Raw genomic sequence first — 1,153,433 nt, forward strand, 5'->3', positions numbered from 1 at the left:
GTTGAGGTGGGCAATTCTTGATTTCTTAAAATTGAATTTGTACCCTACAGATGCGAAACCAAGTATTATGGTGTTCACTCTGTTCAAGTGCCTGTCCAAGTCATCGTCTGTAAGATAGAGGTCATCGACATAAGACAATGCCTCATCATCATACATTAGCAGTAACTCTGTTACTCTGGCTGAAAATAACCCTAGACTATTCTTGAATCTCTGGGGGAGACGACAGAAGTGTGGTAGTGTCCCCATTATTGAGAAAGCGGTCAAGTACCTGCTTTCAGGTGCAATGTTTTGACAGAAGAAATATCTAATGTGGTTTTATATTTTTTGTGCACGATGTTATTCGTCAGTGCTGCACTGTGTGCATTTTGTACTGCAAAAGTTTTGCAACAAGAGTTTAAATGTCTGTTGTCCAAAACTAGACGATATGTATTGTCTGGTTTGGAGACAGGAAACAAAGGATTGTTCATGGACGAGGTGCATGTTTTAATCACCCCTTAGTATTCAAGTTGATCTAGGATCTCCCTGACTTGTTTTTTAGTTTCTTGCTTAACTGGATACTGCCTCTGGACAGTAGGTTGATTTTTTAACTGGAACTTATGGTGAGGAGAGTCCTCATCCCATCCCACATGATTTTTACATAATGCTGGAGCCTGGGCCACAGCCCATTTTCTGGCATAAATGTATTTTTTTTATGAATAGGAATATGTTTGGAGAAGGCTGGCATAATTATTTCTTCGCCATGTGGGCACTCCTTCACAAATTCTGGTGGCCAGTCTTTTTCAGCTAGAAGAACATCATAACCCTTTGAGAGCTTCTCCCAAAAGAGTGCTCTTATTTTTCTAGTTATGTCCCCCTCTATCTTGAGTGTTACTTTGTATAATTTATGGGGTACACTAACCCTGGTATCTGCAATTTCAACCTGAATGCATTCATTCAGATCCACTGTCTCCAGATGATCTTTGAGGATCCTGAGAGCTATGGTAACCTCTGCTGCGCTGTCCAGCATTGTCTGAGCCCACTCCCCATTCTTGAGTTGTGTCCTCAAGATCCTTGGCATGTCTGATTATAAGACTTGCTACCTTCTTTTTGGAGAATTGATTTTTCTTATTTTTTGGAATGTGTTGATCGTGTTTGGACTTCACGCGTTCTTCCTTTTGTCCTGATCGTCCTCTTCTTTCAGATTTCTGCGAGGAAGTCTGAAAGGTACGAGAGGAACGTGTATCAGTATCTTGATATCTATCAGGTTTTCTCAAATCATCCCTATTTCTTAGGTTATATCTCTTTTCAGAGTGCTCCTTTTGAGGAGACCTACCTCTGGATTGAGAACGCTTCTCTTTAGGAAGTGTCTGTTTAGTATTTTCACACTTCTTTTTAGGAGTAGTGAGTGTTTTTTATAAAAACTTTTTCAGGATTTTCTGTTAGTTCAGGTTTTACTGGTTTCCCTCCCAAACTATCTCGTCCTAGTTCTTCATACGATTTTTCTATTATTCTGGCAAGTTCGTATGGTTGCTCAGTTACATCAAGTTCTTTCAGTTTTTGGCGGATTGCCACGGATGCTGCTTCACCTTTAATATTAGCTAATATTATAGCCGAGACCTGTTTGAAATCCTTCAGTAACTTCATACCAAGATTTAAGGCAGGTGCTGCTCCGTATTCATTTTGAATCTGTTTCAGGACATCTGGTATTACCGCTAAGGACGGAACACCATGTGTTTTTGTGTGAATTGCAGCAAAGACTGTACCCCAAGTGTCACAGTCCTCCAGGTGTGGTGCGATCCCCATTGGTAAACAGATTGTTAGAATCCTGTGTTTCTCATGAGGTGTGCTATCGGGAAATACTGCCTCGATCTGAGTAATTTTTTTAGCTAACCAGAATGGAAATTGTTCCCTTTTTGTGGGTAATTTACCAATGACTGATTGTATAGTCTGTGGTGTAATCTTGTTTGTGTTCCCCTGATAAGGGGTGTGCTGTGGAATTCTTATAGCAGGTTGGACTGTTAAAGTCCGCATGACCTATTGTACCAATTGTCTTTGTATTTCAATTAATTGTTTTAGCTGAGCTAACAATTCTGGACCTGTCATTTGTTCAATGGCAGGATGTGGTGTATAGCTGGCTAGTACCGGCCAAGTTGCTCCTGGTCTATCTAGTGGACCGAGCCTGGTAATGTGATTTTGATGTTATAGGGTGCCTTTAAACCAGAGCTGATGCTCTTGGTATGTTATTGGAATTTCAATGTCCTCGAAAGGAACGTATTCTGCTAGATGTTCCTCTATCTTATAGAAGTGGAACACATGTGTTGTTGGATTTGCTTGTGGAAAGATAATCCATGAATAGACTACCTCTGTCTGCCGATATTCATGTGCCTCTATGACAAATATAACCCTTCCACCTCTTGGTGATAGGCCATTTTCTATAAGCTTTATAGCTATAGTTTTCCTTAAGTTTTCCGGGATGATTATAGCAGCATCATCGTCGTCTTCATTAAACCCTGTAACGTCTAAACGCGGATGGGCTGCTGCAGTTCCACCGGTTGCGTTGTTGTCATTAACCGACATTGTTTAATGAAGGTTGCAGAGCAAGTTTCAAGTAAACAAAGATAAGGTGTACAATATTTTTGGAACTCTGTATCCTTCAATGTTGAACAAACCAAAAACTAATACATAGGATTTTTGTCCAACTCAGTTATGGCGGATATTTTATCCTTTAACCCACTCCAAATGTCTATTGGAGTATTTTACGTGATAAAGGGGTCTCTGTGAAAAGCACGACTGAGTTACTCTAGTATCTAGCGTTAAATTAGTGCCTTACCAAACGTTGGGCGCCATGTAGTGTAGGTCCTATATTCCCAATAGGCTCTGCACATTGGAATGATATATCCTATAGATGTGACGTAGGACTTAGGTCGACTAGGTCTCTATCGAATATATTAGACTTAATTGTGAGTGCCAGCTAGCTCAGAGGTCACTAGAATCTTTCTCGAATAAACCACATAAACATGACAACTTTGTTTCCCTAAGATAAAACTGATCTTCAGAGTCGTGGAAATAATAGATAGCTATTTTACTCAGTGAATCGTGCATGCTTCGTTTCACCAGAGGTGCAGAGAAATAGCGAGACTGGCGTTTCCAATAAAAGTATTTATTGAACAGTCTTCTTTCTCATGCAGAAGAAATGAACTGCTACAATCGTAATACTGGCTGTAAAGTATAATGCGTACATCAAGAAGAGTATTATAAAATAATACTGTAAAAGCATGGTATGGTTTCTTAAGCGATAAAAGACATGTAATGTATAAATAACAAAGGCTAAAAAGTACTCAACTGGTGCGTCTAAAATATGCCTACGCAATGTACCTAACCTAAGTCTAGTACGAGGGAAGAAGTAAGTGAGGTGTAGCATAAATCTAGTATTCTTTTGCCAAGAGTCTATCCAAGATTTCTTTTAGGGTCTAATCAGCTCCGTACCTTGGTTTAGAATGAAGGAGGTCTGTATCTCTCTGTCTCCGGACTCGATTTCCCAACAATCCGCAAGGGTAGCTTGGAAACACTGGAGCTGGATTTCTCGGCAACAGAAAAGACAGCGTCTCTCTCAGTGCGTCTGCTGGAGGGTTGGCTTCCTTCGGCACTTGCTGTAGCGAGCTGCGTCGGGCAAGTAGTTAGTCGAACTGCTCCAAACTACTGTGTGTTTGCTATGGCAAGTGTGGGCATATTTATACCTTGAAGGTGCCGAGATTGACGTAAAGGTGGACATAACGTCATCAAAGAGTCTCCGTTCTTTGAAAACTCCATGAGTTCTTGGACAAGTCAATATTCAAGCAAGGGGAAGTCCCTAGCTGCTGAAGCAGAGTTTTCCAAGAAATCGTTGTGGATTTTCGGAACTAGTGGAAGTATCCATGCCGTATTTGGACTGCATGAGCTCTGTCTAAATATGGTTGTGATTTCTATGCCTATATAAGGATATGGTGATTTATACCTATATAAGGGCATGAATCGGGAAAATTACACTAGGGTCCTAAAATGCTATACAACAAAAGAGGACGAAAATACTCCTTCTTTCATTGAACCCACGACCATTAAACAAGCAGCTGAATAAGCCTGCTTGGACCAAACCATCATTGTAAATGAGACATTTGTACTCATCCAGAGGAAGACAGAAGAAGGCAGAGGGTGAACATGTTCATACTGAAGAAATTCTTGTGTTTGCTTAGAAGGGTCTAAAAGAAAACTGACATTAGCCGACGGCCTTGACGGAGCCCATTGAATCCAATGAGGATTAAGCGCTTTAGAATTAGGTACACTGGCTTTTGTGACTGCCTCCAGAGCGGGCATAGGAGAAATCACAAAAATGCATTTACCGTGTGCCAGACGGTGTTCTTTCAGGACAGCCATCTGCACAGCAGTGAGAATTTTTTCCCAGTAGAAGAAAAATGCAACTCTGCAGGAGTATACAGATGCGATTTATAAGCAATTGGAACTGTGTCACCCTTGTTAAATGTCCCATAAGTGAAACCAATCATTCAGGGAAAAATCTTGATGACCAAATATGTAGTATTTAATCTAGTTTGTAAGTACTGCGTTAATCTGTAAATCATACTACAAAGCGCGTAGCATTGCAATGTGTTCCGTGAGCCAGGAGGAAGCAGAACAAGAGGGCTGTATGAAAGCATAAAGTGGTTTGATACACTGAGCATAGTCAAGATTGTAAGTCCTGCCGCAGTTAAAAAAAATACAATTTCTTGAGGGTAGATGGAGGTTGCAATTTAGCATATTTTTCCCAAAAATGGGGAGGCCAAACCCCTACCCTCATTGTTCAATTCATAGCCAAGAAAGAGAACGGCCAAAAACGCAATGTTTAGCCTAGAGCTGTAAAGCGAGTAATGATGCGATCCACTGGCACAAGATGAGGATTTAATTAATTGTCTGTCCTGTATATCTCATCGGTATTTGAAAACACATCAGGGTCTATCTTATTTTAGAGCGACACAATATGTGCCCAAAAAACACCAAGACTATTCTTAAACCCTATAGGCAATCTTGCATAGCTCCTCCCAGTGCAGAGGGCGGTAAATGCGGACAAGTTCCGCTTTCAGGAGCCAGGTAATGATTAAACAAGCCATTACAAATATCCAAAGTCGTTGTAAATCATTTACGTACAATAGTATTGATCAATGCTGTATGATGCATGTTTTGCACTGCATATGTATGGGTATGACTATTCAAATGTCTATAATTCAAAACAATGCAATATGAACCATCAGGTTTTGAAACTGGAAAAAAAGGGTTCTTCATCGCAGAAACACTGGGTTCGATTACACCCTGATGCTCCAATTGAGTCGAAATCTCTTTAACGGGCGCATTTGCGTCACGTTTATTTGGATATTGAGGCTTTGGCTGAGGAAAATAGCAAACAGGCACAACATGTGAAGGAGAATCCCTGTCCCAACCAGCCTGGGTGTTGTATAAGGCAGGAGCCAAGACAAGAGCCCACTCCGAAGCATAGGCATACTTAGTCTCATCAGGGACATTTTGCAAAAAAGAAGGAATTATCACATCCTCACCACGCGGACAAGCAAGATCAAAACGGGGAGGCCAATCAACCTCCGCCAATAAAATGTCTGCAGTAATAATCAGCAACTCTTGTTCCCAATATCAAGGCCAGGCACTGCTGAACCACTGCTGCTTCACCTTTAAAATTAGAAAGAATCATACCAGAGACTATCGGAAACATGTCCAACAATTTCATCCCCAGATCTAAGGCAGGACCTGCCTCATGTTCATCCTGTACCCGTTTAAGAATGCTCAGGATAACACTTATCGAGGGTGTGCCATAACAAAGTGTATACACTGAGGCAAACTGTCCCCCAGGTGTTGCAGTCCATCAAAGGAGTAATTAGACCACTAGGCAAGCACATAGTAAGAATTCTATGCTGCTCAACAGGACCCGTAAGAGGGAAAACAGCATTAAGCTGTTAAATTTTCTGTGCAATCCAAAACAGCAAGTCCTCCCGATTCCGAGGACATTTGCCCATCACCAAATAAATCATAACTGGGTGAATCACAAGACCGACACCGTGTGCAGCCTGTACCAGGGGCACAGGCCCAGGTGGAGCCACTAGAGAGGCACGGGCAATAATTTGGATCAGACGTCCATAAAGAAGAACAACCTGGGCATATACCAAACAAACCTCTGCCACATTTGCATTAAGATAATTAGGATGCGTAATAAAACCGGTCAATACAGGCCAAGTGTCCCCATCAATACTTGAGGGGCCCATACGAACATTAGATAGAGGATGGGGTAGGGTGCCATTAAACCAAATGTGATGCTCCCAGGCCGTAAGGGAAACTTCAACAACCGCATAAGGGCAATAAGCAGCCGGAACAGAGGCCGTAGTATAAGCATGGAAAGAAGTATAATTTGCATCCACAGCAAGAAACGTAACCCAAAGGTAAAACACTTTCAGCCTGATTCATCAATCTCCCGTGTTGCGAGCCCCTAATAGCGATTCATAACGAATCGCTATTAAGGACTTGCAAAACGGGATTCATGTAGGAATTGCATAAAGAAATGCGATTCCTACACATTCCTTATTTGCGATTAGCAAATTGCTAATCGCAAATAAGGAATAACTCCCCATTCATTCCTATGGGCCAAAAGGCCCATAGGAATGAATGGGGAGTATTCCTTATTTGCGATTAGCAATTAGCTAATCGCAAATAAGATAGCGATTTAAAGGGTGCCAGGGGTGTCCAAAGGACACCCTGTAGCACCCCTTAAATGCAAATCGAAACAGGTGTTGCGCACACACATGTCCAAAGGACATGTGTGTGTGCAACATGCAACTTAGAAAAATGCTTTTAAAAGCATTTTTCTAAGTTTTCGCTATTTACCACGAGGTTTGACCTCGCGGTAAATAGCAGGCCGAAATTGCGAATTCGCAATTTTTAAATGGATGATGAATTGCATTTAAGGAATCTCAAATAGAGATTCCTTAAATGTAATTCCTCGCTATTACCGATTTTTGCATTTGGGATGATGAATCCCAAATGCAAAAATAGCGCTCGCAAAGGGCCAGATTCTCAGAATCTGGCCCTTTGCGAGCCGATTTTGGCTTGATGAATCAGGCTATTTGAAACTAGAATTGGCTGTGCCTGAAAACAAACAGTAGCACAAAGGGGTAGAAAACTTTTAAAAACTTCAAGCTTGAAAACCTACACCAAGAGGGGAACCCCAAAAACTGAGGAGGCAAAGCCCTCTCACCACTGAATTCTCCAGAAAACGGTGCAAGGGCGCACGAGTGCTACTCAGTGGCCCTGTGAATTAGTACCAGACCAAACGTTGGCGGCATCATGTTATAGGGGTACTGAGGAGTCTCAGAACTATGCTTGGGATTATGGGACCTTAGTAGGGAGGGGCTGAGTCATCATACTACCTGAGTACCCATGAGCCCAAGACTAACTAGCTATAGTGTTTCGCTGGCCCTCCTACTCGCACACACAGGAACCAGTGATTAGATACCCCAGCACACAACACTCCCGACCATCTCAGGTCTCAGGAATCGTGGTTGCAGGACACCCTTTCACTCACACACTCGCACTAGTTCATAATAAATTCTGAAAGAGACACGAGGAAAGTTTAAAATGTTTATTTTAACTTGTGCTTTGGTATGCAGTGTGTGTACCACAACGCAGACAGTCTCGCTTCCTATGAATTCATGGGTGCAGAAATCTCCACAGCACAGAATTAACTTGCCAAAGTACACCTCATTTACCACCCTCCAGGAGTCAACCAATTATTCATCGAACATATAATGGAAACAATCACAATACACTCCATTCTACGCCTCATTGCTGTTTTTCTCAGAGATTTCAACCTTCAATGGAATGACGAGGACAATACACATGTATATACTCTAAAACCATTCCTCTCTAATCAAAACTTGACCCATTCATGTACAAGCCTAACTCATAAAGGATCAATGCTCAACCTCATCATATCAAGAGAAGGAGTACTGACCATTGACTCGATCACACCCAATGAATGGTCTGATCATCACTCAATCATTTTCACCTAAATATGCACTCAGACATAACTAAAGGACAAGAAACCAAACCAAAATGCTGGGTCAGAAATACCAAAAACATGGACATTGAGGAACTGATGTCACTGTGCAAGAAAAACCTCATGCCCACAACAGTACCAGTGTTCTTAAATTAGCCGAGCACTACAACTATACAATATCAAACATAATCGAGTCAGTAGCACCACTGAGTCTCAAAAGACCAAAAAATTCAAATCCTCACATTCTTGGCACAATTAAATTCTAAATGAGGAAAGGAGGAGTCTAAGACACACAGAACGACAGTGGAGACCGGAACACTGGCCACTGTTCCCTATCAAACTACATGAATGACGAAACACATCTGCAACAGAAAAGCATTGTACTTCAGGTCCCAAATTCACATTGCAAAGAATCAACCAAGGCGATTGTTTGAAATTAGCAACCAAAAAACTGGCATAAACATTTCAACCAAGATCAGCAATAACTCAGTGATAAACTGAAGCTTTCTCGTCATTTTTCAATGAAAAAATCGGAGGAATTGTAAAATACAAAGATAGGCTAAGAGCCAATATAGACAATGCTCACCATTCCAACTATGTAGCTCCTTACCCAGTGAAGGAACAGACGACGACTCAACCATCCAAGACCAAGAATCAAGCTTTCTGCCATAAGTTCGAAACTGGAGGTCCACACTGGTCCTGCACCCCTGCCCTGAGTGCCCAATTTTTCTGATGTTTGGATCCCTATGGCTGATTTTTGTTGTAATCATTAAACACAGATCATGTGTGTGCGTCAAAACATAGGCCTGTCTCACGGATTGCAGTCCTGCTGGACAAGGAGGGGCACCCAAAGGGCTACACTTGTAGTGATGGAAGGCTGCTGCCTTCTCCGGGAGTTAAGCAGCTTGAACGCGGTGGTAGCAGCATACTGTGTAGTGATCAGTAGGAGTGAAGAGGTCCTTTTTAACCTGTGTCATGGGAGTGAGGCCTTCAGGCTTGCTTGCTTTTAAGGATTCGCAGCTGTGTGCTTAATTCACCATTGGCGTACATTGGTTTGGTGTGAAGTGCTGTGCAGCGCAGAAGTGGTATATCAGCGCTGGGTGTATTGTGCTTTCCTGGGTAGGGTACAATACAGGGATAATGCAGCACTGCACTGTCTTTGCGGTATAAGTATGTGTTGGATGTGAGTGGTACAGTACCTGAAGGATGTACTGCTGTGCTGTATAAATGCATGTGCTGGGTGTATGTATACCTGTGAGTGGTACAATACAGGAAGGGTACAGTGCTTGCATGTTAAATGCAGGTGCTGGATGTTTGTGTGCCTATGAGTGGTACAGTACATGGAGGATACAGTACTGTGCGGTGCGTGTATTCTATATACATGCACTGGTTGTATGTGTGCCTGTGGATGGTGTAATACATGGAGTGCCTTGTATTTCATTTTGAGAGACCCAGGCTGGCATCATGAAACATGTTGGAGAGGTAGAGCGATCCCCCCCAGACAGATTAATGTATTGCTGCATTCCTGTAAGATGGGTGCAGCACACACTGGAGAGGGAAGGGACAGGCTTCCCCTGTGCACTTCAAAGAGTGCTCTTTGATTCAGTGAGAGGTCAAAAGGCACAGGCCTGGGCACATCTCAGAAAGAAGATGGACTTGATAAGAGGATTATAAAAAGTAGGGCTAACTTTTTGATCCACATATCACTGTAGCTGTCTTTAAGGTGTGAACTCTAGTCTGCGTTGTGGAACTATCATGTGTGTAGACACTCCTGCTGTAACATTGCTTTTTCGAGAGGAACAGGGAGCAGAGGAGTAAGCAGTTCAAAAGAAGCAAAACCCTAACATAAAACTTCAACGGTTCAACCCCTAAATTTCATTTGGTGTCTGGAAATTGACTATAAGAATAAGTTGAGACCCCAAAGAGCATTTGAGGGAACAAGGTCCAACCGGAGACCTGTTGAGTGGTCTACCTCTGCAAGGTGTGAGGAAACAGCTGCTGCACCGATCGGGTCATTGCCCGTGTGAAGGACAGAGTCGTCAACCCCTGTATGCCAGGAGAGTGTAACCGTTAATTTAACTGTGTGTTGGCTGCGCAAAGCAGGCTGGAGCCAGTGTGTTGTAGCGAAGTGGTGACTCTGTTTGCCAGGAGAGGCTGCCAGGTAAAAGACTGTGTAATGGCCATTACCCTGTGCGGTAGCGAGGCATTGACCCCGTATACCAGGAGGAGCTGCCACGGAGGATTTTACCATGCTGATTGGGCCAGAGCCTGTGGACAGTGGGTTGCGATGACCCCATATGTCAGAGGGAATCACGAGGAGCACCAAGGACTGTGATTTGATCTGCCTCCTGCCAGAGATTTGAGGCTGCCGTAGGAGTACTGGCGTGCCAACACCCAGGCGAGGGACACAAGTGAGGATCGTTGTAGCTCCTCCCCATTGGTAGAAGAATGAACGCCTACTGCACCGGAGAATCCACAAAGAGACTCTGTTTGCTTTAAGAGTGCGAACACAAGTGTGATACTCTGTACCCGCTGAGTGCAGCTGCTTGGGCCATTTGTGACCAAATCCCCTGAACTCCGTTGCAGCTGCTGCAAGTGCCCATGGATGTGGTGCACTTAGGAAGACCAAATGCTTCACACCTGCCACTATGGGTCAGACTGCTTTTGGGCCAGTTAGCTCCTGCGTAACATGCTGCTAACTTAGCGTGGTAGCACTGGAACACTATTGAATTTAAGATTAGAGTCACAGTGGGCTCTTTAGGCTCGGACTAATAGTGCTGCATACCCTCGATGTTAACAATAGTTAACGGGGAAATAACTATGATCGCTAACGCAAGGAGTGAGTGGTACAGGGAACCGCCAAAGAAACACTAAAGGTCTGACCTTAGAGGAGGACTGTGCAATTGTTTGTAGATGTCATATTTTTCCTTTTTGTGGATATCGGTGGAAATAAAATACTTGTCTTTTTTCTTAAAAGTGAATATTTGGCAGGGCAATTATTAATTGTTGCTACTGCGTGCATTTTGATTTGTGAGCCTATGTTCACTATCCTGTATCCACCTCACCCGAGGAAGCCTTGAACTACTTGGACCACGATATCCTGAGAGTCAAGTGCAAAAGGGGCACTTGTCCCGGTTGCTCGGGATCCATAGTAGGTCGGGCCATGGGGGCATCAGGAGTAAAAGGCCTCAACCCCCACAGTTGGGCCCAGTAGCCCATGCGTGCTCTAAAGCCATCAGAAAGGGTTTCTGGAAAGCTCCAATGAAGGGGCTTCCACTTATGAATTTCAGTCTACATCCATCCCACAGGAAGCTGATCAGGCTCAGATTGGAGAATCCTCAGCCGTGCTGTTTTCTGTAACCCCTGCTTTGATGTTTGCTGCCATCATGGACCTTCCACTATCCTTTCAACGCCTTCTCCATGACATTTCCATGGACCTGCTGCAACTGCTCCATCATATGTAGCACAGTCAATTAATATTCCATTAAATACGTTATCAACTCTGAAGATGCAGATAAAAAAAGCCACAACAATAAGCCCATCAACAACAGCACCGATGATGGCAGTTTTTGACATTGTAACCCCTGGAAGAGATTTTCTTCTTTTTTGCTGGCGGACACCTACACCAGTAAGGTACCAGTGCTTTGGCTGCTCCTTCATACAAAGGAAGAATCTGAGGACGAGAGTCCCTTTGGCCCAACAATTAGCCCAGGTCAGCTCCTTGTATAATGAGAATTTACAAATTGAAGATCAGGAAGTTGCGGATGATCAAGATGAGGACAATTTTCGTTACCCATAACATGAAGATAAAGCTCAGTGAGTTTATGGTCTCACTATGACCACAACTACTATGAATATTATCATAAACCTTCTTATCAGGGTGATGCAATGCAAGCGCTCTAGAGCCTATATTCTAGGCTCTGTGTGTCACAAAGACTTGTAATGGCACCAAAGGTAAAGAAGGGGAAAGGTAGAGGAAGTAAAAGGATTAATTGCACTAATTCGTACTTTTTCTCAACAGCCATGAGAAGGATATGTTATGCACAGGAAACTTGTTTCTTCTTTAGCATTTTATCAAAACATAGATCTTATGAGGACTTAAATGCCTGCCATTGCACACTGAAGCCCTGTTTGAAATATTCAAGCTGTAGTACGACAGTGGTAGCTAGAACTATCATGAGGATGCGTAGGGGTGAGTATGATACATTTTACAAGTAAGCAATCAGAGCACGGTCACTCAGTACCTCTTCCTCATTGCAGCCCTTGCATTTTGAAAATACACTAAGTTGTGCCAAATCTGCATCTCGCATTCCTTGGCAGTATTTTCTCCAGTACATTATTACTAAAGAAGGTAAGCCACAGTCAAACGACCATCAAAACAAAGTCCAAAGAAGACTGTCATCTGCAAACTGTACACAGCAACCACAAAGCAGTCCACTTGCAGGAGTTGCCAAAAGGTGAGAAAAACCAAAATTACTAAAATTCCAAATCTACAACTCTAAAGACACAAAGGTATATCAGCAAATGTGTCTTCGCCGAGCCATTAGGAGTGACAATGTGCAAACTATGCCCAGGGAACAAAAGGGAGGCCTCTCAATCAAGGGTGTGTTTGCCCTACCAAGTGCTGCCAGAAAAGAACACTTCATACCGACTGAAGCCAAGAAACACCACAAAGAAGAGTCTGCCATTGCAGAGTTGTGAGATAGAGATATACCATAAGAATTTTTTTTAAGGATATCACACTGCTGTATGCTTGACCTAAGAAGTTTAACATCAATCAAACTCACATTCAAGGAAGGATCATAACACAGTATAGTACCTCACAGTATAGTAACTTGGTAGACATTTAGACAGAAAACAGTCTCTGCAAGCTTCAATAAACTACAACCCTAACACGGGAGAACCTTGGAGATCCTTTCGAACTTTTTTAAAGACGGTCCTAGAATGACAGAAATTCCACTGAACATCAAAAACAATAACTACACAGACTACATGAACAGGTGGAGCCATCTTTTCAGACTGCTTCATTTTAAACATGGAAATAAAGTTTTTTATTAACTTACATGCAGATCTGGCCAGTAGCAAGCAACTACTTTGACATGTAGGAAAAGGTTTACATACAAACAGGAAATGAGATAGAACATCTTATCCAACGTCTTTAGCATAAACCTCACGAATTACAACTGTTTACATGAAGATAGCCGGCACAGGAATCACTAAGCAATAGCGAGGCCTCAAGACGTCTGCTCATCACAGATAGGAGAGCGAGGAGTCCAGAGGGGAACCCTTCTATTTCAAAAGACAAAGATATAATGCCAGACTAGTTTGAATATGGCACATGCCAACATAATGCTAAAAAGATTTTTTTATTGTGAAACCTATAACTCCATTTCAAGGTAATCGTGCCTTTTCTGCCATAGACATGCCATGTCCTAAGAAAAGGGGTATCAAAAATTGTCTGCGTAAAGTATTCAGCGCCGGACAAATAAAAACAAAATTATTAAATCTTGTACACTAATATTACTAAGTCTGCAAATATTGTCCTTAAAAGACAATTTTCGCATGCACTGTAATAGCTTTCAGTAGAAAAGCAGTCACGCTTACCAACAGAAACATATGATTGACCCCATGATCTAAATTCATCAGAGAGAATAGAGTTATATACAATTAACAAGGTAAGCAACAGGTGCAATACACAAATATGTGTGGCAGAGAGAGAGAGAGAGTATTTCAGAATGGTAAGCCCCAAGCATGCTAATGCACCTGATATTCTGCAAGGAATTCTGTCACATAAATCACAGATAAAACAAATCCAGGGTCGGATTGGGACAGAAAATAGGACCAGACACCAAATTAAAAGGGGCCTTCATTACAGAACCAGATAGCAATGTAGCCCACATATGAAAATCGGGGTAGTTTTATCGGGAAGCTGTGCCCATACCTGCTTCTGCTCTTTCTGACGCCACGCACACAGACGATTTAGGTACTGAGTGGTGGGGTGTTATTTTCGAGCAGAAAAACCGGCGGCCATCTTGGGAGTAGACCCAGCCCCAGCGCTCTAGCGCTCGAGGACCTAGTATAAAAACAGGAAACGCGCTGGTCCGTGTGACTCCTTTACGCTCCTGAGGCGGCAAGCCGGGAGACTGTCTGCGCCAGCACTGTTTTTAGATACCTGTTGTTTATTTCCTTTTCTAAAATATGTTTGCGCCGCATTAGTCTATTTTTAAAAAGCTGTGCCCATACCTGCTTCTGCTCTTTCTGACGCCACGCACACAGACGATTTAGGTATTGAGTGGTGGGGTGTTATTTTCGAGCAGAAAACCGGCGGCCATCTTGGGTGTAGACCCAGTCCCAGCGCTCTAGCGCTCGAGGACCTAGTGTAAAAACAGGAAACGCGCTGGTCCGTGTGACTCCTTTGCGCTCCTGAGGCGGAAAGCCGGGAGACTGTCTGCGCCAGCACTGTTGTTAGATACCTGCTGTTTATTTCTTTTTCTAAAATTTGTTTGCGCCGCATTAGTCTATTTTTAAAAAGCTGTTCTGCTCTTTCTGACGCCACGCACACAGACGATTTAGGTACTGAGTGGTGGGGTGTTATTTTCGAGCAGAAAACCGGCGGGCATCTTGGGGGTAGACCCAGTCCCAGCGCTCTAGCGCTCAAGGACCTAGTATAAAAACAGGAAATCAGCGATCAGCGGACGCGCCATAGTCACGCCGAAGTCAAGCCAAAGTCCTGCCCGTCTGCGCCCGTCCGCGCTAAGGACGGGCTCAGGGCTAAATACTATACTCCAGCCCACACCTGGTCAAGAGAGGAGATAATATCCCTAAATAAACAATCCAAACACTGTCAGCACACCCTTAGTGTGGACACCTGGCGAGGTCCGATTAGCTGTCAGAAGTGCAGGCAAACACTATCACCCTACTACAAACCCAAATGGAATGAAAAATCCATATCTATAAAGGGGGATTGATAAATGCACGATCTGTGTAAAAATGCTCTTCATATCCATGACCTTATCACTGAAAATGAACTAGATTGTCTATTCGTCACAGAAACATGGCTACGAGAGTGGTCGAACCCTGATATAGTTCATGCCCTACCCCCTGGCTATTTAATCCAGAGGCAGGATAGACCAGTCCACCGAGGTGGTGGATTGGCTATTATACACAGGGATACCCTTAAATGTATAACGACAGAGCTTCCGGGTATCAAAGGAGCCGAAAGCCTACGTTTTTGTATTAAAATAGGTGACTCCTTTTCCTTTGCTGGAGTATTGCTGTACCGCCCTCCAGGATACGCCACGCAATTCCTAGAAAGCATAGGGGAGGTACTCAGCGGCCAGACTCTCAGGTTCACTAATTTCACCATACTAGGAGATCTAAACCTTCAGATGGACAATCTTAACGACAAACATGCTTCCAGCTTTAAAGAAATCCTGCAGGTTCTGGGGCTGAGGATGCATACTTCGGAACCAACTCACTTGGCAGGCCATGTCCTTGACTGCATCAGCACTAATATAGAGGCGATGAATGTAAAATCCCCGGTTCGACAAACATGGACGGACCACAAATTTATTGAATTTAGCTTTAGAACTGGGGAAACTGAGAAAAAGAGGAAGGAGAAATACCAAAAGGATAAACCTGTACCTTGCTGGGTAAAATCATTGATCATCCTGACCTTTATAATTGGACAAAGGATAGCAAACCTACTCTCTCAGGAAACATCCACACTGATAATCAGAGATTTGAAGACTGGATGACTGAGATAGGCAATAAGATTACAACCGCAGGGACAAGATCCAAATCCAATAAAGAAAAGTACTCTGCACCTTGGTTCTCAGGTCCACTAAAAGAAATGTTGGTCAATGTTAAAGTTTTAGAGCGAAAGTGGCGACGCCATTATGAGCAGGAGGAAAAAAAGGGCATACAAGACAGGGAAGAGACACTATCATGCTGCGATCAATAGTGCAAAAGCCAAGTACTATACGGCACAATCTGAAGCGACAGGCAATAAACAAAAAGAAATATTTAAAATTGTAAATAGTTTCAGAAACCCTAAGGCACTGACACAAGAGATCCCTCCTTCACAGAACTTATGTGATAAGATAGTATCTATTTTCTGGGTAAAATAGTCAGCTATCACGAAAGACTTCCCACCGTTTAAGCCGGAAGAACCAGAGGTCAAGTCAAATCTAAGCATTTATAAACCCTGCTGGGAAATTTTTTACCCTATTAGTCTGGAAGACACGCATAAAGCGATATCTACAATGAAATCAGGATCTCCTTTTGACCCCTGTCCTCCAACGTTGCTGAAAGCAATAGTAGGAGAAGTCAACCCTGAAATAAATTCTATTATTAATGCTTCCCTCGTATCAGGCGAGATCCCCTCGCGATGGAAAGTGGCAGCAGTCAGACCCCTGCAAAAGAAAGCTGTCAAGGATCCGGCTACTCTTACAAATCTGCGCCCAATTTTGCTTCTCCCAATTTTATGCAAACTGACTGAATCTTGTGTCAACAAACAGCTGATGACATTTCTGGAGAAGAATGAAATCCTCCATCCGTGCCAAGCTGGTTTCAGGGCACACCATTCCACCGAATCAGCACTATTATTCACTACTGAGACCATTCGAGCTGCATTGGATCAGGGCAAGAAGGCAGTCCTGATCCTATTAGATCTCTCTGCAGCATTCGATACGGTGTCCCACGCTATCCTTTTACATCGCCTAGCTAATGCGGGCATAGCGGGAACCGTTCTCGAATGGTTCAGAAGTTTTTTGGCACATAGGCGTCAGGTCACCATGTTGGGCCAATTTCGCTCTGAGGAGAAAATGCTGACAACAGGGGTCCCGCAGGGCTCAAGTTTGAGCCCCACATTGTTCAATCTTTATATGGTTCCCCTGATCAAACTGATCTCCTCGTTCGACATCGGCTCGATTGCATATGCCAACGATACCCAGTTGGTACTAACTCTGGACAAAAATGCATCTAATGCTGAAGTGACCCTGAATTAATGTCTTTCGGCAATATTTTCATGTATGACCAGTAACCACCTAAAATGTAATTCTGCAAAAACTGAAATTGTGCCTTTCGGTCCCAATAACTGTTTCTCTCCTCAGTCTGGGTGGCCAAAGGAGGCACTCTGTCCTTTAATCAGCAAACTAGAGAAGTGGCCGGGAATTGCTTTAACATCATTAGAGGTCTGAGAAAATTCTTTAACCTGCTTCCTCTGAGTGCCAGATGGACGGTTGCAGTAGCACTGATAACATCGAGATTGGACTACTGCAACAGCCTGTATGCAGGGCTGAACAAATCCGCCCTGCATAGACTCCAGATGGTCCAGCATGCAGCGGCCAGGTTAGTCTTAGGCTGGGCAAGAGCATCCACGGCCTCTGCTGCTCTAGACGCGCTGCATTGGCTCCCGATACAAAAACGCATTCTGTTTAAGGTTCTGACAATTTCCTACAGGGCCTTTCATCATCAAGGCCCAGTTTACCTACGGAAATATTTCAAACAATACCATCCGACACGTGAACTTAGATCATCCACAGCAAATCTGCTTATCGTCCCCAATTTTAGGCTGACGACTAAGGGAGGCAAATCCCTTTCTGTTATTGGCGCAAAAGCATGGAACAAACTACCTCAACATCTCCATTCAGCCAATACGGAATCAAGTTTTAGGAAAAAGCTAAAAACATGGATCTATTCACTGCCAGATACAGTATGCAAACCCCTAATATGATCCTTTTCCTTCTCTAGGACGGTCTAGCTATGGTCATCTGCTTGACATAAGGAGTCACAGAGCCAAGATGCTCCTCGAAATGTGGTTGCGCGCTATACAAGTGCTCAATCACATCACATCACATCACATAGTCTTAAACTTGTAAAGTTAAGCGGTATAAGTGTTTGCAAAGCTTAGGAAGCTTGAACGAACCTATAAAACATCAATATACGAGATCACAGCTGTCTACGGAAACAGGTGTGAGGGGATTGTGGACAAGCACAAGCACTACTCAAGAGTCTCGCAGATAAGAACCAGACCAAGCGTTGGTGGTGCCATGTTGCGGGGATTCTGCAAATACACAGAACTATGCTCAGGAAAACAGGCCCTCTGTGTATAGGGGTGTACCAACCTATCACCTTAGTACCCCAAATCCCCAAAACCTACTAGCTATAGTGTCTCATTTGTTCTCCTCCAAAATCACGGAGCTACAAATGATTAGACAACCCAGAACACAACACTCCTGACTTTCTCAGGAATCGGAGTAGCAAGACATACCCTTTCGCTCACTCACTCATACTTGTCCACAATAAGAATTTGCAGAGTCACTGTAATAGTTCAAAATAAAAACAATTAGCATTGTTACAGTTCCATAGAGTACAAAGGGGGGAGACGTTATATAAAGACAGTGGAAAAATGACTATAAGGCCTAACCACCCTCCCCTTGACTGGAAGAAGTTTATATATATAAAAGAATATCTCTGGGCTTTGACAGCAGACCCCATACCTTAAAGCAGAGTTCTTCAATTTGGGGGGGCGCGACACCATCCCAGGTGGGGGCGCGTACTCCACTCCAATCTTACCTTTGTTGCCTGCGTCCGTCGCAAGTGTTCTTGGAGAACTCTGGTGTGGTGGGAGGGGAGATCGATGGGGCACTACGTGCCCGTTCTTTTGTCTTGTTAACTCTCCCAGGAGGGGGTTAATTCATAGAGCTGACATGCTTCAGCTGCAGTGGGAGGCATGGAGTCTTCTCTTCTAAAACCGAAAACACACAAACAGACACGCTTTCAGTTATAGCAGAGACTCCTTGCCTCCCACTGCAGTTGAAGCATGTCAGCTCTATTAATTAACCCCCTCTTGGGAGAGTTAGATAACAGCAAGTGCTCCATGGAACCAATTGAAAGCAAGAGAAATAGGCATGTGATATTAGCTGGGTAGCTAACAAAAGGTAGAATTGAAGTGCAGTAACCAGCAGATATAACTTGAGGTTCCAATGAGGAGAGCAATGCTACCAATGCAGCTGCTCCACCACTGGGAGCTACGCTCATGTAAGATAAATTAAAAAAGGCCATTCATATCCCCAAAAGTCATGATGTACATTCAAAAAGGAATGTGAACACCTGTATTGGATGGAAGAGAACGTGAAATATTTGTAAATTGGTAGTTTTGGTTAAAAGTGCATTCCTGGATATCAAAATCCAAAAATAACTCTGCCAGAAAGTCGTGTTTTGAGCTGTGTAATAAGCCTCTGTCACCACACCCACTCACAAACCTGCAGTTTAGTAAACACTCTTATTGTATTGAATATTATTTGCTGGATATGCCCGGAATGTGCGCGTGGCGGTCGATTCCAGAAATTTCTGTCAGGTGGTGGGGAGGGACCCAACATCTAAAATAAATTCAGCTGGTGGGGCTCAACCTACAAAAGTTTGAAGACCTCTGCCTTAAAGCCTAGATGTAAGGTTTACATCATAGGAACAGCATAGCTCTTCTCCATGGAAAGGCTTTCTCCAAGTGTGTGTTCAAACAACATGCATCCCCGTAATATCAAAGCATGTGTCTCCAGCATTGCAGCTGTGTTTAGCATGTTATGTCTAGGTGCTAGGGACTGACCTGAACAGAATAACAAGGGGAATTGTTTATCGACCTTGTACAACGTGTTCAGACTAAACTCCAATAACTCAGCGGAGAACATGAAAAGCAAAAGCAGACGGTTCTCATGTGAAAGGCATAAACAGAGTCTTGCAAAAACAAAGCCATGTAATAACGTGCGCAAAAGCAGCAGCATGGCAGCAAAGCTCATGCTAAGTTAGCAATGTCAGCAATTTCCCCAAAGGGCCATATAACACCGCCACCCTTTTCATGGCGGGATCACCTCTATAAAAAGAGTCCCGAAAATGCAACTTGTAATATGCTCTGCGGTGCCAGCAAAGACACTGCCAGCATATTACAGTAGGTTCAGCGGGATCCTTGATCACAGCGTAGCCAGCAGTCTCGTGGTGGTCCTGCAGTGTGGTGGTGGTCGGACCACCACCACAGGTTCGGCTAGTGTTTTCAATTGGAACACAACTTTTAAATTTGTTATTTTGTTTTTCAATAACTTCTTTTTAAAATTAATTATTTAAGTACATTTTATTAATATTTGGTTCTTCACAAAAGTGTAAATGGTTTAATCTTTTTATTTATATTGTGTTTGTTACATTGTATTAACTATTCCAATTCTTGTTGGGTTTCTAGGGATGTAAGGACATACTTTTAACATATTTTACTAACTTTTAGTGTATTATTTCGCATTGGTTAAATATTTTCCTAATTGTGTATATTATGTGTTTCAATATAGTTTTATTTATTTTATATATTTGGGTGATTTTACTATATTTAGTAATATATTAAAATATGTTTCATTTATATACTTCATGTTTGTTTTTATGTATAGTATTACCTATTTGTAATTATTTTTTAGATGTTTTCAGTTCAGTTCAAGACAAAGTTTATTTTGACTCCATAGTCCTTAAACATATAAAATCAGCATAAATACAATTCCTACAATCATACAATTTTTACTTAGACTCATCTCAAAAATCATGATTTAAAAACCTGTACCATGTTTCAGACCTAGTAATTCACTTTACGTACCATCAGTCAAGCATGTCATTACTAACTCTGGTTGGGTTTCTCTAGATTTTATATAAACTCCCCCCAGGCACAGGCAATTAATACATCAGTTTACAATTCTGGATTAACATCCTTACCTTCCTTTGAATCATATATCTTATCTCAAAATGTGCGAACAGGAGAGCATATTGATACTCAACACATTTCAAGTTTTCTTTTGCCCTTTGAATAAACCTCCCCAGGGCACAGACTGTATCAAAGTTCTTAATTTCAGTTAAATGTTCTGCTGCCTGTGTCCTATTAGTTATACAATACTTTTTAAAAATTGGACGTAAAATCTCCTTCGTAACTCTAAAACCATATAACAATCCAATAAAATATGTCAAATATCCATTGTTGTCCCCAGGATACAGTTGCACTTCCCATTACTACCAATCATTACTCTTTTTGTCTCATAATTCTGATAGCAAGGGTTGACACCGAATCTCAGCCTTAATACTTCCCTTCTCAGGCGTTGACAGGGCAACCTATCAATGTAGGGGACCCCATGAGGTACTCCTGGTCCTGGGCGCAAGATCATTCTTTTCCGAGGCACCTAAGTTCCCTCCTCTCAACTTCAATTTGTAATGTAAAGGGGCTAATTTTGAGTCTCAACAATCTACCTGCTTTAATGATACAGTCTTTAAGCCCATGATTAAACCACTCTTCAGGATCTCGTTTCTGCACCATTGGGAAACTTTATAGTCATCTTCTGATCCCTGACTCTGCCAAAATCTTACTAGTGCGAACAGGCTGTTATGCTCCATGAAGTCATGCCTGGTTCGTGCCTCACTGCCTGCACCATTGAGGTCTTAGGCAGCGAAAATAGGTTTTTCAGGGCTTTTCCTTCCTCAACATCCCAGCTATGTGCGTACTTTTAATGCTTCGAGGTGGGTGGCCCAGTTCAGATTTTTCTGAACCCACATGCTCAGATACATGTATTCATCCACAATTTCTAACTTTGTGGAGCCCAAAAACCAGTTAAACCTTGATTTCCTTTTTCCCATCTTTACAATCATTGTTTTATCCATGTTAACTACTAGTTTTTTAAGCACACAGTATTCATTAAATCTATTCAACTTTCTTTGTAACCCAATCTTGGTTTGGTCTATTATTACCAAATCATCCACGTATAAAAGGCAGGAAATGTGTCTCCCATCGACCTTTGGGCTGGCCCCCCTTCCTTTACTTAGAACCAAAGGTAGGCCCGCAATAAATAATGAAAAAAGGAGAAGGGCATCCCTCTATGTCCAAGATTATCTGCACCCAGTTACGAGTATGCAATACGTGTAATAAACTAAGTAAATCTCTAGGGATGTCGTAGCCAATCAACGTCTCCCACAGTGTCCCACGGTCCACCAAATCAAATGCTGCGAAGAAGTCCACAAAGCTGCAAAACATACTTTCTCTCTGCTCAATGGACGTCCGCACGATGGATAAGAGCGCAAAACAGTGGTCGATCGTTGAGTGACCCTCCTTGAATCCCTCCTGTTCTAGAGGCACCACGTGTTTACCTTCTGTCCACTCTTTCAGTCTCTCCAGAATTATTTTGGCAAAAACTTTTTCACCTATATCTAAGAGATTAATTAGTCTATATTTTTTTGGCCTTGTTATGCCTCCGTTCTTATGGATGGGTCTTATAGCTGCACCTCTCCAGTTTTCTGGAATTATGCTCATGTGCAGTATCACCCGGAACATTTTTTAGAAGAAATCTGCCCACCACTCTGGCCTATTTTTTATAATCACTGCAGGGAGATTATCTGGGCCCGCAGCTCGCGTCAGAGTTAAGTTCGATATTATTTTTTTCACATTACTAGTGAAAAAGAGTACCTTAATTTCTTCTCCCACTCCTGGCCATAGTTTTGGGTTTAAACTCTCTATATCTTTCCAGTTTCCATAAATTCCACCCAGGTATGGGACCCAATCTGCTTCTGGTACCTCACAGGACATAGAGCCCAGAGATTTACCTGAGCTTTCTTGAACCAATTTCCAGAAGCATTTGATATCTTTGGATTTTATCGCAGTTAGAAGTTTAACCCAGCAGCTCTCTTAATCATATCTTTTTTTGTTCCTTACTAACATTTTGTAAATTCTCCTTTGCTTTTGAAGTTTAAGGGACAGTTCAACATTATACTTAACCCTGAGTCTTATTGCCCATTGTCTGATGCTCACTTTAGCTTTACGACATTCTTCGTCAAACCAGCTCTTCTCATTTCTTTGTGGATGGCCTTTCTTCCCACACCCTGGTTTGCAATCTTTAATATTTACTGTTAAACATTCTACTAATTTGCTAATAGAATTTTCAAACCAGGTGATGTCATATATTGGCGGGATGTTCTCGACCGGGAGCATCTGCTGGACCGCTAATAATTATTCAATACTTTCCTCCAATAAACGGGCTGTGAGGTGCCTTTGGTAATTTACCTGAACCTGTAGCACAATGTCAATAAATGTTTCCTCTAACCCATAAATTTATGTTCTCAGAGCATAATGATCACTTCCTTCCGCACTTACCACTTCAAAGTGCTTGACTAGGTCAAAATTCCAGGCATGTAAAAACACATAATCTATTGGGCAGGGTTGGTGGCCTTGCTTAAAAGTACACTTTGCTGGTCTATCTGTGTCCAATCTTCCATTCACACAGACCAAACCCATGGCACCCAGCAGTTGACCAAGAGCCAAGTCTTTTGCCGACATAGCCCCCCTCTTGAATATGGCATCATTTATTTTGTGTGAGGCCAGCAGTTCCTTGCACCATGAGTCGATCCTATAAGGGTTTAACTTGTGGTTTTAATCCCCCAACACAAACAAAACATAATTCTGATACTTTTCGCATACGGATGATAGATCCTCTTTTAGTTTTTCCATTTCAGTCTTATAATCATGCTCATCCCCCCTCTGGATGTATACATTTAAAATGATTACACCTTCATATCAAGGATTTGGATTAAATAACTGCACTCTGCATCCTATTACCCAATTACATTTTACATCCAACAGTGCCACCTTCCTAGCAATCTTAGTTGAGACCAACGTCAATTGTCCTCTTGAGGATTTATCCAAGCGTTTTCTTCTCGCAGCTTTCAGTCCTAGTCTATTTCACTTAGGTACCCGTCTCCCACATAAGCTGGAAAGGCTAGGGCTCTATATCTATTACCGGCTAGTAAACCTTCATCAACTTTCTCGATTTCCCTGCATCTTACTGTGATTTCGAGGTCCTCTTTCTTTATCCCAGCAGGCCTCGATCATCCTAACCTGCTTTTGGTCCAACCCTGCATGGTTTGTAGGGAATGGAGGCTCATACTTATTATTATATTCTTGCAGTTACACCCTTTTTACTAGCCTAATCCCTTCCTTAAATAACTTGTGTTCTGCTTTTATTATTGCTGTCTTAACTAGCGCAGAATACAGTAGAACCTTGCTTACTTCCATCCCCTTACTATTTACGAAAAGCCTACCTCTTTAAGATCCTATGTGCCAATATTCCATAGGCTTACTCATTTAGATAGGGAGAAAAGCAATTGTGAATGATTTAATGGATTTAGTTTCCTCACTCTTTTTCCTCCTTTACCCTCGCCAACTGCCTCCAAGTATATCCACAGGTCCTGTCTACCTTTTAACTCTGATTCTTGGGAGACCCCATACAATCGTAGTCCCTTCTGCCTTGAAGATCTAATTCCATGTCATCCTCCATTAAGGCTTTGTTGTTACTAATGCCATCTTGCATTCTCACCCCCCTCTTCTTTTATTAGCAATCTCTTTTCCTTTTTTCTTTACCCCCCAGGCTTTCTTTGAACTAGTTGCCCTCCTTCTTAAAATTCCTGTTCCTTTTTCCCTCCCTTCACCACTTTCTGACTTACAAGTTTTTATTCTCTTTCCTACAGAAATATTGCTCGGTAAGAGGTTGTTATTATGCTGTTTAAAGTTGCAGCGTATCTTCCTCTCATTGGTTCACTACCGTAGGTGATCGTGGGCTGCAATTTGGCTCGCAGGACTTTTAAGAAAGGTTCTAATGACAGGTCCGGCAACATCTTTTTCAAGGGTTTAAGTGCCAGATAGGTCATAGCACCCTTCCTTCGCAAGGATTCCAGCTGCGGCTTGAAGGAGTTGTTTTTGATCTAAGAGTATCCCCAGTACTTGTAGCTTGCTCCTTGGTGTAGGCGTTTCCCGTCAAGATACCAGCTTGGACTTGTCTTCTTATGGTAGTTTACTGTCATAGTTTTGGTTTTAGTAAGATTTATTTTTAAGGCGTTCTGTTGAGAAAAGTTGCTAGTTACGTCCAGGAGATGTTGAAGACCAATTGGGGTCCGACTAATCAAGACTAAATCATCAGCGTATAACAAATGTGTCAGTGTCATACCTCCTAACTTTGGGGCATGAGATGAGCAACTGTCCAAATCATCCGGTAAGTCTGCTAAGAAGAGGTTAAAAAGCAGTAGGGCTAGGACGCACCCTTGTTTTAGGCCCTTAGTTGTGGTAATTCTGTTAGAGATGTGCCTTCCGCCTCCAAGTTTTATTCTGATCCAAGTGTTGGTGTACAAGTGCCTAAGTTGGTCTAAAAGAGAAGTTGGTATCCCCCAGCTGGCCAACTTGTGCCAGAGATTAGTGCGGTCAACGTGGTCGAATACTGCTATGTAATCAATGAAGCAGAGATACAGGGGGTGCTTGCCCTCTATTGCAGCGTCCATTAGCATGGTCAAGACCATGATGTTAGTTGTTGTTCCTTGGCATTGGCGGAATCCTTTTTGTGTTGTGGGGATAATTTTATTCTCTTAGGCCCAGTTGGCTATTTCTTCCAAGATGATCCCTGCGTAATATTTAGCCTCGGTGTCTATAAGGGCTATCAGCCGGTAGTTGAGCCTGTGGAGAAGTGTGGCTCAGTGGTTAGAGGCGGCAGACCCGGAAGCTGAGATCAGCCGTGGACCAGGGTTCGATTCCCCGCCTCGGCGGGTCTCGGGCTCAAAAATTCCACGGACTCGACTATTCTCGCTCCGGTGCCTACTCGACTCACGGGGTCACACTCTGCGACTCTGGGCAATAGCTTGCTTAATCTCCACTACGGCCCCTCGCGGCGGGATGCCTGGCTTTCACCTTGTGAATACCCTGCCGGGGTATCTCTCACAGGGGAATACCAGGACGGGTTCCCTAAGCAAGCGCCTTGAGACCCCTGGGTGAATCGTGCGCTATATAAATCGAAATACATTTACATTTACAGTTGTTTGGAATAGATCTCTCACCTTGTTTATATATAGGGCTGATAATTGAGCCTCTCCATGATTCTGGAAGTAAAGGAGTTCTTAAAGCATGTCTGAAAACTGGTACCAGTGTGTTACTCCAGAACTCAGGATCCTGCTTGAACAGTATTGGTGGAATGCCGTTGGGACCGGGAGATCTCGCCGGTCTGCCTTTAGCTATTTGCTTTTTTATGGCTAGAGCCGCAGGGCTGTTATGCTCTTCTGCTGCAATGGGTGAGCAGTTTTGGTTTGATAAATCTTTTTCCCCCTGCATCGACCAAAATCTGCTAATGTTCTCTTTGCAGGGACAATGTAGAGTAGTTGCTTCTTCTTTAGGACTGATAATGCTAACGTTACACTGGTGAGTAAGAGTATTATCTAGTTTTTTAATTGAGTCATTGAAGTGATTAACTAGATATTCATTCCAAACCGCTTCTGTGATGTTGGAGTCGATACCAGGATGGTTAGGCCTCTGTAATCTATTCACTGATTGCCAGAACTTGGCGCTGTTTTTCTGTTTTGCTTCATGATGAAGTTTTGCCCATGCTTCATTGTTCTTTGCTCTTTTAATTGCCCATCTCCTCTTGTTTAATGACTTCTTACCTTCACGGAGGGAGCTTTGTAGTCTCGGATTGTTTGGAAATTTGCGGAGCTGTCTTAGTGTGCGATTTATAAATTGCTTCAGTTTTGTAGATACTAGACTTTTTGCCATTTTACTAGGAATATGTGAAGCATTCCTCCGTTTCAAGCCTTGCCTGTTTAAAAAGGTTTCTCCAAGTGACTTGACAAAGTTTTCCCAGTGTTCCAAAGGGTGAGCTGCCCGTTCTACCCCTTGTTTGTACAAATCTTTGGCAATATTTGTTATTTCCTCTAAATTCGAGGAATTACACCTTATTCTTTTAAGATTACTGGTTTCATTTTGCATAATTGTTTTGCTAACAAGCAATGTCTGACTTGAGTTTGCTTTAAGACGTAATTCTTGTGGCATGTGGTTGCTAAGATCGTTATTGCCAATCTCAAAAGTGTTTATGTAGTTAATTAGTGTCCGAGTTGTGAAGATGTAGTTCAAATGGGATGATGCTGGGGTTGAATGATAGGTGGCAGCTGGTGGATTGTCGTCCTTAAAGCGGCCATTTATAGCTCTCATATTTAAGTGCTCCAGCTCCTGAAGCAGGTATCTCGCACTTCGAACTGGCTTGGAGGCTGTAGATTGGGCTTGCATCGGGATTCCCCATGTGTTGGACTTGGCCCTTCTGGCAGGTTCACCCCTAAACTTTATGCTTTTAATGGTGACCTGATGATGGTGATTTTTGGGTTCTGCGCACTTTCACTGTGTCCCAGTGGAAAGTGCGTGCGCACTCTGAGTGCATGTGGTGAGATAGGCCTGCCCCCCCATAGGAATGCATGGGGAATGTATGTGTCCCTGGTAGTTCCTGATGCGTGGGGTGTACAGGCTCGAGTCTTGTATGTGCGGACTTGTGTGATTGAATGCTGCGAGATGATGTATGCGGCTTGTATGTGTCTAGTGTGGAAGTGCCACTTCTAGACATGGCTGTGCGTGTGCTGTGAGAGTGCTGGCGTGTAATTGGCTGAAGCTGGCTGGGGAGCCTGGCTCCAAGAGTCTGTGTGGGTCTGCCCCGGTGGTGAATGGAGAGATTAGCATGCTGATGTGAGGGAGGGGCTGCACCTGGGTCCTGAATAGGACTGGGCTTTCCCCACACAATGCTGGCTCCGCCTCCTGTGGTGCGTCTAATGACCCTAGCCTCCCTAGTGAATAGAGTGAGGGGCTGAGCACATCAAGCGTGCTCCAAAACCAGCTGCAACTGGTTTCTCCCCCACCCTGCACCCTGAGACAAAGGGATTTGATGTATAAGAAGGGGCTGTGTCCCCTTACAATGGGTTCTTTACTGATCCTCCTTGAGGGGGGCTGCTGCTGCTGGCGCCAGGAGGAACCGCCACTTGGGACTGCCTTCCTGCTTGGAGGGCCCAGTGAGCTGGCCCCTGGCCCAGCCTTGTCCCCCCCCCCCCCGGCTGCATTCCTGATGGACTTTTTCCTGGACTTGTGCTCTCCTAAAGCGCCTGGGAGCGCTTTAATGTCCATAGCGCTTAGGAGCGCTGGGATTCCCCATGCATCAGATAGATCCTGAATTTGGTCTTCGTCTTGAGTGTTTCCTAAGAGATGCATGTTGAAGTCTCCAGCAAGGATAATATCATCCATTGCTTTCTCTTCCATCAGTCTTTTTAATTCTATTGACAACTCCTTTGCTGCTTTTAGCTTTTGTTTTGGGTGTACATAGATGTTTTTTATTATTACTTCCTGTGGGATCTGGTTAATCTTTAGCATTACTTTTATTGCCTGAATAAACTTGGAGATGATAATTGAATGTTGATTGGATCAGTCTTACCTATTTCTGTTATAGAGGTTAAGAGCAATAGGCCACCCGAGCGGCAGCCAAAAACAGATCCCTTGGTTGCCAGAAGTGGATGAGAGATGTAACCCTGCAGTTCAAAGGACTGGTCTTCCCAAGTCTCCTGAAGCAGGATTATATCAAAGGATTTCAGGTAGTTTAGGAATTCTTGGTCGCTTGTTTTGTAAGCTAAGCCATTAATATTCCAGACACATATTTTGAGACCGTCTTCCTCAGTTTAGAATAGTTGTTTCACGGGCAACTCTTGCCAATTTGTGCGTACTGATGTAATTACACAATGTATACCTGACCAATTGTTGTTTTCTGGGGACTGTGCTAGTGTGCATTGGGTCTCAGTTGCCAATACTGTAATTAATAAATTTGCCTCGGTCTTTGTGCCTGGAGTTCTACTCCTTGCTCCTTTCAAATGTAAATGTAAATGTAAATGTAAATGTAGCCGTACTTGTAAAGCGCACTGATACTCCTGAGTGTCCTGGCGCTGTACTCATACCGCTAGGTAACCCTTCCTGGTTTTTCCCCGTGAAATGTCCACTCCTGGGCATCCCCAGGGTGCAACCAGGCATCCCTAGCGCTGTAGGGGCCCGTTGTGGAGACTAAGCAAGCTATTGCCCAGAGTTGCAGCGTGGAACCCATGCTTAGAGTAGGCACCGAGGCGAGAAATCAGGTCCGAGGAATTATGAGCCCAAGATCTGCCGAGACCAGCCAAGGCAGGAATTGAACCCTGGTCCCGGGCCAGACCTCTGCATCACGGTCTGCCGCTCTAACCATTGAGCCACACTTCTCCACTAATGACTCCACAAGACTGAGAGCGTCGTTGAACTTGTGTTTTGTATATCGTTGTTTAGGAAGGGAGTTGGATATAATGGTTTTGGGATTGGTTTCATAATTATCCCCCAATTTTGGAGGCGGTCACCTTCCTGTAAGATTCTGTCTGCGAGATCAGAATTTTTCCATCTCGTTCTGGTAGCTTCTGGGTTTCGGCTATTATTATTTGACAAGAATTCAATTGACAACAAGTCAGACGACGTAATATCAGTTAAAGTTGGGATAGAGTGTAAGAGCCGTAGCACGTTTTGTCGATTTAGTATGTCCATTCGGCCTCGCGATACATATTGAGGATGCAGTATAATAGTGTCAAACTCTACCACTTTTGGCAGTTTCGAGCTGTGAGAAGATGTTTTATCACAATTAGTTACTATGTTTGCAAAACATCCCTGATTTGGGGCGTGGGTGCCTATATTGCTGATAACTGCACAGGTAAAGAGGCCCAATGGAGAGTCGTTGGCTGTTTTTGTTTCCCAGCTAGTATTATTATGAGCGAGTTCCAGTTGAACAGATGTAACTCGAGTTGTTTCTTGCTTAGTTGATACTTGCTCGAGAGCTTGGCTCGACGATAAGCTTAAGCCTATGTAATTCTCTTGAGGGCTTAAACCTTGGTCCCGCCTTGTGACTTGTATCCCCTTGGCTAAGGTCTTGCATTTTAAAGGTGAATTAGGTGGTTCTTTGATCAGACTATTTTTTACAGAGTTACGTTCATTGGTAGAGGGGGTTGGTATGAAGTTACAATCAAGCAATTTCCTGATTGGTTCTTGATTGCCTAGCCTGCTATTAGTAACACTGGCTGTGGGTCTTGGGTCTCTTTGCTGGACCTCTTTCCTGGCTTCTGTCGGAGCTGGTGCTGGAGGAGTTAGTGCTGGAGGATTTGGTGTTCCCTTAGTTGTGTGGTCCGGTGTAATAGGGACAACTGAACGTAGGAATTGGAGATGCGTTCTCTTCTTTCTTTCTTTCCTTTTTTGCTTACGACCAGTTTTTACTGGAGAAGCGACTTCTTCCCAGGAATCTGGCTTGCTGTTTTGCCGGCACCCACCGCATACTGTTGGTGGTACACTGTTTGATAGGGGCGTCTTAATGAGGAATGTGGTAGATGTGGTTTTCTCCACTAAGTAGTTGTCATTGCCTACAGTTTTCTGTTTAACAGTTGTTTTCAGGACAGACATTAGGTCGCCTAATATTTACGGAAGGGTTTGTAGCTTGTCCACTATTGGGGCACAGAAACATTCTAGTTGCGATTGCTGTACGTTGTAGGTTGCTTCCTGCCCTCTCTTTATTAAACCATTTAGGTCGGCTAATTTCTTGTCGATCCCCGAGGTAAAGTCAGCTAAAGTTTGGAGGACTGTCAGTTGGAGATCCATTTTGTGTGACTTATATTGTAAAGCCGCCGTTGAATATTGCATTGTACTTAGTAATGATTCCAAGATACATTTTTTATTTTGGTTGCTTCTTTCCAAGGGAGTGATTTTTGAAGGTTTAGGATCATGATTGTAAGAGGCGACTAATTTCTCCCACTCTTGGGAGGCTAAGAAGGTCATGTCACCATTACCATTGGGTAAATCTCCATAAATGGGTGACTGACTGTGCTGTGGTATGAATTTTTCAAAGAGTGCGTCCAGTGCCGAAAGGATCACGGGAGATGTTGTTAATCCTGTACCGGTGGTTGATAAAAAATGAAGGAAAGAATTCTTTAATGGTGATGATACAAGTTCATTTGCTTTATGTTCTTTTATTTTCTGTTCTTCCGGCTGGGCTGCTTTGGACAGGTGGCCATATTGGTGCTTTAACACCTTGACTGCTACAGCAATTCCCGCTGGATGCTGACAAGTCAGATTTACCATTGTTCATGACAAGGTCAGCTCGTCATAAGCACACGACCAGTGTACTGCATGACGAGCTGAGCTCGTCATGAGGATGGAAGGTGTTAATGCGAGCTCCAGATTTGATTTTGCTTGTTGTAGGCTATGCTGGACATCTGTGCTGGGAATAGTCACTGGTAATTGAGGGGTGGCTTGATGATGCTTGGGGTTTGGTCTAAGCATTTCCTCCTCTTGCTTGCAGGGTGTTGAATTAATTGTCTCTAATAGGCCCTCAAGTCCTTCCGCACGCACGTATAAGGTCAGAGGGAGTTTCTGAAGGCTGTCTTCAATACATAAACTGGCCGGTGGAGCATTTTGATGAGTTGGAGAAGTGATTTGAGAATTTTTCTTTTGGGTGAGGATGTCCTTTTGGTGAGCAAACTGTTGGTCAAAGTGGGCCTCTTGTGGAATTGGAGTAAGGTTTCTTAAGTTAGCCTTTTGGACGGTGTTGCTGCCCTTCTGATAAGTGAATTAATGGTCTTGGTGGTCCTCTTGTATGTTATCATGTTCCTCATCAAGACATGTTACGTTTATTTTTTCTGCTGCTTGTACCAATTCGCAGTTTTGCTGAAGGTGCAGCTTCTCTGCTTTAGTGCTCATATTGTTTTTTTCTGAGGGGCAATCATTAGAATGAACTAATGCGACGGTTTGTGAAGTCGTTGTCGTTTGCAAGATTTGATTGACGCGGCCTAGTTCCAAAGGCAGGAGAGGGGATTGCAGTCCTTCTATTGAGCCACTTTTGGAGAAAATTGCAGTGGAGGGGTCCTTCAAAAAGAAGAATTTTGTATATATTTTAGGCTGGAAGGTACAGGGGTTCTTCCTTAATGGGGACCCTTCCAGTCTGGTTAAGTCCTGATCTTCTAGCCCTCTCTTCATGTTTACTTTCTCAATTGTTACAGCTAGGGAAGAGTTACTCCCTTCCTGGCTAACAAAATCAACATTGGTTGTTGCATTAAGGGACAAGGTGTTGTGGGGATTGTAGAGCATGCTGGTCAGTGGCTTTTCCTATATCTCGTCAAATTTTTCATGTTTTGTTTTGTGGTTGTCAGGCTCAAAGTCAAGAGGACTGGCATCTCTGTGCATACCGTTGCAATCATTCTTCTGTTTTGTTGCTCTGGTCTGTGATCTTAGTTTTAATGGAGCCTTCCGGACTCTTCCTGATCTCATGGCGCCCTGTTCACTGGTTATGTTCCTCGGTGATGATGGACTTGCAATTGCCTGCTGGTGTCTATGTTTCTCAGTTGAGCTTGACTATTCGGCTGTGCATCGGTTACACCTCAAGTGTGCCTCTGGGAGCCTAGGTGTTGTTGCCCCCTCTAGTGGCGTTCAGAGACTGTTTGCTTTTTTATTGGTCGCAGTAGGATAGCCTGTGGTTGTCTGCGATTATCTGCGGTTGTCTGAATTTATCAGTCAAGCTCTCCCCTTCCTCCAATGTTCACCTGGGCTTACACCTAGCAGGCTTGGTTGGGCAGTTGTGGTAGTTTATGGCTTCCAAGCGAGCAGGGCTCTCTGGAAGCCCACAGGCTGTACCCAACCTAGGCGGGCCGCCTCTGTGGGCTCTCCGGTCACTCACTCAGCAACTATCCCCTACCGGTGGTCGCGCTCGCTATGCCTCCTTCCGAGGTATCCTGCTTTGCCCTATGACTTGTGTAATACGCGTCTTCCAGTTGTTACAGGTGGTTGTCTAATCGGGTGATGCGGCGTTTCCCAGCGGTCGTGGTGCCTGATGTCTAGTGTCTAGTCTCTTTGTCTCTGTCTCAGAGCCTTTAACTGTCGGGGCGATCCCCTTAGGGTTCCTAGGCAGGCCGCTGGGCCAGCTGGTAGGCAGACTTGGTGGCTGAATAGGTTAGATGGGGTTGGAGTGCACAGTTTGCACTATGCAAGGAATGCACTGCGAGGGAGGGAAGGGGAGGAGGGGAAGGAATGAGGGAGCAGGATACTGGTTCAGCTCACCTCCCAGTTTCCCAGTTTCCGATCTCCCGCACCACCTCCACCTTGCAGTCTCCGTTGCTCCGCCTGACCGCCTCCCGATTTTCTCAAGCCCCCCAATCCTCTCTGCCTCAGCCGCAAGCCTCAAGCTCCAGTCATCTCAGCCTCAAGCTCGCCTGGGTCTCAGCGTTCCCGGAGCCTCGTGGGGGCAGAGAGCTGACTGCAGTTGCAGCAAGGGGCTCTGCTGCCGGTCCACCACAACAAGGATGGTCCTAGCCCTGGCCCTCACTCAGTCCTCACCTCCCGGCCTTGCCCCCAGCCTGATCCTAGCTTGGAGGATTTTGTGGGGGTGTGAGAACTGAGAAACTGAAGGGCCTAGGTTGAGGGTTGTGGCGGATGAGGCTGGCTCGAGCCCGTGGGCGATCCGCTGCTGCTGCCGCCACTGATGCACCGCCGATCCGCTGGTACTGCCTGACTTCCGCCAAGTATTTGCCTGGCTTCCGCTTCCAACCGCTCCCATCCGTGCAGTCTCACTCTCTGGGCAGGTGAGTGTAGCAGTGGGTTCGTGCTCAAGATTCATTTGGATGTGGCCTCAGCGCTCGGCTGACGACCAAACTGTTATAAAAGATTTGCGAGTCTTTATCAGCACATATGCAGTCGGCACGCTACATTCTGACCAGGGTCCTGCGTTTAGCACCAAAGCTTACAAGGAGGCCATGCCAATCTGGGCGTTGCATTGCTGTATTCTAGTCCATACCATCCTGAGGGAAATTCTGTAGTGGAGAGAAAATACCGGGACATAAAGCAATCTATAACAGCTAGGGTATTAGGCTCGGGTGACGGGTGGATCAAACATCTAATAAGTGTCCAACGTATTCTAAATAATCTGCCAAGAAGTTCTCTGGCTGGAATCACTCCATATGAAATCCTTTTTGGAACTAGAATGATTGTCCAGGACCTGATCATCACACTTCAGTGGTAGAACAAAAGCCCTTTGATATCAAAGACCGTTTGGCAGTTTTGCAGGACTTGAATGAAACAAGGAGAAGTCAAAGCAACACAATACAGAAGCCACGACCACTGAAGGGGAACCACCCGTCCCAGCAAGGCCTGCCTGGATTCCAAAGATTGGGGATCTAGTCAGAGAAAAGATCGCGGATAAGAAGGAATTTGGGCCTTCTTACAGACAACCAGTAACTGTGCTAGCAATCCACAGATCAAGAACAGTGTTACTGCTGCCCCTTGCTGGAAGAAAGGAGAACAGGTTTGTGTCCATCGACCTGGTAAAACCACATCATGCGGCCAATCATAAGTAGTAGGTCAAGTGGACTCCAAAGATGTAGCAGACGACCAAATCTAGCTACTAGCCAAGAGGTTCAAACTGAGAGACTCATCACCTTTGAGGAATCTGCAGTGCGAAAAGAAGGATTATGCATCAAAGCCATGGAACTAGTACCTCTTGAGACCCAAATAACAGTTTGTCAAGAAACGCCTGCCTACAATGAAATAGCATCTGACTATACTAATATGACAAGTGTTCAAGCAGCTCCAGCGATTTCAAGTAATCCTGATGCAATACCTACCATTGACAGAACTGCCTGTGGCTATTTCATTAACTTTGATATGTTTTCCGAGGATGCCAGTGAGCCTGAAACGACGTCAACAAATAAAACTTTTGAAGAACAAGTAACATAACTTTTTCATCAACTTGAAGAAACTTATCTGGTTTCACCATGGGTTGAACTTTGGATTGTGCTAGACATACTTTTTCTCCTTCTTTGGCTAATTCTTGTATTAACTTTGGGAATGCTGATAAATGGAAGATATAGTAAAATGGACACAGCAAGTAAGAACATCAACTTACTCCTCAAGCCACACAAATCTTCTCATCATGAACAAAGAGACCTGACATCAGTGAACATCACAGCCATTCCTATACCTGGTGGTATAGTTTGGGACAGAACTGAATATGACATCTTTGGTCCTGCAGAGCTGTTGAAGATTCTATACCAATTCAAGGTCTCCTTGAGTGACTTTGTTTCATCTAGTACCTTTTCTGATGATTGGGACTTCGAGACTGTTAATAATATGATGTCAGACTTAGAGATGTCTGCAAAATTTACAAAGCATGAATACTTAGAAGGTTCATCAGATTATGAACAAATGTACTGTTATAATCACTATGGTCATCGTTTCTTGCATAGATCTGCAAACTCTAGAAATGTTTATACTTATAATCAATGGGAACATTGTCCAACGTCACCAAAGGGTAGCTCAAAAACATTTAATGAAAATTTTTCATACTTTTCAGGTTTTAATGTCTCAAATCCAGAAACATTTTACTTTAAAAATGTTAATAAGACAGGAATGAAGAGTACGTTGACAAATACTTATCAGGATCCGAGAAAACTCTTTCTATTTTGGCTGCACAGGAACAGAGATGCCTATTCCCCAAACCACCCCGAACAACAACCCAGAGCTCAATTGGCACGAGTCTCTCAATTGTTATCCATGGGGGAAGGGGGATATTGGATAAAATAACAAACTGAGAGAGAGAAGAAGAGACTGTCCTGGCTGGCTCCTTTTAACCTGTCCGACCCGCAGACCTTTAGTCATGGCTGGAACCTGTAGGGAAAGGAAACATTAATACCTGTTGTATTCCTACTCTACCTTACTAAATGCTCGATTTTTTATCTTTACACCTATCAGTGTGCTCCCAAGATAGTGCCTCTCTTCTGTGCTGTTTGTTAGGAGTATGATAACTATTCTGTTCCTCTATTTTCTTCAGGAACTCTGTAGTCTGTTATCTTCCTAAATGCTCTCTCTTCTTGGTGTGTGCTCTCCTGTGTATTTAATCATAGAAAGATTATTAGCTGTCCACTTCTCTATTCTAACTTACTATTCTTTTATGACCGGTAACTCTATACTTAGTTATACTATCTGTGTATGCGTGTTTCCTCTTCTTTTATTCTTTAAACTAACTTCCTATTCTTTTTCTTTCTTTTGTAGATTGCAGTGAAGTCAAGATGGTCTTGGGGTAAGTACGATTTAACAACACCTTATATTTTGTACAAGTCTTTAGTTATTTGCAAATGCTCTGTACGAATTTCTTAATGTCACTTATCTCTGTTGGTTTGTGTTTCTTCTCCTGAGGTACACGACAAGGCTGACTGAGTCTGTAACTCGCGGCAGAACTACGGACTCCAATGGCGTCTTCAAGGACTGCTTGAAATCGGACGAAAATGCTCACCGAAGATAGTAAGCTTCAACAAACTAGTCTTCTGACTAGAAACTTAGATTTTTAAATACTTTTGCGCTACAAATCTCTCCTCACTCGAACTCCATGTCTGCTCCGACCAAACGACTCGGTGAAGTGCGCAGATGACAATCAGCGCGCGCTTAACCTGAACTGCAGCGGCAACTAGGTGGAAGACTAGACCGCTGGGCTGAACGCGCAGCCGGCCGCCATCTTAGAGTGCCGAATTTGCATCAGCCTTGACCAGGAAACCTGCGCTGGCGTTATTCTCTTCTTCCACGACCTCGTGTGCGTCACAGTGGACACTTGAGGTGTAAGGGTCCTGACAGTACCCCCCAACAAAGCAGGTTCCTCACGTCTTGGTTTAGTAGGGAATCGTTGATAGAACATTTTTATCAACCTAGGCGCTTGAACATCGTCCTCTCTTTCCCAGGATCGTTCCTCTGGACCATAATCTTTCCAGTCCACTAAGAAATACAATTGTCCCTTGGACCATTTTGAATCTAGAATTTCTTTCACCTCAAATTCAAGCCCAGTTTCCAACTGCACTGGTTTAGGAGGCAGTGTTTTCCGCAGATTGGTTGGAGCCTTCTTTAACAAAGAAACATGGAAGACTGGGTGGATATTCAATTTGGCTGGGAGTGAGATTCGATAAGTTACCTGATTTAATCTTTCCTCTACTGGATAAGGACCAATAAATCTCGGTTGAAATTTCCGGTTTCCTTTTAACCTAAGATTCTTACAGCCTGATTCATCATTCTCCCGTTTTGTGAGCCCCTAATAGCGATTCATAACGAATCGCTATTAAGGACTTGCAAAACGGGATTCATGTAGGAATTGCAATAAATATTGCGATTCCTACATGTTCCTTATTTGCGATTAGCTAATTGCTAATCGCTAATAAGGAATAACTCCCCATGCATTCCTATGGGCCTACAGGCCCATAGGAATGCCTGGGGAGTTATTCCTTATTTGCGATTAGCAATTAGCTAATAGCAAATAAGGATGCGATTTCAAGGGTGCAGGGGTGTCCAAAGGACACCCTGTAGCACCCCTGAAATGTAATCTACATTGGTGTTGCGCACACACATGTCCAAAGGACATGTGTGTGTGTAACATGCAACTTAGAAAAATGCATTTAAATGCATTTTTCTAAGTTTTTGCTATTTACCGAGAGGTCTGACCTCTCGGTAAATAGAGGCCCAAAATTGCAATTTCACAATTTTAAAATGCTTCATGAATTGCATTTAAGGAATCTCAAATAGAGATTCCTTAAATTCAATTCTTCGCAAATGTGCGAATTCTTAAATAGCGAATTTTGCATTTGGGATGATGAATCCCAAATGCAAAAATTGCACTCGCAAAAGGCAAGATTCTGAGAATCTTGCCTTTTGCGAGTGCAATTTAGCTTGATGAATCAGGCTGAATGTGTTTAACCAGACCTGAACTCCTATCTCTAATGGGGGACCCTCACGCCTTTTCCTGTCTGCGTAACTCTTATATTTCTTTTTGGCCAAATCTAGAATTTCTCTTGCACTAAGATGGACCTGTTCTAGGTGAGACACTATTTCAGCAACTGCTGGGACTGTTATTTCTGTTTGTCTGATGGTGGAGTTTGGGTGTCTACCATAATTCATGTAAAATGGTGAATAACCAGTGGACGCATTCTTAGCATTATTATGGGCAAACTCTGCTGCCCACAGGTAATCCGACCAATTTCCACCTTGTTTTAAAAGGAATAGTCTCAAATATTGTTCTAGCTCTTGGTTCACCCTCTCGGTTTGACCATCAGTTTCTGGGTGGTAACTTGTGGAATACCTCACTTCAGTTCCCAATCCTTCCATAAAAGATTTCCAGAATCTGGAAATGAATTGAGCCCCTCTGTCAGAGATTATAATTTTGGGAATTCCATGTATCTTGACGATTTCAGTACTGAAATGAGTTGCTAACTGCTTGGCACTTGGAACCCCTTTTAAAGCAGTGAAATGAGTCATTTTGGTGAATGAGTCAACTACTACTAATATTGTGTTGTAGCCTTGACTAAGGGGTAAATCTGTGATGAGATCTAAAGTAACTGTGTGCCAGGGATAAGGTGGGGTGGGCAATGGTTGAAGCCGTCCCTTTGGGGCCAGTCGTTCAGATTTTCCCAGAGCACAAACCTCGCACGTTTTAACATATTCCTCAATGTTCTTAGACATTTCTGGCCACCAATAATGTCTTTTTATTGCCTCTTTTGTTTTCGCTTCTCCCTTGTGACCAGCTAATTTCGCATCATGACAATCTTGCATAACTTGCAACTGCAACTCCTTGGTGGGTACGAACAAGGTATCCTGAAAGTATGGCAGTTGATGAATGATTTTTCTACCTTCTCCTTCCTTCACCCAATTCTGCATGGCTTCCAAATCCCTCACTTCTAAGATGCTTCCTTCTAGATTGACTGACGTTACAGCTCCAATTATTCTATCATTCGGAATAATTGATTGATTTTCCAGAGGGGTTTTCTGATTCTCCGTATCAATCCTAGACAAAGCATCTGCCTTTCCGTTTTGAGCTCCTGGTCTATAAGTGATCACGAAGTCGTAATCCGCAAAATACAGTGACCATCTCAGCTGCCGGGGTGTAAGTGTTCTGGCGGTCTTTAGAAACTTCAGGTTACGATGGTCCGTAAACACAGGCACTTGATGCCGAGCCCCCATGAGATAATTGCGCCATTCCTTAAAAGCGTCCTTGATTGCCAATAATTCCTTCTCCGTGATGGTGTAGTTAATTTCGTCAGGAGTCAATTTTCTTGATCTGTAGGCTACTGGATGTAGTTGTCCCGTTACCTTATTCCGCTGGGATAGGACTCCTCCTACCGCTTGATCTGAGGCATCTGTCTCAACATAGAAAGGTTTAGCCGGGTCCGGATGTTGTAGAATGGGCGCCGAAGTGAAATTCTGCTTCAGGGCTTCAAAGGCCTCCTCTGATTCCTTAGACCATTCAAATTGGATTTCTTTCTTAGCTTAGTGAGAGGTAAAATTTTACGTGAGAATTCAGTAATGAACCGTCGATAGAAATTAGCAAATCCAATGAAGCTCTGGACCTCCTTGACGCTCGTTGGAGACTTTCATTTAGTCACTGCTTCAATTTTCTTCTTGTCCATGAGAATTCCATTAGGCGAAATGACAAAACCCAGGAATCTACTTGGGTGACACTGAACGCACATTTTTCCAATTTCACAAACAATCGATTGTCTTTTAACTTTTGAAGAATTCCTTTGACTTGATCTTGATGTTTTTTAGTATGAGAGGAGTAAATAAGAATATCATCAATGTATACTATAGCACATTGATCGATGTACTCTTTCAGGACGTCATTTATAAAATGTTGAAAGGCTGCCGGGGCGTTACACAGCCCATAGGGCATGACCTGGTACTCGAATAATCCAAATCTCGTCCGAAAGGCAGTCTTCCATTCGTCGCCCTCCCGCATTCTAACCAAGTGATAGGCTCCTCTCAGGTCGAGTTTGGTGAATATCCGAGCTCCCTTTACCTGGTCCAACAAGACTGAAATCAAGGGTAAGGGGTACCGATTCTTCTTGGTGATCTTATTGATGGCGCGGTAGTCGATGCACGTCCTCAATTCTCCCTCCTTCTTCGGCACGAAAAATAATGGCGACGACACTGGGGATTGCGAGGGTCGAATAAATCCATTAGCTAAGTACTTGTCCAAGTACTCTTTCAGATGTTGGTGTTCTTTCTCTGTTAGGGCATACACCCTACTGCAAGGTAAATTCGAACCTGGCTCAATTTCAATCTTGCAGTCCTAAGTTCGATGGGGGGGAAGTTGCTCTGCTTCCACCTCATTAAACACGTCTTCAAATTCCTTATACTCCTCTGGGATTTCTTGAGTGTCGATGACACATATAGACTCTCCAGTTTGGCACAACGAATAGGCTGGATTTACTTCTTGGTTTCTTTTGTGGTTTCCAAAACAATTTTCTAGACAATAATTTGAATTCATCCTTATGGTTCTAGTACTCCAATTAATCATCGGGTTATGTTCAGTGAGCCAGGGAAGCCCAAGTATTAATTCAAATTGAGGAGCGTCGATCAGGTTGAATTGGATCTTTTCTTCATGCCCATCATTTGAAAGAAGGTGTATGACTTCCGTATGACTCACTATTGGACCAGATGATAAGTTGGTCCCATCGACTGCTCTGACGGGTTCACTCTTGGACTTTTTGATCGCTTGTATTCCCATCTTATTTGCGAATTTTAGGTCGCAAAAGTTCCCAGTGGCCCCAGAATCAATCATCACGGAAACTTCTGTCAATACGATGTCTCTAAACCTTATCTCCATTGACAAAATGAGATGAGGCGCCGCCGACTGCAAGGTATTGGCCACTCAGTGTTCCTCCGGAGTCTTATTTTGTAACGCATCCACCTGTTCAACTCCTCCAACAGGTGGTGCTGTTAGTTTTCCTTCAGCTTGAAGGTCGTTTTAGGTTTCTTCGGACAGTTTCTCACGAAATGGCCTCCAGACCCACAGTACATACAGAGATTATTGGTTTTTATTTTCTCTTTCTCTTCCTTTGACAAAGTACCACGTATAGTTCCAATCTGCATTGGTTCCACGCCAGATTCTCCATCATGACCTCGATTATTCTCTGTTCTCACCCGGTCAAACCTGGGAACTGTTGGTCTAAAATCCTTCCTTTTCTCGCCTTTTCTTTCGACTTGCCGAAAGTCTATTTCAAGCACCAGGTCCACCAGCGCCAAAATCTCTGTGGGTCGATTGGGTATTGCCGCCAGCACGTCCTTTAGCTCATCTTTCAGACCGCGATAGAATACTGCCGCTCTCTTGCTTGCCGGCCATTCTGTTTCCACTACCAGTTTGTTAAACTGGGCCAGATAGGACACTAGGTCCCATTTCCCTTGTTTTAAATCAAGCAATTCGTTGTCTACTGCTTGAGAAATTCTTCTTCTATCAAAGATTCGAAGAAACTCCTGCTTGAACTCTTCATAATTCCGTAGAATTGGGTCATTTTTGGTGATTAAGGGCAAGGACCATGATGCCGCGTCACCGCTCAGATATGACAACACGAAGGCGACTCTGGACTGTGCGTCTGGGAAAATTGAAGGACGACACAGGAAGTGCAGCGAACACTGTGTAATAAATATTTGTGCCTTTTGTGGGTCTCCGCTAAATCTTTCCGGAGCTGCTAGAGGAATTACGGGAGACAAGGAATGTATAACTTGAGTGGTCGTTCTGTTTGCACTCTCTGATAAGGACCCTTGCCCATCTTGCCCTGAACTAAAGGGCTGTCTCAACCTTTGTGCCAGTTCTGCTGTTTCCTTTCTTGAACTTATTATTTCTGATCTAAGGTTTTGATTTTCCTCCCTAACTGCACTTAACTCTTTTTGGATGGTGTCAAGAATAGCTCCTAAACTTTGTATGTCTATTCCTTCTGCCATCACTGTTCGGGTGCTAGGTGCAACTTGGGCACTTCACTCTATCAGGATCCGAGAAAACTCTTTCTATTATGGCTGCACAGGAACAGAGATGCCTATTCCCCAAAGCACCCCGAACAACAACCCAGAGCTCAATTGGCACGAGTCTCTCAATTGTTATCTTAGGGGGTAGGGGGATATTGGATAAAATAACAAACAGAGAGAGAAGAAGAGACTGTCCTGGCTGGATCCTTTCAACCTGTCCGACCCGCAGACCTTTAGTTATGGCTGGAACCTGTAGGGAAAGGAAACATTAATACCTGTTGTGTTCCTACTCTACCTTACTAAATGCTCAATTTCTTATCTCTACACCTACCAGTGTGCTCCCAAGATAGTGCCTCTCTTCTGTGCTGCTTGTTAGGTTCTGTGCTGCTTCTTAGGAGTATGATAACTATTCTGTTCCTCTATTTTCTTCAGGAACTCTGTAGTTTGTTATCTTCCTAAATACTCTCTCTTCTTGGGGTGTGCTCTCCTGTGTATTTAATCATAGAAAGATTATTAGCTGTCCACTTCTCTATTCTAACTCACTATTCTTTTATGACCGGTAACTCTATACTTACTTATACTATCTGTGTATGCGTGTTTCCTCTTCTTTTATTCTTTAAACTAACTTCCTATTCTTTTTCTTTCTTGTGTAGATTGCAGTGAAGTCAAGATGGTCTTGGGGTAAGTACAACACCTTATATTTTGTACAAGTCTTTAGTTATTTGCAAATGCTCTGTACGAATTTCTTAATGTCACATATCTCTGTTGGTTCGTGTTTCTTCTCCTCAGGTACACGACAAGGCTGACTGAGTCTGTAACTCGCGGCAGAACTACTGACTCCAACGGCGTCTTCAAGGACTGCTTGAAATCGGACGAAAATGCTCACCGAAGATAGTGAGCTTCAACAAACTAGTCTTCTGACTAGAAACTTAGATTTTTAAATACTTTTGCGCTACAAATCTCTCCTCACTCGAACTCCATGTCTGCTCCGACCAAACGACTCGGTGAAGTGCGCAGATGACAATCAGCGCGCACTTCACCTGAACTGCAGCGACAACTAGGTGGAAGACTAGACCGCTGGGCTGAACGCGCAGCCGGCCGCCATCTTAAAGTGCCGAATTTGCATCAGCCTTAACCAGAAAACCTGCGCTGGCGTTATTCTCTTCTTCCACGACCTCGTGTGCGTCACAGTGGACACTTGAGGTGTAAGGGTCCTGACAATACTAAGCAAATTTATTCTGCGACCTTTTATGCTCAGCTGTCCACATTAGGTTTTAACTTTTGGAAAGACAACATTGAGACAAAAACTGTCTGGGGCACAAAAGACTGGCAGGTGCAGGGAATAGAAGCTTTATTTCGAGCCTTAAAAACAGAACTGATCCTGATTGGAAAAAATGGTTAATCTGGCCCACAGACACAAACAACTGTCAAAGTAGATTCCTGAATAAAACACAAGGGTTTACATTCAACAGGCCAGATCCAAGATATGTCCAGAGACAACATCCAGGGATAGTCACAACATACAGTGTAGGAAAACTGTGCCTTGAGAGGCTACAAATATCCACACTAACAGAGGTAAAACAATACTTATCTTTACTTAAAGATGATGTTGATTTGAGGAACTTCTTACAAGGGCCTCCTAATCCACGTCATAAACGTTTTGTATACACTGGTATATATGCCATTTATAATGAAGCTTGGAAAGGAACACATGCAGAGACTGCAGAACGAATACGAGAAATTGATCATATTAATTTAGAGAAATCTCTCTCAGTAGTTGACAATGGGTTACCGACTCTGTCATCCAGAATCTATTCTTTGGACAGCATAGTATCCTCTGCCATAGACATAATGGAACAGGACTTGCTCATGCTACAGTATGGACAGTGACAATTACGTTCTATAATGCTTTTAGGCTGGACGTTACAAAATCTTCATTCTGGATATGTGCCATGGCGCCTAATCAACACCACGTCATTGTTTTCTGTATTTAACCTTACAGATAAATAAATCACTTTGGCACGAAGAGGAACAGACTATACGGTGCTGAGCATTGAAAAACTGGAAATATTACCATTAACTGTTTCGGAAAAACTTGCAACAGAATGGCTAAATACACAGGACAATCACTCTGCCGGTCACAATTTTCCAGTTTCAATATTGTTTGAAACATATACCAGCTGGCGTATATGAAAGGTTGGGTAAAGAATACATCAAGTCAACCTGGGATTTACCATATACACATAGATGTTGGAGTGGGGGAAAAGAAGTATTTCTTTGTGGTACAACCTACAAAAGCGCACCAAGCGGTACACTTTTATATCAGTGTATTAACTTACACGGAGCCTGTGACGGTTCTACGGCCAACTTATCCTGCCACCTGCAAGCTATGTTATGTTGAATGATCACAGCTGCTGTGGCATGTTGCCAGGAATTGCCTATCTCGTAACTGTGTCAGCCAGGGTCACTTGTTGTATGCAAGTTTTGTTTCCTAAAACAAAGACAGACGGGGAGTCGCCGTTATGGCCTCCACTAAACATCTCTTGTATACGAATTAATACTTTAAGCAGAATGAAAGAAATTCTTTTACCAAAAACTGTGCCATTGACCTCGTCCAAAGAGACGTATGAAATACAAGTTGCAAGGTCTTCTGCGGAGATACATGCCCTTTTATCTACAAATTGCCCTATACATTTAGCAGAAATGATAGGTCGTATCTTAAACATGTCTGATACCAGTGGTATTTTACATGTATTAAATGCAGTTTTTTAGGGACTGTTAGCACCCTTTGAAGCAGTTCTCGACATATTTCCAAACTTCGTGCACTCTGTGTTTGGCGGCCTGCCTCTCATTTTGGGACTCGTAGCAGGAATACTTTTCTTGTTCCTTCTGCTCCGATATAGCAAGTCCAGTCACCAGCGACACCCAGATTACCATAGAGAACACTCTCCTGGCAATGAAGTGTTGTGAGCGCATGATACAGATTCTTGGTCTGGCTCATTTAAGAGATCTGAATGCCACGTGGTTTCTATCATACCGACCAATCTGGCAAGATTGCATCTTACCTGTTCTACGATGCCTGCTATGTGGAGAAGAATGCGTGTTGGACATCTGTCTGACACACCCATCTGTCCTGCCAACGGATATTGATACTTTGCTTGGTTCGGTAACGGCCCATGCACTGTGTTGTCCCCAGCGGCTACCAATCCTGATGACGGCATTCGTTGAGGTCTCACAGACGCAAACTGCTGACGGTGAGATAGTGGATCGACAGGCACACAGGTACCATCTCCATCTCCTTCGAACATTGCTAATGCGGCTTACGCTGACAGCAATGCTTCACATTTTTGTGCAATCGGTCTACTTAACGAAGTGGTCCAACTTTCACCTACTGTGGTAGACGAATTCTTTACCAGCTTAGAAGATTTGATGTTTTCTCCAAACAATGAGACTGACTTTTGAAATTAGCATGCAGCGTTCTATGAGACTATGAATTCGACCTTCACTTTCCAAAAACAAACTTCTAACTTTGGAACTCTATTTTTCTATGATTTGACCTTTTTCCAAAATTGAACTTTTTTTGGCACAAAGTAAATCTGCTTAAAGTAGAACTATTTCTAGAGAACAAGAATTCTTTGAATACTTCCAAGAGACAATATTTGACCTTGTCCACAACCAAACATTTTATTTATTCTGCCATGGAATGGTCTCGACTTTTTCTTCTGTATTTAAGAGCCATTTCAGAAATGTATTTTCGTGATTAATTCGGATAGCGTTTCTTATATGTCATCTATATGCTTTGATTGAAACATTGCTTTTAAAGGGGTACAGCACAAATGCTCTTTTTCGTGTACAACCAAAACCAAGGCATTTTTTATGTATTTTGGGTGGGATTTTAACACATCATGTTTAGATATGTTTTATGTGTTTAGAACTTAGTAATGTCGTACATAATAAAGTGGAGTGGGTGTTGTGTGGCGTTTTAGGCACCGAGTGAATGTTCCCGATTCATGCCTTTATATAGGTACAATTCACATTGCCCTAATATAGGCATATAAATCATACCCATATTTAGACATAGCCAATGCAGTCCAAATACAGGCATGGCCACTACCAAAAAGTCACAACGATTTCTTGGAAAATCGGCTTAAGCATTCAGGGACATCCCCTTGCTTGAATATTGATTTGTTCAAGAACTCATGGAGTTTACAAAGAACTACCATTTCCTTGGGGTTCTTTACTGACGTTATTATGCCCGACTTTACGTCAAACTAGACACCTTCAAGGTATAAATATGCTTTCACTTGCTCTAGCAAGGACACGGTGGTTCGGAGCAGTTTCACTATCTATTGCCCGACGCAGCTCGCTACAGCAAATGTCGAAGGAAGCCGACCCTCCAGCTGACGCACTGATCGAGAAGCTGTCCTTTCTCTCGCCGAGAATCCAGCTCCAGTGTTTCCAAGCTCCCCTTGCGGGGTGTTGGGAAATCAAGTCCCGAGACAGAGGTACCAGACCACCTTCATTCTAAACCAAGGTATGGAGCTGATTAGACCCTAAGAGAAATCTTGGATGGATTCTTGGCAAAGAAACTAAACCTATGCTACTCCACACTTACTTCCACCGCGTACTAGACTTAGGTTAGGTACATCGGGGTAGGCGTATTTTAGAAGCACCAGTTGAGTACTTTTTTTTTTTCCACAACAAATTTTATTGGTAGGATCAGGCAAGAAATACGCGTGGCTCCCCACAGTCAGGAGAACACCACCAAGCATCATGTTACAATCGCAGCACAGGACCAAGCGTCCAACCAAGCAGTCAAGAAAAGACAAATATAAAGGAACATCACTATGCCTTCTCCCACCCTTATAAACCCCAACTACCCACTCCTCCCAACTCCACCCCTGTGTCCCACCCTACCCCCTTGCACGCGTGTAGAAATCGCCGTTGTGTCTCATCATGATATAAGATTCGTAGCATAATGCAAGAACTTGCCAAGAACATAATTCTAGAGATCTTCCTCCAGTTCCGCTGGAGGGTCAAGTGTCAGCCCCCTATACTCAGCCCACCTCTTCCATATCTTGAAATGTTTGCGAGGGCAACCCCGTGCTTCAAAAATCGGTCGTTCCAGGCCCATGCAAAAGTCCAGTCCGGCCTTCCAAGCACACAGGGGGGGGGGGGGCCTCACATCCTTCCAAGCCCGGGCCAGGTCCCTTTTGGCCATCACCAGTCCCAGGAGCAGCAAGTGTCGTTTATATATGTTTCCACCAACCCCCTCTAAGATGTGGAGTAGACCCAGGCGATGGGTGCGAGGAAGAGTCCAACGCAGTACCTCCGACAGGCAGCCCCATACACCCCTGCAGAAACCTACCAGCCTCGGGCACGACCATAACGTATGGAGCAAACCGCCCACTGCATTCCCGCAGCGCAAACATTCCGGGGACCCAATCAAGCCAGCCTTCCACAGTCGTTCACGGGTGAAGTAGGCCCTATGGAGAATTTTGAATTGGATTAGTCTAAGCCGTATAGCAATGGCTGCTCCCTTAGGGGACTCCAGAGCCTCCCTCCAGTCATCTTCGTCAAGGGGGCCAACATCAGCTTCCCAAAGCGCCTTTAACGGAAGAAGGGTGGAGGAGCAATGTGTGACCAAAGTCTGATAGATGCGGGAGACTTTCTTATCTCCCAGATCGCCCATAAAGACTTTTGCCTCAATGGGACTAAAATCGGGAAGTGAATCCAAGTTGGCAATACTGGGCATCAGTGCGTGTCGAAGTTGTAAATACCGAAAAAATTGGGACTGGGGCATATTGAACTCAACGCTAAGTGCCTGAAAGGACTTGAGCGTTGTTCCGGACATCACATTTCCCAGTTGCGAAATCCCAATCGCATCCCAGCCGTCAAATCCTGATAAGGCCGACAACTCGGGTAACAGACCATTGTGCCATAGCGGCGTCTCAGCGGTCAGGCGACCCCACCAGCCCATGCGGCGCAAGGCCTGCCTACATATGGCAAAAACGAGGCACGTGACCCTCGGCAGACCCCGCCGCAAGCGGGCCGAGTAAAGGACAGTGTGGAGCGTGTTGTCGCCCATCAACGAGCGTTCCAGGGCATAGGCCGGATCCCCTCTGTCGCCATACCACCAATCGTTCAGGATAAGCAGATGAGCGGCCTGGTAATAGGATAACAGGTCCGGGGTGGCCAGGCCTCCGCAATAAGTGGACAGGAAGCACGTACGTAGTGCCACTCTGGCCGTCCCCCCAGCCCATAGAAAGCGGCCCAAGATCGAATTGACCTGTCGGAACCACTGGGGTGCAATCGGATAGGGATGATTCTGCAATTGGTAGAGGAGACGTGGGAGTGCCACCATCTTAAAAATTGCGGACCTGCCAAATATAGAGAGGGGCATTCGAGACCAAGTCTTGACATCTGACTGTACTCGATCCCAAACTGGCACTACATTGCGCTCCCAAGCAACGTCCGCCGATCTCGACAGGAACACCCCCAAATATTTCAGGCCATGCGTAGCCACCTGCAGCCCCAGCGTTCAGGGGTCCGTCACGTCGTCTCCATCAAGCACCCACAGGGTAGATTTATGCAGATTCAAATAGAGACCTGAGACTTCCCCAAAGACTCGCATAATTTCCAGTACACGCGGCCCCGAGCGCTGCAGATCGGTAAGAAAGAAAAGGACATCGTCCACGTAAAGCGCAATTCTATCCGTTAAGCTGTCGTTCCATACAAACCCCCGCATTTGCGCATCTATACGTACCCAGGCAGCCAGCGGCTCCATAAGTAGAGCAAATAGATAGGGGGAGAGCGGGCATCCCTGTCGAGTCCCTCGACCAATTTGAAATGTCTCCGATACCGCCCCTGCAACCCGCACCGAGGCCGTATTGTCCGTGTATAGTAGCCTGATATAGGACAGGAAAACCGGGCCTAGGTTTAGACGGGACAATAGTGCAAACAGGTATTGCCAGCTAACAGAGTCAAAGGCTTTATTAATGTCAGCTAGCAACAGAGCCGCCCGCTCCCCTGTGGCTCCCATGGCGTCAATCGCCGCCTGTGCGCGTCTGATGTTGTGTCGCGTCGCTCTATGAGGCATGAACCCGGCCTGATCCGGATGCACTAGGTCTACTATATGTGGGGACAAACGATTCGCTAGAGCTTTAGCCAGAACTTTAGCCTCAATCTTAAGTAATGAGATGGGGCGATATGAGTCTTGCCTCTCCGGGGGTCTACCTGGTTTCTGAAAGACCACGATTTCAGCATGTCTCCAGTCTCGGGGCAGCGTGCCCTGTTCACGCGCAGTCTCAAGCGCGCGGTGATAATGGGGCCCCAGCTGTACATGAAACATTTTAAAGAACTCACTCGGGTAGCCACTCGGGCCAGGGGCTTTCCCGGTATTAAGCTGTCCCAGGGCATCGCCCAGTTCCTCAGCCATAAGGGGCGCATCTAGGTCCTTCCTAGTTTCCTCAGACACTACCTTGGGGGGCAGTTCCTCGATAAATTTAGTCACCTCGTCAGCTGACAGGCGGTCGCATGGGGCGTATTGGGTAGCAAAGTATGCGGCAAAACTCGCTGCTAGTTCGACTGGATCAGTAAGGACCTCACCGTCGGTGGACGTGAGTCCTGGCAGCGCAAGCGGCTGGAGGTGGCGTTGGCAGAGTCTATGAAGCATCGTACATGACTTGTCCCCCCATTGGTATATTCTACTGCGAGTGGCCAGCCACGCCTGTTTAGCCTCATCGAGCAGAACAGATGCATAGGCCTGTTGAGCCTGAAGAAGTAGTCGCAACCCGACGTCATCCCCCCCCGCGCGGTTCTGCTCTTCCAAAGTTTCTACCTGCGTGGCCGCTTCTGCGATCAGTTCCCGCCGCTTCCGACGCGCCGCGGCACACCACGCAATGTCCACTCCACGGATAGTGGGCTTCATGGCCTCCCATACCACCCCGGCATCTATGTCCCCTACGAGATTCTCCCGCCAATATAGGTCTAACGCTTCCCGTAAGTGGGTCACGTAGGCAGGCTGCTGGAGATGCCACGAGGACATCCTCCATCGAAACGGTTGGCGTTGTCGGCGGAGTTCCACCCTAATCGATACCGGGGAATGGTCGGACAGACCCCTAGGCAAGATGTCAGCACTCTTCACTCTACACAAGCAGCCGCTAGGCACAAAAACACAGTCCAATCTCGAATAGGAGCCATGCACAGCAGAGACATACGTATATTCACGTGTGGTAGGGTGCATGTGTCTCCAGGTATCCGACCAGCCCAGTCCCTCAGTCATAGCATGCAGTCTGGTGTGGGCGGGGGGGGCAGTGTCAATCACTTCCCGACGCCGCCGGCGGTCCACACTCGCATCCATCACGTCATTCCAATCACCACCAACTATCGCCAGGGATTCGGGGATGTCCTCCCACACTGTGAAAAGTTTCTCAGCTAGGGCCCATTGCAGGGGAGGGGGGGCATAAACACTCCCAAAGACCACAGATTTAGTGCCCACCATGACCTTGACAAAGATATAGCGACCCTGCGGGTCAACCCACTGTTTTTCATGAACGTATGCCACCCTGCGATGTATCAGAATGGCCACTCCCCTAGAAACCCGGGAAAATCCGGCATGGAACACCTGGTGGTAGCCAAACCTCTGTAGGCCCAGCACTTTCGAGCCCATCATGTGGGTTTCTTGGAGCAAGAAAATGTCAGCACTCTCATTTTTTCCCCATCGCAATACTGCACCACGCTTGATCTTGTCAAGCATCCCCCTGACATTCCATGTGATCACCCGCAGAGACGCCTCGGGAGTCTATGAGTCCTATCAGCCATAATCCAGTGGGACCCATCCAACAGAACGTCCTCGCCATTGTCACTTACTACGCACAGGAAAGAACACTACAGCAAAACACACGTGCAGTCCCACCCTCCCGCCCCAGAACCCCAAGAGAACACGACGAGCAACTCTCGTCCCACCCCGAACCCCAGAACCAACCATCAACTGAATGTCATCATTGTCTTGATCAAATTGCAGTCCCAACTCAGTGGCCCTGTCTCCAGCCACCCGCACCCCACCACCCCCCACCCTATACCTCAAAAAACCATGAAGTACCTGTCGCGGCATGGGTGACCCCGAGTCCAGAACAGAGAGCCCTGAGCCAGCCATGCCAATGGATCCCAACTCCCCAAGAAACAGTAATCTCATCCCTCCTCCCCCTAAACCTCCCACATTCGTAGGAGAGCAGTAGCCCCTTATGTGTAGTCCCCGAACCCCCACTCACAATTCCCCCTCCCGTTCAGTGATCAGTCGCAAAGCAATCCTGAGGCAGCTATGATGCCACCAGTCCATCGAGCCCCAATTGCCCGTACTCCTGTGGCCAAAACCTGCAGTGACAAGTGTTCAGAGGAGCGCAGAATCATCAGATCTGGCCATTATCCACCTCAGACTGGTCCGATTCTTCGGTCCTACCACTGGCCTGGGCGCCGCTGAGGGAGGCCGACCGCTTGCGTGACGTGGATCGTCGGTTCCTCTTGGGCTTGGTCCGCTCCTGTGACGACCCTCTCGATGGCCCCGGATTCAGCCCCGGCTGGGGATTCGGCCGGACCCTAACCGTCTCATCGGTCCATTTGAAGAGGTCCTCCGGCGTATCGAAAAACAGTGTACGTGATTGGAAAATCACCCTCAGGCGCGCTGGGTACAACAGAGAGTATTGGAGTATAAGACCTCGCAGTTTCGCCTTGGCGTCCATGAAGGATTTGCGCTGCTGCTGTACTAGCTTTGTGTAGTCGGGGAAGATCATTATCTTACGATTTTCATAAAGAAGGGATTCCCTGGTTCTCGCTTCTCTTAGAATGACATCCCGGTCATGATAATTCAGCAGTCTAGCAATCACTGCCCTAGGCCGTTCACCCTCCGGTGGCATCTGCGACAGGGCGCGGTGTGCGCGTTCAATAACAAAGCAGGTAGATAAAGCCTCCGGGGGCAGCCAGGTCCCCAGCCACTGCGTGAGAAATTGTTCCATGTTACCCTTCTCACATCGTTCTGGAAAGCCAATGAAGCGGAGGTTGTTGCGGCGTGCGCGCCCTTCAGCGTCCTCAACGCGAAGCGCCAGGCCTCGTTGCGCCGTCTCCATTGCCGCCATTTTCTTCTTAAGTGTGCCGACATCATCCTCCACAACCGACACCCTGGATTCAGTCTCCGTGATCCGTGCCACAGCATTCCGCAAGTCTTGATGCAAGAGGGTGACATCTGCGCCCACCGCTCCTATTTTGGCATCGAGCATATCCCTTGATTGGGTAATGGCCGCCATTAGTGCCGCGTTGTCCGGCCCTCCTCCTTGTTGCTGGCCACCACCTGACGACCCCGGGCCCCCACCGGGCCCGGTGAACTTGTCGATCGTCACCTGCTTGGTGGGGCCGCCACCTCCCCTGGTCATGGCTGCAAGTCTCTTGCGTACTGTCTACCACGTATGTGGGGACGGCCGTTCAGGGACCCCAAGCCCCTTCACCAAGTATAGCAGGGGAGGGCCGTGTGAAGGCAGCTGGTCCCTCAGCGGGGCCCGGATAACTGTATCTGCGGTGAAGCCTTGTGGCCAAGCAAAGTCCAGACAGGCCCCGAGACCAGCACTCCACCCGCTGACAGTCAGAGACCCCCAATCCCCCATGGGCTGTGTGGCGTCCCTCTCACACCATTCCCGGGCTCCTCAGCGTCAGCCCCAACTCCAGCAGAGCCCGGGGACCCAGGGGGGGGGTACTCACGGTTTGTCCTTGGGCACTTGGCCAGCCAAGACGCTCCGAGCTGTTCGCCGTCGTCCAGCCACCGCCGGGGCTTCCAGGGCAGGCGTGCTCCGAGCACCGCAGGGCAGCAGCAGGTGGAGGCGCAGGCTCAATCGATGGGGGTGCGCAAAACTCGAGGCCGCGGCTGCAGCCCGATCACAGGGCCGCCGCAGCGGAGCAAGCAGTGCTATGGCACCAGGAACGCACACCTCTCCCGCAGGTCCCCAGGAGGAAAATCTCCGATCGTCCCTCAGCCCCAGGGCAGCAGAAGTTCAGCGGCGAGTGGCGGGCCAGCCGACCCACCCATAGGCCGTTCAGCCGGGGACCGCCAAAATCGAGGTCCCGGCGCCTCTCCGGAATACCAGGCCGCACTCGTCCGTCCCCCGTCTCCGCGCGTCCAAGCACCAAGGGTCACTGCCGACGGCACCGGAGGATCCTCGGCGCCACCAGGAATGTCCGCCCCACAAGTGAGTGAGCAGTGGGTACGGGGGCTAGGATAAATGTGTCGGATGAAGTGCGGGCCGGCGGGAGCTCTAACAAGCTGCGACCGCCATTGCCGCTCGCGTACCAGTTGAGTACTTTTAGCCATCGTTATTTATGTATGTATTTTTATGGCTTAGAAACCATACAATGCTCTTACAGTATTATTTTATTTTATAATATTGTTCTCGCTGTACGCATTATACCTTGCAGTCGGCCGTACGATTGTAGCAGTTCACTTTACTTGCATGAGAAAGAAGACTATTCAATAAATCCTTTTATTGAAAATGCCCGTCTCTCTCTTTTTTCTGCACCTCTGATGAAATAAAGCATGCACGATTGACTGAGTAAAATATTTATCTATTGTTTCCATGACTCTGAAGATACATTAATTCTTGGAGAAACAAAGTTGTCATGTTTATGTGGTTATCAGAAACTAATCCCTTCTTGTGTATTCGAGAAAGTTTCTAGTGACCTCTGAGCTAGCTGGTACTCACAATTAAGTTTGATATATTCGATAGAGACCCAGTCAACCTCAGTCCTACGTTAAATCTATAGGATATATTATTCCAATGCGCAGAGCCTATTGGGAATATAGGAACTACACTACAACGTTATCTAGTAGGTCCCTTAACACAAGGATTTTATGTCAAGACCAGAGGCTTACATTATTGCAATCTTCTTTAATTGCTACCACTCAGCAGCCTCTTTAAAGAACACTTAACACCAAAATGTCCTATCTAATAAAAGGCCAGCACCCTCTGACATCTTCCTTCTGTTTTTTGACTGCCAATTGAACAGAAAAAGTACAATGTTTGTTGATTTTTGGGGTGTAAAGAATTAATCCAGTAAGATTTTTGTAGAAGTGTGGCAACAGTGTGCTTAAGAGCCAATGTTTTGTATATTATGGAGTAGGATTAATAAGAGAGTTTTTTATTGGATCAGTTTCTTCCGGTATGTGTGGGTATATATATATATTTTTTTTTTGCCACAATGTAGCCCAATTAGTGCAGATGCCGGCGCTCTTTGATGAGGCGGTGCATTTCAACCGGCAGGGCCATGCCAGTAAAAATCAAAACTGGATTTTGCCTCACGGCAAAGAATGAAACAAACTCACTTGTAGCAGTAGTTACTGCGGCTTTATTGTCAAGGTCTCACCAGACTGCAGAGGATTTTTTTCTTTTTTCTCTAATGATCCCTACCCAGTGAGCCCTACCCTTTACCCTCCCCCATGAAGACCCTTCCCCCCTTTCTAATAGCCTTAGCCTATGGGTTTTCCACCCAAGTGTGTTTCTAACTCTACCTATATAATTTAGAAAATGACATTTCAAACCGCTATTTATTTCTCTTCTTAGCTAGCTACCTCCTTCCTGTATCTATTTACAAATCTATGTACAAGATCCTATAAAGTCATCCACTTCACTCTCCGCTCTGAAATTATACATCTTGTTATTCATCATAACTTTTAGCACCGCCGGAAATTTCATCTGCACGGAGGCCCCTCACTCATTCAACTGGTCCATTCTCTTGCCCATCTCCCATTGTCTGTTGCAGGTAATGTAGGAGATATCAGACATAATTTCACAAGATAACTCATCTACTTTCACTGTTTTCATTTTCAGAGCAAAAGATAATGCCTTCTCTTTCAAAGAGTAAGCAAGGAAATTTACCAAAATCCTCCTGGGTTTGCTTCTATTTGGATTAAGCCTGAAGGGGTCCCTATGTACTCTATGGATATCCCACCCAGCTCTTGCTCAGTCTCTTATAGATGGAGCCCTGTTTTATTCAGTTTAACCACCAGACCTTTCAGGTCATCTCCCTCCGCTCCTTCTGGCACATTTAATCTACAGATTTTAAATGTGTACGCAGAGATTTTGGTGTTCATTGGCATGGGAGAGTGAGTGCCCCGGAATGGATTAACCAAGAAAGGATGCTGAATTTAACAGGTCCATTAACTAAGATATTTGATATGGCGGAGAAGGCTTATGAGAAAAAGGATTGTGTTAACATGGAGGAGGTAAGAGAGTGAATACAGAGAGCGGACTATCTCTTGGGGAATGCTAACACCGTCCTATCTGTAGAGTGTAGATAAAACATCCTACTAAAGATCGACCCTACGTTGTTTGAGCTAACCAATAATGAGGAAGAGCTAGCAGTAAATGTTGTTTGGGGGCGCATTTATTAAGGAGATGTCAAAGTATGTGGGTGCTTTTAGTTCACTTCAGAAGTCTAAAATAGAGATTAAAAAAGTATTTGGCAGGCTGGTTTTTGGTTGGGCCGGGCGAACAAGAGGTTGGTTCCCCAGCCGGAGTCAAGGAATTAGACTCGGTCAGGGACTCGAGCAATTGGGCCCTCGCAGAGTGGTTTTCATGGGACTGATGGAACTTTGGAGTCCTTATCAGGTGGATTTGTTTACAGACAGATTGAATGCACAGTTGAAAATGTTTTACAGTTGGCATCCGCAGTCAGCAGGGATAAATGCATTCAGGCAGGATTGGAGGGGTCTCAAGAGTTATGCTTTCCATCTATTTGCCTTAAAAACTCAGTAGCTATGATGGTTTGTAAGTGGAGGGAGAAGGTGGTGTTAGTAGCACCTATTTGGAAGTCTCAGGTTTGGTATCAAATACTGTTAGAAATGTTGGTGGATTATCCGATTCTGTTGCCGGTGTTTCTGGAGATTTTGGTGGCTCCAGCTGGGAAACTGCACAATCTGGTTCTAGAAGGTCAATTGAAGCTGAATGCATGGATAATTTCAGGTGTGTCAGGGAGGTGCCAGGACTTTCACAAGGGGCATCAAACTTATCCAGGAGTCCTGGGCGCCAGGCACAATGAAAATTTATAGATTGGCATGGTAAAAAAGGATTTGCTGGTGTGTGGAGAGGGGTTATCTCAGTGCATATTGAGGAGTAGTGAATTATTTATCTGAGATGTTTGGGAATGGATTATCTTTTAGAACAATTAATGTTCATCAGTCATCTATTGCCGCTGGTCATGCTCTAATATATGTTATTACAGTAGGTCAGTATGTATGGTCAAGAGACTTATGAGGAGTATAACGACTTCCAAACCACCAGTTTCAAGATATGTCAGTTTGGGATGTGACCGAGGTTTTGAGCTATTTGGACAATTTGGGTGCAAATGATTTATTAGCTTTGAACTTATTATTACAGAAATTAACAATTCTGTTATGTTTAGTATCTTTTAGGAGAGTATCAGATGTTAGAGGTTTCAAACAGGATCTTTTCACTGTAAGGTGTGTGTTTTTATTTAAATAAAAGGACAAAGACAAATTTGCAGACAATATTTTATCCTTATTTCGATGATCATGAAAATTTGTGTGTGGTACATCGTGTGAAGTAGTATGAGAGCAGGACATTGCAATAAAGATCGGTGAATGTGAAACAATTGTTTATTTCCTTTTTTTTTTTTTTTTTTTATTTATTAATGTTGCTAGCACATGGTATACAGTAACGGTGAATCATTCTTCAAAGCAGCGTCAACATTCAGCTGCCTGCAATCAAATAGAGCAACTTTTTGTATTTTACCCCCCCAACTTTAAACTTGCTACTTCAAGGGTCAAAGTTCACGATCCGTGTCAAAAATCCAATGCAACAAATGGCGTGTCTAGAAGCATCTAACAGCATTGTATGCGGTCATTGATAATAACAATCTCGCCTGTACTTACAGTTCCCAGGGCCTCGTGTCGTGCGCTGCTTCTGATCCCTACTCCTCGCTCCCACCCACTACTCTATATCCACCTCATCTCCTGAGCTGTCCCCATCTTCCTCTTCAGGCAGAGGCTCGCAAATGTCCCCTCTGTAAGTGTTCCAGGGTGTCCAAATTTTGTTCCATTTGCGTGGATTAAGTCTCTGTTGGTACACCGCCCTCTCTGTCACCATAAGCATGTCCATGTTTCTGCACCACTGCGCCAGTGTCGGTGTCTCCAGTGCCCCCCATTTACTTGCGATATCCCGCTTTGCCAGCATCACACCAATGATCACCCATCGTTTTGCATGCAGTGACATGTCTGTTGGGCCCCATACATTCAATAGGCATACCCTAGGGTCAGGCGTGAACGGGTTCTGGAGGGTCTGGCTTATCGTGCGCATTACACGCCTCCAGTATTCTTGTATATTAGGACAGGTCCATACAGTGTGGAACAGTGTACCCTCCTCCCCACAATTCCTCAGGCAATATGGGTGTTCTGCCCTGTGTATTTTATATAGTGTCGTGCGGGTGTAGTAAACCCTATGCAATACTTTAAATTGGACCAATCTGAATCGGGTGGAAATACCTGCCTCCCTGGGCGATGCCAGAGCTGCATTCCAGTCTGCCTCATCCAGGTCCCCTATCTCGTCCTCCCAATATTCCTTCAGCTTCCCTAGTGGATCCGGTAGGTTGTTCAGTAGTTTACGGTAAGTGAGGGAGGTTGCACTTGACTCCATATAGTCCGTAAGCAGTCGGTCCTCTAACGGAGCCGACTCCGGAATTGTCACACCCGGCTCCAACACAGACATGAGTGCGTGCCTAATTTGTATGTATCTGTATGTTTCAGTCAGCCCAAGGTCGTACTGCTCCCTCAGGGTCGCAAAGGAGAGCATGCCCTCTCTTGTCCAGAGATCGCCCACCGTGGAGATTCCGATGTTATCCCATTGATCAAACCCTTTAGAACTGCGCAGGTTACCGAGGGCCTTGGCATCCCATAGTGGTGTGAGTTTAGTGATCACTCCCTCCCATGCCAGCCGCCTCTGAGCTTTGTGCCATATAGAGACAGTGTGTTTGGTAGGTCCTTCCAGCTTCCTCACCATTCCTTTGTTGTAGAGTGGGGCCAGGAGGGTGGTCGTGCCCAGTTGGCGTCTATCCGCCATGTAAGCCGGGTCGTCCTGTGCACTATGGATCCACTGGTTGATCACCTTAAGGTGAGCTGCCCAATAGTACAATTCAAGGTTGGGGAGGGCTATCCCCCCACTGTACCAGTCTCTAGTTAATTTCAACTGCGCTACCCTGGCCGGTTTGCCACCCCACAGGAGGCTTGACAATTGCGCCGACACGTGGCGGAAGAATGATATGGGGACCATCGCCGGCGTATTTTCCAGGACATACAGGAAGCGAGGCAACGCCATCATTTTAAAGAGCGCCGCCCTACCTAGAAGTGTCAAGGGGAGACTCTTCCAGTGGCGCACGTCTGCTCTCAGCCTGTCCAGTTGGGGCTGAAGGTTCAGGTCTAGAAAGGTTGCGTGTTCCCTTGTAATTTGAATCCCTAGGTACTTGAAGGAAACGGGTTCTACGAGCAATTGGCAATCCGTAGGTAGGACCGGAAGGTCGCCCTGCACCATATAAATTATGGACTTGGACCAGTTAAGTTTATAGCCTGAAGCTGCACCGTGTCTCTCGCACAGTGCCAGTAAGACCGGGATACCGCTTGTGAGGTCCGTGAGGTATACGAGCATGTCGTCGGCATACAGGGAAACCCTATCCTCCCATCCACCCCCCCACTGTATGCCTTTCAGTAGCTGGGTGGTTCTGTTAATCGTGGCCAGGGGTTCCAGCACTAAGGCGAATAACAGCGGTGAGAGCGGGCACCCTTGTCTCGTGCCCCTTGCCAGCGGAAACTCCCTCGAGATATGTCCGTTTGCAGTCACCCTTGCCACGGGATCGGTGTACAGTAGCCTGACCCACGATATGAATTTCGAGCCAATACCCATGTGTTCCAGGACCGCAAATAGATAGCGCCACTCCACCATGTCAAACGCCATTTTGGCATCCAACGACAGCACCGCTGCCGGCTCCTCCAACCGTGGGGCTCGGGCCAGCACCCCGTGCAGCCGTCGCAAATTCAGCGCCGTGCTCCGGTGTGGCATAAAGCCCGACTGGTCCGGGTGTATCAGGTGCGCCAGATGGGGCAGCAGTCTGGTGGCCAATAGTTTTGCCAAAATTTTACTCTCGGCGTTGAGGAGGGAGATCGGGCGGTATGATCCGCACTCTTCAGGGGGTTTGCCGGGCTTAGGAATTGCGATGATTGTGGCCATGCGCTGATCAGGAGGCAATCGCCCCTGCTCCTGGCACTCCCTGAACACACGGAGCAGTGGTGTGGACAGCGTTTCGGACATGAGTTTGTACCATTCTATCGGCACACCATTGGGGCCCAGCGCTTTCCCTGGGTGTAATGCTGCTATAGCTATCTGTATTTCTTCAGCCGTCAGGTCGGAGTCAAGCTCGTCCCGGTGGTCTTGTGGGAGAGTGCGGGTAGGCACCCCTACGAGAGAGCCCTCCACCATCCCCCGCGTGACCTCGTACTCAGGGGAGTATACGGAGTGAAAATGGTCTGCCAGGAGTTCTACTATTCGCGCCGGACTGGTATGTATCTCACCACTAGGGTCCTTCAGTTGCAGTATGGCCCTCTGCCCTCCCCGTGTCTTCTCCAACCACGCCAGGAGCCTCCCCGCTTTATCTCCTATGTCATACACCCTACTCGTTGTTGCTGACATACTGTCCATTACCCTGCGGCGCAAATGCTCGGTGTGACGCTGCTGGCACAGTCGGAGCGTGTGTTGGGTAACCTCAGTCGGGTTCCCCTCGTGGTCCCGCGTTGCCTTGTCAAGTTGTTCCTCTAGATCTATCAATTCCTGACGCTGTGTGCGCTTGTGCTGCGTGATTACTGAGATTGCCTGCCCGCGAAGAACCGTCTTGTAGGCCTCCCACAGGGTTGCATGTGACGCTACTGAACCTGCATTTTCAGTGAGGTAAGATCGCGTACCTCTCTTCAAAGCCCTGGCTATGCCCGGTTCCCTGGTAGATCGGGTAGACTCGTCTATGGGTTAGTTCCTGACTGGACAGAGTCAGCGTCAGCGGGGAGTGATCGGAGACCCCTCGTGGTCTGATCTGAGATTCAGTGAAATTGAGGAGGCCCCCCCCCAACGTGAGGAAATAGTCAATCCGTGATAGGCTATCGTGGACTGCCGAATAGTATGTGTATTGCCGGTCTTCTGGGTGGAAACGCCTCCATACATCTATTAAACCCTGTGCTTCCAGGAAGTCATGCAATCTGGAGGGCCCCGGTGTTCGTGTGCGCACTGGGTGGCGGTCTAGGGAGTCGTGTGCCACTGCATTGAAATCACCTCCCACAATGAGATCCCCTTCTGGAAGGTCTAGCAAAAATGTCCCCAGTGCTGGGAGGGCTATGGTGTGTAGTGCCGGCGGGATGTACACCGAGACCACGTTGAGCGGCTTTCCCTCCCACTGCCCATGTATCGCCGCAAAGCGCCCCTGAGTGTCAGTGCTAACTGATTGGGTTATGAACCTGGACGAGCGATGCATTAATATCCCTGTGCCCCGGGACCCTCTAGTAAACTCAGAGTGGACAACCATACTGTAGCCTTTCCTATCTAGGGCCCTTGTGGCTGTGCCAGTGAGGTGTGTTTCCTGTAGTAGGACCAGGGCGGGATTCAACCTTTTTATACTCTGTAGGACCAGCCCCCATTTAATTTTGTCTCCCAGACCCCTCATGTTCCATGACATGAGGCTTAACGGGGATGCCTGCCCCATATTAGTGCCCCCCCCCATCATGCTTGAGTGAGCGGAGGGATAATTTGCGCGCGTGGAGGACCAGGAAGCCTGTGAAGTGAGCCTGTGCGCTGTGCCGCGACACTATCAATCTACGCTCGTGTGCCCCATCGTAACTGTCTTGACCCTGTGTACAAACTAAGACCCATAACCACATCCTACCCCCAACTCCCCCCCTCCCTGCCCCCCTGCTCAACGGACTCAAAACTGCCCGCCCCCCCAACTCAGCAGAGTGCCTGACCCCAACCCAAAACATAGTACTTGCTCGCTGGGGTGAAGGACTCTCCGAAGTCAGCGGCCCCCTTCCTCGGCTGCGGAGGCCCCTCCGCCCAGTGTCCAAGGCGGCCATGCCAGTCGTCGTTGTCATCAATTCAGCCAGACATTAGCAGTGACTCACTGTTCTCCGTCGGCGGTCTCTTCATGAAGTTCAGTCAAAGGGGAATGTACCTCCGCATCCTCGTCGTTGGCTTGTGGGCCCTGTCGGGATCCAGCATTACGGTGTTTTGTCTGCCTGTTGGAGCGACGAGGGAGGCCCGCCGTCCTCCACCCCTCTAGCCAGTCCTGCGCCACCTCCGGGGAATCAAAAAACCAAGTTTTGTTGTCCGCCACGACCCGAAGCTTGGCCGGAAAAAGCATTGAATACGGGATTTCCCTGGCTCTCAGTTCCTTTTTTACTTTGAAAAAGGTTCTCCTCCTCCGTGCAACCTCGGCTGTGTAGTCCGGGAAGAAGGCCAGTGTAGCGTTCTGGATCTTAATAGGGGGCGAGTTCCTTGCCGCCTGCAGGATGGCGTCCCGGTCCCTGAAATTGAAGAGTCTCGCTATGATCGGTCTGGGGTTAGCGCCCGTCTTATGGCGTTCCCCCTGGGACCCGGTGCGCCCTTTCCACTGTGAAGAAGGCGGAAAGTCCTTTGGGCTTTAGGGTCTCCTTGATTAGGGTCTCCACATATAGGTCCATCGCCCTCGTGTCTTCCGATTCCGGCACACCTATTATACGGATGTTGTTCCGCCTCGAGCGCCCTTCCTGGTCATCGAGCTTGTCACGCAGTTCCTTATTTTCTTTTGAGATGCGCTCCATGCTAATCTGCAGCTCCGATACGTCTTCAACCAAGGCTTTGGTCACCACCTCCATAGTATTCACCTTCTCCGTCATCTTATGAAAGTCCGCCCTTATAAGCGTGATTTCGGCTGAGATCGACCCCACCGTGGCTTGCACCTGCGTGAGGGCCCGCATGACGTCGTCTATAGTCACCTTCTTGCCACCGGACGCGTCAGCAGTCTTGCCCGATTGTGATTTGGCGTCCGGTGAGGGAGAGCCAGGCTTGTCGTATGCAAACCGGTCCAGGCGCGACTGCGCCGCCACGTTTTTCGGCCCCTTGCCGGCCATCACGGCTGCGGGTCTCGCCAAAGGTGAATGCAGCCGGTAACCGCTGATCCGGTCCAACTATTTGTTCGCGTTTACACCCGGTTCCTCTGGGGTCGCTCCAATCGTCCCTTCCCCAGACCGCTGCCGGGCATAGTCCAAGGGCCCACGCTGCGTCCCGAGGTCCGGTGTGTCCCCCGAGAGTTGTTTGTGGCTCTTGCGGCCAGCGACGACAGCAGGTATCACAGGGTCCCCGTAGTCTGGTGATGCTCTTACAATGTCAGTAGGGTGAGGTTGCCAGCCGAGACTCAGACCCTCGCGTGGGGCAGTCAATAGTCTATTTCCACCCTGGAAGAGCGTCAGCTGCTCCCCTCCAGTCCCACGTGTGCCGCCCTTGTCTTGCGGCCGTCGGATCTACCGCCTGATACCCCTGGTGGTAATGTGGGGCCCGTGACACCGTCGGGTGAACTTGTCCGGAGTTAGGGTGAGTGTCCCGCGTGGAAGCACTTCTGCTCTCGGAGTCCGCACTGGGAGGAGGCGCAATCAGGTCTATTATTCGCCCGGGCTCCCCGCCTCTCCGTGCGCCCTTGTTCAGCGGGGGGGCCCAGGAGCTACACTGCGGTCACTTAGGCAGCGCGAGTTCCTCCGCCGCCTGTCCCAGTGCTCTGGCTGCCGCGCCGAGTCTGCAGCGGCTGAAGCAGGGCTTTATGGTGACTCAAGATGGCGGTCACCAGTCCCGATGTCGCCGCACTGAGCGCCGGTCTCCGTCCCTGCCGGCCGTCCGGGTCGTTCTCCTCCTCACCTCATACGGGCACTCAGGCACGCACCCCGGGCTCCTGAAGTCCGGCAGCAATGGCTGGACGCTCCGGTTTTCTCTCCGCCGTCGCTGGCCGCGGCCGGGCACTTCCGGTGGTTCACTGCCCGGGACAGTCCGCTTCCTGCCAGGTCGGCAGCGCAATCTGCTCCCCGGCTCGGATGTCGGACACAGGCCCACACGGGGCACGGTCAAAACTGCTCTTCCCGACCTCGGATTGAGGTCCCGCTGGTCTGATTCACTGCCGCCCGGTCCTGGGCTTCGGTGCCTTCCCGCCTGGGAAAGTCTGTTAAAGGATAAATGGTCGGATTTCTCTGGGAGCCGCTTCAGTCACGGAGCTCTCCTCCTAAGCTGCCGCCATCGCCGGCTGCTGGCCACGCCCCTCGTTTATTTCCTTTTGATATCCTCATAAAGGTGTGCCATCTCCAAATCTGGCAAGGTGGGTGAAGGATGTGATGCGTAACTGAGGTGTGGATGTGAGTTTTTTGTAGCACTTTCAGTAAGGGGTGCGTATGCTTTGCAAGCTTTTATCCTGACAGGTGCATAACAAGACGTATTGAGGTGTATGGATTGGTCGAATAATGCTGTTTTTCATGGATTTTACTTCAAGCCTGTTGAAAACGCAGCTTGTTGTTTATTAAGAAAACTTTGAGCTTTAAATGTTAGCCTCCGGTCTTGACATAAAATGTAGATTCTCCCCAGCTTGATAGTCAGAATATCTGGATTTTATTAAAGACACACAGACTAATATAATTCCCACCCTGTACCCAACTCTGTTAAAATGTGAACTTATGTTTTTGTAGGTCGTGGTCAACAATAGAGGAAGTGGATGAAGAAGATGGAGTCATTCATGATGGGGATCCAGCTTGAAGTTTTGGAGTAGGATTTCTTCATGGATACCCGATATGGACTTAGTCTTATGGTTAATTGTTAAATTAAAAAATTGGAGAAATATGTTTTTAAAGTTATGTGATATGTAGCCAGCTAAAAACGTATGAAGATGTCAGAGGATTCTAACCTTTTTTAGGCTGGAATTTTTGTCTAAGTTCTTTAAAGAGGCTGCTTAGTGGTATAAATTAAAGAAGATTGCAGTAATATTAGCCTCTGTGTCTTTAATAAAATCTTGATTTTCTGACCATAAAAGCTGGGGAAAATCTACATTTTTATATGTGGCAGAAGTAGCTCATTCTGCAGGATCATAGGTAGATACATTATTTCAGTTTGCGCTCAGTAGGCAATGCCTAATGTGCACTTTCTTTAGAAAGATGTACTTCCATCTTTTGAAGGTTGATCTAAAGATTAACCCCTTCCCTGTGGGGCTAATTCCTCCGCTGTGCTGGGGGGCGGGGGACACGCACAGCGCCCTGGTGCTCGTCACGCAGCACGAAGGCGCTGTGCTCATGATGAGCTGAGCTTGTCACGGCCACACCCGTTTCTTTAGAACGCTCAGCACAGCGGGGGAATTAGCCCCACGTGCGAGCGTTGCAGCCGTTATGACGAGCTCAGCTCGTCATGAGCACACGGCCACCGTGGCTCATTTTGTTTTTTGAAAACATATTTTATTAGTTGCGTGCCAACAAAAGTACAAGATACTGTACTGTCTACAGTCCTAGCACATCAGGCCCAATACTAGTTCCTCCCCTAGCACATTAGTTCACAAACAATCAAGTAATCCACCAGGACCCAATACAAAGATGGCTGGGCTGTCCATATCTAATCATAGTATGCTTCTCAATACTGCAAACCTCAACCAACTTACCAATACTACCCCTAAACCCAACTGAGGCCCTCCCCCCTTCCTCCCCACAGGTGTGTATTACATTAAGCACAAGATTAAAACGCATTTCTTGATCCAACTGTAATCCAAGGTTTCCCACAATGGACATATAAGGGGCCTCCCTTGAGTATATTGTCCTCCACCTATCCCTCTTCTGGTTGGTGGTCAGACAAAGATTGTACCAGCATCTCCCATGCTTTTGCTGAATCCAGTGCTTTCTCATTATTCAAGCGTCGTGCCTGCTGAAATCTAATAACACTCTCGCTACTGGACCATTTATGCAGCTCAGCCCTCCATCTCCTGCTGTTGGGACCCTCCTATGACTTCCAGTGCATCGTTATTTCCTCTTTTTTCTAACAGTAACCCCATATCCACGAATTTACTTGTCACCTTTGTCTTGGAGGTATGTGGGAACCAATGCAGTATACATGTTGCCATGTCAAAATGTAGGTGTCGCTCAGTGATTGCATTCAACATGCCTCCCACTTCATCCCAATAATCCCCCAGTTTTGGACACTCCCACAGCATGTGTTCCAGTTCCACCCCTTCCCTTGTGCACCAAGGGCATGCTGCATCCTCAACCTTAAAGTACTTCCTGATCTTACCCGGTGTCAAATATGCTCTGTGTAGTATAAAGAAGTGCACCAGTTGAAACCTTGCATTCCTAATACTTTTCCAAGCCCTACGTAGTATATGCCCCCATGCAGTCTCCGGTATGGGCTTCCCGATGCATGCTTCCCATTTTAGTCGCAAGGCGTCCAGTGGTGTCAATCCCTCGTTTAGCATCCTTGAGTAGAGGCACGTGACTGCTTTAAAAGTCCCTGCTGCCATCACTACATACTGACATGCCATCGTTGGTTTGGCCTCTGCTAATCCCTCTCGCCAATGTTTCCGAATTGCATATACCAGTGCCACGTGTACCAAGAATCCTCCCCCAGGAAGATCATACCTCTTCTGCAGTGCCTGATAGGTCAGCAATTCCCCATCCTCATATAAATCCCCAAGTACCAGGATCCCTGCTTGTTCCCAGGCCATCAAGGACGTCCAGTCTCCTCCATGGGGTAACGCTGTAATCATCCCCAACGGAATTTCCGGTGCATAGAGATGTAGCACTCCAGCTCTACGCTGGCTGCGATTCCAGCATAATCTCAACATTTTCTCTTCTAACGAGAGATCTCTTAGATCAAGCTTTTGTTGTAAGATTATAAAGGATAAAATGTGCCTTGGAATCCCCCTACCTCTCAAGTTCTCAGGACCTCTAAATTCTATTGCAACTGCCTGTGTCAATACCTGGAGTTGAGCCACAGATAATACAGCTCCAAGTCAGGAACCGCTAGCCAGCCTTCGCCTTTGGTCTCACCAGTGTTGCCTGGGCCACTCCCCGTCTGCCAGATCCCCATAGGAACCCTACAATCATGGATTTCAGTAATTTAAAGACAGAGCCCGGCACCCAGATAGGCAATGTGCTAAAGAAATACAACAGCCTAGGTAGCGCCACCATTTTTAACAAAGCAATCCGTCCCATCACAGATAACAGAAGCGTAGACCAAAATGCCATGCTACCTTTCAGAGCTCTCACGCATCTCCCTATGTTCCCTTCCAACATATCGTTGACCTCACGGTGGATATGCACAGGCAAGTATGCCAAGCACGTCGGCTCCCAGCGCACATCCCGAGTCATCGGAGGTGGCAACCCGCCGGGTCTCACTGGGAATAAACACGTCTTAGCCCAATTCACCCTTAGTCCTAAAATGTCACCAAACTCCGACAACAAGCTCGCTGCTCCCTCCAGTGTACCCTCCGTATCTGCCAGAAACATCAATAGATCATCTATAACGAAATATACTGCAGATCCCCTCTTAGCCCCAGGCCCTTATAGCACTGACCCAACCTAGCTCTCGCCGCCAAAGGCTCTATTGCCAGGGCGAACAATAGCGGAGAGAGTGAGCAGCCCTGCCTCGTCTCGTGGGACACACGGTACCGGGGTGAAATTAACGCCCCCACCTTCACCCTGGCCACCGCGGAGGTGTACAACACCTTGGTCCAGCCTACAAACTCATCTCCCAATCCAAAACGCCCTAGTGTCTTATACAAATACAACCATTCCAAACTATCAAAGGACTTCTCTATGTCCACTGAAAGTATCGTGGGCATAGGTGCGCCAGGATGGCCCTCCCCTAAGATCCTCAGTAATCTCCGCACATTAGTAGCTGTGTTCCTAGTTGGGATAAACCCAGCCTGATCTCCATGGATCAGACAGGTCATATACTGCAGGAGACGAGACGCCAATATCCGACTCAAGATCTTATAATCAGTGGTCAACATTGGTAATGGTCGATAGGCAGCTGTGTCCGTACCCTCCCGCCCAGGTTTTAACAATAGAATAAAGAGCGCCCCTCTCATTGACATAGGAAGTTGACCCAAGGCCCTCGCCTCTTTATAAACCTCCAGCAACCGCGGAGCCAGTAAGTCCACATTCTGTGAGTAGAATTCTACGGGCAAACCATCTACCCCCGGAGTCTTATTGCGGGCCATATGCTTAATGGCGCTCCTGATTTCCTCCAGCATTATATCTCGGCCCAAACATTTTGCTTGTTCCTCCTCCAACTGCGGGAGGAGTACACTTTCCAAAAAGGCGTCAATTTCTGATTCCCTCGCCACTAGCGAGCTGTCCTATAATGCGGTGTCCCCGCCTTGTCCCCCTCAGCATGAGCCTTCGTAACATAGGTTTTATAATTGAAGCATTGCAGTCTCTCTAGCTCCCCAGCCACTGCTTCCTTTGCTTCCACTACTTCTGCTTGCACTTCACGATGCTCAAGTCTCACTTACTCGGCCGACCGCAATCTATTTTCCACCCTGTCCACGTCCTGTAGCAACACCTTCCGCACTCCTACATGCTTACTAATACGGAGCCCCCTTATCACCACCTTAAAGGCATCCCACTCCATTGCTCTAGTGGAAGCTGTCCCTGCATTCTCATTAAAATAATGCGATATCCCCTCTCCAACCTCCCTTTGGAAAACCAGATCATCTAATGTTTCGGGGCGCAATCTCCAAGTAGGAATGTCAGATTTTACCGCCATCCAGTGCATAATAATCAACAACGGGTTGTGGTCGGACAGTGTCCTAGCAAGAGTGGATTATGGAGTACACTATCGATGTGGAACATAAGACTGCATCCAACCGAACATGTAGTTCATGCATTGCTGAGAAGTCGAATAGTCCCGGTCTCGTGGGTGGTGGGTCCGCCATATATCTACTAAGTTCCATCTGTTTAGCCAATCCAGTCTGTATTTGACCAATCTGCGGATAGGAGAATCTGCCAGAGGGGAGTGTGATCTTTCCTGAGATGGATTCACTATGGAATTAAAATCCCCTCCCAACACTACCGGGCCTTTAAAGTAATGTGCCAATGTGCCTGATAAGCGATCTAGGAAGCGCGCCTGGTCTATATTTGGTGTATATATGCTACACAGCGATATGTCCCTACCATGTAATCACCCCTCAACTGCTACAAATCTGCCTTCAGGGTCTATAGTTTGTTTTGTGACCTGAAAAGAAACACCCGCCCTTATCCAAACCAATGACCCCCTTACAAATGCCGAGTATGATGTGCTAAAAACCTGCCCTCTCCACCTGCGCTGTAGCGCCAGACATTCTGCTTTAGTAAGGTGGGTTTCTTGGAGCAGTGCTATATGTACTCCTCTCCTGACTAAATATGCATGGTCCTTATGGCGCCTCGTCATCGTGTGTAGACCCTCACATTCCAAGTGACACAACGTAAATCAGGTACCGCCCCCATCACAGTAGAATAATGTCCACATTTTGCCCCGTACAATAGTAAACACACCGGCGATCCCCACATCCCAACCATTCCCCCAACCCCCCTGCCCTCCCACCCCCCCAAGAACAGGTCCCCATCCAAACCATACCAACAATCAACACACACCTAAACCCACCAGTAGTCACTGCGGGCATGCCTTATGGGCAATGGGGGGTGCTCAGTGCCAACAGGCGACCATGTACACTCCAGGACTAACCCCACTTTGAACCCCCAGATAAATACAGCATCCTCTTCCCACCCTCGCACCGTTCCAGGAACTACCGAGCACCCACAAACTGTTTGAGTCTGTCATTGCATAACGAGCCCGTAAAGACCCCCTTCCCGTGTAGTACCAAACACCAGCACCCTGCCTTCGTAACAGTGTGCACAAGCTTCTCCCTGCTCCCAACATTCCCACAACAGCCTCCCGGATTGCAACCCATTACTCGTCCAACAGTCCATCTGCTGTCGCCGGAGTGACCTGCGGCAAACGTAGAATGTCTGCCTCTGAGGTCTCAGTGTCCGAGTTAGCTTTGTCCTTCTCCGAGTCCGTACACTCCGGTGACTGTCCCATCTGTTCACCCGACAAAGCAGACACCGCTTCCAGCACTCCCCGTCTCTCCCCCTCAGTTTGTGACATCGATGGCTTCCGCAAACCCCGCCGCCCATGTCGAAGCCGCTGCGACTTGCGTAGTAGAAGCTCTTCAGAAAGTTCCGGGGCCTGAGGTTTCATTCGATCCGTTCCAGCCCTGTAGGATTCCAACCACGTCCATGCTTCCTCCGGGGTTTCATGGAAATAAGTCTTACCATCCAATATTATTCTCAATTTGGCTGGGAACAATAGGGAGTGCTGGAGATCCTCCAATCTTAACTCTTTTTTGACCGACATGAAGGACGCACGGCGGCGCTGGATCTCCAAGTATAAGTATAATCCGGAAAGAGAGTCACTTTGCTGTTTCCTACCTGAAATGGGCCATCAGTGCGCGCTTTTTGGAGCAAGAAATCTCTGTCCTGCAGTAGGCGAGTCACCACTGGGCGGGGAGGACGCCCCAGCTGCAGGCGGCTTCGCAGGTACTCTGTGCGCACGTTCCAGGGTGTAAAAAGGAGACAATCCCTCAGGAGCCACAACCGACTTCAACCAGTTCTCCAGATAGTGCACCATGTCCGATCCCTCCACTTTTTCAGGCAGACCCACTATGCGAATGTTATTCTGCCGATTTCTACTTTCAGCATCCTCAGCACGTTTCTCCAACGCCAGGATACGATCCAAGGTATCCGCCATTTTGTTCAACAGCGCAGTTTGGGCTGGCGCCACATCCTGGAGTATGCCTTCCATCTGTTTTACTCTATCTGCCAGCTTAGAGTGATCCGCTCTCAGGAGGCCAAGTCCTGTTGCCACTTGTGCAATGTCATGTTGTAGGGCTGTGCAGGAGTCTGCAGTTGCTGCCAGTATTCTGTCAAATTGCTGCTGCATTCCGGGGTCCCGGGGTGCTTCCAGCGCCTCTAATTCAGTCTGGGCTGGAGCCTCACTGTCCGATAGCTGTTGTGCTCCATCTTTCTTCCCTTTTGGTTTCCCCGTAGCCAGGCCCTCCAATGCGTGTCCAAGTAGTTATAAGTACCCCACCGCGTCCTGACCGCCTAAAGAGAGCCAGAGTCCATACCCTCTCGAGTCAAGATCAGGAGTGCTTCCCTCCAAACGGTCCCCTGCTCAGTAGCTGGTATGTCCTAGCCCGCAGAGCGCTATCGTGTCCCAGTGGCATCAATTCAGGAGCTCTAAAGGTATTGTCCCCTCATAGTCACCTATTCCAGCTCACAATTGCTCGTGCCTGCCTTCGTGCTCTCCGCCAGCCACAGCTATTCAACTCCGCGGTCTCTAGGGAAAGCCCAAGTATCGAACCACCAGCTCCCGTGGCCCTGCCCAGGATATGCCTCCGTCGTTGTGTTAGTCCTGGGCTAATTCCATGCAGCCCTGGCCGCCACCACAGGCCCAGACGTTAAAGGCGCTCCTTCATCCTCGCGGGTGCGTCGAAGATATTAAGCCCCCAGGCCCACTACAAGCTGCCCCGCCCGGAAGGCAAATCACTCTCCCTGGTCCTCCTCCGTTTCCCGTAGTGCTCCTCCGCTCTTTAGCGACCAGCTTCAGGAGCCCCAGGGCCAGGCCTGCAGCTCTTTTAGTCACAGTCACTGGAGGTGCCGCGATCTATTCCAATAAAGGCCCCTCGCCAGCAGCCACTAGCCGTCAGTCTGTGCACTCCCCGATCCCGCCCCATCTCGCAGGCCGCAGCTTCCCCGGCGCCACGCGTCTGCCTCTGCGGCCCGAGGCTCCGGGTCTTGCCACACCCCACTCACAAAGGCAAGATCAGGCTCCGCTGCCCCTCCACACGCATCCAGGCTGTTCCACACCGCCGCGCCTTCACCCGGCCTCCCAGCCAAGCTCCGGGAGAGCTGGAGCTTCCGGGCCCATGTCTCCAGTCTCCGCGCCTACTCCACCGTCGGATGATCTCGCGCAGGGCCTCCACAGCGCTGGCCAAGGTAGTCCGCACACCTCACAAGCGCAGCACCGAACCAGCTCACGAGGGAACCTCCGCCGCACCTTCCTCCAGATCCGCCAGTGAATCGTTCCTCTCAGCCAGCAGTCTTGAGCATCCTCCGTCCCAGGCTCAGCGCTCATAGTCTCTGCGCTGCTGCCATTTTGTGGCCGCCGCCATCAGCAGTCTCGAGCCGGGAAACCACCAAAAACTTCCAATTGACGCCCGGTGGAGCGTCGGGGCAGCACCAGTGCAGGCCCGCACCGTTCTCAGTTCACTCGGTGCTGCTAGGTGAGTCGGAGCTCCGGTTATATCAGGATTAGTGTGGGGGTCCTGGCGGAGCTCAATGCTCTTGCAGCCTTCCCCATCTGCTTCCAAGCCATGCCCCCGACGGCCACCGTGGCTCATGACGAGCTGAGCTCGTCATGAGCATGGGAGGGGTTAAGAGATGTAGTGGGTTCCTAATGGGGAACTTGTAGAGTAGGGCTGATGGTTTGGAAATCACTTTGTGAAGGAGTTAGGGGATGTTGTCCACACCTTCAAAGCAAACTCTCAGAGTCTGATTTAGAGTTTGGTGGATGGGATACTCGATGACAAAAGTGACAAATATCCTGTCCGCCGTACTACAAATGCCATAGGATATAATGTACTTTGAATACAGTGGATGGAATTTACATGACATTTGTGACATAGTATCTCACTCGTCAAACTCTAAATCGGGCGCTCATTCATCAATGAAAAAGGTCTTTCCAAGCACAGTTTTTTGGTGGAGGGTGCATGGGAGCATGTGCCATCCTAATTGAGGACAAGGACACAGGCTTTAGAGGGGAACTGTACAGTGGGTGGTCCAGTGCCAGTTTAACACTTTCTCCCCTCCAGCCCCAAAGGAAGTCAGCTCGACAGAGATTCTCTAGAGGGGTGACAGGTGCTCAAGCAGTGACGGCTGGAACGGTGCGGGATGGGGGGGATAAAAATTCACTTACCTGCTCGCTGTGTCTCTCCTCCATTTCTCCTACGTCATCTCTCCTCCGCTTCTCACCCCGGAAGCACCCAGGCGCCCCTGAGCCAATCACAACGCTGCAGTGCAACATTGTGATTGGTCTAAGCGCTGTGATTTGGGGCTCAGGCGGGGAATTGGAGCCTGGGCATTTTCTCCACCCAGTCTGTAATGCAGCCTGGGAGGAGACCTTGCAAAGTGAGCCTGATGGTTTGGCTCGGCCAAGACAGCCAGCCAATCCATCATGCACACTTTAGAGTACAGCAACCACTTCTTCTTCCGGATGCCACAGGAGCCAAGCCCTGCCCCTCCCTAATCTGGCGAACCTCAAAATAAAATAATAATTTATATTATTATCATATTATTTTTTATTTTACAGTGTTCCGCGGGCAGCCGTCACTTTGCTCAAGTTCTTAAAAAGATTGAGTCTTACTCCTCCCACCTCCTCTATAAGGCCATGGGAGGACAAATTGATTTCAATAGAAATTGAGAGCTCTAAACTCAAAGGAGTTTGATACAGAGTGCAGGGGTTCAGGGAAGACTTCTATAGGATTCTGAAACCATACACTCACCTGCTACCCATCTCTTTTTCCTAAGAAGAACTCCTATTGTAGATGGAACCCCTGTTCTTTGAGTGGAAAGGGGCAACAGTTTGCTCCTAACTATTATTTAAGGAGGTTCCTCAGCCATCTGTTTATTGTTCAAAAGATGAAAAAGAATATCAACCCAGTTGTAATATTACTGCCCTAAATTAGAAATAGTTTAATGCCTGGGAGGCTTACCAGCACTTGAATGGTTAAGGGAAGGGTCCACCTTTAGTTATAAGAAATTAGATAGCAAAGCCAGAGATGAAAGAAATGCATTAGACAGTGTCAGACTTAACAAAGCACAGAAGATTCCTGCAGTTCACAAGACAGGGACATCGTTAGACCTGGCACCATTGGTGTGGTTCTCCCTTCCATTTTTTTGCTGTTGCTTCCTCTATTTCTGCTATGTGTTTTGCTGGTAGAGATGCTTTGGGCACTTTGCCACTGCTATTCAGTGCCAAAGTGCAAGTGCTCCCTATTGTAAAGTACTGTATTGGATTAGTGACTCCATGATTGGTTCATTTGATTTACTTGTCAGACCCTAGTACAGTGCACCATGTGTGCCCAGGACCTGTAAATCAAAACTGCGGGTGGACTTGCAGCACTGGTTGTGCTACCCACAGAAGCAGCTTGTAAAATGTGACTCAGGCCTGCCATTGCAGAGCCTGTGAGCATCCTGGGGCTGCCATGTCGACTTGGCAAGTGCAGCCACTTGCCAGTCCCTTAACCTTCCCTTTTATACATATTATTCACCCCTAAAGTAGGCCCATGGGCGGGGTGCATTGTATGTAAAAGGTAGGACATGCCCGATGTGTGTAGCATGTCCTGATAGTGAATAACAGCCAATTTCGTTTTTCACTATTGCAAGGCTACCTGTTCCCATAGGCCAGAATGGGCAGTTTGATTATAACATCTTATAATCCTAACTGACTCCGGGAACTAGTTAGAAATTCAAGTTTAGTATGCCTGAACTCAGAATGATAAAATACATATTTTAGTGAAGTTGGTTTTATCATTCTGTGTTTGAAAATACCACTTTGAAAAAGTAGGTATTTTCTTGCCTAAGCATCCAAGCCTGCCTCTGCTAGGTTGTGTAATCCATGTCTGGTTGTGAGTGACAGGGGCTGGGGTGGCTCCAGGAGACAGGGTGAGTCAGCACAGGACTGAATAGACCGATCTACATGCAGAGTGGTGGGAGGAGTATCACCTAGGCCTGAATAGGGCTGTGCCTGCCTTCCAAAATGCTGGCTCCACCTCCTGTGGTGTGTCTGATGACCCTGGCGCACACTGACAAAGGAAAGAAGGAGTCCTGTAAACAAAGTGCTCCAGGAATGCACAGAACTGGTTAGGACTAGGTACAGACACTCTCTGCCTTCAGAGACAAAGGATTTTTGTGTATAAAAGGGGGGACCCAGAACTTTAGATCACTTCTGGGAATCAAGACGACCATTTGCCAAGAATAACAACCAAGGAAGCTGAAGGAGGAGACTGCCCCTGTGATGTGCTGTTGGGGTTGCCTGCAGTAGTAACTTTATTGCCAAGGAAAGGAGAAAAGGAACTTTGTGTGTACTTTTGCAATCTTGAAGACGAATCTCCAAGGGCTTGAACTGAGCTTGCCTCCTGCCCGAAGTCTCAGGGATACAAGACATCACCACCAGCTCCCCATAATTCCCTGGCTGTGGAATTCTGCCTGCAGAGAGCTGCCTACTGTTGTTTGGGCCCTCTGAAGAGACTGTGAGTCGCTGGGTGCTGGAAGTGCGACGCAACAAGGAGAAGCGTGTCGCCACCGCAGCAGTTGGCGTTGCATTGCCGAAGAAGCTTGTTGCTGCTGCAGCTGTTCACCGTTCACCGTTGCATCATCGAAGAAGTGTGTTGCATCACCACAGAAGCGTGTTGCCGCTGCAGAGGTTGCTGTCACATCACCGGAGAAGCGCGTCGCAGAACCTGTCGCAGCTCAGTTACCGGGCGTGCACACATCACATCCAACGTTGTCGCATCGCATCAAAACACCATTTTCTCGCATCGCACCGGATCGTCTAATCACATCGAGGCGCCATCTTGTCGCATCGCACCGGATCACAGTAAGAAACTGATGCATCACCTCATCTCCGGTAAGGAACCGATGCTTCATCTCCCCTGCACTGCAGTACAGAACCGACGCATCAACTCCCCTGAAGCAAGGAACCGACGCATCACCTTCCCTGGCTTTGAGAGTAAAGTGTCGCATTTACCACCTACATTGAACTAAGCTATTTCTACCATTTTAAAGTCTATTTTTGATTATAGTATTGTGGATTTTTGTCGTTTGGTCTTGTGTTAAGTCTAGTAAAGATTACTTATTTTTCTAAACTGGTGCGGTGTTCATTTGTAGTGTTATCACTGTTTTATTGTATGTGTTCACAAATGCTATACACACTGCCTCTGAGATAAGCCTGTCTGCTCTTGCCAAGCTACCAAGGGGGTGAGCAGGGGTTATTTTAGAAGTGTACCCCTTACCCTGACTATAAGCAAGGGTCCCTATTTGGTCAACGGTACCTACCTCTGCCAACTAAAGACCCCCAGTTCTAAAATTGGTGGTCAGCGGTGAGGATTTAGACTTGCATTTGTGACTCATATACAATGATTGGTGTACACTACTAGTGAGTATAGACAATAACACGACCACATACTTTTTGGTAGAACTTTCCTTGGAACTTCTTTTTGCTTTTTGAGAACTACCAACTGTTTTTCACCATGAGCAAAGCAGCATCCAATGCATCTATGGATCTACAGTTTGAAGAAGAGACGGCTGATACATACACTGTGCCACAGCTTAAAATCTTCTGCAAAAGATTTAAAATCCCTGTGAAAGGCGTAGCCAAAAAGGAAAAGTTCCAAAAGGCAATGAGGGCCTGGTTGAAATCTAGAAATGCTACTGAACATCTGGAAGAGCCTACGGATGAGGCAGAGAATGCAGATGGTCAGCTGGATGGGCCATTGGGCCAGACTGGGGAGAAAGTACCTTCTAGACCATGCAGCAGTGTTTCTTCAAAGGGCTTTTCCCCAGAGGAGCTGGAGGACAGGGAGAGAGATAGAATGCATGAGATGGATGTTAGATTTGGGGGTCTTTAGTTGGCATAGGTAGGTACCTGTGACAAATAGGGACCCTTGTGTCTAGTCAGGGTAACAGGCTACACTCCTAAAATAACCCCTGCTCACCCCCTTGGTAGCTTGGCACGAGCAGGCAGGCTTATCTCAGAGGCAGTGTGTAAAGCATTTGTGAACACATACAGTAATACAGTGACAACACTACAAATGGACACCACACAGGTTGAATTATAAAAATAGGTATTTTTATATAGACTTAACACAAGACCAAATGACAAAAATCCACAATACTGTACTCAAAAATAGTCTCTAAAAGGTTATAAAATAGCTCCGTTCTCTCAAATTGTAAATGTTACACTTGCCTCTCAATGTACCTGGAATTCGTAACGCAAAGAAAACAAAAGGGTCGCAGGGAAGTTGATGCGTTGGTTCCTTGCTGCTGCGCAGGGGTGTTGATGCCCGCTTCCTTACTGTGTGGGGAGGTGATGCGTCGGTTTCTTACTGCTCTCCGGTACGATGCAACAAGATGGCACCTCGATGTGATACTCTTCTCCGGTGCGATGCAACAAAATGGTGTCTTGGTTGCGATGTGACAACGTTGGTGCGATGCATGCACGCCCAACGGCCATGCAACGACTCGATGATCTTTGGAGCCGTGACAGGCCCTGCAACATGCTTCTCCGGTGATGCAACGATGTCCTCTGTGGCAGCGTCCCGCTTCTCTGGTGATGCGCCAAGCTTCAGCAATGTGATGATGACAGCGGCGGCTCGCTTCTTAGGCGATGCGATGACAGCGGCTACGGCGGCGACACGCTTCTCGTTGTTGCGTGGCTCTTCTAGCTCCCAGTGACAAGCAGTCTCTCAGAAAGCCCAGCACAACAGCAGGCACTTCAATTCCCAGCAAGGGGGGCTGATTGGTGAAGTTTTGTATCCCTGAGACTTCAGGCAGGAGGCAAGCTCTGCTTCAAGCCCTTGGAGATTCTTCTTCAAGTTGATAGAAAGCACATTCAGTCCTTTTTTCCTCTCTTTGGCAATGAAGCAACCACTGCAGGCCAACCCCCAAACACACAGCACAGGGGTAGTCTCCTCCTTCAGCTTCCTGGTTCTTCTCCTCAGCAAACGTTTGTCTTGATTCCCAGAAGTGATCTAAAGTTCTTGGGTCTGGCTCCCAATATTTATACTCCTACTTTTCCCTTTGTTCTCTGAAGGCAGAGAGGCCTTTGCCTAGTACAAACCAGTTCTGGTCAGTCCTGGAGCACTTTGTTGGCAAGACTCCTTCTTTCCTTTCAGTGTAAAGGCCAGGGACATCAGACACACCACACGAGGTAGAGCCAGCATTGTGGAGGGAAGGCACAGCCCTATTCAGGTCCCAGGTGCAACTCCTCCCTCCCATATGCATGCAGATCTCTCTATTCAGCCCTGTGCTGACTCACCCTGTCTCCTGGAATCCCCCAGCCCCTGTCACTCAAACTCCAGACAAGGAATACACAACCTAGCAGAGGCAGGCTTGGATAGTTAGGCAAGAAAATACCCACTTTCTATAAGTGGTATTTTCAAACACAAAATGTTAAAACCAACTTCACTAAAAGATGTATTTTATCATTCTGAGTTCAGGCATACTAAACTTGAATTTCTACCTAGTTCCCGGAGTCAGTTATGATTATAAGATGTTATAATCAAACTGCCCATTCTGGCCTATGGGAACAGGTAGCCTTGTAATAGTGAAAAACGAAAATGGCTGTAATTCACTATTAGGACATGCCACACGCATCAGGGCATGTCCTACCTTTTACGTACAATGCACCCTGCCCTTGAGCCTCCCATAGGGGTGGCGGATATGTATAAATGGGAAGGTTTAAGGACTGGCAAGTGGGTGCACTTGCCCAGTCAACATGGCAGTACCAGACAGCACACACACAGGCTCTGCAATGGCTGACCTGAGACACACTTTACAAGCTGCTCCGGTAGGTTGCACAATCCGTGCTGCAAGCCCACCAGCAGCATTGGTTACAAGCCCTGGTCACACGCAGTGCACTGTACTAGGGTCTGATAACTAAATCAATCAAGCCAATCATGGAGTCACTAATCCATACATCAATTTACAATAGGGAGCACTTGCACTGTGGCACTGAACAGCAGCGGCACAGTGCCCAAAAGCATCTAAAACCAGCAAAAACATAAGAGGCAACAGCAAAAAGTGGAAGGGAGACCCACACCAATGGTGCCAGGTCTAACAATGGAGCTAGCCAAGCTCAAGATGGGTGGGCAGATGGAGTTAGAGAATAAAAAGTTAGCCTTGGATGAAAAGAGGAAGCATTTAGAGCATGAAAGGATGTTGAGGGAGTTTGAATTGAAAGCCAAGAGTTTAGAAATTACTCCATCTGGTGGCAGCACGCCATCCGTGCCTTTAGAAACAAGAGTGTTCATTCCGAAGGATGTTATTAAGGAGTTTCATAAGCATGAAGATATTGGGCAATGGTTCAAAGCCTATGAGGTACCTATGTCCTCCCACTGGGTCCCTGAGAAGGATTGGGGAGTGGGTTTGTGGGGGCGGTTCCTCAGTAATGGGCGAGATACCTTATTGGATTTGCATTCTGAAGATCAGAATTCTTATGTACACATGAAAGAGGCCTTAATGTCCAGGCATGGGTTGATCCCTGAGCTTTATAGACAAAGGTTTAGGAATTGTGAGAAACTGGAGTCTAGCACTTGGGTAGAATATGTTTCTTTCTTTGGCAGAGCATTGGATGGTTGGGTGAAGGGTAGCAAAGTGAATGATTTTGAAGCCCTCTATAATTTGATTTCATGGAAGCACTTGTCAAATAATTGTTTTCCAGAGCTACGCCAGCACCTTATTGATAGCAAGCTGACTAACCCTAGGAAGCTTGCTGAGGAGGCGTACTGCTGAGTGAGCACCCGGGACTAGAAGGGTCATGTGGGAGACTCCGCCAAAGGTGGGCAGGGTCCCCAGCAGAAGAGTGTGGGGGGGCAAACAGAGGGAGTTCCAGAAAGGGCCCCAAAGTAAACCCCAAGGGAACCAAGGGAAAGGTTCCCAGCCTCCCCCTGAGAAGAAGCCCGGCCCCCCAAAGGTAAACCTGTTCATAGGGGACCCCTGAAGTGCTTCAAGTGTGGTGAAGTGGGCCATTGGTTTTATGATCCCCAGTGCCCACAGAGGGACAAGACAGGATCCCCTGGTGCACCATCCCGGCAGATGGCAAGTGTAGGCCTGGGAGCGGAGATGGGTGCCCAAGGTGGGTGGGGTCCCGCAGAGATGTCCCTCGTCTCTTTAGGAGACTGTGAGGTGGTTCCCAGGACCCAGCTGCCTGATGACACTAAAAAGTACAGTCAGTGGGTGACCATCAATGGCCATAGAAAGGAGGCTCTTAGAGACACCGGAGCCAGTGTGACAGCTGTCAGGCGTCACCTGGTGTCTGAAGAGCAGGTGGTCTCCAATGCCTTTTACATTACTGTGCGATGAGGGGTAAAAAGGTATCGATCCCTTGCTGGCCGTGTATTGAGCAATAAGTTTGTTATGATACTTGCCCTTGACAGGGGGGAACCCATAACCCCCTAATATGTAGACAAGGTTCAAAGTGGTTGTAAGGGAAGACGGATTATGTGCTCCTCCAGGAAAAAATTCCAGTCAAACAACGGTTAATTTTGCTGGTTTTTAGGTCTTGCGTGTAGCGTTGCAGCGCAACGCATTGCTTGCTCTGCGAGAACTCTTGTAATGAAGGACATTTCTGAAGGGGGCTTTAAGCCCCGTCCCTCATTTCCATTGGCTGGCGTCACCGTTTATGCTAAACGTGGCCTGCCATTGGAAACAAGGGTTTTCTGTAGATGCCCTTTGGCCTATGAGCCGGACTCGGTGGCTGCTTTGCATCTGTCGCAAAGCACTTTGTTATCTTAAAGACAAGAGACTGAGGAAGGTAAACAAGCGCTCCAGCTGCCCTCTTGTGACGGTCCATGGTCGTCGTACATGCGCCTCACACGTGCATACTAATCATTCCTAGGTCTGTGCCCTGCAGCGTTCTGCGTGAACTGCACAGGGGGGTTTCTGAGCTTGCGTTGGCCTGTCATGCAGCGTCTTGCGCGAGCTGCACACAGAGCATTGATCTGGTCTGTGCCCTACAATGTCCTGCTCGAGCTGCACATGGGGATGTATGTCTGAACTCTGGGTGCCTTGTGCATTGCATTCTGCAGTACTTATGTCTGGGCCTGGGTGCCTTGTGCATTGCATTCTGCAGCATTGTCTGCCATGTCATGGTCTCGCCTTGCAGGCTTTTCAGATTTTTGTCAGCCATTCTCTGCATTGTTGGGCATATTCCTGTGTATCTCGAGTATATTTCTAAAATAGTAGATGCATGGTTTCTATTGGCTCATGTGCCCCTTAACAAAATATTGTTTCTTGTGACCTTTGTCACATGCCAGGCAGGAATAAGGTCACAGTGGGAGGGGTGATGAACCAGGAAACGCCACTCCCAGGACTACTCACTACACGGAGCTTGTATGCAGTGGGCAGCTCTGAGGAAAAGTCGGTCCCGTCCTTGACTGCACAGGGAAGGAGCAGAATGGAGATCACAAAAGGGGGAGCTGTGAAGTTTCAGGTAAGAATTGGGGAGCGTGCGCTCCCCACCGCCCCTCGCCTTCTGTGGAGAGGATGTCCTGTGTTCAGCATTCTCCCACGGTGCACCCGGCGTCTTGTATCTGAGGGGAAACCTGTTTGGAAAGGGGTTGATTTCTGAAAAGGCTTGTTATCTTATAGGCAGGTAGGGCTGGTGCACAGTGATTCATGTCAGTATAAATCTGGCATTCCACATACTTTTCACCAGATTCGACCGGCCTTGGAGGCATCGGCCTGCTGGGTAATTTGTTACTCTCTCCATTGCCTGTATATGTTCTCACTGTGAGTGCTAATCTTTACTTCTGTCAGGATGCCTTCAGGTTTGTGTCTCTGTTCTGTTGTAGTCTGCCCTCTACTGCTCCAATGATAGTATTCCCCGGGTCCGACCCCTGGTGTCTCTCTATTCTGAGTGTCTCCTCCCTGCCATTCTGTATCCCAAGGTGTCCCCCGTCTCTTCTTCGTCACCTTTCCCATGTGTGTCCCATGTCGCGCTGTGTTGTCTTCTGTTCCACTGTATAATCTCCCTCTCTCTGACCCCTTGTATCCCTCTGCCTCTATTGTAGGGCTCCTGGTGTCGCTGTTCTTTCTCGTGTCCCTTAGTTTTACTGTCTCTATTAGTCACTTAGCCCAGGTGCTTCACTCTCTGTGCCAGGTGACTTAAATCTCCTTTCCCATACATGCGTCTGTTCTGTGCCACTTTCTGCCCCTAGTTTGCCTCCGGCCTCCGGCGTCCTCTCTTCTCGGTCTGTTCTGTCACTGTTACCAGGTCTCGTGTATCCTCTCTCCAAAGTGACCCATTTCTTATGGATACTTCTAACCACGGATTAGTAATTTTAGGGAATATTCCGTAGGGGTGAGACTGTATCTGGAAACTTTAAAGCAGTACTCGTGCGCACCGGTAGGTGGTGTCACACAGCTCCAGCCTGTCATTTCGGTAAACGCCTCCTGCCCCATTATAGAACAGCCGCCCCTCGGACACGCTCTGCTGTAATCGGTGCAGGGGCTGCCCATTCGGTGCGTGGCACGCCTGTCTAGAACTCCACCTTCTGTCCTGACGTCATTTATTTTCAGGCTATGGAGTTTAGGCGTTGTTCTATTTACAGAAATGCAGACTGCCCCATTAAATGTACTGCAGCCCTGCCCGGCAGATTTGTGGCGCGCACAGTCACCCGGGAGGGTATTTTGTAGCCGAGGACGAGGTGTGAGTCTAGCCAAGCCCTTGGCACAGTGGGACTACTCATCTCGAAAAGCTTGGTTTTCAGAGTAGGTTGTTATGTGTAGTGGAAAATCGTTCCAAACTTTAGGAACGATGTGGGAGAAGGCGCGCCTGCCTGATCTGACTTTTCCCTATGTGTGGCATGTGTGCAAGTAGGAGTCCGGAACCAGCTTTGATTGTTGAGGTCAGTTTATTTATTTATTTATTTATTTATTTATGCATTTTTATATAGCGCGGAATTTACCCGAAGGCGTCAGAGCGCTTCACATTAGGAACAGAAATTAAACATAATGAGAAACATTACAAAAGAACAGATTGCAAAAACATACGTTACTTACATAAGGTAATAGTGACAATTGTGAGCAAACAAAATACATGAGGTAGTAAAAATTGTGAGCAACCAAAAATACATGAGGTAGTAAAGGTAATAGTGACAATTGTGAGCAAACAAAATACTTGAGGTAGTAAAAATTGAGAGCAACCAAAAATACATGAGGTAGTTAAAAGTGCACAAGAGGAAAAGTGACAAGTGTACAGTTATAAGAGAAAACAGAGTATAATTAGAGGTATAGTACTGCAATAAGTGCTAGACACTCCGGCACAAGAACAAGCGTTACGTAGGCAAGGTGGCACTTGTGCAAGTATCAAAGGTAGAAACATGTGAGAGGTAGCAACCGTGTGTTACAAGGGCAGAGTGGTGTGTGCATGTTACAAAAGGGCACCGAACACCAGTACATGGAAAATACTGCAAAAAGGCAGACACTCCAACCACAGGAATACACTGGGAAGGCACTTCTATGGTCATGGAAAGTAGAAGTTATCAGTAGTGGGAAGTCTTCCTCACAAATAGCAAGAGGACGTGAATTACTTTTGGAGGTGTCTCTGGAGGAGGAGAACTTTGAGGTCCCTTTTGAAGGCCTGGGAGGAGGCAGTGGTCCGGAGCTGGGGCGGAAAGGAGTTCCAGATTCTCACTGCGTTGCCTGAAAAGGATTGGGCCATTGTTCTTTCCTTCTTGAAAGTGGGAGGTTCAAGCAGTAGATTCTCTGCATTGCGTGAAGGTCTAGAGCCTCCAGAGAGTTTCAGTTTATTCGCCAGGTAGCGGGGAGAGGAGGAGTGCAAGGCTTTGTGGGTGATACAAGCGGTCTTGTAGATAGCTTTAGCCTCGAAGGGAAGCCAGCGGTGGGTGGATAACATCGGTGTGATGTGATCGCTTCTTTTGGCCCCATAAATGAAACGAGCTGCTGAATGGAAGACAGACTTAAGTGGGGACAGGTGAGATTTGGGGAGGCCAGTAAGAAGAGAATTGCAGTAGTCTAGTCTGGAGAGGACCAGCGATTGCACCAGGGTTATAAGGTCCTGCTCCGGGAAGAAGCGACGGATTCCCCAGAGAAGGCGCAGTTGGTAGCGAGCAGATTTTGCAATAGAATTGATGTGGGGAGTTAGATTGAGTTTTTTGTCTAGAATGACACCAAGGGATTTTGCACTGTCGACAATGATGGGTTTATTGTTTAGTAGATTCATCTGATCCATCCATGCTTGAACCGGGGGAGGAGAGAGTGAGGAGGAGAAGAGAAGGAATTCCGTTTTGGAGGGATTCAGAATCAGTTGATGCGTTGACATCCAGTTTTGAATGGAGTCAAGAGTAGATCTTAGGATGGAGAGATCATGAGTGGAGGCAACCTTGAGGTAGAGTTGAGTGTCGTCCGCATAGAGATGATAGTGAATCCCAGATTTGCTTAGGAGGTTTCCCAGTGGTTCTAAGTAGAGATTGAACAATGTGGGTGCAAGTCACACCACACAGGCTCTGAAACAGCTGTGGGGCGTTGGAGCCATCTGGCTCTAGAAATACCTCTGCCCCCAAGTCCTCCGTGGAACTTTCAAACAACTGGCCAAAGCAGAGCCACACAGGCTCCGAACAAATATGCCCCCTGAGCCTAGCAGGCTCTTAGAACAACTGTGGGGTCATTGGAGCCCTCCCTCGGGGGCTCGACATCAAGCACCTGGCCCCGAGCCTCTCTGGGCTCAAAACACACACAACTGCGGGCGGGGAGTCCCTCTCGGGGGACTCAGTCCAAAATGCCCCACGATGCGGCCGCTGGGCTGGCAACCCAATGCCCCCTGGACGTTGGAGCCTCGCTGGCTCAAAGCACGCAATGCCCCATGGCCTAACTGGGGCTCCATCCTACGTTGGGGCGACCCGCTGCTGGTCGAAGTGGGGAAAAAAAGTAGGGGAAATGTGGGTGGAGAATCAGGGGGCGGGAATAATCGAAGATTGGATCAGTGGGCAGAGTCAGGGGTGTGGCTAGAAGTAGCAAAACATACCATTTTTTTGTACGTTTAGCATTTCACTGACCAGTTACAGCTTATAACGTTATTTAAAGTCACGGTCTGTGTGCGCCGGAATACTGGTCTGTTGCTACGGCCCCTGTTCAGCTTGTACAGGTATCTTGGCTGGCGTGAAGGGGACTTGGCAGTCAGTGTCAGAAAGCTCTTGCTCCCTAGTCAGAGAAATGCGCGTCTCCACTTCTTGGCTCTGTGCACCCCACTTCCCATCGAAACGGGCAGAGTCAGTCAGGGGCCTAACACAGGCCCCTGCAGCACCCGCGGTGCGGGGGGGGGGGGGGGGGGGCTCGCCCTCCAGGGGGCCCCGTCAGCACCTCACTTCTGCTGGGGAGCTCTAGATTGAGTCCGGAGGGGGCCCCTTCACGTACCCTGCAGGGGGGCCCCCTCAAGGTTTGTTACGCCACTGGAGTCAGTCTTTCTGGCAGGTCTATGGCTGTGTTTCGGGACTGTGGACGGTATTCGCCGGTCTTGGCATATAATCTGGCCGGGTGGATTGGCTGTTGGGTGGTGAATCCTCCTAGCGCGTTATACAGACATCATAACGGGCCAGACAAGACATCATATGCATTATGGTTACATTAGGAAAAAAATTTTTATAACTACAGATAACATGCACTTGCTCAAAATATTAACGCACAAACACGGAAGATGATATGGGGGTCTTTACATAATGACAATACATTTTAAACTATAAATAATTATCACTTGCTCAAAATAAAAACGTATTTATTATCGAGGCTGATAGACCCACTGATGCAACAGAACATGGGGGGTCACGAACACGGAAGAACGATTTCATAGCATGCGATTTTGTGAACTGCGTTGTATTTGCATGAAGAGCAGAGACACTACAATAGCAGGGGAACAGCGTGCACAGTGAATGCTTGCGATGTGATGCCTTTGGCGTTGTAAAAACTGTAGCGATGTATCATCATACATTCGTTGACGGAGAATAGACTTCTTCAAAAAGTGAAAGCTAGCAGTCTCTTATGATGCATTCTCAGTGTCCAATTTCACCTCCTACCCTTTTATGCCCACTCGAGCGTTATGAGGTGTATGAGGTCTAACGCTTGAAAAATACCAAACAGTGACTTGGAAGTGCATTACCTTATTGAAGAAGTCGCCAACGGCAAAATGAGCATTAATTAGGGGCTTTCTTGTTGTTTCGTCGGTGATGTTTACTCAGAATCCGGGCAGACCAGTCTTCACTGGTACCCACGAGAGACTCAACATCTGAAGTACCCCACAATTCTAAAAGGTTATCTACCACGGATGTATGAAGGCTCTCTGGGACACCGAGTGCTCGCCTGGGCTGATGAAATTTGTGGATTTATATAGCGCGATTTATCACCCCTGAGGCGCTGTCCTTGGGTTGAGGAGATTAAGTGATTTGCCCAGAATCACATGATGTTGAGCCGACGCCTAGACTCGAACACGCCGGATCCCTAGCTCCAGAGTCGGAGCTCTGGCCACTGGACCACATCCTGCTAAATAGCTGTTGAAAAACACCAAACATATCGTTGTGCCTTGTGGTCCTAACAAATTGAATATCTGAGCTAATTTTTTGGGTCATGCCTAAAAATAGATATAAAGTATATATATGCTATGGAAAATTATGTCTCTCATAGGGTGTCGTGGACTGCATTCTGTACCAGGAGCAAATCTGATTTCTGGAACAAATCACATTCACTTAATAATCAAACCATTTTTGGGTTGGAAAACTTTGCTTTTGCTTGTTAAACATTTCCATTGCCCCCCAGTGGGCTGTCAGTTTTGTCCTTGAAACATTATTAATTGTAACTGCCTTTCATGTTCCAAACTCGACTTTGCCAGGTCAAAGTCAAAGTCAAATGGACCTGCATTCCTTTCTGCCGCGTGCACGCTTCATGGCAGGACTGCCGTCATGATAGCTCACCAAATTTGTCCCAAAAACAAAGTTGCACTCACAAGAAATCAATTGCAGGTAAGGACAAAACCAGTGCATCTGTAATCCATGCTTTTTGTTGCCTTACATGTATCGGTTTCCCTCGAATATATATATATATATATATATATATATATATATATATATATATATATATATATATATATTCACTGAAAAAAACATAGGTTATAGACCATATATAGTTAGGAATTAGCATTTACAAAACCTTATTTTACTCACACAAAACCATTGAAATTCGCATATATAGTTAGTTGCACTAACTATATATCGCACACCCGCAATCCACTGCTGATCATGTCACATATTACATCATTCATGACATGGTCAGTGACATCACTGATGACATCTCAAATGACATCACTGATGACATCACTGATGACATCTCAAATGACATCACTGATGACATCACTGATGACATCTCATTTGACATTACTGATCACATCACTGATGACATCATTCATGTGATAATACGATGAACCTCTTCAGACTCTAATATAACCTTAGATACACTCAGTGTACACAGACACTCACAGACTGTCACTCATCCATGGAGTTACTCACACACCTAGTCAGTCATGCAAAGAATCAATCACACCTCCATTTCCTCAACTATACAGTTATACACACCTTACTTATTCAAACATATACTAACACATATTTACTCTCTTATACAATCCCTGATACAAGTTCACAATGATCCATACAGCCACTCACACATTCACTGGCTCTTATGCACAGTTATTTATATATGTCAACTCTCACATGTACTGTGTTTTACATATGTACTTACTTTGACATGTAGCACTGAGATATCCATTCACTCACCAATACACTCATGCACACAGTCAACCACCCATACAGCTGTTTCCACATGCACTTTTGAACCCATACATCTAGTGAATCAACTGCTCACACATCTATGCACAGAGTCATACACCTCCCAGCCACCCACACACACACTCAGTCTCCCATACAAACACTTGGGCAACCAATCAATAACCCATATAGTTACTCATATAGCTACTGATCAACACATGCAGCAGTTTACAGAACAACAGACATAATGATGCACAAATTAAGACAGTTTAGTCACTAACCCATGCACTCAGTGAGACACATTTAATCACTCACTCATACAGTCAGCCATGCACCTACTAAATCCTTCATCCAGACACTTATACATCCACTCATTCTTCAATATGTAAGACATATTTTAACTTTACAGAAACATACAGTCACTGGATGTTGTCATCAGTGATGTCATCAGTGATGTCATTTGAGATGTCATCAGTGATGTCATCAGTGATGTCACTGACCATGTCATGAATGATGTAATATGTGACATGATCAGCAGTGGATTGCGGGTGCGCGATATATAGTTAGTGCAACTAACTATATATGCGAATTTCAATTGTTTTGTGTGAGTAAAATAAGGTTTTGTAAATGCTAATTCCTAACTATATATGGTCTATAACCTATGGTTTTTTCAGTGAATTTTCAAGGTTTTGTAAATGCTAATTCCTAACTATATATGGTCTATAACCTATGGTTTTTTCAGTGAATTTCAATGGTTTTTTATTAGCAAATATCAAAAGCTGTAAAATGTATTCTTCTTTTAAAGGAAAAATATATTTTATATGTATTTAATATAATTTTTTTATGTATATAATTTTTTTGAGGGAACGAATTTATCAACTATCATGCTGAAGAAGAGTGTGGGGAAAAAAAACAAAGAGGAGGACTAAGAGGAAAGAACAATCAGTTCAAAAACTACAATTGCTTTAAAGCATGAAGTGCTTTTCCACACATTTACATTTAAATAACCCATATTAGAACATACAAAATATCTACAGAGGAGATGGTGTACATTGAATTTTAGACTCTTCATTGGTACCTACATGTTGGTACTTACATCACCCACACAACACAACAACCGGGACGCTGTCACAGATATATATATTTATTTGAACGTTAATTTCTCAAAATCCACTGGAGCACATATCTTGAGACCTAGCAAAAGCACATTGGGCAAACAGTCTCTACAATTTTGCCAAGTTTCATAGAAATCCATTCAGCCGTTCGAGCTAAAAGTGAGTCCAACCGCCCTATGGAAAACTCAATGTTAAAAACACGTTTTGGGACCCCCCTTTTTTCTCGGCCCCCGCTTGACAAAACCCCCCCAAACTTTCAGGGGACGCTCAGAAACAAAATGTGCCATTTTCCTGAAAATTTCAGCCAATTCCGTCCATCAACGCCAAAGTTATTCAACATAGAATTTTCAGAAATCCCTATACAAAAAAATCCTAACTATATATACCTACTGGAGCCCCCCAGCACAAGTGGCCTGGAGAATCCGGATTCTGCTTCGGCATTGCGTGTTTCTTCAGGTTTCTGAATATCTCCAGTCCCGCCGGCATTCCAGGCATCTTTAGCGTAACAGCGAGACATTTTCCTCAGCAAGGGTGGGTTGTATGCACCTCCCGCCTACGCTATTTCGGAGCCTGGACTAATGGTTGCTGGGGTCCAGGGGACTTGAGGCATGACTTTTTGTTTCATTTTGCGGGTCTAACGCTTTGCAGAACTCGTCTCCCACAGCACTCTTGTTGGATTTCCATCACCGCTCCTCAGCACTACTTACCTGGGAGCCACTGTTGCATCCTGGGCATTGGAGTCCGTGTATTTTCTCGGACCCTGAACACTTTCACCTGGCGATTCCTGGGCTGAGGGCGGAGCTGCCATTTGCACCTATCCAGTGCGGAGGGGTGCTTTCTTTACTGCAGAGCATGAGGACTCCCGTTCACACCACCGCAGGCGCTGAAGAGGCCACACCGGCTGAAATGCATCCGCCTTTAATCTGAAATAAAAGTTTTGCCATCATCCCCACAGAGGTTCCTGCTCCTTTCTTTCTTGGAAGTGGAGACGCTTGTATATATATATATATATATATATATATATATATATATATATATATATATATATATATATATATATATATATATATATATATATATATATATATATATATATATATATAACATTTCTATGGCAAAATGAAACCCCTCATTTTGTTCCTTTTCAAATTAAATGTATTAAGTGCTACCACTTTATTCCAATCAAGATGACTTCAGGTGTGCCATACTTTTGTCATAAGTAAGACTGTTAGCGTTGTTGTTCTTTAGAACACTCTGGGACATTCTGTCATTGGGCTATAGTTGGGCTACATCTGGCTGATATTTGGGCTACAATTGTTTTTTTTGTCTCTGGTGGCCATCTTTGGGCTACATTGGGCTACATTGGGCTACATTGGGCTACATTTGGGCTCTAACATATATATAGCCCAATGTAGCCCAATATATATTTTTCAAAGTTAATTTTCGTAAAAACCACTGGAGCATATATCTTGAGACATAGCAAAGGCACATCGGGCTACCAGTCCCTACAATTTTGCCAAGTTTTGTGGAAATCCATTCAGCCGTTCGAGCTAAAAGTGAGTCCAACCGCCCTATGGAAAACTCAATGTTAAAAACACGTTTTGGGACCCCCCTTTTTTCTCGGCCCCTGCTTGACGAAACCCCCCCCAAACTTTCAGGGGACGCTCAGAAACAAAATGTGCCATTTTCCTGAAAATTTCAGCCAACTCCGTCCATCAACGCCAAAGTTATTCAACATAGAATTTTCAGAAATCCCTATTCAAAAAAATCCTAACTATATATACCTACTGGCGACTGCCAGTAGGTAATATATATATATATATATATATATATATATATATATATATATATATATATATATATATATACATATTGTTTTACAAATTCCAAGGAAAACAATGTCCAGGCCACTCTTTGCATATAAAGTGTGATTTATTCCAGATACGCTTCCACTCGACGCGTTTCGAAGGACTAACCTTCTTGGTCACGAGTGCGAGTGTTTGTGTTTCAAACATTTAAATAAACATCACGTGTTTCACCAGTCGTGTAAACATAGTAAACAGACTTGATTGTGGCTTTACATAACGGAGCTAGAACATCACCAAAGCACTGTCATGAGTAATAAAGTAAAAATGAAAAATGATATACATCATACATGGATAAATCACTGTGGGAATAAATTTCATCACAAAGTAGTGCACAAGTAATGTGTTGCATCGCTGCAATTAAGGTCAAAAAACATTTGTACTTGTGTTAAGTCGACAGATTAGATTAGTATACATATAGTATATATATATTACCTACTGGCAGTCGCCAGTAGGTAGTTATAGTTAGGACCTATTATCCATAGGAAATCCGCAACATTTTATTTGGAATAACTTTGGGGCCGGTTGACGAATCTGCGTGAAATTTACCAAACTTTTGGCCAGCTCCGGTCTGCTCCTATCCTGAAAGTTTCACAATGATTCATCAAGCAGGGGCCGAGAAAAAAGGGGGTCTCAAAACTCATTTTCCCCATGCAATTTCCCATAGGACCTTTAGCCGCAGCTACAGCCCGAACTGCTGAACCGAATTACACCAAATTTGGCAAAGAGGTAGTCCTTAGTTCAGCCTCGTGCCTTTTGCTTATTTGGTGTAAATCCGTTCAGTAGTTCCTGAGAAAATGACAGTTAAAAGTACATAGATATCTATGGGCTCGGAGGGTCTGCGTACCCTAAGCAGAGCCTACGCGCAACCTGCCGTGCACAAGCTGTATTTTAATTGGCTGTCAACACTCCAAACCCGGAAGTGTTGGCAGTCATCTTGTGCCTCGGTAGAACCGAGGCACAAGAAACCAAAGAAAAAATGTCGCAAAACGCGAAAAGGGGGGGCAGGGTAGAAATACCCTGACCCCCTAGGCCTGCTCAGGGGGTCCCACAAGGACCCCCAGGGACAGAAAAAGCATTAAAAAAAAAAACGTCGAGATTCCCGCACCCAGCGTGAATTTTGGCCAAAAATTTTAAAAAAAGAAGCGCGGGCTCCCGCGCATCTTTGGTTTTTAGCCTGGGGGCAATGGACTATATGTAAAGGGGGGCCCAGAGGGGCCCCCAACCCCGGGGACCGCCACCCCCAGAGGCTTTTTATAATTATGTAGAGGGGGCTCTCAGGCCCCCCCAGCCCCGGGGACCGCCACCCCCCGGGGCTTATTTCAATTGTGTGTGGGGCCTCTCAGGCCCCCCAGCCCCGGGGACCGCCACCCCCGGGGCTTAAAAAATGAATGGTGGGGGGCTCACGGCCCCCGGCGGCCCCAGGGACCGCCACCCCCGGTGCTTTATTTAAAAAAAATATACCCTGTGTGGGGGGCTTAAGCCCCCACACACGCCCCGGGACCACCACCCCCCAGGGCTTTTGAAATGGTGGGAGGGGACCGCACGGCCCCCCTCTTGGAGCCCCCAGGGCGGCTCCTGCAGTGTCCCAGGGTGACACCTCCCACACAGTTGAGGAACACCACGGTTCTATCCACTTTGGCATCTCTATCCAGATTGCCAAAAAAACGAAGGATGTACCCGCCCGTTGTTTTAATTTCCTTTTAACTTTCACCGACAATCCATGATATTTAACCCGTTAATGCCGGGTTGGAATTATCACCGGCTACCCAAACCTTTTAGTCTCACACCGCCCACAGCCCTGAAGAGTTACAAACCATAGGCTCGCTTGACGAAACACGTGTCAACTGGTTGTTTTTTGTCTTGAAGTCATCCTTCCAGAACAGGAAGGCCTAATACATCTGAAAGAAATTATCTACATGTGTCTACCTTGTCTCATTACTTATGATTTTGAGCTCCTTATTCTTCGTCTAAAAAAACCTGCATGATTAACTCATTATAACGTGTGCACAGGATTTGTGTTGTATCTATTTGGATGGGCCCTTGCCAACCCCTACAAAGGTTCTTTGGGTCTCTTCTGACCGTGTTGCACCGTTATTATCTCGTTGTCTTTACCCATACTTACCGCTACCAGCATAGGCGCCACCTTTTCTTGTACACTATAAAATCCTACACGGAATCCACACTCCCGGGACACTGCCGTTTGCAGTGACAGGGCGGGAGCCTCGCGGCTCCCACCCTGTCATTGCAAACTGCTTTCTATTTGTAAGAGAGAGCAGGAAACCGTCTCTCTCTTCTAAATAGCAAAGCAGATTGCTTTTCCATATGGGGAGCAGCATGTTAGCTGCTCCCAGTGTGGAAAAGCATGTGGAAAAGCAATGACATCATCCAGTGAATGCGGTTTGGTTTGAAATTTAAATATGTATTATATACATACCAATCTGTATTGAAGATCGAGTGGCTTTATAACTGTCTGAATGGAGGATTTAGTAGCAATGTGATTAACTGTTTAAGAGACTAATTTAAAGTGTCTCACTAAATATATAGGATAGTGATTAAACTGTGTGAATACCTGTATCACTCTATCTCTTGTTGTGTAAACTACTACATAAGTTGGTTACTAGCTATGTGAAAGTCTATATTAGTATTAACTAGTTAAGTGAGTATTTGTATGGGATAGTGAATGTGTGTGTGGTTGGGTGGGAGGTGTGTGACTGTCCAAATATGTATAAATAGTTGATTTAGTGGGTATATGAGGTTAAGACTTAGGGCCAGATGTAGGTCGGTCGGTAACGGCCGAAAATCTGTATTTTCGGCCGTTACCGACCGGTATTGAGCGATCGGTATGTAGGTGATAGAAATTTGGCCGAATCGGTAAATTTACCGAATCGGAAAATTTACCGATTCGGTAAAATACCGACTCGGAATATTTACCGATTCGGAATATTTACCGATTCGGAGATTTTACCGGTTCGGAATATTTACCGAATCGGTAAACTTACCGAATCGGTAAACTTACCGAATCGGTAAAATACCGAATCGGTAATTAAGAATAGGTAAAATTGAAGATTGAGATGTAGGGAGGCTCTGAAATACCGAATTTGCTTCAAATTCGGTATTTAAAAGTCGGTATTTACCATGGATTCAAATCAGGTGGTAACCAGGTGCAGCCTATAAAAATGGACCCAAAATGCAATTCTGTTTGCACAATGGCGGCATTTTATGTCATTGCAAGACGGCTACGGCTACAGGAGGAAGGAGAGAGGGAATGGCTGAGACAGGAGCAGGTCCACAGGCAGAGGGTGACCCTGTTCATGCTCACAGAGGAAGAGATACTGCAGAGGTACAGGTTGGCTCCAGACACCATCTTGGAGCTCATCAGGGACCTACAACCACTGTTGCAGCACACCACCCCAAGGGCACATGCAATTCCACCCCATGTACAGGTGCTGTGCAGCCTCCACCTGCTGGCATCAGGGAGCTACCAGAGTGTGGTTGCTGCGGTGGGTGGGGTGACCCAGAGCTGCCTCTCAAGGTTTTTTCAAAAATTCCTTGACGCCATGTTGCATAGGATGGAGCATTACATTTCTTTTCCATCCACCCATGCTGAACTGGTTCAAACCAAATCCGAGTTCTACCAGATGGCTAGATTTCCCCATATCATCGGCTGCATTGATGGCATGCACATCCCCATTTGTCCCCCTGCTGCCACAGAATACATCTACCGGAATAGGAAGTCCACCCACACCATCAATGTACAGGTGATTTGCAATGCAAAGTTCGTCATCACAGACCTTGTTGCGAAATTCCCTGGGAGTACCCACGACTCCTATATTTTTCAGAACAGCGGCATCTATGCACGGCTGTCTGCAGGGGAATTTGGCGAAGGATACCTCCTAGGTAAGACACAGTGTGCGACCCCTTCAACACCTATTGCAGTAAGAATTACAAGTATGCATTTGAGTAATGTATTCCCATTTCCCTTTTAGGAGACAGTGCATATGCCCTACGTTCATTTATCCTCACTCCCTACCTCAACCCCTCCACACCCAGCCAAAGGAGGTATAACCGGGCCCACAAAAGTACACGGAATGTGGTAGAACGGACCTTTGGCATCTGGAAGAGCAGATTTAGATGCCTTCACAAGAGTGGAGGTGCAAGGCAGTATACCCCCATCACCTGCTGCAAGATAATTGCTGCCTGTGCCATGTTGCACAACTTGGCTGTGAGGAAGGGTACTGAGGTGGAGTTGTCTGACTACGAGGATCATGACTACGACAATGCTGTGCCTGACAGACAACCTGCTGGAGTGTCAACACCAAGTGATGGCAGATACAGACGTGAGGAGATAACAGACAAATATTTCTGAGTGAGTAAAGAGACACAGACAGCTTGTGAAAAAAAGTATTTTTAATGTTGCCACAACGTTAATGCACTGATGTTGAACAAATAATAACTTTTTGAACGTGGGGACTGCTAATGTCCCAGGTTGCCTCACCCACACTGTAAATGTCATTTACGGGCGCGCTTCGCAGACCCACTGGGGTGTGGTTCACTCCCTTCGGCATGGCCTGCAGGCTCAGCTGAGCGCCTGGTGCTCCGGCGTGGCTCAACAACTGCGCTAGCCGGGCTGCTGCGGCTGCTGCTGTCGTATGCCTCAGCCACGTCCAGGGCAGGATTCGCAGCAGTATGGGAGATTATCATGGCCTCCTGGGCACTGGTAATCCTGGCCATGTCCCTGGTTACCTCCGCGGTGTTCTGCGTGAGGCTTTCTTGCATGTTGGCGCTCCTACGGCATAGCTGGGATGTTGCCGTGGCCAGCCGGTGCATAGTCCTGTTGTGCACACGTGCATCCCTGCGCCTTGTTTGCTCCTGGGCATCCATTTTTGCGCACAGTTGGTTGATGGCGGTGGTCATGTCAGTGTTGGTCTTTGCAACCTCCCTGTTTGTTTCCACTAAAGCACTGATGCCCTTGCCCATGTCTCCCATTTGCTGATTCATGATCCTAAACTGGCGGTGGCAGGCCTGAATCGATTTCCCCTGCATGCGCTGGATGCGCACCATACTCCCCTCAAGGCCACCGAACACAGTGCCCTCTCCAGGTGGACCTGCACTGCTGGGAGTGCGTTGGCGGCTGCGAGTGCTGCTGGACTGATGTGTGGACACCTGTGCAGTAGGAGTGACTTCAATGGTTGCTGGAGCCTCACCCTCTCCTCCCGCCATGACTCTCAGTGGGGCCACATGTCTCCTCCTGGCTGGTGAGGTAGCAGGTGTTGTCAGGGACTGTGATGGAGAGTTCTGAGGTGAGAACACCAATGGGGGGGTTTGGGAAACGTGTGGGGAGTGGGGAAACACAAGGGAACGAACAGTGTCATCCTCATGGGAGAGGGCAGTGGCGTCTTCTTCCTCCTGCGAGGCTTCTGCGGTGCTTGGCCCTGCCTCAACACTCTCCTCCCTCGCTGGCGCAGTTCCTTGTGAGGCAGATGGTCCACTGCCTGATGTTGGCCCTAGGTATAAAGAAGCGTATGTACACTGAGTGCTATTCGCCCCATTTTTTTTTTTACCATTTTATAGCAATTTTGCATTTAAAGTGACAGTGCATTAAAGTGAATAAAGTTTAAACAACAATAAAAAAAGTGACAGTGCAACCTTTCTCCGTGAACAACATTGGCAGAGTTAAAATAATAGACCATGTGACCTATGTAATGTGTAAAAAGAGCGTTAACACAGTATATACAATGTATTGAACTAGGTTCCCAATAGTATGCAGAAATAGCTCAAACTGTAATAATGCGAGACCTATTGCATTGCAAATGCTTGTCTTTTATACTTCTACTACACACGTCAGTCATAAACTCTTTTGCTCCTTTTGCCCTTCAATATTATGCCCCTTCGCTTTCTATTTTCACCTAATGCTTTTTAAAATAATCACTCAAAATGATGAATGTCACGTTCTTTACTCATATCCGGTTCTGTCCTACACACTAGATCTTACACCCGTGTCTCTTTCCTTCCAATGTCACATTACTTTTTTAACCCTTCGTCTCAAAATAATCTTCTCTGATGCAATCGTATTTCACTTGAAATTATGAATGTCACTTTATTATAAATTGCCACCCTAACTGTTTTTTGCTCACGGGATTCCAACATATCTATGACTGTTACTCCTGTTTACCATGTATAACTTACGTCTTGATCATTGACCTATTTAATCATTGCGCATCCGGGATGCTATGAATGTCTGACCGCATGACATCCCCATAATTCCTAAACATCGCTGTCTCACCTAACTACCAACAATGCTTTAACCCTTGGTCATGCACTACACCTCGTGATTATCAATAATTACCAGTGTGAACTTATTTTTCCCTTTGGCTAATTATCACAGCTAGTCTATCAAGCTTCCACACTCTTATATCCACACAATATCAGAGGGGACGGACTCCCTCAATTACACAAACAAAACCCATTGCAAATGTGACTCCGAAATTATAAAAATATCAAAAATGTATTACGTCGTTCATGAAGATCATTTAAAAACACATTAATCAACAATACATTTTGCTGAACTCAAATACAGAATAAAAAGTTAAAAACATGTACACAAAAGGAGACAAAATCAAGTCAGTTGTTACACAAATCATCAAGTTACATAAATCCGTTAGAATCTTCAATCCCCCATCAAGCTGATATTGGCAAATCACATAGCATTAGTTCCGTGGATTTTTAAATCCAAAGTTTTTCTGTCTTAATAAAGGTGGTGCAAAAACGAGCAATACACCGAAACACATCGACGCATTGTCTTTTTTTAAAAATCCGAGAAACTAATTAACTTTTTATTCTGTATTTGAGTTCAGCAAAATGTATTGTTTAAATGATCTTCATGAACGACGTAATACATTTTTGGTATTTTTATAATTTTGGAGTCACATTTGCAATGGGTTTTGTTTGTGTAATTGAGGGAGTCCGTCCCCTCTGATATTGTGTGGATATAAGAGTGTGGAAGCTTGATAGACTAGCAGTGATAATTAACCCAAGGGAAAAATAAGTTCACACTGTTTGTGTTGGCACCCAGTCCCTTGGTGGTTGGGCCACCCCATTGAGTTTCAGATATCAATAATTACCCCCATTAACGGCAACTGCACAATGAGCCTATGGTTGCTGAGCCTGGGTCAGCCCATGAGCTGGTGGTCCCCCAGCGCTTCAGAGCCTTCCTACTGGGGCTGCCTCATGATGTGCCATTAGCAGAACATTTGGGGCAGGACAAGACCTTTGAAAGGCTTTTCACCCTCTTTTATTGGCCCCAAATGTGCAAGAGTTCAGATACTCATTGAAGGACTTGTCAAACTTGCCAGGCAAGTGCAAAGAGTGGCAGAAAGCAGAAGGCTCCTCTCTAGCCATTCCCTGTGGTCAGCACCCCCTTTGAAAGGGTGGGCATTGACATTGTGGGGCCTCTGGATCCTGAGACAGCAATGGGCAACAGGTTCATCCTGGTCTTGGTGGACCATGCCACCCGGTACCCAGAAGCCATCCCTCTCAGGACAGTGATGGCCCCCATGGTGGGACAGGCACGGATGGGGATTTTCTCCCGTGTGGCGTTCCCCAGAGAGGTGGTGTCAGACCGTGGTACAAACTTCATTTCTAAGTATATGAAGTTCCTGTGGCAGGAATGTGGGGTAACTTAATAAGTTCACCACTCCTTACCACCCCTAAGTTAATGGGCTGGTTGAGAGATTCAACCGGACCCTCAAAGGCATGATTATGGATCTTGAGGAACCCATGAGGGATAAGTGGGATGTCCTCTTGCCATGCCTTCTCTTTGCTTACAGAGAAGTGCCACAGAAGTCCTCAGGGTTCAGGTCCTTTGAACTGCTCTATGGTCACTCTGTAAGAGGACCTCTGAATTTGGTAAAGGAAGGCTGGGAGAAAGCTTCCAGGAAACCTCCCCAGGATGTATATAGTTACATGCTGGCCTTCAGAAACCAAACCCGGCGTTTCAGGCAACTCACCCAGGTAAATCTGGAAACCAGCCAGGAAGAGATGAAGCGGTGGTATGATCAGAATGCCACTCTGATTGAGCTTCAACCTTGTCAAAAAGTTTGGGTCAAGGCCCCCATGGAGCCCTGTGCACTCCAGGATAAGTGGACCGGACCCTTTGAGGTAGTGGAGCGCAAGAGTGAGGTCACCTACTTGGTGGACTTGCGGTCTCCAGGCAACCCTTTGCGAGTCCTGCATGTCAACTGCCTGAAGCCCCACTTAGAAAAGTCCGAAGTGGGTATGCTCCCAGCAACAGATGATGGAATGGAGGAGGAGTCTGAGCCTCTTCCTGACCTCCTGTCCACAACAGAGCAAGATGGGCCAGTGAATGGTATTAACCTCTCTTCCACCCTGACCTCTGAGCAGCAGAATTACTGTCGCCAGTTGTTGAAAAGGTTTTCTGATTTGTTCTACCTGCATCCCAGTGTCACTGATTGGTGTGTCCTTGATGTAGACACTGGAGACAGTCCTCCTGTTAAGCACAAAACTTACAGAGTGACTGATAGGGTGAGAGCTTGCATCAAGGAGAAGGTCTCCAAGATACTTGCCTTAGGGGTGATTGAGTCCTCAAACAGTCCTTGGGCCAGTTCAGTGGTTTTGGTCCCAAAGGCTGCCGCACCGGATGCCACCCCAGAACTACGCTTCTGTGTGGACTACCGAGGACTCAATTCAGTCACTAGGACTGACATGCACCCCATCCTCAGAGCTGATGAGCTCATAGATCGATTAGGGGCTGCCTGTTACCTCAGCACATTTGATCTAACGTCTGGGTACTGGCAGATCACCTTAACTGATGGGGCAAGAGATAGGTCAGCATTCTACACACCAGATGGGCACTAACAATTCTGGGCACTAACTTTGGGATGAAAAATGCCCCTGCCACCTTTCAGAGGTTGGTCAACCAGGTGTTGGCTGGACTGGCAGATTTCAGTGCCGCCTACCTGGATGATATTGCAGTGTTCAGCGCCAGTTGGGAAGAACATCTGGGCCACCTCTGGGAAGTGTTGATGGCGCTGCGGAGAGCAGGCCTCATGATCAAGGCAAGTAAGTGCCAGATCGGGCAGGGTTCTGTGGTGTACTTGGGACACTAGGTTGGGAGCGGCCAGGTAGCGCCCTACAGCCCAAGATTGAGACCATCCTGGCTTGGGAACCCCCAAGAACCAGACAGAAGTGAGAGCCTTTTTAGGACTCACTGGGTACTACAGGAGGTTTGTCAAGGGGTATGGCAGCATTGTTGCACCCTTGACAGAGCTTACTTCCAGGAAGCAGCCCAGGAACGTGAACTGGGCTGACACCTGCCAGAAAGCCTTTGATGCCCTGAAGCCTGCTATGTGCACGGCACCCGTGCTCCTGGCACCCAACTTCTCAAACGAGTGTATTGTTCAAACAGAGGCTTCAGAGCATGGTATGGGGCTGTTCTTTCACAGGTAAATGAGAAGGGCCTAGACCAACCTGTAGCCTTCATCAGTAGAAGGTTACTTCCATGGGAACAGAGGTGGAGTGCAATTGGGCGTGAGGCATTTGCTTTGGTATGGGCACTGAAGAAGTTGAGACCATACTTGTTTGGGACTCACTTCCGGGTTCAGACAGACCACAGGCCCCTCAGGTGGTTGATGCAGATGAGGGGTGAGAATCCAAAGCTGTGAGGTGGTCCATTTCCCTACAGGGATGTACTTCATGGTGGAACACTGCCCTGGTACAGAACACGCCAATGCTGATGGTCTGTCCAGATTTTTCTGCCTTAGTGAAGAGAACTACCAAGTGATGGGTAGTTATCCCCACATTTCAGCTGGAGGGGACACGTGTACCATTGGTGTGGGTCTCCCTTCCATTTTTTTGCTGTTGCCTCCTGTATTTTAGCTATGTGTTTTGCTGGTCTAGATGCTTTGGGCACTTTGCCACTTCTATTCAGTGCCTAAGTGCAAGTGCTCACTATTATAAAGTATTGTATTGGATTAGTGACTCCATGATTGGTTCATTTGATTTACTTGTCAGACCCTAGTACAGTGCACCATATGTGCCCAGGGCATGTAAATCAAATGCTGCTGGTGGGCTTGCAGCAATGGTTGTGCCACCCACAGAAGCAGCTTGTAAAATGTGACTCATGCCTGCCATTGCAGAGCATGTGTGTAGCCTGGGGCTGCCATGTCGACCTAGCAAGTGCACTCACTTGTCAGTCCCTAAACCTTCCCTTTTCTACATATTAGTCACCCCTAAGGTAGGCCCAAGGGCCGGGTACATTGTATGTAGCGTTAGGACATGCCCTGATGTGTGTAGCATGTCCTAATAGTGAATTTCAGCCAATTTCGTTTTTCACTATTGCAAGGCTACCAGTTCCCATCTTATAATCCTAACTGACTCAGGGAACTAGGTAGAAATTCGAGTTTAGTATACCTGAACTCAGAATGATAAAATACATCTTTCAGTGAAGTTGGTTTTAACATTCTGTGTTTGAAAATACAATTTTTAGAAAGTAGGTATTTTCTTGGCTAAGCATCCCAGCCTGCCTCTGCTATGTTGTGTATTCAATGTCTGGTTTGTGCGTGACAGGGGCTGGGGGGCTCCAGGAGACAGGGTGAGTCAGCATAGGGCTGAATAGACCTATCTGCATGTAGAGTGGTGGAAGGAGTAGCACCTGGGCCTGAATAGGGCTGTGCCTGCCTTCCAAAATGCTGGCTCCACCTCCTGTGGTGTGTCTGATTACTCTGACCCACACTGACAAAGGAAAGAAGGAGTCCTGAAAACAAGGTGCTCCAGGACTGCACAGAACTGGTTTGGACTATTTACAGACACTATCTACCTTCAGAGACAAATGATTTTTGTATATAAAAGGGGGGACCCAGACCCCAGAACTTTAGATCACTTCTGGGAATCAAGACAACCCTTTGCCAAGGAGAAGAACCAAGGAAGCTGAAGGAGGAGACTGCCCCTGAGCTGTGCTGTTGGGGTTGGCCTGCAGTGGTTACTTTATTGCCAAGGAAAGGAGAAAAGGAACTTTGTGTGTACTTTTGCAATCTTGAAGAAGAATCCCAAAGGGCTCAAACGGAGCTTGCCTCCTGCCTGAAGTCTCAGGTATACAAGACTTCACCACAAGCTCCCCTGAATTCTGCCTGCAGAGAGGTGCCTACTGTTGTTTGGGCCCTCTGAAGAGACTGTGAGTCGCTGGGAGCTGCAAGCGCCATGCAACAAGGAGAAGCGTGTCGCCGCCGCAGCAGTAGCCGTCGCATCACCGCTGCAGCTGTTCGTCGTCGCATCATCGACGAAGCGTGTCGCATCACCGGAGAAGCATGTCGCCGCCGCAGAGTTCGCTGTTGCATCACCCGAGAAGCGTTTCGCAGGGCCTGTTGCGGCTCAGAAGTTACTGAGTTCGCCGAACGGCTGTTGAGCATGCACGCGTCACATCCAACGTTAGCGCATCGAGACACCATTTTCTCGCATTGCACCGGATCGTCGCATCGCATCGAGGCGCCATCTTTTCGCATCGCTCTGGATCAGTACGAAACTGATGCATCACCGCCTCTACGGTAAGGAACCAACGCATCACCTCCCTGCGCTGCAGTAAGGAACCGATGCATCACCTCTCCCGAAGCAAGGAACCGACACATCACCTTCCCTGCGACCCTTTTTTTGTATTGCGTGACGCATCCAAGGTACTTTAAGAGTAAAGTCTCGCATTTACCATCTATATTGAACTAAGCTATTTCTACCATTTTAAAGTCTATTTTTGATTAAAGTATTGTGGATTTTTGTTGTTTGGTCTTGTGTTAAGTCTAGTAAAGATTACTTATTTTTCTAAACTGGTGTGGTGTCCATTTGTAGTGTTTTCACTGTATTACGGTATGTGTTCACAAATGCTTTACACACTGCCTCTGAGATCAGCCTGTCTGCTCGTGCCAAGCTACCAAGAGGATGAGCAGGGGTTATTTTAGAAGTGTACCCCCCTGCCCCTGAGTAGATGCAAGGGTCCCTATTTGGTCACAGGTACCTACCTCTGCCAACTAGAGACCCCCAGTTCTAACAGACATTTATGAGAATTTGCGCCCTTCCCATTAACCTATCTTCCACTTGCTTATTTCAGAAACAAACTGAAATGACTGATAATGGCTCTGAGAGGCCAGGGATAAGAATGATCAAACTACATGTTTTGTTTTATTTGTATAGCAGATGTACACCAAGCTTTCTTCATGCAGTAGGGGATACCTCCACTGCAATCAGACAAAAGAAATGCATTTTTGTTGGTTAGTGAAGTGTCAAAAAACCTTTTCAATGTCTTCTTGTTGCAAATGAACGTTCAACCATTCTCTTGCTGTGGCTACAGAAAGGGCTCTGTTTACAAAGCAGTCCTGACCTTCGGATTGTCTAGCAAATACTGACCGGCAAACTCAAAGAGTGCTGCGGTGTTTACATCTGGATATTAACAGTTAAAAAAGAAGCATCAGAACCATTAATAATATGGTGGACAATGACCAATATCTTGAATAGAACTCCTTTTTTTGATTGTTATGTCACCCCATGTTAAATTTCTAATTGTTAACTTTTATAATAACATTGACACTGACAAATATATGACTGTGTTAACTAACTTAAGTGAGGACTTAGCTACCCATTTGAATAGTATGGCAAATTATGTAATTTTGGTTTGGGCGGGGGATTTCAATGTTAGTATTTGTAATCTGTACTCGTGTGTACCAGGAAAAAATTGTAACGATGAACTGGGCCCCACCAAACATTTTGTGCACACGTCTAGGGGAGAGAAATTAAACGAAGTCATGGCAACATTTGACCTTGATTTTGCCAATACCACATGCCCCTCTACTAACAACTTTGATCCCACTTACATCGGAAGGGATTTTAGGACGGTGATCGATTTCATTACTATGCCAGCACGGTAAAGAAATTTACGATCCACCCGGTTGGATTAAGTGACCATCTACCCCTTAGCGTGGACCTACTGGTGGCTAGACACAGTATTAGGTCTATAATAGAAAGCTTAACATGGGTTCAAGACCTAGTATTGACTCGCCAAAATGGCTTTGCAGTAAGATGGGGTGCAAATAATCCGGCTCTTACAAATAAAAACATAATTACAAAGGCCCAAATACCCATTTTAAAATGTCTAGACGAGGACACTTCCCATAGTGACGTTTTAAAAGCCTTCTTGCAGATCACTCAAACCATCCAGGAGACTATGACTACCTCTGGAAACAAGAGGCAAGTGAAAGGCGATGGATGGTTTGACAGACCATGCACTAAGACATACAAACTACTTAAGGTGTCCTTAAGCTCATCAACTAGGGACAGGGACGAAGTTAGAGCATGTAGAAAGGCCTACAATCTGGCTAGGAAAAATCGTAAAAAGGAGATTAAGGAGCAGGCGTGGGAAAACCTGTACCAGGCTGCCCAGAGTAGAGACACTTGCCTTTTTTGGCAGGCCGTTAATGCTCCCTTTCTTGCGAATAAAGAAAATGCAAGGATAGAAATTGCCATCGACGAGAACAAGTGGATCGAATTCTTCTCAAAAGTATATGGACAGGAAAAGAATAGCGAAACACGTACATTTGGGAGTAACGAGGTGGAAGAACTTATCAATAAGCATCAGCCAATCGCCATTGACATTACTCAGGAGGAGGTGTCTCTTGCAATACACAAAAGTAAGGGCAATAAGGTCCCTGGCCCTGACGGGATTCCAATTGATTTATTTAAATCAATTATAGATCTTTGGGCCCCACTTTTAACACGCGTCTTACAGGCTTGTTGCTCCGAAGGTTTTTTTAAGCTCTTGGTCTGAATCAGTAATCGTCCCCATTTACAAAAAAGGGGATCGGGAAAGCCCATCCAGTTACAGACCAATCTCGTTATTGGATTCGCTAATGAAAGTGGCAGGAAGGGTGATATTAAATAAACTCCAAACCTGGGCTGATGACAACAGCATCCTGAGCCCGGTCCAATTCGGGTTTAGAGAGGGGAGTGGTACCGTGGAGCAGGTTTTAAATTTCACCTTTCTCCAAGGGAAGTATACCCAAGCAAAAAAGGGGCGGCTGTATGTAATCTTCACAGATCTTACAGCCTCCTTTGATTGCGTGGAACATAAAAAGTTATGGAGTACCCTGGAGGATATACAGGTCGACCCTGCAATAGTACAATTTCTAAAACAACTATATACAGGAGCTTCAGCTAAAGTGAGATTCGGTATGAAGGGTGCGTGCACCAAACCATTCAGCGTAGAGAAGGGAGTCAGGCAAGGATGTGTCTTGGCACCTTTCCTCTTTTCCATATACACCAACTCTTTAGAGGAGGAACTGAGGGCCAATGTCATCGACTGTCCAAGATATAACAACAAGCAAGTCGTCTCCCTTCTCTACGCGGACGATGCGGTTCTAATGGCCAGAACAAAAATAGGTATTCAGCGCGCCCTTACCACATATTCAGAATTTATGGCACACAGGGGTTTAAAATTAAATCCCAAGAAAACGTTTGTTATGGAGTGTGGGAATGATCAGCGCAAAATCAGGAACCTAACAGTGGCCAATGAAACCATTGAATCCACTAAAACTTTCTCCTATCTAGGGGTTCTCCTAGAGGGAGCTGGCTCCTGGGTCCCGGCCATCAGAAGTAGGACTCTTCTATTTAAAAGATCCATAGCGGCCTTAATGAACTTTGCATGTAAATTGGGTAAAAGACCACCCGAAATATTACTGAAAATATATATATAGCAAAGTGTAGGAGCATAGCCATGTATGGGGCGGGTATCTCGGTGGTTTTAACACTGTGGCGTCAATTCAAATCATCGAAAATATGTTTCTTAGATACGTCCTTGCAGTCCCACAAAGCACGTCTGTTTTTAATTGCCACGCTGAACTGTGTATTGACTATATCACTGACCTTATTAAGCTGCAGCCTATCCTTTTATGGCACAGAGTCTGTTCTTCCCAGGCACTGAGCCTAAATAGAGAAATCATTAAGGATGGAATGAGCCTGGATCAGTCAAGAAAAATTCCCAGGCTAAATTATGTAAGAAATTCTTTTAATGACCTTAATAGACCAGAGTTTTATGATGATCCTGAGCTGGTTTGCGCCATATCAAGCAAGGCACTGAAACTAATATGCACGAGTCACCTCGAACAGATAAGACTAACGGGGGAGATGGGTAAAAGTTCGGCCATACAGCATCAAATGACCTTGACCTGTTATAGGATTCAACCTTACCTATGTTATTGTCTGAAAGGTTTTGATAGACACATCCTAATAAGGTTTAGATTTGAATCTTTTCATCGGTTGGTGACCTTTCCAATTAAAAACAACTGATCAAGGGAGTTGGCACTCTGCCCTTGTGATAATCTCTCTCAGCAAACAACAATACACACTGTACTATTTTGCAAATATTACATCCAAGAACGTGCGAAATGGTTAAAGCAATACTTGAGACAAGGTGGTTGGCGGCAATACCGCCCAGCATATCTGTTTTTGCAACAATTAAATGACGAGTACTGCACATTGCTTATGAATGGCTTTTTAAAAAGTATATTAAAGAAAAGAAACGCATTAACTTGATGTAAATAGCGTAAATGGTATATTCTGTTTTTTATATAAAAATAAATTGATGACGTGCATTTTTATTATATTAGCGACTGATGAACTGCATAGGAAACATGTATGTATTAGATCATTTTTCTTTTAAAAACTGTGGCTTTTATGATAGTATACTTTTACAAAATCGAATAAAGCATATTTTGACTTTGAATAGAACTCCTTTTTTTGATGACCAATCAATGAAAGCGAGCCAGGATGGGGGGGGGGGGGAGATATTATCACAACAGCTGGGACCAGCAACTAGACGGGCAGCAACATACTATACCAATTAAAATCTTTAAAAAATATTTTCTGAAATGAAATTAAATGAAATTAAAAGGAGTTTTATTAAGCGCGACTGCTGCCCTGGGGCATCCAAGCGCTGAGAAAAAAAGGATAGTGCCTCATGATACAACAGCTTAAGAGTGAGTCTTGTTTAATGAAGAGAAAGGTTTTGAGCTGCTTGCGGAAAGATGACAGATTAGGATTAGATCTTAAGTGTAGAGGGAGTGAGTTCCACAGCTTGGCAGCGTTGAAAGTAAAAGACCTGCCTCCTGCTCTTGATCTCCTAATCCGAGGAGCTACGGCCAAAAATGCATGGGCGGAGCGGAGTTGTTTGCTGGGGAGGTAAGGGGAAAGCAAAGGGTGGTTCATCTTGGGGCCAGTTTTCCAGAAGGCTTGGTGGGAGATGCACATGGCTTTAATTTTGATTCTCTCCCTAACCGGCAGCCAGTGCAAAGTCCTCATCCCGGATTCTACTGACGCTCTACGTGGGAGCTGGAGCAGCGTGCGTGCAGCACGATTCTGAATCCGCTGGAGTTTTTGCAAAACGTATTTAGGCGCCCCTAAATACAAGGCATTACTAAAATCTAGTCGGGATTGGATTAGGCCTTGTATCACAATTTGCTTAGCTTCAAAGGGTAGGAGCGGAAGGATTTTTTTCAGCATCCTGATGATTCCAAAGCAGGTCGCAGATATCTTAGTTGCTTGGGTGTTGAGGGTCAAGGATTTATCCAGCCAGACCCCAAGGCCTTTTATGTTATCTTTCGGGATGGGCGGCGTACCCAAGCTAATGGGTCATAAGAGGTCGATGGTTGACAGCGCTGGAGGGCCGATTAGCATGAGCTCGGTTTTGTCACCGTTGAGCTTAAGAAACGACGCCGTCATCCAACTTTTGACCTCTTCCATGCAAGTCGTCAGGTTGGTCTGCGCCAGTTCACATTTCTTTTGCGCGAGGGAGACCACCAGCTGAGTATCGTCCGCATATGTGATGATCTTAATACCATATGGACGAACGATCTCAGCCAGCGGTCTCATATACACATTGAATAGCGTAGGGCTCAGTGACGAGCCCTGTGGTACCCCACAATCCAGACGTTTGCTTGAGGAGGAAAAGTCGCCGTCAAAGACTTGGAATATACTTTCGCTCAGAAAAGGATTTAAGCCAAGCCAAAGCGTCCCTTGATACTCCAAGATTAAGGAGTCGACACAGCAGAGTTTTATGGCTTACTGTGTCAAACGCAGCACTCAGATCGAGGAGGATGACTGCCACTGATCCCCCCCGATCCAAGATCCGCCTGGTTTCCTCTGTCACGGCCAGCAAGGCCGTTTCCGTCCCATGTTTGGGACGAAACCCCGTCTGTGTAACATCAAGTAGGTGGTCACTCTCGAGAAGCATTGTTAGATGAAAATTAATGTGTTTCTCCAGGATTTTGCTCACCCAGGGTAACAGGGAAATGGGGCGGTAGTTGTTAAAATTACTGGGGTCAAGGTTAGGCTTTTTCAGAAGTGCTCTCACCATGGCTTGTTTCCAAGTAGGTGGAACACTGCCTGTTATTAGAGAGATGTTGAGAAGCTCCAAAAGAGTGGGGAGAATGACTTGGCTGGCTGCAACCATAGTGCATGGAGGTGCAGGGTCACATGGGGAACCTGACTTTACTTGTTGTATCAAGGGTTCCAGTGTTTCTAGGTCTAGCAGGGGAAAATGATCTAAGGTTATTCGGGAGGAGTGATCAGCTTCCATGGAGAGATGGAGTCCATTGGTAGGGGGCTCCAAAAATGTGGCTGCAAATGAAAAATAAATGTTATTTATTTTCTGATAGAAAAATTCTGCTCGATCATTGCAGCAGTGGATTGTCAATGGGAGCCATAGGTGGGGGAAGCTTGGTAAGACTTTTGACTATTTGGTAGATCTCTCTCGGTTTTGATCTGGCCGTCATGATTTTACTACTGTAATAGGTAGATTGTGTCATTTTTATTTCTAATTTGTAGGCTCTAATAGCCTCCCTGTACATGACTTTGTCTACGGTGGCATATCCCAGACGCCACTTCCTTTCAAGCTTCTTACAATGTCGCTTTTTCGCTCTAAGCTCCTCCGAGTACCATGGAGCTGTTTCTCGTGGCTTCTTTAAGCTGATTTTTCTAGAGGGTATAGAGTCAAGCGACTTCCGAATCCAATTATCGAATTCCCTACTATCTGATGAGGGATTTTGGGAAAGTGAGGGTCTGGAGGCTGCCAAGGAACTAGTCCACTGTTCTAGTGGGAGCCTAGACCAGTTTCTCATTTTTCGCGGAATGGGGGTGCAAAAGGCGGGCCTGTGTATCGACCAGATAAGAGGAATTAAGAAATGGTCGGTCCATGGAAGATGAGTGATGGAGCCTGCCTTGCGGTCTACACAATTGCTAAATAGAGGGTCCAGCAAGTGCCCTTTAATGTGCGTAGGGGCTAGAACTAATTGCTCCAGCTGAACTGCAGCCAAACTCGCTATCAGCTCTTTCACCATGTTATCTGAGCTATTGTCAAAGTGAATGTTAAGGTCCCCCAACTGAGAAGGCTAAGTAGCTTGAGTTGCCATAATACAGTCCAGAATGTATTAACACCAGAACAACTGGAGATGTGATAATCTATAGCATACAACAGAATGTTCTTAGGAGAGGTCCAAGTCAATATAGATGTAGGAGACTTTTGGTTATAGTCATGTGAATCACATGTAGGAGGCGTTTGGTTATAATCATGTGATTCACCAAGGTGTGCATTGGGATAAAAATATTGTGACTGGCACACCTTTACAATGTACATCTTCCTTGACTTTCCTCTTTGTATTATTCTTTCCCTTTGCAGGTACATCATGAGTTAAGCATGACAGTATCCCAGGTAGGATTCATTTGGGCACACTTTAGTTGTACTCCCCCACTTTAGCTTGTAGGGATATAGGAGACACCTTACTCTGTTCTTGTAGGGATCCGACAGCCCTGATGAATGCCCCCAGACCATTTTGGCTCTTTGTGTGGGCAGAAACATGTTGGCCTATTGTGAGATGGATCAGAGATATTACTCTCTTTAGGGTCCATTGACGTATTTGGTTTTAACGTACCTCAGATCCTCACAATTAATGGTGATAACCGAGGCACCTGAAGGTATGTTTAATTGAAATGGATCCCGTGTTTTGTCCTGTAAGTTTTATGTAAGAACTCCCTTCTTTCGCCAAACGTCTTTGTGCAGGTTGAGTCCGCCCTGGTAGGTGGCAATGCATAAAAGTATGGTGTCCTTGGTCTGGTATTTCTCAGAAGATCCCCTTCCGAATTTGTAATCCAGCCCTCTGTTTCTGCTTCTTCCACCATGGTAGCAACCTCGAGTTTCATTGAAGGGGTGGGTTCGACTTTGATGACTTTGTAATGGCGCTTATTGCTTAGTATTCTTAAGCATTCAGTACTGTATTCCTTGGTGTTCTGGACTACTACCCCTCCGCCTTTATCTGCAGGTTTTATCACTATGTCATTGTGTAGTTCTCTCAGCAGCAATCTTTCTTGGTTGCTCAAGTTCTGAAATGTCTTTTTCTTGTTCAGATTCAGATTTTCAATTTCTTTATATACCGCCTTTTCAAAGGTGAGTATTTCTACTGGGGAACCCAACTGTGCTGAGGACCTATCTGACACAGGCCTATGGAACAAATCAACATAGCTCCCTCCCACACATACAACACCAGTAGAAATACTAACCGTTGAAGAAATGTCACTGGATACAACACAACAACCATTTAGCACTTATTAGGCACAAACGTAAGAGTGCAAATAAAAAATTTAAGGACACCTAAATTTGATTATGGATTTCTCTTGTTCCAGCAGTTGACCATACAAGGAAAAGGTTCTCAGTGTATGGTCTGTAAGTAAATGTGCATGCTTTTAAAAAAACTATCGGGCATATGCATCAAAAATCGGTATTACATGTCCTTAATAGCGAAAAATAAGGAATCGCTAATAAGGACATGCAAACCGCGATGCATCAATGAATTCGGTATTAATTACCGAATCGGTAAAAATCGGTATTAACTGCTTCAGCGCTACCGCGTTTACCTGCTGTGCGCTGAAGAAGTATAAATGGCTTGTTTGTGACAAAGCCAGCTCGTCATGAGCGCAGGGCAGGTAAAACCCATGACGAGCTGGCTTTGTCATTAGCGTCGAAGGGGTTAAATAGCGAAACTACGTTAGCGAGACTAGCAAATACCGTTTTAGCAAATACCGATTCGGTATTAGTGAATCCGGTATTTGCGAAATCGGTAATAGCGAAAACGGCAAAAATACGCGACGCATCGGAAGCAGGCTGATGACATCACAACCAGGAAGTAGGACAGCCCATGCTCCATTCAGTGCCCGAGGAGCTCAGAGGAGGAGGCAGAGCACAGGAGCTGAGGAGCCAGACTGAACCAGCAGCAACCAGGACTAGGCAAGCAGGTCAAGATGGAGAAGGAGGCCCCCCAGCAGGGAAAGGACACACAGAAAGAGGAAGCGCAAGTTCTCAGACAAGGAACTCGAAATCCTGATTGAGTGTGTGACCAGCAACAATGACAAACTGTTTGGGAAGTTGTCGCTGAAGGTGCCTGAGGCTGAAAAAAGAAAGATGTGGCTGCGCATCAAGGACAAGGTCAATGCCTGCGGAGTCACCCACCGCAGCATCGACGATTTAAAAAAACGCTGGTATGACCTGCGTAAAAGGGCCAAGGAGAGGATTGCGCAGAGGGTCAAGGATGCTGCACAGGTGGGGGCACATCCAATGTGACACCTAACACAGCCCTGGAGGACCTAGTGGAGTCTACCATAGAGCCGGAAGCTGTTGTGGGGGTCACCCATCTGGACACCTCTGGTGCTGCGGAAGGAGGACAAGGTAAGATGCATGGCAGCGTAGCAATGCAGCGTGTAGTCAATCCCTGCCCACTCCCCCATGCGAGACCCAGTGCACATGTAGCCGTGCCTCAAACACTTAGCCTCACCACAGTGTTGCACCATGGGAGTTGTAGTCAATACATGAATGAGTCCATGTCTGACCCCAGAGGTGAATGAAATGAATACAGCAGCAAAGGGCCAAATGTCTGTCCAAAAAACAGCTTTATTTAGAGACAACAATGCTATATCCACATACAAAACATTTATAATAACTATGCACTGTTTCACACACAGATGCATCCCCCATGGATTCTGACGGCAGTGACCGCCTCATCATCTCGGAGTCACCAGTGTTGACCGATGCGGAGTGCTCACAGGGACATGAAGCCATGTCCTCCCCTTCACCACCACCGCGGACAACACCTCCACCATCCGTGCGGAAAAAGACACCACCACCACCACCACCGCCATCCTCACGGAAAAACGATTCAGAAAAGGGGGTGGTGATGAACAGAGTGTCTGAATTAAGCAGACCACTCTTACCCAGTCCAAAGATCAGGGCTTGATCCATCACCGTTATTTAGCTCACTGCCCCATCCCAGCTCAGAACCTGGCTATATGCAAATTAGTCTGTCCCTGGCCCAGTGCATTGTGGAAAAGTAAATTTTGCCATGTTCTGTGTCCCTACGTGTCATTCATCATATGTTATGTGTGCATGATTAAATATGCATATGCACTCCCCATGTCCGATTAATGACGCAATTACAGTTGTGTCCACCTCTAGTATGCCAGTTTCCAGTCCTCGTGAATACTACGAATATCAGGCCTATGTAAAGCTACGTTGCCACGTTTCTCAGTGTGCACGTTATTCCACTATAAAGTCCCCATTTCTAGGCCTCAAAAGGGCCTGGACACCAGATTCAGCTCCTGTCTCCTGAAGCCTCGCTGAGGAGGGATACAGCCCCCACCTGTATCCTCGACCCTTCACTTACTTCCTGCCTCGCAGTGCCCGGTCCAGCCTGGCTCTGCCTCTGAGTCTGCCAAGAATATGTTATAGTTCCAGTTATCAGTTCAGCCCTCCTTCTCTGCATTCCTAAGCTACTGAACTGCATCAATAGTTTCCGTCATTGTCTAGCCTTCACGTCTCCACGTTAGAGAAATACTGCATTTAATGGTCATTTAATATTCTTCATCACGCACTACATGTAGAATAATGCATGGTCCAGTCTTAGAATCAAGTCAGCCTTTCCCCTCTTGACTTATAGTTTATATCAACATGTTCTCTAAACATCAGATACTAGATACTGTTTAGGTACATGTCGCTCCGACCCTCCAGACTTCAGTCTCTGCTCCTAGCACAGAGTTCATAGCCCCCAGCTTCTCCTAGTGATACGTCATTGCTAGTTTGCGCGCACCACTAGGTTAGAGGTCCCGGCTCCCCAGGTAGCCCCCTCCAATGTTTCCGCCCCATTAATGACATATTCTGTTACGTCTGCACCACATGTCTATGTATACGCCCAGTTACACCTCTTTTCCCCCCTTATCTTTCGCGACTGCTACGCGTCACGCCTTCTGCTCCACCCACTGCTACGCCTACTGCAATGTAATGCTATGTGTTTGCGTTATGTATATATGCTCATGTATTGTTATTAAAAGCCAGCGCGCTCATCCCAGACCCAGCCCCAGCAGCTGCTGGGCCCTGTCATCCTATTCCTGTGCAGGTTGTCCTGTTCCTGTCCTTATGCTGTATTAAACCTGCAAAACTCCTACTACCTCGAATCTTGACTCTTATTTGTTGAGCTATCTGTTATGATATATGTCTAGTCAAAAATAGGGTATTATTTATTTATTTACCACATAATGGCGCCCGAACAGGGACTTGCCCTTTCCCCACGCGTCGGTGAAGCCACGCCGACCCCCTGACCCTCTGCAGTCGTGACGGAACTCTTCTGCGCAGTGGCAGATATTTCTGCTCAAGTATCCCTCAGGCCCACGGAGGAGACGGAGGAGGCGGTCCAGCATCCAGACGAGACGGTGGAGGAACGCGGCGAGTCCCGACCAGAGCCCAAGCCAAGAGTCCAAGGTCCGAGGTATCCGGAGGTCCACCCGTAACTGAAGTCCGAAGTCCGTCGTCCGTCGTCGTAGCAGTCCAGTCCAGTCTGAGGCCTTCCGTTCTTGCTGCCCGGTGAGTACCGTTACTGGGGTGGTATCTAGACAGGGTCAATTTCATTGACTCTGGTCTGTGGGTTGGTGGTACACAGTCCCACAAACGAAGTGTCCACTTCGGTGGATGCGGGTCCTGACGTGTCTCTTTATGAGACCGGTAAGTTTCGTACTGTTTCAGCAGTGCATCTAGTTTCTGTTCTAGTCAGTTTCTGTTCTCGAGAAAATTTATGTGTTCTGTTCTCAGTATTTCCAGGTAGTATTCTGTTCGAACTGTTATTTTAAATGTTTTTCATGTATTTCAATGTCGTGGTATGACTGGGGAATAAGTATCGTGTTCATTGTGTATTGTATTGTGTCTAGATTACAGTTCAGTCATGCCCATATTTTCCAAGTTACGTCAGTTAAAAACTAGAAAGGGTCTGCTGGAAGCAGCAGTTCCCGTCCCGCCCAGGGACAGTCCAGGTCACTTTATGTATCAGAAACATGGCATAAGCGCCATATTGTATCTAGATTTATGGGTAGAGTATACCAAACAGTTAGAAGAAAAGTATAGATGGCCCGTATCGGGTACATGGGATGCTGAGTGCATCATGCGGGTAGAAGAAGCATTATGGAAAAAGAAAGCCAGACAGTCACAGAAAGATGCCATCGAGTTATGGCGTAAAGAAGCTCATAAAAGAACTGAAAAAGAAATCAGAAAGTCAGAATTAAGTAGAGAATCCTTAGAGCGAGCCCAAGAAAAAGAATTAATCGAGATAGGTGAACAAGTCAAAGCCGAACAATCAGACAGACAGAGGAATGCCCTTATTAAGGGTATGTATCCTCTTCTTGCCGAGGGCTTGCCAAAAGCGACCCCGGAGGCATCCAGTAATTTTCCGCCACCATTAGTTCCGACCAAGCTACGTCACAAACCGACCGCAGCTGATATTTTTATTTCGTCCTATCTGGACGACACAGTCCCAGAATATGCAAATCCTGTTCGCGCTCCGCCAGTCCCTGTAAATCAGGCACTTCCCGCTCCTCCAGACACCGGAGTACCTGCTACGGTACCCCCGGTCCAGCCAGCATTTCAATTTCCCGCTCCGCCACGAAGAATATCAGTCGACGATTCTAGTCTAGGGGCCGCAGGAGGAGGTCCTCCTCAAACCCCGCCGCCACGCAAGCGTTTATCAGCACTCGAATTACATGCTCAAGCATCACAGCGTACTCCTAAAAGTAATAAGTCGGTTGCAGAGATCAGGCAAACCCTTGGCGAATGTGCCTATGACCCAGTTCCAGGCGAGTTTAATATGGTTTTATATTCCGTACGCGTAAGGAGGGTGACCGAGTATCTAGTCACCCTACCCAATATGAAAGAAGATCTAGACAGAATATATCGTTTCATCCGTACAGGGGATGATCCAGAAAGTATTAGTGATGCCATGTCTCAAAGGAAAGCTGAGATCCAGCGTATGATATTAAAGTTTTTAATTAACTGTCTAATAAGAGAACAAGATTACCCGTCTAAAGATCAGGCCGAAATGAAAACTCTGACAAAGTGGAGTGATAATATAGCCGAAGGAAAGCACAATACCATTGGTGCCATGGAAAGTATGTACAAGAAAATCCGTAGAGATATAATAAAGATACACGAACAACGTAAAGCAGCACAAGTAAGCGAGAAAGAAAGTAACTCTGATACTGAAGAGGTAGAGGACGAGAATACCGCCAGAATAGCGTATGTAGGAAGATCTAGATTTCCAGATCGCCATTTACGCCTAGAACACAAGTCAATTTTCCATCATTCAGCACCAGAACAAGGTTCTCTAGAACAAGTATTCCAAGCTACCGATTACATTCTGAAATCACGAATCGGTTACAGTGAGTTAAGTACCATGCATGAACAAGAACTAGCCCGATCAGCAGTCCGATGGATTACTGATTCTACCACTTTTCCAGACGAAATAGTGGCACAAATGTTTCTGAAAATGCCCCCAGCCGAGCAGCGACTGGTGGGTATGTATATGATTCAGCACCTCATTACTCTGTATGAGGGTCAGCACTCTGATCCAGGTCCGTTACACGATATCCTGAACGAGTTACTCCAGTATAGATGGAGAGGTCTAGGTACCGACTTAATTAGTGTCATTCTAGAACAGCGTCACAAATACCGAACGTTTCTGAACCCGCATTTTGTTCATGTCTCACCCCCAGAAAGTAAACCATTTTACATAGAAAGACAGAACCCGTTACGAGAAGTGCATCCAGTTAAGTCAGAGGACGGTGAAATGCAACGAGTGTTTGTTTACACTCCGATTACAAAGATGGAACTCCTCGAGATGAAGAAATTAATTCCCTGTCATGACAAAGATCCAGCAGGGTTCCATAGAGAATTAAAAGACATGCTCCGTATGGGAGAATACACTTACCCAGATATCATTAAAATGTTAAAGGTCCTGTTGCCCGCCGGGGTGTATGAAAAGCTCAAAGAGAAAGAATGGGAGGTGGGAGAGAAAAAGATAGATTGGACAGTTCTAGAAGCCGAAGACAAGGCACGAGTACCAGGTACTGGTCTAGGAGAGAAATGTAAAGAATTACCAGAATTATTGATTCAAGTTTTACCCAGATTATTGACAACTAGAAAAGAAGACTGGGATGCAATCTCAGCCTGTAAACAGAAACAAGATGAAGATATTAGTGATTTTTATTCTAGGTTTGAAAAGTGCTTCAGCATCAACAGTGGTCTCAAGACAAGTAGTGAGTCGTACCCTCACCTTTTCGTTACTAAATTAGTCGAGAATTCAAGCCCACAAGTTAAAAATCGAGTTTTGAAAGTCGAAAGCACCTGGCAAGCTAATACTCCGTCCCAGATGCTTCAGATGCTCCAGTATCACCAGAATAGAATCAGGGAAGAGCAAGAACACGAGAGAAAACGTATGAAAGACACGAAAATGAAAGTGCTAGTTGCACAATCTGTTCCTCAAGACAGTCAGAAGAGGGGTCCGAATCAAGCCAGTCATCCTGCAGCTCCCGTTAAAGGGAACTGCAATTATTGTAAACAGCCAGGTCATTTTATAAATGAGTGTGCAGTTCTGAAACACAACATAGCTACTGGTAAGACTAAAGAAAGACCACGTCCGCCTAGACAAGAACAAGTTTCACAGACTCCTCAGCCACAGAATGCACAACTGATAGTTACAGTACCGCAGCCTATTGCTGCAACACAGCACGTTACATCGCAGATGTACCAGTATGCACAGTCTGAATATCCAGAGTACCAGCAGTATTCATGAAACAGCCTAGAGAGGGAGGTAGGCTTGCCTCTCATCGAGATACCTGTAGATCAAGAAGGTCCCTATGTTCACAGTCAAGTATTAGGGAAAGACAGAAAGTTTTTGATTGATACAGGGGCAAGTAGGACCACAATTAGTCACGCCGAAGTTCCAGGGGCTCCGCTCTCAGGCTCAAGAAATGTTTCCCTTGGATTTTCAGGAAAACCTATCGTAAATGAGATTTCAAAGCCAGTTACTCTAGAAGTAGGTCCATTGTCCCGTACTACTGATCTGTTACTTACTAAGTCATGTCCAGAAAATCTATTAGGCATTAAGACACTGAAAGAGTTAGGTGCAGTTATATGCTGTTCCCCAGAGGGAATACGTCTGTTCCTACGTGACTTTAAGGGTCACTATGTTTTACGTGATTTTGATCCCAGATTGTCTAATGTCCCACAGCATTTATGGGCGCAAGGTCCAACTGATGTAGGTTATATGCAAATCACACCCTATCGTGTGACTCTCAAGCCAGGTGTAGTGTTACCACGAATCAGACAGTACAGATTGCCACTTGAGGCTGTAGCAGCCTTATCCAAAATTATTGACGAGCTCATGGCTCAAGGAGTGGTTGTAGAAACTGACTCCAACGTATGCAATTCTCCGATCATTCCAGTTATGAAACGTACTGATCCAAATGCACCCCCAGTATATCGATTAGTGATCGACCTACGAGAGCTTAATAAATGTATTATTCCGCAGTATCCAGTTGTCCCAGATATCTCTTCCCTATTAACCGCCATTGATTCCGAAGCCACGTTCTTTACAGTAATCGACCTCAAGAATGCATTTTTTAGTGTTCCAATTCATCCAGACAGCCAGTTTCTTTTCGGATTTTGTTTAAATGGAAGGAGCTATATGTTCACACGCGCTCCTCAAGGTTTCACAGAAAGTCCTAGTATTTACAGTCAAGCACTCAAGAGACAACTAGACAACATTCACATGCCAACTGACACTGCCCTGCTCCAGTATGTCGATGATTTACTGATCACAGCCCGTTCTGAACGTGCTTGCGAACGGGCATCCCTTACAGTCTTGTATTTCCTAGCCGAGATGGGGCACAAGGTGTCCCCTTCGAAGCTTCAATTCTGTGTCCAGCAAGTGGTATACTTAGGACACTTACTGTCCAAGAGGGGTAGGCAGTTGACACCAGACCGTATCCAGTTAATAGCGAGTCTTCCTCAGCCCAAGACCCAGAAGGAGGTACGTGCTTTTATCGGCCTTACTTCTTATTGTAGACAATGGATTCCTCAGTATGCATTTCTAGCCAAGCCACTGATACAGTTAACGACACAGGAGGCAGCCGTATCGACTGTCCTCCCTTGGACATCTGAACATACACTTAGTTTCAATGAGTTAAAGAAAGCCCTATGCCAAGCTCCAGTTCTAGCTACACCGAACTACAGTAAGCCTTTTACACTTTTCGTCACAGAACGTGAAGGTACAGCATTATCTGTTCTCACACAAGATCAAGCAGGACAATACAAGCCCTGTGCTTATTTTTCTAGCACATTAGATCCAGTCGCCCAGGCTCTGCCTGCGTGCCTCAAGTCAGTTGCAGCCACAGCACTAGCTATCAGACAAAGTGATTCCATAGTCTTAGGACATACCTTGACAGTACAAGTTCCACATTCTGTGGAAGTTCTTTTAAACCGAACACAGACTCAGCACTTGACAATTGCACGTTTAACAGGTTATGAATTGACACTGTTCCAGCCACACATAGAAATCAGACGCTGCAACATCCTGAACCCTGCTACATTGTTACCATCAGCTAATTCAGATTCTGCCACACATGACTGTGTGGAAGTAGTTAACATTACGACAAAGCCAAGACAAGATCTGACAGATATTCCGTTACCAGACCCCGACCTGACACTTTATGTGGATGGTTCATGTATGAGAACAAGTACAGGAGAACTAGTCGCCGCGTATGCAGTGACTACTGACACTGACGTTATTAAAACACACCGTATTGACACTCTGTCCGCTCAAGCAGCAGAGCTAGTTGCTCTGACACAAGCCTGCATACACGCCAAGAACCTGAAAGTTAATGTTTACACAGATTCACGCTACGCATTTGGAGTCGTACACGACTTCGGAGTGCTCTGGCAGGAGAGAGGTTTCATGACTTCTCATGGAACCAAGATTCAGCATGGTCTCCTTATTCAAGCTCTGTTAGATGCCATACACTTACCGACATCCATTGCCATCATGAAGTGCAAGGCACACACGAAAGTTACTGACATTATTTCCCAGGGTAACGATCTAGCAGATCGCACAGCCAAGCTTACAGCACAGACTCCAGACATTCCAGTTAACATGACACACACTCCAGATCCGATTACATGTATGACAGTTAAGGACCCTACACAAGATGTCATAGATATCCAGTTACATGCTACTCCCGAAGAAATCAAGAAATGGTCCGAACAAGGAGGGGTCCAGACAGATCAAGGATGGTCAACGAAGGGTAGAGCCACATGGTTTCTCCCCGACTCTATGGTTCAAGTCATTATTAATACCGCACATAGTCCAGCACATTTAGGAGAAAAAGCTATGTTAGACAGTATCCAGAACATTTGGTTCAACAAGCATTTACGAGCTGCAGCCAAGCAGAAAGTCCGTACCTGTATGATATGTTGTCAGTTTAATCCAGGTAAAAGTGTCCCGGTGGAACGAGGTGGATTCCAGCCCCCTGACCACCCTTTTGAAGTCCTCCAGATGGATTATATTCAGATGGAGCGATGTCGAGGTTTCAAGTATGTCCTTGTAGTTGTATGCGCTTTGTCCAGGTGGACAGAAGCATATCCAGTCCCAGATTACACAGCCGCAACCACTGCCAAGCAGTTGGTTCGTGAATTCTTTCCTCGTTATGGACTCCCTAGAGTCGTATATTCTGATAACGGCCAGCCATTCTCCTCAGAGTTAATGAAGCACGTTTCCCTTTTGTTAGGGTACCAGTGGAAGTTCCATTGTGTACGCCATCCTGAAGCAGCCGGTCTCGTTGAGAGACATAATCAGACCCTGAAAATCCGAATCGCCAAAGTATGTAAAGAAAAAGGTGTGGACTGGCTAGTAGCTCTGCCAGTTGCTTTATTTTATATGTGCATGGTCGCACATTCCAGATCAGGTCTGTCCCCGTACGAGGTCGTATTCGGCCGCCCCCCAAATATGTGGGGTACTCCTAGACCCCGAAGTATTACCGATGTTTCAAGTAATATGCTGACAGATTACCTAGCTTCCTTGATGTCTGCCCTCAACTCATGTCGTTCACAGGTTGCTGCCGCATTTCCAGACAATACCGAGGTGGCACCGCATGAAATCGTTCCAGGATCCATGGTGATGGTCCGCAATTTTGACAGATCAAGTCCGCTGGAGCCTCGTTGGAAAGAGCCCCGACAGGTCCTCCTCACCACCCGTACAGCCGTGAAGTTGGAAGGACGCAAGGGCTGGGTGCACCTTTCTCATGTTAAACTTTTTAATGGACTAAAACCCGTCTTTAAGAACATTTCCCAGGATTTGAAGGATTGCCAAAATATTGCTCTCAAGGACTGTCCCGCAAATGACATTGATTCAAACCCCCCCCTGTTAGAGAAAACTCCACAGCAGGAGTATAAACAGAAACTACGGTCTAGTAAATTAAGTCAGCCAGTTTGATTGTCTAAGTCCTCCCCTAGGTGAAACGGTTAGACTGTTTCTGACATGTATAAAATAGACCCCCATAGTGAGAGAGTTAGTCAAAACTCAATCCGATGTATCGTTTTTCTATGTTTCATATTATTTTCCAGCCTTATGATTTCCTGTACCAGTTATGCATTTTACCTATGTTTCCCAGTTTCACATGTAAATAAGTCTGCTAATGCTACAGTAGAGCACACGTTTAGTGATCTGCCTCCTCACGAGCTGTCCTACCGCCTCGCTATGCGTAATAACTCATTTATCCGCATGTTACATTACTCACACCAGACCAGCAATGCCACTAATTGTTGGGTGTGTGGTCGACTCCCCCCTTTCCAGATGCCGAAGGGAGTTCTGCCACTTTTTCCTTATCCATTTTCACATAATGGTTTGTGTGGAGCATGGTCCACGTTAACGTCATCCTCAACAGATATGTCTTTTCTTAACAGTACATGTTTCCCAGACAAGCAAGGTTTCCCTCACAGAACAGGTTTAGATCTAGAGAATGAAGTTTATAATTTAGGTAATTATTCGTCGAATTTTATGGTCCTGAATGTTCAGTCTGATACTACTCCAGACTTACCCGCTATTTCAGTACTACCAGTCAAAGGCGAATTATGTGTCCGAAATAATGGTTCCGTACATGTAGGACATAGTGATTGTACTACTATTGTCAAGTATAGTGACAGTGGGAAATCTATTTTCAAAGCTTCACGTCATTCATATTTTATTTGTGGTCAAACTGCATATGTTCGTCTGCCCCTCGATTGGGAGGGAACCTGTTACATTGCCTTCCTACTGCCACCTGTTTTCCTAGCCCCACCTGACTACCATAGGAATTCCTACCTAGTACATACTAGACACAAGAGAAATCTCCCGATTGTCGACTATACTGAAACTGCTGCAGAACAATTCATTGATATTGATAAAGGTGTTTTCCCTTATTTAGGTACAGTTGTAAATAGTAAGCTAATCCGTAGGTTAACAAGAACCCTTGAAGCTGTAGTAGATGAGACTGCCTCCGCTCTAGGTAACTTAACCGAAGAGCAATCTGCTATGAGATTTGTCGTTTTACAGAATCGTCTCGTCCTTGACGTCATACTGGCCGATAGGGGCGGGGCCTGTAGAGTCATCGGATCTAGTTGCTGCATTTTCATTCCAAATAACGCGCCGTCTGTTTATTCAGCTATAACCAGACTCCATAAAATTGCCCATCTGATACACCAAGATCCAGGCACCTGGACATGGTCCGGTTGGTTCTGGAATATAATTTCCGCATGGGGATGGAAAGTCTTGTCCTTTCTAGGTATCGCAGTAGCGATCATATTCAGCTGCTGCCTCTGTATACAATGTGGTCCTGCGATTTGCGGCATTTGTGCTACCTCTTGTATTCCTAGTCCCAAGCCCCGTTCTAAATCCCGTTCCAGGATAATTCGAGACGAGCAAATGATACTGTATGAAATGATAGATGGTATCATGAATATTGATGTTTCCTGATGGAAACGTAGTGACAAGGAGGGAATGTGGAAAAGTAAATTTTGCCATGTTCTGTGTCCCTACGTGTCATTCATCATATGTTATGTGTGCATGATTAAATATGCATATGCACTCCCCATGTCCGATTAATGACGCAATTACAGTTGTGTCCACCTCTAGTATGCCAGTTTCCAGTCCTCGTGAATACTACGAATATCAGGCCTATGTAAAGCTACGTTGCCACGTTTCTCAGTGTGCACGTTATTCCACTATAAAGTCCCCATTTCTAGGCCTCAAAAGGGCCTGGACACCAGATTCAGCTCCTGTCTCCTGAAGCCTCGCTGAGGAGGGATACAGCCCCCACCTGTATCCTCGACCCTTCACTTACTTCCTGCCTCGCAGTGCCCGGTCCAGCCTGGCTCTGCCTCTGAGTCTGCCAAGAATATGTTATAGTTCCAGTTATCAGTTCAGCCCTCCTTCTCTGCATTCCTAAGCTACTGAACTGCATCAATAGTTTCCGTCATTGTCTAGCCTTCACGTCTCCACGTTAGAGAAATACTGCATTTAATGGTCATTTAATATTCTTCATCACGCACTACATGTAGAATAATGCATGGTCCAGTCTTAGAATCAAGTCAGCCTTTCCCCTCTTGACTTATAGTTTATATCAACATGTTCTCTAAACATCAGATACTAGATACTGTTTAGGTACATGTCGCTCCGACCCTCCAGACTTCAGTCTCTGCTCCTAGCACAGAGTTCATAGCCCCCAGCTTCTCCTAGTGATACGTCATTGCTAGTTTGCGCGCACCACTAGGTTAGAGGTCCCGGCTCCCCAGGTAGCCCCCTCCAATGTTTCCGCCCCATTAATGACATATTCTGTTACGTCTGCACCACATGTCTATGTATACGCCCAGTTACACCTCTTTTCCCCCCTTATCTTTCGCGACTGCTACGCGTCACGCCTTCTGCTCCACCCACTGCTACGCCTACTGCAATGTAATGCTATGTGTTTGCGTTATGTATATATGCTCATGTATTGTTATTAAAAGCCAGCGCGCTCATCCCAGACCCAGCCCCAGCAGCTGCTGGGCCCTGTCATCCTATTCCTGTGCAGGTTGTCCTGTTCCTGTCCTTATGCTGTATTAAACCTGCAAAACTCCTACTACCTCGAATCTTGACTCTTATTTGTTGAGCTATCTGTTATGATATATGTCTAGTCAAAAATAGGGTATTATTTATTTATTTACCACAGCATCATGGGAACAGGGCAGACCAAACTACCAAGCCAATTCTTCACCAGAAAGGATACAAGCTACCGGGGACCGGTTTCTGGCATTTCAGCCTCGTCGGCCCGGCTTGCTTGAATCCTGATGGAGCAGTGAGCAAGGGACTCATGTCTGAGTATACCCTGCCACACCTATAGTGGCCAAAAACGATTCAGAAAAGGGGGTGGTGATGAACAGAGTGTCTGAATTAAGCAGACCACTCTTACCCAGTCCAAAGATCAGGGCTTGATCCATCACCGTTATTTAGCTCACTGCCCCATCCCAGCTCAGAACCTGGCTATATGCAAATTAGTCTGTCCCTGGCCCAGTGCATCATGGGAACAGGGCAGACCAAACTACCAAGCCAATTCTTCACCAGAAAGGATACAAGCTACCGGGGACCGGTTTCTGGCATTTCAGCCTCGTCGGCCCGGCTTGCTTGAATCCTGATGGGGAACAATATAGAGAATATATTAACATTTTCTCAATGCATAAAGTAGGTTGAACTACGGGGTTAATCCAGCTACAACGCCCCCTTTGTACAGGCTAGGTCTCTGCTATTCGATTTTTCGATTTTTAGAATAAGCCGTCCATTGCTCGGCTTCCGGTCACCATGGTTACTTCGATTCTCCATGCATTGGCCACAGTTTGATACCACATATTAAGCCACAACTTAAATTAATGGAATAATATCAGGGTGCAGTTACATGCTCCTTGAATTTAATTCCCCCCATATCACCGGTTTTTCAATTTTAAATTTGACTGTATCGTCAACTTTGGTCTGTCTTCGCGCTCTATTATCAGCGCGGCGATCACGTGCCCCCGTTTCCACGGTTACATTTCCAACCAGGAAGTCTGCCTCGCTACGCTAGACGCCAGCGCTTTGTGTTACCCGATCTAATCGGCAAACGGTAAACTCTGGCTGACTCTGTGTCGGGTTGAATCCTATTACTATCGATTGAACCAAGCAGTATGACTCTGTGTTTAATGGCCAAGGCAACTTATTGCGCTATATGATTTACAGGTCAACTAACCAAATGAGGTTGAACCCTATACCACGCCATCACTGATCCTGCCGGACTAACTCGGTAAGCCTGAATGATCCTGTAATGCCATTACGATTTGGCAGTTTACTTTATGCAAGTCTCTAAGTTAGATTATTACCGGTTTTCTAGATAATTCACTGGCACGAGGCGACGTATCAATCATCGCTGATCCATTCGGACGACGCTGGTAAGCTGACGTCTTCCCTTAAATGCCTATAATATTTCATTGGATGCAGTATATCCATGACACATCCTATAATCTCTACTATCGTTACTTTTCAGAAATTGACTGTGCCGCCGCCCCACGGCTGGCCTCTTTCTCCGACTCTCCCTTATTTAATTCCATCGAAGTATGGACTGATTCATTTTCGGTGAGAATATTTCCTATCTATTATGATTCCTTTGTCGTGCTAAATGCTCCCCATAAAATTCTTAATTCTAATTACATTTCATTTACTTTAAACTTCAGTTATGATAATTAATCCTGATGACATAAGCAGTGATAAGACAGAGTGCCAAGCTCAACGGTATGCTCTTTGATGTGTACTACAGTAATCCAATCCAATTGTTGTTTTCAAAAATGGATATATTCCGCCACCTTAGTAAATAATCCTCTATATATACGTATTTATTAGGTTGCCTGCCCGTTTCACTGTCCTGAAGAAGACCCCACTGCAAGGGCTCAACTAACCCTGCGATAATCAGAGGGTCGAAACGTCGACAACGTCTCCCTTTAGTCAACTCCCTACCTACATTCGACATTGATTGCACTATTGGAGTATGACAATTGTATACATTGATATAGTGAATCATCCTATGTGTAGTGTAATGTAAACACAAATGTAACCTTTTGATATTTTCTTGTTTTTATTGTCACAATACCTTTACCACACCATCCTCACATCACCTTCCCCCCTCCCCTCCTGGGCACTGTTCAACCTACTTTATGCATTGAGAAAATGTTAATATATTCTCTATATTGTTCCTCATTGTGAATTAAAACAATGTTGGATTCATTCATTGTCATTTAATTTTTCTTAAAATGTATTAGTATAACTATTGCTCTTATACTGAGACCCCTTCCTTTCAGTACTTAGATTACCCAGGTCTCAGTGACTTGCTTTGGGTTAACCCTGTTCATATACCCTGAATCCTGATGGAGCAGTGAGCAAGGGACTCATGTCTGAGTATACCCTGCCACACCTATAGTGGCCAAAAACGATTCAGAAAAGGGGAAGGGTATACTCAGATGTGAGTCCCTTGCTCATTGCACCATCAGGATTCAAGCAAGCCGGGCCGAAGACGGCTGAAATGCCAGAAACCGGTCCCCGGAAGCTTGTTTCCTTCCCAGTGTAAGAATTGGCTTTTGTAGTCTGGTCTGCCCTGTTCCCATGATGCACTGGGCCAGGGACAGACTAATTTGCATACAGCCAGGTTCTGAAACTGGGATGGTGCAATGAGCTAAAAAACGGTGTTGGATCTAGCCCTGATCTCTTGACTGGGTGAGAGTATTCTGCTTAATTCAGAGACTCTGTCCATCACCACCCCTTGTTGTAAATATTTTTGTCCACCCTAAGCGTGGAAGGGTATACTCAGATGTGAGTCCCTTGCTCATTGCACCATCAGGATTCAAGCAAGCCGGGCCGAAGACGGCTGAAATGCCAGAAACCGGTCCCCGGAAGCTTGTTTCCTTCCCAGTGTAAGAATTGGCTTTTGTAGTCTGGTCTGCCCTGTTCCCATGATGCACTGGGCCAGGGACAGACTAATTTGCATACAGCCAGGTTCTGAAACTGGGATGGTGCAATGAGCTAAAAAACGGTGTTGGATCTAGCCCTGATCTCTTGACTGGGTGAGAGTATTCTGCTTAATTCAGAGACTCTGTCCATCACCACCCCTTGTTGTAAATATTTTTGTCCACCCTAAGCGTGGAAGGGTATACTCAGATGTGAGTCCCTTGCTCATTGCACCATCAGGATTCAAGCAAGCCGGGCCGAAGACGGCTGAAATGCCAGAAACCGGTCCCCGGAAGCTTGTTTCCTTCCCAGTGTAAGAATTGGCTTTTGTAGTCTGGTCTGCCCTGTTCCCATGATGCACTGGGCCAGGGACAGACTAATTTGCATACAGCCAGGTTCTGAAACTGGGATGGTGCAATGAGCTAAAAAACGGTGTTGGATCTAGCCCTGATCTCTTGACTGGGTGAGAGTATTCTGCTTAATTCAGAGACTCTGTCCATCACCACCCCTTGTTGTAAATATCCTCACGGAAAAAGACACCACCACCGCCATCCTCGCGGGCAAAGACACCACCACCACCACCACCACCACCAGTGCGATCAACTCCGCAGAGCCGCAGGGCAGATGTTCCCTCCCTGGTCGAGATGGAGTCGGAGCAGAGTTCAGCACCCCAAAATGTCCCACGCCAGGCTGTCGTCACTCCAACCACCCAAACAGCAGCACGTCAGTGGGTCAGACAGAGGGCTGTGCCCCTGGTTAGGGCAGCAGCAAGACCAGTGGATCCGTCCGAAGGGTACGAAGTTGTTGAGGCCCGGATGCTGCATCTCCAGCGCCTGCAGGGGAGACACATAGGTGCTATGAAACTCTCCATTACAAAACTGTGCAACAAAATAGGCAACATGACTGACGCTGTGCGTGAGCACACCACTGCTGTAGCTGCGGGCAACAATGAGATCAAGCTTTGCCTGCAGGAACTGACACGTGCCTTAGTCACAGGCCAACAAAGTGAGCGCCGGCGTCACAAGCAGATCATGCTCGCTTTGAATTCCACCAACAAGGTCATCAATAGGCTGTGCAACAGCACCGCTGTGCTGTCCCGCAGGTCCGTGTCCCTGCAAGTAGACCTAGGGCATTATTGTGGGGATGTGGCAAAGGCCCTTGAGAGGGTGACCACTGCAGTGGAGCAACTGCAGCCTGGGTCAGCCAGTGTCAGCAGTGTGGGAGTGGATGAGGGGAGTGAGGCAGCCTCCAGTGTGAGCAGCGTCTCCCTGCCGGAGACTAGCAGGAGGAGGCGCAGTGTGCGCAGCGCAACTGCCACTGACACCCATCGTGGAGAAGCGGAGGAGTCACAGGACAAGAGACTGGGGGTACGCGGCAAACGCAAGTAGACATGTGGCAAAGTCAGACTATCCATGGTGACGTAACCATGGCCCAACTATAGTGCCACAAGCATCACCCGTGTTGAGAAGGGACAATTTAAGTTTAACTTCTACTGCAGCTGCATCATGTTTGAGTTACATATTTCTGCACCTGTCAGGTGTTCCTTTCCATTAAACCCTTCCAAATCAACTACTGTTGTCAAGGCACTCTCTTACCTGTCTCAGAAATGATGCCGTGTGATGTATGTCCGCCTCCGTTGCCCTCCTGCTGTGTTGGGCACATGCGCCTGTTGGTGTTGGGGGGGCTGCTGTGCACGTAGTTCATCCTCTCCGTCCACCTCTATGGGTATCCCCCTGCGGGTGGCGATGTTGTGCAGGATGGCACAGACTGCTATGATCTGGCAGCAGGTCATTGGGTCGTACTGCAAGGCACCTCCAGTCTTGTGCAGTATTCGGAAGCGACTCTTGAGGATGCCGAATGTACGCTCAACCACATTCCGTGTGCTGATGTGTGCTCTGTTGTAGCGCTGCTCTTGCGGTGTAGCTGGGTTGAGGTAGGGAGTCAGTAGATATTCACGCAATGCGTAAGCGCTGTCACCTGCAGGATGGGGAGAGAAAGGTCATCAGCATGAATGCAATGATACATGTGGGGATGGAGTGAACGATGATGCATCAATATGTACCTAGTAGGTGTCCCTCTCCAAATTCACCGTTGATCAGGCGCCTGTGGAGGCCACAGTGACGGAATATGTAAGCGTCGTGTGTGCTCCCGGGGAATTGGGCTACAAGGTCCGTGATGATGTACTTAGCATTGCACACAACCTGCACATTAATAGAATGATATGACTTCCGGTTGCGGTATATGTATTCGGTGGCTGATGGAGGACAGATGGGGACATGCGTGCAGTCAACACACCCTATCACATGGGGGAATTGTGCCACCTGGTAGAATTCCCGTTTGGTGCGGGTCAGCTGCTGGGGGGTTGTGGGGAAGTTGATGTGGCGATTCATGAATGTCAGCATGGCCTCTAGGAACCGGTGGAAGAAGCGTGATAATGCGCTTTGCGACACGCCTCCAGTCTCAGGTATTACCCCCTGGAAGCTTCCAGACGCCAGCAGGTGCAGGCAGCATAGGACCTGGACATGGGCTGGTATGGCGTTGGTCCTACGGGTCTCATGCTGCAGTAATGGTTCCAGATCTGCTATTAGGCGCATGATCATGGCACGGTTGAGTCTGTACTTATCGTACACCTGTTCCTCGGTCTGCCCCAGCAAAGTGATGCGCACCCCGAAGACCCTGTCCTGGATCATCCTCCTGTGCTGAGCCTGGGCGTTGATCCTCCTCCTCCTAGCAAGCACGTAGAGAGCAGCCATTTTGGATGACTTGTGGGGTTTCCCAGGGCATATGTGAAGGGTTACTGATTGTCAGCACCTGCTGAGCATTTTTTTTTTCTATCCTTCAAATAACTTTACCTCCTGATTCAGATTCCCCTTATTTTGCTCATGCTAAATAGCGATTTTTGCGTTTTTCGGTATTAGCGATTGTTCATGCATTCCATTGCGATTCTTTAATAGTGATTTGGTATTACCGAGGTCTGCTTTGGTGTTCGTTATTTCCGATTGTCTGATTAGCGATTCGGTAATTTACAGAGGGGATGTTGTTAGCGATTCTTTATTTTTTAGCGATTTTTGGTTGATGCATAGCATTTTCAGGTTTAGCGTTCGGTAACGGCCTGTTTTACCGATTCGGTATTTTACCGGGAGGTATTTTGCTTGATGCATCTGCCAGTTAGTGATTTGTACATGCCAATAGGCTGTTTATTATAACTAGCAGGGCAAACACAGGTCCTGAAGAAAGCCAATTGACCTTTCAGGTAAGTTTGTGGCTGAAACATGTTGACCAATTAGATACTTGGGACCATTGTATCGTAATAAAGTGTCACCTTTCATACTTTTGATCAAGCCCCTAAACTACGCCATTAAATAACTTTTTAGGTTTCTGAGTATATTTTAAGCTCACCAAGATCCCCTGCCTTCACTCACAGTTATCACAGATATCCACTTACAAACAAGTCAAGTCCACTCACACGGTCCAATGATGAAGCAAGCCACATATGGTACCTGTGGGTGTGTTGGTTTGGAGGACGCATATTACCAGAGGGACTGCAAGTCCCAGGGAGCCAGTGGTATTGCCCGCACCTGAGCCTGCTTTTGCACCTATTTAACAACTTAACGTCCCCGCTTCACGGAACACGCGCGGGTGCGTGCCGGGCGAAGCCCAGGCCAAGGGTAGGCCCTTTTGAGCCCGTTCGAGACCAGATGAGGCCGGGACGGGCCCCCCTCTTACTTGTCCTGCATTGTAAGGTCAGTCTCTTCCTACTTATTGAGGCTTCACTGGGTCCATCCCTTACGTGTTCCTGGATATTGTGCTTCGCTAATGATGAATTCCAATGGAGGGGAGGGGGAGGAACGCTTTCACAGGCGGAAGTGTAGCTGGGACTTTAGACCAATTTATAGTAAGAGCCAGTTCGGTCTTAGCCCATGAAATCACCCTGACTGAGCGGCGTTTATCTCTCGATCCCCTGCAAAACAAACGGTCGTCTTTGGGTGGATTAATGCTTTCACGCTCGCCAGAACGCTGTCTGGCCACAGGTTCAGATTCTCCTAACTCTATAGGAGGCTCGAGCCAGACTCCATCATTACCGCTGGACATTTCCACAATAATGGAGCTACCAACTAGTCCTGCCCCCATGATCTGGTGTAAAAGGGCTCATCAAGCTCCACATTACAACGAGTCACTCCAAGGTCTGTTCCCAAACCCAAATCCCAAGTATCGGAAATTCTACCGGAGCGGCCTCAAAGAGGAAGTGGGGAGGGGGCCCCCAAGGCAAAAAAATGCAAAGATGCCCAAAGTGATTAAGAAAGGTGGGTCGGCGTCTTTATCACTGCCAACGACATCTGAGCCTTAGTCTACAATTTTCACATCTAGCATTCAGAACACGGATATAGCCGGAAACCCAACGTTTGAAAACGAAGAGAGACTATAGGCTAGAATGGGGGCCCTTATAACGGCATCCTTTTCTCCAATTCTTGAAATACTGACTGAAATAGAGGAGAAAATAACTACTCTTGAACTTCTTGCTGTGTCTAATCATGCTTCTGCCATGGCTTTATTAGGGGAAAATAACCGGCCCTCTGAATTGATACCTAATGTGATATGTAACCCCATAATGTCTAATCCCCCACCTTCCATCCCACTAATAATCAACCCGCCAACTATTTTATCTACTAGGAATAGAGGGGTGGTAATTGCTTCTGATGCCGGTACAGTGGCCCAGGAAGCCGGCGTGAGCGAGGAGGGGAATACATCCAGCGAATTTGCCCAGCTCATCCCGAGTTCTCCCAGGGTGGAGGGACACAGATCCAGAGCTAAGACTTTTAGCAGTACAGTACATAGCAATTGTATGTCTGGCTTAGATAACCAATTAACCTCTGTTCCTGGGAGTACTGGTTATGTTTTCCTGCAACACACTCTGGGCTGGGAAACAGCTTGACTAGACACGATCCCAGTGTAGTAAACCGTCCTCCTGCTGCCACACAATTGGTTGTGGTCCTGAAGAAAGTACCTACTCTACCGGATGGCCAGATAGAATCTACCAAGCAGTAATGGCAAAAACAATGCACTGGCTTAATGTACAACTGAAGGAAGCGGGGGTATGGGACTGGGAACTGGGGAACACGGTCTGAGAGGCTGGCTTAATATATGGTGCTCACTTATGTAAGTGTAGCACCCTGCACTAATCCAGACAATCCTTATGGTGAGTTTAGTGGTCGAAGAAAACCTTTGAAAGCTCTCTAAGTGGTAGCTGTTGAGAGCAGTCTTCAGGCTTAGTCCAGAAGGAGTGTAAAGCAGCTTGTTTTACCAGTTCTTAATCTTATGGTATAGGTTAAGTGAAAAGAACCACACTGTGTAGTTATAAAAATAGGTATTTATGATTAACACTCAGTAACACAATGTATTATATCCTACCCGGAGATACAACACAATACACACAATGCTTTGTCAATAGAATACGTAAATAGCACAGAATACACAGTGGTCTCAAGGGGGAGACCAAACCATATACTAAAATAGTGGAATGCGAGCCACGACCTAAGTCAAGAAGGGACCCAGAAGAAGTAGAATAGCCAGGGACCCAAGAAACCACCCAAGGAGAGTATCTGGGAACCCCCACAGAGGTCGTGCGCAGAGTGGGAACACATCGATTTGCTCAATGTTAGTCGATAGGTAAGTCGTGTCACAATACAAAGAAGAAGAACCCTTCCCAGCAGATCCTGAAGAAACACCGTGGAGGATGGAAGGTTGGAGAGTCACCCCACCCGTGGATACCCCAGGAACCAGGATACCTACCCCAGGGAAGCAGGGTGCATAGGTACGAAGTGACGTCGGAAACCGCCATAGACCACAATGTAGAACTTCAGAAAAGATGCCGCTGGCGAAGAAAGTGAAAGTGGTATGCACCCGTTACAACGCAACTTTTATAACGCATGCTTTTACAACGCAATTTTTACAACGCATGATCCATTACAACGAATACCGTTACAACGCATTTTTTTACAACGCATATACCTTTACAACGCATACCATTACAACGTAAGTATAGGTAAGTAGGTTTTTTGGGTAAAGGGGTATTTTTAGGGTTCAGGGCTAGGTATGGGTTTTTGGGTAAAGGGGTATTTTTAGGGTTCAGGGCTAGGTTTGGGTTTTTGGGTAAAGGGGTATTTTTAGGGTTCAGGGCTAGGTATGGGTTTTTGGGTAAAGGGGTATTTTTAGGGTTCAGGGCTAGGTTTGGGTTTTTGGGTAAAGGGGTATTTTTAGGGTTCAGGGCTAGGTTTGAGTTTTTGGGTAAAGGGGTATTTTTAGGGTTCAGGGCTAGGTATGGGTTTTTGGGTAAAGGGGTATTTTTAGGGTTCAGGGCTAGGTTTGGGTTTTTGGGTAAAGGGGTATTTTTAGGGTTCAGGGCTAGGTATGGGTTTTTGAGTAAAGGGGTATTTTTAGGGTTCAGGGCTAGGTTTGGGTTTTTGGGTAAAGGTGTATTTTTAGGGTTCAGGGCTAGGTATGGGTTTTTGGGTAAAGGGGTATTTTTAGGGTTCAGGGCTAAGTTTGGGTTTTTGGGTAAAGGGGTATTTTTAGGGTTCAGGGCTAGGTATGGGTTTTTGGGTAAAGGGGTATTTTTAGGGTTCAGGGCTAGGTTCGGGTTTTTGGGTAAAGGGGTATTTTTAGGGTTCAGGGCTAGGTTCGGTTTTTTGGGTAAAGGGGTATTTTTAGGGTTCAGGGCTAGGTATGGGTTTTTGGGTAAAGGGGTATTTTTAGGGTTCAGGGCTACGTTTGGGTTTTGGGGTAAAGGGGTATTTTTAGGGTTCAGGGCTAGGTTTGGGTTTTTGGGTAAAGGGGTATTTTTAGGGTTCAGGGCTAGGTATGGGTTTTTGGGTAAAGGGGTATTTTTAGGGTTCAGGGCTAGGTATGGGTTTTTGGGTAAAGGGGTATTTTTAGGGTTCAGGGCTAGGTTTGGGTTTTTGGGTAAAGGGGTATTTTTAGGGTTCAGTGTTAGGTATGGGTTTTTGGGTAAAGGGGTATTTTTAGGGTTCAGGGCTAGGTTTGGGTTTTTGGGTAAAGGGGTATTTTTAGGGTTCAGGGCTAGGTTTGGGTTTTTGGGTAAAGGGGTATTTTTAGGGTTCAGGGCTAGGTTTGGGTTTTTGGGTAAAGGGGTATTTTTAAAAATTAAATTACATTAAAAAAATTAAATTAAATTGAAATAAAAAACAAAATAAAAATATATTAAATTTAATAACTTACATTTAAAAAAAAAATTATATACTTACCTATACTTACGTGGTAATGGTATGCGTTGTAAAGGTATATGCGTAGTAAAAAAATGTGTTGTAATGGTATTCGTTGTAATGGATCCTGCGTTGTAAAAGTTGCGTTGTAAAAGCATGCGTTGTAATAGTATGCGTTATAACGTCATACATCCAGTGAAAGTGTCCGGTGGAACCCAAAGTTGGATTAAAGGTACCTGCAAGCAGAGGGGACAGAGTCTATGCTACTGAGAAGTGACCAGGAGGCACGGAAGACGAATGCCCACCGATGTCGGAGATGCAGGAGAGTTGACGGTGCCCTTGAAGTTGCAGCTGTATGGACAAGGCAACACAGAGGAGGACCGGGAGCCGTGCACGAGCTGTCCCACATCGGATGTCAAGAGCCAAGCGGTCAGTGTCCGGCAGGGGCACCAACAAGCCTTGGCAATGGCAACCAACATAGTTGAAGAAAAAGGTACAATGTAGGGACCAGCTAGGTCCAAGTGACTCACCACAAGCAGGTAAATCAGAGCATGCCCCGAGCAAGAAGCAGGAGAGCCTACTGGAGCCAAAGAAGACCCTCAAGAGGACCCATGGGCAGAAGGCACAGGAGTGGCAAGAGGACCTCAAGCAGCTCACCAAAAGATGAAGGCCCACAGTGCAGAGGATGTGATGCAGTGAAGATCTTGGCTGCAGTAAATGCGTGGGACAGTAGTTTCTTGGAGCCCGAAGATCTCTGAAGGAGAGAGTCAACAAGCCTTGGCAACGGCAAGTGGATGCGGTTCACAGGGGTTCTGTTCGAGCGGTTCCTACGAGTGATACTGGACTCAAACTCGGTGAAAAGACAGTGCAGGCATCGAGGGAGTTGCAGAACCACCACCTGTGTTACTGAGCTTTTTGGAGTCCGTGGAGTCCAGGATCCGCATTATAGTCAGCTGTGTTGCTGTGTCTGCAGATGCAGGGGAGTGACTCCTTCACTCCAAGGGAGATTTCTTTAGATGTCTTGGATGTCCACAGGCCCTGTGAAGAATATTTATGGAGTACAGGAACAGACTTTGCAGCAGACTTGCAGTCTAGGTTCCCAACGTGAAGTTCAGCGAGGTTCAGAGTGCCCAGACAGTTGAAGCTGAAGTGGTATGTGAGCTGAATTTTTCCCCATGACAAATCTAGGGACCCACCCAGAAGTAAGCCCTTAAGTACCCTAAGGAAAGGGTTGGAACAATTCAGGGGTCCCTCCCAGAGGAGGGGTTGAACAATGGGGAGGATACTCCCATGTCCTTTGTCCATTTTCGCACCTTTGCTGGAGCCAACGGCTCCCTGGACTGGATTATGCAAGGAGGGCACCAAATATGCCCTTCAAGTAGTCTGTGTGGCACTGGCATGTGCCCCCACCCTGTCCCAATGCACTATGTCCTGTCTGGGAGGTGGTCAAACCTCCCTGTGACAGAATACTTACTGTCCTGCCTTCCTCTTCTCAAGCTTGGCTCATCATCAGGAGGGCAGAATCCTGTCTCTGGTCAGCAGCAGCCATAGTTTGCTGTCCAGGTCTAGGAGACTGGTACGGGGAAGTACTGAGTGCCTCCCGGATGAGCTTTACAGTGCATGGAATCATACCTCCCACACGATTAACGTTGTGGAGGGATGATTCCCATGCATGGAATCATACCTCCCACACTGTTTACCGTGTCAAGGTATAATTCTAACATGCTTGCTACCAAACACGACAGGGTTAATTGCAGCCAGTTTGGAGATGGTCATCGCATAATGACGCATGGCCACTCTATGTATCTTAATAGCTGATGCACTAACAACCCGGGAGAATGGACTCCGAAGGTTGTAGAAGTGTACTGGTCATGCAGGGGCACACTCACACTTGGAACTGAGCACCCTGGCTTCAGGATTGAAAGGCCTGCCTTAGGGGTAACTTATAGATTTTAAGTGCTGTGACCCCTGATATCAGGAACCTTATATCTGCCGGAAGTAATGCTAGCACCAGATTACACAGGTTGCAATGGCAGGCCTGTAGTCACAATTTGAGTGGTCTCTCGTGGGGGGCATAATACATGCTTCAGCCCATAGGAGACCGCTAGTGTACCTATGCCCTGGGTACCTTAATACCATATACGAGGGACGTATCAGGGTACACAAGTAGCCAATCTGGAGAGTACCTAAGTACTCACCATGTCCAATTTAGGGAAGAAGCATAGAGACTGGAGTCCAGATTAGCAGGATCCTAGTCAGACTAGTCAGTAAAACATAATGACACCAGCAAAAAGTGAAAGCAGATCGTACTTTCCTACACACTGTCATTGATTACCAAAGGGTTCTGCAGAAATATAGGGACATTCTGAAAATTATAATAAATCCTTTATTTCACTTTTTGGCGCTTCATTGGGGCATCGGGGAAATTCTCCATGGTTCTGTCTCTTATTATGAATATTCTGTACAGAGGTCAGTTGAGCTGGGGCTACTGACTGAATCACCCTACTCTGAGACATCATATTCCTCTTCAGAGAATTCATCTGATCACAATTCTGAACTATGTTAGGATTCAGTGTACAATCTTATTACCAATGCACAACCTTGCTACAAATACGGTATATGGAGCTTTTTTCAAGTCACTAATGCTCATATTCATGTTTGAGTTATCAACAAATCCTCTACCTCCTTTTTTTTTTAAAACATATTTTATTGATTTTAAATTTCCGTGTGCAATCCAGCGAAAAGTTCCCGTAAAGTTCACGACATGTCATAAATGTATACAGTGTTATACGTCAACAATAAAGTACATATCCGTGGTCCCTGGCAGGTAATCATATAGAAGGAAACACCCCTGAACATACCCTCCCCCCACCCCATTGAACTGTGGTCACTTTACAAAGAGCGTCATCCGCGTCAGTACATTTGCACCCTGTCCACCATTCAGTTAATATACATATATGCATCGCTCAACTACATGTTTCCATAAATATCCAGGTATTGGGCAAAGTGCAGTATCTATTACACATACATGGCAGACATCAAATTAACACATCAGGCTCCCCTGACTTGAACGCTTCTAACATAGTCTCCCATTCCAAGGCTATCGGTAGTTTACGCAACCCCCTTGCCTCCTCTGTACGCAGTGCCGCGCCTTCTGCACTACCCCATTTTACCATTTCCGTGTGCCAACTGTATATCTCAGGGGGCTTGTTGGATTTCCACCGCATTGTGATGTTCCTACGAGCCAGGAGTAGCGCCAGGTCGATGAATCGAAATTGTACCTTATATTTAGACCTGCGCTTGTGTAATCCTAGTATGCATTCCTCCACTGTATCATGCAGCCGAAGGTGCGTCGCTGTTTCCGTGACCTCTCTAACCCGAACCCAATAGCCTAAGAAGTTGGGGCATGTCCACAGCATATGTAGTAACCCCGCTCCCGGGGCGCGACATCTCAAGCATGAGTGTTGTGTCTGGGGGAACATTTTATCCAGCCAGTCAGGAGCCAGATAGGCGCGGTGCAGTATCATAGTTTGAATGAACTTGAATCTCGAGTTTCGGGACACCTTTTCGGGGTGTTCCAGAATCTTCGCCCATTCAATATCAGATAGTACCCTACCTATCTCTTCCGTCCATATAACCCGTAGCGGATCCAGGCGTAGCCTGATGTGGGCACTGATCCCGTGATATATCCAGTGGACCAGGTGTCGTCCTCTCCCCATATAATGCACCATCTTTACTAGCTCATTTTGGTCTGGCTCTCGGCCCTGTGGTGCCCAGTGCCTCTTAATGTAGTGCAGCAGAGCAGCGTGGGTTAAAAATAAACGCTGTGGGGCGCCTGTCTCATGTGTGAACGTGTCATGGTTCATTAGGAGCTCGTGGCCAAAGAGGTCTGCAACTGTAGTGACACCAGACTCTGCCCAGGGTGCTAAAGTGTAGTTCGTGAGGGTACCAGCGGCAAGAGGGATGCCCAGGGTCAGACTGATTTGCATATGACCATGTCTGAAGTGGGGTGGCAGAGTGGGCTAAAGAACGGTGATGGATTAAACCCAGATCTGTTGACTGGGTGTGAGTGTTTGATTGGTTCAGATGCTCCGTCCATCACCACCCCCTTTTGTACCACTTTGTTCACCATAAGTTGGCAGGGTATGCTCAGACGTGAGTTCCTTGCTCACTTTGCCACTGGATTCAAGCAAGCTGGGCTGAAGACGGCTGAAATGCCAGAAACCGGTCCTCGGAAGCTTGTTTCCGGTCCAGGGAAGGCATGGCTTGGCAGTTCGGGCTGGACTATTCCCATGAGGCACAGGGTCAGACTGATTTGCATATGGCCATGTCTGAAGTGGGGTGGCAGAATGGGCTAAAGAACGGTGATGGATTAAACCTAGATCTGTTGACTGGGTGTGAGTGTTTGATTGGTTCAGATGCTCCGTCCATTACCACCCCCTTTTGTACCACTTTGTTCACCATAAGTTGGCTGGGTATGCTCAGACGTGAGTCCCTTGCTCACTTTGCCACTGGATTCAAGCAAGCCGGGCTGAAGACGGCTGAAATGCCAGAAACCGGTCCTTGGAAGCTTGTTTCCGGTCCAGGGAAGGCACGGCTTGGCAGTTCGGGCTGGACTGGTCCCATGAGGCACCGGGTCAGACTGATTTGCATATGGCCATGCCTGAAGTGGGGTGACAGAGTGGGCTAAAGAACTGTGATGGATTAAACCCAGATCTGTTGACTGGGTGTGAGTGTTTGATTGGTTCAGATGCTCCGTCCATCACCACCCCCTTTTGTACCACTTTGTTTGCCATAAGTTGGCAGGGTATGCTCAGACGTGAGTCCCTTGCTCACTTTGCCACTGGATTCAAGCAAGCCGGGCTGAAGACGGCTGAAATGCCAGAAACCGGTCCTCGGAAGCTTGTTTCCGGTCCAGGGAAGGCATGGCTTGGCAGTTCGGGCTGGACTGTTCCCAAGAGGCACAGGGTCAGACTGATTTGCATATGGCCTTGTCTGAAGTGGGGTGGCAGAGTGGGCTAAAGAACTGTGATGGATTAAACCCAGATCTGTTGACTGGGTGTGAGTGTTTGATTGGTTCAGATGCTCCGTCCATCACCACCCCCTTTTGTACCACTTTGTTCGCTATAAGTTGGCAGGGTATGCTCAGACGTGAGTCCCTTGCTCACTTTGCCACTGGATTCAAGCAAGCCGCGCTGAAGACGGCTGAAATGCCAGAAACCGGTCCTCGGAAGCTTGTTTCCGGTCCAGGGAAGGCATGGCTTGGCAGTTCGGGCTGGACTGTTCCCATGAGGCACAGGATCATACTGATTTGCATATGGCCATGTCGGAACTGGGGTGGCAGAGTGGGCTAAAGAACGGTGATGGATTAAACCCAGATCTGTTGACTGGGTGTGTTTGATTGGTTCAGATGCTCCGTCCATCACCACCCCCTTTTGTACCACTTTGTTCGCCATAAGTTGGCAGGGTATGCTCAGACGTGAGTCCCTTGCTCACTTTGCCACTGGATTCAAGCAAGCCGGGCTGAAGACGGCTGAAATGCCAGAAACCGGTCCTCGGAAGCTTGTTTCCGGTCCAGGGAAGGCATGGCTTGGCAGTTCCGGCTGGACTGTTCCCATGAGGCACAGGGTCAGACTGATTTGTATATGGCCATGTCTGAACTGGGGTGGCAGAGTGGGCTAAAGAACGGTGATGGATTAAACCCAGATCTGTTGACTGGGTGTGAGTGTTTGATTGGTTCAGATGCTCCATCCATCACCACCCCCTTTTGTACCATAGTGTGAAAAGTTGGCACAAAAGAGGTTCCCTTGTCCAGCACAGCCACCAGGGCTTGCATCAGTGAATTTGAAGAAATATTGATCACGTTGTTTCTTTTGTCTCCTGCCTGTCCAGGCTGGCTTTTCTAAATTTGTGGCCTCTACGGGTTTTTCTCTGTTGGTCTGAACCGTTCCTGAACCTGTTGGTGGGTTGTTGGCGGCGGGGCTGGTGTCTAAAAAATAAACCTTGGGGTAGAGTTAGTACATGGGATCACATTACTTGTTGCAGAAGCAGCATGGGAAGGAACAGGTGCACGAGTGAGTTGAGTGTCACTGATAGATACTAGACTCTCTTCTGAGGATGTGGTTCCAGGTTGTTTGAAGTTCCATTTCTGCGCATAAACCCTATGCCCAGGAGTATACTTCATCAAGTTTATAGTCGATGGTGTCCCTCCTAAACTTGCGCCCTTTCCCTTCATGAATTTCCTTAGCATATGCATACAATTTGGTGTTGATCTCCTTCAAAGTAGACTCCCAATTGTCTGATTACATACGTTGAAAAGGAGTTTCTTGAAGTTCTTGTATCTCCTGTTCTAAACCCACGAGTACTAAAGACTGCTCTTCAACAATAAGTAGCATCAGATCAAGGGAGCACTTATTTAATACAGCATGCAACTTGTCCATAAATCGTTTGTTCATTTTGAACATCATAGGTTTAATGGCCAAACGCAGCCCCCTAGGTATCCTGCTGGCTTTATGGTATTGAATTAACATGGTAGCGTGCAACCGTGGTACCATTGAGTTGGGTAACAATGAACATCTGTTATTCAGCGCCAAGAGACCTCTGGGTGAACGTGTGCTTTACAAATACACATGTTATGTTATCTCCCTTCGCATAAGGTATTCAAGCTGTCGAAGTTGTTGGGTGACTGGCCTGTGAGCAGTGCCAATTATCCATACCTCACGGATAAGACCATAGATGTCTTGTGCTTCCGAGGAAGTGTATACCTTAGTGGAAGCGTTGTTGTCTGTTAAGTGTAAAATTTCTTCGAAAGACATAGTGTGGTGCAATGTTAGCTGTGTTGGGCTGAAAACTTTTCAAAAGTAAAATGTAGTAACAGCTGGTTTGTACCCAAAACGAACAAATGAAACAACCAAATCATCAATAACAACAACAGTATTCAATTTGGTGTGCACCCAAAGAGGATGTACAGCCCACCCCCTGCTTGGGAAAGTGAGCATTTTGATGCTTGGGCTTTGTCTGCCTGCGGCCTGTCTCCTAATTCACAACTTGGTGCTTGGGGGGAAGCCACATCTGTGCATTCCTGATAGAGGGCCATAAATTAGGGGTTCACAAGAAATTGCGGACCTCTGACTCTCAGGGCCCTTTCTAGGACAGTTTAGTGGGGGTGGAATTGGCACCTGCATTCCAAAGGGCAGGGTCTTGGCCCCACTAAAGATTGTAATCAAACCTCCCGGGGCAGGATGGCAGATAGAACAACATTTAGAGAGGACCTGTGCATTTCAAAGGTGGCTTGCTGAACTGATTGTGTCTTTAAAGGCCATGGGGGGTAGAAGAACTGGGACTTCAGGCTACGAGAGTAGAGACACTTTTGGATTTGGCTTTAGGAGGAAAACTAGGCTGAACAGTGGAACCCCATAAGCATCTGCACCTGACCTGCTATCCCTAAATAATATAAATGGTGTGGAGTTATCCAGAACAGTGTGCACACTGAAAACACACCCACTGCTACAGTGTGATCCCCATACAGGAATATAGCAATTTTTTCACATTAGCACAGGTGCACCACATAACATATTGGACTATGAATGTATATACTATTAATTCAAGATAACGGATGTATGACGTTACAACGCAGGCTATTACAACGCCTGCCTTTACAACGCGGTTTTTACATCGCAATCCATTACAATGCATAGTGCTTTTGGGTGTTGGATAGTGAATAGTTTAATTTACTATTCCAACTCCAGTCCCCGTGGACACTAGGGAAGGTTATTGGATAGTAAATTAACCTATTCCCTATCCTAGAGCGCCCCCCAGCGCAATGCGTTGTAATGGTTTGCGTTGTAATGACCGCGTTGTAATGGTAGTGCGTTGTAAAAGTTTCGTTGTAAAGGTTGTTTACCAAGATAACTAGATTGACACTACTGGCGTAGGTCATGACTAAAAGACAACAGCAATTAAGTGATTTCCGTAATGGTCTTCCCTATTGCAACAGTGAGGAGGTCTAATATTAAAACATAGTAACTAGGTAAACACAGGCGTCAGGTCATATTTCAAGAACAACAATAATAGAATGATAGTGGGTTCCAAGAACTTAGTCATGTGGTTAAGGGTGACAATGCTCAGACTGACTAACCCGTGAGGGTTCATTGTCTCCCCGCGGACAATCTCTGAGAGTATGTTACCTTTAGGGTGGGAGATAATCCAATATAAAGCCGATATGCTAGTGGGTGACGTGGACGCAGTATTTATTTAACCGTTATCGCCTATCCAAGCTAATGTATTTTAAGCACCAGACAGAGTCTAAGCGTACCTTAAAAGCGTACAATCCAATAAAAAGCTGATATGCTAGTAGGTAATGTGGACACTGTACTTATTTAACCCTTAATGCATATCCAAGCTGATGTATTTAGGCACCAGCATAGGTCTGAGCATATCTTATACAAATGTAGCGTTCCCGACACACACTCCTAGCAAGCCCAAATTAACAACACCAGAGATCCTAATAGACGCAGCGTTCCTCATAACCGATCTCTACCCTTAATCTAAAAACCAACAGCGGTCCTAGCTAATACATACATTTCCATTAAATAACTCACCAAAATAAGTCGGGACGATCCTCACCACCCGAAGACTAGCATCCTCTGAACACAGTTTGGCCGAGTGGGTTAATATACCCAAGCTAATTCGCTTTAATCACGAACAGCTGTAGACCCCAAAAAAGTTTTAATAATATGCAGTGCCATACCGCCGCCATCTTGTAGTGTATGCGGAAGAACGGATATATATATACAGGTTACCGATATCAAACAATGTATTTACCAAAGGTCTCAGACCTAGAATGTAAAATAAAATATGGAGAATAACATAGATATATTAGAGTTTCAACCAGAGTATTTCTAAATGTGAAATATTGCTACATAGTGTTTCTGATATCCTGCTGCTCTTAATAAACCGTTCCTCTTAATTAACCATGCCCGTATTTTATGCCAAAGTGATACGATCAGTGAGATCTAGATGTGACATCTTACTGATTTCCCCCACAACATACATTCCGTATTCCTGAGATAGTATAGTACAATTGAACACAACGCAGGACTAGAATGTCCATATATCTCCGTCACTTTACTAGGTTGTTTGTAGCCGCCATCTTGGAAAGGGGTGTTCAGGATTATGTAAACTACAAAGACGGTCTCAGTGACAAACTATAACATTAATATGATGATACAACGTGGCAAGTGGTAGATGGAATGAGACTATTGAAAATACCCAAGATTAAAAAGGAGTCGGTGTATATTACATTTTTTTTTAATCTATTTCGTTTTATTAACTTAAGGCATCAAAACAAAATTTTAATAATAACATTACATGGGGAGACATTCTCCCATCTGGCTCACAATCCAACAAAAGGAGAGGGTAGGAAAAAGCGGGAAACATGATACATATTCATAAGCTCTCACAGCGAAGCAGGGATATCAATAGGCGCATCTACAGGTGGCACACAAATGTCCCCCTATAGAGATTCCACAGCCCCCACACAGGTGTTCACCTTCGGGGGCGGCCCCTTGCTACATAAACAGTTTTTTCTCTGAACATACACCAATTCATGTTCTCCATCCATTCTTCAACAGTCGGCACATTCACTGCCCCCCATCGCTGTGCTATATAATCGTTTCGCAATCATATTACCTAAAGTTACCCATGTGGTCTGCGCCACATTTAGATCGGTAGGTTCCCAAATATTCAGGAGGCATCTCCGTGCTTCTGGCAACAGCAACTCCCAGAACCTCTCGCATGACATCATGTATCCCGCTCCAATACTCGGTCACAGAACGACACTCCCAAATATTGTGAAGGAAAGTACCCACATAGCCGCAACCTCGTCTACACAGACCAGTCTCCGATAGTCCCATCCGAACCAGGCGGGGTCCCGTGACATAAACCCTATGCAATATTTTCAGCTGAACAAGGCGCAGGCGCGCTGGGATTGAGAACACCTTCGGTGAGGAGACTGCAGCTTGCCAGTCCTCAAATCAAGGAAATGGTCTTTTCGGGCAGGTGCCATCCAAAATTCTGTCCTCAAGAGGAGACGCCTCGGGGAGGTCTGCCTCCGCCGACAGTGCCGCCATCAACGCATGTTTGACCTGCGCATAACGAAAGCACTCCGTTGTCCCCAATCTATATTCATTTTGCAATTCCTCAAACGTCTTAATCCTCCCTTAAACCAAAACCGCACCGATAGTAGAGATCCCAATCAGATCCCACTTGTCAAAGTCCTTTGTATTCCAAAGCTTGCCCAACTTTTCGGAGTCAAAAAGCGGGGTAGACTGCGTCAAGCGGTCCCTCCATCCCAAAGAGCTGGTAACATCACGCCAAATCCATACCGCATGCCTAGTCGGTCCTGTCAAACCACTCCCTGCCGACCTGGTGTACAGTGCATGACTATAGGAACCCCCAGGGAGAAGCCATCTATCCATTGCGTATCCAGGGTCAGTCGGGGATCCATAAGTACAAAGGTTAATGGCTGCTAGTTGTGAGGCCCAATAGTATTGCCTGATGTCAGGGAGTGCAATCCCGCCGTCATACCACGGGAGCGTCAGTTTAGCCAATGCGATCCGGGGTCTGCCTTCCCACAACAGACTACGTTGTAATTCCTCAACCTCTCGAAAGTAACTCGCTGGCACAACGTCTAACGTATTTTGTAGGGCATAAAGAAAGCGTGGCAAAGACATCATCTTAAAGAGAGTCGCCCGCCCAAGCAGGGACAGAGGAAGTCTCTTCCAGCCGGCCACATCGCTGCGCAATCGAACCAAAGGGGGGGGGAGGAGATTTCTAGCATTTTGGATCGCGGGGTCCAAGGAGGTAAATATCCCCAGATACTTAAACCCATCCGTAGCTATTTGAATCGGGCAGTTTTGCGGGGGAAGCGGGGCGTCTCCACTAAGAACGAATAACTGCGATTTACCCCAATTTATAGAGAGCCCCGAGTTCCTTCCGAAGGAGGACAACACATCACAAACCGTATCAAGGGATCTCCGAGGGGAGGCCAAATAAAGTAAGATATCGTCAGCATACAGAGAGATCCTATCCACCCACTGTGGCGACCACTGGAGACCCCGAACCGAGGGCTCCCAGCGGATCCAGGTAGCCAACGGTTCCATAGCCAGTGAGAACAGAAGGGGAGAAAGGGGGCAACCTTCCCTGGTGCCCCGTCCAAGACTAAATGGCAACGAGACCCGGTTATTCACGATTACTTGGGCAAGGGGTTCAGTATACAACAAGCGGACCCAGCGGATGAAACCAGAGCCTAAGCCAAATTAGGGAAGACCAGCTCACAGGTAAGGCCATTCTATCGTATCAAAGGCCATTGTTGCATCGAGCGATGCTATTACAGTGGGTTCCATCAGGGTGTGAGCCCTGGCGAGCACCCCATGCAACCGACGCAGATTGAGGGCCGTATTCCTATGGGGGATAAAACCCGATTGATCGGGGTGTATCAATCCATTGATTACCTTGATCAATCTCGTAGATAGGATCTTAGCCAGGATCTTGGGTTCCGCATTTAATAACGAGATAGGTCTATAGGAAGCACAGTAGGATTTTGGTTTACCCTCCTGATGAATAACCACTATAGAGGCTACCCTATGATCATAGGGCAGTATCCCCTGCTCCCGGGCTTCAATGAACATGCGCCGCAGGTAGGGAGCAATCCTATCGGGTCGAAGTTTGTAAAGCTCAATTGGGATCCCATTAGGCCCCAACGCCTTACCGGAGTTTAAAGAGGGTACCGCCTGGGCCACCTCATCCGCAGTGAGGTCACCATCCATAAAATCCCGGTCCTCCCTAGACAAACACGGGAGCTGCAAGTCGCGAAGCATCAATTGGGAATCCTCCTCCGGGAGGTCCGAGACCGATGTATACACAGTGTGAAAATACTGAGCAAAGCTATCTACTATAGCCTGGGGATCAGTGAGATGGAGCCCGTCCTCTGTCACAAGGGATTGACCCAAAAAGGAGTTTAAGATTAGACATGTGGAAAATCATGACAGGTTCTTAAAATGTAAAGTGCAAAACAAAAAATAGAAAAGGGCAAATGCAGCAGCAATCTCATTAATTTAGTAAAGACACATGGAAATCAATTGCCATAAAGGCTCTCAAATACAAGGAAAGGAAAATCAAGAAAAATACACTAAGTTATAGCAAATCAATTGAAAATCAGGCATCACCATTAGAGGCTCCAGAGAGAGTCTGGCTTACCCTCGTATTTAGTAGGGTATATAGTCAATTTCAGCATAAAAAAGATGAAAACTGCAAAGTCAGCATCGTGTGATCAAAAGTATCATAATTTCAAGAAATCACATAGCAATATTCTAAACTATTATTCAACCCTACCAGCCCTGGCAAGTACCAAGCATCAGGGGTTAGACTAACACATTTTTTTATAGCGCAAACTTGACCCGAAGGTATCGGGTATCAGAGCGCATTACATAGCATTAGTTGCGTTAAATGAGGACACATTCATTTGTGTTAGGCATTGGGAGATTAAGTGATTTGCCCAGAATCACAGGATGTTCAGCGTCATTGCCGAGACTTGAACCCGGTTCCCCAGATTCGAGGTCGACCGCCCTAGCCGTTACGCCAACTCCTCTCCCCAATTTCTCTCACATTTTAGTGTAGTGGTCCGCATCACTGCACTAAGGGCCTGATTACGATGCTGGTCTGACCACCCGTCCGACCACCACTGCCATGGTCCGACTCTGAACGTCAAGGCCGGGAAAGCTCTGTCAACCATTCTGCTCCCCAGACATGTTGCTGCAAGTGGGTACAAACGCACAGGAAACTTGTGCAGTTGTACACATATGCTTGACACATGTGGGGTCATGCCTTGAGCTCCATGTACCCCATTTCTAGAGTGTGGCGATATGTGCACAGTCCAGTTAATGGGGATATATGTCACATGAGGACTTACCTTGATTCAGCCACCTACGGTACCGTCTCCTTTGGGGTGCAGCTTCTGAGGAGTGGATCCATGCTGGAGTCCGTCGGGAAGAAGGGAAATTGGCTGAGTATTCACACCTTTTCCTTTGTTTCTGACTACTCGAGGCAGCCTGTCGGACCGCCATGCTCAGGTCGTCGGAAACCCACATCGTAATCCGGATGGTGGTCGGAGATCACTATACAGCTCTATGGATGCAGTTTGTCTCCGACCGCCATCTCGGCAGCTGGGGAAAAGCTATTTGGGTCGGCGGTCTTTCAGCGGTTGGTCAGAGTAGACGATGCATACATCATAATCCAGCGCTCAGGCCGACTGCTTACAAAGAGACCTTCAACGGTCCAACAGACTCCGACATTATTACGGAATGCGGTCCGACTGACATTGTAATCAGGCCCTGAAATACTTCGGCATGCATTATAGCATCCCTGACACCACCTGAGCAGCAAGGAAGAAGCTGTGATGTTGGAGCAGCTGTATTAGTAACATGAGCTGTGCACTGCTGGCAAAGTGCTGTGCACACAGTGTTGCCAACACACTAGCCTGCATATGGTGCTGCCCTTAGTCTCAGTTTCTTCACTCACATATACTGAGTACTGAACATAAATGGCACCAGGCTCCAGCCTCATTCAGCTCTGCGGCCACAGGTACCACGTGTCATGCACCACACTCTCTGACAACATTCTCCAAAGAGGGATTCTCCCTATGAGCAATGAGTGGTGTGTCTACCCAAGCTGAGTGATTATCTATTCGGGGGGTGCCTTCGTTTGTTGTATCGCGCACTGCACCGTTAGTGTGTCGACAATAACAAGAAGTCAGTGATTGGATTATTGGCCAATTGACCTGGAAACTACCGGGAAAAACTATTTTGTGCTATGGCGCACCCGTCACAGGCAGAGAGAGTGGGGCTGGTGGTGCCTCTCAGTCCACGCGTCGCCCCCGGCCTCATTGTGGTAGCACTGCCTGGATGTAAGAACTATGGGCCTGATTACGATGGCGGTGGGGCCAGCATCTTCAGGCCATCTGTGGTGGTCCCACTGCCATCAGTCCCTGCAGGTCTGCCCGCTGCATTACAATGGTGACTGGAGAGACCGTCTGCCACATACCCAAGGGACTGCAATCCCTACAATAGTGGCGGTGCCTGAGCAGGCATTGCAGGGATTACAATGACCTTTTCCACCAGTTGTTTCATAGCGTTTAACCTGTCATGAAAAGGCAGGTGGAAAGTGACTTTGGGGCCTGTAGCAGGCCCCCTTTCCCCCCCTGGCCCTCCGATATGAGCCCTTGGGGGCACCCATGGGGCCCCACTAACCATCCCTACACCATCCCTGCACCATGTGGCAGGCACCATATGGTGCCTGCAACATAGTGCAGGGATGTTTACAAACATGCCTTCGGGCAGTGGAGCTTGTACTGCAGACCTTTTATCAGGCCGCAGCACAAGCCTCAATGATACGAGGCATGTTTCCGACAGTCTCCATGGCGGTCGAATCGTAATCTGCATGGTGAGACCACCGACTCCATGTCAGCCAGTCTCATTTCTGACAGGATGGTGGTCAGACGCTCGTTCGACCGCCATCATAATCAGGCCCTTTGCATGAAGTGTTGTTGGCGGAGAGGGACTAATGGGCAATAGGATATTACCACCCTTGTCTGAAAAAATTTCGGATGTCCCAAACGTCAAACGTTCATGAATGCATTTTAATTACAGCTGGTCCGCACACATTCCTTTATGCTGCAGGAACTGACCCACACTTAATATCTAAAAGACATGTTTGCTGTAGACCCCAGAGCAGTATCTCAAACGCCTGAATAAAAAATTAAAGAAAACTACAAAGAATAAAAGTATTGGCTTCCCTGCACTATTATGCGCTTCTAGAGCTAGAGTGTAGGTCGGCATTGGCAGCCCCTCCATGATTCACTACATGACACAGCATGTAAGCTTGCCCCAGTAACATCATTCAACTGATGTTACACGTGGCATTCGCTGGCCCATTGCCCGCCCACAGCACTCGCAAGTATATATTACTGCCAGTTGACACAAGGTCTTAAAACCCACACCCTTGTATTCTTCAGAAATTCACAGCCTGGGTCCACCCTGATTCTACTGCCTGGCGCCATTTGAAGCGCACGTAGCCAGCATCCAGTCTGTTCTACTCTGGGTGAGTTACCCCCCCTAGCCGATTTGTATCTCTCTACTTAGCAATCTACACGCCTAACACCCGCCTGTATTAAATCCACAGGCTGTCATACCCCACCCCCGTCCTGATGAAGACTCAGCGTGACTACCCAATGGAGCACACTAAGGGTTGAAACGTCAACGACTACGCAAATCCCAGATTGACTAAAGCTCTGGACATTAAAAGAAGCATTATTAGCTAACAGAGAGATTGGTTCTACATAAGTGTCTGGCCTATATATTTGTGTCCCCCCCATGTACATTAGTTTTGTCCAGTCTGCATATATTAAACACTTGTTGAGCACTGAGCACATATGTCACAAGTTCACTATGTATGTGTAAATATTGCACCCGTTGTTGACAGCCTTGATCTACTACGTATGTAAATATATAAGAATGATTCAATTCTGACCAATCATAAACAGTAGACACTAACATTGAGTCACGTTTTCTTTAATTCTTTAGTCTGGCGTTTGAGATCCTGAAAGGATGTCGCTTGACACAGGGAGTGTATTCTTCAAGGTGTAGTTTATTGAGGAAGGGAGAGCCGTCCCAGCAGGCAGGTCGATGGCAAGATCAGATAATAACTGCCTCTGCTGGAACACAGTACATGGAACATTCCCAGTGACATGGGATGGTTCCAGGTTGCGCAATGCACATCACCACACCTCCCCTCTTTGGAGAGAGAACCACCAAAACATCAATAACAAAGAAAGTAAAACACAGATCATAGGAAAGTAAATAAGGAAAACAGTAGGGTTGAACCTGACTACACAGCCTGTTGAATTCAAATGAAAAGTACAGCAGGGTTAAACATAATCTCGTAGCTTGCTAGGTCTGACAGACATTCTAGTACTTTTCCTAACCCCATCCCCCTCTGAAACATTTTTAAAGTTGACATTACTTGAAAAACCAGAGGGATCTTTTGCGATTTGAGAAGTACACCACCAATTGCCATTGGTCAATCTGACCGCATTCCTGCGAGTGTCCACTACTTGTTGAGAATCTAAAAACTTTGAAAGTCCTTTCCTAACTGAAACGGGATTTTTAACTTTGACCCAATCCCCAATCTGGATGTTATGAGACATTTTCCTTTCAGGTCTGACCTGTTTAGAACACACATCAGAGGATTTCCTATGAGCAGCATCCCACATATTGCTCATGTCACCACTCTGATGAAAATGTCTTACCATCCAGAAAGGATATACTTGTGAACAAGCTTTCCTCCCTCTCATGAGTTCAAAGGGAGAATAATTGGTAGCAGAATGAGGAGAAGTGCGATAGGACCATACAAGATCATTAACTGCTTTAAATACACAACTTTTAGATTTGAACGCAGATTGAACACACTCCACAATAACTCTGTTGAACCTTTCAGTTTTGCCATTGCTTTGCGGATGATAGAGAGGAGTTCTGGTGTGTTTGATACCGCACGACTTCAGAAAAGAGTTCATTTCATGAGAGATGAATTGAACCCCGTTATCGGTTAATATTTCCTCTGGATAACCTTCTCTCAAAAAGATATTGTTCAAACAATCAATGACACTTTTAGAATTTGGTATATTGATTGGTTCCACTTCGACCCACCTTGACAAATGATCAATGAGGACCAAAAAATATTTGGAGTTGTTGGGAAGAACATGGAATGGTCCCAGAAAGTCCATTCCCAACTTCTGCCAAGCACGACCTGGAACAGAAACCCTGGATTCAACAAGGCCTTCCAACACTAACACCATGTCACTGGCACTGCAACGTGGACATAGTCTGACAATCTCATCTATCTGAGAGTCCATTTTTGGCCACCAGAAATCAGATCTCACTTTTCTTTTAGTAATAGTGGCACCAAGATGGCCAGAATGTGCTGCCAAAATAATTTTCTCTCTGAAACATGATGGAGGGACCAACTTGTCACCACGGACAATTACATCATTTTCCATTGAGAGCTCAGTGTTAATTTTCCAAAACATTTGGAGATCGGGAGAAAGACATTTCTCTTTTGGCCACCCCTTTCTGATGAGAGAGGAAACTTCTTTAAGAATTACATCATTACTCAATGCTTTGATCCAATCATCTTCTAGAAAAGAGATAGGTTCTTGACAAACATTAGCAACAAAACACTCCTCCACCTCAGTCTCCCAATCTTGTTCATCACTGTCAGCTATGGGAAGCCTGGAAAGGCAGTCAGCTCTGCTGTTCCTTCCCCCAGGTATGTATTCGACGCTAAAGGAGAATTCAAGTAATTTCGTGGACAACCTTGCCAAACGAGCCGTCGTGCGTTTAACATTTTTTCCATTTAAGATATCAACTAAAGGTCGATGATCTGTTCTGAGAACAAAAGACCTGCCCCACAGATATGATTTGAATTTTTCCACACTCCATGTGCATGCCAGAAGTTCTTTTTCAATGATGGAATATTTCCGTTCCACAGGACGAAGAGTACGGGAGGCAAAGCCGACTGTATATTCCTTCCCGCCTGAATATTGGGAAAGAACTGCACCTAAACCATATTCACAAGCATCAACTGTGACAAAAGTTTGTCTTCCTTCAACAAATGCCTGTAAAGCTGGAGCTGAAAGTATATGATCTTTGATAATCTGGAAACCTTTTTTGCATTCTTCTGACCACTCGAAAACAGCTCCTTTCTTTAGTAAGGACCTGAAACATTCAGTAGTTTTTGCGAAATCTTTCATGAATTTTGCATAAAATTCACACAAACCGAGGAAAGACAACAATTGTTCCCTGTTTTGAGGAGCTGGTGCCTCAATAATGCTCTTAACTAAACCAGGCCTAGGTTTTATGCCTTTTTCTGAAATAATATGCCCTAAATACTCTATTTCTTTGGCCTTGAAAATACACTTAGCTTTCTGCAGGGTTAGACCTCTATTCTCGAGAACTTCGAAAACTTCATTAATCACTTGATTGTGCTCACTCTCTGTTTTGGTAAAGATGAGAATGTCATCCTGAAAAACAACTACAGTAGGATTATGGGCAAACATTTCTGATATGAGTCTTTGAAAGACAGCTGCGGCTGATGCCAGCCCAAAAGGAAGACGACAAAATTGGAAAACACCATCAGGAGTGACGAAGGCAGTGAGATGTCTAGATTGAGGGTTTAATTCTACCTGATGATAGGCAGCTTTGAGATCGAGTTTCGTAAACCACGAAGATGACCCTACTTTGGCAATAAGGTCCTCGATTCGTGGCAAAGGAAACCCATCAACCCAAATAGCTTCATTTAGAGTGCGTAGGTCAACACACATTCTCAAATCTCCAGACCTCTTCTTGGCTAAGACAATAGGGGAAAGCCATAGAGTAGATTCGACTTTTTCAATGATCCCTTGATCACACAGAGCCTTCAGGTGTTTAGACAAATCGCTTCTGATGCTCAAAGGGACATTGCGTAATTTGTGCTTGGTGGGAACCACATTGTCTTTCACCCTGATGGTATGCTGAAAGTTGGTGATTTTTCCGAGACGGTTCTCGAAGATTCTACTAAACTTTTGTTCCCAAATGTTGTGCGCATGAGTGCCTAAAGTGTTATTATTGATCGTGGTAACAGGAGTGTCCTTAATCTGTTTATCGATGAAAACTGGATTAGCTAATCCTGGCTTGATAGTCAGACCTATTTCAGCTTGGTGAATAAGACCAAGAACATTAATTCCTTTTCTGGCCACATACACCTTCCCTTTGATAGTTACTCCTAATACTTTGATGTCGGCCCAGAAAAATCCAAGTAAATTAATCCTACTGCCTTCAAAGGCTACAGTAAGGATGTCTGGGGGTAATAAACTTTTGTTGTGCCAAAATTTGGTGTATTTATCTTGTGAAATAATGGTTATGCGTGCACCAGTATCGACTAGCAACTGAACGTGATCCTCTTCAATGATAACATCAACCTCGGGATCAGGAATGTCATGAGAAATACTTTTGTCATGAGAATCCGTGACTACTACTACATACTCTTGATGCATGATGTTTTCATGAGAGAGATCACCTTCATACGAAAAATTGTCACTGTTTTCGTACAAGTTCTCATCATTGATGACACATCGAACATTTCCTCTTGTGCCTCCTCTCCTACCTCTCATGCATATCTTAGCAAAATGCCCCATTTTACCACACTGTCCACATTGCTGGTTGGCTGCAGGACAGTTCCTAAAAGAAGAAACATGAGAAGAAGAACCACATCTATAGCAGAACATTCTAGAGTCAGATTGTCTGAATCTACCACCTCTAGGTAAATTGGGTCTTCTGAAATTGCCACGCGGCACGAAAGGAGTTCTGGTAGCAGGAAAATTAGAAACAGCACCAGAGATTGTGGTATTGGGTACAGCACCAGAGATTGTGGTGTTGGACAAAGCGGTTTCCAGCTGTTTGACATCGTCCATAGAAGTTTCTATGCTTTTAGCTATATCTACTGCCTTATCTAATGATGGGTCTTTACATGTCAGTAACTTCTTTTGAATTTCTTTACAATAGCAACGTGCAACAAGTTGATCTCTAATAAGCTGTGATGTGAAATTGTTAAATTCACAATTTGCAGCTAACATTTTTAAAGCAGTTATAAAGGTGTCAATATTTTCATCACTCTTCTGGGTTCTTGTGAAGAACTTATACCTATGTACTACTAGGTTTTTAGTTTTAGTAAAGTATTTTTCTAATTTTGCTATAGCTACTTCAAAGTCATCAGGATCTTGACCTTCAGGTGGATCATATGGAGGTAAATGATCAAAGACGTTTTGACCTTCGACCCCCAAATGATAATACATAAGGTTCTTCTTTCTTTCTGGTCTATATCTTTGACCATCGATGGCCCCTAAATAGGCCATAAAAGATCTAATCCATAACTTCCATTCTAACGGGGGATCCCCAGGTACTTGTAAAAATGGTGAAGGTGGGGTAACACTTTGCATATTGCTATAAATAGAAAGTTAATGAGTAAAATAAATTTGCTTAAGAATGATACATAAAAAATTAGATGCAATGCGTTTTCTTTTTTTTTTTTTTTTTAAATTGCGTCGTTTGAGAATAGCAAAAAAAATTAATGTACTTTTAAAGCATTCAGAGTCTAATCCTCGAAAACTGTGTGCACATCACAGAAGTAATGTGCTGCAAAGATTGTGTGTGTATCACAGAGGTAATACACTGCTTAATTGTGTGTGTATCACAGATAGGAAATACAAAAAAAAAATGTTGAATTAAATTCGAGTTTCTGTCACTAGATGGCAGTATGGTGCAAGTTCCAAGATAAACTCAGTTAAAATCACCAACGCTGTACTCTCATAACATGAAAGGAAAAGTTTGACAAACACGTGTGAATGCTGTGTGTGTCAGCGCAGCGTTATGGATGTTAGATGTAGATTGCGCAAAAATCAGCATGTAGCGTGAAAACGATGAAGTCAGAAGAGTCTCTGATGTGCGCAAACAATGAAGTGGCCTGGCGCTGCCTGTCGTTGTTGAAGTCGGTCGTTATGGATACTTGGAATCCACACGGCTTGAAGTACGTCAATATGCTAGGACGTGCTTGTGATTGGTTCAAAGTACACGCCGTGCCTGTGACTGGTTGAAAGTGCTCGGGAAGCAGTCACGTCATTTAATGGATGTTCGGCAGCGTCATCATAACGAAAGAGGCAGCGCTGGTAGAAGATCTCTTCGGTTCCGTGAAACGCGGTGAGATAAATAACGTATTAAGTGCCTCTCCGGGGGTGTTTCTTTGGCAACAGCGCTTATTTTGGTTTAGTAATGTGGCAGTTGCGTGTGTGTTCGGCGCTCGCGTGAGCGTTCAGTAGTTGTGGAAGTCGCGTGTGCATTCAGGAAATGCTCCTTTGGATGTAGTTCGTTTTAAAAGGAAACGGAGAGGTTTCTTGGGTTTTTTTTTTTTTTGAATGAATGAGTGTTTGTAATGGGTACGGCTCTCCCGCGCGGTCCGGAATAGATAGGTAGACGAAAATTTACTCACAGTTTTGTGGAATTTTCTTCTGAGAAGAAAAAAAAAACTGTGATTCTTTTTGACGTCGAGTTGGCAGGACCGCTGGGTTGATCCCGTCCTCAGTCGCCACTGAAAGGATGTCGCTTGACACAGGGAGTGTATTCTTCAAGGTGTAGTTTATTGAGGAAGGGAGAGCCGTCCCAGCAGGCAGGTCGATGGCAAGATCAGATAATAACTGCCTCTGCTGGAACACAGTACATGGAACATTCCCAGTGACATGGGATGGTTCCAGGTTGCGCAATGCACATCACCACAGATCCTGATTTGGAATTTAATTACGCATGTGACATTAAGTGCGCTGATAAGTAACCGATACAAACCCAACAAAACCACTTTTTGTTTTACCAATGTATTCCCAGGTTCTGAGGGACACAGGGTCACCCCATTTTTGTTAAACCGTAGACCCCTGCACAGTCATGTAGTGTGTAGCAGGATTGGCACGTTTTATTTCAAGAAACAATTATTTCCCCAGTTGAAAGAATCTCACACTCGTGCAAAAGTCGTAACTCATGGCTGAACACTCACCAGTTATGGACTGGCTGAAAGGAAGAGTCCTCTCTCAAGACTGTACAATGTTCAGCCAAAAAGTAAATATCGTCACCAGCACCAACTTTGAGGAAACTGAACAGCAGCAGCACTGGGAGTGGGCGGGCTGGTTGGCTGCAGGGTGGGTGTTGTAAATTTATAAGTCCAGTAGCGGAGGTGTAGAATAAAGATGAAGGTTTATTGATCATAGTTCTTAGATGGTCTAGAAGTAGATCTGTATTCAATAGATCTATATTCAGCCCCACCAGGAGCAGCCTCCCTGCTGCTCAGCCCATGCTCCAACTGAACCTCCACATCCAGGCATCCTCTCATTTCATTACCTCACCATGCACACCAACATTCCACAGCACATCCACACTGGCTGAGCAGCAAGGGCAGAGAAGCAGGAAAGATGCATTATACCCATAATCAGATACTACTGTGTGATTGCAGGGTTTGAGGCTGGCGGAAGCAGTGAGCTCCTGTCTTGCATTGCCTGAGGTACCTAAAACAGCACAGGAGTGTTTTAGACACTGTGATAAATGGTGCGTTTTCAGAAAGGAAGCAGATGTTTTCACTTTGCAAGTAGTTATAGCCTAGTAGTTAGTATAGCCATTACCTGCACTCAACTGTGCCAGGCTGTATGGCCTGACCGTGCTGACTGGAGTTGTGCTCTTCGCCATGACTACTGTCAATTCAATACCTTAGCTGAACATTTCATGAACACCACAACTGCTTGAGTTTAAAGTCCTTAGTAGAACAAAAAAAAAAGCTGAGATTTTAGACCTGAATATCCTTTTCATGCTCCCGACAGTGTCACACTTAAGGAATGTTAATGTCACTCATAAGCGTCCTTTAACCTTGGCAATGTCACTTATAAGCAGCTTCAAAACTTGGCAGATATGCTTTACCATCTTTACACTGACTACCCCCAGTATTGCTTCTCCCCTTTTGGAAGTGATTCCAAAGTCCCAAAGCGCTCTTGCGCAGCTTGAACAAACATTTAAAAGATTCATAGAGAAGGTTGCAGGCGGTAGATAAATATGGTGTCTCTAATTGTAAGCGAGATTGTTGTTTTACATCCCTATAGGACTTTGTTTATGCTTCAAACCAAATCAAGAAAATAAACAGCGGTATTTATAACTGCTCTGACGAACGCTCTGCATTTAGTTCGGCAATCGTTGTTTAACCAAAACTGCTGTATTGTTCACACTTACTTTTCTATTTGACATATAAATTTGTTGCGCGTTTAGACGCTTTCAATACAAGTCTTTCACCTACAAGTCTTCTCCCTACATGACTAACGGTGAACTGAACGCTTAGTTCACACAACCAATCGCGTGAAGGCTATAATATATTCGTGGGTAGGAAAAACTATGGTTCGTTTGGATTGGTCACAGGAGTTCACGTTACGGGATTGGCTGCCATGAGCTATTGTGAGTTATCCATAGGCTGCGGGGCCTTAGAGCTTGTATCGTAGGTTAAGGTAGGCTAAAAAATGTTACCCACTTTTTTATTGGCTATGAGGCCATCGAGAGGCTTCGTTGATGTCAGTAGCCGGAAGATCCTGGTGCCCCATGTGAACTGGATAGCTGCTGGCGGGTAGATTTCCCTAAGGCGGGCTCACTTAAATTCGAACAGGTCTGTATCATTTTTACTTCCGTAACAACCTGTGTGCTTCCCCCACATAGGCCCTTGACGTTTATGCATTCATCTCTTCCTCGCTGGGTTGGTATGAAAAGTCGCTTGTCTGCCATGCTGCCTGCTGTAGCAGCGGAAAGTCCAATGTTTTCGACTCTCGCCTTCAAGAAAAGACAACCAACACTATATTTGGACTGCTGGCCCCGCACTGTCTAGATTTTTCTTGATACATAATATTTGTGTTTGGAGGGTTCCTGTGTGAAGCTTGGTAGGTCATGTGAACACTGTTGTCTGCAGACAAGTGGTGTAATACTGTTTTAGCTAAAGCTGTTTTAGGTTTATTAAGAAAACACGTATACGTAACCGATTGCAATGGCAACATCGACTTAAAGCTTTTCATACCACACTTCAGCCATTTTTAAACGTTATTAATAGCATGTCTTATTACCCATTTGAATGGTACTAAGTTTACCGATTTCCAAAAGGACGGCTTAGGTTTAGAACTTGGTACTTGCCTATCAAATTTTATTCCAATAGTGAGCGTTTAATGCACTGTGGCCTGAAGCACTGCGAAACAGTTGCACTTGACATGGTACAGACAGACATGTTCAAATTAAAACCACTGACCTCTTGTGACGGACCCCTGTCTAATATTTTTTTATTTGTGGCTTAGACGTTTATTTCTTTGGAACAGGAAAAATGTTTCGAGCAAAAAACACATCTTAATATTTTTCACAACATATAAAATACAGAGATCCTGCATTTGCTACCTTTCTGAGTAGCTAATCAAGTTCTTTTTTCCTTGCGTTGTCAAACTTTTCAGTTACAAATGTAAATTTTACAAATATTTCAGTGCTCAGAGGTCAAGTAAAACACATAATTTGCAAACTGAAAAATAGATTCAGTAGCTTACACTTGGGTTCTCACTTGTATCTAAGCTGAGTTTTGTGTATATTTTCTTGTAATCCTGGAACTCCACTGAAAATCATGTGTGTCAATTTATTATATTATGGGTGCACTTCAAATTACCACAACTAATCTCTTTCTTCATCGATCTGATAACATTTTAGTTACCTTCAAAGATGTTGGTTAATAAGCAATTTCTTCTTTCATAGTACTATTTTAAATGTTTTGATAAAAAATACACTCCACTCTTAGATGTAGTAAGTAACATTTCCTTGCTGCTTAGCAATGATTTTCATTGTTCTTCATGTTTTCCAATTAACATTTATAACTTTATTGCTTAACGCCATTGAAAACCTGTACATTATATTATTTTACAGCCCCTCTGAATACTGCGTGCTTTGTTGACTTTATTCGTAGTTTGCCTTTTGATGTTATGCCTTTTACTGATGAGCCTGCTCATGAAATACGTTTGAAAGAGAAGATCACAGTGTCAGAAAGGACGTCTTATTAACATTTTTCAGCAGAACGAAAATGCTGTGTGGCAGATTTATTGTTAACGATTCCCAGAAATGTAGAGTCTGCTATAATTTTATGCAATATATTTGTGACTCTAGGGAGCCGAGCCCTAATAATGTACTGCACCCCAATATTTTGGTCATCCATATATTTACCTTTGGCAGCTCAGCTCTGGCACGCATGATCTTGTAAGTCACCACTCTCATTGACATCAGGCCCCCATCTCAATGTAGCAGAGTAATTAAAATAGTGACTGGGACCACTCCAGTACTGAGTTCAAGATCATAAAAGTTAAAGGGTTTTTATTACAAATCTCAATAGAGGCATTACAGAGAAGTGCAAAATATATGCCATTATGGATCGGGTACAGAGTACATTTAAATCTGGATTTTTAAAGTCCCAATAAGCAGCAAAAATCATAAGTGGGATGGTCGGCATCCCTAGGAGGAAAAAGGAAAGGTTCTTAATTTAACTGTCAGAATCGCAAAGGAAGCCACAGCAGCTCTAGTAGAAAAGAGAAACTCTCTGTCGGAATCAAAAGGAACACTGACAGCAGCTCTATTAGAATAGAGAAAGTCTGTGGCTCACCCCAAAAACAAGTGTTTTTATACGCATTTTACACATAAGTAATGAGCAAAACTGCAAATTCAGCATGGCATGACTAGCAATACCATATTGGACAAATCAGAATGAGGACTGTCACACAAATGGCTATAACACCCATTTCTAAGGTAGAAGAAATCTATTAGTGTCCATAGTAACAGCGTAGTCCGGAGATGTACACAATGTGAAACATGTTCAAATAAAGACTCCTATGTCGTAACATCCCTTAATAGGCCATCAGAAAGTTACATTAGGAATACACTGAAAGTTTCATTCACAGTGCATGCTCTCTTAGGAATATAACCAATTGCGTCAGTGTCTTATCGCAGAGGAACATTGATTGGGAGGGAGCAAGATGATCAGGACAACAAATGGCAGCCATTTTAAGATAATGGTTTCTCTACCAAATGTGATATAACTAAACAACATTAATAAACACCTAAACATAAAATAGTTTCAAGTGCAACATTAGTAATTCATGGGATACAACTATAATACTTATAAAAATCATTAGCATCCATAAATATTTTGTCACCCAATGTTTTTTTTACAAAAGCTTCCAAAACTCCATCTCTTCTACAATTGTCTGATGGGGTACATTACATTTCATTTAGTGTCACATGGGATGGTGTGACACTTGTCCGGCATACCCGAGAGATTTTGCTAACCCAGACTCCCAGCTGACTCCCTGCTTGCACCGATACTCCTCGGGGATGTGGCTATTCCACCTGCAACCTCAAGTTCTGCACCACCTGCTCTGAGAAAGTGAGTCCTGGCTTTCCTATGGTGTCCATCTGCCAACAAGTCATTACAGACATGGTTTCCTGTCCTGGACTTTGTGTGATAGCCTAATATATTCTGAGTGTTGTAGTCTGATTTGGTTCCACTGAACTATTTGGACTACTAACACCCCTGAAATCAGTAATTTGTAGCAGAAAAGTTCAGGACTTGAGAAGTTGTCTATGACTTGGAAGGAGGTGGTCTGGCGCTGCAGTGCCCAGCGGGCCCCGCAGAAGGGCTCTTTGCAGGCTTTTCTTTTTGCCAATATGAATGGTGGGTTGTGGCTTATAGTAGAAGTAGAGGGCAAGTAACTAAAGGAATCCAAATGACTCTTTATTCACTAAGTTCCATTGTTATGATTAAAAAATAGAAAATCAAGGCGATAGCAAGTTGTGATGAACTTCTCAAGCGTTTAGTTGATGTGTGTGAAAAGTCTGAGTGTCAACAATTGCTTCATTCCTGATATTGTCCGAACGATCATGGAATTTCATCAGGACCTATCTACTCATGTAGGGAAGGTAGATGCGTGCAAGTTGATGATATCATACCCTAAAATAATAAAATAACACATATAGAAAACCTTCAGGGGTACCTAACCGAGGGGTCTCGATGCCCCAGTCACACAGGCAGAAGGTATACTATATACTAAATTATCATCACAACCTGCTCTCGCCACGATTTTCTACTTTTTTAATCACAACAAAGGAACCTAGTGAATAAAGAGTCTTTGGTTCTTTTAGTTATTTTCATTTACACACCCTCCCTCCACTTCTACTTAGAATTAACCACTGCACCACACCATTCACATTGGCAAAAAGAAAAGACCTCCGGCAAAGAGCCCCCCTACGGGGCCATTGGGTATTGCAGCGTTTGAACAACGAGGAGCTGCCCGATGATGAAGCATGACTCCCTGTGAGGTGTGTGAGGGCCCTTGCTCCTAAAAGGAGTACCCCCTTCTTGACAGACCTAGACACCCATTTAGGAACCGCGTACTCTGTTTTGCTAGCTTAACATAGGGGTACATATGCTGGACCTTTCTCAAGCCCCAGCGCCCCCAGTTTTTAGGTCTCGCCCATTCTATCCCACAGGAATAAATAGGCGCGATTATAGTAAGCGGAAAAGAAAAGTCTACCTAGCTGCGGATCGCGTACAGTTAATGTGAGCTATGCGCGTGTACATCATTGCCAGCCACATCACACACCACCATTTGGCTGTGCCTCGGCATCAGACTTCAAAGGCTGCTGCTCCCCCGCCCTACATCAGACTTGAAAGGAATGCACTCCCCCACCCCTACCACAGAAATGCAGAGAGCTTTTTTTTCTTCTTCTACATGGCTCGTTACTTATTTCCTGTCTTTCTCTGGCTCACATTTTACTTTCTTCTCAGACTCATGCTTTTTTTCGTCGCATCGTGCATTTCTTTCCCCACCCTTTCGTCTGCTAGTGCTTTTTTCCCCACTCTTATCGGATGGAGCTTTTTCCCCCCCCCACTCTTTCGTCGGCTCGAGTATCCCTTCCCCCACTCTTTTGTCGGCTCGTGCTCCCCCCACACTTTCTCAGTGCATTTTTCCCCCCCACGTATCACACTGCGGCACGCCTCACACTGCGGCACGCCTCACACTGCGGCACGCCTCACACTGCTACACGCCGCACACTGCTGCACGCCGCACACTGCTGCACGCCGCACACTGCTGCACGCCGCACACTGCTGCACGCCGCACACTGCTGCACGCTACACACTGCTGCATTACTCACACTTCTGCCGCACGCCTCACACTGCCGCGCGCCTCACACTGCCGCGCGCCTCACACTGCCGCACGCCTCGCACTGCCGCACGCCTCGCACTGCCGCACGCCTCGCACTGCCGCACGCCTCGCACTGCCGCACGCCTCGCACTGCTGCACGCCTCGCACTGCTGCACACTGCACACTGCTGCATTACTCACACTGTTGCATTCTGCACACTGCCGCACGCCTCACACTGCCTCACACTGCCTCACACTGCCTCACACTGCCTCACACTGCCTCACACTGCCTCACACTGCCTCACACTGCCGTACGCCTCACACTGCCGTACGCCTCACACTGCCGCACGCCTCACACTGCTGCACAATGCTGCATTACTCACACTGCTGCATGCTGCACACTGCTGCACACTGCTGCATTACTCAAACTGCTGCATTACTCACACTGCTGCATGCTGCACACTGCCACACTGCTGCACACTGCCACACTGCTGCATGCTGCACACTGCCACATGCCGCACACTGCTGCACGCCTCACACCACCACCACATCACTCTAGGGCACCACCACATCACTCTGGGGCACCACCACATCACTCTGGGGCACCACCACATCACTCTGGGGCACCACCACATCACTCAGCCCAACCACATCATCACTCAGCACCACAACAGCACTGTCCTTGCTTGCTACCAACAAGCATTGCCATAGCCAATAGGACTCGCATTAGGAAAGTGTAAGCTATTGGCTTTGTGAATAACAATGGTATTAATTTATATATTTTCAAAGCCAACCCATATTAAAAAAAATTGTCATTTACAATACCAATAGCTCACACTTTCCTAATGCGAGATTTATTGCATATGGGGAGAGGAGTTGGCCTAACGGCTAGGGCGCTCGACCTGGGGATATGGGTTCGAGTCTCGGTAACGACGCCAAAACCTCATGTGATTCTGGGCAAATCACTTAATCTCCCCCGTGCCTAAAATGAAAGTGTGTTCTCATGTAACGTAACTGGAAAAATATGTAAAGCGCTCTGATACCTGATTCGGTTCGGGTCTAGTTCGCGCTATATAAAACTCTGCAAAAAATGCATTGCAAATGCTTGTTTTGTCTTAATGCAGGTTGTATCCTCATGGACAGAAAATAGGATGTACTGTAAAACTTGTTGCTCCTTGGACCAGAAGTAAAGTTCAGAGAGCAAATGACTGTGCACAACAGGGAAATTGCACCCTCTCTTTTATTTAGTGGTGTTATAAGAATATTGAAGCATTAATTGTAAAGTACTCACTTGTAAAAGAAAGCAATTTTATAGCTGGAGTGAAATACGAGGCTGTAAGTTCTTTATCTGTTCAGACACTTTCTTGTGTGAAGTGGAGTCTTCAGGGGGTCATGGTCTCCTGTGGATATCGATAACCATGAACATCTGGTGCTCAGATTGCACGCACTCAGACTGTCCTTTTATCGTGATGATGCAGTCTCAGTGATGATGTGATGTGAAGGGGTGGCCTCGTAGAATAGAATTCTTTTCAGTTTTTTCTTAGTCATTCAGGTTTTGCTTGTTCCGGAAGTCTGGGAGCAGTATGTCTGACAGACCAGCACCTGTCCTAATCTAGAAGGTGGAAAATGTTATGACTTGTGGCCCTCTATAGCAGGTCAAGGTGCAAATCTGGGCTGGTCTCTCTGTGTTGTGCATACTCAGCGGTTGTCACATAGTCCTACAACAAGGAGTAAAACAAAACTAGAGGGAGATACATTGGCTTATAGAATAGCACTTAGAGCCTATCTAAATAGGTGCACTACAGCCAGAAGAGCACATCTAGGCACCAGTAGCACGGAAGATAAGAGCTCCTCTAAAGAGCTCTTTTAGATTCTTAACGAGTTTACCAATCCCAGAGCTAATACTCCTTCACCCCTGCCTACGCAAGGGCTATGTGAGGACCTAGCCTGTTATTGTAAACAAAAGATTGATAAAATCTAAAGCTCCTTTGGTTCGGAAGAGGCTGGTAATCAATCAATCAATCAATGACACTTATAAAGCGCGCTACATACCCGTAGGGTCTCAAGGCGCTGGGGGGGGGGGGGGGGGGGGGTGCCGCTACTGCTCGAACAGCCAGGTCTTCAGCTTCTTCCTGAAGGAGAGGTGGTCTTGGGTCAGGCGCAGGTCGGGAGGGAGGGAGTTCCAGGTCTTGGCGGCCAGGTAGGAGAAGGACCTTCCTCCTGTAGTCGTTCTTCGGATGCGGGGGACGGCGGCGAGGGCGTGGTTGGCTGATTGGAGGTGGCGTTTGGGAGCGTAGAAGTTGACTCGGCTGTTGAGGTAGCTCGGGCCTTGGTCGTGTAGGGCTTTGTGTGTGTGGGTGAGGAGGCGGAAGGTGATTCTTTTGTTGACGGGGAGCCAGTGAAGGTCTCTCAGATGTCCGGAGATGTGGCTGGTTCGTGGGATGTCGAGGATGAGTCTGGCTGAGGCGTTCTGGATCCGCTGGAGTCTCTTCTGGAGCTTGGCGGTGGTACCGGCGTAGAGGGCGTTGCCGTAGTCCAGTCGGCTGGTGACGAGGGCCTGGGTGACGGTCTTCCTGGTCTCGATGGGGATCCACCAGAAGATCTTTCGTAGCATGCGTAGGATGTTGAAGCACGCCGAGGAGACGTTGTTGACTTGCCTGGTCATGGAGAGGGAGGAGTCCAGGATGACGCCCAGGTTGCGTGCATGGTCTGTCGGTTTGGGTGCGGTGCCCAGGGCGGGAGGCCACCAGGAGTCGTCCCAGGCGGAGGGTGAGGAGCCCAGGATGAGGACCTCCGTCTTGTCCGAGTTCAGTTTCAGGCGGCTGGTCGTCATCCACTCGGCTACCTCTTTCATCCCTTCGTGCAGGTTGGCTCTGGCGGCGGCGGGGTCGTTGGTCAGGGAGAGGATCAGCTGGGTGTCGTCGGCGTAGGAGATTATGCTGAGGTTGTGTTTGCGTACGATGGCCGCGAGGGGGCTCATGTAGACGTTGAAGAGGGTGGGGCTCAGAGAGGATCCTTGGGGGACGCCGCAGATGACTTCGGTGGCCTCTGACTTGTACGGTGGTAGGCGGACTCTCTGTGTTCTTCCGTCGAGGAAGGAGATGATCCATTCCAGTGCCTTCCCCTGGATTCCGGCGTTGTTGAGGCGCTGCACTAGGGTGCGGTGGCAGACCGTGTCGAAAGCCGCGGAGAGGTCTAGGAGGATGAGGGCCGCTGTTTCTCCATTGTCCATCAGGGCTCGGATGTCATCGGTGGCGGCGATGAGGGCGGTCTCGGTGCTGTGATTGGCTCGGAAGCCGGACTGTGAGGGGTCGAGGGATCCGTTCGTCTCGAGGAAGGCGGCCATCTGCTTGTTGACGGTCTTCTCGATGACTTTGGCTGGAAACGGGAGGAGCGAGATGGGGCGGTAATTCTTGAGGTCGGTGGGGTCCGCTGTTGGTTTCTTGAGTAGAGCGCTGAGTTCGGCGTGCTTCCAGCTCTCCGGGAAGATGGTGGTGTCGAAGGATGTGTTGATGATGTCTCGCAGGTGGGGTGCAATGACAGCGTCGGCCTTGTTGAAGACGTGGTGAGGGCAGGGGTCGGTCGGTGATCCGGAGTGGATGGAGTTCATCGTGCGGATGGTGTCTTCGGTGCTGATCGGGGTCCAGGCGTGGAGGGTGGTGGTGGGGGGTGGTTGTTCGGTCATGGTGTGCGTTGGTTGGTTGTTGAAGCTGTTGTGTATGTCCGCGATCTTGTTGTGGAAGTATGAAGCGAGGGAGTTGCAGAGGTCTTGCGATGGGGTGATGTCGTTGTTTCCTGCGCTGGGGTTGGAAAGCTCTTTCACGATGTTGAAGAGTTCCTTGCAGTTGTGTGCGTTGTTGTCCAACCGGTCCTTGAATGCTGTTTTCTTGGCGGCGCGGATCAGCTGGTGGTGTTTCCGGGTGGCGAGTTTGAAGGAGGTCCTGTTGTCTGGTGTCGGTTCCCTTTTCCAGACTTTCTCGAGGGCTCGGCAGTTCTTCTTGGAGCTCTTGAGTTCGTCGGTGAACCACGGGGCCTTCTTGCTGCCGGGTCTGCTAGGCGGGGTCCTCAGTGGGGCGAGCTCGTCCGCGCAGATGCTGATCCACTTCGTGAGGTTGTCGGCGGCCTGGCTGGGGTCTGCTGAGTTGGCAGGAGGGTGCTGGCTCAGGGAGGTGGCGAGCTGGTCTGCTGTGATCTTGTTCCAGCTTCTGCGGGCGGCCTGTTGCTGGTGTTGGTGGGTCGTCGTTCTCTTGAAGGTGAAGTGGACGCAGCTGTGGTCCGTCCATTGAAGCTCTGTGGCGTGGCTGAAGCCGATGTCTGTGCTGGAAGAGAAGACTGCGTCGAGTGTGTGTCCGGCGCGGTGGGTGGGGGTGGACACCAGTTGCTTGAGTCCCAGGTTGGCGAGGTAAGGGGTGGAAGACCCCCCCTATCACCTAGTTTAGAGTCTTTCTCAGCCATTACAGACGAGCAAGTGGTGTCTTTATTAGCGCACACGAAATGTGGCTCTCCGTTAGACTTGGTTCCTCTTTTATTATTTCAGAACTTGCCCCGGATTTGTCCCATGCGCTCTCTGAAGTCTGTAATATTTCGTTCGCTACGGCCACGTTCCCTCGCAAGTGGAAAAATGCGCAAATTAAGCCACTGTTGAAAAAGGCACTAGCTGATCCCTCAGATCTACAAAATGACAGACCTATCTCTCTCTTCCATGCTGCTCAAAAATTATGGAGGCAGTAATTAATAAACAACTCTCCGGCTATCTAGAACAAAAAAATCTTCTTGACCCTTCCCACTCGGGATTCCGGGCATGCTATAGCACAGAGTCCGCATTGGCAGAAGTAACTGACACGATAAGGATGTCGCTGGATAAGGGGAATTCCTCGATACTAGTTCTTCTCGATCTGTTGGCAGCCTTTGACACCACCTCTCATGGAATCCTTTTGGACAAGCTACGAGAGATTGGTGTCAGAGGAATGGCCTTAAAATGGCTGCAAAGCTTCCTGACCGACAGAACACAATGTGTCCAGTTGGACACTTTTGTGTCTCAGACCACGTTAGTGGACAAGGGGGTCCCTCAGGGATCCATTTTAAGTCCCACCTTGTTCAATATCTATGTGGCGCCGCTGGCCTCCATTATTAGATCCTGCGGGTTTGAGACGATCTCGTATGCGGACGACACTCAAGTGATAGTCCCCACAGAGTCGGACCCCGCAGTGACCAGAGCAAAGTTCAAGAACTGTATGTTAAAAATAGCAACATGAATGAGTAAGAACTTCCTTGAGCTCAATTCCAACAAAACTGAAATCTTGTTGTTTGGTAAAGCTGAGGAACTGTGGACCCCTGAATGGTGGCCGGTAGAACTCCGGGAAGCCCCGACACCAAACAGGTGGGAAAAGAACTTGGGCATCATAATTGATGATAATCTTTCCATGGAGGAGCATGTGAAGACTATTTCGGCACCTGCTTTCGAATAATGCGGATGTTGAGAAAAATCTTCCCTCGTGGCCAGAAAAACCCTTATTCGGGAGCTTCTGGTCAGCAGACTAGACTATGGAAACTCATTACTAGTTGGAATCAGGGAAGATCTATTATCAAGGTTGCAGGTAGTCCAAAACACAGCAGCCTGTCTTGCCCTCAATAAACCCGCACGCACCCCATCACTACCTCTCGTGCGTCAATTGCATTGGCTTCCCATCAGGAAAAGAGCAGTCTTCAAGCTCCTGTGAACAGTGTTTAAATCTCTTCAGGGGACGGGCCCTGCCTACCTCAAGAAGAAACTAGAACTGTATATTCCCGTGCGTCAGTTGAGATCGAACAACCAGAAATTGCTCTGCACGCGGAGAATCAAGAAAACTAAAATTGGGCGGTCGTGCTTTTTTAGGTCTCGGCTTAGAGACGGGCGAAGCGCGTTCTCGCCAGAGAACTATAGCAATCGTTTCAGCCGCCAAAGGGAGACAAGAGCTGGCCACGTGCCCAGCATTGTGAATGGGAGAGGGAGCGACAAGAGCTGGCCACGCGCGCATGGGATTTGGTCGCACGCGCGAGTCAGTCTCCAATATAGTGTCTGAGCTGCCGATGTGCACACTCACGGCGACGGCGTCGGCGTCTCCGCCGCGCGCCACAGCCAAGACAGAAACTGAAACTTAGAGAAACTAGAGACCGAAAAACGGGTAAAATGCTTAAAAAGTTAATTTGACCATGTGTAATCATGTAACTTGTGCTCATGTGAAGTTCCTCTGCCCCCATGCCTGGCCTGGCGTGAGACTGTATACGGGGGAGGACAGGCTCTCTCGCCGGACCGCGGTCTCCCGACTGCATGATGCAGCAGGACCCTCCCCCTCACTCAGGGACCCAGTGCCCTCAAGTTCGCCGGCCCGCTCTGAAATAAAATTGCCGGCGGGCGGCATTGGCATATTAGTTCCTAGTTTTTCAGTCCTGCCGTGATGTATAAGAGACGTAAAGTACACCCCAGTGATCATGGGCCAGTTATTGTCAAGGCTGCACCTCTGCTGAGCCCAAAATCCGGACTCCGAGCCTCATTCTCACCACAGTGACACGCTGCTTCGCAGTGCTCTTCTTTTTTCATGTATCCACTCCACAAGATGAAACCCGGAGTTTGCATTCAGGCCTCGGGGTACCACTGTAGGGACATAACCCACTGTGTTACCTTATCCGCTGCATCTGTGGAGTAAATGTTTCCGCTGGCAAGACGAATCTACGGGTTAATGCACCTGCTCTAGCGGTCAATGAATATCCAATCAGCGATCAGGATATGATAATGTAGCTCAGGTGGTTACTGCACCTGCAACAGGCGTGGGTGCATCAGCGGCTCATAGGTTTGAATCATCAAAACACAAGTTAGATCGTCAGTGCCTGTGTTGAAGATCACTGCACTCGGGGCCGCAACAGCCACTGGGTAAAAGTGGTTTCACTTTCGCCCCCCTCGCAACAACCCCCGTCTCCCCCTGACTCCCTCCCGCCTCCCCGTCAGCTTCCGTGCGCTGTGCTGCCAGGCTGGCGGCCAGCCTTCTTTGCTTCAATTGTTCCGACCTCCGGTCCGCTTGAGTCAATCCAAGCGGGGTGAGACTGCGTTTATTTGTCTCTGCTTTCTGTGCCCCTTGAAGCTGCTTCCTTGGTTTGATCCCTCTCCTTGCTTGGTAAGCATATGCAAGAAACAGCAGGAGAGATGAAAGACAGGGAAACGCACCGTGGTGAGACCGGAACAAGTGGAGAACAAGTTTGCTTTTCTAAGTTACATGCTTTTCTAAGTTACATTTTTTTTTGCAAAAATGTTAAAAGTTTATTTTATGTACATAGCACTTTGAAAACATTCATAACGAAATGGCGAATTCTGGCAACAAATTCTATTCTAATTAGTGCACGTCACGTGTCTGTGCGTATACCCTTGGATTTGTATGGGAATTTTGTGCCAACTGCTGCAATCTGTGTTTTACCTTGCGGAGTGGGTCAGAATCCCAGGATAGACATCTGACCCTTTGCTCCTGATTTTATTTTTAAAAAAGGTATCTTGGAGTTCATGGAAATTTGTTATTTTAGCACTAAAAAGTGATAACATTTGCCCCAGCAAGTGGTCCATAAAACTCGTCATAATATTTTTGCTACATAAAGATGAAGATTACAGCACCGAGACCACAACACCCAGATACGGTAGCCCAGAGGGCAAATGTATCTACTCTAGGGATCTGTATTTAATGTCACATTCACATGTTCGAATCCCGTTGAACCACTCAGCCTTTCATCCTTCTGAGGATGACAAAATTAGTACAATTGACTTTGAAAACAATTTCAGTTGTTTCTCAGACGTCCTCAGGGTGATGGGTACCCCGCAAATATGCCTGCCATGTCTGTTAACTCATAAAAAATGGGTCTCCAGAACTTAAACAGGAGCTTCTGCCAGAAATAGGCGCTACACCCTCTGCAAAGAATTCACTCTGTGTTCTAATTTGGGCGAACCCTGAATTCCCCTCCATGTGATTTTTTTTTTTTTCTGCATTAAAGTTGATAATTAACTACATGTGCAATGGTCTCCTTTCTCACCCTCTCCGCTGCACCTAATGCACACTTGCGCTTACCACACCTTGCTTTCATCATCTCAAACCTCACACCCCTCACTCAACCTATCCAAATAGTGCAAACTTCGAAATATCTTTCTGGCACTTGCACAACTTTAAAATGTGGTGCAAAAGCAAAATGTACGAAGCGCAAGGGAAATGGTAGCACCGCAGTGACTTAAAAAGGAAGGACTTGGTGGATTGAATTTCATTCCAACTGACAGATGACTGGCCATCCCTCACCTGCAGGCTTTACACATCCTGGGAACCTGAAGTGCAGAATGATGAGAGGATCCCAGGATCTTTGTGTATACCATTGCTTGATATTAGTCTGAAGGGGTGTTTTTGTGGTAGATTTTAAGAGTAAGGCAGCCTTAACGCGATCATTTGCTCCAAGGGCTGTCAGTGAAGGCTATGCCTTAACGCTGTCATATGATTATATGGTTTTAGTTTACAGACCCGTCTTAATCATTAATATGCTATGATTATTATTATCCTCTGCTCTCTAAATGTGTAAAGTGCTCTCAAACCCGCAAGGATCATGTTCGCACCAAGTGTCTGCACACACATGAAATGCCCTAAAAGTGATGGGGACAGGTGGCCACCATAGGTGTACTAAGTCCCAGAGACATAAAATAAACCATAGCCCTGGCCCGGGTTGTTTGGACCGGTGACCCAAGGCTGGGTGCCCAGTGCTGGCTTATACGAGGGCAGGGGGCCAAGTGCAAGAGAGGTAGCGGGCACCTCAACCACCCTTTCCTCTCACACACACTGCTCTGTGTCCCTCTTCCTCAGAGTATGTCCCTTCCTCAAACCAGGGGCCCCCGTTCCTCACAGCACATGTATTTACTTTATTCCCTTTTTACAGGAGTTGCGTCGCGGAGCTTTCCACAGAACGGCGACCCTTTCTCAAACTACATGAACGTCATCTCTCCTCTTTACACTATGCGCCTCTCCTTCACACATCCCACTCTCACACCACATGTGCGTCTTTTCCTCTCACTCATCTTGCCTCCATCCTAGAAACAAGAAACAATGAGAAAGAAACAAGGGAAAGAAGCATTTGCAATGCAATAGGTCTCGCATTTACGCAAGTTTAAGCTATTGGCATTGTAAATGACAATGCCTTTTATTTATGTTTTAAAAACAAAAATAAAAGGCATTGTCATTTGTAATGTCAATAGCTCAAACTCGTGTAAATGCGAGACCTATTGCATTGCAAATGCTTGTCTCATCTAGCCCCTGTCAGATGGAACAGCCTACCAGATGAGATCCAAGATTGTTCTAATCTGGCACAGTTCAAGAAACTGCTTAAGACCTGGATGTTCTAAGAACTGTTTTTTTCATAGGTTGGCTGCTACTCCGGCGCCGAGAGATCCCCCTGGGGATGATTTGTTGCGCCCTACAAATCATAATAATAAATGCACTGACATGACACTCATAGGATGTCTGCACAAAGTTATAGGTTTCCCATAACAGCGAAACTTTATACAATAGGAGGCTGTAGGCTTGCCTCGCCCTAATACTGAGAAAAAGTTTAATTACACCATAGATTAACACATCATGGCACACTGCCTTAATGTGAGGCACTCCGTTTAATGGGCAGTTTGTCCAGTGCCCACTCTGAGGGCACGTTTGGTGTACCTCTCCAGGTCACAGAACAGGTTATGAACCTCTCAGTACCAGGGAAATCCCTAGGCTTCTGTGCACTTGCTAGATTAGCATGACACCAAGGCCAAAAATAAATCTGGCATTATTTTTCCACTCGGACACCCTGGGCAGGGATTATTGCTCTTTGGCAGGGCATATACCCGTCCCAAAAAGTGCTCTATTCTGGTGGCTATCATTTTCAAATCAGTGGCAAGTGCTGCTGGCCTGTAAGAGTCACACGGCTTGGGGGTCCATCTCAGGCTTGGAAAACTGAGATGAGCGCCCCACCCATTTACAGAGGCACCTCACCTGATGCAGCGATATGATAATAAGGCTTTACCAGTTTGGTTATTCATCTGGAAGCAAACTGTTGATAGGAGGCTACAAAGTGTCCCTCTAGGCCAGTTGTCTTGAGCAATTTGGCAGAGGCTTATGCTCGCTTGATTTTTTTCCTTGGTGACTAGACCATTCAGTAGGGCTGTTTGGTCTCTTGTAAGTTTTTAGGAAGTCTTGTGAGGAACAGGGGCCCCTGGTTTGGGAAGTCTTGCAGTGTAATATAATTCTTTGTTCCTCTTTATTAAATGTGCTATTAGTATACAACCGCCTGCGCCGACGACCTCGCGCCACTAAAGAACCATCCCAGCAGACCCAGAAGCAAGAAGGCATCCTGGTTCACCGACGAACTCAAGGACTCCAAGAAGACCTGCCGCACCCTCGAGAAAGCCTGGCTCCTCGACCGGACCACCGACAACATGACCGCCCTCAAACACGCTACCCGCAAGCACCACCAGCTCATCCGCACCACCAAGAAGAAATCCCTGAAGGAACGACTGGACAACAACGCCCACGACAGCAAAGAGCTCTTCACCATCGTCAAGGAGTTCTCCAACCCCAGCACCGGCACCAACGACATCACTCCGTCACAAGACCTCTGCGACTCCCTCGCCTCGTTCTTCCACCGCAAGATCGCTGACATCCACAACAGCTTCGGCGCACCACCCACGCACCCAACCGTCGAACCAACGCCCCCCACCGCCACCCTCCGCACCTGGACCACGGTGACCACCAAAGACACAGCCCGCACGATGAACACCATCCACTCCGTATCACCGACCGACCCCTGCCCACACCATGTCTTCAACAAGGCCGACTCCACCATCGCACCCCAAGTCCGGAACATCATCAACACCTCCTTCAACACCGCCACCTTCCCGGAGAGCTGGAAGCACGCCGAGCTCAGCGCCCTCCTGAAGAAACCTACAGCGGACCCCACCGACCTCAAGAACTTCCGCCCCATCTCGCTCCTGCCTTTTCCTGCTAAAGTCATCGAGAAGATCGTCAACAGACAGCTGACCGTCTTCCTCGAGACGAACGGATCTCTCGACCCCTCGCAGTCCGGCTTCAGAGCCAACCACAGCACCGAGACCGCCCTCATCGCAGCCACCGACGACATCTGGACCCTGCTCGACAAGGGGGAAACAGTGGCCCTCATCCTCCTGGACCTCTCCGCTGCGTTCGACACTGTCTGCCACCGCACCCTAGTCCAGCGCCTCAGCAACATCGGTATCCAAGAGAAGGCACTGGAGTGGATCATCTCGTTCCTCGCCGGAAGAACACCAAGAGTCCGTCTCCCCCCGTTTCGCTCCGAGGCCACCGAAGTCATCTGCGGCGTCCCGCAAGGATCTTCACTCAGCCCCACCCTCTTCAACGTCTACATGAGACCTCTTGAAGCCATCGCACGCCAGCACAACCTCAACATCATCTCTTACGCCGACGACACCCAGCTGATCCTCTCCCTCACCAGAGACCCCGACACCGCCAGAACCTGCCTACACGAAGGGATGAAAGACGTCGCCGAGTGGATGAAGGACAGCCGCTTGAAACTGAACTCGGACAAGACGGAAGTCCTCATCCTGGGATCTTCGCCCTCCGCCTGGGACGACTCCTGGTGGCCCCCAGCCCTGGGCACCGCGCCCAAGCCAACCGACCACGCACGCAACCTGGGCTTCATCCTGGACTCCTCCCTCTCGATGACCAGACAAGTCAACGCCGTCTCCTTATCGTGCTTCAACACCCTGCGTATGCTTCGCAAGATCTTCTGTTGGATCCCGACGGAGACCAGGAAGACTGTCACCCAGGCACTCGTCACCAGCCGACTGGACTACTGAAACGCCCTCTACGCAGGAACCACAGCCAAGCTACAGAAAAGACTCCAGCGCATCCAGAACGCCTCCGCCCGACTCATCCTGGAGGTCCCCCGACGCAGCCACATCTCCAGCCACCTGAGGAACCTGCACTGGCTTCCCGTCGACAAGAGGATCACGTTCCGGCTCCTCACCCACGCACACAAGTCTCTCCACGACCTGGGCCCCAAGTACCTCAACGACCGCCTGACCTTCTACACGCCCACCCGCCAGCTACGGTCCACCAGCCTCGCCCTCGCAGCCGTACCACGCATCCGAAGAGCCACCGCCGGAGGAAGATCCTTCTCTTATCTGGCTGCTAAGACATGGAACTCCCTCCCCATCCACCTTCAGCTGACCCAGGACCATCTCGCCTTCAGGAAACAACTCAAGACCTGGCTGTTCGAGCAGTAGCATACCCCTTCCCCCAAGCGCCTTGAGACCCTCCCGGGTGAGTAGTGCGCTATACAAATGGAATGATTGATTGATACAACTGCTAATAAAGTGTCGTAATTCATTAGGTTTTTCAGATCCCACCATCAGTAAATTCCCAGACTCTGACTGTATCACTCTGATATGATTGTTGAATCCTCCGTTTCATGTAGCAAGCCAGTTTATTACCTTGCTGTTAACTTAGTAATACATTAAGGTGACAAATAGTAATCTTGCTATTGGTTAAGATGGGTTTGATTTGAGCTACGAGTCCCATTATGTGTCTTGAGTGTATGTGAGGCATATTTCAATTTTTGCAACTGGTCTTTTTGGCTGCTTCTCTAGCTTCTGAAGCTTGAGCGACCTAAGCCTATGCAGTTCGGACATAGATGCTATAAACTGGCTTAAGTGTCCCAGAAAGTCAGAGGTTATACTTAGTCTGCCTCATTTAGGTCAAAACCGTCCTTAAATGCAAGTAGTTGTGTTTTTTTATTTTTTAATAATTTGTTTTTACAAGTACCTGGATTTTTGTAGGAGGGGGCTGCTATAATGGTCTATAGCACCAGGTACAGACACAGAAGCGTGATGTGACACCATGATTGTGCCAATTTTTCAAAGTCAATTAAAGGAGTCAGTTTATTGCCAACTAGTATATAGCTGATCCATGGAGAAGTTCTGTGTACAGGTGTACGTTCTATTGTCGGGCATAGTTCTGTCTGGATGTCTCGAAATCCCTTGCACATTCCACACACTATCAAGATTTCCGGAAGCCTATTTCTGTGTATTATTTTTGGGATGCATTCAGTATGGTATGGCCTCGTAATGGAGATGGACTGCTATACTCTCAGCACTCAATGTAAGAGGGGGCAGGCTGGACCACTGCAAGTGTCCCAAAGTCATGGAAACTGATGCAAGGAATTTCAGAGCATTAGGATGGCTTCGCCTCGTCCCAATCGTTAAAGCTCAAGATGTTAGGATCTCTTTGGTCGAATCTAGTGATCCCCTGCGATGGGCATATAGCGCTGATGCCAGCGGTGAGCTGGAACAATCCTATTGCCATGTTCAGAGTGATGTTGTAACACTATATTATAATAATAATAATAATAATGCTTTATTCGATCACTTTGTATCATAAAAGCAACATGCAACAAACATACAAAATCGGTGGGGGTTCACATCGAATTAAGACCTGATTAAAACTGGATTTTCAAGTTGCTAAATAAAAAAAAAAGTTATATAATAAAAGAAAATACTAGTTAGGAAAAAGAGGCCCTAAATAATGTTTTTTTCCTTTTGTTAAAAATATAAAACAAGAATGGATAAAAGATAAAAGGAAGAAGCATTAAAACACCACCAAATAGAAATATATAATGCGTAAATATGTACAAGCTATAAATGAACTCTCACAAACGAGGGGGATGCATCTCGAAGTTGGAGACACTGTTTTTTTTTTTCTTCCTAAAACGTGTACATTCCACGAAGGGTTCAGGATTTGTAGGCTCCTCAACATGTTATGATAGATCTGAAATGGGCTGCCATTTTCACTTTTCACTCCTTCAAAGCTTTGTGTCTAATGTTCCAGGCGCGGCTCAAAAACTTGGCCACCCCGCAAGTAAAAAACATGCTTGAATCATTTTTAAGAATACGCAGGGCGACCTTGTGGTCACGTGTGCCCATGGATGTACAAATTGGTTTTATCCAGTTTGACCTAGCGATGGAATAAGCCGGGCAAGCAAATAGAACGTGGAACACACTTTCCGGAGGGGCTCTACAACAAGGACAAGCCTTAATTCGATGTTCGTAAGAGCTCCATTTAGATGCAGTTACATGTACTGGGAGTGTGCCTAGCCTAAATTGAGTGTATAGCAGCCTATTGCGTGGAACCTGGATAATATCCAGTTAGGTCTCTAGGGCTCTGCACTGTTTATGACCGAAGAACTCATCTGTCAATCTTCCCAGATTTGTTTTGCTTAGTTCATTGGAATCAACCACGTTCCATTAGATATGCTTCAGCTCTAGCTCGTTTGGGGGGGCTCCTGTTTCCCATGAGTCCAAAAGACCCAGCTTAGTCAGTGTCTTTCTAACATTGGATATCCACTTAACCCTGTGCATCACATCTAGATTGATCACCTCAATCAGGGCAGCAGCATAATTTGCGAGCTCAGGGGTGCGCATTACGCGAGCCCAAAAGAGCAGTGGGCGCAACTTAGCAATATCCCTGAGCGGCTGTCTACCCATGTCAAACATTAGGGGAGTTAGAGGGGTATTGCGAAGAAGCATTACCAAGTCCCTCAGGAACTTGTGCTCAGATCTGAAGATATCCTTAATGTCTTCAAAGCCCCAAACCTCCGCACCTACAGGGCGGAGTTGACTGCTTTGGCATCGTAAATTGCGAGGGCTGGTGCACCGGCCTACTATACAAGGACTGGTGTTCTTTACTTAATATCCCGACTACACGCTTATGGTTCATGAGCATCTTTGCTAAGTGGGCTTCCAGTGCATTTTGTCGGAAAGCCTTATGCCCAAGTAATCAATCATATTTACTCTCTCCAATAAGGTGTCATTTAGCATTAAGTTGTTTTTAAGAGACTTGTGAGGATTAAAAGCCATACATTTTGTGGAAACGGATGCGAGGAATTTCAGAGCATTAGGAGGGCTTCGCTTCGTCCCACTCGTTGAAGCTCAAGACGTTAGGATCTCTTTGGTCGAATCTAGTGATCCCCTGCGATGGGCACATAGCGCTGATGCCAGCGGTAAGCTGGAACAATCCTATTGCCATGTTCAGAGTGATGGTGTAACACTATATATGGGTCCAAAGCTGAAGGTCTGACCAAGTCTCCACTGTTACAGCACCTCAAGCAAGGAGCCCTTAATTCCATTCCTTCCTGCAGACCTCCGCTAGTTAAGACTCATGGCAGTCCCTGTGTGTCACTTCTGGTGCCTCCCGAAGGTCTTTCGATCTCCACAGTCGCAGGGTGCTAAGATCCCAATAGGCAAGTGCCCCCTGCCTAAATAGGAGTCCAGATACCCCACTGCCAGCTCCCTGTTGGCTTTGATGCTCTGATGTGTGCAAGCTGGGTGTCGTTAGTGCTAACTAGACCGTGTCTACAACCTGAAGAATACTTCTCTACCTACAATCAAATGCCGCAAGTGAAACTAATTGGGACGGGGGAATTGTCACTTCCTTCCCCATGCAGCAGAGACACTTAGCATCACAAGCAGAACCATAGGTATGGCGATGAGGAGTGTTTGGGAGAATTGTCCGATAAGTTTGGCACCATGCTCCATCTCTATTTGATTCGCCTGGCCCCCTCCTATAGGTTTTGCTCTGAAAATGTGGAATAATATCCCATGAAGCATCAGAGCAGGCTAACCCTTCACATCTTTCAAACACCCCTTATAAACCACATTCTATTGACACATTTCACCAAATCGTAATGAACTCCAAACATAAACTTGACACAAATCCCATAACTCCACTGTAAATCTACCAGATTGGTCTTTGGACATCTGGATTTAGAAACTTGTTCATGCAATATTTCTATTGCCCCCTCCTCCACTCTTAATCTGACTCTGCTTTGCAAGAATGCCATGTACATGTACCTTTTAAGGCTTCTGGGCCATTGTAATTTGTAACCATTGCTGTATTTACTCTTTTTATGCTATGCCCATAGTATGGTATAGAAACGTATAATTAAATGAAGCAACCAAATAAGGTGTCCATTTGCATATTATATCATAATACTTTTGACAAACACTTTATGCTTATGCACTGCAACGCCTCCATGCACACCATGTTTAGATCAGAGCACGTATTCAAACCTCTCACACTTCACCGACATCTCCCATATAGGTCTAACAACAAACACACTGCACAAACATACACTCCCAGAGGTTATAGAGGTACTCTATGCAAATCATAGCGCTTTGCAACCCCCTCAGGAGCTTGAAGTGCTGTATGAGTGATGCAATGAACATGCCATATTAAAAGGATAGTCGGTGAGGATAGAGTAGACTATTCTTAGAAACGTTATGGATTTCACCTTTCCTCCTCCACTTAATGAACTTGTAAAATTCTGAAGTTTGTCTTCGATTAGACACAGTAGTCGTTAATATAACTATCGCCTTTAAAATGGTAAAGAAAAAGTATGGCAAAAAAGTGCCTTCATCTTAAAGTGTTGTTTCAGTTGTATTGGCTTGAATGATAAACAGTATTTTCTTTTTCTTCTCTCTTTCTTTGTATTTCACACAGGAGGGATTTGCGTGCAATGTCGTCTCCTGTAGTTCGTGATGTGGAAGTGTCTTTGGCAGCTCGTCGGCAGAGCTCTCAAAAGAGAGTGTCCAGTATCTTTTTCCTGTCTTCTGCTTGCAAATGTTTTTTTAATTTCAATTTCTTGTGATTCAGAACTTGGAGTTTGAGTATGAGATTTGCCAGATCTGCTTATGTTATAGTTTTAGTTGAAGTCTTAGGATCCAAATAAAAATATTTACTTCTACTATAAACTGCGGTAGGCCTATGGCTCTGTGGCCAATAGTGAAAATATCATTTTGGAATAACATAGTAAAACACTATCCAACACATGTGAGTTTATCATGTTAATTGCAAGTGAATACGTTCAAGTTCCAATTGCTTCTCTTTAAAGGCACCCAGTTAAGTTCCCTGCAGTCTTATATATTTTTTTTAATCATAGTGCCTGTAACATGTAATAAGACAAAATCTAATACCACTGTTTTCTTAAGCGCCAGAGTAACATCGCTATATTCTAAAATAGATGTATGTTTTGGTAGGTTGAGGGAGCCATCCCTCCCCCTGGGAGCTTTGTATAGATAAAACTAATCTTGATGATTCATTACAGAAAATATGTAAATAGATTTCTAGGTTGGCTATTTTGGTGCAACTTAATTGTTGCCTGGAAGAAAACCACTGGTCACAGGACTGAGACGTGACTTACCAGTGGTTGATGATCTCCTCGGGACGACAAAAGAAAGTATCTTGGCTACATATTAATGTTCATTCTGTCGTCTGCTGTAATCATGTTTTATGCTATCATCCCACATGTTAGGCCTTCATAGTTAACTATTACAGGACAGGTTGCAGCTCTGTTTTTGTGACTATGCCAAATAGTTGATGTACACTACTATTGGTGCCATTTATGCTATTCCAGTATAGTTCTGTTATGTTAGCTGTTTTTACAGTTATCAAGCCCCCCCCCCCCCCCGAATGGGGGCCGGCAATGAGTCTTAAAGAATGGCAGCTCTGATCCGGAAGGCACGACCTCCAGTGCAAACCCTCCTGACTCGGGGGACCACTACCAGGCATTGTCCCATGGAACAAAGCTGGCGGGTGGGGATATAGGGTAGAAGCAGATCGGACAGGATTTTCGGAGATGCCAGGTTCAAGGTTTTAAAGGCTATACAAAGTGTCTTAAAGTCGATTCGCCTTGCCACCGGATGCCAGTGGAGACGGCGAATGGCACTCGTCACTGAGCAAGCTATACGCAGACTGAGGAGCGATCTTGCGGCCGCATTCTGGACTCTGTAGCCTCTGCATTTCTGACGTGTTCACTCCCAGATACAGTAAACTGGCGTAGTCCAGTCTTGACATAATCAGGGCCTGTATGATAATTTGCCTGCCAGAGGCATCAAAGAAGCCAAGGATGGGTTTGAGTCCACGCAACAATCCGAAGCAGGTTCCCGCCACCTTTTTAGTTTGAGTCTGAAAGTTAAGCAAAGAATCCATCCAGACCCCTTGGTTCTTCACTGCTTGCTTGGGGGCAAGGGCTGTGACTAGGCTCTTTGGCCACCAGAGCTAATTCCATAGATCATGGTCCTTTCCCACCAACAACATTTCCGACTTGTTGTCATTCAGTTGGAGACAGTTGGTGGTCATCCACTCGGTGACTCGCTACTAATTACATTGCCAAAATACCTGCTGTGCAACACATGTCGCAGGGACAAGGCACAGGAAGGTACTTTTATCAACATTTGAAAGTATAAGTGCATAGCTGAAAAAAGAATGTTCATCATGTGTAACTGACCAGTATAGAACTGTTGCAGTGTTTTGTGGTTGTGTGACGTGTGGGCCCATGCACTTCATGCTTCAATGTCATGAACGTAAAGGGTAACTAATATCTACGGCTACTTGTAGGTGGCATCAAGTCAAATATCACCTTAAAGTGGTGTAAGACTAACCACTACTCCTGACGTGTATTTAGTTAAATGTAATCTGATTGATCTATCTTTTATCGGCATGGGTTCCTAAATAATTCAACAAACAACGTAGGGAATATAAGTAATTATATGACCATGTCTTGTTATAATCCGATTGGTTACTTAATGGTTGTTTTTAAATCTAGTTATTTTAATATCTATTGACTCCACCTTTCTAGAACGTATGTTGGTTGTTCAAGAAAGTAAACTTTGTTGAGTAAACCAGTAATATTCAAAACTTTATTCCCTCTCAGTTAATATTATGTTTGCGTGGAAGCACGGGAATGCCCTAATACGAAGTGTCCTTTTTACCTGCCACAGTAAAATAGTTTTCTGTTAAACATCTAATGTTGTGCTTCCTAGGATATCAGTCTACATGTAAACATTTTTGCAGTAGATGTTGATTAAAAAAACAAAACATTTTTTAATTTTATTACTATTTTTTTTTATTTGCCTTCAGTTTAGCTTAGGTCATGCCATAAGGCATCTGAAAATTTCTCTTTTGTTAAATAAACAGCCCTGCAAAAAATATTTACATTACTTATTACGATGTCTCAACTTGTATGCAGAGATTTTGAGCAACTTTTGATTTTTTTAGAGCTAGAATATTTTTTTCATTTAAATTAGCAGATAGTAGGATATAAAGCAAGGGCAACAAATTGACAATTATGTGGAAAGACCAGCCCAGCACAGCTCTGGAATTTGTATTCCTTGCAATACTCCACCTATTTTCTCGAGCCCATCACACTAGTGCACACCACGTGCACTATACTACGTAATTTTGAGAAATGTTACAAATTTAGCATGAAGTGAAATTAAAGAATATTGTGAGTTTCATTGGCATATTTAAAATTCCATCAAGGCTTAGATGGAGTCCGTTGTGTGTGTGTGTGTGTGTGTGTGTGTCTATAACATTTGGTCATATTCTGTTGAAATTGTAGTCACTAGAGACTGCTTATGTCAGTCATAACATTGTTAACCAACCATTGCTTGTCCTACACCAAGTGCAATGTATTTAGAATAGGTAGTTTGAAACATGCCCACTTAACAGAAGCTAAGGGGAAAAGTCGTGGCTAGAAATTAGTTTTTTTTTTATTGGTTTCGTTTGCTGACAAATGCTCACACCATTAGTGCTCTATACAAATCACAAAACGAACACAGATATCGTATTGTATTGTAATTGCATTTATATAGCGCTTACTACCCCTGACGAGGCGTCTAAGCGCTTTTTCGGCGGGTAGCACGCTACTCCGGGACCCACAGAGGATTAGTGTTGAATTAGTATAGTGAAACATGCAAGTACATTTTAAGTGGTGAATAGGTTAGTCAGTTATTTGGATTTGGAATTATAGCAGAAGGATAGATGAAATATGAGGTAATTTCAGTGGTGTATATTAGTCTGTTACTTGGAGTGAGAAGGATAGAGGATGGATAAAAGGAGAAGAAAGATTTGCATTCATATAGCACTTGTTACCCCTGATGGGTGTTGAAGCGCTTTTTGGCGAGTAGCACGCCACTCCGGAACCCATAAAGGATTAGTGTTGAAAATTAGTATAGTATAAATATGAAGTAATTTGAGTAGTAGATATGTTATTCAGTTATTTGGGCAGTATATTAGTATAGTTGAATATGGAACATGGAATTTGAGAAGTGAACATGTTAGTCTGTTAATTTTTATAGAAAAAAAGGATAGTGGAGGGATAAAAGAGTGAAGGTTTTTTTTTTTATGAGAAAAAGGGCAGCATTTCTGTCCCTAGTCCCGATCAGTCTCGAACAGGCCCAAACAGGCAACTACCCTTGTCCTCTCCACCCTTAACAGGCCCAAACAGGCAACTACCCTTGTCCTCTCCACCCTTAGCCTCGACGCCCGGGCTGAGACGCCCTAAGCCTGGCCTTTTTTTTAGCCCTAGTAATCAGGTGACCCCTTCAGCCAATGGGAACCCTAGCCCTAACATTATCCAATCACAACATTAGCCCTAACTTCTAGAACCAATAGGAGACCAGGACCTTGCAGCCAATCTTAACCCTAGTCCAAGCACCCAATCAGTTCAAAAACCCTGATCTCTACGTCCAGTAAAGGCCCTAGCCCTACCACTAGTCCCAATCCAAGTCCAAGCAGCCAATGGTACAGGTAGCCCTAATCCCTACTTCCAATAGCAAGCCTAACCCTACTCTTAGTCCCACACCTGGTCCAACAACCAATCACACCAGAAGCACTAAATAGCTACTTCCAATTGAAGGTCTAACCCTAGCCCTAGTCCCACCCTACTCCCAACAACCAATAACATAGGAAGCCCTAGTCCCTACTTCCTATAGAAATCCGAACCCTAGCCCTAGTCCCAACCCTGCAATGATTGAATCACAGACCGAGAAACCAGTCAGAACCCTCAAATACCCAACCAATGAGGACATTAACCCTAACCCAATAGAAACACCAGATACAACCACCAATCAGTGTACACATGTGCCAACCACCAGCACACCATATAAGGTCCCAGCAACCTCAGACAAGGTTTGCTGGCCAGGGAGTTGGAAGCTGCTTGCTCCTGTTCAGAATCTCCTAGGAGACACAGGCTCAATCCACAACTTTGGACTTCAGCAGGTAAAGGCTTCACTAACTCGAAATCTAACAATACTGTTTGAATAAAGCTTTACTCCCCCTGCTGGCCAAAAAACGAAGTGCACACGCCCCAGTAAATACAGCTCACAGAAGCACCCTCTGATGTAGAAAATCCCTGTAGCTAGGGGGGGGGGGCAGGGGGGCTGGCCTCACTGGCTTGTGAACACAAAATGGTGGCTGGGGGTGCACTGTTTGAGCACACAGGCCTAAGCACAGAGCAAAGGAGAAATTTGGAGGGAAAACAGATTTGTCACCAAGGAATTAGAGGGACAAACTACAGAGGTTGGACTGCAAATCCCACAATTCAACACACTAAATGAAGGCAATCATGGGCAGGGAAAACCACACATTTAAAACACAACACAGGTGATAAAATATGCAATTACAGGCAGGATAAAACTACAATTTGTAACTGTAACAACCACAGGCATAGACAGTAAACACAGAAAGTGAAAATCGTTTTTTAAACAACTTTTTGTCTTTGGAAGAGACAGCACTAGTCTGTCTCCTTACCACTTCCTGGACTCTGCTCAAAGCAATCTGGGGCACATGTGGGCTGCAACTCACAAGATGGAGGAGATATTATACTTACATGATGGTAGCTGTTATATTACTATAATAGTGTTGCAGCAAGGAAAAACCAAAGCCGGGAAAGGCAGTAAACAATCCATATAGAGCATGCCAAAGGGTACCAGAAGCATAGTGCACTCTAGCAGCACTATTTAGGAGTTGGCTAATGTTGCTGCTGCTACTTTTCAATTTGCCGCTTTCTAATTCTGCTATTCAATCCACAGATTGCAGACTAGTATGCTGTTTGTGGTGGTTCTTTTGCCATTGCTGTTTCACTGTGCACATAACCTCTTTCTGTTTTTTAAGGTTTACAAATGGTCTTTGGTGTCTCTCAATCATTTCCCTATGCTCTGCGGTTTCATGATGTAACGAGAGTTACTTTTGGCATACTACAATCTTAGGTGTATTTGGAGTATAGTGCATTTTTATGTTGTAGTTAAAGAAGTGTGAGAAAAAAACGATATTCAATAATTCTGTTTTATTGCAGCTGCTTCAATTAAATAACAATGCACACCAGGCTGCTCAAAGGTCTGTCGGATGAACCCTTGGGGTGCCTAGGTGATTCCTTCTGTGTTAGGTTTCTTAACCTCCGACTCCAGTTCTGACAGACACTTGGAGTGGTGCTACACCTTCATCGCGAAGCCAGCAGCTCCCTCGCACCCCTGGAACATTGCTGCGGCAGCCTTGTAAGAATTGCATTGCAGAAGATTTGCAGTAACTGTATTTAAGGTTATTTGAGCCAATGTCTGGCTAAAGGTGTTTTCTTCAGGCTTGAAAGCACATTGGGTTAATGTTTGGAAGTGGCCTTTACTAGATAATCCGGTAAAAATATGTTCAAGCAGTCTGCAGAGTTTTGGCTAGTCTCACACTATACAAATAACACAGACATACAAGACTTCTAGCTATGCATGGCTTTCATAGAGACCTATTAGCCTGAATGACTTGCTTCTAAATCCAGTAATTCACTGCTATGATGTAGCAGCAGTGGGTAACAGAACGTTTCAACCACTGTTGCAACTTCATAAAAGAATTCCAAGCTGCTCTGCCAAGTCTCTCTAAGAGCTTTTCAGAGCAGCGCTAGAAATCAGGTTTTTAAATGTTTTTTTTTTTTAAATAGATTTTCAAGCTGAAAGCAGACGGGCATGTCAAGTACATTCCACACTAGTACATTCAGCATAAAATAAATTGTAACCAGTACATTAATACAGAACGGAATAAGCACCCCATACCCCCCCCCCCTCCCGAGTCTCAGTCCACATTTGAAATCCCACTCCAATACAGTACAAGCTTTCCTAATGGTGTACACGAATGACTGGACTAGTGTGCAGCAAACAGGTAGAACAGGTGGCTAAGCGGCCCCATATAACAGTGGACACACAGTACCCTTCATACCGACTTATCATGGCCAGGTTCCTCCGCCCGCTCGCTCCGGGCCAGCAAGTATTCTCTCAGTGGGGCCCAAATGTCCTTAGGTCGTGATCGTCCTGGAAGTTCCTCCTCATACAGAGATAATTGTTCATTACAATACGTCATATCAGTTAACCATTTAGCAGTAGTCGGGACCCGCTTCCCATCCCAGGTGAACAGCACTCTCCTCTTGGCTAACAGTAGATCGATCTGCACAAAGCGACCCATCACCCCCGTACCGCAGGCACATATCCTAGCAAGCAGAGCAATGGTGTGCATTCCAACTTCTGGCCAGTCATCTCATATAACATTTCCAGTACACCTGTCCAATATGTAAGAACCCTCTGGCAGAGCCACGCCAGATGGACAAAATCTGCGCCCTTCCGCCCGCAGCGTCTACAACAGTTGGTATCTCTAAGCCCAATTTTGTGTAGCCTCTCTGGGGTATGATACGTCTGGTGCAAAAACTTTAGGTGTATGATGCGCAGGTTGCTATTTGCTGAAAGTTTCCCCGTCAATCCACAAATCTGGCACCACATATCCACCGTAATCTGCTCATCTAAGACCCCATTCCATCTCGCCAGGCTCTTGTCTTCCGGGAATACAGATTCCCCCTGCACGGTCTGATATAGTTTAGTGAGTAGATGTTTCGTAGTGGGCGCCGTCACTACCAGCTGCAGTGATTTTGATATCGATGGTTCGTCCGGAAATGTAGTGTAGTGTTCCCTGATTGCTCTGCGCAGCCGATAACAGGTGTATGAAAATAGCGGTGTGGGATTAGAGATGAAGCTCAAGTCCTCACTAGTGATATACGTCCCATCCCTGTATAAATCACCCATTAGTGTTATACCCGCCTCCTTAAGGGTGTGCAGCGCTCCCCGCTCTTGCGCCACAGAGAGGGCTCTGTGCCCCTCTATAGGTATGTTAGGAGCGTACAGCGGGAGTTTGAGTCCTGCGGCTTGTACTGTTCCAGGCCGAGACCCTGGCATCAATAGTATTAATTTCCGATCTGGGCGTCGCCCTATGCACGTGCGTGATAATACCATGGAGGGGGACCGCCCCAGCATCACCCTCTTCGACCGCCACATGTGGGATAAAAGCGTGCGGTTTATACCAAAAATATGCGTATTGAGCCAATCCGCATAGGTAGTAGACAAAGAAGTCAGGTGCACAAAACCCGCCCTTATCAAACGGTAACGTAAGTGTGGCCCAACCGATCCTGGGCGGCTTCATACCCCACACCAATCGGAGCAATTGCGTCCGTACCGTTGTAAAAAATTGTTTATTTAAGCGAATCGGGATATTAGTAAACAAATACAAAAATTTGGGCAGGATCACCATCTTTGTCACCGCTATGCGGTCTGCTAACGACAAGGGTAACCTCACCCACCTATCAACTTGGTCCACCAGGTTAGTGTACGCTCTTCCATAGTTTTCACAAATGACCTGTGTCGGATCACGATGGATCCACACACCTAGATATTTCACCGGATCTTCTGACCACTGCAAAGGGTATTCCAATTGAGGGGACGTAGTGGCAGACGTGAGGGGAATAATTACAGATTTTTCCCAATTGATAGTGAGGCCCGAGTATAGACCATAGCGGATATATTCACGGATAACCTGTGCGAGGTATACCTGAGGTTCCCGGATATATAAGACCATGTCATCTGCGTACGCAGAGATACCCACCGGCCTATTATTAAAGTTCAGGGCCGCCGCTCTGTGTGTTTGGCGAATGCGGCAGGCAAGAGGCTCCAGTACTGTGGCAAAAATAAAGGGGGACAGTGGGCACCCCTGTCGAGTGCCTCTTTGGATGGTGAATGGCTCCGACGTTAGGCCACCCACTCTCACCCTTGCCGAGGCATCTGCATACAAAATTTGAACCCAGTGGACAAACACAGGAGGGAAACCCCATGCAATACAAAATGGAGAACATGTACTGCCATTCAATGGAATCAAACGCTTTGGCCACGTCCAATAACACAGCCACCGCGGGTAACTCGGGCTTCAATACATGAAACATTGCAAAGATCGTTCTCAGATTCCAGGACGTGGACCGGTCAGGAATGAAGCCAGACTGGTCCGGTAAAACCAGTAGAGGCATTAGAGGATGTAATTTAGTAGCTAGGATCTTGGCAAGGACCTTAGCGTCAATGGTAATTAGCGATAAAGGGCGATGCGATTCACACCGGGACGGGTCTTTATCTTTCTTTAGCAGAGTGATAATAAGCGCTTGCCGGAGCGACGGGGGAAGACGGCCAACCTCATGCGCCTCTGCATACACAGCGAGGAGATGAGGCACCAGTAAATCAGCGAAGTGCTTATAGAATTCAGCCGTCAGCCCATCAGGACCCGGAGCTTTCTTGTTAGGAAGCGACCGTATAGCATCTCTAACGTCTTGCTCATCGATAGGTAAGCTTAGGAACTTCCTATGCACATCGGATAACCAAGCGCACACTGTATCCGATAGGTAGTCTGTCAGTTCTGATTCCACCAAAGTCCCCTGAGACATGTACAGTGTTTCATAGAAATCACGGAATTGGTTTAGAATGTCGTCAGGGGTGTGGTGGTCCTCACCTAAATTGTCCACAATGCGGTCAACTAGAGGAGCCTCTGCTTGGTCATGCAGTCATTGAGCCAGGACTCGTCCGGGTCTTCCACCCTCCCCGTAGGCCCTCGCTACAAAGCATTTGGACATGTATTTAACCGCTGAGGTTGCCAGCGCATTGTACTTCTCAATGTATTCCCGAATGAGGGTGTGTGTCTCAGGTGAGGGCAGAGAGTCGTATGAGGTTTCTAATTCGCACAATTTACTTTCAGTGCGCCTCAATTGTCCCCTTATGTCACGCAGTATGCCCGCCGTTGTACCTATACAGACTCCTCGTATCGGGACTTTAAACGCCTCCCATAGGGTAGCTGCACTGTCCACTGAACCCACATTCAGATCGAAGTACTGTGTTACGGCCTTACTGATGGTATCCTCATATATCGGGTCCAAAAGGGAGTCCGCTCTGAAGCGCCAGGTAAAGGGTCGGTGGATATTGTGCGGTACTTGGAGAGTCAGCCTAACCGGATTGTGATCTGAAAGGGTCCTCGGAAGGGCGCTAACCTCAATGACCCAATCCTGCGCGTCACCGCCTATCAGCCAGTAATCTAGGCGGGACCATGTGTTATAAGCCAGTGTGATGTGTGTGCCCTCCCTGACTCCCCGATGTCATAGGCGCCAGACGTCGGCCAACCCCCACTCCTCCATAAAGTCCCGCACACACTGAGCCACTTTAAGCATACGATGACTGGCAAGGGGGGATTTATCTACAGCGGGATCAAGACCAGTATTCAGGTCACCCCGAAGTATCAAAGCTGAATTCGGCCATGCACGCAACGCCTGAAATAATGTTAAGAAGGTTGCTGGCTCGTCGACCACTGGGCCATATATGTTGGCTATACTCCCCATCACCCTCCCCAGTTTCCCCCGCGCCACAGCCCATCTACCCTCGCCATCCACCTTAGTATCTATTGGCTGAAACGGGGTACCCTTCTTCACTAAAATCAAGACTCCCTGGGCATAACTGGAATAGGAGGAGGCCAATCTAAAAGAGGCCCAACGCCGCGCGATAGCTCCCTCCGTGTGCTTAGTCAGATGGGTTTCCTGTAGTAAGACAATCTGGACTCCCTTCCTATCTAGATAAGCGAGCACCTGTCTGGTTTTCTTGGGTGTGTTCAGTCCACGTACATTCCAGGTAATACAGCCATACTGCTCACTCATCAGGTGTCACCCCTGTATGCGATCTCGAGCCAGCATCCTGCCACCATGAAAGAACATAGAGGTCAGCATGTGCGATGAATAATTGTATAGTATGCAAATAGTCAAAAGACTCAGGCCCCCCTCCCACCACCCACTTTGGCACCCCCAACCCGCCAAAGGCCCCCCCCCCCCCAGCCCCCATCCCAACAAACAGAACAAAAACCATACTAGCTTGTGGGGTGTACCCATTGGGGGTCATGGCGGCACTATGCACTTCCGGCACAAGGCGGAAGTGGGCCACCGCATACATAACAAGCTTCCTACACCTCAAAGGTCGGGAGCATGTCAATCTGAGTGTTATCGCAGGGGCGATCAGTATCGTACACCACCCATGGATCTCAAGCCCTACCACCATGCTCACCATCTCGCACGACTCCCACTAAAGGCCGAGCATTACCACAGTGTAGGAGCTATGTCCCCAGATGGGGCGAATCACAAATCATGCCATTGCCATTCTCACACAGTAATTTCACCTGTGCACCAACATTTGAAGTAAAGTAAAGGCAGAGGTCCAACAACCTGTCAAACCACTGACAACAAACCTACAGTCCAATCAGCGATGTACTCCGTCTTCAACATCAGATGCAGATCCAGTAGACTTGCGTGCGGCCTTGAGGGACTTAGCATACGCCATGGCTTGTTTCGGTGTCGAGAAGATTTTCCCGCCTTCAAACTCGCTGATCCTCAGCCTTGCTGGGTACAGCATGGCGTACGGAATATTTTCTTGCATGAGTAGCTTCTTTACATTCTGAAATTCTTTCCGCGTTGCCTGAACTTGAGCAGTGAAGTCCGGATAAAATGCCAATGGCATGTTTTGATAGACCACCTTGCCCTTTTGCCTAGTAATGCGCAAAACAGCGTCTCTGTCGCGGTAATTTAGCAGGCGGACAATGATAGGCCGCGGAGGGGTGCCCGGAGGGGGCCGCGCCGTCAGCGAGCGGTTAGCCCTCTCCACAGCAAACATCGGGGGCAGCTCATCCGGGCCGCACACCTCAAGCAGCCTGGTCTTTATATAGTCCTCCAGCCTGCCCGCATTTGTCAATTCTGGCAGCCCTAGGACTCGGATATTGTTGCGCCGTGAGCGCCCTTCAATGTCCTCGGTTTTTGCTTGGATGACCGCAAGCAACTTCGACATATCGGACGTCTTCTCCGCCACCTTTTGAAGGCCTTCTTCGGCATCCGTGATCCTCTGTTCCGCCTCACCAAGGCGCGCGGCCTGTTTATCTAGTTTGGCCGAGAACTGGTCCATGCGGCCATTCAAGGCTTCTATCTTTCCGTCTATGGCCTGAAGACTGTTTTGAATGGTGGTTAGTGCTTTTTCTAGGTTGAGTCCACTCTGCGCCGCGGCCCCTGTATCCGGGTCGGGCGCATCCGTCTGTGGCGGTTTGCCATTTTTCAGAAGTTCAAAAGTCAATTTCGGCTGGGCCCTATCTGGCTTGCCCATGCCTGGACACCGGGTGAGCCGCTATCCCAGCCCAAGCCCCCAGCTGCTCTGGTCCCCACTGCTCTCAAATGGATTCCCACTAGCAGGTGTGGGGGGGGGAAAGAAAGCAGATGTCGCCGGCCCACCACGCGGGTTCCTTCACCCCTGTGCTTCAACACAAAATGGCGCCTGTGCTCTCCGGCAACCACGCACCGCCTCCACGTCACTCCAGAGGGGCACCAATGTCGTCTCCGCTGCAGCGCTCCCCTGTCAGACACACCGCCTCACCACCTCCCCCGGGGATCCCGCCAGGCGGCGTGTACTCGCCATACAGACCCAGGCGCTAAATGGGCCCAGGGAGGCTCAAGGGCTGCAGTACTTGCCTCGTGGCCTCACACTCCCTAATGACCAGGACATCCCCCAGCCTCTGGGGTTCAGTTAGCCAGTCAAGTATTGATGGCAGGGCTCTCGCCAATTCCAGCCGTCACTTACAAGCCCCCGTACGAGAGTCGCGGCCCAGTTATGGCCTACCGCACCTCCAGCAACCGGGCGCTATCTTGAAGGGACTCCCAGGTTCCTGCCTTCCCGCTGGGCAGCGCGAAACTCAAGGGGCGCCCGCTGGGCTCCGGCAGCGCTCCTCCGCTGGAGTCTGTGAGGGTGGAAAACGAAGTCCAACGATGTGCAGTTCCCGCCCCCCGCAGCTGTGTACCCTGTAATTGCAGTCCCGCAGCAAGTGACCAATGGCGGGGGGGGGCGCGCAGTCTTCTCAGCGGCCTAAGGTAGCTCGAGGCCGCAGGCAATCCACTCTCCGGCTGTCGTGCACTCACCCTCACGTCGCGGAGCACCAGGGGCAGTCCAGCGTGCCCCCTCTCCACACGAGTCGTCTTTGGCAGTCGGGCGCGGGCTCCGCAGCGGGCTCTCCCACGTAGCACCGAGCAGGCGATACCAGCCGTTGTCAGCGTGCCGCTTGTCCCCGCACCCCGTGCAGAACCAGGCCACCGGTCCGGGGCAGGGGTGCAGCGACGCAGCGCCACTCAGCCGCAGCAGACCCCTCAAACAGCACCTGGTGGTGACCGCAATACACTCCCCTTCAAAGGAGCAGCATCAGACCCCTAAAATGCAGGATATTGTAGGATTTCTCGCGGTGGCCGGCGGAGCAGCCTCACAGTGCTGCCATCTTGCCGCGTGCCAAGCCACGCCCCCCTAGAAATCAGGTTGCACAGCTTCTGAAGGAGGGAGAAGGCAAAGGACAGGTGGGGTGAATGGCAGGAAGCCATGTGTTTTTTATTTTTATTTGGGAGAAGGAGGAGGGGCCATTTTATGTACGGTTCCCCTATTACTCCTCTTCCTCTGCATAGGAGTTGAAATCGGGGTCAGATGACTTTGGGGGTCAAACAGAATCTAAAAAAAAAAATTATAGATGGGTAAAAAGTGAATTACGGGAGTGTTATTCACCTCTGGGTTCTAAGTGGCATCCTAGACAATTCGAGCATCGCTCTCGTTGTCTATTTGTGGTCACCCAGAATCCCTTGATGAAAGACATCCCCGCAATTTACTGTTACCCATCTATCATTCTAGGTATTTAATTAGTAGTTGTTCAATAAATCCTAGTCTTCAGTGAAGTCGTTCCAGCAGACATCAACGAGGAAAAAACTAGTGATTGGTTTAGCAACAATGAACCACAAAATCTGGTGTTCTTGTAAACCTGGCAATATATTTTTTCAGTTCCCTAAGCCTTTCATTGTAAAACAGACTGTAGGTGGCGTCGGTCGACTCTGTGTGGTGTCGTAGGCACAGTGCATCGTCGTGACGTCTGTGTCGTTAATCTAACCCCCACTCCGGCGTGCTGACGTCTGTTCTTTTCGCGCCAGGCAGCGCAGATCCGTTGAATAGAGCTACCCCCTGTCACTTTTTGACAGTTTTTTCAACCTATTGTCGACTCCTTCTGGTGTGTTAAGAATGCCCCGTAGGAAGACTATGGGGTTCAAGCTGTGCTGCACCTGTCACCACGCCATGTCGGTAACAGACCTCCACCACGTCTCTGGTGCCTGAAGCGCGACCACAACATGAGGTTAAGCTCCGATTGGCGGACCATGGTACCAAAGGCTTTAAGGGAGCGGTCTCTGAAGCTGCTCATGGCCCGGCACGCACCAAGGAGGCTGCCTCGTCGATCTCCCGGTTTGCCGAGAGGAAAGTCTGAGCATCTCTCTGGGGGCTCGGAGTCCTCTTTGTCGAAGTCGTCAGGTAAGAGACACCACAGGAAGTAGAAGCGTGAGACGGAGGAGCCTCTGCCATCTAGGACCCGTTCTGCGGATTGGGTCGCTGGGTTGACTCCGCGTCTCTCTCCCTTTGCAGGGACAGGAGCGCACCCCACCCAACTTAAGGAATTTTATGACACCATGTGCACTGTGTTTGGGTGGCCTGACCCTGCCAACGCGCCTTCGGGCCCCGCAGTGCCAGGTGATGGATATCTCATGACTCCCGTTCTTTCGGCCCTGGCCACGGCCTCCTATCGGACCCGTTCCTGGATCCAGACAGACGCCGGTTGCACCACTCACAGCGCCTCCCCCCCCATCCTCCCCCCCATCCTCATTCCAGACGATATGGAGCCAGTCTGGCGTCTGCCGAGGCCAGCGCTGACGGAGCCGTATGGCTACATACTGTCTAACCAGCCCCTTTCTGAAGATTTAGGGTTTGAGGGAGAGGATTCTGAGGGGTAGAAGGATCCCTTAGAAGTTCTGCAGCCCTAGGACAAGGACTGGTATAAGGATTTCGGTGATGCCAGTGGCCTGAATACCTCCCCAGATTCTGCCCTGCTGTCTCCTCCTAACCTGGCTATGAGAAGGGGACATCATTTGCTATGGTGTTACGTGGTGAAGAAATCAAGAAACCTTCTTAGGGGTCCCACTGATACTTGGTCCTTTTAAACCAACAAAGAAGAAATTGGCACAGAAGCTGAAATATAAAAGAGCATCTTTATTAACCTCGAATGAGTGAGACTATGTCACACAGAAGCCTTAGCAACTGAATGAGGCAGTCTGAGGAGTGCAGAAAACAGAGGCCTTATATATGATTAGGGTTACATAGTCAGCATAAGACCAAGGGGCAGTCCTGGCTCATGTAAGCATGCAAAAATGACTAAGACGGGCATTCAAGATCTGCTTGCTCAACAAAGTGGGAGGAGAGTTACTTCTCCACACAGCAGCAAAAATAGCATGACAGTTATACTAGAGAAGCAGGTGCATTCTACTAGCTAAGCCCTTCTGGGCATGTGCAAAGGTGGAAGATGCTAAATATAGTTTGTTTCTAGGCAGATTACAAGAGCAGTCAACACTGAGGGAGGACAGAGCACATGGCGAGCATGTGGCAGCACATGGCTAACTAAAATGGCTTAACAGGTTGCGACACTAGAGGTGAGTGTCGTCTCTCCGAGCACAACCAAATGGACGTAGGCACGTCTTGAAAAATATAATCAAACTTCAGAGGGTCATGATTTCCATCATATTTTATTCCATGTTTCTTCACAGGAAATGATAAATATCATGTAGCTGATTGTTGGTTAAACATCTTTAAACTTCCCAAAATTTTCAGAAGACCATTGAGAAATCACCCAATGCATTTCGGACTATTTCAGTCCTTCAGGGGTAGTTTGAATACTCAGAAACGAACAGCGGGTAGGCGCGGTTCGGCTATCTTTGCACCATGGCGTGTTTCAAGACGTGCCTACGTCCATTTGATTATGCTCGGAGAGACGACACTCACCTCTAGTGTCGCAACCTGTTATTTGATTACCACACCTTGTCGGGAGTGATATCTCTGGTGCACACCACAACCTAACCACATCCACAACTGCGGAGTGCATAACCTCTACTGCATTTTAACTAAAATGGCTGCTAGAAATACAAAATGGCTTTCAGCTCATGCTAACAAATCCGTCCAATATTTAACAGTGGGGCTGTGGAGGTCCTGGACTTGCAGCTTCCTACAGTGGTTGTTAAGATGAATGTCTTGACGGAGGTCCTGCAGCCTGGTATCTCCTCATTGGAACCCTTGCTGCCTTTTAACGAGGCCTTAACAGGCGTCCTTCTCGTCACCTGGTCCAAGCCCAGCACAGGGGCTGCTGTGAATAGAACAATTGCCTGCCGCCATCGCCCTGCACCATGTGACCCAGTTTTCCTTACTTCACCCTATCAAAGCTTGGTGGTCCAGGCTTCCATGTCCCGTGGTGCGTTCCATTCCGCCCCTCTGGGCAGAGAATCCAAACGGCTGGAGAACTTTGGGAAGTCATTTTTCTCTTCCGCCAGCCTTGCATTGTGGTCGGTGAACACCGCATGCCTTTTGGGACACTATTCCCATTCTATATGGGATACGGTTGTCTGGTGCTGCCCAGTATCTCGGAGGAGGAGGACTAGATCCTGCTCTCCCAAGCAATATCAGACTGGAGAGAAGCAGTGAAGTTCGCCATACGCTGTGGCTTGGACACGACAGACTCGCTGGGCAAAGTGATTTCTTCAAAGGTGGTTATTATGCCCCATGCCTGGCTGAGGACGTCCGGCTGTTTGGGGGATGTCCAGGCCAACATCACGGACAGGCTTTTTGATGGCTCACGTCGTTTTGGAAACAAGGCTGACGCAGCATTTGAGCTCTTCAAGGATGCGCAGGCTACGGCCACACCCTTGGTCCTCAGTACTACACCCTGCCTGCGTCTGCTTTTCACTCCTTTTGTGGCTACAAAAGGGGCTTCCAACGAGCAGGTTCTGCAAGTTCAGCAACCTCTGTGGGGCCGGGCTGCAGTTCAGCCCGTCCTCGAGGGTTGCGAGGCCAGAAGTCGGACCAAGCCACCATCCCCACCTCCACCACGAAACCTTCCTAGTCCGGTCCTTCGGTGTCACAAGCATCCAATGGGTGGCAGGATACGCCATCACCCCCACCACTGATGTGATATCACCTCGGACAGGAGGGTGTTGCAGATAGTCCGAAGGGGTTACTCCCTCCCATTCAAGACTACACCTCCCTCTATGCCTCCAACTCACGATGGACTGACAGGGGATCATCTTGTGCTACTCCGGTAGTAAGTCAAACTCTCTTGGCCAAGGGAGCTATAGAGAGGTATCCTGGGCAGAAATAGGCTGTGGTTGCTATTCCAGCTATTTGATGGTTCCAAAGAAGGACTGAGGACTCTGTCCTATCCTCAACCTCAGATCCCTCAACTACTTCCGCAAGAAGGAGAAATTAAAGATCCTCACTCTGGCTCAGGTACTGTCTGCTCTAGACCTGGGAGACTGGATGGTAGCGTTGGACTTACAGGACCCCATATTCCCGTCCTGCTGGCCCATCGTCACTACCTGCAGTTTACAGTGGTCCAGGAGCACTTTCAGTTTGCTGTGCTCCCATTGGCCTCACCAGTGCCCTGCAGGTGTTCACCTAGGTGATGGCGGAGGTTGCAGCTCATCTGCGGAGATCAGGGGTTCCAGTCTTCCCCTATGTCGACGACTTGTTGTTGAAGGTGGGCTCGTCCCAGGCAGTCGTCTCCTATCTCCAGACTACGGCGAACCTCTTGCATTCACTGGGGTTCACTATCAACATGCCGAAGTCACACCTGACTCCCTCTCAGACGCTCCACTTCATCTGAGCAGTTATGGACACGGTGCAGTTTCGGGCTTATCCTCCCGAGCGGGAAGTACAGGATATTTGGGCTATGATACCAATATTTCAGCCTCAATCATGGATTTTGGTGAGAATGACTGAGGCTGTTGGGCCTCATGGCCTCTTGCATTCTTTTTGTGGACCATGCCAGATGGCCAAGGCGTGCTCTGCAATGGTACCTGAAGTTCCAATGATCACAGCATCAGGGAAATCTCACCAACCTGGTCCAGATCTCGTAGGGAACTGCGAAAGACCTGCAGTGGTGGCTATCAAACCGCAATGGGATCAGAGGCAGACCCCTTCCCTTTCCCATCCAGAACACACAGTAATGACGGATGCCTCCCTTCTGGGATGGGGCAGCCATCTGGGAGAGGTGGAGATCAGAGGACTCTGGTCTACGGCTCCATATAAACCTGTTAGCGCTTCAGGTGATCCAGCTGGCACTAAAAGCCTTCTTGCCATCCATCAAGGGTAGGCTAGTTCACGTGTAAACAGACCACACAATCGCCTTGTGGTAGTGCAACAAGCACGGTGGGGTGGGGTCCTGGACCCTGTGCCAAGAGGCTTTGTGGTCCTGGATGTGGCTGGAACAGCAGGGCATAACCCTGGTGGTTCAGCATCTAGCTGGTTCTTTTAATGTCAGAGTGGATGAACTCGGTCGAAGGCGTCTAGTGGATCATGAGTGCATCTCCATCTGGTGGTGTGGTGAAAGGACTCTTTCAACTGTGGGGAGAGCCTTGTTTAGATATGTTTGCCTCTGCAGAGAATGTGCAATGTCAGCAGTTTCCAAGGCGGCTCTTGCTCAGCAATGCTGTCAAGAGTGTGTCGCCGGCCTCCTGTACGCCTTTCCACCCATACCACTCCCACGCACAGTGCTCAAGAAGATCTGAAGCAACCGGGCACAAGTCATTCTTGTCGCTCTGGACTGGGCACGGAAAGTCTGGTAACCCGAGCTTCTCGCAATGAGCATCGATCTTCCGATCAGGCTGCCCCTACTGGAAGATCTCCTGTCGCAGTAGCAAGGGAAGGTTCTCCACCAGAACCTGTCCACTCTCTGCCTCCTTACGTGTAGATTGAGCGGTGACAGCTGACAACCTCACAGTCTTCGGGAGGAAGGTCAAAAGCTATTCTGGCTGCCAGGCGTCCCTTCACGAAGTCCGAATAAGCCTATATATGGTCCAAATTTTGTAAATATTGTACAGACCGATATATTGACCCTCTATCTACATCTTTTTCGGATATCTTCTGTCCATACTTCCTTGGCCCAGCAGGGCTCTGGTCTGGGCACCTTGAAGGGCTATCTTTTGGCCCTTTCCTTTGGCTGCCTGATCAGCCTTCTCTTTTCAAATCCCTTCTGGTGCAGAATTTATTCAACGGGTTAACTCACTTGTTATCTCCTTCACCCTTTATTATGCCACAGTGGGACCTCAATTTGGTTCTTACCTTTCTGATGTGTGCACCGTTTGAGCCCCGGCGCCACTGCCCTCTACGGCTGCTCACCATCAAAACAGCCTTTTTAGTGGTGATAACTTCTGCCAGGAGGGTGAGCGAACTGCAGGCACTGTCATCACAGCCTCCTTACCAGACGGTCTTTCCGGCTGAAGTGGTGCTTGGCACAAGGGCATCCTCACTACCTAAGGTGGTAACATCCTTTAATATAGGGCAGTCAGTTACTCTCCCCACCTTCTATGCACATTCGCACCCTTCCAAGGAAGAGGAGCGTCTCCATTGTCTGGACCCAAAAAGAGCATTATCCTTCTACCTCGATCAAACCAAAGATTTCTGGGTGGATGACCAACTCTTTATAGGGAATGTGGGTGCAAAGAAAGGGCGTGCTGTCCAAAAGGGGACTATTTCCCGCTGGGTTATCCTCTGTATCAAAATCTGTTACGCCTTAGCGGAGAAAGATCCTCCTGAAGGGCTTAGAGCCCATTCCTCTAGGGCAAAAGCAGCCACCACAGCTCTCCAGCGTGGTGTTCCCGTCTCAGACATCTGCCAAGGAGCTACCTGGGCATTGCTGCACACATTTGCCAGACACTACTGCTTGAATTCCCAGGTTCCCAGGTTCACCTGTTTTGGCCGCTCTGTTTTTCAAGATTTCCTTTCCGTAGTTCCTCGTTTGGGAATGGCATTGCTTGGGTATCTGTTCAAAGGTAAGGAATCTACGGCTAGATGTCTCTCTTAGATGAACATGTTACTTAAATCTGGTAACGCCTTATCTGGTAGAGACATGAGCTAGCAGCAGATTCCGTACCGATTTTCCCCCACACCCCCCCTCACTGCGGATTAGTTCTAGTGTCGAGCGCTTTTCCCTTCAGAGCTCTGGTTGCCTTTTTAAAAACACCATGGTGAGTCACTTCATGGCTCTGCATTTCTGGCGCAGAAAGTCGGGAAAAGCACTGACGTCAGCGGGTCGGAGTGGTGGTTATATTGACGACAAACGTGACTCCTACGATGTCATGCAGAGTCGACCGACACCACCTACCGGAACTCAGGGTAACTGCTATCTAAAATCTTCTGAATCCAGCCTGACTCCTGAAAGTTCAAAGGTAAGGATTCTGCGGCTAGATCATGTCTCTACCAGATAAGGTATTACCGATGGTAAGTGACTTGTCCTTTAATTACAATGTGGTCTTCCTTGATTTAATTTGGTTGATTTCTGGGATAATAGCAGAAATTGTATGTGTAGTTGTCCAGAAAAACTATCCAACCACTAGATTTGTCTTGATAGCTTGAAGTTAAATCTGCAAGTAATTGCTCATTTAATTTGCTTGATTTCTGAGATAATAGTACATTGCACATGTAGTTGTCCAAATGTACTGTACCACCAATAGATTTGCCTTTATAGCTAGATGCTAAATCAGCAAATCGTTTCTCTCCAGTGCTTTTTAAGCACTGTCTAAGCAGCCTTAATTTATTCAAGGTGTCGAGTTATAATGCAATAAAATGAAAGTCTTTTTACGATAAGTGATTCTTTTTGTTTTTTAAATCTTAAGTGCATTGCCGTGTTGAAAATACAGCTACGGAATTCATAATCTTAATATGTAATGCTGTCCCTGTTTGTGTAATAACATGGTGTTTGATCAGTTTTGCAGAATCCATCCAAATCTCGGCATATAAACATATGGTGGTATATGGATGGCCAAACCGGTTGTAGAGAGAACATTACTTTAACAATTATTTGTATTTGCTTTGCGGAATTTGCCACTGTAATTGCATTGTATTGCAGGAGACTTTTGCAATTAAATGTCCAAAATCTTGAGCAACAGTGAGTGACTTGTGGATCAATAGGAAATGGAAAAGTTTGAGACTTGTGCAGTAGGAGCAATGGGTATATGCATGCATGGAGAATCTATTTTTGGTATGGGATGGTCTTCGGGGCGTAACAGAATAGGTAGTTCTCAAGAGAGCTGAGAGCATCAGTTGAAGGTAGCTTTCCAAGATTAGCAGCTTTCCTATTATACCAAGGTGCATTAACTAATTTTACATGTATTCCTGTTGTAGCACTGGACCGCCAGGATCCCTGATTCTATCTCTGATCCACCATTGGTGTAGCTTGGTTTGAGCTTTGTGGCGAGAGGGCGAGTGCTCACAATTGTGTGGTACTCCTTGTCTACTGTAAAGCTGAAGCTGTCCTGTATTTTCAGTGACTCCACAGACCCGCAGCGCTACAAGACAGCCTGATGTTTCTGCTATTCTAGGAAGTGGAGGCAGGTCTACTCATGTGACGCAGACTCCGGGGCGCCTTGGTAATCTGTCTATGGTGAGTTATTTCCCATCCAGAACCAGTACCTGGTGTAAGGTAGGAAATCCTAATGATCCTGTCACTAAACAACTTGTTCATTTTAATTCTATCTCCTGCTTGGAACATTCCTGGGAGCAGGTTTAATGTTTTTTTTGTTGTTTTCTGTCACCCATGAAATTCTACTTTTGTAGTTGTCAAATGACAAGTCTGAACAACAGGATGTGAAATTGTTCTTGATTTAATCCTATTGAAGTGCATATTTCTTTGTTTGAGAATCACATCAGCCTTTATAGTTGAAACTCCTTATGGCACAGATTGCAGACTGTTTGTGGCATTGGTGAACTTTCTGGTCATAAAATGGTGTAGTGATCTCCATTTTCAGAGGAACGGTAAAGATCTGCATTATCATAAAACCCATGTGTCCAATGATATTGGGTGTTGCTGCAAAATGCAGAGACAAAGTAATGCCTTTTTACAGGTATCCAGGCTGAGTTTGTGTTTGCAGACTGAGCATGCAGCTACCCTTTAGAAGTCATGCTGAGCCACATTCACATACAGTTGAAGCTGTTCAGAGAGCAATAAGGGCAAATTAACCTAGCTTAGAAGATAGATGGGTGTCCAGATATAAAATTTGGCAGGAAATGTGATGATAAATATACAGGGCATAATGCAGATATAAAACATTGTGAAAACGTGCCTAGTGAGGTACAAATTCCTGACATTGTAAAGTAACGAAAGTGCCCAACCTATTGGATTACTCTTGCTCATTAGATGTGTTCAAGTTACATGGAACAGTGACATTGATTACATTTATAATCTATCTGAATTACTTCTGTCCCTTGTTCTCAAGAGTACAAAGTTTTACGGATGTGATTATTCATAACTCGCAAACACAATGAGATGATGGACGGACTTAGGGGTTGAGTGTCTGAAAAGTTTCAGCACTCCGTCCATCATCTCCTTGTGTTTGCTTTGTTCACCCTAAGTTGGCAGGATATGTCAGACGTCGGTCCCTTGCTCACTTTGCCACTGGATTCAAGCTTGCCTGGCTGATGAGGGTTGTTACCCCGAAACCGGTCCCAGGATGCGTGTTTCCGGTCCAGGGAAGACCTGGCTTGGCTGGACTGTTCTCATGAGGCACAGGGTCAAGACTGATTTGCATATAGCTTTGACTGAACTGGGGTGGCGAAGTGACCTAAAGAACGATGATGGATTCAACCCAGTTCTATGACTGGGGGTGAGTGTCTGAAAAGATTCAGCGCACCGTCCATCATCTCCTTGTGTTTGCATTATTCATGTCTCTTCATGAAAGGTATATACTCTGCTGTAGTGGCTGAATTTTGGCTTTTGACCCCATTGCGTATTATGAAATGTTGTTTCTCAGACTCAGTACATATTTGAAGATTTATGTTATTGTGGCATCCATTTTCCTTTTCGGTGCTTAAGAAATCCTTCAAAGAGGTGGGGTTACATGTTTTGTAGCACTTGTGAACAACATGTCTAGATCTCATTCCAATTCCTCCTGGAGTGTTTTCCTGTCCTATTGTCTCACCAAACTCATATGTTTGAATCGTTTCGATAACAACACATGACTTTTGTTCACATAAGTGAGGCTGAGTCTGTAGTCGGACAATCTCGTTCAGAAAAACAAATTTTAAAAAAACGGCATTTGCAGCTGCGGCCCTTCACATGAGCGGTTTTGGCCCAGAAACACACAGGTTTTTGGTATTTCGTATCATGATCGTAACTACAAACTGGTACCTGCTGCCATAGCTTCCAGTTGTACATTATGGATAATTCACCAGAAGGCCATTTTTATCTCCAGTTCACCCACCTTCTGCTTATTCCTGTTTCCTTATCTTAATGTTTGTTGGCTTGGCTGTTCTTTGGAACATCTTAATTAATCAGTGGCTGCCCTAGAATAGGAATTGATTGGGGGCAGGTAGAATGAAACCATGTCATTGAAATAATTGCACAGCATCCTTTCTGTCATTTTGTGACTTTCCTTGCTTTGGTGAATTGTCATCCAGCCATTAGAAAGTAAAGGCAATTATCAATCATATCTCTGCTCTCTAACCAGCACTTTGACTCAAATAGATTGAATCATTGTATGCTTAGTTTGAAAACAGTCTACAGTGAAAAACCAGGCAAATTTAAACAAAAGCAAAAAATGCTGTATTTTAAGTATCCAGCATATATAGTTCAGCACCAGTGAAGGGATAGTCGCTGTTGACTGGTGCTGTTGAGCCAACAGAATCTGGATGTAGGTTAGAACGCCCTCAAAAATGTCAGTTTTGTTCATTTTTTCTTCACCCTTATCAGTGATTAAATCTACTAAGGGTTTCCCTCCATTTGCATTCGTCAGAAATGTGTTAGTACTTGCTAAATGAGTTGGAGTTGACAAGTGGATATTGACATTTTCAGTTTGCAAGGTATTTTAGTTCTTAACTAAATGTCCAGATGGTTTGCTGTAATTTGTTTTAAGTGAAGACCCATACCGTGAGTGGAAAAAAAAGTTGATGCTCAGCAGTGCCAATATTTAGCAGCAGTCACGATATAATTATCCAGATCCATATATCCGTAGAGCTTTGTTTTAAATAAAGTGCCCATGAGCAATATCGTAAAAAGGTGGAGATTCTTCTTCTTTTCTTTTTTACCTTCTTGTTGTTTCTTTGTTGTCTTTTTCTTGCTCACACAATGTGTTTATCTTCTATTTTTTAGTTATCCAATCTGGATGAGAGTAATTGGGGAACTACCTTTACGCCGCAGAGAACTGGAATTTTGGACTCTTCCAGTTTCACTGAGGAAGTCACCATGAGTGCAGTGTTACTACAGGAAGAAGATCCTGGGGAAGCTGGTAAGATGCACTTTCATTTTTCAACAGTTGTATAAATCAAAATATTTTGAACACCTTCCTCCGGAGTAGGCATTGTTTCTCAACTCAAAGAGCACAGGCTATCACCTGCAGGGGGTCAGACAGGTGTCCGTGGGTTGCAAGCTGGATGATGCCACTCAGCCAGCACCCTAAATCGGTAGGTTTTTCAAGGGGCACATCTACGGTGCCGTCTCGGTGGATATCATAATAATTCTAGTTCTGGTAACAGTACAGATTTATTAAGACACATTGTTTCATACCAAACACCATAGGTTTCAGTAAAATCATCATGTAGCTGGGAAATTTGTCCAGTGCCCAGTACATATAATTAAGATGGCCTCTCTGATCATTCGTACCATCTAATAATGTGAACTAGTCAGCACAGGGGCATAGCCGCTCGTGCAGATATAACCTCACATACAATATAATGCACCCTGCAGCAGGATAGCTAATGATTTAGCATAGCCCTGCCTCCTTTGATATTCAACCCTGGCTTCCCCCAGACCTGGGAGATTCCACCCACTGCCCTAAGGCACATTTCCCACCAGGACAGGCTGGAAATTAGGTATGCAAGAAGGCATGTTGTACCACCAGGATAGTCAAACCTCCAAGGTGGGCTGCTCGATGTGCTCCACGAAAGAAGGATTCCACCATCTTTTTTTTGGTGGAATTAGGAACTCTGGAACCGGGTTATGCCCACTCCCCACTGGAAGTGGTCTTATAAGGGTGTAGTGACCCCAAGGGTAAGTAGCCCATTGGCTACTATTCTTCACTCCTTTAAATGCCCTTAAATTCAGTGGTGTGCCCCTGACACCAGGAATGCATATTCTCCTGACCAAAGAAGAAGGAAAAAGAGCCTAAGGAACGCAAGAACTGTGGATTAGGTGTGGATTTGGAACCAAACCCTTCCTGCCTGCTCCTGTCTCGACAATTGCAAAGCTCAGACTCGTCCTTGGAGGGCTGCCAAACTGTCAAACTGCCACTTCCCTGCAGCTACCAGCCACAACGCCTGGGTCACCGATCTTTTCACCACAGGGTTCAGCGATGCAGCAGCTGCCCAGGAGGAGGTCACCGTGCTGTAGGAGGTCAGATAAGTCTTCCCACCAAGTATGGAGACACCATGACCCTCAAAAACCGTCCTGCACCAAGGTCAGGTCGACCTAACAAATGAGAGCCTCCAACACAAACTACATGCCGGACAAAACACCTCTGTACCCAAGCCCCACAGCTTGAGTCTGAGCCTACCGACAGTGCACCCTTGCTTCAGAGACCCTCAAGAACCGAACCCCCCCCCCCCCCCCTTTGGAATCTGATTAACTTGACCGCAAGTCCCCACTTGCAGTTTTTTTTGTTAGTGTTCCCATCGACTTCAGCTGTAGCATTCGAGGCTACCTTTGCGACTAGCGCCACTGCAGCCCTACACACCAGGGCAGGTAACCTAAAACTGCTGATGGTTTTAAGGACCATGGCCCCTACTTATCCTAAGTCCAGAAGAACAACCTGGTAACTCCATTGTAAGTACCCCATGCAGTGTGCATTTCTCCCATTGGTTAACTATACCGTGTTTGAGGCTCATGCCTCAAAGCTGACAGCTGTATTTTATGAGTTTCTAATCGAGTATATTTTGCTGTCAAAATTAATATACTAGTCTGTTATTTTTCTAAATTGGCATCGAATTTCCTTATTGAGTCGGTGTCTCATTTATTGACTCTGTGTGTACAACAAATGTCTAACACTCCTCTCTGATAAGTCTAGGGCTCCTCGACCACACTACAACAAAAGGAACACATTGAGATTGTTATAGCAAGCCCCTGTATACTAATAAGGGATGCCTGTACTGACAGCGCAGTTCAACTCATTTTGTTGCACTATATGGCTAACCAGCTTCCCACATGTACCTTGTGAAACAACTGTAACAAGGAAATGCCATTTGTTAACTTTACTACTATTGATTTGCTCCATTTATTAAGGACTTGTGGTGTATGTCTTCAGTGGCACCATTTAGGATGAAAAATACCAGGGCATTCTTTAGAAGCTGGGATTTTGCTTCACCCTGCCTGAGGGATCTAAGTATATCACTGATGTAATACAATGAATGTTCGAACTTTATCTATGCACTATCTACTTGATGCATATTAGTGCACTCTCCTCATTTATTAGTTCAGTTGAAAAAGTGGTCTACTTTCATTAGGAACTATCATTTCAATGTTATTCTCACAATTGCATTTTAACTGTCTGTTTTATCTTGCAGCTACTATGAGCATGTTCTCAGACTTCCTACAGTATTTTCAGACGCATTCTTCAAGCGCTGTTTTTGAACTTGTGCAGGACTATGAAGCGGCATGTAGGGAGCAGGTGAGTTTCAGTGCCTCATATTTAGACATCGTTTGGCATTGCACTAGTTCTTCTGTTGTAGGGTTGCAACTTGGTAATCTTTTTTGCAAGTTATCAATGTTCTACAATTGTGACATTTGTTGCCTTTGCATTATTTCAACTGCACTTTGGCCTATGTTTAAGACTTGTGAAGGGCACAATAGTGCTGTAGTAATTTAGTATTCTGTTATATATGCATGGTCACTTGTGTTTCAAATTGTTCCTGAAATGGAAGAGATATATGTGGTTCTGTTATGGACTTTTAAATGTTGTTTTGAATCTCAGAAGCATGTGATCACTTAATTGCCACATGCTAGAATGCAAATTCTATTTGTAATCTAAAAACATATTGGAGAAAACGGTGGCATTGCTAAGAAACTGGTGTGTGCTGGGTAGCATATGGAGCACACAGTGAACAAACGCAGCTCTCCAAATACCCTGCTTAGAGTGTAAGATGTGAGCGACAACCTGATAGTGTTCTTAGAGTTGGCTACCAGAAATCCCAACTCTTCCAAAAGACCCCATCCATGCTTACAGCCATAGGTACTACGGACTGAAAGCATACAAGTTGAGCTTTAAGAAGGTAAAATGAAGCCTGTTGATTAACAATGTGTATACAAGAAATGTAGTACTCCTGCCTTCTGAAAGAGCTTCATAGTAATATGTAGAGTCCATGTTCATTTTCTTCCCTCTGAAGCAGGTATAGTGACCGGAGTAAAATGACAAACTGAAACAATGTAAAACTTAAGTCTGGTAGCCAGGAAAGAATTGTACTCCTGGCTAGACTTTAAAACAACTTTAAATCATTCCATGATTAAACATATACATTTCTAAGTGGGATGCTGAGCAAGACATGGAAGACTGACCTGCTTGCGAAGTAATTGGATGATCTATAGGTAGTCCAGGTGAAAGGGACAACTTCTCAGAATTTACCCGCCAAGTCGCTTAGGCCCATTGAATCATTTCCGATCATCTTGAATACTAATTCTGTTGGGCGCTTATTGCAGTTGTGCTCTCATCATTTCACTGGCTTAATGAAGCCTTGTCACCTCTGACTCACAGACTGACCAATAGCTAACCCTCAGCAAACGGGTATTCTGAACCTGTAGATTTTCAACCTTCCAAACTAGCACCACTTGAAACCTCCACCTTACTTTAATTTATCCTCTGACCTCTTTTGGCTCATTAATGTAACCACACATGACTCATGGATCATTCTTCTTTTAAATAGGATACAGTATGCACCTCAAAATGCTTTCACCTAGGAACATACAAATAATTGTCAACACCCAGCAGCCACTACGGTTTCCTAGCTATTAATGTGATTAAGTAGTGGAGTGTCGAGATTTAGATATTCAGACAGCTTTTTTAAAATAAAAAAGTATTAACGAGAATTGCAGGTTTAGACATCACAGAGAACGTTCTGACCGTTTTCTAACACACTTCCTTAAACTTTGTCACTCTGCCAACCAACTTCAAGGTTTATTTTCTTTTATTGTGGCCAGTGCCTTTAAAATTGCTGTATCAGACTTCGGAGATATTTTCAGGTACATTTTTTGGAAATGCAAAATAGCAAGAATCTGGAGTGTCTAAGCTTAGTATGTTTGCAGATGTCATTTTGAGACGTGTATCTGATAAGGAAGAGTCAGTCTCTCCACCCGCGGAAAAGCTAAATGTGTTTGGCACCGTCTCTGGCTTCAAAATGAATATTCATAAACTCGAAATGTTCCCCTTGAGAAAACAGAAAGAACAAGCAGTTTTTATGAGGGTAAACTTTCAGTTTCGTTGGGCTGATACGGCAGGCACTTATTACTGTGTGCAGCTAGCCCTGTCCAGTCTACAAACAATTTCACTGAATTTTTCTCTTCTATGAATTGCATCCCTGGCTCAAAGGAACTCTATCATGATCATTGCTCGGCAGAATAATAGCTTTTAAGATGTCCAGTCACCCTAAGCTAGCAGTTGTTTGAAGACTGTCTTTTCTATGCGAGTGCACTCAATCATTAAACAATTTAAAGCTTTGGTAAACAGCTGTATATGAAATCGAAAAAGACCCAAAATGGTACGTAATCACATACATTTACCCCTCCAATGTAGAAATGGCTGTCCCAAACATTGTACTATTACCAGGCCTCGCAGTTGCGACACCTGGTGACATGTGAGGGGGGCAGAGTGACAAACTTTGGTGTTTTCTCAACCACCGTATAGCAGGAACGTCTCTTGGCTCGTCAGGAAACATAGGTGTTGGAATTGCATTTTCTCTAGCTACGCAGGCCACAGTAGGCATATGGTACAAGATCTTTGAGATCAAAGGATTTACCTAATTTGTCTTCCCCGTCAATCCATTATGCAATAAACTCAGACTTCTCTGAAAGACTAGACAGAAGGTGCTTCACAACACTGAGGGACCATAAGTGCCTTATGTGTGGCTTCCTATTCAATAAATGACAATGTAAATCTTTTAGAAGGAGTTTGGTATTTTTATAGACACAGAGGAATACCGGTGCCTGCACCTCAGACATTGGGTACTACACCTGATGAATAAACCATATGCAAAATGTGGAGTGGAAACAGGAAAGTGATTTTCAGAACCTACAGAATACTCCTAATCGCAACCACAGTGTGGGAACTGACTGAAGTTGAATGGAAAAAGATTAATTACCAAATACACAAGACAGTATAAAATGTCACCACTGGAAGGGAAATCTTTGCAAGGTTTAATTATACTGGTATAATACTCCAGAGAAGCAGCATAGCTTGGGTAACCCCAGATTAGAGTGCGGTGAACCAGTGTTACTCTCACACACCTTTTCGGTAACTGCACAAAGTTGCAAAAATACTGGTAAGAAGTCCTGGAAGCCACCATTAAGACCTTTTGATTTCCAGTTCCCAGGGACCCTGATGTTTTTCTTCTTAGCCCACTGTGCCTGGCGCCTTTCTCATTATGGTGCTTGTAGTAGCACTTTGCACAGTTCTCCAGTGGATCTTGACTAGACTGTGACAAGTGGCAAAGCTCTCATGTAGGGATTGTATATGTCTGGCATCTGATATATCGGCATTGAAAAAATGACCATCGCCGTGTACACACGCCGGTTTGGATACAGGATTGAATACACGAGGTTGCTCGTAGAACCCGAGATATTTATGATGGTTCCACAGTGTGAAGGCTGATTCTGCCTGGTGTTATTTACCGAATTATAATAGAATGACATTGTCTCTGGAACAGTTGAAAGCGTTTTGAGGAGTTCCAAAATAAAAAGGTTTTTTTGACATGATCGTGACTCTATAAGGCTAAAAGTGAGAACTACCAAGGCCCTGAAGAAGTCATTGGGCAAACTTCCCCTGACGAAACACGTGTTGGCGTTTGGCTGTTTTAAACTGTATCAAGATTGTATTGCTGTATCCACAAGTCTTCACGAACACCTATGGATTGAGAATAAAAATAAGGATTTTCTCACAATTTGGATGTGCTGATATGGTCAATTATTTGTGAATTGATATTATCTATAATACTCACAGATATATGTACTTTGTGCTCAGGGAATCTTCTTGAATTTCTTCTATTGTGACGGCATTACGTTGTAATTGCTGTCTTTTGACAGCGTTAGGTGGTAGCTGTCTTTGGTTCCCTTGATGCCACTTTGAAAACAATTTTTTTTTTCCTCCTACTATTTGCCATTTGGACTATGCGCTGTTAAAACCTCACCATCTGTTGCTTTAGACTGTTAATAAATATGGCACTATTAGTAAAACTGCCTCCAGACATCTTGGATCATTTTAAAATTGCCTTCTTCACTCCCTCCTAATGTTTGAAAGTTGTTGCATCCACCATTTTGTATTAAAGATGTAGGCATAGAAAACTATATTGCGGGCATCTTTGCGTATTGGATGCTTTAGAAAGATAGGACTTTAAACTACAGTTTTTCAGGTGCATCAATCTCTATATGGAATTAGCTTCATCTGAAAAGCTGTTAAAAGCCTTTCTCTAGCATTTGGCTGTGTTAAATCTTTTCTTCCGAGGGCGAGTGTAATTCTACTCTTAAACCATATAGGCTGCTAAGTAATTAAGGTAGGGGTGGGGATGTACACGTTGGTGTTTGCTATCACAAGTTTTGTATCACAAATGGTAACAGTTCCCAAAGTAATGAGCTCCGCAGCCGTACTCTAGTTGCGAGTCAGGGCCAAGATGGGCGCCTATTTATAAGAGAGGAGGAGAAGGCAAAAAAGAAGAAGAATGGGGAAGGGGCGAAGGGGAATGGAGATGTCTCTAAGTGATCAGGTTGGGATTAGATGACGTTGGGGAATTTCTCTTTTAGATATTAGTTCCCTCACACACTCTTGCGAGTGTCATGCTTCATCATAGGGCGTTGCTCCTCGTGGGAGTGGCGTTGCAGTCCTCCTCGGGCCCCTCGAGAGGGCTCTTTAGGAGACGCCTCAGTTGTGCATGTGGGTGTGTGGGCCTATAAAAAGATGTGTGTGTGATTTCTTAAAAGAGGTATTACCCTACTGGTACCTAATGAACATACTTTTATTCAGGGAGGTAATGCTTGGATGTATATAAAAACGCTGAAAGCGAAGCACCCTCATAAAACAAATGAAATGGAGGGGAGAGTATTGCTCTGCTGCTTACTTAAAACTCCATGCGTATGTGTGGTAGTGAAAGTTTGATTAGTGAGGTCGACATGTTTTGCGCAGTGTTTGTCCCTAATGGATCCTCATGCGCCTCTTCAGGAAGGTGTCAAGGTGAGAAAAAAACAATAAAATTAGGGTTCAGGTACGGCGACACCCTATAACCCTATGGTACCTATAGTAAGGTGGAATTACGCATGAGTGGCGCAGTGGAACATCAATTGTATGGTCTTTCAATTAACCTGAAAGAAAAGATAAAACATCGAGAATACAGGAGAGACAAATCCAGCGACACAGCAGAAGAAAATGTTGCTGTATCGTGTCTTGTTTTAAGGTGGAATATGAAGGGTGCATGAGGTGGTGCCCCTATTATCCCAACCGACGAGAGACGTAGCATAATGACCACTGCTAAATTTTGTAGGTCAGCGCGTACCTGTGCTGCGAGCATACATAGTACATGCAGTGATGGAACCGGAGCTTGAAATAAGCTTCCTAGTTGACACTATGACATGCTTAGCAAACACATATAATCAAAGCATTGCTGCCGTGTGGGCGTAGCAGCCCGTTACCCTCTACACACGTAGACAAATGCAAATTCAAACATGAATACGAGTGACAGAAGTGCCGGATGGTGAGGTCATTGACTGTAGGTGCATGTGACTGCCCAGTAAAGCTACTTCACTCGAATACTGGGAAAGTAATGCATACCCCGTAGAAAGTTATGGAGTGCCTCTTTGGCAAAGTCACCGGTGCAGAAGCCGCCCTAGGGAGACAAGATTGTGCTGCCATTAGTCTAGGGAGAAGCATTGACAATGCTCTCGAATCTGTTGGTCAAGCAGCAGAGAAATACTCACAGTTATGGCTTCAAGTCACAACCTATTACCTGCCCCAACCGCTCATGGACGGCCGGAGAATGCAAAGTACACATTATCCCATTTAAATAGTCCTGTAATGCAGCTGGCGGGAGAAGTACTGGGCGTGTGGGCGGAAGTACTAGGCTCGGAAGCCTCCGCCTAGCATGATGGGTTTGCACAAAGCTGAATGTAATTTCTCTTATAAATAGGCGCCGATCTTGGCTATGAGCATTGGTACTGGACCCATCTTTTCAAAAACGCTCCCCGTCCCCCGTGTGTTTGAAATGCCTTCACCAGTTGCCTACTTGGAATTGCAGGTAGTTCCATACTTAAATTACTGGCAGGTGAAGGTTGCGACCCCCTTCACTGCTCCCGGCCTTTCTGCAGTGCACCATGACTCTTGTTCACAACCTTGTCTTCTCCATTAATCTTCAGAAGTCGCACCTTGTCCCCACTCTGGGGTTGAACTTAATGATGCAGTACTGAACGTGAATTATATGATAAACATTCCCTCTCAGAGGATTGCGGATATTCCTACATGATTCTGTCGGGGTGGGCCTCAGCTAGGCCTACCAGTGCTAGGGGTTCGCCCGTCTCTGCACAAAGTCCTCAGACCAATAGGATAGAAGTTGGCACAGAAACTGAAATATAAAACAAAGTTTTATTAAACTTCATGAGGTGGAACTACATTCACACAACACCCTTCGGTAGTGTATGAAATAGCACACTGAACAGAAGGAGCATGGTCCTTTTATACCCACACAGGGGCTCAAAAGAAGGCGGTACAAGTACAGAAGAGACGGGTTACATACATAAAAGGTCATACAGAAATGCACAGTCAACAATAGGGAGGAGCTAGCAGCTTGCTGACGCTGGTAAGAATACCCTGACATTTACAGACTAGAACAGGTGTATGGACAGTCAGTCTCCTTCTGCGCATGTGCAGAGTAGCAGAGTCTAAATATAGTCTGTCTATGAGCAGAGTACAAGAGCAAACAGCAAGGAAGGACAAAGCACATGGTGAGCACATGGCTGACAAGATGGCTGCCGAATACAAGATGGCTTCAGCTAAATGCTAACAATGATCACTGCCAATTTACAACAATTACAATGTTTGAATCCGACTCCAATCCTCGTTCCACAGGTCCTATGCTTCTTGTATGTGTTGGCCTTATGCATCCTGAGGAGCTTGCCCACCAGATGGCGAATGAGGGCTGTCACTGTTGCCTAAAAAGATAGTAGCTGCATTGTTAGGGAAGTCTCTCCGCATGCATAGAGATTTTCTGTGTTGTCTTGCTCAACCTCCAGTGGCAGATATCCCCTCCAAACGGAACATGGGTGGTCCATCAGTCCTCCACAGTCTGAGGCCATCATTGTTATGGCTGCCTTCTTAATGGGTTGGGGTGATTTTCTATGTCAAAACAACGGCTGCACGTCCTTTTGCCGCAGTTGCAGACAGTCCTGTTTGCCTGAATGCCTTTTTTCATTTATTTTGGGCAATGTTGTCCAGGTCCTTTCGGACAACACCACAACACATTCAGTCAACAGACCGGGTCAATGTGGACTTGGTCTTAGACTTGGAGTTGGGAATCCTTACTTTTGTGGTGAGAGGCACTACAGTCCGGTAGCCCATCTGTAGGAAACCTTGAACATGAGGGCCGATGGCTTGAGTTGCCTCTGACTGGAGGATCACAAATATGATTTTCTTCCAGTAGTGACATACTTGATCTTGTCCGTATTGGAATTTCCCTACAAAGGCTGTTTGCTACAGCCCTGAACAAGAAGTGCCATCTGTCCTGTACATCCCTCCGAGTGGTTCCTGGGCAATTACATTATGTTCAATTGTTCGCAATGCCATGGCAGCTTCTCTTGCTCTTTATAGAGGCTTACTGGGGTTGGGGTGAGGGGAGGCAGAGGCGGGTTTCAACTGGTGGTCTAAGTCTCTTAAAGTGGGCTGGGTGCTTGCTTTTGAGAGTTCACACACCAGTATTCCCTGTGGGTACCAAATCTTAAGAGCATGTGCATCCAAGTTAGCTGGTTGTGGTTACTTAGGTGTCCTCATGCCATACTAGACTCACAGGCTAGACCAATTGGAGATGTGATATAGGTTTTGGGTTCGAAATTGCAAAATAACCCCTGTCCGAGCTAACGTTATTAATAGGCAACCATCTTCAGTTTAATATAAATGTGATAAAGGCTCAGAACAATTAAAGTTCACATCAACAATATTTATTTCTTCATTTGTAGTAATACATGTAATTTTTTTTTACGGTAAGATAATAATTTTCTTTTCATCATTTGCATTTTTATTTGACTTCTTTCCTACAGAAAACTTAGATTTGAAAAAGATTAGTCTGAAAAACATTTTAAAACACACTTATTCACTTAGGTTGGGGTCTATCCATGATGTTAAACCCTGATATCTCTAGCACTATAGGAGCATAAAAGATGAATCAAGCCAATTCAGAATAGTGCAGATTAGAATAAGGCACAAGACCTGCTGTGGAGAAGCGAAACCTCTGGCTTGATAGAACTAGATACAGTATAGTTGGGGAGGAGGGGCAGAGTAGGGTCACCAGAGTTGTAATCCTGCAAAGTGTTACTCCAGCTTTTTGATCTTGTCACTTCTTGATTTGACTGGGCAGCTGGGCTGCTGAAAGTCATTACACATCCTGGGTTCTCACTCTCCATGCAGACTCTCTGTCAGAAGCCTTCTGCTTATTTTCCTCTTCATTAGATGCTTCCTTCTAGGTATTTGCTATTCTAATGGCATCTACACAGTATAAGACAGGGATTTGCAGCATAAGTTTGGGAAGACTGGATCCATCTCTGAGTTCTAGGATGACAACCCACTATGTACAGAGTTCTTTTATATTAATTTATGTAAAGTTATCTTCTGTAGCAATCCTGAAAGGCTGTCATGGCTCTGGTCTTTATTTTAGATACTCCTGATTCAAGACCTGTGCCTGATCCCTAGGATATGACAGTAGAAAGACTTTAGGAAGTCTCTACAAGAGTGATTGTAGAAGAAAGTGATTGATACTGATGTCAGTTTACATATTGAGTTGAGTGGTGCCACAGGTTCCCTGCAATGGGGCCTGTGGATGTTGGTACAGTTTTTGTGGATGTCATGCACAAGGCGAGAGAGCGGAAAGAAGAACCTGGTTGTGTCCTCCCAAAACGAAACTATAAACACACAAAGAGAACCAGCCAGGGTTTATAATGTGGTAGTTCCCTTGAGAAAAATCTAGGGATTATGGGATGGACGCCTCGCCTACAACTTGTTGTGGCATGCTTCATCCTAGGCAAATATCCGCACTCTGGTAGGTGAACAGCACCATGGTGGACTTAACCAGTTCTGGGAGTTCTTAGATAAATAGTAACTGATTAATAGCAGAGATCCAGACAAATACAAATATCTACGGGTATACCCAAGGAATGCACTTTTTAATTATTGAGTACCCTAGATATGGTCGAAACAAAACATCAGTGGTGTTTGATGGGATAAAATGACTCATCCACACTTTGTATAGTGCCAACATATTTTGTCCTCCTTCAAAAGCCCATATGTGCCTGAGGCCATTGTCGGGGCAGTTCACATCCCTGCCTAGCTACTCAACCATGCGATGCAGAAAGAATGAGGCTTACTGCTCTCAGCTAATTGTAGTCTCTTCATAAAGAGGAAACCTATTGTGAAAATTATAAAATAGGGGAATATTTGGGAAAAGTTAAACCACATTTAATATCGCTTACACTTCTCGACCCCTCCCTCCATGCTTAGAAGTGGTCATGCCAAGGATGTATGGCGAGTGTGATATCATTTGCTCCCCATCTCTATGCTCACACTGGGTAATTTCTGTGAAAAAAAAATAGCACAACATTGCAAAACCAGTGCAAAACGCACATCATGTGAGCGTGCATGAGCGTCAATCACTTATGCTGTGAATTGTCCGTTCAAGCTAATTGTTTTAGAACATATTTCTATTATAATACTGCATTGTTAATCCAAAAAATTATTACATTCTTAATTTACTCGTAATCTGCCCAAGGGCCAATAACAAGGATTGCTTTGCAATGTGTGTGATGCACCAAGGTTACTCACCCACTCATCATTTATACTCTATGTACAGTAATCACAATAATAAGGATTTGCAGCATGAGTAAGGAAAAAACAAAAACTTTACAACATTGCACAGCAGTGACTGGTGACTGAATTCGCTCTAAGCATTGAGGGTACCAAACATTTAATTATCCATTCCGTGGGACCGGGCGACTGCCCGTCATTCAGGGGTTATGTGACCAGTGTGGGAGGGGGCCTCGCTACTTAGCAATATCTGCCTCCCCTGCACTTGGTTGTGCTGGCTCTCCCATGTCTTTGTATGTGGCAAAGTGGTGTTTTGGTTGTGTTCTCTGAGTAGTATCCATTTCTGACTCCAGTTGCGAGTCTGGCATTCGCAACCCTTCCCGCCAAGCGTGTAGACCTAAAGGCCTTGTTTCGATACCAGTTTTAGTTAGGTTCATTGGAGTTGAAGTCTTATTAGGGATCCAGGTTCATTGGAGTTGAAGTCTTATTAGGGATCCAAGTCACAGGCGTGAGAACGTGGCCAATGTGCCGAAGTCACATGAGTGATGTGCACGTACATCTGATTGAAAATGATGGGAATTGATTCTTTTGTGTAAAAAGTCGCTGGGACATTAATAAATTATTCAGGGTGTATAAAAAAAAAAACTCAATTACAGAAAAAACGAATGGAAAATGTATTATGGAGCTCCTTTTTTTGGGAAAAAGCTAATGTTTTTGTGTTTTTATTATAGGGAATTTCCCTTGAGGACTTGTAGTTAATTGGAATTTTGCGTATAAAAACTGCCCCAGATATTCTGTTTAAGGCGCTTCAGTTATTGAGATTAACCTAAAGGGATGAATGTCCTTGTTTCTTGAAAAGACTGATAGTGTTGACGATGCTTTTCGTGGGGCTCATATACTTAATCAGAAGATCAAGTTTTTTTTAGCAAATCCGAGAAAATTGCCTATAAGAGCATAAGGTACGCTAATAACTTGTGAATTATCAACAAATATACCATCTCTGGAATAATTGATCTCATAACATCTATGAGAAGACGTTACTGTCTGTGCTCCCCGAATAATTGGGACCACTGAATGTCGTCCTTGAGGCATTTTTCGGAACACACATCTACTGATCTATCTAGAGCTGCTTTAAATGAAACTTTTTTCTATCTGCAACATGTTTGATGGTAATTTGTCAATGACCTATCAGGTGAGGTAATTTTCAGAATGTGTTTTTTCATTGGAATGACGCATACATCGTTATTGTTTTTTCACACCATGTGGTAGTTCTATGCTGAGATATTCTTGTGTGAATCTTCATGTTGTCATGCCACGTATTTCAACCTGCATGGACAGACAATCATGTAAATGACATTTGTCGAGTTGCAGTTTGTAGGATGTTTTAATCACCAGGGTTTCCTAAACCTAGTTCAAGTTCTTTTACTTGCTTTGTGAGTGGACAACGGTTGCAATGTCTTCTGAGATAGTGGCCAGATACTGGAGGCAAATTCCACATTGATTCCAGGGTCGTCTTTTTTGGTTGTAGAAGTTTTAGTTTGGTGTGAACAATTGAATCATTCAGTGACCTGCTTCGTTTGAAAGAAAACATTTGGTTTTTGGAAATTCAGGGGGCCCGATATTGGGATCCTCAGATGTATTTATTACCTTTTTAGTTTGGTTTGAAAGGGTGTCATAAATTGTTGTTTTTCAGATGATTGGAAAAGTTGTTGTCTGGGATTATTGCCGGCTCTTTCTAGGTACATTTCCCTTTTTGTCATATTCACCCCCACCTTTTGCCACTGGTACTGATGTTTTTCGACTGATGTTTACTGGGCCCCTGCTAACCAGGCACCAGTGCTCTTTCCCTGAAACAATGTGCACACTCTTTAGCACCCCTGTAAGTCCCTACTAAATGATACCCCTGGTACCTAGGGCTTGGGTACCGAAGAGGGTCTCTGAGTGCTGCAACATGTATTATGCCACCCTAAGGGCCCACCATACAAATTGCATACAGCCTGCCATTGCAAACCATGAGTGAAAACACGACATGGCACACTCAATGCGTATCACGTCCAAAGCCACTGCATGCATTATATGTAAGTCACCCCTACAAAAGGCCTTGTAGCCCTAAGACGGGGTGTTTAATTACATGTGATGGCATATCTGCTCATGCAGATCTGCCCCTGTGCTGTAAAGTTTAATTACTAGATGGTACAACTGAACAGTGAAGCCATCTTAAGTATCTGTACTGGGCTCTGGTCATTACGAGCTCCCCAGCTAAATGATGGCCTTACTGAAACCTATGATGTTTGGTATCAAACACCTTGTCTTAAATCTGTACTGTTGCCAGTACAAGATTTATTATGACATGCAAAAAGAGGGCGCCTTAGATGTGCCCCCTGAAAAACCTACCACTGTCTAGTGTGCTGGCTGACTGGTCTATTACAAAATAAATGGGTGTGATTGACTCCCAAGACACCTTGTTTAGAAGAGTTTTTTTGACCTTCAGGGTTGCTTCCTGGGGAATGCTTTTGGATAGGGCCTTTACGTCTAACATCATTAGTAATGCAGTGTTGGGATTAAAGTCAATGTCTTCTAAGATGTTTAGGATATCTTTAGTGTCTTTTACGTATAAGGCATTTGAGACAACGGAGGCCTCAAAAATTGGTAAATGAATTTTGATAATGGTTCCAAGAGTGACCCGATTTCAGATACTATTGGCCTCCCTGAGTTGGAGGCTATATATTTTATAGGCAGAATATAAAAATAGGATACCCTGGGATGTTTCTTCAATAGAAAGTCAGCCTCTGACTTTATTATCCAATCGTTCTCTTTCACAACCATAAATGGTATATCCTCCATAATGTCATTTATTCATTGGAAATCTATCCAAACGTTTATAGTTCTTAGAGTTATTTAGTAGTCTTAAGCATTCAGTTTTATACATTTCTTTATGTAGGATCATAGTGGCACCGCCCTTATTTGCAGGTTTGGTTATGATGTTATCAAATTCATTCAGCTCTTTTACTACTTCTTGCTCTCCTTTATTTAGATTATGAAAGGTGTGATCCCTGTGATTATTCAATTTGTGGATATCGTGTGTCACTGCTTTTTCAAAGGCCATTAGTTTGTGTGGCATTGCACTGGATGGTGGATAGAAGTTTGAATTATTTCTCAAACTTGTTTTCTTATCTTTTACTTCTCCAATCGCTGGTTAATTCAAGAAGAAGAGGCAAATCTACTGAATGAACTCCATGAGTTCCTTTATCAGTTGGAAAACATCCGACTTGGCAGTGGGACTTAAACCCAAGCCTTTATTTAGTACTTGAATTTGGGCTTCCGTAAATGTGTAGTCACTTAAGTTAACCATTTCCTTCGGGATTTGCACGTTCCTAGTTGGGGGAAGGACTTCTTTCTTTTCTTGGTGTTGGGCCTCCCCTTGTTTTCTTTGCCCTCTTTTTTTGCCACAACCTCGGTCTATAAAGGAGTGCGTAGTTGTTGCCAAAGGAAGCCCGGTCGTATCTGGGGATAGTGTGGCTGTGGATAACGATTCTACCTGAAAAACGGTTGCTGTATTGTGTTGGTGGGTACGGTCTCTGGTTCCCACTCCCTGTCTGTGGTTGGGTCTTCCACTTGCCTGATTGTCTATAGCTGGTATCACTATCATTCAAGACAAAAGATGATCTCTTAGACCTCAAGCCTCCAGCTGTCAGATCTGAAACTCTCAGAGTTTTCTGACCATTTTGGTTAGAAATATGGTTTTGGGTATGGAAAGGTATTGTCGAGGAAAACTTTTAAGATCCCTTTGAAACTATGATATTTTGTTCTGAGTCAAGAAATCTTTGAATTCACCAAAGGTTTTTATTAGTTTCGGCCAAATATTTTCTAGAACATCAATATTGATACTTGAGTTTTTAAGGCTGTTTCACTGATCTTATTTTTAACTAGTAGTGGATCAGATAATTTATTTCCCATTTGAATAATGATCCCTAGCCAGTCTCTGGTGCATTTCCAGGCTATGAGTGACCAATTCTTTCTAAATTCAATGTTTTCTAAAAAACAAACGGTGATTAATTAGTTACGTTGAGACCTTCTGAGGCTATATTCCCTCTTAGGTAATCTTGCATAATGGTTATATGAAGTAGTTTTAAACTGATTACATCTTTGGTCGGTTAGTGATTTCCAGTCATTCAAGGTTGAGGTTCAATCAATCAGGGGTTTCTATAGCGCAATACTCACCTGTGAGGGCCTCAAGGTGCTCGGGAGGGGCAGCTCCGAATCAGTTGAAGAGCCAGGTCTTGAGGTCCTTCCTGAAGGTGTGCAGGGTTGGCGAGCATCTGATGTTAACCGGGGAGCTCGTTCCAGGTCTTGGCTGCGATGTAGGTGAAAGCTCTCCTACCCGTCCTGTTTCTGCGGATGAGGGGGACCTCTGCCAATCCGAGGTCGGTGGATCAGAGGTCCCTCTTTGGTACGTGGACGGATACTCTCTCATTGAGGTATTTGGGTCCGATGTTTTAGAGGGATTTGTAGGTGTGGGTGAGGAGTTTGGTCATGTGTTGGTGACGCGGCGTTCCGAGGACGAGTCTGGCTGCAGCGTTCTGGATGGTCTGGAGTCTGTGCAGTAGGGTCTTGTTGATTCCTGCGTACAGGGCGTTGCCGTAGTCCAGTCTGCTGGTTATGAGTGCGTGTGTGACGGTCTTTCTGAAGATGGGGGGATCCACTTGAAGGTTTTGCAGAGGATGCGCAGGCAGTAGAAGCAGGTGGAGGCGACTGCGTTGATCTGGCGGTTCATGGAGAGGGAGGAGTCGAGGATGATACCGAGGTTGCGTGCGTGGTCAGTGGGAGTGGGTGGGTTCCCAAGGGCAGAGGGCCACCAGGTGTTGTCCCAGGCAGAGTTGCAGGATCCGAGGATGAGGACCTCTGTCTTCTGAGTTGAGCTTCAGGCAGCTGTTTTTCATCCAGGCTGCCACGTTCTTCATTCCTTCCTGGTGTCTTCAGGATACTTTGTGAGTGAGAGAATGAGCTGGGTGTCGTCGGCGTAGGATACAATGCTGAGCCCATGCTGTCTGACGATGGCGGCGAGGGGGTCATATAGACGTTTAAGAGCCTGGGGCTGAGTAAAGAGCCTTAGGGGAACTCCGCAGTTGATATTGGTGGGTTCGGAGAGGAAGGGCGGGAGTCTGATCCTCTGGGTTCTGGCGGAGAGAAAGGATCTGATCCAGTCGAGGGCGGTTCCTTGTATTCCTGCGTCGTGAAGCCTGGCTGCAAGGGTGCGATGAGAGAAGGTGTCAAAGGCTGCAGAGAGGTCCAGTAGGATGAGTGCCGCGGTGTGTCCCTGGTTGAGTAGCATGCAGATGTCATCGGTGGCTGCGAGGACGGCAGTCTCGGTGCAGTGGTTGTTGCGGAATCCAGACTGGGAGGGGTCGAGGATGGAGTTCTCTCCTATGAAGGTGGTCAACTGGGCGTTATGCCAGCAGGTTGTATGCGTTATGTTTGTGGAGAGATGAGAGGGGGTGCTGCTAAAATTGATGAGTTTATGACATCGTCAAATGATAATCCTTCTGCCATTTTCAATTCTGAATAATGGCAGTCTAACTAGATTGTAGCTTTCATCGGAAAATGGTGTTTCCTTTTTCTTTAAAGAAGTTTTTGTTAAGGATAATTTCTTGAATCTCTTGGAGCCAATGAAGCTCCTCAATATGTCATACACTAGGGGAGAGAGAGGGAGCAGAAGAACCTGGTCATATTCTGTCTGCACTAAACTGTAAACACAAAGACAACCATCTATGGTTTATAATGTCCTAGTTCCCATGAGAAATAGATGCATCACCCACAGCTTGTGGCATGTTTAATAGACAAATATCCACTTTTTGTGGAAACCGAGTCAACTGATTTTCCGTGCAGCCGCATAGGGGTCAGAACTTGCAGATTTAGGGTTCCCAGGTGGACTATATCCCGATCTCAGCCAGACAACTCTACATAGGAGGCAAGCGCTCCAGAAGTTCAGAAAAAACTAGCTGCTGAAGGACTGGCTCAAGTGAACATGTGGGTAAAGCATGACAGATTTGTTTTTCCTTTTCAAAATCTGAGGCCTTGTGCCTTTATGTCCTTCCATGAGCATTAGAGAGTCGTGACTATCTGGAACGCTGTTTTGTTTGTTATGTTAACTATTCTTGATGTAGGTGCTTCTGAGGTTTAACTCCTTTCTTTAACTGTGAGATGGCCTGCTTTTTTGTTTTACAATGCTTTTTCCCTTGCTCTCCTCCTGCCCTCTCCCTTCATTGCTCCCCCACTGCTCTCTCCCATCATTGCTCCCCAACCCAGTCCCCTTGGCCTGGGGCATGTTCTCATGGCCAAGTTAAGGAGTGGCAGTGTTTCTCTTATGGAAAGATAATTTGGAAAGTGTTATTGGGTCCGGTACAGGCAAGGTTTTCATAGCTTCACTGTGTACTGCTCATACTATTTTCAAAAGTGTTCCTTTTAATAAGAGAATGTAGTTCAATTTTTTTTTTCGCACTTGCTTAATGGATAGCCAAATGTAAGTAACCTGTCAATGTCTTACCAGGTAAAGATTCTGGAAAAAATTGTGAAACGCGTACCTTCTGCACATCTGAAGTTCTCAAAAACTGCCAGCATTCTGTGGCTGCTTCAGCAAGAGATGGTGACGTGGAGGCTGCTGGCATCACTTTACAAGTGAGTAGGGGTGTGCACTTTGATTGTGTGCTTGTGGTTTCAGAACTGCTGCAATAGAAACTTGTTTGGGAGGGAAATAGGAGCAGGTGGCACATTTTCAGCCTCTACCCGAGCTTACAGGTTTAAATGTGCGATTCCCAATACATTTTAACAGTGAAATCCCTCACAACCCGAGATCTTCATCTAGTAAAAAGGTTTTGTTCAGATGACTGGATGACTGTAATCGGTTTTGGTCATCTGGCAGGGGGTGTACGGGGGGGGGGGGGAATACATTTCAGCATCCTGAGTGGATTGTGCCTCTAAAATGAAAGCGACAAAACCTTTGACTGCTTTGTTGCTTTCCTTTGTTGCATATTGTTGCAATCCTGGTATAGTTCAGTAAATTTCTACTGATGAAAGCATGTATGAGCAGTGATATTGCTCGTTTTTAAAGATGTTTAATATCTGCAAAAATTGTTTAAGGTAATTTGCACATTCCGTAGAAACCATAAACATCTATTAAAATGGATAACTAGCTTACGTAGTGTGTGCAAATTGTTTTGCATGACAGTTCCCACAGTGAGTCAATAAGTACATCAGAACATTTTTTGTGAGAACTAAAATTGACAACACCTTTCCCATTTAATTGCTTCTAATAGTTTGTTTTCTCAAACCTCTAACGAAAAAACATGAATTTCTGGCACTTTTATTTTACTTAAAAAATGGAGCATGTAAAAATGTGTTAAATAATAAATCAGTTCTGTTTTTAAAGACTTTAACATTTTCAGTATTTTAGCACTATTGCAACTCCACAGATCATTAATATGACATGAGACAAATTCAGTCTTTCCATCTTTAGTGGCAGCGTGTTTCAAAATGATATGCTCAGGCATCTCACTGTGAGACTAGAAGCTGAGATCCCCTGTCAATGAGGAATCTACCCAAGTCCAGACCAAAAGAAAATGCACTATATAGTACATATATTTTGCCATCTTTCTTAGTTTTCAAATATTTAATATCTTTTGCTCAGACTAAGCTTAAAAACATTGAGGGGTTTCTGTTGTTAAACTCCGCACCCTCAATGTGTGAGTGCTCAACCTGCTAAACGAGAGAATCTCATTCAGCAGAGGGCTGATATTTTTCTGCAAGAAACCCACCTCCTCCGACACGCCACTCCCCGCATGGCACAGCCTGTGTATCCCAACCACCACTGGGCGTATGCCCCCACCACGACAGCTGAAGTGGTGATTCTATTTAAGGCTACCTTCTGCTCTACGATTTTGAGTGTGGTATGGGATAGAGAAGGCTGTTTCTTGAAGCTACTGGTTCAACATGGCTCACCGCCCCTTAGTCTTTTAAAGTCTACGCTCCCAACCAGGCCCAAGATTCTTATCTCAGGGGCTTGCTTAAAGATCACTTGTCGTGGGATGTGATGATTGCGGGGTGGGGTGGGCGAGGGGGGGTTCAGTCCGGTCTGGGACCCTGACCTAGACCGTAGCACCTCCTCCTTCCAGGGAACTGGTGCTATGTCTGCGGCTCACAAACGTGACATCACCAACATGGGCCTGGTTGATGCATGGCGGTACCACCACCTAGACACTCTGGAATTCTCATTCTTCTCCTGTGTCCACCAGTCGTACTCGCATATCGATTACCTCTTTCTCACCCACTCCCTACTGCGCGACCTGGACACAATCCTCCTAATAGATGTTTAAATTTCTAACCATGCGCACCTAGAACTATCTTGGTCTAGAATAGGGGAGACCACATAGTTGTACCCGCAATGGAGCCTTCCCTTACAAATACTATGCGAGCCAGTAGATGCTGAGGACGTCCGAAAAACAATAACAAACTCCTTTGAGCTCAACACACACCCCACCATCTCGGCACACACTCAATAGGATGGGTTCAGGCCCACAATTAGAGGTGCAATTACTACTATATCTATTGCCTGGACACAGGACAAGTTGCACATATATATCAATAACCACCAGCCGGTGGTTGTAAGGCCTGAATGGACAAAAATGTCCCAAGATGAATTGCTTGAATCAATCTTTCACGTTAGTTGAAAAATTGTTGTACCAACCGAATCAAACGGTGATGTTTCAATCACTTTTAATCGGGAGCTGCCGTGTTCAACTTCCTCATGCCTCAGTAGTTCGAACTACTGAGGTATGAGGAAGTTGAACGCGGCAGCTCCCGATTGAAACATCACCGTTTGATTTGGTTTGTACTACAATTTTTCAACTAACGTGAAAGATTGATTCAAGCAATTCATCTTGGGACATTTTTGTCCATTCAGGCCTTACAACCACCGGCTGGTGGTTATTGATATATTTGTGCAACTTGTCCTGATGATGGTCCTATGGATTAGATAAACCGAAGAGGGACCGAAACGTCGACGCCTGACACCGTTTTGCTTGCATCTGTATCATTTTGTGTTTCAACAAATAATGTATTGTTATGCAAAATTCTTCTTTTTTACATGGTGTTTTGTTTGGTCCATGTAAATAGCAAAAGATTTTACATACTACAGAAATTAATTAAATATAGTAGTATTATTGTTGCCATGCCAAGAATTTTGGAAAAGTTTTTGATGAATGTTAGGAAATAAACAACAGTAATATACTGTATCTACCTTGCTTTTGGTTAATGATTGATCACTTAAGTGACAACAGTATTAATTGATGAAGAATATCTAAACAATTCCTTTGAGGACAAATGTAAATCTGTTATTAGCTAATATTTAGCATCACGTCGTCCGCATATCGCAAGACTATCAGGCCCCTAGATATAAATCCCACACCTCTAGAGGCGTGATATTGTTGGACACGTGTACCCTAGGGCTCCATAGCTATAACAACAAGCATTTGCAATGCAATAGGTCTCGCAGCATTAAAGTTTGAGTTATTGGCATTGTATATGACAATGGTTTGCATTAAATTTTTAGCTAAGTCTGTATTGGTGTTACTAAAGGTTCAAGTCCACAAGGCTTAGTACCTCTCATCGACAAGCAGCATCTTTACCTCCCGCTGAGCATATTCTACAGAACTCTCTAGTGTCCCAGATCCAGTCCAAGTTTTTGGTTGCTTGCTGAGATTTATAACATTGTTTAACTTGCTGTAATATCAGGACTACAAATCCCAGAATGCAAGATTATCGATTGGCTGAGTAACTAAAGCACCGAGCTGTACGTAAAAAAAGAACACCATTGTACGCTGAGAACGATTTATTCAGAACCATTTGTTGGCGTTAATTATGACGTGAGTGCCATAAATTGGTACCAAAGTCAAGAGGTGCTTGCGGAAGTGTCAAAGTGAAAAAACTTGACCTCGAGAAGAAGTTGCAACGTTCCCATATACTTCGCAAAGTTTGGTAAAAACTTGGCACCGCCGTGGAAATGTGCACGAATTAAGATGGAAGGCTGCCAGCTGCTTCCGGGATGTGGTTGGGCTGGTCACGTGTTCACTTTAACGAGACCATTGATTCCGCATTCCTGTGCACCTGGTGGGTGGCGCGGTGTCAGGGCGGGGGCTAGCCCACCTTAGCACTCCTTTGCCTGAAGGTAGGGCCACAGGGAACAGTCAAAGAGGAATGCATGCGTTCACCATACGTCCTGTCAGCTTCCATGCCCAGCAGGCAGTGCCAGCCTGTGGGATGGGTGAACCAGCTCACAGCCAAGGTGCCAAGCTTCGGATGGGCATACTGCGGTGTCGCATGAGGTCCTGCAGCCACCAGGGGGCGCAAGCCTGTATGGATTCTTTTGATCACGCTCCCCGCCCCGTGATGAGGGGGCGCCGGTGCCCATTATCCCGCCGCCCTGGCCGGGTGGCCGCAGGGCAGGGCCGCACCGCTGGGAAACCACACCGGAAGTCTCGCCCAGACGTGGAGGAAATGACAGGCCTGCGCCGCGGGCCAGACCTCGCCTTGGCAGACGATGAAAGATGGTGGTGCCGCGGGAGCGCCCAAAAGAAGGGCTCATTTCAGGTCCTGGTCACCCGGCGCCACCCAGAGGAGCTGCCGGCCTGGCACAGGGACTTCACCTTAAAAGAAAAAGTTTCAGAATAAAAAAATAAAAAACAAACTTCTGGTTCTGTTAAAATACAGATCTTTGATCCGCAGAGTACGCATTCTTCACAGCAGGCACATTAACCCTAGACAGTGCTACATTATGGCAGGTCAAAACTGACACTAGACAAAACTTCAATCTCTTTCTCTCTAGCAGGAACGTTAACCACAACAGTTCTCGAAGTGTTGAGCTCCGTGTGTGCCCTGCAAGGGGTTAACAGTCAGCAAACAGATCTCATGAGGGGCGGACCTTCGAGTCCGTGACGGCGCCCTCGAGCACACACTAAACAGTACCTGGGTCCGGGATGCCGCGGACAATGCGGGGAACAGCTGTGGACCGGCAGGGCTCAGCAGAGGCCCGGAGGTAGGTCCGGCTCGTGGCAGCGTTGAAGAGATGCGGCGCTGGAGCGGGGCCTCCGAGGGGCTCTGCGGGCCGTCGGGGGTGCTGTCTGTTGTCCGGGCGTAGGCGGGGCTCCTGGGGCAATCTGGCGGCTCTCCTCCCGGTGGGGCTCTGTCCGGCCCGTGAAGGCGTCTCTAGCTGAGGCGTTACGGGCGGGGCGCCCACGTGTGTGTCTGTGTGTGAGGGGGGGGGGGAGTGGGGGGCAGCACTCGTGTGTCTGTGTGCGTGCGCGTGTGTATGTGTGTGGGGGAGGCTGTATGAAAGTTGCAACATGGGCATCGAGGGTAAGCGGCCAGATATGTAGGCGGGAGCGCCATGAAACCGTTGGTGAACGTGCGCGGTATAAATATTTTTAACGTAACGTACTGCCTTGCACATAGTTGGTGGGAGACTTCTAGAGACTCCTGGTAGATGTTTAGTAGATGTGGAGCTAGTAGAGTGTCATATGTTTTATAAAAAGATGTAGTCAGGTCCATCTAGATCAGGGGCTTTGTCTTTGGGGAGACTATTAATGACCTGTATAATAGCATCTACAATGTGAGGTTCATCTAAATAGTCCCTGTGCGCTTTGCCCAACCATAATAATTCTAGTGAGTCCAGATATGTTTGCAGATCGGCTGACATGTCTGGGGCAGTGGAAGAGTATAGCCCAAAATAAAATTTGGGAAGGTAGTAGAGTATTTGCTTTGACCCCCTTATAGGTCCGCAGTTTTCATCTGAGTTCAGTGATATATGCCGAGGTACGTGGTTGCCTAAGTGTGGCTGCTAGGGTTTTCCCAGGGTGATCTCCCTCCCCATATCTCCTGGCTGTCTTGAGTTTCCCCAAAGACCAACTACACTATGAGTTGCTTGAAGCACATATTTCCGTGGTGGAGCTCCAACGCACCCTGAAGAGCCTCCCCCTTTTCAACAACCCGGGTCCTGGTGGTCTTTTATCATAAATTCCTTCCCCAACTACAAGAGCACTTGTTAGCTCTGTTTAACACCTTCACAGCCACTCCGGTCTCACCCCCATTATGTCTGAAGCAGAGATTATGTTGATCCCAAAACCGGACAAGAACCCTTCCTTGTGCTCCTCTTACCATCCCATTGCGCTTTTATACAAGGATGCAAAACTGTATACTAAAATCCTAGCAAAAAGGTTGGAACCCTACCTCCCAGGTCTTGTAGATGCGGATCAAGTCGGCTTTATACATAAGACAGGGGGCAGACAACGTATGCCACCAGGCTCATCTAGTGGAGGAATCACATTGTTATGCTATCCCTTCTTTGAATGTCTTGCTTGATACAGGAAAGGCATTCAATATGGTCAGCTGGCCCTTTTTAAAAGCAGTCCTTCATAGGATAGGTCTAGCCCTTATGATGATCACTAGAATGATGGCCTCCTATACTTCTCCCAGTGCTAGAATCAGTATGAGCGGAGGCCTGCCCCAAACCATCCACCCAAATAGGGCACAAGGATTGGTTATCCCCTCTCACCCCTTCTATTTGCCCTCAGTAGAGCCCTTGGCGGTTACTGTTCGACAAACAGAAGATATTGTGAGCATACCATTCAAGGGAGCGCACTCACAAAATCTCCTTGTACGCAGATGATCTTGTACTGACCCTTACCCAGCTAGAGTCGTCTCTTCCGGCACAAGTACTGACTTCGAGTGCATTTTTAGAGATTTCGGATTTCAAAATCAGTCTAAATGCCAATCACTAAACCCAACCATTATTTCCGCTGACCTACCGGCACTACAGTCCTCCACGCCCTTTGAGTGGGCCCCTCGCTCTATTAAATACCTTGGTCGCAATCTCACGCCATCTTTAACTTCATGGACAAGGGCCAACTGGCGGAATATCTGAAATCTATCCTGGAAAAGATTTGCCCCTGGAAGCCACTTAGGTTTCATGGCTGGGTTGTCTAAACCGGTAAAGATGTTTCTCCTGCCCAACATCCTCTATCTCTTCCAAACCCTGCTCCCCCCATTCCCTCAAGATGAGATTATGCACCTCCAATGCGACATACGTACCTTTATCTGGGATGGTAAGCACCCTTGCTTTCCTATCGCATTTTTGCTTCCCTGAGATGGGGGTTGGGGATTAGGATGCCCCAACCTCCTTGAATATTACTGCATAGCCCATCTGCGCTACATCTGAGAGTGGGTTATGGGGGAAAGCGACCAGCATTGGTTTCAGTGGATCGGGCTGTGGCTTGTCGACCCCTCTGGGATTTGGTGTTTCTCCCCAAACATGTGAGACTGCAGAGTGCCTATATCGCAATCCCTACAAAAACCCGTTTTGGAGATAGGGAACAAAGTAACCTTGAAACGAGGCCTTACCACTTTCTCTCACCCAGCACGAAATCCATTTTTTGCGCCAGCCCTACAACCACACTCTTTCAGCCATTGGAGTGAGGGGAACTGCCACGCTCTTAGTTACCTGTTTAAGGGCGAATCCTTTAAGACTTTTGACCAATGTTGAAAGAGTTTCGCCTTCCTGCATCTACTAGGCTACAGTACCTTCAACTCTGCCACTGAGCCCTCCACAGGGAGCGACTCGCCAGCTCACTGCCTTGGAGACAATAATTACCTTTTGGCTGGACATTCAGACTTATCTCTCGCAACTACCAGGTACTCCACCCCATCCAACCCACATTCTTACCGAACACAATGGCACGCAGATGTTGGTGAAGACAGAACTACGAAACAATGGAAACAACTTTGATGAGATGTCCCTCGATTAAATAGATTCACATCACAGCGCGAATCGGCATACAAAGTAATGACACGCTGGTATCTCACACTTGCGCACCTATCTACTATCTTCTCCACCTCTTCACCCCTGCTGCCATTGACTGGCAGCACCAGAAAACTACTTGCACATATGGTGATTCTCCCCAACCATCGCAACCATTCGGAAAGAAATTCTTAGCCACATTAATGGACCAATAGGTTTTCCGCTCCTGGAATCCTACTAGACAGTATGTTAGGTGCCCGACCCCTGCTCTTGAAATCCAGGACTCATGCAGAATGGCACCTAATTAGCCACATGTTGAGTGCTCCCAAGCAACTAGTATATCTTCATTGCAACCATGCCTCTCCAGTAGCTCAATGGTACACATGCATGTGGCAAGTCCTAGCCATGGAAATTCTATCCCTTAAAATTATGTGCACAGAGGGGAAATTCACCCACACTAGGCAGCCTTGCATACAATACATTTTGTGACTGGAACATTAATGTTTCACACCTATCAACTCACTGGTGGCGCAAAGTTTTGACTGAGCACTCACGTCAAACCAGAACAGCATGTCACCTCTCTCTACCCCATGACTCACCCTCCTAGGTCCTCATGGATTACTGCATGCGATGGATGGGTACTTTCAACCTAGAGTGAAATGTCCTTTTTTTCCAGTGTGTGTTACTGTTTTCTTTACCTCTGTTTTGAATGATTTTTCTGAACATGCTGAACTGATATTCCCTAGGCTCCTTTACGCCCTTTTGTTGCCCTACTACTGCAACAGAAATGTAAAACAGCTATATTATGGCAGGCGGCCTTTGCCAGCGCAGTGTAATGGGATACTGAAACCTTGATGTGTTCAGATGTAGCGCTTTGACCTTCAGGAAATTGTATGGTATTGCAGTTATTCCTTCATTTTATTTTTTTGTTTACAACAAAGTTGGATAAGTTAAGTGTATTTACAAAAGGTTGCATAAAGACAATAAGGACTTTGTGTTGAAAAAAATCTCACCTTTCGTTACAGCAATGTCTTCTGACATTGTAGTAAAATATTACCACAGAGCATTTCACATTTTTGTACTGATTACTGTCCTTGCGTCAAAAAAGTTTTCTCTTGCCTTTATTCTCATAATTGTCACAAGACATTCTTACAATTGTGGTATATGTTGTGGTTTCCAATTCTGCAATATTATAGCTCTAGCTAATAGGTTAGTAATGTAAATCAATTTTCTTCCCCAATCGCCTATACCATTAACCTCTGGTAGGTCCTGGTAGATACCCCAGTAATGATATCTCAGAATCTTTGGGATCTGAATACTAAGTTTCACAAAACCCCAAAAAGTATTTTCAAAACTGAACTGGGTGTGGGCAAGACCATGCAGCTGGAAGCCAGTTGCCTATTTCCATGGATTACCTTCTAAAACCGTATGGGTTTTTGTGCAAAAAAAGATTTATTCTATAAATGAACCATTTAGCATAAAATGACTTGCTTCAGAAAAGCATTATAGGAAGCTGTCTCTGTATCTGATATACCAATAATTGGTTATATTGTGTAAAGAGTCCAGAGATTCCCCCTGAAGTGTACAGGGCTTCTGTGCAAGCCCAAAGCACTTAGGCCTAATACAGCGGAGTGTCAGACATTTGTTATACACACCGTGATTAATAAATGAGACACAACTGAAAAGGAGATCCACACCAATTAAAAAAAAAAGCGCTTCTTTTTCGAGTATTTTAACACCAAGATCTATGTTCAAAGGTGATTACATTTTTCATAAGGAATGCTTTTCACTTTAAAAAGTGGGCACTTAGTGCAATTTTCAGTTCAGCACTGTTAACCTATGGCTGGAAAACAAAAATGCAGTTTGTAGGTAAGTACATGACTTACACACCCAGTCTCCGGGGTTTCAGGTTAACACAAGGCAAAGCACCAAGACTGCGCCACCAGTGGCTCGGGGGCAGCCAGGTGCAGAGGTCAAATTAAGAGTCGGGCCCAATGTTAACCAATGGAGACTAGGGGTGATCAAAGATGCACTGTTTACTTGTAAGTATAAGCGGTGTTGGGGTAAATCTCCAGGGGTTTAGGCAAGCTCTGGAGGGGCCACAGGGCTCACCAAATATACACCCTTAGCGGCACAGGTGCAGTGTGTCAACACAACGTTGGACGCCCAATGCAAACCAGTGGAGGAGATCAGTTTTGGAAAACTGCAGCAGGTTCTGGCCTGGAGGCCGTGCGAAGAAATCCAACACTGCCCAGGTAAATACTGATGCTTGGGGATGTAGGGACACTGTTGGTCTAGCTCCCCAAGGCTCAGGGGCTTCTGGTGCAGGGGTATCCTTTGACGTCGGAAAAGGCTTACTGGAGCAGGTCACGGTTGTGGTGGTCGTTGGGTTGAAGTTGCAGGTGTCATTGTGGTGCACTGCTGGGGGGTCAACCTGGAAGGACTTCATCTCAGGACTGCTAGGGAACCTTCTTAGGACCAGTGGGCCACGTGGACTCTGGCCGGAGGTGTCTGATGCAGAGGCGAGTCTGGTGGTCTGGTTTCACCGTTCTTTGGGCTCAAAAGTCCTTGATGGTTGATTTCTTGTGAACAGGTCCACTGTCATCGGAAGTTCTTGATCTTTATTGCAGTCAGTCCTCCGTGGGTTTTGGAAGTCTCTTGGCCTGCAGACGAGTCATCTTTTGTAGCAAGGGCGAAAGCCAGCAGACAGGCTTAGAGTAACTGGTCCTTCTCCTTTCTTTGTGTTGCGGCTCTTCGGTGTCTGGGCTTCATAGTTGTCATGAATCTAAAATTCATAAATACTAGACCTATGGGTCCCTTACCTGGGGTGTTGGTTAAGTTCCCACTAAGTTTTCCTGCCAGTTCTCACGCCAAACATTGGGGTTTTTTATACCAGGGGCTGCCATCTGCTGCAAGCAGTAGAGGCTGGGGTCCCATTACAAAGGTGGCAAGGCCTTTGAGGCTTCCCTCTTGCACGCTGTGACTGCCTTGGGAGGAGGAGTGACACCTATGCCCAGGTTGGGTTTTGTTAGTGACCTCCGACAGCAATGGCTCTCAGGCCATGGGTCCAGAAACATGTCTGTTGGTGGGAGGCTGCCTACAGCTAGTCAAGAAACCACACAAGGGTTGGGAGGTTTTCAGGGGGCTCATCTGAGGTGCTTTCTGGGTACATATTTTAATAACTCCAACACTGGCATCAGTGTGGGTTGATTGGGAGGAGTTATTTGGTACCAAACACTTCTGGGTTCAGTCAAGTTATCATGGTGCTGAAGAGCTCGAGTTTTCAGCCCATGTACTCTCTATGGCTTCCCTGGCACTTAAAATATTAAGGATATAATTAAATATTGCTCATGCAGATATGCCCACACCTGAGATATAGTGCACCCTGCCTTTGGACTTGCAAGGCCTGCGAGAGGGGTGACTTACCTATACCTTAGGCAGTGCTGCTTGACATGGTACACAGGCAGTGTGCTATTATCGACTTAGTCGTTTTTCTCTGTATCAAGGCATACAGGCTGCATTGGCAGTTTGCATGGCCTTGGTGAGGGGTTCTTACGGGACCCTTTTCAGTCCCAATGCCCTAGGTACCAAGTGTACCATTTATTAGGGACTTACAGGCGGTCTGAAGTTGTGCTACAGTTTTAGGGAAGGGGCTGTGTGGGACAGGGGACATGGTAGGCAAATACCCTGTGCACTTCCAATTGAAACAGCACAATTTTCAGGAAAAAAAGTGGGGATCTAACCATTTCATTAGAGGCAGTTTCTCACAAGCATTTATTGAGATGGAGTCAAACTTTTATTGGGGAAAAAAATGATTTATCTGAGTATAAGGCCCAAAAATAACAGGCTTTTCAATTTTGTTTACAAGCAACTCAAGTATTTACCAAGGTATTCACTCAAAACTTGTTGTACATGGTAATCCCATAGCGCTGCCATCTCAGTGTTCCATTCACATTCAGAACACTTTGATAGTGTAAGACTAGATCCTGAAATCTTGTTGTGAAGTTAACAAGAAAGGAACCATTGAGAGGTCTTTTTGCATACTGTTATTGGTGATTTATAATGATTTTTTTTTTTTTTAAATTTGTTTTATTGTTGCATCAAAGTATACGGGTACAGTGTAAATAATCTGCTGACGTGGCCTCAACATTCAGCCATGCGTGCAACGTGTTTTTTGTTTATACAACTGGTGCAAATATACATTTCCTCCATTAATCAGTACAGATCTTGCAACCACGTCTGCAGGCCGGGAGACAGTGAGCCGGCATAGCCAAGAGGACAGTGAATGATAACAGGTATGTAAAGTCCCGTCTCAAGGGCGTTGGATCGGGGTCTGTACTGTCCATATAATGGTGCTACCAGAGAACGGGGGGGACAAAACTGTGGGAGGGAAGCATGTGGGCGCTAGCATGGTCGAAGCAGGGGGATACCCGTGATGGGTGTCGGGGGGGGGGGGGGGCCCAAGGAGCTATTCAGCCTGCGCTCCAGAAGGGTGGGAAGTCAATCAGGATGCAGGGGGCACCGGGAACCTGCCCTGGGGAGGGGGGGCACCAGGTAGACGCTATTGGTCTTCTCGGGCTGGGGGGGGGGGGGGAGGAGTAGGTGGGTCACCTACACGTGTGGACTGTCGGAAGCTGTAGAGGAGCATGGCCCATTCCATGGATATGGGAAATTTACGCGCGCCCCTGGCTTCTTCCTCTCTAAGAGCATCCTCTTCCGCCGCCGCCCATTTACTGCCCGCTCCCGTCCATGCTGCTATAGGGGGACCTTCCGGGGATCGCCAGCGCATGGCTATGCATCTGTTTGCCAACAGGAGCGCTAAGGACACGAAGCGCCTATGCACTGAGTCTTGCTTAGGGACATGAAAGATGCCTAATGCGCTAGATTCCCAGGTGGATAGTGTAGTGAGACCTGTCAGTTCCGATAGTGTGTCGTGTACCGCCCGCCAAAAGGGATGAAGGTCAGGACAGCTCCAAAACATGTGGCGAAAGTCTGCAGCAGAGGAGCTGCATCTGGGGCATAGGAATGATGTGGAGGGATAGAACTTCTGTAATCGCGCTGGGGTGAGGTACGCCCTGTGTAGGATATAGTATTGGATGTTCTTGAAGCGGGCGTTCCTAGAGACGCGTTTTGGGGCCTCAAGCGCTTTAGTCCACTCTGAGTCATGTAGTGCGCGACCTATGTCCTCCTCCCATGTAGCCCGCAAGGTCGTCAGGGGTGCGTGTGAGAGTTCCCGGATGGATTTATACAGCCAGGTGACTAAGTGGCGTCCCACCCCCATACGCAGGATAGCGTGTATTACTGGATGCGTGTCTGGCTCGCCAGTGCGGAGGTTAAAATGGGGCCGGTATCCATCAATCAGCTGTCGATATCTGAGGAATTGTCCCGGGGGGAGCCCGTATTCAGCGGTCAGGCGGTCAAGTGATTTTAACTGGCCTTCCTCAAAGAGCGATTCCAGATCCGTGATGCCACAGTGCGACCATACGGTGAAGAACGGAGCCGTGAAGTAGGAGTCTTGCCTGGGGCTGCCTATCAATGGTAATAGCGGGGAGTACGGAGGTCTATTGGGGGACATTCGGTGGATCCGCATCATGCACCGGCGCGCTATCGCCACTTGGAGGGGGTACGTACGCCGTGGCTTGGTGCCCGGGAGAAGAAGACTGGTGAGTTCCGGGGCTGCGATTCTGCCGGTCGAGGTGACAGTCTCTTGAGGGTGACGGTCCGCCGTCCAGTATGACAGCCATTGGAGCTGTGCCGCGAGGAAATATGACTCGAAGGACGGAGCTCCGAGTCCTCCCAGCGTCGTGGGAAGTTGGAGGGTTTTCAGGGCGACCCTGTGGCGGCCCTCGCCCCAGATAAGGGTCCCTAGGAGGGAGTCAACGTCGCGGAAGAAGGATCTGGGTGGAATACCGGCAAATTCGTGAAGTGGTAAAGGAGTCGGGGAAGCATTACCATTTTAGCCAGAGCTATCTTTCCTATTGGGGCCAGTGGGAGTTTATTCCAGAAGGCGACCGCCGGGCGCAGACTGGCAAGTGCTTTGCGGTGATTCCCCTCGGAAAGGTCAGCTGGGGAATGGTACAAGCGGACACCGAGGTACCGGGGGGCTTCCGCGGACCATGAGAGGTTATGCGCTCCGAGCCCGACTTCCCGGGGGGGCAGGCTCGGGTGTAAGGGGTAAACTGTGGACTTGTCCCAGTTCACCTGTAGTCCCGAGGCCTCTGCAAATTCCGCCAGCGTCGCCCCTATAGGGGCCAGGTCCGTTTTGATGTCTCGGACGTATATGAGGAGATCATCTGCGTACATGGATACGCAATGCGTGCTGTCCGCAAGTGGGATGCCCCATTCCACACCTTCCAGGCGCAGCCGAACCGCCAGCGGCTCGACTGCTAACGCGAATAAGAGAGGCGACAGGGGGCACCCTTGTCTTGTGTCTCGCCGAACTTTGAACGCTGGTGATATACGTTTCCCGATACGAACCCGCGTGGTCAAATCGGTATACAAGAGGCGCGTGTACGCTATGAGCGTCGGGCCGATATTGAGGCGCTGCAAGACTGAGAAGAGATAGGGCCAGGTGAGGGTGTCAAACGCCTTCTCCAGGTCCATAATGAGGCAGGCGGCGCGGGGAAATCTGCCACGTATCTGATCTTGAACGTGGAAGATTCGGCGGAGGTTCTGGGAGGTGTTCCTCCCCGGAACGAAGCCGCATTGGTCGGGATGGACCAGCGGGCGTATGACCTGTGCATAACGATCAGCCAGAATTTTCCCCAGGATTTTACAGTCGGCCGACAGGAGCGTGATGGGGCGGTACGACCCCATGTGGAGTGGATCTCTGTGGGGTTTGGGAAAGGTGACAATCACGGATTCCCGCAGTGACTGGGGCAACCTCCCTAAATGAAGAGACGCCCCGAACACCCGTGACAGATGGGGGACCACTAGGGGAGAGAATGTCGAGTAGTATTCCAGCGGGAAGCCGTCCAGTCCCGGCGCTTTATTCCGGGACATGGCACGAATCGCCTGGGTGATGTCAGAGGGTGTTATCCTGGCGTCAAGGGTGCGCTTGTCCACATCCGATATTGCGGGCAGCGTCAGTGGGTCTAAAAAACGATCCACAGAAAATGGGGAGTATCGGGCCGGGGTCCCGTACACTTGTGCATAGTGTCGCTGAAACGCTAGGAGGATTTCGGCCTGTGAGCGCACCAGTACACCGTCCGGATTGACAATATCCGTGATTGGCTTGATTTCGGTATCCTGCCTCGCCATCCAGGCCAGTAGCGCTCCAGTTTTGTCTCTGTCCTTATGTACCCTAGAGGCGTAAGCCCTAAAATTGTATTTTCGGAGGTCAGCGCAGGCAATCTGATACTCCGTCTTAGCCTCGGCCGTGAGCATGGCGTGCTCCTCCGAGTCGTCAGGCCGTTTAGTGAGTGCGGCCAGAGTCTGTTCTGAGGCTTGGAGCGTCCGTTCCAAGGTGCGGCGGACTCCTACTACCTGTTTGATGAATTCTCCCCTTGCCACCACTTTAAACGCGTCCCATTCCACCAGTACCGACGATGCCGTGTTTGTGTTGTGCGTGAAGTAGTCTTGGATGCTGGTTTCGTGTGCGTCTCTGAATACTGGGTCTGAGAGGCAGTCCCTAGGGAGGCGCCAGGTGGGGACTGGTGGGTGTGGGGGGCGCCAGGTCAGACGAATGATGTGGGCGTCATGATCCGAGAGGATCCGACCTAGGTAATCTGTAGATGTGATCTTAGGGAGGATTGGTGCAGAGCAGAGGAAACGGTCCAGGCGGACCCTGAGGTTATGTGGAATCGAGTGGAAGGAGTAAAGGCGAGCCAGTGGGTGTAGGTGTTGCCATGCGTCAGTGAGCGCCCAATGCGTGGTCCATGCCCTGAAGAGTTCTGCCTGCCGGGGGGCCGGGGAGTGTGTGGGGGGAGGATGCGAGCGGTCCAGGGTGGGGTCCAGTGTGGAATTAAAGTCACCTCCCAGTACCCACGGAACTGTAGTGAACTGGGCCAAAATGCCCGTAAGGTGGTCCCAGAATTTATCCTGATCCGTGTTGGGGGCGTAAATGCTGCCAAGGAGTATTCCCTGTCCATCAAGTATTCCCTCTAGAAGCGCATACCTGCCCTCTTTATCTACCACCCGTCGGAGCTCCCGGAAGGGAGTACCTGGCCTGACCCAAATTAACGCGCCGCGCGCAAACACTGAATAGTGAGTGGCACAGAAGATCCCTCGCCATTTGACCTGCAAGCGAGTGAGTTCGGTAGTGTCCATGTGCGTCTCTTGCAGAAACGCAATGCTGGCTGACATACGCCTAATGTATGAGTAAACAGAGTAGCGTTTGCTGGGCGTGTGTAGGCCTCGTACATTCAGTGTAAGGACATTAATGTCTGAACATGAGTCTGCCATTCGTAGGGTGTCGTGAGTGGGAGAGGGACCCCCCTGCAGCCCCCGACGGCCGCCAGTGTGTATGTCACGTGTGCTCCTATGCGCCAAGCTTCCACAGTCATGGGGGAGGGACTAAGGGGATTAACAAGAAATAGAACCTTGGGTGGGAAACAGTCCCAATACTGGGGATATCGCACCGGAGGTGGCATATCCAAACTAGTATCCCACTAGGGGAGAAATACAACGGATATCTGTGGGGGTGGCAGCGTGTGTCGCTGCTGGGCCTGTGCGCGGGTCGGGCTCTTGCAGGAGAAGCGTCTATCGCTCGCTAGCGCTTACAAGCATTTGACAAAGCAGTCTAGGCTCCTAGACGTCGCGCAATACAATGGGCCACCATGAGAAGGATATAACAGTGGACAGTTCTTCCATCATGAAGAGGTGCCAGGTTGGCTGGCCAGGGTAGCATCCAAGGTGTGCGTCGCAACAAGGGGGGGAGGAGATTGGTCCAATCCCCGACATTGTTCCGTCACTGTCCCGGTCTTTCTCAGGGGTGAACAGGTGCGGTCGACCCTCCAAATCCGACGCTATGGGTGACGTGTGCAGTTCGGTCACCGCTCTTAAGGCTTCTCGTCGCTCCTGCATGATTTGCGTGAGGTCGGGTGAGCCCGTGGGGGATGATGTTTGGCTTTTGGGGCGGCCTGATCGAGCACGGCTCGCACCTCGTCGTCTGGATCGTCTGAAGTCGTTGTTGCGTGCTCTCTGGGGTCCAGGATTAGGGATTATTGGGCAGTGAAACTCAGTCCAATCCTGTGCTTCCTCCGCCGTGTTGAAAAAGAGGGCTTTCCCCATGTGTAGTACTTTCAGGCGGGCCGGGAACAGCAGGGAATATTGAAGATCATTTGCGCGGAGGCGCCTCTTGACGTCCAGGTAGGTGGAACGCTGGTGCTGGACCTCTCGGGCATAGTCCGGGAACACCATAACGTGCTGGTCTTCCACTTGTAGGGGGCCCGCCGTCCGGGCCGCACGAAGCACCGCATCGCGGTCTCGGAAGTGCAAGAATTTAGCCAACATGGGTCGCGGAGGAAGGCCCGGCTTGGGCGCCCGGGCCGGGACCCTATGGGCTCTTTCAATGGAGAAGTATGCCGACCTTTCCGCCTCCGGTGTGAAAGATTTGGTCCAGGACTCCATGTATGTCAGAGGGTCCGAGTTCTCAATCCCTTCCGGCAGGCCTAGGACGCGGATGTTACAGCGTCGTGAGCGCCCTTCCAAGTCCACTGTGCATTCCTCGAGGGCCGCCACGCGGTGTAGGACCTCCTTCAGTTCCGCCTCCTGTGTTTTCACCGCAGGCTGCAGCTCGGTCACGATCCGTTCTCCGTCCTTCACCCTGTCCGCCAACTTGCGATGGTCGTCGCGGATTAGACTGATGTCCGTTGTCAGGACGCCCAATCTCTCCTCCATCGAGAGGCGGGACAATTCGATTGCTGCCAACACCTGATCCAACTTTGCCGACAGTGTGGGGTCGGTTTGCGACGCGTGGGCCTGCGTCCATGTTCTTGTTTGTGGCATCTTCTCGAGGGCCGTCTCGGGGACAGCCGTCATCTGCGAGGTCCTCGTTTTCCCCATGAGTGCAGTCAGAGATGGGGAGGGCCCGGGCCTCTGTGCACCCCGCGATCAGCAAGCCACCTCCCCTCTGTGTATCCGGGTAGGCAGTAGCTCAGTGCAGGGCGGGCTCCCAGTCCTTCTTGGCCCCGGGGCAGTCCCTGTCTTCCTTCTAGGGGACCCCTGCCAGTTCGGGGTGCGATTAGTAACTTGCGGCTGCAAGGGGGGTGACAGTCCTGGCGTCAGGAGATGCGCATCAGGAGGGCACTGCGTCCATAGTCCAGGCTTCCCCGGAGACAGGGTGTTTTCAGTGAGGCCGGATCCTGCCCCTTCCCTCCTCGGCGTGTGGTGTAGTCCCTCAGGCGACCCCCGGAGGCCGAGGAGCAGGCGACCAGGGCTCGGGGAGGGGGGGCTCGGGTTGATGAGTGTCCACGGTGTGGCGTGCTACCGCCTCAGGGTCAGAGGAGCACCGTGCCTCCAGGGTGGAGCCCACGCCGATCACGGCGCCCTGGTCCCTGTGGGCGCCATCTTAGGGTCAGGCACCCGGGTCCACCGGGCCACGCGATGTGGCAGGAGCGTTCTGGCCCCCCCCCGATCAAGGGCCGACGCGGTCCGCGACCCCTCGGCGGGCCCCAGAGGGGGTAGGAGGCCGCCGGGTCACCGGCACCACAGTTCACGGGAGGAGGGGGGGGAGGAGGGGTCGACACTCACCGCCTCCAGGTGGGATCGTGGCCACCCGAAGGGCCCAGCGTCACGCAGGCGGCACCTCCGCTGGCGTCCCTTGGTCCGTGGCGGTGGGCTGGTCGGTGCTAGGGTCAGGCTCCCGGCCGTGTAGGAGCGCCGGTGTAGTGCAGCTTCGGCATAGCGGCCGCCATCTTGTGCGCCGGGCTACCACCGCAACAGTCAGCCCGGCCTGGATTAAAAGCCCGTGAGCCGGTCACTCCGCTCCTCGCTGGGATTCCGGGGCCGCTAGCCGTCCGTTTCGTCGAGGGTCACCGCCTCGGGGACAGGTTCTCAGTGGCGCCCACAGCCGGTAGAGGGAGCCGCGCCCGCCATCTTGGGTGCTCGACGCTCGGCTCCGGCTTCAGTGAGGGACGGGCCGGTGTCTGTCGCTCGCCCGCAGTCCCCGCGGCTTAGCCAGAGGATGCCCCACTGCAGGTAAGCCTCAGTGGAGTATTTTTTGTAGGCTGAGGCTCCCAGCGATCTTAGGAAGTGGGCAAGATGCTAGCCCGATCGCGGAGCCTCAGCAGGACACAGCCGCCATCGTGGCTTGCCAAGCCACGCCCCCCGTGATTTATAATGATTTTGATATTTTTAAGAAGTTGAATGTAATCCTGAAGAGTATGTCAAATAAAAGATTGTCCTGATATTTATGAGAGTTCTCATTTTGAAGTCCAGAACAGTAAGCTGCAAAAAAAAAAAAAAAAAACTACATTTTTTATATATTAAGCAAAGCTAACCTCCATCCGATTTAGACCGGTAGAAAGTGCTTAGTGACAGTTTTGGCATCTTTTTCCCTCAAATGAATTGTGGAAAGCTTCCCTGGGTTTCCTTCAAATATTTTCATATACAATGATGGTAGCATTCGTGAAGACTGTATTTAAAAGGGTAAAACAGGCATTTTAATTAAGGCTACTCATCCAGGAATTGTTGGGGTAAGAGAGCTCCAGCGTTGAACTAAGGACTTAATCTAACCCCTGATGGTTTCCAGGTACTGAGGGGTTTGCTGCTTCAGGTGGGCTGGACTGTTCCCATGTGGCTCAGGGTCAGGACTGATTTGCATATAGCTCGGTCTGAACTGAGGTAGCAAATTGAGTTATAGAATGATGACGGATTCAACCCAGATCTGCGACTGGGGGGTGAGTGTCTGAAAAGTTTCAGCACTCCGTCCATCATCTCCTTGTGCTTGCTTTGTTCGCCCTAAGTTGACAGGGTATGCCCAGACGTGTGTCCCATGCTCACTTTGCCACTGGATTCAAGCTAGCATGGCTGATGAGGGATGTTACCCTAAAACCGGTCACAGGATGCTTGTTTACAGTTCAGGGAAGACCTTGCTTGGCAGTTCGGGCTGGACTGTTCCCATGAGGCACAGGGTCAAGACTTATTTGGATATAGCTGGGTCTGAACTGAGCTGTGGTAGGGAGCTAAAGAATGATGATGGATTCAAACCAGATCTTTGACTGGCGGTGAGTGTTTGAAAAGTTTCAGCACTCCGTCCATCATCTTCTTGTGTTTGGGTTTATTTGAACAGTCAGGTCTTGAGTCCTTTCCGGAATTCTAGGAAACCGGAGCAGGACCGGAGATGTACAGGGAGGTCATTTCAGGATTTAGCTGCGAGGTTGGAAAAGGAGCATTCTCTACTGTTGCCTCGCCGGATGTGGGGAGTATAGGAAGCGCCAGGACACCACTTGAAGGTATCTGTGCACTTTACAAATGCTGGTATTTCATTATTTCATTTCAATTCTGGTGCTTGGTTAGAAGTGTGAGGATGCCCCTGCATGAGCAGGACACCCCTACAATTCCTGGAATCCATTCTCCAGGTATTGTAAGTGCATCAGCTATTACGATACATATACTGGCTGAAATGAATCCTGGCATGTTTGGTGTCAAACATGTTGGAATCATACCTCAATACCGTAAACGGTGTTGGAGGTATGATTCCATGCAATGTAGGGCTTCTCCGGGAAGCCCTCCATGCTCCCTGTACCAGTCTTCCAGACCTGGACAGCAAATTATGGCTGCTACCGACCAGAGACACGATTCTGCGCTCCTGCTGTTGAGCCAAGCACAAGCACGGGAGGGCACGACAATAGGTTTCCTGTCACATGGCGGTGTGACCACCTCTCAGACAGGACTTGATGTATTGGGCCAGGGTGGGGGCGCTTGACAGCACCACTAGACTGCTTTGAAGGGCACATTTGGTGCCCTTCTTGCATACTCCAGTAGGAACCAGTTCAGGAAGCCATTAGCTCCCGCTCTGGTGCGAAATTGGACAAAGGACATGGGAGTATCCTCCCCACTGTCCAGCCCTTCTTGTGGGAGGGACCTCTGAATCGGCGGAACCCTTTCTTTAGGGTAATTAAGGTCTTACCTGTAGGTGGTTCCTTAGATTCGTCATGGGACAAGCTTCAAATCCGAAACCTTCTCATCTTCAACTGTCTGGGCACTTTGGAGTTTGCTTTGGAAATCGAGACTGCTACTGGGAAGTCCTTATGCTGCTCCTGGTCTCATCGTCCTGCCAGTCTTCTGTGTCGTCCGTGCCTGTGCTCCAAACAGGTTCTTCACCAGGTCTGTGGACATTCAAGACAACCAAAGGAATATCCCTTCTGCAGGCCCTGCAGTGAAGCTGACTGGTTTACTGTTCCTGAGCTAGATTGGACTACAAAAGGTTCAGCAACACAGGTGGTGATATTGTAACTCCTCAAGACCTACACTATCGTCACAGAAAGTTTGAAACCAGTATCCCTCTTCGGAACTGCTGAAGCAGTACCCCTGTGCATCACAGCGACACTTGTTGACTCTCTTCATCGGAGATCTTCGGGCTTGAAGAAGCTTCAGCATCTCTTGCTACCAAGAACTTCGTCCTCACCACATCCTCTGCACGATGGACCTGCATCATTGGTAAGCTGCTCGAGATTCTCTTGCGACTCCTGTGGGTTCTCTGGAGGGTCTTCTTTGGCTGAAGTGGCTCCTCTGCTTGCTCGGGGCCTACTCTGACTTACCTGCTTTTGGTGAGTTCCTTTGAAGTTACTGATCACCAACACTGCACCTTTTCCGCTGCCAAGGCTTGTTGGTGCTCCCACCGGACACCGATCCCCCTGGCTCTTGATATCTGAGACAACTTTTGAACAGCTCCTGGTCTTCCACAGCGTCGCCTTGTCTGCACTGCTACAGCGCTAAGATCACCGTCAACTCTCCGCATTTTCCAACATCGGTGGGCATTCGTTTTCCGTGCCTCTTGGTCACTCCCGAGTGGCATAGACTCTGTCCCCTCTGCTTGCAGGTACCTTTCATCATGAATCCACCCTTGGGTTCCACTGTACTTTTTCAACTTCTTTTCCAGCGGGATCTTTAAAATAAATAAATTAGAAAAAGTTTTATTTCGGGGTACATTTAGCAGCAATACACAATACAAGCATATGTCTCATACATTTTGTTTCGCACACTTGTTGGTAAGGTATGACATATGACATAGTACAGATAGTAAAAACTGGATTCACCTTCCCTTTATTTATTTTTTATTTTTCTGCTGGGAAATATGCAATCACAGTTGAGTTTACCAATATGCATAGAACTGTTCAAAAGAAATATACCAACCCAAACGCACAAAAACTGGGCAGCATTTGACAGAGCATTGCAAGAGTGTCTAGCATCTAGGACAGCTGAGATTTTACCTTTATATCCGTTCCTTCTGTACTGCCGATGGATCTGCCAGCGGCATCTTCAGTGGAGTCCTCCATTGTGGTCTACAGCGGTTTCCGACGTCACTGCACACCAATGCACCCGGCTTCCCTGGTGTAGGTATCCTGGTTCCCGGGTATCCACTGGCGGGGTGACTCTTCAACCATCCATCTTCCATGGGGTTTCTTCAGGGTCCTCTGGGAAGGGTCATTCTTAAAAAATGCAACCGCGACTTACCTGTTGACTTGTGTTGATCACACGGTTGTGTTCCCACTCTGCGCACAACCTCCGTGGGATTCCGGGCTACTTACCTTGGGTGGTTCATTGGGTCCCCAAAACTTTTATGTCTTCTGGGTCCAGTCTCAACTTAGGTCGTGGTTCGCATTCCACTTCTTTAATATATGGATTGGTCTCCCCCTTAAGACCACTGTGTATTTGTGCTACTTACGTTTACTGTTGTTGCAGTAATGTGTGTAATGTGATTATATCTCTGGGTAGGCGATATTGCAATGTGTTAGTGAGTGTGTTTAATAAATGTATATTTTTATAATATCACTGTGGTTATTTTTCACTTCACCTATACTATATGATTAGTACTGGTAAACCAAGCTGCTAAACCCTCCTTCTGGACTAAGCCTGAATGCTGCTCTCCACAGCTACCTCTTAGAGAGCGTTCTATGGTTGTCTAAGACCACTAACATCACCATAAGGGTTGTCTGGCTTAGTGGAAGGTGCTTCACTTAGATAAGTGTGCACCATATACTAAGCCAGCCTCCTAAAGTGGTGATGTCCCAAATGTCAGTGGTGTGCTTGTAAAGTAATCATGTGTTTGGCAGGAGGCAGTCTCATTGCTCGAAGCAGGCGTGGTGGTGGAGTTGATTGTCAACGAGCATACGGGTGCTCTGGTGTTGCAGGAGAAGATACCGTGCTAGCAGTTGTTACCGAGTCTGGGGTTCATGACTCTTAGCTCAGTGGCGCTGTACCTGGTTGTGGCGGGAGTGCCAGGGTTTCTAGCACAGATGGATTTGCCTTTAGTGCTCCTTTGACACGCCAGCGGCATGCCTGCGCTGCGGCCTCCATTAAGTAGGTCCTGGGGAGGAATGGGTGCTGAGTGGTGGTAGGTCAGGCAAACGAGAAGCGATCATCGAGAGGTGGCAAAGTGGGCAGGAAAAAATGCCAAAACAAGAGAGCGAGGCAAAATACAATGAAACTAGGTAACAACACAAACATAAAAATACAGAATACAAATACAGAATACAAAATGCAGAATTACAGGAATCACAAGAGACCGGCAAAGCAAAAACACAGAACCGTAGGACCTGCTGCTTAGGGCTGCAAGGGGAAGCTGGGTCAAAGAATTAAAGGAGGATAGTGTGTGGCTTAATGGCTAGGGTGAACGACCTTGAAGCTGGGAAACCAGGTTTGAGTCTGGCAGCAGGTCCAAACATCCTGTGATTTGGGCAAATCACTTAATCTCGCTGTACCTAAAAGAATTAATGCGTTCATCTGTAATGCAACTGGTGCTCATGTTAAGCGCTCTGATACCTTAAAATCGAGTTCGTGCTATATCAAACTACAAGAAAAAACAAAAATTCATCAGAGGACGTAATTCAACTTGTATAGGTCTGATTAATCAGATGAGACATATATATTCATAAACAACACTTAGGGTTGTGATTGTACACATTCTTTACCAAAATTTTTCCAAGTTGATAATTAAATTTGCCTGGGTGTCCTTATTTATTTTATTTATTTATTTTGAGAGTTTTATATAGCGCGAACAAGATCTTTGCAGATATCGGAGCGCTTTACAACAAGGGGGTAGTAAAAACAAGAGAGCAATTAACAGGCTTTTGAGCGACATATAGTTGAGGTAGTAAATGGGTAGTAAAAAATAAGGTAGATAAAAGAGGGAGCATAAACAATCAGTTAAACAGTAATACAAATAGTCAATCTGCTAAGCAAGTATTACAAATAGTCAAGAGTCTCAAAATGTTCCAAAGTTAGGTACATGTTCAGGTGAATTTAGCCATGAGGATAGCTTTTACTTCTTTCTTAAAGAATGTAGTGGAGGTGATAAGTCTGGTTTCTGGAGGGAGTGAATTCCAGATCCTGGGTGCCATTCCTGAGAAAGAGCGTTTATATGTTTTTTCTTTCCGGAATCTACGAGGTTTCAGAAGGAGATTCTTTGAACTTCTAGTGGATCTTGAGCCACCAGAAATTGTCAGCTTCTGAGTAAGGTAACCGGGGGAGCTGTAGTGTATAGCCCTTTGAGTCATGCATGCAATTTTCAGGTGTATTCTGGCCTCAAAGGCAGCCAGTTCAAGGATTTTAGGTCAGGGGAAATATGTGAGTGTTTTTTTGATCCAGTGATTAGTCTCGCTGCAGCGTTCAAAGAGGCTCTCAGGGGTGCAGTTGTAGATAGGGGAAGTCCGCAAAGTGCGACGCTACCGTAGTCTAAGCGCGGCATGACTAGGGCTTGTACTGCAGTTTGGAAGTCCTTGGCTGGGAGGAAGGGTTTGTTTCCTCAGGGTATTGATTTGGAAATTAGCTCCCTTAGTTGCGTTGCTGATATGCCGTTGCATGTTGAGATTGGTGTTCATACATGTTGAGATTGGTGTCAAGTGTTATGCCTAAAGATTTCGCTGAGTCCACGATGGTAGGTTGGACATTGAGTGCAGTTAGGTGCTTAAGCCAGGTTTGAGAGGTGGAGCTTTTCGCAGGGGGTGAGATCAGCAGGAACTCAGTTTTCAGGGCATTGAGTTTGAGGTGATTATCGGCAAGCCATGATTGTGTGTTTCTGAGCGTTGAGTTAAGAAGTTTGATGTCATTGGGGGATTGTAATTTCAGGTATAGTTGGGTGTCGTCTGCGTACATGTGAAAGTGTACATTAGATGCTTGTAGCAGCGTGGTGAGAGGTTCCATGACCAGGTTGAACAATGTAGGAGAAAGGGAAGATCCTTGTGGGACGCCTAGTGTTACAGGCACTGGTGGGGACATCAGGTTGTTGCTCTTGAATTTCTGAGACCGGTTATGTAGGAAGGTAGTGAACCATTTGAGAACAGTCCCAGATAGGCCCATTCTGGTATTTAGCAACTCGAGTAGGTTCTCGTGTTTGACTGTGTCAAATGCTGAGGACAGATCAAGAAGGATGAGGAGGCAGGTATCATTTTGATCAAGGATTTGGAGGGCGTTGTCAATTATGTGTGTAATAGCAGTCTCAGTACTGTGCCCTGCTCGGAAGCCTGATTGATGAGCGTTGAGGAGGTCAAACTGTTCAATGTGTTTCGTTAGTTGGAGTTGTACGCATTTTTCCAACAATTTGGCAAGGGTGGGAATGTTGGTAATAGGACGGTAATTGTTTAAGTCAGAAGGGTCAGCTGTTGGTTTCTTGAGTATAGGTGTGACTTGTCCAACTTTGAGGGAGTCGGGGATGTGACCTTGCTGTCCTTGTACAGATTACTTAATGCCCTAGTGGGCTGAGAAGTGAAACAATTGCACTTCATATCGAAAAAAGACTTTCCCAGCTCACAAGATCAAATGCTTTTTTGCATCCTGAAGCATAGCTTCTGCAGGAATTTTCTTACGGGTAAAAGCTTCACTTAAATAATTGATAATGTTAAGTAGTTGTTGGCAGTAAATCAACTTTGCTCTTTCTGAATCAACAATTGTGCAACTTTGTTTATTCTGACTGCCAATTCTTTTGCAAGCATTGTATAATCTGCATTTGGTAGAGTTATCAGTTGATATAAGTTAAGGTACTGTGAGTTTTCACTCATTTAAAAAAAGCTAACCTCTGTTCCTGTATCAAAGGATTGAGGTATTTTACCATCTCTTAAATGTAATTAACTAGTCTGGTCATATATTTTCTCAATACCTCTTTGGATGTTTTATAATATTCCACAGGATCACCATCCGTCATCGGTGGAAAAGTAGGCCCAGCAAATATAGTTTAAAAGGGTACATTTCCTGGTCCCAGTAAGGTGCTTTCCAGGTCATGACTCATTAAGGCTAACTTAGGAGTCTGTCGAGGAGGTAAACACTTGCCATAAACCTTCTGCCATCTTCTTCCATTTCACTTTTCAGAAAACATTTAAGAAACATCTATTAACAACTTAATATACCCTAGGACGCACTTCGGGCCAAAGGCTACTTACCCATCTTTTGTGGCAAAGCATCCTAACTAGGGCCTATAAGTAGATTCATTTGGCAGAGGAGCTTATGACTGCTCGCAACCAAGTCAGGAAAATCTGTCCACCACCAAAAAGGTTGTTTGCCCAGTCTGAGATCGATCACCCCATTCCAGAGATACTCCTGACGGTGCTATGTTTTTTCAGGAGCTAAACTCCATCTGTATCTACTCTAAAAAGATTGATCTTTACACGTCTTTTCACCACTTCCCAGTGTGGTGTTGAGTGGTATGGAGCAAAACCCTTTTTCCTCTACTCCTGTACAACAAAGGAACCTGTCTCAGGTTATCAAAGGTATTTGTATGGTCATATGTAGGCACGAGATAACATTCCAAGACTTTGTCTTCCTCTAGTTAAAAGGGGATTTCCAGAAGTGTCGATTGTTCGATAATCCCACTTGTTCTTTAAAAAAAACAAAATCTGTAAACAATGATGTGAGTGTATTTGTCAGATGTGTTGATCTGCAGTAAGGCACTGGTGCACTCAAAAGACTTCTGATGGGAAGGTGCAGTTCACGTTTTCCACCAACAGAAAGCTTATCAAGTGAAAGGCTTGGCCAGTGATGACTGGGTCCTACTAATGAACAGTTTGCGATGAACTAGAATAAATGGCTTTGTTTTTGTCAAGATGATAAATCTGTTCTCAAGTGCTGTCTTCCATCTGGTATGTGATAAGATTTGTTATCTAGAATCTGCTTGGTTGTTTATATATACACACAAAAATTAATTGTCCATCAAAACCTAGTAGGTAAGCATTACGTTGTTGGGCGGCTTTTTGTTTGCTTTCATTTAGACGCATGGATTTTTTAGCAGTTGTCTCCTGCAAATTTAAACTAGTTACATGAAAACTCCTTTACCAGATGGATACACAAACGCCAGTTAGTATCTTCTGTCAAACCACACTTCATTGGTCTTGTGGCTAATGTAGTCTTAAGAGCTCTTACTTTGTTTTTTGCCTAATGGTTTATAGGGTTTTCACAGGTAAGTGATGCTTTCATGATGAAAATATTGTGGCGATGTGTTCCCCATACCAGTCTTGTTCTTGGCAGGTGTACACTAATGCTGCTTGTCTTGCATATAGAGGGTCAGGTGGAATGGGGTGTAGAAAGGAGGTCCGTTTTGACAAAGAGGGTTGTGGCTATTCCATGTTTCTGTGTTTTGTCTGTTGTGGCTAAACGAGCACCTCGAAGCCATGTCATACATTGATTCAAATTTGATAATATGGTAGACATCCTTTACTATTGTACTTCAGCCCAGTGAGTAAGTGAGCGAGCTGCAGTCTCTCTTCAGCAGAATCCTATTTACTTGACTGTTTCAGAGGGATACGTTTGTTTTTCAAACACCACCTCCACGAACCCAGCATTTTGTTCTCTTAATGCTTTTAAAATAATCTTTCCTCAGAGGAGGAAAAACATATCTTAAGGCATTTAAGGTAGGCACTCATACTTTGTAGAATGGGAAAAGTATTTTTGAGACCAGTAGATGAACTGTTGCCTGGAGTGGCTTGAATGCACGCTTACCATGTGGTTACCTTCGGTAGCCATGTGTGTTATTATTTGCACAATGAACTGCTTCCTCTCAACTACATTCAAGCTGATGCTGTTTCCATGAAGACTGCTGCAAAAACAACAATCGATGGACAGAAGGCAGAACAATGTCATACATTCACCCCGGTGCAGACATCTGGGCCTAAATCCATTGTTTTTTTGCTCACCATGCCATTCCAGTTTCCATGAAGACCGCACCAGTGACGTTCCAATGTTTTATCATGCTTTTTGAACTGCAGGGCTACTTGCTCTCCAGGATGTTTGTGCCTATATTTTGAAAAAATTATAAGAAAGGAATTGTTCTCAATGGAATAATAGGTGTATATGGCTGTTGTTGCCTGTGCCTTTAAAGCTTTTTCCTTTTGAAAAAAGCTCTAAATCCCCTTACTTGTATGGATCTATCCCATCAGAACTGTTAAACTAGGAATTCAAGAATTATTATGAGTAGGAGTCTGTAATTTCTCCTATTACTCATCTTTAGCATTATCTGTCAGTGAATTGTTTATTATCCAGATGCTACGGTTTTTTAAGACTTTCACTTATGAACAAGTAAAGTGTGAACCGCATGTGAAAATTATTCATGTTTCTGCTTGTTGATAGATAAATGCATTACATATTATCCATCTGCTCAAATTTCTAGAGACCGAATACAGTCAGCTCTTGAAGACGAAACCATGTTTGAAATTTCAGTAAGTCTTTTATTTTCCTTACAGTTGAGAGAAATAATCCTTTGTGACATGTCTATCTTCAATTCAGCGTATATGTTTATTGTGTTTCATATACAAGTCAATAAAATTTGCCAACCACTATGACTCCAGTTGCCGACCTATTGGATAAGTTATAACATGTTTCAACTTGCTCTTGTTGCCCCAGTCGTGTGGCTTTATCTAGTTGTCCCATTTCCATGGTGCTAGTGTTATCAGTTTTGGAATACTGTGCCATCTTTGCCAGGTTTCAGGTCTAGAAATAAGCAGTTGCACACCGATTTGCTCAACACATTAATTAACTCACTGACCTATCTGACAACTATACGTTTGTCTTGTTGGAAATCTAATTATCTTTATCTGCCATTTTTATGCTTAGGCTCCAAATGCGAGTGAAAAGACAGTTGTTGAAAAGCTGTTCCAGAGAGATTCACTTGTTCGGCAAAGCCAAGTAAGACATTTAGTCATGAATAATTACAATGATGCGATGTTGCGTGAAGTAAGTGTATCCTTACATTGCTGAGCATTGCTGTTGTATGTAATGCAGGAGGCAGTTTTTTTCAATTGCTGATGCTTTGTCGTTTTCTTTCTATAATATTGTTTGGACTAAGATTTTCTATGTTTGTCTGTGCACTCTCTAAGCCTTTATTCAATTCTTCTAATTTCAGCTGGTGGTGGATTGGCTAGAGAGCATTGCAAAGGATGGGGTTGGTGATTTCTCCGATAACATTGAGTTCTTTGCTAAGTCTGTATACTGGTAAGTTGTATAGTTCATGATTCCATTTCCTTGCATCCCTTTCTTGCAGGTCTGTATAAAATGATGACCTGGAATTGTTAGATCTGATCAATGCCCACTTGTACACTCTTACTCGAGAAGGTAACCTTGTTTACTAGACTTGGAAACTGAAGTCCTAGATCATTTGATCAAGATGCTACAACAGAATTAAAGTTTACCCATTTTGATCAGCTCTAATTACCAAACCCATCTCAGTAGGAATTTCCCTCTTTTTAGAATTATGTGGGTGGACTTCCTGCGCTACAATAAAGCAGCCGCAGTTTTTTAATGAGTACATTCTGAGTGCAAACAGTGCTTCTCTGTGTCTTGTAAAAGTGCTATATACAGACAGTCGCCTGACTGTGCAATTGGCAGCAAAATATAATGCACTTTCTTTGCACAGGTTTGGTTGATATCGAAGCTTTTGACAGACCTAGTGCATGAATCACAAATGGGAAGAGCGTACCTATGTGGTGATGAAGAATAATTGAATTCCATAGCTGTTTTTAATCTGATGTTCACTATGCACTTTGCTAGAGGTCTGCAGTCATTACTATCTGTACATTGAAAGACCGACTGAGATCCCTCCTCCCTACTCATTGTGTTAGGGACTGCAGGAAATACCTGTATTATAGTTTCCACTTAATTGACTGGTTACAGAATACATTTATTTTATTGTTTTATAACCCAACATTGTAGATAACAGAGGTGACCTGTATAGCACGGCCCCCCATACAGTATCCTAGAACAGTAATGCAACAATGGCAAACAAACCCGCTTCCTATCCAGGTAATACTCATTCCGTTATAGTAGGTCTAAAAACAGAGGGGGTCGTTGACTGTTTAAAGGTGAGTCTCCTTAGGTTTGTTTGTATATTGACTTGCTTAAGATATTTTCCTAGAAAGTCTCCATAGGTGCAGGTTTGGCAAACTACAATTATTTAACCACACTTCAATCCCCCGGTGCACGTTTCCTGTCCACCTCTCTCTTTCTGTCTAGCCTCAGAGCCCCCAGCTTACCTCGAATGCTGCTGAAGAAGCCCACCCAGAGGGAATTCCTTTTTTTCTCTTCTTCCTCTTAAACAATGCAGGAGGTTGGGCCTTCTCTTACCCGGCAGCCAAATCCTGGAACTACCTCCCCCAGCATATCAGGACAGCAGTGCCACTTATGGATTTCCACAAGAAACTGAAAACCTGGCTCTTCATCTGATCCTTCTTGCGGACCCCGCACCTACTCAGCCCCAAAATACCCTCACCGGTGGCAAGTTTTGTTCTTTACAAATCCATGTTACATTACATTGCTACACAATGGCAATACCCTAAATGCAAATGCCCAAGAGACAGCCATGATGCTCAAAAGCAAAGTTCCTGGGCATTCTGGCAAGTTTGAAGAGATTTGTGGGAGTATGTGAAAGAAGATCTAACTAGAGTTCTCCAAGGGCTACGTGATGACCTTGCCCTTAACTGTAAACTATGAAAAAGATGTGAATTATCTTGGCGAGACTGTGATGGAATTGGAAACAAAATGGAATCAGATCGTAAAATATGTGAAATAGAATGCGAGTTTCTGAATATACAGAATCCAGTCACCGCAGCCATCTAAAGCGTTCCTAAAGTGCACAAAGACACAATAGATTCCCCTATGCGTCCCATTATTTCATCCTTTAATTCACATACAGAGCCATTATCCAAATATGTGGATACATATGTGTCATCTGACATATGTGAGAGATACTGGATATATCCTAGCCAAGATAGAGAACATACTCTATAATCCAGAACAAGAAATTCTGCTCACATTAGATATTGAGGCGCTTTACACAAATATTCCTCATCAAGAGGCCATAGTAGCAGTAGAGGCCCTGCAAGAGATTTCCAGGTGATTGACCGTACAGATTCATATTGGAATGTTTAAAAATGGTGCTCTTTAAAAACTACTTTGAACTCAGTGGTACCATGTATCATCAAACTAAAGGAACTAGCATGGGAACATCCTGTGCTCCTAGTATAGCGAACATATACATGGGAGACTATGAACGCGAACACATTTTTAATGAGGCTGCCCCATTTACGTATAGTCAGGAGAAGAGGAAAGCTTTCTACAATGTATTCAGTGGCTTAATCTTAGTGCTAAGAACTTTCACAGAGAAACACAATTCTGACAAAGTAGAATTTTTGGATATTTGGAATAAAGGACCACAAGGTATGTTATGTTACAAGTCAATTTCTACAGAAAACCTACAGCTAAAAACAGGTTTTCAACACTCCAGTTTTTATCCAAACTGTCAAAAAGATTCTATCTCCTTTGGGGAATTCCTGAGAATTAAAAGGAATTGTTCCCCTATCAGCGAATGATTTGCATGGAGAAGCACTCAAGCAGACACTTCTCAAGCAAGGTTATCCTAAACTCCTGATTCGACAAGCATCTAAGAGAGAAAATTACTACAGTCAAGATGCTCTCGAACAGGGACCTAACACAAGAAAGAAGATAAGCTTGTCTGTGTGATAAATCACTTGAATCTTAACCATAACGTCAAAATCATTTTTGATAAAAACTGGAAAATCCTGAACATCAATGAGGATGACAACACACTAGACAGACCCATTTTTGCATATAGAAGGAATGCAAATATAAAAGACAAAATAGTCCACACTAGGTTGAAACCGGTAACCAAAAACAATGCTCGATTGTGGGAACTGATTTGATCGAGGGGAACCACAAATGTGGCACCGGTCATGCATGTGATGCTGCATTTATAACAGACAGATGGCAATATGGAGGACACACTGGCCTCCTAAAAGAGGTGTCAAATTGAAGAAGTTCTAATGTCATATATCTCATTATATGCCTGTGTGGTCTTGGATATATAGGTGAAACTGGCAGAGAATTAAGGACTTGTTTCGCCGATCACAAGTCGGTGATCAGGACAAAAAAAACTCCAAGCACCTTTAGTCCAACATTGTTGTGACCAAGGCCATACAGAAAACGAACTTAAGTGGATTATTTTAGAAATAATCTGAGCCAGCCAAGGACAGGCCATAATAGACACGCGTAAATATAGAAAGACATATTGGATCTTCTCTCTCAAAACTGCAAAGGAAGGGTTGAACGTGGAAATTATATGGCGTGTCACCTGATCGTCTTTACTTTCTGCCTACATCCAAAGTATATCGTTTACCTAGATATCCACTCTAATCAGAGGGGGCCCGAGTCAAACTTTATACATTTTGGATGGTATCTTTCACTTATCTCTCAGCCTCTGCATATGTCCATTCCCCCAGTCTTTGACTAGCATTAGGTTACTAGGAGGCATCGATCTAAAGAAGGCCAACGCAGATCCTGATTTGTCATCTAATTACCGGCCTATCTCTCTGCTACTGGCTTTCTCCAAGATTTTGGAAAAGCACATCTACGCACAATTGTCTAAATTTGTAGAATCACAGAAAATCCTTCACTCATCCCAATCGGGATTCAGAGCTGGTTTTTCAACGGAAACTCTGCTTCTTGGGGTCATGAAAACATCATTTGGATGCTGGAGACACTGTGGCCCTCCTATTGCTCGATTTAAGCGCAGCTTTTGATATGGTGTCTCACACCGTGCTAGTGGAAAGCTTAAGATCTTTTGGCATCTGTGGCTCAGCCCTCGATTGACTCATCTCTTTTCTTGCCATTCGAACCTTCCAAGTTTTTTCTCCTGGTGCTAGTTCTGATACCCTTCTCTCACCTTATGGGGTACCGCAGGTCTCCATCCTTAGCCTCCTACTATTCAATCTGTATGTCAGACCTTTGGCTAATGTTGCTGAGGGTGCTGGTTTGCCCACTGTTATCTTATGCGGATGACTCCCAGATTATCTTCTCTCTGTCAATGGAGAGCGCAGCTGAGACTTCCCTCCTCCAGTTGGGCTTGGGTAAAATTGCCTCATGGATGCAGGCCAACTACCTTAAGCTCAACGGAGAGAAGACCGAGGTTCTGGTCTTAGGTAAAAACAAGGATCTCTGGGGGCCCCAACATTGGCCTAGTGAGCTGGGCGCACTTCCTCAGCCCTCCCGCCAAGTCTGCAACTTGGGTTTCATCATCGATGACTCACTAACTATGCAACATCAGGCTGTTAAAGTACCCGCCACATGCTTCACTATCTTGAAGTGGCTAAAAAAGATAATTTGGATGTTGCCAGAGCCTGCCCAGAGAACTGTAGTCCAAGTGCTTGTCACATCTAGACTGGACTACGGTAACATTCTTCAACCTGGGAGCAAATAAGATGGTGACTCGCAGGCTGCAGATGGTTCAGAACTCGACTGCAAGGCTACTTTACCGGGTTCCTAGAGCTATTGCTGTTTCCGGTCACCTGCGTGACCTGCATTGGCTCAGGGTGGAGAAGCGTATTAAGTTCAAAGCCCTGAGCTATATGTTTAAAATCAAAACGGGTGTGGCCTCTCAGTATCCGCAGTCTCTGGTCTGCTCTATGTGCCTTCTTGCTGCCTTCGCTCATCTAATCAAGGAAAATTTACTGTGCCTAGAGTCAAACTATCTCGGATGTATGGACGATCATTTGCACACCTCAACCCTTCCCTATGGAACTCCCTTCCCACCTCAATTCGGATTGAAACCGCGTTTGTCCAATTCCGCAAATTCTTAACCTGGCATTTCAACCAATAATCTTTAAGCTGCTATCTATTCCTTGGACTGGCCGGCGCCGGAAAACCCTTTTTGGGTAGCTGCTGCGCCTTACAAATTTAATTAATACCAATAATAAAAATAATATCCCACCATACTTGCATCTATGGTACAGTAGTACATCAATGAGGTTTTGCTTCATTTCTCTCTCTTTTGGGTGTCACACACTGAAGAGATATGCCTATTTCATATTGACTACTATCTAGAGCTAGGCACTGTACATATAAAAAATGCAGTAAACATACACCCTCCAGGACAATTTTAGCTGAACTATTTATGAGATCGTGAAAAATAGAACCCTTTCTAGCTAGCTTTCCAACACACTCATAAAGCTTAGCCATTTGAGACCATATATTTGTAGTGAAGCTTCAACCATTGCATGATGGTGCCCTCCTTTTAGGTCACCCGTTAGTCTGTCAATTATTTTCACCTTTGAGGAGACCTTGCATTGTTATGTCAATACGTTAGGTGCATCCCATTATGCATTTATTGTCCAATTTAAACTAAATCAGCTTTTGCTCCTAAACCTTCTTTACTGAGGAGACCCGGTCAACGGACTAAATTAATCGAGGATCAGACGCTAGCGCTGCAAGGTAAGAGGCTCAAGACTATAGAAGCCCGTACTGGCATTCTGTCAATTGAGGTGGAGTCACAATACTCTTTTGATCGGGCACAAAGCGGTGAAAGAAAAACTGGAACTCTGAGGCACATGTATATAAATGGCAAAAGCATGAGATTGATAGGCATGCTACACAACCTTTAGGCCATCATGGGATATAAGGTAAACTATATGAAGCAATCACCTTGGTCAAAACATACGGAATGCTTCCTTTTACTTTTCTTTTGCACTTAATTAGAGTTTGAGTTTTATTTGAGTTTAAAATATTTGTAGAGCGCACGTGGAGAAGCGTGGCTCAGTGGTGTGGAGAAGCGTGGCTCAGTGGTTAGAGGCGGCAGACCCGGAAGCTGAGATCGGCCGTGGACCAGGGTTCGATTCCCTGCCTCGGCGGGTCTCGGGCTCAAAAATTCCACGGACTCGACAATTCTCGCTCCGGTGCCTACTCGACTCACGGGGTCACACTCTGCGACTCTGGGCAATAGCTTGCTTAATCTCCACTACGGCCCTTCGCGGCGGGATGCCTGGCTTTCACCTTGTGGATACCCTGCGGGGGTATCTCACAGGGGAATACCAGGACGGGTTCCCTAAGCAAGCGCCTTGATACCTTCGGGTGATACGTGCGCTATATAAGTCGCAATACATTTACATTTACATTTACACCTGGCGGTTTCATGGCGCTATGAAGTACTGAGCCCAGAAGGGCAGGAGGGTCGGAGGAGGAGGGGGAGAATAGGACAATTATGATGGGAAGGCTTGTGAAAAAAGCAAGGTTTTGAGCGCCTTACGGAAGTGCGGATATTGAGTGGAAGATCTAAGGTGGGCGGGGAGAGAGTTACAGAAGGCAGGGCAAGTGTGGAAAATGTAGTGCCCCCCCACTTTTTACGCCTAAAGCGGGGAACTCTCAGCAATTGTTGAGAGGATGAACGTAATTCCCTGACGGGGGCATAGGCTTTGATTCCCGAGGAGATGAAGGCAGGGGCTGCGCCAGCACGGGCCTGAAAGGTGATACATCCCATCTTGAACTGAACTCGTTCTTGAATAGGGAGCCAGTGCAAGGACTTCAGGAGCAGAGTGACATGGTGGAATTTGGCCAGGTTGTAAACCAGGCGGGCAGCCTGGGTTTGGACCAGCTGTAATCGGCGCATACTGTAGGCAGGCATGCCGCAGTATAGGGCGTTGCCATAGTCTAGGCGGTAGATTACCATCGCCAGGACAATGAGTTTCAGGGCGGAAAAAGAAAAGAAACGGGAGACTTTACGGATAGTGCGGAGTGAGAGAAAGGAGGAGGAAACCACAAAGCTAACCTGGGAGTGCAGAGTGAGTTGGTCATTTAGTTTAATCCCCAAAGTTTTCACAGAGGAAGAAGGAGAAGGGGGGGACCTAGGGAGGGGGGCCAGAAGAGAGGGGTCCAGGGACTTGAGCAACCACCTGTCAGAACCAGCTCAGTTTTGTCTGGATTTAACTTCAGGTGGTTGTAGTTCATCCAGTCCCGGATAAAGATCATAATAGACTGGAACTTCACCATGGACTCGGGGGAGGGGGACAAAGTAAAAATTAGCTGGAGGTCATCCGCGTAGTTGTAGACGGAGACCTCCATTTGCTAGAGGGCGAAAATAAGAGGGGCAATGTATAAAATAAATAAAAGAGAGGAAAGGGAGGAACTCTGGGGGACCCCACATTGCACCTTCCGGAAGTCCACCGAGTAGTCGCCCAGGCGTACAGCCTGGGTGCGGTCCCTCAAGAAGGACAGCCAGACCAAGGCTGAGGCTCCGACCCCCGCCGCTCTGACACGAGAGAGTAAGATGGAATGGTCAACCGTGTCAAAAGCGGCAGAGAGGTCGAGGAGGACCAAGGCCTGGGGGTGGTTAGTGTCCATACCCTCTCTGAGGTTGTCAAGGACCGATAGCACTACGGACTCTGTTGAGTGTGCGGGGCGAAACCCGGCCTGACGGGGGGCTAACACACCATTTTCCTCCACAAAGGTACTGAGCGCTCTGGTGACATGGCGCTCCAGCACCTTCCCTAGGAAGGGCAGAAGTGAAATGGGGTGGTAGTTAGCGAGAGCGGAGGGGTCTGCGCCCGGTTTTTTGAGGATAGGGACAATGATGGCCGATTTTAGATGTTGAATAACAGTGCCCTGGGACAGTGAGCTGTTGAGAAATTTAAGAGGGGGCTGCGCACAGACCGAGTAGATGTGCCTCAGGATGTGGGCGGGGCAGGGGTCAAGAGGTGAGCCTGATTTGACCAAGGGGAGAAGGGAGAGAAAAGCATCCTCTGTCAAGAGAGGGAAAGAGTCAAGGCGTGCCCCGACTGATGGACACTGGGGGTCGACAAAGGAAGGGGGGGAGAAGGGATGTTTGCTTTGATGTTAGAGATTTTGTCCTGAAAATAAGTGTTTAGAGAGTCGCATAAATCCTGGGAGGGGGTGGGTTTGAGGGTGGCTCTGTCGGAGTAGGCAAGGTCGTGAACAATAGAGAAAATTTCTCTAGGCTGGTTTTCCGCAGCCATGATTTTAGAGGAGAAGTAGGCAGTCTTTGTAGCCAAAATAGATTTTTTGTATTGAGACAGGAGGATGGTATACTGGGTTTTGAGGTTGAGGCAGTAGTCTCGTCTCCAGGCCCGCTCGGCATGGCGCACAGTGAGTTTAAGTGCCTTGAGTTCCTAATTGAACCAGCGGTTAGCATCGTTCACACATCTGGAGGACACCCGCCTGAGGGGGGCGACAGTGTCGCAGCCTGATAGGAGCCAGGAGTTAATAGAGTCGGCTTGTGCGGAGGATGACAGGCCTGTTAGATCTGGACTAGATGCAAAGAGTGAGGCGAAGAGAGCGGGCACATCCACCTTGCTCCAAGAGCGCGCCCAGGTGTTTTTGGGGAGAGAGGGCTTAGTGACTGGGCTAAGGTGTAGGGAAAAGGACATCAAGAAGTGATCAGACCAGGTGCAGGGGGAGATGGACAGGGACGCTATAGGACAATTTAGTGACCAAATTTGATCCAGGATGTGGCCCTGAGTGTGGGTGGGGGAGTGAACGTGGGAGTCAAAGTTGAGAGAGCGAAGGGTGTCCGAGAATTCTTTAGAGATCGAGCATTCTGCGGGTTCGGAAGGCCAAAAGTTAAAATCTCCTAGTATCAAGATGGAGGAGTTGTTAACTGCTAAGGTGGCCACTAGATCTTGGAAACCAGGGAGAAAGAGTTGAGAGGATTGGGGGGGACGGTACATGAGCAGGCAGGTAAGTGGGACTCTAAAAGACGGTGAACGGACGACTAAAAAGTCTGATAATCCGATGGAGGAAAAGGTTAACGGCTGAAAGGAGAATTCTCTACGAGCGATCAGAGCGATGCCGCCTCCCGCTTTGCCAGAGGGTCGGTCGGCGCGCAGAGCATAGTAGGCAGCAGGAAGGGCAGCTAACAGAGAGGGGAGGGAGTTGTCACAAAACCAGGTCTCTGTAAGAAATAAGAGATCCGGTTTGTGTGAGTCCAATAAGATGAAGAGTTTGTGGCAGTGCTTAACTGCTGACCTGGTGTTAAGATAATAGGCGGACAGGGTAGTAGGCATGGGGGGGGGCAAGGACAAGTGAGAAGGGGGGGGCGCAGGACCGTCAATCCCAGTCTGTCGATGTGCGACCTCACGGAGTCCTCCAAAGGCCACGGGCCTTGGAGGGAGTGGAGCTGAGTATAACAGTATTGAACAATCCGGGCATGATGGAAGGCCCCTGGGCCCGGTCGGCCGCGGACGGGCGCAGACGGGCTTACCTTTGGCGCCCCTTCGGTGCGCAGACGGCGCGCCCGCTGCGCTCGTCCGCTGCGCGTCCGGAGGATGCACATGATTTATGGATAGGTGGGGCAGCGGCGGGGGGGGTGGCCTCCGGGCTCGCGGAAATGGCGGCAAAAGAAGATTTTGATTACAATGCTGTGGCAGCGCTGGATCTGCTGCGCGAGCTGTACTGTACTGGGCTGGAGCGAAGTGAGTAAGTTTCGAACAGCAATATACAAGTGACATTCAATAATCAAGGTTTAAAATTAGATCTCGCTCCCGGCTTCCGCCTCAGGAGCTCAGTGCTTATGGGTCAGGCGCTTGTAGTCAGCGGTTTTTTGTAGGGCAGCGACGGGGGGCGTGGCCTCTGAAAAGGGGCTTGGCCTCCGGGCTCGCGGAAATGGCGGCAAGAGAAGATTTTGATTACGATGCCGCGGCAGCGCTGGATCTGCTTCGCGAGCTGTAGTGGGCTGGAACGAAGTGAGTACGTTTCTAACAGCAATATACAAGTGACATTTAATAATCAAGGTTTAAAATTAGATCTCGCTCCCGGCTTCTGCCTCAGGAGCTCAGTGCTTATGGGTCAGGCGCTTGTAGTCAGCGTCTATTTGTAGGGCAGCGGCGGGGGGGCGTGGCCTCTGAAAGTTAGTGACAGGTTTTCTTCTCTAGTGCAGAAATAACACTGGACATGGTTCCTAATCGAATTATTTGGCATGATACGGCTGGCCTTTAAAGATATGGTATTATTTACAGTTACCCCACATGATGACTCGCCATTTCATGAGTTACAAGGTAAGTTGGTCCTGAAGAAGGTGGAGGCTTTACATCTTGTCGACTGAAATGATCGTTGACCGAACCTTGCAAGATTCCGACCTACAACACAGCAACGGTTGAGCAAATAGTTATTCCCCCATTGTTTCCAAACAGTGATTGTACAGTCGCAGTTGGCATGAGTATGAATGGCAAACAGCATGGAAATGAATTAGTGCGAGTATGAGGAATGAGTATTTTGGTTCAATTGGGTTAGTACACTGGTTCCCAAAGTGTGCGCTGCGGCACCCCGGTGCGCCGTGATGAGAAGCCAGGGGCGCCGCTAAGGATGTGGGCCTCCCCCTCCTTTGTGCTGCCAGGCAACGTGATCCTAGCCCTCGCCCTCTGCATTTCAAAGGCTCAATTAGGAGCTGCGTTCATCAGCCCCAGGCGAAATCCAGGAGGCCAACGACCCCGTGAAGCACCCAGCCGCGCTCCAGGAGGAGCGTGACTCACCTGTGTGAGCCACTTGGGTTCCCCGAGTCATTTTTTTCTCCATTTCCAATACTGGTTAAGGTGCTCAGATATGCGTTCCATAAGTAGGTTCCCCTCCTTTTCCAGAACATAACTCACATGGTATTGTAATGTATGAAACACGATCATCCAATCGATTTTTTTTTTTGTACCTTTTCGACTCACATGTGTGAAGGAAGGCCAGGGCTTTTTCTATAGCAGTACTCCGGCTCTGGCATTCCCTTACTTTTCAACTATGCGCCCAGCCAGTGCTGTTCACATTCAGGAAACAACTGAAAAACTTTCATTATAGCTGTTTAGTCAAAGTGTTTCTGTGAGGAGTTCTTTAGGGCCAAAACGCTTTGGCAGCAATGAGCTCATGAATAACTACTAACAATAATGTTCAATAACGTTCTTATTGCTAGAATAAATAGCACATTTGTTTCACCCTACTAAAGTTATGGTCGGAATGCAAAAGCATATGAGACAGGAGGAAACTACACTGCCAAAGGGTGCTCTAAAATGAAAGAGTCCCATGCCAGAAAGAGCACTGATATTGGGTTGAAAGCAGTTTGTGATGGCTGATGGCATTAAACTATCGACTATTACTCGGCATAGTGATCATGTAGATAATAAAGGCCTTTACTGGGGAAGCCTGCACCTTTATGGAAGTTATTTTACTCATAAAAAAAACATCTCCAGAGCAGGGAAATCCAGTCAACATAACAGGCCATGGGGTCAGCCACGAGACAGTTGTCTACAATACAATACAGTCCTGTCCTGTCATGCTCTGTTTCGTGGCCATAAGACAAAAACGTGACAACACAATGAAACAGGATATTACCTGTAGTATTTACGTGCGGTCTGACCCACAAGGATAGGAGTCAATTTTATAGCTATCTCGTGACTCAGCCGTTGGTTTGCCTGTAAATTACGCTTCAACAGAGCAGGGGAGCTAGAATCCGAGATACGCTGCCTAAATTATTGATGTGCTTCCGTCGGTATAATATGCATTTCTATGGCGTCCACTTAGACACGTAGATGGATCCAGCTACCGTTATTATACCGATGGAAGCACGTCAATAATTCAGGCAGCGTATCTCGGATTCTAGCTCCCCAGCTCTGTTGAAGCGTAATTTACAGGCGAACTAACGGGAAGGGAGATTGTTGTACTGAAAACACAGTTTTGAAGCATCAAGAGCGGCAGCCAGCGGTTGGATCACTGTGTGCTTAAACATGATTAGCGGACCAGTTCTCTCCAGGCCTGACTCCTGGATAAGGTTACAACGTTAGGCCTCGCGTATTGGATCTTTCCAGCAGGATTTTGCCCCTGACGAAGGGACACACTAAGTCCCGAAATGCATCGGGCTCTGGACTGTTCACAATTATGTTATTTATGATTTTCAAACCAAATGTATTATTAATCATGTATTTGATATGAGAAGTATTTAGTTGTATTAAAAAAAAAAAAATTGTTGGATAGTATGATTGAAGTCCACAGATGGACAATGTTAGCGTTGTAAATATGATGGAGCACACAAAGATTTATTTGTGATTGATTACTTGCTAATATCACTATATAAAAAAATTGTTTGAATTCATGATTCATGGTGGTTAAAACCTGTTTAGATAATAAGAAAGTTAAGACTGAGAACATATTGTTCAGCAGGAACAGTGCACACGATATGCAGGGCGTACCCTGTAACATTATTGTTTTCACTGAGTGTGAGAAGTTGGCCTGGTAGGGGATGTTTCCAATTCTGGAACCACCTACTACCTGACCAAACAATCCCTTATGGTGTCTGGTTGTAAGTCAACCTTATTAGACAAGCTATCCTAGGGGTAGCATGGACTAAGCAGCCTAAAGGCTTAACTTAAGAGGTCGTGTTAAGCGAGCTGTTTTACCACATACAATCCTGTAATACCAAATGAAAGGACACCACACAAGTATATATTATAAAAATATATGTGTTTATTACTAAAAACAATCCCCAGTATTCTTTATGAATAAAGGGGCACAAGCGTTAAATCAAAAGCACTGTTTTAAACATACAAGTTGCACAATTATGGATGAGGGCGGGTGGCCACTCAAACCATATACTAAACAAGTGGTATAAGAAAGGCCACTCGAACAGTGGTTAGGCCTAGGGCCTAGGGAATCGCTGGGAGCAGTCAGGACAAGCAATGCTGAAGTCGGGAATGGCCCTCGGGATTCGGGAGATGTGCGGAAAGCGCACGCATGCACCAATGTTAACCAATGGTGCGTAAAAGTTGCAGAGTTAAAGTTTAAGGACACTTCCGCTGAACCTAGAGGAACAAAACTTAACACCCAGACCCTAGAGGTGTGCACCAGTGTGGGAACACCGGCGGAGCAAAGTTACCTCACCCACAGGAAGCGGGTGCACAGGGTCGAAGTGGCGTCGGGTTTTGACACGCAGGTTCTTGGCGCTTGAAGCTGAAGACGCTGCAGGCGATGTGAAGGAGAAGTGTCCGGTGGATCCAAGGGTGGATCTGAAGTGGTGAAGACCTGAAAGCAGAGGGGACAGTGTTCAAAGTCACTGGCCAGTGACCACCGTGGAACCAGATTGGAACCAGGCAAAGTCGGGTGCAAACAGGTGATGAGGGGTTGCTTCTCTCTGCAGCCACGTGGACACGAAGAGGTCAAGGACGTCCAGGAGTCGATCACGAGCTGTCCCTCGAAGGCTCTAGCTGATGGCGTTGTCGGCAACTCGATTGAAGCAAACAAGCCTTGGCTAATGCAAGCCACGGGGAAAGTGAAAAAGGCTTATTACTCGGACCAGCAAGGTCAGAGCGGGTACTCCTTTCTACAGGAGCGAGGGCAGGTCTGGAGCAACCAGACCCACAGTGTAAATTGTAGGTTTCGTCGCCAAGATGGCCGCTGACCACGTGACAAGCGGCCGGGATGGCGAGTCGAGTGGCACAAAGCAAAAGGGCCCCACGCAGATCGTGGAGATGCTGGAGGGCTGATCTTTGGTGCAAATGCTGCTCGATTGTGGGGCTTCTTAAACCCCAAAGCACAGAGTCGAGGGTGCCTCGGGTGCTGCGCGGTCAGCGTCTCGGGGGTCTTTCAAGATGTCCGCTCCCACGTCTCTCGGTGCCTCCACGGGTCCCTTGTTTGCAGGGACTGTGGATCGGGCTGGGAGAAGTCTGGGAAGCTGGGTCTTGTCAGGCTCTGCACTCGGGCTCCGGCAGACGTCGAGGTGCTGGGTGGTGCCTGTGTTCACAGGGTGGCCCCTCCTAGGCCACAAGGGAGATTCTCTTCAGTCTTCTATCATCAGAATGTCGAAGTCCAGTCGTCTTCTTAGTTTAAAGGTGATTTCAGGATGATCTGCTGTGCTAGGGCACTGCTCCCACTCTTATTCCAATCTGAGGGGTGGATCTCCTGCTAGGTCCCTCCCTATGGGTGGGACCAGGAAGGGGGGTGGTTACACCCCCTTTCCTTTGTCCAGGTCTCACTGGAGCTGGGGCTGGGCTGCCCCAGAACCGGTTTGACCGGATTATGCAAGGGGAAGCCTTGTGCTCCCCAGGCACTGTCTGGTTTCTTTCAAACCTCCCTGCTACAATACACTATCTCCTGTCTGGAGGGCGGTGACACCCTCCTGTGACAGGAAACCCTTTGTCCAGGCCCCATCTGCTGAGTTTCGGTCAACTGCAGGGGTCCAGACATTTGTCTGTGGCAGAGGCATCCATTTTGTGGATCTAAGGTCCTTTTTGAAATTAACCGCATTTAGTAAAGGAACATGTCTTACCCCTCTAGAGGGGTGGAATGCCATCCCCGTCGCCAGAACTGGCGAGGGGATGGTATTCCAAAGCGTATGACACCTTACACGACATGTTTTGATAAAGCCAAACCAAAGTTGCTAAATAACCGCGAGGATTATAAGGCACTTAATAGTATATGGTATGGCATTATCCTGAAACAGCTTAGGGAGTTGTTCCCGACAGCTGCAGACAGGCTCAGCTCATGCTAGAGCTCCATCTCACATGAAACCACGCACTCTGCCTCCAGGATTGATGAGGCCTTCCATAGGAGTGGCTCACAGGTTAATATGTGTCCAGATATAGGTTTAGATATAGGTATACTACATCTAAGCAAGGGGTGATTACACCACCTTACCCCAGCTGAGTGATCAGCCAGTTGTGTCAATTTAAGAACCAGCCAGGGGTGGCAAAAGATATGCTACAGCCCCTGGTAGGCCTTGGTGGCCCCTATGCCCTGGGCACCTATAGTGCATTATACAGGGGCTGACAAGGGGTCCATTTCCAATTGGGGTATGTACCTAGGGTACATGGAATCCATTTTACAGAGAGAGCAGATGGCCTGGGGCCCTGATTAGCAGGGAACCAGGTCAACTAAGTCAAAAAACCAGCTAAACACAGGCAAAAATCCGGGGTAACCATAGTCAGGTAGCCACCTTCCTACATAACCCCCCCCCAAACGAAAGGAGATAAGGCTATCCTTGGCCAGGTAAGCCTATATTGCCTGAGTGGCCATATAAGGAAGTACCTGCACTAGCATGGGTACCCCCTGTCTCATGGTCCACTAAGCAGTCCCTCACCCTTGGGGTATCAGAGGGTCTCCACCATAGGGAATCACTACCTTGGGTGTGTTTATGCAAAGTTAAAGGCTGGTTTGGATATGGAGTACTGAAGCGAGGCTCTACTAATTTAGGGCTTAGCTTCCTCCAATTATCTTCCACCATGTGTGCCTTTCTCTCTTTAACTGAGTTGCACTGTGCTCTCAGGGTCAACCTCTGGCTACCTAAAGCTGGAGGCTGGGTCCCTCTGTTTGGCTTGCTGGAGGGACAGTTCAGGTTTGGGCCCTTTGGGTCCCAGGTTTGGCTGTGCCCAACAGAATCCATCTGTGGGAGGTCCCTAACTGTTTTTAAGGGGGCTCCCTCAGGAGTTTTTAAAGTTTTCACCTTACTAGGGCTACTAGTTTTGGTGCACCTAATCTGTTGATGGGGGTGCTTTATTTGACAGGGGTCCCTCTGGGTCTCACTGTCCTTCTTGTCCTCTGCAGCCCTGGGCTGGCTAAGGCAAGGGAGAGAGGGGCAGGTTACCTGCTCCAGACTGGGTCCCACCTGAGAAGGGTCCACCGCCATCAGAGGCTCTGTCAGGCCAGGCCTAACAACCTCTGGGGTAGTTCCTTCATCAGGGGTAAGATCAGTTCCCTGAGGAGGCTGATCCTGTCCTAAAGTCTGGTGAGGGGGAGATTTCTCTTCTTCCTCCATGCTCTCAGTTTGTGTGGAGTTATCCATCATTTCAGGCTTCACAACACACATATCAGTTTGAGTTTGGGCTGTGGCCATCACAGCCCCACCAACCTTTTCAGGAGGAGACTCAGTTTGGGTTTCTGCTGTTATCATAACAGCTTTGCTATTCTGTTCAGGAAGAGCTTTTGCTAAAGATGGGGCAGAGAGTTTCTCAGCCCTACCAACCTTTTCAGGAAGGACATCTTGAATTGGGGCTGTAGCCATTACAGCCCCACTAACCTTTCCATTGGAATTCACCATTCTAGAATGGGTTTCCTGTTCAACCTCAGCCCAGGCTGAGATCTCCAAATCATTACCAAGTAGGCAGTCTACAGGCAAGTTTGGTGACACTGCCACTCTCTTTGGGCCAATGACACCTCCCCAGCTGAGACTTACTACTGCCATGGGATGATTTGTTTGGATTCCATCAATGTTTGTAACCTGGTATGTGGCACCAGGTAAAAGTTGCTTAGAGGGGACTATGCCATCAGCCACCATGGTGATGCTAGCCCCTGTGTCTCTAAAAGCTTCAACTTTCAAACCATTGATGATGGGTTCTTGTCTATACTTGCTCAGAGTATTTGGGCAAGCAGAGAAGTTGGCAAACCCCATGCCAGTCTCATAAACAAGATCATTGGGTGATGGGGACCTGGATAGGCCAGGGTCCACCTGAGCTCCAACAGTAAACCCACCCAGATTCCTGGGTGTGCTTCCACTTCCTGGGGGATTACTGCTGACAGTAACAGGAGGTGTTGAAGCTGGCTTTGGAGGTATATTTTCTTTATTGTTATTCTTGGGACAACAGTTGTCTGTTTTGTAATGCCCAACCCGTTTACAGGGATAACAATAAGGCTTTTTCTCAGTTGAAGAAGTGTCTTGGGACCCACCCCCATTCTTGGAGTTTTGGGGCCCTGGGGAAGTCTTTTCTTTATTTTTATCCCCACCCTTATCTTGAGGCTTGGTAGACTCCTTCTTCTGGTTACTGTCCTGATTCTTAGGCCTAATCCTGGTTCTGACCCACTTGTCTGCCTTCTTTCCCAATTCTTGGGGAGAGGTCAGATCAGAGTCCACCAGGTGCTGGTGTAAGAGCTGGTTCTGACAATTACTTAGGATCTGCTCCCTCATAATCAAATTATACAATCCTGTAAAGTCATCACTTTGCTGCCATGTAGCCAACCCTCCAGAGCCTTAGTAGCACAATCTACAAAATCAGTCCAGTCCTGAGTCTGTGTCTTCTGGGTATCTCTGAACTTCAACCTGTACTGTTCAGTGGTTAAGCCAAACCCATCTATCAGAACACTCTTCAGGACTTTGTAATTGTTTGCATCCTCATGTCTAACAGTGAGGAGCTTATCTCTCCCTTTCTCTGAAAAGGAGTACCATAAGATTGCTGCCCACTGTTCCTCAGGAACCTGCTGTACCATGCAGGCTCTCTCAAGAGCAGTTATCCACTTGTGGATGTCATCCCCTTCCTTGTAGGGGGGCACAATCTTTGTCAGGTTTCTACTATCATAGGACCTGGGTTTCTCTTTAGGAATATTGCTGCCACCAGTGGCATCTAAGCCACACAATTTTTGCTCTCTTGCCAAGGCAAGTTTAGCTTGAGCTAAGGTAAGTCTAGCTTGACTCAGGGCTACCTCCTCTCTCTCTATTTGGAGTTTGACAGCCCTCATTCTAGCCCTATGCTCAGCTTTCTGAGAAGCAGTCATGCCTCTCTCTGATTCTCTGGAGGCACTAGAAATATGAGAGTCCCCTGAGGGAGATCTCACTCTTCTGTTGCCTGGGAGAATCCCATGGTGGGTTCTGGGGAGGTGCTGGCCCTCTCCATTCCCCAGTAGGTCCAAGTTGGCCTGGCTAAGCCTACCAACTGGAACCTGGCTACCCTGATCCTGTACTTCTAAGTCCTCAACATCTGAGTCCTCATCCAAGTCATCATCATCCTCCTCTTCAGGGGGATCAACTACAGGGGGGTTCCCTCCATTTCCTGTGTCTAGGGAAGCTGCTTTAGCCTTCTCTAAGTCATCCTGTTCTAGGATTTCTACCAGGATTAGGCAGGTGGGGCTTCTGCCCCTTTTTAACCCTCTTGCTTTGCACAAGGCAATCAAGTCTCTACGGGTTAACTTGTCATATCCAAAAGTTGCCTGGGTAGGGTCAACTGTCACAGGAGTAGACCCTGAGGCTTTTCCTGTGTCAGACATGGTTACTAGTGAGGTGTAAGTGGTGCACTTACCTACACTAAGTGTTTTCCTACTGTACCTTGCTAGTTAGTTGTAGTCAGGGTGTGCTAATCCCTTCAACCTACAACTACTAAGTTCAGTAGAACTTAATATGCTAAGCTTTTGATTTATATGTACCTAGAGGTACTTGATGTGATCTTTCAATTTGATATAAAGATTGCAATGGTAAAACAACAGCAAGCTCAAATCCGCACCGCTGCTCACCAATGTGAGAAGTTGGCCTGGTAGGGGATGTTTCCAATTCTGGAACCACCTACTACCTGACCAAACAATCCCTTATGGTGTCTGGTTGTAAGTCAACCTTATTAGACAAGCTATCCTAGGGGTAGCATGGACTAAGCAGCCTAAAGGCTTAACTTAAGAGGTCGTGTTAAGCGAGCTGTTTTACCACATACAATCCTGTAATACCAAATGAAAGGACACCACACAAGTATATATTATAAAAATATATGTGTTTATTACTAAAAACAATCCCCAGTATTCTTTATGAATAAAGGGGCACAAGCGTTAAATCAAAAGCACTGTTTTAAACATACAAGTTGCACAATTATGGATGAGGGCGGGTGGCCACTCAAACCATATACTAAACAAGTGGTATAAGAAAGGCCACTCGAACAGTGGTTAGGCCTAGGGCCTAGGGAATCGCTGGGAGCAGTCAGGACAAGCAATGCTGAAGTCGGGAATGGCCCTCGGGATTCGGGAGATGTGCGGAAAGCGCACGCATGCACCAATGTTAACCAATGGTGCGTAAAAGTTGCAGAGTTAAAGTTTAAGGACACTTCCGCTGAACCTAGAGGAACAAAACTTAACACCCAGACCCTAGAGGTGTGCACCAGTGTGGGAACACCGGCGGAGCAAAGTTACCTCACCCACAGGAAGCGGGTGCACAGGGTCGAAGTGGCGTCGGGTTTTGACACGCAGGCTCTTGGCGCTTGAAGCTGAAGACGCTGCAGGCGATGTGAAGGAGAAGTGTCCGGTGGATCCAAGGGTGGATCTGAAGTGGTGAAGACCTGAAAGCAGAGGGGACAGTGTTCAAAGTCACTGGCCAGTGACCACCGTGGAACCAGATTGGAACCAGGCAAAGTCGGGTGCAAACAGGTGATGAGGGGTTGCTTCTCTCTGCAGCCACGTGGACACGAAGAGGTCAAGGACGTCCAGGAGTCGATCACGAGCTGTCCCTCGAAGGCTCTAGCTGATGGCGTTGTCGGCAACTCGATTGAAGCAAACAAGCCTTGGCTAATGCAAGCCACGGGGAAAGTGAAAAAGGCTTATTACTCGGACCAGCAAGGTCAGAGCGGGTACTCCTTTCTACAGGAGCGAGGGCAGGTCTGGAGCAACCAGACCCACAGTGTAAATTGTAGGTTTCGTCGCCAAGATGGCCGCTGACCACGTGACAAGCGGCCGGGATGGCGAGTCGAGTGGCACAGAGCAAAAGGGCCCCACGCAGATCGTGGAGATGCTGGAGGGCTGATCTTTGGTGCAAATGCTGCTCGATTGTGGGGCTTCTTAAACCCCAAAGCACAGAGTCGAGGGTGCCTCGGGTGCTGCGCGGTCAGCGTCTCGGGGGTCTTTCAAGATGTCCGCTCCCACGTCTCTCGGTGCCTCCACGGGTCCCTTCTTTGCAGGGACTGTGGATCGGGCTGGGAGAAGTCTGGGAAGCTGGGTCTTGTCAGGCTCTGCACTCGGGCTCCGGCGGGAGGCGGCGGCAAAGCAGACGTCGAGGTGCTGGGTGGTGCCTGTGTTCACAGGGTGGCCCCTCCTAGGCCACAAGGGAGATTCTCTTCAGTCTTCTATCATCAGAATGTCGAAGTCCAGTCGTCTTCTTAGTTTAAAGGTGATTTCAGGATGATCTGCTGTGCTAGGGCACTGCTCCCACTCTTATTCCAATCTGAGGGGTGGATCTCCTGCTAGGTCCCTCCCTATGGGTGGGACCAGGAAGGGGGGTGGTTACACCCCCTTTCCTTTGTCCAGGTCTCACTGGAGCTGGGGCTGGGCTGCCCCAGAACCGGTTTGACCGGATTATGCAAGGGGAAGCCTTGTGCTCCCCAGGCACTGTCTGGTTTCTTTCAAACCTCCCTGCTACAATACACTATCTCCTGTCTGGAGGGCGGTGACACCCTCCTGTGACAGGAAACCCTTTGTCCAGGCCCCATCTGCTGAGTTTCGGTCAACTGCAGGGGTCCAGACATTTGTCTGTGGCAGAGGCATCCATTTTGTGGATCTAAGGTCCTTTTTGAAATTCACCGCATTTAGTAAAGGAACATGTCTTACCCCTCTAGAGGGGTGGAATGCCATCCCCGTCGCCAGAACTGGCGAGGGGATGGTATTCCAAAGCGTATGACACCTTACACGACATGTTTTGATAAAGCCAAACCAAAGTTGCTAAATAACCGCGAGGATTATAAGGCACTTAATAGTATATGGTATGGCATTATCCTGAAACAGCTTAGGGAGTTGTTCCCGACAGCTGCAGACAGGCTCAGCTCATGCTAGAGCTCCATCTCACATGAAACCACGCACTCTGCCTCCAGGATTGATGAGGCCTTCCATAGGAGTGGCTCACAGGTTAATATGTGTCCAGATATAGGTTTAGATATAGGTATACTACATCTAAGCAAGGGGTGATTACACCACCTTACCCCAGCTGAGTGATCAGCCAGTTGTGTCAATTTAAGAACCAGCCAGGGGTGGCAAAAGATATGCTACAGCCCCTGGTAGGCCTTGGTGGCCCCTATGCCCTGGGCACCTATAGTGCATTATACAGGGGCTGACAAGGGGTCCATTTCCAATTGGGGTATGTACCTAGGGTACATGGAATCCATTTTACAGAGAGAGCAGATGGCCTGGGGCCCTGATTAGCAGGGAACCAGGTCAACTAAGTCAAAAAACCAGCTAAACACAGGCAAAAATCCGGGGTAACCATAGTCAGGTAGCCACCTTCCTACACTGAGTGTGTAGCCAATGCACGACCATAGTGTGTAGCACCCTTGTCACACTAGTTTTGACAAGATTTTCTAAAAAAAAACAGTATAAGTGGAGTTCGCCCTTTTTTCATCCCCTATAATCGGCTGGGGCCTCCCATAGGCCCATACACTTTGTTGTATTCTTATTGCCTATACCGGTGGTTCCCAAAGTGTGCGCCGGTAAAAAAATGGTGGGGAGCCACGGCCAACTGCCAATTAGGTCAAGGGAGCCAAGGGTCAAAAAAGTTTGGGAACCATAGGGTTAGTATATTGTCATGAATGAGTTCTCTTTTTATGAAATAATACATACACATGGTAATGGTTCCTTGTGTCTCAAAGATTGAGGTCTTTGCATATGAAATTACATAAATAGGTATTGTTTTTTGTATTACACTAATATTGCACATATCATTGTATTACACTGTATGTTTTGTATTACCTTTTTATCTTCTCAATCAAGTAAATTATAATATACAAAGATAAATAAAAACTAAGTTATAAGAAGTTGATTAAAAAAAAGAAATCAAATGTAATTGATACAAGGAAATAATGGTGTTTTTGTAAAACATTATTCACACCATGGCCAGCTTTTGGAGCTAATCTAGGCCCTACAGGAAGCAATAGAGGTTGTGTGGGACAGCTCTTTGCAATGTCTTTGCAATGCCCTTTATTTTAGGGGATACCTTCCTTTATAAAGGCAGAAACAGATAGTCTCATGAAGGATAGAGCCCTGCATCAAGATCTGGCCTGCAGTGGCCAAAAAGCAACCTTCTGAAGGTTTGTGAGCTTATTTTGGCAGAGCCAATTCTGCGACCAATGCGTTACCTCGCTGAGTTCCTGTCCTGGCTATCAGTCAGGCAGCAACTTGGGGTTCATTGCACACATTCATGAAGCACTACTGCCTGAACAGTCCTATTTTGCGCATTCGGTCCCTAAAGACTTTGGTGTCTAATCCATACTGCAGTGCCACTTCCAGGAAAGTATTGCTTAAATGTCTAATCTAAGGTAAGGAATCTGCGGCTAGAAATTTGTATCAGATGAATAAGTTACTTATTTTACGTAATGCCTTATATGGTAGAGACTAACCAGCCGCAGATTCCTTACCAGCCACACCCAGCCTCCCCGCTCTGTGGACTGATTACAGAGTTAAAGGTTGTTTGCCCTTTTAAGGGCCCTAATTAATGCACCAGTGGTCAGTGTTCTTCATGACTCTGCGCTTCTGGTGTGGAAAGTCGTGGAAAGATACGGACGTCCCCACGCTATGGTGGCGCCTATATAGGCGTTACCAAATGTAACTTGTTCAACAATGGCTAGATTAAGTCTTTTGCAAAGGTTATTGCATATTCTGGTATAACAAACGAGTGCCTTCACTATGCCCAGATACGGCATTAGACCATGCTCCCAATAATAAGGGAAGCAGCAACATGGGCATGGCAGCTCTTGAGGAATTCTAATCTAAAATTGTGAGCAGCAAAGCGGTTATATCTAAACTATATATAAAATTCTGTTAGTTTAAGCTTATTTACAAGCACAGCTATGTTTAGATATGGAGTTGTCTAATAAGGAGTGTGAAACACTTTTTTGAAGATATTCTTAAGCACACATTTTACTTTGAGAAGTGAGAGGTGCACTAGAAAATAACGTACATTTGATATTACACTCCTGATGAACTCCTTCATATGTTTCCCTGGAATAGTCTTAACTGTTTGTTGTGGATGTTAAGTGGAAGACTATCCCACACCATTGGATCCTGTGGTGATATTGTTGGTTTTGAAGCCAACTAGATGCAGTATTATTACAACATCCTAATCAGACAGTGTTTGGGAGTTGTAAACTTGCAACAAATGCATTGTGGAAAACCAAAGTTCCGGTTTCAATGTGGCACGTGAAAATGTAGAATGTACTAGTTAAGGAAAGGCTTATTACCAATGCGAGCTGAGACCTTTGGAAGTTTAATGCTATTTGCAACCCTTTGCTGGACTATACCTTTGGGGTACCCAACCCTAGGTTTGATGTCTTGTCTCTGAACAGTGGACCTGTTCACTTGACTTGAGGTGTTTTGTACTAACAGAAAAATATACTGTATAACTAAAAGGTGCTGTCCAGCTTAGTTTGTTACTTATGTCTTTGGTTAATAATTATGGACTTGCACATACTACATGGCCTGTTCAGTGAATGGTTGGGGTGAGGTCACAAGGCAATTTTTTTCTTGATTTGTATTGATGATTACACCTGTATTCAACTAGCTTTTATAAAAGTACTATTTTTTTTCTAATTGTATGGTGTGCGCTCACGATTTTTAGTGATCACGCATTTTTCTGTTTGTTCTTTAGATCCTTTAGGAGTCACGGTCTGTTTTACTGTACAAGTTGTTGAAAATGTTTGGTGAACTAGTGGTGTGCTTTTCCATCATGATGTAGGCCATACATAAACTGAAATTATGAAAACAGTTCTGTGGACAACAAAATATTGAAGTTAAAATGCATAAATGTAAAAAAATGTTAAACAAAACCAATGTCTTACCATACTTATCTGAAAGCGACACGTTCTTGATAGATTCCTTACCATAGAATATCCCCAGGCGTCAGACTGGATCCGGAAAGTTTTGCTAGCAGTACCCCTGCACGTCAGTAGTTGGCGTCGTGCGGCTCCGCTTCCATCGCTGGTGTCGTATGCGCCCAGATGACGTCATGGAGAATTAGGCGCCACCCATGCGCGCTGACGTTAGTTCTTTATTTTTCCGCGCCAGCAAGCGCAGATCCGGATTGAGCACCCACCTTAGTCACTTTTTGACTACTCTTTTGAGACTTTTGTCTCCCCCTTTTTTCTCTTGGTGCACGTAGGGATGCCCGGCTTTAAGTCTTGTGGGGCGTACCACCATAATATGTCGGTGGCGGTCCCCCACGATGTGTGCATCTAATGCTTGGAGACAGATCACGACTCCCGGGCCTGCCGGGATTGTCGGGTCATGACCCGAAGGCCTTGCAGGAGCGGCGTCGGAAATTGCTGGAAGTTCGGCATTCATCACACCGCCGCTCTGGGCGACTCCCGAACAGATGCAAGAGTTTCTTGCTGCCATGGACCGCTTTTATAGGCCTCGGGCTCCCACCGGCACGCCTTCGGGTCCCGTGTCCAGATCCTGCTGGCCCGGCAGCTCTGCCACCGTCTCAGGTGCCACAGGATCCTGCGCCGCTGGCTCCGGCCTGGGGTGCAGCGCTGTCGGCTCCAGCCCCAGTGCCGCCCTCCGCTCCACCCCCGGCGCCGCAATGGGTGCCGTTTATCCCGCCCCTGCCCCGGTTCCCGGACCATTATGTTCCGGCCTGGGATCCGCATTGGGAAGCGGCTCCTGCCAGGCCTCGTCCGGCGCCGTTCCAGATGCCGTTCGTCCCTTCTTGCCCGGCAATGTGATTCTGAGCAAGATTGGGTGGACGACCTGGAGGACACAGGTGAACTCAAAGTCTCTTCTGACCCGGGGTTTGCCTCTCCTCCGCCGACCATGGAGGAGGGTGCTTCCTACACCATGGTGCTCCATCGGGCTGCGGAGGCTCTCAATCTCGACCTCCCTACAGTGGCCCTCAAACCAACCTCCTTATGGAGGTGCTCCAGACGGCGACTGCATCGTCAGAGCCATTGCTTCCTTTCAATGAGGCCCTTACCGAAGTCCTCTTGGGCGCTTGGTTGCGGCCTGCCACGGGAGCGCCGGTGGTTAAAAACGTCGCCAGGCGTCACCGCCCCGCGCCTGATGATCCGCCTTTCTGACCACTCACTCTGCACCTGAGAGCCTGAACCTCTGCCCTCTTTAAACAATTCTGGAATATAGGGTTGTCGGTGAAGCAATCTGCTCTGTGACAACATTTTACAGTCTAAATGTTTTAATGTAAGATAGAATTTTACTTTTGGTTCCTTTCTTCTGACTGTGTAATGACACATGCAGTTGTTTGCACCAGCAGAAATGTCTATCATAATCTGTCCAAAAAGTGAAACTGATTTCTCCTATGATTATTGTTGTCCTGGTGTTAATCTTCCAACATGTACAGTTTACAGCTACTGGACCTTTCATCTGAATTTGGTCAATTCCACAGTCAAAAAAGTTGCATAGAGTCCTTAATCTTAATTTCATTTATTCCAGGGAGAATACCCTTCACACCTTAAAGCAGCGAAAGATGTCTACGTACATTGGAGGTGGGCGGCCGCTGGTGACAGAGCTAGTAAGTCTACTTTTCACATTTTTAACACCTGCTTTTTGATGTAGTGAATGTTTTCATCTGCACTGTATTTCATGTTAGGAGGAGTTACTTTGAATTATTATATAGCACCATTGTTTATGTAGTTGCATTTTGGTTGATTTACTAATCATTTCTCCAGTAAATCGTCCACGTGTTCAGTACTGAATTACACCCCTCTGATTTTGTTTCTGAAAGTTTTAAACCTGTGCCACTCTTACAGCATGCTTGAGTTTTTCAAATTTCCATTTTGATAGATCTTACATTTGGTGCCCTTCCTCCCCATTATCTTAATGTACCTCTTAATATTTACGGAATGAGACTGTCTGCCAAAGCTTAGACCCCCAAATGCATTTCTGTGTAAACAGTCCATGGTAGTTGTCTTCACATACGGTCTGTTTCTTCCAATACTCCTGTTACCAAGTAAACTATTAATGCCTCCCCTAGTGCTCTTCTCATTTCTTCATGTCCACTAGTAATGCTAGTTCTGCTGTCCAGTGCTTTTCTGTATTGGTGCTGTTGCAACTTCCATTTTTCATGTTTATTTATTGGTTCTTTAAGATTTCCTTATGCCGCATCCTCCTTTGCTGCGGTCCTATTGTTGTGTTCTCCTGCCTAGTCTCAGGGATTCATCTCTAGTGTCTTGCTCATGACACCATTCACAATACCTCTCCCATTTACTTCCAACTATCCATTGCCTTACTCAGTGCTTACCTAGTAATGCTGTTGCTGCCCCTTCCTATGCTCAGTGCCCTTCTCCATTATCTCCACCGTGTTTGACTCTTTTTCTCTCTCATACCCCCTTCTCACTCAGACTTCCACCTTTTCCCTTTGTCTGTACTTCTGTTCCCTAATTTAAGGTGTTCAAGTAGTAAATACCTGCTCAAATGAGTAAAAGGAGTGGTGGAAAGGGAGGGGTGGATGAGAACACAAAATGAAGGCTTAGTGGAAAGGGGAAGGGTGGATAAGAACATAAAATGGAAGAAAACATTGATCTTTCCCAAGGCTCTTTTTTTCCTCTGGGGCCTCTACTGTTCTCGCCTACAACATCTTTCCCTTCTAAAATGGGGTCATATAGCGTGGACCGAGTGCTAAAAATTAAAAGCTCTTTGGGAGTAGAATATTGTTCTCTTTGCTCCGTCTTTAAAGAGCCTCCATCAAAGTCAAGAAACGTCAATATCTTGGTACCGAAAAAACAGACATATTTTTTTTTCTCCATTTGCTACGCACCATAAGCAACCGTTCTGCAGTTCCTCTCTCAAGTCCTCCAAACCCCTAGCTATGCTCTGCACATCTTTAACAAGTCATTCTTTGTGGCAGAGCACTGTCTGCCAAACTTCAAATCTGGCGGATGATTCTAACGCGTAGAACTGATTGTCGCTCTCAACCCTGTGTGCCCTACCAACTAGGTCTAACAACCTGCAAACTGAGCACCACATCTCAACAGATTAATATGAAGCCCACTTTGCTAAACTGTTCTTTGACCAGACCACTCCAAATAAAATTTGGAAAGCTGGTACTGATGTGCCGTATTTAAGTCCATTAAACCAAAATGATACATTTTTCTACATGGTTTTTGAGACATTTGATATAACTTGCATTATATTGTGATGGAGAAAGTAGTTATCTGTCATATTAATGGATACTTTGTAACCTTTAAGGTGGTTAGCCGGTGCCTAATCTGTGTGCCATAAAGTAACTCTTATCCTTCAGACAAGTTCACATGAAACTTCTCTTCAGTGTTTCCCATTAACTGAACACCTGCCATGTTGTTAGGAAAAAATGGTTCTCCTAGGTTTGGCTCTTATCTTTTACTCTGGTTTAGCACTGAGCTTTTAGATTAGTGTAAATTATTTGTATTCTATCTAATTAAACCTACCTGCTGCTTGGGGGAGTTAATCGATGCACTGTAGTGGCAAATTGTATGCTATTTAGAAAGATGCATTGAATAATTTTTAAAAAATGTATACATTTTCTAGATTTTTTAATTTTTAAGTTTGTATTAGCTAGTTAAGGTTCGCACTAGAAGACCTCAGCTAGCCCTCTAAAATATAAGTAAAAAAAGCACACTGATTTTTGTTGTCAAACAATCACAGGTGCAGAGTTAAGCTTACTGATACTCAAATGCACAATCAATCAATCAATCAATCATGCCATTTGTATAGCGCACTACTCACCCGGGAGGGTCTCAAGGCGCTTGGGGGGAGGGGTATGCTACTGCTCGAACAGCCAGGTCTTGAGTTGTTTCCTGAAGGCGAGATGGTCCTGGGTCAGCCGAAGGTGGATGGGGTCCCTCCCCCATGTGATAAGGTCAGTGTTTACAAAACCATGGTGCTGCATATTTCCGAATATTATTCTTTCAGTTATCTTAATACGCCAGCATTCAATATTTCATATATTGGCATATTTGGTGTATTCCACGTTGTCAAGCTGTGAATATTTGGTGCAGGTTGGAGTACAGCAATATTGAAAAGATGAATATACATTAACAGTTCTATTTTGTAGACATCCACTTCATATGGTTTGCATTAGATCCAGTGATCTGAAGGTTCACTAAGCTTCTTTTCTCTTACAGGCTAGTACACCCTCAGATTACCTATGATGCGTAGTGTTAAGAGATCCCCTAGATGGAGCTACTACTGCTTTACTAGTTTCTCCGCATCTGTCATCAAATGCGTTTTTCCCCCTGTCTCTTATTTTCCCCACGGTGTAGCGTAATCCTAGATGCAGCCCTGCATTCATTTCAAGAGCGCTCCAGCAAATCTTTCACTGTTTTCTATCGTCATGTGATGATAACCCCAGAAAAACCAAAATTGTATCACTATGTCTTGCAGGCCCTGTATCTGAAATGACTGTGCTTTTCAATGACCAGTACCAACTGATTGCCTGGCATCACTACAAGGGATGCTTAGCTATTGCCATAGGCTCTCGGTGTCTTCTGTTCAGACAGAAGCAATGGAAGCCTCTCGTATACAACTGTCAATTCGTTTTCTGGTTCCTATGGTTGAATCTCTGGACCCCTCTGGCTTCTTGCACCCTTAGCCTTCTGAGTAACAGCTTACACTGACCGAAAAGACAAAAGTGGTGAATAACAACATGTGAATGTTCACAGAGATGACCAACTTGACAACAGTCTTGCTGTCTTTTGCAAAAACCTGCCAGATGACTAATTTCATGCAGTGCCCAAATGTGAAAACTATTATTTTGAAGCTTTTTTTTTTGTGTCCTGGGGAAGTATGCTGTGGGGGTGTTCTCATTTGCCATTGATGCCCCAGGAACGCAAACATTTCTGTGCCTTTTGGCATGCTACTCTTCATGGGCAGCAAAGTCCAGCAGTCCGTGATTACTGTAGGATGTGATAGCTTGAAACTAATCTAGCATGATGCAGTTTGAGCCTCTCAATAAGATCACAAGATGTTGAGTAAGTGGTAAGTAAAAAGAACAGTTTACAAAGTGATGATACATAGTGAAAAATAGGAGGCTGAGATATGACCCAAAGACTTTTAAACCTTTGTGTTATTATTTCTATATCACTAGCTTATTGCCCAATATGATCATATATGGTTTTGTTTGGGTGCAGGCAGAGGACCTATGACCTCTTCAGGTTTACTATAGTGTTTTGCAGAAAATCTTAGTCAGATGGCCAGAGTAGTAATTTGCTATATATTGGGCCCTCTGTTTCAGAGAGTCTAGCTCTGGAGTCAACAAAACGGGCTGGAACCCTAGTTTCAGAGTTTCTATTACACAAGTTGAAAGTCTTTTTAAACCAAAATTCCCAAACCCCAATATCAATTGCCCCACACAAGTAGCATCAATGGTGGAGATTTTAGGGTGCAGAGAGTCTGTTTAATTCCAGTAGATGGCGGGAATCTGGTTAGTAGTGTTAGGCTGAGCCTCTGATTAATGTTGAGACCAGTTCAGGACCAAATTTGTTTCTCTGTTCAAGAGGAAGATGTAGTAGTGGGTCTGTTCCCACTAGGGTGACTTCTGGGGTAATGGCAAACTGTAGGTACCAAATTCTTGGTCCTGTTGTTCGTGTGGCAGTAACAACTACTGGGCCAGAGAACACACATTAGACCCCTGCTCTTCATCAGTTTTCAAGGGGGAACTGATTTGTATGTTGGGGAATATCCGTTACTTATAATAACCATATTTGTGGAATCGTAAGAGCTGGAAATATGCTTCAGTAGGCCATGCTCTGTAGGTACAAATCTGGGATGCTAGTCCGAAACAGCTGCTATTTCAAGTTGCTTTCATTCGGTCTGAAATTGCTGTGAATCTGGCTTTTCAGTTTGTGGCTAATGCTGCTACCTCTTGGTCTAAGGTACTTGGAAAGGGTGACCAACTAGGGAATGTATTGGTCTTAATGGCAGAGGACTGCCTTTCTCAAAATGCCATGTATACCATTTGTAACCCATTCTGGAAATCTCTCGGAACTCTACTAAAATGCATTTTTTTTTGTACCCTCCACCATTACCTAAAATGATATTCCTTAGGCAGTTGATAGTCGATCAGTGTATTTCTAAGAGTTTACTGTACCAAAGATGAAACATGCTGAGATGGTCAACCCTGCAATGTGGTGAATGTCGGAACCTATTAAAGTTATAGACTTTGTATTGGATGCACACTGGGCCTTCAAGGCTTATTAAGTGAAATTCATAATTTTTTTCCAGGCGTTCTAACCCCAATCTTGTTAGATATGATCGAGGCTGTTATTACTGGGGATGAGGTACTTTCCCCTCTTTGTAATCTACCAAGGTGGCTGTGCATTCCCTCTCCGTACGAATAAATTTATTTGTACATAGGTGTTAACATTACACAAAATGATTATCTATTTCCATAGCTTAGTATGTCTGGTTTATATACTTACCATATGCTAAATTCCCAGATGGGGTCCACTACTCTAAATGCTCTTTTAAATTAAAACTCTGAGAAAAATTGCACCTCTTCTATCATTTGATGCAAGGAAATTGTGACCTCAGTAATTAATTCAAGACCTGATTATGTCAATTCTGTCTGTGTGGGCCATCCTTATACTGTCCTGCATAAACTACAGATTATTCAGAATGAGGCCACACGGTTGATTGTTCTTCTCCTCAGCATACACACTCCACACCCTTAATAAAAGCGAGCTTCACTGGCTCCTGATAGAGGAGGAAATTCATTTTAAAGTATGTTGAATGGTGTTTAAAAGCCTGAACAAAACTGTTCTACTTTTCTGGCAGAGAGAAACAAGTGGTGCAAGCCTTCCTGCAATTTGAGATCTAGATTGTTCTCCCTAAAATTTGCAATCCTAGGTCATGAGGTTCGAGCTTTTCAGCAGTGGTCCCCTCAATTTGAAATGCCGTTCTAGACAATTTTCAGCTGGAGCAGGACCTAGGGAACTTTTGTAGACTAGTAAAAACGTGGTTATTGAAACAGTCTTATGACAGCAAGTAATATCTGGTTACGGTCTTAATCAGTCTAATATATGGAAGTGCCACAAAACTTGTGCTCTACAAGTTGTAATTTTGGAACACAAAGGAGTTAGGTCCGTGTTTGGGCGTGGAGTAGGCTGGACCCTTTTTTAATGCAAAACACAAAATATGCCTAAAGAAGAGTGCTACAAGTTGTAATGACATAACCTGCCTTCCCTGGTGTCACCATGCCAGATGGTTTTGTCCTCAGATAGTGATTTAGTGACTGGGCAAAAGGTATGTACCAGCCTATGGCTGAGATGCCTTGGGAGGATACAACTGGAATTGCTCAGGTGTGATGGGGCTTTTCTGGGCTGTTTCTCTGACTAGAATATCCACTCGTGCTCCATTTTTAGGTTGAGGTAATATCCGGTCTGCCGAGATTTAATGTTGCTTAGTGTGGGCTATTTGTCCCGCCTCTGTTTTTGCCTCTCTCCCATTGGCTGGCTTCCTAAACGGAGGCCAGCCATTGGAGGAGAGAGCCGTCCCTCCGAATAGGCTCCGTCTTTTTCGGATTTGGGGGCGTAAGTTTTGCTGTTGTTTAGACTGTGACATTGTCTGTCACTCAAAACAGCAAAACATGCCCCCTTCCCTCTGCCCTCCTCCGTTGCAGCTCTCCTCCGTCGTGCACTGCCGCTCCCCGGCCCCCACCCCTCTCTCCCGCCTCCTTAAAATTATATGGTGACCTCCCTATTCATGGGACTAAACTTTTGAAAAAAATTGTCATCTTCACCGGTTTTCACGGTGAGGCCACGTCTATTCAATGAGACTTGGCAGTGCTCTAGGAGCTACAAGGTGACGTCAACCACCCAGGCTTGTCTTCCTAATCACACGTCTGATGTTGTCAGTAAGCCATCTATTGAAAACAACGACATACCAAAAAGGTCTGTCACTGGTTTGGGAACAATTCGGGCAACGTCCTGCAGACTACAAGGAAGTGTTGTGCCGTAGAGAAGAAAATGAAGAAATGTAAACACGTTTGTTTTTTTCGTAAGTAGCGGTATTGTTTGTTTTTGTCAAAATGAAACATGGAGCAATTTGTGGAAGCCTGCGCCTATCAGAAGAGCTTTTAGATGCTGCCACTTACCAATTGTGAACGTCTGTCAGTGTGGTGAGGCGTGCTTAGAAAGTTCTAAGAGCATTTGAGATGCTTACCTGAGAGGAACTTGGCACAAAGTTGGGTTTTGGAGCCTAATTACTATTTTGTATTGGGTTGTTACCAAGTATTATATTCTGAAATGTGTGTTATGGCAATGATTGCATGCGGCTAATGACTTCCGAATGCGGTTGCTGTAAATGCATGGTGTAATGTGATTCTATACCTCAAGGTGACTTTCAGAGTTGAAGAAGTATGCAGGTATCTTGGGGAGCCGGTCTGTAAGCAGGGTGAAGGGGAAGAACATAAGTGGTTAGTATGTTGTTGGAGTACGTAAGGACACAATGCCTGTGAGGCACCTATGGGTGAGACCACGTTTGCATCTTACTCGAATTGTTGTTGAGTTCATTAATTACTGATAGCAGCGTCAGCCAATGTATGTTCACATGGCCTGGCGATGACAGGAACATCTATGCACAGGTGTGTTGCAGGGCACACAGCGCGGTACACAATGTCTGCCATGTGAGTGAGGCCCGGGCACACTGGGCAGAGGGCTGCGGCTGAAGAGCATTGCTGTGGGACTCAGTCCTGTGCACTCCAGACATGTTCGGACACCTGATCTACTGACAGCTTTACTTTTGGGAAGGGAGGTTAGGTTTATTTATCCCCACAGTTAGATGTGGGGTACTGTTACTGTCAGGGTCAGCACGGGGTGGTAGCAGTGTTAGCTCTACCCAGGGGTGATACTGATGCTAGGGATAAAGTGCTAGGGCTCAGGGCGTACTAGCCGTAAGAGTTGTCTTCGAGGGGCCACCCAGGGAACACAAACGCACCACTTTGCCCACTGCTGCGTCACTAGCAGTCACCAGCAACAGGCACGCTAGAATGTGGCTTCCTCTGGTGACGTCACCTGGGATGTTGAGAGTTGTCGTGACACCATTCATTGTGTACTCACAAAGCGCTGGGGTGGGGTGAGTCAGAGTTATGGTTTAATTGGAGGCTTGGTGTTTGTTGAATTAGACAATGCCTGGGACTTCACTTACCACAAACTGTTCTCCTCGTCCCTCTCTTTAACAACTGCTAAAAAAGGGAAAAAAACAGGGACGCCAAAATATTTATCTGTTGGGAATTAAGTCAGACGATTCAGGGGACAGGAGGTCAGCTGGAATGCGGTGTAGGCACGAGTGTAGTGGGGGCACTGCTCAAGGCTCGCGGGCCGGGGCTACTCCTGGAAATATCGCTGCTGTCTGTCGCCAGAGTCTGGTCACTGCGGCCGCCAGTGAGTGCTCACTGCGGCTCACCACAAGTTTTGTAGAGCTGCGGCTGAAGGCTGGCATCTACACTGGAGCCGGTGCTGCTCACTGCATTGCCCACTGCTCACTATGGCCGACCAGGGGCTGCGCACTGTGGACCCTCAGGTTGCCCACTTCTGTCGGTTAGAGGATGGTCTCTGCGGCGATCACCCTCCTCACCCCCCTCAGATATGCTTTGCTCCCTGACAGGCTCACAGCCTCTCTCGCACCCGGTCCAGCTCTGCGAAGCCGTCATCTGCAGAGTCCGCTGTTCACACTCAACCACGGGGCGCATTGTCCGTCCATCCGTGGAGGCCACATCTCATTAACGTGACATGCTCACGGGCTTGAGAGGGGACAATCGGGTGTTTTTTCATCGGCCTCTTGTGGCTTAGCGAGGAGGCCGCTCTTTGTGCTGTGGGAACCTTTCATGTGCTCCCCTCCCCGCGTCTTATCGCGGGTACAAAGGTGGCCTGGACGCCGCGGAGGGTTCTCACGGGGGGCACACACCTGCGGCCGGGATGCGCGTCCTCCCGGAGATAAGAGCCTCAGCCCGGGGCATCTCCGTGCGTGTTACTCTTGGTGGAACTAAGCTGGTACACAGGTAAAGCGCTCTAATACCTCGCGCTATATAAAACTACCAAAAAACGTATCTACCGAAGACGAGTGCGAACGCAGTCTTAACGCGAGGAGTTATGAACATCAGTAAGTGCACCCCAGATTTATCGGACATCCCCCAGGGACGATAGCGAAACTTGAGGAGTGTGACATTTGTATAAATGGTTTTGTAACGCGCACTGTTACTGGGGAGTATCCTGGCGCGAAGGGAGGGGCAGAGACAAATGAGCGGGGATCAGATTAAAAACTGCTACTGAAAAGGTGGGTTTTCAGATTTTTTTTTAAATTGAGCAACTGTTTGACTGGAGCAAAGATGAAAAGGGAGAGCATTCCAGGCGCGGGCAGCAACCACCGAAATGGACTGACCCCCCAATCTAGTTCGCTTAAATCGCGGGAGGGTCATTTTTAATAGAGAAGATGAGCGGAGGGCTCTTGTAGGGGCATACAGTGTGAATCTTTTCTTTAAATAGACTGGTCCTTGGTCATGAATTGCTCTGAACGCAAGCACCAAAGTTTTAAAGAGGATACGTTGCGGAACTGGAAGCCAGTGGAGGCCAGACATATGGGACCGAGCACTCTTCCATCTGGGGACGTTGCAGAGAAGGCGAACTGCGGCATTTAAAGCACAGATACAACTGCAGATGGATTTGAAAATAGAAACGTGGGAATCACTTCTCTAACGTATTTATCTAGGTCTTTTGGTAATTACTGCATTTTCTCTGGCCCCAGTATTGCTGTAATAATTGTGCTACGCATTATTTGAATTTCATGCTGGCGGCATTCCATATAAATAAATGCATTAATTAATTTAAGGATTTCTAAAGCGCTAGGTGCAGCCGTTTAGTGATTTTATAGCGCCTACATACGCCGATAAATGGAGTATATTCGGTATTCTCGGAGTGTATTATAGATGGTCTTCGGACTTCACTTCACGGAGAGTTTTTTGGCACCACAAAGACGTGCACCTCTGTTTATCCCAACAAGTCCGACGGGCACACTGCCACAGTGCGATTGTGATCAAGACGAATGACTGCTCCTCTTTCATGAACGTTGCACTTTATATTATTAGACTCTTCAAACCACCCTCACACGTGCCACACACCTGCATGCCACCACCGGCGTATATATGTGCGTTTGTTTAATGCGCGCCTGCCCGGGACCTCTTCAGATGGCGATCGTTCTGCTACAATGTGGCTCTTAAAGCATCCGTGGCGCTGCATTCGTGTTGCACCAACGGGCCACTATAGTGGACACGGGCCACGCACTAATATCCAAATGCGTGGCCCTGTACACGCGCCGTGCAACGTTAGTGTTTCACCACATGCGATTAAGCTATTGGCAATGTAAATGACACTGCCATTTATTTATGATTTTTTTTTTTAAAAAGAAAAAAAAAATGTCTTGAGCAATGCCAATAGCTCTACCTTTAATAATGCCGAGACCATTGCATTGTAAATGCTTGTTTTATGTGGTTATATGCTTTAATGGGAACACTAAAATTGGTCAATGGTGTTTGTGTCAGAACCCATCAGTGCCCTGTGGGCAACAGGCTTGTCTCCAGTTGGCCAATGTTTATGCTGTCTGTATGGAAACATGTATTTTCCATCTGCTCACTCTGCTATATTCTTCTGGTCAAATGTGGAACCCATGAGGTGTATCTTGTTATATAAAGCCCTGTAACATTTGGCATCCGGCATTAAAGCGTAGCAGCACTGCGCTCTTCTTGCGCAGCAAATGATGGATTACATATCTGGGCATGGTGCTGAAGAGAGCAGATGATTTTGGTGTCCTGTAACAGTATAACGCTTTCAAACAGTACCCATCCCACCAATGGTGGTGGTCCAACTCCACTAGGACATGTCCAAAAACACAACATATTCCTAGCATTAACCCAAGCATGGCCCGGTTCCCCTTAAGTTGGTCTTGAAATTGTTTCCAAGGCCAAGACTTCTATTTAAAATCATTGGTAGAGGCCCGGAATACAGCAATTCTCCAAAAGTGGACATGTACTCGTGTTTAGACTCAACACACTTTCACTTTTTGCCACCTCTTTATTTAAACTACTATTACAGGACCTTGACCTCTCGACTAATTAGTGGATGTAATGACTTTGGATGCCTAACTCGAACGAGTTGTTTTCTGCATCAATTTAGAAGCTCTACGTTGGCCCGATTCAAGCTTAAAAATGTCTTTCTGAAATTATTTATGACTTTTCTATTGCACCAGAAAAATCATTCAAGGCTATTGAAATGGGCCAAGAGCACAGACTTTACCCCTGGTGCTTGGGTGAGGTCACAGATTAGGTGCACACTTTGCTGAATGTGCTTATATGCAGATTTACTGTTACCAAAGCAGGCCTAAAAAAATCTACTTGTCCACTCGCTATGGCGTGTCAGATTTTATTAGTTTGAGCTATTTTTAGGACCTACTGGTCCGGTCTGGCGATTGAACCTGACCTGGAAAGGAATGTGTTCTGTTGATTCAGGATGTGAATGAGCAATAATGAAGCCTTTAAATCATGTTTTGTCTGTTCAAGGACAGAGGTTAAATGTCAGTTTGTCTTTTTACTAATTGCTGCCTATCTTGTCCTGGAAAATGGTGTTTACTTTACTTTTTCTTACTGCAGTAAGAGGATTTTGTAAAGTGAGCTGTCGGACAATAATTGTGAAAGCTGTAGGATGTCAGGTTGTCTTTCTAACACAATATTTAAATAGCAAAATATTTCAAAATGTATCAGGTATTGTAAAAGCTAATTTATTTTTGATTCAGAAGTGTGATGCTATCAAAGATTTAAATAAGGGCAAAAAATCAGAACCCTTTACTTGGTGATGTGCAGATGACAAACATTTGCAGAAACTCGATTTCCAAACATTGTTTGTACACTATATCGTTTTATCATTAAAACGCATTTCATGTGCACATTTTGTGGCTATTTCAATGGAAAATGTGCTGAATGGAAATGACAGTCTGCTACCACTTCATGCTCTAAGAGGCCAGTCAGGGGTCATGTGTTTTCTATACGCTGCTAGAGTTGTGTTAAATATGGAGGAGAATATGAGTCTATTAAATCAAACAAACGACTATTTCATACAGCAGACCTGCTGAATAAACCTACTTGAAGGTGCTGTCATATGTGATAAGGAAGGAAATGGTGGCTCAGTGAATTAAAATATTTGCCAAGGAGCACATCATTTGAAACCAGTTTATGTAGAGCATTACAGTTAGGCCGAGTAAGTTATTTAAATCACTAGACCTGCCAGTCTGGTAACATCTTTATGATTTGTTGAGGCCTGCAAAGGTTCTAGAGCATTAGTACCTGTCTTAAGGATCACATCCTGATGAGTAAAGTAGCTTTTATGTTCAAGAGTGACCTGATTTCTTTAGTCTTTGTCAGGTGGTTGGTCATCTCCAATATTTGGAAACATGATCTTTTTTGACATTTATTTGTTAACATTAAAGATCATTATCATAATCTTATTCCTTAAGGTGCATCATACATTGGTCTCAAGTCAATCCTATGGCTTAATCAATTGTGGCACTTACATTTATTGAATTTAGTTTTGACATGATGTCCTGATCTTGTGCAAAGGTCAGGGAATTCAGTCTTTGGATAATACATAACTTGCTTGTTTTCTAAAAATATATTTGTACGTTGTTCTAATGAAGAAAAATTAACAGTTCAAGCCGATTCATTGATGTCGACGTTAGTTGCGTCCTGTAACTACTGTTCTCCAATGTTAATATTTTTTTAATCAATTCCTATACAGCCTACCGTTTTCTCTTTGAAACACTTTTTGTATGCCTTTGTGCTATGAAAACCACAGGTTAAGAGATAGGTACACATTTAGTTCGTGGGGTGCAGTGCGTGTGCCTTAGTAAGGTGTTTTAGGCATATTGATGACTTCCACTTACCTCCAGTACGTAATCCCGGAAGGGATGGGAAATGAATGCAAACAAGTACAACGTTAAAAACCTATTCGAAAAAGTGTTTAAATAGTGGACGTTCGTTAGCCTAGAAGAGTTTGAACTTCATGTGTTTTCAACAAATCCCAGAAGGTATTCTAATGAGATGCTGCCAGCTGGCTTTGAAATTTCATGTTATTTCACCTGTGAAAAAATAAATACATCAGTTTAAACATATTGCAAAGGTACTGTTGGGTTGTTCAGATTCTTACTTCTATTTATAGCTCTGAGGCTGCAAATCTTGATGATCCACAAGCGCTTTGAGGAAAACTGCAATGTCTGGTATTTCCTGACCTGTTTTCTCCTAATAATTAGTTGATGGAGCAGAAAACACTAATTTTTTATTTTTTTTAAGGACCCAGATGCCCCCATTAGGCAGAAGATGCCACTTGATGACTTGGATCGCGAAGATGACATCCGGCTACTCCAATACCTTTTCACACTCATCAGAGCTGGCATGACAGATGAGGTATGCTTTAGAATCCATGCTGCAGTCTTCAGTAGCTATTATGGTTCACAGTAGGAAAATGCCTGTGATGTCTGCTCTCTCTCTTGGTGGTGGTGCAATAATGTGCTACTTGGAGGATCTACATTCCTTTCTAAGACTTCTGTTTTCAGCGTGTCGGGGAGGATCCATTGAGCTGTTATTTGCCAAGTGTTTGTGCATGTACAACTGCACTGTGATATCTGCACCAAGCTGTTGCCCCTGGCTACACTGCAAGCTTGGGCATACTGTGGAATGTACCAGAATAAAAACGAGATAACAAAGATACACTAACTTTCGCAGGTGAGATTATGTGACTTATATAATGTTCCATGCTTAATCTGAGAAGGTTGAACTAATACAAGTAGTCACATGATTCCTACTGCATCAGCAGACGTCTTGTAGTCAGTTCAGTCTCCCAGGAAATGAAAACTGTGTGAATTTGTTGGACTGCAAACCCTCCAGGGTTGCACATAGAGTGATTTGAAAAGGAAAAACATTTCATATCAGAAGGCTTAGAGTCATGGCAATTCTGTACCAAGATAAACCCATCTAAACAGCTATGTTCGAGGCATATGAGCTGCAGATTGCACACCGTGCATAGATCGCCACCTAGTGTTGGGCCCGGATGTTTGCAGTTTGTTGTTGTCCTGAAAAGTTCTTTGGAAGTCACGAGATAGGTGACTTAACCTTAGGACCACATTGCACATGGGCATCGGCTCCATCCCCAGATTGTTTTTTTCCGCCATCCGGCTCGGATGTGTTTCTTGTGTTCTAGTTTGGAACCAATTTTCTTTCGGCGTGCAATCCTCACCCAGTTCGACGGTATTGTTTCGATTGCGCTACATCGACGCGATTCTCTACCACTTCGAAGTCTTCAATTCCGGTCGTCGACGAAGGCCTTCGGGCCTACCTAGGCCTTGCTTTCTGGCTCATGGAAAGAACGCCATTCAAGAAGTGTCCTCAATGTGGGTTGACGTTTCCCCACACCGACCTACATGAGGGGTGCAACTTTTGCCTTTCACCGGAGCACGAGGCCAAAGACTGTTCGGCGTGTGCCTCATTCCGCTCCAAGAAAACAATTCGGGACCAACGAGCTCGGAGAACTATGGCTCGCTCGTCAGCTTCGATCCCCGACGACATCTTCAAAGAGGGCGTCGACGTGCCAGAACACCAGCACGCCGAAGAGAGTATCGGATCCTCAGATGCCGAAGACTCCGACGTCGAGGACATCACTCCAGCTCAACGGGTCGTAAGTAAGACCGTCGACCCCAACCCTTCCTCGACACTCTCAAAAAAGGCTTCGGTCACAGCCTCACCTTCAGGCCCGGGGGCACACCGAGACACTGCTTCCCACGCCCCGCCTTCGGGCCCGGCAAAGAAGCCCACTAAGCCTTCAGGCGGCTCGGGCTCGAGCCAGCCTATTCCCTGTGCCAATCCTATACCGACACCGAAAAAGAAGCCATCTTCCTCTACTACGCCGACTGTTGCTCCGACACCTAAGCACACGGCGCCGAGTAAAAAAACGCCCAAAGCGCCAGATTCACACGCGTCGGAGCCGAAGAAACACCCGGAACCGAAAAAACAGGTTCCGGTAAATGACATTCAAAAGGTCATACTCCGAAGCCAAAAGTCTCGACACCAGCTTCCGACTCGGTGGCGAAAAAACCTACGGAGCCGAAAACTTCAACGCCGAAGGATTTGCCCCACTCAGAAGAACTTTTTACACCGGATCCCAATCAAAAAACTCTTGTAAAGGATCCTAAAACCGGACAATTGACTCTCAGCTCCAAGAAGAGACCACGTGAGGCGTCAGCACCTCCTCCCCCTGCACAATATCATGGGGTGGACTTACACACCGATGCAGTGGAGGAAGATTTCCTACTAGACAGTTTTGATAACACACAAAGGTCTACTGCCATTTTACCAATGCTGAAAGGTGTCATCAAACACTCAACAGAGGTTTTAAGGATCCTGTCAGGGCTAGGGTCCTCAATCCTAGCATTGAGAAAAAATATAAAGCTGCCTTGTGCTAAGGAGTCTCCCAGAGCTTTGTGCATTCAGTGTGTCACAGTTTAACTTTTGACATGCAGTTTCCAGTTCATCTCTTACACCTCCTACTGTCATCTGAGGTACAGTTTGGAAGAGTGGTTGTGTTTTCACACAGAATGTCTGAGTGTAAAAAATTTCCTTTTTAGGCCTTGCAAAACATATGGATATTCTGAGGATCCACATAAAGAATGCCTGTACTGTCTTTATCCAGAATGCCAGTACTGCCGTACTTTTTCAGCAAAAACCCTCAAAGAAGAAGAAGGTCATCTCTGACTCGAAGCTTGAGGAGAAGTCTCATACCTGCCCTAGAAAGAAGGAGAATAATCAAGTCTCACAACCTGCTTGAGAGAGTATCTAAGCTCTTTGACCTTCCTATGCCAGCTAATCAAACAGAGTATTTCCTCTACGATTTTAAAGCAGGAACACAACGCATCCCTCGTGCTATCCCTGTTGTGGATTTTATATGGCAAGAAGGCCTAAAATGAATGAAGGCTCCAGCGTCTGTGGTGGCTGTTATTCTGAAACTCAACAAAAAGTGCTAGGCTCCTAAAGGTTCCCCTACATTTCTCATTGGCCTTCTTCAGCCAGATTCAGTCATCATGCAAGCTGCTCAGAGAAGAGCAAAGAATCCTTCTACGTCATGCACAGCCCCTCCGGATAAGGAAGGCTGCCTGCTTGAAAATATAGGCAAAAGATTCTTCGCAATGGCGGCTACTTCAATCATTGCTACCAATGCCATGGCTATTATGGGGAGATATGACCGGTACATGTGGTGCCGACATCACATCTCTTGTGGAGTATCTCCCTGAATGTATGAAAAGAAAAGAGGCGAGGGAAAATTCTGGCGGAAGGGGAAAAGGCCTCATCTGAGATCATAGGTGTGGCCATGGATATTTCTTCTACAGCCTCTGGCAGATGGCCGGAGTGGCTGTATTGAGATGCTAGAGTTGGCGTAAGGCGACTTCATCAAATTGCATGTCCAGTACCATGGCCTGCTCTACTGGACGGAATGTAGAGTTTTGCAGCGTGAATCCTTTTCTGGAATCGCATGCTGTGCATTATTCCGCCATCTAGTGGTTGGGTCGGAATATTTTTTTTTCTTTCTGTTTTGGGCATGTCGACCACCATTTGGTGCCAGGTACGTCCCCTGTGTTATGTCAGATGGAGCCCTGGAGGTCGTTGTGCGTAGTAGCCATCTTCAGATTATTTTTTCACACTTGGATCTGGAAGCAAGACAGTATGCTCTGAAGTTTTCAGAAATATCCCTGAAAGAAGATAAAAGTTGAGATTTCAAGTGGAAAGCGAACATAGACCATTGCCATCCCAACCGGAGATCAAAACTTAACTCAGAGAAAGACACCCCAAATACCGAAGACATCAAGGGTCGACAAATGGCGAGGTAGGAGCCATGGAAAATACTCCGTTCGAGGCATGTGGGCTGTTGAATTCATATCTATAGCATAGATCGCCGCCTAGTGTTGGGTCCGGATGATTGCACATTGTTCTCCTGGAAGAGTCTTCGAAGTATCACGAGATAGGTGGCTCCTCCCCTGGACTACAGTGCGCATGGGCTTCGACTCCATCCCCAGATTGTTTTTTTCCGCCATTGGGTTCGGATGTAATTTCGTTATCTCCAGTTCGGAATCAACATAAACTTTTTCAAGGCCCGAAGGCCTTTTTCGAACCGTCGGTATTGTTTGCGTTCGGTGCCCAGTTCTGTTCCGACTCAGTTCCCGAGTTGGACATCCGGGGAGTCGCGTGGCTCTTCGGTGATCGAGGCCCAGTCGACGCAGCAAGACCTTCGACGACACAACATGGAACGGAGCCCGTTCAAGAAGTTTCCCGTGTGTGGATCGAAGTATCCCCACATCGACGTCCACCCGGTGTGCAACAAGTGCCTGTCGCCGGACCACGATGAAGCCAGCTGTATGGCGTGTTCCAGGTTTCGTTCGAAGAAGACGATTCTGCTTTGGCGAGCATGGAGGCCCGACAGACGGCCCCGGCACCGGTGGACATCTTCGTCAACGAAGAAGCAGACGCACACGAAGTTCAGTTGTAGATTTCACCTCCGGTGGTGGAAATTGACTACGACTATGAAGCGGATGTCGAAGGCCTAAAAGTAGAACAAGTCGTCGATGAGGTAGGAGACGACAATGGGGCCTAGGGGGCCGTGGAAGATAGCTCAGAGGAAGAGCTATGCCCCGTTCGAACAATTACAAAGGCTCAGGTCGAGGGATCGCCACACGGCCTTCCCCAAGACCTTCTACCAGGATCCACGGCCCCGCCTCCAGGCCCGGCTACGGACACTTCGGCGGAGCCACCATTGTCGAAAACGAAACTGAAAGTGAAACCATCGGTGTCGACAAGACTGAACGTGGTTGAGACGCAATCGAAACCGAAGACGTCTGCTCCTCTGTCGACACCCTCGTCTTCCGAGGTGTCGGGACAACCCAAGCCGAAGAAAGCTATCGACCCGGTGAAGTCGGACAAAAGCACCGAGCCGAAGGTGGTCAAGGGCGTCGAGCCGAAGTCCAAGAAGGGCATCGAGCCGGAGTCCAGCATGAGCGTTGAGCCGAAGTCCAAAAAGGGCGCCAAGGTCAAGCAAGGGCGTCGAGCCGACGACTGGGGCACCAAAACCAGTCATACAGGCCGCCGAACCGACACAGCCGGCGTCGACGTCTGCTGCCACGGAAGGAGGGCGTAGCGCCCCTAAGAAGGATGCTCCTACGCCTCGGCCGGAAAAGCCCAAGCCATCGACGCTCGAGTCTTCCCATGTTAGTGGATCGAGATCGTCTGTCGGGTCGACAAAGCCGTCCGCTTCCTTTACGAAGCAGGTCTCGGACTCCCTAAAACGCATCAAGGACAAGGCTTCGGCGGAAGAATCAATGACACCTTCCGCCCCGAAGCAATCGGTCCCAACGCCAAAGTCTTCGACGCCAATCCTCTTCACGTTGCCGCCGAAAGTGGCACCGAAAGCCTTCGCACCACGATCGGTGCCCAAACCGCAGTTGGAGTAGTGTGGCTCACTGGTTAGAGGCGGCAGGCCTGAGAGCAGAAGTCAGCCTGGGACCAGGGTTCAATTCCCGACGCGGCAGGGTCATGGACCTTGGTCAGCGGACTCGATAATTCTCGCTTCGGTGCTTACTCTAATCAGGGGTTCCACTCGGCAACTCTGGGCATTAGCTTGCCTAATCTCCACAACGGCCCCACCAATTCCGGGGATGCCTGGCTCCACCTTGGGGACTCCCAGCAAGGGACCATCCCACAGGGAAAGCCAGGACGGGTTCCCCAGAGTTATACAGCGCCGGGACGCCCCGTTGCTGGGGCAGCTGTGCGCTTTACAAGTATACTACATTTTTACTACACTTGCAGGGATCTGCGGGGTCGATGCCAGCTCACCCGGCTGGGGGCTTGACGCATCGACCACCCTTGGTGGAGGAGCAGTCGGAGCATTTCATCGATGCCGACACCGGGAAGCTTACGCTTTACAAAAGAAAGATCACGGCGGCACAGCCCTTGGAGTCATACACGATTCCTCTGAAGCGCAAGAAGCCCGATTCAGATTCGCCTGTGTTGGTCGAGCCACTGGTTCCTCGGACTGCACGACTTGCCACACCCTCACCCACTTATTCTGATGTGGAGGATGCTGGGGATGAGGACGAGGAATACAACTTTCCTGCCAACACGGATCCTGATGAACAACAGGACTCATGGGTGGGGGCAGGAGACCAAGGCGATCAGCAGACCGCCCATGACCCTCAGGTGTACAACGTCAAGACCTCTCCCACTGAGGATTCTGCGGCATTTAATGCCTTAATTGAAAGGGCGGCCAAAAACCACGACGTGGAGCTCCACGCTGACCCTGTGGAGGTGGACTTCCTCTTTGACACTTTTTCTTCAGCTGAAAACACTGTAAAGACTCTCCCAATGCTGAAGGGGGTCCTAAAACATGCTGCGGACATTTTTAAGGAACCCACGAGGTCAAGGGTAGTCAACCCTAGAATTGAAAAAAGTACAGGCCGGCACCTGGCGATCCTACCTACATCAGGGGCCAGTTGCCATTGGACTCTCTGGTCGTTTCTAATGCACGCAAAAGGGCGAATTCGCAAACCACTGGTAAAGCTCCTCCCCGGACAAGGAATCCAAAGTGTTGGAGGCATCAGGAAAGAGAGTAGCAGCTCAGGCGGCCAATATCTGGCGTATCTCTAACACGCAGGCACTCTTGGCTAGATACGACAGGGCACACTACGACACACTAGAGACCCTGTTGCAACATCTACCTGACCAATATAAAGAGGCAGCGGAGATGCTTATCCAGGAAGGGAAACTCCTCTCCAACGCTTCCATTAAGTGTGCCCTAGACGTTGCGGACACTGCAGCCAGGGCAATTAACACCAGTGTGATGTTGAGACGTCAGGCATGGCTCAGAATCTCCGGGTTTGAGCCGGAGATACAGACCACCATCCTCAACCAGCCGGTAAACCCTGACAGATTATTTAGTCCTGAGGTGGATACCACCCTGGAAAAAATAAAGAAGGATACCGAGACTGTTAAGTCCATGGGAGCTCTCCAGTCCCCACAGTTTAGAGGGAGCACTTTTCGTCGCTCAGGCAATAGGTGTTTCCAGAGGCCAAATGTCCCAGCAAACGCAATTCCATAAAGGTGGGGCGCAATCCTCTTACACCAAGCAAAATAGAGGAGGATACCGGGGCAACAGCGCCAAGGGCAGAGGTCGAGGTAACAACAACTCCCGCTCCTCCGCCGCCAACAAACAGTGACGCCCTGTCACTGCCCCCCGACCATACTACACCTGTCGGGGGGAGACTCCAGCGGTTCCTGCCAGTCTGGAAATCCATCACCACAGACAGGTGGGTCAGAAAACGTATCCAGTTCGGTTATTGTCTGGAGTTAACATCCACTCCACCCAACATGCCGCCAAAACACCGTCCTATGTCCGCGGAGCATTTGCACTTATTGCAGCAGGAGGTACTCGTCATGCTGCAAAAAGGGGCAATCGAGCTTGTGCCGGTGGAGGAAGAAGGCACAGGAGTGTACTCCCTGTACTTCTTAATCCCAAAGAAGGACGGGTCCCTCAGACCCATACTGGACCTCAGACCCCTAAATCAGTACATTCTATCAGAACACTTTCATATGCTCACACTGCAGCAGGTTCTCCCGTTGCTCAATCGGGGGGACTTCCTCGCAACCTTGGATCTCAAGGATGCCTATTTCCACATTCCACTGCATCCATCACACAGAAAATACCTCAGGTTCACCATTCAGGGTCACCATTATCAGTTCAAGGTCCTCCCTTTCGGGGTGACCACTGCGCCCAGGGTGTTCACGAAATGCCTGGCGACGGTGGCGGCGCACCTCAGACGGCAGAACGTTCACGTTTACCCTTATCTGGACGACTGGCTTGTCCAAGCAAAGTCGGCCCAGCAGTGCGCCGCCAACATGTCCCACACCATTCACCTTCTTCACGATCTGGGATTCTCACTAAATTACCCAAAGTCGCACCTTCAGCCTGCCCATGTGCGGCAGTACCTGGGCGCAACTATAAATACTCTGGCAGCCACGGCTCAGCCGAATCCTGTGAGAATCGACAGCATTCAGTCGCTGATCCGGAAGTTCAGACCGCAACTCTCGCTTCCAGCGAGAGTGTTCATGCAGTTGATAGGCATGATGGCCTCCTGCATCTTCATAGTCCCGCACGCGAGGCTACATATGCGTCCGCTCCAAGAATGCTTGGCTCATCAGTGGACTCAGGCTCAGGGACAGTTGGACGACCTAGTGTTGGTGACCGGTCTGGCATACAGCTCTCTGCATTGGTGGAATCCACACAACCTTTGCAAGGGCCGACCGTTTCAGGAGCCTGTGCCACAGATTACCCTGACGACGGACGCATCTCTCCAGGGATGGGGAGCTCATGTACTCCACTACACTGTGCAGGGACTATGGACTGCGCAGCAGAAGAAGATGCACATCAACTACCTAGAACTAATGGCAATCTTCATGGCATTGAAGTCTTTCAAAGTACATCTGTGCAACAAAGTCGTGTTGATCCGGACGGACAACATGACGGCCATGTACTACATTCAAAAGCAGGGAGGAACGCACTCCCCACAGTTGTCTCATCTGGCTCAGGGCATGTGGAAGTGGGCCATTCAGAGGAACATCTGCCTCATGGCGGAACACCTCCCGGGCAAGGACAATCAGATGGTGGATCTGCTCAGCAGATACAGCCACCAAATGCACAAGTGGGAGATACACCCATCGGTACTCCGCCCGTACTTCCAACAGTGGGGTCATCCAGAGATAGACCTGTTTGCCACAAAGGAAAACGCAAAATGCCAAAGCTTTGCCGCCAGGTTTCCTCACCCACAGTCGCAGGGCAATGCGATATGGATGAACTGGTCAGGCAGATTTGCGTACGCTTTTCCCCCAGCACCTCTCATACCGCTAGTGGCACGAAAGCTAAAGCAACACTCGATGACACTCATCCTGGTTGCTCCAATGTGGGCACGCCAACCATGGTACACCACGTTTCTACAACTCTCTGTGGTACCGCATCAAAGGCTGCACCTCACACCCAGGCTTTTGACGCAGAGCCGTGGCGACATTCAGCATCCAGACCCGCAACAGCTCAACCTGGCGATCTGGCTCCTGAAGTCTTAGAGTTTGACTACCTTGACTTGCCTCCTGAATGCATGGATATCATACGGGAGGCTAGAAAGCCCACCACCAGGGCCTGCTATGCAGCGAAATGGAAGCGGTTTGTCCTTTACTGTACTGAACACAACATCAACCCGCTAGATGCATCCATTCCCAACATCATCTGTTATTTGTTACATCTTTACAAATGCAATCTAGCATACGCTTCCATTCGGATACACTTATCCGCCATAGCGGCTTATCTCCAAAACAGGCAGCATCTCTCCGTTTTCAGAGTGCCTGCCATTAAAGCCTTCCTAGAAGGACTTAAACGGGTCATCCCTCCCAGGACCCCTCCAGCTCCTGTGTGGAACCTCAATGTGGTCCTCACCAGGTTGATGGGCCCACCTTTTGAGCCTCTACATTCCTGTGAGATTCAGTTCTTAACATGGAAAGTGGCGTTTCTCATTGCCATTACGTCTCTGCGACGTGTTAGTGAGCTACAGGCGCTCACTGTACAGGAGCCATTCATACAAATTCACTCCAACAGGGTGGTGCTGCGCACTAACCCTAAATTTCTTCCTAAAGTGGTTTCGCAGTTCCATGTCAATCAGACCATTGAGCTGCCCGCGTTCTTTCAAAACCCAGAGACGGTGGCAGAAAGAATGCTCCACACTCTTGATGTCAAACGAGCTTTGATGTATTACATCGATAGGACAAAGGATTTTAGGAAGACACAACAACTCTTTGTTGCCTTTTCAGCCCAGCACAAAGGCAACCCCATTTCCAAGGCAGGTATAGCCAGGTGGATCGTTAAGTGTATTCAGATTTGCTATCACAAGGCTAAGTGCACTTTAACGGTCCCCCCCAGAGCCCACTCCACCCGCAAGTTGGGGGCCTCTATGGCTTTCCTTGGTAATATCGCTTTGGAAGACATTTGTAGAGCAGCCACATGGTCTACCCCACACACATTTACTAAACACTACTGTGTAGATGTGCACTCCAAGCAGCAAGCAGCTGTGGGGCAGGCTGTTCTAAAAACACTTTTTCAGACATCTGCAGCTGGCACAGGCGGCCGCCGTTAATGGAGGGACTGCTATTTATTCTATGCTATAGATATGAATTCAGCAGCCCACATGCCTCGAACTGAATATGCTACTTACCAGTATGCATCTGTTCTTGGCATGTAGGGCTGCTGACATTCTTATCGCCCGCCCTCCTCCCCGGCGCCTGTAGCGGCTGCAGAATTTACACTTACTCTTAGCATGGTCATTGCTCACACTGTTACACTCCATCTTCGCCACAATGGCTAAAAACAATCTGGGGATGGAGTCAATGCCCATGCGCACTGTAGTCCAGGGGAGGAGCCACCTATCTCGTGATACTTCGAAGACTCTTCCAGTACAACAATGTGCAATCATCCGGACCCAACACTAGGCGGCGATCTATGCTATAGATATGAATGTCAGCAGTTCTACATGCCAAGAACAGATGCATACTGGTAAGTAGCATATTCATTTCAAATTCTGCCCCGAGTGCCACCACAAATTTGCACAAAGCAATCCACACGACGTTTGCAACCTCTGCCTGCCCAAAGCCCACAAGGACAAAGACTGTGATGCCTGGGCGGTATTCCAGCCGAAACCCTCTGGACATACCGAAAGCAGAGAGAGGCCCACTACTCAACGATATCCCAGGCATTGGAAAAACCTTCCATGAAGGACAAAGGCCTTTCCAGTGACGAAGAGGACCAAGGAGTTTCAGCAGAATCGCTGCACGAAGGGCGTCGAAATTTTAGAATGAGACTGAAAAAACCCTGGCCCACAAAAAGATGGCGATGGATACAGAGAAGAAGACGGATGAGGTAAAACACCATACACATTCTTCGGAACCTTAGAGCCACGATAATAAGGCACAGCTTAAGGCAGCCCTGACGCCAAAGAAAAAGGTGATCGAAGGCCAGCTGCGATCAAAGGAACCCAGCGGACCGCTACCAAGGGACGCCAACTAGGGGAAATCGTACAAGGTGTCGAAAACGAGGGTCGAATTCGAACTCCCGAAGGGAACCGCAACGCCGTCCAAAGCAGAGGCAAGCGCGAGCAAAAAACGAAAATCTCAGGTCTCTGACGCCAAGCGAGCTCTCTAAGTCGAGAAGAAAAGGAGCTGAAATGGTGACGCTCCTCTAGAAAATGGAGGAGTTCAATGCTTCACTCAAGGAATTTCAAATTCCTAAGATCCCCATCGCCGAAGCGGATATTGTTGATGCCGAAGGTAAAGAAAAGGAATTTGTTCGAGTCACCTCCAACCTCCGAACCTAACGAATATCTCGAGGAATCATCGATGCACCAGAAGAAGAGGAAACCTCTGAAAATTTTGAGGAGACATGGAATGACCTCGACACTTAAAGCCCAGATGAGGAGATATGCTGTTATCCCTCAAGGCATCCACACCAGATTACATAGCCTTCTACAACGGCCTAGTAAATGGAGCAGCCAACGCTTTTGGAGTTCTCCCCGAAGAGGAAAAAGAAGACACATGCTTCTTTTTAGAAACTGCAGCCCCAGCCAACAAGTGCACACAATACCTAGCAATGATACCAAGCATCCCGGACCAAGGCAAAAAACCCTTTAAGCAGCCAGCCTCAAGCAAGGGGGTAACACCAAGGGTCGAAAAGAAGTACAAACTCTCTTCCAAGGAGCCTAGGTGTATCCAGGGAGACTCAGTGCCTGACTCCATCGTTGTTACCACAGCCAGAATAGTAAATGCTATCTCCAACAGTGGACCACCCCCAGAGAAAGAAAGCAAACGTATGGATATGGTAGGCAGAGAAATGGAAAAGGAAGCAGCGACGCAGTGGTGCAGCGCACACTCTAATGACCTGCTGAGCAGGTACGGACACCAGCAATGGGATGGCATCAAGGAGCTCTATTGTCTGAGAATGCAAAAACATTGCTAACACATGGCTTAAATCTACGCTCTATGCAGCAGACAGATGTGCACAGGCACCACTCTAAGAAGGCATGCCTGGCTTAGAATATCAGGTTTTAAGCAGAGGTTCAAACCTCCATCTTTAACAGACCTTTTAGCGGGGAGACCCTATTTGGCAAATAAGCGGATGGATCTCTTCAACAGATTCAAAAAGATAATGGAACTGCAAAAGCCATGGAAGCCCTACAACAAAGAGGTACCTTCAAAAGAGGATGGTTTAACAGCAGAAAACCCACAGGTAGAGGAGCCTATGTTCAAGGACAGCAAATGTCAAAGCAACAATAGGGCCAAGGGAATAGCCAACAAACAAGCCAGCAACCAGGATTCCTTGGTTTGCAACAAGAGCCAAAGCAATCCTTTCGAAGAAGAGGCAGAGGCCAGCCCTCTAGAGGAGGAGAATGGGTCAAATTGACTCCTGCACAGGAAAAGACCCACACACACAACACCAGTGGGAGGCAGAATGTCACTGTGCCAACAACAGTGGTGAAAGATCACCACTGACAATTGCATATTAAATTTGGTAAAATACTGTTTTTGCATCGAACAGGCAAAAACACCACCAGCAAACCCACCAAAAATAAGGAGGTTCCTCAAATCAGAACTCCTGCAGTTAAATTCAGAAATCAAGGACCTTCTTCAAAAGCAAGCAATAGAATTGGTACCAAAACAATATATTTTCAAAGGAAACTACTCACCCTATTTCCTAGTCCCCAAACAGAGCGTATTACTAAGACAATTTCTGGACCCAAGGTTCATAAACAAATGCATCTTGACACAGCATTTCAAAATGGCTACACTCCCGAAAATAATCCCACAATTCCAAAAAGGAGATTACATGGCAACAATAGATCTCAAGGCTATTTACACATCCACATGAACAAAAACCACAGAAAATATCTCCGGTACCTACACAAGGGAGCACACTACCAGTTCAACGTACTCTCTTTCAGAATAAAATCAGCACAACATGTCTTCACCAAGTGCCTAGCTGCTGTCGCGTCATACCTGCGAAAGGATGGAATGCACTTCTACCTTTACCTGGACGACTGGCTTATAGAGGCAAACAGAAAACAAACATCTCTCCACCAAGTTCAAACAGCAATCCATATGCTCCAAAGATTAGGATTCTCAATAAATCACAAGAAATCCTCCAGAAAACCAGAAAGGGAAAATACTTTCTTAGGTGCAGGACTAAACTCAAAGCTCGCACGGGCTTACCCTACGCAAAAAAGTATACAAGCGATCAAACAAGAAACCTCCCTCTACCGAAAGGGTCAATCTCTGACCGTGAGGAGTCATGACGCTCATGGGCATGATTGCGTCATGCAATCCGCTCATTCCTCAAGCCCGCCTATATATGAGCCCCTTCCAGGAATGGCTTACCAACAATTGGTCACAAGCCACATGGAGGTATGAGGATCTAGTGGTCGTTATGCAGAGGCTGCAAGCAGAAATACAATAATGGGCATCCAACAACATAACACAAGGGAGACCTTTCAAAAACCCAACTCCTTCTGTGACAATCACTACAGACGCATCCCTCAACTGAGGGGGAGCGCACTTCAAACAACTGAAGGTACGAGGCCAGTGGACAACCTTGACTCCATAAAACACATCAATTACTTGGAAATATAAACAGTATTTCTAGCATTGAAAGAGTTCCAGTAACACATTCACGCAAAGACTGTCTTGATTCAAACGGACACCACCCCCACAATGTTCTACCTCTACAAACCGAGAGTTACGAAGTCATTTCCGCTCAGGAAGCTAGCACTACAGATCTGGCAATGGGCAATTTCTACAAACAATAGATCTACCAGGAGTATAGAACACAAGAGCAGATCTTCTGAGCAGGCAGAGCAACTGCTCTTACGAGTGGGAATTGAAGCACAAGACATCTTCAAACTTTGGGGAACCTCGGAGATAGACCTGTTTGCGACAATACAGAACAAGGAATGTCAGTTCTTTGCCTCAAGGTTTACTCACCACCTGTCAAAAAAGAATTCCCCGTCACTAGATTGGTCAGGGCCATTTGCATACGCTTTTCCACCAATACCTCTAATACAAAGAGTTATGGAAAAAGCAAGACAACCAGGGACATACCCAATTCTCATTGCTGCACAATGAGCCAGACAAACATGGCACTCAAATCTGCTAGAACTGCCCAAAGGGCAGATAATTAAAATCAGAGTGGACAAGGACCTACTAACAATGCAACAGGGCCAAATCTTTCACCCGGAGCCAGCAACGTTACGTCTAGCGGCCTGGCACCTGAATATGTAGAGTTTGGTCACCTCAATGAACAATGGAAATGCTAAAGGAGACAAGAAACCAAACTAGAAGACAATGCTATGCTGCAAAATGGAAGCGGCACACTACTTGGTGCACAGCTAACAGAATTAACTCAATCAATACACAAGAAATGGTGAGCATATATCTAACTCGCCTTCTTGACAGTTACATCAACTACTCAAGCATAAAGGCACACTGCGCTGCCATCCTAGCTTACACCAGAGGAAAATCACGGAAGAGCTTTTTTTAGAAGACCTGTCATAAAACAGTTCCTAGAGGGGTCTAAAAGAATTGCTCCCCCTAGAACAGCTCCAAGTCCCCATGTGGAGTTTAAATACAGTGCTCACACGACTTATGACAAAACCATTTGAGCCTATGTATAAGGCAGACTTCAAACACATCACTTTAAAGACTGCATTTCTTATTGTCATCACATCCTTACAGAGAGTAACTGAATTACAACCATACATGCAAATCCATAATGACAAGGTTATTTTAACCCGTTGCGTGTGCGCGTCGGCCAACAACAGTCGCAAGCACTACCTCGCTAGTGCTGCGCACGTCCGTTGTCCGACGCAGCCCCGCGCACCGCGGCGGAATTCGCGCCGCAGTTAAGGAGTTACAAACAAACCCACAATTCCTACCAAAAGTGGCATCCAAGTATCACTTAAATGAAAGTATTCTCCTTCCAGTCTTCTTCAAGGGCCCAATAACAAGAGGGTAAAGAAGCGGTCATACCCTGGATGTAAGGAAGGCACTATTGGACTATCTACAGAAAACAGAACAAACTTGTAAACGCAAACAGTTGTTTGTTGCCTACTCCCATACTAAGGGTGACGTTTGCCGAATGAAACGTGCTCAATAAAGTATTGCCATTTTCCAGTTGCGATATAAACATTGTGATAACCAAAGGGTTATCAAGTCCCTTATCAATGTTTTCCCTCCCCTTAGCTAAAAGTTTTATCTTTACAGGTACCACAAGACCTCAACGCAGCAAAGGACTAATATGTCACTTTACAACACCTTCCTACCAGAATAAGCAATCCTTATAGATGGTATTTTAAATCACTTCACATGGTCCTGAAGAAAGCCCACATGACCAAAATCGGCAACCTAGGGCTGAAACATGTTGACCTTTCTTACCACGAAAATTGAGTGCATATGACCCCTTAAAATTCGATTTATGCACATCTAAATATTTTCAGACAAAGTGCTCGAATCCATAAAAATAAAATATAAGTCTGGCTGTCCAAGTATTTTACATTTTTTCACTTACCACTTATCACTGCTCACTACTGCTTTTAACCAAGGGTATATACCTCCGGGTGGAGGTTGCATAATAACTAACCCAATGATTATGCAGTTACGTGTATGAATAGCGGAGAACCAAAATATACCGCTACTTCGATCCATCCCACACGTGAATGAGGGTTTTTTATTTTGGGACTAACCCAAACGTTTCCTGTATACCCAGGTTATGCAGGACAAGTGATCCTTCCTCTAATGATTTATGAGATTAGATATACAGGAAACTGGACGGATCTCATTTTCTTTCTCCCTCCTCAACTGATTAAATAATACTCCCATACTAAAACAGGGAAGCCTGTCACAAAGGCAACAATTTCACAATGGATAGTCCAAACCATCCAACCATGCTATACCACTGCAAACAAAGAACTAACTGTACAACCAAGCTCACTCAACCAGGAAGAATGGAGTGAGACTGGCATTTATGGCAAATGTGCCCATAGACACTATGTGCAACAGCTACATGGGCATCACCACACGCCTTCATCAAACATTACTGTGTGGACATACAAATAAATAAGGAAGCACAAATAGGACAAAAGGTACTTCAACACCTGTTTGCAAAGTCTTCCTCTTACCACTGCCTCCCCAAGAAGGGAGAAACCACTACTTAATCTGATGCACGGCATTTGAATCGGGAAAAGGATTCACTGCAAAAACAAATTGATTGCTTACCAGTAGCAGAAGTTTCGCAGCTTGAAGAATTTTCTGGATTCACATGCGACCCACCCGGCCTCCCCTACAAGGAATACAAACAGGTGGGGAATCAAGTTCTAACAATTCTCTATACAGAAAAAAAGAATCAAAATATGGCTACCACGCACAACGACCTCCAGTGTGCCATCTGACGTCACACAGGGGACGTACCTGGCACCAAAAAGTGGTCAACGACACGCAAAACAGACTAAAAAAAACAAAAGACTATTCCGGACCCAACCACTAGATGGCGGAATAATGCACAGCATGTGAATCCAGAAAACTCTTCAAGCTGCAAAACTACTCCTACTTGTAAGTAACCATTTAGTTCCTTTGTGGGAAACACACTGATGACTCATTGCAGTTAATCAAGTTGAACAGAGACACAGCCAAGTTGCTCAGCGAAGAAGATTTCAGCCCTTTTCGAGGCAGGGGTAGAGACCAATATACTTTCTTTCCACAATTCCAGCGGCGCATTTAACCCTGCTCACAACAGGGTTTTCGCTCACAGTATTCCACTCAGTCCTACAGACCAGCCACACTGTCCACATATTCTAGACAGCCAGGGCGTCGACGCCCTTCAGCAGGAGGAAGGTGTCAGGATACCAACAGGAGACAATGATGTACCACAGACCCCCTGTCAACACAGTCCCACTTCAATTTGGTCACAAGTTATCCAGATTTGTCAATCAATGAAAGCTCATATCTTCTGACAAATGGGTGTTAGATGTATCCCAGCATGATCATACCCTGGAATTTTCCTCCATGGAAGACTTCCCATGGGCCCCTTCCAATTCTCAAAAGAGAAATCCAATTGCTTCTCTCCAAACTAAATGCAATATAGGAGGCGCTGCACAATCAATACAACCAAGGTTTCTATTCCCATTTCCTTCTGAACAAGTTTATCAGAAACCAAACTTTCAGGATGTTCTCTCTTCAGGAGATTCTGCAACTAATTGACACAGGGTGACTGAAGGTTTCTCTTTGTATAAGGTGGCAGAGTGCCATTATCAATTCAAGGTGCTACCCTTCGAGCTAACGTCAGCCCCCAGAGTATTTACCAAGTGCATGGTACCAGCGGCGACACTTCTCTGACGGTCCGGTCACCAGGTATTTTTATCTACTGGTACAATTCGTTGACTAAAGGTCCCTCCTTCCAGCTGGCAACGAAGTTCACAGAAGCCTGTCTACAACTGTTTCAATCCCTAGGCCTCAAAGTCTACAGGGAAAGATCATCTCTCGGCCCCTCTAAATTGCTGGTGTTTTTAGGAGCAATCCTGGATACGAAGATCTCAAAGGCCTTTCCTACACAAGAAAGGATTTCCTGCTTGCAGGCCATCACACTAAAACTCTCTGCAAAAAGGTGCGTTTCTGTAAGGGAATACAAATCCTTGCTGGGGATGATGGCATCCTGCATGCTGTTAGTTCCCAATTGCCGCCTGCGCATGAGACCTCTTCAAGAACAGCTCGATGCACAGTGGATGCAATGTCTGGGTACTTTCGAGGACAACATTTCGATAACCTCAGATGAAGAATGCAATGTCCTGGTGGATGGTCAAAGAAAACATCTCTCAGGGCCAACCCTTCCTTCTAGTGTGTGATGCCTTAGGTGGTGATGACAATGGATGCCTCCATGGAAGGATGGGGAGCCCATCTCCAGGAACTAGCGGCCCACGGGAAGTGGTCCAGTCGAGAAGCATTATATCACATAAATCTCCTAGAATTGAGGGCAGTCTTTCTCAGTCTTCAAGCCTTCCTACTAAGGTTGCGGGGTTTGTCGCTTCTAGTCAGGACAGACCTCACCACCACCATGTTATGTTCTATCTACTAAAACAGGGAGGGACGGGATCTCAGCCCAAGCAAAGCAAATATGGAGGTGGCTGATAGCCAATGACATCTTATTCAAGGTGAAGCACGTCTCACATGTGCAAAACGGATGGGCCGATTTCCTCAGCAGAGAAAACAAGCGATGTCACGAGGGGAACTTAGTCGCAACTAAAAAAGTTTTTCAGGCTTGGGGGTATCCTATCCTAGATCTCTTCGCTACATATCTCAATAAAACATGCTAGTTCTTCGCCAACAGACTTTCCTAGCAAGGGTCTCGGGAAAATGCCTTACACTTCTCATAGGCGGGGGAAGATCGCTTACACGTTTCCCCAGTTTCCACTCATTCCAAAGATCCTACAGAAATTGAAAGGAAAGCCCTAACGGCTTATTCGAATCGCCCCGACATGGGCAAGGCAATACTGGTACACTGAGCTTCATCGCCTAGAAGAGGGCTTACCCATTCAGTTCCAGCCGACGGATCGCCTCTCAATGAACCAGGGCCAAGTGGTTCACCTGCAGATTCACGCTCTCAACTTGTCTGCCTGGCTCCTCACCACGCTGAATTAGGAGCACTAATAATGTATGACAAATAGAAATCTGTCCTTCAAAAATACCGAGCTCCTTTGACGCTCAAATGCTACTCAGCAAAATGGAGAAGATTCTGCTTATGATGTACTTCTTAGGCTTGCAATCCATCATCGTCGATACTTGAACAGATTCTGCCTTGCCTACTACATCCCATCATATTGAGCCTTAAGCATGCATCAATTAAGGTACACCTAGCGTCAATTTCTAGGTACACAAGACATTCTGGGCAAGTGTCTTTGTGGTCCAACAGACCCGTGAAAGAGTTTATGAAGGGTCTATTCAGAGCTTACCCACCTATTAATCCTCCTTCACTACTCTGGCAGTTGAACACTGTTTTGTCGCAACTCATGAGATCTCCATTTGAGCCTATCCATAAGTGTGAATTGAAATTTCTTTCAAGGAAGGTGGCCTTTCTGGTGCCTGTTACGTATGCCAGGTTTATTAGTGAGATTCAGGCTTTCACAGTGAAAGAACCTTACCTACAGTTTTTAAAAGACCAAGTACTTCTGCTCACTAATCCTTCATTCATACCCAGGGTATCTTCAACTTTTCACCTCCAAGAGCCAGTTTTTTGCCTGCTTTTTTCTTAAATCCATCTTGCCTGCAGAGAGAGCCTTGCATTCGCTGGACATTCAGCGTTGTTTAAAGTTCTACTTTCACAGAACGAAAACTTTCCGAAAATGAAATCAATTGCCCATTTCTTTCTCTACTCCAAGAAAGAATCGAGCCTTAAAGCGACCTAGTATTGCTCGCAGAGTATATTCAACAATAGTCTTCCGTCATGAGAAGGCTGGATGTCTGCTGAAGGCTCACTCAACTCGCGAGGTGACAGAATCCTCAGCTGTTTGCAAGGGTGTCTCCATCCAACATCTGGGTGGCAACATGGGCCAACGCCCATATCTTCACCGAGCATTACTGCCTCGATACCTGGAGTAAGGCAGATCTAGAAGTTGGTCAGTCTACCATGCGAAGACTCTTCTCTTAATGTATGCAGCTATTAAGCTCAAATCGTCTATATTTTCTGTTTGTTATGTACCAGTTTGAGAACGTTTATTATGAATGCTTTATGATACGTCATATTTTTCATGTTTTTGTACAATTTCAATGTCAGGTGTTTGACTAATAGTATTTAAGTTGGTGTCTCATGGTGGGATGTTTCTCCTTCCCACCACTGTTATTCTTTGGATACTGCTGACTAGTCTGATTCAAGCATGTGAATCTATAAAAGATAAAATAGTAGAAAAAACACAAGTTACTTACCTGTACACTGTGATTCTCCAATACCAATATCCTTCTCATACGCTATGCCTGGCTTCGTCTTTCTCATTTTAAAGCAGAAGTTAAGCAGCATTTGCAACGTGCCCTTCAGTGGCAAACGCCTCTTCGGTCTGCAGGTTGAGCAACTGCTAGAGAAGCTGGAGAAAGACACTGACACAGCCACAACACCAACTCCAAGGGTGTCCTTTTGGAGGCAGCAGTTTAGTGCATGCAGGAAGGCCACCTCCCCAGACTCACCTTTGTATCAAAGACAGCAGCACACCTACAATCAGCAATTTATAAAAGAATACCGCCAAGGACATACAGAAGAAGCCACCACATAGGTAGGGCAAGGGAGCTTCTGGGAAATGGATGATGCCAGTCACTGCCCCCGACCCCTCCAACCACACAACACCTATAGAAAGACTCCAGGATTTCCTCCTACCTTCCGGAAGGAAATGGTAACGTTCAGCACGGGTATTGCCTGGCTTCTCACATCACTACCCTGCATTCCCCCCATGCGAACATCTCAGCAGTCAACATCTCCATCTATTCGAGTAAGAGGTCCAAGCACTCCCTGTAAAGGACATCAAACTGTTTAGTCCCTCTTGGGTATGACTTCCTCTTTTGCTATTGTACTGTATTGTAATTGCATTTATATAGCGCTTACTACCCCTGACGAGGCGTCGAAGTGCTTTTTCAGCGAGTAGTACGCTACTCCAGGACCCATAAAGGATTAGTGTTGAATTAGTATAGTGAAACATGCAAGTACATTTTAAGTGGTGGATAGGTTAGTCAGTTATTTGGATTTGGAATGATAGCAGAAGGATATAGGAGGACAAAGGTTTGTATTTATATAGCGCTTGTTGACTCACGCTATTCAGGAAGCCTACAAAGGATTAGTGGTGAATTTATATGATAAAATATGAAGTAATTTCAGTGGTGGATATTAGTCCGTTACTTGGAGTGAGAAGGATAGTGGAGGGATAAAAGGGGAAGAAAGATTTGCATTCATATAGCACTTGTTACCCCTGATGGGTGTTGAATCGCTTTTCTGGCGAGCAGCATGCCACTCCGGAACCCATAAAGGATTACTGTTGAAAATTAGTATAGTAAAAAAATATGAATTTATTTGAGTAGTGGATATGTTATCCAGTTATCTGGGTAGTATATTAGTATAGTTTAATATGGAATTTGAGAAGTGAACATGTTAGTCTGTTAATTTCGATTGGAAAGGATAGTGGAGGGCTAAAATAGTGAAAGATTTTGTTTGTCTTAGCAATAGGAGGAGGCTTTTGGATGAGTAAAAAGGAGTTTTGGAGGGACGGACTCTGAGGAAAGCGTTTAGAAAGGTTTGTTTTAGGGGATCGGTATAGTAAAAGAGGTGTCGGATGATGCAAGGAGGGGTAGAGTAGGAGAGAGTCTAGATAGGGTTATTTTGGCAATCATAGTAGTGGTATGGGGTTTGGGATAAATGAGAGAGTGGATGTAAAGGATATATTGATAGATGTATAGGATGAGAGATAGGGTAGTGCATTGGAAGGAGTAGTAGAAGAAGTTTCAGATGATTCAGAAGGTTGGGCTAGAAGATATATTGAGCGAAGTATAGGCTGAGAAATAGGGTAGTGCATTGGAAATGCTAAATTAGATGAAAGTGATAAATATATAGATCCATAATTACATTGAAAGTATATAGATACATAAAGGAGGTAAGTATATATAGATTAAAGATATTGATAGAGGCACAGGATGAGAAATAGGGTAATGTATTGGATATGCCTTTCCAGGAGAAAAGTAACAGACACACAAATCCAAGTACATGGAAGGTACATAGATGCACAATGGAAGTGTGTACATGTAGACCAAAGATGATTTTTATTTATTTATTTATTATTATTATTTTTTCTCTCAACAACATGATTATTTTACATGTTTATACAAAGTAATACACAAAGATAGGTACATATCTATTCTGAAAAAAATGCTTGTATACAGAGGGATATGCTGTGAATTTATGTTTGCGTATTGTGCTTATGTGGGCAAGAGCCAAATCTTGAGTAGTTTTCTGGAGATAAGGTGGTTGTCGGTGTACATTATGTTGGGGGTTAAAGAGTTCCATAGTTTGGCTGCTTGGACAGAGAAGGATGTGCCACCCATGTTTTTTTTCTTGTATGGTGGGATTTTGAGGCGAGATGCTCCTTTAGAGCAGAGGTTCCTTTGTTGAATGTGTTTGGTGATTTTATTCCTGATGAAGAGCGGTCCCATTCCATGTATTGCTTTGTGGGTGATACAAAGCAGCTTGAACGTGGATCTTCTGGCAACCGGTAACCAATGCAGGGCTTTCAAGGCAGGGGAGATGTGGTCTTGTGGTTTGATATGCAAGAGTAGTCTGGCAGCCGATTTCTGAATCCGTTGTAGTCTTTTCATGGTCGTTAAAGGTGATCCGTGATAGAGGCTATTGGCGTAATCAAGTTTGAACAGAACAAGGGAGATGGTAGCTTGGACCTTGTGTGGAAATCCCAAATGAGGGAAAATTTGTCACAGCGTTTTTATAGTAGCAAAGCTTGGTCTTGCTAGTTTATCCACTTGGGCATTCATCGACAGCTTGGAGTCCATGGTCATTCCGAGTTTTCTTACTTCCTTCGATACTTTAGGCAGTGATCCTAGTTCATCAGGCCATGCGGCAAGCGGGTTGTAATGTTTCCAATCGCCACACGTGAGTATTTCAGTTTTTGAAGCATTCAATTTGAGATGGCTCCAGGTCATCCACTGATCCACGGCCCTGAGACAGCTGAAAATTGGTAATTTTCCAATGTCTTTGGGGCATTCCAGTTGAAGGAGTATTTGTGTGTCATCTGCATAGTTATAGCACGTGAGGTGAAATTTATTGATCAGTACTGGTAATGACTTCATGTAGATGTTGAAAAGCATGGGAGAGATGATAGAACCTTGAGTGGCCCCTGCTTTTGTGGAGTATGGTTTGAACGAGAAAGGTGGGGTATGGATGACATTAGTCCAGCTGCTCTGCGTCCATTGTAATGGTGCCTCTAAGCACAATGATCACAAGCGGATGGCTAGATGAAAGATTTAGTGGTGGTAACTGCCAGCACCTATCTCTTTCTGCAGTGATGTAACCTCAACAACCGGTTGCACAGCTGCCTTTTCCTAGACCCAGTGTTGAAAGTCACCATTACCACAGACGCCTCCCAAGCTGGGTGGGGAGTTCACGTCGATCACAACATAGTGTGTGTGGTTTCCAGCTCAGCATAGTAAAAAAGCATCAATTATCTACAGCTTATGGTGGTTCGCCTCACCCTAAAAGCCTTTCAACAGTTTATACGAGGCAGAATAGTCCTGGTCAGGATGAACACCATGTACTACTTTCAGAAGCAGTGCTGCACTCACTAGCTCACCTTTTGTCTGCTACCTCAGACAATCTGTCATTGGGCCATTCATCACAGAATTCTCATAATTGCAGAGTACCTTCCAGGGGTGGATAACGACCTGGTAGACCTGTTCCACTAGCAGTGCAAACATCGCATCCCTCATCCTGGTGGCTCCCACCTGGGCCAGGCATCTCTGGTATTCAGCCCTACTATAAATGCTGATTGCCCCCCCCTCCCCCCTCCACGAGAGGCTTCCCAACGAGGCTTGTCCTTCTCACCTGGAAACAAGGCTACATTAGGCACCCATATCCCAGATGTGAGAAGCTGGGTTTCTGTTGCAGTAACCCCCCACTTTTTGCCAGACTGCTGATGCACTTTTGACTTGATGTGCCCTGAGTCCCTGCCAATCAGGTTCCCAGGGCCTGTGTTCTTTCCCCCAAAACTGTACCCAAACGGCTTCTCTGGCCACAGGTTAGCCCCATGTAAATGGTACCACAGGTACCCAGGGCACTGTGACCAGGGTAGACTTCTAATGGCTGCAGCGCTTATTGTGTCACTCTTAAAAGCCCTGTACCTTTACAAACACACTGCCATTGCAGGCTGCGTGTTTTGGTGCAAAACAAAGTGAAGTCAACATGGCACCCATCCCTGTGTGCCATACCTACAGCCCACTGCCCTGGAATAGATCAGTCCCCTCCTCTAGCTGGGTGCCCTACACCAGTGGTGAGGGTACAGGTGCATGAGCCCTGTACCCCTACAGTGTCGAAGTGAAATGCTGCCATTAAGAGTATATGGTGCTGGGAGTGTGTCATTACGAACTCCACAGCACCATAATGGCTACACTGAAAACTTAGATGTTTGGTATAAAACGTCTCAGCATATTAAACCCACACTGATGCCAATGTGGGATTTAATGAAAAATGAACTCATCTTAGAGTAGCCCCCTGAAAAACGACCAGCCTCTGGTGGGTTCCCTGACTGGTACACACCAGCCTGCCTCCAGGAGATCTGTTTCTGGACCCCTAGGTTGGGAACCTTTGCTCCCTATGCCGAGAAACAAAGCCTTTCCTGGGTGGAGGTGTTTATACCTCCCCAGGCCAGGAAGAGCAATCTGTGGCAGGGGAGCTTCAAAGGCCTGGCAGCCATTGTAATGTGACCCCCAGCCTCTCCTGCTGTCAGGAGCAGGACCCCTTCCTGTATCCCCTCCTTTTTGGCGGGAAGTCAGACGGGAAACTTTAGCCAGCCCAGAAGGTGTGTCCACCTCTGCCAACCCCAAGCCCACTCTTCAGTGCCCGCCATCTTGCAGATGGCAGGCACTCCCCAATCAGGATTAGGAATTGTGCTCACTTACCTACGTTGGGTGAGCACACCAAGGGTGTAGTCACCCTATGGTCAGTAGCCCATTGAGCCCTAAAACACCCCCTAAATTCAGTATTTAGGGGGCAGCCCTGAACCAAGACCTCAGACAAGAAACCAGAAGAAGAAAAGAAGAAGGAGGACCTTACAGCGGTGCCAAAGCTAACAAGAGGAGGACGCCCACTGATTGGCCCCAACCCTACTGGCCTGTCCCCACCTCAAACCTGCTCCAAAGAAATCCCGGTGTAACCTGCAGCCAGCTACCTTGAGGCACCCTGGGAACCTGCCTGCCTTTAATCCCAAAGACTCTGTCTCCCGTGAACACTGGATTTGTTCAAACAACCGACTCTAACTCCGCAAGATTCCTCAAGTTTGCTCCACTCTGCACCCAACGCCCACTGCCCAAGTTCGAGTGGCCCAACACCAAGAGGAGCCCCCCCCGGTGATCCTGACCCAAGATCTGGTGACCCCTGACCTGCCTAAAGCCTCCAGCCGAAGCCTGCAGCCTCAAACCAGAAGGTCCCCCCAACCGCGGCCAGGAGCTGGTAAGCAGATCCGACCCTAAAAGGCACCTCTGCACCCGACACCCCACGGCCTTGGGTGGTCCAACGGACGGTGCCTAACCAACCCCCAAGATCCCAACTTACCTCTCCCAAGTGGTGGTCGCACCCAGAAGACCTTCGTCCCCGAGCCTGCAGTGCTTTTGCAAACCGGAGACTCCCCATTGAAAGCTACAGGGCTTCGGACGCCAAAACAGCACTCTGCACCTGAGGGTGCATCTTTTGTGCTGGCTTAAGTCCAGGAGCTTTGCTCCCACAACCCAGAGTTCTGCTAGTCAGCAGCCACCAACCGGAGGGCCCCATATCCTCCTTTGGATAACACTCTGCCTCAGCACTCTGCACCCGGCCACTCTAGCGCCGCTGAGGGTGTAACAAGGGTGCTTCCTTGACCCTGGGGAACCCCTGAGTCTAACCCCACAATACCAACTCCCACAACAAAGTACTTACCTTTGAACCGATTACACTATTTTCCTCCATTGGATAAAATTGACTGGTTTTTTATGAAAAGTTTGTAAGTGTGGAGTTGGAAAATCTATGAAAATCTTTTACAACTGTACTAAATAACAAAAACACTTTTACTTACCTGTTTACATGAAATGTTCGAGTGTAGTATCCACGTATACAACACTGTGTAAGACTGGACTGTTCCTATTGGAGCAGGATCAAGACTGATTTGCATATGGCTGGGTCCAAACTGAGACTGATTTGCATATGGCTGGGTCCAAACTGAGTTGGCATGGTGAGGGAAAAACGATGGATTGGGATATGGCCCGAGTGATTGCCAATGATGAGATTATTTCAAGCATTTCATCCATCACCTTGTTATTGTTGTCTTAAAACCACTCTGAAACTGGGTGCCTCTGGCAATGGTCTCCTTTCTTCGCCTGTTAAAAAGAGAGAAGGATTAGGAATGGAGATAGTCAATTTACTGTAAGGTATACAAAATAAAAATGTTGCTGTTATCAAAGTATTTTGCTATTGTTGCTGTTACCTAAGCAAGTGTTCCTTGATTCTAGTCCTGAGCAAAGCATACTAATGCTTACAAATGTTTTGAAGATACCCATGATGGGTAGTTGGTATTGGAGGTGAATAACGCTTTTCTTCTTGAACTCGCTGAGCTACTGTTGCATTCTATTCTTATACAAGTAACCATTTGTGATTAAACATCTGCTCAGCAAACCGTTTTAGTCTCTTTATTGCACCATGCAGTTGTTTTTTAACGTATCCTCATAACGAAATGCCACATGTTCCAAGCCTTCTGAAATCATTTAGTATTAATGATAGTTGGTTAATCATACTTGTCTGACCAAATGGGTGAAAACGTTCTCCACATGCTTGTGTTAAACTATTTGCTCTATTTTAAGGCACAGCGTCTCTGCAAACGGTGTGGCCAGGCATGGAGAGCAGCAACCTTGGAGGGGTGGAAGCTCTACCATGATCCCAACATCAATGGAGGTACTTGTTTCATTGCATTTTCTGAGCCCAATAAAATATTATGCAGCCCTGGAGGCACAAAAGTCCTCTCGATTTGATTGTGGTCCAGCTCAAAGATAACATGGCCTACATGTGTTTTTGTTAGGCAAACTGCATTTTGGAGAACAACCAAGACTTCCTTATGATTGGTTTCTCTTTATATTGGCAAAGCCTAACAATCATAATGGAATACCAATGTATCTGATTATAAGATTGAACTGGGTAATTCCAGTTATAACTGTTTTACTGTCTGAGTAAGAGCTGAGCATATAATACTTCTGCGTAGAATGCTATTCAGTTAGGTTAAACAACTTGTGGCCCATGAATTGTGAAATGTTCCCAAAAATAATGTTCATATTCTTTTAAACAGTTCATTATTTTTCTCTTCATATGATCATATAGGATCTGAGCTGGAACCAGTTGAAGGAAACCCTTATCGAGGTGTCTGGAAGGCCTGCTGTTGGCGAATGTCAGATGATGTATGTTCAAAACTTTCTGTTTGTGTTCATTCTTTGTGTGTGGGGAAACTGCTGCCCCTGTGTTATAGCTCATGAAATATAGGATTTTGCCCTAGCTGCTGAAAGCACTCCTTTCAGTTTTTAGGTTTCGCCTGCGTAGGCTGCGCATGCGCAGTTTCGCTGGCGAGATTTAATGATATTGAGGAGCTTTCACTAGCAAACTTTAAGCCCCACCCCTCTTTCCCATTGGCCGGCGTCACCGTTTATGCTAAACGGTGGCCAGTCATTGGGAAAGAGCTTTTGCTGACGTACACGTTTCTCTTTTTCTGCCGTCCCACTTGGACGGCCTGGCCTGCTTTCCTTCTGCCATAAAAGGCTTCTTATCTTTATGGGGCCAAACACATGGCCCCATAAAGATAACAAACCTTTTACTTCCAAAGGAAATCAGGCCGAGGCCGTCCAAGTGGGACGGCAGAAAAAGAGAACAGTGTACGTCATGGCAAGCGTTTTTCTTACAGTGAATTAGGCAGCTTGTGTTTTTCGGTTTCTGCCCTCTGTTCCACATTGACTACACTCTGCCTTCGTTTCCTCCTTTCTCATTGCTCGATTCTGCTTCAGGCCACAGGAATGCGTTTCTGTGCTGTCTCTCTTTTATTAGAGTATTTGTCCTTTCAATACATTTTGCATTTGTTTCGCCCGTCTGTGCCCTAGCATTTGAACCCGCACGTGTTCTCAACAGAAAGCAGCCTGGGTCTCCGACCAAGTGTGGCAAAACTTTAACTATCTAATGCCAGAACTGGCAGACATTTTATTGTGCCGTTTGAATTAAGCTTTTTTTTTTTAAACAACAGGGGGGGTTTGGCCCAGAAGGACAGGGGGGGGGGGTTGGGGTACTATTGTGAGATGTTTGTGTAGTTGATAGTGTGTCCACCTTTCGGACAAAAAAAGTATCTTTTCGTAAAAAATAAAAAGAGTAAAGAGGCATAAGTCATTGCCAAGATAAGCATAGTAATTGGTGTTTATCTCTTTCTTTGTGATCACAAATTTGATCCAAACTGTAGGAGGTGTGGGTAAAACTTTTTTCCTTGACGTTTGAATTAAGCTGACACATTTGAAAGTAATTTGCTCACAAGTGCCGCACTCCCGCCATAAACCAAGGCCAAGCAAACTGCAGACGCCTGTGCTTGGCGGGAGATACTCGACACACTCAAAATCTCAGCAAGTTTTAAGGGGACGAGCCTAGTCCGGCGCCTCCGTGCCTAAAGATTCCCAACTGGTCCCAATGGTGGTTCGCATGCTGCTCCATAAATATTACTTCCCAGTCTGGGTCCATCCGCTCAGGGGACACGAGGAGTGGCCGGCTATGGAAATAAAAAACCTCTCTACTTGTTCCAGATGGGTGGATAACATTCATTGCATCCTCAGTGATTGCAAGTACTCAGTTTGTACCGTGGGCTGCCCGTCATCCTCCAGCGGATTCTAAAGTGGCCTGTTCAATAAGGTGCAGCAATAAATGAATGTAAAGTGCTCCGCCTCTCTCGCCTTTTATAACCCTCACATACCGAAGCCGGAAGCGCCAAGACCAATTAAGAGAACCGCTCTGTTGACTCACAACAGTACAGTAGTGGCTTCACTGCAGTTTAATCCCGCTACCAACCAAGCCCTCCCCAAGGCAAGTGTGCTATCCGTCCGTTCATGAGTTTCGCACACTACTACACACCCTCTACGACACACTCTCTACTACTCACTCTAATACTCACTCTACTACTCACTCTACTACTCACTCTACTACTCACTCTTCTATCACTCTACTACACACTCTACTACACACTCTACTACACACTCTACTACACACTCTACTACACACTCTACTACACACTCTACTACACACTCTACTACACACTCTACTACACACTCTACTACACACTCTACTACACACTCTACTCACTCTACTACTCACTCTACTAGACAATACTACACACTCTCTACTACTCACTACACTACACTCTACTACAAACACTCTACTAAACACTCTCTACTAAACACTCTCTACTACTCACTCACTACTCTACTACACACTCACTACTCTACTACACACACTACTACACACACTCTGTACTACACACTCTGTACTACACACTCTGTACTACACACTCTGTACTACACACTCTGTACTACACACTCTCTACTACACACTGCTACACACTCTCTACTACACACTCTACGACACCCTCTCTACTACTCACTCTACTACTCACTCTACTATCACTCTTCTACATGCACTATATTATTCTCTACTTCTCACTCTATACTACACACTCACTACTACACACGTTCTACTCACTCTACTACTCACTCTACTACTCACTCTCTACTACTCCCAACTACTCACTCTCTACTGACTCTCTATTACACACACTACTACACACGCTCTACTACACACTCTCTACTACTCACTCTATTACACTCTACTACACACTACTACTCTACTACTCACTCTACTACACACTCTCTACTACTCTCTACTACCCACTCTCTACTACCCACTCTCTACTACCCACTCTCTACTACCCACTCTCTACTACCCACTCTACTCACTCTACTACTCACTCTACTACTCACTCTACTACTCACTCTACTACACACTACTATACACTCTACTGCTCACTCTCTACTACTAATTTTACTACTCTCTATTACACATTCTCTACTACTCACTCCACTGCTCTCTCCACTGCTCTCTCCACTGCTCTCTCCACTGCTCTCTCCACTGCTCTCTCCACTGCTCTCTCCACTGCTCTCTCCACTACTCACTCCACTACTCACTCTACTACTCACTCTCTACTACTCCCAACTACTCACTCTCTACTACACACGCTCTACTACACACGCTCTACTACACACGCTCTGCTACACACGCTCTACTACTCACTCTACTACTCGCTCTACTACTCGCTCTACTACTCACTCTACTACTCACTCTACTACACACTCTACTACACTCTACTACACACTACTACTCTACTACTCACTCTACTACACACCCTCTACTACTCTACTACTATCTCCTACACTCTACTACCCACTCTCTACTACCCACTCTCTACTACCCACTCTCTACTACCCACTCTCTACTACCCACTCTCTACTACCCACTCTCTACTACCACACTCTCTACTACTCACTCTACTACACACTACTACACACTCTACTGCTCACTCTACTACTCACTCTCTACTACTAATTTTACTACTCTCTATTACACATTCTCTACTACTCACTCTACTACTCTCTCCACTACTCTCCACTGCTCTCTCCACTGCTCTCTCCACTGCTCTCTCCACTGCTCCCTCCACTGCTCCCTCTACTGCTCCCTCTACTGCTCCCTCCACTGCTCCCTCCACTGCTCCCTCCACTGCTCCCTCCACTGCTCCCTCCACTGCTCCCTCCACTGCTCTCTCCACTGCTCTCTCCACTGCTCTCTCCACTGCTCTCTCCACTGCTCTCTCCACTGCTCTCTCCACTATTCTCTCTACTACACTCTCTACTACACTCTCTACTACACTCTCTACTACACTCTCTACTACACTCTCTACTACACTCTCTCTACTACACACTCTCTACTACACACTCTCTACTACACACTCTACCTCACACTCTACTACTCACTCTACTACTCACTCACTCTCCTAGACACGCTACTACACACTCTCTACTACTCACTCTACACTACACTCTCTACTACACTCTACTAAACACGCTCTACTACACACTCACTACTCTACTACTCACTACTCTACTACTCACTCACTACTCTACTACTCACTCACTACTCTACTACTCACTCACTACTCTACTACACACTCTACTACACACTCTACTACACACTCTACTACACACTCTCTACTACACACTCTCTACTACACACTCTCTACTACACACTCTCTACTACACACTCTCTACTACACACTCTCTACTACACACTCTCTACTACACACTCTCTACTACACACTCTCTACTACACACTCTTTACGACACCCTCTACGACACACTCTCTACTACTCTACTATCACTCTACTATCACTCTACTACACACTCTACTACACACTCTACTACTCTCTACTACTTACCCTACTACTCACTCTCTACTACACACTCACTCTACACACACTCTACTACACACACTCTACTACACACACTCTACTACACACACTCTACTACACACACTCTACTACACACACTCTACTACACACACTCTACTACACACACTCTACTACACACACTCTACTACACACACTCTACTACACACACTCTACGACACTCTCTACTACTCTACTACTCACTCTACTACACACTCACTACTACACACGTTCTACTACTCACTCTACTACTCACTCTACTACTCACGCTACTACTCTCTCTACTACTCTCTCTACTACTCTCTCTACTACTCTCTCCTACACTCTACTATTCACTCTCTACTACTCACTCTCTACTACACCCTCTCTACTACATACTCTCTACAACTCACTCTACTACTCTACTACACACTACTACTCACTCTAGTACACACTCTCTACTACTCTACTACTCTCTCTCCTACTCTCGACTACCCACTCTCGACTACCCACTCTCGACTACCCACTCTCGACTACCCACTCTCGACTACCCACTCTCGACTACCCACTCTCGACTACCCACTCTCGACTACCCACTCTCGACTACCCACTCTCGACTACCCACTCTCGACTACCCACTCTCGACTACCCACTCTCGACTACCCACTCTCGACTACCCACTCTCTATTACTCTACTACTCTCTCTACTACTCTCTCTACTACTCTCTCTACTACACACTCTCTACTACACACTCTCTACTACACACTCTCTACTACACACTCTCTACTACACACTCTCTACTACACACTCTCTACTACACACTCTCTACTACACACTCTCTACTACACACTCTCTACTACACACTCTCTACTACACACTCTCTACTACGCACTCTACTACGCACTCTACTACTCTCTACTACACACTCACTCTCTACTACACACTCACTCTCTACTACACACTCACTCTCTACTACACACTCACTCTCTACTACACACTCACTCTCTACTACACACTCACTCTCTACTACACACTCACTCTCTACTACACACTCACTCTCTACTACACACTCTCTACTACACACTCTCTACTACACACTCTCTACTACCCTCTACTACACACTCTCTACTACACACACTACTCTCTACTACACACTCTCCACTACACTCTCCACTACACTCTCCACTACACTCTCCACTACACTCTCCACTACACTCTCCACTACACTCTCCACTACACTCTCCACTACACTCTCCACTACACTCTCCACTACACTCTCCACTACACACTACACACACTACTACTCACGCTACAACACTCTACTACACTCACTACTACACACTCACTACTCTACTATTCTCTACTACTCACTACTACACACTCACTACTACACACTCTACTTCTCTCTCTACTACTCACTCTCTACTACTCACTCTCTACTACTCACTCTGTACTACTCACTCTACTGCTCTCTACTACTCACTCTCTACTACACATTCTCTACTACTCTACTACACACTCTACTACTCACGCTACTACTCACACTACTACTCGCACTACTACTCTCTACTACACACTCTTCTACACACTCTACTACTCACTGTCTACTACATACTCTCTGCTACTCACTCTAGTACTCTCTACTACTCTCTACTACTCTCCTACTCTCTCCTACACACTCTCTACTACACACTCTCTACTACACTCTCTACTACACACTCTCTACAACACACTCTCTACTACACACTCTCTACTACACACTCTCTACTACACTCTCTACTACTCACTATCTACTACTCCACTACTCACTCTACTACTCACTCTTCTACACACTCTCTACTACACACTCTCTACTACACACTCTACTAACTCTCTACTACTCACTCTATGCTCACTCTCTACTACTCACTCTATGCTACTCACTCTCTACTCCACACTCTCTACTACTCTACTACACACTTTCTACTACTCTACTACACAATTTCTACTACTCATTACTACTCTCCACTGCACACTCTCCACTGCACACTCTCCACTACTCACTCTCCACTACTCACTCTACTACTCTCTACTACACACTCTGTACTACACACTCTCTACTACACACTCTCTACTACACACTCTCTACGACACACTCTCTACAACACTCTCTACGACACACTCTACGACACACACTCTACGACACACTCTCTACGACACACTCTCTACGACACACTCTCTACGACACACTCTCTACGACACACTCTCTACGACACACTCTCTACGACACACTCTCTACGACACACTCTCTACGACACACTCTCTACGACACACTCTCTACGACACACTCTCTACGACACACTCTCTACGACACACTCTCTACGACACACTCTCTACGACACACTCTCTACGACACACTCTCTACGACACACTCTCTACGACACTCTCTCTACGACACACTCTCTACGACACACTCTCTACGACACACTCTCTACGACACACTCTCTACGACACACTCTCTACGACACACTCTCTACGACACACTCTCTACGACACACTCTCTACGACACACTCTCTACGACACACTCTCTACGACACACTCTCTACGACACACTCTCTACGACACACTCTCTACGACACACTCTCTACGACACACTCTCTACGACACACTCTCTACGACACACTCTCTACGACACACTCTCTACGACACTCTCTGCTACACACACTCTACTCACTCTACTACTCTCTCTACTCACTCTCTACTACTCTCTCTACTACTCACTCTTCTCACTCTACTACACACTCTCTACTACACGCTCTCTACTACTCACTCTCTACTACTCACTCTCTGCTCTCTATTCTCTACCTCTCTCTCTACCTCTCTCTCTCTACTACTCTCTACCTCTACCCCTACCCCTCTACCCCCTACCCCTCTACCCCCTACCCCTCTACCCCTCTACCTCTCTCCACGTGCACATATATATATATATGTGTATGTATATATATATATATATATATATGAATAAGCATTTTTATATACATATATATATAATGTTGTTTATGTTTATTCATCAGTCCGGTAGGAAGGGCTACTTAATACAGGTGTAAGACAGCACCAAACTAGATTGACAAAGGTCTCTTGAAGGCTGAAACGCGTCTCTCCTTGTGCTTGGGATTGAGGGCGACCTGAATAAATAAAAATATGCCGAATCTGGAACCACCTCGAGTCCGTGCCTTCTTCCATAGAGCTTCTGTGGGAGGTGGTTGTTTGTTTCATATATATATCTATATATATATATATATATATATATATATATATATATATATATACATCTGCATATCTATATAAATACATGCATGCATGAAAGTTTGAAAAACGCTAATGAAAGCAAAGCTGAAAAAACACCTAATTACAAACAGAATTGCTTTAACTTAAACGAGGGCGAGACCTATTGCATTTTCAATGCTTGTTATGCTTAGTTTTTACCTGAGCTTTAGTATCGGCACAAATAGTGTAGTTAAGTGGCTTCTTGCTTTGCTATTAATGCGCACTGTATTTGGCACATGGAGAAACTACACCTGAAATGTGACCTCTTTGTAAATGTAATTGTTTTTTATTTGTTTTATTTTTTATTGTAGGAGCAGTTCAACCGATATGAAAGGGCCATATATGCAACCCTGAGTGGAAATCTGAAGCAGGTTAGTAAGCCTGCCACCTTCATATTAAACTGCTCTTAACCTTCTTCACTCATGCATCCGTTAGATACTGATGTATCCAAACACCATACATGTTGTTCAAAAGCTTCATACTGTGGAGGACTAAGCCTCCCGGATATATATATATATTTTTTTTACTAAGCTGTGGCATAACTGCAGTATGTTGTGCATTGGTCCGAAGAGGGGCCACAACTGGAAGACTTTTGGTGGGTACATGCTTGCAGCACACAATGCCAGAGTTATTTTTGATGGGTTGTGGAGTCTCGGAGCGTGCCTTACCTGGTCCGCTGGGCAGCAGAATAATGGCACAAGGAGGTGGTTGAGATCCTGAGGAGGTCCCCATTTGCTATAGACATTCCCATTTGAAGTCTCAAACCATTTAGGGATATGGTGAAAGACATATCCTTCTGTAATAGTCGAGAAGGGGTGTAAATATGCCAGGCTTTGTTTCTAAACAATAGATTAGTACATTTGAACAGGCACAGAAGCTCTTTGGGCTGTGAGTAGGGAAATTCCTTTCAGTATGCTTAAATGGCTCATTCAGCCCGCTCCATTGGAACATGTTTCCTGAAGCCCCCCAAAGAGCATGTGGTAATGAAAAGGCTACTGGATTAGGCGAAGTGTAGGACACTAATAACTGTCCTATAGGCTTCATTGATACAGTATAAGGATATAGGAGGGGGACAGAGGAAGAACTTGATACTGCTGGGTGGCTCTGTGCCCGGAGGAATGTTAGGGTTTCCGTATAAGGCATGTGGCCAAATATAGAAAATGTCCCCGTGCCCTTTTCAAATTATTACTTTTCAATGATTTGCATAAAACATGCCCAAACTCACTGTAAACTGACCCTGTGTGGCCGATGTTGTGCATCAGAGGCTGCATTCCTACAACGGTGGAGTGCTTCTGAAGTGAAATTGTAGCAATTATGAATGGAGTAACGGATATGACTATGATTTAATCTCTAAAAACTTGCTTCCTAGGTAAGTAGTCAGAATGGAAACATTGCTAAATGAGGTTGCTCTGTTGTAGGGATTCTGCACAAAGACAGAACTATGCGCAGGTGAGTAGGGACCGAGTCTTTCTACCACCTTAGTATCCACAAACCCAGGACCGACTAGCTATAGTGTCACACATACTCTCATACTCGTATGTGATTAGACACCCCAGAACACAACACTCCCATATCTCTTAGGAATCGCGGTAACAAGACGCACCTTTTCGCTCTCTTTCTTGTACTCGTCCACAATAAGATCTGACAGAGACATGAAACAGTTTAAAATATTTATTTTAACTAACGTGCCCTAACATGCAGTATACGTGCCATAAGCAGGAAAATGCATAGTACAAATATTGTCAGCATAGCAGTCAGTCCATAAATCATGATGGGAGATGTCATTGAAAAAAACAATGGCGAAAGGACTAGTGCCTAACCTCTCTCCATTGCTAAGAAGAAGTATTATTATATAATAAAAGATCTCTTGGCTTTGTCAGCAGACCTCAAACCTTAGCCTATGGATGGTAGATCAACATCATGGGCGCTCTTCTCCCTGGAAAGGTCACTCTCTAAGTGTGTGTCACCTATTCGTGCACCCCACTAAAAACCCACGTACGCTGTCCGAACAACAACTACTTCGGTATGTTTCGTCTAAGGGCTAAGGACTGGGCAGAACAAAATAACAAGGGGCATTGTTGTTCGACCTTGCACATCATGTTCAGTCAAAATCCCAGTAAACATGCAGAGTGAACACCACAATGAGTTCTCATGTGAAAGCAGTCTTTGAATTCATTGCGAAAAATAAAGACGTGTAGTAACGTGTGCAAAGCAGGAGGTAAGCTGCAACGTGCTCATGCTAAGTTTGTGAAAAACGACAGTGTCCCTATGGGCCACGTGACAGTGCATGGGGGTACTAGGAAAAATCCTACCGAAATGGCGAATTGCTATATATTGTGTTCCTCCGGGAGCCCTGGGTTTAGAGCAAATTGAAAAAGGACTTCTCAGAGAAGATTTTAGCTGATGAACAGCATATGGAAATGACTTGACGAAGTGACAAAATGATAGAAGTCCTTGCTGAATGGGCAGAAATGCTTAGTAAAATTTCTCATCTCCTAAATAACATGCGATCTTGAATGGGGCGAGAACAAAAAGGCCATCATTTAATTGTCTGTGAAATGGATATGGGGAATTCCTGGGAAGGGTAGGGAGATGTAGATAGTACTAACAGGTCTCTGACCTGTGGTTGTAATGCTTAAATTGCGATGCAGTGGAACCTTCCATATTGCTGTGCCACTGTCTTTTGGTATGTGGTAAAAACAAGTGAGTAGATATATATGAAAACGTTAAAACTGAAACCTGCAAAACTGCAGACAGTACATTATCAGCTTTTGTGGATGTTTTTTCTGGCTTTTGTTAGATTAACCCCTAGCATTTGTATTATTTAATAATGCTTTTTTTAAATAAAAAAAGAGCTCGTCATCTTCATAGTTTTTAACAGTGAGAGTACAGTTTGCTGGTAAGAGGACCTTTCAATCTAATGTTACAGGGTAGGTGAAGATTGCTCAACAGTGTGAGGTTGTGACCCATCTTCTGTGTTGAGTATCGTTTAAGGCCAGACTAAATATTGCTATTTTAAAAAGAGCTTCCTAAACAATGTTTGCCATCATATCTTTGGGAGCAGTTGAGAATCTTCCAGAGTCTGTGTCCTGGTGCATCCAGTGATCTAACTCTGGGTTTTAACTGCATAAACATGTGTTAGTTACTCAGATGGGCAGGATTTTCAGCTGGGGAATAATAAGGTGCTAGTTTCTGTGGGTATGCAGGACATGTGTCCCAATATCCTTTATGGACAGTGCACAACATCTAAAATGTAATCCTGGCATCTACTGGGATGCAGTGGAGTACATAAAGTTTAGGTCTCATGTCGTCTCACTTAAGAAGATCAAGGCACAGTCTAGCTGCCTAGGTCTCAATTCTTTGAAGATTGGCAATGCATATTTGGGCTTTTTAGATAGAAGGGAGAATATGAGATGCTCTCAGAATGAGGACACTTGTCAGCTCGCTTGTAATCCACATTAGAAGAGTGAGAATTTTGCAGGAGAAAGAGGTACATTTTGACGCCATTTGATACTGCATTGTCTGGATAGACATCAGTGTTAAAGAAGGTTACTTAGGAGCTTGTGTTGTACGTAATCAAAGTCAGATTGTCAGAAGGATATTCTAAAAATCTTTACCCACTTGCAGTAACTAATGTCATCCATCCTGATCAGGTGCTCACATGTCCACTCAATTGTGATGGGTCATTGAGAGATCCCATAGAATCAGAAAATTCCTTTATGTACTACATTTGTGAGCCAATCCATGATAGAGATGACATTACAAGAGCATATGAGTCAAGGAGTGTTTTCTTGGTCCCAAAAAAGGCCGATTTGCTATTTAGGAATAGGTGTCAGCCTTATGAATCAGTTGATTTTAAATCCATTTCAATGGTTTACAGAAATACTTTCAAAGAGTACAAAATGTCTGTAGATCATAATAGGTGAACACTACTTCCAGTTTTTAGTGTTTACCACGTAAGACATTTTTCACGAACTTCAAATGATCATAGAAGTATCTTAATACACTCAAACTACAAATTGTTTACCTCATCTGGTAACTCCCATAACTGCTTTAACTTGCAGTATGGCGTTTAAACTACCTTTTCTTCCAAACAAATGTGTTGTATCATGTTTTTATGTAGCCATATAGTTCTTTATCAGTTTGGATCTTGGCAAAAATGTTGATCCTCATACTTTGTGCTAGAGATTTCAACTAAGGTAACTGTGAATCATTCATTCTCACCCAAACACAGTGCATTTTTCTGCTACTTAGGCTTAGCATTTTTAAGCAACCACAACTTTTCCCCTTTTTACTCTATATGGGGAAATCTAGTATTCTGAATGTGCTGTGTTACACAACTCACTATTCATTATAAACAGGGTTCCTGTGGTTCAGTTTTAACTGGAAATTAACTAATTGAAACCAACAGTTGACACATTTTCCAATTTAGTATCCACTTTTTTCCACATAACTTTTTTTCAAATTTCTAGGGCTGTAGTACTTTAATACTAGAAGGGCACAAAGCACTGGTAGTGAAGATAGCCAGATCCTCCAGGTTATTCCTTAAAACATTCAGTTATGTTTTTTTTACATGTCTGTATAAAATGACTAGTAAGAGAAAAATTAGTTCTAATGGATAAGTTTATATGTCTTGGTGAAGTCCACTGATAAGAGAACTTTAACAATTCTATGCAATGCTTATATAGTTCTCCTTTTTCACTTTCTTCATTGCTCTGTTACTTGCCCTTCTTTACCCCTTTCCCGATCCCTGACCATCTCCGTCTCCACATTTCATGTTAGTTTGTAACAGTAACTATATTTTGATCCAGTGAGGGCTTGTCCTCGAAGAAAAATGCCAGCTGCCTTTCTGTTAACACATAATTGGTTTGTTTGCAGCACTGATTATTTATTTTAGTGCCTGCTGCAATAAAACAGCTTTCTCTCATCAACAATATCTACTCCATGCTCTTAAGATAAAGTTTTGACATTCCCATGAAACAGCAACTGAGTTTGAGACATTCTGTCCTAAAGTGTGCCACAAAGCTGGAGCTGTTTTGGAGCTGTGGCAATTTTCTTACTTCTTCAAAAGCATTCAGTGTTCTGTGGGGCTTCTTGACCCATAATATTTTTAAACCTCACTTCTGTTGTGATGGTAATGATCATAACTGTTTTGAGTATCTTAGGATGTCACTGAAGCTGAGTCAAGCTGTAAAGCTATAGCTCTGGTTGCCTTGTAAACCAGGAATAAAAACAGCATAGTGCTTACTCTAGGACTTGCTCATAATTAGGCTCCCCCTCTAGGGCATTAGCCTGCAGGTGAAAGGGAGTCTCTTCATAGCCTTTCTAGATGGGCCCAGAGCAGCTCCCTTACTTGACGAACAGTGATCCCTGGCAGTGAAATATGTCTCAGTTGAAACTTGCCCAGATGGAAGCTCAACTCCTTGCTTTGCTTTTTGCACATCAGAGGTCACAAGGACACAGTTCCTGTCACTTTGTAGGTTGCCAAGCGATGAACTATTTTAACATTTTACTTTCTTAAGATGTTTATCTGTGAAAATATGTAAGGCAATGTGTGCCTTATTGGAATGTCAGGAATGTGTCGGTACTTGTAATTATACTAATAACCTTTTGATTCACAACTTAGACAAGCTTCATTTTTTACAGTTATTAATATACTAATTTAGTACATAACATATATATCTAAGACCTACACTTTACATGCAATGTTCTACAACTGATTTTGGTAAGGTAGGTTATTTCTCTGCTACCCCATACCTTTTCAAGCTCAGTGCAGGGTGTATGTATCCTTAAGTGCATGCGAGTAACATGGAGGTTGTGGCCCTGTAGCTACTGAGGCGAGCAGGTAGGTGGCTGGCTCTATGTATGTTCCCATACCTTTTGGTCTGCAGTTCCCATATCTCCTGTACGTTGTATACACCTTACATTTCATCAGTTTAGTGTTAACAGCGAGAATTGGGGAATTGCTAAACTAAGCCCATAGTGGTTGGGATATCATATAATGCACCTGAACTTTCTAGGTTTCCATCCCAACAAAAATCAAATATTAAAAAGTGTTTTAGCACCAAAAATATCTGGATAATCATTCCGTCTAAAAGATTTTTTATTGACATGTATCTGCTACAAAATTAATAAATTATGAAAGGTAAGGTGTGGTACCTCCGATCTGTGATCATTATAAAGTTAGCCCTATTGAAGGATTCTTCTGCAAAGCGAAAATAGAGTATTGTATAGGTTTAACATCAACAGATGTATTTTATTGACATATGTGTACTCCAAGTTCAGTACAGTGCATTGGGCAATAGAATAAAGCATGTCTAACTGTTCTCTGTATTTGCTAATTCATAGCTCCTTCCGGTGTGTAATTCGTGGGAAGACACAGTCTGGGCCTATTTTAGGGTTATGGTTGACTGTCTCGTTGAGCAGGAAATCCGGACATCCGTGATGACAACACAGGAGCCTGAAGAGCTACCTAGAGACTACATGGAGGCAAAGTGAGTGAATGTATAATTGGGTAACTGTCAGACCTAAGATGTGGGTCCTTTGCAATAATGGTTTGCTCACTTATAACAAAAGTGAAACTAGTTTTTGAAGCTCTATGCATGTAATTTAAGATTTCAACGATTAACTCCCAAACTTTGATGCCATGTGACATCACTGTAAACATTTAGTCTGCATCACAGGCCTACATCTACTAAGATATATGTATATATACCTTGCTTACTTACTCCAAATATCTTGAGCAATCATTTTTCTTATAATCCTGTATATGTGATAGAGACGTAGCAGCAGATTCCTTACTATAGAACTATCCCTAGGCTTCGGACGAGTTCTGGAAATTTTTCATGAGCAGGTAGTGGTACGCTGGCATGCTGGGAGGTGGCGTCGGTCGGCTTCACTTGGCGTCGTCTGCGCCAGAAGTGACATGCGCTGTGCTGGCGTCAGTTTTTTTCCTGTTCGAGGCATGTGGGCTGCTAAATTCACATCTTAGCATTAGATCGCCGCCTAGTGTTGGGCTCGGATGATTGCACATTGTTGTCCTGGAAGAGTCTTCGAAGTATCCTGAGATAGGTGGCTCCTCCCCTGGACTACAGTGCGCATGGGCATCGGCTCCATCCCCAGATTGTTTTTTTCCGCCATTGGGTTCGGATGTGGTCTCGACGTCTTACTGTCGGAACCAAGTAAAACTATCTTTTACCGGCCAAAAGGCCTCGATTTTCTTGCGTCGGTATTGTCTGCGCTCGGTCTCGAGTCTTCCGTCTCTTGAAGCCGGAATAAGCGGAGTTTTCTTCGCTTTCTAAACTTTGAGGCCTTCTCATCGCGACACGACAGCAAGCCTTTACGGACATGGAGCGGAGCCCGTTTAAGTACTGCCCGCTCTGTGGGTCCAAGTACCCACACATCGATCTACACCCCGTGTGTAACAAGTGCCTTTCACCGGACCACGACGACGGCAAGTGCAAGGCCTGTGCACAGTTCCGCTCCAAGAAAACTCTCAAGCTTCGGCGCGCGGTGCGCTTGGAAGCTAGGCAAGCGGCCCCAGATCCGGAGAACATCTTCGGCGACCCGGAAGAAGAGGTCCAGGGTCACCTTCTACAAATCTCCCCATCACAGACGGAGGTCGAGGCGGATCCGGGAGACGACGACGGAGTCGCGGGTCAGGTCCTCGAATACGTCGAAGAGGTAGGAGACGACGATGAGATTTATGGGGCCGCGGCGGATAGCTCTGCGGACGAGCTCTGCCCCGAAGGTTACGAGGATACCGACCGGGACACGGGATCGCCTGTCGGCCTTACCCAGGACCCGTTGCCGCAAGCCACAGCCCCGCCTTCGGGCCCGGCTACGGACTCACTTGCTGGGCACGCTGTTTCGAAACCGAAACTGAAACCGTCGGGGTCGTCAACACCTAAAATGGCCGACCCGAAATCGAAACTGAAACCAAAGGACTCGAGTGTCCCTAAGATGGCTGCCGTGCCTGTGAAGAAGTCGGTGCCCGTCACCCCGTCGGCTCCGTCGACCTCCGGTCCGCAGAAGCCGAGGAAGTCTGTCGATTCCGATGCTCCGAAATCGAAACCGGCGCCCGAGGAAGGGGCCCCCAAGAAAGATGGTCGGCACGGATCAGCGGCTCCGGCGCCGTCCACGCCCGCCAAGGTCGGCTCCAAAGAGGCTACGCACAAGAAGTCTGCGCCCCGGCCTCAAGATTCGGAGGTGCCGAAGACGGTTTCCGCGCCCAAAACGCACAAGGCCCGCGAGGACGTCGGATCCGAGGGACCGCTCAAAGCATCCTTGTCGGCGACGAAACCCACTGGCAGTGTACCGTCCCCCATTGCGGAGTCACTGCAGAGAATCAGGGAGAAAGCCTTTGCTCCATCGGCTCCGATGCCATCACCGCAGCCGCAAAAGGACGCTCCGGCTAAGCCTTCTGGGAAACTCCTCTTTCTCTTGCCACCTAAGGAGGCGCCGAAAGCGTTTTCGACGAAATCGGCTCCGAAACAGGGTTCCTCGCTGCCTGACCCTCTTCCACGTCGTGTACTCGAATCGGAAGACGATTCAGAGCATTTCATTGATGCTGCCACCGGCAAGCTGACACTCTATAAACGGAAGATCACTTCGGAGCCGGTGGACCCCTACGTCATCCCGTTGAAAAAGAAGAGGGTGCCCCTTGACGCCTCAGGCCTCACGGAACCGATTCAGCCTCCTCCAAGACGGAGCCCTACTCCCTCCCCAGAACACTCTGTGGGTGAGGAATATGATGAGGATGAACAGTACAATTTCCCTATCGATGAACCTGATGTACAACCAGATTCTTACGACGACACTGGTGACCAGAACACCCAAGGTGTGGGCCAAGACCCGCAGACCTTTAATGCACGTGCATCCCCGACTGAGGACTCAGCAGGATTTCATGCACTAATTGAACGGGCGGCGGCCAATCATGATGTGGACATGCATGCCGACCCGGTTGAGGAAGACTTCCTTTTTGACACCTTTGCCATATCTGAAAGGACAGTAAAGACACTTCCTATGCTGAAAGGTGTTCTCAAACATGCTGGGGACATTTTTAAGGAGCCTACGAGGGCGAGAGTGGTCAACCCTCGCATTGAAAAGAAGTACAGGCCTGCACCTGCGGACCCCGTCTACATCCGGGGACAATTGCCACTGGACTCTCTTGTGGTTGCCAATGCCAGGAAACGTGCCAACTCCCAGACAACGGGTGAAGCTCCTCCCCCGGATAAGGAGTCCAAAGTGCTTGAGGCAGGAGGCAAAAGAGTGGCTGCACAGGCGGCAAACTTTTGGCGCATCGCAAATACACAGGCGCTCCTGGCGCGTTATGATAGGGCGCACTACGACACCCTAGAACAGGTTATACAACACCTGCCCCCACAGTTCCAAGAAGGCACCAAAATGCTTATTGAGGAAGGAAAGCTAATATCAAACGCAGCCATCAAGTGTGCACTTGACGCTGCGGACACAGCTGCTAGGGCTATCAACACTAGCGTTATGCTGAGAAGACAAGCCTGGCTCCGCATCTCAGGGTTTAAGCAGGATATTCAGACAACAATTCTGAATCAGCCAGTCAATCCTGATAGTCTGTTTGGTCCGGATGTTGACACCACCCTAGAGAAAATAAAGAAGGACACGGAAACTGCTAAGTCTATGGGGGCCCTGCAGTCCCAACAGTTTCGTGGCAGCAATTTTCGTCGCTCAGGTGCACGTGGAGTCACCAGAGGACAGATGGGTCAACAATCCCAGTTCTCCAAAGGTGGGGCGCAATCCTCGTTCCCTAAACAGAACAAGGGAGGTTATAGGAATAACAGCAACAGAGGTCGCGGCAGAGGAAACAACAGCTCCCGCACCTCTACTCCAAGCAAACAGTGACTTTCTGTCACTGCCCCCCGACCACCTAACACCTGTCGGGGGGAGACTGCAGCAGTTCCTGCCCGTCTGGAGAAACATCACCACAGACAGGTGGGTGCGTCAACTAATCCAGTATGGTTATTGCCTAGAGCTGAAATCCACTCCACCCAACATCCCACCGAGGCAAAGGCCTATGTCCGCAGAGCACTTGCACTTATTGCAGCAGGAAGTGGTGGCGATGCTGCAAAAAGACGCAATCGAGCTCGTGCCGGTGGGGGAGGAAGGCACAGGGGTATATTCCCTGTACTTCCTTATTCCAAAGAAGGACGGTTCTCTCAGGCCCATTCTCGATCTACGTCCCCTCAACCTGTACATACTGTCAGAGCATTTCCATATGCTTACACTGCAGCAGATTCTTCCCTTGCTAAACCAGGGAGACTTCTTAGCGACCTTAGATCTCAAGGATGCTTATTTCCACATTCCACTACACCCGTCACACAGGAAATACCTAAGGTTCACTATTCAAGGCAGGCACTACCAGTTCAAAGTCCTACCCTTCGGAGTCACTACGGCCCCGAGGGTGTTCACCAAGTGTCTAGCGACAGTGGCGGCGCACCTCAGGAGGCAGAATATCCATGTCTACCCCTACCTAGACGACTGGCTCGTACAAGCCAAGTCAGAGCAACAGTGCGCCGCAGACATGTCGACTACAATTCACCTTCTTCACGATCTGGGTTTCTCCCTAAATTACCCAAAATCGCATCTTCAGCCGGCACATGTCCGGCAGTTCCTGGGTGCTACGATCAACACCCTGACAGCCATGGCTCAGCCAAACCAAGCCAGAATCGACAGCATTCAGTCACTGATCCAACAATTCCGAACAAGAAACTCCCTGCCAGCGAGAGTGTTCATGCAGTTGATTGGCATGATGGCCTCCTGCATCTTCATAGTCCCTCACGCACGGTTACATATGCGCCCGCTCCAGGAGTGCTTAGCGAATCAGTGGACACAGGCTCGTGGGCAATTGACAGACCTAGTGTTGGTTACCAGTCGGGCATACGACTCTCTGCATTGGTGGACTCCACACAACCTTTGCAAGGGCCGACTGTTCCACGAGCCCGTGCCGCAGATTGTCCTGACGACGGACGCATCTCTCCAGGGATGGGGAGCACATGTGCTCACTTACACAGTGCAGGGACTATGGACGACGCAGCAACAGAAGATGCACATCAACTATCTGGAACTGATGGCAATCTTCATGGCGCTCAAGTCCTTCATTGTACATCTGAGCAACAAGGTCGTGCTAGTCCGGACGGACAACATGACCGCGATGTACTACATTCAGAAACAGGGGGGCACCCACTCGCCACAGCTGTCTCATCTGGCTCAGAGCATGTGGAAGTGGGCCATTCAGAGGAACATTTTCCTCATGGCAGAACACCTCCCGGGCAAGGACAATCAGATGGCGGATCTGCTCAGCAGATACAGCCATCAGATGCACGAGTGGGAGATACACCCTTCTGTTCTCCACCCGTTCTTCCAGCAGTGGGGTCATCCGGAGATAGACCTGTTCGCAACAAAGGAGAACGCAAAATGCCGACTCTTTGCCGCCAGGTTCCCTCACCCACAGTCGCAGGGGAATGCGATATGGATGAACTGGTCAGGCAAATTTGCATACGCTTTTCCGCCAGCCCCTCTAATACCGCTGGTCGCAAGAAAGCTAAGGCAGCACTCCATGACTCTCGTCCTGGTTGCTCCAACGTGGGCACGACAAGCTTGGTACACCACGTTCCTCGAACTCTCAGTGGTGCCGCATCAAAGACTGCGCCTCACGCCCAGTCTTTTGACGCAGAACCATGGAGACATTCAGCATCCAGATCCACGACAGCTCAACCTGGCGATCTGGCTCCTGAGGTCCTAGAGTTTGGATACCTTAACCTACCTCCAGAATGCATGAGTATCATCAAGGAGGCGAGGAAACCAACTACTAGAGCATGCTATGCTGCTAAGTGGAAGCGTTTTGTCATCTACTGTACGTCCAATGACATCAACCCACTAGATGCATCTATTCCCAACATCATCTGCTATCTGTTACATCTCTACAAGTGCAATCTGGCGTACACTTCCATTAGGATACATCTCTCAGCCATAGCGGCTTATCTTCAGAACAGGCAGCACCTCTCTGTCTTCAGAGTGCCCGCCATTAAAGCCTTCCTTGAAGGTCTGAAGAGAGTCATTCCCCCAAGAACACCACCAGCTCCGGTGTGGAACCTCAACGTCGTTCTCACCAGACTGATGGGGCCACCATTTGAGCCACTGCACTCGTGTGAGCTCCAATTCCTTACGTGGAAAGTGGCCTTTCTGATAGCTATTACGTCTCTGAGGCGTGTCAGTGAGCTGCAAGCGCTCACCATACAAGAGCCGTTCATTCAAATTCACCCAAATAGGGTAGTGCTACGCACTAACCCTAAATTCCTTCCTAAGGTGGTGTCACAGTTTCATCTTAACCAAACTATTGACTTACCAGCATTCTTTCAAAACCCGCAAACGGTGGCGGAAAGAATGCTCCATACCTTAGATGTACGGAGGGCGTTGATGTACTACATAGACAGAACACAACCCTTTAGAAAGACAAAACAACTCTTTGTTGCCTTCGCACCACAACACAAAGGCAACCCAATTTCCAAGGCAGGGATAGCCAGGTGGATTGTTAAGTGCATCCAGATATGTTATCAAAAAGCCAAGCGCACTTTAACAATACCCCCCAGAGCGCACTCCACACGCAAACTGGGGGCATCCATGGCTTTCCTAGGGAACATTCCTTTAGAGGATATTTGCAGAGCAGCCACGTGGGTCACACCACATACCTTCACAAAACACTACTGTGTTGATGTGCATTCCAAGCAGCAAGCAGCTGTAGGACAGGCTGTTCTCAAGACACTTTTTCAGGTTTCTGCAGCTGGCACGGGCAACCGCCGCTGATGGAGGGACTGCTATGTATTCTATGCTAAGATGTGAATTTAGCAGCCCACATGCCTCGAACTGAATATGCTACTTACCAGTATGCATCTGTTCTTGGCATGTAGGGCTGCTAACATTCATATCGCCCGCCCTCCTCCCCGGTGCCTGTCGCAGCTGCAGATATACTATTGTATTTATTCATTAGCATGGACATCCTTTACACTTTCACTCCATCTCCTGCCACAATGGCGAAAAACAATCTGGGGATGGAGCCGATGCCCATGCGCACTGTAGTCCAGGGGAGGAGCCACCTATCTCAGGATACTTCGAAGACTCTTCCAGGACAACAATGTGCAATCATCCGAGCCCAACACTAGGCGGCGATCTAATGCTAAGATATGAATGTTAGCAGCCCTACATGCCAAGAACAGATGCATACTGGTAAGTAGCATATTCATTCTGCGCCAGTCAGTGCAGATCCGGAGAGAGATGCCACCGTACATTTTTTGGCTGTCTTTTTTCTACTTGTTGCCAAAGTTTTTTGGGAATTTTCTCCTGGTGGGGCTGAGATGTCAACAAGGAAGGTTGAATTCAAGTCCTGTGGCACCTGTCACTGGCAGTTGTTGGTGATAGACCAGCACCTTGTCTGTCCGGTGCTGGGAGCCCGAGCACAACGCAAACACCTGCGTTGATTGTCACACAATGCATCCAAAGGCCTTGAGGGAGTGATCCCTCAAGCTCCTTGCTGCTCGACATGCAACGCAGTGACGGACTCGATCACGGTCGAATAGAAGGTTCAGGAGATCTGTCAAGGAGCCTTACCTTTTCGACGGTCATCCCACTCTGGTAAGTCATACAAGAAGAAAAAGAGCAAGAAGTTGAAGAGGTCTTAGTCTTCAACCCATCCATCGCAGCCATCCGACAAGACAGTGTTGTCACTCTAGTCATGGCTCCGCAATTGAGCCTGCGCCATCTCTGCGCCTCCCTGAGTTTCCGGTAGCCGCAGTGACCTCCGCCCCACTCTGAGAATTTAAAGAGGCCATGTACCTCCTATTTGAGCGGCCTGTCCCTGCTGGAGCGCCTTCAGGACCGGCACATTAGCAAGGTGTGCAAGAACCTTGCTCTGTATATATTTTACCAAAATGAGGTATAGTGTGCACAGAGTCCAGTGGAACCCCAAAGGTAGGCAGAGGTAAGAGTAGCTAGCACCTTACTCTCTATTTGTGGTAGTGTGGGCAAGCAAGAAGGCTTTATCAGAGGGTAGTGTTAAGCATTTGTTCTACACACCCAAAGTCTGAACTCCGAGCAATTTGTATCAAAAGTATTATTTAGTTATTTGTATTTCTATAACCAAGGCACGCCTGGTGTAGGTAAGGGAAGTAATACTTTCACAATCTTATGCAGTGATTTACAGTTGAATGCAGTTTCAAATGCTGATAGTTGAATTACAGGTAAGTTCGAAATTACTTTTTATTTACTTACTTTGAAGATTACTGTATAGAGTACTTTTTAAGTTACTTTTTCTAATTAGTGTGATAGGCCTAGATATCACACTGAGACATTTCTTAGACAAACGGTAAGTAATTCTCTTTTTGTACATTTGCAGTTTTTCAATGTTTTAATACAAACCAACTCCACACTTGAAAGAATTTTGAAGGAAAAACAGTCCATACAATCCTATGGAAGGAAATTAAGTTAACGGTTTGCTAGTGGGTACTTATTTGTGAGAGTCGGTATTTTGAGGTTAGAACCAGGATTCACCCAGGGTCAAGGATGCACTCCCAGAACACCCTAGGGACTAGGGCGGCTGAGTGTAGAGTGCTGAGGCCTAAGGCCTAATGTTATCCAATGGGTGATAGGGGCCTCTGGTTGGTGGCTGCTCACAGGCAGTTCACAAGGTTGTGGGATGATGTTTAGCACACAAAGTGCACCCACAGCGGCGGCCGGGTGCAGGGTGCTGTTTTGGCGTCGGGTGACATGTTTTCAATGGGGATTGACGGTTTTGGTTTTTATCTGCAGACTTGGTCCAGGAAGACTTCTGGGAGGAAGGTGCACCTTGGGTTCTTTTCTCCAGCCCGGCTGGATGCAGGGGGGTTTTTGAGGTCGGATTTATCCTTACTGGGCCACTCGCTGTTAGTCGGTGGGGTGTCTCTGTGCAGAAATTGCAGGCGACGTCGGGAAGTTCTGGAGGGGTCAACCCACGGTGGGCATCGACTCTAGGGGACCTCGCTGGGACCGATGGGCCACCCGGATTCTGGACGTTGGCGTCGGGTGCAGTGGTGGTTCCAAGCATCTGGTTTCATTGTCCCTCAGCAGGCTCAGAGTCTGTCCTGGGAGTTTCTTTTGAACAGAGCTGCTATTCACACAAGGTCCTGTCTTTGTTGAAAGCAGTCAGTCCTTCCAGGGGTTCTGGAGGCTGCTGACTGCAGGACAAGGTGATTTTTGGCGCAGGATCTCTGGATACTGCAGATGGGCTGGTAGGGCTGGGGCCAAGTCAGTTCTTCTCTGCAGCCTCCTCAGCTGGGCATCTTCATTCATCCTTCTTCGTAGGTTGCAGGAATCTCTCTTCTTGGTTCATGTCTGCCCCCTAAATACTGTATTTAGGGGCGTTTTAGGGATCTTGAGGTCAGTAGCCAATGTCTTACTCCACCCTTGCTGTGCTCACCCCACGTGGGGGAGTGGGCACAATTCCTAATCCTGATTGGTGAGTGGCAGCCATCTGCAAGATGGCGGCCACTGAAGAGTGGGCTTCCCCTAGCTTCCCCAACCTGAGGAGTGGGGTTGGCAGAGGCTGGGGCACCTTCTGGGCTGTCTTAATTTTTCCCGCCTGTCTTCCCGCCGAAAAGGAGGGGAGACAGAAAGGGAGCCTATTGATGCAAGAGAGACTGGGGGTCGCATTACAAAGGCGGCAAAGCCTTTGAAGCTCCCCTGCTGCAGATGGTTCTTTCTGTCCTAGTGGAGGTGTGACCACCTCTGCCAAGGAAAGGCTTTGTTTCTGGGCTCGAAGAGCGAAGGCTCCCTCCACAGTGGTCCAGAAACATGTTGTGGTGGCAGGCTGGTGTGTACTAGTCAGGGAACCCACCAGAGGCTGGTTGTTTTTCAGGGGGCATCTCTAAGATGCCCTCTGAGTACATTTTTCTTTCATTAAATCCCACACTGACATCAGTGTGGGTTTATGTGCTGTTCTCAGTAAAGCCATTATGATACTGTGGAGTTCGTAATGATACACTCCCAGGACCATATGCTCTTAATGGCATTACTACACTTACAATGTCGAAGAATTGGTCTAGATACTGTAGGGGTACAGGGCTCTTGCACCTGTATCCTCACCACTAGTATAGTGCACCCAGCTAGAGGGGTGGCTGACCTATGCCAGGGCAGTGAGTTGTAGGCATTGCACACAGGGATGTGTGCCATGTCGACTCTTCACTTTGTTCTGCACCAAAACGAGAGAAAAAAAACAGGGCCTCTAAGGGTGGCACAATAAGTGCTGCAGCCCTTAGAGGCATTCCCTGGCCACAGTACTCTTCGTACCTATGCAACCTTTTACAAGAGACTGGCATTTGGCCAGATAAGTGCCAATTGGGGGTACAAGGTACAGTTTTGGGAACCTGATTGGCAGGGACCCAGGTCACATCAAGTCAAAGTGCATCAGTAGTCTGTCAAAAAGTGGGGGGGTTACTGCAATAGAAACCCAGCTTCCAACATGGTGCCACTACTGGTTTCTCACCAGCAGATCAGCCCAGGGCTCCTTCTGGGCCCCTTGGATCCACAGATGGATCTGGACAGGCGCTGGCTGAGCCACCTCATCTTCCCCGGCGCTGGATCCACTGTTGATGCTCCTGGCGCTGCCATCCCCATTCTTTTCTCAGACTCCTACATGGAGCCGGAGGAGTACCTCCAGATGCCATCTGCAATGCCGACCGGAGCCATTCCCTCCAGGCTGGAGATCTATTCCTATGGGCAAGGACTTGGGGAAGATTGAGAGGGGCCACTGGACCCTGAAGAATACCAGACCCTAGATCCCGATATGGACTCATGTGAGGCTTTGGCCGATGCAAGTGGACTGGACACCTCTCCAGGTACTGGTTTGGTCTCTCCTCCTACCATGGCTATGTAGGAGGGAGCCACATTTGACCTTCAGCTTCCTTCAGGGCTGTCAACACGAACATCTTGATGGAGATGCTTCATCCAGGAGTCACCCCTTCAGACCCTCCTCTACCATTTAATGAAGCCCTCACAAAAGTCTTGCTCAGACCTGATCGAAGACCTGCACAGAGGCTCTTGTCAATAGGAATATTGCCCTCTGCCATCGCCCCTGTGGGACCCCTCCGTGGATAGGGAATCTAAAATCCTGGACATCTTGTGTAAGAAAAGATTTTCTTCCACCAGCCTGGCATGGCGGTCTTTGAACACTGCATGCCTTTTGGGTTGTTACTCCCATTCCCTTTGGGATATGGTTGCTCAGGTTCTGCCTAAAGCCCGAAGGAGGCTTGGGCCTTACTGTCCTAAGCTTTTACTAATGAGAGAGACACAGCGAAGTTCACAATCCTATGTGGTCTGGACAGGACCGACTCGCTAGGTAGAGTGGTTTCTTGGACGGGGGGCCTTATGGCACCAGGCCTAGCTGAGGACAACTGGCTTTTCAGGGGATGGCCAAGCTTCACATGTGAACATGCCCTTTGATGGGTCCTGTCTCTTCGGAGACTAGCCAGATTCACTGCTGGAGCTACTTCCAGGTCCTTTGCCTTTCCATGGCTCCATCAACCCCAGTCTGCCATTCGCATCCACGGACGGGGCTTCCAGCTGTGTCTCTACCTGCCCAGCCACCACAGCACAGAAGCTTCACAGCCACTGCATGGCAGAGCATGCTGCGACCGAAGATCTCGTGAGTCAGGCAGACAGAGGTAGGCTCTATCCATCCCCGTACATCATTCACCCCGGCAACCTCCAAGCCTCTTTAGTTTGCCCTTCGACCATCATGGGAACCAGTGGGCGACAAAATATGCTCTCACCTGCACCACTGGAGATCAATAAAATAATTAAGAACTGGGTTCTCCGGATTGACCGAAGGGGCCACTCCCTCACCTTCGTGACCACCCCCTCCACTCATGCCACCCACTTCCCACAGGCTGATGGGGGACCAGCTCTCCTTACTCCGCCGGGAAGTGGCATCAGAGAGATGGTGCAGTCATCAGAAGTATTTAATTGTTGCTATTCCTACTACTTTCTGATGCCCTTCAAGGACCGAGGCCTTTGTCCTATCCTAGACCTGCACCCTCTCAATTTCTTCCTGAAAGAGGAGTCATTCAAAATGCTCCTGCTCGCTCAAGCCCTGTCTGCCCTGAACCTTGGAAACCGAATGGTCGCATTGGACTTGCAGGACACGTACTGCCACATCCCCATCCTGCCTGCCCTCGAACATTACCTATGGTTCATAGTAGGTCACAAGCACTTTGGTCACTGTGCTCCCCTTTGGCCTTATCAGTGCCCGTAGGGTGTTCGCTAAGGTGATGGCGGTGGTTGCAGCTCATCTGCCAGTCTTTCTCTATCTCGACGACTGCCTGTTGAAGGCAAGCTCTTCCTAGGCAGTCGACTCCAGACTACGGTGGGACTCCTGTACTTGCTTGGGGTCACTATCAACATGCCAAAGTCACACCTGGCCCCTTCTCAGACACTCCTTTTCATCAGAGCTGTTCTGGGCACAATGCAGTATCGGACTTATCCTCGCAAACGGCGGGTCCTGGATATTCAGGCTATAATACTGGTTTTTCAGCCTACATCCTGTATCCTGCTTGTGACACATGCCCGCCTGTATATGCAGGCTCTACAATAGGACCTGATGTTCCAGTGGGCGTAGCATCAGGGGAATCTCACCAACCTGGTCCAGATCTCGGCGGGCACTGCAAAAGATCTTCAGTGTTGGTCAACTAACCACTATTGGTGTCAGCAACAGACCATCTACCATCCCCAACCAGATAGAACAGTAGTGACATATTTGTCACTCCTGGGCTTGAGTAGCCACCTGGGAGAGGTTGAGATCAGCTTCCTCTGGTCTCCAACGGAATCCGAGCTCCACATCAACCTGCTGGAGCTTCGGGAGATTCAACCTCCTTTATACCCTCCATCAAGGGAAGGCTAGTGCAGGTGTTAACGGACAATTCCAGTACCATGTGGTACTGCAACAAACAATGCGGGTTGGAGTCGTGGACCCATTGCCAAGAGGCCCTGCAGCTCTGGACGTGGCTGGAACGCCAGGGCATTTCTCCTGTAGTTCAACACCTGGTAGGGTCTCTGAACCCCAATGAATAACTCAGTTGAAGATACCTAGCTTACCACAAATGGCGTCTTCATCCGGAGGTAGTGCAAGGTCTCTTTTAAGCAGTGTGAAGAAACTTGGTTACAGCTGTCCGCCACCTCCAAGAATGTGCAATGTTAGCAGTTCTGCGCTATGGAGTTTCCAAGGCAGCTCTGCTTGGAGACACTTTTTGTTTTGAGTGGAGCTCAAGTCACCTGTACATCTTTCTGCCCATCATATTCCAGCCCAGAGTTCTGAAGAAGATCAGGAACAACTAGGCTCAAGTCATACTTGTATCTACAGGCTGGGCTTGGAGAGTCTGGTATCCTGAGGTGCTGAGCAAGGCCATCTATCCTCTGATCAAGCTGCCTCTTCGAGAGGATTTTCTGTTGCAACAGCAGGGAACCCGTCAAGGCTCCGTCTTCATGCATGGAGATTGAGCAGCAACAGTTGAACGCTTTCGACCTTCCATCCGAAGTCCTGAACAGCCAGGTGTCTCTCCACCAAGACGGTATATGCCTGCCATTCGGCCAAGTCTGTGGCATGGTGTGCAGATAAACAGGTTGAACCCCTTTCTGCCCCACTTTTCTCTTGCCAAGCAGGACTCTGCTTTGGGCAGCTTAAAAGGCTGTCTTTCCAGCATCTCTGCATTTCTGTATTTGCCTGATCATCCATCCATTTTCAAGTCCTGAGGAACACATTTTGTTTTTCTATGTGGCTCTTGATTGTGGTGAAATGGAACAGTGTTATGCCTACTCCCCATAGGAAGTGGTCATATAGGGGGTGTAGTAACCCTAGGGGTCAGTAGCCCGTTGGCTACTACCCTACACTCCCTTTAACACCCCATAACTAAGTATTTAGGTGCCCCCTGACACCAGGAAAACAGATTCACCTGACCTAAGAAAAACAAAGAGGAGCCTAAGAAGGCAAGAACTGTGGACCAACAGTGGACGTAGTGCCAAACTCTGCCTGCTTACTCCTGTCTCGACAATTGCAAAGACTCTACTTGTCCGGCAGCTGTGCATCCTTCAAAAGTCGAGCAGGGCTGCTAGCACTTCACCAACCCGTCAGCATCTCCTTTGAATTGGAAGAGCCACTTGCCTGCAGGCACCGACCACAGCGTCATGTTCACTGATCTGCTGACTACCGGGTCCACGGACACAACAGCCGCCCAGACGGAGGTCACCATGCTCCAGGAGGTCAAATCTGTCTTCCCACCAAGTTTGGAGACACCAGAACCCTCAACAGCTGCCCTGCACCAATACCTGGACACCAACACCACCAAGACCGACCTACCGACTTGGGACTTCAGCACCAGAGAGTCATCATCAATGTGGCCCTGCTGTCCTGTTTTGTCCCCATCTCCAGGTCGACCCCAAAAGTGAGAGCCTCCAACGCAAGCGACCCGCCGGACTAAACATCTCTGCACCCGAGCCCCACAGCCTGAGCCTACCAACCGTGCACTCTTGCTCTAGAGACCCCTTAAGAACCGAGCACCCTTTTTATTTTTCTGTTGCTGGATCTCTCCATAGCCTTCAATGACAGTGTTCGAGGCTACCCTTGCGACTAGCACCTCTGCACCCAGACACACCAGGGCAGATAAACCAAAATTGATGATGGTTCTAAGGACTTTGGTCCCTACTTACCTTAAGTCCAGAAGAACAAGCATGTAACTCGATTACAAGTACCCCCATGAAGTGTATGTTTCTCCAACAGGATATTATTAGTGTATTCGAGGCTTAAATGTAACAAATGTATGTTCGAGGCATGTGGGCTGCTGAATTCATATCTTAGCATAGATCGCCGCCTTGTGTTGGGTCCGGATGTTTGCACCTTGTTATCTTGGAAGAGTCTTCGAAGTATCACGAGATAGGTGACTCCTTCCCTGGACTACAGTGCGCATGGGCATCTTCTCCATCTTCAGATTGTTTTTCTCCGCCATTGGGTTTGGATGCACATCGACAACTCCAATTTCGGGATCGAAATTTTCCAAGATTCAAAGACCGAAAAACCTTCAACTTTCAACAGTATTGTTTCCAATCGGTATCCCTCGGCTCGACCACTCTTTCCATCTATATCTGGTCGTCGACACGGGCCGTTGGGCCTTTCGACGCCACGTGGGCCTCCTGCCGATGGAAAGGGCCCCGTTCAAAAGATGCCCACAATGTCGATCCAAGTTTCCACATAGCGACAAGTATACAGTATGCATCAGGTGCCTGTCCCCGGAGCACAACAAAGAAAACTGCCCAGCTTGTGCTCAGTTCCGGTCAAAGAAGACTATCCGGAACCGAAGAGCTGCCCGACTAGAGATGCAGCGGCAGGCACCAGAACCAGAAAACATTTTCGAGGACGAACATGAACTTCCAGAGGCAGTGGACTCTGACTTGGAGCTAGTCACCGTAGAAGACCAGTCGGACTCCGATGACGAGATCACACCGGGGCAAACCGTGAGTACCAAAGCCCCTACCCTGCCTCCACCTCCATCCAAGGCTCCGGTCAAAGCATCGCCCAAAAGCCTTAGCCGAAATAATAGCTTCAGAAGCCCCACCTTCCGGCTCCGCTACGAAGACTACACCTAAGCCTTCCGGTACACCGGTACTGAGTAAAACACTTCCCAAAAAGACTGTAATTCAAAAAAGGCTACAGAGCCGAGAACGTGTACCGACACCAAAAAAATCGTCGACCCGAAAAAAGCGTCGACACGAAAAAGGTAGTTGATCCGAAAAAGTCCATCGACCAGAAGATATTCGTCGATCCTAAGAAGACTGTCGACCCGAAAAAGGACGTCGATCCAAAAAAGAGCGTTGACCCGAGAAAGGTCATCGACCCAAAAAAAGGTATCGACCCGAAGAAAAGCGTCGAGCCGAAGAATATCGCCGAGCCAAAGAAGGCCGTCTAACCGAAAAAGGCAGTCGAACCGAAAAAAGACGTTGAACCGAAAAGGCACGTCCAGCCTAAAAGACAGTAGAGCCGAAAAAGACCGTTCAGTTGAACAAGAACGTCGACCCAAAAACAGCTGTCGAGCCGACAAAAGACGTCGAGCCGGTTACAGCTCCACGGAAACATAAGGACAAGAAAGCGACCGATCCAAAAATCTCGGCGCCAAAGCCACGGACAGTAGAAGAAGAACTTTTTCATCCTGATCCAGTGAGCCCAGGCCAAAATAGACTGTATATAGAACCTGAAACAGGACATATAGCAGTTTACAGTAAAAACAAGCGAAGACTGGACACTGAAACTCCTTCTCCTGTTCCTCTTAAGAAAAAAGACTTTGGGACATCCCCTTCAAGACCTTTTACACCTCCTCCTTTCACTCCTAACATGCCTTATGTTCCATATTCTCTTACACCTCCACATTAAGATGAGGGAGAAGACATGGGTGAAGATCCTCAACAGGATTTTATGGACCCAGACGATGAGGGAAACCAAGATACCACATGGGACGATCAAAACGACCCTGATGACCCATATGATACACAACCCATACCCAATCCCTCCACATACCCCACAAAGCCATCTCCCACTGACAACACTGTCGCTTTTAACCAGCTAGTAGACAGAGCAGCTCAGTATCATGGTGTAGACATGCACACTGACCCTTTAGAGGAGGATTTCCTATTTAACACCTTACCAACATCAGAGAAGACTGTACGTATACTACCTATGTTAAAGGGAGTACTAAAGCATGCATCAGACATCTTTAAAGACCCAGCTAGAGCGCGTGTACTCAATCCAAGAATTGAAAAGACATCTAAACCAGCCCCTATAGACCCCTCTTGTATCAAGGCTCAGCTACCACTACACTCTCTAGTTGTTTCTAACGCTAGGAAAAGAGCGAATTCGCAAACAGGTGATGCCCCCCCTCCAGACAAGGAGTCAAAGATATTAGAAGCCTCAGGCAAAAGAGTAGCTTCTCAAGCGGCTAATACATGGAGAATTGCCTATCCACAAGCTCTCCTAGCACGCTATGACAGAGCACACTAGGATGAACTGGAAGGGTTGTTACAACACCTACCAGAACCATATAAAGCAAAAGCAAATGCACTAATACAGGAAGGAAAATTCATCATCAATGCATCCATAAAATGCGCCCTTGATGGAGCAGATACATCCGCTAGGTCTGTCAACACTAGTGTGTTACTACGCCGGCATGCCTAGCTCAGCATTTCTGGGTTTAAGAATGAAGTGCAGTCGTCCATACTCAATCAACCCATTAACCAGGATTTCTTGTTTGGCCCTGCAGTGGATACCATCTTAGAAAAGATGAAAAAAGATACGGACATCGCTAAGTCTATGGGTGCACTTCAATTTCAACAGTCTTGAAGCTCCTTTCGTCGCTCCTCTTTTCGAGGCTCAGGCAGAGGCAACACATCCCAGGCCTCTTCCTCATTTAAAAGTACTACACAAAGCACCTTTAATAAAGACTCCAATAGAGGAGGTTATAGAGGGAACAATACCAAAGGCAGAGGACATGGTGGTAACAACACCAGAGCTACCACCACCACCACCAAACAGTGACCTGTTCACACTCCCTCCAGACCATTTAACACCAGTCGGAGGGCAAATAACACAATTCCTACCAGTCTGGAACGCCATCACTACAGACAGGTGGGTGAGACAAATTATCCGGTATGGTTACTGCCTGGAACTAATTTCTACTCCACCCAAACACCGTCCAATGTCCAAAGAACACATCACGCTGTTACAACAAGAGGTGCTCTCCATGCTACAAAAAGGTGCCATAGAACCAGTCCCATTTCAACATCAAGGGACAGGAGTTTATTCTCTATACTTCCTCATCCCTAAAAAAGACTGATCTCTCAGACCAATATTGGACCTAAGACCTCTGAACCAATACATACTATCAGAGCATTTCCATATGATCACTTTACAACAAGTGCTCCCACTGCTTCAGCAAGGCAAATTCCTTGCTACATTAGACCTCGAAGATGCATACTTTCACATCCCTATACATCCAGCTCACAGGAGATACCTCAGGTTCACAATCGAAGGTCACCACTATCAATTCAAAGTTCTCCTCTTCGGGGTAAGTACAGCACCAAGGGTTTTTACAAAATGCCTAGCAGTAGTAGTAGCACACCTCAGAAGGCAACACATCCATGTGTTCTCCTACCTCGATGATTGGCTCATAAAAGCAAACTCATACGCTCAGTGTGCCAGCCATACCTCACAGACAATCCAGCTACTGCACTGTCTAAGGTTTTCCATAAATTACCCAAAATCACATCTGCAACCCTCCCACATACAACAATATCTGGGAGCAACAGTAAATACCTCAGTGGGGAAGGCATATCCAAATCCAGCCAGGATAGCCAACATACAATCTCTCATTCTAAAATTTAAAATACAACACACTCTACCAGCTCGAGTGTTCAGGCAGCTTATAGGCATGATGGCCTCCTGCATTTTCATCGTCCCTCATTCTCTCCTTCGCATGCGTCCCTTACAAGAATGCCTAGCACGGCAGTGGAACCAGACTCAAGGACAATTAAAAGACCTAGTGTTGGTAGACAGTCGCACTTACAACTCTCTGCAGTGGTGGAACCCACAAAACCTTTCCAAGGGGCGACTGTTCCAAGAGCCAGTTCCACAAGTAGTATTAACAGCGGACGCATCACTGACAGGTTGGGGAGCCCATCTCCTTCAATACACAGTCCAAGGTCTCTGGACAGTGAAACAGAAGACACTACACATAAACTACTTAGAGTTACTAGCAGTATTTCTAGCGATGAAAGCCTTTCAGAAATACTTGTACAACAAGGCTGTGTTAATCCGGACGGACAACATGACAGCCATGTACTACATCCAAAAACAGGGAGGGACACACACTCTGCAGCTGTCTCACCTAGCACAACGCATATGGAAGTGGGCGATTCCACAAAACATTTATCTCCTGGCAGAACATCTCCCAGGAATAGACCATCAGCTAGCAGATCTACTGAGCAGACACAGTCAACAAGTACACGAATGGGAGATTCACCCTCAAGTTCTTCAACCGTTCTTCCAAAAGTGGGGACATCCAGAAATAGATGTGTTTGCCACAAACGAAAACTCAAAATGCCTGTCCTTTGCCGCCAGGTTCCCACACCCATTGTCACAAGGCAATGCAATATGGATGAACTGGTCAGGCAGATTTGCTTAAGCTTTTCCACCAGCCCCACTGATTCCATTAGTGGCACGCAAACTAAGGCAACAGTCACTCACAATGATCCTGGTTGCTCCCCCATGGGCAAGACAGCCATGGTACACGACACTCCTGGAACTCTCTGTAGTCCCCATCAAAGGCTGCACCTTTAGCCACGTTTGCTAACACAGAACCATGGAGAAATCAGGCACCTGATGTCTTAGAGTTCGGATATCTTAACTTGCCTCCCGACTGCATGAACATTATCAAGGAAGCAAGGCATCCCACTACCAGAGCATGCTACGCAGCTAAATGGAAAAGATTTGTAATTTATTGTAATAATAATCAAATCAATCCATTGGATGCCTCCATCCAAAACTTAATTTGTTACCTGCTACATCTTCAAAGATGTCACCTAGCATACTCATCAATAAGGCTACACCTTGCTGCTATAGCAGCATATCTTCAAAACAGACAACATGTCTCCCTGTTAACCACATCGATGCTCGATGAGTTCCAGCCCTGTGCTGGAATATGCAAAAACCCATTATTCATGACGAGCTGGGCTCGTCATGAGCGTGCTGGGAGGCTACTGCATGACGAGCCCAGCTCGTCATGAGTGTGGAAGGGGTTAAAAATCCCACCTATCAAAGCTTTTATGGAAGGACTTAAAAGAATTATCCCTCCAAAGCATCCACCTTCTTCAGCCTGGAACCTAAACATAGTACTTACCAGACTCATGGGACCTCCCTTCGAACCACTTCATTCATGCGAACTACAATTCTTAACATGGAAGGTGGCTTTTTTAATTGCCATTACCTCCCTCATGCGAGTAAGTGAGCTACAGGTACTAACCATTCAGGAACTTTTCATGCAAATACACCACAATATGGTAGTACTCCGTACGAACCCTAAATTTATGCCAAAAGTTATCTCTTCTTTTCTTTGCAAACCTGCAATCAGTAGCTGAAAGAGCTCTACACACACTAGATGTTAAAAGAGCTCTGCTATATTATGTTGACAGAACAAAATCATTTAGAAGGACACAGCAACTATTTGTTGCCTTTTCACCACAACATAAGGGTAATCCCATTTCCAAGACAGGAATAGCCAGATGGATCGTTAAATGCATTCAAATATGCTATCAAAAAGCAAAGCGCATTTTAACAGTTTCCCCAAGCGCACACTCAACGCGCAAAATGGGGGCATCCATGGCTTTCCTAGGAAATATTCCCTTAGAAGACATATGTAGGGCAGCTACATGGTCTACCATACACACTTCCACTTAACACTACTGTGTTGATGTGCAAGCTAAGCAACAAGCTGCTGTAGGCCAGGCTGTCCTTAAAACTCTTTTTCAAACCACTGCAGCTGGTACAGGTAACCACCGCTAGAGGAGAAACTGCTATAAGTCTATACAGTCTATGCTAAGATATGAATTCAGCAGCCCACATGCCTCGAACGGAAAATGCTACTTACCAGTATGCATCTGTTCTTGGCATGTAGGGCTGCTGACATTCATATCGCCCACCCTCCTCCCCGGTGCCTGTCAGGGTTACCTTCTTAACATACATTTAATGGTCATCTCTTACTTTTCTATACTCCATCTTTGCCACAATGGCGAAAAACAATCTGAAGATGGAGAAGATGCCCATGCGCACTGTAGTCCAGGGGAGGAGTCACCTAACTCGTGATAGTTCGAAGACTCTTCCAAGACAACAAGGTGCAAACATCCGGACCCAACACTAGGCGGCGATCTATGCTAAGATATGAATGTCAGCAGCCCTACATGCCAAGAACAGATGCATACTGGTAAGTAGCATTTTCCTTTCTATTTTTCTGAAAATCGCGAACTCAAAGTACTTGCCTAATCTCATAAATCTTGGTGTCTTATAAATTTTTAGGTTTTGCCTGCAAGTGCGCACGTAGTGCGCATGCGCTAAAAAACCTCTTGAGTTCTATGTCGGATCGATGACCCGCCTCTGTCTCTCATTGGCTAGCTCCATAAATGGAGGCTAGCCATTGGGAGACAGAGGCTGTCAATCACGCTTTCTCGGGGAAAACGCGATTCGGGGGCGTTTCTCCGGCTTTTTTTAAGCCCCGCCCCTTTGTCCCGGGCCGCGCTTTGATTGGCTGCCGGCCCGGGACCTGACTTGTTTAGGGTTGTGCCCTGGTTGAATCCATTAGGATTTCTGCAATGGGTATGTGCGGGGAACATATACCATTTTACACAGCCGAAATACATTGGATTGTTTGGGGTGTTCTTTTGAGGCTATCTACATGGTTACGCATTCTGTGCCATTTCTCTGGATTTATAATTAGTGTGAAATCGTGATCTCAGTTGGAGACCGGACGGCGCCGAAATCTCCAGAGACGTGGACAGACTACTTTAATAGAAGCACTTATTCTACTAGCAGTACTTTATTTTATAGTACCTTCTGTTAACTACCGGCTGTAAATACGTGCGAGGGGGGCAGCAGCAGACCAGCAGGGGAAGCACAGAGCGTGGTGAGCGGTCTCCCCCGAGCACTTGACAGGTTACTTTAGTTGTGACAGTCGAACCACACTCACTCGTAACAGAGAGCGACTTCAGGAACCAAGATTGTACGGCACAAAAGCACCACGTAATTGGGCGCTATGGAGTACTCTATTACGACTGCAAAGGAGGCGGGAGCTAAGTGCGCACCGCAGCACTCTGTAACAATTGTTAGAAGGAAAGGCCGGGGATCCCAGAAAGTGACGTCACAGATATGACCGGTAGCGTTTGCTCGCGTTTATTCAACCAATCCTAAGGAAGAATACAGTCTCGGGCTGCCCACAGCCAATAAACAACAGGCGAAGCTCTCCAGCCAATACACGTAAGAGTTTTCGTAACCAATCCAAGGCCCCTACACTTTCCTAACATTCAATAACTTTCCGCCAACGTGTTATTATTAAGAGTTGTACGAGCTGCATAGTTTCACCGCTACAAACTTTAATGGCAATGTTGGAACGAAAATAGGTAAGTATGTACACGTCATGGAAATGAGATCCGTACAGTAAAGCCAATAACTGGCAGTTCCGTACTTAATATACAAACATGTCAACAATTCTGATCCTGCAGCAGCACACTTAGTTTTTTTGCAGCTTTATATAGCGCGAAAACGACTCAAAGGTATTGGAGCACTTTAATAGAAGCACTTATTCTACTAGCAGTACTCTATTTTATACACATTTGTTTTACCCGCAAATGTCGCACCTCGAACTTTCGAGGGTATGCACTTCACTGCCAATATATTCGAGGTGGCACAAGGCAGGTCATATAAATAGGAAGCTATATAAAAATAACTAGTAACGTTATTTGTCACGAGTCGACTGAAATCGGAGGGTGGCTAAGTTCGCCATCGTATACTTTAAAACGAAAACAAAACAAATGGTTCCTTTCAAATACGCTTCTGTAGGCTACTGCAAGTTCCTGACACCACCTGCATGTGCCTAAATCACTGGTCGGAAAGTTCATTAATGGTGCTAGTTGGACCTTACACACCAACCATGTGCTCCAGGGGCCCGCCCTAGACACATTCCACCATTTGTATCCTGCGCTACGTGGGTGACCATTGACTGGCAGAAACCCAGGTCAGTTTACAATCCACTCAAGCAGCGAAAACCTCACTGAAACTGAGCCTTTCAGAGACCTCTCTATCCCGCTCACAGATTATGGTCCAAAGCCTTCCATGCCAATCAGTAATGCACCCACAGGCAGCAGGACGTCTTGGGCACATATAATGACCCCCACAATGTACAAGGACACTTCTACTCTCAGGTTAGTCCTCTTCCTGTCCCGCAAGTGACAACAACTAAGGATACTTCGAATCTCAGGTCAAACCTGCACTTGCACATTGCAATGCAATAGGTCTCGCATTCTTGAAGGACAGCGAATGGTTTCTATCTATAAAACCTTGTGTTCAGAGTCAAATCTCTGAACTGGCCCGGCTGTTCTGTATTTAATATCGTTAAGATTAACTTGTTTCCTGGCCGTGAAAGGACAGCACTGTTTCTTACGGTAACATGCTTCTCATGTTACAGGTATAAATGTTTGTGTTCCTTTTCCGATGTACATATGAAAGTGGCATAGAACCAGGACTCCCTCCATGCTGCTCCCCACAGTGCCCCCCGCACCCCCCTCCCGCTGTCCGTTTCCGCCCCCCCCCTTCCCGCTGTCCGTTCCCGCCCCCCCCCCTTCCCGCTGTCCGTGTCTCCGGCCAAAGAGGGTTTGATTTATGCACCACCCCTCACACATAATTCAAGGCGTGTTTATTATTATTTATTGCTGCCTGCTCATGACCAACCTGTGAAGCCCAGCAGTTGCACTGACTCCGCCAGTTCCCTCATGCGCCCCTCGCCCTGTTTCAAGAGGCTCTCTGGTTGCATGTGCTACTCCCGGTTGTACACTTTACTACCAGCGCTACTCCCGTACTCGGCAACACCCTGCCTGTGAAATGTACCACCTATGCTACTTTTCAACGTGTACTGCTCCGGCTCAACTCCGCCCCCTCACTCACCGCTCGCTGTGGAGGGGCGGAAGGCAGGGCCAGCGGTCATGAGACGCACATATTTACATAAATACCTCCTCCCAGGCCCACCGACGCGAAAAGTCTTCGACTCTGACTGGAAAAGTTTGTGGGAGCTGATAAGTGCTAGCTCCCTGTGCTGAGATTTCGCCTTCCCTGGGAAAGTAATGGACGCCCTGAAGTCTGCGGGCAGGGCTATTATCAGAAGCCCCAGCCTGGCCAAGCAGTCCTGGGGAGGCGGCAAGCACAAGAGTAAGTTTTGGAAACTTATTTAAATCTACAGAACCGCGGTGTTTAATCCCCTCTCCCTTTGTGATACACCGTGTATACATTCGCAGAGGCTGTTTATGTACCTCGCTTTTTCGAGTAGGTATGTAGTGCCTACCCCGCGGGCCAGTCTGAGTTGATTCCATTTGCATTCTGGTACCTGTAGTTAAAAAAAAAAAATACAGGTAACAAAGCGGAGAAAATCCTGACGAGACCGAGATTTATAACATAGAAAACAAATTGGCTACCTGCTCACACCTGCCTTCTGACTGCTTAAAAATTACATCACTGCTTTTGTTCTATCATTATTATTTCAATGTCTTGGCATTTTTGCCTTTCTTTACGGGTCGAAGAGCGTTTTAGAACTCTTGACATTAGAGTAATTCAACTATTTCCCACATTTTAACTGTGCTTTGTGATACGCACACTATCAAACGCTAAAGTTTCTATTTTTGCCCCCCCACATACACCTCCAATCCAAATGTAATTTTTTTTGATAGGTCTCGCATTTGCGAAAGATTAAGCTATTGACATTGTAAATGACAATGCCATTTATTTATCTGTTTTCAAAACCAACACATAAATAAACAATTTGTCATTTGCAATGCCAATAGCTCTAACTTTGTCAAAGGCGAAACCGTTGCATTGTAAATGCTTGTTTTTTTATTTTTCCTTATTGAGTGTGTGTCTGTGTATGCAAAAAATGCCTAACACTCCCTTCTGATAAGCCTAAGCTGCTCGACCACACTACCACAAATAGAGCACCTTGGGATTGTTAAAGCAAGCTCCTGTACACTAACAAGGGATACCTGGACTCGCTGCACAGTGCACCTCATTTTGGTACATTATATAGAGAGCCAGCTTGCTACACCAGAGTCTTGAAGTCATTTACTATCTCTGCTATTCTCTGTGGTAAAGTCATAGGCAGTTGTTTTGCAGGTCCGGGATAGTAAGACAGACTTATTTGCCTCAGCAATGCTCCAGCTGTACCGTTTTAGGTTATATCTTTATAATAAAGCCTTATCTGATAATCTAGGCTGTGCCTGCTACCATGGTATAATTGTTTGACCCTTTCCCATGAAGTTCTCTATTTTCAGCTATTATTGTGTTTGGTAGGTGTGCACTGTTTTTCTCACTACATCCCGCATCTACTTGCCTACCATTACAATCTGTTTTTTAAATATGGCTCTTTAATTGTTTTTACAGAACATCCTGAGCTCCTAGTTCCATTTGCGTCTAAATAGAATAGGACAATTCAAGTATAAACAATGCATAGATTCATTGATGCATCAAAAAAGGTGGACGACCAAATAACCCCTTGAGAGCTTGGGAATCAATGTAGGTACAAGGTAATGTGCCAAGAAGGTGATCGTTTGGAAATTGGCAATCAAAAAGTAAATGTAGATTGTATGTCCCAGAATCGGGGAAAAATAGAACTAAACTAGTGGCAGGAATGCCAAGCATGACATGTAAAGAGACTAGACGTTACATACATTGATCCATAGTTCTGAAAAAATATTTTATGTTTATTGTTTATGTACAGGATTGATGTATGCAGGGTTGATCTGATAGAGACATCTAGCTGCAGATTCCTTACTTAGATTCCTCCCCAGGCGCAAGACTGAATTTGGAAACTTTTTTCCCACACAGTACGCCTGCACGCCCACAGAGGGCGCAGAGCGACTCCTTAACAGCATCATCTTCCGGATGAGACGTCAGAGGAGTCCATAAAACTCCCTTGCCGACACCATGACTCCAGTTCCTTCTTTTCTGCGCTTGCAACGCAGATCCGGAGCGGAGTTTGGGCCATTATTGGGTCTTTCTTTTACTTCTCTTCTCGTGTAGGGAACAGTGTGCCAACAGTGTCATTTACCCTATTTGTGAAGACCGATTCTGTCAAATCTGATGCTGTGTACGCCTGTTCTCCTGAATAATTCAGATGTTCATTTGCTAAGCATTTTTACCTCCAGTTTAATACAATGTGTCAACAATCTGGGACATACAATGTACACTGTCCACATCACGTGCCATCTTTGGAACAAACTACTGGCACATCTGAAAGGTTAAGCCAACCTGCTTAGTTTCAGGAAACATTTTAGGACTTTGCTGTTTTCTTCCCCTGCTGATATGCTCCTATATATGCTTTTGCCTCAGTGTTTGTTTCTCTAGCAGACCCCAGCGCCAAGACGCCCGTAGGCATTTGCACTATATAAAACATTTCAATAACAATACATGTACTTCTAGACTTATAGATGAGGAAACAAAATAAAGACGGCGCTCATTACAATTGCAAAACAATATGTTCGAGGCATGTGAGCTGTAGATCAAATGCTTATGCATAGATCGCCATCTAGTGTCGGGCCCAGCTCTTTGCACTTTGTTTTTCTTCGAAGAAGTCTTCCAGCTCACGAGGTAGGTGACTATTCCTTTTGATGATAGTGCGCATGGTCATTGACTCCATCTTCATATTGTTTTTTTCCACCATCGGGTTCGGATGTTACTCGCGGCGCTCCGGTTCGACTCTGATCCTTTGGTTTCCCTCAGTGCTGAGAACACTCACCCTCGAGTGTATTGTATCCTATTGCGTGTTCCATTCTTCGCATGTCGTGTTTATTGACAAAAACTCTATTTCGATCAGAGCGCTTGTGGTAGGCCACAGGCCTAGCCCCCGGTTCGACTTGCAGTCGATGGAACAAACCCACTTTAAATTCTGTCCTCGGTGCTATTCGAAAAAGCTGCGCACCGACTCACACGAAGTGGGCAACCCGTGTTTGTCACCAGAACACAGTGAACAGGACTGCGACGTGTGCTGAGATTTCCGCTCCAAAAAGATTCTTTGCAACCGCCGGGCTCGATGACGCGACATGCAGAGCCAGAACACAGGCTCCATCCCAGACCTGAATCTGATGAAGAAGCCGGCAACGCTATCAGAGCTGAGGAGGAACAGATCTCCCTTTCCGACGGCTGCTCCGACCAGGATGAAGGCATCCCGCATGGACAACGTACTGTAAGTACAGTCCTACCTCGCCCCGAATCCCAAGTCAACTGAAAAACAAGGCTCTGGACCAACCTGCGCCCTCGGGTGCTGGTAGGCACAGAGACAACGCTTCCGACGCCCCGCCTTCTGGCTCGGCACCGAAGCCTACAAAAAAGTCTTACGGCACTGAAAAACCCCACACCAAGTCAGGTACCGAGCCAAAGACTTCGGGGTTGAAGCCAAAGTCCGGCTCTGAACCTCGGAACCGAAAACCACCTGATACGAAAATATCAACCCTGAAGCCGAAACAGACTGATGCACCAAAGTCACCTAAAAAGCACAGTTTCGGTGATGCACTCCAAAAACCGGACCAAAAACAGAAAATATTGGTCATATATCCAAAAACTGGACACATTACTTTAGTGACTCTAAAGAGCGGGACTAATACCGAAGAGGAATATCATATTCCATTGAAGAAAAGAAATATTGGAACAAACCCTTCCCCTCCTCCTAGTCTCCTTTCATCACCACCTACGCCTTAGTCTCTACCTGTGCAAACTGCACCTGAGCACTCACCACCACATAAACCTGACAATCAGGGTGATGGGGATGGTGATAATGATGATGGTTAGCCAGGACCTATAGATTAGTGGGATGACTGCACCACTGACTCGCCCACAGACAATGATCCTGACCTATATCCTACCAGGTCCTCTCCTCCAAACGACTGTGTAGGCTATATTGAAGTGCTAGGTAGGGCTGCCAATTACCATGGGGTCCAGCTCCATAAAGAAACCCTTGAAGAGGATTTTCCTTTTTGAAACATTTAACAGCACACAAAAGTCAACACATATGTTACCCATGTTGAAAGGAATGACCAGGCATGTAGACAACATATTTAAGGATCCTGTCAGGTCACGTATCCTTACCCCTAGGATGGATAAAAAATACAAGCCTGCACCATCTGATGCAGTCTACATAAAAAGACAATTACCCTTAGACTTGTTGGTAGTTTCCAATGCACGCAAAAGGGCAAACTCCCAAATTACTGGAGACGCTCCACCCCTAGATAATGTGTCCAAGTTTCTCGATGATTCAGGGAAAAGGGTAGCCTCCCAGGCAGCTAACTTCTGGTGCATATCTAATACACAAGCGTTGCTAGCCTTCGATGACTGTGCGCATTGGGATAAAATGGAACAACTCATCCAATTTCCTCAAGAACATAGCGCAAGACCTGGTATGTGAGGGACAGTTCATTTCAAACAACCAAATTAGGTGCTCCCTAGATGCTGCTGACACATCTGCCAGAGCGATAAACACTAGTATCCTTTTAAGAAGACACTCCTGGCTACGCATATCAGGGTTCAAACCTGAAGTTCCAGCTTCCATAATGAACACACCTTTTGATAAAGAACACCTTTTTGGGCCAGTGTTAGATTCTTAGCTTGAGAAGTTGAAAAAAGATACTGAAGTGGCTAAATCTATGGGAGCCCTTCATCGGATACAAGCCGTGGTTCCTTTCGGCGCTCTTTCTATCGGGCAGGGCCCAAAAATACTTCCTTGGAAACTGCACCATCTATAAGGGCAATAACCAACCCTCCGGCTCGAAAAATTACTTCAGAGGGGGGGTTACAGAGGGAACAACGGCAAAGGCACAGGTTCTAACATGCATACCTCCCCCTCAAATACTAAGCAGTGACTTGCCCATAATTCCCCCGACTACTTAACACCTATCTGGGGAAGACTGTCACAATTCCTGCCAAAGTGGCAGTCAATAACAACAGACGAGTGGGTTCTACAAATGATCCATTCTGGTTATTGCCAGGAGTTCATCAACACTCCACCAAGCATTCCCCCAAAGTCGCACAAACTTTCGCCGGATCAGCTACACCTCCTCAAACAAGAAGTACAATTACTACTACTAAAAAGAGCTATAGAGCCCGTACCACCACAGCATCAAGGATCTGGCGTATATTCCTTTTACTTCCACTTCCCAAAAAGGACGGCTCTCTCAGACCAAAATTAGATCTGAGAACTAAATTTTTACATAGTCAGACCACTTCCACTGTTTTGCAAAAGGGCGACTTTCTGTCTACTCTAGACCTTACGGACACCTACTTTCCTATTCCAATCCACCCGGCTCACCGCAAACTTCTCAGGTTTGTGGTAGCAGGTCAACATTACCAATTCAAGGTACTCCCATTTGGAGTCACCACTGCCCCCAGAGTCTTCACAAAGTGTCTGGCGGTAGTATCTGCTCATCTGAGAAGACAAAACATCCCTGTCTTCCCATACCTGGACGGTTGGCTCATCAAAGCCGACACATATCAACAATGCCGCAAGCATACTTCGTAACCATTCAGTTACTTCACCAATTGGGGTTTACAGTCAATGTGTTAAAATCACATCTTTAGCCAGCCTAAACTCAGAACTACCTAGGAGCCACTTTATGGGCTCTGGCGTTTTCCAAGCAGCCATAATTCGAAACATTCAGGCGTTAATTCTCCAGTTTTAAGCCAATCAGTCACTTTTATGCAGCTGTTGGGAATGAGGGCGTCTTGCATCATGATCGTTCCCCATGCCAGGCTGTACATGCGTCCACTTCAAGACTGCTTAGCCAGTCAGTGGAACCAGTCACACCGTCTATTAACCGATCTGGTGTTGGTAAGCGGCTGTACTCCTCGCTCTCTGCGGTTGTGGAACACACACAATTTGCCAAAAGGATGCCCGTTTATAGACCCGGTTCTACAGACAGTATTAACAGCAGACGCGTCCCTAACCGGCTGGGGAGCTCATCTTTAGCAACACACAATGCAATGTCTGTGGAGCCACCAGCAAAGGCTGCTCCACATCAATCATTTAGAGCTAATGGCAATCTATCTAGCTCTCAAAGCCTTTCAAAATCACCTGTCTGGCAAAGCTGTCTTGGTGCAAACCAACAACATGACAGCTATGTATTGCATACAGAAACGGGGACACACACTCTCTCCAACTGTCCTACTTAGCCCAAGACATCTGCAGGTGGGCTATTCACCACAATATATATCTCCTAGCGGAACACCTCCCAGGAGTCAACAACCAGCAGGCAGAGGTATCAAATACACAAACGGGAGCTTCACCCTCAAGTTTTTCCACCCATACTTCCAAGTCCCTCACAGAGATCTGTTTGCAACACTCCAAAATGTAAAATGCCAAAGCTTTACTTCCAGGATCCACACCCGTTATCCAAAGGCAATGCTCTATGGATGAACTGGTCAGGGAAATGTGCCTATGCTTTTTCGCCTCTCCCACTCATTCCATTAGTGGTTCGGAAACTCAGGCAAACATCTCTCACACTAATCCTAGTAGCTCCAACATTGGCACGTCATCCATGGTTCACAACCCTGTTGGAACTCTCTCTGGTACTGCATCAAAAATTAAATTTAACTTCCAGTCTCCTCACAGAGAGCCATGGAGAAATCTAAAACCCAGTTCCCAAACAATTGAACCTCGCAATCTGGCTCCTGCAGTCATAGAGTTTGCTTATCTGAACCTTCCACCATACTGTATGAACATTATTAAGGAGGCCAGAAGGCCTACCACAAGAGCCTGATACACAGCCAAATTGAAGGGATTTGTTATCTATTGCAATAACAATAACATCAACCCTCTTCATGCTTCCATACAAAACATTATCTGCTTCCTGTTTTATTTGCAGCAGTCATCATTGGCCTATACAGCCATCAGACTGCATCTAGCTGCAATTGCAGCCTATCTTCAAAATAGGTAAAATTTATCGCTCTTTAGAGTGCCTGTATTCAAAGCATTTATGGAAGGACTGAAAAGAATTGTACCTTTAAGACTTCCACTGCCCCAGTATGGAATCTTAATATAGTCCCCACAAGGTTAATGGGACCACCATTTGAACCCATGCACAAATGTGAACTACATTTCCTCACTTGGAAAACAGCTTTCCTCATTGCAATGACTTCATTGAGGAGAGTGGGTGACCCTCAGGCACTAACCATAGAAGAATCTTTTTTCCACCTACACAAAGATGAAGTGATTCTTCGTACCAATTCCAAATTCCTACCTAAGGTAGTATCTGCATTTCACATAAATCAGTTGGTTGAATTACCTGTTTTCTTCCCTCAACCGGACTCCGTTACTGAACGAGCTCTATGCACCGTTGTACTATACTGAAAGAACAAAATCTTTTCGTAAGACCAAACAACTCTTTGTCGCTTTTACACTACCTCACAAGGGCAATCCTATATACAAATCGGGTATTGCTAGGTGGATCATTAAATGTATTCAGATTTGCTATGCAAAAGCTAAAAGGACTTTAACTGTACCCCCTAGAGCACATTCGACTCGTAAGATAAGGGCTACTATGGCTTTCTCAGGTAACATCCCTATTACTGACATCTGCAAAGCAGCAACATGGTCTACACCACACACATTCACCAAGCGCTATTGTGTGGATGTGTTACCCAGACAACAAGCTAATGTGGGCCAAGCAGTACTTAAAACGCTGTTTCAGGCAACTCCATCAGTTATAGGATAGCCACCACTTAGGAGAGACTGCTGTATAGTCTATGCATAAGCAGGTTCACATGCCTCAAACGGAAAATGCTACTTACCCAGTATGCATCTGTTCTTGGCATGTAAATCTGTAGAATCTCATGCGCCCACCCACCTCCCTGGGTACCTGTAGCTGCTGTAGTTCTCTTGTGACTATTCATACATACATATGGACTTCTCTATTCTTTACTACTACTCCATTCTCTCACCCTCTGCGGGAAAACAATCTGAAGATGATGTCAATGACCATGTGCACTATTTCCGAAAGGAGGAGTCCCCTACCTCGTGACTAGGGAGACTTCTTCGAAGAAAAACAAAGTGCAAATATTCGGTCCCCACACTAGATGGCGATCTATGCCTAAGCATGAGATTCTACAGCACTACATGCCAGGAACAGATACATACTTGGTAAGTAGCATTTTCCATATACCCTTCCCCCAACTCAAATCAGCCATCATTGCACAAATATTTCCTGTCTCAGTGTAGTACAAGTACTTAGGCTACATTCTGCTTGCAATTAAACAAAAACAAAGGAAAACTTCTCAGGCACAGGTGCTCCACCAAACATAAGTTAAACCCAGTCTAACCACATTTTACCAACTGGAGATACTACTGACCCATCTATGCATTGTTTGTCAGAAATCCAGCTTCCTAAACATTAGCTCCATATAGTTCGAGGGACCCCTCAAGGATGGCAATCTTATTATTTTTTTTTTTTGTACCTGGAGAGTCCCAATCAGTTGTAATCCCGTCTCTGCCAACCCTACGCCACTGGCCTGTGAGTGTCATCGCCTCATCCATATTCCACTTCCTCACATCTTTTGAGCTAGCCTTCCACACTATTGCAATATGTCTCTTGGCAGTCATCCGGGCTAAATCTACACAAGTCCATGCCTCCCAGCAGAAGCATTGCTGGACCAGGGATAATCCTCTTTTCAGTCATCTCTTGCAAAAGTATGATTATTTCCTCCCAAAAACATTGAATCTCTTTGCAGTCCCACATCATTTAACCCCTTCCACGCTCATGACGAGCTGGGCTCGTCATGAAGTAGCCTCCTCGCACGCTGATGACGAGCCCAGCTCGTCATGAAAGCATGAAGATCCAGGAATCCCAGCACAGCAGGGGAATTCCCATAGCATTCAACGTGTTAAAAAATGTTTTCTGGCGCGGAACTGCACTTAAGATATTGATTTAAGCATGCCAACGTACATGCAATTCAATCTCCCCAGGGTCATATAACCCTGATGCAGGTAGTTCGACTGGGTAAATTTGAACCTAGGGATTCTAGACACTTTCTTAGTATATCCCAATATTTACTCTGTCGATGAATAGTCTACCCAGTTTACCACCCCATTTCGTCCTCAGCATAGAGGTGTCTGGGCAAAACACTGGGGCAGTACCTGAAAGTATCATCATCACTTCATATCTGTATGCCCGCCTTTTCAGAAGTCTAGCGAGTGGAGTTTTCACTGTCCTCATCACCCCATGTCAGTCGAGCTGCTCGCATCACAGAATTATATGTCATAAAATGCCTTGAAGTCATACTTTAATCCTCCCTCATGGAGGCAGGTTTACAAATCTTACTCCCCAGATATATCCCTCAAAAATGTGATCTCTGCCAAAGTCCAGGTCCTCTTATGTACTTGGACCACTTCTCTAAAATTGTGCAGAGATCATAGGGTTAACTCTGGGGCATATAATATGCACACATCTTAATTCTGCAAAATACTTGCCAGCAGTACTTCACAGTTTCTGGAATGAGTCCTAAAAAGTTGTCTCTAGGGTTGTATCTGTTCAGCTCATGGGCCACACTAGTTATGCTGCCAGGTAGGAAACCTCAAAATTAGACGCCCATAGTCCACCCCTTTTGAGACAGTTTTCTCAGTGGACAACTGCTTCATGGTGTTACCCCATATTAGTGTAGTCCGCAGTCTATTTAGGTCTTTAAAAACAAACCTTTTTAAATATTTATAGAAGCACCATAAAATGGCATAAAAGTCTGGGTAGGATTATCCTCTTGGCTATTGCCACTCTGTAAAGTGGGAAGAGCTGCAATCTGCACCAGAAGGGGTCATTTACTTGAACTTTGTTGAGAATTTCTTGATGTTACCTGCCATAAGCTTAATATCGTCAATGTAAATCTGGGCACCCAAGTATTTAAAAGTGTCTTGTTACAATTTAAAAGACAAGCCAAAGTTTGGTAAGTTAAATGAGTTAAACTACCTGGAATGGGAAAAGATATGATTTATCCCAGTTTGTCTTGATTCTTCACAAGTCTCTCAACTCGCTCAAATCAGATTAAATGCTAACTGGATCATGCAGACACAGATGGATGTCAGCATAGAACAATATCCTGTGCACATTGTGTGAAAAGTGCACTCCCCAGTCCAGTGCCCTGCCGCATAACCAGTACCTCTACAGCAAGCACAAATCTTAGTGGAGATAGAGGATGCATCTCTGTAGTGTCCCTCCCAGTTCCCCAATACAAAAGTAAATCTGAACTGTGTGATCTGAGCAACCTGCTGGGCGTATAAGAATTTAATTCATTTAAGGCGATCATTCCCATTTTTCAAAATACCTTGGATAGTCTTATAGCAAGGTATTGAATACTTTCTAGACACCAAAGGAGGCAGTCTCCACCCGTTGGTGCTTCCTTTCGGCCCTGTGCAAGGACATGAAAAAAGACACTACAAGTTGACATGAGTATTTTGTCCAGCGATACACCTGCTTTGATCCGGGTGAACCAACTTGCACAACAAAGAAAGCAATCTGTCCTATATTATTTTCCCTGGTATTTTATACTTTGTGTTAAGTAGGAATAAAGGTCTATACAAATTCACATCTAGAGAGGCCATTTCAGTTTTGGGAGCACAATAGTGATGACCTCCATAGTTGACTTGGTCAGCACCCGCCTTGCGCCCCCTCATGCATGTTCAAAAGCTCCAGGGCAAACATTGTTTGGGTAGGCTTCGTTGGCAAACCTTCGGCTCCAAGAGTACTACAACTGGCCATTTAGTTGATCACTGCTCCAATTTCCTATACAGGGAAGGGGACATCTATTACTTCGGCTTTTCCCTTCTCCGAGATGTAGTGAGTATCTCTTACTTTTATAGCCAGTAAGTGAACGCACTTTGCATTGTTATTTTCATTTGCACTGCGTTGTTTGGGATCACCTTCTTACTTATAAATTGATCGAAGTATAACATTGCATTGAATATTTTCTGTTTGTGAAGAAATTAAAATAAAATTGTCCACTTGAGAAATGGAGCTAGCCACTTGGTGGTTAAAATTACTTGTTCCAAAGAAGTAGAGGTTCACACTTCCCCCTTCATGGACCACTGTTTTGCTTTATTATTCCATTCAGGTGGGACAGGTAGGTTCCTATTTTGATTTGATTTGATTTGATTTGTAGTTTTATAAAGCGCGCATATGCCCATGGGCGTCTTAGCGCTGAACAGAGAAGTATGAGCAGTACTGAGAGAGTAACATGGTTATTGTAAATTAAAGAGCCAGGTTTTTACCAACTTTCTGAAGGGCAGCAGGGAGGTACAGTTTTTGATGGCCTGGGTAAGACGGTTCCAATCCTTAGCTGCATGCAGTAGGAAGCTTCTGCCGCCCCACCTAACTTGTTTGAAGCGGGGAACCTGAATTAGTTTGGCTTGGGAGGAGCGCAGTTCTCTAATAGGAACATACGGTTTAAGATGCGTTCTGAGAAAATGTGATCGCAAGCCCTGCAGCGCCTTATATGTTAGACACAGCGATTTAAATTTTATTCGTTTCACTATCAGACGCCAATGTAAGATGTTCAGATGATGAGAGATGCGTTCTGATCTAGGAATGTTTAGTAGCAGCCTAGCTGCTGAGTTTTGCAAACGTTGAAGTTTTACCAAATCCTGGGTCTGCATCCCGGCATACAACGCATTCCCATAGTCAAGTCTTGATAGTGCTATTGTGGTGACCACCGTTTTTCGTGAGTCCAGCGGGATATAAGTTATTAATTTCCTGATCATTTTCAGTATGTACCACATGGTAGATGATAGTTTATTAACTTGGACTTCGATTTTTAACTTTCTCGACCGGCAAAGGGCAACTGCTGAGATTGGAGGGCCACCAATTTGGAGACCAAATTTCGATGCTGCTTCCCAGTATCATGACTTCACTTTTTGCTCCGTTCAGTTTCAAACAGTTTCTTTCCATCTATAGGCTGACCTGCTTCATATTTGTAGACACAGCATCTTTCCTTTACCACATTCCCCGTAAGCAGCACCATCTTGGGTCACCAAGCCTTGCTGAGTGCCCTGCTGATAAATTTAGCAATTCTTGAACGCTGCCAAAGGCATCAGGCTTTCTTCATTGATTATTTTTTTTTTGCCACAGGGACACATCAATTTAGACAGGATAAACCAGATTTACTATGATCCATTGGTAGAGGACACTCCACGTCCCCTTCCATTCCAAACTTGTTGACCATTAAAATGCATTGTTTATTTTCAGAAATGTTCCATGAATTTTTATTGTATTTAGTGAATAGAACCTAGATTTGAAAAAACAAGGAATCTGTGTTAAAGTATCCACCAGACAAAGAGTTATTGGAGGAAAGTAACTTAGTAAGTAGCTGAATAGGAATAACCAGAGAGCAAACCTACAGTAGAACGAATACATAACTGAAGTGCAGGTACTTGTGTGTATGAAGACATTCTGTATCTGTATGCTGCAATTACAGTTTATTGTTTTTCAGCTGGACCTTAGAAAAAGTGTTTGAGGAACTTCAAGCCACAGACAAAAAGGTATGTTTTGAACAGAGTTACACCTTAGGTTTTTGGCTTGCTGAATTTCTATCACACACTCATATTTTATTGTTTAAAAATATAACATTAGAAACTGTTTTAGAAATTTTAATTGAAGATGTGCTTAACATTCCAAACCGTAAAGGTCTTCAATCTTCAAGGTCAGGCGATTTCTCGGAATTGCTATTTTCATAGTGTCCCTGGCTTTAGTCATGGTCCATATAAATAAAAAAATATGTAAAAATTCCCCCTTTGTGACTGCAGACCCATGAATGTTCCATTTTACATGTGTCTCCATGTTCTGTGAAAAATGTGCCCTAAAAAGAAGTATCCTTATATTTAGTATAATTGTAATCCTTCTACCCATATTAAAATCCTTTTTTAAAGCTCAATACATTGTTGCTTTCTTTTATTTGGGGGGGTGTGGAGTGGGGAGGGGTGATAGTTTTGATGTCTCCTGGCCCTGCTTGTCCCTTAACCACATCACCCCACACGACTCTGCCTGTCACTTTGTCCCCCAAAAATTCCTTCAACCTTTCCCCCCAATATAGTTCCCATCGTCCACTGGAGTCCTGAAGTAGCCGGTTTGTCTTGGTCACCCAAAACACAAGGTCAGCTTCCAACATCTCCACAAAAACAAACTTTGAGTATTGTGTGGTATTCGTTTCTTAATCTTTTATCTGTATGTGGATGATTGCCATTTGTATAATTTTTTTGGGGGGTTTTATTATGACAAGAAGAGGCACTATTTTTTCCAGCTGTACAAGGATCACAAGTATTGTTCCTTGACTATCTAAACATTGGTCAAGTGTTTATTTGTATAAAGAAACTGTCTACTGAACCCCTCAACTACATTATTCAAAAAAGAAGTCAATGTGTTTTTAATGAACACATTTCTACCATAGAACCCAATGACTTCTATCCGGGCACCGATACAACGCATTGTCTGCACCCATGGTTGTTACTCTCCTGCTATGTTTTGCTATTAATTTATCAGCCTTTTCATGATTTACATTTTGTACTGTTAGCTTATGTTTGTTGTTTCTTCTACCTGTTTTTTCTTGCCTAACAATTTGTACAGCGCTCGGATAACATCAAGGGTCAAGGTTGCGCTGTTTAAAACTTTATAAATAAATAAGATAATGTTAACACCTACTATCCAGTCTCAGATCTACAGTTCCTTGAATGTTGCATTAATAACAAGCTCAGTTTAGTGGTGATCATGTTCTCAATGATTTCCAGTGTAGTCATACACTGAAAGTGCCATGCTGCAAATCGTTTATGTATTTTGCAATTTAAGCAGTCTTAACTACAGCTCACGTTGAGACATTGGTTACACTAACGCTTGGTTGTTTAATGACTGACTACATGGCAAGACTGAAAGGAGAAACCTTCGGTGCTGGATTTGGCACAGTTGCCGACTCCCAGTTTTTCTAGCCAGTGGGCCTGACCAGACACAAATCACAACCTTCACCTAGACTGTGCTGCTTTCTTTTGGGGGGAAAAAAATCCCACTATAGTTCCCCCTGGTTCCCCGGCAGTGCCTCAAGGAGCCTTGACGGCCTCCGACTGGACGTCATCCAGTGGCTTTAACCCCCACACAGGTCGACCTGTGCTGTCCACACTAACTGAACCTCTCCTTGCATCGCAAAAGAAGGTCTTCTTTTCAGAGAGCCATGCCCTTTTATCCATGAACGCAACTTGCCTTCTGTCCCATTATTTTTATTTTTTCAGGGAGGTGTTGCAAATGGTCATTGCAAGGCTCCTTGTTACTATTTTACAAAAGTTGTGTAAGATGGGCAGATCCTCTGCTGTGGAATAAATATGGTGCATTTAGTGGTGTTGTCCACCATCTTCTGCTACTCTTGGATGCACTCCACCAGGTTTTTATGGAGATGTCCAAGTGAACTTTACAGACATGCTCTTTCAGGCCACTTGTCTGTTTAGCGAGAAAGCTGATTCAGTCCTGGAGCATTTCAAGAAGGGATGGGCCACTCAATGCCTGATCCTACAGATTCCCTTCCCATGCATGCCAGTTACACCAGCAGTACCACAAGTTTAGAATATTCTTGAGGTCTGCTCTTTAATCAGCGCCGCGCACTTCAGCCTGTGTTGCTACCACTTGAACTCTTACAGGGGGAGTGGTGATACCATAGGCTGTTGTGAATGACAGCCTTATCCCCCCCAAACCCTTGGTCCACCAACCCCTGATAAAAATGTTTTGTTCTGCCATCGAGGGACCACATGCAGCTTTCCAGGACTTGCTGGACTCTTCCAGGGCTTGCTCCTCATTCCCCGTCCCTTCATACACCTTGTTCTGCATTTCTGGCATTTGCTCTTTTGAACAAGGGCTTCATGTTGTTGGTTCAAGAAAATGAGGAAGGGCAGAGCTGCTATTCACATTATTTTCTGATTCCCAAGAAAGACATCTGTATTTTCCCAGAGGCAACGCTGGATCTGCAATGGTGAGTGCTGGATCATCCTTTCTGTCCTTCACCAGCTGGTGACTGATGGTTCCTCCCTTGGGTTGGGTGGTAATCGTGAGCCTTTGGAGAGAAGAGGCATTTGATCTCCCTCAAATTGATCTTGTGAAAATAAGCCTCCTGAGGGCATCCAAGCCCTTTCTATTTGATCTGAAGCTACCCTTATGCACTGTCTCAGGTGTTGCAGTATTGGATATTCTGCTTTGGTAATGATTTAAAAGGGAAAGAATCTGAAGAAAGAAGTATGCATAAAAATATTGAGTTCCTTACTTTCTGTGTTCTTATTCCTGCTAGAGACTTATAACTGCAGAATCCTCCCCGGGTGAATTTTACCCTGGTGTCCGACTAGATCTGAAAACTTGCTGTTCCTTGCGTGTCGGCATGTGGCATATGCATATTGGCTACTCCTGTCCTTGTGTCAGCTCCATTCTTTGTGAACCTGCAGACGTGGATCCGTGGCTTATTCAAATCATGATCAATATTGTTCCCTCAGATTTTCTTAAAGTGTGCAGACAATGTCACCCCCTAAGACTACAGGATTTAATGGACAACCACAATGTATGTTTATGGCGCCTCATCTCCAAACGAATAAGAAGACCATCGGCTACTGTGAGGCCAAACTTTCCGCTGCCAAACTTTGGAGACTGAAAAAGACCCCTTCATTAAAGTCAAACACTGTGGCCATTGTCGAAGTCAGGGAGGCTGACGCGCTCCCGTGACCAGTTATCATCAAGATCACAAGCTCAGGGGAGTCGAGGAATTCCCTAAGGAAGCATAAGAAATCAAGCATGTCTCGTTGCTCAAAGCCAGACCATGCCCCAGGCACCTCTAGGCCATGGAATTGTGTCGTTGTTGATGATCATCAATATCATGTGGACAATAATTTTGATGATCTCCAGGAAGCCAGTGGCCTTGACACCTCCCCAGACAATGGCCTTGCCTCACCTAATCCCACTATGACTACTGAATAGTCCCCCTCCTTCTCCACCGTATTGCGGAGTGAGACAGACACACTTGACCTCATTCTGCCAGCACAAGAATTCAAGACTACTCTCCCGACAGAGGCTCTTAACCCAGCTTCATCTACTCAGGAGCCTCTGCTTCCCTGTAATGAGGCTTTAACTGATGTTCTGGAGAGCACCTATGATGTTCTGGCGATCACCTTGTCAAAACCAGGATCTTGCCCTCCAGTGAATAGACAGGTGGTGAATGGCACAGGCCTTATCCTGTAGGTCCAGACTTTCTATTGCAACATCACACTTTTCAGAGTTTCGCCATCCAAACATATACAAGCCACTTGAACCCTATTGACATTGTTGGTCTTTTTCATCAATGTGCCACAGTCACATCTGACTCCTTCACAGAGGTTCCCCTTCATTGGAGCCATCCTGGATAAAGTGTTCCTCCAAGCCATCCCTCTGCCTAATTGAGTCCAGGATATAGTCCAGATGCATCAACCTTTGACCAGGGTCTCCGTGACTTTTGAGACTCTTGGCCTCCGGCATCCTGCTTGTGGACCACACCAGGCTGCACATCGATGTTGCAGTGAGAGCTGAAGTCTCAGTAGCTCAGCACCCAGGGGACTTGTCCAAGTCCACACTAGTGTCAAAGGAAACTGCGAAAGATCTGCAGTGGTGGCTGCTTCACCTCAATTGGACTGGTGGCAGACCCCTCACCCAGAGGTAACTGTTGCAACTCTGATGCATTGTTGCTGTGTTGGGGATGTCATTCGGGAGGAGTGGAGATCAGGGGACTCAGCAGAAGCACGATTTCACATCAGCTTGCTTGAGTTGTGAGAACTGGTATTGGTTCTTGCCAACAGCACGACTGCAATGCAGTACAGCAACAAACAGGGTGGGTGGGGCACGGGTGCTGTGCCTGGAGACTTTAGGTCTCTGGAAGTGGCTGATCTATCAGGACATCTCCTTAATCGCCCAACACTTGGAGTGATCTCAAAGGCTGACAATCTCAGCTGACGTTGCCTAGCGGATCACAAATGGCATCTACAAGTGGTGGTGACTTAGGGCATCTTCCAGCATTGGGTAGAACTCTGTCTCGATCTGTTTTCCACCGAAGTGTCAAAACCTTTGTGCATTGGATTTCTGAAGGTAGACCTCCCTAGGAGAATCCCTCCACCTGCATTGGTGATTGGGACTCTCCTATATGCGATTTTGCCTCTACCTCTCAAACTCAGAGTACTGAAAAAGATCAGGAAAGACCGGGCCAGGAACTTCTGGCAATGAGTATCTGCCTTCCAATTCAGCTTCCTCTTCGGGGGAAACGTCTGGCATAGCTGCAAGTCCTGATTCTGCACCAGAGCCAGCATAAGCTAAACCTCTATTTATGAAAATTGAGTGGCAACAGTTGATGGATTTCAATCTTCCTCCCAAAGAGGTTTGTGACATTCTGGCTGCCAGACACCCTTCCACGAAAACTGTATGTACAGGGCACTAGGAGAAGTTTCTTCCTTGGTATTTCCTCCACCATTATCAACCCTTGGAAGCAAGCTTGTAAGACTTACTTCTGTTCTTCATTAGCCCAGTTTGGCCTTGCTGTAGCTGCAGTTAAAGGTTATTTGTCGACCTTTTCTGCCTTTCTACGTTTACTGTGTCAGCAAACCTCTTAAAGTCACCCTTTGTAATGAGTTTTCTGAGGGGGTGATCCACATGTTCCCATCAACATCTTATGTGATGCTGCTGTGGGACCTTAGTTTGGTTCTCACTAATCTACTGTGCACTCTATTCGAACCTATGTATAGTTGTCATTTACATCTCTTGACAAACAAGACTGTGTTCCTTATCGCTATAACCTCTGCCAGGCGAGTAAGTGAACTATAGTCTTTGTGTACCCTACAGTTCTACATTTTTCCTACACCAACTGGTCTTCCGGACAAATGTGGCATGCCTGCTGAAGGTAGGCACCCCCTTCCATATAGGGCAGTGCATCGCCGTTCCAACTTTGTGTTCCACCTCACCCCTCTAAGGAAGCAGACCAGCTTCACAGACTTAATCTAAAGATGGCCTTCAGTTTTTAGATTGATTGGATCAAAGATAACTTACAGGATGGCCAGCTTTACTTTTGTTCTTCTGGACCAAATAATTGCAAATTGATGAAACCGAAAACTATTTCCTGATGAATTGTGTTCTGCATCAAGTTCTGGTATGGCTAGCTAAAAAGCCGTCCCCAGAAGGCTTGTGCACTCCTTTTCCCAGAGCAAAGGCTGCAAAAATTGCCCTGGCATGTACCGTGCCGGTCATGGATATTTGCCAGGCTGCTACATCTGTGTCCTGCCACATGGTCATCGAGCATTATTGCCTTGACAGCCAGGTTTAGTGGGGCAGGCCCTTTGAATATCTGTCCTACAGGATTTCGTGGTTTGAGCCTTGACACGTACCCACCACCTAGGGGGCTTTGGTATCTATTCACAAGGTGAGGGTTTGCACGTTAGAAGAACAAGTTACCAACCTACGGTAACACCTTATTCTCGGCTAGACTCTCTCTAACTGCAGATTCCTCACCGGCTTCAAGCTACTCCTGAGACTGTGGGGTGAACTCAAATAGTCCATTATACCATTCCAATCTATAAAGTGTGCACACTGCCATACTCTGAATTCAATGACTCCGAATCCATTGACACGGACGAAGGTCAGAAAGAAACCAACAATAGTGCAGGGGGGTGTGTGTGTGTGTGTGTGTGTGTGTGTGTGTGTGTCCCTTCCTTCCTTCCTTCCTTCCTTCCTTCCTTCCTTCCTTCCTTCCTTCCTGCGGTCGCCAGTAGGTAGTTATAGTTAGGATTGTTTTCCATAGGAAATCTGCAACATTCTATTGGGAATAACTTTGGCGCCGGTGGACGAATCTTCGCGAATTTCTCAAAGAAGATGGTCTGCTCCTTCCCTGAAAGTTTGGGGGGGATTTGTCAAGTGGGGCCTGAGATAAAAGGGGGGTCCCAAAACGTGTTTTTCCCATGTTAATTTCCATAGGGCGGTTGGACTCACTTTTAGCCCGAACGGCTGAATGGATTTCCACCAAACTTGGCAAAGTTGTAGGGACTGGTAGCCCGATGTGCCTTTGCTATGTCTCAAGATATGTGCTCCAGAGGATTTTGAGTAATTTAGGTTAAAAAAAAAATATATATCTCTATAAGCGCGCACCGGGCGCATAACGCGAGTTCGCGAGCGGAAAGGTGATTGGCTCTCGGGTGTCTGTGAACATTCCAAACAGTCTGGAGCGGCCGCCATCTTGTGTCTCGGTAGGATCGAGACACAAGAGGAGGCAAAAACAAAGGGGGAAATGACCATAAGGGGGCAGGGTGGACCCCCCCTGACCCCCTAGGTTTGATGTGGGGGGCCATAAAAGGGCCCCGCGGGGCAAAAAAAAAAATCATTTTTTTTTTATCTTCGCGGGGGGAGCGCCCGGTACGCGCACCGGGGAGCGTACCATGGGGAAAACCCAGTGAAACAGTAAAATAATAATTTAAAGTGCTTAGAGGTAGGGTAGCTCTGAATAGAGTTGTTGTGTTGTGTGGGTGATTTAAGTACCAACATGTAGGTACCAATGCAGAGTCTTAAATTCAATGTACACCTTCTTTTCTGTAGATATCTTGCATGTTGTTACAGAAGTTATTGTGGTATATGGAATCCATACCATAGTCTGTCAGGAAAGCAGAAACAGATCCTTTAAGGACTCCCTGAGAAGGCCTAGGGGATCATGGGTAGTCTACCCTGCTCCCTTATGATGTTTTAAAATTGCACAGTATACTGTAAGTCTCACTTTATATTATAATCATTTTGGTACTACTTCATGAATTACATATAAAAATGAATAATGTTTGAGACAATTTTTAATTATTAAAAAAACATTTATTGGTTAGAATTTTCATAGTTTAATAAAACTTCCAGCATCAGATGATCTGGAATCTCCTCAAAATTGCATGCTTCAATATCTTGTAAACAGTCAATAAATTGTTGGTCCAGAGACTCATCCATAAAATACTCGTCAACATAATCTTCAAGAACAATCTCTTCATCGGTAATTTCGAAAGAAATATTGTTGATTTCTTGTTCTCCTTCCATTTCCTTGCTGTAAATTACATAAAAAATAACTATATCAGTAGGGTTAGGGCACTGTTGGGTTTAAGTTCAGAGAGGTACTTCTGAGTTTTTAACAGTGAAGTTATCTTTGGCCAGTGTATGGTATCAGGAAGGAAGTAGAAATATTAAAAAGTGTATGTGAGGAAGCCGAAGTAAATTCATAATTATACCAGAGAAGCCTAACTTAATCTATAACTATAATAGAGAAGCCTATCGTAATCTATAACTATAACAGAGGGACAGTAAATAACTATCAGAAAACGTTTTTACAAATTAACTTAAAGTGCCCCTTACAAATTAACAACTTACCTTATATAAAGGTGATGAAGATAAATGAGAAAATCCTTTAAAGATGTACCTCAGGTAGTTGTAGTCAAAATGGCAGTTTTCCCTCTCATTTTTCATTTATATTCATGTACATAACCAATCAAATGTCAGGAAATAAAAGTAGAAAATGAAAGTAACATTTTAATTGGTTGTAAATTCTAACACTTCATATGTGCGTTTGTCATTTCATTTACCTCAGGATATTTAGACAGGGCTACAGCCCAAATGGCTCAATGGTATTCCATCAAATTTGGGAAAATGGTAGGGACTGGTATGTAGTAGGACCTATTCTATATTTGGTGAAAGTCTCTACAGTGGTTTTCATGTAAATTAACTTTTACATTTTTTTGGGAGCCGTACCGGTGCGCGCCCCGGTACGCGTACCGGCAGCGCAACGGGAGTCCTCCATCTTGTGTTTCGGTAGATTTGAGACACAAGATGGAGGACAAACAGCGTTGGAAATGGTTAAAAGGGGGCACGGTAGACACCCCCTGACACCCTAGGTTTTCTGAGGGGTGCTTAGGAGGCCCATATAGGCGAGAGAAAAAAAAATTAAAATTTTTCGCGGGGGGAGCGCCCGGTACGCGTACCGGGGAGCGTACTTTGGTGAAAAACAGTGAAAAAAGTTAGAGTAAAGTAATCATTTTGAGTGATGAGAGGTAGGGTAGCTCACTCCTTTATTTTTTTTAATTTTTTTTTTAGGGTGCGCGCCCCGGTACGCGTACCGGTGCGCGTACCCTGGAAAAAAAAGAATGACAGTTTTTTAAAAATGTAGTTTATTTTTTTATAAATTTGAGGTAGTTCTAAAAAGAACTGTTTTTTTTAATTCTTTTTGTTTTATATTTTTTTATTGTTTTTTTTAACATATTTTACTTTTTTGGGATTTTCTGAACAGTTTTATATTTTTTTTGTATTTTTTATGGGGAGAAACAAAAAACAGGGAATTGTAAATGGCTCAACTGGAGCATTAAAAAAACCAGGAAAAAATTAATGTTTCTTCGGGCACTTGTGGTGATCCCAAGCACGGGTGATAAGTGTAATGCTTTGCTCACCATAGCATATTGTCCCTCCACAAAATATGCAAACCATTTTAAAATTGGAAAACTTGGATTGAATGTTTGGGATCATCTCCCTTGCCTCTGGACCCGATGGGGTGGGTTCTTTATTTTGGGAGGTGCTGGCAGAAGATTGGGCAGGGTTTCTGGCCAGTTCCCTGACCTCTGCCCTAGCATAGTTATTAGGGTGCCGGCGTTGCATGTGCCGAATCATGGTGTTGTTGCCAAAAGAGTATTTTTTGCTAGGGTTCCCCCTTGAAAGTTGAAAGCCACAGATTAAACAGGTCTGCTTTGGTGCATTAACTTTCTTCTTGTCCTTTGGGATGGAAAAAAACTGCCAGATAAAGTGCTCCTTTGGCTTATATGGGGTAGTATCTTCTGGTAGGAACCTCCACTCCTCCTCCTCATCCTCCTCCTCCTCATCCTCCTCCTCCTCTGCTTCCTCTTCTTGTTCTCCACCACTGTGGTGTTGTGGTGGTCCTTGTGGTGGTGGTGGTGCAGATGCTCCTGCAGCTGCTGCTACTGTAGCCATTTTTCAGACAAATAGGTACAGAGAGGTCTTTCAACAGGTCTTCCTCACTCAAAGTACAAAGTGAGAATGAGGAAAATAGGTGGGGGCTTTCATCATTTGGAAAACATAACTGTCCTGAACCAATGAAAAGTGTTACTTTCAGGTCACATGACTCGGGCCTTCATCATTTGGAAACCAAAACTGATCTGAACCAATGATAAGCGTTATTTTCAGGTCACATGACCCGACGCGCAGCGTAAGCACATCAGGACGTTGCGCGATTGTATACGTTCAGGCGCTTCCGGGTGCGTTTACGCCGTGCGTCATAAGACGCATCACGCGGCTACGCGATACGTCGCGATGATGTTTTCGTTCACGGCAATAGCGCTAACGGGACGCTCACCGGGGCGCGCCGCAACACTGCGCTCACCGGTGAGCGCATCGGTACGCGCCCCGGGAGCGCTCTGGGGCAAAAAAAAAAATTAAACATAAAAAAATAGTATTACATAATTATACAATATAAAATTCATTATAAAAAATATTACATTTCATACCTATAGAGATTTGCTATTAAAAAACCTATGAAATTCACTGAAAAAACCATAGGTTTCACACCAGTTATAGTTAGAAATTAGCATTTAAAAAACCTATTAAATTCACTGAAAAAACCATAGGTTTCACACCAGTTATAGTTAGCTGGAAATTTTACTCGCATAAAACCATTGAGATTCCCACGTTATAGTTAGCTGGACTCACTATAACCTGCGTGTGCAATGCACTGCTGATGACGTCACATATTACATCACTCATGACATGGTCAGTGACATCACTCATGACATCTCAAATGACATTAGTGAATATTTATATATTTAGAGACTTATGCACTCACCGCAGATGCACGCTCTGACAAACCCAGTGAGCCAGTGAAGCTGCTACTGAGAGACTCAATGAGATACTCACACACCCACTCTTAGACTGACTCAAACACTGATCCCTTCGGATGCACTTCCACTTTTTGCTGGTTATGAAAAGAAAAGAAAAAAACTGAAGAATCCTATTATCTGCGTTTGTGTAGGCTTACTATGTTGTCTGTTTTTACTTTGGAGAAAAAAGTACTGTTGGACAGTGGCTCTGAAGTGTGCATCCAGTTTGTAAGTATTTATTTAATCAAGGTGGCATAAATAACACACAGGGTCTTGGGCACAGATATATATGTCATAATAAAATGTATTTTCAGAAGGTGTGGAATCTGCAGTTAGAGACTGTACCAGAAAAGGCATTACCAAAGGTAAGTAACTTGTTCTTATGCTGGATACTCTACCTGCCCAATCCTTTTAATCTCGTCTAACTCATCTACCCCTGAGGTTATCGAAAAAAGAAATGGTAACTGAGATCTTATGCGGGTGGAACCTGATTTACAGATGAAGTGGAGGTGCCACCTATCTGCATACATAGCCTTGATTGTTCTTTCAGAACTTTGTATATCACTTTGCACCTATTAATACAGGCCTATTTCCCGTTTTTATTTTGATTGGTCCTTTATTTTGCACTTTGCTCTATGTGACTTTTATGCTCGATTTAAAACATTAACAAATAATTTTGCACTGTTGTGTATCGCGTAGGTAGGAGAATTCCTGGTAACTGCATATTTATGCTACACCCGCTCATGGGCACATACATACATGTGTTCTCACTGTGCCTGTACTTACACTGTCTTGGAGTGGTCACGCTTGATTGAGGTACATATTACCAAAGGGAGACTACAACGTTTGCAGTGGTACATTTCCAAAGCCCTCATACCTTTGGACATTGAGGCAAAGGTGTGATACTATACCAGTGAATGAACCTTACACTAGGGATTGTCTGGGAAAAAAACTTGCACCCAACCACCACTTGTAGACGTCTCAACTTCTGCACTAAACTGCAGTCATTTCTATAACCTGGACCTTCAGGGAAGGTAGAAAACCCCTTGAATATGGAAGGTTCATTTGAAAAGTGGCCATAGTCCTCTCGCTGACTTATGGCAAATGTAGTTTCTTTTCAGAAGCAACCTCTTGTGTTGCGTAAGAGCGTATTAGTGATTGAGCACTGACTTTTTGTTCCTTTTTGGTGAAGATGTGGGCTTTTATGACAATAGCAGCATAAACTGTTACTGAGAGCATATTGTACTTTTAATTGTGAATTTGAATGAAGACCGTAAAATCTTGCGACATCTCATTTGTAAATCATTTTTATTGTTAGTTGAAACTATGCATCTTGCGAGGCAACAACCCATGGAAGTCTAGCATATTTTTAGATGCACAGCAATGCAGAACGTTTGTATTTCCATGTCTGCTAAGGACCTCTCTTGTAATCTAAGTCTGTATTTTTCCATCTTCATTATTGCTTCGTTTTGTGCACATACAAGGGTATGGAGTTTGGCCAGACTGAGCTCTAATTAATTTCTCAGTAGTGCCTCAGAATAAATATCTGGTTTAATGCCAGAGTGCAGTAAGCCAAAGATTAATTGTGGTTTTTTGTAATTGTGATTGTTCTTCAAATCAATAAAATTATGTGCATCCCTCTCGCTCGTGTCACTAGAAGGAAGTTTTTTCACCATGAGATCACCTGCAAATACCTATGCCAGTCTCCTCGTAGAGATGCATCTAGAAATGCATAGTGAATGCTCATGGCAGCTTAATGCTCGCACAGTCTGTGACTTGCTGCAATTGTGGAATATCTTTACAATTCTAAGATATTATAAATACACATTTTTAGCTGTTCCAGAAACTGTTACCTTTAGTAACACTGCTCAGGGTGTCGTGTAAATAACTTGGTTTTCATAGCCGATCTGAATTTATGTGCATCATGTTACACATGGATGTGGACCTGTACATTCTTCCACAGGTCTAGCAGAACAAGCGTTTTGCCTGATACAGTTAGAATCCTGATGATCATGGTAGATTAGTGTTGTAGATGTTATCCTTCTCAAACGCAACAGACCTGCAATTTTGTCAATCAGAGAGCTGGTAACTTTGTTGAATATGCACCTATGTATAATGCAAGGGAAGGTGAATTAAACATTGCTCTTGCCTTTTAAGTAAAGTAGACCACTTTTGATATCTGGCAATGGAACCCTTCTTCTCTGACCAGTAATCAATCTAACAAGTGTTGTTATTTAAAAAATGTTATCAACAGCGTGAGCACTAAACCTTTAGTCAGGCAAAGTAATGCTATTAGGTATATTCAAGTCTGACTTTGACCTCTGCCCCCATTATTCTACTTTTTGAAACTGGGTGTATAAAGTGTATTAATGTTGTAATCTCTCCAGGTAGAAATTGTTTTGATACATTTGACCTGTTTCATAGAACAATGTTCTCCTAGATCAAAACCCATGATTTTGACTTGACTCCATAGTCTGTTCTCTTAACTGAACAGTGGAGGATTTATTTTTTAAGACAACCTTACCTCATGGTTTTGAAAACAATTACATATCTTTTTCATTTTAGTTTCAGCAGATTACTATGCCTCCAGCATGTTTAATATAAAGTTGCAGCTAGGTAATTTGATTGGATAACTAACTGAATGATTGACTATTGAGGACATGAGCTTAAGACTGAAACTGAAGATGCCATCCTTCATTGTTTGAGAAAACGAGGCATGTTTCCACTGGACAGCCCAAGGGATAAAGGAGAGCCCCGAAAGAACCCTTCATCTGTTCTTAGAGGGATTCAACAGGAAGCAAACTAGTCTCACTGCTTTTGCCTATTGAGTGAAGAATAAGCTTAACCAGGCCAGTACATCTTGTACCATACGAGCCGCTGTCTAGAGCCCTTGAAGAAGGAGGCCTTAAATCCCACATTACCTCCTCGTTAGTCTTCCTTGCCACATGACTAACAACATGAGATTCAGCTCCACACCAGAACCCTCCAAAGCAAAAACAAGTCTGCATCCCATGCCTCCCATCCCTTCCCAATATGGCCGACCCAATACACCTTTGACCTCTATAAGAGGCGGGCCGGCCAACCCTTCAGCCTGTTTTTTTTGTTCTGCGATGCAGTTCCTCCAGAGTACAGGGAAGTGGGACGAGGTTCTGCTCCAGCGAGTCCTGGGGCCCTGGGATGAGGCCCTGCTCTAGCGGGCTCAGTCACTGGTTCCCTCACCTTCTGTCCCTCGCACTTGTGGTCTGCTCAGCGCTCCCACCCCCACCTTGTGACTAATGCCCTGCTATAGTGGGCTCTGGTGTTTGGGCAATGCCATTTGGCGGCGCGTCTCTATAGGCTCTGGCGGGGAGTGGTTCCAGCCCTGCTCACGGGGCGGCTGCGAGCTTGTCACTGTTGTACCTGAAAGCGCGAGGGTCCCCTGCCCCCTCTTCAGAACAAATTTTATTGTGCTGTTGAAGAGTTACAGAAAACATACAGCGTCCCGAGTCCGGGGAGGCTGCGAGCATGAAGGCAAAAATCACATTATGGGACAATTCAAGCAGCTATATAAACACAAACACTAGCCCCAACGCCCTCCCCCCAGCACCCCCCTAGGTTCCCACCCGAGGTCCCCCCCACCCCACCCCCTGCACAGCGTCAAATTAGACCATACATAGAATCTAATATAGTAGATGAAGTGTGGAACCCTCCTCACTCGGGCACAATGTCCAAATGTCCTTCCCCCGGTCCATCACATGCTGGCGGCTCCAGCCAGAGCCCCCTGTACTCAGCCCAGCGTTTCCAAATTTTGTAATGTTTCTTGGGGCAACCCCGGGCCTCAAATATCGGGCGTTCCAGGCCCATCGAATAGTCCAGCCCCTTCTTCCACACACCCAACAGGGGAGCCTTGGGGTCCTTCCAGGCACGGGCCACATCCCTCTTGGCCACCACAAGACCCATCAGCAGCAAGTGGCGCTTATAAACATTTCCTCCCACCTGTTCCAGGACATGAAGGAGGCCTAACTTTGGTGTGCGAGGAAGGTCCCAGCCCAGTACCTCAGACAAACAATTCCAGACACCCGTCCAAAACTTCCGCAGGCCCTCACATGCCCAGACAGTATGCAGGAACGTTCCAGTCTCCTTACCACACCTCAAACAGATGGGAGATGCAATCAAGCCCGCCTTCCATAGCCTTTCCCTAGTGTAGTATGCTCTATGTAAGTATTTAAACTGTATAAATCGTAGCCGGACTGCTATGGCCGCTCCCCTGGGAGTTTCGAGTGCCTCCCTCCAGTCTTCCTCCTCAAATGCTCCTAGATCGCGTTCCCACTTGGTCCGCAGAGAGTCCAGGGGTGTCGAGCAATGCGTAACCAACGTTTGGTATATGGACGAGATTTTCTTGGACTCCAATTCTCCCATGAAGACCTTCGCCTCCAGGGGGCTGAACTCGGGCAACGAGTCCAGACCTCGCAGGGTAGGGGCGAGGGCGTGACGAAGCTGCAGATATTTAAAAAATTGGGTCTGAGGCATGTCGTATTCCTCGCGCAGGTCCTGGAACGATTTAAGAGTCGTACCCCGGACCACATGACCCACGGCCGAGATACCGATCGCATCCCAGCCTCGGAAACCCTGCAGGGACATCAACTCCGGCAGCTGCCCGTTCTGCCACAACGGGGTCTCCCTCGTCAATCTGTTCCACCACCCCATTCTACGGAGCGCGCCGCGCCATATGCGGAACACGGTTTGTGTGACCGCCGGGAGCCTCCTCCTTTTAACCGCTGAATACAGGATCGTGTGCAGCGTGTCGGGGTCCATCAGGAAGCGCTCCAGGGCGTAGGTAGGGTCACTCCGCTCCCCATACCACCATTCGTTAAGCACCAAGAGGTGGGAAGCTTGGTAGTAGGACAAGACGTCCGAAGTCGCCAGTCCACCACAATATGTGGACAAAAAGCATGTGCGGAGCGCCACTCTCGCCGCCCCCCCCGCCCAGAGGAAAGTACCAAGTGTCGAGTTCACCAGTCTGAACCACCGCGGTGGTATAGGGTACGGATGATTTTGTAGCTGATATAAGAGGCGCGGAAGGGCCACCATTTTAAAGATGGCCGACCGGCCATAGATGTTCAAGGGCATGCGGGACCACGTAGTCATGTCGGATCGGATACGCTCCCACACCGGCACGATGTTACGCGCCCAGGAGACTCCTGGAATGTCTGTTAGAAATATCCCTAGGTACTTAAGTCCGCCTCTCGCTTCCTGCAGTGCCCCGGCCCAGGGCCCCAGGTCTCGGCGCTCCCCAAGCACCCACAGCTGTGATTTGCGTACGTTCAGGCGAAGGCCTGACACCTCCCCGAAGACACGCATGATGTCGAGGACTCGTGGTCCAGATCTGTTCAGGTCCGTGAGGAAGAAGAGGACATCATCGGCGTACAGTGCAAGTCTGTCGGAGGGTCCCCCAGTCCACTCAATGCCCCGCATCTGTGCATCGATTCGGACCCACGCCGCCATGGGCTCCATGGCTAGGGCAAAGAGATACGGTGAAAGGGGGCAACCCTGTCTGGTGCCTCTACCGATGGGAAATGGAGCCGATATTGCCCCAGCCACTCTCACCGACGCCGTGAGATCAGTATACAACAAATGAATATAGGATAGGAAGCGGGGCCCTAGATTCAATCGGGACAAAAGGGCCCGGAGGTAGACCCAGCTCACGGAGTCAAAGGCCCTGTCAATGTCGGCCAGTAAAAGGGCCGCTGGTATCCCCGCTGTCCGGACTGCCTCCAGCACCACCTGCGCACGCCGGATATTGTGGCGCGTCGCCCTGTGGGGCATAAATCCGGCCTGATCCGGGTGCACGAGCGCCGTAATGTACGGGAGAAGGCGATTAGCTAACGCCTTTGCAAGAATTTTGGCTTCAGTGTTTAGTAGCGATATCGGTCGGTAGGACTCAGGTCGGTCCGGAGGCCTCCCTGGTTTGCAGAAGACCACTATTTCAGCATGCCGCCAGTCCCTCGGTAGTCGGCCACAATCCCTGGCTTCTTCCAACGCTCTACCATAGTAGGAGCCCAGTTGGAGGTGAAAGGTCTTAAAGAATTCACAGGGAAAACCGTTGGGCCCGGGGGCCTTGCCCGTGTTCAGTTCTCCGAGGGCCGTACCCAGTTCCTCCGCCGATAGGGGGAGGTCCAGGGCATCTCGCTCCTCGTCCGAGAGCGATCGTGGCGGGAGATCAGCCAGGAACTTATCCACGTCGCTTGGCGAAAGAAGTTCCCGAGGGGCGTACTGGGCCTCGTAATACCGCGCAAATGCGGCCGCCAGGGCCGATGGGGTAGTGATGGACCCACCCGACTCATCTCGCAGACAAGGCAGAGACTGCGCGTGAAAAGTGCTTTGGCATAGTCTATAGAGCATCGAGCTGGACTTGTCACCCCACTGATATATCCGACTCTGAGTCGCCAACCACAACTGGCGAGCCTCGTCTAACTGCAAGGAGGCATAGGACTGTTGCAGCAATAGAAGGCGTCTCACATCTTCTTCACTCCCGTCAGCACCGCATCTATGTTCTTGGTCCCTAACACGCTCGGCCGCCTGAACCAAGTCCTCCCTACGCTGCCTGCGGTCAGCCGCACACCAGGCAATGTCCACGCCACGTAGCGTGGGCTTCAAGGCCTCCCAGAGGGTCACGGCATCAATATCAGGGTGATCATTATCACTCCAGTAATGCGCAATTGCCTCTCTCATATGAGACCGATAGGGTTCTCGCTGCAGGTGCCATGTGGAGAGACGCCACCTGAAGGGCTGCCGCCGCCTGTCTAGGGAGAGGTCTAGCAGAACAGGCGAATGGTCTGATAGGCCCCGTGGTAAAATTTGTGTGTTATCGACCCTCCCGACCCAGGCCTGGGGAACGAACAAGTAATCGAGTCTAGAAAAGGACTTGTGCACTGGTGAGACGTAGGTGTATTCGCGGTGTTGAGCATGCTGATGGCGCCACGTATCAGCCCACCCCATGCCTCTCACCATACCATCTAGCTTAGTAGGTGTGTCCGATACCACCTCACCCCCCAACCTGTAGCGGTCCACTCGGGCATTCATCACATCATTCCAGTCCCCACCAACAACTGCCATAACATTCGGGATTTCAGCCCACACTCCGAACAACTTTTCAATCAGAGCACTTTGCAGCGGGGGCGGAGCATACACACTCCCAAAGACGACCTGTTCCGTCCCTATCTTGCCCTGGATAAATACATATCTGCCCTGTGGGTCAGCCCATTGAGTTTCATGAGTGTAGGACAGCCTGCGGTGCACCAATATAGCCACCCCCCGGGAACCCCTCGCAAATCCTGCATGGAACACTTGATTGTAACCATACCTCTGAAGGCTAAGGGTCTTGGAGCCCAAGAGGTGGGTCTCCTGTAAAAGCAAGACATCGGCCTTGTCCCTCTTCCCTTGGCGTAGGACTGCCCCTCTTTTGACCCTATCTAACATCCCCCGCACATTCCAGCTCACAACACGCAGTAATGCCCTCTGCAAGCTCGTTTCAGGAGTTTCATCCGCCATCTAGGGATGTGAAGTCAGGTAATTCATGCGGCAAGGGCCCCACACATCCATCTCGTAACGACAAGGTCCAGGAAAGCACTGTGCAGTTGAACGCTTCTCCCCTCCCCACCCCCCCTCGGAGCACCAACCCATCTGCCCCGCAAACCCACAAACCCCCACTAACTCCCCCCTCCCTCCCCCAACTTCTATGCAGCCCACAACTATCTCCCCACCCCCCCACCCCATACCTCAGTAACATTGAAGTACCTGTCGCGGTATAGCTAGATACTAGCCCCCAACGGGAGGCCAACGTCCCACTATGCCAATGGATCCCAACCAACTGTCCACCCACTCCCAACTAACCCTTAACCCAACTAGCTACTCTACCGTTCAGGGTGATGCCCGCCCACTCACGAGCATTCCCTAACCTGCGTCACATTCTCATAATGGCGGCATGAGTCACGATATATGTCGCCAGTTCCCCCTATCAAGCTGTACGGTCGGCAGGATCCAGGGGGCGGTGCAGCCGCCCGGAGAGACACCCAGCAGAGCTAGGGTAGCATGCACGGTCAGGGCCCCGGTGCCGGAGCCTCGTCTGCAGTGTCACCCCCAGACACCCCATCTTTAGGCTGGCGGTTTCTCTGTGAGCGTGCCCGCCAATTGCTCCTACTGCGTGATCTCCTGGGGGTCCTCGGGGGTCTGGTCGCAGAGGAGGAGTCAGAGTCTCTTCTCGGAGGGGTATGAACCTTGACCCTCACCGTCTCATCAGTCCATTCAAATACCTCCTCCGGGGTGTTGAAGAACAGCGTCTTAGACTGAAACACCACTCGTAGGCGGGCTGGGTAAAGCAAAGCATATTGAATTTTCAGTTCTCTCAGCCGAGCCTTCGCCGCAGTGAATGATTGGCGCTGTTGCTGCACCAATTTAGTATAATCGGGGAAGACCAATATTTTGTGGTTGTCGTACATTACTGGCTCCTTGTCCCTCGCCTGCCTCAATATGACGTCGCGGTCATGATAGTTTAGGAGTTTGGCAATGACCGGACGGGGGCGAGCTCCAGTCGGAGGCTTCGGAAGAAGAGCGCGATGAGCCCGCTCAATGACGAAACACCTCGACACAGAGTCCGGGGGGAGCCATCCCTCCAGCCACTGGGCGAGGAAGGCCCCCATATTGCCCTTCTCGCAGTCCTCCGGAAAGCCCACGAAGCGCAGATTGTTCCTTCGCGCCCGACCTTCAGCATCTTCGACCCGGCGCGCCAGTCCCTTCTGTATCCCCTCCATAGCCGCCACTTTCTTTTTAAGGACCACCACATCGTCCTCCACATCTGTGATTCTGGCTTCAGTTTCGGTTATGCGAGCCACTGCGTTGCGCAAATCTTGCCGGAGCAGCGTGACATCAGCCCCAACTGCCCCTATTTTTGCGTCCAGTGCATCTCTTGACTGTGTGATGGCCGCCAAGATAGCCGTGTTGTCTGGGGCAGTCGCCGGTCCCGGGGGGCCACCAGACGCTCCGGCCCCACCACTCGGCCCCGTGAATTTGTCAATGGGTCCTTGCTTCGGGGCGCCACCGCTATTGCCGCCCCGCGTCATCGTGAGGAACAACCCGTGGCACAGTGTCCCAACAGCTGTATATATCTGCCCACCCACGAGGTAGAGCCTCCGGGAGGCGGTGCAGCTTCCAGGCGCGTAGCTCCTCACCGGGCCACCAGGCACAGCGGCGGGGGCACCGTGCGCAGCGGCGGCAAGACTCTCCGGGTAAAACAAGTCACAACAGTGGGCCCTCCTCAACGGGGTCGACCAAGCCCACTCACTCGCACACCCTCTGGGCCGTGGCGTAGATGGACAACAGCCCTAGTGTAGCACAGCAGCAAGGAGATCTGGGCGCCAGGGGTAAAGTACACGAGCCCCTCGGGCTCACTGTCTGGTGGTTTGTGTCGCAAGCAGGCACTGATTGACCAGCAATGGAAGGAAGCTGAGCGGCGCCACTGTCAGAGGGGGGGGGGGGGGGGGAGGGCCGATCTGAGCCCAGCAGGCCCCAGGGGTCCGGGCCCCCTCGCGGTCCGAACTGACCGCCGAGTGAGTGCCCTCCGTCGTCAGGGGAGGCCCCCCCCTCCGCACTACCACCCAAGCCGCAGCAGCCGCTCACCTCTTTGTCCCGGCGATCCAGCAGGCAGGCCGGTCCCAGGGCCCCCGGCCGTCCTCAGTGTCCCGAGCCAGGATCAGCCGCGCCTCCAGTCGGGCTCCCACAGGACTCAAGGGCTCGGCTCCAGCAAATGGTGCAGAGTGCACCGCAACAGGGTCCGCCCCGCCGCAGCACACACCCGCCGAACCGTCACCGGATGGATTCCTCCACTGCGGAGGATGAGGCGCCGGGCCGGGGAGACTCCGCGCCCCAGGGTGCATCTGCCTCAGGCCTGGTTCCGATGACCGGTCTCGGATTCAAGGTGGCCCCCAGCGCCGTCGCACTTCCGGCCGGACCCCGCAGAACTCGAGGGCCCGGCTCCAGCGCGCGAAGAAGGCCCCACCGCTCCGGGCCGCGTCTCGCCGGCACCGTCGCTCGATGGTCGCTCGATGGTCGCCCAAAGCGCTACCGGAGCTCACCCCCAGACATCGGCCAAGGAGGGCTGGAGCTTGGAATCCGCAGGTTAGGGCGATGCAGGAGAAAGTGCAGGATATTAATACGGCGGGACGGAGCTCGCTCAAGCCACGTCCGCCATGCTAGCCGCTTCGGCCACGCCCCCTCCCCTGCCCCCTCTAATGTTGATATGTACAGTTGTGGCCTAGAGGCTCGGTTGGCTATCAACCGTGTTTGTCTGATATGAAAACACTTATATATTTGTGTTAGGTTGCCTGCCAGTCATTCTCAAATGTACTGTGTTTATGATCGGACCGGTTCCGGCCTCTGACCTAGGGTCCGACTCGGCCTGCGGCTGCTTTTCCCGTTTTGCGGGTTCCCGCCGCTCGTTGATTGCGTCTGTATTTTCCCTATGTCGGGGTGGGCGTCCTGTGACTTCCGCTCCCCCCCCCACGTCTAGTGGCGTTTCTGCCCGGTTCTAGCGGGCTCTGGGGCATGGGGTTATCGTGACCCCTCAGCCATTCATCCTTCATAGGTAGATAAATAGATTGAGTTGGTTGACAATTAAACATCTGTTGTACTAGTGACCTTTTGAATTGGTAGCGGGACCGCTGGCGCTCACCTGGCGGAGTTGTCACTCGGCGGCAGGAGTGTAGGCAATGGTAATTTGTCTGCCTGCGGTCGCAATCTGTTTTTCATGAGTTGCGCTTACTACTGCTGTCCCACGGGAGCAGGGCCACACTGCGTTTGGGGAGTTGCCTCGTTTTCGCTACTACGGTGTCTTTTGTGCCTCCCCATAACGCACATTACTCTCTTATTATTATCCAACGTTGGATGTTCACTGCCTCCGAGACTTGGGTTGTGTTTCAGCTGTTTCTACTATGATTCTGGTACTGTGTTGCACCTTGCTTCCGTACTTCTGTCTGTTTGCTTCCTCGCATGCGCGCCTCGTTGGTCTCCCGCAGTGCTGGTGGCTCAGTGGTCTGATGCATCCACTATAGGCGCGGGCATGTGTTCAACCTCATAGTCACAGGTTCATATCCCAACTTGTCTCGGCTCGGTTGGGTCCTGGTGTCCCAGGTTTTGCGGGTTCAACGTACTCTTGGTGAGTGGTCTATATATTTGTATCTTCTGTAGTCTCCAGGTAGGCTTTGGCTTCTGCTCCTGAAGTCTGGCTTTTCTTGCCATGGGCCGCGGCGGTGGTATCCCCTCCTCCTCCTGCTCCATGTCTCAGCCGGCGTCCCTTGCCCCCTGCTCCTAGTCTTGTTGTCACAGTTCTCTGCTGGTGCATGTGGTGCATGTTCGCTTCTACTGCCTCATTCTGTGGGCCCTGGTGATAATGTTTTCCAGTAGTGAACACTGTTGTATTCCCCTCACACTCCCGTGCACAAGTTGTGACAGGTATTACCTGGTAGTATTTTTGCTGGGTCCAAACTGGAATGGCATGGTGTGCAAAGGTAAACAATGGATTTGGGACCAGATCTCTGTACTGGGGTGAATGCATGACATTGTTCTGCTTTCTGTCCATCATTTGTTTTTTTTGTTGTTTTTTTTGCATGGTCACCCTGAGTGGGTCGGGTTTGCCCAGTCGTGGGTCCCGTGCTCTCCATGCCACTGATTTTGTGCAATCCTGGCTGAATGGGTCCAGTCCCACGTGCTGTGGCTCTGTGGTTGATCTCCTCCTTGGGATGGCTGTCCACCTTCATCTGGTTTTATGTGGCCCCCCGGCTGTTCAGGTCTGGGTTGTCTCCCTGATGAGGTCCTTCCGTAGGGTGGGTTTTGGACTCCTTGTGACTGGCGGTGCATGCCCGGTCTGTCCGTTGGGGGTCCTCCCCGTCTGGTTGGTCCCGGTGCTCTGTGGGTTTTCCCGACTTCGCCTGTTCCCGTGGGTGTACCTTCTCTTGCCCCGGTGGCTCCCTAGTCGTCCTGTCTGCCAGTACGACCGGTGGTCTTTGTGTTCTAGTCTCCCCTTCCCGTGTGTTGACGGCCTTTTTCAGCCTGTGGGGCGTGCATGGGTTCCCGGTCTATGCTGGGTCGGTTGGTTCGCCTTTTGGCGGATTTCTCGTCTGCCTTCTGTTGACCGAAACGAAACGGTCTTGGCTTGTTTTTGCCCCTGCCCCATGGGGGCTTCTGATTGCTCTCCTGTGGTGGTTTGTACACTGCCTGGTTCTCCAGGGGGTTTTCGGGCTTGCCTTGGTCTCTTTCTTCCAGTTGTGTCCCCGGTGCTAGTTTTTCCTGCCTTCTTATCCGGGCTCACAGCTTTGCGCCTGGGCTTGTTGGCCTGGCCGGGATGTTTGTCCTGTTGGTTGGGCTCGCCTGGATGCTTCCCGATGGTGGCTCTGGGTGATTTTGCTCGGTGGTCCGTGTTGTGCCTCTGTGGGCACTGGCTCACTCGGGTCTGGGGTTTCATTACCTGCCACGGTTTTTTATTTATCCCTTGGGGCTTTTTGGTCACACAGTGCTTGTGATTGTCTGGGGGTGCTGGTTATCCCGGTTCTCTTCCCCGGTCAGGGATCGGCGCTCCCTGTGCAAGTTGGATCCTCTTCTTCTTTGTCCCTGTTTTTGGGGTACTGGGTCCTGCCGGCTCGGGTTTGATCCATGGGGATGTTGACATTTCTCTGGCTCGTTCCGCCCGGCTCTTCTGTCTTTCTCGCCTTTGGTGGGTTGCTGCCTGTGGCCTTGCCCCTGTGTTCACTCCGGTTCCTGTCCAATCTCCGTTATTTGGCTGGGTCGGTCCTGGTTGTTGGTTGTGCATTTGGCCTCCTGGGTAATCACCTTGGCGGCTCATTTGTTGCATGTGGAACATTGCGGGGTGGTGTGATTGTCCCCTGCGCTGGGTTGTCTCGCTCGTTCCTTCTGCATTCCCCTTCCTTCCGTGTTAGTTATGCTTTCTTGTGCATGAGTCCCCCGGTGGGTGTTCGCCTTCCTGTTTGGGGCTTGGCCATGGTCCTGGTCCTCTTTGGTGCCCTTGATGGAGGGGTGGCTTTGGTGTGGTTTTCTGTGACTCCTTGGGTCTGTTTTGCCTTGCACCTGCCTGGCCTCTATTGTTGCTGTCTCGCTCCCGTCCGGGGATCCTTTGGGCAGCTGTAGTCTGTGTTCCGCCTGCCTCTCCTTGCTGGTGGGGTTTGGGTGACCTTCATTTTGTTGTTCGGGTGTGGTGCTGGTTTCCTTTTCTGCACCTCCGTCCGTTCTCGTGGCTCCTGCCGGTCTGGGTTGGTTCCATCTGGTTCCTTTGCTTCTGCTCTTGATTGCCGTTGGGCCTGGTGGATTTTGTTTTCTTCTCCACTCCAGTGTTTCGTTTGGGGGTGGTTCGACACTCTCGCTGTTGGTGGTCCGCCGTACGGTGTGGATGGGCTTCGGTTGGACTGTCTCTTGCTGCTGTGGCTTTTTTGTTGGGTCATTGTGGTGGGATTGCCCTCTTTTTCTTCAGTTCCAATAGAGCCCCTGTGACTCTTGTACTGTTTGGGTTTTTGCTCCCCCCTCGCTGTGGGCTGCCCATTGGGCGGTCTTGGTGTGTTTGGACCGGCTTCCTGCTTTCTGTTCAAGGGCCTGTTTCCGGTTGCTTTTGGCTCCGTGCAGTCTGGTGCCGTGCCTTCTCTGTCCTCCTTCAGTCTTTGGTTGGGCATGTTTGCTGGCGGCACTTCGTGTCTCGGGGTCTGTGTTTTTCGGCCCTCCCGGTGTCTTTCTGTCCCGGGCTGTTTTCTTCCAGCTCGTGGTTGCCTCTCTCTTGGGTGGTTCTTCCACTCGTCTGGCTTGTTGGGTGTGCCCTCTTCCGTGGGGCTCCCATTCTGGTCCGTTGGTTTTCTTGTGAGTTTCCATTAAGCCGCTTGGCTTTGGCATGTGCTCACGTCGTTAGTTATGTGGCGCGGGAAACTAGTGAGCAGGTAATGCCCCGGTTACTTACCGGTAATCTTCATTACTTAGAGTATAGTCTTCCTCGCCACATGAGTTCCCATCCCTCCCTCCCTGTCTGGCTATCGGCTTCATGTTTTTCTGCTTGGTATTTCAGGCTAGTTGGGTTGGGCCGGCCCGCCTCTTATAGAAGCCAAGGGTGTATTGGGTCGGCCATATTGGGAAGGGATGGGAGGCATGGGATGCTGACTTGTTTTTGCTTTATAGGGTTCTGGTGTAGAGCTGAAGCTATACTCGGAGTAATGAAGATTACCAGTAAGTAACTGGGGCATTATCACATTCCCCAAAAGCAATACAGCAACTATCTGCCAAATGCTGTCTGTACTATCCAAGCCTGGCATATTCCCTTGTGAGACTGAAGTGGACTGTCTGACAACAAAATACTGTAAAGATTGGCCTAGGTTTTCTTTAACTTCACTTTTTCAAGGCACATGCTGAACACTAATTGCCAAGCTACCGGGTGATAGCTTTTTGGTTATTTACATTTACGTGCAGTGTTTTTAAAACCTTGGCTTGGAATGACTCCTTCTCTTGCCAAGCTGTTAATGTGCTTTCGTTGGCAGTAAAGATTGGAGAATGTTGCTAGCACCTATCCTGCTACATCATCAAACTTATTAAAAATGGGCATGAGGGGGAGGAGCTACGCTAGCAACCAAGATGGCCGCTTAGGCTCCCAGCTCCGCCGACCTCCGTCTCCCGCCGGATGATCCTGCTACTAATCCTGAATTTACACCCTGCCTCCGGGCGTGTGAACTGCTGTGCTGTATTTTGGTGCGATCCCGGGACTTTTACCGGCTTGGTGGACGGAGTTATGTCGAGTTACAGTTTGGGGCCTACACCAGCTTGTGAGCCGGGGACTAGAGTACTGGCCCAGCCGGGTTCCAGTTGAACAACATCAGCCGTGGGTGATCGACAGGGTCCGGTCTTTGGCTGTGGAGAACTTTCTATGCCCGATTTTGACGGCGGTTGTCCGACCTGGCCTAAAATCGACAGAGGGGTGACGAGGATCGATGGCAGTTGTGGGCGGATGTCCCTGACCCGGTTTGCCGCCGCCGGTGTTCGCTGAGTCGGCGTCTTCGCTTAGTCGGGGTCTTCGCTTGCGGTAGCGGAGCGTGGATTGTGGCCTTGGTACGCCCTGAGTCTCCCTCCGTGACAGTCCGTTCCAATTTTGCCGGCTCCCCCGGGGATGACCGGGCCTCTGGGGGACGTGATTATGGTCGACTCGGAACGAAATGTGGTGGGACGGACTGAGTGTGAACCATCGATGCGGACTGTACTGGCAGCTATTGGGACACTACATTCCCATGTGGAGTACCTTGTCCACAAAATGATTGCGGGTACATGCGGACATGGGCATGAGGGACCGGACCCTGCTCCATTGCAAGACCCTGATCGACTTATGCTACCCACAGTGGTCCTCGCAACGGAAGTGGGCCCTGTGCCACGAGGGGTGTCGGAGCGTCATTTCAGTGTGATGGCCGACGACCGCGAACTCGGTGCTTTCTACAGATTGTCAAGCCCACCATCATTGCTTACTGTGTGTGGATTGATTGGTGCCTCCTTTCCGGATACTCTTGGTGGGAACTGTCTACGGGACGAAACAGCATTTTTCCCCTCTCCGACACCTTTACTACGATCGTGGAGACAAAGACGTCAGGAGCTCATGGTGGTGAGGGAAGTCGTCGATGGAGTTCCCAGTGACTTTAAAACTTTGCCTCGCCTCGGAAGGAACTTTACCGAACTGTTTCTGCATTTTGACTATCCTGCGGAGGCGACAGTCCGTCCGGAAGGGGCTCGCACGACGGATCGGAAGGGTCAAGGATGAGACTGATTGTCTGGGCTTGACACCGTGGGCTTATTGAAGTGGGATTCGCTACCATTGTATTTGCGGGATGTTGGGTGGTGTTTACCGTCTCCCCTGTCTCGTTTTATATTGCTTCCTAATAGAGTTGTGGGTTTTATCCTGGGGGATTCTTGGTTCTGGCGGGGGGGGAGGGAGGACCGGGGGCCCGTACTGAGGTGTCCTCCCCCACTTTTCTACTTTTAGTACTTAGTTAGATGGGGCGACAGGCACACTGCTAGTTGGGGATAGGCGCAAGCCATATGCAGGGGTGCAGGGTGGGGGGAGGGGTGTTCGTGTTTGTGTTTTTAGTTTTTATGTTTGAAATCCTTTCGAATCCTGATATAGGTGGTCTTACTGAGGCGCAAACTTGTGTTGTGGGTGGATGGGTTCTGGAGGCGGTATTATTTGCACAAATTAGCTAACTGTTGCGTCATCCATTATTGTATTCTGGATGCGGCTGTAGTCTCGTACCTTTATACTGCTGCGCCCCCCCTCCCTGATTCTCGAGGATGCTTTTTAATGTTTATCCTGTTTCCTGGGGAGGTGGGGTTGGTGGTTGGCATTTGTTTGATTATCCTGAATGTCATACGGCCGCATACCCGATGTAGTTTGTGAGTTAGCTTTTATTGGTAGTTCTCTGTCCATTATGCCCTGTATGTATATATCTTATTCTTTCATTCCGCGATGTAAGACACCTTGGCTTTTCTTTGTTTTTTCTCAATAAAAAGATGTTTTTAAAAAAAAATGGCCATGTACTTTTTTTCTTTTTCCATTGCTGCACACGAAAGCTTAGCAAAAGGAGGGTGGCGATTTAGTGTCTTGTGGGAAGACCAAACTAGGATGTAGTGTTTTAGCATGGATTGACATATTTCCCTGAAGAATTTAATTTTAAGAATAAAAAAAAATCTGGCTAAATTGTTGCAATGGGGTTTTAAAAGACTTTGTGAGTATTCGTTATCATTGTTAATAGCTTGCCTGCAGTACGGAAGTGTCACCTGGAGGAGTTGTGTATTCTTAATATGTTCAATTGTATACCAAGGTGTGCTGTTGTCTGCACCTCCTCAAAATTCTGAGAGTATGTCAAAAAGGCCTGGAGAATCCAAAATTGAATTTTTTCATAATCAACGTGAATTCCTTTACGTATCTTTGACACCCATGATTAGAACTATTGTTTATTTCTGCGTTCCAGAGATAGCATTGCCTTTTACTGAACCGACAAACCAACTCCGAGTTGCTGCAAAAAATTATTGTTTGATAGCACAAGGTCCTGTTTTCAGATACTAGCCTTATATCTCAAGAACCGTGGGCTCCAAACCTACTTGCATCATGTTGTTCGGTCCATAAACAATATCACAAACTACAACCCACAGCAATAAACACTGTGCTGCACTGAAGCAGAAAATTGACCAACCTGTTTAAGTCTTGATGTTTAAGCAAGTGTGAGAGTGCCATTGTTACAGGTATGGTATTATTTTTTTTCAGGTGCCAATAAAAATTGTACTTTAAAACAACTGTTTCCCAATTCATTAGTAGATCTGCACCACTCAATCACTCTTTTGGCACTTGTGGTGGATCAGTGCCCTTTTAAACGAATATACTGAATTCACAAGCTAAGTAATACAAAAACGATAGATGGTGGTAAACACATGGGCTCCTCATTTCATTTCTGGTATGGTCTATGGCTTTAAAGGTGCTGCTTCTATCACCTTATGTGATCGACATTTGTATATTTCGCATTGTGCTTTGGCTGTGATGCCACCGTGCTTTCGGTAGTCCTGTCACTTTCTACATATGAACGTATTTCCTTGAATTCTTAGCACAGACCTATGTTTTTCAGAGAGTGTTGGAGGAGAATAAGGAACACTATCATGTAATTCAGAAATTCATCATCCTGGGAGATGTGGATGGTAAGTGTTCTTTTAGTAAATGTAAAAGTGAACGTCGTCTTTTAATCACAAATATTTTATACCTTCTTTAACATTGCAGCTACCTTCCCTCTGTAACATTTGAGAAATGTTTATTTTGGCGTGGTACATTTTCTACTGCAATACAAAGTCAACATTGCCATCATTACTAATTTATCGTATACCATTTGCATCCTTATCCTTAATGCATTGCAAGCAAGGCTGCTGACTTATGTGCATAGCGTGTACTAGTTTTAGCAGAGCAATTTTTTAATACTTAGGAAAGATATTAAAGTTTACACCTGTAGCCATGCATACCCCTCTACCTTTCACATATTTGAACATAGTATGGTACTGCTGGGTTATTTAATTGTGAACGCCATCCAGAAGACTGCATAAGGCACAAAATCTTTAAGCACACCTGCAAGAATAGCCCCCGAGGAGACTTCACGTCGGCTCTTTGTGAACGGAAAAAGATCTACCTTTTTTTAGTCTCAAAGATTTAATGAGTTAGTATTTTGAAAGTTTGAAAAAATTAAATTTGATAAGCACTACGAAAAATGAATTTTCATTGATGACACTGTGGTCAACTAGTCTGGAATTCGTCTGAGCAAAACAGCTAATCAAATGAGAAGTATTTTGCTTAGTGCTCGCTCTCCTGTATATAATTTTGCATTGTTTTGAATGTTCTTCAGGTGACTGATAAGAGTCCAGTGTGAAATTTAATAGAAGGAATTAGTCTGTCCTCATCACGCACTCTTCAACAGTGCTCATCATGGCAATTCTGTTCAGTATTCTGCAGCCAGATGTGTTGCCAGTCTGCCCAGCCTTGCATAGAAATGTCATTTATTTGCTTTATGAGAAATATATATTTTTTTACTGATTTTGGTTGACAGAAGTCTTTCTTTCATTGTAATGACATAATTGCCCTGGCAGTTGAATTTGTTAGAAATTGCCTGGGCACACGTTTCACAGGCTTAAAATAAAGAGTTTGAAACGTAAAGTCCGAGGACCAATCCGCCTCATTAAAGATATCTTACAACCGAGCGCCCAGGAAGAAGGCTTTGGAAGCCATCGCCGTTCTGGGTGAGTGAGCGCCAAAGACCGCCGTGTTAATGCCAGTTTCCTGCATGACAAATTTGGCCCATCTAGCTATGGTGGGAGAAGACACTGCTTTAAACAGATTGCAAAGTGAAATCAGGAGCCTTAAGGCATCAAACCACACACAATTTAGGGCTAGATGGAAAAACGGGGTATGATACCACTCTCTAATTACTTTGTCTATCTATAAATGCGAAAAGTAACTCCCTCCGGAGAAAATACCCAACCTGTAATGTACACAGCTCTTACATCGGAGACATGCTTACATGAGAGCAAGCTTAACAACATGACCAGTTTACCTGATAACTGCTTCTTCGTCAAGTACTTAATGCGTGGCCATAAAATGAACAGACTAAGGACCTTGTTAACATCCCACTGCGCAGAGTATTGAGGTTTAGGAGGAATTGCTAACCGAATGTTTCTCATGAGTTTCCTGATTAAGGGGTGCTCCCAACTTGAAGAATCGTTGATTGGGTCGTGACCTGCCGATATCGCAGACCGAACGTATTCACCGACCTATAGGCTAAAGCATCCGAGACCAGCGAAAACATGAAATTCAAAATGTGGTCCACGCAGGACCCCACAGGATCAGTCTCACTTTGAACACACTAATGTACCCAGCGACCCCAGTTCGATCTATATCTTCGTTGTTCCAGTGACCCAGTCCTTTGACAGCAGGCATGCAGGCTTCTGTTAAAGCCCTCTGATTGTCCATCAGCTCCTAAAATCCTCCATGCCATTAAATAATGCAACCCTTCTTGAATCAGATTGAGGATTTCCCAAATTGTCTGTTAGGATGTCCAGCCGGTTGGGTAGATGGATTAGAAAATCCTAAGAATGTTCCATCTTCACTGGAAACCAAACTTGAGACCTCCAAAGGTGAGTGATGGCCCCCAAGTCTGCGCTCTGGTGATTCGCTTGTGTTAGCATTCACATAATCATTATGAATGGGGGAAATACATAACCCTTCTCCACACTCCAGTCCTGGAGAAACATATCTGTAGCCTCTACCTGTGGGTCAGGCCTCCATACTTGGTGAGCCAAATGGGATGCAAATAGATTCACTGTAAAAGGCTCCCCCGAGCCTTTCAGTGGTGTTAAGAATGCCAATCGACCACCTCATTAAACGTCCCTGGAAGGTACTTTGCCATCCCTGAGATCTGATGGTCCAGACAATACTGCCAGAACTCCATGGCGAGATCAGGCAGGCGCCAGGATAGAGGACTGTTGATATACCAACGTTGTTCAGCTTAAGCAGTACAGAACAATTTGCCTTGTCCTTCTTCCAGCATTGGTCCATTACAGACCCCGCCAGCAGCTCCAAGCCATTTATGTGTAAGTAGTGCTGTTCTGATGACCACTTTCCTCCGGTAGACACATTTCCGCTGGTAGCACCCCAATCTGAGCTGCTGGCATCTAGACTGGAACCTAAGATTCCCCCGCCGTTCTAGGCCTCCATGTGGATGAGCCACCATCGCATATCCTCATGCACCACTTCCGTCAATAGGACTAGTTCCGAGTACTGCAAACCCCTCCTCTGATTGGAAGCTTTCAGCCTCTGAAGCCTGGTAATGAAGGGTGCCCAGGAAGATAGCCTGCAACGATGAGGCAAGAAGCCCCGCCACTCTGGCAATCTGACTCTGGGACGTACTCTCTCTTTCCCGAGTCCTCCAGAGCTCATGCCTGATCTTCGCTATCTTTTTGATAGGAAGACTGAGAGCCAACTCCATGGAGTCTATGACAAACCCCAGGAATGTAGTCCATTGTGCTGGGACGTGAAGTGACTTCTTGTTGATTACAAAGCCCAACTGTTCGAACAGATCAACCACTGCCTGGCTTTGTTCTGCCAGGGTTCAAGGGCATTGATACATGAGAAGAATGTCGTCCAGATAAACTAGCATCCTGATTCCTCTGCCTGAAGGATTTCCACCACCGGTTTCAAGACCTTGGGGAAGCACCAAGGGGCGGACAAGAGGCCAAAAGGCAGGGTTTGAAACTGGAAAGCTTGCCCTCGCCACAGAAACTGCTGGCAATGGCGGTGTGGAGGAAATATCGGCACCATAGGGTATGCATCTTTCAAGTACAGGTGCACTAGCCAGTCCCCTGGACGGAGGAAGTCCCTCAACAGATGGATTGCCTTCATCTTGAAATGGCGGTAAACCAGCCACTCTTTGAACTCGGAAATTTACCACTGGGTGGAAACCGCCGTCCCTCTTGTCCACTGTCTGGAAATCCTGGACCATTTGAAGTACCAAAGCATCTGCAATCACCGTCCGCCAGTTTCCCAAGAACAGAGCCAGATGTCCTCCCATTCTTAGTTGGGAAGAAAGGAGAGTTCTCCCCTTGGGGAGATCCTTGTGCACCATGGCCTCTGCCTCTGGATCCATGACCACACTGGAAGAGTCTGGACTGTTAGAACCCGCTGTACTTGAATTGATCTTTCCGCTGCGCCGTGTGGGAGCACTGTCCACTCTGGGTGACACTGTCGATGTAGCGGCCGGACGAGCTTCCCCTTCCACGTCCGGCCCCAGCAAAAACTTGAAGATCCTTTTGATGGAGGTCTCAGCTTTATCCAGGGAGCTGAAGGTGGCAACAAACTTGCCTATCTCTTTCATGAAGGGATCTCCAAAGAGATCTCCCTGCGCAAATAGGCTAGATCGGCCAATTTCAGGGCCATGTCGATGAGAAGGGAGCGGCTTCTTCACGACAATGGAAAGTTCTCATTGCCCAACAAAGTCACCGCTCGCTGAGTCCACCTGGGGAGTATCTCTGGTGATATGAGGGTACCTGCCTGTTTGACATCTTCATCCATGTCCAAATTCTTGGTCAATGGACCTGAGATATCCAAGAGTTTGTCCTGGCACGATCGCCGGGAGTAATCGATGCCCTTCTTCGGATCGCTAATGAATTTAGCTAGGAATGTGTCCATGCGAGGGTCCACCTCGGGGGGTCGAGGCCACCTTGCCCTCCAATGAGCATCTGCGGCATTCTGCCTGCAAGGGGACTCTGACCTCCTATGTAAGAGTTTTTCGAAGATGTCCCATTACGTAGGTGGCCACTTTGTCGTTATGGACCCACATAGAGGACCTATGATGGAGGAGGTCACCTGTATCCAACATTTAGGATGCAATACCAGGTTCTTAGGACCCAGGACTTGTCTTCTTCAGAGTCTTCACTGGCTCCCGGTGCGTTAACCAGAGCCAGAGAGCTCTCCACGGAACTGGCTCGGGCTATGTACAAGATAGAATTAAGTTCTATACACCCCAGAGAAATCTCTGTTCTGAAAATCTTTATCGTGACAAAGTTCTGCGGATCAGGAAGGCAAGGTTAGGCGCCATCTCTCTCCTTCATGGGCCCTTCTCTCAGGAATAAACTTCCATTGACACTCAGATGCATCAAGGTGACACCTGTGTTTTGAAAATAAATTAAGACCTGCCTCTTTTCCTGTCCCTAGGCTTGGCCCTCCTATTTGCCCTTCTGCAGTAGTGCCAGGACACTCCTCGGAGTAACAGCTGTGCTTTACAACTTATATACATAGACCCGTCTGGAAGAGCAGATTCTCCTCTGAGGGGGGGCGCCACAGTCTTGAAGCCCTGGCTCAGCATTTGAATCACCCTGCAAACCCTCATCAGTGAAAGGGTCTGTGTCTTCAGTAAGCATAGCAAAGGGGTTACAGTCTGAAGGCTGAGTGGGTTGAGATTGCATAAAGACCTTCTTAAGGCCTTCAAAAGTGTCTTTTTTTGTGGGGGGTAAATCTTTTTTATTGAGAAAAAAATTGTCAGCAAACCAAATACAATAACTAATACACGAATCAGCACGTTTACGCATTACATTTCTTACATATATCAAGATAGACTTCATATTGTGAGTTTTGCACCTCATCACTTTTTACTTACTACCACCTTAATCATTTGCCTATCTTATATTTCTCTGCCCCCAGGGTGAGGAAACTCCAACAGGTAGGCAGATCATCCCTCTGCTTTTGTTCCAACCCCCCCAGATCTAGGACCATTTTTGCAGACAACCTCTTCCTTCATGGACCACCCTTTCAGCCTGCATACACTAGTCCATATCGACCTCCCAGTTCAGATACCAAGGACCCGTCTCCACCCTCCATTTCCTTGCGATATTCAGTTTTGCTACCATAAAACCTAGTGTGACCCAGGTTGTTTCCCCTGCCGTTAGGTCTGTATTCTCTCAAACGTTTAAGAGGCACCATTGGGGCAATGCCTCTAATTCCCTCCCACACAGTGTCAGCATTCGCGCAATAATTTTGTTCCAGTATTTCCTAACCACTGGGCAGTACCACCACTCATTTAAAAATGTACCCTCCTGTCCACATTTCCTGGGGTACCTCGTTGAGTCGAATATGCCCATTTTAACTAGTGTTGTGCTTGTATAGTATGTCCCATGCAAGATCTTTAGTTGTATTAATCTAAATCAGGAGCATATGGCCACCTCTCTGGGGATGCAAGTACTTCTTGCCAATCCTCATCACTTATGCCTCCTAAATCGGCCACCCATTTTGCACGTATTGTTCCTAAAATCTCTGGCGAATTATTTAGTATTTTTCTATACATAATATTGCCTTTTCCTTCCATTAGTAATCTAAAATCCTATCTTCTAAAGGAGAGGATGCCAGGGTCTCTGCGGTGCCGGGAATGGCACATTGCAGTGCGCTTCGTATTTGTAGATAGCAAAATGTTTCCGCCGGGTCGAGTTGATAGTCTCTTTGCAGGTCTAAAAAGGGCACAATCTTCCCTCCCACCCATAAGTCTCCTACCCTGGAGAGACCTATAAGGTACCATTTATCAAACCCCGGCTGTTTTGTCAATAGTCTGAGTCGTACTGAATCCCAGAGTGGGATCATAATGATCTTATCTCTCCACCCCAAATCTGCCGATGCAGCGTGCCATAGTGTAATAGTTGTCGAAATTGGTGTGTGTTCCCACCCTAGATGGCTCTGAGACAATTCTCTGGCCTCATATTATACCTATCCATTTTATATGCTGGTTCCGTTTGCAGCAAATTGGTCCATTGATTCACCACTATGAGTTGAGCCGCCCAGTAATAATATTGTATTGCCGGGACGGTAATTCCCCCGTCATACTAGCACTTTGTCAGCTTAGTCAGTGCTATTCTTGGGGTTCCGCTATCACAGAAGAGTGTTCGCATCTCCGATTCTATAACTCGAAATTATTTTGGAAGAACTGGGTATGGCGTGTTTTGTAGAAAGGAGACAAAACAAGGAAGCACCATCATTTTATATAGGGAGGCCTTGCCCAAAAAGTACAGGGGAAGTGTCTTCCAATGTTGCACGTCTTCCTGTAGTCGAGGCAAGGGGGATCTAAATTGTGATCGTAAAAGATTGCTGGGTTTGTGGTAACAAAAATTCCCAGGTATCTAAACTCTATAGTAACTCTCTGCGGTGTGCAAATCCTGGGAAGGTTGATGCACAGGCCCCAAAGGGCATATAAAAGCAACTTGTACCAGTTTATAGTATACCCTGAGCACTTCGGAAACTGTGAAAATATGCTGAACTCTGTGTATGGAGGAGTAAAGGCTAGCCAAGTAGAGAAGTATGTCATCTGCATACAGGGAGATTTTATCTTCCCTATCCTCTGACTATTGGAGTCCTCTGATGAGCGGATCACCTCTGATCCATATCGCCAGTGGCTCCAACACTAGCGCAAATTTTAATGGTGAGAGGGGGCAGCCCTGCTTTGTCCCTCTTTGCAATTTGAAGATTGATGACCTGCCTGCATTTACTGTAACTTGTGCTAGAGGTTCGGAAGAAAGAAGCCGTATCCACGCTAGGAAGTTTTCACCAAAACCGAATCTTTCCAAGGCTGCTAACGGAAAGGGCCACTCATATCAAACGCCATTTTGGCGTCTAATGACATTATGACTGCCTCTTCTTTAAAACTCTCTGCCTTTCCCAATACTCCTAGAGGCGTCGTAAGTTAAGAGCTGTTTTTCTACCCGGCATGAATTCCAGTTGATCTGGGTGGATTAACTTCTGCAACAGAGGTGCCAAGCGAGTTGCAAGAATTTTGGCTAGGATCTTGACTTCTGCGTTAAGTAACGTTATAGGCCGATATAAGGGACATTTTTCAGGTGGTTTCCCACTTTTGTGTATTACCACATTGTTAGCAACTCTTTGACTCTCGGGTAGGGTACCTAGTTTGACGCTTTCTTGATACATTTGCACCAGATATGTGGCGATTTTGGACGTGGTTAGTTTGTATAGCTCTATTGGAAGGCCATTTGGGCCCATGGCTTTACCAGCCTTCAGGGCCCCAATCGCCTGTATCACTTCCTTCTCAGTCAGAGCTGACTCCAGACCTTCTCTATCTGTCTCATCTAGAGAGGGCAAATAAGGAGTGGCTAACAGATCTTGGGCTTCGGTCTGGGTGGACGACTTTGATGACGTGTAGAGTTGCCTGTAGTATGTTGCAAAAGCCTCCACTATTTCCTGCCTGTCCCTGAGTAGATTTCCCCCCATCTGGGGCAATTTCAAACACCCATCTAATCGCCCTCTCCCGTTTCTCTAACCACAATAACAATTTGCACGCCTTGTCTCCCACCTCGTATATGCAATGTAGGTTAGCTTTGGCGGTGTGATCTTACTGCTTCTTCTGCAATGTATTTATATAATTTCTGTATAATCCACAATCTGTGTTTCATTTCCGATTAGCTCAGACTCAAATTTTCTGAATCTCGTCTTCTGTTGCTATCAACTGTTCCTATGTCTCTTTTTTATAACCGGAGATTAAAGAGATCCCCTCCCCCCTGATTACTGCTTTATAAGTTTCCCTCATTGTTTGGGCTGAGTTTACCGACCCCTTATTCAAGTTAAAATAGTTTATTTCGGCTAAATCCTCCCTAATGGCAGGTATTTTTAAGTGCCATGGGTTAATTGCCATTCCCTGTTCCTTAGATGTAGGAGTATTACCGTAAAGTGTGACAAGTGGGAGTGGCCGAGATACCCCTCGGGAAGTGTCAAAAGTGTCCTTGTCCACCCCTGCTTCAAAAGGCTGTTTAGGTGCAGAGTGTTTGAACAGGGTTCCCCCAAGGGGACTGGGGCTGGAAGATGCCTATTCACAAACTCATCAATTTTCTGCTCTGGGATGGGGGGGGGGGGCTAGCGCCATGGACAGCGCGTGTTTGTAGGAGAGTAGGGTCTACTATCCTATGGTCACCCCATTATTTTGCTTTTTGCTTCACTGGTTTTCAACTTAATGTGGTGTGGGCCTGCTAATCAGACCCACAGCCCTGCTGTTCTCTCTCTAAATTTCACACCATGTACTTTAGGTACATCACCAATTGGGATTTGGGTCACTCTTATGAGCCCCTGTACAGTGTACTATAGGTACCCAGGGCATAGGTGCACCCAATGCCTACCAGGGGCTGCAGCATATCTTTTGCCACCCCTGGCTGGCCATCCAAACTGACACAACTGGTTGATCACTCAGCTGGGGCAAGGTCGTGTAATCACCCCTTGCTTAGATATAGTATACCTATGTCTAACCATATATCTGGACACATATGCACCTATAAGTCACTCCTATGGCAGGCCTTAACAATCCTGAAGGCAGAGTGCTTGGTTTTGTGTGAGATGGTGCTCTAGCATGAGTTGAGCCTGTCTGCAGCTTTCGGAACCATGTCCTTAAAGCTGTTCTAGGATATTGCCATACCATATACTCTTAAGTGCATTATGAACCTCGCAGTTAAATGCTATCTTTGGTTTGGCTTTATCAAAACATGTCGTGTAAGGTGTCATACGCTTTGGAATACTACCCCCTCGCCAGTCCTGGCGACGGGGGTAGCATTCCACCTTCTAGAGGGAGAAGACATGTTACTTTCCTTAATCCAGGTTAAAGTTAACCAGAGCCTCAGCATCACAAAATGGATGCTGCTGCCACAGACACAAGTCTGACCTCCTGCTGCTGGGAGTCCTTCCAGTGAGGGAGGCTCGGACAATAGGTTTCCTGTCACAGGGAGGTGCTAGCACCACCCCAGACAGGAGATAGTGGATTGGGGCAGGGAGGGCTGAATGAAAGGAGACACTGCCTGGGGTGCACAAGGTGTCCCATGCATAGGCCAGTTCAAACCGGTGCTGGGGCACTCCAGCCCCAGCTCTGGCGCGAAACTGTACAAAGGGAAAGGGGTGTAACCACCCCCTTCCAGGTAATCCAGCTCCTTGATTTGGAATAAAGGTAGGAGCTGTGTCCTTAGACTTTAGATAATCCTGACTGAAACTCTGATACGAGACTCTGGACCCTTCGACATCCTACTCGACGTAGAAGACTGAAGAATCTCCCTTGTGGCCAAGGAGTGACCACCCTGTGCAAGCAGGCACCATCAAGCGCTCAACGGTTTGCTTTGTTGTTGCTCCTGCCGGAGCTCGAACGACCGAGCCTGACAAGAACCGGACTTCCAGACATCCAACAGCCCGATCCACAGCATAGCTGAGACCCGTGGAGGCGACGAGAGACGTGGGACCGGTCATCTTGGAAAGCCAGCAAAGTGCTTTCTGTGCAGCTCCTGAGGCACCCTCGAAGCTGTGCATTGGGGATTGAGAAGCCCCAGCCCGGAGCATCCTTTGCACCGAAGATCACCTCTCCATACTCACCGAGTGCTGCGTGGGGCCCTTTTGCATTTTCCTGCTCGACGCGTCTGTCCGGTCACTTGCCCGTTGGCTAGTGGCCTCCGTGACGACGAACCTTTGAATTTTCAACGCTGGTCTGGTTGCTCCAGACTGGCCCTTGCTCCCCTGAAAAGGAGCAGCCCATCAGACCTTGCTGGTCTGATCCAGAAACCTTCTTCGATTCCTGCGTGGGTTGCATTTGCCAAGGCCTGTTGATTCCGAATCGAGAACCGACACCGCCATCAGCGAGAACCTTCGTGGGACAGTCCGTGACCAGCTCCTGGTCGTTGTCGACACCTCCTGGTCCAGGTGGCAGCGGAGACAAGCTTCACGACATCACCTGATCGCAACCCGACATCGCCTGGTTCCTTCCTGGTCACTGGCTAGGGACCAAGACTCTGTCCCCTCTGCTTTCAGGTACTCTACATCTTCGATCCACCCTGGGATCCAACCGGACTCTTCTTTCCTGGTCGCCTGCAGCATCTTTTCTCCAAGGCTCCATAGAACTCCACGACGAAACCCGACACACTTTGACACCTATGCACCCGCTTCCTGTGGGTGAGGTAACGCAAGTATGAAGGTGCTCCTGGAGAGATTTACACTCCTAGTGTCCTAGTTTTAAGTGGTTAAGTTCTAGTCCAGTCGGAAGACTTCCAAATCTGCAACTTTCTAAATTTACGCACCAAATTGACTTCTATAGGTGCACGCGTGTGCATTTAGACACTGCACCCGCATCCTGTGGGCCTCCTGCTCCCTAACTGCTGTTAGTCCAGTGTAGCCCCAGCGATTCCCAAGGCCCTAGGCCTTACCATTTTTCGTGACTTGGTTATTATACCACTATTTTAGTATATGGTTTAGCGGGCCACCAGGGCCTATCCATATTTGTGCAACTTTTGTATGTTATATTAAGTTACTTGTTATACGCTTGTGCTCATAAAGAGTTAAGGAGATTTATTTAGAAATAAATACATATATATTTTGAATATATAACCTGTGTGGTGTCCTTTCATTTGGTATTAAAAGGTTTGCATATGGTAAAACAGCTGGCTTCACATGCCCTCTTGAGTTTAGCCTAAGACTGCTTTTGTCCATGCTACCACTATTATAGCTGGTCTATAAGGTTGACTTTACAACCATCACCATAAGGGTTGTTTGGACTGGTGCAAGGAGTTCACTAGAATAGTGAACATCATATACCAGGCCACGTTCTCACATTGGTGTGCAGCGGTTGGGATTTGAGCTTGCTGTTGTTTTACCAATTATAGTCTTTGATATCATTTGAAAGATCACATTAGGTACCATAGGTACATATAACAAAGCTTAAAATACTTAAGTTCTACTGAACTTAGTTGTTGTAGAGGAAAGGGCCTAGCACACCCTGACTACAACTCCTAGAGAGGTTCTAGTAGGTAAACACTCAGTGTAGGTAGGTGCACACACCACACCTCACTAGACATGTCTGGCACAGGTGAACCCTCTGGTTCTCTACCTGTGGTAAGTGACCTTCCCAAGGCACCCTCCAGATATGATATGCTCAACTTCCGAGAGATGAGGTCATTGTGTACCTCCAGGAAGTTGAAACAGGGTTCCAACCCTACCATCAAACACCTGATAGAAGTCCTAGAGGCAGGTGATCTTGAGAGGGCCTCTAAACCAGGTCCCCCAGATAACACAGGTGAAGGTGTACCCCCCACAGAAGATGACTCCCTGACCCCAGAAGTAGATGAGGAAGATGTGGAGGAAGATTCAGATGGAGATGATAGCCAGGTCCAAGTCAGGAGGCTTAGCCAGGCTAACCTAAGCTTACACCTAATAGTAGACTACTCCCAGGCAATAGAAGGGAAAGATCTCCTTCCAGGGAGTCTCTCCTCTCTAATGCCTCAAGGGGTTCTCACAGGGGAATATGACCCCCCCCCCCCCGAGAAGAGAACATGAGGCTAAGATGAGAGCTGTCCATCTTCAGATAGAAAAGGAGGAAACAGCCCTGGCCCAAGCTAAACTTGCTTTAGCAAGGGAGCAAAAGTTAAGTGGATTAGATTCCACTGGTGGCAGCAATATCCCTAAGGATAAAGACAGGTCCTATGATAATAGAAACCTGAGTAAGATTGTGCCCCCTTACAAAGATGGGGATAACATCCACAAGTGGATAACTGCTTTGGAGAGGGCCTGCATGGTACAGCAGGTTCCCCAAGGTCAGTGGGCAGCAATCTTGTGGCTCTCCTTTTCAGAAAAAGGAAGAGAGAAGCTCCTCACTGTTAGCCATGAGGATGCTAAAAACTACTCTGTCCTGAAGAGTGCTCTAATTGATGGGTTTGGCTTAACCACTGAACAGTACAGGTTAATGTTCAGAGATACCCAGAAGACACAGACTCAGGACTGGACTGACTTTGTTGATTGTGCCACTAAGGCTCTGGCAGGTTGGTTACTGGGAAGCAAAGTTATACTATACAGGATTGTATAATTTGATAATGAGAGAACAAATCCTTAATAATAATAAGCAGAACCAGTTGTTGCACCAACACCTGATTGACTCATATCTGACCTCTCCCCAAGAATTGGGAAAGAAGGCAGACAAATGGGTCAGAATCAGGTTTAAGCAGAGACCCCAGAACCAAGGTGGTGACCAGAAAAAGGCAGACCAGAAGGGTGGAGATCAGAAACAAATAGACCAGAAGTCTTCTTCATGCGCCCAAAATACTTCTAATGAGTGGGGGTCCCAAAATTCCAAGAACAAGAAGAAAGAAGGTCCAAAGAAACCTTGGTGTAATTTTTGTAAAACTGCCTCTCAATGGTTTAGTGAGTGCACCAAGAAAGGTACAGCCCCTACCACTGCAGCCCCTAAGGCACTTGCACCCCCTAGTACAGTCAGCAGTGGTAGTTCCCAACCCAAGGCTATAGTGGGGTTAACCATGGGTACTGAGGTGGATCCTGGCCTAGTCAGGATTCCTACTCAGGCTGTCCTGATCTGTGATGTGGACATGGCCATGTCCACTACTGTGAGTCCCAATACTTTGGGCAAGTACAGACAGACACCTTTGATAAATGATAAAGTGGGTCAAGCTTACAGGGACACATGTGGCAGTGTCACTATGGTGACACCTAACTTTGTGAACCCTGGACAGATTGTACTGGGTGATAATTACCTGGTGACCAATGCTAGCAATGTCACTACTACACAGTGTGGCAGTTGTTAATTTCTCCTGGGGAGGGGTAACTGGCCTCAAAAGAGTTGTGGTAAGTGCAGACCTCCCAGTTGAATGTCTTTTGGGCAATGATCTAGAAAACTCAGTATGGTCAGAAGTGGAGTATAGGACTCATGCAGAGATGCTAGGTATTTCAGCACATGTCCTTGCTGTGACCAGTTCACAGGCCAAAAAGTGCTTACCTGAACCTGTGCTGGATCTTGAAACTATAGACCAGACATAACCGAAGAGAAAGAGCAAGAGGGTTAAGGCAGTGCCTTCCCCCCTGCCTCAGGTTGAAGATCAGCCCTCCCAGGAGGATGATTCTGTGATCCAAGAGGGAACTGTCCTAGAAGAACTTGGGCCTGATCAGGTTGAGTTTCTTGGGACAGGGGGACCCTCAAGGGCAGATCTGAGGCAAGCTCAATTAGCTTGCCCCTCTCTTGAACCCCTCAGACAGCAGGCTGCTGCTGAGGCTGCTGGGAATGCTCAAGGTACCCATAGAGTGTATTGGGATGATGGGCTCTTTTATTCAGAGGCTAGAGACCCCAAGCCTGGTGCTTCCAGGATGTTATTATTATGTTATTAAATTTATAAAACGCGCTCAGCTGCCCCAGCAAAGGGGCGTCCTGGCGCGTGAACAGGTACAAAACATAACAGAGAATAAGAGAAAGAAATCCTAGTCAGAAGCAGGGAACAGGAAAGTTTTAATCATGCGTCTAAAAACAGTAAGATTATTCAGCGCACGGATATGCACCGGGAGAGCATTCCACAGACCAGCGGCGAGTACTCGATAAGAACGGCCACCCATCCGACTGAGTTTAAAGCGGGGGCACGACGCCAGATAAAGCGCCTCCGATCTTAGAGACCTCAGTGGGACATATGGAGTTAACAAATTCACTAGCGCCGGCGGCGAGGAGGACTTCATGATTTTAAACGCCAGGCATAGGGATTTAAACTGAATTCTTTGCCTAACCGGCAGCCAGTGAAGGGCGGAAATCGTACTTGAAACCGCGCAGAATTTAGGAAGGCCAACGATCGCCCTTGCTGTGGCATTCTGCACCCTCTGGAGCCTAGAAGCTTCGGCTTGATTGACCCCCAACAGCAGCACACTGCCGTAGTCCAGCCGAGATAGAACAGTGGCTTGGACCACGATTTGTCGAGTAGAGGAGTCAAAAAACTTGAGGATAGGTCTGAGGCCCCGCAAGATGCCAAAGCAGGTGGCTGCAACCTTCTTCGTATGATTTGAGAAGGATAAGGCTGAGTCCACCCAGACTCCCAGGTTCTTCACCTCGGTGACAGGGACAGGAGTAACGCCCAATTCCGGCGGCCACCACTGATCACCCCAAAGCTCCGCATGTTTCCCTACCACCATAACTTCAGTTTTTTTGGCATTCAATTGTAGGCAGTTAGATCTTAACCAATCTGCCACTGCCAAAAGTCCTGCTCGGAATCTGGGGGCATCTGTCTCAGGGTCACTGCTCAGAGTCACTGCCAGCTGCGTATCGTCAGCATATGAGGTCATAGTCAGACCCCATTATTTGACGATCACAGCTAGCGGCTGCACATATAGATTGAACAATGTGGGGCTCAACGAGGAACCCTGAGGGACCCCCAGTTCCAACGAGTGAAAGGTGGACTGGCCAGGTGGTATAGCCACTTTGAAGGACCGGCCGGAAAGGAAGGAGCGGAACCACTGAAGGGCAGTCCCTGAAATACCCGCCTCTTCCAGACGTAGAGCCAGAATGCGGTGAGACACAGTATCGAACGCGGCGCTCAGATCAAGTAAAAGGAGCGCCGCCGTTCGTCCCGCATCAAGTACTCCACGTAGATGCTCGATCATGTAGAGCAACGCGGTTTCAGTACTGTGTCCCGACCGAAACCCATTCTGACTCGGGTCCAGGATGTCATTCCGGGCAAGATGATCAGTCAGTATGGAATTGACATGTGCCTCAGTGATTTTGGCTATCCAGGGAAGAAGGGATATGGGGCGGTAGTTCTCAGGTAGAGCCGGATCCAAAGTGGCCTTCTTTAACACCGGAGTGACTACCGCCTGCTTCCATAAGGGAGGGACCGTTCCTGATGTTAACGACAGATTAATCAGGGACAACATCGAGGCCCGACAAGAATGGGGAAGAATCCTGATAAGATCAGGCTTCAACGGATCAAGCGGAGATCCAGATTTAATCCTCAGGCCCAAGGTGTCAAAGGCCTCCATAGACAATGCCGGTAAACAGGACAAAGTATCCGTCTCAGATGACTTAAGACTCCCTGATTCCAAGTCATGCACTGAACAGTTAAATCCTCGATAGATAACCTGCACTTTATCTAAAAAGAAGGATGCCAGGTCTTCGCAGTGAGCATCAGTGCAGATAGCAGCCGAGGTGGTCCTCTTATTCAGAAGATCCTTGATGACCTTGAAGATTAGTTTAGAGGGGTTAGTACTGGTTTGGAATTCCTAGGCATAGAATGTGGCACGGGTTCTGCAAATCGCTCTGTGATAGTTCTTGAGTTTTGAAAAATAGATGGACTTCAGGATCGGGTCGTAAGTCTTCCTCCATTCCCTCTCAGCTTTCCGGCAGGTTCTTTTAAGCTCGGCAAGTGAGTCGTTATACCATGGGCTTATACCTCTGCAATTTAGGGGCTTCCTTCTTACCTTGGCCCATGATGTTTCCTTAGCAGGACATCTAGGCCAGAACAAGACTTGGGACAGGCTTGTCCCTCACTTTCACTGGCCCCATATGTCAGAAGATGCCAAGGAGTTTTGTCGCTCCTGTGTTACCTGCCAAGCCAGTGGCAAATCAGGTGACACAACAAAGGCCCCCCTCATACCACTACCTGTGGTGGGGGTACCCTTTGAGAGAGTGGGGATAGACATTGTTGGACCAATGGACCCCCAAACAGCATCTGGGCACAGATTTATACTGGTGGTAGTGGATCATGCCACCAGGTATCCAGAAACTATTCCCCTGAGGACTACAACAACACCTGTTGTGGCAAGGGCCCTTCTTGGAGTTTTCTCCAGAGTGGGGTTTCCAAAGGAGGTTGTCTCTGACAGAGGTGCAAACTTCATGTCAGGGTATTTGACTGCTATGTGGAAGGAGTGTGGTGTTAATTATAAATTCACTACACCCTACCATCCACAGTGCAATGGGCTTGTTGAAAGATTCAACAAGACCCTCAAAGGGATGATAAAAGGGTTACCTGAAAAGCTTAGGCGAAGATGGGACATCCTTTTACCCTGCCTTCTGTTTGCTTACAGAGAGGTCCCACAAAAGGGGTTTGGCTACAGCCCTTTTGAGCTTTTGTTTGGGCATCCTGTAAGGGGACCCCTGTGTCTTGTGAGGGAAGGATGGGAGTTACCTCTCAAAAAGCCTAAACAAGATATAGTGGACTATGTACTTGGTCTCCGCTCCAGGATGGCTGAGTATATGGAGAAGGCTTCTAAAAACCTTGAGGCTAGCCAAGAACTTCAAAAAGCTTGGCATGACCAAAAGGCTGTGCTGACTGAGTACCAGCCAGGACAGAAGGTGTGGGTGTTGGAGCCAGTGGCCCCAGCAGCACTCCAGGACAAATGGTCTGGACCCCACACCATTGTTGAGAAAAAGGGAGAGGTCACCTACTTGTTGGACCTTGGCACCCCTAGGAGCCCCCACAGGGTGCTCCATGTCAACAGACTCAAAGCATATGTTGACAGGGCAGACATGGGCTTGCTCATGGCTACAGATGGGGAACAGGAGGAAGAGAGTGACCCTCTCCCAGACCTGTTGACTCAGAACCCTGATGATGGTTCAGTTGATGGAGTGGCCTTGGCAGGCAGCCTCACTGACCAGCAGCAATGGGACTGCAGACAAGTTCTACAGGCCTATAGACATATGTTTTCCTTAACACCTAGTCAGACTAACTGGTGCACCCATGAGGTTGACACTGGTGACAGTCTGCCTGTGAAGAGTAAAATCTACAGGCAACCTGACCGTGTCAGGGACTGTATAAAGACTGAGGTGCAGAAAATGCTTGAGTTGGGAGTAATTGAGCCACCAGAGAGCCCCTGGGCCAGCCCAGTAGCCCTTGTACCAAAACCTCACACCCAAGATGGTAAGAGAGAGATGAGGTTCTGTGTGGACTATAGAGGTCTCAATGCTGTCACTAGGACAGATGCTCACCCAATTCCAAGAGCAGATGAGCTCATTGATAGATTGGCTTCTGCCAAGTTTCTGAGCACATTTGATTTGACAGCTGGCTATTGGGAAATCAGGTTAGCTGAGGATGCCAAGGTCAAAACTGCTTTCTCGACCCCAGGAGGTCATTATCAATTTGTGGTAATGCCCTTTGGTTTGAAGAATGCACCTGCCACTTTCCAATAGTTGGTGAACGAAGTCCTTGCTGGGTTGGATGACTTTTGTGCAGCTTATCTGGATGATATTGCTGTCTTCAGCTCCACCTGGGAGGATCACCTGATCCACCTGAAGGTTTTAGAGGCCCTGCTAAAGGCAGGCCTAACTATCAAGGCCACAAAGTGCCAGATAGGGCAGAGTAAGGTTGTGTACCTGGGCCACCTTGTGGGTGGGGGTCAGGTTCAACCACTGGAGAGTAAGATCCAGACCATACAGGACTGGGCTCCTCCAACCACCCAGACACAGGTCAGACCTTTCTTGGGCCTGTCTGGGTACTACAGAAAATTTGTCAAGAACTATGGGTCCATTGTGACACCACTCAATGACTTGACTTCAAAGAAGATGCCAAAAAAGGTTCAGTGGACAGTTGGCTGTCAAAATGCATTTGATGACCTGAAGAAGGCCATGTGCTCCTCACCTATCTTAAAGAGTCCTGACTACTCCAAAGAGTTTATTGTCCAACCAGATGCTTCTGAGTTGGGGTGGGAACTGTGCTTTCACAACTTAATGTAGATGGTCAAGACCAGCCCATTGCTTTTATTAGCAGAAGGCTGACCCCTAGAGCGAAACGTTGGTCACCTATTGAGAGGGAGGCCTTTGCTGTGGTTTGGGCCCTGAAGAAGTTGAGACCATACTTGTTTGGCACTCACTTCAAGATTCAGACCGACCATAAGCCCCTCTTGTGGCTAAATCAGATGAAGGGTGAAAACCCCAAACTGCTCAGGTGGTCCATTTCCCTACAGGGGATGGACTTTACAGTGGAGCACAGACCAGGGACTGACCATGGCAATGCAGATGGTCTCTCCAGGTATTTCCACTTAGAACATGAAGACTTATCTGGTCAAGGTTAAGTTTAATGTCCCTGCGTTTGGGGGGGGATGTTATGTAGGAGAGTAGGGTCTGCTATCCTATGGTCACCCCATTTTTTTGCTATTTGCTTTACTGGTTTTCGACTTAATGTGGCTGTGGGCCTGCTAATCAGACCCACAGCTCTGCTGTTCTCTCTCTAAATTTCACACCATGTACTTTAGGTACATCACCAATTGGGATTTGGGTCACTCTTATGAGCTCCTGTACAGTGTACTATAGATACCCAGGTCATAGGTGCACCCAAGGTCTACCAGGGGCTGCAGCATATCTTTTGCCACCCCTGGCTGGCCATCCAAACTGACACAACTGGTTGATCACTCAGCTGGGGCAAGGTTGTGTAATCACCCCTTGCTTAGATATAGTATACCTATGTCTAACCTTATATCTGGACACATATGCACCTATAAGTCACTCCTATGGCAGGCCTTAACAATCCTGAAGGCAGAGTGCTTGGTTTTATGTGAGATGGTGCTCTAGCATGAACTGAGCCTGTCTGCAGCTTTCGGAACCATGTCCTTATAGCTATTCTAGGATATTGCCATACCATATACTCTTAAGTGCATTATGAACCTCGCGGTTAAATGCTATCTTTGGTTTGGCTTTATCAAAACATGTCGTGTAAGGTGTCATACGCTTTGGAATACTACCCCCTTGCCAGTCCTGGCGACGGGGGGAGCATTCCATCCTTCTAGAGGGAGAAGACATGTTACTTTCCTTAATCCCGGTTAAAGTTAACCAGAGCCTCAGCATCACAAAATGGATGCTGCTGTCACAGACACAAGTCTGACCTCCTGCGAGGGAGGCTCGGAAAATAGGTTTCCTGTCACAGGGAGGTGCTAGCACCACCCCAGACAGGAGATAGTGGATTGGGGCAGGGAGGGCTGAATGAAAGGAGACACTGCCTGGGGCACACAAGGTGTCCCATGCATAGGCCAGTTCAAACCGTTGCTGGGGCACTCCAGCCCCAGCTCTGGCGCGAAACTGGGCAAAGGGAAAGGGGTGTAACCACCCCCTTCCAGGTAATCCAGCTCCTTGATTTGGAATAAAGGTAGGAGCTGTGTCCTTAGACTTTAGATAATCCTGACTGAAACTCTGATACGAGACTCTGGACCCTTCGACATCTTACTCGGCGTAGAAGACTGAAGAATCTCCCTTGTGGTCAAGGAGTGACCACCCTGTGCAAGCAGGCACCATCAAGCGCTCAACGGTTTGCTTTGTTGTTGCTCCCGCCGGAGCTCGAACGACCGAGCCTGACAAGAACCGGACTTCCAGACATCCAACAGCCCGATCCACAGCCACAGCAAAGCTGAGACCCGTGGAGGCGACGAGAGACGTGGGACCGGTCATCTTGGAAAGCCAGCAAAGTGCTTTCTGTGCAGCTCCTGAGGCACCCTCGAAGCTGTGCATTGGAGATTGAGAAGCCCCAGCCCAAGCATCCTTTGCACCGAAGATCACCTCTCCACACTCACCGAGTGCTGCATGGGGCCCTTTTGCATTTTCCTGCTCGACGCGTCTGTCCAGTCACTTGCCCGTTGGCTAGTGGCTTCCATGACGACGAACCTTTGAATTTTCAATGCTGTTCTGGTTGCTCCAGACTGGCCCTTGCTCCCCTGAAAAGGAGCAGCCCATCAGACCTTGCTGGTCTGATCCAGAAACCATCTTCGATTCCTGCGTGGGTTGCATTTGCCAAGGCCTGTTGATTCCCAATCGAGAATCAACACCGCCATCAGTGAGAACCTTCGTGGAACAGTCCGTGCCCAGCTCCTGGTCGTTGTCAACACCTCCTGGTCCACGTGGCAGCGGAGACAAGCTTCACGACATCACCTGATCGCAACCCGACATCGCCTGGTTCCTTCCTGGTTCCTCCTGGTCACTGGCTAGTGACCCAGACTCTGTCCCCTCTGCTTTCAGGTACTCTACATCTTCGATCCACCCTGGGATCCAACCGGACTCTTCTCTCCTGGTCACCTGCAGCATCTTTTCTCCAAGGCTCCATAGAACTCCACGACGAAACCCGAAACACTTTGACACCTATGCACCCGCTTCTTGTGGGTGAGGTAACGCGAGTACTGTGGTGCTCCTGTAGAAATTTACATCCCTAGTGTCCTAGTTTTAAGTGGTTAAGTTCTAGTCCAGTCGGAAGACTTCCAAATCTGCAACTTTCTAACTTTACGCACCCATTGACTTCTATTGGTGCACGCGTGTGCATTTAGACACTGCACCCGCATCCTGTGGGCCTCCTGCTCCCTAACTGCTGTTAGTCCAGTGTAGCCCCAGCGATTCCCAAGGCCCTAGGCCTTACCATTGTTCGTGACTCGGTTATTATACCACTATTTTAGTATATGGTTTATCGGGCCACCAGGGCCTATCCATATTTGTGCAACTTTTGTATGTTATATTAAGTTACTTGTTATACGCTTGTGCTCATAAAGAGTTAAGGGGATTTATTTAGAAATAAATACATATATATTTTGAATATATAACCTGTGTGGTGTCCTTTCATTTGGTATTAAAAGGTTTGCATATGGTAAAACAGCTGGCTTCACATGCCCTCTTGAGTTTAGCCTAAGACTGCTTTTGTCCATGCTACCACTAGTATAGCTGGTCTATAAGGTTGACTTTACAACCATCACCATAAGGGTTGTTTGAACTGGTGCAAGGTGTTCACTAGAATAGTGAACATCATATACCAGGCCAACTTCTCACAGTGTTGAATAGAGGTATCCACTGCCTCACAATATTCATCATCCAGGGGCAGGAATTATGAGGGTTGCTTCTCCTTCAAGGTATACTGGGTGGCCTGCATCCCTGATAATAAGCCCTACCGTAACTAGGCCCAAGTAAATGAGTCTGAGGCTCTGAGATATCCCACAAAGGGTCTTCACCGGCAACTCTGTGAGCTTGCAACTCGCATTTATTATGCTGGCAACAGAACAAGCCAGTAGCCTGGGGCTCCACAAGTAATAGGTCAATGGCATACCCTACTTAATACAAGGGGATCCGCAGCCTGGGCTCGCGGTACCAAGGGGAAAAAGTCCTGCTTGCTTATAGACCTGTTTATACGTGCGTCTTGGTCACTGCCATGGTCAGTACAATGTGAACACTTTAATTAGGAGAAATACAGGCCCGTTTTGGGTGGTCGTCACATTCCAGGCTGCCTTCCGGCATAGAGAGCTGGGGCTCTGGCATGTGAATCCGCACTCCTGCTGTGAGGGAGCCGATGCTCACGAGCCCCACGCAGTCTATGCCACGCTACCACACTGCACTAACTCTGACCAGAAGATAAGCCACCTGTACAGGATCACTGAGTTACCATCCTGTGGTCACCTGTCGGGAAAAAATACACTAAGTATTGATAGACAATGCGTTATCGATATGAATATCGTTGAAATCGTTGATATACCATTAATACTGTACTGTACAAATAAAATAAGGAGTACTTATCTGGAAGTCTGCAGGAGCAGCGAAGAAAGAGGAAGCACAGACACTGTGAAAGGACTATTTTGGAGAGGACATTCTGTTTGGATGTTACTATTCTGAGATTTTGAAAGGTTTCCAGGGATAGGAAGTTTTTTTCTTGCTTTATGGCTGCTGTAATAAAAGTGAAGTAAGGTTAAGACATAATCCTCTCCTCCGATCCGGACATAGAATCAACACACTCCAAAGAAAATATCCAAAATTAAACTATTGGAGCCAGGTATTTCGTTTTTTTCTCAAACGTGGAAATCTGATTTCCTGTCTGATAGAATTGGGTAATTCCTTTTACTTTTTTAAGGTCAGAAATGAAAATGTATGACAACCCCTGTGCAGGAGTGCAAAACCTAGGGTAAAGGCCACCAGAGAAGCATTCACAGAGTATATGTTACAATTTGGACAGAACTGTAAAATTGACTCTGCCAAATGCCTAGGGCCTCAACCATTCCTATATATGACAAAGCAACTAAAAAATGTCCTTCTTGCAAACAGGGAGACTGGGTAGCTTCTTTAGGAAAGGAGACGTGCTGTTCAGGGAAGATTGAGAAGCATCCTGATAGCTGAATTTTGGACCACCTGTAACTGCTTAAACTGACACTCCAAAATCTGAAGGTATAGAGAATCCAATGTGGGCATGAGTAACTGATTTACTGGCCTCCAATGGCATGAATATTGAAGATTTTATGCAGCATTTTCAAGATGAAGAGACAAGTCACCACAAATTTGCCCTCTTCATTAGTGACCACCAGCTCATTGTCAACTTGGTTAGTCTTAGTCAGCTCATGGTCTATAATACCTCCCAAATTCCTTATCTGAGGTGCTGGTGCTTGATTAGCTCCAAGTTATGCTAGCTACTTCCCCTTGACCCAAATCCGGGTTTGTCTGCTAAGCAGAAGAACGTCTGTTGTCTGAGTTCAGCTGGAGACAGTTCCAATACATCCAAGTGGTGACCTTGCTCATACCCATTCAGAAGTCACAGCTACTTAAGCCAACATCTGCAAAATCTGCATATCATATGCCATGATTTCAGACCCAGAGGAATGCATCAGATCAGCCAGGGGGAGCATATAGATTTTCAAAAAAGTGGAACTCTGGGAAGATCCCGGAGACCTACCTTGTGTCATGGTTAAAGCTGCTGCAGAGAAAGGAGCAAGAGATACTGCCTGTGTTCTGTCAGATGGAAAAGATGCAAGTGATCTAAGGGCCTCATGACAGACTCTTGTCTATGCCCAAATAAATGTATGGTAGTGCCTAATACCTGACCTGTACTTGTTCTTGTCATCCGGGTAGTAAGTAGCACTTCATTGGTACTCTAAAAACTTGCAGTGTTAATTCTCTGCATGTAGCCCCTCTGAATACCAGGGAGTGGAGGGCTGCTCCCGACGAGCGTGAAATCTTTTAAGGGGAGTAACTCAATCAAGAGATCTAATTATCCAGCTTCTAAAGTTCAGGGTGGTATTAAGCATGTCAAACTCAATATCAAGTGCAGCGTTAGCTGAAAACACATAGAGCATATTCTGGGAGATTTTAAACTGGGGATGCGAGAGAGCATTGTTTGCACTTTAATCCCTGACATTCGGATCTATAGGACAACTAATAATAGGCCGTTAGGGAGCCAAACGGAAGTGTTGTCGTAGCATTTTAAAATATTGGTAAAAAATGGACCAAGTAAATCCCCTGCTAAGTGTGTAGACTGGGATACAATAAGGCTTAATCTAAGGGGAGCTAGCTCACCCAGAAGCAAAAGTTTGGAGGCTTTTAAACCGATGGAGCTAAAATCAGACCGCCTTAGGCTGAAAGGGTCCTGATGATTTAGGGGCTTATACATAAGTGCACCTGTGTAGAAGAGTGAAGAATTAACTTGGTTTAATTATCATAAATTCCACATCACCCATAACCAGCATATCACTCATAGTGCAATAAAAGAGTGTGCAGCATATGAGGCACCACGCCTCCATTTCTTGTGGTATGATCAAGATAAATTGAGTATTCCATCGAGTTAGCAGTAAAGATGTGTGAATGAGACAACAGTTGCAACAAAGTCTCAGTGAGGAAAAGCACATCCGTGTTTTGTTCTCAATAAAATGCCATATGTCTAGCAAATGTTTGTGGAGGGAGCAGACATTAATACTTGCATGCCAAGTGCCTCGAGAATAGAGCCGTAATTGAGACTGCCATCTTGGTATTGGAAGATGTTAACTTGCATAGATATCAAGAAAAAAGCTTAAATGCACAATTGCAAGCTTATTGAAACATAGCTTAATCTGCTACCATCACCCATTGGCACAGGAAATAGCATACCCGATTCTCCTCCCACAACCCCTTTCGCTCCTCCACTGTCCCAGGACCTACTTAATGGCAGGTGCAGATCAGTTGCACCACTGGTGCGCAAGGGGCAAGCCCCTCTATGCCTGAACTGTGCCCAGCGGCAGGAGCCCTGGTTCTCCACCTCCCCACTGCTACCCTGTAATGTTCCTCTGTGTTGTTTGCTCCGGCCACCACTTTCTGCACTGCTGCCAAACTGCACCACACTACACGGAAAGACTGTTCACAAGCGCCTCCTGCAAGTCAATCACTCTCCTACAACCCAGTACCCCATTTGCTAATACTCACACAAACCAGATGTCCACTTAAGCTCACACAGGGCAAAGACGACCTACACAACATACCATACTTATATGCATGCTCCTCAACACAGCTCACTGGAGGAATCTAGCTCTTTTTATAGTATACCAAGAAGACGTATACTGTGCAAAGAGTCCAGGTATACCCTTATGACTGGACAGGGGCTTGCTCTAGCAATCCCAAGGAGTAATGTGGTCGAGCAGCCTTAGGCTTATCATTGAGGAATTGAGGAATGTTGCACATCTGCAAATACAGACAGTCAATAAATGTTACACACGACTCAATAAGAAGATCCACACCAATTTATAAAAAATAACATCTTTATATAAATGTAGGGGCCAGAATCCAAACGATCGCGTATGTATGTTTCGATATAGAAATACTTTTAGGTTTCAAAAGTAGACACTTGTGCAATTTTCTTAGGTGGCCCACCGGGTACTTTGTGGGTTGGGTACACCTTTGGTCCACTTTCACTCGAGCTGGGTAAGGCTGGTGCAGAGGTCATGAAGCGTCAGGATTTGTACGGCTGAGGGTGTTAGGGGAGTGTAGGGTAGTAGCCAATGGTCTACTTACCCCTGCGGTCACTACGTCCCCTATATGACCACTTCCTGTAGGAAGTGGGCATAACCCTGTCCCAGAGTTCCTAAGTTTGCCGTCACAAAGATGGCAGACTTCAGATTTTTGTATTGACTTCAAGTAGCTCACCTTAGGGGTGGAAGTAGCCTGAAGGTGAACAGGGCATAACCCTGTCCCAGAGTTCCTAAGTTTGACGTCACAAAGATGGCAGACTTCAGATTTTTGTATTGACTTCAAGTAGCTCACCTTAGGGGTGGAAGTAGCCTGAAGGTGAACATGCCTCTCTGACTACTGTACAGGTGCCATATGGACCCCTGATGGGGGGCGTCAGCATTCTCTCCTGTGAGGGAAGCCTGATTTGCATACAATGGGCGTTGGTCTCTTTTAAGCTCCCTGCCTTGGAATTCCAATTTGCTAGCCCTCCTGTGGGAGGGGGTGTAGCACCCTGTGACTGGGCAGGCTTTGTTCCTGACCTCCTGAGACCAAAGGCCCTCATCCCTGAGGGGAGGGGGGGTCAGAAACTCATCTGTGGTGGGAGGCTGGCTAGGACCAGTCAGTCAGCACACTAGTAGTTGGTAGGTTTTTAGGGGGCACCTCTAAGGTGCCTTCTGTGTGCATGTATTAATAAATACATCATTGGAATTAGTGTGGGTTTATTAATACAAGATGTTTGAAACAAAACATCTTGGGTTTCAGTGAAGCCATCATGTAGATGGGGAACTCGTTTTCACCAGTGTCCAGCACATGTACTTAAAATGGCTTTCCTGGTCACTTGTACTGACAGCAATTGAACTGACCTGCACAGGCGCATATCTGCTCATGTAGATATGTCTTCACATGCAGTACGGTGCACCCTGCCTTAGGACTGTAAGGTCTGCTGTAGGGGTGACTTACCCAGGCTTCATGCAGTGTCTGTGGGCATGGCACACAGGAATGTGTGCCATGTCGTGTTTTCATTTTTGTCTGCACCAAGACATGCAGTTTGCAATGACAATCTGCCTCTGTTTGGTGAGGGGGTCACTTAGGGTAGCACAATACATGCTGCAGTCCTTAGGGACCCTCTATAGTAACCCCATGCCCTAGGTTCTGTAGTAGAGATCTCTGTGTATAGTCATAATCTAGTGAATAGTCCCGCTCATGAGCGTGGACTCCGGAGCAATCAAAAATAATCTCTTAAGCTGTCTAAAAATTCAGTCCTGCAAAGACACTTTAGAGAGAATTTAAAGACATATAATGCAGCCTATGTCCACAGGCTACACTGTCCAGTAATTCAGCTAGACATTCCACATTCCACCAAAAACCACAACCAGCACAGCTTGCCAAGTTTTCTTCACAGAGAAAAACTTCCCCTTTTACCAGTAAAGCCTCAGGAATGATAGAGAGGAAGGGGAGGACAGACAAGCCCCATAGGCTGCTATTAATGTGGCTCAAAAAGGAATATCGTGCCTTTAAGAAAACTTTCTAGAACTTTCTCAGTATCCCAGAATGCCCTGCAGGTCCCATTTACTTTCAGTTCTTTTTTCCGGCTCCTGCTAGCAGGACCCTGGAGCATTGGGCTCTCCCTTTTTTGGGTTTATTATAGAATTGTTTGCACTTTTAAATTGTGTGAGTGTCTACACTCGACGTGTTTGGATGCCCTCTTCCTCTTCTAGTGTTCTGAGCAGTTCTTTTATCAAAAATGCCTATATTATTTGATAAATTCCCGGAGTGCTCGAGGAAGAAGGCCAAGTCGGACCCACACTCTCTGTGTATCCTGTGCCTCCCTTCTACTCATCTCCCTGAGAAGTGTGAGATTTGCCAGACCTTCTCCTCCAGGACCCTGAGAGACAGAAAGAAGATCAGGCTCCAAGGACTGGCTACAGAGTCAGGGTGGGTCTGGGCAGGCTGGATCTGCTTCCTCTGCCCATGCTGAGGCCTCTGGAGGGCTCCCCAGTGTCAAGAAGGCCAGAAAGCGTCTCAGTCGACGTCGATACCATCGACGACGGCGTCCAGAGGCATGACGGCGGTCTGCTCCCCGTCTCCCCAGGGCTCTGGGTTGAGGCGACGTCGACGTTCAGCGTCGAGGGGATTGACGAGCCCGCCGTCGAGGTCGCCGCCGAAGACATCATCGTCGTCGTCGACGTCATCATCATCATCGGCGTCGTCGTCGACATGTCGACGTCGTGAGGATTCCAGACGGCGTCGGTGCTCGCCGTCGAGGCGACACCGCCGTTCGCCCTCGGCGTCGACTCGGCGCTCGCCGTCGAGGCGACACCGCCGTTCACCCTCGACGTCGACTCGACGATCGGCGTCGAGAAGGAGGCGTTCGGCGTCAAGGCGCAGATCTTCAGCGTCGAGGCGGCGAAGCCCGCCGTCGAGGCATGGGTCGTCGGTGCCGAGACGGCATTCGTCGGCGTCGAGGAGGCGTTCTTCGACGCCGAAGAGGCGCTGGCACCTAAGAGGAAGAGATCATCCTCCAGGAGGCGTTCTGGAGCCAGAAGCCCTTCCAGATCCTCAGGGGCACGACAGAGACGTCGATCACAGACCGGGGCGCTGCCTCTCGATCGCCTACACCGAGGAAGAAGATGAGGGAGTCACCGGGCTCGGTGTACTCTGTGGTGTACTCTCCTCCCAAGCCGAAGTCCCCTCCTCCTCCTCCTCCACTGCCGAAGGAGCCACCTCCGCGCACTCCTCCGCCACTTCCTCCTCCTGTGCCTCCGCACGCACCGCCACGGCCTCCGAGGTCGGTCTCCTTGACGCACTTCCCTACGCCGCCTAAGGGGGCACATCGGCCGAGGTCCCCAGTCAGGTTGCCACCGCAGGTTCCGCCGCAAGCACCCGCGGAACGTCCAAAGTCTAGAAGACCCAGATCTCGCTCCGGACGGAGAGGAAGATCAAGGAGTCGCCGGCGCTCCTCAACGAGATCCAGATGACACCTTAGGAAGGGTCGGTCTAAGTACAGCACTGATTCGTCCAGCACAAGGGATTATTCCCCGACGCTATCAGAATCCCCTCGGACGAAGGTATCCCCTGTGGACGACGTGGTCTCCTTTCAGGAAGTCTTGCTGAGGGGTGCGGCCAAAATTATTTACAACAAGGGGTGGTGAGGGACAGAGTCTCTGAATTAAGCAGAATACTGGGCATCCAACTGACTGTGCCCACGCCTACGACCTCCGTAATATTTGAAACTCTCCACAAGAAACACCTATCTAGGCCTCTGTTGCCCTTGGTGCCTGGCTTAGTGGAGCCCGCCATGGAACTCTTCCTCACTCCGGCGGTGACGAAAGCAGCCCCCTCCAGGCTACTTAAGAAGTACAAAGCTCCTGAGGCGGACCCGGCTTTCCTCCGATTTGATCCAACCCCGGATTCCGTGATTGTGACTGCGGCGAGGAAGCAACACGCCACCACCCCGTCCTCCAATGTGCCTCCGGGCAAGGAGAGTCGCTGGTTGGATTCAGTGGGCAGGAAGGTATGCGGGACGGCTGCTACCTCTATGAAGGCTGCCAGTGCATCAGCACTGTTGGGGCGCTATGATCGGGCACTGTGGGAGTCCCTCCAGCAGTTCGCCGACCTCCTCCCACGGGAAAAGGAGGATTTCATGAAGATCCTGAATGAAGGATTGCTGGTGTCCAACCAGCTGATCAGCGCAGCTGCAGACTCGTCCCTCCTGGCAGCTAATGGGTACTGCCATGGAGTTAATAAGAGGCACCACGCTTGGCTCAGATTGACATCACGGAAGCCCAGCAGAGGGTGGCCAACCTGCCCTTCTCGGGCGAGACCCTATTCGGGAAACACGCCGACGATGAGATGGCCCGCATGAAGGCGGAGGCCGAGACTCTCACGGCTGTGTGCTTGGAGAAGCCCAAGGACCAGAAGAAGAACTACCGCCCGTTCCAGAGACTGTACGTGGCGCAGGGCAGAGGGCGAGGTCAACTGTCTGGACAGCAGCAACAGCAGCAACAGTTCCAGAGGAAGCCCTTCCAGAAACGTCAGAGGGGCAGGGGTGGACAGCAGTCTGCCGCCGCGACCAAAGGCCCGGCCGGGTCTAGGCCCTGAGCGATTACTTCCCAGTCATCCGTTACCCGCTCTGGTGGAGGGAAGCGTTCAATATTTTCTGGCAGAGTGGAGAAAAATTACTCATGACAAGTAGGTGCTGAATATTGTTTGCAATGGATACAGTCTTCGGTTCATCAGCCCGCCTCCAGCAATTCTACCGGTTTGCTCGCAGTTTCAGCTGCGTGAGCTCCAGGCGAGGCCGATACCCTGTTAAAGAAAAGAGCGATAGAAGACGTCCCTCTGTCCCAAAGGGGAAGAGGTCTGTAATCGCGGTTCTTTCTAGTCCGCAAAAAGGACAAGAACGAGTTCAGGCCTATTCTGGATTTGAGACGGATTCGCAGAGAAAAGTTTCGCATGCTGTCCTTACACCAGATTTACCCGCAACTGCAAAGGGGAGACTGGCTGTGCGCGATAGACCTGCAAGATGCATACTTCCACGTGCCCATTGCACAGAAACACCGGAAGTTCCTGCGATTCCAAGTCGGCACCAATCACTATCAATACACAGTGTTGCCGTTCGGGCTGAAGTCAGCGCCCAGGACCTTTTCCAAATGCATGGCAGTCGTAGCGGCACACCTGAGAAAGAACAAGGTGTTTGTCTACCCGTACCTGGACGATTGGTTGATCAAGGCATCCTCCTTCGCGGAAGCGCAAGCGCACTTCCAGAAGACGTCCGTTCTCTTGAACAAGCTGGGGTTGCACATCAACATGTCCAAGTCTGTCCCGACTCCGGTCCAATGCCTACAGTACTTGGGAGCATCCATCAATACGCTGTCTGCAAGCGTGTCTCCTTCGGAGGAAAGACGTTTATCACTCCTTCGGAAGGCTCAGGATCTTATGACCGCTCCATCTACGACAGCGAGGACGGTGTCTTCTCTACTGGAGTCGATGGCCTCCTGTATCTTCCTCGCACCACACGCGCGGCTACACATGAGACCGCTGCAGGAGTGTCTGGAGGATCAATGGGACCAGAGGAGAGGAAACTGGGACGACAAGATACGACTGTCTCTGCATGCTCTACAGTCTCTGAAATGGTGGTGTTCAGCGTAGAATCTCCTCAAGGGTGTTCCCTTCCACCAGGACATTCCCATTCAGACCATCGTGACGGATGCCTCTCTCCACGGCTGGGGAGCGCATTCCGGAGAATTACAGATACAAGGGACGTGGTCCCCGACGGAGTCCACGTATCATATCAATTTCCTGGAACTCAGAGCTGTTCACTTGGCGCTGAAGGCCTTTCATCCGTCCTTCCAGGCCAACTCTGCTTGTACAGACGGACAATACAACCACAATGTATTACCTCAACAAGCAGGGGGGCTCGAGATCGCGCACCCTGTCGCAGGAGGCGCAGGCGATCTGGCACTGGCTTCTTGCCAGAGGACTGACGAGAACGGCTACTCATCTGCCAGGTGTGCAGAATGTTCAGGCGGACGCACTGAGCAGGCTGATCCAGGAAAACCACGAATGGGTCATAAACGACGAAGTACTCGGAGACGTCTTCGACAGGTGGGGCACTCCAGACGTGGATCTATTCACCACTGCCGAAAACCGCAAATGCCGAAACTTCGCATCCAGTTACTTCCAGCAGGGAACGCTGGGGAATGCGCTATGGATCGACTGGTCGAACAGCTTTCTGTACGCTTTTCCACCCATTCCGCTGATACCGGTGGTGCTCATCAAACTAGCCCAGTCCAGGGAGTGGATGATCTTGATTGCCACGGAATGGCCCAGGCAGTGGTGGTTCACGGACCTGCTTCACCGGTCTCTCCTTCCTCACATTTGGCTGCCGTGCCGGCAGGACCTTCTCACGAAGTTCGGGGGGCAGATGGTGCACCCCAACCTCTCGTCTTTGAGTTTGGCGGCATGGCTCCTGAGATAGTGCAATATGGCCATTTGAATCTCCCTGCAGATTGTATGGACATACTGAAGGAAGCCAAGAGACCTTCCACTAGGACCTCTTATGCGTACAAGTGGAAGAGATTTTGCATCTGGTGCAAGTCCAAGAACTATGATCAGACGACATGTAAGGAAGATGTCATCCTTCAATACCTTTTACATTTGGCGCAGGCTGGCCTTAACTGTCATTCCATTAAGGTTCATCTCGCGGCGCTTACTGCCTACAGGAAATGCCCTTCACAGACCACCTCCTTCCAGATCCCTGTGATCAAAGATTTTTTGGAAGGCTTGAAGAAAGTGTTTCCTCCTGTCCGGTGTCCTTCGCCTTCATGGGAATTGAATGTGGTGCTGAACAGATTGATGAAGGAACCTTTTGAACCTATTCATAAGGCTTCCCTGCAGCACCTGTCCTGGAAGGCAGCGTTCCTCGTGGCCATTACATCGGCCCGCAGGGTGAGTGAAATTCAGGCGTAGTGTTGCCAAGAACCTTATACTGTATTTCATGCTGCTAAGGTTGTTATGTGTACTCACCCTAAATTTCTTCCTAAGGTTATTTCTGATTTCCATGTTAACCAGACCATAACTTTGCCTACGTTTTTTCAGAATCCTTCTTCTCCAGAGGAAAGGTCTCTACATTCCCTGGATGTCAGGAGGGTGTTGAAATTTTATCTAGATAAAACCAAGGATATTCGTAGGTCGGACCAATTGTTTATCAACTATGGGTCAGTCAGGACAGGTCTTGCTACCTCTAAACAGTCCATTTCGAGGTGGATTGTGTCCTGTATTCAATTGTGTTATCAAAAGGCTAATAAGACCTTAGAGGGTAAACCTAAGGCTCATTCCACCAGGGGCAAAGCTGCCACGACTGCTTTGCTACGTAATGTTCCCATTGCAGAAATCTGCAGGGCCGCCACGTGGAAGTCGGTCCATACCTTTGCTAAGTATTACTGTCTGGACTCTGATGCCAGGGCAGGTGCTCAGGTTGGGCAGGCTTCGCTGCGAGATCTGTTTGCACAGTAGTGGTGTTGTACTCTTTCTCTCCACCGCCGCTTTTGTGTGGGATGGGCTTGCCATTCTATTCACTAGATTATGACTATACACAGAGACCCCCTACTACAGAAGTAGTAGTTTCTGTCCTGTAACTCCAGTTCTGTAGTAGGGGTATCTCTGTTATAGTCATAAGCGCCCGCCCTCCTCCCCGGTGGAGACAAATGTTTGTTCTTAATGCTACAGGTCTGGCGTTATACGCCTTCAAAAAGAACTGAATGTAAATGGGACCTACAAGGCATTCTGGGATACTGAGAAAGTTCTAGAAAGTTTTCTTAAAAGCACGGTATCCCTTTTTGAGCCACATAATAGCAGCCTATGGGGCTTGTCTGTCCTCCCCTTCCTCTCAATCATTCCTGAGGCTTTACTGGTAAAAGGGGAAGTTTTTCTCTGTGAAGAAAACTTGGCAAGCTGTGCTGGTTGTGGGTTTTGGTGGAATGTGGAATGTCTAGCTGAAGTACTGGACAGTGTAGCCTGTGGATATAGGCTGCATTATATGTCTTTAAATTCTCTCTTAAGTGTCTTTGCAGGACTGCATTTTTAGACAGTTTAAGAGATTATTTTTGATTGCTCCGGGGTCCACGCTCATGAGCGGGACTATTCACTTAATTATGACTATAACAGAGATATCCCTACTACAGAACTGGAGTTACAGGACAGAAACTACTCCTACCAGGGGTACCATTCACTAGCGACTTACAAGGGGTGCTAAAGATATTGCCAATTGGGGATAATTGCACAGTTTTTAGGGAAAGAGAGCTGGCACTGGGGACCTGCTTAGTAGGTACCCAGTGCACTTCCAGTCATAATTGCATCGAATACCAGGGAAAAAAGTGGCGGTGACCATGTCAAGAAGGGCTTTTTCCTACACTCCCCAAACACGATATGAAACCTGTTGCACTACCACACTCCAGACCTACTTTTCCTCACTGAGACATGGCTAAAATCAACGACTGTACCAGACATCCCCACTGGCTGTAAGATCGACAGATCAAACAGTCAGCACAAGCCCGAAGGTGGGGTCTCCATCGTATTAAAAGATACCATCAACTGCATCACCTAAAATGACACTCCCACCAGCTACATGGAATATTTCATGTGCATGATTGGCAGCACAGCTAACTTCTCCCTAGGTGAAAGGATTGTATACAGACCACGAGGACCCGCACCATTCTCGCCAGTAGCATCAAAGGCTACGTTGCCTTCCTCTTCATCATCACCAGCACCTTCAACCTAGAAAGCTGCACCGACCCAAACTCTTTAGCCCTTTTAGAAATCTTTGGAAACCTTGACCTCACACAGCGTGAAACCGAGCCACTCACACAGTGGTATACACTTCCTGCACCACCACCAGAACTGCCTTCTGCAGTTAGTAAAGGAACACAGTAGAAGAGTTGGCTTCTGTCCCCTCAGCACACCGGCCCGAGCACACCAGCAACTTGTCAGACTCTATCAAGAACCTCAAACGCTGGATCACAACATGCGCTGACACCCTGGCTCCCCCTCAAAGGCAACTAGAGCAAGAGACTGACCAGAGGCAAGCTGGTACACAAGGGAATTTAGGATGACAAAACACCACTGCAAGCATCTAGAGAGCAAATGAAGAAAAAGGCAAGGCTGTGAGGTAGAGTCCAAGTAGTCAAGATGAAGGTCTTCCCGAAATGTAATTACATTTTTGGTATGTTGGGGCTGGTTATGTCAGTCTCCTATCTGCAGAGCATCCAGCACTCCACCTCCCGTTTCATTTGGGGTTCTGAAAGACCAAGATTAAAAGGTGCGAAGCTCTACTCCACATTGAAGAAGGGTGGCTTACGTCTTCCTCACTTGGAGGGTTATTGGCTGGCACAGCAGTTGGCCCACTCTGTGTATTGGTTGCCTACATCCAGGGTCACACTATTATGGGTAAAGTTAGAGCGCCATATATTGCAATCTTCTGGAGATCTGGCTGTTTATTACACTTTTTTAGACCTCGAATTACCCCCCCTTGTGAATCCGATGATGCACACCTCCCAATAGGCAAGGCATCTGGCCACAGGCTGGTGCAAGTCCTGAGCCGCATTCACGCTAATTCCACATTGTGGCACAATGCGCCCATAAAAGTTATTGGGGAGGAAATTAATTAGCCCATCTGGATTAATCATGTTATTTACCACATTGAGTACGCTATCTCTAATGGCTTTATCAAATTGTTCCCCCACTTGAGACGGGAATTTACGATTCCCACCCTACCAATTATGGAGATACAATCAATTATCTCATGCCTTCGTGCATGACCTTGGGAACAGGCATACTGCCCTCCCCAGATACCCATTACTCAATATATCCACCTCTTGAAAACTTTTCAGGGGACTATCTAAGGATTGTATGTCACATCACAGTTTTTCTGCTCCCACATCCGCTCCACTGACAGTCTTGTGAGAACCTCGTCTTAACACACAATTCCTGGATGAGGACTAGGATTCTTTATTGGTGGATTATAATAAAGAATTACAAGAAGTGCATTTTAAGTTGAGTTTTTTTAAATTCTTCACCACTGGTACTGGTCCCCAGCAAGGTTAAACAATGCCCGTCTTAGTGTGCACTCCCGCTGTTGGAGATGTGGCCTTTCGGACTACAACATAGGCCATAATTTATGGGAATGTGATCGACTGAATGCCTTTGGGATCATGTGAGAAAAGGCCTTAGGATAGACAGACCTTTGTTTGGTGATTCTGTGACTTTGGAAATCGACTCTAATACCCACTCTTGAGGCTGGTTGGATAACCTATATGATATGGCAAGTTTTGAACACCTCATTTATAAGCTAAGTGAAAAATTGCAGATTTTCCAAGAAATTTGAAGCATCTCTGCTTAAAAATTGATGTCGAACTCACCCATGCATCCCAAGTACCTATGGGATATCATGTCCCATGTAGATTCTGATGTTCCGTTCCTATTCCCTTCCCCTTGAGGTGCCCCAGTCTTCAACCGCTTAGAGTATTGACCCTCATTATAGGAGGTATGCAATAGGTCTTCATATTTTACTTCCTTTTGTGTGGATATTTTATCGTGCCATCCTTCCTCTTCATTACGGGTATGTGCTTCCTTTTATCTTTTGCCTTCCCTCCTACGATGGTTGTGTTCTGTTCTTCTTTGCCCCTCGTTTGTATTATTACTCATCAACTGCTTTAATGGGTATCTGGTTACGGATGGGCTATGATTCTATTTTACTTTGTTGATATTTTCGCCCTGCTTGGTGGTTGGTGTGTCTATCTTTATTGTGCTACTCTTGTTAATGTAATGATAAAAACTCAATAAAGAATTGAAATTGCAAGACACCACGGATACAGGCATCTTCAAATCCGCCATTAGACATTACCACCAGCAGATACAAAACACCAAGCGCAAAACTCTTGTAGATTGCATCAACATTGGCATTAACAATGGCAAGGAAAACTTCCCCATCATCATCCAAGATTTCACCGCACCTTCAGACTTTGCAACAAACTCTCTGAAATCTTCTGTAACAGACTCCCTGCCGTATACAGCAACTTCCACCCTGAACTGGACCCTCTCACCGTCATAATTCAACTTTCCATCATGGCAGAAGAACAAATTGACCGTCAACACTGTCTAAATCGCTGCTACCATGAAGACTATCCACTCATAGGCCTCATCTGACCCTTGCCCCACTACGTCTTCATCAAAGGACGCTCACCGATCAGGGAAGCACTAACACCCATCATCAACGCTTCCATCGACTCAACCACATTCCTGGACACCTGGAAAACTGTCACCATCATGCCCCTACTTATTTATTTTATTCAAAGTTTTATATAGCGCGAACAAGATCTTCACAGATATCAGAGCGCTTCACAGAGACAGGGGTAGGAGCAGCAGGACTGAACAGAAATAATGGGAGCAGTATAATAGTCACTAACATAATAGGATGACAGTAATGTACAGAAAACATACCGATATACAATCAGGTAACAAGTAATACAAGACGGCGCAAGTCATTGATCCCGCTACAATAGAGTTCAGGTAAACTTTGGATGTAGGGATGACTTATACCAATTTCTTAGGATAGAGAGAACACGGGGTGGGGGCATCGGGGGGGTGATTCAACAAACTAAGGTGTATCATAAACCATTCACTAACCTCACTTTCCAAATACAGATTGATCTCCCTCCTGCCATACCCAGCAAAGGTATGTGAGAAAATGATCAACCTGTGACTAACCGACCACCTCAGCATCCACCAGCTCCTCTATGCCATCCAGTCGGGATTCAGGCGCAACCACAGTACATAAACAGCACTCATCGTTGCCACAGACAACATCCGCATGACGATTGACAGAGGAGACACGACAGCCCGTATTCTCCTGGATCTCGCTGCAAAATTTGACTCACACCCCTTCCTCATCAGCATCGTCACGAGATTTACATCCAAGGACCTGCTCTCTGTTGATCTTCTCCTTCTTAACGAAAGAACACAATCTTTCAGACTGGCACCTTATTCCTGAGAAGCTTGCAAACTTATCTTCAGATTGATTCACGGTTCATCGCTCAACCACACCCTCTTCAGTACATACATGATCTCTCTGGCCAACATCATCTGTGCATGCATTAACATGCTCTCCTACGCCAACAACGCACAACTTATACTCTTGCTCTCGGACAAGACCCCCAACACCAGAAATAAGTTCACCGCCTTCATGCCCGAAGTTGCTAACTGGATGAGAGCCAGCTGTCAACACCCACAAGACTAAATTAGTGATCTTTCGACAAGAATACCTCAACATGAGACTCAAACTGGTGGCCGGCTGAAGTCTGATCCGCACCCACGTCAGGAACCGCACAAGTCAACGCCATCACAGTATCCTGATTCGGACATAGATCTGGTTTACCATATGCAGAGGAATGTGTCAAAGTAGGAGTCCGGGCAAGCGGAGGTGTCTGGAAAGTTTGTGAGAGCAATTAAGTTTGTTGAGGTATGCTGGGCCAGTGTTTTGTAGTGCCTTGAAAGTGTGATTGAGGAGTTTGAATTGTGCTCTTTCGTGTATAGTGAGCCACTGGAACTCCTTCAGGTCTGGTGTGGTGTGATGAGGGTGTGGCATGGGAGATTGAGAGTGATTGTGGCTGCCGAGGTCTGAAGGATCTGCAGTCTTCTGGTGAGTTTTTCTTTTTTTTGTTTTTTTAATCCCGGCATACAAGTTGTTCCCGCAGTTCAGCTTGCTTGCAACAAGAGCATGATTGGTGTTTTCCGTGCGGTGATTGAGAGACATTTGAAAATAAATCTTCAGTGTATGGAAGCATGAGGAAGGGTGACAGTGTTTCATGGGTGATCATGTCGAGTTTACTGCAAATGACAATCCTGAGGTTCTTTCTGTGAATGGAGAAGGGCGAGTGCCGGTCCTAGCTCTGATTGCCAAAAGGTCCCACAGTGAAGTGCTTTTCCCAAAGATAATGGTTTTGGTATTGTCGGTGTTCAGCTTCAGACATTTGGACTTCATTCAGTGCGCAATATTAGTCATTGAACTTGATCCAGGTAGTGGGACTCTTATCCTTGAGGGAGTGTATGAGGTGTATGCTGTGTCTTTTGGAGAGGACATTGATGCCATGAAACCATATGATACTGGCTAGATGGATCATGTATGTGTTGAAAAGGGTCACGCTCGGGGAGTATGTGTGCAGGAGACTGCTGAATAGTTTTGTAGCAAATCAAGATATCAGTTTGCGGACAAAAGGGTTAGTAATTGTGTTTATTCCTGGTGAAAGACAGGAGTGGAAGAGATCCCTGTTTAAGAAGATTCTTTCAAGAAAATCATGTATAATAATGGTATTTTTAATATTGTTTGTGACTCATAACTTATTTCTGTTCTACCTTTTGTTTAACGGCAGTCTTTTTTTAAGTTGAAATTGCTTCTTCTGCTCAACCAGATTCTTTTTATTTGTCCTTATCACTCAGTCTCTAAGCTTTGATTGCCAGCGCTGGTTATATGAGGGTAGGTGTTTATTTTCCTACATATATCCATTACCTCTTAAGTGAAGAGGGTTTTCAAACGTACAGAGGGATATATGAGAGGCCTGGCTCCATGCCAGATTGTAAGGCTGACCACTGACTAACCGAGTATCTTTAAGATTTTTTGCGTAGAAATTCATATTATATGGCTATCCTGAGAATGTGACTTCGAGCTGGCTCTCCCAGACCTAAAGAAACCTTCTGTGGCTGTTGTGCTCTCACTCAAGTGCTGCTTCTCAGTTTGCACACTTATGAATTTCATAACGTAAGGGGCATTCTGCGAAGGTCATTGATACTTGTTTCTGTACTGTTTTAACCCAAGTGACTTCTTCTTTAATGCTGGGATTCTTGTGTTCTGGTACAGGGAGGGCCTGGCAGTTCGGGTGTTCTGTTCCCATTGGAGCAGGATGAAGACTTATTCTTATTTGTTCAATCTGAGGTAGCATGGTGCGCAAAATAACAATGGACTGGGATGTGTCCCCAAGTAATTGCCAGTGGCTTAGATTAATTCAAGCTTCCATCCATCACTTTTTTTTGTATACTTAAGTGTTATGACCTAAGTGGGACGGGTATGCTAGACATGGGTCCCGTGCACACTGTGCTATAAGAACCAAGCTATACTGCCCTGTGATGATGTGCCCTATTAACAGCGGCAGCTCCTCCGCTATGGTAGAGGAGTGTTGCCAAACAGAAGCCCAACCCCCCCTCCTCCAACCCCACCCAGCCAGCAGCCTAAAAAATGACGCTTGTTTGTTATAGTTGAATATTGGTTGGATTGGCGGTCTGTCTCGTCATGCGCATTGTAGCTTTCTCCAACCCCAATCCCAGGCACAGGCTCCCAGTCTACCTGGGAGCGCAAATTGACAGCGCTCAAGCCAAACCTGATGCTGCTTTCATGCAGTGTCGGGCCGCAGCAGATTTTGGGAGTCTGTGCCTGCAGTGCACAGAGTCAGATCGGAGCTTCGGAGCGTAAATGCTGGTACGTTTTTTAATTTTTATTTTTCATTTTGTTGTCCGTCCTTGGTTCCCACCCTCCCCCTGCCCTGCCACCAGTTCGGGTCGCTACTGCCTAATAAGCGCAAAACTGCTCCTGGATTATTTGTGTTCTAGTTGAGGGAAGACCTGCCTGGCAGGTTGGGCTGAACGGTTCCCATTGGGGTAGGGTCAAGACTTATTTCCATATGGCTGGGTCCAAACTGAGGTGGCATAGTATGTAAAATAACGCTGGACTGGGATGCTTCCTTGAGTAATTACCAGCAGCTGAGATTAAATCAAGCATTCCATCCATCACCTTTTTTGTACACTTCAGTGTGACACCTTCTATAATATTCCACCCACGCAAGATGTAATATATGTTTTTGTGTTATGTTTCTGATTTGTTTTTAAACACCAACTTGCAGAATGGCATTGTGTAGACAATAGGAGGATTATACCACTAGGGATGGCTGAGTCCATGCTTCTGACATGAATATTCTGAAAGTGCTCAGGGTTCCTGTTGGGCTGTGTAGGTGATATTGTGGGAATGGTGTATAGTACAGTGATGGTTATCTTTAAGCCTTTTCATTGACAGCTTGGATAATGAAAAAGGTTCTACCTGTTTTTGGAACCTGAGGTCATAACCATTGTTGGAATTAGCAGAGTTTTAATGTTTTAATCTTATTTTTCACTCCATTGTTATTTAAATTTCATGCAAGTGACAGTGTTAAATTTTATTGCTGCAGGTTTAATGGATGAATTTAGTGAGTGGCTGTCAAGAGAAGCAAAGTTGCTGCTGGGACATCTCCTGCGCTTCATGACTCACCTCATTTTGTTCTTCCGCACTCTCGGTGTGCAGATTAAGGTATGTTCCCTTGGCTGTTGTGGGGAAAAATTGCAGACATTTACCACCCTCCTGTAGTACATAGCTAGTTATCAAACTGTCAACCTTCTTAACGGAGTCACTCCCTTTCTTAATATTGTCAGTTCTAAGCTAACATAAGTATTGGTGTGCTGAGTGCAGCAGCTGCATCTCAAATGGCTTTGACTGATGTATGATTAAGGCATGCATGAGTGATTGTAAGCACACACATGCTTAGTTTGAGATTTATATATATCTTGTATGTGTGGGAGCAAGTGCAATTCCATAGGAAAATGCCGCTTAGGGCAAATTGTTTCAAGAGTTATGATGCTTATTCCTGAGCCAAGCTAGCACTGGTTCAGTTAGCTTACTCTATGATTCTACTATCCGAATATACAGTGTATAGGTAGCAATGATCTTTGCTTGTTTTTTATTCCAGATGAATTTTGGTTTCCCTAGATTTTTTTTTTGCAGAAAAAGATCCAGCTAGGATTCAATTTGACGTGCGGGTGTTTGGACTGTAACTGCACTCTTAGTGCCAACTTACAGTTTGTATTTCATTTAACTACTATGTTGTTGTTCACAATTGGATATACACCAATTGTGAGCTGGCACACCATCACCCAAAGATCATCTTGATTGTATTCATGATGCCTGGAGGTGATAAAGTAACTGCATATGACATTACTTTCACTTAGTCTTGTGCAATGGCTGAATGAAAAACTATTGTCAGCACTTTCACATTTTAATGTGTTCAACATCGCCCTCCCCCTACGGAACAAGCAGTCCATGATTGGAGAGAATTCAGTAACTTTGCATTTCCTGATATAATCAGACTACTCTTTATAATTAGAGCCTTTAGTCGGTTGAGGACCAACGGGTGCAGTTACGCTAAACTTTGCACTGCTAGTCTAGTGAGAGGCCGAATGTACTATTCATAAGGATTTAAAATAGATCATTTTGTTCCAGTAGAGCTGGCAAAATGGGTTGATTTGTTTTCTGATAGCTTACGTCCATCTACCTTCTTACCATACTTACTTGTTATGTTATATTTTATTATGGTATTGTGTGCTCATAAAGTGCACAGTCCCTGCCAAACAGGCCTCGTTGTCAGTGTAAAAGGTATATGTCTAATTGGCCCACCTACAATTGGCATATGGTAACTTACTTATAAATCCCTAGTATACTCTACCTGGGGCCACCCTTGGCCCCCTTGGTGCTGGCTACATAAAAGGGTTTTGGTCAAGACATGCATATCATTTATTGAAAAAAGTAACATTTTAATTTTTTCTAAAAGCAAGAGGATTGGAACAGAGCTGACACTGTTTTTGGTAGTCCATTCCAAAACATAGTAGCACCTACAGGGAAAGATCAACCATCAGTCTGTATTTTATTGAATTTAGTAGTAAGCGCTCACCTGACTGGAGAGTTCTTATACGAGAATATCTTTTGATTTATCCCGTAATGAAATCTGGGGTTATGCTGTGCAAGGTGCGATAGACTATGCCGGTGACTTTTAGGTATACACTATGGTATAGGAAATCAGTGAATGGACTTTGAATCAGCAATGTAGGAGCTAAACCTGGAGTCTGCAACTGCTAATTTGGCAGCTTGGTTTCAAAAAGATTGTAGGGGATGCCTTAAATTGTTTTTATATTAAGATACAGGCTATTGCAAAAATGTAGTCCTGATCCAACTATAGCAGAGCCAGCTATGTCTCTGCTCTCCGAAAATAACTAAGGTAAGCCCACAAAGAGTAAGCAAAGATATAAAGTACATGTTGAAACTACTGCCTCCAAATCTGTCTGCAGGGCTGCATCAGTCTTAACTCTCAGACTCTTCACCATTTGTGGAGGACAACTGGCAGGTGTTGGATATTACAAGCCAGAAAAGTGGTTGCCAAATTTTGTTGGTAGGGCCAGAGATAAGAATCTTGATTTTATCCATATTGATCTGAAACCAAAGCGGACTCATCCATGTGTAGACAGCAGCCACACTGTTCTGTACATGTAACAAATTCATGGGATTCAAGCCCAATTTGAACAGTAACTGTGTGTCGCCAACAGAAGTTTATAGGTTGAGTCCAAAAGAGAGGACTGTCACATCTAAGGGTAACCTATAAATCGATAAGACAACTGGGAAGAACACCAGATGCAAAAGGTTTTGAAGAGGACAAGTTTTGACTGAAAATCACCTTTTGACTTCTATCTTTAAGAAAAATGTGAACCAATTTAATAGCTGAAGGGGTATTTGAAATTCACCTAAGCTGTGCAGTTGCTTTGCTCCTCATTCCTAGAGTAAGTAAGTAAATCTTTATTCGGTTTCAATTTACATAAAAAACCATAAAAGCATTTACACAATAAATTTCATCATTTAAGATACATTTTAACGAAGGTAAGACAATTTTAATATATTTTCATTTAAAAGAGATACCCTTATTCTTTGATCCAAGTAATCAAACAATATCATATTAAAGATTTACTCTATGTTTAAAAATACATTTTAAAAAGGTGCTCACAGTTTTACGTATTTGTTCAGAGCTTAAAAATTGCAGCCACAACATGGCAGGACGACATTTTCTGAGACCTAAAATTCTCAACAGGGGAATTAACCATAGCTTACGGTGTGCGGAGTAATATTTGCAAAACAATACGGTATGAATCATTGACTGTTCAGATATTTCATCACACGGGCATACCGTTAAGCTTTCTTCCCAGGTGTTTCTATTAGGGAAGGCTACAACCCTGTGGAAAATATTCAGCCTGAATCTTACCAATAAAAAGCGCTCAAAGTGAGACTCGACATAAGTTAAGTAAGGTTCCATTTCTAGTGTAGTCATGACTGCCAAGGAGTGTTGCACTGATGGTTTCTTAATCTCTAAGCTGGTACGGAACTCTTCCATATGACTCAACGCCCTTATTTTTAGCTCTTACTTCGGGATTTCAATGATCATTTCAGGGTTGGAGTAATACTCAGCCATCCCTAAATCAGTGAGAAGATTTTTTACGTATCTTAGCCATTCTATTTTTTCCACATGGTCCAATTTCATACAATCTGCCATAATCTCTTTAGTAAGTGTATTTTTTGTTAACGTCCAAATACGGCGCCAAAGGAGTATGGGTTTGATCTTTGCCAGATCCTCAATGTGGGGCATTCCCAGCTCAGCATGGCAAGCAAAAGTAGGTACTCGTTTTGGGACCGCCAAAAGAACTCTCATAAAAGTATTCTCCGCTACCTGTAAGGCTTTTGTGTTTTTATGTCCCCACAGGCCCGCCCCGTAAAGTGCGATGGAATGGCATTTTGTAGTTCAACTGGTGGCCTTTTTCCTAATTTCTTTGTGAATGTCATAAGTGCCGCAATAGATCGCAAGAGTTGATGTTTGCGGGCTTCTATGGCCGCTTTCCAGTTAAGCTTCTCATCCATCATAATCCCCAAGTAAGGGTATTGGGTGGTTGATTCTAGATTTTCGTTGTCAAGGAAAATACTCTTCCTGTGTTTCTTTGTTTGGCCTGCCACCATGACATATGTTTTTGAGGAGATCTAGATTGCCCATGAATTTTGCATACCTATTCAGTGCTTTTTGTAGCTCTCGTGGGGTGCGTGCTAAAATCACCGCATCATCTGCGTATAGGAGCGCAGGCACCAGGCGGTCTTTCACTCGGGGCAAGTCCAGGCCCCCCCTCAACATCTCTACCTCAAGACCATTAGTATAGAGGGAGAAGAGAAAGGGGGCCAGCACACATCCCTGCCTGACACCGCGCTCCACTGCGAAGGACTCTGACAATTGACCCCGCACTCCAAAACGTACCCTAGAGGAGGCATTGGAATATAGTTCTCTGAGAAAGGTTACAAGAACTGGGTCTATTCCCATATCGGACAGGACTAACCACAGTTTTGCATGAGAGACGCAGTCAAAAGCTGCAGAAAGGTCGACATAGACCATGTACAGCTTTTCCCGCTTGGCCGACACGTACTTTCCCATCATCAGGGCCAGGTTCAGGGCTTGTTCCGTTGTCCCGAAACCCTCTCGGAAGCCAAACTGGATATCCGAGAGTGTCCCGGTATCGTCCGCCCACTCCTGTAGACGCTGGAGGACCACTCTACCCAGTACTTTCCCCAGCGAATCCAGGAGTGAGATTGGGCGATAACAGGACACCTCCTCTCTGTTTCCCTTCTTAAAAATGGGTACCAAAATTGATTGGGTCCAGGAAGTGAGCAGTCCACACTTCATTGTGGCGTCGAGCACCCTTTTTATGATTGGGGCCCACAGATCTAATTTAAATTTAAAAAAGTCGACTGGCACCCCGTCCGGACAAGGGGCTTTTCCGCCTTTACTCGCTTAAACTGCGTTTATCACCTCATAGAGTTCTGCTTCCAATGCAATTGGATATGGATTACCCTGAGTTTCCCTGTTATTTCCCTCTGTTAAAACTGCTTCTGGAGGTTTACCAAAAATTTTTGAAAAATGGTTTACCCAGGTTGGTCCATCGATCGCAACTTCTACTTTTGGGTGGTCCTTAGTATCTGCCAAAAAGGGTGCTTTCACCACCTTCCAGAATAGTTTGCTATTTCTATTTAGTGAGCTCTCATGGAGTTGATTCCATAAGGCTTTCTTTAATTCCTCCTTTCTCACTTTACACGACAACCTATATGCTTTTCTCAGGGTCCTAACCTCCTCTTGATCTCTGGTGGTTTTTGTTAAAGCTCTTTTTAAAGTTTTATGGGCTACTGAGCAGCCGTGGCTAAACCATCCTTTTTTTCGTGCCATATTCCCTTTTTGCTTTGTTGTCGGGCATTCATTTACCTTTTCCAGAATAGTCTTAAAATGGACTAGGAGTTCCTCTTCTTTTACGTCAGTGTCTAAACACTTCAGTATAGCCGGGTATGCCGCAGTTACTACCTTATTCGTTAATTCATCAGGATCTATCTTCCCCCAACCTAGAGTGTAGCCGTTATTTTTCTTTAGGTGTATGTTGTTCTGGGCAAGGGTGACCATTAAGGTTTGTGCTAATAGTTCGCCCTGATCTATAATTAGGTCAAAGGCTAATGCGGCATGATCACTTAATGTATTTGTTATTACTCTAAAACTCTTCGTCTTATTTACAAGGGTCGCTGTGGTCAGAATGTAATCAATTGTTGATTCACTACCCCTTCCAAGGTAGGTGGGGTCCAGTTTTCCACAGAGGGGTTTTATTTCATTGAGTATTACCAAGTCCAGACTGGATAAAGTTTCATTTAAAAAATCACCCACCACTGAATGGCTAAAGTGCGTTATTTGCTCATCTGTTTCGTACCCCATACCACAGATATTACTATTATTCCTTTCACAGGGGTGGTGATTAAAATCACCACCCCACACAATACTTGGGGGTTCTAGACCTTGTGTTTGTCTTATCCCTATAAGTAGTTTCTTGCGGAGGGCCCCGAGTGTTTTTACTCTCTCGCTTTCTACTAAGTTGTCATACATATTTACGAGGAGAAAGACCCGCTTTCTCTGGAAAGACAGTTTCAAGATCTGATAATTGGATTCTAGGCTGAGTACGATAGTTTCTAGCCCTGGTACCGTATTCGCTATAAAAGTTGTCAATCCGCCCTTTGCCACTACCGTGGGTGCTTGCAATGCCTGGGGAAAAATATGTTTTATACCCCGTCAGATGCATTTCTGTAGTAAGCCAGGTCTCCTGGAGGGCTAACACTTGATAGTCTTTAGCAAACTCTGAGAGACTGCCATCCATAATTTTTACACGGAGGCCCGCAATATTCCAGAACATAATTTGCATTTTTAAAGCTTTCCTACCAGGGTCAGATCTTTCATTCATACAACTATCATTGTTTAAGGCAGGTGTCCCCAAAGCCAAGTGTCGTCCCTCATTTGTTAGAGCAGATGTGGTACTAGTTGTATTCGCCAGGATAGGATTTTCCTCCCCCCCCCACGGGTATCATGTTCGATCGAGCCAGCTGATTTTCACCTTCTAACTTAAATCTTTCTGGGGGATCTTTAAGAATGGTGTCACCCTGCAGACTGATGGATTCCGCCAGAGTGAAGTTTACTAGGGAAGGTCGTCTGCTGTCGAGTCAATCTACTTCCTCCAGCCCAAACAGCGTTGAGAAAGGATTAAAAGTGGGTATGTTGAAATCTGGAAATGATTGGTAGTTATTATTCTGATTCCCCCACTGTGGCTGTGAATATACTGGTTGATGAGATTGATTAAAAAAAAAATTCTGGAAAGGTTGATAGCCTACTTCTCTCCGGTTTGGACAATAACTTTTCATTGGGTTAAGTTTTAGATTTGTCATTAATTCTCGTGGATAGAAATAGCTAACATAATGTGTAGAAATATTATCTCCCCCTATGTACTCAAACCAATCACCAATGCACCTCACCGCTCTATGGTCCTTGAAGTTTATTATTATGACGTCCCCCTCTTGTCTTTTGGTCTTGATCCCACCCAGACAGCACGCCTTACTGTTAAAATGTCCCCGTTTACATGTGCAGGAAGAGGTCTATTTTGTTTCAGCCAATAGATAGTTTTGTTTTTTAAGGCATGGTAGTTCTCTCTAACCCCCTCTGCTAATTCCGGAACCCCAGTCATAATGATTGTGTATGGGGCTGATTCCGGGGGTAAATCCACTATCCTAGTTGTTGGTCTTTTTGGGCGCTGAATTTGCTGTTCTCCCTTCTCCCTATCTGGTTTATATCCCATGGGTGGGTCGGTCTTCGCAGGGGGGGGATTTGTTTCTGCTTGGTTGTTCTCTGCAGCCTTTTTCCCCCTGTCAGTTTCAGTAGTTCCATTTTTTACTTGAATATTTACAGGTAGCTTTGGTTTTTCTTTCTTAGTAATTTCTTTTGAGGATTTTGCTAATGCTTTTTTCCCCTGGGTAATGCCGGATTTTGGGGGTACGCCGCTAGTAGATGGTTGTTCTGGTAGTGGGACAGTGGGAACAATATAATTTATCATAGAATTTTTAGGCTGGGATAACAGTTTCGTTAAAGCCAAGGTGTTCCCTTCTATTTGCTTACCCAACTTATCTAGATGTGTGCTTATTAATCTCGTTCTCTCCAGGAGAGGGAGCAAAAGTGACTTCACTATAACCTCTATTTTTGGGAGGAGCTCACTATCCAGATTTTTATCAGGAAGTGACCCTGTTATGTTATTCATTGTAGGTGGGTCATTGGACTTGGGAGACCGTGTAAGTGGGGGGGTTGAATCCAAGGTGATGACCGTGCTTGGAGACGAGAGAGAGACTCGTCTCTTTCTTTTTTTTGGCTGGTTTTCTGCTTGTTCTAAGATAACCGGGGAAGAAACAGGTAGTTTGGGCGAGCTGGATAATCTCGATAAATTGGGGCTGACTTGAAGATTAGAGGGGGATGTCACATCCTAGCTGTTAGTCTTATTATTTTCCTCGTTGTTTTCCTCATCCCCCACAGCCCCAAGGAGGGAGAGAGAAGTGATGTTAGTGGGGGGGCTGGTAGCACTCAGGGAATCTAAGGCTATCACGTCAGGTGAACGTGCTTTCCCAATCAGACCTAAGGAGGAGCGCTTACCAGTTAGTAAGTCCATAGATAAGCGTCTTTCTGTGTCTGCAATTTCTTTTTCTAGGACAATAGTTACCCGTTTAAAAAATTTATCAATTGTGCCTGTTACTGCCCCCTTCGATGTATTAACAGTTATGTTCCTTGTTTTTCCAGTATCTGAAGACATGGTTATGCAGGGATAACAACTTCAACATGTAACCACAGTTAACGGCGAACAGTAACAATGTCTTATAGTTCGTCGCTCTTTACCCGCTTTTCAACAGATGGTAATGGGAATAAGTCTCTTACCGGGAAACAAATGTTAGGGGGCTGGCCCGTCCCGCCCTTTATCGACCTTTGACGGCCTTAGACGGCCCGCCCTTTGTCCGGGCTTCGTCCCGCGCGCGTCCCGCGATGCGCGTTAGCAATTCCGCTTTTGTAAGAGGGGGTGTGGCACTGAGAGGGGGCGCGGCTCGGCCGGGAAGAGGAACCAGCTGGAGATCTTTCAGAGAATACAAAGAAAAAAACAAGCCAGATATAGCACTCCGTTCAATGTCACATTAGCACATGGCACAGCAATTCCAAAAGCTATGCCTAAGGTCCGTTGTACAGTATATAAGTAATCAAATGTTAACGATTCAAAACAGTGTCCAATGTATTTCCTTATTTCAATCCAAATTTAGAAATCCAAGTCAGATATATTTTCCAAGATTTTCTTTTTATTATGATTTAATCTTATAATCACAACTTCACAGCACAACAGCCGACACGTGTTTCGTCTCTATACTGAGACTTTTTCAAGGCTCTCCGCAAATATGTGAACATATGTCAGGAGTAATTCGAAGATATTTCTCACGAGCCCAACCGAATTTGGAGTATTCTAGATAAGATTATTCAGGAACTAAGCCACCACTGTCATCAGTAATTGAATGTGCCAATATTAGTCCAAGAGTCCTATGTGGAAAGTCCTTCTATTTAGTGGGGTCGTGACTAGCGGACGACAAGACCATAGTAAGTCTCTATCGAGTCGATAATGAGCCGACTCTGAATCAGTCTCCAAAATCACCAAACCTGAACGGAGTGCTATATCTGGCTTGTTTTTTTCTTTGTTTGCTCTATGGGCATTCGTGCCCTAAGGACATCCCTGGTGGTGGATGTACAGCAAGCCACAACAGCACCAGAATGTATGTAAGATAATAAGTATTTACCCATATATTATACGTCTCAATATTTAAAAAAAATTTGGGAAGAATATTACTATAGGTGCGGACGTTTTCCCTCTGGTTAGGGAAACACTACCACCACTCCTGCTCTTGTATCTTTCAGAGAATGCTGGTCCTCGCAGTCCCGGTCTCCGCACCTCTCGCCTCTACAGCCACGCTGGTCCGGTTCTCTTGGCAGCAACTACAGGGTCCACAAAAAGCAGGGACCTCCACGCGCTCCGTGGATTGAGGGCAAGTCTTCGCAGGTTAACTCCAAACTCGAGCGGCTCCCGCGAAGCGGGGGCCGCGAGAGGTGATATGGCAGTGAGCAGGGGGTGTGGCACTGAGAGGGGGCGCGGCTCGGCCGGGAAGAGGAACCAGCTGGAGATCTTTCAGAGAATGCTGGTCCTCGCAGTCCCGGTCTCCGCACCTCTCGCCTCTACAGCCACGCTGGTCCGGTTCTCTTGGCAGCAACTACAGGGTCCACAAAAGGCAGGGACCTCCACGCGCTCCGTGGATTGAGGGCTAGTCTTCGCAGGTTAACTCCAAACTCGAGCGGCTCCCGCGAAGCGGGGGCCGCGAGAGGTGATATGGCAATGAGCAGGGGGTGTGGCACTGAGAGGGGGCGCGGCTCGGCCGGGAAGAGGAACCAGCTGGAGATCTTTCAGAGAATGCTGGTCCTCGCAGTCCCGGTCTCTGCACCTCTCGCCTCTACAGCCACGCTGGCCCGGTTCTCTTGGCAGCAACTACAGGGTCCACAAAAGGCAGGGACCTCCACGCGCTCCGTGGATTGAGGGCAAGTCTTCGCAGGTTAACTCCAAACTCGATGATTTTAGCAACTGCAGCGAGATAAGTATTTGGGCGGTCGTTGGAAACTAAGAGTGGGTCGAGATTGGCCTTTTTTAAATAAGAGCTAAACAGGTCCTGTAGGACAGGAGGACCAAAAGCCCCTAATTTTGTGTTATGCTTAATGTGTTGTATCAGACAATCCAGATGTGCATTGATTCACTAAGAACATCAGTTCAATGGAGTGTAAAATTTGAAACTAAGACCACTATACTGATTGAGCAGTTTAATCAGTTGGTACTAAATAAAAAGTAAATGAAGAAACTGGTAATGGAGGCAGTTTTTTTTCTATTCAGATATAAATAAATACTTAGACGATCGCCAAAAGTGGTAGATTGTCAATGAAGCGAGGAAAAATTAGACAGTTCTTATAATAGCAATTTCTTCTTTTTTGCATATTAGATGCATTTGACATTCTGTTGTAGAAATAGTTTTTTTTGCTATTCTGAGCACGATCTTGAAGTTACTGAGCGCTTCTTTATAGTGCAGTTGGACTTTCGGGTCATAAGATGGTCTCCAAGTCTCTTGATCTTTTTCAAGGCTTTTTAACAGAATTGTGATCATTATGGAAATATGGAGCAGGCTTATCTTTCGGTCGTTGGCAAGAGGGTTTTAATAGTTCAAGGGAATTAAGAGTGTCTCTAATAGCAGAACAGTAAATAATGTATTTTGCTAGTGGATTGGTTGTATTTCCTAAGGTTTCAATTTCAAGAATTAGTATGAGTCAAATGATTTGGCACATAGCTGAGTCACATTGTGCGACAGTCTGATGGTAGAAGAAAATCGTTTGAATGTAGCAATATTGTCTACTTGCTGTGCTAATAGATAGTGGTCTGACCATGCTAAGGGAATTATCTGCAGATTAAATAGATAATTTTCAGGCCCAATTATCAGGTCTAATATGTGTCATGTGCATAGCATCTTTTGCATATTGATGCATTAGTCAAAATGTGAGTAGAATAGTAACATTGGGTGCTTTGGCCTCTTCTTACTTGTCCAAACATAGGTTAAAATCCCCTTAATTCAAGCGAAATCAATACGAGTTGGTGAATTTAATTAATACACCTGTAAGTTCTTTACAAAAGAAAAGTGTAGGAAGCTGGCTCTTTATTTAGTGGACCCAAAAGAGGTCTTGCTGTGGCCAAGATGCCCAGCTAGGGAAATGTCATAGGCCAATGAGAGCATAAGCTCTCTATACTGCTGAGGCACTATCCCTCTCCTTGTGGCACCTGGTTTGGGGGTCTCAGGCCTCAGTGTACAGGAGTACCTCCTCCCACTAGGTCCTGTGGGAGCCACTGGCGTTTTACTTTTCCTGCGCAGCAACTTGCTGTCTCAGGCTTTCAATAGTTGAACAGGTCCTCTGTCCTTAGCACTGCTAATCCCTAGAGAGTCCCTGTAACAAGAAGATGGACTGGACTCTACTAAAGATGTGGTTTGAGTAAGCAGACTTTTATTGGTAGATTGTTTTACAACTCTCTGGTAGGGGAGAACTGCCATACATCAGGGCTTCTTTTTAGCTCCACCGGTGTTGCCTTGGGGAGAAAGTGACATAGGGCTTAGTAAGGCATGTTCTCAGAGTCAGTACTAGTTTCACCACCACACCACAAGGTGAGTAGATTGTGCCCTTTAACTAAGGGAGTTTTGCTACTCAGTTGGAATGTGTTCTGTGAGGTTAGAAAAACTTGCCAAATCCCCAATTGACCAAACATCTCGTCCAGACGGCTGTGCTACTGTTATACACCAAAGAGAAATTCCTGTGTTACCTCCCACCACCTTGTGTTCCTCAACCCGCAGTCAGACACTTGCCTGAGGCGACTGTTCCCGAGTCATGGCAGCGATGTCCCAAACCCCCCCGCCCCCCCCCCCCCCTCGGGTAAACCGCCTCCTTTTCCTCCCGGTCTGCTGCTGGCGTTCTCTGCGTAGCCTGATCCTGCTTCAGCCCAGCATGTCCTCCAAGCTCCGCACACCTCCAAGAGAGATGATCCACTCCAGCAGTCGCTCGGCAGGGATTCCTGCTCACGTTCTCTTCTCTCCATGCCCTCTATCCACTTTGTTCCTTCACTGCATTCTTACCTCATGCCTCCATCTTTAGGGTTGGTTACGCCGCCATCGGAGAGCCCGTTCATTTTAACCCACTTGGTTGCAATGTTCCCAACCACAAGAACGCTGAACTGGTGGTTCTCCGTGCCTCCGGAATCCCATCACAGTCCCCAGAAGCTGCTTGGGTTTTTACGCACACTCATTCAGGGATTCCCAGCATGGCTACATGGAATCTTAACTCTAACTCAGCTCAAGCTGAGGACTCCAGATCATTCCCTAGCAGACATTCTACAGGAATTGCAGAGGACTCAACCACCTTTTTCTGGCCCATTCCAAGGACACCAAAGCCATGGAATGAGTCTTGGTCACATTATCAGCAAAGGTGATTGGATAAGTCTATCCAGCCAAAGACTGTCCTGGAGGTAGGTTTTTCAGTCACCATGGTGACACTTGAATCTGTAATTCTCAGTGCTTCTACTCAAACCCCATTTATCAAAGGTTGCTGTTGGTATTTTCGAATAATAGTGAGCCAAACCGCAAGGGCTGTTACATCCACCCCCATCCTCAGAGACTAGTGCAGCTTCTGTGTGCTCTCTGACTTGGTCAGAGCACATCAAGGATCCCATCTGGAGACTTGCTTCTGCAGGGGTACTTGAAGGTATACTAGGGGGATTCTTTTGGGACAGATACGGTCTCCAGTTCGATGCCCACTGGCTTTGCAATTAAAGCACCAAGCCTTCTTGGGATTCCAGTTCATACCCTGGTACCCACCCTTGGTCTGTGCATTATCTTGGGGCCCACCCTCCTGAACAGGTGTTTGGGGGCCTTTAGAAGACTTCGTTTTTATCTTTAGATTGTTAACAATGTTTCCCTTGGATGATGCTTAGTAACCCCTTTCTTTTGGTCATCCCCACCATGATTTGTCTTGGTTACCCTAGTATTGGCCCAGTGGTCAGCCTTCTTTCACAATTCTTGGTGGAGAGGATGGACCTAGGTCCACCAAGTACTGATCAAACCTTTCAGAAATACAGGTTCGAGGCATATGAGCTGCAGATTCTACACTTTGCATTAGATCGCCACCTGGTGTTGGGCTCGGATGATTGCATCTTGTTGTCGTCTTGGAAGAAGTCTTTGTAGGCACGAGATAGGTGACTCCTCCCTTGGACGATCATGCGCATGGGCATGGGCTCCATCCTTAGATTGTTTTTTTCCTCCACTGGGTTCGGATGAAACTTTTCCGCTCCGGTTTGAAATCTACTTTTCAAGTACTTCAACGCGTATAAATGTTCTTCAAACTTCACCAAACCAATTTCGATACCAATAAACATCGACTGGACTTAGTCAGCTCGATTCCGGTCATCGATGCGGGCCGTTGGGCCTACCCACGCCGTGAGGCCTACACCTCATGGAAAGGACGCCATTCAAAAGATGCCCAGTGTGTGGAGCAACATTTCCACACAGTGACCATCACAAGGTCTGTTACCTGTGCTTATCGCCAGATCATGACGAATCCAGCTGCACAGCCTGTGCATCCTTTCGATCGAAAAAGACCATTCGGGATCGGAGGGCCCGTTGAAGCAACATGCAGAGATCAGCACCGTAACCAGTGGATATCTTCGACGAAGGTCCATGTGTCCCGAAGGCAGATTCCGATGATCTCCAGATCGTATCTGAGGCAGATAACTCCGATGACTCCATACCTTTGGGTCAACGCGCGAGTACCTCTGCCCCTGCCCCTGCCCAAACACCAAAATCGAAGGCAAAGATCAACACTCCGCCTGCGGGGCCCAGTCGAGACCGAAAAAACACTTTCAAAGCCCCGCCATCGAGCCCGGCTCCGAAGAAAATAATGAAGCCTTCCGGTAGCTCCATACCGAGCAAACCGCATGTGCCGATACCACCTGCTCCCTCGGCACCGAAACAAAAAGAAGTCCCGGTTCCGAAAGACACTCAGAAACCGTCGACTCCGAGAGACAAAGCGGCTCCGAAAACAATGAAGCCTGTTTCCGATGCCCCGAAAACAGCTTCCACTCCGAAGCCAATACCCTTGATGCCGAAACAAACAAAGCCTGCTTCCGATCCTTCCAAGTCCATGATACAGGCTTCGGCTCCAAAGACAATACCTTCGGTGCCAAAATCTACGCCAAAGGACTCAACATCGGCTCCTAAGGCTAAAGACAAGCAACAAACAGGTTTGGAACCAAAAAGATCGGCGCCGAAGGCTGTGCCTCAAGAAGAGGAGCTTTTCCAACCAGATCCTTTACAAAAAAGGATCTACATTGATCCAGAAACAGGACATGTTTCCACCACACCACACAGGAAGAGGAAGTCCGATACAGCACCTACACCTCCAGTGCCAGTCAAGAAGAAGGACTCTGCCACATCTCTTATGCACCCTTCTTCTCCTGTATCTCCTTCAAACATTTCACCTCAAAATTCTCCTCCTCCTCATTCTACACAACATACAACTCCTCAGGATGTTGATAATGATGATGATGAGGAGAGGGGGAGGGAGAGACCCAGATGACCCTTTCCCTACCCAACAGGTTCACCAGACTAGGAGTATCCAAACCCACAGGATGTACCAGATATTATTGACCCACATATATATCCATCTAAACCTTCTCCTCCAGAAGACAATATTGGGTTTGGACACTTAATTAATAGGGCTGCCATCTATCACAATGTCACCATGCATTCAGATGAGGCAGAGGAAGATTTTTTACTAGACACTTTTGAACACTCCCAAAAATCTGTGCAAATACTGCCAATTATTAAAGGAGTCATTAAAAATGCACCAGAAGTGTTTAAAGATCCTGTAAGAGCTAGAATCATAAACCCAAGGATAGAGAACAAGTACAGAGCAGCTACTGGGGATCCTGTCTACATTAAAGGACAGCTACCCTTAGACTCCCTACTAGTTTCAAACGCTAGGAAAAGAGCAAATTCCCAAACATCAGGTGAAGCACCACCTCCTGATAAAGAATCAAAGATCATAGATGCTTCGGGGAAAAGAATAGCTGCCCAAGCTAGCAATACATGGTGCATCGCTAACACACAGGCCCTCCTCGCATGATTCGACAGGGTTCACTATCAGCTAGTGAAGCTCTTACAACATCTACCTGACCAATATAAGGCACAAGCAGATGACCTCATACAAGAGGGTAAGCTTATATCAAATGCCTCCATTAAATGCGCACTAGATGTAGCAGACACTGCATCGAGAGCAATAAACACCAGTGTCCTCTTTAGACGTCACGCGTGGCTACATATTTCAAGATTTAGGCAAGAAGTGCAAACTACTATCTTAAATCAACCATTCAACCAACAACAATTGTTTGGTCCAGAAGTACACACAGCACTGGAAAAAATGAAAAAAGACACTGATACAGCCAAGTCTATGGGAGCTCTGCAGTCCACCCAAGCAAGCGGCTCCTTTCGTCGCTCCTTCTACAGAGGAGGCTCCAAACAAGCTGGAGCAGACAATTCAGCTTCCTTTAAAACAAATACACAAACATCCTCTAATAAAGGATACTTTAGCGGGGGCTACAGAGGCAACAACAACAAGGGAAGAGGTCGAGGAAATAACAATAATCAAACCTCTCCCAACACAAAACAGTGACTTCCTTCTGCTCTCCCAACAGCATTCCACTCCTGTAGGGGGCAGACTAACACAGTTCCTACCTGTCTGGAATTCCATCACAACAGACAAGTGGGTAAGACAAATTATCCAGTAATGGTTACTGCCTAGAGCTTACAGCTAACCCTCCACATATACCACCCAGACAGCGTCCAATGTCCACAGAACATCTAACGCTGCTCCAACAAGAGGTTCTCTTGTTGCTGCAAAAAGATGCAATAGAGCTAGTTTCGTTAAAACATCAAAGAACAGGGGTTTACTCACTCTATTTCCTAATACCCAAAAAGGACGGCACACTAAGACCAATTCTAGACCTAAGGCGCCTCAATCTGTATATACACTTAGATCATTTTCACATGATCACTTTACAACAAATGCTCCCATTTTTTTGCAACAAGACTATTTCCTAAACACACTTGACCTCAAGGACGCCTACTTCCACATTCCCATACAGCCTTCTCACAGGAAGTATCTCAGATTTATAATAGAAGGACAACACTATCAGTTCAAAGTCCTTCCATTCGGGGTCACAACTGCACCACAAGTGTTTTCAAAGTGCCTAGCACTAGTAGCAGCACATCTCAGAAGACAACATATCCACGTCTTCCCATAATTATACGATTGGCTCATAAAAGCCAAGTCATTCCATCAGTGTGTCCAACACACATCTCAAACGATTCAAACACTGCACGATTTGGTGTTTACAATCAACTACACCAAGTCACATCTCCAGCCCTCTCTTGTACATCAATACCTAGGGGCTACCATAAACACCAATACAGCTCTAGCTTATCCCAGTCCAGCCAGGATACAGAGCATTCAAGCCTTGGTTACAAGGTTTCAAAACCAACACTCTCTCCCAGCCAGAGTGTTCATGCAATTAATAGGCATGATGCCATCTTGCATTTTTATTGTACCATATGCAAGACTGCAAATGTGCCCATTGTAGGAATGTCTAGCACATCAGTAGAATTAGGCACAAGGACAACTAACAGACCTGGTGTTGATGGACAGCCGCACACTTCGCTCTCTGCAGTGGTGGAACACCAAAAACTTGTCCAAAGGGCAGCCGTTCCTCGAGCCAGTTCCACAGATAGTACTGACAACAGACGCATCCCTGACAGGATGGGGAGCACATCTGCTCCACCACACAACTCAGGGAAGATGGACTGCTCGACAAAAGGTGCTTCACATCAATCACCTACAGTTGCTGGCAATTTTCTTAGCACTGGAGTCCTTCCAAGTGCACATACAGAACAAAGCTGTCTTGATCCGGACAGATAACATGACAGCCATGTACTACATACAAAAACAAGAAGGCACACATTCCCTGCAACTGTCCCAGCTCGCAAACAACATTTGGAGATGGGCCATTCCACAAAAGATATATCTGCTTGCAGAACACCTTCCAGGAGTTCACAATCAGATAGCCGATCTGTTAAGTCGACAAACACAACAGATTCACAAATGGAACTACACACAACCATTCTTTCACAAGTGGGGTCATCCAGACATAGACCCGTTTGCCACACACGAAAACGCAAAATGCCCAACCTTCGCCGCCATGTTTCCACACCCATTGTCCAACGGCAATGCGATATGGATGAACTGGTGAGGCAGATTTGCGTATGCTTTTCCGCCAATCCCACTAATACCACTAGTGGTACGCAAGCTCAGACAACAGTCTCTGAAACTGATCCTGGTAGCTCCCACATGGGCACGCCAACCTTGGTTCACCACAATGCTGGAACTCTCTCTAGTCCCACACCAAAAACTGTCTATGACACCATCCATGCTAATGCAGAACCATAGAGACATCAGGCATCCAGATCCAAGTCAACTGAATCTGGCAATCTGGCTCCTAAAGTCTTAGAGTTTGGTTACCTTAACCTGCCACCAGACTGTATGAATATCATTAAAGAAGCCAGAAGACCTACTACTAGAGCTTGCTATGCTGCTAAATGGAAAGGATTTGCCATTTACTGCACTAATAATCAAATTGATCCTTTAGATGCTTCCATCCAAAATATTATCTGTTACCTTCTCCATTTACGGAGATGTACGCTGGCATATTCATCTATACGCTTACATCTTGCAGCCATTGCGGCATATCTTCAAAACAGACAACATATGTCGTTGTTTAGAGTACCAGCAATAAAAGCTTTTATGGAAGGATTAAAAAGAATTATTCCTCCTAGGTTACCACCCTCTCCTCTGTGGAACCTAGACATTGTTCTTACCAGGTTCATGGGACCCGCTTTTGAACCTTTACACAAATGTGAACTGCAGTTTCTCACATGGAAAACCGCTTTCCTCATTGCTATTACCTCTCTTAGAAGAGTTAGTGAGATTCAAGCTTTCACTATACAAGAACCATTCTTACAATTACACCGTAACAAAGTGGTTCTAAGGACTAATCCTAAATTCCTTCCTAAAGTAATTACTCCTTTTCATCTAAACCAATCTGTAGAGTTACCAATGTTTTTTCAAAACCCAGACTCTATAGCTTGCAGAGAGAGCTCTACACACACTAGATGTCAAAAGAGCTCTTCTCTATTACATCGATAGGACCAATCCTTTCGCAAAACAAAGCAACTATTTGTAGCTTTCTCTCCACCACATAAAGGCAATCCCATTTCTAAATCAGGAATTGCAAGGTGGATTGTTAAATGTATACAAACATGCTATCACAAGGCAAAACGCACATTAACAGTACCTCCTAGAGCGCACTCCACATGCAAACTAGGAGCCTCCATGGCTTTCTTAGGGAACATTCCCCTAGAAGACATCTGCAAGGCAGCAACATAGTCTACAACACACACCTTCACTAAACACTATTGTGTTGAAGGCCAAGTCTTTCAAACTACTGCAACGGATACAGGTGACCACCGCTAAGGGAGACACTGCTACACAATTGATGCAAAGCGTAGAATCTGCAGCTCGTATGCCTCGAATGGAAAATGCTACTTACCAGGGACCTGTATCTGTTCCAGTTTTATCTTAATTAGATATACACGCATGGACATCCTTTCTACTAACTCCATCATTTCCCATCATGGCGAAAAACAATCCAAGGATGGAGCCGATGCCCATGCGCACTATCGTCCAAGGGAGGAGTCGCCTATCTCGTGACTACAAAGACTTCTTCCAAGACTTCAACATGCAATCATCCGAGCCAACACCAGGTGGCGATCTAATGCAAAGTGTAGAAATCTGCAGCTCTACATGCCAAGAACAGATGCATACTGGTAAGTATCATTTTCCTTACTCAACGGATGCTCTTTCATAATAAGATTATAAAGCCCATCATAGTCTTGCATCTTGTTACCTTTCAAAAAGCCACCTAGTGTTTTGACTGAGAACTAAATCTACCCAGGTCTGACTGGAGGGTTTACGAGTTTCCTTGAACCTGATCCTGTACTCCTCAGTGGTACGTCCAGAGACCTCAATAAAGGTATCTTTCATGAGGTCATAGGACACTGCATCTGTCCCATTCAGTGTCAGGAGTCTATCCCTACACTTTACTGAAAGCAGCGCCCAGAAAAGAGAGCCCCTTTACTTTTGGCTGAGTTTCCTCATTTTACAATGCCATCACCCTCTGTATATTTAGGTATAATCCCTTTGGGGATTTTAGGGTCAAAAGCTTAATATTTCTCCCTAGTTATAATTCTGCTGCCACCAGAGATGCGTCCTAGGCCTATCCCAGCTCTTTCTTTTCCTATGGATATGATTTTGGTTTCTAAAGCCAGTCTCCTGACTAGTTTCTTAGTATCCTCATCCTTAACTTCATCTGAGGTACTACTAGTAGTACTCCCAGCAGAGGTGCTGCCAGTGGATGGGCCCACAGATGCATCATCACTGGATTCTGTATCCTCTGGGTCATTTGTATTTCCTTCCATTGCCATTGCTCTATCAAGTAAGTCTGGAGATGGGCCTTTGTAGGCCTGGTCCCCATGGCAAGGTTCATGCTGTGCAGAGACCCTTAAATTGCAACAACTTAAGTTTCTTTCAAGGAACCAGATTGAGGTCTGCCTCAGACACGGTATTAAATCATTTGGGACCTTTTTAGAATTCAGACTAAACTTTAAAAGGGCCTATCTAGGTAGCTTTTAACACTCTAAAGCAGTAGTACTGTGGGACTTAACCAATGCCCTAACAGTACAGGTTTAGAAATTTGGAAAAATGGACATAAAATAAAACATTTCAACTAATGTCAATAGTGGATTTACTTTGTGGAATCACCTATAGACCAAGTGGTATCAACAAATGCAAAGTCATGTATTTCACCTCTGAACCACCAATGTAGGAAGCTGGTTCTTTATAAAGTGGACCAAACTGAGGTACACTGTGTAAGAGTCCGGGCTAACCCCTGTTGGTTTACAGAGGCACAAATTATATTCCAAATGTTCTCTTTTATGGTATTGTGGGGCAAGCAGTTTCGGCGTATCAGAGGGTAGTGTTAAGCATTGTTGACACACGCACACAGGCAATAAATGACACACACACTCAAGAATAAATGAGAGACCAATTTAGAAAAATATGTATTTTTATATAAATTTTGATACCAAGAACTTCGATAGCAGCAAGTACTTTTTAAGATGTTGATTTTGGCAGGTAAGTAAAATGTTCACTTAAATGCGTCTGCACAAAAGGCATGTATAGCATACATGTATTTGTGTTTAGTTTCTGGGGGTCTCCTTCGGGACTTAAGGTCGTAGGGGGGCAAAATCTAAAGTACTACCAGCAGATTCTTGTTGCCTTCCCTACGGCGTCCTGGTTTAAAGGTGCTGATCGTATTGGGAGCTGTGTGCACTATGCCAGTAAAGGGAAGGGAGGGGCACCTAGAAACAGGCTGCAGAGGGGGACTTTGGGACAAGTCCGTGAGCTCCCAACTGTGGTTTTGGCTCACAAGGGTCGTGGGAACAAGGGAGCACAGTCAGTTTGTCGGTACATGGGCTGGGGCGCTCGGGTGCAGAGTGAAAAGGTCAGCTGAAGGATCAGGACAGCTGGGCTGCCTGAAGTGGGTGTCTGGTGCTGACATCCCTCAACGGCTGCTTTGTCTTGGAGTACCGACTGGACTCTCAGTCTCTGCTTGTTGCAATGTGTCAGGTACACTGGGTATTCGACCTGTGCGGCTCTGGTTAGTCTGGTGTCTTCTCACTTGATGGGGGACCAACCTGACCTTCAGGAGCATAGGGTCCTCTTTCCTGGGTGAGTGCTGCGTCAGGCTGACTGGGAAGCTGCAACACGGTAAACAGTACTTAGCGTTTCAATGCCTTCGAGCTGCAGGAGAGTAGCTCCTGCACTCCAAGGAGGATTGCTTGGTGATTTGCGAACAGCTGGCAGTCTCCCTGGGTTCTTGGAAGCTGGGAAGCTGGGCAGCTGCAGGATGAGTCGCTGGGTTGCAATTGTCGTCGGGCACGGTTTGGCACCAAAAATCCCCAACAGTCTTCAGTTCTTGCTTTTTCTTGCGGCTCTCAGTGTCCTTCTCTTCTCAATCCGTCTACTCTGAGTTCCTGGTGTCAGCAGGACCATCTAAAGACACAATTAAGGGGTGTTTCAGGAAGAGGTAGGTAGTAGTCCATGCGCTAGTTACCTTTAGGGTGTTTAGACCTTCTATTTGACCACTTCTGTGGGAAGTGAGCATAACCCTGAACCAGAAAGCCTAATTCTGCCAAACCCAAAAGGTGGAATTCTAAAAGTCGTGTTCACATCGGGTAGCCCACCTTAGGGATGGTACTAGCCTGAGAGGGAAACAGGCCGCCGGACTAGCTTAGTTTCCCGCCTTTCATGGTGCCAAATGGGCCCAGGACTTGGGGTGGCATTTGCCCTGTCTGTGGAAGTCTTGGGCTGCATATCCTGCTTGGGAGAAGTGACCTCTCCGGCCGTAGTAGGCATTGTTTTGAGCCTCAGAGAGCTTGGGCTCTCACCTGCAGGGTTAGAAACCTGTCTGTGGTGGCAATCAATAGGTTTTCAGTGGCACCTCTAAGGTGACCTCTGGGTGCATTTATTAATAAATCCATCACTGCAATCAATGGGGGCTTATTAGTACAAGATGTTTGATACCAAACATGTCTAGTTTCAATGAAGCCATCATTTAGCTAGAGAACTGTTATTTACCAGTGTCCAGCACATGTACTCAATATGTCTTCCCTTATGACATCTAGTAATCGACTTAGACTTCACAGAGACATATCTGCATTAGCAGATATGTCCACACATGTACTATAGTGCACCCTGCCTTAGGGCTGTAAGGCCTGCTGTAGGGGTGACTTACCTGTACTGCATGCAGTGTCAGCAGGCATGGCATCCAGGCAGTGTGCCATGTCGTGTCTACACCATTGGCATGCAGCCTGCAATGGCAGTTTGCTAGTTGGTGCTGAGGGGTCTCTTAGGGTGGCCCAATATTTACTGTAGCCCTTAGGACCCTTCTTTAGTATCCCTGGCCCTATATACCAGGGGTTCAATTTACTAGTGACTTAGGGAGGGCTATAGGCATTGCTTACTGGGAAACAATTGTACATTTTAGGGAAAGATATCGGGCATTGGGGACCTGGTAGCTGGAACCCAGTGCACTTTTTCAAAATTGCGCCAGATACCAAGCAAAAAGTGGGGGTGACCATGTCAAAAAGGGGCACTTTCCTACAAAAAGTTATGAGCATATCTGTGTTCAGATATATCTTAATAGTAACTGTTTTAGAATCTATGAGAGAAGGGGAAGGAAGAGTTTAAAAATGATTAATTTAGATATAGAAGTAGCTATGTATCTACTTCTCTGCCCCTTTTACTGTCTTCCAGTATGTATGTGTATGCATTGATGAGATAATGAGACTGACTCCTTGATGCATGCATTCATGCTAGCCTTCAACCAAGTTACTGTATCCAAATGGTATTTCTAAGCCAAATGCATCGACCACCTCACAAATCTCATTGTTATGTTTAGGGATTGACCTGGCATTACGAAGACCAATTTTAAGATGTTTATTGGCTAATGATAGACACAATGACTTAGTAAGAGAAATGTGAGACTCTGGAGGTAAACCGGTAGGATAAGTATGCCTTCGCTTACCTTAAATGACAAATAACTTGCTTGAATACCTAATGTTATTGTTGGTGGATTTAACATTAGTAATTGTTTTTAGGTTGCAGCTGTTCCTGTTTATTTAGATACTTGTGCTCTTGTTTCTCGTAACCATGCTGTAAAATGTTACTGTTGTTGGCATCGGGTGTTTGGCAAATACTTAATCTTTTAGGCAACTCAGTGGTGCTTACTTCTCTAATGAGACTGTTAAATATGGTACTTGAAGGTAGAAAAAGAATGGTTACATTAACCTGATTTGTCAAGTTGAATGTGCTGTAACCTTTGCACAAACGGCAATTTCAGAAAGTTTCCACTGTTTTGCCCAAAGGTTTCTAGTGACCCTTTATGGTTGCACACAAGCTGCTGTCTTCTAGATGGCCTTCTGCCCTCCTGGAGGGAGGTGTGAACGACTCTCAGGAAGAAACCCAAAATGCTCTGCCATTGGAGGTGTTGTGACTTCTTGCTGGCATGATGGTTAAACAGGGTGTGAGCGCAAAAAGCGAGTTTCAAAGGGAAGGCCGTCTTTGAAGGGCAAATGTTGGTCGTGTGACTGAGATGCCAACTTGTCTGCTGAAACAAATGAGCAGCCTCTCGAGTGTACGAGAGACTGCGCATTTGTTTTAGCAGACAGATTGGCATCTCAGTTAAAGAGGAGGAAGCAGTTACCAAAAGGTTTTCCGTGAGCGTGTAAGCCCCAGTTAGCCACAACTCTAGGATGGGCTAGGAGCTCCAAACACCAAAGGAAAAATTCTGCCATGTTGGAGTTGGCAGAATAGTGCACTCTGTGATAGCTGGATGCCAAACTTGGCAGAACGTTGTCATCAAGTGGGAGGGACCTGATATCCCAATGGGCTAGTTAGTTGCCCAATTCCACCTGGGTACAAAACCATCACTCCTGGCACCCTGACTACCCCTGTACTGGAGAGAGGACCGAAGGACTGCCCTACAGTTCTCTAGACCTGACAAAGAGAGGCTGCTTTCAAGACTTGAATGCACCGGCTGCACCTTGGGCTAGCAAAGAAAGGGTTATGACTGTAGTGTCCTGCTTGTGGTAAAGTTGTCCCCGAGCCCCAGATAGAGAAGGGGTGTCCAAGAGTCTGATGACTTACTCCATGTTACAGCCACAGGGCCATAAAAGCCGAAGAAGCCTGCCTTGGCGAGGTGGTAGCTTTGAATGTCTGATCACCATTGTCCGCTGAAGTGCAGCCTGAAAAAGCCTGATCACTCAGAGCTGCAGCTCTGCAGGACTGAGCTAAGGTTTTACAAATGAACCTGGTTGTACCTGATATGGAAATGTCACTTTATTAGACCTGAAGGTCCCACAGCCATACCATGTAATAAATCACTTTCCTCACACTTAGTAGACCACTGAGATTAAAACTGTGTGGAAGTCAGTGCCACGTTGGGGAGGACAAGGAGACAGACGAAGCAACAAAAAAAAAGTAAACCGCAACAGGCGACGAGCAAGGTGTGAGCAAAAGTTCAATTAGAAAATTGTTCAGTTATTGGAGGGGGCGGGGGTCACATTGGTCAATGCAGTTTCAATTACATGAAGTACAAGCAAGTCTAGACAAACATCTTATTAATTTCTATTAGCAGTCACCAGAAAAGCAATCCAGCTCAGGATTTAAAGCTCCAGGGATGAATTCCTTGTAAGATACAATGAGTTTTTTTTTGTTACCTTATTACGAGTTCTTTGCTTCTCATTTATAGGAAGAAGTTTCCGTGGAAGTTTTAAAGGCCTACGTGGAGGTAAAATTCACAGTTTTTAATCTCTGTTGTATTTTGCAAAATATGCTATTTAGTAGTCATCCATTCTGGTACAAATATGCAGTGCAGGCACTCTATAATTAAAAAGCAGGGGATGGCGAAAACATGTGAACATAACTACAATGATAGAAGCGTGAATGAGAATAAATGGCACTACACTGTTAGGCATTGAGCCTTTAATGGTATAAAAGAAGTTAAAGATGGATTTTAGGTCTGCATGATCTACTGTTACCTTTTCTTTAAATACTCTTTAGGTGATATTTGACTGCACCAAGAGGAGTATTACCCTCTCGCCACATTCTATTGAGTGTTTGCCATATCATTCTGCCTTCTATAGAGTGCTTGTATTACCATGAATGAAGTACTATTGTACATTTCAAAATCACTGAATCATTACAAATTAAATTTTTATCTCATAGATGCATTGTATACAGAAAGCAATAATGTTTTATATTTCTCTTCACACTGCTGCAGGCTTTTTAAAAATGCTATAAAGAGGGCTCAACATTCAAGCCAAACAATTTAGCTTTACCAGTGCTTGTTGCTTCTGCTTTCATCTGAGCTTCTCTTCCTTCATAAGCCCAATACTTCATATCATTAATGTATTGCATTCAAGTTACACCCGGAATACTAAGCTGTATGAGTATATATACATCACCGACCTATGCCCCACTTGCGTGTGCGGTCTCACCATGTAGATCTGTTTATTTGCACAATTCAGACTGAGTTTTAGTGCCTGTTGTCAAGGAGCAAACTAAGATCATACACGTTTTGATTTTCTTTCTTTTCGATGTTGAGGTAGCTCCCCTCTTTATGACTTTACTTCAGCAAATCTTGTTTCCTTTATATACTGCAATAACTTGTTGCAAAGACTGGGAGCCTGGTGGGGTTCAAATCTCCGTGCCCAATCTCAACAGTCAATGTATGCACTGCTTTGGTTGTGTATTATACTGTGGAATGTGTAAAATCCATGTTCGCCATCTCTGATATCCTGGTGGTTGCTGATTATTACAGGGTCTGAGACACAATTGTTTTCTAGCTTCGATGAAGGACTCACTCCAGATACTAAAGTAGAGTGAAATGCATCAGCACACCATTAGATGCACATGGCTTAACTGAGCCCCTTCAGCTATCATAAGAGGCAGTTACTTTCTTTATTTTTGTTCTTTGATCTATTTAGGAGCCTCTCTCACTAGTTTTAGACAAGGATCAATCTTAAAATTGAAATACATTGCTCATTTAATTTTGGGAGTTGAGAGAGCAATATGTCCCTATCATGTAATCTGCACCCTCTTTGCACTAACCATGTGCAGTATTCTATAAAGTGTCTGATCACTCTTCCACCTTCTTTACAAAGTTTTTTTGTTAGGTAGTCCTGTAAATCAAACATTTTTTTTCATCCTTTCTATTTGGTCTAACATACAGATAACGTTTAGTTGTCTGTTTGCGGAAGACCTTGAGGACCATACCACCAATTTATAGTGGGCTTAAAGCTGCCCCTTACTTTATTCTCACTTTATTGCCTCTTTCATTTGCTCCCTTCTTATATGATGGCTTGCATTCCTTCTTTTGTGTTAAGCTCTCCTGTGGAATCCTTTTGCTGACTTGTACCGATCCATGCTTCCATTTTAGCTAACTACTTGTTCGAGGCATTTGAGCTGTAGATTGTATACTGTAGCATAGATTGCCACCTGGTGTTGGGCTCGGATGTTTGTACTTTGTTATTGTAGAAGTCTTTGTAGTCCCGAGGTAAGTGACTCCTCCTTTGGTTAGTAGTGCGCATGGGCATTGACTCCATCTCCAGATTGGTTTTTTTCTGCCATTGGGTTCAGATGAAACTTGCTGAACTCAGGCTCGGCACCGTATTTTCTCATCTTTTTCGAAGCGCAACCAATCGTATTCGACGGCATTGTCTCGTTGGTGTGCCTTCGACGTGCTAACTCAAATCTCTCTGCTCTGGTTGTCGACACGGGATGTTGGGCCTATCGAGGCCATTCGGGCCTATGGCTAACGGAAAAAAACTCCATTCAAAAAATGCCCCCAGTGTGGAGCTAAATTTCCACAAAGTGACCATCACCAGGTCTGCAACCTTTGCCTATCACCCAAACGCGAGGAAAAGGATTGCCAGGCTGCCTCTTTTCGATCATCGAAGAAAACCATCCGTGATCTCTGGGCTCGACGACATGTCATGGCTCAACAAGCTGTACTGGAAAATATCTTTGATGAAGGCCCCGGTGTTCCAGAGGCAGAAGATTCGGAGGAGCTCGAGATCGTCTCCGAAGAAGATGATTCCGGGTCCGATGACATCACTCCAGGTCAACGAGTGAGTACAAAAGCCCCTGCTCCTGCCCCACCACAAAAGCAAAAGGCTCTAGTCAAGACTTCGCCTCCTGGCCCTAGTCCAGACCAGAAGAGAACTTCAGAAGCCCTGCCTCCGGGCCAGGCTCCAAAGAAAAGCCTTTAGGCAGCTCGGGACAGAGCAAGCCACATATTACTATCCTTAAACCACCTTTGGTGCTGAAATCGGGGATACACCCCATTCCAAAAAAGGCCTTCGTACCGAGCCCTTAGGCACCAAAACACCATAAGGCCTCGGAACCGAACAAACCCAAAAAATCTTAGGCTCCGAGGAAAAGTTCCGACTCGACGCCAACTTCGAAGCTGACGGAGCATAAAACTCCTTCTAAGGCTCTAGACACCAAAATAAAGCCACGCTCAGAACCGAAAAAAATGGCACCGGAAAAAAGACAACCAAGATGAACTGTTTAGACCAGATCCTGTCGACCCAAAGCACAAAACATTACAAGTGGACCTTAAAACCGGCCATATCATCAGTGTTCCAGCAAACAAGAGGGAATCTGATGCCTCACATACACCTGAGGTGCCTGCAAAAAAGAGACTTTGCAACTCCGCCCACAAGACCCTCTTCTCCTGTTCTTCCTGCTAAACCTTTCTCTCCTGTAAACTCTCCTACACAATCTCCTAGATTATCTCCATGCTCACCCTTATTACCACCGAATGATGATGATTTAAGGGGGCAGGGGGACACTGTAATTATCCTGTAGATGACCCTAATGATAATAATATCACCTCTCCACAGGATACATGGGATGATTATGACTATCCTGCAGATCCTCCAGCCATACATGACCCAGATGCATACCCATCTAAGCCATCACCCCCAGACGACAATATAGGATTTAGCCAACTTATTAATATGGCTGCTCAGTACCATGGCGTGTCACTACATTCGGATCACATGGAAGATTTCTTAATGGACACTTTTGCTCAGTCCCATAAAGTCATACACACATTGCCCATGCTTAAAGGGGTAATTAAACATGCACCTGACATATTTAAAGACCCGGTCAGGGCCAGGATTCTCATCCATGCATTGAGATAAAATATAGACCAGCCCCTAAATATCCCATGTACATCAAGGCACAACTCCCATTAGACTCCTTGGTAGTCTCCAATGCAAGAAAACGGGCTAATTCCCAAACCTCTGGTGATGCACCACCCCCAGATAAAGAGTCTAAACTGCTTAATGCATCAGGTAAACGTGTTGCTTCCCAAGCAGCCAATCACTGGAGGATAGGCAATGCGCAAGCTCTACTTGCCAGATATCACAGGGCTCACTACGATGAAGTGGAAATCTGGTACAAAATTTACCTGACCAATACAATGCCAAGGCCAGTGATCTAGTCCAGGAGGGCAAGTTAAATACAAATGCCTCCATCAAATGTGCTCTTGATGCAGCCGACACTGCATCTAGATCAGTTAACACTTGTGTCTTACTCTGAAGACATGCTTGGTTACGCATTTCAGGTTTCAAACAGGAAGTGCAAACAACTATTTTAAACCAATCATTTGATCAAGAACACCTCTTTGGACCAGCTGTAGACACAGCTCTAGAAAAAATGAAAAAAGACACTGATACTGCTAAATCTATGGGAGCATTACAATTTCAAACAACACGGGGGTCCTTTCGTCACTCCTTCTATAGGGGTGGATCCAAAAACATTACCACAGAGACTACAACTTCCTCCTATAAAAATTCTACACAAACATCCCCCACCAAGGGATATTTTAGGGGTGGGTACAGAGGAAATAATAACAAGGGGAGAGAGTGAGGTAACTACAACCCAATCTCCCCTACTACCAAACAATGACTTTCCTCTGCTTCCTCCAGAACATTCCGCTTCGGTCGGAGGAAGACTATCACAGTTCCTACCTGTCTGGAACAACATCACCACAGACAGGTGGGTGAAACAAATTATCCAGTATGGTTACTGCCTGGAACTCACCTCTACCCCTCCTCACATACCACCCATACAACAGCCAATGTCCACAGAACATCTAACGCTTCTAAAACAAGAGGTTCTCTCTCTCTCTCGCAAAAGCACACAATAGAACCGGTTCTTCCACACCATCAAAGTCCAGGGGTTTATTCCCTTTACTTTCTCATCCCAAAGAAGGACGGTACTCTCTGGTCAATACTAGACCTCAGAACCTTAAACCTGTACATACAATCCGACCATTTTCACATGGTCACTCTGCAACAGGTCCTTCCACTGCTCCAGCAAGGCGATTTCCTTGCCACTCTAGATCTCAAGGACGCCTACTTTCACATTCCCATTCACCCTGCTCACAGGTAATGCCTACTGTTTGTAGTGGACGGTCAACACTACCAGTTCAAAGTTGTTCCATTCGGAGTGACCACAGCACCCAGAGTCTTCACAGAATGCCTCGCAGTGGTAGCAGCCCACTTAAGAAGGCAACACATTCATGTGTTTCCTTCCCTGGACGAAGTCACACACAGATTGTCTACAACAAACACACAAGACAATCCAGCTGCTGCACGACTTAGGGTTTACAATAAACCTTACCAAGTCACATCTTCAACCATCCCTCTCCCAGCAGTATCCAGGTGCAACAATAGATACTTCCAAGGCACTAGCATTCTCCAATCCTGTCAGGATAGCCAGTATGCTAGCTCTTATAACAAAATTTCAACCACAAAAAAATACTACCAGCTTGAGTTTTTATTCAGCTCATAGGGATGATGGCCTCTTTCATCTTAATTGTCCCTTACGCAAGACTCCAAATGCGTGCATTACAGGAATGTTTGGCACATCAGTGGAACCAGGCTCAGGGTCAGCTTACAGATCTGGTGTTCGTGGACAGCCACACACATCGCTCTCTGCAGTGGTGGAACACACAAAATCTTTCCAGAAGGCAGCCGTTCCTGGACCCGTTTCCACAGATGGTGTTAACAGCGGACGCACCACTCACTGGCTGGGGATTTCACTCTTTAACTCATACAATTCAGGGTATATGGACCCCTCAACAGAAACTCCTTCACATCAATCATCTTGAGTTACTGGGCATATTTCTAGCTCTCAAGTCATTTCAGGTGCACCTCGTAGGCAAAGCTGTCCTCGTCCGGACGGACAACATGACGGCAATGTACTACATCGAAAAATAGGGGTGACACACTCCCTACAGCTTTCACAACTAGCACAAAACATATGGAGATGGGCCATTCCTCCAAAAATATACCTCTTAGCAGAGCATCTGCCTGGGACACACAATCAGATAACGTATCTGCTCAGTCTTCAGCTACAACAAATTCACAAGTTGGAACTTCATCCCAAAGTTCTTAGTTCTTTTTTTCAAATGTGGGACTTTCCAGACATAGATTTGTTCGCCACACACTTAAACACAAAATGCTCAAGCTTCGCCTCCAGTTATCCACACCCACTGTCCAAGGGCAAAGCAATATGGATGAACGGGTAAGGTACATTTGCGTACGCTTTTCCGCTTCTCCCACTCATTCCGTTACTAGTCCGCTGTCAGGCTTTCCGAATCCCAGTTCCTCAGGGCTGTGTGATGCTCAATGGGGGCCCACCTCTGAATTGACCCAAGTCTGGTTTGCAATCGAGCACAGACTTTTGGGAGCAATTGAGCGGGGGAAAAGGAAAGGAAGGGAACTGCAGGGAGGGAGACCTGTAAGGGCGACAAGAACATACAATCAAGATCCTGACCAATAAGGTTCTTTTCTTTTAATACCCCTATTACCCTCTCTTTCTTTATACCAGCCACTCCTACCTGTAAAAGAAAATAACTGCTCCTGTATCCTAGTAGAAGAGGGAATCAGAGCTATGATGCAATCCAAACCTACTCTCTCTCTTTCTCTTCAAATTAACATTAATAAGAACAACAATTGTGTGGATTTCCTTGTATTCCAGCAAAACCATCAAACTGTCATAGTAACACAATCCTGGATCAAAGAAGGAATAGAAATGGCGTCGCTTCCAAACATGCAAAAGTTCCATTTAGATCTGGCAAAGTTCTGTGCTTAATGCCCTCTTAAGCAAATACACGTTCCAACTAGATCTGGCAAAGTTGTGTGCTTAATGCCCTCTTAAGCAATACACGTTCCATTTAGATGTGGCCAAGGTGTGTGCCTAATGACCTCTTAAACACACTTCATGTTCATCAGCTTAATCACATTCCAATTGTTTTAACACTGTAAGCGAATTTCAGAAGCTGATTCGCGGGCGCCTATACCTCCCTGCATGAAACCAGTCAGGGGTCTCTCCAACAGGGAGATTGAGCTGCCCAAGCGCCGCTAAGTGCGCACTGTCTACTCTGCACGAGTACGCGATAAGAGCGTCTCATCCAACAGAGGAGTAACGTTAAAGCCTCCACGATACCTGTACTCTGAGGGAGGCGGCAGCAAGGATCGACTCCGTCCTTCTTTATCACCGGACCAGGAAACGCCCAAAACAGCAGTGTTGCCCACACACAACAGGGAATTATCGGCAGCTTTCCTCATTCCTCTGCCGGCTTTATCCTACTTCCGGCGCGACTGCTGACTGCGTGTTATGCGCCACCACCAGGAATCATGGGAAATGTAGTCTTTCCCTGTCTTGCTCCCTTCCTTTTCTCACGCAGCTAGCGTGACAACCGGCAGCGATCCCTCACATCCGGAAGCTGAAACAGTCTCTCACTATGATTCTAGTTGCTCCAACTTGGGCCTGGCAACCATGGTTCACAACACTACTGGAACTCTCAGTAGTTCCACACCACAAGTTACACCTCTCCCCAAAGCTTCTTACACAGAACCATGGAGACATAAGGCATCCAGATCCAGCTCAACTGAACCTAGCGATCTGGCTCCTGAAGTATTAGCGTTTGGATACCTCAACCTCCCACCAAACTGCATGAATGTTATCAAGGAGGCTAGCCGTCCTACTACTAGAGATTGCTATGGAGCTAAATGGAAAAGGTTTGTGATTTACTGCAATAACAACATAATCAATCCGTTAGATGCTTCCATTCAAAACATTATTTGTTATCTCTTGCATCTACAAAGATGTAATCTAGCATACACATCCATAAGATAACATCTTGCTGCCATAGCAGTTTACCTGCAAAACAGACTACAGTTGAAGCATTAATGGAAGGTCTCAAAAGGATAATTCCTCCCAGAATTCCACCCTCTCCTATCTGGAATCTAAACATTGTCCTTACCAGGCTCATGGGTTCCCAATTTGAACCTTTACACAAATGTGAGTTACAGTTTCTCACATGGAAAGTAACCTTCCTTGTGGCCATCACATCTCTCAGGAGAGTTAGTGAACTTGAGGCATTAACCATACAAGAACCATTTTTACAAATACATCACAACAAAGTGGTTCTTAGGACAGACCCTAAATTCCTACCTAAAGTAATCTCTCCATTTCACCTTAACCAGTCGGTTTAGCCTCCAGTCTTCTTTCCTCAACCAGACTCAGTAGCAGACGTTAAAAGAACTATTCTTTACTACATTGAGAGAACAAAAAGTTTCAAAAAAACTAAACTTTTTGTAGCTTTCTGACCGCCACATAAGGGCAATCCTATATCAAAATCTGGAATTGCAAGGTGGATGATTAAAATCATTCAAGTATGCTATCAAAAAGCAAAGCGTAGCACCCGGCGGCTAGCTCCGCTTTGAAGGCACTAATGGCTGATGGGGGTTGATTGATATATGGCGCACCATACACCACTCACTGAGGGAGGGTACCTGCATTTCCGACCACCACAGTGCATGGTCTCTCTTGGATTTCTGGTTGGCCTCTAGGGATGTGGCTACTTGGACTACTGGCGTGGAGCACATGCCACGCTCGTTGTCCGACCATGCTCCCTGTTTACTGAAATTACTGATCCCGAACCAGCCGAGGCGCGCATTTTCTTGGCGTCTCCCACCACATGCCCTCCTCGACTAAGCCTTTAAGGAGGAGATCCGGAAGGATATCACTGATTACTTTGAGCTAAACACTGGGTCGGTGGACACCGAGGCCTCGCTTTGGGAGGCATTCAAGGTTGTCTCTAGGGGCAAGTGCATAGCCCGTCAAGCGGGAGTATTGAAAGCCATAAGAGGCACGCTTGCATCTCTTGAGGCTAGCATAAAGGACCTTGAGACACAGTTTTATGCAACTGGCGATCTGGAAACTTCTGGTCTACTGAAAACAAAGCTGTAAGTTAACTCTGATGAAGCACACCGTGAGGTGAAATTCCTGAGTAAATATGCGGAGGCCAGGAGATATGGCGAGGGGGAGGGACCGGGACGCACGCTGGCGTGCTTGATTCGGTCACCCAAGTCCACATCTTACATCCGCGAGATACACGCTGCACCGGACACCACGGTTAGAGGTCATGGGGAACTTCTAAATGCCTTCTCCGGTTTTTATTCCAACTTATACACCACCACCCAGGGGGTTTTCCCGGAGGGAATGGAATCCTCTATGGATTAGATTGCACTAGTCTGGTTTAACAACACTCACAGAAAGTATATGGATCTCCCGATAACCACGGAAGATGTAGCCCAAGTCATAAAGAGCCTGCCTCTAGACAAGGCTCCTGGCCCAAACGGCTTGACCACGGCCTTTTATAAGACTTACGTTGAGGAGTTGGTGCCCAGACTATTGGCGGTATACAAGGAGGCCTTGGAGGAGGGAATATTGCTAAAAGTCCATGAGAGAAGCCATGATTATCACACTGTTAAAGCCCGGTAAATCTGAAGGGGAGATGGACTCCTACAGACCTCTCTGATTGCTAAACGTCGATGTCAAAATTCTGGCCAAATTGATTGCTAACCGTTTACAGCCACTGCTCCCTGACCAATCGGGGTTTATCCCGGGTAGGTCGACCTCAAACAACATACGGACCATTTTCTCAACACTACATTATATGCACCCGACAGTGCATGCTGCGGTGGTGTTCTTGGATTCCACCAAAGCCTTTGATACCCTTGAATGGCCATATGTATTCGCTATATTGGGGCATATGGGGTTCAGTCCACTCTTCATTAACAGGATTTGTTTGCTATACACGCAAAACTAGCGCCAGGATCAAGGGGAATGGCTTGGTTTCTGAGCCTTTCCCTATTTCACGTGGCACGAGACAGGGATGTCCCCTCTCCCCACTACTGTTTGCTATAGCTATGGAGCCCTTGGCTGCCCGAATCCGACAACATCACACTGCGCGGGGCATAGGGTTTAATTCCAGGAGCCTTCTTATATCATTATATGCAGACAATGTCACCCTTTACCTTGTCGACCCGGAGGACATTCTGGACCCAGTGCTACGTGAACTCATTAGGTTTGGCGGACTAGCTGGGGTCTCTGTCAACTGGTCAAAATTGGTAATTTTTCGTTGACGGACAGTACCCCACAGGTATTCTCCGAGTACACCCTGAAATGGGAAGCAGAGGCGGTTAAATATTTGCATATATGCATAAGCCAGGATGTTCAGGAAATTTGGAATGTGAACTTTGGAAGAGCTGTCATGTGGCTAGAGGAGAAGGTCAAGATATGGGCGAGGCTGCCTCTGTCACTTACTGGCAGGATAGCCTTGGCTAAGATGGTAATTTTACCCAAATTCCTATATTTGTTCACGAATATTCCAATCCCACTCACACCTCACTTTTTTAATACGCTCAAATCACATCTCTTCACCCTGGCATGGGCGAGTGGACAGGCGATGGTCTCCTGGGATGCGTTGACACTGCCTTTGAATCAGGGTGGCCTGGGCGCCCCAGACATGCACCTATATGCGCTTTGTGCTCAGACCCAATTTTTGCATTTCTGGGTCCATCCGACTCCCTTCCAACTACATTAGCGGTAGAGCAAGCTACAGTACCCCGTCCCGCTGAAGGTAGCTAGCGGGACAGGCACATAGAGGGGATGTAGACTCTGCTGGAATGCTGTGTTGGGTGTGGGAAGAGTTGCGTAAAAGGGCAGGAATCCCGGCCGCACCATTAGTGATGAATTTCCGTCTGCCCCCGATCTTCACAGCATTGGAAAACCTGGTTGGTTCACCATCTCCCCGCAGGTTGGTCACCAGGCTATATAGGCAAATGAAAGCCACTGCGCCAGTGGTTCAACCCAAGTCTACACAGGTTCTATAGGGCACCCATTGGTCTGCATAGGATGGGACTTGGAGATAGAGAAGACTGTTGGAGATGTGGTTTTTCCCCCTGCCTCTTTTTTACACGTAACCTGGTCATACCCGGTGCTTGCAGACTACTGGTCTAGTATTTTTGTCTCAGTGAACCAGATTGCTGGGAGATCAGATTCCTCATACCCGGAACTGGGCATATTGGGATATGTCAAAAATACTTCACCCAAAACACGTAAATTACATGCTTTACTCCTCCTATTTGCTAAAAGACGAGTGGCGATACGCTGGGGTAGGAGAAGGATGCCATCGGTCAAAGGCTGGCTGGCCTATGTAGTATATGGCCACACACAATTGGTAACATTCTGGAAGCTCATGCCGCCCACTTCCCTCCCTTGTGACATTTGGGAACCCTTCCTGCAGTGGGTCCAGACGCAAAAAGAGGCTACTGAAGTCTAAATCACCGCAGTTGTACAACCCCCGGAGTAGTTGGGAAGATACTTGGTTCTTTCGCATCAAATAGTAGGCCTTTTATATCTATATTACTTGAGCTGGAAGGGACAAATGAAGGAATGGATGAAGGATTGTGTGTCTTTAGTGGTGATTAACTGATGTTTTAGGTTTGCCTACCTATGTATGACTTCTATTTTCTTTTTGGTATCGGAAGTACCTCGACACTTCACGTATGTTGATTATATGTGTCTTTTATTGCTAGCATAATGTGACCATCTATCGTGTATCTGCATTACTATAGGACATATGTCTATACCATGGCTCATGATTGCTGTAACAACAAACTGGCTGGTTATGTTGTTGTAATGTTTTGTAATTAAACAAAATGTAAATAAAGACAATAAAAAAAAAAAAAAGCAAAGCGTACATTATCAATTCCCCCTAAAGCGCATTCCACACGCAAAATAGGGGCATCTATGGCATTCTTGGGGAATATCCCCATGAATGACATTTGTAAAGCAGAAACATGGTCTACACCACACACATTCACTAAACATTACTGTGTGGATGTGCAAGCAAAACAACAAGCTAGTGTAGGCCAAGCTCTACTATAAACACTGTTTCAAACTGCTGCAAACGATACAGGTAGCCACCGTTAAGGCACAACTGCTGTATAGTCTATGCCACAGTATACAATCTACAGCTCATATGCCTCGTATGGAAAATGCTGCTTACCAGTAAGCATCTGTTCTTGGCATGTAGAGCTGTAGATTCGTATACGCCCACCCGCCTCCCCCGATACCTGTGTCTGTTGCAGTAATATCTTACTTAGATACATTACAAATGGACATCTTTCTATTTCTATCTAACTCCATGATCACCCTTTATGTGGAAAACAATCTGGAGATGGAGTCAATGCCCATGCACACTTCTAACCAAAGGAGGAGTCCCATATCTCGTGACTACAAAGACTTCTACAATAGCAAAGTGCAAACATCCGAGCGCAACATCAGATGGCGATCTATGCTGCAGTATACGAATCTACAGTTCTACATGCCAAGAATAGATGCATACTGGTAAGTAGCATTTTCCTTTCCATGAGAGTGCATGTGTGTTCTTGCTCTCTGGTGTGCTATTACCCCTGTTCCCACCTCTTTTGTTTCCCTATTATGCTCCTTCCATCTGGTCCTCACTTGCTTCCTTGTTACTCCCCCACCCTTTGCAGTATGTTTTTATTGCATGTTTTTGGAGAGTCTGGCAGCTGTCATTTGCTGCCAGGACCCTGCATTGCAAAAAGTACTGTCGCTTGTATTTCATTTTTGTTGTTTACTGGTCCAAGAGGCAACTCCTATCTTGGTTCATAAAAAAAGGTGTGTGCAGGCGTGGTGATATATGCACATGCATGTGGTGACACATGCATGCATGTATACCTCACCACATACGCACCCATTCATAATGAGTGGCTGCCTCATCGCATCTGGTTTATTTTCTTCTCTTTTTTTTCTTACCGCTTTGATGAAGCTGTGCAGCCTCATCAAAAAGCATTGGCAAAGCCAACAGGCCAACAAGGTGGGACCTATTGACTTTGACAATGCTTTTATTAATATTTCTTCTCCATCAGAGATATCATATCACACCCTAGATGTGAAGAGAGACAAGAATGTTACCTTGAGAGAACCAACAGTATTTGAACAGTTGAAGCAACTTAAAAATATTCTTTCGCTGCAACCCACCATACCTCAAATTTCTAACTGCACGTCGTGTATGAGGGAGTCTCCCTGAGCTTGGCTCAGTTCTAAAGTGCATCCTGTCCACTTTTGACATCAGATTTGTTCTTCAAGCAACAGTTGGGTAGCTACTGTCTGGGTTGCTGGCTATCAATCATGTCAGATGGGTCTTGTTGAACTTGGCCCTTTTTGCGGGGTTATCCCCAAACTTTTTGCTTCTTCCTCCTTTTTTTCCTGATCTGTTGTTGTTGGTTTTAGGACTCTGGGCACTTTACCACTGCTAAACAGTTCTAAAGTGCATATGCTCTCTGTGTAAATTGTGAACATCATTGGTTATCCATGATTAGCATATTTGATTTACTGGTAAGCCCAATGTAAAGTGTACTGAGTGTGACACGGCCTGTAATTCAAATGCTACTAGTGGACCTGCAGCACTGATTGTGCCACCCACATGTGTAGCCTGAAAAGGTAACTCAGACCTGCCACTGCAGTGTCTGTGCGCAGTTTATTAACTGCCATATCAACCTGGCAAGGGCACCCACTTTCCAGGCCCTAACCTTCCCTTTTCTTACATATAAGGCACCCGTAAGGTAGGCCCAAGGTACCCCCCTGGGCAGGATGCGGTGTATGTGAAAGGTGGGATATGTACTGGTATGCGTGACATGCCCTAATAGTGAAATACTGCCAATTTCATTTTATTTTTTTTTTGCAAAGGATTTTTATTGATTTTTGGCAAAATGACATTGTTGGCATCTGTGTAACGACATAATCCAGCATTAACATTACAATGACAATAACATAGGTGGCTTAGGCGGTATGCCAGGAGAATCTAATGCAAAGAAAAAGAAAATACACTAGATTTACTGTGTCGCATCACATTTTCGAGACATAATACAGTTACTGACAGTTGTATAAGTCTTGGGAACAAAAAGGAAAACCCATCGATAGTTGCACAGATGAACTTCATTGAATCATTTGCAAGCAACAAAATAACCACATAAAAGGAAATGAAAGATAGCATGGGCCAAAGTGCACATGTGAGTGGATGGTGTCAGTGGGCTTCACGTATATAACTAGATGGGTATTATAGTCTGTCCGTGGGGAGGGAGTGGGTGGGGCAAAGGGGGAGGGGTCAGCGCCAAAGGAGGTGGAGAGAAAAGAAGGGAGAAGGGTGGAGTCCCCGTGTCTCCAACAGGCAGGAGTTTGTATGTGCTTGGTCGCTGTTCCCATGCAACTGGCAAAGCTAAATGACAGGTGCCTATACCAGGGATTAAGGGAGGGGGCGCGCCGCGGCCAGCTTGGCCTGAACCAGTGCCATTGTGTGGAGTTCGGTTGCGGGGGCACAGTCGCGCGCGCTGCATCTGCTGGTTGATTTGTGTGTTCCGTCAACCGTGCCCTTCGAAGATCAAGTAGCCACGTGTGCATGTTGGGACTCATTTGCGCCTTCCATGACATGGCTATTTTACACTTGGCAAGGTCCAGGGCTAGATCCCGAAACTTATTCAGACCCTTACGGTAAGCGCTACATTTCGTGTTACCCAATAAGAAAGGGATAGGCTGTTCTTCCACTCGGGCATCAGCTGCCTCTGTGAGTATAGTAGCCACATCAGTCCAGTATTTTTGAATACTTGAGCAAATCCACACTGCCAATTTCATTTTTCACCATTGAAAGGCTATCTTACCCATAGGATAACATGGGAGTTAATTTGTAACATCTTATAAGTATAGCTTCCCATTGGTACAAGATTGGCAGATAAAGTTTAGTATGCCTGAACTTTAGTGAAGATGATTTTTTTTATTTTGTGTGTTTTAAAATACCACTTTTAGAAAGTGGGTATTTTCTTGCTTAGCCACCCTGTGTGCCTCTGCTGGTTTATGGATTGACTGTCTGACTTTTGAATGACAGGGACTGGGAATGTGCATTATCTCAGACGGTCACCGGAGGGGGAAGGGGGTTGCTGTGTGTCTTGCCTTTCCTGGATGAGTCAGGGATGGGCTGAATAGACCTGGGCTGCATTTAGAGTAGGGGAAGGAGATTTTTTTAACACCTGAATGGGCCTGGTCTGCCTTGGACAATGCTGTCTCCACCTCCTGCCTGGCAGCTGCACCAGAGAGGACAAACTGGTTTTGGCTGGGTAAAGAGCTTCTCTGCCACCAGAGAAGAAAGGATTTTGTGCTATAAAAAGTGGGGCCCAGACCCCTGAACTTTAGACTACTTCTGAAATCAAGAGGAACCTTTGTCAAGGAGAAGAGCTGGAGAAACTGAGGAGTAGTACTGCCCCTTTGCTGTCTGTTTGGGGCTGGCCTTCAGTAGCTGTTTCTGCCAAGGAAAGGAGAAGGACTTTGATGTGTGCAGAGTCCCCTGCTTGAAGAAGATCTCGAAGGGCTTGAGTAGAGCTTGCGTCCTGTTTTGAAGTCTCGGGGACACAAATACTTCATCCCCAGTTCCCTTTGACTTCTGACCTGCCAGGAGGTGCCTGTGACTGTCTTGGGCCTCTGGAGGTTGTTTCTGCTGTTGGGACCTGGAAAAGCAGCGCACCTATAAGACAACTGAGGCATTGCTCTTCTTGCAATAGTTTTTCTGACGCAGCAGCACTGCGCGAGAAGAATCTCCACGCATCGCCGTGCCTCTGCCGAAACACACTCATCACCCGACGCATCGATGGGTCGCGGCTGAAGAAACCGACAGAGCACCACTTGAAGCCGCCGCCCGCATGAGAGCCCACCCCTGTCTCCTGCCAGGCACAGGCTACAGACCCTGGGCTGGTGGGCCAGTGACAGGATGCCATACCTGACTTGGCAGGAGGGAGAGTGGAGCGGAGAAAGGGTGCCAGGCACCTGGGGCTACCGCCCCCACTCTCTCACGCCACAGAGGTTAGAAAAGCCTGATAGGCATGAGGCCTGGCTCTCATCACTGACAGTTGTCAGTGGCCACTGTGGCTTGCTGTCCTGGTGGACAGAGTTGCCCCATGGATGGGGACAAGAGTCTGCACCCCGGAGGTGGATTGGGTCACACCACTGTGTTGGCGATGTGGGTACTGTCTGCCTGTTGGGACACATCTGTGAGCAAAGTAAGTTTAGGCGCTGCATAGATGGGTTCCACAGGTGAGGAGAACGGTTCCCCATAGGTCAGCTTAGTGGGCCCAGAGAGTATGGATAGAGGGATCCAACTAGGTTCAGGAAGGTGTAGAACAGGAATAGATCCCTGCTGTTGCAGGCCAGGTTCCATGTTCTATCGCTCCAAGCAGGGAAGCCCATCAAGGTATAAATGGGTCTACCCTGGCTTTAGGCTGTAAGTGGGTTGTGTTGGACTTGGCCCTTTTTGCAAGGTTATCCCCAAACATTTTGCTTCTTCCTCCTATTTTTTCCTGATTTGTTGTTGTTGGTTTTAGGACTCTGGGCACTTTACCTCTGCTAATCAGTGCATATGCTCTCTGTGTAAATGGTGAACATTATTGGTTATCCATGATTGGCATATTTGAATTACTGGTAAGCCCCTAGTAAAGTGTACTGAGTGTGATAGGGCCTGCAAATCAAATGCTACTAGTGGGACTGCAAAACAACAGTTGATGGACAGAATGCAGAACAATGTCATACATTCACCCCAGTACAGAGATCTGGGCCTAAATCCATCGTTTTTTTGCACTCCACACCACCCCAGTTCGGACATGGCCATATGCAAATCAGCCTTGACCCTGTGCCTCATGGGAACAGTCCAGCCCGAACTGCCAAGCCATGTCTTTCCTGGACCGGAATCAAGCATCCTAGGACCGGTTTCTGGCTATCAGCCGTCTTCAGCCAGGATAGCTTGACTCCAGTGGTGTGGAGAGCATGGGACTCACGTCTGAGCATACCCATCCCACTCGGGGTGACAAATGCAAAACAACAGTTGATGGACAGAATGCAGAACAATGTCATACATTCACCCCAGTACAGAGATCTGGGCCTAAATCCATCGTTTTTTGCACTCCACACCACCCCAGTTCGGACATGGCCATATGCAAATCAGCCTTGACCCTGTGCCTCATGGGAACTGTCCAGCCCGAACTGCCAAGCCATGTCTTTCCTGTACCGGAATCAAGCATTCTAGGACCGGTTTCTGGCTATCAGTTGCTTCAGCCAGGATAGCTTGACTTCAGTGGTGTGGAGAGCATGGGACTCACGTCTGAGCATACCCATCCCACTCGGGGTGACAAATGCAAAACAACAGTTGATGGACAGAATGCAGAACAATGTCATACATTCACCCCAGTACAGGAAAAAAAACAATGGATTTAGGCCCAGATCTCTGTACTGGTGTGAATGTATGACATTGTTCTGCATTCTGTCCATCAACGGTTGTTTTGCATTTGTCACCCCGAGTGGGATGGGTATGCTCAGACGTGAGTCCCATGCTCTCCACACCACTGGAGTCAAGCTATCCTGGCTGAAGATGGCTGATAGCCAGAAACCGGTCCTAGGATGCTTGATTCCGGTCCAGGAAAGACATGGCTTGGCAGTTCGGGCTGGACTGTTCCCATGAGGCACAGGGTCAAGGCTGATTTGCATATGGCCATGTCTGAACTGGGGTGGTGTGGAGTGCAAAAAAAACGATGGATTTAGGCCCAGATCTCTGTGCTGGGGTGAATGTATGACATTGTTCTGTATTCTGTCCATCAACTGTTGTTTTACTAGTGGGACTGCAGCACTGATTGTGCCACCCACATGAGTAGCCCTGAAAAGGTATCTCAGACCTGTCACTGCAGTGTTTGTGCGCAGTTTAACTGCCATGTCGGCCTGGTAAGTGCACCCACTTTCCAGGCTCTAACCTTCCCTTTTCTTACATGTAAGATACCCCTATGGTAGGCCCAAGGTACCCCCCTGGGCAGGGTGCAGTGTATGTGATATGTAGAATATGTACGGGTGTGTGACATATAGTCCTGATAGTGAAATACTGCCAATTTCATTCTTCGCCATTGAAAGGCTATCTTGCCCATAGGATATAATGGGAGTTAATTTGTAACATTTTATACATATAACTTCCCATTGGGACAAGATAGGAAGATAAAGGTTAGTATGCCTAAACTCAGAATACAAAGATTTGTCTTTTAGTAAAGATGATTTTTATATTATGTGTTTTAAAATACCACTTTTAGAAAGTGGGTATTTTCTTGCTTAGCCACCCTGTGTGCCTCTGCTGGTTTGTGGGTTGACTGTCTGGCTGCTGTGGAATGACAGGGGCTGGGGATGTGAATTCTCTCAGACGGCCACCATTCCTGAATGAGTCACGGCTGGGCTGAATAGACCTGGGCTGCATTTAGAGTAGGGGGGAGGAGATTTCATTCACACTTGAATTGTCCTGTTATGCCTCAGACAATGCATTCTCCACCTCCTGCTCGGCAGCTGCACCAGAGAGGACAAACTGATTTTGACTGCTGGGTAAAGAGATTCTCTGCCACCAGAGAACAAAGGAATTTGTGCTGTAAAAAGTGGGGCCCAGACCCCTGAACTTTAGACTACTTCTGGAATCAAGAGGAACCTTTGCCAAGGAGAAGAGCTAGAGAAACTGAGGAGAAGTACTGCCCCTTTGCTGTGTGTCTGGGGTTGGCCTGCAGTGGCTGTTTCTGCCAAGTAAAGGAGAAGGACTTTGCTGTGTGATGTGTCCCGGGCTTGAATACGATCTCCAAGGACTTGAGTAGAGCTTGCCTCCTGTTTTGAAGGTAACAACAATTGCAGGGCTTATATCACCTATCTTAACTGCAACACATTTCTGTGCAGGATCCTCTCTTAAATAGACAGAAGATCTATTGCTGTGAGTTGTTCTTCAAAATGGGTACCCCACCTTTACATTGAGGTATCTGAGGTTGTTACAACGTTCTGTTGAGGTGGCAGAAATGATAGACCTACTCCAGTATTCTTGGTTGAGATCCACTATGGAAAAGTATCTTTCATTCTGGTTGTGATGAGTATTTGGTTGTCAAGAGTACCACTCGTTTCGACCTATTACATGTCCAGCTCCTCTTGGATCAGGCTCACTCTTAGCTGACAGAATGGTATCAGGCAGACAACATACCTAGATGTGGTTTCAGCAAGAATACTCTGGCCTGCAATTGATTTTGTACTTGTTTTATCAAGGTATACCCAGGCAAAGAGTTGCCTGGGTATGCCTTCACCTAGACTCAATCGAAGTTAGAACCCATAAACTGAATCTTTAGCGACTGTTCTAGGGATGGTAGTGTCTGAGAAGGACACTGGAGAAACTCCACGGTATTCTCAGAGTGGATGATATCTAACATCCATTTCTCTGAGGTAATTGAATCCATTCATTGTAGAAAGCTGAAATTGTTTTGCCTGCTTTGTCAGAGCTCTGAGAGGTGGGGCTTTGGCAGCCAGCACCGGGCATCAGTGTCTATGACCTGTGTTCTGAGACTTAGAATGTCTATCTTCTCTTAGTTTGGCTTGAGGCTTCCTCTAAGCCTGGGTGGGTGACACTCTATACGACTGTTGACGTGCAGGATGGTAGTACTGGTGGTGTTAAAATTGTTGTTGGTAGGTGGGATATCTGTAGCCTTTGTAAGAACCTACATATGGTGCATCTAGTTCCCTGAAAGTTTGTGATTGCTGATGTTGTAAAGCACCTAGTGACCTGGCAACATCTTTGTCAACCTTGGAAAGCATGAAGCTCTGAAAACGTCAGTGATTCTCCATCAAAGGGCATATCTAAAATTCTGTTTCGTAACTCTGGTCTTAACAAACAAGTTACTTACCTTTGGTAACGATGTATCTGTAAGAGACATATGGTATTTATAGATTCCTTACCTTAGAATTACCTTCAGGCGTAAGACTGGATCCAGAGAATATTTTCTCAGCAGTACCCCTGTGCGTCGGTAGGTGGCGTCGGTCGATTCTGTGTCCGTCGTTGGCGTTGTGGTCGCCAAAATGACATTGTGATGTCTACTTAGACGCCGCCCCTATGCTCTGACGTCAGAAGCGCAGAGCCATGCAAGACACTGACCACTGGTGCACATAACTAGGGCACTGGAAGGGAGTCCTTAGAAGTCAGTTCGCAGAACGGGGAGGTTAGGTGAGGCGGTAAGGAATCTATAACTAACATGTGCCTCTTACAGATAAATTGTTACCAAAGGTAAGAAACTTGTCCATCTGAAAGAGACTTAGTTATAGATTCCTTACCTAGATATCAGGGATCGAAAAATCCCAAAAATGGTACTAGTCCTGCAGGACTAGTACTTTGAAAAATCTCCTGGACCTAACTCCAACCTACTTCACCTCAGTCTCTGAAAATGGAGCAAATGTGACAAGATAACAAGATTTAAAGGCATCTTTATTGCTCATTACCTTTGTGAGCAATAAAAATGCCTTTAAATCTTGTTATCTTGTCACATTTGCTCCATTTTCACAGACAGAGTACAAAAGTTAGTTTGTCTTCCTACTCACCAGAAAGGGCGAGTAGGACCTAAAAAGAGCTTGACCTCGTTAAATTTATGTCGCATATGCGAGCGGTCGAGTGGATTTTTCGAGCCCTGGATACCCCAGCAATGCCAACCCCGGAGGTGGGTCTGTGAACTAAGTTCACACCAGATTATCCTGGAGAACAGAACGGCCACAATAGCTGTCTCTCCGGACTTTGCTGTCAAAGCAATAATGTTTGGTGAACGTGTGCAGGGATGCCCACGTGGCCGCCTGACATGTCAATGGGTGGGGCTCCACGTCCATGGGAAGTAGTAGCTGCCGTAGCTCTGGTGTAGTGGGCACACAGTACCACTGGAGCCTCCTTTTTCGCTAGGGAATCACAGATTTTAATGCATAGGACAACCTGCCGAGAGATGGTGCGATTTTGCACAGCCTGACCTTTCTTGGCGCCCACATAGCCAACAAAGAGTTGATTGTCCACACATAAATCTTTTGTGCGGTCTAGATAGAAAGACAGCGTACATTTTGGGGCCAGACTGTGGAGTCTCTCCTCCTTGGAAGGGAACGGAGTGGGGAAGAAGGTGGGCAAAGTGATTCTGTCCTATATGGAAAGAGGTAACCAATTTTGGTAGAAAAAAGATCAAGCCAGAACAGGGGATTGAGGCTATTTTACCCGCACTGGTGATAGATTCCCTATGGTGTATATGTGTATAGGTGCAGGTGGTCCGGGATACAATCCCCTAGATCCCAATATTAGAAAACAAGAACCTTGTTTTACAAGTCAAAAAAGCAAAGTGACCCCGCACACATCAACAGTGATTATTACAGTATCAATAACATTTTACAAGCTGTTCCATTGTCTCTCCAAACATTCTCGCAAGGATTCCAAGCTCAGGTTTCTTCAGTAGAAAAAATTCTTTATTCATAAGAAATATTTTAAGACCAATAGCCAACGCGTTTCGTCCGTTACCGGACTTCTTCAGGGCTTGTTAGAAATCTCTATTTAACAGAACTTCACAGTGGTCTTCTAACTTCGTACTTGAGTATTTTCAGAAAATCAGTTTGTCATCCAAGTTCAAGGGTCTACCAAGTTTCCCTTATGATTTTTAGGAATTTAGTTTATATAAAAGCCGAGAACGAAGTACCGTCACTTCGTTCTCGGCTTTTATCTAAACTAAATTCCTAAAAATCATAAGGGAAACTTGGTAGACCCTTGAACTTGGATGACAAACTGATTTTCTGAAAATACTCAAGTACGAAGTTAGAAGACCACTGTGAAGTTCTGTTAAATAGAGATTTCTAACAAGCCCTGAAGAAGTCCGGTAACGGACGAAACGCGTTGGCTATTGGTCTTAAAATATTTCTTATGAATAAAGAATTTTTTCTACTGAAGAAACCTGAGTTTGGAATCCTTGGGAGAATGTTTGGAGAGACAATGGAACAGCTTGTAATATGTTATTGATACTGTAATAATCACTGTTGATGTGTGCGGGGTCACTTTGCAATTTTGGTAGAAAAGAGGGCCTCATATGAAGGACTAGTTTGTCTTGATGAACAGCAAGAAAAGAAGGTTTTGAGGACAGAGCTTAAAGCTCACTCACTTTGTGAGCAGAGGTGATGGTGACAAGGATGGAAGTCTTCGGAGTAAGGAGTCTGATAGGGCAGTTATATAAAGGCTTGAAGGGAGCACACATAAGGTACGTCAAGACAAGAGTCAAGTGCCACTGGGGAATTATGAACAGAGAAGGAGGAAAGAGATGAGTAATGCCCTTTAGAAATCTATTTACAATAGGGTACTTGAAAAGAGAAGGCTAATCAGGAAGATGAAGACAGGCAGATATGGCCAAAAGGTAGCTTTTAAGAGTGCCCAGGGCAGAGCCCCTCTGGACTAAAGAAATAATGAACAAGAGTACCTCAGAAAGTGGTGCAGTAAGGGAACCCACAGCCTTTGCTGTGCACTTCTCAGCTGTCAGTCAGGCATTTGCATTAATTTGACATCTTCTTGTGAGAGATAATCTGTGAGTGGAATTGCGCAGATAGAAGTCCAAAAGGGAGAACTTTGAACTAAAAATGTCCTCCTACCACCTTAAACCTCAAATATTTTCTGTGTTTCTCATGGATGGGGATGTAAAAATAAGCATCCAGAAGATCTAGGGAATTGGTAAAACTCCAGAGTTTAGAATTTGTACGATCTCCTGGAGCGAAAGTGTCCTGAACGGTTGCTTGTTTATGAATTTGTTCAAATGTCTTCGATTCATAACCTGTGTCCATTTCTCTGGCCTTTTTCTATATGAGGAATACATTTGGATAGAATTCTTTGTTTCGATGAACATATGGAACCTATTCTATAGATCCTTTGAGTATAAGAAGAGTTAACTCCTGACTTAGTGGAGAAGTGTGGCTCACTGGTTAGAGGAGGCAGACCCTGAAGCAGAGGTCAGACCCAGGACCAGGGTTCAATTTCCGACGCGGCAGGGTCTTGAGCCCAAATGTCCACGGACTCGATAATTCTCACTTCGGTGCCTACTCGAATCACGGGTTCACACTCTGCAACTCTGGGCAATAGCTTGCTTAATCTCCCCTTCGGCCCCCCGCAGCGGGATGCCTGGCTTTCACCTTGGGGATGTCCAGTAGGGGTTATCTCACAGGGAAAAGCCAGGACGGGTTCCCAAAGCAAGCGCCTTGAGACCTTGCGGTGATAAGGCGCTATATAAGAACCTTTGACATGACATGACATGACTTAGAAGTGCTCTATGTTGAGGGGATCACTTTCGCTGAGAATTTCTGTGAGGCTTTTGAACATATTCCAGGGTGTGACCATGACAGATAATATCTAGAACGTATTTGTCCGATGAGATATTCTTCCATCTCTCATAGTAAATGGTCAAGTCTCTGAAAAAAATGTGTTGGTAGGTGAGAAGAGGTGGCTGGTGCCTGAGAATTGTCACTGGCTTCTAGACACTTTATGACCATTTCTTCCCGTTGAAGGTCTCCTGCAAGATGTTTGTCTCGCATATGAGGCACCTGGAGGTGCTCGATATTGCTTCTACGGGGCACATTGCTGTCGAAATAAATCGCTGTTGCAATGAAGGGTAAGGTTGATACCTGTATGACTTGAATGAGCCTACAGATGAGAAGAGACCTCTTCCTCTACTACCTCGAAAGCTCTGAAAACTGCATTGCTGTAGCGATCCCAAGGAATGTGCTGCGCCCATTTCAGCCTTAATGTATTGTAGGGTGTCATCCACATGCTTTCCAAAATGATTTTCCCCATCAAAAAGCATGTCCACAAATGCATCTACGGACAGAACAAGGTAGCTTTTATTTCAACATCTATTTTATTAAGTCCCCAGTTAGGGACACTCAGAGAGAGGGGTGACACTTACACAGCGATAAGCCTTCAACCCTCAAGGGGCCGGCCGCGTCATATAACTTGTTGCACAGTTTCTTCTTGTGGTGGTATGATCTGTTATTCTCGCCATCTCGTACATCAGAATCAGCCCACAACCCAATCAGGTCGCTCATTCGAGAGATCAATACATGCAATCCACCATGCTCGGATGATACCCCGCCTTAGACTCAACCCCGAAAGGCGAGCAGCTACAAATGAGTCAAACGTGAACAAACATCGGACCATAGTGGCCCAACACATAACTAGGGGCCTAAAAGAAGGCAACAGAAAGAGTAGAGACAGAATCTAGAGGGAGTAGAGCGGAAGAGAGGAGGGGAAAAGGAAGGCAGCCAGGGCAGTTGGGCCGAGAGGGCCCAGAGGGGGGGAGCAGCCAGTAAGGCATAGTTCGGAGGTCCAGTCCGGCGTCACAGGTCTTTATCCCAGGGCGTTGCGGGGGGTAAAGGGGATCACCGCATCCTCCACTAGTTGCAGCGCTCGCAGCTTGGGGGGCATATTCCTAGCGTACTCGCTTCTGCACAAATATATCACTAGAGGTCGCCAAACCTTTTCAAAGCGGGTCGTACGGGACTGCAGCCTAGCTGAAAGCATCTCCATAGTGATAACCTGCCAGAGCCTGCCAAACCATATAGCTATGGGGGGAGCTTCCACCTTTTTCCAATACATGGCAATAAGTTGTCTGGCGGCACCCAGCATTTGCAGTGAGATAGTCCAGTCATTACGAGTCAGGGCAAGCAAGTCGGCAGGTTTGATTCCCAGCAATACTGTACAAGCGGCATCAGGCAGAGGAAATCCAAGTACCCCCCTTATGTGGCTCAACACCTCTTTCCAAAAGACAGCGATCACGGGGCAAGTCCACCAGATGTGCAGAAAGTCCCCAGGCACATGATGGCACCTCCAGCAACCGGGAGACGCAGAGGAGAACATCCTGTGCAAACGCTGTGGCGTGTAGTACCACTGCATCATTACCTTGTACACGTTCTCTTGCTGTGGTATGCTGCGGTATACTTTAGGGACATCCCTCCAGAGGCGAGCCCATTGCGTCTGAGCAATATCTGTACCCAGCATCCCGTGCCATTTGTGCTGGTACGGGTGAGCGGGGGAAGTTTGGGGATGTTGTAAAATGCGATAGATCTGAGAAATTAGGCCCGTCGTGCCGGAGGGGGCCAGCCGCTCAAACGGGGTGAAGGCCCGGGTGGCCCCGGGGTACACCGCATCCGCTAAGACCCAATGACGCAATTGAAGAAATTGCAGCTCGGCCTCTGGGGGAAGACGGAATTCATCCCGACAATGGGCAAAAGACTTAAGGACGCCTCCGTCAAAGAGATCTGTGAGGACTTTACAATCACCCTGTGTCCATTTATGAAAGGCAGTAGTACGGTTAGCCGGCGGAAACCACGGGTTTTCCTCGATGGGGGTGTGCGGCGAAGGGAAAGTCGTGAGGCCTTTCCGTACCGCTATCTTGTCCCACACATTCAGAACCGTTTTCGTGGGTATCGCCATATATGCACTAGGGGATCGTCCCGCCTTATGAACCCAAGCCAAATTCCAGATGGTGCGGCCCGTGACCGCCCGATCCAGATGGAGCCACCCCTTCTCACTCCGTCTGATGCCCCATTCAATCACAAAACGCAAGTGGGCGGCCCAGTAATAGTCCACCAGATTAGGGCATCCAAGCCCTCCGCGATCCCGCGGAGCCATAAGGAGTGCTTGAGAGAAGCGGGGTCTCCTGCCCCCCCAGATGAAGTTGGTACAGTCTTTTTGCAAGGCTCTGATGTTCGGTAAAAGGGATAGGCGTAGGAAGGCATTGAAATAGGTAGAGTATTTTGGGCAGGATAGACATCTTGATTGCGTTCAGCCTACCCAGCCAGGAAGGGATAAGAGGTTTCCAGCGCTGCAGTTCGTTGCGGACGGTCTTGCGACATTCTGCCCAGTTGAGTGCCGACCAGCCCTCTAAGGAGGGAGTCTGGGAGAGGCCGAGGTATCGGATGTGGCGGTCCGTCCAACGATAAGGGCACAACTGCTCTAGCAAGGGAATATCGGCCGGGGGAATCGTAAGGTTGAGCACCCACGATTTGTCGTGATTAATTTTCAGGCCGGTGGCGCCCTCGAAGGAGCAAAGCACTGCATGGAGCGCCGGTAAGGATTTTCGGGGCTCCGTGAGGGTGAGGATGAGATCGTCCGCGTACAATGCTACTTTATGGACTTGTCCACCCATCCTAATGCCTTGGATGTCCGGGTTTCGCCTAATCAAATCTGCCAGAGTCTCGATCGCCAAGGCGAACAGTAAAGGCGAGAGAGGGCAGCCCTGCCTAGTCCCTCTCCCAATGGTAATCGGGTCTGTCAACCTCCCGTTCACCCGGACCCGCGGCGCAGCGTAAGGTGCCATGATCGGGGCAATCATCTTTGGACCGAGCCCTATCTTACAAAGGACCGCTCGGACAAACACCCAGTCCACGCGATCAAACGCTTTCTCAGCGTCCAACGACAGGAGGCACGCCGGGATACGCCAATGGTGCACCTTCCCCACCAAGTGTGCGATTTTCCGTACATTATCGGCCCCTTGACGGCCCCGAATGAAGCCCACCTGATCCGGATCAACGAGGTCCGGTATGTGGGGATCCAGTCGCTTAGCCAATATCTTGGTGTATATTTTAAAATCGGTATTGAGCAGCGCAATCGGGCGATACGACGAGCAGAGCGCCGGGTCCTTCCCAGGCTTGGGAATTAATGCTATTTCGGCCAACCCCATGTCCTGGGAAGGGCCCTGACCGCCATCGAAAGAGGCAAAGAGCCGGAGGAGATATGGGCTCAGCTGACCCTGAAATAGGCGATAAAAGTAGAGTGGCAAGCCATCAGGGCCTGGCGTCTTCCCCAAATTTAGGTCCTTGATGGCCGCGGTCACTTCATCTAACGTGAGCGGCTCCTCCAACTGCTCCGCCATGACGGGTGCAGCTGCGTCCCCCTATAGTGCTCCAGAACCTCTTCCGACTGGGCGAGGGTCGGTGGAGCCGCCGCGTACAGCGAGGCGTAATAGTCCCGAAACGCCCTCAGTTTATCCCCCGCCGCCGTCACCCGAGACCCGTCGTGGAGCGTTAAGTTTGCTATGTGTGATCTGGCCGCCTTGACCCTCAGCCGTCTCGCCAAGAGTTTCCCCACCTTATCCCCCCCGTCAAAATGCAAGCGCTTCAGAGCCAAAAGGGAGCTCTCCGCTCTGTTCACCCGAAGCATGCGTAGCTGACCTCGTAGATTGGCTAGGCGTCGTCGCGTCTTTATAGTGGATTCCCCCTGATTCTGCTCCTCCGCCACCCGCAGGTCTTCACCAAGCCTTCCTCTACCGCCCTCCTCTCCCGTGCCCTCGCAATCTCAAGTGACGTAATATGGCCCCGTATCGTAGCCTTAAAGGCGTCCCACACCACCGGGAACGGCGTCTCCGGCAGGTCATTGAACTCAAAGTAGGAGGTAATGGCTGCGAGAATGTCTTCAACTGACGCTGCATCCCTGACGAGATGCGGAGGTAAGTGCCATTTCCGTTCCCTGGGAGGCCCGTCCCGCGGGTCCCTGAGAAGCAGCTCCACATGCGCATGGTCCGAGATGGATATGTCAGACATCTCAGCCTCCACTATATCGTGAAGCAAGTCGTGGGATATGAAGATGTGATCAATGCGAGAGTAAGAGCGGTGAGCACTTGAATAGAAAGAATACTCCCTTTTATCCGGAGAGAAATAGCGCCAAGCGTCGAATAGGCCGAAATCGCCAATCTGTTTGCGAAGCGCCAGAGACATCGCCCCTGCCCCATGAAAGGAGCCCGCACTCCAAGTTAAAGTCTCCCCCGAGAACAATAGATGACCCACCCCGAGGGATCTGGTCGTGTAGAAGATCTCGAAGGAAGCGATCCTGTGCCAGATTAGGGGCATACACATTGCACAGTGTAAGACGGCGAGGACCTACCTCGACCGCCACCCTGAGGAAACGGCCATCACCACCCCGGAAGGGCCTATCATCCCCTCGCCTGATGCCAGCTTTGCACAAAATTGCCACCCCTGCCGTTTTCGAGTCTGCTGCTGCCCAGTATTGGAGGGGGTATCTAGGATGTGCCATGCGCCCAGTATCAGCCTGAAGAAGGTGGGTTTCTTGCTTGAAAATGATGTCCGGGTCATGACGCAGGAAATAGTGCCAGATCTGCTGTCGCTTATTGGGTGAATTGAGGCCCTTAACGTTAAGGGATAAAATCTTGAGGGGTCTTGTCACATTACTCGCCATTGCAGGGGGCGCTGGGATACGCAAGCAAAGCCATTCTCATCAGAGCGCACACCAGCCATACTTCCCATTCAGAGGCCCTACCCCTCCCTACCCCGCCCACCCCCACACCCACCCTCCCTGGCCCCCATAGGATACAGTGGAAGGAAGAGAAGAGAAGAGAGAAAGTCAAGTATAAAAACCAAACATTCAGCAGCCTGTAAGGCTGGAGGCATGAATCGCAAAATCGTGGCCAACAGGGCCAAAGTACACTGTCCCCAGAATAGGGCATCCTACACCCTCGGGTTCGAATGTCCATCGGGATGTCACTCCCCAGGGGACAGTTCCAGTGGACATGGCTGGCCGGAAGCACTAGGAGGTAGGGAGCCCCCACCCACCCAGGCCCAGCACAGGGGGATTAGGAGCTCGATCAACCCACCCCACTCTCCAACAACCCCCCGCCCGCTGGGGGAGTGCGAGGGAACAGTACCTCAATAGAAATGCAGCAAGTGTGACGCCATCCTCACGGTGTAGGGGGCCGCCCCTCAGGGGAGCGTTTCATAGAGTCGGTCTCCGCTTCCTCCAGAGCTCTAATGTGGGCTATGACGTCTTGTCGAGCTTGGCTGGTCGTGGGTGCGTCAGCAGGAGGCGCGCACCGTCTTCTCGGTACCGTGGTCCAGTCCGGTTCAATCGGCGTTCTCTTGCGGGAAGGGCGCCTAGAGAGACTCTCCGGGGGGGAGCCCGCGATGATGTTGAGGAGCCGCGCCGCCTCGTTGTAGGATCGCAAGGCTTTGCGCCTACCCTCCCATTGAAAGATAAGCGCAAAAGGGTGGCCCCATTGGTACGGGATGTTCATGCTCCGTAACTTCTCCGTTACTGGGCGAAAAGCACGTCTCCGCTTCAGAGTGTTGGGCGCCAGGTCTTGGAAAATTTGGATCTTATGGCCCTTGTATTGTAGGTCCGGCTTGTCTCGTGCACGCCGCCAGATCTCTTCCTTCTCTACAAAGAAATGCACCCGCGTGAGGATGTCCGGTAGAAGGCCCGACCTCCCTGCAGGAGCCGCCACCCGGTGCGCCCGATCCAGAGTGGGAGGCGACACATCCTCATCACCTCGCACCTCGTGGAGGAGTTGCGCCACAAAGTCCATCATGTCCTCCCCTTCTTCACCGAGTGGCACTCCGCGAATACGGAGGTTGTTGTGCCGACCCCGGTTCTCTAAGTCCTCCTGCTTGATTTGGAGCTCGATGTTTTGTTCCTCAAGGGCCGCTACGCGCTGCCACAATTGTTCCTGGTCCTCGGTGCGTGTGTCCACGGTCCTCTCCAAGCTATCCACGCGTTCCCCAAGCTCCGTGACCTCCCTCTTGAGCTCTGTAACACAAGAATTTACCTCTGTTTTCAGAGAGCCGATCTCAGCCTTAAGGTCAGTCATAAAGGCGGCCATGAATGCCTGCGTGAGCGGCGGGAAGTCCGCCGGCCCCTTGGACGGGCCCTCACCGGCCGCCGGTGCCCCCGCTTTGCCCCACATGGCTGTCACTGGATTATCCTTGGGGGTCGTCGCTGGGTCCGCCCTGCTGCTCCTGTTTGTGCGTGTCATCGTCTACTTAGGCCAGGAGGAGGCTGCCCAAGACTGACCGGAGTTCCCGCTCGAGTTAGGTCGCGTAAGCAAGGCCAGGAGCGAGGGGGAGAATACAGGCGTGAAGTCTTAGGGAGCAGGTCCCACCCTAGACATGCAAGGGCCCAAGGCCCTACACACTCGAACCCCGCAACGGCAGGTCCGCAGCGCTCCCACCACAGCAGAGTAGGCAAACCAGGGTCCACCAGGCAACAGTACCTTACAGTCGAGCACACCGACGTGGAGCAATCCTTCCTCCGTAGCCCTCCAGACTAGGGTCAGCGCTGCGTGGGTATTCCTTGGAAGCAAGAAGTCGGCCCAGCAAGGAAACAGGCACTTCACACGTTCAGGGCCTCATGCACTGTCTCTTTTCGGCCCTCGCCGGCAATGCCCAGGGGAGTCCGCAGGGGGTCTCCCGGGGAGGAGATCGTCACCGGATGGCTCCGTCAGCAGCAGCTCTCAATCTCCGCTCACCTGCCGAGGAGGGCCGCCTCACCTCTGCACCGTTACTGCGCCCCTGTACAGGCCGAAAACATGGCGTGCGCCTTCCGCCTCAGGAAGCGCCCCGGGGGCACCGCCCACGCCGGATCGCCCCTCTGGCCCTCTCAGCAGCCCTCCGTCTCAGCTCCGCTCTCCCACCTCAGCGCGCGGCGGAGCGAGACCCGAAGCACCCTCGAGTAGCTCCGGGCCCGAACAGCAAGCCCCGGGTCTCCGCCTCTCCGCCCCTGGAAGGGGGGCGCCGATCGCACCAGGCGCAGCGGGCGCTCAACGGGGGCAGCCAACGTTCTCTTCCTCTCCGGTGAGGCCGCAGGCAGAGAATCGGCAGCCTCACCTCCACGGACGGGCAGGGAAGGTATCAGCAGGCGCCCGCCGGCGCGCACAGCGTCCGTCAGCAACCAACAGCAGGCCGCCTCTCCAGGGTCTCAAGATGGCGGGCAGGCAGGCCCCGTCTGCATCAAGCCGTCCGGTCGCCTCTAGACCTCACCGGGCGCTTCCCGGGAGGCGCTGTCCGTGTAGGCACGTCCACAGTCTGTCAGGGCACCGGGGTGACGTGGAGTGGGTCCGGGCGCCCCAAAATCTGCTTTAATGGCTAATGAAAAGGCCGACGGCGGCGGGAGCTCCGCAAGAGCACGTCCGCTCACATCGCCGGTCAAGCCACGCCCCACAAGGTAGCTTTTAGCCAACCTTGGCGTCGTAACACTGCAGCACTAGCAATTTGTCGAAAGCCTGTTGTGGCAAAACCCATCACAGTATTGATGATCTGTGAGGAGGCCCTTTCTCCTTCTTGCAGAATTTCCATAGCCTCCTTCCGATTGTTCTCGGTTAAAGCTCAAGGAAGGGGCGCCATAACCAACCACATTGCCTTTCATTCCACCCCAGTATGGCCACTGTATTTGAGGCCCTTATTTTTGTAGATGCCATAGTCGAGAATCTCTTCCCAAACATTGTCCACACTTCTCCCTTCTTTATCTGGTGGTGCAGAATAGGGAGCTGCAGGGTTTCTAGAACTCTGGGTAGCCTGCATTACTACTGAGTCCGGACGAGGATGTCCAATCAGACATTAAGGCAAATTCTATGGCGCTTTGTATTTTTTTGTCAAAGCCAAGGAATAACAGATGCTACTGAAGCTGGAGTTCTCATCAACTTCAAACTTTCCCAGATATGATGGACTATGGGAATGGACTTAACTGATTTCCTGGCGGAAACCTTAAAGTCATACAAAAAAAATAATCCATTTATTTAACTCGTATTGGAGGGCAAAGCATTTTGAGGCCCAATATCCTCAAGAGGAGAACTCGTAGGTGGTGGCGTGGGAGAGGCCGATAGCGGGGCTGTGTAATCATCCCATTCATGCCTCGATGAACAAATGATCCGGAGGGATCCGAACCTCTTCGGGTTGTTCTTCACTATCACTTTCTATATAATCATCATGAATCTTGATCGGTGGCAAGACTTTAGTTAATGAGTGACGCAAATTCCTTTTTGGGGTTTCTTTCTGCAACTGCTGTAACCTGGAGGCACTTTACATGTAACTACATGGGGTTATACGGAAGACGCAAAGGACTATCATTATCTGAATCTTCTGCTTCTAGCAGGTGTGCAGGTGGAAGCGGTGACACGTTACTTGGGGAGGTCTGATGCGGTTGTATAGTCACAGGAATGCCCTCTTCAGTTATCAAGATTGAATTTTCCTGCAACGTCAACTGTACCGTTGATGCAGAAGGCTTTATAGTTGATATGAGTTAAAAGCTAATGTTTAAAAAAAATGAAAAGCTGTTGACATTCAGCTGTTATGGTTTACTAAGCTGTCTAGAACTGTTGAAAGGAAGCAACTGCACAAAAGTAGGTTCTGGTATTTATTGGAACTCCTTTGTCTACCACGAATTCAGCTCTGCCTCTCACCACCCTTGGAGTTCTCTCAGCTTCTGTTCCAAGCTCTAAAAATTCTACAGCAGCCTCTGAACCAACCGCAGGGAAATACCAACTGGGGACAAAGGATAGGGGAGGAACATGGGAAAGAAAAAGCATAAAGACTATACTTAAAGGAGGTACTGTATGGAAATGGAAAAGTAAGGACATGAAAAATATATATATAATAAAGACATGAGAACATAACGCATCTTCCCCTCTAAACAGCATGGAGAAGACATACAGGAAATATACGCAAAGTTATTTCATTACATAGTCTTTGTGCCATTCCAGTGTAGACTTGCCTTTTCTTTACAACTTGTTGCTTGAATGATATATCCTGTGGGTGATGCGCTCCTAGAAGTGATATGCCTGTGACTCTAGGGACTTGGCCTCTTCCGACACCAAGATTATCGACTCCGTTGCAATCTTTGGTGGGTGGAGTTCCATGGGACTTTTCTTCCTCGGCGCCGCCTGGATCAGAACCGGCGCTGGACTTACTTCGATCTGCTTCGACTCCTGTTCCCTTGGACCATCCTTCCACACTTGTTCTGAAATCACTGGTGCCGTGTGTGGCACCGCCGATACTGATGCCAATTCCGAGGATGAGATCTTAGAGCGAGGCTCAAAGGTTGTTGGTGAAAGAGGAATACCAGATAGATGATGGAGGGTCTTAAGAATGGGAGATAGTGGACCCCGACCCTGACTTTGAAGGTTTGCAGGAGGCGAGTGGCCTAGACTTTTTGCCTGAGTGGAAGCTGATGTCGCCAAAGGGCCTACCACCGCCTGAGGTGACCACATACCATGCTGTTAGAATTGCCACTTTCTATAGTGGAACTAAAGTCAAACATTCTTACAGAGGTTCATCATTCTTCTTCCTCTGTGTCAGAACCTTTGCTGCCCTTGAATGAAGCATTAACAGAGCCCATCTTGAATATCTGGCCTAAACCAATGTCTACTCCATCGGTTTCCAGGCCTGTGGCTAGGAGATACAAGGTGACTCCTGTAGATCTGGCGTTTATCATCACATCCTTCGCCATAAAGCTTGGTGGTCCAGGCTTTTGTGCTCTTTAAAGCTGTTGGCAGGTTCCTTTCCATTAATGCCTGCTGATAGGGAGTCAAAGCGCATGGAGCAGTCGCCGAAGAAAGTTTTCTCTTCTGTGAGTATGGCTCTAAAACCCACGAATGACACATGTCTCTTGGGCCATTACATTCTTGCTCTCATGGACACATCCAAGGAGGTTGTACCAAAGTTGCCCGCCGAGGTCCAAGGGCATTTTTCTGAGGTGTTATCAGATGCCCAAGCTGCTGCCCGTCAAGTGTTCCAATCTGGATTGGACACGGCCGACGCTGTAGCCAGAGCAATGGGGTTATCTGTGGTGACGAGGCGTGCCTGGTTGCGTGGCTGAAGATTCTCACCCGATGTCCAGGCTCAATTGCTGGACTTACCATTCGATGGGTCCCATCCGTTCAGGGCTAAAGCGGATTTGACACTGAAGCGCTTTAAGGACAGCAAGGATACGGCAAGGTCTTTGGGACTTCAGACCCAACCCAGGAGCTTTGGACAGTTTCACAATTTTCGTAGCTTTTCAAGAAACTTGTCCTTTCCTGGCAGGAAGCAGCTGGCAAATCTCTTGTATAGGACCTACAGGGGAAAGGGCAGAGGTTGTCTGTGGGGTTCTGCCAGACAGCAAGTCTCCTCCTCCTCTGCCTCTCCAGCCATTGTTGCAGGGAAGCAGCTCTAGCTCCACCATCTTAGAGCTTGCTTGTCCAGAAGGGGGGATGGGTGTCCCATTTTCAACCTCATTGGAGAGCTGTCACTACAGACCTCTGGGTTTTAAACATCATAGAAAATGGGTATGGCCTACCCTTCCAGGAGTTTCCCTCTTCGTACCCTCCCCATAAGGGTCTTTGGCAGATAGTGCTGTCATTGCTGCAAAAGGGTGCACTCAAGGTAGATCCAGAGCAGGAAAGAGGACAGGGGTTCTACTCGCTGTACTTCCTGTTTCCCTAAAAGGACTTTTGTTTAAGATCTATGACCTCAAGTTTATGAATTTTTACCTCAAACAGGAGAAATTCAGAATGTTGACCCTTGCAGAGGTTCTTCTCGCTCTGAAGAAGGAAGACTGGATGGTGTTGATCGATCTACAGTATGCGTATTTCCACATTCCCATTCTGAAGTCGAATCAGAAGTGTCTCCGTTTTACGTTGTGTTCTCAACATTACCAGTTTGCACTCCTTTCGTTCGGTCTTACTTCCACATCTCGGGCCTTCACAAAGGGGATGTCGGTGATAGCAGCACATATAAGAAGGTTTGGATTCCTGTTTTTCCTATCTCGATACTGGCTTCTCAAAGCAAAGTCGCCAGAGATGGTGTTGAATCATTTGCAGGTGACAACACAGCTGTTGTTCAATTTGGGGTTCTCGATAAATGTACCCAACTATAACATGGTGCCCTCTCAACACAACCTGTTCATAGGGACAGTATTTGACACTACAGTGAGTCATGCCTTCGCGCCTTCACAGAGGTTTCAAGACATCCAGGCTGTAATTCCACTTTTTCAAAATGGAGCGTCTGTTCCAGTCCTGAAGGTCTTGCATCTGCTTGGTCTGCGGGCAGTGGTTTCAACACAACGGTGATCTCGAGGAATTGGTCAAGATCTCCAGAGACACTGCAGTGGATCTGCAGTGGTGGAGTGTGTCAGTCAACCTGTCTCAAGGTAAGCTGTTTCACCCTCCTTCTCCGGTGGTCATAGTGATAACGGATGCCTCCACTTTAGGGTGGGGAGCACATCTTGGTTATCTGGAGGTCAATGGTCTTTGTTCACCAGAGGAAAGCGTGTTTCACATCAGACTTTTGGAATTGCGGGCAATATGTCTGGCTCTCAAGGCCTTTCTTCCTTCCATGTGCACTCAGTCAGTCCAGGTCTTAACAGACAACATTACTGTGATGTGGCACATCAACAAACGGGTCTTCGACTCTGGACCTGGGCTAATGACCATGAAATTTGCATACTCGCAAATCATCTGGCCGTAGACCTGAATGTGCTTGTGGACAGTCTCAATTGGCAAATTTGGCCGATCACAAGTGGCATCTCTATCCGGAGGTGGTCCTTCACATTTTCAGGATGTGGGAGACCTGTTTGCCACTTGAAAGAATGCGCACTGCCTGTCATTCGACAGTCTCCCATGTCTGACGTGTTGGGGGATGCGTTTCAGTAGGATTGGGGTTCACAGCTTCTTTATGTATTTCCCCGATACCCTTGATTCCTCGAGTTCTGAGGAATATTCTCCAAGACCGGGCCCAAGTCCTATTGATTTCCCCAGATTGGCCGCGAAGGGTGTGTTACAGAGACCTCCTTTACCTCTCTTTGCACCCTCCACTCTGTCTCCCTCTCAGGGCAGACCTCCTCTTGCAGTCGCTGGTTCTACATCCCCACCTCCAGAGCCTGCACCTTCTTATATATTTTATTGGCTCTCGCAGGTCGTGTTTCTGAGAACACTCAATACCTTAAGGTACAACACACTTTCGGGGCTTACAATTACCTTGGGAGCCTGAACTCATTATAGGTTTTTAAATCTGATAAATTAACTCAGGTTATGGCTTTAATTGCGCATCACATCACAATATGGGTGTTACAGTTTTCTATATAAGATGTGCCAGACAAAATTTCCTCAAATTTAGTGTATGTCGCCAACTGTCTTTTTAACATTTTAACTTTTGGCATGTTCATGCTTGATTGAATAGCGGCAAATGCACAAGATGATTGTTTTTGACTACTAAGGTGCACACATGTGGTTATTCAACTGTACTATGCATACAATGAGCACATCACTTTTGATTTTTGCACATGACAAATTTGAGGGTATGCTTTCTGTTATCTCATATACAACTGTTGTATTACAAAACTGGCCTTTGTGTTAATTTTAGCCCTGATGAGCATTGGCTACACAAAGTAGGCTAAAAGAAGTGGATGGAATAAAACATCTAAGAAGATAGTCTCTATTGTTGTGTTTTAACATTACGAAAGAATGTATCATATTGCCTTGTAATTAGCAATGTGTGTGCTTCGAATAGTGTAAATTATATGTACAGTGAGGTTCATAAAAACACAAGGAATTTTATTAACACATTTCACAATCTTTCTTTTATAGTTTGAGAAGCCCTGCTTCCTTTAGTTACTAGTACATACAGTTGGAACTCTTCATTTTTCAATACAATCTGCAAACTTGCTGATATCTGTCAACATTCTAATATCTACGTCTCAAAAGTTATATGAAGAAATCTACACCTCTCCTAACAGCTTTTCACACTGTAGACATGGTGTAGAATAAGCTTACCAAAATTAGTACATTTGCTGACACTTCACAACAAAGTTTATGAAATATATTATTAAATACCTGAACTTAAAGTTCTTTCTGAAATCCAGATGAAGACACCAGTCTCTTTCAGCTTCACGTAAATTCAGCACAACTGAAACAGACTTCCTTCTCCTCCAATGCACCCAATCACATCTCCGCATTTCTTCAACCATGTCATAACAATGGTAACTATTGGTTGAACCTTGGCTTATTTTTTCTTTCTTCACTTATACGATCTTGCGGGATTCGCAGGATTGTAAAACACCTTGTGGCAGGCCCAGTATTTTCCATACAGGTCTCGCGGGATCACACCAGCCTCGTGCAGCAAGCCTCACTCCCTGAGCTTGCACTTCACTCTCGCAGGATAGCAACATGCTTGAAGGGAATTTAGCCATTTAGGCATTTAGCCTCTTCACTGAGACCCTTTCTTGGATAAAGGGTTTATATAGTAGGGTGTGTGAAGGGACTGCCCTTCCAATGAGATCTCTCTCTGTAATGATAGGTTGCGCAGTAGGATGTGGGGAGGAACGGGACTTTCCTTTCAGACCTCCCTCTCAGATGACGGACGTGTGTATTAAGGTGTGGGGAGGGACTACCTTCTCATTTCAGGCCTTTCTCTCAGATGCATAGTAGGGTGCGTGAAGGGACTAGCCTCTCTGTACTGATAGATGTGCATAGTAGGGTGTGGGGAGGGACCGGGCTCTCCTTTCCGACCTCTCTCAGATGACAGGTGTGCGTAGTAGGGTGTGTAGAGGGACTGACATCTGCTGAAACCTCTCTCTAGTAATGGGTGTGTGTAGTAGGGTGTGAATAGAGACTGGCCTCTCCTTTCAGAATCTCTCTAATGATTGCTGTATGTAGTAGAGTGTGTGGATGAGCCCTAACTCTTCTCAAACCAATGAGCATAAATAGTAGAGTCTGATAAACACCATCTCCAGTAAGACACCTTCATACAGTAACAAGTGTGCATAGCAGTGTATTTGAACATAACCTATTCCTTCCAACTTTCACTATCCTGCAAGAGTCTAGCGAGATCCTAACATTTAAAAAAAATCTAATCTTCTAATCATAGTACTTATCTTTTACACACTTCCTCTCAAAAACAAGGACCACGATGTGCATTCCTACTAACAGTGTATTGAGAACTCATCTACTCTATTTTATTTTTCACGATCCAGTAAGATTGTAAAAATGTGTTAAAATAATATACATTTATTATATTCACAGTAGTTATTCATTAGACACCACTTCTCTAAATGTAGGGGGACAGCATGCCTTTCTGTTGCCCCCTTATATACCTTTTTTGATTAATTTCCACAACACCTCCAATTTTTCACAGTAAACAGTAATGTCTGGCATTTAATTTCTAACATTTCAACAGCTAGCCAATCAGAGTGCTTGCTCTCGCAGAAGCCTTTTGCTCCCACGAGAGCTTGAAGGTTCATGGGAAAAATTGGCCTCGACCAATCACAGGGCTCCATTTTTGATTTTGTGCTCTTGCGAAACACCTGCAGGACTCTTGCAAGTCCAATTGCCAAAGTACGCAATTATTTTTTGCCCTTAATATCTCAAAAACTACTGAACGGATTTACACCACATGACAAAAAGCACAATCTGACCAAGATCTTGCATCTTGCCAAATTTGAAGTAATTCAGTTCAGCAGATTTGGCTGTAGCTATGTCTAAAGAATTCTATGGAAAATGCATGGCTGATTTTACATTTTGGGACCCCCCGTTTTTCTCGGCCCCCACTTGACAGATCACCCTGAAACTTTCCAGGAAGGAGGTGAAGTATATGAACTCTTGTTTGAAATTTTTTGTGAAAATTAGTCAAACGTGGCCAAAGTTATTAGCAAACCAATAAACGCTCTGTCTATGAAAAGCAGACTTAACTACAACTACTTGCTGGCGATTGCCAGTTGGTAAAATGTATATACGTGTGTGTGTGTACACACGCACGGACACACGCACACACACACACACACACACACACACACACACATCATATATATGTAGAAGAAATTTGGCTATATGAATTGAGAGGCTCATTTAGATAATTCTGGGGTTGTTATAGCTTTCACACTTGTGCTTGAAATGTGAGCTGGGATGGACTCTGTGAAGGTTGAAGCTGGAGAAACACTCCCCTCATTGTCTGATATTTGGGTCTTTTCCAGTAAGGTGAACATGCTGCCAAAGTAAAACAGTTTGCGGCCTTTTTGGGCATACTGTACTTTGCACTGCTATTGTAAAGTTACTGTGGGGTTCCAACCTAGACAACAGGGAATGATTCAGGAATTTGAATCTAAGAAAGATATCAGCGCTGGAGAACTGTAGTTACAGGTAAGCAACATTTTCCTTCTTTTATACTTTATTTATTGCATTTGATAGAACACCAGCCATGTTATATGGCTTACATTGCACCCACCAATGATTAAGAAAATGCATTTGATATATTACAGCAATAAATATTACAGCAATAAATAGAAATATACACAACTGAAATCACTCTGACAGTTGATGAAACTTAGACCTGCCCCCAAAGACATATATTCAATAGGTAATGTTTTTTTGGCATACGAAGCCCATGGATCTCCAGATAGATTTTAAAGGCCATTTAACAAGACTGTTGTACGGACAAAGTAGCCCACAATAAATTGCATACTCTACTCAGGACGCTACAAACTGTGTTTTAAACTTACCAGAAAGGACATTTCCCTTAAGTTGTGGTGGGCAAATACGTAGGGTAAAAGAGAGTGGGGGTGGAGATGTTAGACTCGGGTGGGAGGCAGGGTGAGTAGAGTAGAGTAGAGGAGTGGAGCCTAGGAACAGGCGACATTGATGTCAAATAAGGGCCAGGTTATGTAAAAGTGGAGCAGCAGGTAGAAGCATAGGAGGAAAATAGTAAACACTCTTTTCACATTTCACCTGGGAGTTCGTTTGGGAAGGGAGAGTGGTAGGTATAGGAAGGATTTGCATAAGGTCGGGAGGGACTAGCAGGACAAACTGGAGTCATGAGGTAGAGAAACAAGATGACCCGAGAGGTACCATGATCACTCTCCATTAATAAATGGATATTTGCAGAAGAAAACTGAGTACACTACCTTCCAGCCAAACCGGCTGAATAGTTCAGCCTGATTGACCCTGAACAAAACACAAATCGTAAGCTTATTTGCCTTCAGCCTAATTTTAAGACGAAAATGTACGCTGAAATTAATTACATGCACTGATTTAAATAGTATGCCTGAAAGGTAAGCCAGTCTAGGCAAAATAAAGTACTTTCTAGTTCACTCCGTCAACCCTAAAGCCCAGCAGATTCTAGGGAACATATGATGAACTTTCACATCTGTCAGAAGTGTTAATTTATCATTTTGAGAGAAACCTCCCCTAACCTTTAGGCTGACATGCATTAGCCAGAGCAATGATAAGTGAAATTAAGCAAACATGGTGATCACAATGATATGCATGTCTACGTGTGCAGAAACCTATAGTGCAATTTTAGGCTTGAAGTTAATCATAGGTGAACCGGTGGTTAATTGGGCCATAATTGATTACAGTGCTTAACATGTCTGCCATTCATAATCACTAAGGCATGTTTGCCCTAATTATCATTTCCTGTGAGTTGTGTATAAAATAAATATTTTATTTAATTTAGGTCCTAATTAATGGGAGGCACACAGATCTTATAGCGTTTTATGTGAGTCACCTACCACAGGAACTCTCCATCTCCCAGTATGCTGCATTCTTGGAAAATGTGACTGAACTTGAGCAGCGTTATCATTGCTTGGAGCTGGCGAAAGAGGCAGGTGAGACATGCACACTGATACTTTATTTTTCCTAAACTTGAGTGAATAAAATTGTGAGTTCAGATGTGTATTCTGCTCACCTGGGTTTCCATATATATGTGATAAATATCGTTTAAATTCTGCACACAAATGAATCTCGTTAGGCTGCTTTAGGACGTAGGGCATTAAATCTAGACTCTCAAGGTATTTTAAAAAAAATATCAGACGTTACAACCTAGGGCTTTAATCCCCATGCCTTTACCCCACGTGCAGTGCAACTCATTGACCTTTACAGTGTGTTGCAATACCACACAAAGCTTTACAGCGCATGCTTTTACTACACAATGCAGTTGTCACTTCTGATAAATATATAGATGTGTGTGTGTATATATATATATATATATATATATATATATATATATATATATATATATATATATATATATATATATATATGGGGAGAGAGAGAGATATACACACACACATATATAGGTGCGTGTGGGGTTCTGCATTTGTAGCGATATATACATATGCTGTGCATACTCCTGCCATCTAGTGTTGGACATGGACGTGTGCAAGTTGGTTTTCTTCAAATCATTCACCTACTGTTGGTAATGTGCATGGGGATCAGCTCCAATGTTAGATTGTTTTTTCTGTGCCTTAGGCTTAAGACGTGTCCCTTCGAGCTCCTGTTCAACGCCACGTGGTGTTCTCAGTAGGTCACCTCTGATCCGTTCCTCTTCGCAAGAGATTACAGTTGTGCTTCAGCTCTCACATTCTCCTTGTCATCACTCACACTCCAGAGAGGTTACAGCATAGAGCTTCCAGGCCGCTTAGGAGGCCTCTGGCCAGCCACTGCCACAAGTCCATGGTTGCCACTGATCAGACGGTCCGGATCCGTCCCCCCGCCCAATCTTTGGTGCCGAAATTCTCCTTCAAGCCTCGCCCACCCACCTCCACACTGCTACATCGGTAGCGGCCACAAACACCCTTGAGACACGCTTTGGATCCGAAACCCTGCTCAGTGCAGCAGGGGCATAGAAAAGCTTCAGCTCTGAAAAGATCAATGTGCACATCTGCCTCCTCCCCTTTCAAGGATTTCGACCAACTAATCCTCCAACACCTCCATGAGGAGCTCGACTCATGGCAGTGGTGTATTTACATACAGCCTGCCACTGGTCGGATCCTAACCAAGACGCCAGGTAACCTTAAGGACTATATTCTTCACAAGAGGAAATTAACTTTTGAAGTGGCCTTAAACCTTCTTCGGAGCGGACTCCCAAGAAGCATTGGGCCATGATAAGAGCATCCGACAACCTCCTCCATTGCTTCTTCCATTTACTCCTCTTCCACCTGCTCTAACACTTCCTACTAGGCCCTCCTCTCCTCTACTATGCCACATTCACCTCAGGGTTCTTTTCCTTCTCTGGACTGGGGTGAAAGTCCAAGGTCCTCTTATAACCTGCCATATGACCAGTATCACCATGATGACCCGTGGGTTGACTATGACATAGGTCCGCCATCTGACACTGATCTGGACCTCTATCTGGCTAAGCCTTCGCCCCCAATCAACAATGTAAGGATTTGGGTGTATTATATGGTATGGCTGTGCGGCCTTCACATGTAATACACTTGCAAAAACTGTCTTGGGTCCAGTCTCAGGCTTGTTTGTAAAACGTTAAGCTCAAACCTGAGTAGATATGCCTTAAAACAGCAAGGCTTAAACAAAGGAACTAGTGTAAAGCATTTAACAACACTAAACAAGGAAATAAGAAAGCAATACAACACAGAAGAAATCGGACACCAATTTTAAACATAATTATATTTTTATGATTGTTTAGAGTAGAAGATGAGCAAAATTACCCAGAGGTTTCTGGAGATATACATTTTTAAATAAATCATAACTTTTAATTCAACCGCAAATGAGCATTGGAAACCGTAAAGTTTGTAAACTTTTGAAAAGTTTGAAAGAGCTGAGTTTGATGACTCTGGCCCGGCTTGGGTGTATAAATCCGACAGGGAGAATGTATTGGGGGGGCAATGAGGAGTTTTTGGACGGTTGTGGCCACCAAAGCATTTTCAAGAATAGCGTCTAACTCTACAGCATAACCACCATAGACTTTAATGGCGTGGTCCTGATGCTGAGGATGGGGAAGGTGCTCAAGGATGCTCGGAGTCAGGTGTCTCCAACCACTCAATCACAAGCTACCAGCAGCTCCCAGACACCTTCAGAGTAGCTCACAGCCTTGAGCTCATTTTTGAATAAGCACAAGGTCATATTGCCCTATTAAAGTTAAGGGAAGCCTGTGTTTATTTTACATTATCATCACGCTGTAAATAGCAGAGCCTGATAATGAGCAGTGCTATGACTTGGGCTGGAGCACAGAGGTGAACAACTAAAGCACTGAGGTATTGAACTCTTAAATAAAAGTCCTTGTCAACTAAATTTCGGAGCTTTGAACTAAATTATGAATGCTTTTCAATGGGAGAAAATTAAAATGAAAAGTTACCTTAATGATGAAGTTTACTCTTCATTTTAATTTTCTTGCTCCGAGTGGACAGTAGAAGCTGTGCCATAAGTATAACTGAAAAATACACCCATTTTTTAAATGAGAGAAATTTAAAGTGCAGAAAAATGTTTCATATTATCAACATTTTTGCAGAACACTTTTCTGCACCTTAAATTTACATATAGTGAAAGGTATGTCCTGTGCTGCAAGTACATATAACACAGGCTCTCAGTCACCCATACAAATATATCCCATTGATACGTACACATGTTCATGTAGCCCCGAAGACCATGGTCTATCTGACATATATGGCAGCCATGTCATAGTGCCCCTAGTCAAAGTATTTTTGTTTAAACCATAGCATCTAGCTCTGTGGACATTGGGCTTAAAGTCAATGAAGCTGGGCATGTCTGGTAACAATGCACAAAATGTTTAGCCTTCAGTAGCTCATAATGATTCTCATTGATCAGAAGTAGCTTTCACTACAGGAAAGGTTTGAGACCCCTGCTCTGGGTGCTGTTCAAATGACTGGGTGCCTGTGAACTTATTCCTCGGTCCACATGTCAGATGAGGCAACTTAGGGCACATAGGTCGGGCTCCATCAAAGTCCTCCTTTAAGACACTGAAAGGCCATCTGTGGCTAGACTACTTTTCTCCGTGTACAGCAGTCCAAGTGTTATCCTTTTGTGGAGGCTGGTGTCCCTCTTGGGTGACCAGTCTGGACTCCGATGACACTCCTGGATCCAGCTGACTCTGGTGCAACCTTTGGCCATCGAGGATTGTTTTCTTGCGGTGCCCAGCGGAAATCAGTGGTGATTCTTCCAAAGTGGCTACTGGCTTGCCGACGTGGGCTACTTCAGCTTGATGACCCTGGTGCTGGTTCCAGAGGACCAGCCGACTGACCATTGGAGTCACTTCTTTGGTCTGGAGCTCGGACATGACTATACCTCCTAAGCCAGGAGCCACACCCACAATCCTCACTCTGCTATCCCAAGGTGCAGAGGTGCAATCGTTCCAGTTCCAATGTGATCTGAGGTTTGTGGTGTCAGGGATGCCATATTTATTCCCAGAAAGTGCTTGGGGTGAATGGTGCAGTCATTAGCCAATGGGCTACCAGGTCCCCTCCCTCTTGGTGACGATTTTACGGCTATGTGTGGCATTGGGCAAATTCGAAGTGCTCTGTTCTTCCCACTCTCAAGATGTCAGGACCCTTCCTCGGATGTTAGGAGCTTGATAGCCCACCCTAGAGGTGTGACCACCTGGGGTTTACACCCCAAGGGAAAACTGGTTTGGGCACTGGTTCCCCCTCCCTGTCCTCATCGCCAAACCGTCTACCTGAAAAAAGGATAACCCCTCAGAAGTGTGATAGCCATTTGCCCAGCAAAAGCAGCTTCACCTTTGAAGATTGCCTTTTGGGCTAACACCCTGTGTGGCTTCCTGCTAAATGGAGGTAACAACTCGCTCTGTAGCAGGCTGCTATAAGCCTGGGAGTAGTTCACACGACTCCCAGGCTAGCAGAAAGCTGTTTGATGGCCAGTGACCGTGTGAGGCCACTGGACAACTTGTTCAAAGAGTGGTAACCGCTCTCCCTCCACGCAGCTCCACCTGGCCGCCCCCGCCGCTGACCTAGGAGCACAAGTTTCGAGACCGCTCTCGACCCACTCTCCGTGCCAGATTGCCTTGGCAGTGTTTCTTGCCATTTCATTCCTAGTGCCTGCATTATTCTAATTGTTTTTCTTCCCTCTCTGCTTTCCGTATTTTTATTTCAGCCCTGGTGCCTATTGCTATTGTCTTTCCCTCTCTGTTTCGGCGCCCATTAGACCCTGCCCACCGCCGCTTCCTGCCTCACCATCGCCCCACAAGAACACCCTTCACAACCTCCAGCGAAAGTTTCCCCTCCACAGAACACCTGCACTTCCAGATCCAGACCGGCCCCAATTCCACGGAACCCTCGTCTACAGACCCCCCCCGGCTGCCGAGCACCCTTCGCCACCACCATCACCGACCTCATCGCACCCCACGCCTTAGCCTCAATTAACTACATATTCTTCGGTGACCTGAGCTTCCACCTCGACAACCCCAGTGACCCCCAACTCCACCACCCTTCAGGACAACCTCGCCAACATCGGACTCAACCAACTCATCACCACACCGACATACAGGGCAGAACACACCCTCAACCCCATCTTCACAGCAGGAAACAGCGTCCACTTCAGCCACACAATGCAACCCCCATGGACCGACCACCACTGCATACACTTCACCGTCGACAAACCCAAGGCACCAAAATCAGCCCCACGCCCACCACAAAGGATCTGGAGCAAGGTCACCGACGAGCAACTCAACTCCACCCTCACCCGAGACCATCACACCCCGGCATCTGACACCAACGCCGCAGCCAGAGAACTCCACACCTGGATCGCCAACTGCACAGACAAACGCGCCCGCTATGCAACACCCACAAACAGCTCCCCAGGAAATCCGCCTGGTTCACCACCGATCTCCAAGAAGCCAGACGCACCTGCAGATGCCTGAAAAGCTACACCACCTACAAGGACGCCATGACGGACTACCACAACCAAATCAGAACCACCAGAAGTACTTTCATCCACAACAAAATCCTCGCAAACTCCACCAACTCCAAGGAACTCTTCACCGTCATTCAGGAATTCACCAACCCCCGCAGTGAAGCCACAGACATCACCCCGTCCCAAGACCTCTGCAACAAGCTTGGAACCTTCTTCCACCTCAAGATCTAAAACCTCTACGACAACTTCGCCGACCACTCACCAGACGCCACAGCTGGCCTGTCCCCCAGACACACCAGCCAGCCCACCATCTCCAACTGGACTCCGATCACGGCTGAAGACACCACCTCGACCCATAAAAAGGCATCCACTCGGCTGCCCCCATGGACCCATGCCCCCCTCACATCTACCACAATGCCACCACAGCCATCGCTCCCAAACTACAACACATCATCAACACCACCTTCGAAACAGGCACCTTCCCTTACGATTGGAAACATGCAGAAGTCAGGCCACTGCTCAAGAAGCCCACAGCTGACCCCACCAACCTCAAGAACTACCGGCCCATCTCACTCCTCCCCTTTGCAGCTAAAGTGGCAGAGAAAACAGTCAAGTGGGAACTGACACGATTCATCAGAGACAACGCCGTCCTCGACCAGTCCCGATCCTGATTCTGGAGCAACCACAGCACTGAAGCCGCCCTACTCTCCGCCACGGTTGACATCCGCACCCTCCTGGACCAAGGACACTCCGCAGCCCTCATCTTACTCGACCTATCAGCAGCCTTCATCTCCGTCTCCCACTGCACACTCATCGCCAGACTACACGACATCGGCATACAAGGAACAGCCATAGAATGGATCCGATCATTCCTCACTGGAAGAAGCCAAAGGATCAGACTGCCACCCTTCCTTTCCGACCCCACGAATATCACATGCGGAGTCCAACAGGGGTAGTCACTGGCCCGACTCTCTTCAACGTCTACATGGCCCCCCTCGCCGCCATCCTCCGACAACACAGCTTCAACGTCGTATCCTACCCGGACAACACCCAGCTCATCCTCTCCCTCACCAAACACCCAGCCACCACCAGACTCAACTTCCAAAAGGGGATGCAGGAAGTAGCAGTCTGGATGACAAACAGCTGCCTCAAGCTCAACGCCGACAAGACTGAAGTCCTCATCCTTGGAACCACCCCCTCAGCATGGGACAACACCTGGTGGCCGACCGCCCTCGGAAGCCCACGATCCCTTGGACCATGCCAAAAACCTCGGCATCATACTCGACTCATCCCTTGCCATGAACCGACAGGCAATTACATATATTGCTAAGGGAAGTAGGGGCTTTGCTATTAGTTTGAATGTCAAAGGCAAACTAGCATTGTCACCACTGCCCTTCCAGTCTGCAGTGGCAGTCTGTGAGGTATTTTTTACTTTGGCCCACACAGTGTGGCACAATTAGTGCTACAGCTCTATGAGGTCACTGCATTAGACTTATAAGTTAGTCAGTCTTTGCCAATTAGGAATAGCCGATTTGTCATGCACTTTATAACGGGTTAGAATCTTACGGATTTACAGAACCGGGCACGCCGTAACAATTTACGTGTGTTAGGCATAGCCGAGACAAAGGAAGGATCAGACCCACGGAAATTTATTGTTCAGTTATTTAAGGAAGCCTTCCCAGAACTTACTGCCTGGGATTGGGAAACGGAAGTGATCCGGGCACATAGGTTCCCTTTTGCGCTACGACAACGCGGAAAGGAGAGACAAGCGGATGCAAACTCATACCCCAGGGCAATTCTAATTTGCTATAACGGGTTAGAATACTGGCACTGAAGTCTGGTTAGCAGGCCTCAGTGCACTCTGAGTAGATAAACCAGAGGCAGCACTTCATTGCAGATACTACCTCCTACAAGGAAGTACTCTACTGTACAGCCACCTTCCACAACGTGAAGATGCATACGCAGCATAGGGGAGAGGAATTTTTTCATGGAGACCTTCTCCTCCACGCACAGGTCGATGCAATATCTGCCTATGCATAAAGGCATACTCAGGCCTGTGCATTATACATTCAAAGAAGCACTAAAGGCACGTGTTAGCATGCTAAGGGTTGATAGGAGGTGTAAGGCATCACCCACTTACCCACCTTACATCAGAAGCCTGTTACCACCCCACTCACTGGTATTACGTACAGCACAAAAGCATGCCAATTCACAGAGCACAGAAGATGCTCACCCTTCTGACCAAGAGAGCAAAAAGATTGATGCGGCGGGCAAACACGTTGCTGCTCAGTTCACTACGCAATGACGGAGTGCCAGTTCAGTGGGTCTGCTCTCTTGGTACAACCACGCCCACTGGGATGAGATGAAAGATCCCATCCAGCACCTCCCAAACCAATATAAGATGCGGGGGCAGGAGTTGGTGTCAGAAGGAAAATTATTTCCAACATCGGATGCACTTTGGTCGCAGCAGACACCGATGCTTGAAGCTTTAACACCAGTGTCCTTCACAGGCATGCCTGCCTGCATGTCTGGTTTCAAACCAGAAGTGCAACAAAATCTCCTCAACTTGGCGTTTCGATGGTGAATTCCTTTTTAGAACGTAAGTTGATGAGATGAGGAAAATTAAGAAGGCCACAGACAGCCAAAGCCATAGGTGCTCTCCAGACTCCATCTCCCCGCGGCTTCTTTCACCACCCCCAATATCGTTTGGGGGGGAATTACCTCCCTGAAACATCCACATCCTTCCCCAGACAGCAGCAACAACAAACACTGTCTCGGGCTAATTACAAGACAGGATACAAAGGCAACAACAGTCCTGTTCAGGGAAAAGGCACAGGCTGTAAAGGGGCTGCACCTGCCATAGAGTGACTCCCTTACCCCCAACCATCTAACACCTGTCCGAGGAAGGTTGTAGGGTTTCCTGCCCCACTGGGTAGGGCCACCTCGGGCCAGTGGGTTCTATACATTATAGCTGAGTGGTAGTGCCTGGAGCTCACATAAACACCTCTAAGTATCCGCCCTCGCAGACACCGGCGTCTGCTCCAAGAGGAGATGCATGAACTGCTCAGCAAATAGGCTATAGAACTCACACCGCCCCAACACGACAGCAAAGGGGTATACTCCTTATACTTTCTGGTCCCCAATAAGAATTGGTCCCTGAGGCCCATCCTCTACCTCAGTCCCCTCAAGAATGACATTGTGGCAGAGCAATTCCACATGGTTTCTCTGGTTTGTAGTAAGTTGTTATCATGGTCAGTTCAAAGTGCTTCCCTTTGAAATAACCACAGCTCCCAGGATGTTTACAAAGTGTCTTGCAGTGGTAGCGACTCACCTCAGGAGCAACGTGCACATTTCTCCTTAATTGGATGATTGGCTGATCTAGAGCGCCATGCAGCAATACCTAGTGCACACCCAAGACTCAACCATACAGCTCTTGCACAGCCTAGGCTTCACCATCAATGCAACAAAATCGTATATCTCCAGCCCCTACAAGTACCATCTTTTCTCGGAGCTATGCTCTACTCACAAATAGGGAAAGCATACCGCAACCCAGCAAGGGTATAAGCATTCCAAACGCTAGCACCTATTTTTCAGCCATATCGCCAGGTAGTGGTCAGAAAGGTCATATGATTCCTTGACATGATGGCCTCTTGTGTTGCCGTAATCCCATATGTCAGGTTATATATGCATCTGTAGCAGGAGTGCCTAGCAGCACAATGGTCACAGGCAGATCTAGTGTTGATCTGAGGCCGCACTCCTCTCTCTGCAATTCTGGAATGCCAGCAACCAGTTACAGGAACGGCCCTTCCTGGATCCCATTCCACAAGCGACCATCACTATGGACGCCTCACTTGACGGAGCGCACACTTGCAGGAACTGACCAAACAAGTTGCACACGTCCGAGCCCAACACTAGATAGGAGGAGTATGCACAGCATATGAATCTACAGCACTACATACCATGAACAGATGCTTCTAGAGTAAGTAACAATTTCCATATATACATATGTATTTTTGTGTGTGTATTTATATTACCTCCTGGCGGTCGCCAGTAGGTAGTTATAGTTAGGACCATGTTTTCATGGTAAAAGCGTTTTTTTTTTAATTGCCTATAACTTTGGTACTGTTTGACAGATCTTCATCCCGCCCCTCACCTTCCATGAGCCATACATGGCCCTGAGGACCGGGAATGTCCCATGGTGCCCAGCCTCGGGACATTGCAAATATGTTGGCTTGGCGGAGGCGCCATAGCAAACACTCTGCAGAAAATGCTCTCTCTTGCTAAAAGCGGAGGATGTGTGTTTCCCTGCCTGCTGTCAAGAGAGCAGGGAAACAGACATATTGCTTTGAGATCCAGGGAGCTGCATGTTAGCAGTTCCCTGCGTCTGAAAGCAATGCCAGCTCCCGCAGAAGGCAGGTAGCCGGCAGGAACCATGGGGCCTTCAGGCTCCCCCAACCGCGCCCCCGTGGTCACCAATGTAAAAAATGTGGGTGTGCTGGGTGGGACCAGAGCACCCACACTACATGCCGGGTGATGGAGTCCCCGGGGCCAAACCCGGCCCAGGATGAGAGCCCCATGGTCCCCCTCCCGTGTATTTTTTTATTTTTAAAAAAAAAAAGGGGGCAAGCCCTGGGGTATGGGGTCCCCGGGGTCAAAAATTGCCAGGGATGGACCGCGCACTGCTGGTGGGGGGGGGATGAGGTCCTCTTGCCTCCCGACACGCAGTGCGCCAGGAGGTGCATTTGCAGAGTAGTGGAGAAAGGGAGCATTGCCTCTGACAACCTCTCAGCAGTTGAGCTGTGTGGGTCTTGTTGTAGGTAACAGGAGGGCTAGTTGGCCCCCAAGGACCCTCATTATCCAAGGGACTTCATTTCCCTACTAGTAGTGCGCCAGGAGGCACTTTGCAGAGTGATGAAGAAAGGGGGCGTGGCCTCCTACCAGGTCTCAGCAATCCTGCTGTGTGGGACTTAGAATAGGTAACAAAAAGGGGTAGTTGTCCCCGAGGACGTCCTTGGGGGCCAACTACCCCTCCTGTTATCTCTAATAAGTCCCACACAGTGGGATTGCTAAGAGGTCTCCCTTTCTCCACCACTCTGCAAATGCAGCTTGTGGTCCACTGCTGGTTGGGGGATGAGGTGCACTTTACTTTACCGAGGGACCTCAGTGGCCAAGAAGCCCATCTGGTACCTCTTGTAAGTCCTACACAGCAGGATTTGTGCAAGCTGATAGGAGGCTCAGCCCCCCTTTCTCCACCACTCTGCAAACGCGACAACTAGTTAAAAAATCGTAGAAATTTACTGAAAAAAACAAAGGTTATGGAAACATAGTTACGAAATGGAATTAAAAATGAAAAAAACATGTTACAGAGACATTATAGTTGGGCTCAGTTTTCACTCCTACAACACAAGAGAAATTCAGCAGTTCTAGTTAGCTATAACTTGCGCCCCCGCAATGCTCTGTTTATGACCTCACATATTACATCACTCATGACAAGGTCAGTGATATCTCAAATGACCTCACTGATGACATCATCCACAGAATCTGATGCACCCACTCACACCCCAATATAACCTTCCATACACCCACTCCAACTTCCACACTACCATTCTCAAAACCATTGGCGCATCCATACCAGTCCTTACACACTCACTCATTGATTCATAGGTCTACACACACACATCCACTCGTCACCCATACATACACTCATACACCAACTCACTCACTAATTCAGCCACTGATATATCCACTCATACACCCATACAGCCACTCACATACTGTCCGTCACCCATAGAGCTACTCCCACACCTACTCACTCATAGTGAGTCACACAGCCACTTACTCACCTATACAGTTATACACATACCCACTAACTTATTCAAACAGATACTAACACATACTCACTCGCCTATACAGTCACTGACCCCGCGAGTATACAGGTTTCAAGTTTTACTCTGTAGCTTTACCCCGATTTGTGTCAATGCACATTCAGGACCTAATTTTCATTCTTATTGATCGCCAAGTAGTTCTGATTGGTCCTACAACCATTTATGAAGGAGGTAGTGACAATGTCTAAACGAGTATTGAGATTAACACAGCTCGTTTGGGGCAGGATGTATTGAGTAATTGAATTTAAACAAAATATTTGAGTATTACTATCTTGCCCTTTGCACATGGAGGCAAAAGTCGTTGGGGATTGGAATCTGTGAAATATCGATAAATTAGACTCTGAGAATTTTTTGAGGAACAGTTAAAAGCACTTAACAGATTTTTGGATTTTATATATATAGATTGTATCAGATTTTTTTATTGTAATGTACCGCGGTACTGTTGCAGCCTGCCATTATGGGGTTGTGATTAAACACTGAGGAACATGGAATTTTACCAAGATAGAGCCATTCAGGGCAAAATTAGGAGATTATGTGAGTCCAATTTTTGTTATGTTCAAGCACTTTAAAAACCATTGATGTACTATCTTACCCTGACATTGAGAGAGGCCGCAACTGCCGAAACGAGTTTGTCGTTACTGGTGAAATAAATTAATTTGAAAAGATAGACTTCTGTGTACGCCACTAACTTTGCATCAACTAAGGAATTATTGTTTGGAAGTATGCGGATTTGCCACTGAGAGTGAGCGGCACCCACCCAGAAGAGAGCGGCGGCATTGGTGAACAATTGGAAACTGAACCCTAAAAACCCCTTATCTGCCTTTACCCCTGTCCATCTCTGAACCATAAAAACTCCTCACCTCCATCTAAGTCTACTCTACTCTCCCTTTACCTCTACCTGCTTCTGAACCTTAAAAAACCCTTACCCCTCTTTATTACTACCCACCCATGAACTGTGAAAACTGCTTACCTCCCTTTACTGCTTAACTCCCCTGAACGCTTAGCACCTCTGACAACCCGCCGGATGCCTTAAAACCTTTTATTTCCCTTTACCCTCCCTTACCACCCTGAACCCTTACCCATTCCTTACCACCCTGAACCCATACCAATCCCTTAACCCGTAAATCCTTTTTCAACTGCATTATAATTACAACATAAAAAAACAGAAAAGGTGCCTGCTTGGTACTTAACTGTGTGGTAAAGACCTGTGTAGTCAATGCTGCATACTTGTAACAGTTGTGATGGCGAGGGTGCTGCCTCACTCCAGCTCACCCCAAATTTTCTTAAGATCAGTTCCATCTATAATCACTTTCTGAATGCTCAGTGGGCTGGATTAGTATGCAGGGCCTCAGCACGCAAGTTGTGAAACCTAGCCTCTGAACTTAAAACCTACACATGCCTGCTTGGCATTGTAAATGAGATTGATTGAAATCACATCTGCAGGTTATTGACCTCTGGAAATGTGTTAAGACTTCGTCCCCAAGCTGCCGGACAAAAAATTATAAGGTTTTCGAGCCGACCTCGTCAGCACACACGCCCTCGCCTCCACGGACTACATCCTCCTCGGGTACCTTAACTTCCACCTCTAGAACAACAACGACACCAACGCCACCACCCTGATCGACAACCTCGGACTCAGACAACTCGTCACCACACCCACCCACTCCGCCGGCCACCCGCTTGACCCCATCTTCTCCGCAAGCTCCCACGTCTCCTTCAACCACACCACTGAGCTCCACTGGACCGATCACCGGTGCGTCCACTTCACCTTCCGGAAACCCACCACGCACCACCGCACCCAACAGTTGCCACGCCGCTGCTGGAGCAAAGTCACCGAAGACCAGCTTTCCACCATCCTCGCCCGGAGCCCACCCGCAGACTCGACCGACCCCAACATCCGGACCCTGCTAGACAACGGAGAAACCGCGGCCCTCATCCTCCTGGACCTGTCAGCTGCATTCGACACAGTCTGCCACTGCACACTACAAACACGACTCTTCGACGCCGGATTCCAAGAGAAGGCCCTGGACCTTCTTCTTCCTCTCCGGCAGAACACAGCGTCTGCCTCTCCCCCCTTCCGCTCCGAAGCCACCGGGATCATCTGCGACATACCCCAAGGCTCATCTCTCAGCCCAATGTTGTTCAACGTCTACATGGCACCGCTCGCCCACGTCGCATGATGGCATGACCTCAACATCATCTCCTACGCCGACGACACCCAGCTGATCCTCTCCCTCACCAAGGACCGCCAAAACCAACCTCCACGAAGGAATGAAGGCCGTCGCTGACTGGATGAGAGACAGCCGACTGAAACTGAACTCGGACAAGACAGAGGTCCTCATCCTCGGATCCACCCCTTCGGCCTGGAACGACTCCTGGTGGCCGACTGCACTAGGAACACCCCCAACACCCACTGACCACGCACGCAACCTAGGGGTCATCCTCGACTACCCTCTCCATGACGAAGCAGGTCAACGCTGTCTCCTCCTCCTGCTTCAACACCCTCCGCATGATCTTCAAGTGGATCCCCACCGAAACGAGAAGGACGGTCGCCCAGGCCCTCATCCGCTGCAGCCTGGACTACGGAAACGCACTCAATGCAGGAGCCCCGGCCAATCTCCTGAAACGGCTCCAACGCATCCAGAACGCCTCCGCACACCTGATCCTCGACATCCCACGCCGCAGCCACATCACACCCCACCTAAGAGACCTGCACTGGCTCCCAGGAGGATAACCTTCAAACTCCTCACCCACGCACACAAGGCACTCCACAACACCGGACCAGCGTACCTCAACAGCCGACTCGCCTCTACACCCCCACCCGCCAGCTCCACTCCGCAGACGGCGCTCTTGCCACCGTCCCCCGCATCCAAAGGGTGACCGCCGACGAAAGATCATTCTCTCACCTCACCGCCAAGACATAGAACACCCTCCCCATCCGCTTACGGCAGACCGAAGACCTTCTGACTTTCAGAAGACTTCTCAAATCTGGCTCTTCGAACCGTAGCTGCTCCCCCCTCCCAGCGCCTTGAGACCCTCACAGGTATGTAGTGCGCTTTACAAATGCTATGATTGATTGATTGGTAAACAGATACCTGATAGACTACTAGCCGCGATTCCTTACCGTAGAATTATCCCCAGGCATAAGACTGGATCCGGAAAATTTTCTTTGCCACAGCAGCTATGCGCGCCGGTGGACAGTACCACGTGACTCCGCCCGTATTTAGTCCGCAGGCGTGATGTCAGCAAGGTTACATAAGCCCCACCCCGGCGCGCCAACGTCAGTTTTTTTCTCTTTTCCGCGTGCAATCCGGATATTGTCCTAGCCTGTTTTCAGGCCTTCTTTTTCACGCTTTGCGTTGAGGAACAGTGTGCGAATACCTTCGGGCTTCAAGACGTGTACCTCTTGTGCACGTCGTATGTCGGCGACGGACCCTCACCCAATTTGTATGTGGTATTTGGGCGAGCACCATGACTCGACCGACTGTGACGCCTGTCAGTACCTTAAACCGAAGTCATGGCGGATCGCCGGATGAAATTGCTGTCCGCCTGCTTGTCCAGGTTGGTGTCGTCCCAGCGTCAGACCCCTACCTCGGAAGCCAGGAGCCACTGATTCCAACTGCGACATTGCCCTTCGCCACGGCTCAAAGGGCCTTGCTCACCAACTGGTAGGTCCTGCAGCTTGTCTCCGAGGCCCTTTCCTCGTTAGGCGGAGGGCGCAGGTTCCCCTCGGTACGTGCGCCCTCGCCTGTCACCACCCTACCTGCCGTTTCCTGGCGTTGGGGCGACTAGGGCCCAAAGGACAGCCTACGTTGCACTCTGCAGGCTTCTTTGGCCCCTCCTCCACCTCCTGAGCCGTACGCGGATCCCTTGCCTCGCGCAGGGCCTTCCGCGGACTTGCCGGCGGCTGCGGCCCTGGCACCCAAGGATTCGGCTTCAGGTTGTAGGAGGGTGCTGTCGTCGAGGTGCAGTCCTTCGGGGCTCCCCTCTTCGACACATGTCGTCCCTGCCTCGTCGCAAATCCCTACGGGGCTCCCTGGGGCGTCGCAGGAGGTCGCCGGGACCCAGGGCTTGGCCCCGGGTTCCCCTCGGCCCTCTGAGCGGGCGGCTGCCATTTCGGCGCCAAAGGCTTTCCTCCATGGCCGTGCCGCGGGTGGAGGTCTGGGCCTGGGCCTGGGGTGCTTTCCAGAGTCCCTCTCAGTCCTCTATGCGGGCGGCTGTCCCGTGTGAGGTCGAGCCAGTGCTTTTTCAGCGGCGTTCCTTAACCGAACCGGCTCCGACACCGCCCCATTATCCTAGGGAGCCCGTGGTGGTGGTGGAGGATGACTCGGCGCCACCAATGTCCACTCCAGTGCCGATCGACGTCGAGCCATAGCCTGTGGCGGACTCCACGGCGCCTTGCTGGCGTCGGGTCCCTGATTCGTCTCCCGAGGTTCCTTACTCTCCGGAGGTTTGTCATCTCCTTGTCTCTTCCTCTCTGGAGACAGGACGCCGCATCGTTGCTTTTTCACCGGCGTCTTCCTGGGAGGGCTCCTCGCCGTCCCCGCATCCTCAATCCTCAGACCCTCTTTTCGGCTGCCCACAGTTGGTTCTTCCGGCTTCTCTGCCTTCTCCGGGGGTCCCTCAGGTTACCCACTCGTTCTTGGATCCCCCACCATTCAGGGGCTGGACGCTTCCCCCTCTAGTTGGACTTGGGGACAGACAGCTCAGTTTGCAGCCATCGCCCACAGAGGAATTGCTTTCTTCCCCGCGGCGCCCTACGGAGGCCAGTGTTGCCTTTGTTCAGGCTATTTCCACGGCCGCTGGCATTTTGCGAATGGGTGACCCAGTCACCCCATTCCCTACGGGTAATCTCTTGGAAGTTCTCCACCAGGGTTCTGGTGGGCGGGAGCTGTTCCTTCCTTTCAAAGCGTCACTCCACAACTCTCTTCTGGAGGCTTGTGGGCGTCCTACCACGGGTGATCCAGTGCCTCAGCCGCTCCTGCATCAGCACCGTCCTGCTCCGCTTGACCAGGTCTGCTTTTCCTTCCACCTTTCTACTCAGGGCTCTCTTCTGTGGACTGCTTTTCAATCCTTGTCTGTGGTGTTGTTTCCTCCATCTCAGGAGGCCCGGTGGTTGGATTTCTGGGGGCGTAACATCTTCGCTTCATCCAGTGCTGCTTTGCGGGCGCTCAACACTCTTTGTGTGTTGGCCAGGGCTACCTCCAGTCTGTGGGATTCTGTGCAGTCCCTTCTTTCTCATGTCTTCCATGAGGATGTCCGTGCTGATCTACGACATCATGTGTTGGATGATCGAGAGTTGACCGCGTTTATTCTCTGTGCGGCCTTGGATGTTGCTGATGCTCTCGGCCGTGCTATGGCAAGTTCTGTGGCTCTCCGTCGCCATGCTTGGCTGCGGGATGCTGTTTTTCCTAAGAATATTAGGGAGTGTTTGGTTGACCTGCCCTTTGATGGGGTCTTTTTGTTTAACACTCATGCGGACTCTGCCATTCAGCGTCTCCTTGCGAGGCTCCGTCCTCCTCCCCCTCCGTAGGCTGGCTTGTTGATCCTCAGGGGCCTGATGGGAGGCGTTATCTCACCTGCTTCCTGGAATCTGGTGTTTTGAGTGGCCAGTTTGTATGTTCTGTGTGGTTTGACTTGCCTTCGGGGTCCCTTGGTTGGCCCCTCTTGGCAAGTGTGTATTTTTTGGCTGTTTGCTAAGGCGTCTGTGGTCCCTACCGCAGATCTTGTGTTCTTCTTCTCTGATGCGGGATTTTTTCCCTAAAAGTGGTTCCCATGTTTTCTTTGGGACGTTTTATACCCTAAGTGGGGTAATTGTAGCTATTGTATAGCTCTTTCCTATGCTGGGAGGGTGTGGACTCCCTTTTGCGGGTTCCTCGCCTTTCCTGGCGTCGCTGTATACCGCTGGTGCAGTTTCTTTGATATTTGTCTGGGCGTAGCTTGCGCTGCTCCAGGTTCTACCATTCTCAATATCCGCTGCATCGCTGGACCAGCTTTGGCATGCCGTCTGTGGCGTTGTGCTGTGGTGTTTCCGCCCTTTTTTGTCCGGCCTAGTCCTCTGCCTGGTGTTCCAGGGGGATAGGATTTCCTGGTATTTTCCTGTATTCTGGTTGACGGCTTTAGTCCATCCTACGTATTTCTCCTCTTTTCTTCAGGCTGGTCCCACTTCTTTTCGTGGGTCTTTTGTCTGGAACGGTCTCCCTTTAGGGTTTGTTCTAGATTTCCCTGGCCCTTGCCTTCGTCTTGCGCTCGGTTTGGTCTGGTCACTCGGCTTCATGGTACTTGACGGCTGCGCACGCCTGCTCTTTCTGGTCCACAGCCGGGGACTCTGGCTTGTGCCCTTGTGCTCCTGCCTCTTCTTCTGCTGGAGCCTTGCGTCTTCTCACGCATGCCTTTCTTGGCTGTTGAGCCATTCCTTCCTTGACCGCTGACTCGAGGCTGAGGCTGGTTCAGCTGTCCCCTTCACTGTGTGTGTTCTCCTGTGGAGGGCTTTGCCTCCATTTCTACCTCTTCTCCTTGGAGTTTGGGGTGATTCTTTTCTTCCTCTGTACTCCTCTGCTGTTGTCTGTCCCTCCGGGCTTTCTGGCGGATGTCCCTGGTACCTGGGATGGGCTTGGGATATCCTGGCCTCTCTTTGCCTCGTCCTTGCTTCCTTCTGCTTGGTGGGGGCGGGGCTGGGTCGCCATTCTTGTCCCCAATACACATCCCCTGCTGGGGCCCTGTGTTTCTTCCTGCTGGGAGGCTCTCTCGTAGGCCCTCCTCCATTCTGGGTTTGGCTAGGGTATTTATTCTACGTTAAGGAATCTGCGGCTAGTAGTCTCCATCAGATGTACGAGTTACTTACCTTCGGTAACAATGTATCTGGTAGAGATGATTCTAGCCGCAGATTCCTTCACGACCCGCCCTTCCTCCCTGTTGTGCAAGGACCTTCAGCTTGGTCTTCTACACTCGCCTGCCTCCGGGTGGTTTTGTCTTCTGCGAGTGCCCTCTTTTGCTTCCTCCCTAGTGGGATGCTCGTTCTGTTTGTTTGATCCACTCCTTCCTTTCTTGTGATTGGTTGGTGGGTTCATGGGTACTTCTGTGTCCCTGCACCCTGGTCTTCCAGTGTGGGGCCTACTCATGCTCTTCTCCCTTTATCATTGCTTGAAATTTCTGACTCCTCTGCAGTCCTCTGAGTTGGGGTCTCTTGGCTGTGCCTCTACCCATAGCTCCTTCCAGGGAATGCGCCTCTCCTTGCTGGTGTTGTCTTGGAGTGAATTGTCGTTACTCTTCTGTTCTGGCCCTGTTGTCCCTCACTGTTTATAGACTGGGATTGCAGGCCCCTTTTGTATGCTGTGACGTTTTGCACATGCTTTTCTGCCCCCGGGGAGGATGTTGTATTTACTTGCAGGATTGCTTTGCAGTAGCTGTGCTCTGCTCTTCCCTTCTATGCCTCTCGATGCCACAGTGCCTGGCACTCTCCCGGACGGTGCTGTTACTCACCATTCATTTCTTCCCTTTCTGTTTCTCTGATTTTTTTTCGCATTCTGTTCCCATATTCTCACAGTTTTTGTTTGTGATGGCTCCGCGTTGTGGCGCGGAAAAGTTCTCGAAGAAAACTGACGTCAGTGCGCCGGGGTGGGGCTTATGTAACCTTTCTGACGTCACGCCCGTGGATGACGTCAGGGCAAAGTCACGTGGTACCGCCCCCCCCCCCCGGCACGCAGAGATGCTGTGGCAAAGAAAAATTTTCGGATCCATTCTTACGCCTGGGGGTAATTCTATGGTAAGGAATCTAAGGCTTGAATTGTCTCTACCAGATACATCGTTACGGAAGTAAGTAACTCATACTACAAGGCTTTTTGTTTTTTAATCCATATAATGCTAGCATGCTTGCTAACATTCACCCAGTAGTCTGCTAGTCAGTCGCATATCTTGCAGGCCGATGACTGATGCATTAGCCTACAACGGGAAAGATGTTTTGCATTCTGATAACGCAGTCAGTGGCAGCATGTTGCTTGCATTCCGGAGGCTGATAGACATTTGACCCTTGTTGCACTCATGAACTCTGTGTCTGAGCTTAGGACAGTAGTTTTTTCCAGCTTATATCACTTGTGAAGTAAACATTTGTCTTGCTTTAGAACCACTTCCCTGCAGTTCAACCAAATTTCAGTTCATCAATGAGGACAACCGTGACTTTGTTAAACACTGCAGATAAGTTAGGGAAATAAATACATTTTGCTGGAATAATAGCATAATCAGCCCACTAGATTATTCTCCTGAAATTTGAAATACCTATGACAGGATAGTATCCAGCAGCCCTGTTGGATGTTCTTGTGTCTGATCAAGTTCTATTCCCATAGAGGCATATTGTGGCTTAACAAGAACATGAAGGGTTTGAAGCCCATCATTGCTTACCATTTGTTGGCTTTTCTGCCACTGTCAGTTGCCTGCTTCTTATTCATGTCTCGCATTGTAAATGTCGTGGTTGCCTCTCTACCATCTCATTGATTGGCTGGCATCTCTGCTTCCACTGCTTGCTTTTATTAAGCTAAGCATTCCATGAGAGTGCATGTGTTTTTAAACTCTCATGTACTTTTCTACCTTTGCACTTGTGTTGTTCCCTGTCACCCGATCACTTCTCTAAGCCCTGTCCTGGTTACTCTAGACTGCAGTGCCTCTCTATGTCCTTCGTGATGCATCCCCTAGCTGTGCCTTCTTTTTCTCTCCTCGTTGTCTACCCACAGCCTCTGTGTTGCTTTCTTCCTACACCATGTTGTTTCCCTCCATTGCTTAAGCCCCATACCCCGCCTCACCTGAAAAACACTTGTGCATGTTTTATTTACTTTGTGGTTACCTCGAATCGGTAACTAAAAGAAAAAAAGTACACAAGTCCTTTTGTACAGGAACACGTGCATGTTGTGCCTGCATGCATGCGTGGTGTGCACACTTACAAGGTGAAGCAGACCACTAAGTCAGTCTTTTTTTTTATTTTATTTTTTTAAACATCAGCTGTGCTTCACCTCAAGGCAGATGCTCTGCTGCGTGGTGGCTAAAAACCTTTGCCAAAGCAAGCAGGTCACAAAGGCGAGACCTGCTGGGTTTTTTCCAATGCTTGTTGTAAAATGTCAAGCTGGTGCTTTCTGGTAGTCATTCCTTCTGTTTCCTGCTCCCCTGGAATGTCATGCCTGCTGCAGAATTTCATTTCATGTGCAAATGGCTCTATTTTTACCACCAAATCTTTATACAACATCCCATGAATACATTTAGTCAGCCTGTCTTCTGCAGTTCTACATATAGACTTTCTGTTGATTATGGCTGAGCCGGGTCTCTTTGGAAGCAGTGATTGGGGTAGGGGATGTTTCAGCAAATGGGCGGCTGCACAGCCATGCAATGCCTTCACTCTTCCACAGTCTATGTAAAGAAGATATGCTCAAATAATGCAAAGTTGTACAGTCTTTTGTACCGATGAATCACATGAAATCTTACAAGATTTGGCGTTTCTTGTACAAGCCATATAGGTTATTTCGATCTACTGTTTTCTCTGACGAAATGACCATCTCTGTTATGGTATAACATTTGAAGAACCTGTTTTACTGTCATTTTTATGAATAATATTTTCATTTCTAATTGAACCGAGATAAGGTTTTGCGATCTCTAATTCCAGAGTTTTTCATCCATTCCACGTCCTTGTGGAATTCTAAATCCTAAACTCTAAATAAACAAAGAAATATTTAGTTTTGGTCATACGTGTTCTGGGATCAATCTAGTCTCACATAAGTAATTAAAAAGTGCAAGCACAGGCTGATCTTTCATACTTTAACTCTTTCCTCATCTGCAACTGTGAATTCTTTGCAGTCGTTTCAATAGGTGTTGATATGGTGAAGGGGCTACTAAAAAATCCAGCTCTATCTGTTCTCTCTCTCCCCCATTTTGCCCGGTATCTCCTACTAAACATATGCATGCGTTATTAACCTAGCTTTAGTAAGAACCAAATTCGCACACAATTTCAGTGTTCTATGTTGTCCCTCATTGTCATATGTAAATGTTAATAGTACTTTTTATCTGAGGGTTTCTATGTCATCAATCAAGTTAACTGTTTCCCAACTACATAGTACGGCTGCAGTGGATGACCAGATTGTAGGGCTAAATATGTATGATTTAGATGGTTTTATTCATGTACTGTATGACTCTTCTTCCTTATTGTTACTCTTTCTGTGATAAAACATGCTTTCCTACTTCACTGATATAATGGGTTTTGAAGTGCAGCTGAATCTGCCTGTGCATTTTCAACGAAATCTTTCGAGAATGACAGTGGACACTCATTCTGCTTGTCTTATTAGACTCTCTAAATTAAAGTTTACTTTCTGCTTGTTACCTTTTCAGGTCTTGATGTTGCAACAATAACTAAGACTGTGGTTGAGAACATTCGTAAGAGAGATGCTGGTGAATTTGCTCATCATGACCTTGCACCAGCATTAGATTCTGGCACGACAGAGGTAATAAGCACAAACTTTTGACAAAGATATTTTATGTCCCTTTTTGTTTTTATACTTTAGGCAATATCTGCCCTTCTGCACCATAATTTCGGTACCTGTTTTATTTTACTTTATGGTTACATTCACTTGCCTCAGCTTAGTTAGTCTCAATCTGCTTAATTTTAGCCATCTATCCCTCTTTGGTTCTTACTTAAAGCTGACTCTAGGCTCTTTTGTTGCAATTGCTTTTCCACACCTGTGTTCACTTCCAAAGCTTGGCTTGACACCTCTTTCCTATGCTCAGATGAAGTTCAATAACTATAGATTTAAACCTCTCTGTCACTGGGTCATCTGTTGAGTCCCACAAGCATTTGGGTTTTTTTCTGACCTTCATCTACCCCTTGTAGAACTTTGTTGAACTTGTTGCCATTTGATATGATAAAATTATTAAGAAGACCTACTACACCTTATTGCCAAAGATTCCATATTAATCAGATCATACCCACCCTGCCTTCTGTTCGTTTTGCTCCAGGTGAACTAAGTGTTTGCCCTGGATGCGAATTGACCCTTGTGCAATCTTCAGTCGAGCCTAAACTTTATGTGCATGTAGCTTCAGAAAAGGAACAGTCATTCTCTTTAAGGTCCCATACTAGCTATAGAATACTGAATTTCTCCTTAAACTCACATAGACAGTGTGACAAACTATCTTAGGTAAAACAGAGTAAAACGCACTGGTTTCCTTTTTGAATATGCATATTGCATTTGTCTGGATGTTTATGATCACTTAAATAAAATGTTGCAACCAATTTGAATGATCCCCTCATGAGTTTTCCCTGGCTCATTAGAAAGAACAGAAAACTGCAAAAACACTAACTTCGAACAATGTTCTCCTTTTTATTATCTTTAGATAATCTATTTATATTGTTTTGTTTGAAAGAAACTTCAAACCACACAGCCACATAGAGTGGTCTTACTCAAAACGGTAATGTAAACTTGAGCCAGTATTTTCCACCTCCAAATCTTGAATGCCCTCTAGTAATTGGGGCACAGTCCATGACACTGTAGATAAGGCCATGCTTGAGCAAAAACACATGTACTTGCAACAGTGACTCTCCAGCATAGCTGTCCGCTTAATAGTATGACCCTTTCAATATCCCTGCTCTGGGATTTAATCCCTCATTCAAAAAAATGCGGAAGTATTGTACCTCATAAACTCGACCGACCTGAATGGAGCCAAGAGCTTCTTAATACAGAAAATTGGATGTGGGCCCATAAGAACTTTATATGCCCTGGTGTCATGTGGTATTTAAAAGGAATCTCACACTTTTTATATATGAATTTTGTGTGTTGCACATAAGTAGTTCACCCTTATAGCTGCTAGTCTGCGCTTAACAGCAAAGTTGACTCAGTGAGTTAATTTTCTTTCTTGTGGACATCCATGTGTGAACTGTAAGTAAGGAGATTGACTATTTAATTCTTCTGAGGTTAATACATTAAGTAACCATATAGTGGATGCTAATAACACCTTTTATTACAGTATTTTCTAAGTTCTAAACCAGTGTTAAGTTATATTTAAAAAAAAAAAAGCGATTATCATCAAGGATGTTGTGATTTTGCTGAACTCTGAGTTACAGACATGCGAAAGAACAATATATTAAGAGGAACACAATTTTAGATTTGCACGGTATTAGCTAAGCACTTTAAAAGTATTTCATGTCACATCTCAGCCAACTGTTTTGGATAATAAAGATCTGTTTAACATTTTCTGAACCATTAGGAGTATAAAATAATTATTTAGGGGTAGGGATTGTGTCCTTGTTTCTTTACCAAAATTGGAATTGAACACAGTCTTGGCGATGATGAAAATGCAGTAATTTTCCTTCTTCCCAATGGTCCAATTGCCTATTGTAGCACTGGGCTTTTGTTTCCAGCCCCGGGAAATTTTGTTTGTGATCGATTTGTAGTGTGTGGCAACCATTAGAGGTGAGGTTGAACTGTAATTTGGGATCTTGTCTGCATTTTATCTTCATTTTCTTTAAATGGGTTAGGGAATATGCCTTTCATTTCAATGCTTGTATTCTATAATATTGAATTCTGTACCTTTCCACAAATATAAGTTTTCACAAAGTACACATTTTGTGGGAAAAGGCTAACTGTCCAGTTAGTTACTTTTAGCCTGCTTTACACTGTTTCACATTTAGATGTGCTAAAAATAAATGTTCATGTTTTCCACTGTAACTCTGGAAAATCAGCAAATGTTTGTTATTTAAATGATAATTATAATATTTACAGCTGGCCATCTATCAATACTTCTTTTATTGTTTGTTAAGGATGATCGTTTGAAGATTAATGTGATTGATTGGCTGGTATTTGATCCTGCACAAAGAGCCGAAGCACTTAAACAGAGCAATGCAATAATGAGGAATTTCTTGGGTATAGTATCAACATTATTAGAACTGTATTCATTGTACCTCTCTGATGTAATGCACTGGAAGTCGGATTGTTTCAATTAAATGTAATCTGGAACAGGAGTCCCTTATACTTATTTACTGAAAAGAATTTCAGTATTTATAGTGTATTTATAAAGTATATATAATGGTTTATTATGTGTTTGTTGTAAACACTTGTTGAGGACTACATTTGACTAGAAGCATACTCCTAGAGCCATTGCTGTTTGATCGTAAAGTAAAGGGCCAGCAGTATAAAGTGGAAAAAAACATTACTTAAAAGTTGACAGTTAATACAAAAGATCAGCATTATCTTGAGTTATTTGAAAATGGCTCAGTCGGTTTTTCCAGTGGCAGCACCCACTGAGCTGAAATTTGAAGTTCAATAAATGATTCAAATTAACATAACATAATTTAGATGCACTACTGATAATCCTAAACTTATGGTTAGTCTCCTCAAATAAGTTTGTGAACACTAATCACACAATATAGTTAATACATCTCGCCTTTACTGCCAAATATTATTAATTTGTTCCAGTCTCATTCACTGGGTGGGTCTATATGTGTAAATTTTAGGACTGCACAGTATTTATAAGTATCATGGGGTGTATCCAGAGGGTGAACAATTTCTGGGCAATAGCAGACAAATGACAAGTAATGTCACTAATGCTTGAAGAGTATTATTTAAAGGATTCGTACTCAAAAGATGAAGTAATCTAAATGAATAGAATGTTGTTTGTGTTTGTTCTTTTTTGTTAATAAAAAATGAAGGCTTTTAAAAGCTATTCAACTGAATGATGTGAAATTTACTTCAAATGTAACTATTTTCCATCAATCTGACTTGCAGAGCAGGTATTACTGACAGTTCCTGTAATTAGTTTTTCGAACCAAAGCTGGAAATTATTTCTTCTGACAAATCAATTCATCATTTGAATATCTTGACGTGTGAAACTGTACTTTTAACTAGCCAGTATAGGCAGTTGGTAGTGTCACTGATACCAAAGGAAACTGTTCCAATTGCGGAGACTATGTATCATGGCACTTGTGTTTTTTTAATTAGTTCATGTTCTTAATATGCATAAGATGTATACATTTTGGACCTTTGAATGCTTGGTCCCTCGGCATTTTGAGTATTTTATTTCCATGCAAGCTAATCTGGCTTCAACTGCTGCTTAAAATGTTCTCAACGCTGGTTGCTGAATGCTACATGCAAGTGCTGCATGTGGTGTTTAAATACCTAAACATCTTTATATCAAGATAGCTAATATCATGTACCTTCATTATCACAACCCTTCCAATTGCACGGTCTGTAGTTGTGGATTTGTGTGACACTCAATGTATCCAAAATGGCTTTAGACCATTCAGGGCTGTTATTTGCTCGCTCAGGTTTTAAGAACCCTGATGTGGTTAAGAGTTTTGGGTTTTTTAATATAACTTTTTTAGAACATAAGACATGGTTGCCAGAACTTAAATTTGTGATGTTGGAATTGTTTCCCTAGAATGAAGGGATGTCAGTGTTGTTATGGTGTGGAATGCCTTAAAGGTATCTTTATAAGCGCTCTAAAAAAGAAATTTAAAGAGCAGGTTAAATATGCATATTATAAAAATTGGAATTATCTGATTTAAATTACTTACAAGAGTCAAAACACAAGACCCCTGTGAATATTATTATACGGGGGTTTTATCTAAGCAAAGCAACTGATTTAGAAAAAGTGAACAAAGTGAAGTAAGTGAATATCCATGGGGGTTTCTAATATGGCAGGCTCTGGAAAAATCAACTCACATCGCAATCAAGAAATTAAAAAACAAGAATTAAAGAGAGACATGATATAAATGAGATTGGTTTAGATCATTATGAAAATATTTACAAGATGCACCAGGAAATTGGTGTCATAGTATTGGAAAATGTTCTTCAATCATCGCCTATCTCTTTCTTTATCACAAGAAATTGTACTCTATCTCATACAACCTTTTAGATTTAACCAACTAGATTATATAATTCTCTCCCCATCAGATGGAAACCTAGTGGAGAACATGGGGTATGCCGTGCAATTTTCACTTTAAGGCATTTGCGAAAGTTTTAGATATTCACTCACTAAAATTAATTATTTTGATACTGGGATAGTAGTTAGTGTTTTAAAAATAAAACAAGGCAAGAATTTAATTGGACTACTTAATGCGAATTATAAAACAAGGTCAATCATGGAACCAGACACACTTGTCGTCTATCTCAGATTTTATATGCTTTTTTCATAGAGCCACTTGTTATTGCAATCAGGAATGATAATGTTCTAAATCCTCCTATAGAGTAGATGTCTGACATCAAACATTATGCGTACTATTTAATGATTTTCTTGAAGCCTGATAATAAAATACAGGAGAGAATTTTAAAGATATTTTTCTCAGTTTCAGGATCTGGGTAGATATAAAATTAAATCAAAAGCTGATTGTTACATTTAATTTAGCCGATCTTTACAATTTGAATTGCATATCATTAATCCATAATGGTATATCAAGATGGATTCTGTTTCTTTGACAATTTTGACAGGTTGATTTTAATTACTATATTGGTTATACCATTTTCTAATGGAGTTTTTACTGCAGTGTCATGTGTTCTGAACTACATGTTTTATTTATTTTTTAAGGCTTACATAGTTTGTTTTCCTCATGTTTTTCGGTAATAAAACACCCAGATTGTCACCCCGCACTTTCGCCCTTTCTAACGTAAAAACATTATATTTTGCGATCTTTACACGTGTCTTCAAGATATACAAATATGCATCTTGTACATAAATATTATGATGAGTTGATGATAATTTTGAATAATCATAGAATAGACAATGTTACAAGATTAAAAAAATTATCTAAAATAGTTCAGTATAGGGTTTTACAATGTTTTTTGTTATTAAAAGAGCAGTTTAATAATTTTGCAATCCAAATAATAATTGTTCTGCTCATTTTAAGGTTTTAAGTATGATATTCTTAACTTATCTAGATAAAGTGACAATTTCTATATAACAAGTAGATGGTTTTGATAAATTTTCAGACTTGTTAGCCAGTGGCACATGGCAAACTTGGGTAAGTCTTATTTACAGGATGGGTGACGTGGCCATACAATGCAATAGATCATTTTCTTTTATGATATGGGTTTTGATCTGGGTAGTTTGGGGTTGAATACAGCTTTAATAATGGATTTAATAGAAAACCCAAGCGTGAGGTCAATTGGCTCTTGGAAAAGCTATTCGGTTAAGTTTAAAGGAAGTAGAAATGTTTCCCAAAATCTCTAGTAAATGGAAAATATTGTTATAGCTTCAGATACGTGGAATAAAATCAGTAAGATGAATGTTACTGTTTTAAGATAGGCCCCCTATAGCAGAATGCAGTTATTTGCTAAATGGTTAATTTTATAAATGCCAATGTTTCTAAATTAAGTTAACTCTTAATACCCAGGGAATAGTTTCAGATGTGATTCGGGGAAAAGGGAAACTAGTCCCATGATCTTATTTGGCATCGTAGATTAGTTCCTGTTTTAGCTGCTGTTTTCCGATATTGTGGAAATAAAGTGAATATTAAATTATCACATGCCCCCCTCTACATCTTTTCTACATTTTTACTCTTATTCATCTTCATTGGGATCAGCATCTATGTTTTTATAAATAAATATGTCCATTCTTATTGCTTGATCATTAATATTGCAAGAATGGGAGACTAAATTAACCCCTACCTTTCAGAATGGTTGCTCAAAATGCATTGAATAAAACAGCAAGAATAATTATATGCGGCTCAAGAGGGAGCTACCCAAAACTCTTAGGTTGTGGGAGGATTTTATTTAAAACAACTGTATTAAGAAGTTGATTAAGATGGAAGTTAATATCCTTTATTCTGTTCTATTAATTGTATATTTATGTATACACTGTGATCGATCCTATGTATGTCTGTGTCTATTTGTCTATTAAAGAATCTTTGACTTTAATTGTTACATTTTGCCATATTTCAGTGGAAGTGAAAAAAAAAATAATAAAATACAGTTGCCAAAACAAGGCTGTGCTGAAAGTAAAGGTGTTTCAGCCTGCTCCTCCTCTGCCCGTGATGATCGAAATAGAGCATCAACTTTCACATTCTTTCTCCATTTCCTAAAAGTGACAACAAAAGAGTAATCGGCAAAGAATAAGACAAACACAACTGCCTGGGTGTTAAAGCTTTTGCACACTTCAAAAATTTGTATTTCTATGATCAGTGTATGTAGTACCGAGATGTTCTGGTGGATACTTCTAGCCTCAGATTTCTTACTTTAGAATATTCCCAGACCGGCGCCAAACTAGAATCAAAAAACTTTGGAACATACCCTGTGCGTGCTGGAAGGTGTGTTGTGCAGCTCTGCGTCCACCTTACTCCAACTGCAGGTGAAGGCTGGAGCCTCACATAAGTGGCAACCCAAGTGCATTGATGTCAGTTCCTTTCTTTCTGTGCCTTCGTAAGAGGATTCAGAACTAGCTCATAACTTATTCTCATCAACAGACAAGTTTTTTTCTCTAGTGTGTAAGGGAACAAGGCAGAGCGCAGCGGCCAGGGCGTCTGACTCCGGAGCATGGGGCTCAGGGTTCGATCCCCGGGGCCAGCTCAGCCTAGCACCATGTGACCCTGGGCAATAGCTCTCTTTATCTTACAGACGGCCCCCAGTGCCTTGAGACCCTTAGGGGTGATTAGTTCGCGCTTTACAATACCAGGTTATTTATTGCGTACCGCCTCCTAAAACTACAGGTTTTAGACCTTTTAGGAACTGGCACAAGCAGGAGTGTGCCCTGGTGCTTCTGAAGGCAATTTGAGTTCGCGTAGCCAAGTTGCATGTTGCAGAACACCTAATGAAGTCATGAAAAACCAGCTGTGCTCAAAGTCGAGGGTACAGACCCATCCAAGTTCTTCTGGCTGCTACCGCATCAGGTCATAGTCATGGTCCAAGTCATCATGTAAATCAAAGTCCAAACAAAACACAAGAAGTCCAAACAGACCTCATCCCATCCTTACCACTTGCCTTCTGAGAAGTTACATGGGCATCAAGGTACCTCTCGGACTCTGTCACGGTCCACCACCTAGGAACTGATTCTGATGCACACCAAATTTTCTAAGTCAGTCGGTGATGCCACATCAGATTGAGCCATTTAATTAGGCTATGTTATGTATATTTGGCACCCTGTTCGCTCCCTCTGGCTCACCTTTGGGCCACCACAAGTCAGCAGAGGCCTCCTGTGGGGGGAAACCATCGGGGGATGGGTTGGTATGCTTTCCGTTAGTCTGTTGCTCCTAACCTGCTTCGATACCAGAGCCTACTCCTTGGCTGGCACCACTATCCATGCTGGTTTCTGTCACGTCTGTGCTGGCCCTGACGACGCCAGAGGCAGACGTCTAGCCTATTTCCTTGTCTTACTCTGCACTAAATCTGTCTTGACCTCGGCTGAAGTCGTGCCCCAGCCCATTCTGACTCTGATAAAACTGTGACATTGTTGTATGGTTGTTTTAAATGTGTATCAGTCCTGCACAAATTTTCGTGTTATGTTTTTTTATATGTTTAATGTTTGTTTGGACAGCGAAACTTATGTTTTAATACAATTCAGATAACGTGAAAGTATATGACTAAAACTTTACTTTGAATTCATTGTGGTCAGTGTGTTTTGTTTACATTGGTATAGGTACCACTGTCTATGTACCCCTATAGGGACGGATTGTTCAAGTAATATAATAAGAAATACTATATCACTGTGTATTTTGGTCCGACAGAACCATTATTAATTGTTCCATTACCCGCCCAGGTTCTGAGGGTTACAGGGTCACCCCATTACATTTAATGGCTTGCTCCACCAGAGTCAACCAGCTTTTGGTGACAATGGTGATGATGAATGAATACATTATGGGACATGGTAACTAAGATCTTGCCAGCAGTCCCACAGGAATTCGGCAGCAACTTGACTCAAACCATTTAGGATGTCCAGGACATGGCCAGATATGTGATGTGGTCAAGGCTGGACATGACAGACTTTTTAAGTAGAGCAGTCAGGGCTAGTGTTGTGCTCAGGCTTCATGTGTGGATGAGATCCCATGTCATTATGACAGGTCTCGCCTGTTTGGTGAGAAGGGCAACCCCACCAAATGGTGATTTAAAAAGTAGTAGAGCTACAGCGCACTACCTTGGTCCTTCCACACCCACATTGCTGTACTCCCAACCGTTTAGCCCCTTTCAAGGATTCACCAGGAGTTTCGTTTATAGGCAATGCCAAGGTTCGCCACCTCAACAATGGGCACCTCTATCCTTTCGAGATCGGGGATACCGCAGACAATCCACCCGCAGGGTCAGCAAACCTCTCTTTCCCCGGCCCGTGCAACAGCACCATCCAAGCTGTTTAGTTTGACTTAGCGGCACACAGCCACTCGGTGGGAGGCAGGATCCGTCCTTTTCTCTGTGTGGAAGGTCATAACATTTGGCACATGGATCATGCAGATATTGCAACAGGGCTACGGTTAGCCATTCATTTCCAACCTGCCGCCTTATCCACCTTCACCAGAGTAGCTTTCGGAAGACAATTTGTCTATTTTGCTGAAGGAATCTCAGACTCTTTTTGCAAAAGGAGACACCGAGAACCTGCATCAGAACTTGGAACTGGATGTTAATTTCCGTTACTCTTCTGTGCTGCAAATTGGTGGAGCCCTTCATCCTATTTTAGATCTTTGACCGCTCCATTTCTTTCTGTAGAAGGGTGAATTCAAGGTTCTCAAACTGGGCCAGGTTCTATCTGCCCTGCATCCAGTAGACCGAATGGTAGTAGTGGACTTGCAGGGCACCTGCTTCCATGCTCCAGTCCTGTAGGCTCACAGACGCCTCTTGCAGTTTAAAGTGTGCCACAAGCATTTTCACTTTGTCATACTTCCTTTCGGTCTCACAGTTCCCATCAGGTGTTAAAGAAGGTGATGGCGGTTGCCGCAGCATACCTTCGGAGGTCGGGTGTACCAGGCTTCCCTGCCTTGACAACTTGCTTGCCACAGCCAGTCAAGGGCGGGAGAGGTGTGGCGCCGCGGCCAGGGCGACTGACGCTGGAATCTGGGGATCAGGGTTCGATCCCCGGCTCCGGCGGCAGGTTAGCCCAGCACCATGTGACTCTGGGCAATAGCTCGCTTAATCTTTCCGTCGGCCCCCAGCGCCTAGAGACCCTAACGGGTGATTGTGCGCTTTACAAATGTGGATTATTATTATTATTATTAAAGGACCACCTCCAGGCAACGGGGAACATCCTGATATTGTTGGGATTCACTATCAACATGCCTGACTACTTCAGAGACTCCCTTTTATCCTGGATACAGAGCATTACCGGGCCTTCCCTTCGAATGAGAGTCTAAGACATTTAGGCTATGATCCCTATGTTTCAGTATCACAGCAGCCTGTCTGATTCTTTCTATTTATTTATTTATTTATTTATTTATTTTTGATATTTGGTAAAGCGCGAACAATTGCCCGCAGGCGTCTCGGCGCTATTACTATTGCAGACTTCTCCATTGCTGGGCTTCAGACCTTAGTGGTTAAACAACCAGGTTTTCAGTTGTTTTCTAAATGACATGAGATTTGGGCTAGTCCTGAGAGATTGGGGGAGTGTGTTCCACAGTTTTGGAGCCACAACCAAAAAACGACGCTCTCCCCAAGTAACCAATTTAGTGCGAGGCACCACCAAGTCGTTAAGATTGGACGAGCGGAGAGGTCGAGAGGGATTGTATGGGATAAGCTGGTCTCTCAAAAATTGAGGTGCTTGTTGATGCAGTGATTTGTAGACTATGCATAGGGTCTTGAATTTAATTCTATTCCTAATGGGGAGCCAGTGATAACTTCTGATGGTGTTGGCTATGGGTTTATATCTGGGAATTCCCGAAAGCAGTCTGGCAGCCGCATTCTGTACTGTCTGCATTTTCTTAATGATCCTGATCTGGGCATTGGCAAACAAGCCGTTGCAATAATCTAATGCAGATAAGACTAAAGAGCTTACCAAGGTCTTGCCTGCACTCTTTGGAAGAAAAGGAAGTATTTTATTTACCAGCCGTAATTTATAAAAAGCTGTGGTGGCCGTCTGATTGGCGTGAGCCACAAAATTAAGGTTGTTATCAAAGATAACACCCAGGTTCCTCACCTTGGAAGTTGGTGTCGGCAGGGTTCCGAAAGATGTTGGCCACCAGACTGGGGACCAGCTAGGAGAAAGATGTCCGAAAGTTACCACCTCTGTTTTTTCGGAATTAAGTTTTAAACAGTTTGCCGACATCCATTGTCCGATTGCCAGCATACCTGTTTTAAAACCCTCTGCCACTGTTTCTCCGTCATTTTTGATGGCTTGAACCAGCTGTGTGTCGTCTGCGTATGAGGTAAGGTTCATCCCATGGGCTTTAATGGATTTAGCTAGGTCCGACACATAGATATTAAATAGTGTCGGACTTAGGGATGAACCTTGAGGTACCCCACACGGCAAGGACAGATTAGCCGATTCGAATGGTCCTAGCGTCACCGCCTGCGATATTTCGTTCAAAAACTAAGCCAGTAGATTTTTAGCTGAGCCCTGCACACCCATTTTCTCGACACGGTCGACCAAAATCTGATGGTCGACCGTGTCGAAAGCTGCCGAGAGATCCAAGAGCACCAGCAGTGCTGAACCTCCTTGGTCTCGGACGACTCTAATGTCGTCCGCAGCCTTAATCAGAGCAGTCTCTGTTCCGTGGAACTTGCGAAACCCAAATTGGGTCTCATCAAGTAGGTGATGTTCCTTGATAAAAGCTGCTAGTTGGGTGTTCATAGCCTTTTCCACCACCTTAGCCAGAAAAGGAAGGTTGGCGATAGGTCTGTAATTTTTCAGCTCTGTTTTATCTAAGCCTGGTTTTTTCAGAAGGGGCTTCAGGAGTTTTTTTTTTAACAGACTAGGATAGATTCCAGTGCTGAACATAAGGTTACAGATTTGTGTAATAGCTGGAATCAAAGAATCCATGATTGGGACAAGGGTTTTCAAGGGGCATGGATCCAGTGCTGAACCCGATTTAATAGAGCTTATGATATCTCTAGCTTGGGTCTCTGAAATATCCACAAACTGTGAGATTGTGTTACTAAGGGGGGCAGTATGTATATCATTGGTGCTGTGAGTAGCAGTGGAGGCGAAAGCTGAGTAAATATCATTCACTTTTGTGAAGAAAAATAATGCTAATGAGTCACAAAAGATTTGTGAAGTTGGGGGATTAAGATCAGGGGCGTTTCCTGCCAACTGCTTGGTTATATCATATAGCTTTTTGTTGGAGTTTTTTGCACTCTCTATTTGCTCGCTAAAATACTTTTTTTTGGCCTCTGTAATCATATATTTGTACTGAGCTAGCAATTTCTTGTAGATTTTTTTACTTTCCTCATCATAGTTTTAGGTGTAAGAAGATCTTAAATGATGGCTATTTATCTGCAGTTGGAACACTGGTAGACCCCGTTCCCTCTGCTGTGTTGGATTGGTCACCTGGGAGAGGTGAGATCAGAGGACTCTAGTCTCCAGAGGACCCATCCAAGTTCTTCTGGCTGCTACCGCATCAGGTCATAGTCATGGTCCAAGTCATCAGGTAAATCACTTGTTTGAGTTGCGGACCATTTATTTTGGCAATGAAAGCCTTCCACCTGCCCATCAGTGGGAAGCTGGGTCAGGTCCTCAAGGATAACACCACCACCATCTGATACTGCTTCAAGAAGGGCGGGTGTGATTCTGGTTCCTGGGTCGTGTGACTGAGGACCTCTGGAACTGGCTGAATCATCGGGGCATTTCCCTGATTGTACACCACCTGGTAGGACATTTAAACGTTGGGCAGTTAAACTCAGCAGGTGATGTCCAGAAAACTACGAATAGTAATTAATTCCAGAGGTGGCACAGCGTGCCTTCCAGCAAAGGGAAAAATCCTGGATCAAACTCTTCGTGACTGCAAATAACTCGCTATATCTACACTTTTACAAGCTTGAGTTCCCAAGATGGCTGTCTGAGTCTCTATCCATCTGTAATGGAGCATGGGACTCATGATTGCCTTTCCCCTGTGCAGAGTTTGGAAGGACTGGCCCCAAGTCATTCTAGTGGCTCCAGAATGTCCTCTGATCAGGCTGTTGCTACCAGAGGAACTTCTGTTGCAGCAACAGAGTGGAAATCTTGTAACTGGACCTGCACGAACTACGCCTCTATATGTGGAGATTGAGCAGCAGCAGTTGACTGCTTTGTATCTACTTCCCGAAGTAGTAGAGGTCGTCTGTGTAGCCAGCTTTGTTCTACAATGTCTGTTTATGCTGCACAAAGGGACAAGTTTGTGGCTTGTTGTAACACCTATAGTACGGACTCGTTGCAGGCTAAACTGTCCTATACTTTATTTTTTGTTTTACCTATGACCAAGCAAAGACTTGTGATGCACTTAGCTAATAGGTATCTGTTGGTCATTTTGGCCGTTTTGCATTTACGGGACCAACTGTTCTTATTCAAATCACCTGTTGTGATACTTTTTATCAAATGTATACTCCACAAGTTTCCTCCTAAACTATTTGTAATGGCTCAATGGAACCTTAACCTAGTTATTTCTTTTCTTTTGTGCACCTCTTTTGAGCTGCTTCACAGTTGTCCGAGATATCTCCTGACCATGAAGACTTTTGTCATCACAATAACTTCAGCTTGTCATGTAAGTGAAGTTCAAGCTCTATCAGTCAAGCCGCCCTACAACATCCTCTTTCCGGGCAAACTGGTAGGTGTTGAGGACTACCAAAGATTATTAATTCCTTTCTTGTCGGCAGCCCATCAATCTTCTGACATTCTTTGCTCTATCTCACCCCTCCAAAGAGAAGGAAAGACTGCATCTTTTGGATCCCAGAAGAGCGTAAGCTTTTACATTGATCATACCAAAGAACATTGGGTGGAAATGATTTCTTTGTAGGGGCCTCTGGGGCAAAGATAGGCAAGGCAGAGCAGAAGAGGATTTTATCCAGATAGATAGTCCTCTGCATTAAGATTTGGTTTACACATTATCCAAGAAGCGGCTTCCGGAAGGATTGGCCGCCCATACCACGAGTGCCAAGGTTGCTACAGTTGTACTGGCCCACAGAGTGCCTGTTTTTATATATTTATCAGGTTGCAACGTGGGCTTCAATGCAAACATTATAGAAGCATTATTTAAATGACAGCAAGTTCTGATGGAAAAGGGCATATTGGTCTTTCAGTCATGCAGGGCTTTTCGGTCTGCGTCATTCCACAGACTCATGACCAGGGGAGGTTCTACTTTAGTATCTATTCAAAGGTGAGGAATCTTCAGTTAGAAGAATCCATTAGAAGAACAAGTTTCCTTTGGTAACACTCTTTCTGGTGGATACTCTATATAACATCAGATTCCTCACCACCCTCCCACCTCCCTGCTCTGTGAAATGGACTCTTTCTCAATCCAAAACATTCCTCAGCTACAGATCTTCACATTGGCACAAATAATTGGTCTTGAGTTCCTCGTCGGAATATACGCTATATGTTCAGAGTGCATAACCAAAATATCAGTGTACACAACTGCAAATATGTCAATGAATTCTTGTACAACACTGATCAGAAAATGCTAGTAGGCAGCTGCTGGTATTCATATAACTCAAATTCTGTCTGAAAGGCTGTCTTTCATTCCTCACCTTTAGAAATGGCTATGAGCTGATATGTCCTCCAATATCTGACTTAGTAAAGATAAACGCAGTACGGATCTGGTTTAACTTGTTTAGATTTTTGTTTTTTAAACCCCTCGTTTAACGCTTCGTAGTCCATGCATATTTGTAGTTCTCTACCCTTTTTAGGTAAGAAGAACAATAGAGTTTATGGGGTTCTTGAATCCCTCCTAAATAGATCTCGAGCTGTTTCTCCAGCTAGGACTTAAAATGTTCATTCTCTCTTTCTGTAAGAGGGTATGTGCACGTTAGATAGATCTGGTACCAGGGGCACAGATTTCTTCGAGTGTCATTCCAAATGAAAGGTTAGGTTTCACCACTTTCTTCACTAAATAAGTCGCAAAATCTTGGTGGAAGGTGGGCATTTTGATGGTTTTTACAGTCATGTAAACGTTGTTGCAGTCACTTATACGGCAGGCAACCTCATGGCCACACTCACGAATCTGGAATTTCTGAGAAGAACATGTTGCTTATTCAAAATGTTGCAAAGCACACTGACAAGAAAAAAGTCACCTTGCTTGGGTCTCAGAAACCTTCCATTTTTTTGGTGCAGTTCTTCAGAAAATTTAGGTCCTGGCTAAAATTAAGAAACAAATTATGTTGCCTTCTTTTATCCTTTTCTGCTTTTGTGGGGGAGTGGAGTGAATCATACTTATCTGCATTGGTGCCACAATGTCTGTAGAGTTTATAGTAACGCTTGTATCGGTATGAATGGGTGGTGGTGGTGCTCAGTGTGACATTGAACCTACTGCAGTACTAAAGTGATCACAGCATCGCGATCCATTGTTTGATCCGCGACTTGAGTCAACATGTCCATGAGCTTATCCTAAGCTCACTGTAGAATAACCAGGCTCGTTTGGCCTCTAGCCATTCATCCTCCACCACCAGCTGCTGTAATTCCTATAATTTGCTATGCATGTTTGAGTCACAGTATCACCATCAAAAATACAGAGTAACTCAATTACAACAGCTCAAAACAGTACAAGATTGGATTTTCAACGCCCACCAACAGAGTGGGACAGGCTGTTGCATCTCCCAGGAGCTAAGACAGCATGGAGGTAGTTTGTGGTTCTGGATTTGGGCAGGCCAATGTCTAACATAAAAATATGAAGTCTGAATTGGGTCAGAAAAATGTTTCGTTTTTGTAGATCTCCAATAAATCGCTACAAAGGAGCTAGAGGAATTGCTAGATGGCTACTTATTGAGGGTGAACGAGTCTGAGCTAAAGGATAATTAGTGACAGAAGTCTCAGGAGTGCTAGATTTCCCTTGCTTGTAAACGTTCTAATTTCTGCAACATTCCTCCTGTGTGGGCCCTCAGCTTTTGGTTCTCCCCATGTGCCAACTCAGCCTGCCACTGCACATTCCTTTATGTTTTACTTAAGAATGATGTCTTGAATATTCCCTTAGCCATGCTGCCTGGACCATCTAAAAGCAGGAACCTGTTTTATGTCAGTTTTCAGCTCATTGGAATAAACTCCTCTCTCCACTTGATCACAGATGTAGCATAGAGCTTCAGACTCCCAAAGACTCCTGACCACCACTGAGATTGATTCAATTATGGCCACCTGTGCCTCCAGTGGAGGAGTGTCAGAACCAAACAAAACCAACTAAAATAACAAAAGAAAAAAAAAGTGCATGCTTAAATCTGTTGGAATAAACAACTCTTTGTCTAGCCACTGCACTTTTCAGGATCCCGCGATGCCTCAGCAAAATGTTTTCATATTTCACAGAAGCAAGCCTTGTGTAATTTTGTGTAAATGCTGAAGATGAGACAAATAATGGAAGTCTCCACTCGATAGAGCCATATGCTGAATAGGACTTTGAGGAATATCTGTAATTTGCTTTCGTTTAGTTATGCGATATTTCCCCGGAATTGTATGAAATGCAAATCAGTAATTTGCGCTATAAATCTGAAAGAGACACGTTAGTGATAGATTCCTTACCTTAGAATATCCCCAGGCGTCAGACTGGATCCGGATTTTTTTTGCGTAGCAGTACCCTTGCGCGTCACTAGGCGTCGTCTGCGGCTCCGCGTCCGTCGTGGGCGTCGTGATGACGTCGTCGAAGTACTTAGACGCCGCCTCCGCGTGCTGACGTCAGTTCTTCTTTTTACTGCGCCAGCAGCGCAGATCCGGAAAAAGTGGTACCGTAGTCATTTATTGACTGAAACCTTTTACGATCCTTTTTGATCATTCTTTCGAGTCTTCGACTCCGAACGATGCCGGTAGGGATGCCAGGTTTTAAGCCTTGTGAGGATTGCGACCGACTGATGTCGGTCACGGACCCTCACCGTCGGTGTCTCCACTGTCGCGGCGTCACTGTCACTGTCGCGGCTCCGACTGCCGGGCCCTGACCTCGAAAGCTAGGCGGGAGCGGTCCCGCAAGCGACTCGAGCTCCGGCAGTCGGCCCCGCGCCGTGAGAGGTCCCGGTCCGGACGGAGGTCGAGGGACCGGTCGTGGGAGCGGAGCCACCATAGCTCCGGGAGTCGACATCACTCCTCAGGGTCGAAGTCGTCAGATAAGCACAAGAAGTCGAAGAGACGTCATAGCTCTTCCGACTCTCCCCGATGCGGCCGGGGGTTCGGGTGACACTGCCCACGCGGCTCTGTCGGAGTCTCGGGCGTCACGTCCGGCCCCACACCCTCCGGTCCCTGGGTCACGCGCGACGCCGGAGGAGATCGAACGTTTCCTCATGGCCATGAGGTCTCTCACTCCTCCGACGGGCTCCGCGGTGCCTTCGGGCCCAGCGGACCCGTCTGGGGGCCCTAACGGGTCGGGGGCTTCGGGCTCGGCGCCGCAGGACCCCACTGGATCCGCTTCTGGATCCGGGTCGTCGCCGGTTGACCTAACGACCTCACCGGCGCCGGTCCCTCAGGTGTTACCTCCGGCGCCGTCTTAGGGCGGCGCCGTCCCGATGCCTCCCTCGATCCGGTTCCGGCGCCGCTCTCGACGCCGTTTGGGGAGTTCTACTTCAATGAGCCGGCCCCATCATTTGACACCCCTGAGTACCAGAAATGGGTGATAAAGAGTATTGGGAGGGGTCTGAGGACCCTCTGACATGGGAGTGTCAGTCCCAGGAGGACTGGACAGGTGGACTTGGGGATGCCAGTGGTCTGGACACCTCGCCAGACACTGGTTTTGTCTCACCTCTTACCGTGGCTACGGAGGAGGGGGCAACCTACAGTGTGGTGCTGACGCGGGCGGCCAAGGCCTTGGGCCTTGAACTCCCCGTCGCGGCCGTGAGGACTAACCTCCTCACTGAGGTCCTTAAACCGCAGTCAAGCTCGGCTGAGCTTCTGCTGCCGTTTAATGAGGCCTTGACCGACGTTCTTTTGGGCACTTGGTCCAGACCCGCTACAGGTTCGCCTGTGGATAGGAACGTGGCCAGACGCCACCACCCGGCCCGGGTGACCCTTGTTTCCAGTCCACCCACTCCACCCCTGAGAGCCTGGTGATCCAGGCCTCCAATTCCCAGACCGCATTCCCGTCGGCTCCGCCTGACAGGGAATCCAAGAGGTATGAGCAATACGGCAAAAAGGTATTCTCCTCCCTGAGTCTGGGACTGCGGTCTTCCAACACCGCATGCCTCTTGGGCCGCTACACCCACTCTCTGTGGGATACGGTCGCAGACGTGCTGCCAGAATGCCCGTTGGAGGTACGGGCTAAACTCGGCCAGGCCCTTGTGGAGGGCCGAGATGCAGCGCGGTATTCTATCCGGTGTGGGCTGGATACCACCGACTCACTGGGCAGAGCGATGGCAACGGCGGTGGCGATTCATCGCCACGCCTGGTTGAGGTCCGCCAACTTCTCGGCCGATGTCCAGAATACACTCATGGACATGCCGTTTGATGGCCGTCGCCTTTTTGGCGACAAGGCAGACCATGCGCTTGAGCGCTTTAAGGACTCCAGGGCTACGGCCAGTTCCTTGGGCCTCTCGGCCCCGCGCCAGCAAATGGGTGCCTTTCGCTCCTTTCGTCGCCAACGAAGGGGCGCCCTCACATGTGCTGCCAGCCACGCACTGCAGACTAACATCCAACACGGTGGCGGTCGTGGAAACCGCCGTGGAGGCGGTCGGGGACAACGGCGAGGCCAGTCCACACCCTCCCCCGCAGCATCTGCCTCAAAACCCTCCTAGTCTGTGCTTTCAGGCCCATGTGACGCCAGTGGGGGGCAGGGTTCGCCATCACCTCCTCCACTGGCGCACTGTCACATCGGACAGGTGGGTGCTGCAAATCGTCCGAAGGGGCTACTCCCTCCCCTTCGAGGCGACTCCTCCAGCCATGCCACTGCAATACCACCGCGTATCGGGGGATCATTTGCGACTTCTGCAGGAGGAAGTTTCGGCCTGCTTGGCAAAGGGGGCCATCGAGCGCGTTCCTGGGCCAGAAGTAGAGTGTGGTTGCTACTCCCACTACTTTCTGGTACCCAAGAAGGGCAAAGAAGGCCTACGCCCTATCTTGGACCTACGGAACGTCACGGCTTCCTCCGGAAGGAGTAGTTCAAAATGTTGACACTGGCTCAGGTCTTAGCTGCCCTGGACCCAGGAGACTGGATGGTCGCATTGGACTTGCAGGACGCTTATTTCCACATCCCCGTCCTGCCGGCCCACCGGCGCTACCTGCGGTTCACGGTTGGCCACGAGCACTTTCAGTTTACCGTGCTCCCCTTTGGCCTTACCAGCGCCCCACGGGTGTTCACAAAGGTGATTGCGGTGGTCGCAGCTCATCTGTGCAGGTTAGGGGTTTCAGTCTTCCCCTACCTCGACGACTGGTTGTTGAAGGCGGGCTCGCCCCAGACAGTCGTCAGCCACCTCCAGACGACGGCAGACCTCTTGCACCAGCTGGGGTTCTCCATCAATGTGCCGAAGTCACACCTGTGCCCCTCTCAGGAGCTCCTATTCATCGGAGCAGTTCTCGACTCTGCGCAGTTTCGGATTTATCCTCCCGAATAGCGGGTTCGGGATATTCAGGCTCTGATTCCACTCTTTCAGCCTTTATCCCGAATCTCGGTCGGGTTGACGCTGCGGCTTGTGGGGCTGATGGCCTCCTGCATCCTTCTGGTGCATCACGCCCGGTGGCGGATGCGGGCTCTGCAGTGGGACCTGAAGTTTCAGTGGGCCCACCATCAGGGCAACCTATCTGACCATGTCCTGATCTCGGAGGGCACTGCGAGACAGCTGCAGTGGTGGCTCACGGACCGCGATTGGAGCAACAGCAGATCCCTCTCCCTTCCCCAACCGGAGCACGTACTTGTGACGGACGCATCCCTCCAGGGCTGGGGAGGCCACATGGGAGAGGCGGAGATCAGAGGCCTCTGGTCTCTGGCGGAGTCCCGGCTCCATATCAACCTTTTGGAGCTGCGGGCGATTCCTCTAGCACTGAAGGCATTCCTCCCCTCTGTCCGGGGGAGTGTAGTGCAGGTGTTCACGGACAACACCACCGCCATGTGGTACTGCAACAAACAGGGCGGGGTTGGGTCGTGGACCCTTTGCCAGGAGGCTCTGCGCCTCTGGCAGTGGCTGGAACATCAGGGCGTGACCCTGGTGGTTCAACACCTGGCAGGTTCTCTGAACGCCAGGGCGGACGAGCTCAGCCGTGGGTGCATGATGGATCACGAATTGCGTCTGAACTCGGACGTGGCGCAAGGCCTCTTTCAGCAGTGGGGAGAGCCTTGGTTAGATCTATTCGCCACAGAAGTGAACGCGCAATGTCATCAGTTCTGCGCGTTGGAATTTCCAAGGCGGCACTCGCTCGGAGACTCTTTTCGTCACGAGTGGGGTTGCGGTCTGTTGTACGCCTTTCCGCCTATACCACTTCTGCCCAGAGTGCTGAAGAAGATCAAGCGCGACCGGGCCCAAGTCATCCTTGTGGCTCTAGACTGGGCACGAAGGTACTGGTATCCCTAGCTCCTCAGTATGTCAGTCGATCCCCCGGTTCGTCTGCCTCTTCAGGAGGACCTTCTGTCGCAGCAGCAGGGGACGGTCCTCCACCCGAACCTGTCCAGTCTCCACCGCCATGCTTGGAGATTGAGCGGCGACAGTTGAGGCCATTTGACTTGCCTCCTGAAGTCTGTAATGTCATTCTGGCAGCCAGGCGTCCCTCCACAAAATCGGTATACGCCTGCAGGTGGAATAAGTTTGTGGCATGGTGCACAGCAAAGGCTGTGGATCCACTTTCTGCCCCTCTTTCTGAGGTTCTTCTCTTCCTTCTTTCTCTTGCCCAGCAGGGCTCTGCTCTGGGCACCATCGAGGGCTACCTTTCTGCCCTTTCCGCCTTCTTAAGGCTACCTGATCAGCCATCTTTGTTCAAGTCCCCAATTGTAAATAGGTTTTTGAAGGGCATCACACACATGTTCCCTCCTGTTCCATTCGTGATGCCTCAGTGGGACTTGAACCTTGTACTTACTTATCTGATGTGCGCTCCCTTTGAGCCACTTCATAACTGTCCTCTCCGTCTTCTCACTTTGAAGACTGCCTTCCTGGTTGCCATCACCTCTGCCAGGAGAGTGAGTAAGCTCCAGGCTCTTTCTTCCACACCTCCTTTCCTCTCTGTCCATCCGGACAAGGTTGTGTTGCGGACAAGACCCTCTTTCCTGCCCAAGGTTGTCACGGCCTTCCACATCGGGCAGTCCATTACCTTGCCCACCTTCTTTCCGCCTCCGCATCCCTCGAAAGAGGAAGAGTGGCTCCACGTCTGGACCCAAAACGTGCGCTCTCTTACTATCTGGATCGCACACACCAGTTCCGGGTGGATGACCAACTCTTAGTTAATTACGTGGGCGCTAAGAAGGGAAAGGCGGTGCACAAGCGGACCATCTCTCGGTGGATCATCTTGTGTATCCAGGCATGTTACTCCTTGGCTAAAAAGGAGCCCCCTGTTGGATTGAGGGCTCATTCCACTCGGGCCACGGCGACTACAACTGCCCTGGGCCGGGGAGTGCCCTTGCAGAACATTTGCCAGGCAGCTACGTGGGCCTCGCTGCACACGTTTGCAAGACACTATTCAAGTCAAAGGTATGTTTATTATGATCGTAATCTTTAAACAAGTGCAAGAGGCAATACCATAAGTTTAAAATATTCACATAAAAGTTAATAAAATCATTGTACAGAATAATCTAATATCGGGTAAAACTCTTACACACCCTTATACATTTCAAATCACACCAATAAAATTGCACATATAATAAAATAGCACTTATTATCACTTTAAAACACTTTCATTTCCTTAGATCAAGTATATATTTAATTGGTTTAAGATTCATAAAATCCTACAGATTACTCCTGGCTCTGTACCGCCTTTATGTATTTTCCTAGGGCAATTGCAATATCAATGGTGGGCATTTCGGTTAGGAGGTTGGCCACCTGTGCCCTTGTTCTTATATCGTGTTTTAAAAATACTGGACGCAGCCACAGTTCCCGCTGTTCTAGTAATGTTAGGCAGTCAAGAAGGGTATGTACAAGGTCGCCTTTGGAGCCCAAATTACACCTGCAGCACCCTTTATGATCTAACATTTTTGATTTTAGGTCTTTGTTTATTAACCATGGGCTGATCCCAATCCGCAACCTTAATATCTCCTGCCTATAGCAGCGGTTTGGTAGGATGTCTAAGTAGGGAAACCAGTTATCATTTGACCAAGAGTTCATCATAAATTCTACTGATTGTTTCTTTACTAAATAGCCCATATCAATCTTTCTGGATACTTCCTTCCCATTAAATTTCAGCTCACTCTTTGTGTACAGACTAATTGGTGCGTTTCCTGGTTTACCTCCACCTTTAGCCTTTTACAGACCTGCATCATTCTTTCCCTACAAACTTTTGCCCATTTTAGGTCACTATTTTGGATTTCTTTCCTGCACCATTGTGCAACTTTTTGACCTTCTGTATCTTCCAATCGTTTCCAGAGTCTGATTATTGCAGTTTGTACTTGTACCTCCCAAGAATTTATACCTATTTCTATTCTTATAGCTTGAACCATAGATGATTGTGTGAGAGATAAGAGGCTTTTCAGGCATTTCCCTTCCACCAAGTCCCAGGCTCCCTTACCGCTCAAATAAAGGATTTCTGCTCCGTATAGGACTTGTGGGGGTATCATTGCGTTAAAAGCTTTTAGAAGTGGACGGTGCGACATATCACCATAATCCCGATTAAACATTTTTAGTCCACAGATTGAGGAATGAGCTTTTGCTTTTTGTGCTTCCAAATGAGTACGCCAGTTTAGTGTCTTATCGAACCATATCCCTAGGTAGCGATATTCTTTAACCGTCTCCAGTTTAAGATCACCTAGATACCAATTAAACCTACTTGCCTTTTTACCAAAGCATAACATTTTTGTTTTATCTAAATTTACTGTTAAGAATTTACTAGCACAGTATACATTAAATGCGTTCAGCTTTCTTTGGAGGCCTAACTCGGTCTGGTCTACTATTACCAGATCGTCTGCATAGAGTAGACAGGGCACCTTTTTTCCGTCCATTCTAGGACTTGCACTACCCTCAACCTCTAGGTAGGTCTGACAGGAATATGGAGAATAACTGTGGGGCCAGAACGCAACCCTGTCTTAAACCGTTAGCAATTGGTATTTTTTGCGTCAATGACCCCACAGTATCCCTAATAACTTGAGCCCAGTTACCTCGATGTAATTCCTTTATTATAGTCAGTAGGTCTTTGGGAATTTTCACCTTCATTAATGTTTCCCATAGGCAGTCCCGGTCTACTGAATCGAAGGCTGCTCGGAAGTCAACGAAACCGCAGCATAGCTTGCCATTTTGTTCCGTTGACTTCTTTGCCATTGCCCACAATGCGAAACCGTGATCTATCGTGGAGTGCCCCTCCCTAAATCCTCCCTGTTCTATGGGTACTATTTGAAACTCCTTAACCCATGCGTTAAGTTGATTTAACACAATTTTGGAGAAAACCTTCTCTCCTATATCTAGGAGGTTAATCAGTCTGTAGTTTTGTGGTGCATCCATACTCCCTTTCTTATGGATTGGCCTGATTACTGCGCCCTTCCAGTTTGGTGGCATTATGCCTTCTGTTAGTATTATATGGAACATCTGGGCGAAGAATTTTGCCCACCACTTTACTTCTGACTTTATTATTATTGCGGGAAGGTTGTCTGGTCCTGCCGCACGAGTTAGCTTCAGTTCTCTTATTATATGCTCTACTTGCTTCTCGTTAAACTCAGATTTAAGGTCTTCAGATATTTCCTGCCATTTTTGGGGCTCTACATGATCTCGAGGAGTTCGTACCCTATACAATTCCCTTATATACTCCTCCCAGGCTGCCTCACTGACGACACATTTCATTTCTCCGTCTGTCGGGCCAGAGGCTGCCTTTACCATTTTCCAGAATTGTCTTAGGTTTTTTTCCTCAATTGCTTCTAGCAGGTTTAACCAGCATTTCTCTTTATATGACCTTTTTGCATCATTTACCATTTTTTTTAATTCTGCTTTCAGCTTGTTTATACGTTTGTCTCTCATGGGTGAAGTTCTTTTTTTGCCTTCTTTGTGCTGCCCGTATCTCTCTTTTTATAGATTGGCACTCGACAGAGAACCATTTCACTCGACTGGCCGGGGGTTTTGAGCTAATCTTTTTATCCTTTTTTAATTCTATTCTTAGACACTGAACTACTTGGTCTATCTTCTCTATAAACCATTCCAAGTCTTTACTCTCTAAGTTTTCTGATTCAACTTTAATTTGCATAACCTTCAGTTTTTCCTGGTATTCCTCGGTAAGTCGTGTCGTTACACGTTTAGGGTACTCGACATCCTGTGGGATCACTTTGTCTCTAGGCATCTTTCTTCCCCCAGAAATCATTAAGTACAGTGGATTATGGTCACTAAGTTCTTTTTGTTCTATCTTGAAGTCCCGTACTAGAGGGAAATTCCAAGCTGGCATAAACATGTAGTCAATTGGACAATTCTGTAGACCTATTTTAAAGGTCTTCCCTGCTGGGCAGTCTGTCTTCATTCTACCATTCAGACATTGGAGACCCCTACCTCCTCGGAAGTGTACTAATTCCGTTTCCTGTTTCGAGGGCTCACCTACTGGAAAGCTAGCGTGGTTTATTCCATACACCTCTAACAGTTCTCTATTCCAGAGGTCGGCCTTCTTTGGGTTTAGTTTATGATTAAAATCCCCCATAATTATCAGAACATCCAAAGCATATTTTTCTAATAGAAGGTCCACGTCCTCTGTAAAATATCCCATCTCACTCTCATACTCTGCTGCAGTATCCCACTGCATGTATACATTCATCACAGTCAACATTTTGTATTTCATTTCCAAGGTCAACAGTTCTAGTCTACAAGCCAGTATCCATTTGCATTTCATTTTTAACGATGTTACTTCTCTCAATACTTTTGTTGAGACTAGTGTCATTAACCTCCCCCCCCCCCTCCCCCCCCCCCGACCCCCGATGGACGGGCAAACCTTTTTCTCGTGGCCGGGCTATTCAATTGTAGATATCCCTCGATGAGTGGGGTTTCGGGCAAGAATAAAGATCTGTGGGGCCCTCGACATTGGCCCTCCGATATGGGTCCTCTGCCGAATCCAGCCCCCGTAGCCTGCAACCTCGGTTTCCTCATCGACGACAGGCTCTCTATGAGACAGCAGGTAACAAAGGTCGCTGCAATCTGTTTTTCCATCCTGAGATGGTTGCAGAAGATCCTATGGATGTTGCCTTGCTCTACTCGGAGAACTGTCGCCCAGGCTCTTGTGATCTCCCGCATTGACTATGGGAATGTGCTTTATCTCGGGGCCGATAAGGCCACAATGAATAAGCTTCAGGTGGTGCAAAACTCCTCAGCTCGCTTACTGTGTAATGTACCCCGGAGATCTTCCGCAGCTCACGCTCTGCGCGATCTTCACTGGCTTAAAGTCCCGAACCGCGTAAAATTTAAAACCTTATGCCTTCTTTTTAAAATCCGGCAGGGTTCTGCCCCTAAATATCTGCAGAACCTGGTTCAAGTCTACAAGCCTGGTCGTACTTTAAGATCCTCCACTAGTGGCAATTTCCTGGTCCCTAGAATAAAACTGGCCAAAATGGGCGGCCGTTCGTTCTCTTATCTCGGTCCAAAGATGTGGAATGCTCTTCCGTCGGCCCTGAAAGCTGAGACTGATCTCCTTCCTTTCCGAAAAAAACTGAAGACTTTGCTGTTTAACTGATCCCTCTGCATTGTTGGTTCTATTGGGCTTTGCTGTTTCCTTTCTTTTATCTATCCCTGGCGCCGGGAAACCCACTGAGGGTAGCTGTGCGCAATACAAGTTTAAATAAATAAAAAAAATAAAAAAAATGTCCAAGTCTCTTGTAGGCAGGCAATTTCCACTTTGTTTACTACTTCCTTTATATATTCTCCCTTTAGCTCATTGCCTAAGCCATTTACATTCCATGTTAAGAGACTTAGACATTGCGGCACCCCCCATCCTATTCTACCTCACTTAGGCCACCCTCTTCTGCCCCTTCCTGCGTATAGCTCTCGTTGGGGTCTCCCACATAGCTGCTACTTGGAGACCAATTATCCCATGAGGCATCGTTTCCTGCATTATTTATCACTATATTCATCTCTAAATAACTTCACTTGTCTCCTCCCTAGACCTGCATGGTATTTTAGAAAGGTACTGCCCGAGAGGCCTTTTACCTTCCTCTCTGGTATTACCCTTATTCCCATTTGGTTTATCTCACTGGTAGCTTTTAGAATTGCCATTTTTACCAGGTCTGAGTGAAGTGACACTTTTGTTATTTCCTTGCCATTTTTATTTTCTACAAAACCAACTTGCCTTGGATCGTTTGTGCTGATCCCACTCAGGCTACTGCATTTGGCGAATGCGGTCAGAATCTGCGCCCTATTTAGGGGGTTCATTTTTCTAACCATCTTTCCCCTTTTCACAGCTTGTAACTGTTCCAAGTATACCCATTTGTTGTTATCCACCTCTAATAATTTCTTGGGAGTTTCGTATTTTAGCTGTCTGCCCCTTGTTCTCCCTGGTGGCAACCCTTGACTTTCCACTCCTGCTAGATCTCGAGATTGTGAGCTATCAACTCTTTGGCCATATTTGGGTTGTCCTGGACCTATCCTTACTTTCTGCATTGCAGTGTGAGATGTTGTAGGTTTCTCCTTCAGCTCCTTACTACTCCAATTTTTCCTCGGTACTATCGGGGGTCTTTATTATTTTAATCTCCGATTGCGGGGGTCCAATCGGTACGTAGGTTGGAGCGGATGCGTTTAGGCCTGGCTGTGGCTCCCCCTCTAGTTTCTTCCCTTTTCTCTTTGTCGATAGGTACGGGCCCGCTTCTTACCAACCCTATTCCTAGTGGGGGCCACTGCATACACCCCTCGCCTTTTTATCAGCATCGGGCGTCGGGAGATATATACATTATCTAATGCCTCTACCGATTCATTTACTATACTTTGTTCTATGGGTTGGGGTGTAACTACTAGATTTACCACGACTGCATCTGCAGGTTCATTCTCTACGCTTTCTTCTATGGACTGGGGGGTAACTACTGGGTTTAACATATTTGGCATTTGGCTCTTAATCCCCACCAGTTCCTCTCCAATCTTTTTTAGGAACAATTTCTGCGCTTTCAACACTCCATTATTTGATAGTGTTACTTCTAGAATTCCTTGTAATGTCTTCTGTAACATCAATATTGGTTCCATCAAGGAAGATGTGGGCTTTACAGAGAGAACCGAGTCCTGTGGGTTGTTTCTTTCTGGGTTTGCTTGATTACCCGTTCTTATAACGTCCTGCTCTGATAGTTTTTTTTGGCCATTTTGATGCTGCAGGGGTTGATCTGGCGCGCCTCCCCAGACAAAGCTCGGACTCTGACTTTCGTTCCCCCTTTGTTCTTCATTTTCAGAGGATTGCAACGAGAAAATTTTTGGAGATTATGAGAGACGAGGCGTTGCTATTTGAAGATTTTGGCTCAGAAGGGTAAGGTTTATCAGTATGGGGTCCTCCCTTCCTCTGTATCAGAAGGTTGTTCTTCGGGGTGTTTTCCCATTTCTTTCCTTATCTGGTTCTCTTCCTCTACCCCCGCCTCTTCTCTGGCCTCCGCGCCATTTTCCTCCTCGTCTTCCTCGTGTTCCAAGTTTATTACTGTCTCTATAGATTTGTAGTGTTTCCCTACAAAGACCTTTATAGATTTGGAGGCTGCCAAGTTATCTTTCCGTTTAGCGGTTGTTGTAGTGTAATCCCTTCTGGCTTGCGGGACGTTTTTAGTTGCCCTTTTCTTTTCTTGCATCGCCCCTTGCTGTTTTCCATAGCAGAGGCCTGGCTTTCCTGGCTCTCTTCCAGTGATATTGAGCCCTCCATTAACTTACTCTTCCCTAAGCTTTCGTCTTTGCGCAATTTTTGCCCTTTTTTCGGGGCCATCTCTTAGGTTTGTAATGCCTTTATCTGCGATGCTGCTATAAATAGTTTCACAGTTCTGTTCAAAATTGACTTGTAAGTATACGCTAGTTCTTTCACTTACCTCTGTTGTGCCTTGTGTCCACCAGCCTGCCTTGCCGCTCTTGTTATCCTCTCCCAGGGTGTCTCTCCTGCTTCTCCCTGCACTTTTTGCTGCGACGCTTAAGCGCCCGAGTTCTCGTATCCTAAATGCTAAAATTGCACCTTCGTTCCTAGCTCCTCAGGCGCCTCAGGAGCTGACTTGGGTGCTGTCACGATATCCAAAAGTCCAAACTGTACCTGCCCCCCCCTGCTGCTGCACCGCTGTCTGGCGTGCCTCCGATGTGTCCTGGCAACGCCGGAGGCTCCTATCGGTGCCCATGCAGCTCTCCCGCTACTTTTCCTTTCGCGAGGCTAAGGGGTTGAGGGTTGGCTGGGGGTGGCTTGGGGGGTGTCTCAGACGCACGATGTCAGCGTCTCCACACTTGTTACCGCGCCCCGCCACCACCCCCCATCCCCCCCCCCCCCCCCCCCATGGCACACACGCTGCCTCACGCGCCGTTTGTTTTCCCGGCAACCGGCGTCTGGTATCCGTGCTCCGTGTTCGATTTGATCAGGCTCGATTGTTCAGGCTGCAGCTCCGGCAAGGCTAGGCGTGGCTAGGCAACAACAGAGCTGTGAACTTCAGAGACACTATTGCCTGGACAGTCAAGTCCGGAGGGATGGCTTTTTGGCCGTTCCGTCCTCCAGGACTTTCTGGTGTGATTATTGGTTTGCAGACCCTCCACCGGGGTTGGTATTGCTGGGGTATCTATTCTAAGGTAAGGAATCTATCACTAATGGGTCTCTTTCAGATGTATTATTACAGATATATCATTACACAAGTAGTAACTTGTGCTTTAGTGTGCATTGCCATCGTGAGGATGCCTTTAAAAACGCACCTGTGCGTTTGCAGTAAATTTTAACCTTTTGTGGTAGGTTTGTAATGTGAATGCTGCGTACCTGCATGAAGCGGCATAATGGCGTAATTGTGAAAATTTCACATAACAAGCGTTTGTGAAATTACATGAATTACACCAGTGTAATTGGAGCATTGTAGCCTAGTGCCCATTCTAGCCCAACCCACTTATTCTAGTCCCACTTTAGCTCAGAAATTTGATGTAAGAATTTTAAAACTTCTTCGCTCACCATGCAGGTCCTATAATATCTTGTTATTCCTCTGTTTTCTCCAATTTGTGTGACATTTACTCAGTGGGAGTGCAAATTGATGCCTTTTGGTGTATTCTTTTCTGCAGAAAGTGCTCCAGTATTCTGTGAAGATGATTTGATGGGCGCTGCAGGGCTCTTGTGTATCCCTGCTTCTATTTAACATCTGTATTCAGTCATTAACTCAATTGCTAGAGACTTTGGGTGTTAGGTTTCGGAATTATGCTGATGTCACTTAAGTTGAGTTCCAGCTACCCACAGATGCTACAGTGGACTGAAGGGAGGTGGGGTGGTTGGTTGTTTCCATAAATGGATCAATAAGAACCCATTGAGACGGAGTGCCTCAAAAAAACGACATTTTGCTAGTTCCCTCAGACCACTGGCTAAAAAACACTGCTCTAACCAGCATTTTTTGTTCAAAGGGGTAGTGCCAATATCTGTGTAAAGGAAAAGGTGAAAACTTTGGGTGCATTTTTGGTGAGCATATATCAATTTAGTCCTGTAAACTGTTTGTTATTTAGAATTTAGTTATCTTAAATTGCTCGATAAGACCTGTTACCTGCTCTGTATAGAGATTAAGTCTAACATTTCTAGAGTGATGATTAGCTCGAACATTGTTAATAAGTTGCAAACCCTACAAAACTCTACACTAATGGCAGTTCGTGATCTACCTAAACCAGCTCATTGTTCTGTTCATCCGTAAGAACTGAAATGGTTGCCTGTAGCCTCTCGAATTGCCTTCAGGAATGCTTACTCTGTCTCATAATGGACTTCACAAACAATGCCTGATTATTTGAAACAAATTATCACTCCGTACAGCCCCAGGAGCGCTATAAGATTGGTGCCTCCCAGAAGTGGCAGATAAATGTTGCGGGGTTAAAGGGTAATTCACAAGCACAGTATGGAATTTGTTGCTCTAAGACCTGAGGTTCCTGCAACAGTTCTTCATCTTTAGGAATGCCCTTAAGAACATCTAGCATCCCTTACTGAAGTCCAACGCTTAGTCACCCCTGGGGGCTTTTGTATTTTGTAAATGTTTTCAATTGATTCATTCTTGATCTCATTTACATCTCAACGCACTTTTCTGAAAATTAACTTTGGATGAAATGTAAGCTTCAGTTGGCATGTTTTATTTTGTATTACATTTGTTTTGCCAACATTTTTTACTGTAGGATTTCTTTTAAGTCTGAGTGGGGTTTTCTTAGGAATTGAGGGGATCTGGTCCTGTTCTATCTAATCTCCGAATGCAGTTTGTGTTTTGATATTAAACCTCTGGAAAAAATGGTTCTAGCTGAGAATTCCATGAGAATTTCCCTAAAACTTTAGGTTGCATTCTAAATGGCCTTCTATTTTGTTGAGGCATCTATGCTGCAAGACATTAAATACTCGTCAAACATCCAGTATGACTCCATTGAGGTTTAGTGTAATGTTGTTCACTGCATTTCATCCTCCTGCTAAATGTGCCACCTAACCCCACTATTACCGGTCTGCAGGATGGACTTAGAATTGATTTCAACAGGAACAAAAAGTAACGATTGTTTTATATACTTTTGTGATGCAGCAACCAAGAAACATGAAGCAGCAAAGGAGGTGTTTACAAAAATTCCCCAGGATTCAATTGCTGAAATTTATAATCAGTGGGAAGAGCAAGGGATGGAGAGTGAACTTCCTGCAGAAGACGACAATGCTATAAAGGAACACTTATGCATTAGGGCCTACTTGGTGAGACAAGATGTGTGCAGTAGCTGAAGTAATTTTTTCTATGAAATGCATCCCTCATTTACATATATTTGCCTTTGCACAAAGGTTAGGTCTACCTAATCCTTTTCCAATACTCCGCTAACAAAATCTCCACTTCAACCATTCGTAAGAAATATTGGAGTACCACATTTTATTTTCTTGGGGCTAAAAGTTTTCATTGGCCTGTGTATTAGACTTACCTGCTTCCAAACTGCTAACCCCCTCCAAAGGTTCACATCATGAAATGTGTACATTTGATCTTTTCCGTGTTACTTTGCCACTGAATGTGTTATTGTATGGCTTGTTTTTATTCCTTTCAATATTGACTCAGTAAACTGCTTTTGGCATTAGGACTTAGTGTAAAGAATCTGAAACACCGTGTCTGGTAAATATTGCACCAAACAGACTATTAATTTTTTTCCCTGCACTCACACTCAATCTCTTAGAGGTTGGACTTACCTGCATTTAATTACGTGATCTTTTTAAAAACAGTAAAAAAAAAATCCTCAGGTCTTGTCATTGAAAGTTGTTCGCTAATCTTCTGAACATGCTGGAAAGCATTTGCCCAAAAAAAATGGTCGTTACCAATGTTAAACAATTTAAGCAAAAAAAAAATCCAAAAATGCTGGCCCTAGAACAGGGTTCTCCAAAGTCAGTCTTTGAGGGCCGGATCCATGCCAGATTTTTAAGATAACTACATTCATCTAAATGGGGCTATGCTAAAAATCTGGCATGGATCCGGCCCTCCAGGTGAGACTTTGGAGAACCATGCCCTAGAGTGATTACCTATAGTAATGCCAGCATGATGTGTGATAGCCCCTTTTTTTACTTTAAATTTATTGTTCCAAGATTACTGAAGCTGTAAATTAAAACTTTAAAAATCTCACAAAAGAGCATGAAAGAGAAAAGAGCAGCTTTGCAGCAAACTATAACGGATTTTGAGGATGGAGCACCCATGTATTTTCAGTGCCTCCTCCTGCCCTTTCCACATCAGTTAAATGCTGTAATTGTATCACTGCTATTTTCCTTAGAAAGGGGTTATATTTCCTCACTGAAAGTGCTCTTATTATTTTTCAGGAAGCCCATGAAACGTTCAACGAGTGGTTTAAACACATGAATTCAGCTCCTCAGAAACCGACATTGGTTGGACAAGCATCCTTCACAGAAAAAGTGGCCCATGAGCACAGAGAAAGTAAATACGAGGTACTGAAAACAGCTGCTTGTGAAATGTAGCTATTTTTGCCTTCTCTTTGATACTGTATCACCTGTTTGTTCCTTTAAAGAACAGCAGTGGTGATAAACATAAGTTCAGATGTACAAATATACAGGCTTTTCTTTTAATGGTACAACTTAATTGCTTTCAAGATTCCTACTTTCTTTCTCAGAGGTCCTTGCTGCGTTTCAGGCAATCTAAGCTAAAGTCAAATACATCTTGAATACATTAGAGCAAACCTAAAGAAATTCTAGCAGGCACAAATTACTGCCACTTTGAGTATGGGGTTGTAATTTTCCAGCCATTACTGCAGTCCTTTACCGTCACAAGGATCACTGTAGTTCATCTGCTGCTCTAGGAAAGATGTCATGTGTCCAAAATAGAGCACATTGCCGAAGGGCAGAGGTACTCTTCTTTGTTTATTTGTATATATATATTTTTCTTAAGAGAACACACACCTGCAGAATTCTGTCCATATATGAAATCTTGTCCAGAAGTGCAGGAGCACCCGGAAGAAGAGCAGAGAGCTGGGCTAGGGCTACAGGTTCCTCATTTATGGATCTAGGGAATGTACCTGCAGAGTGTATTATGAGGTTGTGTTGCATGTTCAAACGTGATGGACAGTTGTGCGGATCTATGATGTAAGCGATTCTTCTGCTCGCTGTGGTACTCAGATGGTGTAAATTTAACTCTAAAGAGATCCAAGGAGTGCCCTAATGCGAAGATACCCAGAAGCAAAGCACCCTTGTCAGCACCCAAAATGTAATTAGTGACAAAAATGTGTCCATGATAGGGCTAAAATACTTCTTAAACTTCAGAGAAGATTTGGGGTCTCCGAGATTAAATAGACAATAATTTTACTGACCCAGGTAGTTGAGATTGAAGTTTTCCAATAAGGTAGTTGGAAACCAAACAAACACATATGTTTAATAAAAATGTTATAGGCATTTTGTATTCTGCTTTTTTCTCAGTAGTATGCCAGTATATCACTTTCTTAATCTTGCCTTCCTTTCTCAAGGTTCTAGAAATTCAGTCATTCGATTGTAAATCCTTTTTGACAATATATAGTTGGCGAGTTATTGGTATTTAGTTTAGAAGTGGTTTGTGTAAGTTGGTGTGAAAGTATGTCTGGTTTGATCTCAGATCTTTTTGTTGTCTTATGTGTATTAATGGGCTTGCTTAATGACTAGTTATTTGTTTTTTTAGGTCTCGCCTAGGCAGCGCATATGCTGTCTTTTCGAGACATACTGTATCTACTCTGTGGGCTTTGAGCATGCCCATTGCTTTTAATTAGTTCCTGTTAGTGACCTTTGTAAATGCGTGCTTTTCTTTGGTGAATCTGTTTTAGTAGTTGCTCCTTTTGGTGTCTGGGCCCCTCCCATAGAACCTTTTTAATGTGGTCTTACTCTTTTGGTTATTTGTGTTATTATGTGCGCACTCATTTTTTAAAATGTATTTGCCATCATTTGTGTTTGAGGCTCGTAGTTATTTTTGCCTTTCAGACTAAAATTTCCTTCTTTCTTTTTTCTTTTTTAGAGGTTGGGGTGGGGGGGATAGTTTGTTTTCTCCCGGCTCGTGTATTATTGCCTTTCCCACTAAAACACTCATATCTGATTTTCGTTTGCATCGGCTAGTGTTTTGCCTTTCTGACTAAAATGCGTTTATCTGGTTTTCTTTTGCCTCGGCTCATGGTTTGTTTGGATTTGGCACGGCTGGCCATTTTGTTTTTCCTTAGAAGTGGCTTCTCTGTGAGGCATTTAAGGCTGTCTGAGTTCAATTCTGTCAGCCCCGTAATCTGGTATTTAATTTTGTCACTGTGTATTCTGATATGTTGTTAGATCACTTATGCAAAAACAACAAAAGCAATGTGCAGCAAAAGTCCAGCTTACACTTCACAAACATTCTCTGAGGTGCATCAACACATTCATCCGTTGAACATTCCCATCTTCTTTCACGCTTCAGTTTTTATCAGAGAGTGTTTGATTTGTCATAGAGCTCTTTCATCTTCAGAACCCTGTGACTTTTGAGAATATTCTTGTCAATACAAAAAGAAATGCAAAATAGTATTGGAAGATGTTTGTATAAATTAAGGTGTAGCCTCTCCTAGTGGCTGTAGTGTTAATAAATTATATAAGGTACTTAGTTTAAATTCAGCCTAAAACCCTGCATGCTGGCTGTTCTCTGATGTTAAAGTTTGTTCTGTTTTTTGGTTTTTTTTGCGCATGTTATTGCACCGGATTTCTACCTTAGTTTTCCTTTTCCTCCAGATAAATTACTATATATTTTATAAATACATTTATAAGCAAACAGACCTAATGAAATGAAGCCAGAGATAAAGAATACAGTTGGGGCATTTGTCATTGATCCTTGCATTTCGTAACAACATCATGCAATTCAAAAGCAAAATTTAAAATAATTTCAGAATTCACGATTTTACTTCTCTAAATGTGACTGTCCATAGTGACCCCACCAACCCACTATTGCTGTGTTTCTAAACTACTACCAGATGACACACATCTATAATTTTATCAGTTTGTTAATACTTCCAATACGACATGCACTCTTTTTGGTACATCATAGGGATACATAGTTGTCTATCAGTTCTATAGAAGGAGGATTTTTCTTTCAAATTATCATTATTTGTAGACTCCGGGAAGCCGAGAAAAGTCAATGTTTTGTCACAATGCAAATTACAATCAGGTGTACTTGTGTGCAGACCTCTAATTTGTGACCTTTTATATGCAATAAAGCACCATTCTACAGAATGGGAGGTGGGAGGGCAGTGAGCAGTCTGCAGTTAGAGTATCCACGAGAAAGGGGATTACCGAAGGTGAGTAACTTGTTCTTTTCATAGATACTTCTAACTGCAGATTCCTCGTATTTAGAACAGACTCCAAAGCAGTACCTCACAAGGTTGTGGATCTGTGGAATGATTCGCACCAAAAAGTCCTGCAAGACCGAACGGGCAAAGTGCCCTTGTTGTCAGACCTGGCTGTCAAGGAGTAGTGCTCTCTGAATCTGTGTACTGACGCCCATGTCTCCGCCCCACAGAGGTCAAGGACAAGCATTCAGACTACCACTGCAGTGGTAGCTGTCTTGGCCCTGGTGGAATGGGCCTGCAGTCACACTTGGGGCCTGCTCTTTGGACAATGCATAGGAGATCCTAATGCAGAAGACTATCCACCTCAACAGACTCCTTTTTTCCACCACCTTGCCCTCTCTGCTCCATAGAACCCCACAAAGAGCTGATCGCCCACTCAGTGGTCTTTGGTGCGATTGATATGAAAGCTTGAAGCCCTTTTGGGGTGCAGTCAATGGAGTTCTCATGATGAGAACATTGTAAGGGTGATAGATTGCCCAACATAAGTAGTAGTCACGACTTCTGGTAATAGCCCACCCTGGTCTTCAAAAACACTTTATGTGGGAAAAACGTGGTGTAAGGTGGCTGCAATGAGAGAGCTTTGAATTCACTCACATGACGAGCGGAAGTAACCATAACTAGAAACAGTCTTCAGAGTCAGAAGACATAATGGACAGCTGTGTATTGGTTCAAAAGGTGTGCTCATGAGGAATGTGAGAACTAAATTAACATTCCACTGTGGCATCACAACGCTTGCTGGAGGATATAATTGAGTTAAACCTTTTAAGTTTACATCTGATTATTGGTATACATTGGAGTACCACCTGCATCCAAAGGCTGGTGGGCATAAAATACACAGTTGCATGTATCCAGTAGTAAGAGGAAAAACACAGAAAACAAAGCCCCTCTCCCTAACTGGGGTCTTAATCCTCCCCCCACCCTCTAAACCGTCCCTCCCACACTACTGTCTATCGTTCAGTGTCCAGTGGTTTCATGTCCCAGTTCAAGGTGGCCTTGCATAGAACATCATATAAGCCCCATGTACAAACTACCACTCTTTGGGAATAATGTGCTGGATTATGTTTCTGGAGCACACAAGTTCTTTCTATTCTTGTTAATGCATGGCCCCATGCTTTCTCAAAACATGACCCTAGTTTGAGCATAATTCCTGCCCACCACCAGCAACAGTAAGAAAAGCTTGGAGTTGAAATAAACCCCCTCAACTGTGGTTTAAGAACAACAACAAAGCTCAACATCATAAGCACACTAAGTAAGTAAGGTTTGGGTCAACTGGCATCCAACACCAAGATTAGTTTGAGAAGCAATAGAAATTCCAGCATTAAAATTCTTACCAAAACTAATGCACAAGGTACACATACTTTCGTTCCAACCACTCGAAACACCTATCCATGCAGTAAGGTACCAAGGGTGCAAAAATCAGTAGCAGTAAAAAATAAGAAAGTATGTCAGTGAAAAGAATCCAGCAATGTAAAGCAGGCAATACCTCAAGTATGAAAACCATGTCACAACGCAGGAAGACACCATAACAGAAAATAATCAATTACATGCATGAGAAAACTCATCATGACTCGCACCACTGGGTTTAGATAATTACTCTGGCCTCTTAATACCTGTAAAATCAAAAAACAGGTTAAAATTTCTATTAACTGTCAACATAAGCCAGAGTAATTAAAGCATGATAGTGATGGTGCTGTAAAGCACTCACCCAACAAGGCATCGACTCCACCAGTGAGCGACTACTTACCTAAAAGAAAACTGCACAGTCCAGTACTTAAAGTTGCTGACAGTTTCGCCGTAGGAATTCGCACATCAGTTCTGCCCTCCTCCTCGCGAATGGAAATTTGACCTCAGCAGGCAAGGATGACAGGAATTGCCCAGAAAACTCAAAGTTTGCACGCTGCCATGGTTGCATGTGCACATAAACAAGGAAGTCATGTATCCTGGAACTCCCCTTGGCCCACCGGGTGCATTGTTGACAGAGACGCATGTCACCAAAGATACAACGCAGCTCTCGTGCTAAAGTAAGTTTTCTTTTAATTCCAGTTTCACATTCGCACTGTTCAGGTTCCTCACAATGGCAAGTACGCGCTGATCACAGTGTATACAGCTGCTCGTGGCCCAGAATGCACACCAAGGCATCATTTAAAACTTGGACTCAAGGCATTGCTGGCTCGATCTCACGTGCCAGGAGTGTGAATGAAAATTTACAGCAGCAATGCCACTCCGATTTTTCTCAAAGGCGCACAGAGTCAAATCCAAGAAACACATGCACTACACATCGTGCTGCGGCATACCCATCATGAACTGCAAAAATCGGATGCCAAATCCAGGGTGGTATAAATCAGAGCCCCTCACACATCCCTTCCCATGTAGAGAATTACATCCTTGCCAGCAATTAAGCCTTTGAACACCAGGCAGTGCTACACAAGTAGCGCTGGCTCACAGAGGACAGGGACAATATCCAGGTGCACAGGTAACACAGCCAGCAGCAACACAATTGCTCAGAAAGTCAGCAGTAAGCACCATGGGTATGGCAGTGCTCTGATAGAAAGTGGCACATACAAGAAATTAAATTGATGCGGGTTTAAAACGCCTTCGAAAGTATAGATGAATGCTGGTTGTTAGATGGACTGTCTATCTGCTGATGAACTCCATACTACTTTATTATTACTGTCAGCACTAGTACCAGGTGGCTTCAAAGTCCAGTTACTTCAGCAGGGCCCCTTCAAATGGCTTGGTCTGAGGCTGTCTGATGGAAATCGACACCGGTGAGGCCACCAGGCGCATTTCTTCTTAGCAGGCTTCAAACTGATTAACTTAGAAGTACTCCTATTGTCTTCCCCTGTTGCAGCACTCATGACCCCTCTTAACTTTCAGTAGTGGAGTTTTCTCCAGAGTAGGTCCTTTTTCCGCTCCTCACCAGTGAAATAACGGAGGAGAGTAGGCAGAAATTATGGTGAATCCAAAAGGTAGTTTAATCTTCAGATTAAAGTAGTCGTCTTGGTTACAGGAATATTAGGTTACAAGGTAGTGGAAGTAGCAGCTCCACCAGGAGTCGCATCCCAGCTGCTCAGCCCACACACACACCACCTGACATTTCACTCCACCAGACACACAGGAACATTCTATGACATCACTCACACAATGGCTGAGCAGTAGGACATAGAATACAAAGGAAAGATTAAATATCAAGACAAGCAGGATACCACAGAAGCCTCTTTTGCCTAAAGTGTTACTGATATTTTTTCCATCCCCATTAGGTTCCCAAGATAGTGTAGCCATGACCCATAATGTGTCGCTGTGTCTCTGCCCCCCACAGCACTAAAATAGCATGTCTAGCCCCGACCAGTGCCTTCGCTTTCTCTTGGTGCGTAGCGGAAAGGTAAGTGCATTGGGTAATCCTAATAAAATGTAGGCTGGGTATGGGGAAATATCTGGGTGAAATATTGAGAGGATGCTGCTGAGTACTGCAGACCAATAGGGCTAAAACTTTAGGCAGTTCCATAAGAGGTGTGTAAGGGTGGCAGGTGTCCCACATCTCCTACAGCACTCCGGGAACTTGTTCGGGTACCAAGGGTGGACTCGGCCGGTCGGTCGTTTAATACCAGTCATGTATGACCATAATGGCTTCCTGAGTCAAACCTTTAAGAAATCCCATCACAACAAAGCTGGTTGGTCCTGTAAACATAATGTAATGCTGTTGAAAAGATACTCTTTCCTTTCCCCCATTGACCTCCCTTATTTTTCATCCTCCAACAAGAGCTGGGATTCTCATTGAATATGCCAACATTTGTCTTGGTGCTTGCTTATATCTTTCTTGATGCCATTTTATCGAAGTCATTCTGGAGAAAGCATTTCTACCACTAGCATTGAGTATTTTGTACCTTATTTCCATTCTGCAGTTGGTTTTGGATGTTCTGTACTTATTACAACCATTGGTTCTGAAGACTTTTTGTATATTCATTCTCTGTGAGGTGCGCTTGAGTATGAGATACTTGCCGTGCTGCCTGGCGTGTTGCCGGTACCAAGAATGCTGACTTGTAGCCGTGGTAGCTGCAAGCCAATTGCTTCATAGGGAGTCTGTTCACTGGACTTGATCCCAGGTTTCAATGGTTTCACAAACTGCTTTTCGCTGGGGTGGTCATTTGGTGGATTGTCTGATCAGTAGCTTATGGAAGGGAATCGTCGTCCCTTATTAACTACCACTAATTTTTGGCCAATGACCTCAAATTTTGGATTATGTAGTTACTCACCACTATCACCATATGCATGCACTAAATCAAGAAGGGGTGGGGGATCCTTTGTGCTTGAACACAGCAGTTTGGTTGTGACCATGAATGAAACATTGCAATATCGCTGATGGTGTCCTACCTACATGGCTCAGGAAATTTTCGGAACATTGGCTGGGGAAGGCTAGCAGTGGTGTCTCGCTCAAGAGTTTAGATTAAGGTATCCTTTGCTAGGGGAATACATTTTAATTTTAAGGCAAGAGAACAAGGCAGTACAATATGCAAGTTTGAAGCCCTTGCATGACCTAATTGACTATTTTGTTTGCTCCCTTCAAAGCATTTTGTGAATAGGATCGCCCTTGCAAGAAGGGGAAAAAAGGGTAAGGCCGAAACCCTGACCAGTCCTGAAGAAAGTTGTGTGCAAGCACAATAGTTGAACTCTGCTCTTGCAGCCAACAGGAAAACGACCAATGTCCAGTGGACCTCATAGGTACAAGCGCTCCAGAAAGACGTGAGGGTCCATTCTCCACTCACTTAAGTCCTAAAAATGCAAGAGATGTTGTCCCCAGTGAACCCCAGAAAGTCAGTCCAGAGGACTTCTCAAAAGTGACTGAAGCCCAAATTATGACAAAGAGCGATAGTCTGAGATGGTTGATGAGCCAAGGTACATGGTAAGTGATTCATCAGAAGGTGGTGAAGTGAATGTCTGTGTAACAAAGTTGGGCTGCTCCCATTCACAGAGCCAAGGTGAAACACCACAGGTTGGAGTATAGACCACAATGTATATAGCAAAACTGCGATTTCTGGTCTTGTCACAGAAACTTCAGGAAGGGGCTGGTGCCCTTCGAAGATGGCATTGGAGAAGGAGTTGGCATTGGAGAAGGAGTTGGCTTTCAGGAGTTGCAGGATCATCTAGTTATCAGGGAGGAATGAATCCCGCAAAAGATGGATATCACCCATCTTAAATTGTTGGCAAAACCACACAGTTGTTGAGGGACTGAAGATTTTTGACTGGATTGAGTAATAGTGCTTTCTTACTAGACAGAGTAGGCGTTAAAAGCATTCCTGCACTAGAGTATTGCAAAATAGTGCCTTTCCTAAACTCTTCTAGGACCTGGACCGCAAGGCAGCTCTCTTTCATGAAGAAAACCATGAGTAAAGGGTTTTACGATTGAAAGGTAGGGACAGATCTCTGTGATAGCCAGCATTTGTCAGAACCTAGTTGAATGTAGAGTTAATAATATGCCCCTTGGGAAACGATAACAATGCATCTTCTTGCTCTCTGGGTAGCTGGAACAGAGGGGAAAATTGGAAGACTTAACCTCGGAACTGAAGATGAAAGACTTACGTCTGTAGTAGGGGATCTCTGTATAGTCATAATCTTGTAAATAGTCCCGACCATGTGCGTGGACCCCGGAGCACTTCAATAGTTATAGTCTCTTAAGTTGTCCTCTTCTGCAGTCCTGCATAGACACTTAAGAGGTAATAAAAGACAATAATGCAGCCTGAAAACAACTAGGCTACTCTGGCCATTACTTCATCCTGAAGTCAAAAAGATAGCCAGGTAACTGTTAAATGTAACTATTTTACAAAGTTTCACACATAGAGAAACTCCCCTTCACAAAGATCCCTTTTTCATGATAGAGATGAAGGGTTGGACAGACAAGCCCCATAGGCTGCCATTATGTGTCTGTAAATGGGTACCTTTAAGGATCCTTCCAGAGACCCTCGGTATCCCATGATGCACAGCCAAAGGTTACTTTCAGTTCTTTTTCACGGCTCCTGTTAGCAGGACCCTGGAGCATTGAGTGGTATATCTTTCAATTATTGAGCTTGAAATCTAATTTGAGTGTTTCACTCGACGTCTCTGGCCTTTCCCTTCCTTTTGCTGTCTTTTTTTGGGCAGCTTCCCCACATTTTTCTTGTTAAAATGCCATCTTTATTTGACAAGTGCCCTGAATGTGGTAGGAAGAAGGCCATGTCGGATTCCCACAGAGTTTGTATTCTCTGTCTACCTTCATCACATGTTCCTGAAACCTGCACCATCTGTAAATCCTTCTCCAGGAGGACCCTGCGTGACAGGGAAACATTCATCTTCAAGGCCTGGGGCAGAGAAGACAACGGGCTGCAGGTGGGACATCTGGGCATGGAGAGAGCCTTTCCTCCTCTACAACCCAGGCGTCGGCCTCTGGGGGGCTCCCCAGTCGACAAAAGGCTCAATAACGCTTCCAGTCCCGGTCGACGTCAAAGGCGACGAAATCGACGTCTAAACCAGGTATGACTACAATATGCTCCCCGTCGACTCAGGGCTCTGGGTCTAAACGACGTTGAAGATCAACGTCGAGGGGACGGACGTCGAGACCTCGGCTGAGGTCGACTTCGAGGACTTCCCAGTCAACGTCAACACATCATTGCCGTCAATCTGGGTCTAGAAGACATTGGCGCTCGCCATCGAGGCGACGCCGCCTCTCACTGTCAACATCGACGCGCAGGTCGACGTCGAGAAGGAGAAGATCGACGTCACATAGGGGTCGACGTTGAGAAGTGGACGGTCAACGTCAGGAGACCAGTCACCCGCTGTGGTCAGCCTCTCCTCTTCTGCAAGTTCCAGATCATGGCGACGTCGGCGTTCGCCGTCGAGGGGCACTGAATCCATGGCATTCTCTTCAAGGCCAGCCCGCAAACAGAGAAAGGTAGTAGCTACCTCGGACTCTGAGTATTCTAGGACCTATTCTCCAACTAGGACACCGGAGTCTGCTCAGCCTGTAGCTCTTCGTCAGTCGCCTCTGCGGCCCAGGACGCCTACTCCTCCGCCTCCTCCTAAAATGCCTCCTCCACCTCCGCCTCCTCCTGCGGCAGCGCCTCCTGTGCCCGTGGTCCCTGCAGAACCAAGAAGGACAAGGTCACGGTCCCGGCAAAGACATCGCGCTTGCAGATGGCACCGTTCTTCTACCAGGTCTCGCTGATGCCGTTGTCACGAGAGATCACGTTCCCGATATACTAGGTACACGGAGTCCTCTATGTGGGGGAAGATACTCGCCCACACTGTCGGACTCGTCACCTCCGAGAGTGTCGCCTTTGGATGACATTACCACGTTTCAGGATGTTCTTGTGAGGAGAGCAGCGAAACTGGGCATCACGCTTTCTGTGCCTACTCCTACTACTTCGGTGATCTTTGCAACGCTACAACAGAAGCAAGCCTCTCGTCCTCTGCTTCCTTTGGTACCCGGGTTGGAGGAACCCACGAAGGAACTCTTCCTTACGGCTGCCTCGGTGAAATCGGTGCCTTCGAGGCTCCAGAAGAAATACCGCCCCCCCGGACTCTGACCCTGCGTTCCTCCGGGTGGACGACAAAGAAAGCCATAAGCTGGACTCTGCAGGTAGAAAGGTCTGCGACACTGCATCCACATCGATGAAGGCGGCTAGTTCTACTGCCCTGTTGGGCCGGTACGACCGTTCCTTGTGGGAGTCTCTTCACCAGTTCATGGACCTCCTACCTAGGGACAAACGTGAGGATTTCCAGGAGGTACTCCAGGAGGGACTGATGGTCTCTTATCAGATTATCAGTGCGGCAGGGGACACCTCTCTCCTTGTAGCTCATGGGTATTGCCATGGCGTTACTCTACGACGGCATTCCTGGTTGCGTCTCACCTCCTTGAAACCGGAGGCTCAGCAGCGCATTGCGAACCTCTCTTTTTCGTGTACCACCCTCTTTGGTTTGCATGCGGATGAGGAAATGGCCCGTATGAAGGCTGAGGTTGAGACTCTCAAGGCCGTTGTCTTGGAAAAGCCTAAGGAGCAACGTAGGAATTTTCGCCCTTTCCAACGGCGTTATTCCTCAATGTTTTCAGCGTGGGCAGGGCGTCAGTCTGGACAGCAGCAGCAACAACAACAACAGTTTCAACGGTCTTTTTAGCCGTTTCAGAGATGCCAGAGAGGAAGGGGTAACCAGCAGTCAACACCAGGGAACAAGACGCCAGCTGGTTCCAAGCCCTGAGAGGTTACCTCTCCCTCTTCTCTTACCCACTCCAGTAGGGGGAAGCATTCAAAATTATCTGGAAGAGTGGAGAAAGATAACTCTGGACAATTGGGTGCTGAATATTGTTCGCAATGGATATGTTTTACCAGCCCTTCTCCATCGATACCACCAGTTAGCTCACAATACCTATTGTGCGAACTTCAGGTGGAGGCCAATACCCTGTTAAGAAAAAGGGCAATAAAACTGGTTCCTCCTACATAGAGGGGACAAGGTCTATATTCCAGGTCTTTCTCGTACAAAAGAAGGACAAGAACGAATTCAGGCCCATTCTCGATTTGCGATAAGCGAACAAATGGATCCGCAACGAAAAGCTCTGCATATTATCCCTGCACCATATCTACCCTCAGTTGCAATAGGGAGACTGGCTATGCGCAATAGACCTGCAAGAACACATACTTCCATGTGCCAATATCACGGAAGCATTGCAAGTTCCTACGGTTCCTGGTCGGCACCAATCATTACCAATATACAGTGCTTCCCTTTGGCCTAAAGTCCGCGCCCAGCACTTTCTCAAAATGCATGGCGGTAGTCGCAGCACACCTCCGGAAGAACAAGGTGTTCGTCTATCCATTCCAGGACGACAGGCTGATCGAAGCTGCCACGTTTCAGGAGGCACAACTGCATTTCAACAGGACGGCAGTTCTGCTGAATCGCTTGGGTCTACACATCAATCTTTCAAAGTCTGTCCCGACTCCTGTCCAGTGTCTGCAGTATCTGGGAGCCTCCATTGATACACGATGGCAAGCGTGTGTCCTTCGGAGGAGCGACACTTATCAATCCTTCGGAAGGCTCAGGCTCTCATGACCATTCCCTCGCCGACGGTGAGGACTGTGTGTTCTCTCCTGGGTTCCATGGCTTCTTGTATCTTCCTCACTCCACATGCACTCCTCCACATGCAGCCGCTGCAAGAATGTCTGGAGGATCAGTGGGACCAGAGACGAGGGAGTTGGGAGGACATGATTCAGCTGTCGCAGTAAGCCCTCCACTCCATCAAGTGGTGTTGTTCGCCTCACAATCTCCGAGGGATCTCGTTCCACAAAGAGATACCGGCTCAGACCATTGTGACAGATGCATCTCTTGGCGGTTGGGGAACGCATTCAGACCACCTTCAGATACAGGGCACGTGGTCCCAGAAGGAGACCACGTATCACATCAACTTCCTGGAACTCCGGGCGGTTCACCTGATGCTGAAAGCCTTCCAGCTGTCCTTTTGAACCAGCTCCCTGCTTGTTCAGACGGACAACACAACAACGATGTACTATCTCAACAAGCAGGGGGGCTCAAGATCGCACACATTGTCCCGGGAAGCGCAGACGATCTTGAACTGGCTGCTAGCCAGGGACCTGGCGATAACGGCAACTCATCTGCCAAGTGTGCAGAATGCTCAGGCAGACGCTCTCAGCAGACTCCTTCAAGAAAATCACAAATGGGTCTTAAACGACAAAGTGGTAAGAGAAATCTTCGGAAGATGGGGCACTCCAGAGATCAATCTGTTTGCCATTGAAGAAAACAGCAAATACCGAGACTTCGCCTCCAGGTTCTAACAACCAGGGACGCTGGGGAATGCACTGTGGATCAACTGGTCGAACAGCTTTCTCTATGCTTTTCCACCCATTCCCCTGATCCCGACAGTGTTGATCAAACCTTCCCAATCACGGGCCAAGATGATCCTCATTGCTCTGGAGTGGCCTCGTCAGTATTGGTTCACGAACCTACTCCACCGGTCTCTCCTGCAGCACCTTCAACTTCCGTGTCGGGCGGACCTTCTCACGAAGTTCAGAGGGCAGATGGTGTATCCCAACCTCTCATCGTTGAATTTGGCAGCATGGCTCCTGAGCTAGTGCAGTATGGACTTTAAAATCTCCCTCAGAACTGCATGGAGCTACTGAAAGAAGCGAAAAGACCATCTCCATGGACTTCCTACGCCTATAAATGGAAGAGATTTTGCATTTGGTGTGCCTCTAAAGATGCAGATCCGACCTCCTGCAAGGAGGAAGTCATTCTTCCTTACTTACGGCATTTGGCTCAATCTGGCCTTCATTTTCATTTCATTAAAGTTCACCTAGCAGCTTTAACTGCGTATAGGAAATGCCCTTTACAAACTTCCTTTTTCCAAATCCCAGTCATCAAAGATTTTCTGGAAGTTTTGAAGAAGGTGTTTCCTCCCATTAGGCTTCCTTCGCCTCCGTGTGAGCTTAATATGTGGTGCTGTCTAGACTGATGAGGGAGCCTTTTGAGCCCATTCATAAGGCTTCTCTCCAGCATCTGTCCAGAAGGTGGCTTTCCTTGTAGCCATAACATCGGCTCGCAAGGTGAGTGTAATCCAGGCTCTCTGTTGTCAAGAGCCTTACAGTGTGTTTCATTCTTCTAAGGTAGTCAAGAGAACTCACCCTAAATTCCTTCCTAAAGTGGTATCAGAGTTTCATGTAAATAAAACGATTTCTTTACCCACGTTTTTTCTGCATCCTTCTTCTCCTCCTGCTGAGAGGTCCCTTCATTCTCTTGATGTTAAAGGGTGTTGAAATTCTACTTAGATAAGACTAAGGAGATTCATAGATCGGATCAGTTGTTTCTGTAGTAGGGGATCTCTGTGTATAGTCATAATCTAGTGAACAGTCCCGCCCATGTGCGGGGACCCCGGAGCAATCAAAAAATAATCTCTTAAGCTGTCTTCTTTGCAGTCCTGCATAGACACTTAAGAGAAAATCAAAGACATATAATGCAGCCTATAATTACAAGGCTACACTGGCCAGTACTTCAACTTAAAGTGAAAAGGATAGCCAAATAAAATCAAATTTTACACATATTGCCAAGTTTCACCCATAGAGAAACTTCCCTTTACCAAAATCCTTGAAATCAAGTCATCAGCCCTGCGGTGGACTCCTCTCTCCCGTCAGCTCATGGTTATTGCCATGGCATTAATTTAAGACGCCATTCCTGGTTGCGCCTTACCTCTCTCAAACCGGAGGCGCAGCAGAGAGTCGCAAATTTGCCATTCTCTGGATCAACTATCTTCGGGACGCATGCAGATGAAGAGATTGCCCGCATGAAGGCAGAAGTAGAGACATTGAAGGCCGTTGGTTTGGAGAAACCAAAGGAACAACGGAAGTCCTTCCGTCCGTTCCAGAGAAGATATGGTTCCCAGAAGCGAGGACAAGGTTGTCAAGCTGGCCAGCAGCAACAACAGCAGCAGCAGTACCAGCGGCAGCCTTTCCAGAAGCGGCAGAGGGGCAGAGGCGGCCAGCAGTCCTCCTCGGCGAACAAGGGCCCCGCTGGGTCTAAACCCTGAGGTGCTACTTCCCCCTCGTCCGTTACCCGCTCCGGTAGGGGGAAGCATACAACATTACCTGGCAGAGTGGAGAAAAATTACTCCGGATAAGTAGGTGCTTAATATTGTTTGCAATGGATACAGTCTTCGTTTTGTCTGCCCACCTCCAGCAATTCCACCGGTTTGCTCGCAGTTCCTCCAAGCGGAGGCCGATACCCTGTTAAGAAAAAGGGTGATAGACACCCCTTTGTCTCAAAGGGGAAAGGGTCTTTACTCACGGTTCTTCCTGGTGCGCAAGAAGGACAAGAACGAGTTCAGGCCCATTCTGGATTTGCGACAAGCAAACAAATGGATTCGCAGGGAGAAATTTTGCATGCTGTCTTTGCACCAGATTTATCCTCCGCTACAAAGAGGAGACTGGCTTTGCGCAATAGATCTACAGGATGCGTACTTCCATGTGCCCATTGCACGGAAACACCGGAAGTTCCTGTGCTTTCTAGTCGGCACCAATCATTATCCAATCTTTGTGTATTGGGACAGGGAGGGCTGAATAGATTGAGACACTGCCTGGGGCACACTAGGTGCTCCCTGCATACCCCAGTTCAAACCAGTTGCTGGGGCACTCCAGCCCCAGCTCTGGCGTGAAACTGGACAAAGGAAAGGGGGTGTAACCACCCCCCTTCCTGGTCCCACCCATAGGAGGCACCTAGAAAGTAATCCAGCCCCTTTTAGTTGTATAAAGGTAGGAGCTGAGTCCTGAGACTTTAGATTAGATCCTGAATTGAAACTTGACACGAAACTCTGGACCTTCGACGTTCTGCTGAAGCTGAAGACTGAAGAATCTCCCTTGTGGCCAAGGAGTGACCACCCTGGGCAACCAGGCACCATCCAGCAAATCAATGGCTCGCTTTGTCGACGTTCCCGGCGGAACCCGAGCACAGAGCCTGACAAGACCCAGACTTCCAGACCTCTCTGACCCTCTCTTCACGACTGCAGCATAGCTGAGATCCATGGAGGTGACGAGATACGTGGGACCGGACATCATGGAAAGCCTGCAACTTGCTAACTGTGCAGTTTCTGAGGCATCCTCAAAGCTGTGCACTGGGGACTGAGAAAACCCGAGCTCCACCTGCACTGAAGATCAGCCCTCCACACTCCACGAGTTCTGCGTGGGGCCCTTCTGCTTGTGTTCTGCTCGACGCGTTGTCCGGTTGCTGGCCCATTGGCTAGTAGCCTCTGTGACGACAATCCTTTTGAATCACATCGCTGGTCTGGTTGCTCCAGACTGGCCCTTGCCTCCCTGCAAAGGTGAGGCACCTAAGACCTTGCTGGTCTGCACCAGAAGCCTTCTTTGAATCCTGCGTGGGTTGCCTTTGCCAAGGCTCGTTGACTCAAATCCGGAAGTCGACCCCTCCATCTGCGAGAACCTTCGTGGGACAGCTCCTCTCCAGCACTTGGTCGTCGTCGACGCTTCCTGGTCCGCGTGGCTGAAGAGACAAGCTTCAAGACCGCACCTGATTGCTCCTCGACGTTGTCTGGTTTCTTCCTGGTTCCAGCCGGTTACTGGCTAGTGACTCAGACTCTGTCCCCTCTGCTTTCAGGTCCTCTTCATCTTCGATCCACCCTTGGATCCCCCCGGACATCTTCCTCCTGGTCGCCTGCAGCATCTTTCTTCAAAGGCTCCATAGGACTCAACGGCGAAACCCGACACATCTTCACACCTATGCACCCGCCGTCCGTGGGTGAGGTAACGCGAGTACTTCGGTGCTCCCAAGGGTATTGACTATCCAAGTGTCTAGGTTTTTAGTTGTTTCCTCCTAGCTAAACCGGAAGTGTCCTAAATCCTTCTAAATCTAACTTCTAAGTTCCCATTGACTTTGCATTGACTCACGCGTGTGTGTAAAGACACTGCACGCGCCGCCTGTGGGCCTCCTACTTCTAAACTAAGGTTCAGGTAGTGTAGCCCCAGCGATTCCCTAGGCCCTAGGCCTTTCCTTTTCTCGTGACGCGGTACTTATACCTCTTTATTAATATATGGTTTGCTTCGCCCCTAGGGCCTAACCGTAAATTGTGCAACTTAACGTATTCTGACTTAGTATCTTGTTATGTGCTTTTGCCTCTGATCTCATGAAGAGTTCAGAGGAGTGTGTTAGTAAATAAATACATATATATTTTATATATATCCTGTGTGGTGTCCTTTCATTTGATATTCAAGGGGTTACATATGGTAAAACAGCTGGCTTTACACGCCCTCAAGAGTCTTTTAGCCTAAGACTGTTCTGTCCACGCTACCACTAGGATAGCTGGTCTATAAGGTTCACTTACAACCATCGCCATAAGGGTTGTTCGGACTGGTTCAAGGTGATCACTAGAATAGTGATCATCCTATACCAGGCCAACTTCTCACAGGAGCCTCCATCGATACTCTTTCAGCAAGCGTGTCTCCTTCGGAGGAGCGACGCTTATCGATCCTTCGGAAGGCTCAGGCTCTCATAGCTGTTCCATCTATGACTGTGAGGACGGTGTCTTCTCTACTGGGGCCGATGGCCTCTTGCATCTTCCTCACGTCACACGCACGCCTCCACATGAGGCTGCTGCAGGAATGTCTGGAGGATCAGTGGGACCAGAAGCGGGGGTGCTGGTGCGACAGGATCCGGCTGTCCCCTCACGCTCAACAGTCCCTGAGATGGTGGTGCTCAGCAGAGAATCTCCTCAAAGGGGTTCCATTCCACAAGGACATTCCCATTCAGACTATCGTCACGGATGCTTCTCTCCACGGCTTGGGAGCGCATTCAGACCATCTACAGATCCAGGGAACGTGGTCCACGCATCACATCAATTTCCTGGAACTCAGAGCTGTTCACTTGGCACTGAAGTCCTTTCATCCGTCCTTCCAGACCAACTCCTTGCTTGTACGGATGGACAATACGACCACCATGTATTACCTCAACAAGCAGGGGGGCTCGAGATCGCGCACACTGTCACAAGAAGCGCAGGCGATCTGGCACTGGCTGCTAGCCAGAGGACTGATGATAACGGCTACCAATCTGCCAGGTGTGCAGAATGCTCAGGCGGACGCACTCAGCAGGCTGGTGCAAGAAAACCATGAGTGGGTTCTAAACGACGAAGTGCTAGGAAACATCTTCGACAGGTGGGGCACTCCGGACGTAGATCTGTTCGCCACTGCCGAAAACAGAAAATGCCGAGACTTTGCCTCCAGGTATTACCAACCTGGGACTCTGGGGAACGCGCCATGGATCAGCTGGTCGAACAGCTTTCTGTAAGCTTTTCCATCCATTCCCCTGAATCCGGCGGTTCTCATCAAGCTGCCTCAGTCCAGAGCACGGATGATCCTCATTGCTCCAGAGTGGCCCCGACAGAGGTGGTTCCCGGACCTGTTTCACAGGTCTCTCCTACCCCACCTGCGACTGCCGTGTCAGCCGGACCTTCTCACGAAGTTCGGGGGGGGGGGGGCAGATGGTGCACCCCAACCTCTCATCGTTGAGTTTGGCGGCATGGCTCCTGAGATAGTGCAATATGGACACCTGAATCTGCCTGACGATTGCCTGAATATACTCAAGGAGGCTAAGCGACCTTTCACTAGGACTTCCTATGCCTACAAGTGGAAGAGGTTCTGCATCTGGTGCACTTCCAAGAACTATGATCCAACGACCTGCAAGGAAGATGTTATTCTTCCATACCTTTTGCGTTTGGCTCAGTCTGGCCTTAATTTTCATTCTATTAAGATTCACCTCGCAGCTTTAACTGCGTATAGGAAATGCCCTTCACAGACATCCTTCTTCCAGATTCCTGTGATTAAAGATTTTTTGGAAGTATTGAAGCAAGTGTTTCCTCCTGTTCGGTGTCCTTCGCCTTCATGGGAGCTGAATGTGGTGCTGTCCAGGTTGATGAAGGAACCTTTTGAACCTATTCATAAGACTTCACTGCAGCACTTATCGTGGAAGGCGGCTTTCCTCGTGGCCATTACATCGGCCCGCAGGGTGAGTGAAATTCAGGCATTGTGTTGCCAAGAACCTTATACTGTATTTCATGCTGCTAAGGTTGTGATGCGTACTCACCCTAAGTTCCTTCCTAAGGTGATTTCTGATTTCCATGTCAATCAGACTATAACTTTACCTACGTTTTCCCAAAATCCTTCCACTCCAGCGGAAAGGTCTCTTCATTCCCTGGATGTTAGAAGGGTGTTGAAATTCTACTTGGATAAGACCGGGGACGTTCGTAGGTCAGACCAATTGTTTGTCAATTATGGGTCGGTCAGGACTGGTCTTGCCACCTCAAAACAGACCATCTCGAGGTGGATTGTGTCCTGTTTCCAGTTATGTTATCAGAAAGCTAACAAGACCTTAGGGGGTAAACCTAAGGTTCATTCTACCAGGGGCAAAGCAGCTACAACGGCTTTGCTACGTAATGTTTCCATTGCAGATATCTACAGGGCTGCCACTTGGAAGTCGGTCCATACCTTTGCTAAACACTACTGTCTGGACTCTGATGCCAGGGGAGATGCTCAGGTTGGGCAGGATTCGTTGAGAAATCTGTTTGCACAGTAGTGGTGTTGTCTTTTTCCTCCACCGCCGGATTGGTTTGTTGGGATGGGCTTGCCATTCTATTCACTAGATTATGACTATACACAGAGATCCCCTACTACAGAAGGAGTAGTTTCTTACCTGTAACTCCAGTTCTGTAGTGGGGGTATCTCTGTTATAGTCATAAGCTCCAGCCCTCCTCCCCGGTGGAGAAAATGATAATGTACTGTATGCTACAGGCCTTGCTTTATACACCTTCAAAAAGAACTGAAAGTACAAGCATTTGCAATGCAATAGGTCTCGCATTAGGTTTGAGTTTTTAGTATTGTAAATGGCAATGTCTTTTTATTTATGCAGTAGTTAAGTTTTGTTTGTATAAAAAGGAACATATAAAATATGGCTCGTACAAAAGTATCACATTTTAATGATAGATAGAAATAAATGTGATATGTACGTGCTAATTTTTGTACTATCTGGGACATTAAAATACCTGCGGAGTCAGTAAAAAAAAAAAAATACAAAAAAAATCGGTCAGGTGGCAACCCTAGTCAGGTGTAATTATGGAACCTCTAGAACACATTTTAAAGTGCATTGTTTTTATAAATACTGTTTTAAGTAGGCACCTTGAAGGGGAAAAATGCTGTCTTTGGGTGATTTTATCTATTTTTACACTGGCTGAGACATTAAATATTCATGTCGAATAGAGAACTGCAATGTGCCAACCGTACCTTATGTCGGAGGCAAGCTGCAGTTAGGTGGTGTGTATGAGGGAGTGGGGACACGGTATAACCTGCCAATAATGCAGCAGGTGCAGTGGCACTGGAGCCCAGACCTGTGAACGTCCTTTTGCACCTCAATTATGTAGCAGAACATGTGTATTTGTAAAATTCACATTCACCCAAGAGTATCTTGGCACTGAATATCACAGGTTTATTGTTACCCAACTCAATGGTACTCAGTTTATTCACTTCAGAAGGATGAAAGGCTGATTTAGACCGCTGTGTAAAATACTGTTTTCAGGGGGCGTGGCTTCCCTGAGCTGCGGAATGGCCAGCCGAGGCTGAAATATCCGAAATACATCCGTACATGGCATGCTAGACTGCGGTTCGAAGCTGCGATAATGCTGTTAACAGTGACCAGGAGGTCATATTAAGCTTTCTGCAAGAAATTTGGCCGTAACATCGAGCGACGCGGCATTGGCGAGGCCTACCGCCTAATTTACATAGTGCAGCCGGGGCCTAAAGTTTGGAGCGCCTCCGGCGTGTGCAGCGGGGACGCCGGCAGCCTGGCGCCTGAGATCGCGCCATCGGTGAGGAGAAGCGGTGGCTACTGAACGCTGGGACGCCCGCAACATCGGAGGCTGAAGGAGGTGGGGGCCATGTGGCGTTTTCGCTGTGCACGCGGGGTGCCTGTGCTGCAGCCGGGTGTGAGAGCCGATGCGGAGCGCAAGAGTCTGGAGACACGGAGCGCGCACAAGGTGAGGGAGGCTCCGACTGTAAAGGGGACACTGCCGCAGGTGTTTGTGGAGGCCTGAATTAACGCAACCTGGCTCCGGTCTCCATGAACGTACTGCCAACTGAGCAGGCACCAGTCCCCTAGCGCCGTAATGGGGCGAGCTTGAGAAGCACTCACGCAGCCGCCATTTTGTGGAAGGCGGCTGAGCCTAACAAGGAAATCCTGATTGAAGATTAGGACCTCGCTGACTGGCATGCAGGGCAGTTGTAGGGGCCAAGTGTTCCCACTGCATTGAGGATCCTACTGTCAACATCTCTGTCCTGCTAAACTTTTATTCAAGGTAAAGCATGGGGACATGTGGTGTCTCGTCACTGCGCATGCGCGTTTGAGGCTTTGAGTTCCTTTGGGCGGGCGGGACTTCCGTCTTCGGACGTCCCGCGCACGCGCCCACGGAGTGCCTGAAAGCGGGGCTCCCATGCCCGAGGGAGAGCCCCGGCTACAGAAGTCCCGGCGGTAAGTGTGGCTTAGTTCGAGGGGGGAGGGGGGGTGCGCTTGTGTGTGTGTGTGTGTGTGTGTGTGTGTGTGTGTGTGTGTGTGTGTATGTGTATGTGTGCGATGGCGGCGGGGGGGAGGGGGGTCTTTGTATGTGTGCGTGCGTGAGTGTAGGTGCGCTGGTGTGTGTGTGGGGGGGTCTCTGTGTGTGCGTGTAGGTGCGCTAGTGTGTGTGTAGGTGCGGCGGCGGGGGGAGGGTGTGTGTGTGCCTGTGTATACGTGTGGCTGTGAGTCAGCTAGCTATAAGTCTCCACCTGGACGCATCCTTTGGATGCGAATTCCAGGCTCGACCTAAAAAGGACTTTGGCTGTGCATCCTGGGATACCGAGGGTATCTGAAGAGTTTCTTAAAGGCACGGTATCCCTTTTCCAGACACATAATGGCAGCCTATGGGGGCTTGTCTGTCCAACCCTTCCTCTCTATCATTTCAAGGATTTTGGTGAAGGGAAGTTTCTCTATGGGTGGAACTTGGCAATTTGTGTAAAATTTGATTTTATTTGGCTATCCTTTTCACTTTAAGTGGAAGTACTGGACAGTGTAGCCTTGTAATTAGAGGCTACATTATTTGTCTTTGATTTTTTCTTAAGTGTCTATGCAGGACTGCAAAGAAGACAGCTTAAGAGATTATTTTTTGATTGCTCTGGGGTCCCCGCACATGGGCGGGACTATTCACTACATTATGACTATAACAGAGATTCCCCTACTACAGAACTGAAGTTACAGGTAAGAAACTACTCCTTGTTAACTATGGCTCTGTCAGGACTGATCTTGCTACCTCTAAGCAATCCGTCTCTAGGTGGATTGTGTCCTGTATTCAGTTGTGTTATCAAAAAGCCAACAAGACTCTTGTTAGTAAGCTTAAGGCTCACTCTACCAGAGGTAAGGTGCTACAGCAGCTTTACTCCGTAACGTTCTATTGCAGAGATCTGTAAGGCTGCCACTTGGAAGTCAGTCCATACCTTTGCTAAACACTATTGCCTGGACTCTGATGCCAGGGCAGATGCTCAGATTGGCCAGGCTTCGCTGAGGAATCTATTTGCACAATAGTGTGTCTGTTGTTTCTTCCACCCCTGGGATTGTTTTTTGGTGATGGGCTTGCCATTCTATTCAAATGACTATGACTATACACTGAGATCCCCTACTACAGGTATCTCTGTGATAGGCCTAAGCAACCCGCCCTCCTCCCCGGTGGATGAAACAGTGATACCTTGAATACAGCAGTCCTTGCTTTATGCACCTTCAAAAAGAACTGAAAGTAACTGGCCTTTGACTGTGCATCATGGCATACCGAGGGTCTCAGGAAGGATCCTTAAAGGCACTGTATCCATTTACAGACACATAATGGCAGACTATGGTGCTTGTCTGTCCAACCCTTCATCTCTATCATGAAAAAGGAATCTCTGTGTAGGGGAGTTTCTCTGTGTGTGAAACTTTGTAAAATAGTTACATTTAACTGTTGCCTGGCTATCTTTTTCACTTCAGGATGAAGTAATAGCCAGAGTAGTCTAGTTGTTTTCAGGCTTCATTATTGTCTTTTATTATCTCTTAAGTGTCTATACAGGACTGCAGAAGAGGACCACTTAAGAGACTATATCTATTGAAGTGCTCCGGGGTCCACGCACATGGGCGGGACTATTCACATGATTGACTATCACAGAGATACCCCTACTACAGAACTGGAGTTATAGGTCAGAAACTTCTCCTTTAGTGGTATGAGGGAGCAGACGCTGCGTTAAAATTTGGGTGGTGGCACTTGCACTATCTCTATGCAGATAGGACAGTAGACTTCAAGAGTCAAAATAGAAGTCCCCAGAGAACAAACAATGGAGAAACTGACCTTCCTTGAAGCCAGAAAAGCACCCCCCCCATTGATTGCTAGCCAGGACAAAAAGGGTAGGTTCACATAAAATGGGTTTTATACTGCGAGTCATATGAGCATCCTCTGTAAAAATGCAGACTTATTTGGAAAGTGACTTATTTAACATGTCGACAAAGAGAAAATAATCTGTTCAGTTGAAAAACCATTAAGAGGAGAGTTTGGCAATTTTCAGGTGCATGCGCAACAGGATGGTTCTATGGCCCGCAATGAAACGGTTGAGTAAGGGTCACCAAGAAAAACGCGAGCGCTATGTGCTCAACTTCTGCAGGATTCGAGATCAGCACCATCCACCAACGTCATAGCCTTTTCTAGGGAATCCAGCAGAAGAACAAAGGAACCAGAGTCTTCAAAGACTGGGACTTGGTGGGGGGACAAGAGATGAGACTGCAGAGAGGAAAAAGTTAATCTTGTGTATAACAATGATGATCATTGTAATAATCTCAGCAGTCATAATAAAAAAAAGAACATTACACATTCCTCCTGCTGGTTATAGATTAGTCTAGTTCCTGCCCCTATGAATATAATTGTATATAATCTTCGCTCCAGAACTGTTTTTATTGGTGAAGTTGGAAATATCTCTTGTATAAATATGCAAAGTCCTGTATCTGTCACTGCATAACTTAGAGACTTGTTGGTTATCATTCAGATACCGGCTCTCCAACAATTCCCCTCTCATCAGTTGCAGTCTGTGCATGACGACCCCCTCAGATCTTCCACTCTCGTCATACTCTTTCTTCCAATGATTCTATATGGAGAAAGGAGGTTCGGCTGCTCGCTGCGCCTCCTCTCTCATCACTCTGTAACAGTAGACAAGGACTCTGTTTCTTGATCTGTGGACAACAGGCAAATGTTGGAGAGAGACAGGTAATACTAAGCAAATTGTGCTTTTCTTAATTTCTTTATATAAGCAAGATGTCCAAGTAACTTCATTCTGCACCTTTCAGAAATTGATTCGTTCTAAATTACAACTATCTCATGCGCACGTTAGAGACCGGAACCTTGTCTGTTGTGTTAGCATGAATAGCTCTGAAATAACAGGAAACATCCATTACAATGAATCCATTACAGCGCATGCTGTTAGATAACATGCCATTACAATGCAAGTGGCGTTACGTCGAGTGCTATCACAGCGCATGCCATTACAATGCATATGCTGTTACCATACATGCCTTTACAACGAAAGGCAAGAGTAAGTAGAAGTGGTGGAAATGCCGCCTGCTGCCCATCAAAACTCCAAACCTTTCCCTTTGAGCTTGGCTGCTTGTCACCAAAAAGGCAGTTTAGGTACTTTTCGTCCAACTGACAGGTTGCACCAGCAACCTCATCATTAGCAGTATAATGTATGTGTCGTAATTAATTAAGCAGAATGGCAGCTTTCATGCACCACACCCAAGGTTTCAGAAACGGGAAGCGCCCATTGGAGTAGTAGTATCTGCCATGGCTAGAAACTCTTTAGAACAGCAGATGGAGGTCAACTTGCAGTTTGAAGGTGTAATTTACCACAGAATGATGGAATTCACTGTCAACTGCTTACTTAAATGTGGCTCCATTAACTTCTTGAGACCTGCGAGGTGTTTATAGTATATATGGTTGTCTCCAGCTTTTTTTTTTATAATTGACATAGGGCTTGTTCCAGTAGATTGCCAATTGTTCCTGCATACTAGAAATCAGTCATTTTGTAGAGTACACACACACCCCATCTCGTTTCTTGGTGCCTGTTAGTATAGGACATGAGTAAAAGTCAAGTTATTAAGTTACCTAAACATCAGGTGGTTCGAGGTGATTTGTAAGATAAATGAAAGACTATTCCATGTACATTGGGCCATAAAACCACCCAGGCATTTCCTTTTTGTTTGTACGTTAACAATCTTTTTCTCTAAAAGGTATATCACTTCGAATAGATATCCGTAATCTTGTTAATCACCTGGCGTCCCAAGTGGGTCATTGTTGGGACGGAAAAGTCTTGGTGAAAACGTGTGCCCCTGCCAGAGTGCCCAACTGTTGTCTTTTTCCCTAATGCCGATTTAGTTTTTATTTTTTGTCATAGGCAAACATAGATCATGCATGTGCGCCATAACATATGCCTGTCTCACGGATTGTGCTCTTGTTTGACGAAGAGAGGTGCCCAAATTGATACCCTAATAGTGGTGGAAGGTTACCATCTTCACCAGGAGTTAAGCCGCACAAGCGTGGTGGTGGCAGCATACCATGTAGTCATCAGTAATAGTGAACAGGACGTTTTTATCCTGTTGCTGGAGTGAGGCCTACAGGCTCGCTGACCTTTTCAAAGTTCCGCTGCTGTGTGCCTATCTCATCCTTGATCCACATCAGGTAGATGTGGAGTGCTGCACAGCACGGAACTATTGACTCTGTGCTGGTTGTAGCAGTGTGCTTAGGAAGGGTAGAGCACTGGGATAGAGCAGTACTCTACAATTCATGTGTGGTTGGTGTATGTACTTGGTGTATGTATGCCTGTGAGGAATACATGAGAAGAAAGATGTAGTGCTGTTAAGCGCATGTGAAATGAGAGCATGTGCTGGGTGTATGTGTATATGCGTGAGGTGCAATACATGAAGGGTGAAGTATTGTGCAGCGCACACATGGTGAGTTTTCTGACAGTGTGCGTTTGTAAATAACACACCCTGCTTAAAGATAGAAAAGCGTCAGTGCTCAACAGTGTGCGTAGACAGAGTGTGTTCATATTGAATGCATGTGTACATGTTAGGATACAATGCATAGAGATAACAGCACTGGACTGAAAGTGTGCCTGCAGTGACACATTACATGGAGGACCCTGAGTTCCATTTTGGGAAGCTCAGGCCTGCCTGATGAAAACATGAGGAGAGGGAATTCCCCCCCCCCCCCCCCCCCCCCCCCCAGACATATGTGTATTGCTGCATTACTGTAGGCTGGGTGGGACACACACTGAGGGAAAAGGAAGAGATTCCCTTTACACTTCAAAAGGCTACTCTTTGATTCAGTGGTAGATCTCAAGGAAGGGACCTGGACAAATATCAGGAAGGGAGATTGAGCTGATAAGTGAATCATAAATAGTAGGGCTGACATCCAGGGGTGAACTCTTGTCACTCCCATGAGTTGTGTGCAGGGAAAATCTGCTTATAAGTCAGGGCAGACATCTTTCATGAGGAAAGAATAAAATAAGTGCCCACTTCAAAAGAAGCAGCTCCTGGATATAAAACTTAAAAGCCTCTGACCCTAAATCACATTTGGTGTCTGGAAAAGGACTATAAAAAGGGGAGGATGAGCAGGACAGGCTGTGTGAGAAGGGTAAGTTCTGCAAGATTTCTGCCTAGGACCAGTACCGAGGCAAAGCCCTGCTAGTCTCCCTGCTGGGTAAGGGGGACATCACCCAGGAAACCAAGATAATCTGCCCTAGAGCACCAGGATCTGCCTGCTTGCTGAGACCAATGTGCCAAGTGAGGAAGAGGAGAACGTTGTAGTGAGAAAGGTCCAGTGGGAAGCAGTAGAGGAAGACTCCCTGTGTGAGGATTTGGCAGAGCACAGATCAGGCCGTAGCCCATGTGCAGGATTGTTTTCGGCGACCCCCTTATACCAGGAGAGGACCGCCGTAGTCTGAGCCGAGCTTTAAGTGCCATGTGGATCTCTCTAAGCCCGTACTGCACCAGTACTGTGCCCCCATGAGCCAGCGAGGGACATTGGTAAAGTTACTACTTTAAGGAATGCCAAGACTTGTGACTGTCTGGGCCGGGGCGCTTGTGCTGGAAGAGCCTGCACCCATATTACTGCGGCAACCCCGTGTGGCAGGAGGGGCTGCTGGTACCAATGTTGCCATGGGATTCAGGCCACAGCTTGAAAGACAGACTAAGGTCACCATCTGTGGGTTGGACCCGCACTGCTAGGGAACTGCCCCCGGCTCACCACTGAGGACTGCGGGGGACACTGGAAGATGTGCCACCCTCACTGGCTCCAGTCGGGAGCTGAAGAATGGATATCCCCCACCCTGTAGGGATAAACCCACCTTATTGCGTCTTTGGGAGCTTAGGAGCTGCACTGACAACTGAGAGGTCTCTGACTGCGCCACGTGAGCCTTGAACAGCCCAACCACTATGAACCGAGCAGGACACACAGGTGCGCGTTGAAGGAACCTGTTCCACCACTGAACTCTTCTGTGCTCTGAGGGTAGGACATGAATTAAGATGTCAATGTGGGACTCGCTGCTAATGATGTTGCGGCACCATAACGGTGTTGCAGCACCACAGACTCTTTCGACTAACCTCAAAGAGTCAAAGGGGAACTCTTGAGTACGGCCTAATAGTGAGCATTTCCTGGATTGAGCCATTGTTGAAGGAGGAATAACCCAGCACACGTTACACGAAGGAGAGCGGTACTGGGATTTTCCTGACGGGTACTAGAGCCCTGACCTCACGGGCATTGTGTTATTGTTTGTGAATGTTGCATTACTTTGCCTGTTAGGGTTAGAAATAAAATTATACTTTTTCTTATAAAAGCAAATATTTTATTGGACACTGATTTATTGCTGATACTGTTTGTACTTTGCGGTATGAATCATGTTCAATGACTTGTATCTACATTCTCCCCCCTCAGCCCCCATACCTCCCCTCCCCCGAGGTAGCCATGACTGCTTGACCGCAACTACAACTGAGTCAAGTGCAGAAAGGGTACTTAGCCCTTATGAGCAGAATCCGTAGTAGGTCAGGCTTCGGGACATCAGGAGTTAAAGGCCACAACCACCACATTTGCACCCAGTAAACCCTGCGTTCTTCTTAGCCCTCTGAAAGTCATGTTAGCGTGGACAGCTGAACAAATGCAGGTCAAACCTACTACCATCAGCATTCTTTGGAGTTCTGTAGTGTTACTGTGTATTTGAAGAGAGTTTAGACTCAACATTGCTTTGGTGACTGACCATGCACAGTTTAATCAAAACATTTCAGGAAATTGTGCAGGTGTTTTTATCACGGTTTTAGTTCCTTTTTTTTACTGGGATTTTGACAGATCTACTTACTTTTTAAATTGGCCTGAAAGAAGCTATCATGCCTACCGCAAGACCTGATCAAATGTTGAATGCTGAAGAAATAGCTTCAAGGAGAAATAATATTAACCCGTTGTTCTTGTAAAGTTGCACATTGTGTCTTGCTTTGTGCCTTTCGGGTGTATGTTGACATATTCTTTTATTTTGCAGCTGGACTTCAGTATCTGGAAAGGCATTTTGGATAGTTTAACACATGATGTTAAAGAGAAAATGTACAATGTTTTACTCTTTGTCAACGGAGGATGGATGGTTGATGTTAGAGAGGTAATTCAATGTTGCTTTCTCATCTGTTGCCAAAATCTGATATTTTCTCTACATGAATGTGTGTCCGAATTCTGCAAAAGGAAAAAAAATCATAGATAATTTGGATATGGAGACATTGTCTGGTTTAAAAACTAAATTCCGGCTCGCTTTCTTTCACTCATGCGAATGTGTTAACGTGCTCTTTTTCATTCATAGTTAACAAATAATACTTATTTTGTGAATAGACAAACTATTTTGCTTTCCCAGCCATAAGCTTCTGGGATGGGGATTTTTGGAGAGAAGAATTTCTAATTTGAAAAGTGTAGGATGAGGAGAACCTTTTGTGTTAAGCGGTGGGTCTCCTCCCTCCCTATTGTTATATAATGCATTATAGAAGAGGGTAGATGTATAAGGCCAGAAAAGAAAAAACATCAGATTTTCAGACTTGGACTTTATTATGCTGCATAAATAATTGGCATTTCTATGTTATACACGGTATTGACTCAACATTTTGGGTCCTGTAAATGGGCTACATTTGTGCATAATTCATGATCATTTTTTCTGTGCACAGGATGTAGAAGATGACCCTGAACGCACCCACCAAATGTCCTTGTTACGGAGGCTGTGCCTTCCAATGATGTGCTTCCTTTTGCATACAGTCTTGCATAACACCAAGCAGTACCAGGAGTGTCTCCGGCTCGCTGAGGTGGTTTCTTCAGAACGTCAGAAACTCTTCATGGTGAGGAAAGGAGTGAAAAACATTCCAACTCTTCTAATTGTCTTTCCTTAGGGCCCAGACTTCCCTTGGTCTGACCTGGTCAATAAGAGGGGAAAATGTCATTCTTTTACTGGAAACATCTGCACACTAATCCTCCTTTGCAAGTCAAGCCCGTATTATTTGTGCAGGGCAAACATAACTTTTTGATATAGGTGTCTACCCTTTCTGAGTAGAGCTTATCCTCCTGAACGCTTATTTGAAATAATCCCAAAAACAATTATTTTACTGTTGATTTGTGTCTTACATTTAAGGGCACATCTAAGCTAGCATGACATTTTATTTTCAATTTTGCACTTAAGGTGAAGGCCTCGTGCCTCACATCTGTCTTTTAGATATTCACCCTTTCCCCTTTTTTCATTTTTAGACTGGATCTCAAACTAAGCTGGTTAAACTGGCCACTCATCTCTTTTCTGATACCATTGGTTAAGCCTGCCCATCTGAATGGAAATGTAACCATCTGTTGCAGGGGCTAGCTAAGCATTTTTTCAGGCATGTCTGAATTTTCTTTTGGTCTGGTTTCCAAGCGGATGTTTTTAAAACTCTACACGTTCCAACTACTTACATTGATATGTCGGGGACAATGCTGGAAATAATAATGACCATTGCTTATGCATTTATGTATTTGAGTTTGAGTATGTATTTATAAGTGATAGTGAGTAAGAGGGAGTCGGTGAAGGATTGTGGGTGTGTTAAAACAAGTGATTGGTTGAAAGGTGCGAGAGGGACCGGATTTGAGTCGGGTGTAGCTATCAATGGCACAGTGAATGTATGTATCTGAAAGAAACCGGTTAGTATTAGATTCCTTACCTTAGAATATCCCCAGGTGTCAGACTGGATCTGGAAAATTTTGTGTAACAGTACCCCTGCGCATCGGTAGGCGTCGTCTGCGGCTCCGCGTCCGGCGTCGTTGGCGCCGGGATGACGTCGCCGGAGTACTTAGACGCCGCCCTTGCGCGCTGATGTCAGTTCTTCTTTTTTCCGCGCCAGCTAGCGCAGGTCCGGAGAAAGCAGTGCCTTAGTCATTTTTTGACAAAAACTTTTTTGATCTTTTTTCAAGTCTGAACGACTCTCGGTGACGGTAGGGAATGCCCGGGTTCAAGCCCTGTACCGACTGCAACCGTCTGATGTCGGTTACCGATCCCCACCGCCGGTGCCTGTATTGCATTGGAGCTGACCACAACGACCGGTTGTGCCCCGACTGCCAGGCCTTGACGTCGAAGGCTAGGCGGGACCGGTCCCGCAAGCGCCTCAAGCTCCGGCATGGCAGTCGGCCCGCGCGGCTCGAGGTCCCGGTCCAGGAGGGGGTCGAGGGACCGGTCGCGGGGCCACAGTCATCGAAGCTCGGCGAGTCGACACCATTCGTCGGGCTCCACGTCCTCAGGTAAGAGGCACAAGAAGTCAGAGACGCCATCGCTCTTCTGACTCCGCCCAACGCTCGCGCGACGCGGCCGGGGCGACACTGCCTCCGAGGCTCCGCCGGAGCCGCAGGCGCCGCAGCCAGCTCCATACCCGCCGGTCCCTGGGCAGAACGCGACGCCGGAGGAGATCAACGCCTTCCTCATGGCCATGAGGTCCCTCTCTCCTCCGTCGGGTCTAGCGGTGCCTCTGGGCCCCGTGGCCCCGACTGGGAGTCCAAGCGGGCCGGGTGCTCCGGCCCCGGCGCCGTCGGGTGCTTCGGCCCCGGCGCCATTGGCGACTTCGGTCCTGACGCTGTAGGCTCCCGCTGGATCCGGTTCTGGATCCGGGTCGCCACTGGTCGACCTCACGACCCCGCCGGCGTCCACCCCCAGGGTGTCGCCCCCGGCACCGTCTCCGTACGACGCCGTCCCTGATCCCTCTCTCGGTCCGGATCTGAAGAACCCTTCTTCTTTGATCTGACTCCATCCTTTGACCCAGAGTTTCAGGAGATGGAGGACGAAGGGTATTGGAAGGGGTCTGACGACCCTCTGACACGTGAGTGTCAGTCCTTCCAGGACTGGACAGAGGAGCTAGGGGAGGCCAGTGGTCTTGATACCTCCCCTGACACTGACTTTGTCTCCCCTCCTACCGTGGCTACGGAGGAGGGGGCTGCTTATAGTGTGGTGCTGACGCGGGGAGCCAAGGCCTTGGCGCTTACGTTCCCCGTCGCTACTGTGTGGTCTAACATCCTCACTGAGGTCCTTAAACCGCAGCCTGGCACTCAGGAGCCTTTACTGCCGTTTAATGAGGCTCTCATGGACGTCCTGTTGGGCACCTGGTCCAGGCCCGCAACAGGCCCCCCTGTAGATAGGAACGTCGCCAGGCGCCACCGCCCAGCTCCGGGCGACCCTAGCTTCCTGTCCACCCACCCTACCCCGAGAGTCTGGTTATCCAGGCCTCTACTTCCCAATCCGCATTCCCGACTGCTCCCCCTGATCGGGAATCCAAGAGGTATGAACAGTTTGGTAAGAAGCTGTTCTCGTCCCTTAGCTGCGGACTGCGGTCAGTCAACACCGCTTGCCTCTTGGGCTGTTATACCCACTCTCTGTGGGATACGGTTGCAGCCGTGCTGCCAGAGTGTCCGGAGGGGGCCCGGGTAAAACTCGCTCAAGCCCTCGCGGAGGGACGAGACGCAGCTCGGTACTCTATACGATGTGGACTGGCTACCACGGACTCGCTGGGCAGGGCGATGTCAACGACGGTGGCGGTTCGCCGCCACGCCTGTCTGAGGTCCGCCAACTTCTCGGCCGATGTCCAGAACACCCTCATGGACATGCCGTTTGATGGCAGCCACCTCTTTGGTGGCAAGGCAGATCATACGCTTGGACGTTTCAAGGACTCCAGGGCTACGGCCAAGTCCTTGGGCCTCTCCGGGCAGCGTCAGCAGCAGTCTGCCTTTCGCTCCTTTCGTGGCCAAGGAAGGGGCGCCCCTTCACGTCCTGCCAGCCACGGGCTGCAGTCTAACATCCAGAGCGGCGGTGGGCGTGGTAACCGCCGTGGCGGTGCCAGGGGACAACGGCGCGGCCAGTCCGCATCTACTCCCGCAGCATCTGCCTAAAAGCCCTCCTAGTCCGAGCTTTCAGGCCCATTTAACACCAGTGTGGGGTAGGTTCCGCCATCACCTCCTTCACTGGCGTACCATCACTTAGGACAGGTGGGTGCTGCAAATCGTCCGAAGGGGCTACTCCCTCCCCTTCGAGGCGACCCCTCCAGCCATGCCACCGCAGTCCCACCGCGTGTCGGGGGATCACTTGCAACTTCTGCAAGAGGAAGTGTCGGCCCTCTTGGCCAAGGGGACCATCGAGCGCGTTCCTGGGCCAGAAGAAGGGTGTGGTTGCTATTCCCACTACTTTCTGGTACCCAAGAAGGGCAAAGGGGCCTACGCCCTATCTTGGACCTAAGGAACGTCAACGGCTTCCTCCGGAAGGAGAAGTTCAAGATGCTGACTCTGGCTCAGGTCTTGGCTGCCCTTGACCCTGGAGACTGGATAGTAGCGTTGGACTTGCAGAACGCGTATTTCCACATCCCCGTCCTGCCGGCGTTACCTGCGGTTCACGGTAAGCCACGAGCACTTTCAGTTTACCGTTCTCCCCTTTGGCCTTACCAGCGCCCCACGGGTGTTCACGAAAGTGATGGCGGTGGTCGCAGCTCACCTGCGCAGGTTAGGTTAGGGGTTTCAGTCTTCCCCCTACCTCGACGACTGGTTGTTGAAGGCGGGCTCACCCCAGACAGTCGTCAGCCACCTCCAGACTACGGCTGACCTCGTGCACATGCTGGGGTTCTCCATCATTGTGCCGAAGTCGCACCTGTGTCCCTCCCAGAAGCTCCTCTTCATCGGAGCAGTTCTAGACTCGGTGCAGTTTCGTGTTTATCCTCCCGAACAGCGGGTTCAGGATATTCAGGCTCTGATTCCGATCTTTCAGCCGTTATCCCGAGTCTCGGACAGGTTGACGCTGCGGCTTCTGGGGCTGATGGCCTCCTGCATCCTTCTGGTGCATCACGCCCGGTGGCGGATGCGGGCTCTGCAGTGGGATCTGAAGTTTCAGTGGGCCCAGCATCAGGGCAACTTGTCCGACCACGTCTTGATCTCGGAGGGCACTGCAAGACAGTTGCAGTGGTGGCTCACGGACCGCGATTGGTTCAGCAGCCGATCCCTCTCCCTACCCCAACCGGAGCACGTAGTTGTGACGGATGCGTCCCTCCAGGGCTGCGGGGGCCACATGGGAGAGGCGGAGATCAGAGGACTCTGGTCTCCGACGGAGTCCCGGCTCCATATCAACCTTCTGGAGCTGCGGGCGATCCGTCTTGCACTGAAGGTATTCCTCCCCTCTGTCCGGGGGAGTGCCAGGAGGCTCTGCGCCTCTGGCAGTGGCTGGAACATCAGGGCCTGACCCTGGTGGTTCAACACCTGGCAGGTTCCCTGAACGCCAGGGCGGACTAACTCAGCCGTCTGTGCATGATGGATCACAAATGGCGCCTGAACTCAGACTTGGCGAAAGGTCTCTTTCAGCAGTGGGAAGAGCCTTGGTTAGATCTATTTGCCACAGAAGAGAACGCGCAATGTCATCAGTTATGCGCGTTGGAATTTCCAAGGCGGCACTGGCTCGGCGACACTTTTCGCCGCGAGTGGAGTTGCGGTCTGTTGTACGCCTTTCCCACTTCTGCCCAGATTGCTGAAGAAGATCAGGCGCGACCGGGCTCAAGTCATCATTGTGGCTCCGGACTGGGCACGAAGATACTGGTATCCCGAGCTACTCAGCATGTCAGTCGATCCCCCGATTCGTCTGCCTCTTCTGGAGGACCTTCTGTCGCAGCAGCAGGGGAAGGTCCTCCACCCGAACCTGTCCAGCCTCCACCTCCATGCGTGGAGATTGAGCGGCAACAGTTGAGGCCATTTGACTTGCCTCCTGAAGTCTGTGATGTCATTCTGGCAGCCCGGCGTCCTTCCACAAAATCGGTATACGTCTGCAGGTGGAACAAATTTGTGGCATGATGCACAGCAAAGGCTCTGGATCCACTCTCTGCCCCTCTTTCTGAGGTTCTCCTCTTTCTTCTTTCTCTTGCCCAGCAGGGCTCCGCTCTGGGCACTATCAAGGGCTACCTCTCTGCCATTTCCGTCTTCTTAAGGCTACCTTATCAGCCCTCTTTGTTCAAGTCCCCAGTTGTAAATAGGTTCTTGAATGGAATCACTCATATCTTCCTGTTCCTTTCGTGATGCCTCAGTGGGACTTGAACCTTGTTCTGACTTATCTGATGTGCGCTCCCTTCAAGCCACTTCATAACTGTCCTCTTTGTCTTCTTACCCTTAAGACTGCATTTCTGGTTGCCATCACCTCTGCCAGAAGAGTGAGTGAGCTCCAGGCCCTTTCTTCTAAACCTTCTTTCCTTTCTGTCCATCTGGACAAAGTTGTGTTGCGGACGCGACCCTCTTTCCTGCCCAAGGTAGTCACAGCCTTCCACATCGGGCAGTCCATCACCTTGCCCACCTTCTTTCCGCCTCCGCATCCCTCGAAAGAGGAAGTGAGGCTCCACCCTTCTGGCCCAAAACGTGCGCTCTCATTCTATCTGGATCGCACACGTCAATTCCGGGTGGATGACCAACTCTTTGTTGGTTACGTGGGCGCTAAGAAGGGTCGGGCGGTGCACAAACGAACCATCTCTTGGTGGGACGTCTTGTGCATCAAGATTTGCTACTCTTTGGCGAGGAAGGAGCCTCCTGTTGGGCTGAGGGCCCATTCTACTCTGCCACGGCGGCCACCACTGCCCTGGGTCATGGAGTTCCCTTGCAGGACATATGTCAGGCAGCTACGTGGGCCTCGCTGCACACGTTCGCAAGACACTACTGCCTGAACAGCCAAGTCCGGAGAGATGGCTTTTTCGGCCGTTCCGTTCTCCAGGACTTTCTGGTGTGATCATTGGTTCGCAGACCCACCACCGGGGTTGGTATTGCTGGGGTATCTATTCTAAGGTAAGGAATCTAATATTAACCTGGTTCTTTCAGATGCACGAGTTACTTACCTTCAGTAACGATATATCTGTAAGAAACAGTAGTTAGTATTAGATTCCTTAGCGCCCCACCCATCCTCTCTGTTCTGCGAACCGATATCTAGGGTTAAGGTCTTCCCCTTTCAGGGCCCTAGTTTTATGGCACCAGTGTTGCTTTTTATCATGGCTCTGCGTTTTCTGGCGCAGAAAAGCTGTGTATAAGAATGAAGCCGACGACGGACGCGGAGCCGCAGACGACGCCTACCGACAAGCAGGGGTACTGCTATGCAAAATTTTCCGGATCCAGTCTGACGCCTGAGGATATTCTAAGGTAAGGAATCTAATACTAACTACTGTTTCTTACAGATGTATCGTTACCGAAGGGAAGTAACTTGTGCGTTAGTAAGTGAGAATGACCAGTGAGTGTGAGTAACAGTGAGCATGAGTGAGAATGAGCAAGTGAGAGAATGTGAGTCAGAGTGATTGAGGGGGAAGAGAGTAAATTTGAGTTGGAGTGAAGCAAATTTATAAAACAATAGGATGAAATCCTGGCCGGTATTACGTCCCACCAGTTGCCACTGATGTTCTGTTTATTTATGTGAGGAAGGGGGGAAAGGCTCTCGGATAGCACACACCTACATAAGAGTACACGTTTGTCTCAGACTGTCTTCCAGAGGGGATTTCCCACTGTGGATGATAGGCTAACAAAAATTCAAACATATCGCATGGCATATCTTGACTCCTCTACCCCAGATCCTGATCAAAGTCAAAACACTCATGCTTTTAAATTATTTAATCTACTGCTTGCTGCTTGGATGTAAAGGGGCCTTAGCCAGAAATCTTACTCTGGTGCCCTTTAGTGTTATTTGTTTGAGGTACACCAGCACTTTATTGCTGAGCACTGCACCACCTCCATCTGCAACACCACAAAATAGTAGTCAAGGCTAGTACCAGTAACTGCATTTTAGACTCCTGATCTCAGGAGCAAATAATTACAAATTAAAAGTGCATAATATTGCTTTACCAAACTCTTCATTCCAGCGCCATATTTATAGTACTTTTCATTTAGATGGCACAAAAGGAGTATACGTTTGGTGAATTTCAGTGTTTCCAAAAGAGCTGGTGGTTCCTCCAGTGGCTGTTAATCGCTAGTTATCGGCTCAGACTCAAATACGTACACTCTACTCATGGGCGTAGCTTTAGGGGTGTGTTTGGGGTATGACACCTCCCAAATAAATGCATTCTTGGCTTCATAATTGGGTCTGGGGACACTGAATCCGGTCAGCTTTTTGTGTTTGCTTTTCGTGACCTTTGATGTAAACAGTAGAAGCGGAGAGGTAGATAGGGACAACCAGAGATCTGTATTTATTGGCTGAATTTTAAAATTGGACACCAGATAACTTGGAATCCCCGCTTCCCTGCATGTCCAAATTTTGTGATCCTATGCAAATATATCATTCACATGTGTGTGCACTTTTAAATACTTGAGTTAGTGCTCATTGGACTAGGTTGGCCGCATTGTCTTTATTTTCGGTATTTGCAGTCTTAAGCTCAGCGCATTCCTCTGCACTGCAATATTGACCTTTGTATCTGAGTGGACCTGCAGATGCCTTTCTCCAATGTGTGTGCGCGCCTCACTGCTGCCTAAATAGCTTTTTAAAAAAACTTTTTTCCTCTCTTCACCTCTGAGCAGTTACACCCCATGTGGCCTGTCTGATGTTTTGTGGGACATCCATTTGGGACTATTGTTGAGTTTCAATTGACAGCTGTCACTCTAGCTGTACTCTGCCTTGTATGTCCAGTGCAAGTAAGAGTTGTTTGTTACAATGAAGTGTCCTCGGAGGTATTAATAAAAATCAGTACAGTCCCTCACATAGGTTTGTGTATCTGATGGACAGAGACATCTTACCTCAGATTACTTATCTTTGAATTACCGCCAGGCGCCAGACTGGATCCAGAAAACCTTTCTAGCAGTACTTCTGCGCATCAGTAGAGGGGATCGTGCGACTCCGTAGTGATGTCGTCCACCGGAGTCCATATAATCCCCCTTCGAAACGCTGATGCCAGCTTCTTCTTTTCCGCGCTTACTGCCACCCAAAATCGGGTCTAATCCCTCGATGACCCCCTTCAAAAGTAAAGTGAAAATGCTTTTGATGAACAAATTACACCAATAGCAACCCTTAGGAACTCAGCTGGACGATTCTCATGTAGACCACTCGGAATCATGAATCTACCTTATCGATGGTTACTTTGCAGTTGTTCTGTTGCTTATTTATAAATAATTGCTTTCTTATTTTATATGTATGACTCGACTGCTATTTGTACAGCGCTCTGATACTCTGATTGGTCATGTTTGCTGTAGGAGGCTGGCTTAGTATATGGCGCACACTTATTTAAGGGAGTCACCTTGCACTAATCCATGCAACCCTTATGGCGGTTTTAGTGGTCTTTGATAACCTTCTGAAAGCGTTCAAAGTGGTAGCTGTGGAGAGCTGCCTTCAGGCTTATCTTGAAGGAGTGTTAAGCAGCTTGTTTTACCAGGTTATTCATTTAGTGTAGGTTAAATGAAAAAGAAGCCACACAGTGTATATATAAAAATGTCTATTTATTACACAACGCTCACTAACACGTTGTGTTTATATCTCCAGGTAGGAGATGTACCAAATACTTCAATTGCAATAAGGTAGCACAAAATACAGTGTTCTCCAGGGAGAGACCAAACCATATATTAAGAAAGTGGAATGTGAACTGCAATCGAAGTTGGGACTTGGACCAGGAGACTCAGAGGAACTGGGACACTAGGAACCATCCACCTGAGGTGAGTACACAGGAACCCCATGGAGGCTGTGTGCACAGTGGTAACACAGCAGCGTGCCCAGTAGAAGTCAAGGGGAAAGTTGTGGTTGCAGTTTTGGAGAAGGACCCTTCCCAGTGGACCCTGAAGAAACCCCGTGGAAGACAGAAGGTTGGAGAGTCACCCCGCCAGTGGATATTCCAGGAACTAGGATACCTACACCAGGGAAGCCGGGTGCGTAAGTGTGAAGTGACGTCAAAAACCGACGTAGACGGTCGCATAAACACACTTAGGCCTTCCCCTTGGCGTTAAGAGTGAGTGAACATAGGGCTGTTGCTCGGAAGAGCGTACACACATTTGGTACCTGGGTGGGGGTCCATGGACACTGGTGAAGAGGGACTGATTGTAGGGGGGTTATACCGCTACATAGCGAATGGACCTGTTCATCCATAATGAACGATCAGTATGTGTTCCTTTTAGTTGGTTGTTAGGTTTAAAAAAAAGAAAAAAACCCACAAAAACCTCATTGATTTTCTGAACATTCCACTATATGCACCTTTTCTATGTAACGGTAACCATCTTTTGTACGGAATTATGTCGACAAGAGCTACGTTGGGCATTACTGCATTCTGACGATGTTGTGATAATGGCGGCCAGCCCGATCGGGTTGTAGGCCAATTGCTGTGTAATCTGTAAGGTGCAATAAAGGTTTTTAAAAAAAAAAACGAAAAAAAAAAAAAAACGACGTAGACCACAATAGAGGACTTCAGGAAAGATGCAGCTGGAGAAGACTGTGCAGGAGTCCGGTGGAACCCAAGGGTGGATTCTTGAAGTAAAGAACCTGTAAGCAGAGAGGACAGGGTTTATACCACATGGACGGGACCAGGAGGCACAAAAGAGCAATGCCCACCAATGTCAGACAGTTCAGAAGTGATGAGGGTGACCTTTTTCACTGCAGCTGGGAGGACCAGGCGATGCTGAGGAAGACCACGAGCTGTCCCAAGTCGGAAGTTGAGAACCAGGGGGTCAGTGTCCGGTGGGAGCACCAACAAGCCTTGGCAGCTGCAACTGTTGTGGAGGCCGAAGAAGGAGCAAGGTTGGGACCAGCATGGAACTCACCACAAGCAGGAGAGTCAGAGCAGTCCCGAGCAAGCAGAAGATGTCCATCATGAGGACCCACAGACCGAAGGCACTAGAGTCGCAAGAGGACCTCAAGCAGCTCACCAAGAAGGAATGCCCACGGTGCAGAGGATGCAGTGAGAACGCTGTACTTTGCAGGAAGAGATGCTGGAGCTTCTGGTAGCCCGAAGATCTCCGGAGTGCAGAGCCAACAAGCCTTGGCAATGGCAAGTCGACGCAGGTCAAAGGGTTTGATCTCAGCGATTCCGATGAGGGATACTGGTCTTAAAATTGCAAAGAAGGCAAGACAGGCAAGACCTCGAGGGAGTTGCAGAACCACCACTTGTGTTGCTGATCCTTTCAAAGTCAGTGGGATGTCAAGAGCAGCAGACCGGTCAGCTTTGTTGTGGTGCCTGTGGATCCATTGAAGTGCCTGCTTCACTCCAAGGGCGATTCCTCCAGGTGTCCTTGCTGCCCACAGGTCTGTTAAAGATCCTGGAAGAGGGAAACAGCCTGAACAACGAATCCTTAACAACGAGTGTATTAAACAACGAATCCTTAACCACGACCTTTACAAGAACCACGAACTCATTAACAACTACTGTACACTAACAACGACCACCTGAACCACAAATTATATTTTTAATAATTTAGGAATGTGTAATATTCATTTGTACATTTCAGGATTTTAATTGCGATGTAGAAATATTGATTTGTTTTAATTTGGTGTGTAAGGCCAGTAGATGGCAGTGTTGGTTTGTTTTACAGTGATGTGCTTAAGAACAGTGCACGATGCGATTTATCTCTGTTTGTAAAAGTTGAAATAGTTACAAAGCTGTGGTTGTGCGTTTTTTTTCTGTTTAATTTAAGTGAATTATTTTAAAAAAAATCTGTTGTGCAATCAATTAAAAAAAAAAAAAATTTCTATGAGACCATTTTGTGGAATGGCTGTTGGAGTTATACAAATCAATAAAAAAAAAATAGTCGATCAAAACAAAACATGTTTTATGTTGCTCCTAAAAATAAATTAATCCAACAAAGTTCAATTAGGAGTTTACAACTAATTCTAAATTAACTATTATTATATAGCGTAAAATGGATCTGATGTTTAAAGTTTTAAACAAGTTAAAAAACACTCCTGACCTAACATAACTGGGTAGAATTTCCTTGGCCACATGACTAATAAGAGTTATTGCTCTCTATGAGGGAGACATTTGTAGTATGCTTGGAAACGCTGGCTGACCTTTAGAACAATCACTTGGTGGGGGAAAGCATGCTCGAACAGCACATGTAAAAAACGATAAGATTGAACATTTAAAGAATATTGAAATAATGATTAAACATGAATCAAACATGCGATTTTTAAAACGTAGTGGTAAATTCAGATAATATGAAAAAAGAATAATTTTCGTGGTTTAGGCATTCGTTGTACAGAAAGTAGTGGTTTGGCATTGGTAGTGCTTTAGCCTTCGTGGTTCAGGCATTCGTTGTTTAAGTGGTAGTTGTTTAGTCATACAACCCCTGGAAGATGGACAGACATCCACGTCGAAGAAGACTTGCAGAACAGCGAGACCAGGAGCAGCAGGAGTCGTTCTTGATGCAATTTTTATTCCAGGCGAAGTCCAAGTGTCCAGACGGTCGATGAGTGACGTGGTTTCAGGCTTGAGTTTTGTCCCTTGATGAATCTGAGGACCTATCCACAGGTAAGCCCTTAAATACCCTAGGAAGGGAGTAAGGACCACCTTTGGCCAATTTTCCGCCAAAACAGGAGCTAAGGGCTCCCTGAAATGGCTCAAACTGGAGTATGCAAGGAGAACACCAAATGTGACCTTCAAGTAGTCTGGTGGCGCTGGCAAGCGCCCCCACCCCAGCCCAATACACTTAGTCCTGTCTAGGAGTTGGTCACACCTCCTGCAACAGGAAACCTATTGTTCTACCTTCCCCTGCTCGAGCTTGGCTCAGCAGCAGAAGGTCAGAATTGTGTCTGTAGTTGGCAGCAGCACTAGCTTGCTGTCAGACCCTGAAAGGCTGAAACTGGGAGTATAGGGGGTACCTCAAGGAAACCCCCCTGAACATGGCATCATACTTCCAACACTGGAATCTGTGTTAGGGTATGATTCCAACATGTTTAATACCAAACTGGGTTTGGTGTAGCCACTATATAGTTAGACATCTCATAATGATTGATGTCTACTATATGTATCAGAATGACTGACCACACACTTAATAAGCCTGCAGAATCGACACTGGGGTTTGTAGGTGTGTCCTGCTCATACAATGGCACCCTCACACTTATAACTAAGCAACCTGCTTTCTGGACTGAAAGGGGTTCCTGCTGTTGCTCTTATACTTTTGTGATGCACTGTAAAAAAAAATACATATGTTCGAGGCATTTGAGCTGTAGATCACAGGATTTGCATACTCCTGCCATCTAGTGTTGTGTCCGGATGTTTCCAAGATGTTTTTGTTCGAATAAGTCTTTCCAGTCACGAGGTAGGTGACTCCTCCTTTTGGTGATAGTGCACATGGGTATCGATTCCATTGTTGGATAGTTTTTTTCCGCCATCGTGTTCGGTGATAGTGCGCATGGGCATCGACTCCATTGTTGGATAGTTTTTTTCCGCCATCGTGTTCGGTGATAGTACGCATGGGCATCGACTCCATTGTTGGATAGTTTTTTTCCGCCATCGTGTTCGGTGATAGTACGCATGGGCATTGACTCCATTGTTGGATAGTTTTTTTCCGCCATCGTGTTCGGTGATGGTACGCATGGGCATCGACTCCATTGTTGGATAGTTTTTTTCCGCCATCGTGTTCGTTGATAGTACGCATGGGCATTGACTCCATTGTTGGATAGTTTTTTTCCGCCATCGTGTTTGGACGGGTATTGCTGCTCCCCGCTTTGGAATCTATCTTCGGGCTCCTCCTCGGTGCGTACTCTCTCGTTCCTTGTTTTTGAACGCGATTTCTCTTTCCGAGGTTCGAGTCGAACTTCTAGAAACAGAAAGATCTGCGCGTGGCCCATCGGCTCCTCGTCGATGGACGTACTCCATTTAAGTTCTGCCCCCTTTGCCACGCAAGATATATGCATACAGACTCTCATCTGGTGTGTAATGTGTGCGTGTCCCCCGAGCACAAAGAGCAAGACTGCGACGCTTGCTGCTCCTTCTGGTCAAAGAAAACTCTCTGTGATCGTCGGGTGCAACGTTGAGAGATGCAGCGGTTGGATGTCACACAAGACCTCTTTGGCAAAGACTCCGAAGGTATCGGCTGCAGAGGAGGAGATGGCTTCAGCTGCGTCTGACTCCAGATCTGACTTACAGCTCGACCTCGGGGACAATGATGTGCAGCAGGGACAAGGGGACGTGAGTACTGAAGACATCTTCTCCCACACCATCCCTAAGAAATCTAAGGCTTCGGCTCAGCCTCAAGGCCAAGGTCGGCACCGAGAAGAGGTTTCCAGCGCTCCGCCTCGTGGCTCTGCACCAAAACTCTCTGTAAAGCCTTCCAGCTCTGGACCGAGTCGGTCAAAACCCACTTCGGAGACAAAATCCTCCAGCTCGAAATCTAAGATGAGTTCCGAACCGAAAATCAAGAAACATCCCTCGGATCCCTTCGGCTCCAAAAGGACATTCGGCTCAACTCCGAAAACATCGGTGCTGAAAAGCAAAGGCTTGCCTGTAACACAACCTGATCCAAACAAAGACACTGTACCACCTAACCTGGCTCAAAAACAGAAAAGGCTGTATATTCATCATGATACAGGGCGTATCCATGCTAAAACGCCTTCTAAGCACAAGCTTGCTGAGGATGATAGCTCATGCAAAATTCTTCTCAAGAAAAAAAGTGTAGGCACTAGTCCTTTCCATGCACTCTCCCCCTCACCCTCCTCCTCCCTCTCCACCACAGCTTGATCCATTACAGATTACACCTGGTCAGTCTCCTCTACCTCATTTTCACAAGGTGACACTGACAATGCACAGTTACCAGATCCTTGGACGTACTACACAACTGATCATCCACATGACACAGACCCAGATTTTTATCCTGCCAGACCATCTCCACGTGATGACAATCTGTCTTACCAACAGCTTATTGCTAGAACAGCCAAATACCTTGGGGTGAAACTACATAAAGAGTCTTTAGAGGAAGATTTTCTCTCTGACACTCCAGTATCGCATAAGTCCAGTCAAACACTACCTATGCTCAAGGGTATGTTAACAATGTATATATATGGGTGCCGCACTCAAATAATCAATTGTTGTGTGTGTTTATCCGGTACGTGTGCCGTGTTAGATTAGTGCCTGCACACTGACATAAACATTGAATGTGGCCTGGCGCCAAAAGGCCGCCAGGACTCTAACACGCACTACTACAAATAAAATATTACTTTCAATCAATTCTTGTTAAACTTGTCAGATGTAATTAAACATCAAATTATACGTCACAATTCAATCCTTGTGGAAAACATATATCAACAATTCTCAAATCAGCTTTACATTGATGTGATACAAATCAATTTATACATTCAATCAAAAACGCAATAACACCCAATGCATTTTGGGGCGTGGGCCCCTTCGTCAGGGGTCTCGTGATTGCGAGTGCTGAATACTCCTACATGAAATAGTGCATTAAACAAAGTCCGGTCCTCACTTGGGTATGTCGAGTCTGTTGTGTTCATGAATACGACCTGATTCCTTAGTGTCTGCAGGGATTTGATTATGGCTCGACCCCGCTTGTACGCTTGTGGGTTGTTTTATCTGCGGGCTTCTTCAGGTATGTCGGTCCCGCTTAGTATTTAGAACTCGTTTACCGCACTTCTAAACTCTCTGTACTCCCGGTGGCGACTGTCGCCACCGGGAGTACAGAGTAGGGGTAAACGAGTTCTAAATACTAAGCGGGACCGACATACCTGAAGAAGCCCGCAGATAAAACAACCCACAAGCGTACAAGCGGGGTCGAGCCATAATCAAATCCCTGCAGACACTAAGGAATCAGGTCGTATTCATGAACACAACAGACTCGACATACCCAAGTGAGGACCGGACTTTGTTTAATGCACTATTTCATGTAGGAGTATTCAGCACTCGCAATCACGAGACCCCTGACGAAGGGGCCCACGCCCCGAAATGCATTGGGTGTTATTGCGTTTTTGATTGAATGTATAAATTGATTTGTATCACATCAATGTAAAGCTGATTTGAGAATTGTTGATATATGTTTTCCACAAGGATTGAATTGTGACGTATAATTTGATGTTTAATTACATCCTTTTGGCGCCAGGCCACATTCAAGGGTATGTTAAGGCACACAAATTATATTGTCAATGATCCTCTCCGTGCCAGAATCCTTACTCCTACTGTAGATGAATATAAATGTTCCCCCACGGATCCTATATTTATTAAGGGTCAGTTACCACTTGACTCTTTAGTGGTATCAAATGCTAGAAAGGGGGCTTACTCTCAAGCATCTGGGGATGCCCCTCACCCAGATAAAGAAGCAAAGCTTATCGATACTTCAGGTAAACGAGTAGCTGCACAAGCAGCTAACCAATGGCATATCGCTAATATGCAGGGATTACTAGCAAGATACATAGAGCCCACTGGTACGATATGGAACAACTACTTCAGTTTCTCCCAGAGGAACATAAGGCAAAGGCTCAGGATTTAGTCCAGGAAGGAAAACTAATTTCTAATGCCTCTATCAGATGCTCTCTAGATGCAGCTGACATCGCAGCTAGAGAAGTAAATATTAGCATTTTACTACGATGACATGCATGGTTGTGGAAATCCAGGTTCAAACCTAAAGTCCCACAATCCATCCTGGCAATACCCTTTGATAAAAAACATCTTATTCGCCCTGAAGTCGATCTAGCACTCGATCAAACGAAAAAGGACACTGATGTAGCAAAATCAATGGGAGCGCTTCAATCTCCCTCAAATAGAGTTTCCTTTTGGCACTCTTTTTATAGGGGAGGGTCCAAGTCCACAGGCACTGACCAGAACACTTCCTCCTACAAAGGCAATTCGCAATCCGCTTTTACAAGCGGATTTTTCAGAGGAGGTTATAGGGGAAACAGTCCCAGGGGTAGAGGTAAAAACAACACACCTCACACTTCCCTGTGCTCAAGCAAAAAGTGATTTCCCTACACTTCCCTCCGACTATTCCACACATGTCGGAGGAAGACTTTCTCTCCATTTGGGAATCAATAACAACAGACAAATGAGTGCTTGGATTTATCCAACATGGTTATTGCCTGGAGCTTATCAACAATCCTCCAAAAATTTCTCCTCCATTTCACAAAATATCACCAGACCTCCAGCACTTGCTTCAACAAGAAGTGCAATCTTTATTACTCAAAGGGGCTATAGAACCAGTCCCTCTTCAGTATCAAGGGTCAGAGGTGTATTTCCTTTAATTTCCCATTCCCCAAAAAGACAGCTCCTTGAGACCTATTCTAGATCTCAGAGAGTTAAACAAATACATATTGTCAGAGCACTTTCACATGATGACTCAACAAGTACTTCCTCTCTTGCAGCAGGGCGACTTTGTCTACTCTAGATCTAAAGGACGCCTACTTTCATATTTCAATTCATCCCGCTCATCGCAAATACCTCAGGTTTGTGATAGCAGGCAAACATTACTAGTTCAAGGTACTTCGGTTCGGCGTCACCACAGCCCCCAGTGTGTTCACCAAATGTCTTGCAGTAGTAGCTGCTCATCTCAGAAGACAATGTATACATGTCTTCCCTTACCTGGACGACTGGCTTGTCAAAGCAGGCACTTACCAGAATGGTTTACTACGCACTCAGACAACAGTGCACCTGACAGTTAGGTTTTACAATAAATGCACAAAAGTCTCATCTGTGTCCGGCAGAAGTGCAATCTTATGTGGGAGCTTCCCTCAACACTCTCAAAGCTCTAGCCACTCCCAATGTAGCCAGAATTCACAATATTCAGGCTACACTATTACAATTCCAACCCAACCAGTTATTACCAGCCATCATGCAACTGCTGGGAATGATGGCATCTTGCATTGCAATCGTACCTCAAGCAAGGCTTCACATGCGTCCTCTGCAAGAATGTCTAGCGCATCAGTGGAATCAGTCACAGGGTCTATTAACAGATCTAGTGTTGGTAGACAGCCGCACTCCTTGCTCTCTGCAGTGGTGGAATCCTCAAAACTTAGCAAAAGGGCGGCCTTTCATAGACCCGATTCCACAGAATATTCTAACAGACGCATCGTTAACAGGTCAGGATGCCCATCTTCAACATTACACAGTACAGGGACTGTGGTTAGACAATCACAAACGTCTCCACATCAACTACCTGGAACTTCTAGCAGTGTTCCTAGCACTCAAAGCTTTTCTCACCCAACTTGTATGCAAGACTGTCTTAGTTCGCACAGACAACATGACAGCAATGCACTACCTACAGAAACAGGGAGGCACTCACTCTCTCCAACTGTCACGCCTTGCACAAAGCATCTGAAATTGTGCCACTCACCACAAAATCTATCTTCTAGCAGAACACCTTCCAGGAGTAGACAATCCGATTGCAGACCTGCTCAGCAGACACAGGCAGCAAGTATAAGAGTGGGAACTTCACCGCCAAGTTCTTCTTTCCTACTTTCAAAAATGGGGCTTTCCAAAAATAGATCTGTTTGCCACAGTACACAATGCAAAATGCCCAAGCTTTGCATCCAGATGCCCACACCCAGCATCCAAGGGCAATGCTCTATGGATTAATTGGTCAGGGATATTTGCTTATGCTTTTCGCCTCTCCCACTAATTCCATTACTGGTTGGGAAGCTCAGGCAAACGTCCCTCACACTGATCTTAGTAGCCCCCACATGGGCTCGTCAACCTTGGTACACCACCCTGTTAGAACTCTCAGTGGTTCCACATCAAAAGCTAAATCTCACACCCTGTCTCCTCACTCTGGGCCATGGAGAAATCAGAAATCCAAATCCCAGAGAACTCAACCTAGCGATTTGGCTCCTGAAGTCATAGAGTTTGGTTATTTACAACTGCCACCAGACTGTATGAATATTCTCAAAGAGGCTAGAAAGCCTACTACTAGAGCATGTTATGCAGCAAAATGGAAATAGTTTGTCTATTGTAACATCAATCTTCTTGATGCTTCTGTACAGAACATCATTTATCTGTTGCATTTACAGCAATATGGACTAGCTTACACATCCATTTGTTACATCTAGCAGCCGTAGCTGCATACTTGCAAAATAGACAACACTTATCTCTTTTCAAAGTACCAGTGATTAAAGCCTTCATGGAAAGATTAAAAAGGGTGATACTGAAGAAAATTACATATTTATATGTATTTGTGCCCCCAAGCGCTACCCTCTCACCATCTGCCATGTTGAATAAAAACCCCTGCATTACTTCACATTCAGAGGCCTTATTTCTCTGTCACCAGGCCCCCTCCATGCCAGACCCTGAAAGAGGCACACGTTACATTTCTCTGCAGCACATTAGATATTTTTTTGAGCAGGCACGGAGAATAGGCCCAGCCCGGGGTGTCTTAACAGTGTCAAACAAGGGTCGACCTGATAAAGCTGCATTCCGGCCCCGAGCAGGAGGCGAGCAGAAGCCCCTCTGCAGAGATAAGGCCCAGTTTTGCTGTTGGCTCTCAGAGATAAGTGGGGCCCATGTCAAGGGAAACCTCCAAGACAGTTACACAAGGGGTGGACAGGAAGGGCCAAACCAACTGCTAGTATGAAGCAGCAACACTTCTACAGATGAGAGCAATCTGCATGCTGCCCCGAGCTAGAGATAAGACCAGACATGCTAGTCACTCTGACACCCAGGGCCCTCCCTGGCCAACAGAAAGGAAACAGCCCTCATGGAGAAGTCTGATAAAGTTACGCAAACAGGCAGGGCGAGTTTTAGCTGACCTTGCTGCCCCCTCTATGCACCCACCCACCTATGACTCATTACAGTGAACGCCTACATGCTCATATCTTTTTCTTTCCTTCTGCTTGGAGGGCTCCTCCCTATGTATGCAAAGAATGTATAAATATTGTGCTCTGTGAATAAAGCTCAGAACTCTCCTGTGCCCGCTTGGCGCTGGAGCTCTCCCTTAACGCGAGTTAATGCAATAAAGCCCATTGACTCTAATACCACGGACTCTGCTCCTCATTTATGCTTGACCCTTTTGATATTTATTTATTTATTTATAGAAATTATGATAGTGTAAATAATTTATTTACGACATAATCTGGCGCCCGAACAGGGACACATCCCCTTCCCCACGCGCCGGCGATGTAGGTCCGGCCCCTGCCCCTTTCTACAGCCTAGACGGACTTCAAGTGTACACGCCAGCGGGACTTCCCGCCAACCCCCTCAGGCCCACGGAGGAGGCGGACTGCGACCAGACATCCACACGAGGCGGTGAGGAAGATTGCGGAGCGTCCTGACCCAGATCCCAACCCGTGAGAGAGCCGAGTCCGAGGTCTTCAGAGGTCCGCCATTCCTGCGCAAGCGTCAAGCGTCTGATGACCAGGTCTTCAAGTTCTGCTTCCCGGTGTGGAGGAGTGTGGCTCAATGGTTAGAGCGGCAGACCCTGATGCAGAGTTCTGGCCAGGGACCAGGGTTCGATTCCCGCCTCGGCAGGGTCTCGGGCTCAATTTCCTCGGACCTGTTGATTCTCGCCTCGGTGCCTATTCTAATCACAGGCCCCACGCTGCAACTCTGGGCAATAGCTTGCTTAGCCTCCACACCGGCCCCAACAGCGCTAAGGATGCCTGGCTTCACCCTGGGGGTGCCCAGGAGTGGACACTTCACAGGGAAAGCCAGGAGGGGTTCCACAGCGGTATGAGTATCAGCGCCAGGAAACCGCATAGGCGACACCGCAAGGTGACCGTCTGGTGACAGTGCGCTCTATAAGTACCATGACATTTTATTTTATTTACCACTGAGAACGCATAAAGACGGGTTCATTTAATGAACACGGTAAAGACGTGTCTCCTTCACGAGACCGGTATGGTTGTACTGTATTCCAGTACATAAGTATATGTTGTATATGTTTTGAGTTTGAAATTGTTTTAGTTAGGTTCAAGCATGCCGTTGTTTTCAAAATTGCGTAAAATAGGCACTAAAAAGGAAATATTAGAAGAGGCAGTTAATGTCCCGCCAAGAGATACTCCCGGCCATTTTATGTATAACAAACATGGCATCAGCGCTATTCTCTATTTAGACCTCTGGGTAGATTACACAAAGGATCTAGAGACGGTGCATAGATGGCCTGCGACCGGCACATGGGATTCAGAATGTATTATGAGAGTAGAGGAACAACTATGGAAAAGGAAGTCGAGGCCCTCGCAGAAAGAGCCCATTGAATTATGGCGCAAAGAGGCTAATAGGAGGGCCCTGAAAGAACTTAACAAAGCCGAGAAAAGCAGGCAAATGTCAGAACAGGCAAAAGAAAAAGAGTTACTAGAAGAGGGTGAACAGGTTCGAGTGGAACAAATGGATAGGGAAAGAAATGCTCTTGTTGCTGGTATCTACTCTGTACTCTCAGAGGAGATTGCAGAGGAAGTTCCCCAAAATGTACCCCTTAAAATTAAACCAACGGCACCAGAGGCGTTCCTTTCTGCCTACCTAGCAGAGCCACCCCCAGCCTACATAGACGCACCATTTCCCCCGCTCCCACCAGAGGCCGCGCCCCAGCCAGTCCAGGACCAACAACAGGTTTCCGGGGGTGCAGAAGGGGGGGGGGATAAGGAAATAAAGGATGACGTTGAACTCCCTAGATGTATATATGATTTACAGCCAGGTATTACTGGTCCAATGCGCGCCATATCAATACGAGTAAGGCAAGCCATCGCAGAGCTAGATGGACTGCCTGATATGAATACACATTTAGATGCCTTGTATGAGTTCATCAGAACAGGACGGAACCATGAATGCGTAGCTCAAGCTATGGAAAATAGAAAAGTAAAAGCTAAGAACAACATCCTCCGTTTTATTGTCAACTGTCTGATCAGGGAACGTGATGAGGGTGATGGGGACGTGGAGGTTAGTTTAATAGAGTGGAGCGACAGCATCAATGACGGTAAACATGATAAGGTAGCGCAGACAGAAGCAATGACGAATAAGATTAAAAAGAAAATACTAGCAATACGTAACGCCGAGAAGGAAGGCAGGGATAGTGTGTCAGAGGAAGGGAATAATAACGAGACGCCAGACAAAATGAATTTTCTGGGCATAGCACGGCACTATAATGGCGCCAAACACCATCGACCTCAGAAAACAAGGGTTAACAAGGAAACAAACATCTCTCCTGAGGATTTGTTCCAAACAACTGAAAAAGCCCTAGACCATTGGATGGACGACGAGCCACCCCTCACGCCACATGAGAGGGAGTTGGCTCGGTCGGCCACCCAGTGGGTGTCCCAACATCATGTATATAATCCCGACATAGTGGCCCAGATGTTCCTGAGCCTCCCACCACTCGAACAACGCCTGGCCAGCATCTATATGGTCCAACACTTGATCACGTTGTATGAGAGCCAATATCACCACCCTGGCAAATTATATAAAATACTGGAAAAGGTAATACTAGATAGATGGATGGAACAGGGTCCAGAACTGATTAACACCATTTTAGACTTGCGTCTCCAATATGAGCAATTCCTGTCCGCCTCAATGACATCAGACCCTCGCCCCAGAGGACAGTACCCTCTGCGAGAGGTCCACCCCATAAGAAAAATAGATGGCACTGTCCAGCGGGTATATGTCTATACCCCTCTCACCAAGCTAGAAATACTGGAAATGAAGAGGTTGTTACCTTCCCATGATAAAGACCCGGGGGGGTTTCACAGAGAAATAAAAGATATACTCCCCATAGGAGATTATACTTACCCTGATATCCTAAGGTTACTAAAGGTCTTGTTACCAGCAGGCATTTACGAGAAACTTAAAGAGAAAGACTGGGATGTGGGAGATAAAATGTTGAAGTGGGCAGAGTTGCAAGCTGAAGATGCAGGTAGGGCCCCGGGGGATGGCCTTGGTGAAAAAATGAAGGGGCTCCCCGAACTCCTTATACAAATTTTACCAAGACTATTGACGACTAAAAAGGAAGACTGGGATGCAATTTCAACCTGTAAACAGAAACCAGAGGAAGACACGAGCGATTACTACACTAGGTTGGAAAAATGCTTCGCTGTCAACAGTGGTTTAAAACACAGTAGTGAGGCCTATCCCCACCTTTTTGTGACCAAACTGGTAGATAACGCCCTTCCTCAGATTAGGAATAGAGTGCTGAAGGTTGAGAGCACTTGGCAAGCAAATAGCCCCTCACAAATGTTACAGATGTTGCAATACCACCAAAATAGAATAAGGGAAGAGCAAGAACAAGAAAAGAAGCGCATGAAGGATACAAAAATGAAGGTGCTAGTTGCCCAAACAGTACCTGCATACACGAACAAGAATGGTACCGCACCCACTAAAGGGACCTGCAATTATTGTAAACAACAGGGTCACTTTGTAAGGGAATGCCCGTCCTAAAGCACAATATAGCCACAGGTAAAACAAAGGAACGGCCCTATACACCCAGACAGTACAACACTCAACAGACACAAGTCCCCACCCCGCCGCAGGTCCAGACGCCCGCTGCCGCTGCACCTCAAATGTATCAGTACACGCAGTCAGACTACCCAGAATACCAATCTTTTTCATGAAACAGCCTCGAGAGGGAAGATTGCTTGCCCCTTATCCCAGTTCCTGTGGACCAAGAGGGTCCTTATGTACATGCTCGTTTGCTGGGGCAAGATAGAAAGTTTCTGATTGACACAGGGGCAAGCAGGACTACCATCAGTCATGACGAGGTCCCAGGGGCACCTCTCTCCGGCTCACAGAATATATCCCTGGGATTTTCTGGAAAGCCAATTGTCAACAAAGTATCAGAACCAGTCTCTTTAGGGGTGGGTCCACTGACACGCACCACAGACCTACTACTCACTAAAACATGTCCAGAAAATTTACTAGGTATAAAGACCCTAAAGGAACTGGGAGCAGTTATCTGTTGCTCACCAGAAGGAGTAAGACTGTTTTTGCGTGATTTCAAAGGGCATTTCACGGTTAGAGATTTTGATCCCAGACTTCAGGATGTCCCACAGTATCTATGGGCACAAGGTTCGACTGACGTAGGTTACATGGATATAACACCACACGAGGTCACTCTTAAGGAAGGAGTAGTCCTACCCCAAATACGACAGTACAGGATTCCACCTGAGGCTGAAACAGACTTATTAAAAATAATTCAAGAACTCATTAAACAAGGGGTGGTGGTGGAGACAGACTCGAATGTGTGTAACTCCCCCGTCCTCCCTGTTCTTAAACGCACAGACCCTCAAGCACCCCCAGTTTACAGACTAGTAGTTGACCTTCGAGAACTGAACAAATGCGTGGTCCCACAATACCCTGTGGTCCCAGACATTTCCTCATTATTGACTGCCATTGATTCTGAGGCAACATTTTTCACGGTCATTGACCTGAAGAATGCATTCTTCAGCATTCCAATACACCCTGACAGTCAATATATTTTCGGATTCAGTTTAAAAGGACGCACCTTTAAATTTACAAAAGCTCCCCAAGGTTTTACAGAAAGCCCAAGTGTTAACAGTCAGGCATTAAAGAGACAACTTGACAGTATAAGTATGCCTACCAACACAGCATTAATACAGTACGTGGATGACATTCTCATCACAGCAAGATCAGAAACTGACTGTGAAAAGGCTTCCCTCACGGTCCTTCATTTTCTGGCTGACAAGGGGCACAAAGTGTCCCCCTCAAAGTTGCAATTCTGTGAACAGCAAGTGGCTTACTTAGGGCACTTGCTGTCCAAGGAGGGTAGGCAGCTGACACAAGAACGAATTAAATTGATTTCCAACATTTCACAACCCAAAACACAGAAAGAAGTACGTGCATTCATTGGCCTTACTTCCTATTGCAGACAATGGATTCCCCAGTATGCCCACATAGTCAAGCCACTCATACAATTGACTACATTGGAGGCGGCCATCTCTAACGTCCTCTCTTGGACATCAGAGCACACCATAGCATTTGAGGAACTAAAACGGGCGTTATGTCAAGCGCCAGTTTTAGCCACTCCTGATTACAAGAAACACTTCACCCTGTTCGTGACAGAGCGGGATGGAACAGCACTATCTGTTCTCACACAAGACCAAGCAGGGAAACACAAGCCATGTGCTTATTTTTCTAGTACACTGGACCCTGTAGCACAGGCTCTGCCAGCATGCTTGAAATCTGTTGCGGCCACAGCTTTGGCCATAAGACAAAGTGACTCGATAGTGCTGGGATACTCCCTGACAGTACAAGTACCACACGCAGTGGAAGTTCTCCTGAATAGGACACAGACACAACACCTGACTGTAGCAAGATTGACAGGATACGAGCTGACACTATTTCAACCCCACATAGAGATTAAAAGATGTAACATACTCAACCCTGCCACTCTTTTACCCTCAAGCACAGATGACACCACACCCCATAACTGTGTGGAAGTAATAAATGTAGTGACGAAGCCAAGACAAGACTTGACAGACGTTGCACTCCCAGACCCTGACATAACGTTTTATGTAGATGGATCATGCATGAGAACAGGGGCAGGAGAATTAGTGGCAGCATACGCCGTATCTACTGACCATGAGATCATAGAGACACAAAGAATAGATATCCTGTCAGCACAAGCAGCAGAGCTCATTGCTTTGACGCAAGCCTGTAAACGAGCAAAACAGTTAAGGGTTAACATCTGCACTGATTCACAATATGCGTTTGGGGTAGTTCATGACTTTGGGGTACTATGGAGGGAGAGAGGTTTTCTGACCTCACACGGGGCCAAGATACAGCATGGCCCTCTCATACAGGCCTTGTTAGAAGCAATACACCTACCTACAGCCATAGCGATCCTGAAATGCAAAGCACACACCAAGGCCACAGATGTCATTTCCCAAGGTAATGACCTGGCAGACCGAACTGCTAAACAGACAGCTCAGACTCCAATTGACATAACAAACTCACAGGTATTACCACTGACAAGGACTATGACAGTCAGGGATCCCTCCAAAGATGTAAAAGATATACAGACCCATGCCACTCCAGATGAAATAAAGAAATGGACTGAACAAGGAGGGATCCAGACTGACCAGGGTTGGATGACTAAAAACAAAAAGACATGGTTCCTCCCAGATTCTATGGTACAGGTGATAATAGAGACAGCACATAGCCCGGCACACTTGGGAGAGAAGGGAATGTTGGATAGCCTGCAGAACATCTGGTTTAACAAACACTTGCGAGCGGCAGCAAAACAGAAAGTGAAGACTTGCATGATATGTTGCCAATTCAACCCTGGAAAAGGCATCTCAGTGGAACAGGGTGGATTTCATCCCCCTGATCACCCTTTTGAGGTTCTCCAAATGGATTATATCCAAATGGACAGATGTAGAGGTCACAAGTACGTCCTGGTAGTGGTGTGTGCCCTAACCAGATGGACAGAAGCTTACCCAGTCCCAGATTATACTGCAGTTACTACAGCCAAACAGTTAGTGAGGGAGTTCTTCCCTAGATACAGGTTGCCACGTGTCATTTACTCAGACAATGGCCAGCCCTTCTCCTCTGAGCTCATGAAACAGGTGTCCCTTCTGTTGGGATATACCTGGAAGTTCCATTGTGTAAGGCATCCCCAAGCAGCAGGTCTAGTAGAGAGACATAACCAGACCCTCAAAACAAAATTAGCTAAAGTCTGTGCAGAAAAGGGCGTGGATTGGATGGTAGCCTTACCGGTTGCCCTCTTTTACATGCGCATGGTAGCTCATTCTAGAACTGGCCTATCCCCATATTAGGTGGTCTTTGGAAGACCGCCGAATATGTGGGGTACACCAATACCTAAAAGAATAACTGATGTTGACAGTACTATGCTCACAGATTACCTGGCTTCCTTGATGTCTGCACTACTCTCTTGCCGTTCGCAGGTTGCCGCTGCCTTCCCTGACAACACCCAGGTTGAGGACCATGCCATAGCCCCAGGGGACTGGGTGCTAGTGAGGAACTTCGACCGGACGAGCCCTCTGGACCCCAGGTGGAAGGCACCAAAATTAGTCCTGCTGACGACGAGGACGGCCATCAAAGTCGAGGGAAGAAAGGGGTGGCTGCATGCCAGTCACTGTAAAAAATACTTTGGGACTACCGGAACATTTGCTAAAAACAAAGACAGTACAGACTTTGAGCCCCCCTTTTTGGAAAAGACTCCCCAGCAAGAGTACACTTCCAAACTGAGATCTAGAAGGTCAGTCGACGTTTGATTGTCTAAGTCCACTCGGTGGTGAAGCGGTTGAACATGATGTCTGACTTGAATAAACTAGTGAACAGTAAAGGAAAAAGGACTAATATGAGAGAGAAATACTGCAAGCTATTACACAGCAGATGTATAGTGTCTCTGATTATTGTAATTTTTATGAGCATTGTGATAATAAGTATTGGCTGGTTCTTACATGTTCTCTATCCACCTGCTGTCTCACAGAACGTCACCACAGTACACTCACATGTTGAGCTCCCAGTACACTTATGGAACAGAAGAAATGAATTTAAGAACAATACTTTCATCACCCTTTTACAACAACATCAACTGGCCATAAACACATCCAACTGCTGGGTGTGCGGACTATCATGAAATTGAGCCTCTGACTGTCTATAACAGACGGCGAAGGGGGGTCATAGATACAGAAGATACAGCAGGGCAGGAGGCGGGAGACTTCTTTGCCGGAGTCATTCCATTTTGGGGTCCAATGGTAAACAGCAGGAACATCCGCCACCTCACACGAGTGGTGCAAAACACGATAGATGCAACGGCAGGTGCCCTCTCTAATCTCACAGCCGAGGTGGTCGCGGACAGACTCATGACCCTACAAAATCGCATTGTTTTAGACATCATTCTGGCTGACCGTGGTGGTGTATGCAGATTGATCTCCACGAGTTGTTGTGTGTTTATTCCAAATAACGCACCTACGGTATACCAGGCCATTGCCAAGCTACACAAGATGTCAAGTCAGCTAGACATGGATAAAGGAGAATGGTCCTTAAGCAGCTGGTTGTGGGGACTAGTATCAACATGGGGATGGAAAGTGTTGACTGTAATAGGATCAATACGGTTTATCATCTTCAGTTGTTGCCTCTGCATCCAATGCGGCCCAGCCATCTGCGGTCTGTGCGCCACTGCCTGCATTCCCCGTCCACATGTGCAGAGCAAAAAAAATGAAAAGATCATGTTGCAAGAACACATTAACGGCCTGATGAAAATAGAGGGGTATTAGAGGGGTGCGCTTGGGGACAAGGAGGGAATGAAGAAAATTACATATTTATATGTATTTGTGCCCCCAAGCGCTACCCTCTCACCATCTGCCATGTTGAATAAAAACCCCTGCATTACTTCACATTCAGAGGCCTTATTTCTCTGTCACCAGGCCCCTCCATGCCAGACCCTGAAAGAGGCACACGTTACATTTCTCTGCAGCACATTAGATATTTTTTTGAGCAGTCACGGAGAATAGGCCCAGCCCGGGGTGTCTTAACAGTGTCAAACAAGGGTCGACCTGATAAAGCTGCATTCCGGCCCCGAGCAGGAGGCGAGCAGAAGCCCCTCTGCAGAGATAAGGCCCAGTTTTGCTGTCGGCTCTCAGAGATAAGTGGGGCCCATGTCAAGGGAAACCTCCAAGACAGTTACACAAGGGGTGGACAGGAAGGGCCAAACAAACTGCTAGTATGAAGCAGCAACACTTCTACAGATGAGAGCAATCTGCATGCTGCCCCGAGCTAGAGATAAGACCAGACATGCTAGTCACTCTGACACCCAGGGCCCTCCCTGGCCAACAGAAAGGAAACAGCCCTCATGGAGAAGTCTGATAAAGTTACGCAAACAGGCAGGGCGAGTTTTAGCTGACCTTGCTGCCCCCTCTATGCACCCACCCACCTATGACTCATTACAGTGAACGCCTACATGTTCATATCTTTTTCTTTCCTTCTGCTTGGAGGGCTCCTCCCTATGTATGCAAAGAATGTATAAATATTGTGCTCTGTGAATAAAGCTCAGAACTCTCCTGTGCCCGCTTGGCGCTGGAGCTCTCCCTTAACTCGAGTTAATGCAATAAAGCCCATTGACTCTAATACCACGGACTCTGCTCCTCATTTATGCTTGAGCCTTTTGATATTTATTTATTTATAGAAATTATGATAGTGTAAATAATTTATTTACGACAATACCACCAAGAATTCTCCCTTCTCCAGAGTGGAACTTAAACATAGTCCTTACAAGGCTAATGGGTCCACCTTTTGAACAAATGTAAGTTACAATTCATATCATGGAAAGTTGCTATCCTCATAGCGATAACCTCACTAAGGAGAGTTGGTGAACTTCAGGCATTAACTATACAAGATCCTTGCTTTCAACTTCACAAAGATCGTGTGGTTCTTTGCACCAATACTACATTTCTCCCTAGAGTAGTTTCTGCTTTTCATATCAATCAATCAGTTGAGTTACCTGTGTTCGTTCCTCAACCTGATTCTGTAGCGCAACGAGCTCTACATACACTTGATGTTATATGTGCTATACTTTACTACTTAGAAAGTACCAATGATTTTAGGAAAACAAAGCAACTGTTTGTTACTTTTTCTCCCCCTCACAAGGGCAATCCTATCTAAGTCAGGTATTGCAAGATGGATTGTAAAATATATCCAAACATGTTATGTTAAAGCAAAGAGAACTTTGTTAGTACCCCCTAGAGCGCACTCTACTGTCAAAATAGGGGCTGCTATGGCCTTCTTGGGAAATATTCCTTTAGCTGGTATTTATTATTATTACTAATTATTATTAAGGATTTATAAAGCGCATGGCTGCCCTTAGGCTTGTAAGGCAGCAACATGGTCCACACCGCACACATTCACCAAACACTATTGTGTAGATGTGTTCGCAAGACAACAGGCAAATGTAGGCCAAGCAGTACTTAAAACTCTATTTCAAACAACTGCTACAGGCTAGCCACTGCTTTGGGAGTTTACTGCTGTATAGTCTATGCAAAGCATGTGATCTACAGCTCACATGCCTTGAACGGATAATGTACTTACCCAGTAAGCATTTGTTCCTGGCATGTAGAGCTGTAGATTCACATGCACCCACCCACCTTCCGGTCTACTGTAGTTGTTGTAGTTCTTAATTCACATTCATACGCATGGACATCTCTGTTCTACACATACTAACTCCATTCTCACCCTCTGCGGGGAAAGAATCCAACAATGGAGTCGACGCCCATGCGCACTATCACCGAAAGGAGCAGTCGCCTACCTCATGACTGTAAAGACTTATTTGAACAAAAACAACTTGCAAACATCCGGACCCAACACTAGATGGCAGAAGTATGCAAAGCATGTGAATCTACAGCTCTACATGCCAAGAGTAGATACTTACTGGGTAAGCTCCAGTATGTGCCAGGGGGCTGCGTTGCAGAGAGGTGTTCTGAGGCCATAGCCCCTTTTTACACGTCTCTGCAACGCAGCTCTATGGCGCTTAATGAAGGTAGCGGTGGGCTAGTTGCACCCCAGGGACCCTCAGGATTCAAGGGGTCTTAATCCCCCAACTTAAAACGTGCCATGGGGCGCATTTGCACAGTGGTGAAGGAAGGGGGCGGGCCTGAGGTGACATGTGTACAAACACGCCCTGTGATACGTTTTAAGTTGGGGAATTAATTCCTCTTCAATCCTGAAGTCCCCTGGGGACCAACTAGCCCACCAGGTACCTCCAATAAGCGCCACAGAGCTGTCATTAGTGATGTCACTGACCATGTCATGAGTGATGTAATATGTGACGTCATCATCAGTGCATTGCGGGCCCGTGAGTTATAGTTAGCTCATCTAACTTAAACAGGCGAATTTCTCTGGTTTTATATGAGTCAAATGTCCAACTAACTAGAACGTCCCTGAAACCTATGGTTTTTTTTTAGTGAATTTCAAAGGTTTTTTTAAATGCTAATTCCTAACTATAACGTCTGTAAAACCTATGTTCTTTTCAGTGAATATATATAATATATATCTTTCCTTGGGCTGTTGCAAATACCATTTCTTTTCTTCCTCTGTTTGAGTTCTACATTATCATCATTCCGGAGGTTTTTCTACTGGCTCTGGCAGTTCTTTTCTCAGGACAACCTATAGTTATTTCGCTATCTTGACATATTCTGTTGCAGCTTTGCGTAATGCTCTTCCCATTATGAAAGGATTGCCAATGTCCTTTTCTCTGCATCTCTAGATGTGCATTTCACTTAAATTATGTTTTTTTTTTTAAATACATGAGCTTTAGCTCAGTGGCATTGCCGGTTGGCTTTGGTTTCCCTATTCGCGGCCGAATATGGGTTAGTTCCTCCCATGGGAGCAAACTAGTTTTATGTTTATTTTGTCGATTGCCTTCGTACACACTTTTTGATCCTCTCCACTGCTAATGCTCTTTCCATGCTTTCAAAGTTTTTATAACTTCTATTCCCTGCAGTCCCTACTACAGTTCTTACGATGCAGTGTTTGCTTCCGCTCACCTAAATGCTTAAGAGCGTCTGTCTATTCTGTCTTTTTAGAGACCGGCTTGTGCTATTCAGCGATTTTTAGTGGGATCAGTTCTCAGACCCTCCTCAGGGTGTGGTTTTGCTTTCGTATATAATTCAAAGGTAAGGAATCTGCAGGTAGATGTCTCTATCAGATGAATAAGTTACTTACCTTCGGTAACGCTTTATTTGGTGGAGACAGGATTTAGAAGCAATTCCTTACTGATCCTCCCTGTTTATGTGAACTGTTTTCTTCCTTCCCAACATCTCCCTCTCTAGCTGTTGAAATACCTTTCCTTGGGACTTCGTAATTTCTCTCTCTTTTTTGGTGCACTGTTTAGTGGCATCAAATTTTTGGCATGGAAAATAGTCATGGGTGAAACTGACACCAGTGCGTTAGAAGGGGGATTATATGAACTCTGTTGACGTTATATCTGGTGGACGACGTCATTACGGAGTCACAGGACACCCTCAACTGACGTGCAGAAGTACTGCTGAAAATAATTTCTGGATCCAGTGTGACGTCTGGGAGAATTCAAGGGTAAGAAATCTGCAGCTACATCCTATCTCTACCAGATAAGGCATTACCGAAGGTAAGTAACTTGTTCAATTGGTATGAAGGGTTTTGTGAAATAATCCATTTACTGGCAAACTGTCCTAGAACCTTAAACTGAAATAATCGGGTAGCGAGGCGCGGGTATTGACTATTTTGTGGATTTTGGGTAATGTATAAATTACTGGGTCCTAGCAGAATTTCTGTTTAGACATTGATGTTCATTGTAATTCAAGTAACCTTTCTTTTTGTTACATCAGTAGTGTCCCTAATAAATCTAAAAATTTATTTTGATTGGTCATGCTGAAATGTACAATTGGTGCAGTTTACAAAGTTGTCTCAAAGCATCCTGCTCACAATCAGCTGTAAACGACGGCTATATATCATGGTCTACTGATTTTATGGTTATGTCTGTGTTTATGTTTAAGGACTGACCAGGCATCTTTCCCTGTCTTTCTCATATTGAGCTTGTTATCTTTATGCCTGTGTAGGGAGTCAAAGTCCTCAAACACTGTCTCTTCTGTAGGGATCATATGTGCTAAGGGAGGTCATGGGTCTATCATCTGTTGTAAGGCATGTTCTTTATCTTTAAAAAAATAAATGTAATCTTTCTTTTTTAAAGAGTCTGTCTCTAATGTAGTGTTGGAGTCCTGTTTAATGGTGGCGACAATAGACCGTACTTTACTTAGTACAGAGATCTGGGTGGGAGCGAATTGATGTCTGGAGAAGTTAAATATGAGGGCCATATTAATTCCATAATGTTACCAGTGAATGTATTGGCGTCTGTTCCCAAACAACAGTTGTCTTGTTGGTAACATCTTCCTCGCCCTTGTCCTTTTCGTCTTTCTCTGCCCTGATATTGCTCTAAAAAAATTGGTGGTAGTTCAGTAGTACCTGACTGTGATGGTAATGTGCTAGCATTAATACCATGTTGGAGGTCTTGAACCGTTTCACCATCACTTGTTCTTGAAAATTAGGAAAATAACAAATGTCTTCTGTTTTTGTCATTATGCCCCGTATGGTGCCTAAGAGTGGGATTTTGATAATATTTGTCTACGAGGTAAAGGGAAAATCATAGTTAGCTGTATCTTTTTGAAGTTTTGATAGTTATTAAGGAAATTATTAGACTGAAATTCTTCTATCCTTTTGTCTAGCTTGGTAAGTACTTCCTGGCATTGATCAAACGTTGGTCCTCAAGGACTTTTTTTCAATGTCTTCAGTATCCTTAGTCAATTTTTCAGCATGTCATTATGTAGTATTGATTCATAATACCATCCAGTTTCTAGATCATTGGCTTAAAATGTAAATTAAGTCCCGCTCTATTTCAGATCATCTGCAAATATAACTGAGCCTTTCTGATCTGTAGGCCAAATGAAATTGTGTTGCCTTTAAGATGTCCTGTCATTAAATACCTATGTAACCAGTTCCAAACATTTTTTTCTTTTTTCGAATGACCTATTTTACTCTGGAGTGCTGCTTTATCTGATAGAAACTTCTAGATGTAGATTCCTTAACATAAGAATTTCCCCCAGGCATTAGTCTGGATATGGATATTTTTCTTCAGCAATACCGCTGAGCATCGGTAGGTGACGTCGGCTCCGCATCCAGCATCATAAGCGCTGGATTGGTGTCGCGTGACCTACAAATACGCCTCACAGGTGCGCTGACGTCTGTTCTTTCTTTTTCCAGACCAGCCTAAGCGCAGATCTGGAGAGAGCTACCCCTTAGCCATTTTTTCGCTGACCTTTTTATGACTTTTGTCGAAGTTTTTCCTGCCTCTTGAACTCCTGGTGAGGTTGAAATGTCCTCCGATTTCAAACTCTGTGAATCCTGCAACAAGGCGTTGTCCATGACTGATCTGCATCTTGTGTGTCTCTGGTGCTTGGAGCGCCACCATGGCCCAAAGTCATTCTCCAAGTGCTCATTGCTCCTGTTCTCGGGCGAAAGGATTGTCTCGAACGCCGCGGAGCCCGCACTCATCATCCCATTTGAGTCTTCAGGTAAGCACAAGAAGTGGTTGAAGAAGCACAAGCATTCTTTGACTTTGCCCCGTCCGATGGGATGCGGAACTTGGGGCGTCACTGCTTTAGACCTCCGTAGCCTGTTGCTGAGACAACTCCGCGCCTCCCTGCATTTCCGGGAGCCGGAGCGTCTACTGCCCAACTAAAACAATTCTGTGAGGCCTTGCACCTCATCTTTGGCCAGTCTGGCTCTACTGGTCACCTGCGGAGTCGGTTGGTTGCCCCAGGCCTTCGCCGGTGGCTCTGGAGGGCCCCCATGTATCCGTTATCAGCTCTGGACCGATGTCAGTCGATCCACTTCGACCTTCCCCGACGTCGGCCCCAGCGGTAACTCTCCTGACGCTGACTGTGTCCCCGGTCTGCATGGACGCCATGCCTAGTCCCTGACGTGGACACGGAGCTGGACCGTCATTGATCGACGTCGGTTCTGATGCTGGAAGGGACTTTTGTTACGGTGTTAATCCCTGGCATTGATTTTGTGCCAGGTGGTGGTAAAGAGGAATGGCAGGGGCAGCTGTAGCCTTTGCCTGACCAGCTTGGACACCCCATGGACTGACGGATGGACCTGAGTGAGGCCAGTGGTTTGGACACCTTCCCTGACTGGTTTGCTTTCTCCCCCTACCGTGGCTATGGAGGAGGGGGGCACCCTACGCTGTGGTGCGAAGGTCGGCTGCGGTCCTTGGTATCAAGCTCCCTTCAGTAGCAGTCAGGATTACCTCAGGACAGTGGTGCTTCAGCGTGCAGTTTCTACCTCTGAACCTCTCTTGCCCTTTAATGAAGCCCTCACTGATGTCCTTCTGGGCACTTGGACCAGGGTCTACTGTGGACAGGAGAATCGCCCTGTGCCATCGCCCCTCTCCTGGCGACCCAGTGTTCCTTGCACAACATCCTTCCCCTCAGAGCTTGGTTGTCTAAGCCTCATCTTCCAAGGGCGCATTCCCTTCTGCACTCCCCGCCCCCTCCCCCGATTGAAAATAGGATGATTACTTCCTCCAGCTTGGCATTGCTGTCAGTGAATACAGTAGAAAGCTGGCTCTGTATATACTATACCAAAATAAGGTGTAGTGGGCACAGAGTCCAGGGGATCCTCAAAAGTATAGCAGAGGCTAAATTAGATCATCACTAACAGCTATCATTGTGGTAGTCTGGTCGAGCAGTTAGGCTTATCAGGAGGGTGTGTTAAGCATTTATTGTATTCACTCAATCAAGGCTGATGGCACATTCTCAGAGACAGAAACCAGACCAATTAGGTGAGTATAAAAAGGTATACTTATGTTTTATTTCTAGAATCAAGCAAGACTTGGCACAGGTAAGTGAAATATACTTTCAAATACAAACCTTTACTAGGAAATGCAATTGTGGATGGAATTGGAATAGTTACAGGTTCTTAATTGCTTTTTAAAAAGTTTAAAATACATAGAAATTACTTTTGACTACTTTGTGGTTACTTTTCAGTTACTTTGACTACTTGGGGAACTTACAATTTACAGGTAAGTGCAGCAATTTTTGATTCAAAGAAAGTTACTTTAGTTTTCATACAAAAAGTCAGTTCAACACTTAAATGATTTTTGGAACAAAAATCATAACATTGGTCCCTATTGAAGAAAAGAAGGTTATTGGTTTGCAAGTAAGTAAACTACCTGCAAGAGTAGCTTTTGGGGGTTAAAATCAAAGCTCCGTTAGGCCCTCAAATAGCACCACCAGTGGCACTAGGGCGGCTGGGTGCAGACTTCAGGGGCCCAATGTTAGTCAGTGGAGCTAGGAAGGCTTAGGTCAGGGGCTGCTTACGAGCAGGCCACTCTGTTGTGGAAGCAAAGCACCTGGGCTTAGGATCAGTACTGCAGGGGCCAACAATCAGCACAAGAGCTGAACCACCAGTGGCACGAAGGCGGGCAGATGCAGAGTGCCAAGAAGATGTCTGTAGTCCTGTGGTTTGCAATGGAGATCCCCAGTTTGAAGAAAATGCTGCAGGCTTGGGCACGGGTTTTCCTGAAGGTTACCACCGGCAGGAGAGGTAAGTTGGGTTAGTGGAGGATGCCTGTACACCGTTTGTTGAGCCACCCAAGGACGTGACGGGGTCGGTTGCAGGGGTGTCTTTAGGCATCGGATCTTCTTACCAGCTCCAGTCGCAGTCAGGTGGACCCTTCGGGTTGAGGCTGCAGGTGTCTGTTCGTATCTTGAGGTAGGTCTGGGGTCCCTAGATCCCAGCTCAGGTTCGCTGGAGAGACCTCCTCGTGGTGTTGGGCTACTCAGGCTGTGGGTGTTTGGTGCAGAACCGCGGAGCAGACTGGATCTGGGTTCTGTGTTAGTCTTTGGCTGAGCAAATTCGGTGCACGCGGAAGACAGTCTTTGAGATGAGTGCCAGGCAGATCCTCTGGGTTCTAGGGGCCTGCTGGCTGCTGGAGACGCCAGAGTTTCACTGTAGCTCCTGTATTATTATTCATACATTTGTTTCAAATAATTCATTAAGTTCAACACATTATGAACGTCTGAGGTTTTAACACATCCAAACATAAAACAACTGGTTAAACAATTCTTGTGACAATCAATAAATGTTAACTAAAATAGATTGTGTGTGAATACATAAATCAAAAGCATTCAATACATTTCACAATTTTTTGTGCATCACAATTTTTTGTACGTATACTGTGAATCGGTACACCAGGATTTATTAACATTCTAGCCTAACCTATGGTTTCCTCTGGAGTTCTGGGACTAGTCTCACTGGGCTTTTATTCTTTGTGCATTCAATCGTGTTCACTACCCGTGACCTTTTTCTTATAGCCCTTAGTGAGTTTAAGGTTACTAAGATCCTTAGGGAAACCAAGGTGTTAATGTCCTTGGAGATGCCTGCTGACGCGTTTCCAAACCCGTTCGTAAATGATCGGGTTCTTCCTCAGGTCATGGCTGGGTACCTATGGTTTAAAAAGCAAAAAGGGAATTTTAACTTCTCCTCTTCCCGGTGGGATTAAAAGCAGTTAGGTCATATCATCGGAAAATTACCTTGATTTTCAAAACAATTCTTTTCGTGAGTTTTTCTTTACTGGGGCGTCTTTTCGCTAAATCATTTCAAAACATGCCTGGGCAAAAGAAGAGAGGGGACATGCTAGTGTCTTACAGTTTTTGAATAGGAGCATCTGACATTTCAAAGCATTTTGAATGCTCCGCTGTTTATTGGGTGCCTCAATTGACTTACTTCTGAAAATGTTCTATCACTCCCAGACGGTCGCGACGTCTTTATAATGACTCTTTCCTTCACGGGTGCTTGTTCTGTTAGAATTAATTTCAAAGCAAAATTTTAGTTTTGAAGGACTTCCTCTAATTGCACTTTGAAACCTATATACGGTGAAGGTTTATTCTTACTTGTGCGTGGGGAGGGAAGTCCTCACTGGGTGTTGGTACGCTCGTGATTATTCCTCTCTGTTTACTGAGCCTGCAACATTAATACATGCGTGTATTTTAGTGCTGTAATTCCGTGAGTCATTTTCTACGGGGCATTGAAAGTCTCTCTACTTTTCTCACCTCGTATTATTCAAAGGATGTCCACTAATTTTTCTTCTCGTCGGGCTGCTGCACTCACTCCCTGATTCCCGTGGTACAACTAATCATGTCCTCGAGCACCCGGAAGTGTTTTGTTCGGTCACCTGGTTTTGGGGAATTCTAGTACATGTAGTGCTTAACTTTGTAACTCATGGCGAGTTGGTTTGAAATCATTATAGCATCTATTGCTTGGAAGTGGTGTTTGAAACAGAGAGCTCAGTGTACAGTTCTTTGTAATTCGGACATCTCGTTCATTCCATCCACCACACAGTTGAATTTTAAAATTAAATAAGCTTCTTTTCTTAGCAGCATGGCATCGATATTGCCCCCACGTGGAGTAGTTTTTATCGCAGACAAAACTGTCCACTTGAAATCTTTCTCTGTGTGTTTACTCTGTACAAAGTGTTGCACCATAGGGGCAGTCAACACTTTGTCTGATTCTAGAACGATGTTGAGCAATTTGTTGATTTATTTGTTGGGTGGTTTTCCCGATATAACGTTTTGGACAAGGGCAAATAATTGCATACACCACATTGCGGCTTTATGTGCCCACTTTATTGAATTAAACTGAAAGTCAACCCCTTCTATCGTGTTGGCACATGAGACGCAGGTGCCACATTTATGGTGGCCCTCTATGGGTTTCAGCTTCCACAAAGAACGTATGTCTGATTTGGCCTGGCTTGTTCCCATGTCAGCACGCACAATGTACTGTCCAATGCTTTTATTTTTCTTTAATGCAAACAATGGTTTTTGCATTGGAACCTCAAGGTTCGAGATTAGATGCCAATTTTTTAAGATGATTGTCTTTAATTTGTTAGTGTAAGGGCCAAACGTTGTTACACAGACAGGTCTGTCTAGTGGTTTTTTATCTTTTTTCTGCAATAGTTCTTCTCTCGGAGTAAACCAGGCTCGCTTGGTTGAGTGTTTTAGCATCTTGCTGGGATAGCCTCTCACTCTTAACTGATAACTCAAGATTTGAGAATGTGCCATAAAATCTTCTTTTCTGGAGCAATTTCTCCTGATTCTTAACATTTGGCTATAGGGGAGGTTGGCTTTAAGGCTTTGTGGGTGATAGCTCTGATAGTGGAGGATGGTGTTTTTGTCTGTTGTTTTACGGTGTAACGTAGTCGTTAATTTTTGATCTTGCGGGAACACCACTACATCTAGAAAGGTCAGGCGTGTTCTGCTGTGAGTTAGAGTAAATTTTATATCTGGATGCCTGGTATTAAGCCACTGATGGAATTGGACAAGCATTTCTTCCGAGCCATTCCATTGGCACCAGATATCATCGATATACCGATACCATGTTGTTATGTGTTGTCTGTAGGGATTATTTTGGTACACGTAGTGCTCCTCATACAGGGCCATGAAAAGGACCGCCATTTCTGAAGCATAAGGACACCCCATGGCGGTCCCCTTCACCTGCACGTAGAACGTGTCCATGAACCGAAAATAATTTCTTTTTAAGGCGATCCTGGCTAGGTCTATTATTTACTCGGTGGGGACTCTTTGCGGCTTGGGTCGAGTTTCCCAAAAATATTCCATAGCTTCCAATCACTCCTCTTGGGGAATTTGAGTATAGAGGGAAGTGACATCAAAGGATACCATGAGGTTGTGACAGTCATCAAATGGGGCACCTTCAACTTTATTGATAAAATCCGTGGTGTCTTTCAAATACGATATTACTTTGGACATGAATGGTTTCAAAAAGACATCCACGTATTTGGCTAATGGTTCCAATATTGAGTCACACCCGGAGACAATGGGTCTTCCGGGTGGCTCTATTAGGTTTTTGTGAATTTTCGGCAAAAAATAAATTACTGGAATACGGGGTCTTTTTTTAAACAAGTACTCGAATTATTTTGGGCCTAATATCCCTGTGTCCTGTCCCTCATTCAGTTTAGTCTGGATTTCTTTTAGGATTTGTGGGGTTGGATCTTCATTTAATTCCCTATACCACTCGGTATTTTTTATTTGGTTATTAGCTTCAGCGATGTATTTATCTCTAGCCCAAACTACCAGGGCGCCACCCTTATCGGCAGGCTTCACTACTATTGTTTCGTCATTTCGAAGATCATTTATAGCTGTTTGCTGCTCCCTAGTTATATTTCTTTTGAAAAAAGCTTTTTGTTTACCGAACTGTGTGATGGAGGAAAGAACTGTCTGTTCATATGCAATGATTTCCTTTGGTACTGTGTATGTTGGGGGAATAAATGTTGATTGGTTAGAGAGGTTCAAGGGCTCCATTATTCGAGTGTCCTCTTTGTTGTGAAAAAAAGCCTTCAGTCGCAATTTGCGGCAAAATTCCAAAGCTTCAATTTTTAGATTCGTCAAGTCAGTGTTAGTTGCTGGTACAAATTTTAGTCCTAATTCTAAGGCGGATTTTTCATGGACAGTTAATTCTTTATTTGAGAAGTTCACAATGGATGTGGAATCTAAGTATTGGAATGTGTCCTCCGTGTTCTCATTTCACATGCTTGCGGCTGTGGTTTGAATCTGACTCTGCCTTCGCCCTTCTCTAAAAAAGAGTTACTGCGTTTAGAAGGGCCCTCTCTAGGATCTGAGTCACCTGCAGACTCCGATGAAGAACTGTCTGAAAATGTTAAAAATCTGTTCTTGGACCGCCCCTGATATTGGGATAAAGCCCGTCGGGATTCAATTTGTGAATAATAATCCTCTTTTAAATAAGGGTAAACTGTTTCAATTTTGAATGACTTGACGTCTTTATCAAATTTGTTTGACCTGAAATTGATGGTGTTGTCCCTGAAGGTTGAAATTTATTTCTCAATCTTATCAAATAAGGCTTTTGCTTCTGTTACAGTATGGTTGTCCTCTATTGTTTTGATTAGAGCCCCGATTTCCTCCTGTTCTTTCAAACACAGTCTCTTAGCCGTTTAAAGACTGTATGGACCATAAGGTCTCTACTGCACTTAGTTGCTATGTAGCTAAAGCCTTTTTTATCGACTGGGTCCTCTGTAAAAACCACCGGCACGTTCTTGACTTGTAGGCCCCACGGTATGGTGCCCGCTTTAAGATGTTCAAATACAAAGTGCCCATGTAATTCAGTGCGGATATGTTTCTTGTTGAGCCTTACTAGTTTATCAGTTTCGTTTTGCTGTTGTGCGTTCGTACTAAGTTTAATGGAAGAGAAGGGAGAAGGTCCTGCAATTACATTTTTAATATGGTCCTCTGTAAAGGATAGAGTTTCCTCCTCTGACATGATTTACAGGCTATACTCGATAACCTGTTGAACAATTTATGAGCACTTAGTAGATTCAGTGGTTATGTGAATAACCGTGTTCCCTCGCAGGCATAGCCTGCTCTTTCAAACTTTATACACAAGAGGGGTTTTGTCCTACGTGCCCAGGCAGGACACTCAATTATTATGCAACAAAAAGGTGCCTGGACTAGAATTTTGAAGGCTGCTCTTTATTTAAAAGCAGGCTGGGAGCTTCGTTTTTTTTTTTATTTCGGCAGCTCCTGTATTATTCATACATTTGTTTCAAATAATTCATTAAGTTCAACACATTATGAACGTCTGAGGTTTTAACACATCCAAACATAAAACAACTGGTTAAACAATTCTTGTGACAATCAATAAATGTTAACTAAAATAGATTGTGTGTGAATACATAAATCAAAACCATTCAATACATTTCACAATTGTTTGTGCATCACAATTTTTTGTACGTATACTGTGAATCGGTACACCAGGATTTATTAACATTCTAGTCCTAACCTATGGTTTCCTCTGGAGTTCTGGGACTAGTCTCACTGGGCTTTTATTCTTTGTGCATTCAATCGTGTTCACTACCCATGACCTTTTTCTTATAGCCCTTAGTGAGTTTAAGGTTACAAAGATCCTTAGGGAAACCAAGGTGTTAATGTCCTTGGAGATGCCTGCCGACTCGTTTCCAAACCCGTTCGTAAATGATCGGGTTCTTCCTCAGGGCGTGGCTGGGTACCTATGGTTTAAAAAGCAAAAAGGGAATTTTAACTTCTCCTCTTCCCGGTGGGATTAAAAGCAGTTAGGTCATATCATCAGAAAATTACCTTGATTTTCAAAACAATTCTTTTCGTGAGTTTTTCTTTACTGGGGCATCTTTTCGCTAAATCATTTCAAAACATGCCTGGGCAAAAGAAGAGTGGGGACATGCTAGTGTCTTACAGTTTTTGAATAGAAGCATCTGACATTTCAAAGCATTTTGAATGATCCGCTGTTTATTGGGTGCCTCAATTGACTTACGTCTGAAAATGTTCTATCGCTCCCAGGCGGTCGCAACGTCTTTTTAATGACTCTTTCCTTCACAGGTGCTTGTTCTGTTAGAATTAATTTCAAAGCAAAATTTTAGTTTTGAAGGAATTCCTCTAATTGCACTTTGAAACCTATATACGGTGAAGGTTTATTCTTACTTGTGCGTGGGGAGGGAAGTCCTCACTGGGTGTTGGTACGCTTGTGATTATTCCTCTATTTACTGAGCCTGCAACATTAATACATGCGTGTATTTTAGTGCTGTAATTCCGTGAGTCATTTTCTACGGGGCATTGAAAGTCTCTCTACTTTTCTCACCTTGTATTATTCAAAGGATTTCCACGAATTTTTCTTCTCGTCGGGCTGCTGCACTCGCTCCCTGATTCCCGTGGTACAACTAATCATGTCCTCGAGCACCCGGAAGTGTTTTGTTCGGTCACCTGGTTTTGGGGAATTCTGGTACATGTAGTGCTTAACTTTGTAACTCATGTCGAGTTGGTTTGAAATCATTATAGCATCTATTGCTTGGAAGTGGTGGTTGAAACAGAGAGCTCAGTGCACAGTTCTTTGTAATTCGGACATCTCGTTCATTCCATCCACCACACAGTTGAATTTTAAAATTAAATAAGCTTCTGGAGTTTTTATCGCAGACAAAACTGTCCACTTGAAATCTTTCTCTGTGGGTTTACTCTGTACAAAGTGTTGCACCATAGGGGTAGTCAACACTTTATGTCTGATTCTAGAACGATGTTGAGCAATTCGTTGATTCATTTATTGGGTGGTTTTCCCGATATAAAGTTTTGGACAAGGGCAAATAATTGCATACACCACATTGCGGCTTTTACAATTAGTGAATTCTTTATGTGCCCATTTTATTGAATTAAACTGAAAGTCAACCCCTTCTATCGTGTTGGCACATGAGACGCAGGTGCCACATTTATGGTGGCCCTCTATGGGTTTCAGCTTCCACAAAGAACGTATGTCTGATTTAGCCTGGCTTGTTCCCATGTCAGCACGCACAATGTACTGTCCAATGCTTTTATTTTTCTTTAATGCAAACAATGGTTTTTGCATTGGAACCTCAAGGTTCGAGATTAGATGCCAATTTTTTAAGATGATTGCCTTGAATTTGTTAGTGTAAGGGCCAAACGTTGTTACACAGACAGGTCTATCTCGTGGTTTTTTATCTTTTTTCTGCAATAGTTCTTCTCTCGGAGTAAACCAAAAAAAAAAGAAAAGAAAAAACCGAAGCTCCCAGCCTGCTTTTAAATAAAGAGCAGCCTTCAAAATTCGAGTCCAGGCACCTTTTTGTTGCATAATAATTGAGTGTCCTACCTGGGCACGTAAGACAAAACCCCTCTTGTGTATAGAGTTTCACTGTAGGCAGGTCGGAGTCAGAACAGGCCAGTGGGGCTGGGGCCAAAGCAGTTGGTATCCTCCTCTTCCTGGGTCAGCACGGCTCTTCAGTCCTTCTTATTTCTTCCTCGAATCTGAGGAGGCAAGGTTAAGGGTTGACCCTAAATACTAAATTTAGGAGCGTTTACAGGGGAGTACAGGTCGGGACCAATAGGTCCCTTCCTTGGGGTGAGTACACCCCGTATTATGTCCTAGTTTTGACGCACCATTGGTCAGTGTCTTTCATGGCTCTGCGTGTCTGGCATGGACAGTTCTTAACACGGCTTAAGTCAGCACACCTGGGCGGGGTCCATGTAGCTCCCGCGACGCCATTCTAGTGCGCACAATGCCGATGACAGACAAGAAGCTGACCAACACGCAGGGGTATTGCTGACGAAAAATCTGTGGATCTAGACTGACGCTTGGGGGAAATTCCAAAGGTAATGAATCTACAACTAAAAACATGTCTCTACCAAATACATTGTTACCGAAGGTAAGTAACTCGTTCATTAATGGTACTTGTGGGAGTCGAAAGCTAAGACTCTATTGTGTTTTTGAATATATTTTTCTTTCAGGATAATGTCTCATAGACATATTTCAGTAGTAAGATTGATGGGGGAAAAAGTAGATACACAGGAAAGGGACATGTGTGCCTGGTAGTACTGAAAGCCTTTGCAACCTAACTGCAAGCAAACCTGTACTATAGTGAGTAGGGGCTGCCCCATATACCTACGAACTTGGGTAAAGTACAAATATTATATAAAGAGGTAACTTATATTGAACTATGTAAGTTAGGTACCAATGTGCTTTTTACCTGATACAGTCAATAATGGTTCTAGAACCTGTAAAGGTCCAGTTAGGGAAATTTCTCCTAGTAAGTTTACATAGTAATCATTGTTCTTCATAAAATAACTCAGAATATAGCTAGATGATTCCTTCAAAGCAACTAAGAGACTACTCCTCCTTCTGCCAGGGGTGAGAATAGGTAGTGTTTTGCCTGTGTTGTACTGTGTCAGTGTTTCAAAGCAACAAAATGGCACATTGTTTAATGCTGGGGGAGGATCTGGTTCATTTCTAAATCTTCTTACTTACTATTGCACAGGACTTCTCAACTAATTCAAGTGCCTCTTTGGTCAATACAAGATATGTGGGAGATTTAATTAAATTAGGCCCTGTTTCCAATGATTGCCTTTTTGAATTCTATATGGAATAGGCACCACCAAAATAATTTGACTGCTTTCTAATATTCTCTAGTATTACAAATCACACCAATCTCTACTCTCTCTGTTGCTGCATTAGACAGTTTTATCATTCTGTGGATAAGTACCCTCTACTAATTTATAGTCACATATACTTCTATTCCTCACCCTTTAGCCTAGGGATTTTTGGTGTGGAATCATATTGTTTTATCTAGCATGGCAGCTGCCAACATCTTCCAGAGTTGAACAATTGGAATTGTCCCAAGTAACATTTAAGAAATTAGACTAGCGATTTGGGACAAAATAATTTATTTAAAAGAATTTTAATAATTGGGCTCCCTCCAAGGGATAAATTAGAAACTCACTAATTATATAGCGGCAGCAAGGGGAATTTCCAACACACGTGACTTTGGAGAGCTGTTTGACTCTTTGATCTGTGATCGACTTACAGCATCAAAACTCTAATGAAACTGCTTGCTTACAATCCAGGTCTCAGAGAAGCAACAACCCCCAAAGAATCAAACACCGTGCTTATTATGTGAAAGGAATGAGAGTTCCCACTGAGCAGGCTGTTTGGAAAATTAAGGAAGGAAAAAGATTGGACAATAAAAGCACACCCACACTTTGAAACAAAGATAATTGGCGATATTTCCAAGATGAAATGCTTTATGTGTCAGAATGGAAACAATTTAGCAAACAGCAATTTGTATTTTGCAAAACAACTCCACTTGTAGGAAATATGGAAGGAAAGGGCATTTTGTGACTGGCTAATAGAGGAACTGGCAGAAAATGCTTATAAGCCTGTTTTGCAAATTATTGATAAGGAAGACCAATTGCAATCTGTTTAGATGTTTATTTGTCTGATTTCTATCAGTTTTCTAATCATGTCATACTCCTCAACAAGAGTATATTCAAGAAGTTCCAGAATAGAGAAGATTATGTCCTTGGAGAGCCAGATATAAATCCTTGGGGTAGAGATGAGCAAAATGTGTATATATTTCAGGGGAAGGTTGCAAGGTGTAAATAATGGATAAGGCTATTAATATGGAGACACCAAAGAGAATGGGGCATTAAACTAATCCCATTGTTATTAATCCCGTTATAATAGCTAAAATAATTTTAGGTAAAGGTGTTTGCAAATAGTTCCCAGAAGCATTTGATGACATACTTGGTCATCTAAGGAAAATTCAGCACAAAAGTAAAACAAGACACATTGTTAATCCTATCGTACATAAAGTTCTTTCTGTACCCTTCTAATGCAAAAACATACTTGAGGATGAACCGAGTATTTTGTTAGAAGAGAGTGATTAAACGTATAGAAATTGGTGGCCTCCTATTTTGTTGATAACAGCAAAGTCTTCCGGTCCGAAGTAGGGTCTAAGTTGCTATATTCGGTATTCCAACCCAAGTAGGTCACAGAAAGCGTTCATGTTTCGAAGCACAAGCCCTCACCCGGCATAAGGTGGCATGCTTCATCATTGGGCTGTGCTTGTTGTTGGGCCTGTACTGCAATCCAACGGGCCCCTCAAGGGGCTCTTTGCTGGAGGTTTTTTGTGTAGAATAGCTGTGCGGATTGAAATTGGATGACCCAGTTACCCCTAAAGTGTAAATTGGAGATAAAGGAACATTGAAAACAAAAAGTGAAGGGAGATTCGTGAGGGATGTGATGTATTAAAATTAACTATATACTTGAAGTGTTCTGAGGTAATTTTGCCATACGTTGTCGTCGCTTCTACACCTGTCCGTCTCCAAGATCCTGGACTTGGATCATAAAGAGTAAGGTCTGTCAGCTTGATCCCTTGCAAGCCAAGTTGTCAGATGTTCTTTTGTCTTGTTTTTAGCACAACAAGTTGGTGGAGCAGATAAGTTATATTTCAGGACTTTCTGCCTTTTTATATTTGCCCGTTCAACGTTCCCTTTTCCAAACCGCATGCTGTGACGCAATTTCTGAAGGGTTTGACGCATGTTTCCTTTAAAGCCTTTCAACATGCCTCAATGAGATTTTAAATTGGTCCTCATGTTTCTTATGGGTACACTGTGTGGTGTTGGGCCCTAAGCCCGCATTACGGCGCTCATGGAGACACGGACACAGGGTAGTGGGTTACTAAACTGGCCACGAGCACGAGCGCTCGGCCCCATTTATTAACTGTCACGTGACTCGTGACATCAGTGGTGGGTGGGTGTAAAGTGTAGGTTTACATAGCACAACAACTAGAACGTGTCCAGCAGGACACTACATTCCTCCCCAACTTAATAAAAGTTGAGACAACACAAAAGTCCGAACCTGTGGGAGGAAAAACACAAATATGCAATCTCCGAACTTTAGGAGATGTCTCTTCAGCTGAAAAGTTCATTCTCTTGGGCTCGACGTGCTGGTCCTCGGTGGGCGTGCTCTTCTGGAGTTGCGCCATGGCAGTATGTTCTTCAGTCCATTGAGATCTTGCTTTCGGGGTGACGCTGAATAGGACGACCAGATGGTGGATTTGATGGAGGTTGTCTTATACTGGTCCGTCGGGTTTCTCCACTGTAGGCAGCTTGGTTTCATATTGTAAAGGAGGGAGAGGTTGAAAGGCACCCCTCTCACTGGGATGCCCCTCTCGCGGGTATTCTCCTGCCACGAGATGTCCCGGAGGCCCTCTTCTTCAGGTTTCCGCTGGGCAGGGTGTTCTCTGCAGCGTTGCTCCAACTCCACAAGCCGGTGTGAATGGAGGAGGCGATGAGATTACTACCATGCATCCGTAGCTCCGCCTGGAGGGTGGTTGTTGACTCTTTCCTTTGCGCACAAGTTCCTCTTCTTCCTGGGACATGCAGGGTAGACGGCGACGGATCCATCTCCCGTGTCGGGACCCTCTGCCACCGGTGCCTTTGCCCCTTGGATATCCACGGGCTGGTGTGGGGTGGTCAGTTCTCCCTCTGCCGGGCGTCTGAGCGTTCTCCCCATCCAGACTTCCGCTCAATCCCAAAGGTGGGTGTTGCCAATGGTCCAGCCTGTTCATTCCTGCAGTCGACGGGTTGTCAAAGGACTTGTAGGTAGGGGCCTGTTCTTCACCTAGTGCTACCGATGTTCCCCAGGACTTGTAGGCCCTTGTATTCGATGTTGTGGTGCGTGTCACCTTCTCTTCTGGTGGGTGTGCAGACTTGTCACACCTCTCCTCACCTTTCTGGATGTTGCTGTTCTTGATGGCGTCGTGCCACATGAGTCCTTTCTCCTTCTCCTTCCCTTCGTGGCGTTGTGCCACTCGTTCTCCATCGTCTTTTCTTCTTCGCGACGCGGTCCGATCATCTTGCCGCTCTTGTCCTCCTGACCAGGTTTCTCCGAGCGGCGTGCACTCCGCCCGTTTCCTTCTGGTCTTGTCCTGGCTCTAGGTCACTGTCTTCTTTTCCACTCTGTGACTGGACCAGTCGTCGCGACCTTCTCCTGTTAAGGGTTATACTTCTGGTTCTTGAGGGTGTCGAAGTTCATTGGTTCCTTGGTCACGGACCACATCTTACTTGAACTTCTTGAACCTCTTGCCAGTCCACACTGCCGGTCTCTGGCAGTGGTGTTGATTGGCACAGGTGCTGATGGCTGGGGTGATGGTGGTTGCCAACCATGTAGAGACTCGGGATGATAGGTGTTGGTGACTTGCTGGGAGTGTTGGATGTCCGGAGAGATTTGGCAGCCTTGTGCCTCCGCTTTGCTGATGTTGACCTTAGGTGGCGGCTTGACACGTAGAGTGTACGGTTCCTCTCTTACCTGTTGTGGGGCCACTGCCGACTCCATCTTGAGGCGGTGAGAGGGCGGCTGCTCGGTGCTGATCTTCGCCCGTGGCATCTGCGGACAGGAGCAGAGATGCCGATTGACTCAGACTGCCGACGCTCGGGGGTGGACGGTCGCCTGGGGAAGCGTTGGGGAAGCGTTGGGATGAGACGTTGACTGCGCTTGCTGCGGCTTATGTTTGGTTCATCCGTGGGGCTGCATCCTGGGACGTTGGTCCGCCTTGGTGGCTGTCTGGCGTGTCCGGGTGTGCTTCTTAGCTGGCTGTGAGTTCGCGGTTTTCTCCCTTTGTTGGCTTGTTCAGCCCACCTGTGCTCATCCGGTCTTCGGGCTGACAGAGCTGTCACTCTTCTTCTTTTCTTCGAGGGCGTGGCGTTTCGACCTCGAGGCGGCGCTGTCGTGGCGCCAGCTTCTGCCTTTGCTCTGGCACGCTTGTCTTGACTAGTCACTTGGTGACGTGTTTCTTGCTTGCTGGGCGATGTGACGTTCGGTCTTGTGTCGCTGGTTGTTGGAGCACATGGTGCTGTGGCGGCCTGCCACGTGGGGTGTGCGACTCCTCTCTTGCCGATCTTGGGTCGTGGCCGACTACGTCTTGAGGCAGTGTGAGGCAGGACACCGTGGGTGGTCTTCGGCCTGCTGTAGGGCTTCGCTGTGGCGGTGGAGATGTGTGTGCTCTCCGACCTGCGTTCAGCAGTGTTTCTGTGTGGAGAGGTTTTCCTTGGTGCTGACTGTGCAGTCAGAGTCACTGGCGCGACCTCCTGCGCGCTTCTGGCTTTGCGTGGTCTTGCGTCTTTATGCCGTTTGTGATCCTTGGGGTGGTCACTTGATTCCGTTGCAGTGCTTCTGCGTTGGCGCGCTTTTGTCTGCGCTCTTCATGTGCTTCGCTGTTTCCGGAGCGTTGTGCCACCGCTCCTGTGACTTTGGCTGGTGTTTTCCGTATGGGGTTCCAGGCTTTGGTGTCCGGGTGGTGCTTCAGGAGGGTTGCGTCACCGCTCCGTCGACCTTTTCTTTTCGTGTGCTGATGGCTGTGCTTCTTGCTTCTCTTGGGCGCACTTGTTGCGCGTTTTCTTAGGTGTTCTGTGGGGAGTTGCTTCACTCCTAGTGCGTTCCTCACGTTTCTGGAGGGTTCATGCACCGTCCCTCCTTGTCCTTAAGGGCTGGATGGCGACTTGGCGCCATTCGGGCGTGTTTCTTGCGTTTCTGGCGCGTTGCTGCACATTGTTGTGCTGTATTGGTGGACTGTGTATCTTCAACGTGCGCGCTGCACTTCCTCTGGAAGTCACTGCGTGTCCTCTTTGGTGGCGTAGGCTCTGACGCCTTGGGTTGCTGCGCTCCTGGTGCATTCTTTGCGCGTTACTGCGCCGTCCCCGTATCATTACAGGCTGTGTGGAGACCTGGCACCACCCGTGCGTGGCAGTGTCCTTGTGGGTAGCGGTGCTGCTGGCTCTCACCCACCGGCTTCCATGAATACTGTCTTTCCACTTGGGCGTACTGTGGGGCATCAGGGGGTCACTGTGCAGTCGGTCATTGTGTGGCAGCTGTTCTATTAGCTGCTGCGAGTTACCTTTGGTTTGTCGCATGCTTGTTGTTTTCCAGGCACCGGCAGTAGCATGAAACGGCCACTAGATGACAGTGCAGGATTTGGCTTTGACGCAGCAGCAACTTCTTTTGCTGCTTGACTTTCATCCCTTGTTGTTTCTTCCATTGTTTTGCCGGTGCTCGGCTGTGAGCTGCATGGGTTCAGGTGGTGGTGCAGCCACTCTGGTTCTACTGGTGTGCTGGGTGCAACGGGCAAACGTGTGGGAGGTGCTGCCTCCTGGATCCAGGCTTCGTGGATGCCTGGTGAGTCACTTCTCTCTCTGCAGGGCTTGATGCACGAACGGTGCTCAGTGCTTGGGTGTGCTGCGGTGGCTAGCTGTTGACACTGTGGTTTCCCGCCCCCATAGCAGACCTCATTTCTGTCTGGCTGCACAAAAGGGGGGGCTGGCGCCGCTCCGATCAGCCGCGGACGGCCCATTTCTGTTTTCTGCCCTCGTGTTGTGTGCCCTCGCCTTCTTTGCGCTGTGCGTCGGGGAAGGGGCGTCCTTGGCATTGCGGGTGGGCTCCGCTTCAGGGTAGCGTTCATTTTGGCTGAAGGGGGTCGGGAGGTGGTTAGCTACTTCGCTCCCGCCCCTCGCTCTCCTTGTTCGTCGTGCTGGTCGCTGAGGCGGGGTGAGCTCCTGCCGACCTCCGCTCACACCCTGGCTTTTTGGGCAGCTCGTGGGCTCACCTTGGGTCCCGCTGGCGTCGCAATTGTCGCGGGTGGGCTCCGCTTTGGTTCCTTCTTCGCCCCACGCCGGGGGCATGCGCTGAGCACAGAAGGTGCGGGAAAACTCATGGTCACCTCCGGTGGGGGCAGTCAGTTGCGGCCCGGTTGTGGCCGATGCGGGTGGGCTCCGCTCGGCTTGCACTCCTCAGTGCCGGGGATTCCTCGATCGCGGGTGGGCACCGGCCGGTCCGCTCTTCACCCCTTGGGCACTTCCTCGCTGGGGCGGCTGTGCACAGGTACACGAGGTACAGGGCGGGCTCCTGATCGCCTCGGGTCGCGCTGCGTGGCTCAGTCTTCCTCCACGCGGTGGGGGTCACTCACGGCCGACCCGGGTGGGCTCCGGTCGGTTGGCGCTGCTGTCCGTGGCCCTTATCTCGCCAGGGCGGCCCACGGCAGGGTTCGAGAGGTGTGGGGTGAACTCCCGGTCACTTCCTCATTAACCTGTTGGCCCGGGGCTCAGCACCTGCCCCGCGGGCCTCTCGGCGTCGATTTCCAGGGGGGTGCCCTCTAGGCGGCAGCTCTCTCACCCTGTTTCCTCCACTGACAGGCAGCGGCTACACACGCGGGAAAGACCCGCCTCGTCGCCAATGTGGTGTTGGGCCCCAAGCCCGCATTACGGCGCTCATGGAGACACGGACACAGGGTAGTGGGTTACTAAACTGGCCACGAGCACGAGCGCTCGGCCCCATTTATTAACTGTGTCACATGACTCGTGACATCAGTGGTGGGTGGGTGTAAAGTGTAGGTTTACATAGCACAACAACTAGAACGTGTCCAGCAGGACACTACACACTGTTCGGGCCCATTCACAGTTGTTCCTTACGGCTCCTTACCTTTAAGATGGTATTCCTAATGGCAATCACTTCTGCACACCATGTGAGTGAACTGCAGGCTTTGTCAGTACAGTCCCCATACACCACTTTCTTTCCAGACATATTGGTGCTGAGGACCCAGGCTGTCTTCCTGCCTAAGGAGGTTTTGCCTTTCTACATGGGTTAGTTCATTACGGTGTTTCTTCCACAACCATTGACTGTTGAGAAATCTGTGATTAGAAGTAGCTATCAGAAGAACAACTTAACTTTCTTAACACTCTTTCTGGTGTGTACTTTCCAACTGCACATTCTTCACTTCCCTGCTGCCTCCCTGTTCTGTGAAGTGGACTCCTCGTGCCTTTTAAAAGGTCCCGAGTCGGTGTTTTCAAACAACGTCATTTGTCACAATTGCTCCGCGTCTGATGGCACAGAAAAAAATCAAAGACACTAACGTCAGCATGCAGGGATGGCGTCAATAGGCATCCTTCACTTCTGTAGTGGTGATAAGGTAATTTCGGAGTTCAACAGTGCCATGTTGCTGTGTGTAATTGTTTTAAAGAACTCCGATTATAATTTGCTGCCTGTGGCTATTCTAAAGGTGGGGAATATAAGGTTAGTTAGAGCATCCACCAGAAAGAGTGTAACCAAAGGTAGTAATGTGTTCTTATGTGTTACTTTATAAGGCAGTTATGCCATTTTTATGGGCTTGAAAGAATATGGTTACTATTATCAAAAGTAATAGCTGCAGAAAACAGTTGGAGTCTAGCTGCATCTTCTACAGTAGAAATACTTCATAAATCAAGTCAATAAAACAAACTAACATTAGTCTGCTTATTTTCTCATTCTTCTGTCTCCTCTTTAACAGGAATTTTCAAAAGACGAGTTGAGGAAATTGCTGCAGAAGCTGAGGGAGTCTTCGTTGATGCTTTTGGATCAGGACCTTGATCCTCTGGGATATGAAGTTCAGTCCTGATGTCTTAATTTAACATTAGTTTATCTCAGGCTACTTTTTGAGGCGTGTGTCCTACAGCTATCTGCTGGAAGGAGTGTAAAAAGAAAACCTCACTAAAATGACAACTGTCTCCATTTGGGGAAATATTCATTTTTGTAAAGAATAACATTATTTTGTGAGAATCTTTTTCATTATTAAATTAAATTTTGCTCAGAAAGGTCGAAATTTATCTTAATTTCTTCCCAAGAGCAAAATTACTAATCCGCTTTGCATTTAATTTCATCCGTTTGCTGTGAGTCTGAACAAAGTTTGTATGACTTGTACCAGAACTGTGCCAAAGTTGTGTGTTGTACGACCAAGGAATGCATACATGTTCCTACTGTTAACCCAAACCATAACGCTGTGGATCTGATTGATCTCATCCTGTTTTAGTGTAGTTTCCTTGCTGCATTGACTTGAATTGATGGAGTCACCCCTGAGCTAGGGGAGCTTCATAAAGCCATCTTCTTTAGAACCTCAAGTCTGGCGTTCGCAGTCATTGCCCTACATATTCCACTTTATTGATTTCTGGTGTCCTATCTGTACAGTGCATAACTTAGCTGCCTTTATCTGCTCTACGTGTCAGCTTTTTTGTTTTTATATAGAGACTTTTTACTGACTGTGTTGCATCCTCAACATAGAGGCACTGTACTATTTGCACATGTGCACTGATTTCTTTTTTGTTTGAATATTTTTGTTGTAATTCTTGTATGAGAATACATGACAATAAAAGAAAAGCATCGGCTGTTACAGAAGAAGCACGTTTTCAGTATCCGTCCCCCACAGACAATGTGAAAAAAAAATACGTCATGGATGTCAATTACAGCTATGCAAGGATACACATGAACAACAACAGTTCGCGAAGATGGCAATGCTTCATCACGTATGTCCTGTAATACAATTAAGGCACCTTTTAACATTAAACTAACAGCTCAGAAATAGTCTAGATCACATGTAGCTGACCAGGATTACTACCAGCAATCTGAATCAGGTATGGGCTAGTGCATTGGTGCTGTTCTGGGTGAAAGGTGTATAATGGAAAAGAAGGACAGGATAGTCTGAGCGCGCCAGTGTGTCGGGTCTTGCATATCGTATGCCAATGTCCCCATATCTGAAGTGTGCTTCCCGCGTCATACCCAGAATAGGTGTGGGTATCCCAGGGACCAGTAGTGTCAGCATGCTCTAGTCCGCCTCAGCGATCGCTGGGTAAGGCCTAGGGGGATCCGCAGGGCAATTGTTATTCAATACCTTTTACACCTGGTAATAAACTTTGAACTAGAACTCGTTAAAATAGGAACTGATAATTAAACGGAATCAAATCAAATGGGAAGTGACACGGGCAAGGGAGGGTGTGTACGTTACTCCGTCAGCAAAGTAAGTCATCTGGAATGGCTTGGAGTCGTCGCTGCAGGAGGGGGGCCTCCAATGTGGCGGTGCCTGACCCAGGAGTGCGAGCAGAGGGAGACGGGGGTGGGGGGAGCGCCCTAGAGGGGGGAGGGTTTTAAGCTCCGGCTTGTCGCGCTGAGCTGTCTTTGGCCCCGGCAGTGTCGTCGGGGCGGCGACCAAAGGGGAGTGTGTCTAAGTGATACCTCCTTGCAGACATGCTCGGTGGAAAGCAGCCAAAATATCATCCCAGGCCTGGGATATAGGGTACATGTGAAGCCCCGCCGTTTCTTCCCTATGCAACACTACGCTCTCCGCTCTCGCCCAATTATCAAAGGAGTTACGCCAGTGTATCGCTTGAGGAGGCTCGCCATTCTTCCAGAGCTTAGTGATAAGTCTTTTCTCTGTTATTAACCGAAGGTCCCAAAATCTAGCCGGGACCTTCGTCTGCTTTGTCCATTTGTAGAGGCCCAGTATGCAGGCCTCCCACGTGTGTGGTAGACCCCCTCCCGCCCCTGCCGTCAAGGAAGTCGAAATCGCCTTCCAGTAGTCATGTATATAAGGGCAAGCCCAAAGCATGTGTAAGAAGCCTGCATCTATTAGTCCACACCTGGGGCACGCCGATGTGGTGAGTCCAAAATAGCGGTTTATCTTATCTGGGGATAGGTATGCCTGGTGTATGATGTAGTATTGGATGGTTTTGAAGCGGGATTTACGCGGGATGTTGAGTGCCCCGGCTATTATCATCGCCCATTCTTTGTCGGTCCATTCCCGTCCCCTGTCTTCAGCCCATTTATCCCGTAAGTGCTGTGGGGAAAACTGTGTGTGTGTGTGTGTGTGTGTGTGTGTGTGTGTGTGTGTGTGTGTGTGTGTGTGTAAGGCCTGTGCGAGCCAGTGCACTACATGTGAACCGTTTCCCATAACATGCAAATATTGTATTAACAGGTGGGTCGGTAATTCTTCCGTAAGGTTACCCCAGGCCCGTGTCAGTGTGTGTATGAGTGTTGCGTGCGTCAGGAATTGTCCCACAGGTAGCCCTGTGTCTGCGGCCAACACCTCAAATGGAATTAGTGCACCATCTCTATACAGGTCCCCCAGTGTGTCTAATTCAGCCTGTGTCCAGATGCTCAGTGCCGCTTCCGTAAGCACACCGTCTTCCCAAGGCCTCCCTAGCAATGGCAGAACTGGAGCATATGGTTTGGCAGGTCTTGTGAGTTTCAAACTTCTCACGTAGCATTTTCGGGACAGTGGGTTCTGGCCAGTGGGTGAAAAAGTGCCTGCACTTGTGCAGCCGTCATGACTACCGTATCTGTGGCAGTATCCCCCAGATTTTTCCCACTTAGCCAGTAGGTCACCCATTGCAGCTGCGCGGCTAGGTAGAAGAGCTCCTGATTAGGGACAGCCAGTCCTCCGTTTTCCGCCGATGCGTATAGCGTCTTTAGCGCAACCCTGGGCCGCCCCGAATTCCATATCAGCCTTCTAACCAGGGTCTCCAGCTCACGAAATATTCGAGTAGGGACATAGACACCGCATGAACCCCGTCGGCCAGGGGAATGCCCCATTCAGCACCGGAGTTTCGGAGTCTTGCCTCTAAGGGCTCCATTACAAGAGCGAAAATTAGGGGGGAAAGGGGGCATCCCTGTCTGGTGCCTCTGCATTCCCGTATCGGGTCAGAGAGCAGCCTGCCCGTGCGAACTCGTACCGTGGGTCTCTGGTAAAGGAGTTCCACCATCCTGAGAAAGTCGTCGCCCAAGTTATAGCACCACAGCACCGACACTAGGTAGGGCCATTCCACAGAGTCAAATGCCTTCTCGAGATCGAGTATCAGGCACCCCGACTGAGGCCATCGGGGCGTGGCTATACTCTGTATTCTAAACAGGCGCCTGATGTTATACGACGTGCTGCGAGTTGGTACAAAACCGTTTTGGTCGGTATGGACAAGAACAGGCACCAGAGGCGCCAGCCGCTGGGCCAATGTGGACGCCAGGATCTTGTAATCTGTGTTGAGGAGGGCCAGAGGTCTATACGAGCCCATATTGGTCTCGTCCCTGCCCGGCTTTAGAAGAGATATTAGGTTCGCCTCTTTCAGTGTAGGCGGCAGAGCGGAATCAGCAATTGCGGCTTCGAACATGCGCAGTAGTTCGGGAATTAGGATAATGGAATAGCTCGTCAGGTCCCGAGGATTTCCCATTGGAAAGAGAGTAAATGGCTGTGCGGAGTTCCTCTGACATTAGCAGCGCACCCAGATCATCGCATTGCGCGTCGTCGATCTCTGGTAGGGGTAGGGTAAATAGATATGTCTAGATATCGGTGGTGGCGACCCGCAGACGAGAGCGGTAAAGGCCCTCATAGTGTGCCGTGAAGGCTTCGTGAATAGCCCTTTGTGTGTATACAGCAGCGCCCTGTGTCGTACAAACGGACATTATCAGGGTGGTCTGGGTATCACGCTTGATTAACCACGATAGTAATCTACCAGGTTTGTCCCTGAGGTTATGAGTGTGCGCTGAGTGGGCAGCATAATTTACATTTTTTAGCCTGTCTAGCAGCTGTGCGTGTTGCTCTCTGGCTGCCATCAGGGTCCCGTCATCTCCCTCCACAGCCTCCTGCTCCCCAGTCAACAGATCAGATGCGACCCGTGTCAGCTCTCCCTCTATCTGCTTCTGCATTCCTGCCTGCATGCCCAGACAGTGGCCTCTTGTGACGACTTTAAATGCATCCCACTCTAATTGCGGGGTAGAGGCAGTATGGTTATTTTCTTCAAAGTATTGTAGGAGGCGGGTTGAGAGCGCCTCTCTGAACGGGGCATCCAGCAGCATGTCCCGCTGGAGCCTCCAAGTAGGCACCGGTGGATGTGGGTGTTCCCAGGCCAGGTCTAGGATGTGGGGGTTATGATCAGAGTGAGTTCGGCCTAGGTAACAAGTGTCCGTGACATGGGGGAGCAGGTCGTTTGTCAGCATGTACCTGTCTAACCTGACATGTAATGAGTGGGTGCCTGAGTAGTATGAATATACCCTGCCGCGCGGGTTACGACCTCGCCAAGCATCATGCAAGCCCATTGTGTCGCCCAGTCCGTGAGCGCCCTCATTGCCCCATATACCGGGGCGCTGGCTAGAGGGGGGAATGACCGGTCCAAGGAGGTGTCCAAAACACAGTTATAGTCGCCCCCGAACAAGAATGGAACACCATGCCATGGTGCCAGCACTGATGACAGCCGCGTGAGAAAGGAGCCCTGCTCAGTATTTGGGGCATAAATTGAAGCTAGAACAATGAGCTGTCCATCCAGTTTACCGTGAATCACTACATATCTGCCCTCCGTGTCTACCCTGCAGTGGGATAGTGCAAAGGGGACCCCAGGGCGCACCCAGATCAGCGCCCCTCGCGCATATGCAGAAAATCCGGTAGCATACAATTGTCCCCGCCATCTGCGGTGTAATGTTAGTGTCTCTGGGCCAGTCAGGTGGGTCTCTTGCAGCAGTGCTATGTGTACGTGATGTCGTTTAAGATATGAGTAGATCTGGTAACAGCGTGACGGTGTGTGCATGCCACGCACGTTCCATGTACAGAATTTAATCACAGCCATAATACATCTGGATCTCCATCGCTCCCCCGTCCCGTACACCGCCAACAGACGATAGTACCATTTGGTAGGTGAAACACCCACTTACACCGTCAGAGCACCTGCGCGCACACCCATTGTATGTGGGGGAAATATAGGGGAAGAAAAACAAAGAAGGGTCAACCAGCCCTGAGAACAAGGCAAACAACAATACAATGCCAAAAGGTCGACAGCAGAACATATTATCGTCCAAACGCTCTAGTGAGCTAATGAAACCGTGAGTTCAGGGGGGTCGCTGAGCACTTGTCTCTGTCGGCACATTATGTGATCAGGTTGAGGGCGCCTCCCCCCACAGGCATCACCTGGCAGTCGGCCCAGTTCCAGCGGATGTGCCTGTGGTGTGGAGTCCCCGGTCCTCCGGGCATGGCATCCCGCTGCCTGTCGGTGCCCCTCGGGCGGCCACTAATATGCCACTCACCTCTGGGGGGTCAGACCACCCCCGCAGCGCCGTCCCATAGCCAGAGGAGAACAGCCGCATTCGCTCCAAGACCTGACCGGCACAGCTACTCACATAGCGTCTCGTTAGCCAGATCCAAATCCAAATGCCCCCTTGCGGCAAGGCAGCCTTACCGGTGCTACAGTTGTGGTCTATGGAGGCAAAGAAAACCTACAATTGGTTGTTAAAGCCCTCGAGGTCAAACAAGAAGAGCCAAACTTTCCATAACATACTCAGTGAATGAAGTCGGCAGTTTGCGGGGTGACATCTGGTAGATCCGTTGACACCTGCGAGTCCGGCAGTCCATGAATACGTTCGTCATCGCTTGGGATCTTGTGGGGGCTGGCCTCCAACACGGGGTCCACTTCCAATGAGCCGCTGATTTCCGCCACCATTTGGAGGGCTTCCTGTTGTTCGCTGTGCATGAGTTCGGCCGGGGGGCCCACCTCCGACTCCGCACGCACTCGTCCCGTTGGCGAGAGCCTCCGCCGGGGCCCTCTGGTGCGCCGCATGGCCGACGTGGATGGCGTCGCGCCGGGTTCCGTGTCTACGCCCGAGTCCAGCCAGGCCTCAACCGCCTCAGGGGTGTTGAAGAAATGGGTCTTGTCCTGGGCCACCACGCGTAGGCGTGCCGGAAAAAGTAGAGAGTATTTCAGGGCCATGCTGTGAAGTCGCTGTTTCACTGCCAGGAAAGAGTGCCACTGGCGTTGTACCTGGATGGTGTAATCAGGGAATAACATGATCTTGGCGTTTTCAACCCTGACGTCAGACAGTTTCCTAGTCTCTTGCAGTATGGCATCGCGGTCCCGGTAATTTAAGACCCGAATAAGTATGGGTCTTGGGTTGGAGCCTGTAGGAGGGGGCCGCGTTGGGACTCGATGGGCCAGCTCCACTACAAAACGTTGGGAGAGGGCACCCAGCGGAAGTAGGTCCGTGAGCCATCGCTCCATGTGCACCTCGGGCTTCCCAGCGCTCCGGCAGGCCTATGATGCAGACGTTGTTCCTCCTCGCTCTCCCTTCCGCATCCTCCGCGTGGTCCTCCAGGAATTCCACTCGGTTGAGGAGGTCTTGGACATGCTTATCCGTCTGTGTGACCTTGGGTGTGACTTCGGCCACACTGGTCTCTAGGGCAGCCGTGCGCTCCGAGAGCTTCTTGTGGTCAGCCCGTAGGTGCGTGAGATCAATGGCAACACTGTCAATTTTCGTTTCCAGAGATGTGCGGGTCAGTTGCAATGATTCCTCTAGCCTCTCCATCGCCGCCAGCATCGTGTCAAGTTTGGAGGTGGTCTGGTCGTGATCCGTAGATTTCGCCATCTTCCCCTTCACCTGTGCGCCGCTAGTACCGGCCCTCGTCTTGGGTCCCCCAGACATGGGCGACGCGATGTGGTTCGATGCTCGGGCGCACGCGGGGAATCCCCCCCCGGGTCCCGGAGAGGGCACGGTCCGCTGCGGGTGCAAGAGAGTCCAACTTCGAGGGGGCGCGAGACAGCAGCGCTACCAAATCGAGTAGGTGGCCACGCCGTGCTCCTAGGCGAGTGTGCACTGCTCGGTGGGGGCAAGGAGGGGGTTAAGGAGTCTTCCCCTCGTTCAGATAATACCCTCCGATGTGCCCGGGTGGTGAGTCTCCCTCCGCTCCGCAGGTCCGATGCGAGAGCCACAGTCCGCTGGCCGCCGCCAGTGGATCGGCACACTCAGCTGATCGTCCGAATGGCCCCAAGCACCGTAGCGAGCACCCCGGGGCCGGCCAAGTCGTCCATGTACCTCCCCAGCACTCCACACAGGTCCTTCAGCTCCCCTCGGAGGGGGGGGGGGGTCCCCCAGCGACGAAGCAGCCAGGTCAGGGACCCCAACAGGGCAGGCGACGCTGCTCTCTTCCCACCTCGGGCTCCGCGTTGATGTTCGCCCCGAGGCCAGGGGGGGGCAGCCAGCCAAGGCGCAGAAAAGAGTTCACACACCATTGGGGGGTGTCCCCAGCTTGGAGTCAGGGAGGCCAGTCACCCCGTGATTATGCTGCCGGTGCTCTTCATACTGCCCTGCTCGCAGGCCCCTGGCTATGATCCCAAGCGGGGGGGGGGGGGAGCCTTGGGCACCGCAGGCCCAACAGGCACCCTCACTAGTCAAAGGGGGCAGCCGAGTGCACAGCAGCTCCCGCTGCAGATCAGATGGGCGACAGGGGTCGTAGGCCTCTTCAGGGACGGCCGATCTCACAGGGCCCACCCGTACGGCACCAGCGCCCGCAGGGGGTAGTGTCTGCGAAGTCCTGCTGCAGCCACCGGGCCCCGCCTCGCGGGTCCCACCCGGTCAGGCCCCGCAGGCGCGGCCCAAGTCTGGCCTCGCGCGACGACCAGGAAGGTCCACCAAAGAGGGCCGTCAGATCCCACCGTCTCCGGAGCAGGCAGCAGTCGCCACTCTACCCCACTAGAGGCGGGGGTCCCAGCATTTTCCCGATGTAGCGTCGCCGTTGGCTCTCGGGGCAGATCCGGCTCCGCAGTCCGTAGGCCCCGTACCGCAAACAGCAGCGGTCAGGCCTCGCGATCTCAGTACGACCCCGGGCTCGCGCCGGAACACATGCCGGCCGGGAGAGCTCGCCAAGGGGGCGCCCGCTCCATGTCGCCATTGGAGCGGCCAGGAATCTCCGCTCGGCTTCAAACTCGGCAGGGACACAGAAGTCGGCTCCGTCGACGGTCAGGGCCGGATGTTAAGCAATTGTCCCGGAGAAATGGCCTGTGGTAGGGGAGCTCAGCTCGGAGCTCTACCCGGGCGCGTCCGCCGCCATTGCGTGCTTAGCCCCGCCCCCTTGCACATGTGCACTGATTAGATTGAAACTGCCTGTGGTGCTTCCAAATGTTTTGCCCATGATGTAAGCACTCTAGCAATAGAAGGGTCCACTGAACATGGCGGTCACTTTGCATTCGGAGACCAAATTTATCACATCTCTTTGAGCATTGCAAACGGTAACACATGTTCGCGATCTACAGCATAACATTGAAAATGAAGTATGAACCATCTCCGAAGTCACCTACATCTTGGCATTCTTATAGTCTTCCACCATCATTGTCCCTGCCTCACAGCTATATGCTTGAAGCACTTGTGAACCTGGCAAAGCTTGTCTCCCCTCTTGCCATTTCTGAATACCATGCATGCACAGTTCTGGGGTAGTGCCCCAGCTCCTCTTTGCTGGGTTGGGGGAAGAAAGATGACATTTTGCCTCCTAACATATCTTAGATTAGGTGTGCCACTGTGAAAAAGCATAGTCCCCTGACCATCAGATTAAGCCTTGTTAGAGGCAGGGCACAGCAAATAGCCATGGTAAGGCGAGCATACAGCTGAGCACCGCATCAGGCTGCATATAAAGGCTCCAAACTGTCCCACATGCCCCATGGGTGCGGTAACACCTGTTGTAAGTGAGACGATATTAAATTGGTCAAAGTTTAAAAAAGCTGGCACGCTATAAACCTACTACACTTTGATGTTCTGAATACTCATTTTACATCGATGGCTTATCCCCAAACTGTGAATGTTTCATGCTACATCCGGCAAGGCAAGACTTAGAAGAGTTTTTCAATAACTTTCATGCATCCTAAAAAACCTGGTTAGCATGTGCATCTGTGAAGTGAAGCACAAAAATCGTGCTCACAGATCATCCAGGGAGGGCCTCCATGAAACTAAGATGTCTCATCCTTAGGGAGCCAGTGATTTATCCTCCCTAGCATGCTCACATCGGATGCTCTCCCTTGAGCTGTCTAACATCAGGTTCTCTCGCATTGAGTCCGTGCTAAAAGGGCTCACAGTAAGGACATCCGTACTCCCACAGGTTCTCCAAATCAGTGGCTCAGCCATCAATGCTTTCCACAAAGCACTCCATATGTGAACACTGGTGGCTTCTACATTTACTTAAAAATGTGACCAGCACAAGGGAAGAAGTGCTTGGCATATCAGAATATGAACCATACTGCAAACGTCTATGGATCGAACATCCAGAAACCTACACAGTGACATCCTCCCGGGTGCAGAAGCATCTCTGACCCTGTTACTTTGCTATCTCACCCCAAAGATATGGATGAAGATAAAGCACCATGCGAGAGTTCGCAAAGTTCATTCATTCAATAGGTGCAAGACCACAGACAATGCACCTGAGTGGCAAGTATTCGTAGTTAGCCATCCAGTGACCACTTTTATTGACACAAGTAGGATATATCAATGTTATGTCAAATTGACTACCTTTTTCTTGACCACCTTCAGCAAACAAGGGAACTTATTTCAGAAACTCACAAAAATCCAAATCTGGGCCTATCGATTTTAACACGCTTTGACAATTTTTTTTAACAAAAACCTAACTTCCGTCCTAGATAAACCCCTTCTTATGAATCCTTGCAAGGGCTCAACTGCACCCCCTCCTAATAAGAATAATCTATGGTTCACCCTAGACCTGCTTCTGTGGAAACTTCAAGCCAAAAGAGCAGGAAGAATCGTCTTGCCTACAGTGGGGAAGTTAAACAACAATTCCATTGCACCTGCCGCCTATAAAAAGCAAATCCTAGTGGCAGAACGGAAACACTACTCTTGCATATACAGAGCCTTAAATTCCTCTAGAGAACTCTTCAAAACCATTAGCAGAATGACAGGCAATTCATCACAGGGCACATTGTGGAGCATGTGCAGTCTCCGATAACCGGTCTCAGTTTATTACTGCTACTATAGACAAGATTTAAGCAGAGCTTAAGCCAGAAATCCTGAGTATACCTGCTACCTCGCCATCACCTACTTCAGGTTAAATTGCAACAGTCCCATTATATCCATTTCAGTCAAGCATATATCCCTGACCGAAGCACTAGGGCTATTATATTACACCAGAAAGGCCAGCACCCCTCCTGATATATATCCAGCTTGTGTCATGAAACAATTGGGAGCCCTTCTCATCGTTGATGTACTCACGTTGTTTTGCCAGTTGTTAAAACAAGGTGTATGTATTTCTGGATGTGTGTAGGATACCCTTATTAAAAAGGCTTCCCTTTTGACTGATGACCCAAACAGTTTTTTCCCCAATATCTAGGGCATTTGCTGCAAAAGTTGTATTCACACTATTACACTATTGCAAACTTCTACCAAAACAAAATACTTCTATTCATTCTGCCCATGGCTTCAATACCATTTGTTGGTGTTTGCCTGGCTGAAACTCTTCGTGAGGACAGCCTTGCCTTACAATGGTATACACCCATTACAACGCATTTTTTACAACGCACTACCATTACAACGGAACTTTTACAACGCAAATACTATTACAACGCATTTATTTACAACGCATGTTTTTACAACGCAGGTACTTTTACAACGCATACCATTACAACGTAAGTATTGGTAAGTATATAATTATATTTAAAATGTTATATGTTAGGTTTTTTTTAAAGGGGTATTTTTAGGGTTCAGGGTCAGTTTTGGGTTTTTGGGTAAAGGGGTATTTTTAGGGTTCAGGGTCAGTTTTGGGTTTTTGGGTAAAGGGGTATTTTTAGGGTTCAGGGTCAGTTTTGGGTTTTTGGGTAAAAGGGTATTTTTAGGGTTCAGGGTCAGTTTTGGGTTTTTGGGTAAAGGGGTATTTTTAGGGTTCAGGGTCAGTTTTGGGTTTTTGGGTAAAGGGGTATTTTTAGGGTTCAGGGTCAGTTTTGGGTTTTTGGGTAAAGGGGTATTTTTAGGGTTCAGGGTCAGTTTTGGGTTTTTGGGTAAAGGGGTATTTTTAGGGTTCAGGGTCAGTTTTGGGTTTTTGGGTAAAGGGGTATTTTTAGGGTTCAGGGTCAGTTTTGGGTTTTTGGGTAAAGGGGTATTTTTAGGGTTCAGGGTCAGTTTTCAGTTTTTGGGTAAAGGGGTATTTTTAGGGTTTAGGGTCAGTTTTCAGTTTTTGGGTAAAGGGGTATTTTTAGGGTTCAGGGTCAGTTTTCAGTTTTTGGGTAAAGGGGTATTTTTAGGGTTTAGGGTCAGTTTTCAGTTTTTGGGTAAAGGGGTATTTTTAGGGTTCAGGGTCAGTTTTGGGTTTTTGGGTAAAGGGGTACAGGGTAAAAATAAAATAAAATTAAATTTAAATTAAATTAATTAAATGAAATTAAATTAAATTAAATACAATTACATTAAATTATATTAATTTTAAATATACAATTAAAAAAAATATATATACTTACCAATACTTACGTTGTAATGGTATGCGTTGTAAAAGTACCTGCGTTGTAAAAAAATGCGTTGTAAATACATGCGTTGTAATAGTATTTGCGTTGTAAAAGTCCCGTTGTAACGGTATGCGTTGTAAAAGTATGCGTTTTAACGTCATACATCCCTTACAATGGATACTGTCATTTCTCACAGAGCAATTTCTGCTCTAAAGCAAGTTACTTGTGGAGTGGCATTGTGGTTCAGTACTGTCACCACTGCTTTTTAACATCTATGTGGTCCTGTGGGCAACTATTTTGCAATGGGGTGGAGGGGGGTACAGTTCCAAATGTACCCTGATGATACACAACTACTATTTAAATTACCAAGCAGTCATTGAAATCAACAGAAGATCCAAGAGAGGCCCCAATCAGAGTCAGGAAATGGATGGACCCTAACTTACTTAAATCACCTTCAACTAGGACCGTACTATTAAGTTCGAGGCATGTGGGCTGCTGAATTCATATCTATAGCATAGATCGCCGCCTAGTGTTGGGTCCGGATGATTGCACATTGTTGTCCTGGAAGAGTCTTCGAAGTATCACGAGATAGGTGGCTCCTCCCCTGGACTACAGTGCGCATGGGCATCGACTCCATCCCCAGATTGTTTTTTTCCGCCATTGGGTTTGGATGTACTTTCGTTCTCTCCAGTTCGGAATCGACAATATTCTGTAGGCCAGAAGGCCTTTTTTCTCTTATCGTCGGTATTGTTTGCGTTCGGTGCCCGGTTCTGTTCGGACTCGCCTCCCGAGTTCGACTTCCAGGGAGTCGCGTGACTCTTTGGTGCTCGAGGCCCAGTCGGCGCAGCAAGACCCTCGACGATGGAACAGAGCCCGTTCAAGAAGTGTCCCGTGTGCGGATCGAAGTACCCACACGTCGACGTCCACCCGGTGTGCAACAAGTGCCTGTCGCCGGACCACGATGAAGCCAACTGTATGGCTTGTTCCCGATTTCGTTCGAAGAAAACGATTCGGCTTCGGCGCGTAGCGCGCATGGAGGCCCGGCAGTCGGCCCCGGCACCAGTGGACATCTTCGACAGCGAGGAAGCAGACGAACACGACGTCCAGCTGCAGATTTCAGCTCCAGCGGAAGAAGTCGACTACGACTATCAAGTGGATGTCGAAGGCCTACCCGTACAAGAAGTCGTCAACGAGGTAGGAGACGACTATGGGGCCATGGAAGATAGCTCAGAGGACGAGCTATGCCCCGTTCGAACACTTACGAAGGCTCAGGTCGAGGGATCGCCTATCGGCCTTACCCAAGACCTTCTACCGAAATCCACGGCCCCGCCTCCCGGCCCGGCTACGGACACTTCGACGGAGCCGCCATTACCGAAAACGAAACCGAAAGTGAAACCTTCGGTGTCCACAATGCCTAAAGTGGTTCAGGCGACTTCGAAACCGAAACCTTCCACTCCACCGTCGACACCCTCGTCTTCCGAGGTGTCGGGACAGCCCAAGCCAAAAAAGCCTGTTGAGCCGTCAAAATCGGTGAAATCCGTCCAGCCGAAGCACGCCAAAGGCGTCGAGCAGAAGCCCAAGAAAGGCGTCGAGCAGAAGCCCAAGAAAGCCGTCCAGACTCAGTCGAGCAAAAGTGTCGAGCCGAAGTCCGGGTCGGGCGTCGAGCCGGTGCCAAGCAAGAGCGCGGAGCCAAGGGCCAAAGAGGGCGTCGAGCCAAAGACCAGCAAGGGCATCGAGCCAAAGATTGGTGCCCCTAAAGCGGTTGCCCAGGACGCCAACACGGTCAAGCCTCGGACCGAACAGCCCAAGTCATCGACGCTCGAGTCTTCACACGTTGCTGGACCGAGGTCGTCTGTCATATTGGCGAAGCCGTCCGCTTCCTTCACAAAACAGGTCTCGGACTCCCTCAAGCGTATCAGGGACAAGGCTTCGGCAGAAGACCCCAAAACGCCTTCCGCACCGAAGCAGTCGGTCCCCACCTCCAAGTCATCGACGCCTCTCCTCTTCACGTTGCCGCCAAAGGTGGCACCGAAGGCCTTCGCACCACGGGCGGCGCCCGAAGCGAAATCGCAGAGTGCTGCGGGGTCGAAGCCTACTCTCCCGGCTGGGGGCTTGACGCATCGTCCACCATTGATGGAGGAACAGTCTGAACGTTTCATCGATGCCGACACTGGGAAGCTTACGCTTTACAAGCGGAAAATTACGGCGACGACGCCTTTGGAGTCGTATATCATTCCTTTGAAGCGCAAAAGGCCTGCTTCTGATTCACCGGTCTTGGTCGAACCACTGACTCCTCGGACTCAAAGAGTTGCCACGCCCTCGCCAACCTATTCCGATGCCGAGGATGCTGGGGATCAAGATGAGGAATACAACTTTCCGGCCCACACAGATCCTGATACACAACAGGACGCATGGGTGGACACAGGTGACCAGGGGATCAGCAACCCACCCTTGACCCTCAGATGTACAATATCAAAACATCTCCCACTGAGGATTCTGCGGCAGCTAAGAATCACGACGTTGAACTACATGCTGACCCTGTGGAGGTGGACTTCTCTTTGACACTTTTTCAGCAGCTGAAAAGACTGTGAAAACCCTCCCGATGCTGTAAGGGGTCCTCAAACATGCTGCGGACATTTTCAAAGAGCCCACACGGGCAAGGGTGGTCAACCCTAGAATTGAGAAAAAGTACCGACCGGCACCTGGCGATCCCACCTACATCAAGGGCCAGTTGCCATTGGACTCCCTGGTCGTGTCTAATGCCCGCAAGAGGGCGAATTCGCAAACCACTGGTGAAGCTCCTCCCCCGGACAAAGAGTCCAAAGTGCTAGAAGCATCGGGAAAGAGAGTAGCAGCTCAGGCGGCCAATATCTGGCGTATCTCTAACACGCAGGCGCTCTTGGCACGATACGACAGGGCACACTACGACACACTAGAGACCCTGTTGCAACATCTCCCAGACCAATATAAGGAGGCTGCGGAGATGCTTATCCAGGAAGGGAAGCTCATCTCCAATGCTTCAATTAAGTGTGCACTAGACGTTGCGGACACTGCAGCCAGGGCAATTAACACCAGTGTGATGTTAAGACGACAAGCATGGCTCAGAATCTCTGGATTTAAGCCTGAGATCCAAACTACCATCCTCAACCAGCCAGTTAACCCTGACAGATTATTTGGTCCTGAGGTGGATACCACCTTGGAAAAAATAAAAAAGGATACCGAGACTGCCAAGTCCATGGGAGCTCTCCAATCCCAACAGTTTCGGGGGAGCACTTTTCGTCGCTCAGGCAATAGGGGTGTTTCCAGAGGCCAAATGTCCCAGCAAACACAATTCAATAAAGGTGGGGCGCAATCCTCTTACCCCAAACAAAATAGAGGAGGTTATCGGGGCAACAACGCCAAGGGCAGAGGCAGGGGCAACAACAACTCCCGTTCCTCCGCCTCCAACAAACAGTGACGCCCTGTCACTGCCCCCCGACCATTCCACACCGGTCGGGGGGAGACTCCAGCAGTTCCTGCCAGTCTGGACATCCATCACCACAGACAGGTGGGTCAGGAAACTTATCCAGTTCGGTTATTGTTTGGAGCTCACATCCACTCCACCCAACATACCACCAAAACACCGTCCTATGTCCACAGAGCATTTGCACTTATTGCAGCAGGAGGTTCTTGTCATGCTGCAAAAGGGCGCTATAGAGCTCGTGCCAGTGGAGGAGGAAGGCACAGGGGTGTACTCCCTGTACTTCTTGATCCCAAAGAAGGACGGGTCCCTCAGGCCTATTCTCGACCTACGGCCCCTAAACCAATACATTCTCTCGGAACACTTCCACATGCTAACGCTGCAGCAAGTTCTTCCGTTACTCACTCAGGGGGACTTCCTCGCAACCTTGGACCTCAAGGATGCTTACTTCCACATTCCACTCCATCCATCCCACAAAAAATACCTCAGATTCACCATTCAGAATCGGCATTATCAATTCAAGGTCCTTCCTTTCGGAGTGACCACGGCCCCCAGGGTGTTCACGAAATGTCTAGCGACAGTGGCGGCGCACCTCAGGAGACAACACATCCATGTCTACCCTTATCTGGACGACTGGCTGGTTCAGGCAAAGTCGGTCCAGCAGTGCGCCGCCGACATGTCCCACACCATTCGCCTTCTTCACAGTCTAGGCTTCTCCCTAAACTATCCAAAGTCGCACCTTCAGCCGGCCCATGTGCGGCAATATCTAGGTGCAACAATCAATACTCTGGCAGCCACGGCTCAGCCAACTTCAGCGCGGATCAACAACATCCAGTCGCTAATCCAACAGTTCAAACCGCAACACTCGCTTCCTGCGTGAGTGTTCATGCAGTTGATAGGCATGATGGCCTCCTGCATTTTCATAGTCCCGCACGCGAGGTTACATATGCGTCCGCTCCAGGAATGCTTAGCGCATCAGTGGAATCAGGCTCAGGGACAGCTGAAAGACCTAGTGTTGGTCACCGGTCGGGCATACAACTCTCTGCATTGGTGGAATCCACACAACCTTTGCAAGGGCCGACCGTTCCAAGAGCCTGTCCCACAGATCATCCTGACGGCGGACGCGTCTCTCCAGGGATGGGGAGCTCATGTACTCCACTACACAGTGCAGGGACTATGGACAATTCAGCAAAAGAAGATGCACATCAACTACCTAGAACTGATGGCAATCTTCATGGCACTGAAAGCATTCAAAATACATCTGTGCAACAGGGTCGTGTTGATCCGGACGGACAACATGACAGCCATGTACTACATCCAGAAGCAGGGAGGTACACACTCTCCACAGTTGTCTCATCTGGCTCAGAGCATGTGGAAGTGGGCCATTCAGAGGAACATCTTCCTCATGGCGGAACACCTCCCGGGCACAGACAATCAAATGGCGGACCTGCTCAGCAGGTACAGCCACCAGATGCACGAGTGGGAGATACATCCATCAGTACTCTGCCCGTACTTCCAGCAATGGGGTCATCCACAGATAGACCTGTTCGTCACAAGGGAAAACGCAAAATGCCAAAGCTTTGCCGCCAAGTTCCCTCACCCACAGTCGCAAGGCAATGCGATATGGATGAACTGGTCAGGCAGATTTGCGTACGCTTTTCCCCCAGCACCTCTCATACCGCTGGTGGCAAGAAAGCTAAGGCAACACTCGATGACACTCATCCTGGTTGCTCCAACGTAGGCACGCCAGCCATGGTACACCACGTTTCTAGAACTCTCCGTGGTACCGCATCAAAGGCTACACCTCACGCCCAAGCTTTTGACGCAGAGCCATGGCGACATTCAGCATCCAGATCCGCAACAGCTCAACCTGGCGATCTGGCTCCTGAAGTCTTAGAGTTTGGCTACCTTGACTTGCCTCCTGAATGCATGGATATCATACGGGAGGCAAAGCCCACCACCAGAGCCTGCTATGCAGCAAAATGGAAGCGGTTTGTCATTTACTGCGCGACACACAACATCAACCGGCTAGATGCATCCACTCCCAACATCATCTGCTATTTGTTACATCTTTACAAATGCAATCTAGCATTCGCTTCCATCAGGATACACTTATCCGCCATAGCGGCTTATCTCCAGAACAGGCAGCACCTCTCCGTTTTCAGAGTGCCTGCCATTAAAGCCTTCCTAGAGGGCCTAAAGCGGGTCATCCCTCCCAGGACCCCGCCAGCTCCTGTATGGAACCTCAATGTGGTCCTCACCAGGTTGATGGGCCCACCTTTTGAGCCTCTACATTCATGTGAGATTCAGTTCTTAACATGGAAAGTGGCTTTTCTCATTGCCATTACGTCTCTGCGACGTGTTAGTGAGCTACAGGCGCTCACTGTACAAGAGCCATTCATTCAAATTCACTCCAACAGGGTGGTGCTGCGCACTAACCCTAAATTTCTTCCTAAAGTGGTTTCGCAGTTCCATGTCAATCAGACCATTGAACTGCCCGCATTCTTTCAAAACCCAGAAACAGTTGCCGAAAGAATGCTCCACACTCTTGATGTCAAACGAGCCTTGATGTACTACATCATAGGACCAAAGACATTAGGAAAACACAACAACTCTTTGTTGCCTTCTCAGCCCAGCACAAAGGCAACCCCATTTCCAAAGCAGGTATAGCCAGGTGGATCGTTAAGTGCATTCAGATTTGCTATCACAAGGCTAAGCGCACTTTAACGGTCCCTCCAAGAGCCCACTCCACCCGAAAGTTGGGGGCCTCTATGGCTTTCCTTGGTAATATCCCTTTGGAAGATATTTGTAGAGCAGCCACATGGTCTACACCACACACATTTACTAAACATTACTGTGTAGATGTGCACTCCAAGCAGCAGGCAGCTGTAGGGCAGGCTGTTCTTAAAACGCTTTTTCAGACTTCTGCAGCTGGCACAGGCGGCCGCCGTTAATGGAGGGACTGCTATGTATTCTATGCTATGGATATGAATTCAGCAGCCCACATGCCTCGAACTGAATATGCTACTTACCAGTATGCATCTGTTCTTGGCATGTAGGGCTGCTGACATTCATATCGCCCGCCCTCCTCCCCGGCGCCTGTAGCGTCTGCAGACTTTTTAACACTTACTCGTAGCATGGCCATCGCTTACACTATTACACTCCATCTTTGCCACAATGGTTAAAAACAATCTGGGGATGGAGTCGATGCCCATGCGCACTGTAGTCCAGGGGAGGAGCCACCTATCTCGTGATACTTCGAAGACTCTTCCAGGACAACAATGTGCAATCATCCGGACCCAACACTAGGCGGCGATCTATGCTATAGATATGAATGTCAGCAGCCCTACATGCCAAGAACAGATGCATACTGGTAAGTAGCATATTCATTACACTCAATCGTTTGTATAAAGGCACTCCAGCTGAATGGCCTGAAGTATTCGGTACACCACCCATTCTGGCAAAAGCAGCCCATAATATGGGCATTATCATGGAATGTGATCTTAAAATGGAAACCAAGACTACAAAAGTAGGAAGTGTCTGGTGTTGACAAATAAAACTTTTGCTCTGACAGTATTCATGTAGCCCGGTCTGTACTATGGGGTTGCCATCTATACGAGATTTCCTAAGCCATCCTTTAAAGAAATTAGTAGAAGAAAACGTGGCTGCCCTAGTAGCTGCAAGCTCCAGAGATCACATCCCTCATATTATTAGAGCTCTTCAATGTCCCCAAATAAAGAAAAGCATGCAGTTGAATACATTACTCATAGTGCATAACCTTGTTCACAACTCCTCACCTCCCTTCTTGATCCCAAATTTTAACTTTACTCACCTAGCCACTCCCTTCTGTGTTGCATCTGGGAATTAAGCTTTCTCAGCAGCTAGATAATGCTGCAAACTGTCTGTAATATTTAATGTAAATCCTGCTCACCTGTCATTCAGGTAAAAAGCCTGATAATATTTATTTTTGATCAGTAAATTCAGGTTCCGCTTTCCTGATGTAAACTGCCCATGTTATGTTGGTGTACTCTGCGCCAAAAGCCTTAAGGTAGGTGAGCTTTGTAAATGCTAATAGCATAGCACTTTCATTCTTTACAAATGGAAATACAGCACCTTTACCAAAGCAACTTTTTTAGTTCAGGTAATCCATGCAGATGGTTTTTTGCACACCAAGGTATTTGTTGCCATCTAACAAAATGCTTTGGAAAGTAAATCACAATTCACCTGTGGAAAGTGTTAGTGAATTTGGGCCTGGCAGTGGGATACTGATACTGGAACATTAATAATGAGAAACTGACTCAAGAGTACGGTCATTGTAACATGGTAAAGGGAAAACTATAATCGAGCAATCCCCCACCCCCGAAATTATTTTTCACTCTTTCCCTTACTAGAGGATCCCTAATCCCTGCCTGATGCACTTATCTCTGCCAGATGCACTTATCTCTGCCAATGCAGGATCTCTAATCTCCTTTGAGGAAGGGCAGACATTGATTTTTCAAGCCACCTCTGTTGAGATTATATAAACTATCGGGTGGATCGAAATGTTCAGCATGGTCCAAATCCATACAAAATTGTTTAACAGATTTGAACCAGGAAAATGATGTGAAACTTGTCAACTTTAGACAGTCACTAAGGATCCAAAGTTTTAAGATGGTAAAATCATTGATCCAAACTCTATGCCATAATAAAATTGGCTGAATATTTCTCAGATCAGATAAACGGGGGGCCTAATTCTGCGTGACAAACAAAAGTGGAGCAAAAAGTTGGGCGACAAAAGGTTACTAAAGAAGGCATTCTCCAGCACCTGGAGCTTAGTAATGATATTTAAGCCCCAGATTCCCATCCCGTATAGCGCCACAGATGGACATTTTGAAGTGTAAATAGTTAACATTTCTCTGATCAGTTCCTTGCCTAACTTGATAGAAAAATTGAGCAGGGCAGAGATAGATTTGTTAATGTGCTGCTTTCTAATATCAACCACGATCATCAAATAAAATACCCAGATAACAAAAGGGGTAAAACTCAACATTGCTTATCCAGAAATCTCAGCACTTCCGAGTTAGCCTCCCACGCTTCATTACAAAGGTTTTGCCTATATTAATCGTCTGACATAAAGCTGACAAAACTGTTAAGTAACTGTTGCAGACCCAACGGAGTGCAGGACATAAGCACAGTGTCATCCGCAAATAGCAGACTGGGTGTAGGTCTGCTGTTGCTTATCTGGTGAAGATCACTACAGGTACTGCCCAGCCTGCCAATATACAGGGTGAACAGAAAGGGCACGAGTACACAGCCCTGTCTAACTCCTCTCCCAAAATCAAAAGTACTGCTGCATTCACCCCGAGGCCAAAGAGTACTCTGGCCATGCCACCAGAGTATCTCTAAGAAAAGCTACACACATTTTGATCACAATTGCTCCTGATTTTATGTCTCGCCTAGGCAGCGCTTGTGCGGTCTCTTCGAGACATGCTGTATTCAGGATATGTACATAAAGTTCCGCCTACTTCCCACCCATCTTTTTAATTGGCTCCTGACCCTGTCCTTTTGTAAATGATGGCTTTTCATCGGTCATTAGGCTTTGTAGTCTCTCCTTAGTACCTCCCTGTCTCTTTTTGTAACCTCCCATGAGGACATCCCCTATTACATGTGTTGTTATGCCCTGAATACAGCCTCAAGACACTATTGTCTTAAGGGACTTCAGACAGGACACTCGCTTGGTTCTGAACCAGGTTGGCAGTGGTTACTTTACTCGCTAGCACATCTCACATTTATGTTAGACCTTCTATAAATTTCCCTTCATCAGCTCCACATAGAGTACAACCTAATCTGGAATTAATGTAATAATTCTTTTGTCACCTTTCAATTTTAATTGTATATATTGAATGTACTGTGGTACTGTCTTGCTTGCAATGTATTATGGGTAGGGTGGATTATATATACCTTAAAAGTTTATGATGCTCACTAGGGACCTCTAAGCACAGTTTACGGTACTGCACCTACACATCTCACATTTATATTACACCTTTAAATTTCCCTTCATCAGCTCCACATAGAGTACAACCTATTCGCAATTAACATAATGTTTTGTCACATTTCAAAGCTATTCATTGTTTATATGGACATTGCTATTCGAATGTACTTGTGGTACTGTCTTGCATGCAATGCATTAGGGGAGTAACGTATGTGACCAGAGGTTTGAGGCTCACTAGGGACCTCTAGGGGCAGCTTGCGGTACTGCACCTAGACATCTATATTAGACCTTCTATAAATTTCCCTTCTTCAGCTCCACATAGAGTACAACCTAATCCGGAATTAATATAATAATTCTTTTGGCACATTTCAAAGCTACTAATTGTATATATTGAATGTACTGTGATACTGTCTTGCATGCAAGGCATTATGGATAGGGTGGATTTACCATATCTTTAAAGTTTGATACTCGCTAGGGACCTCTAGGCGCAGCTTGTGGTACTGCAGCTACACATCTCGCATTTATATTAGACCTTCTATAAATTTCCCTACATCAAGTCCACAGAGAGTACAACCTAGCCTCATCCGGAATTAATATAATTCTTTTGTCACATTTCAAAGCTACTAATTGTATATCTGGACATAGCTATTTGAATGTACTTGTGGTACTGTCTTTCATGCAATCCATTATGGGTAGGATGGATTTACCATATTTTCTAAGTTTATGATGCTCACTAGGGACCTCTAGGAGCAGCTTGCGATGCTGCACCTAGACAAGCTGTGCTGGTGCCTTGGTCATTAAGAACCTTTAGGAACAGTTTGCGGTACTTCACCTAGACTTGCAGTGCTGGTGCCTTGCTCACTACGGAGCTCTAGTAGCAGCTTGCTGCACTGCACTGAGACATACAATGCTGGTTCCTGGCTCACTATGCAATCATTTGCAATGCACTAGGTATTGCATTACTGCAAGTATGAGCTATTGGCGTTGCGTTATTATTTGCAACACCAATACCTCAAACTATCAGTAACACAAGACCTATTGCATTGCAAATGCTTGTTTTTGTTGTAAAATATGAATCGTTCTAACCAAGCACAGTATGGACACCGTAGAACATATTTATTTTGTCTGTACTAGTGTTAATTAATTGTGACATACATTTATTTACTGTTTCAGTCAGCATATAGCTCTGTTTCTCAGCCATAATACCAAAGGTGAGCTAATTGTATTTCAAGGGAAACCTTATTTGCTTTTGTAAACTGAACTGCAGGATATTGGCCAACAGGTTAACTCCAACACTTCTTGCAAGGAGTTATATAGTAAGTTGTCTAGATTTCCAGCACTGGCAGAAGATCAAATTTATCTGAAAATATGCCCCATGTTTTATCAATTATATTTTTTCTTCAAGAAGAACCCTCAAACCCATTGTAAAGTTTTGAAAATTCTGCCCAGTTTTGACCAATATTCCTTTTTGAAAGTTATTTAAAATAAATCATGTGTGGCTCATTTTTAAAAAGAACTCTCATAAGACCTCCTATAAATCTTTAATTAAATTCTATGCAGTTTTTCCTAGCAAATCCTGTAGGACAACCTTTATTCCACTGTAAAATTCAAACCCGTTTTGAACAATGTTTTTGGCTCAACGTGCTTTATAATTCTGAACTGCTTTATATATTTTCCAAATAGTCCTTGAGGTCATTGGAATGTATTGTAATATTTATAACCTCCCAGAAGTTAACATTTTTTTCTACGAATATCCTGTGAGAAATCTTGTTCAACAAAACCACTTTTTTTTGTCATTAACCCATTTGTTTTCTTGTCACTGCTGGAGGCCATAGCCTCCAAAATATAGTCATCGCTACCGGCCTGAGGAAGTTGAACAGTTGGCTTTTAAGAGATCCGACTTTGGTGGCATTGTCCGCTTCAGACCTAATCCCTGGGTTGATGCTGATGCCCCGAATTGCCCCGGCCAGCATCAATTCGGCAGCAGGTTGAGGCCTTTGAGAAGGCAAAGCTGCAGATACTTTGGATGGTTTCTGGTCCCTCTTGCATATCTTTGGGCCACGTTAATCGACTGGGGCCTCAATTGAGAGTTCTATCAACAGTTCCACCCCCTCCAGCAGCACCAGTTGACCCCATTCGGCCTTAGCCTTGAACCCTGTCAACACAAAGCTGCGTCTCTGCACCTTTGCCACAGGACCTGTCAGTTAGGCCCAGCACAGAGCCAGTTCCTGCCTCCACCCTGATTCTGGAGTCTGATTCAGAGTGGAATTCAGCAACATTTCAGACTATGCCCCGCTACAAAATAAATGACATGCAGCATCTTGATTGTGAAGGTTCCCTTACCTCATTGACAGTACTGTTGAAGGCTGTAAGCTATCTTCAGTTCTATCAACTCTAATCTGGTCCAGGAGATCAAACATGTTCCCACCAATAAAGAGTACGGTGAGAAGGTGGACAGTTTACCCCTCAGTTTCTCATGTTGGCCTCTACCTTGACCTTCAGAATGCTAGTAGTTTTAGACGCTGTGATCCCCTACAAAAGATCGTGCATCCTTTGCAGTTGTCGTATGCAGGTCACAAAGGTCTTAAATTTACAGTTGCCCATATTGGAAACCTAGGCAAACTTGGTGACTGAGATTTTGCAGCCTGGGCCATGGGCTGCTGAGCCTTTATTGCAATTTAGCCAAGCCCTGACAGAGTCTGTAGTGGCGACTTCCTCCATCCCTTGTTCTGTATCACATGTGAGCTGCTCGATTGATTGATTGCCACAGGCTTGTCCTGAGTCAACATTCGACTGCAGAGACTGTTGTACAGGGTTTGGCGAGCAAGATGAAACTCAGTGCTCTTTTTCCTCCCAATAGGGAGTCCAAAATGATTGACACCAAATGATTGATAGTTTGGCCCACCAGTCATTGAGCTCTGGGGAGAGGGAGATTTTGCATCCGGAGAGCCAGTCTGGACTACATGGGCAGTATTGTTTTTGCTTTGTTATGCTACAAGATTTTTGGATGTCGGCATTCGGGATGTGTAAACATCAATTATGGACATACATTTTGAGGGAGCAAGTCCCTCTGGTGACTAGGTAAGTTCTGCTTTGGAGCACTTTTAGGATAGCTGGACTATGGCTCTCTCCCTGCAGCTACTTTTTCTCGCTCATCACTTCCACAAACATCACTGGAAGTTCTGGGGTTACTCTAAGGTCCTTACTTACCAACAAAGGCAGCACTCCCTGCTTATCCAGCCTTTTCATGACGCCAAAGAGGAGTATTGGCAGAAGTTTGGACCATCATCACATGCCACAATCCTCTTCCTCACCTGCTCTGCAGCAGACGCCAAGTAGCTTGAGCTTCCCCTCACATTCTCATATCTTCCAGACAGGGGGGCAGAATTTGATTTTGCTTTCCCGGTTGGTGTGCAGTTCCTTCGGACTAGCGAGCTCTTCAGGTTGTTCAGTTTGGTTATACTCTCATTTTTATCCATCTTCCCCCTTTTCCTCCAGGTTGTGGCCGGACATGTGCAGCTTATGCCTTCATCCTAACCTAGCCTGCTTGCCAAGGGTGTAATCCAAGTGGTACCTGAGGCAGAGAGTGGCCCAAGATGTTATTCTAGCTACAGCCTGGTCCACAATAAAGGAAGAAGGCTGAGCATCTTCAGGAAGGAAAATGTTGACATTGGCCCAGGTTCTAGCGGCCTTTCATCCCAGAGAGTTGATGGCATCCTTGCAGAACATGTACACGTCTTTTCCAAAGTTCTCAGGTTTTTTGTGGGGCAGTAGCATCTCCAGTTCACCATTCAGCCTTACCTCAGCCCTGCTGGTGTTCACAAAACTGATGTTGGTGATCTGATAGACTACTAGCCCCAAATCCCTTCCCTTAGAATTATTCCTAGGTGTCAGACTGGATCCACAAACTTCTCGTGAGCAGTAACCATGTGCACTGGTAGGTGGCTTCACGCAGCATCTTCCATGCTGGAATTGACATGTGCAGTACCTATGTAGGTGCCACCATAGTATGCTTACCTCAGTTCTTTTCTTTCCGCGCCAGTCGATGGCTATCTAAGAAAAGCTACCCCTTAGTTAATTTTTGGCTAACTTGCGATTGAGTCAGCCCCTGTTCCGCACCTCCACAAGTTTCTGGGAGCCGGAGCAACCCTGCCCAATGAAGAGAATCATATGAGGCTATGCACTGCCTATTTGGGTGGGCCGTTCCCTGTGTTGTGCCTTTAGGGTTGCGGATTTGGGAATCCACACCAACAGCTCTGGCCCCATCACCATTTAGGCCTTGGGGATCCACGGATGGATCCGAATTGGCGCTGGTCAAGCCAGCTCGATCTTCCCTGTTGCAGGTCCCCAGGCAGATGCTCCCAGCATAGCCAGCACCGACTGGCGGCACTGTCCCCACTTATATCCCGACACAGAGCCGAAAGGGCGTTGCCCGATGTCGCCGCTGCCATGCCATGGACTCTGGGAGGACTGAGCGGTGTCGCTGGAACCTGAAAAATACCAGGCTTAAGATACCAATATGGACTTGTGTGAGAATTTGGCGGACTCCAGTGGACTGGATACTTCTCCAGATACTGGCATGCATTCTACCCCTAACACAGCTATGGTTAAGAGAGCTTCATTTGCAGTAGTGGTGGTAAGGAGGGCGGCCAAATCCTGGACCTTAGCTGGCCCCCAGTGGTTGCCAAGACTACTGTCTTGACTGCAGTGCTTCAGCTGGGACTGTCCCTCTCACAACCGCTTCTCCCATTTAACAAGGCACTTACTTGTGCCCTGCTTGGTACCTGGTCCAAACTCAACATAGGGACTCCTGTGAACAGGGCAATACCTCGCCTGCTCCAAGGGACTCCAAATTTGTTACGAAACATCTGACCCCGGTGAGCTTGGTGGTCTAAGCCTCCGCTTCCCATGTAAATCCTGGCACATTCCCAACCGCACCACCGGATTGGAAATCCAAAAGGGTGGACAACTTAGGCAAGAAAAGGTTTTCTTCCACCAGCCTGGCATTGCGGTCCATCAACACTGCATGCCTTTTGGGCCACTATTCCCACGCTGTGTGGTATACTGTTGGCACAGGTGCTGCCAATAGTTCCGGAGGAGGCCTGGGCTGTACTCTTCTAGTCTGTTGCCGACGGGAGGGATGCAGCTAAGTTCACTATTAGATGTGGACTGGACACCATGTCTCATAGGGCAGAGGAGTTTAGTCAATGGTGGCCCTAAGGCGCTATTCCTGGTTGGGGTCTACTGGCTTTCCTGGGGATGTTCAAACATCACTTATGGACAAGCCCTTTGGCCCTTTGATGGCTCCAGTCTCTTTGGAGAACAGGCGGATTCAGTGCTGGAGCACTTAAGGACAGCAGGACTACAGCCAGGTGTTTAGGCCTTTCCAAGGGCTCAGGCATCTGGCAGCCAGAGGTCGGGCCAGTCCAACACTCCCCCGTAAGCCGCAACCTCCAAACCCTTATAGTCTGCCCTCTTATCGCCATGGGCACCCACTGGGGAGCAGGATTTGCCATGACCTACCCCACTGACTGTCTATAACATTGGACCGTTGTGTTTTGCAGATCGTCCAAAGGGGCTACTCCCCCACTCCCACCTTCGAGACTACTGTTGCCTCCATCCCACCTACTTAAGACAGGCTGACCGAGGATGATCTGTCCCTTCTCCTCCAGAAAGTGACTGCTCTCTTGGCCAAGGAAGTCCTATAGAGTGCTGACGCCAGTAGTAGATTGTGGTTGCTATTGCCAATATTTTTTTGTGTCTAGGAAATGCGGAGTTCTTCGCTCTATCCTCGACCTGTGCTCGTTCAATTTCTTCCTCAAGAAAAAGCTCAAAATGCACACTCAGTTCCTGTCTACCCTGGATCTGGGAGACTGGATGGTAGTGTTGAACTTGCAGGACACATACTTCCACATTCCTGTCCTGCCTACACATAGGCGTTATCTGTGGCCCACGCTGGGCTACCAGCGCTTTCAGTTTGCTGTACTCCCTTTTGGCCTCACCAGCACCCCCTCTGGTGTTCACAAAGGTGATGGGGGTGGTTACAGCCCATCTGCGGAGCTCAGGGATGCCAGTCTTCCCCTATCTCGACGACTGGCTGTTGACCGGGGGTTCGCCTCAGGCTGTCATCTCCCACTTCCAGACTAGGGCAGACCTCCTACATTCACTGGGGTTTACTGTCAATGTGCAGAAGTCATACTTGACTCCCTCTCAGATGCTCCCTTTCATCAGAGCTGTTCTGGACACAGTCCAGTTTCGGGCCTATCCTCCTGAACGGTGAGTCCAGGATATTCAGGCTATGATACTGATGTTTCATTCTCTGTCCTGGATTTTGGTGAGACTGGCTCTGCCGCTGCTGAGCATCATGGCCTGTATCCTGCTTGTGACGCATGCCCCCTAACATATGCCGGCTCTTCAATGGGACCTGAAGTTCCAGTGGGCGCAGCATCAAGGGAATCTTTCTGACATGGTCCAGATCTCGGAGGGAGCTAAAAGAGATCTGCAGTGGTGGTGATCCAGCGGCCTATAGAAAATATATCATAAACAACGCTACCCAACTTCATAACCTATAAACAAAATTCTATACTAAATATGGACCCATTTATAAACCTGACATATTTTGGGCCTACTGAATCAGGTGGTCAAATTAAATCTATATACACATTATCTACAAACTATATACATTTTATACATCTGCGAAAGGAATGTTGTCATTAGAATAAAACTATACCATTTAAATGACCACCATTGTCGACGTGATCTAGCTAATAGTAACCTACACTTCTGAATAACCAAGACCAGCTTGTTTGTCAAAAGTAAGATTTTATTTACTAAATTATGGTATATAAGTTGATAGTTTTATAAATGAATTTTATTTGCAATAAAGCAAGCATGATTGTAAAGAAATATGAGAAAAATACAATTTAAGCAAGTGAATCAAAATCAAAATGAATATTTAAAGTTTAGCATTTCTAAAATCTAATTCCCTAACTGAGCTAAATAGATAGAAATTAAAGTAAAGTTCTTTGAGGATTCTTACGTGCTCCACGCAAAGTCCAACAGCACATCACCCTCATCGGAAAGTCAGAAAGCAGCAGTCAGCCCATCCCTAAGGGCATGACTTTTTATACCTTTCTATGCTAACTAAACTACGCAAAGGAAAGTTTTCAGAAATCTTCGACGTCCCATTGGCTGAGAGTGACAAGTGACATGTCACCCAGTTTTCAAAAAGTTCCACTAAATCATATTTCATAGAGACCATTGTTCCTTCCACGTGAAGCCAGAAGCTTCCTCATATTGCAACAAATGTATAAAGTCGTTCTCGCAGCGTCCATTGACTTTCATTATACTTCCGCGGATGCCAAGTTAAGGACTGACAAAATGTTCACTTTCGACCTTGGCCATGTCCGACAGAATGATGACAGCATTAGTTTTTGCTTTGTGAACGCAGCTTTTGACGAATAATTTATTTCAGAATGGGCGTCTCGTGACTTTCTGCAGAATTACATGTCAGCTCTTTTCTGCGGCTCAAGTGACTAGGCCCAAAAGCAGGCAACTTATGATTTCTAATATAAAACAAACACAAGAAGAGTATTAATGTAAGAAATAATGTAGATTCTGTATCCACCCCTTGGTTCACTAATTAATTAACCCACCCGATTAATCAAAATGTTACCTAGCCATTGCAAACAAATAAAGCAGCGTTTATATCTACCAGTCTCCGTTATTCCATGAGACCCATATGCACCTAGAATAGTAGAAATGACATCACACAGACAAGGAAAAGCAAAACAAGCACATGCTTATTTTAAGTTTGCAGCTGTTAGTAATGACAAAAACGAAAACAATAAATTATTTTATTATTTTGCACGAACAAAAAGATGTAACAATTATGCACGTTTATGAGCACACATGTTAGTCCCCCCACGTGTAAAGTTTAATCTAAGTTGTATTAGCACAACATATCACAAATCATTAATATTTTTATTCATGTTATGGAAATGTGACTTCGCGAGTTTAAACAAAATTTTGTTTTCTATCTCGCTCCATCAACTCCCTCATCTGGTGATTAACAAATCACCACACCAGCACTCAAAATGTTGGTAAATTAAATTTTTAAGAAATCGATTCAAATTCATTTGTATCAGTAAACCTAAAAGTCTGTTTCTGCATAATCTTTGCAATTAACATGACGCTCTCTATGTAACTCCTGTAATTCGATCTCCCTTTCTTCTTCTTTTCTGAGTTTATAAATTCTTTTCTTTTCTTTCAACTGTTTCTTTCTTTTATGTAACAAACAACCTAATTTGGTCAAAATAAAAATGAATACTATTATAATCAAAGGTGCCAGAATCTTGCCAAGAATTGAACTTCCGATATTATGAAACCAGTTTCTAATTGCTTGAAACCTATTTGAAAGTTTCCCTGTAAAATCTTCTTCTTCTAAAGGAATTATTTCTGAATGCATTTGTGTAATATTCTTAATATACATTTCAATATTCTTACTTTCATCAGGTATATATGTACAGCAATGTTGAACATGTAAAATGCCACAGACTCCTCCCTCTTTTGCTAGGAGTATGTCTAAAGCAAGACGGTCTTGAATTACCATAGATCTAATTGCAATTACTTCAACATTCACTAATTGAAACCCATCAGCTGTGTCAGTTGATAATCTATCAACTATAGTGGACAATTTTCTGATTCTCCCTGCATTTAAGGTTATACCAACAAAAGGTATTACAGCTTGAAAAATATCTCCCAGAACTTCAGTAAAAGTTTCTCTTTTAGCTCTATTTACATAATTATGAATTTTAAACAATCCTTCTGAATCTCTGTCAACATGAAACACTTTAGGAAAAACAATTCCCACATAACAAGTTCCATACCAATGGTCTGGAAGGTTGTAGTAGGCTTTGTCACCACAAACAAAATAAATTCCAGGAAAGATAGGATCTTTTCCACCTTTAAATCCCCAACCTCCCATAATCTGATAAGTATCTTCACAGTTACTTGCACCTACAAAGTAATTATCAAAAAGTGTATTATCTCTTCTAATGCAAAGTTTTCCACTAACTGGTTTGTCTATGTGAATTGCAATATTTTCAAGCATTTTGCCATTTAATCTCTCATCCTCTTTCTGCCAGAAGGCTGACTTAGTCTGCTTGACTAATTCATTTCTCTTATAAATTGCTCTTCTCTCCTCAACCATGTTCAAAAATTTCTTTCCTTCAGCACTTAATTTACATGTTAGATTATTCTTGTAAGCATACTCATAAGTGAGTTCATTAGTAACAAGGAAAAATTCTCTCATTTGTTTTGCTTTCTTATGCTTATTTAAAGCATTATCAATCTTAATATTAGCAAAAATCTCATCGTAATTTGAATAGTAATATTCTAAACGTCCAGTTTGATAAAATAAACTAGTTAATACACTACATGTTACAGCATAAGTGAGAGGAAGCATGTTATATGTTACTCCCTCAGAAACAGAAGCAGGTAACTTAACACAGACATAGCAGTCTTTTGCATCCATTACCTTAACATATTCACTCAATAGCTTTGTGAATGTATTACTTGAAAAATCACCTATTGATTTATCTTGATGAATGTTAGGCTGATGATCAATAACTTTTGCAGACGCACTATGTTTAGTTTGGCTAACCAGAGCTTTGCTTGTTATGTTAACTTTGTGTAATTCTCTATTCATTTCTAAAGGGATAATCACAGCTAGAACCAACCAGAGCAGAACTAAAATGAGCAGACATACCAGAGTCATCTTACAGCATCTTTTAAAAACAGAACACTTTGAAGTGCTCTCCTTAACATAAGGCATTCTTGGTTATTTTTAGCCTCTAAAATAAAAATAAATTTTAAAATTTATATACACCCCCCTTTTAAAATATATTTTTCTTTTATAACCCTAAACAAGATTTCTTCGACCTTATGTCATACATAAGTTTTCTTCAACTAAACAGTTTTTCTTCGACCTTGTGTCAACTAACAAATTTTCTTCAGCCTTTTGCCAATTTAATAATTCTGTACTTCAATCATTGTCACTAATTTCTTGGATTTCGTTTTCTTCTTCACTACTATCATATATGTCAATAACAGGTGGAATTACTAAGTAAGTCCACTCAGGAGACTTGTATTTTTGGTTTGGTCTTATTATTCTCTTTCCTTTTCTCGATATCACTTCAATTTTCCTTCCAACTCCAACTTCTTTTCCAGGACTCTTTTGACTACTGATTTCTTCAACTTGTTCTATTGGCTTTTTGATCAATCTGACTCTTAATCTTCCACCTGGCCAATAGTCTGCTTTTCTCACGTACTTCTTCTTAGGTTCACAATTATTTGATTCTGACTTCCAAGTCCTTTTCTTTCCGTTTTCACTTTCACCTTCCACGTCACTTTCTTCAGTTTCGTAGTCTGAAATTTCAATTGACTCAGGAATTTCTCTATTCGGCAATTTTACTCCTTCAGGAACTTTACTTTGTCTTCCATCACTGGTACTTGGTAATTCGTTTTCCTCCTCTTCCTCAATTACCTCCAACTTCCCAGATTTCGGATTTTTGTTCCTTACTTCAGAGTTTGTTCTCTGCCTTTCGATACTCTCCTGGTCTGAAACTTCTTTTGGTTCAGCTTCTTTGTCTTCAATAGAGACAACCGAATCCTCAGTTATCTTTCCTTTTAACAGATTCTCTTCACCTTCAGAATCTATTTCAATTATTTCCAAGTCTTTTCTTGTCAGATTTCCATTCACTGACACAGTTTCCAGATGTCGACTTTCTTGTCGATCTTCAGAATCTGGAATTACTTCACCTTCTGTTTTGTCTTCTGCTTCAGAATCAGAATCATCTGTGGTATCACTTTCAATATCAGAACTCTCAGGAGTTGGTACTGGAATAGTATGACTAGGATGTATCCAACGTTTCAATCCTCTACACTTTACAGCATTAGTAGTGATCAAAATTATCTGCCTAGGTTTCTGCCATCTAGGAGCTAGACAATTCCTTCTCCGATGCACTTTTGTTCTGACCCAATCGCCAGGTCTCAGATCATGAGTCAAAACCTTTTCATTTGATTGAGCTTCAGTTCCCACCTGATTAGACACAGAAGTTACCATATCAGATAACCTTTTACAGTAATCCAAAATTGCACTGTCATTTATGCTCAACAGTTTACCTACAGGTACAAAAGCTTGCCTCATAACTCTTCCCATTAAAATTTCATGAGGACTCAAACCTGTCTTTTTATCTGGTGTACTTCTTAATGACATCAAAACAAGTGGAAGAGCATCAGTCCACTTTATACCTGTTTCAAGACACATTTTTCCAATTCTGTTTTTGATTGTTCCATTTATTTGTTCAACTACTCCTGATGCCTCTGGTCTGTATGCACAGTGTATTTTCTGCTCAATGCTCAAAGCTTCGCAAATTAACTTCATCAGTTTGTTATCAAAATGGCTTCCTCCATCACTCTCAATAGTGACTGGAAAACCGTACCTTGGGATGATTTCTCTGAGCATTAGTTTTGCTACTGTAATTGAATCACAATGTCGTGTAGGAAAAGCCTCTACCCATCTCGAAAATAAGCATACAATTACAAGTACATATTTCAAACAATTGTGTAAGGGCATTTCAATGAAATCCATTTGTAACCTGGTAAAGGGACCACCTTCTCGACCAATTATTCCTGTCCCCACCACTGATTTTCTGTTTGGATTCATTTGTTGGCATGACAAACACCTTTGACAAAAAGATTCAGCAATAGTTCTAAACTTGGTATTGAACCATGTTTCTCTGAAAAGTCTGACCATAGAATCTCTTCCCAGATGTGCTGGACCATGATATAATCTGGCCATGTCAGCAATCAAACAATTTGGTAAGACTACTCTGCCATCTTTGTAAACCCACACTCCATCTTCTTCACGTGGTCTACAATCTGATCTTAACCACAAGTCTTTTTCATCATCTTCTGCTTCATTTTGTAAATCTCTAATCTCATGCCATGTTTCTACAACAGTTGTTAGCATTAATGAATTTGAATCAGTTTCTTTACTCCTCTCCCGATTGTATGAATAATTTTTCCTTGCGCAGTATTTAGCTGTTTCATCTGCGAAGGCATTTCCTTTGGAAATATAATCAGTTCCTCTAGTGTGCGCTGCACATTTAACAATGGCAATTTCTTTTGGCAATTGTATTGCTTCAATTAATCTCCTTATGAAAACTGCATTTTTAATTGGTGATCCTGTTGATGTCATGTATCCTCTCTGTGACCAGAGTTGTCCATAATCATGCACAACTCCGTACCCATACTGACTATCAGTAATGATGGTAACTCTTATATCCTTTGATATTTCACATGCACGAATTAAAGCAATCAATTCAGCCACTTGTGCTGAACGAACTCCTTCAAGACATGATGCTTCTTCAACATCTACGACTGTACAAACTGAGTATGAAGCTTTCAAGACACCTCCTTCGGATCTTAAGCATGAGCCATCTACAAAGTAGACAAAATCCGATTCAGACAAAGGTCTGTCTTTGATGTCTTTTCTTGGTTTAGTGCAGAATTCCATGACATCTAAACATTCATGTTCTGTTTCAATGTCATCAACAATTTCAGAATCAGGCAGTAATGTAGAAGGATTCAGATTCAAACATCTTGAAATCGAAACATTATCTGCTCCCAGTATGATTTTCTCATACTTTGTCAATCTGCTACTTGTTAAATGTTGAGTCTTACCTCTTGTCAGTAATATTTCAACTGAATGAGGCACAAAAACTTTCACAGGAAATCCCATAATGATTCCTTCACTTTGTTCAAGGCTGATACTTGTAGCTGCAACTGCTTTCAAACAACCTGGTAATGCTTTTGCAATTGGATCAAGAACTGCAGAGAAGTATGCAATAGGTTTCTTTAAATTTCCATGTCTCTGAATTAACACAGATAATGCACATCCTTCTCTCTCACTGCAATACAGTTCAAAATCCTTCTCATAATTTGGCATACCTAAAGCAGGAGCTTGGCATAAGCTCTTTTTCAGGTTCTCAAAAGATTCCATCTCAGCATCATTGAGAATAATTGGATCTTTTACATCTGACTTTGTCAGTCTTTGTAGTGGTTTTGCAATTACTGAAAATCCACTTATCCATTGTCGACAGTAACCTACCATTCCCAAGAACATTCTGACTTGTCTTTGTGTTCTTGGTGGTAACATTGCTTGAATCATTTTTATTCTCTCTATTGTTACTTGTCTTTTTCCTTTTGCAATTCTGTGACCAAGATATTTTACTTCTTGTTTGCAAAACTGTAGTTTCGCTGGAGACACTTTATGTCCTTCTTCTGCAAGGCGATTTAACAGAATTATTGTGTCTGTTACACAATTTTCTCTTGTCTTTGCAGCTATTAACAAATCATCAATATACTGCACTAACGTAGACCTACCAGGTAAGTCTAGGTCTTCTAATGATCTTTTTAACAGTTCGTTAAAAATTGAAGGACTTTCTGTATAGCCCTGAGGGATTCTTGACCATCCGAGGGTCTTACCTTGGAATCTAAAAGCAAATATTTCATAACTGTCTGGATGTAAGGGAACAGTAAAGAATGCATTGCAAAGGTCGATGACTGTATACCATTCAGCATCATGTGGAATCTGAAATAGAATTACTGCTGTATTTGGAACCACAGGACAACATGGAACGACAATTTGATTAACCTTTCTCAAATCTTGTACGATTCTAAATGTTCCGTTAGACTTTTTAACTCCCATAATTGGTGAATTGCAAGAGCTACTCTTCATTTCCTTTAATACACCTTGCTTGATTAACTTTTCAATTATAGGTGTAATACCTTCAATTGTTTCTGTTTTCATTTTATATTGTGGAGTGTTTGGAAATTCTATTCCTTGTTTCAATGTAATTTTTACTGGATCTACGTTTTTCATCAGACCCATCTCATTTCCACTAAAATCCCATATTTCAGATTTCACTGTTTCTTTGAGTTCTTCAGGTAGATCTTTTTCTTCAAATGCAGGAAACAATTTTGTTTCTTCTGCTTCTATCATCATCATTGTCATTCTGTATAAACCATCTTCCTCCATTGTTTGTAACTCAACTCCATCAGGAGAACAATATATTCTACAATTCATTTTACATAGGATGTCTCTGCCCAATAGATTTACTGGACTACTATTACAAACCACAAATCTGTGTTTGTCTCTGTAATTTCCAATTTCAACTGGTACTGGATCAGTTAAGTCAGTTTTAATTTGCTGATTACTTACTCCGACAACTTGGATGGTATCCCCAGAGAGAGGTAGGTTTTCAATTTCCACTGATCTAACAGTAGAACGGGTAGCACCAGTGTCCACTAGAAAAGTGATGTCTACATCATTAACTTTCCCATTTACAAAAGGACCAGACTGGTCAACCTCAAGAGTGGCTCCAACAACACACTCTTCCTCCTCTCTCGGGCACCGTCAGCAATAATCATCAGAATCACTGTCCTGACTTTCTGTTAATAAGAATTGTTGTGAAGCATTTTGCATTTGAACCCTTTGCTGTTTTTGCTGTTTTTGTGGTTTTATTACCTGTTCACTTCCCTGAAATCCCACGTTTGGATTATATTTTTGAACTCCCCCACAATTCGGAAAAGGTGGTTGTGGCAATTGGTCTTGACGATTATTCACCTGTTGTTGTTGCTGTTGCTGTAACTGTCGTTGAATATTAAATTCGTTTAACCCCTGTTGCATCTGTAGCTGTCGCTGCAGGTCAACACCATTCTGCATCTGTGGATTCAATAAGGGATTCTTTAAGTTTTTAGGAGGATGAGGACACTCGTCCCTCCAATGTCCAATTTCGCCACAATTAAAACAAGGTAATCTTTGCTTCAGCTCCTCAATCTTTGGGCTAAATTTCTTTGGGAAATTATTACCTTTAAACTTTCCTTGTATCTGGTTTGTATTTCCAGTTTGAACAAAATTAGTGTTCTTATTTCCCATGCTGGCAATCTGTTGCTCAGCCACCTTTACCTGAGCCCACATGGCTTTCTCCTTCAGCTTTTTCTGTTTTACTTCTATTTCATCGCTACAATACTTTGCTTTTCTTAGAATATCATCTACAGATAGTGATTGCCATCCGACAATACTAGTTCTGATAATTTCTCCAATTTCAGGTTTTAGTCCATAAACAAATCTATAGACAAAATGACTCATGTCTTTTTCATCTAATTTTTCATAACCACTGTATTGTTTAAAAATTAACAGAAGTCTTTCATAAAAAGAATGAACTGATTCTTTTGTTTCCTGTTCTGTTCTTTCTATTTTAACCCAATCGACTTCTTTGGGTGGAATTTTGTTTTTCATCCAAACGATTACTTTCTCATAAAAATCCATTACAAGTGGATTAGGAGCACCTGTTTCTTTAATTCGCTCAGGTTCTGCTTTTGGCCAACTAATCGATATTTTGCATTCTGTCCAAAGATCAGATGGAACGACAATGTCAAAAAATCCATCTAAATCAATCCACAGGACCTTTGACACTTTGATGAATCTATCAACTTGCCTGTACCACTCAACTGGTTTTTCCCTCAATTTTGGAAAGTCATTTGTGAATAACAGAATGTCCTGTCTCGACCAAGGGACATGAACATATCCTCCACCTGCAATTTCTCTCATTGGAAATTGTTTTGACAATTTATCCAATCTTTCATCTTCCTTCTTTTTCGTCCATTTTACTCTCCATTTATTCAGTTCTCCTAGCTTTTTGATATAGACAATCAAATCTTTAATGTGAACTATTCTACCCATTGAGTTTAAACTTTCAATGTCACTTTCTGAAAAGTCTAATCTGTAATGCTTTGCAAAATTCTTTTGTTTACTCACATCGATTTCAAGTTCTGCTGCTAGATCCTCTAGTTGATCATATTTGTTTTTCGTTTTCCACTGAATGCTTTTGCAAATGAACAGTAGTTCATCATCTCGATAGTAATTTAAACTATCTGGACCAATTGTTCCAATTATTAATTCTTCGATATTCGCTTTTAATTTGGCCACATCTAGTTTTGGTGTGGTTACCCTGACTTCAGGACTCCCAATATCTGATATAGCACCCATTGGTGTTTTTGGAGATAAATCCTCATTAAAGGTTAAATCAGGCATTCTTGATTTAGAAGTGTTTATTTCAGATAAATCTGAATAAAATTTTTCAGCAGCCTTTTGAATTTCTGTATTTAAAGGAATAGTTAATCCAGTTTTGTTTGTTTCCCTTTGGTCAAATACAGGCTGAACAGGACCAATTGTTACTGGAACTGTCACAGCTTCCATGCCTTTTGTCATTCTTTTTATTAGTTCTTCCTTTGATCTTATATATTCATTATAATCAACATCTTCAACATTTCTTGCCTCTCTAGTATAATCTTTTGGAGGTTCCCTTGCTCTTGGTGTCATTGCAAAATGTCTACCTTCATTTCGAGCGTTCTCGAATTCTGGTCTTCTAGGAGTTTCATTGATTTCACAATTATTTGGATAAAGTTTAGGAGCTTCATTAATTGGAGGTGCACTCGGTGAAGTTTCAGTAGAAACCACCGGAGTAGACCATGATCTAGGAGGTCTCAAAGGCTGATTAGGCTGATTCTTTCTAGCAGTTGTATATATTTCTTCCATAACTGCATCCTCAGATTCACTTTCCATAGATTTCCCTGTAGGAGTACCCATTACCATTTCATGAATTAAATACAATCCTTCACTCATGTTTCCCTGTCTCCACATTCTCAATCTATCTTCATGAGTTTCTCTTTTCCAAGATGGATTTTTAGAAGGTCTTTTAATTCCACTAGCTTCTCTTTGTAACTGATACATCTCGTCTTCCCACTCAACTAAAGCTTCAAATTGAGTTGGTCTCGGTTTTGGAACAAGAGCATTCATTTTCTCTCTTAAATTTCTTAAAACTCTTACATTAAATGAACCTTCATCAGGCCAAGTTAAAACACCGTCATTTTTAGTATAACGTTTCCAATTATCGAACCATAAGACAGTATGATATCCATATTCACCTTCCATGTACGCTGCAGGTGTTTTATACTTATGAAGTAGTTTACCACCTCGCGTTTCGATTTTCTTGTCAGGTGAAAATAAATTCTTAAATTTCTGAAATAATGTTGACTTTTTCTCAACATGTTTAAAATGATAACTCATTTTTAAGAGTTAAATCTAATTCACAAATTCGTTCGTAAAATATTTCCGGGATGTTCCGCAAAACAACCAATCCGTGCGCGAAACACACCAACAAACCAATGACAGTTAAGCTACGTCACTTTTCTGCTCAACCAATAAATTTGGAGATTTTCCGAAGGACCAATCAGCTCACAGGCCGTCAGAGACTCAAGAGCCAATCAGAATATAGCTTGTGACGTAGGTCACCCAATCCCAGCGCGGCTCTGTGACGTACACAGCAGCTGCGGTTTCTCGTTTCTCACTCCTGGCGCTTACCCCTCCTTCACAAAATCTTTTCACAGCGCCATTTTAAGAATACTTTTCAGTGTAAATTAATTTTTAACGATGACTATAAAGACAACATCTGTTCGTTTCACTATTTAGGATAGTTTACATACATTCAAGTATCCACACTTCGGAATAGACGGCGCTATTCACACTAAGGATAATATTCAATTGTCAGTAGAGTAACCTTACCCCACCCTTCTAACACGTATAATTATGAACTCGCTTTGCTCTGAACCCACCGCGAAGTGAAAGTTCTAAGAGTTCCACTTGAACATAAAATACAATTCAAACTCGCACTTTCACACTGAAATTTCCCTAATTTCAAGCACACATGAAATCCGTACAGGACTCTCACCTGTTTATAGAAATCATGCACCGTTAGCAAAATAACGACGTTATCCGTACAGGACTCTCACCTGTTTATAGATATGAAATATGTACCCGTACAGGACTCTAACCTGTTTATAGATAATCATATACCGACGTTAATTTACCCTTCACTCAAGCTCGGATATAACTAATACTTTTATCACAGTGAGTTTTATGGAAGGCGCTTTGTCCCTATTCTCATGCTGCTCTAATTTCTTAGAAAACCCTCACTATACAAGATTCAGACCTAGCCCTAAAACTGTGCTGCTCGGCGACAACACTATGGTACACGGCGATACCTCTTGTGATACTCGGCGATATCACTACAAACAGAACAGATGGCTTGCGTGACTAATTTCTCGCCACACAATCTATACCGGTATAGTTTACAGATAGCACGAAAAACGAACTTAACATGTGTTAAAACATCGATCCTATTTCCATACCATAACGTAACCCTTAGCAACCAACATATTACCTTGGTTACCCTTAGCAACCATCAATTTCTGCTACCAGAGAATTGATCCAGCGGCCTATAGAAAATATATCATAAACAACGCTACCCAACTTCATAACCTATAAACAAAATTCTATACTAAATATGGACCCATTTATAAACCTGACATATTTTGGGCCTACTGAATCAGGTGGTCAAATTAAATCTATATACACATTATCTACAAACTATATACATTTTATACATCTGCGAAAGGAATGTTGTCATTAGAATAAAACTATACCATTTAAATGACCACCATTGTCGACGTGATCTAGCTAATAGTAACCTACACTTCTGAATAACCAAGACCAGCTTGTTTGTCAAAAGTAAGATTTTATTTACTAAATTATGGTATATAAGTTGATAGTTTTATAAATGAATTTTATTTGCAATAAAGCAAGCAAGATTGTAAAGAAATATGAGAAAAATACAATTTAAGCAAGTGAATCAAAATCAAAATGAATATTTAAAGTTTAGCATTTCTAAAATCTAATTCCCTAACTGAGCTAAATAGATAGAAATTAAAGTAAAGTTCTTTGAGGATTCTTACGTGCTCCACGCAAAGTCCAACAGCACATCACCCTCATCGGAAAGTCAGAAAGCAGCAGTCAGCCCATCCCTAAGGGCATGACTTTTTATACCTTTCTATGCTAACTAAACTACGCAAAGGAAAGTTTTCAGAAATCTTCGACGTCCCATTGGCTGAGAGTGACAAGTGACATGTCACCCAGTTTTCAAAAAGTTCCACTAAATCATATTTCATAGAGACCATTGTTCCTTCCACGTGAAGCCAGAAGCTTCCTCATATTGCAACAAATGTATAAAGTCGTTCTCGCAGCGTCCATTGACTTTCATTATACTTCCGCGGATGCCAAATTAAGGACTGACAAAATGTTCACTTTCGACCTTGGCCATGTCCGACAGAATGATGACAGCATTAGTTTTTGCTTTGTGAACGCAGCTTTTGACGAATAATTTATTTCAGAATGGGCGTCTCGTGACTTTCTGCAGAATTACATGTCAGCTCTTTTCTGCGGCTCAAGTGACTAGGCCCAAAAGCAGGCAACTTATGATTTCTAATATAAAACAAACACAAGAAGAGTATTAATGTAAGAAATAATGTAGATTCTGTATCCACCCCTTGGTTCACTAATTAATTAACCCACCCGATTAATCAAAATGTTACCTAGCCATTGCAAACAAATAAAGCAGCGTTTATATCTACCAGTCTCCGTTATTCCATGAGACCCATATGCACCTAGAATAGTAGAAATGACATCACACAGACAAGGAAAAGCAAAACAAGCACATGCTTATTTTAAGTTTGCAGCTGTTAGTAATGACAAAAACGAAAACAATAAATTATTTTATTATTTTGCACGAACAAAAAGATGTAACAATTATGCACGTTTATGAGCACACATGTTAGTCCCCCCACGTGTAAAGTTTAATCTAAGTTGTATTAGCACAACATATCACAAATCATTAATATTTTTATTCATGTTATGGAAATGTGACTTCGCGAGTTTAAACAAAATTTTGTTTTCTATCTCGCTCCATCAGTGGTTAACAAACCGCAATTGGGTAAGCAGCAGACTCTTCTCCCTTTCCAACCAGATCTGCAGGTAGTGACGGATGCGTCACTCCTGTGATGGAGTGGCCATCTGGGAGAGGTGGAGAACAGAGGCCTCTGAGTTCCAGCGGATTCCTGACTCTACATCACCCTGTTGGAGCTGTGGGCGATCTGGCTGGCATTGAAAGCCTTTCTACTCTCCATCAAAGGAAGGCTAGTACAGGTATTTACAAACAATACTGCCATGTTGTACTGCAACAAACAGGGCAGGGTGGGGTTATGGACCGTTTATCAAGAGGCCCTTCGTCTCTGGACATGGCTGGAACGTCAGGGCATGTCCCTGGTGGTTCAACATCTGGCGGGCTCTCTTAATGCCATGGCGGACACACTCAGCCGAAGATACCTGGCAGATCACTAATAGCATCTCCGTCCAGAGGTGGTGTGAGTTCTTTTTCAGCATTTGGGAGAGCCTTTGTTAGATCTGTTCACCACCACTGAGAACACGCTGTAGGAAGCTGACTTTTTTATGTGGTAGTGCCAATATAAGGGCACACCATGCAAAAAGTGCCAATGCTCCTTATTGGTTGATGTGGCTTAAATTAATAATCCCAAGTGCTCAATTTGTGGTAGTGTGGTCCAGCAGCTTAGGCTTATCAGAGGGTAGTGTTAAGCATGTGTACATAGTCAATAAATGAGGCATACACTCAAGAAGATCATCGATATCAAGTAAGTACTTTCGGAGATATGAATTTTTACAGTAGACAGAAATACTCTAATAACTGTTTTGAGGTATGAGCCTCGAACGCGGTAATGTTATCCTATTGAACAAACCTTCAGTGTATAGATACAGTTGCAAATGATTTCAGGAAGACTTTCAGGACCTAAGGTGTTTGGGAGACAAGGTCCAAAGAACCACCAATAGTTAAGGTTTACCTGCCTTGGGATGTCCGAGTGCAGTTGTGCTGGTCGCAATGGTAGCCTCGAAGGATTCAAGCTAAAGTCAATGGAAGGGCTACCTGTAGGAAAGAGGCTTCAAATGGGGACGTGGGGACAACTCTGGCAGAACCCAACGGGGGCTCAGCTCGTAAGATTCTCTGGCGCTCAGGGACACAGACTGTTTCCGTGGACCCAGGCTAAGAGGCACTGGTGCAGAGGGTTGTCTGGCGGGGCACAGGAGTTAGAGGCTCTCACTGTTCTTGAGTGACCTGAAGAGAAGACTAAAAGAGGGCAGCAGCGCCACTCTCGAAGATCTTGTGAACCCTGCAGTTCCTCATCGGTAGGTCGATGTTAGTGTCTGCAGTGTCCGGACTGGACATGCAAGAAGCCTTGGTTGCGATAGAGGCTCCTGTACCCAGGGCATTGGTACTGGATGGCTTCTGGAGGTCCTGCCGTCACCAAACTTGGCAGGGAAAAGAATCTGACATCCTCCTACAGCAATAAAGGCATCTTTCTGGAGTTCTGCTCCCTCAGTGGGCTCAATGGCCAGCAACTCGGTGGACCAGGCAAATGCTTGTCTGTGTTTGCAGCTGCAGGCAATGGCCCCTCCACCCTCAAGGGAGATCCTAACTGGTTGTTGAAGTGCTTAGGCAGTCCTCCTAGTGCTGGAGAGGGTGCACAGATTTTGACGAGTCAGGATTTTTAAAATTGTTACGGTTTCAGCAGTTAGGCAGGGTTTTGCGCCAATTTCGAGGTTAGTCCCCAGTTCTCGCAGTGACTGCTCTTTTATCCTCTTCCGTTCCTATGAAGTTGAATAAGAGTTCCTGGTGCCAGGGGGAACCTTAAATACTGAATGTAGGGGTGTTTAGGGGAATGTAGAGTATTAGCCAACGGGATACTTACCCCTGGGGTAACTAGACCCCCCTATGTGACCACTTCTTGTGGAGAGTGGGCATACGCCTGACCCAGAGTTCCTTGTTTCACCAAAACTAAGAACTAACATCATTCTGGCAGTCGCGGATCATTTGACAAGTTACTTCGTTAATCAATTAGAAAGAAATAGTAACTGAGGCCTTGCAATCTACTCTTGCCTGTACTCTTAACCTTCAAGTATTGAAAACGTTAACAGGCTCAACTATGATAGTCATTTATAAAAAAAAGAATTAAAAGCTTGAATGGAGCCCTCAAAAACTTGCATAATATAAAGAGGTGGCGGCCAAACACAAATTTCCATTTTTCACCACTAGACAAAGACATCCACAGCTTTGTCAATTACAGCACATATTGTTCCATTAAAAGAAATACCGTCTAATTCCTTTGCACAGTATCATCCGTTTGCCTTGTCTACCATCTGTATTGATCACGGATAGGGGAACTCTGTGTAACATTTTTGGTGGGCATTTAGTAACCTTTTAAGAATTGATGCATGGTTGGCCACCAGTTGCCACCCACAGACTGATGCGCAAACAACCCATCAATTACTCCTAGAACACAACATATGGGGTCTGCTGTTACCAGACTCCTCCAACTGGACTTCTTTTGGACAATGTAACTCACAATCACGGCCAGTAGTTCAAGGACTCATAGAGCAGCTTCAGCACTTAGAACAGGATGCTTTACACTGTCTTGATACATCGAAACTTCACTGCAAAAGTTGATGCAGATGAACAATGACGCGTGGCAACCAGTTTTCAAGTAGGGCTATTGAAAAATCCAACTAAGTTCCATTCCCGGTATATTGGACTAATTGTAATTGAATGGATAAACAGTCCAAATGCTATAAAGCTCTTTACCTCTTTCTATGACAATTCATCCTGTCTTTTTGTGTGTCCCTATGAAAGTGTGTACACGATGGATCATGGTTATTTGTTCAACCCGTGCCCACTGACGTAGATGGTAATGGAGAATTTGAGGTAAAGTATGTTTTGGCTTCTAAGAGAGTAACAGTTAAATTGATGTTTTTAATCAACTAGAAATGCTAGTCTTGGGAACCTGGCAGTCGCGGATCATTTGACAAGTTACTTCGTTATTCAATTAGAAAGAAATAGTAACTGAGGCCTCGCAATCTACTCTTGCCTGTACTCTTAACCTTCAAGTATTGAAAACGTTAACAGGCTCAACTATGATAGTCATTTATAAAAAAAAAAGAATTAAAAGCTTGAGTGGAGCCCTCAAAAACGTGCATAATATAAAGAGGTGGCCAAACACAAATTTCCATTTTCCACCACTAGACAAAGACATCCACAGCTTTGTCAATTACAGCACATATTGTTCCATTAAAAGAAATACCGACTTCTTCCTTTGCACAGTATCATCCGTTTGCCTTGTCTACCATCTGTATTGATCACGGATAGGGGAACTCTGTGTAACATTTTTGGTGGGCATTTAGTAACCTTTTAAGAATTGATACATGGTTAGCCACCAGTTACCACCCACAGACAGATGCGCAAACAAGCCATCAATAACTCCTAGAACACAACACATGGGGTCTGCTGTTACCAGACTCCTCCAACTGGACTTCCACTCTTTGGTTAGCAAAGTTCTCATACAGCAAAGCCCATCACTCTTTTGTCTGGGTTTTCACCACTTTATCATAATTGCTAACCGTCAGCGCTTGATTCTTTTGGACAATAACTCACAATCACGGCCAGTAGTTCAAGGACTCATAGAGCAGCTTCAGCACTTAGAACAGGATGCTTTACACTGTCTTGATACCTCGAAACTGCAAAAGTTGATGCAGATGAACAATGGCGCGCGGCAACCAGTTTTCAAGTAGGGCTATTGAAAAATCCAACTAAGTTCCTTCCCCGGTTCATTTGACCAATTTTAATTGAATGGATAAACAGTCCAAATGCTATAAAGGTCTTTACCTCTTTCTATGACAATTCATCCTGTCTTTTTATGTGTACCTATGAAAGTGTGTACATGATGGATCATTGTTATTTGTTCAACCCATTCCCACTGACGTAGATGGTAATGGAGAATTTGAGGTAAAGTATGTTCTGGCCTCTAAGAGAGTAACAGTTAAATTGATGTTTTTAATCAACTAGAAATGCTACAGTCTTGGGAACCTGGTATTCCTATTCATGTGCTAAGGCTATTACAGTTCCTCCAACAATACCCCAAACAACACAAGCCTGTGGGAAGCGTCTTGTGTGGCGTGTATTATCATCACTCACGAGATTCCTAAAACAATTCTTGATCCTGAACCGGTGCCCCATGACACCCCAGAACCATACCCAAGAATAATGCTCTGCAATTGTGTTCCTAAACTAGTGCCTATAACTTTCCAAGAGTCAAGTTTGTGAACAGTATCCGGTGACTGTTCTTTTTGAATGTGTTCTGTTTATAACTCAAGTTATGTGGCTACTCTGGAGTAGGTGCCACAGTTGCTTGGAGGTACAGGTTCATGGTACATTTACAGCCCTGGTGTCTGGTGTTTAGTGTATGCATTCCTGCGAATCTTGAGGGGTCGGTAGATCACGTGAGATTGGCAGGAATGTTGGTCGCAGTTTGTTTATTTAAACCACATCCACTGAAATACACATGCTCGTTTTTCAGAGTGGCTGCATAAGACACAAATATTGACGTAGTTTGGCACAAGGATACTCCCCTGATCTTTCATACAGTTCTCTTGGAAACGGTTCTGGAGTCGATTGGAACATTCTACTGTTTAGACATTCACGCTTTAAGAAAGAAGAGACAGATTTTACAATTTGGCCATAGAATTGAAGAGCTGACATCTGGAGACAAAAGCAAGAACTTTGTGTTAGATAGACTATTAGTAAACTAACATTACTAACCGCAGTATTGTTGTTACAGAGGAACTGCTTCAGAAGCAGCGATATGCTTGGTAACGGTCACATGCTGCATTTATGTTTTAGGTATCAGTATATTAAAAGTAAGACTGTGCATGTGGCAATAGAGAGGTAACTGTATCTGAAAGAGACAAGTTAGTGATAGATTCCTTACCTTAGAATATTCCCCAGGCGTCAGACTGGATCTGGAAAGTTTTTGCTTAGCTGTACCCCTGCGCGACAGTGAATGGTGTTGTGCAGCTCCATGTCCGTCAGTGGCGTCGTAAGCGCCGGGATGATGTCACGGAGACTACTTGGGCACCACCCAGGTGCACTGACGTCAGTTCTTTCTTTTTCCGCGCCGAAAGCGCAGATCCGGATTGAGCACGTACCTCAGTAATTTTTTTGACTATTTCTCTCCTCTTGTTCTCCTGGTGCATGTAGGAATGCCCGGCTTTAAGTCTTGTGGGTCGTGCTGCCATTACATGTCGGTTACGGACCCCCACGATGTCTGCCACTACTGTCTGGAGACCGACCATGACACCCGGGACTGTCGAGCCATGGCCCAAAGGCCTTGCGGGAGTGGCGCCGGAAGTTGCTGGAGGTCCGACACTCCTCTCAACGCCTCTACGGGCCGTTCGCGGGACCGGAGCCGTCGCTCCTCGGGCTCTAAGTCTTTGTCTTCAGATTCCGGTAAGCGACGCCATAAAAAGAAGTCAAAGAAACGTGTTCGCTCCTCGACAGCCCCCCGTCGCTCCTCGGAGGCGAATGAGGGGGAGCCTGGGAGTCCGGCGGCCTACCCGCCATACCAGGGTCCGTCACCAGGGTCCGTCGGCAACCCCCGAACAGATGCAAGAGTTTCTTGCTGCTATGGACCGCCTTTTTAGGCCTCGGGCTCCCGCAGGCGCGCCTGCGGGCTCTGTGGTCCCGTGTCCAGATCCTGTTGGCCCGGCGGCGCCGGCCCCGGAGCCACAGGATCCAGCGCCCTCGGCTCCGGCCCCGGCGCCACAAGGTGCAGCACTGCTGGCTCCAGCCCCGGCGCTGCCCATAACTCCGGCCCCAGCGCCGCCCCTGGCTCCTCCACAGGCGCCGCACTGGGTGCCATTTATCCCACCCCTGCTCCGGTTGTCGAACCATTTCGTTCTGGCCTGGGATCCGCATTGGGATGCGGCTCTGGCTCGGCCCCGGCCGGCGCCGGTCCCGGTGCCGCTTGCCCCTTCTCCGGCTCCTTCTACTCCTGAGCCTGACTAGGACTGGGACGGCTCCGAGGACCCCCTTGCGCGGCATTGTAACTCCGAGCAGGATTGGGTAACTACCTTCAAGATGCGGGTGAACTTGATGTGTCTTCTGACCTGGGGTTTGCCTCGCCTCCACCTACTATGGAGGAGGGCGCTTCCTACACTATGGTGCTGCGGAGGCTCTCCATCTCGACCTCCCTACGGTGGCCCTTGAGACCAACCTCCTTAATCTTATAAAAAATGAGTAAACAAGATGAGGTAAACGAGATAAAGTGAAGACTCATGTTCTACAGTTTTTGTAAACAGTATTCAAATGCTTGAATATAAACGCTAAGCTAGATCCGGACTACAGTGGACCTGAATCTAGGTTCCGGGCGGCGAGTCGTTGTGTCACAAAACGAGCATAACGTGAAGAATTTTGCCACCCTGATAGTCCATGTGGCACGCTCACTTTACGAGCCATATAGTCTCCGGGCACATTCCAGGAGTACTGATTGCCGGCAAAAACCGTGAGTTACATAAGGGAAGTTTTGCATCCTTATTATTTTTTATACTAGTGTCCCCAGGGAGTGGACACGCCTTAGCGAGCGTGGACCCCCGGAGGACTTTCTCTTTTATTTCACTGGTCCTGAAGAAACCTAAGCATAAACACGCAGTAAACAGCAGAAACATGTTGACCATTCACACCAGGACACTGGGGTTCTAATACAAACCACCATGTGGTCTCACTGTTTTTAATGTGAACAGCTGGTCCACCAATAACGTTTTTTGGTCCAGTTGTGATCTTTTAACAATCACTTGCCTCACTGATCACTCGCATCACTAAATATCTTCTTAACAAAAAACCTGCTCCGCTGCAATTGCAGGCGTCGTAGCACACAGGGGGGGACATTCGGTCCCTCCCGTGGGAACCCCATGATGAAGCATGTCACCACTAGGGTGAGTGAGGGTTCTTTTAGAAAATAGTTTTTTCATTTCTTTATTTCAGTCCTTTGACCGCTCAAGTTAGTATATATAGATTTTTTTCCTACTGTGTTTTGCTTTAGGTAGGGACACTGTCACTTGCGAACTCACAGTATTAGGCACTCTTTTGTTGTTATAAGCTGATTAGAATATCAGAGAACATTCCAATTGTGAAAGAAACCGCAGGACGGAATGGTCACAGTTCAACACACTGTATTCTGCTTTATTTTCAATTTTCCTAGACCGCATCCAACACTTCCCAATGCATTTCGGTGCAGGCACCTTCATCAGGGGAACTCTGTAAAAACATATGTATACAATCTATGTATTCCACAAAAGCTTAATGTTGAGAGATTATCAATTTCAATAAAGTGTTAAATACATTTTTGAACAAAGTTTTGAATAAAGTATGAGAACACCACTAGCCAAAGCAAAAGATCAAAAATCAGTGCTCGGTCTAATACAGCATTCCTTAAGGCATAAAGAAACCCAAAAGTGCATATGACTATGAAAAGGTTTTCTTATGGGAAACCCCAGTTTTTAAAAAGCATGCAGTGTGTGAAAAATAGACATGTCGAAACCACGAGTGCCCTAAAAAAATGTGAGAATGTGAGGGTGAAGAAGTCAGCACACCTGTGCTCCATTCTCAATATACTTGTTTGCCTTACATAGGCACACTCACCTACAACACTGCCAGAAAAACGAACATATGCAATAGCCTCAATATGTCGACCAAAAAACGTACTCACTGTAGAAATAACAAAGACATTAAAAACAGTATCATTATGAGCCACAGTCCCATTTGTGAACTAAAAATCCATGATAACATACACACGCCTGTGTATCACGCACCTGTACGCGACTTCCAATGCCTCAACTCTCTTTTCTTCCGCTCTAGGTACGATACAAATGGTGTTTTGTCAGGCTGCAAAAGAATGAATGAAATTAGCAATTGTATCTGAATTGACTCGCAACCCGTATGCTAGTAATTCTGACCTACTCTTACCTCTAACAAAGTGTGTGTGTTATTCACCAGGTTCCTCACTCCTCGTGCGTGCTAACCACAAGGCGTTCTACACGCTGCCATTTTAACTTCCGTATCTACATGGCGCTAAGAAGTGCACGAACATCAAAAACAGACTACCCGATGTCTACTACTCAGCATTCAAAAATGGAAGATAGACTATGTGATCTCCTAAGCTTAAACTAGGCTCTAATAAAAACATTACCAAATAACTTCAAAATTAACTTCTAATTCAATGCACTCCCAAATTTGAAAAAATAAATAAAAATCTGACTTGCACCATGTGCTCACCGCTAAAGTATGCAGACACTATCTGTGGCAGTAAGGTTGTAAAAGGAACTGCAATGTACTGCAACAACAATAATTACAGCAACAACTGTTGAACCCGGATGTAAAAAAAACCTAAGGATGTGAATCCATATGATATTTGACCAAAGATCTGTCAATAAACCAAAATGACCAGCCAAGGAAAATACTGTGCCGTATAGTCCTCCCGGTATGTGTGATACTAAAGTGTGTCTGCAGAGTCTGCGTGTCTTTTTAAAAAAACATTTAACCCGCCTGATATTAGTCATATGTCCAATTGAACCATGCGAACATTTACTATATTAAAACATGTATACCAAAAAACAACATATGTAGAAGAGATCATCCACAAACGTGTCCAATTAAAGGAATGCAAATTTACAAGAAACAAGTCAAGTCAATTTTATCATTCAACCCAAAAGGACTCATGGGCTTCAGAAACCTGATCGAAAATGTCTCTCTTTGCGCCAGATGGCTGGCTGCATCGACATGCGGCAGGGCTTACACCTTCTCGAGTATATTAAACCGTAACGGGGGTATAGTGAGTTTCTGCTCCCCTCAGTGCAGTGCTAAACATGACTTTACATTAGCAGTCCGTATCATACTTTTGTGCTCTGTCAAGAGGTTATTCTCCTCAGCCAGCTTGGGGTTGCGGTCGGTTAACACCGCCTGCTTATTGGGCCGTTACTCCCACACAGTGTGGTATTCGGTAGCTGAGGTCCTGCCTCAGTGTTCTGAGGAGGTCCAGGCTGTCCTTTCCCAAGGTGATTGCGGAAGGCAAGAATGTGGCAAAGTTTGCCATCAGGTGTGGTCTGGACACGGCTGATAAGTTGGGTAGGGCAATTTCCACAACTGTGGCGTTGCGGCGCCATGCCTGGTTGCGGTCTACCGGGTTCTTGCCCGATGTCCAGGGCTCGCTCATGAACATGCCCTTTGATGGCTCCCGCCTCTTTGGCGACAAGGCTGACAGTGCCCTGGAGCACTTTAAAGACTTGCTGGCCACGGCCAAGTCTTTGGGTCTTTCCACGAAGAGCCCTGCCACGCCTGGGTTTCGCTCCTTTCGTGGCCAGGGTAACAGCACCCAAGCACGCTCCTCCACAAAGCCCGTGCAGAACCAGTCTCAGCGCGGACGTGGCTTCCGCAGGGGCGGGCTTGGTATCCAGCGAGCGGGTCAGTCCACCTCCACCCCCACTTCTTCCTCCTCTAAACCTTCCTAATCCGAGTTTTAGGGAGCACCCCACCTCCACCACTGGCGCGAAATCACATCGGACAAGTGGGTGCTGCAGATAATCTGCCAAGTTTACTTGCTCCCCTTTCTGTCCTTCCCTCCAGCCATGCCACCTCGGTACCACCGCATGTCGGGGGATCATTTGGCTCTTCTCTGTCAGGGGGCCATCGAGTGCTTTCTCGGTCAGGAAGTAGGGAGTGGTTGTCATTCCCACTACTTTCTGGTCCCCAAGAAGAACGAGAGGGGATTGTGGCCCATCTTTGACCTCCGGGACGTCAACTTTTCCTTCAGAAGGAGAAGTTCAAGATGCTAACTCTGGCTCAGGTCCTGGCTGACCTGGACCCTGGATGGTAGCGTTGGACTTGGACGCATATTTTCATATTCCCATCCTGCCGGCCCACGGGCATTACCTGCGGTTCACGGTAGGCAAGAGCATTTTCAGTTTGCCGTGCTCCCCTTCGGCCTTACCAGTGCCCCTCGGGTGTTCATGAAAGTGATGGCAGTGGTAGCAGTTCACCTGCGCAGGTCAGGGGTGTCTGTCTTCCCCTACCTCGACAACTGGTTGTTGAAGGCAGGCTCGCCCCAAGCAGTTGTCACCCACCTTCAGACTACAGCCGACCTCCTGCATTTTCTCCATCAATGTGCCAAAGTCGCACCTGAGTCCCTCTCAGAAGCTCCCTTTCATCAGAGCAGTTCTGGATTCGACGCGGTTTCGGGTTTATCCTCCCGAGCAGCGAGCCCAGGATATTCAGGCTATGGTTCCGCTCTTTCGGCCTCTATCCCGGGTTTCAGTCAGGATGACCCTCCGGCCCTTTTGGCCTCCTGCATCCTGCTGGTGACACATGCCAGATGGCATATGCGGGCTCTGCAGTGGGACGTGAAGTTCCAGTGGGCACAGCATCAGGGCAACCTGTCCGATCTCACTCAGATCTCGGAGGGCGCTGCACGACAGTTGTAGTGGTGGCTCACGAATCCCGATTGGGTCAGTGGCAGATCCTTCTCCCTTCCTGGACGGATGTGTCCCTCCTGGGATGGGGGCGGCCACATGGGAGAGGCGGAGATCAGAGGCCTCTGGTCTCCGGCGGATTCCCGGCTCCATATTAACCTTCTGGAGCTGCGGGCAATCCGACTTGCACTGAAGGCATTCCTTCCCTTTGTCCGGGGAAGTGTGGTGCAGGTGTTTACGGAAAACACAACCGCCATGTGGTATTGCAACAAACAGGGCGGGGTGAGGTCCTGGACCCTATGTCAGGAGGTTCTGCGCCTCTGGACATGGCTGGAACGTCAAGGCATTACCTTGGTGGTTCAACACCTGGCAGGTTCTCTGAACGCCAGGGCGGACGAACTCAGCCGCTGGTGCATGGTGGATCACGAATGGCGTCTGCCCTCTAACGTGGCGCTAGGTCTCTTTCTGCAGTGGGGAGAGCCTTGGTTAGATCTATTCGCGAGTGGAGTTGCGGTCTGTTGTACGCCTTTCCGCTTATACCAATCAGGCACGACTGGGCCCAAGTCATCCTGGTGGCTCCGGACTGGGCACGAAGAGTATGGTATCCTGAGCTGCTCACCATGGCCATCGATCCTCCGACCCATCTGCCTCTTCGGGAGGATCTTCTGTCACCGCAGCAGGGGACGGTCCTCCACCTGAACCTGTCCAGCCTCCCCTCCTTGTGTGGAAATTGAGCGGTGGCAGTTGACGTCAATCGACCTGCCTCCCGAAGTCTGCGATGTAATCTTGACACCAGGCGTCCCTCCACTAAGACGTTATACGCCTGCTGGTGGAACAAATTTTTGGCATGGTGCACAGCAAAGGCTGTGGATCCCCTTTCTGCCCCTCTTTCTAAGGTTCTCTTGTTCCTCCTTTCTTTGGCCCAGCAGAGCTCTGCTCTGGGCACTAACAAGGGCTATCTCTCAGCCATCTCTTCTTTTCTCCCGCTTCCAGATCAGCCTTCCCTTTTCAAGTCCCCGGTTGTAAATCGCTTCTTGAAAGGCATAACTCAGTGGGACTTGAACCTGGTTCTAATGTATTTAATGTGTGTTCTCTTTGAGCCTCTTCACAACTGTCCTCTTAACACTCGAATCTGCTTTCCTGGTGGCTTTCACATCTGCCAGACGAGCGAGTGAGCTCCAGGCGCTTTCTTCAAAGCCTCCTTTTCTGTTGGTGCATCCGGATAAAGTTGTCCTTAGGACCCGTCCATCCTTCATGCCCAAGGTTGCCACAGCCTTCCACATCAGGCAGACCATCAATTTTCCCCCCTTCTTTCTGCCTCCGCATTCTTCAAATGAGGAAGAGAGGCTCCACCGTCTGGACCCAAAACGTGCGTTTTCCTTTTATCTGGATCGCACAAAACAGTTCCGGCTGGATGAGCAGCTCTTTGTTGGGTACGTGGGCGCCAAGAAAGGTTGGGCCGTACACAAGCGGACTATCTCCCGATGGGTCGTTTTGTGTATCAAAGCCTGCTATACTCTGGCAAAGAAGGAGCCTCCAGTGGGGCTGTGTTCCCATTCCACCAGGGCCATGGCAGCAACTACTGCTCTGGGCCTTGGCGTTCCTCTGAATGATATCTGTCGGGCAGCTATGTGGGCATCTCTGCACACGTTCACGAACACTACTGCCTACCTGTTTCTTTCAAATGAACAAGTTACTTACCTTTAGTAACAATATATATGTAAGAAACATTAGTTAGTTCTAGATTCCTTACCGCACCACCCATCCTCCCCGTTCTGCAAACTGAATTCTAGGGTTAAGGATGTCCTTTCAGGGCCCTAGTTTTGTGCACCAGCGGTCAGTGTCTTGCATGGCTCCGAGTTTCTGGCACAAAGTCGTGTACAGAAGTGACGTTGGTCCGGGAGGGCGTTGTCAAAGTAGCTGCTGCGACGTCATCCCGGCGACACGATGCCAATGACGAACGCGGAGCCGTCCGACGCGCAGAGGTACTGCTGACGAAAATCTTTCCAGATCCAGTCTGACGCCAGGGGGTAATTCTAAGGTAAGGAATCTATAACTAATTAATGTTTCTAACATATATCGTTGCCGGTAGGTAAGTAACTTGTTCTTTAGGGAGAATTGGACAGATGTCAAACTAAAACACATGGATATCAATCCCAAAGCTTTTGGCAACTTTAACATTAACGTTTTGGGATATTTCGAAGCTATATTAGAATTTAAAGGACGTAAGGTTCTAACAGATTTATGTAGCCATTGATGGAAAGAACATTGTGGGATGGTATGACCTGGGTAAGTTGGGTATTATGTTGTGTCCTGGACGGATTGTCCTACTACGTTGAGAGACATTTCTGTTAATTCAGTAAATTTTTAGGATTCAAAAGTTGAAAGTTTTCTTGCTAGACACAGTTCTGTTTTTCAAAACTAGTTTGGTCAAGTAAAAAGTTTTACTCACAGGATTAAGCTCAAGAAAGGAGCCATTCCCATCCAACACAAAGTACCTATGATTAGGTGTGCATCAGAATTTGAAGTCTCATTTAGATGCTTTGTGTGCTGAAGGCATCATTGAACCTACTGATAGTTAATAGTGGGTTTCGGCAATTGTTATCACACTTAAGAAAAATAATGAATTGAGGTTGTGTGTGGACATTAGGTCATTGAACAAAAACATAGTTGTTACTTATCCTTTGCCCAGAATTCAAGAATTATTAGCTGGTGTCAATGGGTTAGTGACCTCAAATCAGCCGATCATCAAGTGGTTCTTGATGATTCCTCTAAAGACCTCCCAGCTTTTGTTATACTGTTTGGGGTTTATAGATTTTTGAGAATGCTATTTGGCCTGGCCTCGGTGCCAGCGTTTTTCAGAAGGTAATTGTAGTTCTTTTTCAAGGCATTAAAGGGGTGCAGGCGTTTCAAGACGATATTTTAATTTTTGCTAAGACGTGTGAAGAACATGATAACATTTTGACGGCTGTATTAGGGATCTTGGAAACTAAGGGTATGACAGTGAGCAAGGACAAATGTACATTTTTGATTGAAGAAATAGACTATTTGGGTCATAGAATTTCAAGTTGTGGAATTTTTCCCAAGGTGTAGTTAGTTAGTGCTTTGAATAAAGCTAGTAAACCCTATGATAAGGATTCCCTACGCTACTTTTTTAGGTTTGGGGGAGTACTACGCAAGGTTGAAGGGGTATGCTCTGGTTTTGGAACCATTGAGGCAACTTCTAGAAAAAGGGACTGTTTGGACACAAGTGCATGATGAAGCATTCAATCAAGTCACGAAACTCATTGCGCAGAAACCAGGTCTCAATATCTTTGATCCTAATGGCAAGTCATTTGTCACTGTGGATGCCAGCGCTATTGGCTTGGGGCGGTTTTTACCCAATTGGTGGAAGGTAAGGAAAGAGTTATCTCTTTCATTTCTAGCGGCATCAGTGGGGCAAAGAAACAGTACGGCACGATTGAAAAGGAGGCCTTAGCCTGTGTGTGTGGAAAAGTTTAAAATATTTTTGTGGGGACGACCTTTTGTTCTTCTTACGGACCACGAAACTTGTTCATATGATGGCTGGTGTAAGGTCTGGTAATGCTTCTTCTATGTTGGTAAGACTTATTGCACGTCTTCAGGAATTTAACTTTGAAATAAAGCACATTTCGGGAGGGAAGAATGTAACAGCTGATTGTCTAGACTTCCTCCCGCAGAAGTGTTGGAAGACGAGATTGTTGATCATCACGTATGTGTGGTAGCTGTGGTGGATGCCCTTGGTTCTTGTGATACGGACATTTCAGAGAAGGAATGGAGTGAAGTTTTGGATGAGGATCAGGTTTTAACCAAAGTCAAGCAGTTTGTGGTTAATGGTTGGCTGCATATTAAACATTTGGATGCTTGTTTTTAAAGTTTTGCTCAAGTTGCCAATGAACTTACTATTGAGAATAACATGTTATTGAGACATGATGTATGTGTCACTCTTCCTGGCATTAGGAACACACTTGTCAAATTATCTCATTCTGGACATTCTGGTGTTTCGGGTACTAAAAGATTACTTAAGCTGCATTATTGGTGGCCTGGAATGGATGCTGTTGTTGAACGTTTTGTGGATAATTGCAAAGTTTGTGTTCATTCAGACAAACATTGGAAGGTGTCTACTGAGCTTTTGAGCATTCAAGAGGTACCTTTGGAACCTTGGGAAACGTTTTCCATTGATTTTTCTGATTCTTATGATTGCTTGGGCAGGGATAGTAGGTTTTTAATTGTGGTGGTTCGATGATTATGTTTTGGAGAAATATATATATTTTTTTGTTTGTCCTCACGCATTAGTTGGTGCTAGTTAAACAAAAAAATAAAAGGGGACATGTGGTGTGTTCACTTCTCCTTGTCCCAATAAAGTTATGCCCTTCTTTACTTGTTACTATGGTTTCCTATTGTTATTTGGAATGTTTTACATCACTTAGAATGTACATAGGTAATGGGTATGAACTGGAGGGTAGAGAAGCGGTTGGAGTTGGTTGGAGCAGGACACACTTCTATGTGCACCAGTGGGTCATTGTATGGATTTAGAATAAACCTTTTCATTCCTTGTTTTCTGATCCCTTCACACACAGTGTTCCTCGATTTGCAGTGGACCATGGACAAAACAGGCTAACGCCTGTTCCACTTCCTACGCAACTATCGTAACACACCTCACTGCACAACACGGTGCATGCAGACTACCATAATGCTTGGAAGACCAGTAAAAAAAAAAAACTTTTCTTAAGGACCCGGATGGAGTCCCTGCCATTTTGAGATAGCCAAAAAACACAGTTGATGGACAGAATGTAGAACAATGTCATACATTCACCCCAGTACAAGGATCTGGGCCTAAATCCATCGTTTTTTTGCACTCCACACCACCCTGGGTTAGACACTGGCTATATGCAAATCAGCTCTGACCCTGTGCCTAATGGGAACAGTCCAGTCCGAACTACCAAGCCATGTCTTTCCCAGACCGGAATCAAGCATCCAAGGACCGGTTTCTGGCTATCAGCCTTCATTCAGCCTGGATAGCTTGACTCCAGTGGTGTGGAGAGCCTGGGACTCATGTCTGAGCATACCCAGCCCACTCAGGTGAAAATTGCAAAAAACACAGTTGATGGACAGAATGTGGAACAATGTCATACATTCACCCCAGTACAAGGATCTGGGCCTAAATCCATCGTTTTTTTGCACTCCACACCACCCTGGGTTAGACACTGGCTATATGCAAATCAGCTCTGACCCTGTGCCTAATGGGAACAGTCCAGTCCGAACTACCAAGCCATGTCTTTCCCAGACCGGAATCAAGCATCCAAGGACCGGTTTCTGGCTATCAGCCTTCATTCAGCCTCAATAGCTTGACTCCAGTGGTGTGGAGAGCCTGGGACTCACGTCTGAGCATACCCAGCCCACTCGGGTGAAAATTGCAAAAAACACAGTTGATGGACAGAATGTAGAACAATGTCATACATTCACCCCAGTACAAGGATCTGGGTCTAAATCCATCGTTTCTTTGCACTCCACACCACCCTGGGTTAGACACTGGCTATATGCAAATCAGCTCTGACCCTGTGCCTAATGGGAACAGTCCAGTCCGAACTACCAAGCCATGTCTTTCCCAGACCGGAATCAAGCATCCAAGGACCGGTTTCTGGCTATCAGCCTTCATTCAGCCTGGATAGCTTGACTCCAGTGGTGTGGAGAGCCTGGGACTCACGTCTGAGCATACCCAGCCCACTCGGGTGAAAATTGCAAAAAACACAGTTGATGGACAGAATGTAGAACAATGTCATACATTCACCCCAGTACAAGGATCTGGGCCTAAATCCATCGTTTTTTTGCACTCCACACCACCCTGGGTTAGACACTGGCTATATGCAAATCAGCTCTGACCCTGTGCCTAATGGGAACAGTCCAGTCCGAACTACCAAGCCATGTCTTTCCCAGACCGGAATCAAGCATCCAAGGACCGGTTTCTGGCTATCAGCCTTCATTCAGCCTGGATAGCTTGACTCCAGTGGTGTGGAGAGCCTGGGACTCACGTCTGAGCATACCCAGCCCACTCGGGTGAAAATTGCAAAAAACACAGTTGATAGACAGAATGTAGAACAATGTCATACATTCACCCCAGTACAAGGATCTGGGCCTTATTCCATCGTTTTTTTGCACTCCACACCACCCTGGGTTAGACACTGGCTATATGCAAATCAGCTCTGACCCTGTGCCTAATGGGAACAGTCCAGTCCGAACTACCAAGCCATGTCTTTCCCAGACCGGAATCAAGCATCCAAGGACCGGTTTCTGGCTATCAGCCTTCATTCAGCCTGGATAGCTTGACTCCAGTGGTGTGGAGAGCCTGGGACTCACGTCTGAGCATACCCAGCCCACTCGGGTGAAAATTGCAAAAAACACAGTTGATGGACAGAATGTAGAACAATGTCATACATTCACCCCAGTACAAGGATCTGGGCCTAAATCCATCGTTTTTTTGCACTCCACACCACCCTGGGTTAGACACTGGCTATATGCAAATCAGCTCTGACCCTGTGCCTAATGGGAACAGTCCAGTCCGAACTACCAAGCCATGTCTTTCCCAGACCGGAATCAAGCATCCAAGGACCGGTTTCTGGCTATCAGCCTTCATTCAGCCTCAATAGCTTGACTCCAGTGGTGTGGAGAGCCTGGGACTCACGTCTGAGCATACCCAGCCCACTCGGGTGAAAATTGCAAAAAACACAGTTGATGGACAGAATGTAGAACAATGTCATACATTCACCCCAGTACAAGGATCTGGGCCTAAATCCATTGTTTCTTTGCACTCCACACCACCCTGGGTTAGACACTGGCCATATGCAAATCAGCTCTGACCCTGTGCCTAATGGGAACAGTCCAGTCCGAACTACCAAGCCATGTCTTTCCCAGACCGGAATCAAGCATCCAAGGACCGGTTTCTGGCTATCAGCCTTCATTCAGCCTGGATAGCTTGACTCCAGTGGTGTGGAGAGCCTGGGACTCACGTCTGAGCATACCCAGCCCACTCGGGTGAAAATTGCAAAAAACACAGTTGATGGACAGAATGTAGAACAATGTCATACATTCACCCCAGTACAAGGATCTGGGCCTAAATCCATCGTTTTTTTGCACTCCACACCACCCTGGGTTAGACACTGGCTATATGCAAATCAGCTCTGACCCTGTGCCTAATGGGAACAGTCCAGTCCGAACTACCAAGCCATGTCTTTCCCAGACCGGAATCAAGCATCCAAGGACCGGTTTCTGGCTATCAGCCTTCATTCAGCCTGGATAGCTTGACTCCAGTGGTGTGGAGAGCCTGGGACTCACGTCTGAGCATACCCAGCCCACTCGGGTGAAAATTGCTAAAAACACAGTTGATGGACAGAATGTAGAACAATGTCATACATTCACCCCAGTACAAGGATCTGGGCCTAAATCCATCGTTTTTTTGCACTCCACACCACCCTGGGTTAGACACTGGCTATATGCAAATCAGCTCTGACCCTGTGCCTAATGGGAACAGTCCAGTCCGAACTACCAAGCCATGTCTTTCCCAGACCGGAATCAAGCATCGAAGGACCGGTTTCTGGCTATCAGCCTTCATTCAGCCTGGATAGCTTGACTCCAGTGGTGTGGAGAGCCTGGGACTCACGTCTGAGCATACCCAGCCCACTCGGGTGAAAATTGCAAAAAACACAGTTGATGGACAGAATGTAGAACAATGTCATACATTCACCCCAGTACAAGGATCTGGGCCTAAATCCATCGTTTTTTTGCACTCCACACCACCCTGGGTTAGACACTGGCTATATGCAAATCAGCTCTGACCCTGTGCCTAATGGGAACAGTCCAGTCCGAACTACCAAGCCATGTCTTTCCCAGACCGGAATCAAGCATCCAAGGACCGGTTTCTGGCTATCAGCCTTCATTCCGCCTGGATAGCTTGACTCCAGTGATGTGGAGAGCCTGGGACTCACGTCTGAGCATACCCAGCCCACTCGGGTGAAAATTGCAAAAAACACAGTTGATGGACAGAATGTAGAACAATGTCATACATTCACCCCAGTACAAGGATCTGGGCCTAAATCCATTGTTTTTTTGCACTCCACACCACCCTGGGTTAGACACTGGCTATATGCAAATCAGCTCTGACCCTGTGCCTAATGGGAACAGTCCAGTCCGAACTACCAAGCCATGTCTTTCCCAGACCGGAATCAAGCATCCAAGGACCGGTTTCTGGCTATCAGCCTTCATTCAGCCTGCATAGCTTGACTCCAGTGGTGTGGAGAGCCTGGGACTCACGTCTAAGCATACCCAGCCCACTCGGGTGAAAATTGCAAAAAACACAGTTGATGGACAGAATGTAGAACAATGTCATACATTCACCCCAGTACAAGGATCTGGGCCTTATTCCATCGTTTTTTTGCACTCCACACCACCCTGGGTTAGACACTGGCTATATGCAAATCAGCTCTGACCCTGTGCCTAATGGGAACAGTCCAGTCCGAACTACCAAGCCATGTCTTTCCCAGACCGGAATCAAGCATCCAAGGACCGGTTTCTGGCTATCAGCCTTCATTCAGCCTGGATAGCTTGACTCCAGTGGTGTGGAGAGCCTGGGACTCACGTCTGAGCATACCCAGCCCACTCGGGTGAAAATTGCAAAAAACACAGTTGATGGACAGAATGTAGAACAATGTCATACATTCACCCCAGTACAAGGATCTGGGCCTTATTCCATCGTTTTTTTGCACTCCACACCACCCTGGGTTAGACACTGGCTATATGCAAATCAGCTCTGACCCTGTGCCTAATGGGAACAGTCCAGTCCGAACTACCAAGCCATGTCTTTCCCAGACCGGAATCAAGCATCCAAGGACCGGTTTCTGGCTATCAGCCTTCATTCAGCCTGGATAGCTTGACTCCAGTGGTGTGGAGAGCCTGGGACTCACGTCTGAGCATACCCAGCCCACTCGGGTGAAAATTGCAAAAAACACAGTTGATGGACAGAATGTAGAACAATGTCATACATTCACCCCAGTACAAGGATCTGGGCCTAAATCCATCGTTTTTTTGCACTCCACACCACCCTGGGTTAGACACTGGCTATATGCAAATCAGCTCTGACCCTGTGCCTAATGGGAACAGTCAAGTCCGAACTACCAAGCCATGTCTTTCCCAGACCGGAATCAAGCATCCAAGGACCGGTTTCTGGCTATCAGCCTTCATTCAGCCTGGATAGCTTGACTCCAGTGGTGTGGAGAGCCTGGGACTCACGTCTGAGCATACCCAGCCCACTCGGGTGAAAATTGCAAAAAACACAGTTGATGGACAGAATGTAGAACAATGTCATACATTCACCCCAGTACAAGGATCTGGGCCTAAATCCATCGTTTTTTTGCACTCCACACCACCCTGGGTTAGACACTGGCTATATGCAAATCAGCTCTGACCCTGTGCCTAATGGGAACAGTCCAGTCCGAACTACCAAGCCATGTCTTTCCCAGACCGGAATCAAGCATCCAAGGACCGGTTTCTGGCTATCAGCCTTCATTCAGCCTCAATAGCTTGACTCCAGTGGTGTGGAGAGCCTGGGACTCACGTCTGAGCATACCCAGCCCACTCGGGTGAAAATTGCAAAAAACACAGTTGATGGACAGAATGTAGAACAATGTCATACATTCACCCCAGTACAAGGATCTGGGTCTAAATCCATCGTTTCTTTGCACTCCACACCACCCTGGGTTAGACACTGGCTATATGCAAATCAGCTCTGACCCTGTGCCTAATGGGAACAGTCCAGTCCGAACTACCAAGCCATGTCTTTCCCAGACCGGAATCAAGCATCCAAGGACCGGTTTCTGGCTATTAGCCTTCATTCAGCCTGGATAGCTTGACTCCAGTGGTGTGGAGAGCCTGGGACTCACGTCTGAGCATACCCAGCCCACTCGGGTGAAAATTGCAAAAAACACAGTTGAGGGACAGAATGTAGAACAATGTCATACATTCACCCCAGTACAAGGATCTGGGCCTAAATCCATCGTTTTTTTGCACTCCACACCACCCTGGGTTAGACACTGGCTATATGCAAATCAGCTCTGACCCTGTGCCTAATGGGAACAGTCCAGTCCGAACTACCAAGCCATGTCTTTCCCAGACCGGAATCAAGCATCCAAGGACCGGTGTCTGGCTATCAGCCTTCATTCAGCCTCAATAGCTTGACTCCAGTGGTGTGGAGAGCCTGGGACTCACGTCTGAGCATACCCAGCCCACTCGGGTGAAAATTGCAAAAAACACAGTTGATGGACAGAATGTAGAACAATGTCATACATTCACCCCAGTACAAGGATCTGGGTCTAAATCCATCGTTTCTTTGCACTCCACACCACCCTGGGTTAGACACTGGCTATATGCAAATCAGCTCTGACCCTGTGCCTAATGGGAACAGTCCAGTCCGAACTACCAAGCCATGTCTTTCCCAGACCGGAATCAAGCATCCAAGGACCGGTTTCTGGCTATCAGCCTTCATTCAGCCTGGATAGCTTGACTCCAGTGGTGTGGAGAGCCTGGGACTCACGTCTGAGCATACCCAGCCCACTCGGGTGAAAATTGCAAAAAACACAGTTGATGGACAGAATGTAGAACAATGTCATACATTCACCCCAGTACAAGGATCTGGGCCTAAATCCATCGTTTTTTTGCACTCCACACCACCCTGGGTTAGACACTGGCTATATGCAAATCAGCTCTGACCCTGTGCCTAATGGGAACAGTCCAGTCCGAACTACCAAGCCATGTCTTTCCCAGACCGGAATCAAGCATCCAAGGACCGGTTTCTGGCTATCAGCCTTCATTCAGCCTGGATAGCTTGACTCCAGTGGTGTGGAGAGCCTGGGACTCACGTCTGAGCATACCCAGCCCACTCGGGTGAAAATTGCAAAAAACACAGTTGATGGACAGAATGTAGAACAATGTCATACATTCACCCCAGTACAAGGATCTGGGCCTAAATCCATCGTTTTTTTGCACTCCACACCACCCTGGGTTAGACACTGGCTATATGCAAATCAGCTCTGACCCTGTGCCTAATGGGAACAGTCCAGTCCGAACTACCAAGCCATGTCTTTCCCAGACCGGAATCAAGCATCCAAGGACCGGTTTCTGGCTATCAGCCTTCATTCAGCCTGGATAGCTTGACTCCAGTGGTGTGGAGAGCCTGGGACTCACGTCTGAGCATACCCAGCCCACTCGGGTGAAAATTGCAAAAAACACAGTTGATGGACAGAATGTAGAACAATGTCATACATTCACCCCAGTACAAGGATCTGGGCCTAAATCCATCGTTTTTTTGCACTCCACACCACCCTGGGTTAGACACTGGCTATATGCAAATCAGCTCTGACCCTGTGCCTAATGGGAACAGTCCAGTCCGAACTACCAAGCCATGTCTTTCCCAGACCGGAATCAAGCATCCAAGGACCGGTTTCTGGCTATCAGCCTTCATTCCGCCTGGATAGCTTGACTCCAGTGGTGTGGAGAGCCTGGGACTCACGTCTGAGCATACCCAGCCCACTCGGGTGAAAATTGCAAAAAACACAGTTGATGGACAGAATGTAGAACAATGTCATACATTCACCCCAGTACAAGGATCTGGGCCTAAATCCATCGTTTTTTTGCACTCCACACCACCCTGGGTTAGACACTGGCTATATGCAAATCAGCTCTGACCCTGTGCCTAATGGGAACAGTCCAGTCCGAACTACCAAGCCATGTCTTTCCCAGACCGGAATCAAGCATCCAAGGACCGGTTTCTGGCTATCAGCCTTCATTCAGCCTGGATAGCTTGACTCCAGTGGTGTGGAGAGCCTGGGACTCACGTCTGAGCATATCCAGCCCACTCGGGTGAAAATTGCAAAAAACACAGTTGATGGACAGAATGTAGAACAATGTCATACATTCACCCCAGTACAAGGATCTGGGCCTAAATCCATCGTTTTTTTGCACTCCACACCACCCTGGGTTAGACACTGGCTATATGCAAATCAGCTCTGACCCTGTGCCTAATGGGAACAGTCCAGTCCGAACTACCAAGCCATGTCTTTCCCAGACCGGAATCAAGCATCCAAGGACCGGTTTCTGGCTATCAGCCTTCATTCCGCCTGGATAGCTTGACTCCAGTGGTGTGGAGAGCCTGGGACTCACGTCTGAGCATACCCAGCCCACTCGGGTGAAAATTGCAAAAAACACAGTTGATGGACAGAATGTAGAACAATGTCATACATTCACCCCAGTACAAGGATCTGGGCCTAAATCCATTGTTTTTTTGCACTCCACTCCACCCTGGGTTAGACACTGGCTATATGCAAATCAGCTCTTACCCTGTGCCTAATGGGAACAGTCCAGTCCGAACTACCAAGCCATGGTCTTTCCCAGACCGGAATCAAGCATCCAAGGACCGGTTTCTGGCTATCAGCCTTCATTCAGCCTGCATAGCTTGACTCCAGTGGTGTGGAGAGCCTGGGACTCACGTCTGAGCATACCCAGCCCACTCAGGTGAAAATTGCAAAAAACACAGTTGATGGACAGAATGTAGAACAATGTCATACATTCACCCCAGTACAAGGATCTGGGCCTAAATCCATCGTTTTTTTGCACTCCACACCACCCTGGGTTAGACACTGGCTATATGCAAATCAGCTCTGACCCTATGCCTAATGGGAACAGTCCAGTCCGAACTACCAAGCCATGTCTTTCCCAGACCGGAATCAAGCATCCAAGGACCGGTTTCTGGCTATCAGCCTTCATTCAGCCTGGATAGCTTGACTCCAGTGGTGTGGAGATCCTGGGACTCACGTCTGAGCATACCCAGCCCACTCGGGTGAAAATTGCAAAAAACACAGTTGATGGACAGAATGTAGAACAATGTCATACATTCACCCCAGTACAAGGATCTGGGCCTAAATCCATTGTTTTTTTGCACTCCACACCACCCTGGGTTAGACACTGGCTATATGCAAATCAGCTCTGACCCTGTGCCTAATGGGAACAGTCCAGTCCGAACTACCAAGCCATGTCTTTCCCAGACCGGAATCAAGCATCCAAGGACCGGTTTCTGGCTATCAGCCTTCATTCAGCCTGGATAGCTTGACTCCAGTGGTGAGGAGAGCCTGGGACTCACGTCTGAGCATACCCAGCCCACTCGGGTGAAAATTGCAAAAAACACTGTTGATGGACAGAATGTAGAACAATGTCATACATTCACCCCAGTACAAGGATCTGGGCCTAAATCCATCGTTTTTTTGCACTCCACACCACCCTGGGTTAGACACTGGCTATATGCAAATCAGCTCTGACCCTGTGCCTAATGGGAACAGTCCAGTCCGAACTACCAAGCCATGTCTTTCCCAGACCGGAATCAAGCATCCAAGGACCGGTTTCTGGCTATCAGCCTTCATTCAGCCTGGATAGCTTGACTCCAGTGGTGTGGAGAGCCTGGGACTCACGTCTGAGCATACCCAGCCCACTCGGGTGAAAATTGCAAAAAACACAGTTGATGGACAGAATGTAGAACAATGTCATACATTCACCCCAGTACAAGGATCTGGGCCTAAATCCATCGTTTTTTTGCACTCCACACCACCCTGGGTTAGACACTGGCTATATGCAAATCAGCTCTGACCCTGTGCCTAATGGGAACAGTCCAGTCCGAACTACCAAGCCATGTCTTTCCCAGACCGGAATCAAGCATCCAAGGACCGGTTTCTGGCTATCAGCCTTCATTCAGCCTCGATAGCTTGACTCCAGTGGTGTGGAGAGCCTGGGACTCACGTCTGAGCATACCCAGCCCACTCGAGTGAAAATTGCAAAAAACACAGTTGATGGACAGAATGTAGAACAATGTCATACATTCACCCCAATACAAGGATCTGGGCCTATATCCATCGTTTTTTTGCACTCCACACCACCCTGGGTTAGACCCTGGCTATATGCAAATCAGCTCTGACCCTGTGCCTAATGGGAACAGTCCAGTCCGAACTACCAAGCCATGTCTTTCCCAAACCCGGAATCAAGCATCCAAGGACCAGTTTCTGGCTATCAGCCTTCATTCAGCCTGGATAGCTTGACTCCAGTGGTGTGGAGAGCCTGGGACTCACGTCTGAGCATACCCAGCCCACTCGGGTGAAAATTGCAAAAAACACAGTTGATGGACAGAATGTAGAACAATGTCATACATTCACCCCAGTACAAGGATCTGGGCCTAAATCCATCGTTTTTTTGCACTCCACACCACCCTGGGTTAGACACTGGCTATATGCAAATCAGCTCTGACCCTGTGCCTAATGGGAACAGTCCAGTCCGAACTACCAAGCCATGTCTTTCCCAGACCGGAATCAAGCATCCAAGGACCGGTTTCTGGCTACCAGCCTTCATTCAGCCTGGATAGCTTGACTCCAGTGGTGTGGAGAGCCTGGGACTCACGTCTGAGCATACCCAGCCCACTCGGGTGAAAATTGCAAAAAACATGGGGCGTGGCTTGGACGGCGGTGCGAATGGCCGCCTAACCTCGAGCTCCGCAATTCAGGAGAGCGACTACTTTGGTTCCCAGCTGACTCACCGTCCGTTTCAGCAGGAGAAACGACGGATCCGATGCCCCATGCCTCGCAGAGCCCTCCGGTGCCCTGAGCGCCGACCTTGATCTTCCTCACGAAGACTTTTGCAGCTTTTTGGAGCGCCCACGCGCCCGACATCGGTGCCTCTCAAAATGGCGGCGCCCCGTCGCATCGGTGATGCCTGACCACCACCTCGGGCTCCATTACCCAACCACAACAGCTCGAACCCTAACACACCGGGGATGCTAACACCAAGGATGGAATCCCTCACACACCGGTAAGAGGCACATCAGCGCATCCCTAGCATCTTAATGCTGTTCCCTGCCCGTCTTGCCTGACCCTAAGATGGCGGCCATCCTCAAAAAACGATCCGATTCTGCTTTCACCCTTAAAAGCCACTAAAAATCTATTTGAGGAAGCGGTTCTCCTCTGATATCAAAGAGAAGACCTTCTGCCTGCCTTTGATGAGACTTGATGAGACTTCCTTCGATCTTTGAGATCCACGAACTTTAAACATACTGATAGTGTCCCTATTTCCATCTGCAGCACTGCAACACTGCAACACAGAGCCAACCACAGGGCCAACCAGTTTATCAGCCACCCAGTCTACCTGCAACACTGTTAAGCTGACGAACCTGACAAACCCTAGACCAGAGACAACTCGCCTACAATCACAGAGCCAACCGGCTGGCCAGCACTAAGGAAATCACCTGCTTATCCGTGCCCACCTGCCTTCCTGGTTCTGAACAGGATCTCCTTGTGGGTCACTGCGGATCTCCCTGCGATATCATCTGTCTAACACACCCCCTGGTATTAACCGCCAATACTTGCCACACAACTGCAACCAGTTCCTACCTCTCTGATTAAGCCCGGCGACCCCCAGACGGGGTAACTGAAGGTTCTCCTCAGCCCTCACTTTCAAGATGGCGGGTAGAGACGATAAGAACAATCCAAAAAAGGTGAAACCTGAACCACAGCTTTCCGATTCCCCCATTAAAAACAGAGCTGACATGGCGGCCACAATGGAAATGATACTGAAAAAACTGGGGGACCTTACCGAAATCTCCAAATCTACCAAAGCGAACACAGACTCTATGCAGCTAGAGTTAACAGCTATTAGAGCTGATATGAATGACCTAAAATCAGGCCTGGGAACAGCGGAGCAACGCATCAGCGATGTAGAGGATCTCTCACGCCAGTCGGCCACTAGAATACAACGCCTTGTTTCCACCACTGATTTCCTCAGGCGCCAAAATGCTGAGTTGGAAGACCGAAACAGGCGGGGGAACGTCAGAATTTTCGGAATACCGGAAAATGCGGAGAAAGATGCGGATTCCTGTGTGGTTTTCTTGGAAGCATGGATCCCCATGATCACCAAAATTGTATTCCCACACGGTCTGGAGCTAGACCGGGCGCACAGAATCCCCACATTCACTACCAACCGCGAGAGAGGTCCCAGACCAATGATCTGCAAGCCACTCAGATATCAGCATGTCGAAATGATTCTACAATATGCAAGAAAGAACCACTCCATCATGTGGGAAGGCCACAAGATCGTCTTTACGCAAGACTATTCCAAAGACACTGTGGAGGTTCGCAAGGGGTTCCTCGAGCTCCGCACCGTACTCAGATCCAAAAACATCACTTGCTCCTTTGCAGGTCCCGCCAAATTCAAAGTCATCTTAAACGGCCTCCCGAAGTTCTTCACTGACCCGAGGGATGTGAAAGACTACCTGAAAAATGGCCCACCTCAAGAAATGGACCAGTCAAATGCCCCATACAATAAAAGGAAAACCACGTAACTATACTATACTATCGAGGAGCAGGTTACGCGTCACTTTGGCCTCTCCAGGCCGCACCACTGTGCATTTAATGCTAAGTCGTTTTTGCTTTCCTCTGGTCTCTATTGTTGCTAGCCGACCATTCACGTTACCAAGTATATGTCATATTATACGTTAGCGTTCCACCTTTGTCATACACATGATTAGTACTGTCAATGTTGATTTCTGTTCTCCTCCGAAGGACAAAGTAGTGATAGCTATAGTCAGCTTTTCTTACAGTTTTTCTAATAAGCAACGCAACTACTCGTACCTGGTTTCATCTCACTATCATACGTCTTTATGCTTAATACCAGTATAACGGTTTCAATAGTTTAACGATTTTGATAGTTTAGCACAATGTTCAGCTGGATTGTTTACTATGTCTATAGGCGCAACACTACTAGTTGCTCATGGCCTAGTATTACATTGGTATTGTTACATACCGAAGGAAATTGTATCCGCGGTCACATGTAAGCTCGACATTTTAACAACATGTTCGTTCTAACATGGGAACACCGAGCGAAGTTTGTTAATGATTAATAACTCCTGATTTGCCTAGCTGGGTACTGCCGTCGTACTCCTTACGTACGTATTTGGGGGGGAGGGGGGGAAGGGAGGTTTTGCATGGGTAGTGGGAAAAAGAGAGAGCATTCGACAATTATTGTATGTCAGTACTTTAGAGCGTTATACATCACCTTATGTTATTTTTGGCCCCCTTTTTTGTCCGTTTCCTACAGTTACAACTCGCGCATGCCAGATTTATCTCTGGCCAGTTCAACAATTATGTCCCCTTGTGGTCGCAATAACACCCTGACTCTCATAATGATAACTGTTTCACTACATTGCCTCCCGCCAAATTTAAATTTAGCGATAATCTTGTCTGTCAATGTCTAACACTAAATCCATACCGGATGACCTCAAGATTGTGTCGCTAAATGTTAAGGGACTTAACCACCCTGTAAAAAGAAGGAAAGTGATTGATTACATCACCAAAACTAAAGGGGATATTATCCTTCTGCAGGAATCTAAACTATCGGAAGAGGACACACGATTCCTAAACGTTCACTGGGCCTCCCATATACTGGCGTCCCCGGCACCACACAAGAAGGGGGGTCTAATCACACTGATATCAAAGAAGGCGAACATAACACTGGTATCACACACTCACGACACGGAAGGGAGGGTTTTGATGGTCCACCTACGCAGGGAAGAGGACCCCATACATGTAGTGAATATATACGGCCCCAACGCAGACGACCCCGAGTTCTGGGACTCAGTGTCTCGCTCGATGGAACATATCCCTTTGGATGACCTTTTGATTGTGGGTGGCGACTTCAATCTCCCCCTAGACCCCTTATTAGACAGGCAATCCAAAAGCTCATTTCACCCTTCACGTTCGCACGAGGCCCTTCTGCGTCTTTGCGCACGTTACTGCCTTAGAGACTCGTGGCGTCTCCAAAACCCTGAGGGAAGAGATTACACCTTTTATTCCATCCCTCACAACTCTTACTCACGTATTGACTTTATCCTAATATCCTCCACCTTTGCACACCTAATAGAGGAAACTGACATTGCCCCTAAACTAATTTCCGACCACGCCTGTATTCACACCAAACTTGCAGGCTCCCGCTCGACCAGACCGCCCAGAAGATGGAGATTCAATGATGACACTCTAACCAACCCTGAAGACAAACTTATGATTACTAACGCCATTGAAGAGTACTTACTATTGAATAATATCCCTGACACGGACCCAAATACCCTCTGGGACGCACTCAAACCCAGGATCCGTGGGGTCATTATCAACATAAGAGCCAAAGCCAACAAAGCGATAAACAAAGAATTGGAGCTACTAGAGAGGGAGATCAGATCATTAGAAGCCTTACACAAAACCAACCTCCAAGACCCAAATCCCCTTGACCAACTTATAAAAAAGAAATACGAGTATAACTCCATCACAAGTAAAAGAGCAGGGGTGTGGATCAACCGCTTCAAAGCCTTAAAACTATGTGAGGGTAACAAAGCCGGGAAGCTACTAGCCTCCTATCTTAAACATAAACAGAAGCTAGCGACCATTTCCTCAATAAAGGACCCCGCAAATAACACACACACTAATCAAACCAAGATTCTGGAAACCTTTAAATCATTTTACGAGGAACTGTATAGGAACAATAAATCTCTGGACCTAAAAGCTTGCTCGGAATACCTGGAGTCCCTCGACCTCCCCAAACTTCCGGAGACTGACAAAACACATCTAGGGTCCCCCATCACTGCTACAGAAATATCGTCGGCCATCAAATCACTCAAAAACAATAAAGCCCCAGGTCCTGACGGATTCTCAGCATCCTTCTACAAAGCCTTTGACAGTCAACTTTCACCAATACTCCAAACTGTGTTCAACTCTTTTGCCTCTAGCGGGAGTATCTCTCCCTCGATGAGCGAAGCGACAATAATTGTTATACCCAAAGAAGGGAAGGACCCCCTCCAGACCAAAAACTACCGCCCCATCTCGCTAATTAATATTGACTGCAAAATCTATGCCAAGATCTTAGCTACTAGATTGAACTCCGTGCTGCCCAGATTGATAAGTCCGTCACAAGTGGGTTTTTTTAAAAACAGGATGTCGAATGATAACACCAGACTCCTTTGTCATGTACTTGAAAAAGCGAAATCTTGCGAAACACCGATGATAGCAATAACCCTTGATGCTGAGAAAGCATTTGACAAAGTCTCATGGCCCTTTCTTCAACAATGTATGGGCTCATTCAATCTGGGTAACTCATTCATTAAAATGGTGATGGCCTTATACTCCTCCCCCTCTGCCCGTATAGCAATTAATGGGACGCTTTCCAGCCCGTTCCGCCTGTTCCAGGGCACCAGACAGGGTTGTCCACTTTCACCGGCTCTATTCCTACTGGCACTTGAACCCCTTCTAACCGACATAAAAAACAACGAGGACATCACAGGTGTAGCCTTCGGAAAGACCCGGATAAAACTAGCGGCATATGCCGACGACATCTTAATCACCACTGAAAACCCAACTGTATCAATCAAGGGCCTTATGTCCTCAATCAGCAAATACTCTGCGTTGTCCGGCTATAAATTAAACAGGGACAAATCCGAAGTCAAACCACTTAATGTACACACCACCAAAGACGTCCTTGGTGATTCGGGACTAGCCTGGCAACCAGATGTTATAAAGTACTTAGGCATAGAATTCACTGACAACATTTTAAGCACACTCAAACACAATGAATCGACCACACTAGCGAAAATCAAAAAAACCCTAGATGGCTGGTCACCGCGGTTCATCACATGGTGGGGTCGACTAGAATCTATAAAAATGATGATTTCTCCTCTGGTCAATTATCTAAGTTCCATGCTTCCCCTTACACTTTCTAACGACTTTCACTCTAAACTAGATAAGTTGATCTCCTCCTTCCTCTGGCAGGGGAAAAAAGCCAGAATTAGCATGAAAAAACTACGTCTTGATAAAACCTTGGGGGGTGTCAACCTGGCTGACTTTCGACTTTACCAGACAGCCTTCTTGGCAAAGCAAGGTGCGATTTGGCTAACGCCGCAAACAGATTACACGCCGGTGTGGCTGCATGTAGAGAAATCTCTATTAGAGGATCTTGACCCCTCTGCCCTTCTCACCATCAAATTACGCCCCAACATCGACTCGGGGATCATATTTAAGAACACAAAAAACTCCCTCCTCCAGATAAGCAAGTCCCTACCCCACCAATTTCGTAACTCAAAATGGGAATCTCTTTGGCAGAACAGCACGCTGACATACAAGGGTAAACCTCTGTACAACCCTTCCTGGATCAGGAAAGGAATTCATTTCCCTCACCAGCTTTATGAGGGTTCAGCTCCACTTACTTTCAAAGATTTACAGGACAAATTCCAGCTCGAGGACATCGACTTTTACTATTTCCTACACGTTAAGGTCGCTCTCACAAGAGCAAACTTGAGCAACACCTCCCCCTCACTTCCTGACCTTCTAACCGCCCTTAATAAACTTGGACACCAGGTATCCAGAATGTACAAAATGATAAGACCACAGAACTCTAACCTGGTCTCTGCAATACAATCTTACTGGGAATCGTATTCTTCTACTCCCACCTCGGAAAGCGAATGGGCCAAAATTTGGGAGTCAACCACAAGACACAAAATTAGTCCGACTCTGTCCCAAACTAATTTCTGGCTCCTACACAAAGCCTTTTGGACTCCTAGAAGGCTTTTCCTTCACAACATCAAGGATACTGACTCCTGCTGGAACTGCTCGGAACCAGGAGGAGACCTTGAACACCTAATATTTAAATGCCCCCGTGTTACCACCTACTGGGACAGAATATTTAAATTCATTAACGAATCCCTACACATTTCTCTCCCGAGAGAATTTGCCTCTATAGTTATGGGTTCCTCCAAAGCTGTCACTCTAGATGAAAATGACAAAGCCCTACTTGATCTCCTACTGACAGCGGCGGTTAAAATCATAACAACCAATTGGAAAAACACAGCCAAAGCCTCCTTCCCCCATTGGCTCAACTGGGTTTCTAATCTCAGGGGTGCCGATAACACCACCCTTGCATCCAGCCCCTGGCGCCCACAACATAGGAAACTATGGTCCTCACTTGACTCTCATTTCGATCTCTTCAAGCCCCCGTGAAATGCCTAATCTCTGCCTACCCAATCAACGGCTCAAAGTGGTTAAGGTGGGACGCAACACACCCTACTGTACCGTATTTCTGATATAATATATAATAATATTTCTGTATAATTGCTTGCTGCATTAAGCCTCTAGTGTTGTACTGATAGGATGTTTTACTTTCTTGTTTTTTCTTTTCTTTCTCCCCTCCCCTCTTATGTTATCCTCCACTTGTTCGATTACATTTGTAATTATACCACGAATTTCTATCTGATCTTGTATGTACTGTTCATATCATGCCAATCTCTCTCAATAAAATCTTTGTGAACAAAAGAAAATTGCAAAAAACACAGTTGATGGACAGAATGTAGAACAATGTCATACATTCACCCCAGTACAAGGATCTGGGCCTAAATCCATCGTTTTTTTGCACTCCACACCACCCTGGGTTAGACACTGGCTATATGCAAATCAGCTCTGACCCTGTGCCTAATGGGAACAGTCCAGTCCGAACTACCAAGCCATGTCTTTCCCAGACCGGAATCAAGCATCCAAGGACCGGTTTCTGGCTATCAGCCTTCATTCAGCCTGGATAGCTTGACTCCAGTGGTGTGGAGAGCCTGGGACTCACGTCTGAGCATACCCAGCCCACTCGGGTGAAAATTGCAAAAAACACAGTTGATGGACAGAATGTAGAACAATGTCATACATTCACCCCAGTACAAGGATCTGGGCCTAAATCCATCGTTTTTTTGCACTCCACACCACCCTGGGTTAGACACTGGCTATATGCAAATCAGCTCTGACCCTGTGCCTAATGGGAACAGTCCAGTCCGAACTACCAAGCCATGTCTTTCCCAGACCGGAATCAAGCATCCAAGGACCGGTTTCTGGCTATCAGCCTTCATTCAGCCTGGATAGCTTGACTCCAGTGGTGTGGAGAGCCTGGGACTCACGTCTGAGCATACCCAGCCCACTCGGGTGAAAATTGAAAATAGCTAAATTAATAGCTTAGTCATTTACAATGCCAATAGTTATAACTTTTGCAAATGGGACACCTATAGGATTTGTAATGCAGTATGTGTTGTATTTACGTGGCTTAGATGTATTGATATTACAAATAACAATGGCTTTTAATTTTTTTAAATAATTAATACTTAAATCAAAGTTATTGTAATTTATAATGGCAATGGCTTAAACTTTTGTATATAACTTTTGTGAAGATTATGTTGTGTATTTTATTGTGACGAAAATCCAAGAACAGAAGTGAAATATTAACAATATTTTTGTAACATTTGTAATAAAGCTTTAAATATTGATAGAACATATTTGAACCAGTTGTTGTTGATGAATGGTTGCACAGATTGATGCTGTGGTGGCGCTGAGTGATGTTGTGGTGGCGACGAGTGATGCTGTGGCGTACAGTGATGCTGTGGTAGCGCATAGTTGAATTAACGCTCAGCTTGTTGGGTTTAAAGGCCCTGGGCAAGGGGGGATGGGCATGCAGCCTTCAAATACCAAGCAGTGGGGAAGGAAGAGGCAGCTGAGAAAATGAGCAAATGGCAGCTGAGCGCGAGTGCGGCTCGAGTGTTAAAAGGTGTGTTCCTCACCGAGTACCTTGGTGCACTTACTACTCACCTTAAAGACATGCACCCAGGCAGACTTCGGCACTACGGTGGATCGCACGCATACATATGTGTGCATTTGTAGTGGATTCATTAAATAACAGAACGAAAGTGAAGCACCTGAACTGTAAGCAGAAATAACATAGTTACTTTAATGCACTCCAACCGAGCGAGCAGAGCAAGAATAAGACACTGATATATGCAAAGACAAAACGCGGCATGCCACGTTAATATGCAGAACCAAACAAAAGTTGGCAGCCACCATATTCTTGCAAGGACGGGGTGGAGATGGGGCAATAATAAGGCCAGCATTGTAGTGAGTCCAGAGCCCTCAGGGGCCGCATGGACTGCTTAAGTAAAGCGTGTGTAATGTAAGCAGGAACAACATGGTTACCTTAATACTCTCCGACCGGTACAGCAGAGCAAGAATCTGATGCTGATACATGTAAACATAAAACATGGCATGCCGCTTTAATATGCAGAACCAAACAAAAGTGGGCCGCTGCGCTCTAGAGCTTCGCGCGATTCCAAGATGGACGCGTGAGCTAAGGGCTCCCGATACCCCTTCCACCTCCCGCGACTATCCTGTGCAAGATCCTGATTTTGACGATGGGTACTCTTTATTGAAGCCCTGCTGATGCCAGCGTTCTTTTCAGAAATCGATTTGACCGTCGGATACTGGACCTGCTGCGCTTTGAACTTTGGGGCCTATATCGTATGCCAGCCGGGGGCTTGAGTCCCCGAGGTGCCCAGGTGGCGATCGAACAACAACGGCGGATAAGCCACGCCCGCTGCCCCTGGTGTACTTTCGGTTTCGTTTCTGCTCTTTGTTGTGAACGCTCACTTCCAGATCCGAGTTTCGATTCTGCTATCGCTGCCAGCCTGCTGCCTCTGCTGCGCCCTTGTCTACTCGCAGTTCAGAGCCTGTCACGACGAAGTTTGATGTGCCTTGATTCTACATTTCCCGTTGGAGCTCCTTCCACGACATGACGGGCAGAACAGTCGTTGAGAGGCGCGGCAATAGAGGCTCATCCCGAGGGGGGGTCACCCAATCTCAGACCATTGATCGATTTACTCGACCACGGGGATCCCCGGGCGGATTGAGCGGTGCCCTGGAAGAAGCTGGGGATGGTGCTCCTGATGAAGAGGAGCCAACGTTGAAGGACGTTATGGGCGCTATTGCGAGTGTACAATCCGCCATGGGTCAGCAATATGAAACACTAGCGGCTAAGATTGATACGGTGGCGATTGATGTCACCCTCATCAGAGCAGACCTTGGGAAAACGAATGAGCGTGTTAAATCTCTCGATCTCAAGACCGCTAGTTTGACCACGGATGTCTCGGACCTTCAGACCACAGTCCGCCATCTTAGGACTACTTGTGACCTGTTTGCCAATCGGTTGGAGGATTTCGAGGGCCGGGCCAGGCGCAATAACGTCCGCATTGTGGGTGTCCCGGAGAATTCTGCCGACATGCCTATTGATATCCTGGTGGAGGACCTCGTGTTGAAGCATCTGGTGCCGAAAGGCCTCAGTAAATTCTTCGCTGTGGAGCGCGCCCACCGTGTTCCGGGTGGCAAGCCAAAGTCGGGAGCCGCCCCGCGGCCCATAATTGCTAGACTTTTCAACTTTCGTGATAGGGACGCTATCCTGCAAGCTTCGCGCACCAATGGGCCCACTAAATTTGAGAACGTTTCAATCAGTTTCTATTCTGACTTTACTCAGGCAGTTCAGAAACAGAGGATGGGCTTTACAGGTGTGAAAAGGCGACTCAGGGACCTGGGACTGAAATATGCTATGCTCTTCCCGGCCCGCCTGAGAATCGAACATGCTGATCGTGCGTTCTTTTTTGACCGCCCTGAGGTGGTTAGTGACTGGTTGGACACTTTGTCGACGCACCATGAGGGCCCAGAGGACTCGAGAGGCGCTGAGGGAGGCGTGGAGGGTCAGGAGCAGTGAGTCTGCATCGGCGAGCCAGCATCCGCTGCAGTGGCTTTGAGACTTTGTTTCAAGCATTGTGTGAATGCCCGGGGGTGGGGGAGTTCGGGGATCTTCCTCCTCTGGGGACTTTTTCTCTCTTTCTGTAGGTTAGTTCAATGGGGCGACAGGCACACTGCAAGTTGGGGTGGCTATTAGGTCTACCGCAGGGGTGCAGGGAGGGGGGTTTGACTTTGATGGGTTCCTTGGGGGTGGTGGTTGGGTTGTTTTTTCTTTGTTGGTTTCGAGGCTGTGCTTTGCTTTACAACTGCTTTCATGTGTCTGTTTCGGGATGGGAGGGGCGATCGGTCTTCTTTTGGGATGGGGGGTAGGGGACTCAGGGTGTTGAGCTGGAATGTTAACGGTCTTGGGGACAGGATAAAACGTGGGATTGTGCTACAATATTTGAAGAGACACGCCCCAGATGTGGTCTTGCTTCAAGAGACCCATTTGGTGGGCAATACATGTCATGCATTGGACAGAAGAGGCTATCGTTTGGTGGCACATTCCGGCTTTACTTCGGGATCGAGAGGGGTCGGTATCATGGTCAGGAATTCCCTTCCCCTGGAGATAGATAGCACGGTGCTGGATGACAGGGGCCGCTACGCTGGCATTACGGGGAGATGGGAGGGGAAATTGATTTCCATGCTGTCTATCTACGTCCCGCCTGGGTTGCAATCTACCACGTTCACCGACTTGGGTGAGGTTGTCCTTGGTTTGCCCGATGGCTTACTGGTGTTGGGTGGGGACTTTAACTCTGTGGCGAATGGAGAGAGTGATCGTAGCCCCCCCAGGCTCCTCCCTGCCTCGCAGTTATGGTTGGGGAAATTCTTGGATGCCTTTGGTTTGGCTGACTGCTGGAGGCAGCTGCACCCTGGCCGGCTTCAGTACACTTTCCACTCGGGAGCTCATGGCAGTCTCTCGAGAATTGACTATTTCCTCGTGCCGGTGGTGCAGTTGCTCTCTGTGCGTGAAATTAAACACTTGGCTAGAGGGATCTCAGACCACTCCCCGATATGGCTACACTTGGATATCTGTTTGGGGAATGGGGGCCGAATTGCCCCGATCAATCCATGGCATTTTCAGGACCCTAAGATCAGAGCAGAGGTGGTCAAATACACGACTTTTTATTTTGCTGAGAATGAGGGATCGGTATCTTCCCCAGTCTCCTTATGGGAGGCCTATAAAACTGTTATCCGTGGGCAGATTTTATCCCTAATTGCTGACAAGAAGCGGCGCACACAAGAAGAGGTGGTGAGATTGGAGTCTGAGATTACTGTGTTGGGGGAACGGTTGGAAGCTGAGGTTACGCCTGAGACGCTGCATGTTTTGGCTCTTAAGCAATCTGATTACAGAGCCTTGGTTACTGCCTCGGCTGAGGTACTGCATCGTATGCAACAGGGGCGTCTGTACGACGTGGGTGACAAAGCGGGGAAGTTGATCGCATGGCTGGATAAGCGAGACAGACTGAATCGTGTGGTGCCTGTGGTTGAGAGAGTTGATGGTATGCAAGTCGTGGACCCGGTTGAGATAGTTGAGGTGTTTGCCCAGCATTTTCGGGTTGTGTATGCGCCGGTTTCGGGCTTGCCGGAGGAGGACTCGTGCTTGCTACTTCGTGATCTTGAGCTGCCCAGTCTCTCGGAATCAGACGGGGTTTTAATGGAGGCTGATTTCTCCATCGATGAGATCGCGCTCGCTATTCGCTCTCTTCGTTCAGGAAAGGCTTCGGACCCTAATGGCATACCGGCCGAGCTGTACAAGCTATGCCCGGATAAAATGGCGCCGTATCTGCTGCGTATGTTTGCGGCGTCACGTGACCTCGGCTGTCTTCCTGGAGACCAGAGGCTTGCCTCTATTGTGGTCATTCATAAAGACGGCAAACCCCGTGAGTGCTGTTCCTCGTATCGCCCGATTTCGCTTTTGAAAGCGAAACCCAAGATATGGGCGAAACTACTGGCTAACCGACTAGTCACGGTGATTAGCGGACTGGTTCACCCTGATCAGTCCGGTTTTATCCCCCAGCGTAATACTGCACTCAATCTTCGTCGACTGCATGGCGTCATAGCGAGGGCGGGATCTCTTGGTGAGCCGGCCATCTTGGTTTCTCTTGATGCTTCGATGGCCTTTGATACGGTTGAGTGGCCATATTTGTGGGCTACTCTCGCCAAGTTTGGTTTTGGCCCGAAATTTATTGCATGGGTTAAACTCCTGTATGAGCAACCGTTGGCGCAGGTGGTGGTAAATGGTAGAGCTTCGAAGCCCTTCACTCTTGGGCGAGGCACGAGGCAGGGATGTCCTTTGTCACCGTTGTTGTTTGCCCTCGCGCTCGAGCCGCTGGCCGCCTGGCTCCGGTGGGAACCCTCCTTGAAGGGTATTCGGTGGTCTCCTGATTTTGAAGACCGTGTTTCATTATACGCCGGCGACATTTTGTTGTATTTGACGTCCCCCCGTAAGTTATTGGGAGTTCTCTTTGATGTCCTGCGTTCCTTCGGACGTAACTCCGGGTTGGTTATTAATTGGTCCAAATCCTGTATTTTCCCGCTTACCGGTGACCCTCTCTTTGCCCCGAGTATGCCCGATCCCGGTCTGCACCGAGGGTTTTAAGTATTTGGGTGTTTATATTTCACTTGACCCTGTGCTGCGCTACGATCGGAATCTGTTGCCTCCGCTTGCCCGACTTCGGTCGGACGTCGCGGCTTGGTGTAATCTGCCCTTATCCCCCCAGGGACGGGCGGCCCTGTTTAAAATGATGTCTCTTCCCCGGTTCTTATATGCTGTGCAAAACACACTTGATTTAGTGCCGGCTAGCTATTTCCGCGAAATTGAGGGCCTCCAAAGGAAGCTGGTATGGGCTGGCCGACCTCGTATTGCGCTGGCTAAGCTCACGTTACCCTGGTACGATGGGGGCATTGCGTTACCTGATATACGACGGTATTATTGGGCATCTCAACTGAGTGCTGTTAATCATGTTATGTATGGCCCAGTTCCGAATCCTGCTTACGAAATGGACCGATGGCTGTTGCCCGGAGGAAACTATTACAGGGCGTTTTATTCTCGAGGTGCCAGGACGAACTTGACGGGACCCACTGGAGTGGCGGTGCGGGTGTGGGGCAGCACGACCGCGGCTACCGGATGGACAGATAGGTTGACCAGAGCGACCCCTCTATTTGCCTCGGAGAGGCTGGGTGAGTTGTGGACCTCAAAAGGGTTTGATAGATGGGACCTCATCGGGATCAGTAAGTTGGATGACCTCTGGGTTAAGGACAGGGTTAAGTCCTTTGCCGAACTCCAACAGGAATATGGTTTGACTGATTCGGAGTTTTTCCGGTACCTTCAGGTTCGTCATGCCATTGGGTCGGTGTTCCCGGCTGGGTCTGCCATCCCAGAGTGCTCCCCCCTGGAAGACGGGGTGCTGGACGGACATGTTCCGGACAGCACTGTCTCTCTTATATATAAGAAACGTATTAATACTCGGTCGGATTTGCTTCATCTGCGTACGTCCTGGATCAACGACGGACTGGAGCTGGATGATGAGGACTGGCAGGCCGCGATATCCTCTCCTAAGGAGGTTGCGATTCCGGCGCGTCTGCAACTCGTTCAGCTGAAAATTCTACACCGGGTCTATGTCACGGGTCCCCGACTGATGCATATGGGTTTTTCAGAGGATGGATTGTGTCGGCGGGGCTGTGGTATGCTTGCTACCTTTCTCCATATTATATGGGAGTGTCCGGAGGTTGTATCTTTTTGGAATGGAGTGTATAAGGTGATGAGTGAAGTTGTGCATGTTCAGTTGCTGCCTGAGGCCCGGCGTTGTCTTTTGAATGTATGGGAGCCGACTGATTGTAATGTTGCCCAGACTCAGTGGGTGACGCTGGGGAACATGGTTGCAAAGAGGGACATTGCGGGGGAACTGTGGGGATCTCAGAGGGCTCCATCGGTCTCCGGGTGGGAAAATAGTATGGACTGGTGCATGTTCAAGGAAAAGATTGTGTATGTCTCCCGTGGCAGGCCCAAAAAATGGGGTAGGATATGGGGCCAATGGAATTCGTTCCGTGGGGATGTCTGCGACCCCCCTTTCACTGATCCCCCTGATACTCCTTGTTCCCCTTAGCTGTGTGTTTCGGCTTTTTCCTGTGCTGTATTTTAGTTGGATCACTGGCGCTGGGTCCCCCCTTTCCCCCCTTCCCTTTTTCATTTATCCTCTGAAGATTCTTCTGTCTTTCCCTATTGTTCTAGGTCTGACTCGCCCCGCATCTCATGAAACTGACGTAACAACTTGAGCATAGCCTTGTCTTTTTCATCTTTGTTTGTTTGGTTGTTTTAAAAATGAAACCTTTTTATATCCTGTCGTTTTGAAATTTATCGCTGTCATGCACCATGGCTGCCGGACCCCTGGTTGTCGGCTGATGAGCTGTGTACCTTAATGTTGTTTTGAGATGCTGCACCGGCCGGCCCAGAGGGTTGTGGGCACACCTTTGTATCTATTTATCTTTTGCAAATAAAGGTTTAAAAAAAAAAAAAAAGTGGGCAGCTGCCATATTCAAGCAAGGACCGGGTAGGGGGTAGGGTGATAATGAGCTAAGAATTGTGTTAAAAAGATTAAGTAAAACATGTGAAATGTAAGCAGGAACAACATGGTTACCTAAACGTACTCACGCCTGGCCATTTCGCAATAAATGATGACATGCAACAGACTGGTGGTAGAGGGAGGGCACCACACGGGTAGATATGGCATTCCCTGTTTTTTTTTTTTTTAATAAGCTGTGGACTGCCTGTTGTTAAAATGCGTGCAGGCTCCAAATAACAAGAAGTGGGGAAGGAAGTGGCAGCCGAGAAAAGGAGCAAATGGCAGCTGAGCGCCAGTGCTGCTCGAGTGTTGTTAAAAGGTGCGTTCCTCACCGAGTGCCTTGGTGCACTTACTCCTCACCCTAAAGACATGCACCCAGGTACACTTCGGCACTACAGTGGGTCGCACGCATACATATGTGTGCATTTGTAGTTGATTAAATAACAGAACGAAAGTAAAGCACCCGAAAAGTAAGCATCAATAACATGGTTGAAAGTGAAAGTACGGCCGGTGCCGGCCGTGGGAGGAGAAATTCCTGAGGCCGAGCGCACGCTGTGGGCGGAGCCTTTGAAGTGAAGCCCTTTGAAGTGAAGCTCTCGGAGGCAGGCGGCTCGGGGAGAAGCGCATTCACGAGCACATGCACTGTTTGAAATCCGCCGTTGGTAGGAGGACGATTTTTGCCCACTAAAATTCTCCCCAATCCATTCCTTTCCGAATGGAATAGGCGAGACCTAAAAAGGGTGTGGGCAGTGTTTGGGATCAAAGGAATCATGGTGTCTGTGCGGCAGGGAGGAGAGATAGCCATGTGAAACATCATGTGAGTCAAAGTGGCAGCCCCTGCATTTCGCAGGCCCAACTTAGGCCCAAGAGCGGTTGGACACTGATGTGATCTTGGGGCTGACTCTGAGATATAACATGAAGCCCTATGCAGCTCCTGGTCAAAGGCTCAGACTACATGTGCTCAGCCTGATCTAGTTGCCTTCTAATGTGGGGAAGGGATTTAGTGAGCCACCCTGCCTCTAAAATCTGTGGAATGAGTGCAGCATGCACCCCGGCTGACCCCGGCCAAGGGGATAAACAAATAGGATCTTAAAGTCAGTCCCAAGTGACAGTCTTCGCTGTGCAGTTATTGGCCCAAGCAGACAGATAGGGTTGGCCACTTTTTTTTTTTAAACCAACATTATTGCATTTTCTCGTACAGACACATACCATCATGTGGCTGGCAAATGTCCAGTGCATTCATCAAGCAACAAAATGAAATTCAAAAATAAATAATTAACTCCCACCCTCCCTGCCCCTGAACCCGTCACCGTCTCGTTAGCAAATATGTACTCATATCGTGTTACTGAGTGAATGTATCTATGTGATGAGAGGACCAGTGGATCTTCGGTATCTGGATTCTACTTCGGTTGAAGAGCATGTCCTATATCGTCAGCCCTACCATTATGTGTCATCACAGGTCCTATGTGGGTCAAATACGGGTAGTACTGTTCAGAAAAAGGTTGCGGTGTTATGCCGCGTAGGCCACCTTACAATCACTCACTCGCCCTTAAAACTTGTCATTTGTATTCCTCATTAGACCTGAATGAAAGTGTGTATTCCCCCCATGACTTTATAGTGGTTTTGATCTCACTATTAAAGATAAATATTCAAGTAGCCTTTCATGTTTGTTGCTTCTAATCTGTAATTCTATACACATATTTCTCATGTTTAGATCAGATGATCTTGATCCTTTTCACAAATGTCCTGCCTCCTAAATTGACTGTTCCCTGTTCTCTCTTGATCTGATAGAGACCTGTAGGTATCAGTTCATCTCAGACTTCAGGCATGTATGCTGTAAGGAAGACCTTTGTCAGTTGGTCTCTTCCAAATTGCGTTACTGCACTCAGCCAGCAACTGTCAGAACAATCTTTGTATACTAACAGTCAAAGAATTTTGCAGATGGTTTTTACCAGAAAGGGGTTGACCCTTTGCACCGCAGAGGAGAAGTAGGTGCTATTTATTGCACATAATAAAATCTGACTTCCCAGACATCGGAATTTGGTTTATGGGAAATTACATGCAAATTGTTAGGACTACTACACCAAAATCTCCTTGTTACTGTAAATACTTTACTGTTTTCCCCTATTAAATTCTGTCAGGTTTGAGCTGCCAAAATGTAATGAAGGATGAGGTATTTAACGCATCGGTAATTACTGAGTCACATTTATACCATAGAATTCTGAACTCCCACTCCTTTAAAATCAGAGGTTTGGGCAAGGTTTGTAAAAAACACTGACCAACTCATGATCAGTACTCAGAGTTCAAACTTTCATCAGCCATTAAATAACTTAATGTTGAAAGAGTTAATATGTGTCAGTCAACCACTTATGCTTTATGTAGTCACCAGAGCAGCCTTTCCCCTAAGTGCTTAATGCATTTTATTGTGCAAAACCTTTGTGGAGCTGTTTTCACCTTCTGTTTGTAACTTGATGTTTACTCTTTTGATTGAGGTCGATTTGAGGCCAGCACACATTTTCCTTGTTGGCTGTTAACACTGGAGCCTATTTTACTTCCCAGCTGCTTTTTTGGACTTCTCTGAAGAGCACTTTTGGATGCTCCTTGCCACCTGAAGGCACTTATTATATTGAGACTTGATTACTACATCTACTTGCTCGTAGGGCTCCAAAGATACTTGTTACACAGCCTGCTAGGGGAAACAGCCGTTACATCGCAACTTTTACAACGCACTTCTATTACAACGCAACTTTTACAACGCTGGATCCATTACATCGCATGCCTTTACAACGCATGACATTACATAGCAGATGCTATTACAACGCATGCCATTACAACGTAAGTATAGGTAAGTATATAATTTTATTTTATATTTTATTTAACATTATTTAATTATTTTATTTAATATTAAAAATAAATAAATATATAAATTTATGTTTTTTTTATATTGGGTTTGGGTTTTGGGGTACAGGGGTATTTTTAGGTTTCAGGGTTGGGTTTGGGTTTTGGGGTACAGGGGTATTTTTAGGTTTCAGGGTTGGGTTTTGGGGTACAGGGGTATTTTTAGGTTTCAGGGTTGGGTTTGGGTTTTGGGGTACAGGGGTATTTTTAGGTTTCAGGTTTGGGTTTTGGGGTACAGGGGAATTTTTAGGTTTCAGGGCTGGGTTTGGGTTTTGGGGTACAGGGGTATTTTTAGGTTTCAGGTTTGGGTTTTGGGGAACAGGGGTGTTTTTAGTTTTCAGGGTTGGGTTTGGGTTTTGGGGTACAGGGGTATTTTTAGGTTTCAGAGTTGGGTTTGGGTTTTGGGGTACAGGGGTATTTTTAGGTTTCAGGGTTGGGTTTGGGTTTTGGGGTACAGGGGTATTTTTAGGTTTCAGGGTTGGGTTTGGGTTTTGGGGTACAGGGGTATTTTTAGGTTTCAGGGCTGGGTTTGGGTTTTGGGGTACAGGGGTATTTTTAGGTTTCAGGGTTGGGTTTGGGTTTTGGGGTACAGGGGAATTTTTAGGTTTCAGGGCTGGGTTTGGGTTTTGGGGTACAGGGGTATTTTTAGGTTTCAGGGCTTGGTTTTGGGTTTTGGGGAATAGGGGTATTTTTAGTTTTCAGGGTTGGGTTTGGGTTTTGGGGTACAGGGGTATTTTTAGGTTTCAGGGTTGGGTTTGGGTTTTGGGGTACAGGGGTATTTTTAGGGTTCAGGGCTGGTTTTGGGTTTTGGGGTACAGGGGTATTTTTAGGGTTCAGGGCTGGGTTTGGTGTACAGGTTTTTTTAGGGTTTAGTTTTAAAATACAATCTTTTATTTTAATTAACAAAATTTATTTTAATAATGTTATTATTTATTAAAAATAGTTCTTTATTATTAAAAGTTCTTTTAAAAATAAACTTAAAGTAATATATGTACTAAATAATTATTTAAAAATAATTTAATTTATTTAATTAATTAAATTTAAATTACTTACATTTAAAAAATAAATAATATACTTACCTATACTTACATTGTAATGGCATGCGTTGTAATAGCATCTGCTATGTAATGTCATGCGTTGTAAAAGCATGCGATGTAATGGATCCTGCGTTGTAACGGAATGCGTTGTAATATTTCGCGTTGTAACGTCATACATCCCCTGCTAGTTGTACAAAATGCAACATCATGTACTGTAGTCTGTCTTATACCTTAACAGAAGATCGTACCTTTCCACACATCTGTGAAACTTTCCCTATTGGCCGATCACGAAAAGATGCCTGTTTAAGGCTTTATGCCTGTGTCACAAAGCCATTAACCCGACTAGTGTAAATGTAAATGTACAGGAATTTATATAGCGCAAATCACCAAGCGGTCTCTAAGCGCTTGCTTAGGGAACCCGTCCTGGTATTCCCCTGTGAGATAACCCCGGCAGGGTATCCGCAAGGTGAAAGCCAGGCATCCCGCCGCGAGGGGCCGTTGTGGAGATTAAGCAAGCTATTGCCCAGAGTCGCAGAGTGTGAACCCGTGAATCGAGTAGGCACCGGAGCGAGAATTGTCGAGTCCATGGACAGTTTAGGACTCAAGACCCCGCCGAGCCGGGAATTGAACCCTGTTCCCGGGCTGACCTCTGCTTCCAGGTCTGCCTCCTCTAACCAGTGAGCCACACTTCTCCACTAGTCAAAGGATGGCTGTGTTTTCATGGATTGCTTGGTATCTACCATCTCACTCTCTGCCTCAAAACATCTAGTAACGACCACTAAGTGCAAAAAGGTCAGGTTGGGGGCCACTCTGTTCCATTTACTACCTCTAGAGCGTGAAGCGCCTACCTCTCTCCAGGTGCGCAAAGCCCATGGTGCTGAAAGTTCTTTCACGCTCACCCTACACTCACAGCGATCACAATGCACTCCGCACCATTCACCCCTCACTCGCAGTGATCACTCTGCACTCACAATGCACTTGTGCTGTTCACCCTGCAGTGACACAAGCACACTACTCACCCTGCACTCATGTGACACTTCACTCACCTGTCCCCCTCACTGCTCAATCTGCAATCTCACTCAAACAAGCCCATCTCTAATCATGCATTAATTCGTCCCACTCTACACTTATATCCACACCCAAATACATATGGTCACCTCACTCACCCTGCAGTCACTCCTCTTACCCTACTCTCACACTGTTGCATCGCTCACTGTGCACTCACCTGGTGACTCCTACCACCCACACATCGCAGAGGGTTAATGTTCTTGCTACAAAGAACTTGTACCATGCAGATCACAGAACTGAGAGTGAGTAAACTATGAGTAGCGCTACAAAAATATAAATGTTTGTCAGAAAGGTGTTATAGAGAGATGAGGTACATTGTTGGTGAGCGATAGTGAGGGAATTCATGGAGAAGGAGGAAATGGATGAGAGTGTGCCAAAAAATACTGTTGCACCGTGTGCGACCAGTGGCGGCTCCTTCGTTATGGTAGAGGAGCATCGCCCCACTGCTTTCGAGCAGTGAAAAGGAAATATAAAATGATAATAACTTTAAGTTATTATCATTTTATGTTTCCTTTGCGGGTGGGAAGGGCTGCTCAGCTCAGGAAGCAGGGGAGGAGTGGTATGCACCCTACCAAGTGCGCAATGACTGTTTAGTCGGCCGTCTCGGGCCGCCCATACCAGTCATGCCCAATCTCCCCTTCTCCATGCAGGCTGCATTACAGCCTGCATGGAGAAAATGCCCACCCCTACAGTCCCTTGCTGAGCGCCTTGTCAGACCAATCACAATGCTGAATTGCCGTGCTGTGACTGGCTTAGGGGAGGGAGCCTGGCTGCCTGCTTCCTGTTCCTGGAGCAGGACCAGAGACGCTGGACCCGGGACGCAGCCGGTGGAAAGGTAATTTTTTATTTTTTTATTTCCCTCGTGTGACCCTCCTCCGAAGCAAAGACCCCCGTGCCCGCCCATGAGCTATGCAGTCCGCCCCTGTTAGCCCCACCCCGCTCAAGGTCGGGTATAGTTGCGCCCCTGCCTCTCTGTACGTATCCGACCCGGTCTTGTTAAGTTCAGAAAACAATTAAAAACCTACCTATTCATTGTCCTGTTTTAATCAATAGAGCCATATTTTCTACTAGGAGCTGTGTTTTCCATTTCCCTCTTTGCTGCTGAACACTTTGGTCTGAGGTAGCTGTGCGCTTTAGACATTTTTCATAAATTCAAATAACCTTTAATTATTGGCAAACATGGGTTTTCAAAGTTTACTTGTTAGAAAAGATTGCATTACTGCAAACAATATTTCTACCTTACGCGACAGAGAAGAGGTTGCATAGGCTTGCTTGCAAATGTGCTTTGAGCTTTATATGGATTACTAAAAGGATAGCAGTATGCCTCAGGACACAAATAATATTTTACTGTGGCCCACTGGTAAGCACTAGCATTGGGTGGCTGATTATGGGCTGACCATGGACGGAGAGGGAGGGGCTTGAGGCTAACTGAGCAGTTAAAATGTACATGGTAATTACGAGTGGAAGCATTGGAGGAGTTCTGCCATGCTCATCTTTAAAAATACATTATGTTTAAAGACATGAATTGGTGGAATGTCAGCACCTAGTGTGAGCAGCCACAAACCATCTAGCAGCTGACACAGAGTTGCACCATTAGGCAAATTGAATTAATGGTCATTCCAAGGACACAAATAGTTTGAGCAGTTATCAATTAAAAAAACAATGCAACTTTGTGGCTTTTGGAGTCTAAGAGGTATCTTGGGAGTTTGATATTTCCACACAGCTTTATTGCAACTGTAATGTAAGTGTTTGGACAGAATTTGAGAGTAAATAGCATGTTACAGTAGTTCAGTGATCAAGAACTATGGTGGTCCTGTTGTGTTTTATTTATTTATAAAACTATCCCCATTTAGCCATTAAATTATTAAATAATTAGCATATATGAATGAAACCTCCCTGTGACCTGTTAAATGAGCATACTTATTTTATTTACTAACCTCTGAGATGCTGAGGCGCTACTATCCCGGAAATGAGCCTTTTTGTGTTTTAAAAGTTTGGGACATTTGCACCTAAGCCTTCTAACATTTTCCCCACAAAAGATATCGAGGACAAATTTGTATATTTTTCACCACATTTTGAGGAATCTAAAAGTACCCAGGGTTTGAGGATTCCCCTTAAGGGTTTGGAGAAAAAAGCTAAAATTTTAAGTGGCGAAAGTGTTGTGCAAAGAAGCGCATAATATTTTAGCTAAAAATGGCATCAGCAAAATGTTTGCTGTGCTTCGATCACCATCTTCCCAACTTTTGAGGGCAAGCAGAGTTGTAAAATAAAAAAACTTTTTTATTGCAGATTTAGTATTTTTCGAACTAGTAGTCCATTGTTCCTTGTGCAGCGCACTATCCTTGGTGCAACAACATCAACTGTATATGTTATAAGGTCCCAAAGGCGAGACCTATTCCTTATTTTGTGGTTGCCTGCTGCAACTGTACGTTTTCTGCATATTTTCTACATATTTTTCTTTGCAAACATATGCTCACACCCTTAGCAGCATTTTTACATTTTATAAATTTTTATAAATTTAATTTCCATTGCATGTGCTTGCAAGACATAAAGTTGAAAACAAACTTTGCACTTTCTTACCATCCTTATTTGAAGCATTGCTGACATGTCCTTAAAAACGTGAATTCAATGCATTATAAGAATCCACAGGGATTTAAAAAAACAGCTGGGAAAGTGAAAATCTAAAAAAGTTTGGGCATTAATCTAATCTAAATAAAATTTACGTTATAAAAAGAAGCTTAAGCATTAATTTAATCAAAGCACTGTGTATTCTGTGTAAAGGGGCCACTGCATGGTCAGATCTGACCCCTCCTCTATATTCTGCTTAAATAAATACTTTCAGTATGCCGGGAGCTTAATGGACTAGGAAAATAATTCCCTGATTTTTAAAGACAAATTATCCTTACACAAAGTTTTTTTTAATTAAAACAATATTCCTAAAGCTTGGCAATGCCAATGCTTGTTATTTTTTGAAGGGAAAGGAGGCTAGAAAGGAGCTTGTTCCGTGATGATCAAATCAGAAGAGTGGTAGTATGGTGATGAATGTGGTGTTGGAAAAAATTGCTTCCAGGATAAACCAAAAATAAAATGAAAGATTATTTTGCATGCGTGGTCGAAAGAGTTGGAAGTAGGTTGTTGGGTTATGTTGAACGATATGCGGCTCAGGAAGTCCAAGTTAAACTTTACATTTGTAGGATCCTTCAAAGTGGTTTATGTTGTCAAAACTCAACTCGAGAGTCTGGAGCTGGATGGGCCTGTCAGGCAGGTGAAACTAAACTCGTCTCGCTTTTACACTACTCTAGATACACCAACACAGTCTAAGTCTCAGTTCCTAAATATACACTCATGAAGGAAGGTTTGCTTTACCTCTCTGTGCAAAGACTTGAATGATCTGACTGTACAAAAGCTCTAGGGGTGTGTGCTTGGATGAGGCTTAGAAGAGGTAATCCTCAATCACATTAAGGGACTGATTCCCAGGCATTTGGTGACCCTCAAATTGACCTTTACAGTAGATGTTAATTTAACATGTTGTCAGGTATTGTGGTCTTTCACACTCTCAGGGTTACTTGCACCATTAGCCTAAGGCCACTGTGGGTGAACGCCACATAGGGGTTCTGGAGACCCAGTATTAGGTGCCTCGTTGTTTCCTTGAAACTGAGGGCTTTGTATTATACCTGAGCTTAGGTTTCCTATGGAGAAGCTATTGTGCCTCAGCTGCTGCAAACGACCCGCAGCACTAAACGGATCGCTTAAATGTGGCGCGGTGCAGCTTAAGCTACCAGACCTGAAGACAGGGGAGAAAAGCGAGTGATATTCAGCAGAACAGTTATGATTAAAATTGTCCCATTGGAAGTTGCTTAGCACAAGAAAATCAAGTTCAGACCCATAAAAATGCTTCTTTAGTGTTGAAATGGTTTTTGTAAAATTTTATTACAAAAACCATTAAACAGTCACTCACGCATGCACATGGCAGCACCACAGGGGTGACTATTTTGAAATGGTTTTTGCTTTAAAGTTTGGCAAAAACCACTAAAAACTGGCTCGTTCTGTGAGTACATGCACACACAGGGTTGGTTCCCTTTGAAAGTAAACTTTGAAAGATGGCTGCCCATGTTTGCGAATGCATGGCAGCTGCAGTTCAATGGTTTTAAAGCCCATTCGAGGATTTCAAAGATATACAACCCTGGAGGAGGAGCTTCGCGCGCACCCAAGATGGTCGCGTGAGCACAGGGCTCCCGGGCCCTCGCCACCTCCATCGACTATCCTGTAATTTATCCTGATTCGGACGACGGGTGTTTATTGGCACAGTTCTACTGCTCATTTATTTGTTTCAGCGAACTTTTTTGGACTTCGGGGTCCAGAGCTACAGACTGTCGCAGTTTTCTGGCCTGCTCCAGGGTGACGCCCCGCGCTATCTTGTCTCGCTTGCCGTCCAGTAAGTGAACAACAACGGACTGCCAGACTTGCGTGGGCAGGCGACGGCTTTCGGTTTCGATTCCTGTCCGGAGCTCAACCGGACTTTGTTGGCTCCGTGGACGGCCGGACGCTCCTACACCCTTGGTCTCTCCGCTCCTACTGCCGATCTGTAGCGGCTTCCAGATCTGAGACTGGCACCACCTTCGCCCTTTTGGTCCTACATTTGCCTCCGCAGTCACCATTTTTACCCGTCAACAGGCGACCCGTACGGGTCCAGGATCCAAGATGGCCACCAAGCCTGAGAGTGGGAAGCGTGGGCCTAAACCGGGCGTTCGAGGGAGTGCTCTGCAAACAAACATTATGGACCGGTACACTCTAGCTAAGGGATCGCCGGGAGCGGTCGCTAAACCCTCGACGACAATGCTGGAGGACTCGTCGATCGAAGACGAGCCCTCGCTGCGAGATCTCATGGGTGCCATCACCGGTATGAAGGCCTCATTGGGGCAACAATATGAGGCCTTGACTCTCAAACTGGATACGGTGGCGATTGATGTCAATCTGATCAGGGCGGACTTGGCGAAGACAAACGAAAAGGTCAAATCCCTGGATCTTAAAACCTCTAGCCTGGTCACCGATGTCTCTGACTTACAGGCTGAAGTCGGGATTCTGAGGAAAGCCAATGATTACTACTCTGGTCGCCTAGAGGACTATGAAAGCCGTGCCAGGCGCAATAACATCCGCCTGATTGGGGTCCCGGAATCATCGACCGCTGCCTCGACGGACCTATTGGTGGAAGACCTGGTGCTGAATCACTTGGCGCCCAAGGGTCTCAGCAAGTTCTTCGCTGTAGAACGTGCACATAGGATCCCCGGCGGCACACCTAAATCGGGTGCGAACCCTCGGCCCATCATTGCGAGGATCTTTCATTTCCGGGACAGAGACGCTATCCTGCAGGCTTCGCGGCAGTCTGGTCCCATTGCCTTTGAGAACTCTACTGTCAGCTTCTATCCGGACTTTACACAACAGGTTCAGAAACAGAGGCTGGGGTTCCAAGGGGTCAAGAAGAGACTCCGGGAACGGTCTATGAAGTATGCCATGCTCTTTCCGGCCCGTCTGCGGGTGGTACATAGGGATCGTACTTTTTTCTTCGACCATCCTGGGGTCGTGAGTGACTGGCTTGACACGCTGCCTACGGATCCTGAACCTTTTGAGGACTCTGGCAAGTCGGATCGGGCGGAATGTGGCCCGACAGAGCAGGAGTAGCTGTTGACTTTGACCCCGTACCCTTCCTGTGGCTTTGAACTGTGCTATGTTTTGTTCTTAATGTTTGCAAGTAATAGTCTTTTTGGGGGTGGGTGGGGGGTGAACGGGTCCTTTCTCCTCCTGGGTTTTCTTTTCGTAGACTAGTTGGGTGGTTGGGCGACAGGCACACTGCAAGTTTATGGGGCTCTTTGGTCTTCAGCAGGGGTGCGGGGTGGGGGGTATAGTTGTTTTGACATTGTTGGGGGAACTGGGTTGTTTGTTTGAATTTTCTTGTTACTTGCAAGGCGAAGGAAGGGCGCACTCCTGTTTTTTGCGGTCGCTTTGGGTGTGGGGCGGGGGAGGGGCTGAACACGGGGATGGGGGGTAGGGGACTTCGGTTATTGTGTTGGAACGTGAACGGGTTGGGGGATGGCATTAAGAGGAGGGTGGTGTTGCAATTGCTGAGACGTTTGACTCCAGATGTCGTTTTACTGCAGGAGACTCATTTGCTCGGCAACAAGTGCTACGCTTTGAATAGGCGTGGTTATCGCCTTGTGGCGCACTCAAGTTTCACTTCGGGCTCTAGGGGGGCGGGCGTTCTGGTTCGGACCTCCCTCCCCTTGGCCATAGATGATGTCATTCTGGATGATAAGGGACGATACGCCGCCATTGTGGGGCGCTGGGAGGGGAAGGTTCTTATTTTGATTTCTGTGTACGTGCCCCCGGGCCTCCAGGCCACCACATTTGCTGATCTCAGTGGGCTTATCCTGGGTCTCCCCGAGGGTCTGCTTTTGGTTGGGGGTGACTTTAATGCAGTGGTCTCGGGGATGCGTGATCGTCACCCTCCCAGGGAACTGCCGAAGGCCCAGACTTGGTTGAGTGACTTCCTGGAGACGCTGGGGCTCACTGATTGCTGGCGGTTGCTTCACCCAGGACAGTTGCAATATACCTATCATTCTGGTGCTCATGGTAGTCTCTCGAGGTTGGACCACGTATTACTGCCCTCGGCCCATGCATCCCTCATACGGGAAGTTAAACATCTGGCACGGGCATCTCGGACCATTCTCCTCTTTGGCTGGTGGTTGATGCACGGCAGGGTTCGGCGGGCCGAGTGGCTCCGATCAACCCCTGGTATTTGAAGGACCCCAGGGTCAGGGGTGAGCTGGTTAAAGCACACGATTGTTATTTTGAGGAAAATGTGGGCTCTGTTTCCTCCCCTAGTTTACTTTGGGAAGCTTACAAGACGGTCATTCGTGGCCAGGCCCTCTCACTGATTGGTAGCGTGAAGTTGGCCAACCGTGCTGAGATGGTTCGACTTGAGGGGGAGGTCACGGCCCTGGAGGAGCGCTTGCAATCTGGGGTTACCGCTGAGGGGTTGCATCTACTGGAGTTGAAGCAACATGAATACAGAGCTCTGGTCACTGAAGCTGCTAAGGAAATGGGGAGGGAACAGCAGGGACGCTTGTATGATGTGGGTGATAAGGCTGGGAAACTGCTTGCTTGGTTGGATAAGAGGGAGAATGCAAGTTGTGTCGTCCCTATGATTGTTGCGGAGAATGGAGAGTGTTGTACAGACCCTGTTGATATTGTTGCATGTTTTGCCGATTATTTCCGCGAGGTGTACTCTCAGGTGTCTGATCGTTCAGAGCAGGATTCCTGCCTGCTATTGCGTGATATTGCACTTCCCCGATTGTCTGACATTGATAGAGATGCTCTGGATGCCCGCCTACTGTGGACGAGATTGCCGCTGCTGTCCGTTCGGTCCGATCCGGCAAGGCCTCGGGCCCTAATGGGCTCCCCATTGAGCTATATAAACTGCGCCCGGATTCGCTAGCTCCTCATCTGCGCTCTATGTTTCTTGAGTCTTTGGAGGTGGGTTTTCTCCCGCCAGACCAGAGACTGGCCACTATTGTTGTCATTCACAAGGATGGTAAACCTCGGGATAGCTGTGCCTCTTTTCGGCCCATTTCGTTGATTAACGCGGAACCTAAAATCTTGGCTAGGTTGCTGGCGACACGTTTGGCGACCGTTATTGGGGAACTGGTTCACCCTGATCAATCTGGCTTTATACCGCATCGTAATACGGCGCTTAACCTCCGAAGGTTGCATGGCGTCCTGGCACGGGCCGAGACGCTGCGTGAGCCTGCCATCTTGGCGTCCTTAGACGCTACGATGGCGTTTGACACAATAGAATGGCCGTATTTGTGGGCGGTTCTTGCTAAGTTTGGTTTCGGTTCGGAGTTCGTTCGGTGGGTCAAATTGCTTTACGCCGGTCCCATGGCTCAGGTAGTGATCAATGGTCGGGTCTCTGCGCCCTTTGCTCTGAGCAGAGGGACGCGACAGGGCTGTCCCTTGTCCCCCTTGTTGTTTGCTCTCGCCTTGGAACCGCTGGCGGCCTGGTTGAGGTGGGAACCGTCCCTGAAGGGCATTAGGTGGAACTCGGGGTTTGAAGACTGTGTATCCCTCTACGCTGATGATATTCTGCTCTATCTTACATCACCCCGTAAATCCCTCATTGTACTGTTTGATGTCTTAATGTCCTTCCGCAAAAACTCGGGCCTTGTCATCAACTGGTCGAAGTCCTGTATATACGTCCTGTCGGGTGCCGCCCCCCTTCTGCCAAGTGGTTGTCCTATCGCGATTGTGAAAGATGGCTTTAAATACATGGGCATTTTTATCACGCTGAGCCCTGCACTGCGGTTTGACCGTAACTTACTGCCCCCTCTTCAGCGCCTTCGGGCGGATGTGGTCGCTTGGGGGAAACTTCCTCTCTCTCCCCTGGGTAGAGCGGCATTGTTTAAGATGATGTCACTGCCCCGCTTCCTCTACGCTTTGCAAAACACACTTGACGTCGTCCCGGCTACATACTTCCGTGAGGTTGAAAGTTTACAGAGGCAACTGGTGTGGGGGGGGTAGGCCCCGGATCGCCATTGCTAAATTGTCGCTCCCGTGGTACGACGGTGGAATTGCTTTACCTGATATCCGTCGCTATTATTGGGCGTCTCAACTGGGGGCGATAAATCATTGCATGTATGGCCCTTTGCCGAATCCGGCCTTCGAGATGGACAAATTGTTGTTACCGGGGGGCGACTTCAATAGAGCCCTCTACTCGAAAATCACCCCTCGCAACGTGACGGGCCCCACCAGGACTGCCGTCCAGGTGTGGCGACATGCTTCCATGGCGCTTGGGTGGACTGGTAAATTGACTCGTGCCACCCCCCTGTACGCATCTGATAGACTTGGCTCACTTTGGCAGTTCCGGGGGTTTGATAGGTGGGACTTGATTGGTATCAGCAGGATTGATGATGTCTGGACTAAGGGGAGAATGAAGACGTTCGAGGAATTGAAAACCGAGTACGCTTTGAGCGATCGTGAATTTTTTCGCTATGCGCAGGTCCGCCACGCGGTGCTCTCGGTCTTCCCTTCGGGTGTGGAGATACCGGAGTCGTCCCCGCTTGAAGATAGGGTACTGGACGGACATGTTCCTGATAGTACGATTTCGCTTATTTATAAAAAATGAATCAACTCCAGGTCTGATCTCCTGGTTCGCCTTAGAGAGGTCTGGACTGGTGATGGGCTGGAGCTGGACGATGAGGACTGGCAGGCGGCGATCTCCTCCCCTAAAGAGGTGGCCATCCAGGCGCGCCTTAGATTTGTGCAACTTAAAATCCTGCATAGAGTGTATGTCACTGGTCCCCGTTTGGTACACATGGGCTTCTCTGTGGATGGTTTGTGTCGGCGTGGATGCGGTCTCCTGGGCACCTTTTTACATATCATTTGGGAGTGCCCTGAGAGAGTGCGATTCTGGTCCCGTGTGCACGAGGTGATGAGTGAGGTTACGGGGGTGCGATCGATGCCGGAAGCTAGGAGATGCCTGCTGAATGTATGGGAACCGAATGATTACTCCGTGTCGCAGCTTCGGTGGGTGACCTTGGGCAATATGATTGCCAAAAGAGACATTGCGCAACTGTGGGGCGCTCAGGGCCCGCCCGGGATTCGGAAATGGAAACAAAACATGGACTGGTGCATGTTCAGAGAAAAAACTGTATATATTTCTCGAGGTACCCCCCGAAAATGGGGGAAGATATGGACTCAATGGAACACTTACCGTGGTGATATATGTGCCCCTCCTCTTCCTGACCCAGATGTAGCACCCACGTCCCCGTAACCCGAGGGTTCCTTCACATGCTATTGTATACTGGTTGCAATTTGTCTCTTCTGCCCCCCCCCCCCTTTTGAGATTCTTTCTCGATGGAACAAAAGCTTATGGTATTGCCCTTCCCGCTCCGCCACCATGTACTGCAACGTTGTATATACTGATGTCTCTTTTTCCTCTCTCCTTGCAAGTTGTTTGTGTTTGTGTTATAAAATCAATAAAAAGTTTCAAAAAAAAAAAAAGATATACAACCCTGGTTGCACATGTGCACGCACAAGTGGTAATTATTGAATGGCATTAAAGCCCATTTGAAGATGGGCAATGCTTGCAGTACCAGGATGGAAGTGGCGTACTGCAAGTGGCAGTGAGTGTCCAGTAGCAATGTCTTGGAAATGCTTAAAAATGTTTTTAAAAAGCCACCCACAAATACAATTTAAAAAGGACACACTGGTTGTGACACTGAAAGCGTTAGTTTTGATGTGGGTGATGACTTGCGCTTCGGTAGAATACCAAAACACTCTTAGATAGGAAGCGATTGCTTCAGTGGGCTGACCCAAAGATCTTTGCTGTAGTGACTTCAAGAACAATAGGAATTACACCTCAACAGACCAATGGATAAAGAGGGCTAACTGAAAGCCCATGCAGGAAAGTATATACCGACATATTTTATTACAACAAAAGACCTTATCTAACACCAGACATAAAATTGTCATGAATGTTGCTTTGGGGTGTTCATTTCCTGCACTCTAGACTAGAAATAATGCCACACTTCCGGATACTCCCCAAAGATAAATGTGCATACAAGGAATCTCAATGGTAGTCATTTCAACGTTGTGGTTATCCAAAAACCAGCTGCGACTGCAGTCCTCGGATACTGGATCTGGACATTTAAATGAAGGGAAAAGGGGAGCGCCAAGCCGTACAAGTTTAGGAACTGTAAAAGAAACTCCCAGACAAACAAAGAGGAAGAGTGGTTGTGAGTACCAACAGAACACATGAAGTAACAAGGGCCGAGCACAAAGTCATATACAGAGGGGTCACACGCACTTAGAATGGCACTTGACGGTGAGAAGGCAGCACTGCCTGGGAACTCACTCCCACTGAAAGGAAATTTGTCAAACCCTAGATAATGTCCGGAGATTAATGCTTGTTCTGTCGAGACTGACAGCCCTGTTGTAGAGCCTTCCTTTTTTGGTAACGATGAATCCTTTTCATGGCGCATTCCCTCATCTCGAAATAGTTTGGGATGTCAGGTGAGGAGGGAGCCTTCAGAAGAATCACTGCTCGTCTCCTTGGAAGCAAAGAACAAAACGGCTGAAGATAATGAGATGTAAAACAAGCCCACTTACATGCAACAAGACGAGCATCCGCGAGACACGCTCTGTGGTAGGGGAGGGACGAGCAAGACAGGCGGAGCGAGGCGCGTGCGCTTGGGAGAGCAAGAGGAAAGCCAGATGGTGCCTCCGCTCGTGCCTGTGCGCATAACCGCACGCAGTATGCAACCCAAAAAGCTTGGGTAGGCTTTTTAAAGCCCACTCACTAAATGTCTTGCCAGACAGCGCATGCGCTGGCTCAAGCGAGACCTAAAAAGGGAAAAAGAAAAGATGGTGGAGGATCGGCTTACGGCCAGGGCAGGCAGCTTCTGTCCCATATTTTTTTCTAATTAAAAAGAAAATATACCTGTGTCACCGTGGTATGTGGTGTGAGGTGCCTTCGCCCCTACCTCCCGCTGACGCTGTCCATCGTCCGGCCTGGTTGCGGAGGAGTGGGACCGGCCGTGACACTGCTGATGCCTGTGCCCATGCAGGAGGCCTCCTGATTTCCTCTGCTGAGACTGCGGCGCTGTAGGTGGCCTGAGCGCGGCTGGGGCAGCTTCCCCTGTTTTTCGTCTGCCCTCGGGGCCTCCGGTGTACCAAACACCGGCGCCACAGCACCGCAGCTCTTGTTAGCCCCCTGCGGTGTGGGGCCCCCTCGGCCTCTGTTGCGCCATATGGCTGATTCCATCTAGCCCCTGGAGATTGCTGTCGCCAGAGTGATTGCACACTGAAGTGAGACTGCCCTTCATGATAGAGGGGGGTCCCAAGCGGCACATTGGGATACCAAATTCAGGGCTCCGGTGAGTGCGGGCGCTCCCCATTATATGTGCTGCGACTTGTGGACGGCCTGCCCCCAATGTGTCTGAACTGTGCAGAGAATGGATTGTGGCAAGCTGCCCCCTTTGCAAGCCTGATTCTCACATGGCCCGGAATGAGTGAAATTGCATTCCCACCACAGAATTCCTAACCCACAGTATGGATGTGTGATCTGCGACAGCGAGAGTGCTGTGATAATGGCCAGTGGTGCAGACTACTTGGACTTACCTGCCAGACTTAGTAAATAATACACCATGCCACGATAGAGACAACAAAGCTGCGATGTAGTCACCCCACACAGTGATCGCTCCTGAAATGCTGCCTGTACCTGCCTAAAAATGTCGGCCGCAACATACCCTCCTGCGAATCTCCTGACCTCGTCTCCCTCCTCCCCACTTTCCTGCTACTGACCTTTGCCCTCACCTGTCCTGGCCCTTAGTCCCCACCCTATTTATCTGCGAACTTGCCCTTGTCAATTGAGATTTAGCTATTTTGTCTGATGCCCGATGGAGCTGCCTGGTTTAGCTATAGGGGAGACAGGTCGGGGATTCCCTCCTTGGACGTCACCTACCCAGTCGGTCTTTAGACAGACTTCTTTCGTCTCTCCTGTCGTTTCTTCCTACATCCTCCTTCTATTTATGTCTCTCCGTCTCTCCTCTCCCAATGTATTGAGACTGAACTATTTTGTCTGATGCCCAATGGAGCTACCTGGTTTATCTATAGGGGAGATGGGCCGTGGACTCCCTCCTTGGTCGTCACCTACCCAGTCGGCCTTTAGACAGAGTTAATTTCGTCTGTCCTTGTTGTCTCTTCCCTTATCCTCCCTTTCTCACCTCCCCTGCCCCCTCCACTACTTTTCTCTCTCATTTCTCTCCTCTCCCAATGTTTTTTGATGTATTATGTAATTGTTTGATCTTTTTCTGTTACATTGTTGATTCTCATGTAAAGCGCTCTGATACCTTCGGGTCTAGCCAGCGCTATATAAAACTCTTTAAATAAATAATGGTCTTTCTGATCTAATTGGGGAGCAGAGTCTGGGTAAATCCAACCCCCCACGCCCTCCTCCTCCATTCTGCTCCCTGGCGAGGAGAATGGAAGGCAGAAAGACTGTTCAGACCATACTGCGCCCCCAGACAGGGGAAGGGGCTGTTAGGAAGATTTGCTGGGCAGTTCTGAGGATGGGGCATGCAGGTGCTTTTGTGGTCCTTACCACCTCTAATGGCGACATCTGATTTCACTTTCTTTGCTGTGATGTCAGCGCACTGTGCGTGTGACAGTAAACAAAAACAAGAGACTTGGATTGTAAGAGAAGCTCTTCCCTTGAGTCCTAACTCTCCCCCCCCCCCCCCCCCCCCCGCCCCCCTCCGCCCCCCCCCCCCGTTATGCTTTGGATGAGTCGTCACATGCTCCGCACTGCCGCGGTAGTGCTGTGGAGGTGCATGTCTCATCCACCGCACTCAAGAGGTTTATATCGTTGGTGCTCATTTCCTCTAGTGAGCCAGATAAGGGGACAACTGTATCAGAAGAACGAGATTTTGAAAGGATCATAAAAATAAGTGAAGCAGGAGTACCGGACTGTATAACTTTGCTATGGTGCAATATATTAGCTGAGAGACTGAGTGCTGTCTCCACCATGTATAAAATCCACTTTGTTGGAAAGCAGGGCTGTTTCGTGATTACAAACTATAATATTTAGTGTGATTCAACTAATATTTAAAATAAATAGAGGCAGAGCAGTATGTTCAAAAAGGGATTGCATGAAAGCAAACAATTAAACTACAGAGAGGCTAGGATTAGGAACCACTTTGATTCTGCAATTTAGATCTTGCTCACTAAAAACAACATGGGTGGAAGTGGGTTATGATGGGGAGGATCAGGGACTACTCTCAACAAAGAAATGTCACTACTTTTTGATTTAACCCTGGATATATATATACACACACACACACACACACACTCTCTCACACACACACTCTCTCAAACACACTCACACACTCCCACACACACATTCTCCCTCACACACACACTCTCACACACACTCATTCTCACTCACACACCACACTCACACACACCACAATCCCACACACCACAATCCCACACACCACAATGACACACACCACAATCACACACACACTCACACACACTCTCACATCCACACTCAAACACACACACATTCTCTCTAACACACACATACACTCTCTCTAACACATACACTCTCTCTAACATACACTCTCTCTAACATACACTCTCTCTAACACACACTTTAACTCATACACTGTCTCTAACACACTCTAACAAACACACTCTCCCGAACACACACACACTCTCCCGAACACACACACTTTCTTGAACACACACACTTTCTTGAACACACACACACTCTCGAACACACACACACTCTCGAACACACTCACACACACTCTCACACAACCACTCACACACACACACATTCTCTCTCCACACATATTCTCTCGAACACACACACTCTCCCTCACTCACACTCTCGCAGACTCACCACTCTCACATCTCACACACACCACACAATCACACACTCTCACACACACTCTCCCTCACGCTCACCACACACCACACTCTCTCACACTCATTCTCTTACACACACATTCTCTCTCTCACACACATTCTCTCTCTCACACACTCTCCCTCTCACACACACACTCTCTCACACACCACACTCACACACCACACTCTCTCACACACCACACTCTCTCACACACCACACTCTCACACACCACACTCTCACACACCACACTCTCACACACCACACTCTCACACACCACACTCTCACACACCACACTCTCACACACCACACTCACACACCACACTCTCACACCACACACACACATTCTCTCTCTCACACACACACATTCTCTCTCTCTCACACACACACACACTCTCTCTCTCACACACAAACACTCTCACACTCATTCTCTCTCACTCATTCTCTCTCACACACATATTCTCTCGAACACACACTCTCACACACACTCTCCCTCACTCACACTCCCTCACTGACACTCCTTCTCTCACACTCCCTCACTTACACACTCCCTCACACTCTCCCTCACTCACACTCTCAGACTCACCACACTCACACACTCTCACACACCACACTCACACCACATAATCACACTCTCTCACACACATACATTCTCCCTGTCTCTCTCACACACTCTCTCACACTCATTCTCTCACACACACATTCTCTCACACACATTCTCTCTCACACATTCTCTCTCTCTCTCACACACACACACACACACACACACACACACACACACTCTAACACACAAACACTCTCTCTAACACACATACAGTTTCTCTTTCCACTGTCCCTTAAGCACCCCTGTCCTGTTTCTCATAATTTAACAAAATATGACATCCTGCTTGCTGGAAATTTTGAAGCTTTACAACCCCCCCCCCATCCATCATACTGACCAAGCTACGCCCCTGCTCTTAACATGCTCCTGACGTGCACCTCAGTTGCCCAAAGTTGTGTCCAACCAAGAAAGAAGGCTCAATAAATTGGAGCATATTGGCTAGAAAACTGCTTAGGAAGTATCTCAGTATAGTTGTCATGACAACTAAAGTCCGTGAAAAGCAGAATTCATGTTAAAGATAAATGCTACATATGGTTGTCATCTTATGGGTATCACCATAAAGAAAAACGTACGAAAAGTGTTACTTTGGAGTCCGATGTAGTCAGCCCAACCTAAACGTTTTATCTAACCGACAATTGCAGTGTTGAAGAGCGTACTTTCTTTTATTACTGGCCGAAGGGTGGAGCAGGGGATCTAAGGATGTATAATGGCACATCGGAAACTGTAAAACCGCATGCCTTCACATCGCATTTTTTAGATCGCATGTCCCTTCACCTCGCAAGTAATTGCAACGCACCCAATCACGTCGCATCCCAATTGCAAAGCATGTAAAACACATTTACACCGCATCTAAATCGCATTTTTTACCCCAGTGCGCCTTCCCCCTAATCCTAAGGCCTAAACTACACACTACGACCCCCTAAAGTCTAAAAGTGCATCATTAACGACCCTTAACCCTAAGCCCTAACTCTAAACCTTAAAACACTACCGCATACGCCCCTTAACCCTAAGCCCTAATCCTAATGCCTAAAACAGTACCAGATCCTACCCTTAACCCTAAGCCCTAAAAGCCCTAGCCCGAATGTCTAAAACGCACCCATATCCGGCCCTAAAAGCCCTAACCCAAATGTCTAAAACAGTACCATATCCGACCCTTAACCCTAAAAGCCCTAACCCTAAAAGCTAAAACACGACCATATCCAACCCTAAGCCCTAAAAGCCCAACCCCCTAAAACACAACCTTATACTACTTTCCCTAAAGCCTAAACCCCCCCCACTCCAATACCTAAAAGCCTAAAACACCTCGGGTACATCTGTCGTCCTTACCTGTCTCTCGTGGCTCCAGCGTTGTTTCCCGTGTCCGTTGTAAGCACCCGCGATGTAATGGTGCCTCCGATGTAATGGGGGACGTAGTGAATGCATGCGTTGTAACGTCGCGTGCGTTGTGACGGCACGCGCCGTAAACGCATGCGTTGTGACGCATGCGCTGCGATGGTTGTTCCCCGGAGCAGGAAGCATAACAGACGGATGGAGGGCGAGCAACACTGAGGGTGTATGGAAATAAAATTCTAAGACTTCACAGTCAGAGTCCGTGTCATAGCCCTTTTTAGGTCGAGGTAATATCCGGTCTGCCAAAGGCAGACCGGAAGTCCGAGATTTATTGTCAGTAAGAGGGCTGCTTTATCCCTCCCTCTTTTTGGCTCTCCCTCCATTGGCTGGCTTCCTAAACGGAGGCCAGCCATTGGAGGAGAGAGCAGTCCCTCCGAATAGGCTCCGTCTTTTTCGGATTTGGGGGCGTAAGTTTTGCTGTTCTTAAGACAGTGACGTTGTCTGTCACTCAAAACAGCAAAACCACGCCCCCAATTCCGAAAAAATCTGACGCTTGCGGCCGCCATTTTGTTTCACCGCAGTGACGGTGAGCATCGAGCCTCTGCCCCCGTTTATTTCCAATGCTTTTTTGTTCGGTTTGTGCCTGTGACTTGTCTGCTGAGGCAGCACTTTCATCACAATGCGTGCCTGCCAGGATAGGAGATGTGCCTGATCACGCTGCCTTCATGCCGCATTCCGCCTCTTTTCCCTCTGCATTGGTATACACAGTGCCCTCTCTCCCCCAGCCCCTCCCCCGCCACCTCTCTGCCTACCATTACTCGGAGGAGCTCCGTAATAACCGCTGGGAATCGTGGCTAGGAGACTGCAGGCTCTCAATAAAGAAGGTATTATATCTGTGATATACTCCGTGTCAGCCTGGTTGTTTATAGGGAAAACAGTTAACATAACCGGAGCTCGCTGCAAAATAAACGGAGGTCCGGCTGCCTGTTTCGTTGCAAATAAAAAGTTGGGCTGATGCATTTTCAGGGTATATTTGTTAACAGTAAGGATTCGCCTTGCTTCAGATCACCCTGTAAGTAGCTGTGAATAATGAAGTTTCATATGTGGACGTCATGGCCCCGAGAAGCATTGTAGCGTTGCACAGAAAACTTGAGTCATGTAGCAAAAGCATCTAACGCATGAGAGCTGCAAACATAATTTCTTGGGGGAGTTGGGGAGGCAAAACTGCATGGCAAGTTGGCGCAGTGGTCGAATTACATGACTCGTCCAGAATCATCATGGGTCAGTTGTCGAGGCGTTGGGGAAGAGGATGTGACCTTACGGCAAGAGCTGCCGACTTTGAAGCTGGGGAACCGGGTTCGAGCCTCAGTGTCGGCTCAGCATTCTGTGATTACATAATCTCCCTGCGCCTACCAAGAAATAAATGTGTCCTTGTGTAACATAACAGGTGCTCATGTGAAGCGCTCTAAGTTCACGCTATATAAAACTGCAAAAAAAAAACGTGGGATTAGATCCCACACTTTTAAATTCAAATGTGCGTTGTCTTTACAAAAAAACTTAAACAGGAGACGCAACATCGCTCCTCAATCTGTATGGATACGTCTATTATTTATTTTAATACAGCCTCGATGCAATGACAAAAAAACCAACGTGCTAACGGCTTGTACATTCACACCGGGAGGCAAGGGATGTTTACGAGGGCGGTGAATGCAGAAATCTAGAAATCCGCCCGGCAGAAGAGGTAACTTTGAAACACAAATGTGTGAATTAAAGGCTTTGCCGAGGTCTGGTGGCATTTGTGGGGGTGTGTGAGGTGCCAAGATAATAAATAGTTTACATACCCCCTCCACCCAGGCCTCCTTTGGCCCTTGAAGTTGTTCACCGGAGGAGTCCTCGCACAGGCTGCACGGGCCAAAGCCCACCGTGCAATGAGTAAGTCCTGCGCCGGTGCCACAGGTTCCTCTATAGAGAGGGAGGTGTGTGTCTGGAACAAAGATTCAATTCACGATTGTTTCAAACACCACCCCTGCCCCCTCCACACACACGCAGATTTCAGCTCTTTGGATTTTTTAGGGCTGCGCTGCCTTCAGTTTTTTGCTGATTCAGGATGCTGCTGACAGCCTAGTTCCCCACCGCCCCTTCCAAAAGAAAAATATATGTGCCCGAAGACAGGGAGCGAGAATAGACCGCCCCCTGGGGTTTGTCTGTGCTATATAATACAGCACTCTATTTATTTATATTGTGCCCCCCACCACCATAATAGCCTCTTGGCGCTTGAAGAAGAATGTTACTTATAAGACCTCGATAGATCTACAAAACTTGACAATCATTATTAATATTGTCATCCTGTACTGTTTCTTAGCGCGACAAATAGCACATGTCCGTGTAAACTAAGGCTTTGATTGCCATCTGTGCAGTCCACCATGTATACGCCATCCAGGAGTTTGGGGTCACATGCCCAAGGGTTCCTACAGATCGCGAAACCAATTAAAAACCGGGAGGCGTTCGAAGTTTCCAGGAGTTCTTGGCACTCACTTCCATTGAGGCTCAAAGGACACCATGCCCTAGAAGCCACTTGGCGCTTTATGGAGGACGGCTGGCCTCTGTTCCTCCCAGTAAAAGTCTCTGACAATGTCCTTTAGATTATCGGCTCCTATGTGATACTGTGCCTTGGCGCCAACTAAATGACTTAGTTCGCTGTGTGATCGTTGTATGATACTAACCAGGCGCGCAACACCCATTAGGCTCACAGTGTCTATCAAAAGCCAGGACACGCGGCAAAATTCTAGGCAAAAGGTTGAGGGCAGAGTGTTGAGGGCAGAGTGTAGAGTGTTGAGGGCAGAGTGTTGAGGTCAGAGGGCAGAGTGTTGAGGGCAGAGTGTAGAGGGCAGAGTGTTGAGGGCAGTAAGTGTGTCGGTCTGTGAACATATATATTTTGAATATTTTACAGTATCCGGTTTCCACCAAATTTGTCAGGGCCAAAGTGCAGGATTAAACAAATCTGTACATTTCCATTCAGGTGATCGTTTGCTAATGCCTGGTACTCATTTTAGGTTTCACCTGTACAGCACTTGCACTGTGCTTGAGAAAACGATTGTGTTTAATATAAACCTACAAGGGACTTATATCCTGCCTCACTCTCTCACTATATAATACTCACTCTTTCACTTTTTACTACCTGCTCTCTAATACTCTCTTTACTAATAACTCTCTCCTACTCACTATCAACTACTCACTCTACTACTTACTCTGTGTGTGGGTGCTAATGCAATAGGTCTCGCATATGCAAACGATTAAGCTATTGGCAATGTAAATGACAATGCCATTTATTTATGATTTAAAAAAAAAAGTCAGGAGCAATGCCAATAGCTCTACCTTTAATAATGCCGAGACCATTGCATTGTAAATGCTTGTTTAGGTCGAGCCTGGGCAGCCATACTCTGTTCTGCTGGTGTATTGGAGTATGAGATAGCGCCGCCCATATTTGTCATTGGCTTGTGTCATTGCCCTTCGTAAATGCTGGCTTCTGATTCGTTAATTGGCTTGATAGTCCCTCCTCAGTACCACCTTGTCTTTGTTTGTAACCTCCCATGAGTACTGACCCTTTTACTTTCATTGTTACACGGTACGTCTTTTATTTGTGTTAATTATCAAAATAGATAAATAAAAGGTATTGTCATTTACAGTGCCAATAGCTAAAACTCATGCAAATGTGAGACCTATTGCATTGTGAATGCTTGTTTTGTTATGGCGGATGGGGGAGGTAAGCAATGACAAGGGAAATGGGGGGCAGGGGCATATCTGAAAGGTTTTTTTATTTTATTTTTAAAAGAGCTATGATTCGCCCAGTGCTGACTGCGTCATAGCACTTTTTTTGTTATAGTGGTTGGGGGTGCAATATGGACAGCAGAAGGGGGCAAACAACAACACTGAGTGAGGGAGTGAGCAGACATCATCATATGTCGAAGCAGACAACCTGTCCACCACATTCGAAGGCATATACTTCGAATACGTCTACTATACCCTGATGGATCACCACTCAAGTGATTATAGCCACTGTTGCCCCAGATGCCTTACCTATCTGCTGTAATTTGAACCTGAGGCCTGCTGTGTGATCCCTGCAGCAGGCTCATTAGCTCGTTCTGGTCGGTACTAACATTTGAACTGGTGACACGAGGGTTATCACACAGATCTTGGTAGTAAGTGCACTGCACTGCATATATGTTTGTGAACCTCATCACAAACTATTTGTAGCAATAGTGAATTTCGTTTGTAGTACAGCAGATAGTACACTCAGGAAACATCTCAGGACTGCGGCAGTTCGAGTATCGACAGAAAGAATGTTTGACGCCGCACAAGGTCTAATAGCAAAACATAGACACAGTTGGCAAAGTAGGCAAGCATCAACACAGAAGGGAACAAAAGCTCATTGTAAAAGAGAGGAACAAGGAGGGCCAGGGAAAGAAGCACAAGTGCGAGACATCCTGTGTCTACAAACACATGCACTTCTAATGGAGTCTAGTGCTTCAACAAAAAGGGAAAACTAGCTTAAAAAACGCAAGCAATGGAAAGACACAAGTGCTTGAGCCATGCTCCAGGGGAGAGTCAAACACAAGAAGAGGAAGTGAAGCCAGCAACCGAGAGTGACAATGAAGCCATCCAATGGAAGCAACGAGCTGACTCGAATCCCACTGTAAACTAGCAAAATGTTCTTTCATGCGACAGTACTTATGCTGTCTCTGGCAAGGACCTAAAAACATCCATGCACCATCTTATTTCCACCCAGAGAGTGGCCCATCCCTTCCGCTTAAGCTCATCAATCCTCCTCCTAAATCTCCTTCAGGTATAGTGTGGTCCTCACTCTCCCCAACTCATGTAAATATCTGTAACTGCACATGTAGGTTATGCATTCCTGTTACTACGCTCAGTGGCCCTCTGCTCCCCCCTACCGCCCCCTCACCCAAACTTTATGCTCTATCAACAACCACAATTAACTGGTTTGTTTACCTGTTTAGCACTAAATTTGCATACACCTATAACTGAAGAGATACACCCAAGCAGAGGGCGTGACTGAAGTCGAAGGCTAATCTACATCCAGTTCTATTATGAAGGTTGGAAAAAGTCAGAAATACTTCTCTTAATGCCCAAGATATATGAGAGGTGAGTACTGCTACGTTAATGGTATGTGCGGAGTATGCCATCCGAAGTTGAATTTAATTACATTTCTCCTTGTAACTAGTAGTCTTAGAACAGCTGCTTAGAAGGGGATGGAAGGAAGACATTTTGAAAGAAGCTGAGTGATCTGTTTATTGTTTGTTTAGAGCCTTATGCCAGCACGAGGTCGACGCTGAAGTATGTTTTTCTTTATTTTGAACCTGTCATTCTTACTTAATGAGAAGCAAACAGCGAGCATATAAAGATACAGATGCTTGCGCGCGTGTTTTTCACGTGGTGTGAGGACGTGCCTGCTCTCGTTTCTTAAAGTCTGAAGCAGTCACCAACTCCAGTAGATGTAAATATTAATGGAAGGAGCGCCAAGTTCACAAAGTAAAAGGTCAACAGTCCATGTTGTAGTCCTTATTCTTTTTTATTTTTCAGTAGAATAACACAAAGTTCATTTTCCAACAGAAAAAGTAATTCAGTCCAATGTCAATGATCCAATCTGGGGGTGTTACACTCCCAAAATCAATAATTTTCTTATAGATGAATAAACAAAAACAGCCAGGAAGAGGACTGGACGGGACACAGGAGAGGCGGTGGCGGCCGACCGGCCTTGAGGTAAGTGATTTTTTTATCCCCGATCCCCCGCCTCTTCACCCCCACCCGCCCCACTGCTGCTTCTAGGCAGCAGCTGTGACTGTCCATACTTTTCCCTGATACCTGTATGTGATACGGACCTGGAAAGAGAATAATGTACTCTGCTATGGTACTCTACACATGCATATTACATCTGGTACACAGACTTCATGTCGTTCTTGTCTGTACTCTGGCTACTGTATTTTTGTTTATAGGGGCATGTTCTTAGCCCCCTACATTAGAAAATTGATAGGATTGTATATGAATGAGAATTTTTTTATATATATATATATATATATATATATATATTACCTACTGGCGGTCGCCAGTAGGTATATATAGATAGGTCCTAGTTTCCATAGGAAATCCGCAACATTCTATTGGGAATAACTTTGGCGCCGGTTAATGAATCTATGTGAATTTCTCAAAGAAGATGGCCCGTTACGCTCCGCTCCTTCCCTGAAAGTTTTGGGTAGATTCGTGAAGCGGGGGCCGAGAAAAAAGGGGGGTCCCAAAACGTGTTTTCCCCATGTTATTTTCCATAGGACGATTAGACACGGCTACAGCCCGAACCGCTGAACGGAATTACACCAAACTTGGCAAAATGGAAGGGACTGGTACGCAGAGGTGCCTTTTCTTTAAATGATGTAAATCCCTCCAGTAGTTGTGGAGAAAATGGAATTTGAAAACACATATATATCTATATGCGCGCACCGTACACGCACCCGTACGCGTACAGTACGCGTACGTACGCGGACAGTACGCGTACGTACGCGGACCTCTCCGTGCACGAGCTGCATGCTGATGAGCTGCCACTGTCTGTCAACACTCCAAAACAGAAATTGTGGGCAGCCATCTTGTACCTCGGTAGACTGAGGCACAGGAAAGCAGAAAAACAAACGTGTAGAACTCAAAAAGGGGGCAGGGTAGAAGCACCCTGACCCCCTAGGCCTGCTCAGGGGGTCCCACAAGGACCCCCAAGGGGAAAAAAAAAATTTTTTAACGTTGCGGGGTACGCGCAGGTACGCGTACGGTGCGTGCACCCCGTAAATTAAAAAATATATAATTTTTTTGGGGGGGCCATGGGGGTCCTTGTGGGACCCCCTGAGCAGGCCTAGGGGGTCAGGGTTCTTCTACCCTGCCCACTTTGCGAGTTTTCCACCTTTGTTTCACTGCTTTCTTGTGCCTTGGTTCTACCGAGGCACAAGATGGCTGCCAACACTTCCTGGTTTGGAGTGTTGACAGTGGCAGCCAATCAGCATGCCTTCCCGAGAAAGCTGCATGCTCATTTGCTGTCAACACTTCTAACCAGGAAGTGTTGGCATCCATCTTGTACCAGTGTTGACAGACAGTGGCAGCCAATCAGCATGCCTTCCCGAGAAAGCTGCATGCTCATTGGCTGTCAACACTTCTTACCAGGAAGTGTTGGCATCCATCTTGTGCTCGGTAGACCGAGGCACAAGAAAGCAAAAAAACAAACGTGTAAAACACAAAAAGGGGGCAGGGTAGAAACACCCTGCCCCCCCTAGGGCTGCTCAGGTGGTCCCACAAGGATATTAACATATTTAAACGTTATCTGCTAATAGAATTAGCATTTAAAAAACCTTGCAAATTCACTGAAAAAAAACATAGGTTTCAGACCTTATATCGTTAGGAATTAGCATTTAAAAAACCTTGCAAATTCACTGACAAAACCATAGGTTTCAGACCTTATATAGTTAGGAATTAGCATTTAAAAAACCTTTGAAATTCACTGAAAAACCCATAGGTTTCAGGCCTTATATAGTTAGGAATTAGCATTTCAAAAACCTTTGAAATTCACTCAAAAAACTATATGTTTTAGGGGTGTTAAGTTTTCTGGACATTTCACTCATACAAAACCATTGAAATTGCTCCTATATAGTTAGTTGTACTAACTATATTTCGCGCACCCGCAATCCACTGCTGATGATGTCACATATTACATCATTCATGACATGGTCAGTGACATCACTGATGACATCTCAAATGACATCAATGATGACATCATCCACGTGCCAATCACATACAACTTTTCCTTCTCTTGTAAAATCTTTCATCATTCTTTGTAAAATACAGAGTATCATATTTGAATCCATTGACACAGCAATACAAGTATCTAAAAACCCACTCGGGGATTCCTAGATGTATACACACATCTAATCACTTACCTGTAGATTCACTCATACATGCTGTCAATGAACAATAGAACACTATCAAAAATACTTATACATCTATATCGACATTACACACCAGCACACAACCTATTCACATATGAAGTTATCCTACTCACTTATGCAAACAATGGATCATACTTACATACTTACTTAGCTACACACTTATACAAACACCACTTCATCTATTCATTTAGATAGTAAGTCATACTTAGTGTATTATAAAATCATTATTATAAGTATACAGTCACTCACACAATCATTGAGTCTTATGTATACTTATACTGTCACATACACTGCCTTTTATTTTTCTAGTTTGTTGGACATGTACCATTGAGAAATATATTTGCTCATCACCACACCCATAAAGATATTCACTCACCCAAACAACTGTTAGAATATGTAGTTTTAACTTCATATATCTACTGAATCAACTATTCACACATCTTTGGGCAGTCACACATCCCCTACCGAACCACACACACATTCACTCTCCCATACAAATACTCAGTTAACTAATTAATAACTAATATACACTTTCACATAGCTAGTAAGCAACTGGAGAACCAGTTTACACAACAACTGACAAAGTGATACGGATATTCACACAGTTTAGTCACTATCCACTATATTTAGTGAGACACTATACATTGTTAAAGTAAACAGTCAATTACACTGCTACTAAATCCTCCATCCAAATATTTATTTTTATATATCCACTCATTCCTCAATGCAAATTGCTCTATATATAATGCATATTTAAATAACGAAGCAAACAACATTCACTGGGTGATGTCATCAGCGATGTCATTTGAGATGTCATCAGTGATGTCACTGACCATGTCATGAATGATGTAATATGTGACATCATCAGCAGTGGATTGCGGGTGCGCGAAATATAGTTAGTACAACTAACTATATAGGAGCAATTTCAATGGTTTTGTATGAGTGAAATGTCCTGAAAACTATAACACCCCTAAAACTTATAGTTTTTTGAGTGAATTTCAAAGGTTTTTGAAATGCTAATTCCTAACTATATAAGGACTGAAACCTATGTTTTTTTCAGTAAATATATATATATATAAATATATATATATATTTATATATATATATAATTTTATTTTATTTTTAATTCATATACAATTGTAAGTGGGGAGTTGAAGAGCTTTCTCATAGTGGTACAATGTAGTGTGTGTGGTGGAACAGTGGTGTCTTAGTAATTGCCTTATGTTGGAAGTGTTTCCATGTTGTGCAAGGTAACCACCAAGGTGTGTTTATCATGTAATAGGACACAGTGTTTAGTATTGTAATGAATGAAGCGAGTGTGTGGGCTAGACACAGGACTTACGTTTTGAGATATGCTGGCAGCATTAGTTAGTTCTGCAGGTCCCTATGTAGTATTTGTAGTTATTATAAGATAAATTCCAAATCAGATTCTGTATTGGTTGTTGTGTTAAAGTCGACCATGCTCCAATGTTATAAGGCAATATAGGTATTGGGGGAAGAGATGTGTGTGTCAAATATCTGTCCAGGTGGACTGCAATGCAGTCCTCCTGTGTTCTCTGGATGGCTGGGAGTTAAGTGAAGACCAGAGTATATAACTAGTGGAACCTTTAGTTTCATGCTGAATTAGAGCACTCCAGTGGCCAGCATTTTTTGGCAGATCTTTCTATGGTGGTTAACTGCATTGTATTGTAGCATTGGTATAGTGTTTACTACCCCTATGTGGTGTGCTGGAGTGCATATCCCCGTGGACAGCACATTACATCACGTGAGTATGTGATTGATAGTGTGTGGGTCTTTGCTTTGAATGTATGAGGGAAGTATTCTCATGTGCGGTTATCATGTGATGGGGCGTGGTGCTCGGTGGTGTGATGGATGAGGAAGCGTGAGAGATGGGCACCTATTTTTTTTAATACTTTGTGGCATACTGGCAGCACAGATTAGCTCTTCATGCCCCTTTTTTGTATTGCCAATGTTTCAGTCCCATTTCTTGTGCCGGCTGTGACAGGATGTCACCCACTCCGTGAGGTTATGGATCTAGGGTAGGTAACAGGTGTGGAGAAGAGTGAGTGGGAATCCGGGATCGGTCTAGCTAGAATGCATCACCATCCTCTTTAATATGTTGGCCGTTAGGAAAGGTCAAGGAAGGACATTTGCCACAATGCTCTGTACTATTAATTTATGTGATAATAGGATGTTGGTGTTGAACATTGTAAAGTAGACACGAATGTACTTTTTGAAAGTGTCACTTTATTTTAAGCAATACGACACACCGGGCGGAGAGCTCCGGTCACCAGCTCAATTATGGACAGCTGCAACTGCCCACGTCAACTGTTAATCAACTGTCAGATGGCGAGATACAATGCCATCAGACGTACTGTATGCAAATGAGGGACGGGTGACAGGGACGGGAACAGGGAAGGGACAAAAGGGGTGAAGTTACAACCGTAACACATCTCCTTCCGAAAGGGAAAGAGGAGAACAAGGATGAACAAAATATATAACAGTTAATCAAATAGGCTCCAAGAAACAAATGAGATTGTCCAAAGAGGACATGTAGGAACAGGTGAGTGGTGCTTTCTAATAGTCAACTTTTTGTGGTTAACCCCTAAAGATTCTAGTTATCTTCAGTATCGAACTCTCTGCTGTTCAAGAAGTTCATTTGTTCCACAAGGTCCAACGCAATGTCCTGACCTTCCTCCCACTTAGATGAACGACCTTCACAAGTGGATGCTGCAGAGTCTTCTGATCCTTTGAACTCATCTTCTCCCACAGCACCATTTCGCATCCAATAAGCTCCTAGGTTTGCATCATGGTATAGGCATTGAACTGGTTTGTGTGCTACTTCACTTTCCACCACTGACTCCTTATGGTCTGACCATACCCAGCAGTCTATTTCACTATCGTGTTCCGCACTCCTCTTTCTAGTACCTTCATCTCCAATCGGATGAGTGATCATAGCATTAAGGTTCTTTTTCTTGGGTTGTTTCCTGGGACAGACCACACTGCGTCTACTCCCTCTAATACAACAAGTCTCCATTTCAATGACATCCTCGGTGTCTGGTCTAGACCATCTTCCAGCCTCATTTTCTTGGTCGTGAACAGTATCAAAGCCACTATTAAATTCCATTTCAAACAGTTCTACTTCATTAGCACGAACCTCATCAGTGACCAGTCTGTCCTCCCGTTCCATCAAGTGACTACCGCAAGAGGACTCCGTTGGGTTTTCTAGGCCGCAGAACTCAAGCTTCTTCCTGTAATCAACGAGCCCACTCTTCTTCCCTGACACAACTTTAAATGGGGAACATTGTATGATTTCCTGCGCTTCCTTACTCTCATTCTCCAACATATCATTATAAAACATTTGAAAATATTTTCCTTTACTTTCACACTTCGACTCAATGAAGCTTAGACTCTCTTCTCTTTCCTGTTCATAATCATCCGCATACTCCTCCCTTGTTTTGGTCCTGAGCTCGACCAATGCAGTTCTTTGCCGCACCACCTTGAAATTTAAATGGTTACTCTTACATTTTTTTTCCTCTAGATCTTTAGGTTGTGCAACTATACGTTTACTCATTCTCTCGAATTCTCCACTTTTTACAACTTTTCCTTCACTGCCTTTTCTCTCGTATTCCTTGCTTATACTTATTTCGTCCACCAAACCTCGGTAAGTTTCTTGTTTTACATTGAATTTGTCCTTAGCCGCTTCTTTTTCCCATTTCTTTTTCCTAGACGTTCCTTCCTTGACTACCACACTCTTGGATGGTGGCGTTCTTGCATTTAACGATCCATACTTTGCTATTTGTATACTTTTGTTTTGCGCCAGCTCACTCCTGTCTTCTTTACTTTTTCCATTTAGTGATATTCCTAATTTTCTTTGATCCTTCCACCCTAGTATGGAGGGTCCACTTTCTGTTATATATATGGTACTCTTAGTACTTTTTTCCTTGTAACTTAAATCCAGTACTTTGTATCCTATTAAGTTAACGTCCTCCCCTGTGTACGTTTTTAGGGATATGTTGGCCTCCCTTAATTCATTTCCATTTTTTTAGCTAATTTCCTATTCCATACACTCTTGCTTACTACACTATACTGTGACCCTGAATCTGCGATTATTTCAACTTCTACTCCGCCAATGATGATGGTACACACAGGGTTAATTTTACTTGTATAAACCTCCTCTTTGTTATCCTTTATTTCCTTGAAAACTTCAAATCCTCTGGCTTTAACAACCGTCACCTGCTTATAATGTTCATCTAACACATTCATGATGTTCTCAAACATATTCCTGTCAGTTCCTTTATTGATCACCTTTTCCATTTTATAGTACACTTTCCGTCCACCAGCTCCCAAACTGTGAAATAATATTTCAGCCTTTTCCTCAGGTTTTAATGGTTCTTCCTCTTCATCAAAAATTTATATATCCGAAATACAATCATATTGGGAGGAGGTTTTGTTTGAGGTATCGGAGGCGACGGGGGTGGTGTTGCCGAATGAGCCTAAATGTTGTCTATTGAATATCTGGTCTCCAACTGATATGAACAAGGGATTGCAACTCTGGGCGACACTGGGTATGGCCATTGCAAAGCGTAACATTGCTAGGAGATGGGGATCTGGTGTGAAACCCTCATGCACTCGGTGGTGTAATGATATGGATTCTGCAATGGTGGCAGAAAAGGCAGTGTATGTACATAGGGGGTGCCCTAAGAAATGGTCGAAAATATGGAATAACTGGAACGAATATCGGGGGAACTTATGTGACCCCCCGGAGGAACTGCCGGAACCTGATGATGACCTGTAGAGGGGATGTTACTATGGCTCAGCTCTGTCACGGCCTTCAATGTGTTGTGGGACACGGTGGGGAGTTCAGTGATCAAGGGTACTGCGATGTAACGTATGTGGCTTCTACTTCACCTAGGGGAGGTTCGTGGTTGGAATTCTGAGGTGTTTTGTGCTGGAGGGGAGAAGGCACGGAGAGTGTCACTCGGGGCGGGTGGTATAGCTTGTGATGGGACAGGTTCCATAGTATGATATGTGTACTTAGGACCCATTTGCCAATGCTTGTGCTGTATAACCCTGTAGGACGTTGACATTGAATGCTTTAATCCTACTTTTGATGGAGACAAGTTATGGTTGTTTAATATAAAATAAGACGGACTAGCTCAGTGATTATTCCTATCCGAATGTATCCAGGTGCTGTATCCATAATCAACAACTTGGCGAGGATGATCGTTAACGTTGTATTACTGTCATGATAATTGCATATGTTAAATAGCGGCCAGCCTCAGGGTTGTGTGCAAGACGCTGTGTATTACTGGAATATTTAATAAACGTCTTTAACAAAAAAAAAAAATAAATGTATATATAATTCTCGAAATATTCTTTCCACTCTCCCCATTCAGCAATATTTGTACCAACCTCTTCCATAAACAGCTCAGGCGGCGGTAAATTATACATTTGGCTGAACTCCATATTACATACACAATAAATTTAACCCTAAATTCCACTGTATTTTTGCTTCTTCTTGTTATGAGTGTTCTATATGTCAAAAAAATGTGAATTCCTATCGTGTTCAAATTATAAGGATACAGTCTTTGAGTTACTCCAGCTTCTTTCGTGCAGTAAATAGCTCATTGGATGCACGTTTTAATTTTAACCATGAATTCCCGTGTTGAGATGCAATTTCAGTATACAACAGATAGGTGGCGCCACACGTGACGGACGTAGATCACCCGTGCGCGCCAAAAGCTGAGGAAAGTGATGCGCTCGTGGTGCGCCGCCAGGAGTTGTCAGCTTGTCTGCCTCACGTTACTGAAAAAACTGCTTTAATTTAAGGTAAGAATGTTCCTTTTGAAACGTTAATAGGAATAGTTACATGGACCTTAAGAATTCTCTGATGCTGATTTACTAGTGAGGAGTAGTCAAGTTTCTTCGCTAACGCTGAGGGGAGTCGTGCTTCTATCGTACAGGCAGCCCACACATCCGAGGAATACCGCCCCAAAATGCGCCACACTTTCACATTTATACATAAAATTAGTAGTGCGCAGCTCTGTACTAGAAGTTATTGAAATTCAAGCCACAACGCTGTGGAGAGTTCACAATAAATGCTAATGTCCCAAATTATCACAGCTGAGAGAAAGTAGCTTCCAATTACAGTCGATATCGCCACATACAATCAAGCCAATTCCTGTATGCGGCTAAAATTTTATCAGTTACTTTTGCTTAATTTCCCTCTAAGCAAAAAAAAAATTTTTATAATAATTTGTGATAACTGTCACGTTTGGTTCTTCCGCTTGCTTTTAATTTGTTAAAGAGTCTTAACCTCACATTTCAGAGTATTTTCGTGAGGGTTAGTGGTAAATAGGGCCACAAGGTGGCAGTGCGTTATAACGCTAGCAATACTTATGTGCTGAGGTTGATGTATTATTCGGCTGAACAACGAAGATCTGAGGAGAATCACTCTTCGAAAACTGTTTGCGCGCCGATTCACATTAATTTCACAATTGAAGTTACAGAGAACGCTTAGTCCTTTGCCTCGCTCACTTCTCCTCAAATTAACTTAATTCGCTCACCTCTTGAACTCACGTAGATACCAGTCTTCTACCACTTGGGTCTTACTTTTCTTCAATACTTCAAATCACGAGAACGCCCAAGGTTCATACTGAATTTTACTGGTCACATTTAATCAGCTTAAAGTTCAAGGGAATTTGTTTTTTAATTTCAACTCACTCAAATATCAAAATTTGCCGGAATTCACGGAGGCTCCACTTTTTCCTATATTCTTCATGTGTGACAATACGCTTCACGATGTCATCCTTAAAATTCTTCAGCGGTGGGTTCCCCGGCGTGCCGTCCTCGTCGCCAAATTTGTAAAGTAAACACGAATGTACTTTTTGAAAGTGTCACTTTATTTTAAGCAATACGACACACCGGGCGGAGCGCTCCGGTCACCAGCTCAATTATGGACAGCTGCAACTGCCCACGTCAACTGTTAATCAACTGTCAGATGGCGAGATACAATGCCATCAGACGTACTGTATGCAAATGAGGGACGGGTGACAGGGACGGGAACAGGGAAGGGACAAAAGGGGTGAAGTTACACCCGTAACAAACATGTCTGACTATTAGGAACTTGCAGGGTGGACTATGTTATAGTTCTCCAGTGACTAACAGTGTGTGGCAGATCTCTTCACTCTTCACAGTCCTCGTAGGTTAGTATTGCATTGTTAGTTAGGAGGGATGGCGTGGTCTGTATCTGTGCCCTCCATTTGGTAGCAAGGTTCTACAGGACCTTTCATACATCATATGCCTGTTTGGTGGAAGATGAGGGATCAAGCAGTGAACTGGTATATGGTTTAATATGGTGGAACAAATTGTAACAGATTGAGTCTTGAGAGGAAACTTATAAAGACTACAGTTGCGATGGTAAGAGGTAGGATGTAGGCGGCCATTGTTTATTATCCATTGAAGCCCTGTCACATCACTCTTCACCCTGTTGTTGTAGATGGTGGGCTGCAATCACGTGTGCTAATCCCCTAGAGCACAATAGCAGTGGTGAGTGGCTGCTCACCTTGAGGTCTGGAGGTAGAGAGTCATAGTTTCTGGTCTTGGTCCCGTACCAGGCCCCAACAGTCCCAAACAGGCAGCACCCTTACCTGTTGCCTTTTACCTGGATGACATTAGAGGCCTGGTTAAACAGGAGAGAAGGCTCTAGTTGTCCGGTGTAATAAATGCAACGGGAGCCCTAACTCTAACCATCAGGTGATCTATATCTAATTGGAGATGAGGGAGTCACAGACTAGGAGTGATAATCTTAGGTCAAAGTTGAACCCTCAATACACAAGTTAACCAAGTGAGTCTTGTAGCTATGAACCCTTACTTGGCTTGAAAGAGGGTGTGAAAAGGGGTGAAATTGATTCAAATATGTTCCAAATAATCAAAAAACGAATTTAAAATATAATGCAATCAATATAATTTTATATCAAAAATATATTACAAATAGTTTAACACTGAAGTCCAATGCATCACTGGGGTGTGCAGGGTGTACGAAAAACTATTTTATTTGAATTTCCTGTGCTCGACTGTTTCAGTGAAAGTTCAGAAAGAAAGGTTGTTGCGCTGGCCGACCAACTTGTGACACTTTGAGGTGCAGCGAGAGAACAAAGTACTTGACTTTCCGGGGACAGGAAGAAAAGACTGGATTTGGATCTGAAGAGGGAGATGACATCCCACAAAGACAGGAGGATGCAGTTGATCAGGAGTGATTCCATAGTCCGTCTACAATTTGGAAGAGAGATTGCATTTCAAAATGCAATAATGCAGGCTGAGACAAAAACAAAATATCTGAAGTTGAAAATATGTACTTAAATAGCCTGTTAAATAATAAAGTTGCTTGCTATTGAGAAAGAGTTGAGTGAGTGGGAAAACATTCTGAAGAGCCTACTGCAAACTTGATACCTCTTTACCTCATGCCACTACATACCTTTCCCTGCTATTCTCCTGGCAACTGAGATCTTTGGAATCATTTTAAATATTGCTGTGTACAATATTAGATATCTTTTTGTCCAATGATTGAGGAAAAATGGTGTTCTTCGGGTCAAAGTCGGTTCCTGAGGAACTGTAGGGGAGTCCAAAAGGTGTAACATAGCCCGTTTCGCCAGATTTTTGATGAGTGGCTTGGTTCTAAAGAAAAGAGAAATGGATATGCAGGGCAATGGCTAGCATTTAGTATGTGATTCTAACCTCCACCGTCAATTGATATCCGCATTGACAGGCCACTGAACTAGCATCTCTCCTTTCCAGGCCATGCAGTTTGGATTATTGTGGAGGTTAGCCAAAACTGTGCTGCAGTATTGGCAGGCCAGAGTTGCAGAAATCTATATGAGAATTTATATAAGAATTTATTGACAAACCAATGAAATTGACCATTCGATTTGGGAACAGGAAGGGTCAAGCTGTTCTTGGGGGGGGGGGGGGGAATCTGCCATTTCCTTTTGGTTTGACTGAACTAACTTCTGGCCATCCATTCCTCAATAACCTTCATGTATTTTGATAGGGTCAAATGAGTATTGGTGACTCTGGCATATGATTAACTATTGTCTGCCTAACAAAGAACACAAAATAGATGTTGAACAATAAGGGTGGCAGCAAAATACCTCATTAGATCGTAATCCATTCTGAAAGTTGCCCATGTGGGCACATCATGTTCTGTCCTGTAGAAAGCAAACACAAGGAGAAAGGACAGGGAACATTTAGAGATTTGGCAGATAGATGAGCATGGAATGAACATAGCATGTTAAGACCTTGCCATCTATGGTGTTGAAAGCTTTCAAATCATCAAGGTAAAGGGATGAATTTAGTGGCTTTTTCCTTCAGCTATCATCTCACGTGGAAAGAGAGTAGGTACTAAATCCAGGCACAGATGGAACCTATGACACTCATTGAAGGTTGCAGATGGTATCTAGTCACTTTTGTACTGGGTATGCTGCTTATTTTTTTTTGTTAAGTTTAAAAAACGTTATCAATTAATGAACAAGCGCTTAGAGACCCCCGGGTTATAATGCGCTATATAAATCAAATAAATAAATAAAATAAATAAATAAAATAAACAACAGGTTGTAATGCTTATTTCTCATCTTCCACACAAGCAGTGTTACAGCATTATTGTACATTAATGCACATCATAATCACTTTCCGACCAGTTGTTTTTACTCTATATGTGTTCCCCTGTGGGTGTACTAACATTAACCTCTTCCGTCTCTTATGTCACCAAAGTAGTTTTTAAGTCTGACGTTAGCCAAGACTTTTACATTTTACTACAATTAAATGTATAATATACTTGTTTATAAGGCCTTTCAGTGAGCCCTCTCTGTCCATTGGGCTGTTTTTGTATAATTCACATTTTCTTCTGACCTCCACAGCATACAGTGGGGTAAAGGGTGAGCCCACTTCAGCCCAGTGGCAGCCCCTCCATTAGGGCAGAGGAGCGCCGCCTCTCCTCCACCAGCCGCAAATAAAATGATAATAAAACTGGTTTCTAGCCCGTTTTATTATTATTTTATTTTTATCTGCCTGGACCTGCCCCTCAGGACTCTGACGAGTCTTGGGGGCGTATCCAGGGAATGCCACTGTGGTGGGGGAGTGCTAGTGGACTCCCTTGTCCCTTCACTGCGCTAGAGGTGTTTGGCCAGCCTGAAATGGCCGGCCAAACACTTCATGCGCAGTGAAGCTTTCTCCAGGCCCAGCTGCATTGCTGGGGCTGGAGAAAGCAGGCACCGGTTCCCAGTCTACCTGGGAGCGCAAAGTCATAGCACTCAGGCAAATCCTGACACTGCTTTCCTGCAGCGTCATGATTGGCCGCAGTGCAATTGGGGCGCCGGTCCCAGAAGCAGGAAGGGCAAGATGGAGCAAACGGTGGAGGCGGTGGCTATCAAGTACGTTTATTTCGTTTTGAATTTTTTTTATTTTGTCACCGGAGTATCAAAGTCCCAACCCCCGTTCCCTCCTCTTGCCCGCCCGCTACTTTGGCAGGGGATGGGCCACGAGCCATTGTCTAACTTTATTGTGAGTGTGGACATTCTTCCCTTTTACAAAGTACATGTACATATAAAGGAGCTCCCTTAAGTGCCAGGAGCTACTACAGCAATGTTTGCTTTTGGAATCTAAAACTACTTTTGATTTTCACCAATTTTGTTTTAGATTGACGAGGGCCTGGCAGGTTTCCCAACAATAACGTTTGGTGAGAACCAAGACAAAATAAAACAAGCACTGACAAAGCCAAAAGACTGGCGGCTAACACCACGCCTATTTGCTTTGTCAATGCTTGCTCTTTTAGTTTTGCTCGGGGCTGTGATTGGCTAGTGTATTGAGCATCACAGCATTTTTTCTAGAAGTGGGCTAATGATATTCATTATCATTTAGAGCACAGACACTTTCTGGCCTTGTAATAGCAGCATCTTCTAGAATATGGCTTTAGTCATGTTTGTATTTTTCGTGTACGATGCGGCTCTTAGAGGCGATGTCGTGTCACACTGCTATTCGCTGTATTCCGCAGCAGCTCCTTCAAAATCACTCAGAGTCTACGATTGGCAGGGGCTGCTCGTGCAGGCTCAAGAGTGACAGGAGGCACTTTCACTTCATCAGGCACTTTCATTTCATCAGCGTCAAAACCCCAACATAGAGATGGCTTGATCCGACTCCCTAGCGGCCCTCGAACTGGAATCTGCTACGACCAGCACTGCAGCACGAGTGAGAATGACGTTTGCTCAAACATATTTTAACAATCTCAAGGACACCAAGTCCGCCAAGGCTAGCATTGGTAGCTCTTTTCACAGAGCTCAATAAACCGGTGGCCCAGCGGTTTGTCTCCAGTTACAGCCCTGACGTCATTTCTACTGGAAGAAAAAAGTAGCCATAACAGCCTTGAAGTGGCTCAGTTCAAACTGAATGCAACATGATGTCTGGTGTTCAGCCTTGAGGTCAAGGAAACCCCATGTGACTGGTTTCAAAACACTCAGGGCATTGCAATTGCTAGTTTGCACAGGAAGACCGTGGATTTTCATGAGGTCAAGTTGTAGAGAACAAATGCCCGAAAAAGAAAGAAGCAATGGTTTTGACTTTAGTATATTAATAGGATGACGAGGAAGTTGTAGGGAATGGTAATTTCTCGCTAACGGAATCTGGCTCTGTGCACCGGTTGTCTTTCTTCAGTGTCTGTGCAGCATTCTGGCTGGCCTGCAGCTTTGAAGGAGAGCACCGGGCGGGCAGCAGAAGACAGGGCGACTGGGGCCAGGGCCAGACAGGGGCTAGTACTCTTCTAGTACGGTATCACGGCTGCCGCGCCCTCTGTACTAAAGTCACGCACACTTTTACAATGCGCATGACAAAATGGGCACGCATTTGTCACCAGCCCTGCCCCCACCCTGAAGACCGCGGCGCGCAGACTAACAACTGCGCGCCGCCACTCCCACGGACCAATTATGAAAACAACAAGACGGCCGTACTGTGCAGTGCGCACCAACTATTTTAATGAAAAAAGCTCAGGCAGGTCGGTAGGGCGTCAGCACAGCACCATAATTGATTTTTAAAATAGAGGCCTAGGTGGTGCACACTGTTTATAGGCTTGCTTGCCTCTGCTGAGACTAGTGAGGGGGCCCCTGAGCGTGGGGGCCCGCTGCGGGGGGCCTTGTTAATAGCCCCTATAATTCATGGTTAAATAGACAGGTCATCACGTCACCTTCCGGTGTGCTCGCACTGACAGTTTATAGGCCTGGCTAGCTTGAAGTGATGCATTCGTATTCCACTCTTCCTCTGCTGAGAGTGAGCGGGCCCCCGGAGGGTGGGGACCCCGTGAGGGGGGGTCCTGGAGCGTGGGCCCCCCTGTGGGGGCCTGAATTAATACGGCCCTGTAATTTAATGTTTAAACAGAGGCTGTCATCATCCGTGGCGTGCACGCACTGTGTAATTTAGGCTTCCTGCTTTGCTTGCAGCCATCTTTCTCTGCTGAGAATGAGGGGGCCCCTGGAGCGTGGAGGCCCCCCGCACCGCGGGGGCTGCAGGGGCCTGTGTTACGTCCCTGTCTGGCATCGGTTTTGTCACTTTTTAGGTCTCGCCTACACAGCGCGCATGCGCTGCATAGGAGGGGACCTCTTGGAATCTATCAGCTTTTTTGACCAAAACGTGCACGTTTTGCATTGCTTTCTATTGCAACGCATGCACGTTTGACGTTTCCCTTGCAGGAGAGAGCTTGGCGACATCTGTTTGTAATTATCTTGCAAACAGATGGTGCCCCTGCTCGCTCCCGCTAGTAGCCCTACTAGCTACTCCATTAGTGTCTAAAGCTCCAACCATCGGAGGCACTTGTTTACAAAGTCATTATTTAGGTCCAAAAATGTAGCATATAACTGCCCCCCTGAACTTGTGTTGGGCACCCTTGGTCTACTAGTTCACAAATGATGAACAGAAGTGTCCACGTCAGGGTTTTATCTCTGGCACTAGAGTTGGTGTTTGTATATTCCGTGGTGAGTCTTGTATAAGGAGTATAATGTGCAGACATTTGTGAATGAGCCCTTCCTGCTCACTTGTGGCACACAGGTCCATCATTGGTGTTTTTGAGGGCTTCCACTCATCCAAGTTTTAGCACACATTGCTGCTTGCTGTGAAATTGTGCAACTCCTAACGTGCTCAAACTTACTCCAAGGTTTGTTTAATCCAGATGTAGTCCACAGTGTCAGTGCTTTTAATTGTGATAAATCTAGAAATCTGCACTTGTCGAAGTGCACCAGAGGAACCAACACATTTTTTTTTATTATTACAATTTTTCAATATGCTAGACAGCAGCTACAACATAACTTTAACACATTGGCATGGCCAACAGCTCTAGCTAAACACTAAAAAGGTCCCAAAGGCAACACTTATTGGCTATGCCAATGCTTGTTAAAACAGCTGCTAACCATCCCTGCTTTGCAAAACATAAAAAGATACCTCCCACCATTTTCAGTCAACCCTCTCTAAAAACCGGGACATGAGCTAAATTTCCCTAAATCTTCCGGGACAGCTGGTGAAAAACTGGGACTGTCCTGGCAAATCCGGGACGCCTGATCACCCTAATCTAGTGGCTGTCTTTAACAAGCATTTGCAATGCAATAGGTCTCGCAGTTGTGAGAGTTTGAGCTACTGGCATTGTAAATGGCAATGCCTTTTATTTACGTGTTGGTTTTTGAAACATAAATGAAAGGCATTGTCATTTACAATGCCAATAGCTTAAACTCTTGAAAATGCGAGACCTATTGCATTGCAAATGCTTGTTTTTAATTAATATTGAATTTTCATTTGGACAGAACTGGCTGGGCCCCAGAGAGCTTAATTTACCATCATCATTTTTTGAAACCAGAGATGTGAAATGAGCAGCAGCTAAAAAGGGGGGATGCAGTGGGGTGGGTGGAGTGAGTGGTTGGAGGGTATGGGAGTCTGGAAGAACACAATTAGAAATCTCTCTGAGCATTGTACAGCACCCCCAAACAATCCCTGCCCGCCCACCCCACCAGTTAAAGGTTAGCCCTTTCAAACAAATCCCCACAAAGTCAGTCCTATAGAAAATAAGACGGTGCCTATAACAGGACGCGAGGGCCAGACCACACGGACTGACATCGCCACAGCCCTACCAATCTTACAGAGTTACTGAATTTCTAGAAACGCTTACATTTTCAATGAAAGCTGTGCACCTCCAGAGAGGAGAGGGCTGTGCAGTCCCCAGAATGCGACTGACTCTGTCCCATTCCTACAAGCCTTCAAAAAGACTGTGACCCGTCTTGAAATCCCTATCTTTCACAGTGGAACTGCCCCCTTCTGGGGCTCGGGGGGTTACTAGCAGCTGAGCCCTGCATGCAAGGGACGCTGCCCTAGTCCAGTGCCTCCCGCCTTCGAGGGGTAGTGGTCTGCTTGGAAACTCCTACCCTTTCATGGAATGCCCCCACAGTCTGCCTGGCGTTTGAGAACCATCGGCACAGCCCCCCACTGCCCTTCCAGAAGTGTGGGCCTGTCATGACTGCCCACCTCAGGCTGAGGGATAACGGCTCCTAGCAGACGTTAACATGCCCCTGACCACCCCTCCACCTAGAGCTCAAGAGTTTGAGCCTGCAGTCCAGTCGTATGTGAGTGTAGGGGTGGGGGGGTTGCAAGTGGGAAAGAGGTGGCAGAATGGCTCTGCACTGGAGATCCCGGCGTCATTGAGGAGCTTTACCATGTTCAAAGCTACTAATTTGCTGTCGCCACTTTATTGAAAATAGCCTGTATGTTGTTATTAAATGTATCAACTGCGTGACAGGGAGAGTAGTACACCTGCCCCTTCAGATGGCGTTTAATGGGTAGCCCGAGAAACAAATTTTGCAGCAGCATCGTTTCGGGGAGTTCAATCAAAACTCCATTTCAAAACGAATTAGCCTGAGATCGCGGATCGCACACGGACACGCGCTCGCAGAATGCGACGGTGATGGGGGTGGGGGCCGGCGCACACGCATGCCCCTCCCCTGCCGAGCCACGGACCGCGTCACCCCGCTAGCAGTGCGTGGAGGGCCGCGGGCCAGGGGGCCACTCCGCGTGAACAGCCAGAAACAAGAGCACGTGCACGTGCACATAAAGGAAGCTGCGCTGCAACAAAATCCGATCCACCGGTCCTAAATAAAGGGATACGGCAATCTTGATGCAGAGTTTAAGCAACCATGTGCACTTTGTTTCTAATGGACCCAGCTAAGGAACCATGTCCTCAGGGAAGTACGTGCATTAACATTATTATAACAGGTGCTACTATCAGGCTAGACTAATAATTTCCAACTCCTCACCAAAATTATCTTCATATTGTCCAATTCTAACAATTGGTGCCAGCTGACACCATTTGTAACTAGCCAACTGGAACATCCATCACCAACGTTAACATGGAGGCCTGTGCACGTGCATCAACCTCCAAAAACCATAACATGCCTCCTTGTGCATGGCCCACTCGAGAATGCAATCCTAACCACGCCCTTTCCACCTACCATATGTGCTCAATTCCTTCTAATGTCCGTCACACATCATGTATACACATTCTACTTGAAACATACACACCCTGAACTACACACAAACATCATTAACAACTGCCTTGTTTCATGTTATCAATACCACCTTAGACCTTAGAGAGAGTGCACAGCCCCTAACGTCAACGCTGCCACCAAAAAAGAAAAGCCCACACAACCACAGACCTCAGGCACCTGCACTCACGTGTAGGGCACCACGGGCCACCATGCGTCGAAGCGCTTGAGCGCTGCTGCCCCTTGTTTTGCAACCTTCTCCTCTTCTAACCGCTGGGTTTATGGCAAAACAGCCCCATTTCACCTCCCACGCTGTCGTGAACCTCCGACCACCGAGGGACACAGACACTGCTGCAGAGGCATTTATGTAAATTGCAGCAGTCATATATCTATGGTCACCACACGATGAATAAATGTATGTGTGCACCCAAAAAGCTTCCTCCCTATCCCACTTAAGAATAGACACCCTCCGTGAGCACTGCCAGGGGCACACCGCCTCCCTGAACCACCTACTAGCACCAACAGAGCCTCGCCTGGCGGGCTGCTACTGAAAAGGCAAATAAAACAAGCAGCACTGAAAGCGATCGCTTTTGCGATCGCTATAGTAAACAAGATTTTGTAATATAGAAAATAAATGACTAGGGACCTAACTTTGCTTTATGACGTTTTCGTGAATATGAAAATATGTTAATAACGTACCTTTGCTTGTATGGCACTCATTTCCTACACCATGGTTTGACATTGGGGTATTTTAACATATGGCAACCTTAATCTGGAAAAACCAATGTTCGTACATCGTAGCGCTGGACGGAACCTTAAAGACACACTAGTGCACACATGACCAAAGCCTGCCCTTGAAACCAGACAACCTACCATAGGAGTACAAGGTCATTTCCCGTGCGGTAATTGCAGCAGTTGCCATCTTACACAAAAGAGCACCACATTAACTTTCAGGAATGGCACTACTTCGGAGCAGCGTAGGATGACGAACTGCAATACCAAGAACGTGGTTTATCTCATCAGGTGTCCCTGTGGCTTAGAATATGTGGGCATGACCACTAGGGCCATAAGAAACACGCATTAACGAGCACAAAAGCAATGTACGTTGCAAGAAGAGCACAACAAAGATGGCAACACACTACCTCAATGCTCAACACTGCGTGAATGACTTAAGGTGGCCAGTGATTGAACAATTGCCATCTGATGTGGGTCTCTTTCAGAAAGAACAAAGATGGGTGTTACGCCTAGGCACCCATATTACAGGTTTGATTGATGAAGTTCCTTGGGGACAATTGTCCCACTAAACATTTCTACATCTTTCCTTTATACAACCCATAGGTGGTCTGAAGTATTGCCCCCACACCCTTGTAATGACTGCACATTTATCTGCAATCTTACACTGTTGGGCGCCATGATCCGGGGCATCACAATATTAAACACTATGTTATGTGTTTTAAAACGTATACAACTACTGTTTTTGACAATGGAGTCTTTCTGCCCATTTTTCGTCTCATTGTGGCAGATCTTTAACTGCTCAGACCTTTTCGGCCAATGTAAGAACCAGTCTCCATCTTTTTCCGGCTTCTACGCATGCGCGGGTGACAAGCGGAACACCTCGCGCATGCGCAACACAGTAACACGCGCTTTGAGCATGCGCGAAGTAGTGGACAGCTCCCTTGACCATACAGGGCTGTGACACTTACCGAGCATTACCGGACGTCCCATACAAGGGCTTACAATTACTCAATTAAACACCAGCTGGACTCAATTAGCGGCGGAATACCCTTCTTTGGACATCTTTCCACTTCCGGTTTTCTCGCTAACGAGGCAAACAATTAACAAAACACAGGGTATAAATAGCGATCGCCCTGAGCTCTCCTCACTTCAGCGGAGCAGTGTGTGGGGTAAGACGGAGGACAACTCATCCCGAGTTCGTGAGTATGGAGTAAACAAACAAGCATTTCTAAGACCAACTAAGTAAGTGAGAATGAATACTAATACCTGCAATATTTCTCACTTCAGATTGCATATTAGCAATCACCCCCAGACGTTCCCAATGCTCATGAAGCAAGCAAGCAAACTTGACAAGTATGACCTAAGCTTCCATTACATTCCTAGTAAATTCATGTTTCTATGTTGTGTGTTTTGTCAGTGTCCTTTTCTTCACAGGGCTTATTAAAGCACATGGTATGGTTCCAGGTGATTGCACCTGTCTGAACTACCCGGTACATGGGTAACCATTACATTTTTGTTCTTTTTCTTTTATCAGGTCATGCAAATCGCATTGAACTTGAGAAATACCGCTGTAGGCACACCATAGCCTTTAGTACTATACACATAGACTTTTAACTATTTTTCACTTTTTGTTATCAACATTAATACATTTTTTGGGAATATTAATGAAATGTGAGTAAGGTGGGGAAGTTGTGCCCCCATCCTGAAGAAGGAGCCCTGTCTCCGAAACATGTCAACGCACACATGAGGTACTGTCCATTAACACGACAGATCTTACCTCGCACTGCACCTCCTTTTAATAGTACTTGCCGGGGTTAGGAATAAAAAAAAATTCGATTAAACTCACGAGCCAGGTACTTTTTAATCTTTCACCACGTGCCACCACTCACATAAAATATCCCCAAACACATGCACCACATATAGTCAAAAACCAAACAAGTGCTCCCGCGTAGTCGTAGGTCGTAGCACGCCGCTTTCCGTTAGAGGGGTGCGAAGACCCCTATGATGAAGCATGACACCAAGGGGCCTTTTGGTGTGTGAGTGATATTTTACAAAACACTAAGTGCTCCCACACTACTGTGGTGAACACTTCCCATTGACCATTTGTAACTAGCCAACTGGAACATCCATCACCAACGTTAACATGGAGGCCTGTGCACGTGCATCAACCTCCAAAAACCATAACATGCCTCCTTGTGCACGGCCCACTCGAGAATGCAATCCTAACCACGCCCTTTCCACCTACCACATGTGCTCAATTCCTTCTAATGTCCTTCACACATCATGTATACACATTCTACTTGAAACATACACACCCTGAACCACACACAAACATCATTAACAACTGCCTTGTTTCATGTTATCAATACCACCATAGACCTTAGAGAGAGTGCACAGCCCCTAACGTCAATGCTGCCACCAAAAAAGAAAAGCCCACCCAACCACAGACCTCAGGCACCTGCACTCACGTGAAGGGCACCACAGGCCACCATGCGTCGAAGTGCTTGGCGTTGCTGCCCCTTGGTTTGCAACCTTCTCCTCTTCTAACCGCTGGGTTTATGGCAAAACAGCCCCATTTCACCTCCCACGCTGTCGTGTACCTCCGACCACCGAGGGACACAGACACTGCTGCAGAGGCATTTATGTAAATTGCAGCAGTCATATATCTATGGTCACCACACAATGAATAAATGTATGTGTGCACCCAAAAAGCTTCCTCCCTATCCCACTTAAGAATAGACACCCTCGGTGAGCACTGCCAGGGGCACACCGCCTCCCAGAACCACCTACTAGCACCAACAGAGCCTCGCCTCGCGTGGCGGGCTGCTACTGAAAAGGCAAATAAAACAAGCAGCACTGAAAGCGATCGCTTTTGCGATCGCTATAGTAAACACGATTTTGTAATATAGAAAATAAATGACTAGGGACATAACTTTGCTTTATGACATTTTCGTGAATATGAAAATATGTTAATAACGTACCTTTGCTTGTATGGCACTCATTTCCTACACCATGGTTTGATCATACTGCACTTAGATCCATAAACAGAAGCCGTGAGTGTGCACATCCCGAAACCAGAAGTTCGGGAGCGTCACGGCTGTCCTGGGGCGGGACATCCGTCTTCTGCGGGAAGCCCGCGCCCACGGAATGGGTGGAGCAGTGTTGACGCGGGGCTCCCATGCCTGAGGGAGAGCCCCGCTGTGGTTGCAGACTTCAGGAGTGGCGGCTGAGGCCGCCGATGCGGTGAGTGGGGCTTGGGGGGGTGGTGTGCGCATGCGCGTGTGCGTGTGTGTGTGTGTGTGTGTGTGTGCGTGTGTGTGTGTGCAAGGGGGGGTGGCTGTGTGTGTGCGCGTGTTGTTAATGCATGCTAGCTAAGCGAAAGCGGGCTGTGTGTGTATGTGGAAGCGCATCTGCGCAAGCGTGACTCTTTAGAAGCGCGTCCACAGACCACAATCTGCGCGTGCCCCGGTCTGTCTGCCTTGGGAGGCATCACGCTGACAAGAAGTCTCGCTGGCGACAGCGCTTTCGCGCTGCAACGCCAGGCGAGACCTAAAAATGAAGATGTTCCTAAAGTTAAGAGCCTAGCTACTTCCTTTCCCTAACTGCAATTAACCTTTAAATAAGTGATTGGTGTATATTTAATTTTTTTCCATGTTAGTGCTGAGTCGAGTATACAGCAGCCCAGTGCTGCTGCTGCCCAGGGGGCTGCATGTAAAGGTCAGGAGGGCAGCATGCGGCCCCCGGGCCGTACTTTCAGTATCTGATAGACTACTAGCCGCAGATTCCTTCCCGTAGAATTATCCCCAGGCGTGAGACTGGATACCGAAAATCTTTTGCCACAGCATCTCCGCGCGCCGGGGGGGCGGCATCACGCAACTCCGCCCCTGCATCGTTCGTGCATGTGACATCAGCGAGGTCACATAAGCCCCAACCCGGAGTGCCTACGTCAGTTTTGTCCTTTTCCGCGTCCAACGCGGAGCCGGTTCGTGCTCCGGGCCTGTTTAGGCTTTCCCTTCGCTATTGCGTGTGTTTGTGGGAACAGTGTACGGATGCCCTCAGGCTTTAAGACTTGCTTGTCTTGTGGACGCCTGATGTTGGACCCTCACCTCATCTGCATGTGGTGCTTGGGGGAAGATCACGGCTCCACTGATTGCAAGGCAAGCCAACAGTTGAAGCCGAAGTCGCGGCGGGAGCGCCGGATGAAACTTCTCTCGGCTCGCATGTCCAGAGTGGCTTCGTCACCTCGATCAGCTTCTTCGGAAGATTTTCGACGCAGCCGTCGTCATCGTCATCTTCAGCCCTCTCCTATGTCGTAAGAGCGTTGCTCCCCTGTCGGTAAGTGTCGCAGTTTGTCCCCGAGGGCTGGTTTCCGGCCTGTTGGGGGCGTGGGCTCTCCACGGGTGATGCGGCCCTGCGTATCGTCCTCCTATCCACCGTTTCCCATTGAGGGGGCGTCGGCAGCCCAGATGGAGACATATGCGGCGGCTTTGCATGCCTCGCTGGCTTCTCCTCCTCCTCCTTCCCCTCCTGGGACATCGGCGGATCCCTTGCGTTGTGCGGGGCCCTCCGCGGCGGCAACGACTCTGGCCCCGGCGCCAACGGGCTCAGTTCCAGGCTTGGAGGATGTGGTGCCGTTTGAGTGAGACCCTTCGGGGTCCCTCCTTCGGACCTCCTTCATGGCGCCTCTGCTCTGCCGCAAACTCCTGCGGGAGTCCCTGTGGTGTCGCGGGAGGTCACCGGGGCTCGGGTCGCATCCCGATCCCCTCTCGGCCCTATGGACAGGCGGCGATCTTGTCTGAGGCTGAGGCGATGCCGCTTCGGTGCTGACAGCTGCTAGCCCTGGCGGCGCCACAGGGTCAGACTGATTTGCATATGGCCATGTCTGAACTGAGGTGGTAGAGTGAGCTAAAGAATGATGATGGATTAAACCCAGATCATTTGACTTGGGGTGAGTGTTTGATTTGCTCATACGCTCTGTCCATCATCCCCTTTGGTATCGCCTTGAGTCGAGGAAACAGCAGCTCAGTGATGCTGTGTCCCAGGGGCCGCATGTAAAGGTCAGGAGGGTTCCATGTGGCCCCCGGGACGTATTTTGAGTATCACTGCCTTAAAGTAACCCTGTTGGTTCTGTGCAGTGAAGGCCAGCACACAGCTGTAAGAGAGTTTTAATTTGGAAGAAAATGATTTATTTAGGCATGCTTTAGTTAGCATAACCAGGCTGCAGTGACAATCTTTCATGAAATGTAGTAGAAACGTGCATGTTAATTTAGGATGTTTGAGCATTTCAGAAGCATGTGTCTTTCTTCATTTAGAAAGTCAACAAAAATATAGCCTCAGCCATGGTCTATATTAATTTAATGTTGCTAATTAATACAAATTATTCAAACTGTTTTGATTTATTAAATAATCTTTTTGCTTACTGTAATAATATTTTTGAATAAACCCACAAGGTTATTACATTTAGAATCTTGTAATGTGCAGGTTTTATTATTAGCCCTGGACTAAGTCTATGAGAGACTCATATACTCCCGTTCCGCCCTAATGGCCCTTTAATTTCTTTTTTTAAACATTTTATTAAAAGTGTTTTGGTGTTTCAGCACAGCAAGAACCAAGTCTCAGTACATTACAATACAATGAAAAGTATATTTCTGGATTGTATGGACAAAGAAAAAAAAAGAGAAAATCCATACATCCCTTCAGGGTAGGTCCCGCCGGGAGTATTTAACAATTTCTTTCCATTTCTGGATGGGTTCCCATATTCGCCTCCCTAGCAGTCTACCTCTTTTTCCTTTCCGTGCATATATGCTCTTTTCTAGATTAACAACGGCGAGGAGACTAGCCAGCCACTGGTGCAGAGTTGGTGGTGTTCTATCCAACCATCCCCTTGCTATACACATACTTAGGACAGACATGGCCATGAAAAGAAACTGGAAATCAGGCCCTGCTCAAACTCACCGCTAACCCCCAGGATAATGCATACCGGTGTGAGTGTGATCTCATTTCCCAAGGATCTAGAGAGAAAAGGTTCTATGGCCCTGTGAAGCGTATATAACTGCGGGCAGGTAGCAAAAATATGAATTATGTCTGCCTCCGAGGAATCACATCGCGGACAAGCAATCTCTGTGGTTCCCCTCCACTGTGCTATCTTTGCCGGTGTGTAATATAAGGAGTATAATGTCGGGCCTGCAGCCCAGCTGAACATAGTACGGTCTGTCCTAGTTCTAGAGATTCCTGAAAGCAGTCCTGCTCTATCCCCAACTTGCCTGACCATTTAGCACCATGTTTCTCCAAATCATCCGCCTTTGTGGCAGAGAGCTCTGAATACAATCTGCGGATAGAGCAGTCCGCCCCGCACTCGATAGCATCATGAATGTTATTCTTATTGAACCCTGCCAATCCTCCCGTTTTTTTCCAGAGGAAGCTCCGAACCTGTATGAATTTAAAAAAACCTCCTTCTATCGATTCCGTAGGCCGCCTGCAGCTCAGCAAATTGGAGGATCCCATCAGGCCCCATCAAATCTCCCAATTTCAAGAATCCCTTCCTTGCCCATTCAGCCATGACTGCATCCGCAAATATTTCTCCTGGGAAGGACAAATTCCTAAACAAGCGCGTGTACCGATTAAACCTACCAAGTCCGTATTTTTAGAAAAGGCTGCCCATATCCTACATACCGCTGTAGTGTTTTGAATCTTATTCTCTAATAATAACTAGAATCAGCACGATTGAGGAGGCCGTTCTCCGCTTCTTCACCCAAAATTGCTACATATACATCAGTAGAGCTAACATTTATTCTTAAGTCCCCTACCGGTCCCCCTAGCAGGCCCTGCATATACTGGAGTGTCGCCGCCCAATAATAAATTTTTTAATCCAGGACCGCCCAGCCTCATCTAGTCCTGGGAAGAGTCATATATCGCAGCGCTCTCCTTGTCTTACTGTGCGCCCATGTAAACCTATTCAACATTTGTTCTAGTGCCACAAATCATTTGGCCTCGAAAAAAGAGTGGAATTGACCTAAATAGGTACTGGAATTTAGGCAGGATAATCATTTTAATCACGTTCGCGCGCCCCACTAGTGATAGATGTAAATTATGCATCCTGTCCAGATCTTGTTTAGCTTTAGTGATCATAGGCCCAATATTTCTTTCGACTGTCCTGTCAAGGTCCGCTGAGATGCTAATCCCAAGATAGATAGCTGAAGTAGTCACCCTCTCATCGTCACAGAGTGCCCTGCTATTCTTGAATATCTGAGTTTTAGCCCTATTGAGGGCATATCCTGAAACCTGCCCAAAGGCCTGAGCTTCTGTCTCAACCTCCTTAATCGTCCTAACTGGCATTGCCATTACAATTACCACGTCGTCTGCGTATGCGAATGTTTTGAAATCTCGCCCTTGAGTATTTAATGGCTCAATCCTATTATTTAATTCCAGCCTGCGTAGCAGTGGATCGATATAGAGGGCGACGAAGAGTGGCGAGCATGGGCACCCTTGACGAGTCCCCCGCTGAATCCGTAGGGACGCGGTGTATCCTCTATTAATTCTGAGCCGGGCTGTTGGGCCTTTATATAAAGCCTGTACGGCTCTTATAAATCCCTCCCCTATACCATTCCATCTCATAGTTGTCCAAAGGTAGTCCCAGGAGACAATATCGAATGCCTTCTCTGCATCTAAAAGTAGGACAGCCATAGGGTCTCCTGAGACCTCCGCTGTGTTGAAGAGAGTAATGACTTGCCGTATGTGGTGCGCCGTGCCCTTTCCTGGTTTGAACCCATGCTGGGTGGGGCTAACCAACCCTTCTATCACTCTGGCTAATCTTAAAGCCAGTATCTTGGAGAACATTTTTGCATCTGCATTCATAAGAGTTCTGGGCCTATAGGACCCTGGCTCTGCCGATGGTTTGCCCTTCTTCAAAATTATAACTATATCTGCCCCTGCCCAGGAATTTGGTATAGACTCCCCCACTTGTGCCCGCATTATCGTATCCCCCATATCCTTACTTAGGATTGTTTGGAAGGCTTTATAAAATTCTAGGGGTATCTGATCAGAGTGTGCCGCTTTACCTGACGGGAGACTATTTAATGCCGCTAACAGCTCCTCCTTAGTTATAGGGAGTTCCAGAAATGCCTTCTCCTCCTCAGAGAGGCCATTGGCTAATGCATCTCTAAGATACGCCTGGGTCGCTGTTGTATCCCCTAACTGGTCTTCTTTATACAGGTCAGCATAAAATAGCCTAAAGGCCTCCCGAATCCCGCTAGGATCTGTTATAGTGCCACCACTGTCATCCGATATCTCCCTTATTTCGCCTGCTGCAGCCTTCTGCCTTGTACGTATCGCCAAAGTGTGCCCCACCTTTTCACTTAATTTGTGGCATAATTCTTTCCTAAGTAGAAAGTTGTCTGCTGCCTCTCAACGGCCTATGCTTTGGCGGCTATTATTTTAAGAAGAATTTGCTGTAAGGATGTCCCCTGCCTTATTGCTATGCTCAACTCCTCTTCTGCTAATGCTACTACCATGAAAAGTTCTGTCACTTTTATTCATTCCTGTTTTTGTTTATGTAGACTATAGCTCAGAGTCTCGCCTCTTATACTTGCCTTAAATGCATCCCATACCATCGTTGAAGAAGTACTTCCCCTTTTAATATCCCAAAAGTTAACAATCCAGTTACTCATATCATTTATTTAGTCGTCATCCTTTAACAGTGCCCTTTCAAACGACCATGTATTCTCCTTTTTAGCTACCCTATCAAGCTTTAGGGTAATAACTAATGGGCTATGATCAGATATAATCCGGGGGAATTTCTCTATCTGAGTTTTTGCCATTAATGAATTAGTAATTAAGAAAAAGTCCAGCCTGATGCAGATCTTGTGCGGTGCAGAGTAATACGTACTGTCAGAGCCTATAGGATTCAATTGCGCCCAGACATCCACTAGCAAATTATGTTGGGCCAGGTTGACTATTGCGGCACCTGTCTGTTTTTTACGGCCCATATGGACCTGTCCCCCCTCAATCCCTAAGCCAGCCAAACCATTAATATTAAAATCCCCGCAGAAGATTATCGGTTCTGGCCATAAAGCTAGTTCTGCATCCAGGTATTTAAAGATATCAGGGTTGTCATCCGTTGACCAGTAGACTGAAACTATGGTAAATACTTCACCGTGTATTACACACTCTAGGAGGACCCATCTACCCCACTGATCTTCCAGTTTCCTTTCACTACAATATCATCACTCCTTTTAGCTAATACAGCGACCCCCCCTAGTCTTAGTGCCTTGTTTAGTATATGCCAAGAGGGAAAAACCTAGCTGCTCCAGGAGATAAGCCCTCCCCCCAATGTGGGTCTCTTGCAAGCATACCAGATCTAACCGCATTGCCTGCAGCATAGAGGCGGCTTGCTGCCTTTTGGCTTGATTGTTGAGACCACAAACATTGATGGACGCAATCCGAACACTCATTAAAATACATCAAATGGGAGTCCCACCTTTTCCGCCGTCAATTTAGATAGTTTTAAACATCGTGCTAGTCTGTGCTGTGCTGTGTGTGCTCCCCTTTGTGTCCCCCCTCCTCCCCCAACCCCCCCAACCCTGTCCCACCCTTCCCTGAACCCCCCCTTGAAACCCCCTCCCTTTATTGGCAAATAGGTAAATCCTGACCTATGTTTGGCCACAAAGCTCGCAGCTGTCGCAGCCTCCTCCCCCCTGATGCCCTACTGAGCCCAAACGGTGGGCCCCTTACTTAACCGGCTATAAAATAATCCTTGTGTTTACCTTTGCCAGTTTATCACTGATAGGGTCATGAGGAAGACGTCTGGAGTATCTGCTCTTCAGTAGTCATGCCCTATACCTCATACCCTCTCCAACCCTTTCAGTTCCTCTATATACTGTTGTGCTTTCACCTCGGAGAAAAATATTTTAGCCTGCCCCTTTGTAATCACCTTAAGCCTCGCAGGGAACAACAAATATGCCTCAGACCCAAGGCCCTGAAATGGAGCTATCAACTGCCTGAGCCTCCTCCTCCTTTCCACAGTGGCATGGCAGAAGTCCGGTCGGGCAAAAAATTTAACTTGATTAAATGTTCGCTTTTTACTCAGGCTTCGCCTTGTCCATGATCTCCTGCCTCAAAAGGTAATTGCCCACATACACCAAGATTGCTCTTGGTCTGTCTGACTGGGATGCCCCATGCCCTTTCCTTAGGGTCAGAGGATATCGATGCACTCTCTGCACCTCGGTCTCCCAGTTCCAACAGGTCATCTCAGGAAATGCGCTCCTAAACAGATTAATCACAAACATCCTGACATCCTGCCCCTCCACCCCTTCAGTCACACCCAACAATCTTATATTGTTCCGGATCTGCCGATTCTCAAAGTCCTCCAGCTTCCACTGGACATCCTCAGTCACCTTCTCTTGAGCTTGTTTAAAAGACTGCCACCTGCTGACATCGCCCTCGAGCCTTCCTGGCCTTTCCTCCACATAGGCCACCCTATCTGCCATACCCTCATACAGCTTGTTCATTTTCCTGAGGGAGGTTTGAATTTTTTTGTTGCTTGTTTAGCCCTGTGACTCTCAATCCTTGCCTCCCCTTGCATCTGTTTTAGGGTGACGAACAGTAGGTCCAATGTGGCAGCCTGTGGCTGAGTCTGAGGAAGGGACGTGGATTGCCCTACTTGCACAGTCTCGCTTCCGCCATCTTGGTACATCAGGGATGTGGCAGAGTAGTCCCAAACTAGCTTCCTGGCAGTACTGGCTGGGTTTACTTTGACCTTGGCCTTAGATCTCCTTTTTTGCTGAGTGTTTCTCTGAGCAGATGAGGTGCTTACTGAGCCTGAGTCTTCCAGCGAGCTCTCTTCGCTTGACATCAATGACTCTGAGTACTCATTGAGGGAGAAGAAGCAGCCCCAATTGAACTGAACAGAAATGTGTCTGGTTGAAAAGTACTCACATTCCCCTTTGCTGCGGCCGGTTCGCCGCCCCCCGGGGGTCGATCTTGTTCACCCTCCCTGGGTACTGCAGGACTTCCATTGTGGCTGGGCTGCTCTCTATGCCTCTCGCTCAACTGCTCCGTATCAGCGTTCGCGCAGCTCTGGTCAGCGCTCCTAGCAGCTTCCCCAGGCAGAGGCTGCGACGTGGTTTCACGGCTATGCTCAGCAACCGAAACCTCAGCGTCCTCGCGGGAGCCTCCAGCGTCGTTCTCCTCCACGTCCACCGCGTTCTCAATCCTCGCCGCTGTCAGCTCCTGCACTTTGTGCGAGAAAGCCTCATCCAAGGTGGGTTGCTGAAGAGAGGAATCTCTGGCTTTAGCAGTTTCTTTGATTTCTCTTTGTGTTAAGGTCTTCTGGGCACGATAGTCTGTTCCTTTACTCTGCGTGCTTTTGCCGCCTGGATTTCCAATGTTTCCGCTAGCGCCGCTGCTCGTTTGGTGCTCAGCTGCCTTCTTCGTTAGCGGTGTAGGGGAGTAGGAGGTACTACACCTGGGGCCTACCGGTACGTGGTCGCACACACAAACAACTGACACCACACACTTAGGATGCTGTATTGGACCGGAAGCCACGAGCAACCTCCGTCCTTTTATTTATAGGCTTCTGGCCACGCCTGGCCAGAAGGTGATACAAATTGTGGGAGTGTTTCCGGCTCTCGGCCGAGACCCGCGAAAAACTAGAGAGTCACATTCCTTCCCAACTTGGTATTTGTTTTTCTTTTCTTTACAACAGTCTTGGTAAGTCAACATGCAAAGTCCGCCAGCATCCGGCTGGGTCTAGGGTTCGGTCGAAGGTTGTGAAAGCTTCGCCCCCTGGTGAGCACAGGTTCTGGTTCTCATCTCATTGGAGATGGCGATGTGTTGGCAATATCACCATTCTCAACGGATTCACCACCATTGTCGGATTGGCCAGCAATTCCAGTGGCGGGCCCATCACCGGTTTCTGGGGTTTCATGTGCAGATAGAATGCGTTTAAACCATGATACATTTCTGGTGATTTCTTACCCATTCTTTTGTGCTATTACAGCAGTGCCTTTGGTCGCTTTGATTATCCACGGTTCAACTTCGTATGGAGTACGGAACTTTCCTCCCGGTCTGCGTGTTCGTACCAACACCGCGTCTCCTGGGATAAGACCTTGTCTCGCGCCCGCCTCTTGTGGCTTGCCCTCTCATTCGTTTTTCTCCTTCTCTCTTGGGTGGCAGCCGGTGCATATGGTTCAGGCATCCAGTTCTCTGCTGTCGGTAACAGGTCATGCCGGGGTCCTGCAAACATCAACGACCATGGGGGTCTTTGAGTGGTACTGTGGGGAGTGCTTCTGTACTCCCTTAGAAAGAGTTGCAGTGCTGTCTCTGGATCTGTCCCTTCTACCATTGCGATCCTCAGGGTTTTATTGACAGTCCTCATAAATCTCTCCGCCTCTCCATTGGCTTGGGGCCATTGAGGCGTGATTCGTCGGTGTTTTACCCCCAAACTGTGCAGGAATTCTTTGAATTCGATTCCCTGAAACGGGGGGCCATTGTCCGTTTTAACCACCTGGGGGATACCAAACATCGCGAATATTTTGCTGAGGATCGGCTGGACATTTGCGAAACTGGTGGATGGTGCAACCTCAACCACTGGGTATTTCGTGTAACTGTCTACCAGTACTACAGTCACTCTTCCGTCGGGAAAACTACCAAAGTCCAAGCTGACCCAGGTCCAGGGTGCTGGAGATGGTTGTTCCGTGATGATGGAGGCAGGCGTATCCGGCAGACTAGTCAACTGGCAGGCTCGGCAGTTCTTTACAACCATGTCTACTTTTTCATCCATGTGAGGAAACCATACCTTTTCCCTCATTCTGGCTTTCATCCTCCTCGTGCCTTGTTGTCCCTCATGAGCCAGTGAGGTTGCACGATCTTGGAGAGTGTTGGGAATCACTACTCGTGACCCTCGAACTATGAGCCCATTGCTCGCTCTACTAAGTTCATTGTGTATCCTCCAGAACTGAGACAGGCGAGTGCGGTCTGCTTCATCCCAGTTACTCACATTACGCCGGAAGTTTTCCCAGGATCCGGTATCTATCGCTGTCTTGACTCTCGTTATGACGGCGTCATTGTTATACTGAGCTACAATATCTTCTGATGCTAATGCTTGGGGACATGACAGTTGGGACACCATGTCTACGAATTCTTCGGTCCGTAATTCTTGATCTTGAGCCTCACCTATTTCCACCTGAGGATGCCGTGACAGAAAGTCCGCCGGGTTCTTTGCTCCCGGTCTGTAGACCAGATCCATTTGATAGTGTTGGACCTGAATGGCCCATCTTTCAATCCGCGGCGGTGGGTGTGGGGCTGTATCTTTGAACAAAGGTACTAGCGGCTGATGATCTGTGACCATCCTGAAGGGTTGTCCGGTGATATATAGGTGGAAATGATTGCAGGCCCATTTCACTGCCAAAGCCTCTCTCTCAATCTGCGAATACCTTGCCTCCGTCGCTCTGAGTGCCTTGCTTGCAAACGCCAGGGGAACCCACACTCCAGGCTCTGATTCTTGTGTTAGCAGTGCACCTAAACCAACAGGACTGGCGTCCACTAATATTTCTGTCTGTCTTGACGTATCAAAATATGCCATCGTTGTGCTGTCTAGCAATGCTGCTTTTAATTTGTCAAACGCCTCAGCTTCTGTCCGGGACCACCTCCATGGGTTTTCCTTTTTTGTCAGGTTCCGCAGCGGTTCGGCTATGGTGGCAAGCTGCGGGATGAACCGGGCACAGTATTGCGCCATGCCCATAAAACTTCTCACCTCTGATGCGGTGGTCGGGGCTGGAGCGCACTTGATGGCAGTTGACTTCCGAGGATCTACCTTGACTCCCTCCGAGTCGAAAACGTTTACAAAGAACTCTATGGACTGTTTGAAAAACTGACATTTCTCCTTGTGCATTGTGACTCCAAAGTCGGCCAGCCGTCGGAGCGTGGCCTTTAGCCTCCTATGGTGTTCTTCGCTGGTCTTGGCGTGGATGAGTATGTAATCGCTGACATTTAATACCCCACTTAATCCAGACAGGATCTCTTTGATAGTGTTTTGAAAAATTTTGGCCGCAGATGTGATGCCAAAATTGAGTCTTTTATACCTTCTCAGGCCTAAGTGCGTTGAAAACGTCGTGATGTACCGGCTCTCTTCCGCTAATTTTAGGTGATGGTAGCCGGCATTTAAGTCTAATTTGGAGAACCATTGTGCTCCGTTCAGGTCCGTTAGTATGTCATCCACTGGGGGCGTGAGATGCCTCTCACTCTTAATTGCCTTATTGGGCATCCTCATGTCGATGCATATTCGAATCTTGCCAGGCTGTCGGGGTTTCTCAGCAATCACCATCGGCGATACCCACGGTGTCGGTCCCGTCACTTTCTCTATCACCCCTTGTTCCTCCAGTTTGACCAATTCTTGTTCGACCGAAGATGGAACGGTATTCTCCGATGTCTCAGAGCTATCGGTTGTATTGCCTTGTCAATGTGTAGCTTGACTGGTGGCCTCTTGATGGTTCCTAGACCTTGAAAAAGTGATGGGAACATTTGAAGGATTTCCTCCGTGTGTAGCGCTTTGACCACATTTGAGAAGGCAATTAGCTTGAGATCCTCCGCCGTGTGACTGCCGACCAGCAAGTCTGCCTCTTTGTCAATCACATGAAAAGTGGTCGTTAGCTCTTGACCTTCTGCTTTCACTTGCATCGTCATCTTCCCTCTCAGGGGTAATGGCGTCTTGCTGCCATATGTGAGAATGCGAGCCTTCGATGGCACCAGCTGAGGTCTTGGTCGTAACGCCTTGTAATGCTGAATGCCCATCACATTGATCGTGGCTCCAGTGTCTATGACTCCTGTCACTGTCGATCCATCGATTTGGATCTGACACTTCGGCTGCGGTCTGCGCCGCCTTTTGAGTTCACTTACGAAGGAAACATTATAGCACTCTTCCTCATCTTCCGTCGACGAGTCATTCAGCCTCTGTGGGTAGCGGGATGGTGTTCTACTTCCTCTCGACGGGTGAGCATCCCGTGTGTCCTCTAGGGCCAGCTGCCTGACTGTTTTGGTTGGTGCTTTCCTCCCTGCTGTCCCCTGTCCTCGGAAATTTCCTCTTGCACCACCCCTGCATACACTGGCAAAATGATTAAGTCCTCCGCATTTGGCACACGTCTTGCCACGTGCAGGGCAGCCATCTTGGTTGTGTTCTTCATACCCGCAAGAGCCACATTGCGCCCGCCGCTGTGTCCTGGTCGGCCATCTTCCTCGTCCTCCGCGGCTACTGCTCCGCACGGCATCCACCCTCTCTGTCTTCACTGTCACTTCAGTGCTTGTTGACGGATTGATGGCTGATTCCATCGCTGTGGCTCGTGCATCTGACAACTCATGTGACCTGGCTAGCATCAGTATTTCATCCAATGTTATGCGGGGCTGTCTCAAAATCAGTGTTCTTAAATGTTTGTTCTTGCACCCCTGAATTAGCTGCGCTGTTACCTCCTTTTCTTGATCATCATCCGGACATGTGCTTATCAGCTCCCTCAGCCGTGCATGAAAAGCATCCATCGTTTCTCCTTCCCTTTGCCTGGATTGTCTGAATTTGAACCTTTCATAATGGGGGTTCAGCTGCGGGTCAAAGTGTGCATTTAGCGCTTGTACAGCGGCGTTATAGTCTGTTGCTACTCCGGTGTTTGGCAGATGTAAGAACAACTTGTAGAGCTCATCCCCACCAAAGTGTAGTAGCAGGGATCTTTTCACCTCATTGTCCTTTTCCCTCGTTGCCGTGAAGTAGTTATTTAAGCGACTCAGCCACACTGCCCAACGCGGCGCCGCTGTGCCTGGGTCAGCCAGCGCACTAAATGGAGGGATTGGATTGATCTGGGAGTGTGGCGACTGTTGGACCATTGTGCCCACTTCTTGTTGTCCTGCCAGCCCTGCCCCTTGCGTTGGGGCTGCTGCCTGCTGGGCCCCTCCTGTAGCTGCAGCGTCCTGTACAACTGACATTGCTGTGACTGTTTGGGCTAGTTTCTACACTTCACGTGTTTGAGCTCGTGCGTGATGTCTGACTGTCTTAGTGACGTAGCAACCACTTCTTCTTGACTCTACTCGTGTGGTTTTGCCTTCATATATGCCACATGGAATTTATTAACTGTGCATCAATTCGAGTCCTTCCCTTTTCTATTTTCATTCCATATATATTTTTTTTCCAGCGCCAATGCTTGATGGGACTGGACACGATGGCCTCCTCCTTATCGCCGGCTCTCCGACTTCACCTGGCAGTCACTGGCATTCTCAGTGTTCCCCCCCGCCGACTACGCCGCCCAACCGAAGAGACTGAGGCTTCTTCGCGCATCTCCGGTGCTGGGGCAGGCCTCGGGTCTACTGCGCATGCGCGCACTGCTCCAGGCGGCAGCCGGGCCTTCGCGCCGCACAGCCGAAGGTAGCTGCGTCCCCACCGCAGAGACGCCTCCTTTCGCCGGTCACCACGCAGCTCCACTCACGCTGCTTACCGGTGCGAGGCCCAACATCGGCACCTTCTTCTTCGGTCTATTCGCCACCACGACGGACCGCACACGGATCCGGGGCCACGCCGTCACCGCCGACGACAGGAACCTCCTACTCCACAGCCAGGGTTCAATCACAGGCGTCACCACCCTCGTCGCCAGTGTAGGGGAGTAGGAGGTACTACACCTGGGGCCTACCGGTACGTGGTCGCACACACAAACAACTGACACCACACACTTAGGATACTGTATTGGACCGGAAGCCACGAGCAACCTCCGTCCTTTTATTTATAGGCTTCTGGCCACGCCTGGCCAGAAGGTGATACAAATTGTGGGAGTGTTTTCGGGTCTCAGCCGAGACCCGCGAAACACTAGAGCGTCACAAGGGGCACGGGGGCCTTCTCACCCCCCCCCCCACCTGGATCGGAGCACTGTGCTTGCTGATTGGGGGGTGGGATCTGCTTATTACTGTCCTTAGCGCTATCAATAGGGCCCACAGAGTCCTTATAGTCCTTTGCTGGTTTAGGCCCCTGAGGTGCCATCCTTGCTTGGCTCGGTACAGATCTTTAAAGCAGTGCCGCTATTCTTGTGCAGCCGTGCCTGATGAAAGCAAACAGCGACTCTGCCAGGTGTAGCAACCACCGCACAGCACCGCCGTCCTGCTGCGTCCTACTCGTGCTGAAATCCTGGCATAGCAGGATCCACCGCATTCTTCTTAGCACATCTTGCTACATCGGGACGGGAGAAGGAAGGTCTGCGACTGTGTGCGACAGACCGTCAGTGGCCATCTTGACTGCCGGCCCTTTAATTTCTTAGTTAAAACGTCAACACAGTGCAAGTGTATGGCTGCTTCCTGTGCGCATTTGGTTAGTGGTTTCCATTCCTCCCAAAGTAGTGTTTTTAGCTTCCTTCGCACACACAGCGCCATCACAGCAAAGGAAGCCCCTCCTGACAAGCGAGTCCCACTCTCCATTCTAGTTATGACCCTAAGGAGTAGGTTGGGCCAAAGTTGTAGGGTTGTAAGAGCAGGAGAGGGCCCGGCTAGGATGGGACCACAGTTGTTGGCCTGAACTACTGCACATTGACCCTGTCTTGGGGAAGTTTGCATTCTCTAACATTGATCGCACAGATCACCGTAGTCTTACAGCTGCTTCCCCGAGTAGAACTGTCGAAGAGTGGAGTCTGTCAGCCAGTAAAGACTCTACATGTCTGTGCTCTCGATCCCTCCAGGGATCGACTCGAAATGTTGTCCTGGAATTTCATTTTAATGCAAAGACCAAATTTCATAAAGCAAGGGTTTCTCTTTTCAGAGAGGCTATCCCCTATTCTCTAAAATGAATTTGGGAAAATTGAGCCAAATTTTTCAAGTTATCAATTGGCAAAACAGTAATAGGACTGTACTTACATGTCTGGTCCATGACAGGGAACAAATGCAAACTGGGGGATATATATACAACAGAATGACTGAGGGTGGTGTTAAGCTAAGGTTGCTAATGCCATGCTTTGCCATTTTGAAAACGTAGGGCTGCACCGTATGTACAAAGATAAGGTGCACCCCAGCGTTTTTTCCTACAGCTGGGGCTAAATGAAGCTGCTTAGCGCCAACGCCGGCACCCTTGCACCATAGTGCAAAGGTGCCTGCGTTGGTTGAAATGATTGTTTATGTGCAGGGAGGTATCCCTTTCTGCACATAAACAACCACAAATGGCGATTTGTAACTCCTATGTGTGCTGCATTGTACAGCACACATAGAAGTTGCAAATCGTGATTTTATAATTGATTGTTTATGTGCAGGAAGGAACATCTTCCTGCACCTATACAATCATTCGTGGCGTTTTTTACGGTTTCTATGTGTGCTGCACAATCAATGCAGCACACATAAAAACAGCAACAACAAGGAGAAATAAAGTGTTTCTCCTTGTTCGCCATGTTAAGACCAGGTTTTCCCTTGTCTTAATTTTGGCACTGCTCCATATTTACAGCACCCTTGCAAATATGGAGCAGCGTCAAAATCATCAATGGGTTTTGCGGTGGAATTCCCACAACAACACACATTGCCCACCCCTTTCACGCTAAGTATAGTGTGAAAGGGGGCCTTATTTAAGGTCTTCCTTCTGTCCACATAAATTAAGGTAACTATAACGGCTGTGGCTTAGACCTTAAACCTTAGCAGTTTGAATGGAGAAAAGGTAACACGGACATTCCACTTCTGGCTGTTATTTTGTCTCCTGGCTCTGGGGGAAGTACTTTTACTACTCTGGTGGCGTGGATTCCATGCCTTGAGCCAACCAAGGAGTCTGTAGTTTTTTTAAATGGTCAATGTCTCCTCCAGTCCAGTTTTGTAGTGGACAAAATTAGACCTGTTTGACCTGTCTAGAAGCACCCATTGCCCAGGGGCACAGTACAACACAGGAAATGGGGGAGCGGTGGGCTTCATCATAACATAGCTAACCTGGGTTTAGACAGAGGATCTGGGCAAGTTAAGTCTGTCACCCACCAGGTACACCAGTTTCAAAGAGAGGCACAGGAGACAGTGCACCACCAGATTGATCTGTCCATGCAACATGCTTCATGCATTTCACAGACACTATGAAGGCCACGGCCCTGAGTCACAGGGGATTAAATGAACATTTTACAGGAAGAGCCCGTAAGTAATTCGCCACTAGAATGTAGCTGACTGATGTGTGGGACGCCAGGCCTTAACATTTTTTGCAATTGTCTCTAACTCTCGGGTTCTGTCTACCTCTTAGGTGAAACATGGACAAGAGGGCCCCTTGAAAATTGGTAATTCCCTCTGAGAGTCCCTCTATCTACACCTTCCTGGACTGGTCACTTTTGTCTTTGGAAAATTAGTTCAAGACATCAGCAGTTATGTAATACGGAAATGATCTCAATGGATGAAAGTGAGGCAAAGATTGTATGTCACCATAGCAACAATAAAAACAGTACAACATCTAATGGTTCGATCGGATCAATTTTCAAATAGCCTTTTATTGCTATAGGGAAGTACAACTGATAGATCCTGCTTTTGGCTCAAATATGTGCCAGGTAAACACATATACACAGGGGGCAGTCTCTAAAGACTTTTACAAAATGCTATTTTTATGGATGCTGCTGGGCACTCATCAATCTAAAAACATTGATAAAGACACACATTTGTTTGGTCTCTAAAAGCAGACATTGCCACAGTAGTCCAAGCACTTTGTGTGTGGATGTTCACCTTGTGAAAGGGCAGAATGCCGTAACACACCGTGAAGTTCGCCAGTGGATAAAGTGGACTGACCCACTGTGCCATGCTGTAGTGTGTAGAAGAAAAATTACACAACAACAGACCAATGGATGAGGAAGGCTAACTGAAAGCCCCTGTAAGTACATTATACATGTAGTTCTAGTAAAATCAAAAGGTCATGGGTAAGGCAAAATTCAAGAAAGAAAGAGTCATGTCACTCAAGTATCCACCAGAGTGGGGGGGGCGTGGCTAGCAAGCCAGCATGGCGGACGGAGCCTGCTAGAGCTCCGGTGCCGCCGGGGGAAAGTAACTCCTGAACGCCGTGCCGGAGGGCCATCCTGCATATCCGACGGAGGGAATCTGTCCCCAAGGTGCCCCGCTGGACTCGACGGCAATTTGAGGGCTCTAGGTGCTGCGGGAGTCCGGCGGGCCGCGACCAAGTATCTGCGGCCTTGCTCCCTCGGAAAGCCGGGGCCTCGAGTACGGGCGGAGCCCGGGACGCGGTGTGCTGCCTGCCGCGGCGGCGGGGGCTGCCCTGTGGCGTGTGGCTGGGGTGACGCCTGAGGTGGAAAGGAGCCCGTGGGACCTGAGCTGGGATCAACCCCTTTCCCCCACACTGCCACCGAGGTGAGAGCTGAGACGGCTGGGATCGACTGCCCGGAGAGGGAGACTGCCGCATGTACGCGAGCCCTACCTGCTGGCTGCTGAAATCCCGGGACCGCGCTGCGCTGCCACCTGGAACCGGAGCCTGGTGGGATTAGCGCTGAGCGGGGGCCACACGAGACACCAGAGATAGTGCTGCACTGCGCCTCTTGCCGTCCCCCGCTGCCTATCTCCTCCCCCCCTCCCCCACTGCTGCCATTGCTGGCGCCGGAGGAGCGCGAAAACGGGACAGGGCGAGAATTGGTGGTCGGACCTGAGCTGGAGCAGCAGGGGAGCCACCGGGACTACCCGAGGTGAGGAGGTGGTAGCGCCCGTGGGTGAGATCACTGGTCGGGATCAACATTGCGCCAGGGGGTGAGGACGTGGCCGGGAGGCCATAACCCAGCGACGGCGCGGGAGCGGCCTGTGGCCCGACGAAAGGCGCGCAGCTAGACGCCACTGCCAACAAAAGGGGAGAACAAGCGCTCGCCGGGCCTAGCCCCCGGGACGCGGCGGTCACTGGCACCCATCCTACGAGCTGATCTCTGACACCCCTTAGAACTGAGAGAAGGCGTAAGTGAACTGCAACCATGGTGCGGAAAGGGGCGAAGACCACGGATGGCAAGGACGGGGCATCTGCGGGGCCTACTCAGGACTTGGGCCTAGCAGGTCCCACACCTCTCGCACTGACCTCTACCCTCTCAGAAGACCACCAGGAGGACAAACTGGACCTAATCCTAAAAGAAATCAGAGACTCTAGAGCCGCGATAGAAACGCAAATGGGCACTCTTACCACTAACCTTTCCTTGCTTAAAGCCGACCACAACAAACTGGCGGACAAAGTAAAAGACCAGGGGCTGACGTTGACGGAACTCACCCCGACGGTGGCGGACCACACTGCGTCGATCAACCAACTCCAACACCAGGTGAAAACTCTTGCGGAACGCGTGGAGGACGCAGAAGGCCGCAATCGGCGCAACAACATACGCGTCATTGGGCTTCCGGAACGATGTGAGGGGTCCCACGCGACGGAATTTATGGAGCAATGGTTCCGCGAGAATGTAGCGGCTGAGGGGCTATCGCCGTTCTTTTGTGTGGAGAGAGCACACAGGATACCCACGGGCCGACCGAGATCAGGACAGCTACCACGGCCTCTGATCGTAAAGATCCTCAACTACAGAGACAGGGACACGCTGCTCAGACAGGCCCGAATGAAATCCGTCATTGAATACGAAAATAAACGTATCTCCCTATACCCGGATTATACCAACATGGTACAGAAGCAGAGGTCCTCCTACTACGAGGTGAAAAAGAGACTCCAGAGAGCCAAACTTCGCTATGCCTTGTTGTTCCCTGCACGTCTCAAGGTGATCCACGACAACAAAACGCATTTCTTTGAAAGTCCCACGGACGTGGAAGAGTGGCTGGAAGTGATGGACATTGCAGAGAACCCGGCCCCGACCCAAGACTCGACGGCCAGCGGCTCCACGGGGGGACTGAATCGCGCGGGGGGCAACCTGGACGCACGGAGCGCAGAACCGAGGCGGCGAAAACCTACGGCCCAGCAACAGAAACAAGGACAGGAGGATGCTATTGCAGCGCTGGGCTCCTTCAGGGAGGAACATGAAACAATACCCACGGACACTGAGGACAGCACGATTCATTCGGACTCAGAAAACAGTATGGTTCTATTCCCGACTGTCACACCCCGAGCGGCGGATGATCTCCTGGACAATGCCCAAGAATGACTCCTACTATGGATAGGACGCGGCACTCCGAGTCAAACTGGTATGCTTTCTTTAGTGTAACCTGAAGGTACTGCAGCGATTTGGTGGGCGGGGGGGCTCATGGGCAGGGTGCAGGACTGGAATTACATGATGGTACGCTGACTCCGGCGGTGACGGAGTCGAGCTCTCTACTTAATGTTTCTAACACAAGGTCCTCATGCTCCCAGGGCCCCTGTATCACGCAAGACTATAGTACTGCATAAACAGGACACCGGGGGAACACCCCCCCCCCTCCATAACCACGGCTACCAGACATAAGAGATTGTCTGTTCCTCTCCCGGCGGCACTGTTGAGCCGGCGGCACAGACGGATATGGCTCTTCGGACGCGGCCCAAGCTTAGCCGACCCCCCAAAAGCGAATGCAACATAGAATGTTTAGTTATGTTTTACTGTTACATGTTCGGCACAGCAAGGTTCCGGGGCTGCGCCTATAGAGTTTGTAGTTGGGAAGGGGGGGGTAATGTCTCCTGGCTAGCAACAAAGATGTACACACTGAAATGTAAACTACTGTTTCTACTAATACCTGACTCTGGATATGGCTGATGCGAAAGGTAAATACAGGCTGGTTACCTGGAATGTGAGAGGGTTAGGGGCGATACAGAAGAGACATAGGGTTCATGCCTTTCTGCTTCGACAGCAAGCACACATAGTGTTCCTGCAGGAGTCACACCTGACACAGGCTGAAGCGCACATACTACGGAAAAAGTGGAGAGGCACTATCTATTCCACCACATACTCTGCCTTCTCCAGAGGAGCCACGATATGGGTGAGATATGGCACCCCTTTTGTGGAATTGGAAAGAAGAGTAGACGAACAGGGGCGGTACGTCTTGATCAAGGGCACACTAGATGGTATAATGGTGGTGTTGGGCAGTATATACGCCCCGAACTTCGACCAGGACAGGTTTCTAACAACCGTCGGTCGGGCCTTGGCAGACTGGGTGGACGTTCCCTGGATTTTGGGGGGTGACTGGAACATGGTATTAGACGTGGAACTGGACAGATCACACCCTCCCCTACAAGCGACAGGGGTGCATAAACTGACTGACTCCTTTAGGTCATGGATACAGGGGTGGGGACTGGCAGACGTATGGCGCGCGCTGCACCCAGAACACAAAGAATACTCATACTACTCCCCACTACATAACCTGCATACCAGACTAGACAGATTCATATGCACCGCCCCTACATTGACTAAGTGCATATCCTCAGACTACCTTGCAAAAACCTTTTCAGACCATAGACCGCAAACACTAGACCTGTATTGGGGTAGGGTGCCCTCACCTGTCCCAACCTGGCGGCTCAACCCCTCCCTGCTTGACGACGGCCCGTTCCGCTCACACCTTGACGACACATTATCCAATTACTTCAGGGAAAATTGGGACTCTACGTCCTCGAACTTAGTCGTGTGGGATGCTATGAAGGCCGTGATACGAGGGGCTGCGATTGGTAGACTGGTAGGAGCCAGACAAGAAATCCACGGGAAACTCTGTGACGTAGAGATTCACCTGAAGGAGCTTGAGACTGAGGTGGGACGGGACCCAGAGCGCAAAGGCGACCTGCAGCTATGTAACATAGAACATGCAGAATTGCTAGAGACCTTACAGGTCATTGATTATGGGGAGTACTTGAGGCGACAGCAGGCGGAAGTGGATATATCGGGCGCGTTGCTTGCCAGGCTGATCCGAGATGCCCCAGACGCCCCAGTCATTACATGCGTCCGGGATGCAACAGGCAGACAAGTCCACACGCAACTAGAAATCAACAACATGTTCAAGTCCCACCTGGAGGGACTCTATGCTCCCCCCCCCTGAAACGGATAGTGCTGCAGTAACTGACTTCTTGGCAGATCTGCCGATCCCGACCCTGGCCCCAGAGACCCAGATGGCCCTAGCCGGGCCCGTAACACAACAGGAAATAAAAATAGCTATCCGCTCACTTAATCGGGGAAAGACTCCGGGCATGGACGGACTGCCTGGGGAGTTTTACCACGTCTACTCCGAGACACTGACACCCGTGCTGGAGAAAATTTATAAAACAGCTTATGAAATCGGCCACCTGCCAGGCACGACTATGCAGGCATTGGTAATATCCATTCCGAAGCCCGGCAGGGACACCCTGGATGTGGGCAACTATAGACCCCTCTCCATGCTCTCCTCGGAGTATAAAATCCTCAGTAAAATCATCGCTTTGCGTATACAGGCCCATCTCCCTGGCCTGATTCATACTGATCAATGTGGCTTCCTCCCGGAGAGAAGCACTTCCCAGACTACGCGGAGACTCCACGCTCTCATGTCGGCCACCCCACAAGACCTGCCACACGCTGGCTGCATAGCCCTAGATCTCAGGCAGGCGTTTGACTCCCTGGCCTGGGATTTTATGTTTGAAGCTCTGCGTCGTTTCGGATTCCCGGATGCCCTGATCAAATGGATTCGCCTGCTATATACGAACCCGACGGCTAGGGCACGCACGGGCAGATTTACCTCGGATAGCTACGTTGTCCACAGGGGCACCCGACAGGGATGCCCGCTGTCGCCACTGTTGTTTGTGCTTACGCTAGAACCCCCAGGAATAGTAATTGGGGATAGCCATAACCTGCTCTCTATATACGCCGACGATATCCTGGTGTTCCTCCGTAGTTTGCAGGATGACCACTCACAACTAGCGGCCATCTTTGACCGATTCGAGGAAATATCTGGCCTGGCCATAAACCCGAGAAAATCACTGGGTTTCTATTTTCGGAACGGGCAGAGACCCACCCAAATACAGTTCGGAACTCACGAGATCCAGGTAGCGCCAACCACGTTTAAATACCTTGGCATTAACGTATTTCGCAGCCCGGAAGACCAGATTGATGGTAATATACGGAAAGCAGTCAATGGCCTTAGAGGCAGCGTGAACTTTTGGACATCCCTGCCCCTCTCTGTAATGGGCCGAGTGGCGGTCTCCAAAATGGTTCTACTCCCTAGGATTCTGTATCATTTCGTGAATTTACCAGTATTAATCCCGAGACGCATTTTTGCCACACTAAATACACTATTAATAAACCTTATATGGGGGTCGGGAAGGCGGCGGATGAGCCTTAAGAAATTACAACTAAACACCAGACAGGGAGGCCTGGGGGTACCTGACCTACAAAGCTACTACTACGCAAGCCAACTTCAATGGCTGTCACGGTGGGTGGCGGGCAGGAACCTACACGAGATTGCTCTCACGGCAGACCAATTGGAACGTGGAGTTCTTCACTCCCTTTTATTGCCTACGGCTAAGATCCCCAGAGACTGCCACCCCCCTATTGCATGTAGCCTTGAAATGCTGGCATAAGGCGCTGTCGTGTACGGCGGGAACCACTCCTTACGCAGACAACATCCCCCTCCTGGGACTCCCGACGCCACATGGGACCCTGACGCGACGCAGACTACAACCTTGGTTGGCGGCCGGGGTTGATAGAGTGGGAGACCTGTTTGGGGACGACACTCTACTTGATCATGCCTCTTTCGCACAATACACGGGTGCCCCACAACGTTTATATCTCCTGCACGCCTCGGTGACCCAATATGTCAGACGCACCTGGGCCCCACAACGCACTAAGCCTGAACAGCATGAATTAGTTCATCTCCTTTATTACATGGGGACGGGCGGACATCTAGTGAAGTGGCTCTATGTGGGTATCAGGGAACATGCAGCTTTGCCCCTCGTCGCACTTAGGGAAACTTGGGCTACAGACACAGGGGAGGCCATCTCAGACGGGGATTGGAAGATTATCCTGGGTCATCACAGGAGGGTGTTCAGAAATGTTAAATTCAAATTTATACAAGCCATGGTTCTACATAGGGCGTATATCACCCCACAAAGGCTCCATAGGATGTTCCCTGCCACCCCCTACACTTGCCCTAGATGTCAGGAAGATGAGGCACACATTCTCCATATGCTGTGGACATGCCTGAGAATCCGCAACTACTGGGAGACGATTAGACATGTATTGTACACTATAACGGCCCTGCAGATCCCTGCGGGGGCACTACCCTGCCTGATAGGACACAGGAAGAGGCCTAAGAATTGTAAGGCGCAACTGAAATTTCAGGATCTAGCCCTCTTGTTGGCCATCAGAGTGATCACCATGAGATGGAAATCGCCCAGACCCCCGAACGCAGAAACATGGCGATCAGATCTGCTGAAATGGGGAAAGGCGGAGGATGCCGCACTGCGCAGGGAAGAGGAGAAGGGTCTACGCAAGTATCCAGTTGCGCAGGAATGGGCACGAATGCTGTTAGACCTAGATGATGTAAACCTAGAAATGACGCAGTGAGGTGTCTGTGGATTGTGTGCCAGATGTAAGGATTGCCTACAAGCATGGGTGATTAGACTACTGTAAGGGTTAACTAGGCCTGTGGACAGTATTTCTTTGGAGTAGCTATAAGCCAATATATCCAAACTTACAGTGAGTGCGGAGGATGCAGCTGGGAGACGGGGTGGGAGAGGGAGGGAGTTCGGGGATAGTTCACATACAGGCGTTATTACGAATTGTACACTAATGGTAACTGATGTAACGGAACATTACTTGAAAATTATAAGATAAGATGAGAACTACGTGCATGATAGATAATATGCCACAGTTACGTTACAGAAAACGGAAAAGACTGGTATACTGTAAATGGAATAATTATATCATGTAATATCTGTTACAGTCACGAATAAACAGTTTAAAAAAAAAAAAGTATCCACCAGAGTGCAACAATGCATTGCATCATTAATGTTCACTAAGCAATCTCAGCTGAAGAGTGTTCAGTGTCTGGAGGGCTGGAAAAAGTCAGATACCTTGGCACAACACGCTTCTGCTCTATGGGGATATATTTCACAGAAACTTGATATGAAGACTGGCACTCCAGCAGTGATCCATTTCAATGAGGCAAGGCCTTATGAAAATATAATGCACATCTCCTATCAACACAATTACTAGGGTTTGTGTGGCCTGGTCAGCACCCCCTTCTGTACAGACCACTCTCTAGCCCCCATGCTGGGGGTCAAGTGCCTTCATCTGGCAGCTTCTGTATGCAGTAAGGTAGGTATTGCAGCAATTCTTGAATTGAGTCTTGAAAAAGAAGGGCTCCGAGGGAGAGGGAAACACCTCTTTTCATCTAGCAGTTAACTCAGTGGTATGCAGACTTCCTGAAGCAGAGAGGGCAGGTTTCCTTCATCATCTGGTTCCAAGCTGAGTCTGATGGACAAAGTAAACACCATTTCAACAAGCGCTCTGTGCTAGCTAAATCCGGCATGGAGAATTTCTGAAAAACGAGACATGATTCACATCTCTCTCTCTCTCATATTCCAAGCTCCAACTGCTAACGTCCAAGTCAGGCTTTCTCCCTTGGAACGATCTGAGGCCTCTCTCCAGAAATTATCCTAAAGTCCTGAGGAGTCTGAAGTGTGGCAAGAAACCATCTCTTAGAGAGGACATTGGAGAAAGTGGGGGCTGTACATTATAGTGTCGGCGTCGGGACACAAGCGCTGACACTCGGGTGATGTTTCAAGTGTTCTTCATTTATGCGGGGTAAGTACGCCTGCATATTACTGTTACTTGTGCCCCCAGGCGCGACGCGGCGCGCACTCGCGTCAGGCCCCACAGAGTCACATGGGTGCCTGACGTCACATGAGCAGCACTGGACTGCAACACTACATACATATCCCCTGATAGCAGATTCATACTCAGTGGGTTCTTTGCTCCCTCACTGGGTAGGATTTATAATTCTTTGGAAGAATAAGATAAGAGCCCAGCTTTTTTCAGAAAGGGACATTAAGAAGTATAAATGGTCTCAGGACACTTTACAGCAATCAATCAACAAATTTCTAAAGTGCACAACCACTCTAAGGAGTGTCCCGGCACTGCAAGTGCAGATCCCACAATACCCCAAGCTGAAACCAGAGGAAAATCATACTTAATAGGCTGGTCAAAAAAGCAGGGTATTAAAAGACTTTTTGAACTGGCACTCATTTCTGAATTTATGGAGCTACAAAGGGAGGCGATTCCAGGCATGTGCTGCCGAGGAAAAAAAAAAGAAGTGCCCTCGTCCCCCACTTCCTATGTTTCATTTTTGGAGTACAAAGCAGCCCTGCGTCCAAGGATTAAAGAGCCTTGGAAGAAGGATAGTGGGTATGTTTATTTGTAAGGTTTATAGGGCCCGTGCCATAAAAAGCTCTATGTGCCAAGACAAGGGTTTTAAAGAGAATCCTCTCCTTGGCTGGGAACCAATTGAGCTCTTTTAAATAAGGAGAGATCGATGACCGCAGCAGGATCCTAAGCAGTAACCAAGCTGCTGCATTATGCACTACCAAAAAGTCATTAGTGGAGTCAAGGGAAGATGTCAAAAGCGCATGAATCACTGTTTTCTACATCTGAGAGGGAAGCAAAAACAAGAATTTTTCTGCAAGACAAACACAAGTCTATCACTGCCACAATCTGTAGCTCCAAAATCAATTGATGATCTAACTTAACACTCAGATTGCGAACCACCGAAGTCAGGGCGGAGGCAGGGCATAAAACCCTAGCCAGACTTCCACCCGGTACTGAGGTGTATGAGAACCAAACAGCTAAATTCCAGTCTTATCCACATTACATTGAATGTTGTTGGCCCACATCCAGTAAGAGATTGCCCCACAGAACTATTCAAAGCTTCCTGTACCTTTGTGGTATATTTCTCCATTGATAGATACAACTGTGCCTCATCAGCAGCTTAGGAGTCTAGCCTCACACCAAAGGATTCCACCATAGCGGCTAACTGTAAGAAATAGATATTAAATAATCTGGGTCTCAAGGCCAAGCTATGCAGTACTTCAAATTTGAGAGCTTTGATGTCAGAAGAGTGTGGGGCCATCCAGACAGCTAGTTTCCTGGTGGCTAAAATGTATCACATCCATGGACGTGCCAAGACCCCAAACTCAATGTTCTCTAAGTGTTGAAGGAGGATAGGGTGTGACACTGTATCAAATGCTGCGGATAAGTCTAATAAGATCAGGGCAGCTTTTTCCCCCTGGTCTTACGGAGCTTAAAACAATCAATCACCTTCACAAGTGCAGTCTCCGTGCTGTGTCGAGGCTGGAATCCAGATTGTGAAGAATGCAATAAATTAAACTGCCTGCTTCAAATATGCCGATAGTTGAAGATAAATCATTTTTTCCAGAGTTTTGGAAGCAGCTGGAAAAAGCGAAATTGGTCTAAAATTGGCCAACTGGGTCCTATCTGCTGAAGGCTTATTAACAGCGTAATAACTCAGGCTGGTTTCCAACAGGACAGCACCATTGCTGAGGAAGACGTGTTGAATAATAGATTACAAATTGTGTTGAGAACATTTGAGATGTTTGTCAAAATCGAAGGAGGATCCGAGTAATCGGAGAAACCCGACTTACAAATGAGAAGGCACGCTCAGACTCTTCCAGCGCAATCAGGGAGTACTCCAGCAAATCACAAGTCCTCGTCCTATTGATAGCATCAGACCATGTTTCAATGGTTGGTATAAATGAGTTTGACTCCATTTTGGGAACAACTTTAAGAATTTTGGTTTCGAAAAAGTCTGAGAGCTTATTGCACAAATCTGAGGTAGAGACTGGCTGAATGTTGTTTGCCGGGTGCTGAAAATGTTTGACAATTTTGAAGATTTCATGCAGGCTGTTAGCAGCTGTAAATATTCTAACCAAAAAAGATATGGCCTGTGCCTTTTTAATTGCTACACGATATTTCCTAAGGGCCTATCTGTCCTATCATTTGCCCTCCATGGAATGATGCCTCCTCCAAAGCCTCTTCAGTTTCTTATTCTCTTTCTCCAACACAGTGGAGAACCAAGGAGCAGAAGGTCTGCATCTCTAATTAGCCAACATTATTAGTGTTGGACCACCGTGTTAGCCATGTCCCCTAACCATTTATTAAAGGCATCAACATCTTCCTTAATGTCTCCAAGGGGCAGAGGGAACGACCTGTCCAATACCTGATCCATCTCAGCAGAGGTTGTCTTATGCACACAATGATGGAATAAAAGCCTATGGCAACTCTAACTTCATATTGTTTTAATCTCTTCCCAACTAGCACCTCTTAGGCTCGTGCAAGGACACTCCCAGGAGTAGCTGCGCACGCTACAAAAGCCCAATAACATAACAGATTTTGACCTTTTTGAAAAACAACTAATAGGATTGATCATTGATCTCATTAGTTGCCGTTAAATTGTGAGTTACACTTTTTTCATATTTCATGTGGGACAAGCCCAGCACACACATGTTGCTGGTAAGTGCAGAGCTCTCAAAACGACTGTCAACTGTCTGAAGCTGCTAGAATAAGAAATGTTGTACAATTTCAGACTGATCAAAACAAAGAGAGACTCTTGGACAGAGATCTCTCAAATCATATATGACTCCCCCTCCCCCATGTTCAACCTAATGTCACAACAAACTAAGGAAGCACTACAGAGTAGGAGCTTGAGGCCTGATCATGGGCCTCTAGTCAAAGATTCAAAATACTGAAAAACTATAGATAAGGTAACACAATGGGCAGCCATAATTTCTACAAAGCTGAAATCATATAGTTATTTGTTTATTTTGTATAGCAACACCTGGGCCTGAAAACATCTTTAGAGCATGTATATCTGCAACAGCAAACAGAACATCGACGCATATGATCTGCAATAGTATGAGATAGCAATTTGACTTTGACACTGGTGATGAGCTAGGAAGATCAGCATTGGCCTGAGAAATGGGCTGGCTGGAGCCACCATGGTCTCTCAAGGATGTAGCCCATTTAACTCCATGGAGGCAGGGATCCCATATCTGGTGAAAATTAATAGCGGCCATCTTGGGAGGAAGCTAACGCCACTTCTGTTAAGTTATGTTGAACGCCATTTGGATATACTTTATACTTACGTGTTTACTGTTAAAATTGTGTAATTATGTATGTGTATCACAAAGAGCAATTTCTCTTATGTAAAGTGTTCTGACACATTTTCTGAGCCCTGCAGTTGGGAGACCCATCATTGCTGGAATGGTGAACCAAGACAGCTCGTCCATGACTTTCCAGATCCAATAATGTTAGGGTTTTAGTCACTGCATTGGTTGGAAGGGTCCTAATTACGTTTTTATCCAGCAACCCGACAGCCGTCAGTCTGCAGAGGTCTGTTGCCAACTCTCTCACTAATAACAGGGACTGTTTTCCATGGGTTGTAACTCAAATTTCATAGGAGTCATGGCACCTTCCAAAAGATACATTGAGTTTCTACAGGGCAGAGTAAACATATCAAGGTACCTTCCCCTTACATGGAAGAGTCATCTGTCTCGGAAACTGTGGTGGCTGTGGAAGAGCTTAAGAAGAAGGTCTGGTGCTGCTTTTCTTTTCAGGCCAATTTGAGAAAACACAAGGGCAGGGTATGACCTGACATTCCTCTGCCCTAACATCCATCTACACAGTAAGTGACATCACTGGATTTCCCATCATTCATCTGCAAAGGAAGTGACATCACTGATTCTCCACCAAAATGTCTTTAAAAGAAGAAGCCAAGCAAGAGAACTCCAATCCATCAGCCATCTATACAGGAAGTGCCAACTCTGGATTTCCCAATATCCATCTGCACAGGAAGTGACATCACTCCGCCCTGCAAGAACATGCTTCATGGCAGGCGCAGCGCAGATTCGCTCAGTAAGAATGCCAAAAGCAAGCTAATCTGCGCCTCGATGGTGCCCAGTGCAAGGAACCCTGGTTCTCCCCCTCCTGCTACTACCTCGCTGCAATCCTCAGTGCCCTCAAACTCAGCCCGCTGCTCCGCACACTGCTTCCTCGCCTCACCACATAACACTGAGAGAGCATTCTCTTGCTCTTCCTCCAAGATTTCATGCATTTACTCACACCTAACACCCCATTCTCTCACAAACAGACAGTCCTGCAACCACCCACACAACTGTCCGCACTTGCATGCAAGCATGCTCCTCAACATAACTCACTCAACAAACATGCCACAGAAATCTGGGACCTGCTGCACAACAGTGCCCTGGAGCAACTTGTCCTCACAGAAACCTGCCTGAACTTTGCATTGGCAGCTGACATCGGCACAGCCTTCTTCCCCGGCTACAAGATCGCCAGGCAAGACAGACTTCATTGACCTCCCAACTTCTTCAGGCCTTTCCCCCCTTCATGGCTGTCTATTACATACAGTGAAGATATGCATTTCTCTTCACTGGTGCTCTGTTCCCCCCCCCCCCATGATGAATGGCTCTCAGTGATGTAACAGAGATCCATTAAGCTATAAGCCAGTCATTTGCCTTCTGCAGGACCAGACCGAGACCTTCTTCCTCACCTGGGCCCCTTTTCTCCGGGACGATGCCTGCTAGCTCCTAGTTGGGGATATCTTTGACTCCCTATGTGGAGACCAGATGCTACACTATACTGCCACTGCTCTTGGGACCCTGCCCTGATTATGGCCCTTGAGAATGCTCACCCACTTTCCACTTTTGCTTTTTCCACCCTTACCTTCCTCTCTCCCTCTCATTTCTCTATTCTCTTCCCTCCTCCTCTCCCCTATCCCATCTATTCCCCTACCCCGGGGCGTGTGTGGGAGTGTGGGCTACCTGGTTGCCTTCCTCTTTCTCCTTCTTCTGTTCTATCATGTTTTTCACAAGGCTCTCCTTACACCCCCGACCGTCATGCGCACCTATGTGGACCCACGCATCATCCAATGTACTGCCCTTTCTTGACCTCAGAGGGCCCCAGCTTTGTGGAACCACCACATGCTGTGTATGCGGTATGATTACTTCATGTATCAAGCATTATGTTCCCTTCCCAGTTCCCTTACCCTTTGTTTTGATCTTTCAATAAAGAATTGTGGGGGGAAAAAGGCAGACTTCGCAAGCCTGGAGGTAGAATTGTCATGATCTATGACTGATACCCACCCCCACTACTCACGTCAAGAACCTCAGGATCGTCATCTACAGTAAACTCAACATGACTGCCCAAGTTAATGCCATCACAGCTTCCTGCTTGTAGGTGCTAAAGAAGATTTTGAAATGGCTGCCAACAAGCACCCCGAAAAATGTCACACATGCCCTGGTCACAGGCTTGACTACAAAAACGCCCTGTATGCTGGTATCAACAAATAAGTTACCAGAAGGCTGCAGACCATTCTTAAATCGGCAGCCAAAATCACTCCATCTTCCACATTGCACTCACATCATACTACCCATGAAGAACACCATCAGCTGCACCACTCCTACAGATCTTTCAACAAAGAACACCTGTTAAACAAGCTCCATGTTACAACAAACTTAACACTAAGTGACACTCTCATCTACAGACCACTGTAACCATTCACCAACTTAACCGATATCATTACAGACTCTGTTGCACAACTCGACCTCACACCAGTAATTACATCCCACTGTTGGAGGGTGATTTTAGGGTAGTGTTATACCACCCTAATTTGAGCAGGGGTGGGCTATCTAAAATAAGGAAACACATATAAGATGCAGGAACTGAGTCAGAGTGGCACAGTTTATTCAAAAACAATTTAAACAATATGAAGAGACACATCTCTGGTCAAAAATATCTCTAAGCAATCTAGTAAAGTAACAAGTGTCAAAGACTTATTTTAGATGAAGAGAAAAAACATGCAATCTAGTAAGTTCTAAAATCATGGCAATACAAAGGAAAGTAAGAGAGAGAGAGAGAGAAAATGAATTTCAAAATACAATAAGCATTATAACATCAGCCAAAGATGCTAGATAAGATGGCTAAGGGGGAACACACACGCGTCATGACCCATGGGTTCACTTGTGCGAGGTGGTCGGTCAAATGGACTGAGGGCAGCACTTTTATACTCTTTTAATGAAGAACTATTGACCACAGAATCAAAACATTAGCAGGTGTTTTTACTGTTTCAGAATGGGCAAACATCATTTAACACATTCGCAATGCACACTACGGGTCGGCGTTTCAGTTTCCTGAACCCCACCCGAGCGCGCAGGTGATTAGCTGCCTCTCTCTCCCCACACAGCTGCGGAGAAGACACCCCTTCACTCGCCCTTCTCACACCGGGGCCGGATCCCAGCAACTCACTACATTTGGCATGTAGACTTGGGGTCAGCGGGATTTAATTAACAAGTATTTGACAATTAGGGAAGGTATATCTACCGGCCCCACCGCGCTCCACAGTCAACCACGGAGCCGCGGAAGGGACAGTTGTTGAAGGTAGTACTGCTTCAGAAGTAAGTACGGCATAGCCGACCTAAAACCAACGAGAGCACTCCTGCTGCCACCAAGTGAGTACTCTGTATGGTGCTAACTGAAGGCTGTATCTTTCCAGAGTGCTATTAAGCACTGGGTCCCCTCCGTTACGTAGGCTCATGATGCCATTGGCCATTTTGTAGCAAGTATGCATTCTTTTTCACCCCGTTTGTCCTCTCTGCCTTGGGCTTTTATTTACAATAGAACACCACAGCAACCAGTGTACATATTATAGAGTGTGTGCTTTATGTTTAAATGTTCGTGTGTCTAGTATTTGTCCCCACCTTTTTCAGGGCACTGCACCGGAATGATTAGGATGACAAATACGTCTAGAGACTGTACATTCACTTTTATAGGTCACGACTCCGACATGATGGATGTCACTATTTAATATTCAGTGTACATATTTGTGTTCTTTTTCAGGTCCTCATTGCAGGAATTAACGCTTTGGAAAATAGTTACCACGATAGGCATATTTTGTCTAGTTTCCACATTTTCCACATAATATTGTCTGTGTATTAACGGTACTATACTGTTTGATGTGAGTAAGGTAGGAATCTGTGCACCCCGTCCTGAAGAAGAAGCTTTACGCTTCAAAACATGTCGACGCACATAGGAGGTTATATACATTGAATACAAAAACCTCCACCACACCTTTTTTTAGCAATACCAGCACGGAGATATATTAAAAATCTTTTTAGCCCTCACATGCCAAGTATTTTTTAATATTCACAAACCCATTCACATCTGACCCTACTATTCACTTTACCATTCACATTCCTCACGCACCACACATAGTGATTACATCAGTGCTCCCGCCTAGCTGTTGGTTAGCAGCACGCCGCATTCCATAGAGGGATGCGAAGACCCCCTATGATGAAGCATGACACCAAGGGCCCTTTTGGTGTGTGAGGGGTATTTAAAGAACACAGTGTGCTCACCACCATTGTAGGGAACACACTTAAATCTTGAACTTGTGTCCCCATTTTTACCTTTCCCACCCTGGTGGATTCTATTTGTTTGTTAACTATAGTAGGGGAGATCGAATCCACTTTGTGTGTCCATGTGGACACGTTCTCTCTCCACTCCCCTTTTGTTATATATGGTATTCAGACAGCGCACAGCTGTGGGAGTTTGCCAGAAATTCTGGCCAAAAAACCTCTAAATAAATTAAAATTTTGCAAGCTTTTAACGGACCTTGCTGGCTACACTTCTTCCTATACACACTAGTACATAATGTTTGACACAGAGTACTCGCTCCACTCCCCTGTTGTTATATATGGTTTTTGACTGTAGACCTTTGGCCACTTCTTGGAAATATTAGGAACACAGGAGTGACACTAAGGTACAAATGTTTATCAAAAGGTCAATTCATGTTTGACTCTAAATCATAATGAAATTGAACATTTATTGAAAATGATTTGCGTCACTTCTCGGAAACTTTTTAAGAAAGCAGAAGATTACAAAAGGTTAGAGGTCACTTGTAATTTCTAAAGCTGTGGAAAGTCCCAGTTGACCCCGTTGGCCCCCACTTCTTAATCTTAGCCAATGTTGTTCTTCTAAATGACAGACGCATCCTATTATTGCTACATCTTGATGTTCAGAAAGATGTACTTGAAGAGGTCATAGTGGAGATATACATCTGAGTATACTGGATGGTATGGGGCCTACTGCCTCTGTAGACACTCAAGGCAGTGTGGACAATTTTAACACAACCCTGTCTATGGGCTGGCAAGTACAATAGAGACTCTTATGCTTTAAGTGTGGACAGAATGGGCCTGGGGTGAAACTAGACCCTGCTTTACCACTCAGAGAACTGAACCTCTATCTGGAAGACCATGTTGATCCTAACTCAAAAGCACTCATCAAAGATCTTGGAAGCTTGGGCTTTACCCAATGAGTAAAGTGACCTATCTACATTATCGGACACCTCTTGGACCTTATTTTCACCACATTCAACAACATCAGAGTTGACAAGCCCACACTAGTCCAAGTTCAGCATCCCCATCCAAGTCCTATGTGCATGCACCCCCCCCCAGACCAGCCTGCAAAACTGGAACAGCATCACTTACACTTACCAATCCGAACACAGCAACAGCCTCTCCAAAACCATAAAGAATTAAAAAAAATTGGATCACCTTTTGTGCCAACTCTGTCTCCCCTCAAACACAGCAAAAAAACAACATCTAGACCCCAGGCCAGTTGGTACATAGAGGAACTCAGACTGATGAAACGCCACTGCAAACAACTGGAGTGCCAATGGTGAATAAGCCAGGACAATACAGACATGAGCGCATTCAAATCTGCCGAGAGGTTAGCATCAAATGATCCACACCACCAAATGTGCCCCTCTGGTGGACTGCATCAAAGGCAGCACCAATAAAATCAAAGATGTATTTGCCATTGTGAAGAATTTTACTTCCCAAATGGCCAGCCCTAATTCAACCATTCTCTCACAGGAAACATGCAACCACCTCTCTCAATGCTTCAGCAGCAAAATCACTGCCATTTACACCAACTTCAACCTGTAACCGGACCGGGCAGACCTTGCCAAAAACCTACTTATTTTATCCAAAGAACTAATGCTAACAACATCGCCCATCATCAGCCAAGAAGAAACTGTCACCACCATGATGTCCATCAGCTTATGTGCCCCTTCGGAGTCCTGCCCCTCCACACCTACTCCAGAGGACTGTGGCCCATCAGCACCATTCTCACATCCGTTTAGAATGCCACTATCTCTTCCGCAACCTTTCCAGATGCTTGGAAACACTGTTCTGCCCTCCAGTTGCTAAAGAAATCCTCTGCTGACACTTCAATGCTCTGCAACTACAAACCAATCTCCCTGCTATCATTCCCAGCCAAGGTCCTGGAGGAAATCATCAACAGACACCTCACCGAATACCTCAAGGGTCACCCTCTCCATTACCATTGAGTCTGGTTTCAGACCCTACCATAGCATGGAAACTGTCCTCATGACCTCCACAGATGGCTTGACTCTGGACAGAGGAGATACGGTAGCCCTCATCCTCCTGAACCTCTCCGCAGCAGTTGGCAAAGTCTCCCACGCTATCCTCCTCCAACGTATACATAACATTGGAATCCAAGAACATGCACTTTGATGGATCTGCTCCTTCCTGACTGAAAGACCCAGCCAGTCTTCCTTGCACCGAACACCTCGAATGCCTGCCACCCCTTCTGTGGAATTCCGTAGGGATCCTCCCTGAGCCTGACCCTCTTCAATGCGTACATAATCCCTCTAACCAGCATCATCAGCCTTCACGATATCAATGTCCTTTCCTATGCCGATGACATGCAACTCATTCCCTCCCTCATGAACAAAACACTCAGTACCCAGACCAGGTGTAATGCCTGCATGAAATCCCCCACTGAATGAAGACCATCTGTCTAAACCTGAACACCGATGATCTTCGAGAAGAGCACTTCACCCTGGGACTCCGCCGGGTGGCAAACAGAACTAAGGCTGACATCCACCCCTGCCACTCATACCAAGAGTCTCGGGATCATCATCTACAGTAAACTTGATATGACTGTCACACATGCCCTGGTCACAAGCAAAGTGGACTATGGGAACACCCTCTATGCTGGGATCAACAAAGAACTCATCAGAAGCCCACAGACCATTAAGAACTCGGAGACCTGAATCACTCACATCCTCCCAAGCCGTACTTATATTACACCACACCTGAAGGAGTTCCAATGGCTCCCAAAACACAAACGAGCACAATTCAAACTCCTCACTCACATGTTCCCGACACTACATAACAGTGGCCCAGCATACTTCAGCAATCGCATCTGCTTATTTGCTTCCACAAACCAGAGGTCCTTGGGACTCCTACTTGCACACATCAAATGCATAGAGAAAACTAGGTTCAGTGGTTAAGCCTTTTCATTCATCTCTCCTAAAATGTGGAACGACCTGTCGCATAAGAGCCTCCTCTTCACTTCTTGAATTTCGCATGAAGCTGAACACCTGGCATTTCGAGCAGTTCCATTAGGCCCTAATTATGGCTGGGCTCACGTCTGCTTAGAACTACCCGGGTGAATGTGCGCTCTACAAATTTGCATGACATAACAAAATACATTTGTGGGTATGCAGCCCCATAGGCAGTTAGAGGCACATTATTGGAGACATTAAGAATTCACTAAAGAAAATAGAAAGTTAAAAAGAATTTACTAAATATTAAGATGTATATTTCATAAGTATGGTATGAGTAATGTATGGACATGGTTGATGGATACAGGTGTGAGTCTATGTTTCTCAGACTGTGCTTTATGTCTTGAGATACCTGTTGTGAGAGATTTATGTCACATGAATGATTTTAAAGGGGTTAAGATTGATTATGATTGGCTGTAGAGTACTGAGTCATGCGCTGTCCATGTGTACTGTTGAGATTTTACGTTGATTGAATAGACTGTCTTAGATTGTGAATATGGTCTCTGGACATAGAGTGCCAGAAGTGAGAGACTGCTGATTTAGGCAGTTGACTTGAAGGATGCAAGAAAAGCTTCTTCCTCCTCCCTCTATGATAATTTTAGGTAGTTCCTAGACAGGTATGACTGCACTAAAAGAAGTATGGTAAATCACAACTCCAGTCTATGCCTAGATTCTGCTTATATGTACCTTAGTCTGACAGAATATTTTAACTATTTCCCTTCACAAGAGCTAGGAAGCATTTCTTAGTTTAGAATTCAAAAGAGCCATGTAGGAGATTAGTGCTCACCGAGTCTGATTCATAAACGTTTACAAGAACATGCATGAGAAGCTGAGCCAAGTGCAGGTCTCCATGTTTATTCCTGGGAATGTCATGTGTCATTCCCAGTGGTACCCGATTCCTTCTGGGTGAAGGTCTCCGTAGCAGAGAGATCTGCACAATGTGAGTATGCTCCCCTGGTAAAATCCATATTTTTGTGTGCTTTTTTTGTTATACATGGAAAAAATATTTTTCCACATGGAGAACCCCTTTCCCATCACCCTAGGAAATCTGGGGGTGATCAGTTCCCCTTTACATTCTAGAAGGGGAGTGCAGCCAGCACTTGACTGGAGTAAATCTCTGACCTTTGCAGGGTAGAAAGTAATAAACAGGTATGTTTGTGGGCATTCACAAACGTCCAAGTCTAACCACATCTTCAAAAATTCTATTCTCACCCCTTGATTATAATTTTTGGATTGGGAGAATTCAGCACTTATGTCGTTGATCTATGCGCATGTAAATGGGCTTATGCTTGCCAGCAAGGCCTTTGTGAATTCCTAGCAGGCTTAACTAGGGTAAATGGGGTTGTAAACATACATTTAGGACAGATTTCCCTTGTACATAGGCCCCTCTGGTGTAACGAGAGGTAGTTTAAAATAATCCTATTTCCTAGATGAGTACCATCTGAAACCATCTGCTCCCTGGTTTAATGAGGAGCTGAAATCCCTTCGCAATGCACGCCGACAGGCAGAAAAGAAATGGCGTAGATGCTATTCAGAGCTGGATAAAAAACTGCTGAAAATGGAACAGGCAAAATATAAAGGAGCTATTGCCAAAGCTAAGGCACTCTTCTTTGCCAAAACTATTCTTCAGTCTCCTAACAGTACTAAAACCCTATTTAATATCATAAGGGATCTCTCACACCCCACCTGTATGAGTAATAAGGTGGTTGCCACTCAAGAACTATGTGATGAGATTGCATCCCATTTTGAGGACAAGATTGCTAAAATTGTGGGGGGACTGAAGGAGGAAAGGGCTAGCTGTAAAGAGGCAGTGGCACAGATAGAAGAAGAGGATCTCCTACCAATACCGTCATCATTGGAAAATTTCACCCCTCTTACAGAGGAACTCTTTTTTAGTCTGGCCCATAATGTGTCATCAGGGTCGCCTCTAGACCCCCTTCCGCATAAGATCTGGAAGGAATATGGTCCACAGCTGTTCCCCTGGATGCATCAGATTTGCCGCCAATCCCTCGAGGAAGGCACAGTCCCGGAAGCATGGAAGCAGGCAGTGGTTACCCCCCTGCTTAAAAAGCCTTCACTGGACCCTACTATTCCGGCGCACTTCAGGCCCATATCCCTCCTGCCCTACCCGATAAAAATCATGGAAAAGGTGGTCAGTAGATCCCTGTCAGGATATTTGGAAGACAACTGTCTACTGGACAAGGACCAATTTGGCTTCCGCCCAGGCCACGGAACAGAAACTGCATTGGCAACCATGTTGAACACCCTCCGAATGCGAGCCGACAATGGCAACTCCTCAGTCTTGGTGCTGTTGGACATGTCGGCCGCATTCGATATGGTTAGCCATGCAGTTCTGCTAAGTAGGCTGGAAAAACTGGGCGTGAAGGGCAAGGCCCTGAGGTGGATTCAATCCTAACTGACAGGTAGACAACAGGTGGTTACCCTAGCACCCTTTTCATCCCCCAAGTCCCCAGTCAGTCATGGAGTACCCCAGGGCTCCTCGATCAGCCCTATTCTTTTTAATCTTTATTTGCAGCCCCTGATCCCCATGATCAAATCCTATGGAATAGATCTGATAAACTACGCCGATGACACCCAACTGGTGTTCTCCCTAGAAGGAAGACAGGCGGTGACTATGGAGACCTTTCAGAACTGCATGAGCAGGGTCTCCAGGTGGCTGAAAACAAACTCCCTCCAATTTAACGAGGGTAAAACAGAGGTAGTTTACTGCTCATCAGCTAAATTGAGTCAGCAACCCTCCTACGAGATCAGGCTTGCGCCGGGAGCTGACCCTTGCATCCCAGTCAAGACCGTGCGCAATCTAGGGGTAATGTTTGATGCAGATCTCCAAATGACTTCTCAGACCAATAAAACCATCAGTGTCTGCTTTGGATTGCTTAAAGCACTCAGACACATTTTGCCCCTTCTACCTGATGATTCTAGACCACTAGTGGTTAGGAGTGTGATCCTGGCCAGACTGGACCACTGCAACTCTCTATATCTAGGGGCCCCCTTATACATTTTACAGGGGCTCCAGAGGGTCCAGTCTATAGCGGCCAAGCTGGCACTTAAAAGACCTCGCAGCTCCTCCACTACGTTGGCGCTTAGAGATTTACACTGGCTGCCAATCGGGAGTAGAGTTGCTTTTAAGTCCTTATGTATTGTGTATAGAGCCCTGCACAACACGGGACCTATTCCCCTACAGGAAAGGCTCAACTGGTATAAGCCAACCAGGCCCCTGCGTTCCTCTAGCCTGGGTTTGGCAGTAACTACCAGGATCAGGAAATCGAGGATGAGAGGCAGAGCTTTCTGCACTTCCGCATCTAGGCTGTGGAACGAGCTTCCCCAGAACATCAGGCAAATTGACACTCTGCTAGGATTCAGAAAGAGCCTGAAAACATGGCTGTTCGCCAAAGTATAATTCCCCTGATTCTATTTAATAGATCTGGCGGCTGTTTTATATGTCATGACAGCCAGTGTATTGTTGTTTCATCTGACTACTTCCTGTTTGGGCGCCAGGATACCCGTAGGGTGACAGTTGCGCGATACAAATAATACATACAATACAATACAATATAATACAGTAGAGTGACAAATGATAGATATTATGGTTGAGGGTTTCTGCCCCTCACATGTTTAACTGGATGAGAAGATTAACATGATCTCACAACGATGTAACGTGTTGTGTCCAGCAGGCGTTTATGCAAGAGTCTATCTAGATTAAATTGTAGAAGCTAGAGAACAAATGGATTTTGCGTAATGTTCAAAGTGAAATATCACCGTATAATACATGGTCTCTATTTTTATTTATTTATTTAAACAGTTTTATATAGCGCTGGCTAGAGCCAGGGGTATCAGAGCGCTTTACAAGGGTTCGATGTCGAAACAGAATTACAGTATTATAATCATACAAAGGAAAAGGGAGTATAAGACAAGATAAACGGAGTTCACAGAACAGTAAATACATTGACAGGAAGGTCAGAGGTACCGGAAGTCCATAAATATAATTGGGATAATTGTGCAAGCATAGGTAGCAAGGGATGTTTGGGGCACAGTATGGGGTTAGGGTAGAAACTAGGTGGTACAAAGCATGAGGGAGTAGATGGAGGTAGTAATGGGGTATATAGTAGGAGGGTGGGAGTATAAGTGAGGAAGAGAGGCAGGAGTAGTAAGTCAAGTATAATGTGGAGAGGGGTGAAGCGCTCAAAAGGGCAGGTTGAAAGACCATGTAAGGTGGCGGGATTAAGGACCCCAGAATTTCGGGAGAAGATGTTGTTTGAGGCCTTTTTTGAAGCTGAAGTAGGAGGGATTGCAACGAAGATCTTTGGGGAGAGTGTCCCAGATAGTAGTGTGGAAAAGTAAATTTTGCCATGTTCTGTGTCCCTACGTGTTCCCCATCTTATGTTATGTGTGCATGATTAATATGCATATGTATTCCCCATGATCGATTAAAGACGCAATTACAGTTGTGTCCATCTCCAGTATGCCAGTTTCCAGTTCTCGTGAAAGCTACGAGTATTAGGCCTATGTAAAGCTACGTTGCCACGTTTCTCAGTGTGCACGTTATTTCATTGAAAAGTCCCCGTTTCTAGGCCTCAAAAGGGCCCGGACTCAGATTCAGCTCCTGTCTCCTGAACCCTCGCTGAGGAGCGATTCAGCCCCCACCTGTATCCCTGACCCTTCACTTACTTCCTGCCTCACAGTGCCCGGCTCGGCCTGGTTCTGCCTGCCAGTCTGCCAAGAGTATGTTATGATTCTAGTTATCAGTCCAGCCCTCCTTCTCTGCATTCCTAAGCTACTGAATCGCATCAATAGTTTCAGTCATCGTCTAGCCTTTACGTCTCCATGTAAGAGAAATACTGTATTAATGGTCATTTAATATTCCTCAACACGCACTACATGTAGAATAATGCATGCACCAGTCTTAGTGTCTGTTAGCCTTTACCCTGATAACTTTTGGATTCTATCAACATGTTCTCTAAACATCAGATACTAGATAGTGTTTAGGTACATGTCGCTCTGACTCTCCAGACTTCAGTCTCTTCTTCTAGCGCAGAAGTCATAGCCCCCAGCTTCTCCCTAGTAACACGTCATTGCCAGCTTGCGCGCACCACTAGGTTAGAGGTCCCGGCTCCTTAGGTAGCCCCCTCCATGTTTCCGCCCCATTTATGACATATTCCGTTACGTTTACATCACATGTCTATGTTCACGCCTCTTGTTACACCTACTTTCTGCCTTATCTTTCGCGACTGTTACAGGCCCCACCCACTGTTACGCCTACTGTATGTATTGTAATGCAATTGTTTTAACTATATATACTTGTGTACTGTTATTAAAAGCCAGCACGCTCATTCCAGCTCCTGCCCGACAGCTGTCGGGGCCCCCCTGTTGACTAGCCATCCCAGATCTTGCTCGTGCAGGTTGTCCTGTTCCTGTCCTTTATGCTGTATTAAACCTGCAAACTCCTACTACCTCGAATCTTGACTCTTATTTATTGAGCTATCTGTTATTGTTATATCCAGTCAAAAATAGAGGTATTATTTATTTATTTACCACATAATGGTGCCCGAATAGGAACTTGCCCTTTCCCCACGCGCCGGTGAAGCCACGCAAGCCCCCTGATCCTCTGCAGCCGTGACGGAACCATACCGTGCACGTGCAGATATTTCTGCTTCAAGTATCCCTCAGGCCCACGGAGGAGACGGAGGTTGCGGTCCAGCATCCAGACGAGGCGGTGGAGGAACGCGGCGAGTCCCGACCAGAGCCCAAGCCGAGAGTCCAAGGTCCGAGGTATCCGGAGGCCCACCCGTAACAGAAGTCCGAAGTTCGTCCGTCCGGCGTCGTAGCAGTCCAGTCCAGTCCGAGGCCTTCCGTTCTTGCTGCCCGGTGAGTACCGTTGCTGGGGTAGTATCTAGACAGGGTCAATTGTATTGTCTCTGGTCCGTGGGTTTGGGGTACACAGATCCAACACGAAGTGTCCACTTAGGTGGATGCGGGTCCTGACGTGTCTCTTTATGAGACCGGTAAGTTTCGTACTGTTTTAGCAGTGCATCTAGTTTCTGTTCTAATCTGTTCTGTTCTCGAGAAATTCATGTATTCTGTTTTCAGTATTCCAGGTAGTATTCTGTCCGAACTGTTATTTTAAATGTCATTCATGTATTTCAATGTCGTGGTATGAAAGTGGTGTAATTATCGTGTTCATTGTGTATTGTATTGTGTCTAGACTACAGTTCAGTCATGCCTTTGTTTTCCAAGTTACGTCAGTTAAAAACTAGAAAAGGTCTGTTAGAAGAAGCAGTTCCTGTCCCGCCTAGGGACAGTCCAGGTCATTTTATGTATCAAAAGCATGGCATAAGTGCCATATTATATCTAGATTTATGGGTGGAGTACACCAAACAGTTAGAAGAAAAGTATAGATGGCCCGTATCGGGTACATGGGATGCCGAGTGCATCATGCGCCCGACAGTCACAGAAAGATGCCATCGAGTTATGGCGCAAAGAATCTCATAAAAGAACCGAAAAAGAAATCAGAAAGTCAGAATTAAGTAGAGAATCCTTAGAAAAAGCCCAAGAAAAGGAACTAATCGAAATAGGTGAACGAGTTAAAACCGAACAGTCAGACAGACAGAGGAATGCCCTCATTAAGGGTATGTATCCTCTTCTTGCCGAGGGCTTGCCAAAAGCAACCCCGGAGGCATCCAGTAATTTTCCGCCACCCTTAGTTCCGACCAAGCTACGTCACAAACCGACCGCAGCTGATATTTTTCTCTCGTCCTATTTGGACGACACAGTCCCAGAATATGCAAATCCTGTTCCACCAGCTCCTGTAAATAATGTAAATCCTGCTCCTCCAGTCACCGGGGCACCTGTTGCAGTACCTGCTACGGTACCCCCGGTCCAGCCCGTAGTACAAATTCCCGCCACATCAGTCACTCTGCCAGCACGAAGAGTATCAGTCGACGATTCCAGTATAGGGGCCGCGGGAGGAGGTCCTCCTGGTACCCCGCCGCCAAGTAGACGTTTAGGAGCAGTCGAGTTACATGAACGTGCGTTACAGCGTACGCCCAAATATAAGACTATTGCAGAAATCAGGCGACTTCTTACTGAATGCTGTTATGATCCAGTCCCAGGCGAGGATAGTATGGTTATATATTCCGTACGTATAAGGCAGGTGTCCGAGTATTTGGTCACCCTACCGAATATGAAAGAAGATCTAGACAGAATGTATCGTTTCATTCGTACAGGACAAGATCCAGAAAGTATTGCTGAAGTCATGTCTCTCAGAAAAGCTGAGATCCAGTTCATGTTATTTAAGTTTCTGATCAATTGTTTAATTAGGGAACAAGATTCCCCGACTAAAGATCCGACCGAAATGAAAATTCTGACAAAGTGGAGTGATAATATAGCCGAGGGTAAGCACAAGACACTCAATAGTATAGAGAGTATGTACAAGAAAATACGTAAAGAAATAATAAGGTTACACGAACAATGCAAAGAAGCTCTAGGAAGCGAGAAAGAAAATGACTCTTCTACTGAAGAGGTAGACGACGAGAATCCCGCCAGAATAGCGTATGTGGGTAAATCTAGAATTCCAGACCGACATTTACGCCTAGAACACAAGAAAGTCTTTCATCTTCCAGCACCGGAACAAGGTTCTCTAGAACAAGTATTTCAAGCTACCGATCAAATTCTGAAATCACGAATCGGTTATAGTGAATTAGGTACTATGCATGAACAAGAACTAGCCCGATCAGCAGTCCGATGGATTACTGATTCTACCACTTTTCCAGACGAAATAGTGGCACAAATGTTTCTGAAACTGCCCCCAGCCGAGCAGCGACTGGTGGGTATGTATATGATCCAACACCTCATTACACTGTATGAGGGTCAACATTCTGATCCAGGTCCGTTACATGATATCCTGAACGAGTTACTCCAGTATAGATGGAAAGGTTTAGGTACCGATTTAATTAGTGTCATTCTAGAACAGCGCCACAAATATAGAACGTTTCTGAATCCGCATTTTGTTCATGTCTCACCTCCAGAAAGTAAACCGTTTTATATAGACAGACAGCATCCGTTACGAGAAGTACACCCAGTTAGGACAACGGGTGGTGAAATGCAACGAGTATTTGTTTACACCCCAGTTACCAAGATGGAACTCTTAGAGATGAAGAAATTAATTCCCTGTCACGACAAAGATCCAGCAGGGTTCCACCGAGAATTAAAAGACATGCTCCGTATGGGAGAATACACGTATCCAGATATTATTAAAATGTTAAAAGTCCTGTTGCCCGCAGGGGTATACGAAAAACTCAAGGAAAAAGATTGGGAGGTGGGAGAGAAAAAGATCGATTGGACAGCTCTAGAAGCTGAAGATAAGATACGAGTACCAGGTACCGGTCTTGGAGACAAATGTAAAGAATTACCAGAATTATTAATACAAGTTTTGCCTAGATTATTAGCCACTAAAAAGGAAGACTGGGATGCAATCTCAGCCTGTAAACAGAAACAAGACGAAGATACTAGTGATTTTTATTCTAGATTTGAGAAATATTTTAGCATCAACAGTGGTTTGAAGACGAGTAGTGAGTCATACCCTCATCTTTTTGTTACTAAACTAGTCGAGAATTCAAATCCACAAGTTAGAAATCGAGTTTTGAAAGTCGAGAGTACCTGGCAAGCTAATAGTCCGTCCCAAATGCTCCAGATGCTCCAGTACCACCAGAATAGAATCAGAGAAGAGCAAGAACACGAGAGAAGACGTATGAAAGACACGAAAATGAAAGTACTAGTTGCACAATCTGTTCCACAAGACAGTCAGAAGAGGGGCCCGAATCAAGCCAGTCATCCTGCAGCTCCCGTTAAAGGGACATGCAATTATTGTAAACAGCCAGGTCATTTTATAAACGAGTGTGCAGTTCTGAAACACAACATAGCCACTGGTAAAACTAAAGAAAGACCACGTCCGCCTAGACAAGAACAAGTTTCACAGACTTCTCAGCCACAGAATGCACAACAGACAGTTCCAGCACTGCAGCCTATTGCTGCAACACAGCATGTTACACAGCAGATGTACCAGTATGCACAGACAGAGTATCCAGAGTATCAAGCGTATTCATGAAACAGCCTAGAGAGGGAGGTAGGCTTGCCTCTCATCGAGATTCCTGTAGATCAAGAAGGTCCCTATGTTCATAGTCAAGTATTAGGGAAAGACAGAAAGTTTCTGATTGATACAGGGGCAAGTAGGACGACTATTAGTCACGACGAGGTTCCAGGGGCTCCGCTCTCAGGCTCTAGAAATGTTTCCCTTGGATTTTCAGGAAAGCCTATTGTAAACGAGATATCAAAGCCAGTTACTCTGGAAGTAGGTCCATTGTCCCGAACTACTGATCTATTGCTTACGAAGTCATGTCCAGAAAATTTGTTAGGTATTAAGACACTGAAAGAATTAGGTGCAGTTATTTGCTGCTCTCCAGAAGGAATACGTTTGTTTTTGCGTGACTTCAAGGGTCACTATGTATTACGAGATTTTGATCCGAGATTGTCTAATGTTCCGCAGCATCTATGGGCGCAAGGTCCAACTGATGTTGGTTTTATGCAAATCACACCCCATCGTGTGACTCTCAAGCAAGGTATAGTCCTGCCAAGAATCAGACAGTACAGATTGCCACCTGAGGCTGTAGCAGCCTTATCCAAAATTATTGACGAGCTCATTGCTCAAGGAGTAGTTGTAGAAACTGACTCCAATGTATGTAATTCTCCTATCATTCCAGTCATGAAACGTACTGTTCCAAATGCACCCCCAGTATATCGATTAGTGATTGACCTTCGAGAACTCAATAAATGTATCATTCCCCAGTACCCAGTTGTTCCAGATATCTCATCTCTATTGACAGCCATTGATTCTGAGGCTACATTTTTCACAGTCATAGACCTCAAAAACGCATTTTTCAGTGTCCCCATTCATCCAGACAGCCAGTACCTTTTCGGATTCTGTTTAAATGGAAGGAGCTATAAATTCACACGAGCTCCTCAAGGTTTCACAGAAAGTCCTAGCATCTACAGTCAAGCACTTAAGAGACAACTAGACAACATTCACATGCCAACTGACACTGCCCTGCTCCAGTATGTCGATGATCTACTGATCACAGCCCGTTCTGAACGTGCTTGCGAGCGAGCATCACTTACAGTCCTGTATCTTCTAGCCGAGATGGGGCACAAGGTGTCCCCTTCGAAGCTTCAATTCTGTGTCCAGCAAGTGATCTACTTAGGCCACTTACTGTCCAAGTGGGGTAGGCAGTTGACACCCGATCGTATCCAGTTAATAGCGAGTCTTCCTCAGCCCAAGACCCAGAAGGAGGTACGTGCTTTTATCGGCCTCACTTCTTATTGCAGACAATGGATTCCTCAGTATGCATTTCTAGCCAAGCCACTGATACAGTTAACGACACAGGAGGCAGCCGTATCGACTGTCCTCCCTTGGACATCTGAACATACACTTAGTTTCAATGAATTAAAGAAAGCTTTATGCCAAGCTCCTGTTCTAGCTACACCGAACTACAGTAAGCCTTTTACGCTTTTTGTCACAGAACGTAATGGTACAGCATTATCTGTTCTCACACAAGATCAAGTCGGACAGTACAAGCCCTGTGCTTATTTTTCGAGCACACTAGATCCAGTAGCCCAGGCTCTGCCTGCGTGCCTCAAGTCAGTTGCAGCCACAGCACTAGCTATCAGACAAAGTGATTCAATAGTATTAGGACACTCCCTGACAGTACAAGTTCCACACTCCGTGGAAGTTCTTTTACACCGAACACAGACTCAGCACTTGACAATTGCACGTTTGACAGGTTATGAACTGACACTGTTCCAGCCACACATAGAAATCAGACGCTGCAACGTTCTAAATCCTGCTACACTGTTACCGTCAGTTACTTCAAATCCTGCCACACATGACTGTGTGGAAGTTGTTAACACTATGACTAAGCCAAGACAAGATCTGACAGATATTCCATTACCAGATCCCGACCTGACACTTTATGTGGATGGTTCATGTATGAGAACGAGTACAGGAGAACTAGTAGCCGCGTATGCAGTGACTACTGACACTGAAGTTATTGAAACACACCGTATTGACACCCTGTCTGCTCAAGCAGCAGAGCTAGTTGCTCTGACTCAAGCCTGCATACATGCCAAGAACCTGAAAGTTAATATTTACACAGATTCACGCTACGCATTCGGAGTTGTACACGACTTCGGAGTGCTCTGGCAGGAGAGAGGTTTCATGACTTCTCATGGAACCAAGATTCAGCATGGTTTCCTTATTCAAGCTCTGTTAGATGCAATACATTTACCGACAGCTATCGCTATCATGAAGTGCAAAGCACATACGAAAGTTACTGACATTATTTCTCAAGGTAATGATCTAGCAGATCGAACAGCCAAGCTTACAGCACAGACACCAGACATACCAGTTAACAAGACACCGACATCCACTCTAGAACAGACTACTTGTATGACAGTTAAGGACCCTACTCAAGATGTCATAGATATCCAGTTACATGCTACTCCTGAAGAAATCAAGAAATGGTCCGAACAAGGAGGGGTCCAGACAGATCAGGGATGGGTGACGAAGGGTAGAGCCACATGGTTTCTCCCCGACTCAATGGTTCAAGTCATTATTAATACCGCACATAGTCCAGCACACTTAGGAGAAAAAGCCATGTTAGACAGTATCCAGAACCTTTGGTTTAACAAGCATTTACGAGCTGCAGCCAAGCATAAAGTCCGTACCTGTATGATATGTTGCCAGTTCAATCCAGGTAAAAGTGTCCCGGTGGAACAAGGTGGGTTCCAACACCCTGACCACCCTTTTGAAGTCCTCCAGATGGATTATATTCAGATGGAGCGATGTCGAGGTTTCAAGTATGTCCTTGTAGTTGTATGCGCTTTGTCCAGGTGGACAGAAGCATATCCAGTCCCAGATTACACAGCCGCGACCACTGCCAAACAGTTGGTTCGTGAGTTCTTCCCCCGTTATGGACTCCCAAGGGTCGTATATTCTGATAACGGCCAGCCATTCTCATCTGAACTAATGAAGCACGTTTCCCTGTTGTTAGGGTACCAGTGGAAGTTCCATTGTGTACGCCATCCAGAAGCAGCCGGTCTCATAGAGAGACATAATCAAACCTTGAAAATCCGCATTGCCAAAATCTGTCAAGAAAAAGGTGTAGACTGGTTAGTTGCCTTGCCAGTCGCCCTATTTTATATGCGCATGGTCGCACATTCCAGATCAGGTCTGTCCCCTTATGAGGTCGTATTCGGCCGCCCCCCGAACATGTGGGGTACACCTAGACCTCGAAGTATTACAGATGTTTCCAGTAATATGCTGACAGATTACCTAGCTTCCTTGATGTCTGCCCTACACTCTTGTCGTTCACAGGTTGCCGCCGCATTTCCAGACAATACCGAGGTGAAACCGCATGAAATCGTTCCAGGAAGCTTGGTTCTTGTCCGGAATTTTGATCGTTCAAGTCCGCTGGAGCCTCGCTGGAAGGAGCCGAAGTTAGTCCTTTTGACCACCCGTACTGCCGTCAAGTTGGAAGGCAGGAAGGGGTGGGTGCACCTGTCACACGTCAAGAAATTTCACGGACTAAAAACTGTTTCCAAGAACATTTCCAAGGATTGTCAAGATTTTAAAGACTGCCAAGAAACTATTCTTAAGGACTGTCCCGCAAATTACATTGATACCAAGCCTCCCCTGTTAGAGAAAACTCCGCAGCAGGAGTATAAACTGAAGCTCCGGTCTAGTAAAATAAGTCAGCCAGTTTAATTGTCTAAGTCCTCCCCTAGGTGAAACGGTTAGACAGGTATCTGACATGTATGAAATAGACCCCCATAGTGAGAGAGTTAGTCAAAACTCAATCCGATGTATCGTTTTTCTAAGTTTTATATTGTTTCTCAGCTTGATGGTTACCTGCACGAGCTATGCATTTCATTTATGTTTTCCAATTTCTCATGTAAATAAGTATTCTAATGCTACAGTAGAGCACACGTTTAGTGATCTGCCTCCTCACGAACTATCCTATCGTCTTGCTATGCGCAACAATTCATTCATCCGTATGTTACATTATTCACACCAGACCAGCAATGCCACTAATTGTTGGGTGTGTGGTCGACTCCCCCCTTTCCAGACACCGAAGGGAGTTCTGCCACTGTTTCCTTATTCGTTTTCACATAATGGCTCATGTGGAGCCTGGTCCATGTTAACGTCATCCACAACAGATATGTCCTTTTTGAATAGTACATGTTTTCCAGACAAGCAAGGTCTCACCCATAGAACCGGGTTAGATCTAGAAAATGAAGTTTATAATTTGGGAAATTATTCTTCGAAATTCATGGCCCTGAATGTTCAGTCTGATCCTACTCCAGACTTACCTGCTATTTCAGTACTACCAGTCAAAGGCGAATTATGTGTCAGAAAGAATGGTTCCGTACATGTAGGACATAGTGATTGTACTACTATTGTCAAGTATAGTGACAGTGGGAAATCTATTTTCAAAGCTTCACGTCATTCTTATTTTGTTTGTGGTCAGACCGCATATGTTCGTCTGCCCCTCGATTGGGAGGGAACCTGTTACATTGCCTTCCTACTGCCACCAGTTTTTCTAGCCCCATCTGATTATCATAGAAACACACATCTAGTACACATTAGACATAGAAGGGAGATTGAATCCCCGATTGTCGATCAAACTGAAACTGCTCTAGAACAGTATACAGATTTCAATAGAGGATTCTTTTTCTTTATAGGACCTATCCAGAATAGTAAGTTAATACGTAGATTGACCAGAACCCTTGAAGCAGTAGTGAATGAGACTGCCTCTGCTCTAGGTAACTTAACCGAAGAGCAATCTGCTATGAGATTTGTCGTGCTCCAAAATCGTCTCGTTCTTGACGTCATACTGGCCGATAGAGGAGGAGCATGTAGAGTCATCGGATCTAGTTGCTGCATTTTCATTCCTAATAACGCGCCGTCTGTTTATTCAGCTATAACCAGACTTCATAAAATTGCCCATCAGTTACACCAGAATCCAGGCACCTGGACATGGTCCGGTTGGTTCTGGAGTATAATTTCTGCCTGGGGATGGAAAGTATTGTCATTTCTAGGTATTGCAGTAGCGATCATATTCAGTTGCTGCCTCTGTATACAATGTGGCCCTGCGATTTGCGGCATTTGTGCTACCTCTTGTATTCCTAGTCCCAAGTCCCGTCCTAAATCCCGTTCCAAGACAATTCGAGACGAGCAAATGATACTGTATGAAATGATAGATGGTATCATGAATATTGATGTTTCCTGATGGAAACGTAGTGACAAGGAGGGAATGTGGAAAAGTAAATTTTGCCATGTTCTGTGTCCCTACGTGTTCCCCATCTTATGTTATGTGTGCATGATTAATATGCATATGTATTCCCCATGATCGATTAAAGACGCAATTACAGTTGTGTCCATCTCCAGTATGCCAGTTTCCAGTTCTCGTGAAAGCTATTAGTATTAGGCCTATGTAAAGCTACGTTGCCACGTTTCTCAGTGTGCACGTTATTTCATTGAAAAGTCCCCGTTTCTAGGCCTCAAAAGGGCCCGGACTCAGATTCAGCTCCTGTCTCCTGAACCCTCGCTGAGGAGCGATTCAGCCCCCACCTGTATCCCTGACCCTTCACTTACTTCCTGCCTCACAGTGCCCGGCTCGGCCTGGCTCTGCCTGCCAGTCTGCCAAGAGTATGTTATGATTCTAGTTATCAGTCCAGCCCTCCTTCTCTGCATTCCTAAGCTACTGAATCGCATCAATAGTTTCAGTCATCGTCTAGCCTTTACGTCTCCATGTAAGAGAAATACTGTATTAATGGTCATTTAATATTCCTCAACACGCACTACATGTAGAATAATGCATGCACCAGTCTTAGTGTCTGTTAGCCTTTACCCTGATAACTTTTGGATTCTATCAACATGTTCTCTAAACATCAGATACTAGATAGTGTTTAGGTACATGTCGCTCTGACTCTCCAGACTTCAGTCTCTTCTTCTAGCGCAGAAGTCATAGCCCCCAGCTTCTCCCTAGTAACACGTCATTGCCAGCTTGCGCGCACCACTAGGTTAGAGGTCCCGGCTCCTTAGGTAGCCCCCTCCATGTTTCCGCCCCATTTATGACATATTCCGTTACGTTTACATCACATGTCTATGTTCACGCCTCTTGTTACACCTACTTTCTGCCTTATCTTTCGCGACTGTTACAGGCCCCACCCACTGTTACGCCTACTGTATGTATTGTAATGCAATTGTTTTAACTATATATACTTGTGTACTGTTATTAAAAGCCAGCGCGCTCATTCCAGCTCCTGCCCGACAGCTGTCGGGGCCCCCCTGTTGACTAGCCATCCCAGATCTTGCTCGTGCAGGTTGTCCTGTTCCTGTCCTTTATGCTGTATTAAACCTGCAAACTCCTACTACCTCGAATCTTGACTCTTATTTATTGAGCTATCTGTTATTGTTATATCCAGTCAAAAATAGAGGTATTATTTATTTATTTACCATAGTAGGCACGTTTCTGGAGAAAGCGCGAGATTGGGTAGACTTCTTTTTAACCAATGGAGGTACCAGCATGTGAGAATTAGTGCTTCTCATATCTCTGGCTCAGCCCGCCTTGTGGAGTTTTTGTGATAGATACAGTGGGGTTTGAAGATGCAAGGCTTTGTGTGTAATGCATGCATTCTTGTAGAGGGATCTGCCCTCAATTGGGAGCCATTTGAGATCTTTGAGGACAGGAGAGATGTGATCAAACCTCTTACAATCAGAGATTAGCCTTGCCGCGAGATTAAGGACTGACTTGATTGGGGCTAGATGGACTTTTTGGAGTTCCGGCAAGAATGGTGTTTCCATAGTCTAGTCTGGAGTGTACTAATGATTGGCCAACAGATTTGAAGTCATCAAAAGGAATGAAGGGTTTGATTTTCTTGAGGTGATGAAGAGAAAAGAGAGCGCCTTTAGCTGCATTTTTTATGTGGGGTGATAGGCTGATGTTTTGGTCAATACTTATTCCGAGAGTTTTAACTGAGCTGGAGGTGGACACGGCGCAGTTAAGGGTCTTAAGATCAGAGATCCGGTGATGTATAGGAAGTCGATTATTTTTAGGGGCAAAGAGGATGACTTGTGTTTTTTTGGGGTTTAGTTTAAGGTGATTGTGATGGAACCATTGTTGGATCTTAGTCAGGACATCATTGAGGTGAAGAATGTCTGAATGGGAATGGATTTTATAGTAGTGCTGGGTATCATCAGCATAGAGGTGATAGTTGATTCCAGCTTGCTTGAGAATGAGAGTGAGAGGTTCCATAAAGAGGTTAAATAAAGAGGGAGAGAGGATAGAGCCCTGGGGAACACCCAAGGAGACTGGTTTAGGTTTAGAAAGACAATTATGGATTTTAATCTGTTGTGTTCTGAACTGGAAGAAAGAGGTGAACCAGTTGAGAACAGGGCAATTGAAGCCGAACCGATCCTTGAGGGTGTTGAGTAAGGCAGAGTGATTAACGGTATCGAAGGCAGCCGAGAGGTCAAGAAGAATGAGAAGGGAGGCCTCCCCCTTGTCGAGGGAGTGATGAATATCATCCACAATGTTGAGCATCGCAGTTTCAGTACTGCAGCCTTTACAGAAGCCAGACTGAAAAGTGTCAAGAAGGCTAAATGAGTCAATGTGTTTATCCAGTTGAAGTAAGGCACATTTTTCAAGGGCCTTGGAAAGAAGAAGCAGGTTAGAGATAGGACGCAGATTGTTAAGGTCGTTGGGATCAGCAGTGGGATTTTTGAGGCAGCTGATGCCCATGTATTCGTGCACCTCACATCATTCTGTTAGTTGCAGGAGTGCAGGAAGAGGGAGGTATGTATTTTTTCTTTTGTCATAGAGAATCTTAACTGAACGAAAATATGAAGGATGCCTACTTGATTTTGGGCAGCTAGAAGCTAGCTGGGGGCTTAAAGAAGAGGACCATCTTGCACCAGCCTAAACTGGCTAACAAAAGGAGGAAGCATTAGTTCTGCCTCTCGGAGAAGAATCATTTTTATGTACTGGGTGATTGTACGGTTCTTACGAGTCCCAAAAATAAAAGGCAGAAACTGATAACGGCCTTGCAATATTTCTTCTAGACAGGTCCACTCAACAACACCTTTAGTAGCATGTTACTTTGGAGGGTACTGGCTTTAGATAGTTCCCAGGATGGAGGGCCATTAGAACACGCTGTGGTGCAGTTGCCTCATATCAACTCTTGTGCCTGGGAGTGGCCTTTTGTGGAATTCTGCAGGATCATGTGATCTTTGCCAAATTGGATGAGCATTTCTTTTTTCATCAGAGCACATTTGATACCCTGTAAACTGGCTGCTGATAACGATGGCCTTTGTATTGAGACCGGTGTTAAAGAAGAGGCTGCCAGGGCGAGTCTGTGCACCTCATGTGAAAGCTATGGTTGTCAGAGGGGAAACCTAGCCTCAGTCAGTCAAATTGTGTCATTCTGTTGGAAACAGATGAAATGATCAAGACCAGTGATGGACCTGCCAGGCCCTCTGAACATTCAGGTAAACCACCAGTATGTTCACCTGGTCTGGTGTATCAAACTTGGCTGACAGGTCTTGCTGGATAAGATGTTACAGTGGCACTGATCTCTAGTCCTCTTTACCCAAATGCCCCAGTTGATCCTGTGCTATTCCCTGATCGTCCTGGATGTAGCTAAGTAGCTGACTCTCTTCTATTACGTGTTAGAGTTGCTTTATGATTGCCTTTCATGTTATGTCTGTGACTAAGGAAGGATTGATATGGGAAGGCAGTTAACCTGGGTGATGTGGTCCTTCACACTTTTTCTGAGTCAAGACATGACAACTGCTTATTTTAGAGTTGTAGAGGATGTTCACTATCTGTAGGAGAGACAGCAATGGCCCAGCACCGGGCCTTTACTCTGTTTCTTTAATCGGGACAGATTGCATTGGGTTAATTTCATTGACGATTCTCTAAGTCCATGAGTATTTTGTGGCTATCATCTCTACCAATGTCAGCAGAGTTGTTGAGGATGTTGCTTAGAGTAGCTGGGCCCTCAGGTTCCAAAGTTGTAGTGTTGTTGTTTTTTTTTAAATAAAAATTAAAATATTTATTTTCTCTGATTCTTTTGCACTTGATTTGTGCTCTTATGCATGCAGCCTAAGTGGCTAACCCTGGGCTTTAAGTGGGGAAAAAACTGGTGGTGCTCTAAAAGGGGTGTGGCACATGTCTTAAAGGGGTGTGGCCTATCAGAGTAGGGGCGTGGTCTAAATCAAGATAACTAGCATTGTGTGCTTAAGAAAGTCATGAAGTTGCATCCAGCAAAGGATAATAAAAGAGGCAAGAAAGTATATTTATTAAGTATAAGCCATAAAATACCAAACACTTTAAAAAAACATGTAAAAATCATTTACATTACTTAGAAATCTATTGCAGGATTTCCCAAAACCCTTGGCTCATTCGTAGAGCGGCACACCCGGCCTCGGGGACACAAACACAGCTCGAGGTGCGGCGGTGGAGTCAATGCAGACACAGCGCTCGGGGGCAAAGCAGGTGCTCCAAAGTACCTCAGCTGTACGTTAATCCACACAGAGAGCGAGGGACTCGATCCTGGGGCAGATCACGCTTGAGGCAGAGCAGGACTCACAACCTTACGCCCCAGCTGTGTGCTGATGAGCACACCAAGACAGATTTCACAGGGGGCAGCTTCACAAAGGCACATCGCATAGACCCACACAGCAGCTGGAAGGGTGGGTGCTGGAGAACTTTTGTATCCCTGAGTTCCCAGCTCTTCTCAGGCCCTTGGAGATAGGCAGGTTTCAAAAGAGCAAAGCACACAGCACAGCTCCTCTTCAAGTTAGGCGGACACAGCAGACAGTCCCTTGGTTCTCTTCCTCAACAATCACAGCAACTGTAGGTCAGCTCCCAGACACTCAGCACGGATTCCTTCTTGATCATGAAGTTTCCTAATCTATTTTTAGGTCTCGCCTACCAATGCGCTTGCACATTGCTGGCGAGAGATATAGAGGGGCACCAGAAAATCCTACCAAGAGGGCTTTGGGATGCGGATTATGGCCAGTGCGTGTGTGACGGGCGCGGGCTCGTCATTTGCTCCCCCGCCCCCCCCATCAGACTTGAAAGGAAGCCGCTCGCACACCACCATTTGTCTGAGCCTCGGCATCAGACTTCAAAGGCTGCCGCTCCCCCGCCCACCCCCCCGCCACAGCAATGCCAAGAGCTTGTTCTCATTATAGTCACGTTCCATCAAAGTTCTTTCATGTTAAACTTTACCAACTTCTGTCTCCCGGCCACCCCTGCAATTATTTCCTATTGAACTTTTGCCTTTCATTTCTTTCATATCTGCATTCTCAATTCATCTGTTTTCTTTCTGAATATATTTGTAAGTTTTTTCTTCACTCATTCATGCCACCATTAATAACCCTTGAAATTTCCTCATATCCCATCCCTGCTTCCTCCTTTCCTCTCTACCTTCATACCGCACTCCTTTCTCTTATCTTCAAAGGCTGCCGCTCCCCCGCCCACCCCCCCGCCACAGCAATGCCGAGAGCTTGTCCTCACTGTATTCACGTTCCAGCAAAGTTCTTTCACGTTAAACTTTACTTTCTTTTTACCAACTTCTGTCTCCCGGCCACCCCTGCAATTATTTCCCATTGAACTTTCGCCTTTCATTTCTTTCATATCTGCATTCTCAGTTCATCTGTTTTCTTTCTGAATATATTTGTAATTTTTTTCTTCACTCATTCATGCCACCATTTATAACCCTTCAAATTTCCTCATTCCGGTCCTTGTTATCTCTTCCTCCGCATCGCTCGCTTGCCCTGCCTCTGTCTTGCTCGCCCCTTCTCCTCCACAGAGCGTATCGCGGTCCTCCTTATTGTCACCTCAGCTTGCATTCACCCCTCCTTTCTCCCCTTTCGGCCACTTTGATCTTCTCAGTGAGCTGTGCGCCAATGGTTGTGTGATTTACATTCCGGAGACTCGGGCCGGAGCAGGCGCCTGCCTCAAGACTCCGCTTGCCTCGCCTCTTCGTGCTAATGTGTTGGGTCATCACCTCTCAGCATCCCTCCTCGCCGTGCCACAGCTCGCCAACCTTCACCGCCTCCCCTTTGCTTTCTCCCTCCTCTCACTTCCCCTTCCCTTACCTCCTCCACAATCCAAGCTTAATCACGGCGTCTCTGCTTCTGCAGTCTGTGATTTTGGGCAAGTTGAACTGCAGTGTGAAAATAAAAAATCCGAGCTTAATCACGGCGTCTCTGCTTCCGCACCGTGTGATTTAGGGCAATGTCTTTTTCACTAAGCCACTTTTGTGCACATCACAAATGACCGCACCTTTCCCATACTTTCCCATACTTCATGCATCCAATCGTATAACACATGGATGGATGGATGCCTAGGTTTGTAAGTTTCACATAACGAAGGGAATAGTTCTGATGTCAAACATTAGGTATAGCTCTGCATCAAATGCCAGGACTAATGAGCATTGCGTAACCGTTAATATTTTGATGGGAAATGAAAGCAAGTGGAAGGTGGGAATGAGTTATCTGTTTTTCTTTATACTTTTTGTGTGGTTTTTAACAGCATGTGAAGTCTAGGACTTTTTACCACATTTGTTCTAATATGCACAAATGTGGGTCATATTTTCAAGTGTTTCTTTGGGGAGGACTCCCTAAAACATGCTTGACGACGGTTCGGTTAGAAGAATTGGAATGTTTCATGGTTTCTCCTTCACAATGGCCTGAAACACCCTTGGCCTTTAAACCGATTTTGTTGAAAAGTGCCCTGTAAAATAGACAATTTCTACTCTTTTAGATTTTTGAAGGGGAAAAGGGTAAACCTCCATCAAACCCCCAAGTGGGAAAATGGGACTCTTTTATTTAATCTGTTTGACTCCGGGCAGGAGATACACATCACCGCTTTGAAACAGCACGTGCCACCACAAACACTCAGTTCATTAAATTTCCAATTTACGAATAATCTGGACCCACTCAATAACTGTGTTCTTGATCAATGAAAACAATGTCCCTGTTTTGGTCACTTCTGGTTATTCCTCCTACAGCGAACCAGAGAACGCAATAAATGGTAATAAAGTTCCCAGGATCCGAACAGAAGCATTCTAGCACAGTGCACAATGTTATTCCTGGGTTGGACCCTTCCCAAGCACATGCAGAACTGCTTCCATTGTGTTGCTGTGGAGTGTAGATGCATTCTGTGAACAGGATGCTGCTGCCATCTTCTAAGAAGACATGCTGACAGCGGTGATCTGGCGACATGTGCATCTTTTGTGCTGTGAGACTCAGGCAGCTAGGACATTTGCACAGCTCAATGCCCTTGTGCAGTTTTACATCACAAAGATAATATTATCCATTTAGTCATTGTTCTCCTGTGTTATGCAATATCAGGCACCTAATTGTTCACTTAAGAGCGATGCTCCTGCGTTTTTTGATATTAGACATGTGACACCCTGCGTTGTTTAATATCCGACATGCGATACAGTTGTTATACAGAAAGGTGTTCTTCCTTGGAGCTGCTTACTTCTGAAAGCTAAAATGTCTTTATGAAAGTTCCATCCACCTAGGCTATCTTATATCAGACATGACACCTTTCTATAAAGGCGGGATTCTCATGTGCTCTTTAATATCAGACAGACAACTATTAGAGATAGAAGTGTGCTTCTCTGATTCTATTCACCATCTGAAAGTTACTGTACATTATGGGATGGAGCCCAAATTCTGTTGACAGCCAGAAATGTAATATATCTATAGGTACACATGCTGCTCCTAAGCTATTCAGTATGAAACAAAACACTGGTTTTCAAATGCTCCTATATTTTATATTTAGAATTGGAACAGATGCACATAAAAACATTGTGCACCAGTATTTTATTTTATTAGGTGTGGGTTTTTACAGTTCGTTATCAAACAGACCTGTTGCTTACAATATACATAGAGTGGCTGTGGTTCTGCCTTTTTCAACCATTGACTTTATTCAACCAATCTCTTTCAGCTGTTGCCTTCAAACCTTATCAATCAAAGTCTGGCTTAAGCCAGTGGAATATTCAGGGTCCGTCTTTCCTCAGACAGCACCCTGGGTAAAGCTAAAGTGAGCGCCTTTTCTAACACCCTTACCCCCTCAAAGCTCCTCGCCTTTACTCTTTTGCCTTTTCTAAGCACTGTATATAATAGCTGTTACTATGACACCACTTAACATTGTTGTTTCTGTGCTATTCTTTTGGTGAGAATGAAAAAAGCCTGTTCTGCAGCCAGACACTGGTGTTTATTGTCCTTATCACCAAGAGAGAACAAGCATTGGCATAGCCAATAGGTCTCGATTTTGGGAACTTGTAAGTATTTAGTTATGCAGCACAATATCCACACACAAGCACACACACACACACAATCACACACACAACTACACACACAACCACACACACACACACAACCACACCCAATCACACATACAACCACACACACACAACCAGACACACACACACAACCACACATACAACCACACATACACACAACCACACACACAACCACAAACACACACACAACCACACACACACAACCACAAACACACACACACAACCACATACACACAACCACACACACACACACAACCACACAACCACAACCACACACACAATAACAACCACAAGCACAACCACACACACAAGCACACACACACAACCACAACCACACACACAACCACACACACACAACCACACCCAAACACACACACTCACACACACAACCGCAAACAACCACACACACAATCACTAACAACCACACACACAACCACAAACACAACCACACACACAACCACAAACACAACCACACACACAACCACACACACAACCGCACACACAACTGCACACACAATCACACACACAACCATACACACAACCACACACACACACAACCACACAACCACACACACACAACCACACACACACACACAACCACAAGCACACACACAAGCACACACACGAGCACAACCACACATACAACCACGCACACACACAACCACACCGTCAGTGCACACTTTCACCAGGCATAGACACCATCATTCATCAGTGCACGCTTTCACCGGGCACAAACACCACCAGCTGTCAGTGCACGCTTTCGCCGGGCACAAACACCACCAGCCGTCAGTGCACACTGACACCAGGCACACACCACCAGACGTCAGTGCACGCTTTTAACAGGCACACACACACCATTAGCCATCAGTGCACGCTTTCACCAGCCACACACACACGCACCAGCTGTCAGTGCACGTTTTCACCAGGCACACACCACCAGCCGTCAGTGCACGCTTTCACCAGGCATTCACACCACCAGCCGTCAGTGCACCTTTTCACCAGGCACACACCCCACCAGCAGGCAGTGCACACTTCCACCAGGCACACACACCACCAGCCATCAGTGAACAATTTCTACAGGCACACACACCACCAGCCATCAGTGCACACATCAATTGTTAACACATCCACAATTAACTATTGTAGCAATCGCAGTATGGCACACTTTACTTTTAAACATATTCATCTAAAGCGCAGCATGCCATCCTTGCTACAAAAATAAATTCACATTTTTTTGGACTACAATTTATAGACTTTTGTTGCAATTGGTGTTGCAAGATTTAGCAATGCCAATAGCTCAAACTTAATTAATGTGAGACCTATTCCATTGCAAATGTTTGTTACTGGGGCTCCAGTCCTACTTTTATACCCCAAAAGTCTTTGTTCTTCTTGTGTGAGGGGTCCTGGACCCAATCTAAACCAGTTCTGGGTGCACTCTGCCAGTGCACCTCTTCTTCCTTTGTGAGTGGGGGCCAGGGCCATCAGACGCACCGCAGGAGGTGGAGCCAGCATTGTGGCAGGCAGGCACAGCCCTATTGAGACCTTGGTGCTACTCCTCCCACCACTCTACATGTAGATGGGTCTATTCAGCCTTGTGCTGACTCAGCCAGCCTCCGGGAGCCACCCCCAGCCCCTGTCACTCACAAACCAGGCAGTCAATACACAACCAGGCAGAGGCACACAGAAAGGTTGAACAGGAAAATAGCCACTTTCTAAAATTGCTATTTCTAAACTTAGAATTTAATAACACATCCTTTAGTGAAGATGTTTTTTAGATTCTGAGTTCAGGGATACCAGATTCCTTATGTCTATCTTGCTGTTATGGGAAGATATGCAGGTAAACATGTTACACAGCATTCCCGATGTTATTCTATGGGCAAGATAGCCTTTCAATAGTGAAAAATGAAATTGGCAGTATTTCACTATCAAGACATGTTACCCACACTAGTAACAGCAAACAAAAACCGGGACATCTGGTCACCCTACCTTTGACCTTTGAGTCCCAAAAATAGAGCCCCCTAGAACCCCCTTTTGAGGCCCCCCCCAAAAAACGGGGGGGACTCAGACCCCAACAGACCCCACCCCACTTAAAGCCCTGGGCTAACTGTATATATTAACACTTACGGCCACCCTTCCTGGTATAGTTTACAGATGATAATAAAGAGAACTATCTGACCTACAAATACATCATTTATTATAAAAATCATTTTAATGCAATGTTCAGCACATTGTTTTTTTTTAAAAGAGTTTTATATAGCCCGAACTTGACCCGAAGGTATCGGGTATCAGAGCGCTTTACATAGCACAAGTTGCTTTACATGAGGACACATTCATTTTTTTGTTGTTAGGCACGGGGAGATTAACTGATTTGCTCAGAATCACAGGATGTTCAGCGTCATTGCCGAGACTCAAACCTAGTTTCCCAGATTCGAGGTCAACCACCCTAGCCATCAGGCCAACCTCTCTCACATTCTTTCATATTTCGTGGAGGCACAATTTCATCCATGTACATAATTACTGTGGCCTTTATTTAGTTAAGTTTTACTTGGGTACCTATGTGATGAAATACACCGCAAAACATAGTGTAAATTTACTAACAATGTTAAAGACTTGTGAGTGCAGTGCTAAAGTTTGTTGTGTTGCATCATGTGAGTGCCTGCACAACCTCGAGCAATTCAGGGTCTATTTGTCACATGTAGCCCAATATGCAACACAGTCTCTTGTCATTCTTTGTCATTCATGCCACTCAATCATATTTGACAACCCACATAAGCTAACCAAATACATCTAATTAATTGGGTTCACTCCCTGCCTAATATGGGTAGATAAAACAAATTTGTTGATGTCAGTCTGGTCTTTTTCAACCTCCTACTGTAAACTAATTTGACCATGATACTGGGGTTTCGACTGCATCCCATACAGCAGTCTTCCTCAGGACTAGTTCAAATGTTGGACTCTGGAAAATGTATTACACGCTTCTTCCACCTGACAGCCTATGTTCACACTACCTTTCTTCTCGATGAATAGTACCAATATAGTGCTCATTATTCATATTGGTTTACTAATTTGAAACATCTCTTTCAAGTTCATGAATGTTGAAGGGACTAATTAGTTCTCCAAGGACAACTCCGGTTAATGGCATATGTATTGTGACCTAGGACATAATACTTCATATGTACCCTGCATCTGGCTGTTTTAATTCCTTTTAATTCTTATCTTATTTATTTCCATCTCACCCCCTCATACCTTGCTTTTTCCTCAATATTCATCCATATATTAAAAAAAATTGTGATGTTACAGCTCTGTTTTGTATACTTTTTGTCCTAAAAGTTCTGTTGCGTGTCCTCGGACTGTCAGATAATCTTGCACTTGTTGTCTAGGGTTCTTATGCGTCGATTTTTGTGATAATGAATTTCAGCTGATCTTTGGTGGGACGGAGGCATGCAAGCTGGCTACTTTGGGGACTTCAGTTCCAATATGACATAAATTGAGTTCTCAAGATTTATTTTTAAAGTAGATATTCCATCTACAGCAGTATGCTTTCTCACTTAGTCAATTATTTTTTGTTACCCCTCCTTAATGTGAATTGTGTATGTCAGCGTGTTTACTTACTTTTGCACTCGCAGCAATAGAGTCTACAAAGCTGTACACTCTTGTTTGCTTTTCAATACTTCTCTAGTACAAAATGCGTTGCTTAGTTGATTTGCTGCATTTAAAAATTTATATGTGTGATTTCACTCAATATTGCACAGATGGCCTGATCTTGTGGGTGTGAAAGACACATAAAAAGATAATAAAACGTACGGGCGGTGTCACCGAGTGAGCATCTTCTTGGACCCCATGGAGGGAGGGAGATTGACTATAAATATATCTGGGGCATAATGAATGTACATCCAAAATATACAGGTGAGGTTATCCAAAATGTGTTTCTGTTTTACCCTTGAGGACAGTCTCATAATCATGCCACTGTGCCTTCACAGAGTGTGAGGAGGACTTCATGGTACCAGAGAGCCCAGCATCGACAAGTGTGTATTATCCGCCTTTCTTCATGTCATCAGTTTTCCTGCCATGTCACAGTGTTCAATGACAGAGATTTGCATCTTCTGCTCTTCACCTTACACTCTTACAGAAAAGGAAATCTCTCCAGCTACTCAGTGGAGAAAACAAATCATTGCTCTGATGTGTGGGTTGGAATAGAAACGGAATTCTCCGGATAGTTGATTGAAATTATCTTCATAGGATGGTTCCTGCTTTACTCACAACAACGCCCTGGAAATCAGTTCATGGGTTGGATGCCCCCTCCTGTGCCCCACACACTCTGTGCAAACTACAACCTGGCAGCACCTGTGCCTCCTTCCTTCCTGGCAGTGAAACGGCTTCACACAAACACTGGGGCTTATTTACAAGCCCCAGCGCCTGTGCGTCCCTTTTAATATGGTAAAAAAGGAAGTACCGGCTGGGCATGGGGCTTGTAAATAATCCCCACTGTCTGCTGTGAGCATCCACCCCTTCCTGCTCCCAGGCGAGGGATGCGTGCCAATATTGACAGTCACAGCACTACACTTCCCCAGGGAACCTGCGCCCCTTAACCCCTCCCACGCTTATGACAGAACCGCTCCGTCACGCCCCTCAGGTGGGCTGTGCTGGTGACGGAGCAGTTCCGTCATGACCCGCTCGCCGCGCCTGCGCTGCGCGTTCCATTGAGCAGGCGGGCCATGACGGAACCGCTCCGTCACAAGCACAGCCCACCCGAGGGCCGTGATGGAGCGGTTCCGTCATAAGCGTCGGAGCGCCGCGCGGCCGCCCCACCCCCTTAGCGCTGCGGCAGAATTGCCACCGCAGCAAAAGGGTTAAATAAGAACCCCAAGAGCACAGGTGTTGAGCGTCCCTCGAGGTAGACCCGGAGATAAGAGATGATAATAATTGTACGCAAGCAAGGAAAGCTTTATTCGACTGTTTTTTAACAATCATAAAAGCACATATAATAGACCATTATTACATTCATTTACATAAGTTAAAAACAATAGATAAAAACAATTTGAAGTTAAAAAATAATTAAAGATACATCTGAGAGGAAGGGGGAGTTCCAAAACAATTAAAATTCATCATTAATAAAACTTTTTCTTAGGTGGAGCACTCTCTTCAAAAACACAGCTAGCCTCCATGCTATGTGTTCATTCTCCAGGAACTGAAGTTTAATTAATGCTGAGCGACATTGCCTCAACCCCAGAGATTTTAAAAGGGGAATTAACCACACTTTCCTTAATTCTAAGTAAAATTTACAGAAAAAGACTAAATGAATAGTGGATTGAGCAGATTGATTGTCACAAGGACACAATTGCAGTGATCGGGACCAGTTGTTCATTTTAGGCAAGGTCACGAGTCGATGGACAGTGCATAACCTGAACCTGGTTAATAACAGTCTAACACAAACACCAGGTACGAATGTCAAATATGGCTCCATTCCTAAGGAAGTTAATGTTAACAGATGTTGATTAATACTAGGCTTTACAAGTTCACCAGACACTCTTACTGTGTCCAGCAATCGGAGACCGTCCTTTTTTAAAACCTTTCTGGGGATCGCCTGCATGGATCTTGGGTCGGTAAAATATTCTGGGTGACCTAAGTCATTCATAAAATCACGAAAAAACCTAACCCAAGGAATCTTTAGAACCCCGTCCAATTAAAGACTGACCTGCAAAATGTCCCTATTTAGCTGGGTCTGCTCCTTTGTCCAGATACTATGTCACAATAGTATTGGTTCCATTTTAATGAGATCAGAAATGAAAGGGAGACCCAACTCCTCATGACAGACATAGGAAGGTGTGCTAGGTGGAACGGATAAAATATATCTTAAAAATGAATTTTCAACAAGTTGTAGCGGAAGAGTGTTGGCAAAACCCCACACCCTGGCCCCGTACATAGCAGAAGTAATGCACTTGGCTTTATAAATTTGTAGGAGCTCCCCTGGTGGTTTCCTGCCTAATTTCTTTGCGAAAGTTACAAGGGCAGCGGATGACCTAATGAACGCCACTTTTTTAGTGGATATTGTTTGGGCCCATGAGTCATTATGGTTAAATAGTATAGCAAGGTTTAAGAAGCTCTTAGTCGAGGCTAGCTTCTGACCTTCCATAAATAAATCTTTTGTCCTCTGAATCCATTGGCCGCATCACGTTACAAAAGTCTTTGATATGTTAATACTAAGACCGAAGTTCTTCAAGAAGACGAAAAAACTGTCAAGGACCCTCTGGAGACCAATTTGCGTTTGCGCTATTAAAACTGCATCATCCGCATAGAGGAGAGCAGGTATGGGTCGGCCATCAACTTGAGGAAAATCTTTTCCAGCCCCAAGTAATTCTTCACCCAATCCATTAATATAAATGTTAAAAAGAAAGGGGGCCAACACACAAACTTGCCTGACCCCCGCCTAATAGGAAATGCAGCTGTTCGTTCCCCACCTATGCCAAAACGCACACTGGCTGATGCGCCACTATAAAGGCGCCTAAGAAAAACAATAATATGTGGGTCAACCCTCAAAGACTTGAGGACCTCCCATAACCTATTGTGCCTAACGGAATCGAAAGATGTGGTGAGGTCCACAAAAACCAGGAACAATCTACCCTTTTTCGCCCTTATATATTTCCCTGTCAGGATGGCTAAATGTAAACATTGCTCCATTTTGCCTAGCCCCTCACGAAGGCCGTACTGCAGGTTTGATAAGACCTGAGCATCTTCTGTCCAATTTTGAAGACACTCCAAAATCACACGCCCTGCCACTTTTACCATGGAATCAAGTAGTGAAATTGATCTGTAACAACCGGGGTCTTGGCGATCCCCTTTTTTGAAAATTGGGACGATAATAGACTCCCCCCAGGTCATAGGTATTTGGGGTTGGCAACTAGCATTAATAACCTGGTTAAAATGTGCCGCAGAGAGTAATATTAGACTTAAACAGGTCCACTAGGACACCGTCTGGAACAGGGGCCTTACCGGCCTAGCTTGCTGCAAGGGCTCTGTTCACTTCCTCTAAAGTGAACTTCAAGTCTACCTTATCATAATTTCTCAATACTCTGCCTGATAGGGTAGGGTTATCTGAGGTGTTATAAGCCTTTGAGAAATGCTTAATCCAAACCTCTTCGGAGATAGCAATTTCTATTGAGGGACCACCTCCAGGAGTTAAGACTGGGGCTTTCACTGCTCTCCAAAATGCAGCACTGTCTTTCAGTTGTGCTGTTGAGTGCAGGGACTCCCAAGCTTCATGTCTCATGGCACTCTTTCTTTCTTTGATGGCCTGCCTGTACTCCAGTCTCGCCAACCTGACATTAGTCAGGTTTGTAGGTTTCCTGTGTAACTCAAGCTTCAAAATAGAATATGCTTGTGTACACCTTGTGTTAAACCAGCCAGTTTCTTTAACATTACGTTGTTGGGCAGATAGTAATTTCCTGACCTCATCAGATATTTCAATAAAGTACGCTAAAATACTATCGTGGGGCGCTAATTCGCACAGGCAGATATCAATGGAAAATTTACATTTTGTCATTAAACGTTTTGTCACTGAAACGGGATCCACTTTCGACCATTTTAGAGTATAACCATTAACTTTATCAAGTTTAATCTCATCTATAACCTGCGAGGCGTCATTAATCCTTTTCGGCATATACAATGACATAATAACTGTTAAACATACAGGGAAGTGGTCACTCGGGGAATTATCTCCAACCTTAAAGGAGAGCAATCTAGATGCACAATTACATGAAGCTAAAATGTAATCTATAGTTGAGGCTAAACCCCTTCCATTAAAAGTGTGAGGCATCAAAACCGGTGTTGACAATAAATTATTCACAAAGCCCAAATCAGTACTAAGAAGCAACTCGCTGAACAACTCACCCGCCATTATGTGGCAAAAATGGGCACTGGGCAAACCTTCTTCGTACATAAGACCACAGATTCTGCTATCCACAGAGGGGCACGGTTAAAGTCTCCAAACAAGATTATCATAACATTTTTTAGGCTAGCATTGCAAATGGAGTTCAGATCATCACCTAAGATTTTTAACACATGGCAAAGTTCATCTGGTGTAATATTGTTATAATAATTAGCCACAACCATGCAATAGTTAGGTTTTAGAAACAGTTTGACTATGTGGTAATATCTGCCCTCCATATATGGCTCTATTTTATTTCATTGCCAGCTTATTAAAGATGTACTTGCAAAGACCGCCCTTTGGCCTGCCCCCTAAACCCTTTACTGCTTGGGTATCAAATGGTCTAAAATCGTTGATGTGAATTGGTTCTCTTGACCAGGTTTCCTGCAAACATAATATATCACATCCCAGAATGTAATCACACCAGACCAGGTTATTTATCTTTGAGCGTAGTCCTGAAATATTCCAGGAAATAACATTACATGGAAACCAGTCAAGGTTGGTTAGGGGACAAGTTTAGGGCTATTGAGATTGTCCTCACAGGTTTACACTAACAATTGAGTGAAATGCTTACAGGGTACATGCAAAAGAGCCGCATTCCCCGTAGTGTCTCCCTTCACTGGTACTTTCCCTTCACAGTGGTGCATGATTAATCTTGTCTCTATGTATGTTTGTTCTGGACTACTCTCCGGTGCTAGAGTTCCCGCTACACTCCTCCCAACTGACCTATCATCCCAATTTAAATATTGGGTCGCGGGGACCAGTCAATCAATATCTTCTAGAGTATTAAGGACATCAAATTGATTGCTGATCAGGACTGCGTACCTTTGCTGACCTAACCCAAAGAAATTCGCTCTCTCTAAGGGATACTGTGTAAACCTATGCAGCTGGTAAAAAAATCCAAGGGTAAGATGTTTATCCCCTTGGTTGTAATGGACCAGATTCTGAACCGGTCTAATATAGTTTGAACCATGCCTGGCGACCTAAATGTTAATACTTTGCAGTCTCCAGACAATGACTTATTAGAACTCCCAACCCAGCCAATTTGCCGAACCATCTTCAACTCTGCAAACAGATTCTGAGTTATAAAGTGCAGAGACGTGTTCCTCAGTGTTGACCAGTGCTCATCTTCGCCTAATGGCAAAGGAGGAACATTGGCCAAAACAACTGTGTGGCTTTCGGAGGAAGATGAAGATTCCTCATGCCTGGCAAAATTCCCTGTGCTATGTTTGGGCGTCCTAAGTTACTTGAACTCTGACCCCGTTGCCCAGGCTATGGGCTTCCCTATCTAGGGAGACCCACTTTGGGTCGTTTGCCAACTGAACTTGCCTTCCAGGCGTGCCTTGTTTAGAATATAATGGCTCTGCTTGGTTTAAAGAGGTTTGAGATGCACTTGCTCCCAACAGCCCAGATGTAGCCGAGTTATCGGGTATTTCCGGGGTGGGAAGTGCTTGTTGCTGTGGTAGACTCCCGCTCGCACAATTGCCATTAGATTGATTAGGTAATGGGGCCCTTATTGTGCTTAATAATGGGGCCTGCAATCTACATTGACAGGGGTCGGGTGGGGAAAAGGGCACAGAGTTTAGAGATCTTTCCAGGTTGGATAACCTCCCTTCTATTTGATTGAGTGTATGCTTTAATGGGCTCATGAGGGCTGTCATAATAGACTCTAGCTTTTTCCAGAAATCACCCTGCTCCTGCACTAGGAAGGATCTTATATGCCCAATGTCCTTTGGCGCTATGGAGCTATATTATGCTCCTGTCTGGGTTCTCTATCAACTTTTTTGTATTTACATCTCATGCCTTTTGAGGAGTTATTTTGTTTGTTAGGACCGTGTACCTTCCTCTTCTCATATTGGAGGAGCAAAACTACTTCCTTCAGTGAATTTGGCTTTTTGACCCCTAGTAGTTACCGTCAACCGGGTCGTTTTATTAATATCCGACGTGACCTCAGGGGCATCATTAGCTTCCAAGTCAGTTACCAAAGGGCGCATAGGTGCTACTTTGGATGAATTGGAACCATGATTGCTGTTTGCTATAGGGGCAGTTGTTACAGAAGAGCTATGAGAGAGTTGGGACATGAGTGATAGATAATCTGTTCTCTGTAAACTGGGCTTCGTGGATCAAAGCAGACTATGCCTTTATGAGGAAGGCATCTAGGGGCATATTATCAAGGACAGGCGATACATTATCGCCGCTTTTATCGGCAGGAAACTGCCGATAAAGCGGCGATAATGTATCGCCTGTCCTTGATAATATGCCCCATAGTGTTCCTGCCCCTCCCTGCCCAGTTAACTATTTGCCTTTACTCTTGATGAAAAGCCTCTCTTTACAGACCACAATAAATTACTGGTGCCTTGTCCCCTTGTACCTTGTCTATGTCTTCACAAATAAGTGTCCCCTTGACCGGAAATGATAATAGTGTGGCCCAGCCCGGCTCCCTTCGGCCTCTGACGGGCCCGTCTTGGCCCGGCCTTTGCCCGGGCCAAGCCTGGGCAAGCCCTGCACGTGTCCCGCGTTGCGGGAGGCATTAGCGTCTTTAGTAGAGCTCCGGTGCTTGCTTCCAGGTGGAGCAATCAGGAGCACCTCCCTGGCAAGCCATGTCCAGGGACCAGTGAAAAGTATGATGTGCAGGGTGCTGGCAGGCACAGACGAGAAAGGTAAAGAAGCGCAAAATGCTATTTTTAAAATGAAGTTGATCCGATGCGCGTAGTTTCTTTGCTGCATTAAAAAGAAACTCAATCTTGCACAGATGGCCTGTTCTTGTGGGTGTGAAATTCACATAACCAGATACTAAAGCCTACAGGCGGTGTCACCTAGTGAGCATCTTCTTGGACCCCATGGAGGGAGGGAGATTGACTATAAATATATCTGGGGCATAATGAATGTACATCCAAAATCTAGTGGTGCGGTTATCCAAAATGTGTTTATATTTTACACTTGAGGACAGTCTCATAATCATGCCACTCTGTCTTCACAGAGTGTGAGGAGGATTCATGGTACCAGAGAGACCAGCATCGATAAGTGTGTATTATCCGCCTTTCCTCATGTCATCAGTTTTACTGCCATGTCACAGTATTCAATGACAGAGATTTGCATCTTCTGCTCTTCACCTTACACTCTTACAGAAAAGGAAATCTCTCCAGTCACTCAGTGGAGAAAACACATCGTTGCTCTGATGTGTGGGTTGGAATAGAAACGGAATTCTCCGGATGGTTGATTGAACTTATCTTCATAGGATGGCTCCTGCTTTACTCACAACAATGCCCTAACAAGCATTGGCATAGCCAATAGGTCTCGCCTTTGGGACCTTATAAGTATTTAATTATGCAGCACAATATCCTTGGTGCAACATCAACTGTTGCATAAACACTTATAATGTCCCAAAGGCGAGACCTATTGGCTATGCCAATGCTTGTTTATGTATGGCGCAAACTCGGCCCAAGGGTATTGGAGCGCTTTATATAAGCACCTGTTACGTTACATCAGGTCACATTCACTTATTCAGCAAAGGGAGAATACATGATGTGGTCAAGATCACAGAATGTTTGAGCTGATGCCGGGACTCGAATCCGGTTCCCCAGTTCTAAAGTCGGCAGCCTGACAGAAACACCACGGGGCATATTATCAACAACTAGCAATATTTATCGCTAAATAGGCTTAGCGTCATTTTTTGCATCGCTGGATTTTATCGCAGAGATAACGTACTATTAGCAACGTTTATCTCTGAAGCGACAAAATTTCCGGCGATCGCGGCGAAATGCGTGAATATCGCTGTAAATCCAGTGATATTCATGTATTATCGCTAACAGGGACTTAGCCTGAATATCCACCTCCCATTGGATATACAGGCTAAGAACTGGTCTGAGCCGGCGTTAGGTTTTGGAGATATTCGCGCTTAGCGCAAATATTTCCATCGCTACGCCTGCATTAATAATAGGCGATAGCGATGTTAGCGACTGCTTTCAGTCGCTAACAGGTTGGGTACGCCCACTTTGCATGTCATTAGCGATAAATATCGCTGACATGCAAAGCGGGCCCCAAACCGCTCGCTATCGCCTACAAGCTGTCGCTAACTACTGTTAGCGACAGCTTGCTAATAGGGCAATAGAATTATCGCTGCTTAGCGGCCGAAAATGACCGCTAAAGCGGCGATAATCTCTTATCGCCCTCCTTGATAATATGCCCCCACATGCTTTGCGTAGGCAGGTCAGCTCATGTTTATTCCATATAAATAAAGATGATTTGCCAGTCTCGCCTGGGCAGCTGGAGGCAAACAGCCGATCCCATTTGTCTGTTTTTGTCACTGCCCGAACCAACTGCTGTTCTGTGAATCCAATCCACGGATACATCAAACAATGAAAACCTTTAAATTCGAACTCATCCCCGGGTGGGGGGGGGACATATAGGAAAAGAGACAGTTGTGACGTTCGCAAGCAACAATGAAATGATACAGTGATTTCTATACACTGCTGTAATGCTACAAATGAAATGAATTACAAAAAAATATATATTTTTCAGTGTCGGATCCCCACTGTGTTGTCAAACTGTACTTTTTTTTCACACTATGTATGTAAGGTTGAATGAGTGGTATGGTATGGAGTGAGTATGTTGTGGTTTATGCATGAGTGTGCTGGGGTATAGTAGCTATAATGAATTGACTTGTCCTAGACTTTAATTTTGTATATTTATGTCAAAATGTTCTTGAATTAACTTCATTATATAACTGTGATTTGTGAATTTAATACGTTCATAAATTATTTCATGTTTTTTTTTAAATTAAAAATAACAAATAATTAAAACAATTAAAAAAATGTTTATCCAATAACAATTGCCATTTCTATATGATTTCACTATAGAAAGGAAAAGCTTCCTTCTTGTGGGGCGCACATAAGCCATAGGCTATTCTTAAAAGAAATATAGGTCAGCCAGAGGTCTTTTCATAGTTTGTATTAACGTATGGCTACTTTACAACACTGGAAAGTACAGACCAAAATAACACTTTGAGAGAATATGCATCATTTTTGTGATGCAAACCCTGTGCGAAGTGTTAGCAAATTGGTCTAAACATCTGATACAGGCACTCATCTCTCTAAGGTACCCCCCAGCATCATTAAGATCTCCATCCTTTCATAAACGTACTCCTGCTCCTGTCCTAGGCTTCTCTCAGGATTCCCGTCAGTCGTAGGTTGATAGATCCTTGGGTTCAGCTCCAGTCCATCAACCTGCAGGTCATGAATGTGCGCCCAAAAAGGCCAGCTTTACCTTTCATACTACTGAGGAGGAAAAGTTCTGTACTGTTTATTTGGATGATACCAACATCTTTTATTTTGAATGCCAAAACACAATTCTCTTTATGGCCTGCTGTTCATAAACACTCGGGCGCTTTAATCTACAAGCCCCTTAAATTAATTGTTGTTAAATGCGCTGTAAACTTACAGCATGTTGGAACAAGTCCACACTGCCCCCTGTAATTAGCGCATTCTTGACTAACCTTCAGCTAAGACCAGTAATTTATCAGCTACGACCTGGTCTGCTCAACACAATCTAAAAGTCTTTTCCTCATGAATGGGACGTTTTAGTCGAGCACAGCGGCACACCACACACCCGTCCTAATGAGAGGAGTTCTATAATTGGCACATTCTCTAAACTCAATTGTTTCTGGTCTCTGGCGTCTCCCTGGGGCCCAGTACCCGGATGTCTACCAGCTGTCACTCCGGATCAAGGGCCCAGCGGCGGTGTACAGGACTGCTATCGAGGCCTACTACATACTGCGTGAGGACGCTGCAGCCTCACACACCACAGACACCAGCCCAGGCAAACCCCCTTGGAGGTCTCTTTAACGCCCTAAGCTCCTCTTCTCTGGCCCTTGTCGACTTGCAGCTGTTCTTTCCAAATTAGGTCTAACCAAACTTACACGGCCTTGTTCTTGGTTTACTCAAGTGCTCCAAGTCACTCTTTCTGGATCAATGCGAGTGAGAATTTGACACTTTGCAGCTGCCAGGCTAGTGGCTCAATACAGAAACAACACCACACCGGTGCTACATTAACACCGCTGGGTGCCCATCAGCCCCCCCCCCCCCCCCACATACACCACAGATACTTCTGAAGTGTTCACAAAGGTATCCGCAAAAAGAAGACAGTGTAGCACTTACACAAAACACTAACGCTGCAAGGACCAGACCAACTCATCCAGTAAGGCATCCATTTTAGGATATTATTGCTGCTTAGTCGCCATAATTTATATGCAGTATAGGCTGGCCAGCACAGATGCTGCTTATTTGAGGCACCTTTGAAGATATGTGCAGCTCTGTCACTCCTTGCCCGTCCCCTCCTCACAGCAGAAGCAAAACCAATCTTCTCACATTCAGGAAACAACTCAGCACCTTTAACCTTAGAACCACAGGCACGCCCAGCCTTGATCAGTCACCTGCTGACCTTGCACCCAGCTCTGCACCCAACCCAGGGCCCAGACCCACCCAATGTGAACATCCAGAAACAGCAAGACTAATGCCGCAGGGCCGGGATCCAGCTTCATATGGTGGATGCCAAAGTAGAGATATCTACTGTGCAATGTATCCTTCGCTACTATGGGGCTTTGGTGTACAGGGCAGTGGAATAAACCCCTCGACCTATAGCTGATAAAAGATTATAGACCGGTTTAGCACACCCATCTACCACCACCAACTATTCAGTCGTATGCACAAAATATTGCTTCGAAAAATGGCACTATAGTAAATACCAAAAACAATATTATATATGCGTCCCCATTTTAAAATGCAAAAGGAAAACGCCCCGATTACTTTCAGATGGAATACCTGCTATTGTAGCTAAGTCCTAGGTTACAGAGATATCTTTGTTCCGGTCAGAGGCCACTGACTTAAAAGGACACATAGATTTTTTGAGTCTGAAAACAGCACTGCATGAATTTGGCTGGACTAAAATGTGGCAAGCTTAGCATCACAATGGGAGGTCTGGAGGTTCAAGAGCTCTTCAGTAGAGTGTGCTACTCGCACCATCAGCCAATAAGGAAAGGCTTTGTATGGTGTGAGAGTGGGTCAGCTTTAGTACTCAATTATTCCGTGGACTCTTCGCTGAGACTGCTGATCAGCCTGCTGTTTGATATGGGAATTCAATTGGGATGACAAACTCAATTCACAAATTCCAGGAGGATGCAACTACTTGCCCACTGTCCACCATTAACAGCATTAAACCTAAAGCAGAAAGGGTTTTTCGTCTTGTGCCAACCACAGGTTTGTCCCCTATTGGGTAAGGTTTCAAACCGTTGGCTGCCTTAGTTCAAGTTCAAGTTCGGGCATTTATATAGCGCACTACTCACCCAGAGGGTCTCAAGGCGCTAGGGGGAGGGGTTCACTGTTTGTCGAATAGCCAGGTTTTCAGTTCTTTTCTGAAGGAAATGTGGTTCTGAGTAAGGCGGAGGTGGGTGGGGAGTGAGTTCCAGGTCTTGGCAGCCAGGAAGGAGAAGGATCTGCCGCCCATGGTGGTTTTTCGGATGCGCGGGACTGCGGCGAGGGCTTGATTGGATGATCTTAGTTTGCGGGTGAGAATGTAGAAGGACAGTCGGGTGTTGAGGCATTCGGGTCCTAGATTATAAAGGGCCTTGTGTGCGTGGGTAAGAAGGCGGAAAGTAATTCTTTTGTTGACGGGAAGCCAGTGGAGGTTTTTTAGGTGTCCGGTGATGTGCTCTTGGCGCGGGATGTCTAATATGAGTCTCGCTGATGCGTTTTGGATGCGCTGGAGCTTTTTCTGTAATTTTTTTGTAATTCCGGCGTAAAGTGTGTTGCCATAGTCCAGTCGACTCGTGACCAGTGCATGGGTGACAGTCTTTCTTGTCTCGAGGGGGATCCAGCGGAAGATCTTTTTGAGAATGCGAAGGACGTTGAAGCAGGAGGACGATACGGCATTGACTTGTCTGGACATTGAGAGAGAGGAGTCAAGAATGAAGCCAAGGTTACGAGCATGGTCTGTGGGTGTGGGTGCTGATCCCAAAGCGGAAGGCCACCAAGAGTCGTCCCAAGCTGAGGGGGAGGATCCTAGGATGAGCACCTCCGTTTTGTCTGAGTTGAGTTTTAGGCGGCTCTGTTTCATCCATTCGGCTACTTCTTGCATACCTTCGTGGAGATTGGTTTTGGCGGTGTTGGGGTCTTTGGTGAGGGAGAGGATTAGCTGGGTGTCGTCGGCGTAGGAGATGATGTTGAGGTTGTGTTGGCGTGCGATGGAGGCGAGAGGACTCATGTAGATGTTGAAGAGGGTGGGACTGAGTGAGGAACCTTGAGGTACGCCGCAGATGACTTCGGTGGGCTCTGAGTAGAATGGGGGGAGTCGGACTCTCTGGGTTCTCCCAGCTAGGAACGAGATGATCCAGTCCAAGGCTTTTCCTTGTATGCCGATGTTGTTGAGGCGTTGTATGAGGGTGCTGTGACAGACAGTGTCGAAGGCGGCGGAGAGGTCGAGTAGAATGAGGGCCACTGTTTCTCCGCTGTCCAGGAGTGCTCGGATGTCGCGGTCGCTGCGATGAGGGCGGTTTCGGTGCTGTGTTTGGCTCGAAAGCCGTTCTGTGAGGGATCCAGGGAGTTGTTGGATTCAAGGAAGGCTGCGAGTTGGTTGTTGACGGCTTTCTCGATGACTTTGGCCGGGAAAGGGAGGAGGGATAGGGGTCGGTAGTTTTTCAGTTCTGAGGGGTCTGCTGTGGGTTTTTTCAGAAGGGCGCTGAGTTCGGCGTGTTTCCAGATTTCTGGAAAGGTGGCAGAGTTGAAAGAGCAGTTGATGACATCGCGGAGTTGGGGAGCGATGATGGAGTCAGCTTTGTTGAAGATGTAGTGGGGGCAGGGGTCAGAAGGCGAGCCAGAGTGGATTGAGTTCATGAGGCGAATGGTGTCTTCAGTGGTGATTGGGTTCCAGGAGCTGAGGATGTTAGTTGGAGGGGTGGGATCTGAAGGGGGTGGGGCGGGTTGATCATTGGGAGTATTCTTGAAGCTGTTGTGGATGTCGACAATTTTGTTGTAGAAGAAGGAGGATAGCGCATTGCAGAGGTCTTGGGAGTTGGTGATGTCGTTGGAGGCTGCGGAAGGGTTGGTGAATTCTTTCACGATATTGAAGAGTTCCTTGCTGTTATGAGAATTGTTGTCGAGACGGTCCTTGAGTGCTGATTTCTTGGCGGATCGAATCAGTTGGTGGTGTTTGCGGGTGGCTGTCTTGAGGGAGGTCATGTTGTCTGAGGTAGGTTCTTTTCTCCAATTCTTCTCCAGGGTGCGGCATCTCTTCTTGGATTTTTTAAGGTCATCATTGAACCAGGGAGCCTTTTTGCTGGATGATTTCAACTGGTGTTTTTTCAGGGGTGCTAGTTCGTCTGCACTGTGGGTAATCCATTGCCTGAGGTTGGTGGCCGCTTGGTCTGGGTCCATTGCTAGGGTGGGAGGGTTTTGGTTGAGTGATGTGAGGAGTTGGTCGGTGCTGATTTTGTTCCATTTTCTCCGGGGAATGGGTTGTGGACGGTTGTGGGTCAGGGTGGTTTTGTAGCTGAAGTGAACACAGCTGTGATCCGTCCAGTGGAGATCAGTAGTGCGATTGAAGGAGATGTGCTTGCTGGAGGTGAAGATAGGGTTGAGCGTGTGTCCGGCTACATGAGTGGGGGTGTCAACAAGTTGTTTGAGTCCGAGATTGGACAGGTTGTCCAGAAGGGTGGTGGTGTTGTTGTCGAGTATGTTATCAAGGTGGTAGTTGAGGTCTCCTAGAAGAATGTAGTTCTCGGAGGCGAGGGCGTGCGGGCTGACGAAGTCTGTGATGTCGTCGCTGAATTGAGATCGGGTGCCTGGGGGCCTGTAAATGAGGGTGCCTCTAAGGGTGGTCCTGGGGTCGGTGTGGATCTGAAAGTGGAGATGTTCGGCGGTTGCAAGATTGTCGTCAGAGCTGGTTGTGATTTTGATGGTGTTTCGATGGACGATGGCGATGCCTCCTCCAGTGTGGTCGGTGCGGTCTTTTCGAATGATCTTGTAGGTGTCCGGTATGGCTATGGCGATGTCGGGGGCAGAAGATGCGTTCATCCATGTTTCAGTAAGGAAGGCGATGTCCGGTGACGCAGTGTCGAGTAGGTCCCAGAGTTCAGTGGCGTGTCTGTGGACTGAGCAGGTGTTCAGTAGGATGCATTTCAGGCGGTTGGGTTCGGAGTTGTGTGTGGAGGGAGTGTGTTTGGTGAGGGTCCTGAAGCAGTTGAACTTGCAGGAGAGGCAGGAGAATGGGCCGTGGGTACGTCCTGGGGTGGCTTCGCAGCATAGCGGGGTGTGTCCGGTGTTGAGGGCGAGGAGAGTAGCGGCATCGTATGTGACTCTGGAGGGTCGGGAGCGGCAAGGAGCAGGGGGACGGGCGCTGGGCGCGGTCCAGGCGCGGACGGGCGTAGACGGGCTTACCTTTGGCGCACCTTCGGCGTGGACGCTGCGCGTTGGAACATCTGTCATATGTGGATAGTGGAAGGGGAGGGGCGAGGGAGGAGCAGCTGGGAGGCGGGTGCGTGGAGGAGAGGGCGGGCTCCGGGTCCAACAACAACAACAATGGCGGCAGAGAGGGAAGCGCAAACCGGGTTGGGGGAGAATAATGATTTAATGACGCTGTGGTCAGCGAGGCGCTTGAGGAGTGGTGCGCAGAGGTAAAGGACCACAAAAATGAATAAGCGATCAGGTGATGCAGGCAAAACAATACGGGCACAATTAATTATATAAATAAAATAATGCAGTCACAGTTAGGCGCAGGCACAGTCACGCGTTATTGTAGGCAAACAGAGCAGTTCAAACGATACCCAGGTGCAGTGGGCAGAGGAGAGCAGGGGCAGCAGGGAGCGACCGCTTCTAACGAAGTTAGGACGGTCACAGCGCTTGGATCTGCAGGGAGAAGCCTTGCCTCTAAGTGGGAGGGAGGAGCAGCTGGGAGGCGGGTGCGTGGAGGAGAGGGCGAGCTCCGGGTCCAACAACAACAACAATGGCGGCAGAGAGGGAAGCGCAAACCAGGTTGGGGGAGAATAATGATTTAATGACGCTGTGGTCAGCGAGGCGCTTGAGGAGTGGTGCGCAGAGGTAAAGGACCACAAAAATGAATAAGCGATCAGGTGATGCAGGCAAAACAATACGGGCACAATTAATTATATAAATAAAATAATGCAGTCACAGTTAGGCGCAGGCACAGTCACGCGTTATTGTAGGCAAACAGAGCAGTTCAAACGATACCCAGGTGCAGTAGGCAGAGGAGAGCAGGGGCAGCAGGGAGCGACCGCTTCTAACGAAGTTAGGACGGAAATACGCCTCTGGTTGGAACATCTTTCACAGGTGTCTGTCTCATATGAAGTTTAATTTCTGATCGGTCGATAAACTACTGTATTTATTTACCTCTGTATCAGCAGATGATACTATAGCACACTTAATCTCATTTCTTCAACTTTGGGAGAATAAAAGGTTGAGGATGGGAGATGAATTTGTGGCCAAAGAGCTCTGCAGTGGATTAATTTCCCCCCTATTCTATTTGTTGTAAACTGAATTTATAGAGCGCTTTACAACCCTGGCGAGGTATTGAAACACTTTTATCCGGATAATGACATTATCCCAAGCGGTTTTTTAGCATTAAGAATGCTAAGAGTATCTACCTTATTACTTTTACATGTGCCTAATGGGTGGGTTGGAGCCATTTGGTAAAAGGATGAGGGGGAGACCAGGCTAGGAGAGGTCTCTGTGTCATGTGGTGATGTTTAAAGTTGATTTACCACTTAGAGTCGAAGTATTCAACAGTGTTAACCTAGGCTATCCAAAAGAAAAAGCTGGAGGGTATAATTCATGGTGAAATTGTAAATGTTTGCTGGCTACAAGATACGTGAAGTGACTTGACTAGCTTCATGTAAGGCCTCGTCACCATTCTTGGCAATCGAACCCGTGACTTGCAGAGTTACACACACCCAGACTGTTCAGCAATGGTGCCCTCTGCTAAGCACAGACGTGCAGGGGCCACGTGGAAGAAATGATTCACCCGTGGCCTTCGCTGGATCACTGTGACCCACACAGCTGCCGGCGGTCTGAGAGGCTCGGTGTTAGCCAGAAAGTTCTTCGCTGGGCACCGTATAGGGGAATAAATAGAGCATAAGTGCTTGCGGCAGACGGAATTCAAAGGCGACTCTCATGTGCGAGAGACCTGAACAAAGACAGACCTTGTTTGCAGCACAGGGCGGCAGTGAGAGCTCTCTCCAGGCCTGGGGCTCTTCTTCCGGCACACAGTGGACGCCTGGCATTGCCCTGCTCTGCCCAGTCAAGAGAGAAGTGTGGCTCACTGGTTAGAGGAGGCAGACCCGGACGCTGAGATCAGACCCGGGACCAGGGTTCAATTCCCGACTCGGCAGGGTCTTGAGCCCAAAAATGTCCACGGACTCGGTAATTCTCGCTTCGGTGCCTACTCGAATCACAGGTTCACACTCTGCAACTCTGGGCAATAGCTTGCTTAATCTCCACTACGGCCCCCCGCGGCGGGATGCCTGGCTTTCACCTTGGGGATACCCAGTAGGTGCTATCTCACAGGGAAAAACCAGGACGGGTTCCCAATGCAAAGCGCTTTGAGACCTGGCGGTGATATTGCGCTATATAAAAACCCATCCATCCATCCAAGGGTACTTTTTGGCAGCATAGGGCGGTTCCACACACTATTTATTCAGTGCTTGGTCTGTGAACGAAAGAGTGCCGGTGCTCAAATCTCGCCTCCGACGCAGGTGGCTGGTGCACTTACATGTCGGCGGGGGCACATACCGAGGCTGCCTGTTCTAAATCCACCTCATGCCTTTTTAACGCTCCCTGCTTGTTTGTCTCGCTCTTGCTGGTTCCTGCTTCCTCCCTTTATAACGGTGTTTCCGTCTTTTTCTTCTTCAGTTTTTCTGCTTTGTTTGTTTCCCCTCTTTTGTTTACCGTAAACGAAGGAGAAAATAAGTGCCGGTTCCCAAAAATGAGTCCCTGTGCCCCCCACCACCACAAATTAAGCACTACTCTTTTTACTCAGGACCGCACTCATCTCTTGCACAGAGGCTGCCAGGACGGCCGCGTGTGCTCCCCACCGCCCTGGTCAATGTAGCAGTCAGTGGCTGCCAAGATCTCCTCACAGAGGTGGGACCCTCTGATCTCCTGGCACACAATGCCAGTCCTTGTCATGTCACCCTCCTCCGACGACTTGTTCGGCACCGCAGTGCTAAGGCAAGCTCTCACCGGAGCCAGGCCACACTGCGAGTCCGCTGTGCCACCAGGCCTCAGCATACCACCCTCCACAGTGGTGGCAGAGAGGCCCATCATGCCCGGCGCGCGCCCGCTCCTTCCCTGGCGGGCCGGGTTGGCCGGCTGTGCCCAGGCATGTACCGGTTCGGCTCCTCAGCTGCTTGTTTAGCAGTAATTATAACCCTTGGTGGAATGTTTACCTCCGGTTTCGTCACAAACCACCGGAGCGCATTGTTTGCACAGACCCAGCCGGTCATGCTGCAGTGTCCCATGACAGCTCCACTTTGCAATGTTGTTCTAATCTGAAGCCTCTGATATACGATACACAGTGCCTTACTATACTGGCATTACAAGTACAACAGGTATGGCCAAGGAAAATATACAACGTGCGGGAAATACAGGCGTCCACATTTCAGACGCGGTCTGGCTTTTGAGCCGTGTGTTTTCAGCAGCCACTGGGGGGGAATCCAAACGGCTCGGTACAGATGTATTCTAACTGGGTCCCCTTTCAGCAGGAACATTTTACACATCTCATTTAGACGCGTGTACAAGAAAATAGTATGCTGGTTTAATCAAAATGTCAACAGCAAGAGAGTAAGTGATTACAGTACTTCTTTTCATTTATCTGCAGGAATTCTGGAGAGGGATATGTGGCATCCTTGTAGGAGATACCTCCCTCCACCTCTATTGGCTACATTAAATAACAAAAAGCAAATAGGTCTCGTCCTTATGTGAGTGGCAAGTAGTTCGCTGTGCCAATGTTTCTCAGCACAATATTGTTTATAAAAGAAAACAAATGTCAAAACACTGGGAGAAAAGAGAACACATACAGGACCGGCTTTAGCGCTGGTCGCGCCCTGTGCCACAATGTTTGTTGGCACCCACAATGACGACCCTTTAACAGTCCCCCTCAAGCCTCCATAACCACTCTCGCTTTCTCTCAGATGCATTTATTTATTTTATACTGCTCTCATACAAGTATAGGGTGTCAAAACACTTTACGTCAAACAGACAATCAACCATACCGGTGTAAATCACTGTATAGGATATGTTACATAAGACAGAGAACTACAAGGTGGAGGAGTTACGTGACAACCATACTAGTAGGCAATATAATTTAATCGTAATTGGTCTGGAGATCCTACTGGCGAAACGTGGCATCACCATGCGATGGAATTCTGTTTCTCCTCCGACGCCACCTTCCTGGCATGCAGAAATGATCTGTTGGGGCAACGCATAGAGTGCGACTATTAGACCAGAAGAATTTCATGGTCTATGTAAAATACCAATCTCTATGGAATGGGATCAGATGGTGGAAGCCCTGATAGCTATAGATCCACATTGGCCACACCAGCATATCAGGAAGCACCCACACCTCCCACACCCATACTAACTAACTCGACCAAACCCGTATAATGCCATCTCTTTCCCAATATCTGAATACCTAGGAACATATTATTAGTACAATTATATGGATTTTAAGCAAGACAATATATCCTTCTGTCATGATCGTGACATAGGAAGCAAGAGAACCGGGGGGAGGAGGGGAGAGTTTTCAGTTTAAAGAATAGTAGTCTATAGTTCATTGCATAAGCACAAGTTTATATAACATGTGGCTGTTTATACAAATGTAATCCTAATTTACTATAATTAATACACCATTGTAATGTACAACTCTATAATGTATACTTGTTCATATAAACGATTACAGTCAGGTTGTATTAGTCTATTACCCAAGAACTTGCAGAATACAGGGACAAATTAAGAGAGGTGATGAGTTTACCGGGGACGGGCAAATTACCATGGCTCTCCTATATTCGACACATGTTAGTGAGTGTGGGACAGGGTAACCTTTGGGATGACCCGGAGATTGCTTGCTCTTCCATGTCTAGGAAAATGCTAAAGGATTGCTACGGGGAGTTCAAACTGGCCCAACTTTAGAGCAACCCTTTAGCAGGTAAGCTGACGCAGTCTTCCTAGAAACCAAGGATTGGTATAGCCTGGAGCCGGCACTGAACGACATTAAGCCAGCAACCGCAAGAAAGCTTTATTTGCAGTTCAGGTACGGGGTCCTGCCACTCTGCTCTTTTACAAACAAATGGGCAGGCTTGCAAATTCTGGGGTGCCCGGCATGTGACTGCCCCACAGAATTAGACCTTCATGTGTTCTTTAGCTGCCCCGGTTACCACAAAGCGAGAAAACTGTGGCTGGTCCAGATCTGTAGAAACCTAGGTACCAGGCGCTGTTGTGAGGCTTTTAGGATATTGAAACAAGATTCTAGTCTCCCGATTGTATACTCGGTAGCAGGTTTTTCTATTCTCATTTTTAAAATTAACGTAATACATAAGGTCCATAGTTTCGCACTAATGAAATGAGGAATTCTAAAGGGTCTCCCACCTTCACCATTCAATTGAGATCAGTTCCATTGTTGCAGTTCATTTATATCTCGTATTTACTGTTATATTGGTTTGTTGCTCCCGAGAATCTGTATCTAGTGGCTAAGATCAAGTTTAGACCTCTTATATTTGGACCGGTCACCCATCTATATAGCTCACATATGCACTTTGAATTGACAGCACTGTTTCTATCTTTGGTTAATCTATTGCCTCAAATGATCTGATTCTCCCACTTGTTGAGCTGCCTGCATATATCGAACCATACCTCATATTTGTACTAGGCCATTCCCCTGTATCTTTTATCTAACTGTTTTTATTGTATGTATCCAATCTTGTTCAATTTCTTTTTATCCATATCAATTTTAAAGTAAAGGAATTGTATGCAATTTTAGATGTACTTTTAGGGTCAAATTGACTGAAATAAAGTTATTGTTGACTTGACTTGATTATTCTATTACAGGAACTCCGGTTCCACAGTATTTTGGTATTCACAGCTATGTATCTCATATGCTATAAGAAATTAAAAAAACTCTATAAAATTGTGTTTAAAAAAAAGTTATTGGTCTGGAGAAGTACAAACTCAGAATGTGAAAGGTAACACCATGGTTGGGGTTCTCTTTAATAATCAGGATTGATTTCTCTTCAAATGAACCCTTTTTGCAACATTAGAATAATCAAAGACTAAGGGAAAATCATAATGCTCTAATTTATACTTTGCAGTTTGCACACATCTCTTTGATTTCATTGAGTTGAGTTAATAACTCGCTGTTCTTTGTTAGGATTTTAACTTAAAAACTACAAGTAACAAAAGGGTCTCTCTGACAAAAGCAGTAACCCACTGACCTATTTTCATTATATGCACTTTGTGATCTGCATGTTACATGTTCTGTCCAGAAGGCACATTAACCCTATGGGCTACCTCACAATGAGTCAAAACTTTCATTAGACAAAACTCTGATCGCTCTCTAGGAAAAACATGAATCACTGAAGTAATCAACATTTTTATTGTTGCCTGAAAATTACTGGAAGCCAGGAACAGGCCAGAGAGTGCTTTTAAGACCACAATATACTTGCAAATATGACACCCCAACCCGAAGTCAGCGGTCGCACCGCACTAGACCTGGCCCTGAACAAATTTCTTACGGTACAGCAAAACTAAACATTGGATTAAATGTATTCAATCTTTAAAGTGCTTGAATAATAAACCCTGACATTTATAAACTATGGGAGCTCAACAGACTTTAAACATAATAAGAAAGTATCAGACCATAAAGGGAAATGCTTCACAAGACCCAATTTACTTTCCATGGGATTTAACAATTTGTTCTTCTGCAGTAACTCAGGGAGATGTATGGACCTTCAGCAGAAGTGTCATGCTAAGTATGCCTTCTACCTCAGATGCCAGCTGAGGGAGCACAGCAGATTGCCATAAAAAGCCTTTCTTTGCTAAAGCTTGTGCTTTGATGCAATATGTGGTATGTAGGAGATAAAATTAAACAAAAAAACACAGTCTGGTGTTCCACCATACCAAAGCTAAAATATCCAAGTTTCTGTGCTTTTACATACTAACTTGGAGGAATGGAGGAGGTATTGAGGATGTGAAGCAGCACACAAGGAAGATAACTTGATGCAAAGAAACACACATGCACTCTCATGGAGTGCAGAATGAAAAAGAAGCTCCCTAAATGTGAACAGAGGAAGGTTACAAGTCAGTCAGTCATAATGACTTTAAAAAGGCTATGCTGCATGGGAGGGGCAAACAAGAAGAGGAAGGTAAGCCATTGAATAAGAAGCTAGAAATAAGAGTGACAATAAAACAATGAGTTGTAACCAATGGTTGTGGGCCAGGGAGGGTGGAGGTTAAGTCCACTGTAAGTTCACAACAGGTCTTTCGCAGTCAGACGGCTCCCACGGTCTCGTAGGTTTGACCTACAAATGGCCGTGAAAGCTAATAGACACAGATAACCAGTTTCAAGATGCAACGGGGATCAATTGGAATTTTCCACTTTCAAGTTTATCAGACACCTTAAAAGCCATATTCTTGCAACTGGACCAAGTCAAAACCATTTACAAGTGATGCATTGCAATTTTCCGTGTGTGTAGCATTTTTCTTCAGATCACTAGTTTCAAAGTCCTAAAACCGTAATTTCAACTTTGATAGGGACCTCTGTCTCATAAAAGGTGTCTACCACACTTCGCGCTTTAATGACCGGCACCTTCAGTAAAGTAAATAAATACATTATTTTGCCATTTATCCGACGCTCGTTTATTACTATGTACCTAGCAGCTTGCATTCTTTTTCTTTCCTTTAATTTGAGCTACTAGAATCTGTACTGGAGTCTTCAGTGTGGCTGAAATGTCACCATCTGATGAACTCTCAGGGGTCCCATGCTCTCTGCTTAGCTCCTTCCTTCACAGTGTATCCAATTTTAAGCTCTTCTGCATCACACATCATTTCTTTGGCAGTAAGCCTTCCTGTAGCAGACCTTACTCTTTAAGGGCCACCCAAACCTCGACATTGAGGGCTTAACATGCTTCGGTATGTATCTCAACTCGGAAGGGCTTGCTGTGAGTGTGAAATCACACGGTGCTAGGGCTCAGATTCTAGAGTTTAGTGATCACCTGCTCCATCATAAAAAAAATCAAAAAACTACCTCTTCTTCTTTACCACAATTACCACTGCGTGAGGTTCATCTTGTTCTCAATCTGTACACCAATTTACAGCGCCAAGAAGCCATTTGGTGTACTTAACCATATTTAAGCTCATCATTCAATCACATATTTAGAGACGGGGACATAGCCCATCTGCAGACCAAGATGGTCATGTTACATTGGAGCTCTGTGTCAGAAGCCACATACTACAAGAAATATCCTATCCATCTACCAACTGGGAAGTCAAGTCTAAGGAGCCCGAGAGAAGAAAGAGGAAGGAAGCATCCCGAGGTGCTAGTTTAAGCAGCCACACAAGGTCAGCAAGAGGAACTGGGCAGCAAAGGGGCCCTGTAGGGACTGCTGGCTACAGGGGTGCAGAGTGCTGCCTGGAAACCCAGAGATAAGGCAAAGAAGCCAGGCACGCTTCACAGAGGGGACTCTCCTGCCAGGGCAAGGGTTCATGCACAGGGGCTGTGGTGTTGTCAGCTGCACGCATGCCCAAAGGAACATTCATTAAAGTGGACGAACACTACAGCAGTGTAGGCCCAATGGTCCATGCAGTGCAGAGGACAGACAGCATCTTTTGTAGGAAAAATGAGATACAGGTGCCTTTGACATTGGATTACTGGTCTTAATTGGTTGGTTATGTAGGTTAAAAACTGTTAACAGCTTATTGTTGAGCCTTGCTGTACACCCCCGTCCCTGGATGGACTACTGGGTACCTTGCGAGGAAACAGACCACGGCAACGGCCAAGGTAAAAGGACAATAGAAAACCTAATATGCCTAGAAGTGCAAGCCCATTTGTATGTTAGCAGACTGCCAGGGAAGGGCATAACATAAAACATGTCTTGTCACTTGCAAACCTGGGTGCAATCAATGACCAATACCTATGAATGCATGCTGTCCCATACATTCAAGCTGAGGGTGTGATAAGGAGGTCTACCTACACCGAATTGTCTTCACAGAGTTGGAGATCAGTATTATGAGCTAATGCAAGTGACTCAGTGGCCTGAGGTGAACAAATGAGGCCTATTCTGCTACTCGAAATGGGAAAAGGAGATTATAAGCAGAGAAAACTTCCTTTCAACTATAAAATCCCCTACAGTGTTTGCTGACACAACGACGGAGGGCCACCAGTCAGTCTCAGAGGAGAAGGCTGAACACGATGAGATCCGGGTGAAGCATATTTTAACGGAAATGAGAAGCAGTCTTCCACAGGTTGATGGGAAAGTAGATGCAAACATCATGGGAGTGGATTGGCTAAAAGAACTACTTGCTACGTAACTTACTAGGTTAGATTTAGCTGAATGCTGCATATCGGATGTAAAAGTGATGAGCTTGTCACTAGAGAGGGCATTCCACATATGGAGGAAGAGCATAATGAAGTAAAGGATAAGACTGAAGACCTAGAGGCTCGCTTCTGCTTTAATATCATTGGCACATCAGACTGTGCTGATAGAAAGAACACAGGGCCATATTATGAAGAACGGCGATAACATTATCGCCGCTTTAGCAGCAGGAAACTGCAGCTAAAGCGGCGATAAGGAGCTTGATAATATGCCCTTGTGAATTCCCATAGAAGCCCAGCTTCTGGTGTGAACCTGGGCTTCTATGGGAATTCACAAGGGCATATTATCAAGCCCCTTATCGCCGCTTTAGTGGCAGTATCCTGCCACTAAAGCGGCAATAATGTTATCGCTGTTCTTGAAAATATGGCCCGAAGATTTCTGCAGAGGCTAGTTTCCGAGCTACTGGGACACCCATTTTTTCTGACTTATTAAGAGTGTTAAAAAAAGCACACAGATCTCTAGCACCAAACACCCCTGCTGGGCGCTATCCCACAACCAATTAAAGCCAAAATGTTCAACTACAGAGACCGGTGTCCTACCAAGGGCTATTGATTGCATTACATTCAGACTTCACTGCTTGAGTCCAGAGGTGAGAAAATGTTTGGATACATTATTTATTTTTATTTATTTATTTATTTAGAGTTTTGTATAGCGCGAACAAGACCCTTGGGTATCAGAGCGCTTCACATTACATGAGGTAGTTATAATCTGTATCGTTGTAGCAACTTTCACAACATTAAGAGGTAGGTATATATATGGCACATAAAATATAAGAACAAATTTCTACAGGAATATAGATTATATCAACATAAGTACGAACCATGACTTAATACATAGCACAATATAAAGTGTAACTGAATCCGACGATCCTGAATGTTTATTTTCTGAGTCTGTTTCAATTCCTGCCAATGCGCATGCCTTCTGTCTTCCCATGTTCTGACTATGGAAGGAATTTACTCATTAGGAAGATCTTAGTTTCCCTCTTAAAGGATATAGTGTTTTCAATCTTTCTAATGTTAGAAGGAAGTGAATTCCAGATTCTAGGTGCTGCTCCTGAGAAAGCTCTGTCGTAAGTTTTCTTCTTCCGGAAGATGGCAGGTCTCAACATAAGCTCCTTTGTGCTCCTGGCTGGTCTGTTCCCTCCAGATAGTTTAATTTTCTGAGCAAGGTAGTTGGGTGTCTTGTGGTGGAGTGCCTTATGTGTTATGCATGCTATTTTTAGCTGGATTCTGGCTTCGTATGGTAACCAATTTAATGCCTTCAAGTGTGGCGAAATGTGGTCAAATTTCCTTGATCCAGTGATTAGTCTTGCCGCCGCATTGAGACATGCCTTCAGGGGTGCTGTTGAAATTTTTGGAAGCCCCGCTAGCGTCGTACATCCATATTCAATCCTCGCGATAACAAGAGCCTGAACTGCCAGTTTGAGGTCTGCTTTGGATATGAATGGTTTCACTTTTCTGATGTAGTTCAGATGGTAGCGGGCGCTTTTTGCCATTGTGTTGATATGGGATTTCATGTTTAATTTCTCATCTAGTGTGATTCCTAGTGATTTCGCTGAGCCCACTAGGGTAGGGGTGCAATTTAATGCTGTAATCATGTTGGTCCATTCCTTCACTTGTGTGTGTATCTTCGGTGGGGATATTAGCAAGAATTCCGTTTTTTGTGTGTTTAGTTTTAGATGGTTGTCAGCTAGCCATCGTAGTGTCAATTTTAATGTCTCATTCATTCTCAAGATATCTTCCCTGGATGTGATCTTGATATATATCTGGGTACCATCCGCGTACATGTGGTAGGAGATTTTCGACTTTCTGAGGATTTCAGTGAGTGGTTCGATGTAAAGGTTGAACAGTGATGGCGATAATGTAGAGCCTTGTGGAACTCCAATTGAATTAGGGCATGTAGGCGAGAGTGATTGGTTGACCAGGAATCTTTGCGTTCTATTCTGCAGGAATGATTCAAACCATTTAAGCACATTTCCAGCCATTCCCATCCTGTCATGGAGTCGTTTCAGTAATTTTTCATGATTTACCGTGTCGAATGCTGATGATAGGTCCAGAAGGATAAGTAGACATGTTTGATTACGGTCCAGTGCCTGTAGTGCATCATCAACAATATGCAGGATCGCTGTTTCTGTGCTATGTCCTGTCCTGAATCCTGATTGGCAGTCGTCTAGTAGCGAGAAATTAGCTATGTGTTGACTTAGTTGCTTTTGTACGCATTTCTCTATGAGTTTGGCAAGTATAGGGATGTTGGTCACTGGGCGAAAGTTGTTTGGATCTGCTGGGTCCGCTGTCGGTTTCTTGATGATAGGGACGACTTGACCTGTTTTTAGGCAGTCTGGAAGGATCCCTTGTGATAGAGAGGCGTTTATTATTTTCGTCCAGATGGGAATCACAATGTGGTTTATTTCTCTGACACATTTTGATGGTAGTGGGTCATTATAGTGATTGTTAGGTTTGATGTCAGATAGTGTTCTGGCTATGTTATTCTGATCCAGTAGTTTGAAGTTCTCCCATTGTGCCTTGTTTTTAGTCCTCTCAATGGTGTTTTCTACGGTGATATTGGGATTCTGTCTGTATGTATTGCCAATGTTGTCAGCTTCTTTCCTGAGCTCTCTTTCCAACTTGCTTGCCTTTTCTGTGAAGAATGTTGAGAATTCTTCACAGCTTATTTGCGTTTTTGTGGTTTCTTGGCTGGTTTTAGCTAATTTATTGGATTGTTGTTTTAGAATCTCGAATAATTTCCGCGGTCTGTTCTTGGCGTTATCTAGTTCAGATCTGATAAATTCTTTTTTGGAGTTTAGTATCTTTTTGTTATATTCGCTTCTTATTCTTCTGAGTGCTTTCAGTTCGGGTGATGATGGTCGTTGTCTCCATTTCCTTTCCGCTAGTCTTAGTTTCCTCCTTTCTTCATTAAGTGTTTCATTGAACCATGGGTTTTTTGTCTTCTCTGTGACTCTTTTCATTTTTAGTGGCATCGTAGTGTTGACTATATTCGTTACTGTTTTAGTGTAATGATCAGTAAGTTCCTCTACGCTCTGCAAGTTGTTTGGTGGGATCAATTTCTTCTCACAGCTTTCCACTAATAAGGCCATATTCGGATCTTTCATGTCTCGCATCCATTTCTTATGTCTGGTGGGTTGTAAGGTCTTGTTCCGTTTCAGATTGTTTATCAGGAAGGTTATGGCATGGTGATCTGACCAGTCGCATGGCTCAATTGATATGATTGAGGTATTGTTAGTTTTTGATATTATCCAGTCTATCGTGCCTCCTTTTTCGTGTGTTGGCTCTGTGCATGCTTGGTTAAGATTTAACTCTGTTAGAAGTTCTTTCAGAGCGTTGACCTGTTTGTCGTCTTTGTCATTCCAGTGTAAGTTAAAGTCCCCCAGGACAATGTTATTAGTTTCTGAGTTGGCTTCACTGGTGATGATTTCCATTACCTTGTCTATGAAGGTAGTGTTATTACCTGAAGGGTGGTAGAGTGCATGAAGATTGCAATTTTGATTATCTTCTGATCTTATCCTGAGATTTAGGTGTTCGCAGGATTCAAGTGGTTCTGATGGAATTAGTTTTACTTCTATTTCAGATCTGTAAATGCAGGCGACCCCCCCTCCTAACTTTTTTGGCCTATCGAGTCTCACAATCCTATACTGTGGGGGAACTAGTAGGTCCATATATGGAGATGAGGATTCTGATAGCCACGTTTCCGTCAGAATTGACACATCAATTTCTTTGTTCATGATAAGGTCAGCTATATCTGATGCGTGTTTTGCTGCCGACCTACAATTAAGGAGTAGGCATTTTAGCGGTTTCCCTGTGCTCTGTGTGACCTCGTTCTGTGAGTTCGCAGTTAGTTGTATTTGTTGTAGGTTGTTAAGATTGGTTTTCCTTTCATTGACTCTTGCTATTCTGTTAGCATCGATCTGGACTGTTTTGATTTTCTCCCCTCTAACTTTGTCGGTGTTTTCGTATTCCCGAAGTAAGGATAGCTGTTGGAAACCGGCTATTTCTGGTAGGCTAAGGCTGATGCCAAAGCCAGGCAGAAACCACCATTCCAGTCAGGGCAAGGAAGTCACACGCCAAGATAACCCCTGCTCGCCCTCTAGGTAGCATGGCGCGGGCAGTCTAGGCTAAACTCGGAGGCGATGTGTAAAGCATTTGCGTCAGCGCACAACAGCAACAACATACTAGGTACACCACCAAAGAGACTCCACACAAGGTTATATTAAAATAACTTTTGTATTGTCAAAACATATCAGATAGAAATTACACATGTACATTGTGCCAACTGGCACGGCAATATTCACAAGGGATTATGTACACAGGACAGGGCCACATAGGCCACTGTCATAATCAGCACTTCTAGAAATAGAAATAATACTTATAGAAATTTGAATAAAAGTATATAAACTTCACTGTAACACAAAGTAACAGTTATAGATCACATCCAGTAACTACTGGGAACAGGTAAGTACCACCTACGCAACCCTACACTCCTTGGGAGACTGTCACGCAGGGGACCAGGACCTCACTAGGACCACCTGTACTAAGAAAGAACAACCACCTAAGGATGAAATCCACTTAGGGGTATAGCTCAAAACGCACTACCCATGATGCATGAATATACATTCAGAGGAGTAGTAAAGAAAGAAAACACATGATGTATAGACCTACACATTCAGCGGTGTTCAGGACAGAGCACCTGATGCAATTAAAATACAGTCAGGGGTGCAGCGCAAGAAGACACATGATGACTAAACATTCAGAGGTGTAGCGCAAGAAGAGAAAGACACATAATGCATGAAACATTCAGGGGTGTCAAAGTAAAGCAATAGCGCAAGAATCACATGATGTCTAAAAACATTCAGAGGTGTAAGATCAAGGTGCGTAATCATACTAAAAGCATTACATTTCCTAGCACCACATCACAATGCGCAAAACTCACATTAGGCAGATACTATCACATGAGCCACTACCTGTGGCAGTCCCTAGGCCAACGGCCTTGTTGGGGCTCAGACGCCCTGAGTCTCAGTGTCAGGGTGCGCTGCCATGCAGCGCCAGTCTCAAAGTGCCAAAAAGCCTAAACGTAGCAGGTGCCCACTAAGTGCTGGGCACCTGGAGAACAACAGAACTGAGCCAGGGCCCTCACTGGCCCTTCGGCGCCAACTGCGCCACTGCTGGAGCCACACAGGCTCTGGGCATAGCACATGCCCCAGACGTTGGAGCCACAGAGGCTCTAAAGCAATGATGCCAACCGTTGGAGCCACACAGGCTCTTAAAACACCGATGCCCCCATGAGCCTCACCGGACTCTAGCCCTAACACTCAGGGGCAGGAGGGGACGAGCACCGAAAATATGCCCCGAAGCCCCCCTCTCGAATATGGCCCTCTCGGGAGCCAAACGGGCTCGTAAACATAATGCGGCCCCTCTGAGCCTCTCTAGGCTCAGGCACGTTGGGGCGACCCACTGCCAACTGGGGCCGCCCTTGAAGCCCTCGTCGCGGTGGAGTCCCCCACGGGGAACTCTAACTTCTAAAAATGCCCCCAGAGCCCCTCCGGGCTCTGTGCACGTTGGGGCGACCCACTGCCAACCGGGGCCGCCCAGGAAGCCTTCACGGCGTCCTACTGGCACTAGGCACGAGCTCGCGCCACTGCGGGGGGGGGGGGGCGGACACCGACAACGTGTCCCGGCGCCACTCCTCTCTTCTGCCCCCCGCGTTGGAGCCTTGCAGAGCTCCACACCAAGACTGGCCCCTCGAGCCTTCCCAGGCTCTACACACCGTTGGAGCGGCCCGCTGCCATACGGGGCCGCTCTGACGAAGGGGGACCTCCCACTCGGCCCGCCCTCAGCCCAGACTCACCGGGGCTCACGGGGCGGCTCCTCCGTCTTCCTGGGGCAGGCGCCGACAATGCGCCTCGGGCCCCCAGGCTCTTCCCTCTCCTCGGCATCGGCCGCCATCTCCCTCGCGCCTTCCTCCTCCTCCTCCCGCCTCACAGGCTGCGGGGCGGGACTTCCGGCCGGCCGCGCAGGGATTGGCCGGCCGGCCAGGTACTTCCGGGTCGCCGCGGGCAGCGCGGCGGCCCTCGCTAGGCAGGCAGGCGGGCAGCAATCGCGAGGTGGGCACTCGTAACTTACATAAACCTGGGCAAATCCAAGTCGGACAAATAAGCGGAGTGGGCTCCCGCGCCGATCCGCCGCCGGCCTCCAGCAGCCACGCGCTTCCAAGCGCTATAGAGGCACACAAAAGCGCTCCAGCACTAGAAGTGCAACCAAAGCGCCATGGGCAGGAAATAAAGCGCTCTCAGCGCTATGAAGGACAAGTCCAGCGCTCCCAGCGCTGGAAGGCAATAAAGCGCTCTCTCAGCGCTAGATGCAGATGAAGCGCTCCCTCAGCGCTACCGGGACAAGTCCAGCCAAGTCCTTCAGCAATGCAGCTCCACCATGCTGCACAAAGGTCCCAGAGAGTCCCAGGGGGCTAAGCAAAGTCCCCCCTTCAGCCCAGGCAGGGCAGAAGGGTCCCCCCAGGAGTCCAGTAGTCCAGGCACCCAGGGGCTGGGCAGCGCCCACCCCTGGTAGATCCGACTCAGCCACAAGAGCCAGGACAAGAACATTTTGGAAGGGGCAGAGCCCCTTCTTATCCACAGAAAAAGCTTTGAAGCCTTTGAAGCTTTCGTGCAAGGCGAGCCCTAAGCTCTGGGAGTATCTGGTTTCCCTCCCCTGTCAGCCTCAGGTCAGAGGTGACAGGGGCCATCGGGAGGGAGAGTCATCCAGGGTGGGCCGACAGACACAGCCTGGCACCACCAGAGCTCTCTCCACTCCTCCCTAACAGCAGATGGGGGGCCTTTCATCTACGCCCTCCTCCGGGGCCTTGCGGACCCTGCAGACCCTGTTCTACTCAAACCAGACAGTCCATCTACCAACAGGCCCAGGCATGCCTGGGCAGACTCACCAGCCAATCACACGCTAGCACCAACTTACACAATTATGCCAACTTCCAAAAGTGGTACTTCTGGACTAGGCACAGTCATGCTGCATACATCATTTTGCAGCATTCATTCTCACGAGTTCATACATATCAAACTCGACCCTGCATTCCCCATGCATCAGGAATCTACCATGGGCATACATATTCCCAGTCATTCCTATGGGAGGGCAGGTCACTCACCATCCATACACAGAAAGCACACGCACTTTACACTGTACCACAGTGAAAAAGTGCGCAGAGGCCTACAATCACCAATCCAGGTTCCACAAACAGGCTAGGAAAAAGCAAAAAGTCACGGGGTAGACCTGCCCAAAGGACCGGGTCCAACACATCCCCCTTCCAGCCAAAACGCAGGGTAGACCAATCAATACACTGATGGTCTTCAATGCTTTGGGCGACAAAACCACGGAGACGGGCCTGCAGGGCAGGGCCACCTTACAGTTTTTCGCCACTCGGAACCCACAGGGATTTCCCTCAACAAAAGCTCTCTGACACAACTAGGATACCCCACTGGTACACACTAGTCATCCACAGCCAGGACCAGGCCCTAGGCCATCCAAAGATCACAGGTCCTAACCAATCCACAGAGTGGGGGCAGAAGCCCCTGGCACACAATAGCCAATCTCCACTCTCTCTCTCAGGGTAGCTACACTACCACTGATCCTACAACCTAGGGACCACACCCTCAGGCTGACTAGAGGTCACGGGCAAGCATGCCCCATCCTACCTCTACTCCACCAATGTTAGAACTGGGGGTCTCTAGTTGGCAGAGGTAAGTACCTTAGACCAAGTAGGGACCCTGGCTTCCAGTCAGGGTGAAGGAATAACCCTCACAGGGAAGCACTCACCAGAACACAACTCTCCTACCAGATCAGGACCTCACTCCGTCACTGGTCTATCACCTGGAAACGATTCCACTTCTGAGGTACAAAGCACACAGCACCAGTCCCTCTTCAAGCAGGTGGGGGGACACAGCACACAGCAAAGCCCCCTTTCCTCTACCTTAGTGGAAACAACAAACTGCAGGTGGGCCCCCGAACACACAGCAAGGGCCGCCTCCTCAGTCTCTTCAGTTGATCCACTTTAGTAGAGACTCCTCTTGACCTAGAAGTTTCCTAATCTCCCAACCTAGGATTTACACCCTTAAGTTGCACCGGGGTCAGAAGTACACCGTCCTTCTGCACCCCCTTCCAGTTCCACTATCACAGGCACAGTATGTCTCAGGCTAGACAGAGCACACGCCAGCGGCGTAGCAGCGACACACTCTCCTCCAGTACTCCCTATCACAGGGTGATTCTCAGTATGTTCCAGGCTAGACAGAGCACACGCCAGCAGCGTATCAGCAACACACTTTCCTCCAGTACTCCCTATCACAGAGTGATTCTCAGTATGTTCCAGGCTAGACAGAGCACACGCCAGCGGCGTATCAGCAACACACTTTCCTCCCACCGGGGTCAGAAGCAAGGACACCGTCCCTCTGCACCCCCCTCCAGAGTTCTGCACCCTCCCACCTGGGAGCGGTACCCCTGGAAGCCAACAACCGGTCAGGACACTGGTTACAGATGCCCTTCCCTCCAGATCAGGCTGAACCTGAACCTGGCCTCCCCCCTCCTCGGGGAACAACCTCCAGAGGCCCCACAAATGGTCAAGCACTCTAGACGGTCAAATGCCCAGCGAACCAGGACTTCTGCACCCTCCACTTAGGAGCGGTACAGCCCAACACTAGGACCGCCGGAGTTCTGGTTACAGAAACTCCCCGTCCTCTTGACACAGGAAGATCCTCCTCAAATGACTTATAAGTACAGCCTAGGCCCCTGACCTGGCGCTCCCTTAGGGAACCCTCCAGGCCCCGAGACAAGGTTTCGGGCTAACGTGGGACACACCGTCCCACACTCACTCCGCCTCCACTGAGACAGGACGTGAGCCCCTACACCCCTATCATCCTAATGGGACATAGCTGGGCTACACATGAACCTCTTCACCTACACAGGATCATCAGATACACAAGCCACTACTTTTAGAATCACTTTCTAATGTCTCTGCACGACATCCAGCACACCGCCAGACATCCACCTTCTTGTCCAATGCCTCTGCAGGACGTACTGCACACCACCAGAGGTACACCTCACGTGCAAGCTCCTTAAAAAAACTCACACGAACTCCTCCAGTTCAAGACACCACACATCCACACACTCCCCCTCCAGACTGGTGAGACAGTTCCTCACTGCCTCTGACTCTCAACCTGTCACTCTTACTGAGCACCAGGCACCATACTCTGGGAAATGGGAACGGGAATTCACGCACTGGACACATTTAAGCTGCCACCACTGGATCCTACCATACTGGGGAATCCAGACACACACACACTACACTCAGGGAATAACCACCCTCCTGAGCAAGCAATTTCTCCTCCACCCTCCCTCTCTTCCATCTACCCACACAGGGACAGGAACGGGAATTGGACACTGGACCCAGCAAGGGATTCCTAACCTATGGGAACCTCCCCTATCTACTGGCGTCCCGCCCTGTCATTTTCTCTCATCTGCCACTAAACATAAAGCGCAGGAACACCATCTGAAAATGACACTTTTGAGGAAAAATAAAATCAAAAACAATAATCCCAAATATGTGACTATCTGAAAAACGCAGAGTTTTTGTAATGTAGCCAGTTGTCGCTATGGCACTGGGCAAATGCAAGTCCAAATCCGCACCGCTGAAACACCAATGTTGGAAACCGGCTATTTCTGGTAGGCTAAGGCTGATGCCAAAGCCAGGCAGAAACCACCATTCCAGTCAGGGCAAGGAAGTCACACGCCAAGATAACCCCTGCTCGCCCTCTAGGTAGCATGGCGCGGGCAGTCTAGGCTAAACTCGGAGGCGATGTGTAAAGCATTTGCGTCAGCGCACAACAGCAACAACATACTAGGTACACCACCAAAGAGACTCCACACAAGGTTATATTAAAATAACTTTTGTATTGTCAAAACATATCAGATAGAAATTACACATGTACATTGTGCCAACTGGCACGGCAATATTCACAAGGGATTATGTACACAGGACAGGGCCACATAGGCCACTGTCATAATCAGCACTTCTAGAAATAGAAATAATACTTATAGAAATTTGAATAAAAGTATATAAACTTCACTGTAACACAAAGTAACAGTTATAGATCACATCCAGTAACTACTGGGAACAGGTAAGTACCACCTACGCAACCCTACACTCCTTGGGAGACTGTCACGCAGGGGACCAGGACCTCACTAGGACCACCTGTACTAAGAAAGAACAACCACCTAAGGATGAAATCCACTTAGGGGTATAGCTCAAAACGCACTACCCATGATGCATGAATATACATTCAGAGGAGTAGTAAAGAAAGAAAACACATGATGTATAGACCTACACATTCAGCGGTGTTCAGGACAGAGCACCTGATGCAATTAAAATACAGTCAGGGGTGCAGCGCAAGAAGACACATGATGACTAAACATTCAGAGGTGTAGCGCAAGAAGAGAAAGACACATAATGCATGAAACATTCAGGGGTGTCAAAGTAAAGCAATAGCGCAAGAATCACATGATGTCTAAAAACATTCAGAGGTGTAAGATCAAGGTGCGTAATCATACTAAAAGCATTACATTTCCTAGCACCACATCACAATGCGCAAAACTCACATTAGGCAGATACTATCACATGAGCCACTACCTGTGGCAGTCCCTAGGCCAACGGCCTTGTTGGGGCTCAGACGCCCTGAGTCTCAGTGTCAGGGTGCGCTGCCATGCAGCGCCAGTCTCAAAGTGCCAAAAAGCCTAAACGTAGCAGGTGCCCACTAAGTGCTGGGCACCTGGAGAACAACAGAACTGAGCCAGGGCCCTCACTGGCCCTTCGGCGCCAACTGCGCCACTGCTGGAGCCACACAGGCTCTGGGCATAGCACATGCCCCAGACGTTGGAGCCACAGAGGCTCTAAAGCAATGATGCCAACCGTTGGAGCCACACAGGCTCTTAAAACACCGATGCCCCCATGAGCCTCACCGGACTCTAGCCCTAACACTCAGGGGCAGGAGGGGACGAGCACCGAAAATATGCCCCGAAGCCCCCCTCTCGAATATGGCCCTCTCGGGAGCCAAACGGGCTCGTAAACATAATGCGGCCCCTCTGAGCCTCTCTAGGCTCAGGCACGTTGGGGCGACCCACTGCCAACTGGGGCCGCCCTTGAAGCCCTCGTCGCGGTGGAGTCCCCCACGGGGAACTCTAACTTCTAAAAATGCCCCCAGAGCCCCTCCGGGCTCTGTGCACGTTGGGGCGACCCACTGCCAACCGGGGCCGCCCAGGAAGCCTTCACGGCGTCCTACTGGCACTAGGCACGAGCTCGCGCCACTGCGGGGGGGGGGGGGGCGGACACCGACAACGTGTCCCGGCGCCACTCCTCTCTTCTGCCCCCCGCGTTGGAGCCTTGCAGAGCTCCACACCAAGACTGGCCCCTCGAGCCTTCCCAGGCTCTACACACCGTTGGAGCGGCCCGCTGCCATACGGGGCCGCTCTGACGAAGGGGGACCTCCCACTCGGCCCGCCCTCAGCCCAGACTCACCGGGGCTCACGGGGCGGCTCCTCCGTCTTCCTGGGGCAGGCGCCGACAATGCGCCTCGGGCCCCCAGGCTCTTCCCTCTCCTCGGCATCGGCCGCCATCTCCCTCGCGCCTTCCTCCTCCTCCTCCCGCCTCACAGGCTGCGGGGCGGGACTTCCGGCCGGCCGCGCAGGGATTGGCCGGCCGGCCAGGTACTTCCGGGTCGCCGCGGGCAGCGCGGCGGCCCTCGCTAGGCAGGCAGGCGGGCAGCAATCGCGAGGTGGGCACTCGTAACTTACATAAACCTGGGCAAATCCAAGTCGGACAAATAAGCGGAGTGGGCTCCCGCGCCGATCCGCCGCCGGCCTCCAGCAGCCACGCGCTTCCAAGCGCTATAGAGGCACACAAAAGCGCTCCAGCACTAGAAGTGCAACCAAAGCGCCATGGGCAGGAAATAAAGCGCTCTCAGCGCTATGAAGGACAAGTCCAGCGCTCCCAGCGCTGGAAGGCAATAAAGCGCTCTCTCAGCGCTAGATGCAGATGAAGCGCTCCCTCAGCGCTACCGGGACAAGTCCAGCCAAGTCCTTCAGCAATGCAGCTCCACCATGCTGCACAAAGGTCCCAGAGAGTCCCAGGGGGCTAAGCAAAGTCCCCCCTTCAGCCCAGGCAGGGCAGAAGGGTCCCCCCAGGAGTCCAGTAGTCCAGGCACCCAGGGGCTGGGCAGCGCCCACCCCTGGTAGATCCGACTCAGCCACAAGAGCCAGGACAAGAACATTTTGGAAGGGGCAGAGCCCCTTCTTATCCACAGAAAAAGCTTTGAAGCCTTTGAAGCTTTCGTGCAAGGCGAGCCCTAAGCTCTGGGAGTATCTGGTTTCCCTCCCCTGTCAGCCTCAGGTCAGAGGTGACAGGGGCCATCGGGAGGGAGAGTCATCCAGGGTGGGCCGACAGACACAGCCTGGCACCACCAGAGCTCTCTCCACTCCTCCCTAACAGCAGATGGGGGGCCTTTCATCTACGCCCTCCTCCGGGGCCTTGCGGACCCTGCAGACCCTGTTCTACTCAAACCAGACAGTCCATCTACCAACAGGCCCAGGCATGCCTGGGCAGACTCACCAGCCAATCACACGCTAGCACCAACTTACACAATTATGCCAACTTCCAAAAGTGGTACTTCTGGACTAGGCACAGTCATGCTGCATACATCATTTTGCAGCATTCATTCTCACGAGTTCATACATATCAAACTCGACCCTGCATTCCCCATGCATCAGGAATCTACCATGGGCATACATATTCCCAGTCATTCCTATGGGAGGGCAGGTCACTCACCATCCATACACAGAAAGCACACGCACTTTACACTGTACCACAGTGAAAAAGTGCGCAGAGGCCTACAATCACCAATCCAGGTTCCACAAACAGGCTAGGAAAAAGCAAAAAGTCACGGGGTAGACCTGCCCAAAGGACCGGGTCCAACAATAGCGTTTCTTCTTCCGTTAGCTGATTGAGGTTCCTGTCAGGTCGATTTTGCCTGTTTGATAGGGGCAATGCCATCTTATTTCCCTCTATTTGGAGATTAAGTAATGCTTCTTGGATTTGTTCGACTTTTTTGTGGGTGCTCACTGTGATTTCAAGCATCTCTTTCATCTCTTGGGCCGTGCATAGAATCCTGCCCATTTGTGATTGAAGCTCTTTGATTGTTCTTCGAATTTGTAATGAGGTATTAAGTTTGTTCATTTTCCTATTTCTATGCCCTTGTTTTGGGTTTCCTGGTATGAGTTTTGACCTCTTCCTCTGATCTCTTCCCTTATTATCGATAATGTTGTAGTCTGCTCCGTTTCTGATCAAGTCTTGGACAGCCGAGTTGTCTTCACTAACATCCTTACTTTGGTAGTCTGTTCCGTTTCTGTTCACTTTCCAGCCTTGGCCCGCCGTGTTGTCTTCAAAACCATCATTACTTTGGTCGTCTGCTCCGTCTCTGTTCAAGCCTTGGACCGCCGAGTTGCTTTCGATATCGTCATTGCTTTGGTGGTCTGCTCCTTCTCTGTTCACGTCTTGGACCGCCGTGTTGCTTTCGATAACATCCTTAATTAGGTGGTCTGTTCCGTCTATGTCCATGTCGTGTACAGCCTTGTTATCTTCTATATCCGCAATTTCAGTGTTCTCATTTGGTGTCCTATTCGCCGGCGATGACCTGTCTATGATGCTAGATGTTGCTTCTACCCTCTTATAGGGTTTCTGGGTGGTATTTGCGCTCGGTGTATCCACTTCAAGTCTTCCTGTGTCCTTTCTAGACTTGAGGAGTTGTGTTGAGTTTTCCATCTGTGATATTTCCCTGTTTATGTCTGCACATTGTGTGTCCAATTTTGTTTTTGCTTCGCCCCTCCTCAGCTGCGATCTTCTTATTCCGATTATGACCTCTTGATTTGTAGGAAGTATTTGATCCTGGAGGTTTGTGTCTGGTATGCACCCTGACTTTGTGTCTGGTATGCAACCTGACTTGGCAGCTCTGTGATGGTCCATGGTGTGATCTTGTGTGGTCGGTTCTGTATGGGAACTTGTCTTCATTACGCATCCTTTTAAGGTTGAAAACAGGTTGTCAAATTTGTTTAATTCGTTGTCCGCTGCTTGTATGAGCACTATACCGTTCTTATATATCGTTTTGCATAGGTCCGCTCTACCTCTAGTTGATGGTTGGCTCTTAAGTTTTGTGCCATGTGGTATGTTAGTTATACTTTTTATATTAAGCATTTCTGTGATGATATTGCGCCATATCGCTGTTCTTCTAGTGAAGAATATCAAATCGTTTATAATCGTTCCTTTATCTTTGTTAAAAGATGGGTCCAAGACTAGCGTGTCTGGGTTTTTTCTTAGTAGATTATGTTTAAACTTTTTAGCTGCGTTCTTAGATAGATTGGAAGGGTATTTAATGATATGTGCGTTCGTGCCGTCTCGTTCTAAATAATGGTCCATCATATTTGGTTGGTATGGAGTGTGTTTGATTAGATGTATATTTATATTACTTTTGTTTTGTCTAATTTCTACGTCTGTGTTCACCTTCTAGTGACCTTTAGACCTCCGATATCTATATTTATTTATTCATGATTAACTCGTGATTGGAATCTGTTATCTTTTAATGAATTGAGACTTATATGCCCTTCTCCTTATTCAATTCGGCTATTGAGAGTACTTTCAAGATGTCCGCCACCGTAACAGTCTTTTTAGTGTGGTAACAGTCTTTTTTCTCTTTGTCTTGTAATATTAGTCCTCTTTCTCTATCTATGGCTCCTTCTTCCTTTCTCTTTTCTCTCTCCTAGTCCTTTTTTCATTTCCGATTTTACTTTTCACTTGTCTGTGAGCCTCTTTCTTTTTTCTATATCCTAATTGTCCTCTTTTTTCATTTCCATTTTAATTCTTTTGTTGTTTTTCCTCATGTTCTTGACTCTATTCCTAATTTTTCTCCGTTGATGTTTTCCTCGACTTAGCCTCTACATGTCCATTGTCGCCGCCATTTTAAGGTCAGGCACGTCGTTGTTTACTCTCCGGTTCCTCCCGTTAGCGCCTTAATCTCCTCTCCTGATTACTGTTTGGTGTCAGTGTAGCGTGGCAGTGGCTGCGAGGATCTGCTTAGGGTCTATCCTCGTTTGGCCCTCTGACGGACTCTCACCTCCGCTTCTCCCACCGTCCTCTGCTACTGTGCGTCTCCGCCTCCCGGCATCACCGTGTGCAGGCGTCTCAGCTCCTCTTCATCGCTCCGCTGCATCTCCAGCGCCCTCCGGATCCTCCGCTCTCGTCGCTATTCCCTTAACGTATGTCGGATCTCAGATATCGGCGCTCCTCTCCTGATGTGTCCGCCGCTACATTCACCAATGTTTCGTCCTGGGAAGCACTGGTTCTTGTTCCCGCTGTACCCACGCTGTTTGCCGACCGCTCGCAGATGTCCACCGCCGTCTCACTCCTTCTTCTCGGTATGTTTTGCTTAGTTCCTTATCTTTTATTCATTCTTCTTCTTTTCTTTTTAATTACTCTTCTTCCTTTCTTCTTCCGGTCGCTAAGTGGATAGATGGTGGTGGGGTGGCAGGGTTAAAAATCGGGATTTTTACCAAAAAGGCTATCCCTAACCCTGGAGCTCCCGAGTGGGGCTCCTACCTGGCGGCCATTTTCGCGGCCATACATTAAAAAGCAAATGAGAGATCACCCTATGCTTAACTGTGGGACGCCGAAGAGAATATATGATACAAAGCCCGTCATGCTTACAAAGACTGGGGAAGCGGTCTCACAGTAACAAATGCAAGAATAGGAAAGTGCTGATTGAAGAGTAGTTGCATCCTGCTACCAGTAATGGCAGGAACACTGGTGACCATAATTAACCTGCAGGCTGTAAAACATACTGCAGTTTTCCTAGTGTATGGCTGCAAATATCAATGGTTTGTAGGCGACGGATGATAAAGTGATGCCAAATGAATCCTCATATACCACCAGGTGAATGCAGATCCAACTCTGCAGGACCTCAGATACTTGTACAAATACATGCATCGCCAGACTTGTTGAAAAGGCATCAGGGGGTTTCGGTTTGATTATGTGGGTGGTTGAAGAAAACATCATGAAGGTTCTTGTATATCTGAAGGGGATAGCTGTGGGAGGTTTGGTTCACTGATGTGTTCAATAATCAGTGTGGTGGACGGTGGTGGGATGGAGGAATGTTAAATCAGGGCACACTCAATTCACACAAACTCTATGTCAGTTTAGATTCATGAAATACCTCAAAGTGTATGGCTTAGAAGACCTATAAGGTATAGAGCATGGCGGCAGGAGCAAGTAGATTCAAATGTGTTATCCTGGGATGTTAGAGGGTTGAATAACCCCAATAAAATTCAACTGTTACCATATTTAGACAGGCAGAATGTTGGTATCGCCATGCAACAGGAAGCATATCTAGATCCGCACAAGCAGCAACACTTCGCTAGGGCATAGGGAGCAAACTGGTTCCTTGCCCCATATGGTTCATATTCCAGGGGTATTGCGTTGCTCGCCTGTAATAAAATAAAGAAGCGTGTAACTTTCAAGAGAGAGCTGTACATACGGACATACATGCCCGATTCTTGTTGTTACAGGCTAGCTTTTTCACACACGGAAACGCTAGTAAATGTTTAGGGTTAGGGCCCCAATAGTGAAGTTTCAGGAATATTTGACAAAAGTCTAGCAGCCGCCAGAATATCCTTTAAAATGGGGTGGTGATCCAGAACTAGGCAGGTCCAGAACTAGGCAGGTCCAGCCTAGTCTGCAGGAGCCCGCTGCATGTGAGAGAGCACTGGCAGCATCATGGAAAGGATACAAATTTCTGTGTATGCAGATGATATACTCTTGATCATTAAAAATCTCAAATGAAATTGGCATCCTATACTCAGCAATAACAACGTTTGGAAACTACTCTGGTATTAAAAAAAAACTTGGAAAAAGCAGAGATTCTCACTGAAAGCGGATACAAACAGCATGAAGGTAGGATTCCCATTGCGATGCGGCAATGGTACGATTAAATATCTGGAAATTAAGAGCCACAAAAATATTGATCTAGTAATCATTAGAAATTGCAATCCAGGTCTAGTAAAGCTTGCTTGTCAGGTAAATAGACTGATTACTTCGCATTATGCATGGCCTGAAGATTACACTAATCAGAATATTTCAAATTAAATTCCTATATCTATTTACCAATATCTGAAATACGCTACCAAAACATTTTTTCCCAAAACTTTGCTCTGTTTTCTAGAATTTATTTAGCATAAGTGTATAGCTGCACATACAGAGGAACATTAGAATGCGCTCTTTTGATAAGGGGAGTATTGACGTTCTAAATCTGTAAATCTACTTTTATGTACCTCAAGCGCATTTCGTGACTTACTGATATCATGCAAAGTCCAACAATCTGCATATGATATGCGAGAGGAAAACAAACCTAAAAAGCCCAGAGCACTAACGGAGTCTACAGGCTGGGCCTGGCTTGAAATAGGGGAATATTAGGATACCCGCAGATTAATTTGACAGCCTTAACATTGCCATGTAACATGTTGCTTGCTCTGATGGGGAAGAAATCTGTAATTGCTTTTTTTTAATTTTTTTTACGAAAGGCCGTTATACGAAAACTGGGCCAATTATAAAGAAGGACAATTCGTAACAAAGTGGATTATAAAGGACAAGGTGCTGATGCAACACTAGATACATCGGTACATTTCTGTTTAAAACACTCAATTAAAGAGTATACTTTATTTTCAATGAGGCACCCCGATTATTTATTTTATTACTTTTGACAAAAATCTTAAATGAGCCAGACTCTATGTGTCAATATGATATAGTAGAAAAGTCATGGTCCGTTAAACTAATTAGGGCAAGGACAGCATAGGACACAGACCATGTGGAAGAAATCTCAGCTGCATGGTGGTCATACTGTTGTGCTGACTGGGGCGGTCTTCATAAATTACAAGTATCACCTGCTGCAATGCAAATGTTTGCGCTGTGCATATTGCACACTGGTAACCCCTAGTGCGGCCCATGCTAGAATTGCTTTAGAGAAATGCCCTATTACTTACCGGTAATCTTCATTGCTCCTGGTCCAGTTGTCCTCGTCTCATTCACTAAACAAGTAAGATAATCCTATCTCACCAACAGAAAAAAAGAACGAAGGAATGAGGGCCTTACCCCTACCTCTCCCACCGGAGTACATAAACGTACCTTACCAGCATACCCTCTGAACTTCCAAGCCACAGATGAAGGCCGGCAAGTCTGGGAGGGAAGTAATGAATGAAATGAGGACAACAGGACCAGGAGTAAAGGAGATTACCAATAAGTAATAGGGTATTAACCCCAGGTCCCTCGGTCCTTCCTTCCCTCGTCCTATTCATTATACAAGTGAGAATACCCAAGCAGCAACCGGCATTCATCAACAACAAACCACCAGGACACAAGGCAGACAGCAACACCCAGTGATTTATTGGTACAGAAAAAACATGAATTCAGGAGCACACAGACTGCAGCACCCCTAAACCAAAATTAGCATCCCCCCCACCAGCAAATTCTGGATCTAATAATGCCTCACAAAAGTATTAGAGGATGACCAAGTCGAAGTCCTACAGATCTCAGACAGGGAAACCCCCCGAACCTCAGCCCAGGAGGCCGCCATGCCCCAGGTAGAACACTCTTGCATATCCACCGGAGGAGGGGAACCCGAAAGCGAGTTGGCCAACATAATGACCGTCTTCAGCCAGCGACCAATGGGAGAAGAAGAAGCTTTCCCCCCATGGGAAGAAACTCCAAAAGACACAAACAGCGAATCGGACCTCTGAAAAGGATGTGTGCTATCCAGATAGATACACAAAGCCCGGCAAACATCAAGCCAAGGCTAAGGAAGGTAATTTCCAGGCCCCGGATAAGAGCACAAAGCAGGCAATACCAACTCCTGGGAATGAAGGAACTGAGAAGGAACCTTGGGAACAAAAGAAGAATCCAACTGGAGGACAACCCCATCCTCTGAAAAAGACAAAAAAGGCTCACAAGCCATAGGAGCCCCCCCAACTCCCCAAGGCACCTGGCTGAAGTAATGGCCACCAAAAAAAACACCTTCAACGTCACAGACTTGATGTCCACCGAAGTCAAAAGCTCACAGGGAGAAGCCTCCAGAGCACACAGCACCAGGAGAAGATCTCAAAAAGGAAATGAGGGCCGCACCACAGGACGGGCCAAAGAAAAACTCTGCAGCAACTTAGAGACCAAGTCATTCACATCTGACAAATCCCCCCAAGGGGAACGAAAGGCCTTAATAGCGGCCCACTGAACCCGCAAAGTGGAAACAGACAACCCCATGTCAAACCACTCCCAGAGAAATTGCAGAACCCCAGGTAGAGAGCATTCCAAGGGAGAGCACTCCAGAGCATGACATCACCATTGGAAATACCCAAATGTCGCCCATAGGACCAGAGAGTAGAAGGTTTCCAATATGTTGCAGAGCCAAGGCTAAATGCTCAGGGGAAACCCCAACGCCGCCACCCCTGCCTCTCAACGTCTAAGTCGACACCCGCGGGAGGGACAACATAGGGGACGACCGCAGGGGAGAAGGAAAGCAGGGGAGCAACCAAGGATCCCGAACCGCCAGCAGCAGCAGAGTGGGAAACCAAGACCGGAGAGAGGCCAAAAATGGCACCACCACCTCACGAAACTCCATCACCAGATGAGCCAAAAACCAGTGGATCAGCGCAAGGGGCGGGAAGGCATACAACAGGCATGATGGCCAAGGAACAGTCAGAGCATCCACCCCCCATGCTTTCTCCTGATTGACCCGGGAGCAAAAGAGAGGTAGATGAGCAGTGTGCTGGAAAGCAAATAGGTCGAGAAAGGTAAGACAAAACTTACTGCACACCAGCCGAAAAGACCACTCCTGGGAGGCAGGGAAATAACGACTGAGGGCATCCACCACACCATTGTCCACTACCCGGATATGGACAGCCGACAGAGACAACAGATGCCCCAGCACCAGCAACGTCCCCACCGCCCAGCAGCAGAGACTTAAGTACACAAGGAGCCCACCAGATCCTGACTTGTCCGATTCTGTCAGTAGACAGAAAAAAGGCAAAGAGGTAATTCTGGGGAAGGAAAGTTTACCCCCTCCCTCACGGTGGGAGGGGGTGGGCCAGCATTCCTTCGTTCTTTTTTCTGTTGGTGAGATAATATTATCTCACTTGTTTAATGAGTGGGACGAAGACAGGAGGGACATGGGGGTAATGTCCACAGACTTCTTTAATGTAGCATTGGGCTGTCCGGGCTTGCTCGATTACTGATAACTCATTCTAAATTGCATGTTGATCAAATTTAAAATCCTAACTTCCTGATGGGATATGTTAAAGACCCTCCAAAAAAGTTTAGTAAATTTACCATATTAGCACTCCTGCTGGCTAAATGATAAACGAATGCCCTTGACATGGACGAGAGGTCCAATCCAGAGAAAAGAGATTGACTTCTTGATCTCATGTTCTATATCAGGAAGCAGGCACTTACGCTAGCCTGTCTGCTCATCCCAGTAAGATAGCGGAGGACCACTGTGGTCCTGAGAGATCTTGCAGGCAAGCAGACCGGATGCACGATGAAAGTGTTGGATGTTGATGGGAAGGTGATCATTTGAATGAAAGATAAGGGTCTTCAGCACTTCCTAGCTCTGATCAGATATATTAATACCATTTAAGTGATAAACATTGTGTCATCAAGGTTGAAATGTTCCTGAACAGAACAGTACTTCCGCTGCTCATGACCAATTTATGAACTACACGTATGAGACGTTTTGATGTTATATCGAAGAATACTTTGATATGACATGTTCTATTATGGAATTGATGTAGGGTGGATGGAGAGAGTTGCACTGCCAAGATTGCTTTGTATTGGTTTACGATATTGAAAACATAAACAGAGCTTCCAAAACACCCTGCGACACACACACACACTCTCCAATCCTCCTCTGTGCTCTGCCCAGTTGTTTCATTAAGGGCAAAGAGGAGCTTTCCTTCTGCCCTTTTATTAATTGACTCTTCTCCTTATAGAATGTTACTTTTGCTGAATGTAAAAGAATATAAAACCTTTCCAATCCTTACAATTCAATTATGTTCATGCACATTTCACATGACAGGATTCCATTATTGCAAGCCCTGGCAACACAGAGCTTTTAGTACATCTGACTCATTTCCTCTTACTAGAACCAGGAAGTATGAGTCAGTGTCTATCCGAGACTGCCAATGACAGAAGACCATGCTGCTTGACATCATTCTTACTGTTAAATATAACAGAACATGCTTTCTCATTTTCTGAATTGCAGCAATTGGGCAAATTAGCAGTATATCTATAATAGCAATCTTCTACCACATTCAGCAATAAAAGGCCTGCTTTTCTATCACCATATCTACTCAGGCCACTGTAACCAACTGAAAAAGATACATATTCATCTGAAGACATCTTTACACTCACTTAGCTGTGATTTTCTAGCAGTCGACACGCAGTCCTGTATCCAAACTCGGGGAGTATGCTTTATCATGGAGGGGTTTATTCACCACTTTTACAAGAAGTGTTTACCTACCACGACTTTGACGGGAACTAACCTTTATTCTCCCAGCATGGTAACATGTCACATTTCTGCAAAAGCGCCGGGCTTATTTCTAGGGACTTGCCCGAAGCTTTGGGGGTAGTGATCCATTGACTGAACAAGTGAAAATATAATTGCATGCTCTAGCTTGGCTTTAATGCAAATCTTGGGTTTCACAGCAAACCTTTGGCAGAGTAGCTTTTCTTGCTTCAAGTGCCAGCTGGCAGCAGTAGGCTTCAAACTTAATCAACATGCTCAAATTAGAACGTGCCCTTTCGAGGGATGCGAGGCAAAACATTGGAGGGATGCCAGTAAAACATAAATCAAGAAAGTGTTCTCCATACTACGAATGAACTATTCAGCTTTATTAAAGAGTTCCATCAGATGAAGTACCACCAGAAAGTTCTCTTGGCAGAGTTTTCATAACAATGAGCATTGTTTAGCCTATTGACAAAGATCACAGCTATCTGAATTGGACCTGGTCAAAATCGGAGTATTATTTTGTTTTTTAAGCGTTCATCTCTAGGTAGATCTACTCTTCTCAGGCCAGATCACTTCAGTCCTGCCAACTGCCACAGAAAAAAAAAATCATGATCTCAGGAATAGTCTTGTGCCAATCCTTTCAGAGGCTGATCAACTGATTACTATTCAGAGGTCAAATAATGGAGTAGCATTAAATTAGGTACTAGCAGTACCCGCAAATCAGAGTGCTAAATGTTGTTTCTTTCTTCAGTTTTGCATCCTCAGATCGCAGGCGGTCTCAAAAGGCCTCCTCTATATTCGTAAAACCGTACATGAAAAATTTACCTTAACTTGAAGCTATTATTTTATCTTCTTCCTACTATTGATTGAGAAGGCATGCAAAGGATGAGGAGAAAGTCAGAGTGCAGCGAGTCTTTTGCATGAATGTCTGCCTTTCAGTTATGTCTCTGTAAATTGCCCACCTAACAACACGATCACAACCTCTCTTCGAAACTAAATCCCAACAGCCCAGCAATACCAAATCTCCTCTGGCCCAACAATGAGCATGAACTCACATAGCCCCAACTAATGAAGACGCCTAGCTCCTGTTAATCTAATCTACCACAAAAAAAACTGGGTAAATGTACGGAATTGTTTAGTTGAGAGCACAAAACTAATCCCTCTAACTAGCAAACAAATAACTGGTTTAACCACCAATGTTACATTCTAAGTTACCCACCATAAAGCACCTCAATGCCTCTTCGCTGGGACGAAGGGGCGGGGGTCATACACAATAGATAGTTCAAATTAAAATACTTAGAAATGGCAAAAAACCCTGGTATGGTTTATAAAGAACAGGTCTATGTCACCCGGGCGCCCAGTCGTTTGTGTCCAGATGGACACTGATCAGAGTGATATCAGCTGGAGACCCAACTTGTTTCAGTTTAAAGTTTTTTTGTTCTTTTTTTAATGGTGTACAAAATGCTATACGGTAGCCCTACAAAGGTGTCCTTTGCCAAAAGTACCAAATTCTAGAGGCGTGTATCTTGAAACAGGTCAATTGTGGTCATGATTTTTGGTTGCTGGGGCCAATCACAGGATTGGATACATAAACTCCACCAGTGCCAGAGCTAAGGTACTCCTGTGGAATGTTAATGGGACAGATGTCACCTCAAAGGGAGGGTGGAGATTCTCCTTTGCTGGGTAACGGAACCCCAAGTGTGCAGAGATTACAGGATGCACAGCCAACGGCGTTGGTTGAGATTCTATGAAATAGAATAGAGGTGGATTTCTATAGATGGCGCACTCAGAATGTTAATTATTTTTTCCACATTGCATTGCATTTTCATGCCATACCCAGGAGCACCGTAACGTTGTAATATAATGAAGAGATTTGATGTATGGCTGTAACTAGACGAAGAGCAGTGTAACACCACAATAATATGCACGGCCTTGTAGGTGATGCTAATGCATAGAAACATTTTTCTCCCATCATTAGGTTCAGGGTACGTGGCCAGATTACTTTTGGCATTCCTATGAAATGACTGCAATTGCAAACGCCTCTTTGGGAAGCTTGCGTTCATTCGACCGGTATTTTAAGCAGGATAACAAACATGCATGCAAGAAAGCACCCGCCTTCCTCTTAACCTCTGAAGGTCACAGAAGCACACCTCCGGGGTTAATGAAGCAAATACGTTGTTTGCAGTGAAAACACTTCTGGGTAATAAAGTGAAACCAAACAATGGGTAAATGGCGCACACGCAACAATATAACCTTTGAAACCATGGCAGGGGGTTTGCGCACCTATTGCATTTATTCCTGAATGGGGGCGAGTCATGTCCTGCAGGACATGCTTTCAACTCATGAGAATACTGCAGCTTTAAGGGTTTTGAAACATCTATTTTAAGACCTTTCACTTATTTACTAGGCTGTACGTTTATTTGAAATGTGTTGTGGCAAAACTCAAATGAATCACTTGGCCTGCTGAGTCTTTATGTAATAAAATGGGTGTTTTTCGTTTCTTTGAAGTAACATACCCGTTAAATGGGCACTGAACTATGATCTGTTTCTAATTATACCCACGGATTTTGTGGTCATTTTTATACCCTGAATAACATTCTTGCCCATAACAAGTTATGTCTCGTACACCATAACAAACTCTGTTCCATACACCAACCCGAGCTCTGTTCCATACACCAAACCAACCTCTATCCCACACATAACAAGCTCTATCCCAGACACCCTAAAAAGCTCCATCCCATATACCTTAACAAGCCCTACCCCATAACCCATTCCAAGCCCTATCCCAAATCCCTATGCATTATGCATAGGATTTCCACTAATACCGCTCCAAAATATCTGCAAAACCTGGTGCGCCCCTATCGACCTTCCAGATCTTTTCGGTCTTCCACGGCAAATCATTTCGAAATTCCGAAGATCAAGCTGTCACGCATGGGTGGCAAGTCCTTTTCACTCCTAGGACCCTCACTTTGGAATTCAATGCCTCATACATTGCGGTCTGAGCCGAGTTACATCAAATTCAGAAAAGCCTTAAAAACATGGCTATTTAACATCTAGTTTTCTGTAACCGCATTGACATTGGGATCTGCTGCGCCGGGAAACCCTTTGTTGGGTAGCTGTGCGCCATATAAATATAAATAAATAAATAAAAATAAACCCACACCAAGCCAGCCATATAACCTATAGCGAGCTCCATCCCATACACTGTGGCGACCTACATACATCACTAAATACCTACTTGCCAGAGCTGTTATTTAGCACCAAATATGTAACTTTGCAACGCCTTCAAACAAAATAAATAAGCAATACAGAGACTCATGTACCACAAAGATTGTGATTTAATGTGCTCCTTAGCAATACATCATTTATAAAAATCAGTTTCTCAACACTAGATATAACAATCATAATTCGTAAATTTTCTTTAAAGCAAACAGTTGGCTCTCTGTAAACAACTTGCATTCACTGACTCCAAGACTGAACTCAGACTTTATGAATGAGCGCCGCTGCTGCTCTGGCAGAAAGTCCCATCTTTGGTCAGTGCAACCGCTTGGCTCAATCCTTGTCATGTAGAATTTCACATTGATCTCTTCCCACCTTCAACTCGTTTGTGCACAGCACAAATTATGAAGTTGGCTTTCTCGGTCTATAAAGTATAATTTAACCCCTTGCATGCTGGTGACGAACCCCAGCCGTCACGCTCCGCGATGCTCGTGTGCGGATGACGGCTGGGGTTCGTCACGGCCCCTCCTGTTCGTTTGTTTACCGCACAGCGGCAGAAACGGGCCAGCATCCAAGGGGTTAAAGACATTCAAACTGATGTTTTCATTTGAAACGACATGAGCACGGTACATAGCGACACCAAACAAATCGGTGGGAAAATGTCAAAATATTTTCAATCCTGCGAGCAAAGTTAATCAATCAAAATATTAGAGTACTGTTTAGGAAATAGAAAAGAAATAAAATACATGATTTACAATTTTAAAAGGCGCTGTATTTTAGACAGTAAGTGCTTGCAACGTGTTGAATAGGTTTGCGACCGACTGGACGGTTCACACTGGGTCTGGTCCCAATAATAAAGGTCTGCTCATGGTCGAAGTGCAGCAACAGAAATCGATTTTGTTGCTACATTTTTCTTGATTGCACATCACAAATTAATTATTCAACATCTAATTGATGCAAGAGGTCCTAGGATTGGTTGAACAGAATTTCTAGCCAAAGACCTCTTTTGTCCACAAATATAGGAAAGTAAAATTAAGGTTTGTTAGTTCGCATAGTAGCAGATTGTAGTGTTTCTTAACACGGCTAGAGCAACAAGATTACAGAGAAAGTTTAATCTTCTTCACTTAACAAGAGCCAGGGTGCTACAGACTTTTCAGGGGCCTTGTTATGTAAAGTGCTCTGGAAGCACAAAGGACGTGTGCACCCATTTTTTATGCCCCCATGGCCCTTTGATATTACAGAAAGACCCACAGATTCTTGCACAACCAGCGCTGTACCACAGACTGCGCTAGCACACATGTAGCACAAATGCAATTTCAGGGGGAGTACCTCATTTGGGGTGTTATAGCCCATGCAAATGAGGGAATACTCTGCACTTCACCGTACTATAATAGAGGCACAGGAGCCGTCAGGCGCCACACAGACTGGGTGCCACATGAAGTGGCATGCTATCAATGCACGCCTCCAAGCTGTTCCCTGAAGAGGACTTCCCCCAAAAATCCTCCTGCAGGAAGGTGCAGTCACTCACTGCACCCGCTTGCAGAGTGATCTCAGTTCCCCTTCGAAAGGCAGGCCACGTTACCACTTTCAAAGCAAAATTGGGATTGGCATTTCCAACAAGCTGGTCTGCGTTTCACTAATTCGCTGCCGATAGGGCAGGTGCTAATTCGTAGCTGCACCGGTGGCAACAAAAGGTTCGCGGCAGCACAGACCAAGGCAGTGCGCCTTATACACAGTGGGGGCACAGATGTCTACCCAACATTTCTATGGCCAAGAAAACCCCTAAATAAGAAAAAATAATCAGAGAAAATAGAACAAATACTGTCTACTACCTATAAAGGTAGAAAGTAAGAAAGACACCTCACAGGTGGATTTAAATAACACTTTGGCAACTTGCTTAAGCATCATACCCAGTCCCTTTACACATTAGAGGAAAGTTATGCGGTATGTGGCGTAGGGTGAGAGACCCATCACTAAGCATTCTATGCCACCCGCTGAAAGAAGAAATCTTCTCAAGGGCCCCTACATACATTCATAGGATAAGAATTTGAATGCTACCATTGGAGAAGTGAGGTCCAATAAAAAAGGGAGCAGATAATGTGCACAAGCTAAAATGGATAGACATGTTCGGAACAACATTATCAAATTACTAAAGACGTTATTAAGGTTCATGGTGGAACAGATGTAGATGACAAAAAAAGCTCAACTACTGAGGCCTTTCAGAAATGGCCAGCATGAAGACATTGTCCTCTGCAAGTCAACCCATAGGATTGTATTCATGCAAAAGTACGAGAATAATGATGTACAATGGACCAATTTGATCCAATCCACGTTTTCCAGTTCAGAGGATAAATCCCACAACAACTACAAGCCATGAAGCTATATGGATTACAAAACAATTATGGTTTATGGGAAAAGAGCCACAATAGTTGTATGATCCTTACAGAGCAGGCACGTTGCAAAGCTTGGGGAATTGTTGTTACCAATCAACAGCAGCTATATAACCTGCTGTGAGCTTTAGAAGGTTAAACTCAGACCATAGGGACAGGTGTGAGAATGCAATCACATGACTGTGAGGGTCAGTAAATTACAAACCGACTACAGGAGAAAGAGAAGATTTACAACTTCAATAGCACCATGTATGGGCAGTTTAATTAATGTGGGAAGGAAAAAGTATGGCCATCCGAGGGAATTTACTGCATTTTAACATGAATAAAGCCTACAGAAAATAAGTGAACCGTATAGATATACTGGATAACATTCAATAAAACCTACAAAGATTTGCTGAAGTAGGAACTTCTAAAGAGGAAACAGTGCTGCAGTCTTCATCCAGACCTGGCATCTGCTTCAGAGAGGCGGGCCTCTGTCTCCCAAACAAGTATATTTGATTTATTGAATACAAAAACATCAGTCTTTCTGCTATATAAGAAATTATCAGAAATCCTCTTATGCCAAAAGACTCTCTTAAAAGCATTGCTGTTCCACTTCAATGGCCTTTGGGCACGAGACGTATTGGAGGAGAATGAAATGTTCTGAACCCGCTTCATATGTTTTACAGGCATTTGCCTAATCTGCATCACTACCTAAAATTCTACTGTTAATCGAAAATTAAAGTGCAATGATCACCTGAAAAGCAAAACCAAATTGTCTATACTTCTATTGTACAAAAAAAGTTTATAAGGAGGCAATGTAAGGGCGTTTGGTGAAACAGTTTGGACACAGCTCCACCTCCAAGGGTCGTATTCTACTACTTACGACTCCATTATGTATTCACCATTTCGCAATAGCATTGCTAGGTTAAGCTGGAATACAATGCTGGACTTTGGACAAGACATGTGTAAGGACTTTGGACGTGTATTTCAAAACGCTCCATCTTGGGCTGTGACTAAAACCCAGTTGTACAATATCGTACATGTTCAAACAAGCCCTACTATATTTGAAGGGAAGAAAAAATAATGAAAGAAAGTCGTAAAAATCTGGGCTGTAAACTCCTCACATAGTTAGTTTTATAGCAATATTAAAGTGAAATGAGGGTTAGGAGTTTCAAGAAGGAAAAGCAAACATTTGCAGTTTGCATCCTTATGAGTACTATCATCCACCCCCTTGAAAATAAAATAAATCACCCCTTAAACACTTAAATACTGACTTTCATCCTTTAACTGCAGGTACAAGCAGCCTTGTTGGGGTTTATACACTACTCACATTAAAGGACATTCAGGAGAGTCGTGTGTACCCCCTGCAACAGAAACTGCATTCCCATATATATATATATATATATATTGTTGTCTAGAAAGACTACTAATACACAAACCATCTAATTTTTGGTCTCATTTCAGGACAAAACTCAAACGTAAATGCCCACTTTTCTGCATAGAAATTGATGCCAGTGTTGCTTTTGTATTTATTACTAAAATGATCATGTGAGTTAATTGAAGCACAGGGAATGGGAAGTAAAGTGATTGGACATGCATCGCCAAAGCAGGTGATTTGGGAAGTCTAAGTTTAGCACTCTGGTCCCACAGCTTTGCAACTTCACCCCTAGACCACATCTCTGGTTTCATATCAACTCCATGAGATTAGCCTTTTACATATACAGTAATGTACTCGCTTATGACCATATCATTGTATAAGCCTCACTGGCAAGCCCATCCAACTTTGCAATTCAAGGGCCGGGCGAGTACCTCATCTGCGTTTTAATGAAGGGGTGCTTCAATCATACGTACACCGACGAAACGTTCATAGTATAAGCATAGAAACTCTTCCTTCCCATTAGGGAGGGCTCAGAAGAAGCGTCCAGGAAGGAATTGCAAGCTGCAACTAATGGTCACTTACACTACAGCATTGGTTAGGATTCACAAAATGTCTTTACGGTGCTACGTGGAAGAGGCCGAGAGGAACAAAAAGAGGTGCCCCAACACTTTCAGAAATGCCCAGTTTGAAGGTCTTTCAAGTGTGGGCACAGGAAGTAAGTTAGAGTTGACTGAATGAGAACAAAAAGGAATGCCGAGGAAGACCGTGCTAAAATACCACAGTATCTCAGCAGCAAATTAGGTGTCCTCTGGAGGGGGAAAACAGCGAAAACCGAAAGTTTCTGGGTTGCTCTCTCGCTGGCAAGGAAAGCTTGTGTGAATGTTTATTTTAATAGGCACTGATGATGAGCTCTCTGCCTTTAACCACTTGGCTGCTAAGGGTGTTGGTTGAGCTCCATTGACTTTCCATTGAAATCAATGGAAAGTCCATGACGAGTTACCCTTGTCATTAGCGCTGAAGGGGTTAATGAAGCTCCACATAAAGACAAAAGAGCGTCCACGTTTAGTCAAACCGAAGTTTAAATGCCTGGAAAGAAGGTCTCCAGGTGCAGTGTGACTGATCCCTCGCTGCCGACGTGCACACAATGAGTCTGACCCTCACAAAAGAACCAGCGTGAAAACCTGCCTTGGCCTCGGAGATCAGATAGTCAAGCCCCTAAAAGATGGATTCCTTATTTAACAAATATGACATCATAGTGTTCCTTTTCATATTTTTTTTTTTTTAAATCACGTTAATGCAACTGCATTCCATGAAAGTTACCCTCTCTTGTGACAAAAAATACATTTTAATAATCCCCTCGTTATGCTGCTCGGCAGTTGCTGGCTACTCCTATGAAGAAAATATCAAAAGTACCAAAAATCTCAATAAATCGTATTTGCTCTTCACCCCTCGGTGCCAGGCTCTGTGCACCGTGACAGTCAGCATCTGCAACTGACCTCTTTACAAATGGAGTTGGTGCCTGCAGCCTCGCTTTATGTGATGCATGCCAAAGGTTACGACATGGTTCACTTTGGCAGGAAAGTTTCCAACGCCTTGCAGAATACAGTTTGTGCATGTGAAAGGCAGTGTTTCACTGAATACTGAGAAAAGTAAACGCTCAGTACATTAGAAACAAAAGAGGGCCCATACTTCTCCTTTAAGGGCTTTGTGTTACCATGCCCCCACTACTGCAATGTACATTGTCCGCAAGGGCACATATTAGGCCTGACATTTCATTATGTGTATTTTTGTAGGTCCTTGGATTTGGGCACTGATTTTACATTTATTACCCTTTGCAATATGTATGGGATGAGGTTTGTTCAGCCTTCTAAATTGAAAAGGAATTAGGAAACCATGGTGCTGTTCTCTATTATACACAAATAAATTAATTTTGATGCCGTGGCTAGAAATAAACGTGTTACAAAGGCAATTATACTTACTGTATTAAAAGCCCACAGGCAAAAAAAAAAAAGCTAAAACTAGTATAGTTCGCGGTTTTTGTCTTGGCACGCGAACATCACTGAATGCATACACTGTAGTATTTTTTCCACAACACAGAATGCAAAAATGAGGAAACAGTATCAAATGCTGTTCTTGAATGGCCGAAATCTCCATTCTCTGGCATATGCACATGTACACCGAAAAGCCGCTTTAGCACGGGTGGCGTGCGGTACCTGCGTATGTTTCACAGTCCTGGATTCTACAATAAAAATATAAATCTGTTAATTTGATCTGACGGCCACATGAAATGTAAATCCCACTGTCTCGAGATAGATTCAAATGTCAGGACAGGCTCCTTCCGCATTTCACAATGTAGTTCCTTGGCACAGGTCCAGGTAAGCTCGAGGCACCTACAAAAGCCCACCTCTCCTGCTGCAAAAAGCAGCCATCATGGGCGCTGGGTCAGTTTGCTCTTATTCTCTTCCTGTTCCTGGAGTTTAAAGTGCGTGTAGGCTAAGATGCCGAGCAAGGTGCAGCTGATTCCGAGACCCTGGTTCAGCGACAGAGGGTCCTGAAACAGGATGTAGCCTCCCAGCAAAGTGATGCAGAACTTGAAGTGCCCAAACATGTTGTATCTGGAGACCGTAGTTAAGGAGGATGACGATTGTGTATACATGGGGTCGCAGGGTAGTATACAGTAAGAGGTAGACAGAGAAAATGCATCAGCATCCAACATTACTTGTCTTCATCTGCAAAGAGACACGTTTTTGGACTTGACAATGCAGACCTTAAAAGGAAGTCTAAAACTGGGGGTAAAAAACACTTAAGTATCACTTTAGGGTAAAGGTGCATCTGGTGCGCCACTTTAAAAGAGCAAAGATTCCCCAATTCCCATCTCTGAAATACTGGCGGGCTCGTCCCCGCCTCCCCCTGCCCCACTCTTTACCATGTTCAGGTGCAATAGATCTGAAGCAATGACGTCGTCAGACTCGAATGATGTCATCTGGCAGGTACAGTTCCTGTTTGAAACTGGAAGCTGAACCGTCCTTCCTCTGGCTACGTCCACTGCCCACCACACGTTCTGACATAGTGTTACAAATTTGCTCCTTTGCAACCTTTACAATTCCTGCAAACGAAACAAGCTAAGGCAAGCTGTGTGATTTAAAAAGCGAATCTTTAAAAAACCTTTTCCAGTTTGGCAACACATGCATTTAAAAAGTGCTCATATTCTCAGTTCAGACATATTGCATTTACAGGACATGTCAGGGAAAGATATAGGGATTCGCTCAAACAATGACGTCAGTAAAAGAATGGGCATGGCAGTATGACAGGGAGGAGCTTCGAGGAATGCTTTCATACACACGAGTAATTATGTAAACAGTCTGAAAGCAAGAGACATCAGTCCTCTCTGTACTGGAGGTCATCTGTCCCACATAAATAGTTTTCAGCACCTTGTCCAATTAGAGCATTGGTGGTTCACTAAAGCAACCACGAGATAAAATACTTCTTCTCTGGATCCTTTCGAGGAGGTAACAGTTGCATTGTGTGTAGAAAAAGTTGCAATTTACTGCAAGCGTGGGCACTTGGAAATATCAAGATTCGCCTTTCACGGATATACACACACACACACACACAATGAGATAATACCACAAATATGTATTAAAACAACAACACTCCTACTCGAGTTCCAGACCCAACCCTACCAAAAGAGAAATGAATACTTCACACAGGACTGAAAATGCACATACATGTAGAGCTGTGACACGTATGGGACCACAGTCCTCTAAATTAGAGGTAGAAAAGAGAGCATCAAAAGGATACGTAACAGGTGAGGTTGTTCCAATGATCCAGTAGATGGACAAGTTCACCGAGAATGCTATGATTCCTGAAAGCAACACCAGACTCTGCAAGCAAAAAATACAAACATGAAAGCCTGAACCTAGTCAAAACTCGTGGCAGGATTATCCATGTTAGCCAGTTAGTTTTATTTAATTGTTTCTAATCAACAGACCGTCAATTTAATTTCTACTAAAAGTAATTATGCATTTGCAATTCCTGGAACCAGATTTACATCCCTTCTATTTTACACTTTAAAGGCAAATCTACATCATGAAGCAAACTACACGGACCTAAAAATTCAAAATGCAGATATCCACGTAACAAATAAAAGGTATGCCCAGGCTCTGCGCCTAACCCTCCAACCCTGCGCACAGTTGACTAGATCATGTAACAATATAAAGAGTGTAATTTTTAAAGTAAAACAGACCTGCAGGTTTTTTCAAAGGGTCGGAACACCAAACAGGCCTATTAGCTTTTTCAAAGGGGTCATCACATCAACATATATAAATCTGACTTGTTGGCTTTATCAATAAATCCGAAATACGAAATTTAACTGTGGGTCCAAACAATCTACCTGCTATTCAGTGTCTGACATAAAACTCACTGCCAATTATAACACTAAATCATAAAGTGTGACTCAAGCACGACAAGATACTTCCAAAATGTGAAAGTACTGCTTTTCAGTTATCAAGACACGGTCACCTTTTACACACCCTCAATACACTGGGGCATCCACTTCTAATACAACAAGTGGCTGCAGGTATACTCTCCTTGGTGTGAGGAGTCCCTGATGATGACAAGGACGGTACCGGACGATAACTGATGGGTACTTTCACATTTTGGAAGTATCTTGTCGTGCTTGAGTCACACTTTATGATTTAGTGTTATAATTGGCAGTGAGTTTTATGTCAGACCCTGAATAGCAGGTAGATTGTTTAGACCCACAGTTACATTTCGTATTGTCTTCTTTGGGGGCCGTATCTGTGCCTGGTCTTCAAACATTCCCTTGGACCCTCTTTCTATCGTTTTTTCATTTATCAATAAATCGACAGTCATTTATCAATAACTATAACTGAGTGTACTTCAAAACATATACATGGCAATACATTCATAATCATCATGGTCACACATTAAAGTATTTCTCTTCAAAACAACCATAAAACGTGTTGAGTCTTTCTTTAACATTCTTCAAGCCACAAAATGCAGCTATAGAACCAGCCACAAGGCGTCCATGCGCTCTAGCTGAGGAGCTTGCAGCCCCAGATCGGAATCCTTTAAAAACAAATGGGGATATGTCCTGGTATCATGCGTTTAATAACTCAGGAGACTTACAGTTAAAAATAAAAGTTCCGGGGGCTGAGGTGCTCCCTGCATTATAACATGTTGATGGTGCCCTTGGGCAGTTTGTGGCACAGCAAAACAGCAACAAATAATGGAAATCTGCCCTTAAAGGGCATATTTGGAGGCTCCTGGCTGGGAACAGTGAATAATAAAAGAGTGCATCCTGTCACCCTATTATTATTATTTTTTAATTAAAAGTTTGGTTGTCCTAGTCCCACCCGAGACATCCACAGTTTTAGTGTAATTAGTGCTCCTAACACGGCAACTGCTGGCTATAACAGCCAGCACCCATCCTGGGTGCCAATCATTCTTTTTTTCTCATGGGTGCCCCGGTTCCTCTTGGGGTACCTACAACTTTTCTCACATTGAGGCTGCAGGGATGGGGGTCGGGGGGAGGAGTGTATCCCACCCTGTCCTGTCAGCTACCCTGCCAGCATCCTTCCTTGGGTGCTGGTCAGAGGAGCCGGCATGTGATCTTTTCTGTTCCGGGGGAGCAATTTTTCTATGTGCTCCCCTGGAAATAGGGCAAGGGAAGAGGAGGAGGGGGGACAACCTTCTGTTCCCTGCCTGCTAGAGCACAGGCAGGGAGATAGATATCGGCTCCAGTCTGGCAAGGTTTTTTATGGCAGGAGCCCTAAAATAGTCCCTGCCTACGCTCTAGTAGATTAATGTCAGTGTCCTGGGGGTTGGGTTCCCGGGACAAAGTATTTATGCATACTGTCAACCCTTCGAGTCCTGGCCTATCCTAGGGGGTTTGAAAATCAAATGGATGGGAGCCCGCCTCTCTTTGTTTTTTTAAATGTTACCAGGAACTGCGGTTTCATTAAACCCCCACCGCCCCAACCAGGCATTCCCTATCCCCTACCCTGCCCCCATATATTTTTTGGTAAACCTTTTTTGAGGACAGGGGATTGAGTCCCAGAGTCCTAAAATGGCAGCAGCAACATCTTTGTTGATGTTGTGGTACCTATCAGTTCATATCTTTTGAGCTTTTGGATCAACAGATCCTCTATGACTATTTATATATGTACATTTTGAAACTTAATTTCTCAAAAACTACTGAACGTATTAATATCAAATTACAAAAAGCACGTTTTCTGGATCAAGATCTAGATTTCTGCCAACATTGGTTTAATTCCATTCAGCCATTTTGGCTGTAGTGGTGTGTAGCTTTCCTACGGAAAACTGCATTTGGGAACAAGTTTTGCCCCGTTGCCCCTTTTTCCTAGGTCCCTGCTTGAAGGATACCCCCAAAATTTTCCAGGAAGGAGTGGAGGAGAATGAGACTTTTTTGTGAATATTCATCAAACGGTGCCTAAATTATTAGCAAACAAAAAATCCTAAGGAAACATGGCCCTAATTGCAAGTACCCAGTGGCAACTGCCACTGGGATATATAAAGGTCATATATTAGTAGCTCCATATAAATACATAGAGGACCTTTGGGTCAGGTATGTTCTGTAGTGGTTCTGTCACTGCATCTGTCTGTGTATCCATCCATCCATCCATCCATCCAGCCAGCCAGCCATCCAGCCATCCAGCCAGCCAGCCATCACATACTGAATGAGGTAATGGTTACGTCACTGGAGCTCTTGCACTGTCAATGACAGCATGTTCTGATTTACAGCCACCTGAAAATAAGTGCTTTAGAATCAGAACTGGTTAGCCAGTTACATTTTTTTAACAGTTCTTTCATTTATTTGCTTCTCTTCGTTTCATTTTAAAATTTTACATGGGCAAGGGGTAGAATCTAGGGGGTAAGTTTTCATATTAGGGAAGGCAACTAGGTGGTGAGCAAATCCCAATCTAAATCTAACAAATATAAAATGGTACATGAGATGAAGAGTATAGGTTACATAATCTTGACAGCCCTCCGTTAAGGTAAAGGTTAGATAAAACTTAAAAGTTGATTTCCTTCTCTCACAATCCAACCGGACTTCCCTTTTATCGGTCATCAAAGTTTCTTTGATAGACAATTTAGTAAATGTGGTTACCGATTAAGGGTTGGTCCAGACAGGAATCTTAAATATTTTGCTGTACCAAGCATTAATATAACTTAACATAGGAATCGCCAGTGCATTGTCCAAGGACAAACAGTCTAAAATAATTAACTTGGCAAAACTGGTGTCGTCTTTGGACCATATCGAACACAAAAGCAACAAGGGGTGAAGTGTAACTATATCTGTGAGGTACTGTAGCCCTACTTCTCTATGAATGATCTCGGAAGAGGCCGAAGTAGGTAGACAGAGTAAGTGTTTGGGGAAACCATTTTCCTCCTTCTGGGGAGCCTTACTATTATGGTGGCCCCACACACCAGCCCCATATGTTGCAATCGATAAAACCCTTGCCCTATAGATTGCCATCATCTCCTTAACCGTCCTAGAACCCAGCTTGGCTGAAAATCTGAAAATTCCATGAATACATCTGTTCATTTTGCCACTAACATTAGTGACTTCACGGGACCATTAGCAGTTACCTGAAAAAGTGATACCCAGATAGCAAAAGGTATCAACAGCGGCCACCAGCATCTTATCCATAAAAAACGTTCTACATGGTTTGTTCCTTGACCCACAAATCATTAGACAAGTTTTGCTTTTATTAATTATCAGTTTTCTGGCAGCAATAAAATCTCCCAAAATGTCCATTAAACGCTGTAGCCCCACCGGGGTCCTGGCCAGCAAGACAGCATCAACTGCATACAAAAGCACTGGTGTGGGGTGCACAGCAACTTGGGGAGCGTCTGCATGCACTGTTTGTAAGGCTTGTCCACCCCGTTTATAAACAAAGAAAATAGTAAAGGGGCAAGTACACAGCCTTGCCGAATACCCTGTTTGACTGCAAAGTTATTAGTGCATTTGCCTCGTGGGCATAGCATACTTTACACACTAGCTTCTTGTATAATCATGCCAAAAAGCAAATATTAGGCCTAGGCGCTCCCATAGCGAGCAGAGTAGTCCAAAGGATGGTATGGTCTACTAGATTGAAAGCACTGCTCAAATAAGCAAAACAGAGATCTAGTCTTCCACCTTTGGCATATGTATATTTACCTATTAGTAGGTCCAGATACACACATGGCGGCTCTAGGGTTTCCACACCTTTCCTAAAACCAAACTGTACCGGTGAAAGTATTGAGCATTCACAGGCCCGTTCTTCTAGTCTCTTAAGCAGGACTTTGCTCATCACTTTTGCAGATGAGTCTAACAATGAAATTGGCTGGTAATTCCTAGGATCTAACTTATTACCCTTCTTAAAAATTGGGACTATAGTAGACTTTACCCATGAGGGCGGAATCACGGTTGTTGCAGACATATTGAAGACTCTAGTTAAAATTGGGGCTCATAAATCGACGGTGATCTTTAAAAAAATCTACTGGGACCCCATCTGGGCCTGGGGCTTTGTCCGGTTTACTCTCCTTCAAGGCCCATGACACTTCTTCTATAGTAATGTCCAGGGGTAAAGGGGACCAGATCACCTGTTCCTTACTTTGGGTAGTCACCATTTCTGCAATCGGAGAGCTACAAATTTCAACCCAGGCATCACAGATGACATGTGACAACAATTTGGGGAAGGAGTTATCCTTTAGGAAAAGGGAGTTAACAGTATACCATAATAATTTACGATCTGCTGTATCCGCAGCCCGTGACATATTGGGTTATGGTGGCTAGAAGCACCTCTTTACAATTGAATCGGAGAGATTTAATCAACAGATTATCTCTGGGTTGACTGCAAAGGGCAAATTTTAAATCCCTAGAGGCTATAGTAATTGCGTGGTCAAACCATCCTCTACGTTTAACATGGCCTATTATATTCGGGTGGGTCATAAGTGCATCTACTATGTTGGTAATGCCAGTAAAACTATGGAGTAACTGAATGGGGGTGACTGCATCTTCCAGGCAACAAATGATATCGTTATAGCCCTTAGAGCAAATGTCGTGCATAGTTTGGGTTGGGTCCTCTCCATCCCACTTTATGCGGACCCCATTTGGTCTTATTGGAGCAACGTTGTTAATACTACTAAAAGGTGTGTCACTGGTCTTCCCCCAGAAAAAACCTGTCAATATAATACAGTTGTTGTCACTCAGTCCCGTCCTGGCAACCCTAGGTATGGTACACTACTTGCATGCATTAGCTGATATTAGCATATGGTCAATAACAGATGTAGAATTCCTCCCTATAAAGGTTTGTATGGGGTCCCCATTGCTATCGCAAGCACTTTTTTTTTATAAGTGTAAATCAAACTTGGTAATCAAAGAGTTCAATTGATCACCATAATCGTTGTGAGGGAAGCGTAAATAACCAGTCCCAGCCTAATCAGTGACCCCCACATACCCATGTAGCAGAAAGTGGGCATAGGTGAATGTTAGAATCTCCTGCCCAAATTAATATGAAGCGATTAGTAATGGACTGGAGTATAGTCTCCAGTCCCCCTTCAAGGGCCGAGACCACATTACCATGGGTGTTAATAAAAGCATTATTATAAAAAAGTAACCAAAATCATGCCCATGCCTCCCCTAAATGTTAGCCATAAAATTAATAAATGAGGGCCCATTGTTGTTTTTTTCTTTATGCTTACCGGGAGCCTATTCGATAAAAGGACCGCAAGCCCCTCTTTTGCAATCCCTGGAGTTGATGGCTCAGCCTCCAGGCAGTGTGTGGAAAAACCCTCAAAATAGACAGGACCGATACACCACGTTTCCTGGATACATATTATCAATCAATCAATCAATCAATCAATCATGCCATTTGTATAGCGCACTACTCACCCGGGAGGGTCTCAAGGCGCTTGGGGGGAGGGGTATGCTACTGCTCGAACAGCCAGGTCTTGAGTTGTTTCCTGAAGGCGAGATGGTCCTGGGTCAGCCGAAGGTGGATGGGGAGGGAGTTCCATGTCTTGGCAGCCAGGTAAGAGAAGGATCTTCCTCCGGCGGTGGCTCTTCGGATGCGTGGTACGGCTGCGAGGGCGAGGCTGGTGGACCGTAGCTGGCGGGTGGGCGTGTAGGTGGTCAGGCGGTCGTTGAGGTACTTGGGGCCCAGGTCGTGGAGAGACTTGTGTGCGTGGGTGAGGAGCCGGAACGTGATCCTCTTGTCGACGGGGAGCCAGTGCAGGTTCCTCAGGTGGCTGGAGATGTGGCTGCGTCGGGGGACATCCAGGATGAGTCAGGCGGAGGCGTTCTGGATGCGCTGGAGTCTTTTCTGTAGCTTGGCTGTGGTTCCGGCGTAGAGGGCGTTTCCGTAGTCCAGTCGGCTGGTGACGAGTGCCTGGGTGACAGTCTTCCTGGTCTCGGTCGGGATCCAGCGGAAGATCTTGCGAAGCATACGCAGGGTGTTGAAGCACGATGAGGAGACAGCGTTGACTTGTCTGGTCATCGAGAGGGAGGGGTCCAGGATGAAGCCCAGGTTGCGTGCGTGGTCGGTTGGCTTGGGTGCGGTGCCCAGGGCTGGGGGCCACCAGGAGTCGTCCCAGGCGGAGGGCGAAGATCCCAGGATGAGGACTCCCGTCTTGTCAGAGTTCAGTTTCAGGTGGCTGTCCTTCATCCACTCGGCGACGTCTTTCATCCCTTCGTGTAGGCAGGTTCTGGCGGTGTCGGGGTCTCTGGTGAGGGAGAGGATCAGCTGGGTGTCGTCGGCGTAAGAGATGATGTTGAGGTTGTGCTGGCGTGCGATGGCTGCGAGAGGTTTCATGTAGATGTTGAAGAGGGTGGGGCTGAGTGAAGATCCTTGCGGGACGCCGCAGATGACTTCGGAGCGAAACGGGGGGAAACGGGGGGAGGCGGACTCTTTGTGTTCTTCTGGCGAGGAACGAGATGATCCACTCCAGTGCCTTCTCTTGGATACCGATGTTGCTGAGGCGCTGGACTAGGGTGCGGTGGCAGACCGTGTCGAACGCAGCGGAGAGGTCCAGGAGGATGAGGGCCACTGTTTCCCCCTTGTCGAGCAGGGTCCGGATGTCGTCGGTGGCTGCGATGAGGGCGGTCTCGGTGCTGTGGTTGGCTCTGAAGCCGGACTGCGAGGGGTCGAGGGATCCGTTTGTCTCGAGGAAAGCAGTCAGCTGTCTGTTGACGATCTTCTCGATGACTTTAGCAGGAAAAGGGAGGAACGAGATGGGGCGGAAGTTTGAGATCGGTGGGGTCCGCTGTAGGTTTCTTCAGGAGGGCGCTGATCTTGGCGTGCTTCCAGCTCTCCGGGAAGGTGGCGGTGTTGAAGGAGGCGTTGATGATGTTCCGGAGTTGGGGTGCGATGGTGGAGTCGGCCTTGTTGAAGACGTGGTGTGGGCAGGGGTCGGTCAGTGATCCGGAGTGGATGGTGTTCATCGTGCGGGCTGTGTCTTCGGTGGTCACCGTGGTCCAGGTGCGAAGGGTGGCGGTGGGGGGCGTTGGTTCGACGGTTGGGTGCGTGGGTGGGGCGCCGAAGCTGTTGTGGATGTCGGCGATCTCCAGGTCACTTATAAACTCCATCCACCCTATTGTACCCTGTTTTTTCGCTAACCCTCCTAGATTCCAGGTCGCGATTTTGTAACCACCCTCCATCCCTAAGCCAATACTACTAGGAGCTAACGAGTCAGAGGAAACAACTGCTAGGGGTATGGAATCTGCAGTGTCATTACAAAATGGCAATGGGGCAACGGGTAGAATATCAGTAATACTGTGTTTGCCCTTAGGGACAGGGTTTGTATCCTCTTCCCTCCCGTATGATGCCATGTCTCATGTCAATCAATGTCCTGGAGGTCACTCAGTATTTGGTATCCATAAGAAACCGTCAACTGCCTTAATAACTTAATCGCCCACCAGGCAAGTGTATATTGTAATGAAATACAGGATATAGAAATGCAGGCCCCCCTCTTTTCAAGTATATCAGAAATCAATGTCTCTTCATGTTTTAGATATTAGGTGCTCACACGCCTTGTCCTGATGATGACCTCACATCTATAGAGGACTAAACACCATCGACCGTAGACATATCGCCTCATATTTTACTATATAAAAATAACTTAAGTATTCAAAAGTCTTGTTATTTTTAGATGAAGCACGTTTCTCTATAACTCACATATCACTACACGTTCTTTCACTTAACTGTGAGCACCGGATCTTTCCTTACACTACCAAAAGAAAGATTTGAAACGCTTCAATAAGGTGCAGTGAATTAATTAATTGCAATATAACATTTTTTATCTGCCTGCTCTTTGTTTCCTCGTGGCCTAATAATGGTCTGGTCTTAAGATTAACTGAAACCTTGTGGTCGATCGCTTATTTGACTAATTGTCTAAGGGAACCACTGTTTTTCTGCAATACATCTTTGCATGTGGTCATTAGTACTTCTCATCTATTCCATACCTTCCTGCCCACCCAGTTAGCCGCTGGTGAACGTGGAAAATTGCCAGTGAACTGAGAGGGAGACGACGCCACATGGATAAGGACACAATGAGCCAATGTGGTAGAGTCTTCTTTCAATAGACCACTCCAAAATCAAATTCTTGAAATGCGGTGAGCAAAACGAAAACTTCCACACGACATTAGGCGTCAAATGAAATCAAAGGAGTGGGGCATGATGGCTCTGGAGACCTGAAGTTATCTGATAACCCTATGCTTAACTGCAGCATCTCCTTCCCTCCTGCTGCAGCATGCACTGGCCCCTTTCACTAATGCCCATCAAGCTTCCCATGTCAGAGATTGGTCATCAGAAACAAATAAACAAATAATGGGCTTAATGAGGAAATGTAAATGCCAACTTACCAAAGCATCCAATGACCACGGTCCAAATATACCTCCTTCTCCGATAACTGGTTCAAACATAGGTACAACAGCCATCAACATGACTGAAGACATTGGGGCCTGGTAGTAGAGCAGCTGCATGGAGTTCACCTGGAGTTCATGCTGCTTAGCTCCCACCCACTAGAAGAAATAGTAAGAATCAGGAGATGAAGGAGGCACACAGCAATGTATGTACAATGTGGACAGCCCGCAAGGCTAAATATCACAGGACAACAAGCATGATCTTAAAAACAGCACTGTCTCAAAGTCTGGTAAAATAAAAAAAAGGGACCACTGCAGACCAAAGGTTGGTGTGTGTGTTTCCTGGACAACAATCATTGTAGCCAAAGGAATCCTTTAATGTACAAGCCATAAAAACAGAGTAAATCAGAGAAGGAAAACTTGAGCAGCTGTGATAACATTTGCACAAAATGAATTGCAGAAAAAGCTCTACATAACTGCATGATAACTGATGTGAATCTACTAAGGAATATCATCAATAACCCCAAAAATCTCCATTATAGTTTTAACAGAATAACTCACAAAGGTTCTGAACATTCACGTAATCACAGATGGTCTACGTGCCTTTCAGTGTCCAAGACATTTTTGTTCATCTGCTCTGCCTCTCCTTGTAGTTGCTACCTCATCTTTACTTCAACTTGTAACTAAGACTAACCCATCCCGTTATGTCGTTTTCTACATCAATCAATCAGTTACAGGCTGATGCCTTCAATTTGTCTCCTAACTGTCCCTCTCTTTATTGACCATTAGATAAATTATGGGTGATCCCACCAAGTAGAAACAAGCGTTTGCAATGCAATCGGTCTCGCCTTTGGGACCTTACATGTATTTAGCTATGCAGCACATTAGCCTGGGTGCTAAAACATCTACTGTTCTTTAACATGGAGAGAAAGTAAGCACCAAACTGGGTGACACGCCAGGTATGGTGTTGTACAGTGCTTTTCTCTCTTCCTAGATTAGCACTCTAGAATCCTGTGAGGTTCCTTGTTCTGGAATTCCTATCTGCCCTGTTGGCAGTTGGAGCTCTGGTCAGATAGGGGATGGTCCTATCTTCTCTGTGCTGCAATAAAGCTGACATCAACAAGTACTCCGTTTCAAGACTTCGTTATTACTTACCACATTTGGCGACTTGGACGTGGATATTGTATCTGGCCACAGCTTTAACCCTTTGCAGCAGAAGAAATTACGGAGAGGTAGCGTTTCCATAACCCCACGAACCCTGTGCAGCGGGCGAAGCGAGGCAGATCTCCAGCTGATCGTCGCAAGAGGCGTCATGTAAGGAGAGTGGTCACAGTCCCAGGATTTGGCCAGGCGTCGTCGTGGAGAAGAATGGCGTTGGCCTAGAGCTTCAAAGGCCTTGAGAAGACATTACCGCAACTGTGGCGTAGACAGTATTCTACTGGTAACGTAACTACCGAAGAGTAGAGTCTGTATCCTAGCAACCACCAAGACGCAACAGTGGAACGCAGCGTCTGACTAAGCAGCAGTCTTAGTCCCGACGCATTGACGCAAGACGTAGTCAGCCATTTTATGGGACAGAAACACTGACTGTCAGAGTCGCGTAAGAGACGCGACTCACCCAGGTCTCTCTGACAGCACTATAACATCAGCTATTGGAGTCGCGTAGGAGACGCGACTTACCCTAGTCTCTCTGGCGGCACTGTGGCATTAGCTGTATGAGTCGCGTAAGAGACGCGACCCAAGTATCTGTCAACACCGAAGCATCGGCGTTTAGAGTCGCATAAGAGACACGACTCATCCACATCTTCCTGGCCACACTGAAGGTGAATCATTCATGCGGTAAGCGCTTGTGTCCGGATCTATTTACAAAGAAACTATTCTCTATATCACTACCTAGTTACTCATTATACTTGTTACTCATTATTTAAGAGCTATCACATCGTAGTGCAGCTAAGGTGGGAGTGCTCATCACATCTTTGCTAACCTGACTCCTGTTAGTGCGATATACCGCTGGCATGGCACAGCCAGTTAATGTGGCTCTTCCTCCCCAATTTTTGGCTGAACCAGGGAATCCGTCTATGGCATGGGAAGATTGGATTATGATGTTCTACAATTACATAGAGGCCCTAGATGGAGAGGATTTCTCACCGAAGAGAAAGAAAGCCCTGCTAATGACTACATTAGGAAAGGAGGGGCAACGTGTGTTTAAATTTCTGCCACAAGCTCTATCTTCAGGATCCACGTCACAGGTAGATGAATTCAAAGAAGCTATAACGAGACTGGAGACTAGGTTTGGAAAAGAGGAAAATCTTGTCTTACAGAGATATAAGTTTTATAAAAACAAACAGTTGGAGGGTGAAAGTATTGACGACTTTGTTGCGCGTTTACGCAAACTTTCTGTGAAGTGCAGCTTTGGTCAGATGGCTGACGAACTAATCAGAGACCAACTTATTGTCCAGGCGAATAATAGGAAGGTCCAGGAACGGTTGTGGGCGGCAAAGAATCCTACGTTAAAAGTAGCCATAGACTTGGCCAAAGTTGTGGAAGAAAGCGAAAAATGCATGAAGGAGTTGCAGAAGAGTGGGTTAGAACCAAGAATCGCAGAAATCTCCAATAAAATGGTGAATAGTGACAATAGTGACGAGGAAGCGGCAGCTATTGCCATTGTTAGGAAAAAAGGGTACATACTCCAGAAAAAGAATGTACAGCCTAACAACAAAAACAGCTCTAAAATGTGCATGAAGTGTGGGAGCTACTCACATACTTCCGATGCTAAATTCTGTTTTGCTAACAATAAGGAATGTTTACGATGTGGGAAAATGGGGCATTTCGCCAAAATGTGCAGAAACAAAAACAGTTCGAAAGTGACAGTGGTCAGTGAATTTGGTGAACTGAAGCGTGATGTGAATAAGGTATTGGTGTTATGTGACTCCATTTGTTCTTGTGAGGAGCGAAGAGGGAGAATCCTAAAGGCAGAATTTACAATTGATGGGAAATCTGTCAAATTGATGGTTGACACAGGTTCAAAATGGACCATTATCCCTATATCCCTGATGAGGAGTGTGTGGGGCGAAAGGAGCTTAAAAGAGTGTGACATCTTTCCATCTGGCTATCAAGGTGAAAAGATTGATCTCTTGGGCTACTTTGATGGAAAAATTGAATTCAGGAATAGGTCAGCGGTGGGTAAGGTGTATATATCTATTGATGGACCAGCCATTCTAGGACGCTACCAGCAATACGACCTACACATTGTAGTCAATCCCAGGGCTGATGATCCTGTCTCAATTGTTGACAGCTCTTCATTGAACGAGATTCTGGAGAGATTCAAAAATGTCTTTAGTGATCAACTAGGAGAACTGGTAGGATACTCTCACCATATAATTCTCAAGGAAGGTAGTACTCCCGTCCAACACAAGGTAAGACGAGTCCCTTTTGCTTTGCGGAAGGAGGTTAAAGCCACGTTGGAGGAAATGCTCCAAGGAGGCATCATCGAGCCCGTTGAAGCATCTCCGTGGGTTTCGCCTGTTGTAATTTCTCAAAAATCTGACAATAAGATTAGGTTTTGTGTAGACCTACGTTCGTTGAACAAATGTGTAGTGGCTGATGTATTTCCGCTACCAAATATTGGTGAGCTGGTGTCAACACTTAAAGGAGCCAAGTTTTTCAGTAAGCTAGATCTAAAGCATGCCTACCATCAAATCTGTCTGGATGATGTTTCAAAGCACTTGACTGCTTTCATTACTAGTGAAGGAACCTTCCAATTCACGCGTTTACCGTTTGGCCTTGTCTCTGCGGCCAGCGTGTTCCAGAGATTGGTCTCAGAGGTCTTTAAGGGTCTAGACAAAGTTTTGTATTTTCAAGACGATATCTTGATCTACGGAGATTCACTTGAGGAACATAATAGGATCCTGCAGAGTGTGTTGCGAAGGGTAGATGATGCTGGGCTTACTTTGAGGAAAGAGAAGTGTGCGTTCCTTTTGAAGGAAATTGAATACTTAGGGTTTTCTCTGTCTGAAGAGGGCATAAAGCCTAAGAGGAACCTATTAGAGGCCATCGAGTTAGCCCCCTCACCTGTTGATAAGGATCAACTTCGGTCCTTCATGGGCTTAATCGAATTTTATTCAAAGTTTGTGGGGGATTTTTCATCCAAAACCACATCTCTGAGATACTTAGTGAAAAAGGGTGTCAAATTTAATTGGACCGCTGAGCATGAATCGTGCATTAGTCTGATAAAAAAGGAGCTTAAATCTGCTGGTGTGCTTACCCCTTTTGATACAGGTCGTCCCTCAGTCTTGATGGTTGATGCAAGTGGGGTGGGACTCGGTGCGGTGCTTTTGCAGAAGCATGGAGGAGAGGAGAAGACCATCGCTTTTGCTTCCAGGCCTCTGTCCGCTTCTGAATCCAGTTATTCAGTCATAGAGCGTGAGGCCCTTGCAGCTGTTTGGGGCACTAGCTATTTCAGAACCTATTTATGGGGCTATAAATTTGTTCTGCGAACAGACCATAAACCACTTGTCAATGTTTTGGCCCCAGGTGGTGCTGGGAAGGGGTCTCCCAGGTTGGCGAGGCTGGCTTCTCGCTTACAAGATTATCAATATGAGGTTGAGTTTGTTCACGGTTGGAGGAACATCCAGGCGGATTGTTTGTCCCGTCTTCCAGCACACTCTGGGGAGTCTAGCAAATATGTTAGCAATGCCTTGGATGATTTTGCTGTAGCTGCAGTAGTGGAGGATGTGTTGTTTTTAGGAGGTGGTTCTTTTTCTCGAGATGACTGGGTGAGGGGTATGGAAGAGGATCAAGTTCTAAAGTCTGTTATTGACCTTGTCTCTAAAGGGGCAAGAAGAGAAAGCACTGTTATGCCTGAGATTAGACCTTATTTGAGAATCTTGGACGAACTTTCCCTAGAAGGGGAGAATGTGTTGATGCGAGGTGATCGTTTTATTCCTCCTAGTTCATTGCGGAGTAGAATCCTCAGTTTGGCTCATGAGGGCCATTTGGGTCAAACGCTCACTCAGCGTCGTGTTAAGGAGAACTTCTGGTGGCCGACAGTTGATAATGATGCTGTGGATTGTGTGGTGAAGTGTGATTATTGCAAAGAGGGAGAGAAACGTTTAAAGGTTGTGGGGTCACACTCACCACAAAAAATTGGGTTTGAGAACCTACCTTGGCACAGCATCTGCCTAGATTTCATAGGCCCTATGAATGAGTTACCTGTGAATCAACGGTTTGCCATTGTGGTGATTGATTGTTTCTCTAAATGGCTCTGTGTGCAATTTGAGAAAGAGATTGACACTGACACTACTATTGCCTTTTTGAAGGGTGTTTTCTTGAATGAGGGATATCCATCTGTCCTCATCTCTGATAATGGCACTCAGTTGACGTCGTTGAAGATGGCTTCATTTATACGTGAGTGTGGCATCAAACATCAGAGGACAAGCCTGTACAACCCGCAGGGGAATGGAATCTGCGAGAGAGTGAATCGTCTGGTGAAGGGAGTGATTCAAATGTTTGTGCAAAGTGACTGCTTTTCACATGAACGGGTGCAAGAACTTGTGTGGGCCTACCGATCAACACCTCATAAAAGTGGAGAGAAATCTCCTTTTGAATTGATGCGTGGACGCACACCAGTCTCATGGTTGACTCCTGCTTGGTTGAGGTGTTCGGGAAGAGAGGTCCTACCCCCTAATGATAATTCCCTACCCATCGTAGTGGGTGACCTGGTCAAAGTGAAACCAGGTAGGTTTTCTAAGGGTCTTGGCAAGTATAGAGGTCCTTTTAGAGTCAAAAAAGCTTCTCCACATTTTGTTGTATTAGAAAACGGGGAAACTTGGAACTATAGGAGGGTGGCTCTGTTTCAAAGAAAGGGGGATGGTTCTTCTGATCGTTCAGAGGGTGGTAGTCCTGGGGGCTGCAATGGTTATTTGTTAACTCCTGATGGTGGGTCATGTTTCCCTTCTCTTTCCATTGGACGGGGGGAGGTGGGTAGTGGTGATGCTCCTGCTTCTATGTACGCACATGGTGGTGCCCTGGTTGACTCAGTTCCTACTTCATCTCCTCCGTCCCTCTCTGGAGAGGCCACTCTAAGGAGTTCTCGCCCTCGGCGCCCACCCACTTATCTAGATGACTATATACGTTGATCTTACACATTGTTTTCACAGTGATAATTATTTCTGCTTTCTATTATTTGTTAAGGGGGGTAGATATGTTGTACAGTGCTTTTCTCTCTTCCTAGATTAGCACTCTAGAATCCTGTGAGGTTCCTTGTTCTGGAATTCCTATCTGCCCTGTTGGCAGTTGGAGCTCTGGTCAGATAGGGGATGGTCCGATCTTCTCTGTGCTGCAATAAAGCTGACATCAACAAGTACTCCGTTTCAAGACTTCGTTATTACTTACCACATATGGCAACACATGGAGAGAAATACTGCCTTTTTAGTGGGAAATGGTATAGTCCAAAGCTGTTTTTAATATAAAATCGGGGCCTTCGGTGGTCATATCACTGAAAATACAAGATTTGAAAAAAATATTGTCTACGGGTGCTTGTGGAAGACAATTTCTATGGACTGGAATCTAGAGAATGCTAAGGTGATTTTGGTATTTTACTGACCTCTGCTGGTCGTTTTCTATCAAGAAAGTTAAATAGAGGCAGTTGCCAAAAAAAAAAAAAGTCCCTCAGGAGAAAGCAATTCTGGTATTTTACGGACCTCTACTGGTCATTTTCTTTCAAGACAGTTAAATAGAGGCAGTTGAAGAGAAAGTCCCTAAGCGGAAGCAGACAAGTCCTAGGGCTGATCTGTAGAGCCCACAAAGTACATGCACATATAAGTGTATACTAAAGTATATACAAGAGGACTTGAATGCTCGATCTAAAAATAATGGGATTTAACTTTTATGGAAAAAGACATTGAACCTTTTATCAACCGGTTACACTGTTGGCAATCTATTCCATTCAAATAAGTGATTTTACTAGGAGAAAGCACAAACTGCAGATTTCTAAGCTAGAAAAATCTGTTAATTAGTTTATCTATACAGTCAGAAATACTGTACATTTAAATTGAGCTCCATCACAAGCCTCGTTCCAGTGTTACCTTCACTTCTCCCTCTGAACTTCCAGCTGTAAATTCAATAATCTCCAAAATGAAGTTGATCATAATTCCATCCCTGGATCCATCTACTAAATCTCATAGCAACCTACATGCAGAATTCGTTTAGCACATGCAACTCTCCAGCAAAATGTAAACCTAACTTTCACTAGAGGTATAGAATAATTTGTAACAAACCCTTAATAAAAGTGGTTTTCAGGATATAATACTTTATTCTGAAGGAGATTACAAGGGGAATAATTACCTCACCATCTTGGTGGACCTGTGCAAGTCAGAACTGAAATAAACCATGCATAAAAAGATATCCTTGGCAAGGAATCATTATTGCGCAGAGTAAACAACATAAGTTAACATGGTTTCTCTCTCTCAACCTTGAAACAGTGCAAGGTCAGAGCACCAGAACCAAATGTTCGGTCGCTAAGATTGAACTTTTCCTACATTCACAATTATTGTCCATTTTTTTTAACTGGCATTTTATTGAAGTTTAGAAAAAAATAATTCCAAACATTTGTCATACAATGCACTGCTAAAACATAATTAACGGTTACTAACCACTTGGTAAAGCGATGTAACCACCACACCAAGAGCTGCATATACGAGGCCAAGCAAATTAAACTTCACATCATAGTATGAATTCAGAATGACTCCAAGTGTTATCGGGATCTGAAAAAAAGAAAAAAGGGACAAGACAAATTTACTTATACCTACAACATGATCCGATTTTCGAATGTGTTATATTATTTTGCATGGTATAGGCATCTTTAAACGCAAGTACACCTCATTCCTCAAATTAGGATCGGTTACTATCCGCTACATTTGTGGCAGCAATTTGAATTGTGTTGTTGAAGGGAGGAGTCTTTTAGCTGCTCCTAGTATATGGTAAAGTGGACTCTTCCGTGCTCTAAACTGACCCCTTCTGCAATCTGACAAGATTCCCCCTGGGCACTGGTCATCTGAAGATCTTGTCCGTATGGCTAAGGGCCTATTTTCCTCATGATGGTATCTGACCCCATTCTAATCAAAAGTAAATAATCAAGCCTGCCCTTTGCCAAATCTCCAGCATTGATTTAAGCCGTTCTGATAGATCCAATTTAACCTACTGGGAACATAACTTAATACGATTCTATTCTGAATCATAATGCTGAATTCTCTAAAAGTATCTTTCACATTCGTTCCCATGTTTTACCCAGAATCCCTTCAAAAGCAACTTTAATGTTGATATTTGCCCTTTTGTGGAATCATGCGTTTCCCTGTATTTTTCAAGGTGGATGAGCTGTATAATAGCTTCTTCCTTGATATGGGGCAGTAAAACAGAATGTATGTGTGCGTACTGAGAATTATAAAGTTCTGTAATCTTAGTGCCCCCCCCCCCCTGAGTTCCATCAACAATTCAATAGGATCTAGACTACGGCAACGCACTTTACTGGCGCAATAAACAAAAATCTCACCCGCAAGCTACAAAAGTGTTGTAAATAGAATTAGGTAGGCAGCAAGACACGTCTTCAGGTTATTAAGATATATTTATTAAGTTAGACAAGATAAGACAGCAGAGCAGTAAAACCCCACAGCTGACCGGGAGATAGAGAAGGTAGGAACACTAAGAAAGGACTACAGACATCAAGTAGTCATATTGAACCAAGTAAGAATATACAACTAAAACATTCAGAACGCCACCACAAGATTGGTCCTCAACCTGCCAAAACACTGCCATATCTCCCAGCACCTGCGTACACTCCACTGGCTCCCCTTCCAGGCTAGAATCACCTTCAAGATTCTAACCCACGCACACACAGCCCTCAACAACACCGGACAAGCATACCTGAACAGCCGACTCCAATTCCACGGACCCCAAAGGACCCTACGATCAGCCCAGCTCTCCTACACCGTGGTCCCCCACGCTAGAAAAACCAAATCGGGAGGCCGCTCCTTCTCCTTCCTCGCAGCCAGAGCCTGGAACGCCCTACTGCTCCACCTCAGACAACATCACTCCCCATCTTCAGGAGAAACCTCAAAAGACTTGGCTCTTCGACAGACCCCCCCCGCTCCTTGATTGCCTGGAACCTGCACCTCTCCTCCTCCCAAGCGCCTTGAGACCCTCATGGGTGAGTAGTCGCGCTCAAAAAACACATGATTGATTGATTGATCTCTATCTTGCATCTTTTGCAATGTGGATCTGTTGTATGATGGAACCACACATGCAATTAACACGCATGCCTTTACAACGCCATCTGAACTATGCATTTGCCATTCCCACGCATGCTTTTACAACTAATATTTTGATAATACATATGCCTTTACCATGTCTGCCTTTACCACAAAAATATAATTGAAAAGGCATGTTTGGAAAAGGCACATGCATTATCAAAATGTTATTAAAGTGTATAATACGAAAACACTGGTTTCTCAGTGGACATGTAATTCGCAGAAGAGATGAATAAAAATCCATTACAGTCACGGTGAAAGCGGATGGCTGTCCTGCCACAAACTAAGCATACACTTGCTAACTATGATTTGCCCAACAGGAACCAACGGGCGTACTGCAGCACACACATGAGCCAATCTTCAACAATCAGGAAACGGCTGAAAATGGAGATGGTTTTCCAAATTGGTGAAACGCTATGGCTGTTTCCAGGAAAGTGATTCAAAGAGGTGAGCAACCCAGTTACACCCTTGAGGGCTTGGGTAATTAAATGAAAAGGTAAGGGGGCCTTCAAGGGATATATTTCAGGAGAACAATCAATTATTCAATGTCAATTATGGAGAAATTAATTCACCAAATGTGTAAATCATGTAATCAAAATATAAACACATTGAAACATATAAACATATAAACAACAAAACACAGAGGTGTATATAAAAAGAATTTTATCAAAAAGTTCATTAAATCAGCAATAAATCAAAAAAAGCAGGTGAGGAAATGCTGGTATAAATGACGTGATAGTACAATAATCAATACCACAGCAAAACCTAAAAAAAACATCTATCTCAAAAAACAACGTGAATCAAACACTGTAGAGATAAGATGAAGGTCGACGTTTCGGTCTCTTTACAATAAATTTATCGAGACCATCCTCAGGACTGATGTCATTAAAACACTGCTGTAAGCTGTGCTGTAATCTGTAACATAAATGTTGACAGTTACAAATCTAACGTAATTGAAAACCAAATTACTTCATACACCCATGTGACATGACTAACTACAGAAAAACATGACTGATTAGAACTAGACATGACTTACTATGTCACCAAACTGACTATAACAAAACAGACCTAGTTAACAAATAAGCAGACACTTAATACAAAATACAAGACAACAATCATCGTATAACTGCATTGTGATGTTAACTAGAAGACAAGTGCATTCATCTAGGTTTGTGTCATCTGACAACAACTGGTTGTTTCAAAGCAATACAGTCAGTTATGCAGGTATTGTTAAAGCCCCTCATACATTGAGAACGCGACATCATAGCAACAAAGATGCTAGTTGATGAAGTCAGCAAAAACAGTCAATTGCTAAAGAAATTTTTTTATATATATAGTGGAGCATCCATAAGTCAAAACTGAATTTTGCACCAAAGTTGTATCATTGTCATAACTTCAGACTACCCGACAGAATAACCTGTACATGTTGGGACCACACAATTATATACAATATAATTAGGAATGATGTAGATGTCTCACAAACATACCAAATGGACTGAGATACCACAGTGTTGGTCTCAGAAGAAGTTATTTCGCTTTACCCGGGTGGATGCCTGCATGAAAAATCACGTGCTTAGTACATATTTCGTGATCACAGGATGTAGATGATAAAATTAAGTATAAAGTAGGTACCTATATATAGAGCATGACCGTCGCTCAGGCTAGAGTGCTGAGAGTGTAGTGATCGATCGATTAAAGATGGCTGAGGGCTCACAGGAATGGATGCTACGAGTTTAAATATATAAAGAACACACTGTAAGTTTCAAATAACTCTGGGTCAATTGCAAATAGATAATTGACTAGGTTACACCCACCTCCGTGATGTGCAAACCAGAGATCTAAACTTGTCTTTTTGCGCAATATCTGTGTCCACGAACACGTAGTCTACAGAAAACAAACATAAAAACCCATTTAGCAAAGCGTAGGGTTAAAAACAATGCGCAAAATAAATACGCCCTGGGGCATAGCTACCTTTTGGGTTGAAACAGTTATCCAACTGGTCACAACAGAACGCTAGGTGACTTGGTTGCTGGGAAAGCTGAAAAGCCAATATATGACAAAAAATCAGCTTCGTAGTTTTAGCTACAAACAGCAAAGCGCTATGCCAATAAAGCCTAGCTAGCGTATCTAGCTTACCTGGAATATGAAACGCGGTCAAACTTAATTTGACTGGAAACACGGGAAAAGCCGAGTGGAAGGCGGATTGCCGACCTCCCTTTTTGAGGCATCGTTTGGAGAGCGAAAAAGGACTTTGCGCATGTCTGTTGGGACCTAGAGATTTGAGCGCCATCTTAGAGTGGAGTTCAAACAAAGTGGGGATGGTCCTTTTGAAACATTCAAAAATCGGCCATGCTCAATACTAACAATGGATTTGTGTGGAAAAGGTACTCAACAAGGGGCGCTTATATAAATGGGTCATCAAAATTATACAAAACCTGCCGAATTTGAAAAACAGGTAAACAAAGTAAAAGGGGGGGAATTTGTGTACACTTACTAATGTATGTTGGTGAAACATCAACATTTACAACATCCAATACAGAAAATAGCATATTTCAGGGTCAACAAGTTAAACAGTCTAAACCCTATATCATTCTCAATAAAAAGTGCACATTTATCAATGTGTCCAAAGTGAGATGTAGCTAGAGAATCCAGATTCAAGACCAAGAGTGTTGTCTAGGGTAGGCACGCAAGAGCATGCCATTCTGTGGCAGAGTTCGGACCCCTTTTGACCGTATCAGTTAGGCAGATTAATTTGCCTTCTCTTAGTGAAAGGATTCTGTCAACATTGTTCTGGCGTGCATTGGGTCGAATGACTTCCAGCACCCACCAGAGCATGTCAGTTTCTTTATGCCCTAATTGTAAATAGTGTTCAACTAATGGGGCATTCTCCTTCTTACAGCGAATTCGTGACTGATGCTGTAGAATGCGTTTTTTAATGGGCTGTATCGTTTTACCCAGATAGTGAAGTAGACAGGGGCATTGAATGCAATAAACCACATTAGTGGTATTACAGTTGGAGAAATTCTTCGCAGTGAATTTAATGCCATTGATCGTACATACTTTCATAGTTGTTGTGGTTGCACAGGCCACACAGTTGTTACATTTATGGTGGCCAGTTAAAGGGACTAATTGTCTCATGTTTTCTACGATATTATCTTGTGTAGTATTATCGTATGCATGGATCAGTCTGTCCTGCAAGTTCGTGCCGCGTTTAAATGAAAAAAGTGGTTTTTGTACAAATTCAGGTAAGAAGCGGAGTAAGCTCCATTGTTTCGAGACAATTTTCTTAATCGCATTGGAATGCGTCCCAAATGTTGAGACACAGACTATGTTGACTTTCTTTTCTTTATTATTCACAGATAGTAATGCCTGACGATCATTATACCAAGCCCTTTTCATGGATTTTCTTAGTAACCTTGATGGATACCCTCTTAGTTGGAGTTTTTCTTTCAGTTTGCGGGCTTCACAGAAGTAATCATCCTTATATGTACAGTTCCGTCGTAGACGGAGGAACTGTCCAAAGGGTAATCCATCTTTCAGGGCCTGGGGATGATGGCTGGTGTATCGTAGCAGAGTGTTTCTAGCTGTTTTTTTGGTGAAAAGGCTCGTGTATAGAAGATTGTTTGAGTCAACTTTGATCGTAATGTCTAAAAAAGGCATTTCAGCTATATCATGTACCAAAGTGAACTGTAGATGAGCATTCCTGGAGTTGAGCCATAGATGAAACTCAAGGAGCTGATCAGCAGATCCTGCCCAAACCATGAAAACGTCATCTATATAACGCAGCCACTTCAATATGTTTTTGGAATATGGGTTAATACAATGCCAGATATATTGATCCTCGAAATAGGCAACATAAACGTTCGCTATATCAGGGGCAAAAATAGCGCCCATTGCCACGCCTTTTTGTTGTAAATAGAACGTGTTTTGGTACAGAAAAAAGTTTTCACACAGAGGAATTCTAATACATTCCCTGATAAAAGAAGATGGAACAGAGTGTGGTCTAGGTCTGGATTCTAAAAGCATGTACAGTAACTCCAGTGCTTCCATCTGGGGGATGTTTGTGTACAAACTTTCTATATCCATTGATACAAGTATGTTGGTAGCAGGATCAAAAGGAAAACCTTCAACTTCATTGATCACAGCTGTCGTATCTCTTATGTATGATGGGCGCTCAGTAGCAAACGGTCGAATAAAAAAATCAGAGTATGTTGCCAATGGTTTTAAGATGGAATTACAGCCCGAGACAATCGGTCGGCCCGGGGGATTAACAAGGTCTTTGTGCACCTTGGGGAGCATATATATCACTGGTATTGTTGGTGTTTTATTAACCAAATATGCAGCCTCCTTTTCATTCAACCAGCCTCCTTCGAGTCCTGAGTTACTTAGGGCTTGAATTTCTGCTGTCAGTCTTTTGGTCGGGTTGCTTGCAAGTTTATGATAATGCGTAGAAATGGAAAGTTGTTTCATCATTTCCTGATCATATTTGGACCTTTCCCACAAAACTATGCCACCACCCATGTCTGCTGGTTTCAGCAGAGTTTGGGGTAGCTTCTGAAGGGTTTGTAAAGCCAACTGGTGTTCTTTGGGTAGATTTGATTTATATCTACACGATTTTTGAAATAGAGACTCTATTTCAATAAGTGTGGCATTCTCAAAAGTGATTATGTCCTTATGTATCATCATGTTAGATGGATAAAACGTAGATGGATTACGCAAACCCGTGAATCCTCTTTTGGGATCCGATGTTGAATTTGCGAAGAAATTTTTTAGCCGCACAGTTCGGAAAAAACTGTACAATTCCAATTTAGTTTGGAACAAATCATTCCTATATGTGGGCACAAAGCTTAGCCCATTAGACAGGACTGCCACTTCCTGTTCAGATAGGTTGTGTGATGACAGGTTAAAGATTGGTATCGTCAGATCTTGGTCTACCACTCGTAGAATTGGTTCCGAGTCCGACGGAACCCTGGGGTGTACTGTCGGCGGAACCATCCTCGTCTCGATTGTTGAGGTCTCCCCGGTGGTCTGGAGCCTCGTTGGTCCTGTCCTAAAAAAGAAGACTGGTGTGATGTGGAGGGTTGTTGATCCTGTTGGTGATGGTTAGTATTAAAGGATCTATCACTACCAGACTCCGAGCCTGTGTCTGAAAAATTGACTCTTTTATTGGACTGTTGATTAGGGCCTTGAGAAGTATAAAAATCCTTCCTCAAATAGGGATATGTTCTTTCTTTATTGTACCTCCTGATATCGTTCTGTAGTTTGTCACACTTTTTCTGAGAATTGAACTCCTCAAACTCTTTAATTGTTTGCTGAATTTTATCCAATAGGAGTTTGCTGTTAGAAATTGAGCTATCTCCTGAGATCTTGTTCTCTAAGGATTGTATCTCTTTAGTCAGAATTTGTATTTGACGAAGTGCAGTTTCTATGCTCAGAACCATCCAGGTTCTCGAGCATCTATTCGCAGAGAAACTGAAGCCGATTTTAAATTCTTCGTCGTCTACAAATATAATAGGTACATTACGTATTTGTAGACCCGCCGGTATAATGTTAGCGTTCAGGCAATCAGTCAAAAATTTTGCATGTAATTCTGTGCGAACAAGCTTTTTTTTAAGTCTCTCCAATTGATTAAGATCTGAGTCAAGGGGTAAATTGGTGGTAGGCCCCTTGTTCCCCAATAAAGAGGGACCAGATGCAATCTTAAGAATATATTCGTCTGAGTACACCAGAGTTTCTGCCTCAGACATGGAATTGGCTAAAAAGATTTTTACCAGAACAACCACCGATTAGGGTGACTCACAACAGGCATACGCCTGCGCGAAATAATGATTCAAAGAGGTGAGCAACCCAGTTACACCCTTGAGGGCTTGGGTAATTAAATGAAAAGGTAAGGGGGCCTTCAAGGGATATATTTCAGGAGAACAATCAATTATTCAATGTCAATTATGGAGAAATTAATTCACCAAATGTGTAAATCATGTAATCAAAATATAAACACATTGAAACATATAAACATATAAACAACAAAACACAGAGGTGTATATAAAAAGAATTTTATCAAAAAGTTCATTAAATCAGCAATAAATCAAAAAAAGGAAGTGGCAGTCCTGTCTAATGGGCTAAGCTTTGTGCCCACATATAGGAATGATTTGTTCCAAACTAAATTGGAATTGTACCGTTTTTTCCGAACTGTGCGGCTAAAAAATTTCTTCGCAAATTCAACATCGGATCCCAAAAGAGGATTCACGGGTTTGCGTAATCCATCTACGTTTTATCCATCTAACATGATGATACATAAGGACATAATCACTTTTGAGAATGCCACACTTATTGAAATAGAGTCTCTATTTCAAAAATCGTGTAGATATAAATCAAATCTACCCAAAGAACACCAGTTGGCTTTACAAACCCTTCAGAAGCTACCCCAAACTCTGCTGAAACCAGCAGACAAGGGTGGTGGCATAGTTTTGTGGGAAAGGTCCAAATATGATCAGGAAATGATGAAACAACTTTCCATTTCTACGCATTATCATAAACTTGCAAGCAACCCGACCAAAAGACTGACAGCAGAAATTCAAGCCCTAAGTAACTCAGGACTCGAAGGAGGCTGGTTGAATGAAAAGGAGGCTGCATATTTGGTTAATAAAACACCAACAATACCAGTGATATATATGCTCCCCAAGGTGCACAAAGACCTTGTTAATCCCCGGGCCGGCCGATTGTCTCGGGCTGTAATTCCATCTTAAAACCATTGGCAACATACTCTGATTTTTTTATTCGACCGTTTGCTACTGAGCGCCCATCATACATAAGAGATACGACAGCTGTGATCAATGAAGTTGAAGGTTTTCCTTTTGATCCTGCTACCAACATACTTGTATCAATGGATATAGAAAGTTTGTACACAAACATCCCCCAGATGGAAGCACTGGAGTTACTGTACATGCTTTTAGAATCCAGACCTAGACCACACTCTGTTCCATCTTCTTTTATCAGGGAATGTATTAGAATTCCTCTGTGTGAAAACTTTTTTCTGTACCAAAACACGTTCTATTTACAACAAAAAGGCGTGGCAATGGGCGCTATTTTTGCCCCTGATATAGCGAACGTTTATGTTGCCTATTTCGAGGATCAATATATCTGGCATTGTACTAACCCATATTCCAAAAACATATTGAAGTGGCTGCGTTATATAGATGACGTTTTCATGGTTTGGGCAGGATCTGCTGATCAGCTCCTTGAGTTTCATCTATGGCTCAACTCCAGGAATGCTCATCTACAGTTCACTTTGGTACATGATATAGCTGAAATGCCTTTTTTAGACATTACGATCAAAGTTGACTCAAACAATCTTCTATACACGAGCCTTTTCACCAAAAAAACAGCTAGAAACACTCTGCTACGATACACCAGCCATCATCCCCAGGCCCTGAAAGATGGATTACCCTTTGGACAGTTCCTCCGTCTACGACGGAACTGTACATATAAGGATGATTACTTCTGTGAAGCCCGCAAACTGAAAGAAAAACTCCAACTAAGAGGGTATCCATCAAGGTTACTAAGAAAATCCATGAAAAGGGCTTGGTATAATGATCGTCAGGCATTACTATCTGTGAATAATAAAGAAAAGAAAGTCAACATAGTCTGTGTCTCAACATTTGGGACGCATTCCAATGCGATTAAGAAAATTGTCTCGAAACAATGGAGCTTACTCCGCTTCTTACCTGAATTTGTACAAAAACCACTTTTTTCATTTAAACGCGGCACGAACTTGCAGGACAGACTGATCCATGCATACGATAATACTACACAAGATAATATCGTAGAAAACATGAGACAATTAGTCCCTTTAACTGGCCACCATAAATGTAACAACTGTGTGGCCTGTGCAACCACAACAACTATGAAAGTATGTACGATCAATGGCATTAAATTCACTGCGAAGAATTTCTCCAACTGTAATACCACTAATGTGGTTTATTGCATTCAATGCCCCTGTCTACTTCACTATCTGGGTAAAACGATACAGCCCATTAAAAAACGCATTCTACAGCATCAGTCACGAATTCGCTGTAAGAAGGAGAATGCCCCATTAGTTGAACACTATTTACAATTAGGGCATAAAGAAACTGACATGCTCTGGTGGGTGCTGGAAGTCATTCGACCCAATGCACGCCAGAACAATGTTGACAGAATCCTTTCACTAAGAGAAGGCAAATTAATCTGCCTAACTGATACGGTCAAAAGGGGTCTGAACTCTGCCACAGAATGGCATGCTCTTGCGTGCCTACCCTAGACAACACTCTTGGTCTTGAATCTGGATTCTCTAGCTACATCTCACTTTGGACACATTGATAAATGTGCACTTTTTATTGAGAATGATATAGGGTTTAGACTGTTTAACTTGTTGACCCTGAAATATGCTATTTTCTGTATTGGATGTTGTAAATGTTGATGTTTCACCAACATACATTAGTAAGTGTACACAAATTCCCCCCCTTTTACTTTGTTTACCTGTTTTTCAAATTCGGCAGGTTTTGTATAATTTTGATGACCCATTTATATAAGCGCCCCTTGTTGAGTACCTTTTCCACACAAATCCATTGTTAGTATTGAGCATGGCCGATTTTTGAATGTTTCAAAAGGACCATCCCCACTTTGTTTGAACTCCACTCTAAGATGGCGCTCAAATCTCTAGGTCCCAACAGACATGCGCAAAGTCCTTTTTCGCTCTCCAAACGATGCCTCAAAAAGGGAGGTCGGCAATCCGCCTTCCACTCGGCTTTTCCCGTGTTTCCAGTCAAATTAAGTTTGACCGCGTTTCATATTCCAGGTAAGCTAGATACGCTAGCTAGGCTTTATTGGCATAGCGCTTTGCTGTTTGTAGCTAAAACTACGAAGCTGATTTTTTGTCATATATTGGCTTTTCAGCTTTCCCAGCAACCAAGTCACCTAGCGTTCTGTTGTGACCAGTTGGATAACTGTTTCAACCCAAAAGGTAGCTATGCCCCAGGGCGTATTTATTTTGCGCATTGTTTTTAACCCTACGCTTTGCTAAATGGGTTTTTATGTTTGTTTTCTGTAGACTACGTGTTCGTGGACACAGATATTGCGCAAAAAGACAAGTTTAGATCTCTGGTTTGCACATCACGGAGGTGGGTGTAACCTAGTCAATTATCTATTTGCAATTGCCCCAGAGTTATTTGAAACTTACAGTGTGTTCTTTATATATTTAAACTCGTAGCATCCATTCCTGTGAGCCCTCAGCCATCTTTAATCGATCGATCACTACACTCTCAGCACTCTAGCCTGAGCGACGGTCATGCTCTATATATAGGTACCTACTTTATACTTAATTTTATCATCTACATCCTGTGATCACGAAATATGTACTAAGCACGTGATTTTTCATGCAGGCATCCACCCGGGTAAAGCGAAATAACTTCTTCTGAGACCAACACTGTGGTATCTCAGTCCATTTGGTATGTTTGTGAGACATCTACATCATTCCTAATTATATTGTATATAATTGTGTGGTCCCAACATGTACAGGTTATTCTGTCGGGTAGTCTGAAGTTATGACAATGATACAACTTTGGTGCAAAATTCAGTTTTGACTTATGGATGCTCCACTATATATATAAAAAATTTTCTTTAGCAATTGACTGTTTTTGCTGACTTCATCAACTAGCATCTTTGTTGCTATGATGTCGCGTTCTCAATGTATGAGGGGCTTTAACAATACCTGCATAACTGACTGTATTGCTTTGAAACAACCAGTTGTTGTCAGATGACACAAACCTAGATGAATGCACTTGTCTTCTAGTTAACATCACAATGCAGTTATACGATGATTGTTGCCTTGTATTTTGTATTAAGTGTCTGCTTATTTGTTAACTAGGTCTGTTTTGTTATAGTCAGTTTGGTGACATAGTAAGTCATGTCTAGTTCTAATCAGTCATGTTTTTCTGTAGTTAGTCATGTCACATGGGTGTATGAAGTAATTTGGTTTTCAATTACGTTAGATTTGTAACTGTCAACATTTATGTTACAGATTACAGCACAGCTTACAGCAGTGTTTTAATGACATCAGTCCTGAGGATGGTCTCGATAAATTTATTGTAAAGAGACCGAAACGTCGACCTTCATCTTATCTCTACAGTGTTTGATTCACGTTGTTTTTTGAGATAGATGTTTTTTTTTTAGGTTTTGCTGTGGTATTGATTATTGTACTATCACGTCATTTATACCAGCATTTCCTCACCTGCTTTTTTTGATTTATTGCTGATTTAATGAACTTTTTGATAAAATTCTTTTTATATACACCTCTGTGTTTTGTTGTTTATATGTTTATATGTTTCAATGTGTTTATATTTTGATTACATGATTTACACATTTGGTGAATTAATTTCTCCATAATTGACATTGAATAATTGATTGTTCTCCTGAAATATATCCCTTGAAGGCCCCCTTACCTTTTCATCTTCTGTTTCCAGGAAAGAGCAGCAGCAGGATCTGGTGATCTCCTGACCCGCCACACAGCCCTTTCCCTTAACTCCCCCATCCCTGCCCCCTGCACCACAGCGTGCGTTTCCCTCACTGCCCATGTTAAAAGACTGTCTTATACCTTCGATGCGCCAAGGACTTGGCCCCTTTTTTCCCCACACAAACACATGACTTGGGCCATAATTAATACATGCTCATTCTATGTTGTAACTTGTATATAGGGCCTGCCCACCCTAACAAAGCCTCAAAACGCTTTACAGGGTGCTTGCTTTTAAGTGCCATACAGGGCTAAAGACGCCTATCTGGACGAAAGAAACACATGCCCATAGCCCTTAAACCGAGGAACACTAACCCATACAAACTCCGTATAACCTAACCTAATAACTAACCCCAAAACCCAACCCTAAACACCAATCTAAGCCTACCACACATATGCCTATATAATAAATTCATTTACATGTCCACACAGACACCTATCAGCTAGGAGTAAATGCAAGGTTACCATCAGCACATTAAAAAGGAAAATACCATGTATTCTGTTTCCCCACTTGGACAAAAACTGAAAAGGCCACTGCTGGAGTGGGCGTTTGAAGAACACTAGTGGCAAAAAGGATGCCTTTCTCAAAGAATTAAATTGTGGGGTAAACCATTTAATATTTTGATAATATTTAACTGTGGAAGGTGTTATTCATAACCAACCTCCAAAATATGGTAAGTATACTTTTCCTTAGTTAGAAAGTAGCCAATTAAGGAGTGTTGAAGTAGAGTAAGAGGTGATTATTGTTTTAACTGTAGACCAACGACTATCATTTGGACTATGTGGGGCAGGGTTAGAAAAAGAGAACAGTTCAAACAGCTAAATAAATGTGTTCCAAATATATATTTACCAACCAGGGAGATGGAATCTAATCTGGTTTCCTTCGTGCAGGATGGGCTTTACATTATTCGAAAGCCTGACTAAGTTTAAGGTACTGAGAGGCTAATGAAGAAGGTAAGCAGCAAGTGGGGTTTGAGGACTACATTGAAAACAGTAAAGGTGGTAGAGCAGCAGTGAAAGACGTTAAGCCGACAACACAAAAAAAAATGATACCACAAGAATAACGGTTAATATACAAAACTCTAACACAGAGAGTAGATACTTAATGGAAGTCTGTTCAGTCAACAAAACCATGGACTCTGATATTACATCATGGAGTGTGTGTATATATATATATATATATATATATATATATATATATATATATATATATATATATATATTACCTACTGGCGGTCGCCAGTAGGTATATATAGTTAGGATTTTTTCTCTATGGGTTTTTTGAAAATTCTATGTCTAATAACTTTGGCGTTTGTGGACGGAATTGGCTGAAATTTTCAGGAAAATGGCACATTTTGTTTCTGAGCAGCCCTTGAAAATTAGGGGGGGGTTCGTCCAGTGGGGGCCGAGAAAAAAGGGGGGTCCCAAAACGTGTTTTTAACATTGAGTTTTCCATAGGGCGGTTGGCCTCACTTTTAGCCCGAACGGCTGAATGGATTTGCACGAAACTTGGCAAAATTGTAGGGACTGGTAGCCCGATGTGCCTTTTGTAGGTCTCAATATATGTGCTCCAGTGGATTTTGAGAAATTAACGTTTAAAAAAAGATATATATCTGTAACAGCGGACCGGTTAGCGCTCTGGTTCGCGGACTTTTCGCGCAACGGAGCTTTGTGAAGCGAAGCTGATTGGTTCTCCGGCGTCTGTCAACATTCCAAACAGTCCGTAGCGGCCGCCATCTTGTCTCTCGGTAGGATCGAGAGACAAGAGGAGGTCAAAACAAAGGGGGAAATAACTATAAGGGGGCATAGTAGATCCTCGCTGACCCCCTAGGTTTGATGTGGAGGTTTTAAAAGGGCCCCGCGGGGCAAAAAAAAAAAATAAAAATAATAATTGAACGGCTGAATGGATTTGCACGAAACTTGGCAAAATATTAGGGACTGGTAGCCCGATGTGCCTTTGCTAGGTCTCAATATATGTGCTCCAGTGGATTTTGAGAAATTAACGTTCAAAAAAAGATATATATCTGTAACAGCGCTCCGCTTCGCGTAACGGAGGTTTGCGAAGCTGATTGGTCATTCTGTCACTGGGCTATAGTTGGGCTACATCTGGCTGATATTTGGGCTACATTTGTTTTTTTGTGTGTCTGGCGGCCATCTTTGGGCTACATTGGGCTACATTGGGCTTCATTGGGCTACATTCGGCTAATTAGCAAATAGCTCATCGCAAACTAGGAATGGTAAAGAATCGCTATTTATTCCTTAAAGTTCGCTATTTAGGAAATGCAAATAACTTTGATGATACATATGGCGGTTCATCTCTAACAAGATAAGAAGCATAGGGATAGATTTATGATGACTGGCGCATCACCAGGGATGTGTTAGTCATTCTGTGCCGCTGTTCCGTCACCTATGGTGTGCTGCATTTACAATGCGGCGCATCATGGGGCAAAAACAGCACAGATGCGTGATGTATCTGTGCCGTAAAGGTGGCGCATTGCTGGAGTTGTATCGCAAGTGTGATGAAGCTCCAGCAAGGGTCGGGGGTGCCCCTGTCGCAGGGTTTCTGTTCTCACACAGAACTGTGGACAGAGGATTGGAACCTCGGCGAATGCATTGCTGGAGTTGTATCGCAAGTGTGATGAAGCTCCAGCAAGGGTCGGGGGTGCCCCTGTCGCAGGGTTTCTGTTCTCACACAGAACTGTGGACAGAGGATTGGAACCTCGGCGAATTAGGGTGTCCCAAAACTCACGTTAGTAATCAAAAACTATTTAGCAAGCTAGGTACAGTGTCACATTGGATATAACAAACTCTCAATGTTTAGACAATCCAGAATATGAACTTATAGTACCTCAGGATACGTGGAACTCATGAACAGTCGGTCGTTATAGATTTCTTAGAAACCAGAACATGGAGTTAAGAAGAACAGATGTGTATTTGAAATGTTTATTTACTAATGCCGTCTTCTCAGGCGTAGTACCTTAGATAATAAAAGTACACATATTATCAGTAGCAAAATTACCAGCATAGTTACTAGTACATAAAAAGTGAATGGTGATAGTATGTTAACATGCTGTAAATGAATAAGAGTTAGCAACACTTATAAGCAGCCGCGGGCCGTGGAGGGAGTTACGGTGAGGCAGGGAGGCGGGGAGGGGGAGAAGCAGGGTGGAGAATACAAGTACACATATTATCAGTAGCAAAATTACCAGCATAGTTACTAGTACATAAAAAGCGAATGGTGACAGTATGTTAACATGCTGTAAATGAATAAGAGTTAGCAACACTTATAAGCAGCCGCGGGCCGTGGAGGGAGTTACGGTGGGGCAGGGAGGCGGGGAGGGGGAGGGGCAAGGTAGAGAGGGCTCCACCCTGCTTCTCCCCCTCCCCGCCTCCCTGCCCCATCGTAACTCCCTCCACGGCCCGCGGCTGCTTATATCTCACCCTCCCTAATACACATATTATATTATTTGCTAAGAAGGTCTCTTTGTGTTGGTTTAGGGCGTGCCCATACTTTAGTGTCTTAGATTTGAAGGAATCACATCAGCATACACCAGCTCTCTCTTCATGTGAACCGCATCAACTGTTGTGTATGTGTGTTCGGCAAAGCAATATAAAACCCGCCTCATGCCCAGAATTGGCAGAAGTTGCACTTATGTTATGAGTATGAAGTCGTGGAGATCAGACCTCATAACAATTCTGTATCGTGTTGTTCTTGAAACTTTAGCACTCGCTGTACAGATATAGTTTAACAAGTAAAGCAGATAGTAGACCAATAACATATTATTCTCATGTAAACCACGATGAACTACTAGGTGGAAAGCTAAAGCAACAACTAAGTGTCGTGTGCAGAAGTTGCAAAAAAGGAAAAATGGCGTTTAAACCGGTAATGAGCCCATGCTAACTTAACACGGTGTAAAGATATCCAGGACCTAGATGACACCTCCTCATGATCCGGAAACGAACTGAATAAGATAATAGAAGTGCCATCTCATGAGAGCAGATTGCAAGTTTATATGTGGACGGTCCGCAAGGTAAAGCATTAAAAACTAGGAAAATTCAATGCTAAAGAAAAATAAAACAGCCAAGTACTTTATCGAGTCTTAAGCCAATAGGCAAGGTAAATAATAAAAACTTGACAAATAAGTCAATGAATTGTCAATGAAATGCTAGTACTCAGCATATCAAACATGAAAAAGGTCTATGACATAACTGTGTATGCAAAATAAGCTGCAACAGCCTCCAATAGGAAGTCACCGTCTTCATCCGAAAACAGTTCAGCCATCCAATTTAAAAGCGGAAAAGAACATACGTGCTCTCCCAGCACCGGATCCTCTATCACCATCAGAGGACAGCTCGGTGGGTTTTCAAGAAAGCTGTGTTCCAAGAAAGACTGTGCTGCCGCCAGTAAATTCCAGGGACCAAGTAGTCCATGCATCAATGCCACAGACATAATCCTTTCGCCAGGACAAATCAACTCGTGAGTAATGATAGGAGTCATCAGCTGATTAAAGTCGACGTCAGGAGAAACCGGTCCGCAGAGACACAAATCAATGGCCCAATCGAAATCACAGGTCAGGCAGTGAAATACAGGCTGGACACAGGTGAAGTAGGAGAACCGAAAAGATAATCCATATGCCGTGCTTAATATCGCCAACGGCATTGTGCCATAATATTCTAGCATGCGATTGCGGAACAGTGTCAGCAGCTGCAGGGTGGGAGGTTGCATAGGAGGGACATCCATATTTAAAAATGTAAAAAAGCACAAGAGCGTCCGCTGGTAATGCAAGTAAAAATGCCAATCCACGAACCAGAGTGCAGAAAATACAATGAAAGGGAGCAGGGATGACTCCAAAGATTTTCTCAAATGAAGTCACGAGACCACTGGTAACAACTTTAAAAAAGTGTGCCAGGGATTTTGTGGAGGATGCGTTAAAGATAGTCGGAAACATGTTGCTGAAATTGAAAGGCAAACCTGTGTACGGGTGTTCGCTATGTGAAGTACGAAAGTTTCACGGGCCGAACTCAAGGCCACCTCTCTCTGAGACAAAAGAGCTCTTATTCTTGCCATGCCGTTGAAACGTGTCCCAAGGTTGGTATTTGTGGCCAGATTGAAAACTCCCTATGTTCATGTGTGGGAGGAAATAGAACATTTCTGCAGCAAATAACCCGTTCACTTACTGTTACGATAAAAGGAATACTTTTAATTAACTCAGAACAATCTTCATTATTGAGCATCAAATAACTACCATTTTCCAACAACTTGAACGTGGGGATGATAGCAGGAACTGGCGTGCCTTGCAACACGCAAGCCATATTTGGTCGGTGTTTGTTGCATGAATCGTGTAACTGTATGTGCCTACACATTAGTGAATGATCTGGCGTCTCAGTGCATTCCTCTCCATTCAGATAAACTTCTTGATCATCTTTGAAACATCTGTATGTGTATGGAAGCGACCAGACCTCATGAACAAAAGCACTACCTAAAGGTTCATAAAGACCTATTGGTATATATTTCATACAATTTGAAAACTTATATAAAGCAAAAGGCAGCGTTATTAAACCGTGGATAAGGCATGTTGCCAAAAAACCCGCAATCCTCTGCTGATGATGTCACTGAGCATGTCATGAATGATGTAATATGTGACATCATCAGCAGTGGATTATGGGTAATAGTATCTCTAGTTTACTCCCCTATAGCTGTCTTTCTTTTAACATAAGTGTGTGTTTCCTTCCCTTATACTTACTGTTTTTGGTTCGCTTCCAGTTCGCGTACCAGCGAGCGAACTAGGAAGCGAACTAAGAGAAATAGAGGTTGGCACAGTTCCAAATATTGTACCAATTTTTTAATAACGGGGAGGTAGTTCTGAAAAGAACTTTTTTTTTTATTTTTCTGAACATTTTTTTACTGTTTTTGAATTTTTCGGAACAGTTTTATATTTTTTTGGGTTTTTCTTGGAGGGGGCAATGAAAACGATTCATTGTAAAGGGCTCAACAGGAGCAACAAAACAAAAAAAAGAAGTATTTATTATTTTGGGCGTTTCGGACAAACTTGCATATGATAGTCAATAGCTCTGTTGATCAGAGTGATGCTTCTTTCTCCGTAGGAAATGAATCCATCGCAAAATACGCAGGTGTGTTTTACTTCACCAAATCTCATTTGTATATTTGGCACCATCTCCGTGCCCTCTGGTCCCGTTACTTCCGGTACAACAGATCTTCTGGCCATAATAGGGAGATTATCTAGGTCGTTCCGAAACTGTGCAGCACTGTAGTTGTTAGGATGCCACCTAGTCATATGGCGATGCATTGTGTAGTTTCCGAAACTGTATTTTTTGTCGGTCCCTCTGGACAGTCTATCTTGACATATAAGGCAAGTTACGTATCTTGCATTTACTTTTTTCTGACCTTTGGGAATTTTAAAAAATTGCCAAATGAAGTTTTCTTTCCGGTGAGACGTCTTGGGCTGCTCAGGCAAAAACTGCCTCTCTTCGTGCTCGTCCTCCTGTTCCTCTTCTTCTTCTTCTTCTTGAATTACAACTTGAGCAGGTGGTCCACTCTTCCTTGGATGTGGTGGAGGTGGTGGGGAAGCACCAGCTGAAGCTACTAAAGAAGCCATTGCTCAGTGATCACAAAGGGTCTTTCTCTCACAATGATGAAAGTCAGAGTGAGGAAAGAAGGAGGGATTTTCATCATTTGGGAAAAACAAGAGTTCTCAACCAATCAAAAGTGTTCATTTTAGATTATATGACCTAGTCTTACATCATTAGGAAACCAAAAGTGAAATGAACCAATGAAAAGTGTTATTACCAAGTCACATGACTTGCTGTGTTTACGTTAAGCGCTTTGCAGGGCCTCCCGGTTTGCTTCCAGAAACCTGCGCTTTGGCACTCGCTTCGCGTACCAGTTCGCTAACGTAGCACGTCATATGACGTATCACGCGACAACGTGAAACGTCATGCGGACGGGAGGCGTCACGATGTTGTTTTCTAACGCGGCACTTGCGGTAAAGAAACGTTTACCGGCTCGCGGTCTATTTCGCGGCATCAAGGTCAGCTAACGGGAAGCTTCCCGATTCGCGAAGCGGGAACGAAGAAAAAAAAATATTTAAAAAAAAAATTATTCATAAACATATAAAATATATTTTTGGATTTAAAGAAGAATACATTTTACAGCTACAGATATTAGCTGTTAAAAAACCAATGAAATTCACAGAAAAAACCATAGGTTATAGACCATATATAGTTAGGAATTAGCATTTACAAAACCTTGAAAATTCACTGAAAAAACCATAGGTTATAGACCATATATAGTTAGGAATTAGCATTTAGAAAACCTTATTTTACTCACACAAAACCATTGAAATTCCATATATAGTTAGTTGCACTAACTATATATCGCGCACCCGCAATCCACTGCTGATGATGTCACATATTACATCATTCATGACATGGTCAGTGACATCACTGATGACATCACTGATGACATCTCAAATGACATCACTGATGACAACATCCAGTGACTGTATGTTTCTGTAAAGTTAAAATATGTCTTAGATATTGAAGAATGAGTGGATGTATAAGTGTCTGGATGAAGGATTTAGTAGGTGCGTGACTGACTGTATGAGTGAGTGATTAAATGTGTCTCACTGAATGCATGGGTTAGTGACTAAACTGTCTTAATTTGTGCATCATTATGTCTGTTGTGATGTAAACTGCTGCATGTGTTGATCATTAGCTATACGAGAGGCTATATGTGTTATTAATTGGTTGCCCAAGTATTTCTATGGGAGATTGAGTTTGTGTGGGGGTGGCTGGGAGGTGTGTGACTCTGTGCATAGATGTGTGAGCAGTTGATTCACTAGGTGTATGAGTTCAAGAGTGCATGTGGAAAAAGCTACATGGGCGGTTGACTGTGTGCATGAGTGTATTGATGAGTGAATGGATATCTCAATGCTACATGTCATAGTAAGTACATATGTAAAACACAGTACATGTGAGAGTTGGCATATATAAATAACTGTGCATGAGAGCCACTGAATGTGTGAGTGGCTGTATGGATCATTGTGAACTTGTATCAGGGATTGTATAAGAGAGTAAATATGTGTTAGTATATGTTTGAATAAGTAAGGTGTGTATAACTGTATAGTTGAGGAAATGGAGGTGAGATTGTTTCTTTGCATGACTGACTAGGTGTGTGAGTAACTCCATGGATGAGTGACAGTGTGTGAGTGTCTGTATACACTGAGTGTATCTAAGGTTATATTAGAGTCTGAAGAGGTTTATCGTATTAGCACAAGAATGATGTCAAATGAGATGTCATCAGTGATGTCATTTGAGATGTCATCAGTGATGTCATCAGTGATGTCACTGACCATGTCATGAATGATGTAATATGTGACATCATCAGCAGTGGATTGCGGGTGCGCGATATATAGTTAGTGCAACTAACTATATATGGAATTTCAATGGTTTTGTGTGAGTAAAATAAGGTTTTCTAAATGCTAATTCCTAACTATATATGGTCTATAACCTATGGTTTTTTCAGTGAATATATATATATATATATATATATATATATATATATATTATTCACTGAAAAAAAACACAGGTTTCAGGGACGATAAATTTAGGCTGACATTTCACTTGTCCAAAACCAGAGAAATTCAGACGTTCTAGTTAGCTGAGCCAACTATAACTCGCGCCCCTGCAATGCACTGCTGGAGACGTCACATATTACATCACTCATGACATGGTCAGTAACATCACTCATGACATCTCAAATGACATCAATGATGACATCATCCACATAATCTCTGATGCGCCTACTCACACCCTAATATAACCTATCATACACCCACTCCAAATTCAAGATGACCATTCTTGAAACCATTGGCACACCAATGCCAGTATGTACATACCCACTCACTGATTCATAGGTCTACATACACATATACTCACTCACCCGTACAGGCACCCATACAGCCAGTCACTCACCAATACAGCCGCTGAGATATCCACTCATGCACCCACTCATATACCGCCAGTCACCAATAGAGCTACTCACTCACCCAAACACCCAATCACACAGCCACTTATTTACTCATAAACACACAGACTGACTACTCATACATATACTAACAAATACTTACTCTCCATAGTCACTGACACAAGCACACACTCTCACAATCCCCTACTCACACAGTCACTTATATACTCCAACACTCACATACACTGCCTTTCACATATGCAGTTAGTCACCCATATACCACTGAAACATTCATTTAGTCACCGACACAGCCATACGCACACTCACTCGCCCAAACAGTCCATCAAGATGCACTCATGTACCCATACACCCAGGGATTCATACATCCATGCAGGGAGTCACACACCTCCTCACCCACCCACACACTCAGGCACCCATACTGGTACTCCGATAACTAATCAATAACCCATACAGATACTCATGTATCTACTCACCAACTCATGCAGCCATTTACATACCAACTGACAAACTGATTCACACATATTAGTCACTCACCCATACATTCACTAAGACATGTTTAATCACTCACTTATAGTCAGTCACGCACCCACTAAATCATTCATACAGACACTCCTACACCCACTCATTCTTCAATACACCGCTATATAAAACTTTATAAATAAATATATAGTACTTAAACTTTTTAGAAACACTCAGTCACTGGATGATGTCATGAGCGATGTCATTTGAGATGTCGTCATTGATGTCACTGACCATGTCATGAGTGATGTAATATGAGACGTCATCAGCAGTGCATTGCGGGGGCGTGAGTTACAGTTAGCTCAGCTAACTAGAACGGCTGAATTCCTCTGGTTTTGTTTGTGTCTAAATAAAGTATTTATTTAATTGGAAACAAAAGCAATCCTAACCATATCACTGTTGTAAGTCTAACCAAGTTTGTGAAGGTATGCATGCGTGTCTCTGCTTTTACCTAGAAACATGTTACATAAAAATATACATACAAATAGTCGAATACAGGTGTTTCAAACAGCATACTCAGTACATTTGCGTACAAAAAGGTGAATGTATTTCTTTCTGCTCATAATACAGGGCACATGGGTATTCAATAATATTTGAGGTGTTCTATAAAATATACAAAAGACCTGCTTGTGCAACCAAATGACAGCAGAACGGAAAACATTTAACCACCTATAGGAGAAACTACCCGCTTTTTAGGCTACCATCTTCAGATGCTTAACACATTTGAGAATACATATACAAGTAGACATATACCTCAGTCACGAGAGCACACAGACCTTTAAAATGGACAGCTTGCACTTCCCATTTGAGTACAGAAAGTGGCGTGAGAAGTGCAGAAATAAACAAGTGGTGTAGAAAGAGTAACAAATATGCAGAAAGAGGCAAGAGAAGTGCAGAAAGAGGCAAGAGAGGATCTGAAAAAGGGATGGAAGCCACAGAGGTGCAGAAAGAGGCAAGAGGAGTGCAGAAACAGGCAAGAGGGGTGTAGAAACAGGCAAGAGGGATGTAGAAACAGGCAAGAGGGATGCAGAAAGAAGCAACAGAACTGCAGAAGGAGGCAAGAGAACTGTAGAAAGAGGCAGTCTAAGAGGCAGGAGAACTGCAGAAAGAGACAAGAGAGATGCGATAAAAAGCAAGAGAAGTTATGTTATGTTATGTTATGTTATGAGAACTTATATCGCGCACAGCTGCTCCAGCAAAGGAGCGTCCTGGCGCTTGAAACGGTAACCAACACAACACAACTAGACAGGCATCAACTGAAAGCCAACAAGTTAAGGAAATAAAAAGGTCTTATTGGCCCTGCGATAAGCAAGGAGATCATCAAGCGCGCGTATCTTTAAAGGTAAAGAGTTCCACAGGACCGCAGCCCGAACTCGGAATGAGCGGCCTCCAGCTCGGCTAAGCTTAAACCGAGGGACCACTGCGAGATCATGGCCTAAGGATCGTAAAGGACGTGCAGGGACATAAGGGGACAAGAGATTCATAAGAATCGGGGCAGACGAGCCCTTGAGGATTTTGTAGGACATGCAGAGCACTTTAAAATGAATCCTCTGCTTGACCGGAAGCCAGTGAAGGGAACGCAAAGTGTTGGCAGCGGAACAGAACCTGGGCAGACCCACCACTGCTCTGGCTGCCGCATTCTGAACACGTTGCAAACGTGCAATTTCGGCCTGATTCACCCCTACCAAGAGGGAACTAGCGTAGTCGAGCCGAGAGACCACCGTCGCCTGCAGCACAAGCTGCCTGGTCGAGGCGTCGAAAAATTTCAAGGCTGGTCTTAAACCTCGCAAAATGCCAAAGCAGCATGCGGCAGTTCTCTTAGTGTGGGAAACGAAACTAAGGGCAGGATCTAACCACACCCCGAGATTTTTTATCTCCGTTGCCGGAGTTGGGGTGATCCCAAGTTCCGAAGGCCACCATCTATCGCCCCATAGTTCCGACTGCTTGCCGATGATCATTATCTCCGTTTTTGTTGCGTTCAGCTGGAGACAGTTGGAATTCATCCAGCTGGCAAGCGCCCTCAGTCCATTCTGGAACCTAGGGGCATCCAAATCAGAGTCCCCGCTGAGCGTGACCGCCAGCTGAGTGTCGTCAGCATATGAGACCATAGTCATGTCCCACTGCTTGACGACCTCAGCCAGCGGCCTCACGTAGAGATTGAACAACGTGGGGCTCAGCGAGGATCCCTGGGGAACCCCATGGTCCAGAGGATGGAATTTGGACTGATGGGGCGGAATAGCCACGCAAAAGGATCGATCGGCAAGAAAAGAGCGGAACCACTGGAGGGCAGTCCCTATGATGCCAGCCTCTTCCAAGCGCTGGAAAAGAATCTTATGAGAGACGGTGTCAAAGGCGGCGCTAAGATCTAATAAAACAAGCGCCGCCGTTTGACCCGAATCTAACACCATGCGCAGGTGTTCCACCATGGTGAGAAGGGCTGTCTCCGTGCTGTGGTCAGCACGGAAACCATTCTGCGTAGGGTCCAGAATATTTGCCCGCGAAAGATGGTCGGAAAGGGCCCTGTTCACATGTGCCTCCGCTACTTTCCCCGGCCACGGAAGAAGTGATATCGGACGGTGGTTCTCAGGTTTAGGAGGATCTAAACCAGGCTTCTTCAAGATGGGCGTAACCACCGCATGCTTCCACTTGGCGGGAACCATGCCAGTAGCAAGCGAAAGATTGATCAGGGGGCACACCGGTAAAAAGTCAAAAGATGACGGGTCCCTGAACAGAGCCGGTCTCAACGGATCAACCGGAGAGCCAGACTTAGTATGCTGGGCCAGTAGATTAAAGCTCTCAGGCAATAAGCAAGGAAAGGTATGCATGACAATATGCTCCTCAGGTCTAAGAGACGGTCCAGTATACAATATAGGAGTAGGGAAGGCTCGGTGGATGGCTTGGACCTTCTCAAGAAAGAAACTCGCCAAAGCCTCACAGTGTGAAGTGGAGGAGATATCGCTAATAGGGGCTTTTTTTGCCATCAAATCTTTAAGAGCCTTAAAGATGGATTTGGAAGGGTTAGAACTGTTGCGGAACTCAAAAGAATAGAATGCCGCACGGGCTCTGCAGACAGCGCGATGATAGGATTTAATAGTGGCAAGATATGGCGCTTTTTTACTAATATCATAGGCTTTCCGCCACTCTCTTTCTGCGCGTCTGCACGTACTTTTCAATGTACGTAAGGAGTCATCGTACCAGGGACTAGGGTCCCTTGCACCACATTTGCTCAGGGTCACCGGGATGAGGGAGTCCAGAGCACGGGTGATCCACTCGCAGAATCGATTGTAGCCCATTTCCACATTGTCAAACGGGCCAAGTGGGTCCTCAGACAAAGTGCGATACAGATCCTCTAACCTGAGTTTATTCCAGTGTCGTCTAGGGACGACTCTGGCCATGGGTTTAGAGGGGGGCTCATTTAGTGGACACTGGATCGTCACTAAGAAATGATCAGTCCAGGCAAGGTGGGTAGAGCTTAAAATCCTGGCCTCTGTAAGGTTCGTAAAGAAAGGGTCCAAAGTATGCCCTCCCACATGAGTGGGGTAGGTGACCAGCCTCCAGATCAGCCAATGTACTACTAACGGCAGGGGCTGTCAAGTTCACAAAGTGGAGATTCAAGTCCCCTAGAATGGAAAAATTAGCACATCCTATGGCCAGCATACTTATAGCATCTGGGAGAGCCTCCCTAAACGCCACGTCACTGCCCGGTGGGCGGTAAATCAGCATGCCAGAGAAGGAAAACTGGGGGCTGATTGAATCTGGAAAGAAGCACTTTCGCAGCCCGCAATTTTTAGACCTCTCCAGTCACAGGGATAGCAGGACTTAACAACAAGCGCTATTCCCCCCCCTCTAGTGGGGCGATTAAGCGTGCATACCGAATACTCAGACGGAAAAGCCAGGTTGAGAATGGCTGTATCATCCTCCTGCAGCCAAGTCTCGGTAATACAAATAATATCAGGTGACTCGTCCTTGATAAGGTCGAAGATAGCTTGGTAGTGATTCACCAGTGACCTGACATTCAGGTTCCAAATGATAAGCTTACGTGAGGAGCATTTACTCCTGGGTGCTGACAACTTACCCATAGAGCAGGAGAGAGCGGGAGTACAAAGCGACCACCTACCACATACACACTGGTAGGGGCCACACACAGGACTCACAGGAGCCACATCACAACTGGAGACCTGCTGTCTGATAGACAGTAGAGCATCTCTCGAATAGCTGATCAACGCACTCACCGCAATGCTATCAGCTCGAAGTCCTGTCATGATCGGCACGTCCGACGCGTCCTGACGCGGACGGGCGCAGACGGGCAGGACTCTGGCACGACTCAGGCTACGCGAAAGCCGCTGCGCTCAGAAGGGAGCATTAGGTAGGTGTCCCTCTAAAGATCCTGCGCACTAGAGCGCTCGCAGGTGATGGCGCCTAAACGACACCAATCAAAGATGGCGGCTGCGAACTAACCCGACCCCAGGAACCGGACCCGCTCAAAACAGCGGTGAGTCCCAATTACAGTGCGAGTGTAGGGGGCAGAAAATCCCTAGTTTAAAATAGAATAACAGAAACAATACAAATAGCAAAACAGGTCATTTTAAAATCAGCAATTCAGCAGAGGAAGCGCGAAGCGCTAGGCGGCGGTTTGATACCTTGTCAGGGCAGAAAGAACCAACAGACGAGCAGAAAGAGGCAAGAGAGGAGCGGAAAGAGGGGTGCAGAAAGAGGGAAGATGCAGAAAGGAGCCATTAGCGATAAAAATTTGTTCTAACATCCTAATACAAGCCCCCCATTAGAAATGGCCAAAATAAAGCTGTTCGCTGATTATCTGATCCTGTACCTGAATCCAGCTAACATTCAGAGAGCATTGGGAGAAATCAAGGCATTTACAGAATTGGGGGTTTACAAGGCATTTACAGAATTGGGGGTTTACAGGGTCACCAATCTAAAATGGAGCTTCGTCGTATATGTAATGCACCGGGAATAGGGCTGCCGGAAGGGCTGACATTTTTACCTCTTAAACCAATTGGATATCTGGGCCTGTATGTAACAGCTGACTTCCTTCAACTTTTTCACCTAAATTATGGTAAAACACTTGACAAAATAAAAAAGTCTGTTAGAAAGATGGGCATTATTCGAGTAACAGGTGACCATTCCAGGTTTGCAGAGGCCCTTCCACCAGGCTGTAACACTTGTCGCTGCATTTTTGGTAACGTTTGAGCTAGAAACAAAGTTTTTTTGTTCAAGTCTGCCGATTATGCAGATGATGGATTATGTGGCAAATGCAGAAAAAGTCTAATTATGTGAAAATCGGTGCAGCCGAACAGTCACATAATTCTAGTGGCCCTGCTCATACCTCTAATTCCAGAAGTGCTCCTCAGTGGTTCCATTTTTTGTCTCATTGATTTTATAGTTCAGATTCTATGGAAACAAGGAAGACTAAACCGGAGGTTACCACTCCGCAACACAGACTACCATACCACATAATTACTCTTGATAACACATAATCCCACTCTACATATTTCCTATACGCTAAATACCACATACCTTCTATGCACATAGTTTTACTGCACAACATACCACATAATTCCACTACATACAAAGTACATCCAATCCCCATAAACATTAGTAAAATTTTTTTACATTTACAACATCAATAGCCCTAACTTTCGTAAACGCGAGACCTATTACATTGCAAATGCTTCTTTAACTAGTACTCGCGTTTTCAGAGGGGTGGAGAAAGGGGGCAGGGCCTCCGACCAGCGTTCAGGAATTAGGCTGCATAGCACTTACAGGAGGTACCAGGAGGGCTTCTTGGCCCCAGAAGTCCCTCAGCAGTAAAGTGGACTTCATCCCCAAACCAGTAGTGTGCCAGGAGGTGCATTTGCAGAGTGGTGGAGAAAGGGGGCGTGGCCTCCGAAGACCTCATAGCAATCCCACTGTGTTGGACTTACTGGCGGTAACAGGAGGGGCAGTTGGCCCGAAAGGACATCCTTGGCGGTCAACTACCCCTCCTAAATGTTACTGGGCATCGCAACTTATGGTAATTAATCAATGCCTACATAGAACCCACGATGAACCAGCACCATCCCACCTTCAAAAAGGCCCCAGTGCTTGGAGTGGTTCAGAGTCCATTACCATTCCCCCTCCTACTTGCCTTGCAGTCATGACTACACGTGTGGAGAGAAGATGGAAGGAGGCAGAACATGGGTTGGGAGTGCTGAGAGATGAAGAGCGTGAGTTTTGAGTGTCCAGAATTTAGTTCTGGGCACATCAGACATACTATGGTGTCAATTGTTCTTGTATATGATCATTGTTTTTGGTTTTGGTTGTTGTTCCTGTACATGATTGTTGAGTTTTGCTCCCCTTGAGTCATTGTGCTCCATCGTCTAGCACATCCTTCATTCGCCCAGGTGTATGTTAGATTCCCCATGTTAGACTAATGTTCTGATTTGTTACCTTTGCCTCAAATTGTAAAGCGCTCGGATATCCTTCGGGATCAAGTTCTCACTATATAAAACTTTATAAATAAAATAAATAAATAAATATTACCTCCAGTAAGTACCACACAGCTGGATTGTAAAGTTCTTGCAGCAGGCCATGCCCCCTTTTCCCACCACTCAGCAATCCCACAGTTTGGAGTGTACTGGAGGTACCAGGTGGGCTAGTTGGCCCCTAAAGACTTCATCCCCAAACCCAGAGCGTGCCAGGAGGCGGGTTCGCAGTGTAGTCAGAGAGGGGGCGGGGCCTCCAGCAAATTGCCGGTTCCTTCCTCTTTTTTTTTTAATTTTAGGAAGGGAAGCTGTGTGCCCTCCCCTTCATTTGACCCTTTGGGCCCCCGGGGACCCCATTTCCTGGGTCTGAAACAGTAGAAAAAAATCTAAAGGGGAGGGAGCTATGCGGCCTTCCTTCTGAGGCCGATTATGGTGCGGGACCCCATCTCCTGGGTCTTTGCCTTTGTTTTTTCTCCCTATGCTGATTTCACCCCGGGGGGGACAATCCTTTTTTTTTTTTTTAAAAGGGAGGGGGACCGAGTGCAAAGGGAGGGGGACCGAGTGCACCCCCCCTCCCCGGGCCATTTTTGGCCCCGGGGACCTCATTCCCCTGGGCTTGGCCTCACATTATTGGGCGTGGGGGAAGTCCCAATGCCCTTGTGGTCTCTGCCAGCTCCCCGCCTCCTGCAGGAGCCGGGATTGCTTTTGGGCAAAGGGAGCTGCATGTTTGCAGCTCCCTTTGCACAAAAGCAATACTGCTTCGCTTCATGGAAGCGAGACCAGTTTTCCTGCTCTTGCTTCCATAAACCGAAGCAGATGTTTGCTTTGGCAGGGCGGGTGCAGTGCTCCTGCCCTGCAATAGAAAACTGCAATGTCCCTGAGTTGGGCACCCTGGGACATTGCTGGAGCAGGCCCTGCGGGGTGGCAGTCCCCAGGGCCACCTAGGGCTCTAAGAGTGGGGCCGCGAGGCCCCCCCTCCAATCACATTTAAAGCCCTGGGGAGGTGGTGGTCCTCTGGGCCACTATGGACCACAGTTTTTTAATTACTCAAAATTAAAGCCCCCCTCACACATTGTTTTTACCAAAAAGCCCTGGGGAGGTGGCGGTACATGGGGCTACGGGGAAGAGTGCCCCCGCATGTCATTAACAGACCTGGGGAGGTGAAGGTCCCGGGGCTGCGGGGCCCCGCTGAGCCCTTCATCATAATTCATCATTGCCCCAGGGACCTGGCCCACCCAGGGGCTTCAACAAAATAAAAAAATGCTTTTTGTGGCACTCAGGGCCCCTGTGGGACCCCCCCTGAGCAGACCTATTGGGTCAGGGTGTTCCTACCCTGCCCCCTTTTCTTATTTTTGTTACCTTTTTCTTGCGCCTCGGTTCACCAGAGTCACAAGATGGCTGCCAACACTTCTTGGTTTGAAGTGGTGGCAGGCAATCAGTCAAGCTCGCGGTCGGGAGAGTTCGCGGATCCAACACGGTCATCAGATACTTTTTAAATATGAATTTCTCTGATCCTACTGAGTGCACCTGGACCAAGAGATACCTTTCTGCCAAATTTGGTGTAATTTTGTTTGGGCTGTAGCTGCGACAAAAGTTCCCTATGGATATTAGCATGGAGAAAACGCGTTTTGGGACCCCCCTTTTTTTCTCAGCCTCTGCTTGACCAAGCACTGCGGAACTTCAAGACAGGAGCTGAGCAGGCCACTAGTTTTGAAACGTTCGTGAAGATTCGTCAAACACCGCCAAAGATATTAGCAAATCAAATATATATATGATTTTTAAAAAAAAGGAGTATCGCTTAGTTCAGCTCGGGCCTATGACTCAGAGAATGCCTATAAATACGGATACAGCTCTCAGCATTGGGATGTGATGCAGTAATAGAATACATTAATGTTGGGAACTCCATTCTACAAAACATAGTGGCAGAGTGAACAATGACCGTTATAGCTTGTCTGTGTCAGCATTATGTTTCTCTTTCGGTTTCCCATAGTTTGAACTACAGCATTCCACTCGGAGGGAGAATGTTCAATTAGCATTATAGCCCATATGCCTTAGGCTGAAAAGATTGCGAAATGTACTCTATTTCATTATAGTCCAAGCTGCAGGGAGAAGTAATGTAACCTCTTTAATAGACATTAGCAGTTGGGTATAGTGCCACATTATTAAACATAGCTAGATTTAACTAAGTTTATACTGCGTGCTATATAAATAGTAAACCGCAGTATAGAGACCCCACACAAGAGCAAACTCATCCTCCTAATCCAAAAAAGCAATAATGAAGTAAACATTAAAACTGCCACTTGTTTAACAAGTGGCAGTTTTACAGGAGCATCATCTAAAACCCTTAAGTGTTCACTCGCTGGGACGTGGTGTGGGAGAGGAGAGTGTTGCCTATTGCCTACACACATCAAACAAACTCAGAAAATCTACATATTACTAAGGAATACCACTGGAGTAGCGAGTTAACATAATATGTAGCTTAAAGTAAGCCTCATTTTTATTGCCATCTTGAATGTTCAATTTATACATTTAAGGCAAAGAGGCCTGCACATTTTGTTCTCATTTGTTTTGTATGTTATGTGTTTTTCCATTTCAGATGCTGTTTTTTCTCTGATGCCTGTAGCCAGCTAGTGAATAGTTTTCTTTTATGTATTAGATGACGGAGAGTGAGGTTCTTATTGAAGGGAGAAGATGCCAGGATGGGACAGCGAGTTGTGGAAGAGCTGACTATACCCTACAGTCTGTCCAGTGTCACAATTCAAGGACATAGCTATGCATGGATTATTGTTTTGATCTGAGTAAGTGGTGATTTTACCTACTTCTAGAGTTTTAGTATTATAATTGGTCCCCGAGAGTGAGAACAAGCTGTAATGTTGCAACCTAATGCCTTGATGAGTAATAATAGTGTGTTCCTTAGACTAGAAAGGAGATGCTTGCAGAATTCGAACTGAGAAGACCCTTCTCACCTCTACTGATACCCACTTCCCAGGTCTTAATACCCAAGCATTCATATCCTCTCATCAGAAACCTTTATTTGGTTTTCTGAAACCGACACCTTATTCTACTTACCAAACGAAATTCCATTTATCGTCTCATACCCTTAATTAGATTAGGGGTTTCCTTAAGGGAACACACTTGTACATTTGTATTCTTTGCAGAATTCTTATTAATGTTCTACTTTTCCTGATCTTGAATTATTGGCTCCTGGACCATTTAAACCAGTAATTATGATGCTTAAAATCTGAATACCAAATTAATGACTTGGATTTAGCTAAATTTGTTAATAAATTCTCTTCATCTCACTACAATCTTTACTATTTCTGGTGGAGTCCAATTTGTCTTCATTGTTTAAGGGAATGAATGTAAATAAATGATAGCTCCTCACGTCACAAAAAAAGGTCAATATGAGCAGTGGTGGGTTTGGATTATGATTCCACCCGACAGAGCGATAGAGTTTTACTTTTTCTCCTGGAATTTTACACAGAAATCATTAGTAAGCCATACATAACATAGTATAATCAAGCAGGTCAGACTAGACTGGACAGTCTAGATCTGGAATAGCTCAGACACTTCTCCAGAATCAGTTCAATGTATCTAAATCACAGAAGAAGAGCTATTGTCCCTGCTAGCTTCAGCTCGGATTTCCCGATAATCTATGTGGTTTTCTGTACAGTTTAATTGTAGCAAAAAACAGATTTCTGCCTTCAATATGGAGCTCTGTATCTGCAGCCCAAGGCATTTACCAGTGGCCGACATTGATCTAATCATTTCCTCTTCACTTTTTTGTTTTGCTAAATGAGACACGCGGCTAAGCCTAATGCAAGACAAATGTCTGAGGAATGGATTGCCTGACAATGAACACTGGCAGCCCACAACCTTCCTGAAATTCAATCACCTCAGTTTGTTACTACTCTTTGAGACAGGACAACAGGCAATATACCAGATCTCCATGAGATGTAAACACAATTCAGCATGTACCGATTTACAAACAAAAAAGAAAAACACAGTGGCTCATTTTGCTTTCACTGCAATACATTTTACAGCCTATTAGTCTTGTGCACAGTGCAAACTTAAGTGTTTTGGGGTACAGGTGGTTGATCTTACATACAGTAGTGTAACACCCCCCTTTAGTCAACAAGAACAATAAACTGGTTCCTGCCAGCAGAGTTGGTCAACAACCGATGTAACATACAAATCTACCCATTGCAAGCATACTCTAAAACAAATGACCCAACCAATTGTGTTTATGGCGGGGAGTCAATGCAACATACTCAGTTGGGTATAGTTGACGGTTTCCAGAAATATTATGAGGGCCTGTACAAGAGCACCCCGGGGGATCGGACGGGACTGGCCGAGCCCTTCTTGAGCGGCTTACCCCTACGACAGCTAGAGACGGAGCAGGCGAAGGCACTGGGTTCGGACATCGAACTAGGGGAGATTAGGAAGGCGGTGCGGAGTATGGCACGTAACAAATCGCCGGGGATAGACGGGCTCCCCATAGAGTTCTATAGTAAATATTTGGACGCTTTGGCGCCGCGACTCCTGACCGTTTATAAAGAGGCCAAAGCAGCGGGCCGTCTGCCGCAGTCAATGCGGGAGGCATTGGTAGTACCACTGCTGAAGCCCGGCAGAGAGAGTAGCGACCCCGCGTCTTACCGGCCGCTCTCTATGCTCACCGCAGATTACAGGATCTTGAGCTCCATACTAGCGGCGAGGCTCCTACCGCATATGCCGGAACTGGTGCACGAAGACCAGAACGGTTTTATACCGACTCAAAACACCACGATTAATGTCAGAAGGCTTGTTCGCCTCATGGACGAGCTGAAGGGGGGGGTCGGGACCGAATTGGTGCTCTCGGTAGACATTGAGAAAGCTTTCGACAGCCTAGAGTGGGACTACCTCTATGCTGTTATGGAGCGATTCGGTCTGGGAGCTGGCTATATCCAATGGACAAAGGTCCTCTACGCGGAAGCGATAGCAAGAGTGAGAGTTGGGTCGACGGTGTCCCTCCGCTATCTGGTAGAAAGGGGCACTCGGCAGGGTTGCTCCCTTTCGCCGCTTTTATTTGCACTGGCTATCGAGCCACTGGCGGCTGAGGCCCGGACGGGGCGGCACTTCCACGGGGTGCGGGCCCGAGACGGGCAGCAGTTCATCTCGCTTTATGCTGATGATTTACTGCTATTCCTCCACGACGGTGCTGAGGACCTGCAGGGCGCGGAGGCGCTGCTAGAGCGCTTCGGCGCGATGTCGGGCCTGAGGGTTAATTGGCCCAAAACAAGTTTGTTCCTGCTATTGGAGGGGGCTGCTCGGCCGCAACACCGATCGGAGTTAGCCTGGGAACCAGCCTGTATTAAATACTTAGGGGTCTATATTTACCACAAGGCGGAAGACTTGCTTGAGGGCAACCTGGGGCGGTGCGTGCGAGGACTAAAGGGCTGTATGGCCTTCTGGGCCACGTTGCCGCTCTCGGTAGCAGACCGGATCTCCTTGTTGAAGATGGTTGCCCTGCCGAGATTATTGTATTACTTTCAGACGCTCCCAATCTGGATACCTAGCTCCTTCTTTAGGCAGCTCCGATCTTTGATTACGACGTTCATCTGGGGAGCAGGGCGGTGCAGGGTGGCGCTGGCAACGCTTTCTCGCCCGAAGGATGAAGGGGGACTGGCGGTGCCGGACTTTGAGCTTTATTATTTAGCGGCCCAGCTGCAGGTCTTCACGCAGGAGGTGGCGCGAGTATTCCGGGGCCCGGAAGAAGAGAGGCTACGGGGGACGCCCAGGCATGTGTTGGCGTATATTACCCTCCAACAGCGGATAGATAATCGGGACTTGTCGTTGGAACAACGCACGTACCGTCAATGCTGGAATCGAGCTCAGAAGAGGGCGGGAACTAGGCGCCCATATGCACCGGAGATCCCTCTGGGCATGCTGACAGCGTTGCCGCATGGCGGCGACTGGTCGCATCTACAGCGGTGGGAAGAGGCGGGGGTGCAAGTTATCGGGGACCTTTATGAAAATGGTACGCTGCTCCCGTTCCAAGAACTACTAGAGCGCTTCGACATCTCGGGCGGGGGGTTTTTACTTCATGCGGCAGTAACCAGGGCAGTGCAGGCCCTCTGGGGCACGGGGCTAGAGGAACCCGAGACGGCGGCTGCATGCCAATACACCATGATGTCAGCGGGTACTATCAAGGCGGTGACGTGCCTCTACAGTAGAATGGTGAGAGAGAATCTCCCTCCTCTTACATCGCTGAAAGCCAAATGGGAGGTGGACCTGGGTACAGAAATACCTGACGCGACGTGGGCACAGCTTGTCCGTAGGGCTCGCAACAGCACGAGAAACGCTAGATTTCAGCTTATACACTACTATGTACTGCATAGGGCGTACATGACCCCGGGAAGGATCAGGAGGTATTTCGGCGCGGTAACAGCGACCTGTCCCCGGTGCCCGAAAGAGGGGGTCGAATTAGTGCATATGCTGTGGGCGTGCCCGGCCCTTCGGGACTATTGGCAGGACATAGGCGACGTATTGAACGAAGTAACTGAAAGGTCCATCGCCTTTGGACCGGCGGAGTGTCTTTTACACTGGTTCCCTCATACCCCCAAAAACAAACTCACGAGCAAGTTTATTGACATGGGGTTGATGGTGGCTAAGAGGGAGATCACCAGGAACTGGAAAGCGAGGGTGGGTCCGACTCCCCGGAGGTGGCGGCAGGAATTTCTGAAATGGGCGACGGCTGACAGCACACACAGGTACCAGCTTGCGCGCAGGACCCCTAGCCAGAGAGCGGAGGATACTGCGACCTCATGGGAAGTGATGGTGCAAGCACTCAGGGATAGCGAGGCAGACGAGGGAGAGGAGGCCCCCGAGGCAGGAAGGGTAGGTAGTGCATGCTGATGACCTAGGGGCGGCAGGTATACAGGGGAGACGAAGACAGCACTTCAGGAACGGAGGAATGATCGTTGCAAGGGCCCTGGACAGGTGGTGCGGGGCGGGACAGGGGGGGGTTTTAGGTTTTAGCGCAGGGGTTGGGAGTTGGGGTTCAGCGCGTTGTTAGGCAGAGATGTAAAAGTAGTCATACACACAATCCAGAAACCAGCTACTCCTTTATCTTTAAACATCAGACGTGGGAGAGCCGTGAAATCATCGCCGCCCAACCCCCGGGTTGTGGGCACGAAGGCTGTGTATGAGACAACGAATCGTATTGTATAACTGCTCAAACTTATGTTGCTGAATATCTATGCAATGGCCTGCTTTGGTATGACTACAATAAAAATTATTTAAAAAAAAAAAAAAAATGGCGGGGAGTCAAGACTAAGTGGTGGAGCGATAAGCAGACTTAAATGGGCTATCATTCGAATAGGATGGATTTTAGATTCCATGGTATCCAGAAAATAGTAAAAGGACCCTAGGGGAGGTAATAGGGAACTGAAGCTGTGGCAAGAAGAAGCCAAACGGATCAGCAGATTAAGAACAGTGCAAATGGGATTAAATTTGCAAAGTGAATTGCATTATTTTTTATGATTGAGAATAACATTTTCACTCTTCAAAGTAGCTGGTGGAAACAGACGGTTGCTAGACTTCTTAGTGTTCAATGAGAATTAATATGTAGGAATATCATCACCTTTTTGTTAAGAATACTCATACACAGAAGGAATTGCCATTGTATGACACTATCCCTTTTGCTGAATCGATTACTTTGGATTTTAATGTCAATTCTAATGTGGATCGAACAAATTGATACCGCAAAGCTCAATTTTAATATAACCAGCTACAGTTATATACTATTTTTGTTTAAAAAAAGAATTCTTAAAGTACATTTACATACTGTTTTTGTGAAGAAATTTTTTTTCGAAGTACATTTACATAAGGGTGAAATTGTCAATAGGGGATGTTATCTCTTCCGCCGAACCGATTTTTGTGGATTGCAGCTTTAATTCAAATGCAAATTAAATATAATGACATTGTATGTTTCTCGTAATTGTTAGCTTTCACCTAATTAGTTGCGAGTATATGTAATCTTAAAAAAAGAAGAAATTAAAAAAAAAAAAAAAATCGAAATGCGCTCAAAAAGGGTCAAATGGAATACCCAGGGAACTTACCGCGTTGCTCGTTAGCTGCTGATTGGTCCAAAAAAAGCCAGGAAAATTGAGAGAAAATAGCCACTATATACTTACGTTGCAAGATACAAATGATTCATTTTGATTGGTTTAAAAAGCCCGAAAACCTGACAGGAAATAGCCGTAATACATTTGCATTTCGATATAAATGAATCGTACTGAATGGTCCAAAATTCACATGGACCACAGAGGAAGTGGTTTTTTACTCTTCTCTCAACACAATACAAAGAAATAGCTCTGATTGGTCTACATAATATGTGGACCAGAGAGGAAAGATCTATAGCTAAATGACTTGTGAACTGATCGGGACAATGGGACAGGGCAGTTTTTCTAGCGGGAAACTGGGTATAGGTTGGATTTTCCAAACGCCTTCCCATTCGCTGTTTTGTGACTTATATTGAGGGTCACAGACCGGGCAGCCTTACACAAATAGACAACTCAGCATTTGAGATCAGACAAGAAACAGGGCTGGTGAGCCTGGATTGATGTATGGGTTATCTTAGCTAATAAGGATTCCTTGAACCCGTTACTTATGGTTAAGGGGGTCAATTTAATTCTTGGATTTTGAAAAATATCATGTTAGCATCTGAAAATTGGGGATAATTATTATTCAATAATATCCAATGGCTCAACAACATTTTGGCTACAGTTGATTTTTTACAGCAACTATTAAATAGTTGCCAGTGATGCGGAGAAATAATAATATGCAACTTACTCCTTTACCGTAGGAAGCTGGCTCTGTTTATACTATACCAGAGCGAGGTATAGTGTGCACAGAGTCCAGTGGAACCCCAAAGGTAGGCAGAGGTAAAGTTAGCTAGCACCTTACTCTCTATTTGTGGTAGTGTGGTTTAGCAGTAAGGCTTTATCAGAGGACAGTGTTAAGCATTTGTTGTACACACTCAGTCAGCAAATGAATTCACACACTCGAAGACTGAATTTCAAACCAATTATTTTTATATACAAATATTCTTTTAGTTATTTTATTTTCTAGAACCAAGCAAGCCTGGCACATGTAAGCAATAAATACTTTAAGTAGTGATGCAGTATGTAAATAGTTTGAATTGTAAATGTACTTTCATTTGACTTACAGTATTGTTTCTGTGAAATGCAATGCTTCTTAATACAGTACATATACTTTGTAAAGGATTTTGAGTAAAATTACAGGTAAGTTACTTGTGAGATTACTGTTCTTATACAGTGTAGTATACCTGGATACTACACTGGGACAGTCAGTACAATTGTAAAAACTTTCTTTAGGTTTTCAAACTCCACACTTCAAAAATCTTCCAAGAAAGACAGTCAATGTTATTCTATGTAGGAAAATAGTGTTATCGGTTTTAGGGTAAGTATTCGGAAGTGGGAGTTGAGGTTCTGTTAGTGGGAGTTGAGGATACTAGGGTGGCCGAGTGCAGGGTGATGTTTCAACGCTGTGTGCCCTGTTGTTTTCAAACGGGATCCTCCGGTTTGCAAATGCACGGCAAGCTTGGGGACGAAGGTCTTCTGGGTGCGACCACCACTTCGAGAGGTAAGTTGGGGTCTTGGGGGTTGGTTAGGCACTGTCGGTTGGACCACCCAAGGCCGTGGGGCATGAGGTGCAGGGGTGCCTTTTAGGGTCGGATCTTCTTACCAGCTTCTGGTCGCGGTTAGGGAGGACCTTCCGGATTTAGGCTGCTGGAGGTTTGAGGCAGGTCAGGGGTCGCGGGATCTCGGGTCCGGATCACTGGGGGGGCCCTCCTCGTGGCGTTTGCCCACTCGATCTCGGGCCGTAGATGGAGGGTGCAGAGTGGTGTGGATTTGCGGTGTCTGGCCGGGGCCAGAGGTTGGAGATGAACAAATCGGGTCTTCACGGGAGACACAGTCTTTGTGGTTGAAGACAGGCAGGTCCTCCAGGTTCTTTGAGGTTTCTGGCTGCAGGACACCCTGGGATTTTGCAGGAGCAGGTTTGAGGTGGAGACAGGCTAGTAGGGCTGGGGCCAAGTCAGTGGGCGTCTTCCTCTGGTTAGCTTTAGCACAGATGTCCGATCCTTCTTTTCTTGTAGTTTCTTCTGGTCTGAGGAAGCAAGGTTCAGGGGTGTCCCCAAATACTAGGTTTAGGGGCATTACAGGTAGGTAAAAAGGTTGGGACCAATGGGTCCCTTCCCTGGGGTGGGTACACCCCCTATTATGCCAACCTCCAGGAGGGGCATCATAAGCCTTTCCCTGATTGGCTTAGTCTCCCTATCAGTAAGATAGCGGTGACAGTGTGCTTCACCTCGCCTCCCCCACCTGAGGGGTGGAGTTGGCAGAGGTGGTCACACCTCTTTTCCTTGCTTGTTTTTCCCAACGGTTCTCCCACCCAAAGTGGAGTTCAGAACCAGGTGGGACCAGTTGCTGAAAGGAGCAACAGGTCTGGGGAAGCTCACAAAGGTGCCAAGCATTTGTAGCTTCCCCTTCATGGGCCCTGCCCATCCCTTGGGAGGAGGCTTGGCACCTCGTCCCAGGATGTGCATTGTTTCAGGCTCTCGACCCAGGGGTCTAGAAACATGTTTGCTGGTGGCAGCTGAAAGCAGCCACTCCGCCTGGACACTAGTAGTAGGTTCGTTTTCAAGGGGCATCTCTAAAATGCCCTCTGAGTGTATTTTTCATTAAATACCACACTGGCATCAGTGTAGGTTTAATGTGCTGATAAGTTTGATAACAAACTTCAGTTTTCAGTGTAGCCATTATAGTGTTGTGGAGCTCGTAATGACAAACTCCCAGCACCATGTACTCTTAATGGCAGCACTGCACTTACAATGTCTAAGAATGGACTTAGACACTGTAGGGGTACAGGGCTCATGCACCTGTACCCTCACCACTGAAATAGTGCACCCAGCTAGAGAGTTGCCTGATCTATGCCAGGGCAGTGAGTTGTAGGCATGGCACACAGGATGAGTGCCATGTAGACTCTTCACTTTGTTCTGCACCAAAACACATAGCCTGCAAAGGCAGTCTGTGTGAGTGAAGGTACAGGACCACTGAGGGTGCCACAATAAGTGCTGCAGCCCTCAGAGGCCTTCTCTGGTTACAGTGCCCTGGGTATCTGTGGTACCATTTACCAGGGGCTGAGCTGTGGCCAGAGATGCCAATTGGGTTTAGGCTTCAATACAGTTTTGAGAAAGAATGTAGGCCCTGGTAACCTGGGAGCCCCAGGCACACTCAGTCAAAGCACATCAGCAAAAAGTGGGGGCAACCATGCAGAAAGAAAGCACTTTCTCACATATACCTTGCTGAATCTAGAATTTTGTTGCTGTGTTGGGAAATAAGTGATGGAGGAGATAGATTTTTCACTTTAGGATCTCATTAAATTGCAGATCACAAGAAGGCATTTAACCTTTTATTGTGCGGGAATAAGGACGCTATTGGGATACTTAGCACCCAATAGAATTGGATTAAAGGAAAACACGTCTGTTCCTTTGAGGAATTTACACAAGTGAGTTGTATATATTTAATGTTTTGGAATGTCTATGAACACTGAATATAATAGACATGGACAGCAGCTTGTTATGAGTATTTTTCTATTACGAAAGTGTTTTTTTTTAGGAAACATTAGCTAATAACGGACAATTTGGGAAAATCTGATCCTTATAAATTATAAAGATGAATATGAACTTTGACACTGAGGTATAATGTGAACAATATATTTCTACTGTCCATAGACAAATTAACAGCAGCGAGAGAATAAAACTCTTTGCTTTGATAAGATGAGTTTATTCTTGGTCCTGTTGAATACTTAATCTATAGGACAGATGTTATCATTGGTTTTTTTTATATAATAATCATTAATGTATGTAGGCAGGGGGTCTTGTGCAAGTGATGAGAATAAACAACATATGTCTATGGGTTGATGTAAATACCTATGTATGTCTATCAAGTTTCTGAAGTACAAATTTATCTAAAAAAATATATATAAATTCGTTTTACAGACCTGAGGAGGCCCTGTTGGACGAAACGCGTTGGCTGGGTCGCTCTACCCATGTTATTTAAATCTGCAATAAAGTGAAATTGGAAGCAGATGAATCAAGACTGCCTGTTCAATATATTTGGATTGGATGGATCTATGAGTGATTGTATTTTACAATTAGATAGAACATAACTTTATTCTCCTTTTTATCTTGTGTGTATGAATAATTGTATTTTGTAGTGACGTCCAAGCAGTGGGGTCACGAAACGTTTGAGCATATCAGATCAGGGTACTAATTGAGAATATTGTACCTGTGCAATCATCTACGGCCTACACTGTTAATACTATAATTTTAATGGGCTATGCTGAGAGCGGAGTTGGGGGAAGGGGAAGAAAAGAGGAGAAGGAGGTGGGGCGGGAGTAGAAGGAAGGAGGAGGGAAGAGGTAGGAGGAACAGGGAGAAGGGAGGATGAGCAGGGGGCGAGAGAGAGAGGAGCATGGTGGGAGGGTCTTTAGAATGCGTTGAACATTTCAATGAGCTAACCAAGTGCCCATAAGTATTGCAGGCAGCAATATTAAGTCACTCAATTTTGGAAGAGTGTCCATCACAACCCAGTCAATACTTTTTTCCTTGAAGTGGTTAGGTACATAATAAAAACCATAAACAAGTCTTTGTAAGAAACGGATGGGACTGAGCTAGGTCTTCTTACCCATCTGACATAGGAGCCTATGGGCTCATGTCTATAGCGTGATTCTACCTATTGCATTGTTGGATACAAGGGCATCATTCATTGTCCCTGGTTAAAATAATCATTTAGCACAGATGTCCATCACCAACAATAATTCAGTTTTCTTTTAACTTTGTATGTAATTCAATCTTCCATCCCGTTATGAAATAAATAGTGCAAGCCTCCCTTCTTTAGGACACTACATTAGCCCAGATACAAGGGGCAGCTCCTCCGCAATACAGGAGGAGCGTCGCCCCACTGGCTCAGGGATAGCAGGTGAAAAATAAAATTATGTTCTATCATAGTTTTATTTTTCATTTGCCCGCTCTGAGCGAGTGCGTGTAGGGCCTGGCAGGCCGGGCCACGGAAGTGGGGAGGAGGAGTGCTATGTGCACTTCTAAGTGTGCGTGTGTTTTTGGCCGGCTGTCTCAGTCGGCCAAAAACAGTCGAAAGGGAATAAAAAAAAAAAGAAAATACTTTGAACGTCTGGCCGCCGCCTCGCCTCCGTCCTCGTCATCTTCCTATCTCTGGTCTTCAGTCCCAGCCAGCAGAAGGAAGCATCCTGGCAGAAAGGCTCCCCTGAGCAAATCACAACGCTGCAATGCAGTGTTGTGATTGATCCGGGTGCTTTGGTTCAGCACTCAGATGGGGACAGGGAGCCTGTGCATGTTCCTCGCCAGGCTGTGTAATGCAGCCTGGAGGGGAGCATGTAAAGTGGGCATGACTGTTTGGCCAGCCAAACAGGGCCAGCCAAACAATCATGAGCACTTAGGACTTAGGGACTGCAAACCACTCTTCCCCCCTGCTCTGGCCATGCCTGCCCACTGACTGCAATAGGAAAAATACAATGATAACGTTACATTATCATTTTATTTTTCCTTTTGAGCAGTGGGGCGGCGCTCCTCTGCCTTAGCGGAGGAGCTGTCACTGTTCGCCGCCTACTATTAACATCAAAGCAAAATGTGCACTCTCCGGTAGCTCCGCCCTTAGATAAAATAAACTAGCAAAGGCAACAGGTATGCTGTTGTCAAATTGGCTACTCACAGTGAGCAACGGATGAAAGGGGCTAACCCACTGCCTCATGCTATATGCTTTGGTAGAAGAGAGCAAAATGTGAATGACACTTAAGCTGACCAACCGATAAAGAGGACTGACCAAAAGCCCAGTTGCTTGTACTGTATGTATTGTTATTATGATTATTTATTTATTTTAAACAGGAGGCTGTTGAAAATTCAGGCGTTCTTTATACAGACCTAATAAATGGGACAAATGTGACAGACAGATATGTTCTTGGGAAAATTTCCCAACCCTTGGAACTTCAGAGTTTTATTTCTGCAAATTCTTGCAGAGTTGTTTATTGTGCGAACTTTGGATTTAATTGACCACTTCCAAGAGGTCATAAGTAATTTACCTTGTTGCCATTCTTTTCAAACAAATCGTGCTTGCCTCCTTGGCAAAGCGTATAGGTCGCGCCTTAAATGTGCCCGTTAATTATTTTGTATGTAATAAGTTAATGTTTTAACATAAATGTTAGATGCTACAAATGCAAATTGTCTTCCTTATTTAAATTTTATGGAATAAAAGGTATGATTAAATGTGTGTAAGTAAATATATGTACCCAGTAATTAATGTTTTCGTATAACTGTATGTATATAGTGAGTGTGTTAAAAAAAATGAAATATTGATGCATAATTGGTTTGTATGTACTGACTTGTGTTTGTAACTTAAATAAATTACAATTCTTTGTGAAGTGTAGAAGTTAATAATTCCAGGTGTCTGGAAACAAATGAATCACACACGGATAATTGTAATGCAAGATGTGAAATCAGCATAGCCTCCATATGGCTGAGCTTGTATCTACTTTGTGCCTGCTTGTGCTACGGAACGTAAAAACTGTGCAGGAGCAAACAGGGGGAATTTGGCATGGCAGATGTGTACAATCTTGCAGGACTGTCTGGAGGGAGGATACTAATGTGATATTTTCAAGGGAAAAAAATACCACAGCCTGTCCTAAATAACTGAAAAGTGTCAGTATACATAGTGAACAATAAAGCTAAATCTGACTTTGTTGGAACTGCGAAGTGAGTTTGAAAGAAATGTTGGATGTATTGTATTAAAAGTAATTTCTAAGGGAAAGAACGAGTCTTGACGCGGTCTTCAGTTTTGGAGACAAAGTGAGACTTGCATTAACTAGATCATTTTGTTTAGCAAATTAACAGAGCATAAATGTGAAGCCACAATGGCACAGTGACCCATCCGAAACAGCTGAAAACCAGTACAACTTTACACCTGTGTGGTGCCAGGAAAGTGAGGTTTAAAGTGCACATCAAATTGCTTTATATCACAGGTGAAGAAAGCAATACAGTCTCGCAAGCGAGAGCGCATGCTTGACCCTAGAAGGAGCCAGGCTGGAAGTGGCAGCTATATTTTAAGGTCGAGTCTGGGCAGCGCATACGCTGCTCTGCTATGCCAATGCTTGTTATATAGTGCGGACAACAGTAGTGATACATGAAGCAAAAATTACAAGTGAGCATGTTACAAAAGCAAACGTTACGTTACATGAGACAATAGTGACAGTTGTGCAAGTATCAAGAGCAACAAAATACAAGAGGTAGCAAACGATATGTTCTTAGAGGAAACAAGCTTCTCGGCATTGCTGGTTGGGGGGGTGGGGGGTGTGGGGGGTGGGCGGGGGAGCAGCAGGCAGATGCGAGTGGAGCGCGCGCTGGAGAGGGAGGGTGTGGGAGGACTAGGCAGCGGGAGAGAGGGAGAAAGGAGCGCGAGGGAGGCGTTTTTAGATACATGAAGCCAAAATTACAGGGAAGCTTGGCACCTGTGGACTTATATTACCAAATCCCTGCATGGAAAGTGCTGCCAGACATGCAGCTTTTACCGAACCGGAAACCCGCGGCCCACGCCAGCTAGCCATTGAAGTGAATCCGTCTCGGGGGCCGCATCGGCGTGTCAGATAGCGCCGTGCCCCCAAGCTGAGCTGTCCATGTGCTATTTAGATTAGAGAGCAGCCTACATTGCTGGGGAAGATGGCGAGCCAGAGGAAATTAATCAGTTCTGCAGTGTGGCTGATCCACGAGGGGGAAATGAACAGGCCACAGAGGGCAGCGGAAAGATATGACTAGCTGCCTGCAGATATTGGGGATGAGAAAAGAGCGACGCGGCCTGCAGATTACACTCTGCCTGAAAAGGGTGTGTGCGAGTGACTGCCTGGCCCGAGGCTGGTTGGGGGAGTGGGGGAGCAGCAGGCAGATGCGAGTGGAGCGCGCGCTGGAGAGGGAGGGGGTGGGAGGACTAGGCAGCGGGAGAGAGGGAGAAAGGAGAGCGAGGGAGGCGTTTTTAGATACATGAAGCCAAAATTACAAGTGAGCATGTTACAAAAGCAAACGTTACGTTACATGAGACAATAGTGACAGTTGTGCAAGTATCAAGAGCAACAAAATACAAGAGGTAGCAAACGATATGTTCTTAGAGGAAACAAGCTTCTCGGCATTGCTGGTTGGGGGAGTGGGGGGTGGGCGGGGGAGCAGCAGGCAGATGCGAGTGGAGCGCGCGCTGGAGAGGGAGGGGGTGGGAGGACTAGGCAGCGGGAGAGAGGGAGAAAGGAGCGCGAGGGAGGCGTTTTTAGATACATGAAGCCAAAATTACAAGTGAGCATGTTACAAAAGCAAACGTTACGTTACATGAGACAATAGTGAAAGTTGTGCAAGTATCAAGAGCAACAACATACAAGAGGTAGCAAACGATATGCAATAGCATATCTGAGGGAACACGGCCTGGGGGAAGCTGGCTGGGGAGGGGGAGGAGAAATGAAAGGAAGGCTGTGTTTGCGGGGAGAGAGAGGGGAGGTGCTGGTGTGGGAGGGGGGAGGTGCTGGTGTGGGAGGAGTGCTGCTACGGCAAGGCTGTGTTTGCGGGGAGAGAGAGGGGAGGTGCTGGTGTGGGAGGGGGAGTTGCTGGTGTGGGAGGAGTGCTGCTAGGGGAGGAGAAGCCCTGGCCTTGAATGCTCGTGCATGTTCACGTGAACTGCAAGAAAACGCCAGGCTGAAACCCCTTAGTTTGAAGAGGATTTTGCCGACATGAATTCGATCCTATCCATTCCTGCGGAATGGGACAGGCTCGACCTAAAAACCTCCTGTGATTCTGGGCAAATCACTTAATCTCCCCGTGCCTAAAATGTATGTGTGTCCTCATGTAACGTAACTGGTGCTATGTAAAGCGCTCTGATACCTAATTCAGTTCGGGTCTAGTTGGCGCTATATAAAACTCTGCAAAAAAAACAACAAAAAAACTCCTTGCAGGTGATATTCCAGTTACCAACGAGTTTTAAGTGAGGAAGTGACTTATAGAGATTTACAAATCACAGACACACCCAATAATTGCAACTACCCAGCAGAAGCTGAGAACTGGGAATTATATTTATATATATTAAAAAAAATATATAAAAAAAGAAAGGAATTAGGTCAGTAAGCCTAAAGAATGAAAGCACTGTTGTAAGTAAAAAAAAAAAAAAACTCTCCGTCTACAAGTTAAACCAGCACGGTGCTCCAAGAAAGGTCTTACTGTAGTTGGGTGAATGACACATTTTACCTGCCCTTTTCTGGTGCCGAGCAGGCAGAGCCCGAAGACGTTTCTATAAAAGCTTGAATTGCTACGGCACGCTGCTTGCCATACAGCGCAACGTAGGTGCCTACAAAATGAGTTCAATAGGAACACTACCAGGAAACATTTATAGACGGGCAGCCAATCAAAGCTGGTTTAGTCAAAGGCTAAGGCTACAGTACTCCATAGGAAACACGTGGTCGAGTCTGCTGAATAATCCTTTGATTAAACCTCAGTGTTAAGTAATGCTGTCCTGCTGTTTACTCGAACATCATGTAATTCAACCTTGATATCCCCATGCATGGATACAGCAAAAACTCACAGTATGACGGCACTGGAGAGTTTGAATGATAGTTATTTGTTGTAAATAAAAAAGGTAGAACAGAAAAACAGAAAAAGATGGTAATAAAATAAAATATGGAAAAGCGAAACACAGAATGGAAAATACAGGGTGTTCAAATGGCCAGTGTTCTTTGTACAATATGGGAAACACCAGCTAGCCATGCTGCTTCTCTTGGGATAAAAACATTTTTTTCTTCAAACAGCAGTATGCTCCCACCTACCGAAATTGTTTCAAGCGCCTCCTACAGGAAGCTGTTGCTGGCCGAGGGATGCAACTGACCGCAGTGTAGTGACTTTACTAAAGAAAGTTGAAAGCAACTTGTTAAATCACACCAAGAAAAGAGCTGGTTTCATCTGACAAATAGCAGCAAGCACGCATTGTGTAAATAGATGCCCAACACTGGGCCAATTTGCCATAAGTAAACTCCCACTAGTTGAAAACGTTGTACAAACTTTGTTGTCAATCATGAAAAATGATTCAAAGTTTGCAATATGCTTAATTTTGGGGAAATGCTAACCAGGATACATAAAGCCTCTTCCATTCATAAGAAGCAGGCAACAGCACATGTATACCTGACAGAACCCACCTTTAAAACATGGGACTTCACGAAAGGGACCTTGTTCTTTAATGGCAGAAAAGAAATAAGATATACTAGAATACAACTAAACGTTTCCGAATCTGGTATAATTTTGGATTCAATCCATTTTGACTTTTGTGCTTCAATTTTTCACTTTGTCCTCAAGTTTTGTTGAGTTTTCTCATCAGTCATTTGCTTGCTCGTGCAACATAGGTGCTATCCAGGTCCCCAGTGCCAGATCTCTTTCCCCAAAACTGCACAATTGTTCCCCCAATCGGCAATACCTTTGGCACCCCTGTAAGTCTCTAGTAAATGGTTACCTAGGGCATGGGGAATTAATGAGGTCCCCAAGGGCTGCAGCACGTATTGTGCCTCGCTAAAGGACCCCTCACCCAACTCATGCAGACTGCCACTGCAGGTTGCATCTTTTGATGCAGATAAAAATGAAAACAACATGGAAGACATCCCTGTGTGCCATGCCTGCACATGCAGTATAGGTAAGCCACCACCTCAGCACTAAGGCAGGAGGCACTATACTACATGTGAGGACATATCTGCATGAGCAGATATGCCCCTGTGATGTCAAAGTCAATTCTTAGATGTCACAAGTGAACAGGGAATCCATTTTAAGTACATGTGCTGGACGGTATACAACCGTTACCACGCATCTTTTACCACGAAGTACTGTTACAACGAAACCATTACAACGCAAGGGTATTTACAACGCATTACCCTACAACGCAGCTACTATTACAACGCATACCATTACAACGTAAGTATAGGTAAGTTTATCTTTTTTTAATACATTTATTAGGGGTATTGGGTTATGGGGTACAGGGGTATTTTAGGTTTCAGGGCTAGGTTTGGGTTTTGGGGTACAGGGGTATTTTTAGGTTTCAGGGCTAGGTTTGGGTTTTGGGGTACAGGGGTATTTTTAGGTTTCAGGGCTGGGTTTGGGTTTTGGGGTACAGGGGTATTTTTAGGTTTCAGTGTATGCGTGCTAACATCAAATATCCTGGGGGGTATACAACCGTTACCACGCATCTTTTACCACGAAGTACTGTTACAACGAAACCATTACAACGCAAGGGTATTTACAACGCATTACCCTACAACGCAGCTACTATTACAACGCATACCATTACAACGTAAGTATAGGTAAGTTTATCTTTTTTTAATACATTTATTAGGGGTATTGGGTTTTGGGGTACAGGTGTATTTTTAGGTTTCAGGGCTAGGTTTGGGTTTTGGGGTACAGGTGTATTTTTAGGTTTCAGGGCTGGGTTTTGGGGTACAGGGGTATTTTTAGGTTTCAGGGCTAGGTTTGGGTTTTGGGATACAGGGGTATTTTTAGGTTTCAGGGCTGGGTTTGGGTTTTGGGGTACAGGGGTATTTTTAGGTTTCAGGGCTGGGTTTGGGTTTTGGGGTACAGGGGTATTTTTAGGTTTCAGGGCTAGGTTTGGGTTTTGGGGTATTTTTAGGTTTCAGGGCTGGGTTTGGGTTTTGGGGTACAGGGATATTTTTAGGTTTCAGGGCTGGGTTTTGGGATACAGGGGTATTTTTAGGTTTCAGGGCTGGGTTTGGGTTTTGGGGTACAGGGGTATTTTAAGGGTTGGGTTTGGGTTATGGGGTACAGGGGTATTTTAGGGTTCAGGGCTAGGTTTGGGTTATGGGGTACAGGGGTATTTTAGGGTTCAGGGCTAGGTTTGGGTTATGGGGTACAGGGGTATTTTAGGGTTCAGGGCTAGGTTTGGGTTATGGGGTACAGGGGTATTTTAGGGTTCAGGGCTAGGTTTGGGTTATGGGGTACAGGGGTATTTTTAACATATATTTACAAATTCTTAAATAAAAATTAATATAATAAATTAAATTAATTAAATAATTATTAGTTACATTATTTTACATTATTTTAAAATATTATATACTTACCTATACTTACGTTGTAATGGTATGCGTTGTAATAGTATCTGCGTTGTAGTGTAATGCGTTGTAAAGCCATTTGTTGTAATGGGTCCTGCGTTGTAAAAAATGCGTGGTAATGGTATGCGTGCTAAATGTATGCGTGCTAACATCATATATCCGTGCTGGACACTGGTAAAAATGATTTCCCAGCTGCAAGATGGCTTCACTGAAATCTATGGTTTTCAGTATCAAACACATTTTATTAATAAACCTAAACTTATTCCAGTGGTGGATTTAGTCATACATGCACCCAGAGGGCACCTTAGAGGTGCCCCTGAAAACCTACCAGTCTCTAGTGTGCGCGTTGACTGGTGTAGACAGCCGGCAACCACAGTTCAGTTTTTGGTCCCTGTAGGTGACAGCCTATGCTCTCAGAGAGCAGAAACAATGTCTGCTCTGGCCAGAGGTGTTGTCACCTACTCCAAACAGAATGGCTCAGTAATCAGCATTTCATGGCAGGAGGCTTCAACGGTCTCTGTCGTCTTTGATATGTGATTAAAGCTTCCCCAGATATGAGAAAATGCCAAAGCCCTGTCCTGGGCTCATTTGGCACCAGGACAGGGAGGAAATTAGATATGAAGAGAGGCGTGGTGCACTACCATGCCGAGCTGTTGATATGCCTCCCTTTAATAAACTTCAGCCATCCTGAAGATCAGAGAATTAGGAACTCTGGGACAGGGTTATGCCCACTTCCCACAGGAAGTGGTCACATAGGGAGCATAGCGACACCAATGGTAAGTAGCTCAATGGCTACCACCCATCACTCCGCTTAACACATCTAAGTTTAGTATCGAGAGAAGCCCCTGGTACCAGGAAAGCTGATTGTACTGGCCTAAGAAGGACACAAAAGAGCTGCAAACATTTTTTTTAAGAACTGAGCTGGTGCCAACCCTGCCAGCTGTCTCCGAAAATTGCACCAAAGACTACAAGACCTACAGCTGCACTGCCTCCAAAATCCCGGAAGAACTGCCAGCACTTCAAGAAGCAACCAGGATCTCCAATGGAGTAGCAGAACTGCTCTCCTGTACTCTGCAAGCACCCAAGAAGAACCGCAAGGACTCTGGAGCTCCAAACACCGGAAAGCAACATTGCACTGTGCCCCCAGCCTGAGCGGAAGTGGGCCAGAGGTGTCAGCGAGGTCCTGAGACTCTCCAGAGTCAAACCCCAACTTGGGTTAGCCCAGGCTGGACTCCCAGCCGCCACTGCAGGCTCTCTGTGAAGGCCCCCTCTACCGCGAGTGCCCCCTGCAGTAAAAATCAGACGCCTCAAAATACCACTGCACCCGAGCCCTAAAGCCTGAGAAGTAGACCTGAGCCCCCCATGGTTCAGCCGGATAGCCAATCCTTCCCTCCAGTACCTAAGTGCAGCCTCTTTTTGACAAGACCGTTTACCATTAAAATCAACCAAGGACCCAATATCAAAGAGCACCTCTGCACCAGGACGCACAGAGCCTCCCAAGGTGACCTGTTGGTGCTACCTTGCACCTTACTTATCGTAACTTCAGAAGATTGGTCCTGTATGTCGTTGCTAAGTACCCATATGCAGTATATGTGTTTTTCCCCATAGGATAACATTACAGACAAGCATATTTACCCGTTTTCTTCAAAACTGGCATTTTAAAATGTACTTACCAAATAATTAAGTTCTTGGTACCCAAAATGATATAAAAAGACATGCTATTTTTCTACATTGGTGTGGATCTCCTTATTGAGTGTGTGCATCATTTATTGACGGTGCGGTGCACCAAACGAAAGCATAGGCCACTTTTTATTTTCTTGTAAAGCTTATGCCACCCCGAGAAAAGTTTGGTTAGTCCCTGTTTGTAAAAATTTAGGGACATCCAGGGGTGTTGAGGCCTTACGAATCATTTGCACTTCCACCCATATGCCTGTAGTTTTAGCAACAGCTAAGTACCTGGGGTGGGCATGGTCTATCAGACGGAGGGCCCTTCTCTAGAGTACACCGACTGGGGTGTTCTATTTGGTTCTGTGCAATTATGTACCAAAGTCTCATGTTGCTTCTTTGCTATGATTAATTGTCCATGTCGCCATGATTCTTTTTTAAAAAAATACTGTATTTAATGAGGAAATATTTTTTAACGATGTATTTTAAATGTATGTCTGTGCTTTTATGAGTATAATCCTCGAATAAAGCTTTTGAAACGACTGTGTGTATGCAACAAATGTCTACCACTCCTCCTTGATAAGCCTAAGGCTGCTCGACCACACTACCACAAAGAGAGGACCTTTAGATTGTTGAAGTAAGCCCTGTTCACTAGTGAGGAATACCTGGACTCAGCACAATATACCCCTTTTTAGTATATTATTTTAAGAGCCAGCTTCCTACACTTACCATGCTGGACTGGAGCAGCCCAGCTAATTGACCTCTTTCAGTTGGCATGTGCTGCTGTCTCACGTGCTGCTGCTACAGGTTCTCTGTAGTAGGACAAACCTTCCACGTTTGCAATTCTACCAACATTTTGAGCAGGGAGTCCGCCTCTCATCCATTTCCTAAATATACTTCAAGACTAAGCAAAACATATAAATGGATCTTATTCTACATATCAATTATCCTTAAATTGCTAATATGGGGAAGCTTTAGAAAGAATATCCATAAAAGGCCCGAATGTATCCACAAATATTCAGAAAGCTACAAACCCTACATTTCTGTGAGAAGGAATAATTAAAAACTGTGCACAAAGATGAGAATTGGGCAGCTGTATAATTACAAATGAGCAAACACTGTTTTACTATTTATGAGGTAGGTCGGATTATGACCCCCCCCCCAAATCTGAGGCAGTCTCATAAAATTCTTTGAAAATAGGGACCAGTATTTCGTACACCGGGTCACAAGTTTGATGGCGTTTTTGTACTGAACCAAGCATGTTTACAAAGGTGATGCAAAAGGCCTGTCTGGTGTGGTTCCTCGTAACCCGAGCATGGTGGGAACTGTTGAATTAAGATGTTGTGAGACCAATAAAGTGGTATTGGACCATAATGGTGTCAGATGATAAAAGGATGGTAATTAATAACGGATGGTTTGTGATTCACAAAGAATCAGATGGTGTCAAAGAGATCGGTCTTTAGTGCAGTCCTTAATATATGTTTCAAAACCTGATTAAGATGCCAAAATTCAAATACAAAACTAAAGGAGGCAAGTCTTTATCCTTTTTATCTTCCAAAGCTTGGAATTCAATTCCCAACAATCTCAGATCCCTAACTCAGGAAAACCATTTCAGAAAGCAGCTCAAAACATGGATTTATTCTCTCCCTGACGATCATGTAATGACCTTCATATAGTCTCCTAACTTTTCTAATTTTTGCACACAGTCTATTTAGCGCCAGGATGCTGCTTTCGGAGCGATTGTTTGCGCTTTAGAAATACATAAAAATACAAAAAAATACAAAATACAAATGTTTTCATCAGAATGTTACAAATGGACAGGTAATGAACGTAAAGCTCTTTATAGACAACACGAAGATATACTACAGTGTCAATACTCAAAAACAACGATACCTTTAGAAAATAACAAATAGAAGCTTACAAAACCAAGTATAGTGCAAGGAGAAACTCTGGGGGAGAACTAGGACACAAGGGCATACGAAAGCAATTAAGCAGGCAGAGGTGGGCTGTTTTTGGTTACCTGTATACTGTGTTCAATATTGGTTAGAAGGATATAATACATATTGTCCAGGGGCATGCAACAAACGGCTGCAGGCATTATACAGAGAAAAGTATCTGAATGATTGTAGCCTGGTGATATGGAGAAACACAAAAGCAGTAGGAGGTTACTGGAAGAGTACAAATATAGATGCCAGAGGAGACAGTTGTGCATTTAACTCTTCTCTCCTGGGTGGGAAATACAGTAGGCAAGAGGGGTGCCTTCGCAATGCCAGAGTCTCAATTGAAATCCCACTCTGTTCAGTGTATGCAACTTGTGAAAAGCATCTGAAGCTGCCTAATTTCAAGTCAAGTATTTTTAGGTCTGAGATTAGCCAAAACTTTTTCCTTCTACTAAAATGGTATGCATAATATACATACTTAAAGGGGCTTTAAACCATCTCTCTTCTTTCATTGATGTATCATTCATATTTTGCTTACGCCCACTACAGCATACAACATGGGGCAATGGGTCTGCCTACTGAAGCCACCTTAAGGCCACCTACTTAAGGCTAACATCAGTTTGAGTGACCGCATTTTGCTCTCTCATGAAACACATTCGCACACAAAGTAGTTTCCTTCAGTGGCAGTATTAGGTTTTTAGTTTATAATTACGTTGGTGTTGTCTTTGAGTTTAGAGCCTAATGTGATGGCAGGACCCTTTTGATGCAACCACAGAGCACATTCCTGTTTTATCCAATCGCATCTGCTGCTAATGCAGTTTTAAATTCCTTTGGAGTGGCCTTGTTTACTGCTGCTATTTCACATCAGCTCGCATGAACGCTGTATACAAGTTAATCAGTGTGCCCATTCTATCTTTACAACCCTGTCTTTCTTTTGCTCCTGCATTTCCTTCTCTCCTGCCTTCTTAGCATCTTTCTTTCCTCCCTTCTAGATTGTTTCCTCTTTTTCAGGCTTCTTTCTTTCCTTCAGTCTGTTTTAATTCTCTTACCTACTTTTTTCTTCTTCTCTTTTTGCCTTTTTCCTTCAGCTCACGTGAACTTTAGTTTTGTGTTCTCTTTTTGCAGTCTTGTCTTTCTTTCTTGATGTGATTCTGTCTTTCTTGCCTTCCTTATCTAAGGCAAAAGGCTAGCAGCCAATACCAGACCGGTTGACATTTTTTCAGTCTGTGCTAGTCAAGACCTTAAAATTGTGTGTGTAACATACTTATAGGGGTTTTCAGGGAGACTTCATCCATTAGTCTGCTGTTGCGTCATTCACATTTTTCTGTCAACAACTGCAGCATGCAAGGGACAATTCCTCAATCTATTTCAGCCATTGGCTGACTTCACTATTAAGGTCTGATGCCCTTTCACAAGGAGCACATTCACACACAAAGTAATTCTCTTCAGTGCCAGGCAGTTAAAATGGCAATTATGCATTTTTTTTAGATCAAAAACATGTTTGCCTTTAGCCAGTGTTTTATTTTTAGATTTATGAGGGCCCTGCAGCTTTTATAACAATAAAGTTGTACACAAAAATAAAAAAAATTGCTAGAGGTCTGGTGATCAAAGCCTGACCTATTGGCTTTCTCAATACTCGTTTTAGATTTGGTGTGCAACAGATCGATGACATACATTAGACCCCAAATGTAATTTCAACCTCTAAAGTCTTTACAAGCACCTGGCTTTCTGATGGTTTATAACAGTGTTAGAGACTCTACCAAACAATAGAAAAATACAACACCACCTAATTCATTACGAAGCCAACACATTGGCCCTCGTCTCTCTGCAGTCCCAAAATATACACCTCTCCCCCCCTCTCCGGGACAGACCATCTTATTGTGCCCTCACCGATGACATTCCTCAAATTGAGCTACACATACAAATGATGGACAGAATGCTGAATAAATCATGCACTCAGCCTCAGTCAAGAGATCTGGGTTAAATTCATTATTCTTTTGCTCAAGATGCCACCCCAGTTTAGACCCAGCCATATGCAAATCAGTCTTGACCCTGTTCCTTATGGGAACAGTCCAGCCCGAACTGCGAAGCCAGGTCATCCCTGGACAGGAAACAAGCATCCTGGGACTGGTTTTAGGGTATTTCCCCATCATCAGCTAGGCTAGCTTGAATCCAGCGGCACAGTGAGCAAGGGACCCACGGCTAGGATTATCCATTCCACTTAGGGCGAAAAGTGCTAAGCAAACAAATGATGGACGGAATGCCGAATAAATCATGCATTCACCCCCCAGTCAAGAGATCTGGGTTAAATCCATCCTTCTTTTGCTTACTATGCCACCCCCAGTTTAAACCCAGCTTATGCAAATCTGCCTTGACCCTGTCCCTCATGGGAACAGTCCAGCCCTAACTGCCAAGCCAGATCCTCCCTGGACCTGAAACAAGCATCCTGGGTCCGGTTTGGGGTATTGCCCCTAATCAGGCAGGCTAGTTTGAATTGAGTGGCACAGTGAGCAAGGGACCCAAAAGATTGTTCAGCTCCAGACCGAGCACCACCAGGCTCCTTCCAATTCTAGCTCGTATAGGCTACTCGGCACAGGCTGAGCTTCCATAGACTTAGTACCCCTCTTCTCTGGAGGAACCAACCACCACCCCCTTCAAACTGGTTGATCTTCCGCATATTCTGCCCTCATTCCCCAAGCGACGTACGCCGACTTCCTACAGACTCAATATTCCCAAAGTATGGCGGTGCTTGCAAGCAGTGTTTACCACCAGACACAACAACCCCCTCGGACCTGCTTATTGCCCCTTCTCGCCCGGAGGCGCCCCCGGGTGCGCTCTCACCAGGGTGAGCTGGATCCGGGTGCTGAAGGTCTTCCGGTACCAGACTCTTTGGATCACGATGATGACCGGCGTGGTCATGGCCTTGACCAGCTGGTAGGTGCCGATGCTGTTGCTCTGCAGGGACAGGTTGGTGAACACCACGAAGCCGCAGAAGCTGAGCGCCAGTCCCACCACCCGTCGCGGCGCCAGGCTCTTCGGGCAGAAGAGGTTCGCCTGGCGACACACGCACAGTCCCAGAGATGTGAACACAAAGTGCAACAGAGTCAAAGTCAAGTTGGGAAAGCCATGACGCACGTACAGCCACTTGTTCAGGAACACGATACATGTGGAAGCCAGCAGATTCACCAGCAGCCCGGCCGCGATCCGCAACGAGCCGGCCATAGCGATAAAGCTAAGACGGCTGTACTGTCCCGGCAAACGAGAGTAGCCACCGGGGCACATATCCAGCCAATCAGATACTGTCAAAAGAATCCGAGTGACCAATCGCATGAGAGGGCGTGACGCTAAACGGTATATTTGCTGAATGGCAAGCACTAGATCGCAAAATGCATGTTGTAGTAGGCGGCCATTTTAGGTGTATTTTATTTTTGCAGTTTTATATAGCGCAGACATAGCCCAAAGGCATCAGAGCAGCACCTTAACTCAGTATATAGTAGTAGTAGTAATAATTTCGTTTGTTTGATGTTCTGTACACGCGCTGTATAGTTAGTGTAAATTCACATCTTACAGTTATCTTGTAATACTCTAGTCAATGTATTCTTTCAATGCTATTGGTCTGTACTTGTTTATATTTTATTAGCTTTTCATGTTCAAGTAGAGGTTCCAGATCAGTTGCACTGCCACTCTCTAGATGCATGGATGCTCCAATAACGTGCTTTCTCCTACAGCTGTGGAGGCTTCACTATGATATTGGTGACAATTTGTGGGATTTTTTAAGTAAAGGGTTGTAGTGTTTTGTACTTGTGCCTTTACCTTTAAGCAGCTCGAGCTGTACATCTCTTTGTAGCTCGAGCTAGTAGAATGTTAGTAGGTCTGACTGTGTATTCTTGATGTGTGGGCATTCATTTAGTGGCTAGAGACCGTTTGTACCTATTTCCCTGGCGCTCACCTGTTGCTAAATAAACAACTTAAACTACAAGGAATATATCTACTTGAGTATATTTTTCATCATAACAATTGGCGACGATGTGGAAACGGAACCTCTGAAGTAAGGAATTTGGATATATATATATATATTTTTTAAGATTCGGGGACTCAAACTAGTGTTTACGCTGTAAAGTGTTTAGCAAAGATTTAGGTTCATTAAAGGGATTCGAGCCCAGAATAGTGTTAAAGGACAATGCTCAACCGAAAGTACATAAAGTGAGACCCATCCCCATGCTAATCAGAGAGGAAGTCAAGAAGGAAATCCAGGGTTTAATGAGTAAGGGTGTTATAGAGGAGATATAAACATCTGAGTGGATTTCTCCGATTGTAGTAGCCAGAAAACCCAATGGAAAAATGTGTCTGTGCATTGACTTACGCCACCTGAACGGTAACATCGTGGTGGACAAGTTTCTCTTGCCCAGAATAAATGAGATGGTGTCTTCACTAAAAGGTGCAACCGTGTTTTCCACAATTGACCTCTCTGCCGCATATCATCAGGTAGAATTAGAGCCAGGGTCAAAGACATTAACGGCCTTTATAACACCTTTTGGTTGTTTTCAATTTAAGAGGATACCCTTCGGGCTAGCGTCAGCTGCTGCTGTCTTTCAGCGATTGATGCATAAGTTGTTTGGGAATATGCACATGGTGTCATTTTTCCAAGATGATATCCTTGTTGCTGGTATGGACAGATGTGATCATGACTCAAATTTGAGAGGTGTGCTTGGTACCTTACAATCTGCGGGACTGACAATTGAAAGATCAAAATGTAAATTTGGTGAAAAAAGTGTGTTGTACTTGGGACATGTCATTAGTGGGAAGGGGGTCAAACCTAAACCTGCTTTAGTGGAAAACATTGTTAAATTTCCTGCGCCTGTTACTAAAGTAGAAGTTAGGGCGTTTCTTGGTATAGCTGAATATTGTGCTAAATTTATTAAGAATTTTGCATCAAAGGTCTATAATATTCGTAATTTGTTGAAAAAGAACACAAAATTTGTGTGGTGCAAGATGTGTGATGAAGAGTTTATTGTGATAAAGACAGAATTGCAAAAGGTGAATGCTCTTGCGAGTTTTGATCCTAATTTGGATTGTGTATTGACTACTGATGCAAGTGATAAAGGCCTTGGAGCCGTTTTGTCTCAAAATGATGGGAAAGGTAAAGAGTGTATAATTTTATTTGCATCAAGAGCTCTTTCCTCTGCGGAAAGTAGGTATCCAATTATCGAGAGAGAGGCATTAGCATGTGCATGGGCGTTAGTGCATTTTCGTACCTTTGTTTGGGGTAAACCTGTGGTGATTCGTACTGATCATAGACCTCTAGTTAGAATCTTGTCTAGTGATGGTTTATCTAATGCTTCTGCTAGGATGGCCAGATTGTCCATGCGTATGAAAAAATACATCTATGAGATGGTTTATTTGCCAGGAAAAGAGAATTTGATAGCTGATTGTCTATCCAGGCTACCACCTCCTCTTGAGGAGTGTACTGATGATCCTAGGAGTGAATTTTGTGTGGCGTTAGTTCATGACTCTGGTATTCCTGCAATTAGTAAGGGCTCTCTTCACTTGCCTTTGGTTTGCTCACCGGCCATACCTGACTCGCCCTAGCCTTCCCAGGCCACACCAGCTGCCTGTTCTGCGAGTCCTCCCGCCGCCGCTTTTTCCATACTAGTGGCCGCCGAGTGGAGGACTCGCTATCCCGGCATCCCTTGCGGCAGCGGCGCACCCTCACGCCGTCAGCAGAGCGCCCGGAGGCGCATTAAAGAACTTGGAGCCCCCGCCTCACGGGAGCGCGCGGGAGCGCCCGGGGCTAAGCCCGGGCAAAGGGCGGGCCCTCATAGGCCTGAGGAGACTGGGCTGGGCCAGAGACCCTGGATGTTAATATATCTAAGGACTACGAAACTGTAAGCAACCCTCCTTCCCTTAACGTATATCCATCCCCTGGAGTCCCTGATACTGTTTAAAAGTATATTTGTTACCTCTGAACTGTGGGTCCGTTTGAGGACCCTTTAGTCTGTAACCAACTAATTGTATATATTGGGAATAGATTACTGTGACTGAATATAGCTTCTGCATATCTCACCTATTTTTCTTTCTTTTTTTTTCTTTTTTTTACATGCTCTAAAAATAAGCCCCCTTGTAGTATAGCTTACAGTATAGCTCTCTTATACTTTGCAAACCCCGATATCCGCAGCTTATAAATATGACACGTGAAACTAGAAGTAAGGCTGCGGCGGGAGGGACAAAGTTGACGGGAACACTAGACGACTTCATAGTACGCACAAATACATTGATAGACCAAGGAATTGTGCTTATGGAGAGAAGGGTATCACAAGACCTGGCGTTTGCTAAGAGGTCGTCCATGGGCCACATTGCCGCAGCACGAAGCCCTGAAAATACCTTAAATAAATCCACTTCCATCCAGACACATGTGGAGGTTCATAATATTGCCTGTACTCAGCCTGCTCTTAAAGATTCGACCTCTCATGATTCTCAGGCTCTGGCACCCTCAGGGAATATTATGACTACAGTAATATTAGATACCCAGGATGAGAGTAGTAATAGTCAAATGAGAGGGAAAAGGAGGGGGCAATCCCAAAAAATAAGCGCATTTAGAAGAATAATCGCACAGCCAAGAAGGCAAAAGCAGCAAATGTAGATGGGATTAGTGAGGACAGTAGTAAAGAGACAGCGATGGGAATTACTGGGGATGAGTCAGGGAAAGAAGAGGCTGGGTCTAAAACCACGGCCCTGACCATTTTTGAGGATACTACCCTAGACGATACATTACCTGATATTTTTTCTAACAGTACCACACCTAATAGCACAGGTATAACAGCAGTAAGGGAAGATCCTTTAATTTGTACCCTGACGACATTAATCAAATCCTTACTTACTCCCCTTGAAGAGAGGCTCCACGGGATAGAAATCCAACTTCATGAATTGCAGAAGGATATAAAAGCACAGCATACTGGCCAGGCAAAAAGAGTTTATTAAAAAGGAGGGGGTCCCTAGTGACAAGGACAATATGGAATACGTCCAATTACTATGTTAACTATTAGGGGTGTGTGTGTTATCAAAAACAGCATACCATCAAGTGGGCGAGGGAGGCAAAGGCACAATATGGTCTGTTTACAAATACAATAAAGTAGGTGGATTTTTCTTATATACACCTCAGGAATGGAGAAGACACAGTAAAATTACATAGAATATCAGTGGTATTGACTAACTAAAAATAACAATCATCACAAGAAGTTGTTCAGTAAAAAAACTCTGTTTAGGTTTTATTTATATAAAAAGTTCATTATGCATAATCATAACATTAAATTATAACATTAAAAAACATTAAAAACAATATATCATTTTATACAATAGGATAAAAAGTTACAGTGAAAACAAAGAATCAAACAAAGTCGACGCGTTTCGGTTTTCTGATTATCACACCTTCCTCAGGACTGATTCTAAACAATTAAAAAACACAGAGTTACCATCCATATTTTGAGTCAAGAACAAGGACATATCTCTATATTCCACATAATACTGTTCCTATTATTAAACTCTACCGTTATCACATAATTCTGGTCTTTATTTTCAAAATTATCACTATCTCCATTGATTCACAGTTTGCTCTACATTTTTTCTGTTATACAAATGACACATCTCCCATGTTATCTTTTTTTTATTAATAGAACAAGCACATTCTCAGTACCAACTCATTAGGTAATATGTTGCTTCAACAGTACCCCATTTTTAACACCTCAATGTCTTTGCCTCTCCCTTGGAACCTTTGTCCAATGCTGTGAACCCCTGTTCTTCAAAGCACAAACATTAGGATTATGTCTACAGTGTGCCTACCTTATTCCAGGTGGAGATATCACAACTGGAAAATACTATTATTAAAAGAGACTTCCTGCGGGTTCTTTTTGATGATAGACCCTTCACGAGTTGTCCTTTTACAATTTAGCAAACTCTGTTGTCTCTGTATGAATAAAGGGAGAATTTACTATATTTATTTTTTTAATAATATCCCCAATTGTCGCTGTTTTATGTAAGGTGGACCATATCCTTATTACATACCTTTCCAATGCGGAAATTAAGTTCGTTGTTTTTTGTACAACAAATGGTCACATCAGTAAATATCTGTGGATGTGAAAAACAAAGGTACCCCTTAATTTTGCATCTATGCGGGATAATTATTGTGACCTTCGTCACTACACAATGATCAACTTAATATTCTACCTGTGACTCAGATGTGACCTTCACTGTATTTGTCTGCCAGGAGGAGCCACCGTTTTTGTAACTTGCTGTCAGTAAGATATCCTGAAGGGTTAAACACATATATCTCAATAATCGAATGTCTCTTGCCCTATATAAATTAATGTATCAATTATTAATTAATATATCACTCACCCTTTGGGATCTGTATAAGGGTCTATTACTGGCGTCCTGATCCGCTTTCAATTCGGTCAGATCGTTGTGGAAACTGGGCTGATATCATCAGTTTCTTGTTACCTATAAATGTATTTAGGCATTATGATCTTATGACCCCAGTGGCTATATTCAAGCGCATCACAGCTCACTCTCTTGTTGACTATGCTCTGCTTAAGTCAATGAATTACCGGCCACCTAATCCCACAAGTCATGTTTTATTCACTACATAAAAGAATTTTTTAAGACTTCATTTATCTCTATCTTGAGAGTAAGCACCCCTAACTCACACTTCCTTATTCTAATTCAGAATCACGGAATAACTTCTCAAAACATTCTATGTTTCTATGGTACAGTTTTGACTTGACTTGCGCCTCTTTTTATCATCTATTTCTTCATATTAAGCACCCATAACTCTATATTTGTTACTCCGTTTTAAAACAAAATAAAAGTTCTTTGTTTCTAAGATAGGTGCCCTGCATACGATAATTCTTACCCTCTTAGTTTTGCTCAGCCTCCCTGCTCCTGTTTTCCTGGCAGTTCGTCACCTTCCGCTTTCTTCGAACTATGTCGAACAGAAATGGGAGAATGAAGCGGCCTTCCGGGTTTATATGCTTCCCGTTAAAGGCAAAAAGAGTAACACCTGCAACTTTACCGGCTAATAAATCCCAAACATCTAAAAAAAGTGCAGAGGGAGGGAAAAAACCAGCACCTAAAACCCCCTTACTAAAACCCACTTCTTCTGAAGCAAGTAAAGTTTGTGCAAAATCTACTCCGGCAATCGAAGCAACCACAAATAAACCGGCTGGCCCTAATGTACCCGCTCATAATCCCGACAAAGCTCAACAAGACAGGACCGGAAAACGTAGAAGCATCAACTTACCACCAGAAGCATGCCCCTACGTGGTGGTCCTGACTGGGGTTCCAGAATTGGCCACTCAAATCACGGAACCCTTTTGGGCACTTAGAAATAAGGTGTCTCATTGGTTAAATTCCAACCACCCTTTACCACCAGCAATAACATGTAACATCTTAATGGTTCGGAGGGTTCCCTGGGTGGGGTAAAATAGAAAAAGATCTCATGGGGATTGTGTGGTTGTAACCTTTTAAGACCCTCGAACGGTGGATCATATCTGTTCGGGGGAATCGAGAAATGATGGATCAGCAATTGTGGCCAGACCCCTGTCCTACTTTTACATTCCAGTAGAGCAAACATACAATAGATGGAGCTGGACTAGGGATTCAAACTATCCCAGGGGAGGGAGGGGTCATGATATGTATAGGCATTCCAACCAAAATAGTTGGGATGGAGGGGGGGAGAAGATGGATGGACCTTAATACAACGAAGGGCCGGGAGAACCCTTCATACTGGGCGTCAGCACAGTGTAGAATGGATGGGTCCACAGTTCGCTCCACCCTTTATCCCTTGCTACAATCGGTTTAGTGATTTGGAGGCTGTCGACTGACGCCCAGAGTGTGAAGTGGCCCTCCAATGCATTCCTTCTTTATCTACTCCCCCAAACCCATCTGACAGCAGTTCATGACAGGAAATGCCAGACATGATTGCAAGAAGCTCAAATAATAAGTGGGCCCCTCACGGCAATGAAATCATAAATTTGACAAAACCCTTGGTGATGCAGATGATATAGTTATCCTAACATCAAATTTACATCAAACATTGGACACCATAGGCTCCTTAACGAAGAAATTTGGCGAAGTTTCGGGATATCAGCTAAATGCTGACAAGACAGAAATTGTCGTGGAATATGGTAGCGGAGGGTTTAGTTTGTAAAAAAGAAATAAGGTACTTAGGTGTCCAAATTACTCAAGATATAAAAGATATCACTAAGGTCAACTTTGCTAAAGTCAGGAAGGAAATATCTCTGGCTTTGAGGGGGTGGGCCCATCTGCCTCTAACGCTTTATGGACGGGTTAATCTTGTAAAAATGATGGCGCTACCTAAGATAACCTTCTTATTTGATACGTTACCTCTTATGTTTGAGAAAGAGGGTTTTGTACGATTGCAGAGTGAGATTGGGTCTTTTATTTGGGCGGCCAAGGGATCACGCTTGTCCTGGAAGAAAATCAGGAGAAGACTTTTGAAAGGAGGATTAGCTGCACCGGATTTTCAGATATATGCTTGGGCCTTTGGGCTTAAAAACTGCAAAATGCTTTTGGGAATTCCTGAAAGCTCAGTGATCGGGGAACTATTATCTGTGATGCTAAGAGCTGAGAGCATTAAACAAGATGGGTTTATGTACAAATTTTCGGACCCAAAATACTTCAAAAAAGTGAGATTGAAAATTTTGAAGGATTTGGCAATGCTCTGGTATAGAATCAGAAGGGCCACAAAAATACCATACTTTAGCGCAAGAGCACCGATCTGGGAGTCACCAAGGGCTCCAAGTTGGACAAAAGATGCGTTGGCAAGAGGATTAAGAGTAGAGGGTCCTCAGTGCTGGGTGTATCTCTTTTTGGACCGGAGTTTATTGCCGTGGTCATATTGCGAACAAAAATGGGGGCACCACTTTTCGAAATTTAAATACCTCCAGATACAAAGCTGGGCGGTGGGGAAAGACAATCTAATAGGGGTATACAATGAATTCGAGGAGAAGCTGGCTGAAGAGGCCCCGATAAAGAAAGAAGTGGCGAGCTGGTACTGGGCAATTATTGAGATGGAGGACGGACTATTTACACTGCCGGACCACCTGTGGGGAGAGTGCTTGCCAAGGATCGCTACAGAAGACTACTGGCAAGTAACTATGTTGATTCTTTATAAGGTGGTAAAACCTGCGAATTTAAGAAGGAACCACTTGTTCACTCTCCACAGGGCGTATTGGTCTCCAAAGAAGCTGGCTAAATTCAAAAACGGTGGGTCGGTGAGATGTCCTAAATGTACTAGCCCAAATGAGGACGATATGCACATGTTTGTCACATGCCCGGCGATAAAAGGCTTCTGGGGAGATGTGAGTATATGCTTGTCCAAGGTAATGGCCCAGGATTTTGAGGTAAGCCCTGAACTTGTCATTACTGGCAGGCTAGATACTCAAATCAGGGATGTGGACGATAAAGTTAAGTTGGTATTCTATGCTATTCTGTTGGCCCGAAGGGAAATATGTAAGCTATGGGTCTCTGCTGATTCCCCGACATGCTTAGCTTGGATTAGGGCTATGAGGGCGGTGGCAAAGTTGGATATGAGTGGTCGGCATGAGAAAAGATACAAATTTTGGACTCTCTTTTTAAATCATTATGGGTGAAGGGTATAGGTGAAAATTTAAGGCAAGGGTGTCAGTAAGTCCCATGATTAAGCTTCTCTGAAATCACGGTGGAAATTTTGCTCTACGAAGGCTAGGTAAGGGAGTGTACTCCCTCCCAAAAGGGTAAAAGAATTTCCTATTATATGAGATGAAAACACCCTGTGGCGCAACCGTAAGAGAGAAGGTTGAGGAGGGGCAAATGAGGAAAAAAAAAAAAAAAGAAAAAGAAAACAAAAAACCCTTGGTGAGGGAGACTAATATATGCAAAAAGGGAGTAGGTCTTAAGAGTCAGGGTAATCAGCTCCCTGTGCCCACAAAAACCAATGGTAAAAGTAACTTAGAAGAAAATGGGAAGGAAATGGGACATGCCGTCACGGATTTGGCAGCAGTGACTCAGAATAAAGAAACCTGCAGCCTGATGTTTTGGAACGTGGCAGGCCTAAGACAGAAAATGACCAACCCCTCTTGGGAAACTGTTATAGATAGTTATGACGTCTTGGCCCTACAAGAAACTTGGACCGTCGATCCTATACATTTAAACGGCTATAAAACTTATTGTACGCCGGCAGTGGGGGGAGTATACGGGAGACCTAAGGGTGGTTTAATTACGTAGCTCTCAAATCGTTTGACATATGAGAGGGTACGATTCTACTCTAACTGTAGTTTTTATCACAAAATGGTGATAGACACTAGGAGGGGAGCTAGTGTCATTATCATACATTTTTATAATAATTATTAAAGGGGCTTTTAAAGCGCCTGGTGATGCCTCCCGGCGTGTCCCCGCGCTGTGGAGAGAGAGTCTAGAAGGCCGAGACCCAGCAATGCAAGCAGTTAGAGGGTGAAAAGATATGTTTTCAACAGTTTCCTAAAAGAGGCCTCATTTTTTTCAAGTCTGATGGAAGTAGGGAGGGTGTTCCATTTTCTGGCAGCAAGGGTGCGAAAGGACTTACCTCCCATCCTAGCTTTCTTAGGGAGCGATGTTTTAAGCAACCCCATTCCCTTGGAACGGAGAGATCTGTTAGGCTCATATGGTAGAGCTAAGTCGGACATATAAGAGGGGGCTTTTTGATGGATTATCCTGTGGCACCATAGGAGTGCTTTGAATAGTATCCTCTTCCCGATAGGCAACCAGTGGAGGGAAGCCAGGGAAGGTTTGGAGGGAGCTCTACGAGGAAGTCTTAGCACTAGGCGTGCGGCTGAATTTTGCAGAACTTGTAGTTTTCTGATGTTTTTGTCAGATGTGCCCAGCAACAGCACATTGCCATAATCTATTCGGGAGGTAATCAGTGCCTGAGTCATGGTGCGCCTGGAGTTCAGGGGGAGCAGGTCCAGGGTGCGATTAAGAGTTTTCATGACTCCAAAGCACTTACCTACTGTTTTTTTGACATGGCTGTCATAAGAAAGCTTGTTGTCTATCCAGACACCCAAGTTCTTGGCCTCCTGACTAGGTGTTGGTAGAGGTCCTAGACAGGTAGGCCACCAGTCTTTCGTCCACATTATGTCTTTTCCTCCTATTATGAGTACCTCAGTTTTTGTGCCATTTAACTTGAGGCAATTTTCGTTCATCCAAGCTGCCAGCTTGCTCATGCAGGATTTAAAGTTATCAGCCTCAGAAGAGGGAGCTTGAGATAGAGAAATCAGAAGTTGAGTATCGTCGGCGTAAGAGACAAGCTCTACGCCGAACGATTGAACAACCTCTGCCAGTGGAGCCATGTACAGGTTGAACAGGGTGGGACTCAGGGCAGAGCCCTGAGGTACCCCCTGTCCCAGTGTCACGCTGTCTGAGAGGAAGGTCCCTCTTTGGACCTGGAAGCTTCTGTTGGTAAGGAAGGCTTTCAGCCATCCCAGAGCCTCTTTGGTGACCCCCGCCCGGTTTAGACACTGTAGCAAGATGGAATGTGCTACAGTGTCAAACGCGGCGCTGAGGTCAAGCATGATAAGGGCCATGGTCTTGCCCTCATCGGCTCCTTCCCGCAGGGTTTCAGTAGCTCTCAGGAGTGCTGTTTCTGTGGAGAAGCTTGATCTGAAGCCTGACTGTGATGGATGAAAGGCATTTTGGGCTTCAAGATGGGCCATAAGTTGGACATTGACTATTTTCTCTGCTAATTTAGCTACATAAGGTAGCAGGGAAATAGGACGTAAATTCTCCAATATATCCTGACTCATATTAGGTTTTTTTTTGATGGGGAGCACTATGGCTTTCTTCCATTCTGCGGGTAGACAAGCAGTTGAAAAAGACAATTGAAGTATGTGTCTGAAGTGGGGCTCTAAGACCGAGAGACTGGCTGCTAGGATTTTAGGAGGCGCGGGATCTCGTGGCGAACCGGATTTGATGCTCTTGCAGATAGACACCAGTATATCAGCAGAAGGAACGAAAAAGGTACACAGATGGAATTGTGTGCGTATGTAGTCTTTACTCTCAACAAAATCAGTACCAGGTATTGTGTTGTTAGAAAAACTAGCATATATATTCGTGATTTTGCCAGAGAAATATTTAGCAATTTTATTGCAAGTTTCCACTGAATCAGTATGGGAGGTAGGACTGGAATTGATTATTGATATTTCCTTGAATATTTGGAAGAGCTCCTTTGAGGAGTTTTAAGCTTCCAGAATCCGGTTATTATAGTGGGAGGCTTTGGACGCGCGTATCATTTTATTATATTCTTTTTGTGCTGCTTTGTACCGGGCTTTAATTTCAGGGCAAAAGTTATGGCGCCATTCTCTTTCAAGCTTTTTACAAGCAGTTTTGGCAACCTGAAGCTCCTGACTGAACCAAGGGGCCGTTTTATTTTTCCTCGTGGCATTGGTTACAGTACGATTGGGGGCAGTGACGTCCAGAGCTTTCGTGATGCATATTTGTAAGTGTTCATATGCTGTCTCACATTCCAGTCCTTTCGGAGGCCCAGCATCTTGGAGGATTTTTATAAAAGAATCTATGGAATTTTTTTTCCATTTCCTACGTTTGTAGTGCTGTGACCTTTGTTTATAATGCTCCATTCCATCTAGTTGTAGTAGTATAGGGATAACAAAATGATCAGACCAGGGGACTGGCTGGGGAGATAGGGTCTGAACTCCCTTCCAGTTCCCAAATACCGGGTCTAATAAATGTCCTTGTTGGTGTGACGGTTCGATGTTTTTTAACTCTAGTTGTAGGGAGAGTAGCTCAGATACAATGTCTACCGCCTCCTTATCTAGGGAGTCCTCAAAATGGACGTTGAGATCACCTAATACTAATAAATGAGTTTTCCTAAGTGCTAGATGGGTTAAGGCTTCCATAAGAGTAGGAGTAAAATCATAGAGCCTTCCAGGGGGACGGTACATGAGAATACCAGAGAGAGAGTGGTTAGGTCCCGTGGTGATAGTGAAAGAGCCAGCTTCACTGTGGTCAACCAAGATAGGGGAGAGGGTGCATTCTATAGGGGCTTTAGTAGCAATGGCAATGCCACCGCCTCTGCCATCCTTTCTATCCAATCTAGAAAGGGAATAGCCAGGTGGTAGGGCCTGAATGATGTCAGGATCCGAATATTCATCCAGCCATGTTTCCGTAAGAAACAAGATATTGATATTATCATCTTCAAGTAGATGAAATATTTCTATACGGTGTTTTCGCATAGATCTGCAATTAAGCAGAGCTGCTTTTACTGTGATTATCGCACTGTTAGGTACCACATTATTATCTGGAGCAAATGTGCATACATTACAGTTCTTTATTGATAGGGCATTCATGGAATGTTTACAGCGTAAAGGAGTGTGGAGCTGAAGATCTAACAGTTCCTGTCTACCATACCTTATGATAATGGGTGTAGGAGAGCCAGGGGTACTAGCCCCGCGCCCCGTCCGGCCGCGGACGGGCGCAGACGGGCTAGACTTTGTCTCGACTTCGGCGCGCTTCCGGCGCGCCCGCTGTACGCGTCCGCTGCGCGGTCGCGGTCCCACACACATTTATAGGGGGAGGGCCAGCTGGAGCGCTGACCTGCCGCCCTGAGCCCGGAAGTGCTGGGCTCCTCCTCCACCCTCCGCTACAAACGCCCACAATGGACGCGGCGGACCGGGGCGGGAGTCAATGCGTGCTACACCAGGAAACGTTACTCAGCCCCAGGTGGGTCACAACACAGTTATTTAAAAAATAATCAGAGGAATATACACACAATTAGTAAAATTAGCATCAGTCGCTAGATTTTTAAAACGCTATTGCCTCAGCGCTCGCAATGTTGTATTTGTAGCACCCAGCGCAAAGTAGATAGAGTCAGCCACTGCCACCGGCTAGACTCGTCTCCACCCCGCGCGAGTGGAAATGAAGGGCTTTTAATCTATCAGGCAGACAGCGCAGCTGGAGCGCTGACCTGCCGCCCTGAGCCCGGAAGTGCTGGGCTCCTCCTCCACCCTCCGCTACAAACGCCCACAATGGACGTGGCGGACCGGGGCGGGAGTCAATGCGTGCTACACCAGGAAACGTTACTCAGCCCCAGGTGGGTCACAACACAGTTATTTAAAAAATAATCAGAGGAATATACACACAATTAGTAAAATTAGCATCAGTCGCTAGATTTTTAAAACGCTATTGCCTCAGCGCTCGCAATGTTGTATTTGTAGCACCCAGCGCAAAGTAGATAGAGTCAGCCGCTGCCACCGGCTAGACTCGTCTCCACCCCGCGCGAGTGGAAATGAAGGGCTTTTAACCTATCAGGCAGACAGCGCAGCTGGAGCGCTGACCTGCCGCCCTGAGCCCGGAAGTGCTGGGCTCCTCCTCCACCCTCCGCTACAAACGCCCACAATGGACGCGGCGGACCGGGGCGGGAGTCAATGCGTGCTACACCAGGAAACGTTACTCAGCCCCAGGTGGGTCACAACACAGTTATTTAAAAAATAATCAGAGGAATATACACACAATTAGTAAAATTAGCATCAGTCGCTAGATTTTTAAAACGCTATTGCCTCAGCGCTCGCAATGTTGTATTTGTAGCACCCAGCGCAAAGTAGATAGAGTCAGCCACTGCCACCGGCTAGACTCGTCTCCACCCCGCGCGAGTGGAAATGAAGGGCTTTTAACCTATCCCAAGTAGCGCGATCCAGGATATATTGAAAATGTTAAGTAACGATTTACATTGTGAAATAGATAGTAAGGAGAAAGAAGTAATGATTTTGTGGGGGGGGGGGGATTTTAATTGTCCACTTTGTAAAAAGGGCAAAAAAGGCATTTGTGGTTTAATGTTAGAGCAGGACATTAATTTCACACATTTTGATCATACTCTAATCGGGGATCTGTTAAATGAGATATTATTTAATTATGATTTGGGATATGCAAATGAAGTGGCCCATCGACCAACACCAATTGCCCCGACCTTTATTGGTAGGGGAGCATCGACCACTATTGATTTTAGTATCTGTTCAAATAGTTATGGTCATAGAATAAATGGATATAAGATTTTGGATTCACCAATGAGTGATCATCTCCCACAAATACTTGAGATTGATACCCCATTTGTGGTATGGCAAAAAGATCTGCCCCCTCTCCAGGCAGCCCAGGACGTGATGCTGGGGAGGCAAAATGGGTACACACTCAAGTGGAGTAAGGTGGTCCTGGAGGAATTTTTAGCCAAGTTGGTGAATACCTGCACAGATAGCTTTAGAGTTTGCCTGGATGAAGATTCCAAGAGTGAATACATAATAGAACATTTTTATATTATAGCCTCTACTATTAAAGAGAGGCTAAGGGTGGAGTCAAGGAATGGGCCCAAGAATAACAGAAGATGGTTCGATAAGGAATGTACCAAGGCCCTCACTGAGCTTAAACACGCGATTCATCGGGTGCCCCGGGACCCCTCTTTAATAAGAGACCTAAAAAAATGTTATAACCTGGCATTGACCAGCAGGAAAAATGCCATAAAGAGAATGGCTTGGGAAGAACTATGTGCAGCCTCACAATCTAAAGACACATCTGCTTTTTGGAGGGCGGTAAATGCCCCCTTCCTTTATGATAATACTAAAGCTCGCATGGAAATTGCAATTAATGAAGATGACTGGGTTGCACATTTTTCCTCTCTCTACATGTCTCTAGAGGAAACTCCCGAAATAGGACCCAACACACTGTACGAGAAAGGGGATGATGCACAAAATTTGGTGGTAACTCTCCCCGAAGTTTTAAGGAGTATGAAAGCCACAAAGGGTGGAAAGGCGGCAGGTCCAGATGGGATCCCAGCAGATCTGTATAAAGCGAACAGTGACATCTGGGGTCCCATTCTGGTACAGCTTTTCAACGCAGCCTTAGTTAGGGGTTTGAGTCCGTCATGGTATACATCGATTATTGTTCCTATCTACAAGAAGGGAGATAGGCAAAACTGTGCATGTTATAGGCCAATATCCCTACCCGGCTCATCTATAAAGATCCTTGGCAGAGTTATTTTAGCAAAACTACAAAACTGGGCAGAGGGCAATGGGGTAATAAGTGACCTACAATTCGGATTCCAAAAGGGCATAGGAACCATTGAGCAGGGCTTAAATGTATTAATCGTTCAGCAGAAATACATAACGATAAAAAGGGAGCGTTTATATTTCACGTTTGTCGATCTCACATCGGCTTTTGATTGTGTATCTCACAATAAACTATGGGAACTGCTGCTAAGGCTGGGCGAGGAAGAACACATTATTCGTTTTCTGAGGGAATTGTATTCAGGGGCCACTGCTACTGTTCGCTACGGAAAAGGGGGGGAATGTAGTAGATCATTTGGAATAGGGCGTGGCGTACGCCAGGGGTGCCTCTTGGCACCTTTTTTATTCCTGATCTATATAAACGGCCTGGAGGCTCGTCTCCTTCAAGAGTGCAGGGATATGCCCATGGTTGGTAAAAGATCTATCCCTGCACTCTTGTATGCAGACGATGATGTTTTAATGGCTCGTACCCCCATGGCCCTGCAAAACCTGTTAACTTCCTTCAATAACTTTATGCTCAGCTTGGATCTAAATATCAACTGCAGCAAAACTTTCTCCATGAATTGTGGACCACGAACAAAGAAGCAAATGAAAACGAGGTTTATAAATAACGCTCCCTTAGAAAATACGTCCACTTTTCCTTATTTAGGCATCCTGTTACACGAGACTGGTTCCTGGGCAAGTGAGGTAAAAGCGAGAACTCTTTTGTTCTCGAAGACAATAATGGCCTTAAAGAGTTTCATAAAAAAATTGGGAAAGAAATTAATAAGGGAGATTTTAACTATTTATAATGCAACGTGTCTATCGGTGGCTCGGTATGGATTGGGACTGTGGGGGTATGCCAATATAAAATCAATTCAACTAGTTGAAAACTAGTTTATGCGGCATATTCTGCCCATACCCGAAAGTATTGCGACCCTTATTTGCCACGTGGAGCTGGGGCAGCCGTATATCTCAGATATAATTAGAACACAGCCCATCCTTCTGTGGCATAGGGTATGGACTGTAAACGAGTGTGTTGTAAATCGTGCCATACTCCGGGATGTGTTAAAACTTGAACATGTAAGTGATTTTAAGTGGTTAAATTATGTCAAAACTTTCCTGACAGAAATTGACTGTTTCCAATATTATGAGGACCCACCTACAATGGTATACATATCGAGAAAACTACTGAAAAAACTGTGTATGGAACACCTGAGGGAAAAAAGACTGTCAGAGGAAATAAAGAAAAAGACGGTCTGCTCACATCAGTTGATTTTAACCAGAGATAAATTACAGCCATACTTAAGCCTCCCTATGTCTAATCATGATAGATTCCTTTTAACACGTTTTAGACTTAATATTGTTTTTAGGTTATTGACTTTCCCAGAAATGAACTCTTGGTCAAATGAACTGTGTATGTGCCCATGTGATGAATTGTCTCTGCAATCGGATATTCATGTTTTATTTTTTTGTAAATTTTACACTTTGCCTCGTAGAAAATTTATTGTCCCTGCACTCAAAGATATGAATTTAAATAGATGTCGCCCAGCGTTTCTTGAATTACAAAGAATGGACACTGTTTTTATTGTTGCATCATTATCAGAATTTTTTAAACATGTTTTTAAACTGCGAAAATCGATATGTATGGATGAATTGTAATTGTTTTTTAGGGAAAATTGTGTCTCCTCCTCCTTAGATAAAAACTGCTTTAACATTCACTGTAAATTAAATCTTAACTTGTTGCTTTTATGGTTATTGTCTTTTTAACCGAATAAAGTACTTTTTGACTTTGACTTTGTCTCTGGTATTCCTGCAATTAGTAAGGATGAATGGATGGAGGAACAAAAGAAGGATACTGTATTAAAGGATGTTTTTGATTACATGTGTAAGGGATGGCCTAAGAGGTGTTATATCAAGGACAATGTGAATGCTTTTTGGCAAATTCATATGGAATTATCTTGTGAGCATGACTTATTGTTTAGAGGTGAAAGGATTGTTCCTCCAGTTCCCTTGAGGGTTAAGATTTTACAGTTGTGTCATGAAGGTCACTTTGGAGTTGTGAGAACTAAATCAATTGTGAAGGGAATGTTTTGGTGGCCAGGTGCAGATGGCATGGTCGAGAATTTTGTAAAGAAATGTTTAATTTGTAGTTCTGCTGACAAAACACTTAAGACTTTGAAGCCCAGGATGAGTGATGGCTTAATTCCGGATTCACCTTGGAATACTATTGCTGTAGATATAATGGGACCTGTTGGTGAGGAAAAAGAGTTTGGTTTAGTGGTCATTGATCTTTTCTCTAAATGGCCAGTTGCTAAATTTGTAGAAAAGATTGATTCGCAAACGGTGATTGCATTTTTGGACAAGATTTTCATCATGGAAGGTTTACCAGTTTGTGTTTTATCAGACAATGGTGTTCAGTTCATGTCTAAGATGGCAACCAAGTATTTTGACAAATGTGGGATCAAGCATAAGACCACAGCGTTGTACAACCCAAGTGGCAACTGCACCGTTGAAAGATTTAATAGAGTAATTAAAGGTGTTATACAAGCTTCGATTAACAAAGGTTTGGAATGGAAGATACAAGTACAAAAGGCTGTTTGGTCTTACAGAATTACTGCTCAGGTCAATACTGGTTTATCTCCATTCATTATGATGAGAGGTAGGTCACCGAGGGCTAAGTTCAATCCAGGTTGGTTGAGTACTGGCAAGGTTATCAATTGGTCTCCTGTTGAAGTAAAGAGGAGTTTGGATGTCACTCATGCAAAAAGTAAGGAGTATTATGATAGGCATCATAATACTAAAGATGTACATGTTAAGGTTGGAGATTTAGTAAGGATAAGGAAGCCTTTTAAAGTGAATAAGGGTGAAAGTTGTTTTGGACCACCTACAAAGGTGGTAGAAGTCTTGAGGAATGCAGTTAGACTTGAAGATGGTAAGGTGTGGAATCTCAAAAGTGTGGCTATGAATCCTATTCAGGATGTTTGTTGTGAACTACCTTCTACATCCTATGACAATTATGGGTGGATTGAAGACCATTTTGAGAATAGTCAATTACAGTATGAGTTGGCTGGAGACTGTGGTGAGGGTGCAAGGGGTAAGCAGTTTGTTCCTTCTCATTTGGAAGCTGGTTCTTTTTTATATAATGAGGGGGGAAGGTCTCTGTGTAATGAGGCTAATAATCACATCCATGTTGAGGATGACGATGACATCCATGTTGATAAGGACAGTGACGTCCATATTCGTAATGCCAACACGTTGCCTGACAAAAGAACAAGAGTTTTACCTGGTTGGTTACAAGGATTTGTAATGTAATTTAGGGTCACTGTGATTTACTTTTGTTTTGTTTATCCTTCATTAGAGCTTGTTGTATATAGTTGTTTCCTTTAAATTATTATTTTTTTTTTCTTCTCTTCTTTATTTTAACGGGGGGGATGTGTAGTGTTTTGTACTTGTGCCTTTACCTTTAAGTAGCTCGAGCTGTTCATCTCTTTGTAGCTCAAGCTAGTAGAATGTTAGTAGGTCTGTCTGTGTATTCTAGATGTGTGGGCATTCATTTAGTGGCTAGAGACCGTTTGTACCTATTTCCCTGGCGCTCACCTGTTGCTAAATAAACAACTTAAACTACAAGCAATATATCTACTTGAGTATATTGTTCATCATAACAAGGGTGCATCCAAGTGGACGAGGGTGATTTACTAAGTTATCTGTCAAATAGGAGGAGCTTGTCCTTTTTGAAGGTGGCTAGGCAGGTGATTAGGTGGCGGAAGGGAGACAGAGAGTTAACGATTCTTGTGGCACTACCAGAGAATGGCTTGCTGTTACATGAATAAATAAATTAGTCCACACGGAAACTGCTGACACGTTTATTGTCTCATAAGTAACAGGAGTTCATGACCAAGTCTCTGCACGTTCAGAGTAATGGTCCTAGTGAAACCCTAACCGTAACTCTCAACGAGTTAGAACCTGGACTTGACATCTTTGGTACGAGGTTTGCTTAGGGTGACCAACTGGCATTGGTGCAAATTCAGGTCGGTGAGTGTAAAAGTTCAGGAAAAAGGGTCAAAATTCAGGACACAAATTCAGGACAGGAGGTCAAAATTCAGGACAAAACTTCAGGAAAATTGGATACGTTTTACAGACACATCAGAGGTCGCGCAATAGTATATAAGTAAGCCCAGCCATATCCAAACATATTCAACCATTTGCTAACCTATCCATCATATATCCTTCCATCTATCATTTCACTCATCCATCCCTTCATCCATCCTTTCACTCATCCATCCATTATCCATCCATCCACCCTTTCACCCTATCCATCTGTACACTCATCCGTCCACTCTTCTACCCATCCATTCACTCATCCATCCAGCCATTTACCCTTTCACCCATCCAGCCATCCTTTTACTTACTCAACCATCCACCCAGTCACTCATCCTTCCACCCATCCACCCTTTCAGTCACAATTCTCCGTTAAGGTAATTTTGTTGTTTTTATTCCAAGTTCAAAGTATCCTTAATTACCACATTTCTTGATATATGTTGTCCAAGCCACAAGATTGCCACTCAATTGCCAACACGTGTTTAGTCTATGGGGTGATCAGCCAAAGACTTCATCAGGGCATAGACAAAATTATCCTTAAAAACTATGATAATAGCTTCAGGCGAGAAACTAGCCTGAATAGGCCAAATTCCTTTTATGAGCAATGTCGCGTGGCGTAGATAATATAGGAGTTAAAATATCATCTCCAAGTGACTCACAAGCCCAGTAGAACAATTATCCTTAGGTTAAAGTTGCCGCATCACGAAGAATACTCAAATTAAGAACCTTTACAAAACGTACAAGGTCACAGTAAACAGAAGAATCCTTGAGTCGGCACGCAGCAACAAGTAAGAACACACAAGTCCTCTTTGGCGTCTAGAGTGCATGTGTAAGGCTGCCTCATAACCCTTAAACCACAGATGTATATGTCTATCTCCTTGCTGTAATATTGTGTCATGCTATTACGGTTGTGCACTTTTTGCTCTAACTGGACTGAATTAATGCTGTCACCATCTTTGCTGGACTTTGATTTCAAATACAGCTCCCTTACATTCAATTCTTGAACCAAAATCATCTTTTTCTCATCTACTTGAATCCTGGCCAGCTCAAACTAGAGCTCCCTATCTGTGTTGAGCTTACCCATTTCCAACGTATGTCTACTGGCCTGTCCTCTGTCTCCCCTGAGGACAGACCCTTAGATAAGACACTGCTACCTGCCATGGAGTGCATCTTCTCCCAGGCAGATCATGAATCCTCATGCAAGTTATGCTCCTCAGTTTGATCTGTTTCTGTTGCAGGCACTAGACCCAGCCACAGAAGTGGGGCAGCATTTTTATTGGCACGAGTGGGTACGCAAGGAATACCACCCTGGAATCCCCTAGTTGCCTCGTTTTAAAAAATGTCTGTGGTTCGAAGGGAAGTAGTTGCCCATGGAAGGTAGGTATCCATGGCCAGCCACTGAAAGGTATATTTCCCAATACTTCACTGTTGTATGGCACAACATAAAGAATGTAGGAAAACACAGGGATGGCTGAGATGGGCATTGGGAACAGTAAAGCAGATTCTCCTGCCTTTTCCTTCCATAAAAAAGTCTCTTCAACAATGACCTGGTTGAGTCGTTTTTACCTGTTGCAGAAATTTGGTCAGAAAAGTGTTGATCCTGGAGCCTTGCCACATCCTCCAGAGCATTTGAAGTACAGGCTGCTGCTACTTTAGCAGTAAGACTTTCAATGACAGTCAACTTAAAGCAAAGACATGAGTATTCCTTTGGTGGTCTGAAGATAAACAACATATGTATTGTATGTTGCCATCTAGATCAGGTGGGTAAACAGCTTCTTGTACCAAATGCAAGTTTTATGACTCACATTGTATGGCTGAAGAACCTGGTCATTCTTATCCACTCTGCCCATGTACTTGTTGTAATCAAGTACACAGGTGGCCTGTGAACTTTGGCCATCTGACCCCAAACCGTGACGGTGGAAATGCCCTCATCATGAATTCTAGTGAGTACATACACATCACGCCTATAAGAGAACCTGAAAGCGAGCAGCTCGTTGAAATACAGAGCAGTGATCTGGGATCTTTGAAACTTCTTACCAACATGCTCCTGTGGGAATACTTAGCTGTGTCAACGAACTGTACCACATGCCACAGTGCCAGCTTTGTACAGCTCACTGAACTTCTATATAGAAGTTTTCTATATAAAGGTTATAACCTTTATGAAAGAGTGGCTGGACAAGCTCCCATGCAATCTTTCCAGTGACTCCTAGAGTGGGACCAAGCTCCCATGCAATCTTTCCAGTGACTCCTAGAGTGGGAGGCAACCAAAAGGGTTTAGATTAGAGTTCTAACCCTGAATACACTCTCAAGATGTTTACATAGCCAGTAGAGCTCTCACACAGCATGTACAACTTGCTGCCAGAGCAAGCTCTTATGCTGTCAATCTACTTACTGTCTGAACAGCAGCTGCCTTTTGTACAGGATCAAGGACTCATCAAAGGCTATATTCTTTCCAGGGGCATTACCCTCTGCAAACCTGGGAGACAAAATGTTCGACGACAGACCACATTTTGAGCAACCTGTCAGCGGCAGCTCCTCCGCAATGGCTGAGGAGCATTGCCCCACTGCCTGGCTCAGAGCCAGAAAATAAAAAATAAAACAATGTTCTAGCATTGTTTTATTTTTCATCTACCGGCTCTGAGTCAGCTTGTATAGGGAGGCAGGGCACGGGGAGGATGAGTGCTATGTGCACTCCCTAAGTGCGCATATGTGTTTGGCCGGCCATCTTAGGCCGACCAAAACACACAAGCGCACTTGGGTTTCTCCGGCCCGGCTGCAATGAACAGCCGGGCTGCAGAAACCTCCAGACGCCCTGGTCTGAACAGTGTGTCTTTCCAGCCCGCTCAGGCCAAGCCTTCCATTGCTCTTATAGTATGAGAGCAGCACGGGAATTGCAGAGGGAGTCTATGAAGTTGCCCGTTGCTTGCTGGGACCAGAAAGGACGGGGTGCAATGGGTGAAGCAGGTGGCAGCTCCAAGTAAGTGTTTATTTTTTATTATAAAACCCCTGGGCCCAATCCATGCGCCCCACCTCCTCTTCATTGTGGCAGCCGCCACTGCAACCTGTCATGGTCTGGATGTTTCAGAGGCAACACAGCATAATTCTGATTGAAATGCAGCATATACTCCATTAGCAAAAAACGATCTCTCTTCATGAACTTGGGTGTTACCCAAAAAGTGCACGTAGATCAGTAGCACTGCAAGTTTGGTTTGAGCACTAACTCCATTTTGGGTTAAAAAACAACAAGGGTACCCAGTTAGGCGAACCTGAGGTTGTAATGTATGTAAGCAGTACAATGGTTCAGGGGTGGCATAACTAGGTCCAAAGATAAACAAGCATTGGAAATGCAATAGGTCTCGGATTTATATGAGTTAGAGCGAATGGCATTGTAAATGGCAATGTCTTTTAGCCATGTGTTATGGAGTGTATGCATGTGGTGGGTAGTGGAATTATGTGGGTTGGATTGGAATTGTAGCAATGGTGGCATGCTGTGCTTTAGATGAATATGTTTAAAAGTAAAGTGCACCATACTGCGATTGCTACAATAGTTAATTGTGGATGCGTTAACAATTGATGTGTGCACTGATGGCTGGTGGTGTGTGTACCTGGTGGAAGCGTGCACTGCCGGCTGGAGGTGTGTGTGCCTGGTGGAAGCGTGCACTGACGGCTGGTGGTGTGTGTGCTTGGTGAAAGCATGCACTGACGGCTGGTGGTGTGTGTGCCTGGTAAAAGCATGCACTGACGGCTGGTGTTGTGTGTGCCTGATGAAAGTGTGCACTGATGGCTGGTGGTGTGTGTGTTTGGTGAAAGCGTGCACAGAGGTCTGGTGGTGTGTGCCTGGTGGAAGCCTGCACTGACGGCTCGTGGTGTTTGTGCCCGGTGAAAGCGTGCACTGACGGCTGGTGGTGTGTGTGCCTGGTGAAAGCATGCACTGACGGCTCGTGTCGTGTGTGCCTGGTGAAAGGGTGCACTGATGGCTGGTGGTGTGTGTGTGTTTGGTGAAAGCGTGCACTGACGTCTGGCGGTGTGTGCCTGGTGGAAGCCTGCACTGACGGCTGGTGGTGTTTGTGCCCGGTGAAAGCGTGCACTGACGGCTGGTGGTGGTGTGTGTGTGTGTGGTTGTGTGTGTGGTGGTGAGTGTGTGGTGATGAGTGTGTGTGTGGTGATGAGTGTGGTGAGTGTGTGTGTGGTATTATGTGTGTGGTCTTATGTGTGTGGTGTTATGTGTGTGTGTGTGTGTGTGTGTGTGTGGTGGACTTAGTTCGAGCTTTCGTACCCTGCACACTCACACACTGCCCCTACACACTCACACACTTCTTACCCTACACACTCACACAATGTTCACCCTGCACACACACACACTGCTCACCCTGCACACTCACACACTGTTCACCCTGCACACTCACACACTGCTCACCCTGCACACTCACACACTGCTCACCCTACACACACACACACTGCTCACCCTGCACACACACACACACACATGCTCACCCTACACACTCTCACACTGCTCACCCTGCACACTCACACACTGCTCACCCTACACACTCACACACTGCTCACTCTACACACTCATACAATGTTCACCCTGCACGCTCACACACTGTTAACCGTGCATACTCACAGACTGCTCACCCTGCATGCTCACACACTGCTCACCCTGCACCCTCACACACTGCTCACCCTGCACACTGCTCACCCTACACACTCACACACTGCTCACCCTACGTAATGCGAAAAGACCTAGCTCTGCCCTTTGGCCTGTGTTGTAATCGTACAGTAGGTTGTGAGTAGTTGCGCTTGATTGGTTGGGGCGTCCCCTCCTTGCTGCTCCCCTCACTAAGGGCCGGCTGCCTCCATGAAGCTCCCAAGACACGTGTTCAGCTGTTCTTTGTTTTAGCTCCTGTGTGTCAGTGCACCGTGCAAGCGCACAAGCATACCCTGCTCTCTCTGGAACACTCACACTGCTGAGTATCTCTCACTCTGCAGTCACTCTCACTCTGCAGTCACTCATGCTGTCACTCTCACTCATGCTGTCACTCTCACTCTGCTGTCACTCATGCAGTCACTCTCACTCTGCTGTCACTCTCACTCATGCAGTCACTCTCACTCATACAGTCACTCTCACTCATGCAGTCACTCTCACTCTGCAGTCACTCTCACTCTGCAGTCACTCATGCTGTCACTCTCACTCTGCAGTCACTCTCACTCTGCAGTCACTCTCACTCTGCAGTCACTCATGCAGTCACTCTCACTCTGCAGTCACAACAAAAAACAGTAGAAATTGTTAAAAAAACAGCACGCACACAAAGCCAATGAAAATGGACCTTGGAAATAACACGCACGAGCTGCAAGGAATTTCCAGGTCCATTTTCAAAACCCCGGGAAAAGGACTCTCGCTGCGCGACACTGCATGCGCCAATGTGATGCTACTCAATTGGTCGAGCCCTCAAGGATGAAGAGCTGAGGTGGCCTTGGCGGGACTCAAACTCTTGCGGTGCGGGCCAGAGTTCAACGCGGTCCTTGGGCCACCCTGCGGTGCAACAGGGGCTTACACTTCCACAGTACCAGCACCAAGAGCTCCCATCCCTTCACTCGGGGTACCCAGCACCCCGTACCCACTGCGTGCGTCCGAACACAGCTGCTATGCAGTGTGCACTGAGCTCAGGTGGACTCTAGGCACATCTCTACAGGGTGCATTGCACCCGTTAGCAGTCTATGCGCTTCTTTACAGTGAGCACTGAGCTTCACTGCAGGATGAACAGATATTCCCTATGTGCACTGACCTCCACTACAGTGTAAACGGCTGTTCTGTAGTGTGCGCTGATCACTGCAGTTTGAACGGCTATTCTCTACAGCGTGCATTGAACACCACTGCAGTATAAACGGCTGTTCATTACAGTGTGCATGGAGCTGGACTGCACTATAAGCAGATTTTAATGGCAGTGTGCACTGAGCTCCACTGCAGTATGAACGGATATTCTATACAGTGTCCACAGAGCTCCACTGCAGTATGAACAGATATTCAGTGGTGTGTGCATTGACGTCCGTTGCAGTAGAAACAGCTATTCTCTCTACAGTGTACACTGTGCTCCACTGCAGTATGAACAGATATGCTCTACAGTGTGCACTGAGCTCCACTGCAGTGTGAACGGATATTCTCTGCAGTGTGCATTAAGCTCCACTGCAGTGTAAACGGCTATTCTCTACAGTGTGCCTTGAGTTCCTTCCACTGCAGTATGAACGGAAGTTTCCTACAGTGTGCACTTAGCTTCGCTGCATTATAACCGGATATTCTCTACAGTGTGTGCTAAGCTCCACTGCTGCATGGATGGATGGATATTCAGTGTACATTGATCTCCACTGCAGTATGAACAGATATGCTCTACAGTGTACACTGAGCTACACTGCAGTGTGAACGGATATTCTCTGCAGTGTGCATTGAACTCCACTGAAGTGTAAACAGCTATTTTCTACAGTGTGCACCGAGCTTCGCTGCAGTATAACCGGATATTCTCTAGTTTGCACTGTGCTCCACTGCAGTATGAACGGATATTCAGTGCAGTGTGGTTTCACAAGGATGTCCTCACGGACGCGCTCCTCCAGGCCCACGAGGGCATGGCCGTCCAGAGAGGCCTTCCTACCACTGATGCCCTCTCCTCCCCCTGAAGTGTCTCTTTAGTCACCGAGGCGGAGGCGAGCAATGGGCGCCTCCATGGGGGGGGCATCGACGACCCGCGCAAGGCTCCCGGGCCGCTATTATCAGCGGTCCTTTAGTGCATTTATGTGCAATAACAAAGCACCCAAAAGAGCGTGGCAACGTGCAAGTACTGTGTGCCTTCAGTTTATTTATTCCAAATAGGCGAAGGCCATGCTAGGTGGTGGCACGGCCGTAGATGCAAGGAGATTGGTGCCGTGCTGCAGGGAGCAGTGCAATGTTTGTGATGAAGGTGGTATGCGTGCTGCAGGAAACTACAGTGAAGGATCTGCAGCACGTGCTGCAGGGAGCAGTGCAGTATTAGTGATGAAGGTGGAATGCGTGCTGCAGGAAACTACAGTGAAGGATGTGCGGCACGTGCTGCAGGGAGTGGTGCAGTGTTGCTGTGATGAAGGTGGTATGCGTGCTGCAGGAAACGGTGCAGTGGAGGATGTGCGGCACGTGCTGCAGGGAGCAGTGCAGTGTTTGTGATGAAGGTGGTATGCGTGCTGCAGGAAACGGTGCAGTGGAGGAAGCTGGACACGTTCTGCAGAAACCGGTGAATTTGAGGTGGCAGGCGGGCTGCAGCAGTGGAGGTGGAGCACGTGCTGCAGTGCTGGTAGCATGTGTGCAGAAGTGGAGGTGATGCGCGTGCTACAGTGCTGGTAGCATGTGTGCAGCAGCGGAGATGTGACGCGTGCTGCAGGAAGTGGTGCTGTGCCGGTGCTGCAGTGGAAGTGGTAGGAAGATGTGCCGCAGAAACTGCAGATGTGCAGTGGAAAGCGACTGGGCTACAAAAGAAAAGTGGGAAATGTGCTGCAGGGAGCGCTGCAATGTGGCTGTGGAGAAGGTGGAAGCGGGCGGCAGGAAGCGGTGGTGTGGGGGTGATGATGGTACAACCTGTCCAGGTGGGGATTAGACGAGGAGTTGCAGTGAGTTTTGAACAGAAGCGGTGCACCCCTTACCCCAGCACTGAACGGACTCAGGCTGTGATGCTGCAGCAGAGCAGGTGGCCTGCAGGATACCCACTGAAGCGCGAGAGGAGGAGCGCCTTGACTCTTGGGCTGCCCGGAGTTGGCCCTTCGCTACCCAGCAGGCCCTTCCGCTGGCTGCTGACGCGTGTTTGCTGGGTAACTAGGGGGGGTGGGTGTCTGAACCGCAAAGGCTTCAATCAAGTCGACTACATTAAAACAATGCACAAACTCAGAAAGGCAGGCAGCATAACTTTTTGTAAGCTTTACTTCCCGGACACCGGCTGATCTTGGATGTGAGTGGCAGCTTGTGCTGAAAAGAGGTGGGGGACAGCGGGCTGTCCTGGTACCAGCGTGCGCCCGGGCACACTGGGGCATATGGCACACACAGGCCTAAAATGCGCACTTGCAGCGTACAGGCCTGGTGCCTGTATGGAGCACAACACATTACTGTGTCGCGCCTGGGAGCTCATGCAAACACTGGCCTCTTGTCTGCCTCAGGCTCGCCACTCTAGCCCCGAAGTCTCTTCCGCTAGGATTATCAAGGCCTCAAGATACCCCGAAGCCAGTCCATCACCCATGCCAGGGCGAAGGGGTGAAGCCTTGGACACGTCCACCCCTGAATGCTTGTGCGCTCCGCCGGCACAATAACCAGGAAATACCTATGGTTCGGCGTTACGCAGTTATCCCAGATACGAAAACCCCACAAACATACGTTTACCCACAGTGGGCCTTCCTGGGCTGTTCTGGTTTACATAGCACCCACTGCTTCTTTCAGCAACCTCTCGGAGGACGAAGGGAGGGTCGGAGCCAGCGCTAGACATACAAATATAAAGTGCAGGTACCTACTACCCTAGAGCATCTCTTTCCTGTTACACTGAGAAGCGCCGATAGCCCCACAACCCGAAGTACTGCAAACCTGCCGAGAAACGCCAGCACTTTCACTTTTAAGTCAAAGAAGTGCATGTGCTCTTTCACCGACACACTTTTAGACGTGGCTCAGGATTGAGGCGAACCCCAAATGAAGATACAAATCAGGTTTTAAGCGTGCTTTGAAAAAGACAGATTGAGAGCATGCTGCGTACTGTGCCTGCCGCCTGGAATGTTGTATACAACTACCGCTGGCTGTGAGGTGCTATGTTTATCTCCACGCTGGGCCCTAATGAAAGCTGCTGTATGGCGGTGTGTACACAAGGATTTGGAGCCTGTGCTCATTGTGAATCACGGTGCTCGGAGATGGTTTACAGAACAAAGGAGCATCTAAGAGGAAGATCAGCTGCCAACGTGAGCCCAGATGTGAAACAGATGTGCTGCCTTCCAGGTTTCCACACTGGAATTTGAAGCGTACATACATTAAAAAAACAAGACGTCAGCGTTTACTTGCTTCGCCCTAAAATGGATGCAAAAAAAAAAAAAAGAAGCTCAAGCATATCTCTTCAATTATCGCAGCGTGACGGCCGCGATAATTGCCTATTGCGTATTCTGTTAAAAAACAGCACGCACGCAAAGGCCAATGAAAATGGACCTTGGAAATAACACGCACGAGCTGCGTGGAATTTCCAGGTCCATTTTCAAAACCCCGGGAAAAGGACAAAGGACACTCGCTGCGCGACACTGCATGTGCAGTGTACGCTAGGCCCGAGCCCTAAAAAGGAAGGGGGGTTATTTTTCAGTTACTAAATAACTTGGGGAGCACAGTATGTAGGACAACATGTGCACTTTTAATCATAAAGATTGCAATTTAGATTTTCACAGACATGTTCAGGTGCTCACATGAGTGACGGAAGTGCATAACGTGACTAAGTGAAAGTGAAAATGGAAGTGGAATATCACAGAGACAACAACAAGAAATCCATAATGATATATACAATGAGGGATTTTCATTGGGGGGGTCAACGACGTTTCGATCTTTGCATAGGTAAGGGGTGTCTAGCCCTCTTTGTTTGCAGGTTCAGGCTCTTCGATGTGGTACTTAATTATGAAGGGATATCTCAAATAGATGTAGAGAGTCTTCTATGGCACTTATGGTCCAGGTAAGTATTGTTAATGCAATGTTTTAAATTGCTTGGTAGCCGACCTGTATAGTTAATAAGGAAGGTTGATGTGTTGAATTAGGGTTTTTAGATTGTTTGCTAGCTGACCTGTATAATTAATAGGGAAGGTCGATGTATCCAGTTAGGGTTCAGCAAGGCTTGGATTTTGCCGCCTGGATCGGGATTAAATCGTTGTGTCCATGAACCGGCAGTTGAATCCCTGTTCCACGCAGCAGTCGCGGGGATCGCTGTTGCTACGTCCCATTTTGAGCATAAGGCCCAAAAACTGTTTCAGAAGGGCATCATTGGAAAAGGGAGACTGACTCTTTCCTTTCCAACGAGGATTTTCTGAAATGTGGGAACTCAGTTTAAGGCATTTTTTACCTCTCCAGAGCAAGAGAGAGAGCACTCACCTGCTCCTTTTGGGTGCTCTGGTGGGGAATCTGTGACATCAACACGCCTCGCAGCGTGCTGACATCACAGATGGGCATGGTGGCAACTACTGACGCAGAAGTAATTCTGTCCCGTATGTAATATATATATACATATATATATATATATTCTGGTAACCGGAGGCTCCTCTTCAGCTTTCCTCAATCGCCGACACACGCACTGGGTGGGGGTGCAACACACACCACAGCTGTAACAAGTCTTGGCAAAGCCAAAATAACTTGTCTACACAAGAGCTATTGGCATTGACAATGCCTTTTAGCCATGTTGTACAGCAGCGCAACTGCTGTGCAACATGACTGAAAGTTAGGACAGAATGTTATGACAGCCAACAGCATGGCTAAAAGGGGAAAAGGCGCTATGAGGCAGTGCAGGCAGCGTCAAAAGCGCTTTATCTTCTTTCACAAACATGCCTAAAAGACATTTCTATTTGGAATACCGACCGCATTAAGGGATCGGAGCGGTTTTAACAGTATGACACAGAGTGGCATAGTATCTTCAGATCTCTGCAAAGCTAACAAATGCAGATTTGTAACGGTTGTGTAACGGATGTCATTGCCCTACTTTAAATACGTAACACACAGTCACTACAGCAAGGTTGCTAGCCACCTGGAACGAACAGGATGCTTATTAAAAGGAAAACCGATGTCCTATGAATGAAACCAGATGTTACCCCTTTGGCTGGTCTGCTCGGAGCTGCTATACTATAGCGTGAGTTGCAAAGGATATGTGTTCTGATGGATCTAGTATTGGAGCTTGCAAAGGAAATAAAACCAACAGTAAATCCGGAAATGGTAGTCATATCTGTTAAATAATTAAAAATCATGGAGGCCAGATCAATGCCAAGTTGCAATTGGTTCACAGCCGTGGTTCACCCCTATGCTGACCCCTCGCCTGGGAGCCTGCCAACACTTCCTTGCCTTCATTCACTCATTCATAGAGAGTGAAATGGGCTGGTTCCACCCTCTGCATTTGGGGGCTATCTTGGAGTGGGCTAATTGACATTATCCCAGATCTGTTCTGGTTCAGGAACTCTCCTCTTAACATCGCCCATGTGCTACTAATAAACCACTACCATCAGTCAATAGATCAAGTGCAGCAACAGCGCGGGCAGCTGCAACGTTTCTTCCTATCTACTTAAAGGACACTTTGAGTGCCCTGGTGGCCTCTCCCTCCTTTACAGCTGTGCAGCAAGTAGTGCCAGCTGCACCGTTTAGGCCTTTTACAGCTGCGCAGCAAGTATTGCCAACTGCACCTTTTAGGCCATTAACAGCTGTGCAGCAAGTAGTGACAGCTGCACCGTTTAGGCCACTTTATCTGTGGGGACAGTTCTGATTGAGTTAGCAGTTAGATGCACTACTTCGCCCCTTTCCTCACAGCTGCGCGGCATTTAGTGCCAGCTGACATTCTGGATACAGGGCTTCAGGCCCTAGTACGATTTTGTGGTGCTAGGAAATGTTTTTCATGTAGTATGAAATGTTTTTCAAGTAGTATGATTTACGCACCCTGTTCTGAGTACCTCTAAAGGTGGTTTCATGATGATGAGGTTGTCTTGCATATTTTGGTTATGCTAGTGAGATTTTGTTCCACCCTGTGCTTTATGCCCCTAATGTTAGTAATTCTCAGGAGATTAGGGTCCAATATTAGTCTGTTGAGATTATGGGCATACGAGGCGGTTGGTGCCGAATGTGGTTTTTGCTACAGGCTAATGCTAAGTACAGGGATCACCAGTGGATACTGGGTGCTCGTTTATGATCTGTTTTACTTTTACTAAATGTGCTTTGTGATGGTCCTGACAGTGGTACAGTTGGCCCTGTCATATGTAAACAATTCCCTTTGTAAATATCATCTAGTGCCAGGTAGCATCATGTACACCTAATTGAAGGGCCCAACAAATACCAGCGGAATCACAGAGACTTCCAAGCCCCCCATCTTCTTCTGCTAACAATCTGTGCCTAATCACCTCACCTCCCAGACGGCACATTAGTTCAGTTATCTTCACCCGACGTCTGTAATATGTGCCCCCTTTATTTCCTCTTACTTCTCCTCACCACTGCTTTCCTAGTAACACCCTTCTCTTAAACCCCCCACCCTCCTCCTCCTCATTGTCCCAATATGGCCACCACTCGAGTTAAGGCTGGAATTAACTGCTACATAATCATTTATCCTTCCAACCAGATGAAAGCTTCAGTAAAACGATTGAAGCTTAACACTATTGAACGTTTCCCTGATTTCCTTTTTGTTGATCAATTTTACAATGGTCGGTTTGGGAGGCTCAAAAACGATCTAATTTTCTTCACTCACGACACCCCCTCTTGGTCCACCAGCTTATATAATTCCCTTAACGTCACCTCCTCCTCCTCTATCCCTCATGGGAAATAACTAAACATGTGCCCATCTGCGTGTTTCAACGGCTCCCTTACTATCTCACTCTATAACAATGGTACTGTCATGATCCAAGGCAAAGACACCTGTCACTCTCTCTTTGACCACCTCTTCCCCTGACTCTTCATCTAGCTCCACCATTACTCCCTTTCTCCTCCCCTGACCCCCCCACACTCTAATAGGTTGCACCCCCGAGAATCACAGGTCGGCCATCAACCCCCTTTCCTGTGCCCTCCTCTCACATTCCTCCCCTCCCACAGTACACCCCCTCTTCATCACTTTAGCCTTACCTCTAGCTAATTCGCTCCTCGTCCAATCGGCACCGTCCTGGTACTCCAATCTCATCTCCTCCCACCTATTCCTACCTGCCATCCCCCTTTTTAGTCCACCTCTCCTCCAACCTTCTCCCCCAGTTAACCTTCCCTATGCTCCCCTTATTCTTCCCTCTCCCCCTATTCTCTACCCCCTCCTCCCCTCGCTATTTACCCCGATTTCTCCACAAGCCCATTGCATCTCTCTCCTTCCCCCACTCCTCCAGCATTGCTATGCTACCCCCTCTCCCCCTTGGTAACCCTTTCCATTTCCCTCCCTTGGCCCCAGCAGAACCATTTCCTTTCTTCAACTTCCCTTTTTCCCAACGCCCCTCACTATGCCAGATGCCCGTTCCCTCACAGCCACCTCGCCTAGCTGACAGGACCTCTCCAACCACCTCCCCTCCTTTCTGCCCTAACCTCCTACTTCCCTATGATTCCACACAGTCCTCCCCTCTCCTTCTACCCCACCGCCTTGAGCCACATCAATCTCCCCCTAAATTTGTCCTTAATTCATTTCCTTCTTGCAACGCCAACAAAGACAACCCGCCCTGCACCTCTGATACACCAACTCCCACTCTAAACCTCCACGTTTCCCCACCTATGAACCCTAGACCCCAACTCTCTCCTGTCCTCCTCCTGCCCCGTCTTCACCACCAATTTCACCCCCTCCTGTTTCCATCGAGCCACACAACCTTCCGTGCTCGGCCCTACTCTCTCTGGAAAATAAGCTAGGCTCTCTTGTCACCTCCATCTCCCAGCTTGTAGTTACCATTTCACTTTTAAGCTCCAAGATCTCCACTTTTCCTTACTCCTCTACTCCTCTGGAAAACTCTCCCCTTCCCACGAGATACACCTCGCCCCCACACCCCAGTATAGCCAAGCATAACCAGTCGTCTGCAACCATCGTTAATCCACACAAGCCCTTGAACGCCACCCTTCCTCAACTTGCATCTCCGAGTAACCCAACCATATACACTATTCCGACCATCTCCTCTGTCAGAGCCAAGCATCCACCTAAACCCGCCCGTGCACCCCCGTCTAAGTACAATATCCCTATCACTCTTCATAGCCTAAGTGCCCCGTCACCAAAACAGTCTTGACAGAGCTGCGCTGTCTGCTCCACAACTGCAGATCTGCAAGAAAACACAAACTTGAAACCTCCGATACCATCACCTTTCACAATATTGACTTGCTCTTCCTCACAGAGACCTGGTTCAACGATACCTCTCACTCTATGTTTGATCTCCTTTTACCCACAGGCTATTCTCTTTTTAGAAATGGCAGAACTGACAAAGTTGGGGAGGTGTTGCAGTCATCTTTAGAAACTCCCTTCAACTTAAGGATTTTCCTATCCGCTCCTTCCGCACTTTTGAATGCCTATCTCTTGAGCTTCAACTACACCACTGCTCACCCCTCAGATTCCAAGCCATTTACCGCCCGCCTGGCAGCGGCCTTTTGTTTATGGAGGAACTCACTGACTTAGTCACCGACCAATACTTGCAAAGTGACAATCAGACCTTTGTGGGTGACTTCAATCTCCACTGGGGCTTACCGCAAGACTCTTCCGCGAATTCGCTGGCCATCTTCCTCTCTGCAAATGTTCTTATCCAACACTGCACAGAATCAACACACTCCAAGGGCTCAATCCTGGACCTTGTTATTTCTAAAGCAGGCATGCTTTCTATCGATACCCCTATTCATGTAGACTGGTCTGACCACCTCCTCATCCCATTCTCTCTTCACCTTACACACTCTATAACTCTTGGCCAACCTAAGAGGGCCACCTCCTGGTTCTGTGACACTAAAAATATTGACACCGTTTCCCTCTGTGATTCAGCTTTGCTGTGACTTCCAAGGCTAGACCCGAACCTAGAAGTTGACAAACTCACCTCCCAATGCCTCACAGTCCTTGCAGTCTAAATCAATAACGTTGCTCCTCTCCAAAGCAAAAAGAAAAGGCCCATTCCCTCAGCACCTTGGTTCAACAAATCCCTCTGTGAAGAAAGGAAGCACCTAAGACTCCTGGATAAACAATGGAGGCAAGCGCCCTCCAACGATAATTTGACCACGCTTCGTTCAGCAAGATCCAAGTACCACAAGCACATCTTCCTTGGGAAAGCATTGCACGTCAGAACCCTCCTTGATTCAGCCAAAAATAGACCCAAAAAACTATTTGATCTCATCAAGAATACTAACTGCTCTCCCCCAACCTCAAAGCTGGAGGATTCTACAAAGAAAGCAGTGAATTTTGCTGTATTCTTCGACGAAAAAGTTAAATCACTGGTGGATCAGGTCGCTCATCTTATCCCTCCAGAGGAGCGCAAATCACTAGTCATTTGGCAGAACTTTGACCCCGTCTCTGAAGATGCCCTCCTCAATTGCATCTGCGAAACAAAGCCCTCCAACCATTCTCTTGACCCCATCCCTAGTGCCATTGCCATTGACGTCTATACCCATTCTCTACCCTATTGGAGCATTCTAGTCAACCTCTCCCTCTGTCAAGGCTCCCTTCCTGTCCCCTTCAAAACTGGGCAGGTCACCCCTCTGATTAAAAAACCCACTGCTGATGCGAATGACCTCAACAACTTCCGCCCCATCACTATCCTACCCTTTCTTGCGAAGATCACAGAAAGATGTGTAGCGAAACATCTCTCTTGTCATATCAATGATCTTCTTGACAATTTTCAGTCCGGCTTCATCCAAAACTGCAGCACTGAACAGCCCTGCTGCAAGTGATTGATGACGCGCTGTGGATACTCGATTCGAGAGGGTCTTGTCTTCTAATTCTCCTTGACCTTTCTGCAGCTTTTGACACTGTCAATCACAACACTCTCTTCAACAGAGAATGGGCATGGAGGGCACTGTGCTTAAATGGTTTGCTTCCTTCCTCTCTGATAGAGCCCAAATTATCAAAATAGCGAACAGTCTTTCACCTCTTTCGGCGGTAGGTCAAGGTGTTCCTCAAGGCTCTATACTTGCACCCACACAGTTCAATCTCTATTTAGAACCACTGGGAAATCTCCTAAGTAAATCCGGGGTTCAATCATGGATGGATCAGATGAATCTACTTAACAATAAACCCATCATTGTCGACAGCGCAAAATCCCTGGGTGTCATACTCGACAAAAAACACAATCTAATCTCCCACATCAACTCCATTGCAAAGTCTGCTCGATACCAACTGCGCCTTCTTTGGGGAATTTGTCACTTCTTCCCGGAGCAAGACCTTAAAATCCTAGTCCAATCGCTGGTCCTCTCCAGACTGGACTACTGCAATTCTCTTCTCACTGGCCTCCCCAAATCCCACCTGTCCCCCCCTTAAACCTGTTCTCCATTCAGCAGCTCGCTTTATTAATGGGGCCAAAAGAAGGGACCACATCACACCCATGCTATCCACCCTCCGCTGGCTTCCCATCGAGGAAAAATCTATCTACAAGACTGCCTGTATCACCCACAAAGCCTTGCACTCCTCTTCTCTTTGCTACCTGGCGAATAAACTGAAACTGTCTGGAGGTTCTAGACCACCACGTAATGCGGAAAATGTACTGTTTGAACCTCCCACTTTCAAGAAGGAAAGATTGATGGACCAATCCTCTTCAGGCAACGCTGTGAGAATCTGGAACTCACTTCCGCCTCAGCTCCGGATCACCACCTCCTCCCAGGCCTTCAAAACTGACCTTAAAGTTCTCCTCCTTGAAAGACACTTCCAAATGTAATTCACACCCTCTCTATTATCTGAAGGAAGACCCTCCACTATAGAGAATCCTTTTCTCCAGGACTATGGAAGTGCATTCCCAGTATGTTCTGCCATTTATAGCAGTACAAAAGGGGGTGGTGATGGACGGAGCATCTGAACCAATCAAACACTCACACCCAGTCAAAAGATCTGGGTTTGATCCATCACTGTTCTTTAGCCCACTCTGCCACCCCAGTTCAGACATGGCTATATGCAAATCAATCTGACCCTGTGCCTCATGGGAACAGTCCAGCCCGAACTGCCAAGCCATGCCTTCCCTGGACCGGAAACAAGCTTCCGAGGACCGGCTTCTGGCATTACAGCCGTCTTCAGCCCGGCTTGCTTGAATCCAGTGGCAAAGTGAGCAAGGGACTCACGTCTGAGCATACCCTGCCAAACTCAAGAACGTGGCGGCCATCTTAGGGAGGGATCTCCCAGGTTGCTGAGCAGGGTGCAGTCTAGCTTCCGAGGCGCAAGGCACTCGGCGCTAGTATTTAGCCAGGAATCACTATTGCTCGCGAGACACGCTCACTCTCCTGAGGCGGAAGCCGGGAGACACACACTGCCACAGCACACTCTGAACTGCACTGAAGTTCGTTTTTTTAAAAACTGTTATTTCTTGTGTTATTTTATTTCTTTAGCCTTAGTGGCATTTTTAAAATATCCCTTACTTCACTGACTGCGCCGATTGAGGGCTCAGTCCAGCCTCGATCTTAGGAGGCAAGTTCAAGAACGTGGCGGCCATCTTAGGGAGGGATCTCCCAGGTTGCTGAGCAGGGTGCAGTCTAGCTTCCGAGGCGCAAGGCACTCGGCGCTAGTATTTAGCCAAACGTACTTTCTCCGCGCAGCGGACGCGCCAACATCGCGCCAAAGGAGCGCCCAAGGAAAGCCCGTCTGTGACATGGGGCCACGATGCTATCCTCCACAACACAGGTCAGACCGGCTATTATATATAGCCGGAATGAGTTGATGGCGTTGAATCCTCCTGTTTCCACTAACTGTATCTCGCTGGGTATTCATACTTGTGCCCCTAAGTTCTGCACTGGATGCAGCTACAATCTCTTCCCCGAAACCTTACATCGCACGGGGGGTGGCGCTGGTAAATACCGTTTGGCCTTACTTAACTGCCGCTCCTTACCCAAACACGCGACTGAGCTCGCTATGTTGGTGGAGGAACGAGATTTAGACGTACTCTTCCTCACGGAAACGTGGACAAATGATTGCTCCCAACCGGATATTGTACGGGCTCTACCTCCCAATTATGCTATACACAGACAAGATCGTCCTCTTGATCGGGGGGGAGGGATTGCCATTATCTATAGGAATAACCTTGGGTGCCGAATCGAAAATCTCTTTATTTCGGGAGCTGAAAGTTTTAAATTTGCCATCTCTTTCTCTCCCATTAACACCTTTTCGGGAATCCTGCTCTATAGACCCCCCGGCCCATACGGTCAATTCTGTGAAGAGCTTGCCTGCACAGCTAGTAACTACTCTAGCATCCACCCTAATTTCACCATCTTGGGAGATTTCAATATCCATGCAGAAGAAGTTGATGTACCGGCCTCTATAAAATTGAGCACCGGTCTCGAAGTTCTCCATCTGAAACAATTAGTCACGGATCCAACACACTCTGCAGGACATATCCTTGATCACTGCTACACCAATGTCGAGTCCCTTAGTTACGATAATGTGATTAGGATCCCGTGGTCTGATCATTCATTACTACTGTTTTCTATGCCCTCGCATAATCAACCCGAACATGCTAAACTTATAAAAAAATCCTGTCGGATTTGGTCCAAACTACCCATTGAAACCTTGGATGCTAACCTTAAGAACACTCGACCCGAAATCTCCTCTGACCCTCTGCAAGCTGATATGTCCCTTAACCTGTGGCTGGAGACCTCCTTGAATCTTTCCCTTCCAAAGATGGAACTATCTCATAGAAGTGGCAAGAACAAGAAAGCCTGGTACACGCCTGACTTGAAACTACTAAAACTTGCATGCAAGCGACAGGAAAGACAGTGGAGAAAACATTACTCCGAAAGTGATAAGGCCAACTACAAACTTGCCCTGAAAAAGTATAAGGATGAGATTAAAACCACCCAATCTAATTACTACCAGACCAAGATTAGCATGGCTGCCAACTCCCCAAGAGAAATTTTTAAAATTTTTAAATCTTTGGTCACCCCTCCTGCCCCAATTGAAGACTTAGGACTTGCCCAGGTACGTTGCGAGGAATTTGCCAAATTCTTCCTCAACAAAGTAGCCACCATATACTCTTCTTTTCAGAATTTTCCCACTGGACCCCCCTCGGTACCTCGCATAGATCTAATTCAACTTAATGAATTTGCCCCGATAGACCTCCTCACGACTCAGTGTCTTTTAAGGAACCTAAAATCAGGCTCCCCGAATGACCCTGCACCCCCGCACAATACTAAATCTGGTATCTGACACTGTGGCTCCAGTCATTCAGGAGGTGATTAATGCCTCCCTGACCTCAGGCCAGGTACCACCAACCTGGAAACAGGCTAAAGTTAAGGCTCTGCTGAAGAAACCCAACCTTAACCCTGAGGACTGGGCCAACTATCGCCCTATTTCTCTTTTGCCCACTGTCAGTAAACTCACTGAGAAGTATGTCAATTCTTTATTGGCTACTTTCTTGGAGGATAATAACCTTTTTCATACTACGCAGACAGGGTTCAGGAGAAATCAAGGCACTGAAACAGCGTTGATTACAGTGGTTGAGGAAGCAAGGAAGATCGTTGACAGTGGGAATCATGCGGCCATACCATTATTAGATCTCAGCGCGGCCTTTGACACCGTGAACCACTCCATTCTGCTCCACAGGCTGGAGGAAGTTGGTGCCTCGGGCCGCGCTCTACAGTGGCTGCACTCCTTTCTGTCTTACAGGACCTTTGTGGTCTTTGAAAATGATGCTGCCTCTCCCCAAATGTGTCTTAATTGCAGTGTACCCCAGGGCTCATCCCTCAGCCCCACCTTATTTAATATCTATATGAGGCCTTTGGCTGAGGTGGTGCTTCCCTGGGGAGTACAACTTGTTACATACGCAGATGACACGCAATTGATCATCTCACTATCTACCCAGGAGGCCCCTTTTAAGAGACTCTCCAGCTGCCTTACCAAAGTTCGGGAATGGATGGATGAATCCTTCCTGAAACTGAACGGGTCTAAAACTGAGGTAATGATGCTGGGACATAAGGCACCTACCACAGTGGAGGGCTGGTGGCCGGATAAGCTGGGTCAACCACCCAAGCCGAAGACCCAAATTAAGAGCCTTGGGGTATGGATGGACCCAGCTCTGAATTTCTCAGTGCAAGCCCGGAAGGTAGCTGTCACATGCTACGCACTTATCAGGCTTCTGAGGAAGATTATTAGTCTTCTTCCCTTTGAGGCCAGAAGGATTTTAGTACAGGCGCTGATCCTATCACGCCTAGATTACTCCAACGCCGTATATCTAGGCTCCCCCCAAGGGACAATCAAGATACTGCAGATTGTTCAGAATTGTGCAGCACGTTTGCTGCTGAACATCCCGCGAAGGGCATCTGCCAAACCTGCACTCCGCCAATTGCATTGGCTTCCAGTGCAGCAGAGGATCGAATTTAAAACCCTGGTTACGGTCCATAAAGTAATCCATAAAAAAGCCCCCTCACTGATACAATCGTTATTTTGCCCCTATCTTCCTAAGCGGGAACTAAGATCCTCTAATAAAAATTTCCTCTCAATTCCAAAAACGAGGAAAGTGCGTATGGGTGGCAGACGCTTCTCCCTACAGGCCTCTAGACTCTGGAACAATCTTCCACTCTATCTCAGATTGGAAAGTAATCATCTTAGTTTCAGGAAGTCACTGAAAACCCTCCTGTTTGTCTGATCTTGGTGAATGAACGTTGTCTAAAGCGCTGGGATGCCTCCGGGTAGCCATGCGCGATACAAATATGTAATCATTCATTCATTCATTATGGCGGCCAAAGCAGTACAAAAGGGGGTGGTGATGGACGGAGCATCTGAACCAATCAAACACTCACACCCAGTCAAAAGATCTGGGTTTGATCCATCACCGTTCTTTAGCCCACTCTGCCACCCCAGTTCAGACATGGCTATATGCAAATCAGTCTGTCCATCACCACCCCCTTTTGTACCGCTTTTGGCCGCCATAAGTGTGGCAGGGTATGCTCAGACGTGAGTCCCTTGCTCACTTTGCCACTGGATTCAAGCAAGCCGGGCTGAAGACGGCTGTAATGCCAGAAACCGGTCCTCGGAAGCTTGTTTCCGGTCCAGGGAAGGCATGGCTTGGCAGTTCGGGCTGGACTGTTCCCATGAGGCACAGGGTCAGACTGATTTGCATATAGCCATGTCTGAACTGGGGTGGCAGAGTGGGCTAAAGAACGGTGATGGGTCAAACCCAGATCTTTTGACTGGGTGTGAGTGTTTGATTGGTTCAGATGCTCCGTCCATCACCACCCCCTTTTGTACCGCTGCCATTTATAGCAGTATTATCCTACCTGTGTTTGGTACTCGTTTGTAACATGCACACGTCACTTTTCTCTTGTAACACACTGTTTGCTACCTCTTACATTTTGTTTGGTTTAGATACTTGCACAAGTGCCACCGCTGCCTACTTAACGTTTGTTCTTGTGTTTGAGTGTCTGCCATATATTGCAGCACTATACCTCTACTTGTACTTTGTACGCTTTTGTAACCTGCACACGTCACTTTTTCCTCCTGTAATGCACCGTTTGCTACCTCTTGTATTTTGTTTGTTTACAATTGTCATTTTTGCCGCATGTATCTTAACGTTTGCTTTTGTAATTTGTTCACTTGTAATGTTCTCCTCATGTATCAGTTCTGTTCCTATTGTGAAGCGCTCTGACACCTTCGGGTAAAGTCCGCGCTATATAAAAACGCATAAAATAAATAAATTGACGATCCAGATAGCTGTCCCCCACAGGCGAGACATAATTGGCTTTGCCACTGCTTGTTCCGGCTGGTGACATAACTTGTGTGGGAACTTCTGTGTTTTACTTTACAACCTCCCTCTCAAGCGAGACTTGAGCAGAGTAGAAACGGAGTCGGAGGGGCGCCGTTGTTTACAACTCGGCATGCCGCTGCTTAGGTCTGGTCTGGTCGTGGGACAGAGACGCTGATCGCTGCGAGCGGGAAGTGCAGGGAGAAGCTCACGCAGCCTGCGTGAAGAAGGAGGAGACCCGAAGAAAGCCGAGGGCAGCGATTAAACAACAACATCCGTGGGATTCAAAGTGCGTCAGTATACTGGTTACTAGGAGGAACGGGCCTGGCCACAGCCTCGAACTTTCTTGGAGGTTGTAGCCGACAGATGCACATCATTCTCAGCGAGGTTACGCACGCGAGGCCGGGGCTTGAGGTGAGGCCTACCAAGGAGCCTCGTTTGGTGGGTTTCGACGGCAGACTTTATTGATGTGTTCGGGGCGGTAGTCAGGGGCAGCGGGCATCCATGAGTACAGCGAGGGTGCGATTCACTTGAGTAGTTTACAGAGGCAGCGGGTATTATATTCTTTGCCAGTCCACAGTCTAGTCCAGAGCACTGTCTCGAGATAGACTGCATCAGCAGCGTGCAAGGACAGCCTGTGTTGTGTTAGCGCTAGGTTGCCGGCGAATGTGAGCAGGTTGCAGGGTGTCCGAGTGTGAGGTGGTGGATTTCCGGCTAGTAGGGTGAAGGGGAAGCAGGCAGGGTCCCAGGTCCGGGCAGAGCGAAGAAGCACACTGGCGGTGTAGCGCTGCGGTGGCGATTCTGAGTCAGGCAGCTGCCAGTGAGTCACCGCCCCTCCGCAGGTCATGCTCAGACATGTCTGCAGTGCTCCCGCTGGGTCTAGCCCCGACTTGTCCCGCGCTCTGTACTTAAAGCTGCGACGCCTCACCCTCGCAGCACTCTAAACACTGCAGCACTTTATCCACTGCTCCCTTATTTATTTTAGGTAAAGCTGGGGATCCCCGTTTGTCTTCAGCCACAGCCTGCTGCAGGTGCCATGGCAGTGAGAGAGAACATGTCGCTGGCGCTCGCTGACTGCGCTCTCCGCTGCTCAGCCTCTGACCAGCAGCTGCTCTGCGCTGACTCCATCTTTTCCCATTGTGTTTTATGGCTGAAAACAACACTTTATTTTATTTTATTGTAGGCAACCGTGCAATACCAAAATGTCTTCAGCCGCAGGCTCCTTAAGCACTTCTATGCTGGCTTCTGAGCACGAGGCGCTGGTAAGGTCCTGTTTTGAAACGTTTGTTTCTAAATGCTTTACGTTTGTGTGATATTTGATTTGTTGTCAGATGGATCTTCACTTTTATAATAGTTAATTTACTTTGACATCTGCAAATCTCGCATTGTCTGCTAGTTCGGACCTGTCTACATTTAAAGAACTATGGTTGTCCATGTTTTCATGTATTTCTCTCTGGTCCTGTTGCCTAATTCACTGTGCTTTGGGCCAGTCTCATAGACCTCTGGGAATAGAATTGTGGATAGCTAGCGTTGGTCGCTTGTGTGGGTTTTATTGGTTTGCTAACCTCTGTAAATCTCTGTGCAGGTTAAACCCAAACCCCTGCTCTTGAAGTTACTAAAGTTTGCAGGTGCTCAAAATGACACTTTTACAATGAAGGAGGTAGGTTGTCCTTGCTTTTAATCATGGCGCACTCAATGTACATTGATGACACCTGTTACTTTATTGTGCGCTCGCCACTGTACTTGGCTTTCTCTCAAGCGTTGACGCGTTGCGCTTGTATTTCAGGTTATATACTATCTTGGTCAGTACATTATGGCCAAACAGCTGTACGATGAGAGACAGCAACATATTGTCCACTGCTCTAATGATCTGCTCGGAGAACTTTTTGGAGTACAGAACTTTTCTGTAAAGGAACCTAGGTAAATGACATACGGGGTGGGGACATTTGTGATTACGTGCAAGTCCTTATGTACTGAAAGTCTGTCCTCTTCTTTTGTGGTCTTTTTCTGCTTAGAATGTTAATGTTATTAAGGATGCCGTTTTTAGCAATTGGCTTGTCTTACAGTGCTGTCTATAGCAATGCATATTACCTCTTATGCGTATGGTACACAGTGATTTGCCGCATTCAGGTTAGTGCCATTTACCGTTCTTCTGTGCACTGGGGCTGTGAAATGTGTATATTTTTTCAAACTACCTTTGGGACATGTCTTTGCTGTTCTCTATGGTATTGTCCAATGACTTGTCCTAGTTTCACTCATCCATGTAAAATGAATTGATTGGCCTGGCCCATTTTTTTCCCCTTCACTATTGGATTTTTATTTATTTATAAACTTGTCATTAGACCCCGCCCCCTCCCCACCTGAAGAGCTAATTTGTTTCCACATCTGTCTTACAATTGTCTCTTGAAAAATTCAAGCTATAGTTGCAGTCTTGTCTTTAAAGTCGCAGTACCAGCTTGTATTTTTAATTGCACTTTTTGAAAGGTTTTAGTAGTCTCTTGAACAAATACCATAAATCAAAAGACTTCTTTTTGCACAACAATATCATTTAAAATCCTTCACTATAATATTTTGAAACTTGTTTATTGTAGTAGAGTGTACAAATCATGGAGTGAAAAAATATAATGGCCTCAGTGTTAAGGGGCGAGAAATAAGTCAGTTAAGCACATCCCAAATTACATTTATAGGTTCAAGTGAATTCCTTTTGGGGAAAAAATACACGCTCATAATATAAAATCGGAATTAATGCAGATTAGTGGACAAGACAGTTCATTTTGCTTAGGAAGTGGGGCAATCCTAAAATAAAATGCTGGTTTTTACATGTAATAATCCTGGAAAACGTTCTAAATCAGGAAGCATGTTAAGACTGTTTTTGATTCTTCGTTTATAGATCCAGCTTTTGAGGCTCACTACTACAATACACATTTCAATGTGGTTATTTTGCATATTAACCGAGAGTAAATACTTCCTAGATTGTTCCTTTTCTATTTTGCTTGTTATGCAAAAATATTTTAGCGTCATTTAATTGTGTGTGTGTGTATGTATGTATGTATGTGTGTATATATATATATATATATATATTATACACACACACAGCTTTTTTTTATTATCTTGAGCATGGGCTTTATTGGGGAAAGATATCCTCTTAGCAGTGATGTAGTTTACGGATGCATGTCACCAACTATTGTGTAACTGTCAAGTCACAGGCAAGCCCATTATTTTATCTTCTCAAGACCTTTTTGCTGCAGAGGCAAATTTGCTGCTGAGCAGCAAACTGCAGCGGATGTTTGTGATATATGAATGCCTGTCGCAGACCTTGGTGTTCACGTTGTGTATCTGTTCCCTTTTCTGCTAATCTTCATCACTATTCTGAATAACATGTTTCTTTTTCTTTATCCTCTAGGAGATTGTATGCAATGATTTCTAAAAACTTAATAACAGTCAGTCAAGGTAAGAACTCCCAGAGATGTCAAGACTTGATAGTTATCTTGCATGCAAGTCTTTTAAATGCTCGATGTATGCATAGTTGGTAGGGGTTGACAACTTAGCTTTGCTTGTTGTGGGAATTAAAGAAATAATGAATCTATGACTAGAAAGTATATTTAGGGTTTATTTTATTTAGTCGTCCTTGGGTATATCCAATTTTCCTTTCTGCTATTTTATTGTTTTTTGAGTATGCATTTAAATCTTCTAAAGATTCATGTGAATACATGTGAATAGTATCTGCCATTGTATTCTCCCTTCTTTCATCGGTGTGGTGGTGAGGCTGCTGGAGAACTCCATTATACTGCTCAGATGCTAGTTAATCTGTACTACAGTGGTTTGCCCTTCACAGCTCTTCAAAGTGGGGTAAAAAGTAAGACCTGTATTTTGGGCTTCAGGCTTGCAACAAAAGCAGGCCGGACTAGAAACCTTAAGCAGACCTGGCAGTCTTTTTTTTTTTTTTTTTTTTTTGAAAACCTTTATTGAACAGAGAAAGCTCACAAATACGGGCCTACAACCCACCAGGGCTGGCCACCACATAACAAAAACAGCAGGAGACATATATCAGGTGTCACAATATACTAAGGCAACAAATCAGGGGAAAGAGCAAGCATCTTAGAGCAATCTCAGGAGCAAACAAATAGAAAGGTAGATTTCTTTTTTAAAGAACGGGTTAGGGAGGTCAGGAGCCTGGCGGGCCATAACACAAGCCAGAGGGGCGGGGTCGCGGCGGGCAGCAACGCAGCGATCTTAAAGACACAGGAGAAATAAATACGACAGAGGTATACCAGCAAGTACCGGGCAAAACAACGGGTAGAAAGAAAAGCAATTGTGTACACAATCCACTGCCCGCCCACCGCAGCCACCACCCGTCCCACCGATCAGCACAATAAAGGACCCAAATACCAAAGCGATACGAAATGCACCCCCAAGTAGAAAAAAACCCCACAAAAAAGGGGGGGGAGAGGGAAGGGAAAGGGGGAAAAAGGAAAAGGAAGGGACCCCAACCCAACCACCCGCCCCCAGGTGACAAAGCAGGAAAAACAAACTTCCGGTACAAAATCGACCACAAAATAGGAAGACAAACAGAACAAATCACCATCTTTGTAATACCGGAAAAATACACCAGAAAGACACCCGGGGGACAGACGGCGATACAGAGCCCCGAAAAAGGGGATACACAAGGGCCATAGAACCAAGTAGGGAGAAAAAAGGAGGAGAGAAAGACCCCTCCAAAAACAACAACAGACCCTCCCACCCACCCCACAAGCCCTCCCTACACCCCTGCAGAGGGCTATGGCCTACCCCCCGGCAGCGTGCCTGTCGCCCTAAATAGAACCCGAAATATAGAAGAGAAGGAACAGGGTAGAAACAAAGACAAAAGGGAAGGGGCAGGGGAAGGGAAGGAACAACGCACACACGGGGGAGGGCGAAAAATCAGTATCATCTGCTCCCATCCCGCCACCTGCTACAAGGGAAGGGTATAGCCCATGGGAAGTTAACGATATTAGAAAAAGTTTCAGGAGTCCCATAAAATTACAGGAACATCACAACAGTACTTGTCAATCACATAACAAAGAAACCAGACTACCGCATATAAAAGTCGTTTCAGCCCTGTCCACTTTTGTCCAAGGTTGTAACCATCCGAACAAACAAAGAGCAAACGATGAGGGACACAGGGCTCAGGAGAAAATTTCGCGGCAGTCCAAAGAAGAAACTGGAAAGAAAATATTGAAGATCCAGGTCTCTTATGCCTCTCGGACGTCCCATTTTTTCCCCCCTTGAGTGCCTCTTATTAGTCTAGCACAAGTTTGAAATGTACAACTTTCTTGTAGACTATGCAACAAGTGCGGTTTTTGTTGTTGTCAGAAACTTGGCTTACTGAAAATCAGCACCAGATATTCACAGCCATTACCCCATGTCTTCTCGATTGCGAGGCCGAGTAGGCAATCTCAAAGAGGGAGTTGAATTGCCATTATCTTTAAACAGCCTGTGCTATGCACGTTCACGGAATTAACCATCACAGGTTGTGAGGCGGCCTTTTTCTCCATTACCCTTTCCAGCAATTTTTCAATTTCTGGGATTTTGATTTATTGCCCTCTGGGCTCGGCATCCAGCTTCATTACATCACTGGTTGACGCTTTGCCACCACTCGTCTTGAGCTATTCAAACTTCAGTCATTGGCGAAATTAATCTCTATTTTGATGACACTAACGTGCCCCGTGGCTGCCACCTTGGTTTTCGGACTTAGAAGGTCTTCAGATTTTTCAGTCCGTCTGCTCCCCCATCCCCCCCCCCCCACACACACACACATAGGCTTGGGCATGCTCTCAATGCAATTTTTTTCTAACTTGCCTAATCTAGCTGTTGACTCAACTTTACCCCTCCTGTGGTCGGGTCACCTGGCTATTCCTTTTCAGATTCCTATTCTTGAATCTTTACATATTCCTGGTTCTGGACATCAGTCAGGACATGGAAATGGGCTATGGTGACCCCTACTAGTTTCACTCATGCCTTTGCTGCTAATCACCCTGTCCTAGACAGTTATTTTGACACAGCCAATGTGCAAGTGGAAGGTTGGATATCTGAGGCACTGGAGCAGATGCACCATTGACAGATTGCAAAAAACACAGTTGATGGACAGAATGTAGAACAATGTCATACATTCACCCCAGTACAAGGATCTGGGCCTAAATCCATCGTTTTTTTGCACTCCACACCACCCTGGGTTAGACACTGGCTATATGCAAATCAGCTCTGACCCTGTGCCTCATGGGAACAGTCCAGTCCGAACTACCAAGCCATGTCTTTCCCAGACCGGAATCAAGCATCCAAGGACCGGTTTCTGGCTATCAGCCTTCATCAGCCTGGATAGCTTGACTCCAGTGGTGTGGAGAGCCTGGGACTCACGTCTGAGCATCCCCAGCCCACTCGGGGTGAAATTGCAAAAAACACAGTTGATGGACAGAATGTAGAACAATGTCATACATTCACCCCAGTACAAGGATCTGGGCCTAAATCCATCGTTTTTTTGCACTCCACACCACCCTGGGTTAGACACTGGCTATATGCAAATCAGCTCTGACCCTGTGCCTCATGGGAACAGTCCAGTCCGAACTACCAAGCCATGTCTTTCCCAGACCGGAATCAAGCATCCAAGGACCGGTTTCTGGCTATCAGCCTTCATCAGCCTGGATAGCTTGACTCCAGTGGTGTGGAGAGCCTGGGACTCACGTCTGAGCATCCCCAGCCCACTCGGGGTGAAATTGCAAAAAACACAGTTGAAGGACAGAATGTAGAACAATGTCATACATTCACCCCAGTACAAGGATCTGGGCCTAAATCCATCGTTTTTTTGCACTCCACACCACCCTGGGTTAGAGACTGGCTATATGCAAATCAGCTCTGACCCTGTGCCTCATGGGAACAGTCCAGTCCGAACTTCCAAGCCATGTCTTTCCCAGACCGGAATCAAGCATCCAAGGACCGGTTTCTGGCTATCAGCCTTCATCAGCCTGGATAGTTTGACTCCAGTGGTGTGGAGAGCCTGGGACTCACGTCTGAGCATCCCCAGCCCACTCGGGGTGAAATTGCAAAAAACACAGTTGATGGACAGAATGTAGAACAATGTCATACATTCACCCCAGTACAAGGATCTCGGCCTAAATCCATCGCTCTTAAAGAACTGCAAGCGCCTGAAACGTGTATGGCACAGAGGTTTTGCACTGTCAGCAAGGCTAATTATCGCTCAGCTCTTAATGCATATCACAGTCGCATCAGGAATGTTTGTTGGCGATTTTTATGCCAATTAAATCACAGCATCTAAGAATTGTCCTCGAGAAATATTCTCAGTCGTCAAGTAATTATCCTCCTTGCTGGACCGAGTTTCAGCCTAAAACCCGCCACCAGAGGAAGGCTGCAATGCTCTTGCCCGGGGTGTGTGTTTTTTTAAAAATATATGTGGCCCCAAGGTTTGCCTCCAGATCAATGGCTCCCTCTCTGCTCCAATACCACTAAACAGAGGCACAGTTCCCACGAGCCACCATCTTGTCCACACCGCAGGCCAGCGCCTGTCAGCCCAGGTCTTTGCCCTACCTGAGGGGATGTCTCCTGTCTTTTTCATGCAGTGCCCCTTCCCCCCCAGTCACGGCCGTGGCTGCCCCAGTCCCTGCAGCACGGGCTAAGTAGCGATAATAGACCACATCAAAGTCCCCCGGCTCGGAGCTCAGATGAGGTGTGCCATCTTGGATCCTCGCCTCCGCCACGCCCCCTTGAGATGACTCTTTATGCAGGAACCTATTGTTGAAAGTGGGTTATTGGTAGGGGCTATTGTAGATCTGCCACTGGCAATAAGGCCACTAACACATGCTAGGACCCAGCATAGGTCTTAGAAAATTATTCCTATGCTCAACCCTTAGTAACGTGGCTGCAAGCAGACTGGCTTAACTTCAAAGACCGGTATGTAAAGCATTTAAAAACACAATTTCAGTAAATAATTAAGACACAACACAAAATAAAAATCCAACACAAATTTATAAAAATAGGTAATAGTTTTATCTTTTAAATGGCACCAAAACGAAAATAATCCACTGTAGGGAACCAGAGACATGAATTATTAAAGAGTAGTCACTTTCTAGTGCTTAGAAACCAACAGTGTCCCTTTTAGTCATTTTGTTTTCTCTGACAGGGACACCTTTAAAAATGGTTCTGGAGAATCTCACCAAATGTGGCGCCTTCCCCAGCAGGCGTGGTCCAGTTAGAACTCCTTCCTGAAGTTCTACTTGCGGGTCCCAAGTATCCAACACACAGTCCAAGTTTCTGGAATCTCCAAGAGGGTCCTTGAAAGTGTGAAACTTCAATTCCGCAATCCACTTGAACAAAACCCTGACAAATACACTGATGCGTCTCCAAGGTGTAGATTTAGTTGGTGATGTTCCAGTTGAGCTTCTTTTAACCTGTAGCTTTCAGGAAGTCTACTCTTTAGTTCTTTTCCAGAAAAATAATCCACAGGGCTGTAGTTTCAGATGGTGCAGTCTTCATAGGTCAGGCCTTGGAGTTCCTTGCACAGCAAAATCTTTTCAGCAGGGCACTTCTTGCTTCATTCAGTTTCAAGCAGCAGATCTGGTGGACTCTGCCCCTCTCAGACACTTATTCGAAATTCTCTGGGTCAAGCACCAGGTCACTTCTGACTAATGAGAGCAGGGTAACTCCTTATAGTTATGACCACATCCTGTAGAGTGTGGCATTATTTTGTCCCAGAGTGCACCAATCTTCCAAATCCATAATGGCTGATTTTCCAGCAAGGAGGTAAGAGCTGGCTAAACACACCCCCTGGAATGGCTTATCTCCATGGACTCTTCCCCCTACCATCTGCACATACCTTCCTTAAGCCTACCCCTGACTCTTGGTCAAGAGTGTCAAAGTGAAACTGAAACCCAGGCCTCCCCTCTGCCTTTTGAAGAGCATGGTTTACGACTCCACCCCCTGGCCTGGCATTCCTATAGACCAGCACACTGGGGTTCTTTATCACCTCTTCAAAGCAGCCTGGCTAATCCACTTAACTCTGACCAATCAAGGCAGACCACTGGAAGGCTGAAATTGGACTTAAAAACAAGAAAGTCTTATAACTTCTTGTATGTACACTTCAGGAGAAATTCAACAATATAATATTGTTGGATTTTTCCCTACCATTCTAGTAAGAGTTTGTAAGGTAGCTCTATCTCCTTCCTATCAGGAGTTATTCTTTAATAACTCCCTGCCATGTTAACCTATGGGTCATGGGATTTGCAACAGAGAAAATGACTTGGGCCAGTTTTTTAGCACCAGGGCTTATAAAAAACACATTTTATAAGTATTTCCGTAATTTCTACAGGACCCCCACACCCCTGTGCAACTAGGGGAGACTTTAGGGGTTCTGAAACTGCAGAAGTATTGCAGATCCTCTTACCCAGTGCTCCTAGCATCAAATTAGAATTTGAGCACCACTTAAACACAATGTGGCGAGTGAAATGTGAAATTTCACTTTACACAGGCATATAAAAACTCATTTTACAAGGGTGTACCTTCTAGATAACTGACCCCCCACCCCATGAATACCTAGGGGAGACCCTGGGGTCCCTAATATGCCAAAACACTGTATGTTTTCCACTTTTAAGTGCCCCTACTACCACAATCTAGATAGGGCACAATTTACTGTTTAAAAGCAGTCCTGGCACCCAGTGCTACTTTTAAACTGACCTCAGGCTTCAGCACTGCACACACGCTAGTGCAGAAAAAGCTGCTGGCCTCTAAACTGCCATACCCCAGGGTACTGGGGACTTCTAGGTAGTTTCAATTCCCTGCCCTATTATATACTAGGGGCCTATGGGGTAGGTCATGCCAATTACAGGGGTATCCCACCATACCATGTACCCTAGTGTAAGTTGGGTGTTTTAACTGTATTCTAATGTGTTCCTTCATCTCAGCACTGGCCCTGGGCCTGGTTAGGCAGAGCCCAGGGTCAGTCAAAATCAGTTACCACCAGCATCAGTCAGCAAAAAGTCGGGGGGTGCCCAAGGCACAGGATGACTTTGCAACACCTATATTTAGCTTAAGCACAATATTTTTTTATGTACATATCCGCTTTGTCATGCAGCACCCCTGCCAAGCAGAACCTGAAGTCAAATTGGGAAATCGCATGAGCAGCCATCAGCAGTGGGATACATTTATGGCTGGAGGGAGATGCATACTTGGTTTGGAAGTATTTGCTGAACCGATTTGCAAATGTCCATTTGATGCTGTACTTAAAGTAGCTTGACAGCCCCTTTTAGTTGATTCTACCCAGGTGGTTGCAGTTCTCTTCCTATTCCGTACATATTTAAATGCTGTTCTGGGACTGTCTAATCGGTAGTAGCTAATTCTATAACTGATGTGCTTTATTCATGTTTTTTGTTGCTACTGGATTAGTTTAGGTAGGTTGAGAAAGATTGTGTCTGGGTTTAATGTCACATTTTTGGTGTGTGCTGTTGGGTACAGTTAAATGGGGAAAGTTACTGATCAGAACAGTGTGTGTGCGCGCTTGCAGTGTGTGTATTCCAGTGCTTGATGTATGTGGTCGGTAGCAGGAAGAAGACAGTGCAGATGCACTATTTTATACATTAGGCTGTTAATGGTCATTGGCAGTAATTCATTCTTAACATCTGTATAATAATTACCTGAATTGCTCTTTAGAACTCTAAAAGTTATTTTTTTCAGCTGTTTTAAATTACATTGTTCACATACAATTTTTACCTTAAATTTGTAATTTTATTTTTAGAATCTTCTGTGGTGTGCTCCTCTGTGAAAGACTCCAGTTTACTGGAAAGCGAGTGTGTTGTGAAGGTGAGCATATACTGTATAGGTAATTGTCAGAGTTTCCTCCCCTCCATAAAAAGTGAACTGCCTTTTACGTTTTCATGTGGTTTTAGGTCACTCAAGTGGACATTTTTAAATTCCAAAATCAAGCCAGATTCTGGTTTTGTTATTACAATGCATCTATGTTTGGTCACAATATTGTAAACAAACCACTATCCTACCATATAATTGAGTGTAGGAGAAGTATCAAACTCTAGTTGTGGCATGATGTTTAGTTGGCTACCTAGTGGCCTCCTTCCCTATTTGTTTATAGTCTAAAATGTTTAGTTGTAAACATATTTTCTATGACAAGTCCCCATACACCCCCTTTATCAAGAATTGTCACCACAAAATCCAGGCACACTGAGAAACGGTGCTTAAGCGAATGGCCCCTAGGTAACATCAACTTTCTAGTTGTATTATTTCAAGCACATGATACGTTTCATGTCATAATTAAAAGGCAAAGTTGCTCTAAATGTGACTGACAGTTGAAGGCTAACGTTGGGGCACCATTCACAAGTGTGTTTGCATTGTTTAGGGCTCATTGTTCTTTGATAAGCTTAAAGTAGTTGTTTATTTTTCTGTGCAGGGATGAGGGGCAAAGGGGACACAACCGAATTGGCAGTGTACACATGCTTGCTCCTGTCTTGAGCTGGCATGCATGGTGCGATCTGTTATGTTATGTTATGTTATGTTATGTTATTTATTTATTTCTATAGCGCACGGCTACTCAAAAAGAGTGTCCCGGCGCTTTAATGGAGAAAGAGACAATACTGCAACATAAGAAACATAACACCAAGATAAAAACTAACAGAAGAATGGGCCGGAGATTCGCAGGAGACCGGCTACTGAGTGAACAGCCACGTTTTGAGGCCCTTCCTGAAAGCCAGTAGGCTGGTCGCTCCCCGTAGGGCCTGTGGTAAAGAGTTCCACAGCTGAGATGCCAGCAGTCCGAAAGAGCGGCCTCCAAGGCGCGCTTTCTTTACCCGGGGGACAACCGCAAGGTGCAAGGCTTCCGACCTTAGAGACCTGGTCGGATGGTAAAAGACCAGTCTCTTTTGGAGGTACTTGGCTCCCTCCTTGTGAAGGGCTTTGTAGGCCAAGGTCAGCGCCTTAAAGGCAATCCTCTTGCGGATAGGAAGCCAGTGTAACGTTGCCAACAAACCCGAGGCCCTGGAGCGCCTGCTAAGGCCAAAGACTGCCCTGGCAGCGGCATTCTGTACCACTTGCAGCCGCTGCAACAAGTACTCTGGGAGGCCCAGGTAAAGAACGTTGGAATAATCCAACCTGGACCCGATCAGAGCCTGGACAGTCAGCGTCCTATGTTCCACGGATAACAGAGGAAGAAACCTCCGCAACATCCTGAGGATGCCAAAGCAAATGCCCGACACCCCCAGGATCTGGGATTTTAAGGAAAGCCTGTTATCCATCTTCACCCCCAGATTCTTAGCGACCTGAGAGGAGCAGGACGGAGGGAACATATCCCGTGGCCACCAGGTCTGCCAGTCTGGTTCTGTGTCGCACCCAAAGAAAAGAACTTCGGACTTGTCGGAATTGCACTTAAGGCTGTTTAGATGGAACCAGTGAAAAACAGCCCCAAGGCAATCCCGAATACTCTCCCCATCAAAGTCGCCTCCTCTCTTACAAGAGAAGAGGAGCTGGGTGTCATCCGCATAGGATACGATCTGGGCACCATGCGACTCCACCAACGCCGCCAATGGGGTCATAATGATGTTAAAAAGGGTCGGGCTCAAAATAGAACCCTGAGGGACCCCGACTCCCAGAGGCGGCATCGCGGCGGAATCCGGCGGGGCCCAGATCGACTGCCGGCGGCCGGCTAGGAAAGAAGAAAACCAGTCGAACACCGTCCCCCGTAGGCCAATCTCGAAAAGTCTGGCGAGAAGACCATCATGGGGAACGGTGTCGAACGCCGCCGACAGATCTAACATCACCAGCATGACTTTGCCCCCAGAGTCCAGAACCCCTTTAATGGTTTCCGAGACCTCCAGGAGCGCTGTCTCAGTACTGAGATGGGGACGAAAGCCCGATTGGGTGGCGTGCAGAATCTCATGAGATTCAAGAAAGTTGGAGAGCACGCCTTGGACGTGCTGTTGCCATTCTGTTTTTTATTTCGTAGTGTCCCAAGTTGTGGCATTCCCCCTGACCTAGATTTCTGACTACTGTTAGCTGAGATGACTGCTTGAAGTCGCCTGTGGTGGGTATCTGATGGTAGCCCCAGGTTGCTGCTGTTTGCTTGGAGCGGTGATAAACCAGCAGTGGTAATACGTTTGCTGAAAAAGCCAAATGCAGAGCCCTCTAATTTACCCAACAGCAAGCAAATGTGTCTTCTTCCTTTCCCCAAAATATTTCTTGAAAAATACGTACATTTCAAGTTCTCCAGTTTTCGTGAAGGTAATGGCATTTTTGATCCTGCTCAGGCAGGTCTCCACCTACTCCATCTGATTGAATCTCTCTCTTGCAAGGGCAGACTTAGACCGCCATATACAGCTAAGTGCCCATATGCTTTTAGATCTGTCTGCTGCCTTTGAAATTCTCATTCCTTCTTGAATGCCTTTTACTGTGCAGGGATGAGAGGCAGTGCATTTGGCTGGTTCATTTATTTCATTGTGCTACCCCTTTAAGTTCAACCCACAAATGTCACTGTGGGTCCCCACACAGATTATCATCCATTGTGACATTTAACATCCTTACCTGGGGTGTCTACACCTTCTATTGTGCCACCCTCCTGTGGAAGGGGGCAAAGACCTAGCCCTGATTGGTGGTGTCTCCCCATCTTAAAGATGCCAGGCACTGAAATATGTGCTTCACCTCGCTTCTCCCACATTAGGGGTAGAGTTGGCAGATGTTGGCACACCTCCTATTCTCCAGAGTTTTCACTCTGGTTTTCCCACCCAAAGTGGGGGTGTAAACCAGGGGCTGCCATCTGCTGCCAGCAGCAAAGGCTGTGGCTCGTATTACAAAGGGGTAAGGCCTTGGACGCTTCCCTTTTCGAGCACTGGCCCATCCCAGGTGTGAATCCTCTTACCAGAATGTGCATTGTTTCTGGTCCTAGAGAGCAGGGTCTCTCTAGGACCAGAAGGATCATGATAATATGTAGGTTGATATTATATACAAATATGTTCAGGTGCTCACATAAGTGACATAGGTGTGTAATGTGACTAAGTGGTAGTGACAGTATACGAAATATCACACACATAAAGAAATCCAAGTCAAATGGGGACGCTTGCGCAGTACTACACATCTAGTTTAGCAGTAGTGGGCAGATGGGTACCGTAAGTGAAAGTAGACATGGTACCGAGGTGTGATTATTAAAGGCAAAAATTAGGTATATGACGCATGCAGCTGTACGCCTATCTTGGTTTGGGAAGGCTGTGAACTGCCGGGGTGCTGAAGCCACTACTTACTTATTGGTGGAATCAGGGGAGAAAGGTATCTCATATTATCATGATTAAATGAATATATGTTGCCCTATGAAACCTGCTCCCTTAGCGATTCTTTCAGTAGACCAAATAATACGTAACCTTGTTTTACTGGACCTGATCAGGCCTCCCTTGAACCATTGTACTTATTAGGATTAGGCAGCACCTGTAAAGACTTGTGGGGTTTGTTCATCACCCGGACATTCCAAATAATGAGGGTACATGCCATACCACTATTTTTATCCTTTATTTATAGCCACATGCATGGCTAGAATTCAACCCGTGAAGGATACTTAAGTTTGCCAGTTTTATGTCTTGTGCCAACTAGAGGCTGTTGTGAGAAAGTGGCTCTATATGTACTGGACCAAAGTAAGGTGCAGTGTGTATAGAGGCCACCAACCCCAGAGGTATAACAGAGGTTAAAGTCAGGGCTTACCTTTACCTTACTCTCAAAAGTGGTAGCTTGGTCGAGCAGTAAGGCAGTACCAGAGGACAGTGTAAAGCATTTGTTGTACACACTCAGTCAGCAAAAGGTTTCACACACTCAAGGACTGAACTCCAGGCCAATTGTTTTTATCTCAAAATATATAGTTGTTTTATTTTTAGAACCAACGGGTATCAAAATATACCTTTCTCAGTGATGGGTAATCTCAGGTTATTGCTTGGCAGAAATGCAATGACTTTGTAAACACTATAGGTACAGGGGTTGCAATAGGCAACACAGTTCTACACACAATTTAGCATTGAGCTCAATGGGATTTTCTACACAATTACAGTTGATTACTTTGCAGATTACTTTTGTACGGTCAAGACTGGATCCTAGATTCAGTCCTGGGGTCTAAGCTGGAAAAAGTTTAGTAAAAACGTTTTGGTTATTGCAATGATTTTTAAGGAATAAAAAGGTATTTCAAAAGTTCACACTTAGAAACTTTTCAGTGACAATCTGGCAATGTTATCCAATGGGAGAGAATTCAGGTTACAGGTAAAGTATGTTCTCGTTACTTTTGTTATCCAGTACTCGGCTCCTAGGTCCAGCACCAGGATCTCTACTTAAGACAGGTGAGTAATTACGTTTCAGTAGTATGTGCGAATTTTAAAGAATATTTCAAGTTTTCAAAAGTAGACAGAAGAAATTTCATAGAAAAGCAGACAATGGATTCCTATGGAGAAAATACAGGTTAATGGTAAACCCGGTTCGGATTACTTTTGTGGTTCAATACTGGGCTACAAGGTACAGTACCGGCCTCTCTCCTGATCACATGTGAGTACTTCGGAATTCGTTACTCGGCTGATTTTATAGGAATATTTAAAGTTTTCAAAACTTCACACTTTGAAGATTTTTCGAGTCATACCAGTCAATGTTATCCAATGGCCGGTAAGTGAGTTACCGGTTTCCAGGTGAGTACTCGGCTGGTGAAGTTAAGGTTCTGGGCATAGACTCAGGGGTCCCCCAGGGTCAGGTAGGTACAGTTGGTTCACCTCAGTGGCACAGGGGCAGCCGGGTGCAGAGGTAGTTAGGCCCAATGTTAGCCAATGAGGGGCAGGGGGGCCTTCGGTTGGTGGTTACTGGCTAGCAGGCCACGCGGCTGTGGGAGCTGGGCTCCTGGTCACTTGCTCAGGGCAAATTGGGAAGTAGGATAGGGCAAAGGTTGCACTGCCAGAGGCACTCTGGCAGGCCACGCGGCTGTGGGAGCTGGGCTCCTGGTCACTTGCTCAGGGCAAATTGGGAAGTAGGATAGGGCAAAGGTTGCACTGCCAGAGGCACTCTGGCGGCTGGGTGCAGGGTGCTTTTGAGGCGTCGGGCGCTCAATGTTATTCAACAGGAAAGGTAAAAAGGGAACAAAGGCTGCAGACTCGGGGACGGTGATTCTTCAGGTGCGACCACCACTTCGAGAGGTAAGTTGGAATCCTGGAGAAGAGGTAGGTATCCCAAAGGGAGGCATAGGGAGCCGCAGGGCACCGAGTGCAGGGGTGTCTTTGGGTGTCGGGAAATCTTACCCTCGGCTGGTCGCGGTTGGAGGGGTCCCTGGTTCTGAGGCTGCAGGCTTCGTCTGGTTCGTCGAGGAGGGTCTTTGGGCACTGGACTTCGAGTCCCAGTCGCTGGGGGGTGTCCTTGTGGTCTTGGATCACTCAGGCACTGGCCGGGCTCGGCGGGTGCAGAGTGGGCAGGTCTTGAGCTTCCTGGCTGGCACCATGGGTTGGTTGGTAGAAGCAGAGCCTCTGCTTATGGGAGTCCCAGTCTTTAGGAGGGTCAAGGCAGGCAGGTCCTCCGGGTGTCCCAAGGTTGCTGTCCGCAGGAGTCGCCGGGATTAAGCAGGAGCAGGTTCCAGGATCGACAGGTCAGTAGCGCTGGGGCCAAGTCAGTGGGTGTCGTCCTGTTGTGAGCAGCTGCACGGCGGGTCTTCTTCTTCTTAATCTTCTTTCTTCTTTTCTTATCTGGATCTGAGGAAGGAAGGTTCAGGGAGCCCCTAAATACTGAATTTAGGGGCGTTGCACATAGGGCAAGGGCAGGGACCAATAGGTCCCTGTCCTGGGGTGGGTACACCCCCTAGCCTGCTCCTCTCCGGTGGGAGGGGGGCAGGAACCTAGCTGTGATGGGGCAGGGCTCCCCATCTTCAAGATAGCCGGAGCCCGAGGTCGTGCTTCACCTCTCCTCCCCCACCTGACGTAGGGTTTCCCGCCAGAGAGGGAGCAGAACTGGTGGGGGCCAGTACTGGGTACAGCAAATGGTCTGGAGAAGCTCACAGAGGTGGCATGCCTTTGAAGATTCCTCCTGCCCATCCTGGGAGGAGACCTAGCACCTCACCCAGGATGTGCATTGTTGCAGGCCCAGGAGAGCGAGGGGCTCTCCACCCAGGGGTCCAGCAACATGGCTGGTGTGGGGCAGCCACTCAGTCCAGACGTGGATTGTAGGTTAGGTTTCAGGGGGCATCTCTAAGATGCCCTCTGGTGCATTTTACATTAAACCTCACACTGGCATCAGTGCGGGTTTAATATGCTGGGCAGTTTGATACCAAACTCCTCAGTCTTCAGTGAAGCCATCATTGTGCTGTGGAGTTTGTAATGACAACCTCCCGGCACCATATACTCTTAAATGGCAGCACTGCACTTACAGTGCCCAGGAATGGCCATGGGTACTGTAGGGGCACAGGGCTCATGCACCTGTGCCCACACCACTGGCATAGGGCACCCAGCTAGAGGGGTGACTGATGTATGCCAGGGCAGTGGGGTTTGTGGGCATTGCACACAGGGATGTGTGCCATGTCGACTCTCTGTTTAGTTCTGTCATTAGACACTCAGCCTGCAAAGGCAGTGTGTGGGTGTCAGGGTACAGGGCCCCTAAGGGTGGCACAATAAGTGCTGCAGCCCTTAAGGGTCTTCTCTGGTCACCATGCCCTGAGTACCTAGGGCAACATTTACTAGGGGCTGATAGGTGGCCAGAGGTGCCAATTGGGTTTTGTTTCAACACAGCTTTAGGGAAGGAACACAGGCCCTGGGTACCTGGTTGGCAGGAGCCCAGGACACACCCAGTCAAAGCACATCAGCAGTTCAGCAAAAAGTGGGGGCATACCAATGCAAGAAAGATGGCACTTTCTCACAGCTGTGCCCATGGTAATCATTTGCATCTTAACAGTGGTACTATATCCATCATCTTACTCGCCTTCTCATTGGTTTCCCCAACTCACCAATTAATGGAGATTCCCTTGACTACCCAATTAACTCTATCAGCAACAGCGCTAGAAGAGTGAACTCAATCTCCATTGAGTTGAGCCAAATGGAGCAGGAGTTTACCCCGTGAAAAACTATCTGTGTTAAGCCATCAGCTCCTACTGAAAGTGAGGACGGCCTGAAATATGATTTTGAGATCTGCGTTTCATGATGGCACTAATGTGTAAAGTGACAATCTGTAGTTCCTTTCAGTCAAATGAACATGTGAATAACAAATTGTATATTCAGTCCAGTTGGCCAGCCCCACCACGGGTGCACCAAAAATCATGAGTGGCCAAGTTCTGATTCAGTGCCAGCTTTTTATAATGTATATATTAATCTTTCCTTGTCTTGGCAACTATCATTTGCCTGATGAAGGCCCATAAAGCCTGTGTACCGTCTTATAGCAGTTGTTACTGAGTGAGGTGTCGGCATCTGCTACGTTGCAACACTGCCTCATGTCTCGGTGTCTTCAATTTAATTGAGAAAAGGCGAGGTCTGGCAGAAATAGTCTTTTTGCTGCGATGAGTGGTCCGCAGCCTTGCCATGTATAGCATCGCATAAGATATAATATTTTGCTATTTTTTTCTTCTTCACTGCTTTGTAGGCACGTCTCTCCTCTTTGACTGCCAGTGTAAAGTCAGGCTACAGCAATATTCTGTTGCTTTTGTAGTGCAGATCCTTCAGTTGCTGTGCAAGTTTGTGTGCCTGATCATCTGCTACAGGAAAGAACATTTCCTGCTGCATTGCTTTCTTAAAATTAACTTGATTGATTTTTTTTTTTTTTAAAAACCTATTTTATTCAGATTTTACAGTACCAATCCGGCATATGCCCTGCATATTCCGCTTGGCAACAAAGTTTCAGAGATAGCGAAATTAGAAATATCAATGGGTACTGTCTGTATACTCCACATAAGAAAACAAACCAAGAACTGCACACAGACATCTCCACACCCCCTACAAAGGCAAGCAAAATTCAAGAAGCACATATGACCAAGATCGGGAAACGGCATGAGACCATTCCTATGTGGGTTGCGAGGGAAGAGGAGGGAGATCAATACCGCGATAGGTAGCCCACCGGGACAGATCTTTCTATGTTTGCGGGGCAGCCCCTCGCCTGAAATACAGCCACCTCTGCACCCATACAGTTATCCAACTCTTTTCGCCACTTTCTATCGTTGGCGGCGAAGTTCCCTTCCATAACTGGACTAAGTCCCTCTTAGCGATCGTAAGGGCTAGGAACAGTAGGTGTTGCTTATGATTCCCACCGATGTCCTCCGTACGATGTAGCAGGAACAATCGGGGATCAAAGGGCAGGTCCCAGGACAGCGCCTCACTAAGGCAAGACGACAGAACTTGATTGATTTTAACTTTTTAAATCCAGGCTCAATTGTGAAGTCTGTTATTGTCGAATATGAAATGTTTCCCCCAAAAGACATCTATTAACCTAGATCTAGCCAATTCTCATGCAACTTAAGAGTTACACCAGAGATCCTGAAGTCTTGCAAATAAACTTGACTGTCATTTTGGAAAACAAGGATGCCAGACTACGATTCCCAAAATTAAGGACAAGACTCGGGTTTTAGTCTTTCACGAATAATTTGTGTTGCTTCTAATAGGGGGCTGGCTCAGTAACTGCTCACTATAGTGTGGAATTATCATCAATGTGCACCACTGTCTATTTTGTCCATGGGTGCCTAAGATTGAACCTTCACCCCAAAAATCTTTCTAATTCACTAGAGGTTCTAGGATGTTATGGGTTCCAAGCTAGTAACATTAGATTCTAAACATAGTTCAAACACCATTAATTGCTTATTTGTTTCCAATGGTATTCTTACCAGCGTCCTTCAGCACGGCATATACTTTGCTTCATTAGAACTGGGACTGATGTAGGGGACATTACTTTAGCACTTGCAGAAAGCATGGTGGGTTGGTGAGAGACACTCACTCGACAGGGCTTTTTGGATAGTTGCTTAGTATGATGCTTTTCGCCATATCTACTTCTGTTCCATTTTTGGGTCTTTTCCAATGCAGCGACTAAGGGTAAATTTAGAAGACGGTTACTCATCTTAGTAGTGACAGTCTTACATTGTGCCGAATACTTGACTTGCTGTCTATGCCCACAACTTTTTACTGTGTAATATTAACCTGCTTACCAAGGAATGAAATTCGAGGCACAGTGAGGGGTAGACTTTGGAGTTTGAAGACTTGCAGTGCTCGTGTGGCTTTAATTTAAATGCATTTTGCTAATTTCTGCTACCAAGTACAGGTTGTGGCCACAAGTTTCTATGGATAGAAATTTCAGAATAATGAGTACAGAAGGTACTTTTCAGATGAAAAACTCTTTTCAGCCTGCTTTTTGTATCTTTACCATTGGGGTTGTGACTGGGCTGTAGCAGCCAATAGTCTTAATTCAGATTGCTCAGTTCATCTGAATATGTTTACAAATGAACAGCCTCATCTCTGCACCACGAAACTTGACCATTTCGGTCTTATTTCATAGTTAAAATGTATCACCAAATTCTTTTATTAAATGATGTATCACTACATTTTTACTTGTAAATTATTTATATGTTGCGGGCCACATATAGAAATCAGTAACTGTTCAGCAATGATTTTGTGAAACATCTTGGTGCCCTGTTAAGTAAAAATGTAGTTTACAAATGTTTGTGCCATTGTATAATTATCTATATTTTCTCTGAAGGATTCACAAGAGAAACCTGCAACAGCATGCTCAACCTATGCCCCTGCTACCTCATCCCAAAGGAGGACTCGCAGTGAAAACGGTAGGTGTTTACCTCAAATTGTTTTCAGCAGCTTTGTAATGATAGTGTACACATTGATGGAACCTATGTTTTTTGTTGTTGAAATTAGCTAGCAGTGGCAGCTTGCAGAAGTGGGTAGTGGTGCTTCGCCCTCCTTTTTCTACAGAGGTTGGCCCAAGGTACCCCTGCTGGCAGGGTGCAATGTAGGACATGCCCAACCCGGATTTTGCTGAGCATTACCCTGAGGCTGCTGGGCCTCATGTCTTACTGCATTCTGCTAGTGGATCGTGCCAGATGGCATATGCGGGCTCTGCAGTGGGACCTGAATTTCCAGTGGGCGCAGCATCAGGGGAATCTTTCCGATGTTGTCCATGGGACTGCACGTCTGTTGCAGTGGTAGCTCACAAACCTTGATTGGGTCAACAGCAGATCCCTCTCCCTTCCCCAACCACAGTTCACAGTGGTTACAGATGCCTCACTCCTGACATGGGGCATCAACATGGGGGAGGCGGAGATCAGAGACCTCTGGTGTACGGTGTAGTCCGTACCCCACATCAATCTTCCGGAGCTCTGGGCGATTCGTCTAGTATTGAAGGGATTCCTTCCTTCTGTCAAAGGAAGAGTTCTGCAGGAGTTCAGACGACACCTCCGCCATGTGTTACTGCAACAAACCGGGTGGGGTGGGGTCGTGGACCCTATGTCATTAGGCCCTTCGCTTCTGGACATGGCTGGAACATCTGATCATATTCCTGGTGGTTCAACACCTGACAGGTTCCCTGAACGCCAGGACGGACGAACTCAGCTGCCGGTGCATGTTTGATCACAAATGACGTCTTCACTTGGAGGTGATGCAAGGTTTCTTATATCAGTGGGGAGGGCCTTGGATAGAGCTATTCGCCACCCAAGAGAACGCGCAATGTCAGCAGTTCTGCGCATTGGAGTTTCCAATGCAGCACTTGCTCGGCGACTTCTTTCGTCGTCCGTGGAATTGCGGCCTTATTTATTTTATTTCAGGGATTTGTAGAGCCCATAGCTGCCCTAGGGCTTCCCAGCTCTAAAGGAGAATGCTGTCAGTGAAATGCTGAGCCACCGCATAATTAGCGGGGAAATGGCCAGGTTTTCAGCTTTTTTCTGACAGAAGTTTTATTAGTTTCAGCTCCGATTTCCAGTGTACCCCTTCCCGCCTGTACCACTTCTACCCAGAGTGCTGATGATCAAGCGCAATCGGGCCCAAGTCATTCTTGTGGCCCTGGACAGGGCATGAAGAGACTGGTACCCAGAGCTCTTGAGCATGGCCATCGATCCTCTGCTCAGACTGCTTCTTGGGGAGGATCTTCTGTCGCAGCAGCAGGGGACTGTCCTCCAGCCTCCACCTCCTTGCGTGGAGATTGAGTGGCGACAGTTGAGAGCTTTCGACCTTCCTCCCGAAGTCTGTAACGTTATCTTGGCAGACCGGCATCCCTCCACCAAAACAGTACATGCCTGTAGATGGACCAAATTTGTGGCATGGTGCACAGCAAAGGTTGTGGATCCCCTTTCTGCCCCTCTGTCTGAGGTACTCCTCTTTATTCTTTCTTTGGCCCAGCAGGGCTCTTCTCTGGGCACTCTTATGGGCTATCTTTCCGCCATTTAGACCTTTCTACGCCTTCCTGATCAGCCTGCTCTTTTCAAGTCCCCTGATTGTTTGTCTACTTGCTTTGAAGACTGCTTTCTTGCTTGCAATCACCTCTGCTCGCAGGGTGCGTGAGCTTCAGGCTTTATCTTTCAAACCCTCGTTTCTTGCTGCCCATCGGGACAAAGTAGTCCTCCATTCTAGGCCTCCTTTTCTGCCCAAAGTGGTTACTTCCTTCCACATAGGTCAGACCATCACATTACCCACCACCTTCCCGCCTCTGCACCCTTCCAGGAAGAGGAGAGACTCCACTGTCTGGACCCAAAGCATGCTCGGTCTTTCTGCCTTGACTGCATAAAAGACTTACGGGTTTGACGATCAACTCTTAGTGGGTTATGTGGCCGCTAAGAAAGGTTGGGCAGTGCACAAACGTACCATCCCTCGATGGATTGTCCTATGCATTATGATCTGCTTTTCTTTGGCTAAAAATGCAACCTACAGTGGGGCTGCATGCCCACTCTACCAGGGCGACGGCAGCCCCTACTGCTTTGGGATGTGGAGTTCCCTTACTTGACATCTGTCAGGCAGCCACATGGGCATCCTTGCACACGTTTACCAAGCATTACTGCCTGGACGTCCAAGTCCGGAGAGATGGCATTTTCGGCCGTTCTGTTCTCCAGGACTTCCTGGTCTGAACTTAGTTCGCAGACCCCCCCTCTGGGGTTGGCATTGCTGGGGTATTAATTCTAAGGTAAGGAATCTATAACTACAGTCTCTTTCAGATGAACAATTTACTTACCTTCAGTAACAGTAAGAGACATATATAGTTATAGATTCCTTATAGCCCCACCCATCCTCCCGTGCTGCGAACTGATTTATAGGGGAAGGGACTCCTTTCTGGGGCCCTAGTTTTGTGCACTAGTGGTCCGTGTCTTGCATGGCTCTGCGCTTCTAACGTGGAAAGTTGTGTCAGAACTTATGTCCGCGCACAGGGGCTTTGTCTACGTACACACGTGGAATCGACTAACGCCACCTACCGACGCGCAGGGGTACTGCTAAGAAAGAATTTCTCCGGCTCCAATCTTACGCCTGGGGGTAATTCCAAGGTGAGGAATCTAGAACTACATATGTCTCTTACAGATACATTGTTACCAAAGGTGAGTAACTTGTAGATTTATAAAAAGTTGTATGTAATATTGTGTTTCTCACACAATTGCTCCTAAATGTATGCCAGTTAATTAATAGTTAGAACTCATTTACAACTGTAATATGTTAATTAGTGTGTTTTGAAACAAAGTTTATACAAATGCATGCATAAATAAACATATGGGGGATGTGACCGGTTTTAACCTTTGGAGTCAATGGGGCTAAATTTGTTTCCTCCGAGTAGATTGTGTGGCATGTATTTAAGCATTTGGTAGTTGTACAGAATCACAAAATTGTGCCCCTGGTATAATCTGTCCTGTGCAATTCTACATAAGAGATTTTTCTCCATCTTGCATCCGTAGTTGTGTTGAAGCAAGTTGGCTGAAAATGAAGTTTTGGAAAGAGCCATGTTAGTCTTATGAAAGACAAGGGGATATTACTATTCCTTAATTCATTGTACTTGTTTGCTTTGCTTCACGTTTTATATTGGAAGACTGATCTTTCTCCACATGTCCTGGGATTCTTTTGGGATTAGTTCTGTTTATATCTGGATCCTGCTAAAAATCTAGGAGTAAAGCCTCCCTGCATAATGACACTATCCTTTGCAAAGGAGTTGTAGAAAGTACCACATGATTGAATGGAAGTATTTGTCTCTTTTTTCCCATGCTCGGCTCTTTGACATCAAAGCTCGAAGATTTTGTTAATTACACTTGTACAGCACGTTTAACTTCCTACACCTTTAGATGGTTGGATGTGTGTGTGTGTGTGTGTCTACATGCACAAGTGGATATTGTAGGGCATTTGTTAAATTTAAGCATTTATTAATCCTATGCTCCTCTTTATTCCTCTAGAGTTACATCACCCTTCTGTCTAGTTGTTATATCATGCTCATACTCCACACTTTCAAAGGAACACTCGTGCGCTCTAGAAGCTACTTTGGTGTGGCTTTAGAGCCCAGGGCCATAATTTACTCTCATCTCCAGTGGCGTAAATTCTGATCTTCATAGGAGGCTAAATTCCCATGTCTTGTGAATAGATGGGATCTAGAGATTAGTCTACACTAAGATTAAATGTGTGTGGTCTTTATTTCCTTTTACCAGAAGATACATCTTCAAATGAGACATTTGGAGAAAGGCAAAGAAAACGGCATAAATCGGACAGTATTTCCCTTACATTTGATGAAAGCCTATCCTGGTATGTCATAAGTGGCTTGCATCGGGACAGAAGTGGCAGTGACACTACTGATTCATGCTCGGTGCAGGTGAGTGAGTCATTACTTAAAGAGCCAGACTTTGCCAAACCTGACGGACACACTTATTCCTAGGTGGTATCTTTTTAAACATTGTTTACAAGGTTGTGCCTCAGTTGTTGCTATAGTCTGTAGCGAACGTGGTTTGTGGTATAACTGAAATGTCTTGATGGCTGAAATAAATTTAATAAAGCAGTTTAACAGGGCCATCCTGACTAGGAAGACCTGCAATGGTGCACCCTTGTGCCACCTTTTTACAGATTATTTTCTGACATACTGTACTTTTTACTAATATAGCAAGGAAATTTGATACAATCCAGCTATAACTTGCTGTTAGATAGACGGATGAAATTCCACTCAACAAGACCACACCCTTTGCTGCTGTGCAAGATCCAGGGTTTGGGCTCAAACAGGATTTTCAAATTTTCTCTGGAGAAAAAATGTTTTGTTCTACAGGTTCCAAGCAACATTCCAGGCAAAAATCTCAGAATGAATCTAGATTCACACACTCTGCATCTAGCGATTGGATCTGCAAATGTCTTGTCTTTTAAAATTTGGCTATTGTGCGGTGGCCCATGTAAGCGGAGCCCTTGTATGATGTTGACTGTAATTCAACAATGCCCTTATGTGTGGCCACCATGATGCTCTTTCCACTGTTTGGTACGGAGCTGCATTGAAAGTGCTCCCAACTTTCATTGAAGATCATTGAAGATCATTGAATACTTCAGAAAAGATCCAATCGAGAGACTTCATCTGGATTAATGCTCGAAGCTGGGGATTGATTTATGGGGTTTTTATCACAGAGGGATTTGATGTAATTTAAATGATGTCTAATCAACGCGGGATCCCTGGGATGAGTATGCTCTTCAAATTATGCCCGAGCTGCCATAGAAAGTTCACTCTAAATGATTAACACCCAGTATGTATGTTTTACCTCTCAAGACCCTAAACCTAGGATTGCATCCCATGCTCGGTTTTAAGCCAAAAACTCTGGTCCATAGACCCAGGATTGTATTCTCTCCTAGGTCTACCACTGACATGGTGAGGTTGTCAGAATTAGAAAAACATTAGAGTTCTATATTACTAGAAAATGGGTTTCTCCGATGACCTTGAGGCAGAGAAAACTTAATGAGAACATAGAGATCTAGACCTTAAAGGCACTCCACTCCTGGTGACCCTAAACCTATTGTGCCCCATGCCCGAAAGCCATCAGAGGGGTCCAAGGTTAAAACACCTAGGCTACCACCTAAGATGCCTAAGCACAAGTCTTAGAGCAAGACTACACCATAGGAAGTTCAGCCCTCTCCTCCCAAAAAGACAGCAGTTGGAGAAGCTTGAGACTCCTTCCAGACGAGGCAAGAGCACCGTATAGCATGCACTGAAGGGCATCACCTTGACTTCAGATTATAGTCAAGTATGAAAGGGTAAGGAGTGACAGGCTCTCTCCAAAGGAAAGTCCCAAAGGGACAGTGAAACTTGTGACATTGTCTAAGTCGAGGGAAAGAAAAGCGATTTGGGGGCCGAATTTGAAAGGCTAATTCAGAAAAAAAGAAATCATTAGAGGAAACTTTGGCCCTAAGGTGCTGGTTATTAAAAATCCAGCACATAGAAGGGATGGAGTGCGCGGAGGTGTATTGGGGCGGGGGGAGAAATTCACTCCCACACATGGACTTGACGGACATCGGATTTCACATACACAAGGAAGATGCTTTGTTGGAGGATATTGAGGTAGAAGAAACAGACACTACACCCTGAGGCCAGCTCCCCAGATGACCTCACAATGTACCACAGGGTAGGTAAGAAGGCAGCTGATACTTTTGGATTGAAGATGGAAATAGAAGAAGGCCCGTTTTCTCCTGGAAACCTTAAACTCGGTGTAGAGAAAAAAAGTCTTACCCATGCTACCAAGTATAGTAAAGCAGGGTAGAGATGTCTTTCGTTTTTGAAGAGCTTGACTATAATTGAACCAAAATATAGAGCCAACACAATGTATCCCAAATATATATATCCAGGGATAAGTTGAGGCAGACTCGCTGATAGTAAGCACAGCAAGAAAAAAGGCTGTTGTCAGCGTCCATGGGGCCTCCGACAGTTAAAGAAATCAAGGGGCTACAGACGGTAGGAATGAAAATGGAAAGAGAAGCCTGCCACATAGTGGTGAATAACAAACTCTAATTCAATGTTTAATAGATACGCATATCTGCACTACAAGTTCATGGAGGACCGTATGTCTCATTTCAGAGAAGAAATCCAGAAGAGAGTGAGGAACCTGGTGGAAGAAGAGGGAAAACATTGTCAACTGCTGTCTTAAGTCTTCATTCGATGCAGCTGATACAGCTATCAAACAATTGGCAACGGGCACGTTCCTAACCAGGCTTGAGCGGGTTTGTATCTCCGGTTATAAACCTCAGTTGCAATCGGACATGACCATGCACTAATAGGAGGTCAGCTGTTTGGCTCAGGAGTAGGTAACCTCCTAGAGGCAATGCCGAAGGTGAATGAAATTGCAAAAGCCATGAGGTGGGCACTGAAGACCTTCAAACCATCTTTTAAAGAGAACTTCCCTCAGACAGAAGAGGTCAAAGGAGACTGTTTTTGGTACACAACTACAAACGCAAACCGGTGTTACCCAGCTCTCAGCATCTAAACACTGGCAGCAGCAACCACACGAAAAACTGAGGTAGAAGAAAACAGTTGGGTGGAAACTCTAGGGCAGTTGTGTTTACTTTCTTGTCTCCAAACAGGACATAAATATGCAAGCAACCTGTTATAGACGTGAGATTTGTAAACCGGTCCATAAAAATGCAAAAGTATAAAGGACAACTTTACATGATGCCCTTCCATTGCTGGCGACAGCAGATATCAAAGACCATTAAATTTCAAAACCCATAAACCCCTCATGCAGACAAAACCTAAGGTGTCTGATGCAAGGAGAACATTGCCAGTTGAAGCTACTGCCATTCAACATGAGATCTGCACCGAGTTTTCACAAGGACACTAGCGGTGGTGGCAGCACACCTGAGGAGACAGACCCTACATGTCTACCTTAACCTGGATGAGTGGTTACTAAGGGCAAACACCTACTACTGTTGTCAACAAAATCACACAAGGGTGGTAGCAGTGTTACACAAGTTAGGATTCACTATAAATTGGGGAAAGTCATCTCCTATCTCGGGCACAAGGAACACTTTTCTTGGAGTGGATCTTGACACAGCCAGTGCAATAGTTTACCCAACTGCAGAGAGTACAGGCAATCCTAGGGCAGGTCTGCGTTTATCAGAAGTCGCAAGCTCTTGACTGTGGGTACAATCGGAAGTTCTTAGGCATGATAGGATCTTGCTCTCACCTCATTCCAAACACTAGGCTATACACTTTAGGAGTGGTTATCATCCATCAGACAACAGGGAGTTGGGAAGATGGTTGTAACTACTAAGATCAGCAATGAAATCAACTGATGGAATACAACTAACATGTTGAAGGGGAGAACATTCACAGCACTATTACCAAAGCCCATTATAAAAGATGCCTCACACATAGGGTGGGAAGCACATATCAACTACCTGGATTTGAAATCCATATAATTTCGGAAAATATTTTAAGAGCCAAAATACAACACAAAACAACAGTATTATTCTACTGAGACAAACGGGCCCACTGTCCCAACTGGTTCAGACCATCTGGAAATGCGCCATTATAAAAAAAGCATTTTGCTAATAGCAAGTTATGTCCCAGGTGTAGAAAACACAGAGACCCATGAGCAAAACAGAAGAACAAGCTGCATTCATGACTTATAGTTAAAACTGTAGCAGATGCACTCATCCAGCAATGGGAATAGCTCAAGTAGACCTTTTGGCAAACAGAAAACAAAAAATGTCAGTCTTCGCATCCAGGACATTACCAACTGCAGTCTCTGGTCAATGTCCTGTCAGTCAGTTGGTACAGGATACTTGTGTACACTTTTTCCCCCATACCATTGATTCCAACAATTGTAGAGAAGTTAAGTGTCTCCAACAGGACTATGATCCTGATAGCACAAACATTTCTGTGCCAGCGATGGTTTTCAAACCTACCACAACTGTCGGATCACAAATGTGTCCAAATCCCATTACAGAAGGACACTCTAACCACGGCAATATGGGGAGGATTTTTCACTCCAATCTAGGATATCCACAGTTTAGGCTGTGGTTCCTGAAGTAGCTGAGTTTTAGCACTTACCCAAAGTGACATTACATATTATTACGAGGTAAGGAAACAATCTACTTGAAGGCGATGCACCCTTAATGGGGAACAGCTACTTAGCATAGTGCAAAGATAAATTCCAATTCCTTTTTGCCTCATGACACTGCCATAGTCCCATATCTCCCACTCCTCAATCAATATAAACTATCTTATGTTTCACTGAGAGTAAATTTGTCAGCAATTGCTGCTTATGTGAGAAGAATGCACACAAAATAATTCCTCACTGTACCCTTAATGAAAAGATGCATAGAACAAGCAAATGTACTTTTTCCTATGAGGACAGTACCTACCCTCCAGTGGAACCTTAGTTTGGTGTTAGCATGGTTAATGAAGGCCCTTTTTGAGCCCATGCACAAAGCCACACTAAAAAAACTCACTTTTTATGAAGCGTTGGCAAAGCCCAACAGCTCTTGCCTATGCACAGGAAATGTGACAAGATAAGAGCAAGATTTAAATGCCTGTTTACAGAAAGTGAGTTTGTGGAAAAATATAGTAAACAAGGTTTGGGCAACGGGAGGGACAAGCTCAAGCTGGACAGCCTAAAGCAAATTAAGCCAGCAAATAAAAAGCAAAAAAATGTGAGCTACAAACCACAAAGCCAATGGTACGCAACAGGTGAAATGCATTCCGTGGTCCGCTTTCTGAATGTCCCCAAGATGTCTTTAGCAAACGAGACAGCTGTACTGTCTGGTAGGCTGATACCTAAAAACAGTCTATTTGGTGGCCAATACCTCATTAAGAAGAGTGAGTTTTGTTAGTCTTATCTGTACATGGACAAGCTAGTAGTAAGAACTCGCCCAAAATTCCTACCAAGATCATATCTCCTTTTCTCATGAATCCTACTACTTCACTACCTGGTGTTTTTTTTCTCCAGAAGCCATCAAACTCCACTGAGAGACCCTGCACAATTTGGATGTCGCGAGGACCGTTATGCATTACATAGAAGTTACCAAAGACATCAGAAAGACCAATTCGTTCTTTGTAGGACATTCTCCACATGCTTTAGAGACTTCAGTAACACACCGTATTATTGCTAAATGGATTGTTCAAACTATTGAAATGTTATTCACTAGTTAATAATTCCTTGTGCGCCAAACCAAGGGTGCATTCAACTAGGAAGAAAGGAGCTACTATGGCACTTCTAGCTAATGTGTCCATGCAAGAAATCTGCAGGGCCAACACATAGTCCTCCGAACACACCTTCACAAGGCACAACTGTATAGACTGAGTTGCTGCAGGAGGCAGTAATGGGTCAAACAGTTTTACTTTCACTCCCTCTTCATACTGACCTCCCGAGTGGAGGTAATACTGCAACATGTTCTGTGTAAAGCTAGAAGAGATTTCATGCTGTAAAAGAAATGAGTAACTTACTTATCTGTAATTATAGTTGGGCAGCTTGTAACTTCTAGGTTCACATGCGACCCTCCTGCCTCACTTTCGAGGAGGTTCGTAGAAGGAAAAAGTGGAGGGAAAAAAAATTAACATGGTCGGTACGTACAAGGGCATTGTGGGAAAACAGTTGGCGTCATTATATCATCTGGCATTCACTAATCAAGAAAGTTTTACAAGGCCATACACTTATAGACCCAACTACTAGGTGCATTTGAATGTGAGTTTCAAGCTGCAAAACCAAAATTACAGATAGTAACTGTTTTTTAGGTCGAAGCCTAGCGTAAGACTTCGCACATGCGCAGTCTAGCTGGCGAGATTTAGTGATATTGGTCAGATTCACTTGCGGGCTTTAAGCCCCGCCCCTCTTTTCCATTGGCTGGCATCACCGTTTATGCTAAACGGTGGCCAGCCATTGGAAAAGCGCTTCCAGTGACGTACACTCTTCTCTTTTAGAGCCGTCCCCTGACTTCCTGCTGGCGTAATAGTTTTGTTATCTTCTTTATGGGTCCAAACAGATGGCCCCATAAAGAAGATAATAAACCTTGTCCGGCCGAGCCCGTCCAAGTGGGACGGCAGAAACAGAAAAGTCGTGGCGAGCGCTTGTCTTGGTCAATTCTGCTGTGCCTCTGTCATCTCAGGCTTCCGTGTATCATGCTTCAGACAGCACAGCCTGGGCCTCCTGCTCGCTCTGTCATCTCGCCTCCTCCGGGTGCTCTGGATTGTGTTTCATGGCTGGAGAGACCTGTGGAAGTGTGTCTTCAAGATCCCTGGCTATGAACACAGGCCGATGATGCTGCTGTATGCCCGGGGTGCCCTGTGGAAGGGGTGATGTATTCAGGCAGCCTGCAGGTTAGGATTCTCATTTCAATACCAGTTCCATGAACTCTTCCAGAGCAACATGGCCCTGACATCAGTGTTTTCCCCAAGACTGCAACTGTGTGCAGGGCCGTCGCGAAGGGCTGCCCTTCCTGTACTGGCGCGTTACCCCTCCCAGTTGGACTTAATTCACTTTCATGCAATTATGTGAAAGTTTGGGAGAAGTGCGTGAAATTGAACACAATTACGCCTAATCATGTGAAATGCTTTTTTTCCCACATTCGGGTGTGGCAAATGGCGAAGTCAGCCGCGTATTTATTTTCCCATCGCGCTTTTACTTAAATCGCTATGCGAAAATAAACATTCGGCTGCAGTATCGGGCTTGTTTGTCTTTGTTCTGTGCCCACTACGAACTCAGCCAGTTCTGGGAACAGCCTCCCTCTACATCCTTTCCAAATCCTGTCTAAAGCCGCCCGCGCACCAGGATGGAAGCTGCCACTGCCAATGGTGCTTTAATCTGGATTTATCCTCCCTAAATAAAGCCTCTTGGCGGTACCTCTGCCCGAGCCCACTACTAGGGGGCCGAAGGGGCCTCATGTGGGCTAGCGCGACGTCCTGAAGTGTGCAGCGGGGGGAGTGGCGCACGCCCAGGTTTTTAGGGCTGAGAGTGAGTGAGTGAGGGTGAGCGGGAACTCTTCCAGTTTGGCTCCGTGTTTTGAAAATGTAGCCTGTTCATCCAGCAGCGGATACATAGCTTTGAATTAATCCCTGTGCCCCTCAATGGAGCTGTCAAACTCTCTTCATTCCAGTCGGTGCGTGCCCCTTTCCCATCCTGAGTCCCACCTCACGCCACCCCCTACCTTTCCGCCTCCAGCCCCATTTTGCTATCTTTTATCTCCCGCGCTCTGGTTGTGTATTGCGGTCTCTGTGTTAGGGCGGGTTCCCGGCCCCTCGCGCAGATGTTTCAGTCGGGCTGACCACCGTTGGCCTCACCTCATCCCACGGTGTCTGTGCAGAGAAAGTTGAGAATTGATCACCTGCCTTGCCGTTGAGCAGAGACAACAACTTATCGATTCGAAATGCCTGTAACGCGTATATCAAGCTGACGAACGCCTCGTGTCCAGAGCGCGCCCGGCGTGTTTTATGCCCCATCATTTGGACTGTGACTGCTTTTGGAGGAATCTCCTGGTTGTCATAGGAGCGCGCTAAAACACCGGCTGCAGAAAGGTAACTTCAGTGAGCTCGGATCCCGCACTCCGCACTCTTTCTTTCCCCTTAGAGCAAGCAGTCGCTTTGCGAAATGCTAAGCAAGCGCCAGACCTTCAGTTTGCACCAGAAGGCGAAAAAAACTTCAGACTGTACATGGTTCTCACCATAAAAGGAAACATTAATATTTAATATCTGAAACGGAGGGTTTTTGGGCGAATACAGAGATGCTCTTAAATGACGTCAAATGCAGATTCGAGGAATCATTTCACGAAATCCAAAATGTTTGTGGTAATGTTGGGGAAATCAGCAGTAAAACTGGCCCACTAGGCCATAAAAAAGCCCACAAACAGCCACAAAACTCTGCCATATGTTGACGTGTCAGACCAGAGCTCTGGCACAAACATTACCTGTAGCAAGCACAAATACACACAGTCGATCAAAGCTTGCAATTCTCTTATATACAGCATATCTTTGCGCGCTCAAAAATGCCTCGATTTGTAACTATGGGAACTTTTTTTAGCTATCTTAATTCTCTAATGGGGGCACTTTTATTTCAATGCCACAGACAATTTTCTGTCTCAGTCTAACCCTGCAGGTATTGGAACTCAGTTATAAGCGGATGAATTTATTTACCCAAGATCAAGCTGGTGGTCATATGGAAGCTGGGATTGGAGCGCGCAACTCCTAGTTAAACATCTCCGATTGCTGGTACAACAGTATAATAACAACACACAGTATAATGCTTTCTTAGCGCTCTTCTTTTAGTTCATCAGTTGCCCCCAAAATATATATTTGACTGTAAACGAACGAGAATGTTGTGCATCCCCCAACCCACCGCACACCGAGAATGTTGTGCATCCCCCAACCCACCGCACACCCCATCCCGTGTCTCTTAACTCCAACTCTGCTCTTAGGCCCACTGTGTTTTCTAGAAGGTCTCAGACCCTGCGAGATCTCAACCCATCTCCGGCCCTGATGGCTTATTATGCAATGTGCACCATTCAGAAATGACCCCTCCTTGACGTCTGCCATCTTGCGAGGGGGGGTCCTTGAACCCCGGTTCATGGCATGGACGTGAGTGAGGCCTGCTGCACCTCCAGTCTTCTCACGGATCCTTTTTATGGGCTGCACTTCTGCTGTTACCACTAGGAGTACCCTGGTCACAAGAAAATAGAATGTGAATGTCCCCATTATATCATTACCCAACTGTATGCATTTATGTTGATGTACATATTCATGTATTTGGGGTTTTTGATTCATGAGCAGCACTTGTAGAGTGCAACAACTCCATCTAAGTGGCATTGTGGCACTTTGTTTATTTTTGTTATTTAAAAAAAAAGAAATGTAAGGCTCAGCCCCTGCAGGTGTGATACCATACCTGATCTCTTTGCACCAACTTTGTGAACGCTCTCCGGTTACTATAGAACCAGCCACCGCCTGTCTGACTGCATCCATTTGCTAAACCAAAGAGCAATCGGGTGTCAAAAGGCTGCAAATTTGCGCGCCCTTGTCTGTGTGCGTGATTTAAATTATCGTTATGTTGATTTTTGTAACGTCCACACAACATACAGTATCTTGAATCGCGAAAGGCAAAAGCCGTTTCTAATTGGAATTGGACGCACGTTACGTGTTCTGTGAGTCTTGCAGGGAAGGTTTAAAGGCTGAGTTTGCCCTACATGTGAGCTGCAGGTGACAATCGGGGATGTGTTTTGCTCAGTCTCGTCTAAGAGGCATCCGTGAAGAACTGTGATCGGAGCCCTCCACAGGGCCGGAAAGCAGAAGTCGGCCTGCTGCTAATTAACTTACCAATGCCCTCACCCCGCAGAATGTCCATTACTCGGGTTTGTTCAGCGGTTGTGGTGGAGCAGGGGGTTGGGGGGTTGTTACTATATAGAAACCTAAATTTACCATATTGTCTTAAATGTCAATAAAAATGTGTACATAAAAAAGACTTACTGATGCACGCTGCTTGTATGTCCTGGGCAGGGTTTAAAGCTGCACAACATCGGCAATCTCCTGATCTATCGGGCTCTGGGGTGTGCTTTGCGACCTTAGTGTACTTAAATCTGCAGCATTGTGTGTGTGTTTTACTGAGCGCTGGCTGAAAGTTGCTTTCAGTAAGACTAATTATGTAAGCAAGCTGTCAATAAGTCGGTAAATAGCCGTGTTTAGCATCGTATTCCAGCGAGAAGCACCGACATGCCCAAGAAGACCACAGGGCTAGTTGTGCGTCTGTTGTGCCCGTGCCATTTTCCCCAAGCCTCTGTCTCTGAAGCCAGAGGATGTCACCTCCTCGTTATTAGCTTCATCTATCTCCGGGGCGGGGGGAGGGAGCGTCTTCCATGAAGCGCACGGTTCTTGCCGCCCGCATCCCCTCCCCCCCCAAGCGGCCCACTGTGAGGGCATCAGGGCGTCGTGTTGGGGAAGGGGTGGGGTGGGGGGGAGGGGGGGTTGACACAGTCTTACCAGTCCCCCCTGCGAGGTTCAAAGAAAACCAGATAAAGATGCCTTTATTTATTTATTTATTTATTTTTAAAGTTTTATATAGCGCGAACAAGATCTTTGCAGATATCAGAGCGCTTTACAGAAACAGTAGGTAGGATAAACAAGACTCTTAAATCAATATGAGATTCCATAGACAGTGAGATGCAAAAATAGGGTATCAATCATACAAGAGTATACAGAGTAATAACAATCAAGAAACAATAATATGGAAGCAGTACAATGTCTAAACGGATAAGATTATAGCACCCCAGAGGGTGAGTAAACACAATGTTGAAAGCAAAGTAGTAGTCAGTAGTGGGTGCGTTGCAGGTTATTGAGGCACTCAAGTCCTAGTGTACAACCCAATAAACAAGTTGGAAATCAAAAGTATAGCATCCGTGCAATGAATTAGATCCAGAAGCAGACAAGAAATGGACTGACATAGATAAGTATTCAGACAGCCGATAATGTGGGAGCCAAATACTGTCATTGTTCCAGTATCAATAGTGTTCAGGTGTATTTAGCCATAAGGATGGCCTTCACCTCTTTCTTGAAGAGTATAGTGGACGGGATAAGCCTGGTTTCTGGTGGGAGTGCATTCCAGATCCTAGGTGCCATTCCAGAGAAGGAGCGTTTGTATGTTTTTTCCTTCCGGAATCTCCGTGGTTTCAGGAGGAGAGTGTTTGTGCTTCTGTTGGATCTTGAGCCTCCTGATATGGTCAGCTTATGAGAGAGGTAGTTGAGTGCCTTGTGGTGTACGGCCGAGTGTGTCATACAGGCAATTTTCAACTGAATTCTGGCTTCAATAGGCAGCCAGTTCAGGGTTTTTAAGTCAGGGGATATATGCGAGTGTTTTCTTGAGCCAGTGATGAGTCTCGCGGCCGCGTTCAGGGAGGCTCTTAGGGGAGCCGTTGTTGTCAGGGGGAGCCCGCTGAGAGCCACAATTCCGTAGTCTATGCGAGGAATGACTAAGGCTTGTACCACAGTTTGGAAGTCCTTGGGTGGTAGGAAGGGTTTGAGTTTTCTCAGCGTGTTGATTTGGAAGTTGGCTCCTTTAGTTGCTATGCTAATATGCTGCTGCATGTCGAGATTGCAGTCCAGTGTGATGCCAAGGGATTTCGCTGAGTCCACGATGGTGGGTTGGACATTGAGTGCGGTTAGATGATTGAGCCAGGTTTGGGTGATGGCCTTTTTCGCAGGAGGAGAGATCAGAAGGAACTCAGTTTTCAGAGCATTTAGTTTGAGGTGATTGTCGGCCAGCCAAGCTTGGGTGTTTCTTAGTGTGGCATTCAACAGTTTGATGTCTTCAGGGGATTGAAGCTTGAGGTAGAGCTGAGTGTCATCGGCGTACATATGGAAATGTACCTTAGAAGATTGAAGCAAGGTGGTGAGTGGTTCCATGACGAGGTTGAACAATGTGGGGGATAGGGAGGAACCTTGCGGGACGCCCAGTGTTACTGGCACAGGCGAGGACAGTGCGTTGTTGATCTTGAACCTCTGAGAACGGTTGTGCAGAAAGGACGTGAACCATTTGAGAACCGTCCCGGATATGCCCATTCTGGTATTTAGGAGCTCCAGTAGATTCTCGTGTTTGACCGTATCAAATGCTGAAGAGAGGTCAAGAAGGATGAGGAGGCAAGACTCATTGTGATCAAGGATTTGGAGGGCATCATCTATTATGTGTGTCATGGCCGTTTCCGTGCTATGCTTGCTCTGAATCCGGATTGGTGAGAGTTGAGGAGGTCCAACTGCTCAATGTGTTTTGTCAGTTGGAGTTGTACGCATTTTTCTAACAGTTTTGCTAGAGTGGTGATATTGGTGATAGGACGATAGTTGTTTAGGTCGGCCGGGTCAGCTGTGGGTTTCTTGAGTATAGGCGTGACTTGCCCAATCTTGAGGGAGTCTGGGATGAGCCCTTGTTGCAGGGAACAGTTGATGATTTTAGTCCAGAGTGGGAGGAACAGGGGGGTGAGGACTTTAACAGCATTGGCAGGTAGGGGGTCTGTGTGATGATTGGCGGGTTTCAAGGTGACCAGCAGCTTGTGAATTGATTCTTCGGAATAGGTGTCGAAGGACGTCCATGAAGCGTTGTTTTTAGCATGAGTGTTAGTTATGCATATGGAGCCGGCGAATCGACTTACATCCTTGATGAGATCGCTTCTTATAGTGTTGTTCTTTTGCTTGAAGAAAGCAGAGAAGTCTTCGCAACTTGGGATAGCCTTTGTTAAGTTGTTGGGTTGTGGAGGTTGCGTTTTGGTTTGGGTTTTGACTAACTCGAACAGTTTTTTTGGTCGGTTTTTAGCTTGATCCAGCTGTTGGCTAAAGAATCTTGATTTCGAGCGTTTGATTTTTCTGAAGTAAGCGTTTCTCTTATTCTTAAGCGTTCTAAGGTTCAGTGCTGAGGGGTCAGATCTCCACGCGCGCTCAGCTAAGCGCATCACACGTCTGTCTTCATTGAGTCTGCCATCGTACATCTTTTATCATTTATCTTCACCCTTGCCTTTCCACAGGGTCCCCCTGCGCACATATGTGCCCGAAGGCTGCTTCGCACCGCTAACACATTGCAGTTTGCTCATTGGTCCGCTGTTTATCGGGCTCTGCCATTGGTGCTGTGCTCAGCTTGAAGATTAACGCAGGGCTAGTGCATAGCACGACCAGTGGCTCTATTCGTGCAGTGTGTGTGCTGGTGCTTGTTATCTCAGTGCATTGCACAGTGTGATGAAAGTGGTGCCAGCCCTAGTCCGAGCTTCCACACCTCACAGAACCATAGAACACTCTTACAGAGCCACTCCCCTTCTCCCATGTGCCGCTGCCCATATATCTGTACCACGCATTAGCAGGGGCGTAGCTTCCATTGTTGCAGCATGTGGAAGCGTTTCACCTTAGTGCATCTGATAATATCAATGTATTGAGAGGTATTTATTTGAAGCGATAGTTTTAAAACTTGAACTTAGAAACGTTTATGCGTTTCTCCACCCTCATGACATTAGTGAACTAAGAGGCAAGTCAGTTGCCATGTGCATCCTGCGTGGCATAGATTCTTATTGCGTTTGGAGAAACATTAATATTCTATTAAATGATGCACGCAAGAGGTATTTGTACAGAGCACATTCTGGACTCGTGTATTTCAAGGTGCTATCCTATGCAATAATAAAGAACAAGCATTGAAAATGCAATAGGTTTTGCCTTTGAGTTAAAGCTGTTTGCTTTGCTAATGGTATTCTATAGCAAAGCAAAGGGCTTTAACTTAATCAAAGGCGAGACTTATTGCATTTTTACAGCTTATTTTAGGTATCGCCTGGCGTTAGCAGCACTCATGCGCTGATCTAGCTATGCGAGGGCCTCTTGGAATCAATACGGATTTGTGTCTCGTGTCTCTGATTTGCCTGTATGTTTGATTGGCGAGCGTCGTTCCTCGTCACTGTTTGTTAAACCCAGTTTGTTGATTGCACCATAGTGTCTTTGGCCTCTCCTGGTTGCTATCCTGTCCACTTTAGGCCACGCCAACCTAGACTGGATGTTTTACTTGCAGCGTGATACTCTCTCCTTAATTAATGGGAGAGAACTTTTTTTGGGTCATTCCAGGTATGAAGAGCGATGTTTTAAGTTGTATGTTGACACCGCGCTTCATTTATTTAGTTATTGTTTTGATTTCATTCAGAGCGCGGGGCCCAAATTAAGGGTAAGCACTTTTTTGGTCATTATTATTCACCCAACTCCTCATGGGGTGAGTTTTATTTGCATTTAGTAACCGCAACGCAGTGATTTACACACCTCACTTTCACTGCCGTAAACGTTTTGCAAACATGAAATCTTACTTTTTAGCAGCACACACACCGCACTTTCACTGCTGTGAAGTTTGCGCTGTGGAAAAGTAAGAATTCATGTTTGAAAACGTCACAGCAGTGAAAGCGGTGTGTGTGTGTGCTGTTAAAAAGTAAGAATTAATGTTTACACACACAGCGCTTTCACTTTATTAAAGGGCTGCAGGGGGCAAGGCGAACTGGTTCTTGTCCCTGCTACGCGTTGTTTGGTAGCGGGCAGCCCTGTGTTTATTTTTATTTTATTTTTTATTTTGAAAGTTTTATATAGCGCGAACAAGATCTTTGCAGATAACAGAGCGCTTTACATGCTTTACAAAGGCAAGTGGAAGGGTAGGGAAACGAGGGAGCATAGTAGGAAGGTAGGTCATCAAGTTAATGTAAATAGTAAAAATATTACATATAGTACAGGTATGAGATAGCATGGCATAGTTGGAAGGTAGGTCATCAAAACAATGTAGATCGTACAAAAATAGACAATAATACAGATATGAGGGACCAAGAACCTAAACAATTTAGGCTAATACAAGTAAAAGCACATGTGCATAGGAATCGGACCGGTAATACTGATCGACGCATTGTGAATCAAACGTAGTTGTTCAAGTGTATTTAGCCATGAGGATATTTTTGACTTCTTTCTTAAAAAGAAGAGTAGAGGAGATGAGTCTGGTTTCAGGAGGGAGTGAGTTCCAGATCCTGGGCGCCATTCCTGAGAAGGAGCGTTTGTAGGTTTTTTCCTTCCGGAATCTTCGAGGTTTCAGCAGAAGATTGTTTGTTCTTCTGGTGGTTCTGGATCCGCCGGAAATTGTCAACTTAGGAGTGAGGTAGCCGGGTGATTTCAGGTGTATAGCCTTGTGCGTCATGCAGGCAATTTTCAACTGTATTCTGGCTTCAAGAGGCAGCCAGTTCAAGGATTTAAAGTCAGGGGAGATATGCGAGTGTTTTTTAGATCCACTGATGAGTCTTGCTGCCGCGTTTAGTGACGCTCTGAGGGGTGCAGTTGTAGTTAGGGGGAGGCCGCAGAGGGCCACGCTGCCGTAGTCTATGCGAGGGATGACTAGTGCTTGTACTGCGGTTTGGAAGTCTTTTGCTGGGAGGAAGGGTTTAAGTTTCCTCAAGGTATTTATTTGGAAGTTCGCCCCCTTAGTTGCCTTGCTGATATGCTGCTGCATGTTGAGGTTGGTGTCAAGTGTTATGCCTAAAGATTTTGCTGAATCCACGATGGTCGGTTGGACATTGAGTGCCGTTAGGTGCTTAAGCCATGTTTGTGCGAACGATATTTTCGTGGGAGGTGAGATCAGGAGGAACTCAGTTTTCATAGCATTGAGTTTGAGGTGGTTATCGGCCAGCCAAGATTGGGTGCTTCTGATCGTTGAGTTCAGAGGCAAGATGTCTTTGGGGGATTGTAACTTGAGATATAGTTGAGTGTCATCGGCGTACATGTGAAAGTGTACATTGGATGCTTGTAGCAGGGTGGTGAGAGGTTCCATAGCTAGGTTGAACAAAGTAGGGGATAGGCAGGATTCTTGAGGGACACCTAACGATACCAGTACTGGAGAGGACATCAAGTTTTTGCTTTTGAATTTCTGAGACCGGTTGTGTAGAAAGGAAGTGAACCAATGAAGAACAGTCCCAGAGAGGCCCATTCTTGTGTTTAAGAGTTCGAGTAAGTTCACATGTTTCACAGTGTCGAATGCTGAAGAGAGATCAAGAATGATGAGGAGACGGGTATCATTATGATCTAAAATTTGGAGGGCGTCGTCAATTATGTGAGTCATAGCTGTTTCAGTGCTGTGCCCTGCTCGGAAGCCTGATTGATGTGGGTTGAGGAGATCAAACTGTTCTATGTGCTTTGTCAGTTGTAGTTGGACGCATTTTTCTAACAGTTTGGCGAGAGTGGGAATGTTGGTAATCGGACAGTAGTTGTTTAGATCAGTGGGGTCGGCTGTTGGTTTCTTCAGTAAAGGTGTAACTTGTCCAACTTTGAGGGAGTCCGGGATGGTTCCTTGTTGAAGTGAGCTATTGATAATTTTAGTCCAGAGTGGGAGGAGCAAAGGGGTGAAGTCTTTTACGGCGTTAGCAGGAAGAGGGTCAGTGAGGTGATTGGATGGTTTTAAGGTGCTGAGTATTCTGTCAATTTCTTCTTCAGAGTAGGTGTCAAAGGATGACCATGTCGCATTGTTTTTTAGTTTATTGGGTGTTATGCAGTTGGGTTTTGAGTAAAGGCTTGCGTCAATGAGGAGGTCGCTCCTTATATTGTCAGTTTTTTTGTTAAAGAAAGCCGAGAAATCTTCACAGGAAGGAGCAATGCCCATAATGTCAACAGCTGGGGGTTGTTCCTTAGATTGTGATCGGATTAGTTCGAACAGTTTACTTGGACGGTTTTTTGCTTGGTCTAGCTGGAGTCTGAAGAACTCTGACTTTGAGCGTTTTATTTTCCTGAAGTATGCGTTTCTCTTTTTCCTCAGAGTTTTTAGGTGCAGTGTCGAGGGAACTGATCTCCAGCTGCGCTCTGCCATTCGCATAGCCCGTCTGTCTTCGTTGAGACTCCCGTTGTACCAGGGGTTGGATATCTTGGTGGATACTCTTTTCAGTTGCATTGGAGCGGCCTCATTGATTATTGAGGCCATTGAGTTGACATAGTGGTCAGTTAGGTGCTGAACGTCAGTAACGTCGGTAGGGGGGAGTAGGAGATTGCAGCTGTTAGGGGGTAGAGAGTTTGGATTGAGTTTCCTCAGGTCTCTTTCCAAACTTTGGGCATGGAGTATTGCACCGGGATACGTTTAACTTTTTCCTTGATGAAGAATGTGATAATATGGTGGTCTGACCAGTCACAAGGTTGGATTGAGTCAAGTTGAGTGGTGCCTTCTATGGAGATGACAAGGTCGAGGATAGAGCCTTTGTCATGTGTCGGGCTGTTGCATATTTGAGTGAGGTCAGAAGCGTTAAGGACATTTTTGAGGCTATTAACTACTGCGTCACTTCAGTCATTCCAGTGAAGATTGTAGTCGCCAAGGTAGATTTGTGTGTTTTGCCGTCCTGAGTTGATTGACATTGTGTCCATGAGTTGTTGAGAGAAGATGAGGTTGTCCCCAGGAGGGTGGTATATGATGTGTAGTGTACATACAGGTTTGTTCTCACTGATGACATCAAGGCAGAAGTATTCACAGGAGGTAAGAGAGGGGGCGGTGACTTTATTAATTGAGAGGTTGCTCTTGTAAATGCATGCGATTCCGCCACCTGTCTTGTTGGACCTGTCAAGTCTAGTGATGCAGTAGTTGGGGGGGGACTAGGATATCCATGATAGGATTGGAGGATTCAGTTAACCATGTTTCAGTTAGTATGGCCAGCTCAAGGTTCATAGACATGATGAGGTCAGCGACCTCCGACGAGTGTTTTTGGGCCGATCTACAGTTGAGAAGTGTGCATTTGAGTCTGGGGGTGCAAGGGGAGGTGGAGGGGCAGGTGGAGGGTGTGACCTGTTGGGGTGTATGTATCTGTGTGTGTAGTTGTCCCTGCCACTTGCAGAGGCGCGCTTTGTCGGTGCAGCTCCTGTTTGTGTATGTTGTGTGCTGGTTGGTTGTAGGAAGATCGGGGTTGGTGACTGCACACGACGGCAGTATGGTGTCTCCCAGCGCCGGCGCCAACAGAATTCTCTCCTTTGTTCCCTTCCGGCTTGTGTTGTTCGACTTGCAGTATGACGGTAAGAATGCTGGGGGAGCAATAGGTTAAAGCAATTTGCTTTGCTGTACAATACCATTAGCAAAGCAAATGCTTTAACTTAATCAAAGGCGAGACCTATTGCATTTTCAATGCTTGTTTTTTGTGTGAATCTAAGCTTCCTCAGTGTTGAAAATATTCTGGTATTTTTGTTCACTTTTGCAGCCTGCTAATAATAGTTTATAATTGTTATTTGCTTGCTATGCACTCGAGTAGTGTATAATAAACCTCTTTAAGGTATATCATCTTTTGAGTTCCCATTTACTGACTTTTTCTGAAGGATAGACCAGTTCCTGTTAGCTTTAAAGGTTCAGATCTATAGTTCCGAAAAAATAGCAGTAATTGTTCAGGATTTCTGAACAGATGGCATTCTTGTTTTTTTCAGTTGGAAGGAGAATGTCTTTCAAACCTTATGTAAGAAAGCAGTCTGCTGAATCTCAAATTAAAATAATTAAGAGGGTCGATATGTAGGAACGGGAATATCTTCGTCTTCATAAGATTTCATCCAAACCAATCAAATCTAAATACATGAGCCAAAATTCCAAATTAAATTTTATAAGTTTATTCAAAATTAAGATGTGATGCAAAACTTGGTTAGTTAATAAATATAAATAACGGTTTCAATAGTATCTTTTAATGAGTTTTAGACAGAAAAGTAGCACACATTCAGTAAAGTGCAATGTATCATTCTAGTACACCAATGAATATTGAAAGAGAGAAAACCTGCCTAGGAGCAAGACTGATCAAAACAAACGTAAAGGCTTACACCACACAAAAAAGGATACAAGCTATCCACCACGAAACATCCCTTTACACAAGGATCAGTCTCTGACAGTGAGGAAGGTAATGAAACTAATGGGCATGATGGCATCATTGTTCCCACTTATCCCTCACGCTCGCCTACACGTGCGCCCATTCCTAGAATGTCTCAATCCACAGGATGTTGGGAGGATGTAGTGGTTGTTGCACAAAGGGTGCAAGCACAGATACAATGGTGGGCATCCAACAACAGAGCACAGGGGAGACCTTTCAGGAACCCATCTTCATCTGTGACAAACACCACGGATGCATCCCTCAATGGTTGGGGTGCACACTTCAACCAGCTAAAAGTTTGTGGTCAATGGAGCGAACAGGAACTTTTACACATCCCTGAACGCTAAAAATATTTTACTACTCCATCCTTTGCTTACTTGCGATGTAAATACCAAAACAACCCTGTTTCGTACTGTAGTAAAGGCATGTGTGGTAACGTTCCTCGGGGATAGTCCGCATATCTATGTAACCACTAAAGGAGTGCGTTAGGCCCATGATTTGCAAGGCTTCATATATGTCCTAGGACGAGGAAATTGGGCGTTGTTACATGACAATCTATTAACATACATTGCCAACCTAGTCTAATCCAGCACCAATGTAGACGAAATACTGTCTTGGGAAATTTGCAGGACTCAGGTAAACTTCTCCAAGTTTAGGGTTGTTCCCATGCAGAGGCTAGCCAATTTGGTAGAATGGGAAGGAGCTTCAGGTTTACTGGTGGCGATACTCTGGTCTTTGAATCAATACCTTGGTATCTGGATCTCAAATTTCGAGATTCAAACAGGATTACTCCGCTACATGATCAACTGAAAAGCGATTTGCAACTTTGGTCCTCCTTACCCCTATCTTTAATTGTCTGACTAGCTTTAATAAAAATAGTAATACACCTGAAGGTCTTATACAAAATGTAGAACTTTCCTTTACAGGCTGACTCCACACTGTTTTTGCTATGTGGCCATCTGACTGATCTGCTCAGAATTCATCGCATATGATTGTTGTTCTGCACCTTTAGTAGTGGGCAGTGTCACCTTCAGTGCATAACTCGCAACCCTCTGCCTAGTCTTCTTTCTACATCCATTTGATGGATTTACGCCAGACAAATGTTGCCATTATCTGTGCAGGTAATTATTTAGAAGTCCATCAGTTATCATGCTAAAGGTACAATAATTATTGATAAATTTGTTGTGCCTCTCAACTCCATTGTACAGTATTTTGAGCTATTTCATTGACCACCCTAGTCCATTATTACTTTCTATAAATGTTGTTTTGAACACAATGATCATGTATGCAAATTATGTGATCAAGACCACATTGTTTTAGACAAACTCCCTACTCACAGCATTTACCGGAAATAATAAATAACCAACAGTATCTCTAGCCAAATGTTGCAAGTCAGCCTTCAATGGTGGTCTGGGTGTGGCAGATATTGTGACATGTTACCTGGCCTTTCTTCACAGTTTGATTAAACAACTGGCTGTTTGATCTGAATCTTGACCCAGCATACTGCAGCAAATTATAGATGCTAGGGCAGTGATCTACTTCACTTAGTATGAAAAGACAGACAGCTGGCCGAACGTCCCCATGCATCAAAGATAGTGCTAGCTGCTTTGAAGGATACATTGGACACTATGGAGTAGATTGGTAGATTGACTTCTGCAACTCCGTTATCGGTGAGTGAAGTTCTCCCACCGGTGACATCCCAGGCTTGATTTGACATATGGGACAATCTAAGGATTTCCTCAACTGAACGGATGTTGAGATTAACTGAATCTTTGCAGATATGCAAGCAGAAGTTGGGCGCTATCCTTCCCAGTTCATCCTCTATTAGCAACTGGGTCGTCCATTGCAGCCATATCTCAGCCCTTCAAGACTCAAACCAGACTTTAACCCTTTGGAGGCCAAATGCACACTTAAACAACTTTAGATAAGATGATCTCTAGGGTATAGAAATCGTGGCAATACACACCCCTGAGACAGTTCCAGCAGTAAAGGCGGCATGGAAGACAGACATTGGTTTATTTGAAGACACTGACTAGGCTGATGCCCCCACCTCAAGTGGTGATCTTCCCAAACTGCATTTTGTAGTACGTTTTGTAATACCACCAAACTTAATGTAACATGCTATTAACGAACCTACGCTGGGAGTTTACACCTTCACCTCTCCTTTTAATAATTCATAATACAAAAAAAGGGGGGTGGGGAACCCTCTATACATTTAACTCCCGGTCTCATCTTAATTTCAATATGTTCCGAAATGTTCTCTTCTTTTTGCTACCAGATCTCAATAAATCTAACTTGGAAATCGCCAAGACAGAGGACTGCCAGTCTAGAAAGGAAGGAAGGAGGGATAGGATCTGTCCATTTTATGCAAATTTGTCTCCTAGCTAGGAGCATAGCATAAAAATGTAGCGATCTTACAGGGCCACAAACATTATCCTTCAAGCCAAAGATGATCAAAGGTAGGTCAATAGTAACAAGGCTTCCTATTGTATCCGACAGGAATTTTCCAATACTGTCCCAAAAAGAGGCCAAGGCTGGGCACTCTTTAAACATATGAATGTGGGAGGCCGAGGCCAATCCACATTTCTTACGGCATACAGGCAACTCTTTATTGATTCTTGAGAGTCTCAATGGGGTGAAGTAAGCCCTATGAATAGTGAACAGATGGTTCCTTTTTAACCGAGACGGTTTTATAATTTCGTATAAGATTTTAAACGAGCTCTGCCACAATGTATCGCAGTCTTGAGCAGGTAAAGTGCTTCTCCACAGTTCCTTGGCAAGTTTAAAGTCACCGTCCAAGATAGCCTGCTACCAGAAGGAGACTTCCTTCTTCCCTTGGGGTCTGGTCACAAGCTGGTGTTCCAGGTGATTGCCTCCACCTAATAAGCTACCATAAGTTGTTTGTAGGTGTGACTGGACCCACCTGGCCAGCTGGAGATATTTAAATGTAGAAAGACCAGCCCCAATCCTATCCCTAAGTTGTTGCCTTGTAACTAAGTTGCCATCTGAGATCCGGTCCCCCAAACTACAAGACCGGCTTCCCTCAAAGGGGTTGCCAATCTATCCCTCAAACATTCTGGGCCGCCGGGGGAATCCCATAGGGTAGCCAAGCTGGAGAAATGTCCAAGAATGACTGACCTCATCAATTCAGCCTATTTTTTACCAAGGCCCTGCAAAACCTTAAGCCAAACTTTGTTTTAAAACTTAGGATCACCATATTTAAACAGAAAGCCCTCCACCGAAAAGTGTGCACCCTGAAGCATAGCTAAAAACATCCCTCCTGCTCCAGTATTGACCGGCATTTTCAGACCCATGTGTGCATGAGAGAGTTGGAAGGCCCAAGCATAAAGCTGAATATCCTGCAAAGCCAGACCTCCTTTCTCCCTCCTGCGTCTTAGCTTTTTCCAAGCAAACCAGGAGAGTTTATATCCCCAGACAAGAGTTGATATCCCTCTGAGTTTTATCAATTTGTAATTTCTCAAAAAGAAGGGGGATACTAATAAAGAAAAAAGTAATATTTGGGAGTATTAACATTTTTACTAAGTTGACTCTGCTAATAATAGAAAGAGGGAGCGAAGCCCAAGATTTCTTTAGCTTCACTCTCTCTTTCCCCACCGTGGTCAAATTAGTTTCGGCTATCTTAGTAATATCTTGCAGGATATTTACCCCCAGGTATCTCATTCTAGGGCTTATCTGGTGCCAATAATGATTTGTCGCCTGATTCCAGACCATAACCTCTGTCTTTGCAGCATTGATTTTGTAGCCTGAGACTAGTCCAAACTCCTGGGCTTGGCTAATAACGGCTGGAAATGCCGTGACTAGATTAGTTGTAAAAAATTCAAATATCATCAGCATAGAGGGCTACCTTCCTCTCCCACTCCCCATATTTGAAAGACTGGATGTTGGAGTCCTCTCTGAGCCGTTGAGCGAATGGCTCAATATATATAAATCAAAAAGGAGGGGAGAGTGTGCAGCCCATATCTAGTCCCTCTAGATATATTAAAATGACCAGTGATGTTGCCATTTACAAGAAGTCTAGCCGTTGGTCTCCGGTAGATGGATTGTATGATACGGCAACATTTCTCCCCAAGATTTAATTTTTCCAAGACCTCCGACAGGTATATCCGATTCACCCTGTCGAAGGCCTTAGTGGCATCCAAGGTCATAGCTGCTAGGGGAATAGAGTATGTAGAGGCCAGGTCAATTGCTCCAATTAGATCATATTTAAGGTGCAAAAGCTGGCAACCCTTTACGAAACCCTTCTGGTCTGAATGCAAAATATCTCCTGCCACTACACCAAATCTCGCTGCCAATATAGAGGTAAAGATTTTATAGTCCGCGTTCAGGAGAGATATGGGTCTATAAAACCCACAATTAGATGCCGCTTTCCCTGGTTTCAGGATCAGGACTATAGTGGTGGTGGTCCACGAATCTGGCGGATTTAGTCCTTCTTGCAAAATTTGATTAAAGAGGTTTGTCATAGTGGGGACTACCTGATCGCTTGTTATTCTGTAAATCTCTGCAGGAAGCCCATCCGGACCGGCAGCCTTTCCGTTCTAGCAATCAGAGATAGCATCCTTAAACTCAGCAAAGGAAAAGGCCCTGTCTAGGTGTTGCTGTTGTTCTTAATTAAGGCAGGGGAGAGGGATACCTCCAAGTTACCTCTGTGCACCATGGCTATCTACACTGCCATCCTCCCGATAAATAGATTGGAAAAAAGTCTGAAAGGAATCACAAATTTCCTCGTCGGTAGTTAAAGTGCCATTCTCATTTTTGATCTCCTTGATATAGCTCCTCGCTCGGTCCGCTTTTTTTTCGGGTCCTATGATTATGCTGCCTCAATACTCTATCGGACATGTCGGACACTTTCAGTCTAGGGCTGGAGGTTTTAAGACGAGGGTCATCTAGCTCCTGGAGCTTGTTAACAGAGTTATCTCAGTTGGTGTCTTCATTTGCACACAAGCAAGTACTGGTAGGCGGGTCTTTCCAACTCCAGACGCTTACGCCTCTCAGCTTGCTGAGTGTGGGTACGGACTACCCGAGTGTGTATTTAAAGTGAGATTGGTGGCGAATGAGGAAAATTCATAAATAAATAAAATACTTCATAATACACTTTTTTAAAATACTTCAGCTGGTAATATATATTCTAATTCACACAGTTGAACCATAGTTGTAAATATTTTCAAGTTATTTTAAAATGTAGTTTAATGCTTTAGCATTTTTTACTCTGTTTTTTTTTTTACCATTGGGAGACATTGCAGCCTGCCCGGAGTTCACTGTATGGTATAGTACTGGGAAAATACTTTATACTTGCCATGGACAGATCTCAGTAGTCCGGGGAGGTAGGACATCTCTGTATGGTGAAGTATAGGGAAAAGTAAAGAGATTTTTTTTAACTTAGAAAAAGTTTGCAAAATATTTTTATTTTAATGTAAATTCATTTTAGATACTTATGTTAAATGTAGAAATAATGAAAGAAAATGCTGCAGATCTGAAAGTTTGAATAATAATTGTAATTATTTACAATGTATTAAATTGAAATTACTTTTCTCAAGTTTAAATTAAAAAGAAATCCGCCAATGTAAAAAAGTTTTTTATTATACATAAGTAATCAAGTGATGTTTAGAATTATAATCATTTAATTATATTTTAATAAAATTTATTGTCACATTAATTTTAAAATGCAGTTATTAAAATATAAAAAAGTACTCTGCATATGTTTTTCAACATTAAAATATAATTGTACACATTTTTAAGTGTCTTAAATAGTTGAATTTAAATTAATAATCTTTCCTATTGAGTTTACAAGTAAGTCCCGGTCTCCATTAGTTTCTGTTAGAGGATGTTGCAGTAGGAGGTTTGGCCATGTGTATTGCCAGACTCTATAACTATTTTTTGTTACGTAACTTACATTCATGAGTTAGGTTCCAACCCCTTTTTCAGGGATGAAGATAGAAGTCTACACTGTTGAGTAACTTTATATGATTTTATGCATAACCAAAAGTAGCTGACTTACTTAAAAGTGTAAGAATAAAGTTACACTTGTAAATTACAAATAGTAACTTACCTTTGTGAACAGATCCAATCTAATGTCATCATTTGCATCATACCTACAGACTACGACTATAGGAACGAATACCCCATCTGCCTGATTTGAAAAACTTAAGAGGGTGACTTCATATACACACTATGGGGATACACCATCATTCAGAGATTCTGCAATGAACCACTCAGAAATAATGTGTGCCACAATAACACCATAGATGGCAGCATTAAATGTTTTAAACGATATGAGTGTTAGTATATACCACCCCTAGTTTGTGAGATTGAGCCTAGTCATTCCAAAAGGTGATATTGTGCAGAAGTGGAAGGCAGAAGAGGTTCTGAGCCAGCTAAAGTAGGAGGTAGGATTGGACCATTAAAGATTTATGGAAAGAGTAAAATGAGGCTCGAGGATGCCCTCTCTAACTTCTAAACATCTGTCGTGCATGGATGCACTATTAAGGAGTATTAGATGAAAATGATGAGTGACCATCCCAGCGTTGCAGAAGGAAAATAGGAGGTAAGCCATGCAACAGTCTGATTTAATGGGCATAGTATTATCATGGACTCAGGGCAACTGAATGCTTTTGATGTAATTGTCAGAAGTCCAGTCATTGTGTTGATGCCAAGAAAATATCTTTTGATAAAAAAGAAAAGTTGTGTGCAGGTCTGGAAGAGAGCTCGGTCTTCAGTGTAACTTTTATTCCATTTTAATCGGAGTTGTAATCCATAAAGTGTTTTGCCTAAATACAGCCAGCATTTGATACAATTTAGAAAAAGTATTTAATATAAATATTTTGGCAGCTTACATTTCTTGTCATTTCTTTATTTTCTTCAGAATCTTGATTCTCCATCAGTAAGTGATTCAGAATCTGACCAGTTTAGCATCGAATTTGATGTGGAGTCTCTGTACTCTGAAGAGTACAATGAAGACGATGATCAGGAAATAACAGATGATGATGATGATGAGGTGCGTGCTTGAACGTTTTATTAAGAATATATTGTTACTTCATTTTATTTTTGGTTGTAATTTAGTGTTTAATGTTGGTTTCCCAAAGCTATGACATACTACATTGTTGGAATCTTTTAAAACTGAAGAACTATTTTCCTACAGGGGCATTCATTTTTAAGCGTTGATTGCAACTTTAACTGTATTCTGATCTCCAAAAAGGACTGGTCCTTAAGACCTATTCTGGATTTCAGAGTTAAACCAATATATACTGCCAGAGCACTTTCACATGGTAACACTTCAACCGGTTCTTCCACCTTTACAGAAGGGAGATTTTATGTCTACTCCAGACTTGAAAGACAAATATTTTCATGTTCAAATTCATCCAGCTCATCACAACTACCTCAGATTTATGATAGCAGGCAAACATTACTAATTCAAAGTACTCCTGTTTGGAGTGACTACTGCTCCAGAGTATTTACCAAATGCTTGGCATTAGTCGCAGCTCATGCTGGAAGGCAACATACTCCCATCTTACCCTACCTAGACGAATGGCTCATCAAAGCCAGCACTTACCAAAACTGTCTACGACACACTCAGACCACAATACACCTTCTTCATCAACTGGGCTTTATGGTCAATGCACTGAAATCTCAACTGCGTCCTTCACAAGTGCAATCTTACCAAGAGGCCAGTCTAGACACGATCAAAGCTCTAGCCTCTCCCAATATACCCAGAATTCACAGCATTCAGTCTAATATAGTACAATTTCAATCCAACCACTCATTACCAGCCGGAGTATTCATGCAACTGCTGAGAATGATGGTTTCTTGCATTGCAATTGTTCCCCATGCAAGACTCCACATGCGTCCCCTACAATCAGCCGCAGGGTTAATTATCCGATCTTGTGCCCTTTACTGTGTATTGTGTATTCATGCTTTGTTTGATTATGCAAAATAAAAATAATGAATAAAAAAATATCCTATCTAGTGTTGGTAGCCGGCCGCACCCATCGCTCTCTGCAGTGGTGGAACCCACAAAATGTATCAAAAGGACGGCATTTCATCGACCCTATTCCACAGGTTGTGCTCACAGCAGACGCATCTCTGACCGGATGGGGTGCCCATCTCCAAGATTACAAAATACAAGGCCTGTGGAACAGCAAGCACACTAGCCTCCACATCAACTATCTAGAGCTTCTAGCAGTCTTTCTAGTTCTCAAAGCTTTTCAGACTCATCTCATCGGTAAAGCGGTCCTTGTCCGGACGGACAACATGACAGCAATGTACTATGTACAAAAACGGGGGCGGGGACACACTCTCCACATGTCACACCTCTCTTGTGCCATTTGGAATTGGGCAATCCATCACAAAATGTATCTTCTGGCAGAACCCCTTCCAGGGGTAGACAATCAAATTGCCGACCTTCTCAGCAGAAAGAGGCAGCAAATTCACGAGTGGGAACTTCATCCCCAGGTTCTCCTTTCATACTTCCAACAATGGGGATTCCAGCAAATAGACCAGTTTGCCACAGTCGACAACGCAAAATGCAAAACTTCGCCTCCAGGTTTCCAACCCCACTCTCCAAAGGCAATGCCCTATGGATGAACTGGTCAGGGATATTTGCCTATGCTTTTCTGCTTCTCCCGCTCATTCCATTTCTGCTTTGGAGGCTCAGGCAAACATCCCTCACACTGATTCTAGTAGCTCCCCCATGGGGCCGTCAACCATGGTACACCACCCTGTTGGAGCTGTCAGTACTTCCACATCAAAAGCTGCATCTCGCCTCCAGGCTCCTCACTCCGAACCATGGAGAAATAAGGCATCCGAATCCCAAAGAACTAAACCTAGCGATCTGGGTCCTGAAGTCCTAGAGTTTGGTTATTTAAATCTACCACCAGATTGTATGACTTTTCTGAAAGAAGCAAGAAAGCCTATTACCAGAGCATGTTATGCAGCAAAGTGAAAAAGATTTGTTGTCTACAATAAAATTAATCCTCTAGATACTTTTGTACAATACTTTGTTACCTGTTGTACTTACAGCAAACTGGACTAGCTTATACATCTATTCGTTTGCACCTTGCAGCAGTAGCTGCATATTTGCAGAAGACAACATTTGTCCCTACTCAAAGTTCCAGTAATCAAAGCTTTCATGGAAGGCTTGAAAAGGATAATACCACCAAGAATCCAACTTGCACAGATGTGGAATCCTAACATTGTCCTTACAAGGCTTATGGGTCCACCTTTTGAATCTTTGCATAATTGTCCTTTACAGTTTCTTTCATGGAAGGTTGTTTTCCTCATTGCATTCACTTCATTGAGGAGAGTTGGTGAGCTACAGGCATTAACCTTAGAGGGCCCCGTCTTTCAACCCCATAAAGACAGGGTAGCTCTTCGCACCAATCCCAAAGTAGTTTATGCTTTTCATACAAACCAATCCGTTGAGTTGCCTGTGTTTTTTTCTCAACCTGATTCAGTAGCTGAACAAGCTCTTCACACGCTTGATGTTAAAAGAGCCTTATTGTATTACATAGAAAGGACCAAAGTTTTTAGCAAAGCATCTACTTGTTGCATTTGCTCCACCTCACAAAGGCAATCCCATCTCTAAATCTGGTATTTCAAGATGGATTGTTAAGTGCATTTAAACATGCTATGCGAAAACTAAAATAACTTTATCCATACCCTCTAGAGTGCATTCCACTCGCAAAATAGGGGCTACTATGGCCTTTTAGGCAACATTCCTCTAGCTGACATATGCAATGCAGCTACATTGTCTACACCACACATATTTACCAAACATTATTGCGTAGATGCGTTAGCTCGCCAAAAAGCTAAAGTAGGCCAAGCAGTACTTAAAACACTGTTTCAAAACAACTGCAATATCTACAGGTTAGCCACTGCTTTGGGAGTGTACTACTTCTAAGTCTATTCAAAGCATGTGTATCTACAGCACACATGCCTTGAATGGATTATGTTACTTACCCTGTAAGCATCTGTTCTTGGCATGTAATGCTGTAGATTCACATGCGCCCACCTGCCTCCCCGGGCACCTATAGTTGTTGCAGTTCATCATTATACATTCATACGCATGGACATCTATATACCTCACTTACTTAGGCCATTTTCAACCCTTTTGCGCGAAAACAACCTCTTGCGCGAAAACAATCTTAACAATGGTGTTGATGCCCATGCGCACTATCACTGAAAGCAGGAGTCACCTTACCTCGTGACTGGAAAGACTTATTCGAAGAAAAATGTACATGCATACATCGTGACCCAACACTAGATGGCAGGAATATGCAAAGCATGTGAATCAACAGCTCTGCATGCCAAAAACAAATGCTTACTGGGTAAGTAACATAATCATTCCCTTTTTTTAACAACAACAAAAGAATTGCCCTTTTCCCTGGTGCTCTCTGCAGGTTGCTCTCTTCAGCAGCAGCAGGTGAATGTAGGTATAGCCCTTCTATGTCAGACACGAGGATTATCATGGTGGCTGCTACAGAGGAAAGATAGCCATAAAGAAGCTGCTGCAAGAGACATGGTGTGAAAGCAGGGCGGCCTGCAATGAATATTTGGCATTACTCTCAGAACAGTCCTGACCCCAAAATCACTAAAAAGGAGGAATCCCTTCAACAGTATTGGAGTGGAATGGCACATTGATAATACCCTATTCAGCTACTATTGTAAAGCCCACCCTACCCATGCCTCTTTGCAGTCTTTCAGAAGGAGAAGCCCCTAGGTGTGAAAGTAGAGAACATTTTTCATTGATGGAACATAATGAAATTTCGACAAATTCTCTTCCTGCAAGCCCTCTGCTTCAGCTATTTTAATTCACCGATACCTCGTTAAAGTTTTGGAACACATCCGATTTTCAGTGCAACACTAAGCTGTTTTGATCAAACTTGGAGCACAGTGCTGCATGTGACACTAGTCTATAGCAGACTAGAGAGCACACATATGAAGCACTTTGACATCTCTACATTTCTCTCTCACACTACCAACGTTACTCCATCTCACAGACTAGCAGTTTCACAATGGCATCACAGCGTTCACTCAGTGGGTCTCAAACTACAAACCGCACTTGCAATCCTAGCAGAGGAGCATTCTCCTACTTCCGACAGCACCACTCACAAACTAGCAGATGCACACTATCAGAAGTACCCATGCACCCTTCAGAATAGTCTTCTTATAGTACTGACTCTACCTTACAGTCCTCACAGATCAACAGTTTCACACTAGACAGTACTCCAATTCCTTACAGAGCAGCAGTTACATTACAGAACACACTTACATTTCTCACACAGCAGCACTCTCAATACCATGAGCTTCCTCTAACAATAGCTGTCTCACATTACAAGGACTCTCCTTCCCCTTAGACTGCCAACCTCACATTAGCAACAGAACACTTCCCGCAGAGTATTATTCTGATATAGACAAAACAAATACACTCCTCACATTACTGAAAAACTCACTTCCATCACAGGCATAACGTTTTTCACTACTGGCAACAGTCTCACACCCCACGGTGTAGCAGTGACACACAACCAATAGCATTATTTCACCCCTCATAGGCTGGCAGCCACACTAAAGAACAATACGCTCACGCTTCACAGTTAAAATGTCTTGTACTAGTACGAGTATTTTCACACCCCTCAAGCACTAGAAATCACCCTCACTTCACTCAGAGTAGCATTATCACACTTGACAGCATTTTAATACCTCATACATTAACATTACGCACCAACAGCACCCATTCTGCACAGACCTATAGTTACACCGCAGATGGCACTTTTACACCCCTCAAAATTGTGGACTCCTGATACCAACCGCACTTGCAGCCTTCACAAACCAGCACTCTCACCCTTCTATTGGGCACCCTCACAAAGTAGCAGTCTCACTCTACAGACAGCGCTTTAACACTCCTTACAGAATAGGTGTCTCAAGGTATCAGAAGCTGCTCTTACACCGAAGTTGTAGTCTCACGCTACTGATTGCACTTACACCCGACAATCTAGCAAGAAGACGCTACGGACAACACTCCCATACTCAGAGTAGTAGTACCATTGCAGTAATAGACCTAGTACAGACAGGATACGTCCTTTACAACGAAGGCTTAGGAACCAAAAGACTTAACGAAGCGTGAATCCCAACGCAGGCTTTACAATGCGGATGTATAACCACGAATGGCATTACAACGAACTCTTTACAGCAACAAAAAATATACAGTGTAGATATGGCCACGAAGACAGGCAGCGGTGCCGAGAGCATTTCAATTCGCAGCGGGAACCGGAAGCACTGCCCTTAAAACCTAAAAATGCTGTTCTCCTAAAAAGCATTTAACTTTCCTTTAGTCAAGCGGAAATGGAAAAGCGTGATAAGCATTCTCTCTGCGGAAATGGAAACGGAACAAGGAGAGAGCAGCGCTAATAAATATATTTTCTTCTGTGTTTACACTGTGACATTTCAAGTGGGCTTACATCTTGAAACCGCGTACAATGTTCCACAGCAGATATGTGGCAAATCCATACAGACGTAATAGAACAAAGATCGGTCTTGCAGTGACACTTTCCAACACCTTCTCAAGAAGGTTAAATATAGAAAAGGATCGGAGTCAGCAAATCGCTTATTGTTCCTAGTTGTTTACGTGCAGCGATGCTGTCGGATGCTGATAGAGACGCAGGCGGGGAGAGCATGCAGTAACACTTTTGGTAATGCATACGCTTTGCCTGAAATGAAATAGTAAACAGGAAGGTAGGACTACAGCATTAACAGGATGCTTCAGTACACGTTTTACAAAAACATAGGCTTTTTTATTTAAGGGCTTCAGAGAGAAACACAGCACGGAAACGGCTATGACGCACATAATTGATGACGCCCTCCAAATCCTTGATCGCAACGATTCCTGTCTCCTCATCCTTCTTGACCTATCCTCAGCTTTTGATACTGTCAAACATGAGAACCTACTGGAGCTGCTAAATACCAGAATGGTTTTATCGGGGACTGTTCTCAAATGGTTCACTTCCTTCCTACATAACCGGTCTCAGAAGTTCAAGATCAACAACGTGCTGTCCTCACCTCTGCCTGTAACTTTAGGCGTCCCACAAGGATCCTCCCTATCCCCCACATTGTTCAACCTCGTCATGGAACCACTCACCACCTTGCTTCAAGCATCTAATGTACACTTCCATATGTACGCCGATGACACTCAACTTTATCTCAAGCTACAATCCCCGAAAGACATCAAGCTTCTGAACTCCACACTCAGAAACACCCAATCATGGTTGGCCGATAATCACCTCAAACTAAATGCTCTGAAAACTGAATTCCTTCTGATCTCACCTCCCACGAAAATTGCCATCACCCAAACCTGGCTCAATCACCTAACTGCGCTCAATGTCCAACCCACCATCGTGGAATCTGCGAAATCCTTAGGTATCACACTTGACGCCAAGCTCTACATGCAGCAGCACATTAGCAAAGCAACTAAAGGAGCAAACTTCCAAATCAACACTCTGAGGAAACTCAAACCCTTCTTCCCAGCTAAGGACTTCCAAAATGCTGTACAAGCCCTAGTCATCCCTCGCATAGACTACGGAATTGTGGCCCTTAGCGGACTCCCCCTTTCAACAACCGCACCCCTAAGAGCCTCCTTGAACGCTGCCGCGAGACTCATCACTGGTTCAAGGAAACATTCGCATATATCCCCTGACTTAAAATCCCTGAACTGGCTGCCTTTTGAAGCCAGAATACAGCTGAAAATAGCCGTTATGACACACTCGGCTGTACACCACAAGTCACCCAGCTACCTCACTCAAAAGCTGACTATATCTGGAGGCTCGAGATCCAATAGAAGTACAAAAAATCTACTCCTGAAACCTCGTAGATTCCGGAAGGAAAAAACATGCAAACGCTCCTTCTCAGGAATGGCTCCCAGGATCTGGAATGCACTCCCTCCTGAAACCAGGCTTATCTCCTCCACGGCACTTTTTAAGAAAGAGGTAAAAGCCATCCTTATGGCTAAGTTCACCTGAACTCTATTGTTGCTGGAACAGAGACTTTTGCACCGTTGCTGTAGTACTGGTTACCTGATTGTCTGTTGGTATTATATTTGTACAGGACTGATATCCTATTATGCTATTTCACTTACTACCGACTACTATATTGTACCCAATAGTTGGTCTAACCACCTTCTTGTTGCCCCTACCCCTTGTTTCCTGCAAGTTTTAAGTAAGAGGTAAAAGCCATCCTTATGGCCTAAGTGTGAGAAGTTGGCCTGGTATATGATGCTCACTAGTTCTAGTGATCACCTTGTACCATGCCAAGCAACCCTTATGGTGCAGGTTGTAAAGTCAACCTTATAGACAAGCTATCCTAGGGGTAGCATGGACTAAGCAGTCTTAGGCTAAACTCTGTAAAGGCATGTGAAGCAAGCTGTTTTACCATACACAATCCCTTGAATACCAAATGAAAGGACACCACACAGATATATATTGAAAATATATATGGATTTATTACTACAAATATCCCTGATACTCTTTATGAGCACAGAAGCAAATGCGTTAAAACAAAACACAGTTAAAATACACAAAAGTTGCACAATTTTGGATGAGCCCTAGGGGCCACCTAAACCATATACTAAAATAGTGGTATAAGAACCACTATGGGGAAAGTGAAGAGGCCTAGGGCCTGGGGAATCGCTGGAGCTGTTCGGGACTAAAGTCGGGAAAGGCCCGCGGGACTCGGGAGCAGTGCGGAAAGTGCACGCTTTACCAATGCAATGTCAATGGTGCGTAAAAAGTACAAAGTTAGTTAGGAAGGAACCTTCCGAGTGACCTAGAAAGCTGAAACTTGAGACACAGACACTAGAGGTGTGTACCAGTGTGGGAACACCGGCGGAGCTGAGTTACCTCACCCACAGGAAGCGGGTGCATAGGGTCGAAGTAGTGTCGGGTTTCGTCACGCAGGTCGATGGTGCTTGGAGCTGGAGATGCTGCAGGCGGCTCGATGTGAAGAGTTCCGGTGGATCCAAGGGTGGATCTGAAGAGGTGAAGACCTGAAAGCAGAGGGGACAATGTTCAAAGTCACTAGCCAGTGACTACCGTGGAACCAGAGTGGAACCAGGCGATGTCGGGTGCAAACAGGCGTCGAGGTGTAGCTTCTCTCTGCAGCCACGTGGACACGAGGGGTCGAAGACGTCCAGGAGTCGGTCACGAGCTGTCCCACGCAGGCTTCTCGCTGTTGGCGGTGTCGGCGACTTGATAGAAGCAAACAGGCCTTGGCTAATGCAAGCCACGCAGGAATCGAAAAAGGCTTGTTACTCGGACCAGCAAGGTCAGAGCAGGGGCTCCTTTTTACAGGAGCAAGGGCAAGTCTGGAGCAACCAGACCCGCAGTGAAAGTTGTAGGTTTCGTCGCCAAGATGGCCACTAGCCGCGTGGCAAGTGGGCGGTTAGGCGCGTCGAGTGGCACGATGCAAAAGGGCCCCACGCAGATCGTGGAGATGCTGGGGGGCTGATCTTCGGTGCAAGGGCTGCTCGAGGTTGGGGCTTCTCAAACCCCAAAGCACAGCGTCGAGGGTGCCTCTGATGCTGCGCAGTCAGCGTCTCGGGGGTCTTCCAAGATGTCCGGTCCCACGTCTCTCGGTGCCTCCACGGGTCCCTTCTTTGCAGGGACTGTGGATCGGGCTGTGAGAAGTCTGGGAGTCTGGGTCTTGTCAGGCTCTGGGCTCGGGCTCCGGCGGGAGGCGGCGGCAAAGCAGACGTCGAGTTGCTGGATGGTGCCTGTGTTCACAGGGTGGTCACTCCTTGGCCACAAGGGAGATTCTCTTCCGTCTTCTGTGCAGCAGAATGTCGAAGTCCAGTCTTCTTCTGTATTTCAAGTTGATTCAGGATGATCTGCAGTCTCAGGACACAGCTCCCACTCTTATTCGAATCTGGGGGGCCGGATCACCTACTAGGTCCCTCCTCTGGGTGGAACCAGGAAGGGGGGTGGTTACACCCCCTTTCCTTTGTCCAGTTTCGCGCCAGGACTGGGGCTGGAAAGCCCCAGCACCGGTTTGAACTGGCCTATGCACAGGGACACCTTGTGTGCCCCAGGCATGTCTGATTCTATTCAGCCCTGTCCTACCCAATACACAAAATCCTGTCTGGAGTGGTGCTAGCACCTCCCCAGGCAGGAAACCCTTTGTCCAAGCTGCCCTCGCTGGAAGGACTCCCAGCAGCAGGAGGTCAGACTTGTGTCTGTGTTGGCAGCATCCATTTTGGGATGCTAAGGCTCTGTTTAACTTTAACCGGGGTTCAGGCTAGGTACATGTCGTGTCTCTCTAGAAGGGTGGAATACTACCCCCGTCGCCAGAACTGGCTAGGGGGTAGTATTCCAATTTGTATGACACCTTACTCGACATGTTTTGATAAAGCCAAACCCAAGATAGCATTTAACCGCGAGGTTCATAATGCACTTAAGAGTATATGGTATGGCAATATCATGAAACAGCTAAAGGACATGGTTCCGAAAGCTGCAGACAGGCTCAGCTCATGCCAGAGCACCATCTCACATATTTCCAAGCACTCTGCCTCCAGGATTGATGAGGCCTTTCATAGGAGTGACTGATAGGAACATATGTGTCCATTTTAGGTTAGGTATAGGCATACTACACCTAAGTAAGGGGTGGTTACACCGACTTACCCCAGCTGAGTGATCAGCCAGTTGTGTCAAATATGGAGGCCAGGCCAGGGGTGGCACAATACATGCTGCAGCCCCTGGTAGGCCTTGGAAGCACCTATGCCCTGGGTACACTGTTACAGGGGCCAATAAGGTGAGCCAATTCCAATTGTGTATGTACCTAAGGTACATGGAGTCCATTTTAAGGAGAGAGCAATTAGCCTGGGGCCCTGAATAGCAGGATCCCAGGCCAACTATGTCAAAAACCAGCTAAACACCAGGCAAAATGTTTAGGGGTAACCATAGTCAGATATCCACCTTCCTACACTAAGCTCACCTGATCTCTATTGTTGCTGGATCAAAGACTCTGCACCGTTTTGTATTATTAGTCACTTGATCGTTTACTGATATCATATTTGTACATGATTGCTATCCTATTATGCTACTATATTGTACCCAATAGTGTATTAACCACCCTCCTGTTGCCCCTACCCCTGTCTCTGTAAAGCGCTCTGATATCTGCAAAGATCTTGTTTGCACTATATAAAACTTTGAATAAATAAATAAAATGCCATTTGGCGTTTTATGGTTAGTGCAGTAAAAATATGGGTGATAATGGCATTCGTGGTAACGGCATATTGAATATTTCTATGTGGCAGCCTGATAAGTATTTCGTTGTAAAAACGGACGTTATAAGGGCATAGTTGTTGCTCTGCTGGCATTGTGAAAGCTCTTGTTGTAAAGGCTTTCGTTATTCCGTTGTTAGTCCAGTACAGATAGCACTCCCACCACTCGCAGGCTAGCAGTCATACACTATTGACCCCACACACACACACTCGCACACACTCACACTCTTCACGTCCCAGCAGTCTCACACTGCCAACAGCACTCTTGCATCCCTCACAGACAAGCGGCCACACAATGGAAGCCTTCTCACTCCACTCACAAACTAGTAGCAAAACCAATATGTTCTGAAAATGCCTTTTCATTGATTAGTGAGTTCCTGTGTGGTATTGTCGACGTATGAATGCAATAATGAGACAATGAGTGGATGAATAGATGCAAGAATTCAATGACTGTGCATGGTAATGGGTGAAAAAGTGACTGAATGTATTGAAGCATTCAGGTGCTTTCACCTTTAGCTTTGCCAATAAGCCGGCAGCTTCTCCAATAATATTTAGTGAGAATATAACTAAGCGAGCATTTGCAAACCGAAAAGGCGGTAGGGAAGCCAATGACAGAATTATTGGCTTTGCCAATGCTCGCTTGTTGAATGCTTGGCTTTGTAGATTATACAGAGCAACTTGAATTGTATATGTTCTGGACGGGGTTTGGGGTTGGAATGATGAGTGAACTTGTGAAGATGTGGTTAGGAGGGTGTTACCCATATCATTATGCATGATGAATAGGGCATGTCTTATGCAGTGATCGGTGTAGCAATTCATTCTGCAAAAGGAACCTGATCTGGGATTTTTTATTATGTGCTTCCTGAAGGCTAAACAGGTTAGCCTTGATTTTTGTAAAACCCTAGAGCCTTGACATTGGTGAGGCTGAAAGAGAAGCTCTCCTTTAATTTGTTTGAGGCTTGCTGTTATTCATGTGATTGAATTCTGCCTAGTTGTATTTAGCTTGAGATAGACCATATACATCCATGATTGGTTTGTTCTTAGAAAAATGTAGAATGCTAGTTGGTATTGATAACCCTGAAGTAGAAAAGTGTCATTGGTGTACAAATGTAATCTCCGTAGTGGACAGTAATATTGAAGGGGGAAGCAGGTGGTTGGATGAGCTCATCTGGCACTACTCTCTGTTGGATGGAGACTGTTTTGAATATGTCCTAGTCGTTCTAGGGTCACAGCGATTGACTGTGCTTACGCCACTGGGTCATCATCGTCTTAAATTTTCAGGAAGAATGATTACAATATTGGTTTGTATCTAGGAATTTGTTATATGCATCAGTGGAATCGAGTTCTGACTTATTGAGGCTGAATTAATGCTATAATTTCAAAATAACCCCATAAAATAAAACTATCCATAAAACCTGTGTAAAGGAATCTAACTTATGGAATAAGTGGGTATTCTGAAAAACTGCCATGGTCCTTGCCTTCCTGTAGGTATGTTGGATCCCCTAACCTGTTTGTGAAGTTGTTGGGTTATTCATTTTTCAATGTTAAGGACCTTACCAAGCAAGGGCTAGAGGGTTAAGAGTTGGTAGTTTTTTTTTTTTTTGGGCGGGGGTGTTGAGTTGTCTTGTCTCTTCCGAGCTGAAGAGAACATACTTACGTACGTTAGAGAGTTATGCATTACAGATTGCCAGCTAGTGAGCAATGGTTCCATGGAGCCGGGTAAGATAAGATAGCAACTTAAATGTTTACCAGGTCTTTGATAAGAATGTTACGAGGAACTTTGGGAGACGCTGAAAGGGGCAGGTGGTTTCTAGTATGTTGTGGAGGTTTGTGAGGTTAATCAAGCATATTTTACTGATAGTTTTTTTGGCCAATTCTTTCAGTGATGCGAGATGCTGAAGAGGGGGTGGGGGAGTAGGTTTATGCAATGCTTAACAGCCCTTTTTGTGTTCTGCCTCTCATATAGCTTTGTTATAAATAGTAATTTCCCACTATTTTAATCAGCTGGTGTGAACTTGGATGATGTCTAGTGTCTTATGCCCATTGTTTCATTACTACTTAGGTGATCGTTTTTTCTTTTCGTAACTGACTCAACCCTTTTTTTCCTTAAAGATCCCACTGCCCAGTTTTTCTTTTGAAATTACACTGACTCTGAATTTACCTGTATGAGGCCCTTTATTCCCAGTTTGACTGCCCCTCCGAGAGGACAAACCCTGGATATATGAATCAGACTTGGGAGTCACATTTTCCCCTGCCATTGAGATCTCCTTTAACATAGGCCCCCCAAAGGTAAGTAGTCTCCAAGATGGAATACCCCAGTGGTAAATGTCTTTGTTTCGAAATGATGCTACTTTGCTACCATGCATTATTTCATTTTTGCACAATAGTCCTTGAAAAAATGTTTCTGTCTTGTTAAGATTTCAGATTGAAGCTGAACCAGATTTGCTAAAAGCTTCCCTCAGAGTGTGCCCTCCAGAAGTTCTGTATCTGGAAAACTGTATATTTTTTTGTCCCACTAGTTTGTATGTATTTAATTCGTAACACGTCTGCTCTGGGATGTTGTAATGATGGATTTTGCAGCGTGAATCTTTCTGGATTCACTATGCTGTGCATTATTCCGCGGTCTTGTGGTTGGGTCCGGATTCGTAGTCTTTTCTTTGTTTTTTTTTTTTTTTTTCTCTTTGCCCAGGTGGGCGTCGGCGTCACACCCCCTTTGGGTGTATTTCCGGTGACGTCGGCATGCTTCCTGCGGAAGCTCCCACTCTTGGGCGCCATCTTCAGATTCTTTTTTTCCGCGGTCGGGTCTGGATCGTTCCCGTTTGGGCTCCAGACATTTTTGGAGAAAGAAGAAAGAAAATACAGAAAAGACGAGGAGAAGTCATCTGAAGACTCCAGGGGACTTCACCGACGAAAGACAAGCAAAGATAAGGCGTTTTCCATCCAGATCTTCGACGACCGTCGACGAACACGCGACCAGAGAGGCCCTGGACGCTCGAGGATGGACAACACGCCGTTCAAGTTCTGCCGTAACTGCCACCACAAGTACGCGCAGAAGGACCAGCACCCGGTATGCAACCTTTGCCTACCGGTGGACCACGAAAGCGGAGACTGCAACGCCTGTTCCGCCTTCACCCCGAAGACCCTTCGTGTGAGAGAGAGGCAGAGGGTAGCACACGCCGCCCTGCAGGGGAAGGCCCCGACCCCGTCGCTCTACGAGCTGGGGATGTCCTCCGAGGAAGAAGACAACGCTGCCGCCGAAGACGACAGCTACACGGTCGTAGAGACCGATTACACGAAGACTTCTGACAAGGTAGGAGACTCTTCGGCCCCCAAGAACCCGAGAGACTCTGAGTCTCGAAAAATCGAGGGCAAGACCCCGAAAGCGCCGACGCCAAAAAAGGCGGCGTCCGCGACTACTCCCAGGCCCAGCGGATCCTCAGAGAAGGAGTCCCCGGCGCCGAGAGCTGCTGATCAGCAGAAGACGTCGAAAATCGTCCCCGAAAAGGATCGATCGACGAGGGAGAAAGACCCGAAACTGTCGACGACGACCAGAGACCCGATATCCGGTTCGACGTCGAAAACTTCGACTCCGAGAGGCACGGCGACGAGCCATCCGTCGAAGAGAGCGGCGGAACCATCCGACGCGGAACACGCGGCCGAGATGGAAAAGAAAAGAAGGCGCCTCGAGGCAGAAATGGAGAACTTCATGCAGCGGAAAAAAGATTTCGACGCAAGGATGAAGGCCTTCACGATCCCTCACAAGACCAAGCCACCAGTGCTGGAGGCGGTCGAGGAGGAAGAAGAAGAGGTCGCCGAAGTCACCGAGCAAGACCAGGACGTCGAGGTGTTCGACGACCAGGAGGAGTACGAGAATCCCCACGAGAGCTACAGCTATGGGGAGGAAGATGAGGGCAGGACAGACACAGAGTCGGCGCCCTATGACCTTCAGGAGGTAGATTACATCGATGTCGACACCGACAGCCCGGAGGAGGTGGTCGACACCTACCCCTCGAGGCCCTCGCCGCCGGACGACATCGGGGCCTACAACGCGGTGATACAATCTGCCGCAGCAGCTTTCAAGCTCAAGCTCGACGAAGAGAAGCAGAAAGCAGACTTCCTTCTGGAAACATTGCTCCCAACACAAACGAGGAGCCAGTTCCTCCCGATGCTCGAGAGCGTCTTGGCTCAGGGGAAGGAAGCTTTCAGGGAGCCCGCAACATGCAAGGCAGTAACTCCCAGAACTGAGAAGAAGTACAAGCATGCCGCAAAGGACCCGGCCTACATTCAGGGCACGGTCTCCGCAGACTCCATTATCACGGCCACAGCAAGGAGGAGGGCTAACGTACCCACTACCTCGGGCCCGCCACCGGATAAAGAGAGCAAAAGGATGGATCTGGTGGGCAGAAGGATCGAACGGAATGCCGCGACCCACTGGCGCATGGCTAATTCCAACGCCCTGGTAAACAGACACATGTACCAAATCATGGAGGGACTGGGGCAGTTGGTGAAGGACTTGCCCCAGGATGCCAAGCAGAAAGCCGAAAAGCTAATTGAAGAGGGGAAGAATGCTGCAAATTCTTGCCTTAAGACGGCCCTGGATGGGGCAGACACCGCCAGCAGGCTCATGATGATGGGCGTCACGGAAAGGAGACACGCCTGGCTCAGGATATCCGGTTTCAAACCGGAGGTGCAACACAGCATCCTGAACACACCATTCAACGGCAGTACGCTTTTCGGACAAACAGTTGATGAGCAACTCAGCCAACTTAAGAAGGATAACGAAACAGCAAGATCCATGGGAGCATTGCAGTTCAGAGGGAACAAGAGGGGCACCCCGTCACGGAGGCCCGGCGGGAGAGGCGGAAACCAGCCAGGTACATCACACCAGGCTTTCCAGCAAACGCACCAGGCAGACTCGCAGGGTCAGCAGGGCCATCAGAAACAGCCCTGGCAGTACCAACAAAGAGGCCAGTCCTTTCGAGGGAGAAATGGACGGGGACAAAATAGAAGAGGGGGCCAGCAGCCCACCTCCAAGTGACTTCAAAAAAATCCGTGTGCCCACCCACAAAAAAGATCCCAGGGGGCAGCACGTACAGATGGGTCAAGACAAACTAGACACCTACGACCACAGGACACCAGTGGGAGGAAGATTAAGATTCCACCTCCAGGAGTGGAGAGGAATCACATCAGACAAATGGATCCTCAACATTATCCAATTCGGATACTGCATAGAGTTGGAGGCGAGGCCAACAAACAGAAAACCAAGAAGAAAGCCGCTAGCAAGCAAGCAGCTGCAGTGCCTTCAGGAAGAAGCAAAAGAACTCCTGCAGAAGCAGGCCATAGAAAGGGTACCCTTCAAGGAAAGAAACACAGGAGTATACTCAACATACTTCCTGGTACCAAAAGTAGACGAGACAATGAGGCCCATTCTCGATTTACGGTTCGTGAACAAATTCATAAGAACGCAAAAATTCAAAATGACCTCCCTGCAAGAGGTGCTCCCACAGTTGCAGACCGGGGACTTCATGGTCACTATAGACCTCAAAGACGCATACCTGCACATCCCAATGAACAGGAAGCACAAGCACATGCTCAGGTTCACCGTCGGAGAAAGCCACTACCAGTTCACGACACTGGCCTTCGGTCTAAAATCGGCACCAAGAGTTTTCACAAAGTGCCTCGCAGCAGTCGCAGCGCACCTAAGAAGGCAGGGAATACATGTATACCCTTACCTGGACGACTGGCTGGTGAAAGCAAACTCATACCAGAAATGCAAGCTGCACGCACATACAGTGACCAGCACGCTCATAAACCTGGGGTTCTCCATCCATTGGAAGAAATCATCAATGGAGCCGGAACAAGTGAAGATCTTCCTGGGAGCACAGATCAACACCTTACAGGGCAAGGTGTTCCCCAGCGAGAAGAGGGCGAGGGCGCTGGTGAAGGAAACTCGCCTCTACCGGAAGGGACAAGCTCGGACAGTGAGGACGGCGAGCAAGATCATGGGGATGATGGCATCATGCATCCACCTGGTACCGAATGTACGACTCCACATGAGACCCATTCAAGAATGGCTACAGGAGCAATGGTCACAAGCTACAGGCAGTTGGGAGGATCTAGTGGTTGTAACGCACGCAGTGCAGAAGGAGATGACATGGTGGACCATGGAGAACATAGCAAGGGGAAAGCCTCTAACGCCCCCAACGCCAACAGTGACCATCACCACAGACGCATCCCTGAAGGGATGGGGCGCTCACATGGAGGAGCTCAAGGTGAGGGGACTGTGGACACCGACGGATGCCACAAAGCACATCAATTACTTAGAATTGAAGACAATCTTCCTTGCACTGAAGGCCTTTCAAACAAGACTGTACAAGCACAGGGTATTGATACAAACAGACAACACCACTGCGATGTTCTACATCAACAAGCAGGGGGGCACACAGTCCGCACCGCTTTCAACGCTGGCGCAGGAGATATGGAGATGGGCCATCCCTCTCAAGATAGACCTGCTAGCCATACACCTACCAGGGAAGGACAACATACAAGCCGATTGGCTCAGCAGGCAGACATCGGCATCCCACGAGTGGGAGCTCAATGCTCAGGAGACAAGATACCTGTTCGACAGGTGGGGGACACCATCGGTGGACCTGTTTGCCACACGCCAGAATGCAAAATGCCAAAACTTCGCATCCAGGCAGCCCGAGGAGGGGACACTGGGGAATGCCCTATGGATAGATTGGTCAAGGACATTTGCCTACGCCTTTCCCCCGATACCACTGATGCACAGAGTACTGAGCAAGTGCAGAGCGAGCAACATGACACTGATACTGGTCGCACCGCAGTGGGCGAGGCAGACCTGGTACTCGCAGATCATGGAGATGACACAGTGTGCACCCCACAGATTCAGCAGGAGGAAAGATCTACTGTCCATGCAGAACGGAGAGGTACTGCATCCAGAGCCAGAGAGCATGAGCCTAGTAGCGTGGCTCCTGAGGACATAGAGTTCGCACATTTGAGACTACCAGAAAGCACCCTGAGGGTACTTCGGGAGGCACGAAGGCCCAGCACTCGAAAGTGCTACGTTGCGAAATGGAAAAGATTCACAATATGGTGCAGACAGGAAAGACTCCACAATAAGATGAAGAGGGACTCCACAGTGCTAAGGTACCTGACGCACTTACTGGAGAAGAACCTTAGCTCATCCTCGTTAAGAGTTCACTTGGCAGCGATAGTAGCCTACACAAGGGGAGAAACGTGCAGGAGCTTCTTCACATCACAGGTGGTGAAGAGATTCCTAGAAGGAGCGAAAAGGATCGCACCACCCAAGCGGGTGCCGCCACCTGCATGGAACTTGAACACAGTCCTAACGGAACTCATGAAAGAGCCCTTTGAACCACTTCACAAGGCCTCCCTAAAGATGCTAACTATGAAAACAGCCTTCCTGGTTGCGATAACGTCCTTACGCAGAGTAAGCGAGCTTCAAGCGCTGACGCTACAAGAACCATACATACAAATACACAACGATAGAGTTGTGATGAGGACTGACCCACACTTCATGCCGAAGGTGGTATCCAATTTTCACATGAACCAGTCTATACAGATACCGAGTTTTTTCCAAAAACCCACAACCAGCGCAGAGAGAGCTCTGCACACCCTGGACGCCAGAAGGGCAGTCATGCACTACATTGAAAGGACAAAGGGGCACAGGAAAACGAAACAGTTTTTTGTGTCCTTCGCAAACAGCTTCATGGGCAAAGCAGTAACCAAAAGGACCATTGCACGATGGATCGCACAAACAATCCAACTCTGCCACAAACGGGCAGGACAGGAACTGGCTGAGGGGACACGTGCCCACTCCACCAGGAAGAAGGGCGCTACAATAGCCTTCCTGGCTAACACACCCATAGAGGACATATGCCTGGCGGCAACATGGGCTTCGGTGCACACGTTCACGAAGCACTACTGTGTGGACATACAAATGAACAAGGAAGCTCAAGTGGGACAGAAGGTGCTACAGCACATATTCAACACCCAACGCTCATCTTCCACCCAGCCGCCACAGAGATGAGAAACCGCTACAAAATCTATGCACAGCATAGTGAATCCAGAAAGATTCACGCTGCAAAACGAATAGTTTTCTTACCTGTCGGTGTAGTTTTGCAGCTTGAAGATCTTTCTGGATTCACTAGCGAACCCACCCACCTCCGCCAGAAAGATGAGGCTGGAGAGAGAAGAGGTGGTTAACTAAAGAATAGACTTTGAAAATACAAAGCGGTAAATACAAACTAAGAAGAACATTGCCATTACTTCGGAAACGAAAGAAACACGGAAAAAAAGAACCCGAAGATGGCGCCCAAGAGTGGGAGCTTCCGCAGGAAGCATGCCGACGTCACCGGAAATACACCCAAAGGGGGTGTGACGCCGACGCCCACCTGGGCAAAGAGAAAAAAAAAAAAAAAAACAAAGAAAAGACTACGAATCCGGACCCAACCACAAGACCGCGGAATAATGCACAGCATAGTGAATCCAGAAAGATCTTCAAGCTGCAAAACTACACCGACAGGTAAGAAAACTATTCGTTCCTGTTGCAAGTCACTTATGTTTTGTAGATATTTTACAGTTTTGAGTCCTAGATTCCTTTGCCTCAACTAGAATGAACCTTGCTGCCTAAGCATTACTCTAGATTACTAAAGCATGGCACTTTAAACATGTATGTGGTAGATTTTTTTGCAAGAGACTTGAAATAAAATGCATATACGATTGACACGCAAGTAGAGCCAAACGCTACACAAGTTCCGCCACAGGAAATTGCTTAAATACCGTAGTCTGAATTGATTAAAGTAGCTACTATCCTCTTCAGGTTTGTCTGTGAAAAGTGCAAAACTGGAGAAACAAAACACCGGGACAAGATAGTTACCGTCTTTCTGTACACAGGTCATTGCATAATGTGGAATATATATGTGTGCGCCCTGCAAGTCAAAGAATTTGATTCCTAGGGTGGCTGGCCTAACCCTTTATCCAAAGAAGATTGTTTGGTAGTAATTACACTGGTTTTCTTGAGCGATACAAAAGGGCAAAATTGTAGAGGACAATTGTTGTACAATAATAGCCTATTTTGACAGAATACATTATATCCGGGTCTGGATTCCTGCAGGCCTCTGATTTTGCCTCCTTTCCAGCAAGTCTGTTCAGGATTTCATCTTTCTGGGGTTGACACAAACTTTCCTGTTTAAGGGTAACCACCAACTCCTCCACATTCTCTACCCACACTGGAAAAGGATGTAAATTTACCCGAGAAGGGCAAGCTCAAACAGTTTTCCAGGCTGTTTGTATAATAAGGTGGATGTACATGGGGAGCAGATTACCCATGGGGGAAATTAGTTTGCCCTGGAGAATATACATTTTAACAAAGGAATTTGCAGTTGCTGAACTTGTGCAAATATATATGTTTATATTTACTCTTGTGAAAATGGAATTCACATACGTTTGCTTCTCTAATCTTGTATGATTCCCGGTTAGTTATAAATCTTCATCAATGCAAGATCATGTTCATGAGGTATGCTTGAACTGTTTTATTCCTTCCCTTTCTCAATCGACTTCTGTCAAACAGTGATTTAATGCAACGGAGGTGCAGAACATTTTCATATCCTTTATCTTAATGATTTATTTAAAAAGATATATTTTTATTGAATTTCTTAGTGTCATATTGTTCACATTTGTCACATTGTAAGAAAGCAATATCAATGGCATAACTGAATACTGACATTATAATAAGGTTAAAGTATACTGCGACTTCCCTTCATCTGAAAAAAAATTACGACACCTATAAAACAAACTGAACAATCCCCCTCCCTCCCATGAACCCCAGTACAATTAAAGGCAATGTATACGGAACACATCCCACTCGAGTGCAGGCTGGAACATGAGTAATTACAGACATCCATACAATATCGCATTACATAGTCCGTTATTATCACATCTTGGACATATCATAAATACATTACAGTGTACTTATACAAGGTTTCCTAGGTTCTGTATACCAGTATCGTACCTATGATAATTGAGTCACTGTAAATTCTTCCAATATCAAATTCCATTCCAGTGAGATAGGCTTTTTATGTAACCCTCTATGCTCTTCCCTCTTAAGCTCTGCGCACTCAGCTTTCCCCCATCTCACCACCTCCGCATGCCATTCCGCTATCGCTGGTGCTGTTTTCTTTCCAGCGTTTAGTTATCTCTCTCTTTTAGCTAGTAATAGTGCCATTTTGATAAATCGATATGTAGGATTTCCACTTTTGTGTTTGAGCCCTAATCCCAGTATGGAGATTCCATTAATACACCTCTTCGCCCCGGGCTCACCTCCTGCAACATTTTGTGTACTTCATTCCAGTAATGCTTCAGTCTCTGGCAGGGCCATATCATATGTAATAAGTCAGCATTAGTTTCATTACACCTTGGACATACATCTGACTTGTTCGGGAACATGGCGTGTAATCTACGCGGGGTAAGATACGCTCGGTGTACTATCATCAGTTGGATAAATTTAAACTTTGCGTTTCTCGATACCTTCCGTGGGTATTCTAAAATAGAAGCCCATTCCTTATCCGGAAGTTCCCTATCTAAATCCGTGTTCCATTTATCTCGTAGGGTCTGTAAAAGTGTTTCAGCGTGTGACCGAATACCATTATATAGCTATCTAGTAAGATGACTGCCATTTCCCATTAAATATTGTAAGTGCACCAGTGTATGTATCGAGCGCTCATCACCAGTGGGGACCCAGGTGGATCTAATATATCGTACAAAGTTTGCATGTAATATAAACAGTGTATTTGGTACACCCCTTTCGCCCACAAAGGTGTCATGATTCATTAGGATGTGATCTGTAAAGAGCATACCAACAGTGTCCACTCCCTCTTCCACCCACGCAGATATCTGCCGTACTGTTATTATACCTGTTGGTGTTCGTATGCCAACCAGTGGGATTTTGGATGTGTATGGAGTCTGTTTCCTGGTGTAGGACAGTGCCCTTCTCCAATAGAGTAGTGCCACTCTCAATAATGGAGGTTTAGTGGGTGTAATTTTGCTATTGGGCAAGAGAAGCGCATGCAAAATACCCCTGTTCCAGTCATTCCTGGACATTTCTATTTCTTGTAAATTGCACTCCGTAATCCAATATGCCATCCACTGTAGCTGCCCCGCATAACAATATGCTCTAAAATCCGCAGCACTTGGGCGTCCGTGTTTAGTGGCTAACTGCACTTTGGACACTCCTATTCTGCGTTGGCCCGTGCCCCAGATCAACTCTATTAATAATGTATCTAGTAGTCTGAACACCTGCATTGGGAACACAATCGGTAAGTTTGTAAAATATTAAAGTAATCGTGGCAACATCACCATTTTAGCAATGGCTACTCTACCAGCCACCGAAAGCGGCAGGGACGTCCTTTGTCTTAATGATAATGTCACTAACTTAACATAGTGAGCTTTGGTTAACCAGATCACTCCTATGAATGTAGAATCCGAGTGCATTTCAGACCAAATGTTTTCAGCCACTTTTGTATGGATTATTTTTGGACCTACGGCCTTTACCCCCTATTCCAAAACTTACCCCGAATTAGGAGGTCCATTAGGATGGCGGATGGACAAAGTCCGTCCGCCATCCTGTCGGGGGCAGGCACCGTCCGTCACAAGGGCGGAGGAACCGTGCCCCCAATTAAGATGCACCCGCCACAGTGGCGCCCGCATTTTTAACATTGCGGCGGGGCATTTGCTTGAAGCACCGGCCTTCGCAATGCGAAAAATGCACGTTGTACATTTCAATACACAACATGACAGGCACCGCGCGGTGCCGTCATGTTGTACATTGAAATGCTGGGGGGGTACCATAGGTACTCCCCATGTCCACCCCCTTCACCTTGGGGGCCCGCAACGGACCCCCAAAGCAAAGACCGTATGCCCGCAGCCCATCCTAATATGGCTGGCGGTGTCTGATAGACAACGCCACCATATTAGACCTTTTCCGCCACGGTCGCAAGGCGACCGCGGCGGAAAAGCAGCGGACGGTCTTTCCGTCCGCCGTGGTCCCCCCCCCCCCGCCATACTAATATGGCGGGGGGGGAATTCGGGAATGGATGTCGGGTGGATTGCCTCCACCAGGCCGGCGGTGGCTACCGCCAGCCTGTTGGAGGCAATCCACCCGACATCGTAATGGGCCCCTATATTAGCCTCTCTGCAGAACGTATTTGATTAATTCTGTATCCTTTTCTATTACCTTGCTTCTTTTCCAGATGAGCTTGATATTCTTTAAAATATTTATGAATGTTAATGAATATCCCATTGTGGAGAATGAAAGGTTATTTTGTAATTCGAATTCTATACATATATAATATAATTTTATATTATATCCATTTTCTGTTTGCACAATAGACATTACAGAAATAAGAAAGGTTTCTGGTTTTAGATTCTACATACTTCAATAGGTCATCAAAATTAACTGATTGACTAACTGCTTGAATGCTGCATTTTGGGATTGTTGAGGTCCTTGGTTCATTAAAGTGGCAGTTTAGTTTATCATCTATAGTGCAGTATACCATGTGATTAACTTTCATTTTTTTGTTGGTTAAAAAAAAAAAGAGGGATACTAAAAGGATTTTGTCAATAGTGTTGGTTCGTGTAGCTTTAGATCCCGTTTACAAATGGGCTACAGGCATTTATGTGTAATAGTTTGTATAACAGTTTTTATATTACATTACTGAGAAACATGTCTTTATTTCACGTGCAACACACCCACACATTTGTTTAGTATTCTAGAAGCATACAGGTAGCTGGTGAAAGTCTGTATTAATTGAATGGGGGAAAACCTGTGTAACTGGTAAGTAACTCTTCCTTACTTACTGGATTATGGGCAAAGTGCCATTTAGTGATGTACTAAATGAACTTCCTGAACTAGCTAAGCCACTGTTTGCTTTTTATATGCTTCATTGTGAAAATTAATTTACATTTTTAGATTTGTTTTTTCCAAAGGTATATCAAGTAACCATATTCAAAGCTGAAGACACCGATACAGACTCATTTGATGCAGACCCAGAAATTTCTGAGGCAGTAAGTTCATTTCTTTGTAAAGTGTGCAAGGTTTTTTTGTTCTTTTTAAAAAGAGAAATACTTAGTATTTTTCTTGCTCAACTCAAGTGAGATTCACTGTTCTCAGTCTGTTTTAAAATTATGTACCTTTTGATGAGCTACTTGTATGTAAAAATCTGATTCAGACGCAGCAATGTTGTTATATAAACAGGATAAAATTAAAACATTTGCTCTGTTCTCTATTCTTTCTGCAGTTGAACAAGTGTACTTAAAAAGACTGCTTTAGACATAAAGACTTGACTGGTCAAGGATGTCAAATGAAAATGTTAGGGTATTACAGTATTTTATGTTTTAGAGTTATTGGTTGCTTGTCTTCTAGACACACATACCAATAATAATTAACAATACCAATAAACTTTTCTGCATCCAAGAATCTTCATAGATGAACGTGTGCTGGCAGTCCATGGTGAGTTTGGTCACAGGGACCAACCATGCCCTGTGGCCAAGCCCCGCTGCTCAAGACTGAAGGGTGTGCACAGCAGGGGATACCAGCCCATGCCAGGTTGAGCGCATGGCCTGGACGGGAGCCAAGTCTGGTGGGCAACCCCAGGGTTGGCAAACTATGGTGGTTGAGGGCAGGGCCCAGCTCATCAGTTCTGGCTCCAACACAACAAATCTCTGAAATTTACCAGTTATGGTGACCACTGTTCCCAACACACTTATTAGCACAACCCCATGTTTAAGTTGTGCTTGATTACCCATCTTCCAATGCTATGTACAGATCGGCATGGTGCTAGTTATTGCTTTTGGTGTATGCTGGTAACCATAACTGGGGAATTTCAGTGATTTGTCGCTTTTCAGTGAAAAACAAAGCTCATCTTAGAATTGTTTTTTCATTAAATAAATCTATTTCTGTGTATATATGTATGTGTGTATATTTCCATCCGATATAGCTATATAGAACATTTAATTCCATATATTAGTAGAAAGAGTGAAGAATCCATCACGTCTAAATGTTGTTTAGCACCCTCAAAATGTTATACTGTAATGCTACAAAAATCCCATTTTCAAAACTGTACTACAGCACCTATAATACAAATTGCAGAGTACACTGCTAACTAACGAGCAAAACTGCATCCTGATAGGCTTAAGCACCATGCCCATTAAGGCTCTAGGACCTTTCTAAGGCTTCAAGGGCTTCCACTATCCATGATGCCTTGCACTGGAAGTTATCTCATTGCCAGTCCTTTTTTCAAGCTTTTGTGAGTGGAAGCCAGGAACACTTTGGGTGTGCTCACACCTGGTTATGATAAATTCCTGTCAAAATTCAAGCTGTTTGTCTTTCACTCAATGCTGTTAACATCTAGTAGGAGACCTGAAGACGTAGTTCGCACTTGCTATTGAAGATGTCTGCCCCAACCTGCTCTTCGTCAAGAACTAGCTTGCCATTGATGTTTAAACAACGCAACTGTTGCTGAAGCAGTACGTCTTCACAGTCCAAGAACTAGAGGTGCACACCAGCATCTCCCTCAAGCGGATTTTCTGCTTGATGTCGATCCATCATTCGTCAGTGCCATTGAAACACAAGTTGACGTCTCTCAAATCCACCCCAAATCCTTTGACCTTTACACTGGAAGCAGAGTTTTCACCCAATAGGAGTCTGAGGTTGCCGGTAACTGCCAAGTCAACTCCACAGTTGTTGGGAACCCCAAGATTTGTCATTCTGGCAGAAGAGCCTTTACGAGCTCCTCTCCAGCCCACAAATCCCCTGCCTCCACCAAGTATGTTATCAAAGCAGACATCAACATCTTTATTTAGGAAGTTACCGTTGACTCCTAGAAGGTATCCTGGTGGTATTTCCCATCACAAGACATCTCAATCAGTAGTTCAGAGTCTCCAAACACACCCAGGAACCATAGAAGAAGCAGGTCACCATCATCCTCTTCATCTTCTTGCTCCTTGGACGCACGTTCTTCATAGACACCCCCTGACCAGCCCATCCTCCCAGCCCCATTTCTGCCAGGTTTGCCATCAAGTTGATCTCCAGTCGATGGTATTACAACTTTTCATGATGTTTTGGTAAAATGGCCATCTAACTTAAATAACTCACTGGATGACTCCCAGACCAGTCCATAGCATCCCCTGTTCAGGTACTTTCTTATCTGGAAACGGCGCTAGACACAATGCAATGAAAAGAATTCCCTTTGCAGGAAAGCCTTTAATCCTAGTGGGAGACCTTTCATCTTATTCTGTAGGCTCTCAACCCCAAAGCCAGGGAAATGTACTCCGTTTTAGGATCCATGACATTTTGCATTTCCTTTATTCCTATTGTGAGACTATATATATATATAAATATATATATATATGTAACCTTTCTTGTAGCGTCTAGGTCAGTGGTCTCAAAAGATAGCTATTGAGATGAAAAACTGTGCACGCCAATGGACACAAGGCAATATCTATCATGGTGAGCAAATCTACTTCAACCAGTCCCTTTCCAGTGGAAACATCAGACAAAACTATTGTGACAGATGTTTGTCTTTCAGAATTGGAAGCTCATTTGGAAGCTCAGTTAATGCAGGGCTGTGGTTGGGGAGGAAGAGCTCCCCTTAAATCCGTTAACCTGGGCTCATGACAGTCCATCTAATCTATAAGGCTTTCCAATTGTCTGACGACAAGCCTGAATTCTTATTCAAATGGACACCATAACAACCATGTTCTGCCAAGCCAAGACGCACAAATTCCAGACTGGAGTCGTAAAGCATACAGTTGTGGGCCTTGTCCCAGTAGTCTTTCCGTGAAGGCAGTATCTTGTCGAGGAATCCTAATTCAACAAATGTATTTCCTAATCTGATTTTAAGAAGATCATGATTGGGACATGTCATTATTCATTGAAACTGTGCTATTTAATGGTGGATCTCATCTCAAAAGAAAAAATAACAAGACGTATCCTGTGTTAAAGAACCAACGTTCATTGGGCAATGTCCTTTTGATGAACTCTGTATTTGCCGAGCAACAATGATTATAATTGCTCGAGATTGGCAGAACCAGTGGTAATATCCAGATCTGGTGCAGCGGTCTGTCAAGCCACACAAGAGACTGCTATGCAAACCAAAGCCATTACCCAAATCACAGCTTGAGTTATGCCACTCCTGAGATCAGACATTACATACATCTGAATCTTACTCAGTCCTGCACTGTTGATCTGAAGTAAGCCAAACCTCTATTGACTATTGTCTGCTATTCCTTCAAATGGAACAGGATTTTGTTTTGGTGACAACAGAAAGCCTACCATCTGATCACCAGCCAGGAGGGTGCTATTGTTCTTGCTATTTACTTCTTGCTCTGTCAAATGTGTGACTCCTTTCCATGAAAGTGCATCTCTGTTATTACAGCTCACAGGAAAAGGCCAAATCTGGCATCTTTTTTCAAAATTCCCAGTATCCGATACTTTATTCGAAGGCCTGAAAAAGTCTACTCTTCCCTGGAAGACTCCCTTTCTAATAGCAATAACCTCTGCTCGTAGGGTTAGTAAAATTCAAGCCCACTCAGTTATTGAGCCTTTTACATTTTTCACGCAAATTGGGTTGTGATAAGAATTCATCCTTTTCTTCTGAAGGTAGTATCAGAGGTTCATATTAATCGGATACCAGCGTTTCAGTTTTGTTTTGACAACCAGTCCTCTGGCTGAGCGTTCTTTACCCTCGCTAGGTGAGAGAGGAGTTTCTAGAGAAAACCAAGCCCATATACATGTCTCACCAAGACGTATTTAACTGTGGTCACATTCACCGAGTTCTGGTCACTTCAAAGTAGTCCGTTTCTCATTGGATTATGTCTTATATTCCCCTGTGGCATATAAATGGCTTATTTTTCCCTGTGGCAAATAAACTCTTGCCTGCAGCCTGGCTGAGAAACGTTCCTATTTCAGATATATGTAGTGCAGTCGCTTGGAAATAAATCTATACTTTCACGAAACGTTATGGTCTTAATTCCAGTACAAAAGCTGATTAATGTCCGTCAAGCTGCTGTGAGGAACCATCGGTTAAACCATTTTAAAGGTTTACTTCAGATTTTTTTCCCCCTCACTTTAGATCGCTGTATTCCTTACGCTTTAGAGCAACAAGGACTATGACACTTTCTAGCTTGGTACACCATGTTAATGTTTGACTATCATTGGAGATCCTATAATGCAAATAAAATCATTAACGTGCTTGTAGTCTTGTTTCTGCATCGTAGGAATCTTCACTGAAATCCTAAACGATATTCCCTCCTCTCTGGCCTCTTTTCTTGTGCATTTCAAATAAAAGCCTCTGAAATATTTTTATTTGCCACCCTATTTGCTCTTGAAAGAAATTACTTTTGGAGGCATCTTCCGTTATGCGTAGTGAAAGCTCTTGAAGCCTTACCAGGTGGGGATGTTTGTTTTTGTTTTTTAACTTCACTAATGTAAACCTATCAGGCTGCACTTTTCCTCATTACTTTGTCATGTACAATGCAGTTTGTATTACAGGTGATGCAATATGGTTGTGGAAATGTGATTTTTCTGTATTATCTTGCCTTTGATTAACATTTGGAGGGTGTTTTACATTTCGACCTTTGAATTTTTCACCCTTTCTACCGATACATGAAAATAAATAAATGTGTCTGTTATTTTGATTTGAAAATTTCCGGGGTCCCCACATGCAGCATGATTTATTCTAACATTTATTACTCTAATGAACTTTGGTCCAATGCAGAACCAAGATTACATGCCAGTAACCATTTCTTGTTAATTTAAGGAGTGCTTGCCTAAGTCAGGTTTTGCAACTGAAATTCTTGCAACACTTGGCATGATGTTTTAGGTGCCTTGTGTCCCTGGTGTGGAGAGTAGACTAGTCAGTGGTTTCTAGGGTTGTTGGTCATTGTAGTGGCATATTTACATTTTTGTCAGCTACTCAATCTGTAGAGTGTAGGCTTTCTGTCTGGCTGCACAGCAAGATAATACAATTTTCTTTTAAGCAATTCTACTTTACCTACCTCCTATGTTATATTCTATCAAGTAAGTTGTCTTGCTTCTCATGGCGATTGAGAAGCACGAAAATCAGCCTTTTTTCTCTGTTTAACAGTACAAATTCTGCCTTCGGCTAGCTTTGCTTTTGTCGCCACAAGGTAGCTTTGTCCTCTTAAGTTCACATATATTCCCATTAGTGTAATTGGGGATTTTCTTGTGCAGAGGAATTGTGAGTCATACTATAAAGACAGTGGAGAGCCAACCAGAGGCGAGGCTTCCAGATCTTCACTCAATTCTTGCTAAACTAGAGTAACAAAACGCCTTAATTTACTTAGAAAAGATGTTCCCCTGATTAATTCACTACTTTTGGACTTTCAGATATCTCTTGCAAGATTAGGGAGCACTGTGGACTCTTTGCCACATGCCCATCTCTAAATATGCAGAGCTTGGGATGGAATGCTTGTCCTTTGCAGCGGAATCTGATCTTTTTGTTATACACCACTCGGCAGTCCCTCTCCCCTGTCTTCAAACACAGACAGTAGGCCACAGCTTCACTTCCGTTAGAATTGATGGCTCAGGCATTAGCGGTTGGCTAAATGCCCACTGGTGTTTAGACCAAGGGTCCCAGACCATTCCCAAACCTAACTACCCCTAAAACAGGCAATTTTAAGGTATTCAGATGCCTTCATTTGAAAGGTAATGTGTCTGGAACCTGTGAGATTGTTCCTGACTCTGTTTTGCCTTCAGACCCAGTCAATATGCGCTGGTTCATTTGCCAAGAGCAGTTGGGTTCTGCATAGTGAGATAATCATTGTTATTCAGAACTTTTAGGCTAACCGTAGCTGGTTGTAAGAACACCGACCAATTAATATGATTGAGAATGATCGCATTATTGTCAATTTACTCATTATGGCAAACAATGGTTACAGGAATAGCAGAACTTTATTTTGTATTTTTATGAATCTTTCTAGTAAGAGATTCCTTTTACCACTATGATTCACAGAATGGCTGCTATTCAGAAAATTGCATTATTGTGGAGTAGCATCTATTTGACTCCACGTTTTGTGGGCAGGATAGTGATGTACATGCTTAGCTCCTAATATGACTAATAGTGAATCAATCTGGATTTGAGACCTTAACAGAACATCTAGAAAGAAGAATTCTGAAAAAAACCACTGATAAATCTGCATTGTAATTAACTTTCTCTCTTATTGTACTTCAGGATTATTGGAAATGCACAAAGTGTGAGGAAATGAACCCTCCACTTCCTCGACATTGTCATCGGTGTTGGGAACTTCGCAAGGATTGGCTTCCCGATGAGAAGAACTCCAAAGTAAAGACGCAAAACTTAAAACGTTTGGCAGAACTAGATGAAGAATTGGGCTTTGATGTTCCTGACTGTAAGAAAGTCAAGTTGGTTGAATCAAAAGATTCTAGTGAAGATGATGACATAGGTGCAGAAACATCCCAGTCCCAAGAAACAGAGGATTACTCTCAGCCATCCACATCTGGTAGTATCATGAGCAACAGTCAGGAGGATCCCACAGAAATGAAGAGAGAAGAAACACAAGTCAAAGAAGATGTAATGGAATCTACTCTTCCTCTTACCAGCCTGGAACCTTGTGTCATTTGCCAGACTAGGCCTAAAAATGGCTGCATTGTTCATGGAAGGACAGGACATCTAATGGCTTGCTTTACATGTGCTAAGAAGCTCAAAAGACGGAATAAGCCCTGTCCAGTCTGCAGACAGCCCATACAAATGATTGTATTGACTTACTTCAGTTAGTGACAAGACCTTATATTAACTGTGTACCATGACAGAGATCACCCATGTCCAATTAAAACGCTACACATTTAGGTGTACCAGCATGATACAAAATGTAGGCACTCTGAAGAAAAATGCTAAGGTGTTGTCAAAGCTGTAGGGTGAATGGCAAGTCATGACATAACATTTATGTCAGTTCAAAATGCAGTGTGATTGTGGGCTGGTGCCAGAACCAAGAGTCTCCTATTTTCACCCGCATATCACTCATTGGGTTTAGTCTTCTTTTGGGTGGACACTGGGGGACAAAATGTTTAGGAGCAATTATGGCACCAATAAGTGTAAAGGTTTATTTCACTGCATTAAGTATCTGCACTGTTGTATAGCTACTATTTTCTGTTGGTAATTTATTTATTAAAAAAAATAAATGACATGTATTTATTTAAAAAAGAAAAATGCACAGAGCTCCATTTCCTTGCATACTTTGCAAAGTGCCTAGTTTTTTTGACCCACAGCATCTCAACTGTTGACCATGTTTACAACGACAGTACAGTGATGTACTGACTGTACAGCAATATGCTGACAGTTCATCCTGTGTATTCTTCTAAGTAAGTGACGTTTTACGGCACTGTTATGTCTTTTTCTGGACACGATTGGAGAGGGTCATGTCATGTAGAGTAGACTGTTAATTTTAAATAAGTGCCTGTTTGTGTTTCAGCTCGAGGACAAATTTAGAACGAAAATCACTGTGTAAAAAGTCAGTCTGCTGGGGTCTTGGAAATGGCAGTCTGAGCCTTCCTTCCTTACTTGCTTAGATTGGTTGGTGGTTTATTTATGTTAGATGGTTTATCTGTACTTTGATAGTTGCAATTTGGTTACTTCCATTTACTCCAGTGGCTATTTATTTTCATAGTGTCGGATGTATGTGCGTGTGACTTATACGAAATAGACCAAACCCACACTTTTAACACCACCTGTGTCAATGAAAAAAAGACACTGTCAACAGATACCTGCGTAGCTGTGTGAAATGAATATCGACGGTTTCCCTCCCCATATATACCCCCTCTGCTTGCCTGGAGATAGACTTGGAGTAAATGTCTAGGTCACCTTCTTCAGAATTTATGAATTGAGCGTTGGGGGGGTGGGGGGCCTGTGCCCCCAGCACCAGTTGGTACTAATTTTGCTACAAATCCATCCCTATGGTTTCCTGGGTGAGGATAACATTGTCCCTTCCAAATTTAGCAGACTTTCAGCAGACTGACAGCAGTTTACTCACTATAGAGTGAGATGCCCAAGCCCAAAACAAAACCGTTCTAGGACCAAGCCAGGTGATTGAGTGAAAATCTCGTGCTAGGGTGTATGTGTCCTCTCCTCCCCTCTCTTTTTCTTGGTATAAGCAACTACAAATATCAGATAATTGTGCCGATTCTGACCCCACTTGTGTGCAACCTGTAGCCCTAGATTTTAATTAATTCTAGAGTACATTCTGTCTCGTTTAATACCAGCAAGAACAATGTACAAATGTAATTTTACATCTGTGTACTGTATTTTGTGCTGTTCGTCCTCTCTGCTAGAGCCATCATTCCCTTTCATACATTTCTTCATAGTGGCATCATGTTTTATTTTTGCATCTGCAAATGTTCTCTTTTTTGCAGTGCCACAGAACAATTTTAATGAAGAGAACTGTGACAATTATGCAAAAAAGCATTGTTTTTGTTTATTATGAGGTTTCCAAGTGATAACATGGTAAGAGCAAGTTCTCGAGCACTGGTTCTTTTAGAGACTTCCTTAATTTACATACTGTTGCGAAACAGGGAATTGCCAGTAAAAATGTTGAATAAGCAGTAACCGAAATGCACATGTTTTTCATAGATTTCTGTCAAATGTCAAAACCAAAAAGTCAAAGGGGAAAAAAGGGTCGGTGTTTGCCAGCTCTCAATAGTTCTCAGGTGACAAGTCCGTAAGCAACACACCCTCCCCTGTCCCCACCATGGAAACGTATTCATTTTTTATTTTTTAAACATCTAAATTTGGAAAGTAAAGGGGATAAATGTGTAAGCAGTAAGCAATGGTAAGGGCATGTTAACAAGCATTGGATCCTTTAGAGGCTATCTTTATTTAGGCCCTTCTGCGAAGCTTGAAATTGTCGATAAAAATGTTAACTAAGCGGCGTCAGAAAGGCACTTTTTTTAGAGTGCTTTATGAAATGTCAAAACTCAAAAGTTAGTCAAATGAAAAAAGAGTTGGTGTTTACCTGCTCTCAGTGGTTCTCACACTTCATGTAATCCTACTGTGAATGACATAGCCATCAACTAATGTCCTCTGTAAGACAAGTTCATTGTCGACAGTACTGCTCATGAATAACGCTTCCACTGCCACCGACCTGCTAGAGAGGAAACATTGATATCAGCATCATTAGTGACTAGCAGACTGTCTGTGGAGATCCATTCTTTAGATTTCTCCCCCACTAAATCCTCCCATCCTCCCTGGAGCTTCCAATAACAAGGGTACCCGTAATGGTGGGGCACCAAAGATGGATTCAAAAGGGAGGATTCAAAAGGGATTACAGATTAACACAAGGTTCACCTGAGAAACGAGCAATTGGTGTGCATGATCGCTAATTCTACTTCCAGTTCCCCTTGTAATTCTCATTTTCCGCTGGTATTTCACCTGAAGATTTTAGATGTTATCAGCAACGTGCGCAATAGTGGGTTGTCTACATTTAAGGGATCTTGACCCAATGACATTGTACAGCAGATGGCTTAAAGCTACAGTTCCTAGAGCTCAGGGCGTTACCCTCCAGGCTTCAGCTCATGTCAAAAACTCTTGAATGTGCATCTGTATAGAAAGTGTTATTTCCATGTTTTATTTGAAAAACATTTATGCACTATGAATCTGCATCCCCATTTCAATTAAACTTATTTTAGTCTAGACAGTGTCTACATACTCTTTCTTGGCAGAGTTAGGTTCTCGTGCTAAGTGGGAGTCTGATAGTTCCCAAAGACTCCTCAAGTTTTAGCAGTGGGATGTTTACAACAACAAACAGTACTTGGCCAACAGTAAGTGGCAGAACCCAGTGGAGGCATTTTTAGTAATCTTGTCCTAGAAATGCCCTTAGGTTTTTGCATCTATTCTCATACTCTCTCTACCCCTCATAAGAAGAGAAAGATATGCATGTGCATGCTAAGTGCGCCAACTTGGCCCAGAGAGTACTGGTCGGATTTCTTCTGAAGATCTTGACACGGTCTTATTACCGTCAGTATGTACCTTTGTCTCCTGACCAAGGACTACTCACAAGTGCTTCAGAACAACCCAGCCTTCCACCAACTGACAGCCTGGCCTCTGAAGACGTAGAATTTAGGTCACATCTGGAGAGCTGCCAGGGCATAGCACGTGACAGACTTGCCCTCTCAATTGGAACCAGAAAAGGCACTGCCTCACCTCTGAGTGTCATTAAATATTCCCATACCTGCATCACTTAGTTAAATTGCAACTCAAGTGCATCTTTTATAGAGTTTGGGGCATTGATTTCCCCACATAAGAATAAATAAATGAACATTTGTTTTAACCCACCTTGTCGTTAAAGAGGTCGTGCAAGCCTCTTTCAAACATTCCCACTGTCTATAGTGTTCGCCATGGGAGCCCCACACTCACTGGGATATTCCCCTGTTTGAGTCTGTACGTAAGTCTTATGTGAAGTGTCTTTCATAGACAATTATTGTTAATTACATTGACCAGACAAGTCAGTGAAATTCAGGCGTTCTCACATATGAACCATACCCAATTCCCAAGAATTCTACACTTTTGAACACAAAATTCTTAAGGACATCTATTTGAATCTGAAGGTAATATTGCCTACCTCCTTTGCCCACTCTCAACTACTGATGAGAAGACGTCATACACTAGACATAAAAGGTGTCTAATTTTATTTTGATAAAACAAAGGCTATCTACTGATTAGACCTGCTAATTTCATAGACTGCAGCAGAGCCAACCCCTACCAAGCAGGGCGTTGCATCTGGATTTTGCCTCGCATCTCTTTGTCACGCAAGAGCACACTCTACTAGGATGACTGCGATGGTGGCCTTTTGTGCTTGCATCCTCTTTACTAAAATCTGCAACATGGAAGTCCTTCCCCACCTTCACCTAGCACTAATCGCTGAGCATCCAGTCCAGATAATTCAAAGCAGGACAGGGTGTGCTGCAGACACTCTTAAGGTTTGCCTCCACATTTTTTTTAAACCTTTTTTTCTGGAACTACCTAAAAGTCTTAATTTGTATATCTAGACCCAAGAAATCGCTAATGTTGTAGTAGAAACTTACTTCCTTGGAACTACTCCAGCAATCGAATCTTTAATAGATTAATGTAACCATCCTCTTTCATGAAGATCTCATTGTAACGTTTCCTTATTAGTGCTATGAAAATCTGAATAGTGGAAGCGTCTCATGGAGTGGTGCTCGCAGCCTCTCCACCTCAGTGACTGCTTGGGAGGGAAAACAGTGACATTGGTAGCACGTGCAAAGAACTGTTAAATTGGTACATTTCGGACAATGCTTATTTAATATCTTTACAATACAAATACGCTTGTTTTTTAGCACTTGGTCTAAGCATGAGTAATACAGTCATCCTGGTAAAAAGAACTGAACTGAAGGGGGGCAGTACCTGTAGTATGTACTGGATATGTGCTATGCAATCCTTTTCTGTGGTTCTTTTTGAGGGATGTTTAGTTCTTCAAGTGACAAGTCAGTGGGCAGAATATCTCATAGGATGACCAAATGCAGGAACTAACTTCATCTGAAGTGATCTATAGCATTTCTGTACACAAATTAGCTGATCCTTTGTGCCTTTCTTGCTATACAGCCTGACGGTAGAACCATGAAAGACCATTACTAATACATTTTCTGCAAACTTACTTAGATTTACAGGATTTTGTTGTCTTGAGTACTTGCTAGGTTTATTTTTGAGTGGCGAGTCTTGCTGCTTGCCAAAATGTGAACAGTATAGCTATTTGTCTAATATCTTCAGAAGAACTATCAATATGCTACCAGATTTCGATTATGTTTAAATATTTCATATCAAATATTAATATTTTTATGTTTTTAAAGTTCTGTAATGTCTGGTTTTATCTAATAAGAGAGTAGATTTATGGTCACAAACTCGCCATGTAGGTAGAAACTGTACCAGAGACTTCTCCGAAGAATATAATTGTTTAACTCTTTCCATAAAAATCTGTAACTTCAGTATAAAAATAAAGGAGCAGAGTTTCATATAATTGGCTTCTACCTGCTTTAGACTAGTTACAACAAACAGACAGGTGGGATGTGACTGACAAGTAGTTAATGTTTGTATAGTGCAGCATGTCTATAGACAGCTAAGCAAAAATCTGCTTGTCTCGGCGTCCCCATTTTTGGCAGTTTTAGGCCTGATAGAGAGTAAATCTATCTCCAGCACCATTGAATGCTTGCTTTGCGACACAGCAGCTCTTCAGAAAGAGTACTTTTGCAGGGGAAGGAGGAATGGTGTATATAAAAACGAGCTGAATAAGTATGATTTTATAGAAGTATTTGAAATATAGATTCCCTCCGGTAGCATATTTCCTGTTGCTTTTCATGTGTGCCCTACTTGGAAATAAGTATGAATAATTTACGTACACAGATTATCACTAGCAGTGCAACCAATCAATTCTTAAACATGTATGCCACCTAAATTAAATTTTATTAAGATTCTTCACTGATGATTTACTACAGTGACATTTTCCTTTATAATTACTGTTTCTTGAATGTGCTGCACACAACTCTGATGGTCTCTATTCATGTTTCCAAGAGCACTTGAAAGCAACTTCCTTAATCTGCGTCTAAATGCAAGCGTTTTACACTCCTTTCTCATCGGATTTGCACTGCAGGGCTATTCTACTTTATGGCCTATGGCACATAATTTAAATGTAGCAACTTTAGCAGGAATTCATGTTTTGTTATGTTATGTGGTTTTTCAATAAAAAATACTACCAAGTAAATTGGTTCCTTCAGGAACTTTGCCTGGTTTCTTGATAAGTACCCGGTCTCTCACTTTAACATTCACATGTGCAGTTCCATGTTAACGATCGTAGTACCAGGTGCTTCTTTTGTGCACATCTACTGACCTATTTCGTACTTGCTCCACTGACCAATTTTCCACAACCGTGCTGCCCAACCACCCTGGGTTCAACTTCGTCCGAGTGAAATGCTTTTTTTAAAGAATGTTCATTGATTTTTATTTGAACGCTTGTGGACAGTAGAGCAGTTGAGGATTTACATGAATTTAAGTAAAACATATAGTACAGAGTTGCACATCCGTAGTATATATGTAATTATTGACAACATATTATTTAATTGCTGTACCACTGTTGATCAACGCAAACATTACAAATTGAAAACAACTTTGCCTATTAACAGTGTATGCCCTATAACTTTGTTAAACAGACCCTTTGTGTGAGTTACCCGTACATACATGATTCGTGGTGGTGTGTATTGTGTGGTGGATGACCTGATGGAGACGTTGGTATTTATGCGAGAAGAGAGACTGAATGGTAGCTTATCTTTGCCAGGGAAGGGTTGTCAGACTTTGTAAATTAGCAGAGTGTGGACTCAACAAATGGGTTCCCCCAGGTCGTGAGTCCAGCAGTGTGCCATTCCGCCATTTCCGGACAGATACCTACTTGTGAAATGGGAAGCACCCCTATAAGTAAGTGTGGGGCAGGGGTGAGTGCGCAATCCGTATATATCGGGTCAAGCAGCTGGGACCATTAGTATGTTGTCAGGGTGCTTCGGGATCGCCACATTTGATCCACCCAGCCACTCCAGCAGTGTTGTCTGATTGTTTTGTGGTGTCCATTGTCCCAGTTCAGAGATATTATGATTCGCTAGTCATCTCATCGGCCATAGGCAACTGTGCAGCTGCATAATATTTCTCATAGTTAGGCGCCCCTTGTTCCCCCCTGTGATTGGAGCGTAGAGTTTTGTGAGGGCTATTCGAGCTCTAGACTTACCCCAAATTAAGGAAGTTGAGATTAACTTAAAGTCCCGAACAGTTTGCTCAGCAATGGAAATGGTAGAGCTGCAAAGTACTATAATAGGTGAAGGAGTAGTAGCATTTTGAATATAGCTATCTGTCCCATTGGAGAGAGAGGGAACTCCGTCCAGAATGACCTGGAGGAGCGAGCTCTGGTGATTGCAGTCCCCAAATTGCCTTCTATGGCATCCACTTGTGAGTGATATATTTGCACCTCCAAGTATTTAAAAGAGTTGTATGTCCGGGTGAGAGGTGCCTGCAAGAGAACCGCCCGCTGCTACAATGATTGGGAGACCATCTCTCGCAAAAGGGAATTTTCCTAGTTTAGTTTGAGGCCAGAGGCCCCCCATAGGATTCCAGTAGTGCCATCAGGTCTTCCAACACTGTGTGCTGTTCTTGGAGGTAGATCAATGCATCATCTGCATAAAATGAGATTGTGCCTTTGCGTATGTACTTTGACGCCCCAGTCCTTTGCACAAATTCCCAGTGTGCATGCCAGTGGAAAATAGGTGAAAAGGGGCGCTCCTGTCTGGTGCCGCCCTCGATACGGAATGGGTCAAAGATAAAGCCGCCAGTCTTTACCCTGCCCTGTGGTGCGCTATATAACCATCTAATCCAGTTCAAGAACTTGGGGCCAATGCCTTACCTTGCTAGCACCATGTCCAGATACTCCCAGCCCAGGGTATCGAATGCATTCTCTATTTCCAAGGAGGTTATCCATTCCGGTTCCCCCGTTGTGCATGCCCAGTCGAATAATCGGTAAAGGTGCTGTAAATTGAGGCTAGTGTTTCTACCAGGTATAAAACCGTTTTGGTCCGGGTGTACCAATAATTGTGTGACCTCTGCCAGTCTATTGGCTAGAACCCTGGCCAATATCTTGAAATCTATGTGTTCAGTAATGACAATTTGTTGTGGGTCCCTGCCAGGTTTCAATAATACTACCAATACATCGTCTTCCATCGAGGGCGGTAGTGTGCCACGCTCGTATGCATCCTGATATACTCAATGGAGATGTGAAACCATTCATGTGCTAAAAGTGGTGTAAAATTCCAGGGGCCAGCCATCTGCCCCCAGGGTCTTCCCTCTTGCCAGCTGCTGTATAGCCACCTTTATTTCGGCCGCTGTGATGGGGGCTTCCAAAGTTTCATAGTAGTAGGGTTGGATTTGGGGAAGTGTTATTTGCTCTAAAAATGTCAGTGTATCTGTCTCCGATTGTGTCGTGGAAGTGCCATAAAGGTATGCGTAGTATTGTTGAAAGGCTGGATTTATTCAGAGGAATGAGTTCTCAGTTGATGTGTGGAGTGTTCTCACAGAGAAGACTCAAGGCATCAACTGTGCAGGACCTTCCTTCGGTTCCTGTAAAATCGAACTGAAGTAAATGCCTTAAAAGTATTGGAGTGGAGTAATCATTCAACACAATAATAGTCTTGTAACCTTGCAGCAAAACTTAGCATATAAGGGTAAAGCTATGTAGGGTGGTCTTCAGACAGTTCTTTACAGTGCGAGCCAACTTTTAGTCATGGATCCTCATTGTACAGCCCAGGGACTGCATGCGGGCCGCCTGAGTTTACATGTGGCCCCAGATGAAAAGCATTGAATTGCTGTTTACTTGACAAGTGATGAAATTTAAAAAGATGATTAATAAAAAGGCATGTGTAGGAATGTGTCCCTTTTTAGGTCTTGACTAGCGTTGCAGCGCACATGCGCTGCTCGCCCTATGAGGGTCTCTTGGAATTGATACCATTTCAGAAGGGGACTCTAAGCCACACCCTTGTTTTCAATTGGCTTGCTTCATTGCTTATGTTAAACGCTGGTGCGTTCTTGGGAATCAGGTTTTTTTGTTACCGCCCTGTCCAATTTTAGGACAGCCTATCTGCACAGGCAGACGACATCTTTGTTTCGCGTGACGTAGGAGGGTGTTCTGCTAGCTTTGTTTACGGGAAACGCTGGCTCCTCATTGGAAGTCCTACCAGCTCCTCCCTCCCCCCCATCCAAAAGCAAATTCCCCAGAGTTGCGCTGTTCATTGTTCATGGGCTTACATCGTGGAGTTGCAGGAAGCACCCCTTGCTTTTCTCTGCCCCCGGTGCTCACACACACAGATGTGGAAAGATTACCATCACACCGGGTGGAGTCCAAGGCTCAGGGCACGTTCTTAGTAATGTTTTACCCGCCCTCTTCTTCCCATCATAATCCCCATACATTTTCGCAAGATGGTGCTCATACTAAGGGATCCCTGGCTGTAAACCGAGAGCCGTAGCACCGTCTACACAGGCACTCTGTGCTTTTTTTAAATTTTACTTCTATTTCTCCCTTGACAACAAAATGCCTCAATTGGTTTTAATCAAATACCCCGCTTTTCAGAACTTTGTCTCTCCTCCCTCCCTGGCTCTGCCCGCCTTGGGTTTCCCCTTCAGCCATCAAACGCCGCAAAGGCAAGGAGGCAGGAGCTGGTGAGCAGCGAGGCGCTGTAGATACCCCGGAACAGGAGCTGGTGAGCAGCGAGGCACGGTACATACCCTAGGGCAGGAGCTAGTAAACAGTGCGGGCTGTAGATACCCTGGGGCAGGAGCGCGTGAGCAGTGAGGGGCTCTCTGCCCCAATTATTGTGCCTGTTGTCACCTCTGCCCCCACTCCTCTCTGTCCATCCCGAGCTCCGATAGGGCTTCTGCCCTGTCTATCCACAGTCTTCTGTCCTTTGTGCTCTCCCTCTCCACCCACGTTCACTTCTACCTCTCACTTATCCAGTATTGGGGTATCTTTCATAGATTCACATGCCTGAATCATTCCCCGTCGTTGAGGCGAGAGTCTCACAGTAAATAAAACAGTAGTGCCAAAGGTAATAACAGTATAGTAGGCCCTAAGGAAAAAGGCCTGAGGCCCAAATCCTAGTAGCCTATCTACATCATTATGCTAAATGAACCAAACGTTTGGTATAGCCAATCAGCTACCAGCACCCTCTAGAACCCTCTCTGCAGAGCCAGTTCTCCTCAGACTTTCACCGCACGTCGTGTGGAAGGGAGTCTCCCTTAGTGCCAACTCAGTTTATCCTTCAAGATGTCTGACAAGAAGGCCTTGTTCAAACCTTGTAGAACCTGGGACAAAAAGAGAGTCCATGTTGATGATCAGCATAAGGACTGCATTTACTCTACCCTAAACATGAGACAAAAGATTGTAAAATCTGCCAAACCGTCCCTTCAAAAACTCTAAGGGATAGGGAGGCAAGAGTCCTGTTGTGGCTTAAATCTTCTTCAGCTGAAGAGGATGATAGAGCCTCCCCTTCCAGCAAGAGAGCCAGATCTAAAGACAGCTTGTCAAGCACATCATAAATCCTCCCACTCTACTTCTGGACCTTTCTCAGACGTCTCCTCAGGCTACAGCTCTCAAGGACTCTAAAAGGGAATCTTCCAAAACTGTGAGTAAAAGCTGTACAATTCCCTCAGCTTTTTCTTTATCGTCGACTATTTCTGTCACGTCTTCAGCTCCTTCGTTGAAGACGACTATTTCTACAACTTCTATTACTTCTCCTATTCTGTTGACTAGGATTTCTATTGTGACCAAGAAGGCTGTCGTCAATATGTCCAAGAGGAGGAGGATGATGACGACGACGATGATGGAGCTTTTGGGGTAGCTCGTCACCCTTCCGAACATGATATTAAATGTCAGGATGAAGATAACTTACATGAGCACTACTACCAAGAGGACATTGTTGTTCCTCATTACACAGAATACCAGAGGCAATCTCGGCTTCCAGATTCTAGCCATCTGCCTCCTAACCTTATTCAGGACTTGCAAGCCATGTTAGCTGATTATAGGCAGCGCTTTCCCCCGCAGAAGGTCATTACACCACCTCAGCCTGTGATGGTTCCAGATCCTGTTCCTCCACCTGAGGTTCCGACGCTAATGTCTCCAGTTACAGAACCTTCTCAGGAGCACCCGCCTCCTCAGCCTCCTCCAACTCAAGACACTTCTTCAGATGAGGAAGTGGAAGACGGTGAGCTGCCAGAAAATTCCCACGTGGACCCATGGAATTCTTATATCAACCCTATGCCTTCTCCACCAACTCCACAACCATCAGACTCTCCACCAGAAGATATAGGTGGATTTCATAACCTTATGCAGCGTGCTGCTGCTAGGTTTCAACTTCCAGTAACTGTGGAACAAACTGAAGGTTTCCTACATGATTTCAAAGAGCAGAAAAATTACCAGAGCCATTACTATAATAGACTACATATGGAACGAGGGCATCAAGATTATGAAAAAACCCTGCTTCCGTGCCAGCTGTGCTTCCACGGGTAGATAAAAAATATCGGGCTCAGGCCAACAGTCCAGCCTGCCTCACCGGACACCCTAGGCCGGATTCTGTTATTTCGCAGGCCGCCCAACAAAGCTAAAAAAAATCAAGCAACGCCCATCACTACACCGCCGGACAAAGAGGGCCGTCGCCTTGATCGCATAGGTAAAAAGTTTTCAACCATGGCTGCTGCTTACATCAGGGCTGCAAACTCATTAGCGATCCTAGGGCGTTATGATCGCCAAATGTGGTCGGATATGGCTGGTTTGATTGACCTCATTCCAGAGGAGAAACGACAGGAAGCTCGGAAAATCCTCCTGGAGGGAGAGCGCGCCTCAGCAGAGATGATCGATTGCGCTCTAGACATTGTCAATTCAAATTTCAGGCAATTAGCTGGGGCTGCAGTTCTCAGGCGCCAGGGTTGGTTAAAGGCTACCACCATCCGTCCAGAAGTCCAAGATATGGCCTACGACTGAGAATCTTTGTTTGGCAAACATATTGACGAAGCACTCCAAGCAATCAAGACTGACACAGATACGGCAAAATCTTTAGGTTCCTGTTGGACCCGGCCTCGTCCTACCCCTCCCGCATGGCGGGCCCCGGATGACATCGGCCCTCCATCCAGCCCGGGTCGACCTCGGGCACACCTCTGCACGCCCTCCAAACCACCAGATCCGCGACCCGGCGGCCCACAACCACTGACACGACACCCTCGGGCCGCCCCAGCATTACCGGTCCGGTGCCCACCCCGGACCCTCATTCCAGGCCCAACGCCATCTTGGGCCCATCACGTCACAGACACATGGTCCCGGCCCCAGCGAGCCCGCCATCGAGGCACCAAGAGCCCTCCGGGTGGTAGAGTGGCCACTCAACCAGAGACAAGGAGAGGGGAGTTTCGATGGCTCCCCAACCATCCCCGGATGCCTGGTTTTGATCGGCCTCCCTGGGCTCTGGCTCCACCCCCCTGCTGGGTGTCTGGACACCATCCCGGCCCCTCTGACCCCCAGGCGAGAGGGTCCGGACATCAAAGGACTCCAGACCTATATCTGGGCCAGCCCCGGAGTAGGACGGGAGTTGTATCCCGGAGTCGAGAAGCCCTGCTGACGCTGTCGCGGCTGACCCTGAGACGAACTCTCCTTGCTGTTCTACCTGGAGCCTGCTGGCGCTGCCGCGGTCCATCTTTGCTGTAACCATCTTGGAGCCTGCTGGCGCTGCCGCGGTCCACACTCGCTGAACCATCTGGGAACCTGCTGGCGCTGCCGCGGTCCACACTCGCTGAACCATCTGGGAACCTGCTGGCGCGGTCCACACTCGCTGAACCATCTTGGAACCTGCTGGCGCTGCCGCGGCCCAACCTCCCGGAACTCCCCAGCTCGAGGATTGAGAGCTGTGCGTAGAGTCTCCTTGCAACCGGCCATCTATAGGACTGTCCCGCTACCTTGCCCCTTTGTCACGAGACTTTCCAGATCTCGGGATCTGCTGTATATATTGAAACGATACTTATTGCCAGATAAAGATTGAAAACTCCATCTACGTGTGGTGTATATTTGTAGTGGTGTGGTTACTCTGCTGTACGATTCTAGGAGACGGCCCTCCCGTCGGAGGCCTCTCGACATCGCTCGGTCCCTTCTCTGAAGGAGGGGTAGACCTAGGGGTGGTCAGTCAGACACCTTCTGCCTCCCCCGGGTTCGCCTTTCTAACAGTTCCCTACAGTACAAGCGAGGGACATTCAGAGGCGCTAGGGGGCGTGGCTATTCCTCCAGAGGAGGTTACAATACACAACAAAACCGACAATATCAGCTTCAATATCGACAAAATTACCAATAGTCATACCGCCAATCCAATACGGCTGGTTTCAAGGGCGAGACACTAACAGAAATCAGTGAGTTCAGCTGGGCGCCAATCACATTTCCTCCCTTTCCCGTGGGCGCGAAAATGTCATGTCATCTCGAACAGTGGCAAGAAATTACCTCCGACCAATGGGTGTTAGACCTAGTGAGAAATGGACCCACCCTAGAATTTGTCAACAAGCCACCAACCTCTCCGCCCAGGGGACCCCCTCCCCCTTGTCTTCACTTATTGTTCAAAGAAGCTTATATAATGCTCCTCAAGAACGCTATAGCAAAGGTCCCAGTATATTGGAAGCGGACAAGTTTCTATTCCCGTTTTTTCCTAATCAAAAAGAAATCAGGGGAATGGCGACCAATCCTGGACCTTCGCAATCTCAGATTCCTCAAAAAACAAGGTTTTCACATGGTCACTCTCGCAGAGATTCTCTGTTGCCTGAACGAGGGAGATTTTATGGCTTCTTTAGACATGGAAGACTCTTACTTCCGCATCCCAATCCATCCAAAACATCGCAAGTATCTCCGCTTCACTGTGGATGGCGCCCATTATCAGTTCAAAGTGCTCCCGTTCGGACTAAAATCGGCTCCAAGGATCGTCACAAAGTGCCTGGGGACGGTAGCGGCAACGTTGCGTTCTTGGGGAATCCAGGTCTTCCCATACTTGGACGACTGGTTAATCAAAGGTCCTTCTCAGCACACTGTAAAGACTGCCATTTCAACATGTTGCAATCTCTTTGCCTCACTGGGGTTAAGCGTAAACATAACAGCTATGTCCAAAGCAAATCCTGCCTTTCCTTGGAGCAACTCTGGACACAATCCAATGCAAGGCATTCTTATCTCAAGAAAGACAACTTCGCCTCCAAAAGCTAGCGCTCCGGGTCTCAACAAGAAACTCACTTTCTGTTCGTATATTTGCTTCACTCCTGAGAATGTGCTCTTCAGCCATAAATCTCATTCCCTAGGCACGTCTCAGAATGAGACCTTTACAGGAGGAACTGCATCTTCAACGACATCAAGGTCACACCACTCATGGTGGACGGTCTCCACTGGTGGTCACAGTTGACCAATCTGACACAAGGTCTCACGTTCATACAAAAACCCCCAGACTTTATTCTGACAACAGATGCGTCCATAGAGGGATGGGGAGGTCATCCCCAGGATTTGCAAATACAAGGCAAGTGGTCTCCGAAGTACAAACAACAACACATCAACAGCCTGGAATTGCAAGCAATCTTCCGATCGTTGCAAGCTTTCCTTCCAAGAATTTCAGGATCATCGGTACTAGTTCGAACCGACAATACCACCAGCATGTTTTACGTTAAACAAGGAGGGACCAGATCGGCAACCTTGTCAAAGGAGGCTCAGGAGTTATGGGAATGGATCACACTCAATGAGAGGAGTATCCCCTATGAAGTTGAAGAACAGACGTATCTGGAGGGCAGGATTTTGGCAAGAAGGAGAAAATTCATCCTTTTGTTTAAAACCCCTCACTCACCAACCTAGTGGTGACATGCTTCATCATCGGGGTCCACCTTGGCGTCCTAGCGACACCAAGGTGTGCTGCGACACCTGTACTACAGTGGAGCGGGTTGTGACTGTAGTACAGGTGTCGCAGCACACCTTGGTGTCGCTAGGACGCCAAGGTGGACCCCGATGATGAAGCATGTCACCACTAGGTTGGTGAGTGAGGGGTTTTAAACAAAAGGATGAATTTTCTCCTTCTTGCCAAAATCCTGCCCTCCAGATACGTCTGTTCTTCAACTTCATAGGGGATACTCCTCTCATTGTTTTTGATACATTTCCTCCCAGGGGAATAGGAGTGATCTCTAGTTCACCTCTGAGTGAACAAACTCCCTTACTCTCTCCTTTGATTGAAGCAATGGATCACACTCCACAACATAACCCTCAAGGCGGAGCATGTCAGGCTTTCACAATACCCTAGCGGAAACGCTCAGCAGATCCCTTTCAGACTGCCACGAGTGGGAATTAGACCAGCTCCAACTGAACAGAGTGTTCCAGGCCTGGGGCAAACCGACATTGGATCCGTTTGCAACAAAACAGAACAAAAAATGCCAATATTACACCAGCAGATATCCTTAACAGGAGTCAAGAGGGAATGCCCTGTCCATGCGATGGTCAGGGATCTGAAAGAAACGGGTTAGTATTAGATTCCTTACCTTAGAATATCCCCAGGCGTCAGACTGGATCCGGAAATTTTTGCATAGCAGTACCCTTGCGCGTCGGTAGGCGTCGTCTGCGGCTCCACGTCCATCGTGGGTGCCGGAATGACGTCGCAGGAGTACTTAGACGCTGCCCTTGTGGGTTGACGTCAGTTTTTTTCCGCGCCAGCAAGCGCCGATCCGGAAAAAGTGGTACCCTTAGTCAATTTTTGACTAAACTTTTTCGATCATTTTTGATCTACTTCGAAGTCTTTCCGACTCAGACGGTGCCGGTAGGGATGCCCGGGTTCAAACCCTGTGCCGACTGCGACCGACTGATGTCGGTTACCAACCCCCATCGCCGGTGTCTTCATTGCCTAGGCCTCGACCATGACGACCAGGCCTGTTCCGAATGTCGAGCCCTGACGTCTAAGGCTAGGCGGGAGCTGTCCCGCAAGCGGCTCGAGCTCCGGCAGTCGGCCCCGCGCCGCTAGAGGTCCCGGTCCGAGAGGAGGTCGAGGCACCGGTCGCGGGGTCGGAGCCACCATGGCTCTGGGAGTCGTGTACGGTCTTCAGGCTCCTCAGGTAAGCACAAGAAGTCGAAGAGATGTCATCGCTCTTCCGACTCCCCCCGCGGCCGGGGGTTCGGGCGATACCGCCCAAGCGGCTCCGCCGGAGCCGCGGCCTGCTCCATACCTGACGGTCCCTGGGCAGCACGCGACGCCGGAGAAAATAGAGGCCTTCCTCTCGTCCATGAGGTCGCTCACTCATCCGTCAGGCTCCGTGGCGCCTTCGGGCTCTGCGGCACCGACTGGGAGTCCCAGCGGGTCGGGTGCTTCGGCCCTGACGCCGTTGGGTGCTTCGGTCCCGACGCCGCCGGTGACTTCGGTCCCGACGCCGCCGGTGACTTCGGTCCCGACGCCGCAGGCTCCCGCAGGATCCGGTTCCGGGATGTCGCTGGTCGACCTCACGATCTCGCCGGCGCCAGCCCCTAGGGTGTCGCCCCCGGCGCCGCCTTCGGGCAGCACCGTCCGCGATGCCTCCCTCGATTCGGGTCCGGCGCCGGACCGGCGCCGTATCCAACGCCGATGGGAGATTTCTACTTCTATGACCCGGCCCCATCCTTTGGTCCTGAGTGTTAGGAGATGGGTGGTGGTGAGGAGGATTGGGAGGGGTCTGAGGACCCTCTGGCACGGGAGTGTCAGTCTTATCAGGACTGGTCAGGAGAGCTAGGGGGGGCCAGTGGTCTGCATACCTCGCCAGACACTGGTTTTGTCTCCCCTCCCACCGTGGCTACAGAGGAGGGGGCTGCTTATAGTGTGGTGTTGAGGCGGGCAGCCAAGGCCTTTCATCTTGAGCTCCCCGTCGCGGCCGTGAGGACTAACCTCCTCACTGAGGTCCTTAAACCGCAGGCAAGCTCGGCCGAGCCTCTACTGCCGTTTAATGAGACCTTGTCTGACGTTCTTTTGGGCACCTGGTCCAGTCCCGCTACAGGTCAGCCTGTAGATAGGAACGTGGCCAGACGCCACCGCCCGGCTCTGGGCGACCCTGCTTTCCTGTCCACCCATCCCACCCCAGAGAGCCTGCTCATCCAGGCCTATAACTCCCAGACCGTGTTCCCGACGGCTCCCCCCGATCGGGAATCCAAGAGGTATGAGCTGTACGGAAAGAAAGTATTCTCATCCTTAAGTTTGGGATTGCGGTCAGTCAACACCGCATGCCTCTTGGGCCGCTACACCCGCTCTCTGTGGGACACTGTTGCGGACGTGCTGCCACAATGTCCGGAGGAGGTCCGGACTAAACTCACCCAAGCCCTTGCGGAGGGTCGAGATGCGGCACGGTACTCCATCCGGTGTGGGCTGGATACCACGGACTCACTGGGCAGAGCGATGGCAACGACGGTGGCGATTCGTCGCCACGCCTGGTTGAGGTCCGCCAACTTCCCGGATGATGTCCAGAACACTCTTATGGACATGCCGTTTGATGGCCGTCGCCTCTTTGGCGACAAGGCAGACCATGCGCTTGAGCACTTTAAGGACTCCAGGGCTACGGCCAGGTGCTTGGGCCTCTCGGCCCCGCGCCAGCAAACGGGTGACTTTCGCTCCTTTCGTGGCCAAGGAAGGGGTGCCCCCACACGTGCTGCCAGCCACGCGCTGCAGTCTAACATTCAGCGTGGTGGTGGCTGTGGAAACCGCCGTGGCGGCGGTCGGGGGACAACGGCGCGGCCAGTCCACACCTGCCCCTGCAACATCCGCCTCAAAACCTTCCTAGTCAGAGCTTTCAGGCCCATGTGACGCCAGTGGGTGGCAGGGTTCGCCATCACCACCTCCACTGGCGCACTGTTACATCGGACAGGTGGGTGCTGCAAATCATCCGAAGGAGCTACTCCCTCCCCTTCGAGACAACATGCCACCGCAGTACCACTGAGTGTCGGGGGATCACTTGACACTTCTCAGAGGAAGTTACGGCCCTCTTGGCCAAGGGGGCCATCGAGCGCGTTCCTGGGCCGGAAGTAGGGTGTGGTTGTTACTCCCACTACTTTCTGGTACCTAACAAGGGCAAAGGGGGCCTACGCCCTATCTTGGACCTGCGGAACGTCAACGGCTTCCTCCGGCAGTAGAAATTCAAGATGCTAACACTAGCTCAGGTCCTAGCTGCCCTGGACCCGGGAGACTGGATGGTAGCGTTGGACTTGCAGGACGCTTATTTTCATATCCCCGTCCTGCCGGCCCACTGGCGTTACCTGTGGTTCACGGTAGGCCACGAGCACTTTCAGTTTACCGTGCTCCCCTTCGGCCTTACCAGCGCCCCACGGGTGTTCACAAAAGTGATGGCGGTGGTCGCAGCTCATCTGCGCAGGTTAGGGGTTTCTGTCTTCCCCTACTTCAACAACTGGTTGTTGAAGGCGTGCTCGCCCCAAACAGTCGTTAGCCAACTCCAGACTACGGCCGACCTCCTGCACCTGCTGGGGTTCTCCATCAATGTACCGAAGTCACACCTGTGTCCCTCTCAGAAGCTCCTCTTCATCGGAGCGGTTCTGTACTCAGCGCAGTTTCGGGTTTATCCTCCCGAACAGCGGGTTCAGGATATTCAGGCTATGATTCCGATCTTTCAGCCGTTATCCCGAATCTCGGTCTGGTTGACGCTGCGGCTTCTGGGGCCGATGGCCTCCTGCACCCTTCTGGTGCATCACACCAGGTGGCGGATGCGGGCTCTGCAGTGGGACCTGAAGTTTCAGTGGGCCCATCATCAGGGCAACTTGTCCAACCATGCCTTGATCTCGGAGGGCACTGCAAGACAGTTGCAGTGGTGGCTCACGGACCGCGATTGGGTCAGCGGCAGATCCCTCTCCCTATCCCTTACCGGAGCACGTAGTTGTGACAGACGCGTCCCTCCAGGGCTGGGGGGGGGGGGGGCACATTGGAGAGGCGGAGATCAGAGGCCTCTGGTCTCCGGCGGAGTCCCAGCTCCACATCAACCTTCTGGAGCTGCGGGCGATCCGGCTTGCACTGAAGGCATTCCTCGCCTCTGTCCGGGGGAGTGTAGTGCAGGTGTTCACCGACAACACCACCGCCATGTGATACTGCAACAAACAGGGCGGGGTGGGGTCGTGGACCCTATGCCAGGAGGCTCTGCGCCTCTGGCAGTGGCTGGAACATCAGGGCGTGACCCTGGTGGTTCAACACCTGGCAGGTTCTCTGAACGCCAGGGCAGACTAACTCAGCCGTCGGTGCATGATGGATCACGTATGGCGTCTGAACTCTGACGTGGCGCAAGGCCTCTTTCAGCACTGGGGAGAGCCTTGGTTAGATCTATTCGCCACCGAAGAGAACGTGCAGTCATCAGTTCTGCAGCGTTGGAATTTCCAAGGCGGCACTCGCTCGGTGACGCTTTTCGTCGCGAGTGGAGCTGCGGTCTGTTGTACGCCTTTCCGCCTATACCACTTCTGCCCAGAGTGCTGAAGAAGATCAGGCGTGACTGGGCCCAAGTTATCCTTGTGGCTCCGGACTGGGCACGAAGGTACTGGTATCCCGAGCTACTCAGTATGTCTGTCGATTCCCCGATTCGTCTGCCTCTTCAGGAGGACCTTCTGTCGCAGCAGCAGGGGACGGTCCTCCACCCGAACCTGTCCAGTCTCCACCTCCATGCTTGGAGATTGAGCGGCGACAATTGAGGCTATTTGACTTGCCTCCTGAAGTTTGTACTGTGATTCTGGCAGCCAGGCGTCCCTCCACAAAGTCGGTATACGCCTGCAGGTGGAACAGATTTGTGGCATGGTGCACAGCAAAGGCTGTGGATCCTCTCTCTGCACCCCTTTCTGAGGTTCTCCTCTTCCTTCTTTCTCTTGCCCAGCAGGGTTCTGCTCTGGGCACTATCAAGGGCTACCTTTCTGCCCTTTCAGGCTTCTTGAGGCTACCTGATCAGCCATCTTTGTTCAAGTCCCCCATTGTAAATAGGTTTTTGAAGGGCATCACACACGTTTCCTCCTGTTCCATTTGTGATGCCTCAGTGGGACTTGAACCTTGTACTTACTTTTTTGATGTGCGCTCCCTTTGAGCCACTTCATAACTGTCCTCTCCGCCTTCTTACTCTGAAGACTGCTTTCCTGGTTGCCATCACCTCTGCCAGGAGGGCGAGTGAGCTCCAGGCTCTTTCTTCTAAACCTCCTTTCCGTCCATCCAGACAAAGTTGTGTTGCGGACAAGACCCTCTTTCCTGCACAAGGTAGTCCCAGCCTTCCACATCGGGCAGTCCATCTCTTTGCCCACCTTCTTTCCGCTCCGCATCCCTCGAAAGAGGAAGAGAGGTTCCACCGAGCGTGCGCTCTCCTTCTATTTGGATCGCACTTGCCAGTTCCGGGTGGATGACCAACTCTTCGTTGGTTACATGGGCGCTAAGAAAGGTCGCCGGTACACAAGCGGACCATCTCGCGGTGGGTTGTCTTGTGCATCAAAGTATGCTACTCCTTGGCTAAAAAGGAGCCTCCTGTTGGGCTGAGGGCCCATTCCACTCGGGCCACGGCGGCTACTACTGCACTGGGCCGGGGAGTCCCCTTGCAGGACATCCGTCAGACAGCTACGTGGGCCTCGCTGCACACGTTTGCAAGACACTACTGCCTGGACAGCCAAGTCCGGAGGGATGGCTTCTTTGGCCGTTCCGTCCTCCGGGACTTTCTGGTGTGATTATTGGTTTGCAGACCCACCACCGGGGTTGGTATTGCTGGGGTATCTATTCTAAGGTAAGGAATCTAATACTAACCTGTTTCTTTCAGATGCACAAGTTACTTACCTTCGGTAACGATATATCTGTAAGAAACAGTAGTTAGTATTAGATTCCTAACTGACCCACCCATCCTCCCCGTTCTGTGAACCGATATCTAGGGTTAAGGTCATCCCCTTTCAGGGCCCTAGTTTCATGGCACCAGTGTTGGTTTTTATCATGGCTCTGCGTTTCTGGTGCGGAAAAGCTGTGTATAAGAACTGATGTCAGCGCGCGAGGGCGGCGTCTAAGTACTCCGGCGACGTCATTCCGGCGCCCATGATTCCGACGACGGACAAGGGTACTGCTACGTGAAAATTTCTGGATCCAGTCTGACGCCTGGGGATATTCTAAGGTAAGGAATCTAATACTAACTACTGTTTCTTACAGATATATCGTTACCGAAGGTAAGTAACTTGTGCATCTGTGCCTACGCTTTTCCCCCAATCCCTTTGATACCAAAGGTGTTACGCAAGATGAAATGGGAAGGCTGCCGTCTCATCTTAATTGCTCCCCGGTGGCCAAGACAATACTGGTTCCAGGAACTTCTCTTGCTCTCCCAGGACCAACCGATCAGTTTCCTTCCGACACCCAAACTGCTGTCGAGAAACAAGGTACAGGTGCTTCACCCAGACCCTCAATCTCGCAATTTACACGCATGGCTCCTGATTTCCTAGAATTCAAGGACCCGGATATCCTCCAGGATTGTCCCAACATTTTAACCTAATCAAGAGCTCAAAGCACAATTAAGACTTATCGTCTTAAATGGAAGAGATTCTGCTGTTGGTATGAAACTAACAAGGTGCATCCGATAGAAACTCCCGCAGAACAGATTCTCCCTTATCTGCTGCATCCGACTAGGTCTGGACTCACTTTCTCATCAGCTCTCTCAAGATTCAGGAAAGTGGCTAAGATTCCATCACTATGTTCATCATCTCTACTCAAACAGTTCATAAGAGGTCTTTTCAGATCTTTTCCTCCGGTGAGACCTCCTCCACCGGAGTGGGAACTTAACACTATTCTCACGCAGTTGATGAAACACCTGTTCGAACCCATTCACAAAGCCGACCAAGTTTCTCACATGGAAGGTTGCTCTGCTTTTAGCTATAACATCCGCTAGAAGAGTACGCAAAATTCAGGCCTTTACTATAAAGGAGCCATTTCTGCATTTCTCTAAGGATTATGTCACTCTCAGAACTAACCCTACATTCATACCTATAGTACCTTCCCAATTTCATCTCAATGAGCCGGTAAAGTTACAAACATTCTTTCCAAACCCGATTACACCGGGAGGAAAAACATTGCATTCTCTGGACATCAAAAGATGTTTAAAATTCTATTTACAAAGAACAAAATCCTTCAGAAAATCTGATCAACTATTGGTGGCTTACGGTCAAGCCACACTGGGAACAGCGGTCACAAAAGCCACAATTGCCAGATGGATAGCTTCTACGATCCATTTCTGTCACGACAAAGCTAATGGACCATTGCTGAGAAAGGTCAAAGCTCATTCCACAAGATCTGTGGCAGCATCAACAGCATTGTTTGCTGGAGTATTTCTAGAGAATATCTGCTGTGCTGTGACATGGAAGAATGTCCACACTTTCACAAGGCATTACTGCCTTCAATCAACATGTCAGGAGGATGCAGTGGTTGGGTAGGCCGTCCTCAGCCACCCTTTTCTTTGAGAACAGTTCAGGTATCCTTCTTTCTCTTTATATATATATGTGACCAAGGCCTCTGTGTAGGCTGAAACGTTATACTGCCGTGGCGTGCTGAGTAATAAAGTAACTCACTGCATCTGGGTCTTCCGTTTTTCCTTTGAAGTGATGGCTCTGGACTATGGGCGCGTCGTCTTGAGGGTAACGAATATGCAATATATATATATATATATATATCCTACTGGTGGTCGCCAGTGGGTAGTTATAGTTCGGACCTATTATCCATAGGAAAACTGCAACATTCTATTGCCAATAACTTTGGCGTCGATTGATGAATCTTCTTGAAATTTTCCAAACTTTTGGCCAGCTAAGTTCCGCTCCTTCCCTGAAAGTAAGGGGGTGATTGATGAAGCGGGGGCTGAGAAAAAAGGGGGTCCCAAAACGCGTTTTCCCCATGCAATTTCTCAGAGTACCTTTAGCAAGGGCTACAGCTCGAACGGCTGAACAGAATTACACCAAATTTGGCAGAGAGGTAGTCCTCAGTTCCGACTTGTGCCTCAGTAGAAGCGAGGGTGAAGAAGTCTGTGAAATATGTTGGCAAAACGTGAACAGGGGCAGGTTAGACACACCCTGACCCCCTAGGCCTGCTCAGGGGGTGACATAGGGACCCGTAGGTCAAAAAAAGTAAGAACATTTTTTTACAAAAAAAATTGCGAGATGCATGTAGGATCCACGCATTTGGTCGCTGAAAAAAACAAAGCATGTATTTGAGATATATATCAAGCTTATGTGTATAGATGTTGGGTCGTTCTAGAAAGAGCCCTTGTGTTTGAGAGATTTTAGTTATTACAAGTTAGTACCGATGCAGAGTCTAAAGTACATGAGGAAGACTCTGTTTCCTTCATCTGTAAAATGTACATTATCTCTTTAATAGATGCCATGCATATTGAAACGCAGATTGTTGTGGTATATGGACAATATTCTATAGTCTCGTAGAAAAGTAGAAAGATTTATTCACATGTTTATTCACTTATCTGCGCAGATCAGGTGTTCCAGTCGTCCCCTATCTCGACGACTGGTTGTTGAAGGGGGGCTCGCCCCAGACAGTCGTCTCCCACCTCCTGGCTATGGTTGACCTCTTGCACCTGCTGGGGTTGTCCATCAACGTGCTGAAGTCGCACCTGTGACCCTCTCAGAAGCTCCTCTTCATCAGAGCGGTTCTGGACTCTGTGCAGTTTCGGGGTTCTCACTCCGAACAGCGGGTTTGGGATATTTAGGCTCTAATTCTGATCTTTCAGCATTCATCCCGGGTCTCGGTATGGTTGACGCTGCGGCTCCTGGGGCTGAAGGTCTCCTGTATCATAGTGGTGCATCACGCAAGGTGGCATGTGAATAAATATAAACATAGGCCACGCAGTTTGCGTCTCGTAATATATACATTTCAGGGGGTGGTGGTTCCCAGGGCTAGAGGGGGGGTCGTTGAGCCCCCCATACTTGTAATGTTGCAGGGGGGCAGGGGGGTTGGACGCGAAAGTGGTGCAAGGGGGTTGTAAATCTGGTACACAGTGTTTTGTTTTACTTTGCTTTCCTTTCTGTGATGTAGAAGATCCTGGGTAAATATAACGGTTTTTGTACAGCCAGTAACTTTTAACCCTACCCCCAACCGGCTTTCTGCCTGTTACCATAATAACAGTTCATGGAACACTTACGTGAGCACAGAGGTTAAAAGTTCACCACACTATGTTGCTAATGAGTTAGCCTCAGAATTATACTTCAAATTATAAATATCATTTCTATTGATGACTGCTACTCCCACAAAAAAAGACGTATGTACTTTAATGAACTTTTATTAAAACAATAATTGGAACTAAAAGATAACAATACAATAAATAACTAGAACTATAACTAACAAAACAATATAATAAACATATAATATGGAGTCCAAAAGTAGTATTGTAGTTAATCTGCAAAACAAAAAAGAAAATTTGTGTTTAAAATTAGATTGATGTGACTAAATGAGGTCAAACATTACAAGTCAAAGTAACACTTGACAATATTTATATATTTTTTTAATCTTTGCAGTGTGCCTGAAACACTTCCACTGGCATTTTACATGCAGTCTTTGGTCTACACTTTTTTTTAATATCAATTTTTGAAGTTTGAGATATGACTTCCTACCTCTGTTATTCATCCCCTACTTTCAAATTCTTCAAGTATGCGGAAGCACTTGCAGACTAAGAATCCGGTCAACTTTGCAAGGGAAGAATTGAGGAGATTGAGAGAGGCTCCGCCTGTTTCTTTTTTTTTTAAACATATTTTATTGGTTTTTCTTCCCCCCCCCCCCCCCCCCCCCCCCATTTTCTTTATAACATTTACAGGGCACATTAGTTACGATCTATTTACAGCAAAGAATTAAACATAATATTACAGACAGTGAACAAAATCAAATAATAAACATGCGGAGGCCCAAGTACCAGTGGAGCAACACCGTCAACCTCTACTGCACAGCCTAATATTCGTCCCCAATTTGAAACCCGTAAGGAAAAAAGTAAGAAGGTTGGGAGCTCTGTATGGTATGCTATCCTAAAACCTAATCATCCATTAGTTATACAGAGATCCACCCTGTATCAGACTCATTCGTAGAAGTGTGAATTTGAGATTATCTGCCACCGAAAACCCCTCAAGTACTTCTATCCGTTACTTTTTAACTTCGTCGAGTAGTTGTATTGTGAGTATTTACCTTAACGTTGTCCGTTAAAAATTTGTGAATATGCATGGCTTCGGACAACTAGAAAATGCCACATTTGAGACATCGGTGTAATCAGCTAACAGGAGGATATAGTTTTCTTCAACCTCGGCAACAAACATTTTGCAAACTGAAAAAAGTTAAAAATGTATATGTTGTACATATGTCGAAGATTAATTTAAATGCACATCAAAACATTTGTTCTCAATAGGATTGGGGATGAAAGGTAATCATCAGAGGTTATATTTGGACAGCAAAATAGGAAATAGTATTGCATTATACAAATGTTAGGCTGAGATTGGCCACTCACTCTATTCACAAACTCCTGGGCTTGATCTGATAGAACCCTTATTGGACTTCCATGATCTAGAAATTGAGAAATAAACATCAAGGAAAATTGAAAGACATGTCTTCAAATAAAAAAAATTCAAAACAACATTTTCACTTTGTATCTCAAGTGCAGGCTAAATTAGATCGATGTGACTAAATAAGGTGAAATATTACATTCAGACTTGATACCGAATTAGGTGAGGGATCAAGTTAGTATGCAGGACAATATTCTTTAGGGCTTATTTACAAGAGTCTTGTGTTACTTTTCTCATGTTGAAAGTGGCGCAATGGGCTTGTAAATGAGGTCTTTTATTTCTAATGCATTTAATCGGAGGCATTGTATATCTAGACGGCTCTGCTTAACTTGTGTAAACACTGTGGAACACAGAGGTCACAACTTTATTTCAGCTTTGGTTGGTGACAGAGTGGACAGTAGCGTCCATAACTTTAAAAGAGAAACGATGTGAGAGCGAGAGAACATTAGCGCATCATAACTGCAATGGTAAAAATTGTAAAATTAATTTCCCATATTTTTTTTACATGTTTCCAGCGTTTTACTGATCAAGTACATAGGACAGTCACAACTGTTCAAAACAATTTGTAATGGCAAGATAACAAACATAATTTTAAATTCACAAACATAATGGAAATATCTTACTATACTATGTTCAAAATTTAAGCTGTGCCTTATTATAAAAAAAATTCAAAGACAAAAGAAAGTACCAAGTAATCCGAAGTTTATGACACCACTACGGTATTATATGATTTCTATCATGAAATGTTAGTGAAACCGGAAAACTCCATTAGGTCCATTGCAATTTCGGCTGATAACATATGGAGAGCAGTCAGTGGATCTGGTGTGTTGAGTTGTTCACCACCACGTGGAATAGTGTATGGGCAGGACAGCTTGTGACTACCAGTACGTCTCATGGTTGAGATATCTGTATAATGAGATAGAACAGGGGCAAATGAAGTTTAAGGTTATTAAAAACACATGAAAAGCGTGCTAAAATACAACATTGACCAATCAATTACATGTGCAGAGCATGGGGAGGAAGCCGCACGTGACGCACTACTTAAAAAATTATATGCAGCAGGATTAAGTGATTTGCCCCGAAACATCGCCTACCAAGGCAAAATATTTAAGTTATAAGAGCTGGAAACCGTGCTAAAATACACTTTTTCCAAAAACATTACTTTTGCAATGCATGTGGCACGTGACGCACTACTTACACGACAAAAACGACATGGCATTCACTTGTACAGCACATAGCACACTGCTGTAGGAGCGGCCACGTGACGCATGTCAAATTAAACAAACACCAGGATTAAGTGATTTGCACAGAAACAAAAGTTACAAAGTCAACTTTAACGTGCTTAAAAACAGCATTGCCAAATCAACTTGAATTTGCATTTACATGGTATTTAAAGATTGTTCAGATTAATCAATTTAATTACTCTTAAAAAAGTGCTCACCTACGAAGAAGGGGATACGAACACTCAATGGCTGTGACTGCGGAATAGGAAAAGTTCAAGAAGGTTGGCAGCTTATAAATGCTTTGCAGAAGGATGATTGGTTGAGCAGGATGTCACGGTGTGAGAGCTGTAATTGGGCATGTTGTAATTGAGCATGCGCAAATGAAATGAAATACGTTAGGGACGTATTGTGCGCATGCGTAACATTTACACGCATGCGCTACCACAAACATACATACGCAAAGTGAAGGCAACTCCTGTGGGGTACATACATAGATGGAGTTTGGATGTCCCCGTGGTCTTGATGTGGCTTCAGGAGGGGGGCTTTGCAGCCCTCCTACATAAAATAGTAATATATAATTAGCCATGCCCCGGGGGCTGGGGACCCCGGTGCCCGGAATTGGGCACGGGAGGGGGGCCACGCAGCCCACCTCCCATAAAAAAATGGAATACGTATACTCCGCTTATTATCATCGTACCATATGCACACCCTTCCGATCACGCGTTGAAGGCTAATTGGCTGTCAACTGATTGTCAACATTCGAAACTAGAAACTGTTGCCAGCCATTTTATGTCTCGTACAAGGGAGGCTGAAGAAGCGTGTGAAATGTGTGTTTAAAATGTGACAAGGGGGAGGGTAGCCACACCCTTATCCTCTAGGTCTCCTCAGGGGGTCCCACAAGGTCTCCCAGGGCCCCTATGTTTCTTTTCTTTTTTAGGGAAAAATCACAGGGTGTGCATATGATCCGCGCATTCTAGCGATATTTTCTTTAAAAAAATAAGTGGGCTTCCGCGAGTCTTTGGTAATTTTGTTTAGAGGAGATGCAGCAGTGCTGTATCCAGGATCCACCACCGAGTAAGAAAAGGTAACGATAACACTATTTACCTGCTAAGTGAATTTCTACCCATAGGATAACAGTGATGTACTTTTTCAGAAAGTTAAAGAAAATTATTAAAATAATAACCTCAGATAATCTCTCATCTTAATATTTATATTAAATATATATAAATACATTTTTCAACATTGAAAAAAATCACGGAAGTCGCGAACACAGCGTCTGATATGTATATGATGTCACGCGCTACCGCGCATCCGTCACGTCGCATACGTACATCTTCCGTATGCGCAAGGCGTCGCGCACAAGTCTCATAGCAACCGTGTGGGAAAAGTTGTACCCGTTGCGCACCCTTTGCGGATCCTAGACAGCGACCCTAAAATGGCGGACACGTTTTGCGTAGTAAATAAGTAGGGTGGTAGTAGGGTGCGCAACTGCAAAAAAAGAAAAAAAATATAAAAATAATTTAAGTATATTATAAACAATATAAAATAATGAGAAAAAAATATTTTTATGTAAAAAAAAGTAACAAAAAAGTGTGTAATGTAATTTAAAAAATAGCATCTAAAAATAAAAAGATACAAAAAATGTAGTTAGAAAATATAAAAAAAACAATAAAAATATTTACAAATTAACATTTTAAACATCTTCGAAATTCACTGAAAAACCATAGGTTTCAGACATGTTTTATGTATTTATTTTCATATAAAATGTACAGGTTTCTATGTTCATGACTGTATGTAAATGGGCATGTTTATTTACAAATTTTTCTATCATGTTGTAAATATGAAAAGTCGGATTATAATGCATTTGTTAATTATTTAGGGATGCACCTGTTAGTTTATGAGTTCAAGTCTCCCACCATCTGCAACCGTCTGTATACTTGGCATACTGCTTGCTACTCTTATTCAGGCATGTGAATCTATGAAAGATACCCCAATACTGGATAAGAAAACAAGTTACTTACCTGTAACTACAGTTATCCAGTATTGGTATATTTCATAGATTCACATGAACCTCCCCTCCTCCCCGGAGAGTCAGGTCTCTATTTAGGGATACTTATTTCCCACTTGTGCTGACGAAAATCTGAGGAGAACTGGCTCTGCTGAGAGGGTTCTAGAGGGTGCTGGTAGCTGATTGGCTGTACCAAAAGTGTGAATCATTTAGCATAATGATGTAGATAGGCTACTAGGATTTGGGCCTCAGGCCTTTTTCCTTAGGGCCTACTACTGATATTACCTTTGGCACTACTATTTTATTTACCATGGGACTCCCGCCTCCATGACGGGGAATGATTCAGGCATGTGAATCTATGAAAGATACTAATACTGGATAACTGTAGTTACAGGTAAGTAACTGGTTTTCTTTTCTGTGCTCTCTTCCCTATCCTAACTTCTGACTGTGCTCTCGTGCTCTCTGCCCTATCCTGACTTTTGACTGTACTCTCGTGCTCTCTGCCCTATCCTGACTTCTTGCAGTACTCTCTTGTATATTTTAACGTGTTCTCGTATGCAATAAAGAAGAAAAAATAAGCCAAGTGACATAAAACAATTGCCTAGGATCACACATTTTTGTCAAGTGGGTAAGTCTGGATCAATCCCTGGTTTTCTGGTTTCACGTTGTGCAATTCAGCCGTTAGATGGGCATCTCTTGCTTTCTTTTATATTAAAGGTTGATGCTTTAGCTTTAATTTTTGGCATATGAGTTGAGGGTGAGTGGCAGGCTGAAGCCACATGAAGGATTGGTTTGTTTTGATTCAAGAAAACCTAGAGTTGAACCATAACAGGCATCTGCTTTGCGCTTGGATCAAGCCTTCAAAGGCTCTCCTACCTCTATCACATAATGGCAGCTGCAGTGTCTTGCAAGTTGTGACGTAGGTGTCGGAGCGGATGCAATGAAAGCTCGTTTTAGAATGTTGATTTTGGAGTTGCACACAGCAGAATAAAGATGTGTAATACTAAGGTCCGTTTGTAGTGTAGTCTTTGCTGGGTAGTCAAGCTGTTTAGGCTACTACAAATGGTGATGAGATATGGGATAAGTAACCCAGAGAGCGTGCTGTGGTGCAAGCAAAATGCTTGTGCGTGCTGCGTATGTTATTATCGAAGAACGGAATAGACACTTCATGTATGTGGATTCAAAGCTCAACTCTAGCTGCTGTAAAGTAGAAGACAACAGAAGTACTGCACAGAATCTAAACGTTGATGGTAGAGAACCTGCTGGTCAGGCCATACATATAGAACCCGCACAGCCACACCACAAAGTTGTATATTGTTTAAAAAAAATGTTATTGGCATTTTAATATCACATTGAGAGTATGCTTGGAAATAGCAAATTGTATTGTTATATTTTCCATTAGTATATGGTACCGTGATATTCAGTCTCTGCTTAGTCCATTGTTCTGGCAACGGTGGTATGTCCACACCACATAAAGTTGTATATTATACAAAGTGATACTGCAAAAGGTGGTTGCGTATTGATGCATGAAAAGTGCTGGCTGACGGAATATAGAAGAAAGAAGTATATTATCACTGCACTTACCAGACCCTCGAATATTTGAGCGTTCTTTACCTGAAGTGGCCCACCACAAAAGCAGCCAAGCGATGGCTCAGAACAACTCTTGAGGTGTCCAACAAGTGAAGGGCTCTGATGGAGACTAAAGCGGTCATTGCTTCCACGACTGTCCAGGATGACTCGGGAGGCCGGTCCATCGCAAGGCTTCCAAAATAGAGCGAATGACGCAGGCTCAAATGGACAGCCGACAAGAAGAGAAAGAGCTCCAGAGTCAATGTCAGCCACTCCCCTAACTATGATGCCATGATGCAGTGTTCCTGAAACCACCACCACCAAAAAAGCAAAGTATTGGTGATACATGGACTGCTTGGGGAGAGATATTTGACAATTTAATTGTAGCAGTTGTAGAGACTGATGACAACAAGATTATCAAGTATCTCAAAAATCTTGCTGGTGATGGGGTGAGAGAAGTCATAAAGAAAATGCCAAAAACTGACAAAGAAATTACATAAGGTCAGATTAAAGAAGCACTGAATCTCAAATTCGTTCTAATACCAAATGTTGATTGCAAATGATACTTTTTCCATCCTGAATGACAAACATTTGGTGAAATTATTGATGAATTTGTGGAGAGAGACTGCACTCGTCAAACTCTAAGTTGAATTAATTTAATGAGGAAGCTATGTGTTTTAGACTTATTGGTGGATGCTTGTCAGATTCATTCAGATGACGAATACTGAGAGAAACTGTCTGGAGTGAGTGCTGCAGGCTGCCAGAGCTGAGGAGTACTCTGAACGACAAGCTGTTGACATGGAAGCCAGAGGTGCCCAGAGTGAATCGGTCATGCGTATAAAAATAAGCCAAACCAAAAGACTGAAGGATGCAAAGTGATGTCTACACGTAAAAAAAGTCATGTTTTACATTTCCTTACAAAGTTAATGTCCTGCCATTGGACAAATTTGCAAAGGCTGTGTGAAAGAACAATTTTGTGACGGTTTGTAAAGGGAAGGAAAAATAAAGGACATCACGGCGCAAAGACAAAATGGCCACCAGAACATTCTATAAGCAACGTATGCACATTAACAAAACAAGTTGTGACATCAATTGTGGTAAATTGACACTGAAGTTGATGGTCCTCTAACTAATCGTTAAACAAGTCTTCCGCCTTAGTATCAAGTGAAAATGAGGAAGATGGTTGTGGCATGTCAGTGTTTACTTCCGAGAAAAGTGCTAATGTCGGACTGGCTGCATGTGAGGAAAAATGGCATTCAGAGAAAAGTTCACATGCCAAAGCATCAAAGTCATACAAACATTGTCCGAAGATTACATTGAAAATAAATGGTTTCTAGATACCTTTCACTGACTAACCTATGAGCGGCGGGGCAGCTAATGGGCTGTAACAAAGGAGGAGAAAAGTATACTTCATCACTACCGCAGGGTATGCCGGCGATGCCAATACATTCAAATAGAGGGGTTGGGAACAGTAACGCAATTCAGACGTTCCTCTAGGCGCTCAGACACACTCACACCAACTCTAGGTACCATAGGAATACAGGGCGTAGCCTCTAATTCCTGTTTTTAAATTTCTATTTCACATCACGGTCCTCAATGCAATAAAAATACACTCCACATAATTCCACTCAGTGCCACATAATCACACGTTACAATTACTCTGTTCAATGCAACATGAATACACTCAACATAATACCACTCAGAACCACATAATTACACATCACATAATTACACTCTACTCAATACAATATAAATGCACTCCACATACCACTCTGTACCACATAATTACAAGCCACATAATTACACCCTACCCAATGCAACATAATTACACTCACATAATACCACTCAGTGCCACACAATTACAAGCCACATAATTATACTCAACCCAATGCAACATAAAAACACTCCCTATAATACCACTCAGTGCCACATAATTACACACCACATATTCACACTCTACTCAATGCAACATAAATACACTCCACATATAACACTGTGCCTCATAACTGCATGCCACATAATTTGTTGGATTTGGCCCCTTTTTCCCTGAATTTTTTCGCTTTTCATCCCCCCCATTAGAGAATATCTCCCCCATGGCAGAGGAATGTAGAGGCCATGTGTGGTGTGAGATGCCATAATACATGCTGTGCAATGGCGTGCGCAGACTGACTTTCACGATTTAAACATGTTACTTTTAAAATGGATGCCATGGCTGTGTATTGTGCCGCCTGACTGAGGTGGGTTACCAGTCTAGTTGTTTATTTCCCAGCAACCCCAGCTTTTGGAGGGAAGCCTGGCACCCAGGGTGCTCTACACCTCCTCCTAGACCAGTTAGAATCATTTTCCCCAGACGCTTCTAAAAGCTTCTGGCACTGTCTGGTAGGTGGGGTGAGGGGTGTATAAATAGCAGAGCTGGGGTGCCATGTGCTCAGACTGTAGAACAAAAAAGGTTTTGGATCCTACATCTACCCAGCCCGGATCTCCACAACAAAGTAAACAGAACAGAATGGCTGGATAGGGAAAGTTAGTATCGTGAGTATCAGTCACGCAGTCAATATGTACTACGTAACCCAGGTCTTCTGTACCAAAACAAATTTATTTAATTTTTTATCTGTTTTTTCAGATTTTTCAAAACGCATGGGCAAACCAAAGACTGTCACGACAGTGAATACATGAATACAGTATTTACATTTATACACACATACCAATGTACATTATTTACAAGGTGAAAGAAACACAATTAAATAAAGATAGTTGTAAATGACACACCAAAAAAGCAATAACGTTATTCAATATTCAAACATTAATTGCATTTATATACAATGAGAAAATTCATGCAAAGAGCAAGGGTACAACCAGTCCATGGGGATGTGAAACCAAGGGACAGGCGGGGACAGATGGAGTAGTACGCCTGCCTGCCTGCCTGACAACACTGTGGTTCAATATTTGTATTGGGTTGCACCACTAGGGTCCCAGGTGGTATATACTTTCTCTTCCTAGGTGCACCCTTTTGAATGACCACAGGGTGAGAATGTCGACGCGTTTCGAACCGGATTATTGACGGTTCTCTTCAGGACGGGGACTGGGAACAATGAGTCTGCACGTGGCAAAGAATGTGCCTTGGTGTCGGTAAATCGCCGGGGAAGGGGTCGATTCTGTGGTTAGCCGGTTCGGATTCTTTAAGATTCGGTTGTCCGCCGCGCGGTACAAACACATGAGTGGAACTGCTTACATATTGACTATGTTTCGTTGTGCAAGCTGAATAGGTAGCTTGTGAGACGTGTAGCGTTTGATGTCAAAAATCACTTCAGGGCTGGTATGTAAATAAGCCGCGACTTTGTCAGTAGGATTCAATCACTCGGAGTGTCTCAAACTGGAACACGCACAGTCTGTCCAGACTGAGCGTGGAATTGAATGAGAGGGGACCTACTGCCAGAAGGTACTGCCGCATGGGCCTGTGTGCTGGCCCCTGTGCCCAACTGTAACCCCTCTGCTGTCCACAGGGCCAGTGAGAGCCCACTGCTGGAGTATAGACTGCTGTACCAGGAGGAGTGCCACGTTATGGGGGAATGACTGTTCCCAGGAACTGCGGCCCTGTACTGATGAGTGTCCACTGACTGCTGATCTTGCCCAGTAGGGCCTGCTGCTCTCCTACCTAGTGCCTCGTGAGCGCTACAACTGTGCCCTACCTGCTGCTCTGGTGCCTGGAGAAGAGAGCCCTATATTGGATTGGACTGCACTCCCAGGAGGCGAGGAGCTGACACCTGCAGCACTGTGCTGCGAGAGCGCTACATTCCTCTTGACTGTGCCTTTCTGTCTGCTCCCTAGCGCCTTGTGAGCGCTACAGATATTTTTCAGCCCCAAGCACCTTTTGTTCTTGCACCCCTGGACTTAGCGCTTCAACTTTCCTGAGGGAGCTGATCCCCTGGAAGTGCCACAGGAGCCTACCCCGCATTTGTGGTTGTGTTTTTTGCATACTTGAGCAATGGGTGACCACCCCGCGAATTGCCGCCAAGAGATAAATCACCGCCACAGCCCGGGGCCAGGAGAAGAGGAGAACTGCTACGTGGTGCTTATTGCAAACAGCGGGTGCCCACCCCACGTTTGTGTGTTTATTCAACCCAGCGGGAGTCCACACCGTGGGTTTGGGCCCCTTCTAAAATTATTCTTAAATAAGCGGGAGCCTACCCCGCATTGCCGCCGAGAGAGACGCGGGATTGTCAGACGGGCCACCGCGCTACCTGCGGTGACCCAGAAGCTTACGCCAGGTTGTGGGCGGGGCTAGGGAAGCCGTCCGGAAGAAGAATCCAGGCGGGAGCCCACCCCGCACTGGACGGTGGCCGGAAGGAAGTCGGCACTCCAGCACTCCAGCAGGGCTCCCATGCAGTGAGGGGAGCCCCACGAGTCCGCCCAGTGAAGCCCCGGGTCCCAGGAGGGGCCTCGGGTGAAGTGCGGCAAGGTGCTGGCATTGGTGGGGCTCCCGCCTTGGAGAGGGAAGCCCCGCGCCCGCCGCCAGGGAGAAGAAGCCGCCCGGAGTCCAGGCAGCTCCCGGTGAGTGGGGACGGTTGGTGGAGGGGGGATGACGGGGCACAGTGTCGGTGCCCAACCCCCTTTGGCCCGTTCCAGGAGACGCAGGGAGTGTCCATGCCAGCCTGGGTTCTTCAGCTGCCCCGACTGGCAGTGGGCAGCCACCTGTGTGTGGGACCTGGAGGGGCTCCAGCTGGGCCATTATTTTTGTGGGACACACAGCGTGCAGAAACGGGCCGCTGCAACATTTTGGGACCATAGGTGACTACCCAGCAGCCATGCCGGACAGTGGAACGCTGCAGCGCTCCGGTGGCATTGCTGATTGGAGAGTCCCAGAGGAGGGGATCTCCCGGGCAGGGGTGCCAGGAACTAACCTGTACCGACGGGGCGATTGTTTTGGGCCTTCCCATGTGTGCCCTGCTAATGTTAGGTGTGATGCCCTGCTGTTAATACACTTCCAGCCTATTTTAATGCACAATGTGCCTGTGTGGGGTTGATGTTGCCTCCTCTGCCAAATGCAAGGGTGATTTATGCTAATATAATTACGCTCAGGTCGTGTCATGCAGCGCTAAGTTTATGCCTGTGTTACGGTGTTATGCATAATGTGATTCATGCTTATTGGAAGTAGGGCCTTTATGGTAAATGTGTTTCCATGCCCTATGTTCACATGTTTTATGCCCCAGGCTCAGGATGTGAGCCTAATGCTATGTTAGAGCTGCTTTTTACATCCGGCCTACGGCATTTATGCTAATGATAATTCTTTCCCCCCTAATGCTTACAGGATGTTTGGGGTTACCAGGGATGCACCATTATGCTAATGTTCTGTCCTAATGTGCGCAATGATGATATGCCTCATGTGTATGCCCCATGTACCGCAGGAGGTGCCTTATGCATCTGTTTATGCCTAATGTGATGTTGCCTGGCATTTTTACCCTAATGAGAATGCTTCATGCCTACTATGTTTATGCCCACAGGTTGATGCCTAATGCTTTCCCCTCCTAATATGCCCAATGCATATTAGGAGCACTGGTAATGCTTTTATCCTAATGCTACCTTGTATGGGTCCTGCGTAAAGTGTCTAATCTAAGGTGATTTAATGCTCCCATGGTTAAGCCTACTACTAATGAGGGTTAGGCCTATCGTAAAACAGTGTTCAGTTCATGATCTTGCCAGAAGGTACTGTCTGTTATGCATTTATTGATGGACTTTACCTTTTATTCTTCACACGTATATTTATCCTAACTGTACGAGCTATGGTTCTGGCAGCGGCCCAATTCGCGCTGCCCTGTAAGCAGTCCCCCTGTGAATTATTCCCCGGTGCTGGCTGGCTGGCAGTTTATCTGCACCTGCGATTCCCTTCCGATGTCTTTATCTTCGAATACACATACTGTTTTTCACCCAAACTGGTGTGGTCTCTTTTTGTAGTGTGCCTTGTGTGTCGCCTGTGTGTGCTGCATGGATGCTTTACACAATGCCCTGGAGTTTAGCCTACCCGCTCCGCAACACGCTACCCCATTTCTAACAATTTCACTCTAATCAATGCAACATAAATACACTTCACATAATACCACTCAGTGTGACAGTTACACGCCACATAATTACACTAGTCAAATGCAACATAAATACATACTACTCAGTACCACATAATTACACGTCACATAATTGCACTCTATTCAATGCAACATAAATACACTTCACATAATACCACTCAGTACCACATAATTACACGTCACATAATTACACTCTATTCAATGCAACATAAAAAACTACATATAATACCACTCAATGCTACATAACTACACGCCACATATTTACTCTACTCTGCAACATAAATACACTCACCCTAATACCACTCAGTACCACATAATTACACATCACATAATTACACTCTATTCAATGCAACATAAAAACGCTCCACATAATACCACTGTGCCACATAATTACACATCACATAATTACACTCTACTCAATGCAATGTAAATACACTCCACATAATACCACTCAGTGCCACATAATTACACGCCACATAATTGCACTCGACTCAATGCAACACAAATACATTCCACATAAATGCACTCGATGCCACATACCACCAATCAACATAAATGCACTCCACACCATGACACAATTTCACTAAGCATAATTTTACTCAACACCACAGTTCCAGGCCACACAATTCAACTCTACACATTTCCCAATACACACCACATATTTACACACCAAACATATTTCAATTCCACAACTCACAACGTACCTCCAATCTACACCATATAGTGGCACCACCTGAGCACCAAACATCACTTACCACCACCATTTTGCATCAACGCACCACCTAAGCATCACGCAAGTCTGCCTTGGTAATCTGGCATCTGTTGATTCTCCCCTAGTGTCTGTCTGCTGCTCATGTTCCAATTACTGTTTTCCAACCTCCATTCCTCTGTTATTTATGTCCCACTCCTCCATAACAAAAAAATGATAACAAACAAGCATAAGAACAGCCAGGAAGAAGTTGCCAGCAGTGCAAGTACAAAACAACGAAAATAATTTTTTTTATGTTAAAATCTTTTTATATTCAGGTTGTTCAGTTGTATATAATGTTGTCTTGTATGGATGTAACAAAAATGCTTAAACCTTTTTATTATAACTTTTCAACATGATGCACAGCAGCCACAATGCTCTACAACATAGCCACAAGTTCTGGCTAAACACATAAAGTCCCAAAGGCGAGACTTATTGGCTATATCAATGTTTGTTTAATCTTACCATCCGGACCCCTGAATAAAACTCGGTTTCTGGGTGCCTTGGAGGTAATTTTAACTCGCACACACACTTTAGGCCCACATACACACATGCCCAACTGCGGCATCTCTCCTAAAAGATCTCCAACTAAGAGCACTCTTGCGGTGACCATGGGGGATAGCAGCGCCACCCCCGCAAGGAGCAAACACACGATGATGAAGCATGACACCCGCAAGGGTGTGTGAGGGCACTATGTCCAAAAGGAAAAATTCCCCCACCTTCATCTAGATCCAACCACGATTGCAAAAAGAGACTACTCTCTAGTATCGCTAGCTACACAACCAGAATAGTAGTATCATTAGCTACACAACCAGAATAGGTTGTCTCCTTTCTCATAGGAACAGGTACTCCTTAGTGATTACTACCTTTCACCATTGACAGTGGTGCATCAATAAACATAATGCCTGGAAGAGAAACAAAAAGGAATTACCTTAATTGGCCCGACTTACGCAATCGAAAACCAAAGTATACCCATGGGCTGGCTCGACTCCCTTAAAAAGTTAAGGTTCATTTGTGGCGACAACAAAGCAAAAGAAAATGAAGGTGCAGGGCACCCATCCATGTGCTTCAAGGTACAGCGTCAAGTGTCTGTCCGCTCAGTTTCAGTACAGCTGCTGATATGAGACTGGTTTCTGTGAATTGCAACATGAATGCTCACCACAAAGTAGTAAGTCAATTCCCTTTGTTGTTTTCTGGTTTAGGAGAGCTTATGACTATGAAAGTAATGTTGCATATTCATGAAAATGTCTGTCCTGTCGCCCAGAGACATAGGCACATTGATTTTCATTTACAAGAAGCTGTTGAAAAAGAATTTGAATATATTCCTAAGCATGACTTATTGAAGCGTTCAACTGGTCTGATGCCATGGGATTCTCCCATAGGGGTGGTGCCAAAAAAGGACAGTGGAGCAGCTGTACGCATATGTGTTGACATCCGTCAAGCACATGGAAATTGAAGCAGGACATTAAGGTCCCCAATTTGTTGACATAACACAATTAAAAGGTGCAAAGGTCTTCTCTTGCCTTGATTTACCCAAAGGTTATCATCAGTTGGAACTCGAAGAAGATTGCAGATATATTACGACCTTTTCTACGTATGTTGGTCTGTTTCAATACAAGAGACTCTGTTTTGGTGTGTCATCGGCTACATAAATTTTCCAAGACGTCATTCAACGTGTCCTACCGCCTGTTGTGAATGCAGTCAATTATAGCGCTGACATGTTGATTTTTGGAGCTACACAGAAGGAGCATGCCAAAGTGCTTACACAAGTATGTTGTATGCTTACTGATACAGGTCTGACTTTGAATGCAGACATGTGTGAGATCCACAAGATACAGTTAGTTTTTTGTCCATATCTTTTCAGAGGGGGGGTTATGACACCAAATCCTGCAAAAGTACAAGCCCTGTCAAATGCTGATCCCACACAAGTTGTTTCCATGATACGTTCCTTTCTCGGCATAGCCAGTTACTCCTTCACGAGAGTTAATGAAAAAAAATGTTTCATTCAAGTGGTCACAAGAATGTGAGAGAATTTTTAAGAAAATCAAACCAGCCATTGAAACTGCATGCGTTTTCTTGCACAGCAAAGCGGACACCCAAATGCTTGAAGGCATATTGTGGCATATGACAGTAGAAGTGTGTCCCAGATAGAACGTTCTTACTCTCAACCTGAGAAAAAAAGTTTTGCCATGGTATGTGCTTGTGAATATTTCCATGTTTTCCTGTATGGAAAGCCTTTTACGCTGGTAACTGATCATCAAGCTTTACTGACTATCGTTGGTAATCCAAAAGCCAAAATGCCTCCTCGCATTGAAAGGTGGGGACTACGATTATAGGAGTAACATTTTACCATTGTGCATAATCCAGGGAAGGATCAAAACCCTGCTGATTACTTTTCCAGAGTGCCAATGCAAGGTCAGGGTACTCTATCTGAGACGACTGAAGCCTACGTTAATTTGTAAAATCAAATTCCCAAGCTGCTTTAGCGTTCACCCAGATCATGATAGTGACATGCTTAAGTTGAAAGATATAATTACACATCAGTAAAGGAACGCACACAGTTAACCTCTCACCAGTGAGGGTGACTGCCAAAAGTACAAAAACGTTAAAGATGAACTGTCCATAACTCAGGAAGGAGTTATAGTGTGATGGTCGAGAATCCTGATTCCGGAGAATCTGCAACAGTAAATAATTGAAGTAGTTCACAATGAACATCGTGGTATTTTTTACACCAAAAGAGCTCTCTGAGACTGATTTGGTTTTCATATTTAGGTGAGGTTGGAAAAGGTACTCAAGGACGGTCATCTATGTAACTGCCCTTCCACAGATATTGCTTAACCTATTCTTAACATGTCAGAACTCCCTAAATATGCATGGGAGAGAATAGCTGTTTACTTTGGTCGTCATGATAATGGACATCATCCGATGGGAATTGTGGACGAGTATTCACTTTTCGATTAATAGAAGATCTCTCATCCACAACTCATGAGTGAGAGATTGAGAGACTAGATGGCGTCTTTTTGACATGGGGTGTTCCAGCTATTTTGAAATATGATAATTGCCATTAAACAGTCGCAAATTCAAGGATTTCCTGGAGCATCTGAATATAAAGCATCAGAAGAGTACACCTTTGTGGCCAAAGGCCAACTGACTCATTGAGAGTTTTAGAAGTATGCAAATGAAAGCAGTAGTACAGGGTGCAACTCTTAAGAGGCTCAGTTTACAAACTGTATGAATTCCACCCTATGTGCCTACATCTCTTTCCACCACAGTCGAAGTCCTGCGGCTTTGATGTTTTTGAGCGAAATGACAACCTTGGGGCATATTACCAAGGGCCCTTATCACCGCTTTAGCTGGACTTTTTCCCGCTAAAGCGGCGATAATTTTCTCGCCCAATTACCAAGCTGTCGCTAACATCAGTTAGAGACAGCGAGCATTTTGGGGCCCACTTTGCATGTCTGCGATATTTATCGCTAATGACATGCAAAGTGGGCGTGCCAAAATGTTAGCGACTGAAAACAGTCGCTAACATCGCTATCGCCTATGATCAACACAGGCGTAGTTTTGGAAATATGCGTAGCGCGAATATCTCCAAAAGCGAACGCCTGCCCTGACCAGTTCTTAAATTCAAAAAACAATGTCCCAATAGGTGAAAATATACAGTCAATTAATTAAGCATGCGCATCGCAGTGCTAGCAAGGAGAAAGGAGAACACTCATTGGTTTAAGACAAGATATTCAATCATCTTATTTTATGGTGTACATTCATGGTCGGTACTACAGACTACAGAATTCGTTCCTGCGCGGACTCGTGCCGGCCACCGGCGAACTGAATACGGCCGCCTGGTGTTCCTTGCCGTGCCCTCATGCAGGCTTGAAATTAATTCTGATGACCACCGCTGGTCGCTTCGAACTACGGTACCCCCCAGCACGCCCCAAGTCAGACAACCTTGTCCTGATGACGATCCTGACTAACATGGATCGAAACGCCGTCGACTTTACAGCTTATTAACAGGCGTACTCTTCTAATGTGGTTCATACAATGGAAATAAATCTGTGATATCACTCTGTCACATGATTTGAGCCACTCACTGTAGATTATTTGCACCTTACTCACAGTGCGCCGTCCATGCTGTTCACTATTGCACTTGCGTCGCCACTATCACCACAGTCACCTTTTTAGAGCACCAAGTTCTATATGGTTGTCATCAAATTGAATTTATGCAGTGCTGCGTATAACTGTATATTACCGACCATGAATGTACACCATAAAATAAGATGATTGAATATCTTGTCGTAAACCAATTAGTGTTCTCCTTTCTCCTTGCTAGCAATGCGATGCGCATGCTTAATTAATTGACTGTATATTTTCACCTATTGGGACATTGTTTTTTGAATATACCTTCCTTACCCAGTCCTAATCAGGTATATGGGTCACACTCCTGTAAGCCTTTACCTGACCAGTTCTTAGCCATGTTATCCAATGGGAGGTGGAAAACATGGCTAAGAGCATTGTCACGCTAATGCGTGAATATCGCTGTATTGACAGCGATATTCACGCATTTCGCCTGATTTTTATCGCTTTTGAGATAAACCTTGCTAATAGCAAGTTATCTCAGCGATAAAAACAGGTGAAGGGCGGCGATAAAAATATTACCGCTAACCCTACTTAGCGATAAATATCGATGTAGGTTGGTAATATGCCCCCAAGTTTCCAACAAAAGAGCAGGAAATGAGAACACACCAACTCGTACATAGGACTTGATTAACAAGCAAAAAATGAAGGCCTATGCACACTAGAGGTGACATGCAAAGATTAAGAGAGGTGATCTAGTAAGCGCTCTACAAATTTGAAGGAGTATATCTGGTGCTCCATATGATGCTCAACCTTTCCACGTAGTGTCCAAGGGACACATGGTGAATGCCCAGTGTCCTGAAAAGTCTGGTAACAGAGACTCTTCTCACTTTCGGCATTTGATTCATCCGTCTTCTGATCAAGATGGTGAAGGAAAGACTAAACCTGAATACTCGGTTACTGCTGTTACCTCTTCACCATCTTTAAAAATCTCTGACACTGAAGATGACCGCTCCCACCTTCCAGTAACCAGATCAGGCCAAATGATTAAAGCGCCAAGAAGGTTTATTGAAGGGATGCAATTGTACCTATATATACTGATTTGTAAAAAAAAGTATTACTCCTTTAACAGAGGGCGAGATGTAGTGTCTTGCAAGTTATATGACGAAACCCTTTTGGCTTCTAGCGGACTCCGCAGTGCTGTGATATAGGTGTCAGAGCGGAATGCAATGAGATCTTTTTTTCGAATGTTGAGTTCGCAGTTACACACAGCAGAATAAAGACATGTAATACTAAGTTGTGTGTGGCGTAGTCAAGGACGTAGCTAGACCTTGTGGCGCCCGGGGTTATCCCTCAGATTGTCGCCCCTTGTGGGGGGTTGCTGGGGAAAAAGGATGGTGAGCACCTGAAAGATTAACAATCTACACTGCCCTATGCTGTCAACATAGCTGAGCCAAATTTCTACCCACTTCAGAAACACAAGGCTAATCAAAGAGTTCAAACAAGAATTCAATTAGAACAACATCTCTGTGACCATAATGAAACACAACTGTAATCTCTTTTGTATGACGTCATGCTAACTAATAAACCTTATTCTAAAATGCGGCATCTGCACTGAAGGCTTAAAACAGGTCAAATCAATCATTTACTAGAAAAGTCAGCGTCAGATCTGAATAGACTTGAAACTGGTCAACCTGTCACCAACCTCTTATGAGGGCCAAAGTGATTGAAATACTTAACACATTAATGAAAAATAATCTTATCTTAGTACCATATCAATCTGGATTCCACAAGGTGCAGCACAGAATGTTCCACCTGGAAAATATTTGGTGACATGCACTTGATCTTGGACAAAGGTGGCTGTTTTCTCCTCATTCTTTTCAACCTCTGTATGGCTTTTAATACTGTCGATTGTGAGGAACACACATGGGGTTCATGGTGTGGGTACTTAGAAGGTTTACCTCATTCCTTGTTAACCTTAAACAGCTGGTTAGAATAGGGAACTCCTTCTCTTACCCTACCCACATCAAGTTTGTGTCTGACTGGATTCTAGATTAACTTCCTAAATGTTCAGCTTGCATATAGAGCCCCTGAGAATTGTGATAGAGGAATCAAGCAGCTCCATTCACCTAAACAACACACCAATTTACTAGCAAGCGTCCTCCGTTAAAAATATCAATAAAACACGAACCTGACTTCAAATTCTTTAAAACTAGAACTTTTAGTACTAGTTATTACATTGATACTTTTCAAGGAGAGAACGAGAGTGAAGTACACTTTTCCTCTCTCTACACAAGCTGGTGCAGGAACCAGTAATGGAAGCACTGAGCACTGCACCATCATTCTGCATGCAGAGGAGTGTGTAAGACCATAGACCGATAAAGAACAACTCCAGTCATTTTAAGCTGAAGCCAATCTTGTTTTCTAACTTAAACAGTGTTTTCCTCTTTTGCAGAGTAGGAGATTCTCCTGCGCATTGCAAATGCCGCTGGACAAGTGATTGAGAGCATCAACACGCTCTGTGCAGAACCCACATCAATGAAGGAAAAATCTTAAAACTCCCCCTGTTCAATCTGGAACTGGAATTGTGAAAAATCATACAAACCCCAGGTTTATTGGTCCATGCCCTCACAGTGCATGCGGCATAAAGACACCTCACCTTGTAGTTGCTGGGGTTTCGGTTCCAGGAAAGCAGTCTCTTTTCTTAGCCAATTTCTACACCATGTGGCTTTCATGGAGTTTAAAACCAGGTGAAAATACATTTAATGTACCAGAATATAATGTAAAATACAACAACATACTATACATACTACTACAGGGGAGAGGATGTAGCCTAACAGCTAAAGCAGTCGACCTCGAAACTGGGGAACTGGGCTTCGACTATCAGCAAGGGACACTCAACATCATGTGATTCTGAGCAAATCGCTTAATCTCCCTGTGCCTAATAAAATGAATGTGTCCTTCTGTAATGCAACTTGTGCTCATGTAAAGCACTCTGATAGCTTCCGGTCAAGTATGCGCTATATAAAACTCCCAAACATAAATAAATAAATAAAATATAACTCAAAGTAATGTATAGCAACTTTGGTGCCCAGAGTTGAGAGGTTGAGGAGTGCTCCAACTGCATACTGATGCCATATTTGCACACAGAGCCCATATGTCGAGCCAAATGAGTGTAATGTAAAGTGACCTTTTAAACCTGTTATCTAATGCAGACTTGGGTAGTGGAATTTGGCTGCTTCTGAACAAGTAGACTCGGTCCACAGCAAGAGTGGGGAGCCAGGAATAACCAGACTTTTCTCTTATGACACTGCGCAAGAGTGAATGCATGGCCTCATTGGCCTGTCTTCATGCCAGCTGAGCCATCTCAAGAAGTGTAAGCACTGCAGGTTGCTTTCGGTGCACACAAACGCGGGACTTCGTTTTTGGCAATATAATTGAAAGCACTGTTGCAGGCGGCCGCGGTGCTTTCTTTCAATTAAATTACCAAAAACTAAGTCCCGCGTTTGTGTGCACTGAAAGCAGGTGAGAAGGAGTGCAGGCTGCAGTGCGACGGCTTTGCACTTTTAAACTCTACTGGGCCGCGAGCGGCAGCCGTACGTCACTGAAGGCCCGTTGCGGCCACCTTTATAATTTATTTGGGGTCACTGTGTGCCTTCCCAAATAAATTATAAAGGCCGCAACGGGCCTTCAGTGACGCGCGGCCGCCTCAAAAATGGTGCTGCCTGGGGCGGACCGCACCCCCCGAACCCCTAGCTACGCCACTGGGCGTAGTTATTGGTGGGTACCCAGGCTGGGGAAGATGCTGTACTAGGTAAGGGAACAGAAGCATAGGAAAGGTACTTAAGTGAACAGAGTCACAGTGCAGGACTCCTTGGCGTCGATTCCGATCCGGTAAAATATTCCGCCGTACGATTTGTATTCGTATCTGAATCCGTACGAATGGGAAATTACCGTCCGACCTGCGAATTCCAATCCATTTCCGTCTATTGCCGTACGAATATCAGCGAACCGTACGAACCACAGTCGATGACCCGTACGAATAAGCATCGTGAATCCTACCGTACGATTTGTAACCAGGCCGTACAAACACTAGTACGATCCTGTATGAAAAGCCTGTCCGCGATTCGTACGGCCCAAAGTATTCGCGCATAAAGATTGATTCGTACGGGATTATTCGCCTCACAGCAAGGGGCATCAACACATACCACACGTGTACCCCTCAATCAAGCCTACGCGAACCCCCCCACCCGCCAACGGCCCGTACAACTCACCCGCACGCACAAGTACGACACGCACACACCCCCATCAAGCCTACGCGAACCTCCCACCCGCCAACGGCCCGTACTAGTCAACCGCACGCACAAGTATGACACGCACACCCCCCTCGATCAAGCCCACGCGAACCCCCCCCCCACCCGCCAACGGCCCATACAACTCACCCGCATGCACAAGTACGACACGCACACACCCCATCAAGCCTACGCGAACCCGCCAACGACCCGTACAACTCACCCGCACAAGTACGACATGCACACACCCCCATCAAGCCCACACGAACCCCCACCCGCCAACGGCCTGTACAACTCACCCGCACGCACAAGTACAATATGCACACACCCACATCAAGCCCACGCGAACCCCCCACCCGCCAACGTCCCGTCCAACTCACCCGCACGCACAAGTACGACACGCACACACCCCCATCAAGCCTACGCGAACCCCCACCCGCCAACGGCCCATACTAGTCAACCGCATGCACAAGTACGACACGCACACCCCCCTCGATCAAGCCCATGTGAACCCGCCAACGGCCCGTACAACTCACCCGCACGCACAAGTACGACACGCACACCCCCATCAAGCCCACGCGAACCGACCCACCCGCCAACGGCCTGTACAACTCACCCGCACGCACAAGTACGACACGCACACACCCCCCATCAAGCCCACGCGAACCCCCCACCCGCCAACGGCCCGTACTAGTCAACTGCACGCACAAGTACGACACGCACTCACCCCCATCAAGCCTATGCGAACCCCCCCACCCGCCAACGGCCCGTACTAGTCAACCGCACGCACAAGTATGACACGCACACCCCCCTCGATCAAGCCCACGCGAACCCCCCCACCCGCCAACGGCCTGTACAACTCACCCGCACGCACAAGTATGACAAGCACACACCCCCATCAAGCCTACGTGAACCCCCCACCCGCCAACGACCCGTACAACTCACCCGCACGCACAAGTACGACACGCACACATAACGCCAACACCTAAACCAGCACAAGGACTTTGCCAATGAGTCGCACAACAACACTGAACATGTCTCCTGTGTACACACCATTGAGAAACAATGTCCTGGTCACAGCCAAACAGGCAAACAGAGGTCAACACTAACACCCACCCCATATAACACACACACCACCAATTCAAATTAAGCCACACCCACAAATTGACCAATAAAAGGGTCCACACATACAACCCATCATCCTTTGCAACATACCCATTCTTGCGAAGACACAGACATCTCACCAACAATTGCAACCACACACCTTCACACATACACCCTATCTCCTCGACACCCACACCACCCCCTTCACAATCAGACCCACACACCCTCATCCATACACACCATCACCCCCTCAATCACATACATCCCACACCATGACCACACCCAAGAATCCAAAGTTCACTAACCCGGAGAATGAGATCCTTACAGATGAAGTCATCAGAGTCGAGCCCCAGCTGTTTGGCGCATTGGTCAGACAGACCAGCATGGCTGAAAAAACACGCCTGTGGGAGAGGATCGTAGACAAGGTCAATGCTGTTGCACCCATCAGGCGCACCAGGCAGGAATGCCAGGCCAGGTGGTATGATCTGCGGAGGATGGTCAAGAAGAAAATGGACCAGGACTACGCCAATGCACACTACACTGGAGGTGGTGGTCCCCGCAGACCTCCTGTATACCAGCCCTGGGAGGAGAAAGTCATGGCCCTGCTGCCACCAGTGGGAGTACACGGAATTGAAGGAGCCGTTGAGTCTGGTGAGTGTACAAAAAACACATGTTACATGGGTGGACTTACAGCAGTGCCCAGCAGCATGGGGTGGGTGGCCATGAGTCCCAGCAGGACACAACAGAATGGGGTTAGTTGCAAGGGGGAGGCACAAAGGGTGGAAGGTGTAGGGTAAGAGGCTGCTCTCATCCCATATGTCCCAGGGACACACCCAAGCACCATGCCCAATGCACAGGGATAGGGAAATATCACACAAGCTAGTAGACCACAGCTTCTAAACAATTTCATGTTGCTGACACCTTCCGGAGATGCATCATTTTGTGACACAGTAAGGCAGTGTAGCAAGCGAGCGAGCACAAACAACCTGTCTCCATCCCTCTGTTGCCCTCCTCCCTCTGTCTGTCTCCCTCCCTCTGACTGTCTCCCTCTGTCTGTCACCCTCCCTCTGTCTCCCTCTGACTTCCCCATCCCGGTCGCCCTCTCCCTCTGTCTCCCTCTCCCTCTGTCTCCCTCTCCCTCTGTCTCCCTCTCCCTCTGTCTCCCTCTCCCTCTGTCTCCCTCTCCCTCTGTCTCCCTCCCTCCCTCTGTCTCCCTCCATCCCAGTCTCCCTCCATCCCTGTCTCCATCCCTCTTTTGCCCTCCTCCCTCTGTCTCCCTCCCTCGGACTCTCTCCATCCCCGTCTCCCTCCCGGTCTCCCTCTCCCTCCGTCTCCCTCCCGGTCTCCCTCTCCCTCCGTCTCCCTCCCGGTCTCCCTCTCCCTCCGTCTCCCTCCCGGTCTCCCTCTCCCTCCGTCTCCCTCCCGGTCTCCCTCTCCCTCCGTCTCCCTCCCGGTCTCCCTCTCCCTCCGTCTCCCTCCCGGTCTCCCTCTCCCTCCGTCTCCCTCCCGGTCTCCCTCTCCCTCCGTCTCCCTCCCTCTGTCTCCCTCCGTCTCCCTCCCTCTGTCTCCCTCCGTCTCCCTCCCTCTGTCTCCCTCCGTCTCCCTCCCTCTGTCTCCCTCCGTCTCCCTCCCTCTGTCTCCCTCCCTCCCTCCCTCTGTCTCCCTCCCTCCCTCCGTCTCCCTCCCTCTCCCTCCGTCTCCCTCCCTCTCCCTCCGTCTCCCTCCCGGTCTCCCTCTCCCTCCCTCCCTCCCTCTGTCTCCCTCCCTCCCTCTGTCTCCCTCCCTCCCTCTGTCCGTCTCCCTCCCTCCGTCTCCCTCCCTCCGTCTCCCTCCCTCTGTGTCCCTCCCTCCCTCTGTATCCATCCCTCAGTGTTCCTCCCTCTGTCACCTCACCCCAGCTCCCTGGGCGCACACACAGTTGCACCCGAGCACTGCACAGGCCTTATAAAGACCATAGAGCAGAGTGTTTAGGGATGTCTCCTAATTACCAGCAGTCATGTACTAAGTGCCTGCGACACACCCACCATTTGCAGGCGACACTGTACTGTGTCAGGACACACAGTTTGGAAAGCTCTGTAGTACACAATGGGCACAGGTGTAGGCAGCACAAGTCCCTCCTGTGATCATTGCAAACACAAACACCAGGACAAGGTCACACATCCTGTGCAGGAACCCACAACCACGATTATGCCAGCATGCTACATGAGGGGACAGCCAAATCATGAAGGATGGACGCTTGCAAATCACACGCAAACTACTAGCATGGCCTGTCATACACCCCCCTTAAAGAAACTCATCCCCTGGGGACAGGCAATGGAGTGCAACACTGTCCCAATTGTCATGTACCACAACTAAACACTCACTCATATGAATACGCATACAACTTTTACATGCACATTGCAGATGCTCCAGTCCATTGTGCCTCTCACACAATGCACGTGCCCCATCTCATGAGCATTGTGGATGCACTTAAGTACCAACATGGACATGGGTATTGACAAGGAGATGCGTCTTGGAGAAGTGCCACGTTCTAAAGCCATGATCTAGAAGTGGGTGTACAGGTCCAGGGGTGTTGGCATTGGTTGGCCATCACGGAACAGCAACACCTATCCAAAGTAGAAGAATGTATCCAATAAAATGATGCCCTGTCTCTTACATGAACATGCTGCATCTAAACTCTGTGCATGCTTGACGCAGACATAAGGATTAACACCGTATCCTGGATGTTGCGTGAACCAGAGCACTGCTGTATATGTGTTATGCCAGCAACACAAGACACAGCAATGGCTGTGTCAGTCATTGTCAAGAGAATGGAAGAAGGAAAATACCCCAGAGTACATGTCAATTTACTACCACTACTTACACAACTGAACAATGACAACAATGTAAAGCTTGTGGAACTGTGATGCTGATAATGGCTAACTAATTAAGATGTCACTTGATAGTGCATTAACAGTGTCTGTCTCTCCCATACACAGGGCAATGTGTGGAGACCCCCCCCCAACCAGGGGGGAGAAAGATCCCAGTCCCAGGCTCAGCAGGACCCTGACCCCACTGACAGCGACGCCACTCAACGCACTGTGGATGACCCCAACCAACCTGGCTCCTCTGGATCCCAAACCCCTGGAGCAACTGTACCAGCGACATCTGTGCCAACCACCGGAACCATTCCCACCACATCCCAGCAGACAGGTTAGAGCCCTGCCCATGATCCACCAGAGAGCCTGTCTGAAAATGAGGGACACCCTTTGTCGGGCACCCCTGAGGTGGCAGACAACATCCACCCTGCCAGCACTCGGGGGCCCGTCGATCGGATGTGCCCACAAGCGCAGGCCATGCTTGTGTGGGTCCGGGTGGTGGGAGTGGCGCAAGGCGGAGGCGAGATTCTGGCCAGTCAGCTGCAGGGCCCGGTATGCCTGAACTGACTAACATCCTGGAGGCATACCGGCGGGACACCAGGGAGGTAAGCCAGCTAGCGGAGGCCCTCAACCAGGTGAAAGAACAGCAGGCTGAGCAAAATGCCAGGCAAGACCAACATTATGGACGGGTGGAGGCAAGTCTGGCTGAGCTCTTGACGGTGCATCGGGAAATGAGCCAATCACTACGTCAGATTGCTACCAACATGCAGCACCCTCCCAGTGTCATCAGGCCACCTACATCAAGGCAAAGTGCAACACCAGCCACAGGGAGGGAGGAGGAGGAGGAACTGTCTAACGTAGCGTCCCATGCATCGTCAATGTCTGCACGTGAGGGTCCCCCAAGGAAGAGGGGTCGTCCACGGCAAAGACGTTGAGAGGCAGTGGGCCATGCACAACTCCCAGGACACATGACCTGGCATATTGCCCTTGGGTGCAACAGCATCAACTATGAGACTCTCCCACATGGACTTGCTGGTCACAGTCTGCCCAATGATGCCAAGCACTGTGGCCTGGACTCTGTTGACTCAAACTGTAAGGCATCTCATCTCCAGCAGTGAACTTTGGATTCCCCCCCTTTCTGTACAGCACCTCTTCACGTTTCCTGCACAAGATCACCCAATAAATATTCTAAACATCATACACATTTGGTGAGTTATCTTGTACCCACAGTATAAAATAATGTGTGTGCAAATGTATGAAATGCAAGGGTATTCAACAAACTGCAGCCATCCACACACTTGGATCTGAGTCCGGGTGAGGACACACATCGGTCACAAATTCCTAACAACTAGATACATGGATGGAAACACACACCTGTGAGGGATAGTAAATGCTGGAGGGGGTTTGGATCACAAAACTGCAATTACAGCCAGGCCCAGGAGAGTCACTTTGAGGTGTATAGATCAGTGTGACAAAACTAGTTGTCCACGTAGGGAGTACCTACATCTGTGTCCTCAGGTATGTGAACTATCATCAGCATGATGCTGTACTGTGGATGTGATGAATGGCGCACAGGACAAGGGTGGCAGGACAGACTGTGGGCAATGGGCTGTAGCACTCTACCCAAGCTCACCGGATTACGTGACCTACCCCTATGGAGCTACAAGTACTAAACTCCTGTGATGGGTGCAACGCATCCAGAACAACTACCCATGTCTGACAATTATCTACACCAGAACGGCCAAATCACACCACACCCAAGAGACGTGGTCATGGTGTGTGTCCCCTGTGGCTACTCCACTGACTGTGACGGCTATGTTGAAGTGGTGTGACCAGGTCGTGTACTGCCACGTGACTGTAAGGAAGCCGATTTTTGCTGCTGTGGTGTTGACAAGGTAACACTGTACAATATTGTGCCTATGGAAGGTGTGTGTGTGTGCTGTACAAGGCACATGACCTGGTGGTACGAAGACACACTGTCATGTGGCTCAGCATAGTCTTGCCAGTATGTGTTGCACACACAGGCATAGAAGCTGTAATGGCTGAGTTTGAGGCATCGTGATACCAGGAGGATGATTGTCTGGTGTTCTCTGTGTGTAGGGTGGCTGGAGCATGCTCTACAAATGGATGGAAGGAGGGGTATCCTGTAGGCGTGTGTGTGGTCCTGGATAGTGTGCGCTGCATTGTGGCTGTGTATGCAGCAGCAGGAATGAGTGAAGACATGACGGCAGGAGGGGTGTGACAACTTGCAAAACAAGCACATACCACAAGGGCATTGGCAAGCCACAAAGTGACATGTGTATGTGAATGCAGGAGTGTCTGCTTCACTCAGGGTCACTGCAAATAAAATGGCACAGTAATCACCAAAGATCACGGTCACTGGATCAGGCCCCTTAGGGACAAGTGGGGCACAGGACACACAGCGTCAGCAGGTGTAGACTACAGCTAGTGTGTTCCAAGCTAAACAGCAGCTACACAGCCATCTACCTCACACACAATATAGTATTTTAGCCTTAACCAACACCATGCATGTAGTCACTGTACACGTAAACACATAACAAGCATAAGCTTACTTCATGCCTTATAGTATACATGCACATTAGAAGGACATGTGTGTTGACATCAAGGAGGCACAATATTCAGTTGAAATCACACGTCATGCACAACATGATGATTTACCTTGTGAGCCCATGGAGCATTATCAAACATACATGGTCATTGGCATTGCAAAAAGACAAAAAAAGTCTATGAGTGATGTCACCTGTAATGCAGCAGAACTATTCGCTACAAGCCTGCCAGGGACTGGCCGTACCTTTCTTCATCAGAGTGGTGTGATGCTCAAAGGGTTCCACCTCCAAATAGCCCCTTGGTCTGAGTACAAATGACAGACACAAAAGGGTGATGAGGGAGGGAGAGGATGGGAACTGCAGGGAGGGAGACCTGAAACAGAGGCAAATAACCATTAGGAGTAGTTTCTCATGTCACTGACACTACAAATACCTCATGAGATACACTGTACCAGTCACACCTGTGAAGTGTAGCCAATTAGAGTTCACTCATCATGCTATCACATGAGATCCGATGCTGTAACACGGACACATAAAACCTAGGACAGTCTGTCATCTATTTGAGTCTTGTGTAACGCTCACAAGTCAGCTACCATGCAATGAGATCTATGTGGACAAAAACTAATTCACTGTCTCTGATGATGTGGACCCTACAAACAAATTAAAACATATGGCAATGCTACTTATGCAAAGTGTAATATCTGCATTTGATTATGTGTACCCGTAAGGGCCATGTAGGCAAACTTGACATCACCCTCAACAGCTGTAAGAATCACATATGATGAGGAAGCTAATGACCTACATGCAATGAAGGCACTCTGTAGCCAGTCTTTTGCTCTATCAACTTTGCATCACTATGCTAAACATGACAAGCAGGTTGAAAATAACTCAACAGCAAGTGATGTTGATCCAAGCCACATAATGATACCCTACCATCGCACAGAAATGCTGCACGGGACAAGAGAATCATGTGAATGACCGCACTCCACTGGTGCAACACAATAATTCACATATGCATCATCCCAACATTGTCATGTCTAATGCTAAACATACATGGCATCATGTGAATTAAAACAGAACCGCTACTCACTGTGAAGGTTGGCGTAGCAGTATTCTCAACCTGCACTGAGGTAACGACAGGACAGTGACATGACATACTGCAACAAGGGGCAATGCATGCATGCGAACGGAATCACAGGACAGTTGTCTTATCATGTGGAACATACACTGGGCCACACCTACATGACATGGTTTTGTGGTAAACAAACTGGACTGGCCCACAAGGTGGAGGTGAGGAACCAGACACATTCTAATGCACACTCTGAGGTACTGGGATTCTGAACCCGTTTCATAAAAGTCATCGTACCATGACGATTTTGGTAGCATCAGACCGAAAATGGCGAGTGTAAGGTGTATAAGTATTTGTCACATTCGAGTGACGAGATCACCGTGAAATCGGAGTTTCTGTTCTGAACCCTCGGGTTCCATCTTGCGTGCGGCAGCCATTTTGTGGTTGCCCTCACATAGGCCGATGATAATGGCCGAACGAGTCTCCAAGCACACGTACACTTTAGCTGACTTCAGAATGACCTGAGCGAGCGACCCTCTTGCCTGAAGCCAAACTTGTTAAGCCAGTTCCTTTCCCAGTAGCTGATCAAGACACAAGACACCATCAAACCTTTTATTACGCATAGCTATGTCTTATCTTGCTCACACCTGTCTCTGCTCCTTTCTTTATGGTCCATTTATGATGGGGATGTGCCCGTTTTTATGGTGGGTTCGATCGACCTGTCTGATGAAGAATGTTGGGTTTGACTAAAAATTGATTGTGGGCTGGACAAACTGAAAAATGGGCTTGTCATCATTATTCTGCGGTTTTATCGTGAAAACATGTGAATGGCCAACTGTAAAATCAGGAATGTTCGCCTGAAGCATAGTATTTGGTATAAGAAGGGATGACTAGGTTTGTGAAGTTGAACAGTCTCCTGAGAACATACACCGTGTTGTACTTCTAGGATACCTGTTACTGGCTGCAGCCAATAAATCTGATCTTTGACGTCACCAAGAAGTTTCTGTGTTTCTGTAGTCTGAGACAGGAGAATCTGGAGTCTTCGGGTGTGTCCCCTGGCACCGCTGGGTTCTAAATAACCCGGTACTTCAACAGTGAGGCTGCAATCCCCCCCCCCAGAGTCCGTGGTTGTGACCTCCAACACAATGTCAAACCATGGTATATGCAATGTTGCAGTGTCAATGTCTACACACATTGATGCATTCACCAGAGTCTAAAACTACAACAGATGACTGTCAGATGGGGTGACTATCCTGTCATGGGAGTGGGCCTACATGTAATAAGAAACATGATGTTGTTGCATGTATGCATGGTCTAACAACATGTGCATGAACATGTACCACACATTTGAAACCATACCAACGCTAAACAGCCTCATATGAGTCCTTACCCAAATTGACTTTTCCACATGTCCATGCATGCTCCGTTGATTCAGCTGACGTTGCAGTCATAATGAGCAATAGCAGGCTGACCACGATGACACCAACGGACAACAGGCAGGGCGAGCTGGGGATGAGAGGCACACAAGGGGTCAAGTTCCGTATAATGTCATTCTGACATTGTCCTGTTGAATAGCCCGATGTTGTAGTACTCCTGTACATTCCAAGTACACACATAGCACGTATGTGTGTTGCATTACATCTGCACCTGTGTGACACTGCACAACAAACATCCAAGTGACATTGCATACAGTCAGTTGCATACACAGCATGCTACCCATTCAACTCTATAGTACGTTTTACCAAAATGCACCTATGACTCACCATTATGAAAAGAAGTTGCGGATGAGTTGACTCCAGATATCATCTTCATCCTCCTTGTCACTGGCATCCTGGGCAAGGCCTTCATCCTCAACGGGCGGATGTTCCAGCTCATCAGGATCAAGGTAGAGGGGCACGGCCTTCTCCACTGCCATGTTGTGTAGCATGCAGCACACGGTGAAAATGTCACACACCTTGAGTGGGGTGTATTGGAGGGCTCCGCCTGTCTTGTCCAGGCACCTGAATCGGCTCTTCAGGAGTCCAAATGTTCGCTCGATGACCCGCCTGGTCTTCCCATGAGCATTGTTGTACCGCTGGTCTGCAGCTGTCCTGGGGTTGCGTAGCGGGGTCATTAGCCACAGCATGTTTGGATATCCTGCGTCTCCTGCAAATTGACATCATGGAAATGAGTGTGTAAGATGATGCAGTCCTTGAAGTTTTGACATACTGACATACATAGCTGACAGAGTTTACCCACCAACAAGACATGCCCGATGGTTGTGCAGCTGCAGCATCATCTGTGGTACCCTGCTACGCCTCATGATGAAAGCATCGTGGCACGATCCTGGAAAACGTGCAGAAACATGTGAGATAAGCATGTTGGCAAGACACACCACCAGGGCATTTATCGAGTGGTAGTGTTTTCTGTTGCGGTACGCTTGCTCCTGAGCCTGTGGTGGCACCAGAGTAACATGTGTACCATCAATTGCACCAATTACATGTGGCATGCGTCCCAGGGCATAGAATTCCCCCTTGACATGGGTCAACTGTTCTGGAGTAGGGAATGAAATTAATTCATCTATGTGCAGCAACATCGCTGCCAATACATCGCTCAATACCCGGCTAACCATTGTCTGAGACATCCCTCCCACATCAGCTATGGTAAATTGGAACGTACCAGTGGCAATGAAATGTAGGGCTGCCATCACCTTTACCGTGGGTGTCAGCACAGTTGGATACCTGTGTCGTGGTTGCAGGTGTTGTGCCAGCCTGTCCGTCAGGTCCTTGATCAACTGTCTGCCGAAGCAGTAACGCCGTATGCAATTACGTTCCCTCATGGCTTCCAAGTCTGGCAACGGCCTTTCCAGAGGGGGTGCCCTGCAAAACATTTAGTAGAAAATGTGTACAACTGTCAGACAATGACAATGTACATGGCACAAGCAACACTGCTTCAACAAATCTAGACAATTTTGAGTGTGGCGTGGGATACACACTGAGGAAACATGTGCCAGCTGCCAGCCACTCCTCCGTGAAAAGTAAAAGACCTGTGGTCTGTGGAATGGATACGACATGCATACAAATGATCTGATGGGAAGGTGTGAGTGAGCATGACAATGTATGACGTCAGTGACACACGTCACGTGAATTGCATTAGGAGGTTGTCTGCACATCCAGACAGCTGACAGCAATACACACACCCACATCACATGTGGCATCATTTGCACAGATCTGACATATTCCTATTGCGGTGTGATATTTCCTAAACTATTCCATGGACATCATCAGACAGCAGAAATGTGTTATTTGTGACAAATGGTCTGTGATGCCATCACACATATGAGCGGTTCATTTGCACAAGTGGCAAGGTGTGCGTACATGTGACACCCTGTCATCACGGCAAGGACCCATCATAAATGCTCCTACAGCAGATATACTGAACAGTATGAACAAGTTACTTACCTTATGTAAATAAATATCTGTAAGGAACAGTAGTTAGTACCATATTCCAACCTTGGAATACATGCCAGGCTTGGAAACAAACCACCTCCGTGGATGCCATCGCTCTGCCCAGTGAGTCAGTGCTATCCAGCACACACCGGATCAAATACCGTGCCGCAGATCGGCATTCTACAAGGGCTTGGCCAAGTATTGCCCGTACCTACAACCCGCACTCTGGCAGCAGTTCCACAACCATGTCCCACAGAGAGTGTGTGTATCGGACAAAGAGGCATGTGATGTTGGAAGACCTCAGCCCCAGACTCAGGGAGGTTGATACCATCTTTCCGTACTGCTCATACCTCTTGGATACCCTGTCCAGCGGAGTAAACGGGAATGCGATCTGTGATTTGGAGGCCTGGATGCCCATGCTCTCTGGGGTGGGGTGGGAGGACAGGAAACATCGGTCGTCCGGGGACGGGTGTGGGCGTCTGGCAACGTGCCTATCTACAGCCAAACCTGCAGCGGGCCTGGACATGGTGGCCAATATAGCGTCAGTCAATGCCTCATGAAACGCTGCAGAGGCTCAGCCGAGCTGGACTGCAGTTTAAGGACCTCAGTGAGGAGGTTGGTCCTCACGGCCGCAACAGGGAGATGAAGGGGCAAGGCTTCGGCCGCCACGTAAACACAACACTGTACGTTGCCTGCTCATCCAAAGACACGTTTGGAGTAGAGACATTACCAGTGTCTGGCGAGGTGTCCAGACCACTCGCATCCCCCAGTCCACCTGTCTTGTCGTCTTGGGACTGACACTCACGTGTCAGTGGGTCTTCAGAACCCTCCCAATACTCCTTATCACCCATTTCCTGATAATCAGGGTTGTCATAAGCTGTGCCCGGCTCGTTGAAATTTAACTCCCCATGCAGCATCAAAAGCGGTGTTCTGCCGCGCAGTTCCCATGCCGGAGCCGTATAGTGTGTGGTATCGGGGCCAGCACCACACGAGGACGGCGCCAAGGGTGACACCTGGGGGACTGTTGCTGGTGAGGTTGTGAGGTGAACCAGCGAGGACCAGGATCACCAATCGGATCCTGTCTGTCCCAGCGGGGCCGGGACGAAGGCGCCGCCAGCGTTAGAGCCACAGCAAGTGACAGCGTCTGGGGCAAAGCACCAGACCCGCTAGTGCCCCCAGACGGGTCCGCTGGGCCCTAAGCCGCGGCATAGCCCGTCGGTGGAGTGAGGGTCATCATGGCCATGAGGAAGCGCACTTACTCCTCCTGCGTCGCATGCTGGCCAGGGACCGGAGGTCGTGGTGCAGGCTACGACGGCTGCAAATCTGACAGAGCCGCGTGGGCGGTGTCACCCGAATCCCATGCAGCATTGCACGTGCATTGTGGTGAGTTTGAAGTGCGATGACATCTTTGACTTCTTGTGGTTACCCGACGACTTTGCCCTGGAGGACTGATGTCAAATCCCGGTGCTCTGATGTCTCAACCCCCACGCCCGGGCACTCTACCTACGTCCAGACCATGAGCTATTGCGGTGCAGGGCCAACTGCTGGAGTCCGAGCCGCTTGCGGGACCACTCCCACCTAGCTTCATATGTCTGGTCCCGGCAGTCGGAGCAGCTCTTGTTGTCGTGCTTGACGTCAAAACAGTGGAGACACCGACGGTGAGGGTCAGTCACCGACATGAGTCGGTCGCAATCCTCACAGGCTTGGAAACGGCCATCCCTATTGGCACCGTCCCGAGTCGGACAATCCAAGTTAAATGGTCAGAAGTGATCGTACTACGATTTGAAAAAGAAAAATGAGTAAGGTTACACTTATACGGGAACAGCGCTGGTGGTGTGAAAAAAAGAGGACCTGACGTGAGCACGCAGAGGCGACGTATGAGTACTCAGACAACGTCATCACGGCGCACACAACGCCAACGACACACGCGGAGCCACAGAAGATGCCTACCGACACATAAGTGTACTGCTAAGCGGAAATTGGCATATCCAGTATGACACTTGGGGATATTCTAAGGTGAGGAATATAATACTGACCTGTTTATTTCATATGCCAACAGCATGCACAATGTCGCACATGGCACACACATGATGTGGTCACACAGGGTCATGCTGTGCGTCAATTCGACCCCTGACAGTGGGCATGTTGCTGTCATCATGCGACAGTTCCCTGTACTGAATGGTGTGCCATTTCAGTGTTGATGTGCATCACAATATGTTGCAGACGTTACTCAGGTGCGAAGTGTTGAATGTATGTGATATACATGTGCAAAATGATTAATGACATGTCTCAACAGCTCTTCACACATCAACTGAGCCACAAGGTCACAGTCCCTGTGCTTATTCAATGTCTGCCACACCTGGGGCATGCTGATGTAAGGATGCCATGCTGATGTATGCATCCACATCGTCAACATGAGTGTATACTACATCCCTGCAATGTGATTTCCTGGAGTCACTCTCGCAATGGTGACATGAAGGAGGTCAGGAACGCAGCCTACACAAGGGTTCACTTGAGCATGTCTGACGCACTGTACCCCAATGGTATGTGCACGCCTAGTTTCCCTATTGCAATGTAGCCATACGCGAGCACAGCGTACCCCAATGGTACGTGCGTGTGTAGGCCTCGTTTCCCTATTGCATTGTAGCCATACGCGAGCACAGCGTACCCCAATGGTATGTGCGTAGGCCTCGTTTCCCTACTGCATTGTAGCCATACGCGTGCACAGCATACTCCAATGGTACGTGCGTGTGTAGGCCTCGTTTCCCTATTGCATTGTAGCCATACGCGTGCACAGCGTACCCCAATGGTACGTGCGTGTGTATGCCTCGTTTCCCTATTGCATTTTAGCCATACGCGAGCATAGCGTACCCCAATGGTACGTGCGTGTGTAGGCCTCGTTTCCCTATTGCAATGTAGCCATACGTGAGCACAGCGTACCCCAATGGTACGTGCGTGTGTAGGCCTCGTTTCCCTATTGCATTGTAGCCATACGCGAGCACAGCGTACCCCAATGGTACGTGCGTGTGTACGCCTCGTTTCCCAATTGCATTGTAGCCATACGCGAGCACAGCGTACCCCAATGGTACGTGCGTGTGTACGCCTCGTTTCCCTATTGCATTGTAGCCATACGCGAGCACAGCGTACCAATGGTACGTGCGTGTGTACGCCTCGTTTCCCTATTGCAATGTAGCCATACGCGAGCACAGCGTACCCCAATGGTACGTGCGTACGCCTCGTTTCACCATTGAATGGGTTGCATTTGCAACGGCAATGGCACCGTACTTGTGTGGGTATTCAAATAAATACATAGGAAACATCTAGGGGAACAGTGGAATGATCAGAATGCAACCAGGTTGTCATGGATACAGAGAGTTTTGAGCCTTCTACAGGTGTTCTAGAAAATTCAGTTGGGCAAAAGTATACAATGTTGCAAAAGTTGTTGTTCAGCTCTGGCTCAGTTTTCAAACCATGCATATGTGTGTCATGGCCTTATGTGTGATGGGATTGGATGAAACATAGGATGCTAACTATGGTGGCCTATCACACACTACTCCTTGGACTCACAGACCCTCTGCAGCACAAATATAAGGCAGCATGTGGCTGTGTGAGGGCACTTGCCTGCACAACATTGAAGTGGTAAACACAGCTGCTGTCTCTGTATCCTCTGGACCCTGATTAACTGAGCATGGAGAGGGCACCTGCATTCAGTGATGGTGAGAACAAGGCCCTGCTGGATGCCCTCCTGCCTAACTACAGCAAGCTGTATGGGAGACCAGAGGAGCAGGTGAGTGATGTGTGCACTACCTTAGAGTGTGCACCTGTTGTGTGTGTGACATTATAGCCACTGTGTATGTATAGTGGATAGATGCTATGTTGTTGGGAGTGAGTGCCAGGGTGTACAGTGTTGTTTCAAGAGGGTTCTTTGTTGTAGTAGGGTGTGTGACAGCATGTCACGTGCTGCAGTGCACCCAGATGTAGCATATATTGCTCAGTGAGTGCCATGCTCAAAGAGTGGTTTGCACCCCTCATGTCATCTGTAGCCTTTAAATGGCATGTAATGCAGTTGTGTTTGCTCACACGCCACATACTCCTGGACAATGATGCAAATGTGTGGAGCATCCGATGCCCTGTTGTCCTCAAGTATTTTGTGCACATATGTGTGTCTTTGAAACATGGACCAGGTGTACTGATGTTCTTTTACTTTACATTCCTGACAGGTATCTGCCTATGAGAAGGGTGAAATCTGGGTGGCTATCGCCAGGGCTGTCAGGAGTGAGGGGGGCCTCGCAGGAGGCTCAGAAACATCAAGAAGAGGTGGCAGGACATCCGGTGCTGGACCCGCCACATCGCCAGAGTACAGCTGAAGCTGGAAGCTCCACGCCGGCATGGCGGCACCCGCCACCTCACCCCCCACATACTTCGGGTTCTGGAAGTGGTGTTCCCAGACCTCCATAGGCAGTTGCAGCAGCAAGAAGGGGGTAGGTACATGTCTGTTTGTTGTCGTGTGTGTCACATGCTACCTGCAGTGCTCCGAGGCATGGTAACACTCCCATAGTTGGAGTCGTGTGGTCAGACAGGTACTTAATGCATTGGCATAAGAATGTCCCAGTTTCAGCAGATGCTTCTTTACATGCCTTGCCCTACTCCACATTTGACCAGCGCTTTGGCTAATGATTGTTTTTCACATGTACTCCTATGGTGCAATGTCTTAGTATGCATCTTCCTTTGCACATCATCATGTTGGAGGGGGGTCTGTGACACCTGTTGGTACCTTACATGTAGCACCACATGTGCACTGTGTCTGCCCTTCTTCATATTTTGGCACTGATCTTGAGTCTCAACATGTGTTTTCTGCACGAGTCAGCCTCAGTGGCCTTTGTCCATGGTACACTTTCTAATTGTCATGTGTTAGCTACAGGTGCACACTGTACATGTGCACTAATTTTGGCTTGTGCATACTCACACTGGGCAGTGCGTGTGTGCATATTCTCTAAATATGTTGCATGTTGTTTGTAAATAATATTGATGGTCAGCCACACAATGTGGCTTTGGGTGTAGACAGCTGTGATGCCAGTGTGAGGTGATGGGACACTTGGTTCAGGTCCCAGGATGGCATCACATGGCAGTTCAGGCAGGACTTTTCCCATGTGGCACAAGGTCAAAGCAAATCAAACATGACCAGGTCTGGATTTGGGTGGCAGGGTGGGCAAATGAACTGTGATGCATCATCAGCTATCCTGTTGTAAGGCAGTGGCTCATCATTGTGTCTCATACAAGTTTTTGCCTTGCCTGTTGCTTGTATCCTACTATACATTGAGCGTTGTGTCTCTTACAATTGCCCAAGACTAGACTTAGCATTGTGCAGAGTTCAGTGGCATGTGACTCATGATGCATGCCATGTTTAGAAATGTGCCCAAATGATTTGTAGCTGATATGTCTGATGTGTACAGGTGACTGATATGTTTTTCTTATTCTCCTTGCCAACAGCATCATCATCAGAATCTGGAGGAGACACAGGCGCGGACCAGGCAGAGGAACCCAGCGACAGTGCCACCTGCTTTGAGGAGTCAGAGGGAGGCAGTGGCACGGAGTGTGAGGAGAGTCTGCAGGCCGGACCACATGTGACTGACACATCCTACCATGCGGACGGCTCCGAATCAGACTCTCAGGAGGAGGGGGAATATGCAGCAATGGTCACTTCTTCATCTTTGGCTGGCCTCCCCTCCTCCAGTACCATCTCCACCCTCCCAGTTGTTAGTGTCCCTAGGGTCCGTGCTAGCCCCCGTGTCTCCTTTGTTTCCAGCACCGCAGACCCTGCCCCTGTGACCCCTGCTGCCCTCAGTGCTGAGTCTGTGGACCTACTCCGGCAGATTGTAGTAGGTCAGACATCCATGTTGACTGTCCTCCATGGACATACACGACTCATTACACAGTTGGTGTCGTTCATGGAGGGCATGTCATCTGCCATGTCTGATCTACATCGGAGTGTGGCTGCCATAGAGTCAACACTGACGGCAGCTCTGTACACCCAGCAGCATCTGTCCCCCCCATCATTCAGACCCATCCACCTCTGCCTCACCCATACCTACCCAACATACACGCAGACGCCACAGGTCAGACACAACAACAGACACACCCAGCACACCCACACGGCAGAAGAAGCTCAAATCTCCACGCACACAATCTCAAGGGGATGTAGGCACACCCACAGTGAGAGGGGACACACCTCACACACGCATCCACAGACCCAGGAGAACAGACTCACAGCCCTCTACCTCCACCCCAATGTGTCCCCGGGTTCAGGTGGTAGTTTTTCCGAACTGGTTGAAGTGTGCAGCCAAGTTTATCTTGCTACTTTCAGCGATGCACCGGCCAGTGTGGATGAATCCACAACACCTGCACCCACTCCACTTGTCCTTCCCTCTCCTGTCCATGCGGTGCCGGAGGATTCCACAGATGATGTCCCCAAAGTTACCACAGCGGATTGAACTCCATGTGCAGGCAAGTTTGGGTGTGAGCACATCCATGAAGGCACAAACTGTTATTCTGACTTGTTTTGACTGGCCATTGGCCTTTTATGAGCAAGGACTCTTATTTGCGTTTTCAATTTTGAACCAGCTGAATAAAGCTATTTATTTCAGTTTCTGAACTTTAGTTTGTCTGATAATGTCTGACTGCTGTGTGCCTGGGAGCTGGTGTGATGTTCAAATTTGGGTATGTTAACATGTGTCTATCTCCTGATGGTAATGAGGTTAACAATGGTATGTTTTTGATTTAACGGCTGGGCACTGCTGGGCACTGGTGGGGGTCTTAGCCACACACACACTCTATGATGGGTACTGCTGGGCACTGGTGGGGGTCTTAGCCACACACACACACACTCTAATGCTGGGCACTGGTGGGGGTCTTAGCCACACACACCCTATGCTGCTGGGCACTGCTGTGTGTGTTTTCTACACACCTCTTACACTTACACTGACATAGCAGACGTATGTCCCACACGTCTCCGTATTACACTGTTGATGTGCGGTGGCGTACCGTACTCCGAGGTCGATGACGTAGGTGCGGCACGTCTCCGTATTACACTGTTGATGTGCGGTGACGTACCTTACGCCGAGGTCAATGACGTAGGTGCGGCACGTCTCCGTATTACACTGGTGTTGTGCTGTGACGTACCGTACCCAGAGGTCGATGACGTAGGTGCGGCACGTCTCCGTTTTACACTGGTGTTGTGCTGTGACGTACCGTACCCAGAGGTCGATGACGTAGGTGCGGCACGTCTCCGTATTACACTGTTGATGTGCGGTGACGTACCGTACCCCGAGGTCGATGACGTAGGTGCGGCACGTCTCCGTATTACACTGGTGATGTGCGGCACAACTTACCCAGACATTACAGTCGTGCAATGGAGATGTGCGCGTGTAGCACCACGTACAGGTATGTTGGACTTCGTTGTACTCACCTTCTGCGCAGTCGTCGGTTTCTATGTACGAGGTGGTGGCCGTACAGGATTGGGATGACACGGACGATGGCGTTCATGTCCTGCTTGTCGCGTACCGGGGTGCGGTTCGTGCCGGAGTCTGGTTTTACGGTAGTTTTGTGCTCTCGTAGAAAAAGAGCTGTACGAAGTGTGTTCAACACAGATCCTACTTCCTGGTTCGGAAGACGCGGTCTATTTACGTTCGGACGTAGCGTGGAGCATCAGCCGAATGCAAATCGTATGGACTTCCGATTTGTACGGCGTTTTTTACGAGGCGTACGGAGTGACGCTTTTGGTTGGGATCGTACTTGCTGAATCGTACGGGGACGCTTACGGGTACGATTCGTACGGGGAAAAACTTTCCGAACGGCAATTCGGAGCGCTTTTTACCGGATCGGAATCGGCCCCCTTGTTTCAAAGTTTCTACACCACATCTTGGTGATTATGCTATGAAACGGCGTGTTCTCACTCTCCGGAATAAAATCAAATGACTATTGGGTTAACAGCCTGTTTCTTTTCACACAATTATTACTAGTGTTCAGTTTAATTTTAATTCTTCCTGTCTCTGTTTGGAAAAAAAAAAGGAGCAGACAAAAGCTCAAAATTGACTGCCCATGAGCAAACCATTTGTCACAAGGGTAGGCCAGGATTAATATAAACCTGGTCTTCTGGATCTGGATCCGTAGTTTCTATCTTGCTCATTACACAATAACTTGGGTGTTAATGGTTCCGATGGTGTATCTCAAGCACTCCTGTCGCCAAAGAAATGCCACTGTGTTGTGGAACCTACCCACACTATTAATATAGAGCTCATAACCAACATATTTTGGAAATGTGGTAAAGCCTGGTTTAAACAACAAGTCTCCTCCAAACACAAAGGTATGGAGCCCAGTGGTGATACAAAACAATTATGAGTTCCATGTTGGCCAGTCTAGGCTATGAAACCAAATCCAGTTCGGAATAAAAAAGCCTCTCGCATAATGTGGTATGCATCATCCGCTTCCAACCCCACCCTGGTAAGATGATACTAGCAGGGCAGAGTCGACCTCCATTTTGTGAGGAAGCTCTTAGATAAAGTATGATAGCTGGGGATCTGGATTAGGGGTAGGTGGTAAACTCCACTTCTGCGGAGTTCGCTCACTTTGCCCCCTCTGCGCTCTGCTTATAGTACAGAGTTTTGCAAAACTGCCAATCTCCTAGGGGTGGAGAACCATATCACATAATCATTATGGTAGCGGTCATTCTCTAAGAAATAAAACATAGTCTGCATGTGTGTTCCTCAATACTGGCACTGCAAACACCACACTACATGCAGGAAAAGGTGATTGTGTAGAAATAAAGGCATTCATTAATTCATGCTTCCTAACCGGCCAAGCACTTCCTGTAGTCACACACTTAGAACATGATAAAGTTTCCTTATAAATAGCACAGTGCAGGACTCGCAGGGCATTAGAAAAAATCATAACATGGTTAATTATCATAATATCGCCTCGGAAGGACTTGGACAAATGGTTAATTAGTGATATTTTGTTCACACACTGCCAACAGTATAAAACATACAGCTGTGCCTCTGTTTTAATGGGTTGCTTTCTTGCAGGCAGGGGATGTTGTGTTTGTGCCTGCCTACCTAAGTGAATTGCACACCTGGGTCCTTATTACAGGTAGGGCACACTGCTACTGTTTGCACCATGGTGCACCTTTAAATAGGTGCACCATGCACTCGCCTGCCCTTTGAGGAGGAATTAGAAATTTCTTGTGCAGGAGGGTGCTGTGAGTGACTGCACCTGCCTGTAAAGGGATGTCATGGGAGGGGGGTCCATTGAACCTCCTTTCTCCCCTCCAGATGGCAGCTATCAAAGGCGCACGGACAGTGTGTCCCTTTTTTGTGAATCACTTTCAGTGCGCTTCCTTACAGCTACTTTGTCTTTGTGCCCACGTCCATAATATGGTGAGGGTGAAACGAGATTTCTCATTTGCATGGACCATGCCCTCATGCAAATCAGAGCATGCCCTCGTGCTATAGTGCTAGCACTACATGTGTGCCAGCACTATCCGTATTACAGAAGGGACTGCACAAGCCTCTGCTGCCACTTCTACAATACCAAAATGTACTGGGGGCATGAAAAGCGAGCGCACAGTTCTGTTGCGCCCACACCGGGCAATTTCTGTAATATAGCCCCTTGTAGGGGTTATTTGTCAATTTTTTTATAGCACTTGCTACCTTAGCTGATACTGTTCCTTATCACTCAACACAAAAACTCCCAAAAAAGAAAATAAACGTACCTGATCGCCGCCGCAGTCCACTCCATCCTGCTCTTCCTGATTCTGGGACAGGCTCCCAGACTACACTGGGTCAATCATGACGCTGCAGGAAAGCAGCTTCATGATTGGGCATAGTGCGTCAACTTTGCCCTCCCACACAGACTGAGAGCCTGTGCCTGCTTTCTCCAGCCCCAGCAACACAGCTGGGGCTGGAGAAAGGCACAGTGTGCCAAATACCTCATGCGCAATGCACTCCCCCACCACAGTGCTATCCCGTCCCCAAGACTGTGTGTACTCCATGGTGCGGTCGAGGGATGTAGCTTAACACAATGTTATAAAATCTGTCTCTTCTTGCGATTAGGGACCTAATTTAAACGGCACTATGGAATGATTGCCAAATAATTTCATTGCTCACAGTCCACACCATGTGCATTCTATTCTCCCCATATCCCAAACGTATACCCCTCTCCCTAAAATGCACTGAGGTGGCATTAGTGTGGCCTCCCATTACACCACAGGCCACACTGTTTGGCCCCTGCGAAAAGGTTTGCGGGTACCCATGTTCTAGATTGACATATTGGGGCACATGCATCAAGGTAAATTGCATTCGCAAACGGTGCGAATCGCAAAATTCGGCCGTTTGCGAATGCAATTTCCTTTTTTGGGATGCATCATGTTTTTTTATTTTTTCGCAATTTAAGGAATCGCAATTATGTTGCGATTTCTTAAATTGCGATTGCATTTAAGAAATCCCAATTTGCGATTTCTTAAATGCAATGCATCACAATTTAGAAATTGCGAATTCGCAAATAGGGAGAGGTAAATTACCATGAAGTTCACCTTCATGGTAATTTGCGAAAACCTTGAAAAATGCACAAAAGTGCATTTGTCAAAGTTTCATTTTACACACACTGTGTGTGAAAAACGTTCTTAAAGTTAAATTTCAGGGGTGCAGGGTGGGGTCCTTTGGACCCCCCTGTACCCTTGAAATAGCACTCTCATTTTGCGATTCCTTAATTGCGAATCGCAAAATGAGAATGGCTTCACATTCATTCCTATGGGCCTCTAGGCCCATGGGAATCAATGGGAAGGGTTTCCTATTTGCGATTCGCAAATTGTGAATCGCAATTAAGGAAAATATAGAAACCGCAAAAAAATTGCGATTTCTTAATGCATAGCCATTTGCGATTTCTTAATTGCGATTCCTTAATTTTCGCAATTAAGAAATCGCAAACGGCAACAATGATGCATGTGGCCGATTGTGCATTATCTTGCTAAATAGTGAGTAATCTTGAAATAGGATTTTGTTTACTGAACCCTGTTGTTTTACAGTAGCCTTTTTCTTGTTTTGTTAATTAGAAGTGAATGAGTTCAATTGAAAGTAAAATGGCAATCATTGAAAATAAATGTATTGCACAGCCTGCAATAGTGTATTAAAGCAACTTTGACGCTGACATGCTTTAACGCTGGGCTTTATTTTAGGTCTAGCAGACCTAGTGCTGGAGCGCCCAGGCAGTCCTCGCTCTGCGAGGCCTATTGTTATCGATACAGTTTCAGAAGGAGGACTTGAAGCCACGCCCCTTCTTCCCATTACATTACAAAGAAGGGTATACCCAATTGGTGTCGCTGGGACCTTGGTGTATAGCGGTACAAATAGGGAAAAGGGTCCCAGTACACATTTATTAAAAACAAGGAGAACAGTAAGTACGAGAATCAAGGAGAAAATAAATCTGAAAAACAAAAATATGTCAAACACTTGAAAGGGTGCACCGCTATTTAATCACAATGCGCCACCTAACAATGTATATCAAGAACAAATGCTAAACTTATCCATGGAAACATTTGTGCCCCAAAAGGTGAGGGAGGAAAGGTGTCAGTGAAAGAGGGATGTATGTCACTACAACGCATGCTATTACAACGCATACCATTGCAACGTATTTATTACCACGCAAGTACCATTACAACGAACATTTTTACAACGCATACCATTACAACGCGAAGTAATAACAGTAATGGAAAACTACCATTACAACGAAATCAAATACAACGCATACCATTACAACGCATATAAAGGCAATTTAAAATAAATGTTAATTTAGTAAAATAACTCCTGGGGCGGATTGCAGGGAAAATAGGGGTTTTGGGTGGGGAAGTGTATTAAAATGTAGTAAGAAACTGTACGATAAATACTAAAAATATCAATTTAATTTTAACAACTAATACTCTAGTATTAAAAAATGAATACTCGAGTATTAACAAATACTCTGGTATTAAACGAATTAATCAAATACAAAAAACAATGTCATAAATCATCAGACAACAAAATTCAAGAGCAAAAAATATTAAAATTAAATAACAGAAACACATAAATAAAACTCTGCAGAAAATAATTACCAAGACATAAACATAGGCGCCATTTTAGAAACGAGGCAAAAAATGAGTCCTACAACTCTTTCCATGAAGCAAACACCAAAGCAAAATGGAGGACTAAACGTAATTAGAAACCTAACACATTTTTAAATTGTGAATTTAAATTATACGTTGCCCCATAAAACTAATAAGAAAAAAATACACATTAAAATAATACTTTTATCGAAAAATATGATGACACTCACAAAAAGCTATAAATACAAGTGAGACACCATTTTGAATTCAGTAGTCATTGAACTACCAGAGAGAGCAGACGATAAAGGCTGACCCCTCTGACCTTTCTCCACAACAATCAACTAAAGCCCAAAAAAACAACTCCTTCCGAGGAAATAAGTAAGTATAAGTTGAATGACAATAGAAGATCGCTTTTTTAAACATAAAACAAGACTTAATTTTAACATTATTATATTTCAGATTTCTCCAAACTTTGTCAACTCTTTTAAAGTCCATCTCGACATTTGAAAAAAAGTGACAAAAGTTGTAAGTACGTTTATAAATCTGAAAAATAATAGTTTTGATTTTTTAAACTAAAACATATAACAATGTTGATAGTAATATGTTAAATATTTCAATGTGGATTTTTTAAAACTAAAATAAATTCATATTATGACTAAACCAACTAAAAATATTTAGTAAGCTAAAGAGTATTACATTTCCATTTTTTCAGCATACTAAATAATTTACAGAGGACAAATTATTACGTCAAATAAAGAATAAATCATAAAAGAAGACAACCAATAACATTTTTATCAGAGGTAAACATTGCAAATTGTTATTCATTGAAACGATAATTTTGTCAAGTAAAATATTTTTTTAATAAACTGTTGTATTGCGAGAAAAATAGAGAACACAAAATAAAATTAATGTGGAATATCGAGAAATGTTTTGAATATTTTAGAACAGTTTCTCCAACAATATTTCCAAATGGTATTATTGACGAATACATTATTCCCAAAGAAAAAAAATAGGGATTTTTGAATAAGAATTTAAACATATATTTTCTTTCAACCCCTCAACAGATAAAACGACAATCCAAAAAACCTCGACAAGAGAAAAAAACAAGAGAGAAAAAAACCAACCAATTGGTAGACGACCAACCATCCATCAAACATCCAATTAAATTAAGGTAAATTCAAGAAACCAACAGTTACACGTTAAATATTAACCACTTTTTAATCCTCGAAAAGAAAACAATCCTTTAAAAAGCACAGTAAAATTAAAATTATTTTATACTTATTTTTAAACAGATTCTGAAATTCGAACATTTTCAAGGTTCGAGGAATAACATCAAACTTCTACACTACAAAGACGGAAAACAAATCTACCAAAGGTAAGAGACAAGAACTAGCTATAATAAAACAAAGAAATATATATGGATAATGTATATATTAAAAAATAATATATATATATATATATATATATATATATATATATATATATATTTTATTATTTTCACTGAAAAAAACCATAGGTTTGACACCAGTTATAGTTAGCTGGAAATTTTACTCGCATAAAACCAATGAAATTACCACGTTATAGTTAGTTGGACTCACTATAACTTGCGCGTGCAATGCACTGCTGATGACGTCACATATTACATCACTCATGACATGGTCAGTGACATCAGTCATTACATCACTGATGACACTATCCAGTGAATGTGTTTCTTTAAAAAAAAATGTGTTATGTATATGTAAAAGTTGATGGAAGAATAAATGTTTAAATAAGTGATTACTTGGATGTTTTTAAAAAAAAATTGATTGGTTAACTGGTTTATTAAGTGTATCATAGTGAATACATATATTAGAGAGTAATGTTTAAATATTTAAATATATGTATTAGTGTTTCACTTTGTGTATAAGTGGTTGCATGGGTTGGTGAGTAGCTACATGTGTATGTATATGGGTTATTAGATGTTTTTGTTAGTATCAGTATGAGTGTTTGTATGGTTTGGTGGGGGTATTACTTAACACATAGATGCATGAATGACTGACTCTCTCTTTGTATGTGTTTGGAAGACAGCATATGTGCAGGACTGTATGGGTGGAAGAGTGTGTATATGTGTGTGTTAGTGAGTGAATGACTGTCTCACTAGTGTCTTTATCAGTAACTACATATGTTTTAATCTAATATATGTGAATATTGATGTATATAAGGGAGTATATGTGAGAGAAAGATTGTAAGAGTTCCTGTTTAGATAAGTATGTGTTTCTATAAGTGATTGTTTAAGAGAGTAAGTATGTGTAAGTTTCCATAGAAGTAAGATGGTTGTGTGTATAGCTGTATGTGCAAATAAATGGATGTTCAATAGTTTATTTGCATGTGTGAGAGTATCTTTTGGATGACTGTCGGTGTGTAACAGGATGTATAGGTGTATCACTACATATCATGAGTGAGTATATGTACGAGTGACTATATAGAACTGTTGATCAATGAGTGGATGTGTATATAGATGGTGGAATTATTGAATTGGTTGTTGTAACTGGTATGGGTATCTCCATTTTTTTGAAAATTTTAGTTTCTATTTTTGAATATGTGTTTCAAGGGTTACATTACAGTGAAAAGAGGTCTGTCACTCTGTCACAAGGATGGTGTCATCAGTGATGTCATGACTGATGTCACTGACCATGTCATGAGTGATGTAATATGTGACTTCATCAGCAGTGCATTGCACGCGCAAGTTATAGTGAGTCCAACTAACTATAACGTGGGAATTTCATTGGTTTTATGCGAGTAAAATTTCCAGCTAACTATAACTGGTGTCAAACCTATGGTTTTTTCAGTGAATTTCATAGGTTTTGTAAATGCTATTTCCTAACTATAACGTGTGTAAAACTTATGTTTTTTTCAGTGAATATATACACATATATATATATATAAAATTTCTATGGCAAAATGAAACCCCTCATTTTGTTCCTTTTCAAATTAAATGTATTAAGTGTTACCACTTTATTCCAATCAAGATGACTTCAGGTGTCCCATACTTTTGTCATAAGTAAGACGGTTAGCGTTCTAGTTGTTCTTTAGAACACTCTGGGACATTCTGTCATTGGGCTACATCTGGCTGATATTTGGGCTACATTTGTTTTTTTTTGTCTCTGGTGGCCATCTTTGGGCTACATTGGGCTACATTTGGGCTCTAACATATATATAGCCCAATATATATTTTTTCAAAGTTAATTTTCTCAGCAACTACTGAACAGATTTACACCATTCAAAGAAAAGCGTAATCTGCGAGCCGGACTCTACTTTTCTACCAAATTTCTTATAAATCCATTCAGCCGTTCGAGCTGTAGCCGTGTCTAAACGTCCTAAGGAAAATAACATGGGGAAAACATGTTTTGGGACCCCCCCTTTTATCTCAGCCCCCACTTGACGAATCCCCCCCAACACTTTCAGGGAAGGAGCGGAGCAGACCATCTTCTTTGAGAAATTCGCAAAGATTCGTCCACCGGCGCCAAAGTTATTTTCAATAGAATGTTGCGGATTTCCTATGGAAACTAGGTCCTAACTACTGCCATTGGGCTATAGTTGGGCTACATCTGGCTGATATTTGGGCTACATTTGGGCTCTTTTGTCTCTGGTGGCCATCTTGGGAGACTGCATATCAGAATTTATTTAATGAAATATAAGAGGATTTGAGAAGTCACTCAAAATGTGCCCTAATTTTTCTTTCTTCAGCACTAATCATAATTTCTATGGCAAAATGAACCCCCTCATTTTGTTCCTTTGCAAATTAAATGTTTTAAGTGTTAACACTTTATTCCAATCAAGATGACTTCAGGTGTGCCATACTTTTGTCATAAGTAAGACTGTTAGCACTCTAGTTGTTCTTTAGAACACTCTGGGACATTCTGTCATTGGGATATAGTTGGGCTACATCTGGCTGATATTTGGGCTACATTTGTTTTTTTTTGTCTCTGGTGGCCATCTTTGGGCTACATATGGGCTCTAACATATATATAGCCCAATATATATTTTTTCAAAGTTAATTTTCTCAGCAACTACTGAACAGATTTACACCATTCAAAGAAAAGCGTAATCTGCGAGCCGGACTCTACCTTTCTACCAAATTTCTTATAAATCCATTCAGCCGTTCGAGCTGTAGCCGTGTCTAAACGTCCTATGGAAAATAACATGGGGAAAACATGTTTTGGGACCCCCCTTTTATCTCAGCCCCCACTTGACGAATCCCCCCCAAACTTTCAGCGAAGGAGCGGAGATGAGCAGGCCATCTTCTTTGAGAAATTCGCAAAGATTCGTCCACTGGCGCCAAAGTTATTCTCAATAGAATGTTGCGGATTTCCTATGGAAACTAGGTCCTAACTATAACTACCTACTGGCAACCGCCAGTAGGTAATATATATATATATATATATACACACACATATACATATATATACACACATATATATATATATAAAATAAATTCAATTGCAGAATGTCATGCGCTCTCAGGCAAAAAGACAGCAGGGGATCCAAAATAGCATGGAAGCAGTTTAATACACAACGCGTTTCACCAAAACAGGCTTGTTCACGTGTACCTACACACTGGAACACCCACTTTTAAATAAAGTTTACATGCTTCAACCCAAATGGTAGACATGAAAGTCGGACTGACAGAAAATAAGTGGCAGACATCTTGGAATGGTTTGCAGTACATGACAGTAACCTGCGCAAAGTGAAAAATATAAACATAAATTGTTGCTTGTATTAGTTAGATGACAAAAGTGGGTTGCCCAAATTACATCATGTTGCCTGGGTAGCTTCTCGTGGTACAAAATGAATAATCAGTATTATCTACATCTTGGTGAAGTCACTAGCAAAGGCTGACATATTGGAGCGTTTAAATTACACACTTCTAGTTCGTAGCCTCTTGCAACAGGTCTGTCGTGGGTCGCCCGACAATAAATCACAAAGATTTCACCATGTGGGCGCAGTTCAACAGTTAGTTAGACACTGTTTACAGGGTGCACGCTGCAAATATACATTGTGAACTGTGACATGCAGTCGCTTGGCAACAAAAGTTTGGACATTTGCGCTAATAATCTGACAGTTGGATATGTATGTGATTATACCTCACGCACAGAAAATGTAAACCTTGATATGACATGTACAATATTGGCAGGTAATGGCACATGAAAAGCAAGGCGGAATAGACTGAATAGTGAGAAGTGAAACGCTGTCGTCCAGTATAGCGTGCAATGTCAAATTAAATATATGACATGCTTACAAGCGGCGTGGTAACGCCGGTAAGGGCATGAGTTGGTAAACACAGTTCTGCATGCAGCCTAGAGCAGACACACGTGGATGCATAGTGCAAGGGCAGGGCGACAAGATACATCGCTGCAACTGTCAATTAAAGAGTAAAGGCAAATCAAGAACAGAAAAAGTTATCTGTGATAATTCTCATAATGAGAAACCCGGTACAAGCATAATGCTGTTCGGTTGAGTCAAAGTGCCATGTCCGGTATGGACTTTCATGTTGGAAGAATTCCAAAATAGGGAAGGTCTGACCTTATAAGTTGGTGTCTCATAGTGTGATAAAGCCAAGAGCAGTGAATCCTGGAGTGCAAAGGTTGGGTACGCCCGTGCAAGTGAAGTCCAGTGTTGGGCCCCCTCCTTTCCTCCTGTGGACAAACAAACAAAAATAGAAAAACAAGAGTTAAAATCACACAAGTAGAATATGAATAATACCAAAAAATTATTACATCTCTTGAAAAATACACTGTCAGAAAAGGAAATGTACAACGTAGGGAAATGAGTTAGTAAATATCAAATGCTAGACAATGACATAGTTTATTCTTTTAAATGAATTGCTAATTCCTCATCGATATTGAGGCCTCCCGGGAATCTGGTTTGGAATTCAATTATGAGTTTAGACTCACGTTGCCTCAGATTGAGTAACCTGTTACCTCCTCTCGGATGTCTGGGGACCTGTTCCAATATGAAGAAATTTACATCAGCAGTATTGGAAAAGTGTTTTTGTTTGAAATGACGCGCCACCGGGTATTTCGGGTCTTTGTTCGTGATGGCCCTAAGATGTTCCAAGATTCTTTTTTTGGCAGCACAACTAGTGCTGCCAATATACCAGAGTTTGCAGGAGCATTCAATGGCATAAATGACAAAGGTGGTACTGCAGGTGAGGAAAGTGGTCAATTTTTTGGTAATGTTATTGTATTCCACAGATCCTCTGTATTTGCTGTATTTGCAGGCTTTGCAGTGGCCGCAGGGATAGAAACCGACTAGACCATGATCTGTGTCTGTCTTGGTATATTGGGTGATGTCATTTCTGACCACTAGATCACGTATGTTCTTGCCTCTCTTGTAAGTAATCATGGGTCGATCTGGGATGGTATTGCCTAAAACAGAATCGGTTTTGAGAATCCCCCAATTTTTAGCAAGAAGTTTCTTAACTTTTTGAGATTCAGAACTGAAAGTAAGGATGAGTCTGGTCGATTCATCGGTTTCAGTAATGTCAGGCACACGGTTGTTTTCCAGTGTCTCAGATCTTTCTACACTCTGCGCTCTTTCTTTGGCTTTTTTGAGAACCCAACTGGGGTAACCTCTACTCTTGAACCGGTTCATGATGGTTTCCTGTTCTTTAAGAAAAGAATCATCAGTGTTGCAATTGCGCTTCGCCCTCAAAAGTTCCCCGTAGGGGATGCTCCATTTGAGAGCCTCAGGATGACTACTTAAAGCATGCAACACGCTATTCCCAGCTGTGGCCTTGCGATACAGTGAGGTGCGGATTTTTTGTTCTATGATCTCCAATTTAACATCTAAGAATTCAGTTTGGCTGTTACTGATGCTGCCTGATAGAAAGATGTTGTAGCTGTTACAATTGAGTTTGGTGATGAAGTCAAGTGCTTCAGCTTTGGTGCCTTTCCAGACAATAAAGAGGTCATCGATGTAGCGTAGCCACACCACGACCTTTTCAAAGTCTTCCCTCAAGGTGGCACTGTCATGGATTTCCTGCTCCCAGAATCCCATGAACAGATTCGCTAGACTGGGAGCAAAGCAAGAACCCATGGCAGTACCACTGATCTGCCTGTAGAGGGCGCCGTCAAAGGAAAAAATATTGTTAGTAAGACAGAAAAACATCATCTCCATTATCATTTTCGAGTGTTCTCGATAGCACAGAGGTCTATTTTTTAGAAAATGTTCACAAGCTTCAATACCATGTTGGTGATTGATGATAGTATATAAAGATTGAACATCTAGTACAATAAACATGAATTCAGGTTCCCAAACTATATTGTCAATCTGACAGAGAAAATCTTTCGTATCTTTTATATAGCTTGGTAATTGAATAACAAAGTCTCGAAGGAAATGGTCCACATATTTAGAAATGTTTTCACTGATGCTACCGATGGAGGACACTATCGGGCGTCCCGGTGGATCAGAGGCATTTTTGTGGAGCTTGGGCAATAGATATAGGATGGGTAGTTTGGGGAAGTCTTTTCAGGTAGCGATATTCTTCCCAGACAAGGAGCCCCTTGTCTCTCCATGTTTCCAGTTTTTCCCACATATCAGTAATACTGGTGTTATATGCATCAATTTTAACTGGAATGTAAAACTTGGTATCACTGAGTTGTTTCATTGCCTCACCAATATAGTTCTCACGATCCAGAACGACAATGTTACCGCCTTTATCGGCCGGACGGATCACTATGCTGGTGTCATCATAAAGAGCTTTAAGTGCTTTTCTTTGGGAAAAAGTTAGATTGTTTCTAAACCCTCTCTTCCGTTTGGATTTACTTTGTTTCCTTAGGCTAAGCAAGCCTTGCACAATGCACTCATGAAAGGTGTCTATACAATCATGTGGAAGTGCGGGCATGAAGGTAGATTTGGCCCTGAAATTACTTTTGGCATGTGCATCTTGTGTGAGATTCATGTCATCAAGACATTGGGTGATGGGAATGGATTGATCCTCACTGGATATGTCCTGGATCTCATTTAAGTCAGACATGACTGCTAAAGTCTCAGCATCACCAATGATTAGATTGGAAGAGACAGTGTTATCTTTGTTACCACCGGTATAAGATTGGCCCAATCTTTTGAGTTTATGCCATTTTCTTAATTTTAATTTTCGTGCAAATTTCAAAACCTCTATGCGGGTGTCAATGAAATTCAGTCTGGTTGTGGGACAGAAAGAGAGGCCTAAGCACAGTGTCTTTTTATCAATCTCAGACAGGGATCTTTTAGAAAGATTAACTACAGTTTTGTTTACCGTTTGTGCATCCATTAATAATTCTTGTTGGAGCGTGTCTTTCTGGTTCCCACTGCGCCCTTTGTTTTGTCGATGTTCCCACCGTTGTCTGAGTCTTTTCTTCCGGTTTCTCCTCTTCCTCGGCCTCTGCCCCTTCCGCGTCCACGTCCTCTCGGTTTGGGAGATGAGTACTCCATCTGATTGTGTTTTTCCTTGTGACGATTCTCCTTCATCACCCGAAACTCGTCTAAAAAATTCTTTCGGCGTACAACTTCTTCACTGGACACACTCCCCATCGTTGCATCAGATTCTGTGTCACTGATGGAGGGATGTTCTTCTAAGGTTCCACTAGTGTTGCCAGAGCTCTTGGAGGCATCATCTTTTTTATATAGATGGTCATATTTCCTGCTGAAGGTAAGTATTCGCCCACAGTCATAATCGGCATAATCGCGATTCATTTTGCGTTGTTTAATCTCTTCTTCATGTTTTATTAGTCTTTCTTTCATTGTATCTAACGTTTTTTTCAAAGTTTCCTCGTCCATGAGAGCTGTTAGATCTATGATTAAATCCCCAATTTCTTTCAAGAGACTCTCCCTATCAATCCAGGCATATTGGATTAAAATCTCCAACATTCCCTTTGAGCTTGCCGCCGAGTGTTCTGACCAAGCTTTTAGCATCAGTGGATTGGGTGCCTCATAAGTAGGGGTAATAAAGATACGCAAACCACGAGGTACCATGGATTGATCAACATAGTTTTGTAGGGAAATTGCTTCCCACCATTTACCGATTTCAGCTCGTTTGAGTTTTTCCAATTTCCTAATTTTTAAATCAATTGGCTGATTTTTGGTTTCTACTGCTTTGATATTATCAGCGTTAGATGTGCCACCAGGTTTCCTGGAAAACAGAGCCAGAGCAGCCGCCCTTCGCGATGATTCCTCTTCTGACATGGTATGTTGGTGCACGACTTAAACTGCAGTTGTTAGAGTGTCGTTAATGATCCCCTCTGCCTAAGCGCCCCTTCCCACGATGGGAAGTTACTTCTGCCACATTGCCAACAAAATATGAGATAAGCCCTGCGACAGTCCAAGGGCAAGGTACCGTACTTCTCTTAAATCAGCGAGTAGCGGTAAATTGATTGCGGCGACGCCTCTCAGAGCAGAGGTCGCGTACACATGCAGCCGCTGCCCCGGGGAGATCCGCCTGGCTCAGATCCGCCGACCCGAGACCACGCAACTCTCCGCACAAGGGACGGACCACCGGTGACTCGACTTACCTCGAGAGGGTCCCACAGAGAAATGTTCAGTGTGAGAGTGTCTCACTTGGCTTGGCCGGTTCGGTGCACTCCTCTGTCAATCTGGTGAAGAAAGAAACGCTTCTACCGGAGTGCTGGAACCCGATGGAAGTTGGCGCAGATCCCGGCGAAGCAGTCCGGGTAAAATGTTCAAAATAAATTCAATTGCAGAATGTCATGCGCTCTCAGGCAAAAAGACAGCAGGGGATCCAAAATAGCATGGAAGCAGTTTAATACACAACGCGTTTCACCAAAACAGGCTTGTTCACGTGTACCTACACACTGGAACACCCACTTTTAAATAAAGTTTACATGCTTCAACCCAAATGGTAGACATGAAAGTCGGACTGACAGAAAATAAGTGGCAGACATCTTGGAATGGTTTGCAGTACATGACAGTAACCTGCGCAAAGTGAAAAATATAAACATAAATTGTTGCTTGTATTAGTTAGATGACAAAAGTGGGTTGCCCAAATTACATCATGTTGCCTGGGTAGCTTCTCGTGGTACAAAATGAATAATCAGTATTATCTACATCTTGGTGAAGTCACTAGCAAAGGCTGACATATTGGAGCGTTTAAATTACACACTTCTAGTTCGTAGCCTCTTGCAACAGGTCTGTCGTGGGTCGCCCGACAATAAATCACAAAGATTTCACCATGTGGGCGCAGTTCAACAGTTAGTTAGACACTGTTTACAGGGTGCACGCTGCAAATATACATTGTGAACTGTGACATGCAGTCGCTTGGCAACAAAAGTTTGGACATTTGCGCTAATAATCTGACAGTTGGATATGTATGTGATCATACCTCACGCACAGAAAATGTAAACCTTGATATGACATGTACAATATTGGCAGGTAATGGCACATGAAAAGCAAGGCGGAATAGACTGAATAGTGAGAAGTGAAACGCTGTCGTCCAGTATAGCGTGCAATGTCAAATTAAATATATGACATGCTTACAAGCGGCGTGGTAACGCCGGTAAGGGCATGAGTTGGTAAACACAGTTCTGCATGCAGCCTAGAGCAGACACACGTGGATGCATAGTGCAAGGGCAGGGCGACAAGATACATCGCTGCAACTGTCAATTAAAGAGTAAAGGCAAATCAAGAACAGAAAAAGTTATCTGTGATAATTCTCATAATGAGAAACCCGGTACAAGCATAATGCTGTTCGGTTGAGTCAAAGTGCCATGTCCGGTATGGACTTTCATGTTGGAAGAATTCCAAAATAGGGAAGGTCTGACCTTATAAGTTGGTGTCTCATAGTGTGATAAAGCCAAGAGCAGTGAATCCTGGAGTGCAAAGGTTGGGTACGCCCGTGCAAGTGAAGTCCAGTGTTGGGCCCCCTCCTTTCCTCCTGTGGACAAACAAACAAAAATAGAAAAACAAGAGTTAAAATCACACAAGTAGAATATGAATAATACCAAAAAATTATTACATCTCTTGAAAAATACACTGTCAGAAAAGGAAATGTACAACGTAGGGAAATGAGTTAGTAAATATCAAATGCTAGACAATGACATAGTTTATTCTTTTAAATGAATTGCTAATTCCTCATCGATATTGAGGCCTCCCGGGAATCTGGTTTGGAATTCAATTATGAGTTTAGACTCACGTTGCCTCAGATTGAGTAACCTGTTACCTCCTCTCGGCTAAAAGTAATTTCAGGGCCAAATCTACCTTCATGCCCGCACTTCCACATGATTGTATAGACACCTTTCATGAGTGCATTGTGCAAGGCTTGCTTAGCCTAAGGAAACAAAGTAAATCCAAACGGAAGAGAGGGTTTAGAAACAATCTAACTTTTTCCCAAAGAAAAGCACTTAAAGCTCTTTATGATGACACCAGCATAGTGATCCGTCCGGCCGATAAAGGCGGTAACATTGTCGTTCTGGATCGTGAGAACTATATTGGTGAGGCAATGAAACAACTCAGTGATACCAAGTTTTACATTCCAGTTAAAATTGATGCATATAACACCAGTATTACTGATATATGGGAAAAACTGGAAACATGGAGAGACAAGGGGCTCCTTGTCTGGGAAGAATATCGCTACCTGAAAAAAGACTTCCCCAAACTACCCATCCTATATCTATTGCCCAAGCTCCACAAAAATGCCTCTGATCCACCGGGACGCCCGATAGTGTCCTCCATCGGTAGCATCAGTGAAAACATTTCTAAATATGTGGACCATTTCCTTCGAGACTTTGTTATTCAATTACCAAGCTATATAAAAGATACGAAAGATTTTCTCTGTCAGATTGACAATATAGTTTGGGAACCTGAATTCATGTTTATTGTACTAGATGTTCAATCTTTATATACTATCATCAATCACCAACATGGTATTGAAGCTTGTGAACATTTTCTAAAAAATAGACCTCTGTGCTATCGAGAACACTCGAAAATGATAATGGAGTTGATGTTTTTCTGTCTTACTAACAATATTTTTTCCTTTGACGGCGCCCTCTACAGGCAGATCAGTGGTACTGCCATGGGTTCTTGCTTTGCTCCCAGTCTAGCGAATCTGTTCATGGGATTCTGGGAGCAGGAAATCCATGACAGTGCCACCTTGAGGGAAGACTTTGAAAAGGTCGTGGTGTGGCTACGCTACATCGATGACCTCTTTATTGTCTGGAAAGGCACCAAAGCTGAAGCACTTGACTTCATCACCAAACTCAATTGTAACAGCTACAACATCTTTCTATCAGGCAGCATCAGTAACAGCCAAACTGAATTCTTAGATGTTAAATTGGAGATCATAGAACAAAAAATCCGCACCTTACTGTATCGCAAGGCCACAGCTGGGAATAGCGTGTTGCATGCTTTAAGTAGTCATCCTGAGGCTCTCAAATGGAGCATCCCCTACGGGGAACTTTTGAGGGCGAAGCGCAATTGCAACACTGATGATTCTTTTCTTAAAGAACAGGAAACCATCATGAACCGGTTCAAGAGTAGAGGTTACCCCAGTTGGGTTCTCAAAAAAGCCAAAGAAAGAGCGCAGAGTGTAGAAAGATCTGAGACACTGGAAAACAACCGTGTGCCTGACATTACTGAAACCGATGAATCGACCAGACTCATCCTTACTTTCAGTTCTGAATCTCAAAAAGTTAAGAAACTTCTTGCTAAAAATTGGGGGATTCTCAAAACCGATTCTGTTTTAGGCAATACCATCCCAGATCGACCCATGATTACTTACAAGAGAGGCAAGAACATACGTGATCTAGTGGTCAGAAATGACATCACCCAATATACCAAGACAGACACAGATCATGGTCTAGTCGGTTTCTATCCCTGCGGCCACTGCAAATACAGCAAATACAGAGGATCTGTGGAATACAATAACATTACCAAAAAATTGACCACTTTCCTCACCTGCAGTACCACCTTTGTCATTTATGCCATTGAATGCTCCTGCAAACTCTGGTATATTGGCAGCACTAGTTGTGCTGCCAAAAAAAGAATCTTGGAACATCTTAGGGCCATCACGAACAAAGACCCGAAATACCCGGTGGCGCGTCATTTCGAACAAAAACACTTTTCCAATACTGCTGATGTAAATTTCTTCATATTGGAACAGGTCCCCAGACATCCGAGAGGAGGTAACAGGTTACTCAATCTGAGGCAACGTGAGTCTAAACTCATAATTGAATTCCAAACCAGATTCCCGGGAGGCCTCAATATCGATGAGGAATTAGCAATTCATTTAAAAGAATAAACTATGTCATTGTCTAGCATTTGATATTTACTAACTCATTTCCCTACGTTGTACATTTCCTTTTCTGACAGTGTATTTTTCAAGAGATGTAATAATTTTTTGGTATTATTCATATTCTACTTGTGTGATTTTAACTCTTGTTTTTCTATTTTTGTTTGTTTGTCCACAGGAGGAAAGGAGGGGGCCCAACACTGGACTTCACTTGCACGGGCGTACCCAACCTTTGCACTCCAGGATTCACTGCTCTTGGCTTTATCACACTATGAGACACCAACTTATAAGGTCAGACCTTCCCTATTTTGGAATTCTTCCAACATGAAAGTCCATACCGGACATGGCACTTTGACTCAACCGAACAGCATTATGCTTGTACCGGGTTTCTCATTATGAGAATTATCACAGATAACTTTTTCTGTTCTTGATTTGCCTTTACTCTTTAATTGACAGTTGCAGCGATGTATCTTGTCGCCCTGCCCTTGCACTATGCATCCACGTGTGTCTGCTCTAGGCTGCATGCAGAACTGTGTTTACCAACTCATGCCCTTACCGGCGTTACCACGCCGCTTGTAAGCATGTCATATATTTAATTTGACATTGCACGCTATACTGGACGACAGCGTTTCACTTCTCACTATTCAGTCTATTCCGCCTTGCTTTTCATGTGCCATTACCTGCCAATATTGTACATGTCATATCAAGGTTTACATTTTCTGTGCGTGAGGTATGATCACATACATATCCAACTGTCAGATTATTAGCGCAAATGTCCAAACTTTTGTTGCCAAGCGACTGCATGTCACAGTTCACAATGTATATTTGCAGCGTGCACCCTGTAAACAGTGTCTAACTAACTGTTGAACTGCGCCCACATGGTGAAATCTTTGTGATTTATTGTCGGGCGACCCACGACAGACCTGTTGCAAGAGGCTACGAACTAGAAGTGTGTAATTTAAACGCTCCAATATGTCAGCCTTTGCTAGTGACTTCACCAAGATGTAGATAATACTGATTATTCATTTTGTACCACGAGAAGCTACCCAGGCAACATGATGTAATTTGGGCAACCCACTTTTGTCATCTAACTAATACAAGCAACAATTTATGTTTATATTTTTCACTTTGCGCAGGTTACTGTCATGTACTGCAAACCATTCCAAGATGTCTGCCACTTATTTTCTGTCAGTCCGACTTTCATGTCTACCATTTGGTTTGAAGCATGTAAACTTTATTTAAAAGTGGGTGTTCCAGTGTGTAGGTACACGAGAACAAGCCTGTTTTGGTGAAACGCGTTGTGTATTAAACTGCTTCCATGCTATTTTGGATCCCCTGCTGTCTTTTTGCCTGAGAGCGCATGACATTCTGCAATTGAATTTATTTTGAACATTTTACCCGGACTGCTTCGCCGGGATCTGCGCCAACTTCCATCGGGTTCCAGCACTCCGGTAGAAGCGTTTCTTTCTTCACTATATATATATATATATATATATATATATATATATATATATATATATATATATATATATATATATATATATATATATATATATATATATACACACATACATACACACACACACACACCTTATATATATATTTTTCCAGCACAAAAGGAAACATCTCAGAAATACAAGGCAATTTTATTAAGCAATGTTAAACACTTTAAAAGCTGTATGAAATTGAACTGCACAGTATTTAAAATGTAACGTAATGTTTAAAAATCTTACCAATAAAGTTATAAAAAGGCATTTGTAAATGATCATCAAGAAAACAATATATATGAAAAAAAACAAGTTAATATCTTTTTTTAACATTCCTAAGAAACAATTAATGAAAAAGCACAGCAAAGAAGAATTTTTTTCCCGCAAAGTGTCAACACAGCAAAAAAAAAGGTGAATGAAAGATAAAGTAAAAAATGCTATTATTAAAAGGAATTATTGTTGTGTACAATGTGCTAATATTTACTTTGAAATGTAGTACAAGACCAAATATGCGTTAGTGTAGGAATTTTGTTGGCAGTTCTAACTTCAGAAAGGTGAACCAGTAGAGTAAGTAATGAATAATGTTGGGATTTAAATTACTATTCTAACTCCAGGAATGTGTAGCAGTGGGGAAAGTGATGAATATTGTAGGGGTTTAATTTACTATTCTAATTCCAGGAAGGTGTAGCAGTAGGGAAAGTGATGGATATTGTAGGGTTTTAATTTGCTATTCTAACTCCAGGAAGGTGTAGCAGCAGGGTAAGTGAAGGATAGTAAAAGGGTTTACATTTCTATTCTAACTCCAGGAAGGTGTAGCAGTAGGGGACGTGATGGATAGTGTAGGGGTTTAATTTGCTATTCTAACTCCAGGAATGTGTAGCAGTAGGGAAAGTGATGGATAGTGTAGGGGTTTAAATTACTATTCTAACTCCAGGAAGTTGTAGCAGTAGAGAAAGTGATGGATAGTGTACGGGTTTAATTTGCTATTCTAACTCCAGGAAGGTTTAACAGTAGGGAAAGTGATGTGTAGGGGTTTAATTTACTATTCTAACTCCATGAAGGTGTAGCAGTAGGGAAAGTGATGGATAGTGTAGGGGTTTCATTTACTATTCTAACTCCAGGAAGGTGTAGCAGTAGGGAAAGGGATGGATATTGTAGGGGTTTAATTTGCTATTCTAACTCCAGGAAGGTGTAGCAGCAGGGTAAGTGAAGGATAGTAAAAGGGTTTAAATGTCTATTCTAACTCCAGCAAGGTGTAGCAGTAGAGAAAGTGATGGATAGTGTAGGGGTTTAATTTGCTATTCTAACTCCAGGAAGGTGTAGCAGTAGGTAAAGTGATGGATAGTGTAGGGGTTTAATTTAGTATTCTAACTCCAGAAAGGTGTAGCAGTAGGGTAAGTGATGGATAGTGTAGGGGTTTAATTTACTATTCTAACTCCAGGAAGGTGTAGCAGTAGGGAAAGTGATGGATATTGTAGGGGTTTAATTTGCTATTCTAACTCCAGGAAGGTGTAGCAGCAGGGTAAGTGATGGATAGTAAAAGGGTTTAAATGTCTATTCTAACTCCATGAAGGTGTAGAAGTAGGGAAAGTGATGGATAGTGTAGGAGTTTAATTTACTATTCTAACTCCAGGAAGGTATAGGAGTAGGGCAAGTGATGGGATAGTGTAGGGGTTTAATTTACTATTCTAACTCCAGGAAGGTGTAGCAGTAGGGAAAGTGATGGATAGTGTACGGGTTTAATTTGCTATTCTAACTCCAGGAAGGTGTAGCAGTAGGGTAAGTGATGGATAGTGTAGGGGTTTAATTTACTATTCTAACTCCAGGAAGGTGTAACAGTAGAGAAAGTGATGGATATTGTAGGGTTTTAATTTGCTATTCTAACTCCAGGAAGGTGTAGCAGCAGGGTAAGTGAAGGATAGTAAAAGGGTTTACATTTCTATTCTAACTCCAGGAAGGTGTAGCAGTAGGGGACGTGATGGATAGTGTAGGGGTTTAATTTGCTATTCTAACTCCAGGAAGTTGTAGCAGTAGAGAAAGTGATGGATAGTGTACGGGTTTAATTTGCTATTCTAACTCCAGGAAGGTTTAACAGTAGGGAAAGTGATGTGTAGGGGTTTAATTTACTATTCTAACTCCATGAAGGTGTAGCAGTAGGGAAAGTGATGGATAGTGTAGGGGTTTCATTTACTAATCTAACTCCAGGAAGGTGTAGCAGTAGGGAAAGTGATGGATATTGTAGGGGTTTAATTTGCTATTCTAACTCCAGGAAGGTGTAGCAGCAGGGTAAGTGAAGGATAGTAAAAAGGTTTAAATGTCTATTCTAACTCCAGCAAGGTGTAGCAGTAGAGAAAGTGATGGATAGTGCAGGGTTTCATTTACGATTCTAACTCCAGAAAGGTGTAGCAGCAGGGTAAGTGAAGGAT

At 46.1% G+C, this 1,153,433-nt stretch overlaps 3 protein-coding genes and 1 long non-coding RNA gene across 9 annotated transcripts; 2 read left to right on the forward strand and 2 right to left on the reverse strand.

Annotated features, from left to right (window-relative positions):
• The first annotated feature begins 79,976 nt into the window (after positions 1–79,976).
• Positions 79,977–627,922, forward strand: NUP107 (nucleoporin 107). 3 transcript variants are annotated; one of them, XM_078676641.1, is made up of 28 exons: positions 79,977–80,116; positions 176,557–176,648; positions 182,304–182,390; positions 197,636–197,751; positions 200,455–200,590; positions 202,860–202,963; positions 219,096–219,223; positions 247,150–247,198; positions 247,593–247,664; positions 247,882–247,970; positions 272,904–272,982; positions 285,778–285,891; positions 312,235–312,325; positions 312,746–312,822; positions 320,539–320,598; positions 326,576–326,721; positions 362,586–362,634; positions 390,699–390,768; positions 430,340–430,458; positions 454,494–454,532; positions 494,270–494,420; positions 515,688–515,800; positions 518,110–518,212; positions 546,103–546,263; positions 547,359–547,484; positions 575,524–575,637; positions 576,188–576,355; positions 627,570–627,922. In XM_078676641.1, exons 2-28 carry the CDS (start codon positions 176,573–176,575, stop codon positions 627,675–627,677), a joined length of 2,745 nt encoding a protein of 914 aa, XP_078532767.1. In that variant the 5' UTR covers positions 79,977–80,116; positions 176,557–176,572; the 3' UTR covers positions 627,678–627,922. The 3 variants fall into 3 exon arrangements, with proteins under 3 accessions (XP_078532767.1, XP_078532758.1, XP_078532774.1); XM_078676632.1 differs by lacking the exon at positions 79,977–80,116 and adding an exon at positions 155,292–155,425; XM_078676648.1 differs by lacking the exon at positions 79,977–80,116 and adding an exon at positions 155,497–155,693.
• Positions 627,923–867,387: 239,465 nt separating this feature from the next.
• Positions 867,388–871,975, reverse strand: LOC144818834 (uncharacterized). Its single transcript, XR_013607168.1, has 2 exons — positions 867,879–871,975; positions 867,388–867,736 (listed from the first exon to the last, which is right to left on the reverse strand). It is a non-coding gene; the product is annotated as an uncharacterized LOC144818834 (long non-coding RNA).
• A 104-nt stretch (positions 871,976–872,079) lies between these two features.
• SLC35E3 (solute carrier family 35 member E3) lies at positions 872,080–946,873 on the reverse strand. Its single transcript, XM_078676611.1, has 5 exons — positions 946,453–946,873; positions 891,583–891,693; positions 883,931–884,089; positions 874,843–874,925; positions 872,080–873,656 (listed from the first exon to the last, which is right to left on the reverse strand). The coding sequence occupies exons 1-5, from the start codon at positions 946,831–946,833 to the stop codon at positions 873,470–873,472; spliced, it is 921 nt and encodes a 306-aa protein (XP_078532737.1). The 5' UTR covers positions 946,834–946,873; the 3' UTR covers positions 872,080–873,469.
• Positions 946,874–987,473: 40,600 nt separating this feature from the next.
• MDM2 (MDM2 proto-oncogene) lies at positions 987,474–1,068,193 on the forward strand. 4 transcript variants are annotated; one of them, XM_078676685.1, is made up of 11 exons: positions 987,474–987,648; positions 988,543–988,621; positions 988,945–989,019; positions 989,146–989,279; positions 990,763–990,809; positions 998,137–998,201; positions 1,008,066–1,008,147; positions 1,011,985–1,012,145; positions 1,037,508–1,037,639; positions 1,060,932–1,061,009; positions 1,067,198–1,068,193. In XM_078676685.1, the coding sequence occupies exons 2-11, from the start codon at positions 988,562–988,564 to the stop codon at positions 1,067,759–1,067,761; spliced, it is 1,398 nt and encodes a 465-aa protein (XP_078532811.1). In that variant the 5' UTR covers positions 987,474–987,648; positions 988,543–988,561; the 3' UTR covers positions 1,067,762–1,068,193. The 4 variants fall into 4 exon arrangements, with proteins under 4 accessions (XP_078532811.1, XP_078532786.1, XP_078532802.1 ...); XM_078676660.1 differs by having other exon boundaries at positions 987,586–987,773; XM_078676676.1 differs by lacking the exon at positions 987,474–987,648 and adding an exon at positions 987,691–987,800.
• The last annotated feature ends 85,240 nt before the right edge of the window (positions 1,068,194–1,153,433 follow it).

The sequence above is a fragment of the Lissotriton helveticus genome, chromosome 1_1, assembly GCF_964261635.1.
Source record: "Lissotriton helveticus chromosome 1_1, aLisHel1.1, whole genome shotgun sequence".
NCBI lineage: Eukaryota > Metazoa > Chordata > Amphibia > Caudata > Salamandridae > Lissotriton > Lissotriton helveticus.

Bases quoted from the DNA above. Each gene is read 5' to 3' on its own strand.
- SLC35E3 (XM_078676611.1), bottom strand. From the start codon at position 946,833: ATGGCCGGCTCGTTGCGGATCGCGGCCGGGCTGCTGGTGAATCTGCTG. The intron at 891,694-946,452 runs GTGAGAGCGCAC...TCTTTTTTTCAG, and splicing joins CCCGGATCCAGCTCACCCTG to ATCCCGATAACACTTGGAGT. The intron at 884,090-891,582 runs GTTAGTAACCGT...TATTTCTTCTAG, and splicing joins TTACATCGCTTTACCAAGTG to TGGGTGGGAGCTAAGCAGCA.
- NUP107 (XM_078676641.1), top strand. From the start codon at position 176,573: ATGTCGTCTCCTGTAGTTCGTGATGTGGAAGTGTCTTTGGCAGCTCGT. The intron at 182,391-197,635 runs GTAAGAATTGCA...CTGTATTTTCAG, and splicing joins AACATTGCTGCGGCAGCCTT to TGACTCCACAGACCCGCAGC. The intron at 285,892-312,234 runs GTATGCTTTAGA...CTCTATTTTAAG, and splicing joins GAGCTGGCATGACAGATGAG to GCACAGCGTCTCTGCAAACG.
- MDM2 (XM_078676685.1), top strand. From the start codon at position 988,562: ATGTCTTCAGCCGCAGGCTCCTTAAGCACTTCTATGCTGGCTTCTGAG. The intron at 989,280-990,762 runs GTAAATGACATA...TTTATCCTCTAG, and splicing joins TTTTCTGTAAAGGAACCTAG to GAGATTGTATGCAATGATTT. The intron at 1,012,146-1,037,507 runs GTGAGTGAGTCA...TATTTTCTTCAG, and splicing joins CTGATTCATGCTCGGTGCAG to AATCTTGATTCTCCATCAGT.